The following is a 935,000-nucleotide window of genomic DNA, read 5'->3' as shown; positions in this document are numbered from 1 at the left end:
TCCCTTCCATTGTGTACTGTGTATCATTCAAGACACTTGTTTGGAAACAATTCATCTGAAGAACGAATCAATCTATTTGTGCTGCTTAGCTTCTCCACCTAAATTTATTTATTATAACTGGTTACCAAGGAAATATTATGCCACAGAGAAATTTATCTTTGGCAATGCAGTGAGATGCAGGAACAGCTGCCGTCCTAAAGCTGAAGATAATCTGCATTAGGGTGACAATAGGTGACACTTTAAGTTTCCTCTGCATCAAATGCATCATATTTCATACCCATTGTGTAAAATAGTGATTTTTCATTTCATCCTTTTGAGAGCAAAGGTCCCATGTGTTACAGTCAGCCTGTCAGAGAGAGGGGGGGAGGGAAGAGAGAGGGAAGGGGGGAGGGAACACTGGGAATAGGAATAAGAAAATTACTCAGTTTTTACAGGGGAATGCAATGTGTACGTTTTCTTGATGACAGTTGGGTGGACAGAGAGATGGATGGACTTTCTACTGCACTATTAAGTAGACAGGTTCATTTAATGATTTAATGTTCTCCAATAGCTTCCAATGAAAGAGCAGACGAGGACACAATGTACTTCAGTCAATAAATAACATCTATCCACTTCAGACTATCTCTATTTCTTTCCTTGATTCTAGCTAATAAAATGAAGTTTATGTATTTATTAAATTTTTATCTCACTTTTCCACTAAGAACTCATGGTTAGCCCTCTCTCCTCCAGCCTTTCCTCACAACAAACCTGTGAGGTAAGCTGAGTGAATGTTAGCAACTGACCGAAAGCCATACTATGAGCTTCAATGGCTGAGGACAGACTTGAAGTTGGGTCTTAGTCCAATGCATCACACTTACTCTGGAATATGGAAGGTTCTTAAGATGAGGGTGTTAAACAATGAACAAATTTATTCCTATATAGTGTGATATCTAGTCACAAGTGGAGAACTACCAGTATGGCTATTCCACCTTAGAAAGCAATCCTAAATGCTCAAGCAGTGATTTAAGACCATCTTACCCATCTTGGTGCTTTCCATATATGTTAGATCACAGTTCCATAATATATAACAAACCATGCCGTTGGTGGTTTTGTTCTGTGAAAAATCTTGTGGCTGTAGCTTCCATCCCTTCCATGAACAAGGTTGAGGAAGGCTGAGCTTAGAGCCTGTTCTTTGAGATGATTATTAGCATAAAGCCAATATCTCTCTCATGCCTCTGGCCATTTTGAAAAATGCCTTATGATTGGAATTAACAAGCTATCAGAGGTGCCTTTGAGAGTTTAGATTGCCGTTCTGTTCATTTTAGAGTCCAGGTACCTTTTTCAGGAACAGATAATCATTATGGAAAAATGATTTAGTTTTGTCAAGACAAATAATGAGGGAATTTGGGAATAATCATTTTCGAACAACTTGCAAGGCCTAAAAATAGTGATACCTCAGCATGAAGTAGGAGACTAGTAATGAGGTTTGCTTTTCTGTTCCTCTGCTGTAAGAATCACTAGAAATTAGAGATTTGTTTGGGCCATCTGTTGATAAGTCTATGCTTCTTTTACTCCCATGACTGAGAGCTGCCTCCCTCAGAATCTACAGTACATCCTTTAATCTGTTTTTTTTCCCCTTCATCTTTTTCTTTATCACAGTGGTTCTCAACCTTTCTAATGCCGCGACCCCATAATACAGTTCCCCATGTTGTGGTGACCCCCAACCACTTATATATCACTGGGTGCCAGGGGCGTGGCCAAAGAAAAGGGGGGGAAATGGCGGACAGCCTTGTTTGGGGACCCCCGTGAAATGGTCGTTCAACCCCAAATGGGGTTCCGACCCACAGGTTGAAAACCATTGCTTTATCAGATGCCACTCACAGGAACAATTTTATATTCAGCTTCTTAATCTCAGCATTTTAGTTTCCTGGATGCAGAATAAATTGTGGCAGTAATGAAAGTTCATTTTAACTTTTGGATATTTGAATGCAAATTTATACCAGCGTTCCTTCTGTACGATTCTGAATCTTGAGTATTTGAAGAGTTATCTTTTTACTTTTTTGCTATGTGAGGCTTCCAAGACTTCTGAACTCTTTTTTGCATCTTTCTACCCTGTGATGTTCCATGACTTAAAATATAGGATAGGACCATTTCATTTGTGATGGCCCATACTATATATGAAATAACATCTCAAGAGAAACTGAGAATGTCAGTTATTTTTGCTCAGCACTCAGCTTTTCTTTGATTTGCCTGCATTTGAATAGAGAACTTTTTAATTTTGAGGTCTATTCAGATCTCATAATTTGTACAATTTTGTATTTTCCCTTCTCTTTTAATATCAGATTGTATATAATTTAGGTCAGTTGAATTGAAGTTCCTTAACAGTATAGAGTTTTTGCTAAAGAATCGATGCCTTCAAAACCTTGCTTTGAAGGTCATATGTTTATGTTTCTTCAGAAGCTGTGAAAATCAAGTAATAACATCTGCAACCTGAAACTACTCTTGTTCAAACATTATGAGTTGTTTTAAATGTGTCCCTTGCTCTTAGTTTGTTTTTGCATGTATATTACATGCAAACTGAGGAGATAATCAGGAATAGAAAATTACATTTAAAAAAATCTTTCATGGAAATTGGCATTATACTTAGGTTATGGATTGCATGTGCTGTCTATTCCTATAAAATGATATTATGTTCCTTTCAAGTATCCATGATTCTCATGGTCATTTTTCAACCTGGCAGTTTCTCTTCTGAATTTAACTATATTTGTTTCCAGTGATGGTGTTAATCATAATGGTCACAAGCTGCAACTACCTAATTTTTGTTTCAGTATAAGAAAAACGTTCTGACAGTAAAATCTGTAGAAAAAATGAGGGAGTTTGTTAAGAATCACTGTCTCTGAGATTCTCTGAAAGAAGAGGCTGGACAGTCACTTTTTGAGAGTTGGACTTGATCTTTGCAGTCCCTTCCAATTCCACAATCTATAGTTCTATCAATCTTGAGATGAAACATTGCTTTTTTAATAAAATAATATTTTTGTGTGTGTGTGTATGTGTGTTTTGCAGTGTAAAACATGTTCCGAGCCAAAACAAATGACCAGTTCTTCTGCTCTATACCACAATCCCAATTTGATCAAACCAATCCCTCTGAAGCCCAGGGAAAGCCAGAAAGTCCAGGTATGTGGACATATTCGCATTCATGATTAACTATTCAACTGATTAATTTCTTAAATATAGTGGGGTTTGTTTTAATAGAAGTATATATAGAATCATCTGTGAGACAGTTGGACATGTCTTCAGCTACATTCAGATTGATAAAATAAAACCAATGGCAGAAGGGTGAGCTTGATTCAGTGAGGGTTTTAAGAGGCTTCTGCTACTTATCAGGGAGTGACGGATCATGCATCCTTGGTGGAAACAATTGTGATGTCATAACAGGAAAAATATAGGCTGCTTGCTATCTGTCAGATGCAAGGAACCAGAACAACTTGTGTATAGGGCAAAGTGGTGTCTTTATTTTGATACCTCTACATGCAAGACGTTTGCCAGATTAACTGCATTCTCTTGGGAACAGGCAGATAAAGGCTTCAAGGGTCTGGCCCCTGTTGCTTCTTCCTGCCGAGTGACTCCAAGCTGAACCCCCTCTTTACTCCTCCCTCTTCTATATCCAGAAATTTTACCACACTATCATTGTACAAGTGTGCGCCGAGGGATCACTGGACACTAGAAAAATATGTGACCTCATTGCCTTATGAAACAGTAGCCATGGCTAGACCAAAGCAAACCAATATACAGTAAGTAGGGGATAACTTCAGTCCCCTACATGCCATTTCCCCTCACAACTATCTATTCTGATCATTTCCCCCCCCCCCCAGGTTCCGGTGAGGATTTGTTTTTATTTATTGTTGATGCAGCTAGCCAAGTCAGATTTGGCCTTAATTATTCTTCCTTCCTTCTTTCAGAACACAGATTCTGAGCCACAGCACCTATCCCTTATGACTCTCTTTGGAAAGCAGGAAAAATCAAGTCTATACCAAAATGTCTCAGGGCCATCTCAGAAACTCCACCAAGACATTTTTCCTCTGAGACAAGGAGTTGTGCGCACTTTCTCATACGAGGAGCCTGGAAGACACTCGCCCACAGCAGAAAAGCAGCTCTGCCCGGCCATTCAAAAACTGATGGTGCGTGGACCAGAGCTTCACCCAGTCTCAGAACTCCCAGAGAGCCGCCTCTGCGAGAATGGCAGCCAACCTTCTTCCGTAGGAGAAGCTTTCACTGGGCTCTTCCAGCCTGTGACTTCACAGAGCGTTGGGAGTTCTCATCCTGCCCAGAACACCGTGTGCGCGAGGAGCCTGCTCCAGCAGTTGCAAGGCCAGTCTGAACAGAGGACTAAAGTGGAAGCTAACAGCATAGGACTAGCAAATTCAACTGCTCCAGGCTTCAACAGGACTCCAGCCATCTCCTCGATGGCCCAGGTAAACAGTGTAATACAGCCACCCATGATGTACTTCAATGGTTCCCTACCAAGCCCAGCTCTTGGTAAAGAACAATCCAAACCTGCTAAGCAGTCGCATCCTCTTCCTGGGAATCACCCTGGAAATTCTGGCATAATTTCACCTCAGGAGTTGTTGAAGAAACTGCAGATAGTGCAGCAGGAACAACAGCTGCACATAGCCAGTCGGCCAACCTTAGCTGCTAAGTTTCCTGTAGTTACTCAGGCCTCCACCACTCTGAAACCTTTGGATTCTTGGATGGACAAGGCTTCAGCGACAGAAAAGCAACCCCCACTTCTTCAGGTAAATCAACGATAAATGTGATAGCACCTAAAACGGGTGAGCAACTACAGCCCATTTATGACCTATGGACTTCAACTCCTAAACTTCCTGAGCCAGCATAGCTGTGTCAGGAATTCTGGGAGTTGACGTCCACAGGTCGTTAAAGGGGCCATAATTGCCTACCCCTGATCTAACATACTAGATTCCTCAAATGGCTCTATTTTAGCATTATTATTAGTTTCTCTTTGAACGACATAAGCAGATCTTTTCCAGCGCTAGGGACAATGCCTAATCCTTTAGCCACATTTCTGCTTTGCAAACACTTCTCTTAGCTTATCTAAAAAAGCACAGGATAAGCCTTAATGACTTTCCCAAGTGTTCAGAAGAAGGATTTAAAAATCCCAGGACTGCAATTGGGAGATTTGTTTTCCCCTCACAGATGAGATTATCTTTAGGGGAAAACAATGTATTTTTTTTTTTGAATAATAGCATTGGATGACTTAATTTGTTTATAAACAATCATTTCAGATATTCTAAAGCATACATTACAGTTGCCAAGCTCTATTTGCAAGAATCTTGCAATGATAGAAATGTAGAGTTGGAAGGAACCCTACAGGGTTCATCTAGTGCACTGTTTTTCAAGTATGGCAATTTTCAGGTGTGTGGACTTCAGATCACAGAATTCCACTGCCAGGAATGGGAAACATTGATCCAGTTGAATCCTCTGCTCACTGCAGGATCTAAGGCCCACCCAGCCTCTGTTAAAAGACCTGTAGTGAAGAACGCACCATTTCATATGGCAACCTGTTCTATTGGCCGATGGTAGGACCTTCTTGAGACTTTTTGCCATCTTGGCAGCCCTCCTGGGAACTTGCTTCAATTTGTCACTGTTCTTGTTGAACTTTTCAGAAGGCCTTTTGAAATGATAATATGATCCCCTTCCAATCTTCCTGCTTCCATCAATACTAAATGGTTTGAAACTCCTCAGAAAGTTCATATCTGAATAATGGGCTTTGTGTTCTTAGGAGGTATTGGCCTTTGATTTATTCATTTTGTTATGATCTGCCATTGGTCAGACCCAACCCAGCAGGTAACAGCCAAGTATTTCTTTACAAGTAAAATTGGGAAAAGAGCTTATTCTTAAGCTCTGCAAGTTGAAGTAATGTGAAGCGTGAAAGCACAAATGATGTGGAAAACAACAATTGAACAGATGACTCATTTTCTGTTTAAGGATTTTTTTTTTTTTTTTGAAGGACGCTTATGACATTTTCATTAGAATTGAATGGAAAAAACAACAGTTCAGGACAGCTTTGAGATGTTATGTATTTGATAGATAATAAAAAATACACTTAGAGGGTGGACTCTTTTTATTCCGTAACCAGGATTAGGTTTGGGAATTGGAGATCTTTATGTTTCAGGGGTTCCTTGCAGGACTCAGTTGCCATGATGCAACATTCCCAATTTGTGAAAGTAGATTTGCCCTAGAGCAGGGTACAGACAATGGGGTCTCCTACATGTAGTGCAAAGGTCTTCAAACTTGGCCCTTTTATGACTTGTGCACTTCAACTCTCAGAATTCTTCAGCCAGCATGCCTGGCTGAGGAATTCTGGGAGTTGAAATCAACAAGTCATAAAAGGGCCAAGTTTGAAGACCCCTAATGTAGTGCTTAACTTTTTCCCCATAGGTGATATGGCAGAGATGTATAGGTAGTCTTTGATTTACAACCATTCATTTAGCGGGCCATTCAAAGTTGCAATGGCATTGGAAAAAGTGACTTACAACTGGTCCTTACGACCATTGTAGCATCCCCACAGTCACGTGATCAAAATTTGAGTGTTTGGCAGCCAACAGGTATTTCAGATGGTTGCAGTGTCTGAGGTCACGTGATCGCCATTTGTGACTTTCTCAGTGGGCTTCCAACAAGCAAAATCAATGGGAGAAGCTGGAGTCACCTATCAGTCACATGATTTCATTTAACAACTGCAGTGATTTGCTTAACAACCATGGCAAGAAAGGTGGTAAAATCAGTGTGACTCATGTAATAACCACCTTGCTCAGCAGTGGACATTCTGGTCCCAATAGTGACTTTAAGTCAAGGACTGCCTGTACTTCACATAGGATAATGAAAAAGATACTGTAGAGCAGGAGTCCTCAACCTTGGCAACTTTAAGACTAGTGGACTTCAACTCCCAGAATTCTGGGAGTTGAAGTCCACTAGTCTTAAAGTTGCCAAGATTGAGAACCCCTGCTGTAGAGATACTATGATAGTCTGCTCCTAATTATATCATTTTCTATGAAAACCAGGCTTTGCTACTTAGGAGCAAGTTACTAGCCCCTGCAAAACAAAACCATCTTTCCTTCTGCTCTGAACAGCACTTGCCTTCCAGAGTCTTTTCATGGGCAAAAGGCAACTTCCAACCAGCCAGATTGGCCCTTGCCAGGCTCCTGGAGAACACTTGTTTCCTGGTACCTCAACAAATATTGCTGAACACACTGGTGAAATTATTCTCTCACTATCAAGATTCCCAGGACTTAATTTCCCAGGTCATCCGTAAGATTAGCTCCCTATTTTATCTTTCTGTCACATTCTATATTTACCAGCCATAAAACCCAAAGGTCATGTCTGAGCATAAGGAGAAATGCCTAATTTCAAATATCCCTGTTATGCAGCAAGATATATATTTATGAAGACAATGGGCTGATTATTATTGTTGTCCTGTAGCACAGTGCTCTGCCTTGCACAAAGACTTTTCTCGTCACCCTAGCTAAGGACAAAACATTTCCAGCAAATAATATTGGCAGACTCACATTTACAGATATTCAGGCAAATCAGAGCAGCCCTTTGATAATAAAAACATTCCCCAAATCTGTTCCCTAGAATTGTTTATCTTAGTGAATTGCATCTGCTCTCGCAGTCTTTCAAAGGACAGTGGATTAAATTTTACAAAGTCTGCCTGGTGTTACCTGTTGCCTAGACAACATCTTGAATATTGAACTGAACAAACATGTATTTAAAGAACTCATTATGATTTCCTTCCATAACTAGTGTCTGTTTCTGCTTCCTTACCAGTAGGCATCTCATAAGTCTCGTTTCAAATTGGCTTGTATTGCATCTCCATATGGCTTAAAAACCATAATTTGTAGAATGAGGCTCAGCAAAGTGGAAATATATGTTACTGAAGCAATTAACAAAAACAGAACATAATTGGATTTGAATTTATCCAGAAAATAGACATATCTGATCAAATTTAAATCAGATACGTAGACACTGTATGGTTAGAAAAAAAGTAATGACTAAAAATAAATTCAACTTTAAATGGAGTCAATGGGGTCTTTGGTCAATAGAGGCATTAAGGGAATATTCAAGTCACACAAAAAACTCAATTTTTCGCTTATGTTCTCATAGTGAAGGATGAATACCATGTGCCTGACTTGGCTCTTTGCAGTGAGGAAAATGAAACAGATGGTAGGTGAGGAGCTGAAGTTATGGGGATTATTGACAAATTAAAAGCCAGAAACTCACTGGATCCAGATGGCACCTACCTAAACACTCTTAAAGAATTCATATGGGAAATTGTTTATTCTATTTTAGGTATTTCAGATGTAAAATTTAACATAAGAACATGCATATTAGCACAGTGTCTGGGGGAGGCTGGAAAGTCGTCAATGTAGAGACCTGATTTGGTATAGTGGTTAAGATACCAGACTAGAAACTGGGAGACTGTGAGTTCTAGTCCCACCTTAAGCACAAAGTGAGTTGGGTAACATAGGGACAATTCCTCTCTCAGCCCTAGAAAGCAAAGCACATCCAAAAACATGGCCAAGAAAATTGAAGGGACTTATCGTCAGCCATGAAAGATCAGGTCCACATGTGAAGGTCCCATTAAACTAATTTATTGTTAATCATGTCTATGCATAAGTATCTTCTCAATTAATAGTTAACACCTGCTTGGCATTAGATAAAGGTGAAAGGAATTCAACAGAAATTGGACTTAGTTTGCTTGTGGTTACAACGGGATTCTAGGCTGATGCCTCTTTTAACTCTGCCCCCAGGTTCTGCCACTCCTTCTCTTATACTTGTCTAAACAGTTCTCAGAATCAACATTGATTTAAGGGCACTCCAACAACCCCCTTCCAAAAAAACACATACGGTACACAAATATGAACAAAGAAAAAATTTCCTCAGTGTGTTAATTCTTAGCAGTCCTCCACTGAATTAAAATTCTGGCAGGTTTAGAACTGATGAAAGGAAGGGCTCTTAATACAATGCATGTTTAAATTAGAAAATTGGTTCCCATCCTGTGTGGTGATGTTCATCCATTGGGATGATTTTAATAGGGTGCCTCTTAGAAAATTTATGGAAGCTGGAGCTTCCAATGACTATGCATCTTAGTGGCAGTAAAGTATTTCTTGGATCACAGACAGGATTGCACTTAGTGATAAAAAGCCAGCCACATGACTTTGGGCCAATCACTCCCTCTCAGCCCACCTCACAGGCTTATTGTTGAGCGGAAATTAGGAGGAGAAAGGAATATTATGTATGTTCGCTGCCTTGAGTTACTTGTAAAGTAATAAAGGCAAGATTAAAAAAATCAAAATATCCCTAAGTTTTGATAAACTTTCAAATCGTCTTAGGTAGAAAGAAATGCTTTTCTAGCTAAAGCTGCATATCTGGTTTTCTTCTTTAATTACAAAATTTGTCTCTCATCAGCGGGGGTCAGCAAAATGAGCTGGCCATCTGTGTGATATTTCATTGCTGTTTCCCAGCAATCTGACCATGATAATGCGGTGTGATACACAACCTGCTTTCCAAAAGAGGCTGTAGTTCATAACACAGCAAGTGCTGCCAAAATATATAACTGGAGGCCACACGCAGCCAGCCCTGGCTTTGGACAAAATGAATTAACGTTGTCTAATGAATAGAAATGCATATCAAAGACCAGATTCGGCAACTAATAGACTTTCTCATTTAATTTAACATGATGCTGGGTGTCTTGGATTCTGTAACCGAATGCATTAGCATGGCAATGTTTTTGGATTTTTGAATTTTAAACCCTGCGTCAGTCCTTGGTTTGATGTATTCGAGGAAAGGCTGGCTTTTGCAGACAAATAAAAAAATCCTTCTCTATCTCTAAGAAAACAGCTGGTTTTAGAGAGATGATGTCTGAAATTAATTTGGATTTTGCAGTCTCCTAGCTAGCCTTTGTTCAGTCTGTTGAACTTCAAGAAAGTGATTGCATTAGAAACCTAATTATTGGATATCGGTGTTTAAGACACAAAATATATATTTATTTATTGCTTGGTTAAGGTTTTGGCCTGGCATTAGAGACACAGACCCAAATTGTAGTCTGCCCCTGAGCACAGAAACTCATTTTGTGTCAGTCTCTATCTCAGCCCAAGGTACCTTGCAGCATTGTTACTGCAGAAAGTGGAAGGTACATCACCTTGAGTGCTTAAACAAAAGACAGGATTTAAATCTAATATATAAAATAAGACATGAATATGTAAATGAGGGGGGAAACCCTGCATTTATATACATTAGAAAGTTGTAGCATTTTTAATTTCCTTTAATTCAGAGAGTGCTACTTTATGAAATTCAAATTTTATTCAGTTTGGCTATTTTAATTCTCATGATTGTTAAGTACTGTTTATGGACAATGACTGCAAAAGGTCAAAAACCAGAACAGTCCCTGTCATGGTGAGGTCAGTATTGCTCTGCATAGTTCATAGCGTGCTCTATAACTGCCAGCTGTTCCTTACATTGGCAGAATTGTGCAAATTATATTTACTTATACTGTGCAGGTTTTATTGATAACATGAAATTTGTACCATCCAAAGCACAGAATGTAAATGCCATCGAATGTGTCCACATTTGACTCTTAAAAAGGAAAGATCAGCATCTTGGAGATGGAGGGAATTATCAATCAGCCTTTTTGTTCCTTCAAGGTTTTTGCAATTTGTGTTTTTTTCCTTGGTACTCCTGAGCATAAACATTATTGGCTGGATAGCTCATGTTAGTATGAGAATTTCGGCATCCTATACAGCAGGGGTGTTAAACTGGTGGCCGGCAGGCCGGATGCGTCACACACAGGCCACGCCCACCCTGGCTCCGCAAAGGCAAAAAATGTTGTGATATGTCACAATACATCACATGACGCGATTGAGTTTGACACTCCTGCAACCCCAGCTATCCAAAGAAGCAATGTGGCCTTTATTGACATGTTAGGAGTATTTAGATGACAAAACTGCTGTGGCAGTACAATCCACAGCTGGGTCAATTACTTTCATGGCATATACTTATAGCCTAATGTTGACATATAGGGCAGCCACCTTCATACAGGTAGTCCTCAACTTACAACAGTTTAGTGACCGTTCAAAGTTAAAACAGCACTGAAAAAAGTGACATAGGACTGTTTTTCACACGATGTTGCAGAATCCTCATGGTCACGTGATCAAAATTCAGACGCTTGGCAACTGACTCATATTTATGACGGTTGCAGTGTCCTGGAGTCACGTGATCACCTTCTGACAAGCATAGTCAATGGGGGAAACCCAGATTCATTTAACAACCGTGTTATTAATTGAACAACTTCAGTGATTCACTTAACAACTGTGGCAAAAAAGGTCATACAATGAGGCAAAACTCCCTTAACAACTGTCTCACTTAGCAACAGAAATCTTGGGCTCAATTGTGGTTGTAAGTCGAAGACCCACCGGTGTCTAACATGCCCTCTTAGCCAATAAATGCTTCTGCCACCTGTATGTTCTAGTTGTTCATCATCTTATATGAATATATCCAATCTATTTTCAGAGGATCACAACAAAAAGTAGCCTTTCTCCAGTTAAATAAGTTATGTAGCCCTGGCCTGTTGTTGGCCCTGTTCACCACCTTCAGCATTGTTCTACTCTTCAAACCAGAATTGATTCTGTAATCCCAGTTTTATAAAGTATTGCTGCCTCCAAGATATGATGCTGTCTTCTCAATGTGATTTCAATCCAGAGAATTGGCTGCCTTTTATTAAAGTAAAACTGTTTGCCTCAACCTACCTATTTTTAATGCTGAGATTACTGTTATTCAACCTTTGCTTTGCATGTCTATGAATTGAATTCATGTAGTCATTGAATTAATGTATAATTCCTTGTATATTGGGAGTAGATCATCTCCCCGCAGCGGATTCCTGCTACTATAGCTCCATCACAGCTGATGTCCCCAATGGTATTTAGTCAGAGTGCCCCACAGCTGCCAAAACCAAGTGAAAGTGGATGGCTGCCCGTCATGAATCAAGAAAGTACTTCTGGATCAGCAAACCTTCTTCTGCCTCTACAGAACTCAGAAGCAATCATCCCAAAGAGCAGCCCACTAACCAAGTTACAGCTACAAGAAACGCTTCTGCATCTGATCCAGGTAGGACATCCTGAACTCTTAGCCACCTATACCTTTGTTGTGTGTAAGTTGTACAATATAGTCTTCTTATTGCTATTGTTAGATGCTACAATGGAATTACAGGGCAGTTATAATACTGTTGTTGTTAATGCAGAAATTCTTCATATATTGAAATCAACCATTGGTTTTAGAAAGCCACAAATTCCTATTATGTGTTCTGTGAGGCTAGCTAGAAAACATCATTTGATTGGTCTGTGACTGCTTGATGAGCTTTATAAAAGAGAACTAGAATTTGGATTCCCCAGCATTATCCTTGCAGTTTCCATTTGGATGTCCTCTAGAACTGATGTCTATGGAAATGCTTAACCACCCAAATCCTGGTTGTCCCAAAGGTGCTTTTACAAAAGGCAACTGGACTTGTTTTTTCTTGAAAACATTTGGTTCTCATTCAAGAAGCGAACTGAAGTGCTTCTTGGATGAGAAGCGAAATGTTTTCAAGAGAAAAAAACCCCAAGAAAGTCCAGTTGCCTTTTAGAAAAGCACTTTTGAGACAATCAGTACCAATGTATTCATGAAGACTTCTCACGATGTTGACATGACTTTCTGAGCAGACAACATCATGTAATAAAATAGTATTTAAATAAATAAATGGAAAGTTGGCATTCCAAAAATAAAATATCATCCTTTAAAATCATGGAACCATAGGCATTCCATAAAATTTTTTTTAGTCTATCTTAGAAAATAAAAATTGTAAGAAAGCTTTGCCATAGGGCCACAAATTTTTTGATGATCATTATATGGTGCCAACAGAGAGTTATATAACATTTTAACTTAAATCTGGATTTTTGCAGCCTAAAGATAATGATAGTTATCATACTACTCCCCAGTGTTTTATTGAGACCATATTCATATATGTTTTTAAAAGTTATTTATTAAATTTATATGCCGCTCAACTCGCTGTCAGGTACTAGGTACAACATAATAACTTAGGGAGAAAAATCACATGAGTTATTTGTCTGATCTTTGTGTGTGTGTATGCTCTGTGTGTGATTTTTGCCAGGTTTTTTTAGCATTTGTAAATATCTATATGTAGTTTAAGTAATTTATGTTGTTTTCCATGGAGTGTCTATTTAATCTGTTTTCTATATGTATAAGTGTGTGTATTTTAGGGCTACCCTATCAGAGCTGCTGTCATCCTAATCCCCCAGCGTTTAAAAAAAAATGTGACATTATGATTTCCTTGAGATTCTTTTTAACTAATGTGTTTGTTTTCAGAATGACGACAACTTTCTAAACGTCATCTATGATGCTTATCTTGGCAGCATGAGAAAAGCAGCGCTGAAAAAGCCTACCTGAAGCATAATGTTTTAATTAAATGTAGCCTGATTTTCAAGTTTGGAACAGCAACACAACGGAAGAGGGTTTTTAATCTTTCGCAAGACTTTAAATTATCTTCACTGGAAGCATACCTTGTTCTAAGAAATTAGTAAATGGGATTAATAGTGCCTTCCTGATTGCAGTGTGAAAATAACATCAAAATAACTTATACTATGGTTCCTTAAAAAAAAAAGTGTAGATTCCGCAAAAGCCGCCCCTTTCATTAAAATAACAAAAGCAGCAGAATGTTGTGTGGAAGCTCCTCCCTTTTCATGCGTGCATATATCATGATGTGTGTACTCAAGGCATGGAGCTTGCATTGCATCAGGGCAGTCCCGCTTTCTTGTCCTTTGCTTTCTACCTGATGCCACTGCATTAGCGGTAGGCTGCCTTGTATAAATAGGATGGCTTTGGTTTTTCCAGATTTTGTGGGTTTTTAAATATATAATGGCTATTATGTGGGTGCTGAAAGGCCCTTCATACTTCAAAACTTATTCAGAGAAGGTTTCAAACTTGATATGAACACAGAATCTACTTGCTATTTGTTAAAGACATTTCATTATTTTCCCAGGCTTCTGCAAGGAAAAAAATAAAAGGATAATGTGAAACCACTCCTCAGCTCTTAAAGCAGCAGCACCTTTTTTCTGGTGGGGGCAGAAGTCTGAAAAAAGTGGGGATGCTCAATTAATATAGAGTTGCTGGGTGGCACAAGGTCTGAAGGCTTCTTCTGAATTCTTTTTGCTAGAGTCAAAAGTTTTTCTCCTTTGAACTATATAGAAAGAATAAATATTGAATAAATATTTATTGGCCACCAGGTGGCAGAATAGGTCTGTTGTTTTGTTATATCCACTATTAAACGGGAGTATGAGAGAGCTGCGATTTTATTTTCTATCAACTGAACTACAAGCAAGTTGTTCAGAAACCAACAAAGCGTACTTGATCCTAGATGATTTCTTGAAGGTAGGGCTACCATATATGGGCTGCACAAATCTGGAGGGCAGCAAGCCATTTCATAAAACTTTAACGCTTGGATAACATCTAGCAATTATTTGGATTTTTGTGCACCAGATCTGTTATCTCCAATAAAGATAATGAGTGCACATAGTACAGCCACCTTGTTAACACGTTTGAAGATCTCTAGACTAAACTCTAAGCAATTATTTTTGTCATCTTGCTTCAGTGTTTCAGAAACACATTATTTGGCCTTCTCCCCTGGATAATGACTTTCGTGTTTTTAAAATGGCATTCATATCATGAGTTGTGGCAACAGAGAGAAGATTTAGGGCTATCAGATCCAGGCATCAGGAAAGAGGTACAGAAAACTTTAACTGGATTTTTCAGTCCTGATCTGATAGCCATACCAAGATTAGGGTAAGGTTTATTAGTGTAGTAAACGTATATGCCATGATTCCAAGAGGCCATAGATATTTATGTCTGTTCTATGTTCTATGAGATCTCACCAGTTCTAAAGAATCTGAAAGACAGAATCAGTTAAGAGAAGTACAAAATTCCTATTTAAACTATGGGTTTTGTTAAAGACACCATTTGGATTATGTCAACTGCAGTGAAGCCCACATTTATCCACAAATTATGAAAGGCGTAAGATTGTTCTCTTTTTTTTAAAAAAAGAAAAAGAAATTGTAAGTAGGTCTTTTATATTTTATAATGATTATAAAATTATAACTCTTCAAAAATAAACTTTTGTTTCCACTATTCCTACCCTGTGATGTATAAAACTATTGCCTTCCACTTGCATTAAATTATAACGCCCAAACTTCCCAGCCTGTATGGCAGAGGTGGGGAACCACTTGACCTTAATTCCCAGAATTCCTGAACCAGTCAGTCTGGGAGTTGACTGTCCGCAAGTCATAAAAAGAATGTAAAGGTTGTAACAAATACGTCCAGAGGAACTGTGGGAAAGACTGATGTAGAAACAGGCCAACACCTGTCGGAAATTCTTTTAAGGGAGGGCTGTATTGTTTTAAATTATTAAAACCAGGACAAAGAATGAATAGTTTCATTTTTATTGTATTGTTCCATGAACAGATGGGCAATGGTTTGGTGGATCTATTTGTAAAGAAAATAAAATGAAGAACAAATATTTTTGTGTCGTCTCCATTTCTGCATTGTGCTTTTTGAGATTTGTCATTTTAAATATTGAGTTTAGTTCTCTTTAAATATAGTGGATAGAAAACCAGTACCCAAAGGATAAGGTGTTACCCAATTTAGTACGTAGTTTACTTCTTTTGAAGGGAGGTGCCTACAAATCATTCTTGTCTCCTGGTAATTCCTGAACAGGTCCCTGTAGTTTTCTTGGCAAAATTTTGGAAGTGGTTTACTCTTGCCTTCTCCTTTCTAGAGCTGAGAGAAATTGAGTGGTCCAAGATCACCAGCTGGCTTGATGCCTAAGGTGGGATTAGAACTCACAATCTCCCAGTTTCTTGGTGCCTTAACCATTGCATCAAACTGGCTCTATGGTTTACTTTAGACATATCTGAAATCTGAAATCAGTTATTCATCTGCTTGTCAGTTGTAAATTATTTACTGAGATGAATGGAAGTTCGCTATTAGAAAAATAAGATATTCTTTATGAATTGAGTCGCTATTAAGAATAACTTTTATTAATTCCAAAATGTCAGAAATCCCACACAGATGAATGGAAAAATGACAGAGAAGATGACAGGTGTTCTGTTCCAGAGGGAAACATCCACAACAGAGATCCTGGGCATACAGAGGAGAACAAGATGATCGGGAGCTTTGCAGGAAAAGCTTAAGAGGAAAGGTGGAGGTCTTAGGTCTGTGGTGGCGAATCTATGGCATGTGTGCCACAGGTGGCACGCAGAGCCTTCTCTGTGGGCATGTGCACCATCGCCCCAGTCCTAGGCTTTCAGCTGGGTTTTATAAAACCTTTTCGCTTTAGGCCTCCGCTGTGTGCAAAAAAAGAAAAAAGGTTCAATCAATCAACTTCAACTCGCGGGAAAAAAAAGATCTCACAAAGTTGGAATTGATTGATTTAACTTTTTAGTCCCACCCAGTCTGCCATTACCACCGCAGCCATGCCCACTCAATGGACCATACCCACTCAATGGGCCACGCCCACCCGGATACATGTGGGTTTGGAGTTGCTGTTTGGGCACTCGGTCTCTAAAAGGTTCGCCATCACTGTCTTAGGTAATTCAGCCTGGAGCAGTAAAAATTGCAATAGACATGATAGTGTTATGTAGAAGACAGAGCAGAATTATTCATTCCAGAGGACAGAACATGAAACGAAATGTTTAAATTGCAAAGAAGAAAATTTGGGTTGAGCAAAAAAAAAAAAAAAAGAACTCTGAAGGTAAGAGGATCACACTGAGCTATATGCTTTTTAATACTTGAGCAAACGGAATGTATGATCTCTTTCTAATGTATTTCATTCTGAGAAATGAGACCCTGAATTAAATCTCAACACAGGCAATGTTTATATACCCCCAACTGAGAATCTACCACCACCCTAGGCAGCCTACATATATATATATTGATAAATATTGTCAGTAACTCTCAATTCATTAATTGCTATCAACTTCCCATGAAACTGTTGGCTGAAATGGTTAAGGCCAGAAAATTCACAGGAACTAGAGAGCCACAGGTTGCCTGCCATTGCTGAATCAACTTATCTTGGGCATTGTGCATATCAAAAAGGAAATTTTAAAGTATAGCATAGACTTTAAATTTTTAACTCAGATGATACTTGCAATTGATCAATTCTATCAGCAAGCATCAATTTTAGAGAATGGTTAAAAGACAGGAAAGCCCTAACAGTGGCCCCATTAAATTATGATTTCATGAATCAATCTGACTGTTGAAGTAGGTTTTATTTATTTATTTACACATTTTAGTTAGTTTAGTTTAGTTTATTTGGAATAATCCAAAACCTAAACTAAATAAATGTAATATTTTTACTACAACCCATAAAAGGTATTTTTTTATAGCCTCTTAGATTTAAGAACTTCAAGGTTATTTGGCCTTAATCTGTGCCCATGCAGAAAATTCACTGTTACAGGATCCTGGATAGTGACTATATTGCCTCTGTCAAATTTCTACAAAGAAAGATTATTCTAACGATTCTGAGAAGTTTATTCCAATGCCATCAGCAGTTATTTCCTTTTCTTGTTTATTTAGGAAACAACCTGCTTCATCCTCTGTTCTCAAAGACATACTTGTAATAATCAACTTTGTTGCCTGCCTCTGAACAAATTCCAGTCTTTTTTTATCTATATTTATGGGCAGCTTCCAAAATTAAAATCCCTTATCTTCATCTTCCTAATCTCAGTGCAAAGAACACAGAACATTCTTTGCGTAAAAGGAAATAAGTTTAGTTGCCTTGGGAGGAAAGTATTATATCTGCAACAAATATTGTATTATGTATTTCCAAAGATTAGAAATGATAGTCTTTCATCAAATAAGAAATTAGTCCTGGAGTACTTTGATGTTAAACTTTTATCAAATTTATTGTGCTACTAATTTGAAAAATATTGAGTTGTTATATTCCATAGCAAGATTTACAAATTCTTGTCATTTGTAGGGAAGACTATCCATATAGTGATCTCAATATTGGACTCAAATATACCTAGCATAAATGTATTGCTAATAATTGTTGGCAACATATCTTCATAGTAAATTTTGGGTTTTTTATGTCATGCTATGTAACTCAGGTGCTGAGCATCAACATCTGTCCACCAGACCAACACTTGAAGAGTTCAAACTAATTACTTTATTGCCTCTTCCTATAATACAGGAATCTCCCCAGACTGGCAGCTTTCAGCTGGGAAAGGCCAGATAATGCTTAAAGGCATTCAGGTGCTCTCTTGTGTTTTATGTAGTGAGTCTGAACTAATTCCCTGCTTGAACCCCAACTCAGATAATTGGTCTCCAACAATATTTCCATAAAATGTACTATAAAATATTTTAGATGCAGACAAGGATCAACAGCTTGACAGAAGAGGTGGCTATGGAAATAAAGGAGAAATTATCAGTTTCGACAAGATGACAAAAATAACATAGACACAGAAATTAACAACAGTATATTTTTCATTGGCCAAGGTATATGTAGTGTTCTACTATGTCTTTGAACTCTGGTGCTGGAGAAGACCTGCGAGTCCCTTGGACTGCAAGGCGATCAAACTGGTCAGTCCTGGAGGAGATCTACCCTGACTGCTCTTTAGAAGGGCAGATCCTGAAGTTGAAACTCAAATACTTTGGCCACCTAATTAGAAGGAAGGACTCACTGGAGAAGAGCCTAATGCTGGGAAAGATTGAGGGCAATAAAAGAAGGGGATGACAGAGAATGAGGTGGCTGGATGGAGTCACTGAAGCAGTAGGTGTGAGCTTCAATGGACTCCAGAAGATGGTAGAGGACAGGAAGGCCTGGAGGAACGTTGTCCATGGGGTCGCGATGGGTCGGACACGACTTCGCAACTAACAACAACAACCACTATGTCTAGTTCTCCAGATATAATTTTTTTCTTTGATGAATTTATTAAACATAACCTGGTTCTTTTTCAGGTTTATTTTTAAGCCAAATGGTTCTCCTGCTTTGTGTAGTTTTTGTATGTATCTTTGTAACTCTTCCAGGTCTTGTGAGAAGAGAACAATGTCATCTCTAAAATAGGTGTCATTGATTTTTATTTTTTCTTTTGCTTAGTCTAGTCTGTGAAATACTTCTTCACTGAAGGCTGAGAAGAAGATAGGTGATACTGTATCACCTTGTTATACACCTCGTTCTGTGTAATTGATAATGCTAATGTGTAACACTTCAGGTCAATATTATTTCTATTGTGAACTTCTTTAAAACAGTATTAGAAAACAGGTACCTGAATCAGGCATGAGAACAGTTATATGCTTTTATAGTGATGTGTACAACAGATGAAGAAGAAAAATAACTACAGTCAGGGCTTTTTTTCTCATAGAACACCCAGAATGGAGTTCCAGCACCTTTTTTGGATGGAACCTTGTAGGATAGGCAAGGCGGGTTGTATGGCATGTGTGAGTTCCAGCACCTTTTTTTTACATAAAAAAGCACTGACTACAGTACAGTAATAACTATCTTATGATCTTATTTCCTCTTAAAGAGAATTCCAAGGCATATGAGCTCCTATAAAAGAAGACTGCTGTTTTCTAATGCCTTCTATAGTTGTGGGCCTTCTTGAGATGTTCATATCCAAGTCTAGAAAGGTTTTATTTAAGTTTTCCATTGTCTTTCTAAATCAGTGGTTCTCAACCTGTGGGTCGGAACCCCATTTGGGGTCGAATGACCATTTCACAAGGGTCGCCAAACAACGCAGTCCGCCATTTTTTCCCCCTTTTCCTTAGCTGTGCTATTCCCTTTTATTCTATTGGCTTTTGAAAGCCAATAGAATAGACTCTCTTGAATAGAGTCTAATTCTATTGGCTTTCAAAAGCCAATAGGAATTGTCCAGGCTGTCTCTGCCCTGCTGAGCCCACCAAAAGTCCCATTCTGCAAACGGTGCTGCACCAGTTGAGTAGTCTCGACCTACAATCGGTTGAGTAGTCCTCGACTTACGACCGGTTGGGGGTCGCGGCATTAAAAAGGTTGAGAACCACTGTTCTAAATATTCTTTTCCAAAGTGATCCCAACTTTGAAGTTTTTTTTTTTGCAAATAACCCTTTCAGCTATTTCCAATTTAAATTCCACCATGTCTAGATTTATTTGCCCAGTTCAAATGCCTTAAAAGTTTCATTTCAAAGTGGAAAACCTTGAGTAGACATTCATTATATTAGAGCTCCCTCTTGTGTTTACAAAAAAATATCTGATACATTCATAAGAAAAGAAAATTTAACAGATGACATGCAAATTAAACCAAGCTGGTTCCGGGACAATGAACTAAAATTTATTATTGATTACCCCACATTTATTATTTTTATACAGTATTTATTTGTATCCCATCTTTATTACTTTTACAAATAATTCAAAGCAGCAAATATATCCAACACATTTTCTTCCCTAACCCCTGTGAGGTGAGTTGGACAGAGAGAGCGATTAACCCAAAGTCACCCAGCCGACTTTCATAATACAAATAGGATAATACTTAAAATAAACTGTTTTGAGATTGGTAAGATACTTATTTGTAGAATTATATTAAATATTCAGGGTTTTTTTTTTTCTATCTAAGTTTCTCTTTGGGCTTTTCAAGAAAAAAATAAAAATAGCAAATCAGATCAAAGATACACTATCTGGTCACAAATCCTTGTAATGTTGACCAGATATAATTTGTAACTATTTTTATCCCTCTTAGAAGGTTGTAGTTCTAAATCTGTTAAAAATAATTAAACAATTAATCAATAATAAAGGAAAAAGTAAACAGAGTCAGTTTGAGAAGTTAATTAGGCTGTCCTTTTGAATTATGAAAGTCTCAACTGTTAAATTCCTGAATTAAAGAGAAAAGTTCAGAAATTTAAAGTACATATAAAGAAAATGAAAGTAAGATTATTCAGTGAACTAAGGTTTAATTAAAACCTGAAAATTCAAGTGAAAGAAACAATGATAAGATGGGCAAAAATTTTGGGTTATGATATAGAATTAGAAAAATGCCAAATGTTATGGGAGAGAAACTATAAATTAACAATGTCAACTTCATACAAAGAAAATTTGTATATAAAGTTTTATAGATGGCATCTTCCACCAGCAAGACTAGCAAAAATGTTTAAAAATATGTCAGATAGATGTTGGAAATGTAAACATAATATAGGCATGTATTACCATATTTGGTGGACATATGGGAAGGCAAAGGCCTACTGGAAAAGCATACATATGTGGTTAGAATAAATATTGGGTGAACAAGTGGATTTTAAACCTGAACTTTTTTTACTAGGCATTATGTCTGAAAAGATTAATGAGCAGAAATTATATTTAATTCTACATATTACCACAGCAACAAGAATAATTTTTGCACAGTACTGGAAGAATGAAGGATTGCCATCAGAAGAAGAAATAATCACAAAAATATTGGAATGTGCAGAGATGGACAGACTAACTATGAGGCTGAAAGACAAAGAAGATACGGACTATTATAAAATTTGGAATTTATTCTATTCTTGGTTAGAGAAAAGAATGAAGGATTAGGAAGTGAACATGTATTAGCTTAGCAAACACCAGACAACTTGTTTGATTGGAAAAATTAACATATGTTGATAGGGAAAAAATTAATAAAAAAAGTTTGTTAAAAAAAAGAAAAGTTCAGAAAGTACATATAAAGAAAATGAAAGTAAGATTATTCAGTGAACTAAGGTTTAATTAAAACCTGAAAATTCAGGTTGCTGCTCTCGTTGGTCACTAACTACTGTGTAAAGCCATGAATGGTTTTCAGAAGAAAGTATAATCTTCAGGATTTTAAAGTATTCTTGGTTCATCCTTATCATTCCTCAAAAGAAAATGGCTCTTCTGCCAAGTTTCTGACAGTTAATAATAATGATGAATGATTTTTTTCTAGTCAGGAAAGAAAAAACGTGAAACAATTTCTCCTTCATCTCCAACAAGTTGCCATCTTGAGTCTCCCTTGTCATCAATTTCTTAGTATACATTACATTCAGACCAATCTGCTTGGATAAGTGACTTTTTCTGGCCTTAACATCAATCTGTCATATTGGCTTTTAAAAAAAAAAGTTAAGCTGACATCAAAGTAGCTATTGTGCACGGAACACATTTCTTTCTTATTGCTCCCCAAAGCTTGTGAGGACCCTAAAAGAGCATGGGGTGCCTCAGGGTGAGGAGGTATTGGGAGGCCTGGGGCAGATATGCTGGGCCTATGCTAGGCTCCCCCATTCTTGAGGCACCTTGTGCTCCACTTAATGACCCACATAGTTGTTTAACAACCACACTGGCAGAGAGCAGGGGTGGGGGTCATTAAGCAAGGAGATCACATGGTCACATTGCTTAATGACCATTTCATGACTTGCAACTCTAACAGGGGGGCTGCAGCATTTTTTTTAACCCCCATCCCCTGATATGCAACTAGATAACAACTAGGAATATGTAGTAGTTTCAGACATGAGTTTTCTGAACTTAAGGATACCATTCTGTTTGAATCCCATTACCTCACACACTGTTACTGCACACACAATGCACATCAAGTAACCCCAATCAATGAATCAAAGTCAAATAAATTATATATTCTAATTTGGATGAGTTTATAGGGAGACACTATAATCCCCTTTTATCTTTAGACTTATCTATGCCTCCAGCATTGATTCATAAACTGATTTATGCTTCAGTTAACATTTGCCAATCTCTGCAATTAAGGTTATTCTAAAAAGTAAAGACAAGAGTTAAGAAGCAAGCCAGTTATACTAACTTTGTTCTCCAGACTTGAGGCCCAATTAGGAGAAAAGCATTCCTATTTGTAAATTGATTAAAAATAAAATCAGTGAGAATAAAAAAAAATGACATTCTGATAGTTCTTTAGAAATGTGTTGATTGGTGAATACCTTGATGTAGAGAGAATGAATATGATAAGAGCTGATGATAAAATGACATTTCCTTTGAGACAAAACAAGAGAAAACAAAACAAAAAAATCCACAGTTTTAAATTGATGGGTATTTTTTTTAAGATGACTTGGCAGTAATGATTGGGAGAAGGACCTGGGTGTCTTAGTAGATTACATATTAAGCATGAACCTATTGTTTGTTGAAGCTGTCAAAGGAGCCAAACTGCAATCCTGGTCTGCATCAACAGGAGTGTAATGTTGAGATCACAGAAAGTGGTAGATCTGATGTGGGTTTCATTGTACAAAAATCAGGAACCTTGAGCTGTACAAATTTTAGGGAGAAGCGTATTCCATAGGGACAGAGCAGCTATAGGAAAAGTTTTCTTGGCCTGCAAAAGATGGTGGTGAAAAAAGTTTGTACCTAGAGCATTCCTTCATTAGTTAACTGAATGGGGTAGTACAGTGATGGTGAGTGCTCAAACTGCAACCCAAAACCCACTTATGTACTGTCGGGTACTGGGTGGGCAGGGCCCATTGGGTGGGTGTGGCCCATTGGGTGGGCATGGCTGTGGTGGTAACAGCAGACTGGGTGGGACTAAAAAGCTCAATCAATTCCAATTTTGCAAGATCTTTTTTTTTCCGCGAGAAGTTGAAATTGATTGATTGAAACTTTTTTTTTTTTTTTTGCAGATGGTGGTGGAGGCCTAAAGCAAAAAGGTTTTATAAAACCAAACTGAAGGCTTAGGACTGGGGTGACGGCACATGTGCCCACAGAGAGGGCTCTGTGTGCCACCTGTGGCACGCGTGCCATAGGTTCACCACCACAGGGTTGTATAATAGCTTCTTCCAAGCATAAGACAGTGAGGTCAGAAAATTTACAAATGCAGGTTTTTTACCATAGCATGTAATTTCTTCAGCAAATGTCACTCATGGCATGAAATACTGAAATGAAAGGAGATGAGATGAGATGAAGTGAAGTGAGATGATGAGATGAAATTCTAATTAGTGTTAACAAATATTTTCCCCACATGTTTCAGTTTTCCTCTGTCAAGCAATGTGTTACATCTTTGCATAGGAGTAGTCTGCAGTGTTAAATCTGCTGCTATTGCAGCTGCAGAAGAGGTTATTTCATCTGCTTGACCCAAGTTGTTGGGTCAAGTAGATAAAATACCCAACACATAAGCCATAAAGCTGTTTGTTTAGCTGTATGTTTAGGAATCTAGTCATTCTAATTTATGTACTGTGATTATGGCCTAAGAAGTTATGCAAATCTAGGCAGTTGTGACTTATTTTATCACACCGTAGATTAACAGAACCTAGCTATTGTCACCTTGTGTGTTTTGCTGTCTATACACCATAACATTGGCTGCTCTTCTCTTCCACCCATGGCAGAAAATGGTGTCCTTTCCCAATCATTTTACGCAAGAATTCCATATCCTTTGTAAAATATCTTGTCGACGAGAGAACTATTGCCAAATCTGCCTTCCTGATATGTAGATGTGGATGACTGGCCTTAAAGGTTACATTTCCAATGTTTGTTTAAAAAAACAAAAATAATAATATCAGATTTGGCAATTACTTGCTTGGGACAATAGGACAGTAGTTCTCAACCTGTGGTGCTGGAGGGCTGCAATGTTGTCACAGGAGGTACACGAAGGCTTGAGTTTAAATCTTGAGTTAAGCCTTGGAGGACTGTGGCAATGGTCCATGGCCACAAAAGGTATTTAAAGGGGGTGAAGAAATGGTTGCGAACCACTGGTTTAGAGCAAAAATATGCCTCCCTGATCCTTTTGAAGGAAACTTTTAAGAGTTACTTCAAGCAGGAAAATTACATTTCGAAATACCTCTGCTGTTATTTAGATAGTTATTAATATTCAGATAGATAATTCATAGATATTTAGAAAGGGCCACTTTGAATCCTTTTGTATTTTCTCCATTGTGCATGGGTTTTCCATTTCTTTAGTACTCACATCTTATTAACATGATTTTTCTTTCTCCCTTGCAAAAGACTGATGAGGATACAAAATGAGAAGGCTTTCAAGCTGATGAGTCCCTGCCTCCCTGGATGCTTCCCACTAACTCAGCTTCCTGCTGGGATCCCTTTCTTTTCCATTCAGCCTTTCAGACACTTTTCAAAGTACAAAGCAGGGCAATGGTGCACACTATTTTTTAAAATCAGTATTCCTTTTCACTGTAAATGAGCTTGCATGAACAAACAGGGAAGAAAGCAAAATGGATCCTGTCTTTTGTGTCACACCAAGAGATGGAACAGAATAACAATTTTCACTGTTGTCAAAGAACATGTGTATTAATCTATTGCAACCCTGCACAAAGAATGCACAGACATCACCCTAAGCCTAGATAAGTAACAATGCTCCCAGTCTGCATATATCCCCAACCCCACCCCACTTTTGCATACACCAAAACACCCCCAGATTGCATTACTGAATTTTTAAATTATTATTTTTTGGGCAAAGTAAGAGATAAAATAGTAAAATTGATAAAATGTAAGTCATTGATTAGGGTTTTGATTCTGCCAGACATGTCAAGTGGTGGGATGTTCTTAGGAAAATGGGAATCCCAGAACATCTTATTGTCTTCGTGCAAAACCTGTACTTTGGAAAGGAAGTCACAGTCTAGATGAAACATGCCAAAACAGGCTGTTTCTCATTGGCAACAAAATGAGACAACACTGTATGCTCTCTCATTATTTATTCATCCTGTACGTTGAGTATGTTTTTTCTGGGAATCTGGACTGGAAGATGAGTGTTGTTTTAAATAATCAACAACCTGTGCTATGTTTATGACACTACTCTGATAGCTGAAAATGCAAATGATGTACAAGCTCTAATAATAAAAATCAAGGAGCACAGTGAAAAAAATGAGTCCATAATTCTGAGAAACGTGGAAGGACAGAAAAAAAGTTATGGTTTTTATATTGTGGATTTTAAGGTTGTAAGCTGCTTGAAATCACTTGTGTGTGAGTTGAGTGACCATAGAATGATAGAAAACTGATATTCAATAATGTAATCACGCAGAATTCCAGGAACAAAAAAAAAATGATATCTGGAAGCAGTTGGGCCCCCTCTACTCTCTCTGCTAAGTGAAATCCAAAATAATTCTTGCTAAGTCTCTATTCCACTTTCTTTAGACACTGCCCTCATATTTTCAGGATCAGAGACTCTCAGCCATCAATCTCAGCAGAAAAAGCTTGGTCCAGCCTTTTGTACTGTGTGAGCAGGGGGGTTGATCAGTTCTATTCAGTTCTTGACTAGCTTCTGAATGCTCTCACAAATACAGTGCACAATGAATCTTACAGAAATATTACTGGATTGTCAATGTCTTTGAAGAGACAACAAATATGATGTAGGCTGCACCAATCTGGATGAACAGTGGAGGGCAGCAAAGAGCTACAGTTTATCATATGTCTGCTGTCTTCTAAGTTTTGTAGCTCAGAGTTGGTAGCTCTGAGGATAGTATCTTGTTCCCATTTCCACCCTATGTGACAGATTGGTTGTTTTCATGCATCACCAGAATGTCCAATAATTTTGCAAATCTTGTGATAGACGGTCATTGCATGTGCTAATTCCCTCCTGCTTTTAAACTAATTAAACTTAATATATCAGCCTAATTCTCATGCTTTTTGGATTAATGTGTCTGTTTTCATAGTTTACAGTCCACCAGTTTTTTTTCCTGAGGGGAACCCCAAAACAGTAAATAACGCAGCAGAAAACAATATAATACAAAATGTCAGGATAATGATCAATACTATTGTGTGCCTGACCTAAATTCTCTCTTTTAATCAGGCTGTCCTGGGTAATAGGATTTGGGGTTCAATATATTTCATATTTTCATGGTGATGGGAAAACATTAGAAGCCAAGAAATAAATTGGATTCAAAGACCAGAGCAGGGAATATAGTAGATAGCACAAGACAAAACCTTCCATGAAATTGGGAGCTAAGGATTCTTTGGAGGGATAAAAAGTCAGGAGGTTTGTTTAAAGTTGTGAAATTTTGAAGCCATGCTGCTTTAAAAAAAAAAAAAAGACTTAAAGTTGGCTAGTTCTGGGTGCTGGAAGGACAGATTGATGCATCGTGTCTCCAGAAATTAGAGTAATCCTGGCTGATTTTATCTCAGCCCAGTTCCTTAAATCTGCAGCTGCTTCTGGTATATGAGGGGATTAAAAGACTGGCAGTGGATTATGTATATCCTGTGGCTTTTGCTGTTTACGGAGTTCCCCTTCTAGTCTGCCATTCCTACAGGGCATGGATAGTAGCTTCTCTCTAATACCCTTCATAGCTATGGAGCAGAGTATTCCTTGAAATTCTAATCCAATCCAGAAGATTCTCGTGGTCCTCTCAGGAAGCTGTTGCCCATCTGAAAAAAGAAAGGAGAAAAGACACAAGGATAAAAGCATGAAGGGTTAGATGTTTCTACATCTACCCTGATTCAAGTTGCATCCCAGCAAACCATGATATTCGAGACTCATTTTTTGGAGCCAGGAACAACTTAAAAGGAAAGAAATGGGGTAAACATTCTGTCTACGCAACTGATTTTGCTGTTGATAATTTGGACACAGAGGATGCTCCTGTGGCTTTTTTTCTCATTCAGCTGCCTCCTGCCCTTCTCAAGGCCCCAGGTGAAAATACCATTTGAAACGTAAGTGGCCTACATTTTTTTAATGTGTTTCTGTTATTTATACTGTTTAGTCTTCACCCTTTAAAATCTGGCCTTTCATGTTGTATAATATAAATTCCATTTTTTTTATATCAGGATTTCTTCCATATATGTACATTCTCAATTCTTTTGACTTGTTTTCTGCCCCATCTCAAAATGGCATTAGAATTGATGCAAACATTTTACTCATAATTATTCATATCTTATTAAAACCACCATTTTAATTGAAGAACAGCTGGCGCAGGTTTCTCTGTCAGTTTGCATTTTGAAGGTTGCAAGCTTGACCAACTCAAGAAAAAAAACCCTGCACATTTGTCTGGCTTGTATAGAATTGCTGAACTATGTTGCACTAAAATAGCACAGGAAGAGAATTAAGTCTGGTAAGGTGAGGAGAATTAAGGGAAGCACATATAGACCCCCACATTCAATCTATACTATAGTCACAAGTTGTGTTAAAATGTTAGGTATGAATCAGGGAAGAAATTATACATACTTTGGGCAAATCATGATTTAAGCGTATTTAGGCAAAAACCATGTCCCTGCTTAGAACTAACCACAGCACAAATTGATAGCCAGGGATCTATTTTTGAACCACCAATTATCAGTTTGAGATAGGCTAGTAGACCAAAAGCACTGGAATTGATGAGGGCTTTGTATCTTTTTGAGTGTATGCTTTCTATGTCTGTTCTGTTGAAGCATTTACTTTTTCTTCTTCTTTTCTCTTTGTTTCTTCCTGGCTGGATTCTTTTCTTCTTCTGAATCTTTACTTCAAGTGAGGGCAATGACTTAAAGAACTTTTCCCACACACCAGTCTGAGGGAATGAAATAAATGCCTTTCTCTCAGCACTTTTCTCAGCTGCTGCCTCTTCTCATTAGGGCTGTCTATCTTTCTGTTTTCCTCTTTATTTGTCCCCTGGGCTTTGGATCTGTTTATGCAGCTTCTTCCTCATGAAGCTTCTGATAACAGAGCTCCCAAATAGACATCTCGTCTTCCTTCCATTCTGACAAGTTACCATGAAGTTCTCTTCATCTTATCACCAACCCATGAGTGATACAGGCTTATGCTACCCATGGTGGTACCAGCGTTAAAGTATTCTTAGAAACTGCTTCAAATTGTGCAGAAATATGTTGGAATTTGTTACCCTTTGCATTGGAGAGAATTTGGTGGTAGCAACTGGGAACAGAAGCAGGATGAGGACTAGCAATGGAGGCAGAAAATGGTCTGGCAGTATAATTTCTGGCAGACTCAAATATGGATGGATATCACTATAGTGGGATAGGGCTTTGGGCCACTCATTCTCTCTCAAACCAACACACCTCACAGAGTTGTTGATGTGGAGAAAATAGAGGAAGAAGGGGCATTCTGTAAGTTTGTTGCCTTGAGTTATTGATAAAACAATAAAGGAGGGATAAAAATTTAATTAATAAATAAGAAAGGCAGTCACAGTTAGCTCACTGGATGGATAGCAATAAAAGTCATATTTCCCAGAACAAAAAACAAATGGTTGATTCTTTAAAAAAAAATCCTGAAAATGTGGAATTGCAACAGTGATTGTAGCATAATCATGTGGAAAGACGTGATGAAATCAGCATTGCACCGTTGTGAGGCAAATTCTGCCCCTTTCATCCTTGGGTGCAATGTGCATACAAATATACAAGGTGCAGAGTTGACCACACAACAGTGCAGCGTTGATTTCATCTTGATGTCATTCCACGTATGTCAGCCTTTCCTTTCCCTTCCCCTCCCCCCAGCCATCCATTGTCCCTGCAGCTGGGACCTGACATCCAACAGCCTGATGACACTTAGGCTTGTTTCTTTTTCTTTCAAATAAGTAGATAATTGTTCACAAAAAATAATGGCCTAATAAGAAGAAAAAGGATCACATCCTTCCCACATCTATATCCTTCCAGCTCACTTTCTGATTCTCTCTATTCTTAGTGTAAAGATAGGCAATTTTTGCAGCCTGGAAGTTGCATTTTTCCTCTGTGCACTTTCTGAGGGCTTTGGACTGGCAGAGTGTTAACTAAAATTCCTGTGCTGCCAACTAATTTAGAAATTGCAGGATGGAAACAAAAGCAGAAGGACATTAAAAGACATACAGCAACTAAAACAAACAGTGTCTTGTTTATTTAAATTGTCCCCATTAATTAACTTATAGCAGTGTTTCCCAGTCTTGATCACTTGTAATCCTCACATGTTCAAATGGCCAAGGTTGAAAAACACTGACCTATACCCGTAGCATCAGCAGTCCCTCCTCCATTGGTCACACTGAGCTGAGCTGAGCTGAGTGGCAAGGACACACTCCGGAACTGCACTCACAAACCATTTTGTTTTGCTGGGCAAGTTTCATAGCCCTCAAGTCTCTCTTTCCTCTCTTCTACCCCCAGAGTTGCTTGGTTTAGGCATTAGCAAATGGAAGTTAGATATTAATGGGGATTAAGTGTCTAGCAAGCCCTGAGTGCTTGCTATGACAAAGGAGGGAAATAATTATCTTCTGATTGGTGTTATTGTTGGAAGTTTGTTATCTCACAGCTTACAAGGATAAATAGGAAGAGCTAACTTGTCTAAGCAGCCTTCCAAGTATTAATTGAAAAATGCAGGTTTCTCACAGGACACAGGGGCATGATGACATCAATGGGGTTGCTGGGTGGGGGCATTTGAAAAGGAGTTGAAATTAGATCAGAAACCTACAGAACATCTCAAACTGATCTTGTAAGAAAAATAATACAGTATTTTCTTTTTGTATATGTATGCTAGAGAATATTTAAGGAAGAAAGGAACAATTAGAAGTGAAGTATTATGAGATTTATTAAAATTGAAGGATAGCTTCCAAGAACAAAATTTTAAGAGTAACAAAAGATTAAAAATCTTATGAAGCCTGGAAACTTTTAGCTGGCATCCTACTGAGCCATTAGGCCATTTAAATCTCAATCAAGTCAAAGCATTCAAGCAACCTGTTATATCAAGGATTACAAATCTGTAGCACAAGCACATGATGTAGATTTCTCCTATTGAAACTATACCTCTCCACCCTTTTCTCTGAAAAATGTGAAAACCTGGACAAGCAAATGGAACTGCACAGCTCTCCCATTGCTTTCTAAATTTTCTATTCCTGCTCACAAGGGTGTCGTAAATGTCTCCATTGAGACTAGAATTCTAATTGGTATAAATCTATGAGTCCTGCTGGTAACAACAGAAAGAAATGGGGAAAGTAATGGTTCTTTTCTTATTAAAATTATTCTATTTTTGAGGCAGCATGAAATTGCTGCCCCCATCTCAGCTCTTATATTGCCTTTACTATGCCTTCTCCAGGTCATGGCTCAAAAGTGCCTCCTGATTGGTGGATGTTCCAGTTATTATAGGCAAGATTTTCACATCCATCAATCAGCGCATCACAGCAAGAATAGAGTGGGTCTCACTTCAGACTGTGTCTGATTTCTATAGAATGGCTTGTCTGCCCCTCCTCCCACATCTCTTTAGGTAGCTGCCCTGTTAAAATAAAGTAAAATAAAGAAAATGTGGGAAGATATTGGGGTAGAAATATGTCAGCCCCACTAGACAGGCCTGACTAGGAAATCAACTCCACAAGAAAGCTAAAACTACTTTTACTGAGATTGTCTAAAATAACAGAATCTCTCAAGTCTGCTGGTATTTGTACCATGTACTCAAAATCCTCCTCCTCCTCTTCCTTAGGATGTAACTATGTGAGCCACTTATAAATGTTATCTGGACATTCTGGGCTTAAAAATATATTAGCTCCTTTTGTAACAGCCTTTTTTTTTATCCTCATCAAGATCATCTTTCTTACTTTCTACAGAAGAAGTCCAGAGAGGAGAAATATAGGTCCTACCCTAACTTTGTAGCTAGATAAGTCCTGAAGAGTAAATGACTTGAAAATATAGCTGCTGGGCAACCAGTCTCTAAATTCAGGATGGTTGAAACTGAACAACACAAGAAAACTGGCAAACAAGCAGTAAAAGTTCAATTCAACATCTGTTATCTTCAGTTATTGCAATGAGGGAAAGTGAGGCAGTACACCTGGAACAGAGTCATCCCCCTCCCCAAATCCTTATGGTCTCTGTTCTGAAGATATTTTAAAAAATCTTTGAAAACCTCAGGCCTTGGGTAGGAATGGGTGATGCCCCCCATATGCGATTTTGTATGTTACTTTGAATGTTTTCCCTTCTGCACATACATTGTTCTTTTCTTTATTGATTGATTTTACTGTTTTTAATGTTACACACTGCCCACAGTCTTTATGAAGTTGAGTGACCTTATAGAAAAAGAGGTGAAGACACAAATTGATGCCATTTCAGATCACTGTATTTTTAAAGCCAAAGAGTGCTAAATTGCCCTTTCTTTCTTTCCTAATAAAATAGTAGAAGAGTGATAGTTTTCAGATAACAGTTAAGGTGGAATTGTGCACGGATGTCCCTTCTTCATCAGATAATAGCTTGCTTTCCTTTCCTGTGTTATTATCAGCCAGAAGAGAAGCTAATTTCAAAAATAGGAGTTTGATCAATATAATGAATAAATAATGATGAGGAAAGCACTGGGGGAGAAATGGCTTCTATGGTGGCTGGCTACAGACCACAGGGAGACGTGCATGCCTGCATCACTTGACACTCTTAAAACACACTCTAATCACACCCCGAGCAGCTGACTTTGCCTGCAAGATAAAGGGTGCCAAACTGTTAGAGATTATGCATATCTTGAATAAGGTCAGCTTAAGTGGAGAAATCCTATTTTTATACCGGTATGTTTGGTGACAACATAAGATTGTTTCATTCATAAGCTGGGGATGAAAGGATGTGTGTGAACCAGGGTTATTATCTATATTAGACCATAACTGGTTCTGACAGTAATTTGACTCATTAACTCTTCAAAGTACAAAATACTGAAGTAGTTTCTAGTCACTATGGACCAGCACGTATTTTTAAAAAGAGCTATTTTTTTTTACAAAGATTGATTTAAAAAATAGGAAACCACAACAAAACCAATTGGATCAGGATTGTGTAGTACTAAATCACTAAGATATCAATTAGGATTGAATTTTCTCATTTCTTGATTTCACAAATAGAGCAAAAACATTCTCTAAATAATGTAATTTAACTAAAACTAGAGCGAAACTTTTGAGGAATTCAGTGGTTTTAGGTTGTGAGACTGATATGGAACAATTCTCTTTGAGCTGAATGATATTGTTTAACAAAGAAAAATTGTCCCTGGGGAAAACTGAAGACATAAGGAAAATCTAGTTTGGTGTTCATCTTAAGTGCAGATGGTGAAAACAGGAATGTTTAGAGAGAACGTTTGTCCTTACATGGTACACAGATAATTAAAACAGAGTTAAAGGCTTTAATATTTATGAGGCACCAATTGCAATTCTAAACACATTGCATGCTTCCCTGTCTAGAGCTGAGTTGAAGTAGTAATTTTCTGTCCAGAGTTCTATTGAATTAAATAGGCACAAGTATTTATAAAATATAGAATAAATCTTTATCCATAAAACCACAGTTGTACACACCAAGTTCTACTAATGTGGATTGATAGAAGATATATTCTTCATTAGGTGCTCAAGCCTCAGGATACCCAGTACAATTAGAGCTAAGATATTAATTCACCCTCCACATAGTAAATCATATGTAAACAGTTTAATTTGGACTTTCATTTCTGTCCTGCCTGGAGAAGCTAAAACATGTGCAAGAGTTTAGTTGAAATGTTTATAATAATTTTAGTCAGTTCTCACAAACCAGATTGTACCAGCTAATTATCATCCCTATATTGTATTTGCTACAATATAGTTTGCAACTATATTGTAGCAAAGCTTTATTGATGGATGGTGACTGATATACTCAGACAATTTCTTGTCCTCCTCAGTTGCTAGCCCTATCAAGGCCTACTGCTGCCCCACTGTTGAACAGCAGAACACCTGATGGTTCCGCTCAGTAAGGATAAGAGAGAAGAGAAGGAATGGCAAGCTCCACTTACTTCTCTTTTCTTCCTGTACAAGGCCACCGTCTATAGACTGGGCTCAGAGGCAAGTAAATAGGCAGAGGGACAATGAGACATCCAATCAGGAAGCATTCCCAAATTGCTTGTCTCACTAGAGTGGTTTCTCAACATCTAGTGCTGACAACTTACAATTTTGGAATGTCCATATTGCTCATTCCTACTTAATTGGCTGAATGACATCCAGAAGTATCTGCAGGGGTATCAAAGAGATCAAGAGGATGACTACAACCTTAAAATAGAACCCCCCCACACCCCATTTTTACATGCAGCAGGGCTTTGACTGCATGGTTGTAGCTAGTTTCTTAGCTTTTAAAATTCATGTAAAAAAGAATGGAGCTTTGATTGCAAGGATGTAGCTGCCATCATGACCCCATGAATACTCCTAGAGACATGGAAATAACTAATGACTATGTTGTGTTTTTCCCCCTTTGCATAGAGTGAAATCCTGGGCTGACTCCTTTGGTGAAGATTTGTATTATATTGTCACAAAATATTCTGGTTCTCTCTTATTACAGAAGGTAAGTAAGATATGCTGCATATTTTTGTACATACTATCAAATTATAGAATATAATCTAAATGTTTTCTTTCTCTCTTAAGAAAACCCATTATGGAACTATCAGGATGTTTATCCATTCTTCAGAATCCTTAGGCTCCTTTCTGAAATCCATATTCATCAATAGACACAGAATATTGGCATTACCAGTAGAGCATCTGATGTGGAAGGAGTTTATTATTTCTGTACTTCCAGTAAATAAATCTTGACCTTTGCATGGGAAATTCAAAAGAGTGGACAGTTCAAAAGATTGCTTGTTTAGCCAATGAATTTCTTTTCAGATTAAAACCAAAGGTATGAGATATGAAGGCTGTGGCTGAATATATAAAGATTAATTTTATCAGGAGATGTAAAGATGCTCTGTTGGTTTCTATAACCTCTGAAGTATAAAAATGGATTGGCATAATATACAATTTTCTCTGTTTTTATTTCAATGTTTTTCCATGAGATTTTTTTTTCTCCTTGGTATTTCACAATGTTCTTATGAAAATCTTAGTTTAAGTTTCTAAATGTTCTTGGAAGGGATTATGATTGAATATATGCACCCACGCAGACATGCACACAAATGTAGGAGATTCACTTGGGTGTTCTTGGCTCCCAGACCTACCCAGGAAAGCTTCTACAAGTGGTTAACACTTTTATTGCACTTTCATCTCAGGAATTCCAGAAAGATCAGGGATAATTGGCCTGAATTTTAGTCCATGAATCAATAATCAATCAGTATAGAGCTGGAAGAGACCTTGGAGATCTTCTAGACCAGGGCTTTTCAACTGGTGGTACGTTGGCACCTGGCAGGTGGTACGCTTACGATGGCTGGCAAGTCTTAGCTGGGGCAAGACTTGCAAGTACCTCCATCTGCTTCATCCATGCTCACCCAGCGCTCCCGCCTGCCACCATGCCGGCAGCCCCGACTAAACGCAGAGTGCTCCAGCTTTGCCCTGCCAAGGCTATAGCACATTTGCAGCTTGTCAGGGATGCTCAAAGGCTGCCCAACTTTACTCCAAAATTTTGGAGTTGGAAAGTGGAAGGGCAGCAGCACCTGCTGGAAAGCCTCCTTCTCCCCATCCCCGCAGCTACCTCCTTTGGAGCCTCCCTGATCCCGACAGGGCTGCTGGCATAGGTCTACCTGCTTCATCCTGCAAAGTACGGTTCACCGGCACTCTCACCCGCTGCCATGCTGGCAACAAATTGCCAATCATGCCTGGACTTGGGGAGAAGGCCCTCTCCTTCCTCTGTGGATAAAAGTTCCCAAACCTGGAATGCAGGGTGTGTGTGTGTGTGCGCGCGCACACGCATACGCTTGGCTGCTAGCAGTTTGGGGAGGCAAGGAGTTTGTGGGGCACCGAGTTGTCCCCACATTGAATTAGTCGGTGTGACTTGTTCCATTCCGATCCAGCTGTCTCGAGTCAGCTGTGCCCAGTGAGTGGCGTCAAGCAGGTCATGCCCACCTGGTACTCGAATATTGCCATATGCTGAAAAGGTTGAAAAGCCCTGCTCTAGACTAGCCATACCCAGTTCCTGCAACTATTCTTCATATGTTTTAGTCTCCAGGCCTTTAATCATATTAGTTGCTCTTCTCTGCACTTTTACCAAAGTCTCAGCACTTTTGTTTGTAATGTGGTGCCCAGACAACTCAGAATACATGGAATTAATGTAAAAAAGGATCTTACATCAAGTATAGTCAGCAGACAGTGTCTATATTTGATGTAAGATTTTTTTTCACATTAATCAAGTATTGACAACGTCTGTTGACTTGAGGGCTGTATATATTTAGTATATATAGTCTTTGACTTATGTTCTGGAAAAATTAAAATATGATCATGTTGGTTATCTGCTGCTATTGCTCCAATATATATATATTTTAGTCTTCAACTGACTGAAACCAGATGAATCATTATCCTGGCCTTTAGTTGTGTGTGTGTGTGTGTGTGTGTGTGTGTGTGTGTGTGTGTGTGTGTTTCTGTGGGCTTTTTTGTCACATGGTTCAGACAGAGATGTTTCTTCAGCAAAGAAGGAATTAATTTAACCCCAACAGCCTGAGTTTTAAATCATTTTTTAAACCCAAACCTTACCATGTGATATTACAATCTTCTATTAGCAACAACATTTTTCATTAAAATGAAATCAGTTGATTATTATACTCTACAGGAAGAAATCCTATTTCATCATACATCTCTTTTTAAAACTGAAATATTACCTTTTTTAAAAAAAATGCTTAGTTTTATATATTAGCTGTCTTGAGCATGTAGTATAGGAATGGAACGGCTGAAATAACAATGATTATTTTTTATTTCTTAGGAAAGGTTTTCTTAGCTGCAACTACAGAGTGTAATGGGATCGATCTATTTTTATAGCCAATAGCCTTTAGGAAGGCTGAGAATAACAAGTGGATCAAAACTCAATTTATACTCAGCCAGAAAATTAATATCCAAAGCATCCAATGTCATTTCACACTGTTGTCACATAAAAATAATTAATTCTTTGGAAGGGCAGCATTAATTAACAAGGACTAGAATGCAAAACATAATGCGTAATCTGTGCAATGGATGCTCTAGAAACTTTTACATTCCTTCTTTGCATTCTCCACATTTTTAACATTGTTTTATATTTACCATTTCTCTTTGTTAATAGTTAGAAAGCTGGCAGTCCAGGTTCAAGGCCCCAAGCGCCACATGACGGAGTGAGCTCCCATCTTCACAGCAGCTCCTAACTTTGCAATTCGAAAGCATGCAAATGCAAGTAGATAAATAAGTACCACTTCGGTGGGAAGGTAACAGTACTTCCTGATGACATGCTACCCACATGACCGCAGAAATGTCTTTGGACAGTGTTGGCTCAATGCCTTGAAAAGGAGATGAGCACTGCCCCTTAGAGTCCGCAACAACTAGCGGAGGGACTCCCTTTTTAATGTTAATAGATTTATTGGTAGCAACCTTACTAACAAGCTTTGTTAAAAAGAGGTTTTGGGGAATGGAAATTGTTCTAAAATAGAATATGTTTCTGCAGGCTCTGTGTTTGTCTGTGTCTGTCGTTTCCTCTTAAAACTTTAAAACTTCTTAAAAACCTGCCATGGGATTATTTTGTTTAAAAAGGGAACATTTTCTTGCCTGTTTTATGCTCTAGCCCAGTGTTTCTCAACCTTGACAATTTTAAGGCATGTGGACATCAACTCCCAGAATTCCACAGCCAGCAACGCTGTGGAATTCTGGGAGTTGAAGTCCACATGCCTTAAAATTGTCAAGGTTGAGAAACACTGCTCTAGCCAGATACATTACTACATAGTTAATAAGAAGAAACTACAGGTATTCCTCAACTTACAACCATTCATTTGGTGACTATTCAAATTTACAATGGCACTGAAACAAGGGACATATTCAGTCATTTTTTTTCTCCTTGATCTTGCACAATGTTCTTATGAAAATCTTAATTTAAGCTTCTAAATATTCTTGGAAGGGATTATGGTTGAATACACACACACACACACACACACACACACACACAGATTTACGAGATTCCCTTGGATGTTCTGGATTCCTAGACCTACCCAAGAAAGCTTTTATAAGTGGTTACCACTATAGTCACATGATCAAAATTTGGGTACTTGACAACTGGCATGTATTTGTGACAGTTTCACTGTCCAGGGTTCATTATTTGTAACCTTCCCCGCAGTCTTCTGGCATGCAAAGTCAATGGGAAAAGCCAGAATTGATTAACGCCAGCATGGTTCACTTAACGATTGCAATGATTCGCTTAACAACTATGGCAAAACTCACTCAACAACTATCTTGCTCAGCAGTAGAAATTTTGGGCTCCATGTGGTCGTAAGTTGAGGACTACCTGTTTAACACAATATAACCAGGCAGAAGGAAGGGGGACAATGCTTATTCTTCTTCTTTGGAATATGTGAAAATCTTTTGCCCCATTCTAAATGTCTACTTGTAATGCTGAAAGGATGCATTCCTAAGCATTGTTCTTCCAATAGAGCCATTCCTGTTAACTTAGCTCTATCTTTTGTAGATGGGATGTTTTAGGCCAGTGATGGTGAACCTTTTAGAGTCTGAGTGCCCAAAAAGTGCCCTGCCTCCCCGCCACCCCCCACCTGTGCCCCTCGTCTGCCTCTACTCCGCTTGCCCGCAGGGCCACCCACCGCCTCCACGGCCCACCACAGCAGATTGCCCAGGTGGCCCTGCAGTGCCATGGCAGCCATGCCCTCCGCCTGCACCCCACAGCATCATCTGCTCGCGATGGGGCGCAAGGGTGGAGTCTTGTCCCTGCTGCCCAGCTGCCGTGTCCTTGGCTGCGCTGCTCCACGCAGGCTGTGCCCGAGGGCAACTCTCCTCCCGGGGGGCTGCTGGTGAGGAGGGGGCCATGGGGGAAGGCGGGGCTGGGGCAATGGCATACGTGCACACAGAGAGGGCTCTGAGTGCCACCTCTGGCATGCATGCCATAGGTTCGCTACCACTGTTTTAGGCAATAAGATCCATTTCCTCAAACATCTTCAAACATGCCCCTTCTTCCTGTGAAGGAAGAACAAGTCTTTCTAACAAGCAGCCCTTTATTATTAATACAAATCATTAGCCTTTTTTTATACAGGCAGTCCTTGACTTACAACTACGAACCTGAAATTTCTGTTGCTAAGTGAGACGTTTGCTAAATGAGGTTTCTTTTGCCACAGTTGTTAAGTGAATCATTGCAGTTGTTAAATTAGTAATATGGTTGTTAAGTCAATCTGGCTTCCCCATTGGCTTTGCTTGTCAAACGGTCACAAAAGGTGATCATGTGACCCTGAATCAGTTGCCAAGTGCCTGAATTTTGATCATGTGGCCATGGGGATTTCACAATGGTCGTAAGTGTGAAAAATGGCCATAAGTAATTTTTTTCAGCTCTGTTATAATTTTGAATGATTACCAAACAAACTGTTGTAAGTCAAGAACTACCCATATCGAGCGGTGGGATTCAGCCGATTCGCACCACTTTGGCAGAACCGGTAGCTAATTTTTTGTTGCCCAGGCTCAGAACGGACTTCCGGAAGTGGCATCCACACAGAGAACCGGTTGTTCACATATTTGAATCCCACCACTACCCATATCTATTGTAATGTGGGTGGACATGCTGTAATATTTATCCGGTCCTTGCCTTACCCAATGAATTCTGGCAACATGCAAGAAACAGGCTCTTCTTTACGCCATCATTACTGCTGCTGGACTATAAGTGTTGGATCTTTGATTTTGCTACTTTTGTTCATATCACCATAAAAACATTCCATTCAAACTTTTTAACAAGTACGGAAGTCCTCCAAGGCACATTAATCATTTTGACACAATCTATTCAAGAGACAACAGCAGAAAACTTTCTTGATTTGACAGTGTATTTGAATCAATGCTGCCTGAGCATTGATTGAAAAATTGACTGAGGAAATCCTTTCAATTTCTTTATCTCCTTCACCCTGAAGGTGAAAGTGAATTTAACTGGAAATATGGTTCCCATCAAACTTCCTTTTCTAAGCTAATCACTCCCTTTCTTTGCTGCCAAATTTCATAATGAGTTTGAAGCACCCCACTTAGGTAGCCTAGGGGAAGTAATATATAACACTACATCACCTTTGCACATTTCTCAGTACCCAATGGTCATCACATCACAACAACGAATGAAAATCCTAACCAGTAAGACATTTGCTGCAGTGCCAGCATATATGTTTTCGCAGACAGCCCAGGATATATTTTTTTTCCATTTTAAAGCAATTGATTTTTACCCATTTCGTGTAACTAACTGGAGAGTTACTGTGTCTTGGGTCCAAAATAGTATGGTGGCAGACCAATTTATTTGATTTATTTAAACGGTCTCTGTTCCACTCATATATGAAACAGAGAGCATGGATTAATGATAAGAACATGATTAATGAAACTAAAGTTAAGAAAAACAGGTTCCCTGCAGGGAAACATCTTCCAACCAAACACTTCCAGATGAAGTTCATTTAATTATAATAAATCTTTTGCTGAAGGGTAGCTTTAAACACATTTTTTTCAACTAGTAATTAACAGTTTCTTGAATAATTTTAGGGACTGCTGATCTCATATAATTATACAGTGTAACATATCCTCAAGTTGGGATTCTGTAGCAGAAGAGTAGAAAAATTAGCAAGGATCCTAACTTTGTACTCAAATGAAGTCTAAGCTGGTAGTACAGTCTTATGTATACATCGGCCCAGAATTCAGAATATTTCTGTTGGGATTCATTAAGAAGGGTGATAGTGGTAAAATAATCAATGTAACCACTTTGCAACTTTATACATAATTCTGACCACCATATGGAAAAGTATAGCATGAAAGACATGCAAAAGAGCAAAGGTACAGAAATTGTTACATCCCTATATAAGAAAAGATTGCACGTAATGCTTGAAAATTTTCATTTTTGGAAAAAAAATAAACAAGAGGGAGCATCATAATTGGCAGGGCTATAAGGACCAAGGCTAGATGCAAAGAATCCGAGAATCTGAGACCAATAAGCTGCTCAGAGTTGTTGGATACAAGATGGGCAGCAAATAAATTTCATAAATAAATAACACTGTTATAGATGTCAATAGCCCCCATCCTCGAGAAATGTGCAGTCCATTGAGTTGCACAAGCAAGAAAAAAAGAACTAAAAGTTGAACTGGGTTCAAGTGTCATTTGGCTTATGGCTTTGGTTTTCTGTTCTAAGTATCTATAATAAAACTAGACTATCAAAGAGTTGTGTCCTTAAATCTCTGTCTGCTAGCTTTCAAATTTGAGTAATGGCCTAAGTGAAACCTGTTACTATCAATAGAGTATATAAAACTATGCACAAAGAAAACAAAATGACTAGATAAAATCTCTTATGCTCAGAGACATAGATATTTTTTTAGCAGTAGAATCTGGCAATGTTATCCACTGAGGTTGAATGAGGATTGAAGTGGTCCAGATGGTTCCCTCCTCTATATGTAGCTCTTATTTCTTTTCTACCAGTTGTACCATTTTAAAAAGGAAAAGACAGACTAGTTTAGCTTACAGTGCCTTTGGACTAAGGCATTAGGAATTCTCTGTCTGGAAAAAGTCCATGTTTCAAATGTTAATCTAGCTAAATTTTATAGTATTATGATAGGAGATTCCCATTTTTGGAATCCGGTTCTGACCAATGAAAGTGTTTTCAAGGTTGAAGAAGGCACTCTGATTAAGAGAGGGGTTTAAGTGCCTTTATGAGATTACATAGCATTAGCTAATTAGAGGTGTATTTCTCTGCAAACCAGAAGAAACAATTTCCTTTCATCCTGATCCTGAACATACTGTATTAAGAACACTTCAAATTATGCATGTCAAATTATGCAGGTCTTATTCATCCTTTTTGTAGTTAAAACCATCTGTACTGCTCATGAGGGACAAAATGTTAGCTATCATTCATCAGCATACCTGTTGAGAAACTTTTTGCCCTCAGTTATCACTGTTTTGTCATTGCTAATAGTGCTTTGTTTCTGAAATGTACATATCTGTGCTTATATTTCTGTACAGAAGCACAAAGCAAGAGTGTCAGGCACGTAGCATGCATTTTTGTGATGGAATCAACTCATTCTGCTGATTAAACTCTTTGAAAAACTAGGAGGCTGAACTGCTGTGTGGGCATGACATATCTACAGACTTTAAGGGTGGGAGGGGGGAACAGGAAAGCCTGGATATGAATTGTAAACTTGCTACTCTGCTCAGCCCATTGCCTATTTTATTTATTTTCCTTTTATTTATTTTCTGTATTTATTATTTTTAAAAAATAACTCAAGATGGCAAGCCTATCTCATATTCCTCCTGTTCCCATTTCCTCCACAACAACAATCCCATGAGATGGATTTGGTTGAGAAAGAGTGCCTGGACCAAAGTCACCCAGCTGGCTGTCATGCCTAAAATGGGACTAGAACTCAACAGTCTCCTCATTTGTAGACTGATGCCTTAGCACTAGACCAGTGTTTTTCAACCTTGACAATTTTAAGGCATGTGGACTTCAACTCCCAGAATTCCACAGCCAGCAATGCTGTCTGTGGAATTCTGGGAGTTGAAGTCCACATGCCTTAAAATTGTCAAGGTTGAAAAACACTGCACTAGACTAAACTGGCTCTCCGTATATTGTTATCAGTGCTAAATTATCACTCATTAACTTTGCTGCTTGGCAGTGTCAATCAGCTAACCTTTGTCCTCAGCTTCACCTCCTCCTTATTTCTCTTTATTAGCACCAGCATGGATGGAGAGACTGACTGTCTTTAATCCTGCAAAACCTGCATGTTGCTAATCACATCAGGTGATGCTACCAGCTTCTATCCAACCTATTGGAATGGAGGCTCATTTCTATTTTTGTCTCACCTCTTCGTCCCTTCTTTATTCTTAAGGTGTTTGCTACTCATCATATACTTCACTGCTTTCTCTAAAGAAGAGTAAAACAGGCATTGGACACACAGAATCCTTGACTATTCATCTCACTATTTTTTTTTCTTTTTAATTATCGCTTCTTTCACAAACCAGTGTTGCAGCTATCTGAGCTTATAACTCTGCCCTGCTATGCCATGTTATTTGTGGAGAACTTGAACTGATGATTATCTTGCACATCAGCTGCTGCTCTAAATAAAATGCCGTGAAGATACTTTTGCAACATTTCCTCAGAGGCAGACATGGGTGAATTACAGTTTGGGAACTTCCCCAGGCTCCCAGCTCTTAGGTTTCCCTTCTAAAGTTAGGGCACTTTGTAACTTGTCATCCTCCTTCCCAATAGATCACAGTAGATCTGGGGAAGCAGCTTTGCTGATCTGCACAGTGACTCCCTTTTCGCCATGAAAATATGAAATGAAAGGAATAGTTGAAAACAAAGGGGGAGGATACAAGGGTGGGTAAAATAGTACTGGAGTGCCATCCTTTGCTCTATGGTGACCATTGATAAAAACAGATGATCTCAGATAAATCCATGGTTGGTTTGACATCCATGAATTCCTAAGCTTTCTCTGAACCAAAAGAGGTGAAGTTGAAATCCTGAAGTCTGAAAAAGATTTTAGGTCATCGTTGTATCTCAGGTCTATGAATACATTTTTACTTGATGCATGAGCATTTTTAAAATCATTGTTCACTAGAGTCCAGATTGTGGTTACTGAAAATCTCAGCTGTGAGTTTGTCCTTCTGTTTGTTTGATAGAAGTATAAAGATGTGGAACCAAATCTAAAGATCAAAGAGGTGGATGGCTTGGAGCTGGTAAAGTTATTCTCTAAAGAAATGGCAAGAATGCTACATAGAAAAGTAGAAGCTGTTGAGGTAAGGACTACTTGGCTCCCAACTTTTATCTACTCGGAAGTAAGAAAAATAAAGAAATGTGAAAAAAGAATGCACAATGGTTTCTAAACACAGCATAGTAAACCACTACATAAAGTGTAGCTTTAGATTTGGTAAGAAATAATTCAGTGATAGAGGTTCTCCCTCTCTCTCTCTCCCTCCCTCCCTCCCTCCCTCTCTCTCTCTCTCTCTCACACACACTCACACGCACACAGAGACAGTTATAGCATATACACACATATATATGTTGAGTGCTTTTTGATGCATCCTGTCGACCCAAATATGGGAGAAAGAAATCTTTTGCCTTGTATTTGGATCGACAGGGTGCATCAAAAAGCACTCAAGGTAATTCCTCCCCCTGTCTCTTCCCTCCCTGACACAGCTGACAAAGTGAGAAAGAGCCTGTGGTCTAGAGGTTAACACAGCTGCTTAACATGCAGACAGCCCAGGTTCAAATCTCAGAAGGGTATGTCTGGTTGATGAGAACTAAAAAGTTCGAAATAGCTATTCCATTTTCCCTTAATTCTTTGTTAGCAATCCAAATTTTATAATATATTTATATGTGTATACAGTATATGTATGTGTGTGTAATATATACATATAAATACACACAGAGAGACATACACATACACACACACACACACACACACACACACACTACAACCTACCCATTTAGTGCAAGTCAGAAAAAATAATATTGCATTAAATGAAATGTCCATTTGACGGGCTATAAGGCAGCTTTCTATGTTCCAGTGATTCATAGATTCCCTTTTCCCCAAACCATGTAATGTAGTATGTAGTATATTCTGTCTTTCATTTTGATCTTAAAACTACAATTTCAATAGGTACAAATGCCTTCATCACAAGACAGGAATGTTAGCATCCTTTGCATCCTTTTTTTAGATAACTATTAGATTTTTTTCCACTAAAAAAACTAAAATATCTAACATAAATTAATAATTAAAATGAAAAAAATAAAATAAAAGAAGGAAAGAAGTTCAAAGGAATGCTGGGAGTTGTATTTCAGCAATCTGTGGAATAGCTTTAGCTACCAGTCTCTACTTCACATATACATGCCATGATGCTTAGCGATGCTCTCCTTTACTGGCAATCCAACATGGCATTAAGACCAGGAAAATAATACATTTGGAAAAAATGATATTTTCATTTTCATTGTATGCATTCTTCAACCTCCCCCCCCCCATATCCCACCCGTATAGGTCCCTGCAAGATAAGGGTTAATTTCCTTAATAAGCAAACAGTAGATTTATGGATTGGGCCAGGATCATCTGGGGGGGAAAGAACAAAGTCAAAGATGGAAACCATTAAAGTATAATTGGAACCATGCCCTGTTTTAGTGTGCATTGTGTGTGAAAAAGGATTTGGGACTTTGACAGCATGGTTGTAGTTGCCATCTTGAATTTTTTGCAAACACACATATACACTCGTAGATGTGCTGCTTTTATTGTTGCTTCCATTTATGGTCCCTTAACTTCCCTTCTTCTTTCTTTCTTATAGCGGTTAGTTGAAGCTGCAGAAGATGCTGATGTTTATCATGAATACAACTCTTCATTACAGGTAAAAGATATATGATATCATTTAAGTTCAGATAATCTGTTGTAAAGTCAACTTATGTGTCATGTAGAACTCTTGCTGGACAACTGGTAACCTGTCTCCAACAAAGGCATCCAACTAATTATGACAAGATGGGGAAGCTGTAGTCCTCTAAATATTAAAGCAGGGGTCTTCAAACTTGGCCCTTTTATGACTTGTGGACTTCAACTCCCAAAATTCCTCAGCCAGGCACACTGGCTGAGGAATTCTGGGAGTTGAAGTCCACAAGTCATAAAAGGGCAACGTTTGAAGACCCCTGTATTAAAGGATGACAACTTTGGTTGGGGCCAGCATTAAGGCTGGTGGTACAGGTGGATGTAGTCTCTCAACATTTGGAGGGTCACAGGTCCATCACTCTTGGCCACTTGATTTTTCAAAGACATCTATGCTCTCTGCCATATTAAATTTACAGCCTTGGTAGGGATGCATTCTTCTGATTCTTTAGCTGATATTGATTTATGTTTGGGAGCAAAGTTGACAGCTTGTCTGTGATGTGTATCAGCCCATTTAAACTGATCAGTCATTGCCTAAAATTAGAATTGCTGAGGAACTGAGTAAGTATATGTAAACTAATTTCTTTTCCCTGTATAATCTTATCTAAGCTGCAGCCTGTAGTGATAACCATTGCAGAGTACTGATGTTTTTAAAATGGTGTTAAAATTAAAATTAATGCTATTAAAACTGACCACTGTGGCAGAGACAGTTAAGTATGAATGAAAGCATTATGGTATTTTTCTGAGTCAAACCAATGATGTTTCCATGTAGTATGGCGAGAACATAAAACATCAAATGGATGCCATAAATGTGATAAACCTTTTTATATAGACACAATGTTATGCAAATATATTCATGAATAGGTCATGCTAATCTTGGAAATACTGCTCTTGCTTGACTATGCTAATCTCACGAGGGATTTGCAAACATACAAGTTCTACCCATAATATAAATCTAGTTACTGAAAGTGAAATATATTGAACTAAATGAAATTGGAACATTTTTAACCAATGTGAAGAAGAAAAGAGCACAAGGTCCAAATAGTGGGAACCACCCCCCCCTTTAGAATATGATTCATTCCTGAATACAGAAGTCTTAAACTATTCAGCAGAAATATTCAGTTAAAATGCAAGGTGAACATATAAGGCTAAAATCTCTGTTCATTTGTAAAGTTTACCCAATGATTTTTGCCCCAGTGAGCTGGATCTCAGGTTCCTCTTGCTTTAGATGGCTACACTGAGTTCTCTTTGATTGTGTTACACACAACACATTTAACCAAGTTAGTTGACTACTGCCAACTGGTGTTGACTAAGAATAGATGTAGAATATTGTAATGCTACATGTCTTAGCCAGTTTATTTATCAAACATCTTCACCATCCATCACACTTGTGTGACTCTGAGCAGTTTACAAATAAAATGATAAAATTATATAAAGTCCATACTTAACAGCAAAGTTAAAAAACAAAAATTTCTCTTTGGAGACTCCACCAATCATAACTTTTTAACTGACAGGTCTACAACATACCTTTGCTGCCTGACTAAAATAGGAACAAGATAGTTCCTTGGGTAGGTAACCTGATCCCTTGTGGTGAAGGGTTCTAAAGGTAATAACCAACTCCTTGAATTGGATGTGGAAACAAACTGGCACCCAGTGCAGCTTACCTTAGAGCAGGGGTGTCAAACTCAATTTCATTGAGGGCCGCATCAGCACTGCGGTTGCCCTCGGGGGGCTGGGTGAGTGTGGCCAGGGTGGGTGTGGCCTACTGGGTAGGTGTGGATGGAGTGGGTGTGTCCTATTGGGTGGGCATGGCCAGCTCTACATCGTTCGCATCAAGGGTGCCTGTGGGGGCCTGGGCAGGAGTGGGACAGATCTGAGGGTCTCTGGCAGAAGGGGGTGGGACCGGGGCAAGTGCCAAGGCATGGTCCACTGGAGGAGCCTCACTGCCTGCTGAAACCCCTCTGCCAGATATGTGAAGTAGGCGAGGGCCATTTGCTGGCCACTTCCAGGCGATGGTGCATTTCTTCATTCCTCACAAAGGGTGACACCTCCCCAGCATGCACCCAGGGGGCAGGGCCGACACGGCAGGGGCTGGTTCCTTGCTATTTCCAGATGGCCTTGTGGAGCTAAGAGTGAATGCATTTCAGCATAGATGGCCATCACAAAATTGTACATTGGTTGCCGGTCGGCCTGGGCCAGGGCCAAGGCATTGGGGGCCGTTCCCTCACTGTTTCCTGAATGGCTTCACAGGCCACATGAAACCACTTTGCGGGCCGCATCCGTCCCCCGGGCCTTGTGTTTGACATGTCTGCCTTAGAGGCACCTCAAACTGCTTATGCTGCCACATTGTACAATGCCGTACATTAAAATATGCATAATCTACTATGCAGTACATTAAAAATGGATTAATCCAGTAACTAAGGTAAGACACTTGTTTTTTTGTTTTTTGTTTTACTTAAAGAAACCAGGCTCAACATAGGGGGCAGAGAAAATTGCTCCTTCTCCATTACCTCCAGAATTCACAACTGTATTTATTTATTTGAATTTATTAGCAGCCCAGCTCCAATGGACTCTTTGTAATTACTGCTCATGAGGGCCTGCCACAGTGTTTCCTCCTGAGCTTTCAGGCTTAAGCTGCCAAGACTTCTCTCTTCCATCTGCCAACCTGCCGATTTCTCATGAAGCAATGGGGGAAAAGCCAAAGTGAGCTTTCTTTCTATGCCTTCATCTTGGCTCATCCCTGGAATCTCTGCTTTACCTCTGGCTGTTTAGGATGGAGAAACATGGGTTCTTCAGTCATGATCTCCTGATTCCTGGCTTAACTTAGTTGCAAGACTATAGTGAGGGCAAGCTGGAGAGAAGCATGTATGTGTGAATTGGAAGAAGGATTGGTTGAAAATAGCCACGGTGGCAATCATAGCAGTGCAGTCTTGCAATGGTTTCAGTTGAAAAAGACTCATATAATCTCCTGCATGTTTTCCACGGTTTCCAAAAGAAGAAAAGTCAGGAAAAGCCCTATGTATATTAGAATGGTTAACACTGCTTTATTTTCTTTGTCCAAGAAAATAATCTGAATAATCTAACTAAATTTGGGCACCCTCCGAAACCTCATAAGCACTTGCTATTGAAACATTCTTTTACTGAATCTTTCACAAGTCTTTGTGGTTTGATCTATTAGAGGTCTTTCTCCATGCAAACACTTGTATTTGGGGATGAAATTATTTTCACCAAGCTGTCTTGATTTTAACAGAATCCAAGAACTCATTCGAAACAAAATGTAAGGATCAGCATGGATTTTAACTGTTGAAAATTATGTATTCATTCATTTTTCTATTTTTCTTCACTTCCAGTTTGATTATTACAATGCTGTTTTGATTAATGAAAAGGATGAAAAAGGTAATTATGTGCCACTCGGGAATGAATTCATTCTGGAGCCAAATGAGCATTTCAATAATTTGCCAGTGAACACAACATACAGTAATGTACAACTTCCAACCAATGTCTACAACAAAGGTTTGTCTCTTTTTTTTCTATAGTTTTATTGTAAAATTGGCATGAAAGTGACAGCCAATGCTCAATGCACGTGTCATAAATAAAGATAAAGAAGTGGATTGCAATCATACTTATGTATGTTGTACGCATGCAAGTATATACTATGTAGTATTGTTGGTTGCTAGAATTGGATGCAGAATTTTTAAAGATGCAACTTCAGGGGAAGAATGCATGTTTTGTAGGTTAAAAAGGATGATATTTAGACATTAACAAATAATTAATAATACTTTTATTATTAATTAAGCACAGAAATGGAGAATGAGCTATTCTTTTCCTCATTCCAATATTTGTTTGTTTGTTTGTTCAGTTTGTATGAGTGCCATTTTTTAAAGGTGACTCTAGGTGGCTAACAGCATATTAACAATATTATCACCATCACCACCACTCCATAATTGCAAAAGCATAAAAACCCATAATGGCTGACAACAAGAAATCTTATAAATAGTTAACAATAACATATTAGGTGCTATCTAAACTTCTGGTAGCTCTGGAGAATTAGGGCTCCTTTATGAGGAAATTTTTATGAAAGGTTGGTAGGGTCAGGGCTAATGTAACTTAGGAAGCCTGTCATTTTAGTGTCCCAATTTAATTATACTTTATTTTATTATTCATTTTATAAAATTTATTAGCCGCCCATCTTACCATAAGGTAAGTATGGGTGGCTTACAGCCATAAAAATATATCTACAGTAAAACATAAAAAATTAAAACCAAAGATTAAAATCTAAGGACTCAAGGGGAGGGCAGGGTGGAATGGGGGGAGGTGGGATCTGTTGTTAATTGATCAACCACCTCCTCTGTGCTGTTCCCCCATTGGGGCCCCAGGCTAACTGACAGAGCCAGGTCTTTACAAAAGAATAGAAGGTTTGGGACCAACCTTACATCAAGATGTTCCAGAGGGAAGGAGGAACAGCAGAGAAGGCCCTTTTCCTGGACCCCACCAGCCAGAATAATCGGGCTTATGGGGCCCACAGCAGGCCTCTTCTGTGGCATGAATGGAACTGGCCAATCCCAGTGGGGTGAGATGGTCCCTCAAGTAACCTGGACTCATGCCATGAAGAGCTTTAAAGGTGATCACCTATACCTTGAATTGTACTTGGAAGCAGATTGGCAGCCAATTTTCTGTTTGCTTGGGTGTAAAATTAGATTTAGAACAAGTCAAAAGGTCTGTACAAAAATTTTGAAGTGATGCTTTGGGAAACATGTTAGCATGAATGAGCCATGTTTCTGAAATATTAAAATAGCCAGATTCTTTCCAAATCTAGGATGACAGTTTTGCAGAGAATGTGCCTATGTTAACAGTTTTCAATGAATACGGGTACTTGTAATACTTTGAAACAGAGGTACTGTACTTCATTTGCACAACTTATCTTGAGGAGTGATGATTTAGATTAGGAAGCCCACTATAACCCTACTTTCTTGTTTAAATTTCTGAACTTGGTCATAGATGTGCCAGCCTATATTACACATACAACACAGCTTTTCCATCCCACTTTCAAACGTCTCCAAAATAACAAATTTGAGCCTATAGCTCACTGTTCCAAATAAAGTAAAACTCTGGGTTAGATGGATCAATAGTTAATATATTATATTTCCATATGTTACATGTTACGCTGTTAAACTGTTGATGCTTTATGGCAGGGGTGTCAAACTGCCGGCCTGTAGGCCAGATGTGTCACAAGGAAACTGCACCCATTGCCGGCAATTGGGAAAAAGTTCCAATACATTGTACGATGTTACGTGACGCCACAGGTTTGACATGGCTGCTTTAGGGAGAAGCTTGAATAGATGTTAATTAATTTGTAAACAGTTCAGTATCATTCCATCATGCTTATCATTCTTCAAAAGGTGGTTCTTCTTTTACTGAATAAAGTTGATTCTTTTTCCCTCAGACCCTGACATTGTGAATGGAATTTACATGTCAGAAGCCTTAGATGCTGTTTTTGTGGAGAACTTTGAACGAGACCCAACTCTCACTTGGCAGTATTTTGGCAGCACAACAGGTTTCTTCAGGCTTTATCCAGGTGACAGGTCTTAGTTCTGTCTTCATTTTTCCAAATGTTAGGTTTCACCTAAAAAGTAGAATAAATCAAAAGTCATTTTTCCTGAATAAAGGAAGCTGAGAATCAGCATGATTTTTCTGAGTTTGATGGGTTTATTTTTCTAATACACACCTACCCTGTATTACAAAATTCTGATAATATGATTATTAAGGACAAAAATGTCAGCATCTGTAAAATCACAATTAAAATTGGCTTTTATGTTTTTATCTGTAATTGCAAGATTAAAAATCGTAAAGTAAAAAATGTTCGTTAATTAGATTCTATCTCTCAAAAGTAGCCTACCTTAAAAAACCAGATAAATCCTGATATTTGCATTGTAAAATCTGTGAACTAGATCTTTATCAAATGTCTTGTGATATCTCTTCAGGAATAAAATGGAAACCAGATGAAAATGGAGTCCTTTCCTTTGACTGCAGAAATCGAGGCTGGTGAGAGATTTAGAAGGAAGAAACCAATGTTCATGTATTTGCTTTAGTGGACCTTCTTTATTTTGTGGAGTCCTTGATGACCTCTGAGCTTGGTTGTTTGCTTGCAGACATTTCATTACCCAATTAGATATCATCATCAATGCAGTATATTGAGTAATAAACGTTTGCAAGCAAACAACCGGAGAGCACCACAGTCTCCACAGTTCATCCATGAGCTTCTTCTATTCAGGTTTTTTGTATTGGAATATATAAAATTGTTTTGTACAATACAATAGCTTTCTTTTTTTTAAAAAAAGCATTAAGACAATTACCCTTTCCATTTTTTCATTGCCATCTGAGTGATACCCTAGGCAACTTTGGCTCTTTTATGACTCGTGGACTTCAACTCCCAGAATTCCTGAAACCTTGTTTCAGCCAAGCACCAAAATGTTGATCACATGTCCATGTGAATGTTGTGGCAGGACTGGTTGTAACTCACTTTTTTCAGTGCCATTGTAACTTCAAACAGTGGCTAGACAAATGGTTGCCACTCAAGTACTATCTTTATGAAACTCAGTTTGAGCACTGGATACCAATATTTTGCTGCTGCTGCTTTTCATAGACAACCCACCTTCTATAAATCAATCTAAACTGCCAGAATTAAATCTTTCAAGTTTGGAGCTATTAATCTAAGGATTATGCTCTCAATAGTAATGGATGGGACTATCAAATTGGACTTGATTATGTTTATATTTAAATATGTAGGTATTATAATCACTTTTCAATTAAGTGTTGAATAATTTCCTTTGTGTCTTATTAAAAATATTATTTTGGCAACAAGTTTTGGTTATCTGGGCAACAACTTTTGGATATCTGCCCAAAGTTCCTGGAGACCAGCTCAGTGCATTTCCATAAAACAATTTTGATATTGTTTTTCAGCCACTCTTTGGCTTTTCTGTACAGCTGAATAAAAATTCATAGCCACTTAATTCTTTAATTTTTGTGAAAACATCAAGAGATTTAGTAGGTGTGATGATGGTATTAGAAGGAGCCACTGTTTGTGCACCAATATTGTGATCCAGAAGAATCATGCATGTTGTAAAAGGCATCTGTAAACTGTGTCCACATCTTGACATGACTAGAACTATTGAAAGTGAATCTCCTGTTTCAGTTACTAACTCTATAGATTATCTTTGTTTTTCTCATATGAGTTAAACCCTAATCATTCCAAAATAAATTTACCACTGAGAAGCAGAAAAATCCTAAAGTCTGGACAAATCTATGCATTTGTATTCGGAAGAAGACCTATTGTACAAACTGCAAGTACAGTTGTCCAAATTTTTACTTCGATATTCTTCTCACCACCCTTAAAGGATAAGTTCATTGCGCCTGAAGTGATTCAAGCAAAATACATAAACTTATGCTCATTTTATGCCATGCTCCATGATTTATGTTATTTATATACTGATACTATAATACAAATAAGGTAAATTGCTATGATTGTCTTAATTTGGAATTAAATGGGAATTTGCTCCTGCCTGATCAGTCTCTTAACTCAAATATTCACTGTATCCACATTAATAAGAAAGAAGAATAGGAAGGAGGAGCAACTTTCAGCCTAGGATCATGAGTGCTGTGATTGGTCCAAATTCTCCACTGTGTCTCCTTTAATATGTTTGCTTTATATCTCTGGCTTCCTTTTCCTATCCTACACGTGTCTTAAGGTATATCCAGGCAGCTACATCACCCAAAGATATTGTGATTGTGGTGGACATCAGTGGAAGCATGAAGGGTTTGCGTCTTACCATTGCTAAACACACTGTTGTCACTATATTGGACACACTGGGAGAAAATGATTTTGTCAATATTATTGCTGTAAGTATCTCTTTCCTTGAAGCTCTCTTTTCCTTTAGAATGAGTACCGGTAGGTCAGTGTGGGATGTTATGTGTTTTAAAATGGTGACCTGGGAAAACTAAGATTCAAATCTATGCTCAGCTATGGAAATTCATTGGATGACTTGGGACCAGTCATTCAAGCTCATTCCAACTTACTTCCAGATGGTTGTTGGGTGTTCCTGGAAAATGATGGGATATAAGCCAAACAGAACATTATCATCTTCATTAGATGCTCAGTTTATTTATTCAGAAACTTTGCTTGGTAAAGTTAGGCAACGCTTGGAATACTGCATCCAGTTTTGGTCACCGCGATGTAAAAAAGATGTTGAGACTCTAGAAAGAGTACAGAGAAGAGCAACAAAGATGATTAGGGGACTGGAATTGGGTATGTCTAGTTTAACGAAGAGAAGGACGAGGGGGGACATGATAGCAGTGTTCCAATATCTTAGGGGCTGCCACAAAGAAGAGGGAATCAAGCTATTTTCCAAGGCACCTGAAGGCAGGACAAGAAGCAATGGGTGGTAACTAAACTAGGAGAGAAGCAACCTAGAACTAAAGAGAAACTTCCTGACAGTTAGAACAATTAACCAGTGGAACAACTTGCCTCCAGAAGTGGTGAATGCTCCAACACTGGAGGTTTTTAAGAACAGACTGGACAGCCATTTGTCCAAAATGGTATAGGGTTTCCTGCCTGAGCAGGGGGTTGGACTAGATGACCTCCAAGGTCCCTTCCAACTTTACTATTATTATTATTATCTCTATTGTTCTTCCAAACAATTAGGTCTACTTTTCGTAAAGCCTGTATGCACTGAATGGTTACAAATGATTGGACAATCAGCCCTTTGACTATCAGGTGTGATATATTCAAAGTATAAACTACTCATTCCAAAAGACTGTAACTCAGATGTGTTTGCAGGGTGTATTCAAAACAAGGATAGTGGCCACAATGGTGTGCTTGATGGGCCACCTATTTGTTTTTGTATGTTGCAACACATCTGACACATAAAATGGGGGGAGGAATGTTACTCTCTTGACTTTTTTTTTACTACATCTTGTGGACATGGATGGATCCTTCTATTTTACTACATCTTGTGGACATGGATGGATCCTTCTATTTTATTAAAAAAGAAAAGAAAAGCACACATCTTTTTGGGATAGCTTTAGATTTTATAGAAGTGATTTTCCTGATTGTTTAGTTTCACATATTATTGCAAAAAAAAAAAAAAATCTGGCTAAATATATAAAGAAACCAAATTCTCCCTTTAGCTTCCAGTATTTGTTTCAAATAGAATTATTTTATCTGGCTTTGGTCATCCAACAGTTTTTTAAAATAGCTTTTGCTATGAGATTAAGAGTCTGAGCAGGCTTGGACAGGATATTTACTCTCAAGAGTAATTTCATGAGATTAAAATGCAAGAGAGCCCTTACATCCATCCCCATCTCATAAAAAGGGACAACCCTGGCAGTGGCATATTATCCTTAAAAGATGGATTCATGGAGATACAAAAGAGAGATATTTAGCAGAGCAAATGTGGAAATATCCCTGGGTAGCCCCACTGTGCTGTCTCAGCACTTGCCTCACTAATCAATGCTTTGTTCCTCCACTCTACCTGATTTGGAGCCCTGAAGTAATTTCAGGTCTCTCTCAATAATTTAGCCTGTCACTAAGCTGAAGCTTGTGCAGCTGAAATAAATGCATAATCATATTTGGTGAAACCCTGTCTCTGCTTGCCTCCTTTTCTCCTTTCCTGTTTCCTTTCACGAATGTTAGATTTTAGGCCACTTGAGGTAAAGAACTGTCACGTACTTTAAAAATGGTGCACAGTGATACCACTTGTATCAATAGATAAAAGAACCCAGCAAGTACAATAGGTTGTATGTAACCTGTTTGTCATCTCTGTGTTTCTCTTGATTTTTTTTCTGAGTCTTCTGTTCATTTCTTTGTTGATCTGCAGTCTTTCCATCTTTGTCTATTTAGCCCCTGCACTGGGCTTCTTTCATGCTCTTGTTTACAGCAGTTCTGGGCAGCAGAAACCAATCCTTTGGGACTGTGGCACAGTCTTGAGCTGTTGCACTATAAAACAGGACTCTCTCAACAGTTTTCTCTACTATGATGCCCATGAGATTTGTCCTGGATTACAATCGCCATCACCCCGCCCACCATGGCCACTAACTCAACTGTCTTGAAATAATGGAAGTGATCACCCCAGATAATCCAGCCCATTCAGAAGGGTACCCTTAGTGAGCATTAGACCAGCCTGTTCTGGATATAGTCCTGCAGATAATTCAGACTGAAGTTTGCAAGCATAACTGTGGGTTTTTTATTTATTTATTGGTCAGGAAGTTAATACAGCCATCTCAACAGGTTCTCTGGCAAAATAATTTTGCCTTTGGGGTAGCTCAGAGAAGTTGTAGAATTTAAGCACAGCCGGACAACCAATTTCTTTAAAATTCCTCAACTTGGGAGTATGAAGTCTCTTTTCTTAAAGTATCTTCTTCCATAGCAGTGATTCTCAACCTTTTTAATGCCGTGACCCCCAACCGGTCGTAAGCTGAGGACTACTCAACCGGTCGTAAGTCGAGGACTACTCAACTGGTACAGCACCGTTTGCAGAATGGGACTTTTGGCGGGCTCAGCAAGGCAGAGACAGCCTGGACAATTCCTATTGGCTTTTGAAAGCCAATAGCATTAGACTCTATTGAAGAGAGTCTATTCTATTGGCTTTCAAAAGCCAATAGAATAAAAGGGAGTAGCACAGCTAAGGAAAAGGGGGGGAAAATGGCGGACTGCGTTGTTTGGCAACCCCTGTGAAATGGTCATTCGACCCCCCGACCCACAGGTTGAGAACCACTGTTCCATAGGGACTTGAGTTCTGGCCCCCCAATAACAAAGAAACCTCAAGCATCCTCCTCCCCTGAATCTTCACCAGTCTTTGAAGAGACAGGCATTATATTTGGGGCATCCATAAAAAGTCTGAGAAAACTAGCTGAATGAAGAATACTCTTATTCTACTACAGAGGAGTCAAACAAACTATTCTGACTGTAACAATAAATCTAAAGTGGGTCATAGTAATAGTAGTAGTAGTAATAACAATAACAACAACAACAACAACAATAATAATAATAATAATAATAATAATAATAATAATAATAATAATATGCAAAGAAGCTGAAGAAACAGTGGACCACTTGGTAAGCTGTTGCAAGAAGATTGCACAGACTGACTACAAGCAGCGGCATGACAAAGTAGCAACAATGGTGCATTGGAAGATCTGCAAAAAATATCATTTGCCTGTAAGCAAAAACTGGTGGGATCATAAAATAGAGAAAGTCATAGAAAATGTTAAAATTAAACTGCTCTGGGACTTCAGAATTCAAACAGACAAGCACCTGCAACATAACACCCTAGACTTAACAATTGTCGATAAGAAAGACAAAAAAGTCTGGATAGTGGACGTGGCAGTGCCTGGAGACAGCAGAATAGACGAGAAAGAATTGGAGAAGATAACAAAATACAAAGACCTACAAATAGAAATAGAAAGACTGTGGCAAAAGCAAGCAAGGGTAGTACCAATAGTAATAGGCACCTTGGGTGCAATCCCAAAACAACTGGGGCACCACTTGAACACCATTGGCATTGACAAATTCACTATTAGTCAATTGCAAAAGGCGGCCTTACTAGGAACTGCTTCCATCCTGCGACGATACCTGTAATACCATCAAACATCCACATCTGCCTATCCCAGGTCCTGGGTAAGGACTCGATAGATAGACAAAATGCCAAATCCAGTCTGAACATGTGGCTGACTGTGCGATGATCCATAATAATAATAATAATGTTGGAAGGGACCTTGGAGGTCATCGAGTCCAACTCCCTGCTCAGGCAGGAAACCATACACCATTTCGGACAAATGGCTGTCCAGTCTCTTCTTAAAAACTTCCAGTGTTGGAGCATTCAACGCTTCTGGAGGCAGGTTGTTCCACTGATTAATTGTTCTAACTGTCAGGAAGTTTCTCCTTAGTTCTAGGTTGCTTCTGTCCTTGATGAGTTTCCATCCGTTGCTTCTTGTCCTTGGAAAATAGCTTGACTCCTTCTTTGTGGCAGCCTCTGAGATATTGGAACACTGCTATCATGTCCCCCCTCATCCTTCTCTTCATTAAACTAGACATACCCAATTCCAGCAGCCATTCCTTATATGTTTTAACCTCCAGTCCCCTAATCATCCTTGTTGTCTTCTCTGTACTCTTTCTAGAGTCTCAACATTTTTTTTTACATCGTGGTGATCAAAACTGGATGCAGTATTCCCAGTGTGGCCTTACCAAGGCATTGTAAAGGGGTATTAATACTTCACGTGATCTTGATTCTATCCCTCTGTTAATGCAGCCCAGCACTGTGTTGGCTTTTTTGGCAGCTGTAGCACACTGCTGGCTCCTATTTAAGTGATTGTCCACTAGGACTCCAAGGTCCCTCTCACAGTTCCATTTCTATTGATTTTTCCAGTATAGAAACAGAACAATATGTTGCTGTGATAAAAGCAGAATAACACCATGGAATATGTTTCCAAAATAAGAGAAATAACATGGTGACAGACTAATTCAGGCAGCATCCTTTGCCCTCCTCTTCCTCCTTGATCTTCACCAACAATCCTCGGGAGCAATTTCTTATTATATATCTTTGAGGCAAGGAAGGTTGGACTGATCATTCAGAGAGTGGAAGGAGACCCTTAGAACTTTGGGCGCTGGAACCGAAATGAAGGCATTCCAGACAAGTGTCCATGTAGCCTGTGCATGAGCTCTTTCGGTGAAAGGAAGCCTCTCTGAATCATGAGTTTCACTGCTAAAGAGCTGTTATGATAAATAGGTCTCCCTTATTTCCTTATGGATTTTACCCTTCTTGTGTTGACTATTACCATTTAAGGGAAGAAGATGCACCCAGAACATTATCAGAAGCAAACAAAGCTGCCTGATTCAGCATGAAGAAGAGTGCAAGACTAATAAGGAGCTAAACACTAGAAAATGCAATTCAACTGAAAAACAGATTAAGGAAAGAAACACAGGCAGATGTAGCCAAGATTATTTGCTTCTTAATTTACATTTTTTCCCCTCTGTACTGTTTAAACATCAGTGAAAATTACTAAATTATGTCCTACATATCCATGTGTAGATTTGCTTCCAACAAGGCAATGAAAATTGTTTTGTAGCACCTTGCATTTTAAAATGTATTCCTTGCTCTCAAAGTGAGGATGACAGTTTGTGGATAAAAGGGATCTTCCTTATTTGGCATAAAATCTGCTCATGCTTTCAGAGTTCTTTAAAAAAAAATCCTTTCACAGCATGTAATTTTCCTCCTTTTCTCTTTACAGTACAATGACTATGTTCATTACATTGAGTCGTGTTTCAAGGGAATCCTGGTTCAAGCTGACAGAGATAACAGGGAGGTCAGTATTAAACTTGAAATGACATTCTCTGCTGAATATGGCATGTAAGCACTGGGGACTTAAAGGCCCATAAACTGTTATAAAACATATTTAACCAATGCTTTTTCCGCCCCTGTGAATTCTGTGGCTATTTTTATACAATATATCCAAATGCTAGCTAAATAGTTCAGTCATTTAAGCCAGGGCTTTTCAACCTTTTCACCCATTGTACCACTTTTAGGATATAGCAACATCCAAGTACCACCAGTCGCCTAGCAAGATGTCAAAAACTTGATGACCCCCCCAAAAAAGGAAAAAAGTGATAAAGTACAGGTAGTCCTTGATTTACAACAATTTGCTTAATGACTGTTCGAAGTTACAATGGCACTGAAAAAAGTGCCCCCCAAGCCACAGCCGAGCAAGACACCTGTCTGCCCGCCCGGCCGCGCTCTTCCTCCTATTCAAGGTTTTCATTGTTGTGAGCATTTTTGTTGAGGATTGGCAGCGGGGGTGAGGTGGGGGGTATTTGGTTTTTATTCCACCTGTCTGCTGGGTGGTTGCAGCAGGTTTTGGTCACTTCACATGACCCTGGGACACTGTGACCGTCATAAATATGAATCAGTTGCCAAGCATCTGAATGTAAATCACAAGACCCTGGAGATAAGGCAACATTCCAGCTGATCGGTACTTCTTCTGGGCTCAGCAGAAGCGTCAGGATCAGTGCTGCTTTCCAGCTGATTGGTGCTTCTTCAGAGCTCAGCAGAAGCACCAGGATCAGCGCCGAACTCCAGCTGGAGCCTGGCGTTGATCCTGGCGCTTCCACTGAGCCCTAACAGCCCCAAAGAAGCACCGATCAGCTGGAAAACAGTGCTGATCCTGGCGCTTCCGCTGAGCCCTTACAGCCCTGCAGCTCCAGCCATCTCTCGCTCAGGCTTGTGTGGTGCTGCCACTGGTTCAGCTCATTCCTCTCCCCTGCTACCACTTTTCTAGGATGGTCGCGTACCACCTGCCAGGTGCCAATGTACCACAGATGGTACCCATACCACTGGTTGAAAAGCCCTGATCTAAGCCCATTTAGGGAATAGTGATCCTAAAGATGATATTGGATACTAATTCACATGATCGAAGCTAGAAATGTAGAATCCAAAATATCTGGAGGAGTCTTTCAAACTTGGCAAATTTAAGATGTGTGGATTTCTACTCCCAGAATTCCCCAGCAAGTATGCCTCCCTATCTCCTCCCACTCTCTAACATTTTGCATTTAATCTTTTTGCTTGCTTGCTTGCTTGTTTTAAAAGGAAGGAGAGAAAAAATGATAACTAAGATCAACCAAAGCCCTGGATGTATTTTCATGACAAATCTGTATTTCCTCAACCAAAGAACCATAAAATCTATGCATTTCAAAAATATGGGATGTTTTTTAAAAAAGCAGTGGCCTTCCAATAACTACAATTAAGAGGGATTAAATAATGAATAAATTAGATTAATTGGTAGTATAAAGTCTCCCAGAGAATAAAAAAATGTTAATATTTAAAAGAAATTGTGAATTTCATCATGAGATTTGGGATTAAAGATAAATTTCTAGATCTGGAGAAGAAAAACAAAAAATAAAGCTTGACTAGAATATTGTAATAATTGGGGGACAGCTGGACTAGTAGGATGTGCCCAGCTGGCAATTTCTGAGATTGTTGCAATAAGGATCAGGGGCACAGATCAATATGTAGATGCCAATGGTGGCCCAGAGGGAGATAAGGGAATGGAAAAAGGAAAGCAGTGAGAAGGTGAGGGGCAGGATTTCCTGAGGTCATTGTAGGAAGCAGCAGACACAGAGGCCATATAGGTAGTCCCCAAGTTACGACCACATTTGGGGCCAGATTTTTCATTGTAAGTCATTATGTTTGTAAGTTAGGCATCACATCACTGGAGCTGATTTTTCAACATTTTTTGTGGGGGTCATTAAATGAACACTACAATTGTTAAGTGTATCTATTTTCCCCAAGGGTCATTTTTTGCCAGAAACCAGAAGTAAATGCCAAAAACTGACAAGTGTTGCCAATCATGGTCATATGCCTGTAAGACATCAGAAAATCCTGTAAAGCTGAGCCACTTGCCAAGAGCCCAATATGCAATTATATAATCACAGGGGTACAGTTCTCATAGATTCAAAAACAGATCATACGTAACTTTCGGGAGGTCCATTATAACAGGGATCCCCAACTACTGGTCCATGGACCGGCACCGGGCCATGACATGCCAGAAACTGGGCTGTGCAAACAAGAGAAGCACCATCCACAGGATGCAGGCAACACACAAAACCATGCCCCCTCCGGTCCGCGGAAAAAAACTCTCTCCACAGAATTGATCTCTGGTGCCCAAAAGGTTGGGGCCGCTCCGTTATAACTTTGAATGGTTGTTCAGTAATTGGTCATAAGTCGAGGAGTATCTGTATAGAAAAGAAGGGTAGGAGAAGGGAAAAATGCATCGATCTTTCTATACTACTAATTAACAGTTTCAAATTGCTGTTGCCTTCACTGGAAAGTACTGTATTATTCTGGGTAACTCAAATTATGGAGCTGTCCCAGTGCTGAAATAGATAGTTTGCCAATAAAGGAGAATATTTGTAGTTTAGGATTTTAGTCTAGATTAGCACGGATGATGTTACCAAGGACCCTTCATATGTAGCTTGTGCTAGAGATCTCTGTTCTTTAAGCAGTTTTCTAAAGTTTTGACATGCCTTTATTCTCCTTTGTCTATTGTTTCTAATCACTGCTATTAATGTCACTTTTAATGTCTCATTTGCTCAGCATTTCAAGCAGCTGGTGCACGAGTTACAAGCAAAAGGAGTTGGGAAGGTGAACAAAGCCCTGACTGAATCTTTCAAAATCCTGAGGGAGGTAAGACTCTTTATATTCCACTTTTTAAGGGCACACTGGCTTCCGTGTCCTGCAGCATTGTGCTGATTATTGCAGACCATTGGAGGAAAAAGAAAGAAAGATAATGGTGACAGATACTCTTTGTGACATTGCCGAAACCTGCTGATGAACATGTTGTTTCAAATGGCAGACCAGGTCGGACATTATTATTTTAAGAACGTTGATTTACTTGTTCATGTTTATTATGTGTTGGATTCGGGATAGCAATAAAACAGTTCTGTCACTGTGACCAAAATAGATATTAGGAGTGGTGTGGGGAGTAAAAACAACCCATATTGCCAAGTTCCCATGGGACTAGATGACCCTAATACAGTGTTCCCCAAACTTGACAATTTTAAGGCATGTGGACTTCAATTCCCAGAATTCCACAGCCAGCAATGCTGGCTGTGGAATTCTGGGAGTTGAAGTCCACATGCCTTAAAATTGTCAAGTTTGGGAAACACTGCCCTAATAGATAGGGTGCAGATTAACCTGAAACTCTGTTTCTTCAGTAGGGAGACCACTGAGTTGGCTTTTGTGTTTAATCATAACTATATCTTTCCAATTTCATATTTGTTCAAGAGTATAGCATATTTGGTTGGGTCTGCTTCCTAGGAATAGGAGAGGTAGAAAGAGGTAGAGGTATTAGAGAAGATGAGAGCAAGAGCTTTGGAATGCTAAGGCCTAATGTACTTTATTTAATTAAACCTAGTATATTTCCTGGTCTGGTTCATTCGCATAGTTTAAAACCTGCATCTAGCATACAACATTCCACCCAAACCTTCAGATGATGTACAGCAAACATTACTTTGGGAAAGAATAGTTAAGCCAAGAGGCACTACACTTAACTAGCATCAATTCACCAGAGTCACCTTAGTTGGAAGCTATGAAGAGGAATATCAATAATGTACATATAATGATAATGATACCAACAACCTTACATCTACCCAGAAATATTTAGATTAGGCAAAAGTGTTGTTTTTATTTTTGGAAGCCTAAGTAATGTTCTGATCTTCTGGAACATAACTGAATTCAAGTTGGGTAGATTGGACTACAATGCCTGGATTGTTTTTGTCCATTTTATGGCTAATATTTTCTTCCTATGACTTATTATGAAATATGTTACTGGCATGTACAAAGATTTTCCCTTCCAGCATAAATAATCATAGAATTATCTAGCACAAAAGTAGAGAGACCTTTATGAACACATTCTTTTTATTATTTATTTTATATTTTATTTTATTAGTTTAGTGGTTAAGACACCAGGCTACCAGACTATGAGTTCTAGTCCCACCTTAGCCAGGAAAGCCAGTTGGGTGAATTTGGGTCAGTTCATCTCTCTCAGCCCAACCCACGTCACAGCACTGTTGTTGTGAGGAGAATATGAGGAGGAAGGCATGTTTGCTGCCTTAAGTTACTTGTAAAAATAATAAAGGCAGGATTAAAATAAATGAATAAATCTGTTTTGAACACGCCTCTCAGTATGGTAGATAAAAGTTGCTGAGGCTTAACGAAGGACTTCATTAATCTGCTCTACTATTTGGGCCAGTAAGATTTTCATTGTGGTTTGTTCTGTTTGTAGTTCAGAGACGCGGGACAAGGAGGTCTTTGCAACCAAGCAATCATGCTGCTCACTGATGGAGCTATGGAAGATTATGAATATGTCTTTGAGAAATTCAACTGGCCTGATCGTAAGGTTAGCTTCCAAAGTGAAAAACAGAGAAGAGCATAGAAAATCAACTGGTCTGGTATGAATCATGAGCAGGGAACAAAACAATAAGTAGCATGGAGACGCTTAGATTCCTAGCTAAAATTTTGCTTGAGATAATTTTGGACGGATCTTCCTAATTAATGAGATTGGTCTAGAACGGATTTAGTGATAGGTCACTATATTGATTTTTTTAGGTAGCAGAAGAACAAAAAAATAAATATTTAAATGAGGTTTAGACAAGTGCAATGGGAATGAAAGGTTCACAAGCTATTTTAAGAAACTGGTTAATGGTTTCTTGAATCAACAGTTGGTTGTGTTCACACATATGCTAAGTCAAAACTCATAAAAAATCACAGTAACAATCTCTGTAAAATAATGACAGCTGTTAGTTTGAAATTACACTTTTAAAAAGGTTATGACAAATTGTATTTGACTTCTTCCTTTGGTTCACCTCTATTATTTCCCACAAACTCATAAAAGCAAAGACCTCTTCAAGTTGAGCTATATTCGTAGTGACTCCATGGACACACATCCATGTAGGGTTTTTTTTTTTTCATGGAAGTCCTGTGTCATTGTTTCTTTTCAGGATTTTTTTTTTTTAAAAATCCATTTAGCCCATCACCCTGAGATTTCCTGCACCCTTCCCATCTAAGTACTAGCTAGATCTGACAGGTACTCCATGAATTCAAACTAAATTGTTGCCACATACTCTTATTCCTATATTTAAATAAGGACTGTCTTTTGGGGGGGGGGTCTTTAGCTCTGAGATACAATGTGGCGGGACCTGAGAATTGCAGATGGGAGTCAGAATAAGATAAATAATGATTTTGTCCAGGGTTTTCTAAAATGAAAGATTAATAATGTAGAGTGCTGGTTGTTTTTAATATTACATTGTAATGCTTGCAATCTCATTTGACAGGTCCGTGTTTTTACATACCTTATTGGGAGGGAAGTCAGTTTCGCACAGAATGTGAAATGGATAGCTTGTAACAACAAAGGTAAAAAAATATATATTAAAGTTCATTTTAATCATCCTTTCTGCAAGACAGAAGCACTTGCCAATCATATATTTTTATATTATAGTAACTGTGATATGCAAATCCAATTTGAATTGCTAAAGTTCCAGAAACAAGTAGCAGAATATAGTAATGCCTACTCCTGTATGAACCATTTGCCACAGATTTTGAAGACTACGCAGGAAACTGAATCAGGAGCATTTTGTGGTTGAAAGAAAATATAAAAGAAGCAAAAAATTAACAGTAAAAATTTCAATTGGGCCTTTCCTAAATTTCCAAATAGTGTGCTTGTGTATAATATGGGATAAATTACAAAGATGGCACAGGTAGTCCTTGACTTATAATCATTCATTTAGTGACTGTTCGAAGTTACAACAGTGCTGAAAAAAGTGATTTACAATCAGTCTTTGCAGTGTCCCTGCAGTCAGATAGTGAAAATTCATGGATTTATGTTGGTTGCAACATCTTAGGATCATGTGTTCACCATTTGTAACCTTCCCAGCTGGCTTCTGACAAGCAAAGTTGAGGGGAGAAGCTGGATTCTCTTAATGACCATCTGCTTCACCCAACAACCACCTTGATTCACTTAACAACCATGGCAAAAAGGTCATAAAATCAAGCACAACTCATTTAACAGCCTTCTATTCACTTGGCAATGGAGGTTCCAGTCCCAACTGTGGTCATAAATCGAGGACTACCTGCAAATAGAAACATGTAAAGTACGTTTAGAAAAATTTCAGAAGGTTTGATGGTAGTGGTGATTTTGGTGTAGTCGGTTGGTTTTTGTACATGAAGGGTAAATCTTTATTTTTCCCCTAAAAATCAGTCAATGGCCAAAGGGCAGTTTCAGGGTGATTGAGAGGATTTGATACTGCAAAAAAAAAAAAAAAATGATGTAGCTTTTGTAATATTATTGCAAAATACCTCTCTGTAGGGTCTCATGAATACTATACTTTTCTATCTGAGAGACAAAGACCTTGATTTCTCTAGATCTTTTTTGAGTATAAACTAATAAAAAATAATTGTCCTTTAATCCATTGGAAGCAATTCAAAATATTAATTCCAGTGACTTCAGTTAGGTATTTCTAACTTTGTTCACTTTCACATTACCTTTTAAATGTAGCATTGCTATTATTTTTTTACATAAATTTCATAAAAAAAACAGCCTTTTTTAGTATGTCCAAGTCTAAGAACCTTTGAATGTTCTCTTCCTGGTTGAAGCCCACATGTGTTAGGCAAGTTTATGATGAAAATGGAATAGCATCAAAATTTGGTGGATACGTGAAGGTTCATCCTAATGGATTTTTCTAAGTGAACAGAAATTTTGGCCTTTTAGAACCTATTGGAAAATCTAGAACATTTAAGAAATGTCCCAAAAACTAGATTTCAGTAGATACATATACATCCTAGGACAAATGGTCAGGATTCAATAAACTTTGGAACAAATGAGATGCAAACCTCAACTTAAACAAAATTAACTCTGTTGATGGTGATTTTTTTCCATGTCAGGCTACTACACACAAATATCTACTTTGGCTGATGTGCAAGAGAATGTCATGGAATATTTGCATGTACTTAGTCGGCCAATGGTTATCAACCATGATCATGACATCATATGGACTGAAGCCTATATGGATAGTGCTGTAAGTATTTCATGAAAAGTTTCTAGTTGTCCAACTTTGAAGGTGTTAAGAGATAAGGGTCTTTTCAAATACTTGTTGCAATATGTATCTCATTCAGAAGTGGATCACAGCAGCTGGATAGTGTTAAAATGTGCCTTCTAAAAGAATTATCATTTATCACACTTTCCATATGTGCAATTTAAAGTTCTACCATTGTCCAGGAACTCAAAAGAAATCACAAGAGGCATAGCATGACTTAGTTAAAAATCTCTGTCTCTGTAAACTCTGCAGAAGCACTTTATTAAAGGATTAGTCACCAGAAAAAAAATTAGTTTGAGCTCAAGAAATGGGTCACTGAGCCTGCAGCAGCAGCATACTGTAGCTTGTTTCCTATTTCACAGAAAGAATTAACATACATTATGGGATCCCATATGTCTTAAATGACTAAGGCTAAAATCCAGAGGAAGAATTTGTTTGAGGAGGAAGTCTGCTTTTCATAATGAGCAAGATTCTCTCTCTTTGGTAGTGAGACTGTTGGGAAAAATGAAGACTTTCCATTATATTTTTTTCAAGTTGAAATTCAGTACAACTTTACAGGTTTCTCATAGGAATGTCTATCATTTTGTATAAGGTTAAAGTTTCTCAAGTGCATTTATCCACTCCTAGCAATAAAGCCTGACCATCTAAGTGGCAACACCTATAGCCATGTCTTAGGAAGTTAAACAAGTTGGCCCAAGTTGTTAGGGTTTCAATGGGAGACTACTGAGAAGCACCAGAACTATAGATATTAAAAATAAATATAGAACTATAGATATTAAAAATAAATCCAGGAAGAGAACAACAGTGAACCACTTTGTACTGTTCCCCAAGAAACTATAAAAATGGGCCCATTAAATCATAAGGAACCAAGTTCATCTCAAAGAAAAATTCTTGCCTGGTGGTTGCTACATATACATGGGTCTTTATTGTACATTAAATGGTAAGGCAGAGCATCAACAATTTTGATACTGTTGTTAAAATCTCTGATTCTGGATGGAATATGGCTTTATGTGTTCCCAGTTACTTGCTGCTACTGTCCACAACCAGTTGAAGGGCTTACAAGAGCCAACAGTTAAAAAAAGTTGGTCCCACCATACCATACCATGCCTTGGCTATCTCAGACATGAAGCTATTCTAAATTGATGAGAAGATATTTCTGAATTCAGAGATTAAAGCTGAACATTTCTTGGAACTAAGTTATAAAAGAAATCTCTTTTCCAATTTAGTTAAGATTATCAGCAGAATGACCTTGTATTTATTTTATTGAGTGTTGATTCTTGACTGTTGCTACCTAAAAACTACTGCTGTTTGTGATGCTTTTGCTTGTTCTTATGTTTTTCTCACTTGCGTTGTTTGTGTTAGTTGTTAGTTGTTTGGCTTATTCATCTATTCTGTCCTGTCCATTCATTATTGCCATCCACATTTCTCACTAGCTGCCACAATTCGAGGAGGTAACAACCTAGCTGTATTTTGTGAACATTGACAGTTTTTATGTGGATTGCTGTGTTGTATATTAGATTACTTTGTAGCTTAATTATACATCCAGATAATAATACAGTGGTGACTGAGCAATGCAGCATGGGAAAGACACAGATAGCATAATTCTGGATGTATTTGAGTTGTGTTGTGTTGTGTCATGGAATAGTATTTCAGAGCATGGCTCATGGGCTGAAGGTGCCCTGTTTGAATTGTGGCTTAATCCTAGATTTATTTAATGGATTTGACTGCAACTTGGTGCTCACTTAAACTGAATTTTATGATACTTATTTCTTTCTAGACATGTGGATAATTATGCAACTATAGTGCTACACCTTGAAGTAATTGTTAAGATTATACAATGTCCATAATGGGATTTTAGCATTAGTAGAGATTCCCTCTGAATACTGAAATAGCAGTAACATAAATTTGTTTGAGAGAATACAGAGGAAGTGTTTTCACAATTATACGGTAAATATTTAGTACCGCAACAGGATGGCCATCTACATTTTAGTTATTAAATATCCATGCTCAACCTGTTAATAATGCCCACTGAGCTAATATTTAGAATGGCTAGCAGAAGATTAATTTGTGGAATTGAATATTATAAAATGTTGTGATAGATGATGCAACAATGAAATTTAACATTCATGGAAGATAGTGCTATGTACAGCTATTAAGAATAATAGCAATATATTATTCCCAACAGAGGAAAGATTCCTCTCAATATTGGACTTTCCATAGATATCTAGTTGGCTTTTATGCTGGATCTTTGGATTCATCTAATGAGACTTTGAAGCCCTCTGTAGTGAAATGGGTGAAACTTTTATTGAGTTGACTAGAAGCCCTAGATAAATGTTTTTTTTCCTCTTCTGAAGCTGCAAAGCTATCTCTCCCTCCCATCTCTCCATCTCTAGCTTGTGATGCCTTTGTTCATTTCACACAATTCACCTTTATTTCTTCCAACTTATTGATGAACCATCTTCCATGTAAGCCCATGTCTCTTCTGGAATATATCCCTTATTTTCAACTCCAACCCCAGCCCATTTGCATTTGATCACTGAATATGAGTTTGAATGTTTATGTATGTAAGCACATTTACAATTTTTTATGTCTGGGTAAGTGAGTCACATGCTTAACTATATCTCTAACTATGCCATGTTAAACTGGATATGAAGAAGTGCAGTCACATGTCAAACTTTCTTTATGATCTTATGTACCTTGACTATGTGAAAGTATTGTCAAAGCATGTCTCAGCTTCATCTCTTACTCCTATCATATTCTTCTTGTCCTCTTATATAGTTAGTAATTTTAGTGCACACTTTTCATTGTGCTTTCCTACTATTTAATTCAAAGGATTTGTACTTCTCCTGTCAATTACTCTTCCACCAACTAATCTGCTGCTCTTTTTCTATCTGGTAGCTCTTTGCCTCTCAAGCTCAAAGTCTTTTGCTTATGACAACAGTGGCTATGCCTGTCTTCAGCAAAAAAAATGAAACGGTAAGCATCATTTTCTAGGCAACCTCTACCTGGAGCAAGATAAGAGGATAGCTTGCAAAATTTAAACTTTGTTTGTTGGAGCTTGTAGAGCAGGGGTTCTCAACCTTGGTAACTTTAAGACGTGTGTTCAACTCCCAGAATTCCTCAGCCAGCAAAGCTGGCTGAGGAATTCTGGGAGTTGAAGTCCACACGTCTTAAAGTTGCCAAGGTTGAGAACCCCTGTTGTAGAGAGTAAGGAACATGAGTAAGGAACATGAACTCCAAGGGTGGTGAGAAATAAAACATGTCTTAAGACCAGAACAGTTAGATAATTTTCAGATGTTTTAGTTTTTCTCTAGAGTTGATTTCTTGAGCTGGTCTACCTAGTGAGGTAAGTAGACCAGACTGACAGAGCTTTAGCAGATCTCCAGATGTTATTGTATTTCTTAAATGGACGTGTGTGTTACTACTTCTTAAAACCCTATAACCAGAGTATGCTAAATAAATAAAAAACATTTTAAAGAGTATATTTATAAATAAGTCAAGTGGAGAAACTATAGCCTGTATTCCCTGTATGGCCCTAACTCCCTTTTAGGGGCTCTCTAGAGCTTCTGAAATGTTGCAAACAAAATTTGATAACAAAAGTTCTGAAGAATGGTATGCAATTATCTACCAATGTATATGTGAGATACAGTAACTTTTTTGTTGTTGTTAAAAATATAATTTTAAAAAAATAAAGAAACTAACATATCAAAACTAATGAAAGAACTATTTTCTTCGTTGGACAAATTAAGAAAAGGAATGTAATCTCCTTCTCTGTCTTCTTTTGAAATGATTAGTCTTATAGAATTTGTTATCTCTTTTTATTAGCATTTACACTACAGCTTAGACTAGAGAATGGAATATTTAACCAATTTCTGTTATCCTCCCATCCAAATATTTTGTCCAATACAAATGATGAAAGTCAACATAGTGACAAAATGATATTTTTTTGGGTACAAGGAGAAAGAGACAATACATTCCCAGTTTTCATTTTCTATTTTTCAGAGATCCCATGGAATCCTTCTGGGTGTGGTAGGGTCTGATGTTCCACTGAGAGAGCTCCTAAAGTTAGCTCCACGATACAAAGTAAGACCTGAAACAATGAGAATTGTCTGATCTTTAAAAGTGCAACAGTCCCAAAGGAAATCTTCATTCTGCCATAATGGCAGAGAACTCCTTTGATCACTGTATGCTGCAAGAAGTAGAGATTCCCACTAGTTCAGAAAGATTAAGTTCACATTCCCAGATGTCTGCAGATTTGAAATTCTCTGTTAATACTACTCTCTTTCAAAGGAAAGTCCCACCATCATATGAGTACAACTAAGAAAACATGTTCCTCGCAGCTTGTTATAAAGATTTGGTACTCCTCTGAGAATCTTAAAAACATGGTATTGGGGGCCATCAATGTGTTCAGATTGATTTCACATTCTTATTTCTTGATCTGAGGAATCCTCAGAGGAAGGCATTGTGGAGGAGAGAAGCTATATTAGGATGGTAGTAGCTAGGATCTGAACTTAAAAACGAATCTTTCTAAATACGTTGCTTGAGGTTCATGAATGAGCTGGCTCTGTTCAGTTCGAGGGGAAAAATATTCAGTAAACAAATTTGGAAGAAATCCTTGCAGGGACTCACTGCCAATTAGACACAAGGATTTTGGCTTGATTAATAAATATTCTGATATATTGGCAGCTTCTTATGTTCCTTAACTCTCTTAATTCAGATTTTAACCTATATTAAGACAGAAGAACATCTGAGAGCACTGTTGTGTATTTTTTAAAGGAGGAGCAATATAATTTGAGGGAGATGGGAGGTTTAGAAATATGAAATATAAAAAATAAATAAAATAAAAATTAAAGAGATATCTTGAAGGGTTAAGATTTTATACAAAATGTTCAAACTAAATAATGATAGTGTGCATACTAGTCAATCAATGCACAATTTTGTGGGACGGGTTCTGTAACTTTCCCTCTTGCAAAAAATATATATGAAATAAATACATCTAATTGTTTTAATGCATTTATTTCAAGCTGGGTATCCACGGATATGCCTTTCTAATTACTAACAATGGCTACATTCTGTCTCATCCTGACCTCCGGCCACTGGTAAGTACCTAAACAAGCCCTAGATTTTCTGGGATCTCTGTTTAGTTTGTGTCATTTTAGAACCTCCAGTTCATTGATCACAGGGTCATCAGCTATCTAGATTTGTGCTATCCCACAGTGACAGTAAGTGGGTGTTATTGATGGTTGTCTTTTTCTAATGGCAATTTTTGATTGTTAGTTTTATTTTCCAATGAACCCAATATCTATTCAATATCTATTCAAACTTCTAAATGGCACCATTGAGGTATCAAATTAAAGGCCTACTGGGAACCTTTACATGCAGTGGATCCCATTGCATCAGCAAAAACATCATTGGTAACTCTGTGCCCATAGAATTGTCCTGGTGTCTAGGGAATTTGGATCTCAGGTAACTTTTGTAGGTAAGTAACGTTCCTCACCTACATGATTAAATTTTAATTTTATGTCACTTTGACTTAAATGTCAAAGCTCCCAATGCAGCTATCTAATTATGTTGGCTGGTTGAATACTTCATTTTCTCTGAGGTGCCTTTTAACTGCATACTTATTTTGCCCAAAATGTGAGATTTAAAGATCTCCTCCAGATCTTTCTTCACTTTTTATATTTTCTCTTGATTTATATTTTCTTTGCTTTCATTACAAGCATAGAATAAATATCCCCTTTAGAAAAAGAACACAAATTATACAATAAATACCAAGCTGGTTAGATTAATTATATGCTTACAGTGTTGAAATTTATATCTGATTTTAAACAGGAAAGTGTATATCATTCCTGTATTATTGCTCTGCTTCTTGCCGCTGCTATTGTTTCTGATTTGGGCTTTTGGAAACATAATTTGTACAAATAAAATATGCTAGGCCTGTACAGGTAGTCTTCAATTTACAACCACAATTAAGACTGGAATTTTGGTTGTTAAGCGATATGGTTGTTAAAAGAATCATTAAATGACCAGGTCTGATTTTATGATGATTTTTATGGGGGTTATTAAGTGAATCACAATTAAGCAAATCCAGCTTCCCCAATCGATTTTGTTTGTAAGATTACTATTGTGATCATGTGATTCAGGCCAAGCGCCTGAATTAGAATCAGTTGACCAGTGGGATGGTGCAACAATTGTAATTTCAAGAACAGGTCATAAGTCACTTTTTCTACCTAGACTGTTGTAACTTTGAATCATGAGTAAATGAATGGTCATAAGTAGAGGACTACCTCTCTTTGTCAGAAAAAGTCTTATCTTCCATTCCTAATGATGCCATGAGGACTAGAGTCATTTTGCTTTCTGTAATAGCAAAACTCTGGAAGATGTTGAAGACAACTTCATCTTTGCCCAGGGGGCAAAATGAATGGAAGAGCACAACAACTGCACTTTCCTTGCTGAACAATAATAATGCCTAGAACTTCGTTCAACAATAGATACTAACATTGTATAATCAGCTGGGTGGGGGAGTCTTTCCTTGAGAAAAAGAGTATATCTTCCTAACTTGTCTGTCCTTTTTTCACTATTCCAGTACAAAGAAGGGAAAAAACTGAAGCCCAAACCTAATTACAACAGTGTTGATCTTTCTGAAGTAGAATGGGAAGATGTCAATGAAACTGTAAGTGCCTAATTGGGGGAGGGGGGTTTGTGCTCATTACCATGGCCAATTTATTCATAAAGTTCCTAGCAAATCACAGGAATATTGACAAATTGTCTATTGACTATGGGCAATATGCAACAAAATAAGAACAAGCTGAAGATGATGCAAGTAATCTATGAAAGGTAGAGCAAAAATATACACATATAGAAGAGTATCCTTGTATCAATCTGTTGTAGCCAATTGTTCATACTTCTCAGTATGAACAAATCTCCCAGTTCTAATCCAACACATTAGTCTTGGCAGTTGCTTCCCTGAATCAGTACAGTCAATTGCAGGCTTACAGCCCAACCTGTATATTATTTAGCTATACACAAAGGGGTGAAATATCTATACTTAAATTGTCACTGCATGCCAGCGGTTCTGAGCTAGCTAAAGATTCTAATGAAATCTGGTTCCTTTCTGCAGTTACGAACAGCAATGATCAATGGAGAAACTGGTTATTTGTCCATGGATGTGAAAGTGCCTATGGATAAAGGAGTGAGTATTTATAAGCTTGTGTTTAAAAATTGTAGATTAAACACCATGCAGTTTGGAAAAGTAAACATTTCAAAAGGTTAAATGTGTGAAAGTATCCTAAAATCCCCAAAGCACATCAGCATAATTAGATTAGCTTTATCGGATACATGACAATAGCAGGAGATTTAGAAGACTGAAATCATGAAGGCCGTTTCAGAAATATAAACTTAGCCATATCTTTATTCTCTCTTCATCTGTAAAAGGAACACAGAGTTTCCCTAGGAGGCAGAGAAAAGATGTAAACAAGAGAACAATATCCATTTTAGTCATAGTTGTCATCAACAGAGGCTTAATTTATCAGTAGCTGCTGCAGAAACATATGATCAGTTAAAATCCAGTGGTATTTGAAGACTGTAGATTCAGGAATGGAAATATTTCCTAAAATTCTGGAGACTTTTGTGCTAATAAATCTTGTCCAGGTGTGCATATCAAGAGTTCAGGGCAGAGGTGTCCACAAAGGGTCAAACAAATCAATAATAGGTGCTGCAATTGTGCAATCAAAGCCCCACCCCCTTCTAGGGTAGATTAAAAGGAGAGGCTTCAATATCTCCCTTTCTGTTCGGTACAAATTGAAATGTTTTATACCTTTCTATTAATGCATTTAGGCATCATGACATTTCCTAAATTAAATATGTCATCATTAAATGCCATACGACATTTATTGGCCCCTTATTAGCTCTCCCTTACCTACTTTCAGGTCTTTTACTCTTTTGTCATTATTGCTCCTTCATCTCATTATGACTTGGGTTTTCAATTATTGTTTTTTTTTTCACCTGCATCTCTTCAACTGGAGGCACATACTTTTTCTTCAGTGTTTCTCAACTTGACAATTTTAAGGCATGTGGACTTCAACTCCCAGAATTCCACAGCCAGCAATGCTGGCTGTGAAATTCTGGGAGTTGAAGTTCGCATGCCTTAAAATTGTCAAGGTTGAGAAACACTGTGAGTTGGAAAGTTTTCTATGGAGTCTATAACACGCATGCACTGAGATGATTTGCTTGGCCAGCTGCCCCCTTAAGTTAAATAAATGCATAGAGGTTTTGAAAGAATAGAAAATCCTCCAAAGTCTGTGTAACTAGAAAAAAAAGTTGAAGAAATATATGTCAGTACTCTTAAAAAGTAGTATTAGTTTTTCTCTCTTGCCGCACTAACCTTTTTTAACTTCTTCATGCTTTGCTTTTTGATTCATCTAAATTTCACATCCTCCCTGGAATTGATTAGTTAAGTTTATATTCTTCCCCATTTCCAACTGTACTGAAAATTATTTTAAAGGTTAGCAAAGCAGGGTTCTGTGGAGACATTTTATTCACTCCTGTTAATATTACATCACCTCCTGCCCCCAAATACTTGAAACTATTTGACATTTCTCTAATTTTGTAAGCTTTCAGGCAATACAAAGTGCCTCCTTGACTGCATTAATTAACATTAAGACTGGGTTTTTTAAAAAATGGATCAAGTTTCAGCGTGAAGCTAAATGCATGACATAGTTCACCAATTCCCCTCAATATTCAGGCAAAAACTATACTGAAGGAGAAAAGGTACTATGAGGAAATTCTGCTCCATGAAGAGTGCTTGTGTGTGTGTGCCTGCGTAAAATAGGCACCTTAGTACAGCCTAAAAATAAATGTAAATCTATTGCGATTTTCTTGGTGTTCTTTGAATCCAAAACGTTGACTCCACAGGTATGTTTGTGTAGTTTTCTTGGCAGCATTACCACTGCCTTGGAATTTTTTTTCCCATTTTCCCTTTAGTTTTCCACCCTACCCTAGAAACTCTTGATTTCTGAGTGGTCTCCAATCTATGTCCCAGCTGGACCTGGTCCTGCTTAGTTTTTTTCCAGATCAGCCAAATTGGTTAGATGGTGACACTTGCTGTGACCTTGTGGTACCTAAAAATCATAAAATCAAATGTTAACAGCAATAGAAAAGCAGGAGGGCTTGGGACCCCTGGAGGGAATATTATGGGGGGTCATTTAAACCAAGCTATTTCCTCTCCAGCAACACAGAAAATGGGGGAACCACTCAACATTATATGGCAACCCACACAGATTTCTTTCTTTCTTTCTTTCTTTTTTTGAGAGCGTCAGGCTGGCCATGCTTGGCTAATTAAATAAGCTAGCTGAGATATTTTTGAAATGCTCAGCTGGCAGTCAGCTCACGTAACTGCCTGCAGGATCGATCTGCCTTTCCAAAACATGAACAATTTAGCCTCAACTCCTTTGATGCCTGCTGTCATTGTACTAGATGGGGTTTCCGGGATGTTGAGGATTCATGTTTAACCAACAAAAGGGAAGAATGATATTTAGGTGAAGGAGAAAAAGAAAAGCAGCCCATGTGACTACAGCCACAAGGACTGAGATGGTTATCCTACAGCTTGTCACCTTCTCTGTCACACTTCCATCTCAAGCCTATCTGTCATTTCATGTAGCCCAGCTGCAGAGCATTGATCTGTGTAACGTATTTCAAGGACATTAAAGCAGGGGCAGAACAGCCTTGAAGGCTGTAGCCAGTCTCTTTTTTTCCATTTCCATCTGATTCTCTGATAAGAAGTGCATTGCTCATCAAGTCATGTATCAAGGTATACAAAGAAACAGTGCTGAGACCGTATTATTTACCACAGCTCATCCTACTTAGCAAGATTCCTTTGGTATTGTGGATGTGAATTCACAAAATGCCCAGTGTGCTGTGCAAAGATGTTACAATGTTAGTTGATGCAAGCAGAATGGAGAGTCCATCTCCCATTTTGTTGGCATCCTTCACACTCCCACCCATCACCCCCAATTTAAAAAAAACCCTCACCCTAGAGGAGGGGTGTCAAACTGCCAGCTCATAACAGAGGGCAACGCCCTCATGACCTCTTATATTTTCTTACAAAAAAAGATTAATCTACCAGATCAACGTGCTGATTTTATCCTTTAAAGCGCTTCATGGCATGGGACCAGGGTACAGATAGTCTTCAAGTTACGATCACAATTGAGCCCAAAATTGATGTTGCTAAGTGAAATATTTGTTAAACGAGTTTTGCCCCATTTTTCGACATTTCTCGCCCCAGTTGTTAAGTGAATCATTGCATTTGTTAAGTTAGTAATATGGTTGTTAAAGTGAATCTGGCTTCCCTGTTGACTTTGCTTGTCAGAAAGTCACAAAAGCTGATCACATGACCCCAGGACATTGTAATCATCATAAATATATGTACCAGTTGCCAAGCGTCCAAGTTTTGATCTTGTGACCATGGGGATGCTGCAGCAGTCATAAGTGTGAAAGGTGGTCATAAGACACTTTTTTCAGTGTGTTGTAACTTTGAATGGTCACTAAATGAATTGTTGTAAGTCAAGGACAACCTGTATTTGAGAGACCATCTTTCATCAGCTTGCCCCATCAGGTTTTGCAAAGAAGGCATGGTCCAGATGCCATCAGCCAGGTATTTACATTTGCTAGTTCCCAGGCAACATGCTTACTCTGCTGTGGTATTCCCCTTATGGAACAGTCTTTCCCCCAAAAATTCTTCTTTCCTGCTTCCTTTTCTCCAAAGGAGAGGTTTGTCTTTTTGAAAGGAATGGTGACTGTAGGTCATAATAGCTAAAGAAAGCTTGGCACTGCCCCATTTCAGGATGAAAGTCAAATGATCCATGCTTCTATATCAGTGGTTCTCAACCTGTGGGTCGGGACCCCATTTGGGGTCGAACGACCATTTCATGGGGGTCGCCAAACAAGGCTGTCCGCCTTTTTTTTCCCCTTTTCTTTGGCCACGCCCCTGGCACCCGGTGATGTATAAGTGGTTGGGGGTCACCACAACATGGGGAACTTTATTATGGGGTCGCGGCATTAGAAAGATTGAGAACCACTGTTCTATATGATCTAATATCCCAAGTATTTCCAGTATTCCTTATCCATCCCAACTATGAATATTTGTAGTCTATCTTTTCCTCCTCAGATTCTCATTCTCACAGGTTCTCGTTCTGAACCTCTATAGCAGGAGTGTCAAACTGCCAGCTCATGGGCCGGATGTGTCATGCCGAAACCGCAACCACCCCAGCTTTGGCAATGGAGAAAAAGTCATGATACGTCACGTCATGTCACGTGACATGGCGAGTTTGACACCCCTACTCTATAGTGATTTTGTTGCCTTCCTGTCTTGATGCAATTTATCTGGGTCTGATGTCACAGAGATCTTGGACCAGCCTATCAACTTATTTCTACCAATGGACTGTTTATATTGGGAGAAATTGTCAGATTCATTCATGTTTTGAGGCCCATAAACAATTTTAAATTTTAAGTTATTATTGTGGACTTTCAGACAATACCCTCCTAATGTAGATGATGAGCAATCTCTGCAGATGGTGGGCTGATGAAACATACAGATTATTAGACACTGATATATTATGAAAAAGTATGTACAGACAATTAAAGAGATGTTGTATTATTCATATTCACTTTAAAAGACATGAATCTTAAGTAACAGTACAACATAAAGTCGATTTATTGTACAGCTTGTTTGTTGTATTCGTTGTACTACAAGACCTCATAAAAACAGATACTATCTCAGTAGAAACGTCTCCAATTTTTTTTTCCTCGCCATCTCACACCAACAACAGAATATTTTTTTTAAAACATTAGAGCCTCTTCTGGTAAGTCACTTAAAACTCAATTAACCATACTTTTTTCTTGTTCAGTCTACTCAGGTTTATATAATTAAAATTCATCCAATTAATTGATAAAGTCTGCAGTCCCCTGCACATTTACTTAGGACTGGATCTACCAAACTGAGTGTGTCTTAATTCTCAGTAGATAAAATGCTACAATGTAAGATTTATTTAATTGGGAGACTGCCCTAATCATGAGATTCTTAATATATGATGACCTAGTTTCAGCACTCATTTGATGATGTACAACAAAATTAAGCCTTTCTTTTTACATGCCAACTTTGTAACAAGAAGGAGCAGGACTCTTTTTAAGCGAGTAAGCAGATATAAAAGACAAGCTACATTTCTTCTCTAGTTGCATTATTCTCTTTCTGTATGTGTCTGTGTGTCTGTATGTGTATGTCTTTGTGTAAGGTGTATGTTTTCTCTGCAGTTACAGTTTAGCATTCCTGATATTTTTTTTCTTTTCTTTTTTGTTTTCTCAGAAAAGGATTCTGTTCCTCACTAATGACTATTTCTTCACTCATATTAGCCGCACTCCATTTAGGTGAGTGAGCAGATTCCACAGAGGGAGATCAAATTAAATGTTTTGCATTACTATTCAGATGGCCTTAGGTAACAAAAAGATTGCTCCACCCAGGATCCTACAGAGTCAATTCAATTCAGTTGGTCAACCTTCATCAACCTGATGCCATCAAAATAATTTGAGATTATAAGGTCCAAAATTCCCAACTGGCATGGCCAGTGATCCTGTTGGCTGGAAAACATTGGAATTATAGTCCAGTTATACTTTTTATATTATTTTTGTAATCCAGTTATGCAATTATACCTGGATGGTACCAGGATGTCAAAAGAAATAACAGATGCATTAGGCTGGATACAGTTGGCTTTTTTAGAAAAATAGCAACACGTAAGAGAGAAAAAGGAAGAAAGAATGAGAATTTGACTTCTGGAGCCATAGGAATGGCTCTGAAAAGGAATAATCTACAAAGCTTTTGGAGGCCCTGTTTCTTTATGGAAGTCCTGTAGAGAAAAAGATGGATTAACTTTCCCCGTTTAAGTCCCCCAGTTCACTCACTTAGTGAATCCATTTTTCATACCTGTAGAAATAAAACCAAATTCATCAAGAGAATTTCAAGATGCTGTAGATATTGAAGATCCAAAAAACTCAGTTGTTATACCTGTCAATTAAAAGCCTGAGTTCTCACAATTCATAGTGGAGGAAAAAGAGAAGGATGATGGGGTTCTGGGTACAATCAAGGTGTTGGTTAGCACTTAAAAAGCCCTTCATGTCACAGGCCAGGTTATTTGGGAGACCACCTACCAGGGTTGCTGCCCATCTAAAAAGATCAGGCAAAATAGGTACAGTTCAGTTCCTTTCAATCAAACAATGCCCGCCATTAGGACCTAGGAAGCATCTTTCCTCTGAAATAATAAACCCCACCAAAATTTGTCTAACTCCTCTAATGTCATTCCAGAAATCTTTAAAAACACAATTGTTCTCTCATTGCTTCAGATAGGGACCTATTAGTATTTTGTTATGATGATTAATGTTGTTTGGATGCTCTGATTTTCCATTTTATTATTTTGCTGTTTAAATTGTAAGTTGGCTGGGAATTCTGTGATTTCAGGGTTAATGCATCTGGTTAATGGGGTGCCATAGCTCAGCAATTAAAAATGCTGAACTTGTCAGCTGGTGTTAAGCTCTGCACAATGGGGTGAGATCTCATTACTTGCCCTCAGCTCCTGCCCACCTAGCAGTTCAAGAACATGCAAACGCGAGTAGATAAATAGGTGCCACTTTGATAGGAAGTTATCAGCATTCCATAAGCCTTTGGCATAGAGCAAGGGTAGGCAACCTTGGCTCTTTTATGACTCGTGGACTTCAACTCCCAGAATTCCTGAGCCAGCATGGCTCAGCTTGGGAACCTCTCCCTTTCCCCTCAGCATGGCTGGCTCAAGAATTCTGGGAGTTCAAGTCCACGAGTCATAAAAGAGCCAAGGTTGCTACCCCTGGCATAGAGCCATACTGGTCACATAACCACGGAAATTGTCTTCATACAATGCTGGCTCCCTCAGCCATGAAACGAAGATGAGCACTGTGCCCGAGAGTTGAATATGACTGACAGGAAAACCTTTATCTTTTTAATGCCACACCAATGAAGGCTGAGATAGACTTTCATAATATTCTTTTTTATTTCCTTATTGTCCCCTACTCCCCCACCCCAACTCACAGCTTGGGAATTGTTCTGTCACGAGGATATGGTGAATACACGCTGCTTGGGGACACTTCAGTGGAAGAAGGTTGGTTATATGGCACAGTTCTGTAAAAGTCTTGTATGAGAAATATTGGAGAACACTTTCTTGTACCCTAGCTAGGTTTTAATAGTGTTTTTATTTGGCTACCCTCTCCATCTCTCTTTAGGTATTTATTTGCTAACCTGACAGAGTAGAAAATGATTATTGAACTCAGCTTCCTACATATTTAAAGAGGGAGAAGAAAAGTACTAATAAAATTAAAAAATGAAAATATGGCAACATACTAATTTATCACCCCTGAAACCCAAATATTTCTTGGAAAGGCTCCCACTGTGTGTTTATGAAGTTTTCACTGTTCCCTTTTCTCAGGGTTGTGTATCATATCCAGTCCTAATGTCAGTAACCTTTTCTGCAAAATGGATGTGCCGAGGTCTGTGGTATCAAACAGTCAGATTCATTTGCCACTTTAATTGGTTTTGTCTATGAGGCAAAGTACAGGATGCCTCAATCCCTTTATAGCAGTGGTTCTCAACCTTTTTAATGCCGCGACCCCCAACCGGTTGTAAGTCGAGGACTAACCCAGTCATAAGTCGAGGACTAAACCGGTCGTAAGTCAAGGACTACCCAATCAGTCATAAGTCGAGGACTTTCCCTGCCCGGGAGCGCCGCGCATGCGTGGTGCTGCTCCCTGCGCCGGCCGAGGCGTAGCTGGCAAGCGGCAGAGACGGAGCAGGCTGACCACTGGCTGGGCCACCAGCTGGCCCAGCCCAAGGGAGGTAAGGCGCCCGCCAGAAAAGGGAAAAAAATGGCGGACAGCCTTGTTTGGTGACCCCCGTGAAATGGTCGATCGACCCCAAATGGGGTCGCGACCCATAGGTTGAGAACCACTGCTTTATAGAGTAATATTTTTATCAAAACAAAGCAGCGTTTGCTGTTTCTGAGTAGACTGAAGTAATAGGACAGTTCTTCCCATTTTACTGAACTTCATTCCCACTATATGACATCTATTATAATTTAAGTATTGGAATTTGGTACTTGAGAATCCTCATATCTATGTTGCGTCTAAATCAAAATTGTAAATTGTATTTCTCTCTCTCTCTCTCTCTCTCTCTCTCTCTCTGTGTGTGTGTGTGTGTGTGTGTGTGTGTGTGTGTGTGTACAACATAAGATATCCAATCAGGTAATTTCTCCTCCCCACCCAAACAAAATTCTTGGTGTATATATTCCCATTACACAATGTCTTAACCATCACCCTCATTTCTGTTATCCTCCAGAGATTGAATCTTCATTCAATACAAATGGAAATTTCTTGTGGAAAACTTTGTGTGTTAAGCAAGTTTGCCACAAAGAAGTAATCACGGTCATAACAATGCCATAACCTTTTCATTTCAGGTTTGCATGACCTTCTGCAGCCAGATTTGACCTTAGCCAATGAGTGGTAAGATATTTTTTTCTGATCATTCATGTCTGGGAAAGATGAACACTTTGCATTGGGTCCTTGCAATTGAGGCCTTGGGAAAATGTTTCTGTAGAAGCTAAACAGCTCAGCTAAATCTTTGTCAATTAAAGGATATTAAATACACCAGAGAAAAGAATTTTGCCCAAGAATGTAGCGAAACACTGTCTCCTGGAACAATTGACGCTCCCTTAAACCTATGCTTGAGTTAGGTGCAAGGCTGGTTCACATCTTCATGCCTGTTCATTTGGGCCGTGTAACCCTTTGGATTCTGTTCTGAACTGCACCAAAATGCAAGTGGCTACACCTATTGCCACTGCTTAAAGCAAATATGTCTTTTCCCTGGATTATGCTGCAAAGGGTGGTCACAGAATCCTAGAATAGACACAACTAATTTAAAGAGTTACCAATGGGTGCTATTGTACATGAGTGATTCTATGCCTTTTGAAGCATTATTTGCCTTTCAGTTTCAAAGCACAGCACAAGCGTTCACATCCCTGTGTAATATTAATCAGATGTAAAATTTACTCTACCATTTATTATTATTATTTATATATCAGAACCCGGTAATCCTAGGGCCTAAATAAATTTATTACCCTTTTTTTTCTTTAAAGTTAGGACAGTGGGGAATCAAAAAAGAAGTCAAGATGAGTCTGAATCCTCAGTGTTTTGCATGTGTACTGCGCATGTGCACCACATATGAAGGCTGTATTTCGATCCTGGATGCCCCGTGTGACAGTCTTCTGGATTAGAGCATTCTGTTTTCTTACATTCTTATTGGGATAAGAGAGTAATTTAAACAATTGCCCATATTGGAATATGGTAAGATGGATGATGATCAATGGGCTAACTAAGCTGTTTCCTGTTCACTTGTTTAACTTCTCTCTATAGTGATAGTGAAAAGGTATATTTTATGCTTAGTCTTATGTGTGTCAGGAGAGACCCTGAAAGGAGAATATGTGCCAACACTCTCTTGTTCTTTCTTTCTCCTTCCCCTAGGATTTATTGTGTTACAGATATTGATCCAGCTCATAGGAAGCTAAGTCAGTTGGAGGCTGTAATCCGTTTTATTACAGCAGAAGAACCTGACCTTGAATGTGAGTATGAAAACATATAGCTATTAATCAGTGTTCCTCTGAACCACTTTGCCTAAACTGTTAGGAACAGTCTTGTGAAGATACCAAATTGGTTCATCCAAAAATAATTCCACAGTGGCCATATTCCAGGATATTTCAATAGGGCTTAATGAAGTACTTTGCTTAAAAGCATTGATATAAGCTCCTCCACCATCTTTTGAGACACTTTGTTCCAATGTTTCACAGTCCAAATTACTAAGAGTTTCTAAATCCTGTTTCCTGAATTGTCTCCTATTCTCTGAGATAGCAAAACACTAAAATTGCTCCAACAACTATGTGACATCTTTTCAAATAACTGGTAGTGACAATCATATCCCTTTTTAATTATTTTTTCTACAAGATAAACATGTACAGTATATAATCAGCATGTTGCTTAATCATCGTTCATTATGGCTTTTCCTTGATTTTCAAATTACTTGCAAATTAGAATTAGCAACTTCACACTTCTGGGTTAGAGGTTGTGGTGTAATGGGTGCAGGAAAATGGGGTTCTGTTTTCCACATCTGATTTCACTCTGCTGGGGACCCTTAAAAGGGTCTAAAGTCACCCTGGAGAGGCGATGAAGAAGAAGGGGACTCTCGGGGCAGCAGCCATTCCGTTTGATCTGAGAAAGCTCTTCAAACCGGCGGAAGAAAGACTGGATGCATTTATGTGGCCAACCAGAAGCCACCAACAACCCAAGATAAGCACTAACTAGCAACTTCTGAACAACACAATGGAACTGGGTGAGAACAAAGTGCTCTTTATAACTTTAAATTTTTTTCCTGGAAAAAAGAACTCCCAAAGCAAAGAATCCCCAGATGATAGAGAGAAGGGGAATTTCCACTCCTTTTTCTCAGGAAAAGAGAAGCAGTGAATAACTTTCTTCAGAGGAAATTAGAGAAAACTACAAGATTAATTTAGATTTAAGATAGAGACAGCTTTGACAAATTTGGGGACTAAAAGTATTTTTAAGACTTTATATTTGAAAAGATATTTGGAAAATTGGTGAAATAGGTTTGGATTTAAAAGCTGGAAGTTGGATGTGGTGAACCTTGGCATTACAATTTATTATGCTTAAAGGAAATTTGGCACAAAGCCCAGACATAGATAAGGCTCTTTGTTGTTTCTGGAAACTTTCACTTTTGTAAATAACAGCTGTGAAAAGGGGAAAAAAAATTCTTGAGCTGTTTTGTCTGTATGAAGGAGACAATAAACCATTCTAAATTGGCCAGTCTGGGTTACAAATATTGACTGTCTTTTAGTTTCAATAATTATCAAGAAATATTAAGAAACAGTGGGAAAGTTGCTTCTGGACTATTTGTTTTTGGAAGAAACATGGAAATCAAGAAGAAAATGTAAATGGACTTCAGAAAGAAATTATTTCCATGTTGAAATTAATTCAAGAAACAATTGTTTTAAATTATAGGGAGACTAAAAATAATTTAAATAACATAAATGAGTAACTTTCCAACTCAAACTTACAAGCAAAAAACGTTCAGAAAATGACCATAAAGAATGAACTAGCAACTCAGAAGCCAGAAGAAAAAATAGAGGAAACTGACATAAAGATAGAGGATTCAAAAGAAGAAACCAGTAGACAGGCGCAGATAAATAAAATTTGGAAGACCCAGATATAATACCAGAAATGGGAAAGATATTTTACTTTTCAAGACTTCTGATCATATTTGAGGACAAGGAAGAAAAAATGATAGAATAAATAACAGCTGTCAGGAAAAATGCTGAAAACTGGGGAACAAGAAACTGAAAAAGAAACTGAAGGAGAAAGAAAATGGAGGCTGTTTAATGAATATAAATGGATTAAGTGTTTTTACAAAAACACTTTAATTAAATTGTCTTTTTTATTCCAAATAATCTATACAGAAACAGAGGAAGAAATACTTGGTGACTTAAATGTACTGACTTGCAAAATTATTTGGCAAAGGAAGAAAGCTAGAGTAAGATTGAAGAAAATAGAGGTCCTGACTAATTAGATGAGGTATTATACCATCTAATGGATGTTTGAATATGATTAAAAGAATAGACAATTATTAGAAATAAAAGGACCATTGTAAAATAGAAGGATGTGATTTGTAACTAGGATAGCATAATTTTCTGTAAGATGAGAAATATGAAAATACTAAGAGAATCAGTATAAGGAAAGCTTTTAGTTATCCAAATGTAATTAATTATGAGAAAAATGATAATTGATAAAGTTATTTTGAATATTGATGGGAAATTAAAATTAAAAAAGAGAGAAAAAACAGGATATGGATTGAATAAGGGAACTCTGCAAATAAGTTTGAGATATGTTTTGGCTAGACAAGATATTATAAACTGATATTATTGACATTATGTGTAACATTAGAAACATGTGATGAAGATGTTTATATTTAATTGTATAGGTATTAATAGCAGTAATTGTATAATGGGGGGGAATGATTATTATTGGAAGAAGAGAGCATCAGGGAAAAACTGGATGGTGTAGTATTGGATTTTGAGGGAAAGTTAATATATACCACTTAATGATAAAGGAACCCAGACACCGAATTATTTATTAAGTACTTATGATTGTAAAACTTGTAATTAATAAAATATTTACAAAAAAAAAGAATTAGCAACTTCAACTCAATTCAAGTTAAACCTGGCAGATGACAACATTTACCTTTTATCATTCAATTTCTTATATGAATTGGTCCATCAGATCATATTGTCTGTCCTTGTAACTAAAACTGTACTGTTGAATATCATTGCTGAATAGCTAGAAACTTCAGGTGTGGTATAGCTCCCATCTGATTTTAATGTAAACCTTTCTAAACTCACATTTCCCATGGTCTCTGTTTCTTTGATCTCCTTGATTCAATTTGCCTACAAAACTACTTTTTCAGGCTTTGCTCCAGTCAGCATAGTTAGTCTCTGACCTAGGGAAGTATATCATGTGTCATTCCCAAACCAGCAAAGTTATTTATTGGGATGAAATTTCAGGGAGAATTATACTAATACATTGTTTAAGGTTTCATCCATTTTTTCAGTGTGAAAGTTCAGCTCCTGATAATTCCATGGAGCAAATGGAGAAAGGAGGGGGGGGAAATGGATGGATGAATTTAAAACAAGATCCAAATTGAAATTCTAGGAACAGATTTATTGTTATTGCAATTCAAGATTCTTTCTGATGGCTTCAGCCTTAAACCTCAGGAATATACTTTGGATAGACGGGGATGTTCAAAGAGTTTCAGTTTTCAGGGCCTTCATACAAGACCATCCATTGCTGGGGTGACAATAACATCACTGTGGCAGCTGAAACTGGGTGATTGAAAGCCTCACTTCTTTTTAACTCATGTTGCATGCATAGTACACATGTAAAATGAAGCAGGGCTTCTGCCACCTGGTTATAGTTTAATGTCATTAATCCCCTTGTCCTGTTTCCCAAGATTCTAAATGTACAGCTAAACACATAAATCAAGTCCCCATCCTTATGTCGTCTGTAGGCTTTGGATTTCAACTCCAATGTTTGTGTGGTGATTGCCTTTCTTTCTTACCATTCTTTCCCATATCTAGGTGATGAAGAGTTGGTTCAACAAGTTCTCTTCGATGCCGTAGTTACAGCACCTATGGAAGCCTATTGGACAACTTTGGCCCTCACCATGTCCAAGTAAATACACACGTCTTGAGCTAAGAGAGATTTTGAAACAATCCATCTTTAGACTGCTGCAATGCACTCTACCTGTACCTGTCCAGAAATAGTGTTCAAAAAGTTCATTTGATACAAAATCAATGATCAACAGCAGCTTGGTTTTTACCTGTATTGTACAAATTATCACCTTTGGCCATTGGGACCCTCCCTCAGTCTTCATTCCTTTGAAGGGCCATGTCCTGGATCCCACTGCCATTTGGGTACAGATCTGGCTTTATCCAGAATTGCTGAGAATTGAACTTGTGATCTTGCCTAGAAAGCGTGTTGATTACTGTAAAATCCAATCTGTTCCCTGACTTCAAATCCTACAGCACAAAGGAGGTTCAGCCAGCTTTTCAGTGATTTCTGCTCTCACTTGCTTATACAACTCTCATTTTTATTCTGTAACAGTGAAACTGAAGATGGTGTGCAGATAGCCTTCATGGGAACTCGAGCTGGTCTCATGAGGAATACCCTTTATGTAGGAACTGAAAAACTGTCTAACAAGTGAGTCTTTTGGATATATGTTTTTGAGATTATGTCCCTTCTATTATCTTTCCAATATAACTATGAAACACTATATCTCACATAATCTCTCAGTTTTCCTTTTGCCATCCACTGAGGCACATGTAACCAGCTCTCCCCACTTGCTATGCTCCATGGTTTGTGAACAGCTGACATCTTGAGACATAGTCTTGGTCAGTGGTCAAGAAATTATGTGAAGAGAATACCCTTTCCACAAAATCTTAACCTCTCAGGGATAGAAGAAGAATGGGTGATCCATACTAAAATGACAAGACAACACACAAAGATTTGTTTGTTAACCCTTAGCTTTATGAGTATAATATAGGTAATCATCATTTAGAATGGCACGGAGGCCTAGAGGTGAGGAACTGAGGTGCCACAGTGGTTAGAATGCAGTACTGCAGCTACTTCTGCTGATTGCTGACTGCCAGTTCGAGTCTCATTGGCTCAAAGTTGACTCAGCCTTCCATCCTTCCGAGATTGGTAAAATGAGGACCCAGATTGTTAGGGGCAGTATGCTATGCTTTACAGCCCTCTCTAAGCAGTTTACATAGAGAGGGCTGTAAAGCACTGTGAAGCGGTATATAAGTCTAAGTGTTATTACTATTGCTTGCCTCCCACTCGGAAGGTTGAGAGTTCAATCTTAGGAAGTAGTAGATGTTTCTCTATCAGGATGCAAGGAGACAATATCTGCTGCAAACTCCATGTAGGTATCAGTAAGGACATCTGGCCAGTAAATGCTCAACTGCACTCATTGCCTTGACTCCACTCTGAATAAAGGGATTAAAGGGTCATAAACAGAAAAAAAAAAGGTAGTCCTTATGTAGCAACCACAATTGGGATTGGCAGCTCTGTCATTAAATGAAGCAGTTGCAAAGTGAGAAATCACATGACTACAACTGTGTTTCCTCTTCTTTCTTCCCCCATCTTTTGGAATGCTCACCCCAGCACTATGTAATTAACAAGAAGGGAATTAATGTTTGTATTTACATTCATTGGAATTTACAAGAAAAGATTACAAGAGAGTTAGCAGGCACATAATAGGGAATACACCAGGCTGTTTGCATAACACTCTCACAGCTACTGGCACAAGCACATTGCTTTTGCTGTACATTCCCATTGTGTGCCTGCTTACTCTGTTGTAATCTCTTCCTCTCCAATCTCTCTGCTCTTCAAGGAGAGAAGAATTAAAATAGAAGATCATGCACTGAACAATGCATACCAACTGAGTGATCATCACATGACTGAAGGGCAGTACTATCATAACTTCAAAGGATTGCTGAATGAGGCAGTCAGTAAGCAAGGACTACCTATAAACTTTGCTAAAGCACTTTCATATACATACTTTTTTACTTTCATATTGTCACCAAATTCTTATCAAGCAATTGATCAAATTGAAGAGGGAATGAGCTGCAGGTTCAGATGTTCTATGTACAGTACATATATTGTTTTCTCCAATCAATTTCTTGTCCAATCCTCTTATTTATAGCACTCCTTCTATCTGAGCTATGTCACTGGTTGTTGTTGTGATTGCTGAATTAAGTTTTGCTTAATGTGCAAGTTTTACTTAATGGTAGCTTCTGGTGTAGATTGCTTCATTCTTTATTTGCTTTATGCTCTGTTGGTCATTTTCTCCCTCCCTTTCTGTCTATTCCCTCTGGCCTTTGCCAGTTTACTAACTTTAAATGGAATAGTCCATAGTATTCATAACAATTTCCCTTTCATAATACTTTTGGGGCAAAATATGTATCCCATTCACGGCTTCCTTCACTCAATTCACCTTCTGAAAACATCTCAGAGACAAGCAGCAGTTCTGGGTGTCCTAAGCTTAAAGCTGAATTCAACAATGATAGGAGGATATTGAGCAAATACTTCCTGGGCTGGAAATAGTATGGGCTGATAAGTTCATTTGTCTTGATCAATGCCGGGGTCAGACCTCGGCAAGCCACTATTTTGTGGTGACCTGTGTAGGAATTATATATATATGCATAAAGTGCACATATTGTTGATATATAAGGAAGTGTACATACAAATGTACTCACTCACCTGGCTTTCCTTCCATGTGAGGAATAAAAAAGCCTAATTTGTGATTTTTTTTTAAACAAGGCTACTTTGGATGATGTCTAATTAAAAGGAAATGCTACTTCATCACTAGTATAACTACTATAAAATCAACTTCTCTCCCTCCCTCCCTCCCTCCCTCCCTCCCAATAGTATCTGGATAAAAACAACAGGAATAACATCGGATGGTGAGTCAAATCGCCAGCTTTATTCCTGTGGCACAAGGTGACATCCAACTGCACAATAACATCAGTGGTTCCATCGCATCCGTTGTTTTGCATATTTTCTTCAGCTGATGGGACAGCTGTTGTTCTGATGCTATTTTCATTCTAGATCTTACACAATTGCTTGTGGTAACATCTGTTATGGTACAGATGTTAATAACAGAATCCTGCAGATAACAGATATTGCTATAGTTGTTCTCATGTTCAATAATCAGACCTTCTATATAGACAAGTTAGTCCTGTTTCACTTCTTTATTCCATTTATTTACTTTCTATTGCTGCCCATCTCCACAAGAGATTCTGGCAGCATGTGTCTATCTTCTTTATCAATTTGTTGAATTGCTGCCATATCCTCAGTGCCAAATATATATTACTTCGGAACATAAAAAAGACCATGTGCATGTTCGGGGATGGATGCATTGAAGAATGCAAATACAAGCACTTATCCAACAGTGTGTTCTGTAAACCTTTCAGTTGTAGTATGAAGTTATGAAGGTTCATCTGATCTGCCAAATTGTTCCTGTTTGTATGTCATTCAGATTCAAGAAATGTTTACAGTGCCATTATACAATGGAATCGTGGGGAATCTATAGTACATAGTAAAATTGGGAGCATTTGTAAATCAACGTTTGCCCAGCTGAGTTTCCTCCTTCCTTTAAGCCAGTGGTTCTTAACCTTTTTGAATGAATCGCCCCACTTGAGCCAATGAGGAAGTTGTCATTGCCCCCCTCCCCCAATATAACCTCTCAATCACAACATAGGAAATAATTCTTCAATTTATACAAACACTTTTTTTGTTTTCTTTAAAATTGTCATCAGGACATATCGATGCAAATAATTTATTTCCAGTCTTTTTCACATATCTCCCATATTCTGATCAATGGCGCGCCACTATATGGGTAGAGGCTGCTGCGCAATGCGCATGAAGATAAGTGATGTGTCTTCACATACGTACAGCGTTCTGTACTGAAGCTAGCTGGAGGAACATTTGAAAACACAATTCAATCCACTAATAGCGAGCGATCTGATGTTTTTGTATAACAGATATACAGCGATTCACTGTACGAAAAAGTCTCAAAAGTGTCCCCAAAACCTCTTGCTCCATCGCCCCCTTTTCGTTCCTTTGCCCCCACATTGCCCCTTTTTGTTCCATCACCCCCCTGAAAAATGAAATCGCCCCCTGGGGGGCAATATCGCCCAGGTTAAGAACCACTGCTTTAAGCAACTGCTCAGTTTGTTGGCTTTAGGCTATTTGCAACCTAAACCAGCTGAAAAATAATCTTGTCTGTTTGATGTGGGCAACAGCCCCATCTGGCGGAGAAAGTTACATCTGGTTTTCTCATTTCGATGGCTTTGAATGCTATTATTTTCTAATTGATGTAATTTTGAAGTTTTGTAATTTGGTAATTTGTTGATGTGAATGCATGCAGTTTAAAGTTTTCTAAAGCTAGGTTTTATCTGCTTAATCAGCTTGGTTGAGCTTTTATTCATTAAACAAAATCTATCAGTAAAAACAAAATTTGCAGTTATCTGAGGACACGTATCACAATGCAGGTATTTGTGTTTCTGTTATTCTGTTCATTACTTAATCTGCATCTGAAGTTCATCACCTGCAACTTTACTTTCCAAAAACATCCTAGGGCAAGGGTGTCAAACTGCCGGCCCACAGGCCGGATGTGTCATGACAAAACCGCGCCACCCCATTGCTGGCAATGGAAAAAAGTCACAATACGTCGTAACGTTGCGAGTTTGACACCCCTGTCCTAGGGACAAAAATATTAAACTAGGGAACTGAATGGCAGCAAATGTTGCTTAATTATATATTTATTTGGTCATGAGTAAATAAACCATAATTAAAAACAATAATATTAATGCTTTCTGATCTATTTCTGCATGACAGTCTTAAACACAGCAAATTGTCATAATAAATTGAAATATAAGAAGAATGGCATATATTTGGGAAAGAAGGTTATGCTTTGTGTTAATGGTTGTTTAATCTGTGCTGTCTTACTTCATTTTTTGAAATTGTTTTTATTTAGTATTATATTTTGTAAGTCGCCCAGAACCAATGGTGGGATTCAAATATGTGAACAACTGGTTCTCTGTGTGGATGCCACTTCCGGAAGTCCATTCTGGGCCTGGGAACAAAAAATTAGCTACAGTTCTGTCAAAGTGGTGCAAACCAGCTGAATCCCACCACTGCCCAGAACCTATTGAAGTTGAAAGTTTTATTAAACCTAAATAACAACAGCATACCTAGAAGATGTATTTGCACTGAAGGAAGACTATCACTGAGCTTCTAAGGAGAATTGATGAACAGAGACAATCAAATTTAGGCATGATAATGTCCTCTCATTGATATCAATGGGACTCACATAGAACATTCTTAAATTAAAATTAATTCTTGAATTTGCCCAGTATTCTTATCAGTTTGTTACCAGTAACACCTGTTTTTTCTATTAGTCTACTCTAAAGCATCCTTACCCACATTATATTATTATTATTTTAACATTGAGAATATTTGGAATCTAGTGTTCTTGATAATTAGATATCTAAGAATAATTAATTAGCACCTAAGAACTGTTATAAGTAATTTAAACAATGGTGAATAGACAGAAAATAGGTTGCAGTAACATTAAGAGAGGGAGGGAGGGAGGGAAATTTTGATATGCACATTGGGATATTGCAGTGGGAGCTCTGCCTTTCTTGTATTTTGCATCACGAAAAAGGGCAGAATTTGTATTCTGAGGTCACAATGCACACTTCATCATTTTGACAAAATCTTGGCTTGCTGTAGATACTTCTACTAGATATTTATCTCTGTTAGGCAGGTTTGGGTTTTTCATAAGAATGTACTTGGGTAAACAAAACATCATGGTAACTGACTATTTGTTAGTTAAGTGCTGCCAATAATCTCTTTAATCCTACCCAGCCATCTTTCTTATTCTAGTTACATCAACCTTGCCAAGTTTTATCATGCTTCTGGTCCAACATTTGCTTGCATTACATATCCAAAATAAATAAGTTTCTACTTCCTCTCTTAGTATAAAATATGCTAAAGTCAGCTTTTGGATTAGATCAGGACTGAGTGACTGGTTGTTCTTACATTTACAATATTCAAATCTATAATTCAAAGGGATAGTTCTTTTCTTTTTTTTCTTTGCTCTTCTCAGCATCCAGTATCCTAGCTATTTCTTAATGCTGGAGCAGCATTATTTCAATTGCTCTGAACTTAGTTCTAGTTGAAAGGCCCTTATTCTGTATGATCTCCTCAAAGTTTGCTGTTGCATTTCTTGCTAGGATCTTTTTATTTCTCCAGTGTATTATCCATAATTATATGTTTTTGAGTCCCCAGAAAGCAGATCTGTCTACCAGCTTCAAGGCTTCATCGTCAATATGGGTTTCACTAAATATATTAATTAGCGTTGCTTTTATTTTCTTAATATTTAACATTAATCCAGGTGGTTCCCTTTTTAAGCAGTTCTTAGTTTTTATTACTTTCAACCAACATGATGCTTTCTGCATGGTTGAACTGCATAACGTTCACCTTCCAGTTTTGAATCCAGGTCTTATCTCTTCCATGTCTACCCTTCTTATGGATTGAAATGATATACAGGTAGTCCTCAACTTATGACCATAACTGAGCCCACAATTACACTTATTAAGTTGTGACAGTTGTTAAGTAGGTCTTCATGTGATTGTGCCTGATTTTACTCCCTATTTTGCAGCAGCCTTTAAGCAAATGCAGCAGTCATAAAGTGAATGTGGCAGTCCTTAAGTGAACCCACTGTTCCCTATGAGTATTTTTTGCTAATAATTAGAAGTAAACTCTGGTTTCCAGCAAAAACGTAAATTTTGGTTCATGGGACCATGGGACAATGGCCTTAAATAGTTTGTGCTTTGCGCAGGATTTTCAGAGTCTGCCTGGCTTTCCTGCAACCTCTTTCCCTCAGTAAAAGTTCTTTTGATTCAACCATATGGATTCAAGCAGGGCCTTTTTTGTCACAGAACGCCCAGAACGGAGTTCCGGCACCTTTTTTGGATGGTACCTTGTAGGGTAGGCAAGGCGGGTTGTATGACGTGTGTGAGTTTTATTTTTTTTTACAAAAAAAGCACTGGATTCAAGAGTCTTACTTCCTGAGGGGACCAACTGAGGCGGGTCCTTACATGCGGGCCAATTGCTAGGCCCAAAATATGATCTTGTGACTACGGGGAGAGGGGCAGCTATCAGAATGTATCACTCTGTTTTTTAGAATTTCTTATAAAGGTACCTTGTTCTTTGTAAAGATTCCAAAGAGAGAATAATCAGATGTTCCAGCAAACTCATTAGCTTTAATATATTCTACATTCTCACATGATCCACACAGACAAAGGCCTTGCTGAGGTCAATGAAGCAAACACATTTTTTCTAGTTTTTTGTATCCCTTTTAATATTAACTATCTGATTGTATCAGCAGTCTTCTCAAAAAAAGAAATCCACAATGAAGCCAAAATGACAACGCTTTTACAATGAATCATCGTACAAATGCTGCCACTGTGTATTTGTCTCTTGATATCTGACACTAGTACATGTTGTGCTATTTGTATGATGATGTTATCATAAACGTTGCCATTTACCCGCACTGCTGCCCTTATGGACACCCTGGAGTTCACGTCCCTATACCTTTTCTAAAATTTACCCATTTTATTTAGCATTTTTATTTCTGTGGATTGCTCTAATCTCCTTTTAAGATCTTAAATAAAAGTTGTGTGAGGAATTTGTGCAACACTTCAGTGAATACTTTCTTCTACAACCCTGTTTGTCAAGTGTCTCAGTGTAATCTTTTCAACTTCTTTTAACCTCTATCAAAATTGTTCTCTGGTACCTATGCTAACCTAAACTATCTATGTTTGACCTATTTATCTGATCTTCTTTAAAGAGTTTTAATTCTAAACTTTACTTTTAAAAAAAAAAATATTCTGCTGGATGATATTATTGACTGAGATACCTGTCCCTGTCCTTTTTTGATGCTCAAATTCGTCATTTTATTTTTGTCATGTAACTTTTCCTAGCTATCACGAAAGCTAATATGAAAGACATTTGGAATATATACCCTAGAATGCATGTGTTTGTATGTCTCTCTGTGTGTGTCTTTGGTTTTCAAATGGATTATTATCCCTTCCCAAAAGTCTGCATTCCATTTCAAATAAATTAAGCAGCTTGAATAAATTATTTACACTGAATATATGCTCTATGTTTTTTGGATCATGTATTTTGGTACACATTCTCTTAAATCTAACCCATGTAGCCTATGAAAGTGATTGACTAGTTTGTATCTCTTAATCTTCAATCTCTTATTATATAGTCCAATGGTGGCATGCGGAGCCCTCTCTGTGGGCACGCGCCATCGCCCCAGCACATGTGGTCTCTAAACATTCACCATCACTGGCCTAAGGCCAGCTAGCCTGGAGCCGCCATTGGGGAGCCCACCATCCCACCCACCACAGACTCCCTGGATCTCCCCCAACCCTGCCCGGCTCCCACAGGTGTCCCTCCCCATAAGCAACATCAAGGTGGCCACACTCACCCCGGCTATGCCCACCCAATCTGCCATGACTACTGCAGCCACACCCATCCAGTGGCCACCGCCCACCCAGTCTGCCAAGCCCACTGTAGCTGCATCCGCCGAGTGGGCCACACCCACCTGGCACCCAGCAATACATAAGTGGGTTTTGGGTTGCAGTTTGGGCACTCGGTCTCCAAAAGGTTCGCCATCACTGATATAGTCTGTTTGGTTCCTGTCAGTAGTGTCCATGTATAAATTGTTCATCTAAATTGCTTAGATGTGGTGGAATCTGGAGTTTAGATTGGCTAGCCTTGAGTCACTGATGGGGAGGAAGTGGCTGAAAGATGATCCTCCCTAAAGCTTCACAGTGTTTATCTAGTAATTAGGTAATGAGTGCATTAGTCTGGTGAGATTCCTGTCAGTAGCGAGTAGCAATAAACATAACACTCTGATCATCTCCTTGAGTTGTTTCTGGTTCCTTATGCCTGACATTGGAGGAGATATTAACAATAAGCAAAGCACTATGTTTCTAAAAATCTATTAGCCTGCCTCCTACACTATTGTATTTAGCCAGTTTAAATATTTGTCCAACTTTTGCCATTAAAGGCACTGCATCCTTTTATAAGTTTGCACCTGGCATATCTTGCAATTCATCATAGAATTCTTCAAGAATTTCCAAGAATTCCTCTTCTTCCATACTTCCATGCTATGTTTTATTGAGCTATAGCTACATGCATACTTAGAAATGTACTTTTTGTGTATTACTGCCATTCCAGTCCTTCATATGGATACATGTCCTGATTGTATATTATGTAATAATCTGGCCCAGGGATATTGTATTATATTTTGGGGCTCTTAATTTATTTGATTTGTTTTGCTTTTAGTATCATTTTCATCTGAGATGTCTCTGTGGTTTTATGTTTTATCTGTCTTCAGGGTTAGGGTGATTTGGTACAATGTTCAAAGTCCATTGAAGTTGGGCGGCTATAACAAATTTGAATAAATAAGTAAATAAAATAAATTTAGAATGACCTTTTCCAGCCCACCTAGTTCTCTTTATTCTTAAGATGTCCAGCTTGGTAAGGTTGTTGAAAAAAAAAATTGGGGGGGGACCACCAATAACCCAGACTCAATAGACACAAAATGCTGGAAATTTGGAAAATTGATTTGTTTTTGTATCTCCCCTAGGTGGTGAGGAAGGGGAGCAAGAATTTCATTTTTAAAAAGGAATGCTTACAAATAAAAGAAAAATGAAGTTGTAAGTTATAAATACCTGCAAATATTGTAGGAATGAATCTGAAATCAAACAAATTTCTATATTAACTATTTTCTATAAGCACTTTATCCATGCTATTGTTACTCTCTTAGAGCGACCCATCTTTTTCTACAGAGCTCAATCTGTGTATCATCTGCAAAAAAAAAAAATCAACATAATTGTCAAGCCTGAATACACTGTCCTGAGACTGGGAGAAAATTCAATAGTTGTTGAGAAATTATAAGATGCCAATTTTACAAGACAGACATAATTTCTGAAAATGAAAATGGAATTAGAGATGATTCTCTAAGAAGACCATTCTGCATTGGCTTATTACATATTAATAATACTGTGATAAGAAGGGCATCATAGCTCAGTATTAGATACTGCAAACAGCAGATCCTAGATTTAATTTTGGCATTTCTCTCTTTCTTTCAAACATCCAAAAATAGGTGATAGAGAAGAATTTGCACCTTGAGAACTTCACTGAAATCATTCATAATGGTTCTGCTCTAGGCACCTCCATTTTCAAGATTTAGGTAGATTATCTAAGGGCCTTTTATATTGCCCTAAATCAATTTGATTTTGATTTGGCATGCATGCTGCATATCGGATTTAGAAAAGTCTGGTGTAATTTTAAGCCTCATAATTATTTTCTTCTTTGATTACTATAATGACTTTGAATTTCAATATAAGCTTCTCTGCAGATCTAATTAAGTCAAATATAAATCGTTTACAATTAGATTTATTTACCACAGAATATTCATAACTTTTGTTCACAGCTGAAAATTGACAGCTGGTCATATGAAATAACTGAAAATCAAGATATTTGAGAATATGAGAGGCTACTGGAAGTATCTATTTATAATTCACACATGAAAGCAAACATTAGATATTACAATCATTGTGAGATAATCCTTCATAAATGGGCTTTTTCCTAGAGTTTGCTGAATTGTTTGCATTGACATTCTCAAAATAGAGCAAAATGTTCCCTCCCTAAGTTTGGAAGTGACATGTGGGATAGGTAGGTCTTCCTTTTTTTCCTATTGTTCAAATATATTGCTGGAAAAAGGGAAAGCTTTTCTATTATCTTTTCCTCCAGTTCTTCCATTGTTACATATCTTTCACTGCTTTATGCAGCAGTCTGCCCCTAGCAAAAGATGAAGTAGGAGATCCATAATTTATCAACTCCAGTTGCCATCATTCCAATTTATAGGGTTTTATGGGGGTTTTGTGTGTCACTTTAAGGGATGCTCTTTGAGATGGGTTGGGATAATATTAGTGTGGTGGAGCTTAGTTAATATTTCTTAACCTTGCCATTTCTTTGACTCAGTGCTGTGCAAAAGGGAACTATTAAAATGCTGTCCCTTCTTACCAACTGGACATTCTCTTCTCTTCTCTTCTCTTTCCTATTCTTCACTTAATTCAATTTGATATGGCTACCACTCCAGAAGCCACCCAGCTTAAAAAATACACAGAGTAAGACAGTTAAAACAGTTCCTTCTAAAGAATGCTTTTTTTCAAAAAAAGGGGGGAAAATTATATTCTTTGATATCATTTCACCATGTTCCATAATAGTCTATCCATAGAAATGAACTCACTGGTCAACTAAGCTATCAAACTTTGAGGGAAATAATCAACATTTAAAAAAACAAATATCATTTGTTGGTATTAGTTACATGGCTTACCTAGGATTCCAGTTATTGTTAGCTAATCTAGGATCACCACTGAAGTTGATTGTCATTATACTGAACTAGTTGTGAAGAAGCTTGCTCCCAGAAGAAGGTATTCTTTTACAGGAATATCCTTGTGAATTTCTTAGTTTTGTCTGCCATAATTCATGGTGTTTCTATGTGCCTCAGCATACAGTCATGCTGGCCATATGACCACAAAAGTGTCTTTGGACAACACTGGTTCCCTCAGATAAGAACGATGAACACCTCCCCCTTGAGTCAGGCACAAGTGGAGAGGGGAAACTTTTACCTTCAACTTTAATTCATGGTGTTACATATCACCTACAAAGCCATGCGTGGTTTGGGGTTTCAATACCCGTGAGACCATCTGCCTGCTCCCTGAAAGACTTTCCTCCTCTGAAGAGCTTGCAGTTTAAAGTAGAAGGGCTCCGACATTCAGGGTCTTCTGAAGACTTATAACAATTTGTGTGTGTGGGGAGGGGTTATTATTATTATTTGGAACACTTCTGGAAATGGAATTGTGGTAGAAACACTGATGCCAGATGGATAGACTGTTGATGTCATAATTAGTTTATTTGGTCCTAATCTTATTTTATTGTTGTTTAGCAACAGCAATAGCAGAACGTCATTGGAATGAAGGGATACATGAATTCTATAAAAAAATAAATATCTTCTTTCTAGCATAAATTGGTCTCATACTTGATACTTTTGTTGTTGTTAAAAGTTATCTGTATGTCCTTAGATATTTCTACTTCATTATATGGTTGGTTGAGAGTTCTCATGCATGATGACCATGAGGGAGGGAGGGAGGGAGGGAGGGAGGAAGGAAGGAAGGAAGGAAGGAAGGAAGGAAGGAAGGAAGGAAGGAAGGAAGGAAGGAAGGAAGGAAGGAAGGAAGGAAGGAAAATATAAAGGAGCAAGTCTACTGGAACCATATTTCTTACCATCAGTTACAGAGAAAATGCTTAATCCTCCAATCCTTGTCCTTTTGTGCACCCTGACTATAGTTCGCTAGATGCTTACAGGACCTATTTCAACATGACTAGTGCACATCAAACAATCTATAATCTGTTGTACCTAATGGCCTATCAGTACAACAGCAGCTAGTGCATAAAATAATTTTTTCTATCTTGTTTTAAATCAATATATTATAATTCATTTAATTCAATATATTGTGACTCAGCAGATTTTTTTTCATAAAGGATCACTATTTCATGCATGTGTGATGCATTCACATTTGACCTGCATATTGCATATTGGAAAAATAAAGGAAATAGTGGTTATAGGTTGTGATTTGCAAAGATAAATTTGCATTACTCTCCAAGGGACTTTCAGATATGTAAAAGGCAAGTCTAAAGATCAGTTCTGTGTATTTAGCTGTATATCAACATGAGAGTATCTGATGTTCACAACTTTAATAACTCAGGCTTAAAGTATGCCCTGTATAGTCCGTATCAATCTTGGGTTTCAAAATACTTTGGACATTTTGTTCTGATTGGTTATCCTGATTGCTCTGTATGCTTTAAAATTGGGAACATAGGGTTTATATAGTCAAAGTTTGCCTTGAGAATCTAATATATCTGTCTAAACCTGTCCTGGGAGACACAGTTTATTTAAAAATGTTTATAAAATGAAGCTATAAGCTGTAAAACAACACCTGTTCATCTTTCCAGGAGTTCTGTAATGGATAATAAAATGACACACATACTTGTGTACAGTATACTGTTGGTTAAAAAAAAAAAAGGAAAGGAAAAAGACATGCACTGTGAATGAGATGTATTTCACCTCGTGAATGAGATGTATTACACCCTATGAATGAGATGTATTTCAGTCTGCTTGGGAACCAAAGTATCATGGTCAAAATAAGAGTAGGCAGCTAAGAGGAGCTAATATAATTTGCATATTTACCAAAAAGTAAAACACACTTTCTTCAGATAGGATTTATCAAGTCTAAGGCATACAGATCTGCACAGGGTTTAAGCAACAGACCAGTGATGGCAAACCTTTTAGAGACCGAGTGCCCAAACTGCAACCCAAAACCCACTTATGCATCGTCGGGTGCCAGGTGGGTGTGGCCCATTGGGTGGGCATGGCTGCGGTGGTAACAGCAGACTGGGTGGGACTAAAAAATTCAATCAATCAATTCCAAACTTGTGAGATATTTTTTTTTCGCAAGAAGTTGAAATTGATTGATTGAACCTTTTTTTTTGTACACGGTGGCAGAGGCCTAAAGCAAAAAGGTTTTATAAAACCCAGCTGAAGGCCTAGGATGAGAGTGACGGCGCACACGCCCACAGAGAAGGGTCTGAGTGCCGCCTCTGGCACCCGTACCATAGGTTCGCCACCACGGCAATAGACCATTACATATTAATCAGTATTTTTTTCTTTTAATTTCATTTCTGCAACACCATCATCATCTGTTGCCACTCCTTATGTTAGTCAAGTTGGAGTAGTTGTGTTGTACACAGAAGCACTTGGAAGGTGGGGGCGGAGGAGAGAGTTTTAAGAAGACATCCCTGAGTAAAATAAGCTTTTCACTTGTCTGCATGGAGTCTAGTCTTACTAGATGCTAAAACATTCATGGACCATATTTTCTGAACAATTGGAAGATTTTAAAAAGGGAGGGCAAGGAATGCCAACTTAAAAGAAACAGCTATATATAAAATCTATATTTCTGATCATGCATAGAATGAAAGTCCAGTATTGAAGCATTTCTCTGTTTTCTGCCTACCTGTTCTTGTCTTGCGTCATGTGCCTTCCTTCAAAAAAATCAAATCTTGGTACACACCCAACTGCTTTCCTCCAGCCATACATTTTATCCTGTCGCAACGTCTTTTGCCAGTATAAGACAGGCAGATGTTGAAGCTTTCCAAAGCAGGCCTCATTCTTGGCACATCAATGACACCCCTAGTCATCCTGGAAACATTGTCAGCTTGGTGGAGTGTGACTCTATGTTGCCTGCAAAATACTTCATTCTATAGTTGGGTGGATCTCCATTCATATTTTTGGGCTCCTGGAATTAATCAAAGTAGGTGTGTGTGATGCAGAGGAAGAATAGATGCAGAGCACTAGAGATGTACAGATGTACATTGAGTACCTGTGGTTGCTGTGGGCTTCTTCTTCTGATTTCTAATTATCCAGCTCAAGTTCTGGAAATGGCAAATCCCAGAAAGGAAGTGAATAGGCATACAATGAGAAGGAGTATAATATGCTGTCTATGCGGTGCAGTGCAAAGCAAGCAATAAAAAGATGCCAAGCAGAGACATCAAAGTACAAAAAAGGAAATATTCAGAATTTTGATAAATGGAGAAGTGAAAGAGATGGATATGCAATATGGTGTGTGTTTTGCACACAAGACACTTGATTGGATGAAAATATTTTTTTTAATGTTTTACATGCTTTGAAATTATGTGATATGGTCATGTAGCTTTTTCTTCCTTCTTTTTTCAACTCCAGGAACTTTTTAACCAGTTATGATAAGGAAAGCATTTTCACCATGGACCACTTCCCCCTTTGGTATCGCCGAGCAGCTGAACATCCTCCGGGGAGCTTCGTTTATAGCCTTTCTTTTGAAGAGGATTCAGGTACCTACAGCGAAATATTGTGCCTTAAAACAGCTGATGCTTAGCTAGTCAGAAGACAGATTTCAGTGGAAGCAAGAATATTTTCACTCCTTGCTTCACACAACCAATCAATAGTGGGGCCATTAATTTTCCATGAGTGCAGCACACAACTGATTTGTGCTGATTGTTTCATGGCCAAAAGAGTGCCACCCCTGTTCAACAAGCAGCTTTCTGCAAATTCAAGAATATGCCAATGCTTGTAGAGATATAAAGGGTTTCTGACTGGAACACTTGTGGGTTATCTCAAGTCCTCTCCTTGTCTGAAGAGGAATGACAAAGAACCAGTCTACTGGCTGACTTTTTATTCTGCTATGGTTATCAACTCTGCTTTTTTGTTAAACTATCTTCAGTCCACCATTTCTTTCCTCAAAGTCCAAGGAGTGCCCATTTTAGCACACTTGCTTAAATTGCCATGACAGTGTACGAGGGCAATTTGGAAATAAACCTTCATTTGAGTAAGTGAGAGAAATAGACGGGAATAGCGACGCCCATCCTATGGCACCGTGTGCAGTAGTTCAGTAGGCAGTGAGGAGTGAAAGAAGGTTGTGTTGCAGTTGACTCATCTGCTAGATCAGTGGTTCTCAACCTGTGGGTCGGGACCCCATTTGGGGTCGAACGACCATTTCACGGGGGTCGCCAAACCACGCAGTCCGCCATTTTTTTCCCCTTTTCCCTAGCTGTCCTACTCCCTCTTATTGGTGGCCACACCCACTTGGGGGTCACCACAACATGGGGAACTGTATTATGGGGTCACGGCATTAGACAGGTTGAGAACCACTGTGCTAGATCAATTAAAAATGAACCTAGCCATAGTAAATCCCTCCAAATGTGAAGTGCGTGCAGTAACACGATTCCTGTGTGTGAAAAAAACTTTCGGCAGCTGCGATTCATCGTGAACTGTGTAATGTTTATGGACCAAACGTGATGAGTGAAGGTATCTTACATCAATGGTGTTGCAGGTTTAAAGATGGATGAACTGACTTGCACAATGAGGCAAGAAGTGGCTGCCCATCTGTAGTCAGCGATGAACTCACACAGGAAATTGACAAAACGTTCCGGGAAGTCCATCGGTTCACAATATCTGCATTTTCTTTACACTTTCCCCAAATTTCTCGAACTCTTTGGATGAGGTAGTGACAGAAAATTTGGAATACCTCAAGTTCGATGCTTGTTGGGTACCAAAACTCCTTTCTGAGGAGCACAAAACACACTGAATGGGTTCACAATGCTGTTACAGGGTGGCTTCATTCCCAGGTGGGAGATTTTTTTGCGGAAGGAATCTCAAATCTTGTAAAACGTTATGACAAGTGCCCCAATTTGAATGGCGACTATGTCAAAAAGTAATGTAATGTTGTAGGTTTCTAATTTGTATAATAAAAGTTCTGTATCCGTGAGTGTCTGTCATTGATAATCAAACGGAGGTTTATTTCCGAATTGCCCTCGTAGTACTGCATGTTTGCTTACAATGAAAAATGATCTACACAGAATGACTTTGTAAGGCAGCCAAGATTGGTCCAGTGCAAAAATACTGTAAAGATGATTTGTGTCACATGCCTTCATTAATCACAGAGGCTCAAGCACAGCTCCCTAATCCCAGGAAAACCTCTCAAATCAGAAACCCATCCCAATATTAGTCAACATTTAAAAACCTAGCATCTATACTCAGGGGAGTCCACATGTTCTGCTGCTCAGGGATTGCATAGACAAACCGCTATCAGATGGCTCAAGTGCACTGTTGGGGGTGGAATGGTAACAAGAAGTTGCATCAAGATTTAGGGCTATCAAATTAGTTTCTAGAGAACTACGGTGGTAGTACAGGGGTCCTCAATCTTGACAACTTTAAGACTTGTGGGCTTCAACTCCCAGAATTCCTCAGCCAGCTTTGCTGGCTGAGGAATTCTGGGAGTTGAAGCCCACAAGTCTTAAAGTTGCTGAAGTTGGAGATCTCTGCCATAGTAAGCAAAAAAGAGGTAGTCTTCTGTGTCTCTTTTCTGCCATCTAATAGCTGTCCTAATCATTGTGAAGTGAAACTAGATGCCATGCCCTCCACAGCCTGCTTCTGTTTTCTGTTCTTCCTCCACCTTCATGACACCCTAGGGAAATAATTTGGTTCTTCTATGACTGCCTGCCATCCTTGCAGACCATTAACAGATTTGGGTTTTTTAAGATTGAAGGCAAGGGGATCCCATGCTTGCAGACCCAAGGCAGTGAATGCTTGTGTGTGACTGTACCCAACTGGTGTTTCAGAAATGCATTGAGGGAGGGATGGAGAAGGGGAAGGCCATTCCAGATTTTGTAAAGAGGAACAGCTCACACCAGTCTAGCAATCTGTTGAGCTGTGTTTCCCTCAAGATTGCATATGGAAATAAACTTCCCCTTCTCCAATCTAGAGCTGATAGTCAGTGTACATCATGGGTATCAAACTCGATAGCGCCATGTGACCTAATGTGATATATCACCAGTGGTGGGATTCAGCCAGTTCGCACCACTTTGGCACAAGCGGTAGCTAATTTTTTGTTGCCTTGGCTCAAAATGGACTTCCGGAAGTGGCATCCACACAGAGAAACAGTTGTTCACGTATTTGAATCCCACCACTGTGCATCACAGTTTTTTGCCTTTGCTGAACCAGGGTGGGTGAGGCCTGTGCATAACGTATCCAGCCTGTTGGCTGCCAGTTTGACACCCTTGGTGTACATTATGCAGGATATGCATTAAAAGATAGATCAGTTGGGTAACTTTGAGAATTTTAGATTTTAGACTCTGGAATCTTAGAAAGCCTCCAGCTCATAACAGGTTATGTTTCTAGAGACACTGGATATGGACATTGTTGATAAATAAGAAACTAAACAGAACGAGGGCAAAGTTTACAAAATCTGGTAAATATATGATGGCTAAAAATGAATCTAAAGGTTTTTTTCTGCTTTCTTTTTCTGCACTCAAGCACCATGATGGTGGTGTACAATGCACTAACTGTGAATCTTTTTTTGGCATTGTGGTGGGAAGAAGGGTGGGTGGAGAAGACAACAACAAGGAAGGCAAGATTGGGGAGCAAAGAAAGTGAACTGGAAAATTAAAGCGCATGCAAGATTGAATGAAAATACCTGAACTTTCTCTTGCTCTCTAGTTTCCTTTCATTTAACTTCAATAGCTATCACTTTATTACTATTTGAACTAATCAGACCAATACAGCTGGATTCTAGGACTCCTGAGATTGAAAGCTGAAAAACCTTAGGCCTTGAATCAAGGTTTAGTAATGCAAAGATGATTAGGGGACTGGAGGCTAAAGCATGTAAGGAACGGCTGCTGGAATTGGGTATGTCTAGTTTAATGAAGAGAAGGACAAGGGGGGACATGATAGCAGTGTTCCAATATCTCAGGGGCTGCCACAAAGAAGAGGGAGTCAAGCTATTCTCCAAAGCACCTAAAGGCAAGAGAAGAAGCAACGAATGGAAACTAATCAAGGATAGAAGCAACCTAGAATAAGGAGAAACTTCCTGACAGTTAGAATAATTAACCAGTGGAACAACCTGCCTCCAGAAGCGGTGAATGCTCCAACACTGGAAGTTTTTAAGAAGAGACTGGACAGCCATTTGTCCGAAATGGTATAAGGTTTCCTGCCTGAGCAGGGTGTTGGATTAGATGATGTCCAAGGTCCCTTCCAACTTTACTACTACTACTACTACTACACTACTACTACTACTACTACTACTACTACTACTACTACTACTATTATTATTATTATTATTATGTACCTCTTCAAGATGGCTGCACAAAGCCATACTACTTTGCAAAGTTGCAGCAAACAGAAGTGACAAAACAAGATTTATGATCTTGTTTCAGACCTGATCTGACACATTCTGCTAGCTTAGAATGTTTCCTCTTGAGTTTTATGCTGGCCAGTTAATTCTGTTAAGTTATATTCCCTTAATATTCTCATTTGGCTGGTATCTTGAAAATTAAAAATTACCAGTTCCATCAATTATTGTGGCTCTATTCCTTGGGAATAAGAGGAAACACTTTTCATGTCTCCCCATCTCCCTATTGTCCATAATATGGCAGTTTGTGATTGTCCATAAATTACATAACCTTTTGGCTACTTATTTTCAACACCCACCCACCTCCTTTAGCACTGAGTGCTAACGATATAAACATCTCTAAAATTAATCTGCCAGCATTCTAATGTATTATTTTGGACAGGCATTTCAGGAAGAAACATTGCTTAGTAATAGCAGGATGCTGATGGGAAATGCCCTCATTTGACCTCACCCCATAGATTATTGTCCACCGCTTTTCTTTCTGTCTTCCTTGTTTCTGTCTACTGGTTTAGCTTCTTTTTTCCTTTGCGATCTTGTCAATTTCATTTTGCTCAAATTCTAATAATAATTTTATTTAATTATTTGTATTTATATTTATATCAAATTTAGAAATCTCCCATCTCCATTACAGAGTTGACTCTGGGCAGTGTACGAGTAAAATATGAAAACATAAAAACCGAATTGTGCCATTGCTGTAACAGGAAAGATACATAGGATCTTGGATCTCACCAAGGGTCTACCTTGACTCTCACAGAACATACTATAATATCAGCTAGGATCCAGAGGGATGCACTACAAGAAGTCATAGCATGGGACTTGGGTGGTGCTCGTCACACTGTCAGCTAGATATTTAGACTGGATTGGCATTTTTGTCTACTCACTAAGAATCATTAACACTCTAAAAGTCAACAGGGAGACAACCTGAATGACTGAGAATCTTCATAGACAATTGGTTTCCCCATTGACTTTGTTTGTGGGAAGCTGGCAGAGTGCATGAATGTCGCAACAGCCACAACTTTGCAAATAAAATTGTCTGAACATCATATAAATTTCAATTCCACATGAATCCTGGATTTTCTATGCATTCCTTAAGTCAGTGGATTGTAGGCCCCTTGATTAAAAATGTTGTGGTATAATGCAACCTGAAGGTACAAACAGAAAGATAAACATAATGAGAGCTTTAGTAGTATATAGATGAATGCTGTCCCAAAGGAAAGTTCTTGAAATAAGGGCCAATGCAATGTATAAAGACTAATACACTTAGGCCTCTCACAAATCTATTTCCAAGGCTTTAAAAAAAAAAAAAGGCAAAAGAGCTGAAGCTAAAACTGAATGAAGCTACAAAATTATGTTCAGGACATATTGGGCATTAAAGATCAAGCCAAGAATGTGACAAGTGACAAGTGTTGGAACTGTGAAGGAAGAGAAAGAAAATCCCTTCTGTTGCATGGAACATTAAGTAAGCAATATACTGGAAAGAAAGTCAGGAATAAAAGTCAAGAAAAAATATAATCAGAAATGCTGATCTTTCAGACTTCTAAATAACAAATGGTGAACTGAAGATGGCTCCACTAAAAGTAGAAGTGATATCCATTGTGGAATGAAGACCTGGCAATGAGTAGACCAGCTCTTTGTAATTCCCCTCTGGACAAAGAGAGAACTTGAGATCACCCACAAGCACTCCATACATTTGTTCCTCACAAGGAAACACAAGATAGCTGTCTCTGGCAAGGTTAGAGCTCTGAGAAACAAGCGAACAGCTATCTACTTCAAACCATAGTTAGCACTTTTTCAAAAGATATTGGCTTTATATGTTTCCTTTTTAATTACTTTTGGAAATTGCTTGTTAATTGCCTTTCAGCCATTGCAAACCTTTGGATCAGCAAGCTTAACAGCACTGCATGAGTTTTCTTTAATCCTTGACAAAAGAAGTTTTAAATAAAAATTTAAGGACTTTTAAAAAATTATTTTGGAATAAACAGGAAAAGAATGATTAAAAGTTTCATTTTAGGATGTTAGAAATGGACTAAAGGTCCAGATGGATTTGAAATAATACTTTGGAATTAATTATGCGAATCCTTCCTATAGGAAAATGCCTTTATTTAGAATTCTTTAAAAAAAAACCCAATATGATGAGACTTGGTTGGACACTGGAGGGAACTAAACATAATTAAAAGAGAAGAATGCTTAAATTTGACTTACAAATGCAAAATACAGAAAAATATTTTAACAGTGGATATATTAAAGGATATTTTTGAACAATGGACCCAGAAGTTAATTTTAAGAATGTGGTTCTGTAGATAGACTGTGTTTAAAAGATGTTATGGAGTAGGAACAGGTTTTACTGGACAATCAGAAAGTGGATTTTAAAATGGCAGGCTACAAAAATATCATGGAAAAAGATGCTACACTAGACATATAAATGAAACCGGATGATACCTTAGTAATTAAAAGAGATAAACAAATAATAAATCAAAAGAGTAACTTAAATAATTTTCTTACATTGGATTTATAAAAGAGACTTCTTTAGAAAAGAGACTTAGTAAAGGTTTGAAAAATTGTGTGAGACAAAAAGAGAAAAGAAATCAAGTTCTAGGACATTATTTGAAGGATTAATGATCAAGATTGCTAAAAGGAAGGAATATAAAACAGATCTTTTTGATCATGTTTAAAATAGATATGTTATTATCTTTATCTACCTCCAGTGGACTTTTGCTGCTAAGGATCAAATGGCAGATGAGAAGAAGAGAACATTTGTTATATTTTAAGAAAAGGTGATAAGTTGCTAAAATTGTTGATAATTTTTGTGATGAAAAGTTATTTCTTTATCATTTTCTTTTTCTTTACTATATTCCTATTTTTAATTTTTATTTTTTCTACTCTTTTTTTTATTCGTTTATTTTTTTTAGTTTGCATTAGTTTTTAGATTTTTAATTGTCATTTAAAAAAAACTACAATAAAAAAAAATACCAATATTCAGAATATCCCCAGCATGGAACAGTTGCACAACACAAGGAAATATAAACAAGCTAGCCTCCACTGGATTTGAAACCTATGCTGTCCCAGACAGCTGATGAAGAGGTGGACCTATTTTTCAACTATGCTACTTCAGACTATAAGTGGGTTGTAATGTGACTCAATGTGCCTTTGTACAATAACTACAAAAGCTTGCACAAAGGAAGCTAGAAATGATGGAGAATTTTCTCTAATTACGTAGAAGACATTTTATTATATGTTTAGTCACTGCGTGCTCATCTGTCATGAAAAATGAACTACTGGAGTTACAGTAGGGAATATCTATCCTTTAATGAATTGTTAAACTAAAGATGTTGAGACTCTGGAAAGAGTGCAGAAAACAGCAACAAAGATGATTAGAGGGCTGGAGGCTAAATCATATGAAGAACAGTTGCAGGAATTGGGTATGTCTAGTGTAGTGAAAAGAAGGACTGGAATGACATAATAGCAGTGTTCCAATATTTGAAGGGCTGCCACAAAGAAATGGGAGTCAACCTATTTTCCAAAGCACCAGAAGGCAAGACAAGAAACAATGGATGGAAACTAATCAAGTAGAGAAGCAACCTAGAATTAAGGAGAAATTTCCTAACAATGAGAACAATTAACCAGTGAAGCAGCTTGCTTTCAGAAGTTGAAGGCACTCCATCGCTGGAGGCTTTTAAGAAGAGACTGGACAGCCAGTCTCTTGTTTGAGCAGGAGGTTGGACTAGAAGACCTCAAAGATCCCTTCCAACTCTGTTATTCTGTTATTCTGATGAACCACTACTTGGTAGACAAAAGTATCTCTTTAAGATGACACAAGTGGCTGATATGATACCTGTCCTAGTGCAAACCTATTTAAAATCTCAAACTATAATTTCATAATTTTTTAAGTTAACCAACAATTATTTGACTCCTCCTTGGAGAACTGAAGCATAATCCCTCCTCTCCCAAAGCTGGTTAATTCCATCCATACTTTTGGGAAATCAAATGCATTGCAAACTCTGAGCAAGTCTCGTTGTTTTTTTATAAACTGAATTTTGGTGGTGGAAGAAATGTTGAAATGGGATATGCAGAGTTCGAAGTCCAGAGTGTCTGGAATCCAACCTTTGATGACAATACAAGAATATCCTGACTATTGCTTAGCTCCATGTGTAAAATCACATAGTTTCTTACACTTCTTTATCAAAAGGAATGGATGGCTGAAAAGCACATGACGATTCATGCCACTTTACCTTCACTGAAAAAAACAAGCTAGGATACATGCATTTTGAGAATTTTAGTACCTCTATAGTTAGCAATGCTAACCAGAGGTTTGAATGCATATGCAGATAGAGAAATACAGCTCAGAAGAATGTTGCATGAACATTCTCTAATTGTCCATGGACAATTCCTAAACACCTCTCTTCTAAAACCTTTAGTTCTTTTGACCAGGAAATAGTGTTATTATTACTAGTTCACACCCACAGTAATTTCCTATTAAAAATATTTAGAGTTCTAGACTAAAAAAATCTGAAGCTGTACTTTAGCTGGCAAATTATACATCCATGTGGAAAAACAGTTGTTTGTTAAGCAGATTTTCTCTTTTTCAATGTTATGTCCCTAAAATAAGTCCATCCCCAAATTCAGACATCTGTATTTTTCTTACAAAACACTGATGTTAGCGCTGCTTTATGAATAAGCAAGTAGGACTCTTTAGTTCGATTTGGGAAATTCAGACATACTTCTAGCTTTTAACATTAGAGACTTCTATTATATTACTGTAAGTCAGGATGATCAAGGCATCTTTTGTGGTGATCAGTAACCCAAAGTGACTTTTTACCTTTTTTTTTAAATCTCATACTGGCAGTAGAACAAACCATTTGATTCAGGCATATCCATGTTTCCCTATCAAAAACATTCAGAGACATAGCCATCAAACAGAAGAGGTTTCCTGATGCAGGTAGTCCTCAATTTACAACCAGAATTGAGCCCAAAATTTCTGTTGCTAAGCGAGACAGTTATTACATGAGTTTTGCTCCATTTACAAACTTTCTTGCCACAGTTGTTAAGTGAATCACAGCAGTGGTTAAGTTAGTAATGTGGTTGTTAAGTGAATCTGGCCTTTGTGAGTCTGACTTTGCTCATCAGACTCTGGGACACTGCAACTGTCATAAATACATGCCAGTTGCCAAGCATTCAAATTTTGATTATGTAATCATGGGGATGCTACAACTGCAAGTGTGAAACATTGTCATAAATCACTTTGTTTGGTCTTTAAATGAAAAGTTATAAGTCAAGGACTACTTGTATATTCTTCCTCCCCCCCCCACCCCAATGATCAGGATTCTTCCCTTTTACCCCATACATTCTTTCCCACACAATACAATCTGATTAATTCTCTCCTATATTCTGAGGAGTTAATGTGGGGATCCTACATCTGCTGCTCTTTAGGCCTGTTCGATTCTTTATACTTGATTTGTGAACAGAATTAACAGGCTGTCAGTTCTGAAAATCTTCCCTTGAGATACAGGATCAGCTTTTGAATTTGCTACTTTTATGTCTTAACAGAGGGAAGTTTGCCTGAGGCAGTGACAGTAAGCACATCTGTGACTGTGACTATTGGTGGGAAGACAGGAATTGCTGCAGGTAGGACTTCTTTCAATGCACTTGAAGTTGGGGATAACATTGGGGAGAGCCTCTACTTGTTTTTGTTTGTTTGTCTGAATGTGAATAGTGTCTTCTGGAAATTGGCAGGTCCATCACTTCAATGGGCAAAACATGGGATTATTATATCAGGCAACCACTAGATGGCAGCAAAGAGAGATAGAAAATGCTTTCCTGCCATCTAGTGGTCAACTGCAGCATGTTGTGGAAGTCCTAACAAAAATTTCCAACATTTATAGGACAAATCCTTGCTGGTAATACTAGGCCTAAGATTTATGTCTTGTGTATCATTGCAATATCCTTTTTGTGCTCAGCAAATATCACTTCTGTGCTTTGCAACTTTTTCATAACTTCATAAAAATAAACACACAGAAAGCAAAAGCACTTCACTTAACTTTCATCCAAGAGCAGAGTTTCCCAGGGGCTCAAATGACAATATGGAATAGCCCACATAGAAATGCTGGGATGCTGCTCTGCATAATAACTGCATCGATGTTTATTTTTGCAGTAGCTATTTCCATTCACCCATGTAAAAACTGAAACTTAACAAACGTTTATTGTATTTTTTGTATACCCCCTTTGATATTTATGAATCAGTGAACTGGCATGAATATTGTTGAAAGAGATAATGTATGTGTTTTGAGAGCCTCATTCATGCCCTTTAAAATGGTTTTATTATAGTTTTATTTTATTGGGGGAAAGGTAGCTGATAATTAGGACTTCCTAATAAAACCAAGCCATACCACAGCTCAGAAGATAGCAACAATAGAAAAGCAGATGATGTGGAAGGACTGAAGGAAGAGGATTAAAAAGAGATTAAATGGAAAAACCATGAAACTTCAGAAGTATCACCCTCTCTCTCCTCCCAAAAATACCCCTAGAAGATACATGCTCAGTCATGGGGAAGGTGATATCAATTTATAGCATCCAAACAGAAACATTCATATCAAGCTTGCTACCCATGCAGCCTTAGATGAATTTCTTTGTAAAATCTAAAGCAGCTAGATGAGAGAAGAAAGAAGGCAAGGAGTGAGGACAAGTCTTTGTAGAATCTTGCCTCTTTGCTATGAGTTGGAATAGGCAAAACATGAATGATCTCCATTATCTAGAACCTGGGCAAGTCGGAATAGGCAAGAATTGATTGCTATTCTGAGTAGATTTCATTCATTCATTCATTCATCTCAAATTGTATGGCTACTCAACTTGCCACAGTGATTCTGAGTAGCTGGCAACTTATCAAACAATTAAAACAAACAAATATAGGCCACAATATATTCAATCTCAGATCTATCACACACACACACACACACACACACACACACAGAGAGAGAGAGAGAGAGAGAGAGAGAGAGAGAGAGAGAGAGAGAGAGAGAGATTAGGTCCCTTCCTTAAATTTGGTTTCCAGCAGTACCAAGAAGTGTGCCTTCTCAAAGCTTTCCCTAACCCAGGGGTCTTCAAACCTGGCCCTTTTATGACTTGTGGACTTCAATTTCCCAGCCAGAAAGCAGGGATTCTGGGAGCTGAAGCCCACACTTTTTAAATTTGCCAGGTTTGAAAAACATGGATACAACAAGACTGGAGCCCATCAAGGTAATATGTGGATATGTGGGAAAGGGCTGTCCTGGGATGCCATGAGTTTTTATTTTCTTGAGTTCTTATTCTATTTTGTCTGGGAATTGTTGCTGTTCTGTTCTGCTTGGGAAGTTTTGCTGTTTTTACTGTTTTGCAAGTCACCCAGGTTTATGATTGCAATATAAACTTACTGTCTTTTAAAATAAATAAAGAATACCTAAATGTCTGCTAATGGCAACATCCACAGCAACAAAAACCACAATATCTCATGGACACAAACTAATCTGCCAATCTCACAACCAGGAGTACATCCAAGTCTTTTAGTTTTCTCTGTTGATATTCTGGATTCCTCTCAATAATGTAATTCCTATAATGTAAATTTGAGTATTTATTATTTGAGTTAATTATAGTATTTTTTGAGTAAATTATAGCATTTTCCAGCTGAAATCACCTTGGAAGAGTACTGTCTTTATAATAGCCTACATTTTCAAGTGAATTTAGAAAGTCCATTCAATACTGTAATCTTCCTAACAGCTTTTGATTCCCCAAGTGAACATTAACTGAAACATAATTATTACTTATTACTTAATTAAAACTTTATCTCCAGACGTGTGTCTGTGTGAGAGAGAGGGAGGGGGGTATCACTCTGCTCCAGATAACGTGACTGAATGTTCTATCATGTGAATCATTAAACTGAGCTTCTGTATTGGTAAATAGGTTGAACTGACATTGCAGCTGCTGAGAGTTTTAAGGTCCCAGTGAAACCACTAGAATCTGTATCTCCTTGACATGGGTATATGAAGCATATATGATGTCATTTGAGTACTGTGGTTTGCAAAAGAATCTTTGCTTGCTAATTTCAAGCATGGACAGACCAGTGTGTTTACATGTTCATGCATGTTTACATGTCTACAAGCATACATGGATGTATACTTGTTTTAAAGTATGCTACAGGTTCCTCCTGGAATCCTGCTGTAATCTGGATCCAAACCTCTCCTCCCAGCACAAAGGATTTCTAGAGTTCAAGACACTGTTTTGCTGATCCCACATCACCAAGGGATCTTGATTTGCTTGCTTAGTAAATTAAAAACAACCGTAGAATGAATGACTGCATAAATAAAGCCTCCTTAAATGAAATCTAGCCACTGTCCCAAGCTGTCCTGGTCATTGCTGTTTTAGGTCAAATGGATTTCAAAATTTGGTGGGACAAGCCTTACTGAAGTGTTTCCATTTTGTAATTTCTTTTCAAAAAATAATTACTGTGAATTGCTGTGGGGGTTTTGCAGTGAGAAGCTGTGGGATTTCCACAGATGGGGGTAAGAGCAGAGAAATTCCTGCTCCTGGCTGTAACAGCTTGTAGCAACTATTCCTTGCTTTGACTTCTGTGTTGGTCTATAGGGAGCCATTAACAGTGACATAGCAGCATGGGGTGAAACCGTTAGCTGTCAGTTGCTGTGTGATGATACAGCTGAATTTCAGGAGGGCACAGATGTCATACAGGCTTAGCCTTGGACCACTCCTGCATTGGGTGAGGATGGGGGATGAGGAGTTCTTTGGAAATAGGTTAACTGTTGGGAATGAGTCTTATCAGTGCGAAGAAAATGAATCAGAAATAATTAGAAATCTTGCTTGCAGCCTTTCTTCCTACTATCAAACAATATTCTGCTTATTCGTTTTTATATATTTTGTATGACATTTTGACCAGAAAGGAGACTCATCTACAGAAGGTTATTTAGCACCCAGAGATTTTTGACCTATCTCTTCGCTCCCAAATTATTTGTTATCGTTTTAATTCTAAGCAGAATCAGAGTAGAGAAGGAGGTTGCCATGGCAACTGTTTCCTTAAGCCTTTGGTCTGACTCATTTCAGACAATTACTCTCATGCTCCAGGATGCATAGATGCGATAGAGGAGAAATGTGTGCTGGGCTTTATTTCCTTTTCTTCTTATCCCAGGTATTAACTTCCAAATAGTCATGGAAACATTCCTCCAACGTCATAGTTTTGGGGCTGCTGGTACATTGAGACTATGTCTGGTCATGAGTAATACTCATATGAAACTGTGTAATATGTCCTGATTATATACAAAGTCTGCTTCCTATGTTTCCATGATATATATACACAAATGTAAAAATGTGTAAAGATTCTGCAAACAGTAAAAGATTTTCTAAGTTCCTAATTTAGCCTGACATGATTGAATGTGTAAAAATAACGTCAGGGGTGTAAAGAAATTTATACATAAATATAAGAACATAAGAAAAAAGCAGTGGGGTGTAGTGTTAAATTGTTAGATTAGGACTGGCAAAACGTATGTTCAAATTCACCTCAGACACAGAAACTCTCCAGGTGACTATTGTCTGGTCATTAATACTCAGTCCAGTTTCTCTCACAGACACGTTTTGGTGGGGGTAAGATAAACATGGATCCTCATGGAAGATGCCTTGGTTTGATTAAAGGATGGGATATACATCTAATGTTAAAGACACTGAGCTTGTCAGTTGGAAAGCTGACAGCCCAAGTTCGAAACCCAAGTGCCGCACAATGGGGTGAGCTCCCATTCCTGCCACAGGAAAAGCATGCAAATGCAAGTAGCTTAATAAGTACCACTTTGGTGGGAAGGTAACAGCGTTCTGTGTGCCTTTTGCGTACAGCCATGCTGGCCACATGGCCACAGAAAATGTCCTTGGACAATGTTGGCTTCCTTAGCTAAGAAACAGAGATAAGCACTGCACCCTAGAGTCGGACATCGAATGCTTTACCTTTTATACATCCAATAAAGTAAAATCATGCCTTTTGGATCAGACAAGGGATCCACCTGATGACTAGATTCAAGTCTATGAACTAATGTTTGCATAGTGGTTAAGCAGATTTCTGTGGAGCATTTGCCACCAAGACATTAGCCAGTCTTCCCCAAACTAGCAACTTTCAGTTGTAATGAGTCTATCCTAAATGACTGGGTATTCTGGGAATTGTAATCCCAACTCATCGGTAGACCAAGTCTTGCTGAAGTCACTCCCTTTTCCTCTTCAGGAACTAATGTTAGGTGATACATTTTCTCAGAATGCTGAATAACTATTGAGATATCTGACACAATTTTCTTATATTTTACCATAATTTCCAAATATTGTGGTTCCAGACATCATTTGAGAGACATTATTTCTCACCTGTGGTCATCTTAGTCATGATCACTGGGAGATGTAGTTCAGCAACATCTAGAAAGCTACAGATTCCTTATTTTTGATCTCCAATAGTGGCTGACTTCATATATTGTGGCAATAAATTCTGTACTGGTGGGGAAAACATGTTATTGAAATTGAACCTAAGAAGTCATTCTATTATGACTAAATGATTGAATTGTAATATGAGTTTAAAGAAGATTTTGTTGAGGCAAGTAGAAGAATTATTGGAGACTGTCATAGTTTAGAATTTGAGCATCAGAAAGCAGCCCCTATTTTTCATACCAGCCCATGTTCGTCATAGCAAAGCCTGTTGTAATAGGTGAAATATATTATTTCTCCTCTAGCAAATGTCATTGGAGAGAACACTTGCTTGCTGGGAAGTGCTATGCCTGGACACAGATTAGAAAATAATGTGTGGTTTGAAGAAAACAGACACAGTATTCTGAAATATTTTAAATGTTGCATATTTTTACACATGTATTTGAATGTAAAGTGACTTGGCAACAATGATGTGTGGAAGGGGAGACAGTTCAAAGCATGTTGCTGCTTGAGGCAAGGGCAGCTGTCTCATCTACATAAAAATGTATAATGCCAAATATTCACCAAATTACAATGGCATTTAAAGTAGATAAACCTGACAAGCATTTTCTTACCCAACAGTGCAAATAGAGAAAAGGTAGATCAAATGATTAGCTACCCTTCTAGGGCAACAATTATCTTCTAATCAAAACTTTTGCAAGCAGAGATCTTAGAAATTTATTTGGAGCGTGACCCCCTTCTCACCAAATAAGAACAGAAGTAACTCCAAGTAGCAAGTAAGATTGCAAAAAGAGCAAAGAGCTCCAATTTTGGACATTCTGCGGGAAGATGCTAAACTAGCTGTTCTACCTGCTTGCTTCCTTGATGGTGGCAAATGATTGAGTAGTAGAGCATTGACTGTTTTCACCTGATGTCTGCTGAGACTGAATTTGAGAGTCGAGTAAAATGCTGCTCAGCCAGGTTTCCCTGATATAATTCTTCCTGGGTTGCTTGGAATTTATCAAGCTTGTCAATATGCTCAGGGAGCCTTTTCTTGGTCCCTAATCAACTCTACCTGTGTTTTCTTCATATGCTTTATAAGCAGGGGTCCTCAACCTTGGCAACTTTAACAAGTCTTAAAGTTGCTAAGGTTGAGGACCCCTGCTTTATAGCCTTGCTTTACAAAATTAAAGGCTGTCTCAACTAACCCTGCACCCAATTTAGATTCTGCCTAAAAAGCTCTATGGCAGCGGTGTCCAACCTTGGCAATTTCAGGCCTTGTGGACTTCAGCTCCCAGAATTCCTTGGCTGCTGATTGGAGAATTCTGAGAGTTGAAGACCACAAGTCTTAAAGTTGCCAAGGTTGGACACCCCTGCTCTATAGGTTATCTCTCATCTCCATCTGTGGAATGGAGTGGTGCTCTCCTTTTGGAAATGCAGTGAGGTGGGGGGGGGGGTTGGAATCCTTTGCAATAGTTGAAAAATGAGAGATGAGCAGATCAGAGAGAAGAATATCTGAAAGCAGCTGTTTGTAGAAAAGCAAGGGAGGCATTTAATAATAAAAGAAAGAGGGGAGGAGAGACAGACAAATACATGTGCCAAAAGTGAGAAATATGAAATGTGGATTATCCCCATATTATGTGGCCCCCTCGGAGCAGAGAAACAAAGTCAATCTTATTTTTGGTTTATTTTACAGATGCTTTTTTAGCCCTCTTCAGAGAAGAGGTCAGTGCTATTGAAGGTTAATTCAGAAATAGAGAAATGGGTGCCCAGAATAAAATAACTCTCTTGGCACTTGAGAACTATGGATCTATTCATGGTATCTCAAACTGCCTTCATTTTCTTTGCAGCAACTGACGTTGCTGAGACTTATTCAGTGTGTCATTGATCACCATCCTAATTTTTTTTTCACATGTTCCAGGGCTGTAATTATAATTAAATGAGAATACATGAACAACCCTAATATTTAAGTCATTACTTTAAAGTATTCATACTTTGTCTGGAGGTAGAGAAAAACATATAGTGGTTGGGTATACAGAAAGCAAACCTTAAGAAAAGGCTGAAGGAACTTCCATATATTTAGCCTGGAAAAAAAATTTAAGGAGGATCGGACATCACTCCTTAAATACTGGAAGGTTGTCACACAAAGAGGGCAAAATCCTGAATGCAGCATGAAAAATAGAGGTCTAACTTGGTCAGTATGTGTCTTTCCCAAAGGAAGAAGACACCAGTGGGCTGAGCTTGGGCAAAGCTGCAGTGACAGATGTTCTAGATGAAGCACCTGAAAGAGCAGCTGTGCTTTCATTTTGGCTGAAAGGGTCCTCTCTCCAGAGAGCTATGCAGATATATGAATGAGCAATTGGTTAGCTTTTCTGTCAAAGAAATGTTTTGTCCTCTTGGAGCAAATATACAGAATGTGATGGAAAGGCTCCCCAGACTACATCCACTGATAATTATTCCTTTCTACTGATCCACGTGGAAATAAATAATTTGGTCAGGCACAGTCTTGAAGGCACTGCAAGGGGTTTGAGATACTGGGTAGAAGATGGGAACACAGGTCATATTTTGTTCCTTTATTTCTATCAAAAGATTTGTCCCAGAAAGAGAAAAGAATACTGGAAGAAAACAACTGGCTACCAGTTATGATGCTAACAGGAATAGCTTGAATTTTTCTCTAATGGTGTTTCCAAGATGAAGCAAAAGATGAGCTAACCTTCGTGAGAACTGGGTAGACTGTATTTGGAAAGCACCTTGCAAATGTAATCCAAAGGGCTTTGAACTGTATTATATGAAGGATGGAGAAAACAAAACAAAATAGAAAACAATGTAATGCTAAGAGCTGATCTGGGACTAGGAGGAGTGTGCAGAATGTGACGGTACCCAGTAATGAACATATAAATACAAGTTGAAGTAAATCAAGCCATGTGTCTCTGGGGTCCCAGTGTTTCTGTACAATGTATAAAGTGTGCGTGGGGGGAGGGAACAGCAAAAAATAGAAGTCTTAATGCAGGAAGGCAAATATAATTTATCCATCAATACTGAAATCTGGTGGCATAAGACTCACGAGCGAACTGCTAGGATTGAAAGTGCATAATATATTTAACGGAATAAGTTAGACAAGAGGGGAGGAGGAATGACATTATATATGAAGAAAGTGTACATGTATTGCGATCCAAGAATTTGAGTATAAGGAAATAATGGAACAGCTGACTACAGTACATTGTTTACTTCTCCAGGATCATTTACATGCAAGAATCTTGAAAGTGTTTGAAGATATCATTTTAGAGTCCCCTCAGTGAGGAATCATGAAGGACAAGCATAGTGCCAGTGGATTGGAAAAGGGCAAATGGATAGGGTACAGTGGGGTAGAGTAGAGTCAGGTAGGGTGTGGTAGGGTAGGGTATGGTAGGGTAGGGTAATAATTGAATAGAAGAAGGGAAGGGAATATTCTTTATTAGCCAAGTGTAATTGGACAAGCAAGGAATTTATCTCCGGTGCATAAGCTCTCAGTATACATAAGAACAAAAAGTAATATAATCATAATATAGGAAGAAAGATGGGAAAGATAATAGTAATACAGCTCTACTACATGGGTAAATATCCTTAGACATAAGAGTGTGCTGTGGGAATTAGGTGCTCAGCAGAGTGATGGCATGTCTAATTGTTTTGGCATGTAATGTTGTTCCTATTTTCAAAAAGCAAGGAAAGAGGACCTAAGTGACAACTAGCTGGTTAGTTTGACATCAATACTGAACAAAACTTTTAAATAGTTTATTAAGCAATCAATTTCTGAGCAGTAGAAAACAAAACATTTTCTGGTAGAAACTAGAATAGGTTTATCAAGAACAAGATTATTAAGATTCAGGAGGACTCTGATAAGTTGAAATAATAGGCAGAACCCAGCAAGATGAATTTCAATGCAAAATCTTACATTTGAATAGGAAATATCTAAGACATGAGTGTAGAATAAAGGGAACTATTAGGCAATAGCATATGTGAAAAGGATCAAACTGAGTGTTAACCAATGTGTCACAGTTGCAATAAAAAAGCAAATGCAATCCTAATTGCATCAACCGAAGTATCAAAATCAAGAGAACTCATGGTTCCTCTTTACTCTGCGTTGATCAGATCACAGCAGAGTGCATCCAGGTTTAAACACATTTAGAAATGACATTGACAAATTGGAATATCTCCAAAGAAGAACAGCCAAGGTGATAAGAATCTTAGAAGAAAAACAATAAAAGTTGGAGTCATTTGGTAGTTTAGTCTGGAGAAGAGAAGATTCTGGGGAGATACAATAGCTGTTTTCAAGAAATGGAAAGGCTATCATGTAGAAGATGGAACAGAAGTGCTGAGTTGTTCTAGAACAGTGGCCCCCAACCTTTTGGGCACCAGGGACTGGTTCTGTGGAGATAGGTTTTTCTGTGGATTGGAGAGGGTGTGGTTTTGTGTGCTGCCTGCATCCTACAGATGGGGCTTTGCTTGTTTGCATAGCCTGGTTTCTGGCATGCTGCGCCCTGGTGCTGGTCCATGGACCGTGGATTGGGGACCCTTGTTCTAGAAGATATGATGAGAAGCAATGGATTTAAATTACAATGTGGAGACTGTGACCAGGCTCAAGAAATCCAAATGGCAAGACTTGTACAATAACAGAACAGACGGGTGTAAAGGTTTCTCCTTTGCTGGAAGTATTTTAAGATGGGATGGATGGCTACCTGACAGAGTTGCAGCAGTAGTGAATTCCAGCACTGGATGAAGGGTAATCTATATTATTTTTAAGATACCATCCAACTCTCACATTCTATGACTCTTTGGTGTCAGCGAATTCTCTTTTTTTTTAAGCAGAATGTCATGATGTCATATGGCCTAACTGGGCAGGTAGAGATGGGTCCCTTCTGTTGGTGTGTGCTTCTAATACCGCTATATGTCTACCTCTGAGGACAATCATGCATTTCAGACTGCATGCTTCATGACACCACAAGTATATAGTCTTACCGTTTTTGCAAAAATAGGTTCCCTCTTGGTTGTGGCAGCATAGCCTAACCCCTAATAAATGATTGCTTAACCTCAGCTGTAGTCACTTCAATTTATTGTGTATTTTTAGAGATCTATTCATGAAGACATTGAAGAAATCTTTCCTTTTTGTGGCATTTCTGCAGGAAATTTTCAGAGCTCTTAATTCCTTCACCACATAGTAGTGAATTAAAACAAGAGGCATGTTCTGTAGGAAAATACATTCTTTATTTATCTTCTAAAACACAAGCCAGAAATATAATATACGTTCAGCTGTTTTTTTTTCCTTTAAAAATTTATTTTCTTTAAACTTTTAACAGAAAAGAAAAGGATTGTATGTGCCATCTATCTAACAATTCTGCCCTTTCTCCAGGATGTGTGCCATCCTGGATTATTCTGACTTTCTCAAAAGGATCTTTATTTCCCTTGAATTCTCTACTGACATTTCATCCCCAGAAAGCACAATGCATGTTTATGCCACAATTACTAATGTAGTTTGATTGTCCTTTAATATGGCTTCTTAACAACTACCAAGAACCATTTTCTGTTAATGTTGAAAGTATTCTGGCTGCACCTAATAGCCTGGATCATATCTAGGAAGTCTTCACAGGTAATGAAGAAATTTCTATTTAAATTGAGTGCATGCAAGGTTTTTTTTTCATATGTGATACATGTGCATGTATTATTAATTTCCTATTTTTTTACATTTTTAATCATCTTCCAATTTTGATTGGGATTCTTTTAGTTTCATCAGTAGCACTTAGGCATCTTTTTGTTAAACAATTCTACTCATACCAACAAAGAAGCTTCAGTGACACTACTAGAATTAATAGCTGAATAATTAAGTTCCATTAAAATTATTAGGGCTATTTGTCATATTAGAACCTGTAGCAGTAATGCTGCATTCTTTATATCATTTGGGGAAAATACTCTATGGGTTTGCATATTACAAATTCTAACTATTGTATTATATCACTGTATGGAACAATTTCCCTAATGTACATTGCACTGCCATGTATATCTTGTATTATTTTGATCTTATGCATAGGTACTCTGGTTACATGCATACAAAGAAGGGTATATAGGCTTTGCTCTACTTATCCTTCGAGTTCTAGTTCAACAGCAGATCTGAAACTGTTTACATGTGAATTTGGTACAACCTTTTTCTGAATTCTTTGCACTGCATCTAGTCACGCTTCATATTAATAGCAGCAGTACAAGAACAAAGATGTTATAAATTCCTATATTCACAATATAGGCTGTGGATACATAGAATACAGACTGTACAATAGGAAGTTGATGAGACACTGTGTAATGTGGAGGTTCATAGAAGTTTCTGGACATCAGTATAAGAATGCTAAATGTTTTAGTTTATAGACTTTCCAATCATAGCTGAAGGCACAGTTTCCCAATAATATAATGAGGACTCTTCTCAGATAGGATTATTGCATTCTCCATGCCCTAACATTTTAGTACCTCATTGTACTTCCAATGAACTCTAGTGTCTTTGGGATTAACTTGATATCCACCCATCATTTTTTTTTAATCTGTCGTTCATCTATTTCACCTTTTCAAATACAAGCTTCTAAATATAAATCTGGAAATATCAGGGCCAACCCTTCTCCCTATTAGTAAGAAATCAGAACATAGGCTAAGATTTGTAACTGAAATCCCAACATGACAAAAAGAATGCAATAAAGGATAATTTCAAAGGTAAGAATAGGGGTCAGAAAGAAAACAGATTTTTTTTCACTCTTCCTCTTGTAATTTTTATTGCCCAGCTTTTCTTATATCCTAAACATAAATGCAAATATGATTTGTTTGTGCAATCATGTCATCATTATTTCTTACAAATAAAATAGAGATTTTTAAAGATACAGTTCTGGTATGTCCTATTTCAAGTATATTGTGCTGTCTAGTCAATTGCAGAGGATAGGTTCCTTTGGGGAAACTATAGAGACAATAAGGTTGAAGTTGTGTAGCTAGCAGATTCATTGCTAGTTCTGAAATCCTGGGCATAAATGTGGTGGAAGCAATACAGATAAAGTCATTGCTTAGTGTCTTTGATGGTTTAGTTTTGTTCATCAGACTGAAATACAGCAGAAGTGGAGCTTGTTCCTTGGAAGAACTATAGTACCTATATAGTTCATTAGGTGAAAAAAAGTTTTTTCCATTCTTAAAATTTGCCTTTGGCCTTGATGTTGGCTTTTTGCACATTATGTCAGATGCCAGAGCCAAATCCTCCAGGAAACGTTCCATGTGAAATTTTTTTTTCTACCACCCGTGTCATCCTTACATGAAAATGATTCTCTCTTTGAATCCAGTGCTTCTTTGCTAATAGAACAGAAATGGCTTTTCTACTCCCACGTTGGAATCTTAGGTTTATCCCAGTGTGACTGCTGCTGACAGATGACGGGGGTGATTTGTTTTATTTTTTTTAAAGTGAGAATTCTTCCATTCACAAACAAAAGCTGCTGCCAAAGGCATCCCATAACAAAACAAGGAAGAACGAAGATGGCCTGTTCCTTGCCCAGCTAGGTTCTGCTTCTCAATTGCAGGAGATAAACCTCAGAATCTGGGCCACCTGTGAAGCTACTTTATGACTGCAAGGATCACAATATCCACAAAAACTGTGGCTGCACCGACCTCTTGTGTCATCTTCTTATCCCAGGAATACCCGCTGTGACGGGCTAGAGCAGGTTACCATGGCAATGTGTGCTTTCCTCTGGAGACTGCACTTTATCCCACTTTCAGTAATATAAAATGAGTCCTTAGGCTGGTTTTCTCTCCCTGCTGCCACCAGTTTAAAGAAAAATAAGGCTAATGTGATGCAATGTTTGCTTGAGAAAAATACCTAAGATGAGAATTCATATGTTCAGTATGTGCATGTACACGGGAGTGTGTACATGTATGCTTCAGGGTGTTGTCTGAGTGCCTGAATATAATTTATGCAAAATCTGCTCAGAATCTTATTTGTACTATCCATATATTTTCACAAGAAATCCCATGAGGATTCTTAGTATGTTGTATACCTAGATGCAAGTGACCACAGTTAGAGAGTGTTAGCATGAAGGGGCCACACATATTCAGAATTGCATCCTTTCTATCACATTTTCAACTTGGTCTTTGATCAACCAGATGAGGCTCAGAGCCTTTCTTAAAGATTGATCTTTTAATAGGAGTGACGTGATCCATTCTTCTGCAGATGCTTTTCATTGTTCTTCATTGTAGCTATCAGAAAAAAAATCTGAATGAGGAGATAGGAGACATATTTTTTTAACTCTCCACAATTACATACTGATGATATGCAAAGAAAGATGTGGATAGAAGTGTGGATAAGTTTATAGGCAATAAGCATATGTTAATATACATATGTTAATAAGCATATGTTATGTTGATTATGATACATCTAAATATTCATTATTTCTAGTGTTAAGAGAGGAAGATTATATTTCCACTGACTATGGTGGATTCAATTACTGTTCAGGCCTATGAGCCTGGAGTGTTTGTGAACTAAATATCTTTAGCACAGCTAAAATGAATAAATAGTTGTACAATAACATGAGTGATGCCACAGGGGGAGTTTAGAGTGTTAACAAATATTTTTGAGTGCCAAAGACTCTGTGAGGCAATGAATATTTGCAAAAAAATAAAAATAAAAAAGCTGGGAAATCAAACAAAGATGCTTGTTTGGCTGACTTTCCCAAGATGTGACCATTAATGGGAAATCTGGTGCAAAGAAAAGACATCTTTTATTCACCTGGAGTTCCATGAGAACAAAGGAAAGTGAACATGAACCCAGGGCCAGGTGTCCTGAACCCATAAACACATTTTACTAATTGGACCAATGGGATAATTGCACAGTCCATCTGCTCACCTGGGAGGAAGTATTCTTAAGTCTTGGCTGTATCCTATTCTGCTTCAAATTTCCAAGAAGATTCACGCCACAGAGGAGATCTGTTTTTGTTCCTCGTGTTCTCCCTCTGTATCACCCATTAATGGCTGCCTCTTCTTCAGCTCCCGATGATACTTAGCCATGAGAGATGCATAGATACAGCCATAGGCTGCCGCCACCACCATCATGATACACACAATGCCACAAACTACCCCAGCAATGATGACTGTGCCAATGGCTCGACGCACACTGATGGGTCGTGGCTTTTGCTTCTGGGGACAACCCACGCTGGGCTCCTCTTCTGTTTCAGGACTTGTTTTGGGTTTGGGAGCAGTTTGACTTCCCTTAGTGCAAGGCGGACCAATATTGTCCAGCACAGTAGAGCTGTTCTCATCCTCCAGCTGGGAACAGTAGTTAAACATCTCCATGGGTACCAAGCGCATATCCTTCCCCCGCAGCTCCTTAGGCAAAGTACATGCCAGTTGGTCTATCTTTCCTCCTATCCCATAAGAAAGAGAGAGAGAGAGAAAAAAAGCTTAGTTCCCTATCCTCATGTGAGACCGTACTGTGGTCTCAGTATAATAATGCATTTCAGTGGAGCTGTTGTGGCTGAATTCTTCAGTATTGGAGTGGCCCACTGTTGTTTACCTAAATAGTAGCTATATTAGCATATCAAGAAAGTCAGGATTGCAAAACAAATTATTAAAGCAAAAAGCTTTTTGGAAACCTTGCACTTTAAGCTGGGTTTTCCCTCATGTTCAAAGTGTGTAAAAATAAACATAAATAACCAAAACTTCCAAAAATGATTAAAAGGTAAATAAATAGCAAGAAACATAATGCTTCAGCAGCAGCAGCCACAAACATTCTAGAACAACACGAAAAAGCTTTAAAAGAGAGTGGCCAATTACTTAAACATCAAGCAGGTGCTGGGTAAACATTGATTAAGAATGTTAAATTCTGATTGTACTATGACCAGGCAGATGAAGTAGATGGGTGAAGTGACTCTCTCCAACTTTTGATTCAAAAAATCAAGATGTGAGCTGTCACAATGCTAATTGGACTTTATTAGGAGGACTATCAATGACAACATTATCACAATTAAAATGACAGTGTCTTTGTCCACTCAAGAATTCCAGATCTAAGTGTATATATAGTTAGAAATGGATTTTGAGCACCTATAAAAGTTAAGGCCAGTCTATAAATGAATTGGCAACCAATGGACAATAATCATTAGAAACATCTAACTTTCTACAATACAATGTGAGGAATTTACTACATAAATTTGTATCAGTGATGATTCTGGTAAAACATACTTTCAAGGTGGACTCAGAAGATTTGAATACTAATTATTAATATCAGTTTTTAAAAAGGAAGCCAGTAAACAGCATGTATCAAAAAGAATACTTGGCAGTACCATTAACAAATGCTTAATATTTCCCACCAGAAATATTAGTAATATTCTCAATATTCTCTAATCTAGTGAATAATTATGGACCACCCAGTTATACACTGTTGATCAATTTTAAAGATGGGAGAATCTAAATGCTTAAGGGTAACCAGTGTCAGTTCCTACTGAAGCCATGACTCTCTATTAAACAATGCAAGATTAAGTTTCATTACAAGCCTCTTGCATACAAGTGGTAAAACTAAATTGTTGTCTTTGAAGCTCAAATGTTGAGCTTTATCCCAGCTTTGGTTTGTGTTCAGTTCTTCTGCATTTGCAACAGTGTGTTTAGAATCTCCAGAATGATTGAAATGGATTGGATACCTTCCCCATCTTGATCCATTGAAAATAAACTCACTTCCAGGAAGCTGAATGACTTTGGCTAAGCAAATATCTCTGCCTAATCAAACTACAAAACACTACAGTATCATTAATGAAGTCAAATTATGCACTGTGACTATCCTCCTAGCCCAAGATCTGAAGTTTGCATATCTGACTAATTTTTCTTTCTGGTAATCCATAGTAAACTAGCAAAAAAATAACCCTCAGTTTAGACCAATCTTTAATGTACCTACCTCGATAAGAGAACCATTCCATCCAATATTTAAAATCTCTCAAATTACAGTCACATTCCCATGGATTATCTCCCACATGTAACTGCTGTAGGCTGATTAATGGCTCAAAAGTTACCCTGTCCAAATTCTGCAGACGGTTTGATCGGAGAGAAAGCCATCGAAGAGAAGGCAAATCATCAAACATTCCTGAGGGAATTTGAGCAAGTCCATTAATGGAGAGATCCAACTGATGCAAAAGAACAGTGTTCTGCAGAAGATCTTTGTCCAAACTTCTGATGCTATTATTCCTCAGCTGTAGTTCAGTAAGATTAACTAGGTCTCTGAAAACATTCTCAGGAAGTTGATCTAAGAAATTGTTGGAAAGATCCAGTCTCTGAAGAGCAGAAAGATTGGAAAAAGCTTGTTCTGACAAGGTGCTGAGTTGATTGTTAAGGAAAAGGAAGGTCCTGGTACTAGTAGGAATGTCCAAGGGAATGGATGAAAGGCCTAAACCACTACAGTCCACTTCCAAGGTACCACTGTTGCACTTACAAGAAGAGGGACATGTGATGAAGCTCTCTGCTGCACAAAACGAAAGCCAACAGGCAAACACTGCACAAGAGAAGAGGAAAACCAAGCACAATATATTGAGGCATCTTCCATGACTGCATGTAACCACAGTTTCACCTATTAATGCTACCTTATCTTGCAACCAGATGCACAAGTGTCTCCATTACAGTAGAATTCCATCTACTAACCTAGAGCAGGGGTAGGCAACCTTGGCTCTTTTATGACTCATGGACTTCAACTCCCAGAATTCCTGAGCTGGCTGGAGTTGAAGTCCATGAGTCATAAAAGAGCCAAGGTTGCCTACCCCTGACCTAGAGGATGACTTTTAATACTCTTGATTCAAAGAGTTCTAGAACCAGTTGCATTGTGTTCTAGGGTAGTTTCTTGTTCGCCTTCATACCTCCTTTCTTCTCTCTTTCTCTTTGAAAGGAGCATTAAGAGTTGAATGGTAGCCAAATGAGCTTTTTCACAGATTAATCCTTGTGCAGCCAGATGGATTCCCACAGTGTGAGCTTCCTTTTAGCTTTTGATGAGCTACTGGTGCTAAAGAATAAACATCCTCACAATGTGAAAAAGAAAGGTCATACATCCCCAGAGATTTTTCTGCTTGATACCAGTGTCTAGCATCCTAAACACCATGGAATTAAGCATGAGTCGAAGATAATCCAGAGCTATAAAAGAGAACTTGCTAGACCATTAGTGTTTATAAATAATATATTTGCTTATATTTAATTAGATATTATCTTAAGATAATTTAGAACATAAATTATCCATTCAATGGGTTGTTATTTTTTCAATGGGATTTATTATACCTTTGATTGACTACAACAGTTGTTTTATTTACTATCTTTTGTTTAACTCATCTAAATTCAATGTGCCCAAACAGCCCTCAGAACTTACAAATTACAAAAGTATATCATGAATAAGCAAATAAGCAAATGTTAAAACATTATACAAGCACCCAAGATATTAAGCATGACATCATTTGCCGCAGGTGAAATACAGTAGTGCTGTATTCTAAAAGTGTAACCAACCAACAAATAAAGGCCTCACATCAGCTTCCCATAATTAAATGGCAAAATGCAAGAAAAAAAAAACATTCTATCTATCTGGTCTTACTTACAAGAAAAGTGAATTAAATGCACCAGAAACTACTACTTTTTTTTTAAAGATATCAATTTTGATTTAGATTAAATCTAGAATCAGTTAATATGGAACTGAACATTAATACATAATTCATTGCTAGGATTCTATAGTAAATTCAGCCCAAAACTACCTGGTGCTCCTATACCAGTATCATAAGAAAATTAGGGTTTAATCTGTCAGATCAAAATTAGAAAAGGCTACGGAGCAGTCTTCTTAATTATCTTCCTGCTTATTGTAGAGGTCACAAGCAGCAGTAGAAATATTTTGATGCATTCTGTATGTTGGCACCATAGTTGATACTATTTGATTAGAGAATTTAATTCCTCTTAGAACATCTCATTCTAATGTAGGCTTATGCCTGATAGACCAAGAAGGAAGGAAAAGTGACATGTGTTATTAAAATCATCTTGCTTTTGGATGCCTGACAGAGGTACCATATTAATAATACAGTGATATTTCTGATGACGGGAGAACATTTAATGCTTTTGTGTACAGAGAAAGGTGGGAATATATCACGGAAATGCATTACTCTTCTCTGCACATTTAATCAAATGCCCCTCTTTCTGTTAGACTGTGACAGAACTCTTTTGAAATACCATTATTCAAAATGATGCAATGGTGCTACTTCTAAACAACTGAAAATTTCAGCTTAAGAATTAGATATACACCAAAACTGTCCTGGTGAAAGAGATAGCCAAGAGAAAGAAAAGACTTCAATTACTTATGTTGCTGAGGAAACAGAAGTGCCAAGAAAAACATGAGTAAGGCATGTGGTTGTTTGCAAAGGACAGAAGGTACATGTATCAAGATCTCAAAAGACATTTTTTTTATGGATGTTCGGCAGAGCAGCTAGATAGTTTTTCATCCCATGAAAGCCAGCAAGAGTTACGGAACAATAGTTTAAGAAAAACAGTCAAGCATAGTGTATGCTCTTATGTCAAGAAAAGATCATGTTACTTTGTAGGATGTTCAGGACTCTAGTAAGATGATCCAGAAGCATTAGATTAGACTAGAGCTCAGTAGCATTTAGGGTAAATAATTTATAATAGCAATCTAGGAAGCAAGGGTGTTTAACAAAGGTAGGTGAAAAGAAACCATTTTCTCAGCAACTTTTATTGACATATTGCACTTGACCCCCAGTTATAGGTTTGGGTGACCCCCTGCTTAGCTTAACTGCATGCATCCTCATTAATGAACCCTTTTCATAGCATGCTATAGAGACGGATAGTTCACTGAAGTTTATTAAGCTATTTCTGCATTGGACACAAAGTATTTTCAGATTTGGACTCTTTATCCTTTTAACTACAGCAGTGTTTCCCAAACTTGACAATTTTAAGGCATGTGGACTCCAAATCCCAGAATTCCACAGCCAGCATTGAAGTCCTTAAAATTGTCAAGTTTGGGAAACACTGAACTACAGCATAGAAATGGCCATTTTTAAAGGACACTTTGGCCTCATCCTCAACCTGCTAGAGAGACATTAAATTTATGTTTAGCTGTTCCAGTTTTAAAATGCAGTTTTCCTTGTTCTTCCAACACAATTTTGAGTGAGGTCGCCATCTGCAATTCTTCACTGACTATGTAGTTGATTATATAGTCAGGAACTGGGATCTACCCCGCTTCCAATAGATACTTGAAACCTCCCTAGATCCTCTATCCTCCATATTTTAGTATAGCATATAGGATCCTGAACCATTTATTTAAATGCTCTTAACTTAACTTTTTCATGGACAAGCACCATTTTGAAAGAGTGCTAAGTGTGTTTTCTTAAACATGGCTTTCAAGTTTAGAGCACTAGGGTGGCAGGGAGCTCTGTCAGTGCACTCCCACCCATTTCAGCTTATGCCCCTCAGCAAGCAATTGATCTATCAGCTAGGTTGGTTGTTTAGTCATGGCTTTGGCATTCTTCCAAAAGATTACCAAGCTGTTGTTTAAATAGGATCTTGGAATCCTAGTGGACAATCACCTAAATATGAGCCAGCAGTGTGCTGCAGCTGCCAAAAAAGCCAACACAGTGCTGGGCTGCATTAACAGAGGGACAGAATCAAGATCATGTGAAGTGTTAATACCACTTTACAATGCCTTGGTATGGCCACACTTGGAATACTGCATCCAGTTTTGGTCACCGCGATGTAAAAAAGATGTTGAGACTCTAGAAAGAGTACAGAGAAGTGCAACAAAGATGATTAGGGGACTGGAGGCTAAAACATATAAGGAACAGTTGCTGGAATTGGGTATGTCTGGTCCACAGGTCGGTAACCTGCGGCTCCGGAGCCGCATGCGGCTCTTTGCGCCTTCCCCTGTGGCTCCCAGCCTCCTCTGCCTTTGCAGAGAGAGACAGAGACAGAGAGAGGCAATTGCGCTTCTCTCTCTCTCTCTTTCTCTCTCTCTCTCTCTCTCTCTCTCTCTCTCTCTCTCTCTAAAAGAGACGAGGTTGCTTGTTGGACAACAGCTTGAAGCTTGCCAGGTGAGCAGCAGATAGGAGGGGGGGGAGAAAGAGAGAGGGAGGGAGAGAGAGAGAGGGAGGGAGAGAGAGAGGGGAAAGAGAGAGAGAGAAAGAAAGAGAGCGGGGGAAGAGGAGTGGCAAACCAAGGGCAGATAGAGAGGGAGGGAGAGAGAGACAGAGAGAGAGAGAGACCCTTTTGACATCTAAAATGAAGATAACACTGCATATATCCTTTTTTTACCTGTGTGTGTGTGTGTGTGTGTGTGTGTATACACATACATACATATATACATATACATATATATATATATACACACACACATACATACACACACAAACACACACACACACAAACACACACACACCTATAATAAAGGTAAAAAAGGATATATGCAGTGTTATCTTCATTTTAGATATCAAAAGGGTTTTGCGGCTCCCAGTGTTTTGTTTTTGGTGGGAAACGGGTCCAAGTGGCTCTTTAAGTGTTTTGGGTTGCCTACCCCTGGTCTAGTCTAATAAAGAGAAGGGTGAGGGGTGACATGATAGCAGTGTTCCAATATCTCAGGGGCTGCCACAAAGAGAGAGTCAAGCTATTCTCCAAAACACCTGAAGGCAGGAGAAGAAGCAATGGATGGAAACTAACCAAAGAGAGAAGCAACCTAGAACTAAGGAGAAATTTCTTGACAATTAGAACACTTAATCAGTGGAACAACCTGCCTCCAGAAGCTGTGAATGCTCCAACACTGGAAGTTTTTAAGAAGAGACTGGACAGCCATTTGTCTGAAATGGAATAGGGCAGTGGTTCTCAACCTTTCTAATGCCGTGACCCCATAATACAGTTCCCCATGTTGTGGTGACCTCCAAGTGGGTGTGGCCACCAATAAGAGGGAGTAGGACAGCTAGGGAAAAGGGAAAAAAATGGCGGACAGCGTGGTTTGGTGACCCCCGTGAAATGGTCATTCGACCCCAAATTGGTTCCCGACCCACAGGTTGAGAACCACTGGTCTAGGGCTTCCTGCCTGAGCAGGGGGTTGGACTAGATGACCTCCAAGGTCCCTTCCAACTTTATTATTATTATTATTATTATTATTATTATTATTATTATTATTATTAATCATTACACAGTCAGCCAGATGTTCAGACTGGATTTGGCATTTTGTCTACCTATTGAGTCCTTACCCAGGACCTGGAATAGGCAGATGTGGATGTTTGATGGTATTACAGATATCGTCGCAGGATGGAAGCAGTTCCTAGTAAGGCCGCCTTTTGCAAATGACTAATAGCGAATTTGTCAATGCCAATGGTGTTCAAGTGGTGCTCCAGTTGTTTTGGGATTGCACCCAAGGAGCTTATTGCTATTGATACTACCCTTGCTTGCTTTTGCCACAGTCTTTCTATTTCTATTTGTAGGTCTTTGTATTTTGTTATCTTCTCCAGTTCTTTCTCGTCTATTCTGCTGTCTCCAGGCACTGCCACATCCACTATCCAGACTTTTTTGTCTTTCTTATCGACAATTGTTATTATGGATCATCGCACAGTCAGTCAGATGTTCATACTGGATTTGGCATTTTGTCTACCTATCGAGTCCTTACCCAGGACCTGGGATAGGCAGATGTGGATGTTTGATGGTATTACAGATATCGTCGTAGGATGGAAGCAGTTCCTAGTAAGGCTGCCTTTTGCAATTGACTAATAGCGAATTTGTCAATGCCTATGGTGTTCAAGTGGTGCTCCAGTTGTTTTGGGATTGCACCCAAGGAGCCTATTACTATTGATACTACCCTTGCTTGCTTTTGCCACAGTCTTTCTATTTCTATTTATAGGTCTTTGTATTTTGTTATCTTCTCCAGTTCTTTCTCGTCTATTATTATTATTATTATTATTATTATTATAATAATAATAATAATAATAATATACTGGCCTCTTTCAGAAGAGTGCAAGAACCATATTCATAATAACCCAACTGAAAGGCTGAGTGAAATATCTTCTTGTCAGTCATCTATTACTCAAGTTAAACATTGTCCTAGACATCCATCTAACTGTTAACCATTAAGCACACAGAACTAATGGTTGTTTTTGCCACTGACAGGTAATGACAAAGTCTCCTTGCAGTGACATGGGAGGCAAACAAACTTAATAAATAAATAAATAAATAAATAAATAAAACATGAGGAAATCCACCAATTGCTGTCCTAAAACTGCCCATTAAATTTGTTGGAACAGCACCATTTATCAGCCTCTTTGCTAACATCAAGCTTGGCCACAGGGGCAATGCAGTTTATGTCAACCTACGGTGTTGGGGGCAATATACTGACTCTAGAAACCACTTAGAGCAGAGGTCCCCAATCTTTTGGGCATCAGGGACCAGTTCCTTGGAGAGAGGTTTTTCCGTGGACTGGAGGGTGTGTGGTTTTGTGTACTGCCTGCATCCCGTGAATGGGGCTTTGCTTGTTTGTGCAGCCCGGCTGCTGGCATGCTGCAGCCCAGCACTGATCCAGGGACTGGGAGTTGGGGACCCCTTACTTAGAGAGTACTGTAAAGCACTATGAAGCAGTATATAAGTCTAAGTATTACTGCTATACTTTTCTGCTGACACAAGGAGTGGAAGAATGCATGTTAATATCACTTTGAGGAAGATCCCTTAGAGTTGATGTTCTAGCTAGAACTCATCATAAATCAGTGAATAATATAAACTAATTTGGTGGTGACTGTGTTGCAAATAGAAATATAGAATGTTTGAAAATATTTGATTGGACTCACAGCTACTGGCGACTTACTTTTCTTCTTTACTTTATTTTACTTCTTTCTTCAAATCATTTCTCTGAGCACACAAATTATAACATGTCATAAGTGATACCAAGTGTCTTTTTCGTCTTTTGCATTTTTTAAACATGCAAGACAAAAAGCTTTTTTATATATATTACAAGATGCTCACAGTCCTTAGAACTGTACCTATGTGATTTGAATGTCTTGTGAGCAAAGAGGGTACGGCTCTTATGACCACATAGAATTTATGAGATTTGAATGATTGGATATCCATCATTATGATAAAAATGATGCATTTAGCCTTTTCCTGAAACTAGGCATTCTCTTCTATGATAAAAATGTATAGGACTAATGCAAAATATTGACTACTGGTGAAATGGCCCAGTAAATGTTTTAAAAATAACATCATTATGAAAGGTGATAGAACATGTCGGTTGCACTTATTTTGGGTATTAGGAACAAGATGGGAACATTTTCTCTCTTTCTAATTCATTTAGGCAAAAATTCTGCAGCTTCTTTTTCTAAAGTTATATTTTACAGCATGTATGCAAAGTCCCAAAGAATATATAAGGTCTGGATACTGTTCACTGTTACTATAAAACCAGGCTATTTTCCTTTACCTTCATCTAAAAAGTAGTAACTGGTCTCTTTGCAAACATTTACTTACAGCTAGTTTTTCTCCATCTCAGAGAAAGTCTGTTGCTCCACCAGTAGCCACCATTCATAGACAACATAATATTTGCTGTTTTCCCCATGGTGTTTGTGCTTGTCAGAGGAACTGGCACATATACTTGGAGGTCTGAACAGTAATTTGGCTAATCTGGAAGATAAAAGCAGAACAAAAATCATATGATTATCAGGTATCTGGAAGAGAACCTATAGATGGAACCTGACATTCAGAATGACGGCTTTTTTATAGGTACTCACAGAAAATTAGCAGATAAGGAGACATCACTAGAGATCTCTGGACTCCCAGCCAAAGTGCTCAGATGGGTCCCCAGTGATGAGAATGCTCAGGCATTAATACCTCCCCAGGCTATGGCAACTGAGAGCACTAGAGGGAAAAGAAGAAGGAAATCCACCCAGCTGCTTCTTCCCTACTGGCATAGGCAGCACTTAGGAGAAGACAAAGAGAATAACCAACAGAAAACCCTGTAGAAGCCACTAGGACAGTGGTTCTCAACTTTTCTAATGCCGCGACCCCATAATACAGTTCCCCATGTTGTGGTGACCCCCAACCACTTATACATCACCGGGTGCCAGGGGCGTGGCCAAAGAAAAGGGGGAAAAAATGGCGGACAGCCTTGTTTGGCGACCCCCGTGAAATGGTTGTTCGACCCCATGGGGTCCCGACCCACAGGTTGAGAACCACTGCACTAGGACCACAAGGAGACCACATCCACTCCAAGGCCCAGCCTCCTTACAGGTGATGTGATGTCTGAAGTGGAGGCTGGGAGAAGTGACATTGCCATTCCTACAACCTAAGGCAATGATTAACTCAGGGGTGAGGGAAGCAGAACATCTTTTACTTGCTCTCTCCTTCTTTCTGCACCATTCCTCCACTACGTTTCCTATTGACCAAATGTGTTGAAGATATGGAATATGGAATGAAGCAAGGAGGAGCCCAAGATTGTGTGACTATGGGCTGCAAGACAGCCATGTGCTCTATCTCATTATGTTTATGCCCTTGGGCAGATGGTAGAAAGTGCCTTCTAAACGATGCTGTAGTCTTTATTGAATGTAGGCTTTTGACACCAATTATAAGCAATCGTTCTGGGAAATCGGTACCCAGCCAAAGGACAAGGTACCCTTTTGAAGGTACTCCCCCAGTGCTGCTGAAGAAGGAAAGCAAGCTAGGATGAAGTATGAAATGGAGAATATGCTTGTTTGTTTTAGTGCTTTTTAAGAAATAACAGAAAAAGAAGAAAAGCAGCAAAACACGAAGACAATTATAATACATACAAAACTTTGCATACAAAGTGCTTAAAAACATGAAGAAATACAACAGAAGAAAAAAGAAAAGAAACAATATATTACTATACTATATATACTAATTACTATATATTATAGTAATTAACAGTTATGACTCTATATATAGCTATCTAATGTAAATATTTTCTAGTAATCTATGTTAACTTCTAATACATTTATGTAACTATCAGTCTTTTTAACCTACTGTAACTTGTAAAAATGAGTTCCATATTTCATTATATTGTCCACATAAAATCTGTCTACAGGCAATCCACTCATAGGTGGCAAATGTAATCCTTCAGTCCACTGAGTGAATGGGACCATACATTTATCTTTCCAATGTTGCAAAATCAGTCTTTTAGCCATAGTAAAGGCACAGAGAATCAATTTACATTGCCCAGTTGTCAAATTCCATGTATTAGGTATACAGTTCAAGAGAATATTATCCTCTGCAATGTTAGCTTTTGTCACACAATCACATTAAGTGCAGGAGGATGTATTTAAATAACAAACAGGATTAGTGAATTTTATTGCCCAAGGTATTTTTTGCTTTAAAAATAGCTACTTCAGTGAAGTACTGTGGAAATTTTGTAAGCAGGAAGCGTATGATCCTCAAATGTTTTTAATATAATATAAGACAAGATTTGTGAAGAAGAAGAAGAAGAAGAAGAAGAAGAAGAAGAAGAAGAAGAAGAAGAAGAAGAAGAAGAAGAAGAAGAAGAAGAAGAAGAAGAAGAAGAAGAAGAAGAAGAAGAAGAAGAAGAAGAAGAAGAAGAAGAAGAAGTACTCTTCAACATCTTCATCAATGATTTGGATGAAGGGATAGATGGGGAACTCATCAAATTTGCAGACGACACCAAGCTGGCAGGAATAGCCAACACTCCAGAAGACAGGCTTAAGATACAGAAGAATCTGGACAGACTTGAACACTGGGCACTAACTAACAAAATGAAATTCAATGGTGAAAAAAGCAAGGTTCTACATTTAGGCAAGAAAAACCAAATGCACAAGTACAGCATAGGTGGCACCATGCTCAATAGTAGTAACTGTGAGAGGGACCTCGGAGTCCTAGTAGACAATCACTTAAATATGAGCCAGCAGTGTGCTGCAGCTGCCAAAAAGGCCAACACAGTGCTAGGCTGCATTAACAGAGGGATAGAATCAAGATCACGTGAAGTATTAATACCACTCTTCAATGCCTTGGTAAGGCCACACTTGGAATACTGCATCCAGTTTTGGTCACCACGATGTAAAAAAGATGTTGAGACTCTAGAAAGAGTACAGAGAAGAGCAACAAAGATGATTAGGGGACTGGAGGCTAAAACATATAAGGAACGGTTGCTAGAATTGGGTATGTCTAGTTTAACGAAGAGAAGGACAAGGGGGGACATGATAGCAGTATTCCAATATCTCAGGGGCTGCCATAAAGAAGAGGGAATTAAGCTATTTTCCAAAGCACCTGAAGGCAGGACAAGAAGCAACGGGTGGAAACTAATCAAGGAGAGAAGCAACCTAGAACTAAGGAGAAACTTCCTGACAGTGAGAACAATTAACCAGTGGAACACCTGCCTCCAGAAGCGGTGAATGCTCCAACACTGGAAGTTTTTAAGAAGAGACTGGACAGCCATTTGTCCGAAATGGTGTAGGGTTTCCTGCCCGAGCAGGGGGTTGGACTAGATGACCTCCAAGGTCCCTTCCAACTTTACTACTATTATTATTATGAAGAAGAAGAAGAAGAAGAAGAAGAAGAAGAAGAAGAAGAAGAAGAAGAAGAAGAAGAAGAAGAAGAAGAAGAAGAAGAAGAAGAAGAAGAAGAAGAAGAAGAAGAAGAAGAAGAAGAAGAAGAAGAAGAAGAAGAAGAAGAAAGTTGGAAGGGACCTTTGAGGTCATCTAGTCCAACCCCTGCTCAGGCAGGAAACCCTGTACCATTTCAGACAAATGGCTGTCCAGTCTCTTCTTAAAAACTTCCAGTGTTGGAGCATTCACCACTTCTGGAGGCAGGTTGTTCCACTGGTTAATTGTTCTAACTGTCAGGAAGTTTATGATTGGAAGTTTATGATTGGAAAACTTTAAACCGCCGCTCTTGGTTATCAGGTATCTAGTAAACTCTTATTAAATCACCACCAGATTTTATACCAAAATTGCAACTGCAATAAATTTGAAGTGCTCTTACATTTGTCAAATCTCCATTCTATAAGTGGAGAAACACTGTCCTTGTGACAAACATGCAATCCAGAGGGAAGATATGTAGGTTACAGGCAACAAAATGGAACCAAAATGAGTTTATTGGGAAGGAGGCATTGATGACACAGAAAGATCTGAAGTAGCTTTTGTCCACTCTTCTGGGATTAACTGAAGAACTTTTGACGGTTATCTGTTTGCACAGTGGGAAGCAGTAAAAATGTTTTAGGAAACATGGGAATCTCCCAGCTATGCATTACTGTATGTTCAGACCAAAGCTGATCCTTTGCATAGTGATGTTACTGTATTCCAATGACCCTTTTACCAGTCTGAAAGCAAAACCTTATACCGTGACCTTCTTGGCTCCCTAAATGTGATTGGATAAGAGGAAGCCATTCTGTTGCTTATCTTCTTAGTGACTTCTCCAGGGTTAGTTCACACTGCCTATGCCAGCATGTGCTCAGCAGGTCTCATATTCAAACCCATTTCTTGGTGGGGTTGAAATAGGCTTATTTTATGTGCACAGACTGCATTGAGTTTGATGGACCCATGATTGGCTGTTTCACTATTTCATGGCCAAAAATATTGACTTGCTGGATTATTGCAGAATGTTCACGTCACTCCAAATGCTCTTCAAAATATTTAGTTGCTATCAGCATACAGTCATCAAGTAGAAGAGAAGGGGAAGCCAAGGGTGTATCAGATGTGCAAACCAGTACAAGGTTTATGGCGATAACGCTTCATAAATTCACAGCGTTCATAAGAAGTTCAAAGACTAAAGCCCTAATGAGCTCTCAATCCGTCATCTAACATAGGAACTCCTCTAGGCTCAGCTTGTGGGGTTGCTGTATATACACTGTTTGACTTGCTGAAATCAGTGCTCTGCAGTGGGGGGTGGGGAAGGGAAGTAAGTAAATAAAATTAGTGTGGCTATGGGGGCTTTTGCACTGACAAATTTCCCTTCTGTCTCTCCCTCCATGACAAGGAGATGTAATCCCTGCATCGGAGATGCCTCTGGGAAAGGGGGGAAAGGAGCGGATGGGGGGGGGGGAGAGGGAAGGAATTTGTACAGAAATCCTAATAATGCAGCAGCTGAAGAGCAAAAGAATGAAAGAAGGTTGAGGGGGTGGTGGGATTTAATTACATTTTGATCTAAAGGACATGTGTGGGGAGAACCATGTCTCTGTGTGTCTTCATTAGAAGCCCCCTTATGGTCATCGTTTTTGTCCTCTGATGCGTATATGGGGCACCACCACAACAGGTCCTTCCCTGCCCTTCAGGTACCAAAAGCGAGGGGAGGAAAGTACCGTCTGTCCACAGCTCCTGCTGCTCTTCTAGGTTCACCCAAGGGGTAGTTTTGCAGTGCGGGGTTGGCTCTTAATGGGCGGTATTTCTCAATCGAAAAGGAACGCCTTTCCCACCACCATCACCCTTTCTCTTTTCTTCCCCTAAAGATCCCCGGAAAAATTCTCCCGTGGGGCTTTGTGGAACATGCCTATAGCTGGATCCACATCTCTCACTTCCCCTCCTCCCTCCCTCCCTCCCTCCCTCCTCTCATTTGTTTATTTTGATGGGCAATCAAAGCTTCCCAAAGGGACAGCAAGAGGTTTTGGTGCGGCAAGAACACGAAACATTTACAAAGAGAGAAGGTTGTTTTCATTCTTCCTGTCCCCCCCCCGCCTCCCTTGACACAGCACATGCAGGTGCACACACAGAGACACACACATACGCCACCTTCTGAAAAATGGAATAAAATTGAGTTGGCATCTGTCCTTGGACTTCTTTCCAAAGACAGAGCTTGAACTTCTGCCGTGGCTCAGGCACCTGAGCCCAAAGCTCCGAAATGCCCCTCCAAAACCCCCTTTGGACCTTCTCCTTTCTATTTTCATTAAGCCCAAACAGGAGTGCTTACCTGGGCTCTGGCCAACTTCCACCTTATTCCCTCTCCTCCTGTGCCTTGTTCTTTCCCTGGCAAACTGACTCTAAGTCTCTGAATCTGTGTCCTATTTTACTCTCCTGCCCCACAGGAACCAGGAGAGGAGGTAAGCTGCCAGCCACAGAGACTTAGCCAGCTGCTGTGAATGGCTGGGCAAGGGAGTTGAGAGTTGTGGAATGATCCTGTCTGTATTTCCCTGAGGTATTAGGAAATTCCTGCCACTCGCTTTGCCTCTTTTACTGCTCCCCCCATCACTCAGGCAGGCTTTGACTAAGCTATAAATATTACAACTGGCTCTGAAGCCATGGACACCCCACCCGTGTGGCTGGGCTGAAGAAGCATGTTGGCTTTTGAAAAGGATATTCTGGGTTCCCTCCTCTTGTGATCCATTCTGGAGGAAAAGCAGGTCTCAGTTTCCTAGCACGGAAGACTTACTAGAAATCCTGCCCCTACTGAGATGATTCTCACACTTACGTTGCTCACTTGATGATTACACCATCATATGGATTTTCCTGTGTCACGATGCAACTGCTACTTTGCTATTCCCTCACCTCCCACTGAAGGCTAACATTTTTCAATAGAGCCAGTTCACGCATTCGGCTGCTTTTCATTATTGAAGTCTATCTCGCCTTTCTAGATGACCTGCAAGAGTGGAAAGAAAGACATTGTGCACATTTTCTAAAGCACTTCTGAATCTTGACAGGACAGCAACAGTGACATAGAATCCAAGGGCTGGAAGGGACCTCTTCTAGTCCAGCCTCCTGCTCAAACAGGAGATCCTATACCATTGTAAAAGTGTGCCTCTCAAACCTTTGATCTGCTTCCTCCAATCACACCTTGTGTGCAGCTTGCTTTTTTGCAAGTAAAATAATCATAACACGTGCAATCAAGGCAGGGCTGTCCTTCGCCCACAAAAGGCAGAATACAGGGCTAAATTTTGGTTGCTCATTGCTTCCAACAATGTTCTAGCGTAATATCACATAGCTCATCCTTCACATTCAATCCCAGAACCTGTTTCTAATTTGAAGAAATAACAACAACAATAATAATAATAAAGTTGGAAGGGACCTTGGAGGTCATCTAGTCCAACCCCCTGCTCAGGCAGGAAACCCTATAACATTTCAGACAAATGGCTGTCCAGTCTCTTCTTTAAAACTTCCAGTGTTGGAGCATTCACAGCTTCTGGAGGCAGGTTGTTCCACTGATTAATTTTTCTAAATCATAAATAGACTTTTTCTGAGCAGGTGAACAGTTTACAGTATTTTCTGCATTTTTGTATTATCACCATACATTCACACAAACACACACACACACACCTACTTCAATATATTCCTGACCTGCGGGCAGGGTTGTCAGCATAGTGGTCATTTTAGCCTATTAAGGCCAACCTTCTACTCATCATCTGCACTCTCCTATCAGAGAACTTACATTAACAGCAGAGGTCTTCTTCTCTATTCTCCGGCATCTGAGATAGATCAAGGGGTTAAGTGGCATTTCAGTCACCTCACCAAAGCCATGCAACTGCCTTTTTGAGAAATGTGTATCTAGCCTCCTTCTGGATGACCTTCTGCTATGCGGTTAAGATATAGTTTTCATAAAGCATTTGACAGGAGCTTGATAGGATGATGAATTGTTTCACTGAATTGATTTTATTACTGATACTTTTTGCACCACTTATCTTATTTTTTGTGATATTTTCTGGATTATGTTAGCTCTCGTGGCATATTTTAGAAGTCAGAAAGTGGGATATTAACAATAGTAGGAGAAGCTGCAGGAATAGCAACCTGAATAAACTTCTCACCAAAATGTTTTCTGTGTCCTTAAGCTTTAAACCTGATTCTGTCCTATTAATGCATAAAAGAAGATGGATGTCCAGGTTTTATAACCAAAGGCTCCATAGCTGAATTCTCCCTGCACCTATCACTTAATGTGGACACAAATTTCTGTGAATGCCTTTCTTAAATTTGTGTTATCAAAGCTTGATTGAGAAGAAGGCACACATAGGAGATGAATGCATAATGGAAAATCACAGGCATGGAAAGAGTTCAGTTACTAAACTGAGATACATCCTTATCTATTCATGACACATTTGTCATACAGATACTTTGGTAGGTTCCATACAGTACATTTAGCCTGGCTAATGAATCAACCCATTTCTCTGGATCTTACAAAGCATCTATATTATGAATTAACCAAATGAGCTGTGTTCTCACAACACGTAAGCTGCACAGAGAAAAAATAAAAAACAAAAACAAAATCTAACTAAGATTAAAATTAACTCAAGCCTGATATGTTTTGGAAATTCAGCCATTAAGTCTTTATCTGACCAGGTTGTGTGAACAAATCTACTTTGTATGTGCTTGGGTGCTAAGGTACTCTGAAATCAGAGCTCAGCAGATATGATGGTTATTTTGAGCACAGGTAAGGCTGAAGAGGTCAGAAAGGTTAAGATGGCAGCTACAACAATACAATCAGATCTCCCATCCTTTGTAAATGTGCATTGCATATAAAAAGGAGCAGACTTCTATCGCACAATCATTACCATCATCTTAACTTTTTGACTTCCCTGTACATAGGTTTGTGAAGATTTATTTTTTAAAAATAGCTTTATTTGATTATTTTTATAATTCTTAAAATATGTGTATCTACTGATAAACATGTCCATTAACATACATATTGCTTGTTTCCAAGCAGAATCAAGGCTAATTTTACATGTTAAGATTATCAAATCGCTAATCAAGAGCAAATACACAAGGAAAACAGTAAAATGTATGCAAAACATTGTGTCCCCAATAAAATTCTCTTGGACAAGTGGATCAGAAATTAACTCATTTGCACTTCACTCACAGGCCTGTCCAGACACATATTGCCAAAAATATATCATTTTCCTTCCTATTGAATCATTGACCACTAATGGAAATATCTCTATAAATTGTAAATTTAATTTTTTTATGGTTTTTTCAAGGAAAGCATGATAATGAGCAAGCAGATTCCTTCCTTCTATACCCAGTTTTATCAGCTTACATGTCACTTTATCCATAGAAGCAACAATAGGGCCTTTCTTTTAGGCAACATACACTTTTACTGAATTAAATTAGTGAGTGAATTCAGATTCCTTTATACAGAGTCTTCTCAACTACTAAACCAACTACTAAACTTCATCACAGTGATAAAATTTATCTAACAGAAGTGAATATATGTAGCTCAGGGTTGAATTATGAAGTCCTTGATGCAGACACAGATTCCATAATGTAATTTCTAAAATTATTTGAAATGCTTATCTGTAAATCCTTTGCTCTGAAGGACAAACTATCTTGGTTATCTTCTCTTGCAAGGATTTCTATTATATTGAGGGGGAGAGGTGCAAGAGGACAGACTTACCCTTGCATCTCTTACCCTCATGGCTAGAAACTGTGAAATTGGTTCAACTTTCTTGTCTTATTAAGGTAAACATGAGCTCATAAACAAAGGTGAAAAGATGCAACAAAATCTAGCAATAAAAAGGTAAGAACCCTCTAAATCCACCTTGGTTCCTAGAGACTTCATGCCCATAGTCCACACCTATTGTTTCCTTGACTCATTGCACAAGAGGTTTAAGATTGACTTCTCCTGGGTTTTTATTTTTCATCATCCCATTTAGATGATAACCTAGGATTTTCCTGGGGGAATCTGCCTGCCCAAAATGATTCCAGGTCAACTCTGCTTAGCTCTTCGGGATCAGCTAAGTCCTGCTCATATAGGCAGGAACAAAGTTAAAACAAAGTTTAAAACTGAGCCCATGACAACATATAGTAACAGAACGCAAAAATTGAAATGAAACATCCAGTGAAACAAGCAAACAAAAAGTCACTCAGGGATAACCCTTTCATTGTGACCCCCAAGTCTCAGTTAAGGAGCTCAATGGGACTCTTAAAATACCGGCATTGTTTTTTTCTTAAGCTGAGCTTCTTTCATCAACCAGCAGTGAGGTGCATGCCTAAATAGGATCTCAACTACTCAGCGCATCTGTTGAGTCTAAAATATCAGGATAGCAGCTGCAACTGTGCCTTCAAAGTCCCACCACTTTTTAATATGAGTTCTGTGTAAAAAGGGGTGGAGTTTCCATTACGAGTCACAAATCTCATCTTGATTTTTATGATTTCCTTGTGGACATATCCAGGAGCACTTTTTTCAAATTATTTGCCAAATATGCAAAGCCCAGCTATCCAGGACAAAATAGACCTCTCAGTGGTAGAATTTGTTTCAGGTGAAAGTGTCTCGTATCAAACTAAGCTTTTATAAAAACATGGGAACTTTTTCAGGGAAAAAATATTATAAATAAATAAAATCTCTTTTAGTCAGACTAATAACAATAGGGTTTATACACTGCAATGACCCATAATATGGTATATTTAGTTGAAATTTCCCATATTGGGGGAAGACAGCCATTGTGGTTTCCAAACTATGACTTGTGTCTTAGCATTATATGTGAGCCCAGCTACATATGGTTTGGCTTAAACCACCACTTTAGTCAAGAAACTTGAGTTAAAGTAACCATATTTTAGCATGATGTGCAAATTCACCCATTTTCCTATTAATGTGAGGATTTATTTTACTGGCAATTGTAACGATTGCTACGATACTTTAAGATGTTTGAAGCATCCTAAATAATTGCATAATGTATTGCACTATTAATTATTATGAATGAAAACAATAAAGGCAGGCCTGGCAGTAGACTTAGGGAATCTTCCAGAAACCATGCATCCTATCCTGGCAGCGCTATCAGATTTCATGCCCTATCCAAATGCTGGGGTATCTACAAGAAGGGGTCAAAATCTGCAAGATGGTAGCTAGGTGTCACAATGCAAACTTACACAATTATGACATGAGCTTGGGTCACTACTATATCCAGCATCTTGAAAATTCTGACACATTCTGCAGAATGTCCAGAAGCATCACCGCTGCCTCTGTCTTCCATTATTCTTTGGGCTTCTTGTTACTGTATGTCAGACATGTCAAACTCGCAACGTCACATGACGTCACGTGCCGTATCGGAGCTTTTTTTGCCATTGCCCACAATGGGGTGGGCACAGCTCCGGTATGATGATACCCCTGCTGTATGTGATTGTTTCTGTGCTCTCATTTGGTTGTGTAATGTAGTTGCTAGTGCATGTAAGGCAGATGATGGCCCTAGGTACCAGACATGCCATAAAGCAAATTATGTTAATCAACTAATTGGAATAAAGCAATCATTTAGCTACCATCTCTTCTGATGCCAGTACATCCTTGGACAGAAAATGGGTTAAAAAGGGAATCCAAGAGGCAGTGGCCACTAGCAGCAATCTAGGGGAGGAGGGGAATGGAAGTGGGGTCTTGGTGCTGGACTGGACGGTGCCATGGGACATTGATACCATTAAACTTGAACCCATTTTTCATTGTAATAAGAATGTCCCTTTCAAGCATCTCTCTTTGAATAGAAATAACTGAGGTCACACAGCCTTTTTTTATTGTCATGACATTTGAAGTCAGAAAATATGGTAATGCCACTACAGTATACTCCCAGAAGTAAGGGAAATGGATCAAAAGTCCCTTATATTGCCCTCAAGCTTTGAAACATAAAGCAGACTCAGGTGTTTTTTGCATCCTAATGGAGATGCAAAATCTTTTATGAATTGTAATGTCAGCAAAGACCCCCAAGGGAATGCTTGAAGTTAGAAAGTTTCTGATCCTTCCTATCTTTCACTTAACAGGCAATATGCTCATGTGAAGCATGAAAATTGTTATTAGCTTGTAAAGCATTGCTCTCAGGCATGTAATTAGAGATGATAATCCTCACTACCCCAGACACCTCCGTAGATTTTGAAAGATTACATCAGTGCTTGCTGTCATAATTTCAGCCTGAGCAAAATTCCAGGATCTGTTTAAGTATGGAGCTCTCAGTCCTGGAACACACAACAGGAGAATACCCCCGAGCCTATGAAGATAATAATTCCATTGCTGCCTTATATTTGGATCCTGTGCTGCAGATTTGATTGGTGTGATATTGCAAAAGCCAAAGACGTAGGCAAACACAGAGGCTTTCTACCTGCACCTCTCCTTTTAGAAATTAACAATAAATAATTAATACAACCATTTCCTTACATTTGTTTTGAAAAGGTAATGCCTTCACAGCCCCTCTCTTGTCAAAGCAACTGTGAATCTATGGTTATTACATTGATTACAGGTTTGTTAATTAGAATAAATTTGTATCTTGTTTTTTGACAAAAAAAATGCAAAGTGCTATACAGTATTAATGAACTTAATTACATTAAAAGCTGTACCCCCTAAAACAAATTATCCCACCAAACCAGGAACTGGCAATTGATGTTTTCTTTGCTCTCTCATCTTTTTTTTATTATTATTAAAAAAATTTAAAATTTTACAATAAAAACCCCCTTCCCCAATCCCTCCCAACCCACCCCAAAACCCTCCCCCATTCTTCCCAGAGCTGAGTACAGGCTTAACTAGATCTTAAAAGAAAAAAAGTTTTGAACCCAAATAAACCTTAAGCAAATATAATTACACACAATAAACAAATTGTAAAATACTTTAACTCCATTGTATATAAGAAACAAAGAGAGAAAAAATAAAAAAGAAAATAAAAAGAAAAAAAAATAAAGAATAATAACAATTACAGTTCTTAAACTTATATAAATTATTCAAAAGCTAGATAATATTTTCTTATATCATACTTATATTGTATAAAATTTATCCATCTTTTCCACACCGAAAGATACTTCTCTTGCGATTGATCTTTCAAGAAAGCCGAAATTTTTGCCATTTCCGCTAAGTAGGAAACTTTAAAAAACCATTCTTGCAAAGTAGGCAAAAATTCCTTCTTCCAATATTGCCCTATTAACAACCTAGCCGCAGTAATTAAATTTAACATTAAAATAATCTCTTATCATCACAATCAGAAACAATACCCAACAAAAACAATTGTGGAGTAAATTTTATCCTTCTTTTAAAAATTCTTTGAATATTCCACCATATCTTAATCCAAAAAGCTTTAATACTTTTACATGACAACCAAATATGATAATAAGTAGCATCCGAGCAACCACATCTCCAACATTTAGGCTGCAGGGTTGGATACATACGAGACATTTTTTGTGGATCAAGGTGCCATCTATAAAACATTTTATAAAAGTTTTCCCATAAGTTTTGGGCTTGCGTGAATTTAACATTCCTCACCAAAATAATCTCCCAAGTATCTAATAAAAAGAAATCTTTCTCAAAGGGCTTCTGCTAGGCTGAACACCTCAAAATTAAAAAAAGTTATTTAAGAAAGGGATAATGTTCAAGACTAACTAATTAGCAGATGTGGTGCTCTGTATTAACTCAGCTGCAATAAACAGTAATGGTGAGAAAATGTGAGAAGCAGCAATAACCTGGAGGCCCATAAAGTCATGTAATATATCATTAAATCATTAAAGAGAGAAAGACTTCAGAAGTCTTTGAGCTCTTTAATCAAACTTGTTTAAAGATCTGCTTCCTGGAAAGGACTATTGTTTCCAGCCTGTTATAAACCTCCTGTATAGTCCTGATGGACTATTATGGAAGAGTACAGAACATTGGACCAGCTGAACTAATCTAGAAGGATGTTTAGGTATTTTAGAGACAGGCAGGCAAGGAAAATAGTACATGTTTCTGCTCTAGCTAGGTCACACTAAATCAGGGCTCGTCAAACTTGGCCCTTTTATGACTTGTGGACTTCAACTCCCAGAATTCCTCAGCCAGGCATGCTGTCCTGTCCACAAGTCATAAAAGGGCCAAGTTTTGAAGACCCCTGCATTAAATAACTATAGGTCAAAAACAATCCCTTTAGTGTTTTGGGATGAACAGATTAGCTTGGAGCTATCTGATTCTCTAGAGCAGTGTTCCTCAATCTTCGCAACTTGAAAATGTATTGACTTCAACTCCCAGAATTCCCCAGCAAGATCCACTGCTTTAGAGACTGGATCCATAAAGATTTCCATGGGGGAATTCCTGAACTACATAGTTTACACACATACTTCACGCACAGTTGAACAGAGGCATTTTCTGAGTTCATCAAATGATGGCTTGCTTTCATATTTAATCATTTCAGTCTGCCCTATCCTTGTATTGGAGAAAAGAAATGATGCAGCTGTGAAGTAGGAACAGGGTTGCTTGTGAAGTTGGAGAGACACTTTTCAAAGCCACCCAAGAACAGTTGTTGTATGTGGGTGCAGTTTATCACCCGCCTTGTCAATTCTAATCCAAATCCCAATTTTTTGTCTCTCTCAGCTGCAGAGGAAAAGGCCTTCTGCACAGACAGAAGTTTAATTTTCTGCAAAGATTAATCTCATGATCAGCAGTGGCTCAGGATGCTAATCCCCCTGACACACACACTCACAGAGGGTTTCTGAACTCAGCAGAAATAACAGAAGGTTTGATAGGTGGGGAGAGGGTGCTACTGCATAAATTCCACTTTTGCACCTGAATTTGCCTGGAAGGTGATGCATGGACACCATTGTCACCCAGTTTGATCATTCTGAGGATGAGGTGCTTGTGAAATTTCCACTAAGGTGACTTGATTCTCAATTCTGTAACTATTAAGAAATGTTCATTTAGCATTATCTAAGGCAAAAGGGAAGGAAAATAGGAGGGATGAAGGAAATTCTAATTGTGTGTTTGGTTTATTAAACCAGCTAAGAACCCTTAATATATATTTCCACTTACAAATACTTGGAGAACATTTTTGTTCTAATGATGCAGGTTGCTAGAAAAATAAAGTGATCAAGATGCATGAGATTCAAAGTTAAGTATTTTGGGTGCATTTATGGTTTTATGTATATGTTTGAGTATAGAGGGAGGGAAGAGGGGAGGAGGGAAATAGAAATATCTGTGCTAGATGTTGTTAACAAGGTGGATTCAAAATATACTCCTGTCATCTCCCCAGAAAATCTAGAGTTATTTTAATTCATGAGATAGGAAACGCCACCAATACTTTCTCTCCTCTGATAGAGAAAAAGAATAATTGTCATTCTATTCTAATTAGAAAAGAAAGATTGATCAAAGACTCATCAACTGCTTATTGTCTGCTATTTTGTACTACTTATTCATTTACTAAGCAAATTTATATTTAAATTATTGGTGGGATGTTTAAATTTATATTTACTTTGCATTGGAGAACTGTGTATGAATCAGCTAACTCAGTCTTCCACCCTTCCAAAGTTGGCAGAATGAGGACCCAGATTGTTGGGGGCAATATGCAAATAATATAAAACCCCCAGAGAGTGCTGCAAAGTGCTATGGTGCAGTATATATGTTTAAATGATATTTCTATTGCTATGGCTATTCTGGGCACCACATTTCCAGAAAGCTCTTGATAGGTTAGGGAAGGCCCTGTGAAGACAAGCTGAAGAAACTGGGGATGTCCAATCTGGAGGAAAAAAAGTCTGAGAGGCATCACAGTTGTGTTTAGGCAGCACTGAACATCCCCAGGATGCCATAGGGAAGATGGTCAGGGACTATTTTTCATGGCCACAACAACTAAGACCAGCAATGAGGAATTTAAGTGCAGCTACTCGGATTTCATTTCAATGTGAGGGAAAAAAAAAGCTTTCTGACAATAAGCTCTCTCAACAGTGAGACAGGCCACCTATGGAAGTGTTGGTCCTCTATCTCCAGAGATAATGTATGTGTACTTTGTTTGCTGGGGCATGTATACCCCACCTACTCAACAGATTCTGGATTTTAATAAGCTATATATCTGCCTTTCAAGGACGAATTTCCTCCACATTGCAGAAGGCAGATGAAAAAATTATCACGGTTCCTTCCAACTCCACAGGTTTTACGATTCTGAGGTTTTCATAGCACTCATTATCTACTGTGCAAGAAAGCAGTCTCAACTCTGCCTTATTCTACTATCAATAATGCTGAGAGATAATCCTATGCTTTTAAAGACTTTTCCTGGTTGTTTCTTCTACTCAAAATGGTATACAGAATTTGGATCAAATTGAAATGTTGCATGAATTAAGGACTGATCTACACTTATCTTGCTACCATCTGATGCTTAATTAGGATCCAGCCCTAACTGTGCAGAGTATAATGGTATGACCTCGATTATTAAGTTTTCATCAACTGTGGTACGAGAGTTCTATGTCTCCAATGCAAGCTATATGTCCAAAATGCAGAATATGTGCTCTTATTTAGGAATGATGCCTCCTATAAGAGTATGTATATGGCGGAAGTTTGGGTAGCAAAGCAGGTCCACCAGATTGTGAAACAGGGAAAAAAATACATTCCAATGCCCATTAGTCTTGCTTTGCCAGGGACTGATATATGAAAAATGTCCCATGTGGGCAAGAATGAAAGAAAAGGATGAACTGGACAATGAGTAATGTGGATTAAAGGAACAAAGATCCTGCCCTCTTGAACTGATTATAATACTTTTATGCTTACTTTCCCCCCACACACATACACTTGACACACATTAACTCTGTGGCACATTTGTTGTTTAAAATTTCCTATCGTGATTTTTGGCACTATGCCTATGCTACAGGCAAATCAGCAGATTTCCATGACAACACCTGTCTGTTCTTATTAAATCATACAGGGGGCCAAGCAAAGCTAGGGTCAGAAAAACCTCTATAGCTGGTATCAGTAATGAAAGCAACTGCTAATAATATCATTTCTTGAGTGTATAATGCGGTATGCAGAGAATTCTCATTGTACTAGACAACAGGAAGATATATAGTAGATACCAAGATAGAACAGCATTCATGAAAGTAGCAATAACAAGTTGCTATCTGTAGACTCCTCCCTGTGATCCTTGGTGGAGAAGAAATTGTAGTTTGGAAATGCTTATATATGGACATGAAATAATCACTGCAAAGAATCATAGTGTCCCAGTCCCCACTCTTGACTTAGGAACAATCATAGAAAATTACATTTGTCTCTAAAATTCTATTTCTACCCTACCCCAATTTAGTTCAAATGTTCTACTTCTATGATTTCTGAACTCAGATCTCAAGCAGTAACTATAGAAAACTCTTGCATCGATGGGGTGGACTTCCCAGAAGTCATTCTGAATGCTGCTAGGTTTATGAAAAATCCACTTAAAAACCATGCTTACATGAATGGTATTATGAATCCTCATATTTAATCAAATTTGTTTTACAAGATTATACATGGTGTTACCATTTTTGCATCATCAGAACATTTGCAGTTTTGTACTCAACCATCATTCTCCAATATGAAGAACATTACATTTTAATTCTGCAAAACATATTACCAAATAGTCACAAAAAAGCTCTGATACACATAAGCAACTGTTTATGCAGACTTAAAACAACACAAAATGTGATGCCATGTAATCACAAAAGCATAAGATCATTTCTTTAGAGCCTATGTGGGCCAGTTACATAATAGTTCATTCCCACATTACAGAAAACAAAGAGGAAGCTTTCTTTAGAAGACAACACACATCTTCTAAAAGAAACAAATATTAACTTTTTCTTTTTAAAAAAGTGAATTTGCACAAACTGTTAGGATATTGTGGGAGCTGTTATTCACTCTTTTAGAGAAACAAAAAGTACTCCCACAGTTTAATGATGTCACGCAGGAACAGTTTCTCAGGCACTATACTTTAAGATGCAAATAAAAAATATTTCCAATTACAGAATATTTTAATATGAATATATGTGCAAGCAGAAATGCAAAAAAAAATCTGATTGTGACATGTGAGTTACAATTAGAATAAGTCCCTTTCCTCTTCTACCCCCCCCCTCAAAAAAAAGTTATGTAGAATAGGATCAAATGTTTTCCAATTGTGGAAAACAATTTATTATAAAATCCCTCTGTCACTTCCCAAAATCCCCACTTACCAATCTTTTAGATTAATCCTAACATAATTCGCATGCAGACCTGTTGGCTGTGCATCTCTTGACTTTCCTTTGGCCAAAATGTGTCAACAGCTTTATGTAGCCCCTTCTCACTCCTTTTTAAAATCTGCATCTACAGCTGTTGGCTAATGATCCCAAAAATGGACTCACTCTTCTCTTTAAACAGAACTGAATTTATAATGAACTCTAAAAAGGCTTTTCACTTTATTCCTGTTTCTGCCTCAATTAACTTCATGAATTTGTTGCATGTTATGTAGTATAAATGCTCAGGATCCCATAAACCAGAGGAAAACGTTAAGGGACCCACCAGATTTCACAGGGGATATTCTATGCTCCCAAAATTTATCTTGCTTCCCTTGTGCAAAACCTAACAGAAACTTCAGAGGCATCAGGAAAATTGAGAGCACTGTCAAATGTTGCTGTGCTGCCTGTCAAAATATATTTCCTTTCCTCCAGTCCACAGCTTGAAAAAGGTTTGAAAAAATAGTTCTATCTAGGCTCTACATAGGACTGGATACTTACAAATGTTCCTGCTTGGCCACTTCTGATTAATGTGTTTGCTCTTTGATTGATGGAGAGGGTATTAATAGTAAAACCATAAAGTTTTATATCTATGCCACTGAGTTTATGGTTGACATCATTAATGGTGGTATGTAAGTCCAACTATAGTCACTGCCTGAAGTGGAAATGTTGTAGTCAAGAGAAGATTCACATTTAGAAAGCCTGGACAAAATAATCCAACGAAGGCTAGAAACAGAACTTATTTCTTCTGTTCTTCCAATATTGTCAGAATAAACTATATATTTTCATCTCACCTTGTCATCACACACCATTCCCATGTTCAAATTTGGCTTCCAGATACCTCCTACCATATTACTTGGGTGTTGCATAGTGCTTAAGCTATTACCTAGTAGAGGCAGAAAATGATGAATGGATATAGCATCTTTAGACTGAAGAATCAAAAATACTAATTTTGGTGCACTTGCAGGCAACTGATTGATAGCTCTCCGGTACAACCTTTCCCCACTTGCACTTTGCCTGGATCTGCTCAGCTGTAATGGCAGGGAATCGCTTGATAAAATTGGGGAGAGGGAACCAGTTCTCTCTCTCTGCTGTTTCACAGGGCGGCCCTCTTCATGCCCATCAGCTGTGATTCACACTGCTTCTGTAACATGAGTTTTAGGGGCTTTTTTCTGGAATACCTGAGCAAAATTTGGCATATGGCTAAATTACCTGGTTTAGCCATCTGTTGAAATTCATCTCATGTCCATCCCCATCCTAACTTAAGAAGCCTGTTTTCCTAATAGTTGTGGATCTTACAGAAGAGGGGAGGAACACAAAGCTGAAGGAATCTCCCACATCTTTCCTTTCACATGCCCAGAAAACAGTAAGAGGAGCACTATTTGCCAGCATCATGCTGATGCAAGAGAGGAATTCCCATTGGGGGCAACAAATGTATTGCTGGTAAACATTTTTGTCCAGCTCAAGGATTGGTGGACAGCATCTTAGCTGGGCCATGCAAGAAGAGCCTTAGAAAGAGCAGCATGCCATATATAAGAAAAAAGCTTTGGGCTTTTTTGCTACCTGCATTACCAATCTTTCCCCAGATGGTTCTATCGGGAGCTCAGCTGCACTGTCAACCACTGACAACATTTTCAAATCCTCAAGGAGGAGGAAGACGCTTAACTAAATATTAGACCAATTGTAACTTTGGGTTTGGTTTTATTTAAAATGTTATCATCCTGAAGAAAAGCAGGCGAGCAAATGAATGTTGTGTGCCTGGTTCTTGTTGGAAAAGCGTGTGTGCTTGTGTGCATGCTGTGTTTAACAGACAGAAAGGCACCTTGACACAAGCTTGAACACATATAAAGCAGGCAGATATAATACAAAAAGTGTGGAGTCCTTTAAGCTCCCCCCTTTTATCAACTCCTGAGCAAATCATTCCTAAGGAACCAAATTAGAAAGGACAACCTAAGCCCTTTTCTCTTCCTGCTTTCTTCACCAGATGTCTCCATCACAAAGACTCACTGAATCTCAAGGGCTAGCCTCTGGGTAGCAGGCACGAGTTTTGTGTGTGTGTGTGTGTGTGTGTGTGTGTGTGTGTGTGTTTGTGCAAGCACACAACCCCTCCCACCCCCACACACACATACAGAGAGATGCATTTAGACAACTACAGTATTTGGGCTCCTTTTGTGGCACAGCATCTCAGGACTCATGTTTGCCTGTGATGCAATAGTGGAAATGAAACCCAAAAAAGCAGACCTTCTGGTGTTAAAAAACCTCTTTTCTGGGATCAAAACTTTCAATGGGGGAGCCGTTAGCCAACAGTCTCCTTCCCCCCCCCCATCTTCGTCATCCCATCTTCTTCATCATCGTCGTCCTCTCACTCAAGTATCCCTTCGTTTTAATCTCTCTCTCTCTCTCTCTCTCTCAATCTCTCTCTCTCTCTCTCTCCCTCCCTCCCTCCCTCTCTATCTATCTATCTCTCTCTGTGTGTCGCTCCTCAGCTATCAGCCAGCCTGCTGCTTGCTCCTCTCTCTTCGCAGCCTCCATATCTGTCAGTTTCCCAGGCGAAACGGCTCTTGTTGGGCACCGGGCATCCAGCGCTCTTGAGAAAGGGTCAGGCAGGGAAGGAAGGATGGGGTGACCGGGAGGCAGGCAGCACGTCTGCCAGAATCAGACCAGGACTGCCAGAAACAAGGGCAACGGCGGCTTGTCCAGGGCTGGCGGATACCGCGTCCTCCGCGCGCTTCCTCGGACCTGGCTCGACCCCAAACGGCCGCACCAAAGTGGCCCCTCGTCGGCCCCTCACCGTCAACCGCCCGGCCCCTCTCGCTCCGGTACCTGACGGACCAAGGCTTCCCTCTGAACGCCCGGCGGGGGGCAGCCCCCAGGGAAAGTCTCTCTTCGCGGCTCCGCTGGGACCACCCCGAGGCGGGACCCGCCACTTACCGGTCTCCTCTGCCTGGGACGGGCGCTCCTCAGGGTCGCCCACAGCCCCCCTGCCTGGCTAGCCGGAGCTTCCAGGGCCAGGGAGCGCGAGGCGGGCGGGCGAGCGGAGGCTCGCAGGGCACCGCTCGGCATCAGCCCCCTTTAGCCGCCGCGTGGCTCCGGAAGCGTCGGAAGCGCGGCCGGGGAGCCCGCGCGGGAAGGGCTGGGGACGGCGCGCGGTCCTCTGAACGCTCGCGAAAGCGTCAAGTGGGGAGGAGAGAGGGGAGGCGAGGAGAGACCGAGCGGGTGGAGTGACAGCTGGGGGGTACATCTGTGATGACAGCAATGCACACGCAGCACACTCGCGCGCACAAACAGCCCCAGCGCGAAGGGACTGACTCAGAGGTGCGGGCAGCCTCCACTTTCCCGCCCTCCCCAGTCTCCAAATCCAGGCCGGGGTCCAGGGCTCCGAGGAGCCCCGTTCTCTCCCTCTCCCCCCCCCGCTTCAGCAGGTGCTTTCGTGTGGCTGGAAGTCCTTCCTTCCTTCCTTCCTGCCGCCCCCGCTTTTCGGAGCAGGGCAGGCCTTGGGCGTTAAGCCTCTGCCGGCAGCAGGTCTACCCGGAGAAACGAGAGTTCTTTTTTTTCCCCCGCTTTGCTCTTTTTCCTGCTTGGGCGGGAAAAAAAGCCGGGAGGGTCTGCAGAGGAAATGAACAGAAAGCCTTTGACATCTGCATAGTGAACAACCAGCCAACCAACACCAATATCACCCCTGGGGAAAAGGGACGGTGTGACCCTGTTTGCCAGCCAGTTTGGGGTCACAGGGGTCCAACCAAGAGTCATACGAGGCCTCCACTCCAGGGCCTGGCTAGAGAGGCCAGAAAGGGAGAAGAACAAGTGGAAGTTATGTGGAAAGATGGTTACATTTTGGGGGTAAATTCAGCAGAGCAGCTTCTGAATGAAAGTGATGAGCAGGAGGCCAGCCATGGTGAGTTCTTTAAGGTAACCCCCAGCAATAAGCTTTAGGGTAAATTTCATTCTTCCTTTTAGGTGTTACCCTAAATGAACTCAGATTTTTTTAAAATAATAATAATATGACCCTAGAGAGCTGAAACTGTATATTATAAGAAAATGTGGATGGCTTATCAGATTCTTTTGCAGTTATTCTGCCACCTTAATTTCCAACAGTTAGAACAATTAATCAATGGGACGATTTGCCTCCAAAATTGTGAGTGTTCCAGCACTGGAGGTTTTTAAGAAAAGATTGGACAACCACTTGTCTGAAATGGTATAGGGTTTCCTGCTTGAGCAGGGGGTTGGACTAGAAGACCTCCAAGGTCCCTTCCAATGCTATTATTCTGTTATCTCTAGATTCCTATATGGTGGAGAATCTTTTCTTACAGATTTTCTGCTTTAAATAAATCTCCTTTCTTTCTCTCTGGACCTTCCATAACTTCTTCCAAAAGCTAAACCTTGCAAAGATTATTTTTGACAATCCTCTCTCATTCTCTCTGTCCTGTTACTTTGCTGTTATTTGAGGACTTGCATTGTCTTCAGTTCTTTATTGCCCTAAATTGCCTCTGTTGCCCTAAAAAGTGGGCCTTAAAAATTCAAAGGAAATAAGTGGTGAAGGAAATGATGGGTAGATAACTTTTGAGCTCCATAAAAGAGAACAAAGTTATCTCTGCAATTTGGGAGCATCTTTTTATACAGGGGTGAGGCTGAGCCAATGACTTGCTCTTAGGCAAGCCTACTTCACAGAATTATTGGGAGAATTTAAAGCTGTGTATGCAGGCTTGAGCTCCTGAAATAAAAACAAAAAAGGGGGAATATAAATTGAACAGTAAATAAATTCCTGGCCTATCAGGGTTTATAATGAAAAAAAAATATTTATATCCTACACTTTTTTTACATAAATAACTCAAGGCGGTAAGCATACTTAACACCTCTTCCTCCTTCTATTTTCCCCACAACAGCAACCCTGCAAAGTGAATGAGCTGACAGAGAGAGATTGGCCCAAAGTCACCCAACAAGCTTTCATGTCTAAGGCAGGACTAAAACTCAGAATCTCCCAGTTTACAGCCTGGTGCTTTAACCACTAGACCAGGATTCTTCGAACTTGGCCCTTTTATGACTTGTGGACTTCAACTCCCAGAATTCCTCAGCCAGCATGACTGGCTGAGGAATCCTGGGAGTTGAAGTCCACAAGTCATAAAAGGGCCAAGTTTGAAGACCCCTGCACTAGACCATATGCTATAAGAAGTCTTTTATTTATTTCATATCATTCAGTTTTTATCCAGCCCCATTTCTAGGGGCAACTAGGTAACAAAGAAATATGCAAAATAAAATGTTGATTACATTCACAGCCTTCATTTGCCTTGTAAGTAAACCAATGGATCTTTTTTAAATCCTTTGACTTAAGTGCACTGCTTCATTACTATGCCTTACTTCGGAAAAGTGCTTCAGAGTGCATTGGGCGCAAATGCCACATTTGTGCATAACTCTTTACAATTCTGTTCACATGTGTGCATGTCTGTGTGAATGTGAGCATGCAGTATTATTTAAAAGCTGTTTAAATAGCTTTTAGGACCCAAGTGCATAGTTATCACTGACACCATGTTTCTTTCAGTGATGCAAAAATGCAGCTTGAACAGAAGGATGGATCCTTTTCAGTTGATATTAATTCAAGGCTCAGACAGGAATTACACAAGTCTGTCCTCATCCCAAGGATGCATATGCTCACAGGTTTTTAATCCAATAATGGCAGATGTGGGTCTGATATCTGAGTAAGAACTGTAATTTGAGAATGAGGCAGATCCCAAATTACTTCTATAATAGGTTCTCACATCCCTCTGTCTTTCCTTGCCCTGTATCTTCTTGTTTTATTTTTTTCATAGATAAGATAGATAAGATAATATTTATATTATTATTATTATCTTTATTCAGCCAGAGTTTCATTCCATACAGCATTAACCTTGCGAACTCTCAAGCTTCCTCCTTCCGTTATATATTCAAGATGGACAATATTTAATATTTATTTAATATTTATTTGCTACATATATGTAGGGATGTGGGACTATACATATGTTGTTCATAGTATGTTTAGATGTGTGTCATGTATGTGTTTCACTTTGAGAGCGGGCAACTAAATTTCATTTTTGATGTGTGCTATTGTGCCCACAGTATAAAAATGACAATAAAGGTTATCTTATCTTATTGTCATTTTTTTTTACATTTTTTACTGTAGAGACACCTTAAGTATGTCACAATCTTAATTTTTGCAGCAACTGTTCTGTCTTGACAGTAGGTGTCTTTGGGATGGAGAAGTGACAAAACATATGTTGTAAAGCAAGCTTTTCTTCTTAGGTATTTGTGCATGTGACATCAGAAGGATGGGTTTGTATGATGGCATCATGGCCACATTCTGGTTGCCAGAATCTTATAGCAACTTTCTAACACCCTTCCTAGTTGGATTTACTTACGCTTAGCTAATTTCATTTTATTCATTTAAGACATTCTATCCTGCTCTATGGAGTAGAGAGTTGGTTTCTGACAGAAGGGCACCTGAAGAAACTAGAAGCATTTGGAATGTGGATTTATAGGCAGCTGTTACATATAAGCTGGGTTGAGAAGATCAGAAATGAGGAGGTGATAAGCCGCCTGGGAAAGCCAAGGGAAATTATCAAAACAATTAAAAAACGAAAATTAGAATATTTCAGACATGTGATGCAACACCCAGAAAAATACGGCATACTCCATTTAATTCTCCAGGGAAAGATTGAAGGCAAACGAAGTCCAGGCAGAAGAAGAACATTGTGGCTTCAAAATCTAAGGGACTGGTTTGGCAAAACTCAGCAGCACTTTTTCGTGCGGCTGCTGATAAAAACAGGATCGCCAACATGATCGCCAACGTCCAATAATGGATATGGCACAAGAAGAAGACATTTCAGGCATTTATTTATTTAAGACATTTCAGATTAATCCCTCCTCTGGAAAACATTACAAACATGAAGACATACCAATATATTTATACTAGACAAACTACATAATCTGATGCAACAAAGCCAGTCCAGTGCCTTTTCCCCTTCATTGTCACTTTGAGAATAGCATGCCTTTAAAATGAATGATTTGTAAAAGTCTCCCCTTAAAACCTAACCTCGACCGGGCAGCAAATATGTAATAAAGCAATTCCATTTGTCCTGCTGACAGAAATACTTGACTTTTCCTCTCCTTAAATTGTTTCTATTTCTGCCAATGATTGCCAGAATTACTGCTTAACTTCATTTCTTTTAGTCGATGAAGATTCTCAATCACCCAGGTAGAATTGTCTATAAGTTGAGTCATAGCGTATGGACTTATTTTCTTGTTGGCTTGAGATGTTTTGCTGCCCATCCAAAATAAGCCCAGACTAACCATGCAGCCAGAACTCCATCCATTTGTTATGTGCAATGTCTGTAAAAATGGGTAGGGCTTCAATCATGCAATTCTTTTTCCCTCGGTGGCCACCCCAGTCATGCCTTATTATGCAACCTAAGGCATAATGTCTTGTTTTTATTGATGGAATAAAAGCTAATCTATAGATTTTTAACAGCAAAGCCAGCTAGAATATGCTGCATATAAGCAATAGTTTAGTACCCAAAACAAGAGTATGCCTGAATCAATCAACTAAATTGACTAGTTAATTAATTAATTAATTAAAAAATAATCTTGTAGATTTAATGAAAGTAGGATAGAAATGTACACTTTTCAGCTAAGTTAACAGCTATCTTCCATCTTTAGAGTAAGATGCTGACTGTGTCCCTTTAATGAATTGTAACTGCAAGAGATGGCTTATATAATTGTCTATATATCAATTAAAAGGGAAAGTATTTTGTCAGGCTGTTTTATCTTGATAGTGTTCAGTGGGAGTTAGGTGTCAGAATTTCAGTACACCAGCTGATAGATCCGTTTCCTTTCCCCTCATTAAACCCCTGACTCTCACTTTCTGATTTGACTCAGCATTTACCTGTCATTTACACTTACTAGAGGTGTGACTTCCTCCAGTATCTCTGAGGAAAACGTCAGTTTTGCCCCTATAATACTTCTTGGATTTTTTTCTCTAATCTTCCTTTTTTTTTTTTTTTTTTTTGGCTTCTGTTTTCCTCGTAGCGGTGGGGGTACAGCTTAAATTGGAATGGCTCCAGCAGAAATTATGGGAGGCTACACAACAGGTAAGCATAGCAATGTTTTAGTTGAGGTAAAGGGCAAAACAGAGGGTCACTTCCCCATTTCTAGATAAATGAACCATATTGATAGGGCTGGGCCAAGTAGCGTTTCCCATACCAAATCTGCAGACAAGTCCTTGACTGCAAATCTGTATTAAACAGATTTGAGCAAGAGATTAGTTTTTAAATTGCACATTTTGGTAATCCCTTGACAACTTTAATGCTGCATCTGCTGCCAATCTGTTCTGAGAACATTAACAATCCAAAGCCTGGCTTGGCATTAAATCCACTGCAGCTGAAACACTGAAATGTCGAATCATATCTACCAGTTCAGTTATTCAAATGCCACTTTGATTTCATCCAGAATGTTGTATGAGCCCCTTATACGTCCTTCTTAATTAGGATCGTCATTCTTCCTTGCCTTACAAATTGATGCAAACAACCCTTCTGAGAGAATCTGCTGCTCTGTGCATTCAGTGGCTATCTGTTCATTTATCTATCAAAGGTATGGTACCATAAAATGTAGGGGCTTACTCTAGATGGCTTACAATAAAAACAATTGTTGTTGTTGTTAATTGCAAAGTCGTGTCCGACCCATCGCGACCCCATGGACAATGTTCCTCCAGGTCTTCCTGTCCTCTGCCATCTTCTGGAGTCCATTTAAATTCACGCCTACTGCTTCAGTGACTCCATCCAGCCATCTCATTCTCTGTCGTCCCCTTCTTCTATTGCCCTCAATCTTTCCCAGCATTAGGCTCTTCTCCAGTGAATCCTTCCTTCTCATTAGGTGGCCAAAGTACTTGAGTTTCAACTTCAGGATCTGGCCTTCTAAAGAGCAGTCGGGGTTGATCTCTTCTAGGACTGACCGGTTTGAACGCCTTGCAGTCCAAGGGACTCGCAGGAGTCTTCTCCAGCACCATAGTTCAAAGGCCTCAATTCTTTTGCGCTCAGCCTTTCTTATGGTCCAACTTTCACAGCCATACATTGCAACTGGGAAAACCATGGCCTGGACTATACGCACTTTTGTTGGCAGGGTGATGTCTCTGCTTTTTAGAATGCTGTCTAGATTTGCCATAGCTTTCCTCCCCAGGAGCAAGCGTCTTTTAATTTCTTGGCTGCAGTCCCCATCTGAGGTGATCTTGGAGCCCAGAAAAATAAAATCTGTCACTACCTCCATTTCTTCCCCATCTATTTGCCAGGAATTGAGAGGGCCGGATGCCATGATTTTGGTTTTCTTGATGTTGAGTTTCAAGCCAACTTTTGCACTCTCCTTCTTCACCCGCATCAAGAGGCTCTTTAGTTCCTCTTCACTTTCTGCCATTAGAGTGGTATCATCTGCATATCTTAGGTTGTTGATATTTCTCCCGGAATTTTAATTCCAACTTCATCTAGCCCTGCCTTTCTCATGATGTGCTCTGCATATAAGTTAAATAGGCAGGGCGACAGTATACAGCCTTGCCGGACTCCTTTTCCAATTTTGAACCAATCAGTGGTTCCGTGTTCGGTTCTCACTGTTGCTTCTTGACCCGCATATAGGTTTCTCAAGAGACAAATGAGATGGTCTGGTACTCCCATCTCTTTAAGAACTTGCCACAATTTGTTGTGATCCACACAATCAAAGGCTTTTGCATAGTCAATGAAGCAGAAGTAGATGTTTTTCTGGAACTCCCTAGCTTTCTCCATGATCCAGCGTATGTTGGCAATTTGATCTCTAGTTCCTCTGCCTCTTCGAAATCCTGCCTGTACTTCTGGTAGTTCTCGATCCACATACTGCTGGAGTCTAGCTTGTAGGATTTTAAGCATAACTTTACTAGCATGTGAAATGAGTGCAATGGTGCGATAGTTTGAACATTCTTTGGCATTGCCTTTCTTTGGAATTGGAATGTAAACTGACCTTTTCCAATCCTGTGGCCACTGTTGAGTTTTCCAAATTTGCTGGCAAATTGAGTGTAGCACTTTTACTGCATCGTCTTTTAAGATTTTGAATAGCTCAGCTGGAATACTGTCACCTCCACTAGCTTTGTTGTTGCTCAGATTTTCTAAGGCCCATTTCACTTCACATTCTAGGATGTCTGGTTCGAGGTCAATGACCATCTCATTGTGGTTATCTGGGATGTTAAGCTCATTCTTGTATAGTTCTTCTGTGTAGTTTTGCCATCTCTTCTTAATCTCTTCTGCCTCTGTTAGGTCTCTGCCATTTTGGTCCTTTATCATGCCCATCTTTGCATGAAACGTTCCCTTCATATCTCCAATTTTCTTGAAGAGATCTCTGGTCCTCCCTATTCTGTTGTTTTCTTCTATTTCTTTGCACTGTTCATTTAAGAAGGCATTCTTATCTCTTCTAGCTACTCTCTGGAATTCTGCATTCAATTGGGTGTATCTTTCTCTTTCTCCTAATAAAATTGCATGATCTGATAAAACAAATCAAATCCCAAAAAACCAAAATAAAAACAAAAACCCAGGTCTGATCATGCAAGACAACTGCAGAAAATAGTAATCCCAAGACCAGAGAAAAAGGTTTCTTAAAGGGCAACCAGGTCAGGGCAAGGCAGAGCTCTGGGGATGGGGGATAGACCATTCCAGAAGGTTGGTGCCACAACAGGGAAGGCATACTCTCTGGTGACCCATCAATAATGGTACTTCAAGGATGGGACCCAGGGCATGCTGGGTTGGTACAACTATGGGAGAAAAACAATTCCTCAGATAACCAGATCATATTCCAATGTATTTACCGCTTTTAGCATTGTCTTAACTGTGTTTGCATAAAAGCACTGAAGCCATTCATCATGAGCTCAGGTGGCACAGTAATGAGATTGCAATATTGCAGGCGAGCTCTGCCCACAGCCTGGAGTTTGATCCTGACAGGGATCAGGGTTGACTGGGTCAGTAAAATGATGACCAGATTGTTGGGAGGGCCTTATGCAAATAATCTTCTACATTATAAATCACCCAGAGAGTGCTGCAAAGTTCTATGGGATGATATATAAGTCTAAATGCTGTTGCTATCTTCACATAAGCCAAAAGGCATTTGACTGTGTGGAAACAGCAAGCAAGGATTCTAAGATGTTTGTGTTAAGCAAGATCTTAATATTATAAGCTTTATAATACATTTTTAAAAGAAAAACACAGTGTAGTCTTTTGGCAGAGCTTTCTTCCACCATACTACCTTGAGGCTAGCTGTCCCCAGTTTCCACACAAGACTTTTTAATGATGTTTGACCGCCTAGTCACAACATGGTGTGGCTATGGAGAGAGAATTCTGCACCATTTGTCATCAATCATCTCATTTATCTTTGATGGCAGAGATTTTCATTATTGGAAGGATGTACTGATTTCACTGTTCTGATAGCCACAATCAACAGCATCAATGGAAAAGGTTAAAAAAAAGTCAAGATGATGGCCACATTCCTATGACTGAAGATCTGCCCTCTTTTTTTATGCATCATTGCAGATGACTCCAAAAGGATATGTCAGCCCAGAGCAAATCTCTCTCTTTCTATCTGATTTGATTTATTTTGAATGTAATTTAAACCAAATTAATTAATGGATTAATCTAATCCATTATTAAGTGATATGGTAATCCATGTATATTTAAGAGGGATTTTCTCACATTAAAAATGTACAACTTAGAAGGCCATTCCTAAGACAGAGACTGTAACAACTGACATTTCGGAACCCGATGCTGTACACCCCAGGAAATGGTGTATTTTGAGAGAAAATAAAGGCAAATTTCAACTTTTGCTCATATTTCTGTTCGTAGAATCCACAAAAAGTTGTATAGGAAGCTTTCTTCTGGTCTGTGGAACTCAACAGTGAATAAGTCGTTAATGGTCATTTTCTCTCTTCTTTCTGTTTTATGTTGCTTCTGTTTACTGTCTTGCAGCCCAATGATACGGATGTAAGTAAGAAGATTTAAAGACTAAAATATTCAAGAGAACCTATGGATTATGTACATCACTAAGCTTTGATTATTGTTTTGTCGTTTGTGTGTGAGGTGTGAAGTTCGAATATTCCTCTTTGTATACCCAAATATTACAGACAAATCAGATTAAGTTGCTAAAGACTGGGAACTGGCACAATAGAAACAGATTTAAAACTGATTACATCTCAAATATATAAAAATAATCCGGCCAAACACTCTACAAATTCTGTGAAGGAAAAAAAATCTTAAGTATCAACCCCAGGAGGAATCCAGCTGCAAAGATTACAAAAAGCTCCTTAACAAATCTAAGACTGAGGCAACTGAACTCAGCTTTGTATAACGGCTATAAAAAGAGATAGCAGGAGGTTTGTATTTTCAGACTTGCACGATTCTGTTAATGTAGCCTTTACAATAAAATAGGATGATCTCATCTGGCTGTGTCTTCTCTCTGATCTACTTGGGGAGGCTGATATCAATCTTGCAAGTCTGAAAGTTCTTATTAATTTTTTTTATAAAAGAAGATAAAAACTAATGCACGTTAATATAAAGTTAAGAAAAGATAAAAAAAGAAAGAAATTAAAGAGAAAACTAAATGTGCAAAAAAAAAGAAAAATAGAGAAGAAAAAAGATACAAAGAAGTGATTCCTGATCTTTATAGCAGTTATAAGTACAGTTATAGATTTATCTTCTTTAAAGCTACATGTCTCTCTTCTTTCTATAATTTACCCTGTCTAATCATCAAAACTATAAATCGTAAGTTCATTTTTTTCTGTTTTTGACAAAAAGCCTAAAAAGACTTTCCAGTCAGCAATAAATATAGATACTGTCTTTTCTCTGATCAAAGAAGTCAATTTGGCCCTCTCAGCAAGTTCTGTCATCTTCACCAGCCATTCCTCCATTGTAGGTTTTATCAATTTTTTCCATCTTTGTGCATACAATAATCTTGGTATAGTAATCATATACAAAAAATGTCATGACTTTTTTCCAACTGTGTTCATCAGTCCCAAAAGAAAGACCTCTAATCTCAATTGTTTATTAATTTTAAAATCCTCTGAATCAGCATATATATGAATCCAAAGTTTTCTAGCTTTTTTACATGTCCACCAAGCATGACATGCCTCTTCTTTTTGTTCACTTTTTCAACATGAATTTGAATTGCCAACAGAACATCATTTTATAAAAATTATTTAAATTATAACATAGTATAAATGTCAGTCCTTTGAACCACATATTTTCCCATTGTTCCATCTGTATATGATAACCAATTTTTTTTAATTTGTCATAGATTCTCCACTTGTTCTTCTATTTCAAATTTCAATAGAAGTTTATGGATTTTATCAATTACATATTCATTATTTGTATGTAATTCCATTTCAAAAGCACAATAGTCAAAATCAGAAACTTCTTTGTCTATTTTAAATCTTTCTAATCCATGCCGTGCAAATCTTTAGTCATGTCCTTCTAACTCCAAAGTGTTTCTATTTCTCAAATATACCCATTATTTCATCCAAACCAAGCAGCAAGCTGCAAAATACAATTTCAAATCAAGTACACTCAGTCCTTTCCTTTTTCTTTCTATCCTGTAAGACCATATATTTAACTTGTGGTTTTTTTCCCCATGCAACACAATTTTAGATATATCTTTTTGCCATTGCTTGAATAAAACATCAGTTTTCAAAAGAGGAATTGTCTGAAATAAAAACTTCAGTCTACAGAGGACATTTATTTCTATTCCAGAAATTCTCCCCAGCAACATATTTATTCTATATATCTTATCAATTTCTGCCTGCATATATCCTCCTCATCATAATCAAAAACATTTGCTAAAGCAATCTTCAGCAGAATCCTTTGGAATTGCTCTAATTCTCAAGCAAAATTCCTTCTTTTGCAATTCCAGTAGTGCCATATTATCTAATACTTTTTCCAGCTCTCTGTCCATAACTCATTCATTTTACATCTCCAGATACTTGTTTTACCGAGCTTTTGTTCTTCTCAATGTCTTTTTATCTCCTCTTTACAGATCTTTGAGTCACATTTTTTTAAAAAACTGCCAATTTAGGATGCAGTGATTTAGTCAGTTTATTATACTTTAGTTAACTTATTGCCCAATTTCTCAAACATTTTCTGAAGTAAATCTGGTGTAATTCCTCTTTTGCAGGTTGCTCTAGCACAGCGGTTCTCAACCTATGGGTCGCGACCCCATTTGGGGTCGATTGACCATTTCACGGGGGTCGCCAAGCAAGGCTGTCCGCGATTTTTTTCCCCTTTTCCCTTGGGCTGGGCCAGCTGGTGGCCCAGCCGGTGATCGGCCTGCTCCATCTCTGCCGCTTGCCAGCTACGCCTCGGCCGGCACAGGGGGCAGCACCATGCATGCACGGTGCTCCCGGGCATAGAAAGTCCTCGACTTACGACCGGTTGGGTAGTCCTCGACTTACGACCGGTTTAGTCCTCAGCTTACAACCGGTTTAGTTCTCGGCTTACAACCGGTTTAGTCCTCGACTTACGACCAGTTGGAGGTTGCGGCATTAAAAAGGTTGAGAACCACTGCTCTAGCAAGCTGTTTTTCCATCTGCTATTTTTTCCACTTTTTGGTAGTTACCAAATAAAAGGCAAACTTTCCCCCTCCCCCCCCCTATTATTTTCTTGTGCCCTTAATATAGACCTGGGCCTTTTACTGCCTGTGGGCCACATCCAGCACTTCGGCTGTTCTTGTCGAGTCCACAACAGCAGCGCTTGGGTGGTGGGGGTGAGGGTTGGTAGTGGCAATCCTCTACATTACAACAATCCCACTTTCTTATGTGGCCACTTAGGAGAATTGCTCACCCTACCTTAATGCTTTTATCCAAATGGCACTTTGTAGTGTAAGCATTACAGTTTAGCTCATATTATCTTTATCTTTTGTTTTGTAAAATTCACCAATTGTCTGCATTCTTAATAGCAAGGTCTGGTTTGCTTGTCTATTTTAATTCCAATTTATTTAAAAGCAGTTTCACACGCACACAACTCCTTTATCAGTTGTAAACATTCTTACATCTACTTCTTGTTAAACTTTTTGCTAAAAGTTTTTAACCTTTACAGTCCTTTTTTTCTTTTTAATCCACAGAGAATATTGACTCACTAAGTGGATTATTTTTATCCTGCCACTCCGAAAAATATCTGTTTAGCTGTAGATCAATTACATCTGAAAGTGGATAAGAAAGTGAGGCTTCTGTGAACCTAGTGTCCATAGAGGCTGCATCATGGCTGTGAACTTGATTGAAATCCCTCAACTCCCAAGCACTCAATTCCTTAGCTGACCACAAAAAAACTGTTTTTGAATTGAGTATTTTCATGATCTCTCCTTGTCTGGAAAGACAGCCCCTGCCTGAATATGCCATCTGGCTCCCGCTCTCCACCTCAGTGCTATCCCCTCTCCTTCAGGGATGTTTAGTCTGCCATAGATCCTCCCCCAGAAGCTAAACACATTAGAAATCTTAAAATCCATAGTAACACAAGAGTAATTGAGTACCACCAATACACAGCTTCTGAAAGCCAAGTGCTTGATTTCCAGATTGTACATGTCCTGGCATGCTTTGATGTGCCAATGTAAATGTAGGCACAACTAATCATAAATATATTAAGGGAAACTAAACTTTATATGAAGGACAGATTAATTTGTACATGTGGTACATTGGATATCCAATCAGGAATATTTATTGAATTTTTTGCAGCAAACCACACATTTTAATTAACACAGAGACAAATACTGGAATGGTAAACAGGCTACAAGAATACGATTGTCACAATCAGTTCTTGTCTTTAGGAAATATTTGCATTCCTGTTTGTTAATCTGAGGGATGGGATACTGACTCTAAAAACTGATCTGCATCTACATCTCAATTCTGGTCCTCATAACTTCTTGATGCATTTCATAATATAGAAGCAATTAGAAGGTTTGTGGCCAACTTTATGGCTTGGTTTACCCATACAAACAAGTAAATGTTTGTATCAAACAAATTCATTTTACATTATCTCTCCCAGAGATGATACTAAATTGAATGAAGGAAACCTCTCTTTTTTAAAGCCACCTCATTATATAAAGATAAAAATGGGATTTTTACTTTTCCCTCCACCTCCCTGAAGCCTCTTACAATATAGTGGCCCTGATTTTAGAAAGATTGCTAAATACTTGTAGTAGCTTTTAAATATATATATACATATTTCTGACGCCCTTCTTTGATATTACTTGCCTTCTGTGAATCATCATCACCATTACTGCCACTATCATCAATGCCATCAGCGTTAACGCCATCAATGATGGTGGGCTTTCCATCTCTGGAGGTTTTTAAGAAGAGTCTTGATAGCCACCTCTCATGGATGATTTCATTGACTTTCCTACGCATTGCAGGAGTTGGGGTTAAATGATGCTTACAGTCCCTTCTAATTCTGCAATTCTGTGATCACGCTGTTGTTATTAATGGTTATAAAATCCGAAGTAAGTAATGTCTCCTTGAAATTAAACTCTGCTCTTAGTGACTCCCTGGATATGATCATGCAACAATCTGCAAGTAGTTGTCTTCTACTGATTAGTCAAACAACCATCTCAGATCAAAGCACAGCATCAGTACATAGTAACAGAGTAAAATTAATGCAACCTATTTGAGTTCAGTAAAATATTCTAAGTTCATCTCCTTGGCTGTTGACCGCAATCTGATCTTGGTAGGAAGTTCTTGGTTGAATGGCTTTAACTATAAACGTTGGCAGCCTTTCTGAGTGTCCATGTGTTTGTGCTTTAAACAAAGGAAGATAGCCTGTTGATTGGATTCTTATAAGTTGTCCTGCTGATTAGTGACTCTGAATACTGCATCCTGGCTCAAGCATATAGCCGGCAATCACAGAGAATATATGCAGGGTCTTGTATATGTGGAACACCTTATAGATATTTCCTTTCTAAATATGGTGCTTGATGGAATCCTCATTTTATCATAGAATCCACAAGCTCAAATGCTACTCTGATTAAGGCTGCTCTCTGGCCTTGTGTTAGGCCCACTGTTGAGTATTTTTCTAGGTGGAAAGTCTTTTTATTCTGGGCCAACCACTTTAAGGACTTGATATAGCAAGTGTTGCTATGTCAGCCTGAGCACTAATATCCAGGGCACCCTGTTTGAACAGTTAAACACAGACACAGAAGCAGGATAAAAATAGGGTGAGATGAATCTGTAGCTGCGATGGAAAGAGAGAGAAGGTGGGGGAACAAAACTGGATGGAGATGTAGAAAAAGGAAAAGTTAATTGAAGAGAGAAAGAAAAAAGGAAAGAAGAGAGATTACAAAAAAGATAAAAGTCTCCAGGTAAATAACCCCCTGTAAGTACAGTACAGGTAATCCTCAACTTACAACCACAATTGGGATGAAAAATTTCCATTGCAAAGCAAGTTGGTGGTTAAGTGTGTCACGCTTGGTTTCGTAACCTTTTTTGCCATGGTTGCGAAGTGAATCACTGAAGTGTTTAAGTGAATCATGTAGTCATTAAGCGAATCCAACTTCCCCCATTGACTTTCCTTCTCGGAAGCCAGTTGGGAAGGTTGCAAATAATGATCATGTGGCTCTGAGACACTGCAGTGGTCGTAAATAAATGCTGGTTGCTAAGAAGCCAATGCTATCACGTGACCATGGGAATGCTATGCAAAAACCAGTCATAAGCCACGTTTTTCAGTGCCATTGTAACTTTGCTCAGTCGCTAAACAAATGGTTGTAAATCAAGGATGGTCTGTAATCCCAAGTCTTCAGGGCTTTTCAGCAGAGATATCTGCAGTATTTGCACTTGTATTCCTTTGCTTGTTTTCAACATTGTTTTTAGCCAGTCTAGGATGATCTGATTCACAGATTATAGTTTTAGGAAGAAACCTTATTTTCTTATCAGGTAAATACAATAATATAAAAAGCCCAGATTTACTGAAAAAAATACCAGTTATCCCATAAGAGAAGTTTTTTTTAAAGTAAAAGTGTCAACATTTCAATTGCAACCCAGTCTTTTCCATAAATATCTTGCATATTACTTCTATTCCCAAATAAACAAGTATTTAAATGCTTACCAGATTCATGGTATTGCTGATATGTTATTGCTAGAGGTCAAAATATCAGGATGGACCCAGTCAGAAGAACACTACTGTAGGAAATTATTTTTAATCTACCTGAATAATATGAGTAGTGCTAGAATTAGACAGGAATATTCCATAAATCCAGAGAAAGTACTTAACACAGCTCAGGAAAATGCATCTTAAAATAAGAAATTATTTAAACTCTTTCTCTTCTTTTACAGTGTAGTAATGTGGACGGCTTGTGTCCAATGAACTGTCGTGATGATGTAAGTTGTTTAGACTTTGATTTTGCTCATATCTGTAATTCAGTGGTTCAGGGCCAAATTTACTTTCATGCTATATAGACAGCTTAAATCCAGCATGAAAGGAGACCCAGCATCACTGTTCAACTACTCTTATTTATCTTTTTTATGATGTTTTTACAAATGAAACTATGATAACAAAAGATGGTTATTTGTAGAGCATTGCATGACTATTTTACCTGAAGATCAGATCAGATATGGTGGTGGATAGCAGGCTGAAACTCCCAAATTATTGTGAGTTGAGACAGGAGAAATCATGAACGTGAGCATTCTCTGGGGAGTTCTCTATTTTGTCTCAAAATAAAGTCCCCCCCCCCCGATTCTTAGAGGTTTCCAAAGACACCAGAAGCCAGGGCATTTTGGAAGGTCTATGGCAGTGGTGGGCACGTGTGCCGTCGCCCCAGTCCTAGGCCTTCAGCTGGGTTTTATAAAACCTTTTCGCTTTAGGCCTCCGCCGCCATGTGCAAAAGAAAAAAAGGTTCAATCAATCAATTTCAACTCGCGGGAAAAAAAATCTTGCAAAGTTGGAATTGATTGATTGAACTTTTTAGTCCCACCCAGTCTGTCATTACCACCACAACCACGCCCAGCCAATGGGCCACACCCAGCCAATGGACCATACCCACCCAGCACCCGACGATGCATAAGTGGGTTTTGGGTTGCAGTTTGGGTACTCGGACTCTAAAAGGTTCACCATCACTGGTCTATGGAGACCAATGTTAGGGCCAACCATGGTTTTTGTTATGCAAAATTGTTGAATTTAAAGTATTATTTTTATCAGTATTTTTCATTGGGGTATATATGCTGTTATTTTAATGTAGATTGCTTAGAGGCATTCCAGATATAGGTATATAGAAATCTTATAAATAAGTAAAAATATGCCTCATTGACATAAAAAGAGAAAGCTACAGAACCTTTTATTTTCAATTAATGTTGCATTCCTTCTGGTATAACTTATGATGGACTCAAGAAGTGAATGGCGAAAAGCAGCATAGGTGGGGTAAACCCCAAAATGGCTAGAACTTACTTACTTACTTAGTTCTTTCCTTCCTTCTCCCTGGTCTATAGTTTGTTGATCAACTGAAAGACTGTTCTTGCCAGAGATCTAAATTGAGCCTTAGATGATTTTAAAGATCTCATCTAAAAAAGATGAGATTGTTAACCGTTAGGTTACTTTTATGCAGTCTTCAGGATTCTGGTCTCCCCATGACTTGTTTCACCCCTGTCCAGTGGTGGGATTCAAATACGTGAACAACTGGTTCTCTGCGTGGACGATGATTCCGGAAGTCTATTCTGGGCCTGGTCCTCCGAGGCCCAGAATGGACTTCCAGAAGCAGCATCCATGGACTTCCAGAGGGCCATTGTGGGCCTTGCGAAAAAGGGCTAGGGCTTCAGCTGGTTTACTGAACTCAACAAAAATTAGCTACCGGTTCTGCCGATCTGGTGTGAACCAGCTGAATCCCACCACTGCCTCAAGGGATACCTCAAACAGATTATTCTTGCAGCCCTCAACATGGAAATACTGCTCTTGAGGTCTATTCTTGACCTAAAACTCCTCCCCAAACTTTAACCTTTTTCTGAAGATTCTGTCTTTTTCTTCCCGCAGAAACTGAATTGCTATCTTATTGATAACAATGGATTCATACTTACTTCCAAAATCTCCCAACAGGTAAGAAGGAATGAATGAGTGGCTCTTGATCTTAGAAGAAAGACTAAATAAAATGGTCAGACTAGGAAATCACTACCTATATTTCTAAGGCTGCTCACATTTACCCTCCTGGAAACTCTGGCATACAGTTCTGAATGCCATCTGTTCTTCATATTGCAGAAAAAGAGAAATATTCATAACATGTGAGGTAATTATATCAGCTGCATTTAAGCATTTGTTATGGAAGTATCAAATAAATAAAACGAATTTTGTTCTTGCCCTAGCTGTATATACTTTGTCATACCCCATCAATTTTTGGAGTGCAACCCTGTCATGGCACTCAAAACCCTGGGGAAACAGAGCGTGCCATTAGACTAGCATGGGTGAGATACACCATCTCACACTGAAAGTTTAAGTTTTCATTGTTAAAAGAATTGTTAGTGCAAAATTCCTTCTGTGATGCCTTAACAGTAAAGATAAAGGTAAAGGTTTCCCTTGTTCAGTCATGTCCAACTCTAGGGGATGGTACTCATTTCCATTTCCTAGCCAAGGGAACCAGCATTATCTGAAGACATTTCCATGGCTATGTGGCTGGCATGACTATACACCAAGGCACATGGAATGCTCTTGCCTTCCCAATGAAGTGGTACCTATTTATCTACTCACATTTGCATGGTTTCGAACTGCTACATTGTCAGGAGCTGGGGCAGAAACAGGAGCTCACCCCGTCATGCGGTACTTGGGTGTTGAACTGTCAACCTTTTGATCAACAAGCTCAGCTTCTTAACTGCTAGGCCAAAAGTACCTGCCCTTTAAAATATGTTTAGATGCATATGAGTATGTACCAAAGACTTTTCAGGAACCTGTCAACTCCTACTTTGACAAAGCCATGTCAGACTAAATGTATCTTGAGTAAACAAAATGTTTTGATAGATGTCAGAGATCTTCTTCACATACTAATGCATTGTAATAATTTTGAAACCTCATTCAAGCACAATATTACTGCAGCAATGTAAAAATCTGAGTAAAGAAAAGGTAAGGAAAGGAAGGAGGTTGCAGTACCTTTCCAGTATTAGAACTTGAAAACATAAGAAAATTAAGAAGTGAGCGTGCTTGCTATCCTATCAGAAACTTCCTTGGAAGGATTAGGAATTGAACATGTATTAGCACAGCAAACTCCAGACAACTTGTTGATTGGAAAAATTAACATATGTTGATGAAAAAAAACCCAATAAAATCTTTATTAAAAAAAAAAAGAAACTTCCTTGGGCGAAAGTGACCTTAAACTACAAGGAGATTTGAGCAAAATAGCTTAATTGCCTTAATACCTTCCATCTCAGCAGAGGCAGCACTATTTGAATAATACATCAAGTATTCAAATCTTTGCATTTATTCTCATCCTTACAAAGTAGGCCATTATTATTATCTTGCATGTTGAAGGCAACACATAATGGTTTGTCTAAAGCTTGCCTCAATCTCCAGTGATCTGAAGCCTCCCACTGTATTCCTACAGCATGCGCCAACCAGTAAACTGTACAGATTTACTCGTTTTCTGAGTACATTAACCAATGAATTTGCTGGATTTGCTTAACAAGCCCAGTCAACCACAAAAAGGGGAAAAAAAGTTAAATCTAACAGATTTAGCAAAATTGGTGTGCATTTGCTATGTGTTTTTGCAGCCTGATTATAAGAACATAGATAGTGAGTTCAAAGCTAAACTGAGCATGGACTTCAGTTTTTTCAATTTAATGCAAGGGTGTCAAACTGCCGGCCTATGGGCCGGATGCATCATCGCGAAACCACGCCCATCCCATTGCCGGCAATGGCAAAAAAGTTGCGATATGTTGTGACACGTCATGTGACATTGTGAGTTTGACACCCCTGATTTAATGTGTCTTACTGTGCTTTCACTTTTTTCCCAAACAACATAAGTACATAGTCCTTATGCCCTTAAAGAATTTGCTATATAATAATCAGTATTTCAGCCTTGAAGCCTGTGGCAATATTCACACAACATCTATAAACCTGGTTACTGAATTAACTCTTTTTCAGGTTCACAAAATACAGTGAACTATAAACAAATCAACAGACTGTGTTTGCAACATTCTAAGACACTTTTTTAAAAAGCCCATTCTAACAATCAATTTTAGCCTGTTGTATTACTACTTTAATTTAGCCTGTTGTATTATTAGTGAATATTTAACTCACCTGCTTAAGAATGTCCTGCAAAACAAAACCTATGATTTAAAAACTCTCCAGAAACTCTGTTTTTATATCATACCTGCTTGCCGTTGCAGATTGGAAAATTCTTGGGAGAAGTAGATGGTTCTGTTACAATTCAGCTCGTAAATATGGGGATGCTCAAAGAGTAAGTGTCATCATCTCTTCCTTATATTCATCTCCTTTCAAAGAAGACCTTGTTTGAAGCAAAATGCTTCACAGCATAATCAAAATAAGGATGGAGCTGCCTAAAGATTCATTGACATGAGAGTTAGACTCAGAATCTTTATTAAACAATGCTAATTGTGCACGATCAGAACATGTCCATAGAGGAACCCAATGGCATGATGGGTAGGGTAAAGTTATTATCTGAAGAGAGTCTCAAGCAGAAACTCTGTGCTTCCATCTAGTGGTTGTCTGGAATTTAGCATCTCAGATCTGGTAGCTTTAGCCAGATTCTTTCATCATTTTGAAGGTGCCCCAGAGCCACCATCGCTGCTAGTGCCCCCCTGAAAGTGGTGTGTGTGTGTGTGTGTGCAAGCCATAGGCTCCCTCCGTGTAGCCACTAGCTTTCTAAATAAGAATTGATTTGGGATGGGGATTCCCAGAAAGAACTTTGATTTGGGACCTAAATTGCTCTTCTTATGCTCTGAAAGTGCCTCATTTCCAATAATACTACCAATTAAAATAAACAGGATGAAGAGAGTGGATGATAGCGGGAGAGCCAGTTTGGTACAGTGGTTAGGGCACCAGGCTAGAAAGTGGGAGACCATGAGTTATAGTCCTGCCTTAGCCATGAAAGCCAACTGGGTGACTTTGAGCCAGAACTTTCATTCTCAGCCCAACGCACTTTACAGCAGGGGGTCCTCAAACTTGGCCACTTTAAGACTTGTGGACTTCAACTCCCAGAATTCTGGGAGTTGAAGTCCACAAGTTTTAAAGTGGCCAAGTTTGAGGACCCCTGCCTTACAGGGTTGTTGTGGAGAAAATAGAAGGAGGAAGGTGTATTGGATATGTTTCCCACCTTGATTTATTTGTAAAAATAATAAAGGCAGAATATGTATATAAATACATACCTACATACTATATATACATTTCTGGTTTTGTTAATTTTGTTCCCTATAATACAGGTTTGTTCTAAAGCAGGGCTTTTCAACCAGTGGTACGGGTACCACCTGTGGGGTACATTGGCACCTGGCAGGTGGTACACAACCATCCTAGAAAAGTGATAGCGGGGAAGGGGAATGAGCTGAACCGGTAGTAGCACCACACAAGCCTGAGCGAGAGATGGCTGGAGCTGCAGGGTTGTCAGGGCTCAGCGGAAGCGCCAGGATCAGTGCTGCTTTCCAGCTGATCGGTGCTTCTTCGGGGCTGTCAGGGCTCAGTGGAAGTGCCAGGATCAGCGCCAGGCTCCAGCTGGAGCTCGGCGCTGATCCTGGTGCTTCTGCTGAGCCCTGAAGAAGCACCAATCAGCTGGAAAGCAGCACTGATCCTGGCGCTTCTGCTGAGCCCAGAAGAAGCACCGATCAGCTGGAATGTTACAGCATCTCCAGGGTCTTGTGATTTACATTCAGATGTTTGGCAACTGATTCATATTTATGACGGTCAGTGTCCCAGGGTCATGTGAAGTGACCAAAACCTGCTGCAACCACCCAGCAGACAGGGGGAATAAAAACAAACACCCCCCACCCCACCCCTGCTGCCAATCCTCAACAGAAATGCTCACAACAGTGAAAACCTCGGACAGGAGGAAGAGCGCCGCCAGGTGGGCAGGCAGGTGTCTTGCTCGCCTGTGCCTTGGGGGGGGCATTTTTTTCAGTGCCATTGTAACTTCGAACAGTCACTAAGCAAACTGTTGTAAGTCAAGGACTACCTGTACTTTTTTCCCTTTTTTTGGGTCATCAAGTTTTTGACACTGTTTTTAAAGCAAAGGAGTTTTATACTTCGGTCCTGGGAGCACGCTCATCACCACCTATAATGTTTAAAGGTCTGGAAGAGAAGAAGGCAGAACAGCAGTCTGAAGAAGTTGTATTAATGAAAGTTGGAAAACTACAGACTGAGGGGTCTCAACAAGTTGAGATGAAGGAGCAGAGAATGACTCGGGCAGCATACAAACGCAAGGAAAAGGAACAACAGAAAAAGGAGGTTAAAGAAGTATTACAAGAACTTGTTTCTGAGTCTGTGGGAGAAGCAAGACCTAAGAGTTCTTTGGTGCAATCCTCAACAGCAAATCTTCAAGCAGCTTTCTCGAGGTTATTGGATAAGAGAGATGGGTAAAGAATGTAAAGATTGTTTTAAGGTCATTGACAGATTACAGCCCATTGTGGATGGAACTGGTTATTGGAAAAGAGGAGGGAAGATTATGGAGACTGAATGAAAACTTTAGATAAGTGTATGCTTAGAAACTTAAGGAGCATTTAAAGGAATATTTTGTTTTAAATATGTATAAGGGAATTTCAATGGTATAAGTAACGCTTATATGTGTGTTTTTGATTGTGATGATAAAGAAAGATGGATAAACTTTATATAATATAAGTATGATATTAGAAAATATTGTTTAGCTTTTTGAATGATTTATATTTAAAGTTTATAATATCTTAATGGCGGACTAGATTCCAATTAATTTACTTTATATGAAATATGATATTTTGTAATGTTATTAAGTTAGGGAGATGTTTGGTTTATTAATTGTGAAAGAAACAGAAGTTGTGAATTATAGATAAAATAAATTATAATGGTAAATTAGTAGGATTGTAATGACAAAGAAATTATTTTAATGTTAAATTTAATTATAGCGGTATGGTAGTTAATAGGATAGTATTGGAAGAAGGTTTTTTTTTCTTTTCTTTCTTCTTTTTCTCTTTCTGTTTTTCATACATAATGGAGTTAAAGTACTTAATAATTCGTTTATTGAATGTAATTATATTTGTTTGAGGTTTATTTGAGTTTAAAAGTTTTTCCTTTTAAGTTCTAGTTAACCCTGTATTCAGCTCTGGGAAGAAGGGGGGAGGGTTTTGGGGAGGGTTGGGAGGGATTGGGGAAGGGGTTTTTTATTGTAAAATTGTAAAAATTTATAATAAAAAAAGTTTTTGACACCTTGCTAGTGGTATGCAGATGTTGCCATATCCTAAAAGTGGTACAATGGGTGAAAAGGTTGAAAAGCTCTGTTCTAAAGAACTGCTGGTTCTGTCTCACTCACTTTGGCAACTATGATATGCAAATTACATGATTATAAATGCAATGTATCTGTAATGATATAATAAAAAAACTTCGATAAGAGGAATGTCTGCTGACTAGCTCAGCCATCCTTATGTTTATGCAGCATGTGAACAAATATTTAATATCAATATATTTCACCACCCACATTTTGAAATGCAACAAGAAAGATGTCAGGAAAACAGTTTCAAACACATACCTTTATGTCACGGTAATTGTCAGAGGTACAACACACATTCCTATATTATCAAAATAACTAGTTCTGTTACATTCATGTTCCAAACTTGGACATTTCATGTATTATCAGTCCAGCATGAAAATCAGAATGAAAGGAACAGATGTTACCCTGTAGATCTTCCCCACTTCATTACTTCCTGTCTCAATATCTTTGGTTCTTACAAATACTAGTTTTATGTTTGGTGTAGTATAGAACTTTTGATTGCCAGGGGTTTCATGTTCAAAGACCACATTTCTGAAAAGTCTGTTATCTGGAACCATAGAAATTTGATGCCATTCACTGTAGATTAGGGGTGTCAAACTCAATTTCATTGAGGGCCGCATCAGCATTGCGGTTGCCCTCGGAGGGGGCGGGTGGGTGTGGCCAGGGTGGGTGCGACCTACTGGGTGGGCATGGATGGAGTGGGTGTGGTCTACTGGGTTGGCATGGCCAGTTCCACATCATTTGCATCAAGGGTGCCTGTGGGGCCTGGGCAGGAGCAGGACAGATCTGAGGGTCTCTGGCAGAAGGGGGTGAGACCATGGCAAGCGCCAAGGCATGGTCCATTTCTTCATTCCTCACAAAGGGTGACACCTCCCCAGCATGCACCCAGGGGGCAGGGGCAACGTGGTAGGGGCTGGTTCCGCGCTGTTTCTAGACAGCCTTGTGGAGCTAAGACTGAATGCGTTTCAGCATAGATGGTCACCACAAAATTGTACATTGGCTCTTGGCTGGCCTGGGCCAGGGCCAAGGCAGCGGGGGCCATTCCCTCACTGTTTCCAGGATGGCTTTGTGGGCCACATGAAACCATTTTGCGGGTCACATCCGGCCCCCGGGCCTTGTGTTTGACATGTCTGCTGTAGATGAAAATAACTTATATGGGCTACAGACTGAGTATACAAAGGGTCCAGGACAGGTACATATAACCAAGAAGATATAAGGAGCACAGCCAGAACTATTGTGCATAACATTCAATACTATTTGTTTCTGGTCGAAGAAAATAACACAGCTGCTATAGTTAGGTGGGAAAAGTGGCTGAGATGCCATTCTTTGCCAGAATGGACTTTGGAGTGAATAGAATAGTAGCTGTGGTTATTTTGGTAAATAATATGTAGTATTTGCACATCGCAAGAGCACACTGCAAATGTAGTACAAAATCTCTTCTTTGACTATAGCAGATAAATCTTGCTGTGCAATATCCAACTGGAGGCATAAATGTACTGTAGGTAGGTACTGTAGGTATTTGCTTAGAGTATGAACTAAAGTCAGTTCTGTGCATTAACTGAATTTAAATCTAGGCAAAAGTCATGTGCAAGGCAGAAGAATATGTAGCTATGGGACTATAATGCAATTGTAACATATATGCCTTGATTAATTTCTGCCATTTCCACTAAAAAGCATCCTGAAGAGCAAAACTCTGAAGAACACTTTGAAATGCCATTGCTGATCAAGCAGCACTAGGGTGGGTAAATGATGGCTTTTAGAATAAGGGAATAAAGGGAATTCTGGGAGTTGAAATTCACCCAGCATAAACTTCCCAGAGTTGAGAAACACTGTTCTACACAAAAGTTCATGGTCACTTTTGTGTTTCTGCAGAGTGAAGATGTTTGATTACCAAGCCATGTGTAAAGTGCCCCATCACCATCATAGTGGTTCCCGTCCTCTTCTCAGTGTAAGTATCATAAACTACATCATGAAGTCACAGCCAGGCTTGGAGCATAGAACAGAATGATGCAAAGAAGCTCAGAAATGTTTTTCTTTCTGATTGTTGTTGTTGTTGTTAATTGCGAAGTTGTGTCCGACCCATCGCGACCCCATGGACAACGTTCCTCCAGGTCTTCCTGTCCTCTACCATCTTCTGGAGTCCATTTAAATTCACACCTACTGCTTCAGTGACTCTATCCAGCCATCTCATTCTCTGTCGTCCCTTTCTTCTATTGCCCTCAATCTTTCCCAGCATTAGGCTCTTCTCCAGTGAATCCTTCCTTCTCATTAGGTGGCCAAAGTATTTGAGTTTCAACTTCAGGATCTGGCCTTCTAAGGAGCAGTCGGGATTGATCTCTTCTAGGACTGACCGGTTTGAACGCCGGTCTTTCTTTCTGATGAGATTAGTCAAATACAGAATCATGGCACTGGAAAGGACCTCAGAGATCTCCTGGTAAAACACCTGTTCAAGGCAGGAGACCGTATGCCATCCTGGTCAAATGGTTGCCCTGTCTATTTTTGAAAACCTCCAGTGATGGTACATCCACAACTCCAGGAGGCAAGCTATTCCATTGATTAATTGTTCTTACTTTCAGAAAATTTCTCTTTCCTCCTGCAGACAAAGGCAGATAAGGAAGACAAGGCATGTCCATCTATATATTTTTTTTCCATTCTATAATTGGCAGAGCATTCTAAAAGAAAAAAGCTGTCCAGGGTTACATACATACATCTGAGCATCTGTACATGAAGACTAGTCAGGAATTATACAGTACTTTAGGACAGGGTGGATTTCTACTCTGTAATCGTTGTGTTGGTGGACAAAGTGGTCAGTGTTGAAGATAAACAAGCAACCAAGTTTCAGCAACCAAGTTCAAAAGCCCTGAGTTCTACAAGAAAGGATTCTCATGAAATTGCTGGTCTCATGGGGTAACATTAGATTTCCACTGTCATTTTGTGTTCCTGCTTTGCTTACGGTCCATGCACTTTGCTAGAGCAGAAGTAGAAACAATGGACACTTCAAGGAAGCATGGTGAATAACACCTGGAGCTCCTTAATGGAAGGAGGCATGTAAATCATTCCATTCATTTGTTCATTTTCTGAGTCGTACTTTTGCAAAGCAGGTGGTTTCCATACAACCGTACACTTTTGCAGTTAAAACTTGAGCAAATGAGGTTCATGCAAAAGGAATAAGCCAGATTCTGGTGGGGGAGGGGGAGAGAGAACACTTTTAAGATAAATTGGCTGAGTACTCCAGCCTTGATTCTGTGATTTCTCCCATGAGTTATTTGTACTGGACAAGTGACAGTGCATATATATTAATTTAGAGAAGATGGATGTTACTGAGAAAATTCATTCTAGGTTGGGAAAGTGAAGGGTGAACTTTTCATTCTTTCGGTTCTTGTCTTATTTGTGCATTTGTTTCCTTAGCAAATAAACTATATATGGCTCAAATTATAGTAATCTTACATTGGACCGTTCTGGAGCCATATTTGACTAGCAAACCCTTAAGCCTGCTAGCTCTGTTCTATACAGAAAATCCAGAAAAATACTCTTAACACCAGGAAATTTCATAATAGGTTTCTTTACCTAGTAACAATAGGATTTTCTACTATGGTTGAATTGATTTGTTTTATTTGGCTGGTTTTAACTAATTTGTAAAGAGACAATGTGGTGTAGTGGTTAAGGCATCAAGTTTGAAACTGGTAGATTGAGTTCTAGTCTCACCTTAGTCACAAAGCCACCGGGGTGACCTTGGTGCAGTCACTTTCTTTCAACCCTAGGAAGCAGACAATGGCAAACTACCTCTGAAAAATCTTGCTAAGAAAACTGAAAGGAGTTATTTAGCAGTTTCCAAGAATTGGACACAATTGAACAGAAGAAAAAAAACATTTATATTATGTTAACAATGAAGGATCTTTATTAGAATGGTGGTGTCTTTATAAACAGAGCCTTCTTCCTTCCTTTTTATTCAAACTGATCTCAAGTCTCAAGAAGGTTGCGTCTTTGTCTGTAAAGTTGAATTGTGTGGAAATGCAAGAATTTTTTAACCATGTACATTATCAATTATACATCCTGAAGATGGTAGCGCTAGTTTGGCTTCATTTGTCTGGTCAAAATGAGGAAAACTTAGTAGATTCATAGCAAAAGTAGCTCAGAAGTATTCATAAGAAGACAGCCAACGTTAATGCAATATTAATATAATCCAACATCAATACATGTCATTATTCCTATTGCAATAAAAATGGTAGCTTTACTGTCCAAAATGCTTTGGATTTTATTAAAATGAACAATATTTTCAGTACTGCATGATCCAAAACAGCTGTTTAGGGGAGGTATTGGTTGTTCAGCTCCACAAATAACCAGATTTTTTTTCTTATGCACATAATCTTTTAAGCCTTTTCAGTTGGAAGAACTTTATTTTCAAAATATTTAATATATTTTTCTTAAATGTCCTGATTTATTGTTAGTAGAAAAGACAACTGATTTGGATGCATGTTGCATTCTTAAAGAAAGCCATTTTAAGTTATTAAGAGAAACACAATTAAAATTGTGCACTATATAACATGTTTCTTTTTCTTTTGAGACTTAGTTGTTCTTTTTTCAACAGCCAGTTTACACATTATTGGCAGCAGCAAAGTGGCTGATCACCGATTTCCTCATGTGAGTATGAATGTTTTGGAATTCTAGCGGAAAATTACATCTGAAGAAATTATGTTTCAGAATTTAATTAGTATATTAAACATTGAATGATTGAGATCTTCAGATTAAGCATATTCTTAACTTTTGATAGTATTGTTGTTCTAGAATTTTATTATAGTAGGAAATGAACAAGAAAATATTAAAGCAACTTCAAAGCGGCCAGCAGTGCTAAGAAATATACAATTTCCCCAGAGTTGTCCAGATAAAATAAGACTGCAATTCCCAGCATGGAGATATTGCAATACTCTGATGGAAATCAAGGGGTATCTCTGAGTCTTCAGAATTATTCTTCATTTCTTAAATTTGACCAATTGAGTGTTCTAAAGAGAGCTGTGTGAATGAAAGCACATTTGAAAAGAGGTCATTTTGTTCCTGAGCAAGTATATTAAGCCCATTTACGTTACCTGCCACTTTATTAATGGAAGAGCAGGGATTTTTAGTAACAAAGATTTGCTGCTGATAAAGATATCTGGGGCAGCACCATTCAGTGATGCTGTGGGCCTCAGATGAAAGGATTGGATGGATCCAAATGCCTCTGAGCAGGGAACCAAATTCCAAGATATTTGTAGAGATTAATTTGTCAGGCACACTCAACAGCTGTTGCTGTATATACCAGTGATTCACTATGATCAAGCAGATGGCTTTCAAGGTGACTGAGAATATATCCCTCCTAGCGCCTAAGAGCACAATGCTAATGGCAGCCTTGCCACTGGAATAGCTAGTAGTTTTTATGAGAATTAAGACACAATTACCCAGCCAAAAAGTAAGGAAGAAGGATTTTAAGTGCCTGGTCCAGGCAATAAATAAATGTAGCTTCAAGGTAAATTTTAAGCAGCAAATCAGAAGTATCTGCCTGTTTTTACAACACCTTTGCTGTTCTGGGCTGAAATAAACTACATCATACAGTATTTTTCTTCTTTGACAGATTCCTTTTGGAATTTAACATTTTTAGTTTCTGGCATGTGGATAACTTGGCTGATGGTGAGTAGCAGGATTACTGTAAGTACATAGCAGCCACATCGTTTGGATGAAAAAGTTATAAATAATGCATTTTGGAAAGCCTGAAAAAATTGTCCCTTGTTAGTATTAAGAATATTACATTTGGATTCCATTCATCTCATTTTGACCCTGGCATTAATTTGGCAAGGAGTAATAGCATTGATTACTGTGATACCTTGGATACATAGTCTGTAGTAGGCTGTCACAGAAGATAGGCAGAAGACTAATGAAAATTGTCAATGAAACTGTTCATTCTTTCCAATTTGCTGAGGTATTTTAGTTGGAATACATGAGGGAATATTAATAGTGGACACCAAAAAAACCTAAATCAGAAGTATGCTAACATAAGACCTTGGCTTAAGTTCTCATGGCTCATAGTTTATTAAAATTATGAAAACAGTTAACTTTATTTTTTTCTTTTTAAAGAATAAAGTTCTAGTCTTGGTGACTATAGATTGTGCATAATGACAAAGCAAATCAGATGAGTTGAAAAAAGAGAGAAGAAGAATTTCTTAAAATATATCCTGAATTTCCGAAATGTTATTACTATTAAGTACATTTTTAAAAAAACCTGCATTAACAATATCAAAAAAGCACCACACCACATGTGTCATAAATACATACATTACCCCATATCTTGACTATCATCAAATTAACCATATGAATTGTGCCTAAGATAGTTACAAAGAAGGAAAGTGAGAGAGATAGGCAGAGAGAACACAGACAGATTGTTTATATATTTATTTTCAAATAAATAAATTGATACCAGTTCAAATGCAAAAGTTAAAACTGGAAAATAAAACAGTGTAATGAGATCAGTGTTTGTGTAAACCTTTCATAATCAGTCATGGCAAGAGTGGTGGAACAATCTTCATTTTAATTGTTTAACCGTTTTTCAAAATCTAAGCAAGGTTGAGGCTTATTTAGGTCAGAGGAGGCTAACAGTGCTAAGAAATGCTTTATATAATTTCCTGTACTGGTTGTTATCCAGTTTAAAAAAGAGTCCAATTCCCAGCATGGAGATGTTGCAGTACTCTGATGTAAATCAAGCAATATGAGACCCAAACTCAGTGGTAGCCTCAAGCAAGGACACACATTCAATTTCACAGCTACTAAGATTGTGGGCTGAGCAGGTACAAAGATAGCCAGGGAAATGATTGAAGCCTGGGAACCAAGCCCCATGTTAGTCAACAGGAGTGCTGATTTAGCACCAGATTATCAGGTATTTAGGAGCCGAGGACTTTGAAGCAGAAGGAAACAACAGTCAATGGGGAAAAAAGCATACATTCTGGTGAGAGAGAAGTTCTCTGAGGATGGGCTCCAGCACAAGTTTGAAAGCTTGGAAGACTAAGCCTCTGGTCCCGGTGACTTACCCAGATTGGATCCTGCAAGTTTGAGGCTGCCTGAATCGCCACAGGAATAATTTCCCACAGATTGGGGATTGCCAGCATAAAGACCTGGAATGCCTAGGAATGACTCAGGGAGAGAAGGCCCTCAACAGAAGCTTTCTATATAATCAGACCAAGTGGACACCTTCACTTTTTGCAATGCAATCCTGGATGTATCCCAGTACTCCATGTAGGGCTTAAAAGGTAACGACATATACTTAGAATTGGGCCCAGAAACCTACTTCAAAGTGCTGGTCATCACCTTTAAAACTTTTATAGCACAGCATTGGGATACCTCAAATACAATAGTTGTGACCTTGTATAGCTTTAACCACCATACTTTCATATCATTTCTTTCTTTCTTCTTCATTTTCCATCTACCTCCCCCCCCCCCTTTCATGTTTCTTCACAATAACGTTGTGCCATCATCTTCTGGACATGTTATGATGGACTCATTTTCATCATTTCTTACGCCATGTGAACAATACAGCCAAATCCGTTTTTCATCATGGTAAGTAATGTTGTCATACAAAGAGTTTTGTCTTCTGAGACAGAAGAAGATTTGCATAAGATTGAACAACAAAGTTCATAATATCACAATTTATGCATATTCCAGTTGTGTCTTTCAAGATGAAACAGGAATATAACTTTCTACTTGATTATCAGGCCACAATTCAATGGAAGATAAATTTTTTTTTTCATGTTTTCTTGTCCAGCTTGATAGCTGCATAACTATAGCTGCATAACATATGCATGACATATATAGATGCAGCTAGTGCAATATATATGGCAGAATAAAAAATGCGAAAACTGAAGAGTAAGGATTCTTTTATATATTGCTAAGATGAATCTTCCACTCATTCTTCTAAGTCTTCCATCTTAACCTCTATCCTTTTTTCAGATCTGAAAAAAAGGAAAGTATTTTCTTCATGGCTTTCCTATAGCTATAGTCATTCAGTTTTTGCATTTTTTTAAAAATTATGTTCACTATTTGAAGTGACAATGGACCCAAAAAGATAGTTACAATCTGGATTCAAAGTTGTGATAACTGTCCTCCCCAGTCATGTGATTGCAGTTTGGGCACTCAGCAACTGGTCTGTGTTTACAACCATTTGCAGTGTCCACAATTTACATATTTTGCCAGAAAACATTTACTTCTGGTAAAAATAGCAATAGCAATAGCACTTAGACTTATATACTGCTTCATAGTTCTTTACAGCCCTCTCTAAGTGGTTTAAAGAGTCAGCATATTGTCCCCAACAATCTGGGTCTTCGTTTTACTGACCTCGGAACGATGGAAGGCTGAGTCAACCTTGAGCCAGTCAGGATCGAACTGCCAGCAGCCAGCAGTCGGCAGAAGTAGCCTGCAGTACTGCATTTTAACCACTGTGCCACCATTGCACCCATTGCAGACAATGGGTTTGCTTAACAACCATAGGTCCACTCACAACCATCACAAAAATGTCAATCATATGATGAGTCACTTAATAATTTACAACCATAAGTCCAGGCTCAATTACTTCTATATGAATATATGGCTCTGCTATCAGCCCTTCAGGGTAGACCAGATCAATAAACAGAGTAGAACTAAACTTTATTGAGATAAGCTATAATAGCAGAATCTTCCAAGCCTGATAGTGTTTTGCCTCCCCTTCCTTTGTATGTCCCAATGAATTAGAGAGGAGTTGCCTGAGTCTTTTCTGAATACTATCTTGCTTCCCAGGGCTTCAGGATGTTTCAGCCCTCTTTCCTTATGTAACAATTCTTGCCTGTTTTAGAATAGAATAGAACTGGAAGGGACCTTGGAGGTCTTGTCCAGCCCTCTGCTCAAGCAGGAGAAGCTGTAGTACCATTTCAGACAATTTCCCTCAAGGTCCTCTCTCTAATGCAGTGGTTCTCAACCTTTTTAATGCCACGACCCCCAACCGGTCGTAAGTCGAGGACTACTCAACCAGTCGTAAATCGAGGACTACTCAACTGGTGCAGCACCGTTTGCAGAATGGGACTTTTGGCGGGCTCAGCAGGGCAGAGACAGCCTGGACAATTCCTATTGGCTTTTGAAAGCCAATAGAATTAGACCCTATTCAAGAGAGTCTATTCTACTGGCTTTCAAAAGCCAATAGAATAAAAGGGAGTAGCACAGCTAAAGAGAAGGGGGAAAAAATGGTAGACTGTGTTGTTTGGCGACCCCCGTGAAATGGTCGTTCGACCCCAAATGGGGTCCCGACCCACAGGTTGAGAATCACTGCTCTAATGCCAGTGAATTTGATCATTGAATAGATAGCATATTGAAATAGAATTCTTTATTGGCCAAGTGGGATTGGACACAAAAGGAATTTGTCTCCAGTGCATAAGTGTACATACAAACAACAAGTGATAAATCATAACCATAAAATACAATCATTATAAATCATAAGATGCAAACTCAGTAATAGTCATAGGATACTAAATAAAGGCAATCAACATAAATCATGAGATACAAACAACAAAGTTATAATCATACTAAAATGTTATTTTTATGTTTGGTGCTTTTTTTTTTTTTTTACTTTTATTCACTACACAGAGTGGAGCTTGGCGGCCAATACATTTCAATAGATAACAACATTTGTGCTATTTTGAGGGGTCATTAGTGACAGGGGTAAATACTAGCAGTGTTTTCCTCCAGCAAGAAGAAGGCACTAAGCAAGCAATTTTATTTATGTAGATTGCCATATATTTGCAAATGTTAGTTCTGCCACTGCTATTCTTAAATAAGCATTGCACTTCGACTGAGACTGACTGATGCCCTGTTGGATCAATGATTTTTCCCTCCTGGCAACCAGGTTATGTATTAACTGAACTATCCCTTTATCTGATCAACTCACATCCCCCTTCAAGGTATCCCACTGACCTCAGGTGATTGACATCCCACGCAACTAAAAGATTATTGGCTTCTTGGTTAGATTAGTCTGTAATAAAACACTGCATTTGAGTCAAAAGGAATTCCTTTTCAAAGCAAGAACAAAAATTGCTTATCCTTCTCCTCCCAGTACATACATGGGAAGTTTTCATTACAAAGGAGCAAGTTAAATTAAATGTTATCTCTTTTTCTCATCCTAGAAATAGAAATTTTGAGTGGGGGGAGGGTCGCTTTGTTAAGTTTATTACTGAAATTAATTTTAGTAAGAATATGAGCAGTGACTTGGCATTATAGCTGTATTGCCTTTCCTCGTATTTTGGCTGTTTGGATTAAGATAAAAGTTCCCATTGTTATGCTGGTCCCATGGAATCTACAGCTGAAAACAAGCTTAATGAGTCACTTGGCATTTCTCTCTTGCAATCTCTATTGTATTAGATAGATTTGTCCAAACCATGTTCATTTCATTTATTTCAGTAAGGCGTATGCCAAAGAATGGCCAGATGCACTGAGCCTTGCATGAATTATTGCACCAATTTATTTAAATCTACCTGAGGGGGGGAGGGGGGGTGTTAGACATGCAATTGTCCCTTTAAGAACAGACATTTGTGGAGAATTATAAAAGTCTTTTCCTGCTCCTTTCCTCCTCCCTTTTAGCAGAGTTGGACAGTCACTCTCAAAATTTTTCACTTGTCTAGAAAAGTCTCTTTTTCTGAAGATTTTAGCACAAGATTTAATTGTACCACAAGTCTTAAAGTCTTAAAGGGAGATTAGCATCATACATTCAAGACATCCTCAATCATTTGCTCATCAGCAGCATCTAGTGGCCACTGATGTCCATGCATTTTGTTTCTCCACATTTTTCACTTCTCCTTGTGCCTGGTTTTCTCCCCCTGACTCAGTTATTTTTCCCATTCTAGCTCACAGACATAAGAAACACGATGCACTGCAACCCTGTGACACTGAATATCCGGTGTTTGTGTACGAGCCTGCTATTGAAGAGGCCAATGGACTAATTGACTGCGGAGCCTGTCAGAAGTAAGAGAATGCTCATTAGCTGTGCCTCTCAAGGGCAATCAAGAATTTTGCCCCCTTTCCTCCCATCCATATACATTGCTTGTTATTGCAAGCACTAAAAAAGCAAAATAATAAATCCTGGTTAAGATCCTGACTATTACCTTCTACATACACCTGGCACTTAAGTTCAGCTAGAGAAGTCATCACCCTGTGCTTCCCTCATTAGATGGGTAATACCTGGAGACAGGTCTTCTTTCTGGTTCCTAACACTGGGTAGAAGGAAGAGAGAATGACCTTGAAGGACAGGAGGAAGAGCCACTACCAAGGCCTTATGGAACATTCTCCCTCCAGAGATCAGGATGACCCCAGCCCTGCTGACTTTCCATAAGTCCTTAAAGACCTAGCTTTGTGCCTGCAGCTAGAGCCCCAAGTTTGTGCAGGGACCCATTTTGTGGTTAATTTAATCATTATGATGGCTACTTATTCTTGGCTACCACTTATCTGCATATATTAATTTAACTGTTTTTATATTTTATTTTATTTTTTGCTGTCCAGAGTAAGATGGGTAGCCATACAAAATAGGGAAGAAGGGAAGAAGGGGAGGGAGAGGAGATTAGATGGATGATAGATGATGATAGATAGATGATAAATGATAGAAGATGTTAGACAGACAGACAGACACAATAAAAGAGGCTTGAACCTGGGCCAAGAAAGTAACTTGAGAAAATGTCTCAGAGAAGAAGCCTTTCCTCTTTCACATAAAGGGAGGAAGCATATTCAGCTTGCAAGCTATCTTCAATTGTTATTATATCTGTCCCAATAAAAGTAGTCCTGACATTCATGGAATTGGTTACATATGGTTTCATAGTCTGGTCTACTTTGTAGGGCTGACACATTGGAACTCTTTCTTTTTAGAATCAGATGAAACATTGTTCAGGTCTTTTAATTCTGTGGGGCTTGTTGCAGATAAAAATCTCAGTAACTCTGTTCTTGTATAACAAACACAATCTTTTCCATTCTCATAAGAACAAGTCTAATCCATCTGGCAATTATTGTATTTTGTGAGCCTGTTTATTCTGACAGTGGGTTGTGCAGCACTCAATACCACTATAGGATGGGGGACATAAAAGTAAACAAGACTGGATAAACATAAATATTTTTAACTTTAAAATAACACTTAGAAAAACATGATAATTTTTTTCTCATTGGTAGTGTTATTACAGATAGTTCTTGCTTAACAACATTAATTGAGACTGGAAAATCTATCATTAAGCAATTCATTCCTAAGTAAAAAAAAAAAAAAACTACAGGACTGCACTGCTGAACAATGGCAGTCCCACTTGCTGTGATTAGGACTGCACTGGTTGTTAAGCAAGGACTTCATATGATTTCAACTTGTGGCTTCCCACTATGCAGTGGTTATAGGAGCCCATCAAAAACATTAAACAGAAAAATTACTGAAAATTGCAGGAAGAGGATTTGCTACATTCTGTTTACATTTATAGACATCAGATACAAATCACAATGATGAATATCAAGAACAAAATGTGCATTATGACATCACAAGATACACCTGGCTTTTGTTCTTGTGACTCATCAACAGATGTCAATGCGCATGTTATGAAGTTTGAGTTGCAACATCATAACCCAACTTTCATCCTCCATCAAGATGCTGTGAACTAATGATTACTGTTCTTGGGAGAGAAAAGTAAAGAGCAACATATCAGGGACAAAAGCATGTGAGGTATGATGAATGAAAGTGAGAGAGAAGATTCCTGATAATTTCTGAATACCCACTTTAGCAAAAACAAAAGCCTGAACCCAATATGATGCAGCTGCCAAAAAGGCTAATGAACAGGCTCACATATAGACACACAAACACAAATGCCTAATGGAAGGAGCTGCCTAATACTGGTAGTCCTCGACTTATGACTGTAATTGACCCTGATTGTAAAGCGGGTCACCCATGTGACCAACCCAATTTTACAACCCTTTCTGAAGCAGTTGTTACATAACCACCACAATTTTTAAGCAAACACCACAATCATTAAGCAAACCCATTGTTATGAGCCAATTTTGCTAAAATCTGGAAGCAGATGCCGGGTTTTGGCAAAAAACATCATAAAACCCAGTTACATGACCACAGGATGCTGCAAACAGCCCTAAATGCAGGCCCCTTGCCAAGTGCCCAGATGTGATCATATGACACAAGGCGGAAGCAGCCATCAGAACTTTGGAACCAGGATTCCCTTTGGGGGAGTCCATCGGAATTTTTAACAATCGCTAAGCAACTGGTTGTATCTCAAAAACTGCCTGTAGTTGTAGTGGCTACTTTGACACTGTTGTTGTTGGGGTCTTTTTGACCAGAGTGTTTAATAAGCGGCTTGAGAACCCTCCATGAGGCTTCTTGTAACTGCATCCTATGTTCAGACTGGCATTCTGTCAAAGAACCTCCATGATCCTTGCAGCTCCATAACCTATGATGGCACTGATGTATGAAACGAACTGTCTGAAACACGGTAGCCCTGAGTTGATGTATTGTCACTGCTGCTAGAAAACTAGTATATAGATACTGGTTTTAGAAAATGCAGGCAATTCACATTAAGTTACCAACTCAATACTGTTTGCAGGATGGTCTTCAGAAAAAACCCGTGCATATGAAAACTTAAATGAAACTTCCACCAATATGCTGATACAAAGAGGGAATCTTTGGTAGCAATTAATATTAAAGCTAGAAGTCTCCCTTCCTCTAGATTTTGGCACATGATTCAATTGTACCTATAAATTGCCAGTAGAGGGCAGCAGAGCACTGTGGCTGCCTTGAGGCGACTTATCAATTACCTCTTAACTTTATATGTCAACCAAGCTCCTGGGCCACATTATATGAGAAAGAATTTTATAGAAATCAAATAAAGATAAGTCAATGTAATAAGGCATTTAGTTATCCCTTTACAACTGCTCAACCTCCAACTTCACTCGAAACTATTTATTATACATTCCTCCCCAAAGACTAGAAAACAGAGCTCCGGGATCCAATATTTCATCCCCTTCTTTTCACTTTCCTTACTTTGAGATACACTGGGGGTCCAAGGTATTCTTTATAGATGAGAGGAAACTGGTGAAGTCAATTTCATAATTGACTAGGTTAGGCAGCCAGTCAGCTACTTTATCTTAAAAGCAAAATGAAGCTACATCTCTGACTTCATAGTTTAAAGTGATGTTGCAGCGGTAGTTTTGCTTTTCTGTGGCCGTGTTCCCATGACCCCCAACCCCAATCAATGGGAGGACAACATGTTATGGGAAACCAAAAGTGGGGCCAATTTATCTAATAAGGGCTGTCAAAATCTACAAGAATTTTGCAGAATAGCAACAAGATCATTATATATTTTGGAGGGACATCTATGCCTGTACAAAAGGGGCTGGGCTTGGAATGCAATGCCAGTCATCACTTGTAAATTATAACATGGCCTCTTTTAAATTAGTAATAAGATAATTGGATCTATTCCAAACTAGGGTTCTCTTCATTGCTTTGGAAGGATCTAGTCTAGGGGTGTCCAACCTTTGCAACTTTTAAGATTTGCGGACAGCAACTCCCAGAACTGAATTGTTGAAGACATGTTTGTTGAACTTTATAGAGGGTGGAAAGTTATTAAATTGGTTTATATTGTTATGATGAAGGTTGGAAGTCGCTTCCTGATATATTTTCTTTTTAATTATATACTCTTTTTTCTTTTTCCTTACACTTTCTATTCTTTCCATTGTCTTCTCTTTCTCAAAAGTTCACTTTGTATTAGTTTTTATTATTGCAATTAAAATTCTTAATAGAAATAATATTTGGGGGGGAAATAACATCGTCTCTGGGGATGGATGTCCTTCTCAATCTTGCAGGATGTTTTTGGTGCAGCAAATTATGAAGAGCAACCTTCTGCTCCTGGTAACTGATGCCACCTGTGATTGCAGCATCTTCCCATCTTTTGCACTGCAAGCAAAAGAAGTGAAATATATCTTTTCCCTAGCAATGGTTGTACTGGATTGTAATTCTTTGGCAGTTTATTAGCACAAATGAAGTACGAATCTAGCATTTTCCTTCATAACTATAGAAGGGATTAATAGAGCATGCTTCTATTTAAATGTGGAGTGAAAACAATATTGTTAAAAAATGAAGTCGAAACAGTACTATATTGCTAGTTGCTATTTACAATTATTTATTATTATTTTATACCCTTTAGGCAAAGTAAAATGTGTGCGCTTTTCTACAATCTATAAATCTTTTTTATGAAGATAAGCAGAAAACATAAGTCTTGCTGTTTTCCAAATTCTCTTTTAAAATGTAATTTTAGGAGTCTGTGCCTCTAATTTTCAGTGGAGATATAGAAGAACAGAAGGACTATTAGAAACTACAACAATAAAAGCAAGATACTTTTGATTTCATCTCCAGTGCTATTGGCTGCTATTGCTGCAGATTTGACGGTTTACTCTAAATCATTATTTAGAGTATTCAATTAACCCACATTTCTGGATCCACATGATATACTATAGACTGACTCCCATGTTCTTAACCGTTGGTCCAGAAATCTATAAGTATCTATAATACTATAAAGCCCTGGTGCAGCTGCTAAAATGAACATATTACCAATTTTACCTAGAAGCTGCAGGGAAGTTAGCAGAACCAATAGGCCAATGATAAAAAAGCCTCTTTTGAGTTAGATTCAGCTCCTGCCAACTACTTCATACACACATGCATTAAGTTTTCTTGACAGTCATATAGAATTGGTCATTGCTTATTCTAGGATTCTCCAGTAGTCTCCCATTTCAACCTTGCTTAGCCTTCAAACTTTAACTTCCAAGTTCAGATCTCACCTGCTTAGGATAACTTGGAAATGTTCACCCTGAATCAGCATGTTGGTGAGAAAAGATAGAACTCATGCAGAAATAAGAAATATATCTAGTGAAACATTACATTTGGACTTTTGCTGATAAGCTTTAGTTCAGCACAGAGAGGAAAACCACTTACAGACTGTGTTCCAAGATTAGACGAAAGCCCTTGCTTTCAATAGATTCAGCCTGCTGCCCATCTAGGAAAGCTCCCAAGGTGTGCAGCTCCCCAAGGTAGCTACAATCCCAACTAAAAGCCATAACAAATAAAGTGGGCCATATTAGCTATAGTGAAGTCCTGTCAGTTTCAACATGAGCCGAGGTGGCGCAGCAGTTAGAGTGCAGTACTGCAGGCCACTTTAGCTGACTGTGTTCAGCAGGTCAGCGGTTCAAATCTCACCGGCTCAAGGTTGACACAGTCTTCCATCCTTCCGAGGTAGGTAAAATGAGGACCCAGATTGTTGGGGGCAATGTAAATATATACATACATACTGGTGTACACCACTTAGAGAGTGTTTGCACTTAAAAGCGGTATAAGTCTCATTCATTCATTCATTCATAAATAAATAAATAAATAAATTTGAGGGTAGTTTGTGTTAAAACATGCCCACAAATTCCAGTTCATCTCAACTGAAACTCCCAACATGGGTGGTAGAAACGTTTAGGAAATCTCCTGCCTGTGTCAAGACTTTGTGTGTAGGCTTATCCCATTGCTGAAATATTATCCATGTGGGCTGAAGCATCCTGCTTAGCTTGAGCATCAGGAAATGCTATGTATGCAATGGAAATACATTGCTGTAGGCCTGCCAGTATTTTTAGTTGCAAATTTAAATTATTGGCCAGCACAGCATCCGCCTGACTCTAGATATTTTAAGTAAGATGTCCTTATTTCTCCATTTCCAAACACTGCTATTAGCCTTAACAGCTGTGTACACAACAGTTCAGTGAAATGCGACAGGATGCGCTCTCAGAAACTAAGACGCCGACCAGACACCTGCCATGCATTCCATCCAGAGGTAAGATCTGTTATCCATAGCTTTCAGTCACAGAATAATTTGCAGAAATTATAGAATTAGATGTATAACAATACGATTGTAACCATAAGGGTCTGCCTCATTTTCCATGGAGCCAATCCTACTCTACTGCCGTACTAGGGTTGCTGAGCACCCGCTGGCCTTCTCTTTTTCAGGAAAATGCCCAAGATTGTGGAGGAGCTGCAGCAATTTCAGCCTCATCAATCTTGCTCCTGTTTCTGCTGTCAACAACAGCTCTTCTTCTGCGGTGACAAAGTGCACTGCAGTCCTTACCTTCAGCCTGGGCTGCTATTTTCACATGGATCTCAAACAGAACTTGACCTCATTATTTTTGAAGGACTTCCTAACTCTACATTGTATTTACAAGTGATACAGAAGAGAGATAATAACTATGAGACAAAGCTAACAACTGACTCTTTCCATCTCTACAGTACAGAGATGTCCATCTAAGGCAGGAATAGGCAACCTTGGCTCTTTTATGACTCGTGGACTTCAACTCCCAGAATTCCTGAGCCAGCCAAGGTTGCCTACCCCTGATCTAAAGGTAGTGTTGGGTAAATGATGTTTATTAGATTTTTGTCTTAGCGTATAACGTATAGACTGTAATGAATTAGCTTTCTCCACCTGGAGAAAGATGCTATCTACTGGATTTAAGCCTCTAATACAGGTAGTCCTCAAGTTATGATCATGATGGAGCTCGCCCATCAGTCGTAACTCATGACAGACATAAAGCAGGTTGGTCAAATAACCAATCCAATATTATGACCTTTTCCGCAACAGTCTAACACTGCAGTTGTTAAGTGGATCAAGGGTTCACTATGGGCTGGTTTTTCAGAAAACTGGGATGCCCATTTTCAGCAAAACCATTGTAATCCATAATCCACTTGACCACATTGACTCTGTGAATTGCCATAAATGCAGGCCAGCTGCGGTCATATGTGACCACGTGGGGGAGCAACCATTGGAATTTTGAACCTGGGTTGCAAGTTCTCCCCAAGTAGGTCCATCGGAATTTCTGTTGTTAAGTGACCAGTCGTTGAGGACTACCTTTTGCTTGGTTAAATAATTTTAAATGTTTGGACAAAACTGGTGAGAAATATCAGAATTGATTTTTTTTTCTCCAAAATTGAACTTTGGCATGAGGACAGGTCAGGGATGTGTTCTGGAATTTTTTAACTCTTGCAATTTTCAGCCAGAGTTATGTCTTTTACATTAAACACTTGAACATTTTATAGAATTATGATTCCCTGTGTAAATTACAGAAATAAGTATCAGACTGAACTTACAAATTAAGACACTCGATTTGGCAATGACAATGTTTTCAAAAATGATTTTGGAAAAAAAACCGTGGACATTAGGCTGCTGCCTAGGTTTAATGAGATATTAGATGATATTGTTGCTTCCAGCCAGCCACTTTATGCCAAAGATTTATTTTCCCTTTCAGACAAACGCTTCCTCATTGGTAAGACTGCATAATAAATTCTTTAAGTTATTAAGGGCATGATGCACATCTAAGAGGATGCATTCCTGAGATGTAGAAATTATCTCTACTTTTGGAAGCTGTTTTTCTTTGTGAAAGAAACTATGGGCAATTTCATGCTCGCTTGAGAGTTTATAGATTTCACCCTTAGGAATTTAAGTACCAGATTGTTATACAACAAAAAACTTGACATTTTTACTGTATGAGACTCAAAATAGAAGTTAGATTAACTCAACATGAATGATCAGAAATGATCATCTTACAAAGCACCGTCAGGATGGCTAGGAGTTCATAAAGTTGAAAGAGGCTATTTACACTATCAAATCCAACCTTATCCTCAGTCCTAGAATCCAATTTTATTGACTAATACATACACAAAAGAAATTTGTGATAGGTTGTTTTGTTTTGCTTCCACACCACATCCTTTTCCCCATATAGTATTTGCACTGTATATTGCATAGTCATGTTGACAAGCACAAAGGATTATTTTTACGTTGATGCTGAAGCAACCACAAATTGGACTATTTATTAATGTGTAAAGATGTAATAAAACATTTTCAATACTTAACAGCAGGCATCGAAAATTAGAGGATACCAAGATTGCATCTAAAAATATACTGCTCAAAAAAATAAAGGGAACACAAACATATAGGATCCTATATGTTTGTGTTCCCTTTATTTTTTTGAGCAGTATATATTAAAGCAGCACTAACAATTAAACTATTAAGTCTGACTGGCATGTTTTGTCATTTTTTTCTTCATGTGGCCTAAATTTTACCCTTCAATTGTTAAGAACATTTTAATATTGCTGGACACCAGTTCTAGAATTAAGGTAAGGAATGATCAATCAGTAGTAACAGTATTTGACAAGAAAAAGAGCCAGGAGAAGCATAAAGGGAGATAGATGGTCCATGACTGTGGACTTCAAATCACCAACTTAAGTCTTTTTTCAGAGAACCTAGATACAAGCAATTTCTCCTCTATTGCCATAGACAAATAGATTTTGGAAATGTTATTTTCATGAAGGTACAGTTCCTTCTGTTTTAGACTATTTAAACAGAAAGATAAAGCTCTCCATAACACATCAATTGACCTTGGCATATGCACACATCAGGCTAATTTGTCATCCTTCCACAGAATGCCATCCTCCTTTAAGGCGATCTGTCCTAATGCATCTGTTCTTCCAATTCCAAGCCAAATATAGTTTTGGCACCGTTTCTTTTTTAATCTCTGAAAAAACTATATCATAGAATCAAGCTTATGAATCCAACTCTCCTGTGCAGACACCACTCATATTTTTAAAATGTTACTGTAACATCATTCATTTATTTTTGTTTGTTTATTGCCCAAGAGGCAGCTTGACAAACTTCAGAGTAGATAAAAATAGTTCTACAGACTAGTTTTAAAATCTTCAGAAAAGCAAGTGATGCACAGGTCTCAACAACACCTAAATGGTCATATTAGGAAGACAACAATTATTTTAACCTGGTGTTCTAAAAAGAAGGGAAGAAAGATACAAAACACAGTCTAAATAAAACACATGGCTTTCTTGAAAAAATTAAAAGGTAGTCAATACTTGTTTAATTTCAAGTTAATATGGTTTCTGTGATGAGCTGCTGTGATGTGGCTGAGCATTCAGATTTTTTCAGCTCAGGTTGCTAACGGTGTCATATATAAAAAATCCTACGTGGTGGAAAACCTATCCTAAAATTTTCAGTATTCACCCTCGATATTAAACCAACCATTCAACAGATCTGATTAAATTACCTGATACATTCCGGTAGTCCTTGATTTATGACGATTTGTTTGATGGGTCAGTTAGGATGGCCTTGGAAAAAATGGCATACGATCCCTACTCGCACTTATAACTGTCACACCACGCTCGCAGTCACATGATCGCAATTTGGGCACTTGGCAACCAGCTCACGTTCACCAGTTGCAACATCCCGCAGTCATGCGTTCACAATTTGCAACCTTTTTTTGCCGGTTTCCAGCAAAAAATGCTCATTAGGGTAGCTGGATTCATTTAATAACCACTATAAAAATTGTCACAAAATTGCAACAACTCACGATAAAAATTCAGGTCCCAACTGAGGTCATACGTCAAGGACTACCTACCTGGGGGTGTATGTGAGTATTAAATTACAAATGCAGTTACCTCTTATAAATTTATACTGAAAAGACAACAACAACAATAAAAGCAAAAATCCAAACCTGTTTTACATTTGTTCTTTTTATTAGAAGTTAAGAATACAACAAGTAATGGGACCCCATTGGCTGAAGACCCCCCTCCCCCAATCTTCAAAATCCAAGATGTGCTTTGTTGCCTTCAACAGTGAGCAATTAGAAACGAAAAGAAAATACTGAACAAGGCCACTAGTTAATGGGGGGAGCTGTATATCTCAACTACGCTATGCTGAACCCTGCACACATCGAAAGAAAGCAAGCAAACCTCCAGTTGCTGAGAGTAAGGCATTCAGGTGCCAACCTGGGAGGAAGTCTCAGCAAGCACCACAGAAAAAGTGCAGAGCTATGCAGTTTTCATATTGGAACACAAAATATCTTCAACAGGAAGATAGTAAAGACAGCAAAATGGTGCATTGTATTCTGTACAGGTCCTGTGCTGTTAGACTGGATTGCAAGGGCCACATTCAGAGTTAGCATGGGGTAATCCAGAGTAGGGAGATATAGTCTCTGCTGGTATATACAGAGATACACCTCTAAAAGTGCTTCTCAAACAGGTAAGTCTGGGTGTGATATGTATTACCACTTCCCCACCTTAGGTAAACTGTCCTTTTATCAGCTGACTCCATAGACACAAAACTCCGACGTTTCTCCTAGGTGGTCTCCCAGTTTGGTTGAAGGGATTCAGTTAATACTGTTCTGTTTTCAGTCTGGGATCAACGCACTGAAATATATTAGGCTGCGATTTTTACCTATATGTATTTAGTATCATGATCCTATCCAGAACACATTTGCATCTGAATTTGCCTACAAGAACCAGTTAAGCACCTCCTGCAGGTTTAAATACTTAGAGGAATTCATTTCAGAAGAAGAGCTAAGGCAGTGTTTCTCAACCTTGACAATTTTAAGGCATGTGGACTTCAACTCCCAGAATTCCACAGCCAGCAACGCTGGCTGTGGAATTCTGGGAGTTGAAGTCCACATGCCTTAAAATTGTCAAGGTTGAGAAACACTGAGCTAAGGGGAAGACCAAGGATTTCTTTATAAAAATGTAACATTTTAAAAACGTAACCAATTATGTTGCCCCACAATCGATCCTCGATAACTCACTACAGGCTAAATTATCTGTGAGACAAATGGCTAATCTATTAATTCTGCATTTTGCTCAGATGATTCTTTCTAGATTCAATATTGCTCACCAGCAATCAGCCTATTTCTTCTCACTTGCCATGTTGGCTGTTTAGTGGTGTCGTTAACTCTCTTCTCTTCGAATACTCCTGGCCTCATACATTTCAATTGGAAACATTTGAAAGCGCTCACAACTTTCTCTCGGCACAAAGCAGTACTTTAACAAGCAGAGGAAAGTCTATCCTGTGGTTTGTTTGCTTTTTACTTATTAAAAATAGTGCACAGTATTGTCCTAAACCCCAGGAGAAAGAGGAAAAAGAATGGCAGTGTTACTATTGCAGCCTGCAGAGTCCAGTGAATTTAATACAGACAACTGTAGTGTTACTGTCACTCAGCAACACACACACACACACACACACACACACACACACCAGAACGGATTAACACATAGACAGCCAGTCCTCTTCTTAGAAAAACAAAAACAAAATTGCTTTCTTATGTGTACTTCCCATCCCTCTTGAGACCATTTCCACCCTGGGCAGGTCACCTGGAAGGTTGGTACCCAACATTAACAATTGCACTTGGATAAACAAGACAGCACACCCAAAAGAATGGTGAAACACTGATGAGAGACCCCAAAAGGTCAGGATATATGCCACATTGTGCCTTAAGCCAGTGGTTCTCAACCTGTGGGTCGGGACCCCATTTGGGGTCGAACGACCATTTCACGGGGGTCGCCAAACAAGACTGTCCGCCATTTTCCCCCCTTTTCTTTAGCCACGCCCCTGGCATCCGGTGATGTATAAGTGGTTGGGGGTCACCACAACATGGGGAACTGTATTATGGGGTCGCGACATTAGAAAGATTGAGAACCACTGCCTTAAGCCATCAAACCCCAGTGCAGCAAAAGGCCAATGAAGGAACCTTAACAGACCACCCCAGAAGAGAGCTTAGAAGGCAACGGCCTTGGCGCCTTTTCCCTTTGCTTTCTGAACAGGCCGATCGGTAAGCGCTTCTTTGCTTTCGGGCCTTGTGGGCGGCGGATTGGGTCCACTGGATCGAGCCAATCAGTATACACCAGAATTAGGAAGAATCTCTAGGACCCAGATGCCTGATTTCAGGAGTTTCACCTAGCTTTCTTGCACTTTTTAAGAATTTGTGCAAAATAGAAACAGTGTGTGGTACTTGCATGTTGCAACCAATACAAAATCCATCTCCCTCCCCCCTTTTAAAACATTTATAGAAAGTTTTTAATCAAACAGAAAGTTAGAAATCTTATTTACATTTTTTTCTCCCAAAAGGGCATCTAAAAATCAACTTACCTGAACAAGTTACAAATCTTAATTAAGCTAGATTTAAAAAAAGAAAAGAAAAAAATTGCCAAGCTTTTCCCCAAGATAACCTCTCTTATTTTCTACAAATAAATATGGCATTGAACATAAGCTGATTAAGAAAGGGTTTTTTTTTTCTTGCTTCAGTTGCAGATCTCAGGAATAAGTTAAGATTTAAGAATGTTCATGTCTTCAGAACCAATTCACTCCATTGTTTGAGGTATGAATTTTTCTCCCATCTTATACTTAAGATTCCCTGCAAAACTTCCCCACCATTGTAGGCGAAGTGTGGATCGACTGCTCCCATGGTTCAGTTTTGGTTATGATCCTCAACGGGGGGACGGGTTTTACTGCATCTCGTTCTCTGAGCAGCCTCCCCCAAGGGTGAAACGGAACTCTTGAAGATTTGAAACGCCATGGAAGTGCACAAAAGCACCGGCCACTACGAAAATATGAAAGAGCTGATGGGAGTGGAACTGCAGGAGAGGGAGAAAAAAACACATACACAAAAGAGAGAAAGACAAGTGTAAGATTAGAAAATGAAGAATTTTTTTCAGAACAAGCACCAAATAATAACAGCAGTCTTACAAGCTCCTAGAACAGTGATGGCGAACCTTTTAGAGACCAAGTGCCCAAACCACAACCCAAAACCTACTTATTTATCACAAAGTGCCAGGGCCGCATCAGCACTGTGGCCTCGGGTGGCATGGGGGCATAGCCCATTGGGTGGGTGTGGCTGTGGTTGTCACGGCAGACTGGGGGGCGTGTCTGGGGTGGGCATGGCCTTGATGTTGCTCATGGGGGAGATGCCTTTGGGGGCCGGGCCGGGTTGGGGTAGATCCAAGGGGTCTCTGGTGGGTGGGATGGTGGGCAGGAGGCCCAGCATAGATGGGGGGAGGCACGCAATCCTAGCTGGGACTGGGGGGCCATGGCACCGATGGGGATCTGGCTTTCCCTGCTCAGGGTGGCCTTTGGTTTGCTGGGTGTGGGTGTGCTCTACCAACTCTACTTGAGCTTGCTAGCTAGCTGCTTTGCCTCCTTTGTGCTGGGTGGGGCTGCTGCTCGGGGCAGCAGTGGCGGCCTAATGGACCTGCGCAAGTTGCTGGCAATGGCGGCGCGTGTGCCCACAGAGAGGGCTCTGAGTGCCACCTCTGGCACGCGTGCCATAGGTTCGCCACCACTGTCCTAGAAACAGGACTAGCCTGATAAGGGACAAAGGGACAATTTATTTGCTAGGAAGCTCTCTTGTTCCATGTCCTCAGGCCCAGTAAGCATCAAGTGGCAATTTGCACATGTTCAAGGCTTAAGCTGACTGTGTTCAGCAGGTCAGCGGTTCAAATCTCACCGGCTCAAGGTTGACTCAGCCTTCCATCCTTCCGAGGTAGGTAAAATGAGGACCCAGATTGTTGGGGGCAATGTAAAATATATATACATTGCTTACTGGTGTACACCGCTTAGAGAGTGCTTGCACTTAAAGCGGTATATAAGTCTCATAAATAAATAAATAAGATGAGGACAAATTTGCTATTTCAAAAAGCTGCCTTTCTATGGCCATGTGTCACTCTCTGTCTCTAACATAGAACACTGTGATAGTTTAAGTATTTTTCCCCCATTTCTGGAAAGCCAATGAAATGTGCTAGGTGCTGTGGCTTTCAACTGCCTAATCAGCCTCTGTTTCACAACAGAACTAAACAGAGGCACTACTAGAAGTGTGTTATAGCTTCAAATATAACATTTGCCTGATGGTTCACAGCTGAACTTACCCAGATGTCACATTTGCCCGGGAAAAATCTCTCTGGGATACGAGCAGCATACAAGCCAGCGCCAGTGATGTACAAACAGGCCATGAGGGCCAGCCATCCTATCTGCCCCATGGTGGCAGCCTTGAGGAACCCTTCCGAGATGACAAAGTGCAGAGTGGGAATCACACCACTAAGGCCCAGGGCCAGAAACACTCCTAGGAGACAGAGCAAATACAACAGATTCAACCTTGCATATAAATGAACCAGGGAAAAAGGAGACTGAATGGTTGACACTCAGGATCCCAGAGAAAAATATTAAAGCTCTCTAATGTCTAAAGCAGGGGTCTTCAAACTTGGCCCTTTTATGACTTGTGGACGTCAACTCCCAGAACTCCTCAGCCGGCGAATTCTGGGAGTTGACGTCCATAAGTCATAAAAGGGCCAAGTTTGAAGACCCCTGGTCTAAAGGCTGCGGTCTTTCATCAAGGGGTAAGACTAACTGTTCCAATCAATTACAGCTAGTCCTTGACTTACGACTGTAATTGAGCTCAGAATTATAACCATTAAGTTGTGCTGGTTGTTAAAAAGAGTCCTCATGTGACTGATCCAAATTTACAACATTTTTGCGGTCATTAAGCGAATCCCATTTGTTAAATGAATGTCACAGTTGTTAAATGAACCCACTGTCCACAATGGGCATTTTTGGAAAAAAACTGTAAGGGAATGCCAGTTCCCATTAAAAAAAAAAAGGATGTACATTGCAGTCATGTTGACCACAGAACACAACGAACATCCGTCAGAGCAATTGTGTGATCACAGAGGGGCTTGGCTGTCCGAAGTTTGAATCCTTGTTGCAAATACCATATTTTTGGGGGGAGGGTCCCTCATAATTTCAAACAGTCACTAAGTCATAAGTTGAGGACTATCTATAAAGCAGATTTCCTGATCAATGCAATTGTAATTTCAATTAGAAGAATACTTTTCTGTCCGCAATCACTAACAGAGGAATGTCAACCATGATTTATCATTACTTACTCAAATAGAAAGCTGCACAAAACCCTGAGCTTCCATATCCTCTGCCATTGTGATGAAAATATTCACTTATATTAACATATTATTAACTACCAATGAATCCTGCTTTGCTATTGAACCAGGGGCATTCTACTGTAACACAAACCTCGGCTAACAAAATACACCATCTTTATAATTCATAAAATTAAATAACTTTTATCATTTTTCCCATTGGTAAAGAATACTAAACATGTTTTTGTGTTACATGCAAATGTAGTCTATACCCAATACTGCACACAAATCTAAAATCAAAGAAATACCAAGTCCAAAATCCTATTTATTCAAATAAAGTTACTGTGAACACCTCTTAAAATTAATGTAACCAATCATAACTTTAATGAGATAACTCACTTTCTCTTTTCAAAATTTTATAAATTTAATTTTAGTCCTAATACCCAGAAGACGCACACCAAAATCACCAGCTAGCATTTTTGCTGAGCATGTGGAATTTTTAAATGAAGTGTCTTAAACCTAAATATCTCACATCTACTGTATGCAAATGGCAACTATTCAGACAATACCAGAATTCAGCTCATTGGTGAGGCAGGCTAACCAGTGATTTTCACCTATCCCAGGGGTAGGCAACCTTGACTCTTTTATGACTCATGGACTTCAACTCCCAGAATTCCTGAGCCAGCATGGCTCAGCTTGGAAACCTCTCCCTTTCCCCTCAGCATGGCTGGCTCAGGAATTCTGGGAGTTGAAGTCCATGAGTCATAAAAGAGCCAAGGTTGCCTACCCCTGACCTATCCTATTCATCAGATAGGCTTGACATCAATGGCTATAGGTTTCTTAGCGTATAAGTCCCACAAACAAAATGCTGAATAACGGGTACAGTTAGAACACATAATGCAGGAAAAACAATCTTGTGATATTTTCAAAAATAAATGTATTCTGGCTTAAATGTTTGTAAAGAGTAGCCACCAATTTGACAGCTTTATCCACAGTTAACCTTTCACATCTGGGAGTTCAGTTTTATCTACATGCACACAAAATATAAGACTGGTTATTGACAACACTTTACATATGGGATGAAGTGATGTGAAGTGATATTCCATAGGCCGTTAACATACACATTTTAAAGTTGTCACAAGAAACAGACATGACTGGAATGTTACATGATGCAAATCTAAGTAACAACGGCATTATGTAATTTCAAAGGGGACAGTATCATTTGTGCAAGCTCAATTTTTCATCCTACCTCTGATACACAGTATGTTGCAAAGACCGTTCTAGAAACCTCACCTGCTCGCATTCCGCGGTATTGCGGGGTTGCAAACATGTCCCACTGTGAAACTATAATGGCTGCAATGCCCAGGACGCAGATCACGATCAGATAGATGAAGCAGGGCTGAGGGTTGCAGTAAAAAGAGTAGTAAAGCCAAGGGACGAAGCTGCCCATAATGAGGAGAGCAATCCCAGAATAGTCCAGCCTAAGACAAAGGAGGAAAAAAAAGGTTGTTTGTAGAGAACTTCATGTACTCCCGTGTCCTTGTCTGCTCCCTGATTACACACCTTTCACAGTGCTGATGCACCTAACTTTATGAGCAATAAGAATCATGCCTGATCTTATCAGTAATACAATTACATTCTGAAAATAAACTCTGGAGACTGGTGAATGTATAGGAAAGAACAATTCTGGACATCTGTTTTCACCTGGCTTGTAAACTTTAAATGTAAGACATATATTCTAGTCCAGTGGTGGTGAACCTATGGCACGGGTGCTAGGGGCGGCACTCAGAGCCCTCTCTGTGGGCACGCACGCCGTCGCCCCAGTCCTAGGCCTTCAGCTGGGTTTTATAAAACCTCTTCGCTTTAGGCCTCCGCCGTGTGCAAAAAAAAAAAAAAGTTCAATCAATCAGTCAATTTCAACCTCTCGCACGGAAAAAAAAAGATCTTGCAAAGTTGGAATTGATTGATTGAACTTTTTAGTCCCACCCAATCTGCTGTTACCACTGCAACCACGCCCACCCAATGGGCCACGCCCACCCAATGGGCCATACCCACCCAATGGGCCACACCCACCCAATAGGCCACACCCACCCGGTACCTGACGATGCATAAGTAGATTTTGGGTTGCAATTTGGGCACTCGGTCTCTAAAAGGTTCGCCATCAGTGTTATAGTCTGTTGATCCCTGAAATAAAACTTTTGCAAACTTTCCCAAACAGGAAAACTGTCTCAGCTTATTTCCAATCTTATTTCCCATCTAGCCCTAAGAAACTCAGTACAGGTAGCCTTTGGGATATGATCATAATGGAGCTTGCCCATGACAGCCGCATGTCACAACAGTTGTTAAGCGGATTGGCCTCGCTTAATGATCCTACTAATTGCTCTCTCTGTTGCAAATGTTAATAGCAATAGCAGTTAGGCTTATATACCACTTCACAGCCCCCCTTTAAGCGGTTTGTCAGCCTCTTGCCCCCAACAATCTGGGTCCTCATTTTACTGACCCCGGTAGGATGGAAGGCTGAGTCAACCTTGAGCTGGTCAGGATTGAACTCCTGGCAGTCGGCAGAATTAGCCTGCAATATTGCGTTCTAACCACTGCACCACCAGGGTACTTAAACGTTAAACCAGTGGTTCTCAACCTGTGGGTCGGGACCCCATTTGGGGTCGAACGACCATTTCACGGGGGTCGCCAAACAACGCAATCCGCCATTTTTCCCCCTTTCCTTAGCTGGGCTACTCCCTTTTATTCTATTGGCTTTTGAAAGCCAATAGAATAGACTCTCTTGAATAGAGTCTAATTCTATTGGCTTTCAAAAGCCGATAGGAATTGTCCAGGCTGTCTCTGCCCTGCTGAGCCCACCAAAAGTCCCCTTCTGCAAACGGTGCTGCACCAGTTGAGTAGTCCTCGACTTACGACTGGCTGAGTAGTCCTCGACTTATGACCGGTTGGGGGTCGCGGCATTAAAAAGGTTGAGAACCACTGCGTTAAACGAATGCGAGAGCTGTTAAATGGTGCATAGGGTAGCTTGGGGGTGGGAAGACTACACAGGCCCAGGGCTGCCTGACCCAAGCCTCCCAAGGCTATTCCCACCCCACGAGGCACCATGTGCTCCGCTTCTTGCCAGGGTCTCAGCAACCCTTCAGCTTTCTTTTCACCAGCAAGCAAGGGGAGGTCAGACCAGCAGGAGTTTGCAAACTCCAGCAAGCAAGGGGAGGTCAGACCAGTCAGAATTTGCAAGCCTCCAACGAACAAGGGGAGACCCCGTCCAAGAACTTGCAGGATTCAGCCTCCGCCAGGCCCCAGCAAAACCCAATGTACTATTTTGGTTTTTTTTCAGTTTCTGAGATAGGTATCTGCCCTGATACAGGGTCAGTTTCTTATGAACTCAGCCTCCTGGCAAAATCCTGCTATTTTGCAACTGGTTCTATTCTTGCCACATGCGGAGCTTTTTTTTTTTTTTTTTTTTTAATGAGGCTCCATTTTTTTAAAGCAGGTCCTATTTGTGCTTTTTATGGAAGCTCCTTAGAAAGGGAGCCCCCTGCAGGTTCATGAGAATAACACCTGCTTTGCCACAAGGCTAAGCCTGTAAGAATGCTGAGGCTAGGTGCTAGGCTAGGCTAGGCGCCTCTCTCAGAAGTTGCAAAAAACGAAAAGTAGGCTGGGTGTTGCCGGGCTCTGGAGCAAGCTAAGTGCTGCAAGTCCTTGGGTAAGAAGGAAGCTGGAGGCCTGCAAGCTGTGGCAGGCCTGAGCTCCCTTTGTTGCCCGGCCTCCATTTGGTTGCTGGAGTTTGCATACGCCAACTTGTTGATCTGCCCTTACTTGCCTACTCCAACTTGTTGATCTGCCCTTAACTTGCCTACTCCAACTTGTTGATCTGCCCTTACTTGCCTACCCCAACTTGTTGATCTGCCCTTACTTGCTGGGTGGGAAGGAAGCTGGAGGCTTGCAAGGCCCAGCTGATTCGCTAGAGCCCCCTGATCTCCCTTAGGTGGACGAGTGGCTGCAGGGACTCAGCCGGGTGGGAGGAGTGGGGGGTGAGCGCTGCAGCACCCTCTCAGTCCGTTGCAAGAACAAATGACTTCAGGGTTGCCACAGCTGTCGTTAACTTTGAAACCAGGTCACCAGTAGCTTCAGGGGAGTCTGCTGTAACTTCAAGCGGTTGGCTAAGTCACCTGTCGTTAAGTAGCTTACGGGATTGCCTACATACACGCAATGCACTGCCGTTTTTCAAAATGGTTTGTGTACATTGGCTCAGTGATCCATATTGCCCTATGTCCAATCAGTAAACTTAGCCAATTTCTTCAGTTTTTCCCATTGCCCAGACCTAAAAAGAGGCAGACTAGGGATTTTAAAGCTCATGATTAATCATTAAAATGCTTACTTGGAGAAGAGCCTGGAAACACCTTCTGAATGGCAGTAAACTGTGTGAAAAAGCCATGAGAAGGAAAGGCAAAGGATGGCTCCCAAGAAGAACAATCCAACCACCACCTTCTCTTGAACGGGTGCTACAAAGGACATATTTGGCCGGAACATGTAGAAGATCCCCAAACACAGAAAGAACACACATCCTAGACAAAGGAAGACACGGTTACTGGAAGACGGGCAAAGGGGGCATAACCACAAAATACTGCCTCTAAATCATCTATCTTATGACTGTGCATATTCCAGCTAATAATAATAATAATAATAATAATAATAATAATAATAATAATAATAATAATAATAAAGTTGGAAGGGACCTTGGAGGTCATCTAGCCCAACCCCCTGCTCAGGCAGGAAACCCTATACCATTTCGGACAAATGGCTGTCCAGTCTCTTCTTAAAAACTTCCAGTGTTGGAGCATTCACCGCTTCTGGAGGCAGGCTGTTCCACTCGTTAATTGTTCTTAACTGTCAGGAAGTTTCTCCTTAGTTCTAGGTTGCTTCTCTCCTTGATTAGTTTCCATCCGTTGCTGTTGGCTTATTTTCTGACAAGAGGCAAAGATTTGCCAAAATTCTCCAATAAATTCGTAACAACGCTAACTGCTCTTTCCAGTTTTTCAAGTCTATCCTACTAGAATTTTTGATTCTTCCAAACTAATACCTGCCTACAGACCTCCCTTCCTATTTCAAGGTTACTCTTGGTGCACGAAACATTTTAGCAGGATTATGAAATCCAACAAAACAAGTGATCTGACACAAAGTCAGGATTAGGTCTAGCTTAGTGTAATCACGCATTGGAAATGGCGCTGACCACAGATATAATCAGTGAGCCACTAAGGCTTGGGGCAGATGTACTTTGACTGAAGCATAACCTACCAAGTAAAATAGTTGTAATTTACATACATTAAAAATGTCAGCAAATCACGTTTTGTTCCAGATCAGTAGTATATACTGACTGCAATGGCAATTCAAGGTAATTGAACATTAGTCTCAATGGTCAGGGAGCAAAGGTAATTAAGCTACTTTCAAAGATAATACAGAGAGTTGCAATGGATAATGTTGGTCTGCACCACTGCAACTCAGATAGCCCATGTCAAAGCCTAGAACCAGAAATCTTGATTCAGAAGTTTGATGAATGAAAGATTTCTCAAAAGCAAAACAAATCTATCTGATGCAATGAACAATACTGATAGTTAAAAAGAACCACCACTAGTTTGACATTGTAACTCAAGCTTGTTAAAGGAACCATATATAATGCAGGAGTGTCAAACTGCCGGCCCACGGGCCGGACGCGTCATCCGGAAGCCACACCCACCCCATTGCCGGCAATGGCAAAACCATCCCGATACGTTACGCGACATCATGTGACATCTCGAGTTTGACATGTCTGATATAATGCATAGGTTGGATGGCTATAATAGAAAAAGATAGGGTGATCTTAATTAAAATGATTCTTTCGGGGAACGGGAAGTAGAGTACCAGCTTTCACATGGATCTAGTAGATCAACAGTGACCATCAGGCAGGTCAACAGCAATCTTCAAATTGTTACCAGCCATAGCTGGGCAGAAGAACATATTACAACTTGCTAGCTGAGCTGTATGTATCAGAATATTGGGTTCGAGTCAACAAAAATTAATACTGGACCAAAACTATTTATTCTAATAGAATTACCAAAGTGACTATATTACATTCCTTTCATTCCTATTCCAATATGAACTATAAAAAGAAAAGAAAAAAAAACATTTTCATCAAGGGTACCTAGTAGATGCGTCCAGATGTTGCCTGTCTCTGTGTGTATTCTGAAAATGCTTTTAAAGCAAGCCCGGAAAGAAGGCATCGGTGGCCGGTGCCCATGCAACAGGTAGTCGTTGTCTTTTAACCAATCAGGCAAGACGTCGAAGGGAATGACACGCCATCGGCCCTCCCATACCTGAAGGAAGTAATAAGAAGTTATATTCTGGATGATGGTGTGATGGAACAGATCTGTTGAAAAATATCCTGCCCCCCCCAGGAAATCTACATATATGCTGTATGTATATATGCCCATTTGATTTTCCCCATGAAGTTAGTACACAAGATGATTATGATTCCCTCCTAGTTGAGCTGTATCAAAAGGAAGAACTGCAGAAGAACAAGAACGTAACTACTCTCAAAATGCAGCCCTACTACTTCCACATGCTTCCATCTTCTAACATTGCTCAAGGGCACAATGGTAGATGATATGCAAATTTTGAAAATATTTATTATTTCTTGAACCTATGCATACGTTATGTGCTATAACGGCTATAATGTTGCTTAGTGTGAAATTTTTTCCCATAAGGAAGTGTTCTTTCACAATATCCATTTGTAGGTGGTAAAAACAGGAATGAAAATAAGCACGTATGTATCATGCAGATAACTCACTGGGCTGCAAGACTCTATAATAGATCACCTGAGGCATATATAATGCATGAAAACAATGACAACCTAATACATCCAGTTTATTCAACGAACACAAAAGAGGTTCCTCCCAAGCAGGAATCAAATATATTATAATTTTTGAAATAGTTTCAATCCTGGATAAAAGTAAGAAGCAGATTCCTCTGCTACATTTGTATATTGGGGTTAAATTTTAATAGAATTTGTGTTAGATAACTAGGTTGCTAAATCTCTTGTTCCACTGATGCAGATACAGAAATGCAGAAAAGGACAAAATTATTCTGTTTTACTTCTGAAATTAATAACAGTTGCATCATGTTTAGGCTACTATATAGTATGAACTATTACCCTTTAAAGAATTGAAGAAAAATCAAAACAAGTACTGCTCCCAGAATTATACAATAGATTTGCCCAACATAGCAATTCAATAGAATTGGGATTTTATTTTTTGTACTGTGGAGACAATGAGATTCCAATACAAAAGAGGCATATGGTGATTTGAAAAGATTTGCAAGGACTAAAAGAAAGAATTGGGGAGAGGGAGGGAATGTGACCTTGTAAATTAAAGTCCTGTGACCCAGAAACTTGTGAACCACAGAGTATTATTCTGCTTTCACTTCTGCAGATGTTTCTAAAAGGAGACTCATCAGTTGTACCACATGTTTAATCCCACATTTCAACTTGTAATCCACATCATATTAAATTTTCTAATTTATCCAATTATGGAAGCTGTGAGATCTGAAGATACACCTACCAAAACAGAAGTAACCACCGAGATGACAGCGGTTCTTGATGACCACCCACTGTGACTTGCCTCTTTGTTGCCAGAAGGGCATGCACTGCTAGCCACGGGACCCACAAGCTGTGTAAAGCTCACTAGTGCATGGTGCCCCTTTGCTTTACAACATCTTACCTTGCATACAAATTCCTCCATTCTCTCCATTGCGTGGTGGGCTTGGAGGAGAGGCAGCATTCCCATAAAGCCCTCATCTTCCTGAGGTGAATTGTCATCCCCATCTTTGCCAGAATCCTGAAACAGAAAAATAATTAAAGATGGTAAGCAAAAGCTTTATTTTCAAAGGGCAAAACTTAAAACTGAAAGGTAAACTACAAAGCCAGAAATGTGAGTCGATGCACAAATGCAAGAAGATTGACCACTAAGACACCTTATCTAAGCTTCCTGTTCCACAGATGTTCTTTGGTTAGCTGTAACTGAGTGTTATGTGCCTCAGGAAGCTGTTTTTGGCATGGTTGGGAAAGACTGAAGGAGAGAGAATATAACTGTCTTCTGCTGTGTATCCCAATGTCTTTCAGAGAAGAATTAAAAATCTCCAAAGTTACTTGTTTCCTAAAAGTTTAAATAAGTACACAGCATGAATATCATCTATTATAGGAAATCCTTGACTTATGAGTGGCTGACATTTGAAGTTACAACAGCCTTGGAAAGGGTCCTTCAGGGGCCTCTAAAGCACCTCCGGCTGTCGTAAAATGTTACACTGCCTGCACTATGCTCACTAGATTGTGATTTGGATGCTTGGCAACCGTTTGCACTTATGACAGGTTGCCAAGCATCCTGCGATCATATGATCGTCATCTGTACTCTTCTCAGGGCAGCTTTCCCAGAAAGTCATTGGGGAGGCTGGCAGGGAAGGTCGCAAGCTGCTGCCACTTGTTGAGAGGATTCCCTCTTGTTTCTGGGGTCTGCTGAAAGAGCTGCCTGCTGAGGGGAGCTGAATTCTTTTGGAAAGAAGAGCTCAGATCCTGAAGATCAGCGCTTGGTTTCTGCACCCACCCAAAGGTGTTCCCTTCCGTAAATGGAAGGGGGCTGAACTACTTTGGTGAGGAGAAAAGAGCTCAGACCTGAACACCTACTGAAGGTGTTCCGTTCAATGCACGGAGATCTGACATCCTCCTACACAGTGTCGAAACAGAGCTTAAATCCTGGTTATTTGAACTCTACTCCTGCAGCCTGAAAAAAGAAGTTTCCTTCCCCACACAGAAGGAGCAGACATCCAGTGGCAGGCAGTAGATAGATAGATAGATAGATAGATAGATAGATAGATAGATAGATAGATAGATAGATAGATAGATAGATAGATAGATAGATAGACAGAGACAGACAGACAGACAGACAGATAGATGGTAAGATGGTTGTCAAGCACTGTTTTCTTTTAATGTGCTGGGTTATCTGTTCCAGATATACATGTATTTGTTCTTTCATTTCATTGTTTCTTATTTTTGAGGTATAAGGTGCCCAAAGTCATTATGAGTTGTATGGTCTCTAAATCAGAGAGAGCGAGAGAGCGTGAGAGTGAGAGAGAGAGACTCTTAAAGCTGATGCAGAAGATAAAGGAGATTGCTAGGGAATGGAAATAAGCAAGATATCAGATCTTGATAAGCATAGTCCCGTGACCCTTTCCAGGGTGTATGTTTCCATTGTCCTTTCTTAATAGCTCTATGAAGAGTGAGGAAAAAGAGCCATCCCCCCAACTCCAAACAATGAAAGTAGCAGCAAATTACAACGGTAGTTTCTCTCTCTTTTTCCTCAATTAATAGATCTCTACTCTGCCTTCTCAGGTGGTAAAAGAATGAACAGACAGTCCTTGGCTTCATTGAAACACTTCATCAGACCTTGAAAATAAAGAGCATCCACATGGAACATACTGCTGAGGAAGTAGAAACACGCAGGATTCTTGAATATATGGAAACAGAGGTCTTTGTACAATGAATCAACCCATGTAGCTACAGTAATTTATATAAGGTAAAATTATTTTCTCATTTGCATCTAGCTATCGGTATTTGTTAAGACGATAATTACCCTAAACAGTCTTGCCTTTACACCCTTTAACAGTTTGCCAGCTACGGTGAACTTTCCTATCAAATACTATACCTAACACTTGTCTTTTTCTTCTCTTTGGGTCTGACCTATTGAATTACCCTTATTAAAGGGCATGGGGGACATTCTCTTACCCATTTAAAACAGCTTTAAGAGGCTTTAAAATACTTTTTAAAAGTAATAAAAGCTTTAAAAGTTTTAATTTTCTCACCTGCATAGGTTGGAGAATTACTATTTTGAGAGACAGAGGGAGGGATCTCAGCGATGCAGAAACTTAAAACTTTCGCTAAAATGCTGCTCCCTTTTTTCGCCCACTATAATTAACTTGGCTCAACAGTCTTACTGCAACAACATCAGAGATAAATGGCTCAGCTTCCCCTGTCCTCTTGGCCAACTACTGCCACTGCAATCTTGAGCGGCCTATTCCCCAGAAGCAGGGGAAGAGAAGCTTTAAATGAAATGTTTCAAAAGAGGGACATTATTTTGCAGTAACCTGACTCCAGAAGGAAGCTTGCCTGTCTAACCAATCACAAGGATATTTTGTGTGAGGAGCTCCGTAGGCGTGTTTCTGCTCTAAGGGCTCGGCAACCAGACTGCAATAGGGGGCACGTAACCCAACGGAAGCATGCCATCTGGATGCAGCTAGTTGTTATTCTAAACTGACACACAATAGAGCGAGACTTTTTCTCTTCTGAGTTGAGCATTCAAGGCTGGAATGATCTCTGTATGGATGGTGAACTGCCAGTGTTTGTTTTTGCAAACTTAAAAAATTTTAAGGTTTGGGGACAAGGTAAGCAAATTACAACAGTTAACACAGTTACAGTTTGCAGAAATGAAGTGTGAGGAAGGCAGCATTCTGTAACTTAATGACATTGATGATGGCCATCAAAAGAAATGCCCCCAGAGCACTAAGCATTACTCTACTGTAGGAGTGACCAATGTATGATACTCCCAGCACCAGTATATTCACCGGGATGGTATGATGGACTATATCTTCAACCTCTACTACCTTTGGCTATATCTTCTAGATGCCATCTAACTGCAATGAGGATGAACACAGGTAGGCTATTCTCCATTCTATAGAATAGATGCATCCCAAGACAGGAGAACAAGAGAGAAATGAAATGAGAGTAAAAAGGTTAGCCAAGAACAAAAGTGGTAATAAGGATATAATAGTCCAGAAAAACTTTGAAGAGGAAAAGCTGGCTTGAGTTAACTGAGCAGGTGAAGCAGAATACAGCAGAAGTCAAAGTCAGGAGTGAGAAATACACACAAAGAGAATGGATGATAAGCTTATATGGTAACATTAAAGTGCAGCAAGGGATTCCAGAAGAACTACACAGTCATTGTCCATATTAGATGTATATAAGGCTGGTCCTCTCTGATGTAAGTGAGCACTACATATCCTGATATCATCCATGTATACTGGACCTACACTAGACCTCTCTTCCCATTACCTCAGTATCCTATCCCCTTGTGGATGTGGGCTCTAGCCCAATGCAAATGAAGGGCACCAGGTCGAGAAAGGTTATAAATCAAAATGAAGACATAAGGTTCATTATTATGCAAAAAAGTGTTAGTCTACAACAGTGGTTCTCAACCTGTGGGTCAAGACCCCATTTGGGGTCGAACGACCATTTCACGGGGGTCACCAAACAACACAGTCCGCCATTTTTTCCCCTTTTCCTTAGCTGGGCTACTCCCTTTTATTCTATTGGCTTTTGAAAGCCAATGGAATAGACTCTCTTGAATAGAGTCTAATTCTATTGGCTTTCAAAAGCCGATAGGAATTGTCCAGGCTGTCTCTGCCCTGCGGAGCCCGCCAAAAGTCCCATTCTGCAAATGGTGCTGCACCAGTTGAGTAGTCCTCGACTTACGACCGGTTGGGGGTCACGGCATTAAAAAGGTTGAGAACCACTGGTCTATAAGGTGCTAAATAATAAATCTGGTGATCAAAATACTGTATGAAAAATGTCTCCCAGACATAGTCTTATATTCTTTAAATGTAACAGATTGCTTTTTATCAAAAGAGTTTATATTACTTGTATTTGGTCTATCATGCCAACATACCTAATCCCCCGAAATATGTTTCTACAGTATCACTTTTTTAAAAAACGGGTAAAATGACTAGATTCTGATTTTCCACTATCCCTTGCTATCTAAAAACAATCCAGAGTTGCTTTTAGTGAGATGGACGGCTATACAAAATGTGATTAATAAATAATAGTTTCCCATAATTTAGACACAAATATGAATTGGTCCTCTATCTTAAAAACAGTTTCAGTGTAATAACTTTTTTCTTAGTCTGTGTGTCAGACAAATAACCAACCTTTGCCTATCTGTTCAACAGCAACACAAGTAATGGCTGTGTAGTCAACTTATTTGGAGAATGACCAGGCACTCTGAAACCAGGCAGAACTGAGAACTGCAGCTGCCCTCAAAACATCTTCCCCCATCTTTTTTGACCATATGTTAATTCCCAAAGCAGCTGTGCATTAGTGTGACAAGCTCCCTGGCATAAGTTGGCTTTATGAAGCACAAGAGGAAAAAAAAACCACACATCTACAACAGCTGTTGAAAAACTTCTCTTCTTCTTCCAGAAAGGGAAATGACCTATCTGCTTGGTACAAAGCTTTTTTTTTCTTTTAAAGACAACAAATGGATTTTTTTTCTTGTCTTTTCTCCCCAAGTCATATACTGTGTTTCCCCAAAAGTAAGGCCTACCCCGAAAATAACCCCTAGCTTGATTTTTGGGGGTGGGCCTAATATAAGCCCTGCCCTCAAAATAAGCCCTAGTTTTGGGGCGAGGCACACACCTAAAAATCAAGCTAGGGTAGGGGTGTGGAGCTGCCCTATGTGCCCTGCACCCACTTACCTTGCAGCCAAGCCTCTCCTCGCCGGTCCACTTCTTCTGCGGCGTCTTCTGTAGCCAGGCCTGCATTTCTCAGTCACAGGCCTTTCCGGAAGGCCTCTGCAGCTGTGAATCGAGCTATGGATTCAATCTATAGCTTGGTTCTGCAAGACCTCTGCAGCCGAGGACGGAGCTATCGATTGAATCCACAGCTCGGTACTCGGCTGCAGAGGTCTTCCGGAAAGGCCTGACTGCGAAATGCAGGCCGAAATGCAGCTGCAGAATGAAGCTGCTCCTTCAGCCACAAGAGAAATGGATCTACTGGGCAGGGCTGTCGTTGCTGGAGGTAAGACATCCCCCGAAAATAAGACCTGGTCCTTCTTTGGGAGGCAAACAAAAAAAAAAGGCGTGGTCGTATTTTCGGGGAAACACAAGTATACGTCATCAAATGAATGTTTGAACAATTTTATGCAGAGAACAGATCCTGCAAAACAGCATCAAAGCAATCTCAAGCACATAGTGATGGTAGTTTTGGCCAAACTATATCATGTGGTAGGATTTCTCAGTGAATTTCAGATGTCTGAAACTGAACTCCGTAAACTTTGTATTTTAAGATTGTGTGAAATGGTGTCTTTTTTTGACAGTAGAATGCCCCTCACTGAGAGAATGAATTCTCCTCTTCAGCATTCCTCAACTGTAGACACCACAAGAGGAAAACAATGCTAGTTTATGGGGACAAAAATTAGACGGGATCTGGTAGCACCTTTTCTGTCTAACAAATTTTGTTAAAAGAGAAAAGCTTTTGTGAGCTGCAGCTCCTTCTGGTTTCCTAACAATTTCCAAAGCAGTTCTACAGAGTCAGGAATATTCCACTACACATTTGTGAGGGGCACAAAGAAACAGAAAGAAAAGCTTGTTATGTTTGAGAGTTTTGTCTTGAATGTTTGTCACTCCTTGCAAAACAAAAACAAAAACAAAAAAACACCTCAGAAATTAAATCAGAACACGATGGAGAAGAAATGATATGTAAAATTTAAAGGTACAGTGGAGGAAAATAACTACAAATATGTACAAAATATTGTGCGGATATACATGAAAAATAGATAAAACACCATTTGTCTAAACATTAACATGAACTTTTATAACTGCTTTTTTCCTCACAAGAGTTAAACATTGTTTCTGTACCTTTAATAATTTTTTAAAAATATTTTATGCTTTTTAAAAATATTTTAGCTTAGTTTTTCTTTGATACTGTTGTTGGGTCTCTCCTCTTTACTCTGCTGTAACTAAAAAGCATATTTTTAGTTTCAAAGCAGGCTTACTGACAGATTCTTTCCAAAAGGTCAAACAGCTGAATTCAGAAGTCAACAAGGCCCCGGTTGTCTAACCAATGTTCCAGCTGGGCTTTTGCCATGAAGAAGAGTCAAGTGCTCTGGTTTGTTATTCTTCACACTGTACCAAAGGCCTCAGCGCAACGGATCCAAAATTTCACAGTTACGCTTCTAGGCCACACACTAAAAATGCACAGAACACCACAGATGCAGGTCTTTTAGACAAAACCCACCATCCATCAAGAGCAAAAAGCTAGAGTGGCTGGAAAAAGATGGGAAGAAAACAGCCTTTTGTTTATAAGGATTATAAGGGAAGGGGGGGAAAGGAGAGAGTCAAGTGCAGGTTTTCAGAGCTGTACATAAAAAGCCCATTCATCAGGTGATAAGAGTCACATGCATTTGATTGTGCCAGTTTAACAAAAACCATAGTAAGAGGCATTTGTTTAGGCGATAATCAGTAACTGAAGAAATAGCAGAGGAAACAAAGACACTCCAACCATTCAAAGGGCGAAGGGCAGAGAGAGATAAAGAAAGTAAGGAAGGGCAGACAGCTCCAACACAGAGGAGAAAGCAGCAAAATTGATGGGGGGAAACTTGAGAATATTTATTCATTTATTTTAAAAACTATCTATGGCTCCACCCAATCCATATGGTTATGGGCAGCAAGCTTTTCATACGTGGCAACTTTAAAGGTATGTGGACTTCAACTCCCAGAATTGCCCAGCCAGCATGTGGAACTCTGGGAGTTCATGTCCACAATCTTAAAGTTGCCAAGCTTGAAAGCACTGTCATACATAATTCTGCCCTTACCACTTCCCAAATACCTATCACCTAGTAAGTCTGATTAAAAAAAAAAATTAAGTACATAGATTACTGCAAATTTCAAAACAGTGGTTTATCCAGTTAAAAAGGAAAATCAACATGTAAGTTACACCTAATGGAATTTCATGTAAATGGTATTTCCTTTCTTTAGAAAAGCATTTGCTAAAATACTTGTTAGAAAGAATATCCAATATCCAATAAATAGTCCAATAAAACAGGTTTATCATCATGTTTGAAATAACAGATGAAGCCATGCATCAAAATCACTAATAGATTCATTACCAGAGAAGTTTTTAGAAAGTGGATCCGATGTCCTCTTTATGATCGTATATTTTCTATAAACACATTCAGAATTAGTTTCTTATATTTTTATTCATATGCTCCTGTTTCTAATCAAACAAAGGTTTTAATATAAACGGGGACAGAGAAATATCTACATTATATATTTTCCAAATAAACTGCCTATGTTTATGACAGGACTGATTGGGACTAAATTCCGCTTATAAAGCTTAGTAGTACTGCACTTTAGTTCTTTAGCAGTAGCCATTTTGAGATGCATAATTTATCGCTACACTTTAAGGCATATAGTCTGTATGCAGATCTGTGAACTTGAACTGTCTGAAGCCAGCCAACCAGCCAGCAATATTTCCTTCTTTTCATGAGGACACAAAGCAGCTCTTTGTTTTTCGAAATGACTCTTAAAATAGGTTATCTACCATATCTTGAACACAGAGAAGCTTGTGGCACTAAAGCAAAACCAATGACTTAGTCCTATGATCTCCTTCAATGATGTGGACAGAATTGGAATTTTCTCTCAACCATATCTTCGCTTTAACCTATGCTCTGCTAGTCTCCAGCCAATTGGATTTCATCCTTTCCAGGCTTACAAAGCCCCCTCTGAAACCACATTGAAAACTTGCACTTTCTTTCCAAATACAAAAGGAGAAGAAGCTCCAGAACAACAATACTTGGAATTTGGAACAGAGGGCATAATCTAACTTGGATAAAATCCAGGCTTACGAAGCCCCCTCTGAAACCACATTGAAAACTTGCACTTTCTTTCCAAGTACAAAAGGAGAAGAAGCTCCAGAACAACAATATTTGGAATTTGGAACAGAGGGCATAATCTAACTTGGATAAAATCCAGGCTTACGAAGCCCCCTCTGAAACCACATTGAAAACTTGCACTTTCTTTCCAAGTGCAAAAGGAGAAGAAGCTCCAGAACAATAATACTTGGAATTTGGAACAGAGGGCATAATCTAACTTAGATAAAATCCAGGCTTACGAAGCCCCCTCTGAAACCACATTGAAAACTTGCACTTTCTTTCCAAGTGCAAAAGGAGAAGCAGCTCCAGAATAATAATACTTGGAATTTGGAACAGAGGGCATAATCTAACTTGGACTGCATGACTCAACAGTAGTTTCTGAATCTGAGGCAACTTCCCCATTCACTTCCCGTCTCCCTCCCATGTGCACCCACTAGCGCTCTTTTGCAAGATGAAAATGGGTGTTCCTTCTTTTTTTAATCCTGGCCCTATTTGATTTTCTTCTTTAGAAATCAAATACTATAATCTTCCCCTTCCATTTTGCAACTGTGTGCAAATTCAGATCATAAGTACACACAAAACAAAATGAGCAAACTGTCCTGCTGAGAGCAGGAAAATAAGCATGAATTTTTAATTCAATAGAATATCTTGCTTGTCGTTTTTCCTTTAGGCCTTCATATCTTTTTGGGTTTAAAGAACCTTTTCGAAGTTCTTTAAAATTTCAAATGTAAGAGCAATTTGCAGAAACGCTTGAGATGAGCCAGTATAACCTAATGAGGGCATTTTTAAAAAAAAATAATAATATTTTATTAGATTTTATATGTGTAGGGAAAAGGTGGGGTCGGGACAGGTACAGGGAAATCAGGATAAAGGGGACAGGGTGTGGATAGCTACAGTAAATACATGATTCAGCGAACAAGCTGTAGTCTGGGTCTTCACATTGAGTATTATTGTTTATATAATACTAGACATTTATAAGAATAAATCGGTATAGTTACAACTGACTTTTGGTAAAACATCAATATTCCTTTAAATAATTAACATAGTTGATAGCATAGCAACTATTTCCAATCATCAGGCTTAATACTTAATATAATAAAGCTCTAAAATCTCTTCTTATTCTAACATGTTTCAACCACTGATAAAATTTTCCCCAGGTTTTATAGAAGATTGAATCCTCTTTCTCCTTCATCTCTAACGTTAATCTGTCCATTTCTGCACAATCTAGGATTTTCAAAATTATAATCTGGTCTGATGGTAGGTTTTCATTTTTCCAAAACTGGGCAAATACTATTCTTGCAGCTGTCAATACATATAATATTAAATAATCATTTTCTTTGCCGTAGTTAAGTCTTAATATACCTAACAGGAACAATTCTGGTTTAAATCCTATCTGGATTTTCATCATCTTTTCTAACTATCTATGAATCTTAGACCAGTATTTTTTTGCAATAGAGGGCGTTTAATGCTTGTTGCACAGAGGGATGAAAGCAAAGTCGGCTCTTAAAGTTATATCTATATATGACATTGGCTCAATCTCTTTACAGGTTATGTTCAGGTGTATGCTCTCTCCTTCCTCCAAAGACCCAAGCTCAGACCTCCCGGCTGAGAAGCGCAAGTTCAGGGGTTGGCGCTGCGGCGGCCTCCCCTTCGCTAACCTGCGTGCACGAGAAGAAGTCAATCCGGTTGCTGCACAATGAGTCTCTGGGGAGGGCGGAGCCTTGCTCTGCGCCTGCGCTCTTCATGCGCCCCCTGCAGGGCACATTTGGTAGAGTTCGTGCAGACTGCCGCCAAGCAGCATATTTTCCACAAACAAGTGAGGTGGAGCGGAGGGGGGGGAGGGAGAGAAGGTGGTTGACAAGCCCTGCCTAAGACCATCGGAAATATGTATTTTCCAATGGTCTTAGGCGACCCCTGTGAAAGGCTCGTGCGACCCCCAAAAGGGTCCCGACCCACACAGAACCGCTGCTCTAGATGCTTTGTTTCTCTGAACATTCTTACAATGTTTTGGGGGAAGGGTATTCCTGGGAAAAATCCCAAATCTTTTTATGGGTTCCAAAACACTGCAGATTATTTAAGATTATGATGTTAACTGTCAAAGAGAACCCTAATTAAGGATTTAAATAATAATATAAACATCCTGTCCAACAGCTGAAAGACCATTTCTGTGTCAATTGGGTCCAATACCTTGTGTTAAGGACTACAAAATAAGTTCATTAGAATGGTTCTTGATTGCTCTGTTGTTTCGTTTCAATGCTACAGAAAGGTGGGTGCAGATACAACCTGGATGTATAGGTAGAGACTCAATTCAGTAGTCTAATATTTATCCTAAATTTTCAAATAACCACCTATAGAAAAGAGGTTTATATCCAGTGTGGATAATATACCAATATGTCATTTCCCTAAGACTTCACCTCTTATTGTCTTCCCTGGTAAACTTATTAACAAAAATAAAACTGATTGCATAGGATTGGCCTTCAAAACAGCTAAAATACTTCAGCCACTCTAGAAGGCAATAAGACTATTGCCTGCAGCTCTGGAATCAAGTATATTAAAACAGGACTATAATTGTTCCTAAGGTATTAAAAAAAACCACCTTATAGATTAATTTATATCATTGTAGTCATTAACTTAAGTAAATACATGATTCAAGAAAAGTCTGCCTTTGTGTTCAAATTTCAGTATAACAATTATTCACTGTTACCTTTTCAGGTGATGCTGATGGTTCTACTAAATAGGGTTTCTGCTCACTGGACTTGTCACTATGATCATATTCTTGCACAGCAGAATTGGGCATGTGTCTCTTCCTGAGCCGTATACCTGGCTCCAGAGTGTTTGCATCTCCAAGATCTGTTGATTCGTTCATGAGATCAAGGCTCTTCCTGAAAAGAAGTTCTTATTTTTTTTTCCAGCAAGAGCAGTGACGAATTGGTTAGTTCTGAAAAACAAAGTTGATACTGATAAACATGTCATCCCTAAGTTATATAAACTAGTGTTTCTTAACCTTTTTGAACAAATCGCCCCCTTGAACCAATGAGGAGGTTGTCATCGCCCCCTCCCCTGACATAACCTCTCAATCACAACATAGGAAATAATTCTTCAATTTATCCAAACACTTTTTTGGTTTTCTTTAAAATTATCATCAGGACATATCGATGCAAATAATTTATTTCCAGTCTTTTCCCCATATCTCAACTGTGTGAAAAATTTTGGTGCCACCCGTCACTTTATTCCCAAACTTTGTGATACGTGTATTTTATTATTATCTTATTTATTCAAGGCACTTAAATGTAATGACCACTGAAAACAAAATTCAATTGCAGGAAAGTGAAATGCCCGAAAAGAAAAACAGTAAATTTAATGACTGAATTAAAAGTAAAATTTAAGATGCAAAAAGAAATATAAATGTGCATAAGAACAAACCGCAATGCAAGGAACTAAGAATTTCAAGACGAAAACTCTGAAACTAAATTAAGATTCGAAGAAAGTATTTATAGTCATGCACACTATAAAAAGGATTAAAAAGTCACAAAGAAAATATAATATCGAACTGGAGTACACACTAAAAAAGTACAATACAAAATGTTTTACAGAGCCACTTAGCACGCGATGTTTTGAAAGAAGCGCTCCCCCCCTCCATCAGATCTACAGCGATTCACTGTACGAAAAACTCTCCAAACTGCCCCCAAAACGTCTCGCTCCATCGCCTCCATATCGCCCCCTTTTCGTTCCTTCGCCCCTGCGTCACCCCTTTTCGTTCCATCGCCCCCCTGAAAAACGAAATTGCCCCCGGGGGGCAATATCACCCAGGTTAAGAACCACTGATATAAACCCATCTAGGATCTTTTCTTTTTACAGGTACCAAAAACCATAACCATCAAGAATACACATTTGGATGGAAAGAAGTCTCTTTTCTGGAATCTTTATAGCATTAACAAAGCATCAACAAACATCCAGCTGAACCACTAAACAAAAAAGTTTGAGTCTGCTGTCTTTCCTTCCTGCTACTGAATGAGGTGATTAATACCATAGATATAAAGTGAAGCAGATTTAATTACAAACAAAAAGGTTGTCATAAAATAGGAACTGCTATCATCTAGATCAGGGGTGCCAAATTTGCAACGTCACGTGACGTGTCGTGACATATGGCAACCTTTTTTTCCATCGCCAGTAATTGGGTGGGTGCGGTTTCAGCATGATGCATCCGGCCTGCGGGGTGGCAGTTTGATCTAGATAATAATGGATGACTATGAAAGCAGGAATCCCTTGAGACAAGTCAAACAGGGAGCCTCCAGCCAAGTGAATGGAATTAAAAATAAAACTAACAAAGTGAGTTGGGATGAGGTTGACGTGAGAGAAGGCTAAAAGTACTAATTTTATTGACCTGCATGGGAATGACTGTGATATGCTGGAGAATGGAACTGAAATGAATGCTGTGTTATTGTCCAAGAAAAGGAAACCATAACTGCTATAATAAGCATGTTGAAAGACAATAAGGATATACAGTGTTAACTGAGGACATGTTAACATAGGAACGTGCTTTCCTTATGGAGCATCTGTGCAACCTGTATAGCATGTATGTAAAGTGGGTTTCTTGTCCTATATTACAGTATTGGAAAAATATGGTCATTATATTCTTTCCCTATACAATAGGGAAATGTAGCAAAAATGAATTTTAAAACTCTATAGCTGGGTTAATCTGTTAACTATATCTCTAAACCAGTGGTTCTCAACCTTTTTAATGCCGCGACCCCCAACTGGTCATAAGTTGAGGACTACTCAACCGGTCCTAAGTCAAGGACTATTCAACTGGTGCAGCACCGTTTGCAGAATGGGCCTTTTGGCAGGCTCAGCAGGGCAGAGACAGCCTGGACAATTCCTGTTGGCTTTTGAAAGCCAATAGAATTAGATTCTATTCAAGAGAGTCTACTCTATTGGCTTTCAAAAGCCAATAGAATAAAAGGGAGTAGCACAGCTAAGGAAAAGGGGAAAAAAATGGCGGACTGTGTTGTTTGGCGACCCCTGTGAAATGGTCGTTCGACCCCAAATGGGGTCCCGACCCACAGGTTGAGAACCACTGCTCTAAACATACTTGGCAGATATTTTTAAAATTTAAGCTTTTAACAGATTTTTATAAAAATGAATGATAGTATAAGAAAAAAAAACCCACTACTGATAAAGCATGAAAAAGATATGGGTAATCCTCTACTTATGACCACAACTGGAACTTTCCATTGTTAAACAAGGTGTTCCTAAGTGAGTTGTGCAGGATTTTAGAACTTTTTTGCTAGTTGTAAAATGAATCACTATAGTTGTTAAATTAAGCATGCAATTGTTAAGCAAATCCAGCTCTCCCCATTCACTTAGCTTGTTGGAAGCCAAGTCATGTGTTGGTGATCATATGACTCTGGAATGCTGCAACTGTCGGTACATACATACATGCAGGTTGCCAAGTGCCCAAATTTTGATCACATCACTGGGGGGGGGGGATGCTGCAGTGGTCTTAACTGTGAGGACCAATCGTTAAGTGCCCTTGAATGGTTACTAAATCAATGGTTATAAGTTAAGGATTGCCTATACATTTTAGAAAAGCTCTATGTAGTATATAAGGAGTCATTCCTGCTTTAAGGTATTTGACATAATTTTGATTGACAGTTAGAGGAACTGACAGTGAACAGAAGTTGGGAAGTGCAACACAGCAAAAAATACAGATTTTTTGGTCTTCAGCAAGTCACTGAAAGATCTGAGAAAGTTTCTTGAACATCTGTTGATTTAAAGAAAGTTTTTGATAAAGTGAATACTGTATGTTTGAATACTGTATGTTTGAATTATTAAGTGTTTCGTAAGAATGTGGAGATTACATCTGATCGTTGAATAAGGTAAGTAAGTATGTTGGAAGTAAAGCATACGTGGGAAAAATGGAAGAAAGGACATACCTAATGGCTCAGCAGGGAGAAAAACAAGGTGTGCAATGGTCACTTGATTGTTTAATGTATTTATGGATAAACATGTAAATAATACTTGTGGTCATGTTGTTTGGGAATGTGAATATATACCTACTGCATTTTATGTGCTGGTGATGTTGTGTCGTTGACTAAGAATTCAAATTATTCAAAACAACTGTTACATTTACAATATCAGTGATTCCCAACCTTTTTAGCACCAGGGACCCATTTTGTGGAAGACAATTTTTTCACAAACTGTAGGGGGGGGGGGAAGGAGCACGCAACCTATATCCCTCACATGCACAGTTTACTGTGCGGCCCGGTTCCTAACAGACCACGGACCAGGACTGGTTGGTGGCCTGAGGGTTGGGAACCCCATATGATGAATCAAGGAGTGTGGATATGAAATTAATGTATCAAAAAATGACTACTTTGACATGGAGAACGTACTAATAAAGATTGAAATTCTTAAACATTATTCTGAACATCCTTTAGTCCTGTATTGCATATAAAGGGGACAACTTACTGTCTGGACACAAGTGTCCTGTAGAAATTGAACATTTTTTCAGTTAAACTGCAAAGATATATTATTGAGAAATTAGCTCTTACAATGATAACCATCTCTTGATTTGCATATGATATAAACTGGGTTAGTTAAGGTAGCACTGATTTTTATCACAGAATTGCAAAAGAACAAAAATTTTCCTTGGCCTACTGTATTTGAGACAATTTCCATGAGGTCGACAATTTTATATGAATTGGTAAAGGACTATTTCAGCATTAGCCCTGATGCATAAACCTAGAAAAATTTTTACTTAGATTCTCTGCAATAAAATATTGTACAAAGACAAGAAAGAATGAATGTATTGATAGTTTTGATAAAAAAAAACATTTTATGCTTGAAAAAAAATAATGGGAAACCAGTCAAATTCAGTTCTAAGAGCAGCTGATAATTTTTGTAGGCTATAACTACTTTTCCTTTACTTTCTTTAAATAGCCCCAAGAATATGGAATATAATTCTGCAACAATTAATTAGACATTTGCCCCCTGCAGTTGAATGAGAGGAGCAACTATTAAGTATTTTTATTTTTATAACTCCTAAATAAGATGACCATATTCTGACCTCTAAACAAGACAAAACAGGATAGAGGATATTCATAACAGCTGAAAGCTAAAATCCAATCATGTCTGAAAACCCCAATAATGGTATATACTAACAATGCTAAATCATTTTATGAAAGATAACCAGAAGAAACAATAACTGTATACAGATTTTTGCAACCCAATTAAACACGAATTTTCAAACATGCTCAGCTGGATTGCTATTCACTGACTAAACAAATGAATCAAAAAGTAAGAATACAGGAAGGAACGGAGCATTGAACCCTCCAGAACCCCATATAAGAGGGGCCTGGAGGACAATCTCTCTCCCTTTGCCAACACCAACTGGTACTGGTCATGAAGGAAAAGACGAGGATCACCATAAAATAATGGTTTCAATTGCCAACACAACCCCTAATTCCCAACTCCCACAGCCAATCCAGAAGGAGTCTGTGATCAATAGTATTGAAGGCTACTGAAAGATAAAGAAGTTTAAGTATGGATGTGTCACCTCCATCTGAATTGAATCCTAGCATGAAACCCAACTGAAAGATCTAAATATTTGCCTTGTATTGTACTAACAAATGGACCCAGAAATCAGACAACTGCAACATCCTATATGTACACTCTAAAAGCTGAAACAAACTCTTTAGAGAAGGGGTCCCCAACCCCCGGTCCCTGGGACCGGCACTTGTCCTAGGCATGCTAGAAACCAGGCCGCCCAAACAAGCGAAGCCCTATCTGCAGGATGCAGGCAGCACATGAAACCACGCCCCCTCTGGGCTGAGGAAAAACCTCTGTCCATGCAACCAGTCCCTGGTGCCCAAAACGTTGGGGGGGGGGCACTGCTTTAGAGAAATCCTGCTTGTCAGGAAATTGTTCACAATTCAAACACTAAAGCATTCTCCTGAAATCTTCACATCCCAACTGTATTAAGATGAATACTTTCTATAGCTGGTTTATGGGAAGAACAACACACATTTAATCTGCCAGAGGTCACTTTCAATGTCATAAATCAATAAGAAAGTATATGCATTTTGTTTTATCAAAAGGAAAGAATAAAATTCAATTTTTTGTTAACCAGAACATCAGCAACAGCAAAGTCTCCAGCAGGAAGAATCAATGTTCTTACTGCTTTTCCAAACTTGAAAGTTGAATTAAATACAGTAGCCTAGTAGTTTTCTAAGAGCAGGCTACCCAGACAGACAATGAAATATTTCAGTGCAATACAAAGTCAAGCAGCAGTTACATTCCATAGTTGTCTCCTGCACAGAAAATTCATGTATAACATGGATGACAAGTAAATATTAAATGAAATGGCCATATGGACAAGTAATGGAAGTACAAGTGCTTTTGCTATCTTAAGGGATTAGATGGGGAATTCTATGTCAGGAAAGCGATAGATGGAGCACAGTATATGCAGCTAAAATGCTTGGCTTAAGTTGTATTTTTTGCAGCAACAACACAAACTCAATTTTGAAAGATGCAGTTCTTATACCTCATATTTATGGTTTTATGAAACAAAAAGGCGGTCAAACTGAGAAGCTGTTAAATTCTAGGCCTGCCTTAGGCATGAAAACCAACTGGGTGACTTTGGGCCAGTCTTTCAGCCAAATCAGCTTACAAGACGGTTATTTTGTGGAAAATAGGAGACAGGGGTATTACTTACGTTACGGCAATGGTCTTCTACATTGCAATCCTTACTAAATCTTATCAAGAATCAAATTTTCTGGTAGAGGCTGAATGCCATTTTAGAGGAAAAGTGGGATGTATGTTTAATCATTGTATTAGTATTATTGCTTCTCTTTATCTAGTTTTAGATAAAGATAAATTTAGTTTTATCTAGCATTATCTAGTGGAAGATATTTACCTGACAATATTACTTATAACATTAGCTAAACCTGAGTAAACTGGGTTCTCATCCAACATAAATTGTTAATTTTTAATCATATATAACCTCTCTGACCTTGAATACATGACTGAAAAGCAGCTGGGGAATTTTGTTAATAGCTTAAATGAAGAAAAAGTGCCACCTCCACCCAATACCCAATAATGCTTTTTAACTGTCAGCAGTGTACAAGTCATATTCCAATACGGATTGGGAAAAGTGACATTGTTAGAAGTACACAAAATACAATCAGTTCCATAGATTGTGTGTTTTAATCACAAAAATTCTTTATACTACATTTTAAGTTACAGAACTCATAAATGTATAAAGCTTAAAAATAAAAGGATTATACTATTTCGAGTAAAACAGAGTCTAGAAACTAGTTCTTGTCTATTTCGCAAATCTGATATTAGAAAGCATTCCATAAGTGTGTACTTAGTTCCCCTTTAAGTAATAATTATAATTAGCTATATTATGGAAAGTAATCAATTGGAATATAATACATATTCTGATTAGTCATCAAATATATACCAAAACATTCACACATAAAATTCTACTGATGGCCAAGCTATCTTTACCTGTAAAATACGTTAACCTAGTTATGAAAAAAAACAAACCATCACCATCAAAAGATGACTAAACAAAAATACTTTACCTGCCTGTCTTCCTACATACTTCACAAGGCAACAATCCCATTTTAAATTAAATTATTATGCAAGGAAATGTCAATCTTCACTTCAGATAAATGCAGTAATTTGCATACCAGTATAGCATCAAAGCAGGGCTCTCTAAATTAAGCTTCCTAATCCTCATCCCATAATTCTGTGTTTTCGTTACAGTACATCTGTGTAATTACTGAATTAAAGTACTCTTATTAGCTTCATAGTACTATTATTGCTAATAATGTATGGCCTGAGCCAATCATAAGTGCCACTTATTCTAAACTGTAAATTTAACTAAGCATGCAGAAGACAACTTCCTATAATTATTCAGATGTTTTGGGGGCCGTATTGTTTGTTTCCTCTGCCTCAAAGACTCAAATACAACCTGCTCAACAGGACTGATTTCAGTGAGATTCACAGAATTTCCCACGATACATGACAAATATATTTTTATTAAGTAAAAGAAAACCAGAAAAGAAACTCTACATGACATGAATCACGGCTGGTGTTTTCATGATGTTACATCTACTGAAATGAGCTCCTAGCTGTTTGAATACAAATCAGCAACGAAAACTCTAGATGCTTTTGTGGGAGAATTTTGAGATAGATGACTTTATAAATGGTATAAAACTAAGGTAAAGGACTCCCCTATCCAGATTTTTTTTTTTTACTCGGGGGTGTGTGTGTATGCTTATCTCCATTTCTCAGCTGAGGAAGGCAGCGTTGTCCAGACATTTCCATGATCATGTGGCCAGCATGAATATATGCCAAGACACACAAAACACTGTTACCTTCCCACCAAAGTGGTACCTGTTTATCTTTATTTTATTTTAAAATAGAGTATGAACATACCATACAAATTTTATTTTATTTTAAAACAGGAAAAGAAAAAAAGTAAGGTTAGAACTACAGGCATCCCTTCATCCCTTCCCATTTCATTCCTAAACTATGTACAACATGTTAGGTATTCAAAGTTACTAGCAAATTTTTTGGGAGGAGTACAGATTTGCACACACAGGTCTCTCCGCCTGGCAGAATAACCACTATAACATGCTGGCTCAGTTTGTACAACATGGTACATTGGGTATTACTGAATTATTACATGAATGAAGGCAAATGTACATGTCCCAGGATAATGTTGCAGGATCCAGTCTGGGTCAGTCATGAGTTCGAAAGCTTGGAAGACTAAACCTCTGGTCCTGGTGACCGACCCTGATTGCATCCTGAATTATTACATTTTCTTGCTTTACACAATACACCCAGACATAAATTAACCAAACAGGCTAGAACTGCATAAAACATTATACCATAAAAAGTAAGGCAAGGTTGAAATTAATCAAATTTAGTACTTGCTGCAAATACACAGTACATAAGAGTTGAGAACTGAGGCCTTTGAACTATGGTGCTGGAGAAGACTCCTGCGAGTCCCTTGGACTGCAAGGCGTTCAAACCGGTCAGTCCTAGAAGAGATCAACCCTGACTGCTCTTTAGAAGGCCAGATCCTGAAGTTGAAACTCAAATACAAATACGTTGGCCTCCTAATGGGAAGGAAGGACTCACTGGAGAAGGGCCTAATGTTGGGAAAGATTGAGGGCAATAGAAGAAAAGGACAACAGAGAATGAGGTGGCTGGATTGAGTCACTGAAGCAGTAGGCGTGAACTTAAATGGACTCCAGAAGATAGTAGAGGATAGGAAGACCTGGAGGAACGTTGTCCATGGGGTCGCGATGGGTCGGACACGACTTTGGAATTAACAACCACCACAACAAAGAGTTTTAATTAATCTGATTAAATATGTGATCCAGCCAATGCCTTAATTGCAATAAATATCCTGCATCAAGAACCTCCTATATTATTAAGCTAAAACAGAAAAAGCACACATTTACCTGGTGTGTGTGTGTGTATACATGTATTTCAAGAAAATGCTGTACATTACTTCTCACCAGTTTTCTCAATTTTAGAGGGCAGTGGGCATGTGGAAACTTGATAAGTGTTGTTGTGCCTTGGAAAGTTCCTTGCAATGGATGGATGGCAAACTAATGAGGCTAAATGAAAAGTAAATTGCACAAATCCAATCTGCAGGCTTAATGTAACAAACTGACTTGTTGCCTGTCCAAAGTCCATGCAATGACAAAATCGAAATACATGATACTAAGTTAAAATAAATTACAATGTAATGCTATGGAGGCTTGGCAGCTTTAAAACAAGGAATGAAGACATTGTATAAAATGAAGAAATAGCTGTAATCTAGATTAGAAAAAAAAACAAAAAGACAAAAATGTAACAAAGGATAACTGAGTCATATTTATTTAGTACAGTGGTTCTCAACCTATGGGTGGGGACCCCATTTGGGGTCGAACGACCATTTCACGGGGGGTCACCAAACAACGCAGTCCACCATTTTTTTCCCCTTTTCCTTAGCTATGCTACTCCCTTTTATTCTACTGGCTTTTGAAAGCCCATAGAATAGACTCTCTTGAATAGAGTCTAATTCTATTGGCTTTCAAAAGCCAATAGGAATTGTCCATGCTGTCTCTGCCCTGCTGAGCCCGCCAAAAGTCCCATTCTGCAAATGGTGCTGCACCAGTTGAGTAGTCCTCGACTTATGACTGGTTGGGGGTCGTGGCATTAAAAAGGTAAGAACCACTGATTTAATAGGACACTTCTTGACAGTCAGCCAATATCGAGTGTTTAACAAATATCAATTTTCACCCAAATAACATGACGTCCCTTAATTTTTAAACTCTGTAGTTATATACACTGAAGTAGAAATGCCTCTTTTAAAAAGACAGGCACACAAAGTTGCACACTTTTGAGCAAATGTTCTTTAAAGTTAAACAACTGTTCAGCAATCTAATTTGTAAAGCTTATGCAATCAAAAAGTCAACAAGCTTTTTTGTGAACTTTGAGGCTTCAATATTGTTGCTGACAAAGTGTTCTTTAACATTGCTCACTAGTGATATCTTTCTAAGTGACATCTTAGCAAGATACTAAGTAAGATCAGTAAGCAAAGGTTGTATTTTAATGCAGCACTTTGTGAATGCAGGTTATTTAATTTAATATCTCTCAAACAAAAGACACAAAGAAATATATGTATAATATACACTTCAGCTATATGACTGGATAATTGCATCAGCGATAGAGAAAATAGGCTTTATTCTCAAATTATACAACTATGGAGATTGAACTGGCTTACGGTTTGGTATTCATTACATTAAACAGCTCCTCATCCTATTTGAGTTTCTTCTTATCTGGCCATCATCAATCTATAACACATGAGCAATCACAACCAAGAGCAATCAGTAGTGTAGGTAGAGAAGTATTCTGCTTCTAAATTAGAAATCAATATATGTGCACTAAAATTACTAGTAACTCCAATCATCTGGTTTGAAAATTGCTTTTAAAACCAGGCCTAGTAGTCAAGGATTATGATTAGTTTCTTTCAGATACTTTCACTGAACAAACCAAAAAGTAATCAGTGAAGTTGAAGCATTTCCTATGTAGTAGAAATAAAGTGGAGAAAAAGTAGATTTTACATTTGTCAATAAGCAAGAAGCAATTTACCACCTGGAAATAAATTTTAAGCAGAAAATTGTATTCAATCTGTTAACTCCACAGGTAGCAAAGTGTTTATTTTATGACTCCTTTTACAAGAAAAAAGTACAAGGGTTTCAATATGGCAACAGTTAACTTAATAAACAGCCAAATGAAATTCCCCAATGTATCTTTAAATAAGTGGATAAGAAATAGTAAAAAAAAAAAAAAAAGGTTTCATAAATTTGAAATGAAAACAGTTTACTTTATCACTTGGTATGGTACATGTATTTTGGCCTAGCTTATTCATCATTAATCCTTTCTAATACGTTATTTATTCAATTAACATTTTAAATTTCACATGCTGCAGATCTCTTTAAAATCTTTTCTGGAATACAATCATTTTTAACATTATTCATAGAGCAGGTGGTTATCAACAGTATTCTACCCAAACCAGTTATGCAATGTTCCTATACAAATAGTCTAACTGGAAAGCTTTTTGAAGATGACATATATTCAACCTAAAATTTTCAGCTGTTAAATACACAAAACATATGGAACAGAGTATTAAATAAATGTGAAAAAAGATGGGATACAAGTCAGTATTCCAATGAAATATGCAGTGTACCAGGTGTACACCTTAATATGCAATGTAATATGTAAATTATATCTGTTTACCTAGAACAGTGGTTCTCAACCTTTCTAATGCCGTGACCCCATAATACAGTTCCCCATGTTGTGGTGACCCACAAGTGGGTGTGGCCACCAATAAGAGGGAGTAGGACAGCTAGGGAAAAGGGAAAAAAATGGCAGACAGCGTGGTTTGGTGACCCCCATGAAATGGTCGTTTAACCCCAAATGGGGTCCCGACCCACAGGTTGAGAACCACTGACCTAGAAGCTGCCTACAGCATATCCTGAACTGATACCCATTGTTTATAAACGAGTCTGAAGTTTTAGCTCAAACATGGCAGGTGAAAATTGTTATAAATGCTTCTCTGTACAAACATAATTCTAAGGAGAAAAAGGGAATCAGGATAGATCCTCTCTTTAGATTTTTCATTTTCTCTCTGGATAGTTATTTGATTTTCTTTAAGCATAGGAATATTCATGTATGTCTGTTCTTACCTATAATCATACACAGTGCAATGATATATATCACCTTAATTAGAATTATGTTTTTCAAAACAAAATAATCACTTGACTTAATGACTTTCCAGAAGTTGTGAATACTCCAACACTGGAAGTTTTTAAGAAGAGACTGGACAACCATTTGTCTGAAATAGTACAGGGTTTCCTGCCTGAGCAAGGGGTTGGACTAGAAGACCTCAAAGGTCCCCTCCAACTCTATTATTGTTGTTATTGTTACATAGGCAAATACATGACAAAATAGTATACTACCAGCAGCAAGAAATTCTTTCTCAGCTCCTTGAAGAAAGACAGGATACAATTTAATGAAACATAGTATAAAACCTAGATACAGCTTATGATTAAAGACTTCTAACATAGTACCTCAAAGCTAATACTGAATTCTTTTCCAGATTTTCTACTTTAAAAGCCATGGGCAGAGTTCAGTAACTCCAAATTGCACCCAAGCACTGTTGTTTATAAGCTAGCATACTGAATATTTTTATTTTTTTATACTGGAAATGCGAGTGTGTATTTAAAAACACCCACTCCTATTAAGAGCTAGTTTAAGGTAGTGGCACCTGGCTAGCAACTGGGAGACCGTGAATTCTAGTTCCACCTTAGGCATGAAGCCAGCCAGATAACCTTGAGACAGTCACTATCTCTCAGGTATGGAAAGAAGAAAGCAATGGTCAACCACTTCTGAAAATATCACCAAGAAAACTGCAGGGACTTGTCCAGGCAGCCACCAGTAATCGAAGTCACACACACTATTATGTGCCTCTGTATCCTCCCTTCCTGTTTGCCCTTTACTCAATCTTTATCACTTTCCTTTTGGTATCCCCAATGATAGAAAAACAGAAACTAAGGAAGTAAAAACATCTAATTTACTACTTCCAAGATTTCCATCAGTTTCAGTCAAAAATTACTTGCCTAGGATTATACTGTAAAGGAAGAATTATGGAGCTGATAGATTTCGCAATCCTGACCTACTTCCACTGAAGCTGATGGAACATTCAAAGGTGCTTTGATCTTTATCATATAGAGTGCTGTTGTTTGATAATAATTACAGTCTTCCTTTTTATCAGTTCTTAGTGGTTCTGATAGAAATTAAACCTCACATAGTTCAGTGGGGCTTACTGCTCCAAATGTAAAAAATTAATTGTACTGAAGGATCAGCTGGGTTGAGAGTCATCATGTATGATATGCCTCTGAAAAAAGTAGTATTTTAAATTTGGGGTAAATATATACAATTATGTACCATCAAGTCATTTTCAACTTCTATCAACCTCATATTTTCTCTTCATGATAAAGATACATAGCTAATATTTATAAACATTGCACATATTGATAAGACATGCCTTTCTTCAGTCTCAGGCAAATGATTAAATAGTCAAGTGCTGATATCAAACCTGGTTCATAACTCAATTCATTATTAAACCAAGTTAAAAAAAATTTTAATATTTACTAGTACACGCACAAAATATTTCAGTTGAGATTACTCAAATCATTCATATTACTTCTTGTCTTTTGCCACTAAAGTTACCCAAGATGTAACAAAGTATCTTGACAGCCCTTGTACTGCAAATCCTGGAACACTTTAACCCCCAAATGCTTACAAGCTTCAAATTACCCTATTGCTAATTAAGTGGGTTTCATATAGTGTTGCTCCTGCAAATGTATTGAAGCCTGCCATTTTTCCATGCAGTATTTCATCCAAGACTATAAAGTTGTTTACAAATATAACTAGTTGCTGTTCCTTCAAGGGCCGTCATTTTACCAAAAACATAATGAATGGTAAAATACCTCTTACAGCATTCACCTGCAATAATTCCTATTACATTTTATGTTTAATATCCAATGTTTAGTGATGTAAACCTACCAAAAGACTATTATAGCCTTTATTACTCTAAAGAGAAAGATTGAGGGGGGGGGGTATAAATAAACTGTTGATTCTCCGGTTTTTATTGCCACAACGTCCAAAAAGGACAGACCGGAGCAGGCACACAAACATGCATCCCATAACCAGCCTGACAGCCTCCCAAGAGTTACCTTCTGCCACACTTGATGGTAAAAATAAAAATAGCAACTACTTATTTGAAAGGAGGATCTTTAGTTTTTGTTTGCGTTTTCCTCTTTTTTAACTGGCTATTTCTCAATTCCCCGCTCAGGTTAGAAACGCCAAGGCTAGGCAGGTGGCTGAACACCTGGCTATAAGACTCAGAGGGGATCAAGAAATGAAACAGCTTCCAGCTAGTTGAAAATGTGGGACGGTGTGGAACATTTTAAAATAATCATATTAATAGCTAAAATTAAAAACACACAAACTGTCTCTCGAGGGGCCCGAAAAGGGAAGAAAATCCTTATCGCCGCAGATGCTGAGACGGGCACGGGAGAAGCTCCTCGCCAAGGTCAGCAGCCGCCCGAGAGAAGAAGCGCCGGTGGAAGAGAACCCGGGCAGCCCACGGGCGCCAGTCCCCGGGCCGACGGGCCTACGACTGCGCCCCACGAAGTGACGGGGGGGGACCCTTGGTGACCCAGGCCTAATGACCAGAGCCCCACCGCCCTCGGGACCGAACCCCGCATCTCTCGTCTCCCGCTGCCGCCTTACCAGACGCCTTCTTGCTCCGGTGTCCCGATGCTGAGGGGGTCGGAGGGAGGGAGGGAGGCCCCACGGTGCCGCCGGCGCCTCCGGGAATCCCGCCCCCTCCGCCGCTCCACTCCGCCTCTCAGTTTTCCGTTGCTCTTTGCCCTATAGAATCATCATCGCAAGAGGCGCCGCGAGCCAATCAGAGGCCGCCTTGGCCGCGAAAGTCGCCGTTTTCGGCGACGCCAATCGACGTGAAGGAAAAAAGGGGGGGGGCTCTCGCTCGGCCCAATGCACTCTGGGCAATGTAGTCAATGGGAGGCACGTGATTAGGGTCGGAGCGTGAACCGAAGGGCTCTAAGAAAATCGCTATGGGATGAGGGGGGGGAGAATGAGGGCAAAGTGGCTGGTGAGAACTCCAAGTTCAGTTTCATTTAGTGAAGTTTGGAGTGTTTTAAAATATAAGGAAGAAATGGCAAGTATTCAGGTTGGGCTACCGGCACCGGTGTCCTAGTCACATGGTTAGGATTTGCTCGCTCCTGAGTAAATAAGCCTAAGGTACTAATAGAAGAGAATATATGTAGCTCAGTGCTCTCCGAACTTGGTTGTTTGCCTGCTGTTGTTTACTTACCCAGCTAGATAACATAATCAGTACTAATCAGTAATGAAAAGTCTGCAAACAAACAACCAAGCTCGCCGAACACCGAGGACTCCACAAGCCTAAAGTGGCTGCAGTGGTAATTGCAACTGAAATTGCTTCCTGATGTGTGAGCAACCCTGCCTGAAACTGTACTCGCAGAAGCCTATCTTCGCTTTTCCTATATTAAGCTAACTTCAAAGGTTTAGTAAATAGGATGCATCAAACCTCCCAGTACTGCCTGGCATGTAATTTATACCACTTCCTGTTTTAAACAACAGGGAAGCTCCTTATCCAGGATGGTTATAATTACTGTGATATTTTCTTGAAAAGGACATACCTGAAAAAAGGGGCAAGTCTGAAAGAAGTTAAGGATAAAAACATGTAAATTATGTTCATAACTACAAAGAAAAATTCAAGAGCAAAACCAAGGAAAACTTTATAAAAACATTATAAAAACATAAAAAGCTATAAAGCAAGTATTAAAAGTATGTACTAGGTCAGCAGTTCGCAACCTATGGGTCGCGACCCCATTTGGGGTCAATCGACCATTTCACGGGAGTCGCCAAGGAAGGCTGTCCACCATTTTTTTCCCCTTTTCCGGCGGGTGCCTTACCTCCCTTGGGCTGGGCCAGCTGGTGGCCCAGCCGGTGGTCGGCCTGCTCGGTCTCTGCCGCTTGCCAGCTACGCCTCGGCTGGCGCAGGGGGCGGCACTCCCGGGCAGGGAAAGTCCTCGACTTACGACCGGTTGGGTAGTCCTTGACTTACGACCGGTTTAGTCCTTGACTTATGACCGGTTGGGGGGTTGCGGCATTAAAAAGGTTGAGAACCACTGTACTAGGTCTAGGATAATGTATGAAATACTTAAAAGTATTAAATATTAAGGAATTATATATGGTAAAAAATGATCAAAATAAAGAACAAAAGTGAGTTTCTTTTAAACAAATTGAATCCTATCTTCTAATTGTATGTGTAATTATGGGATAACAAAAAAGTAATGCTGATATTCATATAGTAATATAGACAACACAATACCTCTTGTGTCAGTTGATCACACTAATAGTTTGCATTATTAATGGAGAGACACTGGATAGCCAGGTGTTAAATTACAACTGCAATACCCCTCATCATTGGCCATAGTGAGCAATGCTGTTGGGAGTTTTAGATCAGTCTCTCTCCTCTCCCCTCTTAAATGCATAGGCTCTGGTCTTATTAATCTTGAGTGCTAAGTATATAATAAAGGCCACAGTGGTTCATAACATCTTCCTTCTTGGTACATTTTGTTTCTCACAGTAGCTTCTGGGGTGTTTGAAGTAGAGATGGAGACAAACATAAAAATTGTTCGTTCCTTTTGGAATAATCTCTCACGTGACATTTCATCATTTTTTCCCATCATCCTCAATACAATTCACAAATCTTTTGCTTGGTCACAAGATTGTTCAGTTAATAACCAGTAGAATTTTGTATTACATCAGGGATTCTAAAAAAAACAAAGGACCCTGTTCCAACAACTTTCACTGCAAAGGTTTTTTTTAAAAAGCAGTAGAAACATTCCTGTTGCTGTATATAACATCCAAAATAAAAATGAAGTAAAAATGCATTCAAGGCTAATGTTACTGCTCAAAGAACTCAAGTCATTAGTAAAGCAACAATGGCTATAATAGTGTAGCAGCAATAAGATCAAAGGATTCCATCTTATTATCTGGAACATTTCAGATTCTTGAGAATGCCAGCTGCTTGGAACATGTTATGAGTCAATTCTGAACACGTATAGTAGTTAAGGCAGCCTTCTTAATCTGGATGTCCTCTAGATGTGTGAATTTCAATTCCCAGTATTCTTAGTAATTGCCATAGTGGCTGGAAAGACTGAGATGGGATTGCTGCGTCAGGATTAAAATTCGTCACAACAATGGCTTATGTAGAATAAAACAGAAGCAAAAACAAGCATCCTTGTTTTCAAAGCAGTGTATGGAATGGCATAATAAACTGTTCATGCAAACTGGCAGAGCAGGTTCATGAAACAGCTGAATTCATTGATTTGCAATCAAGAATAATTATACCTGCCAAGCTATACTTGAACATCCACAACTATCTCTCTGCCAAATTTTGGAAATTACCACTACTTTTAAGTTATGGATTTCCTGCAGTTTACAGCAGCTTTTCCCTCCATCCTATTCCAGTAACAAATTCACTAATTTATTGTAAATAAACAGAAGAGCCAGACAATTGGCATAAGAATCCAAATCAGATATACTTTAAATCATTTCTTAATATTTAAATAGAAAGAAACATGGCTTCACAGTAGCCTTTCATCTTTATGACATCTGTTCAGTTTCTTCTATGGTCAATTTTTATTATATGCAGCCCAGAATCATGCTAGTGAGAAGAGAGCTATATAAAGGTGATGAATAAATAAAATGTATTTTTGTGACCTTGTTTGGATCGATCATACCTCTTCATAACTACCTTCTCCTCTATGACATGTTTTCTTATATACCAGTATCATCCATACTTTGCTGCCTGTTAAAATTTCTTTTTTATATAGTAAGTTTATTAAATCTTTAACAGAAACTAAAAATTAAACTGAAGAAATGGGAAGGAAGGATCAAAAAATTACTTCCAATTTTTTTTAAAACCAGTATAACTCCAAATTTAAATTGATCTCTTACGCTAAGGTTACAACATAACTTTCATTTTTTTCTATCATTTACAGCACTATTTTTTCTAATCTTGAATATCATAATTTCATTTTTTCTACTTCACTCCAAAAGTGGAAAAGGGGTTTCCAGACAGCATTAAAATCAATCTTTTCTGTAACCAAAGCTGTCAAATTAGCCATTTCAGCAAGCTCCATCACTGTCATCATCCACTCTGGGCAATATCAAATCTTTTCATTATTGTGCATATAAAAGTCTTGTTGCTTCCTGCTAAAAGTTCAATACAACCTGCCCTCTTGCTTGTTACCATTATCACTATTATTTTAATTATAGATTTGCAGGATGTTTCATAGGTTGTGATTAAATCCTGTATGTTTCTACTGTACTCAAAAGGAAGTATCAACTGGTTCAGTGCTGCAATTCTCAGGAAAGTGTCAATCAAATTGCAACCCTGTAAATTCAGTATCTAGAATATCTGGAAAATTTGGATGCCAATACTTGCTCAGTTCTGATTCACTGGATGATCTGGTAGTTTACCTTATCAAATTGCTTTAAACTTTAATGTTGCTCATTTCTTATGGGGCAGGATAAAAAATATAAGTATATTTCAAAGGAAAATGATATTTTTGAAGGATTGTTAAAAATTCTTAAAAATCATGGAATGTTTCCCTCGTTTTCTATTAAGAATGACAAGACTTGACTTTATATAAATCTTCCTATTTTTATTGACTGTAGTAAGACTTCCTTTCCCAAGTACAATTGTCTTTTAATCCATGAAATATCCCTTAGTAACATTTCAACATTTTTTTTAAATTCTAAAACTTGTTTTTAGTAAAAAAAAAAAAAAAACCTAGATTTTGTGAGAGTTGGGAGAATAAATACGATCATTTGATTAAAAAAATATAAATACAAATTATTTTCTGTTGTTTATAAAGAAGCATATTCCAATCATGTGTAGCTCATATCCTTTATGGGATTTGGGGATTATTCAAATTCCTGTTTTGTTTTTCAGAGATCTGTATCATCTTCCCATTTTTTCCATGGGTGGAAAACAGTTTTCCTTGCTCTGAATTATGTACATAATATATAATTCAGTATTCAGTGTTGTCTTGGGACTTTATCTAAAACATCATAAATCCAGCGTATGTGGTGCATTCCTATAACTTTCTTTCTGAAGTACTACAAAATGCAATAATTTATTTAAAATATTGGCAAAAAAATTAAACTATAAAGCATATTCCCATAAACTCTTTCTCTTCTAAATTCTGTATCTGCCAAGCCTTCCAGAAAAGTGTTATTGAGATCTTTCATAGCAGACATTCAAAGAAATTATAAAAAGCAGGACACAAAAATAATTTGTAAAATCCAGCAGTAAGATATTATTTTCTTATATCATTTTTAATTCATACCGAGGTATTTTTTTAAACTGTTCCAAATAATAAAAATATGGTCAGTAAACATTTATAATTTTTATATTTATTCTTTTTCTTATTCCTGCCCAGTTAGAAATTGTCTTTGCTGGTACCGAAAAAAAATCCATCCATAATTCACTAGAAAGAAAGCAAGAAAATTGTCATTATAATATTCATGAACTTACATTCAGTACAAGGTGACTTTGAGAAAAAGTAGATCTGCGTGCGTTTGTATATCTCTGTATCTTTTAACTGTATTTATAGGCATATTTGTGCATTATGCAACAATGCAGACATAACATGTGAAATCATTACCCCACTGCTTTGCAGATCAACAAGATTAAATATGGGGCAGGATGGGGAAGATTGCCATTTCCCCTATTTCTGCTGTGAAGGATTTCTTAATTCATCTTTGGTCCAGTTCAGCCACATCTCCTTTGACCTTTTTTGACTGTGGCGATTATGGCACTGGGAAGGCCACATTGAGACTGATGGGAGGGGGGATTGTCAATGGGGTTTTCAAGGCTAGATTCCCTCCTCCCATTTCAGAGCTCTCTCTGATTAGTTCTATGGCCTCTGCTATTGAAATCTCAAAGGAAGTCCAGGACAATTTCATGCATAGTACCATTAGCTTGAGTTTGGTCTAGTGCAGGGTTCTCCAAACTTGGCAACTTTAAGACTTGTGGACCTCAGCTCCCAGAATTCCTCAGCCAACCATTCTGGGTAATTTTGGGAGTTGAAGTCCACAAGTCTTAAAGTTCCAAGTTTGGAGACTCCTGGTCTAGTGGTTAAGGCACCAGGCTCAAAACCAAGAGACTCTGAATTCTATTCCCTTCTTTAGGCATGAAAGCCAGCTGGATGCCTTTGGGCCAGTCATTCTCTGTCAGCCCAATCTACTTCGCAAGGTTATTGCTATGGAGAAAATAGGAGAAGAAAGTAGTATTAGGTATTTTTGCCATCTTGAATTATTTAAAAAGTAATAAAGGTAGGATATAAATCAATAAATAAACAATAATCACCTACATAAGACCATAGAAAGCTGCCTTATAGATGAGATTATTTGTCCATCAAGACCTGTATCATCTGATGGGCAACCGTGTTTTCTGCATTACTTGATCCTGTCACCTGACTTTCTAGCCAATGTGTGGGCCTGAGAAAATTGAGTAATCTTTTTTCTGAAATTTCTATTTCTGTGTCACAGAATGAGTAACAATTGTTTATTTATCTTTTAATTTCATTTGAAAGGTGAAGGCAGAGTATATTTCTCCATCTTGTTTTTTTCTCACAACGGTGCTGTGAGGTAGATTTGTGTGTGTTTGTATGTGTGTGTGCCAGATTATTTCTACGGGCGTGAATCTTTCAAATGAAATAAATTTCACTCTGTATCAACAGATAAGTCATGACCTCATGCCGTAAACTGACACTCATAATTTGCACTATGAAAATGATTTAAATAGTTTCATACTAACAGGTTTGGAAAATAGGAAATGATTGCAATACTGGAATATTCCAGTCATCCAGGGATCAGGAAGCACAGAATAGCTTAATGGCATTGTTATTCATTACTAGAAATGAATATATACTTTAAAAGTTAAAGTTTCCTTGCATGGCAAGAACGGGCTTCTCATCCTGAAATACATTAAAACAGCAGTTCTCAACCTATGGGTCGCGACCCCATGTGGGGTCGATCGACTATTTCATGGGGTCGCCAAGCAAGGCTGTCCACCATTTTTTTCCCCTTTTCCAGCGGGTGGTCGGCCTGCTCCGTCTCTGCTGCTTGCCAGCTATGTCTCGGCCGGCGCAGGGGGCGGCACCACGCATGTGCGGTGCTCCCGGGCAGGGAAAGTCCTTGACTTATGACCGGTTAGGTAGTCCTCGACTTACGACCAGTTTAGTCCTCGACTTACGATCGGTTGGGGGTCATGGCATTAAAAAGGTTGAGAACCACTGCATTAAAATGAGAGATGTGCGTGTAACGCATTAGCAGCAACAGATAATAAATATACTCACAAAAACAAGGGAGAGGGCAACAACAGGGGATATTTAATATTAAAAAGTAACTGTACATCTTGGATACTGGAAAAAAGAACTCTCCTATGGCTATTCAAATTCACATCCACGTAAAGCCTGGCGTGCTTGTAGAATTTCACATACATCTGTCTTTTTTAAGTTCAAAGGCACTTAGGCAGAATACAGTCTCTTCTCCATCCAGTTCGCATAGGCACAGGAGGCACCCCGCCGACAGCTCTTTTTCTACAAGCAAAAACCAGATCAATCAACTGAAGAAAATCATCCCACTTTGACAGCGTGGCTTTTTTTTCAGAGCTTTAGAGAATTCTATCTTCAAACCTGGTTCCCGCCCACCCGATTCCACAAAAGGGAGAAGAAACAGATGCAAAGGGTTTGTTTTCATGAGACCAGGATGCAGCAGCACATTTCAGGTCAAAGGTAAAGGTTTTTCTTCCAACCTCTGATGAAGAATCAAGGCCCTTATGTGACAGTTTTGCATGGATTCTGTCTTGGAAATTGGTCTTCAGCATTGAAATTGACATTTTTTTTTATTTTTTTTTTTTTTTTTTGCAGTCTGGCATCCCATTGTGTATTGTTAAGCAAAGAGAACTGCTTCATGTCCTTTTGGAAATTCATCTGAGCTTCCGAAGCGCTTTCTCTGGCTGTGCCTTCAAGACACATGTAATTCTTTGAATTTCAGCTATCAAGTAACAGAAGGAACATTCACCACCATCACCACCACCACCGTTCTCACTGTTTCCGTGGCAAAGCATCTGGAGCCAGCCCCATACCTCAAGTTTCTCATTTATTCTGGCTGAATCGTTTCAAGAGTTGCAGGGAACAAGTACAGAAATCCCATCCCTGGTCTTTTTTTTTCCTTGCTCCATGACTAAATAATTTAAAAAGGAGCAGCCCGACCCATCACTTGTTTAAGTGGAAGCATTTTAGTCTCTTAAATAAGCTTCTTTAATTATAATTATTACATCATCATCAACATCAACATCAATTTATTTATAGAAATATATATAAAATAGATTTATATAGTTTTATATCATATAGATTTGTAGCTCTCGCTGGCCTTTCATTTACAGACATACTGGTCGACAATCTCTGTGCACTTTTTACACTTAACGTAACAGCACCAATGAAACTTGCAGTGGCAACGTTCTACTTGCACACTCTTGAACTGGTCATAGCCCCGGCCACAACACATCAGCTCGCATCCATCCATGCCCTCTGAAGTCTTATTACACAACCGCCCCTGTGTGCCCAGGGAGCCCGTGGTCTCATTACGCAGGCAATAGTCCGGACTGGAGTCAATGTAGACCAGGTCCTCAGGGGTGGGCGAATTGAAGCGGTTGTTCACTAGCTCAAGCTTGCCTTTGCGGCCGATTCTCATGGCGGCAGCACTGTCATATTTCTCCTTCAGAAAGTCCCCCACTTTGCGGAAGTCAGCCAGCTGCAGCCAGCATGTCTTGAGGCTGCAGGACCCTGAGACTCCATGACACTTGCAAGCCACATCAGCCAGCTTGTACACCGCCTGTGGAAGAGAAAACCCATTGTGTCAATGCAACAGCTAACAGCAGGATGACCTAATCAGATAGTACATTTACTGATGCAGGAATCACTTCCACTGTGCTGAGTGGATGAGTGTAGAAAATACTTCAGCCTTTCTTAAATATATTTTTATGATTTTAGAGCTCATCCTTTATTTCCCTCTAAACTGCTCAGAGACGTATATGCAGCTTCTTCTGTTTAATTTATACATTTCTCTACAGAATGTAGGTTGGGGCACTCTCATTTTCTTCAACAGTTGCATGCTTATACAGGATTTTTTAAAATTTGGCCATTAAAAAGCCACTGTCAACACTGCTAACATTGGTTGTTCTTGCTTTGACAACATATGGAGATGCAGCCTTTTTCTTTCTTACACTTTACTCTTAGAATTAGATGATACTGGGGGAGGGGAAGAAATGTGATGGGAGTTAGTTAGACATACAATATTGTAATAAGAGCTGATAAGGCTTGGCTGGATAAAGAACTGGGCAGAAAGCCAGCATTTCAAACTAATTGGAGAATGTGATTTATGACTGCTAGTTGTAGGAGGGAATTGTGCTTTGATCTATGTGCTGAAAGGAGGGGAAGTCAGATTTTGGCTTCGACTATGTACCTGCTGAAGCTATGCTGCTTGAATAAAGGTTCTTTAAGGTAAACAATGCCTCAAAGTTCTTTGAAGTGTTTCATCTTTCGGAACCATGACAGCCACAGAGCAAGCCAAAGGCCAAATGTGTCCTTAGAGCTGCAAATTGCTTGCTTTAATATACAGGCTATTCTCTGGGTAGTTGTGTTGAGAGGGAATGCAGATATCCTTGACTTACGTTGCTTAGCTACCAGTCAAAGTTCTGATGGACCTATAGTGGGGAGGCTGTAGCTCCATCATACAACCAGAATTCGAAGTTCTCATGGTCCGGTGGAACATCCCTCCCCCCATGATTTGCAGCATCCTGTGGTCACGTGACCATATTTTATAATGGTTTTGCCAAAACTGGCATATATTTCCATTTATTATGGAAAAATTTTTATCCATTATACAGACTCAGTCCCTTATGGCAAAACCCTAAATTGCCTTTCAGTACTTATGCTCTGGTGAAGAGTGCTAAGCATCTGTTTTGAGGCCCAGAGTAATTTGGAGGTAATCAGTTCTGGGACAGAATTGTTCTAGAAACAGGATAGGACTTCTGCTTCTCAAGGAAGAGTCCTTTTTGGTTTCTTGTTCTTAATAAATTCAGTGTTTCTCTAGCAAGAAATATCAGCTACAGCAGTGGTTCTCAACCTGTGGGTCGGGACCCCATTTGGGGTCGAACGACCATTTCAATGGGGTCGCCAAACAACGCAGTCCGCCATTTTCCCCCGTTTTCCTTAGCTGTGCTACTCCCTTTTATTCTATTGGCTTTTGAAAGCCAATAGAATAGACTCTCTTGAATAGAGTCTAATTCTATTGGCTTTCAAAAGCCAATAGGAATTGTCCAGGCTGTCTCTGCCCTGCTGAGCCCGCCAAAAGTCCCATTTTGCAAACGGTGCTGCACCAGTTGAGTAGTCCTCGACTTACGACCTGTTGGGGGTCGCGGCATTAAAAAGGTTGAGAACCACTGAGCTACAGAGTTTTATTAGAGGAGTACTGCGATGACCTTGGAAAAAGTACACTTAGATTATTAGTAAAATATGAGCTCAGCCCTGGAAAACAAGGAAGCACAATACTGCCCCCTCCTTGACTCTCTCTGATATAAGATAATGATCTTGGTAGACAGGAGAAGAGTCACAATATAGACAACAGTCATGCAAAAGATATGTTGGACAAAAGAAGAAAAAGGAGCGTGGGAACAGTGTCAAAAGGGACCCACCTTAGTTTTTTGTAAAGTAAAAAATAAGAGAGGGGAGAGTTACTTTCAAACCCAGTAATAAGATTCTGTTACTTATCCTTACAACAAAACTCATGGTTTGGACTTCTCGTCTGGACTATTTTAAAAGGCAGACAGTTTCTTATGATATCTGTTCTTGATCTCAGAGGATTGACAGTTTTTGAGACTCTTGATCAAGACGTCTACAGTGCAACCCAACCATGAAGGACTCTTTCCATTGTTTTGACAATCTGTTTCTATACTCTCTGACTCTGGGCCCAAACCTCACCATTGTCCAAACTGATCAGCATCTGAAATGAAACTCTGTGAGGAATTTCAACATTATTTTTTGTACTTCATGTTCGCCCTTCCACATGCATTTTATAGGAAATAAGCAGAATTCAGGCTGAATCATCCTGCCTTTATGGCAAGTTCTAATTCTGAGTTTGAAGTGTACAATTGTAATCAGCATTATTGTAGAGAAGGCAATTTGCATCTTGTTCGCCACCTGGTGGCCAATCAATTCTCTTTCCCATTATTACTTTGTAAGAGGACTGTTCAACCTTGGCAACTTTAAGACTTGTGGACTTCAATTCCCAGAATTCCCTAGCCAGTATTTATTCCTTCCAGGAATTCTGGGAGTTGAAGTCCACAAGTCTTAACATTGCCAAGGTTGGACACCCCTGCTTTATTACATAATAAGAAATATTTGGAATAAAACATGCACCTAAAAATGTTATGTATGAATCAGATAAATATCTATTTAGAAATATAGGTATAGGTATTCAGAGGCATGGTCGACAAAGCTGAAGCTGCCTATAGCTTATTATCAAATAATAGATTTATTGTTATAAAATGTATTTTTTTATTTATTGCTGCAATCATTTCAATGCTTGGGCTTATTAAATGTGTGGGATACTTGTGACATATGTATATTGAAAGTTAACCCGATAATAAGCAATTCAACATCTGGGGAAAAAACACTGATGAAGTTAGAAAGCTTTCTTTACATTTTGTATGTAAATATCAACACACAAAACCCCTAATTACACACACTGTATTGAAATGCCCCTTTCTTGTGTTGTGCATGGCAAAAACTATACTTAGACTGAAAATGTTTTGGTAGTGGCATGTTTACAGATGATGTAAACATGCTACAAATTATTACAAAATGTTCTTTAGCATAGAAGATGAACTGAATGCATAGACAAGTTAGTTGTCAGAAGGAATGTGGTGTAAAAGTCTTATTGAAGCTAAGCAGAAAAGGATCTGATTAATGTCTGTGCAGAAAATTCCCAGAGAATCTTATAAAGTTATGACAGACTTCTCGGGACTTCTTAAGACCTGGTTCCAAACTTCCAAGAGCTGTTCCTCCCTTTTAGTCACATGACCACGTGTTGTGTGCATGACAACCAGCTCACACTCATGGCCATTTGTAGTGTCCTGCAGACATGTGTGACCATGTTTTATGACATTTTTACTTTTGGTTTCTGGCAAAAAAACCCAGCCCATAGTGAACAATGACTTCATTTAACATTACCATATTCACTATTGTAAAATAGGGCCCGTTATATGGGTGACCTGCTTTACAACTATTACAACTTAACATCATAATGGGCAGGCACTATTACAGTCGTAAACTAAGGACTACATGTACGTACGTTGTCCTAAGTATATCAGGAAAGGTAAGACTTATATCTTACCATAAATTACAATGGTAATGATTTTAAACTTATTTACCAAGCTAATATCTGCTACAGCATCTCCAAGAAATACAACACATTAAACACTGGTTTTACTACCCTGGCCACAAGAGCTGAATATAAAATTATATGAATTAGTTCCCTGACATCTCTTAAATAATATTCAAATCTGACAGGAGTGTTTCTGGTGAATTGTTGCTTATCTTAGAAAACTGGAAGCTGAAGAAAATCCGTATGCCTCATTCTAGGCATTCATTTGAAAAAGAAATCCATGCTTCAATTTTAGTCAAGAAGGTGACATTGGTCCAAATCTGAGCAAACACAGCAATATCTTTTTAAAACCACTTCAAGAGGGAAAATTGACTTGACTTCCTAATCAGGAATATACTGAATCAATTTGGTTTTTCTGCCTGGCAAAGTTATGGTCTGCTCTGTTTATGGGAGGTATGGCTTAGGTCCACCCCAAACAAAATGGTAATAATCAAAACTGTCTTCAAAGCAATTTATAGCAATAAACAAATGATTGAAATAAAACTGGTCCAATCCAGCATAAGAAATGGGCTGGAACCAAGAATCCACACAAAAAGAGGCATATTGTACCACCAAAGCTGCAGAATATAAAGGCCATTTTGACTTTTGAAGCCTGGGACACTCTTCATTCTCTACCTAAAGCAATAAAGGTATGCTTGAAAATTTTCAGAAACACTGGAATATTTATTTGCCTTTTCTTTTGCTATCTAAAATCTGCTGCATTTGTATTTTTCTTCTTTTGATTTCAAACCAGTAGCTCTATCAGTATTAGGAAAAGTAATCGTGTTTTCTTGCTGTATCTCTTGAATAAAATTTCCATCAGACTTTTGCTGTGGGTCCCACTCAGAAGAGTAGCAGACAAATACCAAAACATATTTTAAAATATTACAAACAGGATTCATTCAAGAATCTCTTGTTCTCTCTTTCAAAATCCTCAGTTGCTAGGAATTACTGATACAAAAAAGAAAAACCCAACCCTGACTTGGAGCTTTTTCAGATGTATTAGGCTCATATCAGCCAAAATTCTTTGCCAGTGGAAAAGTCCCAATACACAAAACATACCCATCATTTCCACGTTTAACAGGTATAGTTGAAAACCAGGCATTTTCAGCTGCAGTTTAACTCCTTAACGTCTTTCCAGGAAAATTCTCACAACTGTCCTCCTATTCCAGATGCCTCTTTTTAGGTTGTTTAAAGGGACTATAAGAGGCTGATAATTACTAGGAATTGTTATTTTACAATCTCTGAATTGCTGCATTTCCTTCTTGGACGTATGTATTGATTTTAATTCAGTGCTGTTTACAGCCTTGGTCTTTTAACTTTGTTTGCTTGCTTTCATTCAAGCATGTGCAATACATCATGTCCTTGCCATTTTACAATCAGCAACTCTATTTCATACAACAATATTAGTATATAGCAGTATTTTTCATGTGTAATATGGTCCTTATTCTAACTTTTTTCAAAACTGGAATGATCCATCCATTAATCGTTTTTCTTTGCTTTTTCTGTTAGGTGCAGCAGGTTATTAATTCTTTGTTATACTGAGGTGAGCACAAGTTACATAAAACTTTTAGGTAGTGTGGGAAGTCAGCCCCCCCAGAGAAGAAAATATTAAAAGGGCAGAATATTATATTTCCTCAAAGGATCTTAAAGAGGCAGAAAAGCATGCCCAGTTTTTCTTAATAGCCTTGTAGAAATGCAGATGCAATAATCCATTCAGGAAGGTTGGAGCCCTCCAGCTAGAAGATTAAGAAGACAAAGACATCTAAAATCTACATACCCCACCCAAACGCTAAAACAGGACATAATAGGATTAACCCACAGATGCCAAAGGGACACACTCAGACTCAGATCAAAGTACATGACACGGGAAATACAAAGCCTCAAACAGGAACAAAAAACAATCTCAAGAGCCCCAGAGGATATAAAAACCCACTCCCTACATGTGCTCACACTCTTTTCTTCCAGAGCCATCTTTCTGTCTGGCTCTCCTCTTCAATAAACTGCAACCTTCTTTCTAAAGCAGTCACCATGTTGTTTATTCCCAGCTTGGACTGGACCCTGATGAAGACTTTTCCTTCAACACTAGCAAAAGCAAGTTTACATATTCCAGCAACTTAGTATCAAGTGGAAGCTAGAAGTATGATGTATGGTGATTTACTCTAACTTCCATTGGATCATCTGACAGTTGAAGGTGGAAACTAAACTAGATTTATTTTTTTTGTATTTAATTTATTTATTATCCTGCCTTTATTATTATTTTATAAATAATTCAAGGTGGTGAGTCCTCCTTTCTTGTATTTTCCCCATAACACCAACCTTGTAAGGCAGAGGTGGGGAACAATGGCCCCTTTATGACTTGTAGACTTCAACTCCCAGAATTCCTGAGCCAGCAGAGCTGAAGTCCACAAATCATAAAGGGGCCATTGTTCCCCACCCCTATTATCAAGTGAATTAGGCAGAGAGAGCATGACTGGCTCACGGTCACCCAGCTACCTTTCATGCCTAAGGCAGGACTAAAATTCAGTCTCCCGGTTTCTAGCCTGGTTCTTTAACCATTAGACCAGGGGTCTTCAAACTTGGCCCTTTTATGACTTGTGGACTTCAACTCCCAGAATTCCTCAGCCAGGCACGCTGGGGAATTCCAAAGTGGAACTAGTACTTCCTACGATTTGGAAATTATGAATTTACGCTGTTTAAAAACTGCAGGTATTTTTTTTTTTTGCAACAGAACCCTGGATTTGCTATGGAAGCCACTGGAATTTCAGTGGCCCCTATCCTTCCAGAAACACCGTGGTCATCTACAAAAATAAATTTTAAACTCATTTAAGATCACAATCTGAGTGAAATCAATATGGCTTACTTGAAAATAGTGTGTTTATTAGATGCTCAGCTCTATGCCTCTGTCTTAAAAGTGAGGTCAGTGAATAAATAGCTAAATGGTTTCCTCCTTTATAATATTTTCCTTCCAAAAATGGGAGTAAAGATATTTGAGCTATAGATCAAGAGCTGAGGCGCCAGAGGCAGCTAAGACATTTGCACTCGAAAAGACAACCCTTTGTATCAAGTTGCAAGGATCTGGCAAAAGGATTTGCTTTTGTCAGCCCTTCTGTTACTCTCTACCTCAGATTCCTTTTGGGTTCTTCTCTCATAAGAGATATAATCTCAAGCGAATTTGTAAAGAATTACTACACAGTTTATCAATCAAACTTCTTCCCAGCTTCAATGGTATTGGGAGTGACTGATGCTGGAGGCCTGTTACATGTTGTGTAGATAAATAATGCAGCATGTCTGCCAAAGCCTAAAAGCCCCTTGGAACAATAAGGTTCAGGCTAATGGGAAAGAAGGCAAAAAACGGAAATCAAGTGGAGAAAGAGACAGAGGGGAGGGAAAGGGCAAGCTGAGATAACAGTCAAAGATAAACAAACAGGGCAATAAAGCTAGACATTGAAGCTCTGAGTGCAGTGGAGCAGAGATGGGGTCAGGATTGTGTCTATAACTGAGACAATCCCTTCTCCAATCCCTGATGGATGACATTCCTTGAAAACAGAATGGGACAGTAAGTCTTGTTGTCCATCATTCCAGAAACTATAGTTTCTGCAGCGTGGTGAGAACAGGAAGAGAGATCATACTGGGGATCAAAAATGCTGCTAAAGGGTTGAAGATGCCAGTGTTAGCAAATCCTAGCCTAGCATTCTCAACTGAGATTTTTATTTATTTACAGAATAGAGCTGGAAGGGACCTTGGAGGTTTTATAGTTCAACCCTACACTCAAGCAGGAAACCCTATAGCATTACAGACAAGTGGACGTCAAGACTCTTTTTAATCTTTTTAAAAAGCTTTTTATTGGTTAATTGTCCTCACTGCTAGGAAGTTTCTCCTTAATTCCAGGTTGCTTCTCTCCTTGATTAGTTTCCATCCATTGTTTCTTGTCTTGCCTTCTGGTGCTTTGGAGAATAGGTTGACTCCCTCTTCTTTGTGGCAGCCCTTCAAATATTGGAACACTGCTATCATGTCACCCCTAGTTGTCCTTTTCACCGGACTATCCATACCCAATTCCTGCAACCATTATTCACATGTTTTAGCCTCCCTTGAAACTTAAATGCATAACTTCCTCCCCATGGGATAGGATGAAGGGAACTGGAACAAACAGCTTCCTAATTCTGTTTCTTTTCTCTCCTAAAATAACCAATGAAAAGATAACAATGGAATAAGCCATAGCATTCAATGGCTCTAATGGATGGGCCAAAGGGAATTTTAGTAAAATACATCTAGGAGCACAGAGGTGGGAAAGTTAATCTACGGAGAAATAGATGAGAATTAAAATTATCTTACCCTGCGCCCTGCCTCGTTGTTCTGCAGGTTCATAAGTATACGGGCCTGCTCTTCTGATCCCTTGGCATAGTTCCTCTCCCTTTCTCTGGCATCCACAAACTCTTTGGCAAACCGGTAGCCATATTCCACATTGTCCCCACACCCACCCCAAAGCCAGTCCCGGGGCAGGTCCTTGGGTCGGGCTGTCCGGCTGCAGCCACAAGTGGAAAGCTCTCCTTCACGGCAGGCGCGGCTGATGGCGTTCACAACTCCTGCAGCACTGACAGCATACGCGAAGGCAGTTTCTCGGCTACCTGAGGGAAAGAGAAGAGATCATCGAAGTCACAAACGTTAGTGATCCTTTTGGTCTCTACTGGAAACATAGCCTTTCCCAATGTGGGTCCCTCTAGGATTGTAGAAATTACAAATGTATTCTAAATAGAACTTGACTTACAACAGTTCATTTAGTGACTGTTCGAAGTTATAATGGCACTGAAAAAAGTGACTTGCCCATTTTTCGCACTTATGACAGTTGCAGCATCCTCGCGATCACAATGATCAAAATTCAGACGCTTGGGCAACTGATTCACATTTATGACAGTTGCAGTGTCCTGTGGTCACTTGAACAGTTTTTGCAATCTTCTGACACGCAGAGTCAATGGGGAAGCCAGATTCACCTAACCACTGTGTTACTGCAGTGATTCACTTAACAACTGTGGCAAGAAAGGTCATAAAATGGGGCAAAACTCACTTAACAAATAACTAAATTAGCAACAGAAAAGTTGAGCTCAATTATGGTTGTAAGCTGAGGACTATGCCATTTTGGACAGGGAATTCTAGATTCAAAATAACTGGAAGGAGTCAGATTGGGAAGATTGTTCTATCAAATTCCACATGTCACTTATAGCTCAAACATATTTCATCTCTCCTCCCATAATTACTTCAGTTTCTTCCAATACAAAAACAACCTTCAGTTCTCCTTGGTTTTGTGCTAACAACAGTTAGACTGGTACTTTGAAAAGAAAGGTACCATCTGTTACATCCACCAATCCTCAGAGTATTATCACGGTACCATTCCTCTCTGAAAAGACATCCATACTCAGACTTTTGGGAATTGTGACTACCAAAGAGATAAATGAATTGAGATGACCTTTCCCCTGAATAAAACAAATGACTGAACTGGAGTTAAATAAACCTTCCATTCATTTTAATCCATATATCTAATAGAATAATGATAAAACTACTGTATATAACTATATAAGACAAAAACATTTTCCTTAGTACTTAAAGAGATTAGAAAGAAAGAAAATATACGAGTGGGAAACAAGACTGATGATGGACATGTTTCAGCCAAACCAGTGCAATGCAATTTCTGCACACTAGAATGAGACTAACTTCCAAAAGATGATATAGGAATAGGCCCAGTACATTCCATGGAACTTCCTCCCAAACAGTAAGTGTATAGGATTGCGCTAATGAAAGCAATATGATACAATAGTGAAAAGGTTGCACTTAATTGGGAAACATTACTGGTAGATATAAAACCTGGCTCAGCAGCAACATTCATAGATAATAAGAGGCAAATCATTCACAATTAAACCTGCCTTTCAGGAATGCTGAATGGATAAAAATATCTTTCTGAATTCTGTGTACTGTATGATTGTGTGTGTGTGTGTGTTTGAGAGAGAGAGAGAGAGAGAGAGAGGAAGAAGAAGAAGAAGAAGAAGAAGAAGAAGAAGAAGAAGAAGAAGAAGAAGAAGAAGAAGAAGAAGAAGAAGAAGAAGAAGAAGAAGATGATGATTCCAACTCACATTTATATCTTGAGGGGTGTGACTGCATAACTAATAACGATCTACAAAATCTCCACTATTTAATGTTAACAGCTGAAGAAAGGTTGCTTTCTATTTTCAAATTTCTTTCAGGATTATGGAGCCAGGGTGTATAGATGCAAGGGAAAGTTAGAAATATAAGAAGAGAAAGCAGGAGTCATGTTCTATTTGCAACATAGATGCTTTGTTTCTAAATAGCTGTTGTTGGAAGTCAAAACTGAATCAGTTACAGATATGAAGCAGTTACCAACAGATTTGGGGGAACCAAAAGATTTCCAAGATGGTAAAAAGGTATAATAAAATGCCCTCTCTAGCATCCAAGGAAGCTCTTGAGAGATTGCTCTCAGGAATAAGAGTTCCTTGTGCCAATTTATTTTGCTTATGGATTGTACAATATGGGAGGAGGATGTTAGAACAGGGACAGAATTTTATCTTTGAGGTTTTGTCACATGATGCAGATGGAATAGGCAGAAATCGGAAACTGCCAGTAGCTATAGCAAATGTCATGACTGATCCAAGTCAGAAGCTCCAAATGATGAATGATATTTTTTGTTTAAAATGGAAAAGATGCCCTCAAGTTGTGTTTAACTCTTAGTGACTGCAGCAATTCAACCTTGTTGGCAGTATTACAGACACAGATATATATATTTTTTACTTCCGGTGCTAATGTTCAACTCTGGGATTCCAATCCAAGTGCTATATTTATGGTAGACCTGCTTAGCTTCTGAGATCACCCAAGGTTGACTAGCATTGTAACCTGCTGAATCCATATAGAACAGTGGTTCTCAACCTGTGGGTCGGGACCCCATTTGGGGTCGAACGACCATTTCACGGGGGTCACCAAACAAGGCTGTCCGTCATTTTTTTCCCCCTTTGGCCACGCCCCTGGCACCCGGTGATGTATAAGTGGTTGGGGGTCACCACAACATGGGGAACTCTCAATATCTGCCTATCCCTTTTGGATAACTGTGGAGAGTTATTCCATTTCGTTTACATATCATTCTAATTTATTTAGCTTTGGTTTATTACCCTGTGTGAATTTAGTCAACTGTAGTTTATAATACATTCAGATAATTATGGTTTATCCAAACCTGGCAAACTATTTCTAACATGTGATTTCCAGTTACTGGGTTGAAAATATTACATTAGGATCAGTTCAGCAGTTCGAATCTTACAAGGTTGACTCCGCCTTCCGAGGTCAGTAAAACGAGGACCCGGATTGTTGGGGGACAATATGCTGACTCTGTAAACTGCTTAGAGATGGTTTTCAAGCACTGTGTAGCGGTATATAAGTCTAAGTGCTACTGCTATCAGATTGTAACACTGTGTACAAAATAACTGATAATTATCTTTAACAAGTATAACAAATTGGCACCTAACAACAATCTCAACTAAGTTATAGATGCACTGCAAGAATATGAAATTTGATGTTGAAACTCCTATCAAACTTCACATTAGCGGTGCTAGTTAGGATAGCTAGAACTCAGAAAACCCACTGCCAACAAACATAGATAGGGTTCAGTGATTGAAGCAAGACTAAGATTCCAAACCAGCCCCATGAAGACAAAAAGAATACTATGAAGTAGTAGCAAAAATCTCTACTTACTTGACAGATTGCCTCGATGACTGAAAAAAAATGGCAAAGACTTTTCTTGGTCTTTCTCAATAACCTTACAAAGCTAATCCTTTACACAGAATAAATATATTCTTACCCTCCTGATATTTAGTGACTCCTCAGATTCACATGAAACTAAACTAAGTGGGCCAGCCGCAACTAGATCTACTTAAAGCCATATTTGCCATAATCACAAAAAAAGTGAGGAAGGGGCATCCAGCTTACACTAGTATTTTTTTAATATTCAGTACTATTTCATTGATATATTTTATTCAATATTATGTGCAATGTTCTCTCCTTCATATTCTATGCTCACAGGAACCCTGAGTGGTTAGCTGATAAACAGAATGGCAATGACTGCCTAGAGCACAGGTGTCAAACTCGCCACCTCGTGACACGACATATTGCAACTCTTTTTGCATTGCCGGCAATGGGGTGGGTGCGGTAAAACCGGTCGCAGTTTGATACCCCTGGCCTAGAGAAACCCTGTAAGTTTCAGGCTGGGAAACTGAACATGTTGCTGTTAAATAACAGTGGAACTTGGGTGGGGGGAAAAAGTCAATGCATTTAATTCCACTGTGGCTCATCTCTTCATAGTTTCTCTCTCCAGCTTACAGAGATATAATAACAACAACAACAACAACAACAACTAGGAACTGCTTCCATCCTGCAACGATATCTGTAATACCATCAAACATCCACATCTGCCTACCCCAGGTCCTGGGTAAGGACTCGATAGGTAGACAAAATGCCAAATCCAGTCTGAACATCTGGCTGACTATGCGATGATCCATAATAATAATAATAATAATAATAATAATAATAATAATAATAATAATAAAGTTGGAAGGGACCTTGGAGGTCATCAAGTCCAACCCCCTGTTTCTTAAACCAGATCCCTCACTTGTGTTTTCTTCATAATTTGTAATCTATCTGATATCAACATGCTCAGCCTGATATAAATCCTGGCTGTTCCCATCCTGCCCAGATGCACCACATTTCACTCCAGTAATTGCAATTAACAAGCATCTTACAAGTACTTCGAATTCACACATACAGCTAACTCTAAATACATCTCAGAATATGTTCTTTTAATGCATGGAGATGCCTCCACAATAATGTATTGAAACAGCCATAATTAGCAAAGATTTTTATTATGTACAGATAGTCCTCAGCGTACAACAGTTTATTTAGTGACTGTTCAAAATTACAATGGCAGTAAAAAAAGTGACTTATGGTCCTTTTTCACACTTACAATCATTGCAGCATCCTCGTGGTAACGTGATCAAAATTTGGACGCTTGGCAACTGACTCATATTTATGATGGTTGCAATGTTATGGGGTCATGTGATCATCTTTTGCACTCTTCTGACAAGCAAAGTCAACGGGGAAGCCAGATTCACTCAACAACCATGATACTAACTTAGCAATTACTGTGGCAACAAAGGTCGTAAAATGGAGCAAAATTCACTTAACAAATGTTTCACTTAGCAACAGAAACGTTGGGGTCAATTGTGGTCGTAAGTCGAGGACTACCTGTATTCTGAACTTTCAGGGTACCTACTATAGGATCCTCTTACTAACTTATAGAACCATAAGAAGGCAGCCTCTCAAATTGTCCTCCTAAGACAGTGATGGCGAACCTTTTAGAGACCGAGTGCCCAAAAACTGGCCCCACCCCTGCTCCACCCCCTTGCCCCGCCCCTGCCCCTGCCCCACCCACACCCCATCCCCCACCCTGCCTGCCCGCAGGGCCACTCACCACTCCAGGGCCCGCCGCAGATTGCCCAGACAGCCCAGCAGCGCCATGGCATCCACGCCCCACAGCATCAACTGTGCGGGATGGGGCATGAGGGCAGAGTCTTGTCTACACTGCCTGACTGCCATGTCCTTGGCTGCACTGCTCCGTGTGGGCCACACTCGGGGGCAACTCTCCTCCAGGGGGGCTGCTGGTGAGGAGGGGGTCATGGGAGAAGCAAGGCTGGGGCAAAGGCATGTGTGCCCACAGAGAGGGCTCCGAGTGCCGCCTCTGGCACATGTGCCATAAGTTTGCCACCACTGTCGTAAGAGGTCAAGATTTTCAAACCTATGGGGGGAATTGGCAGTAAAGAGACTGGCAGTTTCTTGATTCCATTAGAACAGCCATTCCCTTATATTCTTTTGGGGGGGGACATATGGGAATTCTTACTAGATTTGTTTTGCAAAGAATGGCACGAGCACTATTTCAATCAATGTTGCATGCATCTGTCCAGCTATTGGCATCATCACACATGTCTGGTCAAACAAGAACTCCTGTAACAGCTAAAACACATAAAACTACCTGCTTCCATCTTGTGGTTTTATCTAATTCTTGAGTAAAAAAAAAAATCTATTCCAAAGAATATTTCAGTGATCCTTGAAACTTCGGTTTCAAGCAGTTGCTCATGAAGTGACCATAAGCTTCAAAATAGCTGACTCTGAGGGATCATCAACTGGTAAGGAGATGTACCATCAGTTTCCCAGATGGCTACTGCTAGGAGGAGAATGCAGACCAAAGCAATCAGACCAACAATCTGATGCAGCAAAGTTCTTCTGAAGATTTATGCTCTTATAGCAATTAAGCAGGTAGAACAGCCAAACAGAGTGGGCAACCGGTCTAATTTCATCCTCAAACTAATTTCAAAAGCCCTCTGCAAACAATTAGTACAGATCTCTGGAAAGAGCAATTTGTCTCTTCTCCAGCATCGTGCTGGGTGGGAAGGAAGTAAAAAAGAACAATGGGGATGGGGTGGTGGTGGTGGAATGGGATGTCCAAAAGAGAAAAGCTGAGTTCACATATCACACCAGGGCAGGGATTGCTCCAACATGGTTTATAAACCATAACAGCTGGGTTTACACAATGCTTTATAAAAAAAAACGAACTAAGCCACAATAAAGCTAAGTGTGATGTGCATACTAGTTCAGGGAGAAAAAATGGCAGTGGATGTGAGGAAGAAAGAGGGAAGATGGGTGTCCCTGCCAACCTGGGGCTCTAAGAGCATGGATCTCCTCCAAAGGACTCAGCAGAATGAAAGCATGCAACTTTTACAGTGTAGAGCAGTGGTTCTCAACCTTTTTAATGCCGCGACCTCCAACCGGTCGTAAGTCGAGGACTACTCAACTGGTGCAGCACCGTTTGCAGAATGGGACTTTTGGCGGGCTCAGCAGGGCAGAGATAGCCTGGACAATTCCTATTGGCTTTTGAAGGCCAACAGAATTAGACTCTATTCAAGAGAGTCTATTCTATTGGCTTTCAAAAGCCAATAGAATAAAAGGGAGTAGCATAGCTAAGGAAAAGGGGGGGGGGAAATGGCGGACTGCGTTGTTTGGCGACCCCCGTGAAATGGTCGTTCGACCCCAAATGGGGTCCTGACCCAAAGGTTGAGAACCACTGGTATAGAGAATATGTAACTGTGGGAAAGCTGTTGAAGAAAACTATTAATGAGACTAACTACATTTAATTTTGTGCATGTAACACTTCTAGAGTAAATCTGTAGTCCTTTACGAAACAGGGAACATGGACAGGATTTAGGCAAGCTTCTTTTGACTTTATATGTCCTCCCCTCAAGAGTTACTTCTGAATTAATCTTTGGGGACAAACATTGATTTTAAAAAATTATGAAAATCGTGGCTTTGACCATTTTTTTCACCCCTAAAATCTCTGTCGAAATAACATTAGGCTGTAGAGGCAGGGCGACTTTGAAGCACTTGCACTATAAGGGGCAGATTTGGGACCTAAAGTACAATACAAAATTGTCTCATCAACCAACCATCCGACATAGAAGTATGGGATGTGCATATACCAATAATGACAAAAGGGGAAAGATGCACATTTTAACAGAAAAGTTGTAAATTTGTTTGGCTCAGAAGCTAAGCAGGATGACTTGAATATTGGTAAATAAGCCAATTTTTGAGGGGGAGGGGATTTTGCTTTTAACAGTAATTGTCAAGTTTTAATTCAACCCATTGCACACTACGTCTCAATCTAATTTTTATGGCCTTCAGCCCAGATTCTAAACCAGGATTCTCCAAAGTAGTCAATGGTGAATGGGACTATCCATTGTTGTTGCTGTAGTAGAACAACAAACTTAACATAGTACTATTAAAGCAGTATTAAATTACAAATAAGAGAGAGAGAGAGAGAGAGAGAGAGAGAGAGAGAGAGAGAGAGAGAGAGAGAGAGAACTATGAACAATCTGAAACTTCATGAAGAGGTTGATGAGCTGAAGAGTTTGGGGGGGGGGGAGGCTCCTAAACTGTGTGGTCCACTGAGTTCAGTCCTCCACCAGGAGCAATCTGATCCCTGCTCAGCAGGAAAGAACAAAAAAAGCATATGGTGGGTTCATCTTCTGGCTCTGGCTCCACCTGCTACTGGTGTTAACTCTGCCCAACATGACTCTCTACAACCCTTAATAGACCCTAAAGAAATGCCGCCCTTTTACCACTCCATCTTCTAGGTTGCACTTACTAAGAGCAATGGAATTTACTTCCAAATAAACATACATAACATTCACTTGTGAATGTTTTTATGGCAGGATAGACCATAGAAAAGGGTCATTTTTTTCAGTGTTATCTACATTCTGCACATAGGAGGTTTTGAATTTAAATTACCCCTATGGGAAGGATACATTTAATAAGTCCTAAACTTACCTAATCCAATGTGAATCTCTCTGTGTTTACTTAAGTTTACTTCTTAGTCGCTACACTTAGCATTGTAACTTTATCCATTGTACCACAGCTCTAATCATTTACAACTCACAATATAAACAACATTGCAATTGTCTGCATACCCCCATACACATATACACGAAGTCAAAGTGCAGACTGAATATCCAAAGTCGTACTCCTCCTTGAGACAACAGTGCAAAAACAACAGATGTAAACATATCGTATATCTATTTACTTGTTGACCTTTTATTAAGCTCCAAATCAGCTGCTTTGGGTAGTTACCTTTTTCTGCTTCACATTAGCGCCAGCTCTGGATTGAGTAATGTGCTACAATTAATCAAACTGAGATACAATAGCCCTGAATAATGAAGTGAATTTCTAAGGGAATCCATTAAAGGGGCTTCTTACTTTGAGAAGCAGGGGAAAAAGAGGGAGCTGCATTTTAACACCTTGTTTTTATTATCCTTACACATCAAACCTCAGCCCCGAATTCTCCATTTCTTACCAGGGGAGAGTTGCATTTCAAAAGGACTGAGAACAATATATCCAGCTCACACCTCAATTCAAATTCTGCAATGACCTGTCAATGAGTGTCTTTTGCCACTTAGCAGTTGGCACCCTGGGGAAGTCTCAAGGTAGTGGATAGGGCTAGACTTCCTGCTGCCTTTCCTGGAGACGCACCAGCATGGAGAAGGCAAATAGCAAGGTAGTTATCGGGGCTGCCTCCTCCTTCCTGCCCAGGGCTGCAAGCCAGGGTATTTTTCCATTGGGGAAAGGGAACAGGGCAGGATCAATCAGACTATTCCAATGAAGGAGAATATAGCTCAGGATTGAAATGAGGGGGGTCCTTGGTGCTCTCTGAGCTTGGCTGTTTTGTTGCAGATGTTTCATCACCCAAACCAGGTAACATCATCAGCGCTGCTGATGTTACCTAGTTTGGGTAATGAAATATCTGCAGGAAGACAACCAAGCTCAAAGAGCACCAAGGAACCCTCAATCAGAAGGCTTCCAAAAAAGGTATTTCCCAGTAAGGCAGGTTCTCAGGTGAGATTGTAATTGTTTTTTTGGCTAGACCAGGGGTAGGCAACTGTGGCTCTTTTATGACTGGTGGACTTCAACTCCCAGAATTCCTCAGCCAGCATGGCTCAGCTTGGAGACCTCTCCCTTTCCCCTCAGCATGGCTGGCTCAGGAATTCTGGGAGTTGAAGTCCAGGAGTCATCAAAGAGCCAAGGTTGCCTACCCCTGGGCTAGATTAACCATTCCAGCAGTAGAGAGGAAAAAAGAAGGGAGTTCAGAAAAAGATTAGGTTTACTAATTTCATTCCTAGGCATTGCACTTTGTTACCCCCTTTTTATCTTCTTGCTCCAATTTTGCCAAAAAAGGACCTCGCAGAGCTAAGCCTTCTCCTTCTGATACAAGAACAATTCCCAAGTTGCTCAACAATGCCCCTGCTAGTTGGAAATTCTGTTAGTTGAGGTCCACTCGTCTGGAGGGGATTTAACAGGTTGGGAGAAAGTGACTCAGCTACTCAGAATACACTCTGATGCCAACCTTTCTTTCATAGTCTGATGACCCCCTACTTCACCTGAGGCAACACCAGAAACAATGAACCAGGCGATTCCTCAATGCCAGTTTTTGTTATGGAAAAATAGAGCAAAGCCTACATATGTAAGCTTAATGCTTTATCCCCATATGTGGCTTTCCCACTACTACAACTTTTTTCTTTCTTTCAACCTGTTGCCCCCACGTGTTTATCCTTAAGACAATCCCAGTATAAGAAACACAAGGAATTTCTGACACGCTCCCTCTTTCCAGGAGCTTTTTTTAAAATTTATGGTGAATTAAAGTGAAGTAGACAAAGCCCAATCCTAACTGTGAAAACAAAATTTAATATACTGTGGCTAAGCCTTGGAATGCTCGGGCAACAGTGTGCCTCAAAACCAAGTACAAAGTGCATTTTTGCTACCCATGTAGAAATCAAATCTACCAGTATATCTTCATCAGTATATTCTCCAGCCCATCTCATTTTAAAAGGCTGTAGTAAACTTTTAATTACTCAGTAATTAATGCTTTCTGAGAGCTCTTCAAGTTAGCAATAGATAAGAACATTGCTCAGATTGGGAAGATTATGGTCATGAAAAGTGATTTAGATAGTATGCAAACAAATGCATCATGCTGATAAAGATAAGAAGGTGCCCTCAAGTTACCCTCAAGAGACAACCATGCATTTTTTTAGGAATATGCATGTTATCACTAGAAGTCTCCTATTAGCTGACTTCATTCTTACTACAACTTTTCCTTCCATCATTTAAATTTCTTAAGACTCTTGACAGAAAGCAAAAGTAGTTGTTCTACACAACTGAAACAAGTGAGAAAGCAAGTGTTTAAGCCATTTCAAACAAAATAGTTCCTTATTTAAAACACACCACCTTCAACACTCGTGGAAATGATCATGGCCGGGCACAAGAGATCAATGAACTTTCACTAATTCTTGAATCTAACAAGGTGGGTTGACCCATAATTTTTAATACTGCATCTTTTATACCTCTTTTACAGCAACAGAGACCTGCTTTTGGGGGAGGTGGGGTTTGCAATTCCTCACATCTGGAGAACATCAAGCAAAGTCTGAGACTCTAATGAAACAACAGTTCAATTTGGCATTGCATGATTTAATTAGAGATTAAATTAGGGATTTATCTGTCCCCAGGAGTGCTCATTTTGATGAGTCTAATTCATTCAAGCTCTGCATGAAAACTTAGCCTCTTACTCTTAGGGCAGATTTTCCGTCTCTACTCACTATTTATGCTACCTCTACCTTGACAGCTGTTCTATTTTCACAGGAATGCCACCCAAATTGCTCTACTTCATCCCTGCGCTCGGTCTATTTCTCTGCTTCCTGCTTCAGAAACCACTTTCATTCCAACTGGTTTCACTTGACTTTTGAATCTCCATGCTCTTATGCAACATTACTTGCAATCCACTTCTCATCTGTGTACAATTTAGTTTTCTGAGTGTCTCTTGTCATCACGGTTAAGTATCTGCCACTTTCCATCTAGCTTTGCTACTTCCTTCTAAAATATTTTCCAACCAGAGTTTGCTGTTTTTTTGTCCTTACAGTTCTACATCCTTCTGGCTTTGTTCTCTGTGCCTCCAAGCCATTCCACCTCAGATGCCTTCAGGCAAACCTTCCATGAACCTCAGAATGGCCATCAGTGTCCTTTGCCTCCTCACTTTTTCCTTCACTTACCAATGCTCATGACTCTGCCAAAGACAGATGTGTTGTCCACTGTGCTGCAGTTCCATCGCCTCTGCCTGAATTGGAATTGACACTCTTTGATGGCGTTCTTAGCCCCCTCACCAATGTACATCATGTGTTCCTGGTATAGTTGGCACAACTTTCTCTGGCCTGGGGACAGCCCTGGTAGCTGGCTACACACTGGCTGGGCTCCAATGATGTAGATCTCGGGTCTCTGGATTGGATTCATAGCCAGTGACCTGGAATGAGGAAAACATTGTCAAGAAATGCCTTTGGCAGTCACTTTTGAGTGGTAAGACTTTGTCTCTCAGCAGAACCAGGGCATAAAGACGTAGACCTTTCCAAACACCAACAGAATGGTCAGGAGTGAGGAAGCTAAGATTTCCGTATTTAAGGACAACCACATAAGTGCCTAACTGGTTCATCTTTATTGAATCACATCAGCTTCACCATGAGATGGATAATTAAATAGAGCTTTGTCCTGGAACTAAGTAGCTGAATTAACTCTCAGCTAAGGATCTTTCGCACAAGTTGAGGGCCTGTCATACCATTCAGGGAAAGCCGGCTTTGACTGTGAGCTTTGGGAAGCTTCTTCCCAGGCTACAGTCCAGCAGCCAGTGAATCTGCTCCAAAGCAAGTTACCACTAAACTGTTGCCTCTTATTTTGGGGGCATGTAAGAGATTCCCTAGAATCAATAGGAAGGTGGTGGCAGGGTGCTCCAAGAAGTGGAGAGGGAGGGGGAGATCGAGGTTTTGGGAGTGCCTCATTCTCCAGAGGGAAAGAAACGCACAATCAGTTATTTCATTTTATAAACGGCAATGCTTCAAAAGGGCAAGACACTGATTGGACCCCCGGCGTGCAGCTCGGATTTCTTTCAACTGAGAAAAGTAGAGAAAAGCACTTTTTAGAGAGCCTCATTTTCTCCTCCCCCCCCACTCCCCAGGATGTCGGCATCCCCTTTTGGGACTTGGGTCTTTCTTCCACCACCACCACCACCACCACCACCACCAGGAGAAAAGAGAAGAAGAAGAGAAGAGAAAAGAGAAAAGAAAAGAAAAAAGAGAAAAAAAGAAGGGACCAAGGGAGGGAAAGAAAGAAAGAGAGAAAGAAAGAAAGAGAGAAAGAAAGAAAGAGAGAAAGTGTGTGAGAGAGAACGCGAAAGAAAGAGAAAGAAAGAAAGAAAGAAAGAAAGAAAGAAAGAAAGAAAGAAAGAAAGAAAGAAAGAAAGAAAGAAAGAAAGAGGGGAAGGGAAGGGAAGGGAAGAGAAGAGAAGAGAAGAGAAGAGAAGAGAAGAGAAGAGAAGAGAAGAATCCGACCCCACTCACCACCAAGAGCTGGCTTCGGCCAGGAGCTGCGTGTAGCCGCAGAGGAGAGCCAGGCGGAGGAGCAATCGCATCCCAGGCATGGTGCGCTTCCCGCGGCTCTCGCGCCTTTGCCCGGTTCGGCTGAGACTCAGCTGGGATCCCTGCAGGACAAGAAAGACAGGAGGGAGGGGAAGAGTCAGCCGAAGAGAAAAGCGAGCGAGGGGCAGCGACGGCGGCGGCGGGGGGGCTTGAGTCCGGCGAGGGGGAGGTATCTCAGTGAGAAAGCTCGTGGCGTGCGCCCCCTCCTCCCTCGCCTTCCTCCGGCCAAGGACTCCCCCCCCCCCCACACACACGCACCCGGTCCGCTCTCATCTTCCCCACGCCCAAGCCCAGCCAGGTTGGGCGGAAAATCCGTAACTTTCCCGCACTGGGAAGGAAGAGGCCAGAGGCCAGTATCCGAAGTAGCGCTTCGTAGTGGGAAGCTTTCTGCACAGGAGAGGTCACGCCCTCAGCAGCACATTACACATGCTCAGAGGCAGTGGGTTCCCTTGCCACCAGGGTTAGCAAGAGAAGAGGCAGAGTCAGGGAGGGAGCTCCCCATCTCTGGGTCCAGGAATGGTGAGATCATTCATAAAGTATGACATGGCATAGATCAAAGGGGCTGGTGGGGAGGGGGGGGAAGTGCTGACAAGGGAGAGATGGATCTGGTCTGAGTTAAAGCCAGCAAAAAGAAAGGTAAAGGGGGCCCTTTCCGGTATGATTGACATTCTGATGATTTTGGAAGCCATTTTCGAGGTGCAAGGACCCTCTTTCAGGGAAGAGGGATGCTAGGTTTTGAGTTAAGGCATCCGCATGCCCTTTTAAACAACCAGTTACTTTAAAAAGCTGGTACCACCCACTCCCATTTTCAGACTCTTGCTGGCATGTGTAATAGCACGCCAATGAACAAATTGTGATGACCAATAACATCAACATGCAAAGAGATTGGAAACGTCTAGTAAGCCAGATTTTTAAACAGAACTGTAGCAAGCAAACGTCTAGCTTTCTATGCACTTAAGCCTGCATTTTCCTTCTCTGAAGCTCAAGACGCTTCTGGCTCCTCTTTGCTCTCATAATTATCCACAAGAAGAAGGGGAGGCGGAGAGATCGCGTCCCCGTTATTCTGACACACCAAGTGTTGGGCAACCAGCACAGATCCTTCCAGAAATCCACATACTGGCTATTCCTTCCAGAAAGTGGGGAGAAGGAAGATCAGACAGATATACCGCCACCGGACAATTCAAAATTCTCTCTCTAGCTGGGCATTTCAGTAATTGATATGATTACAGTGCATCTCTCTAACCAGAGCACAGCAAAGAGCGAAAGCAGCAAACATCCTGCTGGCATGTTTATTAAGATTTGTGGATTAGAGAGCACTTGCATCCGAATCAGCTGGATACCTGAGGCTAGTCCTGACTTAAATCAAGTTCTACCAAAGTTGCTGGCTTGAGTATACAAACAGTCGGTTGGCCTGGAAATATACAGTATTTATGGTGCGGGTTGCAATCCAGAAATTGTTCTTTGGCCTTCTTCTGGAGATGCTGAATTATCATACTGCATTTGTGTGCAGTCAAATATTCTAAAGACCAGCATTTCTTTAGATCCAGCCCTGACTACAGAGGGGAAGGAGGAGGAAGAGACCAACAGGGAGGGAGGAGGAAAACTATTCTTATTCCTTTTGTAGCTAATCATCAACCCCATCCCTAAAACACTGAGCGGGAAGCTGGAGGGAGATAATCTTTCCACACCACGTTTCTGCAGTTTACTCACTTCCATTCATACTGCCAGGGCTTCATTTGCAACCCAACCCAGGAAGCTATATTAATGTCAGGTCTCCCAATCCTAAACATGTGGATTTGTAACACAGACTAGAGGCTATCTAATTTGAATAACCAGCAATGTTTTGCCTTGTGCTACTCCACACTGCCAGATCAGCCAGAAAGTAAGGGGAGGAATTCTCAATTCAAAGGCAAGACTTATAGGAAAGCGCAAACCCTTCCTTTGCCCTGTTTAAAAATTAACCAGGAAGTGGGAATAACGTGGCTTTCATGATTTATTTTTGTTTGGTTCCATACCAAAGAGCATCCCTTTGTCAAGAAGAATGCTAAAGAAATATTTGCTTATGAAGCTGTGTTAGCCTTTATTATCAGTGTTGAGGTTAACACTATTTCATGTGAAAAAGATTATCTAGCCATCTTGGCAAAGGATCCACTTTGAAAGCTTAGTAAATTGGATCCTTTAACTAGTGGAAGAGTTTAATGGCATCTGAAAAACAGATTTCTTGCAAGTTCAGCTTGGATTTATACTTTCATGGGCCCAAGTTCAGTTTGCCAATTAATCAGATTTATGCAATAAATATACAACTCTGGAAGATGCTACATCTTCCATGTTTCTTTGCTGTGGCTGGAGTTATACATATATACTTATATTATAAGCCTCAGTGTCCAGCTTTCCACAGAATGCTAAACCATAAATGGTAGTTTACAAATCACAGTGATAGATTAGCCAATCCTTCCATTAAGAAAATCAAATTATTCATCACAATACCTATTATGGTATTATGCAATCTGTCTAAAAAACAGTAAAAGACAGAAAAACTCTCTCCTATTAGCAATCAATACTTCTAGTTTCTAGTCTATCTTTTAATCTGTCAAGAGCCCCAGAAACTGCAAAGTTAAAGTACTTCCTCATAAGGCTTTTATTAGCAATTGTCCTGCCTTTTCCATGCAGCTAGGAAGAATGGACAGAAGCTTGTTGATTTCTGTTTGCAACCCTCCTTTATTTTCTGCACTTTTTTTCTTTTCTAAAGAATTAAAGAAAGGCATCTTTGCCTCACAATGTCTTTTGACTGGCTGGGCTAGGAGCTATCTACCGCATTTGGAAGTGTCTCTAATCTAAGAGATGTAAAGTGCAAAAAACTCAAATGAAATGTTTAATTAGTCAAATTTTGATTAAAACAAGACCCAGCAATCTTTTAAAGGTTAAAGTGTCAATAAGCATCTATCTCTCTACAACCTTCATTTGTATGTATTCCCCACATTTTACTTACGGTAGGTGGTATTACAAGACTTCTATGTAATTTTCACTCTCATTCATTTATTTGTTTGATTTTAGCCTGCTTTTATTTTTGGTGGATCAATCAATCAATCAATACATACATACCTCTATACCCGGTGAAAGACATTTTATCTGGCTTTTGGCTCAGATGTTCCTTCTGAGTTTCAAAGTGCAATTCATGCAATTCTATTTCACTCTTCTTGAGCAACCGCACCCACTGGAGATTTGTGTGTGTGCGCGCAACCACTATTGACTGAGCTTTCTTATCGCCAAAATCTGACAATCTGCTCACGTACTGTAATTTGGCATGCAAGTCATCAATCAAGAAGTCCACGAAAGATGAATTTCTGGCACTCAAACCATGCCAACAAAGGACAATATTTGTAGCTTGGGGTTGAAATGAGGGGTCCTTGGTGCTCTCTGAGCTTGGTTGTTTCTTGCAGACGTTTCATTACCCTAACTAGGTAACATCATCAGTACAAGAAAACAAGCAAGCTCAGAGAGCACCAGTTACCCCCCACTCAAATCATGATCCCTGCTGATTCTGACACTCAGGTTCATATCCTGTTTTGATGGTAGGGACATGACTTCTGCTACCCCCAGCCCTGCCCTGTGTCTCCATTGTATCCTCCCCACCACCCTGTGAAGTAGATTGGCTTAATAAGGACTATGTTTTTGCATAATATGCTAATAAAAAATAAACAAAACATGGCTGAAAGCATAATGTAGTTTGATTTATGAACCATTGTTTAGTGTGTTGTGCAAGCATTTACATAAACTGATTTTAAATCATCCATTGGGCTTCACGGCTGAATAAGGATTTGAAAGGGAATGTTCTCTGCCTGACACATTAACCCATGCACCACACTGGCTTTACAAAGATGAGACATCTAATCTCCATCTCTTATGCCTTCTTTAATATAAGTACTTTGGGGAAAAAAAGTCATGTCAATCCTAGGTAGAAATTGGGCAGGGAAATAATTGAACTTTTGCATACTCTTTTAGCATCTTCAGCCAGAAGCATCTTTAGCTATGGGGCTTGTAGAAACCATTGTCAAGGAAAGACCGATAAACCTGAGCCAGGTCCTGACTCCAAATGGGATCTCTTACAACTACTTATAATCAGTAGCTAAAGAATTTATGGACTATTTAATCCATGCCAAAGTAATTTTTGCCTTTTGGGGAGGAAGGGTGTTGAAAAAACAAGAGGACCTTAACTCAAACTCAGCCCAAATAAAGATTCCTAGCCATGGCATTGCCCATCAGGGAGCACCCTGAGATGCTTCTGCTCCACTTCCTGTTCCTGCTGGGGTTAGTGGTTATACTACTGTAAATGTGCAGCCTAGGATCCAAGAAAGGCAGATCAAACAGAGAAACCTTTGTCATGCACAGCCTTCCTAGAAATGACCTGGTCTCTATGGCATGGGAATAAAAGCTCTCCTACAACTCCTCCCCAAAATAAACCTTCTCTTCAAAAGGACTCCTTACAATACGCCTTCACACGCTCAATTCCACCCCCCACATATACACCCACCCCAACCCCTTAGGGCAGGAGGTCCATGAACGTAAGTAGTAGTAGAGAAAAGCAACCAAGATGGAACAGATAGGACTGGCACCAGCAGAGCTGAGTTTAATGGCTTTCAGGGAGGGTTTGCTGGCTGGGAAAGAGGAAAACTTCAAAGGCTTCTCTAATCCAAACAGCAGATCAAGTAAGCTTGGCTAGAGATTATTGCACACCACTTCCTAATGTCATCTCCACTCTATGTTGGGAGAAAACTTTCCTTGCATTTCTAAAACAGCCTTCCTCAACCACAAAAGGGCTTGGGGCAATTTTCCTCACTTTTCCCCAGGCTACCATTCGCCTTGCTGATTAAAACTGGGTTCGTGCTAAATCAGAAATAACAAGTAGCATTTCAGGACACATATTGTTGAGTTAGAGTTCCCAGAAACCATGGCCAACGAGAAAACTATGGTTCTCCAATGATACTGAGAGATGTAGTTTGGCAACATCTGAAGTGCCACCAGTTGCCAATCCTGTCTTGCTTAAACAGAACTTAACAAACCATATCATAGCTTAACATGGCACAGTAGTACAGTCACAGATACTATACCTGCTTTGGAGTGAGGTGAGAGTCAACTGGAAACTAGCATAACCCTTGGCTCAACATTGAAACCAATCTCTTTTTAACACACACACACACACACACACACACATCATAGGCTGCTACCTAACCTTGTTTAAAACTGCCAAAGATCATATTCAGGAGTTGTTCTTGTCAAACTTATATTTTATCTATAAAGCTCACCAACTTGATGCCTCCTAGAGAAGCTGCAGCACCATCACCCATAATTCCCAAGACGTTTGGTAGGAAGAGACAAAGATCTGGCCTTGGGAAGGGGAAAGGAATGAGGAAACCATTAAAGGGGAAGAGGTCTCAGAAAAGATTACCGAGTTCTGAGAAAGAAAAAAGTGTGAGAAAAGCACTCAAAATGTCTCCCTGTGATTTTGGTATAATATTGAGGGGAAAAGAGAAACTCTGACAGGCTTTCAGGATTCTGATATCCCACCCTACAACATTTCCAGAATCCTGTTGTCCCGTTTTTTGAGCTGGTATACCTCAAAAGGCTGATACCCAATACATAAGTCAGGGTGGACTAAAAATGTCTGTGCTCCTGCAGAAAAAGCAGCTTATGGTTGGATGTCCAAGAAGAACAGATCCAATGTCTTTTCCTAATCTCCCTAGGTGCCCTGCCTGTTCTTCTTGAACCACACAGAAACATAGCCACCATAGAAACATGTCCACATGGACCAGGATACCCATCTTCCTAAATTAGTCCTGGCTGTTTTTTTTTTTTTCTTAGCACCAGTTTTTTTCCAGTCGGACATCTTCCCAGACCAGACCTCTGGCCAAGGATCTGTGGAAGTGACCTGAGCTTTAGTCAGCAGGTTCAAACCTGTTACCTTCCCCTTTCATCCCCCCCCCCCAACTTTCCTCTTCAGTGACTTTTGGTCTACAACCCGCATGTTTATGCTCCAGGTATGCAACCTCCTAAACAGCAGCAGCAGTGATCATCAATCACCCGCGCAGCAGTTCAGAGGCCGCTGAAGCAATTCTTTTTTCAATCTACAGCCTTCTGCTACAGTAAAGCTGTTGTTTGTTTGCACCAGGGCTTTGCTTCCTGGTTGCCTCTGCTGGGCTGTACCTGCTGCTCCTGGTGGCCTGCTCCACCTGGCAAGCAGATGTGAAACTTTCCAGCCTCAGAATGAGTCTTGGGACAAAAAACGCCTTGTATGGTCCAGCTCCCCAAAGGAAGGCAAGACAGACTAGCCAGATCCAGTAGGATCCATACGTGAAATGAGAAAACAGGGGCATGTTATTCACACCTTCTATATGCTGTGGCACTTTCAGGCTCTTCTCTCATTTATTAGATGGGTGTACTACAGGAGCAGAGAAGAGAGCCATGATTTTTTTTTTTTTTTTTTTGCTGCTGGATTTTTTATTTTAAAAAAACAAGTGATGGGTAGAATGGAAAAATTTGTCTGCCTGTCGCACAGTGAAGGAAACCGTGCGTTGATGGATGGTTTTTCCATGCTGAGCTTGCACAGAAGAGATGGTATAATGTCACTGAAAAAGAAGGCAAGTCCTTCCAGGTAAAAGTATGCATATGCTTTTATCTGTTCATAGATGTAGCAGCTGAGATTGGTTGTTATTCAAAGTCTTCAATCAGATAAGGGAGGCTAGGGGATCCTTCAGTCCTTAAGCCATTAAAGTTCATGGAATTGCTTAATACCAAATTCCAATTCAGGAGTTGAAAGACAACTCCCATTGGGTTCCTCCAGTGGTACAGACACTACAGCTCCCAGATTCTTAGTTGTGCTGAACCATAACTTTGGCCATGTTGAAGGCATTGGGCTGAGGAAGATTGAACATGGGGAAAATATTTATTTGCTCTATTTCTGAACTGCTCAAATCCTGTAACTTTGGGCAATATACAACAGAGAACAAACCATCCAAAGATATAGAAATAGTAAATTTATAATTAATGAATTAATTATACAACAAGAATATTCAGGTATAGAGGAGTTCCATTTACCCATCAGCTGAAATCAAAAGCTCATTGAAAGGTTACACAATGTTTTCACAAACCTTGAAGACAAGAGAATATGCCTTCCAAGCCTTTAAAGCAGACATGTCAAACACAAGGCCCGGGGGCCAGATGCGGCCTGCAAAGTGGTTTCATGCAGCCCACGAAGCCATCCTGGAAAAAGTAAGGGAACAGCCCCTGCTGCCTTGGCCCTGGCCCAGGCTGGCCGGGAGCCAATGTACAATTTTGTGGTGGCCATCTATGCTGAAACGCATTCAGTCTTAGCTCCACAAGGCTGTCTGGAAATAGCGAGGAACCAGCCCCTGCCGCATCGGCCCCGCCCCCTAGTGCATGCTGGGGAGGTGACACCTCCCCAGCTGCGTTTCTTGGCTGTTTTTCTCCGTCCCTCATCTCAAATATTTTCCCACCACTCTGTACTTAGGAAAGAAGGAAGGAAAGAAGGACAGGGAGGGTCTGAGGGAAGTCCTACCTTAGTCCTGGCCTGCTGCCCTTTCACCATCTCCTTGCCCCCTCCTCCTGGCCTATCCTGGGGGTCTCCCATCCTATTGCTAAGGAAGCTTTGGATACAAAGCCAGGTCTCCTCCCATGGAGAGGGAATGGGCCTCCCTCTGACTTTTCCCTGGTATCCATCATGAACAACCTGGCTAAGGAGAGCAAGCACAGCAGCAGCAGCCTTGAGGAGGAGGTAAGTGCAGCTGGGCACCCCCTTGGGGAAGTGGGGCTGGGCTTGGTGCCGCGGGTGCTCGAGGGCCAGGCTGGGCATTTGACCTCTGCTGCCCAGGGCTCCGGGCAGCCCATACCACCATCCAGCCCCCCCGCATGGCCTGAGAGGAACAGTGAGGCTCCTTCAGTGGACCATGCCTTGGCACTTGCCCTGGTCCCACCCTCTTCTGCCAGAGACCCTCAGATCTGTCCCACTCTTGCCCAGGCCCCCACAGGCATCCTTGACGCGAACAATGTAGATCTGGCCACACCACTCAGTAGGCCACACCCACTCCATCCGCACCCACCCAGTAGGCCGCACCCACCCTGGCCACACCCACCCAGCCCCCTGAGGGCAACCGCAATGCTGATGCAGCCCTCAATGAAATTGAGTTTGACACCCCTACTTTAGAGTAACACATTCCACAATATGGGGGCACCCCAGAGAAGATCTGCCACCCCATCCAAGTCCCAGGAACCTTGCAATGAGAAGGGACTCTTACTGGTAGCAGACCTCAAGATATCTAATCTGCAGTAGTAATTAATTATGCAAGACCATGCCTGATACAATAGACGTCTTGACACATCTATCCTGGTTTAAAGGCCACAATTTTTTATTCTTGCCTATCTGCTTTCCCCCATCATCTACAGCCACCCCTCTTTTTCTCTTCCTCCAGTCAAAGTAGACCCTGATCAGAACTGGAATATGGCACCAAGAAAGTTTTCACCTTATTCCACATCCTGTGGTGTTTCCTTGCATGGATTGCGTGTGCAACAGAATTTCCCTGGAAGCTGTTGTTTGAATTCTTGTTTTTAAATAGGACTTTCATTCCTACTTGTTTGTCTTCAAAGTCTCAATATTGTTCCTCAAACTTCTACCAGACAAGATAGATTACATAGCAGTATCCTATTTTGACATCACTAAAGATTTAGAGGCGACACCAATGACAACATAGATGAAGTGATAAATGAATTGCATAATAGCTCATTATCAGGGAGAATGGGTTGCTCATTTCTGCCTCCAGCAAAATGTTTTTAGACCCAAATAAACTCTATTTGAATCCTATTGTTTTATTTCAAGCATTGCAGTAACTGGCATATGACAACAGAATCTTTCATTCCGTATTTTATCTTTTAGATAATATGGATAGAGTAATTATTCCAATAGAAGAGAATAAATGTAGCTCAGGATTCAATTGTGTGGTTTTTAGTGCTCTCTGAGTTTTGATTGTTTTCTTACCAATGTTTCATTACTCAACTAGGAAACATAAACCCCTTCTAGCACTGATGATGTTATCAAGTTGGGTAATGAAACATCTGCAAGAAAACAACCACGCTCAGAAAGCACCAAGACCCAACAGTAGATATTGGCAGAACTTTTCTGGAGCAAAGGTTTAATTTAGTATCTTCTTGTTCCTTATCCGATATCTCTTCTTCTGCTCGACAGGCAAATAATTTTTCACATACATTGCTCATGTGAAAGATTTTTCTGTCCTTTCTCTCAGGACACTTATTGTTGTTACTGCATTTTAATTGGCGTAATTAGTATCCTGGTTTTTAAAATAATGTATCTGATTAAGATTTCCAAAACAAGTCCTTTCAAACACATTCTAAAAAGCAGGACAGCCCCATACTCTTTACCTAGGGAGAAAAAAACTTATGTGAATCTGTGTTAGATTTCGCCTCCTTATACAATACGGTGCTATAGTTTTTCAATTATTAGCACTAAAGCAATGAATGGAAGATATTAATGCAAACTTTACATACCTATATGAATGACTATTCTGTTTCCAATTAATCTCAAATCAAATTATTTAAATCGTGACAGAATAGAGAGAGTATTCTAATCAAGAGGATGGAGAATGTATAATAGTGTTTATACCCTGGCTGAGGAATTCTGGGAGTTGAAGTCCACATATCATAAGCTGCTGAGTTTGAAAACTGCTGGTGGAGAATATACAGCACTATTTATGAATGTGCAATTTATATGGGATAAACAGAGATAATTGGGTCTCTGCCCTAAAATTGCTTATAGAACTAAATAGGTTTCTTGTATGAGAAGTGAAATGTCTTCAAGGAAATCTAGTTGCCATTTGAAAAAGCATCTTTGGGACAACCATGACCTGGATGACTAAGAATCTTCATAGACATAGCTTAAAGCACTTTCCAATGTGGCATCTTTTGGGATTGCAAAATGAGATCCTAGTCAGCTTAAGTGTAAGCAGAAAAGCTAGGGGGGGGAGAGAGAAAAAACATAATAAAAATGTTAATTAATAAATGCTAGCAAATGTTACTATAAACACTTCATTATAGTTGAGATGAAGCCAAAGGATTTTAGCAAAGATTAATAGATCAAGAAAAACAGCAACAGATTTTTGTTTTACTAAAACAGCAGGATTTTTAACAAGAAAAACAGAATAAAAACTTACTTTTTATATTAAATAGAATAAAAAAAATATTGGAAGATATGTCAATTGTTTATGTAATTGTTTAGAATTAGGCACCACAAGCTTAGAAACACAGAAATTACTATAACAGGTTACATTGGTTCTTTTCTATCAAAAGCGAATAGTATGTGACTCAGGTGTTCAAAAGCTATTAATAAGATATTAGCCCCAAAATTTTGCAACCAAGTTAAAATCAGGAAATCGTCGGGCTTCTAATTTAATTTTAGATAAAAGAGAATACAGAGTAATAGAATTAGAAGGGGCCTTGGAGGTCTTCTAGTCCAACCTCCTGCTCAAGCAGGAGCCCCTATAGCATTCTGAACAAATGGCAAGTACAACTTCTGGAGGCAAGACATTCTCGTTGTCAGGAAATTTCTCCTTAGTTCTAGGTTGGATCCTCTTCTTGGTAAGTTTCCATCTGTTACTTCTTGTCCTGCCCTCAGGTGCTTTGAAGAATAAGTTCACACACACACACACACAGCCGCTCTATATGCCCTCAAATATTGGAAGACTGCTCTCATGTCAGTCCTAATCCTTCTTTGTTAATTAAACATACCCAGCTCCTGCAACAATTCATCAGATGTTTTAACCTCCACTCCCCTAATCATCTTTGTTACTCTTCTCTGCACCTTTTCTAGAGTCTCAACATCTTTTTTTGTATCGTGGTGACCAAAACTGGGCACAATATTCCAAGTGTGGGCTTACCAAAGTGATACTAGCACTTCATATGACTTTGATAATATCCCTCTGTTGAATGGTTAGGTGGAGTTTTATGAAGAAATACAAGTCAATAAAAGAAGCACAATCCACCCCAAACTTGTAAACTGAGGAGCACTTGAGGCTAGTTTGGAAACAGCTGCTGATGTCTCAACTTGATGTTAGAAACCCTGGTTAGATGACCTGATTTATGATTCACTTTCTGATAGGCAAAGCCGTGCTTGCTTGCCTGGTGAACTTTAGCCTCTCTTGAAGAATCTCTACTAATCTAGTCTCCTGCTAGTCAGGTTGATAAAGCTCTGTGACCTTGCTTCGTATTTGGCTTCTCTTTTCAGCTTAAAGTCCTGCCATTAAGTGCCTCCACAAATGCACTCTTATTTTCCTTCATGGTTCTCACTTCCTTTTGCTTTTTGGGCTCCTGTTGAAAATGGTGGCTTTTTGTTCATTGTGGTATTTACCCTATCTTTTTTTTTTTTTTGCTCCTTTTTCCTTGGGGAGTTTTGATTTGGATTTAGCAATCTATAATTTTTTTTAATTCTTTGGCCTCTTCATCCGAGAGGCCTGACTGTTAAAGTATAAAGTCCTTGGGGTCAATGTTCATTTCCTGAGCACCATCTGGTGCCAACTTTGACATCCCCTTCCTTTCATTCTCATTCAGTTGTCCATTAGATCTGGCCTTTAATTCAAATTGGTTTTATCAAAATTATGTATACTAGCACAATTTTTATCCATTTAAAGGTAAGAGTTTATTCAATATTTATTTTCATTCTTTATTAAGCATTCCTCTGGTCCACTAATTTTGTCACTTGGACAAATAATGCAATTAGATTTGTCTGGAATGATCTGTTTTTGACAAACCTATGTTGGCTTTTGGTAATGACTTTGTTTGCCTCTAGGTGTTTGCTGATCCATTGCTTGATTATATTTTCCAGAATCTTCCCAGGAACTGAGGTCAGGCTGATAGGTCTGAGTTTCCTGAATCCATTTATTTTCATTTTTTGAAGATGGGAACTACATCAGCTTTTTTCCAGTCCTCTTTTCCAGTGCTCCAGGATCTTTGAAAGATATATAGTTCAGTGGTTCTGAGATCACATCTGCCATTCCTTCAGAACCTTGGGGTGTAAGCCATCTAGTCCTGGTGATTTGAACTCATCTAGGGTTGACAGGTGCTCACTTACCATGTTCTTGCCTGTCTTAACTTTAGTTTCTAATCTGTTTTTTACAGTACTGTTTTTGATAGGTTGGACTGCTTTTTCCCTTTGTGTAAAGACGGATGCAAAAACCGAGTTAAATAGTTCTGCTTTCTCCCTGTTGCTTGTCACCTTCTTGCCACTTTCTCCCAGTAATGGATCAATCGTTTCCTTAACTTTTTTCTTGTTTTTTACATTTTAAACTATGTTATTTCTCAATCCCAGAAAGAAAAAAAGGTGCAAAGATTTCAACCTTGTCCCCAAATGCAGCATCACCACACCAGTCCTACATCTTTCATGAATTTAAATTTTTCCTTAGCAGAATTTGAGAACTCAACCATTATGGTCTGGAAGCTATGGTTTACATTATAATGTGGTATGGCCAAAACTATTTTTGGATCATATGACAAAGTGGTTAAAACAAATCAACAGTTAGCATTAATATACACAAGCTAGCGTAAGCAGTGGAATTCAATCTCTCCATTTGGGTGCCTAGGATTAAAATCTTAAGCACATAACAGCTTCTCTGAAAAGACTTGAATGCACCTTCTCCTATCCTTTCTACCTGCCAGGTGCTTTTTCATAGTAGTCTTTCCCAGTTATTTCAGGTCCTTGTTATTGCCTGGGATTCCTGTAAATCACTGCTGTTTTGCAAGAATTCATTGGATAAACAATTTCTGAGTTCACCCCTCAAGCCACAAACCATAGCTGATCACATACAATGGTTGTGTATTTATAACATACCAAGCCACAAATAAATCAGCCACATTATGGCTAAGGGCAATTGGCAAAACAGCCGTGGTAGAGTCACTTTTCCAGGCTTCCTGAACCTATCAAAAGTGTCACTACTTTCATCTCAAGATCTCCAGCAGTTTTATACTATACAGTGCAGATTCCACAAAAGCAGTATGAGCAGTATTAAGAAGAGAATGAGTTAGATCAGTTTAAAAAAACCAGCAGAGAAAAAGATGCATGTGAATCAATTCAATGGGAAAGGAAACATCGGAGAGAGGCAGCCAGCAGCGTCAGATGCCCTAGGGGTAGAGAAGATGAGCTGCAGAAAACAGCCATAAAAATTACCTACCGCTTATATACAGTCTTGCATACATGAGCAAACAATACTTTATAAATGATGAGCAAAGAATGCGTTAAAAAAATGAAACATAAAAGTTAATAATTCAGGGCAAGTTGTTTAAAATGTCTCAAAGACCACCATGGATGGTGAGAGAAAACTTTGGATCCATTACGTCATAGGACTGAATACTATCAGAAATAATACAACAGATTTTCCTAACTTAGTGCTTTCCAGATGTTTGGAAATTGCAACTCCCAGATTTCCCAGGCTACACTCACTGGAAATTTTGAATGTTGTGATCTTAAACACCTCTGAATGACACTGGATTGGAGATGGCTGGCATCAGGACAATTAGGCAAAACTTAATGAAGCTCAGAGTTAGGGTAGTCAATTTCTCCTGAACTGTAATAGCAATGAATGTGATTTTCATCTCTCTCTAAACCATAAATTAAGGATGATAAAGCATAATGACTGGATTGGGACAGAACAGACATCTACCACAAATATAATTTTCTGTAATTTATTAACCTAACCACTGGGTTCATACATACTGTATTAATATTGAGCTATGTTTTATCTGTTGAATTGCAATTGGCTGCATTCATACAACAGGTTACACTATAACCCATAGCTATCAAACCACAATGGCTGGAGTCATACAATGGACTAAGTTTAATCCGGTTTGATTAACTTTGGCTTAGTGTGTTGCTTGATGCTATGCAACTGTAACTTAGACAGCATACCATAGTTAAACCATAACTTAGTGCTGGATTCATCAATGGCTTATTTAAAGTTACTTGTTTAACAGAATACATTTGGCTAGGGTTACCTATTACTCTAAGCCAGAAACCATAATTTATAAGTTGTAACAGATGGAAGTCTAAGAACATACTACCCAAAAAACAACCAAATCACAGAAAGGCTTTGCTTGTTCTTTGATCCAGGTTGTTGAGACATAGAAACATTCGGCCTTGCATAAACACCAGCTATTTCACCTTGTCTGCCACATTCGCTAATAAAGGCTTACAGACAATATGGCATTTTTGACATCTTCTTGGCATCCATCTGCTCAACTTTTCCCACACCTGAAGACCAAAGAGCCAGGTTTTCCAGTCAAAAGATGTTCATAAATGGCCGAAATATTTTGAAGAGTTAGAGCTTTTGCATGAATACTAAAAGCTGCTTCCCCTCTGCAATATCTCTGGCTTATCAACATAGATAGTCCTCGACTTACAGCCCCAAATTTCTATTGCTGAACAAGACATTTGTTAAGTGAATTTTGCTCCATTTTATGATCTTTCTTGCCACAGTTGTTAAGTGAATCACTGTACTTGTTAAGTTGGTAACACAGTTGTTAAGTGAATCTGGCTTCCCCATTGACTTTGCTTGTCAGAAGGTCGCAAAAGGTGATTACAGGACCCCGGGACATGGCAACGGTCATAAATATGATTCAATTGCCAAGCATCTGAATTTTGATCACGTGACCATGGGGATGCTGCAACAGTCGTGTCAAAGACAGTTATAGACAGGTTGTCAGTGGTGGGATTCAGCCAGTTTGCACCACTTCGGCAGAACCGGTAGCTAATTTTTTATTGCCCAGGCCCAGAATGGATTTCCGTAAGTGGCATCCACACAGAGAACCAATTGTTCATACATTTGAATCCCACCACTGCAGGTAGTCTTCAACACACGACCATAATGGTGCCTACCAATTATAGTCACATCTTGTAACAATCATAAAGTGGGTCAGTCACATGGCAATTTTGCAACTTTCTTTTGCAGTAGCTGTTAAGTAAACTCTGGTCATTAAGCAAACCAATGGTTTGCTATGGTGCACAGTTTTCCCACCAAAGGGAAGTTAATACTGTTTTTTTGTCAAAACCTTGCGAAACGTGGTCATTCGACTGTGGGATCTGCAAACAGCTCTACAAATGCAATTGTGTTACCAAGTGCCTGATGTTTGGTCATTTGACCACAGAATGGACCCAACTATTTGTAACTTTGAATCTGTCAGGGTTGTACGTCCCTTTTTCAGATTGGTCATAATTTCAAATGGCAGCTATGTGACCGATCATAAGTCAAGGACAATTTACATACACATACTTTTTATTATAGCAGTAAAATATAACGCAAATTAAGCTTAAAAAAAGAAAACAGAAAAAAAGGAGTAAAAAGTGCAAGAAGAGGGGAGGAAAGGGAGAGAAAAGTAGGTATGTAATAAGAAAAAAGAAATAAAGTGACTTCCACGCTTCATTACAACATGTATAAACAAATTGAATGACTCTTCATCCCCTCTAAGTTTACAAACATTTATCTCTTCATCTCATATTCCCATCTCTTACCTATAAATAAATCCATAAAACTTCCTCTTTTCAGTCCAGGTGTTGGCAGAAAGTCAATAAAATGAAGCCAGAAATAACCACATATTTTATTTTAACCTTGACCAAATAAATCAATCTTATATTCTTTTCTTTTACTTCTATTAGTCTTAATTTGTAGTTTATTCAAATATTGTCAAAAAATTTATTTGCCCTCATTATTTCTTTGTCCCATCATACAAAATTCTTCAAGACTTTAACGACCCTCCTTTGTAAACCCAATCGGGGGAAAAACCTATCTAGGTAACTCTCTTGGTTTGTCATTTGCTTTACTAAGTCATTCTCTTGGCCTGTCAGTTGTAAATACACTTTTGATGCCATCACTATCTTGTCAACTAAAATTTGCTCTAGATCTGTCATTTCTTCAATAACATCTTTTGGACAAAGTCTATCCATAGAAGCAAACATCATTACTGGCATTGTTGATGTTATGGTTACTATTTTCTGATACCATTTCTCAAATGTCTTCTTCAGCATTTTCATTGATAAAATGTTTTGCAACATTTTCCTCTACCTAAAAACTTTAGTCCCCTCCAGTGTCCAGTTTTTGAAAGTGTGAAGTTGCTTATCTTTGTTTTGTTTGTTCTTTATAATTAATTCCACAATTTTATTGTAAAGTTTCAGTATTTGAATTTTATCTGGACTACCAGTCTGCTTATAACTTTCCAAGATAAAATTCTTATTTAACTTTTTATGGTTTATTTATATTCTTTAAATTCTTAAGCTTATGATTAAAATTTTCTTTTGTTCAGGATTGAAGGCAAACATATCTGGTATTTTCAGACTTGCATTCCAAAGGTCTCTAATAGCTTAGAAGTAGTTAATGAGCAATTTCTGATTATAAAGTGAGGTTTGCAAACTATATGTTCTTGAAAAGTATTTGCTGCTGTTTTCAGCAAGATGACTAGTCTTGTCATCTCCCAAAGCTAAAACCCATGGAAAACTGCTGTTCTACTATCTTCTCTTGAGCAGCAACTCTCCGGAGCACCTGTGGGCAATCTCCTGTCCTCTTCTTATCTACAGAGGTTCAAAAATCTACTGGTTCCTTGGTTTTTACTGCTGTCACTAGCTCCACTTTTGCACAGCCATTTTAATTTTGTCATATCTCCAGATGCCCATCAACAATGCTATTTCTCTGAAATATTCACAAGTTCTTCTTTCACTTAGGGCTCAAATTGGGATTCCTGTCTGCCCAGCTGAAATTATACTGATGATTCCTCCCCAAAGAATCATTCCTATTTCATTTGCTACAAAAACTTACATTCTATACCTGTATAGATATATAAGATATACATCAGCAAGCTGATAAATATCCTACTATTTCTTTGATTCTGGCTTTTTACAGGGAAAGTAATGACAACAATTGTCCCCAGACTCGGTATAAAGGAAAGAGTGTTATCCAAAGTTAGAATTTAATTTAGAGTTCAAAATGATTCAACAGATTCATATATTTTAAAGCAGGTAGCAAATAAATCAATTAAAACTGAACAGTTATTTCTCTATTTCAGGTCTCCACATGAGCTCCCAATTACTGGACTATTGACATCAGTGAACCAAAAAAAGTTTCTTCTTTTATCTTCTACTGATGTAAGATGTAGCAAGAAGAAACGGGGAGAGATATTCTACTGAAAATTTTGCCCCCCAGGCCTAGTACTGTTATCAGACAGGGATGTTATCTTTGTTTATTCCCCACTGTTATTCATACCATTGAGGACAATGACGCATGTCCCTGAATAGAAAGTTGCATTACTGCTGATTCATTTAGAATTAACCTCAAAAATATATTTTAGTGTGACCTTTACCATTCTTGCCATCTTGAAGATCTCTCTAGACAGCCTTCCACCCTTGGCACCCTCCAGATGTATTGTATTACAATTACCATCAGTCACAGCCAACATGACATACATACATACATGTATATATACACATACATACATATACATATATCAGCAGTAGCTGCAAAAAAATCTCTGGTTGATGAAATAGAAACAGTATGGGAAGCATGACATATTATGTTAGGATAGCAAAAAGTACAACAGATGTAGTCAATCTTGAATGCAAATCACAGAGACAGTAATTTCTAAAATTACTGAAGGAATGTTAGCCATTTTCTTATATTCCTGGCATCCTTCTGGAATCCTTGAAATCATGAGGTTTAAAGGGCAACCTGAACAATGTGTTAAAGAGGCATAGACTATTAGTCCAGTATCTTGAATAAGAAGTCATTAGAAGCAATGAGTAAGAATAGCATTGCAACAAATATTTTAAAAATGACTAATCAGCAAGATCAAGTAATAAAACTTAACTTTCTATCGTGTCATTTGAAGACTGAGAGTGAATGGTCTCTAACAAGCACCTGTCTGCATGTAGAAAAGCAGCAGTTCAGCATGAAAGGTGCATTACAGCTTTCTCCAAGACAGTAGTTCTCAACCTGTGGGTCAGGACCCCATTTGGGGTCGAACGACCATTTCATGGGGGTCGCCAAACAAGGCTGTCCGCCATTTTTTCCCCTTTTCTTTGGCCACGACCCTGGCACCCAGTGATGTATAAGTGGTTGGGGTTCACCACAACATGGGGAACTGTATTATGGGGTTGCGGCATTAGAAAGGTTGAGAACCACTGCTCCAAGAGGTGCTGTATTTTTTATGAAGAATGCATGGAAAGGCAAAGTTCAAACAATACATTAAATTCTTTAGTTAGAACATAATATATAGCCAACAAACAAAACAATTTGCAATATGAATACATAATTATGTAAACTGATCCTAAACCAAATAGGGAAAATAGATGATGGATGGAAGAATAGAAAGACAGAAGGATAGATGGATAGATGGATAGATAGATAGATAGATAGATAGATAGATAGATAGATAGATAGGCAGGCAGGCAGGCAGGCAGGCAGGCAGGCAGGCAGGCACTTCTCTGTTCAGGATATCAGATCTGTGCTGCATTATTCAATAATTTCCTTGATGTTTTCAAAAACTACTAAAATAATAATTAAAAATAGAATTTAAACAATTAAACAACTTATGTATAAAAAAGAACGAATGATAATAAAATATGTGTGTAAAAATCATGGTAGGGAAAAAATATGGCATACAACAGAATTATCCTGCTATTTTATGAAACAAGAATAGTACTTACATTTTGTGCTTATTACTAGAACAAATTAATGTAGGCCATACAGAATCATATTGCTTGATCTTTCCAGTGATAAAGAGCTACTGTAGTTCAAAGGCTGAGAGTTGACACATTTCATTAACATTAGAGTCTGGTTCAGCCAGTTGATGGCAACAAAGAGTTAAGAGTTTTCTCTATCTCTGTGCTGCCTTCTTATGGTTGATCAAATTCTTGCAACATTATATGGATCATCTGAATTGGATTACAGTCAGCATGGTTCAAGCACAACATAGAAGTTAGAATGTGCAAAAGAAAAATCTCTACTTTGCATATTTTCAACTTTATTTTCCCCCTCCCACATAAAGATTCCTGTCAAATTTAGTTTTATTTTACATGAGAAGTGATTTGTCATTACATTTGAATCAAGGATTTTAGTCTAAAATAATCTCTGGTCAGTTTTAAAAGAAAATTTCAGGCTGGTGGACGTGTAAGCATATAAAAGCTTTTTGGATTAAGATATGGTGGAATATTCAAAGAATTTTTAAAAGGAGGGTAAAATTTACTCCGCAATTATTTTTACTAGGTATTGTTATTGACTGTGATGCTAAGGAGGTTATATTGATGTTAAATTTGATTACAGCCGCTAGGTTGTTAATAGGACAATATTGGAAGAAGGAATCTTTGCCTACTTTAAAGAATGGTTTCATAAAGTTTCGTATTTGGCAGAAATGGCAAAGATTTCGGCTTTCTTAAAGGAGCAATCTCAAGAAAAAGTATGGGAAAAATGGATAAATTTTATACAACATAATTTGGATATGGAAAAATATTATTTAGCCTTTTTATAATTTGTAATGATTGTTTTTTCTTTCTTTCTTTCTTCTTTTTCTTTTTATATATATACATTTTTTGTATTATTATTCATATATATTTTTTTTTTATATATATATGCTTTATTCTTCGTCTACTTTCTTCTTTCTTCTTTCTCTCTCTCTCTTCTTTTCTTATTTCTTTTTTTTCTTTTTTAGTATATATTATTCATTTTAAAGTTTATGTTATGTATATTATTATTATATATATTATTACTGTGATTTTTATTATTATTATTAATTATTTTATAAATTGCAAATGTTATTTTTAAAATATTTGTTAAATAATCCTATATTCAGTTCTGGGAAGTCGGGGGGGGGGTGGGGTGGTTGGGGAGGGGGGGGGTGGATTCTTATTTGTAAAACTTTTGAAAAATTTCAATAAAAAAAAAAAAAAAGAAAATTTCAGGCCTAAGATGTTTTGCTGGTTTAACCAACCAAATATTGCTTTAAACCACATTGACTATTTTCACATGTTGGGGTCAAGGCAGAATGGATTCTTTTGATTTTAACTTAATGCAATAAGTGAATAAGGCCATTATGAATAGTTTAACAAACTAAGGGAACCTTCAAGTGATGCCCAAGACTATAAATTTAACAGAAAATCTCCTCCCAGTTGTGTTGGATAAAATGGGCTTGGCTAAAATCATGATTTAGCACAGCAGTGACAAATTGAGTTTAAACCAGGAAATAAACGCTTCTGCAAGTGAATGAAACTGGTAAGGTCAGGGCTTTTTTCCTCATAGAACGCCCAGAATGGAGTTCCGGCACCTTTCTTGGATGGAACCTTGTAGGGTAGGCAAAGTGGGTTGTATGACGTGCATGAGTTCCGGCACTTTTTTTTTTTTTTTTTTTTAGAAAAAAAGCACCGGGTTAAGGGGATGCTTAATTCAAAGCTCAAACAGTATCTTTCCCATACACTGTGATTTAGTATGATGCCTAAACAAAGTCAGATTGTATTACAACATTTACATCTGTCAATTCCATACTGCAGAACCCAGTCAAGAAAGCAAGAATCACAGATTTCAAGGAGTGTTAATGAAAAAAAAAATGGTATTAAGGTAATCAGCCTGAACATGTTAGAACCTCCAGCCCTCTATTATTAATGGGTTCATTAAAGTGGAATCTCTGTTTTGAATCTCTTCTTTCTATATCAGGGGTCTTCAAACCTGGCCCTTTTATGACTTGTGGACTTCAACTCCCAGAATTCCTCAGCCAGGCACGCTGGCTGAGGCATTCTGGAAGTTGAAGTCCAGAAATCATAAAAGGGTCGAGTTTGAAGACCCCTGTCCTAGATCTTTTGCAGCTTGTACTGAATGGTTGTTTATGCGATAAACAATTATTGAACTCTCCCATTGTTCATTGTTTATATTAAGAGTTCATCCCAATTTTTTTCTCAGCTTTCTCACAATTTTTCTGTAGGCATTCATTGAATGGGAAGATAGCAGGATGCTTGGAAACAGATGTATCAGGAAAAAAGCAGATCCAGAGTTCGTGGATTGCGTTTGGGAGGGAGGAGGCTTGACGTTGGGCTGTAATAGTATGCAGATACAGTGAGTTGCTGCAGAACAATTTAAATGAGTGTTTCTCAACTTTGGCAGCTTTAAGATGTGTGGGCTTCGACTCCCAGAATTCCCTAATCAGCATACTGCTGGGAAATTCTGGAAGCTGAAGCCCACACATCTTAAAAGTTCCCAAGTTTTGAAAGACACTGATTTAAACCATATTGACAAAAGGCAAGGCTAATATAATTTTTAAAATGAATAAATCAACTCCAGCTGGGAAAGAATGACTACAACTGATTGATTTTCAATATTGGTTTAGCACTTGATCTCCAAGACCAAATGGGGTATCCTCTTCTTTCTCCTTATTGTAATTTTTCTTTGGTAGGGCCGTAGAGAGTACCTCGAGAGTACTATAGAGTGTAAGTAGATATAAAAACTGTATTTTCAAACAAATTATTCAAAAGCCATCCCACTAATACCAATAGTTGATTTCTAACAGTGAATCTAAATGAAATATATATCTTGTTACCTCATTATGGCCACACAAATAGTATAATATAGAATATGAGTGAAAACGTTGTTTAGTCCATTTGAATTACATGTAAAATAATTCATTCTCCCAAGTAACTACTAATAAATAAAGTTCAACTCCCTTTGAAGATTAATGCAGTTTGGACTGGGGTTAAAATGTAAATTATAAACTTTTTTTATAGCAACTTTATCTTTTGGAAAGTTTTCAAAGTAGTTAAACTGGAATGTGTGTGGTCATATTTGGGAGCTTGCCTCTTGAAAGGTGAAAACTCTGTATTTGTGATAAATGCAATTTGACATTTAAGACCCTCAGACTCCACATGTCTGTTGCTACCCAGATTTGTGTGCCATAAATATTATTATTAAATGAAGTCATGCTCTAAGAAAGGGACCTAGGATAAAATGTTTGCATGCAAGATTCAATATTAAAAGCAATTACGCCGCTCATAGGCTGGATTTTGGAAAAATCCCCCCAAATTATAAGATTTGAATATTCATATTTTCATGTAACTTCAGTAAAGATGTGTCTAGTAAGCCTCTGTTTGGGGAAGGAGGAATCTTAAGAGTTGTGTCCATGCAGAGTGATAATCCATTCATTGTATCTACAAGCCACAGTGATTAATCCCACAACATTCAAAGGAGTGGGAGGTATCACACATATGGGCGGAACAATTTGGAATAAAGTTTTGTCTTTTAAAATTTTGTGATATTTTTATTTTAGGATTTAAACTGCAGTTTTTCTTGCAAGAAAGTGTCTGATCAGTCTTTAGCAATCATGTTCAGAGGGAAGTCCAAAGACTACTGAGAGGCGATTTGGAGTTTACATATAGCTCTTGTTTAAAAGTTTTTGGTTTGTTTGATTCTGGCTTAGTCAATATGGCTTGTTAGATGTTTAGAACCCAACCGAAACCCAGAGCTAATATTAGAACAAATCTGGCCTTTGAAAGAAATCTACAAGTACAGTATTTATTGACTAGAAATATAATTAAGGCAAGGTACAGTAAAAGCTTAAATTATATTAAACATAGAAATAACAAACTGAAAACCATCAATAACACAGACAACTTTTCATAAACATAGTCCCATACTGTGTTTTGTACACTAATGTGCAAGACATAGCAGAGAGAAAGGAAAGTTATAAAATCATATAAGCTGAACTCATGCATCATGGTAGGCCACGTTTCAACCATGGTTTGTTAAATAGCCCATCATCCTAGGATCCCAGTATATAACCAGTCATAAACTGTGATTTGTAAATCACAGAGGCTTATTAATAATTAACTTAATAATCCAAAATGAAGACAACAACCGAGTTGTCAGTTAGCAAGCAAACTAAGGAAGGACATAAGAAAAGTTACCTGGATTTTGGTAGTTAGATCATCAGGGGAAAGTGGTGAATAAAAGCACCACAAACTGACACCTTTTGAAGGCCTGTGTGATCAGCTGTGTGGAGTGAAAAAACATTGTCTCCTGAATTCCTACTAATTGCAAGGGATACATCTTAAGAGTTGTTGATTTTTCATTATGGGTTTTGGAGTTATTGCTTTCTGCTGAGAAAGGCTGAGGCAAAGACCAAAGGAACACAACCTAGTTTCCATGGCATGAAATTAATAAGAGATTTGGCACAGAAATTCAAGCACAGCAAAACAAAAGTCAACATAGTGTAGTACTTGACTATTCTAAGAAGCTAAGGAAGGAACAAATAACAAAAGTCTGATAGCATTGGTGTCATGTAGGAAGATGAATGAACAGGATGCTGCAGTGCTTGTAGCATCTTTTTGCCTGGGGAAAAAAAATAACGTATTTGTAGGAACTGAAAAACTGCAGTGGATGCTCAGGAAAAAAAGAGGGTTGCAGCAGCAAGCAGCCATGTTTAAACTTCTAAGATACATTAAAAATGTATCAGATGAAACAAAAAAAATGCTACTGCAGGAACTGAGAGAGAAGCTCATTGTGAGGAAAAAGAAACCAAGGAACAACACTTACATCCAAATGAACAACACTTACATCCAAAAGTAAGAAACACAGAATGTATTTTGTACCTCACAAATTTAAAAGCGGCTGTGAGGACCTTGCAAAACTGACAAGCTGTGAGTTTTCTGGGAAAGAAAAAGATACTGTTGAAGAGGAGGCAAGATCTCTGAAGGTCAAAAGGCAAGAAAAAAGAAGTCATGGTAACTCACTACCAAAATGACTTTAGAGAAATATATATCGGTCTATCAGCTAAGGAAGGGGATAGATCAGAAATGTGAAAGAACAACTTCCTATATCTATCAGTGATTCTAATGCTAATTGACTGGGGACAAATAACACCATCACAGAGGACTCCGCACACTGAAAACCTAGAAAGGAACTTAAAAGCTCATTTGGTGTCATTCAACTGTCTTTTGAGTTCCCTGAATTGTATCTGAAGAGGGATGAGAAGGAAGAAAGGAGAGGAGAGAGAAAAGAGCAAAGGAGGGGAGAAGGAAGTAGGAAGGTTGGAGGAGAAGAGGAGAAGTGGGGAGAAGTGGTGAAGGAAAGAGAAGAGGAGAGGAAGAAGAGGGAAGCAGGGAAGAGAAGAAAGGGAGAAAGAAGGTAGAGAAGAAGGAGTGTGGATACAGTGAAAGGGGAAATGGGCGAGCAACACCAAAAGTCATGTGTATGTATTTATTTCATTTTATTAAAAGTATCTTATATATGAATGTAAAAAGAATGTATGTTAACATCTGATAAATATCACAGTATATGTATGGGGGAGAGTTTGGAAAAATAAAAAATTATTTAAAAAAAACTGTCTTTTGAGTTCATGGAAGAGGACTGGAAAGATAAGAAATACTGCAGGTGAACACATATGGTGTCCACAAGAGAGATTAGGTTACCGGGGCCACCATCTGCATTAACTGAATGACAGACAGCTGGCATAGTGTGGGTTGTACTACAAAGCTGACAAAAAAAGAAGGATAAACTTCACCAGGACAGGTTTTTGAACAGAATCCCAAGGAATTTGGAGCCAAAATGGTAAAGATCTCAATTAAAATTTATTACACTGTAATTAATAGAAGGAAATAAGAATATTAGTGTATTAAACTACTAAATAAATAAGCAGGAAGAACATTGATAAAATTCATGGATCTCATTGTCTAGAACAGTGGTTCTTAACCTTTTTGAACAAACCGCCCCCTTGAGCCAATGAGGAAGTTGTCATCGCCCCCCTCCCCCAACATAACCTCTCAATCACAACATTGGAAATAATTCTTCAATTTATGCAAACACTTTTTTTGTTTTCTTTAAAATTGTCATCAGGACATATCGATGCAAATAATTTATTTCCAGTCTTTTTCCCATATCTCCCATATTCTGGCCAATGGCGCGCCACTGTATGGGTAGAGGCTGCTGCACAACGCGCATGAAGATAAGTGATGCGTATTCACATATGTACGGTGTTCTGTACTGAAACTAGCTGGAGGAACATTTGAAAACACAATTCAATCCACTAATAGCGATCATCTGATGTTTTTGTATGACAGATATACAGCTATTCACTGTACAAAAAAAATCTCAAAAGTGTCCCCAAAACTTCTCACTCCATCGCCCCCATATTGCCCCTTTTGTTTCTTCGCCCCCCACGTCGCCCCTTTTCATTCCATCGCCCCCTTGAAAAACGAAATCGCCCCCTGGGGGGCAATATCGCCCAGGTTAAAAACCACTGGTCTAGAACATGGATGTCAAACTCGTCACGTGACGTTACGCGACGTATTGCGACTTTTTTTGCATTGCTGGAGCTGGGGTGGGCGCGGCCTCCGTACAATGCAACCGGCCTGTGGGGCGGCAGTTTGACACCCCTGGTCTAGAAATCTTTCTCTTATGATTGTAATGGAGCCCACCCATTGACCATAAAATGGGTCATCTGATTTTATGACCTTCTTATGGCAGTCATTAAGCAAATCCAAAGTCCGGGTTTCAGCCAAAACAAAATTGTGATCATGTGACTCGGGGGAAGCTGCTGCAAATGACCATTAAATGCCAAGCACCTGAAATGCGATCATATGGGCTCCCATTATAACTTCAAATAGTTGCTAAGTGACTGATCCTAAGTCTAGTATAGAGTATAGGAAATCAGGTGAGCTTGAACTTTTAGTGCAGGAAGATAAATGTATTTTAACTGATGTAACATAAACCTGATGGGAAGAAGTAATGGAAAGGGAGGATGTTAAAAATATATATATCCAGGGCTTTTTTTCTCATAGAACGCCCAGAATGGAGTTCCGGCACCTTTTTGGGATGGAACCTTGTAGGGTAGGCAAGGCAGGGTTGTATGATGTGTTTGAGTTCCGGCACCTTTTTTTTTTTTTTTAGAAAAAAAGCACTGTATATATCCATATCTGCTCCAAAATTCATATATCAATGAATTTGGCAGTACTGTAAAGAGCCTCTAAATTTAAGTGGAGGAATAAATAAAAGCTGCATATTGTTGACATTGGTTATCACTTTCCAAACAAACGGAAGACCCATACATGGCTTTTCAGTGATAGGAACTTTATTTACCTAACATCTACAGGAAGACCAGTTCTGCCAAATATGATTTTTCCTAAAAGCTGTTTGCTATTTTTCTGAAAATGTTTTCTTTGGAGGATCGGATTTTGACCTCATACTAACCAACAGTGAGTGGCCTTACCTGGAAAGTAAAAGTAGGAGATACAGAAATTGAGGTTATAAGACTGGAATTCTTGATATTGAGTAAAAATAATGCTGAGTGCAATCCTTCACTTAAGTTGGATTTAAAAAGTTAGATTTTAATAAGTGCACATCAATGGCAAATTTCACAAGAAAGGTTAATGGGGAAAAAAATCAATGTTGTTGGGCATTACTGGAACACTGGACAACAAAAGCACAACTGCAAACAGTTCCAGGGAAATAAAAGATAGAAGAGAGCCAAAGAAACCAACAGAATGGCTCAAAAACCTTTATGAAAATCCAAAATTAAAAAAAAAAAACAAGAGAGAAAAGTTACAAAAGAAAAATACAAGCAGGTGTCCCAGGACTACAGAGCTGGTGTCAGGGAAAGGAAGCTTTCAGCATGAGCTGAAGCTAGCAGAGGATATCAAAAACAAAACAAAGCAAAAAATGGCTTCTGCTACACCCATATGACTTCTGCCACACGCTAGGAGTTAAAAGAAAAGAATGCATATATCAGCTGCTCGGTGAAATAGCAAAACACTAACTGGTAACAATGAACTTTTGTCTGTTCCAACAAGAAAGTATGTCCTCCGCCAGGAAGATGGTTTGAATCTTGAGGTAGAGAGAAACATGCTTAAGAGTTATGCATTATGTATTCTGAATGTTTTAATATCCAGAATCCTATGAACAGAATAGTCCTTGACTTACAACAGTTCATTTACTGACCGTTCGAAGATACAACAGCCCTGAAAAAAGTGACTTACGACCATTTTTCACACTTACGGCCATTACAACATCCCTCATTTAATCAAAATACAGATGCTTTGCAGTTGCAGTGGCCCGGGATCATGTGATCACCTTTTGCAATCTTGTGTCAAGCAAAGTCCATGGGGAAACCAGATTCACCTAACAACTGTATTACTGATTTAACAAGTACAATGATTCACTTAACAACTGTGGCAAGTAATAGGGCAAAACTCACTTCACAAATGCCCTGATTAGCAGCAGAAATTTTGGGCTCAACCGCGGTTGTAAATCAAGGACTATTTGTATTGCACTCTAGACTACTAAAGGAACTAACTGGTGGCCTGGTGGAAACTTGAGAATCCTAGCGATGTTCTAAGTTGTGGAAAGAAAATGTTGCCTGTATCTTTAAAAAAGGAAAAAGGAAGCTCTCGAGTATGGGTGTCAAACTCACCACATCATGTGATGTGTCGCAACGTATCGCAACTCTTTCTGCATTGCCGGCAATGGAGTGGGCGTAGCTTCAGTCAATATGATGAAACCGGCCCACAGGCCGGCAGTTTGACACCCCTGCTCTAGAGAACTATGGATCAGTTATTCTGACACTGATAAATAGAAGATTTTAGAGCAAGTCATAAAGAGATACATTCTTATCATCTTTAAACAAGGTTAAAGGTTCCTTTTCTTCACTGTTAATTAGCTAATTATTTGGGCTGTTACATGTATTTATTTTATGGATTTTTTTACTGTTTTATTGTCTTTAATTTTTTCATAATTTTAGATGTATAAGTCATTCAGATTCACTTGGTTCAATTGGGTAACTATAAAAATTGAATAAATAAATAAATATTTGATAATTACTGGGTCAGCCTGGGTTTCTCAAGATTACTCTGGAAAGAGTTGCTCTCATTAACAAGCTAGTTAAAGGTAGCTAGATGGCCTGCTTTAAAAACTGAACTCAAAAAAGGTCACTATACGGACCAATCCTGGGTCCTTTATAAATTATTTTATTAATGAGTTCAATAAAGTATTGGAGGGAATAAAGATCAAATTTGGAGATAACACAATAATCCAAAAGAACAATATGTTTCATAACTGCCTTGAAAACCATAGAATCCATTGCAATAGAGCCAAACACAAAGTTCTTAAATTAGAAAAAAAAAATCAAAAACATGGATATCAAATGGAAACACCTGGCTTGATAATGGTATTTGTGAAAAAAAAGTATATTGGAATAGCAATTGTCTTCAAATGGAGCATGCATTTTAGTGTGATTTGACTGTAAAAAGACAAATGCAATTTTGAGTTGCATCAACAAAAATATTGTTTCCCACTCTCGGGAAATAATCTTTGCACTTTATTTTGCTTTGAGGATTCATAAAAACTGGAACTGGTTCAGAGAATGTCTGTGAAGATGATCAAGTGACTAGACAACAAGTTCTATTTAGACTTGAGAAGAGAAGGCTGAGATAGGGTATGACAGCACTCTTGAAGTGGCTGAAAATATGTCACATGGAACAAGGACACGACATGGGGCACTGGATTTAACTAAAGGATAGCATATTCTGACTATATATATATATATATATATATATATATATATATATATATATATATATAAACCCTCAACCCAAGAACAGCAATTTGATAACAGGACCACTTACCTACAGTGAAAACAGCTGCTTTCTGAATTAGAAACCTTCACACACATTTAGACATTTAGGTGAAATTACTTTGCTTTTTCCACTGAACAGGGATCTGGATTTGCTAGCCGTTTTGCTTCTATATTTTGTGACTGGTGTGATATGTGAAGATAATCAATGATTGGCTAATACCAAGAAGGACATATGGATGTCCAAGATCTCAAAGAGCAAGCTATTTAAGACTGTCAGAACCAAAGAGATGGGGGCATTTACAAAGGTCATGGTGAGCAAGGAAGTCAAAATGAACATCTCCTTGATAAATTGCCCTCTTAATGTATACTTCGATTGTCCCATCTGTCTTAATGACTTTCTGGAAGCTCAGAAAATTTGCAAACAGCTGCTAGTTGTATAAAGCAAAATTCTATTGCAGAGAATTTTTCCCTATTCTTATCAAGCTTATGGCAGGCAGAGGACAAAAATGTATTAATTCATGTACTAGAATTTGATTTATAAGTTGTTACTGTATATATTAATACATGTCTTTTCCTTAACTTATTTGTGTATTTACTGTTAATTAACAGCAGTCTTTATGGATGCAAAATATTAATGAAGGAGCAAATAGGGGTGATTTTTAAGTGTTTTTATACAAGACTGCTTTCTGATAAAAGTTCCCTAGCCCCAAACAGATTTTGAGCACAAAAACACTCAAACAGCAAAGGGTGGACAGGTAAATTCATACATTGTGTTAGTTCCTGGATTGCTTCATTCAGAAACCACAATTTGTGAAATCTCCAATCTAATCATTAGGACATAAACCAGTTTACACAATACAAGTGCCCACATTTTGCTCAAAACTGTCACATTTTTTAATATTGCAAGTTTTCATAAAAAAAATAAATATCGATAAGAGAAAAAAATATACTAACCCACAATCTGTCTGCTGGTCAGGCAGCTTGTGTTTGGTGTCCTTGGCTTCTAAAAAACAAAATTCCTTTACTTGGAGAACAATGTTGCTGACTTGAGGAAGTGAAATTCACTGGGTTCATCTAATATATTAATAAACAATAAATCAGGCTTCACAAACCAGAATGCCTGCCTTAAAAAAAAACACACAAAGTTTAAACCAAATAACCCACATTATGGCTATGCAGGTTGTATAAAACAGCCATTCACACAGCAGTCAACTTTCATAAAAGTTCCTTCGTACAATATTACAAAAATTACATCTACAACTCATGGATCAACCCTAGCCACAGGAAATGTGGTAAAATCCTGTTCTCTGGCTTCAAAAAAATGCTGTTAAGTAGCTTGTCAAGTGCTTACATTTGCACCAAGTAATCAGTTGGCAGATGGTTGTCTCTTGAAAGACCTTGCTCAAACTAAGTTTTCACTGAGTTAAGGATTCTTGGGCATCAATGAAGAAATATCCTTACAGTATAAGCTCTTTTCATGTTAAAAAGATACTAAGAGAGCATTTACCTAAAATATGCAGATGATACCACTCTAATGGCAGAAAGTGAAGAGGAACTAAAGAGCCTCTTGATGCGGGTGAAGAAGGAGAATGCAAACGTTGGCTTGAAACTCAACATTAAGATAACCAAAATCATGGCATCTGGCCCTCTCAATTCCTGGCAAATAGATGGGGAAGAAATGGAGGTAATGACAGATTTTATTTTCCTGGGTTCCAAGATCACCTCAGATGGGGACTGCAGCAAAGAAATTAAAAGACGCTTGTTCCTGGGGAGGAAAGCTATGGCAAATCTAGACAGCATACTAAAAAGCAGAGACATCATCCTGCCAACAAAAGTGTGTATAGTCAAGGCTATGGTTTCCCAAGTTGCAATGTATGGATGTGAAAGTTGGACCATAAGAAAGGCTGAGCAACAAAAAATTGAGGCCTTTGAACTATGGTGCTGGAGAAGACTCCTGCGAGTCCCTTGGACTGCAAGGCGTTCAAACCGGTCAGTCCTAGAAGAGATCAACTCTGACTGCTCTTTAGAAGGCCAGATCCTAAAGTTGAAACTCAAATACTTTGGCCACCTAATGAGAAAGAAGGACTCACTGGAGAAGGGCCTAATGCTGGGAAAGATTGAGGGCAATAGAAGAATGGGATGACAGAGAATGAGGTGGCTGGATGGAGTCACTGAAGTAGTAGATGTGAACTTAAATGGACTCTAGAAGATGGTAGAGGACAGGAAGGCCTGGAGGAACGTTGTCCATGGGGTCGTGATGGGTCGGACACAACTTCGCAATTAACAACAACAACAAAAAGAGCATTTAAATAAGGCTATTTTAAGACACTTTAAAGACTCTTAATATCAGTCCAATTTCAGCAAGCAAGCTTATCAGTTGGACATGAAAAATCTTAAGAGTATGGCAGGAAATGCATACACATCATTTATAGGCATGCAATATTTTTGGTTGGTCCTAGTTCAGCCTCACTTACTTAATTTCCTTGATCGTTTGCCAGTTATGAGTAATGTTAATGCAATGTCAATCCTAATGTAAATATAGCCCATCAATTCCTTTTTTGTACTAAACCGTAGTGTTAAGGTGCAAGCAAATGGATCAGATCCCTCTAAGGCATTTATTTTAAACCCTCATTCTGTAAATCATCTTGTCTACCCATTGATAGCGCTACTTTAAACCCAAGTGGTAAAATAACAAACTGATAATCATAAGATATCAATAGGAGTAGGTATAGGAAAAGTGAGAAGTATACACACACACACACACATACAGACACACACACACACACACACACACACACACACACACACGACTACTATGAAATTCAAAGATTAAGCAAATGCATTGTTTTCCCTTTTATTATATTGTTATAAAACTTGACACATATTGTTTCAGTGCAATATATAATATAAAATTAATAATACAAGTTAACGTATTTTTAAAAAAGATTAAGGTATTAAAAATGGAGAAATGTAAAAATTCTGTCAATATTAATTACGATTTAGAATATCAATATTTCAAGTGTAAATTATTTAGCTTATCCAAAATTAAGCATTACTTTGGAGAAAGGGAAAAAAAACACTGCATCTCATTAGTTACATGATAATAATTTGAATCTTAAGCAAATTATTTATTAAAATGTCTACAGTATACTAAAATTTATACACCTATACACCCATACAGAGAAAGAGTGTTGACAAAAAGGAAAAATAGCCCAAGCATGTTTAATAAAAGCTAAAATATCTGAAAAGAAAAAGAAAAAATGGAAATAGTAGATATAGGCATTATTTTTGTAGATAAGTCATTAGGTAAAAAAAGCATTAAGTTCTGGTGTGCAGTTGTGTTGAAACTAATCAACCATTAAAACTCTTCAAAAGTACTAATACTTCTGAAGTTGCCCTTGGTATTTGGATTCATACCCATGCTGAATCATAATATGGATTGTTTTGGTTTAAGTCTGTTGCATGAACAAAACCCTTGTTTATGAATCATTGCTTCCACCTAGGAAGATATGGAGAGACCTGGCCCACAGAATTGCCAAGAGTCAGGATAACATCATTATCATCATCGCTTACAGCCTAGTGCTTATTCAGTAAACTATGGTTTAGGAAAAATATTATGTTAAAAGAAACACAACTTCATAGCTTAATGATGTTTCTATGCACAGTAGAAGCTGCAAAACATACTGGCATTATAGTCTATATGCATTTAGATAGTATTGTTTAGCTTGTGTAATGTCAGCAATGGCATTTAATAAAGAATGGGAAACATGATGTGAACAGTTTGTGTATCAGAACAAGGATATTTTGGAGATGGAAGTAGCGAGCTGTCTGGTTGGAGTCTTAGATTTGTTTTCCTTTGAAAATATTTTCCTTTAAGAAAATGAAAAGATATATTTTCTTATAACAATAGTAATAGCATTTAGACCAGTGGTTTTCAACCTTTCTAATGCCGTGACCCCATAATACAGTTCCCCATGTTGTGGTGACCCCCAAGTGGGTGTGGCCACCAATAAGAGGGAGTAGGACAGCTAGGGAAAAGGGAAAAAAATGGTGGACAGCATGGTTTGGCGACCGCCATGAAATGGTCGTTTGACCCCAAATGGGGTCCCGACCCACAGGTTGAGAACCACTGATTTAGACTTATATACCACTTGATAGTGCTTTATAGTACTCTCTGAGTGATTTACAATGTCAACATATTGCCCCCAATAATCTGATTCCTGATTTTATGAACTTCAGAGGGATGGAAGGCTGAATCAACCTGGAGCTTGTCAGGATCGAACTTCATACTGTGGGCAGTTAGTCTATGATGCCGCATTCTAACCACTACGCCACCAAGGTTATAGGTTTCTAGTATATTTTCTAATACTTTATCATGGAGTAGCAGGAGAAAACAATGCAAATTCCTGTGCCATCCCTTTTTTTCTTGAAATGATAGGGGAGATCTAACCTTATAAACACTTTGCTTTCATTATCACCTAACGGAAGCATATATCTGAAATTATTTTAGCAAAGACCTTTATTCAATTTCAGCTATCAACTGCTATAACTTGGAAAGGGGTGTAAAATGAAAAGTGGAGAGCAGTCAGTCAAATGTTCATGCATAGGGCACAGGACAATAACATCTTCATTCACTACCATGTCCCAAATAAATGGATTTGATTACCAATTTCAATTTGGCTCACTCATTTGCTCCGAAGCCTTTTCAAACTGACTGAAATGTATAGGAGTTTGGTTTTAGACTAGAGTGATGTTTCTCAACTTTGGCAACTTTAAAATATTTGGACTTCATCTCCCAGAATTCCCCAACCAATTCCCAGAAACACTGTATTAAGAGTATAAAATCAATAATCAGGACTGTCCTTCCCAACAGAATCGCCTGGAAATGTGTTGGACTCCATCTTCCTCTGTGGCCAATTGGTGCAGCCACTGGCTGCACACGTACATGTCCCAAAGCCAATTAATTTTCAAAAACAACCTTGTACCCAACAGCCATATTTGCTTGCATCCATCTTGCTTTTGCATTTTATTTCTAACCACCCTCAGCACCTCCATTTTCAAAACCCCACTTTTTGGTTCATTTAATGAAAAGTCAACCCATGCTCAATACTGTTTCTCTTCAGCTGCTTTTGCAAAGTTTTGTCTATTTCTACTGAACACTAACCAATCTTTTACTCTGTTTTTCAAACTTGGCCACTTTTAAGATGTGTGGACTTCACCTCCCACAATTCCCTTGGGAGTTGAAGTCCACAATTTTAAAGTTGCCAAGTTTATTGGTTTATTCCATTGCAAAAGCCCTCACCTCAAACACAACTGGCCAGCGGCCTTTAAAGTAATCAAGAAGCATCCTTCCAGCACCATCAATTGTCGACAGACGCTTTTTAGCCCGACTAAAAATAATTTCTCTCCTCCAGGCAAATCCACCGAGGATTCTTGCCGGGCGGGGGAGGAATGGGGACTGATCCCCCTCCTTCCCGGTGTGCCTTTGGCACCTTCCTTCCTTGAAAATCTCCTTAGCGACGCCGATGCTTCTCATCCTAACCTGACACGTCACAGCGCGTTGGGGACAGTTAAAGCACGTCTCGAGATCGGGCGGGATAACCCCTGGCCAACCGCGGGGACAGAGAAAATCTATCCTTCCTGCCATGCGTCCCGCGCAGGAACCCGTCCCCTCCAGGCTTTGCGCGGCGTCGCAAGAGTTAATCCTTCCGGGCAGCCGAAAGGGAGAAGAGGGGGCGAAGGGGGCGCTGTTGTCAAGGCGACGGCTCGGAGTGTTCCGGATCGTACCATTGCGCAGGCGGCGCAGGGAGGTGTGGTGCAGCCCAACCAGGCCCAGCCCAGCCTCCTCCTCCTTTTCCTCCCTCCCCCGCCCGACTCGAACGCGGCGCCGGGGCCCGGCAGGCAGCGAGCGAGTCGGAACCTGCCGACCGGAGGAAGAGGGGCAGAGGCGGGTCCCGAGATCGGCGGCGGCAAGAGTCGCAACTTGGCGGCAGGCCGCCCTCCTCTCGCCCGCCCCGGCTGGGAGACAAAGGAGGGAAAAGGCGGCAGGAGAGCTCCGAGGACAGACTCGCCCGCGGGGCTGAGCATGATGCGGCGTGGGGCCGCCCGAGGCCGGGATCGAGGCGGCTGCGCGGCCTGCCTGGCGTGGCGCGGCTAGAGGAGGCGGAGGCGGAGCGAGGGCGGCGGCGCGGCCGAGGCCCGACGGACTTCTCTTTGGCCGAGCCCGCCCTGGCGGCGGCGATGTAAAGGCCGGGTCGGGAGAGGGCCGGAGGGCGAGCGCGGGGCCGGCGCGCCGAGGCTCGGAGCCCGGGTCGAGCGGCGCAAGGACGCCGGGCCCGAGACGCCGCACGGCGGAGGCGATCCGGGCCCGGGCGATGGAGACGCACGTCTCGTGTCTGTTCCCGGAGCTGCTGGCCATGATCTTCGGCTACCTGGAGGTGCGCGACAAGGGCCGGGTGGCGCAGGTGTGTACGGCCTGGCGGGACGCCGCGTACCATCGCTCGGTCTGGCGAGGCGTGGAGGCCAAGCTGCACCTGCGCCGCGCCAACCCGTCCCTCTTTCCCAGCCTGGCCGCGCGGGGCATCCGCCGGGTGCAGATCTTGTCGCTGCGGCGCAGCCTGAGCTACGTGATTCAGGGAATGGCGGAGATCGAGAGCCTCAACCTGAGCGGCTGCTACAACCTCACCGACAACGGGCTGGGCCACGCCTTCGTGGCGGAGATCGGCTCCTTGCGCGCGCTGAACCTCAGCCTCTGCAAGCAGATCACCGACAGCAGTTTGGGCCGCATCGCCCAGTACCTCAAAGGCCTGGAGGTATTGGAGCTGGGAGGCTGCAGCAACATCACCAACACGGGCCTCTTGCTCATCGCCTGGGGCCTCCAACGCCTCAAGAGCCTCAACCTGCGATCCTGCCGCCACCTGTCCGATGTGGGCATCGGGCACTTAGCGGGCATGACCCGGAGTGCAGCAGAGGGCTGCCTGGGGCTGGAACAGCTCACACTGCAGGACTGCCAGAAGCTCAGCGACCTCTCCCTCAAGCATCTGGCCCGGGGTCTCACTCGCCTGCGCCAACTCAATCTCAGCTTTTGTGGGGGGATCTCGGATGCAGGGCTGCTGCACCTGTCACACATGAGCAGTTTGCGCATGTTGAACCTACGCTCCTGTGACAATATTAGTGACACAGGTATCATGCACCTGGCCATGGGCAGCTTGCGCCTTTCAGGCTTGGATGTCTCCTTTTGTGACAAAGTCGGAGACCAAAGCTTGGCCTACATTGCACAGGGCCTTGATGGGTTGCGCTCTCTCTCCCTTTGCTCTTGCCACATCAGCGATGAGGGCATCAACCGCATGGTGCGCCAGATGCATGGACTGCGCACTCTCAACATTGGCCAGTGCGTCCGCATCACTGACAAAGGCCTGGAGCTTATCGCTGAGCACCTTAGTCAGCTCACAGGCATTGACCTTTATGGCTGTACCCGCATCACTAAAAGAGGCCTGGAGCGCATCACTCAATTGCCCTGCCTCAAGGTGCTCAATCTGGGACTCTGGCAAATGACTGAGAGTGAAAAAGTAAGGTGAGAGGAGGGGACACCCAGAGAGCCCCATCCCGCCGGAAGGCTTCACCAACTGACTGCTGCAGTAGAGAAAAGTGGAGGGGGGCAATAGTCCTCCAAGGGGGGTTGGGGGAGGGAAGGGAAGGGAAAGCATCTTGGCTACTTGCCTGCCTCTGTGCCCACACAATGGAGGTGAGAGAAAGGGGGACCATACAGGTAGTTCTCAAGTTATGACCATAATGGAGCCTGCCTATCATGGTCATAACTCATGATAGTTATAAAGATCCCTTGATTTGACAACTTTGCAGCAGTTGTTACGCGAATCTGATGTCATTAAGCAAGTCAGTGGTCTTCTATGGGTTCAGTTTTGCCAAAAACTGGAAGCAAATGCTGGTTTTCAGCAAAACTGGTAAAATATGGTCACGTGACTGCAGGCGCTTGCAAATTGCCATAATTGTGGCCAGTTGCTGAGCTGGCTACTATCGCACGACTCAGAGTGCCATCACATGACTGCAGGAGGGTGGTAGCCAGAATTTTTAACCTGGGTCTTAAGTACACCTTAGTTAGTCTGTTGGAACTTTGAACAGTCTCTAAGCAACTGGTCATAAGTTGAGGACTACCTGTACTTTGTTTCATAATTCCTTCCTCTGAATTAGAGGGAGACAAACAACTGCACTCTACAGCAGCCTTCCATGTGAGTGGATACAGTATCATTTTTTATTGGAAATGCAGCTTCTCAAATCGTTTATGCACTGGGGATGGACGCAGCCCCTTTACCCCCTCTGATTTCACTTATTTCTGCACTAGGGATAAAAGAACCCTACCCTATTCCCTTTCTAATTTCATGAGAACCTGCCTTTTATTGGGCAAATAGTCTCATCCTTTTCTAGTCCCTTTCGCCTATGCTTGTCCATCAACCCTCACCATGCTTTTTGTAGTCTGCCATCTTTTTCTTAATAATGTAGGCAACCTGTAGATATCAAATTGATTGGGGCATTGCCTTACAGCAAGTCAGGCCATTGGCCTTTATATCTCAACTGAGTGGCAGAAAATCTCCTGTCCGAAAAGGACAAGTCTTTCTTGGCCCTATTGTTCTAGCTCTCCTAAACCCTAGAACCCTTGGTTCCCCCCCACCTTCTGCTTTTTCCCAGTTTGAGATTAGAAACATCAAGCCTTTTACTGAGAAGAGAGGCTTTTTTGAAATGCCATTAATTGGAGTGTCAGCTATGTGTTCATTTTACTCATTGTTGCTTAGAGGGCCATCACATTTTCCCCAGAAACTCATTTTATGCTGTATCCAACCCACATCATCACCATATTTCTCTTTGCTGCTGAAATCATTACAAAGTTGAATCATCTTTTTTACTTTTTATGTTTCTGTGGCTTTCCCCTCCTACTTATTTCATCTTTTGGGGAAACAGATTTAAAAAAAAAAAACATAGCCACAATTTCATTTTTTGGAGGATTGGAGGCAGAGTGATGGAATTAATCATCACCAGAAAGGCAACAACAAATGCCTTCTACAACCCTACAACACTCCCACCCACCCTTTATACCTTAGCTGTTTTATTTGTTCTCTTATCCTCTTCATACATGGAATAAGTTTGAAAGACAGCTGAAGTGGCTACCCTTGTGAATTTTAACTCAAGTATACTATCACTATATAAACATTTGGCTACCTCGAGTTTGGGTGGTTGTTTTTTTCTCCTTCCCTCAGCCTTGGAATGTTTATGAGAAAGTTGAAACTGAAATTATGTTGTGCCTAGACTGGTAAGATTTCCCCTGGGCTTTAAGATTTGGAGAGGGAGAATAGGAAGAGGAGAAGGAAAAGTGACTAGGAATTTTTGCCCCTGCTTGTCACCTATAAACTTGATGCCTCTTCCTTTTTTGACTAAAGTTTTGGAAACCCACCAGTGCTTTTGTTTTCTCACTCTTCTAGCACAAAGACATGGAAACACGGGGATGTCCAAATTAGCGATTGGGCAATGATTAAAGAAATGTGAAAGTAGGAACTCTTTGTTTCTTTAAATATATGCAAACTCCTGCCTTCCCTTCTCAAATTACTTAGATCCGAAGTATGGAGCTTCCAGTAAGGAAGTGCCCAGAGAGGAGCAAGCAGAACAGACTGACTTGCAGTTGCAACACGAATGGGAAAAAGTCACCTTCAAGTCAACTTCTGTTCTGCCTTTAAAATAAAAGCCACTTCTTGATGCTTGTCTTTGAAGGAGGATCAAGACAACTTTGAAGAAAGCAAAATCGATGGGGGAGGAAGGGCCAGTGTAGATTTTTCCAATTCTCCACAGTTCAAGGAAATGTGAAATTTGGACAAGCCCAGACACTACAGCCCCCCCCCCCATCATGGAATAAATGTACTGTTTATGAATTTGTATAAAATTAAAGATCCTCTTAAAACATTTTATATTCTTACAGTAAAAGGCTAAACTGATATTTATATAATAAAAAAGGAAATATGAAGTATGTTTTTTAAAAAAAATGTTGCATGTGTGTCTTTGTCCTTTAAAAGACAGGGAATATCCTAAGTTGTGAGGAGAGTTGTTGTCCCCTCCTTCCTTGGTTAATGAGCAATTTGGTTTAGTGAATCAAAGCCACTGGAACGCTTTTGTCCTTTGAGCATAAAAGGTTAAGTAACTTCCAAATTAGAAGTTCGTTGTACAGCAAATGGTTCCGTTTGAAAGGATCTTTATACCTTCTACACTATCGTACCTGTACATAACAGTTTGTGCCTGCGCCTGCCGACTAATAGTTTTTAGTGCACTGTTGGGCAAATGCTTCCTGGCATAACAATGAAATGCACTGTCTCAGTTGCTAAGAACAACATGTAGTTTTTCCTTTTAGTTTGTTGCACAATAAGTTGAGTGAATTTGGAAAAACTGGGGAATGGTTGAAATATTTGTAATTCAGGCTTTCAAATAAAAATAAATGCCAAATTTGGATGTTAAAATAGCTTAAATTGGATTGGGGAGGTCCTTTTGTACTCATCTCTGACTTTACCTCTGATAGCAGTCTTTTTCTAAACTTCTCCACTGCAGGTTTTTAAACAACTGGGAGGAAAGTTAAGCAGTATCTCTAACGTATAATACAAAATACTAACTCGCTCCCCCCCCCCCCGCCGCGCAGCGTTTTTCTCTTTCCTTTATTAATAAACTAGTGGTGGCTGGGTGGGTGTGTGTGTGTAGAGAATTTGAAATGGTGGAAAGAGGCAAATCCATTGTTCAGTAAAGTTAAAAAAAGGAGCTGTCCTTGCTTGCTTGCTTGTTCAGTCATGCAGACTGAATCGGGCTGTGTGAGGGTACCTATGGAAGAGAGGAGGGGTGCTATTTTCCCTTTTTTTTTTTTTTACATTCCTCTCCAGGCCTGGCTGTCTTTAAGCTGCTTTTCCTCTGGGGGAGGGGGAGGGCCTGGAGTTCCTGTACATTTGCATTTCAAGCACTTCCAGGGCTGTCTCCGCTGTTCTGTGATGCATTGATGCAGTTCTCCAAAGCTGACCTCTTCTCTAGCTCCAGGTAAGCCTGTGTCACAAGTGTGTGGGGGGGAAACCAAGTTTTATACTCAATGGCAGTGTCCCCTTAATACCCTATCTCTCAATACTGGAGAAAAGAAAAAAGACATTTTTTTTCATTTTTAAAAGAAAACAAAGGAGGTGGGGAGAGGAGACATTTGTCCAGGAATTGTGCCGTTACCTTAAGAGGCTTTTCCAATCTTCTCCAATCTAGTTATCTCCCAAATGCAGGAGTTGTGCTTCAACTTAAAAAAGATGGTGTGCTGATGGTGGATAGGGATTATGGGAGTTGAAGTCCAACATAAGAGGGTGCCAGGCTGAGGAAGGCTGTCCTAGACTGGTGCTTATATTTAAAACCTTCCATGCTTTCTGTTGGGAGTTGGTCACAAAAGCTGCATTGTTCTCATTGGCAAAAGCCAGCACAATTGGATCTAATTGAGCCTGACACTACATCCATCTTCTTTTACTTGGAGGGAAGTGCAAGGGCTGCTTCTATCCCGCCCCCGCCCCTTTGGCCTCTGGGTGGGAGTTTTTAAATTTATAATACATCTGTGGCTGAAGAAAATATGAGGCCTATTAAAATAAGAAGGCTTGACCTCAGCCAAAGTCTGTCAATAGTAGACAATGCAGGACTAAGTTTTTTTCAAAACAGTCAACAGAAACAGTTCGGGCTTTTGTATAAAGTATGTTTAGCTTGGCACATCAGTTATATTTTAAAATAAATTGTACTGAATTTTAAAGTGATTTGGACTCGGCAAGCTAGGAAGTTGTGGGAAATTAATTATACATACGGCACTTTTCATGAAACAGTTCTATTCCCCATTCATTCTGTGAAACGGTCACTGTTGGCACCACCAGTTCTAATGTGAACAATGTTTTTTTTTTTATCCCCAGCAAATTTTTGTAACTTCAAATGTTGCAACTTAGTGATAATGTGGTTGGTTGGTTGCTCAGTAGGTTGTGTGTACCGGCCATCATAAACTATCATGAATTAGCATATGCAAACTCAAGTCCACTGTCATTTGGATTTACTTATCGGACCAATGTTAAATTATTAATCACATTTATAGACCACTGCAGTCCCAAACTACTTTTCACAGTTCACCAAGATAAAAATACACCAAGTATCCACAATATAATTAAAACGCAGAGTAAAATATATATAAAACAAAACTAATCCATAAACCCAACCAAGATGGTATTATGTCCAAATGACCTCCCAAAGAGGGTTCTACATCGGGCTGTCTTTAAAGACCACCTAGAACAGGGGTCCCCAATCCTCAGTCCGTGGACCGGCACTGGTCCACAGCATGCCAGAAACTGGGCCGCACAAACAAGCAAAGCCCCAACCGTGGGATGCAGGCAGCATGCAAAACTATGCCCCTTCCGGTCTGCAGAAAAACCTCCCTCCAGGAACGAGTCCCTCGTGCCCCAAAGGTTGGGGGTCACTGACCTAAAAGATGCCCAGTTTTGTTCACCAATTGGAATACATTGATCAGCGCTATCATCTCGCACAGGTTGCCAGTAGGGTTCCAGGTGCAATTCAAAGTTTTGATGCTGATCCATAAAACCCTATGTGACACCAGGTTATCTGCAGAACCACATAATCCCAGCAATGTTTTCAAAGAAGCAATGGGAACTGTATTTCAGTATTAGGAATTTGAGCTCCTTTGCAAAAAAGGTGGGAAGTAAATGCCATAAATAACATGGACACGAGGCTATGATAACCATTTTTAAAAACTAAAGTGAAAAAGATCCAATTTTCACATGCAGGATCTATCAGATTTCTGATTTCATAAAAAGCTGGCTGGACACAATGCTGACTCAGAAAAAGATTTATCCACTCATGAGCATAATTACAATATGCAGTGTTTTTAAAAAGTGTAGAATAAATGTAAGATAAAGCAACTGTGCTAGATAGATGGTTTTTGGGCCAAGGTGGAAGAAGTAAAACTTATAACAATAAACCAGCTTCCCCAACTTGCGTTTTTCATGTTTGAACTCTGCTGAAAGAATTATAGGAATTGGATTCAACTTTAACCAGAGAGCATTTGATTGGGAAAAGTTCCTCTAATATATTGTTTTTAAGAAACTAAAATTAAGACTATTAGAACTAGAATTACTTTCACTGAACTTTATTCTAACAAGAAAAGAAAATCAAATTAAACTGTTTATAAAATATTAGAAGTAGAGGTTTATCCTTCTTTCAAAACATGAATTTAACAGGTCATCAAAATTTTTAAATTATTATCCTATGTATATTTACTTCATAATTAGTTTTAATTCCAAACTTTGAATAAACATGCATAATATAATTAGGACAATTATGAAAGTAATCCCAGAGAAGTCTATTCAGAAGTAAGCTTTGTTGGCTAGATCTTATTTTTAGCTAAATGCTTACAGAATTGCTGCCTGAAATTTTAATTCTGCAATCCTATAGACACGTTCTTAGCATTAAAAAAATGAAAATCAAGATCTGTTGTCCCTAAAAAATGAATTAAAGTACATAGTTATTCTTTATGTACTATTTTCTAGCCAAAAAAGAAAAAAATACACATATATTATATATACATATAAATGCATGGAAAGTTGACACATGATATGTGGTCATCTGAACTCACCCAGCAAACAAATGGATAATAAGTGGCCTCAGCAATTACAATGAAGTTTGCTTCTCAGGATCATATTCCTATGATAAAATCATATACATATTCCTCAGAAATGGAAGCTCAAGGAAAAAAAGATTAGGCATAGGACAGCATGGAGAAGGTTTTTTCTAATAAACAGTAAATTTCACCTTGAAATTCATGTATTTATGCTGTAGAAACCAACCTTTAGAATAAATCATATTAATTCTTCTTGTATGGATCATCAAACAAATCAACCCAGAGTTCTTACTTGAGGCACACAGAACAAAGCTCCATTGATCCTACTTTTGACACATCATGCAAAGACTTTTGGGGAAGGGTCTAATGCTGGGAAAGGTGGAGGGAAAAGGAAGAAGAGGACAACCAGAAGCAAGATGGATGGTGATGTTACAGTGGTGGTGAGTTCACCACCGTTGGGAGAATTAGGGACAGATCATATTGGAGAATCTATGTGGTCACCAAGAATCAATGACTGATGGCACATAATCAAATGCAATGTTAGATTTTTTTTTTAAAAAATGTTTAAATATACAAAATTAAACATTGTTTGACATACTTGTTGACCACATGAAACCTAATCATGGGTTGTTGTGCGGGCTAATAAATGGCATGGAAATTTCTATAAAGACAAAGCTGTCAGAGAACGGTAAGAAGTAATACAAATTGCTAGAAGTCTTGAAAAATATTTTGCAATGAAATAATTTACTACTTTACAGAGTCAATAATTAATTAACATATGCAAAGTAAGATTATGATTGTAATTTTAATTCATGATTTCATTCATTCTTGTGATGAACCCAGTGGAGAAATGGCTTTGAAGAATTCTGTCAGATTTTGAAGTGTATTGCCTTTAGGCAAAACCACTATGCAAAGCTTATATACTAATATACAAAACATACTAATTTTGGGGGGATTACTTCTGAATTTAGATATTTGCACATAGCAAATACTTATGTAAGAATACTTTGAAACTTTATTTATATGGTAGTTCCAATGCATCTGATATCAAAAGGGTGATTATGATCTTAGTATCTGACTTGTTAAAATTTGTTTTTTGCTTTGGCCCTTCCAGCCAGAATAATATCAAGCTCTTTCAGTATCTTTCCCTAAATAAGGGGTGTGAAACTATGGTCCTTTTATGATTTGTGGACTTCAACTCCAAGAATTCCTGCTGGCTCAGGAATTCTGGGAGTTGAAGTCCACAAGTCATAAAGGGGCCATAGTTCCACACCTCTGTCCTAAATGAGCAAGGAAATAAATTTCTGCTTCTGTGAAAACAGACAGGTTCCTTGGGTGTTTGGCATTACAAGCTCTGATATATATATATATAAACTCCCTTCTTGATATATATATATATATAAAAAACTCCCTTCTTGATATGTGTGTCTTCTCAGTCTCAGCGGTTTGAAACACTGCACTCTTCTGGACAGAGAGCTCTGATGTTGTTCCTGGGGCCTGTTGGAGCCATTCTCCCAGCTTAAGAGTCACAGCTTCAAGTATTCATACACCACTAGGACTACTTTGGCTTTTATTTTCCACACCTTCTCTAGTTCTTCCTTCAGACCCTGGTATTTCTTCAGTTTCTCATACTGCTTCTTGAAGTTGCTGTTTCTTGGCACCACTACATCTATCATGACTGCTGTCTTCTGCTCCTTGTCTGCTAGAACAATGTCTGGATGATTGGCCAGTACCTGCCTCTCCATCTGGACTGGGAAGTCCCTGCAGGATCTTAGCCCTGTTATTCTCCATAATTTTCTGTGGAATCTCCCATCTAGACTTGGGAAGATCAAGCTCAGATACTCTGCAAATGTTTCTATACATAATGCCAGCTACTAAGTTGTGCCATTCAGTGCATGCTACATCCTGCCACAAGCTTATGAATTGTTCTTTTATTGGCATATTCCATGCAAAAAAAATGTCCTGGCTATTCTTTGCTGCGTATTTATGTGCACTCACAAACAGACAATAATTTTGATGATGATGTTGATAATAATAATAATATTGGAAGGGACCTTGGAGGTCATCTAGTCCAAACCCCTGCTCAGGCACGAAACCCTATATCATTTCAGACAAAACAAAATGTTGCAATATGGGGCTGAAAAATGGGAGAACAGACAAAGTTGCTGCATAGAATCTCAATTTATTTGGGATTGAAGTATCTCCTTGAAAATGTAAGATATAATAATGACATAAATGAAAAGTAACTCTGGGTCTGATGGCCTGAGAACCAGAATGTGTGATATTACTGAAATCTGATAAGAGGCAGTGTAATGTAGCTGCTAAACTGAGAAATCCTCAGTTGAAATCTTTGGGTAGCCAACAGTACTTTCTTGGCTGCAACACTGAGAATAAGTTAATCAACTTGGTTTGGATACCCAGTAAAATTAAGAGGCGTATTGGTTATACAAGGGTTTCCCAACATTGGAAACTTTATGAGGCATGGACTTCAACTCCCAGAATTCCCAGAGTTGAAATCCACGTGTCTTAAAGTAGCCGAGATTGGGAAACCCTGGGTTTATGGAGATTCTCAGTCATCCACATCATGGCAAGGCAACTGGACTTACTTTGTTTTTTCCTGAAGACATTTTGCTTCTCATCCAAGAAGCTTCTTTAGTTCTGACTGAGTGGTGGAGAATGGAAGGATTTATATTCCTTGCAGTTATCTCATCATTAGCACTGTTTCTGGGAGTCGTTGAGGCCACTTGGAGGTTTATCTCTGTTCTCAGGTCACCTGAATAGTGCAATTGGGTGTGAAACCTTCTTGGAAATGCTGAAAGAGCAGGTCAAAGAGGCCATCTACGTTAAGATTGAGCAGCCCTCTCTTAACAGAGGGGGAGAGATAGGACACCACCTACCTCCTGTTTACAATACAGTCCTTTCAGCAGTTCCAAAAAGGTTCCACACCCATTTGCACTAATCAGTGACCCCGAGGGCACAGATAAAGCTCCTAGTGGCCTCAAGACTCCCAGAAACAGTGCTAAGGGCCAGATGACTGCAAGGAATATAAATCCTTCCATTCTCCACCATTCAGTCAGAACTGAATAAGCTTCTTGGATGAGAAGAAAAACAAAGAAAGCCCAATTGCCTCTTGAAAAAGCACCTTTGGGAAATCCCGGGTTATACAAATGTTGCATGCCTGTCATTTTACAAGCAGCCTAACGCTAACATGCAGTTTCACCTCATTTCAGAATGAATCAGACTGGTATTGAGAAGTTAACGCAGCATTTATCTGCCTCTACTTGAAGGCAGTTGGGAGAGGAAGCATACAAAGAATTGAAAATGGAAACTTCTGCAAAATCTGCTCCGCCAGAGAACAGGGACTGTCTAGTTCCAGCAAAGTGAAATCTTTGTTTCTTCTCCCTCCCGCAAAGCCCACTTCTATAGACAGCTGCTCTTTCATACTGCTGTCTGTAAAGAAAAGATAATCAATAAACTCTACTGGAAGAGCTGCTGCTAGATTCGAAGACCCCTAAGGATGTCTTCCAGGCACAGTGCCAAGCCTGCTGGCAGGATTGCATAATACTTTTTCTGCATAATACTTTTTCTGCAGTATCCAGTAAGAGTCTTTCTGTCAGAATCTCCTGCCTTAAAGCTGCATGGAGAATTGAGGAGGGGGGGGGGGTCAGGAAGAGAGGAGAGAGAAGAGAGGGCAGAAGTGGAATCCAGCTTTTCTGGAAGAAGTTAGACTTCTATGCTATTTCTCTTGCAAAGCAGCTAATGTATTTCCTTCCCCATTCTTCTCCCTCCTCCTCCTCCAAACCTAGTCTAATTGGGGAAAGCAGACTCTAATGCAAACTGAGCTAAAATTAGCATTAAGCTTTCACAGAAATTTAGAGCAAATTCTATCTTTTCCTCCCCCCTTCCCCCATCCATAGAAGAGTAAGAATAGGAAAGCACAGTTGCCTTAAAATCAGCATTTATCAATACAAATCTCTACTGTTGGTGGCTGGACTGAAAGGACCAGCCCTAGCTCAGCAGGGAAACACGTGCCTCACATACAAAAGGTTTGAGGTTCAGTGCCTGGTCAGAAAAACAAAACAAAAGTATTCCTGGCTGAAACCCTAGAGTGCTATTTACGGAGTGGAGACAATATTGATCTAGAGGAATATTAGTCTGACTTGGTAGAAAGCCTAGTTTCCTAAAAGAGATGAATTGGAGATGCATTGTTATCCTTTTCCAGTGCAAGCATTGACGGTATTTTTAAGATCTTAGTCATGACCTCTGTCCTAAAAACAGAATAAACCTCATTAGGGATGTAGGCAACGTATCATATGTTTGAAGATTCCGGAAGTTAGTCTAATTAAAGATGCTCCCAACTTTAGTTTCCATTTTCCTAAGCTAAATATTTTGACCACTTATGACCACAATTTAGCCCAAAATTTCTGTTGCTAAGTGAGACAGTTAAAGTGAGTTTTGCACCATTTTACAACCTTTCTTGCCACAGTTGTTAATAAATCACAGCAGTTGTTAAGTTAGTAACACGGTTGTTAAGAGAATCTGGCTTCCCCATTGATTCTGCTTGGCTGAAGGTCACAAAACGTGATTTGGGGCACTGTAACCATCATAAATATGAGCCAGATATCAAGTGTCTGAATTTTTATCATGTGACAGTGGGGATGCTGCAACGGTCATAAGTGTGAAATATGGTCATAAGTCACTTTTTTCAGCGCCATTGTAAATTTGAACGATCACTAAATGAATGGTTGTAAGTCGAGGACTACCTGTAATCGTGACCCAAGAGTTAATCTACTACACAGTGGTGCCATTGAGCCAATTTCAAGCATGTCCCTCCCAGAATACTAAAAATATGATCCCAAACTCAATAATTGATTCTAAATGCTCTTTAATCATTCACCGGAGCTACCATCTAAGAGGTGATATTTTGCTAACCAAAGAACAGGCCCCATTCTTCAATTAATATTTCAGACCTCATTCTCTGGGTGGCCACAGGGAAGGAAAACAACAATCCACAGTTGGGACCAGAATTTCCATTGCTCTGCAAGGCGATTGTTAACTAAATCACATTTACTTTTACAGCTTTTCTGCCTTGGTTGTTAAGCAAATTACTGCAGTTATTAAGTAAATCATGCAATCATGAAGTGAATCTGTTTTCCCCCATAGACTTTGCTTGTTGGAAGCTCTCTGGGAAGGTCACAAATGGCGATCACGTGACCCTGGAACACTGTAAATTGTCATCCAGTCAGTTCACCATCCAGTCAGAGCTGAAGAAGCTTCTTGGATGAGAAGCGAAACGTCTTCAAAGAAAAACAAGTCCAGTTGCCTCGTGAAACAGCATCTTTGGGACTGCAAATTGTCATAAATACATGCCGATTGCCAAGCAACCAAACGTGATCATGTGACTGTGAGGATGCTGTGGCAGTCATAAGTGTGAAAAACAGTCATATTTTTTCAGTGCCATTTTAACTCTGGCCACTAAATAAATGGTTGTAAGTCAAGGATTACCTGTATTATTATCCAAGGATTATAATTCCAAATAAGAAAAGAACAAAAACAGGAGTTTAAATTCAAGAAAATATAAAGGCGCCTCTGTTGAAGAGAAAAACAGGCCTAGAAGCATACAAATCCTAAAACAACTCTAGAGTGTTCCTAGCAGCTAAAAGGTCGGACATGGAGGCAGAATAACAACAGAAGGCAAAGACCACGAAGGATAGCAGGTGGCCCTCACTAGTAATGGATACTGACAAGAAGGACGCAGCTGAGAAATGGTCTGAGTGATTTATGGCTATAGTCCCTGAGCCACTCATTCAAAAGCTGGAGCCTAATTGTGGTGGGGCTCTTATAATTGCACATGCGCAGGAGTATCAGCTGGCCTCCCATGATAAATGGAAAGAAAGTATTTCCAGGCCCTGCAGTCCAGACTTGGGGATGACATCTCTTCATTCTCTATTATTTCTACAATTAGCTGTACAAGAGGCCAGCCGGTCAGCAAGGCAGATGGGAACCTCCGTCCCCATCATTCTGCTTCGGGAGTAATGCAGAAACATCCCACTTTTTGACCTAAAAGAGAATGACCTTTTGACCAACTGAGCATTTCCACAGGGGTCAAAGATTCTAGAACGACTACTCTGGGGGAACAAAGAGCTGGAAAGAATATTAGTACAAAAAGCGAGGGTTTTGCTACATATTACATACTAATACGTGCAATTAATGCTATTAGTTAGTGTTGATTTACTTTATTTGTGGAACTGAGTTGATTTACTTTATTTGTGGAGTTGACCACATCAGTTATTTAAGTAATTAAACCTTCCCATGACTTCCTTCAGAGGAACCAGCCCTGACAAAGATTTTGTGGTAGAAAGGAGATGGAAATCATTTATGTAGGACTATGGAAAGCAAAAGCATTCTGGGGCAATGCTGGGTACACTTGTCACCCCTTGGGAGTTATTATCATTGAAGGATGACTGTAGAATACCTGTATCCTCTCCATCTTCTAAAATCCAAAAACTTAAGGCTTTATAGAGTACTTCCCAAGGTGTCTTTTTCTCCTGCTGCAGGTAAGCAATTCCAGAATCCCTCCGAGAAGTGACATGCAAGTTTTACAGCTATATACTGCTTTAGTAAGATCATATTTGGAATACCGCATCCACTTTTGGTCACCGCTATATATAAAAAAGATATTGAGACTTTAGAAACAGTACAGAGAAGGGCAACAAAGATTATTAGAGAGCTGGAGACTAAAATATATGATGAATGGTTGCAATTAAATATATTGGGTATGTTTAATCTAACAAAGACAAGGACTGGCAAAAGGGGGGGGGCTCAATCTATTCTCCAAAGCACCTGAGGGCAAGACAAAAAGGAACGGATGGAAACTTATGGAAACTTATTGAAGAGAGATCCAACCTAGAACTTAGGAGAAATTTCCTGACAGTGAGAACAATTAATCTCTGGAAATGGTTGCCTCCAGAATCTGTGAAGGCTCCAACACTGGGAGTTTTTAAGAAGAGATTGGACAACTATTTGTCTGATATAGGGTCTCCTGCTCCTGCTTGAACTGGAAGACCTCCAACTTTGTTAGGTATGCCCAAGCACATCGTGATTCCAAATAGCCATATGCCTTGTCTCCATTTTCCCCTTCTCCAAAGACAGAGGAGAAAACAGAGATTCACAGGTTCCAGACAAGCAGAGGCCTCCTCATGGTGCCCCTTGTCTCTACTAACATTGATGGGTAACCGGGTTGGTACTAGGATTGGTCCCAAAGAATTGATATAAAAAACATCTTTGTGGAGCATACAATAAAAAAATAAATTGAAATACTCCTATCACTCATCAGCCACCATGCCTATTCAAATAAGTTGAAATACTCCTATCACCCATCAGCCAACCATGTCTCTTCTACAGGGACTCCTTATTTAGCAACTGCCTTGTTCAGCAATCCTTCAGCTATGACCATGATGACAAAGTAACTTTATTTCCAACCCTAACCCTAAATTACCGAACAATAGCAACGGAGGAAAGGATTGGTCCATATACATGAATGGAAAAGAAATGTTAAAAATAAATTCTAATGTTTTAATGGTACTTATTAATTTAATTCAAAGAGAAAGTTCAAGGTATTTCTGTGGAATTAGGTATCACAGCTCCCATTACCCAATCACTTCATTTTCAGAGATTTGAAATGTTGAAGCTTTTTTTCCCCTCACCATATCTTAAACTGTGCTTTGACTGCTTAGGCTGTCCCCAGAAAACTAAATAAAATATATTTCAGGAATTGATTTATGCACAACCGCTTCTGTATTTTTTTAATCTACAAGGACCTTTTTTTTATTCATCACATTAATTGGCGATGCTAAACTATCAGAAGGTTGGGAAGTGGTTTTTCTATCTATAAATTATTACATAGCAATTGAACAAACTTAAACATTGCCTAATATTGTTTCAAAATATCACAATTAAAAATAAAAAACTTTATTTTTTATTACATTTTAATAGATTACAAAATATAAACAAAATACCAAAATATACAATAATAAAAAAAATAAAACTAAACAATCCAAGATTTTAAAAAATCCCCAATACTTAAAGATTCTAACAATAATTAACAAAGAGTTAGGGCTGAAACTTAGGATCTAACATATGTTAAACATAGTCACTGATCTACAAAATAATACCTTACAATGCTATATTGTAATCAAATGCAAAAAAAATCTAATGTTATCAACATATTATTGTAAAATATCATAAAATCTATGCCAAAGAAGAACATAGTGCTTCATTATTTAATTTATTGATAATATTGCCTTCGACACAACGGATAAGAAAAGCCTATCTTTTGGTCTCCCCCCTCAGCCCCCCAGTGCCTGGTATATAATTCCTTATAGACATGATGTTTTGGTATGTAATTCAACAACAAATTAACATCTTTAACGTTTAGGGATTTCCCCATGAATCTAGTTATGTATATTAAAATACTACTGCAGAAAAGCATCAAAAATCCACAAGGCCGTATCATGTGGCTCAGCTAATTCTCAATTTTTTTGCATCTCCAAAAGAGATGTTCATATTCTTTAAATCCATTTTTTGGGGAATCCAATACACTCTAAATATTGTTTTTGATGGATCAACTTTAATCTCAAGCGTTGATACCATTTTAACGTTTTTAAAGTCATGCAGCCTTTGATAGGGCGTTATCAGAGGTAAAATTCAAGAGCTTTTATTTCTATAGTGTAGGACAGTGTTTTTCAACATTAGTAACTTTTAAGATATATGGACTTTAACTCCCAGAATTCCTCAGGCAGGATGTCCACATATCTTAAAGTTGCCAAGGTTGAAAAACACTGATGTTTTGTCTAACCTTTGTCTATCTCTATTTTAGACTATTTTTGAAAAACAAGAAAAAGGATATCTTTCTTCTGCCTTCTATATCTCCTTCTATTTGTATTTCTTTTGCTTTCTATATCTCCTGGCTAGTTGTATGACTTAGCTGCCACTATGCCATAAGTTTCAAATTATTTCTATAGCAAAGATATTGTTTCCAAATGTCACAGCTCCAAATATCTGTCCTACTTCTACTGTTACAGCAGCCTACTTCTAAACTGCTTGCAGTATCATAACTTCCACTTTGTGCCAGAGGTTTGCCTTCTAGAAGAGTCTTTGAGAATCTCCTGCTTGAGCACAGGGTTGGACTAGAACAGGGGTAGGCAACCTTGGCTCTTTTATGACTCGTGGACTTCAACTCCCAGAATTCCTGAGCCAGCCATGCTGAGGGGAAAGGGAGAGGTTTCCAAGCTGAGCCATGCTTGCTCAAGAATTCTGGGAGTTGAAGTTCACGAGTCATAAAAGAACCAAGGTTGCCTATCCCTGGACTAGAAGACCTCTAAGGTCCTTTCCATCAGTTATTCTCTGTGGCAATGCCATGCCTCTCAAATGGGTTCAGATAGGCCTCCAAGCATATGGTTAACGGAAACGAATTTAATGTAGGGGTAACAACATTACCAAAACTAGCTGCTCACAATAGATATGGATATGGACTCAAGGAGGTAAAGTATCAAAAAGTTCCATCAGCTTATAATGAACTTGGTTTATTTTGTCACACAATGATGCTAAAGTTGAAAAGTCTAATTACTAAATTGTAGTCCCAACACGTTTAGGAAACTCCAGATTGGAGAAGACGCAACACGAGTTTAATTGTGCCCCGAGGCAATTATTTCTAAGGTCGCCCCTTTGTCCCCCCCAGCCAAGGCAAAACCACCACGTCAAACATCTTCGTCTCTTGTCCATTTCAAGCTGCATCCCCGCACCGGGAAACTCCCTGGCGGTTACAAGTCAGAGCCAACTTCGAATGAAGCGCAAGAGATGACACAAAAGAGATTGAGCGGGGCGGTTGGACTAGAAGACCTTCAGGATCCCTTCCAACTTTTATTCTGTATTCTGACACATTAAAGAGAAGCGCAGTCATTCCGCAGGGCTGCCCGCCGCCTCCCCGCCCAGGCTACCACAGCCTCCGCGCAGCTCAGCTGGCAAACTGGGCCGCTTTGCTTTCTGTCCGGGTCTCATGATTGGAAGCGAAAAGCCAGCGGAGGCGGAGTCTTGAACCAGCCTCTCGCGCGCTTTCTGGCCTTGCACTCTCCAATGCAGAATCCGGCTCGGACGGCAGGGGGCAGCATAGCCTTCCAGTTTGAGGGGAGGGGCTGTACCATGTTGGACGAGGGACTAGGTTCGAGGGTTGTTTACACAAGGGACTCTTAGATACGGATCGTCTTCTCCAGAAGCGCTGTAGAGCCCGCGGGCGCCAGAGTTATACAAGCAGGCTCGCTTTGTTTTTCTCTCTGCAATTTCATGTGTTTCAGATCGCTGGAAATAATAAAATCCAGACGACTTTAGCGCGCAGGGAACCCACCCAAAAATCCAAGAAATCCCGTTTCTTGATTATTTATATCCTATACCGCTAGGATAGCTCCCACGTGTTTGTTTTTTTTAAAAGAAACTAGGCAAAAAAAAATAATAATTCTGGTTTGCAAAGCAAATAAGCCATCATCACATTACAGGGGATGGTGTTCTTTCAGTAAATCAGCATCAGTGGTGTGGAAGGAAGCTTTCTCCAGGCTGGGTCTTCTAAACTTAGAATAACGGAAGGGACCTTGGAGGTCTTATAGTCTAACCCGCTGCTCAGGCAGGAAACCCTGTACCATTTCAGACAAATGGTTGTCCAATCTCTTCTTAAAAGCTTCCAGTGTTGGAGCATCCACAGCTTCTGGAGGGAAGTTGTTCCACTGATTAATTGTTCTAACTGTCAGGAAATTTCTCTTTAGTCCTAGGTTGCTTCTCTTTGGTTAGTTTCCATTCATTGATTCTTGTCCTGCCTTCAGGTGCTTTGGAGAATAGCTTGACTCCCTTTTTGTGGGAACCCCTTATCAGGAGTGTCAAACTAGCTGCTTGCAGGTCAGATGCATCACACACAGGCCATGCCCACCCCTGCTCTGCAAAGGAAAATAATGTCACCATATGTGATTAGTTTGACACCTGTAGCTTAGACATTGGAACACTGCTATTATGTCACCCCAGTCCTTCTTTTTATTAAACTAGATATACCCAATTCCAGCAACTGTTTTTTATGTTTTAGCCTCCAGTCCCCTGATCATCTTTGTTGCTCTTCCCTGTACTCTTTCTAGAGTCTCAACATCTTTTTTACATTGTGGCGACCAAAGCAGTATTCCAAGTGTGATCTTATAAAGTGGTATTAACACTTCATGTGATCTTGGTTTTATCCCTCTGTTTATAATGCAGCCTAAGACTGCATTGGCTTTTCTGGCAACTGCAGCACACTGCTGGCTCATATTTAAGGGATTGTCCACTAGAACTCCAAGATCCCTCTCACAGTTGCTACTATTGAGCAAGGTACCACCTATACCAGTGATGGCAAACCTTTTAGAGACCGAGTGCCCAAACCCCACTTATTTCTCGCCGGGTGCCAGGTGGGCGTGGCCCACTGGGTGGGCGTGGCTGTGGTGGTCATGGCAGACTGGGTGGGTGTGGCCAAGGTGGGTGTGATCACCTCGATGTTGCTCGTGGGGAGGGATGCCTATGGGGGCCGGGCAGAGTTGGGGAGATCCAGGGGTGTCTGGCAGGTAGGGCGGTGGGCAGGAGGCTCGTCCTGCATGATGAAGCGAGGCAAGGCAGGGGTGCCATTGTCACAGGGCAAGGTGGCAGGGGCTGGGGCGGCGGCTGCCTGACACCATTGGCCCCGCACACAGAGGCCAGCAAGCGCATGGGTGCTGGGATGCATCCGGCCACATGGGACCTCGGCGAGTTAGCGGGCAGCTGGTTGAAGAGGGACAGTTGCCATCTCTGGGGCATGCCCCGTGTGCCCACAGAGAGGGCTCTGAGTGCCGCATCTGGCACCTGTGCTATAGGTTCGCCACCACTGACCTATACTATACCTGTGCATTTGGTTTTTCTTGCCTAAATGTAGAACCTTACTTTTTTCCCCCCATTGAATTTCACATGTCCGAGTTCAACTCTTTAGGTATAACAATTTTGAGAACTGACTGAAGAGAGATATTTGCTACCATTGGCACAGATAGGCTGGGCTTCTATATGGTCTGCAATGCAAACCACAGGGATGTGAAAATGATAGTGTGTCAAGATGTCATAAAGCAAAGGATGCAATTTACCACAATTATAGGCAGTCTTCCACTTATATCCGGTTGCTTAGTGACTGATCAAAATTAAGACAAACCTTCCTGGGGATACTTACAACCTATATTAGAAGTTATATGATCAGCTCCTCTCCTGCAGTCATGTGACCGTATTTTACAACAGTTTTGCCTAAAGCCAGGGTTTTCAGCAAAACCAGTCCATAGCAAACATGATTGTTGTAAAATCAGGTCACTCATATGGGTGACCCAATTTATGATCATCAATCATCACAAGTTATGACAGTGATGAACAGGAGTCATTACAGTTGTAACACGAGGACTATGCAAGCTTTCATTTTTTGCATTATACTCATATGTTACCATTTGCTTTCTTCCCTGCAGCTGCAGGGGGATTCATACAGTGTGCTAAACTATGGTTTGCTGAATAAGGTACAGCTGATTGGATTTGGACAGTTATATTCAGTTATCAACCACTTCTTTGCAGATTGCAATGCTTGATTTCATATACCGCTCTGACTCATAGCTTATTTTTAAGCATGATTATTTTAATAAGCTACAATAACTGGAATCATATAATATGCTAAAATCATAAATCAGTTTACAAACCAAAATCAACCAAGCATTACATGAAGCCATTCTTGGCTGAACAAGCCTGAATACTGCAGTCACAAAAGTTACTAAGTCAGAGTTTCCTAAACTTGGGCAGAGGGAAAACATTTTAGAAAGGACACAAGGATTTCAATTTATTTTTTTTTACTCAAATGATCAGTGTAAAAACCACAACAGTTTTGAGATGGTGCAACTCAGGGGTCCCCAACTCCTGGTCCATAGACCAGTACCGGGCTGTGGTATGCCAGCAACCGGTCCGCACAAACAAATAAAACCCAATTTGCAGGATGTAGGCAGCACACGCCCTCTCCGGTCTGTGGAAAAACCTCTCTCCACAGAACTGGTCTCTGGAGCCCAAAAGGTTGGGGACCTCTGGTGTAACTGATTGGGGAGATCAGAAAGGTGAATGGGTTGATGGGAATAAGAGAGGGAAGCAAAGCAGGAGACTCTGAGTTCAAGTCCCACCTTAGCCAAGAAAACCAGCTGCGTCACTACGCCAGTCCCTCTCTCAGTCCTACCCACCTCACAGGGCTGTTGTGGAGAAAACAGGAGGAGGAAGGTGTGTTGGATATGTTTGCCACGTTATTTATAAAAATAATGAAGACAGGATAAAAATAAATAAAAAAACGGATGGGTGCACAGCAAGAAGATGGCAGTTGAGTTAAGTTTGCCAGATATTTGAACAGGCAAAGGAGGACACATTGTGAAAACAACTATAGCGAAAACTGCAAACATATGTACTTAGGCCTACATGTATATGCAATATAAAAAAAGACTGGTTTTTCACTTGCAATATTTTCCCAACCGATCTTTACTTTCAAGAACATATGCTAGCAATAATATAGAATTGACCAAAGAAACACATGATGACTCATGTTATCTACAGACTGCAGCAATCATTCATTTGTACATGCTGGATTGAAGCCAATGGCTGGAATCGTAAAATAAATTACATAACATAAATCTAGGTTGTTGAGTCCATCTACAGAGGAAGGAAAGAAAGGAGCAATTTACAAGGTCAGGACACACAAAAGTTGGAATGACTACTGTTGTGAGACCCTTCCCCCCCAAGTCCCCAAGACGCTGGAAAAGCCAGACAATATTTGATTTTAAAGCTATGCCAGCTGGATGGAGGCCATGAGTATAGAAAGGAGGACATGTCCTTTTGCCACATGTCTGGTAACCCTAGACTGGGAAGAGTGGAGTAGAGAAAGCTAGACACATACATTTATATATGCATCAAATGATAGCCATTTTTAACAGACTTTTTTGGGGGGAGGGGGGCATATTTCTGAAAAGCCAAAAAGGTAGATAATGAAAAATCTGGGAATTCCTCTACTAAGTGGTTAGTTTACATATCGTAACATTGAAACTTCAAATATGGCATTAAGCCAAAACCGTATCAAGCATCTTCTTTCCAGTTCTAATTTTTAAGTCTTTAGAAGCAATTGTCAAAAGTATTATCCAGTATTCCTTAGAAACTCCAGTTATTCTGTTCAGCTCTTAAAATCTTCTGGATTCTATTCAATGAAGCATTATTAGCTACCTACCCTAATTGATCTCCATTAACTTTCATTAAGTGATCCAGATTCTAAAATAATATCACATTCTTTGTAATCTCCTTTGAGGTGCTTTTGCATAGCATAAAATACACCATTAAAACATAAAAGCAAGACAATTATATACAGTAAAAAGAAAGGGAAAATGAAAAAAAAAAGCCTGAAATTATCCAGGATCAGACAAGAAGATCTAGAATTCTAGATGAAGAGATGTCAATTGGATTTCAGGGAAGAGAACATATTAAAGCGGTGTTTCTTAATGTTGGCAACTTTGAAATGCGTGGACTTCAATACCCAGAATTCCCCTGTCAGCCATATAATGAAATATGGGATTCATTTATACAAAATACAGCAGATTAAAAAAACCATGTTAGTTATGTAAGTATATCAGAAATGAATATATATTGTTTGATTAGATAACTATTTACAAGTAGTCCTTGACTTATGAACATTCATTTAGAGATTCTTTGAAGTTACAACAGTGTTGAAAAAGGTGACTTATGACCTACTTGCACAATGATTGTTATAGTATCCTCACACTCATGTGATCAAAATTAGGGCACTTGGCAACTGGTATGTATTTATGGCTGTTACGGTGTCTTGGGGTCACGTGATCACCTTTTGCAAGTTAATGGGAAAAGTCAGATTAGTTTAACTATCATGGAACTCACTTAATAATCATGGTAGTTAAAATCAAGCACGACTCACAACCACTTCTCGCTGAGAATCAAGAACTCTGCCTTAAAACATTGGATTGAAATATATTGCTCTGGAATCCAGACCCAAAAGGGTCCCATTAAACTTTCTCCTTCATCAACCTCAAACTGCCCTTTTCATTTTCAAGTTTGCTGCCTCAAACATCATAATGTTTACTCATAATGGTGATTGGATTGATTTTTCCTGCATTTTTTTCTCTCTACAATATCACCATATAATCAAAATGACTTCCCTGGTCAGTTATCACCATTCAAACACTAGAAATTTGGGGGTTCTGAATCTCATGGGCAATATTTATCTTATTTATCTCAAACAACACATACTCTTGTTTGGGTAGACCCTTCTGGAATGTTTACAATAGCAATAGCACCTAGACTTCTATATTACTCCACAGTGCTTTACAGCCCTCTCTAAGCAGTTTACAGAGTCAGCATATTGCCCCCTACAATCTGGGTCCTCATTTTACCAACCTTGGAAGGATGGAAGGCTGAATCAACCTTGAGCCGGTGAGAATTGAACTGCTGACGGTTTGGCAGTCAGCAGAATTATCCTGCAGGATTGCATTCTAACCACTGTGCCACCATGGTTCTTAATTCACTTTTGTTCTTGCTATTCTGAATAATATAGTCAGACCTGGCTGCTTTACAGTCTGCTGCTAATTGATTTGATTATGTGCCATCATGTTGCTGCTAACTCTTAGTGATCATATAGATAGGGGTCCCCAAACTCTTCAGCTTTTCAACTCCGTCAGTAAGTGTTAGATTGTTCATTGATACCCAAACATTATCTGAAAATAACTTAGTAAATATTATTACAGTATTACAAATAATAACAATATCAATAAGCAAAGGTAGCACCAATAGTAATAGGTAGTACCAATAGTAAAAGCAACTGAAACATCACTTGAACACTCTCAGCACTGGCAAAATCAGCATGAGTCAATTGCAAAAGGCAGCCTTAATGAGAACAGTTAATATCCTGGGATGATATCTTTAACATCATCATTACATCCTGTGACAATACCTTTAACACCCTCAAGCATCAACATCTGCCTATCACAGATCCTTGATAATGACAAATCCAGTCTGAACATTTGGCTGACTGTGACGAACCCTAATGACCCTTTAGATAGTCTTGTTAGCTTTTGGGGTTTTATACTGATCACTTTGGAGAATTCTGACATTCTCCATGAACAAACCACTGTACCTCCAAATTTATAAATAGGTTTCAAGAATTTATTCCAATAAAATTCAAAGGAGTTTGGGATTGAATTCCCTCATTTATGGGACCTTATGTATTTAATCTAAACAGCTCCTGCTTCCCTTAACCATCTGTCTTCTTATTGACTGATAAATACATTCAAGAGCCTTGAGATGGTTATTACCTCACAATGTATTAAGCCAAACGTGGTCAGTTTTAGGTTTGCTACACTGAGTGAACCCCATCATTATCATTTGAAAACTACAGTTTTCGTTTAAAACCCTTGTTAAACATATACAGACCTAATGTGATATATCATGCAACACACAAAATGGTCTGTTTGGTTTTGATTGTATATTGTGCAACTGTTAAATTCTGATTACCGCGTTTCTCCAAAAGACCTACCCCGAAAATAAGCCCTAGCTTATATAAGCCCTACCCCCAAAATAATCCCTAGTTTTGGGGCGGGGTGCATGCCTAAAAATCAAGCTTGGGTAGGGGTGGGGGGATGGAGCTGCCCCACGCACCACACACCCACTTACCGTTGCAGTCTGCCTCTCCTCACCGGCCCACTTTTTCTGTGGAACCCCCCCCCCCAACCTGTATTTTGCAATCAGAGGAGTTATTTTAAGTTCTCAACAAGCCATAGCTTGGTTCTCAGCTGCAGAGGCCTTCTGGAAAGGCCTCTGACTGCGAAATGTAGGCTGGGGGACACCGCAGAGGAAGTAGGTCAGCTGGGTGGGGCTGTCAATGCCAGATGTGAATGGAAAAGACACACAGACACCCGAAAATAAGACCTGATGCCTCTTTTGGAGGCAAAAAATAATAATAATAAGACCTGGTCTTACTTTTGGGGAAACACAGTAGGTAATGGTTTTAAGCAGTATGTGAACCAGTAAGATTATGTAGCACTTTTGGCTCAGGGCCAAGCTGATTAAGAACAGCAGTCTTCAACTCTGCAAGAGAGCTGATTCTTTTCTCAGGGTTATGCAGCTGTCCCTTACTGTTCGGTAAGATCAGGGGTCTTCAAACTTGGCTCTTTTATGACTTGTGGACTTCAATTCCCAGAATTCCTCAGCCAGGCACGCTGGCTGAGGAATTCTGGGAGTTGAAGTCCACAAGTCATAAAAGGACCAAGTATGAAAACCCCGGAGTAAGATCCTCTCCTACTTCTGGTTTCAACTACCGACTTACAAACAGTTGCTATTTTAATTCACAGTTGATTGAAAGTCAAAAGATGATAACAGTCAAAGCATGCAAACCAAGCAGAATCTCAGGTGCTTGCCTGAATGATTTGCTGTTAACAAGAACATGTAGAGGAATAGTCCAAAATCATTCCAATGTTCCTAGAGCTAGGTCTGGATTGTCAGCCGGTCCAGAGATTGAAGGTTTCTTACACAAACAGGATTCACAGGAATACTACAAAGAGCCAAATATCAGAAAGTTGTTTCCAGCAAAAGGAACATGGGTCAGTGTTGACTCTTAAATCAGGCTGCAGCCTGTGTCACTACTCAAGATTTACTCCCTTGCTTGACAAAGAGTCTCACAGAATGTCTCTGCTCTGCATTCTTCTCTACTTGTTGGGTTCAGGAACTGGGAGGCCTTATGCCATCTTCATCTGACTGCTGCAACTTTTCAGGTGAAAAGTTGTTTTGATCAGCTTCATGTAACTCTTGGCTTTGTGGCTACAAAAGACAGCATTCCATAGGTTCAACTGTAGGCTTGCTTCTTCAGATTCAGACTCTTAAGTCTTGTGCATCAGTAATAACAGATCCCATGAAAAGCCATGCTTGGTTTAAGATAGTATTTCTCAGCCTCAGCAACTTTAAGATATCTGTATTTCAACTCCCAGAATTTTGGATGTTGAATTCCATAATCTTAAAGCTTCTGGGATTGAGAAACACTAGTTTAAGCAGTCACCGATTGGGACTATATGCACAACCCCTTCTGATCCAAAGTGCTTCGCAGCCCTATAAACTAGATTGTTCTTGATGTTCTCCAGCTTATTCTACTGATTGGTTTGAGGTAGAATAAAACAACCTTTAGCAATGTGATATTCACCTACTCTTTTCCTGATAGCTTTTAAAGACATTAGCAGAATGATAGCAATATCCCAATCTGTGGGGGATGCTTATGATCACCATGGCAGTTTCCAGCAGTGCCTGTAATAGAATCCAAATCACCTTCATAACCCCCAGGATTGCATGTTATCCTTCCTTATTGTCTGTAAACCACACCTGCAAGAGATTAAATGCTGAAGAGAAAAATCTCTGGCTCTTTCAGTTTTAGCCTCTGCCAGAAGTCATTATAATCAGGGACAAAGGCATTGCAAATTGCTTTTCCCCAAAACAAGAATGTAGATTCTGGGGCATTCAGATAGAATACTTTTTATTTCATGCAATGAATGAAAATAACATTATCTATACTATCAGTCTGTCTTATAAGTTTCCTATCTTTTAAAAGAATAAAGGCTTCTTTTGGGATTTCAAGCATTAAATTTGCTTCCAACAACTAGTCTTCTTAATACTACAGAGCCTTGTATGGCCCATTCATGTTTAATATGCTCAGTAGATCCCAAATGTTTATGGACCTACATGAAGAAATGCACACATTGCAGCTGAACATCTGGCAGATTAATCTTTTGTTCCTGTAATATAAAATATGTTCAAATGCTATTTTTAAAGCAGCACTGTGGCTTCTCAACAACACTTCACTGCTGGAACTAACAGGACTGTGGATGTTTTCCTGGTAGTAGCTGAATTTTAAATCTAATTTAGTTTCTTCCACTCATAAACCCAACATGGAACTATACCTCAGAAGACTCAGAATGAAAGGAAATCTCCAGAGAGTTTCTAAGTTGTTCTTGAACATCTACAGCTGTTTAGAGTACTTGGCAAAAATATGTATTTTCTATCCCTCATTCACAAGCAACACAGCATATAGCTTAAGAAAGGAGCCACTGGATGCAACTATGGAACTGTTGCTGTGGGTAGATAGAGTCACAGTAAAACAAATTGCCCCACAATATAAAGTTACTCAGGGAGTACAGAATAACAGTTGGAAGGGCCTATAGAGGTCTTCTAGTCGAAACTGCTGCTCAGGCAGGAGACTATATACCATTCCGGACAAATAGCTGTCCAATCTCGTCTTAAAAACCTCCAGTGATGGAGCACCACAACTTCTGGAGGCCAGCTGTTCCACTAATTAATTGTTCTCACTGTCAGGAAATTTCTTCTTCGTTCTAGGTTGGATCTCTCCTTCATAAATTTCCACCTGTTACTTCTTGTCCTACTCTCAGGTGCTTTGGAGAATAGGTTGACCCTCACTCTTCTCTGTGACAACCCCTCAAATATTGAAGGACTGCTCTCATGTCACCCCTGGTCTTTCTCTTTGTTAGACTAGATATACCCAGTTCCTACAACCATTAATTACATGTTTTGACCTCCAGCCCCCTAATAATCTTTGTTGCTCTTCTCTGCATCTTTTAGAATCCCAGCATCTTTTCTGTATTGTGGTGATCAAAACTGGATGCAATATTCCAAATGTGGTCTTATCAAAGTAGTATAAAGCAATACTAACCCTTCATGTGACCTTGATACTCTCCCTCTGTTGATGCAGCCTAGGACTGCATTGCCTTTTTTGACAGCTGCAGCACACTGCTGGCTCATATTTAAGTGGTTGTCCACTAGGACTTCAAGATCTCTCTCACAGTTATTGCTGTTGAGCCATATACCACTTATTCTACAACAGTACATTTGTTTTTTCTTGCCTAAGTGTAAAACCATACTTTTCTCGCCACTGAACTGCATTTTGTTGGCTAGTGCCCAGTGTTCAAGTCTGTCAAGATCTTCCCCCAGCTTGGTGTTCTCTGCAAACAGGAATAGAAATAGAAATAAAAAAAATCATTTTTCAAATGTAAACAAAATGTATAACTCTATTCCTCTTGTTTCCATGTACTCAATTACTTAAATGTCAGTGGATGAACTGGCACACATCAGTTTAAACTATTCTAACCAACAATGCAGTCTCTTACCTGTTGTACATATCAAAGGCCCAGTTAAACAGTTTAACTCTGACTTCTGTAGGTAAAGTGTGGTAGGAAAATTAGCTGTAAAACAGCTTAACAAACATAATCTACTCATATGTTTAGTCCTCCCTTCTAAAGCATGTTCTGACGATCTTCCTTTTATTTACATTTGCAGAGAAACGTAACAATAGAACAGAATATTTGTAGCTCAGAACTGAATTGCAGTGTCCTTGGAAACAAAGAAAAGAAAAAGACTGGAACACCTCCTCGCCAGCAGTCAACATCCAGTTATGCAGGTATTAACACTAAGATTAATACCAGACTGACAATCAAGCAGTAAACTATACCCGAACAAGGAATTACTAACTGTGACACACAATCAAACAGTAAATAACAACCAAATCTAATCAAGAGTCTACCAAGAAGAAAACAACACTCCCACTAACATTGTCAGGGCAAGTCACTGTATACAGAGAGCAAATCCCACTCCCTTTAGCACTGAAGATGTTACCTAGTTGGGTAATGAAATGTCTGCAAGAAAACAACCAAGCTCAGAGAGCACCAAGGACTCCATAGAGACAGGTAAGAAATAGGACTCTTACTGTAGTGTTCCCCAATTTGTCATAGCCAGATGCATTGGATCTCCAACATCCAGAGGATTAGGTTAACTGAGAAATATGGAAGTTACATTCTCGACTCATCTAAAAAGTGCTAAGTTGGGAAGGACCATTATGAAAAACTGCTTTAAAATGGATATTTAGATCCCATGCAAAGCATGATAGTAATTATATTTTTAAAAATGCAAAGAATTTCCTCTAAGTGTGATCTTTGCAGCCTGCTCTATACTCTTGAGTTTCAGAAGCTTCTGGTCTTGGAGTCCTAGTGGACAATCACTTAAATATGAGCTAGCAGTGTGCTGCAGCTGCCAAAAAAGCCAACTCAGTGCTGGGCTGCATTAACAGAGGGATAGAATCAAGATCACGTGAAGTATTAATACCATTTTACAATTCCTTGGTAAGGCCACACTTGGAATACTGCATCCAGTTTTGGTCACCACAATGTAAAAAAGATGCTGAGACTCTAGAAAGAGTACAGAGAAGAGCAACAAAGATGATTAGGGGACTGGAGGCTAAAACATATGAGGAATGGTTGCTGGAATTGGGTATGTCTACTTTAACGAAGAGAAGGATGAGGGGGGACATGATAGCAGTGTTCCAATGTCTCAGGGGCTGCCACAAAGAAGAGGGAGTCAAGCTATTCTCCAAAGCGCCTGAGGGTAGGACAAGAAGCAACAGATGGAAACTAATCAAGGAGAGAGGCAACCTAGAACTAAGGAGAAACTTCCTGACAGTTAGAACAATTAACCAATGGAACAACCTGCCTCCAGAAGCGGTGAATGTTCCAACACTGGAGGTTTTAAAGAAGAGACTGGACAGCCATCTGTCCAAAATGGTGTAGGGCAGTGGTTCTCAACCTGTGGGTCGGGACCCCATTTGGGGTCGAATGACCATTTCACGGGAGTCACCAAACCATGCTGTCCGCCATTTTTTCCCCTTTTCCCTAGCTGTCCTACTCCCTCTTATTGGTGGCCACACCCACTTGGGGGTCACCACAACATGGGGAACTGTATTATGGGGTCACGGCATTAGAAAGGTTGAGAACCACTGGTGTAGGGTTTCCTGCCTGAGCAGGGGGTTGGACTCGATGACCTCCAAGGTCCCTTTCAACTTTATTATTATCATCATCATCATCATCATCATCATCATCATCATCATCATCATCTCTCTGTGAATGTGCTGCACTTGAGTAGCTTCCATGTGTAAAGGTAACCTGAGAAAGAGCATTGGGTGTTTCTAGCGAAAACCTGGAGATTCTGTGGATGGATTAAACTGAACTATCAATTAAGTTTTCTCTCCATGAGTTGGGTAAATGCTCAAACTGCCAGCAAAGTATACATGAGTGTGCTATTTAAGATATCCCATCCTTTAGGATAGTAAAAGAGAGTCCAGAAGGTGATGACTTCAATTTAATGACTTAATTAATTAGTGTACTAGAAATTGCCACCTATTTCTTGAAGCCTAACAACCCTTCCAAGGAGCATCTACATGTTAATATTTGTGCAGCTAATCATATATGCAACTACAGTATTCATCTACAGTGTTAAAATTAAGAGAAGTAGATGAATTTGTGTACCTCGGTTGAATGTTTACTAAATATGGGGGCAGGCAGTTGCTTTAGAAAGGAAAATGGAGAGAACAATTGTAAATTAAGCATCAATGGGGAAAAAAATAGTAGAGCAAATAAATGAATGTGTGTTCCTTGGTAGAACGTTTACTTAAAATGACAAAATAGATGGAGACATTTTAAGATATATAAACACTGGTTAAAAAGGTAATGGGTAGCACTGTATGTGGTCTGTTGTGAGGAATTAGTTCGTGGAAAGAAACAAAACCAGCTGTGTTTAGGAGCTTCGGCCTACGTTATTTTACGGAAGTGAGATCTGGATACGTCAAAGGGGGTAAACCTAAAAGTAAGTTGAATTCAGCAGGAATGGGGGTCTAAAGAAGCAGCTAGCGTTAAAAAAAGATAAAAAGTCAAGAATTAATGGGTGCTTAATGAATGTGGACTGAATATAAAAGTGTCTGGTAGAGTGTATGAATGATGGAAACAAAGATGACTTGCAACAGAGTAGTGTGACGTGCATAGATATATGTCAAAAACAAGGCTGCTGATGCTAATCTAACTCTGTCTCACAGCTGAGATGCTTTTCTGTGGCTAAGCCCATTATAATGGTTTTACTAAAATCCTGTTTTGAAGGGAAAGAATCCCAGCTGGAAATTTCAGGGAACACCACAATGTGAAAGTCTGTGGGTGTCTTTTGCCAGTCTCACAAAAGCCTCTAATCAAGTGGAAAATTTGCTGGAGACCAGAAGTTTGGGGCTGCAATTATTTTAAGGGATTAGTTGGAGAGAATTGGAGGCGCTTAGCATTTATCCCCTCATTTTCTGCCTCTCTTTATGTTTTGTTCCGTGCCGCTTTGGACAGATTCAGCAAGAACCTTCCACAGCTGCAGCTGAAGAATCAACTGTCCTAGTAATTATTTCACTTCTCCTTCACAGAAGAGCAGAAATCATAAACTCCGGTTTGAACAGGATACTAGCTGAAAAGCCAGCTGCCAGATTTGTAAGTGATCTGTTCTTTTGCCTTGGCAGCATTCTGGGGGTATCAACATTTCACAGGTAAAACTGTTTTGGGCAGAGAGAAAAAGTAATCAGGTACAGAAAAGGGGTTTGGGAACTTATCTGGTTTAAGGCTGAGACTGCCAACGAGACAAACAACGTTAATCAAATTGATATTAAGTTCACTGTCTTTTCAAACCCTGATATTGCTTTCTTAGCCAGTTACCTTTGTACTGATCTAGTCTGTCTTATAAAGTAACGGCCCTTTGTAATCTGAATAGGAACAATTACACGAGTCAATTACTCCTTGACTTGCAAACATAATTGAGCCTGGCAATTACAGTCATAAGTTGTGATGGCTTTAAAGTGGGTCACTGTGTGACTGAATCTGCTTTTATTACTTTTCTTGCAACAGTTGTTAAGCCGATGCTGTGGACATTAAGCGAACTCATTGTTCACTATAGACCAGTTTTTTCAGAAACCAAAAGTAAATGCGGTTTCATCCATAAACATAAATCACAGTTATGTGACTGTGTGATTCTGAAAACAACTGTAAATTCAGGCTGGTTGCCAAGTGCTCAAAATACAGGCATGTGACTGTGGGGGGGGGACATCGAAATTTTTGGGGGTCTTTTGTAACTTTAATTGGTCATAAGTCGAGATCTATCTGTACACTGATGTAAAGAATATATGGATAAAAATAAATATTGACATATTTTGGGATAAAGTCATTTTGGGGATAAGCAATGTTATGCAATAATATACGGAAAAGAATCAATATGTAGTGGGTCGAAGACATCAAAAACAAGAGAAAAGGAAATCTTAACTAAATTGATTTTGCGACAACAATACCCGTATATCTATCAATACTTTTCTGCCCTTGCAAGCCATCCTTGTTTCCTCCATGTTGACAGACTAAGTCATACATTATTTATTCTTTAAACTTCCTGGATCTTCAGTTGTATCTATCCACTGTCTTCTCAGTAATTTCCTTCCTCTTAATCCATTCATTCTTTTTTCATGTATTTTTGCAATTTAGTCATTCATTCTCTCCTTATTACCAAACCACTTCAAAATACTATTTTCTATACTAGTCACTCACTTTTGTAATGAATCCATGCTCATTGATCACCCATTCATTCTTGATCCTATGTCTTGCTTTAAGTAATTTGTTCTTACTATGTCCCATTTACTTTGATGTTCCTACTGACATACTGAACTTCTACCTAATGAAGTGGGAGAAACACCCTCTTATTACATAGACAATTTTGAAAATCATGAATTCTTCACAACAGACTTCATCTGTCTTAAAATTTCTCCATTTCCTTCCTTTATTAAACTTTTTATCAAGCTACACAAATTCCTCTGCCTGTTCTAGTTTTTTTACATTTATGAATAATTGTCATTCACACAATTTTCTTGTCAAATACAAGGACCATGATTTTCAATACATTCTTTTCCAATACTTACTCCTTGTTAAATTCTACAAATCACTAAGATTCTCAACTAATAGCATAGCATCATCTGCATAAAAAAGTAATATTACCTTCCTTATATATTCATCCACAAATATATTAAACAACCAAGGAGACATTTTAAATTTTTGTTCAGTATTGAATTGTTAGCTAAACATGCCAATTATTCTCAGCCATTCTTCACTTCCTTCAAGTATCATTCTTATCTCATTCAAAAACCAAGGTTCAACCCAACAGTCACACAAAAATTGCACAATTCAAACTACTCACTTTACCACATGATTTTTTTATATCAACAGCATACATTAAATTCTCCTCATCTTTATAAATTTCTCATTAGTCTGCTGATCTGGTAAGCACATCCACCACCCAATACTTCCTAAATCTTACCTGCTTTAATCTTTTACCTGCATTCAATCAGAATTTTACCAAATTGTTCTGCAGACAATAAATTAATCAATTGTAATTTTGCCATTCAGTATTGTAAATCTCTCCTTTGTATAAAGGAACAATAACAGCACTGTTTCAATTATTATACATGGATCAATCATCACACACAAATTAAACAAGCACTCCATAAACAAACTGCATTCATTGGTTCTACCTGCAGTTCTACATTTCAACATTTTCCCAGCATGTATGACTTCTTTTTCATCATTTTTTTTTCCTAGACACTATTTATAGCATTCATTTCAATGCTGTTCTTCAACATATCAAAATGATTAAAAATAAACTTCTTAAATACTCTTTCCAGCATTTTGGTCACTTCAGTTTTGTCCTAAATTTCCCTCACTTTCATTTTTAATCCCATTCACTCTGCTGCACATTGTTTTTTACCCACTTGTAAACACTTTGATTTCCATCAAAATCTCCCTGTAGTTCCTCTATCTTTTTTTCCAGTGTAAGCATTCCTTGCTTTCTAACTACATTTGTAGTAATTATCTAGAAAATCATCCCATGTTTCTTGACTTCCTTTTTTTGCTTCAATCTTATATACAATTTTCCATTCATTTTTTAATAACAGAAGGAAAGAAGTAGGTTAGGTTAGTTATATTCCTGTCATATGAAATACTTCTTGCTCTCATTGGTCAATTTTGGTACATTTGAGCTAGTATGTTACAATGGCAAAAAAAAAACCCCTCCAATTTTACCCCCCAAATGTTTACATTAGTGAATGCAAGTTAGAGTCTTGTAGCGAATATAGAAAATGTCCTTAAAGGAGAGGGGAAAGATCCATTAACAAGGCAACACTCAGATCAATGAGGCTTGAACACCCAGTCCAGGAAATTGGTTCACAGAACAGTTCCCCTCTCCAAATTCTCATGTACGTAATCTATATGGGAAGGGAAGCACATTCAAATTGAAAAGATTCTGTTACTATAGCTGTTCTAATAGAAATAGCCCTAGGTCTACACAGTGTCTGATTCTTAGTCCAAAGACTATCTGATATGGCTGACAATTCTCTAATTTAGAGCTGATTTTGAAAGTCAGTGTACTCCCATCAACTAGAAATTATACTCACTGATACTCTCAGAAAATACAACAGATATTAACAATTAAATTTTGTATAGCAACTTTAGTTGCTCAAAATGCTGTGCTTGAATGATGAACTTCTAATCCTTACAACAATATTATAAATTAATATTATTATCCCCAGTGTTGCAGATGAAGGGTTTCAAGATTTGAGAGAGCAGGTGATGCTTGCTTAAGGCTGCCAAAAAATGCAAAGCAGGGGTAACATTTGAATCAGGGACTTTTTGAATCACAACTTGGCATTGATTCACAATTTACTGTATACTCACAGAAAATGATGTATGGAGATACTTGCACCAAATCATATCGAGAGAGGGGAGAGGCAACAACTTGGGTGAAGAGGTAACTTTGGGCATGAAAATAAATTGGTGACAAATACCTTTTTTTAACTTAATCTAGTTCTATTCCAGATTTGACTCCCTGAAAGTTGTTTTTCCTAAAAACAAATAGGGAAAAAGGGGTAAAAAGTGAAAAGTCTTCCTAATTTCAAATTAGACTTTCCCTAGAGATGTCCTTTAAATCACATTTATCAAAGCAACAGGCCTGATAAATCAGTTAGAAAGGAAACACCCTTTTAGATGGTTTGCTAAATGCTTGGATATGAAAGAAGAAAAATGTGAAATTAAAATTGCTTTTGCTCCAAATATTTGAATCTAGGAGATGGGGATTTAGGAGCTGCCAATGGTTTGCATATTGATTCAAAACACAGCCAAAACAATATTTTTCTTGTTAAGTGTGCCACAAATTGTTAGGAAAGTTTTTGCATGGTCCCTTCCTAACTGTACCGCTTTGGGCATTTTACACTGATCAGCTCGCTAAAGTCTTGTAGTCCTGTCAAAATCATTTCAGCATATTTGATCCTTGTCTTTAAGGAACGTCTCTCCAATCTAACGTGCCTTAAGACCACTGGCACTACAGCTCTCCAAATCCACAACTGCTGTCCAGGAATTCTGGAAGTTTGTTTGTTTGTTTGTTTATCTATCAATCAAATTTCTAAGCTGCCCATCTTGAAAAAGACTGTGGGTGTCTTCACAAGATTACAAAGTAAGAAAACTATTATATAAGAAAAGAACAGAGTTACCTGGGGAAATAATTGAAAAATACTGTCCCATATCACTTCTAATCTAAAGGGATACAAGAAACCCTCTAACCCAAAAATTTGGGGAAAGAGCTACATTTTTAGACAAAGGCTAGTAGGATGGAAAGCATCTGAATTTCTGGAGGAATGTTCTTTTAGAGGGCAGGTCTTGCAAGTTGTAGACCAACACCTTCTTGAATCATCCTCCCAGTTAAGGAAAACTGTAGATATATTTATACAGGTAGACCTTGATTTACAACAGTTCATTTAGTGATCGTTCAAAGTTGCAACATCCCTGAAAAAAGTGACTTATCACTGTTTTTCAAACTTATGAACATTGCAGCATCACATGATCAAAACTGAGATGCTTGGCAACTGACTCATATTTATGATGGTTGCAGTGTCCAGGGGTCATGTGAACACCTTTTGCGACCTTCTGACAGGTCAAGTCAATGGGAAAATCGGATTCATTTAATAACCGTGTTACAACTGCAGTGATTCACTTAACAATTGTGGCAAGAAAGGTCATAAAATGGGGCAAAACTCACTTAAAAAATGTTTCACTTAGCAACAGACCTTTGGGGCTCAATTGCGGTCATAAGATTGCAGCTGCTGTACTCTCATTGTTTCAGATTGGATTTTTGTACATGTGTGTGTTTAACCTTTGCCTATTATAATGGAAAGACAGAATATAAACGTTTTAGGTAAACAGGCCCAGAGGTTGTAATGCAGGTAATATGCAACCTCGCTCAGGTCTCCAGATCCCCAAGGCAGCATTCCTACGACTTGAAGAAACACAAGAAGCTGAAGACATGTTAAAAATAACATACATTTCTTTTCCCCTGGAAATCCAAAGTCTTCATCAACAAACACAGAATTTTTAACCCTCACTAAAGGAGTTCTGCCATTTTGCATATTTTCTCTCTGATTTTTCATGTATTATTTGGGGCTTACTTGTCATAAAAAAACCTTTACAACAAAATATATGCCTGCCTCTTCAAAATCTAATTCAGATTCTTCTCTGGATGTTCAGGTTTTTAGCAGATTTTACTCAATCTCATCTGTAAAGACTTTTCTGGTTTTCAACATCCTCATGAAAAGGGAGGAGGAATTAATGCAGGGTGCAATTGACACAAACCTTTTGATTTATCAGCAAGGATCCCTAGAATTATTGTTAAAAGTGTGATTTTTACCTGTAATCAGAGCTGTTGTGGTGGTGGAAAAAAAGAGCAATGCATGTCAGCAAAAATCATTATGCAAATATCAATATGCTCATATTAATTAACCATACTGATTATTACTAATATAGATATAAGTTAAAATAATCCATGACACCCAATTCATTGCTATTTGTTATACTGTTATTTGTTCCATGGTCTTGCGTGGGTTACGTGCATAATAGGTTTATGCCTTTCTGAGAACAGAGTACAAAATGTTCCCAGATCCCAGAACATACAGGTTTTGGCTTTCCAAGAAGGGAGAAGGCTTCATTATTCTTATTTTCTCTTGTCCTGACTTTATGCCAGTTTTTATAACCTATGGCCATAACAGACATTCCTGAGGGAAGCACCATAATAGCACAGAGAGGAGAAGAATCCAAGTACTACTTCCATCTGTGGGAAAACTCACAGCCCACAGGTGTTGCTCCTTGAGGCACATAACCTAGGCTTGTATTTAGAGTACCACTCCCAAAATATAGGAACTGCAAATATGTCAACATGCTGTTCTCAGTGTTAGCATGGGGTGTTAAGCTTCACACCTCTTTCAAGCTCTGAGATACTCTAAACAAAGGGCTCCTTTGCTGAGGGTAGGATATTCATAACCAGAGGTCTTGAAAGAAGTTAGCCAGCTGTTGCACAAAAGATATATATGATGCATTCAGGCTACACATGATCAGCATGACATCTGCAAGGGCAATAGAAATCTAGAACTGGTTCCAGGTAAAGATTCGGACAAATAATGCTCTTCAAGATTTATCCAGAAATCTAAACTTTTGATAGGACAAAACCCAATCAAATTATCTTGAACCATTTACCTCTCTCCTTAATGCAATATAGAATTCTACCTATATTTTTGGAAAACCATTAAGCATTCCAAAAATAGATTTCTTATGGATCTAATCTAACATTTAGGTTTAAAAAGGTTGGATTTTGGTTTGTTCTAATTAACTTTTTTTTGTGCAAACCACTCCATTAATACAACTTGAGTAAATTATGTATGCTATATTACCTGATTAGGTACTTGATTCCATACATACTATCAGATTTTCATTACAGATATTTTGTATTGCAAACATAAATATTTTCTTATTCAGCTTCAAACAACATTACATCCATTTTACATGGAAGCAAGCATTACAGAGGATACAAAACTGGGACTGGCAAGGAGCTGATCCTGGGTATCATCTAGACCAGTGGTTCTCAACCTTTCTAATGCCGCCACCCCATAATACAGTTCCCCATGTTGTGGTAACCCCCAACCACTTATACATCACTGGGTGCCAGGGGCGTGGCCAAAGAAAAGGGGGAAAAAATGGCGGACAGTCTTGTTTGGTGACCCCCATGAAATGGTCATTCGACCCCAAATGGGGTCCCGACCCACAGGTTGAGAACCACTGATCTAGACTTTATGTCTAATCTATATTTACAGCTGATGCTACTTAGCCATTTGAAGAGAGGTGTGTGTGCACCATTGTAGACAACCATAGTTAGTCATAGTTTAAGTTTTCCAAAGGGTCTGATTCTTTAATACTTTGAGAAATGCTTTGCAAAATCCCCATTTTGAATGCTTTGAACAGCCTTAGAGTGTAGCATATTATTGTCATTCAACCACCCATGTTAAGCAAATTATGTCTTAGTAAGACCTATGGACTAAGTCACAGGTCGGCAACCTGTGGCTCCGGAGCCGCATGAGGCTCTTTGAGCCTTCCCCTGTGGCTCCCAGCCTCCTCTGCCTTTGCAGAGAGAGACAGAGACAGAGAGAGGCAATTGCGCTTCCCTGCTTCTCTCTCTCTCTCTCTCTCTCTCTCTCTCTGTGTGTGTGTGTGTGTGTTTGTGTTTTTTTTTTTTGTGTGTGTGTGTGTGTGTGTGTAAAAGAGCGTGTACTCACAGTGTTCTCCGAGGAGCTGAAAAGCTCACTGGGCGGAGCTCCTCCCTTTGCTGCGTCTCTGCAGGAAGCAGGAAGGGCAGGAGAGAGCTAGCTAGCCCAGCTAGGCTGACTCAGGAATTCTGGGAGTTGAAGTCCATGAGTCATAAAAGAGATGAGGTTGCTTACCCCTGAGCTTGTTGGACAACAGCTTGAAGCTTGCCAGGTGAGCAGCAGATAGGAGGGGGGGAGAAAGAGAGGGAGAGAAAGAGAGAGAGAGAGGGGGAGAGAGAGAGAGAGAGAGAGAGAGAGAGAAAGAGAGTGGGGGAAGAGGAGTGGCAGACCAAGGGCAGATAGAGAGGGAGGGAGAGAGACAGAGAGAGACAGACCCTTTTGACATCTAAAATGAAGATAACACTGCATATATCCTTTTTTTACCTTTGTGTGTATGTAATTTTATTCTCTTAAAGCATTCTCTTGGTGATCAATGTTTTAATAGTATGGATATTCCCAAGAGTCATATTTTTACTTTTATTTTTAATGTCATATTTTTACTTTTATTTTTAATATACACACATACACATACATACATGCACACACACAAACACACACACACCTATAATAAAGGTAAAAAAGGATATATGCAGTGTTATCTTCATTTTAGATATCAAAAGGGTTTTGCGGCTCCCGGTGTTTTGTTTTTGGTGGGAAACGGGTCCAAGTGGCTCTTTGAGTGTTTTGGGTTGCCTACCCCTGGACTAAGTGATTGTTAAATCATTGAACAGCTTTTGATCATCTGCAATTTTACATATAAGTTGATAGGCTGCACTGCCACAATTTGAGTTGTTTTGCTTATATCCATAACTTTGTGTTTGCCTCTATTGGATTTTAATTTATCTGAAATGTGAATGGGCGTGCCTTATTGCTGATATATTCTTAGGATGTTTTGAAGTTAATAAGCGCTATGTTGAACTGAACACTTTTTATACTATTGGGAGGAAAATATTTTTCTGTTTTACATATTAAAACAAGTTTGCCACTGCTAATATTGGGTTTCAGATAGAAGTGAAGTGAGATTCAGCAAATCCAGGCCAAAGAGTTTATTTCTGTAAATAAGCAGGACTGCAGGGAGAAAACCTATGTCAACATGAGTCCTATGGAAAATATTGCTGTTGTAACTAGAAGAGAGACTGGAGATGTTTGTGTATTCAGCCACTGTATATATGAAGATATTTTAGAAGCCTCTATACTTAGCCATTGTGGTTTTAGATCTTTTTCCAAACCAGGGATAATTGTGTGAGCATCTAGCCAACTCAGGCCAATAAGGTCTTTTAAAGTGTGCCATCGCTGCCAATTTTATGTTGTTGAGGATCATGATTTTATCTCTGATAAATGTGCAAGCTGAAACCAAATCATTAAAAAAAACCCAAGAAAACATGATCAACTTCACCATGATCATGTGTTGTTTTTTTGATACCAGGTTTTCTTTAAATGATTGTCTCAAGTCAAGATCTTGCTTGTACGCCAAGGTAAACTTGAGGGAGGGCACAGGAAGTGATGACGTAGGTGACTTAACTAGTGCCTCTGCTTCCTTTCTGAGTCAGACCTGAATCAATGCCATGGTGTGACTCTAGGAAGTGGTCTTTCTTTTTTCTATAACAGAAATACGGATATTTGGCCACTTGTGGTCATAAGAACTAGAGTTGGTTTTCATCGCTGGGAAGGGTAGAGAGCACTGACCATTAATAAAGCCAAATTCCTGCAGTGATAATTATATTTTCCTTGCAAATTTTTTCCTGACCCTGCATTGTGGAGAGAATTATACTTCACTTACTTTCCAGAACCCTGGTATTTGCTATGGTTTAGCAACAAATCAAGGCAGCTTCCATTTATGTTGCCTGGATCCGTCAATATCGTAGAGCTTTGTTATCAAATTGTCATCTGCATGCATAATGAAATATTGGGGAAGGATTAATGTGAAAAATCCAAATGGTGATTCCATTTGGGATACATTTTGAGATATCATTTCTATGAAAAATTACTTGAACTGGAATCTGGATTATGGTTACAGCCTGGTAGTATGTTTCCAATTTATTGGAGAGTGGGATTAATGCAAATTAAGTCAATTTTCTACCAGATAAGTAATAAAAAGATTATAATTATCACTATAACTTCAGACATCTGAGAAGTTTAATAGCCTCTGCTGGAATACAGGTAGTCCTCAATTTACAACAGTTCATTTAGTGATCATTCAAAATTACAACGGCACTAAAAAAAGTGACTTATCACCATTTTGCAAACTTATGAACATCACAGCATCCCCAGGGTCACATGACCAAAATTCAGATACTTGACAACTGACTCATATTTATGATGGTTGCAGTGTCCAGGGGTGATCTCCTTTTGCAACCATCTGACACGCAAAGTCAATGGGAAAATCAGATTCCTTTAATAACCGCATTACTAACTTAACAATTGCAGTGATTCATTTACCAACTGTGGCAAGACAGGTTGTAAAATGAGGTAAAATTCACTTAACAAATGTCTCATTTAGCAATATAAATTTTGGGGTCAATTGTGATCGTACGCTGAGGACTACCTGTATAAGTTGTAAAACTTTCTAGAAATCCCTAGGTAAAATACCACCAAATCAAAGGAAATGCACTTTACATGATATTATTTTTCTATATAACAGTGATGGCGAACCTTTTAGAGACCGAGTGCCCAAACTGCAACCCAAAACCCATTTATGTATCATCGGGTGCCGGGTGGGCATGGCCCATTGGGTGGGCATGGCTGTGATGGTAACAGCAGATTGAGTGGGACTAAAAAATTCTATCAATCAATTCCAACTTTGTGAGATTTTGTTTTCCCGCGAGAAGTTGAAATTGATTGATGGAACCTTTTTTTTTTTGCACATAGTGGCGGAGGCCTAAAGCGAAATGGTTTTATAAAACCCAGCTGAAGGCCTAGGACTGGGGCGATGGCGCACGAGCCCACAGAGAAGGCTCTGCGTGCAACCTGTGGCACGCGTGCCATAGGTTCGCCATCACGGCTATATAACAGAGAATCTATATAATTTCATCCTTCAATTGTCCACAAAAATATTTCAAAACTAGTGATGTGACTTGATTGGAATTTGAGGGTTAAGCAAAACTGGTAAGGATAGCTCAAAAACAGTTATGAATTATTTTTTTATCACTGTGGCAGAAATGTAATAGTGTAAAATAATGTAAATAATGTAAAAGAGCCGAGGTGGCACAGCAGTTAGAGTGCAGTACTGCAGGCCACTTTAGCTGACTGTGTTCAGCAGGTCAGCGGTTCAAATCTCACTGGCTCAAGGTTGACTCAGCCTTCCATCCTTCTGGGGTAGGTAAAATGAGGACCCAGATTGTTGGGGGCAATGTAAAGGGGCGTTGTCTTACCTGAACGCCTTTTCTCAGCAGGATGATGTAGAGTCCAAATGGATGGGTTCTATGACGGCCTTCCTGCCTGGCAGACTGGGTAAAAACTTCGGCCACACCCCTTCCTTTGGGCGTGACCCCAGTTTTGACTTAGGCGAGACACTTTGTTGGAATTAACCTTGCAGCTCTTTATTATATCTTTATTATATCCCTGCCTAGACCTATCCTCTGGGTGGGCTTGGACTCTACATCATCCTGCTGAGAAAAGGCGTTCAGGTAAGACAACGCCCCTTCTCCAGCAGGATGACTGTAGAGTCCAAATGGATGGGACATACCAAAGCCCTCATGTCCCCCTGGGAGGGAATGTCTAGGCTACCGAACTCTGAGCAGATACGACCTGTTGAAGAACTCTTCTGCCAAAGGCCGCGTCTGCTGCTGCTAGGGAGTCTAAACGGTAATGTCGAATGAAAACCGAAGGTGAGGACCAGGTTGCGGCCCTGCAAATCTCTTCCACCGGAGCTTGCGTTAGCCACGCCGCAGATGTGGCTGCGCTCCGAGTTGAGTGGGCAGTCACCTGAGTGGGTGCTGGCAAATCCTGTGAAACGTAGGTCTGCGCTATGCAGGCTCTGATCCACCTGCCTATGGTGGAAGAAGATACCTTCTTTCCCATAGTTGATGGTTGAAAAGACACAAATAATGCTTCAGTCTTTCGGAAAGCCGAGGTGCGTTTCACGTAGAAACACAGTGCTCTCCGTACGTCTAGCTTGTGCCATCTGTGTTCTAGCCTATGTTTGGGTCTTGGACAGAAATCAGGAAGCGTAAGTTCCTGAGATCTGTGAAAGATGCTATTTACCTTCGGGATGAAGGTCGGGTCTGGTCTAAGAACGACCCTGTCTTTGAAAAAGGTACACAGATCCTTCCGTACTGACAGTGCTGCTAGTTCTGAGATTCTCCTTGCTGAAGTAATTGCCACAAGGAAAGCTACCTTCAGTGATAGGTGATGGAGTGAGCATGTTTCAAGAGGTTCGAAGGGTGCTGATGTCAAGGCTAGAAGGACCTTAGGCAGGTTCCAGGATGGGTACCTGTGTATGACTGGGGGCTTTGTGTTAGATGCCCCTTTTAAAAAGGCATTAATCGCTGGATGTTGTGCTAGGGAAGTTAAGTTGTCGCAGGAGAGTACAGTTGAGAGGGCCGATATCTGTCTGCGGATAGTATTGACTGACAGGCCCTTATTAAGACCCTCCAATAGGTAATCTAGTATATTGGGGATAGATACTGCGGTCGGGTCTAGGTGAAGCGAAGCGCACCACCTACAAAATCCCTTCCATGTAGCGTCGTAAATCCTATTAGTGGACGCTCTTCGTGATGCCTGTATGATCGATATCACCCCTGCAGACTAAGATTGTTTAGTTAAGCTTTGCCGCTCAAATGCCAAGCGGCTAGTTGTAGCCACTGGGGATCTGGGTGTACAAGCTTGCCCTGACTGAGTTTTACCCTGTCCGGGGGAATCCTCCACGGAGGTGATATCGAAAGGTCCACGAGGTCGGCAAACCACGGGCGCCGTGGCCAGTGAGGGGCAATGCAGACCATTTCTGCGCCCTCCACGATCATCTTGCGTATGGTTGCCGGGATTAGTGGCAGCGGTGGGAAGGCGTACAGGAGTTGCGCCGGCCACCGGCACCTGAGAGCATCCGTTCCCTCCGATCCCGGGGATGGGAATCTGGAGAAGAACCTGGGGAGTTGTGTGTTCTTGTGGTTGGCAAATAGATCTAGGTGCGGTTGTCCGAACCTCCGGGAGATCTCCTCGAAGAGAGCCGGGTCCAGACGCCATTCCGACTGGTCCACCTTGGCTCTGCTCAGGGAGTCTGCCTGGGTGTTTGTCTCCCCTGAGATGTGTTCCGCTCTGATGGAACTCACATTGGCTTCTGCCCACCGAGCCAGAGCCAATGCTTCTTTCATTAGTTCCACTGATCTCGTTCCTCCCTCCTTGTTTACATGTGCCTTGGCTGCTACGTTGTCTGTTAGTACGAGGACGTGCCTCCTCGTTACTAGGTGTGAGAAATGGCGGAGGGCCAGGTGTATGGCCCGGAGCTCTAGCCAGTTGATGCTGTGTGACAGGTCCTTCTGTCCCCACTGGCCCTGTGCTATCTGTGTTCCCAGGTGGGCTCCCCATCCGAACAGGCTCGCGTCTGTCGTGAGTGTGACCCTGTTCGGTTCCCTGAATATGCTCCCCTTGAGTATCGTGGGGGATAGCCACCACTTTAGTGATTTCATCACCTGTGCTGGTACCAGCACGCTCCTGTTGGAGGTGCTGAGGTTCCTCCTCTGGTAGGGTAGGAGGAACCACTGCAACTCCCTCGAAGTAGCCTTGCCCATGGGATGATGCCCATGCAAGATATCATCTTCCCCAGGAGCTTCGAGAGTTGTAGCAAGGGCACTCTCCTGATCCTTTGAATTTGGTGGATTAGCTTGGATATGCTGATCAGTCGCTCCTGGGAAAGGAATACCCTGCACTGTGACGTGTCTATCACCGTGCCCAGGTGTTGCAGTCTCCTTGAGGGAATGAGGTGGCTCTTGTTTAGATTGACCGAGAATCCGTGCCCCTGTAGGGTTCGGATTGTGGTCTTGAGATCTGCCCTTGCTTGTTCCCGAGATCTGGACTGGATCAAGATGTCGTCCAGATAAAACTGGACGCGAAACCGGATCAACCTGAGATGGGCCGCTAGTACAGCTAAGATCTTTGTGAATACCCTTGGTGCTGACGACAGTCCGAAGGGTAATGCCCTGTATTGGTAATGTCGCCCCGCGTAGGTAAATCTGAGGAATTTCCGGTAGCTGGGGTGGATGGGGATGTGTAGGTACGCCTCTGTGAGATCTATTGAGGATAGTAGATCGTCTTCCCTGACGCTGGCTAGTATGGACTTTAGGGAGTGCATCTTGAACCTCCTGTACTTTATGAAATAGTTCAGGCCCTTCAGGTCCAAGATTGCTCTCCACCCTCCTGATGTCTTTGGGATAACGAAGAGGATAGAATAAAATCCTCTTCCTTCCTCTTCCTTTGGTACCTTCTCTATGGCTTGAATTGACAGGAGGTGAGCTATGGCCGAAGTTATCAGCCTTGTCTTGTGTACTCTTCTGGAGATGGGACATCTGATGAACCGGTTTGGAGGGGGAGAACAGAAGTCTAAGGTCAGGCCATGCCTGATCGTTTCCAGGACCCAGGCGTCGGTGGTGGTCTGTTCCCAGACCTCGGTGAAATTTCCTAACCGACCCCCGATGGGTGTATCCTGTTTGGCGTCACTTGGTACGCTTAAAGGATCTGCCTCCCGCTCCTCTATATGGGCGTCTGGACTGGAACTGGCCCCTGGCTCCCGGGCTTTGGCGATCCTGGGTTCGATCCTGTCTCGGGTAGAAGGATCGTGAGCCTCTGGGCCAGTCCCAGGATTGCCCTGATCGAAAGGGCTGCCTCCATTCCCAGGGGCTTCCTGGGCGGGAGCCCTGCCTCCGGAAGTCCTGACTGCCTCTCTTGTCTAACTTCTTTGATGGATGTACTAGGATTTTTTTCTTGTCTCTGCCTTCGCTGACATGTGGATCCAGAATGGAACCAAATAGGGCCTCTCCACTGTATTTGGACGTCGAGAGACGCCATTTGGACCTCAGGTCTGTCTTCCAGTTTTTGAGCCACAGTAGCCTACGCGAGGCCACTGTGGCCGCAATGGATCTTGCCGCATACTTTGTTGCGTACAGTGAAGCGTCAGACATGAACTGAGAGGCCGCGAGGAGTTTGGCCAATGTCTGGTGTACTCTGACCTGGTCTGGAGGCACCGTGCCCTGCAGTTCCCTCAGCCACATGATGCAGGCCCTCGCGAAGAATGATGATGAGGTGGCTGCTCTGGCCGCCCAGGCTGCAGCCATGTGGGAACGCCGGAAGGAGTGTTCAAATTTCTTCTCCTCAGGTTTCAAGACCTCCGCCATGTCTCCTGGAATCGCGGAGGTAGAGAATAATGAGATCAAGGGGTTATCTACAGTGGGAACCTCTAACATGTTAGAGAAGGAGGGAGATAGGTTGAAAAGCTTCCTCTCCGCGCTGTTAGGTGCCGGTGGGCTTGCAAGTGAGGACCATTGTTCCTCCAGCGTGGTCATGAAGACCTCCGCACATGGAATGTACTTGTCCTGTGGGACCTTTTTGGCAAATAGAGGGTTGGCCTCCTTGCTTGTCGATGGCCTCTCATCCTGTACTGATGTTAGGCTGACTGTGGAAACTGCCTTTATCAGGAGTGATTTTAGGAGCGCTGGGTTAAAGAGGCCAGAGCTCGTCTCCTGCTCAGGTGCGGTTTCCTCGTCCTCCGATAGGGGCATGTCTGACATGTCAAGATCTACTGAGTCACCCTCTCCTAGTTGAGAGGAAGATTCAGAGATGTTGGTAGGGGGTGGCCTAGCTCGTCCCTTACGGGGTGTGTGAAAGGCCACTTGCCCTTTGGAAGCTATGAATTGGGAGAATGCATCCTGCATGAATGCCTGAAATTGTGCCGACCATATGTTCTCCTGCGCTTTGTCGCTGGGGTGAGGCGCTGGAGTGTGGTCGGGTGAGGGAGAAGAAGCTGGTGAGGAGGGATTGGAGGAATCTAACTGTTCAGTTTCCCCAGGAGGAGACCAAGTCTTGAGCACTTCCTCGGCAGTAGGTTCTGTGCTGGGTGCCGCCACTGGGACAGGGGAAACCAAATTTGTCCCATTGGCATTGGTTCTCTGTGCCCTGCTAATTTGTCTTTCTAAAGCCAAATGTCTCCTCAAAGCCTCTCGCTCAGCCGTTTTAGACTGTCCCTTCTGAGTAAGGTGCTTTGTTTTAGCTTTCTTCTTCCCCCCCACCTCTGATTCAGAGGATCTGCGTTTTCGCTGCTGTTGTGGGGGGGACAATTGAGGGACCTGTGTGACTGAATACGAGACATTGTCTGCCATTGTGCCAGACACCCCGAGTAGGAAATGCCTGGGATGGGGGAATGAGGTACGCAGATCAGAGGCAGATGCTTGGGACTGTGCCCTCCTCTGCCTATACAAACAATGGCCGGACAGACAGGATTCTTTGGACAGAAGATCCTGCCAGGCAGTGACTAAAGGCCACTATAGGAACAGTTAGGGAAGAATATTCCTCCTCACCTCCTCACCTAGTCCAGACAAGGTGCAGTTTATATCTCTCTCTCTCTCCCCCAGTCTTTAGCTGTGGCAACAGACCACGATAGGAAAACGATTCTTTTTGCTTTCCCTCTTCCTTCCTCTGTCTCAATTTCCTTGGGCAACCTCAGATCCTTGCAAGGGAAAAAACCCTTTGTTTGCCGGAAAATGGAGTCCGGGTGATGGCCCCGCCCCCAAGGGGAAACGGCGGGAAGCTCCAATTTCCAAAATGGCGAATGGGGAAGAAGCCACGCCTCCCAATGGAAGCCCGGGAATCCACGAGGTTCAAAAACAATGGCGGATCCTGATTTTTGCAATCAGGAAGACTCCTCTAGTCATGAGGGGGCTGCGCCTTTCCTCTGGATAGAGGGAAATTCAGCACCGGCTTTGCTCTTGCCGCGTTGTCTATCGCGCCGCTCAGCTGATCGCAGCCGAGCGGCGACCTGGTTTGCCGCTTCCCGCGCGGCTCAGCTGTTTCGCGCCGAGCGATGCTCAGCTCCCTCGGCCAGGCTGCTCAGCTGTTGGGAGGGCCCGGGGGGCTGTGCGCAACCCGGTGAGATCCCCCGCGCCAAACAGCTGCTCGGCGGGCCGGAAGAAAGGGTGAGCGATCCGGCCCGTTCCGAGCCTCCCCAGCTAGCCCCACTCACGAGTCCGCCGATCCTGGCTGCCTCTCTCAGTTCTAATCGCTGCCAGGAAGTTTCTCTTGCAAATGGAAGAAGAGGGGATTCCTTTTTTCTGTTTTTTTTGAGTTTAAATTCGTTTGGTTCTGAGAGCTGCCTCTCGCACTTGTACCAGGCTTCGAGACTGAGTCAAAACTGGGGTCACGCCCAAAGGAAGGGGTGTGGCCGAAGTTTTTACCCAGTCTGCCAGGCAGGAAGGCCGTCATAGAACCCATCCATTTGGACTCTACAGTCATCCTGTTGGAGAATATATATATATACATTGCTTACTGGTGTACACCGCTTAGAGCAGTGGTTCTCAACCTTTCTAATGCCGTGACCCCATAATACAGTTCCCCATGTTGTGGTGACCCCCAACCACTTATACATCACCGGGTGCCAGGGACGTGGCCAAAGAAAAGGAGGAAAAAATGGCGGACAGCCTTGTTTGGCGACCCCTGTGAAATGGGCATTCGACCCCAAATGGGGTCCCAACCCACAGGTTGAGAACCACTGGCTTAGAGAGTGCTTGCACTTAAAGCGGTATATAAGTCTCATAAATAAATAAATAGTGCAAAATTTCATTTCAGAAACACAGTAGTAAAGTTTCTTATGTGCATTTGTTCCTATGCAGGCAAAGTTCTTCTTTTCTAAGATATAATTTGTTAGGATCAATCTGATTGAAACTCTGCTATGGAAAAAAACAGATTTCTAGCTTTTGTTTCAGTTATAGTTCCTTGCAGAATCTTTTATTTACAATGGGATGAAAGTACTGAAAATTCTTTCCCTTGTGTCACACTCCCAAAATTTTCAATTTTTTAAAATTCAGTTAATTCAGTTTTTTAAACCTAGGCTGATTCGAGAATCATAGTTAATTTGTGAACAACTTCCAAACACTTAAGAATGCGTCTTAATTGACTGTTCAACATTTTGAACCTTTGGATGTAAATATTACTACTTTTTCAGTACATTATTTTCAGTTAAAATACTGCACCTCCATTTGCTAGTTTTTATATTTCAAAGTTTACTATTATGTCTAGAAAACTTAGGAAAGGTGGGGATGTGGTCGCAAATACCGTAATTATGCAGAAATGTTATCAGTATATGAGAATGCTTCACAAATCACATAATTAGCTAGAAGAGGTGATAATTCTATCTAGTATCTATGTTTCAGCTATGTTTGGCTGTGAATATTCAGCTCTCTCTCTCTCCCTCTCCTTCTCCCCCCCCCCTCTGAAAATGGAAAGCAGAATTTGATTTTAATCATATTTTTCAGTATCTCCCTACATTTACTCAGCGATATGATTCCTGGGATGGGAGAGTGAATCCAGCAGATCTCAGGAACAACAATAGATCTCTCTGTCCAGAAGAGTGCAGTGCTAGCAACAGGAAAGATACTGTCAGAACCCTCAACCTTCTCCCCACAACATCAACCTGGTTGGCATATTGCAGTTCTCCTGTTGACATCCAGTGGGAGGATTAAAGAAAGATCTGGTAGCTTTGCTCTCATTGTAGCCGTAAGAAGTTGGATTCTGCCGTGCTGCTCCTCCTGACCTGTAAGCTGGAGCTGGCTGCTGGATGATTTGCCACTATTGGGTGCTGTCCAATGCCTCATCCACTGCAAGGAAGATAGGTTCTAGGAGTCTTCAGCCCTATTATATCCATTGCACCCGTCGGTTTTGACAGCAATCACTATGCAACTGGCGGGCTGATTGAGTGCTCTTGCAGGACTCTCTCTTTCCAGTTGAGTGTTGAGTCTTTCAGGTTGGCAAGCTGCAGATGGAGATGTCCAGTGCTTATTCTGTTGAAGTGTGGGGAAACGGTTTTGAGCAGCCTTCAGAACTGTCACATTGTAAGCAGTCTTGAAAACAATGCATCTTGTGTCCTCCATGCTCTAGTGCCTCAGAGGCCCAGTCAGGTTCTTCTTCTGATGTTCCTGCTCCTGTGTCCCATGCAACCTTCAGCTTGTCTATGTGACCTTTTCAGTTATGACTCTGCTGCTGTTGGCTATTGAAAGATGCTTTGGTGCAGAGGGGTGGGGAGTGCTGGTCTTCTTGTTCTTGCTAGATGTCAACATGAAGCTGATGGAAGGCAATGCTTTTAGCTAAAAGGAAGGATCGCCTTGCGTTCTACCTAAGTCATCTCATCTCCAGGGGTCAAGAACCTCATGGAGGTCCTACCACTGATGCATTTGGCATAAAAATGCAATTTGATTATTCCTTGATAGCCCAAACTACCACTGAAATTGAAGCAAGATTTTAAGAGGGGGTTCAAATATTTATTTGCCCACTCCTTTTAATGTGTATTAGTTTCATGTTTCATATTTGATATACTCCTTATATTGTCACCTTTTAAGCATTACAGAATGGTTAATTGTTGGCAGCTCAAACAGATCAAACTCTTTTCATGGACAACGTAAAAACAGCAGTTTGCCCGATTGTTTATCCATTAAAGGTTTTAGAATATTGCTTACAATATACAGTTAAAGTTAAAGAGTGGGAGAGGAGCAAAAGTGCTTTAAGCAGCATTTCTGAGTTTGGTGGTTCTGAGATATATCCTGACCATAAGCAATTAATACTCCAAACATAGATATATTATCCCCATACAATCTAAACTAATTACAAATATTTCAAAAAGTGTTTACGAGTGAATTCTAAGCTGTTGTGTTTTGTATCCTCCCTTCAAAAATATCCTTCTGAAATTCGCAAAGTACTATATTTCTTTATTATTCATTAATAAAGAACTTCATTAATTATAAACTCATTTTTCCAAGTCTTTCCAGAGAGTTAATAAACAAGAAATTAGTCTATGACCTAGAGCAATTACATCATGTATTCTGGTTGCCAAAGTGAAACTTAAGAATACTAAAAACCCAAACATAAATATACCTTGATCTCTTGCTAGTACATTCCATGTTGAAGTCTGCAATCAACCAAGGTCAAATTGCTCTCATAGCACAGAGAACAGTTTTATTCATGGCTCCTTCTCTATGGCATCAGCTGTGTTGCAACGCAACGCAATGCAATGCAAAAAAAATAATAATAATCCCTGCCTCTGTACAATCCTCTTGTTAAAGGTTTTAAAATGCACTTAGAGCTATAATTCATCTTGAAATCTAACAAGGTCACAAAACACCCTTGGAATTTTTATTGCACAGGTTTCTGTTTTATTTACTGTTTGAAATAGAGGGGTGTTCCAACAGTATAGGAGGATAGCAGAAAAGGAGGCTGAGTCAGGAGAATATGGGGAAAAGGAATAAAATTCATCCATCCAAGCCAGTTCCTAGACTTATCAACCTTATTCAATCTGACCGTAGCTACAGAAATATGATGACTTATTTCTGATGCCCTGTCAAGTTAATTGGTGAATAACTCATTGGTTACAATTACACATTTTAAAATACCACATGATAAAATTACTCCAACGACTGCTGGGCAAATCCCACCAATTACAAGACATTGTTAGCAAGCAACCCGGCTAAAATGCATCACAAGCACAGGAAACTGAGGTCTACCACAAACAGGGAATAGCCGGCTTCTTCATTCCTGTCCTTTCCAAACAAGATGTTTCTGTCTAGTCTTTCCCATCCTTTTAGTATTTAATTGAGGAGACTGGATCATGGCTATGGACCCCGCCTCCCAGCCTACAGAGTGCAATAGGTGAGAGCCACATATAAAAATAGCAGGTTGGGGTTTATCTTCCTTTGGGGAAGGTTGTGTTCTTCTGCTGTGCTATGACAGTGTAAGAGATGACCAGATCAAGTCCAAGAGAGGGCACAAATGCATCATCAGTCACGAGTCCCTCCTTCGCGCCAACAAGAAAACTATGTCCAGCCCACCTTGAATTCTATTGACTCTTTATCTCCCACCAATTTGCTTGGACTGTGAGTAGTTCAGATTCTTCTAGAGAGCTTAAGCTTGCAGTAAATCTTTATACCCATTTGAATTGACTGAATCCTCTGATTTCCCTGGCCTCTGACAGCCAGGGTACGTACTGGCTATATCCTCACTTTCTGGTTCATATTTCTCAGCCTGGCCTGGGGAGAAATGTCAGAGTAACAAGTTAGATTACCTTACCACAGATGACACCATGGTTTGCACATCTGGCTTGCAGCAAAGTGGAAGGTAAATTTTAGTGGCATGCCTGCAACCTTCCCCATTGATACCTCCCATCCCATCTGCCAAACAACCTATTCAGTTCACAATTCATGAGACAATATGGAAGATAACAATATGGGTCACGTACATGGTATATTGGGAATAGTTTGCAGGCAAATACATTGCAATGTGGCAAGACAAGCTATTCCAGGCTAATATTTTCCACATGTGTTGGGAGATTAAGTCTAACACATCTGAATGACAACAGATTGTGGAGGAAGATCTGATGTTAAGATCTGCTTCACCAGATGACATTACAGACATTACAGTTCTGCCAAACGTAGCCACCTGCCACTGGGTACTAAGCCTAAAAGGAATTGTTATTCCATGTTTTCCCAGTTGCAATGTATGGCTGTGAAAGTTGGACCATAAGAAAGGCTGAGCGCAAAAGAATTGAGGCCTTTGAACTATGGTGCTGGAGAAGACTCCTGCGAGTCCCTTGGACTGCAAGGCGTTCAAACCGGTCAATCCTAGAAGAGATCAACCCCGACTGCTCTTTAGAAGGCCAGATCCTGAAGTTGAAACTCAAATACTTTGGCCACCTAATGAGAAGGAAGGACTCACTGGAGAAGGGCCTAATGCTGGGAAAGATTGAGGGCAATAGAAGAAGGGGACGACAGAGAATGAGATGGCTGGATGGAGTCACTGAAGCAGTAGGTGTGAACTTAAATGGACTCCAGAAGATGGTAGAGGACAGGAAGACCTGGAGGAACATTGTCCATGGGGTCGCGACGGGTCGGACACGACTTCGCAATTAACAACAACAATTCCATGTTCATTTCCCCCAGGAACTAATGCTCATAGATACACAGCTTGTGTGGGTAATAGAACACAGACTAATTCTGTCTGCATGAAAATAAGAATGTATAAAAGAACATAGAAAATGGGACATATGAAAATGATAGAATTCCCTTCTTGCTTGCAAATCCCATAAAAGCCATAATTGGCAGAAAGGCCTTTCTCTTGCATTGTACCCAGACTGCACAATGCATTATATTGAAGTAATGTTTGGTCCTTATTTCCTTGGCATTTGGAGAAATCTGAAACTACTGCTCTGATTCACCAAACTTTCCACTTGTTTAAACATTTTGTTTTTTTAATTGATTGATAGCCACTTTGAATGCTCACCTGAGCAGAAAGATAGGATAAAAATGAATAAATGCCAGTGCAATGCATTGAGTCCTGAAGCATTAATGACCAGGCTCTAATTATTATAATTTAGATGCATCGTGCAGAGATCAAGGTCCCTTGGGAAATCCATAGTTCTTGGAAGAAGAGAACAGCCAGCCACAATTAGACTCCAAAGCCATCTGAGGGCAAGACAAAAAGTAATGGATGGAAACTAATCCAGGAAAGATGCAATCTAGAACTAAGGAGGAATTTCCTGACAGTTAGAACAATTAATCAGTAGATCAACTTGCCTCTAGAACAGTGGTTCTCAACCTGTGGGTCGGGACCCCATTTGGGGTCGAACGACCATTTCACGGGGGTCGCCAAACAACACAGTCCGCCATTTTTTCCCCTTTTCCTTAGCTGTGCTTGAATAGAGTCTAATTCTATTGCAGTGGTTCTCAACCTGTGGGTCGGGACCCCATTTGGGGTCGAATGACCATTTCACGGGGGTCTCCAAACCATGCTGTCCGCCATTTTTTTCCCTACCTGTCCTACTCCCTCTTATTGGTGGCCACACCCACTTGGCCACACCCCTGGGGGTCACCACAACACGGGGAACTGTATTATGGGGTCACAGCATTAGAAAGGTTAAGAACCACTGTTCTATTGGCTTTCAAAAGCCAATAGGAATTGTCCAGGCTGTCTCTGCCCTGCTGAGCCCACCAAAAGTCCCATTCTGCAAAGGGTGCTGCACCAGTTGAGTAGTCCTCGACTTACAACCGGTTGAGTAGTCCTTGACTTACGACCAGTTGGGGGTCGTGGCATTAAAAAGGTTGAGAACCACTGGTCTAGAAGTTGTGGGTGCTTCATCACTGGAGGCTTTCGAGAAGAGACTGGTATACAGTCTCCTGCCTGAACAGCAATTCGGACTAGAAGTTTTTAAGAAAAAATTGGACAACCATTTGGTTGGAAAGGTATAGGGTTTCCTGCTTGCCCTAGGTTGGACTAGAAAATCTCCAAGGTCTCTTCCGACATCATTCTGGTATTCTGCTATTTGTTGACAACAGCAAATGTGTCACTGAGAGCCCTAAAAGGCCATGCCGAAGGCAGACTGTTCTGGAGTGAATCCATCCATGTGGCCCCTAAGAGTCAACATTGATTTGATGGCACTTAATCAAATAGATCACCTGAAACATCTAATACAGTGGTTCTCAACCTTTCTAATGCCATGACCCCATAATACAGTTTTCCATGTTGTGGTGACCCCCAAGTGGGTGTGGCCACCAATAAGAGGGAGTAGGACAGCTAGGGAAAAGGGAAAAAAATGGCGGACAGTGTGGTTTGGCGACCCCCGTGAAATGGTCATTCGACCCCAAATGGGGTCCCGACCCACAGGTTGAGAACCACTGGTCTAATACAAGCACACAACGTTGCCAATGTGTCTGGGGAGCTCAAACAAAGTCACAAGACAATAGCTGTCCTCTCTTTCTGATGCTCAGCAGCTGATACTCAAGGTATATTGCCTATGGAGTACGGTGTATGGAGGAGACAGTGGAGAGTGAGAAACACTAACAGTCACTGAAAGACGTGGTTTCTTCAGTCCTCCTAGTGCTGTTATTGTAATACAGAAATATGTAATCAATCTACCTTCAGAAAGATAGTTTATTGCCCTTGCTGCTCTTCTGCTCCGCTTGTTCAAGTCCAGATGACTTTGGATAGCAAACATGAATAAAAGGATAGAATAATTGTTCAAATAAAATACAGTGGTTAGCCTGGAGGGAACAACTGGCAACTAACCAGTTCATCCTCCATCCCATAGACATCCACCCCTAACCACAGTGACACAGCATCTTGTGTCATTGCTTGAAGGAGAGACGGGTGGGGCTCATGCGAATCTCTGGGGAGACGCTTTCCAAAGAGCACACACCCCGCAACCGAGAAGGTATATCCCTGAGATCCCATTGGATAACATTGCTTAACAGATGGGACCCGGAGCCTGCACCCTCCCTTTATTTCCAATAGGGCAAACACAGACAATCTGAGTTGGACAGCATCACAGCTAGCTTGGCCATATGTCATTGTAGAATTTTACTAATGATAGCCAACACCAGGAGTTGTGACTTCTCTGTTGCAGCATCTGCTCTGTGGAATAACATGCCTTCAGAGATCCAAATGTCCCCAACCTTGCTAGCCTTTTGTAAAACTTTAAAAGATGTAGCTGTTCCCCAAAGCTGACAAGATTTGCTGCCTGGTTTTTATTATTATTTTCTCCATTATAGTGGTATGTTTTCTGCAACCTTAGCCATTTCGTTCTTTGGATTGTTGACTTGTTGATATCAATTCTTGTATATGTCCAGAGTCAGTGCCATATAATAGGTGACTGTATTAAACAAACAAAAAAAAACAAATAAATAAATAATATTCTGTTTTATTCTTGTATGATCAATCTTGTATTTTTAACTTACAAATAAGTTGCAAACGAGGTCCAGGCAGGAGAAGAACATCATGGCTTCAAAATCTAAGGGACTGGTTTGGACAAAACTCAGCAGCGCTTTTTCATGCGGCTGCTGATAAAAACAGGATCGCTAACATGATCGCCAACATCCGATAACGGATATGGCACAAGAAAAAGAAGAAGAAATAAGTTGCAACTTATTCACACTTTTTGATAATGGAAAGAGACCCATATTAATCTATACAGGTTGTCCTCGACTAGTTCCTTTAGTGACCGTTCAAAGTTACAATGGCACTGAGAAATGTGACTTAAAAACGATGGTTTTTCACAGTTACCACCTCTGCAGCATTCTCCATGATCATGTGATCAAAATTCAGATGCTTGGCAACCGGTTCATATTTACGACAGTTGCTGTGTCCCGAGGTCACGTGATTATTATACCTTTTGCAACCCTCTGACAAGAAAAGTCAATGGGGAAGCCACATTCACTTAACAATCAGGTTATTAACTCATCAGCTGCAGGGATTCACTTAACAACTGTGGCAAGAAAGGTTGTAAAATAGAGCAAAACTCACTTATCAAATGTCTCACTTAACAACAGAAATGTTGGGCTCAATTGCGGTCGTAAGTCAAGGACTACCTGTAGAAGCCCCAAACCAGAAGGACTCTAATAGCCTCTTTTCAGACTAATAAATGTTATTAAAAGGCCTAATGTTTTATGAAATGTAGCTCTTTTCATCAAATGTGTGGAGAGATTCAACTGACAGAGCATTTGAAGAAATATCAAACTAAGAAGAATCAGAGTATTTTAAGCTCTCATGACACTCAATTACAGATCCCCAGGTAGCTGTTTTGTAACAATGAGGTTAAAACAGAGTGAGAGACTTACACATACATCAAAGGTCTTAACAAACACAATGAGGATTTTTTGGAAAGGGAAATCTCTTTTTTTTTCTTTTTCTTTTTGTACTTTTTATTCTTTCTCTGAGTTTAATTTGTATTTCCTTTTACTACTGTATTTACAATATTTAATAATAAATTAAAATTAAGAAATAAATGAGGTAGAAAGCCAACTTTTGTTACAAGCACTTTGTTTTAATAGCAAAATAAAACAACAAAATAAAATAAAACATCAAAAATAAAAATTCCTGGCAATTCTATGGACACATAATCTAGCCTATAGCCCAGGATTTACTGGTGACTTCCTATCCAGATATTAGCCTGATCATAGCTTGCTTCCACTGAAGCAGTAGGTGTGAACTTAAATGGTCTCCAGAAGATGGTAGAGGACAGGAAGACCTGGAGGAATGTTGTCCATGGGGTCGCGATGGGTCGGACACGACTTCGCAATTAACAACAACAGCTTGCTTCATTTTACAAAATTACTCAAAATTAACCAGCAACGATTTTATCCATGGCATATTCTGTTTATTTTCCAAATATAAATAATAAAAAGGAAAAAAAGTCCAAATGTTATATGTTTGAAATCAGTAACAGTAAATACTGGGTGTGTATATTGTTGGAGAATATAAAGATGGCAATAGGATAACTCTAGATAGAATATTAAATAAGATAAAAGTAAGTTTATGACAATTAGGAGGATCCTTGAAATCTAGCAGTCAGTAGAAAAATCTGTTACTTCTGGTTATAAGCTGACCTTAGAAACCATGACAGAATTATATTTGCATATTCTTTGGAATAAAATAATTGGTTCTTTTGTATAAAAGATTCTTCACTTTGCGGGTGGGATACCATATTTTGTTCAATATTTATGATTTGCAGCTGCAAAAGAAATATTGGTTATTTTCCTACCATCATTTTCTAATTGGGACTGCCGCTGGCCAATGTACAAATATTATTATTTCCGTGACAATGTACATACAGGATTCAGATGTTCCCCTTAAAGGCAAACCTACTGATTTAAATCTGACATTTTAGAAGAGCAATCTTAGTTGCAGAGACTGAAAATAAAAGCAGATATGTTGGCCTATTTTACAAGCTTGATAATACTGTAGTATATTTAGCTCTGTGTGTAGCCATGCCAGAATGAAACAAACGCATTCAATTGGCTAATTTAATTGGCTAATCATCTGGTTTTAGATGCTGACTGACTTACAACATTGTTTTTAACTGCTTTCTCCTTTGGATTGTATTTTAAAACATCAATTCAACTTTTTACTTGGCAGTGTAGTTTCTAATGTGCTATAAATTGTTCTAAACAGCACGTGGACATTAGAAGGATGAGGTGTGATACTATAAAGGAAGACTCTCCAATTTTTTTTCATGGACTTTTCTGATATGCCAAGCACTTCACTCCAGGAAGAAGGCAGGATCAGAATAAAGAACAAAGAAGCTGGCGGATCTCACATTAAAACTCTGAAGAATTTTGCAGATTTCAATAAAAACACTAATTATTGGCAGTTTTATTTTTAATTCTGGATTAAGGTATCCAGTGGCTACAACCATGTAATTATTAGCTTTGCTATTCCATGGAGATTGGTCTGGTTCTCTTGGCTGTCTAGATTAATTTAGCACTTCTTTTAATAGCCTTTTTGCTTCAAACATTTTGGGAAAGCAGTCCCATTTATAAACTGATTCAAAACACTCTTCATTTCATGGAACTTACTTTCAGATAATGTGTTTGCAATTTTAAGCAATGTTCTGGCTGCAAAAGAACAGTTAAATCAGGCTATTGCCAGGCTATTGATATGTCAGTTTAACATGAACACAAAATACAGACCAGTCTTCCCAAACCATTTTCGTAGACCTCAATGAGAGATCAGTACTAATATTTTTGTAGGATAATGGTACAAATATTGTAGTCCTTGAATTACCACCAAAATTTGGATAAGAACACATGTTGTTAAGTGGTTATTAAGTGACTTGTGACAATTTTATGATATCTTTTTTGCCAGTGTCATTAAATAAATCACTGCAAGTCATTAAGCAAACCACACAGTTGTTGCAAATCTGGCTTCCCCCTCTGACTTTGCTTGTCAGAAGCCTCCTCAGAAGGTTGCAAATGGCAATCATGTGAATCTGGGATACTCCAAACATCATAAATACATATCAAGTGTCCATGACTGCATGAACTCTGTGACAGTTGTAAGTGTGAGCACAGGTCATAAGTCACTTTTTCAGCACTGTTGTAACTTTACAAAGTCATTCAATGAACAGTCATAAGTTGAGGACTATCTGTATGGAAAAGCTACGAAAGGCTTTTGGCTTGATCCAGAAAGGTTTATCCTGTTCTTAATTGGGAACTGCCAGAATGTCCTCAAAGGAATTTATTTTTAAATTCTTTTTTTAAAAAAATTACGAATATTCACCTTCAGAAATGTAGCATACATAGAACTACTTTTCAAAATCAAACACTGGCTTCATTGCACTGAACTGACAGCATTCACCACCATGTCAAAACAAAATCATGAAATATAACAGGTATCAAACAAATTACCCCATATGGCAAACTACAGCATTAACCATGCAGCTAATGGATTTTTTTAGGGACTAGCAAATCTAAACACGGGACATTATTATCCTGTAATTTTTTTTCCTTGAAACTCCAAAGCGACCATTGCCAGACAGAAAGAGAATACCAAGTTATAAACTAATAGGCATAAAATTTAGCAGTTGCAAATCTCATCTGCTCAGCCCAGGCTGTACATGATAGGAAAAGATATTATTCCCATTGTGGAATCATTAGCCTTGGATCGCAAGTTGCTATGGACTTCATATGGTATATGGGAGGATTCCAGTTCCCAGTGTGTGATAAATTTATTCAGCAGGAGGTAGCAAACTGAAGGCAGAAAACAGTCCAGTTTTTCTTTAAAGGAAAATCAAACTCAACAAAAAGTGGAGAACTGGCATCTCAAAGCCCACAATGGAACCAAAACCTAAGATCTCCTAGAGAAAAATTTGTAGCAACAGCCAAACATGGTCAACCTAAAACAGACCAGAAAATGCTGCAGCAGCAGCCAAAACCACAACTCAAACCTCACAATATGTCAAGCAGAGATGCATAAAACTGCCTGGATAGTTTAAATTTAGATAGGTAAACATGCAAGTTGGAAGAATTGGCACTTATTCAAGTTTACTCAGGTAAGCTGTTAAGCAGAAACAATTAGGCTATTTACAGGAAAAACACATCCAGCCTCCCACCCCAGAGTTCAAAGGGAAAGAACATTAAGATCAAGGATCTAACTTTCAGAAAAAGTGCAGACCCACAAAAATGTGGTGGCAACAACTATTTTCTCTAGGTTTCTCCATGTATAGCAAGTAGCATCCAAAACCTGGAAACAGGACATCTTCATGCCAGGTCATCCACATTTTTTTAATTAAAAATTATTTCTATTTAAATCCCAACTTTTCACCTACAAATGCCATTCAATCTGACAACAATGCAATATAAGATACAAAATTATATCGAAGATATAAAAACAAACTAATCTGATTCTATCTTTGGAAGCCACTGATTTATTTCACTAACTACAGTGGTACCTTGACACACATTGTTAATTGGTTCCAGGAGGCGCAACAAGTACTGAAAACTATGAGTACCACACAATTTCTTCTCATAAAGAATAATATAGTGAGCCACTAGGCAACCGACAGCGACAAGTTATAGCTTGTGCGTTGAGTACCAAACAAACAATGAATACCGGGATAAAAAATTTTCATGTCAAAATGTGTTGAGCACCAAATTCAATGAGTTTCAAAGCATCACTATAGATTTTCAGAACAGATGTAGGAGAACAAGACTGACACAATTGGAATCTGTGCAGTTTTGTGTTCAATAAATAGCCACCCAGTGAAGCAAAATGTCATATCTTTACTTATGGCTATCATGGTCCTCTACTTAGAAAATCCTTGGAACAACAATTTGGATGGGGTGAAGTATGACCCTTCCATGGGATTCTCAATGTGAGGATGGAACTGTCCATGAACATTAGCAATCAGGACGTGATCTCAGAATTGTTTTGCATGATTTTAGGAAATGTGCAATAGTCCTGCCATTGAAATAATGCACTGCAAGGCAGTGTGCTGGCATGGCACATGCTAAATGCGAAAGAGAAGTGCATGCCACAGAAAAATGTCCATGGAAAAAGGACTTGATTTGGCTTAATGGGAAGTGAGAAGTACTTTTATGCTGCATGTTTAAAGGAAAGAATGTGCAAAGAATATAAAAAAATGAGAATGAGAACCTTAACACAAAGCCTGCACCACTGTATACTCTACAGTTAAGAGTTAATCTAAAAATAAAATATATGAATTGAGCAAGCATAAAGACAGCCAAAGGAATGTGCTATATAGTATTACATGAACTAGATGAACTGGAAGGTACCCCTTTCTAAGAGAAGGGGGATCTCTTTTTGGCCCCCTTGGGCACAGAAACATGAGATACGAAGCCTAGAAAAGCAGGAAGTCTAGGTCTGGAATAAAGCCAGTCTGCCTGTCCAATTCTGCCTCCTCTTCTGAATTGGCATTTGAATCTATTCATTTTTTTTTCATTTTTGCTATAGAAGTAATGAAAACCTGTTTTCATTAATAATTGGCACATTTATTGTTCCATATTGTTTCATGTGTGAAATATGGATTGGATGCATTGATTCTTTGGGTACCAAAAGCTTAAAATTTTGCATGCACAGCGTTGCTTCTCATATTTACTTCCATAAGCATCTCTATAACATCTCAGATTGAGTGACTCACGTCAACCGATGCTGTAGATCAGGGGTGTCATACTCAATTTCGTTGTGGGCCGCATCAGCATTGCGGTTGCCCTCAGGGGGCCGGGTGGGTGTGGCCAGGGTGGGTGTGGCCAGGGTGGGTGTGGCCTACTGGGTGGGTGTGGATGGAGTGGGTGTGGCCTACTGGGTGGGTGTGGCCAGCTCTACATCGTTCGCGTCAAGGGTGCCTGTGGGGGCCTGGGCAGGAGTGGGATAGATCTGAGGGTCTCTGGCAGAAGGGGGTGGGATCAGGGCAAGTGCCAAGGCATGGTCCACTGGAGGAGCCTCACTGTTCCTCTCAGGCCATGTGGGGGGGGGGGTTATGGAGCTAAGACTGAATGTGTTTCAGCACAGATGGCCACCACAAAATTGTACATTGGCTCCCGGCTGGCCTGGGCCAGGGCCAAGGCAGAGGGGGCCGTTCCCTCACTGTTTCCAGGATGGCTTCGCGGGCCACATGAAACCACTTCGCGGGCCGCATCCGGCCCCCGGGTCTTGTGTTTGACATATCTGCTGTAGACATATCAGTTTTCCCCCTCCGATAAATCCATGTGGCTGGGTTAGGTAAGAATTCTCTCTCTAACAGACCAGAAGGGTACCCATATAAATACTAGAGTTATTGAGCAGATAATGCATTACAGAGGATGTGAGTAAAATGTACACATCAAAAAGTAGTTATGAAATCTGGATAAGAATTTATGGTTTATATGCTATTCAAAACAGAGATGGCAATTGACACCCTGTGAGCATGATCTGTCTCATGTTGACGTTTGAGATGGTCCCTGAAAATTATAACAGAGTAGACTTCTTCCAGTACCCTCATTATCAGTGCAGGAGGAACATGATACAGTACATTATCAGTTGTGGCGCAGTGGTTAGAATGCAGTATTGCAGGGTAATTCTGCCGATTGCCAGCAGTTTAATTCTCACCGGCTCACGGTTGACTCAACCTTCCATCTTTCTGAGGTCGGTAAAATGAGGACCCAGATTGTTGGGGACAATATGCTGACTCTGTAAACCACTTAGAGAGAGCTGTAAAGCACTATGAAGCAGTAGGAAGACCAAATCATCCAAAACATTTTCTTCCCTCCATCTGCATCCCTCTGGAAGTTAGTAACAAGAGTAATTTTCTAAAATGGGTCAAAATGTATAATTTTTTGAACCAGCAGGGTTCTAGGTCACTCAAGAATTCATCCTTCACATGGATCACCCGCTGCTACATTTGTTCTCCTTTGCTGTCCATGTTGTTGATGAAAGTAGTTGCTTGGAATAGACACAGGACTAGTCTGAATTCCCCCTGTGGCCACTGAATGGCTGATTATGATTATCTCAGGGTTTTTTCCCCCTTTTAGCTCTGCCACTGCACAGAGAACCAATGGCTAGATCAAGCCATTGTATCCAAAGCAAAAATGGAAATGAACATCAGTTTATTTCCAACAATCTGATTTAACACAACTATCTGGTTGCAGATAATCAAAATATTTTTCCTCATTAATGGCATTAGACCTTCTTCCAACTGAGATTATTACATGGAATACACTGATATCATTTATGTATGTTACTCCATTCTAAATATTTTGTGAGTATTTTTCTTTATTTCAAAAGACTGTCAGCCCCTGTGAGATGCCTCAGGTGTACTACTCTAGTTCCAGATTATTTATCTAATACTAGTTTATTTAATTTTTTGAACAGAAGTAATCTAACTTCATTTTCCTGCCTGATTTTTGAAGACATGCAGCCAGGAACAGTATTTAATCAATAACATCTTTGCAACAGAAACTGGTAAACACTAAAGTTCTTCAACTTCTCCAGAACCAGGACAATAGAATAAATTGACATTATTACATTTTTATTTTAAGAATTCTTTGAGTATCATAGAACATATGTGCATAAAAATGATAGGATAGCAACTTACACTTTATTCCATAACAAAGCTCAAGTCATTTTAGGTCAGTTTTGGCAAGTGTAGATATATATTATCACTGGTGAAAAAAAATATTTAGAAGAGTTGAGGTTTTTCTACAGCATGTAAGTCAAAGCTAATGGAAGAAAATCAAGGCAATGTTAGCCAAAGAGAGGACAGTTCTACACAAATTGTGTCCAGCTTAAGTATCCGTTGAAAAAATTTGTCTTGTCCAATATAAAAAGGAAACTATATGACCTCACCAAACATCAAACACTTCCTCAGCACACCAGAAATTATAGCTGTTATGTATATAGTGCTTAGAGATAAAAGTCATTGTGCAAGTATGTAATTGGTTTCTCAAAACTTAAGGTGTGGATAAGGATGCCTACGTTACTAAGGGTGAGCTTGTTTTATGCTTCTTATGATCACTTTTAGCATGAGCTAGTCAAATTAATTTTCTGTGGTGTTTTTTAACTGAAAATCATATTCTCTCTCTCTCTCTCTCTCTCTCTCTCTCTCTGTGTGTGTGTGTGTGTGTGTGTGTGTGTTCTTATAAAAACTTTTAACAAAATAAGAACTAAAACAAACCAAAACAGAACAAAGAAGAAACAAAAAAGCTAAAAGTACAAAAAGAAAAAAGTAGGAAAAAAAGATATAAAGAAAGATATAAAGAAGTGGCTTTTGAACTTCTCCACAGCAGTTATCATCATGACTCTTTTTTCTATAATCTATCCTAACTAATCAACAAAACCATAAATCACAAGTTCATATGTTTTCTTTTTGACATATAATGTCCGCAAGGATTTTCCAGGAACTGATAAACGTAGATATTATCTTGAACAAATCAATTTAGCCATTTCAGCAGGTTCTGCCATTTTCACCACTATCCCAAGTGTGTATTTCAAAAGGCAACTGGACTTTGTTGGTTTTTTTTTCCTTGAAAACATTTTGTATCTAATCCCAGAAGCTTCTTCAGTTCAGCTTCTTGAATGAGAAGCAAAATGTTTCCAAGGAAAAAATCCAAGACAGTCCAGTTGCCTTTTGAAAAGCATCTTTGGGACAACGGTGACCTGGATGATTGAGAATCTCCATAGACATGTTCACAAGTTATTGTTTTATTGTACATTATTGTTACTGCTGCATTGCCTGCAGTGGATGCTTCCATACACCACCTAGATCAGGGGTGCCAAACTGCCGGCCCGCGGGCCGGATGCATCATAGCGAAACTGCGCCCACTGCATTGCCGGGCAATGGCAAAAAATGTTGTAACACGTCACGTGACAGTTGTGAGTTTGACACCCCTGACCTAGAATGAGCTTGCTCAAAATATTCCTACAGAGAAGAGAGTTTCAAGTGCTTTACTGACTCTCCCATATCTCAATATACAGAGTTTGGGGTACGTGTCACTCAGAGGGTGTCAGTAATATAGTATCACTAAAAGTTTCCCTCAAGTGATATCTCTTTTCTCTTGATCCAATCACCCCAGGTTTTCACCCCAGGAGTTATATTCTGGGTGTGAATCTATTGCTCACTCTGTTTTGCTTTCCAACCTACTCCTCTTTAGCACCTTCTGAACACTAGCCCTATTTCACTCAAAAGTCATTGAACAGTCTCTCCTACCCAGACGCTCAAATCAGCTATCGAGGGGAAGTTTTAAAAGCTGCAGGCCCACAGCGTTAAAGACACAACACGGAGTGGAAACAAAGACTATAAATCAGACCAAATCATCCTGCAGCTCTGTAAAAAAGATTCAGTTCTCTCCAAAGACCTGTGCTGTTCCACTTCAAATTGCACGTCTCGGCTGGTAGAGCAAAATGCCCCTCCACATAAAACATCCCTTCATGAGGAAAACAAGAGATCAACACAACCGTAAACCTTCTTCTTATGTTCTGGATTTTCCTGCGCAGGCAGTGTTTTTTGCATACTGTAGAGAAGGTTCCCAGACTGACATATTATAGCCCAAAGACAGTTTTACTGCCCTGAAAAAGTATATCTAAGTCATTATGATACCAGTAAGAGGCCATATGCAGCTTCAAAGACCACAGCAATCTAAACTACCCAACTTCAATAACTTAATCTAAAACAAGAAGTATATTTCACTTCAATGCAAGGGGAAAGTTGGTTATGCCTGCTACACACACCACAAGTGCCATCTGTTGAGACACTATCACAAGCAGCATCAATCATACTGTTTACAACTGGGTCAACAAAGCTGAGAACGCAAATACAGCTGCTTGTTGCAAATATATGAGAAGAAGTACTATCTGTATAAATAGAGATAAGGGAAAAGAGCAGAAGTTGTACTTAAGTCTAGTAGCCAAAAGCCTGTCATAATGTGTATACACACTGCTGCACAAACAGGGCAATAATATGGCATATATCAAGCCCAGCTCTGCTGTATATTTTAAATCACCCCAATTCATTTAACCAAATATGGCTGGGTTGAATGCGGCCTATTTTATCTTTGACCAGCACTGCTATAACACACAGATAATTTTGACTTTCTCAGCACAATAGCCATCAGCAATGGATACTCTCCAGAAGTACAGCTCACATAATTGCTATCCATGTTGTGTGGAAATTATAGAAATGGAAAGATTATCCTTTGGAAAGTTTGAGATTGGCAGTCTTTGCTGCATATGATTTAATAGAAGTGGAATATAAATTTGAATATAAAGAAAAGTGGATAAGTGTGGATAAATTTGAATATAAATAAAATAAAAGTTACACACACAGACACATACAAACATACCAGATTCAAGTTCTCATATGCCACCATAATTTGGGTTCTGGGAATAATTCTTAAATTTAAGGGGCATTTAGCCCTGTTCCCCAAATACATTTCAATCCTTACACACACACTGTTACTAGCATATAAATAAAGATCATTGACCTCCAAAATGGATACTGATTAAAAAATGGAAAGGAAAATAGTAAACTGTTTGCAATTACGAAAATCTGGAATCTAAGTGATCCCAGAATGAGGTCACACGACTCTATATTTTTGTCTTGCTGGTTAGGGAATTGTGTGATTGAGGTCCAAGACAGCACCAGATCTGGCTTGATTTATGCTATATGAATAGTGTTTAGATATCTCCCCATGCTTGTAGGCAAGGTCTTACTTGTTCCTGAAAGGAGATCTTATTTGTGTAACAGAAAGTCCTCCCTTCCATTCTTTTTACACAGGGCTCTTTCAGTAATTAAATTAACCTGAGGTTTTCACCCTGCTAATCTTGTTCTCGCTGTAAAAGGAGAAAGGACTAGTCCCTAAGGGTCTAATAAATTGCCTTGACCAATCCAAGCAATGGCTCATTCTAGGCTAGCATCCTTCCGTTGCCAAAGGCCAAATGGGATGTCTATAAACCCACAAAAGTATTGCACAGACCTCTGTGATTCTACTGGAAGCCTGGAATTGGAGGAATAGCTGTAGAGGTGGAACAGCATTCTCCTTTGCTCTACCTTGAGGTAATGATCAGAGCCAGAAGCATCCTTATAGCATCGTTCAAAAACAGCTGCATTGTATCGAAGGTTGCGCACTGCTTTTATTCATCTGTCAAGTCATCATCCTATTGGAAATTCCAGACCTCACCCAAAATGGGATAAGAAGGACCACCCAAAATGAAGAGAGGCCAAGCAGAGCAAATGGTTCTTCAAGAGTCTCAATGCTGGAGACCACTTCCATCACCCAGGCAGAAGGGAAGCCCCAGACAGCAGGCAGGAGCTCAACCCAGCCTCACTAGCTCCCCATTTTAACATTAGGAAACGGCAGCTTATTCGTTGCCAGTCCCTAACGTGCACTGAAGTTTGAAACAGAGGAATCAGGTTTCAACCAGGAAACCAAACAAGGGCCAAAACTTTATTATAATCCTGCACCTAAGGACAGAATCATCTGACAGGCCCTCCTCTACACAGCTAGTCCTTGACTTACAACAGTTCATTTAGTGACCATTCAAAGTTACCACGGCACTAAAAATAGTGACTTATGACTATTTTTCATATTTATGACCGTTGCAGCATCCCCATGGTAACAGTGAGTTACATTCAGACACTTGGCAACTGGTTCGTATTTATGACGGCTGTAGTGTCCCAGGGTCGTCTTTGGCCACCTTCTGACAACCAATGTCAATGGGGAAGCCAGATCCATTTAACAACCACATTACTACCTTAACAACTGCAGTGATTCACTTCACAAATGTGGCAAGAAAAGTTGTAAAATGGGGCAGAACTCACTTAACAAATTTCTCACTTAGAAACATTAAATTCTGGGCTCAATTGCAGTCTTAAGTTGAGAACTACCTGTACTCAAAATATTGCCCTATTTCTATATGTTGGGCGAACTAATTGCTTTAAGTCTAAAAAAACAAACTGGCTTGGCTGCAGATACTTCCTACCTTGCTGGTGAAGATAAATGACAGTACTACGTTTGCTACTCTGGCTCTGTTTTGGACCAATCCTGCACCTGCTCTCCTGGATACTTGTCAGGATCCCTTTCAGACACAGAACTCAAAAAAAAAGTAAGGCTGAGGTATTAAAATGGCTTTAGGTGGGTGCTGAGGCTATTTTTCTCCATTCAGTTTGCGTCCCGCATCCTGAAAGCCCAACTTGTCAACCACTTTCTCTGCGCTGAACTCACCGCTCCAGCCCCCCCCCCCAATTGACTCCAGCCGAGCTTACTGCGCTCAAACAAAGGTGCAGAGATTTAGCTTGGCCTGCGAAAGTGAGAACAGCTGCGAGATTTGCAAACACACCGAAGTTTCCCGCTTCGGGAGCGAGTTCCACCGATGCAGCCGCTCCTTACGGCAACTCCTCCGTAACGGAAAGACGCTCCCACTCCGCGCCCCTTCCAGACCTCCCTCCTCGCGCATTCCCACAAAGATGCACCCCGAAGAAAATAGAGCCAGAGCAGCCCTTCGCCCACGCCTGCCCTCCCCGCAGTGCCAACACGTGTTGCATTCCCGGGAGAGAGCGCACGTGTGAACGCGGGGAGGGGGGGGTAAAGAGCTTCATCTCCCGGTCAAGTTTGGCTCCAGAAACCGCGGCGCAACCCCCAGCCGCCGCCACTCGAGGACCCTGGCCGTGGAAGCCAGGCACCCGCTTGGAGCTGCCTTGCTCGGAGGCGGCGCCCCTACCTGCATCTTGCGACGCCCAGCCGGCGATGCGACGACAGCTGCCTGCTTCGGCCGCTCCTCTCGAATTAGTCCCGGCGGTGCCGCGCGGCAGGTGAGTCGTGTGCCTGGGCGGCGAGGAGGCGCCCGGCCAGAGGAGGCAAGGTCAAGGCGGGAGGCCGCGGAGCCGGCGCGCTGGGCCGCCGCTGGCTGCAGCGCTCCTCTGCCCGATCCCCTCGCCTCGGCGCCGGACTGGCTTCTCCCGGGCTGCCGGAGGGATCCCGCTGGACCCGCAGCTCGGACGGGCCGCCGAAGTTTTGTCTACTGCTGTTGCTGCTGCAGCCGCGACGGAGCGCGCGGAGTTGTGCCTACTTGCATCGGCGGCAGGCGTGGCGATCCCGGGGGCTCCGAAAGAGGCTCTGGCCCGCCTCCCCACGCCCCGCGCCCGCCTCCCCTCCCTTCCACAGGCGCCCCCCCTCGGGCCCCCACCCAGAGGCCGCCCCGCAGCCTCGCCGGCGATGGGCACCGCCCGGGCTGTCCTTCCCCCGGCACCTTCGCCCTCCCTCGGCCCCTCCCGATCCTGCGGTCTTCCGAGCGCAACCTGAAATCGCTCGCCCCCCTCCCCCCGTCTCTGCCGGTTCCTCTAAAATTAATGCTGCTGCCCGGGGAGGAAACTGCGAGCCGCTCCCCTCCTGGCCACTCAGTCGCCTCTTGCAGCGGGCGCCGTTTCCCTCCAGCCCTCCGAGTGTTGCCTGCTGTCGCCTTCTGGCTCTCCTGCCGGAGCCCGCGCTTTCTTCGCCTTCCCTGCACCGCCCGGCTTCCTTTCCTGGATCCCCTCGGCCCCTCCTGCGTGAGCTGCCCTTTCCCGACCTCGTTTTAAACAGCAACAGGTTCATGGAGACGGAGACACTCCCAGCAGCTCTTTCCCCCGGTTTATTTCACGAGCCCCCGTCCGACTCCTTTGATTTCCCACATTGGGTCACGATTGGTCCCTGTCTTGAGTGGAACCGTTGATGCAGAGGCAGCACCCGGGGTCTCCCCTTCCATGTTTTGCCCCTGACCACCACCTGGCTCTCTGCTCAGCTGTTTCTCTGAGAGCACAATTTTTTTTTTCCAATCTCGCCTTAATGATCAGAGCTGCACAAACTGCAGCTTAACAAAGTATCTTCTTCTTCTTCTTCTTCTTCTTCTTCTTCTTCTTCTTCTTCTTCTTCTTCTTCTTCTTCTTCTTCTTCTTCTTCTTCTTCTTCTTCTTCTTCTTCTTCTTCTTCTCCTCCTTCTCCTCCTTCTCCTCCTCCTCCTCCTCTTCCTCCTCCTCCTCCCCCTTTTTCTTCTTGTTCTTCTTCTTGTTCTTCTCCTTCTCCTTCTTCTCCTCCTCCTCCTCCTCCTCTTCTTCTTCTTCTCCTTCTCCTCCTCCTCTTCTTCCTCCTTCTCCTCCTCCTCCTCTTCTTCTTCTCCTCCTCCCCCTCTTTTTCTTCTTGTACTTGTTGTGGTTCTTCTTCTCCTTCTCTCCTCCTCCTCCTCCCTCCTCCTCCTCCTCCTCCTCCTCCTCCTCCTCCTCCTCCTCTTCTTCTTCTTCTTCTTCTTCTTCTTCTTCTTCTTTTTCTTCTCCTTCTTCTTCTTCTTCTTCTCCTCCTCTTCCTCCTCCTCCTCCCCCTCTTTTTCTTCTTGTTCTTCTTCTTGTTCTTCTTCTCCTTCTCCTTCTTCTCCTCCTCCTCCTCTTCTTCTTCTTCTCCTTCTCCTCCTTCTCCTTCTTCTCCTCCTCTTCTTCCTCCTTCTTCTCCTCCTCCTCCTCCTCTTCTTCTTCTTCTCCTCCTCCTCCCCTCTTTTTCTTCTTGTTCTTCTTGTTGTTGTTCTTCTCCTTCTCCTCCTCCTCTTCTTCTTCTTTTTCTTCTTCTTCCTCTCCTCCTTCTCCTTCTCCTTCTTCTTCTTCTCCTCCTCCTCTTCTTCTTCTTCTCCTCCCCCCCTCTTTTTCTTCTTGTTCTTTTTCTTGTTCTTCTTCTCCTTCTCCTCCTCCTCCTCTTCTTCTTCTTCTTTTTCTTCTTCTTCTTCTCCTCCTTCTCCTCCTCCTCTTCTTCCTCCTCCTCCTCCTCCTCTTCTCCTCCTCCTCCTCCTCCTCTTCCTCCTCTTGAGGAAGACAACTTTGAAGATGTTGGGGGCTGACAATGATTATTAACTACTGCACAAGGTCCATATGGCACTTTGAAAGGAGCCATGTTGGAACAGGAGAGTGCATAGTGATGTCCTCTCAGCAGCCATTCTCCTGCCAGCAACAATAGAAATAAAAGTGAATGATTTGTAAAATAACAAATAAAGAATTTATTTGGAAATTAGAATGATACTGCTACTGCTTGCAGTTAGAACAAGTCCATGGAGATATACTAAATAAGCATTTCTAACTTTAACTAGAGTTACTTTTTCATGGGCATGTTAGCATGCTGGACAATAATGACTGTATAAATCTGTTCTGATTTCACTTGTCAATGTTAAGTAACTTTTTTGGTCCAGAATCCATTACTATTGTCAAAGAAGCATATCAATTATAAGCAGAGAACATCTTTTTACCATGTGTACTTAAAGCAAGTGTCTTCTTTTGTTCTCCACTATACTGATGTGTTTCACAGCTTATGTTCTGAAACAACTTCGGTAGCACTGTGTCATTTTATGCCCAGGTACTTGGGCTCAGCTTGGTAACAGGTGAGAGGATTCTGATTACTTGTTGCAAAAGGAAGTATTACTGATTTTGCAGAATGCTGGTGGTTTCCAAGCAGCTGGCTAGGAAGGAAAAGTCCCCTTGTGCCTACATTGTTTCCAGCAATCTGCTCAGGACGGTATGGAGGGATCTATGTGCGAAAGAGAGCTGGGTAGAATAATGTGGTTTGTTATTTTGAAATGTGCTCACCGCCATATCCATGTAAACATATGGAAATGTATACAGCAAAAATTAGCCTGAATGGAATGGAAATATAATCTACACCAGTGGTTCTTAACCTGGGCGATATTGCCCCCCAGGGGGCGATTTCATTTTTCAGGGGGGCAATGGAACGAAAAGGGGCGATATGGGGGCAAAGGAACGAAAAAGGCGATATGGGGGCGATGGAGCGAGAAGTTTTGGGGACACTTTTGAGACTTTTTGAGACATCAGATCGCTCACTATTAGTAGATTGAATTGTGTTTTCAAATGTTCCTCTAGCTAGCTTCATTACAGAACACCGTACATATGTGAATACGCATTGCTTATCTTCATGCGCATTGCGCAGCAGCCTCTACCCATACAGTGGCACTCCATTGGCCAGAATATGGGAGCTATGGGAAAAAAACTGGAAATAAATTATTTGTATCGATATGCCCTGATGACAATTTTAAAGAAAACAAAAAAAGTGTTTGGATAAATTGAAGAATTATTTCCTATGTTGTGATTGAGAGGTTATGTTGGGGGAGGGGGGCGATGACAACTTCCTCATTGGCTCAAGGGGGCGATTCGTTCAAAAAGATTAAGAACCACTGATCTACACCATGACAGTCTACTACCAGCTCTTACTTTTACAATATAGAACTGATGTACTGTGCTAGTAACTAGTTGCACATAGTAACTTTTAACATCAGCTTTTCAAAAAAAATTTCAGATGGATTTTCAGGGAGTTTTTTTTTAGCTGGATTTTGTACAGTGAGTGTGTTTTAATTTTTGTACTATGTGGGGCAGGAATTATACAGATGAAGGTGGTAGTATTTTAGGTAATTCTATGGAAACATAAGCAACAACAGATTATATATGGTTGCATCTCATCCTCATGGTGATAAACTGATTATACTTCAGTAAACCTATTTTTATACCCTTAATTCTTCTGTAATGATATAGATATTTTGTGATTAAAGTAGTTGTCTGCATCTACTATTTACATAATTCTAATTAAAGTTGTAATTCTGATTCTGCACTCAATTCCAAAATTATGTGGTGGTGTTTTTAAACAGCCAAATGATGTGGTGCTTGGATTCTAAAAAAAAGAGCATAGATTGTCATATCTAATTTTCTCCAGAATTATTTCTAAATTTAATATCTATCTATCTATCTATCTATCTATCTATCTATCTACCTACCTACCCACCCACCCATCCATCCATCCGTCCATCCATCCAGATACAGACAGAGTTTTGGGAATCTGATAACCACTTCCTATCTTTTGCTAAACAGAATACACATTTTTGAGAGCCAAGAACTTTTGTGAATTCTGGAGTACCGTAATGATGCAAGGTGAGTAAAATAGGTCCTACAAAGAACCGGTATTTTTAGGATTTTTCCTAGCTTGGGGAAGAGAGATTTTTGTTTTTATCCTATAGCAATTGTGTGTTCCTGTCCTTATTAAATTTGTGCAAGCTAGAAACAGACACTCTGACTTCAGGCCAATCCATCCTAGCATGGAAAGTATTCTAAGTAATCTTAAATTCCTGAAACGCAGAGATTTTGCTAAATGTTACTGGCAAACTTTCATGCCATTGCTATTATTACTATTAGCTGTGCCAATTTTAAACAACTGGTTTATTTTATGACTTCTAATGTGAGATAGATTTAATTACCTTTTTTTAAGAGAAACTTTAATAAGCAAGTCCTATCAATAAAACTCATTTTGGTTCTAATTGTGCTGAAAGTGGAAACATTATACTCGCTTATGGACATTGGTATTTACCTTTGTGTATTTATTAGAGTTATATTTTTTACAACTGAAAGTTGTACATCATATTCCCATCTCCTATTTACCTGCAACAACAACCTTGTAAGGTGGGTTGGGTTGAAAGAGAAGAACTAGCCCAAAGAGGGGAATAGAACTCAACCGCTCTTGGTTTCGAATCCAGTGCCTGAAGCCATTACAGGACCACCTATTGGATCTTTAAATCCTTGAAGCATCTGAGGATATCACGTAGTATACTGTGTCCTTTTTATTGATTTGTGATGCAAAACAATCTGAGACCTGGCATCTGGTTATATGCCCTAAAGAATTTCTGAATCAGAAAGTCTTTGGTCCTCTCAGAGAATCTATTGGTCCTAGAGACTAACACAATTATCCCCTTACAATAGATCCCTTATATTACAATAGAAGGGATCTATTGTAAGAGGATATTTGTGTTAGTCTCTGGGACCCCAAAACCTAACACTCCTTTTTCAGCTAACTCATTTTATTAGAAATGTCATAACCATAACTCAGTCCATCAGGGGCAATGGAGTAGCTCTTTTATTACTTCTTCAGATGGAGTAAGATTAACTCACCAAGGTTGGTGCTGTTTAATAAAAGGTGTCAGTTGGAACTGCTACCATGTTCTCCCTGATTTTTAGGAAGGATGAACTGTCTCTCTTAGCAGAGGACTTATTGATCCTGTTGCTAAGGAAACTGCCCTTACATTCTCCTCCTGCTTGCTTGCCCAGTCCACCCTGGCCAATGTGGGAAGAGAGTCCTAGAAATATCGCCTACCATACTTCTTTGGCTCAATCCCGTATTACGTTTCTTGTGACTCTTTTAAAAGTTGGCGAGGATGTGTTTTGTTTTGCAGAAATGATACACATTTCATGTAATACAATTTACTGGCATGGGTGCTCCATCACTGGAGATTTTTAAGAGATTGGACAGCCATTTGTCTTAAGTGGTATAGGGTTTCCGGCTTGGGCAGGGGGTTGGACTAGATGACCTCCAAGGCCCCTTCCAACTCGGTTAATCTCCAATTCTGTAAATGGCGTGTGTATTGTAGTGTTTGAGGGGAGTTGGGATCATTTTGTAAGAGAGGAGTTGATGTTTCAAGGAAGATGGATGGTTGCTCAATAGGAATTAGTTTGGAAATCCCCATTTACTTTCATTCACTACTTAGTTTCACTTTCTACCTGCATACCTAGGAAAAGAGTCCAAAATTATAACATATTGTTTGTACATCCATGAGAGCTAGACACCTGCTTAGGCTGAGGTTTTGATTATGAGAAAGACAATTTTGCTAGATCTAGATCAGACATGTCAAACTCACAACGTCATGTGATGTTGCGCAACGTATCGGAGCTTTTTCCCCATTGCCGGCAATGGGGTGGGCGTGGTTTTCCTGTGACGCATCCGGCCCACGGGCCAGCAGTTTGACACCCCTGATCTAGATGATTCCCTTTCCCTGATCTTCATGCAAGAGTACAAATACTAATGTAGCAAAAAAGGGAGAGAAAGGTCTGAGTAGGACAAAATAGTAATTGAGTAAGCATGCAGACTTTTCTGAATGCTGAAATGAGAAATTGAAAACTGGATAGGACAGGCTCAGTATTAGGCAGGGGGCTTGGTTGCCTCACAGTAGGAAGGAACAGAAGTGCCTTAAACCCTGATATAGAAATAAATATAGAAATAAATATAGAAATAAATATAGAAATAAATATAGAAATATAGAAATAAATATGGAAATATAGAAATATAGCATCCTGGAGCCACTCAACTGATTTTCTTTCAGTTTTGTGCAGTTTGGCTCAAATGACTGTGCTTCTGTTTTACAATTTGCAGCCCCAAAACTGCAGGGAACTTCAGAGTGGGCACATTTTTCCTTTGCCAGGACATCTTGCCCACCTCCCTGGCTCTCCATCCTCTAATACATTTCATAGGAACCTTAACAAGGAACTTAAACCTTCTAGTTAGTCCTAGTCAGTTTCATAATCTGTATGAAAAACTCCTTTTCATTTTATTTGCTTAAATAAACATTGGACGTTTCATTTTTCCCTCACTTGCACTGGCAGCCTCAGAGCTCCGTTGGGCCATTATTCCATCTGGACCCTCAGGCTACAATGAAGATGCAGCTTTGAGGAAAAGAGTTCAGCCGTCAATGTATACGGTAGGATCATGCCATTATATTGGGGGGGGGGAAAACACATTTCTATGTACAAGAAGGAGGACTCTTGAAGCATTAGCTGGTGCAGAATGTGGTAACGTGGGCAGTTAGTTATGTGCGTGTGTAGATCAGTGCACATTGTGCTTCTGCTCCATGAACTACATTAGGTGCTGATATGATCATTAAAGCCCTATATGGCATGGGGCCAGGGTGCTTGAGGAACTGCTTCTCCCTGGAGGGAGATGTTGGGGGTCTTGTTTATGAGGAAATGTCATCTGATGGGACCCAGGAGGAGAACCTTTTCTGCTACAGCTCCTGCCTTTTAGAACGTCATGCCCAGATTAGCTCTGACCTTGTTGGCCTTCTGTAAGAGCCCAAAGACATCTGGCCATCTGGTGGAGGACCTGCTAGGTGGTTGTACTTTTAGGAAAATGAATGCTTCTCTCACACAGATCATGTTGTTATAATTTTTATTATTTTATTGTTTTAATGAGTTACGTCTTTTTGTTGCTTATTGTATTCCCCTATAGTTTCAGGAGAAGTACCACAAAATGTTTAGAGTAAGAACTAGATCTTGCATGGTTCATTGACTCTGGTTCATTGGCCCTGGTTTGCATGACGGGTGGAAGTTCCATGGTGTCGTGGGACATACAGTTTCTTGCCTGTAGAAAAGGCTGACGATTGGGAGATTCGTGTAACAACAACAACAACAACAACAGTAGTAGTAGTAGTAATAATAATAATAATAATAATAATAATAATAATAATAATAATAATAAAAAAAGTTGGAAGGCACCTTGGAAGTCATCGAGTCCAACCCCCTGCTCAGGCAGGCAGGAAACCCTACATCAGTGGTGGCAAACCTATGGCACGCGTGCCAGAGGCGGCACTCGGAGCCCTCTCTGTGGGCAGGCGCGCCATGTCCCAGAGATGGCAACCGTCCCTCTTCAACCAGCCGCCCACTAACTCGTCGAGATCCCACATGGCCAGATGCATCCCAGCATGGCTGGTTTCCCTCCCCCCTGTCCCGTCCCTCCTGGCCTTGCATGCTCTCCTTTTCCCGGGCACGACCCACCGCATCACCTCCTCATCTGTCAGCCGTCTGTCCAGCTCAGAGGCGGCTCCTCTAAATTGCTGGCGGCGGGCTGTGGAGCCCCAGAGTGTGCCGGTTGAGAGGCCCGCAGGCTGTGGCTGCTGACAGACACTGTCGGTCCCCGTGCGCTTGCTGGCCTCTGTGTGCGGGGACTGATGGTGTTAGGCAGCAGCCGCCCTGGCCGCGGCTTCTGCCTCGCCTTGCCCTGCAATAATGGCACCCCTGCCCTGCCTTGCCTCACCCTGCAGGACGAGCCTTCTGCCCATTGCCCCATCTGCCAGAGACCCCCTGCCCAGACCAACCCTACCCAGCCCCCACAGGCATCCCTCCCCACAAGCATCATCGAGGTGATCACACTCACCTTGGCCACACCCACCCAGTCTGCCATGACCACCACAGCCATGCCCACCCAGTGGGCCACACCCACTTGCCACCCAGCGATAAATAAGTGGGTTTTGGGTTGCAGTTTGTGCACTCGGTCTCTAAAAGATTCGCCATCACTGCCCTACACCATTTCGGACAGATGGCTGTCCAGTCTCTTCTTAAAAACTTCCAGTTTTGGAGCATTCACCGCTTCTGGAGGCAGGTTGTTCCATTAGTTAATTGTTCTAACTGTCAGGAAGTTTCTCCTTAGTTCTAGGTTGCTTCTCTCCTTGATCAGTTTCCACCTGTTGCTCCTTGTCCTGCCTTCAGGCGCTTTGGAGAATAGCTTGACTCCCTCTTCTTTGTGGCAGCCCCTGAGATATTGGAACACTGCTATCATGTCCCCCCTCGTCCTTCTCTTCATTAAAGTAGACATACCCAATTCCAGCAACCGTTCCTCATATGTTTTAGCCTCCAGTCCCCTAATCATCTTTGTTGCTCTTCTCTGTACTCTTTCTAAAGTCTCGGCATCTTTTTTACACCGTGGTGACTAAAACTGGATGCAGTATTCCAAGTGTGGCCTTACCAAGGCATTGTAAAGTGGTATTAATACTTCACGTGATCTTAATTCTATTCCTCTGTTAATGCAACCTAGCACTGTGTTGGCTTTTTTGGCAGCTGCAGCACACTGCTGGCTCATATTTAAGTGATTGACTCCGAGATCCCTCTCACGGTTACTACTATTGAGCAAGGTACCCCCTATACTATACCTGTACATTTGGTTTTTCTTGCCTAAATGAATTGTCCCAGTTTCATTCTCCAGATTTCCACATCATCTGGATCCCGAGTTTCTCTTCTATGCTTGACCCAGAAGTATTGATCCTGACATTTTGAACTGAATAGGTAACTCTTAATACCAAGTGAATGATCAGAATAAAAATAATTGCAACCTCTGTCCAGGTTTTTAGAACTGAGTTACTCTTCTTGCCTTCCTCAGCTGGCCTTCCTTTCTATGCAGTGAAGGAAAGAAGGGGTTTGCCTGGCAGGGAAAATTAGTATTTTACTTCATCATGCTTGAGCAAGAAAGAAGGAACCATTGTCTTCAGAACTTTATAACAACAACAACAACAACGTAACAGCTTTAGAGCAAATACCAGCTAATTAGAGGGAAACGGTTGCCTCAGCTTTGCCCTGGTTGGAGCAAGTGCTTGGTGCCAGGATTTCTTACCCCAAGGTAAATGTGTTTAGGAGATGGGATGTTGGCCTCCCTGCATGTCTACAAAAACTTAACACTTCAGCTTCCAGCTAGCTGGGAGGACCAGAATATCATTCCTTGGTATGTGCAGTTTGGCTACCAATGGCTAAGAAGCAAAAGGGCCAGGCCTCACTCTGTGTTCAGGAAGCTTCAAGCAAAAGCATTTTGCAAAGCTAAAACACCCTTCTTGCTGGAATTCTTCTAGACAGATAGTCCAGTTGTGTGGGTAATTTAATACTTAAATGTTTACTCTCTGATTGTCTTGGGGCAATTACAGGTTTCTTCACTGAGTAGCGGAAGAGCAAACAGAATAATTTGCATCTGTTTCATCTGTGGACTATTTTGATGAGACATGAAGATCTCAAAGCTCCGCCTCTTACTCAGTTTCAAAATTGTGTCCTGTTATTCTGTAGCACCGTTGCGCTTTCTGAGCTGCCCATATAATATTAGACACACATGTGGTTAATTCTAAGGCTTCCAGCATTGCTCCAAAAGGAAATTTACTCCGGCATTTTTCCCCTGCCCGAGCAATTCCCGTGAAATCCACTTTTTTGTGTGGGAAACAGTGAGATAGGGCAGCTGGTTCTTAGGGTAGTATTTATGCTGTACATGGGGCTACCCTTGAAAAGTGTCTGGAAGCTTCAGCCAGCATAGAATGTGACTGTGCTTCCCAAGAAGCAAGCAACCGTCGACCCTCCAAAGGCCCACTCCCTGCCTTTTAATTAACTTTTAATGTTGAGTTTTAAGTATCTTTGCCTCTTATCTAAATGCCATATACAGCTTTTATGTTTTAACATTTTACTTGTACACCATCCAGAGCAGCGGTTCTCAACCTATGGGTCGCGACCCCATTTGGGGTCGATCGACCTCTTTTGTGGGGTCGCCAAACATGGCGATCCGCCATTTTGTCGCCTCCGGGGGCGCGCTGCGCCTCCGGGGGCCGGTGCCACGCATGCGCGCTGCGCGGGCGGGCGCCGCCGCGCGTGCGCGCCGTGTGCGGGGGCCCGTCCCCATGCGCACCGCGCGGGGGGGCACCGCACATGCGCACCGCACGCGGGGGGCACCGCACATGCGCGGCGCGTGCGGGGGCCCCACCCCCAGGTGCGCCGCGCCGCGCATGCGCATAACGTTTGTGTGACGGGGGTCGCCGTCACACAAACGTTGAGAACCGCTGATCCAGAGTGAGGGAGATGGGAGAGTTTCCAAATTAGATAGATAGATGATAGATAGATAGATAGATAGATAGATAGATAGATAGATAGATAGATAGATAGATAGATAGATAGATAGGCAGGCAGGCAGGCAGGCAGGCAGGCAGGCAGGCAGGCAGGCAGGCAGGCAGGCAGGCAGGCAGGCAGTTGCAACCAAAGGTTTCAGCAGCTTGTCCTTTTTATCGCCTATCCTGGATGTCCAGAAGGCCAGACTGAGCACTGTGCAGGTGAAGGAGAGGGAGAGAAGTATGTGGGAGAGAAGCGGAGGTGGGTTTTCCATGAACTGGGGAAGCTTCTTCCTAAAATCTCAGAAAGCTTGAACTTTTGTGCTTCCTTCAACAACAGAATGGCTCTTTATGCCTGCGTTGCAAGTAAAGGAATCTAAGTGTACTTCAGTCAGGAATCAAACAGATTAAGGAGGATGGAATGTAGTACGCTGAGCATTTATAAATATTTTCACAGAAAGAAGAGTGAGAACAATACTTGGATGTATGTGCCAAAAAGAAGTCAAGAAGCATTGTGTTCAGATGTAAATAGGGAAGGTATGTAAAAGTTAAACATTAAGTAGAATGCCTTAACTATGAGAGTTGTGCTGCAAGTTAGTCTGGGAAATTTCCAAGCAAAAAGTAAAAGCTGATCCAGAATGTGTTGGGGGAAAAAAATGTAATAAAGGATAGATGACCAGAGCCAGAAGTCTACCTTCAGTGCTGTATTTGGGTTATAATCCAGGATTATTCCATTAAGACAGGACTCAACTTCTGGGCTGGTAACCCCTTTCTTCATCACTGAGATAAGTAGATAACAAACTGCATGGCACAGTACAAAATTGGAAAGCAAAAGAAAGCAAAATAGGGGAGAATTTTCATGGGATCCACTTAAAAACACTTTCTCCCACCACAAATCAGTTTCTCATCACTCAAATCTATGGAACTAATATTTGGAATTTGGACTTTTTGTAATGCTACATGAGATGGCCGAGCGCGTCTTCCTAATGACAAACTAGCAATGCAAATGCATTCGCAGGAGTGCAAATTTCCAGGACTTAATTGCTAGTCTGGATGTCACTTTTTCAAAATATATTCCAACTATGGCACAGTTGAAACAGAGAGGATGTCTCTAAGTGCGGAATTATAAGTAGATGACATTTGATGCCTTTACACTACCCTGTATAGTTTTCAACCCTTTAAAAGCCTTTTTTTTCTGGAAATGATGGCCCAAGCACATCGGAACACAATATTAATCCTATTTGCTTCCTAAAACAAACTTGAGAAAATAACAAATGTAAGAGATGCGTAAACCTCATCTAAGGGTTACTAAGTCTGGAATGGAATTAACTACTAAGGGTCCATGCTTGAAATCTCTGGCATGAGATTATTTGAGGACACTTGAGTACCCCCAAGATAGATGTTAGGAGGAATAAAGGTGTTGGATAATACTGGGAGTAGAAATAGTCCTGCCTTAGTAGCAGTAGCTTTCCTTATATAATAATGAAGACAATTCTCATATGTGAAGGAATATGCCCTTCTGTTTCCTTTCTCTTGTATCATAAACAAGATCTGAAATATATAAAAGAATCCAGTCTGAGCCCACTTTTTTATAGCCCTCATAAGGATAGAGTAGTACCTCAGTACTCATCCTTAATTGGTTCCGGGAGTACCAAAAATGATGAGTACCAAAAATGATGAGTACCAAACAATTTTTCCTATAAGGAATAATGTAGTGAGTCACAAGGCAGACAACACCAACAAGTTCTAGTTTGTGTGTTGTATTAAACAAATAATGAGTACCGGGACAAAATTTTCAAGTCAAAATGTGTTGAGTACCAAATTCGATGAGTTTCAAAACAGTTGGGTACCAAGGTACCACTGTATGTTGTATTCCTCTCCATTTTCTAGCAACTTAAGTTACTAGTTACTCAATCACTACCATGATTGAGCCATGCAGCCTAGAAATCTATCAGCTCATAGCTGCTTCAAAATTACAGGTATGCATTATGCTCTCTGTCCTGGGATGGCCTCAATTACCACATTACAATAACTTGAGAGTTCTAGAGTTGGAAAGAGCCTTGTAGGGCATTGAAGTCTTCCCCTGTTGTTAGTTGCAAGAATACAAAGCATCTACGATAGATGGCTATCTGGATGCTGTTTGAATACATCCAGTGATATGGAGTTTACCCCTATCTAGGTAATTGCCTCCGTTGCTGTATCCCAGTGGTTCTTAATCTGGGCGATATTGCCCCCCAGGGGCCGATTTCATTTTTCAAGGGGGCGATGGAATGAAAAGGGGCGATGCGGGGGTGAAGGAATGAAAAGGGGGGCGATATGGGGGCAATGCATCTTAAATTTCACTTGTAATTCAATCATTAAAGGTTACTGTTTTTCTTTTCGGGCATTTCACTTTCTTGCAATTGAATTTTGCTTTCAGTGGTCATTACATTTAAGTGTCTTGAATAAATAATAATGAAATACATGTATCACAAAGTTTGGGAATAAAGTGACGGGTGGCACCAAAAATTTTCACACAGTTGAGATATGGAAAAAAGACTGGAAATAAACTATTTGCATCGATATGTCCTGATGATAATTTTAAAGAAAACAAAAAAGTGTTTGCATAAATTGAAGAATTATTTCCTATGTTGTGATTGAGAGGTTATGTTGGGGGAGGGGGGCGATGACAACTTCCTCATTGGCTCAAGGGGGCGATTCGTTCAAAAAGGTTAAGAACCACTGCTGTATCCAACATTTTTTAAAAAATAAACTCTATTTTTTTTTGTATTTTTTTATTTTAAAATCTATATATTGCTTTTGAAACTGGCCTTCCCCCCAGGCAGTTTATGACCAACTATCTGAAAAATGACAAAAAAAAAAAAAAAACTATGCAGAAATGTGAACTCACAGTAGTTTAAAAGACTGGGATAAAAATCTTTTTAAAAGCACATAAAAGCTTCAAAGCAAGATGCTCCTTAAAGTAAATTACAGCAACTCTAAGGAGCAATAATTCAATGATAAAATGTTCTAACCATCTTATATACAAACATTAAAACCTAAAGGCTTTAGAGAAAGAAAAGGTGTGAATTGTCTACTTTGGGAAGAAGAATTCCAAGAACTTTTACAAGAACTGTCCTCAAGTGACACATTCTATGACTCTGTAGAGAGGGGTCTTGAAGAAGGACCTCTAAAGTCCACTGGTAGCTCAGATAGAAAGAGAGATTGCTTCAAGTACCATGGAAAGTATTTAAACATACATTTTACTCTGTGCCATCCTTCTCGTTCTTGTTTTTAAAAAGGCAATAGCAGGCTGGGAAAAAGATAAGGAATCACTTAATTTTTTCCCCTCAAATTGGAAGACTTCCAACAGAATAGAAATTGGGGAACAGAGGAACCTCTTCCATTCTCTATCAGGAAGACAAACAAAAAAAAGAAGGATCTTTTTTTAATCAGTACTCTGGTGTTGATTTTTCCCCCTTTTCCTTTTTTTATTTTCTTTTTAAAGAAAGCTTTCAGCAATTAGCATCCACTCTTATCTGACCTTGCAAACAACCCATTTTCAACTCTTTCTGTGTGGGAATCAGCCCCCCCCTCTATTCTGGAAAAAGCCCGTGTGACCTGGGAATGATTGGCAGACCCCAAAAGGGTAATTCTGAGTGACACCTCCTAACCCAAATGCTTTTAAAGTGCCAAAGTGGTTTGTCTACCAGTGTGATAAAACTGATTGGCTCTTTTGCTTTTGGAATCAGGACCAAACATGTATCCTGTCTACAATTTTTCCACGCTGACCTGTGGAGTCATGGAAAAAGATGTTCCGGTTTAACCAAGTCTAATAGTTTGGCATGATATGGCTCGTGGGAATTTCCAGAACACTGACACGGTAGACGAGTTTCTCATCTGCTGTCAGTTAAAAAACATTTCTTAGATTATACTGGATCACGAAAGGCAAACCGTCTGGTCCGATTTCTGGGAAACACCAATGATGAGACACTCAAATTTCCTGGGAGAGCAGCATTCCTTTTTAATCAATAACAAAGTGCAACACACTTCCTGATGACTATAAATGGAATAAACTCGCCTTCTACAATATCTTGCCCCCTATGTCTTTGTAATTGCAGTTCCCATCCCTCTCAGACAACAGAGGTAGGGCTTGATTGGCACTCTTGGCATTCAGATCTATCAGTGAACTATAGCTTCTCCTCAGTTGGGCAACTTTTTGCTTCCCTTTCGTAAGTTCTCAGTACAAACTTCATGTTTATGATGTGCATTTGGAAAGCTAGCCAGAGATTTACCCAAGCCCATATGTACTAAATTATACTCTAGAATGCAGTAGCTACGGTATATGGAGAATTCTGCGAGTTGAAGTCTATACAATTTAAAAGTTGCCAAGGCTGAGAAAGCAACCTTGAGAAAATTGCTTTAATGTAATTTACTCTTTCCATTTTCCAATGGAAACATTATCATTTCTGCAACTGCATCTTATTCCTTTATATCCTAAACATGTGCCTTTCTTTCACTGGGGAAAAATCCAAGCCTCCACTCAACAGAATCAACAGAGCTATCTAGGCTAAGTACATCAGAACTTTTAAAGTTCTGGAATGAAGTATTTTGGAGTAAAGAAATAAGTTGCTAGTCTCTAAAAAAGAGTTTGCCTTAAAGACAATGTACAGTTACTTAAAGGTATTGTTGTTACTTACATACACAGGTTTCAATGGAGGCCTTGGTGCTCTCTGGGCTTGGTGGGATTTTTTTTGCAGACATTTCATTACCAAACTAGTTAGGTAACATCATCAACAACAATCACTTTATTGTTAAAATTATCTTGGGCCATTTAGATACACCAACTCAATGCCAACTCAAATATTCTAAAATGTGGGAATCAACATGTGTCTTTTACTAGTAGAAACAGTCCTTGACTTGCGACTTACGTTGTATTAGAATTTCCATTGTTAAACAGGGCAATTGTTAAATGAGTCAGGTTTGATTTTATGACCTCTTTTGCCCTGGTTGTTAAGTGAATCATTGCAGTTAGGTGAATCACATGATTGTTCAGTGAATCTAGCTTCCCTTATTGACTTTGCTTGTCAGCAGCTGTCTGGGAAGATTGAAAATGGTGATCACATGATCCCAGGCGCTGCAACCATCATAAATACATGCTGGTTGCCAAGCGCCTGAATTTAATCACAGGATCATAGGGATGCTGCAACTGTCATAAATGTGAGGTCTGGTCACAAGTCACATCTTTCAGTGCTATTATAACTATGAATGGTCACTAAACAAATGCTTGTAAGTCAAGGAACTATCTGTAAAATCAAAACGATCCCTTAATAAGTGATTAATTTCTACTATGTTTCCTTCATCCTGGCAATGAACAATATGGTTGTTGTTATCCTTAAGTACAAGCTTGCCTTTACCTGATGCTCTCCAGATCTTTCAGTTCACACATCTGGGGGGCACTAGATTGGAGAAGACTGCTGAGGCTCTTTCAGCAGTCTTCCGACACTTTCAACATCAGCATAAACTGAAAGCTCAGTTTACAGTGGTTGCATGTGAGTACAAAGGGCGTTACAAATATTATTTTACATTAAATTATCGTGTACTTTACTACAATCAGCAAAACTTGTAATTACCTAGTTCAGATTAAAAAGTTGTCCAGTTGAGAATGATTGGCAGTGTGACAACTGGAGTCTTATTTTTCTCAAAAATAATATAAAAAACTTTTAAGTATAGATAAGAAGCTAAACTTGGCATCAAAAGGCAGCTGTTGCAGTATTGTGGAAGTATCTGCCCAGAAGTTAACCACTTCCTCTTGATGAAATGCTTTTTGTTGGAGGGGGTATGATCAGAACCACATCAAACGGTCTTTGGTCTATTTTTTCCCAATCCCAACATTTTCTTTGTGCTTGCCATCTCACAACAAATCTAAATCTTTCATGTGTGTGCTTGTGTAGCTGGATTCACACATTGTGGTAAGCCATAATGTGGTTTTGTGGTTTGGGTTTAGAGTGTTGTATGAACTCAGTCATTGTGGTTAATGGTGTGTATGGCTAGTTTGAGATTTGCAGGGCAGCATGTTCACAAAACCTCTTCTTTTTTAGACCTGAGGATCTTCCGTCAATGTCAGTTGCTGAAAATATATGATAGAATTTCACCGCATTCTGATGTGATGTGGGTAACACAGAAACGTGCAATGTCCATTTATTGTAGTTTAAAGCAGTAAAGAAATCTCCCCAAACATCCCACGGTAAAATAGAAGCAAACCTGACAAATCCTTGACAAGATACACACATATACCAGGGCTATAAAAATCCGGATGATCACTAGATGGTGAAAAATGGGAGTGTCCTGTATCTCTTTACTAGCATCTCATGGTTGTCTAAATTTTGCAGCTTAGATATTGTATGCTTTTTACTTATTTTACTTTTTCTTTGGAAGCTAAAGGAGCAATACACAGTATTTCCTCCTCCAATTTGTCATCACCACCACAACCTGTGAAGAAGGTTGAGCTGAGAGCTTAATGGTATGTGAAGATGACCTTGGGGGAAGAGGGGAACAGCAACAGCTGGAGAATGGTCAGATAAGAGCAGCTTAGCCCATAGAAGGAATGTGGGCATAGCAAACATCTCAAAGTAATCCTCCCTAGTTTCTTGGGGTGTAAAAGTGATGGGGAAGGAATGTATTTTCAGACTTGCAAATCTATGTTAATGTAACTTAACAGTAAAGTAGAATTAGTTTAGCTAGGCACACTTCCAAACCGGACTACCTTCAAAAGGTGATAGAGTAACTGGCTCAAAGTACTCAATGAATTTCCATGCCAGGCTATCACCTAACCACTGTACCATATTGGCTCTGAAACACGTATATCTTAAATGCACACACCAGCCTCCAAAATATTGGTCATCTCTGATCTACAGCTTAATTTGTAGCTTTTTTCAACAAAACGTGCTCTAGTGCTATGTGCAAATCTATAGTTACTTACTGAGAAATATAAAACACACTATGTTCTGTGTGTGCTGCATGTAGATATGTAGGTATTCACTTGTATCTGTATCACTTGTATCATAGTCCTTGTGTTTACAGGACTATGTCATGGAACTAATGAATTATTAGTCCAAGAAAGTTTGAGTGATAATACGTGTATTAGACTATAAGATGTCACAAGATTGTTTTGGGCCCTGTTCTCAAAAAACATGCTCAGTTTTGTCCAAAGGATTGTGTGTTATGGAAATACTAAAATGGAGTCAGTTGACGTAGTCAGTAACACACCAAGAGTCAGGTTTAACCCCAAACAAATGCTGTATAACACAAATCAAGCTAACTTCATGCAGTCAAATGTATTATGGGAATACCATAATACCAGTTTTCCATCCTACTTCAGGTTGCACACCTAATCTGCAGAAATAAAGAAAGTCAACATGAGCCTTCCATTTTGAGATCTGGGAGCAACAAAGCATCACTGATGTGCGGAAGATACCCTTCACGATTCAGGAGTGACTGAATCATTATTCAAAGTGCACTTCAAAGCAAAGCCAGGTACAGTTTATAATATTTGCCTTCTCTCATTTTCCCCAGGAGACAAATTGATGTTTACATTCTCTCCCCAGGTGTAGTTCAACTGCATCACACAACTACACCCAAGGAGTACGTAGTCCGTTCTGCTTGACGGTGGCTGTCTAAAGTCCCAAATTAGGGCCCTTTAAGGATTGGAGAACTGATGAGAAGAAAAGACCCGATTGTCTACTGAATCAGGGTCTCTTCATCTGACCATTCTGTTTTACAGAATACTATGATTATAGGGCAGAGGTCCCCAACGTTTTGGGCACCAGGGATCGGTTCCATGGAGAAAGGTTTTTCCGCGGACTGGATGGTGCATGTTTTGTGTGCTGCCTGCATCCCATGGATGGGGCTTTGCTTGTCTGTGTGGACCGGTTGCTGGCATGCCATGGCCCGGTACCATGGGGTTGGGGACTCCTGTTATAGGGTATGGCCTTATGGTGAGTCCTTTCCCCATCTATCCCAAACCTACATGAGGCAACATTGCCAAGAATGCAAGGCTTTTGTAGAATCCATAAGATCTCCCACGGGCTGGGTTTCTATTTTCTTTGGGTTTAATCTTAATTGTGCAATTGCAAAGACAGAGAGGCAGTATCATTCATCCAAATCGCACTTGGGGAATGTTGCAAATATTTAGAGAACGAATGTTTGAGTAAAGCGGAACTTTGTTCATTTAACTATACAATTAGCATGATGCTAAGCAGGGAACAGAGACAGAAACACGGTTTTCTGGAAGCGGTTTCTTATAAAACAACAGAAGCTTTTAGCCATAAGAAAGAATGTTGAAATGTTCTTTAGTCTTTCTTAACTTGTTAGATATGTGTTTGTAGGGTATATCATATATTTGTCTTCTTCTTTTAGTTCAGTATTCGTCTCAAAGCCTTTCTTGAGGCAGCTTAGGTTGAGCTAAAATGGTTTATCACAATCATCCAGTGAACATCAGGACTGAGCACTCTTCATTGCCAGATCTAACAGCCAGACTGGTATAGTGATTAGAACAGCCTTTCCTAAAATATATGCTTTCTAGATGTCTGGATTTCATCCTTCAGAATTCTCTGGCCAAGCTAGTCATTGCTGAGAATTTTAAAAACTAAAATCCAGACTGCTGAACCGTGGGCTAGAGAACCGAATTAGGACTGGAAAATTCTTTGCCCTCAAACTTTGGGGTAACCTATCTTTTTCAGCATGACCTACTTGATTTTTAATGCTACACCTACCTCAAATTACTTCTGGTTCCACTAGACAAATGTCAGTAAGATCTGCTTGTGACAATGTGGCCTTTCCTCTTTTAATTTAGCCTTTTATTGGATCATCTCAGATATTAATTCATCCATTGTTATTTTTCTAGCTGAGGATTAACCCAACTCTCATAAGAACAGGTTTCTGTTCTGAAATCTCCTTTGTCTTCAGATAGATTCCAAAGTGTTAGGACCTTGTTATGGTATGTGGTACCTGCAGGCTTGCTTTGGTGAGTTACTAGATGTTTTAGTTAGTATAACTAAACTAAACTTTTAAAACTGTTTTTTCCTTGAATTTCCCTATACTGGATTCTTCAACAGATATATACTTAATGAGAGATATGTAGTGATTTAAACATTTTACTACTTGAAATTGGCCTGGCCTATTAAATTAGTCTTTCCTGCTACCTTGGTTATCATAACTAATAGTTGTTGATAGTAATTGTATTAGGCTAACCCCCTTTAAAGCCTTGTGAACTAAACACAAGGGGTATCGTGTGGGTATTAACAAAATACTTAAGTAGCCGAAAGCATGAGTCAGGATATATAAGTTGTGGGTCCTATGCAAGTCTTGGTAAAGACCGATGAGCAATCAGGATGCACTGAGTGACCAATGCGTTTGTGAATTTGGTGGTTAGACAAATACATTGTCTGGTGGCACCTTAAAGTCTGATTTAATATTGCATCAACGGTGAACTGTGATCCACAAAAACACAGGAGATAGTAAATGTGTTAACCTTCAAGGCATCAAAAGACAGGTTTTTGCTGTTGTTCCAGTAGACCAATGTCGCTGTCCTTTGAACCCTGTGCTTGAGAGAAGGTAGGAGACCAAAGTATCAGTTTTCAACTTCCAATTGCATTCTGAATTTAATTCATTTTGTTGGTGATAATCTTTCAATTCTTAGGTGGCTTGAGTCCAGCATAATTAAGAGAGTGCCTGTATCTTAATATTCTGCTACAATCTATAACCCTAGTAATATTCTCTTAAAAAAGGGTATATCAGATAAAACCGAATGGATAGAAAAGCATGTTTAACATCAGAACAAGATGCTGAAAAAATGGCTATACAAGGTATATTTTTTTCAAGTCGAGGGTAAAATATATGCTACTTTGGTAATTCAAGTATTAGTACCATTTTGAGCAGGGGATTGTCGATGGCAAAATATATACATTGTATGCAGAGCATCCAAGTACAACTTCTAGTACTTAAAAAGAATTGATAGAATGGAGTCCATATAGAGTTCCACTGAGAGAACCAGTCTAGTTACATCAAAGCACCAGCTCAACAGAAGGAGCTAAATACTGTCATCTGAGGCCTTATGACAGACACTAAAACAAGAGTATCTGGTTTCTGTTTGTTTAGTTGAGGGGGGGTGGGGTGGACCCACAAATAGTTTTAAAATCCTTGTTTTAGGCTTTTATCAGCTTTAACCAACATTACATGGCTGGAGGGCCATAATACAATCTCAGTGGGCGCCATTCTCAGTCCTTATTTTTATTGCTATCATTAAGGCGGAGATGCTGGGAGGTCTTGTAAAGTTAAACAGTACATAGAAGAGATCTGTGCTCTTCTTCCTCCGATTCATATCCTCTTCCTTTCTGTCCTTCTATTCCTTTGGTTCAATCCTCAGAAATTGTTGGCAATAAACCATTTTTCAAATTGACCTTTGACTTTTTCGGAGCTTGAGGGCCTGCTGGCCAGACTGTGTTTGTGCCTGCATGTGTTCTTATGTTGATGAAGGGTTCCCAACACTCTTCCAGACAAAGATCACTGTTCTCTCCCCCCCCCCTTCCAGCAGTTTCCTCTACATATTCCAATCCAGCATCCTAGAAGAGCAACTTGGATGGTAAAAGAGCAACCACATCAAAAGAACAAAGCTAAAGAATGCTGACTGTGAGTTGTGAGAGACGAAGCTCAATACTCTGGTAGATTCTCACTTGCACAATCTATTAATGTCAAGATTGAAATCCCATAGGCCAGCATGGAAAACGCTATGCACTTAACATCTAGCCAATTTAACTCTGAGAATGCCTGGAGAGAGGAATGGTTCAAGGTACCTTCTTGTGGCCTGACCATTGGTGAACCTTCTGCCTGGTTTTGATCTGCCTTGCTCTGCCTGGATAAAATTGAACAGAATTAGGTAGGATACTGGAAGAAGTGCCTCTGCCCTGTATCAGTGGGGATGGAAAGAGTCCTCTTGTTGTGATTGTGATGCTTATATGCAAACTATTAAACATATTGTGAAAGATTGCCCACAATGTGCACTCTCTGGTTCCCTGGAAGATCTGCACAAAGCAGCACCAGAGGCAATTGCCTAGCTAGATGAATTGGGCACTCAGTTATGAGGCCACTGCCATACCCCCCAAGTTTTCTATAAAATGTCATGGGTTGGGTGCATATGTTTATTTCTTTTCTGTCATGTTCTCACTCTATGCTAAATAAATATATATTAAGCCAAGGTTATCTTTTTTCATATGGAAGTACTACAGCTGAGAATGGCTTATGAGAAGCCAAGTCTTATTTTAACAACATGGGTAACTGGATGGTTAATTGGAGTTTAGTGGGTTGTGAGAATACCATGAAAAAACCTTAGGGATGAGAATTCAGATGGTCTCAGCCACATACAAAATGAAATCAATTCCATCTGATTGTGTTGTGGGAACCCAACTGACCTATCTGCATGCTTGGCAGCATAGGACAGAGGTCCTTAACGTTTTGGGCACCAAGGACCGGTTCTGTGGAGAGAGGTTTTTCTGTGGACAGGAGGGGGCATGGTTTTGTGTTCTGCCTGCATCTCGCGGATGGGGCTTTGCTTGTTTGTGCGGCCCGGTTGCTGGCATGCCGCGGCCCGGTACTGGTCCATAGGAGACACTTCCCAATCACTGATTGACTACACAGTTCAAACCAAGCTTATTGCTGCCTGTCTAGCAGTGAAGTCATTAAGTCTTTCTTGTATTCTGCCAGTGTGAAGGGTCATGGGAAACTGGGCACTTCCTAGATATAATTTTTGGCTCGACATGATTGTGTTCTGCCAGAAATAGAGGTAAGATTTGACCGATTTAGTGGTTGATGGACTAAGTATATTATGGGAACAGTAACAGTGAGATCTGACTTAGAGGTCAGCTTAACACCTCATATTAATCAGGCTTGCATATCTTAAACTTCATCAGTTATCATCTGTGGGGGCTGTGCTTATAAGTTAAAATATATGCCTCCGTTAACCATTTTCTTCATCTTTTTAACAGGATTAGTCGGGACATATTGTTTCCTTACTAACCAATGTACCTTGCTGAGATGGAACATGAAATCAGAGATGGTTCCTGAAGAATTAGAATTGAAGAACAGTTGAGGTATCTTTTTTAAGTTTTATCTCACTAATCTTTTAGAATGTGAAGGACATGAAGAGGAATAAGCCAATATATGAGATTTTAAAAGCCTGCTTATATGTTTTTTTTCTAGTATCAGAGGCAGCATTTTTGAATACCAATTACTAGTGGTCATGTATAGCATTTGCTCTCCAGACCTGCTGGCTGGCTTCTCAGATGCTTATTGACAATGGTAAGTAACAAGATACTTGATTCAACAAAGGCGCTTGGTCTTATCCAATGGAATATCATAAAGGTTTGTTGTGCCATTGCTGATACCATTACAGTATTTATAATTATTGATTAATTCCAGTAATAGAGAGTAGGCTTCCCAGGCAATCGGTCCACCTTTGGGTGTAGTTATCATGTGGCACAGACTTCGTAATACCAGGTGTTCCAAGGCTGAACTATAACCAGTATCCAAAGCAAATAAGCCAAAACACAGAATGGAGAAGGTATGAAAGCAAATGTAGCTTTCTCTATAAAAAAAGAACACAGTATGTTTTGAATATTCAGAAATAACTGGCATTCTGCAAGCACGGATTTATTTCTGGCCGCCAGTTCAAATTCTTCCACCCTATCAATCCAAGGATAGTTAAAAGCTGGGAAAAATGAAATTCCCCCATCCCAAAGATTTATCTAAGATGTGCTTAGATATCACTCTCAGAGTACGGCAGACTGTTCTTCATGTAAGGACAGCTGTGATGGATGATGAAAAGGAAGAAGTGGGTGAGCAGTCCCAGCTGTGTCTAGGAGAGAGTAAATCCACAGAAATCATTTATTTCTGCATGCCTCAACTTAAGGCCCTCCAGGGGTGTTGGACTTCAAATGCCAGAATTCTCAATTGCACAACCAAATACCATGCTGATTGTGGAATTATAGGAGCGGAGGTCTAACACATCTGGAGGCCATCAAGTTTGGGAAAAGCTATTTTATCCACCGAAAAGATATATACTGTATGGCATACCCTTTAGTCATGCAGCACATGGGCCTATTCTTATAATGACCTCTTAATTATTTCAAGAGTAGCCTTTCTGTAAGATGCCATAGTATTTTACATAACCTGATACATTTATTCATGGAATCGGAGCAAATAAGCAGGTGTTTGGATTGGTCTGTATTAATTTTTTTTTTGCAAACCAAGCAGCTTTAAGATGTGAGGACTTCAACTCCCAGAATTCTCCAGCTGGCAAGGGAGGTGAAGACCACAGATCTTAAAGGTGCCAAGTTTGAAAAACACGGGTCTACACAACCCATAGTTTTGCTTCTCTTGAGTAATTTAGTAAAGCATGACATATGTCTATATATTCAATCCATGGTATTACATAGGCACTTTTAAAGAGTAAAATGAATCTTCCAGCATTTAGAACTTGAACCAACTGAAAAATGCACTAATGATATCCTACAGACATACTAATTTCTAAGAAACTTGTTGGTAATGTACACTATAGATGTGCAAGCAAATTAATAGTTGCATAGAGACAGAGTTTACAAGAAAATTCTGACTTTGCAAAAATAATTATTCAAAATAAGCAAAAATGTAGCTGTTAAAGCTTTATAGTTTAAGATAAGATAAGGCAAGGCAAGATAGGATAAGATAAGATATGATAAGATGATAAAATAAGATACGAGATAAGATATAAGATAAGATAAGATAAGATAACCTTTATTGTCATTTTTTTACTGTGGGCACGACACACATCAAAAATGAAATTTAGTTGCCTGCTCTCAAAGTGAACATATACATGACACATAGCTAAAGATACTATATACAATATGTGTATAGACCTACACCCCTACATATACATAACATATGAATATTAAACACTATCCATCTTGAATGTATAACGGAAGGAGGAAGCTTGAGAGTTCACAAGGTTAATGCTATATGGAATGAAACTATGGCTGAATCTGGATGTTCTGCTTCGGATACCATGAAGCCTCCTCCCAGGAGGTAACAGGGAAAACAGGTTGTGAAGAGAATGTGTAATCTTATGGACCCTGCTCAAGCAACGCTTCTGTGCTATGTCCTGGATGGGAGGGAGGGATCTGCCAATGATCTTTTCGGCCATCCTCACCACTCTCTGTACCGCCTTCCTGTCTGAAGCAGTGATGCTTCCAAACCAGACTGTGATGCTGTATGACAGGATGCTCTCGATCATTCCCCTGTAGAAAGTGATCAGGACAGGGGAAGGAAGGTGTGCTTTTCTCATGCGACGCAGAAAATGCAGGCACTGCTATGCCTGTCTCACCAGTGTCTCGCTCTTGAGCGACCAAGCCAGCCTACTTGTTAACTGCACACCTAGGAATATATAAGGAGGGAAGGAAAGGTGGACCCTTGGAAGAAGGAAAGCTTCAGGCTACAGTTATCTCAGCTTGATTTGGAAATATGGTATGGTTGCACACTCTGGCCATGCATCACACATAGAGGTAGTCCTTGACTTACAAGTATTCATTTACTGACCGTTTGAAGTCACAACAGCACTGAAAAAAGTAATGAGTACGAGCTGTTCCAAGAAAAGCTGCCTTTTGCAATGGACTGATGATGATTTTGTCAATTATTATTTATCATTATGGTTGGTCGCACGGTCAGCCAGATGATTAGATTTGGTAGTTTTATCTATCCACTGAGTCCTTCATTATTAATCAAACTTGTAAAGCTGCCTAGCTCACAAAAAGTGACTCTTATATACAACAATAAAACAACACATATGTAAAATTATCAGTATAAAAATATAAGAATCAGCATTAAATGTACATGTTATTAAAAGCAAAATATACAAACCCCAGGCAAAGACAAAACGAGAACTTCCACATCCACAGCGGAAACAAACATATTTGCTGGATATGTGAGTGACATTAGTTTATGAGCTAGGTATTGCACAGAGTAGCGAAAAATGTCCTGTGCTTCATTCGTTGTTTATTTAAGGCAAATCCTAGAATGATCTATCTAGAATTGTGGTAATTGTATTTCCAATAAAATTGGAGAGCAACAGTTTTGAGTAGCTACATAGGAGAGAGGGACAGCAAGGCCATCGTCATTATGATAAAATCAAGAGTAAAATGCTACCATTATTACATAGCAGTACATAATTGTTTTCATGGAAGTGATTCATTGAAGAATGTAGAAAATGCATTAGATACTGTAATGAAATTTTAGTTCAATGACAGGAACAAACTTTTTTTTAAAACTTGTTTCTTCATTGCACCTTCCACCTCCTTTCTACCAATCTGGTCCCGTTTCGCATCTAATGGGGCCAGAGGTTGATTGCCAGCTCTGCTGCCTCATCTAACATTGTAGCTTCCTTGTAAATCCTTATTGCAAACCTACACAAAACCAAACCACACCCCAGACGAAAAGCACGCCCTCTTTCATGGCATGGCTTGAATCAGATTGAAAGTTAGCTTTGGGATTAAGTGCAATGTTAGGCTTTTAGCTCTATTTGTTGCAGATCTTGTTATTTAGTACTTATCTGAAAGTCTTTCAAAGCAAACAAAAACAAAGCATGTTGTTTATACTTTCCGGCATTAAGTGGGAAATCATCCATCTCCAAGAGACATGCAAACAGAGCACTGTCTCCATTTTGTTTTTTAAAAAGCTACTTGGGTGTCTCCATTGACCGACTGGCCTTGCTTTTAGCATCCATCCCATCTTTCAACTCTTGTAATGAATTATGGTTTGCTGCACCAGGGATAGAAGCTGTTCTGTGGAAGTTAGCTTCAAGAGTCTGTTTTAAAGTAAGCTCTTCAATGCATTCAGGACCTCACAAGATTAAGCATAAAAAGCTATATTTGGATCTGATGCAGATTTCAATGAATGTTTCATACAGTCAATTACTTCAGATTTCTTCTGTGTCTAGATCAGGGATGTCAAACTTGCGTGGGCACGGCTCCGGTAGGATGAAACTGGCCCGCGGGCCGGCAGTTTGACACCCCTGGTCTAGATCAAACTTTAAACTGCCAGAATGAAGCCACCTTCTTGGCTTTGTCATTGGCCAAAACTAAATCATTACTGGTACATGTTTCTGGTAGTAGCCGACATGCTACTACCAGATTGGCTGGGCTCTGTGTCTCTCCATATTCCCATAGAAAGTTGTTATCCACTAAGAATCTCCACTTGAGTGTATTGGTTTTTCATTTAGGCACTCCAGCTCTCAACCTATTCAGGGTCCTCCAAGTAGTATAAGGGAGGTCAGATCCCTCAGCCATATACTCCTTTAATGTTATTCCTTGCACAGTCTCCTTCCTCTATCTTTTAGTTCAATTTTGTTCTTGTGTACACTCAAGAATGTTTGTTCTTGCCATAAAACTGTTGCCAGATCTGAGTCGGCAGGCTTAGGGCATATGTCCATTGAGACAATGTCAAGGATTGTTCTCCTGCTGAATTATCTCAGCATCTGCTGCTAATTCTCTCCTGATCTTAGGTGGGGCAATGCCAGCAAGAAGATATATTTTTTTTCCAATTGGTATTACTTTAGACTAATGCTACATTTCACAATCTGTTAAATGCATATAACCCATATTTGTTTTTTCCGAGTTTTTAAAATTAGAAATGAGTAATAATTCATCATTATTAGGCTGTTTTAGATCAGTGTTTCATATCATGGCTTGGCTGAGGAATTCTGGGAGTTGAAGTCCACACATCTTAAGGGGGCCAAGTTTGAGAAACACTATTTTAGATTCAGCATCCCCAACCTGATTGATACCATCACTCATAGTTGAGGGTGCAGAAAGGTTTTCTCATGGATACTTGATTTCTGAATCTTCTATTTCAAAAAGGAAACAAAAGTCTCAATTGATCTTTATTGATGATTTTCTATTATGCCTTCTGTTTTTAAAAACTTGCACCCTGGGGAAATTTTGCAAATTAGGTAGCTATGAAGGAATTGTCTCGATAACTTAAGAGAAGCATAAAGAAGCTGTTCAACTGCTTGCTATGTTTTTCTTGTTCAAGAAATAAAAATTGTTTACTTCTGAGTATGATGACAGGAACCCCATTTTTGCAGAATCAGTAACTATCTTCTTCTTCTTGTGCCATATCCGTTATCGGACGTTGGCGATCCTGTTGGCGATCCTGTTTTTATCAGAAGCCGCACGAAAAAGTGCTGCCGAGTTTTGTCCAAACCAATCCCTTAGATTTTTAAGCCATGATGTTCTTCTTCTGCCTGGACCTCGTTTGCCTTCGATCTTTCCCTAGAGGATTAAATGGAGTATGCTGTATTTTTCTGGGTGTCGCATCACATGTCCGAAATATTCTAATTTTCGTTTTTTAATTGTTTTGATGATTTCCCTTGGCTTTCCCAGGCGGCTTATCACCTCATTATTTCTGATCTTGTCAACCCAGCTTATACGTAACAGCCACCTGTAAATCCACATTTCAAATGCTTCTAGTCTCTTCAGGTGGCCTTCTGTCAGAGACCGACTCTCTACTCCATAGAGCAGGATAGAAAGAATATAGCATCTGACAAGCCTGATTTTCAGTCTTAGGCTTATGTCATGACTGCAGAAGACCTTTTTCATTTTGAAGAATGCTGTTCAGGCTTTTTCTATCCTTTACTTCAACAGTCATGTCCCAGCTTTCATGTAAATTAGAACCGAGGTGCGTAACTATCTACTTGAAGTAAACTCTTAAATTCTTGGCAGGCAGTAATATTATCAGAACTTGGCTGCTGCAAATGATTGCTGGTGTATAGTGACTCCATGATAAGGCTTCCAAGCTCATGACTCAACATCTCTACCTGCTTATCTGCTCCTCTGGCATGGATTTATCCAGTAGTAGCAGTGACTAGGAATCCACCTTGAATTGCTTTGAGTATCTGATGCATCTTCAGCCTGTGTTCACACATCATACTAAACCACAAACAGTAGTTTGAAAACAACAGTGGTTAAATCTAAACTAAATTAATGCTTTGTACCTTTGTTTTAGCATGCTGTGTTAACGTTAGGCTTAATATGGTTTTTTTCTCTTAGTAAATTAGGTTAGCATACGTGTATGTGTGTATGTGAGTGAGTGGGGCAGCACATATTCTGGGTATGAAGAGCATCACTTCATGATATTAAAATGGTATTCTACTTCCTAAGCCAAGCTGGTGGTGTAAGTAGGGCCATGGTTAGGAGCATTGGCCAAAGCATATGCTTTTTAAGAAAGGGTTTTGGTTTGAAAAGGTACTTCCAGACTCAAACTAGCACAGTTCTTCTCCTACAATGTCCTTTGAAATGGTTAGGTTTGGCTTGGTTTCCCCCCCCCCAATATTTTGTACTACTCTGCATCACACAGTACGAATACACTTTTCCCCATTCCCCCCCCCCTGTTAGAAGCTCTATATCTACTTTGTCAAGAGTATTGTGAACAGCTAAAGGTGACCAAACCTGAAATTGAAAAGATTGCCAGCTCTATCAGGATATGCCTTTGCAAAACCCTTACTCATTTAAATACATGCTCAAATAAATCAGTCAAACACTTTGCTGCAGAATGTTGCACATTTGGAATTGACATAATTCTCCAATAAATCAGTTGCATGTTTAAAGGTTTCTAGAACAATAAACATGATATCAAATCAGATCAGATTTGTTAGACCAGCGTAGCAAACAGCCTTGTAGCTAAAGTTGATCTTGACTCTCAAAAGTGCTTTTTCAAGCACCAACTAGACTGTTTTTTTCCTTGCGGAAGAAGAAAAACAGTCCAGATGGTTTTTTTTTTTTTTTTTTGAAAAAGCACCATTTAGACCAGTGGTTCTCAACCTTTCTAATGCCGTGACCCCATAATACAGTTCCCCATGTTGTGGTGACCCCCAAGTGGGTGTGGCCACCAATAAGAGGAAGTAGGACAGCTAGGGAAAAGGGGAAAAAATGGCGGACAGCGTGGTTTGGCGACCCCCGTGAAATGGTCGTTCGACCCCAAATGGGGTCCCGACCCACAGGTTGAGAACCACTGATTTAGACAGCTATGACCTGGATGACTGAGAATCTCCACAGACATTGATCTTGACTCCACCCAGAAAACAAAACAAACAAACAAACAACTCCCAGTGGTAGTGGAAAGATAAACTCTCATTTAGCTTTCAGTGTTACTGTGTTGCACTGAACACATGGGTGGACATAATAAAGCTAGCTATGACGTTAGCTTATTCTAATTGGAACATCTAGGCCCATCATTTTTACTCCAATTTGCTATTCTGCAGAGGAACATACATCAATACCTGGCATTTGAGAACTATTTCTCAATTATTCATTACCCAACATTACATCATCTTGTTGATCAACTAGAACAGGGATCTTCAAACTTGGCCCTTTTATGACTTGTGGACTTCAACTCCCAGAATTCTGGGACTTGAAGTCCACAAGTTATAAAAGGGCCAAGTTTGAAGACTCCTGATCTAGAATGCACAAGCTATTTGTTTTGAAAGGTAGAAATAGTGAAGTCAAGAAATAGGATGGCTTGCTATATGGATAACTTTCTCCAACTTCATGGCTGTTAGATATGGGACTGCAAGTGTCAACATGCCTAAACTAAGGCTAGGAAATCCTCACATTTGGAGGATTAGCTTGGAGAAGACTGACAGGTGACATTTGATTTGTTAGTGCTTTCACTTGTGGAATGGTCATTTAATGCTGTTCGTTTAAATTATTTTATACATCCAGTTTATATAGCTGTCCATCTCATGAATGTTGATTTTAGGTAGTGTACAATAAAAAAACAATTAAGATAAAACTCTATTAACTAAAACATGGGAAAGTGATTTCAAGATCTTACTTAAATACAATATAGCCTTTTCACAGGATTCCCATGCTTCATAGTCTTAGCCTGACAAAACCAGGTTTTAAGGAATTTCTGGGAAATCAGAAGGCTTGGACATCAATCTCATTGGGAGAATGATATTGCAATTTACGTTTTGACTTCCTGACTGCATGAATTTTCTCAGCTCTCTGTGGTCCTCCTCAGATGAACTTTAAAGCTCTCTGACCCCACCCCCTCACGATCAGATTTCTCAGGATCATGTAAAAATTGTTCTCACTCCTGTTTGATGGTTCAGTTCTGGCTCAAGTAGACTCCATTGCCTAGTCTGGACTAGGACAAACTAGGGTAGGTAGCTGAACTAAGCTTTCCTTTCATATCGTTGCATATTAGTCTTCTTTCCATGTTGCTCTAGTTATGGCTGACTTCAAAAGGCAGCAAAGTTAGGGCTGCTAACTTTGATTATGGAAAAAAGAAATTAGATCCAGCCTCTAAAACAAAAGCACCATGTCATCTCTCATTTCTTTAGACCTTTAGGATGTCCCTTACTAAGAGAGAAATGAGGTTGTATATAATATTGGTGTGTGGGTTGTCTAGCTTGCATGAGTCAGGAAGTCTTGTTCCTCGGGGCTCAAGGCCCTTCCTCTCCACCTTGAAGCCCTTAAAAGGAGTATGATAGAAATCTCCCAACCCTAGTCATCAAACCTTGGTAACAGGATGGAGCTGAAAATGAGGTTGGTTTTTTTTTGCCTTTTTGAAGGGTAAAGCAATGCTAATGCATATTAACCACAGCATTCCTGCTCTTCCCACATAGGCAGAGCTGTGCACAAAATAATGAATAAAACAGTGCAAAATGGAGCAATGGAGTATAAATGCATAGCTCCCATTAAGTCAGGAAGCCTTCACTTAAGGAATTCCTATTAAACTAAAAGAACTTTATTTTCCAGTAAATGTATTGGAATCAGACGTCCTGTCAAGTTATCTGGGCAAAAAAGGAATTTGACTTGGGTAACAACTGTTTTAATGGACATAGCTTCTTCCACTGTAGGCCTTTTTCTCAAACTGCATCCCTTCTCAAGATTCAAGAACCATGAGAGAAAATGCAACTGTTCCTCCTGGACTGCTGTCCACCGGCAATTTAGAAACACATTTTTTAAAACATCACTTTTCAAAACTTGGGGAACCACTGCATTCATCTCAGCTGGAAACCCAGAAAAAAATAACATGTTGGTTGTCCTGCTTTTGGTATTATGTTGCTCAGACTCAATTGAGCTCCTTTGGTGATCCCTGGGCCACCATGTAATTAGTTTGTCTTGATTATCTTGACAGTTGCAGTAAGACAAATAAAGACCAAGCCAAAATACACCATGGGACAGTAATAAATTGTATCAGCATGCAAAGAATATTCCTGATTTGCAGAATGGCGTAAGTTCAAGACCACTTAGCGATGAGACAGTGGCAGCAGCAACACAATCAGAACCACCCCTTGATCAACTCCATCTCCAGTTGGGGTCGAAAACATCCACTAGAGAACACTGGTTTGCATATTCTGGCTGTAAATTATGTGTGTATTTCAGTAAATTGACTTTAAAAATGGCCCAGATCTTTGTAATTGAGGAGATCTCATCCTAAAGGGGGGGGGGAAGCAGCACAAGCTGGTTATATATGAAAAAACTGAATTTTTTTCTTTTCTTTTACTGAAGGGGGTGATAGTAGTGGATTTCAGCTACTTTCCCATGTCTTGTACAGGTTAATAGAAGGGTCATTGTCAACATACTTGTAGTGCTGGAATCTTTTCAAGTTGTCTTGAAAGAGAGGGAGTAATGAATAGTAAAGGACCTTTAGGTCATAGCAATCCATCCCTCTTAAATTCCTGGAAAATGGTGTTAAGTGGGCCAGAAATAAGGTAGTTTTGCCACACAAGTTTCTGAATCCATACAATCGGCATGCAGCATGTTTCTCTTCTCTCTGCCCTGATGTCCCCCCCCCCCGGTACATCTCTAATTAGAGATCCAAATTAGAACTGAATCAGAACAGAATTCTATGCCAAATTAGAATATTTTCCATCTGTAACAAACCACCATTCCAAATAGTGGGTGCCAAGCATTATACATTTTATACACCCTGGGACTTTTCAAACTGCTGAGCTGAAATGTATTCTTAAGCAACCTGGGGACAATCCTTATGGGAACTTGGCAGGAAAAAATTGCCGGGCTGTGTTTGTGGCCATGGTTAGGTGCAGATGGGAAAATGTCTCTTGAAACCAAGGCAGTACCATTAGACTAATGAGAGAGGGAGTTATTTTTGTTCTAATACACAAAGGGAGGACACAATTGACCCTTTCAGTTTATTAGAATGTCATTGTCAATAGCAGGGTGGGGTGGGGGCCAAGCCACAATCTTAGGCCCCATGAATTATCCCTGGTTAGAATTGTGTAGAAGGAATGACTTTCTTTTGGGCAACTATCACAAAGTAAATAGATATGATGGGCACTAGAGGTGGAGAGGTATCAGCAGCCCTTGCTTTTAGTAGTGAAGGAAGTTGAGTTTGAGGACCAGATGCAAAAGGGACCATGTATTGTAAAAACTCTATTCATATTCGTAAGGATATGCTCTTCTTCACTGTGCTAAAAAGGCAAGCCAATTTCATCCATCAGAAAAAAAAAATAAAGATCAATGTGCCATTTATGGTTAAGCACTGGAATAATCAACATGTCTTAAGTACCAAAATGCTGGTCCCCGACTCTCTCAAGATGTTCCCACCATATCTACACATCTTCTGTGTAATGCCTACATCTGTGACATCAGAAGATTCATCACTTAGAACATTTCACATCTTGGAATAGGAGACCTTAAAATTTACTGTACGAAGGTTTTGTTTTTTGTTTTTATAAAAAAAGGACATAACATCTAATTTTTAAACAAGTTTATAATCTCATGAATTTTGTTAATAAAAAAGAAACAACTGAACAAAATGTTTATATTATCAAGGCAGAGTTGAATATATATATAACACAATTTCTTTGCAAGTCATTATCTTGTCAGTAACATGACTCCATCAATTAAACACATATATGTTGAAGGCAGCATATGCACTTGTATTACAGACATCTATTATCTCCCACTGCTAGTCCTTCCAAAAGGAACTCAACGTATGTCAGACTATATATGCAAAAGTTGTCTCCTCCTCTATTAAAGTGCAACACATCACTTTCCAAGTAGACAAAAAAAAAAAAAAAAACAATATCCTATCTTTACTATACCCACCTGCAGTATATCAACTTTGGGGAGCTATCCCACAATTTTTCACCCCTATGGCAGTCTAAATGCTGTCTTCATGATTACTGTGATAAAACAGAACTTAGTGTTCTGAGTTTATCATGAACTAAGACGGATGAAAATAACCAACTATTTTGGCAGGGATGAATTAACAGCATGCATTTCGGGTTATAGGAGCATCTCATTCACTTGAACCAATGTGATCATATCTTTAAAATGGTATGTACAAGCCATCAATAATTTGGTTGCTAATATAGGTACATCAAGCTTATGAGCTGTTTGTATTTAAGGAGATGCTCACAATGAATTCTAATTTATTTGGTGAATGCCTGAAAGATGCATTACTTCATCTAAGCCAAAAACAGATGGAAAAAACTAAAGGCAATTATGAATTAAACTCGGCTCAAATCTTTAAGATGCAGCATTAATAAGAATGTCCCAAGGGTGAAATTACAAACCATCTGCAATAAATTCAGTGTTCTTATTCTGGCAGGAACACTTGATAGTAAATCAGATACATCTCTGCTGAAACACTGGTTATTTCAAATGGAAAAGGTAATAGGAATTCCCCAAACAAACCAGGTTTAAATGTTTGAAAGTACATTCATGTTTTGTAAGATATGATTAGCAGCAATAATAAATCTAATTATGCTATGCATATTTATGTTAGCCAAACCATGGAGCAGTAGTAGAAATCTTCTACCACAATGGCAAGCCCTTTAAGATTATATTTTCAAAGAAACAATGGAACTCTTGGCAGAGGCATTGGAAATATAACTTATGTATAAAAAAAATTCAGAGTATGAATGTCAACTTCCATGCATCCCTTCAATTTAAATTTGCATTACTAAAAAAACTAGGAAACTTCAAAAAAAAATGCCCCACAATTGCAGGACTGATGTTTCTCTGTAAAGGGATTTATTACCATAGTGATATGAGGAAATCAAGGGTTAGTGATGTTCCTATGAAGGCCACACTGGTTTGGTCTTCCTCAAGTTTGACAAAGGCAACTAAAAGGTAACTTAAACCTAAAATATCTGTTTCCTTAGACCAGAGTTTCCCAATCTTGCCAACTTTAAGACCTGTGGACTTTCAACTTCCAGAATTCCCCAACTAGTCATGCTGGCTGGGGAATTCTGGGAGTTGAAGTCCATGTGTCTTAAAATTAACAAGATTGGGAACCACCTAAGACAATTGTAAGGAGGAGTTCACAACTTTGCCTATTCATATTTGAATTCCTTTGCACAATACATTTAGTGTTTATATTTTTTTTAAAGTACAACTTTTCAATTTCTACTCTACCTTTTTTATTTAAAGTCGGACAATAGACACACAGTCAGTAACTGTCCCAGCCAGAGGACCACACAGACAGTAAATTGACAAGCAGAGAACAAAACAGAAAAATAAAATTAAAAAACCCTGAAAGATCCAAGAATACCAATGATGACAGGGTTACAGCACTCACCACACGCACTGGAAAAATCAGTATTCTTATGTTTACGCTTTGACACTAAAAAGTTCGGAAATGCTTTTATCCTTTTTTTTAAAAAAATGTCGACAGCCATTTTGTTCAGAAGGTAACAGTTTCCTTTATAAATGGAAAAAAGTAAAAAACGTTTTATTACAAAAGCAGCACCGGTTGCACTGATAAAGACTGAGTGTTTGGCAAGAGAAGAATTTGTCTTGGTAAATTTGGCAGCCCCAAACCACCCACTGCCTGATTTCTCTGCTCTGTCACCTTTTCCAAAGGAGAATGTATTAAATATGCAGAAATCTATACTTTCACTTCTATTCCAACAACTGTGAGAAAAATGTATCCTATTTCCATTTGATAAGGTCACTCCAGGATTCTATGCTATGGCGATTTACTCACGAGATTAGAAGATTATTTTATGTTCAGATACATAAATTTTCCTGACAGAATACTAGAACTGATAGATAAAAGAAACAAATGTTTAATACTACTGATGAACACGGATGTGTATATATTCCCAGCAATCTTTAATCCTTCCCCACATTAAAAAAATTGGTATTTAATGGTACATCTATTTGCTGTACTCTTTGTTTCTTAGCTATTGCAAGTCTTTGGAAGTTTTCAGATAGTACTTGGCATTTCTACACAAAAACCAAGGGCCAAAAGTAGTGATTGTAACAAATCATGAAAAAAAATGTGTTTTACATTGACATGTCTCCTGTTTTTTTTATAACTATATAATTCTGAAGCCGATGTTCCCTTTTCTTTTTAAAAAATGTTTGAAACCTGGTTTTGATGAAATTAGAGTGAGAACGTGGATCATTAAACAATCCAATGAAGCTGGCATGAGAAATTACCTTAATCTTTCAAGAAGCTCTTAATTGTACCAATTTAATAACAAAATGCCAAATTCTCTCTGTGTAGCATTTTTGAAGATCATGAGCATATTTTATTAACTGAAAATCAGCTTTTCAGAACTTAAAAGAAAAGGAAAACAATTCTCAAAACAGACAAGCCTCGTTACCCAACAAAATCTATTAACATGGCTAATCTAAATAAAATTCATGTAAAACTGAAGTGAGCAACAAGGCACATTAAAAAAAAAAGAATGCTTTTCCAGAAAAACTTCTTGGGGTATATTTTCTGGACACAAAAGCTTGCTCTTATTTGTAGCAGATATCAAAACTGAGGAAAGCTGTGACTGTTCAATGAAAAATCAGATTGCCAGACATAGGTCTGAGCATTTCATTTTGTCTTGCAATGGTGCCAATGTTGCTTAAATCTACAAGATTGTTAACCAACTTCTATTTTATGCTCAAAAGGAAATAAGAAGCTCTTGCTCTTCCAGAATTACTCCTAACAACCTCCAGAGAAGTTGGGATTAGAGTGTCCAGAAATCCCAGATGACATAGCCAACCAGAATAGGATGATTGTTCTATAAACTCATGGCCCACACCTTGCATTTAAGGCCCATGGTTCCTAGAAAAATGAAGAAAGACAGGACCTCTTTCCAAATGGCATCAAGACTACCTGGATATTTTACTGCTTAGATCAATGTTCGCAGATAAGAATTTGTTTGTGCATTTTCTCTCCCCTAAATTTTTATTGAAAGTTTAAATCCATCCTTAAAATGCAAGAGAATCCACAATAGAGGGTAAAAAAAATTATACAGGAAGGAAAAGAAGAGTTACACAGGAGCTCCAGTCCAGATCTGTGGTTAGAATGGCAAGGGTTCAACAACTACTATATTAATAAGAGTAATTTAACAAATTTCTGCCCCCCCTCCGAATGTGGTGAATGGAATGCAAACAATAGTATTTATCACCATTTCATTGCAATGGGGGCCTTTAAGAAGTTATCGGAATATAGTATTTTTTGTAACACATCCTGTTTTGCATTAGTATAGCCACATGTGGGGGAAGAGTTAAATGCTTAAGAAGCATTAGCATAAACAAGGCAATAAGCACATGAGAATGTAGGAACAACCACAAACTAACTTTTTTTTTTTTTTTTGAAAAATTCCCCCTTCAAACAAAACTAAACAAAGAGCTATCAAGGAGAATCTCAGTTGAGTTTACAAGCAGAAGTAATTTCAACCAGAGATAAGGAAATTCCAGAGCTTTTCCTACAGAGAATGGATTATTTTACAACAGGGAACAAGGGCAGCTAAAGATCTAACCATATAACTCAATAGGATAAGCACTGGTGGAAAATGTTAGGCCTGAAGGCTGAGATGGTTTTACAGGCGGCATTAAATTCCTACAGTGAGTAATTAGGGACTAAGAAGGAAAACTGACAGGAAGATTTCAAAGCAGCAGGTCCTACCAAAATATGCCATTCAAACAATAGAGCCAAAGGTGTGGCTTTGGTATGAGACGTGGGTGAATAGTATGTATAGTTGCTGTCTATATGCCTTCCGGTAAAAACAACTGTCAACTTAAGATCATTCAAGTGTCTTCTCTTTTATGTCAAAAAGCATTAACTAGAGGCTCTCATTGCTTTAAAGCTATCATTACAGATCTCTAAAACCATGGAGGTGCTAACTAAGAGCAATATGAACCCTTCATTATGAAACCTATAAGAAGAAAGACTGTTTATAATTCAAAACCAAGCTTATTTATGCCCAGTCCATTTTCTGAATCATCTCCAAGACAACATGAACACCTAATTTGCCCTGCTGCATTCTTTCAAAATTGTACATATGACATCATGTGAGCTGGCTTTCCAGATCTGAACACAGGCATGTGCTGGGTAGAGATGAGGCAGGCAGCAAGGAAAAGGGGATGAAGAATGAAATGGAGCATCCCCAAAGGAAGAAAAAAATCTTTAAAAGTGAGACTATATTGGAGAAATTGCATTCTTTGTCAAAGAAGGAGCGTATTTATGCTCCTCATGACCCTGAAACCTGAAATAAGGAAATTAGTTTAATGAACGTAGGAATATAGCAAAACCAAAGTTTGTTCCAGTGAATGTTTTAAGAATAAATTATGCATAGAACTAGCAGCGCCCATAGCCAAAATGTATTTTCGTTATTAATACAATTCAAATGCATGTTCAGATTCCTAATTAGGCTGTGAACTGTAACATGTTAACCTAATACCACGTAGAGAAGCTATGCTGAATTCTCAACCATGGATGGAGGCTCTGGAAGATACCACCGTGGATATGATGCAACTCACCAAGAACCCAGAAACAGATAAAATTGAGAGAAGTGAAAAAAAAGGGCACCGTTCAACCAAAAATGCAACAATAGTGTTATAGTAAAATTGACTAAAATACCAAGAAAATGAGCTTAAGGAAACAGCCACCAGATTTCATGGCTCATTTGGTAAACAAAAGTGAGGCTCACAACAAGCAGAATAATAAGGAAAACACTAAAACATATCCCATGCTTATTTAACGAATGCATCACTAAGAATATGGGACACTTCCCACCTCTCCTTTAGGATCAAAACCCCTTTAGAGACATAAGCAGCAAATCTAGCTAAATGGATGTTGGCCAATTATAAGACACTATTAGAGGACATCGACTTCCCCACACAGGCCAAAGATTTTCATTATTTGGAAAGTAAAATAAAGCAAAATAAAGGCCTCGTCACACTTTCTAGTCTTGGCAAATTTCAGAGCAGACACATCCCAGAGCCAACGGGAAAGTAACTGTGCGGCATATATTCCAACGGAGAAAGGCAGTAAGAAGATGAATGCAGGCATTATCGACTGGAGGAATTACCAGTTTATGTTCATTTGTTTATAAAAAGGTGCACCAAGAGTTTTCCCTCCTCCCTTTTTCATATGCTTTATTATTCTCATGACTCCTTGTACTGGGAGGGCCTGACCCTTTGACAGGCTGCTGTGGAGAAGTAGTGCTGGCTTCAGTCAAGATGATTCCTCAAGTGCATTGACAACTTGCTCCAGGATGTCTGGGCAGTGATCGGCTATCTGCTGGAGAATGGCATTTGCAAACTCTTGTAGCTCTGCGCTATCCTTCTCAGCCTTTTCCAGCTCGTCATGAAGCTGTAAAAAAAAAGAAAAGAAAAAAGAGAGAAAAAAATCTTTCAATCCCTGCACTCGGGTTCATTAAACGGCCAAATCAAGATTCAGTTTTCCCTCTAAGGGTTGTTAAAAAATAAAAGGGCTGTTCCTATGTTATTTGGAGGCAATCATATAATCCAAATATATACTGAAATCAACTGCAGCTCCTTGATCCATTAGATATAAGTAATCCTCGACTTATTACAGTTTGTCTACTGCAGGGGTAGGCAACCTTGGCTCTTTTATGACTCATGGACTTCAACTCCCAGAATTCCTGAGCCAGCCATGCTGAGGGGAAAGGGAGAGGTTTTCAAGCTGAGCCATGCTGGCTCAGGAATTCTGGGTGTTGAAGTCCACGAGTCATAAAAGAGCCAAGGTTGCCTACCCCTGGACTAGAGACTGTTCGAAGTTACAATGGCACTGAAAAAAATGACTTATGACCCTTGCAGCATCCCCACGGTCACGTGATCAAAACCCACACACTTGGCAACTGATTCATATTTATGACAGTTCCAGTGTCCTGGGGTCATGTGTTCACTTTTTGCAACCTTCCGACAAGCAAAGTCAATGGGGAAGCCAGATTCACTTAGCAACCGTGTTACTAATTTAATAACTGCCACGATCCACTTAACAACCGTGGCAAGAAAGGTCCTAACATGGGGCAAAACTCACTTAACTGTTTCGCTTAACAATAACGAATTTGGGGTTTAATTGTGGTTGCAAGTCGAGGACTACCTGTACAAAAATCTGCAGAACATTTTAAAGCCCAAAATAGATTTAAGAGATTTGAGCTCCTTGTACCCCACTGTTCTGTCTAAAAGGCAGAGGCTGTCTTGAACTGAGATCACACCCTGCAAGAACCATTGGAAGTTCCAAAATAATTATTACTTGCCAGAAATATTTTTCCAAAGTTAACATTATCAAGACATGTTTGGCTATTGATGACTATTTTAATGGATACATCCTTGGTGTTTTCTTGGCAAATAGCATCAGTATAACAATAAAAATGTTTTATTGATGGCTTCTTTACACCTGGTGGTCTTTCAACCAAATACCGTATTTTCTGGCGTTTGGACGACTCGGCGTATAAGACAACCCCCGACTTCGGCGCCAAGTTGCATGCCTAGAAAGTTGTCTTATACGCCGGAAACTACTGTAATTTCCAGCGTATAAGACGACCCCCGACTTCAGTGCCGATTTGAATGCTTTAGAAAGTCATCTTATACGCCGGAAAATATGGTACCTTGAATATGTTAGCTTTGCACCAAATTTAAAGAATAATTTTAAGACAATTCATTCCCAGGGACGGAAAGACTGTTGTCACACATATACTGCACAAAAACATCACTTTTTATGTCTTAAAAATTATAGCAAAGTGGGCCAAAAATTCAGGGTGTTTCTCCGTGTATTTTGATGGAATTTGAATTTGTACCCACCAAACCCAATTTTCTACTACCGTCCTTTCATGCACACCTCAACTGAGACCTCAGTCCACTTCTCTGAACTTAATTTCTTACACATTTTCTTCTTTGAAACCTAATAAGCAAGCTGTGACTTCAGAACTTGAGGTGGAAAGAGATGCATCAGTTAGGGCGAACCTTATCAGGCCTCAATAAATTAAAGTCTTTGGAAACCTAAGATAAATTTACAAGTCTTAATTGTAGAGAAGTGGAAGTGTCATAACAGAAAATTCTTGACTTCAGAATTGATTTAACTTCTTGTATATTTACAAATTTGTATAAGGCAGCTTCTGTGTATTTTCTACTGATTTTTAAATCCTCAGTAAATATTGTTTTTGTACCAATTTGATTCTTAAAATGGTGTTAAGAAATATGAAGTATTTACATGTCAGTCGAAAATATATTTCTAAATAGTTAATCCTATTATGGTATAACATTTATTCATAAATATTTTTGTAGTGATACTATATTGAAAAATTGCCCAGACTGGTAAAATTAAAGTAAAGCCAAGCAACATGGAGGACCCATAATACTTTATGCAAAGACATCTATGATTTTGACCAATTTTAAATTATGGCTAATGAAAATATGGCATCTCCAGTGAAGACTCTCAGTGAATCTAGAGTACCAGGAACTGGTAGAAAAAGCTGATTATTAGACAGTCTGGATTCAAACCTAAATTTAGCACAAAAACAGCCTTGGTCATTGAGTTTTTGGAGCAAAATAGAGAAATTGAGATATTACTGATATTCCAGGATGTAATAATTTTAATGTAATAATTTACCATATTCATAAGACTAACAACCTCCAATGGACTCACAGCAAATTATAAACATATAAAATTAATAAAAGAACAAAACAAATTCCATTAATACAACTCACTGTCTGGCATCAGATCATTACTACTATGGCTGAAACATAATGCAAGTGAACGATGGGCTATCCCAAGGGGTAGGCAACTTTGGTTCTTTTATGACTCGTGGACTTCAACTCCCAGAATTCCTGAGCCAACATGGCTCAGCTTGGAAACCTCTCCCTTTCCTCTCAGCATGGCTGGCTCAGGAATTCTGGGAGTTGAAGTCCACGAGTCATAAAAGAGCCAAGGTTGCCTACCCCTGGGCTATCTCAAGGGTAGGCAGCTTTGGTTCTTTTATGACTCCTAGACTTCAACTCCCAGAATTCCTGAGCCAGCCAAGCTGGCTCAAGGAATTCTGGGAGTTGAAGTCCACAAGTCATAAAAGAGCCAAAGTTGCCTACTCCTGGGCTATCCAAATGGTGTTGACTGGAGATATTTGGTTTCTGGGAACATGGTTTGAATTTTCTGGGTGGACTGCTGGCTCAAGATGAGTTGCATGTCAGAGGAACTGCTAAAAAATGTTTTTGTTCAAACTTGATTGTGGCCAAGCTTGATTAAGAAGGCTTTGGACTCTTAGGACACACCGAGTCCTGACATATAAATTTCAGATAAATATGGACACATTAAGAAGGAAGGAGGGGTGTTGTTTTAATGAGGCCTACTAATGAAAAAATTAGAACACTGGCTCATTACATTCGCAGACTGCACTGTCTATGCATTAATGTTCAATATAAGAAAGTAAACAAAACGGAACTAAGCTTCTGGTATAGAAATCAAATATGATTTAAAAGGTGTAACAGAGTACTGATTTGGAATAATATGATTCCTATGTCTTTATCTGTTACATATTTGTATAGGGATTAGAAAATGATTATCTATATGCTTAAATGTTCTGCTTTATGTTACTAACAGATGTTTTGATTTATTCAAGTAACTGAAGAATACAGTTATCTAGAGGTCAGGAAGAAGTATTATTTCATGAATTTTAAGGTAGTAGCGGCTGACATTACTTGAGAAAGGGTGGATCTTAATAAGCAACCAACTATGGATATACATTGGGGGAATAAACCTTTCTGGCCACAGCATACTTTATTTGTAATAAAAGTGAAAACAGATACATATCTGAAATTTACTCTATGTAACAGACTGTATTCCCAATTCTGGGTTCTTTGGATATCTCTTTTTCCTCTAGTATTAATACATGTGTATATTCTTATTACTTATGTTGTCAAGGTTTTGACATAGAACTGTGGATTTTGTCAAAATTCGGAAAAAAAGAAAAGACATTTTTCTGGGTAAATATATATTTTTAGATTTTTTCTGATGAAAAGGGTAAGATTTTGCCTTTTGCCCCCCATTTTTGTTACTGCTGTGATTATTAATTTTAAAATTATACAAGTTTTCTAATACCAAATATATGCTTTTTTCTATTAGTTTAGTGTAATAGTTACAAAGCATTAAACTTCTTTCCACTAAAGTATACAAAATGAAGTCTGATAAGGTGATGTTTATTCTGATCATAGCAACTCCTATAAAAATCAGACTGACAAATTTCAGGAGGAAAAATAAAAAAAATCTTAAATCAAGAATGATACAGAGGCTCAAGTTTGAGGCACAAGATGGTGAAAGATTTGTTTAACAAAGAAAAAGATTTAAATTCAGTTATAAACTGAGCCATGCTGAAGCATGAAGAAAAAGATATTTGGGATAGAAACAGATAATAATAGAAAATCCAGCAGCATTAGGTATATAAAATGGTAAAAGAAAGATTCAATATAATTAAGTGCTTGGAAGTCATAAAAGTTGTTTCTAAGTATGCAAATATAATACATGGTTATATATGTATATTCAAATAAGTATGATATAGAAACAAGCAGTTCTTTAGTTTAATGTATTGGTTAAGATGCTAGACTAGAAAATGGAAGACGGTTATGGAAAGACAGTTGGGTAGGCAACCTTGGCTCTTTTATGACTTGTGGACTTCAACGCCCAGAATTCCTGAGCCAGCATGGCTCAGCTTGGAAACCTCTCCCTTTCCCCTCAGCATGGCTGGCTCAGGAATTCTGGGAGTTGAAGTCCATGACTCATAAAACAGCCAAGATTGCCTACCCCTGGGCTAGTCCTTCTCTTTCACCCAACGCATCCCAGAGGATTATTGTCCTGGGGAAAATAGGAGGCAGAAGCATTATGTAATACTGTCTTGAGCTGTACAAAGAAAGGTGGGATAGAAATGCAATACATAAATGCATGCAAGAAACATACATACTCTGAAAAGGTATCAAGCCGCAGCAGATATCTTTGTTGCAATAAGTAAAAGAAACAGACTTTCCACATTAGTTATCTAGCAGTTTGAACAAATATAACTGAAGTATAAAGCTTATACCAGCAAATAAATGTGCACATCTAGTTTAGGATCCATAACCATTCTTCAAAATCCAAAACAAGTGGTTTATTCTTGCAAAATTATTTTTGCCATACAATACTTTTTCAATGAAAGACTCCAGATTTAATACTTATCTGTCAACCTCTTGATATATATTGTGTTTTATCCTATTTTAAGTTCATGACATTTTGCTGAAATTTCACTTAGATATTTTAAGAACAAAAAAACCTCTTGAAAGCAAAGCTTTTCATATTCAGAATAAGACAAATTTTATTAGAATTTATAGATTACAAAAACAGGAAGAAAAATACTGATTTGTTGTAATTTTCAGTCTGACTAACTAGGATATTTCAGATTTATAAAGAGAATACTATTTTTTTTGCTGAAATACAGCAGTAGCATATTTCCAGATCACTTTCAAATCCCTTTTATATAGATTGAATACAAATACACTCAAGATTCTATTCCAGGTTAATTGAAGGGCAGATTTTCTCATTTATACTTTAAGCACCAGAAATGTTTGGAACCCATTTTATAAAAAAGGGTATACTTTAGCCTTGTCTTGATATAATGATTAATAGCTCGGTACAGTAATACATGAACGAGTCTAAGGCTTTTAAGCTATCTTACTCTCCATAAACTGCAGTTAATCGTAATTAGGGTGGGCCTGGGAAAAATTTAATTGGGTCTTTGGGCATGTCTAGGGCAATGTGACATAGATCAGCTAGGATTTCTTGGAAGTTGCGTAGTAAAGTAATTTTACACTCTGGATAAAATGTCATCACATTTTTTTTTCTCTTTAATAGATATTATTTTACTTATTCTAATATGGGTTAAGCTGACCGTACTGAATTTGGGGGCTTTTGTATCCATTCTGCTAAAACAGTGGTTCTCAACCTTTTTAATGCCGCGACCCCCCAACCGGTCATAAGTCGAGGATTACTCAACGGGTCGTAAGTCGAGGACTACTCAACTGGTGCAGCACCGTTTGCAGAATGGGACTTTTGGCGGGCTCAGCAGGGCAGAGACAGCCTGGACAATTCCTATTGGCTTTTGAAAGCCAATAGAATTAGACTCTATTCAAGAGAGTCTATTCTATTGGCTTTCAAAAACCAACAGAATAAAAGGGAGTAGCACAGCTAAGGAAAAGGGGAAAAAAATGGCGGACTGCGTTGTTTGGCGACCCCCGTGAAATGGTCGTTCGACCCCAAATGGGGTCCCGACCCACAGGTTGAGAACCACTGTGCTAAAAGAAACATGGAATTCTGACCTTGAATCCTGCATTGACAATATATTTCCGAGTTCATATTATTTAAAAATAGGAGTACCTACACCTTGAAGTACTCTTTATACCCTGAAGTAAAAAACTGGACACTTCTACTTAGAAAAGAAAACAAATTAAGACCTAACATTCATCACAGTTTCCAAGGAACTGACAAGACATGCTCCCAGTTTAAACATCCCAATGAAAACATCAGATTCTGACCTGCTCCAGAGTCATCTTCTGCAGCTCCTTCTCCCAAGCTGCACGATCATCATCCAGGTGATACGATGTGGGAGGAGTGAGTCCACGGAGAATCAGAGGGTCCCGATCATGGCATAGGGCTGTCAAGTGTCCAATATATAACTTCAACTTGCTACGATTCTGATCAAGGTCTAAAAGAGGCTGAATTACCTAAAACAACAGAAAATAATTCAATCGTAGCCTGAAACAGAAATGAAGGGAATGTTTAATGAATTTTAATACAAGAAACTGGAGGAAAGCTGAGAGAAATCACCAACTACTGGGCAAGGAAGGGGTATGTGCGGATACAGTCTCAGAAGACTTGCAGTCACTTTTGTTTAACTAAAAAGTACTTTTAGGAAACTAACATTTCATACAACCCCTCCACCCCAAAACCACTGTACCTTAGAATACCATTTTTAAATGTTTTGAAAAATGCAGGGAGCCACATTTCTTTTTGATCGTTACCAATGAAACATGAGGCAGTATGAAATGAAATTTCTGACAAAGGATTTACAGAACTTCAGGAAAGACTACCAATGGCAAACTTCTGGCTGCCTCAATGTTCACCGCAAGCAGAATTGTGGCTGCACCTGCTGCTTGTCAGCAGGCCTAAGGTATCTTTCCAACCATACCCTTTAACCCTAATAATGAATGTAGAAGGGTGATAATCTCTCAGTCAACAGAAACAGGTGCTGGTATTACTTTCAACAGTGTCGATGAACACACAATTGTTCTGGCTCCTTTGCTATGTTTCCAACACTCTGTGAATGGATTAATGGCCATGCAATAGGAGGAGCTGAAAGCTTTAGATTAGTGGTGTCAAAATCCTTTCTCTGGTAGAAACCCTGTTTATAGTACAACATTGGGATTAACATTTTAGCGCTGTACAAAGAGGCAGCATGGAATAGCACCACAAGGAACCTAGATGGAAAATATCAATAGTCTACGTTACAAAAGAAAAATTAAGACAGGAGGGAGCGTTTGAATAGGTCTTCACTAATTAAAATGAGGAAAACAAATATGTTCTTATTGAGATGACTGACATTATCTTTCTCCCATGGAGTGTTTTCTCGTTGAGAGCTAAAATATATTAAAAGTACACTACATATCTGAAAGCGGAACTTTTTGTCTAAATATTTTCTGCATCATTCATTTTTGCCTTTGCAGATGGGGAGGAGACTATATTAATAATGAAAAGGAATTGTTTTTGTTGTTATCATCAATATCTTTACCACTTGTGGGAAGCCTCCTAAGTTGATGATATAGTTTTACTTTTGAAATGCTGGCTCTGGTGGCTTGGAGTCTAGCAGAGCTCTCTGAAGAGTTTGCTTATTTCGCTTGGGACTCATTTGCCTCATCAGTAAGTATGTCTTATCTCTAGCCTTCTCCCACATCTAATTTGAGCTGGCCACTTAGCAAGAGCTGCACCACTTCCCACAGTGGCAGAGCTTATCTTGAGAGGATACAAAAGCACCTGCCAAAGAGACAGGGCTGATGGACCAGATCACCAGTCCTTGCACCACCTACATGCTTTCTAGAGCACCATCCATGAGGGAGTATTTCCCAAGAGACAGGAATATTTTTAATAGGCTTTCTTAATTAAAAAATAATAATTCTGCCCTAGCAGCATTTCTTCATTTGTCGGTTTTTAAATGTTTTTGAAAATAACTTGCTGCTGAATTTCCTAAACCTGGTTCAAAGCAATTTGTAGAAACTGACTATTACAAGATATTATTTAGTTACATGTTTTAAATCTCAGTGCTGACAAGAATTTCAACTGTGCTAAGTAATGAAATGTATTAACTCCATTAATGTATCTTATGGGATTGTTCTTAGAATTGGTCTCACATGGTTGCAGGATATGTTTGTTTTTGCACTGTGCTTGCCTGGTTCTTACCACAAAGTTCTCAGTCTATGATGTGATGTATTTTGTTCATTGACAGGTCTGTCATACAATCCGATGTTGATGAGGGCTGAGAGGAAGCAACTGGCCCAGTTGGCTTCCATGTCTAAAGGAGGACTAGAATCTGAGTCCCACACTCCTAGTTAGATTAGGGCTCTTGGTACAAGTTTCATATTCCCATGATTTCTATAAGCATGGCAAGTTCATAAATCTCTAAAAACCAACCATCTCAACTAGTCAAATCACCACTATGGTGACAATTTAGTTTAATTTTCTCAACTACTCAAATTGTCAAGGTAAGAATTTATCCTGATGGAATATCTTTCATAAATTATCATTCCCAGTTGTAACCTTCTCATAACCAGCTTCTACATCCTACTACAAGGATTGTTTCACCAGTAACCTCCTTTGTCATCCCCACGTCATTCCTCTCCTACCTGCCTGCCTTTCTCCTCCACCTAAATATGGATTCTTTGATTCTCTGCTTCTCTCCCCTTACTGGCAGCATGAAATGCTGTTTTTATGTGTCAGTTTATTCTTTTCTTAAAACGTTTGGGAAACTGGCAGTACATTAATACTATTATAAGCCATAGGTAGAAAAAAGAAATCACAAATCACAATGTGATTTTACGCGGCTTGTAAGAAACCATAAGGACCTAGATATCAGCTCTTCTAAGATACAACAGATAAAGAGTTAAGGTTCTTTTTGTAAAAGAAAAATATTTTATAGACGCTATATAACAAATTCTAGAGTAAAGACACAAAAAATGACATACAATATACTGCTGTTAAATCCTGATGAATTTAAGCAGTTAAGCAGCAAGAGAATTGATTTCTCTTAAAGTTATTACCAAGTATTCTTTTAAACCAGTAATTTCAAGACTCGAACAAAAGAATGAGAAAATAATAGATGTGGCTTTTGTACACAAGCAGAGAATAATTTTTATGGTAATCTCAGTATTTAGATTTAAACTATAGTCATGTGAGAAAGAATGTACACCCTCTAAGGTTTTACATATCAGGACATAGTAAAAATCATCTGGTCCTTAGCAGTTCTTAAAAATACATAAATGTAATCTCAGATAAACAATAACTTTATCTTTAACCTCCTGCTTATTCTTTGATGTATCTGTCCCTGTGACTCTCACTCTTTTAAACCAACCAACCAACCAGCCAATCAACCAGCCAACCCATCCTCCCAATGAACAGAAAAAGAATATTGATTTACAACTTCATTTTGGCATCTGTAATCCATGTTTTGATTCCCTCCTGAAAAAATCATTAGAATATGCCTTACCTAGGGATATGTTAAGCACTTTACATACACAAGGATGTGTTTTACATAGCTACTATAGCTTGGGCCCTATTCACTGAAAGAAATGATTTCCCCATTTGTCATGAACTTAGACTTTTGTTCATCCTGTATGGAAGTATTTCTCAACCTCAGCCACTGAATGAAGTGTGTGGACTTCCACTCCCAGAATCCCCCAGCCTGAATACTGCTCTACAGGGTTATTAAAGTGCTGTCAGGAAAAAAGCCTGGTTAGGAATAACTAGGGAGAGGGTCTTCTCAGTGGTAGTACCAACAATGGGAATTCTTTCTTTACTAAGGTGCAAACTTACCCAACTGGCTAATTTTAAGAGAAATCTATTTTTATGATCAAGTATTTGGTATTTAATTTTAGCACTATCTCTACAATGCATCTAATGATGATGCTTTGATACTGTTATTCTTTTTACTATTATTTACTGTTTTATCTGATAATATTAACTTATATCAGCTGCTGATAATTTTTTTATTGTTGTAATATAAATGTCATGGGCAAGTGAACCAAGAAAGCGTTTGTGTAGAGTGGCCAATCAATCAATCTTTTTCGTTCATCTCACTTTCATATTCTTACATCCTATTGTTCTACCACTTGGATTCAAATATTATTATTTCAACTGTATCATTTATTCCATAAGACAGAGCTTAATAAGTTTTAAAGTTATAAAATGTCCCACCGCTTTCTCTCTGGTAACACTATACTATCCCAGAGTAAATGGAGAAAGAAATACAACTATGAATATACTTACATGAACTTTTCCCAACAAAATGAGCTCTCTATATGTTGAGTTTGATTTCTACTACAATAATAAGACACTTCTCTCATTATTCATGAAACCCTGCCTACTACTTATTTTTACAATAAAATGTGTCTGAACTAATTAACTTACCTTATCTCTTCCTGTTCATTGGCATTCTTCAGCAAGATAGTTCATGTATTATTACAAACCATTTAAACATACAGAGACATGACAAAAAAGCAACTTCAAACACTATGAGATCACAATGAAGTTTGAATTAAACAATTTTCTGTATGAAGGGGACTACTTATTTAATTCTCAGATTGTCTTACTAAAAGTTAACCTCACATGTCTGGATTAGGGTAACAATAAATAGATTTAGTAAATCAAAATGTGTGCACAGAATCTGGTGCATTATTATTAATCTTCCAGTCTAATTTTATTATAATTAACCTTTTACATAATTGGGGTACACCTTATAAACTTGCAGCAATGTCAATAGCATAGTTCATTTTGCTCATATATAAGCACTGGAAATAAAATATTTTTATTTATGTGTAATTTAAGAATAAAAGATGGAACATACAACTTTGTTAGAAAAGTTTTCTAAACATAAATATTGGAAACCATGTTCAAATTGTGCTGTTAAATTATAATGGAAACATTTGTTCCTTTATGAATCATGCTATTGCTTTGCTGTAAATTCAATTGCATGCTTTGGGAGAGTATTCTCACGAAACAATTAAAGGCTAACATAAATTACAAAATAATAAAGCTACAACAAAAAGCAGGAATAACTTCTACATGCAAAGACCACATTTAAAGGGAAAAGGGAAGACACTTAAACCACATAATCACACAGAAGCAAGATGCAAGAGTGATCATTGGATATTTTTCTACTGGTAAATAAAGCCAATTCTCACCGTTCTGAACAAAATGGCTGAACTAAGAGCATCTGATTGGCTATGCCCAAATACCCTCCTCCTCATCCTATTGGTTGAGAGAAGACAAGGGGGAAAAGCACCAGAGAAGCATGGGAATGAAATAAAGATCTGGTTAGTATTTAAATAATTCAAATTAATAATGTAATAGGAAAGGGAGCACTATTTTGGCATACTTTTCTATTCTACTGTTCTGAATCATTGCATGTTTGGATAATTTACTTATTCATGATAATCTAAATGTCATTATAGCATATTTTTATCAACTAGAATGGCTAAAACATCTTTAATCTCCCCAGGCCATTGAGAACTATAGTGGAAAAATCCATGAGTTCTTAGTTTTCTTTAAGCTAATATTAATATTTTCAGTAAGCTGGCCATCTTATATTACTGCTAATGTTTTTCCAGTTAGAAAGTTCTCTTGCATTAGCTATTGTGTTTGCTAAGCCATTTGATATCATCCAAATCATGTTTTAGTTTAGTCAGCAACATAGAAAGCTAGCCCATGCATCAGAAATGATAAATTAATTTCTTTTATGTCAAGTTTTACTAAACTTGTAAGATAGGAGCTTATAATCATTTAGTGATTTTGCCATGGGGAAGACAGCCAATCTCTCCCTTAGAATAAGCAGTAAATCACAGATCTTATTCGAGCATGTATATTTCTAAAGGAAGTGGTCATTTCAAATAGACCTCACATATAATGATAAGATTTGATGCAGTATCTAGGTAATTCTGATCTACTTTATCTGCAATTACTTTTATCAGACCATTAGAGTTTAATTTCCTTGAATATGGTACAATTTTGTTATTATGTCTGTAAGATTACATTCTGATTACCTCAATGACCTAGTACAATTTTATATTTTCTTTTATTTGAAGTAGACACTAATTAATTTAGCTATTTATTTAATCATATAATTGGTCAGCGATCGTAATAAAGATAAACTCTATTATTATAAGAACAATAGGCCCACCAATAGAGTACCAAAAAGAGTTCTGAAACAATGAAATCTAATGATTTGCTTAGTTTTATATTTTTATATTTTACAATTTTATAAAAGAAAAGGAAACTCATGGTATAATTACAACAAACAGTTTCTTTGATTCTATTTCAGAAAAACTGATCCTGGTCTTAGATACAATTTAAAAATGGGCATATTTCAATAGTGACAGATTCATTTTAAAAAAAAAGAACAACAATAAACTTACCTGGTCTGGGGAGGGCTTATGATTAGTTTGATTGAAATGAGATGATTTCAGATTATCATCTTCATAATTATCTGCCATCAGTTTCATGCGATTCTGAGTCTACCAAAGTGATAAAAGGACATTTCAATTTGATAAAACATTAACTTACATTTTTTAATCTATAATATATATTCATTACTTTAGTAAGTGTCAGACCTAACTCAAGAATGATTTGATGCAATCTAGCCAAAGTTCAGTTCTTTACTTGAATATACCGTATAGACAGAACCTTGTCAAATAAAACCTTTACTGGCCCCACTTGATGGCTATATCCTAGGAAATTCTAGAGAATGGCTATTCCAGTGATGGCGAACCTTTTAGAGACCGACTGCACAAACTGCAACCCAAAACCTACTTATGCATTGTCGGGTGCCTGGTGGGTGTGGCCCATTGGCTGGGTGTGGCCCATTGGCTGGGCGTGGCTGCAGTGGTAATGGCAGATTGGGTGGGACTAAAAAGTTCAATCAATCAATTCCAACTTTGCAAGATTTTTTTTCCCGTGAGAAGTTGAAATTGACTGATTGATTGAACCTTTTTTTTTTTTTTGCACACAACGGTGGAGGCCTAAAGCGAAAAGGTTTTATAAAACCCAGCTGAAGGCCTAGGACTGGGGCGACGGCCCGCATGCCCATAGAGAGGGCTCTGAGTACCGCCTCTGGCACCCGTGCCATAGGTTCACCACCACTGAGCTATCCTGAATCCCTCTTCCCACAATCCAGCTCAGGACTATGTTGCCTCTTGTCTCACCCCCCCATCCCTGGAATGTGCTCCCTCCTGCCCAGGAATCTGCTGTATTCCATTACAGTAAGTTTAATAAGAAAACAGAAGCTTCTTATCACATATATCAGTTTATCCTGAGTAGTAGTATACTGTATATATCTCCTATTTGATGGGTTGCTGACAACAGAGTGTTGGCTTGCAAGGTAGTCTATAAACCAGCGATCCTACCTTGCACAGAATAGCATGAACATGGTCTTGGCAAAACAGTAGTTGTGGCAATTGACTAACATAGTTAATGGACCAGACTATGCAGAAAGAATTAATGGATACACATTTCACCTCAGGATTCAAAACAAGTACTTCAGCACCCAGGAAATCAATTATTGCACAATGCAAAGTAGCTATTTTGGAACAAAGAAAGTTTACCAGCAAAATTAAGTTAGAGAGTGCTGAAGAAACACACATATATCAAATGGTTCCAGGTCAACTAAAAAAACCACATTTTAAAAAACACATTAGAACTGTTAATTGATAGGGTACTTATATCCTGCTTTGCAGAAACACTTTTGTCTTTCTCTCCCTTCTGTCCTCCTACTTTACACCAATTTAAATCTCCTATTGGTTCAGCCACTTCATGCATCTGGTGAAGTGAGCTGTAGATCTCGAAAGTTTATGTCTTTTAATGCAATTTGTTACTTTTCAGCAAATTGTTGAGAAATGAATAAAATGAAGACGTATTAATACATGTGTTGATTTTAGGATAATAGACTTGAATAGAATGTTCTGTGCAAATATAAGGTTGAAGATTGGTTGTTGAATCCTGGTAAAATGAATATATACTAGTACAGGTAATCCTCGTCATGCAACTACAATTGAGCCCAACATTTCTGTTGCTAAGTGATAATTGAGTTTTGCCCCATTTTACGACATTTCTTGCCACAGTTGTTAAGGGAATCACTGCAGTCGTTAAGTTAGGGACACGGTGGTTAAGTGAATCTGGCTTCCCCACCGACTTTGCTTGTCAGAAGGTTGCACAAGGTGATCACGTGATCCCAAGACAATGCATTGGCAAAAGTCAATTGTGAAGCATCTGAATTTTGATCACGTGTCCATGGGAATGCTGCAATGGTCATAAGTGTGAAAAACAATCATGAGTCACTTTTTCCAGTGCTGTTGTAACTTTGAACAGTCACTAAATGAACTGTTGTAAGTCAAGGACTACCTGTAGTTAAGCATGCATGAGAATAAATGAAAACTTTAGCGGATAGTTCTAAACTGAACTGTGAGTAAGGCAAAGATGTGTAATGCTCGTTAGGAATTTGATGTATTTAAAGATTAATGTAGCCTTTAACTATTTTATCCTGGAGGAACATTTCAAATAATTTTTAGGTTTCAGAGGATCTTTACAGAAAAATGGTATCTATAGCTAGCATTCCACAGTGAGCAAAGTTCAAAAACAATGTTTATTATTTTTTTATCATTATCTCTTGCAGAACCCTCAGCTACCTATCCTGGAACCTGAGAGTTCCACAGAAGCTCAGTTGAGAAACGCTAGATTAATATATATTAACCTTTTCTTGATGACACAAGTGTGTGAGTTGGGGATTTGAAAGTGTGTGGATTTTGGTATAGATACCATTTTAACATCTGAGTAATTAAGTGATTTACAGAGAATGCAAATATGGATCTAAACATGTCAGAGAACAATGGAGATGATTGAAAATTAAACATAAATACTGAAAAATTAGATGTAGATGTAGGCATATTCCAGCATACAACTGAGGGAAAAATAGTTTTCATATAATGACAAATCACTATTGCAAAATACAGTTTTTCATAAAATGGTAGTTCCTTGCTAGATTGCGAAAGTCCCTCATTATAATTTAGGGTGAGTAGATTTTAACACAAAAGAGTTTTGCAAATGAAATCAGTATTAGATTAAATAATCAATGTAATATAAGACCCAAATATATCTTCTCAATGTTCTGAAATTCTAAAATTCAAAATTATTTTCTGCTTACAAAGCACTGGAGGCAATTTGTTAAAATAGCTTCTTAAGGATAACATTTAAAAATAGCGCCTGAGCATTTGGTTATGGGTTCATTTCACAGATAAAATATTGTCGTTATTAAAATAAATATGAATTCTCATGTAGAGCAGATGATTTTATTATCTGTATCTGGCAATCATCAAGTTTGGGTAAGCCCATGGAAAGTGTACTATTTGGATGACTACAGTCAAAAATGTGAAAGCAGCAGATAATTTAGGTATAATTTAAGAAATAACAGCTTCAATTATGGACTGACTACATTGTTCAAAAAGTGAAGATAGCAACTGACTGAAATTTCAGGGCAAGTATTATAGTTAATGCACCATAACTGGCCCATTCTAATTTCCCATCTTTCCTGGAAAGGACAATGTAAGGAGAGAAAAATGTTTTTTCAAGGATACGTACATTTGCAATATGTAGTCTTAGCTACAAAAAATATTATTTGCTATAATACACAGGTATCTTCCCAGAAAAAAACCCCAGGATTTATAAAAGTAACTTTCAAAAATGACTAAGGTCTACCAATATTCATAAAATAGAACTGAATATTTTCTGACAGAGGATCAATAAAGCTATGTTGAGATGGAGCCAGTTTTCATTTATTTAACTTTTAAGGGCTTTATACTTAAATATTATTGTGAGGCTTTTATATGAGGTATTTCAGACAACATTGCATTAACTTGAATTTATAGTTGGAGAAATTATAGGTACTCATAAAATACAACATAAGCATACAGAGTTACTACGAAAAGCAAAATAATAAGGAAAATTACTTTATAGAACTTTATTCTCATAGACTTTATTTGGTTATCCTGTTTGTCTTATCTTATTTCACTCTATGGAACTACTCCTTTTTAGTTAGATCCCGTTACCAGGTGCAGTTAACAATCTTGTACTGCTATTTCTTGGTTAGGCACTTGGCTGATTACTAAATTCTGTGGGAAAGAAATGAGGGACACTAAAATGCCCACATTATGCTCTTTCCAGAGAGGAAAACACAAATTATTTTCATATATGTACATTGCATATGTAAACATAAAATTTAAAGCAGATGGCAGATAATATTTTGGCCATGTCATGTGGGGGAATTCACTGCAGAAAACAATTATACTTGGAAGAGTTAGCGGTAAAAGAAAACCAGGCCACCAAAGAACACGATAGCTGGACACTATCAAAACTGACACCAGCCAAAGCATAGAACAACTCTAAGAACTAGTGTAAAATTGGAAGACATGGAGAGACATGGCCCACAGAATCGCCAAGAGTCGACAAGACTGAATGGATATCCTCCTCCTCCTCCTCCTCCTCCTCCTCCTCCTCCTCCTCCTCCTCCTCCTCCTCCTCATAAAGCTAGACAATTGGCCAACTTTCAGACGTGTAAACTTCAGCTCTCCGAATTCTCAGCAATAGTTGAGGGGTAGATGTGGACTTTCTACCCTTTAAGATTTCTCTAATCGATTGAATAATCTTGAAGTATGACTCATTGTTCAAGTGGACAATGCATGCTGAAGACATGAGCCTCTTAAGCTCAGAGGAAGAACAGATACCTGTTCAAGCCCTCAGATTGCTATTAAGGTAATGGTGAGGTTAGGGAGGAAAAAAGGAATGAGATAATTAGAGTGGTTCTCTAGTACATTTTACAAATTTATTAGAAACCATTAATTTTGTTAGAAATTTAAATTTAATGATAGTTGCTACTGCCTTATTATCACACTTCATCATAATGAACCAGAATGTTTTTGTTTCTCAGACAAAACTTGGATGAGTTACTAAATATAAGTGATATGCTAAAGAAAGTTAAAATATTGAGGATAGATATACAACGCAAGAATGTAAAGCCCTTTCATAAAATAACTTTTTATAAAGATACTTTATTGTCATTTTTTTTTGTGGGCACAACGGCACACATCAAAAATGAAATTTAGTTGTCTGCTCTCAAAGTGAAACACATACATAACGTACACCTAAACATACTATATACAACATATGTACAGACCCACACCCCTACATATACATAACAAATAAATATTAAATACTATCCATCTTGAATATATAACAGAAGGAGGAAGCTTGAGAATTCACAAGATTAACGTCAGAAAGAAAGTTCTCTGAATGGAAAATCTATTGGTTTTCTGTTCCCCTTCTCTGTCTCTAGCCTATCTGCTCTCTTTCCTTTTTAGAAAAACAAAAATGGTGGAAGTTTGACAGTATGAAAATGGGGTAGCTGAGAAAATAGATTTACATTTATGCAGCTCTGAGAGTTTGCAGTTTTCTTAAACTTTTCTCCACTTATGTATCTGTACATTTCACATTTCATATATAATATTAATATGTTATCCAGTCTAGGTTATGGAAATAACTAAAGCTGGAAAGCTAAAATAAACTCAAACTAATCTTGAATTGATGAGGGTTGGTTTTCATTGAAAGATAAAGTCTCCCAGCTTAACCTTAACTCCTGGTGATTTTATGAAAACAGCCAAGTAGCTTTTTTCACAACAAAAACAAACTGGTTTGTCACTGACTTCTCATTTATGATTCTGCAGATTATTGATGGATCCCTTGCAAGCACTAACCAGAACCAACCCTATTATAAAAGGCAATTAACACAATCTGTGACTTTTGTATTTTAACATACTAGGGAATGAAACTATTCTTCTTATTTTTTAAATACTTTTAACTTAGCCAATTATTGGAATCCACTGATTTATATGGTGACCTAAAATACCAGAATCAGTAAAAAAAAAATAAAGCAGTAAAAATACTATACAATAAGATATAGTAGAAAAAGAAAATAGAAAGCAAAAATGTAAAAGTCCCTGTTCAGAGTAATATGAGCATTTAGGTATAAATTAACTGTACAAATAATTTGGAGTAGAGGAACGTTTTTGCTTGATATTTAAATTGCTTGGCACCTGCTAATATAGGTCTAAGTAAGTAACAAAGCCTTTTTCTCATAACTAAATACTTCCTTTTTGAAAATAAGCATTTCTCTCTTCATTAAACTGTTAAGGATTGTGAAAGCAACCTGTAAGCTGATATTAGTCACATACAAGTTCATTATGTTTAATTCTTGATCAGTCCATTATTTTTTTATGTCTCTGATGCATTTTCTGCAGATAGCACTTAGACTTATATACCGCTTCATAGTGCTTTTCAGGCCTCTCTAAGCGGTTTACAGAGTCAGCATCTGGGTCCTCATTGTACCAACCTCAAAAGGATGGAAGGCTGAGTCAACCTTGAGACGGTGAGGATTGAACCCCCGACAGTCGGCGGAATTAGCCTGCAATACTGCTTTCTAACCATTGCGCCACCACAGCTCCTACCATCAATAATGCCCCCAAAGTCTAAAGTAAAGTCTCATTTTTAAAAACCAAGCTGAATTTTCATTTTCCCAGCGTAAACAAGCAGAGCTGAAAAAAACTTGGTGCTGAAGGATGAAATGCAGGGATGTTTTGTAAAGGCCTTCTGGACATAACTCAGTGACATTAGACTGATAGTGCAAGTTGCCCCTTCACAGCTGGATGTGCTCATAAAAGCTAGTTGGAAACGTCTCCATTAGAAGGCAGCAGTTAAAATGAGATTTTTCCTGGGAATTACTTTTGTCTGATTATGGAACAATGCAAAGCTAATTAGATTGGCATTTAGCAAAAGGAGTAAGAAAAAATTGCTTTAAGTGAAATATACTTAATCTTGAACAATCTTTACTATTTTACAACTTTGCATAAATATATTAGGCATAATGTTGCTAGAGAAGAGTAATTTGATCTTAAAATGTAATTTATGTAACGTTGAAAGACAGCATTTACTTTATGTATGTGCACATCTAATTTATATATTGTATATATTTATATAAAATATACAATATAATATACAGATGTATATTTATATCTATATGATAAAGTTAACTGCCAAATCAGGCCTATGTTGACTAATAATTTGTTTCCTCTCCCAAGAATAAAGAAAAAAAAAACAACCCTGGATAAATGAATGTTTCTTGGTTTCTGATAAGGAAGACTAATGGCAATTAAAAGAAACTATTAATGCTTTGGCATAGCAATGAACTTTTTTCACTATTCATCTTTGCTGACAGGTTTTTTTTCTCTCCCTGTTTTCTGGAACATTTAGATTTGTTACTGTGATGCCAAAAATTAGACAATCTACACTTCCAAATTAAGCTATGAGAAACTATTTTATAAATATAGCTATAGAAGGAGGTCAAACCACATTCATATAAAATTGGTTACTGAAATGTTCTAATCTTTTGCAAAAAAAAATATGATGAAGTAACAAAATGAAATGTAATCCTGACAAATTTAATAATGTCTTGAAGACTTTGTGAAGGATCCTCTAAACTAACATAAGAACTATTTTATTGAAAATAGCTTGTGGTATGATACAACTCAAAGTTCTAGATCTGGAATATAAAGCAGGCTACCAGCAGCTTATCTTTGAACAGAATATTTGCTGTTATTTGCAAACTTTAATAATTTGTAATCATTCTAACTTACTGGGTGTCATTTAACAACCAGTTAAAACAGAAAATTAAATATTAGCATAGAAGTGGAGTTGTTTCTGCCCAGGGTGGCTTTGATTTAAATCAAGTCAATTTAAATCATGATTTAAATCACTAGTAAAAAAGGCTTGATTTAAATCAACTTGATTTAAATCATAATTTTTAAAGAGCAACTGTCATCTCTGTCCTGCAGCAGCTCCTCCTCTACCCGCTGTTGATTCACCGACAGTCCCATTCACTTTAATGGGATGGCTGGTGATGCGGCAGTGACACAATAAGGTGAGGGACATGGCGGGGAGCAAGTGAGTGGATGCCCACTAACAGGCGCTGCCACGATGGATCTGAAATGACAGGTGCTCTTTAAATGTAAGGACTCATTCTTGCTGGTAGTTAGAATCTTTAATATTATTATTTGCAAACAAAACAACGGTTTCCTATTTAGAATAATAAGCTGTCAGGTTAGTAAAATAGCGATATCAGAACTGATTTTAGGTTAATAGGTTAATCACACATAGTTGGAGAACTACTCAAATCCTTTTATTTAATTAAAACACTTAGGGCCTGGTACAGATGCATTTCTCTTCAAACAATTGTACAGTTTGTAGTGTACATAAATTTGCAAAACAATGGAATAAAAGAATATTCCTGAACTTTGTTTTATGATTTATCTCATGGTTACTGTGAAATTGTGTGAATGCATCAATGCAGTGCATGTTATCTCAGCTTGCAGAGCTTGGATTCATTAAATGAGTTTACAAAAAATGTAAATATTGCAGAATATATAGCCTCATGCTACATAACTAAGCTCCACTTCATGCTGAATAAAATAAATCAATAATGTATCTTAAATAGAAAACTATATTTAGATAGATTTTTGCTCCAAAACATTTTATTAAAATAAATTTGATTAAAATAAATAAAATCTTATTTAAATAAAAAAAATCTGATTTTTTTTAAAAAAATCATCGATTATTATCCACCCTGTTTCTGCCTATACGTTTAAAATGTTCAAATATTTAGCAATCAAGTAAACCAACCAAGTACAATTAGAAAATTATTTTAAGGCAAAAATATGACAGAAGGCAAGTTAAAAGCTGCATCTAGGACTATAGAATCTAAGTGGACTAACGAAAACTGCAGCTAAAATTAAGATTGCAGCGATGAGGAAAGGTTAGTACATCTTGTGGCAGGTAGGGAAGGTGATGTAGTTAGCCTAATTTAAAAAGTATATCTATTTGATAGAAAACTTTTTTTTCTGGTTTCAATGGACATCTTGTTATTGCCTTTTATGAATGATGCAAATTGAATATTTTTTTAAAAATATCTTCTGGTTTCTTAACTATAAGGCAGCATTGCCAACCTTAGCCATTTCCAGATGTGTGAACTTCTGAAACTCCCAGAATTCCACAGCCAGCATTGAAAAGAATTCCAAGATGACCAAGGTTAGGAATGTTGTATTTAACATACATGTCCATATCATATAATACATAAATCTTTATTGATTAGCCCTTGGGCCATATCAAAGTGCAAAGTTCCAGCAACAAATTATTACTAAAGTTTGATAAAAGCAATTTAAAATGAAATTTGATAAAATACAGTTTAAAATGGGATTAGAGTAAAATACGACTTAAAATGAAATTGGAATAAAATACAGTCTAAAATGAAATTAAAATAGGGTACAGTAATTTAAAATATAGATAAAATATGATAAAATTATAGTTGGAGTCACCCTTACAATCTACCCCAATCAGTCCCACCTATGCAGATCTCAACCGAACAATTTTGTTTAAATACTGTGCTGCGTTAAATGTTTTTTTCAAGTTCTGGCCACACATATACAAATACATTAAAGAAGGAGAAAGTAATAAGTATTGATTTGATATGATTGTTAAGTAATTTGATGATCAACAATTGATTATCAAGCTTAACACAGACAATTCTGTGCTTGTAGAATGCATGTAGAATGTTTTAATGTGCATGTGAAATTTTAATAGGAATATGAGTATGAGGGGCAGACTACCCTTTGCAGAAGTGTCTCAAATAAATGGTGAAAATCACTTTAAAAAAATTAATCTGCTTTTGAAAGTGTATTTATAAGGATCTTCTTGTAAGAACCCAGCATTATCCAATCATCATTATCCAATCAGACAGAACTGCCTCTATTGTATCATCATGGAAAAATATTTTCACTATGTCTTTTAGACTAAGCTTTATTGCCCAGAAAGAAAAACATATGCTTTATTTTACATTACTATCATGAGTGCAGTAGGTAAACCATATCCTCTTATATATATTTTAATTTAACTTTTTAACTTAAGAGTCACTTGTGGCGGCATTCAAGTTTAATAAATAAATAAACAATTTTATTTCCTTCTCGAAAATGTAAGAACTGCTGGAATAAATGGGGCAAAGTCAAAATATTTAAACTTTGCCATTTAACTATGCCAGTGGAGTTGTCAAAAATTTAATTACTTCATACAGATTTTCAAGTCAATTAGTTTAATGAAAATAACTGGAAAGAAAAGATGGTTTATTCTGCCAACTGAAGGGAGGATGAGAAGCACAAACAAAACTCACAGGTATAAGATATAGTTCAGCTGTCATGCATACTTAAAAGATAACTATGTACCAAATATTTCTTTGCAACAGATATACTGCAACAGATACACTGAAGCCACTTGAAAAATGGCCTCAGTAACTCTCCTTCTCACTGCTGTTATCACCAGCTTTCCCCTCTGGGCTTGTCCAAAATATTATTTTTTAAACTATCTTCCTAATTGTCTTCCATCTTGTTTTTTTAATTGCATTTTTATTTAAATGTACATCAAAACACTGCAAATGAAGATCATCACAAGGAAGAAAAAGTGACAAGCAGCCAATGTTAGAAAGATGGAAGAAGAAATATGCGTAGCTTTGGAGTATAAATACTCTTCTAATCCTAAAGAGAGACATACTCGAAGTTATATATCCATATTTGTATAGATCAAGAAAAATGAATGAAATTACTTTCCTAATATAGTAAAAAAAATGGAGTCTAAATATGAGCAAAAATCCTTAAGCATTCTTGAAGAGTAGATACCCCCAAACACAATTATTCGACTATTGTTATGTCCAATATTACTGATTGAAAGAAAGATATCTTAGTTTTCTGGTTTTCTACCAAATCTCCCACTGAATTCAAGTTCATAATAGTGTCCAAAGGAAAGATAAAAAAGTGATGGTGAATACTGTGCTTTTCGCTTGCTCTTCTCACCTGCTTGGAAGAGACATGGGAATAGTCAGACATCCAAGAGGAACAGATGCAACCTGAGAGCTGGCATAAAGAATCCTACTAAAGAATGGGCCTTGCTCACCATATGACAGTAATGACCTCTTGGCCAAACAAAATAGTGAGAAGCCAGCTATAGTACTCAGTTGAATAAAACTCTGCAAGTTGTAAAAATGGATTCAAGGATCGTACACATCCTATGAGTATAGGATTCAATCACCACCCCCAAATTTAGAGCAAGCCTTGTATTTAATTATATCAGCCAATACTGTCTATTAATTATGACATTATGAAGACCAGCTTTCCAATTTTGCACACTTGAAACTGCAACTTATATCTATTAGCATTTACTATCTGAAACTTCAAAACCAGACTAACTTCTGTAATGACTGTCCAGAAGGCAGCACTTGAACAAGTGAGAATCATGGAGAGACAATGAGAAAAGAACTTTATCATAAAAGCGTAGTGAAGCAGGCTGAGAGAATTTCAATTGTGTTACATCACCACTCCTTTCACACCCAGTAGCAGGATGCCTGATTCTTACACCAAAGATTTGTAAGTGAATTATTCAGGATCATATGGACTCAGAATTATTCAGGTGCTGGATGTCAACACATTGCCTTAAAAGAGAAACCTTCACTTAGGTACCAAATAATTCCTTGAGCAGTTCTGAAATTAACTGAAATGGCGACCAATCTCACTAGGACTAATCAACCTATCTTCAACAAAGCTATTTTTGTGTTTTATTATACATTTGCTTTCATGTAAACAAATGATTGTCTAATCTCTTCTTGAAAACTTCCAGTGATGGAGCACCCACACCTTCTGAAGGTAAGCTGTTCCACTGGTTTATAGTTCTCACTGTCAGGAAATTTTTTCTTTGTTCTAGTTCTAGGTTGCTTCTCTTCTTGATTAGTTTCCATCCATTGTTTCTTGTCCTGCCTTCAGGGGCAGGTTGACCCCCCGTCTTCCTTGTGGCAGCCCCTTAGATATTGGAACACTGCTGCTATCATGTCACCCCAGTCCTTCTTTTCATTAAACTAGACATATCCAATTCCTGCAACCATATGTTTTAGCCCCCAGTCCCTTAAACATCTTTGTTGTTCTTCTAATATGTATCAGTTATATATCAGTGATGCATAGGCAGAAAAGATTATTCCATTCCTCATCCCCCTCCCACCTCAATTCCAGAAACTAATTTTTGCAAAGAAAAAAAGTCCTTTCCCAATACTTCAAAATTCCTGGATTCTAAAGTGATGGGGACTGTTCAATGTCAGCTTAACACAGGCTGTCTGCAAGAGCCTAGAAACAGCTATGCATGCACACATGAATGTCCCTTTGTCTGCACCTTGTAAACACTGCTGATAGCAACATTATTTAAGGAAAGAATTCTATTGGCCATGCTATTGTGTCTTTCAGAAAAGTAATAAAATTTGGTTGAATTATAAAACTAGTACTTTCCTTAATTCTGCTGATTAATATTGCCAAGAGCCTTCACTATATCTGATGCAAACATTCAATATGGCTAGGTCTAACAGTAGACAAAGGAGATGGCTATGCAAATAAGGGGTATAGCTGTAGCTTATGAACAACATTAGATGAATAAGCACTGGTCATTCACCATTGCCTTCCTTCTTTAGAACCAAGAATTCCATGCTGACTTTAATTTTATTCATGTCTTCAGTAACTCAGGAAATCAGGGCAGTCTTAGCCACCTTCTGGCTTAACATCTAGATCCTATTCTTCCTCGAACACAACCTTTCAGTACCTAAAAATACCTAGGTATTTTCTTAATGCTGCTAATTATTTGTACTTTAATTAATACAATGAAACAATGAAGCAATAAAGTCTCTCAAATGAGCCAAAAACTATAAGGAAACCATTTTGTTTGATGGCCTCTTGTCCAGACACATCAACTTGTCACAAGTTGGGGCAAAACAAAATAAAATAGCCCAGCCTGCCTTGCCTGCTAGCTATGTATAATAGAATAATTACTTTATGATCCTATTGGGGATTGAATGACAGTAACTTTCAACAATATCTGAAAGATATTTTTGCAATTGGCAAAAGATAGATTTTAGATTTTTAATTACACTTCCTTTTATTACATTTACATTCAGAAGAATCACAGCCTAAGCCAGGGGTAGGCAACCTTGGCTCTTTTATGACTCGTGGACTTCAACTCCCAGAATTCCTGAGCCAGCCAAGCTGAAGTTGAAGTCCACGAGTCATAAAAGAGTCAAGATTGCCTACCCCTGGCCTAAGCCATTGACAAGATGCTTCTGAATCCCAACTTCATCAAACACCAATTCGTTATTTATCGTTAATTACATGTCTGCATGTCATAATATATATGGACAGGGTAAGAAGTTGTTTGGAAGAAATGGAAGTTACTTTTTATGTCACTCCCTTCATTCATCCTTTTCCTGAAACTACCGAGGATGAAAAAATATCTTTTCTTGCCAATTTTATTTCTGTTTATCCTGCATTTGCTCTGACCCGCAGAAATGACTGCTGCAGAGGCCAAACTAACTTCATTTTGCACAATCCCAGCTGGTATCAGTTTCTATGTAACTTTCTGCTATAACAGTATCCTGGACTGGATCATTATATAAATTGACCACACACTACTACTCACTCAAAAAGAAAAAAAGAAAAAGAAAAAGAAAGAAAGATTGTAGAAAAATAAGAGAATACATACATAGTCTACAGGAATGGAGGAAAAAAAAACTCCCCCAAAGAGAAATATGACCCCTTTTTTTTCATTTATGTGTCCCTCTCTCATCAAAGATGATGGTATTGCTATAGGTCAGCCAGTTCAGTTAAAGAAATATTACAAATCATAGACAGAAGCAGAAAAGTAAGAGAAGAGGAGGTAATAGAAAAAAGCTGCAAACTTTAGTTTGATTTATTGATAATTGGAGGTTTTGAGGGAGAACCAGGAAAGCCAAAAGTTTATAAAATCCCATTGGTATCATAATAGACAGAGGAACTAATATAGGAAGGAGAAATCAGGTTTTAAAGCGGAAACAAACGTATCAGTATTTTGCAGCAGTTTAAACATCTGGAAAGAATAAGAAAGAACAGATAATCAAGAAGAAGTTGATCTGAATCCAGTTTTTCCAAGTCAGATTCTTCTAAATCTGGTGTGAGGCTGAAACTTAAGCAAACAGTTTTTGAGATACAGAAACAAACAACGTAAAATAGAACATCTTCAAATTTTAACTAATACATATTTGTATATTCTTGGGAAATAAGAATTATTAACCTCAGAATTTGGCAGAAGTTAAGCATCCTGGTTTTCAGAATTAAAGATAAAGATGAGGGAGATTTAGTGTCAGACTTGGCCATACTGATAAGAGAACACCAATCTGAGAAATTACTAAAGCATATTAAATGTTGTTAAAAGCAGTCTTGTTTAGCATCATGCTACAAAAACAAAATGTTTTGGGCAAAGCAAATTTTTTTACATATATCTTAAAAAGTCCTATCAGATTGCATAGCATGACCCTCATGAAAGAATGTGCTACAGTTGAAAAATAACTTCTCTGAAATTATCAACTGAGTTCTGAGTAGAGGACAGTAGAACTTATAACTTGTCCAGAATGAGTATTCTTGATATTGGATGTAATGCTGAATTGTAAGGATACCAAACGATCTAAAACCAAAAGAAACAATGTTAAGAGAGGCTACACTGTAAAAGAATTGCTTTATGGCAACCTTCATGCCACTGGTTTGGGAATGAAATTTAAATCCAACACTTTGGGAAGGAACCTCATTGAGAAAATGTACATTAAATTTCCAGGTTACAACAGCATACCAAAATAGTGTATCACATCCTCAGAACTTCTACATACTGGATATATAGGTTGCATCACCTAGTTTGGGTAATGAAACGTCAGCAACAAAACAACCAAGCTCAGAAAACACCGAGGACCCCTGATTTCACACTGAGCTATCAATATTCTTCCTTATTTGTATCAACTTTGAAATTACAGATAGTCTTCAATTTAACAACCATTCATTTTATGATGGTTTGAAGTTACAACAGCCTCAGAAAAAGTGACTTATGACCCAAAGACTCAAAGTTACAACCAATGCACAATCCCTGCCATCACATGATCGTAATTTGGGAGTTTGGCAACTGGCTTCCATTTATGGTGGTTGCACTGTCCGGCAGCCAAGATGGTGACTTGCAACCATCTCAGTGAGCTTCCAACAAGCAAAGTCAATTAGGTAAGCTGGATCTACTTAAGGACCATGTGATTTGCTTAATGACCAGGTTGACAGTAACCATAAAACTGGGTTTGGTCATGTGATGACTTGCTTAACTGTGTTGCTTAGCATCTATTGTGGTTGTAAGTTGAAGACTATTTGCATTAGGTATGAAAGTATTGAAAGAAAAATAGTGACACTGTCTAAAAATAATGGGGGATCATAAGATACCGTAAAACAACTCATGCTTTTGGAGCAGATTAAATGAACCTATGTGAAACTGGTATATACATATTGTGCAGATGCAGTCCTCCTGATCAGAAACATTTATTTCTTACATTAAAATTAAATTTGGTAGACTACAAATTGAGTTAACTGTAATTCTGCTTCCAGAGCAGAGTTTTATTTGCTTGAGTGCTCATGCTGTTAAATTTCTTCCCTTGGCAGATCATATGTGTCTTCTTATATATGTTACCAAGTGGAAACCTTTTATTTGAGATGCATTACTATTATAATGGCCTGTAAAATATATACACTGATTTAAACCAGGTATGTATACTCACACAGAAATGGTACTCTCAAAAACAGATGTGACCAAAATAATTATTTATTTACTATGCTTATATACTACCATATGAATCTAAATGACCTATAATGGTTTACAAAATGATAAAAAATCCCAATTAAACTCAAAGAGGAAATATAAAATATAAATTAAAAATTCAAATCAACAGGATAATAATTAGCACAAACATCAACTCTGCTGATTATTCTAATTTCCAAAGTCATTGCGAAACAGTTTTGTCTTGGAAGTCTTATGGAATGGGCCAGGGTTAGATATCAAAGGAAAATTGTTCCTGAGGTTGAAAAATGTCTTGGAAAAAGCCTGACTTTGGGTCTCCACCCATCTTACCTACTATACATAAAAAAGAGAAAAAAACCACAAGTGGGACAAGCATATAGGTTAATTCTTGTAGAGTAGACATGTCAAACACAAGGCCCGGGGGCCAGATGCGGCCCGTGACGTGTTTTCATGTGGTCCGTGAAGCCATCCTGGAAACAGTGAGGGAATGGCCCCCGCTGCCTTGGCCCCAGCCGCCTGGGAGCCAATGTACAATTTTGTGGTGGCCATCTATGCTGAAACGCATTCAGTTTTAGCTCCACAAGGCCGTCTGGAAACAGCAAGGGACCAGCCCCAGCCGCATCGGCCCCGCCCCTGGGTGCGCGCTGGGGAAGTGTCACCCTTTGTGAGGAATGAAGAAATGCACCATCGCATGGAAGTGGCCAGCAAATGGCCCTCGCATATTTCACATATCCGGCTTAATGGGCTCCGGGGGAGGGGTTTCAGCAGGATCTTCCAGTGGACGATGCCTTGGCGCTTGCCCTGATCCCACCCCCTTCTGCCAGACACCCTCAGATCTGTCCCACTCCTGCCCAGGCCCCCACAGGCACCCTTGATGCGAACAATGTAGAGCTGCCATGCCCACCCAGCAGGCCACACCCACTCCAGCCACACCCACCCAGTAGGCCATGCCCACCCTGGCCACACCCACCCGACTGACGCAGCCCTCAATGAAATTGAGTTTGACACCCCTGTTGTAGAGTACCCCAGAAAAGACCTTGCAGAAGGAATGCAAAGGCTAATGGGAAAATAGGAAATAAGCAAGAGAGAGCAAGGAAGCAAGCAACCCTGGGAAGAAATGAGAAATATAAAAATGAAACTTAATATTGCCCCACCTTGACCGCCTACAATTCTAGGCTTTCAAGATTCTATTATTATAGATAACCTACATCAATAAAGTAGAATGCCAGTAGTTCTTGTAAAGTCTGTCTCATCTGGCCTACTTCAGAAAGCTGACAATTCTACAGGGAGGAAGTGGTCTTCTAGAAACAAAGCCACATTCAGCTCTGCGGATTAAAAACAACATTTTGAAGGATGCCTGGAAATTTACTGGCCACCAATGTGTTTATCGAGGATCTAGTCAGATAAACTCCAGCATATAAATATCTTCTTGGGAATCAAACTTTTCTTTACTGATAATTATGTAAGTCAAAAATATAAAATATTAGTTTCTTTTTCAGAAGAGAAATTAAGTTTTTATCCATAAGCTGTGGTTCTTTCATTCTTGCTCAAAACCTGTGTATTTGAACTTGACTGTGCATCAAATTACTACTCTATTTCTTCCTAGGCTTTCTTACTACTATAAAAGCTCTCTGAATGTCAATAAACATGTTGAAGGTGGAAACCACAGCTTTTTCCTAATTTATTTTTAATAATTTATTTTCTGTACTAATTTTATAATGCTGCTCAACTCAAACAAGGAAACTCGGGGGGAGAGGGAATATAAGACTTTGTGATAGAAATCTAAACCGCTAAAGGTATCACAGGAAAATCAATTTGCACTGGCTTCTGTCATTATTAATCTGTAGAACAGCAGATTACACTTTAAATTGCCATAAAGCGTAACAGAAATATATTGTGACACATGTTTGATAGATAAATTATATATAATTACAGTAATTCAAACTATTTGGAGTTATTAACACACATAAGCAGAGCTCAGTTATGATTTATAACTTAAGTAATACTGTCTTATACTGATCAAATATCTGGACTTGTTGTTGTTATTGTTAATTGCAAAGTTGTGTCCAACCCATCGCGACCCCATGGACAACGCTCCTCCAGGTCCTCCTGTCCTCTACCATCTTCTGGAGTCCATTTAAGTTCACACCTACTGCTTCAGTGACTCCATCCAGCCATCTCATTCTCTGTCGTCCCCTTCTTCTATTGCCCTCAATCTTTCCCAGCATTAGGCCCTTCTCCAGTGAGTCCTTCCTTCTCAATAGGTGGCCAAAGTATTTGAGTTTCAACTTCATCTGGACTTGTTAGATCACATTATTTTCCTGAAGCAGTCCTATTTGTTCTTCAAACCTATAAGGAAACAGTTTCCCAATCTATATTCTGTCATGAACCAGCTGAGAAGATAGGGCCACCTATGTTTTGGGAAAGGATTGTAGTAGTTACTGTGAAGTGACAATTACATTTTACCTTTTAAGATATAATGCATAAAAATGATAAAAGTTCATCTGCAAAAAGCGATTAGAAGGGTTCTAAAATCAATTAAAAACAACAAAGGGAAAATAATGTCTTCAAAATACCAAGAATATCAAATATCTTATAAATACAACAGAAGGACTTAAGGGAACTAAAAATCTTAAAAAGAATAAAAGGGATGTTCACACTAAATATAGTATATTAGGCCCCCAATGGTTCTTTCTGCCAAGGATATTTCACAAATAATGGACTCTTACTAAAAAGGCCCCTTCACAATTAGCCATATGCTGTGTAACATCCCACAAGCAAGGATAACGCAATGCAGTTGTTGGGTAACACAAAAAGCAGAAAAGATAAACACTCCTCATTATTAAGCCTGTTAATCCGGCAACCATGTATTACTTTCTTTCCATAAAAATACTAATAAGAGTCTGTTCATCTTTCCAAGATGACTATCACAAACCTAGCTCAGGAGCATAATCCGTATAAAACAGAGCAAAAGAAAAAGAAAATAGAAAAGCAACCTTTGGTCCTCACTGTAATGGCAGGAAAGCCTTCTGAGTAAATTCTCTGCTAACCAGTGGCGGGATTTAGCCGGTTCGCACCGTTTTGGCAGAACCGATACCTAACTTTTTGTTGAGTTTGGCGAACCGGTTACAATAAATCTGCGAGGCATATTGTGCTGGGGACACTGCCGCAACGAGGCATGTCGCACCAGTGATGACGTTAATGTGGCACGCTTTGCACCGGTGATGACATCAATGTGGCGCGCCGGTGATGACGACAAACAGAACCAGTTGTTAAATTATTTGAATCTCACCACTGCTGCTAACTATAGTAGAAACTGAAAAAAGAACACCTCGCCCTTTGGTATAGTGGTGTTTCCTTTTTCTGAGAAATTTAAAAAGCACAAGTCATCTAGAGCAGGGGTCCCCAACCCCTGATCCGTGGACCAGTACCGGGTCACAGCATGCCAGAAAGCAGTCCGCGCGAACAAGGAAAGCCCCATCTGTGGGATGCAGGCATTACATAAAACCATGCCCCCTCCGGTCCGCGGAAAAACCTTTCTCCACGGAACCGGTCCCTGATGCCCAAAAGGCTGGGGATCTCTGATCTAGAGCAATGTTTCTCAAACTTGAGCATTTTAAGATGTGTGGACTTCAACTCCCAAATTTCCAACTCCCCTCGTAAAATGGCTAAGGTTAAGATATTCTGCTCCAGAAGAAAGAGGTGCTGGAGGAAGCAGGAATCAAGAGCATTTGCTTCTGATAAGCTAAAAGCCTTGGAGCACTGTAAAAGTACCTGTTGTTTCAGCTGCTGAACCAAGCGGTCTTTTTCACGTTTTAATCCAGCGACTTCCTCTTGAGTTTTTTTCTTAGAGGACGAAAGCTCCAGGAGAGCAATGTTGGCATCTTTTTCACTAATGGCAGCTAGAAGGGCTTCTTGTCTGGGGAAAAAAAGAGAAAAGAAAAAAGAACTGAGTACCTTCATTCACCCTGTTTATAATTTAAAGCTCTAGTTCCAAAACTATACACACAAGCAATACAAATCACTTAAACTTTTTTTTTTTAAAAAAAACAAAAACAAATAATTTTGCAGGTTCCAGATTTTAAATATTTTCAATAACTTTTTAATATTTCAAATCCTTATCTTGTTGCTGAGAACCAGATGATTGCTGTATTACAGATCTAGTTCATTATCTGAATATTTACTACAAATTATAATTAGTGTCTGTCATAAGAGGCAACAGTAATACCCAACTAGATATTTTTCACTTATAAATAAGGTTGGAATTATATGAAAACTTAGACATGAATTATTTCTGGATTAAAAAAAAAACGATTTAAGAATCACCTCCACATTTCTGGAAAAACTATCTAGATATTGATGAAGTCTGAACTCCCTGTAGAGTCTCTAAGGGAGTCTCCTCAAATGTGTAACCAATACTACAAAGACATCCCAGATATGATTTTATAGACTGGGTCTCTTACTTAAAGATATGTCAAGGGTCAAGACCATGTGTTGGTTATATTTCTATTATTCCCACAGTGCAATGACGTGAAAAAAATTCAATGGCCTGAGGTCAGAACAGTCCACTCATAAAATGATTTATGGGCCCAGAGCTCATTCCTCAGGTCTATGGATTTTATTGCAAAATAAACCTCAGAACAAGATACAATTTCCTGTCTGAATGAACAGCTTTTACATCAGGACACCTGGACAGCCTTCAATTATTTAAGTGAAATAATAGGTCTGAATCATACTGGTACAACTTGTTACTGGAGTTCACATCCTATAGCTGCTAACTTTTAAAATATTCTATATAACCATCAAGTAGACTGGCAAACATTTAATACTAAAATTAAGAATACCTGTATGTTGGGCCTATTATCAAGATAGTAGAGAAAAATTGTGTCACAAAAAATGTCCTTTGGCTGCTGTTAATTTGACATTTTAAAACTGTGCTTTAAAACTGTTAAATCAATACAAGAGAATATTCTTGCTCTTAAGATAAGCTCTTGATTGCTGTGCAGCACATATATATATATATTTTCATAAGGATATGCTTCACTATTCTCACATACAGGATATAAATCCATAGCTCCAACCTTTTCTGTTTGTGTGTGTTCATGCAGGCGCACACATGCTCATGTGTGCACCCACTAAAGAGAGCTACATTTATTGTGGTAAAATGCAATATGTAAGTAAATGTGACAATTTATTAGAAAGGGTTAGAGCTTTTAATTTCTCTTAATATATATGTGATTCCTATAAGCCATAAATCATGTTAAAACATTTAAATGGTTTATTTATAAGCTTGTCAAGATCTCAGTTAGAACGTAGCAGTATATATAAAGGAAAATATTTGGAATTACCGTGATAAATTATTGTAAGTACTGATCAAAATTGGCAATAATTTAGAAAGCAAAAAATACTAATACAAGTACTATTCCCCAAACCCTTTTTGCAGCCCAAATCCTATTACCAGGCTCTTGTAGCCAGGACTGATGCATTCTTAGATAGCAATACTGAAAAACCAAATCCATCATTGTGAGTCACTTAAATGCATCAATATCATTAAAATATAATATTTATTGCAGCCTTCCATTAGTTTGAGTTGAGCTCATTTAGTAAAATCCTAAAACAAAAAAATGTTTCCAGGAAACCATAGTATATACATATTCATAATTCTTTGGAAATTAACATTAATGATGGAGTAAATTTTCTCAATCTACCAAAAAGAAACAGTATACAGCAACAACACGCACACATTAAATTTGTTGTAGCATGTAACTTTATTACAAGGACTAGCTCTCTAAGGGATCAATCTTAATACATTTCATGTGGTGCCAGTGTTTCTTAGTAAGATAATTGCTTTTTCATCTGATTGCAGAAGTATTCTCAAAGGACCAACAGACATTTTTCTCCTTCCTACAAGTTCACAGGAGAATGATGCATGCTTTAACAGAGATCATGCTGATTTTTTTCTCCCTGGACACAGGTTAAGAGGTTAACTGAAAAACAGAGTAACATATTCTTGAAAGCAAGAATTAAATTCTGGAGGGCAATAAAGATTAAAAGTCTATGAACACCATGACAAGAAAGTTTTTCTTTTTTTTAAGACAAAAAAGGGAAAGTTTTAATCACTGAATTTTCCAAAAGAGATTTCATATGACCAAGAAGTTTTAATTACAAGTGCCATATTTCCTGTCAACCTGTGTGAGATAGAGGGATGAATTAGTATTTACACAACTAGCAAGCCCAAGAGTGATTATTTCTGGTGTTTGGTGGCTTGTTACACTGCTTTCGCATATTGAGATTGTTTTAGGTGTTACGACTAACAGTTTCTTTCAATAATGGTGGAGAACAAATGGATGGTGAATGCTGAAACCCATGGATCACCTGAGCAAACAAGTTGTTCCAACAATAAAGACTGGTGACAGCTGTTGTGTACATAACCTCAGGTACATTTTTAACTTGTGAAATCAAGAACGGTACTTATGGAAATAAATTTGGTTCAACTGATAGGGGCAGCTACTTGTTGGAGGGTAGGATGCTCCTATCACAGACTTTACTACAGAGGCAGTCTAAGGTTACTATGTGATAGTTCTCGTTCTTCTCCCAAAGTCTATAGGCAACCATTGAGACATGTTTGATCGGAATCAAGCACTTTTTTTTTTGTCTCAAAGCCTGTTTGTATAAAAGTACATCAACTTCATAGTTACTATTCATAAGGGATCCCCTAAAGAGCTGTAAAATCTGCCTTCAGCCAGCTGCTGTAATTGCTGTCTGTCAAAACAGAACTGTTTTCTTACTAAACATTTCAAAGCGCCCAGAGTTTGGTTGATTAGTTTGAAGGTGGGCGGGTGATGGGAAGGGTGAATGAGGGACAGAGTAAGACTGATGGCCTGTGGACACTGAACTTTTATTTAGTTAAAGTACCCCAGAGAGACACTAACATTACAGCTGAGAAAAAAATCTTGCCTGTTCTAGCAGAACAAGCAAGCTACAGAAAGGAATTGTTACAAATAATGTCTGGGTTCCTGATATGGGAAGCATTAAAGAAGTTCACATATAAGCAAACAACATACCAAACAGAATCATTGATATTGCTGCTCACGAAATATGTAACTGTCGAAATGAAGAAATCCCTTTTAGCACACAGAAAAGTTTTTTTCCCCATTAACTTTTCTGCAACAGTAAAAGGTTTTTGATCCCAAAGCAGCATCACAAAGTAGAATGGTTGTTGTTTAGCCACTATTTAAAAAAACATGAGGATTAATATTTTAATGGCTAAAATGAAGGACCTTTAATACCTGTCACTGAAAATAATAAATGATTTAAAAAAGAACAGAGGAGAAAGTTGATGTCATGATCAAAAGTATAGTCTAAAAATAATGGCAATTACATTTTTATTAGCTGTTAGCCAAATGTAACTATTATGCTTCACTTCAATCATCCTTAACAAAGGCTTTGTCACATTCAGGTATGAACTGCATTAAATACAAACTGTTATATTCACATAAGACTCTTCCTCCTCTCTTTTTATTTTAATTGAACCAGAATTTGGCAAGATATAAATAAACGATTCATAGGAGACTGATATAAACAGGAATTAATAACTGTTAGCCATAGTGCAGCCTCCATTTCATCAGTATCTAACACCCATTTTCTGAACGCAAGTATCACTTTGTACCTATGGATCTCAAATAAGTAACAGGTTCTTAAATCCATTCTCAAATTGTGAGCAACATAAAGTGTTGTGTTGGATTGCAGTAAGACAAAGGTAGAAGTCTGAAAGAAGGAAATGACCGTTAGCCCTGGAAACCTAGATCTCTCTAGACTAGAGGATATTTAAATTACAAAGACACTATGTTGTCCAGGGTAAGGGATTTTTTGCCTCTTCTTCCACCATTACAAGCCCACCTTTACATATGTTGGAAGCTGTTGTTTTGCTTTTGAACTATAAAATATCTGAAAGGCATATATAAAGCAGTTAAGTCCAAATATGGCACATGCAAGACCAAGTTTGTTTTGGAGGTAAAAAGTTCATTCAAATGAAATGCTTCTAGCAAAGGTGTGTTAATTTTGTCTGGAAACACCCATGAAAGTTACAACCAGACATTCCATCTTAGTCCCCAGCACTAACTGTACAGTGCAGCTATAAGGTGTTGTGGCTATTTACTCTAAAAATAGCTTATACATCAAAGCTTTTCTGGTAATTGGGAGTTAGACATACAAATACTACATACTTTTAACTCCCAATTACAGGAAAAAAGTTTATTCCTTCCTTCCTTATGTTATATCTGAGCAAATTAGAGGTTTTTAAAAAGCTTCATGCTATGGGGGGAAATGGGGGGCATGAGGTCATAGCAAGAGAGATATACCTGCCATGTCTGCATGTCCCTCTGTAGCAGTGCTTCTCAATTATTTTCTGTTATGCCCCCCTAGGAAGAAGAAAATATTTCGCGCCCCCCACGCGACTGTAAACATTTTTTTTCTGTACAGAGGACCGATTTCCGGGTCTAAAAGTCACACGGGCGGGTTTGGCCAATCAGGATAGAGCATCATGTCTATCCAATCGGGTCCTTTGCATGTGTCACGTGCGTTGGCGGTCATGTTGTCCTCCGCGTTGGGCTGCCGACAGTATTTGCCGAGGTCAAACGAGCCCCCCTTTACGGAGCCTCGTGCCCCCCCTGGGGGGCGCGCCCCACTATTTGAGAAGCACTGCTCTATAGCAAGGAATCTCTTAAAATTTCTCTGTTAGCACTCAGGAACTTTTTTTTTTTTAATTCTGAGTGCTGCATGTTGGGAAATGACAATGGATAAGTAAAGTATTTTTAAACATAGTTTCTTAATTTCCATTGTAAAACATATTTGAATGTTTAATCTCTTTATATAATGAATGCTTCACTTTAATTAGTATTTCTCAGGTTTCTATTTCTCAGGCAATGCTCTTGATTTATCTTACAATATTCACTCATTTCCAAGCATGACCTCGATAAAAACGTCATCTGTTTAGTAGGCCCATCTGTTAAAATGGTATTAAGATTTTGTTTGAAGAAATTGCGACAGAACTTAAGACTTATATACCGCTCTATACTTCTCTACTACGCATAATCACCTTGCCTCTCTTCTTGCCTTGAAAAAATAATTTCCTTCTATTTCTGCTCCCTTAGTTTAGGGTAGGGTTTACCTCAGTTTAATTTTTTAATCTGCTTTGGAAGACAAATCAAAAGATAATAAAAGCAACTTTAACAAAAGAGTAATAGACAAATGACAAAGCAAATGACCTTCTGACAACTACAACACATTAAATTGAAATTGAAAACACCTACATAGTTTTAATATAGGGCAATGTTCCAACAGGAAACAAGCAGAACAGAACTGATGACTTTTTATTAAACAGTTAGGAAAACTGTGCAGAGTGTATTTTCCGCAATTCTTTCCAGTCCCTTAAAAAGAATTCTGCTCTGTGTCACCTGAACAAGGAGGGGATAGATAGATAGATAGAGATAGATAGATAGATAGATGGATGGATGGATGAATAACCTTTATTGTCATTTTTTACTGTGGACACAATGGCACACATTAAAAATGAAATTTAATTGCTTGCTCTCCAAGTGTACACATACATAACACACATTTAAACATAATATATACAACATATTTATACACCCACACCCTTACATATAAGTAACATATAAATATTATAAATATTAATCTGTGGAATAATGGATGAGTTGATAACCCTCCTGAAATACTGCCATAGGAAAGCATTGGAATTTTTAAATCTGCCTTCCCAAACAGGTGCAGCATATTTTCAAGCAAAATGTACCTTTTGTTGGTTTTCTCCCATCACACTATATTTGATACTACTTTGTTCTGTTTTTGGAGAGTTAGCCTGCTAATGCAGGGGTCCCCAACCTTGGCAACTTTAAGACTCGTGGACTTCAACTCCCCGAATTCCCCAGTCAGTCATGCTGACATCCACAGGTCTTAAAGTTGCCAAGGGTGGAGACCCCTGTGCTAATGGATAGGCAGATAGAGTTGCTTTGCATAATTTCTTTCCAACATTCTTTTTGGTTGGATGGAATAAATGAGATTATAAACAAAATCTCAAAACTATACGGTTGAAATAATTCAAAATACAGGCAGTCCTAAACAACAGTTCATTTAGTGACCATTCAAAGTTAAAACAGCACTGAAAAAAGTGACTTATGACTGTTTTTCACATGACTATGGCAGCATTCCCAGGGTCATGTGATCAAAATTCAGACACTTGGCAACTGACTCATATTTATGACGGGTGCAGTATCCCTTTTGTGACCTTCTGACAAGCAAAGTCAATGAGGAAGCCAGATTCACTTTACTAACTTAACAACAGTGAATCACTTAACAACTATGGCAAGAAAGGTTGTAAAATGGGACAACATTCAATTAATAACTGTCTCACTTAGGAATAGAAATTTTGGGCTCAGTTGTGGTCGTAAATCGAGGATTACCTCTACTACTAGTTTCTCTTATGATAGTATTCTTTTTCCCCCAGTTTCACAGGCTAAATATAGCTTCTCCCTTAAGTGTTTACAACAATCAAATATGAGTCCGACTTTCATTCAAACTCTTAATTTAATATCTGAAGATGTTTATTGAATGTTAGAAATATCAATAGGATAGCTCCCTAATATAACTTTTAAATTAGATTTTATCCACGTTTTCCTACCTGACGAGTATGATTAATAGAAACTTTAAAAGGTATTTTAAAAATAGCAGGTATGATTTCCAGATTGTATACTTATCAGATCAAGACTGTCTGGTAAATTCCATTTCTAACTTTAATATGCCACTCCTTATAAATGAAGGAAGTTGAGAACCATTTTATGGGCTACCTATAAATATTTCTCTCAGCAAGTGGCTGACCTTGTCTTGGCTTGGAAGCTATACCAGTTGGGCCTCTTGAATGAGACCCCTCCAGGGAATTTTGGGGTTACAGACTAAGAAAAAGCAAAAAACAATAACAACAAAAAACTCCAACACCAACACCTCAATGAAGGAAATTACAGACTTTTCTATAGTTGCTAGAAAATTACACGGACATATCTATAAACTTGAAGCAGCTTTTATTTTTACAGAGGGTTTAGAACTCAATTTCTGTGGTTTTTTTTTAAAAAAGCTACTTTAATAGGAATTATATTAAAAGTGAATAGGAATCATATTAAAAGTGCTTGTCTGGATTAACTTGCCCAAAACAAAACAAAACAAAAAAACAAAAACAAACTAGAAGCCAAAAAATAAACAAGTCATAGTTTTTTTTCATTTGTGTAAAATAGAATAAGGGGAAAATTAACCTCAAAATGTATTATATTTGTTGGAGGTTATTAAAAAAAATCCCCCAATTTAGTCATGAATTATGTTTAGATTTGTAGATGACCACGATGGAGTAGAGCAGTGTTTCCCAAACTTGACAATTTTAAGGCATGAGGACTTCAACTCCTAGAATTCCACAGCCAGCAACGCTGGCTGTGGAATTCTGGGAGTTGAAGTCCACATGCCTTAAAATTGTCAAGTTTGGGAAACACTGGAGTAGAGCTTTGAATGGAACAGCCAGCAATATTCTGAGCTGCTCCCTAACTGTTTCTCCTATACTACATTTGGTTCTGTTCTGCTTTCAGAGAGTTATCTTGCTATTGGAGTTCCTTTACACACTGAAAATTCTTTCCAAGATTTCATTGGGTTAGAATTGATAGAAAGAACTGCTAAATTACAAACACAATAGATCTGAATCGATTTTGCAGCTATATCATTGGATTTAAAACATTGCAATTGCTGCAAAAAATTGAATAGCTATGGATTTTGAATAGCTGACTGTGGCCATAGGAAAAGCTTTGATTCTTCAAAAGAGGTGGAAAATAAAATGCCATTACTTATTCTGAAATTCTGCCAGAGTAATACTTGCCTTTACAGTTAGAGTTAAAGAAATCAATTTCATAACATCATCATCTTATAAAGCAGATTATCTTGATTTAAGATTAATGTGTCACTATTCCTTTTTTTCCAGTATCTTCTATGCTTCTCATTTATCCTATAATTTCACTAGGTTAGCCCTGGAAAACTGAAGACAATTGTCTTACTTTTTGACAATTCCTTTCTACCTTTGCAACTCCTATTCAGTATTACCGTACAATATTAAGAGCAATTTATGGCAAGTATTGCTGGAAATATTGCTGGAAAAAGAAGATGAAATAAATCTCACTTTGCAAGTGACACTTTGCTCTCTGCCCTTGCTATTCAACTGAACCCCTTCTTTGCTACCTAATGTTAGCCTCTCTTATTTGTCACATTTGGTTGCATGAAAAATCAAATTAACAACTTTTACAGCTTCTGATGTCTAAAATAAATTAGCTAGAAACTCAAACTCAATGTACAGTGTACCAAGTGAAACCAAAGTTTTATTTAGAAACATTGAAGTGACCCATGATCACATGACTATGATTTATAATGGGCTTTTTTGTCATTTTCCGATAGAAAACAGTAAAAACTGTCCATTGGATATGCTGGATTCACTTAATAACCGTGTGATTTGCTTTATGGCAATTGTAAAATGATCCTACAATTGAGTCAGTCATATGATGCCTTGACTTATGATCACAATAATTTATGACCAAAATACTGGGCTCCATTATGGTTTCAAGTCAATCGATTGATCGATCGATCTATATCTATCTATCTATCTATCTATCTATCTATCTATCTATCTATCTATCTATCTATCTATCTATCTATCCATCCATCCATCCATCTTCATACATACATATAATTTCAGTTGTATGAAAATCAGTGGGGAGAACAGCTTGGAGCTCCAGATCCAATTTATTATGCTGTAGCTGAGATTCTCGGAGAGAGATGCTTAAGGGCTCTGCTGCCATCTTCCCTTCTCCCTTTCAGTGTTGTTGCTGCTGCTGTTATTGATATTCCAAAAAGATTAGTAATTGTGGTATGTTATCAGTGCACGTTAGAGCATCAGGAATTTGTTTTTTTTTAAAATCTGAAATAGAATATCAGGTACACATAATCAGAGAGAGCATACTTGAATGAAGTCTTTACGCCTGGAAATATGCTGTAATATTTCATTTAATATAACAATATTTTCATTTCCTACTGCCTCTTCTAAATTAGTGAGAAAATCATTGTTGCTGGCAAATACGACTGATTCTGAAGTGAGAAGCCATATAATTCTCTAAAAATAAAATGCAGAATGCAAGGTAATGGAAAATGTGGACACCATTACACCCTCCCCTTAATATAGGGAAGGAATTCAGTTGAAAGTTTTGAAGTACGTGAAACAAAATAGAAAAACCTCAGCAACAAGAAATTAGAGAACACACTACAATGGCAGATCATAACTGTGTGGCAAAAAAGAGGAAGAGACCATATTTTAAATCATGAGGAAAAATGAGTTCAGTGAATATGATCTGATATGTACTTTCCAAATCAATACAAACCCAGAACTATCCCTTTTCATCTCAGGCTTCACACCTAGTTTTGGTAATAAATCACAGACAGTTAATTCAGATCTCAGCTGGGCTTGGCAGAAGACTCCCAGAAAAACAACTCAGCTAGATTAGAATCTTTACTGCAGTCAAGAATGAAGCCTCAACATGAACAAATGACCCCTGTTGCAATGCAAAGAAGTCAGAAATCTACGCTTCAGAACACAGGTTAAGCTCTGAGCTTCTTCCTCCTGTATGTCCGGCTGTGAACAGGCAAGAATGAATAGCACACTGATTCTCAGAACCTTTATTAGCTTAACTGTAAATCAATTCAATAAGGTAGCATAAACAGAGATAACACATACACTAGAGGTTGTAAATCTGGCAAGGGTATGTTTGCAGCAGAGAGAAGCCTTGCCTGTGTGCTGTAGCAGAGAGAGGGGATAGCTGAAGAGAGACTGCCAGGGATGTTAGTCATAAATTCCAAAATCTGGTCTGGCGGAGCTCAAATAGACCACTTTAGGAGTCAAAAAGCAGCCATCATCCCCAAAGTACGGGGCCACTGGGAACTAGAACCTCAGAAACAATGAAAAGCAAGTCAGAAAGTGAGTCTGACCTGAAAGTGTCAACTGCTTCCTTTCTCTTTCCGGTTGTGGGTAGCTGGAGAATATAATGCCATTTCTTGCACTTCCATTTTTTAAAAAAATTCAGATGAAGCATTTCCTCTTTTTTGCTTCCTTTTTCAGGCTTCTTTCCCTCTATTTCCTGATTAAGAATAGAGGAAAGGGGAATGTTGATTTTTTTCTGTTTCTCAGAATTCTCCCTCACATCTTCAGTGGGAGCAGGTCCTCTCTCATTTGTGCAAAGTGCCCCCCCATTTCTCTTCAAACAATGTCCCCTCCCATTTAGAACTGCTAGCAGGTGCAGAACCTGATAAGAATAGCTAGTCAGCTAGCTTAAGCATTAAAGAGTCCTTCCAATATTCCAATATTCAAGTACCAAAAGTTCTTGCACAGCTATGCACGAAGGACCAAAAGAAAACTGCAGGACCAGGAGGAACTTATAGCAAACTGGATGTGTTTTCAGTATGTCTGACAGCTGAATGTGAAAAACCACAGCACTGATCCCTACTATTACACAGAATGGTCCAATAAACAGGGCATCCATTTTTTTGGATGTGGAGGAAATAAATCTGTAAGAAAGTTAGATGTAATTTCAACAGTAAAAAGGGAGCCTTTTTATGATGGTCAGCATCATAGGTTCCTTGGAATAATGCAGCTAAGAGGGGACTGAGAAAGCAGCTACACATTTCTGGAGGAAATTGAAAACCTCCAGAACATGGGCAGAAGTTGCCTTAACCATGGCTAATAGCTGTAGATGGTATGAAATTGTAACATCTGGATGGAGACACGAACTAAGTTTATTATTAGCAAAGTAAAGTGCAGGTAACAGACTAGTCTGGTTAATCTACCACTAGTGTAATGACTCACGAGTAACAAATATATTACTCCGATATGGCATTTATTCTCTCCATTTCTCCAGCTGCCTATGAATGATGGAAGATGACAGATGGAATTTATAGCCAATAGTTGAAATAGAGCTTTCCAGAAAGATTGTGACCCATTGTCTAAAACCATGTCTGATCAATATGTTGAATAAACAGGCAAGTTGTCTTTGGGTGGAATGAGGGCCAAGCAGAGAATTAAATTGGTCATTTTAAAAAAGAGATGAACTAACATCAGAATGGCATGCAGGCCTTTTCATGTGTAGGTCGATTATAAAATCCAAGGAAATTTACCCAAGGCTACGGAGAAGGGAGGAGATGAAAAAATACAGATTACTTGTCAAGCTTGTATAATGATAAGGATACCATGAAGAAACAGATTTTGATATTTGCTCTGACCTGAAACCATTAAAAGTCAGAGAAGGAGATGGATCATTTTAATAACTCCAAAAAGCCCACTTAGTTTAGAGCTGTACCACTTCTCCCCTCAAGGAAGGACATATAGGCCTTCCCGAAAATCATCTACCATGTATGGGTCCTGCTTTTATTTAGTCCAATTTCAATAATTTAAGAACTCTCCCTTTTTGTATTAACATTGTCTTCCTCTTCTATTTTTTAGAATCCTTTTTCCTATCTACTTTCTGTCTTTCATTACCTACTATCTTACTTCTACATTTTGGCTTCTTGGTTTCTGTAAGCTTACTCTAATTTGCTATGTTTTTACTGTAACATAACTTTATAGTAATTTAAATTCTACTATACAATGTTTTATATCTATAAGTATCTATACTTTATCCTATATTATTTCTATGTTGTTCTACTCTCTTCCACACACTGTTAACCTAAGCCAGATCAGTTGCTTGTAGAAAAGGTGATGGTTTAGTCTGGACCATGGACTGTTCTCAGGTGTCATGCAACTGCTTGTTAGAGTCACCACTCAACTGTTGCCCTGGGAGAGACTCATGACTTGGCTTTCTGGGGAGTAGAGAGTGTGGTGCTTTGGAGATTCCTGCCCTTTTTGCCATCTACCGTGAGTTGGTTTACTGTTTCTAGGTCTTCAGGCTGCTCTGATTTCACTACTAACATCCTAGACCTTCTTTATCAGCGGCTAGTACCATGGGCTCCCAGTTGGCTTCCAACTCCTTGATTCTTCTCTGTCAGCATCCTTGACTTCTACTAACAACAGCATCTCGGGACAGGGTGCTCAGGTACTACCACTCCCTCATTCATTCTGTCAGCAACTTCCATTGTCTTCTATGACACACTGTCTCTTGTGCATCAGTTTTGTCATGCTCCATTGTAATTCTGGAGTTCATTATTTCCTGTTCTTCTCTGCTGTTCATTCTGATGCAATCACCGACATGTGTTCAATGTGGCAGAGCCCTTTTTAAAAGGCCAACTTGTCTCAGCCCATGGGCAGGTCTACAAATTTTCTCCATCATAGAGAAATAGTTTAGAACTTTGTTTAATTGGTCAGCTGAATTCTTTATTTACTTGAGCTCAAATCCTCAGTTAACAGCTGAAATTTAACTGTACGTTGCTACAGTGAGTTATTTATTTTTGTAATCAATTACATAATTTACATCAATTTAATAATTGATAATCAATTTAATAATTTATTAGATTACTAAAGCTACCACATTTTAAAATACATCTAAATGTAATTTAGAGCCTACTCACAATGAAAGTAAAGAATTTCAATGTTGTGAAGTTAGACTGAAATGTACATACAGTTATAGATCCATAAGCAGGAAATGTAAGTGAAATTTGATGTTTATTAGGTAGAAACTTGGCCAGACTGAAATGGTTAATTATACTAGCAACTCTCAGCAAGCTTTCCTCTCATGCATACTTATAAAGAAAAAAAAAAAGGGGGGGGGGAAGAGAAAGAAAAGCAATTTCTGAGCAGATAATTACTTGGCAGTATTCAACCTATAATCAAGTTTAAAAACAGCACACTCTGGTTTCCTTGAAATATGTCACGGGAAGCAAAATATGAAGGGTCTCTGAAAGCTTGGCAATAATTTATGAAATAAACTTCTGGAGTGCTGACAAATTCTTTTAATTAAGAGTCATCTGTTTTCCCTAATTCTTCTTCTAAATATGTAGTTTTCCTCTTTTTTCTCCCTTCAAGCTAGGCCACAGGCATACTGCGTGCCTACCTTGCACTGAAAGTAATAGGGCAATAGGTATTGGTGAAAGTCCATCTTTGGTTTAAAAATTAATCTAAAGCTGAAAGTTGCTTTCTTCAGATGACAACTATACACTCCCATTTATGAACTTGCAATTTGTGAACCCCTACTTGCTACTTGAGAATCATCTACATGCCCTATCCAACAAAATATGACATCTTAGAAAGCCATAAATAAAATTACCTCGGTACTCATTATTAATTGGTTCTGGGAGGTGCAATGAATACCAAAAATGATGAGTACCAAGCAATTTTTCCCATAAGGAATAATGTAATGAGTCATAAGGCAGCCATAAGTTTTAGCTTGTGCGTTGAGTACCAAACAAACAATGAGTACCAGGACAAAATTTTCACATCAAAATGCACTGACTGCCAAATTCGATGAGTTTTGAAGTAGCTGAGTACCAAGGTACCACTGTACAGTTTTATGCTAGCAACAAGGAAATGATACTACTACTCAATGAAAGCAGTACTAACTAGTAAATGAAAGTAAGCACAGGTTTTGCACATATTATATACCTGTGAATATAATACTAACATTTGCAGTAAAAAAAGGCAAAACAGATTTTTTTAATTCTGTAAAGAGCAAATGGATATGGGAAAATGCATTTAGATGTTGGGAAGCCCTGGTAAGGTGTAAGGTTTAGGTCATAGCTATAAGAAACTAATAATTACAAATATAAACTTATAAAACCCTGGTGCATAAAACACCAGATTTATCTGTAGTTGAAAAGAAGAAAGTGTGGACAATTGGTGTGGCATTACCATGGGATAGTAGAATAGAAGACAAAGAAATGGAGAAGGTGACGAACTATCAAGATCTGAAAATTGAAGTTGAAAGATTATGGCATTCATTGGCTGCGATGGTCCCAAGTGGTTATTGACACACTGGGTGCCATATCAAAAAGCCTTGGATGGCACTTAGAAAATATGCACGTTGATAACATTTCCATCTGTCAATTACAAAAAACGCCACAATGCTTGAATCAACACACATACTATGCCGATACATTATGACCTCCTAGATTCTTGGGAAAAACTCCATGCGAATGAAAGGCAGTAAAGAACTGGCAGTTATGATTTCATGTTGTATATGTAACAGCCACCACCACCACCACAGCTGAAAACCACTGTACTATGTGGTTCATATTCAGCTCAGTCATATGGAGAAGTAATGTGAAAGAGTCAGGATGGATAGTACAGTAAAACAAAACAATAACAAAAAGTAACTTCAGATTCAATTTTATTCAGATATTAAGGACTTTAGATGGTCTTTGCTCACCACCATTTCTCAGTCCCAACATGAGACTTCAGATTCTTATAAAGAAAAACTCCATTTCTTATAACCATTGTGGCCTTCTTTTGAAGTAAAATATACACATACGTGTCTATGTATAGAGTTCATCTTAAAATATCCTGCTTTGAAGCTATAAAGATCTATACAACAGGAAACACGTAATGCGATTTTGAGTGAAGCAAATACACTGGCAATGCTAAACACAATGTTTTTTCCCCTCCCATATCACATGGGATGCGCTTAATTAATATCAAACTTTCTGCATCTGTCTTTTATAAACAGTTGCACAAGCTGAAATCACTTCTGTTGTTTTCGTCTACTTGTTTAGACTGTCTGGTATTAACTCCAGCTGATGTATGCCCATATTGTATGCAGCAGAGTAGAAATATTACTTTACCCATATAAATACATTTCCTCAAGTATCTGTTAATAGTAAGTTAAACTACGGTACTGACATGCATCTAGGAAAGTATACTTATTATTTCTTTAACAAGATTCTATTAAAGAGAATAATAAGGTTTGCCCACTGTCTATGTTCTTCCATCCAGCAGGGGAGCAGATGTTTTTTTCATTATCACCTCATCAGCATTTCTGTCAGCTGCCAATGGTGAGACAAAAGACCAAGCCATCCACTAATTCCTGGCTATTTTGTCTTCTCAAGGAACACTTATGGAACAGATGGACATTCTTTAACCCCCTATAGCAGGGGTGTTCCACCTTGACAACTCTGAGACTTGTGGACTTCAACTCCCAGAATTCCCCAGTCTACAAATCTTAAAGTTGTCAAGGTAGGCCACCCTTGCTCTATATCCAACTGTTTAGTTTAGCACAGAAAGTGAGAAATCACAGCACTTATAAAATCATCGTGGGGAAAGAAGGAGCAAAAACATATCAGGATTGCTTCTTTCAGAACAAGAACACAGCAAAAACAAACAGACCCCAACGGACTATTCTGGGTCACTCACTACTGTACTGTTTTATTTATGTGCCACCTATGAGAAGCTTTGCTGCAGGTTAAAATAACAATGTAAATTGCAAGATATTTAGCACCAAATGTTTGCTGGAAAAGCCAAGACTTTATAACTTTCTAAAAGATAGTGTTGATCTTGGAAGAGAGAGCTTCTTCCAGAAGGCCAGGGCAGCTACTAAGAAGTTTTGTTTCTGAGTTCCCACCTCTTTTAATTTCTAGATGAATAATATAACTGTTAATGCAGAAAATAATGTAAATGTTAATGCAGAAAAGGGCTGAAGGCATTGCATATTAAAGTCATCGTAGCCCAGATCACTCTTCCCCTTCTAATATAGACTAAGTTTTCATTTAGAAAGAGCAGAATCACTGCTGGCTAAGACTGAGGAGACCAAGATGTAAGTCCATCCTCAGTGACTGATACTCACATGTTGATTCTGGGCCAACCTACTCTTTCAGCCAAACCTACTCACAGGGTTGTTGTTTTATAGGGAATTCTACTTATGCTCCGCAAGAAAAAGTGAAATACATATAAGAGCTATGCAATAAAGCATGGCTGTCCATAACAACCCACCCCCAAAACAAACATTGCTACAAAAAAATATATATTCCTAAATATACATTATAGAAGTGGAGAAGACTAGATGGGCAGTTAGGAAAATGTGAAATTCAAGTACCAAATTAAGCAAAAAGGGAAATTAAGAACAGGCAGTGGCTTCTTGCCAAGAAGCAAGCAACCACATTAGAGTTTTTTTTTAAAGTGATACTGTTACTAACAGAGTCATCACCCTGCCTCCTGCTTGCCAATTCCACCCAGTTGTAACCCAGGCCCGTAATCAGATTCCTTGAAATGTACCAGCCTTTTTTGTTTCTTCGATAGAATTGCTTCAAATTTTTTACCCAATTTCTGATATCCAAAGCCAAGAGCTTCGCTTACGCACACACACACACACAGAGAGAGAGAGACAGAGAGAGAGAGAGAGAGAGAGAGAGAGAGAGAGAGAGAGAGAGAGAGAGAGAGAGAGAGAGAAACAGACAGACAGAAAAGGAAAGTATTCCTAATCTAGTATGCTTGCTCCTAAATTTCCTTTATCATTTATTCTGTGGTGCATATATGAAATCTGTCTGTGTATGTATTCTCAGCAGAAATAAAACAAAGATTATGATAGAAACTAATAGTTTAAATAATCCACTTAAGAGTTGTTTAAGCATGTTTTCTGTAGGGACCAAGACTGATTAAATGAAAATATTTGATAGTCTATTACTTTTACGCGTCCATAGATGCTGTATCTGAAGTACATGTTGCCAATAAATATGGAGATGATAAAATCATAGAGAACACTCTACAGTTATTCTGCAGATCATTATCTATTTCCACATTTCTGTCACTAAATCTACTAGAATGCCACCCTGGTTTTGTACCTCTCTTCAAAACAGACAGCTATAATTTTAAGACTGGCTAAAATAAAAGCTCAACTTCAAAGCAAACCAAGAGCTTACATGCCGTGATGAATCACTCCACCCTAAAACATTTTGTTTTTTTGGACGGTCGGGAATTTTTATTTTCAAACCCCAGCAGCATAATACTGTAGATCCAGAATGAGGAAGTCAATTCTGTTCTGAAGACATTCATTCTAAAGGTTGTAAGAACTGAATTGGTTACTGTAAATTAATTAGGGACCTACATTTGGTGAGTCCAGGGCAGGGGTAGGCAACCTTGGCTCTTTTATGACTTGTGGACTTCAACTCCCAGAATTCGTGAGCCAGCTTGGCTGGCTCAGGAATTCTGGGAGTTAAAGTCCACAAGTCATAAAAGAGCCAAGGTTGCCTACCCCTGGTCCAGGGAGATGCACCTTCTCTGCTATGGGACCTACCCTCAAGATTAGATTAGCTGCATGCCTTTTGATATTCAGAAGCCCCTGAAGATCTGGTTATGTTATCAGGCCTGAGGCTCTTGGGGAACCAAAGAAACACTGTTGGGTTGGCCATTCTTCTATTATTTGCCTTGGGTTTGTATATTTGTTTTTAGTTGTAGTATTTATTTTTTAATGTGGATTTTTTGTATCTTTATATTTGTTGCTTTATTGATTATTGTACACCATCCAAAGTCACTTTAATAAACAAATAATGTTCTTATATCTTTTAACAACACTGTTGATGAATCTGCAATGTATAATTCCAGATTTAACATCATAATGTTCTGTATGCACGTAGCACTGTGATGAATCACTTCCTGCATGGTTTTTAAATCTTGAAACTTTTTTGCATCATATGCATTGGAAAATAAACAGACTGACTTTAAATTTTCCCATATTTTTATTTGACCATTCTCACAGCATAGGAAATATATTCCTATAGCATGGAGCATACATGTATATTCATGGTTGTATTTGTGTAAAAAAAAATAACAGGAAAACAGTTTTGATTCACAGGAACATAGATAGAACTGGACAAGTAACAACCTTCCAAATAGATGCCAATTGATTCAGAATTAGAAAGAAGAGACCCAGTAATACTCTTCTGTTAGTTTTTGACTTATCTTTGATTAAAATGTTTATATATATATTTTAATAGTTTTTAAAGTATAGGCTATGATCACATCTCATTTCTGAACATATTGTATTGGAAGAGAATATACGGGATTTTTTCAAAATACAATGATTTCCTCTGAATGATGAGGGATCAGGATCAGGATGGTGATGGCAATAGTGCCAAAAAGTAGTTTTTTTTTTTTTTAAATGAATTCTGTGAATCTCTTCTTTAAGTGGCTTTCATATTTCACGTGTACAATTTTAGAGTAACTATATGGGGCCAACTTCTATTAAGTGAGCTACAAGTATTCTGATGGGATGATCAGACACTGTGATTTTTCTCTGAAGGAATAACAAATTATCAGTTAAGAATGGTTTTTAAAATACGCCGACTGTAAATCTAAGTTTTCTACACAAATGATGTATTGCTTTACATACTCCATATTGTAAAGGAATGATAAACTTTAGTCAATTTTATCATACTATGAAATATCTAAGCCATATATGAAAAGCTACTTGATTAATCATATATGCAGATTCGGTGTTCTTTTATTTGTGGGCAAATATTGCTGATTTAAATACTGCTGCAGGATTTTATTATACTTTTACTAAAAGCCATTTATTCTGCCTTGCAACTTAAACAGGCGTTGAATATCGCTTGACTGCAGTTCTGAATAATCCCAATGTTCTTGAAGCTACACCATTCATTGACAACTTGTCTGAAAAAAATACAGAATAAGCTGCATTGGCGACATTACTGTTTTTTTGCCAGTTTGTTTCATGCCTCATTTGACAGGAAGGCTATGAAATTATACCCCAAACCAGCTCTACATTTTCAAAGCAAAGACCTCCAAATTAGCACATTTTGTGTGCAGTTTGTGAAGATGCCAGTGGTTAAAGTATTCTCTTTCTGCAGCCTTTAATTCTAACTCAGCCCTTTAGACCACCTCTTTGAAGACAAGGCAAACAGATGGTGATGAGCATATTGAGCACATGTTCACTTTGAAAATTTTATTTAGGCATATAAACATATAGAACAGGAAGCACAAATATCCTCAGTCAAGATCTTCAATCTTGAATGAAAGCAAGAGCAAATGATTTTTTTGCCTGAAAAATTTCCAGAGATGAAATGACATTTCCTAGAAAAGAGTATTACTTTTCAGAATTAAGGCAAAGTATTCAAACTACTTGTATCAAGATAAAACTATTTTGCAGCTTCTCCAGAGATCATTTTTTATTTAAAGGCTCATTTAATTATGTAGTTGGAAAGCAGAAATGAAAGGTTGCATAATTATTTCACATTTCTTTCATTATAAAATATATGACACACATATTTTGCTGCTTGAGTCAGCAGATATCAGCATGCATCTTATCATAAAACTGATTGCATGCAGAGGACAATTTAAAATTTTATTTTAAACAATAATAAAATTTGATTATACTTCTCATCATCTTTTCTCTGATCAAAGAAGTCAGTTTAGCCTTCTCTATTTTGTTGTTCAGTTTGTCAATTCTCTTGTGAAAATTAAATACTTTTTATATGACCATACCCTAATTCGTAGGATTTAAAGAGTAATATACAATTAAGACCAGAGGTCATTGTTTTGTGACTGATGGACAAACAGTTGGAAAAAAGTAATGGAACATCTTTGTTTTTGTATGATAACTGCAGCCAGATATATTGAATGTACAAAGATAGAAAGACTCAGCAATTCTCACAATGGAGGAATGTTTGGTGAAGATTGTAGAACTTGATGAGAAGACTAAATTGACTTTTTTGATCAGAGAAAAGACAAGATCTATGTTTATTTGATGACTGAAAATCTCTAGTGGACTATTTGTGTAAAACAGAAAAATGAACTTATGGTTTATGGTATTGATGAATAGACAAGATAGATTACAGTAAAACTAGAGTTTTGTTGTAATTACAGAATAAGAGATAGATTTATAACTGCACATAACTGCTGAAAAGAAGTCTGGAAGATACTTTGTATCTTTTTTCTTTACTTTCTGTTTTTCTTTTCTTTTTTATTGCACTTGTAGCTTTCTCTTTGATTTTTGTTTTTCTTACTTTATAATAATTTGGATTAGTTTTTATCTTCCTTTTAAAATTTACATCAATATGTATTATTTATTTCTACCATGGAATGGAATACACTGCCCATGAAATTACAGTTGGTCAAAGAACTGTTTTAATTCAATGAGCTTTTTGACTAGAGGAGGATTGTTTGGCGACTAATTTCATGGCTTTTTTCTCATTTCTTTTTTGCCTTGTATTCTACCTCAGTCCTAGTGATTACGCCCTAGTGGCATACACAGTTGTAAATAAATATATCCAAATGTATTAGGTTTGACTTTTTAAAACTCATTCTTTATAAAATTGTTTTTTTTTCTATTAAATATTTCTGTGGATTCCTATTATAGAGGCTTAATCTTCCTCTGTTTTACAAAATTTGTATCAATTACTGTACCATATCTTTAAAGAATCTAAGGAAAAATAAATATCAATTAGAAAATTCTTTCTAGACTTAATATTTTGACTCAAAATATATGACTCAAAGCAAGCTAATTTTGATACAGGTTATGGTGCAGTTTTCTCTTTTCCCTTTTCTTGCAACTTTGCTCATTTAAAAAAAAGGCAAAACAAACTTTACCTGTAAACCAAACTTTGAGATTTCTCTTTCCACTTTTAACTAGACTATATTTCCAGGATAGAACTGGCAACTACTAGAAGCTAGTATTTATTGTAATTTTATATTAAATCAATAATGAGGAGCTTTAACACAGTAAATTAATTTTACTTGGAAAATCTGTTAAATAGCGCAGGACCTATGCCAGTGGTGGTGAACCTATGGCACGGGTGCCGGAGGTGGCACTCAGAGCCCTCTCTGTGGGCATGTGCGCCATCGCCCCAGTCCTAGGCCTTCAGCTGGGTTTTATAAAAACTTTTCGCTTTAGGCCTCCGCCGCTGTGTGCAAAAAAAACCCAAACGGTTCAATCAGTCAATTTCAATCAGTCAACTTCTTGCGGGGAAAAAAAGATCTTGCAAAGTTGGAATTAATTGATTGAACTTTTTAGTCCCACCCAGTCTGCCATTACCACTGCAGCCTCGCCCACCCAATGGGCCACACCCAGTCAATGGGCCACACCCGACATTGCATAAGTGGGTTTTGGGTTGCAGTTTGGGCACTCGGTCTCTAAAAGGTTCGCCATCACTGACCTATGCTCACCGGTAATAGCAATAGCACTTATATACCGCTTCACAGTGCTTTACAGCCCTCTCTAAGAGGTTTATAGAGTCAACATATTGCTCTCAATAATCCGGGTCCTCATTTTACCCATCTCTGAAAGATGGAAGGCTGAGTCAACCTTGAGCTGGGGAGACTCAAACTGCCAATCTACTGGCAGCTGGCAGTCAGCAGAAGTAGCTTGCAATACTGCATTCTAACCACTACGCCAGTACATAATGAAATATGTAGCACACTAACAATTTATATATGCTAGTAAGTGCTATGAACATTTATGAGAAAGGGAATGACACCCTGAGGAACAGGTAGTTTTTCTTTAATAAAAAGAAAACAAAACCTATTGCTCTGGTATAATTACACAAAGCCTATGGAAGTCCTAAAGCATTAGGACTTTTAGTTGTGAGTTGAACATGGAATATATGGAACTGCTGTGGTGACCTTAAATAAATATGCACTCGTTTGATGTGGGCTTAAATTTACATGCTTATGTTGTACTTCCTCAAAAAAAATTCAACCAAAAGTCCAAGGTGATTTGGAAGTTTTCCTTTTGATTAAATTGGACCACAAGTAAACATAAGAACTTTTGCAAAAAGTTAAGGAAGCGTACAGCAACTGCACCTAGTCTATCTTTCAGCTGTTGCATATTGTGCAAAATCTTTTTTAAAAGTCTCTGAAGGAAACTGTCAGAATTTAAGGGATGTGATGTAAGGAAAGTTTTGATCTTTGCTGTAATGAAATACAGAATCATTTTTTGTAATATTGATTCTGCTCAGGCACTGTATGGTAACCAGAGGAAGGACTGACATTTGGTAGGTTCCGTCAAGAATATCTGAAGGTCTGTGCGTAAATTTTCAGACTTCATAAAACAAACAAAAATAACACTGCATCTAGATCTCTTTTGTGAAAGTGTCTAGACCACAGGTGTCAAACCCGTCGCGTCACGTGAAGTGTCGCGACATATTGCAACTTTTTTTGCATTGTCGGAGCTGGGGTGGGTGCGCTCTCCGTATGATGCAACCAGCCAGCAGTTTGACAACCCTGATCTAGACAAAAAAGATCAGGAATAAGTAATATAATCTTCTGCATTTGCGAAGTTTTACTATGAGATTCTGTAAGAGTTGGAAACAATTTTGGCAATTTTTATTTATGTATTCAAAACATCTGTATGTCACTTTTCTTAAAAAAATCTTGACATAGCTAAAGATGCCAGAACCAATCAAAGGTTCTCAAGCAAAAGGGAGAAAATTTGAAACTTGGATTTGAAGCACTATTAGAAGAACATATTGTGAATGACCTAAAAATTCAAGGTCGTGTAATATTTATGAAAATAAATTGGTTTCTACTGAGGCCAAAGGCAGAGGTTCACTAATAGGGGGTTGGCAGCACAGATCCATTAATATTTTAAATTAACTTAAATCGTCACTCATGAGTTACGCTATGCTGTATGCCCACTCTGCTATTTCATCTGAAATTTAATTTCACAACATATAGACAGATTTAACCATAGTTTCAATTGGGAAAATGTGACCATTCTATACCAAGCCAAATCGAAAAACACCAGGGAATTTCTAGAAGCCTGGCACTCTGACAAACCAGCCACCATAGATACATAGACATTAACACCATCTATAGACTATGCAAAAGAGACTATCACCCAGCCCAAAAAGAAAGAAAAAGACCCAAGCACTTCTCCACCCAGCAATCAGCACCCAGATCACCATAGATTAACTCCAAGGTTAACATTAGACCAACAAGCCAACAGCAAACAGCCCAATCAAAGAATCTCTATCCCCATCAATACTGACAGGCAAGCCACTAGAATAGGGGTCTTCAAACATGGCCCTTTTATGATTTGTGGACTTCAACTCCCAGAATTCCTCAGCCAGCATGCCTGGCTGAGGAATTCTGGGAGTTGAAATCCACAAGTCATGAAAGGGCCAAGTTTGAAGACCCCTGCACTAGAATATAAACTGACAGCAAACAGCACTCCTTACTAGCATCGATAATGTTACCTAGTTCGGGTAATGAAACCTCTGCAAGAAAAAAAAACAAGCTCAGAGAGCACCAAGGACCCCTCACATCAATCCTGAGCTACAAATATTCTCCTTTATTAGTATCACCTGAAATTGGCAGCAATACTGTGTTTATGCTCCAGAAGCTGGAACATTATTGCTTCTCAATGTAGGAATGCAGTTTGGTGGTCTATGTGGCTACAACCACAATCACTATTCCCCCCTGCAACCAGGCACAGCTCCCAGGCTTGTTCCAAACACACATAAAAAACTCCGCAGAATTCCATGTTTGGATGATAGATAGAACAAACCACAGCACAACCGGTTGTAGTTCATTAGCTACACTGAAATGCTGGAGCAGCCAGTGGGCCATCTTACAGCAACCAGCAATGGCAAACTTTGGTCCTGGCACTTAAAGTTCACACATAACCTAAATGGAAAGCTGGCCTACAGTGCAATGTTCTTCTGATCTATGGTCTTTGGATCAGACAGAAGAAATTAATCCGTATTCTATGGAAAGTTACTGAAGAGTTCAAAGTCAAATGCCTTGGCTCTGAACATGTGTCGTTTTATACTTTTTTGCTGGCATTATCCAGACATTTTTACTTATTTAGGAAATGTATAACTCAATTTAAATGATAATACTTTCAAAGCTGAAGCAGAAATAAATTAAAACAATAAAAGCATATGACGGTTAAATATTATGCAAGATAGCAGGAACAGTAATTCATTCATAACTGTTACTGACACACCAACAAACGTTCAAAATATAAGATTAAAAAAATAAATCTTCAGTTGATACCAACAACTGAGTAGTGGAACTCAATATTGAAGGACCCTTTACTGTGCTACTGAAAATGAAGTATTGTCAAAGGGGCATTACCATGTTATTGTCAGGGCACTTACATAAAGAAAATGGTAGCAGGTCCAAGATCCAAAAACTGCATGGAATTAGATGAGTGTTTTTCAATGTAACCAACTTTGAGATGTGTGGACTTTGTCTCCCAGAATTCCATAACCAGCATATTGGCCAAAAAATTCTGAGACTGGAAGTCCACACATTTGAAAGTTGCCTGGTTTGAAAAACACAGAATTAGATTGTTGTCTATGTGCTCTCTTCATATACAGTATTAAAGGGTAAATCTTCATCTAATTTCCCCCAAAATATTGAGTCACTTAATTTGTGAGGTCACCTGAAGATTGATCAATTCTAATGTATGTAAGTTGAGATTATATTTCACTGTTTTTCATATACTGAATCAGGAGGACTAAATTCTAAGTTTACATATCTGAGTAGGAGCTATATAATTGTGTAATCCCTCTTCCAATGCTTTCTGTTTTACTGAGGCTATTCCATTTGGATGCATGAAAACAGGATTAAGCAACAACTAAATTTCTTTTTTTTAGTACGCCTCCAACTCTCTCCTTGCCACCTATGAAGCAGGGTAAGAATTTCACATTATGATCAAGCTGCTAGACAAGACAACTACTGTATTTAGAAACAAACAAAAATATCTAACACAGATATACAGGGCTGCATAGCAATTTGAATTCAAAGGGAAGCCAGGAGAAGATAAGATCTTGACAAAGGCTATGGGCACACCCACAGATGCTCTGAATCACAGTTTTAAGTCTTCAAATCTGGTTCTTGGAACTACCTTATTATTTAGTTAGTTGCTGCTGTTTATTAGTTTCTGTCTTCCAGACAAGTAACACCTATCACAAGCTCTCTCTGTCTCTCTTTTTTTTTGTAAAAGTTACCACAAAGAATAGAACCTCTGCTTATCCAGAATGTGCCTTTGAGATTTCCAACAACAGCACCAAATGTAGCATTCCAAAAGCACATGAGATTTCCCCCCCCCCCAACTACACTTCAATAAGCATTTTATAATCTAATAATACGAGAGGAAAAATGACTCCAAAGTTGTGTATAGCTGACTGGAATTCAGACATCTGTTCTGATTAAAAAGCTTCCTGAGTGGGGTCCTCCATCCCACTAGAAATATTTAGCTTTTAACTCAATTAAAACAATATAAGACAAGTTTTATTCTTTCCAACCTGCAACTGGAATTGATGCACTAGCTTTTTCTGGGGTTGTCTTAGAATGAGAACCAAATTTTACAGCACCATCTTATTGTTCATAACATTCCCCCCCCCCCGCAAACAAACTCAGGAGGCGTGGCAGTGGTAAGAAGAGATTACTCTGAAACAGAATGGAAACAAGAGTACAGTAGTAGCAAAAGAAGTAAACAGCAGAAAGAATCTCCTTTCCCAACATCATCCACATCTTGAGTGGAACAAGACCCTTAAATCACCACCTGGTCCTGTTTTCAGCAGCTGGCCTTCCTTCCAAGACTGTCATGGCTCATTTAGATAGCATAGCACATTTTTTTTCTAAAGGATTATTCTTGGGGATCTTGGCATTCAAAATATAATGAGATACACTCATGTTAAAAAAAAATCTCTATAACATAACTGCTAGTCACATTTTTCAGAATTTGGTTTTTTTGAACGACATGGAACAAACAGCGTATTATTAAATGGGGAATATAAACTACTTGGAATATTAAAACAAGCTGCACTAATCTCAGATGCTGAGAAAAATATGGACAATTTGAACTGGCAATTTCTCTTTAAAGCTTTGGAAGATGCTTTGATGAGAAATTTATTCAAGGAATCAAGTAGTATATATATATCTCAAATGGGGTTGAATGGTGATTTGACTAAACCACTGTCAAAATGTATTGGGAAATTTCAAATATTTGTTGAAAATTTAACCAATCTGAGGGTACATTTTTAAAATCTTTGGTAAACATATAAGAAAGCTAGAAAAAGTGAAGGTTCAAATAAGAACAATAAACTAGCATTTCCTTCTATAAACAAGCAAAAATTAGGGTGCAAAGATAGGCATTTCTCTCCGATATTTTCTAAGTTCTTAAAAACTGATATATAAACAGATCAAGTTAAATGCAAATTTTATCATGTAAATGAGCAATTTTAAAATGATAGAACCACTTGCAGTATCAGATTATACAGTATTTATCTCTGTAACTTCAACCTTTTTTTTTATTGTGCAAGACATTTTTTGCCTTAATCTCTCTCTCCTGTCCTTCAGTACAACAATAAAAAGCAAGGGAGCTGATGAAAACAGAGTCATACTAGCAGGAAAGTAGAATATAAACAGCAGCCTACGAAACCAAAATCATTGTTACCTTTGCCAATAAAATTCTTCTCTTCAAGGATGGTTAAACAATTAAAATTATCTTTAATGAGCTGCTGGAAGCACTATCCAATCCAACTCCTGAAATCCTCAAAATATTAACTTCCACAATAAATTAAGTGGATTTGATTCTAAGTATATCGCAATTAATAAACAATTCAAAAGAAGAATCCATCAAAACTGTATATTTGCTTCTTTCGTAGCTGCAATGCTAACTTATCCTTGCTATCAGCAGCCATTTTATCTAGGTAAGAATTTGATAATTTAAAATGACTGAGAAGGTGTATCTGGATAAAAAGGATTATCTGCATCTATTTGAGCCAGGATTTTGTGCAGAGTTCAATCCTACTAGTCCTAGTGGATCTCTTGATGTCTTGATAATACAGATCTCGGTGTAGCTGGGCTTTGGGAACACTATTTTGCAGTGATTCTTGCCAGACCACATCCAGAAGATGTTGCTAGGAGATTCTTGATCGACACCTACGTTGTTGACCCATATTATTTAATATCTATGTAAAACTAATGGAAGTTTGACTTAGGGTTTGGAATGGATGTTATCAGTATCCTGACCGGCTTAAGGTTGACTCAGCCTTCCATCCTTCCGAGGTTGGTAAAATGAGAACCCAGACTGTTAGGGGCAATATGTTGATGTTGCAAATCGTTCATAAAGTGCTGTAAAGTACTGTAGAGTGGTATATAAGTCTCCATGCTATGATACCCAACTCTATTGTTCCTTACCAGCTAATTCTAAGGATGTAAATAGCATTCTTGACTATTACATTAAGTTTAAAAATAGTCTGTTTAAGAGTGAACAAGCAGAAATTAAATCCAGACAAGAGAGATGCCTTGGTAAATAGGAAAATGGACAACAATATTTGAATAAACTAAAGATTAAGACTATTAGAAGTAAAAGGAAGGAATATAAAGTTGGTTAATTTGGTCAAAGTTAAAGCAAGGTATCTTACTTCTGGAAATCCTTAATGGACCTTCTGTTACCACAAGAACTAAAAAGAGATGATTTATGGATTTGTTTATAGATGACAATTGGGGTTTGGGATGAAGAAATAAATCTTGTAACTTTGGAGGCAGTGAAGAGTTGCTAAATTTGTTTATACTTATGATGATACTTGAAAGTCACTTCTTTATTTTCTCTTTCATTGTATACCTACTTTTTTCTTTTCCTTTTTATTCTTTCCATTTTTTCTTTTACTATTTTCATATAAAACTATAATGTGTGTGTGTATGTGTGTGTGTGTGTATGTTTTCTGAGGTTTTCGCGGGTGTTTGTATGTAGGTCTTTGGTTATTCGGGTTTTCTCCCACGTCAAATTGGAAGTGTCTTGGCGACGTTTCGATGAAGTCTCATTCGTTATCTTCAGGCTGGTGTTTTCAGCTAAGACCACACATTGCTGCTCGAACCACGAAGCTGAAAACACCAGCCTGAAGATGACGAATGGGACTTTGTCGAAACGTCGCCAAGACACTTCCAATTTTATGCGGGAGAAAACCCGAACAACCAAACATACAAACACCCGCGAAAACCTCAGAAAACATATACATATTTGTATATATTGACCTAAATAATCTATAGTAATTTCAAATAAGGACTAATCCAAATAATTCTATCTATGTATAAGAATGCCTATGGTGCTGGGAGAAAAAAATATACTTCTGTCAGGATATTCTCTATTTTTATACATAACTCCACTTATAAAAAGTTGCCATTACAATTGAAGACAACAAATATTTAAGTAAAAAGTTATCAATAATGTGAATAGGAGTTAACCAATGCATCTTTAAAGGGAAAGTCAGAATGGAATATTAAGGGAAACAAAGACATACTTCATCTCTAGCACCTCCTCCAAGTGCTTCCTCCGCTCAGCCCGCAAGTTGGTTAAATGGGTTTCCTTCTCAGCCAGAGACTGCTGAGTAGAGGACAGCTTTGCTTTCATAGATTCCAGTTCTTGTTTTACTTTCTCCATAGCCATCATCAACTCTTCTACCTAAGGAATTTAAGAATGATAAAGAGGAAGAAGAGAGAAAGTATGTGATTATGAAACAATATTTGCCATTCACCAGAGCTATAGCGTGATGGAAAAAAATATTGCAAATGGTCAATTTATCCCTGTTGAAATAACATAATTAGTCTAAAATAACATATATTGATACTATTATAAATTACAGACAGCACTTCTTTATTACACATGTGTCTATTCACTGTTGGGTTTTGATTTATAATCATTGATAATAAATCTTTTATGTCCTACCTTCATTAAAATGTATAGAAAGTTACATTACAAAATTTTAATTACAAAGCCAATATTCTTAATTTCAGCATCTCAACAAAACGGTACTACCACATTCTCAAATACATTAAAATAACTCTCCTATGCATATTCAGAATATTTGAATAGATCTTTCTTGCTCAGAGCAAAAATGTAGTTTATATGAAATGAAGCTTGTTCTGTAACTAATTGAAAAATTTTGTATTTATGCTGGAACTCTATTCCATTTTGCTTATTTCTATGGTTTTATTAAAGGCAATAGACAGAACCATCTTATTTATCTATCAGCTCTTGAACCATCTTGGACCTAGCTGGACCATCAGGACAGAATGTCTGATGCAATTCAAAATAAATTGCAAGGAAGAGTAGATTGCTAAAGAAGAAACATACCAGTATACATTAGTCTGAAGAAGTCAAAAACTGAATGATAAAAAGACAACACTTTCTTTATCTAACTAAAGCTAAAACCAATAAAAGAAAGATAGATATGGAAGATTTACTCAGAAGCAAATTTATTTGTCCAGACTCTTCCTAGAACCACAGATATCCCTGATGTCTTTCTCATTAATGTCACACTGCAGAGAGCAACATGAAACAACAGTTCTTGTGAAATACCATCTCCCATTGGGAAAGCAAAGATGGGATGAAGTGAGAACCATTATTGCAGCACACTGAAGCAACGGCTCTCAAGTAATTTTGTTTGTCTATGCCCTCACTTTCCTGGAAAATGAATAAAACGAAAAACCTCACAGAATTATCACAAGTGAATAGAAAAAGCAAGTTAGATTTGATCTGCAGGCCAGAAAATTTTAACTGTATTGCCAAATTATATTGCTTGCTGTAACAATATCCTATCACTTTGCATGCCACCAAAGAATTTGTTTATTTATTCATTGTTTAAAAGATTTGTATGCCACCCATTTTAAAACACAACTATGGGTGGCTTATAACACCAGTAAAAACCTCAAACCATAAAACATATAATCATAACATTGTTGATTTAAATCCTGCCCTCCATCTCTGGCTTCCTGAAGTCCTCCAGATCTGCTCTAGAAGGATTTCTTTTTAAATAGATTTGAGGGGCAGTTTCAGGGAGAGGGAAGGGGAAAGACAGTATGAATTCCAGCTTCAGGAGATTTGCTCACATGGCAACAAACTTAGTTTAATATTTTTTCTTCTTCTGTTTAATCGTATCTTATTCTGGAGATTGCCTCGGCTAGTCCTTGCAGTTTTCCTGGCAAGGTTTTTCGGAAGTGGTTTGCCATTCTCTCCTTCCTAGGTTTGAGAGAAAATGACTGGTACAAGGTCACCCAGCTGGCTTTGCGATCAGTTCCTAATCTGATACCTTAAGCACCATGCCAAATTGGCTCATCTGTTTAATGATATCTGTAGTTTAATAGCACCCAATATTTACTTAGTTCTGTTGCAAAATATCCCAAGTCAGGGTAGAGGATTCAGCTGAATAATTCACTCAACCCTTTCTAGCTCTATGACTATATTCAGTACAACTCCGCCCCCTCAAAATATAGCAATAGACTTATATACCGCTTCATAGTGCTTTACAATCCTCTCTAAGCAGTTTACAGAATCAGCATATTGCCCCCCAAGAATCTGCGTCCTCATTTTACCTATCTCGGAAGAATGAAAGACAGAGACAACCTTGAGCCGGTGAGAATCAAGCTATAATTATAACTATAATAGAATTGAAAATTTAATTCATCCCAGTCAAATCTCTCCTCTTTAAAATGATTGGTGAGAATATTTTCCCATTAAATTGCTAACATTCTATGATTCACTAAGATTTACAAACCTCAAAACCCAATGCTAAATATTTCTTTTCTCTTCTGGCCATCTCCCAAACTTTAACATATAGTACACAAACCTCAGTTTCAGATTATGGCAATTATTCAACGATAAGAAGCAAAGCATGTAGAAATATTATCTCTCAGACTATAAAGCATTTGTTAAGAGCAGAAGTAGAAGGTGTTTATGCATTGATTTAAAAACCACAGATATTGGGGTATTCAATAAGCCTCGCAAAATGCACTAATCTATAGGGTACCAAGTTTCCAACTCTTCATTGAAGCATGTAGAAATGAGATACTTCTAGCATAACTAACAAAGAAACTCCCAAACACTCTCTTCCCATATGCTTAAGATTATGTATAAAATTTTAATATATCCAGATAGACTTATTACTCTGAAGGAATTGTATTAGAATTCCTTCAGAGTAATGTGTATCTGGGTCTATTCAAAAATCCATGCTTCTTGATTTACGATCCAAATGTTGAAACTCTTTTAATAAAAATGGACTACTAAAGACGCAGAAATCGAGAGTACTCTGAAATACTGTATTATCAAATTGTATTCCTTCTGCTATACATAAAATATACTGTTACGTTTAGGTTGTGATATTAGTTATGTGTTTTAATGTCAATCATTACCTGCTTCCAGATATAAAGTAATAGTAATAATAGTAGTAGTAGTAGTAGTAATAGTAATAATAATAATAAAAAGTTGGAAGGGACCTTGGAGATCATCTAGTCCAATGCCCTGCTCACGCAGGAAACCCTATACCATTTCAGACAAATGTGTCCAGTCTCTTCTTAAAAACCTCCCTTGTTAACATTCATCATTCTGGAGGCAGGTTGCTCCACTGATTAATTGTTCTCACTGAAATTTCTCCTTAGTTCTAGGTTGCTTCTCTCTTTGGTTAGTTTCCATCCGTTGTTTCTTGTCCTGCCTTCAGGTGCTTTGGAAAGTAGCTTGACTCCCTCTTGTTTGTGGCAGCCCCTGAGATATTGGAACACTGCTATCATGTCCCCGCTCATCCTTCTCTTCATTAAACTAGACATACCCAATTCCAGCAACTGTTTGTTGTATGTTTTAACTTCCAGTCCCCTAATATGGACAGAACTAACAATACAAGTCCATAAATATCCAACAAATGTTTTAGATAGACTAGAGACTCCTATGAAAAAAATATGCTACTCTGATGTACAAATATCTGGAAAAGTTGAAGAAAGCTTTTTATTATGAAAATATCTTTGAGAGTGGAAGATGATGTTCATTTTCAAAGTACGTTTCAGTGTTTGGAAACAGATTGTTTGATTTGGCTACTGAAACTAATCTTTGGGGTTCTACGGACTAAATGTGATATTTAATGCAACCTCAACAGATACATTTCCTAACTTCTTACAGTTTTACTTAAGAAGAGACATGCTATAATGGGCTTGGGAGACTGGAAGAAGAGTCGTAGCCAAGTCTGACAAGAGATATCTCAGCCTGCAGAAGGAATGGTGATCAAGAAAGCATCTCAGAAGGACCTTCCCTAGTTCTCTGGAAAGAAAAGACAGGGGACAGGGAGAAAAGTGTTTTCAGACTTACAAGATTATGTTACTGTAATTTTACAATAGATGTACTATTAGTACTCATGGTTTTGGTTTCCTTTCTGAACTATCTCAAAGGGCTTTCACGTACCAATAGAGAATTTGATTCTCTATCTGCAGAATGTATGCTCTCAATGGGATCTTCAAAGTAACTTACTATGGGGGCAAAGCTATGGCATGAATCATGGGGAAAAAGAACCCTAAAATCTTTTCCTCACTAAAAAAAAAAGGGAACCATTCTTCAAATTTATCTACCTTTTCAGACTTGAGAAGAATTAGCTGTTGCAGCTTGTTAGGCGATGAAAAAGAGGGATTAAAAAAAGACAATAAACTGGCACCAAATACTACAACCAATAAGAAGGTTTCTATCCCTCCCTGCATCTGGACCTCTACGTAAATGAAACTGTCTGTTTAAGTAAAGCAACTGTTTGATTTAACTCCTAACACTGAAACGTTTCCTTAAATAAAAATAATTCCTGTATGCAAAGTCAGAAACTTGATATGAAGTTGGTAAGTGGATTCATAGGTATGTTGGTAAACTGAAAAAGCTTCAAAATATTTTCAATTCTTAATCTGCGCTAGTCCTTCAAAGTAAAACTTGATTTAGAGAACTAAATCAACTTAATAATGTCAGTTAAAAAAAAAACCCGGAACATAGTCTAAAACACCAAGAACATCCCAAAAAGTAGCAGAACACATCCCAAAACCCACTGCCTGTCTAATTTGTTGGAACATCTCTTAAAAAAAAGATGTTCTAGATGTCTCTTTTTATTTTCTGTTCTTTACTGTGTTCTCCCCCAGTGAATTCATCCATGTCTGAGCCGGTAGACTCCTCTTCTGCATCAGATGATTAATTTACATATCAATGATAATTTGATAACACTGTTTGAGTTTTCTCAGCCTTACAGTACACTGTGGATAGTGATATAGGGTGGGAGGAAGCATACGTAATAGATTAATCTATGGGAGTACTTTGGTTAGATAAACCTCAGTACAGAGTTATATCAGAAGATAATTTTTTAAAAAAATCTATTAACAAAATTTAGATAGAGCTGTGATGAAAAGGTCAACAGCATTTAAACACTGAAGACCGAAAATCTTTTAAACAGCTATTTTACATTATGGCTTATTTGAAGTAAAGTTGTTAGAAGAATCTTAAATGTAAAAACTGGACTTTGATGCAATACTCATGAAAAATGTTGCATTTATGTTATTCCTGATGTATTGTCAGCCATATCAATTTGAATGTGCTGTCAAGAGCTTTTTAAAGAAGCATAGCTTCTTTAAAGAGAAGAGAAAGAGAAGAAAAAGCTGAAGATTTGTACAGTGAAGGAAAAAAGTATTTAATCCCCTGCTGATTTTGTACGTTTGCCCACTGACAAAGAAATGATCAGTCTATAATTTTAATGGTAGATTTATTTTAACAGTGAGACAGAATAACAACAACAAAAAATCCAGAAAAACTTTCAAAAAAGTTATAAATTGATTTTCATTTTAATGAGTGAAATAAGTACCGTAAATGCCGGCATATAAGACGACCCCCGTCTTTATAGCCGGGCCGCATTCCTAGAACATCGTCTTATACGCTGGAAACTACCAGTATTTCTGGCGTATAAGACGACTTGGCATATAAAATGACCCCCGTCTTTGGCGCCGATTTCAGCGCTCGCGGAAGTCGCCTTATACGCCGGCATTACGGTATTTGATTCCCTATCAATCAGCAAGATTTGTGGCTCCCAGGTGTCTTTTCTGGCTCCCAGGTGTCTTAAAGGGAGTGCTCCTAATCTCAGCTTCTTACCTGTATAAAAGACACCTGTCCACAGAAGCAATCAAATCAATCAGATTCCAAACTCTCCACCATGGCCAAGACCAAAGAGCTGTCCGAGGATGTGAGGGGCAAGATTGTAGACCTACACAAGGCTGGAATGGTCTACAAGACTATTGCCAAGCAGCTTGGTGAGGAGGTGACAACAAATGGTGTGATTATTCACAAATGGAAGAAATACAAAATAACTGTCAATCTCCCTTGGTCTGAGACTCCATACAAAATCTCACCTCTTGGAGTTTCAATGATCATGAGAACGCTGAGAAATCAGCACAGAACTACATGGGAGGAACTTGTCAATAATCTCAAGGCAGCTGGGACTATAGTCACCAAGAAAACAATTGGTAACACACTACGTCGTGAAGAGCTGAAATCCTACAGCACCTGCAAGGTCCCCTGCTCAAGAAAGCACATGTACAGGCCTGTCTGAAGTTTGCCAATAAACATCTGAATGATTCAGAAGAGAACTGGGTGAAAGTGTTGCCAGATGAGACCAAAATTGAGCTCTTCGGCACCAACTCAACTCGCCATGTTAGGAGAAGGAGGAATGATGCCTGTGACCCCAAGAACACCATCCCCACTGTCAAACATGGAGGTGGAAACATTATACTTTGGGGGTGTTTTTCTGCTAAGGGGACAGGGCAACTTCACCGCATCAAAGGGATGATAGACGGAGCCATGTACTGTCAAATCTTGGGTGAGAACCTCCTTCCCTCAGCCAGGGTATTGAAAATGGGTCGTGGATGGGCATGAAAATGACCCAAAACACACGGCCAAGGCAACAAAGGAGTGGCTCAAGAAGAAGCACATTAAGGTCCTGGAGTGACCTAGCCAGTCTCCAGACCTTAATCCCATAGAAAATCTGTGGAAGGAGCTGAAGGTTTGAGCTGTCAAACATCAACCTCAAAACCTTAATGACTTGGAGAGGATCTGCAAAGAGGAGTGGGACAAAATCCCTCCTGAGACGTGCGCAAACTGGTGGCCAACTACAAGAAATGTCTGACCTCTATGATTGCCAACAAAGATTTTGCCACCAAGTACTAAGTCATGTTTTGCAAAGGGGTGAAATACTTAATTCACTCATTAAAATGCAAATCAATTTATAACTTTTTTGAAATGCGTTTTTCTGGATTTTTTTGTTGTTATTCTGTCTCTCACTGTTAAAATAAACCTACCATTAAAATTATAGACTGATCATTTCTTTGTCAGTGGGCAAATGTACAAAATCAGCAGGGGATCAAATACTTTCCCCCCCTCGCTGTAGATTTGCTAGTCTTTTGTTGGCAGGGTCTCTCCATTTTTCCAGAAAAGTAAAGAAGATGAGCTGTCACATCTTAGGGCTATATTTACAGGAAAGACTCCTAAAAGCCCACATCAACATTCAGAAATGTTATTTTGTGTCTCTTTTCTAGTCCTCTATGGCTAAAATTCCCAAGTTAAAAAAAAGGAAAAACAAAGTACTGATGACAATAATCTTATTTAGGGAAAATGTTTTTCAGGGCCTTCTGGGGAAAGGTATGGCAAACTGAAAACAGACTCAATGACTGTAGCAGAAACCAAGAAACCAGTGAGAAGATCAGTTCCTTGGAACTTCTCTAGATAAGAAGACTATTGGAGATACCCATACATTCACAAAATATTGTGAGAAGATAAATGGGTACAACCACATGAATTACTGGGAGAAATCATCTGCTGGTTTGGCTTCGTTAACATCAGTATGCTTCAGTAATATCAATATGTCAATGATTCCTAGCTTTATATCATGCCTCCAGGCCAAAGAAGCAATGAATAGGAAGTCCCGACCAGTGCTTGGAAACTGTGAGGGACTAGGTGAAATAAAACAGATTGTGTTTGAATTCAAGCAAGACGGCTCTCATTAATACAGAAACTCTCTAGTTCCATGGAAATTCCATCAACAGTTCTTGGACTTCCCTAGAAAGAGCCAGTGGGTGATCCAGGGTATTCCTTGGACCTATGATACCTGCTGGAGCAGCAGGTGAAAGTCACAGCAAGCAAAACCTTTGGCTAGGCCAGGGGTAGGCAACCTCGGCTCTTTTATGACTCATGGACTTCAATTCCCAGAATTCCTGAGCCAGCTGGCTCAGGAATTCTGGGAATTGAAGTCCATGAGTCATAAAAGAGCCGAGGTTGCCTACCCCTGGGCTAGACAAAGAGATATGTAATGGGGCTATTTTCAAAGATGACTTAAAAACTGCAGCTGGTTCAAGACACAGCTGCTAGCTAGGGAAGTTGCTGACCTCATCCTCTTTGGATTACATTGCCTTGGAGTTGCATTTTGGGGGTGGGGGTAGTGGTCAAGATTAAAGCAAAAAAACCTCATGTCTTCTTTGAATACGATATTCTATTTACATGTGGAAAAATACACTTTGTGAAATTTATTTTGATAGCTGATAGCTATAGTTTTTGAGAAAAAAATATTCAAACACCATATGTGTGAAAGGGATCTGACCTCATGACCATTCTTAAGATCTACTGTAGACATGTCAAACTCACGACATCATGTGATGTCGCGCGACGTATGGCGCCGGCAATGGGGTGGGCGTGGTTTCCTGGTGATGCGTCCGGCCTGCGGGCTGGCAGTTTGACACTCTGATCTACTGTGTTCTTAGATCTACTGTGGTTGAAGTCTTTATTGCAGCATAGAGAAAAGGTTCAGATTCTACCTTTTTGAAACAATTTCCTGATGCATCTTCCTTCTCTCCTTCCTCCTCCCCCCTCCGCTTTATTTGTCATTCTAGCTGTACCCGTCATATTTTTCACTTTATTTATTCGATTCATTCTCTCTACCTTACAGTCTTAAACATTATTTATGTGGTTTAGTTCATGATTAGTCAACCTGGCAGCTTTTAAATATTTTGGACAATAATATTTCTAAACAAAGACCATGCTGTTAGCCATTTATAAAAATTGCAGTCTAACAGTGCTCAAGAACAATATATTAACACATTCTTAGAATAAAGTTGATTTTGTCTGCTTCTTATATAGTAAAATGTGATGGCATTACTGAGAAGGGTTATTTCCAGGGTTAAAATGTATATATGGGGAAAAAATAATTATACATCACATTGTTTAACACATTGTTTATATTACCCATATTAACCTGAAATATCAATACCAGTGACCATAAGCATGCAGACCTGTTTTTCAGCTTGTGTCCTGGCTGATTCTTCTTGAGCTAATACCATTTCCCGTTCTGCAGTTATTTGTACACTCTCTCTCAGTGCTTCTTCTAGCTCCTCAATTCGATCATCCTTCTTATGCAAACTATCCTGGAAAATGATAGGACACCAGATGAAGTAGCTTCTAGAGCAAATAAGTCAAGTGCTAGGTCACCCACAGGGGAGTTTCTAGCAATGGAATTCCACAAAGTTAAGTTTTCACACAGAAGAAAATCCCAGATGTAAAATGAAGGAAGAGCTGGAGTAAATCCATAGCCAAGACAAAAGTTAGCAAATTTGAGATGAGTAGTAGCAGTGCAATTAGTGTTAAGACAGCTGGAGATGGTAGGTAGTTTTTTGTGCAAAAGCACATCTTCACATGCAATTCAGGTTAGTAGGCAGAAGATGTAGATGTACAGCAAGCATTACCCTTTTCTTCCAGGTACCCTCAATCTGACAGTTCAAAAGCAAGAAATCAGAAGAAGCATGAGTTGTAGTAAATGACTTAAGAAAAACTGTCTTTAAAAAAAAAAAATACTGAGATCTCTCAACATCCTTTCATATAAAGATAACTGATTCCCTTGAAAAAAAAATCAGATGAAAATCTGAAAACAAAGGAATCAACAAGTTGTATTCGAAAAATTCTGTACTATATGACTAGGAAAATAATCTTCTCATAATAAAACATATGTTTATAGATCAAAAAGATACATTAAATATTCATTTAGTGTCTGAAAACATAACCAACTAGAGATGTTTAATCAAATCGGAAAACGTGAAATGTCTTATAGCAGATGTTGGATCTTTTTCTGCTTCTGAATTTGTAAACAAGAAACAGTTGCCTTTCCTAGCTTTATACCTTCCTTTTGCTGGTCTATGATTGTAATAAAAGATTTGATTGATTTGCTCTTATGATAAAATGATCATCTACCAAGTGCTTTGGATTCTGCCAATTATATGACAGGACCATTTCATAACTGTAGAATCCTACACAACATTGTAATTACCATGAATAGTATTTATATCAGGACCTGCTAGGTTTTTCTGAATGAAAGATACCTACAATGTGACGATAAGAGTGATACTGCTAGCTGTGTGAAATATACAGGCTCAAAAAACAGTATTAAGATAGGGAAACACTTATGTGGCAAAGAGTGGAGCATAAAGACTTGATTTTAACTGAAGGTAAATGGAAAATGTTGGGATGTGTTTTAAGGAGAATCGGTCAAATCTGGAATTCCTGATCATTTTGCAAATTAAAGCCTGGTAGCAGTTTCTAAATTCTGTTAACAGCAAATAATAAAAATGCTATTTACCTTTGAGGAAATGGCTGGCAAAAATATACATATTAACATAAAATTGGACATAAAAATCCAAGTATTAGAATGAACGCATTCCTACATGTAATTTTTTGTTTCTTTTTTTAAATGCGAAACTTGTAAGAAAATAGAATACAATGAAAAAATGAAACCGAAATAGAAAGCTTTGTTCCTTTCCTAGTCACTAGTAATGGATGTGTATTAAGAAAGACAAGAGCAGAATGCAACATGGATCTAACAGATAAAAAATGTTCATATCAGAATACGCCACCAACCAAGATGATCACTGAATGACCTTCATGGAGCAACTACTATGGCGTCAAGAATACTAGTTCTTTTATGCCTTCTTCAGCTTTGTTGACTACATCCTTATAACTCTGCTAAAAGCCTTAGAATTATAGTCAGTCAGTCTGTAAAAGACAGTCCTAGCAAATTATAGTATGCTGTTTGTTCTAACTACATAGACAGGAAAAATACTTATTAGGTTGTCTACCTTATATCACATTTAGAATCTTTAGTTGTTATCTTCAGTTCTGCAAAGAATTGTTTGTCCAAGTACAATACCTCTGAACAATTATGTAGAAACATGAGGAATAAAAAAAAGCATAGCTATCTAATAGATTTCCATGTACTCTGCATTGGTGGTAAGGAACAATTATTTTTGTAAATAAAATTAATCCAGTTAATTTCTACTTTCAAAAATGTGAAATATATAGAACATTGCTAATTCTGTCTCACTTAAAATTGATGGCCCTTAATATTATAATATAATCAGACAAATATTTAATTTGATGTTTAAATAAATTCTATATATTACGCATTCAGAAGTATACACACAAACATACTTACACTACTGTTCAACAAATTCTTTGGAAAAATTAATTAAATGCAAGTGACGACTGTTGCTATCACAAAACAATTAGCTATCAATAAATCATCATTTAAGAATCAGTCATATGCTTAAGTTACACATTAATCCCTTAAATTAGGTTTTTGGCAAAAAGTTTGGATTTTTTACCTAAAATCTTACTGAACTTGGCATGAGCCAGTCAGATGTAAGCCTAGATACAGGACAATCTATTTTGAACTACTCTAAACTATTACTTGCTGGAGTAGCAATCAGATCTACATTTTTGCCATGGAACTGTTAGATACACACTTAGATTCATGGGAACACAACATTTATTATACATAAATGCATTGTTGTATATGCTTACCACAATATACAGTATTAGCATCTGTAAATATTCTGTGATGAGTCAGTGCTACAGCGACTCTGTCAATGGGAGGAAATATACACGAAATACACACTTCTGTAAATCTGACAATATTTACTGAAGTTTATGTATCTCAATATCTCAGCAGACAATTTCTTTTATTTTGCCAGATATTTAAATTTTATCTCCATTTCCAAACTGAGAAGGGCTCTAACTTTAGCTCAGTTCAATGTTTTATTGTTGGCTGTTTCAGAAGAAATATATAAAAAATACTTTATTGCGCCAAGGAAATTCATGATTCTCTTTTGATCAGAAGCAGTATTTTAGATTTAGTATTTTAGTGTTACTACTATTACTACTTTTATTTTAGACTCACAGTATTACTTAAATTACTTTTTGTTACTCTTATACTAAAGAAGTCACTTGAAATGATATCTTCTTACTTGTATTTTTAACTCTTTTGTTTGACTGCTTTTGTTTCATGTTGGTTATTGACTGAACTAAAAACTGACTACTGTACAGTGCAATCTGTATGTGTGTGAGTGAGAGAGAGAGAGAGAGAGAGACACAGAGAGAGAATGAATACTATGAGAGCAAAATAACATCTTTAAGCATACACCAATCCTTCATTATGAGTAAATATTAAAGCAAGAAAACAAGCGAAGCAAAACAGCTCAGTTCAGACGACCGTGCATTACATATATAATATGATGTTACCTGCAACTGCTGGGAACTGTCATTAAGATTGTCTTCCCGCCTCCTTGCTTCTTCCAACATTTGTGCACTCTTTTTCTTCTCCACCTGTTCTTTGTGCTTTAAATTTGCTACCTTCTTATTCTGATCTTTAATTTGCCTACAAATAGGAAACCAAATATTCAAACATTTGTGCAACCTACATATATTTGAAAATAGCAAGTACTGTAAGGGAATTTTCGCATTCAATACAGATAACTTAAATGATACCTGATTCTCCAGTTTTAGAAATAACCAGCATTTCCTTCTGCTATCTCATTTCTAGATGTAACTCAAGGTTAATAATTTCTACCACTCTGTTTGATTAAACACTCTATATGGGGTTTCTCCTATAACTGAAAACAATTTGCTTGTTTTTTATTCCTATTTGAACTTACAAATTCTGATCCTTGAAATGCTAACTTGTTTGCTTGCAATTCTACGAAGGTTGGAAATTCATTTTTTATAGATTTTGACCAAAAAGCAGCTGTCCAGATTGTAATTCCAATGAACACAAACAGATCATTCCTGCATGCACACACACACACACACACACATATATATATATAATCAATTCCTACTCAAGATTCCAAACTAGAAATTTTTTTAATATGCAAAAAGATACTGAGAATTATTACAAAACTACATTAATAATTTACTTGAAAACCACTGGAGATTTAATAAAAAGAAAATCCTATTTAGGTATCAGTTTTTTTGAAAGGAAAAAAGGAGTCGATGGTGCATTTGTATGGAACCTCTAAAATATACTTAGAATTGATGTTAATTAGGAAAGCTATTCACTGAAGAAATCTGTTTCTTGTCAACACTCCAAGCAAGGTAAAATTTTGCAGAACTGGTTACTTATTAATATTATGGTTCTTTGAGTAGCCACTTATGAGTTCCCACAAATGGACTCTCTAGCTGTGCAGAACTCCTATTTGGAACATTCCTAAGCTTAGGAATTTTGATGAGTCTTCCACATGCTTCCGGCACACTTTTCACTAATCTTCCTAGCTGCCATCAAACTCTTTGCACCAGTTGATTCTCATGAATGGATGAATAGTGGACATGGGTGAGTGATCACAAAGTATAGGAAGAAAAGATCATTCTTCCAAATGCCACATCTCTCTATTACATCCATAATATTTGGATATTGTGACCAAGTACAGGCTTAACAGTTTTGGCAAAAAATGTACTGAAGGAAATCCAGAGGGTTGTCACAGCTGGGTCTAAACAATTTCCTTAACGTGACTTGGACACTGCTAATTTTCTAGATCACAGCAATTCCTTATGGTGGTTACAACTCTTTTAAGAACTGCTACAATGATAACTCGTCCCCAAAACAGGAACTGATCTCTGCCACAAATGGTAATTATTCAGCAAAAGGCCACTGCTCTAAAGGCATCAAGAGAGTCCAAATATTGCTCCAAGCGATAGGATGTGTGTCTGTATGTGGGTGGAATGTCCTGGCTCAGATGAATGAGAGACAGTCTGTGGTAGAAATGAGATCTCAGGAGGCAAAATTAGCTTGCCTTCATGCATGACATACACTGCACATTGAATAATATGTTAGCTCAACTGGCCACCAAAATTAAAAAGGCAGTTTTCCAAGACAGCAAATCCTTGTGACCTTGTCTGAGGGCAATTCTTTATGAGGATTAGTCAATGCCATCAAGTCTTCTCCATCTGGTTCAGCATCTGAACCAGAATTAGTTTTTACTACCAGAACTTTCTGTCCAGGAATCTGATCACCACTGCCATGGTAGTGTGGTAACTATTCATCGTTTTGATGAATTAAATATGAGAACTCAGAGAGGCACGGAAACACTCACTTGTAAAGGAGAACAACTTAAAAATAAGGCAGCCTAAGATGTCTCGATGTCCTGGCCTCACAAGCAGCTTTTATCTGGGCTACAATCACATTAAAATTTTTATTAGGTTTATCTGTAAACTGTGAATTCCATCCAAACAGAAACAGCATTTAAAGGAGCAAGTAAGAGAGAGAACCAGAAACAATCCAAGTCAAGTTGCAGAAAGGATCCAAAAATAGATTGGACAGTCACAGAGGCCTTAATGGACCAGCCATGTCTCTAGACTGCTTCTGAAATACCAGGAGACTAAATTCTCCTGAGTAACCCTGATCAAGGTGTGCCTCCTTTAGCAATAAATCCTAACTAGTCCTGGTCAGTTTCCACTATTAGTACAGCCAAACATTGGATGGAGGAGGCTCACGGTCTGGAAGGGTCCAGAGCACAAGAGTGGTACAGCTGGTTGCTGGCTTAGCAATACTGATGGGGCCTGGCAGCACGGAGTGACTACTGAAATGCATCTTCCTAATCATCTTCCACATCTGAAGACGCTGGATAGTTTTGCAGCCAAATCAGATTTAACAGGGAAGGGAAATCTTGCAACCAGATAAAATTTAATGAATATCATGTGAGGGATGGGGGGAACTTATAGCTTTTAATTTAAAATTTTCTGCTTAAGAGTAGTTCAGTGTTGAAAACAATGTGTACTGCTTTCAGGCTTATATAACTGTTCTTGTTACCATTTTGCCTTGAATTGTCTTGTTGTCCTACTGGCTGGTTAACTTCCTGAGGTACTTTATCTCCTGGTGTCCAAACTATTTGTGCTGTGATTCTGCTCTCTTGTTTATCTTCTGGACTCTCTCTTACGAGTCAGGTTGGTTGAGTTTTTGACTTCTCAACTACTTACTTTACTATGAAGCTCTCTGGTTGTGAATATTTTTTTTTTTCTGAATTAGCAGTCCATATTCCTGACCCTAATCCACAAAAGGACAGCTGTTGAGTTGATGCAGACTCACTGAGGAAATTCACTGAAGTTGAATTTTGTGTTTTCAAGAGGAAAATCAATGCTCTTATAGTACGGACACCAGACTGATAAGGAGGAACTGAGAAACTGCTTAGTTGTCTGCTCCCAGAGAACTGTTCTTAGGTGGAAAGAGTAATTAATCTAGCCTGTTTAGTGAACATCTGACAGTGCAGATGGCATTATAAAGTATGCTAATCTCCAAGAAAGAAATAGGTATATTTTTTAATTTTTATTTTTAAAAATCTTTCCTACCAGAAGGACAAAAATCACCTCAGAACACTGGCTCTTGCAAGAGGAGTTCTCCAAGAATTTTGAAGGGTCAAAATCCAACTCCTCACTGAGCATAATATATATGTGAAATGAAAAAGAAAAGAAAACTCTTCAGTGAAGAGTTAATACAGAAATGGATAAAAAAGCCCTATGAATAAGAGAAAATAATTTGAAGAAGTTTGTCTAAACATGGTGCTACTGTTGAACAAGAACGAGAGTTATTGGAGACATACTAGTGTCACCTACAGTGCATCTCTCTCCACCCCCCTTCCTCTCTTCTGAAAATCCACGTGTGTTACACTAAGTCTCTGAAGAAAAATTAAATGATTATGCAGAATGTAATTATATTGAATTCTAGTAGTATTCAATTATAAGCTGAGTGCTAAAGTCAACAGCTGTATGTAGTGCATTTTACTTTTAAAATGAATACTTGTGTTGATTTACCAATGCTCAGATGCTTTAAATTCTTTTAGAAATATGTCCATCACTTCAGAGAGCTTTAGAATGAACTATGGAAGTTGTACATCCCTTCACAACAGAAAAAGGAGAGTTTAAATATTGATCAAAGACAAGTTATAAAAAAAATCTACACACTTGGGAGGTAGAACTTCTAATGACCTGTCAGGAAACAGCAATTTATTTTCTGTGTTGTGTATCCTTACAGAACAATAGGTTAAAAGGGGAAAGAGAAATGAATAGAAGTTCTTCGTGAACAAAGCTCCTATACTACAAATTACAGAACCCTTTAATCTTCACGATCCATTAGCAGCTGCACTAAAAGGAGAGGGAGAGAGAGAGAGACAGAGAGGGAAAGAGAAAGAAAAAAAAAAACTCTAATCCTAGACAGGGAAACCAAGTTCCAACATTGTATTGTACTTTTTTGTGTTCTTCCAGCAAAGGAAAAAATATTAAAACCTGGATCCCAAATACCGGTATATAATTCTTGGATTTCAGATGAAGATTTACATGATTGAAAGATCCTTTGGACACACTCCAAACAAGAAATTATAGAAGTTACCTTCTTGCACTCTGTTTCAATTAAGGTTATAGGACTCCTAACTGAGGAAAATCTGATAAACTTTATTTGAAAAGAGCAAATAAAACTATTCATAGTAAGTCTCCATTAGCCCCTACTCCCATCTGCAGGATCTTAATGGAGAAGATACTAAACAGTATGGTAGAGCAGCACTAGCCTGTTCTTTACAGATGCAAGGAAGGTATGGATATAGGAGCTCTTTTGTTCATCTACAGCTCTGGCACAGGACAGTAAATGTCCCCCCCCCCCCAAAGGCCCTGATCTTTGATTGTACCAATTTGTTGCAAGAGTACCTCCACTTGGGGTCTTGCCCTCTTGCCATGTCCTTTACTGCTATCAATTCCCTTTGATCACTTAAAAGCAGCAGTATCATTTGCTTGGCCCATCTCCATATTTCTCAAACCATCCATGACTTTGAACGTATCATCAACAGACAAGGAGAAATTCCTCAAGCACATTCTAAAGTCCAAATCTATCAAGTTCTTTGATTGGACCATTTTAGCTGGTTTGTTCCATTGCAGAGGTTCCTAACAACTGACATTCCAAATCTGACCAGAAAGTGATCTCTCCACGACAACAGATTTACAGATAGCTACCCCATTTTTATATTATCTATACAGCCAAACAGAATAACATAAACAACTTGTATCATGCTGTACATGTGGGGCCGGGACAGATCCGTGGGTATTCTGGGCCACTCTTGATTGGGCAACATCAGAAGGGTCACTTAAATCCCCCAAGATAATATGCATAAGGTAGTTTAAAGACAAACCATCTCAGCTAGCTCAATAAGACTGTGTGCAACAGGATGCACAATATCCTGCCTGGATCCTTACACTGTCTCAAACAAACGCAGCAGAAAATGTAGCAGCAAATAATTAAAATTTGCAGACTGTCAAAAGGATCTTCTGGCCAGGAAGATGGAACTCCTACAGACCAGCCACGACTACTATCTTCTGCTCCTCTGGCAGTGAAAAACAATAAAACCCAGCTGTATTAAATAAATATAATAAGAAAAAAAGGGAGCACTTAAAAATATTTCAGAATGACATGAAAAATGCATTATAAAATAACCATTAGCAGTAGTGCCTTTATAACAGGACTCCCTAATCTGGACTGAAAACCAAGAAGATGGCAGATCACAGTAATTTTCAGACAATCCGCGAGACCACCAAGGAAAGCAAAAAAAGCAAATGATTTTTTTATTTCAATGTGGAAATGATTTGCTTTTCAGCAGTACAATCAAATATATATGGTAATGGAATTCCTGATTGTTCTCTGACCAGAAGAATAAATGAACAGGGTGAAGACAAGAGTTCTCATGCAGTGGATAAGATTGCTACTTTACTTATGCCAATGGTCCTTAAGATCTTTCATCATAAATTAAGACTACTATTTTAATGGAACATTTTTATATGAAGAGAAGCAATCGGGGAGGGGCACTGAAAATTCTATCTGAAGTATCCAGGTTTGTGTCTATGATTGTGTGTGTATGTGTGTCTCTGTGTGTGCACGCACACATGCGCATACTATAGTTATATCATGAATTTCCTACTATGTAGAAGTTTTCTGAATGCCCTTTACATGGCAAAGGATACGAAAACCAGAATAGTAGTCTGTAATATAACAACGTTTAAGAATTGCTGTTTTAAGATAAGTGAGGCTTTAAAAGCTGTTAGCCAAATAATGACTATTCAGCTATATACATTATTAGACATTTGGATATTCTTTGATTAGATATTGTTTTGACCTTGCTTGCTTTGGCAGATGACCCAGAGAAGATTACGGCCTTGCCTGCATCCTATCTGTTCTCTTGACAATTAACCGAAGAGGTTTCCTGACATATAAGATATGGAAGGCTCTTCTCTTTGTAAGTATGCCATCTATGGAAGGAAACTAGAAGCGTAATGTCATATTTAGATCATATCTTTTACCAGCAGCAGAAAGCTCTAAAGCTCTAAAGCGGCCAAGATTTTATCTCAATGTCTTAACCATATGCTAGTAAGAGATACAAATTTTTAAAATCAGGAAAGTAAAATATTTCAGCAGGCGACTGAAAAATTCACTCATTTTTACAATCTTCATAGTCTCTTGCTACTCTTTTCAGTAAGATAGCTGTTGGAGGTTTCCTCTCTTTTAATTGTTGATTATTTTATTCTCTTGGTTCCAACAGCTCAAATGCCTGCGACTCGTTGCAGAGAACCAAGAACTAAAAGCAAAAAAGAGGAAAGTAGGAAATAAACCTTCTGGAAATAGGAAAATAAATGACATGTTTGTTATTCGTAGAAATTTATAGCTATTCAATGTATTTTCAGGAATGTTCTTTAACACCCAAATTCACAGAAGGTATACATAGTACATCAGTCCAATTTTAAGAAACTCCGATTTTCTGTCCTTTCATTCTGCATGTAGAACTGTCAAATATAGAGGTTACATTATTACAAAAGTAAAATGATGAAAATCTTCCAGCACCATAATTCTCAAAGTGGCCGCAAAGAGAGTACCCGTATAGTAAAAGTATGAAAGAGGCAAATGCTCTAAATTGGGGAATGAGGGTTTACTGAGGTGATTACCAATGGATGAAAGATAACCAATCAATGTCTTCAGATAGAGTCCAGCTCTATAACTTTATAGGGTGTCATTTACCCAAAGCAGGAAAGGAAAATTCAACAGCAGAATTTCTGTCAAGGTAGGAGAAGGACTCTGTACTAGCAATCATAGGGAAAAAAATTATAATCTGAGAGAGGAAAATACAGATAACTTCCGAGCAGGGCTTTTTTTCCCCTCATAGAATGCCCAGAACGGAATTCCGGCACCTTTTTGGATGGAACCTTCTAGGGTAGGCAAGGCGAGTTGTATGACGTGTGTGAGTTCCGGCACTTTTTTTTGGTTTTTTTTTTTTAAGAAAAAAAGCATTGCTTCCGAGGAAGAAGAAATAAAAACAAGGCACCAGATTTTAAAGGGAGAGGTATTATAGAAGGAAGGTCAGATAGAAAAGTGAGGAATATATGAACATCCGCTCCCCCATTTTGCTTTTTGTTTTTAATAGGACTGCGTCGTGGGGAAGGAACAAGACAATCCATTCACCCCTTCTGATTTTTTTCCACTCTCTAGATGGTTCTTTTAGTACTGTCCATGGGGTTTTCATGGCAAAGATACTGGAGTGGTTTGCCATTTCCTTCTCCAGTGGATCACATTTTGTCAGAACTCTCTGCTATGACTTGTCCGTCTTGGGTGGCCCTGCACGGCATAGCTTATAGCTTCATTGAGTTACACAAGCCCCTTCGCCACAACAAGGCAGTAATCCATAAAGGGTAGTAATGCATAAAAGGCAGTAATCCATAAAGGGTAAACTCAAATACTTTGGCCACCTGATGAGAAGGAAGAACTCACTGGAGAAGGGCCTAATGCTGGGAAAGATTGAGGGCAATAGAAGAACGGGATGACAGAGAATGAGATGGCTGGATGGAGTCACTGAAGCAGTAGGCGTGAGCTTCAATGGACTCCAGAAGATGGTAGAAGACAGGAAGACCTGGAGGAACGTTGTCCATGGGGTCGCGATGGGTCGGACACGGACTTCGCAATTAACAACAACAAGATGGTTCTAGAATGAACAAGTTCTTTCTTCCTTCATTTTGTTTCATTAACATAAACACATTTTTTAAAAATACCACGAAACACTATTCTTTTATCTACCCCCTCCCCAAGGTGCCAAAAAAGTCATAAAGGGGGCTCCAACAGAAGCAAGAGGTGGTGGCATATCTCTCTCTTCTTGGGCAGAACATCTTTGGGTTTTGGTGAAAGTCAGAAAGAAGTCTCAGTAAAAGAAGATGGCAAGAAACATCAGGACAAGCTAGAACTTTAGAAGACCAACAGAAAGAAACAGAGAGGCAGCCCATTATGGAGGTAAACAAAAATAGAAAAACAAAGCCTGGGAAAGCTGAATTTTTCACTAAGTTTAAACCTTTCAGCGGGCAGAGTTACAAAAACAATCTATGAGGAACCAGCAGTATAACAGCATGTGGCAATGATCTAAGAAGACAGGAGAGTGAGAGAGCCACAGACTAGACAACTAGCATGTAAGAGATGTCTCAGCCCACAGAAAGGGGGAATGGCCTGGTTTTAGAAGGGAGACTCCCTAATTTTCTGGAGAATAAATAAAAAAAAATAAAGGAAAGGAGAAATATTTTCAGTCTTGCAAGACGTAGCCTAAAAATAGAGTTAATATTTCTAGTTGTGCTTTTTTGTCTGGCTCAGCATACTAAAAAGCAGAAACATCGCCCTGCCAACAAAAGTGCTTATGGTCAAGGCCATGGTTTTTCCAGTTGCAATGTATGGATGTGAAAGCTGGACCATAAGAAAGACTGCAAGGCGTTCATACCGGTCAGTCCTAGAAGAGATCAACCCCGACTGCTCCTTAGAAGGCCAGATCCTGAAGTTGAAACTCAAATACTTTGGCCACCTAATGAGAAGGAAGGACTCACTGAAGAAGGGCCTAATGCTGGGAAAGATTGAAGGCAATAGAAGAAGGGGACGACAGAGAATGAGATGGCTGGATGGAGTCACTGAAGCAGTAGGTATGAACTTAAATGGACTCCACAAGATGGTAGAGGACAGGAAGACGTGGAGAAATGTTGTCCATGGGGTCGTGATGGGTCAGACATGACTTCGCAATTAACAATAACAACAAATAATAAGCACACAATCTGTTGGGAGAAGATGCAGGGGGAAAAGATGGGGAGGTTGGGTGGTAAGAATGGCTGACAGGAGCCTACCAACATCTAAAGCAGGCCTGCACAACAAGCAGCACCGTCAAGAAGCCTGTGAAGCTGGCTGGCATTTTTAAATGGCCAATTCACTTCCCATCAAAAGACAGGCTGCTGAGTAGCTCCAAGCCTCACTGCCAACAACTGCAGCACTGCAACCCCTCTGCTAGCTGCCAAACAGTCAATCAGTTTACCAGGTATTCCTTGGTGGCCTGCAAAGATTTTTAAGTCATCCATGTGGCTCCTTCTCTGCTACTAATTGCACAGGTTTGATCTAAAGAGACAACCCCCACTTTTGCAGAGAGTTGTGTAACTGCTTACTTCGCGCATAGCTTACTGTGTTTTCATATTTAAAGTTCAAAATGGGAACAAAATATACCTCAAGCACTTTGTAAATAAGTGAATAAGATAAAAACAAACAAACACCAAGCCAGATGATAAGGAAGTAGGAATTAAATAGACACAGGAATAGGATAGATAAAGGCTTCATTTTTGTTAAGAACAAAGCAATATAAAGACATCCCTGCAAGAGTGAAACAGAATTCTGCTCAATTGTCTCTACATCAAAAAATGAACCTATGACAATATCTGCTTTGTAATATTGTTAAAATGTTAAAATCCATTTCCCATTTCTTTTCAGCTATCCCCAAGATAAAGTTTAAATGTTAAAAAGCTACCATGCTTTGGACAAATATTAACGTGGCACTATTAAGGTGAAAACCTACGAGTCGAACAGGAGTTCTCTTTCTCAGCTTTTGCCACAAGTCCTTGTCATTTTCTTACCCTGCTACTATTCCTTTTTCCATTGCATTTATAAGACATGGTATCCAATGCCAATAAAAACAATGTTCCTTTAAAAGTCACAAAACTATAACTAGACTGTTGTATGTGTGCCAGGAAGAAGTCCCAAATGGGTTTTTAGAGAAGATTGGGTGGATTTTATTTCCGGAAACCAGGAAACTCAAATCTTAAAAACAAATTTCATATACAGGTAACGATACAGGAAAGAAAAGGGAAGTAGAACTGAAAATGGTCAGAGAGGGATAGAAGACAATTTTTCATTTTAATCCTTAAAAAGGATTGTAAAAAAATTCAAAGGTACAAACATCTAGAAGCATTTTCATTTCTATAATTCAATTCTTAGAATTTCGTATGTGAAGGGAGTCACTGAACTATATTAATATTACAGTATTAGAAGACAAAAAGATTGTAAATCTTTTAGAACTGTCTATAATTCTGCATGATGCAAATGAGATCCAGATTTACAAGGTTTAAAATCTATACTTTTGGATGTAAAACTCTTAATTTTGACTGTTTACCAAAGTAAATTGAATAACTGTTTACACCTACTTTTTTCTTACATTGAGGTTTTTCCTTGAACAGTTATTTTAGGAATGTGGTTACTTTAAAAATATTATATGTATTTTATTTATTTATTAAGATTTATATAGCAAAGCTACAAAAGCTAGTTCTGATTTTAGCAATCCAAGAATGAAACCTACTTTGAACCCCAAATGTTAGTGGTTTCAATAAAATGCTACTGAAGACAAAATATAATTATAATCAATTGTTCAGCAATAATGATACAATTAAGGGGTATTATAAGAAGCATCAAGCAGTACGAGAATTAGAATATAGCTAATGAGATTCTATTTCCTTCAATACCAGGAAAAATAGTATATTTAATAGAAGAAAGAAATCTCTCATGTCCCAATACTTTAGCACTCAATTATTCTCTTTATAATTAGAGGATCATCTAGAGAACCATTTAGCAAGACAGCTCAAAGATGTCAATTTTAGAATCTATATGAACATATGCACTATGATCTTGATCCCTGCCCTATTAGCAACAGGAATACTTCTAGGAACCTAGAGGCCAAGACTCTGAACTATAATGCTTTCTAAAGCCTATAAATATAACACCTGCACAGAACTTGGCTTTGCCGTAAAATCTAAGCAGTGTTCATATGCAGATATGTCCTATCTTTAAAGCAATCTTAGTTCAGATGTGGTGACCTACAGAATGTAAGCATATTAGTTGGTAGAAGAAAAGAAACTAACCAGGATTCCCTCAGAAGCAATGAAGAGGGAAGAACCCAGAGTTGAATCCTTATTCCCCGATAGGGTGTGGGAAATGTGACATATAGAAAATCCTTCAGTCTAGTAGGGAGCCCAAGTCCATCTGATCAGGAAGATATGACTATCTCACTGGGAAAGAGGCTAGGAATGTATGACAGAACCCATGAGATGGCTATGCTGATGTTGGCTTTTGATGTCTTGTTTTGCTGTTGATTATGTATTTGTTGTTACGTTGTTTAACAAATCGTTGTTAGTTACCCAGAGTCAAGGTATAGGGTTTCCTGCCTGAGCAGGGGATTGGACTAGATGACCTCCAAGGTCTCTTCCAACATCATCATCATCATCATCACAATGTGATGGGAAGCCATATAAACCAAAATCAATCAATCAGTCAAGGAAATAAGCAAGCAAAGCATAGGGGATTCAATATAAAAATTAAAGGAGCAAAATAGTTTATTTAAGAAATTCCTCCCTGTTATTTAAAGCTTTCCATGTATTCAAACTTAAAACAGGAAATTAATGAACGCTAGATTTACAATGCAGATATATAGGGACAAGTTGTATGGAAAAGAACATGTGCCAGACAATCTCTAATACTTTCTTCTTCTGAAATTCTACACGTGTACAAGCAAACACATACAGGTAGTCCTCAACTTATGCCCAGTTTCTTAGTGATCATTCAAAGTTTTGACAGATCGTTCAAAAGCTATTTATGACCCAGTTTCATAGCTACCGCCACTACAGCACCCCCCCAAGTCATTCGCCTTTATGCAGAGACGTTGCAGCGGCTCTTCTGCCTATTTTCCCTACCTGTCAGGAAGCTGAATGCTAGTAGCTTCTACAGCCAGCTTGGGTGCTAAATGGGAAATAGGGTGCCTCAGGGAGTGGGAGAGAGGCCTTAGAAGGCATGGGGCAAGCAGGCCTGGGCCTGTGTTAGGCCTCCTCTACTCCTGAGACATCCAATGCTCCACTTGACAACTCAGATGGTTGCTTAACATTCACATTGGGGAGAGCAGGGGTGGGAATCACTGAGCGACATAATAAGTGAGAATCTCGCTTAACAACCTTCATGACTTATGACCATAATGGGCAGGCTCCATTATGGTTGTAACTAAAGAATTATCTGTATGCACATAAGTATTATAGTAAATAAATGTATTAATATCAGACCATTCCTGATTCTATGATTCATTTATTTTTACAGTAGCATATTTATCCAGCCAGGAAGGTGAAAATTTATAAATTTATAATACTTTTATACATTTAATTTACTTTTAAAAGTTATTTATTTGATGTTTTCAAAATAATTACACATAAATAATTAGCTGAACTCTTCCTTCCAGAGATAAGAGTATAATTTTTTTTAAAAAAATTGCAGAATCTTTACAATATGTACTACGCACCAAACAATTTCCTAAGCAACTACATTTCAGTGCAAACTTCTGGCACATGCCTTTAAACCAGTGGTTCTCAACCTTTCTAATGCCGCGACCCCATAATATAGTTCCCCATGTTGTGGTGACCCCCAACCACTTTAACATCACCGGGTGCCAGGGGCATGGCCAAAGAAAATGGGGAAAAAATGGCGGACAGCCTTGTTTGGCGACCCCCGTGAAATGGTCGTTCGACCCCAAATGGGGTCCTGACCCACAGGTTGAGAACCACTGCTTTAAACAAATATATGTTCAATATTGTTCACATTTAGCTATGAAATGTGTTTAGGTCTCTTTCCTGCTGACTTCTTATCCAGTCAGAAATTAAGAAAATTAAGATGCTGTTTTGCTTGGATTAAAAAATTCTCCTTTGAGGTCTTTTGCTTTAAAGTATTTTAGATTTGACTTGAAACAAATCTACCTAGCAGAAACCTGGGATTTGCCAGCCCTATTTCATCATCTTCCATATGGCATTAATAAAGCTATATGCTAAATGTTTGAAAGTTCTATGGTACACACAGGCTATGAATTACCACAACAGTGTTTTTAAATTTCCCCCCACTACATGTGATAAAAACAGAGAGTTTTACTGTTAGTTTTCCCAAGTTTATTCTCCCCTATAGATGATTAAGTGGACTTAATACAAAGAGGGAGGGTGATCGATAGCTCAACACAGACTTTTATTGTAAGTCTGCTTATACAAATATTTTTAGAATTTTAATAATATCCTTTCAATCATTCTTGAAACCTGCAAAGAGGAAAATGTGACTGGCATCATATTCAGTAGTCTATATTCTTGAGGGTCATTTTTCAAACATCTATCATTACATCAATGTGCTTTCTTTTTAAAAGGATGCTCAGCTGGTTAATTGAACAATTATGATTAACAGCATAAAAGTGTTTCTCTTCTTGTATCCCATGCTTTTTCAAACATTTATTACACTGAGGTATTACATTTATAGGGCCATTAACTAACATTCCTCTCATATACAGGATCACACCAAATATTTTAGCAAATAAAAATGATGAACATTTTTTGAGGTAAACCAAATAAATTTTTCAAAGACCTGATACCATGTATAATACATAACAAACTGTGATGAGGGTGGGATTGTTACAAAGTTTGCAGTACGATGGAGCTTTTGAAATGATAAATGAAGTTATACAAACACCGAACCACAAGCTAATAATAAACAATTAAAATAAACAATCAAACTAAATATTAGTTTAAGTTTGGCAAATGGTTTTGTTATTGGCCTCTCTTCTCCGTGATCAGAAAGGAAGATAAATGAATAAGAGAGAGATGAAAACTGCACAGAAAAAAATCCCAAAGATGCTTTTCCATGAGGCTTTCTTGTTTTCCTTTGAAGATGTTTTGCTTCTCATCCAAGAAGCTTCTTCAACTGTTGCTTCATGGAAAAGCATCTTTGGGATAACTATGACCTGGATGACTGAGAATCTCCATAGACACACACAGGAAAAAATATGTCAGTGAAATGATGAAGGAAAAAGCTTATCCACCCTTTCCTACTTATCACACTAGTAAGAACACTGCCAATAACTGAATAAAGCACATTTTTTATCTGTTGTGCAGAAAATCATCAGTTTAAGATTTTTAATTTCTTTTTTTTATAGGAAAAAGGAGCTGCTTTGCTTCATCACAAATTTCAGATGTCACAGTCTAATAAAATATTCAAATTAACATACTGACCTTGAAGTGAGGCTGAAGCAAGCAGCAAGTCCAAGGTAAGGAATGAGAAACAGAAAGTTAGAGAAAGATTTAATGAGAAACACACTCCAAACTTGGCACATCAAGAGCGACAGAAAAGCAGCACAGTGTCAGAAAGCAGAGCCAGAAAGCAAAGTAAGACATTTTCAGTCAAATCTCAATATTTGATAATGTTTCTGCCATCTAATTAGATATGTTTTCATACATAACATACGATTCCAAGATTCACTTTTGGTGAGATGGGCAGCATATAATTTAATAATAGTAATAATAATTTAAAAAAAACTATTTCAGGGCTCACCCTCCAAAAATGATACTGAAAGAATACTCAGTGCACTGTGTGGATCACAATGGAAAGCTAAGATTCAGGACATGTTCTTATCTTAGATGGCGGGCAAGTTAAAATCCTGACAATACTAAGTTCCTTTTGGCTGTTCCTCAATCAAATCTAACATTTATTTAAAAAAAAATCTCAAAGAGGAAGCCAAATTTAATAAGAGGACAGAGATTAGGTGAAACTGAGGTTTCATATGTTGCTCATAAAGCAACATATGTGTGAACAATCTTAAGTAATATATGAATATTAGATTTCATTAGAAATACTGTATTTCATATTATTCTCAAGTTACCTATTAAAGTCCAACTCAGAGATGCAGAGGTGAGGTGCAATAGGAAAAAAAACAATAATAGTCATACTCTGTCCTCTTATTTAGTATTAACAATTCAGTGTTGACAATAGTTTCTAATATATATGTTAGTAATATAAAGTTATTTAAAAAGTTTATACAACCTGAATTGATACAATGGATTTTGTTTATCAAAGGTGATACTCTAGAGCAGGGGTGTCAAACCGGACACGTCACGTGGAAGCAGCGCCCTCCCCATTGCCGGCAATGGCAAAACAGTCCCGATACATCACGAGACGTCATGCGACATCGCGAGATTGACATGTCTGCTCTAGAGCCCTAAAAGTACACTTCTGAAGAATAGCACTTTTTATCTGGACAATAACAGAAATATCCTCTTTATTTGTGGTAATACAGAAGAAGAATAAGTATCTCTGATTGACACAAATATTGGATATTTCAGGGAGGAACGTTTAAAAAGATTTTGTATTAATGCCAACTGAACTGTTGGCAACAAAACAATTTTGTTTGTTAAAGAGAAATTCAGTAAAAACTAACATATATATACACACACACACACATTCCAAAGTACTGTATTATATATAACTCTGAACTTTTCATAACGTATAAGGGAGTTTCAGATTCTGAGTTATCACAATCCCTTAAATGATCATAACTGGAGGTTTTTAAGAAGAAGCTAGACAATCACTTGTCTGAAATGGTATAGGTTCTTCTGCTCGAGCAGGGGACTGGACTAGAAGACCTCCAAGGCCCCCTCCAGCCCTATTCTATTCTATTCTATTCTATTCTATTCTATTCTATTCTATTCTATTCTATTCTATTCTATTCTACTCTACTCTACTCTACTCTATTTACTCTACTCTATACCCCATTCTCATTTCCAGTGCCTTATTTACTTTTATTTATATTTGTTCTTATAGTTAAAAAAAACCCACCTTTGATTCATACAAAAATCCCTTGAGTCATACAAAGAGGATGCTGCAAATGCTCTATGCTTCACTATGCTCTTACAACAGTTTCCTCAATTTTGTACTTATTTGCACATGGATTCAAAATTAATGAAGAGATAGTATTGGGAATTTTATTCACAGCAATATTACGAATTTACAGCAATATTACAAATGAATAAGGGGTGAGATTAAAAAAATATAAATCATTCTGATTCTGAAGACCTTGTAATTCCATGCCACTAGTTTGACTATTGTAAAAATTGCATTATTAAGATCCAATAAACATACACAAAATAATTACTCAACAAACCCCAAGAAAAACTGTAGCCAATTAGTATAAAACATATCACCGAAAAGAAACAATTAGCCTTGAATTCCGTTTCCTACAAACTTCCATAAACCCTTCTTTACAGGCTGTGATTACAGGGACAGACCCTTGGTAGAAGATGGACCATATGAAATATGCTTATTGAGAAAAAGCATTGCCAAAGGAACAATACAATAAATCAACTCGGAAGAAGGAGAAAAAAGAAAACGCAACACAAATATTAATGAAAAATGTTTGTGGAAAAACAGAAAGCAAGTTGAGAGCAAGAAGGTTTTATTTTATTTTATAGTTTTTCTGTTTCAGTAAAACATGCTGAGAAATAAATAATAAAGTAAAATTTTTAAAGGTTGACAGTAAACAGATATATCAGAGCATACTCTTCTATATCTACTAGTTGACTGCTGCATTGATTTTCCATTATTTGAGGGGAACAACAACTGGAAAACTCTTTTTTTCTTCTCATTTATGACGTACCTTCTAGGATAACAGGTGACAAGAAATGCCTCTGCATCTTAAAACTATCTTTGACCATAAATAGGATAAGTACCATCCAAAGACAAAACTGAGCTGGTAATCCAATCCTGAGAATTTACTGTGGTCAGTTATTAGTGCGTTCTTAATAAAATGCTTACTTTGTATTTCCCCATCAATCTCAACGTGGAAAATTACACTGAGAATTGGCAATGCTAAATATACAGCTTTTCCCCATAATATACTTGCCTTCAAGTTATATTGGTCTAGGGCTAGGGTAGATTTCTGAATCAATCTGTTGACCCATTGAAATATTATATCAAAATGAAAGAATACAGAACATAAGAAATAGCGATTCTATGAAGCTATTTCATTTCGAGGATTAAGTGAAAATTTCCTTAAGAAGTTACTTCAATCTATATAATTTTACTGGCTTGTGGCGGCATGCATTTATTTATAGGATTTATATCCTGCTTTTCTGCCCAGATAGTACAGAAGATATCAACAATTAAAACAATAAAGCAATCAGTTAAAATCCTATAAATGTGGTTAAATCACTACTAAAGTGGCTTAAACATAAAAATCTTGGCTGAAGAGGGAGGTCCTAAAAAGCCAGAGGTTGAGTGCAGCTCTCTGTGCATTTTATAGCTTGGACACAGTATAGGAAAAGGCCAACCGGCAAACTAAGTATATAAAGCACCTATGCCACTAACCATAAAGTCCAGAAAGATTCATACTGAGATAGGGGGTTCCTTAGATAGTCAAGTTCTAAAACCAACACCTTAAACTGTGCCTAGAAGTAAAATATATCACCAAATCCATATTAAGTAAATTAAGGAAGTCTCTAGTAAAAAAAAGATGAATTTTATTTCATAAAATAAATACTTCACAAGACACTATCCCAAAATTTCAATTTATCTTTTGGAATAGTCAAAAAATGGCAGACCTCTCAATTATTAAGAAACATTGTTTTAAGCACGCACCCACCCATAGCTTTTTAAAAAAAGCTTAGTAAATATGAAATTTGTCTTTCCTTCCCCCATACTCTCACACCTGTCTCACCTTTCCAGTTCAGCTATCCTCTTATCTTTATCATTCTTCTCATTTTCCATCTCTTTTAGGATTTCCAGCAGGCGATCAACTTCAGCTTGAGCCTTGGTAGACTCTTCTCGATATTGGGCCGCCTCTTTTTCGAACTGTTGAAATCTATCATTCATCTCTGGATTGGCCCTGGCCTCAATGGTTGCTTCGTAAGCCTTTTGGGAAAAAACATTCCAAAAGTTATTTTGCACATCCAGGCTACAAAATATTCTATTCTGAAAGGGGAAAAAAAAAAGAATGTAAGGAGAGTCATTGCATTCAAAATGAAGCCCAGTTCTTCTTACGGTATAAAGATAGATTAGCAATAGTGGTAAATATCTGTAGCTCAGGTGTAGGTTGAGGGTGAAGGTTCATTCTCCAAGCTTGTGGGTTGGTTTCTGAACGTTTCATTACCAGGCTAGGTAACATCTTCAGCGGAGTTTAGGGAATGTCAGTGTTCTTCTGTTTTTAAGGGCTTCGTGTGGTCAGTAGGTCTTCTGATGGTGAGGTCATGTCAGGTGAGGGTCCCATCAGGTCAAGGTCTTGTGAGGGGTCAAGTGTGAGTCACCAGTGAGAATCTTGTAATGGGGAGGTTACATCAGGTAAGGGTCATTGGGAGGTGAAGTGCTGGTTGGGGGGCGGCTTGCATGGGTTGGTTGAGGGTTGGTGCGGTTTCTGATTGGCTGTGCAGTTGATTTGGATTGTGAGGGGTTTGTAGGCTGGTTATAGGTCTGTTGATGGAATTGCTTGTGGAGTGCCGGGCTTCGATAAACTCACAAGCATGGCGAGTGGTAGAGTGGCCTATGATTTTTGCGTTACTGCAATTGAACTGGTGCTGTTTGGTGTGGGTAGAGATTAGGTTTTTGGGATCAAGGCGTTTGACTGCCATCCAGTGTTCGTGGATCCTGGTTTTTAATGACATCAATTAAACCTTTTGAATACTTATGCTACAAAGAAGCAGATCATCTGATTTTAAATATCATATGAAAATGGGCAGGAACCTCTTCCCAAACAGAAGTGCAATAATGATTTTACATCTTATTCTGCATAGCATTGAACTTATGATACAATGAAACAAGGTTACAGTCATAATTAAAATTTCATTTATGAGAGGAGAGATGGGAAAAGGGAGGATCAAGGAAATATATTATCAATTAATATAATTGTGGAAATATAAAAATTAATTATTATTGACTGTTAATTAACTATTATTGATTGTAAAAAAAAACATGAAACAAGACAACATGCTGTACACCAGGCACTAAGGCTGTTATAATAAAAAATCAATAAAACTTTTACCAAAAAAATAAAAATAAAATTTCATTTATGAGGAAACAGGTATATAATGTTTACCTTTTTCAGCTGAGAGTCAAATTTCAGGCATTCTTCCTTCTTTTGCTCCAAAGCAATTTCTAATGTTTTCAATCTAGAGTCTTTTTTCAGTCCTGCTGATGCTAATGATGAGGCGTGTTCCTTCAAATCCAGGAGTGTAGTCTACAAGACAATAAATGCATGGACAGATATTGCTCTCGTTCTCTAATATTTATTGTGATTTTTCATAGGCTCTCCACTCCACTCTGTATACTATGCTATTTTTAGAGTCAAAATTGAAGTGTTTTTAATTACAAGTTAGTTACTAATGTTTAAAATTCATTTAAAGGGTATATGTTTTAAAAATAGCTATCATACTATTTTCAGTATGGTAGCTGTCTATTTGTTTAAAAAGCAATAGGAGTTTGGGAGGAACTTTCAGGACTAATAAAAATATTAAATGCATTTAAGCTTTGATTTGCTGTAAATTCAAAAAATAATCTGAGAAATTGTTCCTTTTTGCAACATAAAGAATGTGTAAGGGTGTATTCAGAACAACAAGCCTCTTTCCAAAACAGTCTAAATAGATTATTTTCCTGTGAAGCACATATAGAAGCAATTCAACCATTTCAACAGAATAAAAATATGTTTCATGTATTCTGTCTATAGAAAACCATGGGATTTGGACTAAGTCTTTCCCTTCTTAATTTTTCCAAGATTCCCAGATATCAGTGTCTGTCATCCATTCTGCAGAGAAAATTCACCAAGATAATTGTTTTTATTTTAAAAATTCCAATAGGAAACCACTGCAAGCAATAGCAAAAAGCTGAAGCCCAGCAAGAAAACAATTGGCCTGATTTTTGTTCTGCTTTGGGTTTTGTGGGTTGGAAAAAAAAAAGTGTGGCTGCTGCACTTTTTCATGCTTATCATTAATGTTAAATAAGGAAAAGACAAAACAAACCTATGCCTCAAGCTTTTACATCCATCCACTTGCAGACTCATTAGCAACAGTGCACACATAGTCCAAAATTCAACAGAGCAACTTAAACTATACTAACTCAGTATTGTAATAATAGTGGCCCTTGCATTTACTTGCAACTCAGGAGCTTTTGTAATAATTCAGTTGTGAAGCCCTGATTGTCTCTAACAATACTGCAAGATACACAATGGCTCTTTAGGCCTAAGCCATAGATTTAAATAACTGTTGTTTGATATAGCTTATGGATGATCACAGCTACTATGTTAGCTTAGTTGGACTTTCTTTTTTTAAAAAAATATCAGATCATAAGGCACAAGTAACCCACACTGGAAGTGCTCCCATGTAAATACTGAAAATACCACTTGAAGAACCGGTCCAAGTACCGAAGAAAACAGCATGACTTGTTTGGAACTCAAAACAACTTTTAGAATATGCACATTTCATTCTGAGCGTGTAACAACTGAAATATTTCAAACTCCCAATGTTTTGCACACCCCTACGTTTGATACAAGCTTATGCAAATGATGTAATTGCTGACTTAACTTAGTTGTCAGCTCAGAATCAGACAAACTGATTCTAAAGTTTTTCTAAGCAAGAAAACTTAATTAGTTTTCAAACTCCATAGACTGAAGGAACGGCTCTGCCCTTTGATTTATTTCCCCCCCCACGCAATAAGATCGACTTTGGAAAGCCTAGTGCAGGTACCCTCCCACTGAGCAGGTGGCTGTTTCAATAGGTGGCTATTTCAAAGTCTCTTTCAATGGCATTCCAAGGAGTCTGGAATACCTTTCTCAGCACAGTATATTTTGTGCTTTTCTTTATTCTTTTTCAGAGCCCTGTATTTTTATCCTCCCTCTTGTCCATTTTTTCAATCGACTTTAGACTGCATCTGAAATATCTAAATTCAGGGTTGAACCATTATCTTTAACCAATATCAATCAGTACATAAATAAACTATTCTAAGCCCATTTTAATGTTGCAGTTCCGAAATGTATATTTGCATCTCTGAGATTAACCTCCTTTTCTGAAAGATCTGCTTGCAAGACGCTGACTTTCTCTTTAAGGTCTTTCATATCTTTTTTATAGTTGTCAATCTCCTCTTGTTTTTCTCGCTCATCTCTGTCACGCTGCTCCTTGAGACGCTCAATAGTGCGCTCCTGGCAAAAATAGAATATTATTGTCAAAGAAACACCACCTTTTAATGGACTTTAATAAACATGACTGATTCCAAAGAGTTCCCATCTCATTCAGAATACAAGCCCCAGTAAATTCAATGTATTGGATTTTAAAGGATATGAACAAATGTGATTTTAAAGAAATTCTTGTAATAATTTTATTTTGAAACCATTAAATGGTCAACATTTGAAATAAATGAATTTATTAAATAACTTGCAAAGATTTTTATTTCCAGAAACTAAGAATTGGGACAGCAGATTCACTGTTTCTAAAAAGGCATTACTAACATTAACAAAAATACTATAAATTGCTAAAAAAAAAAAAAAGAGCTTAACAGTGGAGGCATCTGGCTTTATATGAGAAACATTAAAACAAGCAAATTATGGAAAGATAACAGTTCTGATTTTTAAAAAATGGAAAAACCTCACTGATTACTTTGAAATGGCCATTTACAAATTTATAAATTGACTTTAGAGTGACTGTAACCACACTGTCAATATCTGCAATTCTTTTTCCAAGGCAAAAGGCCTTGGAAAGGGAAAGCAAAAGAGATTAGAATTCAATCCATAGGTGACTGAGCCTTAATATACAATACTTGCCCTTTCTCTACAGAAAAATCTATATACTGCTAAAACTTTCATGTCTGTTAATCTTTGACTGGCAAAATGGTTCAAGTCAGGGTAAAACCTTTTGAACCAAGGCACTTCGAACGAGCTAACTTAGAGAAAGTGTCCAATATCTGGGACCCATGATTCCAGTGGAATTGAAATTTGGCAAATTTTATAAAACATTTATGACATAAAATGATCATAAATCATTTTCAACAAACTGCCATAAACATTTTCTGTGGTCAACATGGACACCTTGCAAAGGCATGTACATCTCTGAATGCTTCCCTGAATTTTTAAGGACTTTTCTGGTGAATGCAATACATTAAAAACTGCCATGGTTGGTGATATTGAAGAATCTGGTAAAGAAATATCTCTATTTTTTGTCATTACCAGGATTAATAACTTTGTATTATGGTATGCACTTATATTTTTCTTTATTTCAAGCAATAAAATAAATGAAAGAGGACAGAGAGAGAATTACTTCTCAAACAGATGTCTACAGTGATGAAGGCACAATCTTTAAATAATGTTAACTCCTTTCGGCCAGACTTACCTTTTCTGCAAGTGCTTCCTCTAGCGTGGTCAAGGCTGTATCGGTGTTGGTGGTATCCGCTTGCAAGGATTTTACTCTTTCTTTCAAACTGCTCATTTGTTTCTCTTTGTCTCTTAGTTGCTCCTGAAGATTTTCAATCTTAAGGGAAGGACACAGACTATAAAACTGAGGGGCCACCGTTAGGGATCACAGTTATCAGGATCTGATAATCCTAATTGCTATTCTCTATTAGAGAGCAGCAGAGAAAGATGTCACAGCTAGTATTCTCTTAGGCTGTTATTTTTATTACGATCCTGCAATTCAGCCACAATGCCTACGCTGCAAAAACCCAGACTACTGCTAGATACAGAAAGTTCTCTATGTTGATAACTGATGGTCATCCAGTTTTTTGAAGTTCAGACTTGTGCAGAATCGCGAGACGGGGGAATAGCACTTTCTGCTTCACTCTGCATAGAGAAACTCTGGTATCAGAAATATGGCTTTCAGCAAAGGGTTACAGTTAGCTAAACAGTAGCTAAAGAAGAAGACCAAGGCATGTATCTTTAATCAGTTGGTGGCCTATAATAGAAACATAGTCAATGAAAGTAAATATGAAGGGTCTTTATAGGCATATAGAGAAAGTCTAATCTTAGAATCTATAGCAGCCAGTAAGTGGGAATCTCTACTATTTTAACACATGTTCCCAAACTGACTTTAATTGAAACATCAATTCTATTTTCCAAGTCAATGATTTATTACAAAGTCCAGAAATCTGTTAGACAAATCCACAGGGGAAATTCTTCAGAGAATGGCATTTATCATAACTGCATGTGAGAAATGTCTAATCAGCTATTACTGTCCTATTTAATTTCTTGTGGATAGAAAATAAAAAAAAAACAGGAAAAAAGTATGCGCACTGATAGAGGATAGGACAGGGAACCTCAAATTACTCTATTATAGTACAAATACAAAAACATCACACAAACTGCTGGAACAATGTATGTATGTATGTATGTATGTTTCCAGTTTTGTGGACAGGCGTGGGGGGGGAGAGGGGATGATTCCACGTGAGCAGCCAGCAAGTGTGGGCACGCAGCTTCATTTGCATGAGCAGTATGCACATGTACCTGCTGTTCACGCAAATGGCATGCATGTGCACATGCTTGCTGCTGCTCATGCAAGTGAGGATGCGCATGCATGCTAGCCGCCCAGTTACATGGCCCAGTTTCAATCTCCTCACGGCTCACTAGTGGGGGACCTGTGTCCTAGGCTATTATTTGAAAAACCTGCATATGTAATTTGCATAATCTGCATGAAACATCATATACATTCATGCTGATTGCATAATCATTCTAGCAAGTGATGCAGAATCTGCCACTCATTTAATGAGTATTACAGTAAATACAGTTGAGGCTAATCAGATGGATATCTTATTCACATATTGATTACAATTCATGTATTGCCTAATTTAGCATAGGAATCATTGTTAATTATCATGGATTTATAAATAAGTTCATTGCCAGAGATATAAATATATAAATACGTTCATTGTTGTTAAGAGTCAAAGAAGACTCAGTCAAGAGCTTCAGAAAGCAACTTTACAACTAAGACTATTATTACATTCTGGTGAAAATAAAAGAGTTCCGTTTTTAAAACAGTATTTGGTAAGCCTACCTTTTTTTGAAGAATGTTAACCTTGCGTTCTTTCACATCAAGCATATCCTTGAGATCATGAATCTCTCCAGCTTGAGTTCCCTTCTCTTCAGCCATCTCTTGAATTTGCTTCGTCTTTTTATTCAACATTGCCTCCTTCTCTTCCAGGCGTAACCGAAGTGCATCTACCTGCATTCAGTCATAAGAAAAAAAAAATCAGTTTCTTCTCACTAAAATGCTTTTAAGCAAGTAAACACTGCTGACAAACAATTGATCAGACATGTGTACTGTATTTATCTTCTCCTCTTCCCCACTAAGAATTAGTAAACTGAGAGGGCAGATCTCTCCCTTTTGGATTTGTGCTTCTCTGTTGCTGTTCCCCACTACAGGGAAAAGGACCTATTTATTCAATCTGCCCCAGGCAACTGATGGACCCAGCTTAGAGTAGATCCTAAAGCTATGGTATATGATTCTGCTAAAGCCACAATCTTGGAATGAGCAAGCAATGATGGTCTTGAATCAGATCATGTCTAGGCGTCCCCAACTCACAGAGTTACCCACAGTGTTCTGCAGACAGACACCCAGTGATCATATTATGGCTGACCAGGTTGTGGCTGGTTGCAATTCAAGGTATTGGTTGTCATCTTTAAAGCCCTACATGGTATGGGGCCAGGTTACGTGCTCCAATGGTTTCTGCATACTCCTGATCCCCTCAGTGAGGTAATGATCCCTGGTAGGTCCTAGGAAGCAGTTCCTGGAAAAGTCTTCCCCAAGAAACATGGGCAACCCCAGTGTTACTGGATTCTCAGAAGTCATGAAGACCTAGCTCTTCTCTCAGGTACTGGCCAGGCTGCTAGTTTGGATATATCAGTGAGGATATATAGCATAGGTACTTTGTGTTTTTAACGAGAGGCCTCTTTCTTTTTTTAACTTTCGATGTTTTAAATTGCATAGATAGGCAGGCTTACAAATTTCATTAACAAATAATAAATGATGAAGAATTACTGTTAGAAAAGGATTCAAGGATGGAGAAGGTTTAAAATAGGAACTTTTCAAAAAATTATCAAATTCTTAAGAACAGGGAAAATTCTCTTATTATACTAGAAACTGAAATAAACTATATCTTTGAATGTTCTTCCTATCCAGTATGGCTCAGTAGTGAACTTTGACTACCAAATTGATGTACTCTACTATTACTGCAGTTCAGACTCCTAGACAATATAACTAAATTATTATTTCTTACAATTTCTTTTGTGTATATTAGGCAAACAGGGAAAAGGGATTTATTAGAAAGCTGTAATCAGATATACAGTTAAGTTCAAATGGTTGCTAAACAAGAAGTCATTAACCAAGGGATACCTGTCTATGTGTATGTGAGTACGTGTGTATGTGTAAAATTAAAATTCAAAATCATAGTGAGTGTCCTAAATATTTTATTTAAATATTAAATAGAAGTAGAGGTTTACTTTATGTATGCAGAAAAGACAAAACTGGAATGTTAGTAAATAATTTCACAGGAGAAAATAATAAATTTCTTGGGCACTGAATTTATATTTCTACACTGAATTGGTAAGGAGTAGGCCAAATAACTGGCACTTTAAAAAAAAAAAACCCAAAACAAACAAACAGTATTTTAAGAAAAGTATTTGGCAATATTCTTGTAAGCCAAAGTACTCACATGCAAAGTAATAAAATTAAAAATAGATGAAGCATTTTATTCCAGAATAAATGTTGATTTATATTTTGCTTTATTTACAAAAATATTCTAAATTTCTTGGCCTATTTATAAAGCCTCTTTCGCAAATTCATATTTGATACAATATCCTGTCTCCTTAGTCGCCTTTTGGAATAAACAAGTTCAAGATATTTTGCATTTCAGACCACTATTATAAAAGTCACTGCCAACTTTAGCCAACTTAAAACAAAATAGACATACCACATAAAAACATAAAATATAAATCTATAAATGCAATGGTATCCGTGGTAATTCATATCGCTGATTCATTAATTACCAAGAAATTCATTATGCAGAAACATATTGAATTTCTTGGCCACTGACAAATGTGAAATATACTGGCAGCTGTTATTAATTCATGTTCTCTGAAGATACATATTTATGTACTAAATAACAGAACCTCATACTGCTTTAAAGGCCGAAAAAAAAAAAGAGAAAGATTTTCAGACCACAAAATAAATTTGTAATACAGATTTGAGAAATGTCATCTTCATTCCTATACCATTGGAGACCAATTTTTTGGTTTTTCATTATGATGCTTCACAAAAGCTCTCTACATATAACTTTTATCATACAATTTCAAGTACAGTTTTTGTTTTCTCTTTCAGACTCTTTGTAAAAATATTCAGTAATATTTTACACAAAGACTGTCTTGCCCCTCCTCAAACTGCTAAATGGAAAGGTTATAAATTAGGTAACTGCAGATTGTTAGGCTAAACATTTAAAGAACAGTATAAATTTTGTAAATCAAATTAATGTTAAATAAAAAAGCATTTTTAGTCATAATATAAATAACATATGTAAAAATATTCTGAAATTTAGGATTTTGTCAATTTAGGATATTTCAAATTTGAGAACCAAAGCAGTGAAATGAAACAATTATTTAATTGATAAAAAAAATTCAATTTATAGCTATGAAAGTGATCATTTGGTATTTTGCAAACTGTTTCCCTATTAGGTATTTGCTATTTATTTAATTTTATTCTGATGATTCTAACAAAACACAAATTTTAATAAATAATATACTGGCGCCCTCTTATGGCTAATACATAACTTTTGTTAGTCCAAGGAAGCAATTACACACACACACACAAATATAAATATACACATAGTTATTTATGTTTATATTGAAAACTTCCCTGTTAAAAATGTAATGGAAGTTTTGTCAGATAAGAAAACACACCCATATGTATTATTTTCAATACACATGTTCTGCCACAACATATATTTAATCTATAGCACACAAATAAATGTCAAAGCAACATATTAGCCAATGGCAATACCACTGTTAGAGCAAAAGCCGCAAGAATGTTAGATTTTTCCCTTTATGATATTTATGATATTGATATTTTTAAAACAAAGAACCAAATAACCAATTCCCTCTCATTCATTTTTCAATGTCATGATTAAAGGACTTCTATAAATGAACTTTTCTCTTTTAAAGACCTGAACCCTAACATGAAATTGATAATTTTATGTGTACCGTTTGCTTATACCGGTAGTCCTAAACTTATGACTATTTATATAATGATGGTTGAGAATTACAATGGCCTCGGAAAGGATGCTTTATAGCAGTGGTTCTCAACCTGTGGGTCGGGACCCCATTTGGGGTCGAACGACCATTTCACGGGGGTCGCCAAACGCAGTCCACCATTTCCTTAGCTGTGCTACTCCCTTTTATTCTATTGGCTTTTGAAAGCCAATAGAATAGACTCTCTTGAATAGAGTCTAATTCTATTGGCTTTCAAAAGCCAATAGGAATTGTCCAGGCTGTCTCTGCCTTGCTGAGCCCGCCAAAAGTCCCATTCTGCAAACGGTGCTGCACCAGTTGAGTAGTCCTCAACTTACGACCGGTTGAGTAGTCCTTGACTTACAACTGGTTGGGGGGGGTCGCGGTATTAAAAAGGTTGAGAACCATTGCTTTATAGCCTATAACAGTGATGGCGAACCTTTTAGAGACCAAGTGTCCAAACTGCAACCCAAAACCCACTTATATATTGTCATGTACTGAGTGGGCGTGGCCCATTGGGTGGGTGTGGCCCATTGGGTGGGCGTGGCTGCTGTGGTAACGGCAGACTGAGTGGGACTAAAAAGTTCAATCAATCAATTCCAACTTTGCGAGATTTTTTTTCCCGCGAGAAGTTGAAATTGATTGATTGAACCTTATTTTTTTTTGCACACAGCGCCGGAGGCCTAAAGCGAAAAGGTTTTATAAAACCCAGCTGAAGGCCTAGGACTGGGGCAATGGCGCGTATCCCACAGAGAGGGCTCTGCATGCCACCTGTGGCATGCGTGCCATAGGTTTGCCACTACAGGCCTATAAAGTACTCCTGGCCATCGCAAAACGTTGCACCACCACCCTTCAAGTCATATGATTAGGTGCTTGGTAACCTGTTAGCACTTGCAAACAGTTGCCAAGCACCTCATGATCATGTGACTGCAAGTTCTCTGCTAGCTTCCCTAGAATATCAATGGGGAAGCTGGCAGAGAAGGTTGCAAGCTGCCTCCTGCCCAGAGGACACCCTCTCATCTTTGGGGCTGGCTGAAAGAGCTATCTCTGAAAGAGAACTTAACTCCTTTAGGGGGCACTGAAACAGAACCAAAATCCTGAAGACTTTAGCTCTGTTCCTGCAGCCCACTGAAGGAGTTTGCTTCCATGCGTGGAAGGGAGCTGAACCCCTTCAGCTTTTTTCTTGCATCTCATCAAAGGAGTTCCTTATCATGCACAGAGGGAAGCTGACTTCCTTCAGCACGCAGCTCTTTCAGCCAGCCTCTAGAGAAAAGAGGTAGATGAAATCCAAGCAGAGAGTCAGCATGGCAAGGTAAAGAGTGTGATCCTGGGAGGATTGGTGCAAGCCATGCATGAGTGTCTCTTCCCTCATGGGTTGGAAATCCTGCTTGGATTTTGATAGGGAGGATTTTCATCTCCTGAGCAGAGCCTCCCAGGATCTCCCATATCACCCAGGGAACCCCATGCTTCTTACTCTGTCTGCTTAACAACCCACACAATTGTTTAACAACCACAACCAAGAGTGCCACGATGTTAGGAAGCTAACTTTAATCAGGTTTAATTTCAGTGCAGATGTAAACAAGTTTAGCAGCTGATAAACAGAACCAGGTGTCTTATAGACTAGTTAAAGAACACAAAGTAGAGGTAGGAATGGATAATCAGTTTTAACTCTGGATGAAAATAAATTATTTTTTCTCATCGGGACCAAAATGATCACATTCGGAAAGGTAAGCTCATGGATGATACCAAATTACATATATTTCTCACTTAATGACAGTAATTGGAAATGGAATTTCCGTTTATCAAAAGCTATGAGAATTATCAATATTCAGGGATGACAGAGATCTTCTAGAGTTTGGCAATGGCTACAATTGATAAACAATGGGAGAGAATTATTGCCTTTATTTATGTTTATAGATTAACGGACACTGCTGAATAGGCCAGATTCTTTCTTATGATTATGATTTAAAGCAGGGGTGTCAAACTGCCAGTCCGCGGGCCGGACACGTCATGCGGAAGCCGCGCCCACCCCATTGCCAGCAATGGCAAAACTCTCCCGATACGTTGCGTGATGTCACGTCACGTCGCGAATTTGACATGTCTGATTTAAAGAGATATTCAAGTTTAGAACTGGGAAGTCACAAATTTTCCTTCCAACTTAAGAACTGTTAAGAAAAAAACAGAAGGAATGCATATCTCACAGCCCAATAATTTAATCAATGTGCAGAACTCCCCGGTATTAAGGATATGTTGATTACCTCTGTTTGCAGGATGGCAGCTCTCTGTTCTTTTGCTGTAAGGGATTCCTTGAGTACATCAATATGTTGCTTGCTATCAGAAAACTGGTTTGTGAGGGTTTCCAATTTTGTCTGTAAAGCCAGCAACTCTGTATCTTTCCGGGATAGTTCCTGTTTTACTTGACCAATCTATAGGGAGAGTCAAGTATGAGAATATATGTTATCAAATGGCAACAATGCACTGCAGAAAACTTTCAGAAGCATTATGGAAATTGCTTAATTCCAGTTTAGAACAACATTTCCAGCAATCTCAAGATATGGCATCAAGGAATCTGTATAAAGGAATAGTAAACCTAAAAGCATGCTTTTGTGTAATGTTAAAAGAGTTTTTGAGGAAAAGAGAATAAAGCATTCCTACAAGAAAACTCCTTGATGGGAAGACCGTAAGACTATAGTTGTAGTAAACAGCTTCTCTTATAACCATTAGCCTCACAATTGTGGAAAACTAAAATTGAAAAAGGCCCAAATGCCAAGGAAATCAGTCATAGCACAAGCTTTTTTTTAAGTATTCAAAAGTGAACAGCAGGAAAAGAAACCCTGGCTTTTAATAAGCAGAAATTGTTCAGATTTGATGAAATTGTTCAGATTTGATGAAAACTATCACTAGAATTTATTACATGTCTGCATTATTATTTCTTCACATCTTTTTTCATTTTAGCTTTATATGCTTCCTCAGACCTCAAGAGATGCAGGATAAAATATAAATGTAAAGCAGAGCAACATGCATGGGCAAACATAGTTTCAGTTCATTTCAAAGATTGTTTTCAAGGCTTGGGGATAATTAACTACTAGTTGAAGTGTAGCTAAAGTCTTATGATATGCTGGCCATATTTTAAAATCTTATGTGAAAATGGCAAAATCTTGCTAGATTTCATACAAGAACATTAAAATCTGATGAAATTTCATGCAATAAAATTGAGCAAGAAAGTCAAAATATGTCGAAAATTAGCAATCTCAATTCATTCCATCATTTTGGGTAAAATCTTTTGGGGCCAAAATATGCTTTTATATCTGTGGGTATCATATTGCTGACCCCAGCCCATGGAAGGAATTTAAATAATAAATAATAATCTTTTTATCCTTCAATATACTTCCAGCTGTTTAAAAATATATTTAGCTCTAATAGTAATACCAAGATGCCAAAAAACAGACTATTTCCTCTTCCTTTGTTATGAATACTATCTACTACTTGACCTTAAAGACAGGTGTATCTTCATTTCATTTTTGCCTTAAGATTTAATTTTTAAGATGATAAATGGTAATTTCCTATTTCCTAATATGATAATTAGACAACTAGATTTATGAGACAGGACACAAAATTCAGAAACTTTCAAAATCAACAAATCAAGTTTCTCAAACACATAAATGTTGGTATAGTGGTGAAGATGCTGGCCCAGAAACCAGGAGACTGTGAATTCTAGACCAGCCTGAGGCATGAAAGCGAGCTGGGTGACTGCTCTCTATCAGTCCAACATACCACACAGGATTGTTGTTCTGGGCCAAATAGAAAGAGGAAGGAATATTAGGTATGTTTGCTGCTTTGAGTTACGTATAAAATAATAAAGGTGGGATTTAAAAAAATCTGAAAAAATGTTTCCACCTAGAAAGGAGCACAGAATGGATTCAAGATCAAAGATTAACTCACACATTTTCAAATAGTAAAATTTCTCTTTTAAATATATATTAGAGAATTGCATTTGACTAGAACTAGAAATTGAATTTGCTGCACACAATACATCATAAAACTATGGAAGACGTCAAATGTGTCCATGCATGATATGTAAAAAGCATCATTCCAGGAAGTTAAAGCAACACAAGATACATATTTATGCCCCTAACAGTTTATTAAAACTATGCCACCTTATTAAAACAAGATTACCTGTGCTAGCTCAAATTGGAACAGGCAAACCTTGCTATTCATTTCAAAAGCTTAATACATGCATCTCAAAGATATGAATCATGCTGTGACAATTTTCTTTCATGTTCTTTCTAAGTGATAAAATTACAATTCATGCAACTGTGGTGATCTTTTAAGCTGAGCAACTAAAACTGGGTGTTCAAAGGGGCAGATTATATATTGTAATATATCAATCAGGTGTGAATAAGGACAGATGCAGAACTGTTAGTTTTCTTGCTCTTTAGAGTTGCAGAGGGTAAAGTAAGGAAATTAAGCCACCCCAGAAAGCTGGCAGAGCAGCGCTGTATAAAAAAACGTCAATCTTACGGCAGAGACCTCTGTCTGGAGATCAGTCACTTTTTTTTTCAGTTCCTCCCCTTGAACCTCTTTGGTATTTAGCTCTTCCTTCAGTTGCTCTACCTGCCATGACATTGTTATTTTTTTACATTTAGAGCAAAATATTTTCCTCTTAACCTTCTTCCATTTGAAGAGATGCAAAGAATAGGAAACATATAAGCAGCTCGTCATGATTAAATACCAGTTCCTCAAAATAACCACTTTCTCTTAAACTTATAGGCAATGATTATCATACTTTACACATTCTTGGAAGACATCATCTAGAACAGCGGTAGGCAACCTTGGCTCTTTTATGACTTGTGGACTTCAACTCCCAGAATTCCTGAGCCAGCATAAAAGAACCAAGGTTGCCTACCCCTGATCTAGAACATGCTATCAATCCTTTGGTAGTTGGGTATTCTGATAATTTTTATTCCCTTGATCTCCTCTTTATAGACTACTGTGATGCATATTACAAGATGCTGCTCTTGAAAACTGGTAACTGCAGTTGATACGAAATAAGGAAACAAGATTGCTAAAGTGCTTTTTCATTTATGTGACATGTTATTTGCTTCATCTGTACCCAGTCCATGTCTGGATTTAATGTAGAACCACCCCTTAGAATGCTTTTGGGAAGACCTATTACTTGTGCTTTTATTAAGTGATGTGAGACAGATACCTTCCAGGGAGCAGGTGATGGCACTTCAAATACAGAATTATTGAATAGTGCCTCTTCAGGGAGTCTTAGATAAATCTTTTTGGCATTAAGTTACCATATTATTCACTTATGTCTTATAAACAATAATCTTGTTAAAAAAACTTATTTGATTTGCTAGTTGGCTTCCTTTCACTATTTTCAGCTCAGTTTAGTACTTTAATCATAACCATATCAAATGCTGAACTGACTGGAAGCTACACATATAAGGCAAGCAAATCTGTGCTTGTGTATTTTAATCCGATTACTCTAATGCCCAAAGTTAATACAGCAATTTATAATGACCCCAATTTCAGCATTTTCAAAGAAAGCCCTGGGAGTTCCCTCCTTTTTCTCTGACATTAAACAGACTCTAAAAACATTTATATTGATTATAATTTGCGCAATGCATGACCACTTGTAACCTTTTGAGATCTTCCACCCTTATCTGTCTTAAATTTTAACATCATCATCTTTTCCAAGACACTTTGTTATGTCATGAACAGTTGTTTACATTAATTCACGCAAGAAATGTCCCTTAAGTATTTTACCAGAGCATGAACAATACAGTTTTATTTTATTATGTTGAGGCAGTTCGACTTGTCTAAATTGGTTTCTACGCCTTAAATCAAATTTGGTTCACCAATCTTAAATTACGGTAACATGGATTTATAGCTTTGCTTAAGCACTTCCACTTAATTTGAAGGAACTCTGGTAGAGAAGATAGATCATCAATCCTTTATCCGTTCTATGATTCAGTGAATGCATTAACTTTTGGGGGGAATTGTAAACTATTTTTTTTTAACATACACGGTTTAGTTATTACCTTGTTTTTCATAAATTTGGAATGGCTACGATACACCTCCATTTGTTTAATTTCTTCTTCACGTTCCTCTGTGCTGAGTGCACCATTTGACTTTAACATCTGGATTTCCTCTTCCAAGTCTCGGAGTCCACGTTCCATAGAAGAAATTTTAGAATCCTTCAAATACATGGAACAATGGTTTAGTTTCCTCAAAAAATGCCAATGTTTTGCTAACATCATTTGAGTTGAGGGACTATGTCTGAGAAACTTCTCCCTGTAGCACTGGGCTATACATAATTTTTAATTATAGCAGTTATTAAACATGCATATACAATTTAACCCAAAGGTGTTTTTTTCCAAAAGGCAATTGGACTTTTTTGTTTTTTCCTTGAAGATATTTTGCTTCTTCAGTTCTGAGTGAATGGTGGAGAATGGAAGGATTCTTCATCATTCAGCAAAACTGAAGAAGCTTCTTGGATAAGAAGCGAAACATCTTCAAGGAAAAAACAAGAAAGTTCAGTTGCCTTTTGAAAAAACACACATAAACACACACACACACCTTTGGGACAACTATGACCTGGATGACTGAGAATCTCCACAGACATCTACAATTTAAACAGAGATACATTAATGGAAACTGGCATTTTGAACTTGGAGGCAAATTAAAAAAATGTGCACATTTCTGCAGCACAGTCAGAAGTATTTATCTGTACATTCAATGAAAACAGCTATGCTGACATACAAGTCCTTTCAAAAGGAATAGAACATCATCTAGAAAAGGATGTACTATTTGTTCAAATGTTCTGTAATCTTTTTTTCCTGTTTCCAATAAAACAATTATTTCCTTGTTATTGAAACTATTTTATACAAAAATCCTTCCCATGAAACCCATTTAGAATATATAACAAAATAAGCATAAATAAAAAAAATAGTGACAGCAATTATGACAATAGGTAAAGGAGACATTCATTTCACATACATGACATAAAAGAGATACAAACAGTTTTGCGCATTTATACACCAAACTCTAAAATTCTCCTGACAATAGCAGAAATGCTAAAAAAGAATCGGTGTATTGTGCAATATGTCAGGATAAAAATTCAAAAAATAAAAGAGAAAAACGATTCCAATTTGATAGAAAGAATTGCTTTCTTTTACCTTCATCTCTATAACAGTCTGTAAAGCTTTAGTTTTGGCAGAATCAGGAGCATTTTCAAAACGACGGTGCATCTCCTGTTTAAGAAGAAGAAACATCAGGTAGATACCTAAATGCAACAGCATCGAACTTAACTTCTGGGATTCATAGAAAAAGTATTCTAGGTAAATGATTCCATCTTTTTTCCTGGTACTGCCGTGGTTATTATTTTTTATACAACCAAGAAACAGCTACAGTGAACTGCATAGCAATAATTTTCTGCCAAAAAAACCCAGCACAATCAAAAGTAATAGCTTAAAGAACTTTAAACAATTTTAATACCTATTAGCAATGATCTTTTCAAACTTTCCTCTTCCAGAAGGACAAAACACTTGAAAAAAACAGGATTAATAAATAACAGCAACAATCTGCTATGTACTTAACAAGCTGATAAAGCATCTGTGCCAGCAATACTCCTACATTCCCAGAGTAGCAACCACCTAGTTACTGATGACGACAGCTCTTTCCACAGTGATAACAAGGAACTGTTCATCAAAACAATTAATGTGCAGCTGACATAAGTGCTCTATAGTTAAGAAGGAGCAAAACAAAAATGCTTGGACTAAAACATTCAAAACAGAAAACTGTTTTACACTAGACCACAATTATTCTTGGACTAGAGTAATTACAAACAAATTTTCCTCCCATTTTTAGAGCAATTTTCATAATGAAAGATCCAGAAATATTAAATAACATTAAATATTAGCATAAGATATTAAATATTGGTGTAGTGTAAGCATCAAGACTAAAGGAAAAGAAAATAGAAAGGAGTAATAAGTGCAAGGGGAAAAAAAGAAAAAAGAAAAAGAATCTAATAAAAAAGAGATAACAATAATAATAATGATGATGATGATGATGATGATGATGATGATGATGTTGGAAGGGACCTTGGAGATCATCTAGTCCAACCCCCTGCTCAGGCAGGAAACCCTATACCATTTCAGAAAAATGGCTGTCCAGTCTCTTCTTAAAAACTTCCAGTGTTGGAGCATTTACTGCTTCTGGAGGCAAGCTGTTCCACTGATTAATTGTTCTCACTGTCAGGAAGTTTCTCCTTAGTTCTAGGTTGCTTATCTCCTTGATGAGTTTCCACCCGTTGCTTCTTGTCCTGCCTTCAGGTGCTTTGGAAAATAGCTTAATTCCCTCTTCTTTATGGCAGACCCTGAGATATTGGAATACTGCTATCATGTCCCCCCTTGTCCTTCTCTTCGTTAAACTAGACATACCCAATTCTAGCAACTGTTCCTTATATGTTTTAGCCTCCAGTCCCCTAATCATCTTTGTTGCTCTTCTCTGTACTCTTTCTAGAGTCTCAACATCTTTTTTACATTATGGTGACCAAAACTGGATGCAGTATTCCAAGTGTGGCCTTACCAAGGCATTGTAAAGTGGTGTTAATACTTCACGTGATCTTGATTCTATCCCTCTGTTAATGCAGCCCAGCACTGTGTTGGCCTTTTTGGCAGCTGCAGCACACTGCTGGCTCATATTTAAGTGGTTGTCCACTAGGACTCCGAGGTCCCTCTCACAGTTACATATAAAGAAGTGACCTCCAAAATTAATCACAAGTATAGACAAATTTAATGGCTTTTCACCACTCCTAAGGTTATAAACATTTATCTCTTATCTCTAAACAAATCTATAAAACATCTTTCAGTCCTGGTGTTAGCTGAAAATCCACTCGGGCCAGGAATAATTATTTTGATTACTTATTTTAATCTTGATCAAACAAACCAACTTTATATTCCTTCATTTTACTTTTAGAAGTCGTAATTTTTAGTTCGTTCAAATATTGTTGTACAATTTGTTTTAACTTCATTTCTTCTTTGTCCTATCACAAAGAATTTTTCAAGGCTTTAAGAAGCCTTTTTTGTAATTTCCAGTAGAAAATTATTCAAGTCATTCTCTTATTTATATTTCCCTTTTAAATTTTAAAGTCTCAGTCAATTTCTTTGTACATCCAATGAAACAACCTTTTCTAAACATTCTCTTGGGTTGTGAATTGTAAATCCACTTTCAATATCACCTCTATTTTGTCAGATATGTTTTTTCATCTAACATTTATTTAATTTCGGATGTAGTCTGTCCACAGAAGCAGACACCATTACTGACATTGTTGATGTTAACTCTATTTTCTGATTCCATTCCTCAAAAGTCTCCTTCAGTATTTTTATTGTTAGAACGCTCAGCGCCCTCTTACAGCGCCCTCTTAGAGCTGTCCAGTCTCCTTACATCATTTGACTTTAATTTGCTGTAAATACGATTTTAATCTACAAAAGAAATCTGGAATGCAACATTTTTCTCTATAAGAAAGCCTCTGCGCCCTATAAGATGCATCTCTGATTTTGTTTATATGAATGTGTTCTGTCCAAAATAATTCAGCTGTTTTGCTTTAAAATTTTAAATTTAATCATAAAGTTATATGAAAATCAATGAAGAATGCTTATTCCATTTGAAACATGATGCAAAACAGCAAATGGTTTCAAACATCCTTCATAGTAAAATAACTGTTTCTATGGAAACTATAGAACTGCCATTCTTTATTGTTGCCCAGATTTCTTGGTTTTCTAAATAGAAGTAGACAGTAAAATCAAATGCGAAGATGGTGGTGATTCAGGTAGGCTATATTTAGAATAGACTTGCTATTATATAACAATAGGATAAATTCCTGATTGCTCCCAGTATTTTTCCTGCACAAGAATGAATTCCTAAAGAACAAAAAAGTAAAGTTCATAAATATTTTGCTTATTTAGACATGTTCTTGACTGATACCCTCTCAATGTATGAATCCAGACTTAAACATATATGGATATTCACAACTCAAAATTTCGAATGTCAGCTTCCAATCTTTTTCTGATATTTTGATATTATTCCCAGATACATCCCAACTTCCTACACATAATATTTATCAAATGATATGTGAGGTCATAATGAATTATGAATAAGAAACCAATTTGCACTCAGGCAAGTGTAGGTTCCAGAGTAAGGTGTGCGTTGCTTTAAACAGGTTAGAAAAATTGGCAACTGCTTGCTTCTATCAAAAGATAAAACAATGAAAAAAAAATAGTGCAAGATTCGATGGATTAAGTGAATTACTCACTTCTCTGAGCAAGCTGTTCTCCTTTTCCTTTTGCTCTAGTAAGGTTTCCAGGTGATGAACATGCATTTCAGCCTCTGCCAACCTTCTGGTCCGTTCATGATCTTCCTCGGTGGCTTTTGCAGACAATCCCTTGCTCTGCAGCATTTCCAGCAACTTTTTAATTGACTCATCACGAGCATTTAAAGTCTGTTTCTGAGTCTCGATGCGTAACTCCATTTCTTCCAGGGTTTTGCGTAGCAAAAAGAGTTCCTTGGCTTGACGCTCATGCTCTGCATGAAGCCGTTGGAAGTTTTCTTCTGTAAGTTCTGTAAGAAACGGTTCACTGGATCTACTGCTGGTGTCTTGCTGGAAAAGTTGGTTCAGGTCCCTCTGGATCCTAAGCTCATCCTGAAGAGCTTGAATAGTCATCTGCATATGCTGAAAAATAAACACCCGAATCGGTAATCATTTCATTAAGAAGAAATACAATACTGATTTATGACAGAACAGATTTAGAACAAGTTTTGAACAATTAAAATATGAGAGATTGTATAGAGCAGCGGTCTCCAACCTTTCCAGCCTGGCGGGGGGAGGGGATAGCTCTGTGTGAGCAGTAGGCAGGTGCATAACTCCATTTGTGCAAGCGGCAAGCACCCACGCCCACATAAATGTAGCTTCATATTGTGGGGGAAATTTAAAAATAAAAATATACCGTAAATGCCGGCGTACAAGGCGACCCGGCGTATAAGACGACCCCCGTCTTTATAGCCGGGCTGCATTCCTAGAATGTCGTCTTATACGCCGGAAACTACCAGTATTTCCGGCGTATAAGACGACCCCCGTCTTTGGCGCCGATTTCAGCGCTCACGGAAGTCGCCTTATACGCCGGCATTTATGGTATATGCTTTTAGTATTATCATGTAATCATATTTTATATTTTATAATTATCATTGTATAATCAATTGCCTGAGTAGATGCTTCAAGTATATGGGAAAAATACAAGCCTCAGGTGGAGGAAGGGGGGAGAACAGGAGTTACCATGGGGCCCAGTGTGAGTCACCATCTAGAAATTGTTTTTAAGTACCTTTTGGTGCCTGGTACCCCTACTGGATCTAACAGGTGTAGAAGATGGGAGACATCTCTCCTCTAGAATTGATATAGGATAGTAGGGGAGGGATCTTATTAGTATAATATATTCTGTTTAGGCGCTTCTGATAGATTGTAACCTCCAAAGCCTAAGCCAATGGGGCCATGGGGGAGGGAATGGGGCATCGCGATAGGATGTATAATAATATGTGATTTTGGAATTTGGGGTGTGGTTCAGTGCTTGGCTACATTGCATTGCCTTCCTGAATCCACCACGCTTTGCAAACCGTTATTTTTTTAGACTTGGATGTGAAGTCTAATAAACTTCTTTTCTATTTGTAATTCAGAGTGGATTTCAATTTGTGACTATTTTTGTGTCTAACAATATGTGAGCGTAAACACCCGCCACTTGCACAAGTGGAGCTGCGTGTCATGTGCTCACAAACTCATCCACTGCTTGCACGGCCCAGTTCTGAAAGGGCCAAGGCCCAGGGGGTTGGGGTCCCCTGCCACAGAGTTTCATTTGCAGAAAGATTGTATATGTTGGCGCATCTGCTTTTGAAGGTATCATACAAATCCTGTATAACTAACTTAGAATCTTGTTTAAAAACTAATATTGGGATAATCGGGATAAAGAGTATACCTCTTATACGGAATGAATTTGCATATTACTAGGAAGGCTGCAATTTTCATATCAAAGACCATTATTAAGAAGATAGCCTACCTAAAACAAATTGAGTTTGACAGCACAGGTGACCCTTTGGTATGAATATGTTTTACTGTGTTTTTGGTACTGTTCTGGTAGCTTTTTGATATGATCAGATATTTAATCAATAAAATTTATTGCATATTGTTCAAACCCCTATAGAATATTTAAACAAGGAGTTAATAACAGATGTCTAATAGGGCTATTAAAAGTTTAAAAAGATTAAAAAGTTGATCTTAAAACTACTCTGTTGTTAAATAATTTCAAAGGCAATAGAGTAGAAAAGAGATTAAAAATGTTGACAGATAAGTAGCTTGTCAGTAGAACATTTCTCAGCTCAACTAGGTCAAGCAAAAAACATTTTGTTCATGTCTACATTAACAGAAAATAGTCAAAACGAATCCAAGGAACAGAAGTATGCCACATATGAAAGAACAGAAACACCTTGGCATCAATACATTTTATTTTTTTGTTTATGAAAGCAAATAGGAAAAGATATTCCAATGCTATCAAAAAATAAAAATACAATTTCACATGCTAGAACTGTTTAAATAGCTATCTTAGCAGGACCTGATGCATTTTCTTCCAATGTAACCTACCATAAAACACACAAAGAGAGAATTATTTGATAACACAGGAAAGATTATTTTTATTGATATTGAAATTTGAGTCTTGTCTTTCTAATGAATAGCATCCTAAAATAGTTTAAAATAAAAAATAATAGATTCAACAAAATGTAATAAAATTGTAGTAGCATTAATTGCTTGGTCTACAGACTCTGCTGAACAAAACAGAACAAACTTTAGCAGGTGAAAGTCTACCAGAAACAGGAATTTATAAAATATTGTAGTACCATCCAGAGAGAAGTCATACATGCTTCATGGACAATGTATAGTATTAATTGGTGAGTGAAACAATTCTATCTCTTGTTTCTAAAAACAAGAGGAAATCTGGTGACTTCTCCATTAGCTTCACTATCAAATATCTTTTATTTCAAGGACAGCTACACTAAGAAATATGTATTCACATATGCCAATATGGTGCATCAAGACTCATAAAACAGACTAAAGGCCTTAGCAAGAACTGCTTATTGGAAATGTACAATAATTGACGTACTTACAAATCGCTAGAACAGTGGTTCTCAACCTTTTTAATGTCGTGACTCCCTGTCTCTGCCCTCCTAGCGGACTCAGGAGGGCAGAGACAGCCTGGACAATTCCTACTGGCTTTTGAAAGCCAATAGAATTAGACTCTATTCAAGAGAGTCTATTCTATTGGCTTTCAAAAGCCAATAGAATAAAAGGGAGTAGCACAGCTAAGGAAAAGGGGGAAAAAAATGGCGGACTGCGTTGTTTGGCAACCCCTGTGAAATGGTCGTTCGACCCCAAATGGGGTCCCGACCCACAGGTTGAGAACCACTGCGCTAGAAGAATAAAGAGACATTGAGAAAGCTGACAGAATTTGAAATATTTATAAAAAATCAAGATCACTTGTCACAGTGTATATATAAATTGATTGAAATACAAAACAGATGGAATAAATTGAAAACTGTAAGATGAAATAGATGCAAAACTTCAAAAGAAATACAACTAGTCTTTTGACGTATGACTGTTCATTCAGCGACCGTCTAAAATTATGAAGGAGCGGAACAAAGGGGCTTGTGAGCCCTGCTGGAAATTATAGCTGCTGCAGCATCCCTGCAGTCATATGAACAAAATTTAGACACTTGGCAATCCACCCACTTTATGACTGACTGCAGGGATGCTACCGTGCACCTAACTTTTTTCCCCATCCCACCTTGCTGAGTCCTTCCAGGGTTTAGGCCTGCTTCCCACCATGCTAGGTTCCCCCATCCTTCTCCCCCATCATGTCTCGGTGACTTAACTCTTCTGTAGATCTCCTTCAGAAAGCAGCTAATTCATCATACAGCCTTCTGACACCCAGGCTGTGTGGCACCATCTCAGAAATGAGCACCATTTTGGGATTGGCTGCAAGGAATGATGTCCACTTCTGGGATGAGGTCATGCAGCCACCATAATGTACAGGGAGGCTGAGGGGCAGAGCAGCTGGCTCTCCTTCCTGAATGTGATCTCCAGATAACGTATAATTCCAGAAAACATAAATGAATATTAGCACAAAAAATTATCTTCAAAAAAGGAAAGAAAATGGACCCAGGAAATTACAGACCTATCAACCTGACCTCAATACCTGGGAAGATTTTGGAAAAGATAATCAAACAACAAATCAGCGAACACTTAGAGGCAAACAAAGTCATTACTAAAAGCCAACATGGGTTTGTCAAAAACAGATCATGCCAGAGAAATCTTATTGCATTCTTTGACCAAGTGACAAAATTAGTGGATCAGAGGAATGCTGTGGATATAATTTACTTGGACTTAGTTAGGCATTTGATAAAGTAGATCACAACCAACTACTCGATAAGATAGAAAAATGTGGGTTAGACAGCATCACCACCAGATGGATCTGTAGCTGACTGACCGGCTGTACTCAGCGTTTGGTCCTCAATGGAACCGCATCTACATGGAGGGAAGTGTGTAGTGGGGTGCCCCAGGGCTCTGTTCTGGGCCCAGTGCTCTTCAACCTCTTCATCAATGATTTGGACGAGGGGACAGATGGGGAAATCATCAAATTTGCAAATGACACCAAGCTGGCAGGAATAGCCGCTCATTTTCCCACGCCTGGAGCAGGAGAAGAAGCGCTGCTTTCCGGGCATTGGAAGGGGCTTCCCCCTCACAGCCCCCCCGTCCCTTGGGCGGGGGCGGTCTTCTGGACCAGGACTGTGCGAATCGCAGTGTGCCTCCTTTCCCGCTGCCCAGCTGGCCCGGTTCGTCCTCCTGCAGGATTTGGCCCTGGGAAGGCCGGGACGGCTGGACAGCTCGGGAGGCCGAGCGGCCCCGGCGAGGGAGCTGTTCCCACCCCATGGCCGGCTGGCCAGGAATCCTGTCTGGCTCGGCGGGGAGTTCAGGGGCTGCCTGACCGCCGCGGGGGTGTCCATGTCAGCCCCTTCCTGGTGGGCCCGCTAATTGTGGGCTCCCGGCCGGCTTCCTGCATGAGTCAGGTGCCCGGGACTCTGCGGAGCTGCCCCTAATTGCACCCCACGAGGGCCCGACCAAGCCCCGGTCTGACCTTTGAAATGCCACTTGCCCGAATTCTTTCTGAACTGTAAGCTGCCCAGAGTCACTGAAAGGGGCAACCAGAGATCTTGAGGGGAGAGAAAAAAGAGAGAAGAAAGAGAGAAAGAGAGAGAGAGAGGAAAGAGAGAGAGGGAAGAGGAAGGAGAGAGAGAGGGAGAAAGAGTGAGAGGAAAGAGAGGGAGAGGAAAGAGAGAGGAAAGAAAAAGGGAGAGATAGAGGAAAGAGAAAGAGAGAAAGAGGAAAGATGGAGGAAAGAGAAAGGGAAAGAGAATGAGAGAGAGAGAAAGAGAGAGAGAGAGAGAGAGAGAGAGAGGAAAGAGAGAGGGAGAGGAGAGAGAGAGGGGGGGAAAGGAAAGAGAGAGGAATATATATATATAAAAGATAAAAAAGGATATATGCAGTGTTATCTTCATTTTAGATGTCAAAAGGGTTGTGCGGCTCCCAGTGTTTTGTTTTAGGTGGGAAACGGGTCCAAGTGGCTCTTTGAGTGTTTTGGGTTGCCTACCCCTGAACTAGACCTACACCTTAAGTGGGAGATAGAGACACTGAAATGCATATAAGTAAGTATTAGCACAATATCATTTACTTTATTCAAACTCCCTGAAATTTGCCCTCGTGATCCTTAAATTTGCATACTTTTAATATTTCCATACAATAGGTCCCCACTAGTTTGAAGCAAATCAATCTTTTTTTTTAAGTGTTTGATGAAATGACTCATGCAAATGTATTGGGGCTTTTCATTTTTTTCATATTAACATAGATGTCTCTGTTCCGTCTTTCTATGCAATGATTCACTATGGCTACTAAAGTAGTTCAGTGTGATTTTAAAAATTGTTTTTTGTACTGTTGTTGAATGACTAAAATACTTTCCTCCTCACTTGATTCTCTAAAATTCTTTGCTCTCTAAGCATGACCTTAAAGCAAAGCTCTGCTGGCTCCATCTATCTTTAACCACATTCAAGCTTTCCAACACACTAAGATTCATATCCAATATTGATCAAGACTGGAGACAGAGATATTTGGTAGGTGGGTGGGTATAAATACTCTCTTAACTTTGGGATTTTCATTTTTTTTTTTAACCACAAGGAAATGAAACATGTGCATGAATGTACTCACAACTTGCTCTGTGGTTTTATCCAAACATATGCTTCAAAAGAAAAGAAGTCTCTGAGCTCTCCCCTATCCACTTCAGAAAGAATGAGCTCCAAAGAGACAGACACAGACCACAATGGAACAACAATCAACGAAAGCTGAAGGAAACTCTTGAAGGGATTGATCTCAATGCAGAAAAATTTCTCTGTTCCCAATATCACATTACTTTCCAAAAGCCATAAATCTCAGCAAGGGTTTTAGATGCTTGTTTACTTCTAATTTAGATTTCTATGGACACCCAAATCAACTGTCACCCTGGGCAACACAAATTAAAAATAAAACCATAATCCACTGGACTATGGTTCACTGGACCAACAAAAGAAATAAAAGATATATCAAGAAAAATAGACACACACAACAGTTCAATTCAAATTACATACTGCAACCTATTTTGGGGCCTGGAAAAAAAATCTGGTCTTCAAGACCCATTCGAAGGACGACAGGATCAGGCCTGTTTGAAATGCCAGCAGAAGGCTGTCCCAGAGGGCAGGTACCACAACACAGGAGGCTCACACTTCCTCTGTCCCAAGAGCAAGCACTATCAATCCAGGAAAGAGTACAACTGGTGCACTAGATCAGTGGTGGCGAACCTATGGCACACATGCCAGAGGCGGCACTCGGAGCCCTCTCTGTGGGCACACGCACCATCGCCCCAGCTCTGCCTCCTCCCACAGCCCCCTCCTCACCAGCAGCCCCACTGGAGGAGAATCACCCCCGGGCGCGGCCCACACAAAGCAGCACAGGCAAGGATATGGTAGTCGGGCAGCGGGGACAAGACTCCGCCCTTGCGCCCTGTCACGCAGATGCTATAGGGCATGGGCGGAGGGCATGGCCGCCATGGCGATGCTGGGCTGCCTGTGTGATCTGTGGTGGGCCATGGAGGTGGTGGGTGGCCCAGCGGACAGGGCAGAGCGGGGACAGGGGTGGGGGGGCGGTTTTGGGGCACTTGGTCTCTAAAAGGTTCGCCATCACTGCACTAGATCAGGGGTAGGCAACCTTGGCTCTTTTATGACTTGTGGACTTCAACTTCCAGAATTCCTGAGCCAGGAATTCTGGGAGTTGAAGTTCACGAGTCATAAAAAGCCAAGGTTGCCTACCCCTGCACTAGATGAACCTGGCCAAAAGCCTTCCTAGCCACATCTGCAGCTTGCTCTTTGAGCAGGATCTCAGCGTTTGGAAACACCCCCCAAATGCATATCCAGTTTTATCTGGGAAACTGCAACCTTGGAAGTAAAAATGGAAACCAAAGTTCTATGAACCCATAGTCATGCAGTCTTATGAAATCCCTGGTTTAAGTCTTAATTCAGGATTTATTTATTTTTCATAAGCATAACATTTGTTTGCCCTTAGCATCTCTTTAACACTAAGCTCTAGTTACAGCTTTATAATCCTGTTTTCTATTTAGCTTCTGGGCTCTTTTGCTTTGTTCCCTTTTGTGCAATGTGGTCATTTCTTTATTCTCTACTATTTGCTCTCCTATTAATGGCTATGGCCTCTTGTTCTATCAGGGTTGGTTTATGTCTTTTTTTCCCTCTGTTCCTTCTGGGCTATTTTTATTTAAAGACTAATTAAATAGTCCTAATGTTTTATTTTCCCCTTATAAAAGATAGACTACAGACCTGACATTTAAGATACACATTCAATGATCACATATTCCTGCAGGGAAGACTCACATCCTGAGTCTATCCTGGTGGTGGGCAGAGGTCAGCTATGACAAATTATTCCTTTTCATGTCAAGCCCGCCTTCAGTTGTCGTTTCATGTTGGCTTTTAGTTCTACATGGATTTTTTCAAATATGCACAGTAGGATATATTTCATCGAGCCAAATGTAATTTTTATATTTTATTCAATTTTTAAAATTCTTTATTAATATTTGACTAATTTGCAATGAAGAATATCTGAGAATACATGCAGAATATATATTTGATTGTTTGTTTCCTCTTTGCCAGTAAAACTTTCCAGATTTTTTTTTGGGGGGGGGGAGTCAAGTTCTGTTAATCAGAAAAAGGAATCACTTTTCTGCTTTGTGTTAAGTTTAAAAATAAGAAATAACTAACCTTCATCATGAACATTGTTACATCGTGATCATACATAACAAAAGAGCTGCAGCTCCAATATACCCTTATTAGTATATGTTCTATGGCAGTGTTTCTCAACCTTGACAATTTTCAGGCATGTGGACTTCAACTCCCAGAATTCCACAGCCAGCAATGCTGGCTGTGGAATTCTGGGAGTTGAAGTCCACATGCCTGAAAATTGTCAAGGTTGAGAAACACTGCTCTATGGACATCTACTGTTAGGAGGACATTGGGGGAATGGATTCTGTGTTTGGAGATTATTTTTATCCTGCTTGTTATTTTTATAAATAACTCAAGGCAGAGGACATACCTAGTAGACCTTCCTGCTACTATTTTTCCCCGTGGAGTGAGTTGGGTTGAGAGAGAGAGAGAGAGAGAGAGAGAGAAACTGGTTCAAAATTACCCAGCCAGCTTTCATACATAAAGCAGAATTAGAACTCACAATCTCCTGGTTTTCAGCGTCATGCCTAAATATTAGATCGATCTGTCTGTCTGCATGTCTGCCTGTTTTTTTTTTTTTGTTTGTTTTTTATGCTGTGAGCAACCCAGAGTTAACTGGGTCTGGGCAGCTTCTAAATTGGATAAAATCAATAAATACTCTTTTGTTCACTTCTCCTGTTCTGAGGTCACATCCCAACATACAATGTCTGTTTATCTTTTGTCTGTACAAGGGAACTTAAATAAGATGCTACACAGAGCATAAGAACTTGGTATACCCTTTCATATGTTGCTGAGCAACCTAGCTTTAATAAAGTGGCCTATATTGTTTGTAGTTGTGCATGTGTCTTTTAGAGGTATATCAACATACTAGCAAGCAAAGGCAGCATTCTCGCTCATTTCCTGCAGTTAAGATTTCCAGTGAAGGCCGTAACTGATGGGCTCAAAGAAAACCTGCTTAGATTGATTTCAGCTATGTTTGGAAAACTGATATGTGACTGACTGGGCAAAAGAACTACAGGGGGCTTTCCCATTCTCTGTCCATCAGGAAACAATTACAATTTTTAAAGACTTGATTCTCCTTTCCACTACCAGCAGTTGCTATCTGGATTGGATTATTTTGGGCTTCCTAAAGCAAGGGAGAGTTATGCTATGATGAACAGTCATATTAATATTATTACGATTTCAATGATGTATGGTGTTTCATTTACTTGTAATCACCAATCTAGATAATGTGTTTTGACATAAAAAGTGATCATCCACAGATTGGCTGCATCCTTCTTGACTGCCAAGGGTTTACCAAAAGTGGCTTATTCAATTATCCATTGAGATAATTAATCCCTACGCTGAATTTTTGGATACGCTACTTGCTTAAGAAAAGGATGTACTGTACTACTGTTTATTTTACAGGCAGTTTCTACTTGCATTTTCCATTCCCTTTTTAGGACATGTTTGAAAAAATAATTTCTTGAATCATAGCCAATTTAGTATTTAACTTTATACATTCCTGCTTGAACCCTCTGTCTTCCATTTTTGATCGCTGCTCATTCAAGAATGCTCTTAAATATTTCATTTGCAAGTCAAGATAACTATGAAGTTTGGGCAGACTTCACATTTATTCATGATAAGCATACTTTTTATCAGCCAAATTGAAACAGGGAACCTGAGAACTTGTTAGGAATATTAGAAACTTGTTACTTTTGGAGGGAAAAAAACAATAAAAAACTAACAAGAGATTTTAAATTAGAACCTAAAAAAATGAGGATATGACAAATCATGTGATGTTTTTTTAATATCTATAAATTATACCTAATGACTGCATCTCAAAACTTCATATTCTAATGTTCCTAAATTCTAATTTGAATTAAGATTATAAAAACATGTATGAAGATGGTGAAAAAAGATAATCATGTAAGGCATGCCTGCTTACTTTTCTTAATTGAACTGTTAGTTAGATCTGTCGTTAATTACAGCCAATAAAAATAAATTGATCTAGTGTTAGACTTTCCATCAACCAAAAAGAGTGGCAACAATATTGCGATGAATCATCCATTTTCAAAAAGTGGTACATACCCAACTGTCATAGTAACCATGAAATAAAATGTTACCAGGGAGATTTTTGATGAATGTGCCTGATAATCAAATGGAATAAAGACCGGAATCAATTAGCTTATATTTTAGAAAACAGCTCTATGGTTCAATACCATTTTTATCATTTCACTTTCTCCTGCAAGACTGATTCAAAGGTAAGAACAGGCAGAAGAGGAAGGAGATACTTTTGAAGGAATGGAAGAGCAAAAAATCAGCATAGTTCTGAAAGGCGGGTGGGAGTGGAAGTGAAACCCCCCCCTCAAGATTATCCCCTCTTGATTTTGTTTGAAAGAAGTGCAGGCAGGCAGAAAGTCTGTCAAGCTTTAAAGATTCTATTATTAGGTCCTGCAACAAAAGAATTCCAATAGTCCATAACTTAAAACAATTTGTTTTCTGATCTAATCTACTTTGAAGGGTTGACAAGCATTACTGATCATATGAAAGTTTTGAGAAGTAACATGGAAATGCAACCTGTGCTCCATGGCTACCAGGCCGGTACCACAAAAGCCTGACATAATTGTAGTCAAACACATTGTATACATAACAGATGATACGGTTTCTCATTAAAACGAATCTGGTCAAGCCGGGCTCCCAGTGAGTGCCAGGAGCCAAGGGAGAAGGTACAGTCTTTTATAAGGTCTTTACTTGGACTTCAGTAAGGCATTTGATAAAGTAGACCACAACCTACTACTTGATAAGATAGAAAAATGTGGGTTAGACAGCATCATTTCCAGATGGATTCGTACCTGGCTGACCGGCCATACTCAGTGTGTGGTCCTCAATGAAACTGCATCTACATGAAGGGAAGTGTGTAGTGGGGTGCCCCAGTGCTCTTCAATATCTTCATCAATGATTTGGATGAGGGGATAGATGGGGAACTCACCAAATTTGCAGACAACACCAAGCTGGCAGGAATAGCCAACACTCCAGAAGATAGGCTTAAGATACAGAAAGATCTTGACAGACTTGAACATTGGGCGCTATCTAACAAAATGAAATTCAATGGTGAAAAAAGTAAGGTTCTACATTTAGGCAAAAAAACCCCCAAATGCACAGGTATAGTATAGGTGGTACCTTGCTCAACAGTAGTATCTCAGAGTCCTAGTGGACAATATGAGCCAGCAGTGTGCTGCAGCTGCCAAAAAAGGCAACACAGTGCTAGGCTGCACTAACAGAGGGATAGAATCAAGATCACGTGAAGTATTAATACCACTTTACAATGCATTGTAAAGCCACACTTGTAATACTGCATCTAGTTTTGGTCACCATGATGTAAAAAAGATGTTGAGACTCTAGAAAGAGTACAGAGAAGAGCAACAAAGATGATTAGGGGACTGGAAGCTAAAACATATAAGGAACGGTTGCTGGAATTGGGTATGTCTAGTTTAATGAAGAAAAGGACGAGGGGGGACATGCTAGCAGTGTTCCAGTACCTCAGGGGTTGCCACAAAGAAGAGGGAGTCAAGCTATTCTCCAAAGCGCCTGAAGGCAGGACAAGAAGCAACGGATGGAAACTAACCAAAGAGAGAAGCAACCTAGAACTAAGGAGAATTTTCCTGAGTTAGAATAATTAATCAGTGAAACAACTTTCCTCCAGAAGTTGTAAATGCTCCAGCACTGGAAGTTTTTAAGAAGAGACCATTTGTCTGAAATGGTATAGGGTTTCCTGCCTGAGCAGGGGGTTGGATTAGATGACCTCCAAGGTCCCTTCCAACATCATCATCATCATCATTATTATTACACTGAGCCAGCCAAACTTATTTTCTAATCACATTCAGAAATGTTCAATTTCATCACCCTGTGGATATTAGAGATCTTCAAAATGATCAGCTTAATTTGATACTTGGTGAATTTCACCTTCTTTAGATTAAAAAATAAATAAACAGAGACTTAAGAATTTAAAATAATATACACTTGGCAAAAAGCAAAAAAAAAAAGATGATTTTGAGTTAAGAAAGTTTTAAATGGATTGGGAGACCAGAGATATTTGGAATATTGGTTATTTTTGCTGTAAGATTTGAAAAATAGATATAATTAAATAATATATTCACAGGAAATGACTGAAATGAAAGTAAACCTATATTAGGATAAATGTTGAGAATGGACACTAGAGGGAAGTAAAGAACCAGGTAGAAAAGATTTAATATGGCTAAGTTTGACTTTAACTTTTTCTTATCTTAAACAGTTTTTTGAAACATGAACTGAAATATTAATAACTAATATCTCAGAAACAATACAGTGGATATACTTTTAAAAGATGATGAACAAACTTTACAAAACTTTTACCTGACATAAAAATGATAGAAAATCAAGAAAAGGATCTGGACCTGGAACAGCTATGACAAGAAAACCCAAGATGATGCCTTTCGATGGGATTTAAAAAGTAGGCTGATGAAAGCTTTGAAGGCTCCTTTTAAATATCAAAGATTGATAAAAGATCAAATCCTGTAATACTATAGAAATTATTTAAAGTTCAAGACTGAGCACAACAAAAATAAGGAATATAAAGTTGGACTATTTGATCAGGGCTAAACTATTTGACTATTGTTTGATTATTAACTCCTAACAGACTTTTTGCTGAATTAGGATGGAATAGAAACAATTTCTAGATTGCTAAAATTTAGGCTATGAAGAGTTTTTGTATTTGTAACTTTAAAATAGGATGAAAAATTAGTACAGGTAATCCCCAAGTTACGAGCGTTCATTTAATGCTCGTTCAAAGTTACGTGATGAGCGCTCCCTAGTGCTTACGAGCAAGTCCTGAAGTTACGAATATTGCAACAGCATCCGGCAGTCATTCACCCTTACAAGCGACCACAGTTGCTCTGCAACATTCAGCCTGGATATTCTCTCCCTCCCCACCTCCACCCCGGGTCTTTCTATGTATCAGGCCTTCAATACTCACACTGTGAAGATCAAGATCCTTCATTTTCTTGGCTGCTCCAGGCCTTCGGTGCGTTCGCAGAGAATGGAGGCCTAAAGTAATGCAAGATCACGTGAGATCAGTGGGGCGAGATCTCATGCTACTGATCTTTCGTGATCTTATGGTACTTTAGGCCTCTGTTCTCTGCAACAGAGAACAGAATTGAAGCTGGGGGACACTTCCCCATGCCTCCAGAGACCTTTTCCAGGCTGCTGGTGCCCGGATTTGAGGCCGGGGAACGCTTCTGCAATCGTCCCCGCAGCCCAATCCGGGCTCCAGAGGCCTTTTCCAGGCTGCTGCAGCCTGGATTTGAGACCGGGGAATGCTTCCGTGACCCCCCACGGCCCAACCCGGGCTCCGGAGGCCTTTTCCAGGCTGCTGCCGCCTGAATTTGAGGCCGGGGAACGCTTCTACAATCCTCCCCGCAGCCCAATCCAGGCTCCGGAGGCCTTTTCCAGGCCGCTGCCGCCCGGATTTGAGTCTGGCGAATGCTTCCGCAGTCTCCTTGGAGCCAGATCGGGCCTGGAAAAGGCTTCCGGAGCCCGGATTGGGCCATGTGTTGCAGACGCATTTCCCAGCCTTAAATCGGGGGAAACATGAGTATTACAGTACAGGTAGTACTCAACTTACAACAGTTCATTTAGTGACCTTTTGAAGTTAAATTGGCACTGAAAAATGTGACTTATGATTGTTTTTCACATTTATGACCGTTGCAGAAACCCCATGGTCAGATGATCAAAATTCAGATGCTTAGCAACCGGTTCATATTTATGACACTTGCAATGTCCCTGGGCCATGTGATTACCTTTTGCGATCTTCTAACAAGCAAAGTAAATGGGAAAGCCAGATTCACTTAATAACCATATTACTAACTTACAACTTCAGTGATTCACTTAACCGTGACATGAAAGATTGTAAAATGGGGCAAAATTCACTTAAAAACTGTCTCACTTAGCAACAGAAATTTTGGGGTCAATTGTGGTCGTAAGTCCAGGACTACCTATAATTCTGTTTTCTGAACATACTAAGTATGCTCTTTGTATAAGAAGCTGAAATTGAAGTTATAAGTTATCCAACTCAGTTTCTTCAGCAGAAAATATCTAACTCATCTAATGTTTCTAGCATCTTTAAACCTTATTTTTTTATACTAGGGTTTCCAAACCAGGCAAGTTGAATTACAATTTCAGTAATTCAGTCTACAGTACATGTTCACTGACAACACTGATTAGAAACAATGAAAACTGTGTTCAGTTCATTTTGAGGAAGTGAGTTATTCAAGATTGCTTTACACTACTACATTCATCAATGAATGTGGCTTGAGCTCAGCTAAAAATATCCAAATAAACCATAACTGAAAGTCTATGTGGGGATATTTCTTTGAAGTAAATTTCAGTATCCAGGTCTTCTGTATAAAGGGCAGAAGTCACTAGTTGCAAGTGGTATAGAGGGTGTAAAACAATTCAATTAGACATGAACTGGCAAATTAGGACATCAAGCTTTCACATCTCATTATATATTTCACCATGCTTTTAAATAATACCTTTCCTTTTTTGGCCATTGTTCGACAAGCCTATCATTATAGTGGTAATTATAGTGGAATTTAAATCAACAATTAGAAAGGGTGTGCAGAATTATGTAGAAAAGTCACTGCATCCTCTTCTGTTAAATATTATTTGGCTGACCAAAAAGCCATAGGTTTTCATGCATTTTTAAACTAAAAAGAAATATTTTATTCTTTTAGATACGAGGACAATCCATCCATCCATCCAGTATATAAATTGCCAGAATTAAAAAAAGACTCCTGACAGCTTATATCATAAAAACATAACAAAAACCTAACATCCAATTGCTTTCATTTCATAAACAAGTAGCTATCTTAATGTAGTAAGTATAGTTGTGACATTCATTCCCGATTCCTTCTAGAACAGCTATTTTAAATAGTTTCCTGAAGAGAGCAATGAGGACTCCAGCCTAATCTCTAGATTAAGACTATCTTGTAAAATGGGGGCTGCAGCCAAAAAAACAACAATTGAAAGCCTTGCCCTTCTTCATTTCACTTTCTTCAGAAGGAAAACCCTCCACAAAAATTCTAAAAGCCATAAATACACTCTTTAAACCCTCTCCATATGAAACTCAGCATCCCATTGGTCTCTTTTTTCTCAACTGTTGCCAGGTGTTCTTGATCCTCTCTCAATCTCATTTGGAGGTGATTTAAAATCTCCTGTAGGATACATATAGACCCTGGGTTCTGACCATAATGGAGCCTGTCCATCATGGCCTATAATTCATGATACTTGTAAACAGTGCTTTTTTTCTTAAAAAAAAAAAAAAAAAGTGCCGGAACTTACACACATCATACAACCCGCCTTGCCTACTCTACAAGGTTCCATCCAAAAAAGGTGCCGGAACTCCGTTCGGGGTGTTCTATGAGAAAAAAAGCCCTGTTTGTAAAACAGGTTGGTCATGTGACCAACCCGATTTTAGACCTTTTTTGCAAGAGTCATTAAGAAAATTACAGCAGTCATAAAGTGAATCCATGGTTGTTTAGGAAATGTTATGGTCATGAAAGCGAACCAATAGCTCCCTATGGGAGCGGTTTTGCTGAAAACCTGAAGCAAATGCCAGTTTTGGGCAAAGCTGTCATAAAGCGCAGTCATGTGACCATGGGATGCTGCAAACAGCCATAAATACAACTCAACTGTCAAGTGCCCAAAGTGAAATCACCTGACCATGGGCAGCGAGGTGGTGGGGGGGAGAAACATCAGAACTTCAAATCCGCTTGGCATACCAGTCTTAACTGCAGCTTGTACAGTACCATTTTAAGTTTGAATGGCCACTGAACAAGTGATCATTAAATGAGGACCATCTGCATTTGTTTTTGCCATTCTTGCAGTTTCCTATCTAATTTGCAGTGCATTCTATTGCTGCTGAGGTAAAAATTGATCTATGAATATTAGTTCTATGATTATATCTATCTGAAGCTTTGGAGCAAAAAAGGCAACCCAATTAAAAAAGTTTTGAAAATACCAAGACTAAGGGTTAACTGTCAGTTGTCAAATTAGGTGCTGTTGATTAATTGTACTTTGAAGTTAATAATTACTTAACGATATTATGAATTACAGTGTTTCTGTATTACGCAATGAATTCTGACCTGAAGAAATCAGAGAATATATTTATACCGCAGGTAGTCCTTGACTTACCACCATTCGTTTAGTGACTATCTGAAGTTACAACAGCACTAAAAAAGTGATTTATCACCCTTGTTTACACTTACAACCACTGCAGCATCCCCAGGGTCACGTGATCAAAATTCAGACGCTTGGCAACTGGCTCATATTTATGATGGTTGCCATGGTCCAGGTCACCTTTTGCGCCCTTCTGACAAGCAAAGTCAGTGGGGAAGCCAGATTTAATTAAAGATTGTGTTACTAACGGTACGGATTCACTTAACAACTGTGGCAAGAAAAGCCATACAATGGGGCAAAACTGACTTAGCGACTGTCTTAGTTAGCAACAGAAATCTGGGGCTCAATTGTGACCGTAAGTTGAGGACTACCCGTACTTGGTGCTTTGAAAATGGGGGAAACAAAGAAGTTGCCCCTACTTTATTTATTTACCCGGGTAATACAGAAAGAGCCAAGTCAGAATCTTTTCATGTGATACGGTGCTTTTTAAAACCACTCAAATTGGGTAAGATGATGGAATTCGTGATGGAATTTCACAGCAATGAATTATTCAAAACCTATCTACTATCACCGCTGCATTTCCCCACACACCCTTCTTTTCTGCTTAAGTTCACTAACCTGATTTTCTTCCTGAACCACCCGATACTGTTCTTTCCAAATCGTGATTTTGGATGCTTCGTCTTTCCTCAGAGCCCTTTCTTTCTTCAGCTCAGGACTCCAGAATGTCTTGATGCTGTTCATGGAGGAGCTAAGTTTGCTTTCTTTCACTTCTACATCCTTTCGCAATATATCATTTTCCCGGAGCACTTCCTTTAGTTGGGTCTGCAGGTCCATGATTGTGTTGTCCCTAGCTTGGCGTAGTGAATGAGGCACTGTAGAAGCCATACTCACAGGAGGAAGATGATGTTCTCCGAATGCAATAGTATCGCTGGCAACCCCGCTACTGGCAATGTTGGGGCTGCTGCCCATTGCGGTCATCCTAACACCATAAGGCAAGCGACCCCCAGAGCGGCCAAGGGTCATGGTGCTTTTAGGTGTGTCTGCACCCACGTTTTCATGTTCACTTAGGTACATAGGGCTTGACGTGGCATAGGCAGCATTTAAGGATTGGATATTTTCCATTGACAGTGTCTTACCACTTCCACCTCCAGTACTACCTCCAGAGCTGCCTCCTGTGCTGTTGGTTCGACGATGGCCCAATCGCGGTGAACGTGGCAGCCTTGGTGAACGCCCAGGGCTCTGGCTACTTGGCTCAATTTTCCCAACTGACCGAGCACTTCCATACATGATTGAATTTCTGACGTAATTTAATTATGAGATTCTCTGAAATGTTCTCACTTTTAAGGCCAGTTTCTTTTACATTAGGTCCAAGCATTCATTCCTGAACTCAGATTTCTGATGCCAATCATCTGAAACAGAAACAAAAGTATCAACATCTAATTTCCCACAATCTATTACATTGCTAATTATTGTTCAATATGCTTTAAATTTCCATATATTACTAAGAGTTCAAATACATGGTATATTATTTACTCAAGGAAAGTAAATTTAATATTTTTAAATTATTTTGAATCTCTCTCAGGAGTATTTGTAAAATCTGTATCATATAATACTTGCAAGCTTATCTACTTTTCTTTACTTCTCTTTACTTCTCGTCTTTATTTCTCTGCACTGTGACATCTATGAATTAATTCCTTATGCACATACATAAAAAAATAAAATAGCTCAGATATAAAGATCATGATAAAGGCAACAACATAAATGCAATTATTATACCTTTAAAAATTGTGCTACAAAGATTTGTGCTATTTTTTAAGAGTCAGTCATTAGATTTTAATGCTGAAATTTAGAATTTTGTTATTAAATTGAAAGTCAAAAACTCCATCTATCAGAGACACTGCTAGTAAATATTTCAGACACCATTGTGTAACACAGACTAAGAAGTGACATATGGCATTGATAATAAATAAAGGACAATAAATAAAAGATTTGTTTCTTTGTAACAGATTAAAAACATGGTCTAAACCACAACTACTGCATGGTTAATAGCATTGTGTCACTTATGATATACACCACCCAGAGTCGCTGGTTTATTTTATTTATTTATTTATGAGATTTATATACCGCTTTAAGTGCAAGCACTCTCTAAGCGGTATACACCAGTAAGCAATGTATATATATATTTACATTGCCCCCAACAATCTGGGTCCTCATTTTACCTACCCCAGAAGGATGGAAGGCTGAGTCAACCTTGAGCCGGTGAGATTTGAACCGCTGACCTGCTGAACACAGTCAGCTAAAGTGGCCTGCAGTACTGCACTCTAACTGCTGCGCCACCTCGGCTCTTGCTCTTGGTTGAGAGGGGCGGCTACAGAAATCAAATAAATAAAAAATTAATGAAATCATTGTGAAGGCAAAAAAGCAATGGCCTTAGTTCAACAAAAAGCTACCAATCGTTTCAGATTATTCAATATATATAAAAATCTAATTAAAGTGAAACAGTGTAGAAAGTGTAGAATTTCTAATTGGTGGGAAGTTAAAGAAAGAACATAGAATGGAATACAGATAGAAGCAGATCTTGAATTCATATATTTAGACTGTTAGAAGAGAAAGAAATGATGTGTACAACATTTTGATTCAAACTGCTTTGAATAGCTCTATTTGAATCAAAATGTTTGCATATCCCCGAGGGACATTTGGAGCGCAAGAGAATATGGAAAGGAAAAATAATGACACTAGTTACATTACTCATTACAATTTAGTAAAATGTCTTTTGACAGCAAGATATAGAAATATGTTATACTGAACTTGAAAATAACACTTAGTCTTAACACTGCCTTCTCAGTTACCAAATTTTAGAAAGAACGATCTGCTGCTTCTACGTGTTTGCAGAAAATTAGCATAAGGAAAATAATTTCTATGTACTGGTCTGCTTCATATAGATGATCAAGGTGTAAAAATATCAGTAAATGGCTGCATCTATATAGGAATCATCTGAGGATTCCTCAATCATGTAAAACTGAATAGATTCCATATACGATTATGTGAGTGTAAACGTTACCCTCTCAACTGTCATAATTTCTTTATACAGTAGCCCAAATAAAAAAAAATCTGAATCTAAACTGGCAGAATAAGACAGAGTATCAGTAACATGTCTAAGACTATTGAAATTACTCAGTTGTTAATATGTCTCATTCTGAAGTTATAATGAGGATTGTTCTCATAATTCAAATAGTCCACGTGTCCTTCTTCTCGATTACAAATAGATCCCTATTTCCTTCAGCTTTGGATAACTTAAATTGCATCATATCTCTAGATGTGGGTACACGCTTGATGTCAGTGCTGGAAAACAGACCCTGACTTTAACTCTCTGGAGCTAGGATTTGTTTGCTCTCAGGATCTGCACAAAAGTACTTAATTATACAGTTTGTCAAGGCACATTCAAATTAGAGTTGTCACAGAAGCATTTTTGTATCTCACTCACTAGTTACAAAAAATAAATTGCTGTGGGTGGAGAAGCCAAGACTGTTGGATATAATAAGATGAGCTAAAAGCACATCTGGCAAGAGAGCCAGACAAAAACACAGTGAAAGAGGCAAACTATGTGCAAATAGTCCATGGAGAAACAGACAAGGTACAGGTACACAGATTATCCTAAATCTTATTACAGAACTATTTAGTATGAGGCAATTCAGTGTCATTTATTCTGACATGAAGCAACAACATAAGCAAGTATGCTCTCATCACTGAACAGACCCTAAAAATTATGTTCTACAAATGAAAACAGCAATTCCATAATGCTCGTTTTATTTACCTCCCCTATGACTAGTTTTTATTAATAGTATTTTGGAACTGTTTTTTGTTACAGGAAGGGGGGCTGAAATATCCAATAAAACAGCAAGAAAATATAATATTTTTATCAGAGTTCTCATAAATATATCCTGTCATTTAGGTACAAGTTAGGCAAACAATGAAAAGTATGAACAGGCTTTATACATCTTCTGATACATAATCAGGTTCTGATCATCAATACCTTGTGAAACCATTTCCTTTAAGCTACAGTACCGATATACAATAGTTGTATATACAATGAACAGAAATAGAAATCTATAAGGCAAGAAATAAGAAAAAAAATCACCTAAAATCTTGACATTGATTGCCGAGTCAACTAATTATTTTTGATCTCCTAGTTTCTGAAGTGGCGTCAGAATTACACCACATTAAACGGACTGGTCCATTTTTATATTGACTTCTCTAATTTTCCGTATGGATTTCTCAAGATCAGATACACTACTACTGATTAAAAAGAAGTTGCTCATAATGTTATACAAACATACCAGTTGCTACTATATTAAAAAAAGCAAATCTGCATGAAATTTTTTCTCTGAATCTACGTTTGAAAGGAAACTAAGCTGTTACCAGAAGCAGATTTTTTTAAAAAGAATCATTATGATTACAGAATATTCAACTGGTATAAAATTCTGATTATGCAGCGAAAGATATACTCCTGACAGAGCCACTGATACTATCAGTAATGTGGTATAATGAGAACCAAAAACCATCCACATTCCATTAATTTCAGATAAAGTCTTTCACTACAAGCAATGAAAAGACAGCTATTTCCCCCCCCCCACACTTACAGATAGTCCTTGACTTATCGCCACAACTGTGTCTAAAATTTCCATTACTGAGATGGTGAGTGAGTTTTGCCCCATTTTACAACTTTCTTGACGCAGTTGTTAAATGAATCTGGCTTCCCCACTGGTTTTGCTTGTCAAAAGGTCACAAAAGGTGATCACATGACCCCAGGACACTGCAACCATCATAAATATGAGCCAGTTGCCAAGGATCTGAATTTTGATCATATGACCATGGAGATGCTGCAACGGTCATATGTGTGCTTTCTGATGCTTAACAGAATTCTAGATGGGTCCCTTAATTTTATTTAATCCTACTATTTCTGTTATACAGACTCAGAGTTTGGTTAAAATTTCAAGCTGATCCTCCTCCTCCTTTTAATGTTAATTTTGAAATACTGTATCATTCTTTTATATTTTCTTTATGCTTACAACAATAACTTTTAAGGTACTTCTGACAAAAATACTCTAGTCTGTAGTACACAACATGTTTTTATTTTATACCAATTAAAGTTTCATTTTAAAAGAAGTGGTTAAAATAACAAAATTTCCTTCAATTAAGCATTTAAAGCATAAGCCTACAAAATAACAGAAGCATCACAGGTACTAGATAAGACCAAAGCTCAAAAATATATATATTAAATGAATGTCAATAGGGTGTAGAGACTCATTTTTCCCATTCGTGTAACATAAGTTGGAATGGAATGGAAAATGCAGCTTATTGTCAAATATTTTCCTGGTCAGCAAGGAGTAGACCAAACAAAAAATGGTTAACTCCCCAAAAAGATGATCTAAATTTGCAAAGTGGAAGGCCTGAAAGGAGAGGAGCCTTGGTCACAGGACTGGACTTTAATAGATAACTTTGCTGCTTGAAGTAAAAACAACAGATAAAAGGATGAGCCTTCTGAGATTATTGGAACATGTATCATATGTTGTTCTCCTTCTTCAGGCCACAACTGGATCAGATGCAAAGAAATTTTTTTAATGATGGCTGTTTGCTATCCTCGGAGCCCTAGACAACAGTGGAACTCTGAATAGAACTACAATTCCTCATGAACAGAACAAAGAGCAGAAAGCTGACGATTTCATAATGTACGCAATACCATTTACTGTTTCTTGTGTAGCTAAAGTACATTGGATTTCATAAAGTGCAGAGAGTCATTTAATAGAAAGCAGCTGCCCCTTGTTCTAAACAGTGGGTTAAGCAGGATATATCACATATTAAAGTGTGCTGCTAGAGTAGGAACAAAAGATATTAAATTCAAGGTGGCCCTCATCATATCTTCTCTCTGGCCTGCAATGTAATGAATAATGATATCTAAATCAATGTTAAATGTAGCTAACCACTCTTACTGTTTTCTAGAAGGTAAAATAAAAGTAGACCTCTCCCTTTCATGAGAGGATCTATTCCATTTAGTCATGCTTTTTTTTAAATAAGAAAACTGTTTGCTCTGCTTTCTGGCTAACCAAAAATAGCAAAATCTTATTTGAACAGAGACAAAGGTCTACAATATGTAAGTTATTACAAAACCAAGCCAAATATGTGAAACAACAGACATATACAAAGTACTTCTATCATCTCTTTTGAACCAATCAAATCAAAACATTCAAATTCATTATTTTGAATTATTTAATTTAAGCTTAATTGTTGTACATTTGAAGTGATTTCAAATGAGTTTTAAAATGATGGCTACATATGTCAAAGTTTATATTACATTATGCAGTAGGATATATAAGCATAATTCTCAAAAGATAATTTCTGTATCTATAAGAGGGCTATCTATTTAAACTGACAAAGGAATCAAAGCATATTTTAATAGAATTTTTTAAAATAGGAAATGACAAAGAGTTGTCAGGCTGCCCTATCAAGTAACCCTATCTCTTTCTGTACCTTTTGTCTGTCCTTTAAAAAAAATCACCACTTTAATGTCTTATCTACTATTGACCACATATTTTCAAAGAGCCTATTAGTGGAGGAAAGAATAAGTCAAGTACTGTAAATGAGAATGAATCTATAAATCCATCAGTCAATCAGAATAGAGCTGGAAGGGTTCTTGGAGGTCTTCTACTCCAGCCCCCTGTTCAAGCAGGAGACCCTATACCAGTGGTTCACAACCTGTGGGTCGGGACCCCATTTGGGGTCGAATGACCATTTCACCGGGGTCGCCAAACAAGGCTGTCCACCATTTTCCCCCCTTTTCTTTGGCCACGCCCCTGGCACCCGGTGATGTATAAGTGGTTGGGGGTCACCACAACATGGGGAACTGCATTATGGGGTTGCGGCATTAGAAAGGTTGAGAACCACTGCCCTATACCATTTCAGATGACTGTCCAGTCTCTTCTTAACCCCCCCCCCCAGTGATGGAGCACCCACAACTTCTGATGGCAAACTGTTCCCCTGGTTAATTGTCCTCACTGTTAGGAAATTTCTCCTTAATTCCAGGTTGCATCTCTCCTTGATTATTTTCCATCCATTGTTTCTTGTCCTGCCTTCTGGTGCTTCGAAAATAAATTGACCCCCTCCTCTTTGTGGCTGCCTCTCAAATACCGGAATATCCCCCCTAGTCCTTCTTTTCTCTAGACTAGCCATACCCAGTTCCCATTCTTTGTATGTTTTAGTCTCCTGGCCTTTAATCATCTTAGCTGCTCTTCTTTGCACTTTTCCTAAAGTCTCAATATCAAACAGTTTAGGATCCTGCAAAGGTCCAAATGATCCAATTGCTCAAGCGATGCACAGAAAACAACTTGTTACCTCAACTAATCCAAACAAGACCATCACATCTCCTTCAGAGATCACCGAGGGCAATATTAAGTCAAAAGAGAACAAACAGAAGGACTGGCTTGACATTAAGATGTGTCAAAGTGTCAAGATTTTTTCTCAAGGCTCCACCACCTATCTGTCAATCACCGCCAGGATGTGATAATGGGCTGCGGCTCACAGCTTCGTCCTAAGCATCCTAGTTATTTTATTTTTAAAGGGATGGAACGTCTTCAAAGAGTAGTTCCACGGATTGTGAAGGAAGGCTTAGCGGGACCCGCGGGGGGGCTCACGGCGGGGAGGACGGGTGGGCTTGGCCACTCAATTCCAAGGCACGGAGCCAGGACGAAGAGAGCCTCCTCCTCCTAGCCGAAGCGCTGCTCGATCGAAGATTTTTCCCGATCGAGGGACCCCGGATGCCCAGGCAGGCCTTGAGGGGGCCACCTTCCTCTGCCGTAGGGCAGCTGACGGGTCCTAAGCTAGGGGGCGGCCGGGCGGTAGCCTCATGACCAAGGCTGGCAGGCCCCGCCCAGAGGGCTCCCCTCCCCACTCTCCCCCCCACCCATTGCCAGGAACCCTCGCCCCACCGCCAGCTCAATCCCGCTCGGCCGTAGCCAGGTAAGATCCAGGCCGGGTCCCCGGCTGCTTCCAAATAGCCGCCGATACCTGTCAGCCGTACAGCCGGCGTCCCGGGGGCAAGCCCGCTTCCTCGCCCGCTGCGCCCTGCCTCGCCTAGGCAGCGCCTCTTCACCTCGGCCAGCGGCTCCCGCCCGCGCCTCCAGCCGCGGCGCAAGGCGAGAATCAGGCTCCGCCCCCTCGTCGCGAGCCCTGCCCGCTGGCGTGTGACGCCTCGGCGAGTCTCTCCCGCCCTTTACGAGGCTGCCCGCCGAGGGATCAATCGGCCGGTCGATCAGTTCCCGGCACGCGCGACCAGCTCGGCCCACTCCCTGCCCTCCCCCTCCCTCCCTCTCCCTTTCCCGAATGTCGATTCACCTCGGCCCTCCGCTCACCGTAGCGCTTTACGCCCCACCCACCTAAGCCTGCCAATCATGAGAGGCGCGTGGCGATCCTTTTCCTCCCCCTCCCCCTCCCTCTCCCCTTTAGACCAATAGAGGCTTGCTGCCGAAACATTCTCCCGCCTTCTCCGAGAAGGCCTGGGCGACTCCCAGACACGTCCCGGATGCCCGCTTCCTATGCCAGTCCTCAGTGCTCCTCCTCCGAACGCGAGAGGCGGTCCGGCGCAAGCGCAGTCCGACGCAGCGGGAAGTTTGCCTGCTCTTGGTTGCTGAAGCTTTTACCGTGGGGAATCAGCGGCGGCTCTTGGTGGCTTCGGGCTTATTTATCTTTTGTCCGGGAAGGTGGTGCCGCTACAGCTGCTTTGTACGGAGGGCTAAAAGGGGCTCAGCGATCGCCGCCCCCTTCAGAGCTGCCTGAGAGTGCCATTCCAAATTTATTTAGTTTCTTTGCGGTCAAGGCATCCTACTTTCAAGTAAGTTGATAAAATATTTTATTCAATTTACTCAGCTGGATAGCAAGCTTAGGTTGATCATGAACTGCTAATCAGGATCAGATCTGGCTAGAACTGGGAGCTCTAGATCTAGCGCTGGTTAGAAAGGGGGACCACTAGGAAATCCCCTTGGGGGCAGGGATTAACATAGATTGGAAAATCAAAAATAATTATGGAAAAAGACAACTATAGGCAGTCCTTGATCTACGACCACAACTGAGCCCAAAATTTCTGTTGTTAAGTGAGACATTTGTTAAGTGAATTTTACCCCATTTCACGACCTTTCTTGCCACATTTGTTAAGTGAATTGCTGCAGTTGATAAGTTAGTAACCTGTTTGTTAAGTGAATCTAGCTTCCCCATTGCCTTTGCTTGTCAGAAGGTTGCAATGGGTGATCAGATGATCTTGGGAAACAGCAACGGTCATAAGCAGTACTTTTTTTGTAAAAAAAAAAAAAAAAGTGCCAGAACTCACACACATCATACCATCTGCCTTGCCTACCCTACAAGGTTCCATCCAAAAAAAGTGTCGGAACTCCGTTCTGGGCGTTCTATAACAAAAAAAGCCCTGGTCATAAGTATGCTAGAATGATGATTTCTAAAATTTTAAGTTAAAGAAAGGGCAAGTAAGAATATCCCTCCTGCTTTTATAGACATTTTTACAACAGTCTTGTATTTCTGGGAAATGACCCAAGCAATTAACTCAGGAATCTTTGGAATGGAATGGAACAGAATAATAACATTATTGTCACTTTGAATGCACACTAATCGGCATACATTAACATAAAATTTTGTTGCATACAGCTCTCAAAGGGTCACCACCTCCAATATACAGTATATAAATATGACAAAAATAAATAAATACAGAATTATGCATATACCCACATATATGACACAGAGAAACAACACAGTCTAGTTCGGATTATGTATACATGTGCATGGCGCAAAAAACGAATCTTGCAAGTTTACCAGACGGCTGGCATAGGGAACAAAGCTATTACAAAATCGGGTAATCCTGCTAGAAATACTTTGAAACCTCTTCTCAGAGGGGAGCAACAGAAACAGACCGTAAAGTGGGTGTGTGGGGTCTCTAACAATGCTTGGAGCTCTAAGCACATAGCGCTTATAAGCAGCATTCTGAATACCAGGGAGTGAATAGAATTCTATTCTAATACTAATAGAATTGAAAATTCTACTTTTATTTAAATATATCAGTCAAAGTTCTTACTTGCAGATTAATGAATGCTCAAGCCAGTTACCATTTTTTTGTGAAAAAGTCAATGATTATCTACATTATAATGTCTATATATTTATTGTGTAATCCACATTGGAATATTGTTCAATTATATATTTTGAAAAATTAGAAAAGTTCTAGACAGTGGCAAAAATTGATATTGCTATAAAATTATACAAAGTTCTTATTTGATGCTCAAAGTTCTATTTAAAGTAACAAAATAAACATTAACAATATAGGTGCAAGAAGCAGATAATAAACAATGAAAATAAATTAGCTACTAGAGTTACATCTTGCTGTTCTTTAGTCATGGAATATATGGGTTTTCTCCATATAGTTGTAACTGAGTCTGCAACATGTACATTCCAATCCTTGTATGTTTTCTATAGGGAGATAGAGAAAAAAATATAAGGGTAAAAGTACTTTGATTAATTTTATGAGTAACTGAAAAATATGATCTTTTAGAAATTGCACAGGCAAAAATGGTTAATACTAATGTTTAAAATACACACTTGTGTCTTTTGTTCCAAGTAAGAAGTTCGCTTTCTGATTTATGTGTTTGTAATTTTCAAATTTTTAAAATGCTTATTATAAAAAGATACAAGTATATCAAACTGGCTGAAGAAAATTTTAATTTATAGGGCGGAGGAGTTTGCTCAGTTCTTTCAAGACGACTGGAAGGATACACAATCTGTCAGCGAACACCGTAAGAACCTCTAATCATTTGCTTTTTCTTTTGTGGAAAGAAACAGAAGCTTTGATCAGCTACAAGAAAATTGGTAGCTGTTTTAAAACAATGTTCTAAAAATACATTTTAAAAGTTTCTTTATTTTTTCTCAGATGCTACTGGTATAAGAATCTGGATGCTTTGGGGAATTTTAAAATAAGCATTGGATATTGCTATGTGGTATAATATTTTCTGTGTGTAACAAAGTATGTGTCTATAATACTGAGCTTTAGCTGTACTGTGCCATGTTGGATAAAATGGGTCAAGCTAGATTACCATCGTTACTATTAGCAGGATATATACAATACATTGATATAACTAAGACCAATAGCTAAATGTATATCTTTTCCACTTTACCAAAAAATATCGAAAGATTTGATTAATAGAGATCATTATTGACACTGGAGATCCATTTGGGGGCCTATTTGATGAAAATAGCATTTGGAACATTGGGATTTGAAATATAGGCTGCCTAAATGGCAAAGAGTGTGAATTGGCAAATAAAAGCGCATTGTTGTATCTCTTTGAAACTAAGAGAAAGGGAAAGAGTGTAATAGATTTGAGTTAAGGTGGCCTGGTCTTGTTAGTAGAGTTCATGAATTCATGCAGAAAAGAGAGAATGTAGTTTTATTATGAAAAAAAATGTTAAAATGTACTATATAATTATATAAGGGGTGCTTGTGGCGAGAATGAAAATATGTTGATTAGGGACAACAATGTGCATTTGTTTTTGTATGGAGTATTGTGCTGATGGTTAAAAATCCAAAGGATTTGCAACAAATGCTTGATTTTATGATGCAACAAGAAATATGGAATTTAAACTTGTAGTTATGTTTGATTGAGAAAATGAGGTGACCAATTGTAAATAATACTCGTGGCGAAAAACCAGATCTGGTAGTTTGAATACCTTGATAGATTATTTACTAAAGATAGGAAAATGATTCTGGTATTTCAAGATGTGTAAATACTGGTAAAATGTAATGGAGAGTATGAGCTCTATTGTGAAAAATGAAGTAGCTAAAAATAGCTAAAATAACTATGCATAGGAGCATGCTTCTGCCAGTTTTATTATTTGGAAGTGAGACTTGGATATGCCTGGAAAAACATAAATCTAAATTTAATGCAATGAGAGAGGAATGACTGAAAAGCATGACCTGTAAAACAAGATCTAGGTCAAGAATGAATGGGTGTTAAGTAAACATGGACTGAATACAAACATGAGTGACTAGTATGAAAGAAAAAGGTTGAGGAGATTTGGGTTTGAGTGAGGACTGTATTGCAAAAGAAATATATGAAGGAAGAGTGAAAAGATAAAGAGGAAATATATCCACCTTCTTAAAGGACCAAAGCAGTATATAAAACGGTATATAGCAGTGGTGGCGAACCTATGGCACGCATGCCAGGGGTAGCACTCAGAGCCCTCTCTGTGGGCACATGCGCCATGCCCAGGAGATGGCAACTGTCCCTCTTCAACCAGCTGCCTAAGTTGCTGAGGTCCCACATGACCAGATGCATCCCAGCACCCATGCACTCACTGGCCTCTGTGTGCAGCAACTGATGGTGTCAGGCAGCAGTCACCCCAGCCCCTACCTCATCTTGCCCTGTGACAATGGCACCCTTGCCTTGCCTTGCCTCGCCTCACCCCGCAGGACGAGCCTTCTGCCCACCGCCCCACCTGCCAGAGACCCCCTGGATCTCCTCCAACCCTGCCCGGCCCCCACAGGCGTCCCTCCCCATGAGTAACATCGAGGTGATCACGCCCACCTTGGCCACACCCACCCAATCTGCCATGACCACCACAGCCACGCTCACCCAGTGGGCCATGCCCACCTGGCACCCAGCAATAAATAAGTGGGTTTTGGGTTGCAGTTTGGGCACTCGGTCTCTAAAAGGTTTGCCATCACTGGTATATAGGTACTGTATGGCGGAAGCAAAAATGGTCTGAAAAGATAGAGCGGTAAAGTGAATAAGATTGGGATAAACTACTTTTAGCTGTGTTCCTTTTCTTTTCCTTATCTCATGACTTTCATCGACTGTTTCTTATTGCTTTTTTGCATTTTGCATAATATCTAATCTGAAGGGGAACGCCATGATGTATGTATGTATGTATGTATATAGAACCAAAAAGGCATTTTCATCCATTTGAGAGTAAGCAACTTGATGCCTTTCAAAGGTTTTGAATTTCATTTCTGACAGGCTGTGCTTCTCAAGATTTATGGCAGGTGTAGTGCAAATATTCAGTAATACCAGATTGTTACGCTTAGGCAGCCTTCCTGTCAGCATTTGTGCAGAGTAATTCTGTTCAGATTTAGGTTGAAATAGACACATCTGCTCCTTTCTGAAATAAGTGTTGCTTTGTTTTATGGAAATTGATGCATATATATTTGCATCTAATTTTTATAATCAGGAAAACACCCTGCCTTTCATCTCAGCCATTAGAATGATCAAGGAGTCATAGCAATATAAGGGGAAAGCTATTCTTGGTTTCAGGTGCATCCCTTTCTCCTACTGAAATAAAATGCTATCTTTTACGTTTATTAGGAAAAGTCAAATTCTGGAAAAAGAACAAAATCTGTGCAGAGCTTCTGTGTGGGATATCCTGCTCTGCTAATTCTGAGGAAATATCTTCACACTAATTCTTTGAAATATTTGGGATTACTATTGATTCAACGTATTAATGGAACTTACTTTCTCCTATTGATATCTTATGATTTATCACTTGTTTGTATCTTACCATTTATGATTGTATCTTATGATTTATGGTCTATGACATATCACTTTGCTGTTTGTATGTACAGTGAGAGCTTATGTACCGGAGACAAATTCCTTGTGTTCCCAATCACACATGGCCAATAAAGAATATTCCAATTCTAATACGTATATTTATTTTCTTTTTTTTTTTTGGAGGGATGTCCAGGATAGAAATGGCAAGAGATGGAAATGTCAACACCAATGACACAGCCAATACGTGGTTTGGGCAGGTCAGTATATCACTGCCTTTAGTTAGTTAGTTTGTAGCCCATCTTGATGCAGCTATCTAAGATTCTCAGTGATGAGGCATTATGCAACATTTATTAAGGATAAGAATATGGTTTCTACATCATCGTAACAAATCTGTAGTAAACTTATTTAGAAATGTCAGTGGGAAACAGGCCTTGGTGAAAATCAGGTTAATAATAAGATGACTTTTACAAATACAGTTGAAACATGAACTGATCAGAAAAGATGTTATATGCTGATGTTGCTGTTATTTGTACAAACACAAGAAAAATTTTTCTATCCAACCTTGTATGTATCGAAAGTATTAAGAGCTATATTTGTTTAATGTTGACAAAAGGAGAATACTACTGGAAGAAGAGAAGGTCAGGGAAATATATCATTAATATATTGATTATGGAATTATAGAAATTATTATTGTTTTTTAAATATATAAACCCAGACAACATGCTGTTCACTAAGCACCAAAGATTGTTATTGTAAAAAAATCAATAAAATATATTTAAAAAAATCAGGTTGGTGCTAATCAATCTTTCTGAAATAATCCCAATGTATTTTGTATCCTATGCGGAAAAAGTGACACTCAGGTATTATTGAGATTATTTTACAAAGAAGACTTTGTACAGTGTTGACGTTTGAGTGGTTTTTTGTTTTTTTTTTGGGGGGGGATGAATTCGTAAATTGCTTCTTGATGAGGAATACTAGGCAATGTGCTGATAAAACTATCCCTTCAATTTGCGCTAAGATAGTGAGACTTCAGGGGTGGACTCTAAAGATATTATTTTTATCATTTTATAATTTATGACCATATTGTCAGAGTGCAGTTTATTCTTTCATCTTGAAAAACACTTAAGTATGAGCAAACTAAATCTTGAAATGGAAACAACCAGAAGAGGCAAGAAGAGAGAAAGGTATTTAAATCTGTTGATTTTTGTGTCTGTGAAGTGCCGGTATACAGCAGATGAATACCACGCTGTTCAGGCTGCTCTGCGGCAGAGGCTGGGCCCAGAATACATCAGTAGCCGACAAGCTGGAGGAGGACAGAAGGTACAAAGTATAGCTAGAGCTTTCATCTACTTTATACCGAAAAGCATCCTTTTAACCCCAGAGATGTGACCCCGGCATGCTTGGAGTAGCATGTTCAGATGCATTAACACTTTTTTTTTTTTAACATGTACTGTATCGTTGTCAACAGCTAGTATCACCAGACCAGACTGTTAAAAGATTAATACTAACCTTCAGGTTGCCAAATTAGAACTGCTGACCGGAGATTTCAAGAGAAAAATAAACGTAATCCTGGGCAAAATGTCTCTAAATGCCAGGTTTTTATTACAATATTATATTTTGTGTGTATTGCCAAAGTAGTTGTACGAAGGATCTCGTGTTCCATGGCACTGAATCTTTAATAGCTTTTCACACATTTAGAGGAGAATGACGCATATAATGCTCAGTCCCACCCTTGTTCCCTCCATAACCCATCCCACATTGTGGCCTAGATTTTGAGATATTACCAGCATTCTTTTCCTGAAATAGCATCCATCTGATCAATTTAATATTTATATATAACTCTCATGTACAGAGCCATTTACATGAAAATAGTGTCTGTCTCCGACTTGGTAAACGTAAAAAACTAAGCCCTGTTAGAATGCATTCTGTTACCTGCTTCTTTATGGTCTATGCTGTGCTATATCAGTTAGAAACTCTATTACATAGCTATAGATCAGTGATGGCAAACCTATTAGAGACCGGGTGCCCAAACCGCAACCCAAAACCCACTTATTTATCGCAAAGTGCCAGGGCCACCTCAGCATTGTGGTGCCCTCAGGGGGGGTGGGGGTGGCCCACTGGGTGGGAGTGGCTGCGGTGGTCACAGCAGACTGAGTGGGCATGGCCGGGGTGGGCGTGGCCATCTTGATGTTGCTCATGTTGGGAATGCCTGTGGGGGCTGGGCAGGATTGGGGAAGATTCTCTGGTGGGTGGGACGGTGGGCAGGAGGCTCGTCCTGCGAGGTGAGGCAGGGGGTAGGGTGGGGGTGCCATTGCTGCGGGGCAAGGCGAGGCAGGGGTGGCTGCTGCCTGACACCATCAGCCCCTGCACACAGAGGCCAGCGAGCAGATGGGGGGATGCTCTACCACCTCTACTCGAGCTTGCTAGCCAGCTGCTTCGCCTCTTTTGTGCTGGGTGGGGCTGCTGCTCCGGGCGCCAGCAGTGGCCTAATGGACCTGCATGAGCTGGCAGCGGCGGCAGGTGTGCCCACAGAGAGAGCTCTGAGTGCTGCCAGAGGTTCGCCATCACTGCTATAGATCCTCCTTGAATGTGAGATAAAAAATGGATCTTTGACATTACATGTTAGGCTACAGCAAAACCTATTTCCTTTCTTCTCTCAGGTGTGCTACATAGAGGGACACAGAGTCATCAGCCTGGCCAATGAAATGTTTGGCTATAATGGCTGGGCTCATTCTGTCACTCAGCAGAACGTTGGTGAGTCCAATAACAACTGGAAAATGTGAGAAAAATATTCCCATTCCCATAAAGTCAGTTCTTAAATGTAAAAGAAAAGATATTGGGAATATTGCAATACTGCTTTGCTCATGGAGGCCTCTTTGATCTGGTAATAGAGTTCATGTAGAGAAAAGTTTGGAAGCAGTTTTGCTTATTTCCCCTGTGTTCCTGACAAAAAGCCATTGTAGAAGAGCATGAGAAATGTCATGAGGAATTATAGAATTGCCTCTCTTCCTCAGGCAACTTTTGAGACCTTGATGTGCGAGGCGGGCCAAGAGTTTCTTTGAGTTGGTTTGCATATGAAATTGATGTATATTCATCATTTTCGATTGTATTTGCCAGCCAGAAAGCAGATTTGCTTATCTATGTTGTAGTTCTCTTACCTCTTGAGTGAAATCACCACAACATCCTATTATTCTACTAGTGCAGGGGTAGGCAACCTTGGCTCTTTTCTGACTCGTGGACTTCAACTCCCAGAATTCCTGAGTCAGCCATGCTGAGGGGAAAGGGAGAGGTTTCCAAGCTGAGCCATGCTGGCTCAGGAATTCTGGGAGTTGAAGTCCAAGAGTCATAAAAGAGCCAAGGTTTCCTACACCTGTACTAGTGCATTACAGTTTTTATGTTTCTTTTGCTAGTGCTTTCAAGCACCCTTATTTATTTATTAATTTGCTTTTCTAATTTGATAGATGTCTAAAATTGTTCTCTGTGACCAGATCCAGTATTCTTAAGTCTTGAATTCTGTTGCACTTTTGTTATTTGTGCTCACTGTCTCTCTTGTTACCATTCCTTCTGTGATTGCTTCCTTCCACGTCTAGCCTTTGTCACTTGCTATACTTTACATCAGGGGTCCTCAGCTTTGGCAACTTTAAGACTTGTGGACTTCAATTCCCAGAATTCCTCAGCCAGCTTTGCTGGCTGAGGAATTCTGGGAGTTGAAGTCCACAAGTCTTAAAGTTGCCAAGGTTGAGGATCCCTGCTTTACATTGTTTGAAACTGGTAGTTTGTAAGGTTAAGAATTAGATTCTAAATCTTTCAAAAAGCAATTGTTGTACAGAGGTTTTGTTCTAATTATTAGTGCAACAAGTAAATACTGTATGAATTAGGATTAAGGAAATGAAATGTATCCTTCATGCCAGATAATGCCATGATAGATTAACAATGCAAGATGGGTGTATTCATCATTTCAGCTGTGTACTTGACTCTATCCTTTTCCTGTAGCAGTTTTTTTTTAGGAAAGGTCAAGCACGGATAGATAATACGATGAAAAGTAAAGCTCGTTTGGTACTTCTAATTAACAGAATAATATTTATAGAGATTGTGATTGTCTCAAATAGGAAATCTTACAATTAATAAGCACTAACTATAAACAGCTGTTTATTAAAACAATGAAAATTACCAGGCACCGTTGAGTTTAATTTTAGTCAAGCGTGTTTCCTTGTTTTCTATTTATATAATTTGTACTGTGTTTGGCCTAAGTTTTCTTTTGAAGAATGAAAGCTACCAGGGGTCCTTGTTTTTTTTTTAATTCATATGCATTTTTATATATTTCTGTGACTGACTCTTGCTTTAGTCTTTAGTGTAACTTTTTCTTTCTCCTTTTGAAGATTTTGTTGATCTAAATAACGGCAAATTCTATGTGGGTGTTTGTGCCTTTGTGAAAGTTCAGCTTAAGGTAAGCATGCATGTGTGGGAGATGGTGGGTATTCTACTTAGGTGGAGTTTTTAGTGACAGACAGTTAAATCAGGGGCCCCCAACCCCGGGCCGCAGTCCACTATCAGGCCAAGCCCCATTCAGAACCAGGCCGCACAAGCAGTGGGCGAGCATGTGCACACTGCTCCACTTGTGCGAGCAGCAGGTGCGTATACTTGCATGTGCAGCTCCGTTTGCGTGAGCAACACACATGTGCGCCTGCTATTCACACAAATGGAACTGCACATGTGAATGCATGCTCCTGCCATTCGTACAGAAAAATCTCTTCACACCCACACACACACTGGCCGCCAAGCCGGAAAGTTGGGGACCGTTGAGTTAAATGTGCACAATAAGAATTCTTGAAGGTATTATTAACACCTGGGTGGAGAGACTATATTGTTATATAAAACTTTTACCATTGTTTGTTCTGTTATTGGTTGAAAGGGATCAAATTATTTGTCTAATGATGAAGAAGTTATTCCACTTATATCTGCCTCCTTGTTATGGGCCAAAGATATACTTGCCTTGAAGAATGAAAATAAGTTGAAGTGGTGTGATACGGCAGATTAAGTATCCAAATCCCTGTAGATTCCAGAAAAACTGAATGCACCACAGTCCTCCATTCATTTTTCTTCAAATATCAAGAAATGAATTGTTAAAGTAATTATAGTAATAGGGGAATATAGTATAATCTACTCCAGTGATGGCGAACCTTTTAGAAACCGGGTGCCCAAACCACAATCCAAAACCCACTTATTTATCGCAAAGTGCCAGGGCCACATCAGCATTGTGGTGCCCTCGGGGGGGGGGGGTGGCCGACTGGGTGGGCGTGGCTGTGGTGGTCACGACAGAATGGGCATGGTCGGGGTGGGCGTGGCCACCTTGATGTTGCTCATGGGGGGGATGCCTGTGGGGGCTGGGCAGGATTGGGGAAGATCCAGGGGTTCTCTGGTGGGTGGAGTGGTGGGCAAGAGGCTCGTCCTGCGGGGTGAGGCAGGGGGTAGGGTGGGGATGCCATTGCTGCGGGGCAAGGCGAGGCAGGGTTGGTGCTGCCTGACACCATCAACCCCTGCACACATAGGCCAGCGAGCAGATGGGGGGATGCTCTACCACCTCTACTCGAGCTTGCTAGCCAGCTGCTTCACCTCTTTTGTGCTGGGTGGGGCTGCCGCTCCGGGCGCCAGCAGTGGCCTAGTGGACCTGCATGAGCTGGCGGCAGTGGTGGCAGGTGTGCCCACAGAGAGGGCTCTGAGTGCCGCCTCTGGCACGTGTGCCATAGGTTCGCCATCACTGATCTACTCATATTGCAGGATGGGGCTTACCATGAAGATGTTGGCTATGGAGTAAGTGAAGGCTTGAAATCTAAGGCCTTGTCCCTTGAGAAAGCAAGGAAAGAGGCTGTCACAGACGGATTAAAGAGGGCCCTAAAGTAAGAGTAACCAATGCGTACAATATTTTTTGTTGTGAAATACAGAATTATATTTTAAGAAGCAGCCATCTGTCTCTTCAGGTGCTTTGGTAATGCTCTTGGGAACTGTATTTTGGATAAAGACTACTTGCGCTTGGTGAATAAGCTCCCCCGTCAGGTATGTTGTGAGGGGGGAGGGGAGGAAAGCAGGTGGCAAAAAAAAATAAAAATGCCAAAATCTGGAATGAGCACAAATTGTAAAATTAATAGTAACTTGCCTAATGTATTCTTCATAGTCATGGGATTTCAGGCTTTTAGCTTTTTTTTCTATTAGAAATGTTTTCTCTTTTTTTATTATTATTCAGAACTAAGCCAAAAGTATTACGCCATCATTCTAGTATTATAAAACAAGTACTTTTGTCTTATTTTGAAAAGGATTCTGCAACATGCACAAAAACATATGTGCATTCATGTAACTTTTATGTGGACCTTAGAGTATATTTTTTTTCTACCTTACGACCCTTTGGATAAATTATCTTGAATCTGCAGTTCCTTTACTTATTTACCCCAAATAAGGGGGTAAATATTTTTGTATATCATTTCTAAGATCACACTATAAGCTTCTAAACATGTCTAAAAATTTATAGTTTTCCTCTTTCAATATCCTTCACCACTGCCACAACATTAACCTTTATTTATTTACTTTTTAAAGCCTGTAATTGGATCACTCTAGTCTAGTCTCAAATGTTCCCTTTTTAGGGAAGGTTGTTGAAAAGGTGGTTGGCTGACAGCTACAAATGGCCCTGGATAAAGCGGATTATCTGGATCCTTTTCGGTCTGGGTTCGGATCAGAAAACAGCATTAAAACGGCATTGGTTGCATTAGTCCAGGGGTAGGCAACCTTGGCTCTTTTATGACTCGTGGACTTCAACTCCCAGAATTCCTGAGCCAGCTTGGCTCAGCTTGGAAACTCTCCCTTACCCCTCAGCATGGCTGGCTCAGGAATTCTGAGAGTTGAAGTCCACGAGTCATAAAAGAGCCAAGGTTGCCTACCCCTGCACTAGTCAATGACCTTTGGAGGGCTCAGAATGAAAGTGGTGCAACCATTCTGCCCTCCTGGACCACAGCGGCTTTTGATACCTTCAACTATTGTATCATGGATTGGCTTTGAGGGCTGGGAGTGGGAGGCACTGTGGTATGATGGTTCTCCTTCTTTCTCTGTGGCTGGTTCCAGTCAGTATTAATATGAGGGGAGAGGTCGAGTCCTAGGGCCTTACAATGCTGATGATACCCAATGATGCATCTCCACCCTCAGCCAGAAAGATGATGCTATGGCAATGCAGGACAAATACCGGAAGGCTGTAAGGGTCCAGATGTGGGGGAACCAGGTTTAATTCACCCTGGTGAGATGAAATGACTCGGGGTTTTTGGTTCCTCATGTCCAGATGATATTTAATCTTTGGGTGGGTGGTATTTTCCTGAACTGAGCTGCTGTGCAACTTGGGGGGGGGGTGTCTCCTGGACTCGGCTCCTGCTTGAGTTTGGGAGCCTTTGCACAGATTTTTCTAGTGCATCAATTGCATCCTTTCCTTCACTGGGAGGCCTTGCCTATGCCTCGATCACCTCCCATTTGGATTACTGCAGTGTGCTCTACATAGGGCTACCCTTGAAGACCACCAAAAAGCTCCCACTGGTCCAGAATGCAGCAGGATGCACTGTGATGGGTGCCCCTGAATCTGCCCATTAATACCTCTGTTGAATGAGCTGCAGTGACTTCCAGTTTTTTTTTCCTGAGTGCAAATCAAGATGTTGCTCATCACCTATAAAGCCTTTATGGCATAGGCATAGGTTATTTGCAGGATCCTCTTTCTCTAAAGTCATCTATCCATTCTACCAGGTAAGATAAGGGTGAGCAAGCTCCTAGTCCCTTACTTTAAACGTTGCCCCCCTATGGGGGCTAGGAAGCGTGCCTTTTCTGTGACAGCTCCTCTCTATAGTAACTTTCCCCCAAAGTTCAGCAGGCCTCCACCCTCTTAACCTTCCATAAAGCACCGAAGACCTTCTTTCCTTCCAAGTGCTGGGATAAAAACAGATGACTACACATTGGAAGCTTGACTTGACATCAGGTTTTTTTTATATATACATTTGGTTTTAATAGTTTTAATGTCAAGCACAGGAAATCAGGAGTCAAAGCAGTTCAAATGATTTCATGCTAACACCCCTCTACAAGAGATCAAAGCAAATTGGCAGTAGATAAGAGGCAATGGAATTCAAGATGGGCTGGAGCTAAGTTCTCTTGTGGGCGCAAAGGGACTTGAGACTGATGATGCGCTTGGCCCCTCCCTCGGGCACAACCTGATCATCTCCTAATATTTAATATGGTCTTTGATTTTTGATTGTCATAAAAATAAAAAGAAGCCAAAGGTGATCTACAGGGTACACGGCACTAAGAGTAACTGTACTTTGCTTTAAAAGATAAATAACCACATTAGCTCAGTTTACAGCTAAAAGTGTGGTGTGAAGAGGCAAATTCTGCACAAAATACCAGTTGTTTCCTGGGTAGCTTCATCTGTGGACTTGGGTGCAGGGGGGGGAGGGAAATGCATTTCCTGGGCAGCTTCCCCCTGATAAATTCTGTGACATGCTTCTACTATTTTCTGAATTTCTCTACTTGAATGGCTTTCTGTTTCATCCTTTTTCTAGATGCCTCCAGATTTAGATTTGGGCAAAGTCAAAAGGCAGGACTTTGATCCTTCTATAGAAAAGGCAAGATATAATAGCTGCTTGCAGAAAGGAAGTGAAGACCAGAAATTCTTTTCCTTGCCAACTCCTGGCAAATCTCACAGGTTGGGTTCTCCCTTGAATGCTATTGGACAAAACCAAAACAGGTCAGCAGCTTTGTTCAATTTTTCCCACAAGTGCATATTTTGAAATTTTAAACTTTTCATAATGCCATTAGAAAGTTGCTATCAAATGTATTCTGAACTTTAATTTAGCAAGAAATTCCTGGGTGTTATCAGATATTCCACTTTTCTTCTGGCAGTAGGGAAAGAAAAAGTAATGCAGGATTGCTTTATATGAATTAAATGTTTCCTATTTCCTAAGTGCCTACAAAATTGGTAAAGTACATACCGAAGTGGCTCATATATCCTATAGCAGATTTTTTTCTGCCTGATGCCCTCTGGTGGTGTTAACATTCTGCTTTCAGAATTTATTATTATCCAGCATGAGTTTCTTTCTCCTTAGTTCATCCTGGTATTCCTGGGTCTTAAGTAAGTTATTAGAAGAAAGTATTATGGAATTGAAATTTAATATGCCATAAACATGCCTTGCTATCCAACTTGAGGAAATGTTATTAATGAGCTACAGGGTTTATATTCTGTCATCATAGGAACTCACTGCCCTTGGATTATGATGCAACTCACCATCGGAAGATGCGACAGAAGCAGCTTCAACAGAAGTTCAGACAGCAGATGCAGGAGAAGCAGCAGATACAGTCAGATGTTTCAGGTTGCAGAACTAAAGATCAAGGTAAAGAGAGTTGCAGGAACTGGGGCTTGGCCACTCTAGAGAAAAGAAGGACGGGGGGTGACATGATAGCAGTATCCCAGTATTTGAGGGATTGCCACAAAAAAGAGGGGGTCAACCTATTCTCCAAAGCACTTGAAGGCAGGATAAGTAAAAAATGGATGGAAACTAATCAAGGAAAGAAGCAACCTGGAATTAAGGAGAAACTTCCTAACAGTGAGGACAATTAACCAGTGGAACAGCTTGCCTTCAGAAGTTGTGGGTGCTCCATCACTAGAGGCTTTTTAAGAAGAGACTGGACAGCCACTTGGGTTGGACTAGAAGACCTCCAAGGTTCCTTCCAGCTGTATTCTGATTGACCCTGGATAGAGAAGAATGTATGTAGTATGGTTAATTCATTCCATTTTAATTATGCCTTTGTCAGTGTGAGAGAATGACCTGCTAAGCAAAGCAAAGGTTTATTATACACAAAAATGCATAACCTGTTAATATCAACCAGTTTTACCATTTCAAGAAAAATAGAGGAAAGGAAATAAATAATCTGGAGTAATTTTAGGGATGCAGAGGTCAGCATGTTTAAACAGGAGGCGGTCAAATAATTATTGGGGGCAAGTCTGATTGACAAAGATTTAAATAGTTGAGCCATAAGTAGACTTTGTGAAGCAATTTAGATATAGATTTGTAAGAAAATACAGTGATGTGGAGCTGAGGCGGATGGAAAAGGCTTTGACCTGAAGAATTAGGGAGTTGTATTGACTTCTGTTGCTCCTGAAACTTTCCCAGGTGCTATTGGATCACATTTGAAACCTTTTCCAATAAGTGTTTGAACTAAAATATTGAAGGGGGTGGAGGGGGGAATCAAGTACAATGACTATCCCAAAGTATTCCAATGGATTTTAGATTTTACTTGAAAAAAATATTTAAATATAAATATAGCAACTCAATTCATTTGAGGGACGGGGGGGGGATAAGGCAGTGAAAGGCTATCATAGCTCTTCCTTGTAACTCAAGAGAATTATAAGGAGTCGTAAACAGAACAGGAACATTAAGAATCATGAAGCTCCCCCTCCCAAAAGAAAATCAATCAAATCAGCTGGAAGGAACCTTGGAGGTCTTCTAGTCCAACCCCCTGCTCAAGGAGGAGACCCGATACAATTTCAGACAAGTGGCTGTCCGGGTCTATTCTTAAAAACCTCCAGTGATGAAGCACCCACAGGCAAGCTATTCCATGGGTTAATTGTCCTCACTGTTAGGAAGTTTCTCCTTAATTCCAGGCTGCTTCTCTCCTTGATTAGTTTCCATCCATTCTTTCTTGTCTTGCCTTTTAATTAAATTAACATTAAAAATTACAAAGACAATAGCAAAAAATACTCAGTGATGACTGACCCTTCACTGTAGTTCTTAAGTGCCAGAAGAAAAAAAGGAACCTGGGAAGGGAAAGGGAGACAATAAAATCTCCTTTCCCAATCTGTATCTTCTGGGAAGAAAGAGAACAGTGGGAACTGGACCAGGGGTAGGCAACCTTGGGTCTTTTATGACTCGTAGACTTCAACTCCCAGAATTCTTGAGCCAGCATGGCTCAGCTTGGAAACCTCTCCCTTTCTCCTCAGCATGGCTGGCTCAGGAATTCTGGGAGTTGAAGTCCACGAGTCATAAAAGAGCCAAGGTTGCCTACCCCTGAACTAGACCTACAGCAACTTGAAGTTGCACACTTGAGCAACCACTGATTCTCCTTGGATGAAATAAGGAAAAGACCGATATGCCATATGCCAATCGCCAATTCAGTTTTACCTACCTTGATCCTGTCTCCCTGCCTCAGATTAGAAAGGTGGGGAACGGTTCACTTTTTCAATCATTCTGTTCTCTGAATACAGAGGCGTCCATTCCCCCTGCCTTGGAATGCAACTCTTCTGCACAACCAGAACCTGTTGTGGATGAAGAATTCCTTGCAGGTGAGTGTAAAATTGCTTTAAGGCGACCAGCTCATAGTTTTCATGGTATTCGCAGCACCAATTATTAGGGTACAATGTGCATCCTTTTCTCAGGCAACTCCTCCCCAACACATCTGGTTTGATGATGAATGCAGACCGGGAGGGGGGGGGGGAGGAGAAGGACTGTAGCAAAAGGAAGAAACAGCCAGTAGGCATTTACAATGAAAAGTTACTGGGAGCCAAGATGTTACTCATCCACATTCCCTTTTTCTAGAAAAACTCAGATTTAAACAGTCACATATCTGAGCTTGACCCTGAACATCGCCGCTTCCATTACAATCCAGAGCTGTTGGAAATCAGATGCCTAATTGAATGAGCAATAGTTGAGGTTCTGGTTTTAATACCTGACTGGTTACAGATGATCCAGAACTCTGGGACTTTCCTTTGGAAGCGACCGATCATAATGCAGCAGCTGTGCCAGCCCAATGCTTACGGTCACCTCTTGGACAGCATACCATGATGACTCGCAGCCGAACCCCACAAAGAATAAATAATCAGCAATCGAGTATAAAATCATCTTGGAATCTATCCTCCAGTCCCAAATCTTACTCATCAGGTAAATGAGAGGTCCCTAAACCTTTGGGCATCAGGAACCGGTTACATGGAGAGAGATTTTTCCGTGGACCAGAGGGGACGTGATTTTGTGTGCTGCCTACATCCCGCGGATGGTGCTTTGCTTGTTTGTGTGGACCAGTTGCTGGCATGCTGCGACCCGGTACTGGTCCACGGACCAGGGGTTGGGGACCCCTGAGGTAAACTATAAAGGAGATAGCTAAACAAATAACTTTTGTCTATATTAACTACTGTAGACTATATGACAAATGCACGTAATAGGGGAGAACAAATAACATATTATCTCCTCTGTGAAAAGCAGCTAAAATACAGCTTCTGAACTATGAAGCCTGTTGTACGTGAAATATGATAGCTCAGCATATAAAACTGGACGGTAATCTAAAGTATGTCTAAATTCTGCAGAGCGCAGAGAAAAAAAAAACCCTTCATTTTTCCCAGTATTTCAGCCAATGAATTATATCCAGTAAAATTGTAAAGTAAAATTGCTTAAAATGCAGTGGTGAAAAATGAAACAGGATACATTTTATTGTAGATAAAGAAAAGAAACTAGGTGAAAAATATTTTGTTTAGAAGGAAACTCTTTTCTGAATGACTGTTTTGTATTTCAGCTGAACGTAGCCCATACCGAAAAGGCCAAGGAATGAAAAAGAGAAGACTGGAGCCTGCGTAGAAAACAAGTAGACTTCAGCATGAGGGTTTTAATTCAGAATACATTTTAGCCCAATAAAGTTGCAGATCAAAGTATATTTTCTAGATTTTATTACAGAAAAAAGTGCATTGCTTTGCAGTATTTAACTAATGGCTTAAAACACCACTTCAACTCTAGTTAAAAGAATTAAATATTACAAATCCTAATATTTCATTCCTTTATATGTAATTTTATTTTAAAATTTAAAAAGGTACTTTCTTAACTTTCTTCATTCCAATTAGAAGAGAGCAATTTTAGTAATAATATATTCTAAATATAAGTGTGTTATAATGGTCTCACCTGGATATGAATTTGATGATCAGAGAAAATCATTTTTAATTTAAGTTATAATTGTCCTTTCTTTTAATGACCAAAATCAACAAAACCAAGGTTTCCACCAACTCAAAGAGGTACAACCTGAAAATATTTGGAAAGTTTACTACTAGAAGTTTAGAAAAGCATGACTTTTTAAAAGTGTAGGTTGGAAGAGAAATATATCAGTCTTGGACTTTTTATAGTGTCTATTTATTGGTCTGAGAAAACAAAAATCAATCAGTAGAATAATATAATTCATTTTGCAATCTATAATTTAATGCAGCATCTCATGTCATCATTTACTCTGATTTTACTGCTTGCATTAAATAAGCAGCATACCAGTAAATATTGCTACATAAACTGTCTCTGGATTCTCTACCACATCTTGGTAATAGGAGAGGTAACAGGTTACTGGTTTTATATTCAAACTGTCATGTTTTCTAAGTCACTTGCGCAAATATGTATCAATCTATTTTGTTAGATTGAGCAACTTTTCCCCAAACAATTCTTGCATGGAAACAGGATCAGTATACCTTTTGTTTCTGTTGCGAAAGGGAGAAGAATAATTAAAGCAGTTTTTCTGCGAGACTAATAGCATCAGGCTGAAATAAGTTCCTTATCTCCAGATCATCTGTAGGCTGTAGTTCCCTTTGACCAACAACTAAGATAACATTGGAAAGCGTCCCATTACTATCATGTCACAACTGTAATTGACTTAGGAAGAGCCCACATGTAAGATGTTATGTAATGTATGTATATCATTTATATAACTTTCCTTGGTCATTGTTTTGAAATAAACTTCCTTAATTTTCAAAATTGGCCCACTGTTCTGATTTGGAGATTAAACCAACATTATTTGAACTATCAATAATGCTAAATCCTATATATAAAAAATGAAGCTTCAGGATGCATGATTATACTTATATATTGAAATATTTAATGAAATGTTTCAATAAAGAGACATTGGCATTTTCTTCCTATCAGTATTGACATATAGGCATTTGTTTATATCTGAGTCCTTTATTCTGTGTCAGTTATTTGTGTGGTATATTACCTAGGCACAAGTAGGTTTTAACCTAAGGATGTTTTTAAAAAATGCATGTTTTTTGCGTGATTGGGCTGCAGAACAATCTTAATATTTCCAGGTGAACATTGGAGGCGGGCTGGAGATATTCTGGGTTTTCTTGGAAGCTTCATGTAAATATCTAAGTGGATAATTATTAGTCTTATTTCCTTAGTGACACATGAAATTTTCCACTAGATCCTTGGCAAGCAATATACCATAGTAGCCAGACACCTTATGATTGCTACCGTATATCGAGCTTCCTACATATAAATCTATTTTACAATATGCAACTTAAAATAGAAGAGATAAAGGAAAATTCTCCTTAGCTGATTTTAAAAAGCTAAGCAACATTGAACCTGTTCAGTACTTGATTGTCTGGAAATGCAGAAGCTGTAGACTAAACTGTAAGTTTTTTTTTTTTTTTAAATGTACTGTTGCCAAGAAAACTACATGGGTATGTCTATGAAACCCTAAGAAGTTGAAGGGGAAAATGTGCTGTATTTTATAAGGATGGGAGTTGCTAAACTGTGAGAAATACACTCAAGATCTTAAGACTTAACTTTACAAAAAAATCAACATTTTTAGCAAAAGAAACAACTTCCAGTCTTGAAACAGGGGATAGCACAACAAATATGACTGATACCAGGTAGCTCCTATTAGAAAAATTGTTACATTGATTTCATTCTTTAAAAGCAACTGGAAGTGAAAGGCTGTTTGTTTAACTGTCTTGTTTCCTTCATCTCTTTGCTGCCAAGATTACTACAGAAATGTTTACTTGGCTAAAAGAAATCTTCAGGAATTCTTCTACTTTTACTGTTGCAAGATCTGCAGCAACTATTTCATATAGTAATCAAAAAAGTATCAGATAAAAATTGGAATTCAAGTACGCTATACTAGAATTAAGTTGTAGCCCAGCAACATCTGAATGGCCACTGTCTTCCATTCCTGTAATAAATGAGGATTTCAATTATAGATTTACAGTACTTAAAACAGCACAACACTAAACTCCTGTAACACCTTAGTCAATTGCACAACACTAAACTCCTGTAACACCTTAGTCAATTGTAATCAATTCAAGCACAAAGCTCCATTTTCTTATTCCCTTTGTTCTTGTCGTATAATTCCTATATTGCAAGTCACTTTCAAGGTTCTACATAAATTTCCCATATAGTGGCAGATTTATGAAATTACAGTGATCACATAAACTCTTTTTTCCCTAGAGATATAGCAGCTTCTGTTCTAGTAGAGTAGGGTGTCAAACTGCTGGCCCACGGGTCGGATGCGTCATCGCAAAACCGCGCCCACCCCATTGCCGGCAATGGCAAAAAAGTTCCGATACGTAGCGCGACGTCACGTGACATCGAGAGTTTGACCTGTCTGTAGTAGAGTGTCTAAGATTCTAGTTTACTAGAGTGCAAGCTTGTAGTTCATGTAAACCATAAAAGTAAACTACCATGTTAAATTCCAAATGTCCTCACAGATCAAAGATACAAGGTAAATTAGTCTTTCAATAACTGAATGAATATACCAAGTCTGTTAAGACCTGCTCTTCCGTTGTCTAGTATCAACACAGGATTCCTTTTTTTTACATCTTGATGTGAGGTTATGTCTTAGAATCAGAGACTGTTCCAAGGGAGGCTTTACAAATACTTCGGTATGATAGGTTAAAAAAAAGGAAGATTCTTCTTTAGTATAAGAATTCTGGAATGAAGCTTTTTTTAAAAAAGGGGAGGGGGAATGGACAGATCTTGAAGAACCATGAATTTCACTAAGAAGGAACTGAGAATTTCAAGGGAGTTGCAAAAATGGGTGAGACAACATGAGGAAGAATTATTTTTGTTTTTAACTGATACGTCTCTGCAGAGTATTACAATTCAACATTAATAACTTCAATCTTTGCAACTGTTTCCTCCCATTCACTGAATCTTCATGAACAGACTGACAAGTGAATTCTGGCACACATATATACGTTCAGGTATCTATTTTTGTTCCCAACCATGAGAGTTTAAGATGTGTTGAATTTACTAATGCAACTTCCCAGTCCTTCTACCTACATCATAGATTTGGAAGTTCATAATGCCTGCTGAAATCTCCAAAAATAAAATTAAAAAACCTCACCAAAAAATCTCATCAATGTAGCTAAGCCTTTCAAGTAACAATACAACCATTGGTTGGATTCTTCTCTGAGCTTGAATAACTGCTTTGTAGCATTCTTCATCTTAGCCTTATCCAGATGGGTTTCCGGCCAGGGTTTGCAGCCCTGGGTTCAGAAAGGACGAGTCATCTGTCCTGTTGTAACTGGTGCTGACAGCAGCAGGAGCTCCCTCCACAGTTAAGCTTCAGGGCACTGAAAGAAGCAAATGCCAACTGAAAATGAAATGCCACAGTTCAACAAAAGCAGGTTTGGTTTATTTGAATGATTTCATTAAATATCTACAAAGAAGGTAACAAACTGCAGCACAAAGCGCAATTGTACAGGAAGCGCAATGCCTGGATTTAGTGCAAAACATACCATTAACTACGGCCAGGGAAGCCCAAGGTTTGAATTCATTTTATTTTATTTTTACAGTGTACATTGTTAAATAATGTAAAGAAAACATCTGTAATTCAGAAACAGATCTTGTGGGAAAAAAAAGGTACTCAAAGTGTAATATTAACACAAAATAATTTAACAGTTCAGTAGCATTAGTTAATTCTTCTAGACCTCAGTTATTTAATCCACAGGAGGGAAATCAATGGTAAATAAAACCAGTACTTGCATAACTAAGTGAAAAACCCAACCTCAAACATATTAAACCAAAAATACCATCCTCGTGCAACACTCAGCTGATCATTCTAACCATGAAGTGGCACCTTTCATCACTGATTCTTTATACTTCCTGCACGTCAATTCATTTTCCTTTGAAGAATGGCCACAAACTTAGAAAGTAAAAGCTTCTCCATTAACAGTAGGAAGCCACAGCTTCCCCATATCCCGTCAAAATGGGGACTTTAAAGTCTGAAAAGGTGTCGAAGCCCAGCTACCTAGACTCCCGTCTTTTGCCTTTCAGCCACCATGCCGAGGCCTCCCTCCTTGACAAAGCCACTCTAAACCTCCACTGGAGACAAAGGGATGGAAAGACAAACCTGTGCATATGTTTGAGGGTAGAGTGAACAAGTACAGAAATAACAAATTCCCTGCTAACCTTAAAGGAACTTTTTTGGGGAAAGGGGGGGGGACATTTTTTTTTTTTACTGAGTATACAAACTTTTAGACCAGCAGTAAAGCTACTTCCAAATACAAAATAGAAGTACTTTGACCCTTCACAGCCTGCTGCAGCAATACAGAGTAATACTAGTTGGTTGCAGTTATTTCATTTGAATAGAGAACCTGTATGTTGAGTTAGAAACCAAGTTTGAGCAGAAAGTAGGAGATATAGAACACCTACTAGAAGGCAACACAGTTACAGTCTTGGTACCAGTTTTGAGTCCTTTAGACATTTAACAAAAACAAGTTATTTTTGATTTTGAGTGTTTCAAGTGTTATCTATCCTTGGCAATGAAACCCGCAACATGGAATATCTATTTCTGCCCTTTCTAGGTAGAATTAAAGACAATGAAGAGCAAATCCCAGGAGACTTTCACACTCCCCAGAGTGATAAACTCCAGTTTCTGAACACATATTGCCCCTCCTAAAACCCTTTGTAGCTTTCAGTCAGAAGCTGTCCTTTCAGACAAGCCTTTCTCCCTCCTTCTCTCTCTCTCTCTCTCTGTTCACATTCAGCCCAGCTTTACTCTGGTTACATGTCATCATTTCTGTACCCTCCACCAATATCCATCGCTGGTTTTCCCCATCGCTCCATAGCTTTACCTTTTCAACGTACAGCTGCAGTAGCTTCCCTCCAACACCTACTCTAGACACTGTTACAGTATAAACGTCCAATGTTTTAGGCCTTTGGTATTTCAGTGGCTACGTCCAAAATAACCTCCCTCTCTCCTTTCCCTCCATCTGTCTAAAGTCTGCTAGGCAGGTGATGCTAACTGCAGAAGCAATAAAAAGTCGAAGGCACTAAAATATCCAGCAAGCATACTGGGAGAACAGACAAGTATTCAAGTACATTAATTTATACAATTATACATTCACATTTATCTAATACAATGAAAATAAAAAGGAAAAAAGTTAAAGTGTCTCCAATAAGTATCAGGATATAGCTAGCTTTTTCCCCATTTTTTCTTTTTTGACTGTTTAACCCTCTATATTCCACTCATTTTTTTTTTAAACTACTGTTGTCCAACAACATTTATATATCACAGTGTTTCCACATCAAAACTGATGGTAAGTACATGTCCGCAGGGAACTTTTAATTATTATTTTTTTCTTCTAAACATTTTAAATTGCTCTAATGCTGCTGTCAAAGCTGTTAGTATCTTTTCCTGAAAGCAGGAAAGACTTATCTCAAAGCATGGGCTATTCTGCATGTCCATCTGTGTGCTCACTCGCTCAGGAACTGTGATGTGATGCTTTGGAGGAAGGAATAGACAAGATGGTGAAAAAATGGACAGCTTTTCCCCTGGGCTTAATTCTTCAGAGCAAGGCAAACAGCATACTCAAGATTCATGCGAAGGCTAACAACTTTCTTCCCAACCCATAGGATCCAGCCTCTTAAGTCATGTGAATTTTACAGTCAGAGGCTGCTGACTTGCATGGTGATTTCCATCTTTATACATTCTGCCACATACAAGAATTAGAGGAAGCATGTGCCATCTTAGAGGATCCTGATCAATTTCTCCCCATCTTCCGAATGGGGGGCTTTACTTACTGAGAGCAGAGAGCAATGGTTAGAGGGGGGAATCCATCCCTTTTGGGCAACAAGAGCCTAGCAGTTAATTCAGGCCCCAACTCCTGCCCAAAGGTCTACCCAGCAATGTGGCTGGGAATCACTAAGTGGTCCGCAGATTAGAGCCAGGGGGGTTGCTGATAGATTTCTGTAAGTTGCTGATGTTGAAGTTTTGTAATGAGGCAGTTCCTACAGGCTGGAACTGGTTTAAAGGCTGCTGTGCTGGACCACCTGTCCCGCTCCAAGGGGCTACAAAGGGCACTGTTGGATAACCAAATGGCTGAGGGGGACACATGGCCTTGGTGAAGGGACCTAGGGAGGTAGCTGATGCTGCAGAGATAGGGGTAGCACCAAGAGATGATGTCATCGAGATGCAGAGTTGGCTTGGTGCAGAGAACTTCCTTGCCATTCCTGGACCCTAAAACAAAGAGAAACAATGGAACTCAATCCAAAATCAAGCTATCTGAGAGTTGCTGCACAAATTTCTTTTGTCAACTCTATCCAAGTATGACCTCAAAAAGTAGCTAAGGCACCTGGATAGTGCTGCTTAAAAGTTTATGAACTCTTTTGAATTTTCATTATTTCTGCAGAAATGTGACCTAAATGTGATTGATTTATTTGTACAAGTCCTAAAATTAAATAAAGAGAAGCACATTACAGAGTCGAACACATACTGATTTATTGGGGGAAATGATCCGAAGCTACATATTTGGGTATGGTAACAGTGTATGAAACTTTGCTTTCAGTAACTAGTGTGCCCTCCCTGGTCAATAATAACTGCAACAAAACATTTCTGCTAACAGTTGATCAGTCCTGCACAATCAGCCTAGAGCAGTGGTTCTCAACCTGTGGGTCGGGACCCCATTTGGGGTCGAATGACCATTTCACGGGGGTCACCAAACCATGCTGTCCGCCATTTTTTCCCCTTTTCCCTAGCTGTCCTACTCCCTTATTGGTGGCCACACCCACTTGGGGGTCACCACAACATGGGGAACTGTATTATGGGGTCACGGCATTAGAAAGGTTGAGAATCACTGGCCTAGAGAAATTTTAGTCTATTCCTCTTTTACAGAATGGCTTCAACTAAGGGTTGTTGGAGGGGGGTCTTCCTCACATAAACTGCATGCTTCAGGTTTTTCTGCAGCATTTCTATAGGATTAGGGTCAGGATTTTGACTTGGCAATTTCAAAACTTTAACTTTCTTATACTTTAACCATTCTTTGGTCTTACAACTTGTGTGGTTTGGCTCAATGTCTTGCTGCATGACTCACTTTCACAGCGAGATACCCTGACGTTTTCCTGTAGAATTTGCCAGCAGAATTCAGACTTCTATCAAGCCGTCCCAGTCCAGAAGCAGCAAAGCGAACCCAAACCACAATCCTGTCACTCGCGTGTTTCACAGATGGGATAATGTTCTTATGCTAGAATGCAGTGTTTGCCTTTCGTCAAACATAACACTTTTCATTCAAGCCAAATTACATTATGGTTTCATCTGTTCATAGAACATTTGTTCCAACAGCCTTCTGGCTTATTCTCATCATCGTTTACAAAATGTAGCCGGGCAGCAGTGTTCTTTTTGGAGAGTAGTGGCTTTCTCCTTGCGCTCCTGCCATGTACACCACTGGTGTTGAGTGCTGTCCTGACGGTGGTTCTCACGAATGCTGACATTGGCAAATGCAAGAGAGGCCTTTGGTTCCTTAGATGTTACCCCTTTGAGTCCTCTCAGATAATTATATATTTTGCTTTTGATGTGATCTTGGTTTATCTCTTCCGGGGAGGGCAACAATGCTGTTGAATTGCCTTTATTTGTACACAATCTGCCTGACAATAGACTAATGTAATCCAAACTCTCTGGAAATAGGTTTTTTAACCTTTTCCAGTCATGACACACTTCCAAAAACCTGTGTGGTGAAGATCAGATTTTTAATTCTGTACTTTAAATAAAGCAGGGCCTCCCATGTTCATACCTAATTTATCATCCCATGGATATAACTTCATGGAATCTTTTAATTTCTCCTTCAAATGAACTGATAATCCTAGAGATTCATGAAATTTTGCCACACACAAATATGTAGCTTTGGATAATTTTCCTTAATAAATGATCAAACTAATACAATGTTTCTCACTCATTTGTTCTTTTTATCTGGCTTTAAGAGATGAGATCATATTTATACAGAAATATTGAATTTTCAAAGGGGTTCACAATCTTTTAAGCACCATTGCAATATTAATTAATTCTTCTTCATCATCATCATTCTAGCCATTGTTTACCCACGGCAGAATGAAGGCCTCTTCCCAATACGGTTCTGAGCTTCCTATTGCCAGCTGGGCCAGAAATACTTGCCGATGTCGTCAATCTATCTTGTTTTGTGTCCCTTTCGTGGACGCTTTTTATCAAGTGGGATCCATTCTATGACTGCCTTGGTCCACCTGCCACCAGTTCTTCTTGCTATATGACCAACATTCTCTTTGGGAAAGAAGGATGGCTATTTAAATCTGATTAATTAACCAAAATTAATTTAATCAATCCAATTTAAATGGCTATCCATCTTCCCCAAAGAGAATTGTGTATGGCACATAACAATTAAAAAAAACACAGCCAATCTAAAATTGATAGGAATGTAAAAAGTCATAGCAATAAATAGCACAAAAACCAAAATACTAAACTTGCCTCATAATTTCCGTGTCCTTTGCTTCCTTTCTTGCCAGACAGATTCATAGCGTCACGAGCCCAGTTGTCCACTAGTTTGTGCAGATCATCAGTAAAAGTTCCTTTCCGACTAGAGGCAGGGGGCTGAGACTGGGGTGCCTGGCTGTTTACTGTACCCCCAACAGTGTTTACACTGCTGGTCCCTAGAAAAATAAAAGCAGCTATCATTTAAATTTGATTGAAACAGAATTCCCTGGAGGCCATCAAGAATTACAATGCAAAATAAGAGCAATAATTTAAAAAGCCATGCATATGAAGTCTACTTGGACATAATGAAAAGGAAGGATTTTAGCAATCAGCTAGCAGTTTTTCTGCTATTAAGTTAATTACGTAATTGTATGTTATTTTTCACATCAGTGGGTGGTCTGCAAAGTTGCCGTTTTCCACAGGCAAGTGGATTAACATTGGGCATTAATAACAAGGTTGTCGGGAAGTTTCCTCCCGATTGTCTACAAGTATCTATTATGCTTGGTTAACCCATTTGCCAACTCTACCCACTCAGTTCAATACCAAGGAATTGTGTATTCATCGGGGTAACCACTCTGTTCTGCAGATGGACAATCTGAAACTCAGGAACACATTACTGGAAAGAAACACTTGTGTTACTGGCAGCAATCATGAAACAAAATTGTACTAAGAGAGCACTGACTTCACATCCCAACACAAACACAAAAAAATGACATTTGGCAGACAATCTCCTTTGCTTCAAACTGAGATGCTGGCTTCCAGGGAAGCCTGCTTATTTAGTTCCAAAGGTTTCATACCTTGGGATGGAATGATCTCAATACATCTAAAAAGAAAAGCACAAGGAGCTACTTGAATAAAAAAATATGGCACTTTCTAGAATCAGATCATAAGAATAAAGACAAGTTCAATATGTCCATGGGTATATGCCAAAGGCTTTCCAATGGCAAATCTGCTGAAATGGTATGGAAAAGTATTATATCTTGTAATACCGTAAATGCCGGCGTATAAGACGACTTCCGCGAGCGCTGAAATCGGTGCCAAAGACGGGGGTCGTCTTATACGCTGAGTCGTCTTATACGCCAGAAATACTGGTAGTTTCCGGCGTATAAGATGACGTTCTAGGAATGCGGCCTGGCTATAAAGACGGGGGTCGTCTTATACGCCGGGTCGCCTAATACGCCGGCATATATGGTAGTTAGTCGAATAGCAGAAACTTCAACACAAATCTTGAGAACTTCAATGTGTTATGAAAAAATCACCCATAACCAAAACAGATAGATTCACCAATTTATAAAATAGAATCTGAACGCAGGAAGGTCACTTTATAGGTCTGTACATGACATCTAACGTGGAAAAAATTGCAGTGTTAAGTCAATTAGCATACTGATCCTAAATAACCCCCAGTCAAGTGAAGAAAGCTTCTTACAATACAAAGGGAAAGATTTTGTTCATATATATAGAACTTAAAGCACAACAGAACAGTATGAAAGCACTCCCAATACTGCTGTTTAAAAAAGTACTGGAATCTAAGTTTTATTTTAAAAAGTCAGGGGGGAATGAAGAATTTGTGCAGTGCTTTGGATCTGAGAGCAAAGAGGTGCTTTGGCACTTGCATGTGGCTTACAATTATATGTAGCCACATGCATCTTCAGTGGGAGGCAAGACTGACAAGTGACAAAACATGCATTGTGCGTGAAGTTCAAACTTTGCAACTTTCATACTTGTACCCAGTGTTGGGTTACAAGCAAAAAAGGGCAGGTTTGCACTGCAATGTTACTCTGTGTGTGTGATTTTTGTGTCATAATGAATGGCAGGGATACCTATGACTACAATTCCATATCCAAACATCTTTTCCTGGGATTGGTAAGTTCTATGGGCCCGGCCTCAAGTGCTCCTAAGCACTTTTTGCCTTCAGATCCAAACTGCTGCACAATCTTAGTCTCTGTGGCATTGTGCATTATGACAACTGGATCCTATTGCTTTAAAACTAATAGCTAAAGGTTACAGACAGTAACAACTGGATTCTGGCTCCCTAGACCTGATAAAAATGCAAGTAGAGAAATAAAAATCCTTATCTGTGATAGCAGTGAGGCAAGGCGTTACTGCACTGTGAAATACTGTATAAGCAAGCAAGGTGATTAACTAAGGTAACCTAAGAGACAACCATCTCCCCCAAACTGAACAGACAGGAGGGGGTAAACGTGCAAACAAGAAAATGGAAAAAAGAAATCATTTGTCCAGGTGAAAGAAATGAATGTGGTATTGAACCACTGTTACTGTGTAACATGCAAAGGAACTATATTTGATACAATAGGCTGTAACATAGGCATAAATCTACTGATAGAGAAACAGCCAGCCACACATCAGCACAGGTAACAGACAATAGTGAAGAAAAGGAAACCACCTTCACATCATGCCTAAAAGCTTTGTCATCAGTTTCATGCAGGGACTAGAAGATATTCTTCAGCCCCTTCCTGATGGCCATAAAAGATACATTGCTAGGTATAGTGCCTACAAGACATTGGGGTAAGATTGATGGTGTGAATCCTAAAGTGTGACTAATCTTTCTCTTTCACTAGCTGTTCGGCATGCACCCAATTGCCTCAGAAAACTCACTAAGATAATTAGATAAGGACTTATACCATATTAAAAATGACCTCAGTTGTTAAAAGTAACCAATTTTTAATCTATTAAACCAGCCATCAAGAAGAGTCTGACAAGAATGTGGATCAGTGTCAATAGAAAACAACTTCCCCTCAATCTTGCTCAGTCACAGCAAATATTACAGAATTTTATTTTGGCTCTTATCTTTATAAAGAGGTCACAGCTCTTTCTCTCCCTGACTACATCACTGCATTAGCTCTTTTTCCTAACTCTGCCATTGTGTTTCACTCCATTTACACCAAGTCCTCAAATTACACGAAGTCCTCAAATTATGATCACAATTTACACAAAGTCCTCAAATTATGACCACAATTGGGACCAGAATTTCTGCTGTTAAGGGGGTCTCATCCAATTTTGCAACTTTTTTTGGCCTGTTTATTAAGGGAATCATTGCAGTTGTTAACTGGATCAGGCAGTCATTAAGAGAATCTGGTTTTCTTCATTGACTTTGCTGTCTGAAGCTGGCCGGGAAAGTCTCAAATGGTGATCAAATGAATCCGGGACCTTACAACCCTCATAAATATATGCCAATTGCTAAGCACCCAAAGTTTGACCATGTGATCTTGTGGATGCTGTGACAGGGGTTAAGTGCAAGGACCGGTTCTAAGTTACTTTTTTCAGTGCCATTGTAACTTTGAATGGTTGCTAAATTAATGGTTATAAGTCGAGAAATGCTTGCATTATACCTTTATTAATGACACTTTTTCTTATGCTGTAGGGCAGAGGTCCCCAATATTTTGGGCACCAGGGACCGGGTCCATGGAGAGAGGTTTTTCTGCAGACTAGAGAATATGTCGTTTTGTGTGCTGCCTGCATCCCACGGATGGGGCTTTGCTTGTTTGTGCGGACCTGTTGCTGGCATGCCATGGCCTGGTATTGGTCCACGGACCGGGAGTTGGGGACCCCTGCTGTAGGGTCACTCTGAGGTCATTTGCTTGCTAGTGGTCCTTTAACATAACATACTGGTCATATGCAGCTGAATCAGTACTTACAGAAATCCCCTTTTGACATAATTATCACAACCAAATTCCTTTCAAAAAGGGAATGTGCCTTCTAATATGATATGAAAATTACTAGAGTCAATATATGCTAGAGCCTCATGATTAATCTCCAAGAAGTACATCATTAAGTGATGATCAAAGTTATCTTTTGTAGTAGTAATGGGATGTCCAAGTCTACTTCTGCAATAATGCAGAAATACATATTAGAAGGAACAAAGAATAGTTGCTGTGCTTAAGACAGATTCAGGGAAGTAAAACTGTATGGCGTTGAACATAGCTTAGCAGTCAGAATTCAGAGGTAACCAAAAATGAAATAATTACTACAGAGCTGGTTGCAAGGGCAGACTTTTTTCACCATCTTCCCTAAAGCATAAAGAGAAAGCAATTGGTTAAAGAGAAACAGTGAGAAACACAGTATTAGCAAATAGCATAAAGCACCTGGTGATAAAGTAGGAAAACCCAACAGGTTATCATCCCTTAATGACACTGCTTTTAGTTCTTGAGTGGCCTTATAGCAAAACACATCATGACAACTTTCAAGTAGAGGAAGAGTAGCAATATGTCAATTTAAGTACATACTGGTACTTGTTTAGAATTTCTCAAGTACATTATGGCTGTGAGATTTTTATAATGTAGGGTAATTTCAATTAGTTTTTTGATCGTTCAAGTTCTCTTCTTGTTTAAAAAAAACATTACCATCAAATTGAATTGAAAGATAAATCTGAACTGAATGCAGTATTGAAACCTTTCCTCTCGTTTTTAACTGACTTCAAAAGAGAGTAACAACAAATAAACCTACCAAAGTTTATTTGTAACTGATACAATGATTGGCTGATTTAATCCTCAAAACAATTTCACTTTTCCTAGAAGATCAGTGCCATCTAAAGCAAGAAGGAACCTGTTGAACCTTTTCTACTTTTATGCCAAGTGTATAAAGACACGTGTTATTGAGGTCAGCCTCATATTTGCTAGTAAGGACCTTTTCCCCTATACAATCTATTGACAAAAAAAGACAGACCTCAGGAGAACAGAAAACCTGTTAAAAATTGAGTAAAGCCAAGCCATGCTTCCACAAGCATTGCCAAGTTTTAGGGGACAGCACAAATCAAGTGATGCCAAATTGAAGGCATTATAAATTTCCATTATTTTTAGCCCCCCCCCTCAAAGTTTTCCCCCACATGGCTCATAGTTCACAGAATATTTATGTACCAAAAAAACCCCTCACAAAAATCCCATAGAGCAATTATACATGTAAATTACCCACATCCTTGCTATTAATTATCCTCAAAATAGTTACTGTTTTCTGAGATTTTTATTTTACTGCAATTTAGTATTTTCCAATCACTTTTTCCCCCCCAGTCTTGGCTAAATCGCCATTTAACAGCACCTGGCTGATCACGTCTGGGCTCAGAAATTAAGACATATAAAATTCAATTGCTGATTGAGGAAATTTTCCTCTAAAATCAATTCAAGGGAAGAAATATTTTTGTCCTAATTTCATGCAGGAACCTCTGTCCACCCATTACTCATGATGAGAAGACAGGACCGTAATACCTGTAAATTAAACTAGCCATATCTTTATGCAGCTTGTAGATCAGCTCTCTAGCCTTCCTAGATTTTTTTAAATCATGGTAGTGGGAGATCAGATGTATTCCCTAGTTTCTAACTGAACTGTGAGCAGTTGGCCACATAACATTCGGGGAAAATTGTCTTCTTGATCTGAAGCACATCAATGGAGAAAAAAAAATTTATACCGCTTCTCCTGGAGCAGATATATCCCCCTAATCTTGCTAAACTGCTATTGTGTTCAGCCATTGCTATACTCATACCTGTGCATGCTTGTTTACTTGAGTTGACAAAAATAAGTCCACACAGATGAACAACAATCTGTTCACTTCAGAGTTGTGTGAATTAGTTTCTCATGTCGATTAGGAAAGGGATAAGCACCTCTCTGTCTGGCATATCTTGTCCCTGGCCATTATTTCTCTATACACTACAGAGAAGTTTAAGTGTCTAGGCAAGGAATCATAAGGTTGTCTCCTTGTAACCTGAAGGACCATATACAACCACTACTACCACCAGAACCTTTTAGCTGAGCAGCAGGGTAACAATTTCAGAACACTGTTTTCTGCAAGCTACACTTCTCAGCCAAGCCCTAAGGTCAGAGAGACACAAGAAGGCAGATGTAAATGGACAGCATGTGATAACAGATCCAAGTAGCCGAAAACAAAAAGACGAGGAAGGAGTAAAGGTGTTACACACAAAGAGCCAAGCAGGGCGTACTCAGAAATCGGGTCCTCCTGCCACCAGGCTTGAATGTCACCCGCTCAGATGCACAGTTAAACTTCACACAGCCTGTGATAAAACAGAAAACAGAAAAAAGGGGCGAAGAACAAGGACAGGAGATAGAACACAACTACAAGATGTTAGAGAACTCTAAGCTGGACTGGTGAAATGCATTAGCAAGACACAGGAGAAAGAACCTCAACCAATTGAGAGCTTTACACAAGACACAAGAAACCAGGACCTTTCTCTCCCCCCCCCCCTTCCAAATAATCACATCTCCAATCTCATGTTGTTTCTGATACCAGAACACAACTATTTTAATCCAACTGCATGCCATAAGTAATATATATTATAGCAACGGCACATTAGGACATAATATTGTACAATTTGAAAGATATGTAAGATTTAAATCAGTATGCTCCAATGACTTCCTTCTATGGTTTGGAAGGAGCTCTGACTAACATTTCTGTATTGTACTATTTCATTTGTCCTTATCTCATCCTTATTTCACATGCCTGATCTGTTTATACAATGGAACTGTACTTATTCCAACAGTTATTCATAAGGGTGGAATCAATGATCAGAGTACACTGTACAAATCTTCCAGAAAGCTTAGTTTTCAAACAAGTATAATGGGACAGACAAGTTGATCTATCTTATTTTGGCTAGGCCAGGCTCTAGAAATCTTGTCATCCTCTGATGCAGATAAGCCCCGCAGAACTCAATGTTACTGATACCCATCTACAATATTTACCTTGGCCTGGCGCAGAAAGGCTTGGAACAGAAATGGCACCATCACTAGTAAAAGCTGAATAGAGATTTTCACTAGAAGGAGATGGCTTCAGTGGCTGCAACAGATGGTTCTGTCCTGTTTCAGGGACACTGCCAGGAGGGTGCAGGGTCTGCTCCTGGGGTAGAACTGAAGGGGCACTCTGAGCAGACAGGTTTCCTGTGCAGGGAGAGAGGAGAGCAGAAATCAAGGCACTGGTAGTATAGTGAATCCTCTGCTTTCCAATCCTACTAATCATGTTAAAAATTTGGTCATGATCGCTAATGACAGACAGGTGTTTGCATTAGCTATTCAGGCTGAAATTACAAGAGTAAAATTCATTGAGAAACCACCAATCTCTATTTAGAGGGCCCTGGTTGCAAATGAACATTCAAGTGTTCACATATGATGAGTCAATTTGGTGTACTGGTTAAGGCATCAGGCTAGAAATAAGGAGACCGTGAATTCTAGTTCCACTTTAGGCACAAAGTCAGCTGGGTCACCTTGGGCCACTCACTTTCTCTCAGCCTAAAAAGGAGGCAATGGCAAGCCACTTCTGAAAAACCTTGCCAAGAAAACGGCAAGGACCTTTCCATGCAGTCTCTGAGAATCAGACGATGGAATGGAAAAATTTAAAAAAGGTTAACAAAGCATAGTTGCTGTCTTCACATGATAGGGCTCATTTTTACTACATAGATCAGGAGTTGTGAATCTCTAGCCCGCTGAAGAATTAGGAGAGGTTTCATATTCAGTTTTCAGTATCTATTCCTCTTCTGTCCCATTATTTATGCCACACTTCTGCTAGAGAGGATCTCGGGGAGTGGGCAAATATTGAGAACTAGGAGGCGTTTCCATGGTGAATTCAACAGAAGCTAAAAAGAAAAATGTGTGCTTTAGAGGGATTGTGTATTAAATAGTAAGGGTTGACAGGTAATCTCTTGAATACTGCCATACAGCCATTTGTCTGAAATGGTGTAGGGCAGTGGTTCTCAACCTGTGGGTCGGGACCCCATTTGGGGTCGAATGACCATTTCACGGGGGTCGCCAAACAACGCAGTCCACCATTTTTTCCCCCTTTTCCTTAGCTATGCTACTCCCTTTTATTCTATTGGCTTTTGAAAGCCAATAGAATAAACTCTCTTGAATAGAGTCTAATTCTATTGGCTTTCAAAAGCCAATAGGAATTGTCCAGGCTGTCTCTGCCCTGCTGAGCCCGCCAAAAGTCCCATTCTGCAAACGGTGCTGCACCAATTGAGTAGTCCTCGACTTACGACCGGTTGAGTAGTCCTCGACTTACGACCGGTTGGGGGTCGCGGCATTAAAAAGGCTGAGAACCACTGGTATAGGGTTTCCTGCCTGAGCAGGGGGTTGGACTAGATGACCTCCAAGGTCCCTTCCAACTTTATTATTATTACTATTACTATTACTATTACTACTACTACTACTAATAATAATAATAATAATAATAGATGTTGATTGGAAGGGATATTTCCTGAGACCTGTTGAGGGCCCACTTGAGTAACTGGACAAGTATTTCCTCCTGAGTATGGGGAGGCTTTAAAGAGAATATAAAGTAATCTGGTTCAGGCAGTAAATCCTTTGCCAAACTCTATTTTTATCAGAAATTTGCTGGGGGAGTTAAGGGAGAATTCCTTAACAAATCTTCCCTCTAAATCTGAAGTTTTTAATTTAACTAGTATGAAACCCTAAGAAAGTAACAAGAGGAAACAAATTATGGATGGGGATATATTAATTACAGTCGACCTGGAATAGCATCAAGCCAGAGTCCATTGTACTCTGGAGTCCTACTATCTGATTGTCAAATATTTGTACATGATACAAATCAGATTAATAAATAATACCTTAGAAAATAGAAATAAAAAAACAGTATCAGTGAAAAATAATTTGGGATATTGACTACAAATAGGCTATATGATATGGCTACAAAAATGGATATTCAACTTTAAGCTGCATTAACAAAATATAATTCCCAAATCATAATTCCTTTCTATTCTCCAACTCAGCCCACTGCATCCAGTTGTGTGCATTACAAGAAAGATTCAGAACAACTGGAACAAGCTCAGATAAGAGCAACAGAAGTGATCAGCAAAGTAGAAACTAAGACCTAAAAAGTGAGATTGAAGGACCTACAGATAGTCCTCAATTTATGACTGATTGGTTAACAACTGTTTGAGGTTACGATGGACTTGAAAAAAGTTACTCACAACTTGTCCTTGAAATTATTACTGCTGTAGCACTCTGTGGTTACGTGGTCACATTTTGGGGATTTGGCAACTAGCTCACATTTACAACTGGTTGAAGCATCCAGTGGTCATGTGATAGTAAATTAAGGTAGGCCTCGCAAAACTGCCTATTGGATAAGTTAGATTTATGATCACATGATTTGGTTAACAGCTATATGATTCACTTAATGACCAGAGTTGATTTAACCATCACTGTAAAAATAGCCATAAAGCTGAATCCAGACACAAATAGGGGAAGACTTAGCTACAGTTGAGCTACTTCAGCAAGGCCTTTACTGAGAATTCTGGATAATCAGGTCACCTAAGTTAAGGAGTAACTTGAAGTATGATAAAATAAGTGGCCAATTGTAAGAAAATAAGTGCCCCTCTGTTAGAGAGATGGGTGATTAATAAGTTTGGTGTGTGTGTGTGTGTGTGTGTGTGTGTGTTTGTGTGTGTGTAAAGTGGTTTGGCTGAAACAAAATTGAAACTGTAGCAAATTAAATGGATATAAACCAGGTCACCAATACAAAAATGAAAACTACTTTAACTCAGTACCAAATCAACTGCAACAAATATGACAACTTTTCCTACATTTTTAGAAAGCTTACCCAATATCTGAGGGCTCTTATTACCCTGGGAACTGCTGCGACTGGACCTGCTGCTTTTTCCTTTAGTAGGTCTTCTTCTCCTGCCTGAGAGAGGGGCAGCAGGAGGGATGATTACTGGTGGAGGTACTTTGCCCAACTTTGTGTAAAGGAGTTCAATCTCCAGTTTTTGACGACTCTGAAGTTCCTGGATCTCTTTAAGGTGCCTGCCAAATGAAAAGATGGTATACTTATTTATTTGTGAGTCCTTTACATAATATTATCTAGACCATGGATGTCAAACTTGCCGCGTCACGTGATGTGTCGTGACGTACCATGACTTTTTTTGCATTGCTGGAGCTGGGGTGGGTGCAGCCTCCATATGATGCAACTGGCCCGCAGGCCAGCAGTTTATAACAACAACAACAACAATAATAATATTGCAAGGGACCTTGGAGATCATCAAGTCCAACCCCCTGTTCAGGCAAGTAACCCCTACACCAGTGGTTTTCAACCTGTGGGTCGGGACCCCATTTGGGGTCAAACGACCATTTCACGGGGGGTCGCCAAACAACGCAGTCTGCCATTTTTTCCCCTTTTCCTTAGCTGTGCTACTCCCTTTTATTCTATTGGCTTTTGAAAGCCAATAGAATAGACTCTCTTAAATAGAGTCTAATTCTATTGGCTTTCAAAAGCCAATAGGAATTGTCTAGGCTGTCTCTGCCCTGCTGAGCCTGCCAAAAGTCCCATTCTGCAAACGGTGCTGCACCAGTTGAGTAGTCCACGACTTACGACCGGTTGAGTAGTCCTCGACTTACGACCGGTTGGGGGGGGGTCACGGCATTAAAAGGGTTGAGAACCACTGCCCTATACCATTTCAGACAAATGGCTGTCCAGTTTCTTCTTAAAAACTTCCTGACACCCCTGATCTAGACCAATGTGTTTGTACTGCTCTATTACCTGTAAGTAATATAAGGAACTGCTCCTACCCATCTGGCCTTCTGGAACATGGAACGGCTTGGGGGCCCTGAGGAAGGCACTCTACGGTGGAGTGGTTGATGAAGTAAGTAGATTCCCCCCCCCCATCCCATCCTTCCCCTTGGCCTTAGTTTTTTACATAACTCTTTTGGTTTAGGTTAGCTAGTTTATTTCCATGGATTTTTGGAAATTCATGCTGTTTTCTGGCTTTAATGTTTCAGCCCATCCTTCCCTCACTGAACACTATGTAAGATGTGGGACCCCAGAATTAGTAATCATATGGTCCTTCCAGCACACTCAGAAGTTGCTAGATGGGCGGAAAACTTGAAATCGCTGTAAATTTCTTCCTATCTTTAATTTCAATGGTTGTTTTATTCATTTTTGAATAAAATGTAAAACATGTGCATGCAAACACATAATGTATACTTAGCATTTTTGTACTGTGATCTTAAATTTGCATTTTAACTCTTTAGCTTCTTATTTTCATTCAAGTCCCCAAGTGCTGCTGCATGACGGGGTGAGTTTCCGTCGTGTGCTCCAACTCCTGACGATTTAGCAGTTCGAAAGCATGTAATCGCAAGTAGTTAGGCACCACTTCAGGGGAGGGCCACATTAATGGGGAATTGAAAGGAGCCCCCAACCGGGCAACCCCCAATGATGTCCCCGGCTAACCCTTTCAACCCAGAAGCGTCTGAAGTACTTCTGACATGAATGCGAGTGCGAGTTCCTTATTTTGGTTTGAAATTTTGTTAACTGTTTTAAGTGCTTGCCTTGGGCCAAAAGCCTAGAGATAATTCAAACAAATAAAATAAATGTAATCTGGAGAGCTTTAGCTATAAGCTATAGGCAGAAGGTTCTTACCTCCTTGACTATTTTTTAAAACTTCTCTAATATAAAATTGAAGAGGATAATAAGACATTGCATCATTTTTATTTGCAGAGAAATTCTTCAGCAAAAATTTCTTGGGATTGCTAATGAGCATCCCAGAGACCAGCTTGTCTTCTGCTTAATGGTTTGCAATTGCCAAGGTAATCATGGAAGTTTTATAATTAGGCAAGTCTCCCCTGGCAGCCATTTTGTGAGTGTGCCCACTACAAAGACTCAAAATTCTAAATATGCTCAGTCCTAAAAGTTATTTACTCTTGCATTGGATAAAGAAAACCAACTCAGAGATGGGAGTATTTCTTCTCACTAGCTACCATAAACCAGCCTGAAAACTTACTTTTCCCGCAGTTGACGTAGCTCACACTTCAAATCTTCATCTTCTATGTCTGACTCATTATCGCTGCTCAGGTAGGAAGAGTTGAATGAGTTGCTGAGACTCTGGACTGGAAGACTGATTTTGGAAACAGGTGGATGAAGAGAATCAGGACTCCCCAAACCATCGTCAAACTCTTTAGCTGCACCACTCAGGAAAGCAGCTTCCAAGTCAGATGACGGTCCATTCAGATGCAGAGATGGCCTTCTCTGTGCAAATTCCGATTTAGGAGTTGTAAGTGGAGAAGAAGCTTGCTCAGAGTCCACGGACAAAGGGACAACTTCAGGAATCTCTCTCTCTACGCAGGTTACCTCATCTTGAGTTCTAGACACAGAAAAGCGACCAACTTTGTCTGTCGTTGTGGTCACCTGGAAACGTCCAACCTTGGTTGGCTGCAAATGAACGGTGGGAGGGACTCCACCATCCACTGCATCCACTGAAGTAGCAGGAATATTATCTGCTGTCCCACTGAAGATTTGCTTCACGAGAGTACTTTCTGGACTGCTGCTAGACAAAGATGAGGATTCCGAGGCTCTTGTTTCAAAGTGCTTGGGTTTACTTTCACTGCCTTTCTGATCATCCACAGCCACGGACACCTAATTGTAACAGAGATATTATTAACTCAGTTTAATTGTAGAAACACATAAGGCGTATAGCACTTTAGGTCCCTGCACTGAAAAGATGACAATATACATTTATACGTTGTGAAAGAAATATGGAGAGGGAGTAAAATGAAGTAGAATTTGTCTCAATTGTAGAAACAAGGGGTATTAATAGAGGGCCTAAGAGATGTGCCAAAAGCTTAACAGAAAAAGCCATGACAATTTTAAATATGTTTTTCTCTTTACACACATTTAGTTAAAAAGCCAATCATTGCACTGGACTGTTCACTGATAAAATGATCGTTCCTCAATACCAGTCAATACCTGATCAGAGCTGTGGTATTGGCCTGTTTTTCCTATTTTAAGTGTTACTGTAATGTTTAGCAAGATACTGTTCCTGATTCTGAACTATGAATCTCAGCCAGTTTTAAGAGATAATGGAGGATCACAATTTCCCACTACCAGTTTGTACAATAGTGGTGTTAATATTGTAGTCCACTCAGAACAGAAACAGAAATAATTATTTCCCCTCAGTGCTCTCCTTTGGAAATCTTACTTTTGGGTTTTACTTTTTAAAAATGGATGTTTATATTATTTTAAAGACTTTTCCCTTTTTCTGGAAACAGAATGTCTGGCTGAAGAGTTATATGCTCATGTAGTAAACCACTACCCTGGGGAATATTTATGGCTAAGTGCCAGGAATTAACGATCACAGAAACCTTCATAGGGAAATAACATGGAGAGAAAGTGATGGAATTTTATGGATTTTCTCCAAAATTTCATTCCTATGCATTTGAGAAACCCTTCACACAAGGTAATTTACTAGAGAAATGTGCCTCCAGTGTCTGGTATTGGTGTTATATTCTGGCTCCCTGTTCTCTAGCTCACTGCCCGACCAATGGACCCTCAGAGACCCTGGTTCTGGCTGTTGCCACTGAATGCCAGGTCAGTTTGTAATAAAGCCTCCCTCATCCATGATTTCAGTTAGTCAACTAATGGATCCCATGGGTTTCAGGAGGCTATTTGGGTCGTTCCTGAAGGTATGGTGCATGTCCTAACCGAAGCCTTAGTTGCAGCTGAGACTTTGAAGCGGATTGTGTCTATGCGGTTCTTTCCTCTTGTCATGAGTTTCTACTTTTTGCTAATATTGTTAACTAAATTAGGAATACTTTTGGACTAAAATTAATCCTATTCTGATCCCACTACTGCTCGGTTGCCTTATTTACACAATATGTTAACTTCCTCTTTACCTATTTATTGTACTATGTGAACACAATCATTATGAAGTTTGAAAATGCTCAAAGGGAAGAAGACTGCAAGTTGAAAGATTGTGTGGATATTGGTTTCTTAGTGGGCTTAATGTCTTGTGAAATGGCTTATTTAACACCCAATTAAATAACTAGACATTAGCTGAGGAACAATTTAGGAAATTGCTATCTACCTAAGGCAAATCAGCAGAAAACATGGAAAAAAAGAGGCTCTGAGGCAAAAGCAGCAATTCCTGAAGAAAAAAGGCTGAAATTATGGCCAGAAGCAATGGGATTTGAGAATAGCAAAATCCCCATTAACACTAAGTAGGCTAGTCCTAATGCGTCAGAAGAACCTTTGGCATAATAGTCATGAAACAGAAAAGAAATCTATATCTACACCAGTGTTCTTGGGAGGAAGAAATCTATTTTGCCACAATTATTATGCAACTCTACCTTTAATGGGGGCAGGGTAGTGTAAAGTCAAGATGGTGAACAGAAATTATGAGAAAATAACTTGGCATTGTGGGAAAAATTTAATGGGAAATTCCAGGAAGAGCATTCTGCCTGACATTTTGTTGAGACGCAGGACCATTTTCACACAATTATACATAGTCTTTCTTCTGTTCATCTAAGCAGCAAAATAACTGAACAAGCAAACACCGATGTTTGCTTCAGTATCCAAGCAAATGTACATCAGAATATATACTTTTTTGTTACAATAAAGTTACAATATTTGAACTTTTTCAATTTATCTGCAATTATGCCATCTTTGCCCTCACAGTAAATATCCAAATTAAAAAGCCTTCTGTTTTTGAGGTAGGCAGGAAGCCTTGGGTATTTAAAGGCTGGAACAAGGTTTGGGATGGGATGAAATCTTTCCCTTTTCTGGCTGCTTTTCTAATTATAACTTTCTTGGCAGTGGTGATGGGCTCTAATAACAGCCATTTGGTAAAAAAGGAGTAATAACATTCCATGCTAATACCTGAAAACGACCCATCTTAAGAACTGCAACTCCTGAGGTGCTACTTGTGGCAAAGCTCTCTGCATCCTGAGAACCTGAAACACCAAATGAAAAAAGAATGTGAGAATGTGATATAAGTCTCTATCCCTTAACCCTGGAAAATAAATTCTCTGGGGAAAAAAAAATCAACTGAAAATATTAATTATATCAAATTAAGTCAGTCAATGATGACATTACTGAACGTGACGGGCCAAGGTTCAGAATCCATACAGTAGTTTGTTATGTTCCTACGTTCCATTATGAACTCTAACAAGCTTTTATTTGTGGACGCCTTTTAATACTGCCGGAACCTCAAAAGTTTAGAATTGGAAGATGATGAACGAATTTAAGGAATTTACTCTGCCTAGACAAGCCAGAGAAGGAGTCCAGTTCTGCATTTGCAAACAATGGTGTCTGTGGGTGGGACAAAAGAGGCAGGCTGGCAGAGGTAACACTGCAAATGGAAGGGCTACATATGTGCACCAATGGTGCTCTTAGATGCCTTTCCTTCTTTGCCACCTGCCTATCAGCAACAGTAGCCACCACTCCCATGTCACCTCATCCAGCCTCTCCTTCCCTGACAGCTGTTTGCTGTCTTTATACTCCTTCCCATTGGCTCTGCTCTGCTCACCCCAGCTGGAGGAGGAGGAGGAGGGATGCTAGGTAGCTGAGTCACTTCAGGGGCTACCCTAAATTCCCAGGCATCAGGCACAAATATGAGAGAATGGCTGCTTTAGGAAGGGGCAGAGAATGGAAACAGCAATGATGGCAGCATTTCAGGGCAAACCCCGGTGAACCTGGAATTGTAGGGGGTTGTTCTTTCTAATTCAAAAGGGACATGAATGTTATTGTTTCCGAGGCAGCTGGAACAAAAGTGAGATGCTGGTGGGCTCCCTACTAGCCATATTCCGCTGAAAGGCCAAAGCAAAGAAACTTGGAGCCTCTCCTGCTAGGACTTCTCCTTGTCTACCGTAACGTATTAGTCAGGAGCTATGCCCAGATATGGAGCCCTAATGATATATTGGCTTCTTCCCTTTCTGATGTTACTTCTCTCTCTCCTCAAGCCCACCTTATCCCCAAGTGCAGGTCTGGGTTTCAAGCTAATTAATTTTCCCTACGGTACCTTATGACAGTGTTTCCCAAACTTGACAATTTTAAGGCATGTGGACTTCAACTCCCAGAATTCCACAGCCAGCATTGCTGGCTGTGGAATTCTGGGAGTTGAAGTCCACATGCCTTAAAATTGTCAAGTTTGGGAAACACTGCCTTATGAGATGGATGAAACTGGGCCAAGGACCCTGGAGAGCGGATGCCAAGTGCTAATCCCTGCCATATGTCAGCTGAAAGGGTCTAGGGATGCCCGTGACAGCTTCTAAAATATTTACTATTTCTATTCGGACCCGGAGAGACAGTCAGCGTAGAATTGCCTTGTGCCTTGTACTTCATGGCCCCCATTACAGGTTAGGGGCTGGGCCTGGCTGTCAGGCTGACATGGTGTTGGCATGTTTCCCTACATGGGAGTAACTACTATCTGTCCTACTGGCCTAAATTAACCCAAAGGGGCTACTGGACACAAGTAAGCACCAAACACTATCTCCATAAAGAGGAAGAGGCTACTCCAGAGTCTGAGAACCCCTGTTTTAGCATATTATGGAAATATTAGGACAAATAATCCCTTGGATTCAATTCCAAAAAGTTATTTTGAAGCACATGGAACATGAAAGCAGCATTTAAGAGTCATTTATTAAAACAGGCAGCTCTCTTTTCAAGATTCTGCAGCTGCTTTCATGCATTTCTGTCAGCTACTGCATTTAGGATCCCTTGACCTTCAAAACATTTTTTCAAAACTGAATCCAAACACATAATTAAAACAAAGAAAAAACCCTGCTAACCACAAAATCACATTAAACTGAAAAATAATGCACCAATGCAGCCATTTTAGCTATACATATATGCACTTTTTTCTGTCTATATCACTCAAGCATTTTAAATAGCTAGATAACTTTGTGTTCATTTATGGTGTCATCAAATTCTAAAAGCAAATGTTTTTGAAATTATAATGTTACAAAGTCTTTTAACCGTATTACAAAGCAATTCTAAATAAAACATTGTTTTGGCAATATCAGAAGCCCGCTTTCTAGTTTCCAGAAATTGTTATAAACAGAGACCCTTACCAGAATCTGTGGGTTGTTCTGATGTAGACACCATTCCAGTAACTGCTGAAGTTGCCACAGGTGGTACAGACTATGAAAACACAGCAAAAAATTAATTTGTTCTTTTTATTCTTTTGTAGGTTGGGACAATCATCAATATGTCATCATTTGAATGTCCCATCATTTTTCTTAAGATGCAGATACAAAAGCAAAGCACTTATGAATATCCACTGTAGCAGACTGATACCACTAGGAACTAGTTCAGCTAATTTCCATACTGAATGTTCCAGAATGTTGGTGTTATTGTAAAAAAAAAAACCCACATACCCCTCATATTTGTTGCAGGGAAAGAATTCTGAACAGGCATTGGACTGCATCATTTTAGACTACAGTTATGATATGAGGCAAGTTAAGATGATGTTTGAGGGCACCTCTCTTGATGTCGACTAGGCTCCACTTACCTCTGACTTTAATTTTTAAAATTAGAGATGAACAACAACTGAAAACTACCATATGCTCTAAAGCAAAACTCAAGCACTTTGCAACTTTTTGTTTCCAAGACTGGCTTGGATTTTATATAAGCTTCCTTAGAAAATAAAACGGTAACCAGTGCTTTGGCAGAAACTGTATTTCTTATCGGAAAAAGGAAAATCCTGTATACGTCAATACAATTTGCGATTCTAAGAAAATGGTGGGAATTTTTTTTGTTAGTCTGCATCTTATAAATGGTTATCTTATAACCATCCATACCCAACGTGACACCAATTTCAAAGCAGTCCTTTCATTAAGAAACCAAAACATGTACTCAACATTCTACATGTGTTCATTAGCTACAAAAGCAAACCTCATGTTGGTTCAACCACCCAAAATAAACCCTCAAAGATCCACCACTGTTTCTGCCCTGCTTGGTGATGATCAGAAGGGGAATAGTGGCAATAAAATTTTCTCATTTTTTTGCTTCAGAATGGGGGATGATTAAATGGAAAATATGTGCCTTAAGCCTAGCAGACTTTAAGAGTCCTATTATCCCCATCATTTGTCTTTGGGAATGTGTAGCAAACCACGAAAGTACAGAGATAAATATCCCATGGAAAGAATCAACTTACTTTGATGGAGGAGAGTTGGAATTTGTAAAGTGCTTCATTAAATTTTTGCAACACTTAAAGCAAACATTTTACCATTTAAAATTTTCATCCCCAACACTGGAAGGAAAAAAAAAAATCCAACCTTGGGGAAAAAACAAGTCTAAAAATACTGAGCAATTCAATGGTGCTGCAAAAGGCTGGGCATATTGGCTTGTGGGCAGTTCTAGAGTATGAAACAAACAAAACAGAGCCAGCAAATCTGATTAGCACTCTTAAAATTTTCTGAAGAATTGCAATCAGCTCATAAGCAAATGAATATTTTCAAGTTATTTTTAGTCGAAACGTACACATGCAGTTGTTGTAACCATCTCTGGACTCAGGGTTCTTCTCAACTGGGCATCCAGATCTTCCAGAGGTTGTTGGGACTAGAAGAAGGAAGATCAGTTAGACTTTGTTTCCTAAAGCATCCTAACGCACATGGCATCTTTTAATATGCAACAAATATCTGAGCAGTCATAGCTTTATATATACAAAACTATAGTTTTATGGTCAAACATATTCAAGGCATTTGGCATATAAAGATTGGCCTTTATGAAGTCTCTAACTTTATATACATTCAATTTGCCCATGGCAATCTTACTTGAAACATCTGAAAGTATACTGCAACATTAAAAAAAGAATACAAGTATATACTAACAATTCTACTGAGACATTCTTGTGATTGTCAAGATACAAACCTCATGGATCCTCTTTTTTTCTGAGCTGATATAAATATGCCTATCCACTCCTTTGTATTTTTCATACTGCCATTGGGAAATTTCTCAACAACTTTGTTTTTGCATAATAAATATGGGTTAAATATAAGTTATCTGCACAGTGACAAACGCACAAGTAAAATCACAATCACATCTACTTGACCCATGCTTGTTACATTAAGTAGTTAATGGTAAATTGGTAACCCGTGTGCATGTATCAATTCTTGCTAGCACAATAATCGAAAAAAGAGTAATTCACCAATGCCATCTATTTCCTTCACACATTGAAAAACACATTAATGATTTAATTGATTCTTGGGGCTCAATCCTTCAAAGGCCTATTAAGAAAGAATTAAGTCAAATTGTTTAGAGTTCTATCCTTACTGTGCATAGATAGAATTTCAAAATCCAGGTAGCATTTACTACCATGTAGAATACTATGTCTGATTAGCAAATTAATATTTTTAAGTTATATTTTATTGTATTTGCAAGATCAAGTTTACATATAGATTTCCAGCATATCCAACTGTATGTTTTGTAACCCTTCTAGCATTGTGTTATGAACGAATAGTATTGAAAATATTTTTAAAAAACAGACACTAGGTAAAGACACAATATAAAATATAAACTGTGTAATTCAGAGTTTAGCGGTTTAGTTATTTGGAGAATCCCATGCAAGACTTTAGTAATGCCGATTCTCATAAATTCAGCATAGGTTTAAGATTTGATTTAACCATTACATATATTTGGTTTAGCATGAAGCAGCAAAGCATTAAAATTAACTTAACAAATATTGCACATCTTAATCACAACGACAGTGTTTCCAATTCAAGAGACTACATGCCCTGATGTTTTTAAAAAAGATATCTTGCAATAAAAATATAATCATATATGACATTGCTTTTTATATTTGTGTGTGTGTGTGTGTGTGTGTGTGTGTGTGTGTGTGTGTGAGAGAGAGAGAGAGAGAGAGAGAGAGAGAGAGAGAGAGATACTCTTGCCTTTCTTCTAAATGCTGAAGCCACTTCCACAGAGATTGTCCTTATTTCTGTCAGACAACAGCAACCCCATGAAGTAGGCTGCATCCAGAAAGTGGCTGGCCCAAAGCCACTCAGTTGGTCTCTATTATTGAATGTGAACTTTACCCCTCTCTAGTTCTTGCCCAATATATTAGACACACTAGCTCTAAAATGATATATTCACATAGTATTCTCCAGCATTAGTTAATATAGATACGGTATCTACAACAGTTTTCAGCAGATGGAAGTGCATGTTCAACCTTGTTTGGGCTTCCAAATCTAAGTGGAGTTAGGATTGGTTAGTTCTTGGATGGGAGACAAGGGCTGTAGATTACACAGGGAAATAAAAAAGAATAAGAAAGCAATGATAAACCATTTCTGTATCCTGTCAGGATAACTATGTGGACACATCTATGAACTTTCCAATTCCTATAATCAAGATCCACAGAATTGAAAAGGCTCATATCATTATACACTGATCAGCAAACACTGAAAATAGTATTTCCTATAAAAACATTGCTTATAAGTGCCCAAAGATTTCTGGCTGACTATTTATCAAAAACAACACACTGTATTTTTCATCTGTTTCCTAAAGTGGTCCCCATTACCAACTGAACATGAAGCACTAGGACTTTATTCACTGGATGTACCATTATTTTAAAGAAAAAAATACCTCTAACAAACTAATTACATGTCAAACTTTGGAACACATTTAAAAGGAACTATGCACTGATATCAAAAAAAGCTTAATATCTTTACATCAGTTAATAGAAAAGTTCAACAGCTATTTTGTATTGGGAGGGAAAGGGACTGAAAATAAAAATACCTTCAAATAAGAAGTCTCTCTATTATTAAGTGAGATTATGCAAGAAAAAGTTGCCCAGTTAAAAAAGGGTGTAGGAAGAACTATCATGCAATAGAGTTTAACTGAAGCATGCTCATTGAAAGAAAAAAAAAAAGGAGAAGCAGATAGCCATAGAGCACCTGAGTTAGTGTAGGTCCCGGAAAGGGTGGCAGCTGCTCACTGGATAGAGCACCAGTTGGAAGTTCAGAACCTACTGGTAATGCCTATGGATAGACATGAAATTAAAGTTTAGTGATTGAAGCAAAAATTGAACTTCACATGAAACAGAAGTATTTTGTTCTAGAGTAGTGTTTCCCAAACTTGACAATTTTAAGGCATGAGGACTTCAACTCCCAGAATTCCACAGCCATTCCACGCTGGCTGTGGAATTCTGGGAGTTGAAGTCCACATGCCTTAAAATTGTCAAGTTTGGGAAACACTGTTCTAGAGCCTCCAATAGTTAAAAGACCATCAGCTTCAGTTATGATTAATTGCTGAAATTCTTTATATCAGTAATACACAAAAAAGCAAAACTTCAACAAAGAAACTAACCATTTTCAGACCCCAAGGTTTGATCATAATCAGTGGAATGTGCATTTCTTTTTTTTGGGGGGGGGGAGAGATGACAATCTGATATATATTGGGCAGAATATATTTCATGAAAACATAGTTTAGTTCTGTCTAAATACCAAACTGGCACTTCTCTTTAAAAAAAAGTTATAGCTTTTTGTCTAAAACTGGGCAATTTCTATCATTTTAAAGGTATTTGTTTTGCCTGGAACTTTTTCCCCCATTCTGTTAAAAAAATAAGAATAGCCTTATCCATTTTTAGTTCTCCCAAGCTCATAAGTGAAAGGCAAACATCTTATTAGAGACCTTGGGTAAACTCTAATCCAAGCTAATTTGAACAAATTTTCAACGTGACAAAATAAGTCCAAACCAAAATGGTTAATGCACATCACTAGTATTTTGATAAAAAGCACTAAGGGAATAGTTAATATTTTAAACCCCTTCTGTATCTTACACAGAGTTTGAACATGTATTGTTTAGACAGACATACTCTTGTTTCCATGAAAATAAGACCTAGCCGGAAAATAAACCCTAGCATTATTTTTTCAGGATGCTTGTAATATAAGCCCTGCCCCCAAAATAAGCCCCAGTTAAGATCATCAGCCAGACGGACACATTTAGTCCCGTAAAACCTAACTGGAAAATAAGCCCTAATGCGTCTTTTGAAGCAAAAATTAATATAAGACCCTGCTTTATTTTTGGGGAAACACGGGTAATTGTCATGTGCTTAATTCAAAAACAAATTCACTCACAGCAAGACAAGCTAGAGTCAAGTTACAGCCGAAGGTTATACTTATTTGAATTGTTCATGAGATTGGCCTAGCTACCATGCAAATGAAGGAAAATGTTATCAAATATGCTGAAGGAAACTGTAAAATTGGTTGTTTTATTAAAAGATACTGGAGCATGCAAATTCAAGAGTGGAAATGTTACATTACCAACAATTGTTAAAACAGATGCACCAAAATGAGGCATATCAGCCTAACAGGAAAATTCTGGATATTTCCATTATACAAAATAGCAGTGAGTCTAAAGAATGGAATGCAGAGTTTTGAACATCTCCACTCCTCCATCAAAAATGGGTAGCTGTATAAAATTTAGTCTGGAATTAAACTTCATTATAAACCTTTTTTTTTTAAAAAAAAGGAAGAACATTAGAAGTTGTTGCAATATATCTTTATATATGATAGTTTGAGGGGATTGTTTAACTCTACGTAAGAAAACACAAAGGTTATCATGTTAGTATCTTTGTAAAAAAAGATGATTACTGTGCATCTATCTGTTTATTACCTTCTATATCTATAATTACGATTAGTGATTCATATAAACCAATATGGCCGGAATGAGTTAATTTGGTCTTCATTTGTTTTCTTCCAGAAATCTTAAAAATAAACTCAGTCTCCATCTGAGTTTTTCCAAACTCCAGTAACCTGTTAGTTTTCCCTGTGTTCAACAGCATCGATGTTCTCTTTAATTTGGCAAAGAAATGTGGTTCATAATTTCTCCCAATTAATATTTAAGACAGCATATTATTCAGCTTTGATTGAAGACCTTAAAGTGGTGATCTGGGAATTCACACGAATGATGTATGTTCCTACACAAACCAATATTCTGAAACATTCTCTAGCTGAGTTTTTTTTTGGCAGAAAGCTACCCTTCAAAGATAAACTGAGATGGAAGGGAAGAGGGAGGAAGTGCATTAGTTTGACAAGATTTCTTTCTATAGGTAAGGAACAACAAAGAAAATTGCTCAGAAGAATCTTAATATGTCTTCCTTGATTACTGAAACCTGACATAGACTCCATCCTGTTGCATTCAATTTCTTGGTAATTACTCAGTTTCAGGACATTATAGATAAATGTGCCACTTAGCAGGGAAAGGGTCACATGAATCTACAGATGACCGAGCACTCAAAGGATTTATAACTATAGTACAGTGTACAAGTAGTCCTGGCTTAACAATGCTGAGACCGGAAACTCTGTCACTAAGCAATGTAGTTTTAAGTAGAAAAACCCTGTGACCCCATTGGTCAGCAATAGCAGTTCTGGCAGTCTGGCATCATTAGGAGAAAACCATGTAGATCATTAATCAAGAACCTCAAGTGACCCCCAACTTGCAACTTTCTTCTAGCTATCCATTGACTTTGTTTGTCAGAAGCAAGGGAAAGCCACAAATCATGATCACATGACTGTGGGACACACATAGATTTTATTTATTTTTATTCCACCTTTATTATTTTAATAAATAACTCATGGTGGTGAACACACTTTAACACTTCTTCCTCCTATTTCCCACACAACAACAACCCTGTGAGTCAGTTGGGCTGAGAGACTGACTGGTCCAAAGCCACCCAGCTGGCTTTCATATCTAAGACTAAAACTCACAGTCTCCTGATTTCTAGCCTGGTGCCTTTACCACTAGACTAGATTAGCTGAGGACGCAGATATGTAACTTTACAAAATACACAGCTATGATGGTATTTAGTCACCGTAGCCTTAACCCTCCATAAATTTATCAGATTTAAAGCCATCCAGGTTGGTGGCTATCAAAGCATTTTGTGGTAAATTATATAATTTAGTTATGCGTGATATTGTTAAATATGTTTTATCCAATCAAATTCCTTACCATTCCATTTCATTGAGCGAGCCAACATTTTATTATGATAAATAGGTAAAATTTTTCTCCAGCCACCGCCTTCCACCTCACTCATAACTTTTTATATCTATTATTCCCTTTTTGCTTTGCTTTTCTAAGCAGAAGTACAGAAAACACTAATATTTATAAAGCACACAACTAGATGCAAAGAGCTAAAACAGATGAATGAATGCTAAGAAACCTATGCAGGTTGAACAAGGAAAGCACGGATAAATATTTAGCAAGCTTCTCATTTAACATGATTTAAAATGCTTTGATAAAAATACTGGATTCCTCACCGATGCCCTGCTAAGAGGTGGTTTTGAAGGAGGTGTCCCTGGTTTAGTTGTTGCTGTTGCAGGACAGCACGTCACTGAGACAGAACTAACTGGGGTGCCTGCTTGTCCTGGAGTGACAACCGGTGTCATGACAGGAAGACCTGTTGGACCAAGCACCAAACTTGCTGGTGGCATACTGGTACTTGCAATGGACGCCACAGGCTTTGTGGGTGCAATAGTCGTACTTGGCAAGCCAGGAATGGCTGTGGTCTCCATTGCTAAAGATGTTTCCAGGGACACAGAGGGGTGAGCTGTTCCAATTCCACCATGTTCACTGAAGAGGGATCGTAGTTTTTCCTCCAGGGTTTTTATGTCATCTATGCCAGGTGCTTTGGGCTGGGTGTCAATATCCCCTTCTAGACAATGAGCATGAGGCTGATTGGGTAATGGAGCTGGTTGAGGCTGACTATGTATTAAAGTCTGCTGGACAACAGGTATATTAGCTACTGGCTGTGCCAGTGGTACGCCACCAGGCAAAGGGACCTGGGGTAATATTGGGGTAGAGACTGCACCCAACGATGTTGCAAAACTAGATGAGGTAACTATAGGTGGGACGGGTAATGGCTGTACCACAGATTGCTGGGAGCTGCTGCTAGACGTACATGGGGCTCCTGTAGAGAGTATTGGTACAGAAACATGCACAGGTACTTCACCTGTATGGCACAGCTGTGGATTTTCTGATGCCTGTTCGCTTTCTGATCTTGGCTGCAGCACACTAATCACTACCATTTTTGCTAGGCTGGGAACAGACGTGCTGGTGTTCAACTGAGAAGACTGTGAAACAATGCTCTGTGCCATAGACACAGGAATTGTTTGAGAAGTTGTTGAAACAGCACTACCAACTTGCTGGGGTGGCACTGATGGCGCCATAACACCTGATACTGTAACACTAGGCCCTGTTGTTCCAGCTTGTGGCAACGTCAGAGAAGCAGGTGTGCTAATACTAGTAACAATTTCTCCAGTAGCAGAAGCTGCCTGGACTACAGTTGTTGACGAAAATGAAGGTGTGCTGACACTCAAAGCTACTCCACTGTTTAATTGTGACCCAGGCAACACTGGTGGTGGAGAGCTTGGGACTGACAATTCTTCACTTGCTGGAATCCCTATGGTTGCCTTTTGTGTGGACTGAATTGCTGATAAAGAAATACTAGTGGAGGGAGGAAGTGATGCAGAAGAAGCAGTTACACCTGTAGATGGCAGCCCATTGACACCTGAAGCTACAGTAGGAAAAGGAGGCATAGCTTGGTGGAAAACTGGGGGAGCTGTGCTAGGTCCTTCAGTGTGTTGCATATGCTTGAGATCTGAGAAAGCTTGCTGCAGACTGAGTGATGATGCAGAATGTGAAAGATTCATCCCAGGACCATGAGATGTGGAAGCAGCAACTGAAAGAAAAAGACACAAGTCAACTTGTGAGAAGCCAGCAGGGAAGGTCAAAAATTATGATCATGTGACACAGGCACTGCAATGCTTGAAAAACTAAGTCGGTTGCTGACCATGGAGGCACTGCCACAGATGGAACTTCAAAGATCACTCATAAATTCAAATAGTCACTGAACAAGTAGTCATTAACCAAGGACCACCTGTATCATCTTCCTAACAAAACAGTACAATAGCTTACAACATAAATCAAATTCTAAATTCAATACAGAACGTGTGTGTGTGTAGACACAGAAAGTGAATGTAGCCTAAAGAAGGAGCATGTGACACTAACAAAACCACTAAATAGTATTACTGATTGGCCCATTTTTTTAAAGACTTGGAAAACAGCTGAAATCTCACGAAATATTCAATACTTTAAATCGTTCCTATGATTTCATTTTGATTGTTTTTAATTTTAAGATTTCATGTGATACACAGATAAACACAATTGTTTGGGTTAGTTTAGACAAGAAACATTAAAAGCCCAATACAGATAAAAAGAGCATGTCACATGTCAATAGTCATACAAAGAGAACCTTTGAAGATGCTCTCAAACTTTAGATATGTATATCTGGTGAAAGGTGGATGTTTTAGGTCAGGGTAATTTACACCATTTTTAATTAAAACAAGTCCAACTAAACCAAGCCTATATCTGAAAGCAATATGAACTAACATTTTGTATAGGAATGCTGTTTAATTTACCTGAATCAAAAAGCTCATATTCTGATGGAATGGAAGTGAAAAATTTCTGTTCTCGCAATCTACTTTCTGGTACAGGACTGACAATAAATCTTCTTCCAGCAGAATGGACTACCTGAGTAAATGAATTAGGAGGTACACCTAAAATAACAAGAAGAAATTGGTTATAGATGTGCAATTACATGCAATCCAATTTCTAACTCAGTGCAAAGTTCATACATTCTACTACAGGTAGTCCTCATGTACGATGACAAATTGGAAGCAAGACTGTCACTGCTAAGTGATACAGTCATAAAACATGACATCATATGACTGCACCACTAAGTGATGACAATCTTGGCAGTCCTAATTGTCACTGTAACCCCGTGACATGTGGGTCATTAAGCAGGAGGTACTAAGGAAGTAACATAGGGGTGCTATGAGGGAGTATTGGGGGGGGAGGCCTGATGCAGTCCATACACAGTCTAGGGAGCCAGGAGAAACAGGGTGTGGTGCCACGTGACCACAGAGAGTCCAGGGGAGCTTACCAGCATGACATAGTGACATTCCTTACCACCTTCCCATTGGTTTTGATTGTGGGAAGCTGGCAGGGAAAGTTGCAAATTGTTGACCATGTGGTGGAACAGCTGAAACTTTGAGGACTGTTTGTAAGTACCACTCATTGCATCCTGAAACAGTTGCTGAATGAGTGGGAAGTAAGCAAGGATTACCCATAATGGAATAGGTGGTTGAAATCTTAAAGTATCCAAGATCAAAATCACCAATGCCAAATCATAGCAGAATTTAGTGGTACTTGCCTACTCTTTGCGGCATGGAAGAAACAGGATCTGGTTGTTTGAAGTCTCCATCCAATTTCTGTAACAAAGGAAAATATCAGAATTATAGCCATAACAATTAATTAGTTAGGCTAAGTCTCTGTCTCTGTCTCTGTCTCTCTCTCTGTGTGTGTATTTGATTTCTATCTCACCTTTCTCTGTTTAACTCAAGATGGTATACATAATCCTTCTACCTCCCATTTTTCCCTAGAACAGCATGTGAAGTGAGTGGGCTGAAAGAAAATGACTGGCCCAAAGACAACTGGCCTTCATTCTTAAGGAAGAACTAAAATTTACAGTCCAACAAATTACACTAAACCGACTCCATATTCCAGATACTCATAATATATGTTGCCCCGGAATATAAAGTTTGCTCACTGAAATATGCATAGGTTCAATTGTAAATATTTTAATTAATTAATTTGATATTTTGGTATCTTGCTTTTAAGTGTTGCTAAATCTACAAAAATTCTATCTTTAGATTTATTTATTAAATCTATATACCACTCAGCTTGCTGGACAACTCTAGTGCAGGTGAAAATTATTAATTTAAACCATTACCAAAATCACCTAATCATTAAAAGTTTGACGTGAGAAAAACATTTCTCAAATGTTTCAATTTTCAAAGCAACTTTAGTTTCCTCACTGGCAATCTCCCTAGGCCAGTGGCTCCCAACCTTTTCTATACCCCACGCCCCTAGAACGCTTCTGATATATTCTCGCACCCCTTACAAAAGTTTGAAATAACAGCAACGAATTATGCATCTACACCAGGGGTAGGCAACCTTGGTTCTTTTATGACTCGTGGACTTCAACTCCCAGAATTCCTGAGCCAGCTGGTCCACGAGTCATAAAAGAGCCAAGGTTGCCTACTCCTGATTTACACTTATAATTTTGAAAACCCAAGTTTTTGCACCCCCTGGAATATCATCACACAACCTCAGAGGGTGTGAGCACCTCCAGTTGGGAGCCCCTGCCCTAGCTACTTTTCATTTTTCAGCACGGACAGTAAATAAGAGGAAATGGCCATTCAGAAGATTGGAGCAATAGAAAATGAGGTGAATGGAGAGGCACTCTATCATCTTTGCTAAAAAGACTGATAAGGCTCCATCACATATCTCTTTAATTACTTAGAGATGGGCACTTTAAGACACATTATTTAACTTAAAGCTGGACTAAAATGTAGTCCTTCTTTCTTCCTCATACTTTCCCCTTTCTGTGTTATGTTTTCTTAAGTCAGGGTTTCTCACTCTCAGAAATTTAAAATGTATGGACTGCATGCTAGAGGCAAATTCTGAGAGTTGAAGTCTACACATTTCTAAGCTAGAGGCTACTTGCCACCAAGTGTACCTATGCCCACATTCCTGCCTGTAGAAACTAAGCAAAGAAACTTAAGGGAGGAAAGGAAATAAAACCTACAATAAAGGGATACAAAAAGGACCGTGCTGCTGAGAGAGAAGAAAAAAGACTCATAATTATTCACATGATAGTTCAATGTTTTTGTTCAAATTTTTGTTCAAAAACAAAAAGAATAAATAGAAAAGAAACAATTTAAGATAAATGCTAGGACATCAAAATCAACCCATACCTGGTTCTGAATACCATCCATACTTTGATCGCCTTCTGCCTCCATACTGGGATCTTCATTGAGCATCTCATCTGCCTTTTCTATAATATCTCGAACCTGCTCAACAAATGAATCTCTCTCTATTGCTAATATGAATTCATTTTGCACCTGTATATAAAATTGGAATTACAGTAATTACAGAATTGCTACAAGATGATCCTTTGGAGCAAATAGCAACACTTTCCTTGAAAACCTGTGAAAGATGCACTACACAGCATTCTAGGAAACACCCATTCTTCATCTATCTTCTAGACAAAAAAAGGCAAGTGATTTTCAAATGTACAAATACTAGTTGAATTGGGTATTAACAGAACTACTACGCCGGACAGTAAATATCTAGACAACTAGTATCTGAGTTGGCAACTCAGTTTGCTAGCCATTTGTGACCACATGGATTTTTTCAGCTCAGTGGCAGCCCTAGAGCCAGATATGTCAATATTTGGCATAGAGATCCTCATTTGTCACTTTTCATTGCTTATTATAAATCACTATGGTAATTTCTTCTCCTTTAAGGATTAACAAGTAAAAAAAAAGGAAAAGCAACATAAACATATTAAACATTTATTATAAAAGTTGCTATACCTTTTCTCAAACACACACTAGTAATGGGGAAAAACCTGTCACCAAATGTAAAGCTACTCAGTAACCACCTGATTTCAGAATTTCAAACAGTGGCTGTTTAAAGCAGCTGTTTGCCAAATAAATGATAGCTTAGAATAGGGGTGTCAAACTGCCGGCCCGCAGTGAAACCACGCCCACCCCATTGCCGGCAATGGGGGAAAAGTCACGATACATCGCGCCATGTCACATGACGTTGCGAGTTTGACACCCCTGGCTTAGAAGAAAAAGGCAATAATTTCTGCTGTCCAAATTTTGATTTAACCATTTTCATATAAAAAAATGCTGAATGTTCAGTAGAAGGTAGAAACTGCAATAGACTCGGCAGTACAGATTTTAGGAGGAAATGTACCAAAATTAAAATTTTGGAGACAGAAATGGGGCGTTGTCTTACCTGAACGCCTTTTCTCAGCAGGATGATGTAGAGTCCAATGGATGGATGGGTTCTATGACGGCCTTCCTGCCTGGCAGACTGGGTAAAAACTTCGGCCACACCCCTTCCTCTGGGTGTGACCCCAGTTTTGACTTAGGCGAGAAACTTTGTTGGAATTAACATTGCAGCTCTTTATTATATATTTATTATATCCCTGCCTAGACCTAACCCCTGGGTGGGCTTGGACTCTACATCATCCTGCTGAGAAAAGGCGTTCAGGTAAGACAACGCCCCTTCTCCAGCAGGATGGCTGTAGAGTCCAATGGATGGGACATACCAAAGCCCTCATGTCCCCCTGGGAGGGAATGTCTAGGCTACCGAACTCTGAGCAGATACGACTTGTTGAAGAACTCTTCTGCCAAAAGCCGCGTCTGCTGCTGCTAGGGAGTCTAAACGGTAATGCCGAATGAAAACCGAAGGTGAAGACCAGGTTGCGGCCTTGCAAATCTCTTCTACCGGTGCTTGCGTTAGCCACGCCGCAGATGTGGCTGCGCTCCGAGTTGAGTGGGCAGTCACATGAGTGGGTGCTGGCAAATCCTGCGATACGTAGGCTTGCGCTATGCAGGCTCTGATCCACCTGCCTATGGTGGAAGAAGACACCTTCTTTCCCATAGTTGATGGTTGAAAGGACACAAATAATGCTTCATCTTTCGGAAAGCCGAGGTGCGTTTCACGTAGAAACACAGCGCTCTCCGCACGTCCAGCTTGTGCCATCTGTGTTCTAGCCTATGTTTGGGTCTTGGACAGAAATCAGGAAGTGTCAGTTCCTGAGATCTGTGAAAGATGCTATTTACCTTCGGAATGAAGGCCGGGTCTGGTCTAAGAACGACCCTGTCTTTGAAGAAGGTACACAGATCCTTCCTTACTGACAGTGCTGCTAGTTCTGAGATTCTCCTTGCTGAAGTAATTGCCACAAGGAAAGCTACCTTCAGTGATAGGTGATGGAGGGAGCATGATTCAAGAGGTTCAAAGGGTGCTGATGTCAAGGCTAGAAGGACCTTAGGCAGGTTCCAAGACGGGTACCTGTGTATGACGGGGGTTTTGTGTTAGTTGCCCCTTTTAAAAAGGCATTAACCGCTGGATGTTGCGCTAGGGAGGTTAAGTTGTCGCAGGAGAGTACAGTTGAGAGGGCCGATATCTGTCTGCGGATAGTGTTGACTGATAGGCCCTTATTAAGACCCTCCAATAGGTAATCTAGGATATTAGGGATAGATACTGCAGTCGGGTCTAGGCGAAGAGAAGTGCACCACCTACAAAACCCCTTCCATGTAGCGTCGTAAATCCTGTTAGTGGACGCTCTTCGTGATGCCTGTATGATCGATATCACCCCTGCCGAATAAGATTGTTTGGTTAAGCTTTGCCGCTCAAATGCCAAGCGGCTAGTTGTAGCCACTGGGGTTCTGGATGCACAAGCTTGCCCTGACTGAGTTTTACCCTGTCCGGGGGGGATCCTCCATGGAGGTGATATCGAGAGGTCTACGAGGTCGGCAAACCACGGGCGCCGTGGCCAGTGAGGGGCAATGCAGACTATCTCTGCGCCTTCCAGAATCAGCTTGTGTATGGTCGCCGGTATTAAGGGCAGCGGTGGAAAGGCGTACAGGAGTTGCGCCGGCCACCGACACCTGAGAGCATCCGTTCCCTCCGATCCCGGGGACGGGAATCTGGAGAAGAACCTGGGGAGTTGTGTGTTCTTGTGATTGGCAAATAGATCTAGATGTGGTTGTCCGAATCTCCAGGAGATCTCCTCGAACAGAGCCGGATCCAGACGCCATTCCGACTGGTCCACCCTGGCTCTGCTCAGGGAGTCTGCCTGGGTATTTGTCTCCCCTGAGATGTGTTCCGCTCTGATGGAGCTCACATTGGTTTCTGCCCACCGAGCCAGAGCCAATGCCTCCTTCATTAGTTCCGCTGATCGCGTTCCTCCCTCCTTGTTTACATGTGCCTTGGCTGCTACGTTGTCTGTTAGTACGAGGACGTGCCTCCTTGTTACTAGGTGTGAGAAATGACGAAGGGCCAGGTGGATGGCCCGGAGCTCTAGCCAGTTGATGCTGTGTGACAGGTCCTTCTGTCCCCACTGGCCCTGTGTTATCTGGGTTCCCAGGTGCGCTCCCCATCCGAACAGGCTCGCGTCTGTCGTGAGTGTGACCCTGTTCGGTTCCCTGAATATGCTCCCCTTGAGTGTCGTGGGGGATAGCCACCATTTTAGTGATCTCATCACCTGTGCTGGTACCAGCACTCTCCTGTTGGAAGTGCTGAGGTTCCTCCTCTGGTAGGGTAGGAGGAACCACTGCAACTCCCTCGAGTGGAGCCTTGCCCATGGGATGATGCCCATGCAAGATATCATCTTTCCCAGGAGTTTCGAGAGCTGTATCAAGGGCACTCTCCTGATCTTTTGAATTTGGTGAATTAGCTTGGATATGCTGATCAGTCGCTCCTGGGAAAGGTATACCCTGCACTGTGACGTGTCTATCACCGCACCTAGGTGTTGCAGTCTCCTTGAGGGGATGAGGTGGCTCTTGTTTAAATTGACTGAGAATCCATGCCCCTGTAGGGTTTGGATTGTGGTCTGGAGATCTGCCCTTGCTTGTTCCTGAGATCTGGACTGAATCAAGATGTCGTCCAGATAAAACTGTACGCGAACCGGCATCAACCTGAGATGGGCCGCTATTACAGCTAGGATCTTGGTAAATACCCTTGGTGCTGAGGATAGTCCGAAGGGTAAGGCCCTGTATTGGTAATGCCGGCCCGCGTAGGTAAATCTGAGGAATTTCCGGTGGCTGGGAATGTGTAGGTACGCCTCTGTGAGATCTATTGAGGATAATAGATCGTCTTCCCTGACGCTGGCTAGGATGGATTTCAAGGAGTGCATCTTGAACCTCCTGTACTTTATGAAATAATTCAGGCCCTTCAGGTCCAATATTGCTCTCCACCCTCCTGATGTCTTTGGGATAACGAAGAGGATAGAATAAAATCCTCTTCCCTCCTCTTCCTTTGGTACCCTCTCTATGGCTTGAATTGACAGGAGGTGAGCTATGGCCGAAGTTATCAGCCTCGTCTTGTGTACCTTTCTGGAGATGGGGCATCTGATGAACCGGTTTGGTGGGGGAGAACAAAAGTCTAAGGTCAGGCCATGCCTGATCGTTTCCAGGACCCAGGCGTCGGTGGTGGTCGGCTCCCAGACCTCGATGAAATTTCCTAACCGACCCCCGATGGGAGTGTCCTGTTTGGCGTCACTTGGTACGCTTAAAGGATCTGCCTCCCGCTCCCCTATATGGACGTCTGGACTGGAACTGGCCTCTGGCTCCCGGGCTTTGGCGATCCTGGGTTCGATCCTGTCTCGGGTAGAAGGATCGTGAGCCTCTGGGCCAGTCCCAGGATTGCCCTGATCGAAAGGGCTGTCTCCATTCCCAGGGGCTTCCTGGACGGAAGCCCTGTCTCCGGAAATCCTGACTGCCTCTCCTGTCTAACTTCTTTGATGGATGTACTAGGATTTTTTTCTTGTCTCTGCCTTCGCTGACATGTGGGTCCAGAATGGAACCAAATAGGGCTTCTCCACTGTATTTGGACGTCGAGAGACGCCATTTGGACCTCAGGTCTGTCTTCCAATTTTTGAGCCACAGTAGCCTACGCGAGGCCACTGTGGCCGCAATGGATCTTGCCGCATACTTTGTTGCGTACAGTGAAGCGTCAGACACGAATTGAGAGGCCGCGAGGAGCTTGGCCAATGTTTGGTGTACTCTGACCTGGTCTGGAGGCACCGTGCCTTGCAGTTCCCTCAGCCACATGATACAGGCCCTCGCGAAGAATGATGATGAAGTGGCTGCTCTGGCCGCCCAGGCTGCAGCCATGTGGGAACGCCGGAGGGAGTGTTCAAATTTCTTCTCCTCAGGTTTCAAGACCTCCGCCATGTCTCCTGGAATCGCGGAGGTAGAAAATAATGAGATCAAGGGGTTATCTACAGTAGGAACCTCTAACATGTTCGAGAAGGAGGGAGATAGGTTGAAAAGCTTTCTTTCCGCGCTATTAGGTGCCGGTGGGCTTGCAAGTGAGGACCATTGTTCCTCCAGCGTGGTCATAAAGACCTCCGGACATGGAATGTACTTATCCTGTGGAACCTTTTTGGCAAATAGAGGATTGGCCTCCCTGCTTGTGGAGGGCTTCTCATCCTGTACTGATGTTAGACTGACCGTGGAAACTGCCTTTATCAGGAGTGATTTTAGGAGCGTTGGGTTAAAGAGGCCAGAGCTCATCGCCTGCTCAGGTGCGGTCTCCTCATCCTCCGAGAGGGGCATGTCTGACATGTCAAGGTCTACTGAGTCACCCTCTCCAAGTTGAGAGGAAGTCTCAGAGATGTTGGTAGGGGGTGGCCTAGCTCGTCCCTTACGGGGTGTGTGAAAGGCCACTTGCCCCTTAGAAGCCATGAACTGGGAGAATGCATCCTGCATGAATGCATGAAATTGTGCCGACCATATGTTCTCCTGCGCTTTGTCGCTGGGGTGAGGCGCTGGAGTGTGGTCGGGTGAAGAATCTGGTGAGGAGGGATTGGAGGAATCTAACTGTTCAGTTTCCCCAGGAGGAGACCAAGTCTTGAGCACTTCCTCGGCAGTAGGTTCTGTGCTGGGTGCCACCACTGGGACAGGGGAAACCAAATCTGTCCCATTGGCATTGGTTCTCTGTGCCCTGCTAATTTGTCTTTCTAAAGCCAAATGTCTCCTCAAAGCCTCTCGCTCAGCCGTTTTAGACTGTCCCTTCTGAGTAAGGTGCTTTGTTTTAGCCTTCTTCTTCCCCCCCACCTCTGATTCAGAAGATCTGCGTTTTTGTTGCTGCTGTGGGGGGGACAATTGAGGGACCTGTGTGACTGAATACGAGACATTGTCTGCCATTGTGCCAGACACCCCGAGTAGGCAATGCCTGGAATGGGGGAATGAGGTACGCAGATCAGATGCAGATGCTTGGGGCTGTGCCCTCTTCTGCCTATACAAACAATGGCCGGACAGACAGGATTCTTTGGACAGAAGATCCTGCAAGGCAGTGACTAAAGGTCACTATAGGAACAGTCAGGGAAAAATATTCCTCCTCACCTCCTCACCTAGTCCAGACAAAAGTGCAGTTTATATCTCTCTCTCCCCCAGTCTGTGGCAGCAGACCACGATCGGAACGGTTCTCTTTCTTTTCCCTCTTCCTTCCTCTTGCCTCAATTTCTTGAGGTAACCTCAGACCATTGCATAAAAAGGATCCCCTCTTTGTCTGCAGGGGAATGGAGTCCGGGTGGTAGCCCCACCCCCAAGGTAAACGGCGGGTAGATCCGCTCGTTCAAAATGGCGAATGTGAGGAAGCCACGCCTCTCAAAGGTAGCCCGGGAAGCCACGAGGTTCAAGCAATGGCGGGTCTTTGAATTCAGCAGTAAGGAAGACTCCTTTGGTCTTAAGGGGGCTGCGCCTCTCCTCTGAGGGGAACGAAAAACAGCGCTAGGGCTTGCTCTTGTCAGGGCTGCTTTTCGCGCCGCTCAGCTGATCGATGCCGAGCGGCGCCGCGGATTTGCTGCTTCCCGCGCGGCTCAGCTGTTTCGCGCTGAGCGGCGCCCCGGTTCCGTCGGCCAAGCCGAATCGGCCACTCAGCTGTTTGGCGGACCGGAGGGCGACGAACAACCCGGTGTGAGGTCCCCGCGCCAAACAGCTGCTCGGCGGGCCGGATATCGACGAGCGATCCGGCCCCATTCCAAGCCTCCCCAGCTAGCCGCCCTGACGCCCCACTCACAACTCCGCTGATCCTGGCTGCGCCTTTTAAGTCCTATCAGCTGCCAGAGAGCTTTTCTTTCAAATTGGAAGGAGGAAGGGATTCCTTTCTCTCTTTTGGGGTAAATTCCTTTTTGTGTTCTGAGAGCTGCTTCTCGCACTTCTACCAGGCTTCGAGACTGAGTCAAAACTGGGGTCACACCCAGAGGAAGGGGTGTGGCCGAAGTTTTTACCCAGTCTGCCAGGCAGGAAGGCCGTCATAGAACCCATCCATCCATTGGACTCTACAGCCATCCTGCTGGAGAACTGACAGGGTAAGTTACTAAAACTACTGCTGCTAACAGTGAACTAAGTCCTCATATGAGCTGTTTTACCATTATAGAAGCGATTTCCTCTGGATTGTCACCATCCAAATCAAATTTGAAAGTAACCATTTTTCTGTTGTGTGTTTCTAGCTGACATTCCACAACTCGATCACCTTTATTTGAAACCTGGAAAAACAGAATGGTTTTCAAAATGCACATGAATACAGATGATCAGCTATAGATATACTGAGCTAATTTATCTAGCACAGTATGTATTAATCAGTGGTATGCAATAGTGGTCTAGATGGGACACAATTCCTCTTCCTAGCTCATAAAGTAAGAGAGAGGCAGAGCCATCAGTCTACACTCAAGTGAGTTGAGGAAAAGAAAATGAACACTCTAACACAGAAGTCCCCAATCACGGACTGGTTCCGTGGAGAAAGGTTTGTCCATGGATCGCAGGGGGTGTGGTTTCATGTACTACCTGCATCCCATGGATGGGGCTTTGCTTGTTTGCGTGGCCCAGTTTCTGGCATGGTGCTGGTCCACGGCCTGGGGGTTGGGGACCCCTGCTCTAACAAAACAAGAAGCCTACACGAGATTTAGGCTTAAGAGCCAAGACGAAGTAGCATTTCATGCACACATTATTTGGGCAACAATTAAAAGAAAATCTACCCACACAATGACAAATAATTAGCTTTCGCTAATTATTTTACAATGATAGCAGTCACATCAACAGCACTGCTGCAATTGTATATATTCATAAATCTTACAATAAGCCATAAAATATATTAATAGCACAAATCTGAATCTCAGCCTACCCCCTTGGAAAAAGTCGACTTTTGATTTTTATCTTGGTAGGAACCAGCTTCTTTGACAGAGTAATCCCAAACTACTTAGTGCTATATTTTAATCAATACAATACTATTACACAAACAGGTAACTCACATTAAGAATTCTCAGTTTGGGACGTGTAGTTTTCTCATGTCGAGAACGGCTGCGTACTGATTTACGATAATGCCGCTTTGTAGTCCTCCCTTCATGTCTACCACTAGAGGCTGAAACACTTTCATTGCAATCACTTAAGCCGGAGGCAACATCTGAATGAGCACTAAAAGAAAAAGAAAAAAAAAAGAAAAATGTTAGCAATATTTTCCATTTCCAAATGAAATTGGTTTTACAGGTCTTCTCTTCTTTTCTTTGTTTTAGGAAGGCAGATTCTAATAGCAGCAAAATACAACCTTGTCTGGGTGCTAAGTTTTGGTGCTGGCTCCTTAAAGTACAAATGAAGGCATTTGGCTACTTGCCAACATTGCTTAACAAACCAAAATGCAACAGCAAACTGAAAGCAACACACTCTTTGCATTTAGCATGAGCTCTCAAGTGTGTGCTAGAGCTCAATAATAAAAAAGCTGGATCCAATCTGCACCGGTCCCCAGGAGCAGAGGCTTAGCTTTCCGAGCTTTAGGACGTGTGCCGGAGCCCCATCCTCAGGGAATTTCTCTCTCACCAGAACGTGTGAGAGAGAAGTTCTGGTGATAGAGAAGTTCCCTGAGGATGGGCTCCAGATTTGAGTCCAAAAGCTCGGAAGGCTAAATCTCTCCTCCCGGTGACCGACCCAGATTGGATCTTGCAACATTATCCTGGGACACGTATATTTGCCTTCATTCGATACAGAAGCTTATTTTGAATAACTTAGAATTTGAAACCTCAACATTATTATTAGCAGTGGTTCCTCTGAGCCTAAACATGTGATTTTTACAACTGCCATTTCCTCCTTGCTCCATCAGTCCTAGCCAAGAGCATTAAGGACAGAACTAATACCTGCAGTGTCAAACTGGAAGCATATTTAAAAAAGAAAAAAAAGACAAACCCTCAAGCTAATCATGACTCAGAAATTAGACTGGAACAGCCTAATTTTGTTTTATGCTCAGAACAAAATCAGAATGTTTTGTTCCAGGACTGGGAAAACTCAGGAGGTGGGAGTTTTGTTTAAAGAACCAAGTAGCATGCACCAAAATGAATATTACAACAGCCCAATAAATTATAAATACTATACAATTTTCTACTGTACTATATCACCTACTTTAAGAAAGCTTCATCTTCTTCAAGAAAGTTGAACGAGAAAGTTATTGTTAGGTGATTATGCTGAATATATTGGGTTCTTGCATGCTCTAAATATCTCAGAAAATCACAGTTTTAGCTTACATGCAAAATTAACTAAAAATATTCTCAAATCTGTGAATAAGAAAATCAGATTCTTTGCTATCACAACTGTCTTTCAAAAGCAGTGGCTTACTATTTACCTGTCTATTGAAGAAACTAATGGAGTTGATTGTGAAGGTTGCTGCTGTATTGAAGGCTGAGGCTCTGGAGGTGCAATTTGCGTGATTCCAGGAGTTGTACCCTGCAATGGGAAAGCTTAAAATTCAATTACCTTCTTAAACTGTTACTTTTAATCTGGTGTCATAGTCCAATCATCTATGCAACTAGAAGCTGAAAAGCACTCTCTCTACATTTTTTAAAGCATCTAAGTGAATTCAAACTGTTAACTTTCAGAGGGTTTTCTCGTGCAAATTCAAGAAGTCAACCATGAGATTAATGTGACATCAAAGCTTGCCATGCAACCAGAAATCTTACTAGCAGAATGTGCAACAGAAAAGCCAATGAAGAATGCAGGGGTAATTCAAATCTCTTCCAGTCATAACAGGGCTGCAGAGAAGAGTTCTGAGGAAAGATTTTTTTTCCAGGTACTACTGAGAATCTGTATCTTATTTAAAGGGCATTATTAGCCAGAAGAGAAGTACTAGCAAGTAATTTGCATCTGGGAGGCCCACTCACTTCCCAACAGCACAGCCAGGGGCAACAAGGCTTCCACATTGGCATCACATTCTGCTGTAAGAGAAATTCATTTGAAAGTTAACATACAATAGTAGTTGGAATCTGAAAATGGGACCAGATCTGTAACTGATGCTTTGAAATTCAGTTTCTAAAGCACATCCCCAACAACATGCAGTTCATCCATTTACCTCTAATGCTGTCTGCTGTGTGGAAGCAGACTGGGGCACTTGAACCTGTCCTCCTAGACTGCTCAAAGAAACTAAAACATTCTGTTCCATGTAAGGCTGCCCTACTGCAGCAAGATAGCTTGGCTGAGCCAATGCTTCTGTGGGTAAAGGAGGGGACAATACTGCAGAAGGAAGGCAAGCAGAAGCCACAGAAGAAGAAGCAATATTTGAGTCTCCAATGTACTGTGCTGGTAGCCGAGGTGGGAAGCCCTGTGACAAATGAGGAAGCCATGTTAGCTTATTTTTGTGTGAATGGTATGAAACAGTATGAAGCAGACGAGAAAGGAGAAATTGCAAGCCAGGTTGTTAAAAGTGTGTTTTTTGCCCAACCGCCAATTTAGATGTACTTTTATTTCAGAAGCTCCATAGCATATTGCCCTAGGGCAGGGATAGGCAACCTTGGACGAGTGATAAAAGAGCCAAGGTTGCCTACCCCTGCCCTAGGGTCGACTTTACCTTCCAAGCCATCATGCAGCCTGTATCTTTGTAGCAAGCAACTACTCCTCTTTGAAAGAACAGCTTCAGCTGCAAACCTTTAAACTTCAAGATGAACTGTGCTACTCGTGGTAAAGTTAAAAAAAAATCTCTACATTTCATCTGATCCCCTTCTCCTATTTTTTTTAATTCTAGAGGCATGTTTGGCAAAATATAAAAGTACTGTGGCACAAAGCAAGCAAATGGTATTTTCATATTCTAAAATTAAAGAGAATATGCTGAGCATATGTTCACAATGTAAAAAGCAATGCAGAACAAAATTACAGAACAAAAAAGCAATCAAACAAAAGTATCTCTTGTTTTTTCTCCAAGCACAGGTAGTCCTGGACTTATAACAGTTCATTTAGGGAACGTTCAAATTTACAATGGCACTGAAAAAAAATGACAAAAATGTGTGAAAGTGATTTTTAACACTGAAAACCACTGCAGCATCCCCATGGTCACGTGATTAAAATTTGGGTGCTTGGCATATTTACAGCAGTTGCAGTGTCCCGGGGTCATGTGATCACCTTTTGCGACCTTGTGACAAGCAAAGTCAATGTGGAAGCCAGGTTCACTTAACAACTGTGTTACCAACTTAACGACTGCAAGCTTCACTTAACAATTGTGGCAAGAAAGATTGTAAAATGGGACAAAATTCACTTAACAAATGTTTCACTTAGCAACAGAAATGTTGGGCTCAATTGTGGTCGCAAGTCCAGGACTAACCTGTGCAGTGTACCTTCTAGTTTAAGAAATGAAAACCGAATAGCTAAAATTTCAAAAAATTATCTTAATAACTTGTCATTTTCTTCAAGCAATTCTAAGGAAGCATCTGAATTAGTATACATCCCTTCTTATATTTAAGGATGGAGTTTAAACAGTAATTTTTGAACTCCGTTTTTAGACATTGATAGCTACCTTTGCACTATTAATAAATAATAATGCTACTTTTAGAAATAACAGCATTACTGGTTTTTTTAATAAAGGGCCCATTTCTTAGACACAGATTTAGTTTTAAATCAGAAGATTCCCATGTACACTGATAAACTATATTTTCCTATTTAGTCTTCTTCCACATAAAGCAGAGCTCCCATACTCAAGATTTTTCACGAGAATTAAAACATTGAGGAACTGATGAGATTACAGAGAGGGACTTTTGCTTGACTCCCAAAATACCTGGTATAGAGCATCTGTAGCTGGAAGTGGAACTTCAGCAGTTTGTCCCAGAGTAGGAGGTAATCCCATGGATTGAACACCTGGCTGAAGAAGTTGTGGGAGCACCTGGCTGGACAGCTGAGCCACAGGCTGCAAGAGAGTTGGAAGCTGGCTAGGGACAACAGTTGAGCCCACAGGAATAGCAGTTGCTGCAGCAGATGTAGCCAGAGTAAGCAGTGGCTGGTTAATGCCAGCTGCCATAGAAATGGATAGAGATGGGAAGCACGGTTGAGCCACAGACACATGAGGTGCTGATATGGGCATCTGAGAGGCCGAGAACTGTGGAAGAAGTGGTGGTTGTATGGCCTGTCCCACTGGGAGGAAATGAGACATGACTGGGGCAGCTGAAGACTGAGCAAGGGAAGGTGCTCCAATAGGTAATTCACCCTGGATGATCGGCACTGTTTGGGAAACAGGAAGCTGGGGAGGTAAAGAAAAATAGAAATAGGGTTTTAAGAAGCAGGGTTGCTGCATTAGTCCAAGAAAGAAAAAAAAAATAGTTACATTTTATTTAGTAAGAAAGCATTAAAAATATTCAGTAAAATTAGCAGGAAGGTTTTCCTAGCCAAGAGTAAAGGAGAAAGGCATATAGGAAAGAGCATTTTTAAGGAATGTTCAGTAAAGGTTATTGGGCTATTGGTTCCAATATACTCTCAAAATCATACATATCAAAGGTACTCTGTTCCAGTCTATTACATAATTTTAGATCATGTCCAAACTCATGTAGGCAATTCTTCCCCTTTCATAAATCAATGTTCCTTTCATTAACTTCACAGTTAATACACCTTCATTCTATTTTTCCAGGCAATACTGTACATATCCTGTTATCTATAGTCTGTTTTTTTTTATCCACATGAAAGTAAAAATCTGAACTTTAGACAGGCTAGAGGGTGGCTTAGAAATCATCAAATTGTATTATACCTGTGTCCCAGCAGGTACCTGAGGCATAGGCATTACTTGTGCTTGTTGTGTTACTGGCTGCAATGGAGCAGCTCCAGTGGAAGCTGATGGCTGTGGAACTTGGTACTGCCCAGTCTGTTGAGAGGTGGTTGGCTGTTGGGTAGTCTGCAATGAAGAAGTGAAATAAAAAAAGAGAATGAATTCAGAAATATTTCATTAAAAGAAAACCTTAATTTGTAATACATGTGCCTTCTGCAATCATGGATTCTATGAACAGGAATCATACTCACACTAAAATAAAATGAGCAAGTGGTAGTTCTCAAATACTGTTGAACTACAGCCACAATCAGCCCAAGCCAGTCTCTTCAACACTGGGGATATTTGGAATTGTAAATCAACTTTTATAGGCAACAGTCTTCTAAAATACTATGTATAAGTTGGATAGCTATATAATTTGTTTAATTAACCAATACATTTTTGGGGGACATTTACATCATAGCCAAATAGATATGGAGGAAAAAGTCATCCTTTTACAATTTAAGAGCAGGTTTAGCCAAATTAACCAGCTTTTGATTTAGCTGAAATCAATTGTTCCTCTTCTTAACACTTGTCCAGCATATAGTTGTTTTTGCTTGTTAGTTCTTGCAGCAAAACTATCAATGCATGATGCAATGAGGGATTTTATCTGCAGAACCTGATGCTAATTAGGATTGAAAGTGCTGAGAAAACAAGACTGGCCCAATTCACTATGTCTAAGGAAAGTGAAAAGACTAAAGCAAAAGTGGAATTAAATGGAAAATATTTCTGCATCAATAACAGAAAAATGTGCAAAATGTAGAATGTCTGGTTGTTACAGTTGCTAAATTTATAGTATTTCCAAATGTATATCAATTTTCTGAATCTAGAACATCAATCCAGAGGAAAAACTACCGAAAATGCTATGAAAATACTTTGAGGGATATCACTCAATCTGTAAAATTATACGTCTAACAACCATTCATCATTACCAGTTGGTTTTGCTGCAAAAGTTGTGATGTGTTCACTGATGATTCATTTGAAGATGGCTGCCCTTGCATCTGCATATAAGGGAAAGAGAAACAGAATCAGACTATTCATCAGTTTCTGTACTGGGAACAATGCAACAATAATGACACAAAGTAATAATTCCCCTGAAATGGAAAAGCATTGTATTTTAATCAATTAGGAGTGTGCAGTCATCCCAATTGTCTAAAAGAAAATTTACAATGCACCCGTCTTCAACACTTTAAAGCAGCCGCATTTTTCCAATAATCAAACTCAGTTACTAATATTATAAAAATGCAATATGTGTTTCTGAGTGTGTATTGAGGTGTTAATAAAAAAAAGTCAACCCCAAAACAGCCTGTGGTAAAAATAGGAACACACACTCAATTTCTACAGGAAGAATGCTACTGATCTCTATTTTAAAATTTTAAATTTCCTTTCGTTTTTCAAAGATTTATATCAACCTAATCGATCACTTAAGAAGACAAAATGCTGAACTATAGTTAGGTGAAATAATGGTATTTTCTAGCCAAATCTAAGTGAATCCAAGAACCTTGTTAGAAATTTCTCAAAGATACTGTAAGGATCAGCCGTTTTTCAGAAAAAGCACCCCAAAGCCAATGGTTAGTAATTTCAAATTTTGAATGAGTAAGCAAGCAAAATCAAAACAACACAGTTATGAATGGATGTAAAATAATTTAAACTGGAATGGCCATGATCACCTTTTGCGATCATTCCCATATAATGAAATGTGTTTTATGTATTGGACTGTATCTCAATATATAATGAAAAACAAATGTTTTCAAAGAAGAAGAAAACAGAATTTAGGTTTGTAATACACGAGTACCAAGACAGAAAGGGGTTGGAGAGCTATACAAAAGAAGTGGGTATTTTTTAGCTAAGCTGAAAATATAGGAATATACGGTAAGAATTTTAATTAAATAAAAGCATACAGTGTTCAAAACTTCATGTTAAGGAGGAAATATGGAACATAGTTCTGGAGTCATCCTGAGGGGAAAAAAAATACTATTTCTTGAAATGTCTTGCAATAATTATAGTTGATAATTATTTAACCATTTTGAAATGTTCCATGTACAATTTGCTTTAACTGTTTATATTTTCATTTCATCTTCCAAGATTCTTAGAATACCCCGCCCCAAATCACAGATTTTTATTAGAACCACAAGAAATAGCAACAAGATAGCAATCATAGAACTAAATATTTAGATAGGGACAGATAATGTTTTGGGGCCAATGTACATGTTTGAGTGTGCAACTTGAGTATACAAATATATTACACATATTTATATTGGCTGTAACCATATAGCAGTTTGCAAGATAGTCTTACATTAAATCAGTATTTCTCAACCTTGGCAGCTTCATGCTGGCTGGGGAATTCTGGGAGTTGGAGTCCAGTTGCCAAGATTGAGAAATACTGCATTAGAGACTCCACCCTATATGGGAAAGCATGAGAATGCTTGAGGTAAAACTGTCCTTTGGTTCTACTTACAGCATGCTGCAACAATGTGGAAAAACTGGTACTATTCTTATCATGAGCAGATAATGTTGCATGAGGCACAGGTCCGACCAGTGCTGGTTATCTAGTCTCCTATGTTCTCCATCTTATTAAAAAGCATTAGCTGAAAATCACGATTGGTCAAAGGTACAACGGAAGCAGAGCTAACTATCTGGCAACTGCCATAGCATATGCAAAATTTCTGCTTGGAATGTGGAGAATTAAATGGTAAAGAATAAACATTAGTAAAGAAAAGAAACAAAGCAGAACAAATACATTGCATGTTGTGTGAAAACAAGAGAAATAGGAAGAATATAATAGATTAAAAAGAAAGTAGTCTAATAGTGTAAGTGGAATTGCTGAATGCATGTAGGATATGTCTATGGAGATTCTCGGTCATCCAGGTCATGGTTGTCCCAAAGGTGTTTTTACAAAAGGGCAACTTTTGCAAGTCCAGTTGCTTTTTGAAAAAGCACTTTTGGGGCATGCAGGAAACGAAAGGTGTAGGTTTAAATATGAAAGGGCTGAAATGTATATCAAATGCATGAATTGGTATAATCTAAGCTGTTATGTATGGAATCATGTACAGGTGATAACTGCATGCTATGAATGTGAAAGATGGTATAATGGAAGAACCAGGGATAATTATAGAAAAATAATACAATCTATAAAGAAACAACCCTGTTAGGTGCAATGAAGGGGCAGATAGGAACAAAAAGTGTCTGGGCTATTTGAAAATCCAAAGATTGGATTCAAATCCAATTGTTTCAAATATGTGGTTAAGTATACCTATCCATGCATGCATATGGAAAACAAATATTACTGTTTTGATATTTATGATGGAGGATGAGATAATTAGTGAAGGATGGAAGATTAAATATTCTGAATGTAGGGCAGATTTTTATTTTTGCTAAGATCAAGAATGGATCAGGGGAAATGAACATTTTAAATTTTTTTGCAAAAAGTGGTGAATATCTGTAGCTCAAGTGTAGGATGAGGATGGAGGTTCTTTCTCTGAGCTTGTGGGTTCGTTTCTAATTAGGTAACAATGTATTTTAAAAAGTAGTAATAGAAACAACAGAAGAAGAAAAAATACAAGTCCCATATCAAAAAAGGGACTTGACATATAAAACAATTTCCCAACAGAATGGATAGCAAGTGGATGTAAGGCAGTGGTCCCCAATATCATGATATTGGGGACCAGTTTCATGGAGAGGGTTTTTTCTGCGGAACGGAGAGGGTGGAAATTATTATCTATGTTTGTAACCTTCTGTTTTGTGTATAGTTTTTCAAACAGCTGAAGATTGTATAATTCACACACTTTATTGTGATATAATTCCACCACTGTCTAATTAAGTATTTCTGTGATGCTATGTATTTCTGTGGTGTCTCACTATCACAGTTTGACCACACTGATCAACAACTAGTTTAGTTTAATCAAGGAGAAAGATGAGTGGATAGGGCAGACCCCCATGTTTTACTACTAATTACCACTTGTGCATATGTTCAACGGGTGCTAGTTATGGATTGGGGTGTAAAATTTCTGAAATATTTAAGCTGGGGGAAGAAGGCAGAATCTTGGAAAATGGAATACTGGGGGACAAAAATATCACTTTTTTGTTAAAGTGGAAAAATTTATATTTGAGTATATATACGTAATATATATATAGCTCAGCATCTAAAATTGTGTTAACGTGCACATATGATACTTCTATGAAAGTATCATATGTGCGAAGTAATGCAACTTTAGATGCTGAACGATACATTATGTAGTCGAACTCCTATTTATTTACAGGTCATACACATATTGTTTATAGGTAGCCCATGTCTTATGACCGCTGACTTAATGATTGTTACAATGGACTCCCCAAAAGCTACTTATTGTTTTTGAAGTTATGATGGCACAACCCGCCCCCATAATAATGTGGTCGCATTTTTGGCACTTGGCAACTGACTCACATTTAGGGGCATTGGCAGTATCTTGCAGTCACATAACTGCGATTTGCATCTTTCTTTTGCCAGTGTCTGATGTTTACTTCAGGCTTCTGACAAAAAAACCCACTAGAGAAAATTGATTTGCTTAATGATCACGGTGTTTGTTTAATTTGCTTAATAACTACCATAAAAATATTGAAAAATTGGATCGAGTCACATGATGCCTCAACTTCCTACAACAATTTACAACCATAATTCAAGATTCAATTATGCCCATAAGTTAAGGATTTCCTGTAGTGAACTTAGTCCTAAGTAATCCTGTATAAGATTGTAACCTCAAAACATAAAATGAGTAGGTACAATTCTCTCTATAAAATAAGCTTTGTTAAGTTTCATAGGACTTACTCCTAATTCATTTTATAGTGGTTTGTTGACCTGAATTTTGCATAGCTAAATATTAAGGATTCCCAAGCACATTTATTCAAAATATCTGGATGTTCTGTATATACACCACATACATGTGAACTATCATTTCTGTTGATTTTACATTAAACAATCATAATATGCAACATGAATAAGGAAATACTGGATTAATTTTTTATAAAAATGAACAGGGATATTTGAGGGCTTCTAACAGCTGTGAAAACATCCAAACCTCCCATATTTTTTCATTTTTCAGATGGTGAAAAGAAGCTATAAATTTCACTTACCTGAGCTTCCAAACTGAGCTTCAAGTAAGTAAAAAGACAGGATTTTTATTTTAATGCAATAAAATAACTTTTTACACAGCCCTACAACCAAGATTTGCTTACAATCAATACAACACTACACATAATAGTCCCACTGAGGGATGTTCCGAATAAGATAGGACTAGAATGGTTTCAACAGGCAACCTATTCCTGGAGAAACAATTTGTCCTTCAATATCAGAGTATCTTGGAAGGGAGAAAGGAATGTAAGGAATCTTATAGTATAGTGTCAAGAGAACACTAAAAACTGAAGAAAATGTGAAGCATTTGTACTGGTAACCTGAGGATAGAGCGCAGAAGATCTTGTTGAAACCAATGCAGAGAGTGCTTGTTCAGATGAAGTTCCCTGTGGAAAGTGGATGAAGATCTGTGAATCTGGCAATACCTTCTGAGTCATTTGGGAAGCAGAAAAAGATAAATCTGTAGCATATGATACAGATGTCCCACTCAGAGGAGGCGACAGAAAATCACCAGTATCGGAAGAAGTCAGCTGTGATGAGTCACTGGAATACCCTGGGCTACCTTCCAGCCAGCTCTGGAGAACAGAACTGCCTCTACTCATCATGAACTCAGAACTCATATAATTACTCTGTTCCTCTTTTACAGGCTGAAGACGAACAGACTGTAAAGTTCTTTGAGTAGACTCCTCCTGGTTAAAATCTGTGTGACGATTTCTATAAACACACTGAGACAAGGCTGTACTTTCTCCTGCAGTTACACTGGGAGTTTGAACATGGAACTCAAACACACTTGTTTGACCCTCCCCACTGTGAGAGAGTATAGCAGGTGCAGAATGTGGAACAAAGACTGGATGAAAATTCATCTGTATGGCGTCTCCACTCAATGGGGCTGATATGCTGGACACTGGCAATAATGGATTCATTCCAGAATCCAATCTCAAATTTTGAATTTGTCTTGCCAAAAAGGTCTGTCCCGTTTGATATTCAAAAGCAGAATTCTGAAGAGGGCCACCTTGTACATTTCTCGGTTCAGGAGCCTGCAGCGAGTTTTGCTCAGTTCCTTGAGCATTATAGGATACTGTCTCATAGTGTTCGGGTAATTGAGACTGATAGTGCATGCCCACTAAATATAGTGCTTCTTGGGTCAACATGTTTGTAGCATCCTCCGAAGTTGCTTGTCCAGGTCTGTAATTGTTCAATTTTTGAGTCGACTTCAACACAGTGTTAGCCTGAATGTGTTCTCTTGTGGACGTATGAGCAGTTGTGCTCATTGTCGCTAATGTCTCTGGTGTCCAAATTGTTGGACTACCACCAGGGAAAAATACATTTTGGCTGGTCTTCAACAAAGGCTGGAAATGGCAAGTTTGGGCTTCAAGGATAGAAGTACTTTTGCGCCGTTGAGAAATGGACACCCCTGACGGGCAGATGGGGGGTGGTGAGAAAGAGCCTGGCTGTTCACGAACAGTAGAAAAAATTACTTGGGAATCTAGGAATGCTGGGATTCCCCCATATGGATGCATCATGGACTGAGGCTGTATTGACATGAACAAGACAAGTAGTTCAGACATTACAGAAACATATCACCATTTCAGCTCAATAAATGGCTCTCTTTAGTAACCTTATAGAATGTCTATAGGTCATATTTAACATACAACATGTTTTGAGTGTTATACAAATCCATTAAATACATCCATGGCAGAGACTGTTGTCTATAGGAATATTTGCTTTTGTTAGAAGCTGTTTTTCCAATCATCTTTTTATTAAGATAAATACATTTTGTTAGAAGATTTGCTTCAATATCATTATTTCTACTTTTTTTTGCAATACAGTACACTTCCTGAGAAATAGTTGTCTAAATAGGAAGAGAATCTGCTTTTAAACTGCAACAAGATCTTCATTTTCTACAAAAGCCTACAGATTATTCATTTTTTCATACCTTCAAAACCTAGTTATAACAAATGGGTTGTATTTGTCAAATGTTGCATTTTATTATTCCAAAATGGATATGTTATCTCTTATATAACTTCCCATTAAATACATTCCAATATGATTAAAATGCTTAGTTTTTCTCTTTATATTTATGAAGTCAATTGAGACCATGCATCAAAATCCCAATTGTTCTGGAAAAGCAGCAGCAAATTCTCCTATGACATAGTAAAAATATGGAGTGACAATTAATCTTACATATCCTTTGGGAATGGAGGAAAATGATTTCTTGTACTGTAGGAAAGTGATTCTAATTTCCTCTCCTTACCTAAAAAAATAATTTCAATCACTTCTATATGTTGTCAAGAAAATATATCCATGTAGTTGCAAGATATTGAACTTGAGTCACAAGAGCTTTACTTCTACCTCCAGTTGCTACCCAGAGATTAAACAAGAAATCCACTACTGTTCTTAACTAAAATTAAAAACATCCAGTGCATAAAATATTCTACAGGTACACTGGGAGTAGTCCTGAGGCCCAATATGGCACAAAGCAACAGGGCTTAAGGAAGAGGAAGCTTCTATGCTTCCTGAAGTTCATAAATATGAGTCTTAGGAATTATTTTCTTTAGCCCCCATAATTGTAGAGCAAGCAGTTGCTTTCTGAACAGATGAAGCTTAAAAATTGTTTCTGCCTTCTTTCCATTGCCTACATGAAACTCTGCTTCTTTAGTATTGTGTCTAGACAAATACATACATGGTTTTACCTTCTTCGTAAATAACTTGAAGTTAGGCGTGAGCAGTGAAATCAAGTTTACAGATAAAAGCACTTGTCTAGTAACAAAACATCTGCAAGCAAACAACCAAGCTCAAAGAGCGCAGAAGACTCAACAGTTACAGGTGAAAGTTATACAGGTAATTAAAGCAAATGGCCTCAAAGTTATCCACATAGTAAGTAAATTATTATAGCAAATACATTACAGTGCAAATAAGTTTTAAATGATGTATATATTTGATTTAAACAATCATCATGCATCAGAGGATTAATAATATGGAACAATGTTTTATTATAGGTCCTATTTGTTATAGATCCCTGTAGGGTTAATGTTTATTATTTTCCATTTTCTTTGCACAATTCTGTTTATTTTAACTGCTTCCCCAATTGATTACATTAAAAAAAATCCAAGTATCTTGTTGAAATTGAAAAATAATGAAACTTTAATTTCAGGTTCTGATGATTAAAATGATTTTCTAATTAAAGAAATGGCTTGAAATGTGAAATGTAAAGCAAAAGGTTGATGTTGATTTTTGCAATCTACTGGACCGAAGGAATTTGGAAGTTAATTTTTTTCTCTCATTCATTTTTCTGTCTTTTCTTATTTTTCTAACTTTTGTTTCTTCTATATTTTTATCTTATAAAGAAACTTAATAAAAATGTATTTTTTTTAAAAAATGCAACTATCTTGGGAAAAGAAACACACACATACATACATGTATATACAGCCAAACCTCTATAACAGTTATTAAGTCTGCTGGACCCTATGAATTAATTTTATAATCTTGTTGAAATATATGTATTTGTATTTCTATTGACAGTTTTTTGTTTTATTTTGTTTTTAATATTTGGCTGCAAATTATCTGGAGCTTTTTTTTTTTGCTGGCTTGTTGTTGTTGTTAGTCATCCAAGGTCACATGTTTGAGATGGGCAGCCATGTAAATGTATTGACTGGCTGAATAATAAATAAATGCTACTTTAGAATTACTAACATATGACAGACAGAAGCATCCAACTGACTGAGGCCAACTCTGAGAAAATGTTAAGTTGTACTATCCTTGGTTACTGCTCGGAAGCTGCTAGGAAATCCAGGACTGTAGGGACGTTTAAAAGCAATCCTGGAAAAAGGAATGATAAACCATTCCATAATGCGCCAAAAGTTGTCCATGTGGTTACCAGAAAACCTGGCCCAGATGATTCTCATTATCTGCTGAAGTTATGCCTCATAAAGTCACCACAAATACTGAATTAGCACATCCTGAAAAGTGTGCATCAAATTTTTCACTGCTCTGTAAGCCCATGAACTACCACAAAAGTACCCAACTATTGATTTTGCAACTACAAATACATTTTAAGGAGTAAGCAAAGTTGCAATTATGTAATCCACAAATAATGAGAATCAACTGCGATGTTTACCTTTAGTTATTATCCAAACTGAGAAAGCATTCAAATGTTTTTGAAATAATACAGTAATGTTCAGATTGCTCCGATCAAATCTGTGATATTTTAAAGCCTTTCCCCAAAGCTTTGATCAAATTAATTTCTAACTTCAGGAAGGAGAGGAATTAGCTTTCCTATAGCACAGAGTAACCATGGTGCCTTTTTCATCCTAATCCAATACCGAAGCCAGGATGTATTTAGTGGTAACTTATCTTAATGTGTCAGGAGAGTGACATACAGGGCTGACAAAGAGGGAAGGCAGGCTGGAGCGCCGTTGGTTGCGTGGAGAGGTGATATGCATGGGCAGGACACTCTCCAGGGCTTTGGAAAGCTTTTCACCAAAAGTTTCCTGCGGGGTAGTCCGAAGATAGGAAGAAGAAAAAGGTGCAGACAATGCTAATGGCAGGGTGGAAGGAGCACTGGGAGGGACTGGAGAGGGAAGGAAGGGGGAAAGAGTGGAAGCACAAACTGACATGCTACAGCCAGGTTGAGGCTAAAAAAACAAAAACAAAAAGAAATGAGCATAAATGACATGACTAATGAGCTGAACCTCAGGGACATAATCACGGCAGAAGGCTGATACTGATTATAACAGACAGGGTTACAAAGAAACTTGAAAAGATAACACACACAAAAATAATATGTGCACCTTAGAGGCCTTCAGGTTTTCTTCTGACTATTAAATTCCACTAAATCGAAAACTACTATACAGCAGTTAGCAAATAGTATATGTAGAAAAGAAGCATCTGCTTCAAGTTCAGGTCTTCTTTAGATGTTTACTCTTTTTTGGCACAGAAAACAAGCTCTTAATGAAGAACAGATCTTTCTTCCAAGTGTTAACAATTAAATGTTAATATAACTGTCTCTAGTTATCTTTTCTCCCCTAAAATTGCACTTTTGTTCATTTCAGTTTATTGTTTTTGAACTGGAGTGGCTTCCTAAATAATGCCTTGCCAGGCATCTCTTTATAACTTCATTCAGCTAAGAATTATATGACACAAAATAATGATTCACATTATAACTTGCACACGTTCAGACTTCAAGATTAAAAACATATTTGACAAATGAACAATATGATAGAAGAGTTCATCAGAAAATAAAGATATTATAATTTGCTCATATTCCCAAGGTAGATGGTAATTTACTTATTTTGTTGACTGAACCAATTTAGTGTTTTAAAAAAGTTAGTAGAAGCTCTTCTAAAAGCCAGTTTTTTTTCTTCCCTCCAAACATTTTTCCATGTTTTTTTAAATAATTTTCTTCCCAAATCATCTCTCCACTGAGATTCTCTCAAAACTGTAACTTTCAAAACAGGCTGAATTACTTCTTTTTTTTCTGGAAATCTATTTGTTATCTGAAACTGGCCTGTTCAGAAGAACTATTAATCTACTGTTAGTATTATTTATGATTACTGAACCTTGAAGCAAGGCATGTGAAGACTTTTAATGGGTTATTGTTTAAACAATATTTTTGAACGGAATCAGAGGAACTAAAATTATGCATAAAAACTTAAAACTGAAATGTTGCATTTAATCTTTGGATTAAAAGGGCACAAAGCTTCATAAGTACATTTGAAACGTATGGCGATGTTTCTGTTCTAGAAAAGGATTACCTTCTCTAACTACCTGAATCAATATGATATAAATGAATATATATCATTATCCAAATGTTGCAATCTTTGGCTATGGATCAGATTCTACAACCAGTTATAATTTTTGTCAATGCAGACTTCCCAAGCAGCATTTTTTTTTCATAAAAAGGTATAATGAATAGGAGGTAAGATCATCTAGACCAGGGAGCTCCAACCTATGGGCCGCAGCCCAGTACCAGGCCATGGCCTCTTGGCCACTGGGCCCTGGGAATGGCTGGAGAGCGTGTGCATGTGTGAGTGCACCACCCCACTTGCGCTAGCAGGGGCACCAGGCGGCCCACTAGTGCAGGTGTGCAGGTGCTAGCACCCTGCTGTGCGTGTGCCCATTTGCGCATGTGTGCGCAGGGGCGCACATTTCCCTGCTCCTCCCTTTCCCTCTAGGCCGCCAACCCGGAAAGGTCGGGCAGCTCTATTCTAGATGACCCCCAATGTCAGCTCTGAAAATTCAGCAGAAAAAAATACAAATTATAGGGTAACAAAAATGAACACATAAAGTGGGAAAGGGAACTGTGCCTATAAGCAATTAAAAGGAAGCTATAAATAAATGGAGACATAAGGTTCACTTAAAACTGAAGTGTTACATGCAGCATTCTATAATGGTTAATACTTCTTACCTTGTTTAGCTGCAATTAAAAACTTGCAACACATTCACATAACATGTTTTATTCATGACATCACTTAAACAGAAACTCCATCCCATTACTTTTATTCCACCCACAATTCAACAATGCTTGAAACTAACTACAGAGCTTCAAATACTTCTGTGTGTGCATTTATTACCGGTAAGCATATGTTTCACATTCAGTTCACTATGCTTACTTTCCTATTTTAAAGCAGTATTAGATAAAGGCAAGCAAGAGGCTTGCACACAGTTTTCTATATTACCTATGACCAGCCACAGACTGAAAACCTAAGGCCTAAACACATCCAGGAAAACAGAACAAGATTCTAGGCTTCTTGCCATTCTGCTTAATTTTGTGCTTACCACCGTAGAGGTCTGGTATCCTCCAGGCTGTTGTGACTGTGGCTGACCAACAGGAACTGAATATCCTGAGGCTGGAAGTGTTGGAAGAGACTGTTCATGCTGGAAGGAAACCGTCTGTTGGCTACTCACACATGATTCACTAAAGAGAGATGAACCCTGGCCACTATCAATTGTGCCATCAGCTGTAAAACACAATATAAATATGAATTTTAGATACAGATTCATAATCTCGTGGCATGTTCAAGCCTTGTAAGTGCATAGAACTTTCTCTTTCTCTCTCTCCCCCCTTCTCTGAAGGAAGAGAGCACACATGCTGGCTCAGGAATTCTGCGAATTGAAGTCCACGAATCATAAAAGAGCCAAGGTGGCCTATCCCTGGTTTAGACTATTAAGTCTTATCTAATTATTACATTTCAAATAAATCACTATAATCAAAACTGCAAATATTATCCATAATTCGTACTTTATTGCCATCTGGTGCTGGGGCGGGGCATTTGTGCAGGAAGACAGGGGAGCGGATGGTGCGGCAGGATGGCCCATGGGAAAGGAGTGGAGACTTGCAATCTTCCTTGCAAGCTTCTCCATTGGTTTTGCTTGTAAAAAGCCAGCAAGGAAATCAGCAATTGGCAATCGCATTTTTGTGGGGGGCTGCAATTGTCTTAAGTGCGAGCCGGTGGCCAAGCACTTGAATCACGATCACCCGTGGGACGCTGCAACGATTGAACCTCAAGGACCAGTCGTAAATATGCCCCATTGAGTGCCATTGCAATTTTGAATGGTCGTTCAGTGAATTCTCATTAAGCGAAGACTACTTGTAAAAAACATTGCTCTTAATTTTTAAACAAATTCTTAAACAAGCCATTTCAACAACCCTCTCCCCCCATCTTGTTAATATGTTTGGATTGGCAGACATCTACCATATTGCAGTGCCTCATCTATACAGCAGATAATCCATAATTAGAAGTATTCATTCTGAACACTCTCTGAGAATGCGTTCTTTTGCCAATAGCTACAGAAATAGCTCATATTCCATCCATGAAAAAGGAAGCATTCAAAATAAATTTGAATGCTTGCATATCTGAAATTATCAGATAGAACAATACTCTTCATCTAAGGCAGATATGTCAAACTCATGACGTCATGTGATGTCGCGCAACGTATTGGGACTGTTTTGCCATTGCCAGCAATGGGGTGGGCGCGGCTTCCGGGTGACGCGTCCGGCCCATGGGCCAGCAGTTTGACATCCCTGATCTAAGGCAATAAAATTAATTAGTAAAATATATTCTATAAAATTATTTTAATATTTTGGACTTCTCTATTTACTGGGCCACTGATTTCAATATACAAAAAAATGGAGAAAAAGTCTTTGTAAGGTATTGGACACAGTCCCAAAATTTTTCAACATCAATTCTACAGAGATATATGCCGTAGTCTTATTATTACTACTACTATAGTTCGTCACACAGTCAGCCAGATGTATCTGCATTTTTTGTCCACCTATCAAGTCCTTCCCAAGGACCTGGGATAGGCAGATGTTATTCTTTGATGGCATTAAAGGTAGCATTGCAGGATGTGTACTATTACTACTGTTATTATTTCCTTCAAATCCTCCTGAATAAAAATAACAGCATAAGATTTCTGACTGTGGGCTTTTAAATTTCTTAAAAACTCTTGTTGCAATTCAAAAACAGGCTGAGTAATAACAAGGAGATATATATTATATCTTCACACTTCATCAGCTCCACGGGAATATTTTTAATTGTAGTCTCCAGATAGGTATACTAGGAAATATTTTTACAATTTATTCTAATCAAATCATAGAGCAAACCCAAATACCATGCCTTTTGTATCTCAGAGCCCTGACCTTCCAGAAGGCTGTTAAACCTTGTGTCTCCCCACCCTGTCAGAGCCAGTATGTTAGTGAAACATGTGTCTGTTTCGGTGAACTGGTTATATGGTGCCTTAGTTTTCTTTTGTATCAGGCTGTTTCACTTTGGGGGGTTATGGTGATCCTTTTTATATTGTTTTTTCTTTCTTTTTTTCTTTTGGTAAACTGGTTGTTAGTCACACAGAGTTATACAGTTATGATGGTAGACAGAATCTCACAGATAACAGTTACCTGGGCAGTAGTAACAATTTTGCTTATGGTATAAAAGTCTAGCTTAAGATCAGAAGTTGTATCAAGCCATTTAAAGACGAGCTTCATGGAGTTGGGAGATGATAATTGTAATTCAGAGGAAAGTAACTGAGACACTAATGTGCAATTTCCTCTTTTGGTCTTCTTCCCACTTATATAATTTTAGTAATTTACCTGCAGTTTCCTCCAGCCTTCGTGTCTTACTGAAGAATGCCAAGGAAGCCAAAAAGGAAATCATATATTTTGTGTGTCTGGCATAATTATAAAAGAACACACTACTTTAGCTTGTAAACCCTCTTAAGAGAAGAGGAAGGAATTTTCCCCTATATGTCCATTCTCTCCCCCCATCCCCAGCCGAGTTATCAATTTTTGCCAGTCCAACGATATTTTAATGCTAACACATTCCTCAAACAATTAAAACAATGCCAATATATAGATGGACATATCAAGATGAAGTACACAGAGAAGAAATTAAATTAATTGTGTAGCTGGTAGAAGGAAATGCAAGAGTCTAGTTATTAATACCAAAGACATCTGTGGAATAGATCACAAAGTGCCCGTATGTTAGATTCAAGTTAAACATTAGCAAAAGAAGAAGAAAGTGACTTATGACCATTTTTCATACTTATGAGGATTCAGCATCCCCATGGTCATGTGATCAAAATTCAAAAGCTTGACAATTGGCTACAGTGTCCTGGAATCATGAGATGACCTTTTGTGACCTTCTGACAAGCAAAGTTAATGGGAAAGCCAGATTAATAACTGTGTTACTAACTTAATAACTGTGGCAAGAAAGGTCATTAAAATTTATTTAACTATCTCACTTAGCAACAGAAATTTCAGGCTCAATTGCAGTTGTAAGTCGAGTACTACCTGTTAGTAAGTTCCACACAGTAGTAGATTAGATTGGTTCTCTGGATATGGATCAAGGAAGCTGACTATTTCTTGAAGTGAGGTTAGAAAATAATTTTGGGGAGATGAAAACAGGCAAACAGAGTCAATCTAGATTAATCCTTAACCTGGTTGCAGATGCAGTTCAACTTTTTGGGATCTGATTCTAATCAGAGATGATAGGAAGGCAGTGGTAGTCACAAATGCTTTAGACTCATTTAGACTCATATGCCACATGCTGTGCCTTTTCCTTTATATGCTAGTAAGACAGTGATATATTCTGTATTTGGCTGCATTTGGAAATAATTTAGTAGCTTCATCTTGTGCAGAACAGGACGTGTGAATATTTATGTGGGCCAGTCAGGTCATACAATAGCTAAATTGCATTGACTGTCAATGCATACAAGTATTGAGTCATGACTACTTGTTCAGCAAGAAGAGGGAACTTATGACCAGTCTTTGACGTTCTAGCCATTGCAGTGCACCTGCAGTCACGTGAACAAAATTGCCTTTCCCTTTGTATGCTAGTAAGACAGTGATATATTCTGTATTGGGCTGCCTTTCGAAATAATTTAGTAGCTTCACCTTGTGAAGAATAGGAAAAGGCTGAAGAGGAAATGTATGACCTGTCTTTGAAGTTCTGATCATTGCAATGCACCTGCAGTCACATGAACAAAATTGGGGCACTTGGCAACCAGTTTGTACTTACGACCAACTGCAGCATCTGTGGTCATGTTATTTCCATTTGCTACCTTCTCTGCTGGCTTCCCAGAAGCAAAGTCAGCAGGAAAGGTCCCAAGTTGCCTGCCTAAGTCTCCTCCCAGCCTTTCTTTTCTCGCTCACAATGTACCTGAACTACTTGGTAAAGTAGGTAGTAGAGTGAAACATGTATTCCCCCTCCAAAGGTTCTTTTGAACCTTTTATTTTTTTTTAAAGTTCTCCTAAATAGAGGAAATAGATTGATCCCGCCCAGTCTGATGACAACACCATAATTTATGTAACTATTGGCATTTAATAATAATGTTAATGATAGTAAGGAGGAAATGAAATGGAGAAAAAGAGTGGCTTCTCCACTGTGTGATTAGATGACAATGGCAGCAACTGATTCTGCCAATTTATGGTTCTCTCTGCTAGATATGAAACCAACAATGATGATTTAGATTCTCTTTGTAATTATTTTGTCACTGCAGGAACCAGTGTCTATTTCTGAACATAACAGCAAGGCAGAAACTGCATCCATAGGTACAACATTTAACCATTAATCTCTAATGACAACTTAGCCTCCACGATCCAAGAGTGAAAAAAGTGGAAGTTGGGTGACACCTACAGAAAGTACTTACATAATACGGAAATGCTGGGTTGCTGGAACTGAACCTGTTGATGCTGATCTGCCTCGGGTTCCTCAGGTTCTACTTGGGTAGAAACAGAAGTTGAAGTGGTGGGAACAGCAGTGACACTTGTAGTAGGCACAGCCTGTTTTGTGCCTTGCTGGGCAGACCCTGCTTGTGTTTTCTGTTCTGTCTGCTGCTTCTGATTGACTTCTTGTTGTTTCCTTTTCTCCTGTTCTTCCCTCACCAACTGACGCTGCTCTCTCTTTCGCTTAATCAAAGACACCCTATCCTTTATAGCTTTAGCCATTGTTTTGTGATCTCCTTCACAGACATATCCAGATTCAACCTGAAGGAAGAACAGTTCATACTATTAGACAATGGTGAATTACAATAAATACATCTATTCTATTTATCATATCTATATAGCCGTCATCTCACATGAAAGTGACTCTGAGCAGCATATAGCAATCAATAAAAAAATAATGCCTAAAAACATTCACAGTTAAAAAATAACTATTAAAAAGGCACACAAAACAGGAATGGATGGTATTAACTACAGCAAGACAGCCATTTCTAGAATGACACAACAAAAATAAAACAATCAGCTTGTCAGTTTTAAAGTAACTTTAACTATTAGAAGAATATTAGAAGAAAATATTTGACTTAAAATTATTCTTCATAGTATTCTCCAAAAATGTTATGAGATCTTATTAAAGAAATAAACCACTTGTGTAACTATTAGAATAGGCACTGTTGTTCAGCCTCATAGGACAACTGATCCACAGGTACGTGGAATGGAAGGAAAGCCTAGATGCAGTGTCCTGTTTTATTAACTGAAGTCACAGGTGAACTCAAACCAGGATGTATTTAAGACTTGAATGTTTCAATTCACTTTTAATTAAATATATTCAATCAGCTACTGTTTCAAGTACTGATTTCTATTTGTAATCTTGAAATGAAAGTCTCAACTGTGCTTTTTTTCCAAAAGGCAACTGGACTTTCTTCTTTTTTTTCCTTTGAAAACATTTCACTTCTCATCCAAGAAACTTCTTCAGTTCTAACTGACTGGTGGAGAATGGAAAGATTTATATTCTTTGCAGACATCTGGTTGTTAAGACTTCTGAGGATCGGCTGTTACTTGCTGAGTCAGTTAGTTACAACTGAAGAAGCTTCTCAGATGAGAAGGAGAAACATTTTCAAAGAAAAAACCATCTTTGGGACAACCATGACCTGGATGATTGAGAATCTACATAGACTTGAAATGAAAGGTTTATTATGTTGTTTATATTTATATTTCTGTTGTTTAATATCTCCTGTTCTGTAAATCATTTTGAGGTGGATTTGTTTTGAATTTTTTAAAAAAAATGTCAAATATTTTATGTAGCTAAACTTTAGAAATTACATCTAGAAATATCTGTCTCAGATTGATGGCAGAAAAAGTTTGCTAATTAAATATGACAAGAAACATTCTAAACTGCATTTTAAAAAAGCAAGTGTTCAAGTGACTTGATTGCTTTTAACTATGTAAAACATCATATTATTATTTCTGAATACATGTCAACCATATCTGAAGCATTAAATATACACTAGAACAGTGGTTCTCAACCTTTTTAATGCCGCAACCCCCAACCAGTTGTAGGTCGAGGACTACTCAACTGGTTGTAAGTCGAGGACTACTCAGCTGGTGCAGCACCGTTTGCAGAATGGGACTTTTGGCGGGCTCAGCAGGGCAGAGACAGCCTGGACAATTCCTATTGGCTTTTGAAAGCCAATAGAATTAGACTCTATTCAAGAGAGTCTGTTCTATTGGCTTTCAAAAGCCAACAGAATAAAAGGGAGTAGCACAGCTAAGGAAAAGGGGAAAAAAAATGGCGGACTGCGTTGTTTGGCAACCCCCATGAAATGGTTGTTCGACCCCAAATGGGGTCCCGACCCACAGGTTGAGAACCATTGCACTAGAACTTGGCAATGTATAAAATGAAGAAAATCACTTTTAAGAAACATGGTGGGTCTTGGCTAATATAAATAGTATTTACTTCAAAGTTTTGCCCAATTGTATTGTTATTTGCCTATTTAAAATATTCTTATATTAAATAGAGAGACTTATAGGTTTAGTTACGATTTTTGTACCTAATTCACTCATGAATTATAGCTTCCTGTATTATTTCCTTTTAAAGTATTGTTATCAAAACGCAAATGGACCAAACTGTATTCCAAACTCAAAAATCTATATTTAGAGACAGATACCTAATCCTTTTATTGCTCACCATTTCTTGTGCTACATCCTCTGGAACATCTCTTTCCAAGTCAAAAGAAAATTCTATTGCTTCATTATCCTTGTATTTTCCTTTTAGCTTTTTAATGTCTTCAATTCGTAACCAGAGCTTAATAGCAATTTTCTCTCCATCATCTTCTTCTGCTAATTCTACACGCACACCAGTTTCTTCCTGGAAGAATGCATGGTTCAGAAGGTCCTTGATAGCGTATCTGTTAATCATAGAAAGAAGAGAACAAGATACAATTTAGGGGATCCATGAGTAAGATGGAGATTTAGGGACACAGAAGCAGTGCAACTAAATACAAAGATTATTCAAACTTTACCATTTGAACCGAATATATTTTCTTCCCAAATAAAACCTTAATTCTTATTCCAAGTCAAAATGCATTCATGCCACTTTGTCCTCCAAAGAAAGAAAGCATTTATTTTTTTTTAAAGATCTAAAGGAAACATCATTATGATACAATACTAGTCAGTGGATGAGGCAGCAGATCTTTACTTAATTATTAAATGAAATAGTGTCAATGCATTTTAATGCTTCACCCATTCTTTAAAGAGGAGAGGACAAATGGGAAATTTATGTCCTTTCTAGAAAGAAAGTAATTAGTGCAACTTGAAAGAAAGACTATGGGTGTAATTTGACCTTGATTAAAAGAAAAGTTAATGTGTGCTTGCAAAATCAGTGCCACATTCATAGATTACACACTAAAGAAGGAGTCAATAAACTATGACCTGTGGACAAATACAGCCTACTAATGAAGGAGAATATTTGTAGCTCAGCTTTGAAATGAGGGGTCCTTGGTGCTCTCTGAGCTTGCTTGTTTTCTTGCAAATGTTTCATTACCCTAACTAGGTAACATCATCAGTGCTAATAAGGAGTGCTGTTTGCTGTCAGTTTATATTCTGATGTCTTGCTTGTCTCTGTGGGTGGTAGTGGTCTTAGGGATTCTTTGGTTGGGCTGTTTAGTAATGGCTCTTTGGCAGTTTCTTGACTGTTTACTTGACTGTTGGTCTGAAGTTGCCTACTGTCTGTTTTTGTATAGCCCATGAGCTAAGAAAGAACAGATAGGCAGATGGAGATTGTCAGGCCAAGGTTTTAGCTGGGTTCCCAGGACAAGGGACAGGACTGAAAACTAGAGCATACTGGGTGGGCACTTCTCGGAAGATTCCTTGCTTGCAGCCTGGCGCCATCCCAATGGCAGCTGCACTAAGCCTGCAGACCCAGAGAGGTGGGATTTCGCCCTTTACTGAAAGAAACTGCCAACATTTCTACTAGAGTACTGATGCATTACAGATTAACTGAAAGATTTTTAATCAAAACTGTCAACACACAACCTATTTCTACTGCTCAATCCAAGTAGAAGAACATTTACCTTTCATCTTTATTTTGACGAATGCATCCCTCAATTATTTCCTTCACTTCAGGAATAGCTACTTTATCAAAGCTGGCTGGCTTGACTCCCTGAAACAAAGAAATAAGAGCAAACAAAGAAAGCCATTATCATATATTTTATTTAGATTTATATACATATAAGCAAATACTGTGAATTACCTTATTAAACATATTACACATGAGAGATGAAAGGATGATTTGTCTCATGATTTCTCTCACAGGTTTCTTGACTAAAGCAACTGATTAAAGTATTTTTACAGCATCCAAAAATGGTTATTATAAAATTTATAATCTTGTTCAACTAAACTCACTCACACATTCTACAACCTTGAGCTACCTATTTTTCCTCCTTCCGTCTCTCTCTTACTTTGCCTACATTACCAATATTAATGTGGATATTAATTTGTGGTTTTCATTGGTCCAATAAGGGTATTCCTTTTGTGGACTGATTTCCTCCCAGTGCCAACAGAGTCTTCCTTTTTAAATGAAATAAATATATTTCAGTGTGCATTATTTAGGAAAGTACCTATAGTTGTAACTGTAGGAAATTATCATCTTATTATTGAAATAAGCCATTTTATTTTCTTCCTTTGAATCTGCAAATTTGTTGTTTTCTTTTTCTAACTTTACTGAAATTATCAAATCTGGGCAACTATTATAAACTCTGTTGTCTGGACAGTATCACTTTACTATTAGCAACAAATGTCCACTTTTTAAGACATGGGTGAAATAAGATATGGCTGATTTCAAAGTTACTCCATTTTAACTTTACAATCAATTTGTACAATTTATACACAGTACAAAAATAGTCTAGCCCTCAGAAATATTGCAAGACTTTGGATATTGCAAGTTCTTTTTTAGAACACACACACACACACACACACACACACACACACACACACACACACCTTTTTGATCTTTTGTCCCAGTATTTCTCCATCTTGGCAACTTTAAGATGTGTGGACTTTAATTCCCAGAATTCCCAGCCAAGATGCCAAGGAATTAAGCTATTTTCCAAAGCACCTGAAGGCAGGACAAGAAGCAACGGGTGGAAACTAATCAAGGAGAGAAGCAACCTAGAACTAAGGAGAAACTTCCTGACAGTGAGAACAATTAATCAGTGGAACAGCTTGACTCCAGAAGCAGTAAATGCTCCAACACTGGAAGTTTTTAAGAAGAGACTGGACAGCCATTTGTCCGAAATGGTGTAGGGTTTCCTGCCCGAGCAGGGGGTTGGACTAGATGACCTCCAAGGTCCCTTCCAACTTTACTATTATTATTATTAAGGTTGAGAAATACTCTGTCCAAATCAGGAGATAAGGTTTTCCTGTACAAAGTATTCCATAAATGGGTCCTACAGTCTTCTATCTTATTTATTTCCCACCTTTATTATTTTTACAAATAATTCAAGGCAGTGAACATATCCAACACACCTTCCTCCTCTTATTTTCAGTTAGGTTAGGTTGACAGAGTGACTGGCCCAAGTTCACCCAGCTGGCTTATTTAGTCATCTAGACCAGGAATTTTAAGTAGCAGAATCAGTCAGTCAGTCAGTCAGTCAATTTCATTAAAGAGTAAATGCCACTGGCATTATCTCATGGCCGTATATTTTATTTATTACAAAACATGGACACTAATAGCACATTTCTTGAATTAAATGTGCAAATGTAATTAAAATTAAAGTTGTTCCCTAATTAAAATATAGTAAATGAGTTTTGATTCACTGAATACATATTGTATTACTAAAATAATTCAATCATTTCTCTATGCTCTCAAAAGGTGCCCCTACACACAAATGTGCCATCACACAAGAACCATTTTTTCATCCTGTCATTTAATGGAGAATTTCTTTTCTAACGTGATTCTTATTTATCTTCATTTTTCCATTTTTAATCATTTATTAAAAAAGTTTCTAACAGGTGAAAAACACAGACCCAATTGAAAGATGTAGGTCTAGCTATAACATTCAAAACTACGTGCATATTTAAAACATGGAAATTTTATATTCACAACTGAAAGATCCACACCAACAGAAAAGTCTTTCAAGTTAAAAAAAACAAACAACTAGTATATAAACCAGGTTGCACAGCAGAGTTCAGATAATTTTCTGAAAATTATCTTACTTACTACTGTTTAAAAATAACTTGTATTACAAAAAGTATATATAATTTAATACCAGATGAAGTAAAAACCATTAGACACCCAAGTATTGTGCTCACTGGATACATAAATAATGAAGTTAAGTTTTACATATTTTGTATATGCCATGCATAGAGCCACTTGTTTGGAAAAATTGAGGACAATCAAAAAAGAAGCAAAGAAAAAGCAAGGTGGCTAAGTTCAATTACTTAAGCATGAGCTTAGGTTACTAGAACTCAAGAAGCTGTTATTGATAGACAGTCCTGGTGAAATCCATTGTGTCATGAAGGTCAGATCTGACTGTAAACAACAAATTACCATCTAATCTTCATTCAACCATCTTCCCATAGTCCTCCAAACTGCTCATCTTATTCAAGCAAGTACCAACCTCCAATTCTTATTAAATATCTTTGTAAATTTTAGTTACTAAGATTCAAGGATTAACATACACAGCTATAGGCTGAAATAGATGAGATAAGCATACCACTCTTCCAAATAGGCAATACAGAAATACACCAGTCCCCTTTTCAGTTTTAACATAATAAGGCCATGTATAGCATTTCATAAAAACATGTATGCAAGAGTGCATGTGTGCATATATGCATTGAGGCACTGTAAATAACATTTTATTATCATGTTCGCTCTACACACACACTTTATAGACCCACATATATAAGAATTCTGATTTTAAAAAATCCCCTACAGTCAGCATTCATGGAATAAGGCAGAAGCAATGCAATACAAATCAGTTTTTAATGTCTATATCTATATTTATATAGATATGAAATTAAAAATCTAAGAAGTATAATTTTATATGACAAGACTTTCTCTGACATGATAATCTCCCAGACTGAACATTGACTGCATTTGTTCAGTTCCTACAGTTACCTTTAAAATCCTATTTGGTGTTTATTAAATTATTTTTAAAAATTATAATGATCAAGAGTATTTCTCTCTCAGATAGATCTTAACTACCCCATTAGATGCGTTGAAGACTGGTGGACATATTTCTCTGCACTACATCCAAATCTGTTTTCATAACTGTTTATAGTAGATAATTTGTTTTATCTTCAATCAAAATGAACTCCTACCAGATCAATCAAACAATAGAATATTCATTCAGCAGTAAAATGTCTATAGATTTTACATGGGCATTAGCAGGTATTCTGATTTTCCTTTCTGAACAAGATTAATCTTTCTATTGGACACAGTTATAGTTAGAATCTAACTCTACCTGTCTCACATGGTATATAAGAGGAGTTGTTTTACAATGCATAGAATCTACACAAACTGCAACTTAACTTTATTCCTAGGTTAACAACCAATATTCTGAGCAATCGAGTTACATAATATATCAAACAGCTAGAAAAATACAGATGTTGGTATTGTATATTCTTGTAGCCACAAACATTAAAGACCTCCTATTACACTCCAACAACATGAATGTAACACACAAAATTAACCAGATCTTCACAAAACTTAAGTCGTAACATGTTTCTGAAATCAGTCTGCCTACATAAGAACATTCCTAACCATCTACAAATACTAAATCTTTAAATAAAACATTGTCATTATTAAGTATAGATATAATCTGATACTTATGTTCAAGAGCCTAATTTAAATATATATCTGTATGATTGAAATTCTTACCTCTTTAACGCACTCCTTGTGGGAACAACATAAACAGTGTGAATTTATGATGAGAAACACCGGACAAAAATCTCGCTTTGAAAAATCCATCAGGAAATACTAATATACAAAATTTGTGCACAAAACTGTTCTAACTGGAAACGACTATTAAATTTTACACTTAACGCACAGCAGAAGGAAAGCAGATATTGAGCTTTAAAGGAAACATATCCTCTTCATTTACAACTTTACTTTCCCTCATTCTGTGCAGTCTCCAGAAGTCAGAGCTCTGTTTGGAATACTGCTTTCACAGCCAAGGACCCTTGAGACAGAGAACACATCAGCAATGCCATGCCATATGTAACTCTGTTTAGAGCCCCTCCCATTTGCTTTCCTGTAACTTCTTACAAAGTGGTAAGAAATCTGAACCAGTGCTATTCAATAAACTGTAATATCATGCAGGAAGATAAAGAAAACAGAGGAGAAAATGAAATATCTTTGTTTCTTGAAAGATTACTTATCAGTTGTTTTGCAAACTTAAGTAACAACATTGGGATATTTTTTTTCAGGGGGAAAAAAATTAGGTCACAGAACTCCTTCCCTATTCAGTTCCCACTGCAATCTTTGCAAGAGTTTACAATACATTTTATTCCATCCTAAAACAGAATAGAAATTGATACATTATATCAAATTATTGTTATGGTTACTGTTGCATCTGTCACTGTTATTGTTACATTAGTTAACTTTCAGAGAATACAACTGAAATTGCCCTAGTACTCTTACACTTGACACGGTAGTTGTATCTAACAGCACTTTGAGCTCAATCATTTGGGCAAAGAACTGCACACTGGTCTGCCATTAGCCTATTCTGAGTAAGGTTCAGATGAAGATAGCCCCAGAAAAAGCAACAGACTTTGTTCTGATTAATGGAGATGGTGCCCTTTCATATATATATATATTTGTAATGTCTACATTCAGTTGTAAGAGTCAAAAGAACCTGTTTATTAATAAACTGACCAAACAGTAAAGTTAAAATATATACATATTATAAACTTTTAAAGCAGGCACAGAAAATGTTTTGCTGCTGTTTTTCCATAATGTAAAGCTTTTATTTAGACTAATGTTGTTATATTTTGTGATGACTTCTGTAGTTTACTAGACTGCTACCACTTAATGTTATTACTGGATGATTAATTTGTACCTTTAGAATACTTCATCTATATATATTTTAAAAGGTCTTGTTCAAAGAATCTGAGATGCAGAATATATTTACTTTAAAGAACTGTTTGCTAGTATACCTAAATTATATCCATAACAACATATACTATTATATATACACCAGCTGCAGTTCACCAAAGGTATAATACACAACTGTCTGTATAAAATGTACATGGAGTGTCCCTATGTGTAAATATCAGGAAAGTTAAAACAGTTGGGATAGTAGTCAGTATTTCTTTGAAGCAAGAGACTTAAATACAGAATCTGAAATGAATTTTATTGAGAATTACTTTAATCTTCATGAATTACATTGGCCCACAAATTCCTGAATCAAGCTGCACAAAGAAAGTGCTTTTACAAGTCTACATTACTATTTTGCTAGGCTATTTTGGTGCTAGTTTGAACTAGTTGCAGGCTGCTATAAACCATTAAAGGAATTTTAAAAAGAACCCATGATCCCAATGGAAAACAAAGTTGACCTTGCTTCCCTCCAACCCCACGGCAATAACATGCAAGGCAGTTCATTTGCTCAATGCTCCTTGTGAAACACAAACTCCTATTATTAGCAACAAAGTCTGGGAGGCTTGCATATTTAATTTCTTCCTTTTGGGTCTACAACGTGCCCTAATAAATACAGCTTTTAAATGCATTATTTTAAAAAAAATAACATACCCTACTACTGCTCTTGTTCAGTTTATTCAATATTAACATAATCTAATTGCAAAATTAACTTGCAGAAAGTATAGGTACCTTCTGTAATTAGCCATATTAGATTTTAAAACCACACTATGATACATTTTGTTGAATCTAATTATTCCCTGGAATAGAATATAAAATATCCCTATTGTATTTCCTAGAATAAAATAACTAAACAAGGAGGGAAGCAACCTAGAACTAAAAAGAAATTTCCTAAAAGTTAGAATAATTAATCAATAGAACTTGCCTCCAGAAGTTGTGAGTGCTCCAACACTGGAAATTTTTAAGAAAAGACTGGACAGCCATTTGTCTGAAATGGAATAGGGTTTCCTGCCTGAGCAGGGGGTTGGACTAGAAGACCTCTAAGGTCCCTTCCAACTCTGTTAAAAGTGATATTTTTAAGGTCAGTTTATGGAATATATTCCCTTCATTTTCATTCATGGGTAATTACTGGCATTCACATGGGCAAATGTATATGCACATTCATGCTAGTAACCAAAGATCACATTAGATAATCTGTATAAATATATTTTATATGTCTGTATTTAAAAAAATTGCAAAAAATCAAGTTAGAATCAGATTTAATATCTCCCTCCTGTCTTCACTTTCCACAAACATACACATCCAATATAATTTCAGACTCTTACTTATTCAAGAAGACTGTACTAACGTTAGTTGCAGTTTCCCTCTTAAAAGTGATTATATTAAAAGAGAAGCATACAGCAACTTTGTTGCCATTTCCTGCAATTCTAGTCAGATGTGTCATCCATACTTTTTTTTTAAAGATCAGTTAAATGCAATCACACTTTCAACACTTGTTCTAATTTGGCTGCAAGTTAAATGAGGACATGCAAATGAAATAAAGTAGTGCAGATAGACTGTATATTCATTCTATACAATTTCAATAGGAGAAAAAAATTAGAAACAGATTATTTTATGTTATAATAATAAAGCCTCTAAACATGCATAAGTCTAGATCAGTGGTGGCGAACCTATGGTACGAGTGCCAGAAGCAGCACTCAGAGCCCTCTCTGGGGGCACCCACGCCATCGCCCCAGTCCTAGGCCTTCAGCTGGGTTTTATAAAATCTTTTCGCTTTAGGCCTCCACCACCATGTGCAAAAAAAAAAAGGTTCAATCAGTCAATTTCAACTTCTCACGGGAAAAAAAAAAGATCTTGCAATGTTGGAATTGATTGGTTAAACTTTTTAGTCCCACCCAGCCTGCTGTTACCACTGCAGCCATGCCCACCCAATTGGCCACGCCCACCCAACTGGCCACACCCAGCCAATGGGCCACACCCACTTGGCACTCAATGGTGCATAAGTGGATTTTGGGTTGCAGTTTGGGCACTCAGTCTCTAAAAGCTTCACCATCATTGGTCTAGATCATTTTTTTTCAAACTTGGCAAATTTAAGACATGTGGACTTCAATTCCCCAGCCAAGTTGCCAAGTTTGAAAAACACTAGTTTGGAAAACACTGATCTATATTGTTTTAGTTCATGAGTAAGAATAAAGCAGCTTAAAAAGATTTAAACCAAGTTGGATTTGAGCAATCCAAATATTAATGTTCACAAATCCTCCATTTGCAATTAATCAATTTGGTCTTTCCTATAGGTCTAGGTCTGAAAAATATAATAATTATATAAATTATATAAAAATTCTAGCCTTCATTAATTCTGTGCCTTTGCACTAAGACAAGTTGTAAAAGTTATATATGCTTATAAGAATTCTGTAATAAAATATATGAATTCTTGGTTATTTATGTTTAAATTTTATGTATACATATAAAAGCTGTATTTCTCCATAAAATACAATAATGCATTGAGAACTGATCACTAATTCTTTTAGCCTATAATATTAAATTCAACTACATCAATTTGACATAGAAAATATTGTCAGACAGTTCCCATCTAATAATACTTTTAATTGCTCCTGTTTTCCCCCCCCCCCAAATTCTTATCAAGATGCTATAGCACAATGATGGCGAACCTTTTAGAGATTGAGTGCCCAAACTGTGACCCAAAACCCACTTATGTATTGTCAGCTGCCGGGTGGGTATGGCCCATTGGGTGGACATGGCTGCGGTGGTAACGGCAGATTGGGTGGGACAAGTTCAATCAATCAATTTCAACTTTGCGAGATCTTATTTTTTCCTGTGAGAAGTTGAAATTGATTGATTGAAACTTTTTTTTTTTTTTTGCAAATGGCAGTGGAGGCCTAAAGTGAAAAGGTTCTATAAAACCCAGCTGAAGGCCTAGGACTGGGGTGACGGTGCGTGTGCCCACAGAGAGGGCTCTACGTGCCACCTGTGGCACGCGTGCAATAGGTTCGCCACCACAGCTATAGCATTTAGGTCCATTGCTATAGAAAAAAAGACTGTAATGCTAACCTTATTTTCTGTGAAGGCAAATTTATGAATTCAGCAACATGAACTAGATAATAAGGGTGAAATGTTATTTAGTCTAATAATTTGCAGACTTAATTAAGTTTACGTGTTCTATAAAAGATTTATTTCTATTTGTGCTATTTATTTGCCCATAAATGTAACTTATTTTTATACCAAATAGACATTCTAACAATTGTCTAAACTGAATCACTGACATTTCCACTTACCTAAGACCACTGCATTTTCTACATTTACCCAAATATCCTCTATTATATGTGTCAGTCCCATCTTATCTGGATGCTGTTTCAGTAAGATATATAAAGCTGAATTTTTTTAGAAAGATGTTTTCAAGTTGAACTGAACTCCTACTAACTACATAAATATAATCATTGTGCTTCACATATAACAATTAAAAGGCATTTACAGAAAAATGCATTAAATGTGGTAAGCAGAAAAACCATACAATTAAAAAAAAAAAACCTAAAAATCCCATCAATTGAGTCTATATTATGGCTTCAAAGATAGAAAATAAATCCAAGACACTCAAGGACAGAATGTCCTTAACAAAGTGAAACAGTATGTCTTCATTTGTGGTTAAATACTTAGTGTACCTCCAGGAAATTAATAACAAACTCAGATCTAACACACATTTGTATGGAAATACAGGAAACTAACATACCGGAGATCCTAGCCTCAGGTGTTCAGCATAGTTATGGAATAGTTTGGAATCTCATTATTCATTGTTTTCACAAACAATTGTACTATGATCTTTACTATTTCTTATTTCACATTTTTGCAGTTTTTGTTAATAGAAGTCAAATCACAGAAACTGGGAAGCATATTTAAAATGATTAAAATTATCCACATGAACCAATATCAATTTTTAATTCTTAGAATATTTAGTTGCACCAATTTAAAAAGTTTATCTTTATAGCTCTGGGCCATGTTTAGTTATTTTCAAATTCCCCTCCACAGGCTGCAGCTGGTATGAAATAATGTTTCCAATCCATAAACAAATTTTATTCATATGAAATGATGAACTTTACAAATCATAAGAGAGTTCTTCTCTTATTTTACAATACTATATCTTATCTGTATCCAATCAAAATTAAGGTCATCCAAAGCAACATTTTTACATATGTAGAGATATAGGAAGACAGAGGAATATCCATCAAGTTTGTAGTTTGACACAAAGCTGAAGGGGAATGAATGATACATTAGAATACCAGCTCAAGGCTCAAAATATGAACAGTGGACTCCATCCAATAAAATGCTGTTCAAAGAAATGAAATGCAGGGTGCTGCACTTAGGTAGGAAAAAATGGATAGGTTGATCCAAACCAGGTATCTGAATCAGAAGAAGCACTCGCAAAAATGATCTGGATATTCTGGTAAACATCACATTATATACCACATTAAGCCTGAGTTAGCCAGCAATGTGTAGCAACTGCCAAAAGAGCTAACACTATTTTAGGCTACCCCTAAAGCAGGAGTGTCAAACTGCCGGCCCACAGGCCGGACATGTCATGAAGAAACCGCGCCCACCCCATTGCCCGCAATGGGGAAAAAGGTATGATATGTCTCGCAATGTCACGTGACATCGCAAGTTTGACATGTCTGCCCTAAAGCATTGGAACTATAAACAAGTGTGTCCTACACGATCTAGTGGGTTGGGACAATTCTGGAGCAAGCAGCCCTGCAAATATGCTAAGCCATAAGAGTTTTAAAGGTAAATCCCAGCACCTTAAAATGTACCCAAAAAACACATTAGCAATTATGGCAGGACTCAGAAAATCAGTGTTCTGGGCTTCCATTGCTATAAAGCAGGGGTGTCAAACTCGCAACATCATGTGACGTGTCGTGACTTATGGCAACTTTTTTCCCATTGCTGGCAATGGAGTGGGCACGGTTTCACTATGATGCATCCAGCCCGCGAGCCGGCAGTTTGACACCCCTGCTATAAAGTATGCTGACTGCTGCATTGTGAACAGATGCACTTTCCAATTAATATTTATGGGCAGCCCCAAGTAAAGCACACTATAATAGTCTAACCAGGTGGAAACAAGGTGTAAGTTACTGCAGCGAGATTCTCCTGCATCAGATAAGGTTATAATTGGAGCAGCAGCTGAAATTCAGCAAAGCTGCTCTAGTCATCAACTCCACCTGCTTCTATAGCAGAGACCAGGAAGACTCTCAAATCACAAACCTGCTCCTTCATAGGTAGCATCTGCCCACTTAGAGCTCATACTGGCATCTACAGAAACCCCAATGTAATAAAATAATAGTAACTTTGTTTTACTTGGTTTCAATTTAATCTTACTTCTCTCTCATACAGACCTTCATAGTTTGCAGGTACAGGGACAGATTGTCAACAGCGTATTTCCTGCAGCCTGGAATAGGGATATAAAGCCCTTCAGGGCTTGGGACCAGGTTATCTGAGGGACCGTCTCTTGCCGGTCATATCCACCCAGCCCACTAGAGCAGAGAGGCAAGGAATGTTGCGGGTCCTGTCCCCAGCGGGACCAGAAGAAGAGCCTTCTCCCTGGTGGCTCCCTCCCTCTGGAACATTCTCTCCAGAAATTACACTGCCCCCCACTCTGATACTCTTTTGTAAGACCCTGAAGAAGTGGTTTTACCAACAGGTCTGGGGAACCAGAGTGAGATTCTTCTTCTTTTTGTGACATATCCATTATCAGACGTTGGCGATCATGTTGGCAATTTGAGTATGTATTGTCGCCGAGAAGGGGGGGTTATTGTTTTATTATTATTTTATTATTTTTATTTTTTTTACATTGTGTTTTCATTATCTGTAAACCGCCAAGAATTGCCATGAGCAAGTAGGCAGCTATATACGTTATCATAAACAAACAAACAAACGAACAAGTAAGTAAGTAAGTAAATTTCAGTGTTATAAGCATACAAATGATGATGATACCACGTTCCATGACATCAGATGATCTCCCCCACAGGCTTCATACACAGGTTAAAGAGCAAGGGAGAGAGAACAAAACCTTATGCCACATATCCGAAGCCCTCTTTTCCTCCTGGCTGAAACTGCCTATTTAGGAAGAAATGGATCCACCTCAAAAGTATCTCCAATTCCAAGCTCCGCCTTGTACCAGGCCCTGAAGTCTGATTTAAAAAGGTCCAAGTTATCTGTATCATCTAGGGTGCTGCAAAGTTGGTCCATTACCCATCTCAACAATCTTCCTTATAAAGGGGAGGTTGGAGACTGGATATTGAGTATGCAGAGTTTATAGGTAGTGATTAATTAAAAAGATTTGATGGCAATTTCTGCATACTTCAGAAAACCAGAAATGTTAACAAACAAAGGAAACAGACTTTTTTTTTTTTTTTTAAAAATGCTCTTGAGTAGACCTTGATTCCTTATGAACATTAAGAGTCTTACCACCAACCTTCTTCTGGCATTGTGACGTCCCAATCTTGGCATCCCTAGGCAATCTCCTATTGAAGTACTAATCAGGGCTGCCTTGCTGAACGTAATTCAATCTAAATTGGCTGTACACTGCCACCTGCTGAGGCAGAACAGATATACCCCTTTATAAAAGCATCCATCTGAAGAAGCAAATAAGCTTAGACAGAACTTTGCAGTTTAGGTCTATCAAATCCTAATCAATGAGATATATTTTTTTCCTCTCCTTGAAGATGTATGCTACACTTTTCAACCTAGAAAAGTTATTGCTCACCTTTAAAACTAAGAAATACTTTCAGAAAAAGCACAGTAACTAATTACAGACATCACAGGGAGCAATACATGGACAATTTAGCACAATTCTCTTTGCACTAACTGTACTATTAAATTGCATGCAAAACAAATACTGTAGCATGTTTGCCTACAGTACAAACCAAATGGATAGAGCAAAAGCCAGAAGACTGCATCACACAGAGAAACACAATAAACTGCAATTTTGTATCATTAATATTTTTGTGATACTGCAGTTCTATTAGTGTTCTGTTGATTCGCATTTCACAGAACACCACAGCCTAAGACACATGCATTGTGTACCAGAGATTTAAGGTTTACTCCCAGCATTTTATGATAAAGTTAGAAAAATCCTAAGACTCTTCTGCCAATTAGTGTCAATTATATTACACTGAACTTAAAAGATCAACAGTCAGACTCAGTATAAAGCAAATGGGGATGTGAACAGAATACATGATTTCCAGTACGCTACAGACCAAACCAGGTAAGTGGAGGTAGGAAAGGGAAACACTGGGAAGATGCTGGGTAGACCTGCTGCATAGACCTGATTGTGGTCCTTGGCTTTAAGCATAGCATATCCAATGAGTCCATCCATTTTAGTTTTACCAGGCCTTCCTTTCCCTAGATGCCCTCCCATCTCTGTATCAGCTGCAGCATGAAGGATATTGAAAGGAAGCCACGAATATTGGCTGGTGTGTTAGAGCCCAGGCCATGCAAAGAATGGAAATAATAATAATAATAATAATAATAATAATAATAATAATAATAATAATAATGATGATGATGATGATGATGATGATATTATTATTACATCAGATGGTTGAAGAAGAAAAAATGGCTTTGGAAGAATATCTGAAGAACAATGATGAAGATGCACTGAAATTAGTATATCAGGAAGGCTTACTAACTACTGGAGAGACCAAACTGGCCTACAAGAAAGACCAAAAGAAGAACAGAATAGAGGCATGGGAAGACAAAGCACTACATGGCCAATACATGAAAAAAATAGCTGGGAAAGCAGATAATAATAAAACCTGGCAATGGCTAAGAGCAGGAAAATTGAAGAAAGAGACCGAGGGACTAATTCTGGCTGCACAAGACCAAGCCTTAAGGACAAATGCATACAAAGTCAAAATTGAGAAGACAGCAACAGACAGTAAGTGCCGCCTATGCAAAGAAGCTGAAGAAACAGTGGACCACTTGGTAAGCTGTTGCAAGAAGATTGCACAACTGATTACAAGCAGCGGCATGACAAAGTAGCAACAATGGTGCATTGGAAGATCTGCAAAAAATATCATTTGCCTGTAAGCAAAAACTGGTGGGATCATAAAATAGAGAAAGTCATAGAAAATGATAAAATTAAACTGCTCTGGGACTTCAGAATTCAAACAGACAAGTACCTGCAACATAACACCCCAGACTTAACAATTGTCGATAAGAAAGACAAAAAAGTCTGGATAGTGGACGTGGCAGTGCCTGGAGACAGCAGAATAGAAGAGAAAGAACTGGAGAAGATAACAAAATACAAAGACCTACACATAGAAATAGAAAGACTGTGGCAAAAGCAAGCAAGGGTAGTACCAATAGTCATAGGCTCCTTGGGTGCAATCCCAAAACAACTGGAGCACCACTTGAACACAATTGGCATTGACAAATTCACTATTAGTCAATTGCAAAAGGCGGCCTTATTAGGAACTGCTTCCATCCTGCGACGATATCTGTAATACCATCAAACATCCACATCTGCCTATCCCAGGTCCTGGGTAAGGACTCGATAGGTAGACAAAATGCCAAATCCAGTCTGAACATCTGGCTGACTGTGCGATGATCGATAATGATAATAATAAAAAAGTTAAGAAGAGACCTTGGAGGTCATCAAGTCCAACCCCCTGCTCAGGCAGGTAACCCTATACCATTTCGGACAATGGCTGTCCAGTCTCTTCTTAAAAACTTCCAGTGTTGGAGCATTCCACTGCTTCTGGAGGCAAGTTGTTCCACTGGTTAATTGTTTCTGTCAGGAAGTTTCTCTTAGTTCTAGGTTGCTTCTCTTCTTGATTAGTTTCCATCCATTGCTTCTTGTCCTGCCTTCAGGCGCTTTGGAAAATAGCTTGACTCCCTCTTCTTTGTGGCAGCCCCTGAGATACTGGAACACTGCTATCATGTCCCCCTCGTCCTCCTCTTCATTAAACTAGACGGGGCGTTGTCTTACCTGAACGCCTTTTCTCAGCAGGATGATGTAGAGTCCAAATGGATGGGTTCTATGACGGCCTTCCTGCCTGGCAGACTGGGTAAAAACTTCGGCCACACCCCTTCCTTTGGGCGTGACCCCAGTTTTGACTTAGGCGAGAAACTTTGTTGGAATTAACATTGCAGCTCTTTATTATATCGTTATTATCTCCCTGCCTAGACCTATCCTCTGGGTGGGCTTGGACTCTACATCATCCTGCTGAGAAAAGGCGTTCAGGTAAGACAACGCCCCTTCTCCAGCAGGATGGCTGTAGAGTCCAAATGGATGGGACATACCAAAGCCCTCATGTCCCCCTGGGAGGGAATGTCTAGGCTACCGAACTCTGAGCAGATACGACTTGTTGAAGAACTCTTCTGCCAAAAGCCGCGTCTGCTGCTGCTAGGGAATCTAAACGGTAATGTCGAATGAAAACCGAAGGTGAGGACCAGGTTGCGGCCCTGCAAATCTCTTCCACCGGAGCTTGTGTTAGCCACGCCGCAGATGTGGCTGCGCTCCGAGTTGAGTGGGCAGTCACCTGAGTGGGTGCTGGCAAATCCTGTGAGACGTATGCCTATGCTATGCAGGCTCTGATCCACCTGCCTATGGTGGAAGGAGACACCTTCTTTCCCATAGTTGCTGGTTGAAAGGACACAAATAATGCTTCAGTCTTTCGGAAAGCCGAGGTGCGTTTCACGTAGAAACACAGCGCTCTCCGCACGTCTAGCTTGTGCCATCTGTGTTCTAGCCTATGTTTGGGTCTTGGACAGAAATCAGGAAGCGTAAGTTCCTGAGATCTGTGAAAGATGCTATTTACCTTCGGAATGAAGGTCGGGTCTGGTCTAAGAACGACCCTGTCTTTGAAAAAGGTACACAGATCCTTCCTTACTGACAGTGCTGCAAGTTCTGAGATTCTCCTTGCTGAAGTAATTGCCACAAGGAAAGATACCTTCAGTGATAGGTGATGGAGTGAGCATGTTTCAAGAGGTTCGAAGGGTGCTGATGTCAAGGCTAGAAGGACCTTAGGCAGGTTCCAGGACGGGTACCTGTGTATGACTGGGGGCTTTGTGTTAGATGCCCCTTTTAAAAAGGCACTAATCGCTGGATGCTGTGCTAGGGAAGTTAAGTTGTCGCAGGAGAGTACAGTTGAGAGGGCCGATATCTGTCTGCGGATGGTATTGACTGACAGGCCCTTATTAAGACCCTCCAATAGGTAATCTAGGATGTTAGGGATAGATACTGCGGTCGGGTCTAGGTGAAGCGAAGCGCACCACCTACAAAATCCCTTCCATGTAGCGTCGTAAATCCTATTAGTGGACGCTCTTCGTGATGCCTGTATGATCGATATCACCCCTGCCGAATAAGATTGTTTAGTTAAGCTTTGCCGCTCAAATGCCAAGCGGCTAGATGTAGCCACTGGGGATCTGGGTGTACAAGCTTGCCCTGACTGAGTTTTACCCTGTCCGGGGGAATCCTCCACGGAGGTGATATCGAAAGGTCCACGAGGTCGGCAAACCACGGGCGCCGTGGCCAGTGAGGGGCAATGCAGACCATCTCTGCGCCCTCCAGGATCATCTTGCGTATGGTCGCCGGTATTAATGGCAGCGGTGGGAAGGCGTACAGAAGTTGCGCCGGCCACCGGCACCTGAGAGCATCCGTTCCCTCCGATCCCGGGGACGGGAATCTGGAGAAGAACCTGGGGAGTTGTGTGTTCTTGTGGTTGGCAAATAGATCTAGGTGCGGTTGTCCGAACCTCCGGGAGATCTCCTCGAAGAGAACCGGGTCCAGACGCCATTCCGACTGGTCCACCTTGGCTCTGCTCAGGGAGTCTGCCTGGGTGTTTGTCTCCCCTGAGATGTGTTCCGCTCTGATGGAACTCACATTGGTTTCTGCCCATCGGGCCAGAGCCAATGCTTCCTTCATTAGTTCTACTGATCTCGTTCCTCCCTCCTTGTTTACATGTGCCTTGGCTGCTACATTGTCTGTAAGCACGAGGACGTGCCTCCTCGTTACTAGGTGAGAGAAATGACGGAGGGCCAGGTGTATGGCCCGGAGCTCTAGCCAGTTGATGCTGTGTGACAGGTCCTTCTGTCCCCACTGGCCCTGTGCTATCTGGGTTCCCAGGTGGGCCCCCCATCCGAACAGGCTCGGGTCTGTCGTGAGTGTGATCCTGTTCGGTTCCCTGAATATGCTCCCCTTGAGTGTCGTGGGGGATAGCCACCATTTTAGTGATTTCATCACCTGTGCTGGTACCAGCACCCTCTTGCTGGAGGTGCTGAGGTTCCTCCTCTGGTAGGGTAGGAGGAACCACTGCAACTCCCTCGAGTGGAGCCTTGCCCATGGGATGATGCCCATGCAAGATATCATCTTCCCCAGGAGCTTCGAGAGTTGTAGCAAGGGCACTCTCCTGATCCTTTGAATTTGGTGAATTAGCTTGGATATGTTGATCAGTCGCTCCTGGGAAAGGTATACCCTGCACTGTGACGTGTCTATCATCGCGCCCAGGTGTTGCAGTCTCCTTGAGGGAATGAGGTGGCTCTTGTTTAGATTGACCGAGAATCCGTGCCCCTGTAGGGTTCGGATTGTGGTCTCGAGATCTGCCCTTGCTTGCTCCCGAGATCTGGATTGAATCAAGATGTCGTCCAGATAAAACTGAACGCGAACCGGGATCAACCTGAGATGGGCCACTATTACAGCTAGGATCTTGGTGAATACCCTTGGTGCTGATGATAGCCCGAAGGGTAATGCCCTGTATTGGTAATGTCGACCCGCGTAGGTAAATCTGAGGAATTTCCAGTAGCTGGGATGGATGGGAATGTGTAGGTACGCCTCTGTGAGATCTATTGAGGATAATAGATCGTCTTCCCTGACGCTGGCTAGGATGGATTTCAAGGAGTGCATCTTGAACCTCCTGTACTTTATGAAATAGTTCAGGCCCTTCAGGTCCAAGATTGCTCTCCACCCTCCTGATGTCTTTGGGATGACGAAGAGGATAGAGTAAAATCCTCTTCCCTCCTCCTCCTTTGGTACCTTCTCTATGGCCTGGATTGACAGGAGGTGGGCTATGGCCGAAGTTATCAACCTCGTCTTGTGTGCTCTTCTGGAGATGGGACATCTGATGAACCGGTTTGGTGGGGGAGAACAGAAGTCTAAGGTCAGACCATGCCTGATCGTTTCCAGAACCCAGGCGTCGGTCGTGGTCTGCTCCCAGACCTCGATGAAATTTCCTAACCGACCCCCAATGGGAGTATCCTGTTTGGCGTCACTTGGTACGCTTAAAGGATCTGCCTCCCGCTCCCCTATATGGGCGTCTGGACTGGAACTGGCCCCTGGCTCCCGGGCTCTGGCGATCCTGGGTTCGATCCTGTCTGGGGTAGAAGGATCGTGAGCCTCTGGGCCAGTCCCAGGATTGCCCTGATCGAAAGGGCTGTCTCCATTCCCAGGGGCTTCCTGGGCGGGAGCCCTGTCTCCGGAAGTCCTGACTGCCTCTCCTGTCTAACTTCTTTGATGGGTGTACTAGGATTTTTTTCTTGTCTCTGCCTTCGCTGACATGTGGGTCCAGAATGGAACCAAATAGGGCTACTCCACTGTATTTGGACGTCGAAAGACGCCATTTGGACCTCAGGTCTGTCTTCCAATTTTTGAGCCATAGTAGCCTACGTGAGGCCACTGTGGCCGCAATGGATCTAGCCGCATACTTTGTTGCGTACAGTGAAGCGTCAGAGACAAATTGCGAGGCCGCGAGGAGCTTGGCCAATGTTTGGTGTACTCTGACCTGGTCTGGAGGCACCGTGCCTTGCAGTTCCCTCAGCCACATGATACTGGCCCTCGCGAAGAATGATGATGAAGTGGCTGCTCTGGCCGCCCAGGCTGCAGCCATATGGGAACGCCGGAGGGAGTGTTCAAATTTCTTCTCCTCAGGTCTCAAGACCTCCGCCATGTCTCCTGGAATCGCGGAGGTAGAAAATAATGAAATTAAGGGGTTATCTACAGTAGGAACCTCTAACATGTTAGAGAAGGAGGGAGATAGGTTGAAAAGCTTTCTTTCCGCGCTGTTAGGTGCCGGTGGGCTTGCAAGTGAGGACCATTGTTCCTCCAGCGTGGTCATAAAGACCTCCGCACATGGAATGTACTTATCTTGTGGAACCTTTTTGGCAAACAGAGGATTGGCCTCCTTGCTTGTTGAGGGCTTCTCATCCTGTACTGATGTTAGGTTGACTGTGGAAACAGCCTTTACCAGGAGTGATTTTAGGAGCGCTGGGTTAAAGAGGCCAGAGCTCGTCGCCTGCTCAGGTGCAGTCTCCTCGTCCTCCGAGAGGGGCATGTCTGACATGTCAAGATCTACTGAGTCACCCTCTCCTAGTTGAGAGGAAGATTCAGAGATGTTGGTAGGGGGTGGCCTAGCTCGTCCCTTACGGGGTGTGTGAAAGGCCACTTGCCCTTTGGAAGCCATGAATTGGGAGAATGCATCCTGCATGAATGCCTGAAATTGTGCCGACCATATGTTCTCCTGCGCTTTGTCGCTGGGGTGAGGCGCTGGAGTGTGGTCGGGTGAGGGAGAAGAAGCTGGTGAGGAGGGATTGGAGGAATCTAACTGTTCAGTTTCCCCAGGAGGAGACCAAGTCTTGAGCACTTCCTCGGCAGTAGGTTCTGTGCTGGGTGCCGCCACTGGGACAGGGGAAACCAAATTTGTCCCATTGGCATTGGTTCTCTGTGCCCTGCTAATTTGTCTTTCTAAAGCCAAATGTCTCCTCAAAGCCTCTCGCTCAGCCGTTTTAGACTGTCCCTTCTGAGAAAGGTGCTTTGTTTTAGCTTTCTTCTTCCCCCCCACCTCTGATTCAGAAGATCTGCGTTTTTGTTGTTGCTGTGGGGGGGACAATTGAGGGACCTGTGTGACTGAATACGAGACATTGTCTGCCATTGTGCCAGACACCCCGAGTAGGTAATGCCTGGAGTGGGGGAACAAGATACGCAGATCAGATGCAGATGCTTGGGGCTGAGCCCTCCTCTGCCTATACAAACAATGGCCGGACAGACAGGAGTCTTTGGACAGAAGATCCTGCAAGGCAGTGACTAAAGGCCACTATAGGAACAGTCAGGGAAAAATGCTCCTCCTCACCTCCTCACCTAGTCCAGACAAAGTGCAGTTTATATCTCTCTCTCCCCCAGTCTGTGGCTGTGGCAACAGACCACGATCAGAACGGTTCTCTTTCTTTTCCCTCTTCCTTCCTCTTGTCTCAATTTCTTGAGATAACCACAGATCCTAGCATAAGGGCTCCCCCTTTGTCTGCAGGGAAATGGAATCCGGGTGGTGGCCCCGCCCCCAAGGGAAAAACGGCGGGTAGATCCGTTCGTTCAAAATGGCGAATGGGGAAGAAGCCACGCCTCCCAATGGTAGCCCGGGAATCCACGAGGTTCAAAACAATGGCGGATCTTTGACTTTGGCAATCAGTAAGACTCCTTTAGTCTTAAGGGGCTGCGCCTCTCCTCTAAGGAGAAAGGAATTCTCGCGCTAGTTCTGCTCTTGTCGGGCTGCTTCTCGCGCCGCTCAGCTGGTCTATGCCGAGCAGCGCCGCGGTTTGCCGCTTTCCGCGCGGCTCAGCTGTTTCGCGCTGAGCGGCGCCTCGTTCTATCGGCCAAACCACTCAGCTGTTTGGCGGACCCGGAGGGCGACGAGCAACCCGGTGTGAGGCCCCCGCGCCAAACAGCTGCTCGGCGGGCCGGCAATCGGCGAGCGATCCGGCCCGGCTCCAAGCCTCCCGTAAGTCCCTGACGCCCCACTCACGAGTCCGCCGATCCTGGCTGCCTCTCTCGAGTCCTATCAGCTGCCAGGAAACTTTTCTTTCAACTGGAGGAAGAGGGGATTCCTTTTCTCTCTTTTTTTTTTTTTGAGTTAAATTAGTTTTGTTCTGAGAGCTGCCTCTCGCACTTCTACCAGGCTTCGAGACTGAGTCAAAACTGGGGTCACGCCCAAAGGAAGGGGTGTGGCCGAAGTTTTTACCCAGTCTGCCAGGCAGGAAGGCCGTCATAGAACCCATCCATTTGGACTCTACAGCCATCCTGCTGGAGAAATACCCAATTCCATCAAGTGACAAGTGGTCCTGAGCCATTCTTTAGTGTCAGGATTCTCCAGATTTTGTCTCAGCAAAACTCCAGAACCAAAATGTTTCAGCTTTTAGCTCTGTCAAACCACAGCCCATCTTGAATATTTTGGCAGATCTTCTAAGACACAATCTTTCAAGTTTGAAGTAAAATACATTTTGTGCATACCACTACGCAGATGCATTTAAATATTTCTAATTTGGAAATTCTAGTAGTGAAATGTATATGCTCTAGCAATGTTATGGGATGTGCACGCAATATTAGCAGGTTCCTTATTTTGCATTAGGCATGCTAAGAGACTCAATAAAAAAAAGCTGGCTGGAAACACTAAGTTTTACTGACCATTCTAAATTCAAGTAAGCTTGGAGTTGGACAGATTTCCCTGGACGGGGGGGGGGGGAGGGTGGGCATGGCAGGAACTAAAAATATTTGTCTTCAAGGTCCCTGAAAGTAACATTCCCTCAATGAAAGCATCTGAAAAAAGCCTCTTCTACCTGATCTTATGAGAAGAACAGAAACAAACGTGGTCCTGAAGATATCCAAGTTCAGAGCCATGAAGGACTTTAAAGATGACAACCAGCATTTTGAATGGCACAGGACCAATTGTCATTTCCAAGTAGCCTTCAAGAACAGCCCATATGCAGCATATTATACTAGCCAAAATGGGAGGTGACTAAAGCAAGCAAATGCATGCGAAAACTTTCCTTTTGTTCCAGCTTAGATTCTTCAAAGTTATCCATCCACTCTCATAGATGATTACAGCTCTTGATTATCTGCGATGGGCAATGTACATATTGTTAGAGAAATATATATAAAACTTACACTGGTCACTCGACGGTAGATCTGCGCAGCATTTTGACATTCAGAATAAGGGTATTCAGATGTAGCCATCTCAAGCATACACATCCCAAAAGCATATACATCAACGGACTCATCGTATTTCTCCTCATACATCTCGGGTGCCATGAACTCTGGGGTACCTTAAATTTAAAAGAACGATTCAGACTCTAAATGTCTCAAAGCGAGCAGAGGCTGCTGGCCTTACTCACCGCAGAAGGGAGCAGACGGGGACCTGTGAGAAAAGAAGAAGTGGAGGCAAAAAGAAAAGGGAGGATACCCTCAGTCATTCTTTTTCATCAATGAATCCCATAGGTCTTCCATTGCAAGGTCTTTGCAAGAAGTGAAGAATGGTAAATATTTATGATTTTACCATTTATATCAACATTACAATTCAAATTGAATTAGGAATAAAATAAGAGGCTTTAGTAATAGAGCATGATTGTTGAATCCTAGATTGAAAATAAATGGAGAAAAATAAAAGTAAGAGACTAGTTAGGCTGAAAACCAAATACGTGTTAGCCACACTTACCTTCCCTCCCATTGAGAAAGGAGGTGCAATGTTTGTTTCAGCATACCTGCCTGCTCTCTGCTGTAAAGAATTAATGTTGATTAGAGTCCACAGCTAGTCTCTGACCTGTAATGCTCCATTTATTTATTTTTTAATAGTGTCACTTTAAACAAAGCCTTGCAATGAAAAACCTGTCTATGAATAAAGCTTTCTTAAAAATTGATTTTTAAAATTTTCTGCAAAGGCCACTCACCAGAGCCCTTTTTACATACTTACCATTTCACCTGCAGTACATTTAATAGGCCTACTACAGATACAGGAAATAGTGAGGGAAATCCTATAGGCAAAAATACTCAGAAATATAAAGAGATTGAGTTATAGACACAGAGTGTGTGATTAACAAATCCTGAATCAAAAAACAATTTGCAGGAGATGCATTATCCCTGAGGTATGAAATGAATGCAGTTTCTCATATGGTAGAAAACTATACTATGTAATCAGAGATATTTAAAGCCAGAAATATTTACAATAAGGAAGAATTATTTCCTGCAGGCAAACCAGATTTTATGCAAATTTATAGACTAACTTTTAAATTGCTATCCACCCTCCCATGGTTCAATAATTAGTATCTAAGTCTTAATTGAAAGTCAGCATACTAACACAACTGTTAACAAAAAATGATAATATGGTAAATTACCAATTGAAAGTTGAACACAACACATGGAAAGAGGAATGTTATGTTCAGGAAACTGGTCATTTCCACATATTTTTTTTAATCATTAATGTTTAATGTTTCTAGACTGGCTGGAAAGCAGGAAATGTTTCATTGTGACAAGGACAAGATATCTGCAAATAGAAACTGTACCCTTAAAATCAGTTTTAAGGGATCTAAAACAAGAACTGCATTCTTAAAAACACACAAGTGCAGACTAAAAAGGACAATCTTCTCCCTTGTTAGCCTGCTTCCTTCACACAGAAAATAGCAGAACAGAGCCGTTAAAACCAGTTCTATGGCAATAAAATATCTGGCAAATCCAAAGTAAATGTAAAACCCCAGAAACTGATGGTTAGATGGTAAGATTGCTTAAAAAAAAAAAAAGTTGTGTCACCCTTTTGTGTTTCCCATTATTTCCCACTTGCAACAGATATTTAACTAGAGTGCATATATTATGGTTTTAGCAAGAGTGTTCTGCTAATTGTAACAATCTATGGTATAGGCACTCTTCCAGCAATATACCCAAATACCAAAGATGCATAATGTACAAGGTCTATTACATCAGAGACTTTACAACTGAAATATGGAAAAAGCTCAGAAGCAAGCTTATTTTGTTTTATTAAGAGTTTCAAATGAGATCTGCTAGAACAGAACTGGAACTTACCTATCACACTTTTGGCAAAAGAAGCTCGTTTTAAAGTTGCCAAGCCCAAATCTCCTATCTTGACTGATCCTGTGGGGCCAGTGATAAAGATATTATCACACTTCAAATCACGATGGATAATGGGAGGAGTGCGTGTGTGCAAGAACTGTAAACCCTTGAGTATTTGCCGGCACCAGCTTCGTAGCACTTTAATTTTCATCACTTTAAATCTTTTTAAATATCTAGGAGAGAACAGCCCAAATAAAAGTAAGCTTCATCTTGAAACTCATACAATAACATTATAAATATTTAATGTACAGGATATTAAAAAACAGTCTCTCATGTTCAATGAACCGACCATTAGGGAACACTGGCCAAAGATGAGAAGTACTCAAATACTTTTTTTTTTTTTGAAGGTTAAAAAAAGGTGCTAAGTAGTTCGAAGCAACAGGGATTAGAAAGATTAAATCTCTTTTGGACATTTGAGAGAAAATATTGTTAATTATTATATACTATTTGGGGCCACTGTGTACATTATATATAAATAGAATAGATTTGTTTTTTTTTTTTAAAAAATAAAGCCATTAGAGTTTTTCAATCATAGAGTATGCCATCATAGTAACACAGCATCTCATTTAAAGTATGTATTTGTTTTATTTTTAACAATTAAATTTGGAGTAAAAATAATGCTTATAGTTATCATATTATCTTTGTATGCTCTGTTACAAAAAATTAATAGAGATGCTGGCTTAGGAAAAAAAATTACAACAGAGAAGTCATCAGTGGGGCTCAAGCTTTTACAAAAACAGAACTGGCAATTGTTTTGAAGAGCCAAGTATGGAAGTAAAATTGCCAACAATTTAGTATAACTTTCTATGATAGGTCTTGCAGAATGTAAGATTTACTGAATTATATATCAGTGGAAAACACTGAAGGAAAAAACTCAGTTTGATAATACTCCTGAGAATAACTAGGAATAATAGAAAGCATAGAAGGAATAAAAGCAGTACTATTATATATGTTAGTTACTGACTACCCAATCAGGGGAAAGATGAAATTGTCCAAAAACAAAGTCCTGATCTTTCAGTGGCTTGAAGGGGGAAAAAAAACTCCACTGGAATCCATCAAAGATGAATTCCGCCAAACATGAGCCTTCCAGCAAATTCTTGACTTGTCTTGCTGGCAATGTTTTCTTTGATGGGTCCTTGGTGCTCTCTGAGCTTGTTTTCTTGCAGACATTTCATTACTCAAACTAGGTAACCATCATCAGTGCTAGTGGCACTATTAGCTAGTTTGGGTAATGAAATGTCTGCAAGTAAACAAGCAAGCTCAGAGAGCATGAAGAACCCCTCATTTCAATCCTGAGCTACAAATATTCTCCTTAATTTTTTCTTTCAAAGGTGAAGAATAATACAATAAGATCAGCAATCCTTGAGTTGATGTTAGTCAATAAGTAGTATTACTATAACTGTGTGTAGTACTATAACTGTGCCTCAAATATCCCAATGAACACTAGGTGACAGAACCCCCTCCCCCTATAAAATTTAGAAGTCATTCAGAATTTTCCAGGACAGATACACTAGCTCCATGACAAGGAATTGGAAGTAGCAGAAAAAGCAGGGGAAAGTAACCACACATAATGATGGATTCCTTCTCATAATAAGCCAAAGATTAGTGAAACATGTTCAGAATAAAAGCAAGAAAAAAGAATCAGCTGCTCAGTAAATTTAGCAAAGGATAACAATTATTTAATTCCTGCTTCAGATCAATATTCGCTAAAAGAAAAATACCCATTATACACACACATTCCTGAAAGGACAGAAATGAGATTGAAAATCAAAATAAATATGATCAAAGAATTCTGAATGAGTTTAAGACAACAGAATTAGATGAATTGCATAGGAAGATGCAGGTTCTACGTGCAATTCAAGGTCTGGTTATCACCTATAAAGCTCTTCATTGGAAAGAGCCTGGCTAACTGAAGGACTGTTTCTCACCAATTATTCCTTCCTATCTGGTGGGGTGCACCCTGGTTTTCCTGTCAATTAAACAAGACCCAGAAAATGTGTATATCACTGCAAAAATTAATAGAGCTCCCATCCTAATGACATTCAGAAAATCATTAAAAATATGCTTTTTCTCACAGGCCTTGGGATAAGATGGTTGTCCTTTTGTTTTGTTTTTGTTAGTATGTTGTCTGTTTAATGGTTGTAAATTTCTTCTGTATTATTTACTTTTCTTTTTTAATTGTAAAGCACTTGGAGTCATTAAAGCAGACATGTCAAACATAAGGCCCGGGGGCTGGATGCGGCCCGTGAAGTGGTTTCATGTGGCCCACGAAGCCATCCTGGAAACAGTGAGGGAACAGCCCCCTCTGCCTTGGCCCTGGCCCAGGCCAGCTGGGAGCCAATATACAATTTTGTGGTGGCCATCTATGCTGAAACACATTCAGTCTTAACTCCATAAGCCCCCCCCCCACCTGGCCTGAGAAGAACAGTGGGGCTCCTCCAGTGGACCATGCCTTGGCACTTGCCCTGGTCCTACCCCCTTCCGCCAGAGACCCTCAGATCTATCCCACTCCTGCCCAGGCCCCAACAGGCACCCTTGATGCGAACGATGTAGAGCTCACCACACCCACCCAGTAGGCCACACACACTCTGTCCATGCCCACCCAGTAGGCCCCACCCACCCGGCCCCTGAAGGCAACCGCAATGCTGATGCGGCCCTCAATGAAATTGAGTTTGACACCCCTGCATTAAGAAATCTGGTAGCCTTAAACTTGAAATAATTACGTATTTACATATATACATAAAGAACCAACCAAACAAAACTGCCTTTGATAAACGTTCAGAAGTCTCCAATGGGTAGTAGATGGGGAAAACATTTGAGCATGTGAAGGCTTTTAAATAGTTAGTTGCGATCTTTCAAGACACAGAGTCATAGAATAGACATAATGATTCTGTGGACTTGCAGGTTCAAAGAAGCACTTCAGCCATTTTAAAATGTGCTTTTGTCCGCACTAAAAGTGGTAAATGTATCTGTGGCTTTAAAAGGACTTATAAAGCCCCACATGGCATGGGGCCAGGCTCTTTGCAGCATTAACAGTCCCCACTGTCTCTGACTAACCCATCAGGTCTAGCAGAGAGGGCGTGCTCCATATCCCATCACCAAACAATGCAATCTCATTGGTCCCTGGAGTCAAGCCTACTCTTTGGCTTTGCCAGGCATGTAAAAAAAATATTCCTCCAGAAATCCTGATGGCCCCAACCTTGTTAGCCTTTCATAAGATTCTGAAGATCTGGTTGGTTCCTGGGTATTAAGGTGAAATGTAATTATTCATATTCAAATAAAACAAACTAGGAGTTATATTCAGTGTATGACTCAAGATTTCTGAATTGTTTTATGATGAAAAATTAAAAGAAAACCAGTTTTGCTTTGAAAAGTAATATATTTTCTAAAGTATGCTCCTTTTATAATTTTTCAGGCACGTTGCAACTTGCTTATTTTCTTTTTAATTAAAGGAATCTACCTAAAATTAAAAAGGGAGGGTAATGATAGAAAGCCTACCAGGTAACAATAAAAGAACCAGTAGATTCACCACACTGTCCATCCCTGATCTAGGGAAACACAGATGGTATTTACTAGCTAAGAATATTTTCTAATGTATTAGACTGAAATACCAACTGCAATCCTTCTAAAATTTCTAACATTTAAGATCCTCATAGAAAACAGATACTACATGGTTTTTAAATTTAAAAACTGTAAGAATGATTGCTGTATACTGTACACTGATTTCCTGGAGGAAGAATATAAATGTAACAAATTTTTAAAAACCCATTGAGATTGTACTTAACACGAACATTCACAGAGTATTCTCAGTACTCTCAGAAATTCTCATTAATTGTTCTCCAATATTTAGCACAGATATGACCAATCATAGTCTAAACGTGGGCCCTATGTATGGACCTCAGAATATCAAAATTAAGAGGTAAAATGATCCACAATTTAGTATTTTTTAAAGTTCAACACTTAACTCCCTTGAACCTCCCACAATCTAGACAAAACTGCCTATCATGTAATATCATATGATCTTCTTGCAGTCCTTCAAGCCATTTTTTTAAATGTACAGTCTTCAGTCACAAAAAGGGAATCTACTCTCGAATTATCTGTATTCAGAGCCCCAAAGTATGCATATTACCTCAAAAATGTGTCTCCAATTAAGAAATTCTAGTTTCAAATAGTTAAGCTGAACTACTTAGAATTAGAAGGGGCGTTGGTCTTACCTGAACGCCTTTTCTCAGTACGGAGATGGATAATCCACGGATGGGTTTTCTCTGTCTGCCTGCTCTTGAGACCAAGTAGCCAAAGCTTGACACGCCCCCACTTCCTGTGGAGTCCATTCTTAACGAGGGCGAATTGGCTGATGATTGACGAGGTATTGGCTCTCAGCTCCCTACTAGCGGCCTGCTGGCCTTGGGGTGGGTGTGGATTATCCATCTCCGTACTGAGAAAAGGCGTTCAGGTAAGACCAACGCCCCTTCTCCAGTACAGGAGATGGATAATCCACGGATGGGACGTACCAAAGCCTCACTGTCCCAAGGGGTGGGAAACAGATAAGGCCGGTAGATTGATCTCTGAGACAACTTGCTGGAGGACCCTCCTACCAAAGGAGGCGTCCGCCGATGCAAAGCGGTCTATCTTGTAGTGTCGTATAAACGGGGAAGGCGAGGACCATGTCGCGGCCCTGCAAACTTCCTCGATTGACGCCTGGGTAGCCCATGCCGCCGAAGTTGCAGCGCTTCGAGTGGAATGGGCCGTGAGATGACTTGGGGGCGGCAGGGATGATACATTGTAAGCTTCTGCGATACAGCTTCGGATCCACCTTCCAATGGTGCCCGTGGAAACTTTCCGCCCCAAGGTGCCCGCTTGGAAGGACACAAATAGGGCCTCCGATTTGCGGAAGGGTTCTGTACGCTTTATATAACGCCGCAAGGCTCTGCGGACGTCCAATGTATGCCACTGCCGCTCCCGGTCATGTGTTGGATTTGGACAGAAGTTTGGGAGAATTACTTCCTGTGTCCTGTGAAAGAGTGAATTCACCTTCGGTATGAAGGCAGGATCTAACCTAAGGACCACCCTGTCCTTGTGGAAAATGCATAGGTCGTTTCTGACTGACAGTGCGGCCAGTTCCGAAATTCGTCTGGCCGATGTGATGGCAATCAGGAACGCCACCTTTAGCGACAGGTGTCGCAAGGAAACGGTCGCCAATGGTTCAAATGGTGACCGAGTGAGTGCGTGAAGGACTCGCGGTAGTTCCCAGGACGGGTACCTGTGAATTACTGGAGGTCTGGTGTTATAGGCGCCCTTGATAAAGGCGCGGATCCTGGGGTGGTGAGCTAAGGGAACCGAATCCGTGCAGGTGAGGAGGGTGGACAAGGCCGCCACTTGCCTGCGGATGGTCGCGGGGGCGAGGCCTCTGTCTAGTCCCTCCAAGAGGTAATCTACTATCTGAGGGATGTAGAGTTTGTGTAAGTCAAACTGCCGTTCCCTGCACCAAAGGCAAAAATTTTTCCAAGTGGAGTCATAAATGCGGTTTGTTGCCGGACGGCGTGAAGCTTGAATTATGGTAATGGCCCCGGGAGAGAATAGTTCCTGTGCCATTATCTGGCGCTCAAGTGCCAGGCGGTCAGTTGTAACCATTGGGGTTCCGGGTGACTGATGGTTCCCTGGTGTAGGGACACTTGATGAGGGGGAATGTTCCATGGGGGCGACTGAGACAGGTTCATCAGGTCGGCGAACCACGGTCTCTGTGGCCAATATGGTGCTACTAGGATCACTTCTGCCCGCTCCTGAATCAGCTTTCGGATGACCGCCGGTATGAGTGGTAGTGGGGGAAAGGCATAAAGCAGACCCTGAGGCCACTGAGTTCTCAGAGCGTCCGTCCCCTCTGCTCGCGGGTTGAAGTAACGAGAGTAAAATCTGGGGAGCTGGGCATTGTCTGATGATGCGAACAGATCGAGGATCGGGTACCCGAACTTGCGGGAGATGTCTAGGAACAAGTTCGGGTGTAGCCCCCACTCCGAAGGGTCCACTGTGGTGCGGCTTAGGAAGTCCGCTTGCTGGTTGTTGACCCCCGATATGTGTTCCGCTTTTAGTGACTTCAGATTGGGCTCTACCCAGCTGAATAGGAGTCGTGACTCTGTCATCAGGGTTTTTGATCTGGTCCCCCCCTGCCGATTGATGTGCGCCTTGGCTGCTACGTTGTCTGTTAGGACTAGAACGTGGTGGCCTCTGATTCTGTCTTTGAATTGTTGCAAGGCTAGGTGGATAGCCCTGAGTTCTAGCCAGTTGATGTTGTTTCTCAGATCCGTGGCGGACCAACGTCCCTGTACAAACTGGGAGTCCAGATGGGCTCCCCAACCATACAGACTGGCGTCTGTAGTGATGGTAACTCTGACTGGTTCCTTGAAGGGTGACCCCTTGGTCACGGCCCGAGAGCACCACCAGCGTAGCGCCCTGCGGATTTGTGCCGTGACCCTGACTAGGTGGTTGGATGCGCTGGTGTTCTGCCGTTGGTAAGGGAGCAGAAACCACTGTAGTTCCCGTAGGTGGAGCCTGGCCCAGGGTACAATGGCTATGGCCGATACCATCTTGCCCAATAATTGGGAAAGTGTTAGTATCGGAACTGAACGTTGCCTGTGAACCCAGCGAGCCAGTTCCCTGATGCCGGCCACCCGGTCTTGGGAGAGATAGACCATACAGTTGGTTGTGTCTATCATGGCCCCCAGATGCAGCAGCCTGGACGAGGGAACTGTCTGGCTCTTCTGAAAGTTTACTGAGAATCCGTGTAATTGGAGGACGCGAATGACGGTCCTTACGTCCGCCTGAGCTGTCTGTAGGGATGTTGCTTGGATTAGTATGTCGTCTAGGTAACATTGGACGCGTATTGGGATTTTTCTCAGTTTGGCGGCTACCGCTGCTAGTATCTTGGTAAATACCCTGGGTGCCGAAGATAGACCGAAGGGGAGAGCTCTGTATTGGAAGTGTTTTCCCCCGTAACAGAAACGTAGGAACCGGCGGTGGTTTGGGTGGATGGGGATGTGAAGGTAGGCTTCCGTGAGGTCTATCGATGCCAGGAAGTCTCCTTCTCTGATGCTTCCCAGGATGGACTGAAGGGATTGCATCTTGAATTTTTTGTATGTGATGTAGCGGTTGAGGTTTTTTAGATCCAGGATTGCCCTCCATCCTCCTGAAGTCTTTGGAACCACGAAGAGGATGGAGTAAAATCCTCTGCCTCTGTATTCCGCTGGGACCGGTTCTATGGCTTGAATGTCCAACAGGTGTTGGATGGCCTCCTGCATGAGTTTGTGTTTGGTGGGGTTCCTGGAGACCGAGCAGTTGATGAGTCGGTCTGGGGGTGTGACCAGGAACTCCAGGGACAGCCCGGACTGGATGGTTTGTAGTACCCAGTTGTCCGTGGAGGTCTGCTCCCACTGGTGGAAGAAGTGAGCTAGTCTTCCTCCAATGGGTAGGTCTATGTAGGAGTCATTTTGTCTTCCGGTACGGACGACCCGTTCCACGAAAGGGTCGTCTCGACTGGTTTTGTTGTCTGGGCTGGAACCCCGGTCTGTCGTAGGGGCGGCCGTACGGTTTGTTCTGCCTGGGAGTGAATGGCTTGGGTGCCTGACTGATAGGCGTGGTTGTCGGTTGGCGAAAGGACTGCCTACGAAAGTAAGGTGTGGTACGTTTGTCTGACCTTTTGTTCAAGTGTGCCATGACCTTCCGCTTGTCTTTGTTCTCTACAAGATAGGGGTCCAAGGCCTCCCCAAACAGACCGTTGCTTGAGTAAGGGGCGGTCGCTAGCCGCCACTTAGCCTTGGTGTCAGCTTGCCAGTGTTTTAGCCATAGCATTCTCCTGGCAATTATGTTGGATGCTATGGATCTGGATGAAAAAATGGCCGATTGGAACGTTGCGTCTGCAGCGTATTCCGTGGCTGCTACCATCTTAGCCAGGTCCTGGTGTGTTCGTATGTCCTCCATAGGAACTATGGTTTGTAGTTGTTGCAACCAGATGAGGGTGGCCCGGACAAAAAAGGAGGCCGAGGTGGCTGCTTTGATGGCCCATGCCGCTGTCTGGTGGGTTTTGCGAAAGGCTTGTTCCCACTTTTTGTCATCTGCCTTAAGGGCCTCCACTAGGTCCCCAGCCATGGCTGTCTGGGAGACCAAGGGGGTCCAGGCTTCATCTACTTTAGGAATTTCTAAGGCCTCATTGAGGTCTGTGGCAGTGCTGTATAATTTTTTGTCCGTACCACTCACTGATGGGAAGGAAGCGGGAGAGTCCCATGGCTTCTTGATCCCTTTCAGGAAAATGGCGGGGCAAGGTATATGGTGTTGCGTTGTCACCTTTTCTACGAATACGGGTCTGGATGTGGTGGCCGGTGTCGCTTGCGGCTGAGAAAACTGATCCGTCCCCATGTCCGCAATGGCTGTGGCCTTGCGTAGTATCGTGAGGAAGCGGTTGGGATTAAATAATCCCCCTGAGGGGGGCTCAGGGGGAAGTTCCTCATCCTCTGACATAGAGATCCCAGGTTGATCCTCCTCTTGTGGTGAAGAATAACCACTCATGGAGGACTGGGCCGGGGAGACGGGTTCCTGAATGCCTGAGGACTCTGAGGGGAGTTCCGAGTGTGGCATGGCTGAGATGGAGGGCCCCTGGTCGTGGTGGGCGGAGCGCTGTGCTAGGGCTCGGTCCACCACTTTGGTTAATAGGGCCTCTAGCCGTCCATCTGCCCAGATGTCCCCTATGTCATTACCTTTGGGTGTGGTGACCGCAGGTGGAGAGTTGGACTCAGTGGTTGTGCCTGCCGCCGTGGTTGTTTGTTGGGCTGATGTAGATGGCGGATCCAGTGGTTGCGGTGTTCCTGGAATGGACCACGCGCTCTGGGTTGATGTGGATGGACCCAATGGTAATTCCATCTCGGTGGCCGCTATTTGAACCAATTCCAATTGGGCCTGCCTCTGCGCTCTGGAGAACTCCTTCTCCAGGGCCTGGTGCCTACGGCTGGCTTGCTTTTCCGCCAACTTGGAGGGCCTCTTGAGCGAGTGTTTTGTCTTCGCTTTGCACTTGCCTGCCGCCTTCTGGTCAGAAGGTGTGTTGCAGCCGTAATTGGGAGATGGAGGGGTCGTGCTCATGGATTGAGGCAACGAGGGTCCCTCCATTCCGCTTGAGCAGTCCCAGAAAAACTGAGAAGACGCTCAGGCAGGCAAGTATTGGCGGGAGCGAAATTGGAACAAGTACCAGGACTGTTCCCCTGATCACCCGACCACAACAAAAATATTCTCTCTGGGCTAAGGTCACGGTAGCTGAGGGAGGTACCGAAGGCACGTTTGGAACCACTCTTTGGGTTCCGCCCGGAGGCCTTAGGTGACCAGGCAACGTGCACCAGTAGAAAAAGGAAAAGGGAGGCAAAAAATATCAGTGGCGACCTCAAAAGGGTCTGTAGGCCTGACTTAATACACAACAGGTATCAAATGGCGGTCACCTAGAGCGGAATTTATTCTTATTAATACTATTACTATTATACTAATAATAGGAACAACAATAATAAAATAATAATAATAATAACAACAACAATAATGGTGATGATGATAATATTGTGTGTTCTGCCTTTAGGCCTGTTGGCCCTGCAGTCGCTTAATTTTTAGCTTTAAAAAAAATAAATTTTTTAAATTATTATTATTATTATTTTTAAATTTTATGTATTTATTTTTATTATTATTATATTTTGTCCTATTATTATATGTGTGTATCGGGGGTGGAGTGCTGGCTGTGCGCTCCTATTCCGCCTCTATCAGTGATTCCAGATATGATGTGGAGCTTCCTTAAGCTCGGTTTGCCTTTCTCTGGCAAGAGATGGCAGCCGCAGCTCGTTTCTCCCTGAAAACGGGCTTTGCGGATCCCAGGAGGGTTCTCTAGCCTCCGTTTCTTGGTTGGGGCTTACTCCCTTCCTGTGCTTCGGCTTTTTAAAAAGGAGGGTGGCCGCGGCTCGTTTCCCTCTGAAAATAAGCTCCGCAGCCTCCCAGAAGCTGCTTGTGCCCGGGGATTTAAATTTGGCGCGCTGGTGACGTTTTAAGGGAATCCCAGTCAGGGATTGCCTTTGTTGCCTGAAAACGGCAACTAAAATGGCGCCCGCGGTTGCCCTGGGCTGCTAGGGAATCTCCGATGATCCGAATTCAAGTTTGAATCCGGACCTGGAGATTGTTATTTTTTCCCCCAATTTGAGGAAAAAATCCCTTGGAAGGTTGGGGAGAAAAGCTCAGCAAGTGGTCTCTGCTGATGCCTTCCCCCCCCCCTTTTCCACCTCCAGAGCCCTGGGGCTGGCTGGGATCCGTGGGGAGTTTCCCCCCCCACACCCCCTTTTTCAATTTTAATATAGGATCAGGGATGATCCCAAGGAAAACTTAGTGGTTGGGGAAAAGGTTCAGCAAGTAGTCTCTGCTGATGCCTTCTTCCCCCCCTTTCCACCCCCCAGAGCCCTGGGGCTGGCTGATATCTGTGGGGAAGTTTCCCTCCCCACCAATCCCCTTTTTAATTTTAGGTTTGAGATCAGGACTGATCCCCAGAAAATTTTGTGGTTAAATTCCTATAGGTGGCAAATTTTTTTGGAAGGGGAAGCCAATTATCAAGGGATAATCAATCAATGGATTTCTTGTCTAACCTGATAAGCTGAGAGCCACGCCAAAACGAGTCTTCTCGAGCAGAGACCAAGTTAAGAATGGACTCCACAGGAAGTGGGGGCGTGTCAAGCTTTGGCTACTTGGTCTCAAGAGCAGGCAGACAGAGAAAACCCATCTGTGGATTATCCATCTCCTGTACTGGAGAATGCTCTGATTATAGTGTATAAATAAGCATATTCTACTGTAACACTATATGCTATAGAAATACTATGAATATTGGTCAGTGCTTTACTGACCACTAGAGGACTCCCTTGTTACTCATTCTGTCTGGAATTCCCAGCATTTGCTACAGTATGGACATGAGGTGGCTTGCCAAATGAAATTCTTAAAAACTCAACATTTCCTCTCACAATACAGCATTGACAATAGTCCCAGAATGTTCATAATTTTGAAGCCAAACTGGAACATGCTGACCTCCTCCTCACAAACAGTGGAGAAAAATACTTCCTGCCATATTTAAGGAGGTTTGTGCCTAAAATGGAAATTACCATGCTTTCCTTTTCTTTTTGATAATTCAGGTTGTGCTCCACTAGCTTATACTTACGTTTTCAATGTGCCAGATGTCATAAGTTCCGTAACGAGAACAATACATTTCTTTCCCTTGACTGTAGATTCCCAGGAATCATAGAATCTAACAATATTAGGATGCTGGAGCCCTTTCAGCATTTCAGCTTCCTCCTTAAACCGTTGCCTTTCTGATTTGGACAGCTTCCGATCCTAAAAGAGAAAAACCAGCAAAAATGCTTTATAAAGAGTTACAAATGACTATTAAAACAATATCTGGCCTCAAATGTAAAATATTTAAGGATCAAGCTTACATCTTACAAGACATGAAAACTTGTTTTGGCTAATAGTCTCTCAATTTTTTGTGTAAATTATTGATTACCTTCATCTGCAATTTCCTGCACAAACTGCCGGACAGTAGTTGGTTTGGCTATTTCAGGAAGAATATATCATAAAATGGTAGGATGCATAAATGTTGATGCATTTATTTCTTTTGCTCCTAAAAAGCACAGTGCTCTAGATATTCTTTTTATATATGGCTTATGATTTAAAAGTTCCTCTATTTTAAAAAAATGGTAATTTCTTTCTAATTTTATAATCTCTTATCAGACAATCCAAAGTACTGAATAAAAAAGAGTGCTCCTGAATAAAAAAAAAAAGAGATCCATTTTCGAATAAATATACGAAGAATTTCTATATACTATTCTGTATTCTTGTATTAATTAATGCCCTCATTCTCAATTAATCTATTAGCAGTATTTGTCCCTTTAAGACATAAATAAAAATAAGAAAGCTAATAATCGTAAATATAGAAAAACACTGAAAACAGTACAGAAATCAGTACAGAGACACCTTCAGGCAAGAAGGGCAGTATATAAGTTTAATAAATAAATAAATTACATAAAACAAATACCAGATCTCCATGTGTCTATAAACTAAGACTATAGTAATTTGCCTTTATTGAAATGTCTTTTTAAAAAAAGATCTATGAATTTTAATAATATAATCCTATTGTTGTGTACTACTAATAAGTCCCTTTAAGTTTACTAAGGTTTATTCTCAAATAAGATTGTACAGGATAACTGAAATGTGTAAAATGAAGTTAGTTGACAATATTACGTTAATATTCTCTATTCTATTCTAGTAAATTTAAGATGTTAACTTATTTTACTGATTAAGGCAGCCATTGGATAATATACAGTATATGCCCCCAGAGTACCAACTTGGAAGAAGTGAGTTTGAGAACAATGGAAAAGGAAAAGCAAATACCAAGTTTTGTATTATGCAATGATTTTTCTAGTGGAAATTATTACAATACCTAGCAGATATAAACATGTAACTTCTTACTATGCAAACATATGCATTTTTCTTACTCCAAAGTAATTTCTCTGTAGAAAGAATCATATGGGAAACAGTCCTACAATCTGTACAAAAATGACATACTGAAAACACAACACTATGTCACCAGCCAAATAGTACATGAGAATGAAGTTAAAGTGGATGGTAAACCTTTCAAAATTTGAGCATTCAACTATTCAAGTATCACTTCTACGATCAATTACTCAGTTCAACTTCCTTTTGCTTCTCTGGTATGTATGTATAAAGCATGAATAAGAAAGTGTTGGCCGTGACTCTCCCACTTCCTGAGAAGGGGCGTTGTCTTACCTGAACGCCTTTTCTCAGCAGGATGATGTAGAGTCCAAATGGATGGGTTCTATGACGGCCTTCCTGCCTGGCAGACTGGGTAAAAACTTCGGCCACACCCCTTCCTTTGGGCGTGACCCCAGTTTTGACTTAGGCGAGAAACTTTGTTGGAATTAACATTGCAGCTCTTTATTATATCTTTATTATATCCCTGCCTAGACCTATCCTCTGGGTGGGCTTGGACTCTACATCATCCTGCTGAGAAAAGGCGTTCAGGTAAGACAACGCCCCTTCTCCAGCAGGATGACTGTAGAGTCCAAATGGATGGGACATACCAAAGCCCTCATGTCCCCCTGGGAGGGAATGTCTAGGCTACCGAACTCTGAGCAGATACGACCTGTTGAAGAACTCTTCTGCCAAAAGCCGCGTCTGCTGCTGCTAGGGAGTCTAAACGGTAATGTCGAATGAAAACCGAAGGTGAGGACCAGGTTGCGGCCCTGCAAATCTCTTCCACCGGAGCTTGCGTTAGCCACGCCGCAGATGTGGCTGCGCTCCGAGTTGAGTGGGCAGTCACCTGAGTGGGTGCTGGCAAATCCTGTGAGACGTAGGTCTGCGCTATGCAGGCTCTGATCCACCTGCCTATGGTGGAAGAAGATACCTTCTTTCCCATAGTTGATGGTTGAAAGGACACAAATAATGCTTCAGTCTTTCGGAAAGCCGAGGTGCGTTTCACGTAGAAACACAGTGCTCTCCGTACGTCTAGCTTGTGCCATCTGTGTTCTAGCCTATGTTTGGGTCTTGGACAGAAATCAGGAAGCGTAAGTTCCTGAGATCTGTGAAAGATGCTATTTACCTTCGGGATGAAGGTCGGGTCTGGTCTAAGAACGACCCTGTCTTTGAAAAAGGTACACAGATCCTTCCTTACTGACAGTGCTGCTAGTTCTGAGATTCTCCTTGCTGAAGTAATTGCCACAAGGAAAGCTACCTTCAGTGATAGGTGATGGAGTGAGCATGTTTCAAGAGGTTCGAAGGGTGCTGATGTCAAGGCTAGAAGGACCTTAGGCAGGTTCCAGGACGGGTACCTGTGTATGACTGGGGGCTTTGTGTTAGATGCCCCTTTTAAAAAGGCATTAATCGCTGGATGTTGTGCTAGGGAAGTTAAGTTGTCGCAGGAGAGTACAGTTGAGAGGGCCGATATCTGTCTGCGGATAGTATTGACTGACAGGCCCTTATTAAGACCCTCCAATAGGTAATCTAGGATATTGGGTATAGATACTGCGGTCGGGTCTAGGTGAAGCGAAGCGCACCACCTACAAAATCCCTTCCATGTAGCGTCGTAAATCCTATTAGTGGACGCTCTTCGTGATGCCTGTATGATCGATATCACCCCTGCAGAATAAGATTGTTTAGTTAAGCTTTGCCGCTCAAATGCCAAGCGGCTAGATGTAGCCACTGGGGGTCTGGGTGTACGAGCTTGCCCTGACTGAGTTTTACCCTGTCCGGGGGAATCCTCCACGGAGGTGATATCGAAAGGTCCACGAGGTCGGCAAACCACGGGCGCCGTGGCCAGTGAGGGGCAATGCAGACCATTTCTGCGCCCTCCACGATCATCTTGCGTATGGTTGCCGGTATTAGTGGCAGCGGTGGGAAGGCGTACAGGAGTTGCGCCGGCCACCGGCACCTGAGAGCATCCGTTCCCTCCGATCCCGGGGACGGGAATCTGGAGAAGAACCTGGGGAGTTGTGTGTTCTTGTGGTTGGCAAATAGATCTAGGTGCGGTTGTCCGAACCTCCGGGAGATCTCCTCGAAGAGAGCCGGGTCCAGACGCCATTCCGACTGGTCCACCTTGGCTCTGCTCAGGGAGTCTGCCTGGGTGTTTGTCTCCCCTGAGATGTGTTCCGCTCTGATGGAACTCACATTGGCTTCTGCCCACCGAGCCAGAGCCAATGCTTCTTTCATTAGTTCCACTGATCTCGTTCCTCCCTCCTTGTTTACATGTGCCTTGGCTGCTACGTTGTCTGTTAGTACGAGGACGTGCCTCCTCGTTACTAGGTGTGAGAAATGGCGGAGGGCCAGGTGTATGGCCCGGAGCTCTAGCCAGTTGATGCTGTGTGACAGGTCCTTCTGTCCCCACTGGCCCTGTGCTATCTGTGTTCCCAGGTGGGCTCCCCATCCGAACAGGCTCGCGTCTGTCGTGAGTGTGACCCTGTTCGGTTCCCTGAATATGCTCCCCTTGAGTGTCATGGGGGATAGCCACCATTTTAGTGATTTCATCACCTGTGCTGGTACCAGCACACTCCTGTTGGAGGTGCTGAGGTTCCTCCTCTGGTAGGGTAGGAGGAACCACTGCAACTCCCTCGAGTGGAGCCTTGCCCATGGGATGATGCCCATGCAAGATATCATCTTCCCCAGGAGCTTCGAGAGTTGTAGCAAGGGCACTCTCCTGATCTTTTGAATTTGGTGGATTAGCTTGGATATGCTGATCAGTCGCTCCTGGGAAAGGAATACCCTGCACTGTGACGTGTCTATCACCGCGCCCAGGTGTTGCAGTCTCCTTGAGGGAATGAGGTGGCTCTTGTTTAGATTGACCGAGAATCCGTGCCCCTGTAGGGTTCGGATTGTGGTCTTGAGATCTGCCCTTGCTTGTTCCCGAGATCTGGACTGGATCAAGATGTCGTCCAGATAAAACTGGACGCGAACCGGGATCAACCTGAGATGGGCCGCTAGTACAGCTAAGATCTTTGTGAATACCCTTGGTGCTGACGACAGTCCGAAGGGTAATGCCCTGTATTGGTAATGTCGCCCCGCGTAGGTAAATCTGAGGAATTTCCGGTAGCTGGGGTGGATGGGGATGTGTAGGTACGCCTCTGTGAGATCTATTGAGGATAGTAGATCGCCTTCCCTGACGCTGGCTAGTATGGACTTTAGGGAGTGCATCTTGAACCTCCTGTACTTTATGAAATAGTTCAGGCCCTTCAGGTCCAAGATTGCTCTCCACCCTCCTGATGTCTTTGGGATAACGAAGAGGATAGAATAAAATCCTCTTCCTTCCTCTTCCTTTGGTACCTTCTCTATGGCTTGAATTGACAGGAGGTGAGCTATGGCCGAAGTTATCAGCCTTTTCTTGTGTACTCTTCTGGAGATGGGACATCTGATGAACCGGTTTGGAGGGGGAGAACAGAAGTCTAAGGTCAGGCCATGCCTGATCGTTTCCAGGACCCAGGTGTCGGTGGTGGTCTGTTCCCAGACCTCGGTGAAATTTCCTAACCGACCCCCGATGGGTGTATCCTGTTTGGCGTCACTTGGTACGCTTAAAGGATCTGCCTCCCGCTCCTCTATATGGGCGTCTGGACTGGAACTGGCCCCTGGCTCCCTGGCTTTGGCGATCCTGGGTTCGATCCTGTCTCGGGTAGAAGGATCGTGAGCCTCTGGGCCAGTCCCAGGATTGCCCTGATCGAAAGGGCTGCCTCCATTCCCAGGGGCTTCCTGGGCGGGAGCCCTGCCTCCGGAAGTCCTGACTGCCTCTCCTGTCTAACTTCTTTGATGGATGTACTAGGATTTTTTTCTTGTCTCTGCCTTCGCTGACATGTGGATCCAGAATGGAACCAAATAGGGCCTCTCCACTGTATTTGGACGTCGAGAGACGCCATTTGGACCTCAGGTCTGTCTTCCAGTTTTTGAGCCACAGTAGCCTACGCGAGGCCACTGTGGCCGCAATGGATCTTGCCGCATACTTTGTTGCGTACAGTGAAGCGTCAGACATGAACTGAGAGGCCGCGAGGAGTTTGGCCAATGTCTGGTGTACTCTGACCTGGTCTGGAGGCACCGTGCCCTGCAGTTCCCTCAGCCACATGATGCAGGCCCTCGCGAAGAATGATGATGAGGTGGCTGCTCTGGCCGCCCAGGCTGCAGCCATGTGGGAACGCCGGAAGGAGTGTTCAAATTTCTTCTCCTCAGGTTTCAAGACCTCCGCCATGTCTCCTGGAATCGCGGAGGTAGAGAATAATGAGATCAAGGGGTTATCTACAGTGGGAACCTCTAACATATTAGAGAAGGAGGGAGATAGGTTGAAAAGCTTCCTCTCCGCGCTGTTAGGTGCCGGCGGGCTTGCAAGTGAGGACCATTGTTCCTCCAGCGTGGTCATGAAGACCTCCGCACATGGAATGTACTTGTCCTGTGGGACCTTTTTGGCAAATAGAGGATTGGCCTCCTTGCTTGTTGAGGGCTTCTCATCCTGTACTGATGTTAGGTTGACTGTGGAAACTGCCTTTATCAGGAGTGATTTTAGGAGCGCTGGGTTAAAGAGGCCAGAGCTCGTCTCCTGCTCAGGTGTAGTCTCCTCGTCCTCCGAGAGGGGCATGTCTGACATGTCAAGATCTACTGAGTCACCCTCTCCTAGTTGAGAGGAAGATTCAGAGATGTTGGTAGGGGGTGGCCTAGCTCGTCCCTTACGGGGTGTGTGAAAGGCCACTTGCCCTTTGGAAGCCATGAATTGGGAGAATGCATCCTGCATGAATGCCTGAAATTGTGCCGACCATATGTTCTCCTGCGCTTTGTCGCTGGGGTGATGCGCTGGAGTGTGGTCGGGTGAGGGAGAAGAAGCTGGTGAGGAGGGATTGGAGGAATCTAACTGTTCAGTTTCCCCAGGAGGAGACCAAGTCTTGAGCACTTCCTCGGCAGTAGGTTCTGTGCTGGGTGCCGCCACTGGGACAGGGGAAACCAAATTTGTCCCATTGGCATTGGTTCTCTGTGCCCTGCTAATTTGTCTTTCTAAAGCCAAATGTCTCCTCAAAGCCTCTCGCTCAGCCGTTTTAGACTGTCCCTTCTGAGTAAGGTGCTTTGTTTTAGCTTTCTTCTTCCCCCCCACCTCTGATTCAGAGGATCTGCGTTTTCGCTGCTGCTGTGGGGGGGACAATTGAGGGACCTGTGTGACTGAATACGAGACATTGTCTGCCATTGTGCCAGACACCCCGAGTAGGAAATGCCTGGGATGGGGGAATGAGGTACGCAGATCAGAGGCAGATGCTTGGGACTGTGCCCTCCTCTGCCTATACAAACAATGGCCGGACAGACAGGATTCTTTGGACAGAAGATCCTGCCAGGCAGTGACTAAAGGCCACTATAGGAACAGTTAGGGAAGAATATTCCTCCTCACCTCCTCACCTAGTCCAGACAAGGTGCAGTTTATATCTCTCTCTCTCTCCCCCAGTCTGTGGCTGTGGCAACAGACCACGATAGGAAACGGTTCTTTTTGCTTTCCCTCTTCCTTCCTCTGTCTCAATTTCCTTGGGTAACCTCAGATCCTTGCAAGGGAAAAAACCCTTTGTTTGCCGGAAAATGGAGTCCGGGTGATGGCCCCGCCCCCAAGGGGAAACGGCGGGAAGATCAATTTCCAAAATGGCGAATGGGGAAGAAGCCACGCCTCCCAATGGAAGCCCGGGAATCCACGAGGTTCAAAAACAATGGCGGATCCTGATTTTTGCAATCAGGAAGACTCCTCTGGTCATGAGGGGGCTGCGCCTTTCCTCTGGATAGAAGGAAATTCAGCGCCGGCTTTGCTCTTGCCGCGTTGTCTATCGCGCCGCTCAGCTGATCGCAGCCGAGCGGCGACCTGGTTTGCCGCTTCCCGCGCGGCTCAGCTGTTTCGCGCCGAGCGGCGCTCAGCTCCCTCGGCCAGGCTGCTCAGCTGTTGGGAGGGCCCGGGGGGCTACGCGCAACCCGGTGAGATCCCCCGCGCCAAACAGCTGCTCGGCGGGCCGGAAGAAAGGGCGAGCGATCCGGCCCGTTCCGAGCCTCCCCAGCTAGCCCCACTCACGAGTCCGCCGATCCTGGCTGCCTCTCTCAGTTCTAATCGTTGCCAGGAAGTTTCTCTTGCAAAGGGAAGAAGAGGGGATTCCTTTTTTCTGTTTTCTTTGAGTTTAAATTCGTTTGGTTCTGAGAGCTGCCTCTCGCACTTGTACCAGGCTTCGAGACTGAGTCAAAACTGGGGTCACGCCCAAAGGAAGGGGTGTGGCCGAAGTTTTTACCCAGTCTGCCAGGCAGGAAGGCCGTCATAGAACCCATCCATTTGGACTCTACAGTCATCCTGCTGGAGAAAGAGAGATCACTCATATGCAAATATATGTGTTTCTAAAAGATCTTGATGTTTCTAAGCAGATTTTTAGAATATCAAAAATGCACTTCATTACATTTTGGGCTTAGTATGATATCTATAAACCATGGCTCACAAAGCATAGTGGATGGATTTGTTCAACATAAAAAAATTGAAAACAAGCAGACCATAATATGGCTCAAAGTATATGAACTAAGCCAGAGCTTTTCAACCTTTTCACCCATTGTACCACTTTTCGGATAAGGCAATATCTGAGTACCACCACTTGCCCAGCAAGGTATCAAAAACTTGTCCCCCCCCCCAAAAAAGAAAAAAGAAAGTACAGGTAGTCCTCGACTTACAACAATTCGCTTAGTGACTGAAGTTACAAGCGAATTATGACCATTTTTCACACTTATGACTGTTGCAGCATCCCCAGGGTCTTGTGATTTACATTCAGATGTTTGGCAACTTATTCATACTTATGACGTTCACAGTGTCCCAGGATCATGTGATCAATGGCCGGGGGTGTGTGGCCAGCTAATCACTCAGGTTGCAGGGTACCTGTGGGGGGAAATCCGGGGGTCTCTGGTGGAGGGGGATGCGATTGGGGCAGGTGCCTGCCTTCCTTCCCTCTCTTCTCTCCCATTGTCCCTTCCTTCCTTCTTTCCTGCCTTTCCTTTACCTCCCTTTGTCCCTTCCTCCTTCCCTCCCTCTCTCCCATTGTCCCTTCCTTCCTTCCTTCCTTCCTTCCTTCCTTGCTTCCTTTCCTTCACCTTTGTCCCTTCCTCCTTCCCTCCCTCTTTCCCATTGTCCCTTCCTTCCTTTCCTTCACCTCCCTCTTTGTCCCTTCCTCCTTCCTTCTCTCCCATTGTCCCTTCCTTCCTTTCTTTCCTTTCCTTCACCTCCCTCTTTGTCCCTTCCTCCTTCCCTCCCTCTTTCCCATTGTCCCTTCCTTCCTCCTTTCCTTCCTTTCCTTCACCTTTGTCCCTTCCTCCTTCCCTCCCTCTCCCATTGTCCCTTCCTTCCTTTCCTTCACCTCCCTCTTTGTCCCTTTCTTCTTCCCTCCCTGCAAGCTCCCGCGGGCGCGATATGAACGGGCGGAGGGGAGATGGGTTGAGGACGACATGTGGGGTGGCAAAGGAGACCAGCAGCCAGCGCCATTCTACCTGGCAGCGTGGATGTTGGCTCCATGGGCATCCTGACCAACAGCTGAGCGGCTCCAACTCTTAGCCGCCAAACAGCTGATGGGCGGGAGGCCGGGGCAGGGAGTCAAGGGCCGATGGAGCAGCCTGAAGCTGAAAGGCTCTGTCTCTCGGCCGCCGAACAGCTGATGAATGCGAGGCCTGGAGCACAGCCGAACGATGCTCACGGGACTGGAAGGCTGCAGCACTGCAGCTCCCATTGTCCCTTCCTTCCTTCCTTCCTTCCTTCCTTCCTTCCTTCCTTCCTTCCTCGTTCCTTCGTCCTGTGCTACGCCACCCAGACCCAGCCCAGTTTTGGCAGGCAGCAACACATCATGGCCCTGCCTGGCACGCGCAGAGGCAGAGGAGAGTGACAGGCAGGGCGGGGATGTGGCCGGTTCACCTCCTGTTTTCAGGCATGTACATTATGAACTGGCTACTTCTCCCAATCATTTTTCCCCTACCGGGGCCCAGCATTCGAGCCAGGTTTCCCGATCCTCTCCGTGTACATCGTTCTTCCCATAGCTCTCCCCAGTGCTGTTGAGAGATGCCCATTTCTGGCGGCATTGCTACCGTTCTTAAGTTACATTTGCACCGCCCGAAGGAAGAGAGCGACGCTTTTCTCCCTCCTCCAAAGGAAGGGAGACAAACCTGCATCGCCACCAAGTCACCCTTCCTTTGGGCGAAGTAATCTCCGGTCCCCACCTTTGAGACTGTTTCAGCCTGAAGCTGAGAGTTGGAGAGCTGCGTCACTCTTGCCGTTTGGACCCTCTACTTTTAAGCTCCATGAGCAGCTTACCTTTCAAACCTCCGACAACTAACGGAAGGGGAAACCTGCTGCAAAGACGCATCTCCCGAAAAAATGAGGGGGTGGGAGAAAGGCGATCAGTCAGCCAAGAGCCCGGCTGTTTCAGACTTTAAGCCTGAGATACAGGCAACAGAGGGCCAAGTAAAGAAAGCGATCCAAGAAAAGGAAAAAAAAACATGCTTTCCTTTCCAGCAAAAGTTATTTTTCCAAAACTTCTTAAATGAAGAAGTGACTCCCCCCCCTAATAATTGACTTTCTCCTGGCTTGTCCAGCGTTCCCTAACAGGAAGAGATCAGCCCCGACCGGCTTTTGTTCCCCAAAGGCTAAAGTTGATCGCTCGCTTGTGTGATCCAAGGGGCGCACGGGCACCCCGAGACCCGCTCCAGGCCCCACTAAGCCACGATTCCCGGTTTGTAGAAAAGATGAGGGGGGGAAAGGCGATCAGTCAGCCAAGAGCCTGGCTGTTTCAGACTTTAAGCCTGTGATACAGGCAACGGCGTGCGCTTCTCCCAGCCTGGGAGGGGAAACTGACTGGTGGGCATGCAGGCCGGCAGTCGTGGAAATGGGGAAGGGTTAAATGCTGCAAAACAATGGGGGGGAGAGAGTCAGGCGGGCACATTTCTCCCTCCACACCCACGTTCTGTTGGCTTCGCCTGGTGCGTGTCAGCAAAACAAACGTGGGCCTCGATTCCCACCTGTTGCTGCGGGATGAGTCCTCCGGGAGGCAACCGTGAGGGCTGTGAGGGGTATTGCAAGCTCATGGGGGGGTAAAGGAAAAGAAGATGGAAGAGAGTGAGACCGCAACAGAGAGAGAGAGAGAGAGAGAGAGAGAGAGAGAGAGAAGGAGGGAAAGAAGGAGAGGTGGCTGTGATGTTGGAGCTCAGGGCCGCAACACGGGCGGTCTCAAACCCCTTCCTGCCAAGGGAGTGGACGGCTCTGTCTCCTATCAGGCTAACACTTGTTGTGAAGTAAGAAGAGAAGAGTGATACGGATCCCGCTGACCTGCGTGCATGAGAAGAAGTCAATCTGGTTGCTGCACAATTAGTCCCTGGGGAGGGCGGGGCCTTGCTCTGTGCCTGCGCTCTTCACGCACCCTCCTGCAGGGCACGTTCAGTAGGGTTCATTCAGGCTGCTGCCAAGCAGCATGTTTTCCACAAACAAGTGAGCTGGGAAGGAGCAGAGGGGGAGGGGGAGGAAGGCGACCCCACGGGGGGGGGGAGGAAGGTGACACTGCGTACCACCAGCCAGGTGGTCGCGTACCACCAGTGGTACGCGTACCACTGGTTGAAAAGCCCTGAACTAAGCCACAAAAAATGGTCTGTGCATTTATAAATGAAATTTATGCCTTCCTCTTAAATACTATTATAGAAACCTGGATCTGGAGTCTGTTGTTTCATAAAGTTAACCTAATTTTTATCAAGGCATCAGTGAAGACTACATTCCAGGAGCTAAACTAAAGTTTGTTTACATAAGAAAGAGACAGTAATACAAATTAAATGTACGAATTTTAAGAAAAGTTATACTTCAGTAGTTGTGCTATAGTTATTGACCTAAAGAACAGAATTGATAGAATATTCTTTATTGGCCAAGTGTGACTGGACACACAAGGAATTTGTCTCCAGGGCATAAGCTCTCAGTATACAGACAAGCAATAAAGTGATAAATCATAAATTATAAGATACAATCATAAGTCATGTGATACAACCAAAAAGTGTTAGTCATAAGATATCAATAAGAATAAGTAATAGGAAAGGTGAGAAGGATAATAGTAATAGTATATTTTTATACTATATGATATGTAATATACTATGCAATATAATATTATATATTATAATATACACATTATAATATATTACCAGTATATGTAATATATATATTATATGTAAATAGTACATTTATAGCATATATTACTAATACATACTATGATTGCAAAATTGCAAAATTACTACTCAATTGTGCTAGTTTCCAATCCAATGAACCAACCAAAAGATCCCTTAATCCTGAATTCTCAGTAATTTGTTTTCTTCCTAGTATTTTTCTGCAAATGCAGGTCTGGTTTTTTTTTTTTCAGATCAACCAAGTGTTGATACATTATTTGCAGCAGGAATTGACCAAATAGCTTGTCTTCCGGACCTGATGTTGTACATCAAGGTGAAAGGGAATGACTGGTCCAAAGTTACCCAGCTGGCTTTTATGCCTAAGACAGGACTAGAACTCAACGTTTTCTACCATAGTGCCTTATTTACTATAAAATACTTTCATTTTGAGTACAAAAGAAGCATATACTATATTCTCAAAGATAAAGAATAAAGGACTTTGCCTTTTCCAGCTTGGAAATGCCAACATAAAACAAGGACTTATTCACAGTTTTGTTCTACAAATTTAGAAAAACTGAGTTATGTTATCTGATAAACCAGAATATGCAGGAATTTATTTGTTTGGATTTCATCAGAGTTTAAATTAGCTATAAAAACATTCTAAAAGAACACATGCCCTTCTCTTAATTCCATATTAGAAAGACACACATGATGGAAAAATTAATGGTACTCTACTCTAAAAGCTTATTCAATTATGCTTTTAAAAACATTCCGTGAATTAGAGACATGGAAATAGGACAACTAGCTTTCATTCGATCTTTCACATCTTTTATTAAATGGTAGGAAGAATCCAACCAATTCTATATCTAAAAACGCTGTAACTTTCTTCACTACTTCTGAATCTTTGTTAAGAATAGTAGGTAAAAATCTATCACTCAGAGTATAGCAAATCTAGATCAATTACATACATATGGTTCTTGTTTGTGTGTGCCTTCCAATCACTGGAGACTGCCTGACCAAATCCCTGCAGTGTTCTTGGCAGGATTTCAGAAGTAAATCTGAATGCCTTCTTCCTGGGACTGACAGTACTAGAACTCACAGTTTCCCAGTTCCTAGCCTACTGGCTTAATTATACCAAACATTTGGTTCTTACTGGAAGCCTTTTGATTTTAGAAAAAAATCTAGAATTCTTTACTTTTAATCCTTTTCCTGTTCTGTTCTACAGTTAATGAATATATGCAGGGATAATAAAATTATAAGAAGGAATGGCTTTGAATGTGTATCAGAAAGTATCCATCAGCATCATCCGTTATGAGGTACATACAAAAGTACGAATCCATAGATTGATGACAGATACATGTTATACTCCAATGGACAGTTATCATGGAAGAAGAAATGATGGCTTTAGTGAAAAAAAATGAGAAATAATAATTGCCAAGGGGGGGGGAAATATTCTTCTAGGATAAATTAGCAGATTGGTGAGAATGAGACAAGAGTATAGAAAAAGCACCTGGCTATTTGAAGACCCAAAAATGAATGAGAAGACTAAAGAAGGAATGAGAATGGTGAATATTTAATGAATAATAGTTCAGAAAAAGATTGCAAATATAAGCTTAAAGTATTAGTCTGTTTATAAGAATATATGGTAAAGAAAATAATAGACATATAAAAGCATAATTGATTTGGTCACTTATGATTAACAGTTAAGAAAATCAATGAAGATACAAGGATTATGAGAAATTCTGAATGGAGATCATTGGATGTTAATATTAAAAATAGATCTAGGAGGCAGAGGTTGGGGAACAGATATTGGACAAAAAGAAAAATGCAGGAAAAATGAAAGTAAATTACTGTAAAAGGGGCGTTGTCTTACCTGAACGCCTTTTCTCAGCAGGATGATGTAGAGTCCAATGGATGGATGGGTTCTATGACGGCCTTCCTGCCTGGCAGACTGGGTAAAAACTTCGGCCACACCCCTTCCTCTGGGTGTGACCCCAGTTTTGACTTAGGCGAGAAACTTTGTTGGAATTAACATTGCAGCTCTTTATTATATATTTATTATATCCCTGCCTAGACCTAACCCCTGGGTGGGCTTGGACTCTACATCATCCTGCTGAGAAAAGGCGTTCAGGTAAGACAACGCCCCTTCTCCAGCAGGATGGCTGTAGAGTCCAAATGGATGGGACATACCAAAGCCCTCATGTCCCCCTGGGAGGGAAATGTCTAGGCTATCGAACTCTGAGCAGATACGACTTGTTGAAGAACTCTTCTGCCAAAAGCCGCGTCTGCTGCTGCTAGGGAGTCTAAACGGTAATGTCGGATGAAAACCGAAGGTGAGGACCAGGTTGCGGCCCTGCAAATCTCTTCCACCGGAGCTTGCGTTAGCACGCCGCAGATGTGGCTGCGCTCCGAGTTGAGTGGGCAGTCACCTGAGTGGGTGCTGGCAAATCCTGTGAGACGTATGCCTGTGCTATGCAGGCTCTGATCCACCTGCCTATGGTGGAAGGAGATACCTTCTTTCCCATAGTTGCTGGTTGAAAGGACACAAATAATGCTTCAGTCTTTCGGAAAGCCGCTGTGCGTTTCACGTAGAAACACAGCGCTCTCCGCACGTCTAGCTTGTGCCATCTGTGTTCTAGCCTATGTTTGGGTCTTGGACAGAAATCGGGAAGCGTAAGTTCCTGAGATCTGTGAAAGATGCTATTTACTTTCGGAATGAAGGTCGGGTCTGGTCTAAGAACGACCCTGTCTTTGAAAAAGGTACACAGATCCTTCCTTACTGACAGTGCTGCTAGTTCTGAAATCCTCCTTGCTGAAGTAATTGCCACAAGGAAAGCTACCTTCAGTGATAGGTGATGGAGTGAGCATGTTTCAAGAGGTTCGAAGGGTGCTGATGTCAAGGCTAGAAGGACCTTAGGCAGGTTCCAGGACGGGTACCTGTGTATGACTGGGGGCTTTGTGTTAGATGCCCCTTTTAAAAAGGCACTAATCGCTGGATGTTGTGCTAGGGAAGTTAAGTTGTCGCAGGAGAGTACAGTTGAGAGGGCCGATATCTGTCTGCGGATAGTATTGACTGACAGGCCCTTATTAAGACCCTCCAATAGGTAATCTAGGATATTAGGGATAGATACTGCGGTCGGGTCTAGGTGAAGCGAAGCGCACCACCTACAAAATCCCTTCCATGTAGCGTCGTAAATCCTATTAGTGGACGCTCTTCGTGATGCCTGTATGATCGATATCACCCCTGCCGAATAAGATTGTTTAGTTAAGCTTTGCCGCTCAAATGCCAAGCGGCTAGTTGTAGCCACTGGGGATCTGGGTGTACAAGCTTGCCCTGACTGAGTTTTACCCTGTCCGGGGGAATCCTCCACGGAGGTGATATCGAAAGGTCCACGAGGTCGGCAAACCACGGGCGCCGTGGCCAGTGAGGGGCAATGCAGACCATCTCTGCGCCCTCCAGGATCATCTTGCGTATGGTCGCCGGTATTAATGGCAGCGGTGGGAAGGCGTACAGGAGTTGCGCCGGCCACCGGCACCTGAGAGCATCCGTTCCCTCCGATCCCGGGGACGGGAATCTGGAGAAGAACCTGGGGAGTTGTGTGTTCTTGTGGTTGGCAAATAGATCTAGGTGCGGTTGTCCGAACCTCCGGGAGATCTCCTCGAAGAGAACCGGGTCCAGACGCCATTCCGACTGGTCCACCTTGGCTCTGCTCAGGGAGTCTGCCTGGGTGTTTGTCTCCCCTGAGATGTGTTCCGCTCTGGTGGAACTCACATTGGTTTCTGCCCACCGAGCCAGAGCCAATGCTTCCTTCATTAGTTCCACTGATCTCGTTCCTCCCTCCTTGTTTACATGTGCCTTGGCTGCTACATTGTCTGTTAGCACGAGGACGTGCCTCCTCGTTACTAGGTGAGAAAAATGACGGAGGGCCAGGTGTATGGCCCGGAGCTGCAGCCAGTTGATGCTGTGTGACAGGTCCTTCTGTCCCCACTGGCCCTGTGCTATCTGGGTTCCCAAGTGGGCTCCCCATCCGAACAGGCTCGCGTCTGTCGTGAGTGTGACCCTGTTCGGTTCCCTGAATATGCTCCCCTTGAGTGTCGTGGGGGATAGCCACCATTTTAGTGATTTCCTCACCTGTGCTGGTACCAGCACTCTCCTGTTGGAGGTGCTGAGGTTCCTCCTCTGGTAGGGTAGGAGGAACCACTGCAACTCCCTCGAGTGGAGCCTTGCCCATGGGATGATGCCCATGCAAGATATCATCTTCCCCAGGAGCTTCGAGAGTTGTAGCAAGGGCACTCTCCTGATCTTTTGAATTTGGTGAATTAGCTTGGATATGCTGATCAGTCGCTCCTGGGAAAGGTATACCCTGCACTGTGACGTGTCTATCACCGCGCCCAGGTGTTGCAGTCTCCTTGAGGGAATGAGGTGGCTCTTGTTTAGATTGACCGAGAATCCGTGTCCCTGGAGGGTTCGGATTGTGGTCTCGAGATCTGCCCTTGCTTGTTCCCGAGATCTGGACTGAATCAAGATGTCGTCCAGATAAAACTGAACGCGAACCGGGATCAACCTGAGATGGGCCGCTATTACAGCTAGGATCTTGGTGAATACCCTTGGTGCTGATGATAGTCCGAAGGGTAATGCCCTGTATTGGTAATGCCGACCCGCGTAGGTAAATCTGAGGAATTTCCGGTAGCTGGGATGGATGGGGATGTGTAGGTACGCCTCTGTGAGATCTATTGAGGATAATAGGTCGTCTTCCCTGACGCTGGCTAGGATGGATTTCAAGGAGTGCATCTTGAACCTCCTGTACTTTATGAAATAGTTCAGGCCCTTCAGGTCCAAGATTGCTCTCCACCCTCCTGATGTCTTTGGGATAACGAAGAGGATAGAATAAAATCCTCTTCCCTCCTCTTCCTTTGGTACCCTCTCTATGGCCTGAATTGACAGGAGGTGGGCTATGGCCGAAGTTATCAGCCTCGTCTTGTGTACTCTTCTGGAGATGGGACATCTGATGAACCGGTTTGGTGGGGGAGAACAGAAATCTAAGGTCAGGCCATGCCTGATCGTTTCCAGAACCCAGGTGTCGGTCGTGGTCTGCTCCCAGACCTCGATGAAATTTCCTAACCGACCCCCAATGGGAGTATCCTGTTTGGCGTCACTTGATACGCTTAAAGGATCTGCCTCCCGCTCCCCTATATGGGCGTCTGGACTGGAACTGGCCCCTGGCTCCCGGGCTTTGGCGATCCTGGGTTCGATCCTGCCTCGGGTAGAAGGATCGTGAGCCTCTGGGCCAGTCCCAGGATTGCCCTGATCGAAAGGGCTGTCTCCATTCCCAGGGGCTTCCTGGGCGGGAGCCCTGTCTCCGGAAGTCCTGACTGCCTCTCCTGTCTAACTTCTTTGATGGATGTACTAGGATTTTTTTCTTGTCTCTGCCTTCGCTGACATGTGGGTCCAGTATGGACCCAAATAGGGCTACTCCACTGTATTTGGACGTCGAGAGACGCCATTTGGACCTCAGGTCTGTCTTCCAATTTTTGAGCCACAGTAGCCTACGCGAGGCCACTGTGGCCGCAATGGATCTTGCCGCATACTTTGTTGCGTACAGTGAAGCGTCAGACACGAATTGAGAGGCCGCGAGGAGCTTGGCCAATGTTTGGTGTACTCTGACCTGGTCTGGAGGCACCGTGCCTTGCAGTTCCCTCAGCCACATGATACAGGCCCTCGCGAAGAATGATGATGAAGTGGCTGCTCTGGCCGCCCAGGCTGCAGCCATATGGGAACGCCGGAGGGAGTGTTCAAATTTCTTCTCCTCAGGTCTCAAGACCTCCGCCATGTCTCCTGGAATCGCGGAGGTAGAAAATAATGAAATCAAGGGGTTATCTACAGTAGGAACCTCTAACATGTTAGAGAAGGAGGGAGATAGGTTGAAAAGCTTTCTTTCCGCGCTGTTAGGTGCCGGTGGGCTTGCAAGTGAGGACCATTGTTCCTCCAGCGTGGTCATAAAGACCTCCGCGCATGGAATGTACTTATCTTGTGGAACCTTTTTGGCAAATAGAGGATTGGCCTCCTTGCTTGTTGAGGGCTTCTCATCCTGTACTGATGTTAGGTTGACTGTGGAAACTGCCTTTATCAGGAGTGATTTTAGGAGCGCTGGGTTAAAGAGGCCAGAGCTCGTCGTCTGCTCAGGTGTAGTCTCCTCGTCCTCCGAGAGGGGCATGTCTGACATGTCAAGGTCTACTGAGTCACCCTCTCCAAATTGAGAGGAAGTTTCAGAGATGCTGGTAGGGGGTGGCCTAGCCCGTCCCTTACGGGGTGTGTGAAAGGCCACTTGCCCCTTAGAAGCCATGAACTGGGAGAATGCATCCTGCATGAATGCATGAAATTGTGCCGACCATATGTTCTCCTGCGCCTTGTCGCTGGGATGAGGCGCTGGAGTGTGGTCGGGTGAAGAAGCTGGTGAGGAGGGATTGGAGGAATCTAACTGTTCAGTTTCCCCAGGAGGAGACCAAGTCTTGAGCACTTCCTCGGCAGTAGGTTCTGTGCTGGGTGCCACCACTGGGACAGGGGAAACCAAATTTGTCCCATTGGCATTGGTTCTCTGTGCCCTGCTAATTTGCCTTTCTAAAGCCAAATGTCTCCTCAAAGCCTCTCGCTCAGCCGTTTTAGACTGTCCCTTCTGAGAAAGGTGCTTTGTTTTAGCTTTCTTCTTCCCCCCCACCTCTGATTCAGAAGATCTGCGTTTTTGTTGTTGCTGTGGGGGGGACAATTGAGGGACCTGTGTGACTGAATACGAGACATTGTCTGCCATTGTGCCAGACACCCCGAGTAGGCAATGCCTGGAATGGGGGAATGAGGTACGCAGATCAGATGCAGATGCTTGGGGCTGTGCCCTCTTCTGCCTATACCAACAATGGCCGGACAGACAGGATTCTTTGGACAGAAGATCCTGCAAGGCAGTGACTAAAGGTCACTATAGGGACAGTTAGGAAAAAAAATATTCCTCCTCACCTCCTCACCTAGTCCAGACAAAAGTGCAGTTTATATCTCTCTTTCCCCCGGTCTGTGGCTGTGGTAGCAGACCACGCTCAGAACTGATGGCAGTTCTCTTCCTTTTATTCCTCTTCCTTCCTCCTGCCCCAATGCCTTAATGTAAAGGGAAAAAAGAACGGCGGGCTAAACTGCTCGTTTAAAATGGCGAATGGGAGGAAGCCCCGCCTCCCAATAGTAGCCGGATGAGCCACGAGGCTCCAACAATGGCGGTCCTTAATAGCCAGCGGTAGGGTAATTAACCGGCTTGAGTGGCTCTTTTTGTCCTTAAGGGGCTGCGCCTCTCCGCTGGGGGAGAAAAAACTGCGCTGAGGCTCTGCCGGTCAGTTTGGGCGCGCTGCGCTTCTCGCGCCGCTCAGCTGATCAGCGGCTCCGTTGGCCGCCGGTTGTATTTCCCGCGCCGCTCAGCTGTTTGGCGCTGAGCGGCGCCTCAGCTCCTCCGCCGGATGGAGTGGCGTCCGTGCCACTCAGCTGCCCGGCGGACCTGAAATCGGCGAGCGATCCGGGAAATGTCCGCGCCAAACAGCTGTTTGGCGGGTCGAGAATCCGCGGGAGACCCAGTGACCGGCCCGAGCCCCCCTGGCTAACCGCCCTGACGATCTTCTCACCACTCCGACGATCCTGGCTGGGAGTCCGTCGGTGTCCTATTCAGCTGCCAGAGATCCCTGCTTGCTAACGCAGAAAGAAAAGGGAGGAAAACTGGAAGAGGAGATTCTCTCTTTTTTTTTTTTGATGAAATCTCTTTCTTTCCTAAGAGCTGCTTCTCGCACTTCTACCAGGCTACGAGACTGAGTCAAAACTGGGGTCACGCCCAAAGGAAGGGGTGTGGCCGAAGTTTTTACCCAGTCTGCCAGGCAGGAAGGCCGTCATAGAACCCTTCCATTTGGACTCTACAGCCATCCTGCTGGAGAAAAAGACAAGTTCTGTTTGAAAATCTAGTACAAAATAGACTAACTTTGGATAAAAAGAATAAGAAATAGATACAAAGAAAAAGGATGCGGACACAATTTGGAACAGAATGAAAAGAAATATGTTACAGAGTACCACTAAAATGTTTGGTTATGATTATGAAGTATGAAAAAGGATGCTTCATGAAATGATTAAATGACAAGGCATATGAACAATCATATATGGAACAAAATTATTAGTGCAAAAATGAAAAAATAAGACTATTATATAATATACAAAAGAAAAAAACAACAAACATAATCAAAAAGTATGATTAAAGAGGCAGAGAAAATGTAAAGCAATTTTATTGGAAATTAAATAGAAATGGAGTAGTATATTCACTGTAGAAATGAAGTGTAATTTACCTAATATATTTCTTCCTTGAAAAATGAAGGCCTGGCATAGCTCTCCTACATACTGTACAATATACTGCACTACCCCCAAAAGTGCTTAATTACTAATATATTTTCTGCCTATGGAATGTCATCCCCTTGTCATTTAGACTGCGCCTGCTTCTGCTGACTTGAAAGAACCTAAACCCATGGTTCTACCAATAGGTATGGGGGATCTAGGAATGCGATGGAGACCACACGATGGCTATATTGAATGCTAAGTGGCTGTGAATGCTATGAATTTTATGACAACTTTTTATATTCTCTTGTATTTTTCATTTTAATATGTGTCATCGGACGTCTTTTACACTATTATATCTGTCTCTAAGTTATACATATATGGTATATGTAAGCAATTTATATATATTAGATAGACAGTTGTATAAATTAGAATAAATAAACAACTTCTCTGTAATTGATGATGATTATCTGGGTCAAAACTTCCATCTGATCTTAATTCACAGGAATGAATTAAACTGCCTTTAAAAGGTCATACATTTTAAATGTTGTAATTACAATTTTTAAAGCACACATATATAATGTAAAAAAAGAGCCTCTGCACTTTTGTAAGATGGGTTCACTGATATTGCATAAGGATTTTCAGGAATACGTAAATTTTAAAAATCGCTTTTTGTTTATACTAGGGGTAGGCAACCTTGGCTCTTTTATGAGTTGTGGACTTCAATACCCAGAATTCCTAAACCAGCCATGCTGACTCAGGAATTCTGGGAGTTGAAGGCCACAAGTCATAAAAGAGCCAAGGTTCCCTACCCCTAGTTTATACCAATAAATAATGAAGAACAAGCATTTTGTATGAAGAGGGAAAATCAGACATTTAAATCAAATCAAGCATAAAAGGAAGGACAAGCATTTGAACTAGTCTTAGATCTATGAAAACGAATTTAGTAACAGGCACTATAGAAAAAACAGGCAATTCTGCTGTCATTTTAAAAATATGAGCATAATTACTTAAGTATGAGGCTAATAATCAGATGCTGATTACATTTGAATACAATGGTCAATAAACATGGAATGGGTCAACTTGCCATGGCCAACTTGCTGCAGCCATCTCACCACGGCCAACCCAGCATGGCCATCTTGCTACGGGCCAACTCGCCGCAAAATAACTCAAAGCATAAATGTTATTTGTCACTGTTTCTTTAAACTTATTTCAACTGACAGAAATAGAAATAACGTAGAAGAAACAGTGGTAGACAACATTTATCACGTTGAGTTATCCTGTGTGGAGTTGGCTGCAGTGAATTGTCTAGTGGCAAACTGGCTGTACCAGGTTGGATGCGGCAAGATGGCTGCAGCGAAATGGCCATGGCGAGATGGCCTTGGCAAGTTGCCATGGTGAGTTGTCCTAGACCCCAATAAACATTACAGATTGTTAGCAAGAGAGTAGTTGCCTAGCAGAACATTGTAGCCTGTGTGAACCAGACAACAGCAATATTTTAAAAAATCTGTTGTTTAACTAAACAGAGTTCTAAAGGGCTATTTTTAGGAAAAAAACTGATACTGAAATATTATGTTAAAATATGTTATTTTGAGGTGAATAATGCATTGGAAAAAAGCTATGACAGAAGCGTTATTCATAAAACTAAACTATAAAATAAACATATTGTAAAGTTAAATCTATTTTTTTTTGAAATACTAGATAGTCACTGCTAAATGTTATATTCATATTCCATGTCTTCTTGAAGCTATCTGAAGGGGAGAGGAGAGAATTTATTTATTTATTTACTTACTGAATTTATATAGCTGTCCATCTCACAGATGTGACTCTGGATAGTGCACACAAAATAACAAAACCAAAAATTCAAACCATTAAAATACAATTAAAAATAGTTAAAACTATAATAAAACAAAAACACAAGTTTCATTCCGAAACTTACAAACAGAATAATCATTTAGCAGGCTCCATATTTCTATGGGATTCCCGTGCCCAATAACAATCAGCTTTTCAGGGCCTTTCAGAACATCAATAGTTGCAACCAATCTCACCAGGGGAAGGGATAATATTCCAAAGTGTGGGCACTACTGCACAGACAGTTCTCTTATGTCTCACCAGACAAAGCCCCTTAGCAAATTGGACCAGCAACATGTTCCTTTGGTTGGGATGGGGAATAACCAGGGAGAGAACCCATGCCATGTAGGGCTCTAAAGGTCATAACCAGTACCTAGAATTGAACTCAGAAGCAGATGCCAGAGAAGAGGTGTAATATGCAGGTCTAGACCACATGGGCAAAACTAACATACAACACAAAGCTGCATAAAGGCTTTCCTAGCTACAACTGCCAATTGCCCTTTGAATAGGAGTCGTAGATCCAGAAAGACCCCCAGATTGTACACAGAGTCTGTTTAGGGCAGTGCTACCCCATCCAGCAACACAAATGGTAAATTCCTGGGTTCAAAGGGCCCCCAAACCTAAGGCCACTGAATCATGCCAGAATTAAGCCAAAGCCTGGTGTTCCTCATCAAATTCCATGGTTGATGATACCTCATCCCATGGTAATGTAAGACCTCATCCAGCGGTTTCATGTAGATGTCAAACCAGAATGAAGAGAGTACCAAATCCTGTGGTGCTCCACATAGTAAAAGCCAAGGGCAGGACTTCTTATTCCCAATCAATACCAAATGGAACTAGCCTCAGAATAAGAGAACCAGCACAATATAATGCTGCCTGCTGCTAGATCCTACAGCCAGTCTAGAAGGATAATATAGTTCATTATATCAAAGGTTGCAAGAGGAAAAGTAGAGAAAGTGGATGCACTACCCTCATCCTGCTCCTACCAGAGGTCATCCAAAAGCACCCATGCTGGACTTGAACCTGGACTGAAAGGGTTCCAGATAATCCGCTTCATCTAAGATCCTTTGAAGATATTGCACAAGCATCTTCTCAACAATCTTCCCTAGAAAAGGGATGGAAGTTGTCTAATATGATCGTGTCTAGCAATGTTTTCTTGAGAGGCAAACTAAAGCCTCTTTAAGGATAGAGGAATAATCTCCACTCTTTAGGAAGAATTCACTGCCACCAGAAACCAATCATACCTCACCTCTGGAAAAGCATTAAGCCAGACAGAAGAGCCATGGATCTAACAAACACATGGCCGAGCCCACTGTTAAAAGAACACTGTTCACTTCCTCAGAGCCTATAAACGGTCTGCATGCTCAGTTCTATTAACACTAACCAAAATGTTAGTAACATAGTTATAGATATACCACAATGTAGGATGTGAAAAATTTTCTTCTACATTAAAAATCTATATTAGTTTCATCATTAGTTTTAATATGCAGTGTAACAAGGGTGATCTAGCAAATGAAAACTATATCCTTCAAGGAGACACTGAAGGAACAAAGAGTACTAGAAAGAAAACTCTGAAGATAATTGAAAGCATGTCACATCCATTGTAGGGTACAGAATATGGAATAATGTTTTTAATTTACAGGAAGGCAGATTCTGATTGAATGATAAAAAACAATGTCCCAACTGTAAGGGCAGTTTGCTGCTGGAATCCATTTCCCAGAGATGGGACTTCCCTTTACTGCATTTGTCCAAGTAGATAGGAGCCATTTAATTTGAATTTTTGTACTGACTAGGGGCTTGAACCTGAACTCTAAATGAGCCCTTTTGGTTTTACAAAACTATGATTAGCGTATTAGTGTAGACAGCAAGATAAAAGAGACAAGTAAATCCTTTATTGGTACAATTTTTATTGCTAATTCTTAAATTATATGCCAATTATTTTGCATAAGCCTAAGAAAAAAAGTTACTATTGTGAAGAACTCTGCTACCAAACTCAGACACCCACATGCAACAAGGCCACATGTCCACAGGGCAGAAACAAGAATTTTAGGTAAAACTGCCATGCGTGACTTTAAGCACCCCCTTCTCCTTTCTACAGAAGAAAAACAATATATATTCTGTTCTGAATCTCCCTACTGCAAATCAATGCAGCAGCACGCAGCAGTTTTTTCAATTGAGGCAATAATGTTAATATTCCCTTCCCTAGGAACAAAGCAAAGTTCCACTTATCTCTAGCTTCAAAATCAACTGAAAAGTTTTTTTTTTCCATCAAGCTACCTTTCTGTGTCACAGTTCTATGTACTTCTGTATTTTAATCTTTTGAATTGCCCTCTTTGGTCATAAGCATGGAAACTGTCTGTTTTTTTTATAAAACTGAAATTAATATTTATAAGATGCATCTATATAAAATGCATCTCAGAGACTTATCTCAGAAAAAATAAAAACTGTTAAAAATAATTTAGTGAATTTTGCTATGGTAATAGTATATAAGGCCTAATGCAAAGAGTCTTTAAATCTGGCCAGTATTAAAAGTTATATTCACAGACTTCCGGTTTTGCGTCACGGCGAGACAAACACAGAAAAGCAAGGCTCTGCCTTCCGCGCCCAATTTTGCCTTGCTGGGGGCCCTGAAAAGGGTCTAAAGTATTTTTTTAATATGGGAAATATGAAGGTAAGAGGATTGATTTGAATAAAATTTTCAGATATATAAATGTTTAATATTAGGAAATCATAACTGATAAAAATATTTCAAATACTGATAGGAAATCAAATTTTAACAAGAGTACAAAAACAGGATATTGATTTACTGATTTATGAATAGATATTATTTCTATGATATTAGTAAAATATGATGAAGATGCTTATATTTAACTTTGTATACATTAACAGTACCAAAAATTGTAATGGTGTAATGAAGGGAAAATGGAAAAAATATGGAGAAGAAAGGGGGATCAGGGAAAAAATACTGGATTGTGTAGTATTGAACAGATTTATATTAATGTTAAATAATTAGTTAATGTTAAATATTTGAACCCAGACAACACATTGTTTACTAAGCACTAAAGACTGTAATTCTTAAAAATTAATAAAACTTTAATACAAAAAATAAAAGTTATATTCACCTAAAGCTAAAAGAAATATAAAATTTAACTGTTCAAGGCACAGTTCACGGGAATTTCTTTCTTTGTTCCCCGTAACAACTTATGAGGCAGGTTGATTTGAGAACTGGTTACTAATCCAAGATCACCTTGTGAGTATCTATGGTTATGAGCAGTTTTGAACTTGAGTTCTCCTAATCCTAATTCACTTCATCACTTTGGCTATCAGTAAGGTAAGGTTGGAAAGATGTTTTAAATATACCAGAGAGCAAGATACTGTATCTTGCTCTCTGGTATATTCAATATGCTTATAGTTCTGACTAAAGTCTGTCTCCCATTATTTTGTATTAAGACATACATTGTCTTGGCTTTGTATCATCTCATTTTCAAGAGACTGAATGAGAACAGTTTGGAGGCCATTTCTCCATTATTTTTCAGGTTGTTATGGTCTAAAAGTCTCATATAATTTAGCTACTGTATCTTCTTGCCTTCCTATTTTAGGACAACATACTCCGCTCTACATAGACAGCCAGTTTGGTCTAGTGGTTAAGGCATCAGGCTAGAAACTGTAAGACCGTGAGTTCCGGTCTTAGTTATGAAAGCCAGCTAGGTGACGTTGGGCCAGTCACTTTCTCTCAGGCCAACCCACCTCACAGGGTTGTTGCTGTAGGGAAAAGAGGAGGCGATATATTGGATATGCTCCCCGCCTTGAGTTATTTTAAAATAATAAAGGTGGAATACAAATAAATAAAATAAACCTTGTATTCAACTTTATAATGAGGTTATGTTAATACCATCAAATTTGTCTTAGCTAAGGCGAAGCACTGAACAATATTTTTTGATACTGGAATGGATGAGGCACATAGGAAAATTTTATCAAATTTGAAGATGATAGCTCAAATGAACATAAGGTCATTATTACTTAGACCCAAGACTTTTGAAGATATTTGTGGCAGAAATATTTGTAAACAGAAAATTGTGGAGTTGCCTGGCATATAAGAGGAAGCAAACATTGGTTTTTCCAAAAGTGTAGAGAATCTATTAAGTTTATTCTGTTCCAACGCTTGAGAACTTGGGACAGGTTCCAAAACAGATTGAGAGCCTGAATAGTCTAGGCTAAATTGAAAGCAACATTCAAAATAAAATGTCTAACGAAGTAGGTAAACTGTTCTGCAAACAGCAGTTTAAGGCTTGTTCTTATACTCTCAGCAATAATCTAGATAAACTTCAAGTCACAAATGTGTATATATACAGCTTCTACTTGAGTAGCCTCTGGTTCTCTTTCTTCTTTCTGAAGGAAGCCCTTCCAGCTATTCTGCCTGGGAAATGAGTTGAATCAAAGTCATGAATCAAAGAAAGATGGGGGAATGAATTTACTCATGTCTAGTAAAGTAAATTCAGCAGGTGGCTTGTCTCTTGGTTTCTGATTGTTGTCCTCTGTCATCTCCCATCACACTCCACTTACTTCTCCAATCCCCACTCTTGCTTCCTCATCAGAGTAGCCCTTACGCTTAGGGAGCACTGAATCTAAAAATCCATTCACTACTGATGTGGCTTACTGAGAAGGAGGGTGAGATTTTTCTTTCAACATAACTTTCCTTTGTTTTGTCTCTTACACTGAAAATAACTATTTTCCAGCAGCCATAAAAACATTTACAGCCAAGATTATAAGCTATCTGGAATAGGATATAGCACATTCTTTTGCCTTAATCATGACATAACTCTTATTGAAACAGTTCAGTCCATTTTTTTAAAAGGCTCTTTATACATACCTCAGTGTGTTTCCAATTATGTGTTAAGATTGAAATCTGGGCTAATTTCTTGGAGACTGGTATGTATTTATATTAACTGAAATTCTGAATTAATGACACTGGTGGATACCCTGGCCTCTGATTTTGCAGCACAATACCATTTTCATATGGGGAAAAAGGATTCTGGCTGATCTAGATAGTATATTTTTTTCAGTTTAACATTTTATCTTTGTTGACCCAGAAAGAACCGACAGCCTTCTATAAGCTCTTGGAACTCTTGGTTCTGATAAAAATTTTGGATGGAAGAGCTAATACCCTAAAAAAACAGAAATAAAATTAATTGATTTTTTAAAAATAGGGTAAAAAAACGGAATGAATGTAGGATCTAACCGAAAGACCACACGATCCTGGGGGAAAGTACATAGGTCATCCTTGATAGAGAGTGCTGCAAGCTCAGAGATTCGCCTGGCTGAAGTAATTGCTATCAGGAAGGTGACCTTGAGGGATAAGAACTGCAGAGCACATCAAAAGGTGACTTGGTGAGGGCCTGTAAGACCAGCACTAATTTCCAAGAGGGATACTTATGAACCCTGGGAGGTTTTGTGTTGGTGATGCTCTTGATAAAGGAGCGTATCAAAGGATATTGGGCCAAGGGAGCCAAGTTGTCACAGGTAAGAAGAGTGGAGAGGGCCGCAACCTGTCTATAGATGGTATTAGGCGCCAAACCCTTATCGAGGCCGTCCAATAAGTAATGCAAGATCCTCGGGATCATTAAATCCGAGATAGCCAACTGACGACTTTCGCACCAATGGAAGAAATTCCTCCAAGTGGAGTCATAGATGCGATTCGTCGCCGGCTGTCGGGAGGCTTGAATCATGGAAATTATGCCTGACGAATAGGATTCTCGGGTCAGGATATTGCGTTCAAGTAACAGGCGGTTAACTGAAGCCACTGGGACTCTGGATGTTGTAGAACCCTTGGCTGAGTGATATGTGACCTGGAGGAATCCTCCATGGGGGGGACCTAGAGAGATTCACGAGGTTGGCGAACCATGGTCTCCTTAGCCAGTGCGAAGCCACGAATATCACCTCCGCCTGCTCTTGCAGTACCTTGCGGATAGCTGCCGGTATCGGGGGAGAGGGGTAAACGCGTAAAACAGGCCCCTAGCCAAGGGCTTCAAAGGGCATCCGCTCCCTCTGCCCCCCCCCCCAGGATGGGAACCGGGAGAAGAATCTTGGGAGCTGGGAGTTTGCTGGGGAAGTGAATAAATGCAGGACCGGTTGGCCGAACCTCTCTGAGATTTCTTAGAAGAGGTCCGGGTGCAGGCGCCATTCGGCATGATCTACTGTCGACCTGCTTAAGGAGTCCGCTTGTCGGTTCGCCTCCCCGGAGATGTGCTCTGCCCTGATGGAGGAAAGGTTGGCCTCTGCCCAAGAGCCCAACAGCTGGGCCTCGCCCTGTACCTGTTCCAGGACCCTCTTGCCGGTTCATGTGGGCCTTTGCCGCCACATTGTCCATAAGGACTAGCACATGTCATTTCGTGACCCAGTCGCAGAAGTGACGAAGGGCCAAGTGTATGTCTCTGAGCTCCAACCAATTGATGTTGTGTCTCAGGTCTGCTCAGGACCACCAGCCCTGAGCCAACTGAGACTGAAGGTGCGCTCTCCAGCCGAACAGACTGTCGTCTGTCGTCAGGGCGAGCTGAACGGATTCATTGAAGAATGACCCTTTGGCTACTGCTGGGGAGGACCACCACTGGAGGAACTGTAGGGTCTGAAAAGGAATCCTTACCCTTTGGTTGGAGGAGCTGGTTCACTGAAAACCCGTGGTCCTGGAGGACCTTGTTGGATAACGTTAGATCTGACTGGGAGGCCGAAAGGGAGGGCGACTGGGTGAGAATGTCGTCCAGATAGCACTGAATGCACACCAGTACCAGTCTCAAGTGTGTGGCTAGTACTGCCAGGATCTTGGAGCTGACGAAAGGCCGAACGGCAGTGCTCTGTACTGGTAATGATGACCCATATAACAGAACCTGAGAAGGGGCGTTGTTTTACCTGAATGCCTTTTCTCAGCACGGAGATGGAGAATCCACCAATGGGTTTGCTCTGTCTTCCTGCCCTTGAGACCAAGTCAGCCAAACTTGTCACACCCCCTGCTGGGCTAGGAGAACCCAGTCTTGACAAGGGCGAAAGCAGTTGACAACAGTCCGAGGTGTTGGCTCTCAAACTGCTAACCCTGGCCTTACGGACCTAAGGGGTGGGAGTGGATTCTCCATCTCCGTGCTGAGAAAAGGCGTTCAGGTAAGACAATGCCCCTTCTCCAGCACAGGAGATGGAGAATCCACCAATGGGACATACCAAAGCCTCATTGTCCCAATGGCAGGGAAACAGAGAAGGCTGAGTCCGCATCCCCAGACACCACTTGCTGAAGGACCCTCCGACCAAAGGAGGCATCCACGGAAGCAAAGCGGTCTATTTTATAATGTCTAACAAATGGGGAAGGCGAAGACCATGTCACAGCCCTACAAATCTCTTTGATGGGCGCCTGAGTGGCCCATGCCACAGAGGTCGCAGCGCTGCGAGTGGAATGAGCTGTGACACGACTTGGAGCTGGCAGGGCAAATGACTGGTATGCCTCCACAATACAAGCCATGATCCATCTGCCTATAATGGAGGCAGACACCTTCTGTCCCAGAGAGGCAGGGTGAAAGGAAACGTCAGTAATATGAGGCACCAGTTGAGGCCTGTGTTTTGGGATGTGTAGGCCTAGCTGTTGATGTTTGCATACAGAGCGGCCTACGCTGTGAGAGAGAATTACGACCCAGGGGTAGATGGGCACCCGGCTATTGGGGCATGCAAAAGGATGGCCGCGGTTGGCACAGGACCTGCTAGGCCTGGCTGGGAGCCGATGAGGGGAAGTATCTGAGGTAGATGCGATTGGTGAGTCACCTGGCAACGGCCCCCCACATGGCCAAAATGGTAGCCACGCTGATCGTGTCATGAAGAAAGGCCCCTGCGAAGGCAGCCAGCGGAGGTCTCCGCGATGAATAAGGAGCGGTGGAGAGGATCCCAGGGCTATGAGGTGAGCCCTAGGATGAGGTTGATTGGTAGCAACAGCAAACCACGCAGTCAAAATGGCGGCCGCACCAATTGCCTCGTGAGTAGGCTCCAGCCAAGGAGGCCAGGCGAAGGTCTCTGCGATGACTAGATATGTGGAGGGGAATCCCTGATAAAAGGGGGGAGGCTGCGAAGCCTTGGGATGAAGCTGATCGGCGTCCCAAATGGTGGCTGCGGCGACCCGATTGAGAAAGAGACTTTTGGAGGCCTCAGGAACGGCTCAGTAAGGTCAGGGGGAATCCCAGGGCTATTGCGCTGATCTCATCACTGCCATGATGGCTTGTGAATGTTTGAGCCTGCTAGGAGATCGAGGGAAAGGAAAGCTCCGATGTAGCTAGAGCTCTGGGGAAAGGAATCCCAAGCCTCCAGTGGTCAAGCTGAAACAATGCTGATCTCAGCACTGTTGAGATGACCAAGAAAACAAGGAAAGGAATACCCACGAATGGGATAAATCTGTACAACCTGCTAATCTGAGAGCCAAACTTGTCACATCCGTCTGGGCTGCAGACTAAGTTGAGACTGGGTGTGTCCTGGTCCAGGACGGGCATGGCAAGTTTGACAGTCTAATGGGTAGGAAGATAGAGTCAACCCATTCATGGATTCTCCATCGCCTATTCTGGAGAAATAACAGTTCTATTATATTTTGTATTGGCCAGACTTCACTTTAAGTACCATACAATCTTTTGGGCAACATATTTTTAAAAAGCTTCAGAGAAATATGAAGAAACAAACACAAACTGCAGACAATGAGGTTAATTAGGGGCCTGGAATCCAAGTCTTCTGAAAAGGTACTAAAAACAGATATACTGTATAACAGCGTTTTTCAAGTATTTGAAGTAATGTCATAAAGAATGAAGCCAAAGTATATTCTTTTAACAGTTTAAAGGCAGAACATAATAGGATGGCTTTAAGTTACAAGAAGGCAGATTCTGGCTGAAAGTTAGCATAAACCTCTGAAAATTTTCTTGTAATCTCAAAATATTTCTGGAGATTCCAGGAATTAACCCTTTTATCATATTAAGGTAGTTTGCATGACATCCTAAGAAAATATATTTTAATAATTAACATTAATCCCTCTAACAAGGAGGCACAACTAATAAACTATGATACATTTCAAATTTTTTAGTGTTATCAACCAAATCATGGGTTCTGGCTCTTTCCTGGCCTAAGTCATTATATAAAGACACATTTTTTTTGCTCCTTTTCCTTGTATGTATTGAGAGGGGTAAGCACAATTTCTGATTCAAAGATTCGTTAAATAAACCCCAAATACATCTATACATACTTTGCTAGGTACTTCCTGTCACTGAAGACAATAACAAAAATAATCAGAAGACTATTAACATTCTTTTCCTTTGTCTCTAAGTCATGTTTTGCTTTGGGATATTGTTCCATTTGGCATGTTTGTTTTGCTATCCTGAAATAAATATTAGTATGCATTCAAAATAACTACTACTACTACTACTACTACTACTACTACTACTACTACTACTACTACTATTACAGCCACACAAATTCCCATTCTGTTGGGCACTTTTTACATTCACTGATATTTAAACTATATATTTCTTCTTCCAGGAAATGAGTACAAATTTGTAAAGCATCAGCTGCCCTCCAAGATATTTCTGCATATTTTAGATTGAAGATTCTTTTAAAAACAAATATATTCTTGAAGTTTAATTATATAACTATATTCCCTTAAGATGAAGAGACTAAATATTGGTAGGGAGGGATTTATTATTTTATAATTCTTATGTCATGGTTTAAAGAAACATATACCTTTAAAATAATTTATGAAAAAGAAAACAGTTATATTAATCTTTACAATTTCTGGTATAATAAATTTCTTAATTTCTTCCAAAAAAGAAAAGGCAATTTAACTACTTTTGGAATGTAGTATGCTTATAGACTTCAATAAATAAAATATTTATTTATTTATTTAGAAAATTTATGGCTGTCCAATTCACTCATGGTGAGTCCAAGTATCAAACACAATAAACCTCCATCCCCCTGGCGACAACAATCAAACAAACAATTTTGTTGACTTTGTATCACCCTGGGATTTCCAGGCCTGCTGGTAAAATCATGTCTTCAGAGGCCCAATCTTATCACTGTGGGGATGATATTCCACCGGAAGTGTTGCCCTACTGAGAAGGCCCTTCTTCTTGATCCCACCAAATGGACCTCTTTAAGAGACACAGAACCCATAACACACTCTGCCTCAATACTCAGGATTGGGTAGATGTAACTAGGAAAAGATAGTCTTTCAAATAACCTGCAAATCTTAAGCAACTTAAAACTCCATACCGGATTTTAGTATCTGCTTACCATTTTAGACATTTACAGCATGTAGGTGTATTTTCAATCATAATATGCAAACAGATTTGTAACCTGGTACATTTCATGGTAACCTTCCATCCCTCACACTGCAAGCCACACATCAGAAATGAATAGACTATTAAAGTGCCATCTGATCCTTGCTTTTTCTTAACCATAAATTCCCTCACCAAGTTCAAGAAAGGAACAGAATTCTGAATACCACTTACTGTAGAATGCAAACTGTTCCAGAGAAATCTACTGATACTCTATTTTGACACTACTGATATTCTACTATGCTATCACATGATCAAAACTCGGCTGCTTGGCAACTGGTATGTTGTTTATGATAGTTGCAGTGTCCTGAAGTCATGTAATCACATTTTGCGACCTTCTGACAAGCAAAGTCAATGAGAAAGCCAGATTCATTTAACTCAGGGGTCCTAAACCCCCGGTCTGTAGACCAGTACCAGGCCGTGGCAAGCCAGCAACTGGTCTGCAAAAACAAGCAAAGCCCCATTTGCAGATGCAGGCAGCATACAAAATCACGCCCCCTCCGGTCCGCGGAAAAACCTCTCTCCACAGAACCGGTCCCTAGTGCCCAAAAGGTTGGGGACCTCTGATTTAACTAATATGTTAACTTAACAACTGCAGCGAATCACTTAACAGCTGTGGCAAGAATCTTTACTTTGATAAAATGGGGCAAAATTCACTTAACCACTGTCTTGCTTAGCAACAGGAATTTTGGGCTCAACTGTGGCTGTACATCAAGCATGTATTTCTTCATGCTAATTTATGAAATTAATTATATATGCTTTTGAAGGCAGAGTCACACAACACGGACACATTTGTAAGCTCTTCAGGTGCCTTCAAACAAACTGATACTCTAGATGTGCTGAACTACCATTTTCAGCTAAAATAAAAAATATATATACTGACTCTGAAAGATGAGGAATTTGTCCATCAGGAAGTCTGCTCTATATAGTTTTTGCAAGACATTTTGCAATAGTACATATTTTGTAAAACATTCTTTGTGTATTCCAACTTTGTTTCAAAAATTTGCAACACTCCCTTAAATTCTCTTTCCAGGATGACATCCACAGAGCAGATTATTCTCAATCAAAAGAAACATGTTACCCTATACAGGATAAACAGATGGAAGTTTGAAACTTACTGATAGATTTTCAGACAATTTGCAATAGATCATCCAACTCCCAGTTCTTTAACAGCAACAATATTTGTACAAACTTCCATAGACAAGTATTTATGCAATTTAGCATTCTACTAAACACTCCAACTCAGGATTCATCACTTGTAAGGTTGACATTAATGGATTAATAATACATTCCAATATGATCTGATGTCTAATCTTACATTTGATTAGACATTGATTTTGTGCTTAACTAAATTTATGAACAATACAGTATTACAGATTACCTATCATAATAATTTCAGTTCTTCCTTAATACAAAAATTGTACCAAAAGTAGCATATTTGTTGCCTATGTCTATATATCATTTTCATCCTGTCATGCTACATAAACATACAGACAAAACAGATTCACATTTAATAATTTTGCCTGTTTAGTATTTAACTGTTATATGAACTCTGAAGAGATTCCAATCTATGAAAGAAATATTTTTAGTGATTTACCAAATGTTCATTCACTGTTTAGAAAGAAATTATATCCTTTTCTGCATTCTAAACCACTGAATGATATCTGTCTTAGGAATTAATAATGATTCAATATATAACTGAAAAATATGGAATCATATCTTACTAGACTTATTAAACACAAAACAAAACAAAAAATAGTAAGGCACAATTTTAAGTCTCCCAGGCTATAAAATAGACAGCATACTAGTTGTTTGAAGGGTATGTTTCCTTTTCTTCTTAATCATTTCAGTTTCAATAGCAAAAATCCTGTTTTACTGCATACCTGAATTGCCTTTAAGAACCATGTAATAAGATTTATGACCATGCTAGTTCTCCCATTAAAGGCTGTTTCAGTAGAGTTGCCCGGCACTTAAGTTTTTATGGTACTTTTAATTTCACATCATGCTCACCAGAGCATGTAACAAAGCAAATTAACAAAGCCAGCAACATTTTCTAGACTTTTTTCTTAAGTATATGTGACTGAAACAGGAGAGGAAGTTAGCAAATGTGCTCCTTATCACAGGAAAAAAATTACTTATTTCCATAGCAGAGATTATGTTCAATAATTAAAATGAGCCTTTATTCTTGCTGAAAGTTTTCAACTACAATAACTTGAAATGATTAATGCAAGAACTCAGTGCTTGAATTCAAACTGTGCCTACAGGAACAATTCATCCACATCCCAGATGTTAAGGAAATGCTTATGGTCATTCAGTGGTAAACTAAATATGGTGAAAGATATTTTAATATTTCACATCTCTTGGTAAAGAATAAAGGCATTGAAGAGAGATTCTAAGAGTCAAATCTTCAAGTTTAAACTCTGCTGTTAGTGCTTACTTTTTTAAAGTAGTTCTTCTAGCCACTAAAAATATTACAATTTCAATTAAAAACAGAACATTTTTCCTTCATCCATGATTAAGAATACTTTTATAACTGTGTTTGCTCCAGAAGATTGAAGAAAGATTTTTAAATAGCTGCCTAACCTGGGAGCTGCATAACAAAATCCCATGTTTTTGATTAAAGTGAAGGCGATGGGGAGGAGATGAATTAAGTTATTCTTCATGATGATTTTTCCAAGAGAAAAATTTATGTCATTCTAGCACTAAGGCTGATTTTTTAAAAAACAAAAAATTGCCAGTAAAAGGCAACTACATGAAAACAGTTGGGATTAGCAGATGACTCTAATTTGTATCTAAGTTGCCATTTATCGCCTTTGAGAAATGAAACTGCCAAGCCTTACAGCCAAATACTTTTTAAAATCCTCACAGCTATTTGTTTCTAAATTGCAGCAACTTAGTTTCCATATAACCAGGCTGAACTAATATGACTAATTCTATTTAGAATGACAAAATATTTTAAAACTGTAGAATGATAATCGAAAAACAGATCGTCAGCACAATTCAAACAGAAAAAATAGGCAAAATGATGAAACCAAACAGTCCACAAAACACAAAACCTTTGGAATGAAACAAAACTCATTGTAAGTAACTATGGGAATCCTCTTGCTCCCACAATTTTAGATTCAGGCTACAAAATTGAGTGGAGAAATGCCCAATATGATCTACCACTCTGAAAAACATAAAATAAATAAATCATAGGAACTCTATGCAGACAAGACAGAAGCAACAGAAATGCATTCACTTCAACACAAATAGTAATAAACAAAATAATCCAGACAAACATCCATTGCTCTAGTTATTCAAACTCTAATCTGAATTGTCAAAAATGTGCTTACTGAAGACTTCTCAAATAATATTATGGAGTAGTCTACAATTCTCACAAATAAATAGGTTTTACAAATCCTGGGACTTGTGCCCAAATTTGTAACTATGCAAATACAGTCCTTTGACTCTAAACTATTTTGCAAATCTCTCACAAATACAATTTTTAAATGTACATTTTGTATGAGTAGCTCCACAGTTGTCTCGACAGCACTTAATCTATCACTTATTTACTAGACAGTCAGAAAGAAAGGATAGCACTGCTAAGGAATTCTGGAATATTCCCAAGTGCAGGGGTGTCAAACTCACAACATTATGTGATGTGTTGCGACGTGTCGTGATTTTTTTGCCATTGCCGGCAATGGGGTGGGCACAGTTTTACTATGATGCATCTGGCCCATGGGCCGGCAGTTTGACACCCTGCCCTAGTGGATTCAAAGTGCTTTCCTTTCTCTTCACTGTAATAATAAAGTCATTTATTAATTGGTCCATAACCTTTTATTTTTTTAATATGGTGCTTGATTATGAAGTGTCTAAATCAGTGGTTCTCAACCTTTTTAATGCCGCGACCCCCAACCAGTTGTAAATCAAGGACTACTCAACTGGTGCAGCACCGTTTGCAGAATGGGACTTTTGACGGGCTCAGCACGGCAGAGACAGCCTGGACAATTCCTATTGGCTTTTGAAAGCCAATAGAATTAGACTCTATTCAAGAGAGTCTATTCTATTGGCTTTCAAAAGCCAATAGAATAAAAGGGAGTAGCACAGCTAAGGAAAAGGGGGAAAAAATGGCGGACTGCGTTGTTTGGCAACCCCCGTGAAATGGTCGTTCGACCCCAAATGGGGTCCCAACCCACAGGTTGAGAACCACTGGTCTAAATGAAGCAGGAACTACTGAATGTGGTCTAAAGCAACCTTGTTTAAAATAAGTAATTTTAACACAGAGACATGAAAACATTTTGGCAGTATTCAACTAATATTTATTTAATTTATGCTCAGAAGTTAAGTGAAGATAAAATTGACAGAATCAGATTCCAGTTCACAATCCATACCTTTGTCTACTCTATGTCAATAAAATCTTACTTTTCTTCCACTAGTGTATCCATAGAATCTTAGAGAGCAACATTTTTCTGAGTAAAAATAATTTGTTAAATTAGGCCCTATTCATTGAAGCAATACTCCCAGAAGCCCAGTGCAATTTTGCTGAGGTTTTAGTAGATTATATCACTTGCTTCTATTATGACTCAGAATTGTCAATGATAAGAAAGCTGATAGTCAAGTTTCTATTTGATATTGTTGAATCAATTTTAGTTGTTGATCCTTAAAGACATGGACAAGCTATTTGGCTCTTGCATCTGAGGCCATGTCCTCCTCATCTTTACTGGCAAATGTTATAAAGTCAGGGAACACAAGAGACATATCAATAGACTTCCAAAAGTAGAAGTTCCCTGACCCTGAAGGAAATTACTAAATCTTATCTTGGCTCACATGCTTCACCATAGCACATTACACATTCAGTTCAAGAACAGTATGAATCCTGTATGAATATCCCTTTTTGAATCATTAAAGCTGCTGATATTCTCTCTCTCTCTCTCTCTCTCTCTCTCTCACACACACACACACACACACACACACACACACACACACACACACGGAGGAGGGAGGGAGGGAGGGAGGGTAGATAGTTAGATAGACCCAGATATAGATAGAAGACAATATATAGAGTCTTACGATGGTCACATATTTTTGTCTATGTTAAGATATATCTTTATACTTTCCAATGTTGGAAATAAATTATATAATAGGACCTGGGACTTTACATTAGCACAAAAGTTATTTAAAAACAAAACTATACATTATCAATTCAAATAAATATAATAAATAAAAACACATTGAAGCAGATATGCTATGTAGGAAGAAACAGGCAAAAGGTGGTATTTAAAAAGTGGGCTGGATTTGGCAAGGTCTGAAGAGAAAAAAATCCCACTGCTTCCCCGTGGGAAAGACAGCTGGATAACAACACGGAATGTTGCCAAATATTGTGCTCTGTTCTATAACCCACTCAAGTCACTCAAAGCAAAGCAGGTTTTAATTCTTGAAAAGAATTCCAGAAACCGTGCTTTGCATTCTTATCTTACCTTATTAAAACTTTTGAAGTTTATATGCTTTGGACCTCCTGTTTTCTTCCCTAGACATCCCTCTATTCCTTGACATTTCACTGAAGGCAGATCTTCAGAGATAAAGGTGCCTTCTGAAAAGGTCTCTTTCAGAATTTCCCATATTGTTTCTCATTCATTATGAGGAATGAAATATTTTTATTTAGATACTCGGTGAAAAAAATCTTGTCTAAACTGAAAGGATAACTTTTAGTGCTAAAAGCTTATGTGGTTTTCTATCATTTTTTAAAATTCCTTGTTGCTATCAAACATGAGATACTGACTTATGTTGTTTTATTGTTTGAACTGGATACAAATGTATGGTTATTTTTTTATTTTCAATAATAAATGATAAATACAGAAATTATTTCTAATAGCTTTGTGAAGTTTGAAGAGAAGGCTGTCAGGTCAGGTATCTTTTAAAATATTCTCATTTAAAATTTCCCTACATAACTTATTTCTCTATTTAACACTTTTCAGATTGGTGGACCTTAGTTAAATAGAGGCTAAGAGACAACCAATTGTTAGAATTTAAGAAACTATCACTTTAGAATAGATTGCTTTAATTATTGTTTTAGCCATCCTCACTGGTAGAAAGACAGTCAAAAGTGATCAATTAAAGTGCACCTGTTTAATTTTGTTTTGCTTTTCATTTCTGACCCACAAAATGACCAAGAATCCTGATAACAATAACAAAAAATTAATGGCTAACTCTGGCCCTACTCCTCCAAAATCCGCCCCCATTATCTCTTTTAAAAAAAAAAATAGTTTCCCAACATCCCTCCTAGTTTTTCTTCTATGACTTTCAGTTCATTGATACTTAGTTTTCTCTAAAGCAGCGGTTCTCAATCTCCGTGTGACGGCGACCCCCGTCACACGGACACGCTGCGCATGCGCGGCGTGGCGCACATGCGCGGTGGTGGCCCATGCACCTATGTGCCCCATGTGCGGCGGCGCCCCCATGCGCGGCATGCATGCGCGGCGGTGCCCCTTGGGGGGGAAATAGCGGATCGCGTTGTTTCGCGACCCCCGTAAAATGGTTGATCGACCCCAAATGGGGTCGCGACCCATAGGTTGAGAACCGCTGCTCTAAAGCATAAGCATTAATTTACTACTTCTGCCTATATTCTCTGCACTTACCAAATTTAATTATAACCAGCACTGTCCATTTATTTGTTCCATAATCCCCACTCTGGTGCAATCTTTTCTTCTGCATTTTTATTAATATCCATAGGCAGTTCAACCTGTGCTGAATTATGAGCCAGGGTGGCGCAGGGGTTAGAATGCAGTACTGCAGCCTGACTCTGTCCACTGCTAGGAGTTCAATCCTGACCAGCTCAAGGTTGATTCAGCCTTCCATCCTTCCAGGGTCGATAAAATGAGGACCCAGATTGTTGAGGGCAATATGCTGACACTGTAACCTGCTTAGAGAGGGCTGTAAAGCACTGTGAAGTGGTATATAAGTCTAAGTACTATTGCTAATCCCAGCAGGAAAATGAAGAATTGGACCATTTCATTCAATATGAAATTGCAATTGAACACTCTCCTGTTGTGTACCTGATCAAACAGTGCATATTTCTGATCTGTACTGATACTATGCTTCTATATCAATTCTCTTTCTTCTATTCCCTATGAAAGTCCATCCTATTCCCTGAGTACTCCTTGCTCTCACAAGATTCAGCTTACTATTTCAATGCTAAACAAATCATTCTTCGTTTTTTCAACTGATGCTCCAAAAGTACATACATTTCATACAGACAACACCTGGTTGCATTTACTTTTATATGCTTCCTCTTGAAATTCCAGAAATTCTAGTAATAACTCCATTTAGGGGGGAAAGTTTTTGCATCTTCCTTCCTGAAAAGCTGAAGTGAGCTTATTAAAGCAGACACTTAAGAATGAACTATTAGTATATCAGGGAGGTAAGCAAAAGCAGATAGGCTGCAAGAGAAATTCTCTGGATTTTTCCAAGAAGCCAATATACTGTTGTAGTTTGGTTTAAGTCATTTTGCCATTGCATGCCCTGAATCCAATGCTTTATTATTTCTTTGACTTTATGTAATCCTAAAATAACAATTATTGCAGATATAACACAGAATCTCAGGGTTTTTTTCATAATGCTGTTCCTCTTTCATGACCCATGATGGTGAGATTGTTAGAAAGGGCAGCAATCCACTTGAAACCAGTAAGATCCTCAGCCACACTAGCTTGCCAAAAGTTGGCTTTGATTCCAATTAATCAAGGCTCTAGCCTCAACTTGACATTTAAATCACATCCAGGAATCATAAAGGAGGACATGACTGGACAAAAAGGTCAAATGGTCTTAAATTAGAATATAGGCCTAATTCAGTGGTGGCGAACCTATGGCACGTGTGCCAGAGGTGGCACTCAGAGCCCTCTCTGTGGGCATGGTGCCATGTCCCGGAGATGGCAACCATCCCTCTTCAACCAGCCGCCTGCTAACTCACTGAGGTCCCACGTGGCTGGATGCATCCCAGCACCCATGCGCTCACTGGCCCCTGTGTGCAGAGGCCAAGGGTGTCAGGCAGCAGCCACCCCAGCCCCTGCCTCACCTTGCCCTGTGACAATGGCAGCCTTGCCCTGCCTCACCTCTCCCCACAGGACGAGCCTCCTGCTCACCGCCCCACCTGCCAGAGACCCCCTGGATCTCCCCCAACCCTGCCTGGCCCCCACATCCTGCCAATTTTGCAATTCAAAATTTATTAGCTATTAGAACTAAGTTTTCCTGTATACAAGGAATCTTGTAATTGCTGCAACATTCTTTTTACAACCAAGAAGGTCTCATTAGTTTAGGCCGGAGGTGTCAAACTGCTGGTCTGTGGGCCAGTTGCATCATACGGAAGCCACGCCCACCCCAGCTCTGGCAATGTGGAAAAAGTCACGATACATCGCAACATGTCACATGACGCAGCAAGTTTGACACCCATGGTTTAGGCTGACCTCTTAATGGAGGTCTGGAAGACAATTCCTAAATATCTGGAGCATTTAGTTTGTTCCATGCACTGGTTACATATTATCTATGAATCTTACCATTCTAAACTCACTGGGATTACATTGAAAAGTTCAGTATCATTTTTTTCATCCCAGTGAGTTTAGTTCAATAATTAGAAGCACAGGATGATAAGAAATTCACTGAAGAATATAGAAAGAGGATTCAGAGATCAGAGCATTTTCCTTGGTTGCACATAAACTATTCCACTCAAATGCTTTGAATTTAATTTTGAATTTCTAGGAACAAATGAAAATATGTAAAGTATTTACCTGATAAAACACCCACCTATAAATCGTGCAAATGAACCACTAAGTGAGAAATCTTGTATCCTCTGAGAATAGAATGCACTATTGACACTGATGTTCTTTCCCCCAATTACCTATAATGGGATATGAGGGGAAAACTTCTGAGGAAAAGCTAAATACATTAAAAGTAGTTTCATCTGTATCCTGAATAAAGCTATAAGGAAAGTATAAGAAAAGGTACACAAAATAAACAAAAAAACAAGTAGTGTTTGTTAAGTATGATGGATAAATGCTTCCAAAGACTCACAATATATATTTGGAGTGGGAATAGCCTGAGTTTATCATCAGAGTATAAAAACGTAATTTATGCAGCTTGATTTGCAGAAATTATTTAAATGATGTTTTAATGTAAATGGAGACAAGCACAATCATTAATATTAGTAATTAGAGATACAAAAACAAAAGCCAGTAAAATTTTGGCAGTATGGAATTATGGCCAATCACTGAATAAATGTAAGTAAATCTGGCTTATTCTTTCCATTTATTGTTGGCTCTTTTGTCATGTTAATAAGAGAAACAATCTAAGTCTCTAGTTAAAAGTTTAGGACTGAACTTATCTGTAGTTCGTTAGTTGTGCCTATACACAAGGAAAACTAGTGGGTATGATCAGAAAGTGTGTATTACATTATAAATTGTTAGTAGTACAAGCTTATAAGACAACATTAAAAACGGAATCTACATCTAAATACAAGAATGATAAAATTATAGGCATCTCTTAAAACTGAATCTATGATTTTGTAATTCTTTCACACATAAACATCATTAAAGGAAAAAATATATTAGTGGGGAAAATATATTTGTTTTTTTATTTGACAAAATATTGTATATGTAATAAAATAAAATGTTTTTGCATTGTATGATCTAGGAAACAGAAATGAAGCAGAAGGGGCGTTGTCTTACATGAACACCTTTTCTCAGCAGGATGATGTAGAGTCCACTGGATGGGTTCCATGACAGCCTTCCCGCCCCACAGATTAGGTCAAAAGTTTGGCCACACCCTTCCTTTGGGCGTGACTCCAGTTTTGACTGAGACGAGAGTTGTTTGTTGAATTCTATATAGTAGCTCCTTGTTCGATATCTGCCTAGACCTAATACATGGGGGGGGGGGTGTGGACTCTACATCATCCTGCTGAGAAAAGGCGTTCAGGTAAGACAACGCCCCTTTTCCAGCAGGATGGCTGTAGAGTCCACTGGATGGGACATACCAAAGCCCTCATGTCCCCCTGGAAGGGAGTGTCTAGGTCACCGGATCTTGAGCAGAGACAACTTGCTGTAGCACTCTTCTACCAAAGGCAGCATCCGCTGCGGCAAAGGAGTCTAAGCGGTAATGCTTAACGAATACGGAGGGAGAAGACCAAGTTGCGGCCTTACAAATCTCTTCCACCGAGGCATGTGTGGACCACGCTGCTGATGTAGCAGCGCTGCGTGTTGAATGAGCAGTCACGTGTGGGGGCACTGGAATTGCCTGAGAGACATAGGCTTGGGCTATACAAGCTCTGATCCACCTACCTATGGTAGAAGAAGAAACTTTCTTCCCCATAGATGATGGTTGGAAGGAAACAAATAGGGCTTCCGACTTACGGAAAGACGAAGTGCGCTTTACGTAGTAACACAGCGCTCTACGCACGTCTAGTTTGTGCCATCTATGTTCTAGCCTGTGTTTGGGATTTGGACAGAAATCGGGAAGAGTCAGTTCCTGAGATCTGTGGAAGATGCTGTTTACCTTCGGAATGAATGTAGGGTCCGGTCTGAGGACCACCTTGTCCTTGAAGAAAGTACAGAGATCTTTCCTGACTGATAATGCTGCTAGTTCCAAGATTCTTCTCGCTGAAGTGATAGCAACTAGAAAGGCTACCTTTAAGGATAGATGATGAAGAGAACATGAGTCGAGAGGCTCAAATGGGGCTGATGTCAAGGCTTGAAGAACTTTAGGCAAGTTCCAGGAAGGATACCTGTGTATAACAGGAGGTTTGGTATTCACTGCTCCCTTTAGAAAGGCGCTAATCGCCGGATGTTGCGACAGAGAAGTTGAGTTGTCACAGGAAAGGACCGTTGAGAGGGCTGCTACCTGTCTACGAATGGTGTTGACTGATAGGCCTTTATTAAGTCCTTCTAACAGGTAGTCTAAGATATTGGGAACAGTCACTGAAATTGGATCTAGGTGATGTAGAGAACACCACCTGCAGAACCCCTTCCATGTAGCGTCATAGATCCTGTTTGTCGAAGGCCGTCTTGATGCTTGAATGATCGATATCACCCCGGAGGAATAGGATTGCATGGCTAAACTTTGCCGCTCAAATGCCAAGCGGCTAGTTGCAGCCACTGAGAGTCTGGATGTAAAAGTTTGCCCTGACTGAGTATTACTCGGTCCGGGGGGATCTTCCACTGGGGTGATATTGAGAGGTCCACAAGGTCGGCAAACCACGGACGCCGTGGCCAATGTGGAGCAATCAAGAGTACTTCTGCACCTTCCAGGATCAACTTGCGTATGGTTGCCGGTATCAATGGGAGTGGAGGAAAGGCGTACAGGAGTTGCGCCGGCCACCGACATCTGAGAGCGTCCGTTCCCTCCGATCCCGGAGTCGGGAATCTGGAGAAGATCCTGGGTAGTTGCGTGTTCTTCGGAGATGTGTTCCGCTCTGATGGAACCCAAATTTGCTTCCGCCCACCGAGCTAGAGCTGATGCTTCCTGCATCAGTTCCATGGATCGTGTTCCTCCCTCCTTGTTGACATGGGCTTTTGCTGCCACGTTGTCGGTTAGAACGAGAACGTGTCTTCCCGTTACTAGGTGGGAGAATTGACATAGAGCCAGGTGGGTGGCCCGCAGCTCCAGCCAATTGATGCTGTGAGTGAGGTCCGATTGTTTCCACTGGCCCTGAGCTATCTGAGTTCCCAGATGGGCTCCCCATCCGAATAGACTCGCATCTGTCGTGAGCGTGACCCGGGTCGGCTCCCTGAATATGTTTCCCCTGAGCATCGTGGATGATATCCACCAATTCAGGGACCTCAGTAAGTGATTTGATACCAAGACCCTCCTGCTGGAGGTACTGAGGTTCCTTCTCTGATAAGGGAGGAGGAACCACTGCAACTTGAGTGGAGTCTTGCCCATAGAACAATGCCCATGCAAAATATCATTTTCCCCAGGAGCTTCGAGAGCTGTATCAAAGGTACTCTCTTGTCTCTCTGAAGCTGATGAACTAGCTTGGAGATGCTGCTTCGATGCTCCTGGGAAAGATATACCCTGCACTGGGATGAATCTATCACCGCTCCCAGATGCTGAAGCTTCCTTGTGGGAGTGAGAAGGTTTTTTTCGAAATTGACTGAGAATCCGTGATCCTGCAGGATGCGGATTGTGGTCTGAAGATCTAATCTTGCTTGCTCGTGTGAGCTGGATTGAATCAAAATGTCGTCCAGATAAAACTGTACGCGCACCGGCATCAACCTGAGATGGGCCGCTATGACTGCTAGAATCTTGGTAAATACCCTTGGAGCTGAGGAGAGTCCGAAGGGTAGAGCCCTGTACTGGTAATGCCGGTTTGCGTAGGTAAATCTGAGGAATTTGTGGTATTTGGGATGGATGGGAATATGCAAGTACGCCTCCGTAAGATCTATTGAGGATAGGAGGTCTCCCTTCCTGATACTGGCCAAGATGGACTTTAGGGACTGCATTTTGAACCTCCTTTAGGTTACAAAATAATTCAGACCCTTTAGGTCCAGTATCGCTCTCCACCCTCCTGATGTCTTTGGGATCACAAAGAGGATGAAATAGAATCCTCCCCCTTCCTCTTCCTTTGGTACCCTTTCTATGGCCTGAATTGACAAAAAGTGTGCAATGGCCGAGGTTACCAACCTTGCTTTGGATGTCTTTCTGGAAATGGGACACCTGATGAAGCGGTTTGGTGGGGGAGAATAAAACTCTAAGGTCAGGCCATGCCTGATTGTTTCCAGTACCCAGACGTCGGTGGTGGTCTGCTCCCAGACCTCGATGAAGTTCCCTAACCGACCCCCTATGGGAGTGTCTTGTCTGACGTCACTTGGAACGTTTAAAGGGTCGGGCTCCCGATCCTCTGAAGGGACGCCAGGATTGGAATTGGCCTCTGGCTCCCATGTTTGGGCAATCCTGGGAACGATCCTGTCTCGAATAGAAGGATCGTGAGCCTCTAGACCAGTCCCAGGATTGCCCTGATCGAAAGGGCTGTCTCCAGTCCCAGGAGTTTCCTGGGCGGAAACTTTGTCTCCGGAATTCTTGAGTGCCTCTCCTATCCAGCTTCTTTGATGGGTGGATTAGAATCTTTCTCTTGTCCCTGCTCTCAACTTACATGTGGATCCAAAATGGATCCAAACAAGAGTGACCCACTGTACTTGGACGTTGATAAGACGCCACTTGGCCTTTAGGTCTGTTTTCCAATTTTTAAGCCACAGTAGTCTGCGCGAGGCTACTGTGGCAGCAATTGACCTTGCTGCATACTTGGTTGCGTGAAGTGAGGTGTCAGCCATAAATTGTGAGGCAACCAGTATTTTGGCCAAAGTTTGGTGAGTTCTGACCTGATCAGGAGGTACAGTGGTTTGCAGCTCATGAAGCCACATAATACAGGCCCTGGCAAAGAATGACGAGGAAGTTGCCGCCTTGGCCGCCCAGGCTGCGGCCATGTGGGAGCGACGGAAGGAGTGCTCAAATTTCTTGTCCTCTGGTTTCAAGGCCTCCATCATGTCTCCTGGAATCGCAGAAGTACAGAATAATGAAATCAGGGGACTATCTACTGTGGGGACATCTAGCATGTCTGAAAAGAAGGGAGACACATTGAATAGCTTCCTCTCCACACTGTTAGGTGTAGGTGGCGTTGCTAGGGAAGACCATTGCTCCACTACGGAGGTGCGGAAAACCTCGGGACAAGGAATGTACTTGTCCTGAGGTACTTTTTTGGCGAAAAGGGGGTTTGCCTCCTTACTTGTGGAAGGATTCTCCTCCTGAACTGAGGTCAGATTGACCGTAGAGACTGCCTTTATTAAAAGTGATTTGAGAAGAGCTGGATCAAAGAGGCCAGAGCTTGTTGCCTGCTCAGGAGTGGTCCCCCATCCTCCGAAAGGGGCATGTCAGTCATGTCCAGATCTATTGATTCCACCTCTCCTATTTGAGAGGAGGTCTCAGAGATATTTGTAGCCGGAGCCTTGTTTCGTCCCTTAAGGGATGGTTGAAAGGCTACTTGACCTTTAGATGCCATAAACTGGGAAAAGGCATCCTGCATGAATGCCTGAAATTGGGCAGACCATATGTCCTCCTGAGCTTTGTCGTTAGATGCAGCTATAGTGGGAGTATGGTCTGGTGATGATGCTGGTGATGAGGAGTGAGAGGAATCCATCTGTTCGGTTTCCCCCAGAGGAGACCAAGTTCTAAGGACTTCCTGGGAAGTAGGTTCTATAGGGGCCTCCAATGGGGCAGGGGAAACCATGTTGGCCTCATTGGATCTAATTCTCTGGGCCCTGGAGAATTGCCTTTCTAGCACCAAATGTCTCCTCGAGGCCTCTCGCTCAGCTGTTTTGGAGGGTCCCTTCTGGGTAATGTGCTTTGTTTTGGCCTTCTTCTTCCTCCCCCCCACATCAGATTCTGTGGATCTGCGCTTTTGTTGTTGTTGTGGGGGGGCAGTTGGGGACCCTGTATAGCTAAATGCAAGACACTGTCTGCCATTGTGGCCAGGTACCCCGAGTAGGCAATACCTGGAGTGGGGGGAAGACAGAAACACGCAGATCAAATACAGAGGTTGTAGGCTGCAAGCCTGACTCTGAAGACAAACAATGGCCGGACAGACAGGTACTTTTCTGAGAGTAAAGGTCCTGTAGGGCCGGTGACAAGGATCACCTTAGATGACAGATGGAATAAAAGGAAATTTCCTCACACTCCTCCAGCCAATAATCAGGTTGAATAAAGGATGATTATATGAAGAAATGTGTTGCCCCCCAGCAACCGGGCTGTAAAAACAGACCCGAGGGTGTCTGATAAGATATATCTCTCTCTCTTTCCTCTCTCTCTCTATTCTATTATTTTTATTTATTTATTTATTTATTTTTTAAAACGTAAAACAAAACTATTCACAGAAAGGAGTAAAGGAAGGCCTGAAACCTCCGACAGTTAATCCACCTAATGGGAGAAAGGCAGCCAGTACACCCAAAATGGCGCTGAGGAGGGAGACCACGCCCCCTAACTGTCAACCGTCAGTTTCTAGAAAGGCATGAGGCTCAAAATGGCGATTGCAGCCTTAACGATGAAATTGTAGGCTGAGGTAATCAGTGGGGAAGCTCAGGGAGGGGGCGATCTGAGAAGGGAATTACCCTTAATCGCGCAGTCAGCTTAGCTCCTTGTTTGGCGATCCGCGCTCTTGAGCCTCAGCTGACAAGGAAAAATGGCCTCTGTTATGCAAAACAAGAAAACGCTGTATCCTAGTGACCGGCGATCCGCGGATCTGCCGGCCGTTCCGGAGCCGCGGAAGCTTGCGCTTCACAGCTGAGGGGAAAGGAGCTCCGCTGCTGCCCTGCAACGGCTCCGAGTTTTGCAATCAACTTAGGAATCGGCTCGCTATGCGATACGCTCACCACACAGACGGAAAAATCCCTCAGGTCTCGAGAGTCTGACGGAAGGCTCGGAGCTTCAATCTAAGAAGAGAACGTCTTCCTGAATATCTCAGCTAACGAGGTCAGAGAGAGGATTTGACTCAAATTTTTGACTGTCTAAGGAGCTAGAATTTTTAGCTGTTAACGGGCTCGAGACTAAGTCAAAACTGGAGTCACGCCCAAAGGAAGGGTGTGGCCAAAGTTTTGACCTAGTCTGTCGGGCGGGAAGGCTGTCATGGAACCCATCCAGTGGACTCTACAGCCATCCTGCTGGAGAAGAATAGTTTGTTTTTGCCAGTCCAATGATTTATTTACTTCTAACCCAGTTTCCAATCAACAAAAACAATGCCTATATATCTGAACATCACCAAATGTAGTACACAGAGTTCAAACTGAGTTGTTGGAGGTGGAAGAGTTCAGATATAAGAACAAAGACATGGGCAGGTACTGACTATGAAGCAAATCATAAACTGCTCATAAGTTTCAAGTAAGCTAAAGTACAACAAAGCCAATCCATTTCCACAATATGATATTGAACTTTTATCCACTATTTTCAAGAAGAATATCAGAATTGCTTTGAAATCCCAAAGCAATTGGATGTCATCCATGGAAATTGCCAAGAAGGGAAGAAAAGGCAAAGCCACGAAAGACAAAAGATCTCAGAAATGAACTGAACATAGAATTTCAGACAATTTATAGAAAGACAAGGAAAGATGCTATAGTGATTTCTCTGAAAGCACTGGAGATTAAAACAAATAGGTGAGAAAAAGGAAAGTCTTCCAAAACTTGTTGAAACTCAGAAGGAAGTTCAACTTTAGATTGAATGCTAAGGAACACTAGTGGATAGACAGCAACTGATTCAAAAAGGATCAAAGATAGAAAAAATATCCCAAAATTCTGTACAGTAAAGATCTTATTATTCAATATACTTTAAAACAGTGGTTCTCAACCTGTGGGTCGGGACCCCATTTGGGGTCGAACGACCATTTCACGGGGGTCGCCAAACAAGGCCGTCCGCCATTTTTCCCCCTTTTCTTTGGCCACGCCCCTGGCACCTGGTGATGTATAAGTGGTTGGGGGTCACCACAACATGGGGAACTGTATTATGGGGTCGCGGCATTAGAAAGGTTGAGAACCACTTCTTTAGAAAATTTCACCATTTACAAGAACTTCAGATACTAAAGGATTACATTAGATTAGCATTCTGGTTATTACCAAGTTGGAACTCCACAATTTCTGCTTGAGCACAGGAGTGGACTAGAAGACCTCCAAGGTCCCTTCCAACTCTGTTATTCTGTTAATAATTTACATAAAAATTACAGATATATGGCAAACAACAGACAAATCTGTAAATGTTCTAACCAAACTAAACCAGCATATGTAGTGAATACAGTGAGAGAGATGAGTTTATATACCAATACCAAAGAAAGAAGACTTTACAAAATGTGCAAACTATCAGACAATATCCTTGATTTCAAATTCTAGCAAAATAATGCTTAGGATAATCCAGATTAGAGTCCTACATGGATATGGAGATACCAGATGTTCAAGATGGTTTTAGAAACTACTGAGAAAAAATATTATTGCTGATTCATGTTGCATAATTGGAAAAAAACTTTCAATTGTATCAACCATGTCAAGATGTCTAATGTTCTGAGGAAAATGAAATCCTAGAATTTTCATTGTCCTCATATGAAATCTACACATAGAACAGAAAATCACAGTCTTGATGAACATGGCAAAAGTGACCACTATCAATAAAACACTACAGTCTCTCTTTAATTATTCAAATTATATGCTGAGGGAGCATATATTGAGGGAAGCTGGTTTTACTACTGGAAAAAGAAACTAACAACCTATGCTGTGATAATGACACTACTCTGATGGCTAAAATTGCAAATTATCTATTAACTCTAGTAATAAAAGTCAAGAAAAAAAATGAATATTTAATATAAAAAAAACAATCTAATAATATAACCACAGCAAACAGTCTTAGAATTAGCAGTAAAGATATTGAAATGGCTTCTGCTTTTTAGGATCAAATATTAAAAATAAATGAATCAGCAGTAAAAAAAAAAAAATACACTGACTAGCATTTGGTAGGATAACAGTAAAGCCTTGGAAAAGATATTGGTAGGATAGGAATGAAGCCTTGGAAAATTATATGTCAGAATCTATGACATATCTATGTATAAAAAGATCATAACCTTGCAGGCAATCGTTTTCCTTGTGATATTCTATGGAGCAAAATTGGACTTACAATTTTGGAGAAGACTCCTGAGAATACTGTGAATAACCAACAAAACAAACAAATGGATCATAGAATAAACCCAGAGCTCAGCTTAGAGAAACAGCATTTAAACACACATGCATCCTGCAAGACTGTCAATGTATCTCTGGGAAAATCATAGTCATCTTCTGTTGGATTGAAAAGGAGGTGAAAGCAGACCAGAACAGAATAATTGAGTTGGAAGGGACCTTGGAGATCTTCCGGTGCAACCCTCTGCTCAAGCAAAAGACCCCTATACTGTTCTGGAATGGCTATCCAATCACTTCTTAAAAACCTTCAGCGATGGCATACCCACAACTTTTGAAGGCAACCCATTCCACTGATAAATTGGTCTCACTGTCAGGAAATTTCTTCTTAGTTCTAAGTTGAATCTCTCTTTGATAAGTTTCATCTGTTACTTCTTGTCTTGCTTTGGAAAATAAGATGATCCCCTCTTCTTTGTGGCAACTCCTCAAATATTGGAAGACTATTATCATGTCACCCCAAGAGGACATGGGACAAGTCATTGTGGAGAAGTCACAAAGATTTAATGCTGATTTGATGGCACATAATCATATAAGATGCTTATGTTTCCCTTAAGCAAAAATAAGCATTTATTTGTACAGATACAGAAAAAAGTTCATTTCTAATGTAAGCATTCACAATACATCTAATTGCCCAATACACAACTGCTGTTTCAAATGTGAAACAAGTTGTTTTCTAGTATTTTAAAATGTTTTGAACGTAGATCTGAGTAAACTGAATTCAGGGACACCTTTAATCCAAGCTAAAATATTTTTGGTGTGTTTGGAACAAACTATTTCCCACTTAAGCTAGCAGGTTCACACAATATTTGAAATGAGATGCTTTGCAAATTTTGTGTGCATAACTTTTTGAAAACAAGCATTGTGCACATCCCTAGTTATTTGTTATATAATAGAAAATCACAACTTTACTTAAAATTCTCCAACATCTTTTTGGAATCTTTAACATATCCAATACTGGATGATGACTCATTTTTCAAGAAATTTTCTTACTCAGTGTCTTTCACAGGTATATAAACAGTCAAAACAAAGACATTAAGAAATTAATTTGATGACCAGAAGTTTTAAATAAACTGCATTTATACTATAAATACTATTAAAAAGAAAAAAAAATTACTATAATAACTAGTTTTTCTCACTTACTGAGGCAAAGAAATAGTTACAAATTATTTATTTTGGTGATTCAGATCATTATTTAAAATCTTACATAATACTTGCAAGTATGATAATTGAGTGTCAAGCCAAATTTTGTTTACTCAACAAAGACACATTAAAGTAAATTCAGGCTTGTAATTAACTACTCTCCCTGTCAATAGTGACAAGTTAAGATTTCCATCAACCAAGCCTAATTTCTTCAAGAAACACAAAGTGTTCAATCAAATCCAATACTAAATCATAGTTACAGTACAATATTTTTTCTAGACTCCACCAAAATTTATGGTCTCTCAACTTTCCTTCTCCTTCATACAACCTCCAAATTACAAATTTCTGTTTTTCATTCATCATTAGCTGTTAGTTAACCAAAACATTAAGCTACAGTTAATGGGGAAGCTCTGCTTTATAAAGTAACATTTTTGCTAGCTTGTTTTTATTAAATAAATTAAGTTTAAACTGCTGTTTAGTTAAGTACAAACAACAAAGCAAGCGAAGGTTGAAACAGAAGACATGCTTCCATATCCATTTTCACAGCCACATCAGGGAGGATAGTATGCAATCTAGAAGAGTTTAGGCTTCTAAGACAAGTTTAATGGTGTGGTTATATATTTCCCTTGTTTCCTGAAAAGAAGATGGTGCAGAAACAAAAAAATGGGAAGGAAAAGCATCCTGTCCTAACCTTCAAAATTCAGACTAGGCATAGAGCACAAGGCTATTATAATTTACATCAAAGGTTTGAAACAAGAAAGTTTTATTCCACCATATTAAGGGCAGAGGGAGGGTCCTTCAACAAACAGTAAATATTTATCTATCTTTTGGAAGCAAAAAATGGAAAAGGCATGCAGCAAAATGGAAGAAAGGATTTAAAGATACCAATGAAACATGACATGAAGGAACATAGATTTGTCAGAAAAAATGGACAAGAAAGGGAAAATACAACAACCTCCGATATTTTATTTTTAAATGTAAAATACGTAAACTAATTAGAGAACCAGTAAGAAGAATGCATATACAGATTTAAAAGTCATTTTCTGCTTAGGCATTTTTCCATATTAAATGTGATATATTTAACTCAAATCAGTATTTTTTCATGCAGGAAAAGTTTAAATAGCACTTCCATATACATGCAGCAATAGGCTCAACAATACAGTACAGAAAATCTGATTCGAATAACAAATCATACTTCAGCAAATTACTTTACCATTACTTTTTAGCATTTTATAATAATATACCGTACATTATTTTATACTACTCTTCCTTCAGCAGGGATGCACACTGGTTTATAAGAAAATATGAATCTAATCTTAAAGAAAACAGCATAAAATCAACAATCCTTAATAATAAGTGTAATATACGAATGAGACAGAAAAAAAAAGCACAAACTGTCTTAGAATAGATTGTTATCTCTCAACTGAGGAAATATGCATAAATTGTCATCCAAAATAAGATACTATGGAGGCAGATGTATTTGCCTCCTTGTTAGAGCACTGCCACTAAGACAACCCCTGTCTATTCACCACTTCATTGTGAGCCAAACAACTCTATAAAATCACAAGTAGAGCTTCCCCAACTGTACAGATAATATTGCATAAGGTTGGGTTTTTAACTATTTGGTTTCTAAACTGTGTATAGCTTTATAGGCTATTTCAACAAACTAAACTGGACCCAGCAGTCAACTAGTGCTTTCAGAACTAATAATATATGGGCTCATTTAGCTGTTAACTATCAAATGTATTGTGCAAGCCGGCCAAGATTTTTAGATTTTAATGGAAATCCTCAATTCCGACAGGCAGATTAAATTTTCTACTTCTTATAAAAATATTGATTTATTATCTTAAAAGTAGTAGTTAATTCCTTCATACTGTATATTTGCTTTCATGTTTTAAGAATGTAATTTTCTATTTGATCTAAAAATTATTCAATAAAAATAAAGACCAGACTTCACTGCTTTTGGCCATTTTATTTACAGGAAAAAGAATCAACTCTATACTTTTTCCTTTGTCTTCAGGAATAAATTTACCATTAAAGGCACCCCTCAATGTTATATATGGGTAGTTCTTTAGGTTCAAAGAAGACAAGCTGTTGTGCAATTCACCTGTGGACACTGAGGTGGCTCTGCAGTCCCAGCCTGGAATTGCAGAGTGTAGTTCAATGGGGACACTGGAAGTCCATTGTTGTGATAATTGTAGGTGTTATTCTGTGACGCCACTCAAGTTTTCTATTAATTTTGGGTGATGTCTGTCTTCAAAACCAGTGGAAGCTTCATAGCACAAGGCTTGCCAGGCACAGTTTCTAGTTCCTTTTGCTGGAAGTCACTGGGATGTAGGTTTCTTCCAGATTGTCTTTGCAGTGCTTGCATGGACAACCTCAAGATCACTTCCCAGTCTCCAATACATCGTAGAGAAAGGCATATGGTGGTCATCCATTTTGATGACTTGTCCCACCCACTGCATCTGCATTTCGATAATCAGAGACTCAATACTGATGGAATTCACACTATCCAGGAGCTCCAGCCTAAAGACACGGTCTTGCCAATTAATGGAGAAGAGAAAACTCATGTGAAAATCCTCCAACTGTTTGATGTATGTACAGAGTCCAGGACTTACAGGCAGAGCTGCACAGAATCTTATACAGTAGGAGGGGCAGCGTATATATTTGGTAAATAAAACCAGATAGGAGAGAAAAGATAACACATCTCTGTAGACTTTCAGCTTTGTGGAAATACAGATATTATGCTGACTGAACACTCCAGGATGCAACTGACCTCGATGCTAGCTGGCTATACTGATCCTGAAGTTAATTTCTTTATCTGTAGATTCATCACCCGAAATGAAGTTTCTAAAGTATTTGAAGCTATTTATTTTTGTCATCAGGATGTTTTGGTTTTATATGGTTGGTAATTGACATGGGCAGGTAAAGTCGTTCAAGTTGATAGTTAGGCCAAAGAGCATAGCAGCATCTGGTAATCTGTTCAGCATCAACTATAGATCACTGTCTTTGTGCATCAGGAATACACAGTCATCAGCAAACAGGGTTTCTTGAATGACTATATGGAAACATGTCCCTGCATTCAAGCAGCAAGTAGAAAACTGTCTAATCAGTACCTGATATACACTCCTTTCTTCAGACTCTGGACAGCATGTAATAACATGCAAGCAAATAACAGATTGAATAGGATTGGGGCTAGGACACAACGCTGTTATCCCCCAGTAGAAATGGCAAATGAAGTTGACGTATCACTGTTGTAAAGGACTGGTTCTGTCATTCTCTTGTGGAATAGTTAAATCAACTTCATGAATTTCCTCAGGCAGCCATAATATCTCAGGATGGTTCAGAGTGTTACCCTGTTTACAGCATCAAATGCCTTTGTTAGGTCAATGAAGATAAAGAGGTTATTCTGCCCAATGTATTATTCCTGGACTTGTGTCATGATAAGTCTCAGAATAATACTGAATAATTAAATACCATTTAACATTTTACTTATTGGACTTAAAAGTTTTGATCTCTCAGCTAATCAATTTCCAATAGTACAACTGGACTTTCTATTCATCTTCTATCTGCAGCAGTCCCCATGTAAAATCCTGATGTGCAATCCGGGGAGATTTTGAGGATATATTCAGAAACTGTATGCATGGCTGTGTGGAATGCCTGTCCTCACTTTCATCAGCAGAAACTGCCATCTCTAACAAAAGTATAGTATTAGATTTAACTACAGTTTTAAGTTTTTATAAGCTAAGATAAGTATTATCTTTAAAAATCAGTGCTACACAATATTCTTGGCTGGAAGACCATTTTAGTTTTTGAATAGCATAATCTATAATTGTATTCCAAAAGATAAGCCAGATAAGAAAATCTGGTTGAAACAAAGACATTGAACTGAAATTATTCAAATAATAATACTTTTAATGTGAAAGATTCACTTCATACTTCAACAGATTTCCACATTTAAAATAAAGCCATTTATAAGATAATCTTCCAGAAATACATGTGGTCTTCCTCCTGGTATCCTCAGCTGTGATGCAAAGAGATTCTTACCTGTTTCCTGCACAACTTGGCTACAAAAAAAAAAAAAAAACCATGCGAATGATGGGACGTAGAGTCTACTAGCTGACTTGCACTACTCATGATTCCTTAACCTACAAAAGCAGCAATTCTGTATGATTTTAGTGAAACAGGACTGCAAAGAGAAAAGTTCTCAGGAGGAAAGGGAGGGGGCAGGAGTTATGGTGGTATTTATTTTTTCAAATTTGTTATAGCCCACTTCAAATGGATTATGGTTGATGTACAAAACTACGTGGGTTATAAGTGCCCACTCAGAAGCTGTCCATGCTAGTGAAGAAACTTGGACTTCAGAACAGAACCCCTCATCACTCACCCACTTTCATTTCATAGGAGTAATATGCAATCAGCAGTAACCTGAAATTATACATAGACAGCGAATGAAACAGTGAGATGCGTAAAGCATTTTTCTCTTTTTGCTTTATGAGGCAAGTATTATTCATTATTTCACCAAATACAGAGGTTATTGTAGGTGAATTGAGAAAAATAATAGAGGCGCAAAAGGGAACAGACTAGGGTAACAAGCCACTAATAAAAAGGCCATGATCAGATTGGAATGGGCTTATTGCTACTCAAACCTACCCCACACAATTGCACTTCTCCTACTGCATCTGGCATCTTATCTTGCAAATCACATAATCCCCAAAAAGCTGATACAACCTTCTCAATTATTGATGATGCAACTGGATAGCATGTTGCCAAACTATTAAAATTCAAGAGGGTCTCAGGATTGCATCAGTTTTACATGCAAAAATATAAATAAAACATTTTAGACTATTCTATAAAATGCATCTTGAAGCCTATTTTTAAAAATATATTATTTTAAAATAATATCCAAATAATTTTAAACCTTTGATAGAGTCTTATCTCTTCTTCCATAGTTTTCAAAAGAACGAAAAGAATATTGTATTTGCAAAATTTAAAGTTTGATATTCTCATTATGAAGTACTTTATAAAAAAAAGTTAGTTCCATCATCCCCTCAACATAAAACTTGCTGAATGTTATGGTAAGAGGCAAATGTAAGAATACATGTAGAACAAATGTACTGGTATTTCAAAATAGAAAATTGTAGTGCCTGTACAAAAAAAACCTTGGTTCTCTTTTTACTTTCATTCATAGGTATGGCAGCAATTCTAATAATGCATACCAAGTAATTTCATTAATAAAATGAAAATTCAAACAAAATCTCAAATCCTAAGAGATAATCCATATTATTTTTCAACTAATGTAAGTTGTATGATAACATTAATCTACCTTGAAATATAATTTCATTTAAAATCCAAACTTTTTACATCATGATCAAGCACAAACTAGATCCAACAGTAGCTTCACCAAGTTATTAAAAGTACATCAAGGCATAGATTCTAGGACTGGGTACATATCCAGTTGCTACAATCTTTTATGTTCCCCAAACTAGCCCTCACCCAATTACTCTGTAATCAACTGGCATAAATGATACAGATAGTCTTCGACATACAACCACAATTGCACCCAAAATTTCTGTTGTTAAGTGAGTTTTGCCCCATTTTACTTTTCTCGCCACAGTTGTTAAATGAACCACTGCAGCTGATAAGTTAGTGACATGGTTGTTAAGTGATTCACTTTTCTCTATTGACTTTGTCAAAAAGTTGCAAAAGATGATCACATGACTTTGGCTCACAGCAACGGTCATAAGTATGAACCAGTTACCGAGCAACTGAATTTTGATCACATAATCATGGGATTGCTACAAAGGTCATAAGTGTGAAAAATGATCATAAGTCACTTTTTCAGTGCCGTTATAACTTTGAACAGTCACTAAATGAATTGTTGTAAGTCAAGGACTACCTGTATTCCACAGAAGTTACCAATTTGCGTACTTGATTCCTGTTTCAAAGGCCATCTTCCTTTAAAAAACCCCCCTCCAACTGTGATTAACAAAGCACAAATATAGCAAACATCAGGCACATTATTTAGCACATGCAACCCTATGTCAAATAACCAATCTGCTTAGTACTACTATATTCATTGATCAAATGTATACACTACCCATCTCACTGTTTAAATGACTTAGCCATTTACAAGTAAAAACACCATAAAAATCGTTACAAAAATATACAAAGCTAAAAAAAGAGCATATCCTCAAACCACCATCCACTATACTGCTTACTATAGAGCAAGCAAGCATACACACACACACACACACACACACACATATATGGCCTATTTGAGACTAAATTTTTGCCACAAGTCAGGTGTTAATTTATTTGACCCTTGAACCCTTGACATGTAAATCAACACTTAGAAATCAATCCAAATTCCATATAGAATTGTGGAAAGTGAAATATAAGAAACTTGTAAATAGCCATTCTAATTTCTATATTTGGATCAGATAATCTGTTAGCTATCCTCACCATCCATTAACCTCTCAATTTCTCCCCTCCCCCTACCACATTTGATCTGCCTGTTTCAAATACTGACCCTGAAACCATTAACCTGGTTTCTCATTAACCTGAGAATTCTATACCCAATCAATGATGATTAACAAGATGCTTTCGAAAAAGCCATATGTGACTATAACACTAGTCATACAAAAATGTGTAGCATATATTTCAGTTAGCAAATGAATGAGTGAATACAGAAAATATTGCACCGTGAATCTTGATACAGATTCACTATGCCTTTCCCGAATTTCACAAAGCTATTATTGAATCAAGTATCTCAATTCCATCACAGTAATTAATTTAGGTTTAAAAATAAAGTACAGTGTGCTTAGCCTGCAAATTTGCAACCAACTGTAGCTTTACAGGCAATTAATTTATTGAATTTATATAGCTGCCCATCTTTCAAAAAGTGACTCTAGGCAGCATACAACAATTAAGTAAAAATATATAGAAGTGATCATTATTAAACATACACAACAAACATTAAAAATGAAAAGGCACAGGAGAGAGTGGATACTAACTATAATGGTGTAGCCATCTTAGAATTTCATCGGTGCCCTGGGACCCTCCAGCCTGATAACATAGCCAGGTCTTGAGGGACTTCTGAAATATTAGCAAGGATAGAGCAAACCTCACTTGTCTCACTTGTGTGTAGGGGGGGGGGGGGAAACGTTCCATAAGGTGGGCACCATAGCAGCAAAGTCAGAGTACTTGGTGATATTACTGAAAGAACAATAACTTCATCAAAAACCTTAACTCTTTTTTAATGCCCTATTTTAAATGGGAATAGTTTTGAAGCAAAATCAAAGCTCAAAAATCATATTCCATTCCTGAGTTAAATATTTCTGTGCAGCCTTAATGTGTGTGTGTGTGTGTGAGAGAGAGAGAGAGAGAGAGAGGGAGGGAGGGAGAGAGAGAGAGAGAGAGAGAGGGAGGGAGGGAGGGAGAGAGAGAGAAAGAATTCAATTAGGTTCTCTCAACTGCCAGATTTCCATCAGCAGAAAAAGAGAAGATGGTTTTTCAGCAATTCTATTTCCTTCCTATAGCCCTTCAAACCTGCTCCACGTGGTCACTTAATATCTGAGGCAAAGGGGGAGTTACAGAACAGCAGAGAAAAAAGGAACTGCTAAAAATCTACTCCTTTTCCTTGACAAAGTGTTTTCATCAACTGAAAGAAATTAACAGAATTCCAGCTTAAGAGTTCAAATTAATGGCTACTCAAACATTTACCACATAGATAAAAAATAGGCTATATAACAGTTTGGAAAAGTATTATCTTCCACGTATGGCTTATAGCAGGGATTCTCAACCTTGGCAACTTTAAGACTTGTGGACTTCAACTCCCAGAATTGGCTGAAGAATTCTGGGAGTTGAAGTCCACAAGTCTTAAAGTTGCCAAGGTTGAGAACCCCTGGCTTATAGGAATACTACCCTTGCCTTAGGCCTATTGACTCAGCATCAAAAAAAACACAACTACTGTCGACTCTAGTACCTGCAGCTCACACCAAGCAACCTCCACTGTGGTCTCAGTGTCAAGTCCCTTGTAGACAGTCTTGAAGGAGCCTCGGCCAATCTCCATGTCAAACTTCAAAAAACGACCATCTGGGGAGAAAGCCACAGCTTTGGTCTCCAGCTCTTCAATATCTTCTTGTCGCTTACTCCGCTCTTCCTGCAGATCCCGGGCCGAAGCGGTAACGCTTCCTGCCGTACTGGTAGGGGGCAGTGGAGTGGCTTCTATCCCTTCCTCCTTGGCTAATAAGGGGGCAACCTCCTTCGCTACCGAGGGCTCTGGACCAGACGGCACTTCTGCGGCTGGAGGCAGAGATGCGGGCTGCTGTAGAAGCAACGCGGGCGCCTGGCTGGAGGTGACAGACGCGCCGGCTGCCTGGATGACAGACTCGGGAGGAGAGCCCAACACGGGCGGGATGCTCCCTCGAGCAGCAGCAGCCGGGGGAGGCGCCGCCGGCTGCAGCCGCGGAAGGTCCAGAGCGGTCGCATTCGAATCGCAAATGACGCTCCGGCGGAAAAAGCGGTGCTCCGTGGCCGCCGCCGCACCGCGGCTGTCCTTGTCCATGGTATGCCGGCGACGGCGGTACTCCTCGCTACGGCAATTAGCACCTTCCGACCCCTCTGGGTCGCCCGGGGCGGACGGCGTCCCCGCAGCGGCCACCCCCAGCTTCTCGCCGACGGAGCTGTCGGAACTCGAGCCGTTCTTGGGCGGGGGAGGCGGCGGGGCGAGGAAGCGAGGAGCCGCCGCCGCCGCAGCACCGCTCTCCGGAGCGCCAGCTGACATGATGTCGAAGGGGAGGCGCAGGAGGGCGCGCAGCAGTTGCCGCTGCAGCAGCTGACGCGAGGGCAGTCAAGGCGAGGCGGCGAGCGCGCCCAAGAGCTGCTCGGAAGGCGGCAGAAGCGGCGGCGGTTCTTGCTGCTGCTGCTGCTGCTGCTGCAAAGGCGGCTCCCGGAATCTCCGGGCGGCGTGGAGCAAAGAAGACGGCGAGGCGAGTAGTGGAGCGGGCTGGGCCGGCGGAGGCGGGGTGGATCCCCAGTCAGTGTCCGCATCCATCCTGCTGCAGCGGGGAACCGAACAGCAGGGCCGACATGGAGCAGCAGCGAAGGTGGGGTGGGGGAGACAGAGGAGGAGGAAGGAGGCCGGGAAGGAGCCTTCGGCAGGCCCCGGACCAGCGGGGTGGGGTGCGCAGTAAGGGCAGGCCCGTGGCAGTCGCGGCCGCGCGCGTTCCTTCTCGCCCAGCTCCTTGCCTCCGTTGAGGTCCGGCTCAGCCTCTCGCTTAGGCTCCGCCCCGGCCCGTCCTCGCCGCCGAACCTCTTCCCCTCTTCCGTTCGTTCCCTCACGCGATGCCGGGACGCCCGCCGCCGCCCCTCCTCGTGGGTTTCGTTCGCAGCCCGAAGAAGGCCACCCTCCGCTCCGAGAGCGCCTGGCCTGAGGGAGTGGGAGGAAAGGCGGAGAAATCACCCAGAAGGGGCGCCTCGCCTGCCCTGCCCGCCTGCCTGCCGCCGGAGCTTCTTCACGTCCGTCCTTCCCTCCCACTCGTGAGGAGAGTGGGGGATGGGCCTCTCACTGCCACCTCTCCCGAGTGAGGGGAAACTGGCCGCGCTAAATGGCGACCGCCCCCGAAAGACGCGCGCACAGCGACACTCTTCTTCCCTCTCTCTCTCTCTCACTCTCCGCCAGAGCGCGAGAGACAGACTGCGAGGCCACGCCCCCCTTTTTCCGTCCGCACTCCACCACGCCTGCGTCAACGCTGCTCCTCCTTCGGGTCTGCCTGGGACATGTAGTTCTCGTCTGTCTCTGACGCCGCGAACCACGGCGCAGCTTACACTTCCCATGATGCCTGAGGAAGAAGGCAAAGGCTACTATGCAATGAGAAAGTGGTACTTACGGGTTGTTTTTTTTTAGGGATCACCTGATGCTTTTCCCCCCTTCTCCCTGCGTCTCACGGCGTGCAATGAAAGTGCGACGTCAGTACTGGTGGCTTCGGGAATCATCAATCGGTTACTGCTAAAAAATTCAAAGAGTTTCCCATCATGCTTCGCTTCACTCTATTTCTTTTTTAATTAGAATGCAAACGTTAAAAATGGAAAATAATGTATTTTCATGTATACACCTATACGAGAAACGGTGGATTGGTTTAAAAATTCTGATTTTTGCAATTTATATTCAACCGATTTTTATTACGGTCGCAGACCAGCATTACAAAGAAAAGCATTAAAAACAAAAAAGACAAAATAATATTAGTGGTAAGAGTATTTGTGGGCAGTTAATTTGCATACAAGTATAACAAAGTACTTTGTAATTACAAACTACTTTGTAGTTTATATTGATTTTAAGCCATTATTTAGTAAAGCCTTAACTAACCATGCTTGTATATTTTTGAAATGTCAACATACAATTTATGTGCCATTTTAGTGTACATGGATTGTTTTGTTGCATACTAGTACTGACACAACGGGATTTTTCTTTAGAGAGTAAAAGAAAGAAATCTATTTTAAAGTTAATGGTGCTTAGTAACCCTCCTGGGAACAATTTAAGCTTGAGGTGGAATCTGTTAAAGCAAGCCAAGGTCAAATTAGATTGCTTAATCTTCTTCACATGTTAAATTGTGAATTAGCAGTGTTTGTTTCCTTTGATGGGAAATCTTCAGGAAAGAACAGTAAAAGTCTCTGCTCTTACTGGAATAAATACCCTATTCCAACATTGTAGGAATAGAGCTTAGTCTATAGTAGCCCCACATCAGAAATAACCTAATAGCAACTTATGCCTCTTAATCAAATTTGTCATTTTACAAAAAGTGCTACCGATTCCTTCCTATTCCCACAATATATTTGAATCAAAGAGGATTAGTACATTGCAGAATGCCCACCAACAACATGCGCCACTAGGGAGTTAAATTTAGTTCCCCCCCCCCAAGGCTTTTATTAACAAGTCTGGAGGGAAACATAAACTAAGAACAGATTTCATTTTGCAAGAAAAATGGAAATTGACAAATGTAAGCCTGTTACAAAAACCACAATTAAATCTTGGCAATATAACATGCGTACTAATAAAGAAGAATATTTGTAGCTCAGGATTGACATGAGTCCTTGGTGCTTTCAGCTTGCTGTTTTCTTGCAGACATTTCATTACCCAAACTAGGTAACCTCAGTACTAGTAAGGAGTGCTGTTTGTACCAGGGATCCTTCACACAACATGCTTCCCATTAGAGTGATTGGCAACACTAATCAATCCTTGCCTGCTGCTGTCTGTATCAATGTAGAAAAGGACTGTGATTTAACGAAGCCTTGCCAGTACTATGCTGAGAATTGGTGAGTGTGCTACACTTCTATAACTGTTTACCTCAGTTAGTGTGTGACCAAGTACTATTAGACTCACCAATAAAAAATGAACTGGATTATATACATGCTAAGAACAGGATCAGCCTTATATAGTCCTTGACTTATAACCATTCTTTCAGTTATAATGGCACTGAAAAAAGTGATTTATGACCATTTTTCACACCGGTTGTAGCATCCCTATGGCCATGTGATCAAAATTCAGATTCTTGGCAACTGTCATGTAAGCACCATTTGTGTTCCCAGCCACCTTCCATAAGCAAAGTCAATGGGAGAAGCCAAATTCACTTAATAACCGGATGATTCATTTAATTGTCTTGCTTAGCAATGGAAATTTTGGGCTGAATTGTGGTTGTAAGTCAAGGACTACTGTAGAACAACTGTTTTCCTGAATTCCTAATTAAGAATTGTCAATAGTTCATTCCTTGCCTGTTTTGTATTTTTTTTTTCAAATCTAATAGCATTTTTTCAATATAACGTTTACATGGAATTTACATTGGAAGGACAATATTTGGCTTTGAAACTTGAATTTTGATTCCTCAGTGAAAATATTATAATTACTTCTACATTTTTATTAATTTGCTCATTTACTGTAATAAATGTAGGGTATCACAGATCTGAATTCATTATTTTATGGTTTCATCAGAATTTAAGACTTTGAAGTGACTCACCCAGCCCATGTTTTATCATTAAATATTTTCTTGCTTGATGAAGTTCCAAAGATCTGTAGCTAATCCAGCCTGCTTTTTTTTTTTTTTTTGGAGGCAAGACCCAGACTTTCATGTAGTGTTGCCTGTTCCTCAGTAGACTTGTGGATGCCAAAGAAGTCAGAAAGAGGGGACTATGTTTCATGAATAGAAGTGCCTGTAGTGTGATTGGAATCATCAGCTACATCAACATGGATAATTCTACTCGAGGACATAGGCAAGCAGTTGCATTGACATGCTAACATAAAGGCAGTATATATGCTAACATGGATTAAATTAACTCTTCAGCCAGTAGTGACTCTGGCAAATAATGCTGTGCATACAGTTTTAATGTAAGACAACGCACAATTGATAAGAGTCTCCAGTTTTGTTTTTTCATTCCTTCAAGTGTCACCTGCAAGAAAAAGTGCAAAAAAACAAGCATACATTTCATGAAGAGCATCATGAAACAACCATTCAACAGGCAATCTTCGACATCAGAATTTTGCATATGGCTATTGTACAGTATAGTCAACTTAGGTGGCAGCGTATCAAGAAAAAAGCAACAGGAAATCATTTACAACTGGTACTCCAGTTCCAATCAATGCAATTGAGACATGGTCCATTTCAAGTAAAATGCAAGGTCATTAATAATGATGATGCATTCTGACTGACATATAACAATATCTGGTCAAGCACTATGCATGTATCATGGAATATATCCCACTGTCTGCAGAAAGATTTATTTTGGACCTTTTGCTGTTGAACATAGTCCTAAAGAGCTTGGCAGAACAGATAGAAAATATGATGATTAAAAATGATTAAAAATCAATCAAATATCATATTTGCTGATTATAAAAGTGCGGAGGTATCAGGCACAAGCAACCAGGTCCACACCTGTAGGGTTCAAAGTAGCTACTTTATTGTGTTCTGCCTATAATACAGGAATATCCCCAGATTGCTTGCCTTCTCTTGGGAACAAACATGTAAGGTCCCATGGAATTTAGGGTGGGGGTAGCCAGTGGTGGGATTCAGCTGGTTCGCACCACTTCGGCAGAACCAATAGCTAATTTTTTGTTGCCCAGGCCCAGAATGGATTTCCGGAAGCAGCATCCACACAGAGAACCGGTTGTTCACATGTTTGAATCCCACCACTGGGGGTAACCCTAGGTCTCTTGTGGCTACGCAATAACTCAAGGCTAATTCTCTACTTGATCCCTCCTCCTTGCCTGGCTGGCAGCTTCTCAACAGGTGAGACAGCAAACACCTTAAAGAACATTGGGCTGGAACAATAAGCAGAAACCAGCAATATTAAATTCAACAAGGACAAATACAAAATTCTTCATTTGGTGAGAAAAATAAAAGGAGTGAGGGGAGAACATATAAGGCAGTATCACACACAAAAAGGAACCAACAGTGTGCAGAAAGCTCAAAGACAATTACAATCCTAATCTGCATTAACAGATGTATAGTATCAAAATCAAAAATCAACATGAATCTCTTTTGAATTGGCCAGACCTCATCTAAAATATTGCTTACAGTTCTGAACAATATTGATAAACTGGAACAAGTTCTGGTAAAATAACAATGATAGAGGATGTCGAAAGAACTTATAAAAAGTGATTAAAGACCTTGCGTTTGTTTAGCCTGGAAAGGAGACAATTGTGGGAGAGTCATTAGAATTACCTAGCAACATCTGATGGATTGTCAGGTAGAGGTCAGAGAAGAATTGTTCACAGCTGTTCCACAGGCCAGGAAACAATGAGTTTAAATTACAATGAAGTACATTTTGACCGGGCATCAGGAAAACCATTCCAGCCCTACAGTCTTCAATAGTTGGAACAGACAATCATGGGAGAGAATCTCCTTCTCTAGAGATGCTTAACTAGAGGTGATATGACCATCTGCTGCAGTTGGGCCTGTTGCAGTAGCAGATTTCTGGATGGGGCAGGGGATTAAACTACATGAACTTCAAAGTCCTTTCCAATCAAACATACTTCAATTCAATCACCAGAAATTTATTTCATGATGAAACTGATTTCTGAGGAGTTTGGACATGCTACTTTTGAGCCAAATTCAGATACGCCAATATTTGAACATCCAAAAGAGAACAATTCAGCTCGTACTTGCTTATCCACTTCCCAGCCATGTAGGAATTCTTTTTACGTTGTTTTTAGAGGGAAGAGTGACTTGCACAAGCAAGCATGGGTTTTGAAAGTACGTGTGCTGATCCTGCGCATGTGTACTCTGAAGGAAAGTATTCATAGAAGCATTTGTTACAACATACATTGGAGGGATGTGCTGTGTCCCATTCCAAGGAATTTTTCAGTGAATGTGATCCATGTAGACATGTACAAAAGAGAGATCTTTGCATCTCACTGCACTCCCAGTTTGGGGATAAAGTAATTTGGACTAGCTTTATCAGTCCTAAAACCTAGATTAATCTAGATTAATCAGTTAGCTTTATCAGTTAAATCTAGATTTGTAATATTGGCCAGATTTAGAATAAACATTTAAATACTTGGCATATTTACAGGAGAACTGAGATCAATATTACAGTAGTAGCTATAATTTTCTCAGGAAGCATTAAGACTGGAAGCTACTAATAAAAATAACATGAGTAAATTACAAACATATAATGTCATGGCTTCCTAGAAAGTTGTAAAAACTTGGCTTATCCAGAGGGCTTTTGAGTCCACAGTTGTTAATGCTGAACTCTGTTCTACTATATGGTTATATTGCTTTATATTTTTATTATGTTATTATACTATTAGTCTTATACTTGATTACATAAACTATAAACCATCTTGCTTCCATTTGGACTTAAGCAGTGTATAAATACTAACATTATCACCTGAGGTTTGTAGTAAATGAAGTTAGCAAATAGCATTAGTAAGGTGTTAACCAGGAAGTACTGTTCAGATTCAACTAGAATGGGAACATGGAACTTTAAGACAGAGTGAGTTTGTTAGGCCAAGGCAAATGAAAATGAAGTCACTTTTTAATAAATCTGTAAATTTTGATACATACCCACACTCATTCTGTAGTATTGACTGACACTTTATTGAAGCATGATTACTGATTTATTGATTTTTTTTCAATAAAGATGCATTAGTCTGCATTGTGCATATATATTAGTTTATTAATTGTGCTTCTATCTGGAAAAAAAACTGAGTATAGATAGTCCTTGAGATACAACTATACTGGAGCCTGCCCATTATGGTCACATGTCATAAAAGCCATTCAGCAAAATAGCCTCCCTTAACAACCATGTCCCCTGTTCTCCCTGATGCAGCTGGTAAATGAACATGAGACTAGTTAAATGAAGCACAGGGTGCCTCAGGTGGGAAGCCTACATAGACCCAGAGTCACCTGCCCCAGGCCTCCCAAGACTACCCCATCCCCTGAGGCATCCTGTACTCTGTTTCCCGCCCCCTTGGGGTCCCTGCAGCCCTTCCCATCCAGCAAGCAAGTATTTGCAGGACTTAGCCTGCTCCAAGGCCCAGCAACACCCAACTTATCTTTCTGTTTTTTGCAGCTTCTGAGACAGGTATGGGGCCTACTCTAGGATCAGATTTCTTAAGTATGCTGCTGGGGAATTCTGGGAATTGAAGTCCACGCATCTTAAAGTTGCCAAGTTTGAGAAGCACTGATCTATGTGAGTGACAAAAATAAAAAGCAATGAAATACCATAAAAATCCAATAAAGTTACACAAGCTGCTCACCCACAAAAGAAAAACCCGGCCAAAATAGCTGCTGAATATTACCATTAAGACTCAAAATCCTGCCTAAATAAAATTGTTTTGATCACCTTGAGCAGGAGTAGGCAACCTTGGCTCTTTTATGACTCATGGACTTCAACTCCCAGAATTCCTAAGCCAGCCAGGCTGGCTCAGGAATTCTGGGAGTTGAAGTCCATGAGCCATAAAAGAGCCAAGGTTGCTTACCCCTGACCTTGAGGAAGGCCAACAGTGATGGGCCAGGTGCTCTCCATCTCTGGCAGAAATAAGGGCTTATCTTACTATTTTAAAGTAATATGCAACACTTGTCTGGCATAACCAATCAGTGTAAAATCAGGGGTATTCATGGAATATGGTCAAAAAAGTCAAGATGGCACCATGATGATGACTAGGGCTGACTTTTTTAACAATACCGTGCTGAAACTCCTGGTGTAAATCCTATTATATATCATATTAAAATGAGTGGCAAAGAGAAAATGTTTACTATAAGTCTCTCTCATTTCCTTTCCAAACATGGCAGCTAATAATTGCAACTTGGATTCGGTACAGCCTCCTCATGCCCATTCATGCCTGTGGCATATTTGTCTGCAGAGAATTCTTAAGGAATGATGGGTGTATACTTTAGATTGTCATCTGGCTTCAGGTGCCTGAGTAGGATGATTGGTATTTTCCTAGATCTCTCCCCTTCTCCTCCACCCTTTCTAATTGCACACAATCTTACAAGCAATAGGATCAAGGATCTTTATCAATAGACCCAGGTTATGTAATATTATTCATTCAGTATAGCTGTGTTTGATTAACACCCGGCATCACAAAGCAGACCACCACATGTTATAGAACAAACACAGCCCATCTGGGTAGTTTACAATTCCATGTCTGAAGCAAATATAGGAAACTGGGTTAGTTGAATAAACCATGATGGACTTCTTGGACATAGATATGCATGACACGCGAATGCATCCTTTGCTTGTTTGTACTGTAGTAGTTGATCCATTCCAAGTTTTCAGCAACAGTTTGTTACAAGCCAATTATGTTGCTCTGATGACAGTTCAGTGATTTATTATTAATGCAATTCACTCATCCTTTCTAAAGTCAATTGCTATTATAATTGCATCAAATTTCTATTCCTTTCCACAGCACTTCTTTGATTTTCATCAACCACTCCTATATCCTTTATTAGCACTCTTTTTCTTCTAAACTCAGCAGTGAGAATGTGAGTAGCTGTGAGCAAGAGAGTATTTTGCTGTAGCTGAAGTGATATTATGCACTCCTGCAAGATAAACTACATCTGCCAAAATTTCTCACTTCTATATAATTATGAAAAGATTCAGAAGTCTGCCTCCTTTTGCATCTGGCCAGTCAAGTTTTTTTTTTTTCTGTGCCTTTAGATTTTGAAATCTGGTCCAATTTCACCTTATCACTTGAGCAAATACTGGTTCTCAACATTCCTACTTTGAACAATCTGGGAATTTCCCAGAGTTTGATATGAGGGGAGTCTATATACATGTTTTAAATAATCATTTGGATTCTGAGATAATGCAATGTCAGATTTGTTCAGACCAATATTGTCTATTTGGCTTTGTATATTATATTAAATCATGGTATTATACGGGCCATCATTGGCTTCTTTTATGCAGTATACTAAATCAAAAGCAAGCAAGCTACTTTGAACACTGTATGAACCCAGCTTTGGTATGATATTCTATTTATATCACTAACATTCATAATATATATATTTGCAGTAAGAGTTCTCTGGGTTTGTAGGTTGTGTGATTGAAACATTCAATCATGCTTAGTGATGATTAACTAAACCACTATTGACCATTTTCATAGATTATGTTGTGCAGTAACCGTGGTTTGAAAGCAACGATAGTTTTGTTCATACTCCACAGTACGATCTAATTTCTATGTCTTTATGGATAAATGGATTTGAATCAATGAATAATGTTCATACACTTGTCTCAAAATTTAAATTAATGTAATTCAAAAGTAAAAGCTTATTATTAGGGATTGAACTTTAATTTGTTGAAGTCCACGAGTCATAAAAGAGCCAAGGTTGACTACCCCTGAACTGAAGGATGCTCAGAAGCCCCTAAATTGTCCCTGGAATTATTCCAGGTAAGGCCCATGAGACTCTAGAAATAGATTAAAGAAACAAGTCCATAAAATAGTGAGGCTTCCTGTGAAGGCTGTCAGGCAACATTGTTTGACCTATAACATCTAGCATTTATGGTAGGTTGATCCAACATCAAGCAGATTCTACTTCTGTACATTATTTTAATTTCATGTTATGAGCTACAATATTGCAATCATACTTTTGCTTCCCATTGAAAACAAACCAGCTGTTTCTGAAAGATAAGTTTGAGGAAAGAACTCAAGCTATCTTTGCACATCAAAGTATTCCTTGGCAGGTTTTACCCAATTTCAAATGAAACACTTCATGTAAATATTAATTTCTTCGACTTATTAAAAATAAGATGTATATAAGAGGGAGGTGCTGCTCGGGTGTTTCCCCTGAACTGTATCCGAAGAGGGATAAGAGGGGAGGAGGAGGGAGGAAGGAAGTTGGATGGGAGGAAGGGGTGAGGGGAGAGAGGAGAGGAGAGGAGAGAGGGAGTAGGGAAGTAAGGAAGGAAGGTTGAGAGGGCGGATGCAGTCGGGGGGGGGAGATAGACGAGCGACACCTAAGGTCTTATTTTAAAGGTATTTTTCCCTTTTTTTAGTTTTATATATAATGTATGGAAAGTATTATATGTATTGAAAATTCAAATAAAATTTTTAATAAAAAAATAAGATGTATATAAATACATCCAAATATCTTATATTTTATGAGAACATTTATAATACAAATGTCTTTAAAACTTAATTCTGTACTATTACTATTTGATAGATAGATGATTTCACAAGAATGCAGTTACTGCAGGAAATTTACTAGTTAAGAGAGCATTTCACAAATAGCTATAAGATATCTTCAAGGTCAGTAGTAATATAACTCTTAACACCAGCTGAAAAAATTCTAGTGGGAAAACATTTTATAAGCTTCCTGTAAGCATCTAATTGGCCACTGGGGGAAAAGGATGCCGGACTAGCAGCAAGACATTCATGTACTGACCCTATGGTAGATCTTCACAAGGAAAGAAAATTTTGCAATGTAAAATTTGCCTTTACAGTATTTTCCCTCTTCTTCTTTAACAGGCGAAGACCATTAAAATTAATGTTCTTGTTGTAAATCCTCTTCTGTCCAAGAACACTGAATGCAGACATTTTTGCAATGTTCACCCATAAATGTTGATTTTGTGAAGGAATCTTTGACCAATGTGAGAAAAGCGTCACTTGGGATTTTGGTATTTGTGCAATCCGTTGCACTTCTGCTATTGAAATCCAAAACACCTTCCCTGAAGTGCAGTTGCCCAGACTCATTCAGTATCCACTCAACACTCAGCAGCTGCTCTTACCAAGCAACAATATTGAGTTTGCTTATTAAAGGACATGACAGCAGTCACAATGGTTTTTAAAAGATTGTGTCACTTGTTTCTTGCCTGCAAGGCTAACATTATGCCAAATATAGAACACTGTATGTGTATCATGCATATACATATGATCAAAATTGTACACAGATATGCATTAATATAGTCTGTATGGTGCCTTATCACAGTACAAACATGAAATCTGTCTCCTAACTATTTCACCTATAGAACCATGGAGCTCTCAAACAGTCTACCATCAAGATAGTAACTGTGCTCAGACCTGCTTCACTAAATCAGGCATCTTCAAATACTTTTTTTTTATTCCCAGAAAATTATTCTAATGGAAAAAAAAACTTTAATGAATTGCAGTTTTGACTTTGGTAGAAAACTATTCTCCTTTCTCACTTTGATCCTTTTTGAACAGACGTTTTGCTGCGGGATAATCTGGAAAAAGATTTTTGGCGTTCATATATTATCACTTTTTATCTCCTTTTCATCCCTGAAGCTATTCTCATTTGCTTTTTATAGTAATGTGTGTGAGAGTGATTTGGGCTGCCTGAATTGTATAGTTAGAAGAGTGAGAGGCTGTAAAATTATTAACTCATGTAAAGAGAAATGAGTGCAAAGTTAGGCAATAGACACAAAGCAATCTATCAATTTTTAGTTAGTTTCTTTCTCCTTTTTGCAACCATGTTAATTCAATTTTTCTGTTTTTGAACAATAATATACTCTAATATTATATTTATTGTATATTTGATTTGTGCAGCCATCCATGATTAAAGTGAAACTTCTTATGAGCACAAAGAATATACTTCCGATTTCAGGTGTGTAATGCTCACACCTCTATCTTGGGATGATAGAATTTCTAGTTTATTACATCTGGTAGATCTTGGTCTGAAGAAGGCTGAATTAAGCACAAACATTTATATTAGATTATCATGTGGATACTACTTCCGTTTTGGTAAACAGTGTAATTTTTTGAGAGGGCAGTTGGGATGGTATTAAGTAAATGGATTCTCCCATTTTTGAAAAAGTAACTAGGAAAAGATCAGGGTTAACTTCAATAATTCAGTAAGAAACCAGGTTGGTCTGAAAAAAAGAAGGAAGCTAACTGTAGCTGCAGGAATGCATAGTATCATCCTCTATTCATTTACAGCCCATGAGGAAAAACAGCTTCCAACTGTATTTTCCTTCTGTGAGCAAAAAGAAAAAAGAAGAAGAAAGAAACGAAAAAGAAAAAAATGTTTTCTGACCTGTGCCAGTTCAAGTGGTGTGGTCCGATTTGCCTGCTGTGCTTCATTTCCCTGTAAGTGAATATCTCCTCTCCAATTGGCTGTTTTCTCCACCAGTCATGATTCTGGCTTTCATTTTACTTTTCCCCCAAATTCATCAACAGAAGTGCAAAACATAACTTAAAAATAAGGAGTTTACAGATGAAACTGTGAAATGATGCATTGTCAAATTCATTCATGGAAAACAGATAAAATTTGACATGAGTTCTGCAACTTTCCCTTTCTAGCCCAAATGATACAAAAAGCAGTATATCTCCCTCCCTCCCTCCCTCCCTCTCTCTCTCTCTCCCCCTCCCTCCCTCCCTCTTTCCTTCTGACAACATTACATCACCACTGTGGCCAAAGCACAGAAGGGGTTGAAATCTGGAAAGAAATTTTTTAAGCCAGCTTCATATCCAAATGACTAATACATAGAGAATAACCAGTTTAAGATCACTATTCTTTGTATTTATTATCTCTCTTACGAATATTGCTTTTCCTGCCTTACTAAATTTATTTTGGCTCCAAAAATTTGCACCCAAATCCACTCATTCCAACAAAAAAATCTATGTTTTCCATATTTTTAATTTTCATTATGCCCTACACGACCTCTTTCTTCAGTAGTAAAGGTTTTCACCATTTGTAATTCTCATAAAAAATCTCACTTCTTAGTTTTATTTCATTGCCTTATTCTGAGTTCATTTCAGTTCATAATGATTGCTTTTCTCTGCTTCGAGAAATATATCTTCCTTTTCACTTGAGTGAACAAACGGATGGAATAATAATATCCAATAATTGCCAACTTAAGCAAGCTTTGAGACTGTTTATGTGCTGTTTTGGGGAGTGAGATTTGGAAAAGGTGTGGTGATAGAAAAAGTGAGGAAGTCATGCTTTGGAGTGGGTGAGAAATTATCTTATAACTGCTAATCAATCAGTAGGGATTACAGGGGAGAGAAAAGAGGTATGCTAGTTTGACCTAAGTCCAATTTTTTTTTCTCTCTCTCTCACTTTCCCTTAAGATATACAATCTCTTTTATTCACAATCAGGATAGCAATTAAAAACGTTAGCTAAATGGAGCATTCATATACTAGCCTGCACTATACAAGTTGAATACCAATAAATGAGGTCATGGGAAAAATACTCATCCAGGGCTGTGCTAGATAATTGTCGTTCCTTTTTTGGAGCTTAATGTGACTGATTATATAGTTTATGTGTGTAGAAAAATATAGTCAGTTTGAAATGGTAACAGTTTTTCTGTAAGATTTCTGACCTCTCCAAGCGAGAAAGAAGCCTGTACTGACAATTTAGACTCAAGGGCCAGTTGGTCAGATGTGCCACAAGGCACGTTTTGCACGCTCTTTTTCATACCATAAGTGAATGTATGAAATATCACGTTCCATGTAAAAAGGCCACAGAACTTAAAGGACTATGGTTTGTTTAAACTAGGGCTAGCAATTGCAAGCCAGATTTATAACCTGAAAGCAAACAACCCCAGCTCTTTAAGTTTAGTCAACATTGAAATGAAGTATACTCTTCTCTTTTCCTGTTTTAGGTGTGAAACAGGACAAGCTGAAATATACAAACCAAGGTCATTCATCCAGTAGGAAAACATCAGAGCCACTACAGTCTAAACAAATAAAAGCCTGGCTCAAGTTCAATATTTTAGGGAGCAGATTCTAGGAATAAAATAGATGAACCATTATAACATATAAAAATGGTTACAGGAATTGGATATGTCTAGTGACTAATGAAAAGAAGGACTAGAGGTGACATGATAGCAATGCCCCAATATCTAAGGGGCTGCCACAAAGGCAAGGGGTCAAACTATTTTCCAAAGCAGCAAAAGGCAAGAAAAGAAACAATGGTTGGAAACTAACCAAGGAGAGAAGCAGCCTAGAACTAAGGAGAAATGTTCTAATAGTGAGAACAATCAACCAATGGAATAGCTTGCTTTCAGAAGTTGTGGGTGCTCCATCACTAGAGGCTTTCAAAAAGAGACTGCACAACCATCTATCTGAAATGTATAGCATCTCCTACTCGAGCAGGAGGTTGGACTAGGAGACCTCCAAAGTCCCTTCCAGCTCTATTATTCTATGTTCTATGTAGGTTTTCTTTGGTGAGAAGAACATAAAGGTGACTGATGATGATGATTTTACCAAATTATCTTATCTTAGCTCTGCCATAATTAGTGTCTTTCACATGCATACAGTGCTCCCCCAACTGCTGCCAAGTTCTGTGTATGTAGCCATATTGGCCCTAATCCAGACATGTCAAACAAGGCCTGGGGGCCGGATGCGGCCCACGAAGTGGTTTCATATGGCCTACGAAGCCATCCTGGAAACAGTGAGGGAACGGCCCCTACTGCCTTGGCCCTGGCCCAGGCCAGCCGGGAGCCAATGTACAATTTTGTGGTGGCCATCTTGGCACTTGCCCCAGTGGATCATGCCTTGGCACTTGCCCCGGTCCCACCCCCTTCTGCGAGAGACCCTCAAATTTGTCCCACTCCTGCCCAGGCCCCCATAGGCACCCTTGATGCGAATGATGTAGAACTGGCCACGCCCACCTAGTAGGCCACACCCACTCCATCCATGCCCACACAGTAGGCTGTACCAACTCTGGCCACATCCACCTGGCCCCCCAAGGGCAACCGCAATGCTGATGCGGCCCTCAGTGAAATTGAGTTTGATACTCCTGCCCTAATCAATCAATTTTGGGGTAATTTAAGATACTTAAGATACTCTCTTTTGTAATAAATGTATTAGGTGGAAAACTAAAAAAAAAAGACATATTTGCAGGCCACATCCACATCTTCCCAATATTTTGGTGACATGCTCAAAAGGCAAGCGTTCTGTAATATTTATAAAAATAGGAATTTGCAAGCATAAATTGTGTTTATTTTTTAAAAAACATATGGAAAGGAAAAACTGTCTGGAGCCATGCCATGCATCATAATTTCAAAAGAGAAAAATCATGTGTTCATTAGCTTCAACAAAATCTGAATTAGCAGTAGAAGATATCAGTATCATGAAAACAGGTGTCTGTTTTCTTACATGCACATAATATCGTTGCAATATCATGGTGGGATTTCATTTTCGTGCTAAATTGTTGAAAATAATGTCTGATTACCAATTTAGCCTCACTTGGGGGAGTCCCTAAGACTTCAAATGGAGCTTTCTTTTGTCCAGCACTGCTAGATTCTGTTAATTTAGAGAAGACAAGTTAATTTAGAGACCTTTGTATGCAAAATTATCTTCTAGTGACTGAATTATACTTTAATTGCATCAACAAAAATCAGTGAATGAAAGCATGAGTTTATTTTTGCCTACAAAATGATTTGAATTCTGCTTTTCCCCATTTGTTTTCTATTTCTGTTCATGCAAATGAACATCACATCTACAGTAATTTGCTGCCTCGTCTGCAAAATTAGGGGAGTCAAATTCAGTAAGTTTAAAACCTGCAAGCATTTGGTGAACCTGTTTGGTATTGCATCAAGAATTCCAATTAAAATTAGTACGAAAATATTTTTTTCCTTCCAATTCCAACTTGGGCTTTTGTTTTTTTGATGATGGTGATGTCATAAATAAATAATAAGAAAAATAACAAACACTGTCTCTTGATCCCATTTTATCGAATGTATTGGATTGTTCCAATATTATGGTCGTCTCACAAAGCAGTTAATTTGTGCTCCCTCTAATCAGGACAGCACTATCAGAAAAAATCCCTAATAATTTAATTTAATTTAATTGACAATAGGGCAATCCATTCAGGAAGATTCTGGGTACCTTACAAAATCAATAAAATGAGTAAAACAATTGAAACAGCCTAAACTAAAGGAACAAACAATACAAAAAAAAAAAATACAACAGGTTATCAACCAATAAATGACACTCATGTTAACCCCCCCCCCAAGCCTGAAAACCAGGATTTTTTAAAATAACTTTGGCATTCATTCTTTTAGGGTAAAATTAAATGAATGGATTAGACCAGTGATGGTGAACCTTTTAGAGACCGAGTGCCCCAAAACTGGCCCCTCCCCCGTTCCACCCCCTGCCCCATTCCACCCCCCACCCCACCTGCCCGCAGGGCCACTCACTGCTTCCAGGGCCTGCCACAGATCACCCATGCAGCCCACAGAGCCATTGTGGCCATGCCCTCTGCCCGCGCCCCGCAGCATCAACTGTGCGCGATGGGGTGTGAGGGCAGAGTCTTGTCTACGCTGCCTGGCTGCTACGTCCTTGGCTGCGTTGCTTCGCAGAGGCCATGCTCGGGGGCGACTCTCCTCCAGAGGGGCTGCTGGTAAGGAGGGGGGTTGCAGGGGGAGGCAAGGCTGGGGCAATGGCATGTGTGCCTACAGAGAGGGCTCTCAGTGCTTCCTCTGGCATGTGTGCATAGGTTCGCCACCACTGGACTAGACTGAAAGTAGGAAAAATATGTATGTATGTATGTATGTATTTGTAAAATTTATTGGTCTCCCATCTTACCTCAGGGTAACTCTGGGAAGCTTACAATATTTAATTTCTGAATGTCTTCACCAGAAACTCATGCAGTTTAGTTGGTACTCACCATAATACTTAAACAGAATTTTCCTTTTGAGATATAGCAAAATATCTTGGAATATCTGATCGTGACGTTGAAAAACAAGGATGGACTATTATCTTATCCTTTCCTTGTGAGTTTCCCAATTCCATATTTAGAAACAGTATATTGAATTAGTTACATGTTAGTTAGTCCAGCTATTTTATTTATTTTACATATTTCTATCTCACTGCAATCAAAAAGACTCTTAGTGGCTTACCTAACTAATTAGAACAACCACTGTAAAAACTTCTCAAAAGGAAAACAAAAACACTCCAACCAAACCCAAAAATCAGAACAAGTAAAGTACATGTTTGATATGGCATTATGAAATCAGGGAAAAGTTCTCCAAAACAATGCTGTCTTGAACAGCTTCTGAAACATTCTCAAGGAGAAGTTACTTAACCTTTCTGGGAGATTCTTCTACAGCATTGGTGCTGCAAAAAAAAAGCAGCACCTTTTCACTTCAGTCTGCCCCCCTGACTTTTCCCCAAATGTGGGTTTATTAAAAAATTCTCTCTACTTAATCTAATCAGTCAGGCTGGTTCTGACTGGAGTAGGAAAGCTTGCAGGTATCCAGAAACCAAGCCATAAAGGGCTTTACTGGAAGGGCTCACTGGAGAAGAGCCTAATGCTGGGAAAGATTGAGGGCAATAGAAGAAGGGGACGACAGAGAATGAGGTGGCTAGATGGAGTCACTGAAGCAGTAGGCGTGAGCTTCAATGGACTCCAGAAGATGATAGAGGACAGGAAGGCCTGGAGGAACGTTGTCCATGGGGTTGCGATGGTTGGACACGTCTTCACAACTAACAACAACAAAAATTAATTGTACCTGGAAACCAATTGATAATCAATTCTGATGCAATGTGTCTATGAGGGGAGAGATGATGTGATGGATTACAATAATACAAGAAGGAGGAATTACATTCCAAGGACTGGGGCACAGTGCAGAGCTGGATTGGGGGAAGAGATTTAGGACAGTCACTCTCTAGAATCTCCCAGGATACATTCATTAGGGTTACTGGCAAGTCTGATATCAGGTCCAGCCCAAGAATAGGTAAGGTAAAGGTTTTCCTTGTCCACTTGTATCCAACTCTAGGGGGCAATGCTTATCTCCATTTCTTAGCTAAGGGAGACAGCATTCTCTGAAGACTCTTTCTGTGGTCATTGCATGACTATATGCCGAGGTGCATAGAACACTGTTACTTTCCCACCAACATAGTACCTTTTTATCTACTTGCATTTGCATGCTTTCAAACTGCTAGGTTGGCAGGAGCTGGGGCAAGTAATGGAGCTCATCCTATTCCTGGGGTCTCGAACCCAGGCTGTCAGCTTTCCAGCTGACTAGTGTAGTGTGTTGAACCATTGAGCCATTGCACCCAAGAATGACATATCGCAATCCAGCCAATGTTTAGTTTTTTATTTACCTTCTTCATATAGTCAGAATGTTGACAGCTGAAGATTCATTTAGACAGAATCACCAGCAGAAACTGGGTATATGGTCTCACCTGCTGTTTCAGCAGGAAATTTGATTCCAGAAGAACCTCAAGTCATGAACCTGTTCTCTGAGAGATAATAGTTGCCCATCTGGTGGTGACAGAAAACCCTGATATATCAATCACAACTAAGGTTCATCTTCAGTCTGTTCTCTCCTATTTGGACTCTGATAGCCTCCAAAGAAAGGATGTCAGACTTGTCTTCTGATCTTGGGTAGTGTCAGCCCCATTAGATAGATCAGACAGGAAATCAATTCCACAGGAAGGCTGCTTTTATTAGCTGGCTATAATAATGTAAATCTTTCATATCTGATTGTGTTGTACTCCCGATAGTTCAGTAATTTAGGGAGGCATCTGCCTGAGATCTTCCACATGCTATTTTTGTTATGAACTTCAGCCCCTAGGTAATGGAGCATGCATATCTCTTTCACAGTAATGGTCCTTACTCTTTAGACCACATCCCCTGTTGGACTCAGTCTTCCCTCCACCCTGGAAAACATACAGTCTTGTTTATGCTAAGATGTCCAAGCCTCATGTGAATGAGGTTTTCTTGGGCATTGCAGATGAAACTGGCAGACAAACTGTGGGCCATACACATCTGTTGCATTCTCCCACGATCTCTGGTAAGCCTTTCCCCTGAATCAAGCATTCCAAACAGTTTGTGTGCCTAGAGTCCAGAATAGCCTTCATTTCATACTCTTCCTCCTCATCCACCATGACAAGTGGAAATAGAGAGGCACCTCACATAAACAACAATCAATGGGAAATTCTTCTTTTATTAGTATATATTAATTTCGATTCAAATATCTGGATCAACAGAACACCCATATTGCTCCAATTATAATAATCATTTTAAGTATTTCTTCTTCAGGAAAAATAAACTCCTTTAATCTTTTCTCATAAGATTTGATCTCCAAACTCTTCACCATCTTTTCTTCTCATTCCAATTTGCTGATACCCTTCTTAAATCGCAGTGTTTCATCATGAACCTAGTGGATTTAACTGTAGAAGAACAGATTGTTATGTTTGCCTTTTTATGGCCTGGATTAGTTCATTTATCATTTTATCATTATCTAGAACTGAATGAGACTTTTAGCTAATGCCCTATCCAGCTGACTCTATGTTTAGTTTGTGATCCACCTCATTTTCACATGCCAACGCAGAAGTCATCAGTTCTGTATTTGAATAGCTAATTTTTCCTACCTACAGAAAGAACTTTTTTTTTTATCTCAGTAGTCATTTGTGGAAATGAATTGAAGCTACTCTTAAATGATTTTGAAGCTTCTTGTAAATGATTTTGTCTAAGAAGAAGCACAATGGCAGCAAAGTGAATATTTCTGATCCTGTGGGTTTTTTTTAATTTTAAAAATATTTTCAAGCCTTTTCTTTGTATTTTATGTTACTAAAATCTGATTCAATATATGTTTATAATTAAATAAGTAAAAATCCTGAGTAGCCACATTTAAATTAATGGATATTTATTTATTTATACTATTTGTACACCATCTCAGCTGTGAGATTTAAGGCAGCATACAATAAAGTAAGACAGAACAACAACAGGAGTTTAAATCAAGGAAAATATACATATTTTCCATATTCTAATACTGTATACATATACATACTGAGAACTTATGCACCTGAAATAAATTCATTGTGTATCCAATCACACTTGTTCTATTCTATTCTATTCTATTCTATTCTATTCTATTCTATTCTATTCTATTCTATTCTCTGATGACCTCCTGCAATCAATCAGTTAGGGCAATGGTAAGTTGAGGTGAAGATTTATCTAAGTTTGTCCATAGTTCAGTGGATTTTCTTCATCCTAAATTAATAATCTTATTTCTGCACAATACCAAACCGTGAATTACAGCTACCAGTATAAGCCACTGTTCAGAAAGTATGAGTTGTGGGTATGCCTAGTAAAAGCCATATAATTATTTCCTTTGCCAACTCCTTCTTCTCTTCCAAAACCTCATCCATTAAAAACCATAGTGCAGCAAACTATATTTTAAAAATCTTCCATATAAAAGTGAGTTATTCAATAGTCTAATTATTTACTGTAACTGGTGCGGGTGGGGAGGGCAGGGTGAGGATCGTCAATTTTACAAGTTCTGCATAGCAAAAAGGCATTTTCTTTTTACTGTCTTTGAAATGCACCACACTTTGAAAGTATCTCCTAAATTTCCCCTCTTATTTTTGCCACACAAAACGTATTAATTCAAATGGGTATAATAGAATTTATCATGTAAACTTTTATTGGACCAGAAAAGCAAACATCTTCAAGTCTTCTTTTTTTTACAAGTTACAACAGAAAAACAATGTGGAAAGAACAGATAATTATGCTGACAAAAGTCTTCCCATGCCCCCACCCTGTCCCACATCTGAACATGATGAAATAAATCAAGGTTTATGTTGTACTTAAAGTGGGAGAGAGCGCATGACTAGCATTATCTCATTTACCATTCACAATGTTACCCACAGTAACTGTTCGACTGACTCACACCCATCTGGCATGGTAGGGTTTAATTTGCAAATTCCTAAGCTTAAAGGTGAATTAGCTCCCTGGAATGCATTCAGGAGACATAACAACTGCAATAAATTGTAATTTACCTTTGATCATACAGTTTGTTCTTTCCACTTCTTTTCCTCAGTATGTCTAAAAATGATCCCCCAGATTAAAAGCTATTGTTGTGTTAGGTAACTACATTTGAAATCTGCTAAGTGACGTGAAGTGAAACTCCTGCACCTGAGATAAGGAGAAATAAAACAAAGAGTTTTGTTCAGGGCACTGAACAGGGAGCTAGCTTTTGGGAGCTAGTCCAAAACGAGATCCGATCCAAAATACAATTTCAACTCATATAGATGCTTTTCATTTGAGGCAGTAAAACAAATAATTTAAAATGCAGTTGTAAGAGTTATTCAAAGGAGATTTCCAACATATTTCTGCTCTTTGTTTTCAGCGTTCATGGACAAAACAGAATGGAGGGAAGCAAATTGTGAAATTTGTTGTTGTTGTTAATTGAGAAGTCGTGTCCGACCCATCGCGACCCCATGGACAACATTCCTCCAGGTCTTACTGTCCTCTACCATCTTCTGGAGTCCATTTAAGTTCACCCCTACTGCTTCAGTGACTCCATCCAGCCATCTCATTCTCTGTCGTCCCCTTCTTCTATTGCCCTCAATCTTCCCCAGCATTAGGCCCTTCTCCAATGAGTCCTTCCTTCTCATTAGGTGGCCAAAGTATCTGAGTTTCAACTTCAGGATCTGGCCTTCTAAAGAGCAGTCGGGGTTGATCTCTTCTAGGACTGACCGGTTTGAACGCCTTGCAGTCCAAGGGACTCGCAGGAGTCTTCTAAATTGTGAAATAGGGTGCACTAAAAAAGAAAATATGTTCTTTTAAGTGAGCATTCTGCTCCTGGGCTTCCCCTCCTGGGAAGGGAATAGTAATAATTTATTAGTAATATTAATAACAATTGACATTACAGGTAGTCCTCAATGTATGACCACAATCGAGACCAACATTTCCATTGCTAAGTGAAACAATTGTTAAGTGAGTTTGCCCCCATTTTACGACTTTTCTTGCCACAGTCATTAAGTGAATCACAGTAGTTGTTAAATTAGTCAAACTGTTCTTAAGTGAGTCTGGCTTCCTCATTGACTTTGCTTGTCAGAAGATTGCAAAATGGAATCACATGACCCTGGGACACTGCAACCGTCAGACTTAAACATTGGGCGCTATCTGACAAAATGAAATTCAATGGTGAAAAAGTAGGTTCTACATTTAGGCAAGAAAAACCAAATGTACAGATATAGTATAGGGGGTACCTTGCTCAATAGTAGTAACTGTGAGAGGGACCTCGGAGTCCTAATGGACAATCACCTAAATATGAGCCAGCAGTGTGCTGCAGTTGCCAAAAAGGCCAACACAGTGCTGGGCTGCATTAACAGAGGGATAGAATCAAGATCACGTGAAGTGTTAATACTATTTTACAATGCCTTGGTAAGGCCACACTTGGAATACTGCATCCACCTTTGGTCACCACAATGTAAAAAAGATGTTGAGACTCTAGAAAGAGTACAGAGAAGAGCAACAAGATGATTAGAGAACTGGAGGCTAAAACATATAAGAAATGGTTGCTGGAATTGGGTATGTCTAGTTTAATGAAGAGAAGGACGAGGGGGGACATGATAGCAGTGTTCCAATATCTCAGGGGTTGCCACAAAGAAGAGGGAGTCAAGCTATTCTCCAAAGCACTCGAACGCAGAATAAGAAGCAACGGATGGAAACTAATCAAGGAGAGAAGCAACCTAGAACTAAGGAGAAACTTCCTGACAGTTAGAACAATTAACCAGTGGAACAACCTGCTTCCAGAAGCTGTGAATGCTTCAACACTGGAAGTTTTTAAGAAGAGACAGGACAGCCATTTGTCTGAAATGGTACAGGGTTTCCTGCCTGAGCAGGGGGTTGGACTAGATGACCTCCAAGGTCCCTTCCAACTCTATTAACAATAAATTGCCAAGAATTTGAATTGTGATCACATGACCATGGGAAAGCTACAATGGTCATAAGTGTGAAAACTGGTCATACGTCACTTTTTCAGTAACTTTGAAAGGTCACTAAATGAACTGTTGTAAGTCGAGGACTACCTGTAGTCACTTTATCTTCCATAGATTCAATATTTTAATGTTATTAATTACAAATATAGTTGTTAAATATACTATAAATCAAACTAAGAACAACAAATGCAATTCAGGTCATAAGCCAATGCAATTTAAGTCAAAATATATTTACACTAGATAAGGGCATCTGTAATAGGTCTTACTCCAGGCATATTATCGTTCTCCAGAAGTTGTTGAATAATAGTGTCCAGCACCCTTTCCCCTTGGCCATGCCAGCTGGGATGAAGAACTGAAATTTTGCATCATCTGGAGAGCCTGGCTTATTCAATATTGCACAAATCATTTTGCCTCTTATGAATATAGTGGCACCTGTATTAACCACCAATGATGTCAACAATGATACTTCTGCAGTGATATAATCCTGCAGATGCTGCAGTGACATACTTGTGTCTGGATTATTAACTCAAACTTAGTTGCTGCATTTGCACAATGACATTACACATATGTCGTCATCTGCTGACATCCGGGTGGCAGCTAATACTGAATCCATCTAGCTCGGTCTCATTATCAGTTAACTTTTCAGCCTTTTAACCTAGATTCCCTGAAGATACTGAAAAATGAACCCTGGTCTTTTTCCATGTCAAGCAAGTACTGTACTAATGAGTTACAACAGTTTGCAGTAATAGAATAATGTTCACTTGAGCGATGTTGCCATATTTAATTCTGAGATGATCTTATTAAACAGAACAAAATATATAAGACGCTACTAATAATGTCCAGGAAATGGAGAGAGAATCCTATGAAACATTTTCCCCACAAAATGTTATCAAATGCTTTCTTCTGTGGAGTAAAGGTTGCATTCAGTTCTGTCATCTGTCACAAGGCAATGTTTCTTTCTTCCCTAAGGTATCTTGTCTTCAGCTGAAGGTTAGCCAGGGTCTGAAGGAATATTTTCTTTCCCAGGCACTTTTTCTAGCACTGGGTTCTACTCTGCAGTGATAGGAAGAAGGGCAAGGGGGGGGGGAATCTCTAGATTGTTTACTGACACAGCTCAATCTCAGGCTTCTTGGAACTCAGTTTATATTTACTATTTGCAACATTAGTAGTAAAGCCTGGGCAAGGTGCCCTCGGTGTCATATTCAGCTTCTTGCAACTTTCAGTCCTGCTAAATTTCATCCCTCTAGTATTTGAAACATTCCTTTTTTTACAAACATCAAGGCAAATGAAAAGAAATAAAACCAACAAACACCTGGCAGCCTGATCAGGTCAAGTTAACTAATTTTGATACAGCATCTTTGACCTTCAGCAGTTCTATCTTTCAGATGCTCTTTTGATTTTGGTTTGGTACTTTGTTCAGCAACTGATGAAACAATAAAGCAATGCTTGTTTAACTCTGACAAGCAAACAGAGCAATGGAGAAACCCGATAGATGAGGTTGCCATATGGATGGACATTATTATTTCCTAACAACAACAACAACAACAATAATAGGAGGAGGAGGAGAAATTGAAAAGTGGCTAACAACTGGGAAAACCTATCTAATAATGAAAAATCCAGCAAAAGGGGCAGCACCAGGCAACTACAGGCCAATTACCTGCTTACCAACAACTTTCAAATTGCTAACTGGTGTGGTAGCTGATGCAGTACAACAGCATCTAATTGAAAACAATATCTTTCCGCCTGAGCAGAAAGGAAACCGACCCAATAGCAGAGGAACAAAAGATCAACTTGGAAAACTGCAAGAAAAGGAAGCCCAACTCCTAATAGATAAAATGATCTTGGAAAACTGCAAGAAAAGGAAGACTAACCTGAATGTGACATGGATTGACTACAAAAAGGCATTTGACTCTCTGCCACATGACTGGATAATCAAGTGCCTAGAAATAACAAGAGTCAGTAGAAACATCAGAAAATTTGTGCAAAGGTCAATGGCACAGTGGAAGACACAGTTGCAGGTCAATGGTGAGAGACTGGGAGAGGTTAACATCAAGAGAGGAATATTTCAAGGAGATTTATTATCACCATTACTATTTGTTATTGCACTGTTTCCTCTGTCAACAATACTGAATAACTCAGGACATGGCTATCAAACATCAAAAACATCTGCCAGATTATCCCACCTCCTTTGCATGGATGATTTGAAGCTGTATGGAAAAACATCATCTGAAATAGAATCGCTGCTCAACACTGTCCATATATATAGTCAAGATATTGCAATGGAGATTGGCTTGGACAAGTGTGCCACACTTACTGTCAAACAAGGAAAAATAGTGAAAACTGAAGGAATCAAGATGCCCCACGAAAATAACGTTAAGAGTCTGGATGAGGAAGATTACTACAAATACTTGGATATCCTTCAAGCTGATAACATCAAGCACACTGAAGTCAAGAAAAAGATTAGAGGTGAATACATCAAGAGAGTGAAGATCTTACAGTCCAAACTCAATGGAGGAAATACCATAAATGCAATCAACACTTGGGCAATTCCAGTCATTAGATACACAGCTGGAATAGTGGACTGGACTAAAAGCAATGGATAGGAAGACCATAAAAATAATGACAATGAATCATGCCCTTCATCCACGAAGTGACATTGACAGACTTTATCTACCAAGGCAAATAGGTGGGCATGGAATGCTGCAAGTACATCAGATGGTTGAAGAAGAAAAAATGGCTTTGGAAGAATATCTGAAGGACAATGATGAAGATTCACTGAAATTAGTATATCAGGAAGGCTTATTGACTACTGGAGAGACCAAACTGGCCTACAAGAAAGACCAAATGAAGAACAGAATAGAGGCATGGGAAGACAAAGCACTACATGGCCAGTACATTAAAAAAATAGCTGGGAAAGCAGTTAATAACAAGACCTGGCAATGGCTAAGAGCAGGAAAATTGAAGAAAGAGACCGAGGGACTAATTCTGGCTGCACAAGACCAAGCCTTAAGGACAAATACATATAAAGTCAAAATTGAGAAGACAGCAACAGACCATAAGTGCCACCTATGCAAAGAAGCTGAAGAAACAGTGGACCACCTGGTAAGCTGTTGCAAGAAGATCGCATAGACTGACTACAAGCAGCGGCATGACAAAGTAGCAACAATGGTGCATTGGAAAATCTGCAAGAAATATCATTTGCCTGTAAGCAAAAACTGGTGGGATCATAAAATAGAGAAAGTCATAGAAAATGATAAAATTAAACTGCTCTGGGACTTCAGAATTCAAACAGACAAGCACCTGCAACATAACAATTGTTGATAAGAAAGACAAAAAAGTCTGGATAGTGGACTGGCAGTGCCTGGAGACAACAGAATAGATGAGAAAGAACTGGAGAAGATAACAAAATATAAAGACCTACAAATAGAAATAGAAAGACTGTGGCAAAAGCAAGCAAGGGTAATACCAATAGTAATAGGCGCCTTAGTGCAATCCTAAAACAACTGGAGCACCACTTGAACACCATTGGCCTTGACAAATATGCTATTAGTCAATTGCAAAAGGCGGCCTTATTAGGAACTGCTTCCATCCTGCAACGATATCTGTAATACCATCAAACATCCACATCTGCCTATCCCAGGTCTTTGGTAAGGACTCGATAGGTAGACAAAATGCCAAATCCAGTCTGAACATCTGGCTGACTGTGTGATGATAATGATGATAATGATGATGATGATCATCATCATCAAGTTGGAAGGGACCTTGGAGGTCATCTAGTCCAACCCCCTGCTCAGACAGGAAACCCTATACCATTTTGGACAAATGGCTGTCCAGTTTCTTCTTTAAAACTTCCAGTGTTGGAGCACTTACCGCTTCTAGAGGCAGGTTATTCCACTGATTGATTGATCTAACTGTCAGGAAATTTCTCCTTAGTTCTAGGTTGCTTCTCTCTTTGATTAGTTTCCATCCGTTGTTCTTGTCCTGCCTTCAGGGGCTTTGGAGAATAGCTTGACTCCCTTTTCTTTGTGGCAGCCCCTGAGATATTGGAACACTGCTATCATGTCCCCCCTCATCCTTCTCTTCATTAAACTAGACCAGTGGTTCTCAACCTTTTTAATGCCGCGACCCCCAACCGATAGTAAGTTGAGGACTACCCAACCGGTCGTAAGTCAAGGACTACCCAACTGGTCATAAGTCGAGGACTTTCCCTGCCCGGGAGCGCCGCGCATGCATAGTGCCGCCCCCTGTGCCGGCCGAGGCGTAGCTGGCAAGCGGCAGAGACGGAGCAGGCCAACCACTGGCTGGGCCACCAACTGGCCCAGCCCAAGGGAGGTAAGGCACCCGCCGGGCCCCATGTGCGCCAGCAACCCTCCCTGCGCCCGCCGGCCTCCCACCTCCCACCCCTGGCCCTCTTTTACTTACATTTTTAGTAGTTGCTCAGCAGGGAGGGGTGGAAACTTCCAGACAGCTCGCCTTCGCTGCAGACAACTTGCAGCACCGTTTGCAGAATGGGACTTTTGGCGGGCTCAGCAGGACAGAGACAGCCTGGACAATTCCTATTGGCTTTTGAAAGCCAATAGAATTAGACTCTACTCAAGAAAGTCTATTCTATTGGCTTTCAAAAGCCAATAGAATAAAAGGGAATAGCACAGCTAAGGAAAAAGGGAAAAAAATGGTGGACTGCATTGTTTGGCAACCCCCGTGAAATGGTTGTTTGACCCCAAATGGGGTCGCGACCCACAGGTTGAGAACCGCTGAACTAGACATACCCAATTCCAGCAACCGTTCCTTATATGTTTTAGCCTCCAGTCCCCTAATCATCTTTGTTGCTCTTCTAGAGTCTCAACATCTTTTTTACATTGTGGTGACCAAAACTGGATGCAGTATTCCAAGTGTGACCAAAGCATTTTAAAGTGGTATTAATACTTCAGGTGATCTTGATTCTATCCTTCTGTTAATGCAGCCTAGCACTGTGTTGGCCTTTTTGGCAGCTGCAGCACACTGCTGGCTCATATTTAAGTGATCGTCCACTAGGACTGTGAGATCCCTCTCATAGTTACTACTATTGAGCAAGGTACCCCCTAGTGATTGATGATAGTGTGATTCCTCATATTGCTTATGAGACAGGCCTGTGGGTAACATGCAGATATTTAAGAAATAGTTTTTGTGTTCCCCTAACTCCCATCAAAGCAGTTCCAGCCCCATCTTTTATATTGAAGATAAGAACAGCTCAACAACAGCAACAAGCACAACTTCTATCAGCTGACAATCCTAATTTAAAACAATCTTGTGATGTTTGGAAGACACACAGTTAAGCAATCATCTTCTCTGACTGAACAGATCTAAAGGAATGCTGTTTGGCTGACTGTCAAGGAATGACTTAAACTAAACAGTTAACTTTTACTACTTATGCCCTTATGAGATGGATTTATACCACATGAGATGGACTTTGTCCATCTCTGCCCCATCCCAGGGCTTTTTCTTTAATACTCTAAGGCAGCATTTCTCAACCTTAGCAACTTTAAGATGTGTGGACTTCAACTGCCAGATTTCCTCAGCCAGCATGATGAAACACTGCTCTAAAGAATTTCAAAGTTTATGGAGGCCATTCTGCTTCCTAAATTTTATTTTAGCTTGTTGTCAGCCTAAGCTAGGCATCTTGAATTTGTTTGCTTCACAATTCCAGAATACCCAGGCAGCACTGGCTAGAAAATCTGAAATACAACACATCTGGAGAACATCTGAGTAGGGAAAAGTAGCAGCACTGTAGCAGGGCAAGGGGTTTATGTCGTACAAGAAGAAAACTAGTACCCACCATATTTTATGAACTACTGTTGTCATCTCTGGTTCCTTCTCGCTGGTTCATGGGGGGAATTAAAACCCAAAAGACCCGTAGAGCATCAGTAGTGAGGAATGAATTAAGTTGCTTAATCTAAGAAACAGTTTAGTCTGACCTGAAGAGTTTTCTAAAAATCCTGGTTCATTATACAGCTCATCTGATATTTGGACAGCTGCTGCTAGTTTAGGTCTTCTGACTTAATCTAAGTGGTAGTGCAGTTTTTGAGAGCTGTTAATCATTAATAGTTAATAGCTTTTCATTGTTGCCTGACATCATTATTGCAAAATCTCTTTAGCACAGCCTCCTGCCAGCAGTCACATATTTTTTAAGCATCTGGACTGGCTGGTTCCAATAGATGTCTTGGCCACATTGTATTTCCTCACTACTTTCAATTTTATAGCTTTAAAAAAAAAACTTCCCCCAACTTGGTTCTCCATAGATGGAAATAATGAAAATTGTATTTCTGACATATCTACATGGCACCAGGGTGGCAAAGTCTATTTTCAAAAACTAAATGATGTCAATTTGTAGTGTTGCTACTTCACTATTCCATTTTTCTCCATCAGAGCTCATGTTGAGCTTTTTTAAACTTCCTTATCCAGTGCCTCCAGTAGCAAACTACTAGCCATGATTATTAATGTCTTCCAAGAATAATATCTAAAATGTGTGTGGTGCTTCATGGAATTCACCATAGTTCACCATATATAATCACTGCAAAGCCTAGCACTGCTATCCAGGAGAATGTGAACATCTTTAAAATGGCACATAGAGTTATTAAAGCTTCATTTGAATGCTTCTTTGAAGCAAAGCATCACTCTCCTTCAAAATCTGGATCAAAATGGTTGTCAAAGGGCCTCTTGAATTGTATGTACTCAGTGCACCTTTTCCACTGGATCAAAAAGCCAGCCAGATCTGGTTGACTTGCTTCAACACTTCAAATGAAGGTGTCAAAGCACTCTGATATTCTTGATAGTTGGAATTGCCTTGAATCCAATTACTGAAACTTTCTAGATCAAAGTGAATGCTTTAAGGCAGGGCTGAGCCATTTCTGAAGGGCCTATTTTCTACATTTCACAGGTAGAAGTTGAAGATTAAGAGACAACACCTTACCTAACACATTCCCCCAAAATCAAGGCATTGTGGAATCCTTGATGCTCTGTGAGCATGGTTGTTTGCAAGCTTGTTTGTAAGCAAACAACAAACTCAGAGAGCACCAAGGACTCCCCAATTCAACCCTGAGCTACATATATTCTGTTCTACTGGAATGAAAACTTTATTAAGGTTTGATCTGGGAATTTGTGACACAACGCATCTTGCTGAAGCTAAATCAGATTAGTTTGTTTAGTGTGTGCATAGAAGACATTTATGACTATGTGTGTATCTATTAAAATAATAGACAAAGCAAAAGAAACAAAACACAAAAATACACTATAAAATTAATGTGCTTAAAAATAAATGAAAAAATGTAACAGAAAACTGGAAAAAATAAGATACAGAGTATAATATGCTGTTAAAATAGTTACAATTCTATATATAATTATCTAATACAAATGCATGTGCATGTGTATATTTCTAATACTTATAAGGGTATCATGTTTTTTAAATACTGTGTTTTGTATTTTTATATTTCCTTATATTTATCCATATAAATTCTACATCAATAGGCAATCTGCTCACAAATAGCAAATGTAATCAATGGGGCCATACATTTATCTTTCCAATATTGCAATATAATCTTTTGGTTATAATAAGGGCACTGAAAATCTGTTTACTTCATTTGATTGTCAAAGGTATGTAATTCAAGGGAATATTATCACATTTATGTAGTCCACCACTACTTGGGAAGCATAGGACATTGTAAAAACACATTGAAGCATTGTCCTCATTACATCTCCAGCAAAGTGCTATCTTAGATAATCCTTTTCTATACTGAATCCTTTTCTAGTGTCTGAATAGAAGACTATCGAGCAATCTCATGTATTGAGCCATTTTGTCAAGGTCATAATGACTCAAAATAAGATCAGTTTAAATCAATAATTAAATACCTTAAAATGCAATATGAGCTGAATTATAAAAGTACATCATTTCTAATCTGTTAAAACTAAATGTATGCTAGACATTATTTGCAAATCTTGCCACAGATTGTGACAAAAGAAACATGGAAACAATAATAAAAACCATAAATGCTATTCGTTTTCAAATGATATCACAGTCATCACTCTGTAATCAACACCAGCCTGTTTGTGTCAAAAACAATATTTCAAACTCTAATGTTTTATAACACTTGCAAAATCTTGGCAAATTTGGGCAGAATTTTCCTCAAAGCTAATTTTACAATTCCTAGAAATTATTGACAAATTGGCCTGTTCATTTTTCGTTTGGAGATGGTATGGTGAAGAGCTTAAATGATGACTTGAGAGGAGAAGGCTGATTTAATATGGTGCTGGCATAATGCATGTCAGGTCGTCCTGGGTTGGTGCTTCAAAAAAATAGCCGGCAAACAGGTACGATCGCCAACGGCAGGTTTAATCACTCCGTCTGGAATAAAGTCAGCACTGGGAGTGGTTTGCTCCCAGTGCTGTATATAGGCCGCAGCCTGACAGTCCGGGAAAGCCCTTAGGTTTGTTGCCCTGACAATGCATTAATCTTTTTCTATGGGCCATTTTTCCATGCTAAATCTTCCCAAGGTGACTATAAAGCGTACATCAAGAAAGAGAATGCAAACAATATCTATCTTTTCTCCGTTGTGTACCTACAGAAGTAACTGAAGCTTAGCCCACTTTACTAGCATTAATGCTCCATATTTCTGCTCCAAATTATATATTTTGGTTGGCTCTTTCATATCTTTTAAATGCAAACTTTGGCCCCAGGGCTACATGTAGACCAAAAAACCTAGATATGAACCCCTCCGCCCCATCAAGCCTAGCTCCCAAATTGGAAAAAAGATGAAAATTATTAAATATCCAAGGAACATTCATATTAGTGGGTTTTTTTAACATGTAGTGAATGAAATCAAATTCAATTCTCCTCTTAGTCCTGTCCATTTATTTTATCCTGTTTCCACCCATTTCTAAATTACCTAGCCAATCCCATCTGGCCTTGAAAAAGCTAAGTAGGCAAATACTTGAATGAGAACCACCAGGAATTACTAGAATTATAGAATAAAAAAAAAACCCATCATCATTCTAAAAGGAGGCAATATGACTTTCAAGAAAACTACATGAATATGTCTAAATATACATTAGGATTCAGGCTTGACTTAAGACAATCTTTGCATTTTTTTAAAACACCCATTTAGCAGCCCAGAATGCCATTCAAATAGATCTTTGTCAAAAGGTTAACTGTTGTGGCATGGCAACTACTAGCACCAGGAATTGTTAAAGTTTGAATGAGCTTATCAAGTTTATATTGGATGCATTTAAGGAAATGAAGATGGCCACATCTGTGGAACCTGTAAGTAGACAAAGCTCTCTTAGAGCCTTTGATATGGACTCTGAAGAGTGATTTTTGTGTGGCCTTTCCTTTCTATTCCTTCTAATATTTTGTGGCTTATGGCAACTAGGACTATATTGGGTGATACGAAGATGGGCAAGTATTATCTTTCCTCAACCTCCTCCAGAGAGGAAGTAGAGTCTTTCTTGAAGTAGCAAGTTTGTTCTTAAGCAAAGGGATACTTACAACTGTGTGAGAATCATGGTGTGATCGGAAAGAGATGGGTTTTGTTGATTCCCCACTTTTTTATTTATTACAATCTTGAACTGCATATGTCTGGGCTATTTCTCAATTGCTTCTTTCCTTTAGTGGTCACCTCCAAAGTAATCTATTTTAATTCTTCCTTGGCTTGGTTATTTTCTTCTTTCGTAATGATATCACTACCAACTCAGTTTTAACTACAAGACCCTTTATTTTGTTCCTTCTCATGTGGTCTTAATTAAGAATGTCATATGGTATCACCTTTTTTTTAAAAAAAAAAACACCCAGATTTTTACTGTTGCGCTAGTGATTTTTTTTAAATTAAAAAATGACCATGGAGGGTAGGGACCAATAACAGAACGGGAGGGAGCTTCCCTACCACACTGCAGAAGAGCCAATTGAGTGGGCGGATTGGCATCAATCAAAAGCTTATGCAACCCCATTTTAAACAAAACAGAAGGCAGCAGGGATTACAGCTGTATATGTCCTGCAGTTTAGCTCTATGTCGTTATTATTCTGCCTGGACATGTTTACTTGTTTTTAAAAGAACTCTTTTGTTGTTGCCACACACACAAAAAGACCCCAGAGAGCTTTTCAAATAGAAATGCCATGATCTGAACCATTGTATTCTGTCTGCAAATCATGTGTTAATCCTAATAGACAGGGTACATATCTAAAATAAGCCTCTGTCAAAAATGCTCTTGACATTTACTTGTAAATCTCAAAGTGAAGAAGCTGCTGTGGGACATATCCTAGGAAATACATAACGCAGAGACTTATAGTTCTCATCCGTGCTTATCTTTCCTGCTATTCCATTCAAGTGGCCTTTTGCTATCACAATGGCCTTTTGCAGGAGGCCCAGACTGGCTATTTTGGGGATTAAGGTAGTGGAAAGTTCCATCTTCTCTACTGTCATCCAATGACGTGTTAAGTTTATTTGAAACTAATTCTTGCCCTTTCCAGCCTATCATTCTCCTGGTTTTGCTAAATAACTATCCCCAGAATCTTTCACTTGTGCTATGCTAGCTGGAATTGAGGGAACTATAGCTGAGTAGTATCTAGAGAGCTACTGGAATCTGGTAGGTTGCCATAGAACTGAGAACTACGTAATGGGCTTAAAATCCAGGGGGTTTGTCAGAAGGAAGGAAATTGGGTGATTGGGTTTTGGTTGGACAGGACTTAAACTGGAAGAAGTCAGAATTTGCAAACAACAACAACCCTTGAACAACCCATAAAGAAGAGGGAATTAAGCTATTTTCCAAAGCACCTGAAGGCAGGACAAGAAGCAACGGGTGGAAACTAATCAAGGAGAGAAGCAACCTAGAACTAAGGAGAAACTTCCTGACAGTGAGAACAATTAATCAGTGGAACAGCTTGCATCCAGAAGCAGTAAATGCTCCAACACTGGAAGTTTTTAAGAAGAGACTGGACAGCCACTTGTCTGAAATGGTGTAGGGTTTCCTGCCCGAGCAGGGGGTTGGACTAGATGACCTCCAAGGTCCCTTCCAACTTTACTATTATTATTATTATTATTATTATTATCTCACAGAGAGGAACATATATTCTATTAACCCCCACACTACAATGCCTCTAGGAAATCAAAGACCTACAAATAGAAGATGAAATTATTGTCCCATTCAATATCAGAACACTGTTTACATCCATAGACTGAGAAGTAGTGAAATAATATGTGGCGACAGTACTACACAACATACTCAACCTAACCAAATGCACTAAGATAGAAATACCTAAAATCAAGAACGTCATCAACTCTTTTTCACTACCTATGTTCATTTTGATGGACCAATAGGCCAACAAACCAGAGGAATACCCATGGGATCACTACTCTCAGGACTCTACTGAGAAACAGTGTTCAGAAACTATAGCACTCCTCTGTCTATGGAGATTCCCAGTCACTCAGGTCATGGCTGTCCCAAAGGTGCTTTTTCAAAAGGCAACTGGACTTTCTTGTTTTGCTTGAAGACATTTCGCTTCTCAGAACTGAAGAAACTTGTTGGATGAGAAGTGAAATGTCTTCAAGCAAAACAAAGAAAGTCCAGTTGCCTTTTGAAAAAGCACCTTTAGGATGTGGCACTCCCGTGCCTGCAACGAAAAGTATGGCTCTGATATGTAGATGACACCTACATAAATAAAGGGACAGCGAAAATCTCCGCCTATTTAAAGGACCATTCACAAGAAAAATATATTATGGTTTGGAGAAGATGGATTGATTACATTCAAAAGAGATATGAAACTGAAAAGTATTATCTTGCATATGATTAGATTTTAGATAATTATTAATAGTTTTAATTACACTATTATTTGGGTTTATAATTTGTTAACATTTATTTTGAAAAGGAGTTAAAGTGTGTTATGGTTTTGATTGATAGTATAGTTGGTTAATGTTAGTTAGATTATATTTGTTTATTTGTTACCCTGTAATCAGCTCTAGGAAGTGGGGAAGGGGGGGATGGGGTGGGAGGGGTTTATATTGTATTAAATTTGTAAAACTTTTAATAAAAAAAAAGGGACAGCAGAGAAGGCACAGGAAACAATCAACAGCACCTTCAAAGGAATAAAATTCACATGGGAAGAAGAAAATAACAACATGCTATGCTTCCTGGACATTCTCAACAGCAGAGGAAACAACAGCAAATTAGAAACACAAGTCTATCAAAAAACAGTCCACACTAAACAAGTGGTCCATTGCCAAAGTAACAACCCAATTTCCCACAAGAGGAGCTGTTTAAGAACATTATTCAGATGAGCACAAATGCATTGCAGCAACCCAGAACCCATTGGGCATTCCCCCCCCAAAAGTTTTACTTCCTGACAATATTTTGGTGATTATGATAGACCCTTTCAAACTGAATACAAATATGATGTCAGAATGACTACATCACACAGGAATCTTCAGAAATATGTAAGTAACTTTTAATGACTATAATGTATTTAATCACATGTTTCCAACATTCTGCATGAGTTCAACAGGGCCAAAAACGTTTTGCTGCTGATTTTTGTTTGTACTCGGTGTCCGATGTATCTTGCAGCAGTATCCAACAATAATCAGCCAGCATTGATATACGGTTGCTCTGATACCTATTTTCCATTGCGGCAATGTCCCGGTGAAACCTATCACAATGTTTGTCACTGACTGCACCTAAATTTTCAGGAAAGAAGTCCATGTGTGAATGCAGAAAATGAATCTTCATGCCTTTGTGTGTTCTAAGAAGATTGTCTACCAACTGAATGTAGTTTGGTGCTCTGTAATTGTCAAGAAAATTGTCAACAACATCCTTGAATGCTTTCCTGCTGATTTTCTCTAGCCCCACTAACAGATCTTCAAACAGCTTGTCGTTGATGATGGATCTGATCTGTGGACCAATAAACATGCCTTCCTGAATCTTGGCATCAATAATTCTTGAAAACATCTGTCTCAAACAACAAAAATCTTTACTTTATTTGCTCATCACTTTCACACATTTTTTTTTATCAGTCCCAGTTATATGTGGAGCAGAGGCAAAGATAACTTTGTTGGCTTAACAAGTGATTTGCGTGCCACATTTTTCTGCCTTGGACCCAAATTCTTTTGAAGCGGCCATTCCCTTTTAATGTAATGCAACTCTCTTGCATGGCCATCCTATTTGCATATGTAACAACTGTATTTAATATATCTGAGCTGCATTCCAAGCATCAGAGCCACTACTTTTAGATCTCCACAGATATTCCGGTTGTACTTAGCATATTGGATGTACTTCAACAATTGTTCCATGTTTTTGTATGTTTCTTTCATGTGTGCAGCATAGCCAACAGATACTGAAGGATGTATATTGTGTAAAAACAGAAAATTTCTATAATATGGTATGTGGTAGATTAAATTACAAGTTATTTTCATGATTAGAGCCAAAAATCTATATTGTTCAGGAAGCAAATCTTTATTGTCCAGTGACATCAGAAAAAGGAAACAGGCCATCTATGTATGACATTTTCCAACAAAGTGGATATGGACACCCACTTTATCAAAAAGTGTCTGACCAGTCAACTCTCTATAGCACAGCTAACACAAGCTATGAAAAGGATAACAATGCCATACATCAAAAATATCTCAGAGACAACCGACTATTACAACTACACAGCATTACCACAGCACACAAATCAACTAAAGTCCTCCAAAACATCTTAAGTAAACCAAAAGACCCAGTAGCCAAATGTACAAAAACTACAATTATTTGTAATTTTTAATAAAATTATTATATAAAAAAGAAGTCAAGGAAGATATATAAAGCTGTGGAGGTGCAAATCCAGATACTGATATACAGTCAGGGAATAAGAAGGAAAAAAAAAACACAAGGTATTTAGGCAGAAGACCAATGTCTAGGAAACTGTTTCTGTGACACAACAGAACCAAAATATCTTCCCCATTGTGAGCGGAATTGCAGACTGAAAGAAATTATTCATAACTTTCACATACAGTATGTTTTTGATAACTTCTTGATGCCCTGCCTTTTTCATTTCAGATTGTGATGTTCAGGTGATTCTTGTTTACTAATGCATTGCATTGCAGGCTTAATTTTTTTCTGCTCACCCCCAGCATTATCTGCTTAGCAACATCTCTGCAAGCTTGCAGAACTATTCCCAGTGCTGCAAAAATGATCCAAAACACAACATTTCCCAGAAGGCTAATTATAAGAAACACTGAATGTTTTGATAATGGCTTCTGCTACTCAGAAAGTAGAAAGTGACATTTTGATTTGGGATATCAAACATATGTGCAATAGTGCGTTCCCCCCCTCCCCTCAAATATGCTGAGCTGTAATCCCAAAGATTGTACAACATGAAAACTAACCATCTCTGGGATTGATTTGGTATTGAGTATGGTGTACTAAATAGATAAAATGCAAATAAATTGTGGTTGAATTGCTTCTTTGGAGAAAAGAGCTATTCATCCCTCGAAAAATTGCTCAGGATCCTTTCGAAAATTGCTCACAAATTTTAATTTTTAACATGTTTCTATGAAACACAAATGTGGTGATCATAGTCGTGGCTTTTATAGTTAATGCAGTGTAATGTTAATGCACTGTAATGTTTGAAAATTTAAACTTGTTATCTAATATATTGAGAACAGAGCAATAGGCACTTTTTGGAACCTCAGGTCAGAGAATCCTTATTTCTTTATTCTTTTTTTTTTTTTTGGCTTTATAAAATGTCTGAATGTGAGCAATTTTACCCTTGCACATTTTTGTTCCTGAAGTAAAAGAAGGAATTCTTCATCATCCCTTTGAGCCAAAACCACATTTGGTTTGATTATTTGCTTTTAACAGCACAATAGCATTTAGCAATAGCACTTAGACTTATATACCGCTTCACAGTGCTTTACAGCCCTCTTTAAGTGGTTTACGGAGTCAGCATCTTGCCCCCAACAATCTGGGTCTTCATTTTAGCAACCTCAGAAGGATGGAAGGCTGAGTCAACCTTGACCTGGTCAGGATCAAACTCCAGACTGTGGGCAGAACTTGCCTGTAATACTGCATTCTAACCCCTACGCCACCAAAGTCTTGAAGTTACCAGCTAGAAGTGGTCATCTAAAATGATTATCTAAAGTATTATTTCCTTTTTTCCTCCTGGTCAGTTTGTTCAAAATTTTGGATAGAACTATAAAATGAAGTTTTCTAGAAAAATAAAAGAAAAAATAGAGCATTAGAAAATAAAAATTAATGGGCATATAAAGGGCATTAAAAATAAATGCCTTTCATTTTCTAATGTTTTTTTTATTGCCCATTGAATAAAATAAATGCTTATACCTGGGAATAAGGGGTAGATTCTTCTGAACCTCTTAATACACAAATGAAACCTTGTCTGTCTGGATCCATGTGCAAGAAATGCGCTATAAGAGAATTTTCTGGTAATTAAATGCAACTAATTATTGATAGTAATTAAATTAAAAAATTAATTAAAAGACTTGATTTTTTGTCATGTCTATTAATCCTTTTTGTGGATTTTTTTTTGCGGAGCTCATGAATAAAGTGGTCTTCCTAAAACAGCTTTAGTCACTTTTACATGACATGTAGTCACAATTAATTCATTCAGCGAATTTCTGTAAATTCCAAACATTGAAAGATTCTTCTAATTTATCTGTCTGTATGGGAGTTATATAGAATCAGTTTATCTGCATAGGTCACAGAATAAATGATCTTGGATTTCTATATATGCACAGCTCTCTCTCTCTCTCTCTCGCTCTCAACACTAGATTATAAATAGGGGTGAGATCTCACTTCTATAGTGATATGGGCTACATATACATTTAATAAATAAGAAATCTGTCCTTAAAACTATGAATTCATGCACATGTGCATTTTGAACATTATGTGCAACATGAAAATCCTTTGGAAACAAAAAAAAGTGTCCAAGCCTATGTAGGTCAGAAGACATCGCTCTCTCATCATAATCTGGAAAAAAATAATTTAAATTAGCAAAGACTAGTGACAGATCATCTTGCAAATCTCAGGTTTAGATGATGACTTGTTTATTATTTTAGTTCATTTTTTGTTTACCTCTTCGTAAGATTCAGCATTGAAAAGAAGAGACCTGGATTGACTAACAATTGGATACAAAGCTATTTAATTAAAAAAAATAAGAAAAAAATGACAAATATTGCCCTTTACTTTTTCCCACTGACAAACATAACCAAGGACAGGGGTTGTGTGAAGTTTTGTGTCTCAGGGTGTGTCATTTTTTTTTTCAGTCCGGAAACGGCACCAAATTGAATGCATACGAAGTCTGACAGTGAGAACAATTAACCAGTGGAATGGCTTGACTTCAGAAGTTGTGGGCACTCCATCACTGGAGGTTTTTAAAGAAGAGTTTGGACAGCCATTTTTCTGAAATGTATGGGGTCTCCAGCTTGAGCAGGGGAGTTGGACTAGAAGACCTCCAAGGTCCCTTCCAACTCTGTTATTCCATTATTATTTTGGTTTTTTTTTTAAAAAAAAAATCCAAAAGTGGTTTCCAGGTAGAAACAAAGCTAGACAAGGTCTTGTCTTTAATCAAGTTAATCAATTTCACCATTTCAATCAATTCCATTAGCTGTTATTCTGTTTTGCAGCCATCTGCTGCAGACAAGCAATTTTGAAACCTTAATATTTATAACTTTACGTAGGGTTGCAGTGTGCCTATTGCTGCCATCTCCCTTTCTACTCATCAACCTGATCCTCAGTGTAGTATGTAAGGTAGCTAAGTCGAAAAGAATGTTCTGAATTTTTTTCTTAAACAAGAAAGAACAGCAAAAATATTCTGGCTCCAATAAGATATTATTAAGTCAGCCTAGCCCCACTGCTGTAATGACATTATTCATGCATTATTATTCTCTCATTGGCTGTTCCTTGTCTTTGTTTTCTAAAGCGTTGTTTGCCTCCAAAGCAAATAGAATTCTTGACCTGGAATTCAGGAAACTCCTTCATTTACAGCCCCACTTCTTTTTTTAAAATTGTCCTTAGATTACCCTTTCAATTGACATTTGCTTCATTATTTAGCCATCATGCATATGATTAACTAGCCAAGCATTTTATGTATTTAACAGACAGCCAGAGAAACCTTGACCCTAATAATATAGATTAGAATAGGGATTGCTGGGATAAAGTTAGTTTCAATGAAGTGGTTATGAAAGCAGTTACATATCTTATAGATGATGATATTCGATTCTCCTTACTTATATCCTTCTTATAAATTTTAGATTTACAAAGAAAGACTGAATATTTCTTTTTTGTTTTACCTGGGGCTTCAACTGCAGAAGGAGGAAAGAAAAATATAGTGTCATTTTGAGAAAGGGCAAGGTTTAGCTGCAAAACTGGGATGTCTTCCAGCAGAAGATAAGCAAATTTCAGACCTACTTATTTAAATCTTTCTCATATTGAAGGGTTGCTCAGCCAAAGTAGATACCTTGCCTAAAGATACGTGTCTCCCAGCCTTCACTAAGACTGAACATTTGGCGAAAAGCTGGATTTAATCTGGCTCAATAGAAGTAGATTTGTTACCTGAAGCAACCTGGTACGGTAATGTTCTCCAAATGGTTTAGATTTCAGATGCTATTGAAGGACTCGATTATATGGATGGTAGGTGAACTTGGGGTTTATTGGGCTTTGTATTATGATTTCATTTCTGTAAGATACCCAAAGTCACTCTGAATGAGTGGAGTGGCCATATAAATTTTCTTAATAAAATACATACATATATAAAACCCAATGGCTTGAACTTCAAACAATTAAGCTCTGTTTGTAACTGTTAACAGTTAGGTTGCTACTTTTGCTCTGCTTCTTTTAAACTTAGAAATATTTAAGTCAGGGGTCTTCAGAGTTGGCCCTTTTGAGACTTGTAGACTTCAACTCCCAGAATTCCTCAGCTAGGCATGCTGAAGACCCCTGACTTAAGTTGTCAGTTGTAGCCCTAGCTTTATCTTGTTTTAACCTTCTTACATCTAACACTCTTTTTGTTATTTCATTTTATAATCTTACTATTCTATTGTTATTATGTTTATAGTGTGCTATATGTTATGACCTGTGGTTACAGCAATAAACTTACTACTAATTTCAGTTCCTATCAGTTCCATGTTAATGCTCATTTTATTTAATTCCATGTAAAATCATTTCAAGAAAGATGCATATTTATCTGGTTAAATGCTGTACGCTAATTTATGCAGGTTTTCCTTTATCTCTTTGTAAGTGAAATGACTTTCCCAATAAAATTTACTATTACTTATAGTAATTAATAATGTATAATATGAATAATCAGTGAGAGCAGAGATGTCTATGGACATACACTCAAAACATAACCCAGCCACCATTTTTTTTTCAAGGAAACATAGTTAAGACAAATCATTACATGCTGTGATATGTGACTCCAACTAACTATTGCAAGCCTGGGCATCTCACTGAGATTTATTTCATAGTACAAATGATTAAATTTTCAGTCTTACATAAATATACAGCATAACATTTTATGCTGTACTATGTTGTGCAACTACAGTCTAGCAACTGTAGTCTGGCAACTACAATATATTTAAGATATTCCTTTCCTCCTTGTTTTATTTTGGAGGCTGATTTTTACTGGCTTTTCTTTACTAGCATTTTTTTTTTCCCAAAATGTTGTTGGTTACAGCAGACCATGCAACACAGACTGTTTAGCTTACAGCTTCTGGCTTGCCAAATTGAAGGCCATGGAAAGGATGTTTCTGATGGCAAGCTAGAACATGAAATGTATCATTTCAGTCTTCCAGATGGAGGCACAACCCAAAGAGAAGATAAGAATCTCTCTCTTTCTCTCCCTCCCTCTCTCTCTCTCTCTCTCTCTCTCTCTCTCTCTTTTCTGTATTTCTCCTCTTGCCACTTAAATCTTTTCTTGCAATTCCCAGAAAACAAATCTGCCGGTTTTTCCCCAGTGTTCTCATGAAGCTGGGGGGGAAAAAGGTCACCATATCAAGAAGCCTTGGAACTTTTCAGAGCTTAGCAGCAGGATAAAATTTAAAAGACATTTCTTGGCAGAAATAGAAAGGGAGAGGTGCACCTTTGAATTCTCTCCCCCTTGTGCAGTTGAGAATGCTGTAGATCAGGGGTCTTCAAACTTGGCCCTTTTATGACTTGTGGACTTCAACTCCCAGAATTCCTCAGTCGGTGTGCACGCTGGCTGAGGAATTCTGGGAGTTGAAGTCCACAGGTCATAAAAGGGCTAAGTTTGAAGACCCCTGCTGTAGACCTTCTGTGAGAAGAGAAAGAGAGAACAGATTCATAGTCTGCTTGATCAGACCAAATTTTCTTGATATTCAATATATTATTTCTCATAATGTCTCTTTCTGGATGGTGCGTCAAATGATGGGTGAAGACAAGTGGTAGATCAGTTTAATAATTATTTTATATAATTTGTCTTATTTATGTAAGCATCTAGTGCCCAAACCTTACTTTGAAATCTAATGGCAACTAACATGGGTTTCCCCCACCCCTTCCATAAAAATATATTTCTATAAGAACCCAGTGAAGATGGATTAGAAGAAAATGTTCTCCAATGAACTCTGTATTTGAACAGAAACTTGATCTTGAATATTCATGGTCCAGGCCCAATTAAGCAATACTATGTACAGATAGTCTTTGACTTACAACAGTTCATTTAGTGACCGTTCGAAGCTACAACGGCACTGAAAAAAGTGACTTATGATCGTTTTTCACACGACTGTTACAGCATCCCCATGGTCACATGATCACAATTCAAATGCTTGTCAACTGACTCATGTTTATAACGGCTGCAGTGTCTTGGGGTCAGGTGATCACCTTTTATGGCCTTCTGACAAGCAAAGTCAATGGGGAAGCCAGATTCACTTAACAACCGCATTACTAATTTAACAACTACAATGATTCACTTATTAACTGTGTCGTGAAATGGGACAAAACTCACTTAACAAATATCTCACTTAGCAACAGAAATTTTGGGCTCAATTGTGGTCATACATCGAGGATTACCTGTACTACCCTGTCTTTGAAAACTACCCAGCAGTGCATTCTTTTTTTTTTTTTTTTTTTTTTTTTATTAAAATTTTTCAAAAGTTTTACAAATAAAAATCCACCCCCCCCTCCCCAACCACCCCACCCCCCCCCCGACTTCCCAGAACTGAATATAGGATTATTTAACAAATATTTTAAAAATAACATTTGCAATTTATAAAATAATTAATAATAATAATAAAAATCACAATAATAATATATATAATAATAATATAGATAACATAAACTTTAAAATAAATAATATATACTAAAAAAGAAAAAAAAAAATAAAAAGAGAAAAGAGAGAGAGAAAGAAGAAAGAAGAAAGTAGACGAAGAATAAAGCATATATATATATATAAAAAAAAATATATGAATAATAATACATAAAAAATGTATATATATAAAAAAGAAAAAGAAGAAAGAAAGAAAGAAAAAACAATCATTACAAATTATAAAAAGGCTAAATAATATTTTTCCATATCCAAATTATGTTGTATAAAATTTATCCATTTTTCCCATACCGCAAAAAATTTTTCTTGAGATTGCTCCTTTAAGAAAGCCGAAATCTTTGCCATTTCTGCCAAATACGAAACTTTATGAAACCATTCTTGTAAAGTAGGCAAAGATTCCTTCTTCCAATATTGTCCTATTAACAACCTAGCGGCTGTAATCAAATTTAACATCAATATAACCTCCTTAGCATCACAGTCAATAACAATACCTAGTAAAAATAATTGCGGAGTAAATTTTACCCTCCTTTTAAAAATTCTTTGAATATTCCACCATATCTTAATCCAAAAAGCTTTTATATGCTTACACGTCCACCAAATATGGTAATAGGTAGCATCCAAATATCCACATCTCCAGCATTTCGGCTGTAGATTAGGGTACATAATGGACATTTTCTTTGGGTCAAGGTGCCATCTATAAAACATCTTATAAAAATTCTCTCTTAAATTTTGCGCTTGTGTGAATTTAACATTTCTTATCCAAATAAGTTCCCAAGTATCCATTGAAATCGTTTCACCAATATTCTGTGCCCATTTAATCATACAATCTTTAACTAGTTCAAGTTCTGAATCTAATTCCACTAAAACCCCATAAACTCTCTTAATATGGGTTGGCCTTTGATCTCTTACTTGTTTTAAAAAAATTTCATCTTCTCTAAGCCAGCCCATTTTACAATCCATCTTCCATCTATCCACTATTTGTCTATATTGGAACCATGAATAAGTTAAGTTTTCATGTGTTAATTCTTCCAAAGATTTTAACTGCCAGTCTTGGCCATCCCATCTTAATAACTGTACGTAAGAGACCTTGTCCATATTTACCCCTTTCCTTATACCTTCTATGGCATGCCGAGGTATAGCCCATAATGGTATTTTGAAGTCACTTTTATAATACTTTCTCCACACTCTTAGCAAAGAGTTTCTTATAATATGAGACTTAAAAACCCAATCCACTTTTTTATTAAATATTAAATAGGCATGCCATCCAAAAAATAGGTCCCAGCCTTCCAAATGAAGTATTTCTGTATTTGTTAAATTCACCCAGTCGCTAATCAATGTCAATACTACAGCATCATAATACAATTTCATATTTGGTACCTTGAGTCCACCTCTCTCACGAAAATCTTGCATTATTTTAAGTTTCACCCTTGGTTTTTTCCCTGCCCAAACAAATTTATTAATACCTTTTTGCCATTCATCTAAATTACGTTCGTTCTTTAAGATAGGTAACATTTGAAACAAAAAAATAAACTTTGGCAGGACATTCATTTTAATAACTGCAATTCTGCCCATAAGGGATAACTGTAAATTATTCCAGTTTTTTAAATCCTTCTGTACCTCCATCCACAGCTTTTCATAATTATTTTTATACAATTTTACATTAGAAGCAGATAATGTAACCCCCAAATATTTTACCTTATCAACAATTTCAAAGTCTGTTAAGTTAACTAAAGCCTGTTTATCACCATTAGTCATGTTTTTAGCTAATATTTTGGTCTTATTATTATTAATTTTAAAGCCAGAAACACGTCCATATTGTTGAATCAATTGTAATAATTTCACCACCGAAGAAACAGGTTGAGACAAAGTAACAACCAAGTCATCTGCAAAGGCTCTTAATTTATATTCTTTTTTATTAATTTCTATTCCTTTTATTTCTTGAGACTCCCGAATTTTAATCAACAAAATTTCCAGTGTTAAAACAAACAATAACGGAGACAACGGGCATCCCTGTCTTGTTCCTTTTTCTATTACAAAAGCATTCTTATCTATACTGATGTCAGTATCACTTGTAGGTAAGCGTATATATACAGTGTAGTACTGTAGTGTTTTTTTTCCCCAGTGCCTTCCAGATAGGCCAGATTACAATGACTATGTTGGCTGATAATTTTGGGAGTTGTGTCACTCTCACCCTATTTGGAGGTCAAAGGGTTGGGGAAACAGAAGAAAAAGAGGTCACAAAAAGGTTTTGTCAGCCTCACCCAAAGGTACAAAAAATTTATTCGGTAAGGCCAGCAGAGCATTTATTCCAAACCAAGGCTGTTATGAGTAGTCAACTTCTTTCTTTTAAAAAGTAAAAGAAGGTTCTGCATCTGGTGAGTTTTGCATTTGGAATTCAGCTCAAAAAAGTCTGGATCAAGAATAACTGACTCTCAGAGCTGAATCATCGTTTTGTGGTTGAAGAATTGTCATGGGAAGCTTTTCCCTACACAAAAATGACTATTCCAGTGCAATATAAATCAGCTACAGCAGTATCAAGGAATGAGAGGGCTCATATATCCAGATACTCTCTAATCCAGCGTTTCTCAACCTTGGCAGCTTTCAGATCTGTGCACTTCAAATCTCAGAATTCCCCAGACAGCATTGCTAATCTGTTTGTGGATTGCTTTTAAGCTCTTGGTCTGGAAGTTAACAAAGTTATCCAGCAATGAAAATACAGGTAGTCCTTGAGTTACGACCATAATGAGGTCCAAAATTTCTGTTGGTAAGTGAGACATTTATTAAGTGAGTTTTGCCCTATTTTACGACCTACCTTGCCACAGTTGTTAAGTGAATCACTGCAGTTGTTAAGTTAGTAAGACAGTTGTTAAGTGAATCTGGCTTCCCCATTAACTTTGCTTGTCAGAAGGTCGCAAAAGGGGATCATATGACCCCGGGCCACTGCAACTGTCGTAAATATGAGTCAATTGCCAAGCATGTGAATTTTGATCACATGACCATGGGGATGCTACAATGGTCGTAAGTGTGAAAAACGGTCATAAGTCTTTCTTTTCAGTGCCATTGTAACTTTGAACAGTTGCTAAATGAACAGTTGTAAGACGAGGACTACCTATAAGGCATAATTAAACTTCTCCTGTGTTATGAGCCAGGTTTATAGCCAACTCTATCTCTTTTCATGTTTCTTATTTTCAAGTTTCTTTCATGTTCATTTTGTATGTTCCCCACCTCTAAAAGGCATTCAGGACTGAAGCTGGGAGTGGAGCCAGGGAAAATATTCCTCCTTTTAAAAATTTTAAGACTTTAGAGAGAAATCACGGTTAACTAACTTTTTAATCAAAGATCTGTTTCACATATTATGCTAAGTCATGACTTGCTCAAACCTGATTTATTGGTTGAATAAATTATTTATTGAATAAATCATAATTGGCTGGGTTTACTAATATACATTGCCATAAAGCAGTGTTTTTCAAAGTTGGCAAGTTGCTGGCTAGGGAATTCTGTGAATTTAAAGTTGCCAAATTTGAAAAACACTGCCATAAAACAGTTTACAAACTATGGTGATTGAATTAGCACTACATTCTAAACCAAAGGCAAACTGCTTCATGCTCCAACATGATGTATAAAACTGAGAAAAAAATTATAGAACAGGTGTATATTTTGACAGAGCAGACACCTCTTCTAGAATTGTTCTTCATATTTTCCTCAGTTTTTCTCTGAGGTGAACATCTTGACCTGGGGTTTTCTGAAAATAGAAAGGCATAATTGAAGAGGCACATTCAAAAATTAGTGGAGACATAAGAGTCCAATTATCACCTGGCTCCTTCTTGGAAGTTTTATTATGAAAATCAAATTTAAAGAAAGCCTGATGTTTGCCTAGCAATTGTGAGAGGCACTTAGTCTGAACTTCAGAAGTTAATTGAAAGTTGGACCCTATCTCTATTTCCCTTTTTTTTTTCAGCTTGACATTTCTTACTTCCTTCTTATTCCATCATGGAATGTATGGTTTAACCACAAAACTTTAAATGACCTAGTGTTTCAAATGGTATGGCTTCCTTGACTACTTTTAACCAAAGAAGATCATAGTAATTTTCTTTGCAGGCTGGCAATTCACTCAGTCAGACTTTTCCTTAATTATGGTGCGTAATATAAGTTCCCACTGGCAAATGCAATATTTCTTCACAGCCTTGCACCTTGTGCAATCTCTTGCACATGTGAAAAATAATTCCAAATAGGCATTTATGCTGACAACAACTGTATTTATTTATTAGTATACTTAGGGTCAATAACACAGCACACATGGTTGCGAGGAAAGCCACAAATTCACTACATTTGTATTTTTTAAAAAAATTAGAAAGGTTAGTACACCTTGCACAAGGATGTTGAAACCAGGTAAGAGCTCATGTGAAAATGCTGAAATCTTGCATGATTCCAAATGATGAGAACACAAAAAAATGTATGGGATTTGTGGTTTTGTAAGAGTTTGTATGATTTAAAAATCTTAAAAAATTGAGGGAAGAGAGGTAAATATCTGAATAAGTTGTGATCCATGTTATATACGCACAGAGTACTATAACCTTTACTCCTACATGATGTTTTCCTTTGTAAGTCACCTGCTTTTGTAAAAAAAAAAATGCAGTGTAGTCCATTATATCATACTACTATGCCCCAAGAAAAGAGAGTAGCAAAAGGATCCATGGGCCAAAGATTTGGATTGTATTATAACTGACAGAAGACAACATGCCACCTAGAGCCATGGAACTGAGATGGGTGGCTGTATAAATTAAATATATAAATATCCATTAGGCTTGACTGGAACATCGACAAACTATATCATGTTTGTATTTATGGATTTCCCTAAGATGGCTAAATTGCAGGGATGAAGACTCAAAGTGTATTTTAAAAAGGACAACTATAAAAAAATGCAGAAGGTTTAAGAAGGACAACAAACAGTTATGTAACAAACTTTGAATGTATGATATCTTAAAATGCCTATTGATTTTTACGTTCTCTGTCAGGCCCAGCCAAGAATGATGTAAAACCATCCAGCTAAAGTTCAGTTCTTTATCTTGCCAACTAAATCTATAGTATAGCTAGTGCTTGACTTACGACCACAACTGAGCCCAAAATTTCTGTGGTTAAGTGAGATATTTGTTATAGGAGAGAACAACTCAAGTTTGGTTGTTAAGCGAATTTTGCCCCTTTTTACGACCTTTCTTGCCACAGTTGTTAAGTGAATCACTGCAATTGATAAGTTAGTAACCCGTTTGTTAAGTGAATCTGGCTTCTCCATGGATTTTGCTTGTCAGAAGGTCATGAAGGGGATAGTGACGCATACACATCAATCCAGGTTAGCTCACCTTCCCCCCTCCCTATTTCCTGAACCATTGCATTTCATTTTTCTCCTTTTATGTAAGCAATCACCTGTACCTTGGCAGGGGTAGGCAACCTTGGCTCTTTTATGACTCGTGGACTTCAACTCCCAGAATTCCTGAGCCAGCCATGCTGAGGGGAAAGGGGGAGTTTCCAAGCTGAGCCACGCTGGCTCAGGAATTCTGGGAGTTGAAGTCCACGAGTCATAAAAGAGCCAAGGTTGCCTACCCCTGACCTAGAATATGAAACATTTGCTTTTATATAAATAATTTCCCAATATAAGGCACCTACAAAGCTGCTTACATATGAATAAAATTATATCTATAGAAGGATTACAAAATATCACTACTAATATCAAGCTTAAACATAATAAAATCATAATAAAATCCCTTCAGTCACAAAAGGGGATCACATGATCTTGGGACACAGCAGCAACGGTCATCGATATGAACCAGTTGCCAAGTATCTGAATTTTGATCATATGATCATGGGGATGCTGCAAAGGATGTAAGGGTGAAAAACAGTCATAAGACATTTTTCAGTACCATTATCACTTTGAATGCTCACGAAACAAACTGTTGTAAGTCGAGGACTACCTGTACTCTAACCCTAAAGTTATACCTTGGGAGATTCCAGGAAGTGGCTATTCTAAATTGATCTAGCTTCTCTTATCTCTTGTCTCACCCCTTCCCTCCTTTCTTGGAAACTACAGCATCACTTTAGTTGATCACCCCCCCCCCCACAGACACAATCCATCACATCCTCATACATCAACAACTCTCATTTAGTTGATCTTTACTGATTACAGTTGTAGAATAAACTATTTAGTCATTTCCAGCAGCATCCTGGCACCTAGTGTGTACACAAAAATATGCAAATTATGTAACACATTCAGTTAAGACAAATAACAACAGCTTTCCAATTTGATCTTATAGCCTTTAAGGCGCCTGTCATTTTTGTGGCAAAAGATTAACATAGCTGCTCTTCTGGGAATGATAACTTTTCATTTAATACTATGTACCTCTGTTGCAAAATACTTTTTGCAAGCTAAAAACTGATTTTGTGTGGAAAGATGAAGGAAATCAGAGTCCTAAAAATAAACTGCATTCACCTATCTAAAGGAACTTTTTTTTACTGTTCTATATACTTTTTACAGTTGCATACAGTACATAGGTCATCTACAGTTCCCAAATATTTCTATCATGTTTGCCTATTTAAAGTAAAAATCAATGTATTGGGTTATAAAACCTTCATTGCTAATAATCTTTTTTGTATACATATCACAACTACTTCCTCATGACATATATTTTCCCAGCGGTATAAACATTATTACATTAATGGATGGGCTTTGATCAAAAACTGTATGTCTCCATAAACTGTAGCATTCTCAAAGATAATAGGTGGTGTATTCAATGAGGGGAGAATGTAGAGAAACATTGATGAAGGTATCTTAACGGGCAGAAGAATTAACCTTGAGGAATAGGAGGAAAAGCCACAATCAAGATAAAAGAAATTTGAGTCTGAGCCAGTTCTGTAATCTAAGTAAGTGAATGAGACAGGACCCTCATTAGTTTTCCTGAAGAAAAAGGGAGAAAGAGGGAAGGGGGGAAGCACATTCAGACTTGCAAAATTATGTTACCCTTATAATAAAATATATACCCTTATAAAATATATACCTTTATAAAATATATTTGTGTTCGTCCATCGATTTCGATGAAGACCTTGACATCTTGTGGATTATGGGCCATCAATGATGTGTCCGTAGGTGGCTAATAAGACCGATGTTAGCACAGAATGTTCTGCCACATATATACCCTTATAATAAAAGTAGTAGTTTAGTTTCCTAATCTATCGTGGAAAATTGACAGCTGTGAAGGACTGTTCATAGTAAATAAATGACAGCCTTGGGAAAGGGAAACCATGAGAAAGAAACCCAAAATAACCCTGGAATGGAATATGTACCTGTAGGCGCGGTGGAGAAGAGTTTTGACAACACGGAATTTTCCCAAAGAGAGATCCGAATTAAGAGACTGCACAGTCCCAAATTGAATGGGAAAGGGAAAAGAGGTTCAGGATAGTCACAGCTCATACTGTCTTAGGCTATATCTAGAACAGTGATGGCAAACCTTTAGAGACCGAGTGCCTAAAAACCACCCCGCCTTCCGCCCACAGGGCCACCCACCACCTCCACGGCCCACAACAGATCGCCCAAGCGGCCCTGCAGCACCATGGCAGCCATGCCCTCTGCCTGCGCCCCGCAGCATCATTTGCGTGCGACGGGGTGCAAGGGCGGAGTCTTGTCCCTATTGCCCAGCTGCCATGTCCTTGGCTGCACCTGGGGGTGATTCTCCTCTGGGAGGGCTGCTGGTGAAGAGGGGGCCACAGGGGGAGGTGAGGCTGGGGAAATGGTGCGTATGCCCACAGAGAGGGCTCCAAGTGCCACCTCTGGCACGCATGCCATAGGTTTGCCACCACTGATCTAGGAGGTTAAAAGATTATAAGTTTAGTCTGGCAAGATTCTGTCCACTAGGAGTAATCAAATAAAGGGTTGGACTTGATTGGACTTTACTGGGTTTGGGCCTGAAAACTGTCTTGATTCTGTCTTGTATGAGATGGGACAGAGGGAAAATCTACAGGCTTTCAAGGTTCTGTTGTTAACCTTACAACAATAAAGTAGCATTCTTGTAATTCTTCGGATGTTAGTTTTCTGATGTGGCCAACCTCAAAGGGCTGAAAGGTGCAGGGTCAGGCAGTTACATACAATAACAGTCATCATGTCTGGGAGAAACCTAGGTTCCTATGTACTCCAGTCTGTATCCTTTGCCAGTTGTAAAACAATTTTTTGTCAACAATCAAATGTACTTATATGCTCTTCTCCAGGGTTTATTCAAGTGTGAAATAGCATTCCAGAAATACAAGGATGATCTGGCAGCATTCCCAGTACTTGGGTTTCCTATTTGCAAACTACTTTTTTATGCTGATGTCATGATCAAACAAGAATTGTCACAGGAATTCTGCCATAGAAGCATGGCGATCAATTTGCCCAATGGGCTATTTCCCCTCTCATGCTCAACTCAATTGTACAAGCAGAAGCAATGCTAATCATGCAAAAAAAAAAAAAAAAAAAATCCTCCCTGGTGACCCACTCTCGCTGTAGTGGTCCCACATGCTGTGAGAATACATCCTTAACTGCTCTCCATTTCTGCTGCTTGACTAAAAATATCTGATTTACTTTTATAAATTCCCTGGGGTATTGTCTTCTGCTCACCAATATTAAATCTAGCAGCCCTGGAAGAAACATGGAAACATATTTAAGAAACATATCTATTCTCCAAAGCACCTGAAGGCAAGAGGACTGAGTCCTCAGCTGCAGATCTCTTGTAGAACCGAGTTATGGATTCAATCCATAGCTCGGTACTCATCTGCAGAGGCCTTCCAAAAAGGCTTGCCTGCAAAATCCAGGCTGGAATGCAGCTGCAGCATGAAGCTGCTCCTTCGGCCCAAGAAGTGGGCTGGCTGGCTGGGGTTGTCGGTGCCGGAGGGGAGTAAGGCATGCCCCAAAAGTAAGACCTGGTGCTTCTTTTGGAGGCAAAAAAAAAAAAAAGACCCGGTCTTATTTTCGGGGAAACACGGGTATATATATTGACTCCAGATTTTGAGGTGGTTGTGGTTATGAACAGATCTGGTAAGCATGCGCCTAGCTTGTTTGCCTCCCTATCAAACATTCCTCCTAAATCCCGTGGACTACTGCGGTAGGTAAAATTCTTGGAGATTCTTCTCTTTCAAACAATGATTTGCTGATCCATTTGCTGGTTCTCAGTGCTCCTGAAATCACCACGGAGGGCTTTCCCTTCACCTTCCAACTTTCTAAGACTTAATATTTTTGAACACACAATACCTGAAGAAATTTCATTCAAAAGAGGAACTCTGCCTAACAAAGGTGGACTTTGGCATTCACCAAACAACTAATCTGTGGCTCCTGGTCAGTTGAGGAAATACACAATGAGGTATCAAATGCTACAGCATAGCAACGGATGGAAACTTGCATAGCAAGAAGCAATGGATGGAAACTAACCAAAGAGAGAAGCAACCTAGAACTAAGGAGAAACTTCCTGACAGTTAGAACAATTAACCAGTGGAACAACCTGCCTCCAGAAGCGGTGAATGCTCCAACACTGGAAGATTTTAAGAAGAGACTGGACAGCCATTTATCCAAAATGGCATAGGGTTACCTGCCTGAGCAGGGGGTTGGACTTGATGACCTCCAAGGTCCCTTCCAACATTATTATTATTGTTGTTGTTGTTGTTATTATTATTATAAATATACTTCCCAGATTGTATGCTCTGCATATTTAAATGATTTGACTATAATGAATGTCTCAGACAGAAACCTCAAACATTAATAAATATTACTGGCCTATACATCCCCATTCTGTACTCAGTGATAATGCAGGGTAAATCAGCCTTCCATATTTTTACACCAGGCAACAAGCATTTCTCCTCGGTGTCCAGGGTTGATGGGGGATTACAATGGTTTCCAGGCTTCTGCAAGCTATAGTCCTGGATCCTCCAGATCTGGCAGAGGAATTATGTGAGAAAGGATTGCCAAAAGATTTGGATCTCAAGGTCATCTCTAGTGGACAATATTTGGAGGGGAACATCTGGGCAAGTAATGATATTGGCATACTGATAAAACAATATCTTGAGAAAAGTGTTGTGGTACTAGGTCATGTAATTTCACATGTAACAATGACAGAACTGGAGAAAATAAAGACTTAGCTTTGATTATTAGTGGTTTCCCAAAGATATTAAGTCACGCTGAAGCACTTGGCAAGAGATGTTAACTCAGGGGGTGTCAAACTGCCGGCCCGCAGGCCGGATGTATCATGGCAAAACTGCGCCCACCCCATTGCTGGCAATGGAAAAAAAGTCACGATACGTTGTGACACGTCACATGATGTTGCGAGTTTGACACTCCTGTGTTAACTGATAGTACAGAGCAATGGGATAAGTCAACTTATTTTAGCCTTTCATGTGACAACATCACTGGGGGACACTGTTTTTAAAGTTATTTTGTAGTGCAAAGTATTCTTTTTCTCCAACATTAGTAATATCCAGATTTATCTTCCAGTGATTACTTCCCTCTTAAAGGAATCTTTGTTCCATCATTTTCATGAAGAAGTTTTTAAAGAAAATAAACATCAACCATAAAGTGTCTTTAAAAAGAACCAGAAGCAGGCAAGATATTTGAGATATCTCAACGGTTGGATTCTGGATAAGCTTTTGCCTGAACATCAGATATGATGAGGTGATCAAAGATTGAATGGCAATGGTTTCTAGGACTGCAACAGCTGGAAAAATTATTATCATGATGTCAAAACCATTCAGGGATGCCTGTGATCACCCAGAATAGGACTCTAATAGAAGTCGAACATAAAACAGTTGTGTAATGTGGCTGCAAAGAAATTTAACATGATTACAGGCCAAATTAATAGACAGAAGCACAGTTTCAAAGTCAGGGGAATAATAACTCTATTATATTCTGGACAAGTCAGAGTCCATTGGAATTGGGCAGCTGTAATAAATTTAAATACATGCATACATACATTTTCAGGAATCAAAAACCTCACTTGAGTTGAGCAGGACTGTGGATAACTTCACGGACATATTCATGTTGTTTTCTTGGCAACACACTACTGGTTTGCTGTTGCCTGCTTCCAGAGAATTTTCTGGACTTTTTAACCTAAAGTCCAGAAATTTCCTGATGGTGCCCCATCCAATGATTAACTAGGTTCAATGTTGCTTAGCTTTTTCAAGGTCAGCTAAGAACAGTTTGGGGCTGCTGTATTTTTTTCTTCTTCTGTCCAATTCTCAGAGTTTACCTGGATAAGTCCCTGCAGTTTTCTTGGCAAGGTTTTCAGAAGTGGTTTGCCATTGCCTCCTTTTTAGGGCTGAGAGAAAGAAACTGGCCGAAAGTCATCCAGTGGGCTTTGTGCCTATGGCAGGACTAGAATTCACGGTCTCCTAGTTTTTAGTCTGATGCCTTAACCATTACACCGAACTGGTTCTCACTGTATGGGAACTAATACATTCAATTTTAGGCTTGTACTTTAAGAAAACTGATGATGAATAGCAATGAAAAAAGATTTAGCCTAGAGAAGTAAGGATGAAAAGAGAAGGGTGGGAACTAATTGGAATGATTACACTATTCAAATATTTGAAGGACAATGTGAGACAACCCCATATTATGGGGCGGAAAACACTTTGAGTACTTGTGATTTATATCTTTACAGATATAAACTCTGAACAGATACACAGCCTGCATTTTACTTAAAGTACACATTCTTTAGTTGATTTCTTTTTCTTTTCACAATAATCCCTCTCAGAACTGGGCAAATTCGATTTTGTGAGTTACAACAAACTTCATCAGATGCTCTGTCAATTGTGCTTTTTAAACTTCTGCCTAAAAGTATGTCCTTTGGGAAAAGTGAAAGTTAAAAGATCTGGGGGGGGGAGAAGCCTTTAAACCTCAAGACTATGAAATGTAATGAAGTTAAAATTAAACACACATGATCTAAATCAGACTAATTCAAACCAAAAATACTTTTGTTCAAAGATTTTGTTTTCAACTTTATAGCCAGGCAAATATTTCTTTGGCTTCTGAAGATGCAAATAATGTGATCATAAATGATAATTTATGGGATTTGCAGCTTGAGATCAGAAGCCTAGCATAACTATGCAAATCCAAAGAAATGTACATATATTAGTTTCCCATATAATTTTGTCATTTAGCCATACTTGTTATTACAATTCCAATCTTATTTATAACGATTATTATACAGCTTCTCAGAAAATCTATATTAGCATTTTCATCCTAGCTTCTCTAAAACAGTGACCTTGTGCTTACAGGCCTAAACTAACCCCCATGGGGTTATACCAGGGGTCTTCAAACTTGGCCCTGTTATGATTTGTGGACTTCAACTCCCAGAATTCCTCAGCCAGCGAGTTGAAGTCTACAAGTCATAAAAGGGCCAAGTTTGAAGACCCCTGGGTTATACCTTCCCCTTGAAAAAAAAAACATGCTGTCTTTAGAGCAGGGGTGTCAAACTGCCGGCCCACAGGCTGGTTTTATCATACTAAAGCTGCGCCCACCCCATTGCCAGCAATACAAAAAGAGTCACGATATGTCACAACACGTCACATGATGTGATGAGTTTGACATCTATGCTTTAGAGTGACTCACCTAAAACCCAACAAGGGTCTTTAAAAATAATACTTAAGTATAGCAATATAAAGAACAGTTAAATGAGTTTCTGCAGCTATGTTTCTGGGTTATCTGCTAATTTGTTGCTCATTAGAGCCTGATATTTTGACAGTGCACTTTATATTATTTTGGTTTTAATGGAAGCTGCTCTGGAAATTCTGTATATTGAAGAGACACCAATTATCAATGCAGAAAAGAAGTAACAACTGATATTCAAAAAAACTCAAAAGTGTCTAGCTCACTGTAGTGGATTGAGAGAACATACCAAATCTCACAGTATTCTCATTCTGATTGCTCTGTCATGGTTTGTGACTAAGAGTATGTTCTTCAAACCTAGCCAATAATGGTTTATTCAATAAGCTATTATTAAATATTCTGTGGCTTAGTGAAACATAAACCCAACCAGTAAGAGTTTTCCATGCAGATTGCCAGGGAAATAATTTTAGGCAGAAGAGCTGAATGCAAAGTTTTTCCTTGGGATTCTGGATCTCTGGAACCAGCCCTAATGAACCATCCCTGCATGAAGCCTTATATTGAGATCATATCCTTTGGTGTCTCTCTTGGGTGGAAAACAAAATTTTAAGAGACAGCAGGGAAGGGGCGGGACTGCTGCTTCTAAAAGTTTACAACCAGGATTATCCACAGAGTGTGGTAAAAGAAGTCAAAATGGCAGCCACAATTGTAATTCAATGATCCATCCATTTTTTAACAGATGGAGCTTTAATCTTACTATGGTGGCTACCATCTTTACTTTTGTGATGACAACTTGTGGTCTCTGTTGGTTCTAACTCTCAACTCCAGCACTGGATAATTTATTGTGTTATTCCAAAGCCAGACTTGGATGGATGAGAACTGGTCCCAGTATTACAAATCTGGAGCTGGAAAGTGACTCATTGCTGTTAGTGATTGATTTCTCTTGGTCTTTTTAGTGGCTGCCTGGAATAACAAACACACCAAGAGGGCCAGCCTTGTGCCATCTGCACTCCAACTCCCTCTAGCTGCAGCCTGTCTTCTGCCAAAAGCTGGCTTGATCTGTGCCATGAACCCAGTGGTACATTTGCAGGTGTCCCTGAATTGCAATGCCAGTGACTTCATAGGACTCAGCTGGATCCAGAAGCTCCAGAGATATGTAGTCATAGATAACGTAACAAGGAGGACCATTCAGCATCTTGAAGACAATAATGGCTTTGCATGCCACTGCCTCCACCAACACTACCAGTCTCCCTCCTCCTCCCCCATTCCAATGCTCCAGCCAAAGCGAGAGTTGGACTTCAGGCAAATGAATAGCAGGTCTGTTCCAGGAACGGCACTTTCCCTCCCACTCAGCAAATGCTCTGGAGAATCCAGAAGGCTACCGAGACTTGATCTCTTATGTGGGTTCAAGAGGACTAAGGAGAAAACCTGGGGAGACTAAAGATGGGATCAGAAGGAGAAATGATCAACCTTCACGTAAGTGTTTCTTGGCCATGAACCAAGAGAGAGGGTGGGTAAGGAGCAGATCCTAATTCTTCTTCCTCATGATTCCTTTCCATTTTTTTCTGTCTTATTTTGATGCTTCTTTGGTTTTTTTTTTTTTCCTCTTTTGCTTTCCTTGCTCTCTCATTGGAGCTGATAATAGGATCCACAGCCTATGTTCTTCTCATCCAGGGATTGATTAACATGCACTGATAATAAAATTGAGAGGCAGGGAAATGAAAGGAGAACTATCAGGGCTTTCTTAAAAGGACAAGCAAATGAAGGTAGCCTCATTTTTTTTTCTCTACCAGCTGGAAAACTGATTTCACCTCTGCTCTTTCTCAAAAAGCTCCTCTGTGCCTGATTAAGAAAATGCTCCTGAAATGTTTGTAGGAAAAGAAAGAAACAAAGCAATAGCTAAGCAAGAAAAGGAGAGAGATGAATTCCCATCTAGGATTCCTGAGGAAATACAACCTCTTCATCCAGCCATTTGACTGCTCCTTAATGTTTGTTTGACAAGGAGTGTCTGCTTCCTCAACTTGGCATCCCTTGAAAGGTTGATGCTTTTGGTCAATGGGCTGAATTTTAAGAAAAAAAATTCTAACCAGCGAAGTACCTAGCAAAGTGAAGAAAGGGAGCATTCAGCTTAAGAGAAGAGCGATAGACCATAACATGACTTTAGGATATACTGAGGTTGCAGTTAGGGTTACCTGGCTTTGGCAGAGTTAACCTTGTCTCCTAAGGAACGGGGAAGAAACAAATCTACCCACTTGCAAGCAAACCTCAAATAACCATCTGCCCCCCGCTTCCCCCCCTCAAAAGCAAGTACCATCAAGACAGTACAAGAAGACAGAAAGCATGGGTTCACTTCAAATGATATGTGAGAGATACAACTTTTCAATGCTACCTTGTGTAAACTTTCTTCAAGTGGAAAACAACTACAGGTATATCAGGATGAGAGGTTCTAGTCCTGTTTTTTTTTGATTGCCATAATAGTTTTCTACTTTTAGGAAGGATATTTTTAAAAGGAGATCTTCCAGATGGGCTATCTTTATGGACTTAATTTCATTGCTTTAGGCCATTACAATCCACTGAAATGCAAACTAACCATTCCATCAAATTCATACAACAATATGTTTATTTACTTACAAAATGATTGTGCCATGTCAGCCTAGCTGAGCAGTTGGAAGAAGCTGCTTGTTCATCTCTTTCTGCTGCAGGCCTGAATATTCAGCTGTATTCCCAAAAGATTGATTTATTTGGCCATGGGTTTGAAGGCTAACATGGCGTTGAAAGAAAAATCTTCATCAGGATCCATTCCAAGATGGAAATAAACAAAAGATGCTTTAGAAGAAGGAGACTGCTTTAGAAAGAAGGTTGTAGTTTATTGAAGAGGAGAGCCAGACAGAAAGATGGCTCTGGGAAAAATGGCCACATGTAGCTGGGAGTGTTGGGTTTTTATACCTTCTTGAGCTCTTGTTTCCTGTTCCTGTTTGAGGCTTTATATTTCCTGTGTCATGTACGTTGACCTGAGTCTGAGTGTGCCCTTTTGGTGTTGGTGGGTTAATCCTATTATCTCCCCAGTAGAATTTGGGTGGGGTATGTAGATTTTAGAGGTCTTTGTCTTCCTAATCTCATCAGCTTCTAGTTTCCTGGCTCCAACCTTCCTGAATGGATTATTGCATTTGCATTTCTAAAAGCTGGCCTCTGCCTAGTTTCTGCTTGGGGAAGAGGGGCTGGGGCTGGTTTCTGTCTTTTTCAAGCTCTTCTCCATTATTCCTTTGGGGAAATATATTCTGCCTTTTTAATATTCCCCCAAATATTTCTTTCTCTGGATTCTTCCCACAATGGCTTTTGAGACATGAAGCCCGTTCCAGGATATAAGGTTATGTCTCTTCTCCTCCTTAACAGGGAGAGCCTGACTACCATTTGTGCTATATTTAATACTTTGGGCTACCAAATTTGAGCTGCAAAAAGCCAAATGACCACTAATGGCAGCAAAGAAGTACAGATAACTGGAATATCTGTTGCCAGCTTGTGGCTATTTGGATTTTTGCAGTCTAGATCCGATAGCTCTAAAACATTTTGCTTGGTCTGTTGTGTGTTGTTATAGGGACGCCTTTGATGAGTTCTTGCAATGCAATTTGTCCCGAAATGAAGTTAATACTTTACTGGTTGGAATCATTCAAATGAAATACATCTCACTAGTTTTTTTTTTAAAAAAATCTGTTGCTCTTGGCTTGTTTCTAGGCCTGGTTTTGGCGTCATAAGGACCACATTCTTCCACACAGATCTGCACAAGCAGCTGCTTTTTTCATCAGGTCCTTACACCATTGGAGAGGAGATGTTTAGGACCAGCAAATGTTTGTCAGAACCAAATAGATATTCATTTAGAATATTTTGCCTCAATGTATATGGAAAATTTCCACTGGCCCAAATCTAATTCTGCATACAAACTGGCTTCAAGGCCAATAAGTTTAATTTTGTTTTAAGGCTGCACTATAACTTACAATATTGTGCAACGTTTGCTCATTTATATTTTTGGGCTGAAGAATAAGACAGTGAATGCCCTCAATAAATGAATGCAAAATCACATAACAACAATGATTATAATATAAAAATCTGTGTTACAGACTGCTTCCTTTTTTCAGAACGATTGTTTTTCAGAATTTCCTGTGGAAAGGCAATGACATTAAACAAGTTAAATCTGGATATGATCTGAATTCCTATAAATAGGAAACATAAAAAATGTTTCCAAGAGATTTTTTTACCAGCTCCAGGTGCTTGAATCTTGATGAGAAAGAGAAGTCGTCCTTGACATAATACCTGTATAGCAGAATAACCATGTTTAGAGCAATGTGCTTGCAACTTACCGGATCTACATTATGCCAGAGGGCTGTTGCCTACACGTTACCTACCTTGAGAGCATCTAAGAACCATCTGGTTGGTCACTCTCATTAACGCTCCCAGTCTCTGTCTTGAGACTGATGCCACCACCGATGCAGGCAGTGCATGCTAGGGAAGGGCACCAAGCATTAGAGGGCAGAATTGTATCTATTATACAATCTGGCTGCATTTTCCAATGGAGGCTGCTGCCCTCAAGTGTGAGGGTGGCACTGGTATTTTTACAATTTAGTGATTTTATCTTAAAAGTATGTTATAATGCACTTCATGATAAATTGGATTGAGAATCCTCTATCTATCCATCCATCCATCCATCCATCCATCCATCCATCCATCCATCCATCTATCTATCTATCTATCTATCTATCTATCTATCTATCTATCTATCTATCTATCTATCTATCTATCTATCTATCATAATCAATAATAAAGAATATGAAGAAATAGCCCTTCTGTCTTTTATCTGAAACAGCTAAAATCTTGGTTGATCCTGTCATAAAACTCATCCAAGTGAGTTTTAAACCCAGGTACAGATAGCCCCCATTTAGCAACCACAAGTGGGATCAGCAACTTGGTCATTAAGTGAAGTGGTGGCTACGTAGTAGAGCTTGTGATCTAACCCAGGGATCTTCAAACTTGGCCCTTTTATGACTTGTGGACTTCAGCTCCCAGAATTCCTCAGCCAACTTGCCTGAAGTCCACAAGTTATAAAAGGGCCAAGTTTGAAGATATCTGATCTAACCTCAGCTTTCCTTTGCTTTACAGACCTGCAAAGGTCATAAATGCAAGGATTGGTCGTAAAGTTACTTTTTCATTCTCCCTGTAATTATGAATGGCCATCAAATGGGGCAGTTGCTAAATGAGGATTGCTTGTATGTTGCGAATACAACTCCCAGAATTCCCTTCTGCAACACCAATTGGGAATTCTGGGAACTGCAGCCCAAGCCCTTCATGAGGCTATCAGCTTTGGAAAGCTGAATTAATTTCTCTTTGCTGATTTAAAGTCCATTTTTTCCATGGAGCCCAATATTCTTTTTGGCCATGAATGCTAAAATTATGACTCACAATCTATGCTTTGGAAGAAAAGAATTAGTCAGAAAATGTTACAGAAGAAATAAGATTGAGAAATTTAAAACTGTAGAAATACCTGAGTGAATAAATTGCTTCCTCCAATCTGTTGCTTTCCCCTTAGGAAATTGAAGAAGTTGTTCATTTACTGCAAACAGGGGAAAAAAGTAACTTTATTCATAGAAATAGTTCTTTGTATGCCTGCCAGATTTGTCCATACACTGGGAATAAATATAGTGACCAGCCTCACAAATGGGAGCTGAGACTATTTATGCTCAAGCATTTTACACCTGGGAGTATCTGTCTGCTCAATAGTAATTATTTTTGAATTGCAAACAGAAAACTAATCCATAGGTTAGCATTTGTCATGTTAGCTGGAAGTCACATATTCTCTAATGCAACCAAATCCATACTGAATTCATTAACCACTTAAGGAATTTCCTAATTTGACAAGATATAGTAAACTAATAAATATTAGATTAAAAGTAATATCAAAGTGCACAGTCCAGGGTCTAATCAAAGTAAGCACTTCAAAAACTCAAGATTAATATAATAATTGCTGGTCCTTGCAGTATATGTAGAATTGCCCTCTGTCCTGTTCCAAATGAAATCATTGAGAGAGTTAATTATAGAACCTCATTCTGTCTAAATTGAAATTGATGGGATTAAACAATCCTTGATTTTGGCTGGATTGTCCAAACATTCCATTTTCCCCTATTAAGCAAGTGAAAAGAGTGGAAAAACCTCTGCAGGTTTGTTTGTTTTACAGTTTGTACGTGAAATTTCAACTTTTCTTTATGGTGTGGTATCTAACAAATATCCTAAAGGAGTTCAGAAGTGCTAAATCTGAATGCTTAAAATTAATACAGGATTTTAGACATTTTAACAAAGGACTGCCATATTTCACAGCACCTTATATATGTGAAAATTTGCAATGCATCATGGGGTGGAAGATGGGAGGTTAATGCCCAACTGCAAGGTTTTATTCGCCAAAACTAGGGGTAAGGTGGTAAGATGATGTGTTTGCTCTCCAGTTTATCTGTCTCTCAGTGTTAGAAAAACACAAAACATATTTCATCAACTCTGGGATTTTCCAGACAAATCCAAACCGAAATGTATCCAAGATTAACCCAAACTCTGGTCTGTTTGTACATCAGAATGTTATAAACCCAAGCATATTTAAAAGCTTGCACGTCTAAAGCTTGCAGACAAAACTGCCAGCCAACTAGCAGTTGCTTTTACTGGCCCCAAACTGAAGATGTAGAACTGTTAGCCAATCATTGTTTGCTTGCCAACCAATAGCTGACCGTCTTATTCTACCTCCTCAAAGATGTGCCTCAATGCACATCCATTTCCCCCTCTTCATAAAAATAAAAGAAAATAAATTACTAGCATTCTTGCATATTTCTGTGCTTAGCATAGCAGCAAACATCCACTGCATTCAACAACGGATGGAAACTAATCAAGGAGAGACGCAATCTAGAACTAAGGAGAAACTTCCTGACAGTTAGAACAATTAACCAATGGAACAACCTGCCTCCAGAAGCTGTGAATACTCCAATACTGGAAGTTTTTAAGAAGAAACTGGACAGCCATTTGTCCAAAATTTCCTGCCTGAGCAGGGGGTTGGACTAGATGACCTTCAAGATCCCTTCCAACTTTATTGTTATTGTTATTATTGTTATTATTATTATTATTATTTCTTTTTCTGCTATACTGGAAGTTTTCAATTTGGGCTCCTTTATATGAGTAGTTCTTGACTTACAACAGTTTGTTTAGTGACCATTCAAAGTCACTAAAAAGTGACTTATGACCATTTTTCACTTTTGCAAGCTATGCAGGATCCCCGTGGTCACGTGATCAAAATTCAGACTCTTGGCAACTGTTTCATATTTATGACGGGTGATCCCCTTTTGCTACCATCTCACAAGCAAAGTTAATGGGGAAACCAGATTCACTTTACAACCAGGTTACTAACGTAAGAACTGCAGTGCTTCGCTGAACAACTGTGGCAGGAAAGGTTGTAAAATGGGGCAAAAACTCACTTAACAAATGTCTCAGCAAAAGAAAATTTGGGCTCGGTTGTGGCCATAATTCGAGAACTACCTGTATAACTTCAGTGTGGCACCTTAGGACATGAGACATGTGGAGAGCATTCCCTCTAGCAGAAACAAAAGTAGCTTATGAAGCTGGGACCTCTTGCCAATTCTGAAATTGTATTCATTATCTTGACCCCACATTTCCTTTTACTGGCCCAAGGACAGACCAAAATTGTTTCCAATCCAAGCCACTTCTTGCAACATTTATTGAGCAATGGAGGACTCATCTCATCTCATTCTCAGGACCAAATCGACTTTAGGTCTGAAATACCTTTGTGCATTTAGACAACATCTGAAAAATGTGACTTTGGGATAAGATCTTTAAATTAAGAATGACTGACATCTAAAATATAAGGAATTTGCTTATATGCAGAGTGGGCATAAGAGTGAATCTTAATATTTTACTAAAAATTGAGTCCTTAGCATAATGACTAGATCTCACTGACTTAATTTACAAATAAAATGTGTATGGTTCTAAGGGCCAGCTCACATTCTTATTTTGCAATAAGTTATGGATACCCACATACAAGAAACAAGGTCAGTACCTTGGTTGTTTAAAAGCTCAGTCCGTGAAAAATCAGGAAAGAAATGGCTTTCTCTTATTAGGTGTTGTATATAGGGAAATGTTCATTTAATATGCATATGCAAATCAGGTGAAAGGTCTTTACTGAAACTTCTCTATTAACATTAAACTCAAATACTTATCTCGTATTATTTCAATCATTCCCCTTCAGTTTGCCAGGTTAAAAAATTCAATATATTTTTCCAAACAAAAAGTACATCCGGCGATGCTTTTATTGGGTGAGGTGGGTGCAGAGCTCTTTAGCTTAACGCAGCTATAAGTAGAGGAGGGATTGTGCGTGAATGTGCAGCCTTTCATCCTATCAGCATTCTGTATTTCAATGTACTTATAGCATTAGAATTAGGGTTAGGGTTCCTGAAACCGACTACAATCTGTTATAGTCCAGCTGTCAGGCGCGAAAGCCCAGGTCCACATATGAAGGTTCAATTAAACTGACTTATTGCTAAAGCCAATACACCGGAATCTTCTCAACTATTGCTAGACACCTGGTTAATATTACATAAGAGCCAATTGAACCCAAGGAGGGGATGGGCATAGTTCGCTTATGATTACGTTATGATTCTAGACTGGTCCCCCTTTTCACTCTGCCCCCAGGTTCTGCCATTCCTTCTCCTACACCAGCAAGCTTAACACAGCTAGTTTGGGAAATCAAGATGGATGTCCTTTTACATGCCTTCATATTTTTTATATTTTATTGATGACTTTTATCTTGAAAATATTTGGCCATCTAACTAACATAAGCTGAATTGACTCACTGGAAGAACAACTGTAACAACAATATGAAGATTCCTAGCACCCATTCAAATACAGACACAGAAAACAACCTTCCAGTTTTTGTTGATGTTTGGAACTCTGTTAATTGTTGATGTAAGTGTCAAAGCAGTAATGGAGTTCATCTTGATGTTCTCTATGTAGTTGATCATTTCTTTGAACAAATTATATATTTAATGCAACAAGAGGTAAAATGATTAAATGCAAGACTGGCAATCTTGCACTGAGTGTATTGTTTATGCTAATCTATAGTATAGCAAACAACAATGCAGCTCTCTGTTATGCAAAACTGATATTAATGCATTAAGCTAAATTAATACCTAAAAGGTATTTGTTTGGCTCCAGAGCATATGACCCCATAATGTCCTCTTTCTATGGCCAAGTTACTTCCAGTTACTCATAGTTCACAGTAAAACAAGCATTTTCTTTTATTGGAAATAACCAGTTGTCTCACCCCTACACCATCCTAAAATGTTGAGAGCCTCTCCAAATATCACATTTTAGCCATTCTAGTAGGTAACTCTGGCTGATGGATGAACCCAATTACAGCTGCAATGGGTGCACATTGGAAGACATGAAAGACCAAGTTGGAGCAGATCATCATGGAGAAAATCTATCTAAGGGGTTGCTGAAAGCCAATACCAACTTGATGGCACATAGTATAATCAATTTAGTAAGCAAATCCTGTAAGAAGAATGTGGCTTGAAAGCTTTTCATTTCTCCACCCATAGCCTTGGTGAAAGCAAGTTGGTAGGCAATTGTAAAGCTTCTTTATATTAGATAAAAAAATGCCTGTTTGATTTTTAAATAAATAAATATTTCTGTGTGGATTGGGGTTGAGAGATTTTGTCACTGGGAATTTTGCAAGACCTGGGGCAACCCAAGACTGATTTTCATTTTCTATCTTATGGTATAGAAGAGAGTAAGGAAGATGGCCATGATGGAAATATCCAAGAATTATTATCTAGAGAAAAGGGTCAAAACAAGTTAGGAGAAATGATGTAATTTTGGAATGACTCAGGCAGCCCCTACTCTGATTCACTGGAATATAAAAAGAGGTAGGAGATCCAACACAATCAGATTTTGTTATTATCACCAACCTCACTAAAAGTGGTTTTAGCCTTCCTGTGTAATTGATTTCCTTCTTTGGTCTACCTAGTGAAGCTAAGGAACTAAGAGGTTAATGTCTGTGGAGATTTGCAGTCATCCGGGTTATAATTGTCCCAAAGGTGCCTTTTTCTTCAGAAGGCTAGTGGACTGTTTTTTCTTGAGGAGGAAGAAGAAAGTGTTTGGCTTTTCATCCAAAAAGCTTCATCAGTTCAGATGGCAGGAGGATGAAAGGCTAGGTTCTGTTAGGATGGTGGTGGTGCTGGGAAATGGAAGGATTGTATTTTTTGCAGTCATCTGGTCATTAGCACTCTCTCTGAGAGCTGTTGAGGCCACTTGTGCCTTCAGGGTCACCTAAATCAGGGTGCAATTGGTTGTGGAATCTTCTTGGAACAGCTGCAAGGACTGTGTTGAAACTGAAGATAGGTAGTGTCTTATTCCTCCCCCTCTGTTGAGAGAGGAGTGTTCAATTCTAACTTAGATGGATTCTTTTACCCCTCTTTCAAACCAATGGTCCTTTCTATCCTAACATACGTTGTTGGCAGTGAAGGTAGTTGTAAGTTACTTTCAAATGTTTTTAAGATCAGAAGAGGGAAAATGGCGGTGTAGAAGTTCTCAGAGTGCTGCCAATCACCCAAATATTTATTGTTCAGTTTTAAATTGGATCTTTGACATTCTCTGAATGTCAACAGTTCCAGGAAGTAGGAAGTAATTACTATTTAAATGACTATTTTGATACAATGAAAGTACCAACTAGGACTAATTGTTTTGATAAACCTCAGAAAAATATTTGAAGGAATATTCGGATAACAGGAATTCAACTGGTAGCTTGTAGCCAATATTGGTTCCAGTTCTATTTATTTTCTAAGGCCACAACTGAAGAATCTCTTGGTCCTGGTTATTCATAGTGCTGGTTGCTGGTCTGAAAAGATGTGCCAACTTTCTTTGGTTCACACTATGCCATAAGTAGATTATGCAGGACATATTAAGGGCCTATCTGTTTTCACTGGTCTTGCTCCAGAATGAAAGTGTATGTGGTGTCCGTGTATACAACACTATACTTATTCCCCTGTTGAAAGAATTTCTTGGCATCTGTGGCTTTAACTGTGTGGCTTCGGAGCGGTTACAAAATCTTTGCCTTGAAAGAAGATTTGTTTGTATTCACAGGAATGGCTAATTCCTGCATGCTTTCTAGTACCGCAAAGCCCTTTGCCCTTATTTAGTGATATTCCTAGAAAAAGTGCTGACTGACTTGTATTCTTCTGTTAGTTGATTTTAGGAAGGTTGTCTGAGGCTCAACTACAGGCAACAGCATGGATCTGTGATCAGAATTCCAGATATTTTTTTATAGCTTAAAACATTTTTTTGGAAGAGATGGCTGGGGCTGGGGTCCCCATATGATAAAGAGAGGCTGAATACTTTGAGGACAGAGAATAAAAAAGACAGAGAAGCATGAAAGAACTTAAGAAAAAGCTGCACTGGGGAATATCTTTCTGCCAGCATGCAGAAGATGATGATCGATCCAGAGAAAGTTGGGGGAACATGCAGAAGGGGTTGAGAGAGAGAGCTTCACAAGGTTTGTAGAAGCAAATGGGACTGGGAAGAAACTCACTGTGTAATCAAGTATCTGATGTGGTTAAAGTATTGGGCCATTTGGATATAGCCAAAAAGATTGAGGGAGTTTTATCTTCAAAAACAATCCACTTTTCAATCTTTAATAAATTAGGGAGCTTCTGTGCAAACTTTTTATGGTGCTCATACATTAGCTCCATGACCCTGCACACCCTCATTTCTTTTTTGGCAGCTGCGGTGATTGATTGCCTCACAAGAGGAATAACTCTTTTTGGCTGGGAACCTGGCCTCGGCAAAGTCCAGGTATGATAGGTGACCTGGGTGAAATTGACATGCTCCTGTCAGTTCTGGCTTTTCTTTGGCAAGGGAAATTGAGGGAGGAAGAGAGTTTGATGCTGCAGGGCCTGAATCAGATCAGGGCAGGGTAGAGAATTTTATTCTTTGTTCTCTGCATTTTACGTCAGTAGAAGTGAAAGCAGTCATGAATCACTGGTGGTGAAAGGATGCTGTGGAAGTGCAATATAGGATATAGCCAGTGCTGGCCTCTCTGAGTAGAAGTTTTCTTCCCTCCCTGCAATTCCAAATTTGGGAAAGCAAAACATTAGAAGAGTGAATAATAGGAATTAAAAGTGTAGGCCTGGAAAACATTGAGATAATGTCATGGGCATTCACACAAAAGGGCTGATACGTGTTGGCCAGTCAGAAAACACCCACTTAATAGAATACAATAGAATTCGTTATTGGCCAAGTATGGTTGGACACACAAGGAATTTGTCTCCGGTGCGTAATAGTGATAAATCATGATCATAAACAACATAAAAATACATTCATCATAAATCATAAAATATAACACTTCATCATAAATCACAAGATGCAACACTTAGTGATAGTCATAGGATACTAGCTAAGCAACAACATAAATCATACTGGGATACTAAAAACAATACAAATTGTAAGATACAAGCAATAAAGTTATAGTCATAAGATAAGAATAGGTCAGTGGTGGCAAACCTATGGCATGGGTGCCAGAGGCAGCACTCAGAGCCCTCTCTGTGGGCACGCGCGTCGTCGCCCCAGTCCTAGGCCTTCAGCTGGGTTTTATAAAACCTTTTCGCTTTAGGCCTCCATTGCCATGTGCAAAAAAAAAAGAAAAAGGTTCAATCAGTCAATTTCAACTTCTCGCGGGAAAAAAAAGATCTTGCAAATTTGGAATTGATTGATCGAACTTTTTAGTCCCACCCAGTAAAAGTCCCACCCAGTCTGCTGTTACCACCACAGCCATGCCTACCCAATGGGCCACGCCCACCCAATGGGTCACACCCACCCAGCACTTGACGATACATAAATGGGTTTTGGGTTGCTGTTTGGGCACTCAGTCTCTAAAAGGTTCGCCATCACTGGGATAGGTAATAGGAAAGATGAGGAGAATAATAGTAATACAGCTTTACTAATAATAGTAATACAGCTTTACTAATAGTAATACAGCTTTACTGTTGTAAGAATTAGTTGTTAAGCAGAGTGGTGGCATGGGGGAAGAAAACTATCCTTATGTCTAGTTGTTCTGGTGTGCAATGCCCTAGTGTCGTCTTGAGGGAAGTTGAAATAGTTTATGTGTGTTCAGGATGTGAGGGGTCTGTAGATATATTCACAGCCCTCTTTCTTGCTCATGTAGGATACAGGTCCTCAGTGGAATGCTGGCTGGTAACAATTGTTTTTTTTTCTGCAGTTCTAACTATCCGTTGAAGTCTGTCTGTCTTGTTTGGTTGCAGTTCCAAACCAGACAGTTACAGAGGTGCAAATGACAGACTCAATAATTGTAGAACTCTGTCAGCAGCTCCTTGGGCTGTCTGAGCTTTCTGAGTTGGCGCAGGAAGAACATTCTTTGTTGTGCTTTTTTCATGACATTTTTGAGTTAGGTGTCCATTTTAAAACTTGAGATATTATACAACTTAGAAACTTGAAGGTCTCTACTGATGATACTGTGTTGTCTAGTATTATAAGAGGTGGTAGAATAGTAGATAAAAGTAGTCCACATTTCCTTCCATCCTCCAAAGCATTCTTTGTCACTTCAACTAACTTATCTCCCCCCAAGTTAATTGTTTTATTGCATTATCAAATACAAACAACACATTATAGAATATAGGTAATAATTGAGTACAGTGGTATTTATACAATGGAAATTGGAAACTGTTAACCCTTTGATTAATTAGATAAATTTAATCTTTAAAGATGAGGAAAAAAGTTTTATATCAATGTTAAATATGATACTTAGCTGGCAGGGAAGACACATGATCTAAATCTTCCCCCCTCCCCTTCCCCCCTCCTGGTTGGTGGGCACCCTTCCAAATACAGAATTGGGCTATAATTACCCATGGGTGTGGCTCACTGAGAAGATCGTCACCCCCCCCAGGCAGCGCATCATCTTGGTTTTTAGCTTTTCTATTCAGTTTTTCTAATTTTGTTTCTAGTACTTTTTTACTTTGCATTATATTGCAAGCCACACAGAGACACTGTTTCAGTGAGATGGGCAGCATAGTAATTCAATAAACAAATACATATTTTTAAGGATACCTCTGTGGCTTATGTGGGTCTCAGAGTCATTATTTTAAATAAAGTTGATAGTAGAAAGGGCATTTGTTTTCCTCAAAAGCTTTGGTTTCCTTCCTTCCTTCCTTCCTTCCTTCCTTCCTTCCTTCCTTCCTTCCTTCCTTCCTTCCTTCCTTCCTTCCTTCCTTCCTTCCTTCTTCTGAAATTTAGGAGCCTGATAGGCAAAAAGGGAGGTATCATGTTTGGGTTGAGGAAAAAAATAGAAGTACTTTGAGCTCCTGAACAAAATGTGAGATTTAACTCTTAGAAACAAATTTTCTGGAATATTTCTCCTCCACACTTCAATTTTCCCCCACCATCTTGCTGATTATTAGGGAACATCTGTTCCATTAATAATTATTTTAATTTTAAACCTTTATGACTTGTTCTTCATCCTGAATGGCTTCTAAGTGGCTTAAAACCTAAGATCTGTCTCCAATCAAAATGGATAGACACATCCACATAGCTTTCCTACATTTTCTTATTCTGGGATTTCTTTTTCAGGAAAAAATAAATCTAAAATGTCCAAACAACCGTGACTTTTTCTTATACTAATTAGATTAATAAAAAATGGCACCTTCAGATTTACCATTGAATGTGACATGACCCAAAGGTAAAAGGAAAGGGGAAGAGGAAGAGAAAGAGGGGAAAACCTGAGAATGTTCCTTAAAAACAGAACATCTTCAAAGAGGAACTGTCAACCATTTTGCCAACCTGCATTAAACTGAAGAGATTCTCAGCTCCAGGCTCCTTCAGGGGCCTTCTGCCTCTAACAAAGGCTAAACTTTGTCTCGCTTAATCTGTTTGGGAGGGTCTCAATTCAACTGTTTCCTCTTCCTCTTTGAGTCTAAGCCAAACAGGATAATTTGTTATGCTAATGTATTAGAGCAGGTTTCCCCAAGTTCCACATAAAAAAGAGGAAGGAAGGAGACATTGAGTTCCATCTTTCATTGTGATTTGCCAGGTTGCCACTCTTTTGTATGAGCATCTGTTTTCCACTGTATTGTATCACAATATTGGTATTGGCTACCATACAAAATTGTATAATAGATAGGAAACACTTCTTCAAAGTATATATTTTATTATAACAGCATAATTGCCAGCCAATGCAATTTGGAAAATAGCACATGTTTTTTCAACTCCTTTTATTTTTCCACTCTCTTCACGTTCTTTTGACATTTCAAACCTATTGAACTGATACCCTTGATTAAAAGTGTAATATATGCAAATGTTTAATCCTTAGTCTTTTTACACCTGCATTTATTGTTGTCTCTGTACCTCAAACTAGCCAACAGAGAGCTAAACATAATGATAATGATGATGGTGATAATGATGATAATCATCATCATCATCTAAATTAAGCCAGTACATCTAAATGAGATGGATGCTTTAATGAACTCTTTTTTAAAATGGTACGTTCCATTAATATATTTCGTATTTGTGTTCTAACCTTAGTCATGGAAACTCATGAGGGGATTTTAAGCCAATCATTATCTTAGAATCATTTTTAGATCCTCCTAATCACATCATAAACCTACCCTGGTAACTATTTTATATGCTATGATCTCATGGTATAGCCTTCATTTCATCTCAAGCCCCCAACTGAGGTAGCTGTCTTCAGCTGTCTCAGTTTTAAAGTAGTGTCCCTGTTATCTTCAGATATGATTTTTACTGCAGTCTAGTATACATATAAATTATATGATTGATGATGTGATCAGTGGTTGAGATCTAGCCCAGGGGTAGGCAACCTTGGCTCTTTTATGACTGGTGGACTTCAACTCCCAGAATTCCTGAGCCAGCATGGCTCAGCTTGGAAACTTCTCCCTTTCCCCTCAGCATGGCTGGCTCAGGAATTTTGGGGGTTGAAGTCCACGAGTCATGAAAGAGCCAAGGTTGCCTACCCCTGATCTAGCCATAGCTGTTTTAAGTGGTCCTGGACATCTCTTTCCCCTGACGGCCATTTTGGCTGAGATTATAGGACAGACTAGCCATCTGGTTTCTGTAGAAGCATCTGGCCAAGAAATGGCTGATCAGTGTTTTCTGAAGTGATTGTCAAACTTTTTTATATATGCAGTTTTGCCACTTTTTCTACTACTTTTGTTATTACTTTGATAGGAGCAGTACAATTTTGCCTACTGTGTGTGTTAAGTGACATGCTGCCCACAGCATCATTCATTTGCAGCAATTGTTGTGAGTGGACCTCATTTGTTCTTGACTGCTCCCTCTCACTTCAATCTGGACCTGTGACCTGTCAGCTGGGTTATTTTTTGAACCTGGCTTTAGCCCTCTTTCAAAAGAGAGCTAAATCTGTGCTTATAAGCAGTCTGTTAGACAACAGGCACAGAAAACCTCAGTGCCTGCAGCCTGTTACCAAACAATAGGTGGCTAGACTAACTGATAAAAGTCTTCACCTAGGCTTCTCCAAACTTGTCCATCCCATAGTAAGGGAAGCATTCAGCAGCTGTTTCTCTTGTAACTGGGTGGGAGGGGATCGAAACTATGGGGTTTTTTTAAACTTTTTTTTCCTCCTATTCAATTATATCTGATTTTCAGAGATTGCCTGGGCAAGTCCCTGCAGTTATCTTAAACATTTTTTTTACAGAAGTAGTTTGCTATTCCCTCTTTCCTAGGGCTGAGAGAAAGTGACTGGCCCAAGGTCACCCAGCTGGCTTTGTGCCTAAGGCAGGACTAGATCTCAAGGACTCCCAGTTTCTAGCCTGATGTCTTAACCACTTCACCAAACTGGCTCTCTTTCCTTAATAATAAATAACAGTATCTTAACAGTATTGTTAACAGTACTTAACAGTAAAAAAACCCCTAATTCTTAAGTAAATAATACTTCCTGTATTATTATAAAAAAAACATAATCACTTGCTGACCTCATTACTGAGGTAGCCTGGGCAGCACAGTTTATTTTGAATTTCTTTTCTACTGGCTCACAGACAAGAATATACATTAAATCATTCTTTGTTCTTGACATTTCTACAGGGACTTTCTGATGATTCTAAGTCACGTGTAGACCTGTATTATCACATGATATCTGAGGTTGGGTTTTTTTTGAGTGGTTGTTTTTGGCTGAGGTTTATTTAAAAGAAGTATGTGTTTCCTACAACTCAGTCCACCAGTGGAGCTGGCTTGTAATCCAATTTCCCACTGATAGGAGCTCTTGACTCTTTTGGTTTTCCAGGTGTGGGGACTACCTGCCACTATCCTAAAAAAGCATCATTGTCTTTGGAGTGCTGCAGAAAATTGTGGCAAAATGGTTTGTTTCATAGCAGCATGGATGGGATGAGACAGAAGACTAGGATATTCTGTTATTTTCTTTTTTCATATAGAAGGAGGTTCTTGTTCCAGAACTAGTAGAAGCAAAGACAAGGCACTGATTTTATCTCCTCTTTCCCCATGGCTGAGCTCTGGTTGACCTACTACAGCGATCATTTCATGTTCTCAGTGTTTCAAATGTGGCTGAAGGAAGGGACTTTCAATCACTTCCAGACTGTAGGAAAATGGGAACTGAAAAGGGTGGCCCTGTGAAGTTCCTTATCTTTCATTCAGCTGGTATTGCTGAATGGTTCTTATTTGCATTTGTCAGAGTACATTTTCCGTCAAATGGGCCAGTGACAGGAAGGTGGTCTGGGAAAGCCCTTTTCTCTCTGGGCTTAGTATGGTAACAAGCTCCTGCTTGAACATTAGTTAATTATAGCTAACTGCCAACTGATGAGCTGATTAAAGTACTTGATTATTTAGAACAATGGACTGGGCTAGCAAATATTTGACACCTGAATCTAGATGCTATTGGTAGGCTGCCAACACTGTGGATAGACATTCTAAGAGGGAGATATTTTAATGAAGCTGCTGCTGTTGTTTGATCATTAAGTGGAGTTATCTTCTACCACTGTAGCAATTGTGTCACACAAGCTCTGTCTACATGCTTCCATCTAAGGAAGTCATTTTGCTAAGTGAATGAAGGAAAGGGCTATCTTATTGGAACTCGATTTAAGATTGTGACTGATGGTTGTGAGTTGGTCAGGAAAGGCTTGATTTCTCTGCCAAACCTGCCTACAGTAATTGATTGATTCAAATTTCATTAATCATCATGAGCTTTGTCAAGGGAAGTTCCAGAATTATTTAAAGGAAAAGATTCCAAAGTGGGGTGTGCAAGACCAATCATTGGGGTGCAGGAAAATAAAATATTAGAATCCCTCTTTACATTCCTTTATTTTGTTGAAAGAAAAATCTTCAGGTCCAGTCCAAGCTAGGAATAAGAAAATGGAGACTGCTTTAGGAAAGGTCCAATTTATTGAATTGCCAGAAACTTTAGTGACACAGCACATGTTTCTGGAGCGGCTGACAAAATGGAGCTGGGAATGGTGGGTTTTTATACCTTCTTGGGCTTTTATGTTTGGGGTTGTTCCTGTGGCATTGTATTTGAGGCTCTTCCTGTTCCTGTAGCATGAACTTTGACCTGAGGTTGAGTGTGCCCTTTTGGTATTCTAATGGTGGTAGATTAATGCTATTGTGTCCTAAAGGTCACGTCTTTAGATTTTGGGTGGGGGATATAGATTTTAGGGGTCTTTGTCTTTCTAATCCAATCAGCTCCAAGGTTCCTGGCCTCAGTCTTCCTGAATGAATAACCAAATCTGCATTTCTAAAAGCTGGTTTCTACTTGGGGCTTTTAAGAAAAACTGGGCCTGCTTTTCTGCCTTTAAGATCCTTTGGGGAAATAAAATATTCTGCCTTTTTTAATATCCCCCCAAATATTCCCTTTTTGGGGGGGGCTGACTTCCCACAATCTAAAAAAAACTGAGAAACAGAGCTATACTAAATATATAGAATATAGAAAATAAAATGTATTCTTGGGTTATGTTTCATAATGTATAATAGTACATGTGTGTAATTTATAAATTAATATACATAATTAGGAAGTACATGATGAAAACCCTTGCAGATTGTGTTTGTTCATACTTTTATATCAGAGAATCCTGTTGTTACCCTCCCTGAAGGAATTTTAATACTATGGAGCTTCCACAATCAAAAAAATAATAAAAAATAATTTTACTTTTCATACCATGATGAGCATTTCTAATTAGGCACTGGAAATGTAAAGCCAGGAATATATTTTTAAAAAATTGGCATAAGCTAGAAATCATATTATGAAGGTTAGCATGAATAAATGAAAATTGGATGATTTACTATTAGCTAATTAACTCTTGTACAAAAATTTAAAGACAATTATCACTCCAGCATAACTTCTAGCAATTACATTGAACCATCTGTGTGGTTTTCTAGGGAATGTTACAAAACAGGTTTGCCATTGCCAATTTCTGGATTTTTTTTTCAATCTTTCTAGGCTAGTCTACAACATGGTATTTTTAAATAGTTCCCTACGTAGGCACTTATTTGGCCTAACTTGATATAACGTCTGAGCCTAAACAACTCCACTCAGGCACTATTGCTTACTGAAATATGCATTCTCTTGGGTCATTGCTGGTTTCCCTTAGTGTCTTATTCTTTTTTCTAAGTTGATTGTTTCATTACAGCATAACTGCAAATAAAGCATTATAAAATACAACTGATAACTGAATGCAGTGGTATTTATCCAACAGAAACTAGAAATTAATACTATGAAGTTTAAGTACATTGCACCTTGAAACCGAAGGGAAATTTAAATGTAATTTCAAAAGTGTTAATGAACATAAGGTTGCCTAAATTATACAATTAATGCTAAGTATCACATTAATTTTGATGGTCTCATTCTTGTTCAGCTGAATTTTAAAAAAAATTTACAGTAAAACGGGTTTGTGGGTTTGGACAAATTTCTCCAAATGTATATATTCATGTCTGCAATTCTGCCTACTGTACATTCATTTTGGGCAACAAAATAGCTAATGTAAGTTGTATACTCATTCATGAACAGTTTTGGCACAAAATGTTCTTTAACATACACTATTGCTGTTTCTACTGAGGAATTGCTTTGCTAAATTCAGAGAACTACAAATTTAGAAGAATAGCTGAGTTTCAGTTCATGTTCTGTTTTGCATACAAAATGGAACTAAATGAATTTCACCTTTTCTTATTCTTACACAGCACCTTATTTGCCCATTTCAAAGGATAAGGGGTTCACGAGAGCTTTTGATTGAGGTCGTGACTTTTCAAACTCTCTGCTGTTGCCCAAGCGACATTTTCTCTGCAAACGAATGATGAGCAAATCTCAAAATGTCCAATCATTTTAATAAAGTGGCTTCTCATTATGTATCATTAGGGGTAAAGGGGAAGATATAAAAAGACCCATTACGTAACTCCCACCAAAGCTAATAGAATTAAGGAGATTAATTTAGTCTTGAGGGCAACAATCAGGCTGAAAAATCTTGTGACAACAGGCTCTGTCATGAATACATTCTTGTAGAGCAGGCAAAACAACTTCTCTATTTTCAGCGGTCCCAGAACCTCAAGAGAAATAGAGTAGTTTACAGCCTAATCCCACAGAGCTTTATTCTAAAAAAAAAAAAGTTATTTTGATTTACACATGCATTGGATTGCAGTTTTACTCTCAGATTATGGAAGCAACATACACGTTCTTTACTTCTGCCTTCTATGTTTGCTATAGAAATGGTCTCCTATGGAGGCTTACTCGAGGTATTAAAATGTTAATTAAAAGCCTCTTCAAAAAGATTATGTTCACAAGGTCTTTTTAGAAAGCCAAAACAGAGGTTAAGTCATTAGCTCCACAGGAAGCACTTTTTTCCCCCAAAGGATTACAGAGAATAGCTCGTTCTTGAGATGTTACCAGGATATCTAGGCAAATCTCAACAAATTACCTCAATTAATGTATGGAAGATTATGTAGAAGGCTCCTCTTAACTAGCCGAGATCTAAGCTATGCAGGTTCATGGCAACAGAAATCTATGGTCTTATCGCTTTATTCACCTTTCAATGTTGTTAGCTGAAGTAATGATCTCAGTTTGCCAAACCTGTAGGCTGGTTCTACATATACTCTTATCCATATTGCTTCCTGTTCCTTTTCTATGTGTGGATTTCTGTTTATACTCTTATAAATGGTATTTATAATTCTATGTTCGCTCAAGTAAAAGGAGTGCTAAGCTCTATTAGCACTATGAAGAAGAGCCTTGCCAGGAAGATGAACAGCATATAAATTTAATAAATAAATAAACAGAGGGATCCATGCTATTCTTCTACAAGCACATGGATCCCTACTTGTTGTAGATATTGCTGGAAGATATCACATCCTTCAATTCCAGTGATACGAATGGGTCTCCATGAACATTTCACATTCTATATACAGTTAGCACCCGCCTTACAACCATTTATTTAGTGATCATTCGAAGTTACAACTGCACTGAAGAAAGTGACATGACTGGTCCTTGTAGTTATGACCATTGTAGTATCCCGATGGTCACATCATCGAAATTTGGTGGCTTGGCAACTGTATTTACTAGAGTTACACCTTCCTAGGGTAATGTGATCATCATCTGCGACCTCCCCATCCGGCTTCTGATAAGTAAAGTCAATATTGATTCACTTAATGACTGTGTGATTCACTTAACAACTACAATGATTCATTTCACAACCATGACAAAAGTCACAAAATTGGGTGCAACTCCCTTAAACTATCTTCTTGCTTAGCTACAGAAATTCTGATTCCAGCTGTGGTCGGAATTGTCCCCATTCAGGAGAAGCTGTTTTCAGGATATAAATTAAGCAATGGTAACTTTTAAGGTGTTGGTGCAGATTGTAAAAAAAGTCCTTGAGGAGACTTTATTGAATGCCACTTTAAACAATTTGCAGGTAGTTCTTGACTTACAACCACAACTGAACCCAGAATTTATGTTGCTATGTGAGACATTTGTTAAGCGAAGCTTGCCCCATTTTATGACCTTTCTTGCCACATATTTCTTAAGTGAATCACGGCATTTGTTAAATTAGTAACACTGTTGTTAAGTGAATCTGGCTTCCCCACTGGCTTTGCTTGTCAGAAAGTTACAAAAGATGGTCACATGATCCTGGGACACTGCAACCGTCATAAATGTGAGTCAATTGCCAAGCATTCAAATGTAAATCACGAGACTGTGGGGATGCTGCAGCGGTCCTAAGTGTGAAAAATGGTCACTGTTTTTCAGTATCATTGTACTGAAAAAAGTGGCCATTTTTCACACTTATGACCGTTGCAGCATCCCCAGGGTCACGTGATTTACATTCAGACGGTTGGTAATTGGTTCATATTTATGATGGTTGCAGTGTCTCTGGGTCATGTGACCATCTTTTGTAAGTTGAGGAATACCTTTACTTCCTGTATCTCCCAGGAGGATTAGTTCCTTCTAGATCAGGAGTAGGCAACCTTGGCTCTTTTATGACTTGTGGACTTCAACTCCCAGAATTCCACGAGTCATAAAAGAGCCAAGGTTGCCTACCCCTGTTCTAGATTGTATCCAGTGTGTTGTCTTTTTTGTAGAATTTCTGCTGAATTCTCCTTAAGTCATGTGAATAGGCTTTCCCTTTTGCCTTGGGGAACGTATCATACACTTGTGTCTTTATACAGATATGGATTCCATCCAAATACTGTAAGCTGGAGAGGCAGACATAGCTGAAGCAAGGCACATTTCTTCTAAGATACAATGAACTGGGCTTAAAGTCTGCTTTAATTGTAACACATAATCATTGTTATCTGAAAGCTTTAAAATAAACATTTTGACTAGAGTAACCTTCTTCAGCTCCCTTGAGGAACTAATGGGGATTAGTTAAGATATTCTCAAACTAAACTGCCTGAAGCCAAGTAAAAACACCCTGAAAACATATATAAGATACTTTCAGCCTTCCTGAACCACCCAGCATCCAGATGCCTGAGACTAAAATGCTCATCATGCTGTGCTGATAAAGAGATGGGCGTTGTAGTCCCACACATCTGGAAGCCACCCAGTTGGAAAAGGCTACTTTTAATTTAAAGCGGTGTTATTTAAAAAGGCTAATGTTTTACAAATCTGGCTAAAATGATTTTAATCGAAATACTTTCTCAGCACTAAACTTTCAATTTTGATTTAATGCATTACTATAATCTGTGTTGAAAGTAACCACCTGGCCTATTGAAAGGCATGTCTTTAATCCCATTCCAGAGTTGAGGTATAGCAGATTTAAGAGAGCCGTGATCCAAAAGAAACCCTTGGGAAAATAATCATTCCTAAGCGGATCTACAAAGCTATGTTGTTGTTCTCCAGACCGGCGCCCTCTGATACATCGGTCTGCACTTTCCAGATTTCCTAGTCTATTGGTAATTCAGGTGAGGAAATCTGGAAGTTACATTCCCAACAGATATGAGAGCACCTGGCTGGGAAGGCTGCCTCACCGTCCCTGATTTCCCAACGCCAAGTGTGAAGCAATGTTATGATTTCATTTATTGGTATGAACGTCTGAAACTCAGGGAACTCAGCCAGCTTGGCGGTGAGCTCAGGTATTTGGGTGGGGAGAACTTCCATTTCAATGGGTCATTTTAAAGCTCTTCCTCCTGGCTCAGTCCCACAGTGCACAAACAGGAGCGCCCGGGCTCCTGGGGAAGTGGGCTGATCAACTGTCTGACCCACTGCAGGGAAAGGTGTCTCTGGGATGGTGTTGATATTAAAACAAACACAAAACGAGAGACGGGAAGCGTGAGAGAGGAAATAAACATGGGTGTGTGCTCGTGGAGACAGGGAGGGGCAAAGTACTTATGTTCACTGCTGATCCAGGAGTCTTGCAGATTAGCACCCATTTGCATGGCAGCCTGCAGGCTGTCTGTGGACAAAGTGCCAGGATTCGCCTCTCTCTTGGCACCTGCAAAGAGGCCCATTTTTCCAAAGTGAGGCCTAACAGGAAGAAGGAAGGTCTAGTGCAGGGGTCTTCAAACTTGGCTCTTTTATGACTTGTGGACTTCAACTCCCAGAATTCCTCAGCCAGGCATGCTGGCAGAGGAATTCTGGGAGCTTTAAGTCCACAAGTCATAAAAGGGCCAAGTTTGAAGACCCCTGGTCTAGTGGTTAAGGCGCCAGGAGAGAAAGCAAGAAACCATGAGTTCAAGTACTGCCTCAGCCATGAAAGCTAGCTGGGTGACTTTGAACCAGTCATTCTCTCTCAGCCCAACTCACCTCTCAGCCTTTGTTGTGGGGAAAATAGGAGGAGGAAGGAGTATAGTGCCTGTTCCCTGCCTTGAGTTATTTGTAAAAATAATGAATGCAGGACATACCATATATATAAATGAGTAAACAAACATGAGGAAGAGCCACTAAGAAGATAACAATCAGATTAAAAAAAAAATCTGAATCCAGACAAGAACTGTAGCCCAAGAAAATATCTCAGACAAGACCTCCTAGTTCTTAAGAAGAAAAAAGCACCGGGAGAAGGGAAAGGCATTCAGACCTGCAAGTTTATGTTATGATAACCTTACAATAAAAGTAGTAGCCTTTTGATTTCCTAGTCTGGTCTATCTCAAGCAGCTTATACTAGCCTTATTGGGACTTTCTGCTTATTCACACTTATTTGTTGTACGTGCATGTTTTCCCAGCAGTCATTGGTAGTGATGTGAGGAGGGGATGGCAATGAGAATCCAGACTGCAGCCCTAGCCCTTTCCTCCTCATGTTGCATTTCTGATAGAAACACTGCTACTTCTGGAGCTATGATCTTCAAAGCAAGAAGATCACCACCACTAACTAGAATACACTTACTTATATCAAAGCCCAGTCCAAAATGCTGTGGGTATCTATGGCTAGTCTTTCAAGTCCTGAAATGTCAGGTTTATGAGAAATTTAAATAGGTGCCTCACAAAGGAGGAGAGACTTCTTTGCGTACAGAACGCTAAGTCTCCAGATTAACAAAACATAATTGCTACAGCCGCACAACATGCTGTTATCAACTCTGGGCTGCAAACATTCCAAAGGCAACAGCAAGATATGGAAAATAACTTATGCTGGTCAGAGTTTTGTGGTCCAGATCTAGTAGCTTTGTGACTATATACATAAACCATAATGATTTTGTTAATCTGACATATAAAGCCAATCATTCTTGCTGTACAACTAATTTTTCCCCAATATTTTAGCATAGATCTATGTTGTATGATTTCAGCTTTAGAAAATAGCAATCTTCAGGAAATGGATAGTATAAGTTATGTAGCTCTGTATTTCCATCATGGCAACTTTAAGATGCATGGACTGCTGACTGAGGAATTCTGGGAGTTGAAGTCCATGCAACTTAAAAGTGGCCATGGCTGGGAAAGACCGGATCACAGGATGTATTTGTTAATTTTGGAATACATGAGGAGGCAAGTGCACTGTGAGGTAGGAAGTGCATATTGTTATGATAGTTCATAGTTTTTAAGCAGCTGGAGTGATCCAAAGGGAGGCTCTCAGAAGATAGATTTTAATAGGTTTAACCTTCCCGAAGAGGTTCCATAAAAACAATTTTGCAGGTTGCCAAATTCAACGGGCAGAGACAAAGGATCGGAAAAATTCAGCTGAAGCAACACCTATTATCTTGTCTCGCTTGGCACCTTCTTTTTGTAGGAATGTGGAATGTCAAAGGTTTGTTTTTACTGAAAACAGTTTTTGTGTGAAGGGGAATGAATTTTCCCCTCGTTTTGAGGGTAGTGTCTTTTTGTTGGTGTACTGGGCAGTAATGATGGGAGACACGCCCTAGCTAGCTTCATGGAAATCTGGATGTTTTTACAACTCTTGTATTTGATGATGAAGTTGGGTGTAGCTCCCCACTAAGATAGAGTGAGTGATCTGTCATAAACAGTATCCGCTTGTATTTCGTGCCAAGATTCACCATTCCCAAAGGTTTCTATCTAGCAAATATTATATGGCAGCTAAGCCTCAACTTCCTCTCCCCAACAAAGGTGGGGAATCTCTTACAACCATTGCCAACCTGGTATGTTTGGACTTCTTGTTGCCCTGCAATGGGGGGGGGGGGTGTTCAATGCTTCATTAGAGCTGGACAATCTTTTGACATCTAGATAAAAACCATCAAAAAAACCATCAAGGGGAGGCCTCTAAAGATAACAAGATATGGGGCAAACTGTGACATGTTGAAAGTTTATGGAGATTCTCAATCATCCAGGTCATGGTTGTTCCAAAGGTGCTTTTTCAAAAGGCAACTGGATTTTTCTTGTTTTTTTTTCCTTGAAAATATTTCACTTCTCATTAAGAAGCTTCTTCAGTTCTGACTGAATGGTGGGGAACAGAAAGATTTTCTTTGCAGTCATCTGGCGTAAGCATTCTGAAGCACTCAGTTGTTAGCTCTCTGACATGTTGACTTTCTTAAGGGATCTAAGAGCATTAAGCCTGACTATAGTATTAAGCCTGATCCATTAAAAAAAAAATAGTTGAGAATTTATGCCACTGGATTTGTTTTCTGCACTTGCAAAATTGAGCCTGCAAGTTAGCCATTCTATTTGTACTTCTCCAGTGCCACCCTCATTCAACAAACTGCAGCTCCCAGAGCTCTTTGTAGAAAGTCATGATAGGTAAAACTGCTATTAAAATGATATCGCTTTGTGTACCTTGGCAGAAATCTTTCAGTTCATAGAAAAAGAAGCTTGCCTGGAGATGCCTTGGCATACCCCACCCCATTCTCTCCACCCTTCTCTCCCTCGCCTTGGGAATTGCTTACAGTGGGTTTTTTCCCCCAAGTTTTTCATTACTTTAGAGAACATTCAACAGTCTAGTCTGGAAAATACCCTTGTAGCAAGCTGCTTGGCACCAGTGGACAGGCTTCAATTGAAAGGCTCAATATTTGCATACAGAATCACGTGACAGGTATCAAGAGCTAGCACCTGAATAGGCCCATAGCTAAAGTTTACTCTGGGGATTCCCTTTGAAAAAGCAGCTCTGAAAATGGCTGTGTGAATTTTCCACAATGTTCTTATGTTGCCTTGCTACAGAGCACTATGTGGGAAATCTTTGAGCAGCTAGAGCCTAATTGGGGGGGGGGGGAGGTTAAGCAACGGGTAGAGCAATGATGTAAAATGACTGCGACCCCATTATGCATATAGCAAACCTGTGTGGCACCTTTTTGTTTCCCAAATTTGTGGATGGGAATTGATTTTGTTATTTGTTTATCTGTTATTTGTTTCTTCATTGTAATAAGCCTATTTGGGGAATATAATGTATGTGTATTTCCAGACTTGGCAATACAATTGGAACCCCTGATTTTGATAGTTGAAATGAAAAATGGTTCTGCGATCTGCAAAGAAAACATTTTGAAGGTTGTAGGCTGCCATTTCTTGTTTTAGAAGATGGCCAGAATAATCTTAGAAAAACCAATTCTCTTTGGCCAACATGTCATTGAAAGAGAAACCATTACAGGTAGTCCTCAACTTACAACAATTCATTTAGTGACTGTTCGAAGTTACACCGACACTGAAAAAAGCGAATTATGAATATTTTTCACACTCACGACTGTTGTAGCATCTCCACGGTCATATAGTCAAAATTCAGATACTTGGCAACTGGTTCATATTTGTGACTGTTGCAGTGATCATGTCATCACCTTTTGTGACCCGACAAGCAAAGTCAATGGGGAAGCCAGATTCATTTAACTTTTGTTGTTGTTAGTTGCGAAGTCATTTCTGACCCATCGCGATCCCATGGACAACATTCCTCCAGGTCATTCTGTCCTCTACCATCTTCTGGAGTTCATTTAAGCTCACACCTACAGTTGGGGTTGATCTCTTCTAGGACTGACAGGTTTGAACACCTTGCAGTCCAAGGGACTCGCAGGAGTCTTCTCCAGCACCATAGTTCAAAGGCCTCAATTCTTTGGCACTCAGCCTTTTTTACGGTCCAACTTTCACAGCCATACATTGCAACTGTGAAAATGATTTAACTATTATGTTTAACTACCATGTTACTAACTTAACAACTGCAGCGATTCGGTTAACAACTGTAGCAAGAAAGGTTGTAAAATGGGACAAAATTCACTTAACAACTGTCTCTCTTAGCAACAGAAATTTTGGGCACAATTATAGGCATTAAAGGACTACCTGTACATGAAAAGGAGCGATGGGAACTTTATATAGATGTAGGGGTGCATAAAAGTATGCAGAATATTATATTTATTAATTTACTACTTTAGCCTCCTCTAATCTAGTGCCTGCAGAGGTGTTAGCCAAAGGATTATGAGAGATGGTACACATCTGGATACAAGAAATGAATGTATTTATTAAACAAGAGATCACGATAGAGTACATATTAATTTGTTGCTAATATTTCCCAACAAATGTGAATTTGCCACTCTTCAAAAGCAAGTAAGACCCAGTGACCAGGGTGTTAGAAACAATAAAAATAAGACTTGTCTTTGTATTACATATTGCCTTAGTCTCCTTTCCGTTCTTAGGTTTTTTGAAAAACAAGAGTCATGCATATTGAGAGGAGCAATGGTTAAGTATGAATAAATGCTCTATGTGGGATGAAGCTGTTCCTGATCAGTAGAATCCAAGGTCAAGGATATGAATCCAAGGGAAGAATAGCCTGCTGGAAGATCAAGGTCATGAAATAGAAGTCAGTGGGCAGACAATGTTCAAGTAATGAGTAGCCTTGAATTGCAGACCTGCTGTTGCCTTATGACTCATCAACTTCAAGGAATTGTAGATCTTCTTCCATAGAGAAGTTGACTTGGAAAATGATAAACAAATCTGGAGTCAGATGAGACCTATGTGAGTTGGGGTATCCCAGAGAAGCACACCTCCATTCTAAAACAAGCTTCCTTATGAGAAACACTTGAGTTGCTTTTTTGTCCTTTGCAATCAAGCAAAATATATTTTACTTCCAAGAAGTTTAGATGTCATTTTAGTCCTACTGGCTGATTTATAGTTCCTTTTTTTAAAAAACAGTTTAATCTTATGCATCCCTTCTCAGAAATAAATGAAATTGAGCTCATGAATTACTTCCTGTAATTGTGCTGAGATCATTGTATAACTTTAACATAAGATGGTACCGAGTGTTGTTTTTTATTACGATCTTAATTTGGCTTTGTAAATCATGTTGAAGAATGGTGTAAAAATAAATAGCATAATTAGCCAGATCAAATAGTTTCCAAATAGCCAAATAAGCTGCGGTATCTAAGCAGCTGAAAATAGAATGATTACATCATGGAACCAGAATACTTTTATACTTAGAAAATAAAAAAGGAAATGGAACAAAGTGGATGGCCTAGCAAAGAAAATACAAATGATGTGTCCTCTCTAAGAGGACAGGCCTAATTGGAAGGTATGATGAAAATTCTGTTGAAATAAACTCTGTGCTGATGGCCTGACAAGGATTATGGCAGTTGGGACCAAGACATAAAAAAGGTTAGGACTAAAGAAATGGTGATGCATAAACTTTATATAATTTTTGATCAAAATTGCACTGAATTGATTGTAAGATCTCCTTGAGGTTTTCCCAAAGTGGCTTACAGTACGCTCATATTTAACTGGTCAATTAATGTTTAATTATTGTTTCTTTTCTAAGTTGTATTAAATTAATTAGTTTTCCTTGCTAATATTCCGCTATTTGCTTGCTTGTTTTTTTTTTAAAAAAGCTTTATTAGATTTCAGCAAAATACAAAACATAAAGAAACAGAAAAACAGGAATTATAAAAAGGAAAGCTCAAAACAGAGCAAAATGAGGAGTGCAGAAAAGGATAAAAGGCGGAATGAAAAAAGAATACTGTAAATATGTGCCAGCAGGGGGCTGCAGATCATATGAGGTGTTAATACCACTTTATAAAGCCTTGGTTAGACCATACTTTGAATACTGCATCCAGTTTTGATCGCCACGACAAAAAAGAAATAGTAAGAGAAGAGCAACAAAGATGATTAGGGGACTGGAGGCTAAAACGATTGCAGGAATTGGGTAGTTTAAAGAAAAGAAAGACTGGGGTGACATGACAGTAGTTTTCCAATTGCTACAAAGAAAAGGGGGTCAACTTATTCTCCCAAGCACCTGAAGGCAGGACAAGAAGCAATGGATGGAAACTAATCAAGGAGAAAAACACTAAGGAAAAATTTCCTGACAGTTAGAACAATCAATCAGTGGAATGATTTGCCTCTAGAAGTTGTGGGTGCTTCAACACTGGAGGTTTTTAAGAAGAGATTGGACAACCAATTGTCTAAAATGGTATAGGATTTCCTGCCTGAGCAGGGGCTGGACTAGAAGACCTCCAAGGTCCCTTTCAACTCTTGTTATTCTGTTATGTGCAGAACTGTACAGAAGGAATGAAAGTATTGTGGAATAAAGATAATTTCAATATGCATAAAACAAAGGTATAGGTGAATATTTAAAATTACTATGATTTCAATGGAAATGCAATACTTTATCCCAGGATTGTGTTGTCCTATGAGTCATATATCGGTTCCATCTCTTGCCTCGGGCTAACTTTTGCTGCACATCTTCAAGGCCATAGTTTGTGTTTCTTTTTAGCTTTAAGTTAGACCACATCAACATCCAGAGCTGCCTCCCCATGCAAAGATTGCAAAAATAGAGCCTGGACAAGACAGATTTGTGAAGTTAGGAGGAATACAGGATAATCTAATGAAACTGAAGAAAACAAGAGATTCAGGCCAAATAAAAAGATGTTGTCTTCACACAGCACTTAGCTGAACTTTGAGATGTATATCTATAGCATGCCATGATGAGCATCTACCTAAACAACTTTGAAATGAGATTCATGGAGAATATCTATGGGTATTAGAAGATGAGCACTACGTAAATTCACTTTAATTTCAGAGATAGTAAGTCTATGGTTACCAGTTGCTGGAGTTCACAAATGGGAGCCATGCTTTTACTCCCAGTGTGAGCCTTCAAACAGAGGAGTGTCTTACATAAAAAAGAAAAAATCCAGTTCCCACAGCATAGTGGATAATATGTATATGACTCTTCTTTATTCTACAGATCCACTAGAGAGCCCGTATTCATGCATATAAGCAGGAAACAGAACCAAACTCAACAATTTATGGAGTGAAGCTATGAGTTACACAGAAAGCTGTTTTCTGTTAGAACATTATAGTGCTTGTCATTTCTCTTGAAATTTAAGAAGGGTTGGAATGTTAATTTTGTAGGCCTCTGGTTACATTCAGCATTACTATAAGTATAAATAAACCACATCACAGAAACAATATATGCCCCCAGTGACCTTGTTCCAAGGAAATCAAATCCTGGTTAGCATTTATATCACTGGAAGTCTCACCACCTGTAGACTTGGACTAGAGATAGTTTTTGTTGTGTCCTGAGCCTGCAAATGCAGGCTCGGGATGTTGCAATGGTCCCGGGCTTGCAAAAGTTGCCCGGGACCAGACTGAGTGCTGCCAGCTTTGCGCACATGCGCAAGGTGCGAAAAGGGCCTGATGATGTTGCCATTATGTCTGGGGACCTGGGCATATAAAAGGAGGCCTGCATGCCTTTGTTCATTGTTGGAGTTTTGACTGAATGCACAATAAAGGGTTGTTGTACAGCAATGTGCCCTCTTCCTTCGCCTTCGCTTCAAGGACTTAACAGTTTTAGTCTATGGTTATTGTTTACAAAACCTATACTGTGGGTTTCCAATGTATCCAAAAGTAGTAATAGACCTATGGGCAATTTCGTAGTGCCCACCAGGCTCCTCACTGACCCTAATTTTATTTTTATAATTTTAGATTTTAAAGTTATTTTTGAAAAGAAAAGCTAGTATGGAATCCCTATTTCTATTTTCGGGAATACTCCTTGGACCTGTATATAGCTTGGAGCTATGTTTCCCAACTTTGGCAGCTTGAAGATGGCTAGAATGTTTTAGGAGTTGAGGTTCTCACATCTTCAAGTTGCCAAAGCTGGAGGGAGTCTTATAAAATAAAATAAAAGGGAAATGCAGTTCAACATTTGTTTGAAAATGTGCTAAAAGGGAAGGAAGGAAGGAAGGAAGGAAGGAAGGAAGGAAGGAAGGAAGGAAGGAAGGAAGGAAGGAAGGAAGGAAGGAAGGAAGGACTTGGAAGGTCTTCAGAAGGAACATTACTGTTTGCCTTCTGCTAAATGGCCAAATCCACAATAGATGCTATTTTGTCACAATGCTCATAACCTGCTCTTAAAATTCCAAATGCACCCACAGGCCCAAAGGATCTGGAATTCATTTCCTACAGAGGTGTTGTACCAAATTGAAATTTTCTCAGAATTATGAGCAATGTTATGATGTCTTGCATGAACATTGCTTCTTATGTACTTGGGTGTGTTGTTATACAAATACAAAAAGGCTGGAGTTTCAATTGCAATGTCACGATCTCTTCTTGGCTGGTCCCGCCAGAAGATGCCATTTTGATTAATAGCATAGCCTTAAGCAAGCTTAGGGACAATTGAGGCATTCTGAGAAAAATTGGATTTTTTCGCTTTTTTCACATATCATACAAAACCATGGTTTATTAAAGCCATATGACTGTTGCTCACACATTATACTTACCCATAAACCATGCTTTATGCTCTGCAGTTATGGAACTGCAAATAGAAGAATTCAGGGTATATTCATGTAACAGATGATGATACCAAGATACTAACATCTAAGCAGATAAAACCTAATATGAATTGACAAAATAGTGCAATTCATTTAAATATACGATAAAAAAGTTAATGATCTGATGGAGCTAAGTGACTCACTAGAAAAGTGTGTGTGTGTATTTATGCATGTAAGTACATACATGTTTTGGCTTCAATTTTTGCTCTGCATGTAATTTTACACTTTAGAAGAGATAATCCATATAATTGTTTTAAAATCTTTGTCCTACATAACTACAACTCAGCCCTATAATTTCCTCCTGATATTAAGGAAAAGAAACTGAACTATTTTCCATTGCCAAGGTGATCACATGTAAAAACTAAAATTTGGTCCAGATTTTTTCAGTCTGATGAAAAAAAAAGTTGGAAAAATGTAAAAGCATAACAGATGCCGACTTCAACTTAGTCTGGGTAGTGCCCTTTAAAGTTTTTTAATCACTTCTCCAGTCCTGTTGGCAAAGAATAGCTTTCCATCCTAGAAGCATGACACAGTTTTGGCGTACACTGCAAATGAGAATAATTTCACAGTGCAGTCAATTACTCTCTCTCTCTCTCTCTCTCTCCCCCCACTTTTAAAGCTGAATTGTCGAATTTATTAATGGGGAAGTTTGCAAGGGGGAATTGAAGGTGCCAATGACTTGCAGATGGCCCATTGAGGCAACTTTTGATTTCTGTTTACCAAACTTCCCAGCCAAGCTTGCATTTTCAGTTCCAAGGTTATCTTCAGTTCCTGCTCTCCCCCTAATTGTATCAGCCATGCTATTGCTGAAACTGCTACACTCAACCGGTCAGCTTTTGAATGAGAAAACTGATTTCCTCTTGACCTATTTCTGAAGCTAAATTCAGTCAGAGGAGGTGAAAGAAAATCAAAAGAGGATGGGAGGGAGAAAAACACTCTCACATACATTTTCCAAGCTTCATGCCTTCATAGTTACCAGCTGCACAGGCAGTCACTTAGTTCAAGAGAAGCAACCTAGAACTGAGGAGAAATTTTCTAATGGCGAGAGCAATCAACCAATAGAACAGCTTGCCTTCAAAAGTTGTGGGTGCTTCATCACTAGAGGCTCTCAAAAAAAGACTGGACAACCATTTGCCTGAAATGGTATAGGGCAGTGGTTCTCAACCTTTCTAATGCCGTGACCCCATAATACAGTTCCCCATGTTGTGGTGACCCCCAAATGGGTGTGGCCACCAATAAGAAGGAGTAGGACAGCTAGGGAAAAGGGAAAAAAATGGCGGACAGCATGGTTTGGCGACCCCCATGAAATGGTCGTTTGACCCCAAATGGGGTCCCTACCCCCCAGGTTGAGAACCACTGGTATAGGGCCTCCTGCTGGAGCAGGGGGTGGGACTAGAAGACCTCTGAGGTTCCTTTCAACTCTGTTATTCTATGTCCTATTTATTCCTGATAGATTTGTCAACAGTGTCGTTATATTTGATGGTGAGACTCAAAGTGACTCACTAGGCTGACATTGGCTTTATGATCCCAAACAAGGTGAGATGGTGGCAAGTCCATTTTTCTGAAATCTAAGGCTACCTCAGTCACGTCTGAAAGGAATAGGAGGAGCAGGGGATGGGCTGCAGCAAGAGTTTTAGGATCAAAGTGGGCAACACTTTGATGGAAGTATTGAAACAGCAGAATTTATATCATGATTCATTTTGTCTTTTGCTGACTTGATTCCCGGATAATTACATTATTGTCAGGCTCTAATGAAAAGTGATTCTAATGTGAACTGCTTTTTGTTTCCCGGGAAATGTTTTATATGTCCTTATGCATTAGTAATTTGAACATTAGATTTGATCATTAAAGATTTTTCTGTTATTGCTTTATCCAAAATTATTCTATTGCTTCTATACAGAATAGAATTATAATATTTGATATTGTTATGGCTGTTATTTGGCCAATTATTTTTCATAGGCAGATTAATGAGTTAGGAAACTTTGTACATATTCCATCAGCAGTTAAGAAATAATAAGAGATATCGCTTGAACATTTCCAAAAGTGAGTTATGAGAACTTGGCAGTAACACATATTGTACATCCTCATTAAAAGAAGAGGGATGATAAAAAAAAATTCAAAGAAGTGATTTTGAGACAATGAAAGAAGCAAGGAGAGAATAATCTTTCTTTTCTGAAGCCCTAAAAATCTGGTAGACCCATAGAAGTTGTTTTTTCCCATCTATGCTGAAAGTTTCCCAACTTGATCTGTTGGGCAACCACAACAAAAGTCCAACCAACATGGCCAGCTATGTTGTTCAAGAAAGCTGGGAGTTGTAATGCAATAATTCTGGAGGATACCATATTGGAAAAGGGATCTTTGGATGTACTGTAAAGTCATCAAAGGATACCTCAAGTTAAAGTCAATTTCAGATAAATATTCTAGAATTCATGATGAAGTACTCAGTGAGTGAACCTCTGGAAAAAGAAGCATTTATTATCATTAGCCAACATGATTTATTAGCTTGGAAGAAAGAATTGCCTTGAATAGGTTATTTAACAAAACCTTAAAATTTCCTGGGATAGCTGTTTTGACAAGCTGTAAGATGTATGCCAAACTATAGACTGTCTACAGACTGGAAAATCGCAGCTTGTTGAATAAATGAATCAAATATTAATTTTTTGTTAATCATAATAGAGGGCTGCAAATTGCTATCCTAGACCAAGTTTCATTTCTACAGAAAGGATTTGAATGAGGTTGTAGAGGACATGTTACTTTTTAATATTTATATCCTTTCTTTATTATTTTTACAAATAACTCAAGACAGCAGACATATCCAGTACAACTTTCTCCTCCTAAGTTACTCACAAAGGCAACCCTATGAGAGAGAAGGAACAGCCGGCTTTCATGGCTAAGGCAGGACTAGAACTCATGGTCTCTCACTTTCTGGCCCAGTGTTTTAATCACTGACTTACATGGCTTACATCACGACTTGTTCGGTTTACACATTGTACTAAATTATAATACATGAGTTGCAAGCCACTATTTCCTGGATTCGCACAATGCGCTAACTACTACCAGAAACCAAAACAACAATATGGCTTAGCAAGATGTGTGAGTCTGTTGATGATTTGGGAGTCATCACTTTTAGTTGAATCTTTGAGGTACAGTTAGCACCTTTGTAATAGTTAGGTATTCTGGTTTTGGCTTGTGGTGCCATTATTAAATGAACATAAACAATCACATCAAAAGACCATTCCTGAGTTCTTATGGGGTAAATCTTAATAAGCATTATTACTTCATTCTAAATAAGCTTCATTAATCCTTGGGATTTTTTTTGCTGCTTTTAAACTTTTAACCCCTATGCTTTCAAGTTATAATAATAATACAGTATAAGAAACTGCTGAATTACACAAATGGACTCCTGCGGTTTTCTCAAGAAGGAGAATATATTATCTTGATAACATGTGGCCCCTTTTAGGTCTTATCACATCTAATCCATAATGCACTGAAAATCTGTCAGTGCATTAGCCCAAAGGGAGGAGACAGATGACTAATGAATGCCCTTGGAAAGATTACTCAAGAAAAAGAAAAAGAGAGAAAAAGAGTAAAGCATGTTAGGTTTACCTCTCAGCACCACCTACTGGTTGTCCTATAGAGCCGTGTGTCATTTAAAATCAGATAAGGGAAAGTGAAATCGAAGACACCAAAAGAAGTGAGAGAAAGAAAATAAAGTTGAATGGATGGATAATAAGTAATAACAGTTTTAGAAAGTGCCATGTTGTTGGTGGTGATAAGAACTAAACTTACAACATGGGGCTACCCTGTTTCAAGTCCACCATCAGCCACCTAAGCTTACTGGAGGGCTTCTGGATCGATCGCTCTATCATTTCTGTTTTTAAGTTACTTTAACACAATAGCAAATGAGACTTACTGTTAGGTTCTCTTCTGCCCTAATCTGGTGTTCTCCAAGTGACTTGGATTCCAACTCCCATGATTCCTGTCAATATGGTGTTGTTCGAGAGCCATTGTAGTGAACTCTGACCTTGTGGAACAAATAGGCCTGAATGGAAACAACACTTTTTATGGAAAGTGGCACCGGGCCTGACGTAGCACTCAAGTGCAAAGCAAGGAGCGAGGCAGCTCGATAAAGCCAATAAACATTGCGTCTGTTGTAGCTATTGTAAATATTGTAAGTTGATATTTAATGGACCAGTTTATAAAGAAAAACAAACATAAAAATTGAAATCTGGTATCTCTGGAGGACAGCAGGTTGGGAAAATCCATGACGCTATAGCTAGCACTGACTTTTTATGGCTTCACAAGTAGCCCAAGGGTTGGCTTGTCTGAGGCAGAGCAGTAAATGCCATTGTCATGATGGTATAACACTCAAGGACAGACAAGTCACCTGTGCTGTTGAAGCAGAAAGTCTCATATGCCTTATAGGCCCTTCCTGTTTTCTTGGCAATACTGTATGCATTTTCATTTCCATAATATTCTCTAATCCATCTTTTCATTGCATACACATTCCTCAATAGGATAATGATGACCACAATGACAGATATGATACCTTCCTGCTCTTTTGTGGTATTCCAGGTCTGCCTAAGGCAGCTGCCCTAATAAGACTGCTGCCATGTTACTTCATAAATATCTGCCACATTGGAGCCCTTGAAACAATCTTTCTTTCTTTCTTTCTTTCTTTCTTTCTTTCTTTCTTTCTTTCTTTCTTTCTTTCTTTCTTTCTTTCTTTCTCTTTCTTTCTTTCTCTCTCTCTCCTTCCTTCCTTCCTTCCTTCCTTCCTTCCTTCCTTCCTTCCTTCCTTCCTTCCTTCCTTCCTTCCTCAAGGTGCTGAACACACGCAATACTCCTTCGTTCCCCTATTTTTCCTACCACCACAACCGTGTGAGGTGAGCTGGGCTGGAAAGAGGGGGACTGGCCCAAGTATATCATGGCTAAGGCAGGACTTGAACCCAATGTTTACCACTTTCTAGCTTTAACCACTAGACCAGTGGTTCTCAACCTGTGGGTCGGGACCCCATTTGGGGTCGAACGACCATTTCACGGGAGTCGCCAAACAATGCAGTCCGCCATTTTCCCCCCTTTTCCTTAGCTTGCTACTCCCTTTTATTCTATTGGCTTTTGAAAGCCAATAGAATAGACTCTCTTGAATAGAGTCTAATTCTATTGGCTTTCAAAGCCAATAGGAATTGTCCAGGCTGTCTCTGCCCTGCTGAGCCCGCCAAAAGTCCCATTCTGCAAACGGTGCTGCACCAGTTGAGTAGTCCTCGACTTACGACCGGTTGAATAGTCCTCCTTACAACCAGTTGGGGGTCACGGCATTAAAAAGGTTGAGAACCACTGCACTAGACCAAACTGACTCTCTGTTGCTGGCTCTCTATATAGTGGGAAACAATATCTGGAAATCCATAGCTTTCAAATTTCCTCAGGGCAAAATAGATTTTGTTTTTCTCAGTCAAGATAGGCAAATTTGGAGGCTAAGGATCAAGGCCACCACAATCTTTAGCCTGAGCACAAAATCAGAAAGAAAAACCATGTTGAGCTGTTTGAAATGTAGATGGATAGATATCATTCTAGTAAAAGGATAGATAAATAAAAATGATAATTATTTCTTTCTTGTATTTATTTGTACTTTATTTTGTAGGCAGCAACTTGAGACTGAGTTCAGTTATATTACCTGGTTCAATTATATTACGTGTCCTATGCTATAAGTTCCATTTCTTCTTTTCAAATGGTTCAAGAGTTTATACAAAGAGTGTATCTTGATTTTCCAGTTGTATCAAGAAGATTTAATTTCTGTTTGACAAAGAGACATTCCAGGGCAAGCCCCAGCTTTTCATTGGAAGTGGTCTTATTTTCATCTCTGCCCATGAGAGAAACAAAAATGATAGATTTCATTGGGCCAACTGCTTGTTTTGTATAATAAAGTTAGAAGCATGCATTTTATGGATTCTTTCAGGAATTTTATTCAAAGCACCAAATAAAGAGAACAAATTCTTATGCAACTCCTGCTTAGTTTTTTTTTTTTTTTTACAATAATGTGACTGGGCTGCAGTACTGATTTTATATTCTAACTATAAGAGCACCAATCCAGTTTTTTTAACATAATCTGTCCACAGTTTTGATATTATATATAATTCACTGTTTCTTGATCTAATCTACTGTGTATGGTTGACAGTAGATTGCATGGATTTCTTTTTTTTCAAGGTTCATCAAAGTGAAAACTCATGAGGTGCAATTCTAAATTGTTTGTAACAGATTGATAGGATGGAAATTCAGGTGATGTAGAAATGCTGACAGAATTCTTTCAAGGGGTGACATGGTAGCAGTGTTCCAATATCTAAGGGGCTGCCACAAAGAAGGGGTCAACCTATACTCCAGAGCACCTGAAGGCAGGACAAGTAACAATGAATGGAAATTAATCAAGGAAAGAAGCAATCTAGAACTAAGGAGAAATTTCCTGTCAATGAGAACAATCAGTGGAACAGCTTGTCTTCAGAGGTTGTGAGTGCTCCATCATTGGAGGTTTTTAAGAAGAGATTGGACAACCATTTGGTATAGGGTTTGCTGCCTGAGCAGGGGGTTGGACTAGAACAGAGGTCCCCAACCCCCGGTCCGTGGATCAGTACCGGGCCGTGGCATGCCAGCAACCAGTCTGCACAAACAAGCAAAGCCCCATCTGCAGGATGCAAGCAACACACAAAACCATGCACCCTCCGGTCCATGGAAAAACCTCTCTCCACGGAACTGGTCCCTGGTGCCCAAAAGATTGGGGACCTCTGGACTAGAAGACCTCCAAGGTCCCTTCCAACTCTGTTATTCTATTATTCTGTTATTCCAGGAGTATTCAGATCTGGAGAAAATGTAAATTTTTGATTTAAATCAGCGGTTCTCAACCTATGGGTCGTGACCCCATGTGGGGTCGATCGACCATTTCACGGGGGTCGCCAAGCAAGACTGTCCGCCATTTTTTCCCCCTTTTCCAGTGGGTGCCTTACCTCCCTTGGGCTGAGCCAGCTGGTGGCCCAGCCGGTGGTTGGCCTGCTCCGTCTCTGCCACTTGCCAGCTACGCCTTGGCCGGCGCAGGGGGCGGCACCATGCATGCGCGGTGCTCCCGGGCAGGGAAAGTCCTTGACTTACGACTGGTTGGGTAGTCCCCGACTTATGACTGGTTTAGTCCTCGGCTTACGACCAGTTTAGTCCTCGACTTACGACCAGTTGGGGGTCACGGAATTAAAAAGGTTGAAAACCACTGATTTAAATGATCTTGACATGTTATTTAATAAGCACCAAAACTGTTGCTCAAAAGATTCAAACTAAAAATAAATATAATTTCTATATTTTCTGCTTAGAATTTTGTAATAAAAACTGTCACCTCATGGAAAACTTATTTTTTATTATACTCCTCTCTGTGTAAGAATAACCCCAATTTGTCTTCAATTTTTAAATCAATGTTTTCCCACACTCACGCTAACCTACTTTTTGTTTCTCTGCATGTTTCTAATTTAGTCTCTTCTGCTTCCTCACATATTACGTGAAGGCAGCTAACATGACTACTAAGTAGGCCGGATGCGAATATGCTTTGGAGCTCAGTTTACACATCCTTTTTAAAATAATAATAATTATTATTATTCTAGATAATCCTCTTTGTCATTACTTATGACAAGTCTCACATTAGAAAGGATTTTCCCCAGGAGCTAAAAGAAATAAATAGCATTAGGGAGTGATGAGTACTTCTGCCAAGCCATTTTTAACCTCATGTTAATTTGAATTTATTTTATATCAACAAAATGGATTTCTCCTGAATCTCCTAATTTAAAAAGAAGAAAAAAAAATCTTCAAATAGCAGAATTTTTTCATTTCTGCTACAGGTAAACAGCACAGGTAGTTCTTGACTTATATTCATTTGTTTAGTGACTGTTTGAAGCTACAATGGCACTGAAAAAAGTGACTTATGACCGTTTTTCATATCTATGTCCATTGCAGTATCCCCGTGGTCACATGATCAAAATTTGGATGCTTGGCTAGTTCAAATTTATGACAGTTGCAGTCTCCCAGGGTCATGTGATCACCTTTTGCAACCTCCCCTTACCAGGGCTGGGAAACCTTGGCTCTTTTATGACTCGTGGACTTCAACTTCCAGAATTCCTGAGCCCGCCATGCTGGGAGTTGAAGTCCCTGTGTCATAAAAGAATCAAGGTTGCCTACCCCTGCCTTAGTCAATGGGGAAGCCAGATTCACTTTTCAGCTGTGTTACTAATTGCAGTGATTCACTTAACAACTGTGGCAAGGCAGGTCGAAAAATGGGGCAAAACTCACTTAACAACTGTCTCACTTAGCAACATAAATTTTGGATTCAATTGTGGTCATAAGTCAAGGACATAAGTCGATGTCAATATCATCTTGACTTGAGAATATAGCAGTCCAATTCTTCCATTTGGCTGTTAAAGTTTTGCATATCTGTTGCATTTTTATTTCTGAGGAAGTGGTGGGATTTTTCTGCCTTGTCTGCCAAAATATCTTTGAAAATAGGAACTCAGAGTTGAGGGATGGGGGAGGGGTTGAGCAATGACCATTGGAGAGTTAGAGCTAGACAACTTGTGCTCCTTTCCCAGCAAGGGATTTAGAACCAGCCAACTTATTTTGCCATATTTTGCATTATTTACACATGATGGTACATTCTCAATTCATTATCTCCCCCACAATGGCAGTCCAAGTAAATTAATAAAGAGGTTCAATAATTAATAATTTTTTACTACCGTTCCCGAAATTCACATTGCTCATTAGTAGAGCCGGTCCTGAACATTCACTGAGTCAGAGATTTTGAGTTCTGATGGTAGGGTATTTTATCATTTATTTTTTATTTATTACATTTATAGTTGAGAGGGGCATAATAACTTAGCAGTTGAGATGCTGGAAAGCTGACAGCCCAGGTTTGAGACCTGAGCGTCGCAGGATGGGGTGAGCTACTATTACAGTGGTGGCGAACCTATGACACACGTGCCAGAGGCGGCACTCAGAGCCCTCTCTGTGGGCACGTGTGCTGTGCCCTGGAGATGGCGAGGGACTGGCCCCCGCTGCCCTGGCCCCGCCCACCCAGTCTGCCATGACCACTGTGGCCACACCCACCCGGCACCTGGTGATAAATAAGTGGGTTTTGGGTTGCAATTTGGGCATTGGGTCTCTAAAATGTTCGCCATCACTGTCCTATTATTTGCCCCAGCTCCTCCCCATGAAGTTCAAAAGCATGCAAATGCAAGTAAATTAATGGGTACCATTTCGGTAAGAAGGTAACAGTGTTCCATGTGCCTCGGCATATAATTATATTGGTCACATGACCACAAAAATGTCTTTGGACAATGCTGGCATCCTTGGCTAAGAAAGGAAGATGACCACTTCCCTCTAGAATTGGATACAACCGGATAGTCATACATTTACCTGATTCCATCATAATTCAGAACAGTGCATATCATGAAAGAATTCAAATAGAATATGAAGTACTTTTTATTTGATAATAACCAACAGACTACTGGTAAATGATGCTGCTCACTAAGCATCAGTGTTAAGTAAGCACGTGCCAGTCTGTTCTCAACCAGCTGCATTTTTGAGTGATCTTCAAGGGCAGCCCAATGTAGAGTGCATTGAAATAGTTCAAACATATGGTGATTGAGGACTGAAGTACTGTTGTCCCAATGCAATACAGGTATCCTTGTTTAATGACCATTCGGTGACCATTTGATGTTACGATGGTCTGAATGAATGGCATTTAGGACCTGTCCTCAAAGTTATGGCTGTTGCAGCACCCCTGAAGTCACATGGTCAAAACTGAAGGCTGATCTAGCAACTTCATGCAGATATTTTTATCTCATTTATTAATTCACTTAAGCATCATCCCCTCAATGACTCAGTTCAATTCAATTTCAATAAAATTCAGGGGAAAGTTAAAATACATTTATTAAACAGCCTAACTAATATCTATAAGTGAGATCCAGGATACAGCCTATATTAAATTATAGCAAAACACTAAAATTATATTAAACATGATAATTTAGATAATATCTAAAATTACAACAAAGTACAGTATCTCAAGCTATCAATATCAACAAAGTAATAAAATCTAAAATTTAAGTGAATTATAGTTACAAAGAATGCCTTGCAGGATCTTGGCCCATCAAAATTCAACGGATCTCCTGTGTTGCTGAACAAAACCTAGCTACATGCATCTAATTGAAACAGGTCACAACATAAAAACAAAGCAACAATATACAGTTTTCTAAAGCATATAACAGTAACAAGATCGCAAATCCAGTTAACAATGCAAACATGTCAAACACCCTATCCAACACCTGGGAGAAAAGCCAAATTTTTAAGGCCTTCTGGAATGCCACCAGAGTAGGAATCAGCTATATCTTAGGGCATGGGACTCATTCTAGGGTGCAGCCACCATAATAGAGAAGGCAGGTGTCCTGTGTCCTGATATTTGGCCCTGCTTAATTGAAGGAGCTTGGAACAGACTGATCTTGTTGGATTGAATTGGCCAGAAAGAGACCACAGGAAACAGGCTGTCCAAGCAATCAAGCCCTGTTCCATGTAGGGCTTTATAAGTCATAATCAGCCTCTTGAATTGCATGCAGATGCAAACTGAGTGCAGCTCAGGAAGAACAGGTGTAACACAGGTATACTGAGGCATGCCTATCACTGCCCACACCATTGCATTCTGGACCAGTTGAAGCTTCCAAACAATCTTCAAGGGCAGCTCCAGGTAGAGTACATTGCAGTCATTGACTGTTATGTTAAATAGGAGCTGTGGAAGTGTGGAGCTCTAGGGCACACCATGTTTCAGGGGTTCCTGGTTCAGTCTTTTCCTAGCCAACACTCATTGATTATCATCATCATCATCATCATCATCATCATCATCATCATCAATCTCCATTGTTCATCTTTTGAATAGAAAGGAGGCAGAACAGCCTTCAAAGGAAGAAAAGCCCATCAAATATAATATCTTTAGTGGAAAGCTATGCCCTTTAGAAAGCTGCTGAATTGCTACTCACAACAGCCTTAACTAGCCTGGCCAGAAAAGAAGCACAGATTTCTCTGTCTATGCTTATGAACTAAGATATTTAAGGGGCGAAATTGTCAGTAAAAAAATGAATAAAGGACAACTTGCCTATTAAAGGTCATTTTATTGATGCATGGTTTATTTTCAACACTTCATAAACTGCTTTATCTTAAAATAATCCCTAAGCAACACCAAAAAATAATTATATATTTTGGAATTGATTCTAGCTTATCAGACATGGTGTCGATCAAAGAATCCTGGGAGCCAAGCCATTATGTAACTGCCAACTCCTTACAAACTAACTATAATTCTCCAGGTTCTTTGGGATAAAGAAAAATAGTTGTAAAGCAATTCCACTGGCAAAGAGGTGCTGACTGGGAGATTAGGGAGGGAAGCAAAACATGGGGAGACTCTGAACAATGTCTAGATAAGCTTAAATAAATGGGGGTGGCAGAGCCAAGTGAGAGAAGGTGGTGCTGAGAATGCACTTGATCTGACAAGGAAACTTTCTGATGGTTCCATGAATCCAGTCCAGACAGCTGAGAAACTGAGTCCAACTTCCATGTCAGCCAAGGGGCAAGGAGAGAAGGGAAGGAGAGGGCCTGGTCTTCAAAGTTTGCTTTCTTACTCAAGGGATATTTGTGCTGCTTCCTATCGGCAGGGGGATGGGTAAGTCTCAAATATCTGCAGTGATAGAAGTAAAGTCTTCATCCTGGTTCATCCAAGCCGGGAATAAATAAGCAAACATGGCGACTGCTTTGGGAAGAAGGTTACAGTTTATTGCAGAAAGATGGTTCTTCAGGAAAGTGCAGAGGAGAGAGAAGGAGAGAACACATGGGGCAGTAGGCTTTTATACCCCCTCTAGCCTTGTTTGGAATAGTTTCCTGTTCCTGTGGCATGAACCTTGAGGCTGTTTCTGAGTGTTTGTCTAGGCCTTGATATCTGTGGTTTAATCCTATTATCATATCCTGCTTCCCAGGTGATGGGGCTAATGACTCCTAGAGTTTGGGTGGGGTATGCAGATCTTCTCTTTTGTCTTCTTGATTGCTCTGGCTCCAACTTTCTGATAGTTTTACATCTGCATTTGTATAGGGCTAAAGTCTTGCTTGGGGCAGAGAGATAGATTTGGGGCCAGGTTTGGTTTTAAAAAGTCCTTTTGAGGAAAAATATATTTTTCTGCCCTTTTTAATATTTCTTTCTCTGGGCTAACTTCCCTCAGCAGTAAAATACACACATTTTCATTCTTTGTATGTGCTGAGAGTTTAAGTTTGTTTGTTCCCCCAAGAAATTGACTAGACGGTTCTTTGGTCTTACTGGATGGGAATTACGCCAATGATATGCTTATCTATCTGGATAACCTCAAATTGGGGAAGGATGGTGTACTATTTATGAACCCTCAAAACTAAATTATTACCGAACTGTATCAACCTGATTGGTATAATCGCCCTGAAGCTCTTTTGTGAAACATCGTCAGCTATATAGAGGTAGTCCTAAACTTACATATAAGCTGGGTTGACCAGAAATGAGGAGGTAATATGCCGCCTGGGAAAGCCAAGGGAAATCATCAAAACAATTAAAAAATGAAAGTTAGAACATTTTGGTCATGTGATGCGACACCCAGAAAAATACAGCATACTCCATTTAATCCTCCAGGGAAAGACTGAAGGCAAACGAGGTCCAGGCAGAAGAAGAACATCATGGCTTCAAAATCTAAGGGACTGATTTGGACAAAACTCAGCAGCACTTTTTCGTGTGGCTACTGATAAAAACAGGATCGCCAATGTGATTGCCAACGTCCGATATTGGATATGGCACAAGAAGAAGAAATCCTAAACTTGCATTCATTTAGTGATTGTTCAAAGTTACAACAGCACTGGAAAAAAGTGACATGACTGTTTTTCACATTTATGACCTTTGCAAGCATCCCCATGGTCAGTGATCAAAATTTGAATGCTTGGCAACTGGTTCATATTTATGACAGTTGCAGTGTCCCAGGGTCATGTGATTATCCTTTGCAATCTTCTAGCAAGCAGAGTCAATGGGGAAGCAAAATTCACTTAACAACCCAGTTACTAACTTAACCACTGCAGCAGTTCACTTAAGAAGTGTGCCAAGAAAGGGGGTGAAACTCACTTAACAAATGTCTTGCCTAATATAAGACCTGGCCTTATATTAATTTTTGCTCCAAAAGATGCATTAGGGCTTATTTTCCAATTAGGTCTTATTTTGGGGAAAATACGGTACTAAATGCGTCCATCTGGATGATGATGTTCTTAACTGGGGCTTATTTTTGGGGTGGGACTTATTTTACAAGCATCCTGGAAAACCATGCTAGGGCTTATTTTCCAGTTGGGTCTTTTTTCGGGAAAACACAGTAATTTCTTACAATCATGATTAAATACAGGCTTTGGAGTTTACATCAGCAAGCTTTCTCTTTCTTCCCTATTTTGCTTGGGTGAACATGGTGGTATCCGTGGGTATCCACATGGTATTGGACACTTTCCTTGGTATCTATTTATCTGAAATTGTGGACTCGATATGTGGTTTGAAAAAGCAAGGCAAGGTATAATAAGAGATAAATATGCACTTTCTGAATGTGTAACATAAGCCTTGACAAATAAAAATTGTGGAACAGACTATCTTGCCTTACCTGCCCCAGATGGTGGTGTAGCTCTCCAAAACTTCAGGAGCTGAATTCTTTCTCAGCTTTCCTTCCTGAGATAATTTTAATGTGAAATACTAGAACTGGTCTTGGAGCCCTCCGTATATAAAGCATGTGAACTATCACCAACTTTAGGGTGCTGTTCCATGGGGTTGATACCATTTTCACTTGGAGAACTTAAGCCCATGATTAAATTGCCTTTGAACTCAGTTGGATGGACACATGATTAATTTGGGGCAGATTGCACCTGTTGCAATGCTTGATCAAGGCAGGATATAGTATTTCCACAGGGACATAAATATCAAATTAAAAGGAATTGAATTGGGTGTGAATGTTGAGCCAAGGTTGTTTGCAACAGTATCCAGGACATTAATCTTCACATACTTTTGCACATGCCCAACCCATCCTGGTTATGCTGTAACCTAACACACCAAATGCTAAGCTTCTTGCAGGGTACTGTTTTGAATGACTACGGCTGACCTAGGTCATTTTCAGGTCAGCCAGCCTCCTGAGGTTTATATTCTCACTTGGTGTTTTGTTTTTAAGTTTATCCTTTGACTTACTCCTAATTTTGGAGGGGATAATAATACAAACTTAGTGAAGTATAGTGTACTTTCCTGTTGCCAAAATTAGCTTGTCAGGGCCTGAGACCACTAGGAATAGCTATGTAATCTTAAAGAATTCCAGAAACAGTCCACATTCTACATGACTTGTTTGAAAGGATTCGTATTAATTCCATAGACTTTTATGAATGGTGGAAAAGCTAAGAATGACTGAAGCTTCTGTTTTGATTATTGTATTGAGTAATGCATTTGTAGTGGAGCATCTCCAGGTTTGCAGACATCAATGCATGAAGGGAAATATGCAATGGAGTACTGCAACGCTCTGTCTTAGGCCCAGTACTCTTCAATATCTTCATCAATGATTTAGATGCGGGGATAGAAGGGAATTTAACAAATTTGCAGATGACACCAAGCTGGCAGGAATGACCAACACTCCAGAAGATAGGCTCAAGATACAGAAGGATCTTGATAGACTTGAATACTGGGCCCTAGCTAACAAATGAAATTCAATGGTGAGAAAAGTAAGGTTCTGTATGTAGGCAAGAAAAAATAAATACACAGGTATAGAATAGGTCAATAGTACTAATTGCGAGAGGGATCTTGGAGTCCTAGTAGACAGTCATTTAAATATGAGCCAGCAGTGTGCTGTAGCTGCCAAAAAAGCCAATACAGTCCTAGGCTTCATTAACAGGGGGATAGAATCAAGATAATGTGAACTGTTAGAAATACTTTATAATGCCTTGACAAGATCACACTTGGAATACTGCATCCAGTTTTGTTCACCATGATATAAAAAAGATGTTGAGATGCTAGAAAAAGTGCAGAGAAGAGCAACAAAGATGATTAGGGGACTGGGGCTAAAACATATGAGGAACAGTTGCTGGAATTGGGTATGTCTAGTTTAACGAAAAGAAAGATTAAGGATGACATGATAGCAGCAATGTTCCAATATCTAAGGGGCTGCCATATGGAACGGGGAGGATCAAGAGATTCTCCAAAGTACCAGAAGGCAAGACAAGAAGCAATGGATAGAAACTAAGAGAGAAGCAACCTAGAACTAAGAAGAAATTTCCTGACAGTTAGAACAATTAATCAGTGGAATGACTTGACTCCAGAAGTTGTAGGTATGAATATGTATGAACAGGATAGTCCTATCCTCCAACATGCAAAGAATGGGGCAACGTGTTTTCTGAAGTTTATAAGAACAGTTGGAAGAGACCTTGGAGGTGTTCTAATCCAACCCCCTGCTCAGGCAGGAAACTCTATACCATTTCAGACAAATGTTGTCCAATCTCTTCTTTAAAAACTTCAGAAAACACATTGCCTCATTGTTTGCATGTTGGAGGACAGAACTATCATGTTCATACCAATTTTTTGGCTTCTTGCCATTGCCCCACTATTGTGAGGATTTAAGTTTTAAATATATCCAGCATAGGGTCTCCATACAACAAGATCTCAGATAACTAAACCTGGATGTTATTGCCATTGTATAGATCCAACTGGAAATCCTGTTCTTATGTGTGTACCATCTGAATTTTGAAAACTGGACATCACTCTCACTCTTGTTAGATACTGTTTATACTGTACAATCAAGGTAGTCCAGAGAGATTTTACCTTCTCTTCACAAGCCACCATGCAAAATAACAGGCTATTGATACAATTTACTTGTATTTATTGAGATTTTTCCCAGAGAATAAAAGACATTGAAAGAAGAGAAAATCAGAAAAGTACAAGAAATGAAAAAGAAAGAAATTAAAGTTAAAAGAACGCATACGGGACTGCCAACCTTTTTTTTAAACAGATAATTACAATTTTACTTTCTTCCCTGTTAGATATTATACAGACTCCTTCAGCCCCTCATTTTATCCATATCTTTTTAATCTTCACATCCATAAATCGTTGTGTCTTTCCCTTCTTCTTTCAGCAAAAAGTCCATATAAGGTTTCCAGTCTTTCAAAAAAGAGCTTTAATTGTTTTTTTCTCTGACCAAACTTTTGCCATTTTGCAAATTAAAACACTCCTTCTTAAATGTGGTGTCCTGAATTGGAGATAATGAAGGAGGTGGATGCCAAGCAACACAGCGTAAAGCAAAAATATTACATCCTGTGATTTAGAAATGGATGCAGTTTGAAATTGAATTCTCCTGTTTTGCAACTCATCTGTTGCTAACTCATCTGTTAGTCCACTTTTTAGCAATACTATTAACCTAGCCAGATATTTCCCATCCTATACCTTTCTATTTCTTCAGCAACATTTATTTTTTATTTGAAAAATGTCAGTCTGTCATTTTCAGCTCTTTTCACTAATTTATCAAATTGTTCTGAATGGTGGTGGTGCAATAGTTAGAATGCAGTATTGCAGGCTAATTCTGCCAACTGCCCCCAGTTCAATTCTCAATCGACTCAAGGTTGACTCAACCTTCCATCTTTCCCAGGTTGGTAAAATGAGGTGCTAGATTGTTGGGAGCAATATGCTGACTCTGCAAACTGCTTAGAGAGGGCTGTAAAGCACTGTGAAGCAGTATATAAGTTTAAGTGCTATTGCTATTGCTATTTTGCCTTCATAGGAATTAACTGTCTTTCAGGGGTTTCCTGAAAGCTAAAAACCTGGATGTAGTACATCTAGATTCTTCCTGGAAAGCCAAATCCATTTCTTCTTCTTGTATGTTGCTTGTAGTTCTGTTCCAGCATCCTAGAAAACTGATGGAGAGGTGAATATAAAGATCGAGAGTTAGTTTCCACTTAATTCTTAGGAAATGATTGCTGGCTCTTTCTGCCTGCCAAGTACAGGCCATAAACCTGTCCGCCAACATCCTTTCGTCTTGATTTACCTGTTCTTGAAAAGTTGCACACTTTAAATTCCCAGCCAAGACTTGTTCTTGTCATGTATTTCCAGTCGCTCTGCCGAACGTGTCAATGAGTTGAGTGGCAGAACTAAAATTCATCAAACAGTGTTTGCTTAAGCTGACATTAGGGGATCCTCTTCAACTCTTTCTTGATCACCATTAGCAACTTTTCTCTCTCCTCATGACAGTGCTCACAAAAAAATCAACATTTTGGGGGAGCGAGTGTCTACAAGAAAGCCTTCTAAGTAAATTAAGACTTAAATTTCAGAGGTTTGCTTTTTCTTAGACTGCACAAGCCCTGAAAATGAGCCTGAAGCAATGTGTTAAATCTTGCAATAAGCTTCTGTGCAAGGCTGGGAAAAAAAGTTTCTGCTGCTTAAAGAATTATTCAATTTAATGTGACTCTTAAAGCAGTAGCTCCTTTTTTCCAGGCTTGTACAGAAAAAAAAGTTTGGTTGTTTTAATGAATAGCAGGTGGGTGTTGCACTCATGTGAGGTCTGAAGCAATCTTTCCTGGTTGTTGTCTAAATGTAAACAGCTGTAATTTCAACAACTTTCAGCAGGGAGACATGCCAATCCTCTTTTTTTGTTAGAAAGTTTCTCAGTACTACAATTATTTTCTTAGAACAGGGGTAGGCAACCTTGGGTCTTTTATGACTCATGGACTTCAACTCCCAGAATTCCTGACTCAGGAATTCTGGGAGTTGAAGTCTATGAGTCATAAAAGAGCCGAGGTTGCCTACCCCTGTCTTAGAGGGTTTCTACTTTGTGGTAACCTTATTCGAGCTAGCTGATCCCAAACAAAAAGCATTATCCCAAACACTGCAGCTTCCCTGTCCTAATGTTGGGGTGCCCATCAAATCTGCTCTATCAGGCCATTGGCTAGGGCAGGGAATTCTACCTTACAACTGAGGGCACATCTTGCCATTCTTTTCATTTATATATTTATTTAATCAATTTCTATAGCCACCATCTCAGCCAAGTGACTTTTTGTACTCCGTAATCCCACAAAAGTGCTTTGAAGACAATCCGTGATTGCAGGCTTAGGGTAACATTTTTTAGCACAAAACATTCAGCTGAAACTATTTATGGCTTAATATTTGTGTTTTATTTAATGAAACACGGACTCTCCAAAGACACATTGTGTGATTTTTTTTTTCTGAAGAACATCATATGACCATTAATATAATATTATGCTTTGGAACTTTTGAACATTGTGCTTGGCAGTCCCTGAACTTTTGAATAGGCCATTTGGGAATACCCTGATAGTTTAAAGAGATGTCTCAGTGTCCTAATTGTTTTATTTATATTCTACCTGTACAGCCAAATGATGCAACCTCATCATTTCCCCTACAATATGAATGAAAGAAGTGTAGTTTCTCAATCAGCTTTCAATCTGGTGTCTTGAAGATATGTAGGGGCTACACCTCCAGTCAGCCATATGGACTGGGTGTTCTGGGAGTTGTAGTCCAACCCATCTAAAGGACAGCAAGTTGGGAAAGGCACTTTATGATGGATAGGCCTGTTGGAATAAATTAGTGATTACCCGAGTGGTATTCAGGTAATCATCTATGGAGGTTGTCAGTCATCCAGGTCATGGTTGTCCCAAAGATGCTTTTTCATGAGGCAACTGGACTTTCTTGTTTTTCTTTGAAGTTGTTTCGCTTCTTATCCAAGAAGCTTCTTCAGCTTCCATTCCCCACCATCCAGTCAGAGCTGAAGAAACTTCTTGGATGAGAAGCGAAATGTCTTCAAAGAAAAACAAGAAAGTCCAGTTGCCTTGTGAAAAAGCATCTTTGGGATATTCAGGTAGCCCTTGACTTATGACCACAACCAAGTGCAAAATTTCCTTTGCTAAGCAAGGAAATTGTTAAGTGAGTTTTTGTCCCATTTTACAACCTTTTTTGCCACGATTGTTAAGCACATCACTGCAGTTGTTAAGTGAATCATGTGGTCATTAAATGAATTTGGCTCCCCCCTCCCCCCCGTTGACTTTGTTAGTGAGAAGCTGATTGGGAAGATTACAAATGGTGATCACATGACCCAGGGGATAATGCAACTGTCATAAATGCATGCCAGTTGCCAAGCATCCAAATTTTGAACATGTGACCATGGGGATGCTGCAATGGTCATAAGTGTAAAAACCAACCATGTCACTTTTTTTCAGCGCTGTTATAGCTTCAAACAGTCACTAAATGAATGGCTGTAAGTTGAAGGCTACCTGTATGCATTTTAAAAGATGGGTTTCCCTTGTGTTGAACTGTTGCTGGGGGAAGTCAAAACAAGCTTTTTCTTCTTCTTTTTTTGCAACCCGGGGCATTTTACATTCTTCTTCTGCCCCTTGGCTCCTGGCTCACATTCAAGAAGAGGCCTCAGCCCTGAATAGTCTCTGTATCATCTTCTTCAGACAATCATTGTCTGATTGTGCAGCCTTAAGGATCCTGGACTCCTACGCCCAGTTGTACATGCTGCCTCTTTTGTTTCCTTTGTGTGGATTGCAGGGGTGTCTCTCTCTGTTTGATTTGGCATTCCACAGAGGCTCACTTGGAATTAACGGCCTCTTAACAAAGTGCCTTGATAGTTGCCAGCAAATATACTCAAAGAGGAGAAGATTATTTATCATTCATATGATTCCCTCTCCTCTCTCTCCTGGACATGCTCCTCTCCTGCTGTCCTTGCCTCTTCCTCCCCTCCTTTAAGTCACAAAAAAATGAAGAAATATCAAATTTAGATCTTGGAATAACTCAAAAAAAGGAGTGGTCTCCCCTGGCATCTGGTAACAACTTCCAGATGAGTAGCAGCACTATTATTTTACTATCAATATAAGGAAGTTTCTGTCCTTATATGTGTTGGTATAAACTGTTTTATGGTCTTAAAGATGCTGGCAGTCTTTATTAGTTTTTTTTCAAATTGTAAAGTAGTTTTTAGTATAAACAGATTCAATATATTTAAAATACCAGTTGTGATGGGTAGTTTTGCCCATGAAGAGTTGCCTGTAATTTTTTAGGAATAGAGGAAAGTAAAATAAAGCAAGGTATATAAGGCCTTTGACAGATCTATTGAACTTTAATCTCACCAGCTTCTCCTGTGTTTAGCTCTGCTGTCACTGAGACTTGTTTAAAAAATAAGATCAGCAGGCTTTCTTTTTTGGTGTGAGTCTCAGCTACTGAACAACAAACTAACAGAGCTGGAAGGGCCCTTGGAGGTCTTCTACTCCAATCCCCTATTCAAGCAGGAGACCCTATACCAGTAGGTTCTCAACCTGTAGTCCATAGACCCCTGGGGGGGATGTAATGTTGTCATGGGGGTCCACAAAGGCTTGAAGAAATGTTATGATTTAAATCTTGAGTTAAGTCTTGGGGGTCCATGGCCATGGTCTGTGGCCACAAAAGGTATTTAAAGGGGGTCCATGATGAAGAAAAGGTTGAGAACCACTACCCTATATCAATTCAGACAAATGGCTGTCCAGACTCTTCTTAAAAGCCTCCAGTAATGGAGGACCGTACTATAAAATAGTTCCTGTGAGTAGAAATCAAAGAGAGTCACCACGATGTAAAAAAGATGTTGAGATTCTAGAAAGAGTACAGAGAAGAGCAACAAAGATGATTAGGGGACTGGAGGCTAAAACATATGAGGAACAGTTGCTGGAATTGGGTATGTCTACTTTAATGAAGAGAAGGATGAGGGGGGACATGATAGCAGTGTTCCAATATCTCAGGGGCTGCCACAAAGAAGAGTGAGTCAAGCTATTCTCCAAAGCGCCTGAAGGCAGGACAAGAAGCAATGGGTGGAAACTAACCAAAGAGAGAAGCAACCTAGAACTAAGGAGAAACTTCCTGACAGTTAGAACAATTAACCAGTGGAACAACCTGCCTCCAGAAGCGGTGAATGCTCCAACACTGGAAGTTTTTAAGAAGAAACTAGACAGCCATTTGTCTGAAATGGTATAGGGTTTCCTGCCTGAGGAGGAGGTTGGACTAGATGACCTCCAAGATCCCTTCCAACTTTATCATTATTATTATTATTAGAGGGTTGCCTATGATGAAAATAAATCAAAAGGTAGTTTAGCATTTTACATGAAAGTTACTCATGGTTTAAGGCATAGAGTTTATGAAACCATTTACAAATTATGGACAGGCATGGCATGGCTTGGTGTACTATGTTGAAAAGAATCACAATCAACTGGGCAATGGATATTTTTATCATTGGAGTGGATGATGAACAGTAAGGAAAACTGGCACAGGATGCAATGAAGACTACTTTCTTATATTCTTAAAGGCAGTTTCAGGTAGTTCATCTGATCTAGCTGCACTTGACCCTGAAAGGTCCTTTTCCACAATGAGATGTTGGTGGCCAGGTGACCACAGAGACTGTCTGTGCTCAGCCAGTCATGAAATGTAAGAACAATAGGATGTCAAAAGAAGTAGAATGGCATGACACTGTCAGTTTCAATCTGCCCTGCCTTTAGAGTTTTCAATTGTTTTTTTTTTAAACAAATCTGTAGAGAATAAAAAAGGGCTTTGATGGACAGAAGTGTGCAACAACAAATATGTTTACCAAAAAACCCAAAAGTATTAATTAGACTTATAGTGATGTAAGTTGGTTCTTTGTTATGCCTGCTGAGAAATCTGAAGTGCATGAATGACAATACAAAGCTGTAATGAACATTGAGACAATGAGTTTTAGTCCCATCATAAGTAACCTTGGACTGGTCACTTTGTCTCAGCCCTAAGAGGCAATGGCAAAAAAAAAAAAAAAAAAAAGTTTGTTAGAAATTGCAAGGATTTCTTCTCCCACAGTGTAACAGCTAAAGGTTGGGGGCTCCACATTCATGATTAAAACTCCCCTGCAGGAAATCTTTTGGATTGTACCCAGCAGTACAATTGCTTTGGCTCCCTGAAACAAAGCCGGTTGTCTATTTTGTCCCCACATCTACACCAACAGTACAAGCATAGCCCTAACAAATATGCACACAAGATTAGAGACACCCATAAGGGGCTGCCACAAAGAAGAGGGAGGTCAAGCTATTCTCCAAAGCACCTGAAGCAGAACAAGAAGCAATGGACAGAAACTAATCAAGAGTGAAGCAACCTAGAACTAAGGAGAAATTTCCTGCCAGTTAGAACAATTAATCAGTAGGATGACTTGCTTCCAGAAGTTGTGGGTGCTCCAACACTGGAAGTTTTTAAGAAGAGTTTGGACAACCATTTTTCTGAAATGGTACCAGGTTTCCTCCAAGGTCATCTGCCAGCAATGCCTCTTTGAATTCTGTGTAGGACAAAAGGAATAAACTTTGTACAAAACAATGAATGCATACAATGATCAAAAGTTTGACCAGAACTCAAAGCTCAGACAAAATGATATCAGAGCTTTTAATCTGCTACATCGACATCTTAGGAATCAGCGAACTAAAATAGACAGGAATGGGTGAATTTAACTCAGATGAATATCAGGTATACTACTGTGGGCAAGAATCCCTCAGAAGAAATGGAGTAGCCTTCATAGTCAATAAAAGAATAGGAAAAGCAATACTGGGATACAATACCCAAAATGACAGAATGATCTCAATTCGAATCCAAGGCAAACCATTCAATATCACAATAATCCAAATCTATGCCCCAACCACTGGTGCTGAAGAGGATGAAATTGACCGATTCTATGAAGCCCTACAGCACCTTATAGAATTAACACCAAAAAATGATGTCCTTATCATCATGGGGGATTGGAATGCTAAGGTAGAAAGCCAAAAGATAACTGGAATAACAGGCAAGTTTGGCCTTGGAGTACAAAATGAAGCAGGGCACAGGCTAATAGAATTTTGTCAAGAGAATACGATGGTCATAACAAACACTCTTTTCCAACAACCCAAGAGACGGCTCTACACATGGACATCACCAGACAGTCAACATAGAAATCAGATTGACTATGTGCTCTGCAGCCAACGATGGAGAAGCTCTATACAGTCAGTAAAAACAAGACCAGGAGCTGACTGTGGCTCAGATCATGAGCTTCTCGTTACAAAATTTAGGCTTAAATTGAAAAAAGTAGGGAAAAGCACTAGGCCACTCAGGTATGAACTAAATCATATTCCTAATGAATATACAGTAGAGATGACAAATAGATTTAAGGAATTAGATCTGATAGACAGAGTGCCTGAAGAACTATGGATGGAAGTTCGCAACATTGTACAAGAGGTAGCAACTAAAACCATCCCAAAGAAAAAGAAATGCAAGAAAGCAAAATGGCTGTCTGAGGAAGCTTTGCAAATAGCTGAGGAAAGAAGGGAAGCGAAAGGCAAAGGAGAAAGAGAAAGATACACCCAATTGAATGCAGAATTCCAGAGAGTAGCTAGAAGAGATAAGAATGCCTTCTTAAATGAACAGTGCAAAGAAATAGAAGAAAACAACAGAATAGGGAGGACCAGAGATCTCTTCAAGAAAATTGGAGATATGAAGGGAACGTTTCATGCAAAGATGGGCATGATAAAGGACCAAAATGGCAGGACCTAACAGAGGCAGAAGAGATTAAGAAGAGATGGCAAAACTACACAGAAGAACTATACAAGAATGAGCTTAACATCCCAGATAACCACAATGAGATGGTCACTGACCTCGAACCAGACATCCTAGAATGTGAAGTGAAATGGGCCTTAGAAAATCTGAGCAACAACAAAGCTAGTGGAGGTGACAGTATTCCAGCTGAGCTATTCAAAATCTTAAAAGACGATGCAGTAAAAGTGCTACACTCAATTTGCCAGCAAATTTGGAAAACTCAACAGTGGCCACAGGATTGGAAAAGGTCAGTTTACATTCCAATTCCAAAGAAAGGCAATGCCAAAGAATGTTCAAACTATCGCACCATTGCACTCATTTCACATGCTAGTAAAGTTATGCTTAAAATCCTACAAGCTAGACTCCAGCAGTATGTGGATCGAGAACTACCAGAAGTACAGGCAGGATTTCGAAGAGGCAGAGGAACTAGAGATCAAATTGCCAACATACGCTGGATCATGGAGAAAGCTAGGGAGTTCCAGAAAAACATCTACTTCTGCTTCATTGACTATGCAAAAGCCTTTGATTGTGTGGATCACAACAAATTGTGGCAAGTTCTTAAAGAGATGGGAGTACCAGACCATCTCATTTGTCTCTTGAGAAACTATATGCGGGTCAAGAAGCAACAGTGAGAACTGGACACGGAACCACTGATTGGTTCAAAATTGGAAAAGGAGTCCGGCAAGGCTGTATACTGTCGCCCTGCCTATTTAACTTATATGCAGAGCACATCATGAGAAAGGCAGGGCTAGATGAAACAAAAGTTGGAATTAAGATTGCCGGGAGAAATATCAACAACCTAAGATATGCAGATGATACCACTCTAATGGCAGAAAGTGAAGAGGAACTAAAGAGCCTCTTGATGCGGGTGAAGAAGGAGAGTGCAAAAGTTGGCTTGAAACTCAACATTAAGAAAACCAAAATCATGGCATCCGGCCCTCTCAATTCCTGGCAAATAGATGGGGAAGAAATGGAGGTAGTGACAGATTTTATTTTTCTGGGCTCCAAGATCACCTCAGATGGGGACTGCAGCCAAGAAATTAAAAGACGCTTGCTCCTGGGGAGGAAAGCTATGGCAAATCTAGACAGCATACTAAAAAGCAGAGACATCACCCTGCCAACAAAAGTGCGTATAGTCCAGGCCATGGTTTTCCCAGTTGCAATGTATGGCTGTGAAAGTTGGACCATAAGAAAGGCTGAGCACCAAAGAATTGAGGCCTTTGAACTATGGTGCTGGAGAAGAGTCCTGCGAGTCCCTTGGACTGCAAGGGTTCAAACCGGTCAATCCTAGAAGAGATCAACCCCGACTGCTCTTTAGAAGGCCAGATCCTGAAGTTGAAACTCAAATACTTTGGCCACCTAATGAGAAGGAAGGACTCACTGGAGAAGGCCTAATGCTGGGAAAGATTGAAGGCAATAGAAGAAGGGGACGACAGAGAATGAGATGGCTGGATGGAGTCACTGAAGCAGTAGGTGTGAACTTAAATGGACTCCAGAAAATGGTAGAGGACAGGAAGACCTGGAGGAACATTGTCCATGGAGTCGCGATGGGTCGGACACGACTTCGCAATTAACAACAACAACAATCTGCTACAATATTCTGCTGCAGACCTGAAAGTGAGTGTTTTAGAAAAGCAGGACTATTAAGTGAGAAATTGCTGGACAACTTCAGTAGCAGGTTTCAGACAAATTCAGATGATCGTAACAAACACAATGGATTTTTAATACATTAATAGTAAGGCATTCATAATCTGTCTTACCTGTATCTGCATAATCAGTCTTTCCCCCCCGCCTCATCCCAATTTAAATCCCACCTCAGTTTAACCACACTACAGGTAGTCCTCACCTTATGACCAGTCTCTTAGCAAAAATTCAAAGTTATGACAGACTTTTCCTGGGGCTACTTACAACCTGGATTAAAGTTCCACCCTCTCATTGTCCTATGACTGAATTTTGGCTGCATTTGTTAACTGTTTACAGCATCCCGCAGTCACATGATAGCATTTCTATCTTTTGGCAAAACTGCACCCATAATGAACCATTGCTTTGTTTGATGTGATGATTTACTTAATAAGCATCACAAAAAGGATTGTAAAATCAGATTGGTCATGTGACCAACCCATTTGGTTTATTTATTTATTTAATATATATACTGCCTGTTTCACTGTCCAGTTTTTCTGTTTTACGATTCTCACAACCTATGACAGGGTCCATTATGGTCACATGTCAAGGTCTACCTATATGTATCTGTTGAAATGGACTGTAGCTCATGAAAGATGTCACTAGATTTCTTCTGATGTTTGCTCTCATAAACTAACATGATGGACCTCTAGCGAAGCAAGCCCATGGTACCTTGGTTGCCTCCAATTGGTGGCAGGTCACAGAGAGATCTTAGGTGACTCTGATTGCGTGGCTATCCTGTATGGACAAATGCTTTCCACTTCAACAATCTCTACTTATGTTCTACAGCAATGTTTCCCAAACTTGACAATTTTAAGGCATGTGGACTTCAACTCCCAGAATTCCACAGCCAGCGTTGCTGGCTGTGGAATTCTGGGAGTTGAAGTCCTCATGCCTTAAAATTGTCAAGTTTGGGAAACACTGTTCTACAGTTTTTCCAGGAATGTTCTAGTGATATTCTTGGTCTCATTCATCCCCCTTATCTGTTATCTTCACCTTATTGTATTTCCCACAGTGTTACAAGCAGAGTCATTTTTTTTAGTTCATCACCTGTTTGCATCACATGCCCAAATGTGTGTAAGTTTACTGATGACTGCCTCAAGAGTAGTCAGTCTTTATTTATTCAAGGACTGACCAGCCGTTCATGATATTCTTAGAAACCATTTCCAAATACATGATTCACAACTATTTATTTTCATTTTTTTGTTCTTTCTCAGTGTCTTGCTTTCACAGCCATAAATTTCCACTAAGAAAGTCTTTCTTTAACTATTCCTATCTTTGTTGGTAGTCTGATCCTTGATGATCTTATTTATTTATTTACTTTATATATAAAATGTCTATCTCACTCACAAAGAGGCTCTAAGGTTTAGACTCTTATCTAAGTTTATCATATCCTACCTCCTCAGGATTAATCTTTTGATGTATCTAGCATACGGTCTATTTTTAATCTATTCTTGAGCACAATAAATTCATCAAATGTGCACAGATTGGCATTACCTTTGTCTTTTTAAAATATTTAACTCTTTTCATTTTCCATTTTTACTTTTCTAATGAGCTCTTTTGAGCCTGATATATTTTCATCTGTCAAAGTATTGTCTTTTCCATATCTGAGATTTGTAACGTTTAGCCTCCAGTTTTGATTTTCTCAGCTATTTCTTCTGATAGTGCAACTTGTACTGTATCTCCTGTGCATGAACAGATATAAGGTCAATGTGCATTTTTGACCTTTCTTATTCTGAATGGTTCTGTTCCTCCAAACTTCATTCTTACGGTAGCTTCTGTTTCATTATGAAATCTTCCTCAGTAGAATAATCAGATATTTTGGTATGCTTAGGATAGATTGGGAGGCCCAAAATGTCATCCTAGAAGGTGACAGTGGCATATCTGTGACAAGCAAAAAATAAGTCCCAAGGAGATTTGACCATTACTAATACATGAATGTTATTTCTTGAGGCAGTAAAACAAAGACATTAAAAATGACGTCATGAGTTATTTCAACTTGTTGGGTTTCTATACATGCCCTTTTTTATTGGTTCATTGATTTCAGTGGAGAAAAAAACCATGGGGAAAAATATATGGCATACCAAGAGAAGATAGGTGTGTCAAATAAAGACACAAGAGACACCACAAGAGCCTTGGTGGTGCAGTAGCTAGAATGCAATATTGCAGGCAAACTCTGCTCCTGCCAGGAGTTTGATCCTGATTGGCTCAAGGTTGACTCAGCCTTCCATCTTTCCAAGGTTGATAAAAGGAGGACCCAGATTGTTGAAGGCAATATGCTGACTCTGTAAACTGCTTAGAGAGGGCTGTAAAGCATTATGAAGCTGTATATAAATCTAGGTGCTATTGCTGTTCTCCATCCAGATCTCTCAAAAATCCACCAGATAGCACCTGCAGCAAAGATTATACAATGAACTGAGGCATACTGTGACAAAGACTATGGGCTGCTATAAACAACATTACATCCAACAGTTACTAGAATCTTTCACTCTCATTTATCGGGATAAATAGGTTCAGGTGCAAACAAATAACAAGGAAAAAAAAAGAATGGATGTATTTTGTATTTTTAATTTGCAAATGCATTTTGTATATATGTAAAGGCATTTTGTATTTTTAATCCAATATATTTAGAGGGTGTCAGGCTGCAAAAAGATAATAGAGCCTGATTTTAATATATGCAGTGTTATCTGTTTCAGGAATTCTGGTTATTGACCACGATCTAGTTTTGTTTTGGCTAATAGAGTCCAGCAAAGAATTCAGGAGAACTCCTTTGCCCTTTTGGTGGTATTGCCTATCATCTAAAGAACATTTTGTGCATCTACCTATAGCAGAAGGGCAAGGTCATTTCCCTTCCTGATTCTTAATGGCTTTTCTTCTCTTCTAGGCCTCTAACCCTGGCTTTAGCAGGGAAGGTGTAATCAACATAAACCATTATGCTACCAAGAAAAGTGTGGCAGAGAGCATGCTGGACGTGGCCCTCTTTATGGCTAATGCTGCACAGCTGAAGGCAATCGTGGAACAGGGACCTTCATTCCACTATTATGTGGCTCTGATAGTTCTCATCAGTGTGTCCCTCTTCTTCCAGATGACCATTGGGATTCTCCTTATTGTGATGGGTAAGGTTATTTTTTTGCAGGCATTCAGTTTCACGGGCAGAGATGAGGACAGCTTTCCTGTTCTTTGTTTCAAACTGTGGTTGAATTGTTTGAGTCATTTATATCATTTACAAGAGTAGCTACTGCATGTGAACAGTCCCAAAATGCAAACACCAAAACTAGCTGCCAGAATTACTCAAGACCAGCCTTTTCCAATGTGGTGGCCTTGAGAAATGCTAGTGTTGCTTACTGGCTAGGGCAAGCATGTCAAACACGCGGCCTGTGGGCCAGATGTGGCCTGCACAGGCCACGCCCATCGTGGCCCTGTAAAGGCAAAAGAAGTCCTGATACATAAGGTGACCAAACGTCCTCCTTTAGGGAGGACAGTCCTCCTTTTGTAAGTTCTATCCTCCCTCGAAAAGTGTCCTCCTACATGTTCTCCTTTTTAATATTTGAAGACTAATCTGCAGGGCTTTTTTTTTCTCATAGAACGCTCAGAACAGTGTTCCGGCACCTTTTTTAATGGTTTTTTTTTCAACTTTTGCATGAGCTGTGCTACTCCCCCTATTGGCTTTCAAAAGCCAATAGGAATTGCTGCTGAGAATGCCAAAAACCCAACCGACAAACTTTGCACATGCAAGTTGTCTGCAGCGAAGGCGAATTGGCAGGAACTTAGCACCCCTGCCTGCTACCCAACTACACCATCTCCTAGTTAGTTCCGAAGATACCATGCTGTGGGAACCACGGGGCCCTCTCTACATGGGGCAGTGCAGGGTGGGCGGTGGTGCTGGCGAGGCGGCTGCAGGCAGGGTGTGTCGATGGCAGGCTGCCTCCCAGGGCCGGAGCTGGCACAGCTGGTGCTTTGGGAGCCATGGGGCCCGCTCTACATGGCAAGGCAGCAGTGCTGGTGGGGCAGCTGTGGGCAGGGGTGCAGCAGGCGGTTGACCTTCCATGGGCCGAGCCAGTTTTTACGATATTTTTTTCTTCAATTTATTTGTGTCCTCCTTTTCATTGTAAAAAAGTTGGTCACCTTATGATACATCATGATAAGGCCTACAGTGCAATTGGGTTTGACACCCCTGGCCTAGGGATTTGTGACTGCAGTTTCCACATGGTCAACAGCCAGACTGCTGCAAGTTCACTTCCAACTTCTTTGGTGCATACAGATTGTGGAAAAAACTAATGGTTGAGAAAACTGGTTGGCAAATGATTTCTCTTACCTACAGCTCACTTTGTCATCTTCCAAACATTTGTTTTATTTATGTATTAGCCTTTATTTAACTAGTAAGACAAACCATAGGAAAGAAAGAAAGAAAGAAAGAAAGAAAGAAAGAAAGAAAGAAAGAAAGAAAGAAAGAAAGAAAGAAAGAAAGAAAGAAAGAAAGATGGGAGAAAGGAGCAAAACTATAACAGCCAAAATTATATCTGTAAGGGATTCTCTTATATGTGTATAAGAACATTTTAATATCAGTTTCAATAAAAGACATTCTATTTCATTGTAACTATTCATATGTAATCTACATCTATAAGTAATGTGTTGATAAACTGCAAGTAACTTCAACTCTTCAGTTCACTGAGTGATATCATCCTACTGTTGAAAAATATAGCAATAAGGCAGGCCATGAGGAATTATTTTTGTTGTCCAGTCATCAGTTTTGTATAATGGGAGAGATTATTTAAAAGAATATAAAAGTCCAAATATAATATAAAGAAAATATATATATATATATATATATATATATATATATATATATATATGTTTTCTGAGGTTTTCGCGGGTATTTGTATATAGGTCTTTGGTTGTTCGGGTTTTCTCCCGCGTCTTTGGTTGTTCGGGTTTTCTCCCACGTAAAATTGGAAGTGTCTTGGCGACGTTTTGACGAAGTCCCATTCGTCATCTTCAGACACTTCCAATTTTACACGGGAGAAAACCCGAACAACCAAAGACCTACATACAAACACCCACGAAAACCTCAGAAAACATATATATATATATATATATTTCCTAGAATATAATAATTTTAGGGCATTGAAAATATGTTTTAATGAAACTTATTCTAGTATTGGTATATTAGTACGAATAGTAGTTAGCTAAATAAACTGTAATCTAAGAACTACTGAAATTTTTGACACAGATATTAAGATAGTTTCCTCCTGTTTAAACAAAATGGGGATCTCCAATTTCTTGTTCTATTCCATTTTTAAAATTTGCACAATTTAAGATCCAACAGATTTGTCAATAATGAGCTTGCTGCCTCCCCAGGACTGTTGAGCTATAGTTTCTATCAGTCCTTGTCTATACTAGCTGGAGTTGATGAGAAGTGAAGCCTTAAACAATGCTAAGCTTTTCCATTGAAGCAGATAGCTTGGAAGCCTACAATTAACCAGGTCACTGTGAGCAATCAAATTTTCACCACAGTGCTCTTGTTGGGAAGACTTTGATACTTGCTGTCAGCAGCAATGAAATTACAGATGTGTTTGTTGCATGTTGCAACCAAAACTGCCTACACACCATCCTGCATTGACCCCATTTCTTAAATAAATATACCACCCTGGTGGTTCTTTCTTTCCCTTTGTAATTGCCCTAGTATATTTCTCTGTATCTCTGGGGTTATATATAGAGGGTGCAGTGTCCGCAACTGTCTGGGTTGGTCCTCCATGCTCCCTCCCCTTGCTTCCCCCCCCCCCTCATGCCCTTGCATGATAAAAGCAGCCTGTCTTTCTCTCCTTATGTAGTTGGCATTGAAAGGCATGACAGGGTCACGAACTTGAGCTCCATACAGCTGCAGTCCTGCTGTATCAATAGAAACTCTCTTCTATATATAGAGGCTGATTGTTAGCATTCCCAACATGCATGGATCCTGCTCCCCTTGGCTTTCAGCTTCTTAAAATCTCTGGCCACCCGGGGTCCAAAAAGTGACTCATTTTTTTTTTTCAATGATTCCCTGTCATCTAATCCGTTCTTAAAAAGCAATCAGGCCCTTTTGGATGGAGAGTTGCATTTGGTTTTCAATTAAACAAACTTTGTGGAAAATTGCAGTTAGGCTAGCTAGATCACCAAGCACCAAGACACTTTTGCTATTAGTTCCACATGTCATTTGCATGACAGCAAATCCTGCTCTTCGGGGGGGGGGGAAGTAATCAGGAAGGGCCACATGTTTCCTGTGACCTGTTCCCCATATGCACGTTTTATTTTAAGAGTAGTGTAAACTTATATTACATCAAGGAAATGTATTGTTTTGCGTTCTCCTCTTTGCTAAGCAGTGAGACATTCAAGGAGGAGAGATAACTGGAGATGTAATTTGCTTCTGAAATATTTGATTCAGCTATAAATATACCAGTAAAGACAAGCAACCGTACCTGATCAAAACCCCATTTCTCAGCTTTTACATATCACTGTTTTGTAGAGGGGGGGGAAAATCACATATAGGATTGGGAATTGACAACATGCTTTATTGCCCTGACCTTTCTGGAGAAAAATAAAATAAGATCTTCTTAATACTCAAGAAATCATAAAATAATCCAATGCATTTTTGTGATTGTTTTTTAGTGTTTTTTGAGTCTTGGTAAAAGGATACTGTAATTGAAGGGAGGGAGGAGTCACGAAAACAGAGTACCTCTGTTTAAAATTTTGACCAGATTGGATTTAATGCTTATAGCTCGACTGAATCTGAATGATGTGGCAAAACAGGAGCGCTTGGACTTGCTCAACAATATTACCACAGTCCTAGTTTTCATCACAGTCATTATCAACATCTTCATTACAGCCTTTGGGGTGCAGAAGACAGGGCTGTATCCAAACTTTTATGGACGAAGATTCTACTGACTCTTGAAAGGGTAAGAAAGGGATGGAATCCTATCTAACTCTTCATTTGAATAAGTTGATATTTCTTGATGGCCTGTTTCTCTCCCCCCCCCCTTCTTGCAGCTTTCAGCTGTCTGGTTAGCTAGTTGAGAAAAATTAACGTGGTTGAGTATTATCAATATCCATTGGGAGAATGGATGGAGAAATTTTTAAAATGGATAGAAAAGTAGAAGGTAATATGTAGTCTTCTGAGGGGAAAGGATGCCAAAAGAAGTGAAAAGGGTTGTGTATTTGAGATCCGGGGGTTACATAAAAGCAGTGTGTACGCTAAAAGAACATAAGGGCTCAAAAATAAATGAGGACTGAATGAATCGAGACAGAATATAAAAGCATCCCAACGAAGCACATTAAGATAGTTTGGCCATATAGAGAGAAAGAATATGACTGACTTGAAAAAAATGCTTAAAGGAAGAGTGAATGAAATGACAGGAGGAAAAAGATAGAGAAAATTGTGGCTGGAGGGAGCTAATGAAATCCACAGATAAGAGAAGTTAAGAGTTGAAACATCAAAAAAGATGTATGAATCAGAATATTGATGTAATTGAAGCAAGGGCATTTTATAAAGATACAGTGAAAAATGGTGGTGTAAAATAGATTTAGCCATGTTTTTTTTTCTTTTTTCTTACCTCATATCTAATTTCTAATACTTTGCTCTGCTTTGCATGATTTTCATTGATTGATTACATGCTAGCAAGTCAGTCTCAATTCTCAAGGACTATATAACTCAAGGGTGAGCAACTATGGCAACTTTACAACCTGTGAACTTCAACTCTCAGAATCCCATGTTGGCTCAGAAATTCTGGGAGTTGAAATCCATAGGCTATAAAGTTGCTATAAGTTGCCCCCCCCCCCGATGTAGATAGATTTTCTCCAGGAGAATCTTGGATAAAGTTTCCAGTTCTAAAATAGAATCTTATGATGTATGTGTGTGTGTATTAATCATTTAATTTAGTACTGAAAAAATGCAATGCAAACACTTCTTTTTAAATCAATTTGATACAAATAGCACTGGGAGACATTTTAGGCAAAAAGGTGGGTAAGCATATGTTTATATTTCATGAGTTTATTAAATTTACCTCCTTTAAATTCCATCAGCAGTGTTGGGATGGATAATGTACATAACAGTCCTTAACTTTTGATTTTCCTTGCAGGATGATGCACACTGCAGTTGACTGGGACATCTTTCTGCAGCACTAGAGACCTCAAGCCTGAGAGGCACCCTTTGATTTTGATCCATTTATAAGCTTCCTTTTTTCTCAACCTGTTTTCTAATCTGTCGTTCCATAAGCAGCTCTACACATCATTCTGGAAAAAGATTTCATACAACTAAAGCAACCTGATCAGAAAAGGCACAATCCTAAACGTAAACAGCCCAAATCTCCCAAGGCCCTGCTATCTATGTAGACATAGGAAACTTATTGCTGTATTCAGTTGTTGGAATCCAGCCTCAAACAGTATGGCGAATAGTTTGAGATCGTAGGAGTTGTTTGGTAGCTGGAGGACAATAAGTTCCCCATTCCTGAATTATTGCACATTTTGGGACACATGCTGGTTATGACACCAGTTGTTCCAAATACAGCAGTTCCAGGATCATAGATTTTGGGCACATTTTCAGCAATGAATATTTTTAGGTTCAAGGATGTCATACATCTAGTTTTTGTTTCAGGAAAACTTACCATAGCAATCAGAACATTGGGAAATGAGACATTATGCTAGAGCAGGGCTGGGTGACTATGGTAGCTTTATGATCTGTGGACTTCAACTCCCAGACTTTTCTGAGTCAGCCATGCTGTCTTTGGAATTCTGGGAGTGGAAGTCCACAGGTCATAAAGTTGTCATAGTTGCCCACCCTTAGTTTAGAGCAGCAATGGGGAATGATGGCCCTGTTATGACTTGTGGACTTCAACTCCCTGACTTTTCTGAGTCAGCCATGCTGGCTCAGGAATTCTGGGAGTTGAAGTCCACAAGTCATAAAAGGGCCATCATTTCCCACCTCTGTTTTAGAGTCATAGAGGCTTTCAAACAAACATGAACTCTCTTCTAATTGGGATGTCCTGATTAGCCAAAGTCCCATGTCATTTGCGGGGGGGGGGGGGAAGCAGCCCTGCTTTCACATACATACCCATTTCTCAAGTTCAAATGTCTATAAAAAGCATATGAACCTTAATTTTAAATTTGTAATTTTTATTAATATTATCATGTTGTTAAAATACAGACCGGTGCAAGCATTGCCTCTATACGGTATATGATAAAGAAGCCACAGTACAAATTTCTGCTAACTTTAATAACAAGATTTATAGGCATGCACATTATTTTAAGGTTTTACAGATTAATCTTCTTTTGCAATGAGTGAAAGGCTCTGAAAACTTGTTTTGTATTCTATTTTTACATTATTTGAAAAGGCAGTTGGGTTGTCATAGTTGCAACTGGGACATCCTTCGATATTCCAAATATTATTTTCTTTCTCTTTATGTATTAAAATATATTTTATCCAAAGATGTTCTTCGGTTTCTATGCACTACAGCTGTGTTAAAGAATGAAGATTTTAGAGCTATGTATGAGTTTAGATTTCAGTGAGTGTAGGATAGTATAAACCAATGTTTCTCAACCTTAAGCATCTTAAACATATGTAGACTTCAACTCCTAGAATTCCCCAACCAGCATGGAGAAAATTAAGTTGATCTTGAAGTGAAGACAGGGTTTATATTCCTTACAGAGGGTATCTCTATACCAGGGGTATCAAACTCAGTTTCATTGAGGGCCGCATCAGCATTGCGGTTGCCCTCGGGGGGGGGTCTGGGGTGTGTGTGGCCAGGGTGGGTGTGGCCTACTGGGTGAGCATGGATGGAGTGGGTGTTGCCTACTGGGTAGGCATGGCCAGTTCTACATCGTTCGTGTCAAGGGTGCCTGTGGGGGCCTGGGCAGGAGTGGGACAGATCTGAGGGTCTCTGGCAGAAGGGGGTGGGCCCGGGGCAAGCACCAAGGCATGGTCCATTTCTTCATTCCTCACAAAGGGTGACACCTCCCCAGCATGCACCCAGGGGGCAGGGCCAACATGGCAGGGGCTGGTTCCTCACTATTTCTAGATGGCCTTGTGGAGCTAAGACTGAATGTGTTTCAGCATAGATGGCCACCACAAAATTGTACATTGGCTCCCGGCCAGCCTGGGCCAGGGCCAAGGCAGCAGAGGCTGTTCCCTCACTGTTTCCAAGATGGCTTCACGGGCCACATGAAACCACTTCGCGGGCTGCATCCAGCCCCCAGGCCTTGTGTTTGACATGTCTGCTCTATACTGAGGCTATTGGATACTCCGGAACTGTGGTGGAACTCCATGCGCATGAGGTCCAAAGGTATTATCCCAATTTCACAGCAAGCTAGTTGTTTGAAAATAAGGAGATGTTTCTTCTCACTAGAGAAGTTTGATTTAGTTCAGTCTTAAAGAACCTTGAGTTATCAGAAGGGGCAAGAGACAGTCTTTAATATGATATGCTTGTTAAGTTTTGTGTTGGCTTTTGAGGGCTTTGAAATGTTTCTGAAAACGATTGTACTGTAAATAACTCCCCCTAGTGCTGCTTATTCGATTCAAGAAAGTGCAGACAAATTGGTATTTATATTTCCAGTTCTTTGTCTGTCTTACAGTGTGCTTTTTATATCCAATAGCTCAGATTCTATTCTATTTTCTACTTTATTTGATCATCATTCAACCAAATTGCTTCTAAATTAGCCCAAGGAAGTGAGAGGTTGTACAATGTTCTGAATAAAATATTGGCTGAATTGACTTGCTTAAGAAATTTTGCATATATTTCCAAGGAAATATTTATTGAAGTTATACTTCCTCGCATATTACTAGAGGATTTTGTATCATTTTTTATGAATATGATATTCTCATAGATTGGAATAAAATTACTAGAATTCCCAGATACTGAATTTATTCACCTCTGTTTTGTCTATAAGTATCTCTAATATTTATGTAACTTCTTACCTGTTCTTTAAATATTGTAGGAGAGATACAAAAATCATTACACAATAAATTCATTCCATGACACTATTGCCATTTTTAAGCATTGAGTCACTTATATGTAGTTGGGCAGCTATATAAATTTGTTTAATAATTAGTCTAGTAAAGCAATATGAGATTTAAAAAGGTAATGTATAGCTTCTCTGTATTCAATACTGTATTCCTTGTTATTAACTATTAAACAAATAACCTTCCAAAAATTCCAGAAACCTGTAAGATTATGTTAGAGAAAAAATAACAACGATGGAAATAACAGGGGCCATAAGAAGAAGAAAAAATGAGAAAACACTGGGGCCAGATGGACTACTGGTAGAATTATATAAAGCAGTGGTTCTCAACCTGTGGGTCGGGATCCCATTTGGGGTTGAACGACCATTTCACGGGGTCGCCAAACAACGCAGTCCACCATTTCCCCCCCCCCTTTCCTTAGCTGTGCTACTCCCTTTTATTCTATTGGCTTTTGAAAGCCAATAGAATAGACTCTCTTGAATAGAGTCTAATTCTATTGGCTTTCAAAAGCCAATAGGAATTGTCCAGGCTGTCTCTGCCCTGCTGAGCCCGCCAAAAGTCCTGTTCTGCAAAGTTCTGCAAACGGTGCTGCACCAGTTGAGTAGTCCTCGACTTACGACTGGTTGAGTAGTCCTCGACTTACGACCGATTGGGGGTCGCAGCATTAAAAAGGTTGAGAACCACTGATATAAAGCTTTACAAGATATACTAAGTGAACCACAAAAGACGTTTGCAATAAACTTTTGTTGGAGGCTAAACTCCCAAATACATGGATAGAAGCAAATATTACCTTAGTACCAAAAGAAGATTCAGATTTGACACAGATAAAAAATTATAGACCGATATCGTTATTGAATGTGATTATAAAATTTTTACTTCAACAATGGCAGAGAGACTGAAAAAATACTTAACTGAATTTATATATTCAGACCAAAATGGTTTTTTGCCAAAGAGACAAATTAAAATAACTTAAGAGTGATAATGGACGTATTAGAATATTATGAATTACATCCAGGGAAACAATTGGCACTAATATTTCCTGATGCCCAAAAGGCATTTGATAATGTTTCCTGGAAATTTATGATTCAGCAATTACAAATAATGGACTTTGAATAGAACTTTACAAACACGATAAAAACAATATACAATAAACAAACAGTGAAAGTGATTGTGAATGGAGACTACACTGAGAACTTTGAGATAAGAAAAGGCACAAGGTAAGGATGTCCATTATCTCCATTGTTATTTATTTTTACTCTGGAAGTTTTAAATAGAAATATTAGACAAGATATAGAAATTAAAGGACTAGAAATAAAAGGTGAAACATATATATTACAAGCATTTGCTGATGATTTGGTATTTATTTTAGAACAACCTTTGGAGATGATTTCTAAACTATTGGGAAAGATAGAACAATACAGAGAAATGGCAGGACCAGGGCTTTTTTTCTCATAGAACGCCCAGAACGGAGTTTTTGGATGGAACCTTGTAGGGTAGGCAAGGCAGGTTGTATGACATGTGTGAGTTCTGGCACCTTTTTTTTTTTTTTTTTTTTAGAAAAAAAGCACTGGGCAGGACTGAAAATAAACCGAGAAAAAACTAAAGTAATAGTTAAAAACCTTACAGATAAAAAAAATAAAAATAAAAATCAAATGTCGGAAAAAACAGAATTGCAGATAGTTAAAAAGGTCAAATATCTGGGAATACATTTAACAGCAAGATGTTCAATGATAAAAGAATTACACAAAACTATTGAATCAAATAAAACTGGATTTGGAAAAATGGAAAAACTTGCAATTGTCAATACTAGGAAAAATTGTTACAGTGAAAATGAACATACTACTGAAAATCTTATTCTTATTTCAAACAATACCTATAAAACTTGAGAAAAAATTCTTTGAAGACTTAAATTCACTAATTTTGAAATTTATTTGGCAAGGAAAGAAAACTAGAATTAAGATGAAAATGTTACAAGATGTCAAGGAAAATGGAGGACTTGGTCTACCGGAGTGGGTATTTATATTATCAAGCATCTGTATTAACATGGTAAAAGAATAGATAACTCTTAGAAATAAAAGGCTGTTATATCTGGAGAGCCATGATTTATAATTGGGGTGGCAAGCTTTTTTATGGTACGGGAAAAATAAAGTTCATAAATATTTTCAATATCATTATATAAGAAATGCATTATTAACAACATGGGAAAAAAATAAAATGTAAAATATATTTGAAAATTCCAGGGTGGTTGTCAACAATAGAAGCATTTGTACACCCAAATTTAGTGAACATTGAAAAAATCTGGACATATAAAGATATTCTAAACTCTGAAGGGAATTTAAAATCTAAACAAGAAATGGAAAATCAGGGTATCAATTTATCATGGTGGGCACATTTATAAATGCAAGCTAGAAATAAAGGTGTTAAACCATATGGATTTTACAAGAAACAAACTGTGTTTGATAAGACATTGTTAACTTCTGATGAGAAACTAATTAAGAAAATGTATAATTTTCTATTAACTTTGAAAATGGAAAGCGAACAAGTTAAAGAAAAAATGATAAGATGGGCAAAAATTTTTGGATATAATATAGAATTAGAAAAATGGCAAAATTTATGGGAAAGAAATTACAAAATGACAATGTCAACTTCCTACAAAGAAAATTTATATAAAATGTTCTATAGATGGCACCTGCCACCAGCAAGATTAGCAAAAATGTTAAAAAACATGTCAGATGTTGGAAATGTAAATATAAGTCAGGCACGAATTATCATGTTTGGTGGACATGTGACAAAATAAAGAGTTATTGGAAAAAGATACATACCTGGCTAAAAAAAGATGTTGGGAGAACATGTAGGTTTTAAACCTGAACTTTTTTTGTTAGGTATAATGCCAGAAAAGATTAACAAACAAAGCTTATATTTGATTTTGCATGTCACAACAGCAGCAAGAATTATATTTGCGCAATACTGGAAAAATGAAGGAATACCATCAGATGAAGAAATAATCAAAAAAATACTAGAATGCGCCGAGATGGACAGACTGACTATGAGACTGAAAGAAAAAGAAGAAACGGATTATTATTCAACTTATTTTATCAATGGCTAGAGGAAAGAATAAAGGATTAGGAATTAAATATGTATTAGTGAATGTAAACTCAGACAGCACATTGATTGAAAAATTATTACTGAATGTATGAGAAAAAAAATAATACAATCTTTTACCCAAAAAAAAAAAAAGAATCTGAAGATGTTCCATTTCATTAGAGCCTGTATCTATATGCAGGTTGCATGTACATATCATGCTAAGCCATGTTTTAACCATGACTTGTTTGACCAAGTTTGTCTTGCTTCCTTTTGCACTTATTGCACTTAAATTGCTGTTTAATTCAATGTCCAAAAACCAACCAGGGAAATGCCAGGAGACCATAGGCAATGCATGTCTCCTTGTTGGCATATCACATTTGCAACACTTAAGCCACTATTCATGCACCAGACTAAACCAAACAAACAAGCTCATTATTGTTTAATTCAATGTGGGAACCCCCTTGTGAAAATACATTTATACGCTAGCTTATTTACTATTGCCCTGCAGGGAATTTAAAGAGGGAGCCACACTTCTGCATAAGTGCTCCCAAGTAGCATCATCAGATACATTTAAAGGAAAACCAAATCTACTGTTGTATTGACTGTCTGTATTCATTCTGCTGTTTCAGGGACTCTGATATTATATATACCATTGTTTGTTTCTATTTAGCTTCGCACAGTGCCCTTGATGTAGAATTGCACTGGGTGCTGTAAGAAATTAAAATTAGAAAGTTGGATCCTGCTGTTAAAAGGAATCTCTGGGCAGCCCTCATGTTATTTCCATCTATTTGGCCTTTTTCTCAAGAAAGACAGTAGTTGGATGGTTAGACACCATTTTCCAAATGAGTGAAGCAGCTTTCAATTCAGGAAAAATCAAGAAAGGGTGACCCCACTGGATACTACAACTGGATGGTGCATGAAACATTTATTGACCAGTGTTTTGTGGTGTCGGTACGGTTTATAAGCCAGATTTTATAGCTTTGCTGTGTGCTTTATGAATCTAGCTAACTGTCAGTTAATAAAACATGATTAAACAAACCATAGCATAGTCTATTGTGTGAACATAACCACAACATACAGAAGTCACAGTTCAAATCATTCCTGCCACCAGCCAAGATGATTCAATATCTGGAAGTTGCACTCGATAACAATCGGACATGGATTAGAGTTGTCCATCCCTTCTCTAAAATGGAGATTCAGCACCTGGAATTGAATCCAGAATGATGTCTCTTGAAATTTCTGTGTATATATTTTCTGCAGGTGACAAGGTTGATATCCCATTCATTTTAAAAGGGTAATATTGTTCTAAGACTGGGATATTGTTTTATATTCCATAATTTTTGTTTTATGTTTCTCTATTAAAGTATATTAAAGTATAACTTCATTATATGTGTGATCCTTGAGAACTGTTTCAGAAGATAAACTAAGGACACGTACACAATACACACTTTTCACTGAGAAATCTGTATTTATAAACTGAACAGGATTCTTTGTTTCAAAAGGACAAACTAATCAAACACAGACAACGTAAAATTTTCGTTGAGAAATCTGTATTTATAATCAGGATTCATTCTTTCTTGAAAGAAAAAGTTAGGTCACATTTAAGGCACACATTTCAGAGATGCAGAATTTAAAACCCAAACCACACCTCAGATATTCATGAAAAAGATGGTAGGCTTGAAAAAGAAATCACAGCAGAACAATAAGTCTATTCAGATATAGATTAACAGAGTCACATTTTTGTCTCTCTTTACTGATGTGATAGCAAAATTCAATCTCCATTCCTTCCTCTGTTGTGCTGTTAGGGATTATCACAAGGAATATCTAATAGAGCTGGTGGGCAGCAGAAGGCTGAATTGAAGAAATATTGGTTGATTTATTGTTAAACAATAATTCTTTTTTTTTTAAAAGTCCAATGTATGGGGAGGGATCTGCTGATAGACCTTTGATTGCACCTTGACTTATGGGTCATACTTGAATACCCATGATTTTTTTTAGTTTATTACATACCGTATTTTCTGGTGTATAAGACGACCCCGCCGTATAAGACGACCTCCGACTTCGGAGACAATTTGCATGGTTAGAAAGTCGTCTTATATGCCGGAAATTACCGTATTTTCCAGCATATAAGATGACTCGGCGTATAAGACGACCCCCGATTTCGGAGACAATTTGCATGGTTTAGAAAGTTATACGCCGGAAAATACGGTAGTTATTTTGCCATACATATTGCCATAAACTAAGACTCTCTTCTCTGGGAGAAAACCTCAATAAAAAGCTTAATTTCTGTGTCTATCCAAGCACTATGAGGAAGTGTTAACTTTACGCCTTTATGGTCTTACTTTCACACAGTATTTTTGCCCAGCAATTTGAAATGCTCAGGTTTGAAATAGTGATATGGTTATTGCATTTATTTATCAATCCTATTTCTATCCCACCATGGTCAAATTATTCTCAGCAGCTTACACAGAATAAGCCACTATGGGGTTCTTCTGCAGTACACTTCATTAGACAGAGTGACTGAATTCTTTCTGATTGCATTTTTCAAAAATCCAGACTCTATCTTGGAGTATTTAAATATCTAATTCCTAAATGCTGCTGCTGTGGCGCAGTATTTGCAACTAGCCTTAATGCCTAGAAGAATTAAATATCCTACTCATGGTCCTTCCTAAGAGGTACTCATAAAGTTCTAAAAACCAAGGGACATAATCAGCAAACTTTCTGAGAGTTAGTGCTTTTTCATTCTTCTGCACAATACTTCTTTGAATCAATTAGGAAAGAATGCTACATAATTCATAATACAAGTATCGAAATATCTCGTTCTTTATAAATAATGATCAAGACTCCTTGATAAAAGCTAAAAGCAAAAAGTTGTGTTATATCTCTTGGAAGTATAAAGCTTATTTCCTTGCAGCAAAAGCTAACCTTTCTTTAATTTCCCTAATGAGGACATAAATCTTTTCCAGAGTACAGTACAGATACACAATAATCACACATCTTTTCCTGCTTCATACAGCCAGGATACAGATTCCCAAATAATTCTTTTCTTGTACTTATGGGGTATTTCCTGAGAACAAGCACTTTTGCAGTCCATGGAGACATGCAGTCAGGTTTGATTTAAGCAGTGCTCTTGCTAGCCCCAGAACAGCAACTGGGGCTATTTTTCTCAGGTATAGACAAATCAGCAAATCGGTGTGAATGTCTTTTAGTTGGGATGGTTATCTTCTGCTTTTCAATTCCAGTAATTGAAAAAGTTGGAATCTTGTTTCAAAACATAGATTAAAAAAAAAACCTTAAGAAGTTTAATAATTGCTAGGAGACCCTTGTTGACTGTGTCAAGCTGGAACTTGCAGGAGCAAATGACCAGGTGATTGAAAGCCCACCCTTATTAACATGCATCGGATACATGTATGACAACAGGGCAATTGTCCTGTTCCACTGCCATTTTGCCATTATTTGCTTCTCTCCAGACAATCTGGGGTACTTGGATGAGTTACCACTAGGAAATATCAGATCCTTGACAGGGGTAGGCAACCTTGGCTCTTTTATGACTCGTGGACTTCAACTCCCAGAATTCCTGAGCCAGCTGGCTCAGGAATTCTGGGAATTGAAGTCCACGAGTCATAAAAGAGCCAAGGTTGCCTACCCCTGGGCTAGGACTTTGAAAAAAAAAAGCACTCTGGAAGAAGGCAAGGGAAAATTATTCTCATTTCTTTGCCCAAAAGTTCCCAGATGGACTTGTCCCTGAAATCACCAGAAACTAAACTGGACCCAAGCCTTTCTTATTTTATAACCAAATGTTCATCCATGTAAACCAATTAAGGATTCTGGAGGAAAATATTTTTTTCAGGATGACATCCCTTAATGATAGGACAGCATATCTGCTTGTATATAAAGAAACTATCCAGTGATATTTGTTTCTTCAAGGCTGCAGTTTCCTTTCCTTTCCAAAACAAACTGACAGTGAAGACAACCCCTCAACTTCGTGCCTGAATGAAAAAACAGCACACAGCAACAACAAAATCGACCTGAACAAGTTAATAAGAATCGCTTGGTAACAAAACTGCGAACATTAATATTTTGCAATAAGGAGGTAGGTGAACTTGAGAATCTATGCCTACCACTGCTACATGAAAGGACTCAGAAGAAGCTGGAACAAAATCCTCCACGAGAACTTGCCACAGAGAATGGTATGTGGAATTCCTTGTGGAGAAATAATAAGAGCTATTCATTTGCTCCTTTAATTCCGTAGTTTTTGAAGCAAGGACTCTTACTTCAGGCTAGCAGGGAGGATTAGATAGGCAACTTCTTAGACAAGATAGAGGACATAAGGTTTGTAAAGGCTTAACCACTGAGGAGGAAAGAATCAAAATCTACTATTTCCTGATGACTGATGGAATTGACTATGTGAGTTGACTTTAGCTAGAAGACTGTCAGTTTCTTAAAAGGGCAGCTTTTTTTTTTTTTTGCTTTAGACTCATGTAAAGCAGTGACATGGATTAATGTTTCTTAACCTTGGCAACCTGAAGATGTGTGGACTTCAATTCCCAGAATTCCCCAGCCAGCAAAGCTGGCTAGGGAATTCTGGGAGTTGAAGTCCACATATCTTTGAGCTACCAAGGTTGAGAAACAGTGATATAGTTTCTATTCACGTTCACAACTGCATTAAACAAGAAAAACTGTTTCTTTTGTAAAATGTTCTGTTGGACTTCTGCTGCTTGTCTCTGTTACTGTGATCATTGCTTCAAGGTTAAGAAGGCCATTTCTGAGACTATAACATTATTGTCATTGCTTGATTTATGTACGTGCATATACACATTTGTATACATATACTCCTCAGTTAGGACTTTGTGCGCTTAATCTGAGGCAGTGTTTCTCACTCTTGACAACCTTAAGAAATGTGGACTTCAATTCCCAAAATTCTCCATTCACTATGCTGATTGGTGAATTCTGGGAGTTGAAGTCCACACCTCTTAAAGTTGCTAACTAAGGTTGAAAAACACTGATCTAAGGTAATCATAAACTTTCCATATAGGTGGTCCACGTTCTGCCTCATATAAAATTTGCCACCAGGAAATTGACTGATTGGCTTCCTTTTCTTAGATGCATGCAAACTATTTTTCTGTTTGAAAACCCAATCCCAAAGTATAACTTATTAAATAATTTTATAAACAATAATATCTTGCCCTTCAACATTTTTTCTCTTAGAATGTTTTATAATACATTAAAATAAAAAATGGAAACCAACTAAAAATAGTAAGGATGCACAATAAATTAAAAAAAGTATATTGAAAGCTGTTGAAGCTTCTTGGTATCGATGTCTGCGACTGAAATGTCAGTCAATTTCCCAAGTGTTAACAGAGAGAATTCAAGAAAGAGCAGGCAGTTCCATGGTCATATTCCTATTTGCAGTATCATTCCTATGATTATCACGATTGACAAGAGTGTCTGCCAAAAACAATTCAGATCCTAGCAAGATTTCAGATGCAGTTTGACTATCAGTCCACCAAATATCCCATTGATTGAGAGAAAGAAGCAGTAGATAGTCACCGAAGAAAAATATATCCATTTTTCTAAAGCCGGTGTTTCTTTCACTGTACCTGAGTAGAATATAAGAATACAAAAAGAGAAGACGTGAAGAGAAATTCCTTAATATATCCTGCATAGGTTGAACAGCACTATGCAAAGATCAAACAATTGATTGATGTTAATCCAAAGGCATGAATTTTAGTTTTTTTTTTGGTTGTTAAATTACCTCAAAAAAAGAGCATCGCCCTTACAAATAAATCTAATGAGGGTATAATCCTCTTGTAGCATACTATGTAAAGCATTTCAGTTCTGGCACCTTTCTGTTTGGAGTCTTTCACAATATTATTTTGTTTTTTGGTGATAAGACTATTTGTCCTTCAAACATTGGAGATCCTTCAGGATTTTAGACATCATGGAAGTCTGTATTAATCCATTTAATAATCCATTGCTTTTTAAAATTTTTGCTAAGAATGAATTGAAAGCGTTCTGGTTTGTTTGTTTTTTTTAAAAAAATCCATACAAAGAAGGCACCATAAAGAGATTCTTCAGCGAGTAAAGACTGTGATATGCTGGTGAGAAAGTTTTTCGCCCTCTGAAAATCAACTATTTGGACAGAAGATTGTGGAAACGGGATCGTTCTCTTGTCAGTTCTTTCCAGTGGTTAAATGAAAACTCTCCATTTTGTCTTTTTTTTTTTTTTTGCTTGAGCATCAGAATTTATGCTGTGATCACTGTGGAAAAGAGAACGGGTGTCTTCTTAGTGATGTGTCCAGAGAAAACGCAAAATGGGATTCAGAAGTGGAAAGATGGTGTGTCAGATCTGCAAAACACGTCGATTCCACATGCCCCTCCTGGAGTGATAGTGGTGGAAGAAATTCCTGATATAAAGTCTCTCTACCTCCAGGCCTGCCTGAAATATCCTGTAAGAGAAGGTGGAGGAAATTTCAATATTTATTTATCCAATTTATATAGCATCTCTTCTCATGACATTTTGGGTGATGTGCAATAACGTAAGAATATAATATAATTAGAACCACAATTGGGACCAGAATTTGAATTTCTAAGCAAGGCATATTAAAATGAATCATACTTGATTTTATTGTTGTTAAGTGAATCATGTGGGTTGTTAAGCCAATCCAGCTTCTCTCATTAACTTTGCTTGTCAAAAGGTCACAGGTGGGGGATGCTAATAAATTAATAATATATATTTATAAATACTTGCCTGTTGTCAAGTGTCTCAACTCTGATCACATGATCACGGGGATCATGTACTATTACAAATAATAAGAGTGATAGTTGTAAGAGTAATAGCTGCAATAGTTGTAAGAGTGAGGACTATTTTAACTATGAATAGTCACTAAAAAAATTGCTTATAAGTTGAGGACGACCCACACAGATCTTGGGTGCTAAACATTACAGTGGTAAACTGTTATGTGATTGGCTTGGTTTGGGTTTAATATGATACGCAAACATAGCGTATCATATTAAATCCAAACACATGGTTTGGATAGCAAACCATGATTTATAGCTTTGTTTTACATATGAGTTTAGGAACAATTTTGTTTTGTTTAAATGAGCATGACAATATAAAGGTAGATCTAGGCTAGAGAAACAAGTTAGAGAGAAAGGAAGGTGATATTACTATGTAACATTGAATATATACTAGTAAAAAGAAGACTATTGCGCGATTAACTAACATATTGTTTATGATAATACAGAAATTAATTATTATTCATTGTTTTTTAAATACATGAACCCAGATAACATGCTGTTCGCTAAATATTAAGAGTGTTATTATTAAAAGACGCTTGCTCCTGGGGAGGAAAGCTATGGCAAATCTAGACAGCATACTAAAAAGCAGAGACATCACCCTGCCAACAAAAGTGCGTATAGTCCAGGCCATGGTTTTCCCAGTTGCAATGTATGGCTGTGAAAGTTGGACCATAAGAAAGGCTGAGTGCCAAAAAATTGAGGCCTTTGAACTATGGTGAGAAGGCGGAATTTTATTGCTTTCTTTTGCAGGGGGGGGGGGATATCCCGAGCGGAGGCAAGAGAGAAAGTGAGGAGAAAGTTGCTGGGGTTGCTAAATTCAGATTTTAACAATAAAGGAAAGGGGGGAAAGGGGTTTTGACACCAACGAGAGCTGAGACTGTGAGCGCCAACAGAAGAGAAGGAGAGGTTGGTCATTACTGCTTTGGAGACCAGCGGCCATCCAAACTTTGATTATTGTTATTTGTGCAAGTTATAGACATTGTGGAGAGTTGGCCTTGCGCTGTTATTGCAGAATGCTGACTACCTTCTTTTGTGTTCCTATCGCTGCCTGGAGCCGGGGCTTTCCCCACCCCACTTCGTTCCAAACGGCTGCTGTGAAATTATTGACTATTGCTGCTATGACTGCCTGGGGCTGTTAAACACCATCACGCATTGACTATTGGGGCTAGGGGCTGGTCATCTTTGTTCCTGAAAGCCCCCCCCCCTTTGACGACGAAATCTGCCACCTCCTCACTTCGCGTGAGCTTCTGCTAGAAAGGACACTTTACCAACACCTTGAGAGCACAGCAGCTGCAGAGCGTGATGGAGGGGAGCAGGCCTGGGAGGGCCTGGCAGCCTCTGAGGGAGTAACGCTACACGTGGGGTGCTCATCTGGGATTCCCTGCCTCCCCCCCCCTTAGCAAGGAAGGGTTGGTCTCGTGTAGGGATATGAGCAGGGGACAAAATGGACTCTAACGTGGCTATCAGGTGGTGTGAAGAGCAGAATAGTGAAGTAAGGACGAGCATAGTAATTGATGTGCCTGGTGATGTTTGATCAGAGGAGCGAATTTTACAGATATTGAGGGTTCTTGTCCCAGATCAGAGGGTATATGTGATAGATATGAGCTGTTGAGAATTGACTGAACTGTCCTCAGAGATGGCTACCATATTCCTACTGACCTGTCCAAGAGTTCCCAGTCTTCTCCTCCCCATTTGTCACGGAATTCTTGGGTATTCATTCCACCGATACGAAGCAAATCAGATTTATATATGCCCAGGAGACCAAAACCATTAACTTCCCAGTAGCCTATAAAGACAAAAAAACATAATAGTTATCAGCCACAACCTCTTCCTTTTTTTAAAAAAAATGAAAAATAAAGTCCCCAGGTCATCCATGGTGTCTGTATGCATAGGTATGAAGTAGATTTAATTGGCTTGCACACTTCAAATTCCGATGACTAGCAACATCGGTAAGGAAATCTAATATTACAGGGGAACAAATTAAAAATTGATGACATAAAACTCTAATGAGATGCAATTGCTGTTTCACTGAAATTTTATCCGTTGGGATTTTTCCACAAGATAATACCTACAGATTTTTTCTGCTACATTAATGACCAACTTCTTTCTTAGATACTCAGAATTACCAGTAGAAGATAATATTTACAGACCAGGGGTTAAAACGTGGGTTCCTTGGTGCTCTCTGAGCTTGGTCGTTTTCTTGCAAACATTTCATTACCTAACTAGATAACATTGTCAGTATATCTGCAAGAAAAAAAAGAAAAAACCCAGAGAGCACCAAGGACTCCACACTTTCAGAACTGAGTTGTAGCTGTTAAAATAAGTGAACAATCTTCTTCTAGAAAGCAGAGTTTAAGAAAGTTATGACTGGCATATGGCTCAGTTAGAACTTTTCTCTGTAACATGTTAGATCTTTACAGATAGGATTGGACAGGTTTTCTCCCCCCCGCTTTTTAAAAACATTGCTGTGAAAGATATATGAGATTTCAATTCAAGAAATTCAGTTCTTCACACAACTGAAAATTAGACATGTGTCTAATATAATAGTAATGCAATCACAATATGTATACTGATTTTGATTTGAAATATTCCAGAATCAAAATGGAGCCAAAATGAGTTCATTGTCAAGTCGTTGAAATTTAATAAGGTTTTGTGTGTGCCTGTTCATTGTTTAGCAATCAATTATTTTTATAATACAGTGTTTGTGATAAATTAACAGAGAGCCAGTTTGGTGAAGAGGATAAGATACCAGGCTAGCAACCAGGAGACCATGATTCTAATCCTGATTAGAAAATCCTGATTTCTAATAAAGGCAGCAAACATATCCAACACACCTTCCTCCTCCTATTTTCCCCACAACAAACAACCCTGTGAGATGAGTTGGGCTGAGACAGCCACTCAACTGGCTTTCAGGACTAAGGCAGGACCCAAACTCACAGTCTCTTGCTTTCTAGCCTGGCACCTTAACCATTTCAGGGGTTCTCAACCTTGGCAACTTTAAGACTTGTGGACTTCAACTCCCAGAATTCCTCAGCCAGCAAAGCTGGCTGAGGAATTCTGGGAGTTGAAGTCCACAAGTCTTAAAGTTGCCAAGGTTGAGAACCCCTGATTAGATCAAATTGGCTCTCTTACTGGTGAAGGTAAAGCCATACTCAGTTAAAATAAACAGAATATAATATTCTTCATTATATGAAGAAAGCAGTTATTCCCCAAGTACAGAAAAATTGGCTACTGCACCAAAGTATTTCTGGGCTGGAGATTATGGGGGCTGATCTCTTATATTTCCAGAGAATGTTCATTTAGGGAAAGCTGCCCAGAAAATAAATCTACTTTTGAAGCGTCATTTGCCCACAACCAACCCCTTACCATCTGGATGTTGTGGAGTCGCACCACACTTCAGCCTCATAACTATGGGTGCAAAGGCCATTTTCCCTTCCACGCAGTGCTTCCGAACAGAGTCAATGAACCCTGCTGGGAAATGGATGTGCAGATCACAAAGAAAAATGATGCTGTGAGAATCCTGTAGGCAAAGATACAGAGCTGTTAATTCTGTTATTTCCTAATTCAATGGGCTTCTCTCCACAGCCTCTTTCCCCCAGATCTGGGGTGGCCCCTTAACTTTCATAGAAGACAAAAATCCTGGCACCATCCTCTTGTCATCAGGCTGCTGCTGAGGAAATTCAACAAAACACAACAAAATATCCCCAGATCAAGGGGATCCAACAAAACACAACAAAATATCCATTTTGCATGAAAGAAGAGTCTGAAGGTGTGTTAGACTTCTCCATCAGTGCACATCACTGAACCATAGTTCAGAGACGGTTGCATAGCTGTTGCATTTTATCTTTCTGTGAATGTTAGTGTTCTGGCCAAGGAGCATTCAAACAGCAAAGGACCAATCAATTAGCATGCAGAATGTGCATCTCTGCACAGCAGATAGTTGAGATTTGGGAGATGTACGCATCAGCCTGTTTGCAACTATTTGCAACCTACGCTTACCTATAAATCCTTTTGCAGTCTAGGTATGCGTTGATGCCTACGTGCAGTTGTAGCCATGTCTAAATCAAGGAGAATCATCTCCTCCAATTAGGCCATAGGCTTCTGTACCTCCACGGCTATTTCTGCTCTGACTCCTGAAGAGAATATTTCCTTTATTTTGTATTGGTTTTGTTCCAGTATAGATATATAGACCTGTCAAGGATTCTCATGTGTACAGGATCCCATCACCAGACAAGCATCTCTTAAAAATGCAGAAATGATTTTGAGAAAGCTTGCAGGAAACAAAAATTCTTTCCATTTCTTTCTTAATTGCTGAAATATTGCTAACATTGAAAAGTTTAATCTAAATGTTAAGATTAATTTTTCTTTAGCTCGTCCATTGCCTCTTCTCCTTTCCTTAGAAAAGGTATTTTCCCCTATTTTCCAATTTTCTCCTGAATAACTGATTGTCTGTAAACTAAATGTTATCTTTATGAACTATCTATTCATTTGATATATTCTCTGGGAAGCTCAAAGTATGATAAACAATAAAAATACAATACAGAAAAAAACACAGTGGGATCTGACCTTTTTATACAAAAACATAGGCAGAAACACAAGGGACTCCATCCATTTTAACCCAAAGTTTGGGAGAATATCCAGAGCTTCAAAGCTTGCTGGAGTACCAATATGCTGGTGGCCATGTGGTTTTCAATGGGGGATCCATGACAGAGAAGACATGCTTTCTGGGATCCTATAAATAGCACGGTTTCATCAGAGACCCAAAGAACACCAACTGTGTCAATGTGTGCTAGCCAGGCAGAAACTATGGAAGATAGTCTCTCATGTGCCAGACTGAGCTTTATAAATGATGCACCTGGAAGCAAAACTAGCAGCTTGTGAAGCAGAGAAGCCAACGCAGCTGAATCATCTTATTTGAAAATAGTTGTGCTAAGATGATTATCTTTAAATGCTTTTTCCTTATTGTTGTAGCCACGTAACAGTCTACATTGCAAACGCTCACCACTCACCCTGACTTTGTCTATGCCAGCCTGTAGACCTTTAGACCTCTCAAAATTCCCAGTCAATCGCAAGTATTGGTAGCTGAAGAGAAATGAGAGAAAATGGAGTTATAATTGTCACAGAGTGGGCTATGGAAGTTCTTGCAATCCTTTCTCAGATCTGTTGTGAGTCACCGTCTGTTTTGAAATAAACTATTTCTCAATTTCAGTCTTCCATCCATAAAATGAAAATCTGAAAGCAGGCTTGTGAGTTGACATTCCTACAAGCAAGAAAGTGTAATGCTGGCAAGGTAAATTTGTTGTACCTGACTATGAGTAAATATAGTGAAAGGAGTCAATTACAGGTAGAATTAAGTGGGTGACTCAAATGAAGACTTTGGACAAAGATAAGTATTTTTTTCAAATATCAACAATTTATAACATGGCTAAAATCCTAATAAGATATGGTGAGATTTCACTGAGCATCTTTCTGATCTTGTAAAAACTCATGTAAGAATAAACATGTTTCAAGAGTTGGCATTCTCAAGAAATACTTGATCATTTTTAGAGATGATTCTAAATGTTGAGTTAATCATTCATAAATTTATGATCCCTGCCTTGGGTTATTTTTGCATTCAACAAAAAAACTCCAAACTCCAAACTCCTGCAGCTATTTAGTGCTCCAGAATGAAACTGGATGACAAGAGAAATTCATAGCTTCAGAAGCCAGTAAAACCTCTTTAAGTAAAAAGTTTCATTACTGTATCATCTGTTTATAGACTCGGAATACAGTGGCTTCTGCTTCTATCTGAAAACACGTTTCCTAAGGTAAATAAATCCTTACCTATGCAAGGTGGACCGTTTCAGAGTTTTTTCTATATCCATGTCATCACTGCTGTAGTCTACAATGATGACATTGAAATAGGGGTCCTTGGTAATCCTAAATAGCTCTTCCATGTCAAAAATGAACTGCTTCACCCAACGGGCCTGATTTTTCACTGATTGAGAGAAGGAAAAGAAGAGAATCAAAGCAAAACCAGCATTAAGATTGGACCGATGTGCCCCAGATGCAAGGTTAGGCACAAGACTTAGTGGCCAATTACGTATTTTATATACATGGCCCTCGACTTGTAACCTATCGTTTGGTGATTATTTGAAGTTATAATGGCACTGGAAGAAGAAGACTTATGACCATTTTTCATACTTATGATGGTTGCAGCATTCACACAGTCATGAGATCAAAATTGTGACATTTGGCAACTGGCGTGTATTTATGACGGTTGCGGTGCCCAAAGTCACGTGATCCCTTTGTGTGACCTTCTGGTAAGCAAAGTCAACGGGGAAGCCAGATTCACTTTACAACTGTGTTACTAACTCAACAACTGCAGTAATTCACTTAACAACTATGGCAAGAAAGGTCGTAAACCAGGGCAAAACTCACTTAACAACAGTCTCGCTTAGCAACAGAGATTTTGGGCTCAATTATAGGCATAAGGCGAGGACTACCTGCATGTATAATACTGGCAGCTCTTCTTAAATCAGCAGGTGGGCTCCCTGGCCCAGTGGGGCTGTACCCAGCAAGTTGTGGCCTCACTTGAGACTTAAAAGATCTGGCTGCACTGCCTCACACTTTCTTTGTCACCAGATTAGGCTAAAGCATCAGATCCTACAAGGGATGCTTTAAAAGCCACCTGGAAATTTTGGTTGGTGCAAAATGCTCTGCCCTGGAAATGTTGCTTTTCCATCAGTGGGTCAGCCTCTGGAAACACCTCCCACTGGAGGTTTGAGTGATATTGTAATCTGGGCAAAACTGGAAAAAATATTTTGGGGTGTGATGTAAGGTATTCCGTTATCGACTTTAAAATGTATTTTCTGCATATTTTTAGTGCGACAAATAGTCAAATACCAAGTATCCAAATACTAGGATGGCTCAGAACTAAAGTTTAATATTTGCCCTATATCATTTGAAAGAGAATCTTGAGTATGAGATGTATGGCTTTGGAAGAACAGGAAAGAGACAGCAGCATTTACAAGAGTAATTGGAGTTACTGAATCTAACAGGAATTATGATGACTTAAATCTAGGAACAAATTGCGGCAGAGGCCTTTCATTCTCTTATTTTGAACAGCTAATTAAATATAATTCCGATAGAAGAGAATATTTGCAGTTCAGGGTTGAACTGTGGGGTCCTTGGACCTCTCTCAGCTCAGAGAGCACCAAGGACTCCATGAATATAATTCCTCCTGGTTAACAGGGAGGACACCCAAGTCTATTGTGCTCCCAGCTATTATTCTAACAATACACACAACATTCTGTTCGCTTAAAGATATCAATTCTGTCCAATTACCAGGCACTATAAAGTGGACAACTGCACGGTGATTCCATAAGAAGCTTAATGGCCAGCAGAGAACAGGCTCCTCCGTGCTGGTCAGCAGGCGACGTCGGTGGCCCCATGCCAGCTCCTTCATATTAGCTTCCTCCTCTCCGTTGCTGTTTCCATGCCAGCCACGTGCATAGACATATTCTGAGAAACGGACTCGGCGCTTTCCCTGCTCCAACAGTTCCAGCTCCAGAAAGTAGCGGCTGCCCCGTAAGTAGTCTTGACGCTTCTCCACATTCACAATGCGCTCCAATTGGAACCGCCTGGAAATGGGAACAACTCTAATTAGATTTTGGGGTTAGGGCTGGGGCCAGTGGTGGGATTCAAATACCTTAACATCCGGTTCTCCATGTGGATGCAGATCTGTGCCTCTGAGGCCTAGAGTGGACTTCCGAAAGTGATATCAACACACTTCCTGTGGGCTGTTCTAGGCCTGGGAGGCCTCCTCCAGGCCTCCGAGGCCTAGAACAGACTTCCAGAAGTGACATCAATGCACTTCCGACAGACCATTCTAGGTCTGGGAGGCCTCCACTAGACCTAGAACAGACTTCCGGAAGTGACATTAATGCACTTCCAGCAGGCCATTCTAGACCTGGGAGACCTCCTCCAGGCTTCTGAGGCCTAGAACAGATTTCCAGAAGCAGCATGGATTCAGCTGTTTCTCCAACTCAACAAAATTTAGCTACCGGTTCTACTGAACTGATGCAAACTGGCTGAATCCCACCACTGGCTGGGGCTGACCAGACATAACTCACTGCCCTGATGCTCAGCAAAGATCTTCCCTGTGTTTTCGGTGTGATTTATTTCAGTTTGGACTCCTAAAGATCGTCAGACATCCCTAAGATCTCCATTATATTATCCTTTCTAAGTATCTTTTTTTTCCTACCCACTTTAGGGGAATATCATCACGCAGCTGGTAAAAACATGTACTGGCTTTGTTAAAATGGCCCATGTGCTACAACTTCAGCACCTCATAATTCAACTATTCATGGCCATTTGCTTCTATGGATCATATAAGGAACAGGACAGGGCAATCCTAGTGCCTCAGCTGATTGCACAGACCTGAATCCTGCAAGAAAGTGCAGATATTTAGTTATTCTCCTCGAACATTTCATTTGTCAGCAGAACAGTTGCAATGATATGTGAGGAAGACTGTGGGAGACAGGGCAAAGAAATATTGCCTAGGGCAGAGGTCCCCAACCTTTTGGGCACCAGGGACCGCTTCCATGGAAAAAGGTTTTTCCATGGACCAGAGGGTGCATGGTTTTGTGTGCTGCCTGCATCCCGCAGATGGGGTTTTGCTTGTTTGCGTGGACCAGTTGCTGGCATGCCGAGGCCCGGTACCGGTCCATGGACCAAGGGTTGGGGACCCCTGGTCTAGGGAACAGTCAAATAAGAGAGGGCATAGCTTCCACTTGCAAACCAGGTGGAGAAAGAAGCTCAAAAAGGACCCTCAGTAGCTTTTCAGCTACTGTAAAGGAGATGGCAGGAGGTCTGTACTTTCAGACTGGCAAGATTTGGTTAATGTAGACTTACAATAATTAGTTTATCTGGTCACGACTCTGTCTGGCCTATCTGGGAAGGCTGACAGTGGTTTTTAAACCAGAATTAATACATTTAGCACACAGGTCGGCAACCTGCGGCTCCGGAGCTGCATGCGGCTCTTTGAGCCTTCCCCTGTGGCTCCCAGCCTCCTCTGCCATTTGCAGAGAGAGACAGAGACAGAAAGAGGCACTTGCGCTTCCCTGCTTCTCTCTCTCTCTCTCTCTCTCTCCCTCTCTCTCTCTCTCTCTGTATGTGTAAAGAGAGTAGACTCATGGTGTTCTCTGAGGAGCTGAAAAGCTTTTTGGGCGAGGCTCCTCCCTTTGCTGTGTCTCTGCAGGAAGCAGGAAGAGCAGGAGAGAGCTAGCTAGCCCAGCTATGCTGACTCAGGAATTCTGGGAGTTGAAGTCCATGAGTCATAAAAGAGCCGAGGTTGCCTACCCCTGAGCTTGTTGGAGAACAGCTTGAAGCCAGCTTGCCAGGTGAGCAGAAGATTGGAGAGAGGGAGGGGGAGAGAGAGAGAAAGAGAGGGAGGGAGAGGGAGGGAGCGAGAGAGAGAGAGGAAAGAGAGAGAGAGAGAGAAAAAGAGAGTGGGGGAAGAGGACTGGCAGACCAAGGGCAGAAAGAGAGAGGGAGGGAGGGAGAGATAGAGAGAGAGACCCTTTTGATATCTAAAATGAAGATAACACTGCATATATCCTTTTTTACCTTTATGAGTAAAAAACATGCTCCTAGATTGGAGGTAAATGCAGAACAGACTGATTTATAGTTGGTAGACCAGGTGCCTCACCCAACAGATAAGATATATATATATATACCTATAATAAAGGTAAAAAAGGATACATGCAGTATTATCTTCATTTTAGATATCAAAAGGGTTTTGCAGCTCCCAGTGTTTTGTTTTTGGTGGGAAACGGGTCCAAGTGGCTCTTTGAGTGTTTTGGGTTGCCTACCCCTGATTTAGCATATACAAGTAGTCTTCGACTTACAACGGTTCATTTAATGACTGTTCAAAGTTACAACATCACTGGACAAAGGGACTTATGACCGTTTTTCACACTTACGACCATTGCAGCATCCCCATGATCACATGGTCAAAATTCAGACGCTTGGCAGCTGACTCACATTTATGATGGTTGCAGTGTCCCAGGGACATGCGATCACCCTTTTTGCGAACTTCTGACAAGCAAAGTCAATGGGGAAGCCAGATTCACTTAACAAACGTGTGACTAATTTACCAACTTAACACCTGTGGTTTTTATCCAGCATTAGCTTATACTCAATGTATTTTTATTGTCAGGTCAGTACGATTCAGTTTTTCTGAAGGTAGCTAGGTTTGTTATACTGTCTGTAAAATCAGGCAGACCTTGGTCACCCATTGATTACATCATTAATTGTAATATATTGCTATGTTTTCTTGTGTTGGTTCTGTTTGGTTTTGTTTTATTTGAATGTTTAATTTATCTGTTGGCCTTTGACTGGAATAATAAATTGATTGATTGATTAATCAACAACTATAGCAAGAAAAGTTGTAAAATGGGGCAAAACTCATTTAACAAATGTTTCACTTAGCAACATAAATGTTGGGCTCAATTGTGGTTGTAAATCGAGGACTACCTATATAACACCATCTTCCTGTTCTCACCATGCTTGTGAGAACGCTCTATTCCATCTTTAACTGGAGGTATGCCTTGTTGGGTACCTGGGACTGATCACTAATAAGATTTTGCATCCAAGATCAGCACCCTAGTTCCAACTGTATATTGCTGCCTTGTCTAGTTAGCAGTGAGATTTGGCTACATCATTTGAGATTTTCATCTGTGTAAATCTAATCTGCCAACTAGAAATGTCTGAATAGTAGAAACAAAAGACCCTTTACATCCCTTACTTCCTAAGTCAGTAGTGGCGAACCTATGGCACGGGTGCCAGAGGCGGCACTTGGAGCCCTCTCTGTGGGCACACATGCCGTTGCTCCAGCCTTGCCTCCCCCTGTGACCCCCTCCTCTCCAGCAGCCCCCCTGAAGGAGAGTCGCCCCCGAGGGTGGCCCACACGGAACAGCGCAGCCAAGGACATGGCAGCCAGGCAGCGTAGACAAGAGTCTGCCCTCACGTCCCATCATGCAGTTGATGCTGCAGGGCATGGGCAGAGGGTGTGGCCGCCATGGTGCTGCTGGGCTGCTTGGGTGATCTGCGGCGGGCCCTGGAGGCGGTGAGTGGTCCTGTAGGCAGGTGGGGCGGGGGATGGGGGGGCAGAGCAGCGGCGGGCAGGGGGGTGGAGCGGGGGTGTGGCCAGTTTTCAGGCATTCGCTCTCTAAAAGGTTCGCCATCACTGTCCTAAGTCTTCAACAAAACATCATCACATTGAGATCTGGAGTTATTCCTAACTACTTATTTAAGCCTATATAATCCATCTGCAATCCCATTTTATACTGTGTACTACAGTTCTCATTTTGTAAAGATCTGAGTGACTGCAAGGTCTCTTCCATCTTACCCTTTGGTTTTCTGCTTCAGTTTTTTAAGGAACACTTGAACAACCATGAAGGCTTCCTTCTCTTTTAAGAGCAGGTTCCCTGAAGTGTTACACTTCAAATCAATCCAGTCTGACCGTAAAGCTTGGAAGTCTACATTGCTTGCCTTGAAAGTCTGCTTCCAATTCACTATTGGGTCATAGAAAAGAGGAGGGGCAGCAAATAAATCATCTTCATTTTCTTCTGCTTCTTCTTCGTCTTCATTTTCTTCTTCCACTATTGTAACAGCTTCTTCCTTTCGTGTTGCTGGGTGGGAGGAATCAGTCCTGACTTGCTGCTTGGAATCCAGATCCCTCCTACCAAAAACGACATTAGCGGCATCTGCGGCTTTATGTTGGGCTATGTATGAATCTATTTGATTAAGCCATTGTTCCTCATGGATAGGCTGTTCTCGGAGGGTTGTCTTGCCAGTTTCTTCTTCAACTTTTGGGGGGTCCCTTCCGGTTTTGATGGTATCCAATAAGGCTTTTTTGTTTCTGGTTGCATTAAAGCCTAACTGAGCTTGACTGACTTCTCTTGTTGAATTTCCACGTTCCTTAGTCATCTTGGGTCTTTTGCCAGTCTGCAAATCCTTGCCTCCTTCTTTCCTTTTGGTTGTCGATTTATGGGCATTCCCGTCTTGAAGGTTTTGAAAGTTTTCACTGAATATCAAATGTGAGGTCCTTGCTGTAGAATAACTTTCTGCTTTGGTTTTATATCTGTTCTCATCTTTCTTCTGCCTTTTTTGGATAACTGACAAGATATTCCGACGTTTCTGAGCTGGGTCAGCATAAACATTGTCATATTGAACAGCTGCAACATGGTCTTTTGCTGGCTTTATCTCGGCTGCTTCAGGATCTGCATACTGAGCATCATCAAAATTGTCCTCTTCATAAGCTGAAAGAAATTATAGTTACCAAATATCAACTTTTTCTTTCTCTTATTTATATTCAGTACACTAAGGCACCCAAATAATTGAACATTAAACCTCTATTACATAAGTATCATTGTACTGAAATAACAAATTGTTCCAAAATCTAGGAGGAACAGACGGTCTGTATGGCTAGATTTAATAATATGTTTAACCATTGAACTAGTTCTATCTTAGCACTTCATGAATATATTTTTAGTTTCTTCAGATGTCTCTCTTTTCATCGGTATTCTGTATATTCTGTTCTATCAGCAGTCATATATTTTTGGTTGTACTTCATATCTTCTATAGTAGTAGTTATGTTTCGCCAATCACATGCTATTTAAAAAGAAATAATAAAATTACATATCATACAGGACAAGAAACAATGGATGGAAATTAATCAAGGAAAGAAGCAACCTGAAATTAAGGAGAAACTTCCTAGCAGTGACGGCAATTAACCTGTGGAACTGCTTGCCTTCAGAAGTTGTAGGTGCTTTATGACTGGAAGTTTTTAAGAAGAGATTGGACAGTCGCTTGTCTGAAATGGTATAGGCCCAGGGTCTCCTGCTTGAGCAGGGGGTTGGACTAGAAGACCTCCAAGGTTCCTTCCAGCTCTATTCTGACCGAATTGATTGTATTGGTTATTTTGTCTCCAAGTTTTGACAAAGCAATGAAGTTAACCACTTGCTCACTTTCTTGCTTCAATCCAATCTCAAAGAGCTATTGTTTCTTAAGCTAAGAGATGCATAAAGGTTTTTGAAGAGTGTTGTAGAAAGTAGGAGAGTGGTATTGTTGTACTGAATACAAAACTGAAGTGCTGCAAAAAAACTGTGTTTCTCATTTGACTAGAGATACTGGGTCCCAAACATCTACATTAAAGGCGCTGAATGTAAATCTGCACGAGCCTCCAGGGAACTTCCCCACCTATCTATATACTCTCTATATAGTGTGCAGGTAGTCCTTGACTTATGAATGTTTATTTAAAGATGGCTTGAGGTTACAACAGCCTGTTAAAAAGTGACTTATGGCCCATTCTCAAAGTTACCACCATTGCAACAATCCTACAATTTGGGTGCTTGGCAACTGACTTGTATTTATTATAGTTGCAGCATCTTGCAGTACAAAATTGCAATTTGTGACCTTCCCAGCCAGCTTCTGACAAGCAAAGTCAACTGAGAAAACCAAATTCGCTTAATGACTGCACAATTCAGTTAACAACCATGGGGATTCATTTAATGACCATGGTAAAAAAGTGGTCATAAAATTGGGTCCAATCATACGATGACTTGCTTGCCTGTATTCATATCGACAGCATTTAAGTTTTGCTAAATGCAGTATAAATAAATGAAACTAATTCAAATATATATTTTATTCTGGCTTCAACAACTATTCCGGGAAGAAAGTCTCTCAAAACTAAAGTCTCTCCACCCAGAAAATGTTACGCAAAACCATAATTTTAATTTACGAAGTATTTGTGCTAAAGCTATATAATATGTTCTATTTCACTCAATCTTTGAAGGGATTTTATTTTTATGCATTATTGTTTAAAGAAAAAACCCCTAAAATATAGCAAGAGTGGCCAACTTGTTTATTGTTAAGAGTTGAGAAATAAGATATTTCCACAGTATAAATTGTGCCTGGGTTGCTGTTTGCAAGGGGAAAAGTGAAGGCATTCTCAGTTTTTGTACTGATGCTTTTTGGGTTTTTTTGGGTATTTTGAACAAAGAAGATCCAAACATCTTGTCCAAATTAATAATTTATTCTTTGTGATTGCAAGAGATAAAGAATCTAATACAATGCTAAACTAGATTAATTAGATTTAATCTAATGCTAAATGCTAATGCATTTTTTAAAATCATTTTATCAGCCTTAAAGCACAAGAGAGAGAAAAAGGTAAAGCTAGCTTCCACATCTGACATAAAGATACATACCTGGTGTTTTTAATCCATCTTCCGGTGGATCCATTTGCATGTACTTGGAAAATCCAAACCTGCAAGATTTATGCCAGTTACTTCACAGGGCCAGCATTTGATATCCCCTCCCTGATATACAACCGTAATGGAGCCAGCCCATGATGGTCATATGTCACAATGGTCACCGAAATGGGTCAGGGCAACCAAACCGATTTTAAAACATTTTTGAGATAGCCAGAATGCAGCAGTCATTAAACAAACACTGCAGTTGTTAAGTGAACTCATTGTTTGCTATGGAACTATTTTGGCAAAACCATCACAAAACCCAGTTACATGACCATGGGATGATGCAAATGGCCATAAAAACAATTGTGTTGTGGGGCACCTGAAGCGGGGGGAGGGTGCAACTTAGGCACTTCAGAACCGAGTTGTACCTGTCTTTTTTTCCAGATAGATTGTAACTTTGAATGGGGAATCAATTGATGACAATTTTCCCAAAGTGTGCCATTTTCAAGCTTCAGACAATCAAATTGCTTTTCCCAAAACACAGAAAAATTACATGTCAGTGAATTCTCAGCTATTTTTTTTTTTTTACTGCATCAGCTAATTCTTGATGCTCATGAAATATTTATCTGGGGCAGGGACAAACCGAGAAAGAATGCCAACAAATTCTAGCCATCAGTCCCTGACAAATGGATTTTCACTATTTTTTAATCAGAAAACAAAATTTTAAAAGTGCGTAAGTCTTTTCAATCCCCTTTCAGATTCAATACACTATCAGTCATTCTCTGAACCCATTAGCCTAAAGGAAAATTCCAGTTGTTGAAAAAGATTTTAACAGTCATAACAAAAAGTTATGGGAGGAATTTATTTACCTGTTCAGATACAAGTCACTTTCCTGGTAGATGCATTTGTTAAGTGAATCCATGTGGGTCAACCGGGTGTAGTCATTGGGATACACAAAGGACAATCGAACCTGGAAACACAGCTTTATTTTATTTATTGTTTTATTTAATTTTTTCCCTGCCTTTGTTATTTTTACAAATAATTCAAGGTGGCAAGTATAACCAAAACACATTCCGGTTCCTATTTTACCTATAACAACAACTTCCAAACTGGCTCTATGAGATTGGAAAGGCAATTAATAAATAATTTATATCATAATATTTTAAAGCCTTTCAGCCAAACATTCACTCTCAAAAACAAACAAAATCATGGAAACATAACCATGTAAAATTAGCATCTCTGTCATTCAAATCCTTCAAGGGCCTCCCAAGAGCAACAAGCATATATTTTTTCAGCAAAATTATTCAATATAGGAGTGCCTTCCACTATGTTGCATTTCAACTCCCATAAGTCCACGATTAATACAGTTGGGTTGGAGATATTATTTGATGAACATAAAGATACTCAGGGTCAACCCTCTACATACTTATCTGAGGTTAATCCCACTCTGAGCAACGGATTTTATTTTAGAATATTTTCTAGTCCAAACTTTCCCAGTTTAGTGCACTATACATCAGCAGTCCCCAACATTTCCACCCAGCCTGGGCCAGCGCGGGGTATGTGTGAGTGACAAGTGCCCTTCACTCAGCAAGTGGAGTTTTGTACGCACATGCGTTCTTGCCCATTGCTCATGTGGCCCGGTTTTGAACAGGCTGTGGCCTGGTATTGGGATGCAGCCCATGGGTTGGGGACCAGTGCTATAGTGCATTGAGAACACAACTGGAATTCCCAGAAAGCATGAAGTAGAGCCACAATATCAGCATAAAGGTCATTTCTAGCAAGATTCCTTCAAATGGACAATGTATTTTAAAAAATGGATGAATTAGCAGGGGCTAATTTAATGCAGCAGATTTTACCAATTAGGGTCAGAGTTTTAAAAGGTCATGTCATTCAATTAATCATACATGAGAAATAAGACATTATGCTTCTTCACAGTAAGGCTGGAAGTGTGAGCTGACTATACAACTAAAGATAACCTTAGTTTCCAAACTTTCTATCCAGTAGGATCATAATGCATAGATCAGTTATGGTATGATATCTGAGCCATCTCTAAATGCCATACAACAAAAATTAAATTAAATATCTAGAATATTATTTTTAAAAGCAATGAAATGAAATTTTGGAACTGCTAAACAATATTTGGGAGTTTTCATCTGGGATCTTGAACTCTTAAGGGTAAAATCAATGAAAAATAATATTAGATAAATCATCTTTTGAGATTTGGGGGTTTTAAACATTTTAGGAGGTCCATGTCTGCTGCCATCATACAAAACTGAATAATGAGGCCCATTGTCACAAAAATCTCTACTGCAAGTAGGCTAGGTAAGACTCAAATTATTTTCTTATGGCAGTACAGCCAGCAAATAAAGCTTGGATAGTATTAATTAGTGAAAAAATAACTCCACAACTAATGTGGAATACTCATCAGAATCAGGACCAAATTCCCCAGTAGGCTTCAAGATTATACAACTATTGGTTGATAGGCAACTATCAGATGATACTATGTACAACTATGTTATTTCAATACAAGCCATCGCTTGATACCTTCAGATGGCAATGTGCATAAGCTGCAAAAAGACTTGAATTGAGAAATGAGACTCACAAAATTAAGACCCTGGTAGCGCTGTAGTTTGAATCCATTGACCACATAACTTGGTTTGTACTGACATTCTGGCATCATCCTGCGGATATGGTTTTTCCTTAAGAGAGGCACTAAGGAGACCAAAAAATAAATGAAAAAGAGGCAATTGCAAAGGCTACATTTCCAAGCTATCAAACATTATCTCTTGAACCTTAAAGTCATGTTGCAGGCCATCTTGAATTAATGTTGGCAGTCTGGCCTCCTTCATTTCTGAATATTAGGGCTATGCAAAAAAATTTGAAAGAGGTGATTTGAAAAGCACAATAGTGCAAATGAAGCACTTCAGCTTCCCCAATTGTCTCTGCATGTATGGGCAGGCACAGCCAGTTTGTTTTGCTGGTGGTTCCAGCAGAAGCATTGTCTATGGCATAGACAAACATATATATAAAAGCCCCCTGTCAGCCTTTGAAGCAGCTGAGTGAGTCTCGTGAAGATCAGATTGTTCCAGAGAGTATTTGGGGAACGAGCTTCATCACTAGTAGGCTTATTTGGTCTTGTTTCTTTTTTGTATTGGATTTTTTTTTTTTTTTTTAAAAATGACTATTCTTGCCCTACTGCTGCAACTGAACTCTGAAGAGTGGTCAAACAGAACATCAGAATGTTTACATGCATAAATTGTGTCCCGGGGGTCAGCTTTCAGCATGTCAGCTGGATGTTCTATAGCATCCTGACTAGACAGCATCTGGTTTGCCCGAGTGGCTGGTGTCTGTGGGATATGAGCAACTTCATCCATTTTGAGAAGAGTTTCATCTAAGATATAAAGAAAGAAATGCGAATGAAGTATGATAGATGGGAGAATGGAGAAATAATTCATTTTCTTAGGACACGAGGCAGCACTTGAGGAAATGTGACTTCTGGAAGACATTTAGACATCTAGAAGTCTAGATTCAGGCTTCTCAGGTTGGCAACTTCCAGACAAGCCAGGGCTGCATTTCAAAAAATCTCAACATGTCTAATGACCCCAGGATAGGAAATAACTGCCCTATGAAATTCTATGCTGTCTTTACCAATACTGGAACTCCAATGTCAGGAGAAGCAAAAGATTTGGGGCCTACTTCAAGGTTGCGTTTCTCCTGTATTCATAGTCTTCCTATGCACCAGAAACATATACGGCACAGGAAGAAAACTACACCAACTCTGACCTGATGTAGTTACATTTTCTCCTATTCTTTCCAAGTTGTTACCCCATCTCTTCCACTCTGTTCTTCTCATGCACTTTTCCTGTTAGAGAAGGTCCATGTCTTGGGGGTGTTATAGACTGGGAGCTACTACTGGAAGAGCAGCCATAGGTTGTGGCCAGGAGGTCTACTTTCCAGATCCAGTTGGTGTGCCAGTTGGGAATATAATTAGAGCAAGAGGATCATGTTAGAGTGACTCACAATCTCATTACATCTGGAATCCTGCAATGCCATAGAGGGCATTTGAAGGCCACATGAAAACTACAAGTGGTCCAGAATGAAGCAGTTCACACGTTGTCAGGTGCTCAGTACTACGAGTATGTGACATTAATTTTATGAGCCTTACATTGATTGTCAATAAGTTTCGGGGGGGCAAATCAAAGTGCTGATTTAAACCTACAATGCCCTATATGGCATGGAATCTGGATATGCTCAGGATCACCTCTTACTAACTAGATTTTACTGACGTATCACTCATGAAAAATTGTTGATAGTGTCCTATTTCTGGTAAATAAGAGACAGGAATGCCCTGAAGTGTTGTTTCTGTGATAGCCCCAATTTTCTGCAATAGTTTCCCACTGGCCCCATTGTTAACTTTAGAGAAATTAGTCATATTTTAGAGAAGTAAAACATGACCTAACATCATCCACAAAGGCGTCATCTTAATAAAAGATTATTTCATCTCATTTGGTAGGAGCATATAGTAAAGGAGGACTAAAGGGAGCCTTAGTCAAGAGACTCTACTGTATAAACCAATCAATTTTGTCTCTTGACACCCTGTGAAATCTATCAACTATGTAAACACATTTAGAAAACGTCTGTTTTCTATGCACTAGCATTTGTGACAAAGCATTTCAGATAAAAAGGGATAATGAAGTCAGAGAAGAAACTGCTGCCGTTATTAGTTTTGTAGCATAGAAAGACTTACCGACATAAAGGGAGAGGAATTCAGAATCAATAATAGTAAACTTGGCTTCAGGATTATCCAATCTCCACTGAAAGAAGAAGACAGATGCATACACATTTTATAGATTAGTTAACTGGGAGAGAAAATAGAGATTAATCTAAATGCACCTTAGCTGCTATGGCTTTTCAGAAAAGAAAACCAGAAGATTTACTGACTTCTGGAGGATTACTGTAAATGGCTGTTGAGCTGTGTTTGATTTTCCAGATTACAATTCCTGATCGACAAGGTCAAGGAAACTATTTCAGAAATATTTTGTATAGTTAGTGAGTGAAATATAATTTGACTTGAAATTTTAGGACTTGCTTCACTCAGCAAGAAACCTTTGCAAAGTGAATGGTAGAAAGTACTTGAGTACAATTTAAAATAAAACTCTTTGGCAAAGATCATAGTTGCATTTTTCTTAGGGGGAGATTAAGCTGTATAAGAACATGGAACCAACAGGTTCTATTTGGGTCTCTGAGATGTGATAAACTAACTAAGGTAGGATCTGAGATACATGCAATCTTTTCTTTATTTTTCCCTCTTGAGTAACCTCCTCCCCCTCCTCCTTTTCCACTTAGAGACGCATAAGGTGGCCGAGCATTTTAACTAATTCAACTGTCTGAATCCCTGTTCATACATAAAATTGCTACTAATATTAACTTCATATACTATATCAGAAAGAAAATGCTTTCTCTGACAAGAAGAAAGCAAAAGTTGGTCCATGAAATACTTATTGCCAAAACTCCTAAATCCAGTGCTTTTTTTCTAAAAAAAAAAAAAAAAAAAAAGGTGCCGGAACTCACACACGTCATTCAACCCGCCTTGCCTACCCTACAAGGTTCCATCCAAAAAAGGTGCTGGAACTCCGTTCTGGGTGTTCTATGACAAAAAAAGCCCTGCCTAAATCAAATCCCTGTACAGACAACCAAATACAAATCTATCTAGTGAACCTACTGCAATTTCCACATGATCTGTTCCTTTGTCATTTTGTTTGTGTAGAATTTCAAAGTAATATTTGTTTGCAGCTGACAATCTGCAAGGGAAGAAAGGAGATTAAAAGCAAAATAAGTCTTTTGCTATCAATACAATGTATTAAAGGTATTAAAAAACGAAGAGGACATTTTGGACTAGCTTCCAAGAAATGCATAAACCTACTTGTTTAGGGAAATGATGAGATTACTTTCTGGATGTGGGGCCATTTTCTTCACATCTTCTCTCAATTCTTTCTATTTAAGAGGTTTCATCACTTGGTTCTACAATATTTTGGACCTTCTAGGTCAGGGGTAGGCAACCTTGGCTCTTTTATGACTTGTGGACTTCAATTCCCAGAATTCCTGAGCCAGCATGGCTCAGCTTGGAAACCTCTCCCTTTCCCCTCAGCATGGCTGGCTCAGGAATTCTGGGAGTTGAAGTCCACGAGTCATAAAAGAGCCAAGGCTGCCTACCCTGTTCTAGATGGTAAAGTCAATCAATCAGCAGGCATAGGAATATTATGGAAGGTAATGGAGAAATCCATAATGTGTTCTTTGTGCATATTGAATTCCAGTGTATGGAGTAGCCAATGTACAGATAATTAAGTTGCCATATGATCATTTCAATCAATCCATTAATAACATGTGAATGTATACTTGGCATTTGAAAAATGTGGAAATAAAGCACGGCAGATACTCTTTCCCTACTGCTGGATTAAAGCACTAGCCAACTATCCTTGAGTCAATCGAAAACTACACCGGGGTGACATTCAGTGTGCTTGTTGCCAATCCTTATCTGCCTCTTGCTCTGTGTTGCTACTTGTCCTGATAAAGCATGAGCAGTGTGTGATTGGTACAGTCTTCTGGCTTTGTTTTCTCCCTCTTCCACTCATCACAGGTTGGGAGCAAAAAAATCCCCATTACTGGTATTGCAGGATGGCTTGGGAGTCCATTCCTTGTAGATCCACTCTTGTCATTTTTGTGTTGGGTGCCTTCAAATCAATATTGACTTCATCAACTGTCTTGACAAGGTTCTGAAGTTTTCTTGAAAATATTTTTAGAAGTGGTTTGTCCTTGCTTCCTCCTTCCTAGAGCTGAGAGAGAGAGAGTGACTGGCCCAAAGTCACTCAGCTGTCTTTGTGCTTAAGGTGGGACTAGAATTCATGGTCTCCCAATTTCTAGCCTGATGACTCAACCACTAAACTAAACTTTCAGAACTGAATACAATAAACAACCTGTTATGTCCGACTGGCTGTACACTTTTGCTTGCAGCCAAACCACAGAAACAAGGGAGGAGGGAGGGGTATGATGGGAATGTATGGGTGGCTGGGAGGAAATTGAGGAATTCATGTGCACCGATTGAGGCCTGGGAGAATCTTGACACCTCAAGGTCTAATGATGAGAGTGCTTTTGAGGCAAGCAGACTGTTTCCCAAAACAAAGAGATTGCACTGGATTGGTGGACAATGGACATGTGGGTGGCCCAATGGGTGAAAAGGGGGATTTTAAACTATCCAGTTTTTGCAGGAAAACATCAGAACTGACTTCGTTTCTACTGTGCCTATATGGATCTATCAGTAAAGGCATACTCTTGGTAAAATAATGTCCCAGGAGTTTCTTTTGCTACAAAAAAAAAGTAAGGTTCTACATTTAGGCAAGAAAAACCAAATGTACAGATATAGTATAGGGGGTACCTTGCTCAATAGTAGTAGGTGTGAGAGGGATCTCGGAGTCCTAGTGGACAATTATTTAAATATGAGCCAGCAATGTGCTGCAGCTGCCAAAAATGCCAACACAGTGCTAGGCTGCATTAACAGAGGGATAGAATCAAGATCACGTGAAGTATTAATACCATTTTACAATGCCTTGGTAAGGCCACACTTGGAATACTGCATCCAGTTTTGGTCACCACAATGTAAAAAAGATGTTGAGACTTTAGAAAGAGTACAGAGAAGAGCAGCAAAGATGATTCGGGGACTGGAGGCTAAAATATATAAGGAACGGTTGCTGGAATTGGGTATGTCTAGTTTAACGAAGAGAAGGATGAGGCGGGACATGATAGCAGTGTTCCAATATCTCAGGGGCTGCCACAAAGAAGAGAGAGTCAAGCTATTCTCCAAAGCGCCTGAAGGCAGGCCAAGAAGCAACAGGTGGAAACTAACCAAAGAGAGAAGCAACCTAGAACTAAGGAGAAACTTCCTGACAGTTAGAACAATTAACCAGTGGAACAACCTGCCTCCAGAAGCAGTGAATGCTCCAACACTGGAAGTTTTAAAGAAGAGACTGGACAGCCATTTGTCCAAAATGCTATAGGGTTTCCTGCCTGAGCAGGGGGTTGGACTAGATGACCTCCAAGGTCTCTTCCAACTTTATTATTATTATATGCTAATGGGATAGTTGATATAACCCCACAACAGACTGGAGTTATAAAGTTAGTTGAATCACAAAACAGCACTTTACTTCAGATTTTTCTTAGTTTCCTTTTGAGAACACAAGGCAATTTCTAGAGCTTTCCATGTTATCTTTGGGATGGTAGTGGTGATGGTGTGTGTGTGTGGGGGGGTGAAGGCTGGGTCCATCCTTCCAACAATGCAAAGGTTTAACCTTGCATTAAATCAGTAGAGTTCAAACTCTCACACTACAGCCAGCTGAGCAGATGATCTGTACTGGAAAATTCTGCATCTAGCTGTCAAGCAGAACATTGACAGATGAGATTGATTGCAGATTAGAGAGGAAGAAGCATATCTGCATAATTTTGAAGCAGCTGCTAAATATCTCAGTTAATCTAATGTAATGGGTGGGGAAGCCTAATAGATTGTACAAACCATGTAAAGCCTGTCACCGAATCTAGTTGCCTTAAAGAAGGAAACACTCCTTTAACATTGCTACATCTAAGGATGACATAAATCTGTCTCATTCGTGAATTAGGAACGAGATGAGAGCCATGCCAAGGAAAACTGGTGGAAACAAGATATTGCCAGAACTTTTTAATGCTAAGGTTAGATGCAAATGGAGAAATAATCCAAGGAAAAGGGGGATTAATAATGTGGGATCCTTGGTGCTCTCTGAGCTTGGTGTTTTTCTTGCAGACATTTCCTTATTAAATTAGATAATATCTTCAGTGCCATCATATTAGCACTGGTGATGCTACCTAGTTTAGTAATGTGATGTATGCAAGAAAACCACCAAACTCAGAGAGGATCCCACCGTTCAACCCTAAGCTACAAATATTCTCTTCTACTGGATCAATAGATCTGTAGAAAATTGTACCACTGGCCACTAGGGAGCACTCTGAAATTGTTTTGAGGAAATATTTTGAAGTCATAGTAGTTTAGAATTGTTTTTTTTTTTTTTTAAAAAAATATACACACAATGACAAAAGACTTGCAGACTGGGTTTAAGATGGGAAAGAAGATAGGGCTACCTGGCTTGTATCCAGTTGAGTAATGTACAAAATAGAATTAAGATCTCAGTTTACTCACTTCACGAGTCTTGACTTTTGGCTTCTAAATTTCCCAAATTCACCTGGTGCTGTCCACTCTTTTCCAGTCTGAACAAAGATACAAAACATCCCTTTTATGCTAGGCTTCAGACACATAAAGCCAGAACACGTTTTTTTTCACAGACTGTGTAATAGTGTACAAGGGATTAACCAGATTAAATAACATAGTGTGCATCTTCAATGGTAGTTAAACACATGAATGCTCATGATTGCTACTTGTTCTCGACCTTTAAGACAGAACAGCATTGCTGTCAAAGCTGAATGAGAGATATAAGAAGAAAAGATCTGTAGAAGAGGGAGGGAGTATTCATTCAGCTGCTAGATCTGCATTTTGCTATAGTGTCATTCTTGGCTGACCCACATTTAGATGGGTGCAGTGTTGCTGTGCTTGTGTAAATGGGGCCAAAAGGAGAAGCCAAGAGACTGAGCAAAAATTATGAGCTGTAAATATTGAATGAATATATGCAGGCATGTGTGCGTACATGAATGAAATAAGACATTTCCAGAGCTGGCTAACATAGGCAAGAAAATTTTAAGCAGGCTCTTATACCTTTTGTTACCATTTTTTAAATTTTATAAAGTTAAAAAAAGCCCTCGCTTTTAAAATATTCAAATACTTTCTAAATGTGACTTCGTATGATAATCCATAAATTTAAATTTATAACATTCTGCCTATTTTTTATTGCCATCTTCACTTGTGTAACCCAAACATCACAGAGCGATTATTTTCACAGTTTAAGAACTCATCAAAACTAGAATCAGAATCCCCATGGCCCTTGAATTAATACATCCAACACATAATAAACATATATAATTATGAAATGTTAATACTATGCACAAGACAAGTTACTAAATATATTTAACTCTTCTGCAGTTCTGTGCTACGTTAGGTGTCTATAGATAGTAGAATTAAATAGGAAACAGTTTTACATTATTTTCTCACTTCAGTTATACAGATTTTCCCATTTTGTATCTAGCTACAGATCTGACAGTTGGTATCCCTGGTCTCTGTAACAGTCCCAGGTAATTCTACAATTTTTAATGGGATACCATTCAAGAACATATGACAGCTGTCAAACATAAACATAAAATGGGTGAAGCATTAATTAACCTCAATAGTGTGCTGATATAGCAAAGTTGTATCGATTTCAAATACATAAATTAATATTAATTTATATGAACAAGCAATTTCCTCTTTCCTTTGAAGTGTACGTTGTACATGAAATAAAGAATCGAGAGAACATAGTTGATCACCTTGCCTACACTGGCCATCAGTTGAAGCTCTGAGATGTTTTTCCCTTGGCTTAGCCAAAACTCAGCATTGTCATCAGCCCCAATCGCAAATTGAAACACACCTACAGAAATCCAAAAACAAAACTGGACTTAACAGTAAGAAATATTTGAAAAAGATGGGAAATGGTGTTCCATGCCAGTGGAAGGAAGCAGAATGATATATCTTTAATAAACATATTATTTCCAATGATATAATGATTATATATATGTGTGTGTGTGTGTGTGTGTGTGTGTAACGATATCTATAATATATTATTATTATACAATTTAAGAAGCTTCAAACATAACTTACTTTTGGAGCTTGTATAGGTTTGTACTATAAAAGTGGTCCTCAACTAATAACATTTAGTGACTGTTTGAAGTTACAACAGCACTGAAAAAAGTGACATGACCGTTTTTCACAATTACGACCATCGCAACATCCTCATGGTCACATGATCAAAATTCGGACACTTGGCAACTGACTCATATTTAGGATGGCTGCAGTGTCCCGGGATCCTGTGATCGCCTTTTGCGACCTTCTGGAAGCAAAGTCAATGGGGAAGCCAGATCCACTTAAAACCGTGCTACTAACTTAACAACTGCAGTGATTCACTTAACAACTGTGGCAAGAAAATGGGACAAAACTCAGTCAACAAATGTCTCACTTAGTAATGGAAATTTTGGGCTCAGTTGTGGTTGTAAATTGAGGATTACTTGAATTTGGGTGAGGAGTATAAAGTTTAAACAGAAAAGTAAGACAAAAGAAATGTAAACAATAGAAAATGTAAAGGTTAATAATACAGAATAAAGTCAGAGGCGATAAACATAGAATATTATCTCTATGTACAGAAACCTGTGATAACTTCAGGCCTGGATCAAACTTGAATCTGCAATAAAAATGACATTATCTAAGAAAAGGACTTGAATTTAGTGCAATAGATTTATGCATATGCTAATCCATGGAATATGTCCTGCCACACTAGATGTATTTACTCAGCAGCAACCCTCACAAGGGAGTAGTAAATGTAAAAAAAAAAAAAAAACCACATTAATAATGTTATTTAAAAGCTATGGAAGTCTCTTAGATCCAAGTTATTCTACACTTAAAAATTTATTTGTAATACAGCCAGTTTTACTCTCCTCTTACCATCCTTATATGGATGCAAGTAACCAAATATCCGCAATCCATAGTTTTTCCATTTTGGTGATACTGCTAGCTTCTTCAAAGTAGTGCGTGTCTAGAAGTAGAAGAAAAAGGAAATGTTAGCATTACTAAATTGAGCTGGACTAAGATAAAAGAATGGAGGAGAAAGAATAAAAAGGAATGGTTGGGAATTCTGAAATAAAATCAGGGCTATTCAGAGAAGTAGAGCATGGGCAATAAATAAAACAAACAATGTGTTGTTTCATGCTTAAGGCACTGCTTCCCTGAACAGTTAGAAGTTTTAAGTTAAATGTCTTAATAATCATTTTTACAAATATAGTTGTTGTCGTCAGTAATCTCTGCTTTTAAAGCAGCGAGCAATTTGGGTACAACTTGCACATAACATAGCAGTGTGGATCCCAAAGTACCAACTGTAGCAGCAACTTCAGCCCTATAATTCCAATTCTTGCCAACATGTAATCTTGTATAAACCAAGTTTAAAAATACAGCTAACATATCCAAAGAGCTATGCTTTATTAATTATAATAAGAACAAACTTAACCTAAGCCTAGCCTTCAACTCATTCCAATTTATATGTCCTTTTCTCTTATGCAGGCAGCATTGGAAACATTTGTTTGCATATTCTTCATAAACATGTTTTCCAGACCTAATAACTAAAATGAGCTTTATCTAAATTCCTCTATAAAGAGCAAATCTTAATTATGAAAATATTTTGTCAGAAAGCCATAATCATAATTTAGAGGACATCTTAAATTACCATTAATCAAGAACCAAGTTGCAGATTTTAATGTTATTACAAATGGTAAGAAAGGCAATGAAGAGCAACCAAGACCATAGGGAGGGAAGGTAATTAAAACCTGGTTTATTTGTGATGTTTAAACATGAATAATGCAAAAATCTCTCCCTCTATTTAAACACACTCAAAAGTCGAATTTGAGTGGCCTGTTCCTACACATTTTTTAAAGCTGGTGGCCCTTTGTGGCTCATTGGGGCTCAATCTTTGTGAATGTACAAATCCTCTTATGGTAGCAATTTATTGAGTATAATCACATACTCATAAATTTCTAAATGTGTCTCCAAATAAGAAAAGATTGCCCTCTACGCTGATTCCATTCACTGGGCAAGTTTTGTGGAGATTAGTGGGACTTGTGAACTTGGGTTCAGAATGATTTGTGAATCTTGGTGAATCTGGTCATTAGTCAACAAACTATTAGAAAATCCTGAATTAAGTGAACCCAACCACTATCGGAAGACAGAATTATTTCTTCATTTGGTAAAAAAGGAGAATGTGGTCTTAAAGAGTTTCAAGTTATTCTATTTTACACACACTTTTGAGAAGACCCAGCTCTCTGAAAGAAGCTCTAACACTGGGAAAAGTAGAAGGAAAGAGAAGAAGAGGATGGTCAGCAGCAAGGTGGATGGACTCAGTTATAGTGATGATTAGTTCACAGTTGGAAGACCTGAAAGACTAGATTAGGTACAGCTCCTGATGGAGAAAGTCTATGTGATTGGTAGGAGTTGAAACCAACTTGACAGCATATCGTCAATCCATGGGTCTAAAAGGATACTCACATGAGGATACAAAGGAAAGTGAAGATTTCTCCTCAATTGTTCAATAGATCCACCACACCAGTCTTCAAAAACATGAAGATTTACTTGACCTTGGAACTGCACACATATGAAAATGCAAGAGCTTTTGTTATCAAAACACCCCTATAATCTGTTACATTATTTTATACCTAAATGGCTAAAGATTACAAGATAAGTGACACGCTCAGGAAGGTTACATGGCATCTTCCATGAAAATGTAATCAACTAGGGTGATGGCATGTTCTGATTCTCAACCTGTGTTGAGCACTGCAAATGGACAATATTCCAAGCACTGAAATAATTTTTTTTTTAAAAAATGGCCAAAATCTTGTGGGATTCCCAAATCAGGATATTTCAAATAGGAACACAATCCTCTTATTTAATTCAGTTTGATTTAAATGTGATCCTGCACAAACCAATTGTGTGAACTCAGTGTGCTGGAGTGCCTGAAGGTATCACTTTACCAATCTCTGTCTTATATGGAGGTCCTTAAACATTATGGATGGCAAAGAGGAAATATTGGGAATTGCAATTGTAGATAGATGTTTTATCCTATTATATGTAAGATCATAAGTCACATTTCCTCAACACACTGTCCTCCAGAAGTGTGAGACTTCTAGGCATATCTTACACCTGCACTTGCTGGGAATTTATCCAGGTGAATCAATAAAAGCTTGGATAGCTATGCTGTTTAACTCTGATTCTTCAATCTAAATTGTGGATTTTCTGAAGAACCTGCTTATGCCCTCTCCCTCCCTCTCTCTATGTCTTTCTTCTTGGTGAAGAACCAATCCTCTGGTTCCTCAATTAATTTGTTTGATTCCATCTAAATAAGACCTAAATAAGTAAAGGAATGGATCCTTTAGTCTTGGCTTCACTTTCGTATTTTAATCATTCAAATTTTTATTAGTTTGTCCAAATATAATATAAAATACAAAAGAAAATAATAGAAAAATAATGGAGGAAAAAGGGAAGGGAAAAGTGTAGGACAAAGGGAAAAAAGAAGAAAAAATATTGACTTCTGACTTTTGGTGCAATAGAATAAGATAATAGCATCAAATCTCAGCCTTTTACTTTTATATAATAATATAAAGTAGCCATTTCTATAAAAACAAACCTATCTAATTGGCAAAACCGAAAATCAAAGTTTCTTTTTTTTCCCCACCTCAAGCATAAAATCCAAAAGCAATTTCCAAGTAGAAACAAAGTTAATTGTGTTCTTGGCTTCAATTTCTAACTTTAGGTTGACTCATAGCAGGGTGGAGAAAAAATACATTTAAACAGCAACAAGGTTAATATTTTGGAATGGCCAATACAATATAACTATGTATGAAAATCTAAAGGTCTGGAGAGTTACTTATTTGGTGCATGTAATTAAAATATTATCTCTAGGTAATGTTGAAATTCATATTATCTAATTCTATTATAGATTTAACATCTTTAAATATAATACTTAATGCAATGACACTGGAGATAACCTGATAGGTATGTTTTGACAGTTTGGTTCACTTTGCTTCAAGTACTGTATACTAAACATTTTACGGAAATACTGTATGCCAATTATTTTCTAAAACAAATATTACAAAGTGTAAATTATGAATGAGACAATTAATTGAGAATATGTTTCAAAGACTAAAATCAGTAGCAGTTCCCTGTTATCGGTATTCTCCATAGCTTATTCAAATTTCTTCTGGGTAGTGGGTGTAAAAGGGCAAATGAGCAGCAGTAGAAGTTGGGGTATAATCTAAGGATTTCAAAACTCCAGAATTATGCCAAATTTGATAGAAACTTTAACCTGAGAACTTTATGAAGTTTTGTGCTGTCTGAGGGCTAACACATCTCCATCTAGATCAGGGGTAGGCAATGTTGGTTCTTTTATGATTCATGGACTTCAACTCCCAGAATTCCTGAGCCAGCCATGCTGAGGAGAGTTTCCAAGCTGAGCCATGCTGGCTCAGGAATTCTGGGAGTTGAAGTCCACGAATCATAAAAGAGCCAAGGTTGCCTACCCCTGATTTAGATGTAGAATCTCTGTTCTAAATGAGTACTAGAAAAGAACTAAAATTTTTACTTGAAGGACAATGACTGGTAAGTAGACTATTTTCATCATTTTCATTTCTTAATTCCTTAAAAAAAGCAGCCAGTGACTATGTTATCTGATGCCAAATTTCCACTGATGATCAAAAAAACAGCCCTATGCTCTGAACTGCTGCAAGTCTTAAGAGAGAGAGGGAAAAACCCTTCGCCTCATACCATATAAAAGGAAATAAAATAAACTGAGGTCTATTCATATTCAATAATGGCCTTATGTCATACAGTATATTTTTTTCTGGCAGTATGCAAAAAAAAAAAAAAAAAAACACAAGCAAAATAAAACGATTCAAAAGATTCCTCTAAGAAGCACCCACAAAGCTGTCAAACTAATTTTCTCCTTGAAACACCTTCTAGGGCAGCTGAAGCCCAGGAGGAAGGGTGAGGCAAGAGTTCTTAAAAATAGTAAACAGATTGCCTGCAACCTCCCCAGAGTTGCGTCATGTAAAAAAAAAAAGCAACTATTTTTCCTGCAATTTCAACTACTCTAGATTTGAAAATATACAGGCTTAGCCTATGGACATTAAGAGGGTGCAATGGTTCAGCGGTTAGTTGGACAGCTTGTCAGTTGGGGAGCTGATAGCCCCGGTTCAAGTCCCAAACTCCGTGCAATGGGGTGTTAACTCCTGTTCCTGCTCCAGCTCCTGCTAGCACTTCGGAAGTATGCAAATGCAAGCAGATTAATAGGTATCACTGGTGGAAGATAATAGCTGTGCTGGCCAATGTCTTCAAACAAGTTTGGCTCCCTTGCTAAGAAACAGAGATGAGCATTGCACCCTGACTCAGACATGATTGGATATGGAAACCTTTACCTTTTTACCTTATGGATATTACTAACACCTTAGAAACATATTTTGCAATTGGTACTGAGTCCTAATGTAGGAGTATCCTGACTTCCATTTGATGCAGTGCATCATAAATATACCAATTAACCTACAAGCAGGAAAATAGTTTTAAAATGGATTTCAAGCTCTCACTTCTTTGGGGACAAATTTTGTGAGGAGACTAGATCTGCAGAACAATGTGAGAGAACAAAATGACAGATCTTCTGCTGCCAGCAAATCACTAATCATTTCTCAATAACAAATATTTTCTTATGTCACAGGCTTCCTCAAGAAAGATAAGGAACTTGTACAACATGTTGTAAAGCAGAAAGCAATCATGAGAAGAAGAAAAAAATGGAGAAGAAGGTTACTGAGAACATTTCCATATTCTACATTTTCTAAATGGCATTCAGAAAGCTGACAAGTTATAGGTCTTTGGGGAAATAATTTAATATATATTTCACATTATGGTACTGTAAAATTAAAAAATGTATTCCTTGAAATATGCACATATACTTCTAAATGTAAGCTTTATTTGTTAAATTTATACTTCTGTTTTTTTTTTCTTAATACATTATCTTAAGCTGGTATCTGGAACAGTGGTTCTCAACCTTTTTAATGCCGCGACCCCCAACCGGTCGTAAGTCGAAGACTACTCAACCGGTCTTAAGTCGAGGACTACTCAACAAGTGCAGCACCGTTTGCAGAATGGGACTTTTGGCGGGCTCAGCAGGGCAGAGACAGCCTGGACAATTCCTATTGGCTTTTGAAAGCCAATAGAATTAGACTCTATTCAAGAGAGTCTATTCTATTGGCTTTCAAAAGCCAATAGAATAAAAGGGAGTAGCACAGCTAAGGAAAAGGGCAAAAAAATGGCGGACTGCGTTGTTTGGCGACCCCCGTGAAATGGTCATTCGACCCCAAATGGGGTCCCAACCCACAGGTTCAGAACCACTGATCTAGAAGCTTTTGTTATCACACATTGAGGTATTGTTTCTTCTCAGCCCTGCTTTTTTTCTATATCTAACTCTTACAAGCCCCATATAACCATTCTCTCTTCATCTCCCCACAGATCCCTAGCCCAGAAATGTAGCATCTAAAACTCTAGTGAACATTATGGGTTTTATCTGAAGTCAGTAACTACTCGGGGAAGGTAAGAGGAAAAAATCAGCAAACGGAATCACGAAGCAAGCAAAGAACAAAACAATCTAAGAAATGTGGCCATGGACATATGAAGACCAATGAGTGACCTGATTTGAAACCAGATGAGTCTAGAAACCAGCCACTAAGTGAAAATCACTCATCAAAGAAGACTTATCCCAACAAGTAGAGCAACAGCCAGTGACGTGCAGCAGAGTCTGGAAGGCCAATGACTGCTACAAAAAGCAGGCTAAGAGAGGAAATCAGCTGGCGAGAGAAACACATGCAACCTCAGAAGCTCTAGCTCATTTCTTGGGCAGTTTCCTGGTAGGGGTCTGGTGAGCATTTGAGAGCAAAAGGGTGTGTGTGTGTGTGTGAATGTGGAATGGGACAACTTGCCGCGGGACAACTCAACAATTCAATTTAATTATTTAAAATAATAAAAAGCATTTTAATTTGTGTCATACACATTTTATTTTGTCCTTCCTTTTGCATCCTTTCTTTAATGATTCTATTGCACCATTTTTTCGATATTAGTGTAACTCTTGTCCCGCGGCGAGTTGGCTGCGGAAAGCTGGCCATGGAAAGTTGGCTGTGGCAAGTTGGCCACAGCAGTTGTCCTAGACCAGGGGTAGGCAACCTGGGCTCTTTTATGACTCGTGGACTTCAACTCCCAGAATTCCTGATCCAGCCTGTCCTAGACCCATGTGAACATGCTGAAGCACAACTGGGCTACATTGTGCTGAGTACAGCTGGGCTATTAACCAAAGCCCTTTTTTCCTATGTTGTAATGTAATTATTAATTATATAATTATTACTCAATTGTCCTCTATCCCTTAGAACAGAGGTCCCCAACCTTTTGGGCACCAGGGACTGATTCCATGGAGAGAGGTTTTTCCACAGACCAGAGAGTGCATGGTTTTGTGTGCTGCCTGCATGCCGCAGACGGGGCTTTGCTTGTTTGTGTGGATTGGTTGCTGGCATGCTGAGGCCCGCTACCGGGGGTTGGGGACTCCTGCCTTAGAAGTTATTATCTCACTGATGGCCAAATAGATTTATCTGATTAGAGAAAAGACAGTTATCTACATTTATTGCTCACTGAAAACCCCTTATGGACTTTTTGCACAAAACCCCAAAAATGAACTTATGATTGATGGTTTTCATGATTAGACCGGATATATTATATAGGTGGTCCTCAACTTACAACCATTTGTTTAGTGACAGTTCAAAGTTGCAATGGCACTGAAAACGTGACTTGTGACCATTTTGTACACTGATGACCACTGCAGCATCCTCATGGTCAATGTAATCAAAATTCGGATGCTTGGCAACTGGCTCATATTTATATGACTATCGCAGTGTCCCGGGGTCCTGTGATCACCTTTTGCGACCTTCTGACAAGCAAAGTCAACGAGGAAGCCAGATTCACTTAACAACTGTGTTACTGACTTAACAACTGCAGTGATTCACTTAACAACTGTGGCAGGAAAGATTGTAAAAAGGAGCAAAACTCACTGAATAACTGGTTTGCGTAGCAACAGATATTTGGGGCTCAATTGTGGTTGTAAGTTGAGGACTACTTGTAGAAAGAAGAGAGTTGTATTGAAACATTACAGAAAGAGGTAAATTCATTATACTTATAATTGCTATAAAGAAGACTGCAAGCCACTTCTTTGTATCTTTATTTTTCTTTTACTTTCTTCCTTTCTTGCATTTTTACTTTTCTCCGAAGCAGAACATCCAGATTCAGCCAGAATTTCATTCCATACAGCATTAACCTTGCGAACTCTCAAGCTTCCTCCTTCTGTTATATATTCAAGATGGACAATATTTAATATTTATTTGCTATGTATATGTAGGGATGTGGGCCTATACATATGTTGTTCATAGTATGTTTAGTAGTGTGTCATGTATGTGTTTCACTTTGAGAGAGGGCAACTAAATCTCATTTTTGATGTGTGCCATTGTGCCCACAGTATAAAAATGACAATAAAGGTTATCTTATCTTATCTTATCTTATCTTATCTTATCTTATCTTTATATCTTATCTTATCTTCTTTTTTCTTCCTTATATTACTTTTTAATCTTCCTTTTTAAAACTCGTAATAAAATTGTATACAAAAAGATGCCATTTTTATTCCATTGAAAAGTGTGTGAATGTGTTTATTTATTTATGCCCTTTACTATTTTTATAAATAACTTCAAGGCTGCAAACATACCTAATATACTTTCCTTCTCCTATTTTTCCCTGAACAACAATCCTGTGAGGTGAGTTAGGCTGAGAAAGAATGAGTAGCCCAAAGTTACCCAGTCAGCTTTCATGGCTAAGATAGGACTAGAATTCACTGTCTCCTGGTTTCTGACCTTGTGAGGTAGATTGGGATGAGAGGATGACTGGCCCAAAGTTACTCAGCCAGCTTTCATGCCTAAGGCGGAAGTAGAATTTAGTCCCCTAGTTTTGAGCCTGGTTGCCTTAATAACTAGACCATGGGTAGGCAACCTTGGCTCTTTTATGGCTCGTGGACTTCAACTCCCAGAATTCCTGAGCCAGCCATGCTGAGGGGAAAGGAAGAGGTTTCCAAGCTGAGCCATGCTAGCTCAGGAATTCTGGGAGTTGAAGTCCAAGAGTCATAAAAGAGCCAAGGTTGTCTACCCCTGCCTTAACCATTACATTAACCAAGGCTACATCTCTATCAGTCTCAGATGCCCAATCTCAGCTGCCTACGATCTATGCAGCAAAACATATGGGAACAGCAAGTTATGCATGATGAAAGGGAGACTGATTGATGCTCAGTGAGACAAAACAAAGCAACCCTCATAATTTGTTGGAAAAGGCCCTTTTCAACCCTGGTTGCTATGAAAGGAAGAAAGGAATAGCTTTGTCCTTTTTTTTGAAAAAAATGCCTGGCAGTTCGCTATCTCTGGAGCAAATCAGCTGCATGTAATATGGAGAATGTGAAAATGACAATGAAAATAAATTAGATAAAAAGGAGCCTGGGAGAATGGAGACCTTATGTTGTTGCTTAAAGAATATTTAAAACAATATTTATAGGTTCTATCCACTGAAACATGAATATATACTGCCTTAAACTACTTCCACATAATTTTAAGCCACAATAGGACTCAGTGGAAAACATGCACTTGTGAAACTCCATTATGAAAGATATGTAAGGAACAAACACTTTGGCTATGTTTATGTACTGCAATTCAGTGCATGGAAGAGAAGCCCAAGATTGTTCATAGATTTAAATATTTACTTACACCCTGACTTACAAGTACAATTGGGGCTGGAATTTCCATTGTAACTTGATCATGTGACTAGATCCAATCTTATGACTATTTTACTGTGGTCATCAAGTGAATCATGTGGTTGATAAATGGATCACACAGTTGTTAAGCAAATCCAGCTTCCCCAGTTGACTTTGTTTGTTGGAAACCAGCTGGGAAGCTCACAAATCATGATCACAGGACCACAAGATGCTGCAACCCTCATAAACGACATTTGCCAAGTGCCCAAATTGCAATCACGGGACCATGGAGTGGTGCAATGGTCATAACTTCAAGGACAGGATGTAAATCACCTTTTCTGAGACCATCATAACTTCTAGTCATATTTATTCTAGTTACATAACTTTATAGGTAGGAGATTTTATATAGGAAGAGATTAACCTTGGGTATCCCAGAAGCCGTGTTCTCCGATGTTGCAGAACTGGTCCTATTGCTCCAACTTTTTTGCTCTGTTTGGTTCTAAATTCATCAGAGGGAGAAATAAAAGAAAAAGTTGAGGTTGTTTTTTTTTTTCCTGTGCCACTGAACATAGTTTTTAAGAAGATTTACAGGTATTTAGAAATGGTGAATTTGCACACATATTTTTTCCCGAGATATATCAGAGATTGCATGATATAAAAATTATATCAATAAGAAAGATTAGCATATAGCTAATTTAAACATAGGTCCATGAATTAAAAAAAAATCCTGCAATCATTACTATCCCAATTATTCTAGCAATTTAAATTTTGAAATGAGAGGCAAATTGGTCTTGATTTATGTGTCTTTCTTTGATTCTATCTATCTGTCTGTCTGTCTGTCTGTCTATCTGTCTATCTCTATCTGTCTATCTGTCTATCTATCTGTCTGTCTGTCTGTCTGTTTATCTGTCTGTCTATCTATATCTGTCTGTTTATCTGTCTGTCTATCTATATCTGTCTGTCTGTCTGTCTGTATGTATGTATGTATGTATGTATGTCTCTGTCTGTCTGTCTATCTCTATCTTTCTATCTCTCTATTATCTATCTATCTATCTATCTATCTATCTATCTATCTATCTATCTATCTATCTATCTATCTATTTTACAACTTACTCAGCTAACGTTCTAAATCTTAGTTTCATCTTTTGTTGCATCCCAAAGGTGATTGTTTTTTCAAAAGGCACTTTGTTTTTCCTTGAAGATTGCATTGAAACAAAAGAAAGTCCAGCTGACTCTTGAAAAAGGACCTGTGGGACAACCATGACCTGGATGACTGAGAATCTCTTTTGTTACGCTTTTTAGAAGTTCTAATTTCTCTAGATCTTCCTAAAGGGTGGTCCCCAGAATTGGACAAAGGATTGGCCAATGCAAACTGGAATAGAGTTATTACTTTCTGTGATTTGGAAATTATATCCTCTTATAACTCTAAAATTTATATTCCTTTCCTCCCCCCCCCTCCCAGCCATATTATACAACTGGCTCATATTTAATTTGCAGCCGTAAGATCTGTTTCATAAACACCGTCATAACTCAGTCAGATATTCCCCCATCCTATACCTGGGTATATGATTTCTGTTTTTCCTTTTTTCATCCATACCTGAGTATTTTAAATCTCATCCTGAATAATTGCATTGCATGGCTAAACTAGTATGTTTAAGCATCCCCTTGTCATTTTTAGTTTTCATGGAACACAGGTTGCAGCTATGCCATCAGCACCTCACTTTTTAGAGTCCCCCCATTGTGATTTTGTCGTGCTTTTTAATCCTCTGTTTTATTTTGGGAAGTGGTGGCTATAAGAACATATGCTAAACACTCAATAAAATGGAAATGGTGATTATGATGTCAAGATGATAGAAATGTTCCATTCCTCTCTGAAAAATACTGCCTTCTACCTGGATCCTGAGCCAACTTTCTTTGGTCAAATGCAACCACAACTACCTGCTGCTAACTCTGGTTTGGTTTCTTCTTTCTATCTTTACTGCAGTTTAGGCAACTAAGAGGAAACAACAACAAGAAGGTACTATATTGATTTTGATGTGTAGGCTGCCCTTAACAAAAAGCTGGGACTGTCCAGCAAAATGCAGGTAGTCTCGACTTACAACCATTTGTTTAGTGACCGTTCAAAGTTATAACAGCACTGAATATGCTGAATATTTTTCACACTTAGGACCACTGTAGCATCCCCGTGGTCACATGATCAAAGTTTGGACCCTTGGCAACTGGCATGTATATATGACAGTTGCGGTGTCTTGGGGTCGTGTGATCACCTTTGGCGACCGTCTGACAAGCAAAGTCAATGGGAAAGCCAGATTCACTTAACAGCTATGGCAAGAAAGGTTGGAGAATGACCTTAAGCAAAACTCACTTAACTGTCTTGGTTAGCAACAGAAAATTTTGGTATCAATTATGGTCGTAAGTTGAGGACTACTTAGTGTTGTGATTCCTCACCAGCCAGTGGATCCAGCAGCTGAGTCTGAGGAATCAGATGAGGAGGAGGGGCCTTGAGTGACATTAGAGTCAGAGGAAGGCTGTGAGGAGCTCCAAGACTTACAGTCGGACGAGGAGCCTGGCCCCTCTACTCGTGCTCAGGCTGAGACACAGCTGTGCTGGGAGCCTGAGTTGGAGAGTGATGAAAAACAGTTGGGACAAATCCAGGATGCACAAAAGCACAGGCAAGAGAAGCGAGTAGGACAGAGGAATGCAGTAGGGTGGCTCCAAAGGCAAAGGAGAAGGCATTAGGAAGCCACGCCTTGGCTGAATTATAAAAGGGAAGGTGGGGGAGGTGCTGAAGGCAACCGTTCATGTTGAAGATCGAGTTTCTGTGGACTGTGTTTGTTTGCCTTGGACATTGACTCAGGTCTGTGAGAATAAAAAGGGGTTGGTTTCTTCTTGCGGTTTTTGCCTGCTTGTTGGAAGACGGGTTTCTCCTTGTGAGCATAACAAGGATTCACATAGGCCGGGACAAAACACCTGTATATCTGTCTTTTCAAACTCAGAAGTGAAGATTTAAACTAGTTTAAAAAGTTCTGAAAATGAACTTTGAAGACCTAAACCTAGTCAAAAATATTCTGAAAACAATTTGTGTCTAGGCTTCGTAGCAACTGAATTGTTCATTTTAGGCCCCTGCTAGAATTGTGCGATTGGTGATCAACAAAATAGCCAGAGATGGGAGCCCTCTGCAACTATTTTAATTGCACACAAGAGAGCTGAGTTTTACCTGTTTAATGTGAAAATTATTCCATTTGGTGAAGTAGTAACTTTGAATAACAAATCAGGATAACATTCCTATTTCCACTGTGTGCACTGATTGTTACATTTGTTGGATGCATTTTTAAAAATGTATAGTTTTATTGATGCACTTCAAAACTTAATCTGTTTAATAACATCTCTTAATTCACATAAGGTTCTATGATTTGTTTACCTGAATGTTTGTCTTTATAGGTAAATAGAACTTAAGACTTGGATCAACTCTTGGTTTGTTTTGATCTTCAAGTGCTTTTGCCAGTTCACTCCAGCTTCCATATCCTGCACAGACAAAAAAGATACTGAAATAAAATTTCTGGCTAAAAAACTAATTGCAATACAATTACTATGGAAGTATGAATCCATATACTCTTTTATTTGATGCAATGATATGTATGTGATATGTTCCATACAGTATGCGACATCATGACAACATGTAAACAAAATTGTTAAAACTTCTTTAACTGAAGGACTACCAATGCTACAATGTAACCCATAGTATAAGTTTGGTGCTACATAAGTGCTAATCTGGTAATAGTCTCTTTCATGTATCAACATTTAAAATAAAGATTAATCCTTGAAAATCCTATACAACCATGAGCATGCCAAAAACTACAACAGATTTAGGATGGCTGTTAATAGATAAAAAAAAAAAAAATTAGTCTTAGGCTGACTCTTGCATTTTTTAAAATGCAAAAATCTCAAGAAATCATCCATGAGATTGTAGTGTTCATACTTGAGAATTTGCAAGATCTGTATTATTTAATACATATTTTTGGTTGTTTCTGACATTATACATCCTGAAAATGGATCTATAGACTATAGCTGGTCAGGTTGTATGTAAAGTCTCTTTAAAATTCTTGTTTGATTCCATGAGCTGTAAACTAAAAAAAAGTGAAAAGCCTCCTAATTTTCAATGTGTATTTAATTTACGTTGTTTCAATACAATATTCCTTTTCGGACGCTTGACTGAAGTCTTCCCTTTATTATATGTTACAGTAAAATCAATGAACAACAGTATAGAATTAATGTACGATGATCTCTCTAGCTCTGCTTTATCATCTACATTCAAACAATAAATGAATGATCATTCTGATCTGTGAATATGACATATGAGAATTATGGAATCTATTTTCCAAGAATTCTGTGAAAGTTGTCCTCATTAATGTTGCTTTCTTTTAAGCTGTCACCTCCAACAGCTCCACTCCTCTTGATAAATTTTTCTTATACTGTCAAACTGGGCCCATGTTTGGAATAATTATATTTATTATTGCTATGATTTCTTACAGAGAAACTCCACATAGTGGATCTGCTTCATATGTAATCTGTGTCTTCATCTTTTCTTGGCTGAAAAATTCAATTTAATATTAGAAAAATAATAAAGTATTGTGGCTAAGAGGATAGAGAAGAGAGTCCTGAATTATTGAAGAAAGATCAGAATCTGTTAACATACTTTCCCTCTTAAGGGAATTATTCCTCCAAATTGCTCTCACATAGTCTGACTGATTGTTAGATCACCATTCAATATTTAATTCACGTCCGTGTGTGCAGGTTGGCCAATGTATAACTATTTGTATGCTCCACAATAGATCAGTTGATTAGAACAGGGATGATGTTGACCCTTTTTCTAACTAACCCAATATGAATCCAGTTCAGAACCATCATGTCTGAGAAATCCGTGATCAACAAAGTAAAATATTTTCCTTTTTTGTTAAGAGTGCACATGGTAAAATATGTACTTTTCAGCTTGTAAGCTCATTTGACTTATTCTCACTCATTTTAGAAGCAGTTTTTCTACATTTATTTATTTAAACACAGTATCCAATTCCATTGGACATGTACAAGACTGTCAGCTCTCCAAGGTAAATCAGACAGGAAACACAATAAGATGAATGAATTCTACTTGCTGTAAGGCTATTTTAACAGAATCTTACAAGTCTGAAAGTATAGTATTTCCTATCACCATCTTTAACTGCTTACTCCATTAGGGTGGGTCCTTTTTGGTTTCTTTCTCTGACTGTTAAGGGACAGGAGACTCCCTTGTCTGTTTCCTAGACAACATTTCTTCCCCTGATTCCCAAGGTTACCCTTACATTCCACTACACATACTGTACCTGAGGAAAATCTGTCTTGATGTTTATAATAGCTATGAAGAGAACATCTGGTTTCACAGGCTGGTATAGTCTGTCTGCCTGTATTGGTTTTTTCACTCCAGCAACACAGAACAACTATCATAGTATTAGGAAACCAGAGAAATGAAAATTGGATCTGAGGGAGTGTCATTACAAATTCAAGAATTTCCTGCTGAAATAAAGTTCCTTGTTTGACCAAATTTAAGGAAAGTATAACAAGTGCCAATTAAAATAATTACTTCAATGCAGTTAAGAAGAAAATCCCATATGTATCCTGCTTGTGCACTAGTTCCTATCTTACCCAAATTTTGGTAGTGGTAGTAGTAGTAGTAGTGGAGAAGGAGAGGAAGAAGAAGAAGAAGAAGATGATAGTAAATTTGGACTGTCAAAATCCAGACAACCTCTAGATCAGTGGTTCTCAACGTTTGTGTGACGGCGACCCCCATCACACAAACATTCCGCGCATGCGTGCCGCCGCGCACATGCGCGGTGCCGCCCCCATGTGCGGTGCGCACGCGCAGTGCCACCCCTATGCGCGGCACGCATGCGCGGCAGCGCCCCCTGAGGGAAGAAAATGGCGGATCGCCTTCTTTGGCGACCACCGAAAAATGGTCGATCGACCCCAAATGGGGTCGCGACCCATAGGTTGAGAACCGCTGCTCTAGATAGCAGCAAAGAGAAACAGAGGAAATGTATGCCAATGTGTGCTGTATATAATGAGCAAACTATCCTGGATTATCTATCTACTCGCCTATAATGTTTATTTATTTCTCTCTTCCTGATCCATTGGGGCTATTATATTTTGGCTGCAGAAATCCAAACAACCATTAGAAAGAAGTAAGGTTTTTGCTTTTTCACCATCTTGTGATTGTTATCTAGATTTTGGCAGTCCAGACATGGTAGCTTTAATTAAAGTAACAAATGGGATATAGAGGCCAAAAAGATTTTAGACCATAGCAGTACTAGAAGTAGAGATACATAGAATTGCTGGCAGCTATAGTTCACCACAACTGGGGGACTTCTGTTTCCCTAAACTGATCTCACAATATTGCATCATAAGTTGTGGACATCATCTCTCTTTCTTTTTCCATTCTGCTCATGTAGGAAAGGAGTTATTTGACAGACATCATGCTCAGGTTTTTAAAAAGAGCAGGCAGGAAGAAATTACAAAGAAAACCAGCAATGAAATAAGGGCCACACAAGATAGATTGGGTTGTGTGTCAGGTTGGCAAAAAAGAAAGAAAAAAAGAAAGAAAGAAACCACCACCCAACCCTTTGATGAATAGTTTAAAAATGTGGGCACTAGAGCAACATATACTGTATTTAAAAGTAAGTAGGACACCACAAGGTATTCATTGGTAGCATTTTCCCTTTAGATGTCCTGTAGACGATGGTCCTCAAATTCTATTATTAGCTATGCCATATAACAGGAAACACCTGGCTGCAATTTTAAAGAATGCAATTGATCATAACTAAATGTTGCTTTGAACTAAAAGAACTGACAGGCACTCTGGCCTTCAAAAAGGCCTTGTCACTCTATTATCAGCTTAGATCTAAAGATGAAAACAAAGCCACTAAACAGAATCTCTACAGTCCTAATAGCCATTTTGTCTTTTGTTCCTGCAATATCAGAGAAACCTAACATTTATAGTTCACAGAGAAATGGACATCACATTTTCTGGTCTATTTCAATTTCATTTTTGTATTAAAAGTCACATATTCAGAATAGATACAAAGGCTGGAGTTTTCTGACATTATGAGCTGATATTTCTCAGTCTTGACAACTTGAAGATGTCTGGATTTCAACTCCCAGAATTCACCAGCCAAGCAGGGAAATCTGGGAGTTGATGTCCAGATATCTTAAAGTGGCCAAAGTTGAAAAACACTGTTCTAAGCAAAGGCCTCTCAACTATAGCTTTCTAGTTTGCCTTAGGTCTCTTCAAAAGTCGCTATCTATTTTTAATTTGACACAAAGAAGTAAATGATTGAATGCATTTTTACTTTAATTTGTATCAAATCTGAATGTAAATTAAATTAACACTAATTTTTACCTTAGGTCAGACATCTCAAACTCGCGATGTCACGTGACGTCACGCAACATATTGGGACTGTTTTGCCATTGCTGGCAATGGGGTGGGTGCAGCCTCCACGTGACGCATCCGGTCCGTGGGCCAGCAGTTTGAAACTCCTGCCTTAGGTTAACCTTACTTTGTCCTGGCTCCCCTTCCATTCTACTTAGATGTAAATGTGGCTGCCAGCCTATATAGGAGCACTTAGGAATGACCCAAGATGACTTTGGATACTGCCCCCCACCGGGAGGAAGGCCTTGAAGATTGCAGTTCCCTGTGGGCGTGGCCAGAAAGTCATCAGTCATCTATCCATCTTTTCCTTTTGACAGATTGTTCTTGTAAGCAAGCCTGGGTTTTATTTTAACCCCCTACCTTTTTTTTGTTGCTCCACCTGTTAACTATTTTGTCATTAATATAGTAGACAGATAACAGATTAATGATTTACAAACAAAATTTTTTTTAAAAAATTGGGCCTGTTTGGCAAGGGGTGAGGTAACATTGTTGCAATATATTTATACAACTAGGGGAGATAATATGTGTATATGTGTTTGTGTTTTTTTAATGTACTTTTTTCTCTTTAAATGTCTTGATTGTTTTGTTTTTCTTTTCTTTTTTGTTTGTTTCTCTAAAAAATTTTGTGGGAGTTTTGTATTTTTTTTTGAATAAAATAAAAATTAAAGAAATAATAATATTAAAATCTCATCAAACAATTGTGGCAATGTATGTGTTAATTTTAATTTCTGATGTGGTAAATATTGATAAATACAAACAAAAGCAATTTAAAAAAAATACATTCTTGAATTAAATCACAGGATATATTCAGAGAGGATACTTGCTTACTGATGACTACCCATGTATAAAACATAGCTGGCACAGTTCCAACAGTAAGCTAAGCTATAACAAACCTAATTTTGGCTAAGAATATTGTGTGAACTGAGCCATTGTTAATTCATATGTATATGGTCTGGAATGTTGTATAAAGCCCATCAATTCTGATTTCTTTAAGCTTGGTTAAGCAAGTGTTGATTTAGTGAAAATGCAGCTGATATACCTCTAGCTAGACCAATGCATCCTTAGTCAGATGAAAGCACCAAATAGGTTAACACTTTTCTTGGTTACTTCCAATGTCACTGATCTTGTCGAGGACAACTAATCACAGGAATAGGATGATCTGATGTGAACAGCCTATCTGTGCAAAAATATATACAATATGGAAAATAATCAAGTAGTAAAGTCCAGGGGTTAACTAACTAAATCTATTAATGTATGAAGGGTACACTCTCATTTTACCTATAGCTATGTCTACTATTGACCAAAAATTGATGCAACATTAAATTGCAGTTAATATTTTCTAGACATTACTCTGCTCATATATCAATTATGCACTTATTCAATTGTTGATGATGCTATATTTGGAGTGGAAATTCTACAAATGTTTGTTTTTAGTTGTACCTACATAGGTTTCAGGAAGGATAGAATATGACTTCCCAGATTTAAGTGACAAAATAGCTCTGAGCTAGAAAACAAAACGTTGCATCACTTTGATAATCCAATAATTACAAAGAAATAGAAACAACTAGACAAGGAAAAGAACAGATTTGATAAGAAAATAATCCTTTCCTGAGCAGAATCAATCAGATTAGAATATCGTATTTTCCAGCGTATAAGATGACCCCCGACTTTGGCGCCGAGTCGCATGCCTAGAAAGTCATCTTATATGCCGGAAACTACTGTTATTTCCAGCGTATAAGATGACTCAGCGTATAAGACAACCTCCGACTTCGGCGCCAATTTCAATACTTTCGAAAGTCTTATACGCCGGAAAGTATGGTACCTCATTATTTAAGAACAAAGCTTATATTGAGATATGACAAACTGAAAAGACTTCTAGGGACTGTATGGAGAACTGAAGACAACTCTGCAAAAGCAGAACCAATGACAATGGCAAAGACCAAGGAACTGGTGATTAGAGGGATAAGGAGAAGACAGATCATCCATATGTATTTCGGATGGCTGTTCCTCATGAGGAGATTTCAGGACAATGTTTTTCCAGGGATTTGAGTTCTAGGAAATGATGACATTTGCTATGTTGCTCATAACTGCAGCAAAGACTTTTAAAAGACACTAAGTTATATAATGAACAAAGCTTATATGGCTGACAGCTGACAATAGAAAAGAAGAGGCTTTTTAAATGTACTTTATTGATTTTTTACAATAGCAATCTTTAGTACTTGGTAAACAACGTGTTGTCTGGGTTCATATATTTAACAAGATTCAATAATAGTTAATTTCTATAATTTCATAATCAACATACTAACTAGGAATACATTTCCTTGATTCTCTCTTCTTCTCCTTTTACCAACATTGAGCAAATATAGTTCTTAGTACTTTCAGTACATATAAAGTTGGATATAAACTTTTTTCTAGTTTATACAAATAACAATAACATCAATATGTAGCATCTTTTCAAATCAGCTTATTTTACAATTGCTTTTGCAAAAAATCATTTTATGTAAATCGCTACAGGTCTTTTTTTCAGAATTGTTATTTAAGCTTAATTTTCCTTCAGTGTTCAAAACATTTCTTGTCAATTATGATTTTCTCAAGATTAATTAAATTTCAATATCCAAAAAATTTTGTATATTTAAATCATCCCAGTATTTTATGTTTCCCACATCATAAAAAAAATACTATACTACTTATAAATAACATCTCCCATTCATATCCAAAATCTAATTATTCTTTTAACCATATTCAAATAAGTGTTTGAAGTCCATGAGTCATAAAAGAGCCAAGGTTGCCTACCCCTGCTCTAGCGTCTGGCTCTCTCTTCCCCTCAGTATTCAAAACATTTCTTATCAGTTATAATTGTCTCCAGGTTGATTACATTTGGGTAATTTGAGTAAGAAGAGGCTTTCAATAGAATTTCTTTCTTGTTTCTTCAGAACTACATCAATTAAGCTTTTGAACACAGCAATCACTCTAGTACCCATTACATGCAATGCATGACACTCATTCAGGTAGCAACAGATGCAGTCCTGTTGGTATATTCAGTTATAGCCAGTGAGTGTATTGGAAAATGTTTAACAACTGGCACTATCACTGAACAGCTGACACACTAGGCATTGTAGCTCACCTCTATTTTCAAAACTGCTTGTAAAATTTTTTTTTTAAAAAAGCTTTGGCTCAAATGTCAACACCCTCAGGTGTTCATGGCAGTAAAACAAAATTGCATACTGGATTCTGAGTAACCATGTAACTTAGAATGATCTTATAACGGGTACGTGCAAGTTTTCAAGAAAATTAAAGGCCTTAAAACAAAGTAAAAGTTACAGAAATTATGTTTGGAATTCAACTCTAGTTCCCATCTGGGTAGCCAAAACAGTTTTGCCCAAAGAATATTTTACAAAAGAATACATTCAAGACTTTGAACCCAATGTACCAAAAAAAAGTCTTAAAAGGGGACTTTTCAAGAAAGAAAAAATGAAAGAGGAGGATCTCAACATTTTTACTTCTCCTTTATTATGAGATTATAATTAAAATGGCATTTAACCAACCATTGCCTACCCATAATTAACTCTGGTACTAATAATGTACTGTATTTGTAAAGATGTCATCTATAGAAACAGATCTCTGCAGGACAAATATTGCAGGATAAATATTGTAAGACATTTTTTAATATTGTTTGGGTGTTATTATCAGATGCATGACAGACAGATTTGAGAGCATTTGTTTTGAAACTCTCCTACACAGGGGACAGTAGTTCAGTTCAGTTCAGTTCAGTTTTCTTACCAAAGTTTGATGACCATCAACTGTGTCTGTTTCTATGCCACTGTGACAGCGGCACTTTGAGAGAAAAACAACTGGTCCCTTCTCCAAGAGCATGATACTGCAGTTCCAATACTGAAGTATTAGTAGTCTTGTCAATCAATTTATGACCTAATAAAGGTTCAGTGACTACTTGTCACTGAACATTTGAGTAATTTCTTTTCAATGACTCAATGAGATGGTGATTTCTGATAGTAGTCCCAATGTCTCTACATGTTGCATTACAGGTAGTCCTTTGCTTGCAACCACAATGGAGCCCAAAACTTTCACTGCAAAGCAAGACGATGGTTAAGCGGGTTTTGCCTTGTTTTACGATCTTTCTTGCCACATTTCTTAACTGAATCATGCAGTTGTTAAACAAATCTGTCTTCCCCATTGACTTTACTTAACAGAAGGTCACAAAATGGGATCACATAACCCGGGAACACTGCAACCATCGTAAATACATGCTAGATGCAAAGCAGCCAAAGGTTGATCATGTGACCATAGGGAAGCGGCAACAGTTGTGTGCAAAATGGTCCTAAGTTATTTTTTTCAGTGTTGTTAACTTCGAACGGTCACTAAGCAAATGGTCGTAAGCTGAGGACCACCTGTAGTGCATTTTCTCATTTTGTGGGAGGCTGAGAAAATTATGATATCCCCCTCCACCCATTCCTTTTTTATTACTAGTGTTATAAAGGTTATTCAGGTGATTATCTGTCTCTAACCATGATAATGCCAAAATTATGAAAGGTAGACCAAGACCACCAGGTCTGTCCTTTTGACATGTGTTGCAATATCATACACAAATATATGAGGCATGGAGTTTGAATCACACATTCCAATTCACATTACTTGCTCCCCTTTCCATCCCCTCTCCCATTCATGGTGCTACAGGGTTATGTCACAGATTCTAAGAATGTATTATTCTATTATTACTTTTCATTTTTGAAAAATCATTAAAATTGGCACCCTCCCGCACAACTGAAACATAGACATAAGCATCTAGCTCTTTTTTTTTAAAGCAAGATTAAGCAATAATATTCTATTCATAACCATTCAGCCTCATGATTCTGAAAGTTACTTTTCTTTTTTTTTAAAGAAAAAGAATTCCCCTCAATAAAGTGATCTTGGTCAGTCAACTTTCACAAGTTTATGATATTTATTAATTTATTACAAATATATGATTTACACCCTCACAGATATTCTACCACTATTTGCTCTCAATAAGACTGAATGAGTTACATTATAAACAAACAAAATGGTAAGGTTTTCACGCAAGAAAAGAGACAAAAGTGCAGAATGCTAGTTTTTGCCCCAAGCAGCCCATAGAAAGTCAAGGTTTGTAATGTAGGTTTTTCCAGCCTATGTACAGGGTTGGCAATCATAATACAACCTTCCTTAGTTGAACTAGGGAGAAATTTCTTGACAAGGAATAGAACAGCTGGCCTCCCAGAGCTGTAGGTGTTGCATCACTGGAGGTGTTCAAGAAAAAATTGCACAACCATTTGTCTGGGAAGGTATAAGGTTTCCTGCCTTAGGCAGTGGGTTGGACTAAAAGATCTCTCATGTCCCTTCCAGCCCTAAGATGAGATGAGATAACCTTTATTGTCATTTTTTTTACTATGGGCACACATAAAAAATGAAATTTAGTTGCCCGCTCTCAAAGTGAAACACATACATGACGCACACCTAAACATACCATGTACAACATATGTATAGACCCACACCCCTACATATACACAGCAAATAAATATTAAATACTGTCCATCTTGAATATATAATGGAAGGAGGAAGCTTGAGAGTTCACAAGATTAATGCTGTATGGAATGATTCTATGGGTACCCTTGAATTTTTGAAGACCAGTAGAACTATCCTAATTCTTAGCCATCAGGGCCAGAATTGGTGTAGAGGTTAAGACATCAGTATAGAAACCAAGAGACTATGAGTTCAAATCTCACTTTGAGTACAAAGCCAGCTGGGTGACCATGGGCCAGTCACTCTTTCTCAGCTCTAGGAAGCAACAGACAACTTCAGAAATGTCCAGGCAGTCATCAGGAGTCAACACTTGACTCTAAAGCATGCTCGTGTGCAAACACACACACACACACAAATACATGGCAAGTGCACGGGCATTCCACCAGGGGAAGGTGAGTGTAGTAATGCCAGAATCTGTGTACATTTGACTAAACTTTGTTTAGGAAATGGAAATTCTACAACAGCAGGAATCCTTTGAAAAAAGTGTCAGTGAGGAACAGGCAATAAGGCACCAAGACTCTGAATAAACAAATTGCATCAGTATGACACAACTGTTGTAGTGAAACGGACTACCACAAACATTTTCCTTCTCTAACTTGTTTATGTAAATCCTGCAACAAAGCTAAATCTACTCACAGGCTATCTTAAGACTGTTAGTAGATTTTAAATGCTGTAGTGGATTATTTGCAGAAGAGGGGGAGCATTACTCCATATGTATCTATGAAAAATAGTAAATGATGTAGCTTAAGAAAGCATGCCAGTTGGCAATAGTTATTCCAGAACTGCCTCTCTAAGAACTAAATGGAAATGACAAGAAACTATTGATCTCTTACTATCTGGGGAAAAACAGTTTACCAATTACTTCATTGGTAATTTCCTTATAAGCACTGGTAACTGTAATTCTCAATAGCTGTTTGCAAAATCTAAAAGGGATAGAGTCTATTTACAGTCAAATGTAACTTTTGGATTTGAGCTTATTTAGGATATTAATCATATTTGGGATCTCAGAAAATGCTATTAATGTAGTAATAAAAAGTAATCAGATGTGAATAAACGTGTTAATTTTTCAGACAAAACTGTTGCCCACACTTTTAAGTATTGCTGATCAACAACACCCTAGCAACTAACAACAAACTGAATCTACGATGCATTAATTTGCACATTTTAGGAAATACAGATAATAAATACATAGAAGGGAAGATTTATTGTGAAAGACGATTGGATGATTTTTCCCAATTTCTTCAAAAGCTTTTGACCATAAAAGGCTAGTTGGATGCTATTAAAAATATTAATTTGCATATTATTTGCATACACCAATTTGCATATTATACCAAAGCAATAGAGAAATGTAACAATATGTATTTTTCATGATGTATAGCAGTGTTTCCCAAACTTGACAATTTTAAGGCATGAGGACTTCAACTCCCAGAATTCCACAGCCAGCGTTGCTGGCTGTGGAATTCTGGGAGTTGAAGTCCACATGCCTTAAAATTGTCAAGTTTGGGAAACACTGATGTATAGTACTACCTGTGGCTTATGTTCATGATCAGTTACTAATGACTTGCTGAAATAAATTTAAAATAAATTCTATTTTAGTTTCTCCTTGAATTCTCACACAATTCATAAAGGTGAAAGCATGCTGGCTGGGGAATTCTGGGACTTGAATTCCCGACATCGTAATGTTGCCAAGGTTGAGAAACGCAGGTATAAAAAATGACTTGATTGGTACCTTCCATCTTTTGCAGTCTTCCTGCAAAAGTCTATCATGATCTTCTGTTACATTTGATTTGTTTTGTGAATTGTAAAGAGAGTGCTTTGAAAGACTGGGACATAGAGTTTAAATTCTCCATATTTTTAAGAGAGTCGATCCAGCACTTCCCGTGTCTTGCCATTTTGCACCATGTGTCTATAAAAATATATGACTCCTCTTCCCACTCGTACTTCTGATTCCTTGTGGAAATCTCTCAAATTTCTCGATGGGCTCTGACTCCAGTTTTTACATCATCGCCCCATCTCTTCTTTTCTTTACACTCCCTGAAGGACTTCAGAGGCAAAAGGAAATGAAACACGGTGCTATTAATAAATGATGGCCAGACTCTTACGGCTCTGTCATCTCCTTTCAAACAAGTAAGCGATCTGCCTTTGTAAAGACTCTGACAAACAATCCAAGTGGAACCGGGGCATTTTCATGCCACCCTGGCAGATGGTTAACTGAAAGGGCTGAAAAACAATCTTCCAACAGTGTTAGCACCTAGAAAGTAATAGGCTAGTGTACAAGCCAAGACTTGATCAAGTTATTGGCTCTGAAATAGGCCACCAGGGATTACCTTGGGGACTCAGATAATCAGGATGCATATATAGTATTGGTTGACAAGGCAATCGCAATATGTTAGTTCACCATTGCAGAATCAACCCGTGGCTTTATGTTCGGCAGCCTTAAATAAATTAGCATTTCTTAGCTCACTATCAGTTGAACAGGATGAGCTAATACAAGCTTCCCTAACAAGGAATCCTCCAGATGTGTTGGACCCCAGTTCCCAATTTGGGGAGGTGTACTTCGACTCCTCTGGGGAGGACAACGAGGTTGGCAAAAGCCAATCTAAAGTTACAGAAGATTGTAAATACCTTATGGATACACATGTACACATGCCTCTATCTCTAGCTACACACACAAAACCCAAGGGTTGTAAACTTTTGAAATTATTTGGAAAAGTGCTTTGGAATTCACATAAGTACCTCTCTGTAATTCATTAAAGTGCTTGACTTTTTCTAGATTCCATACAAGTCTGAAGAAAAAATGCCACTGTCTTGGGAGCTGCATGAAGTTTAATGAATGGAACCTTAATGCAAGGACATACAGTATTTTTTTCAGACTTGCATGGGTTGCTTTAATGAATAGCAGAAATGGGCTACTCTCATGTTCAAGTCTAATAAAGCACTTCTCCCAAATAGTTTTTCAAGCACACACATGCAAAATATAAACCTTACGTTCCATACTAAACTCCAGCTTAGACCAATAGGTTATTCAGAAGCAAAGTTACAGGCCAGGAAGACAGAATCACCTTGACAATTATTATTAGCATCACATTTTTTCATTTTTATAAAAAGACATTTCTGAGCATGATATTCTTACTGTATTCTAGGAGATTTCTGGTTGGTACTTTAAACTATTATACACACACACACATCCAGGTCTATATCCTTAAGAGGTATTACAGACTTCATTATGATTGGCAGTACAGCTATGATATTTATATCTCTCCTCATGCTACAAAAAGACCATTAAGTAGAGCATTACCTGGCTGGGTGCCTTGATCCACCAAGGCCCTTCAGTCTCTTTCTTAATGTCTTAGATGCCAAGTTAACCACAGGAGTTACCATAGAAATAGTGGAACAGATTCCACAGAGGCCTCAGCAGCTGCTCCCCTGTTCCTTCCTCTTTTGTCTTACTCAGGTCTTTTGCTTATTAAACCAATTAAATAAGGCATTGTGCTTGGCATCCAAGAAAAAAGAAGCCACTTAATGAAAGCTGAAATTGAAGAAGAGTAATATGTCTGATTTAATTTGTTCAGTTTCATTTAACTATAAATGCTGTATTCTACAGCCTTTCAACATGCAGCCAAGCCTTGGTTAATGGTGGAACTTTGCAATAATTTTAGAGTTAGCACGTAGAATTTCCTTCTCACTAACTACACTCTTGTAACAGTGTGGATGGGGCATGCAATATAATGTTTTGGTGGAACGAAACCAAACCAGATCACAAGATTCACAAATGAACTGAGACCACAAGAAGGTCAGACTTAAGGGATTCAGATAGGGAATGAAGTGATGATCTTCCATCCCCTTAAAACCAATAAAATGCTGAGGAGGGAGCTTATATTATGCAACAAAGGTTGGAGGCCCACTAAAGAAAAAAAAACTAAAACAGTACAAAAATATACAAAGTACCTATCAGCATGCTCAAATCATATTATGCTAGAACTATAGTAATGGCAGCTCCAACCAAAATGGTTTACAAAACTGAGTTCAATGTTCCACATTCCAAGTTTATTGGATCCAATATAAGAGGAGGATGGTACTGATCAGAGCCAATTGGACAAAGATCTTACAGAGGAAGAGAACAGAATAAGATTATTGGCCATAACACAGAAATTTAAAAAGATCTTTAGAAGATATTTTAAGAAGATCTAAGACAGCGGTGTCAAACTTAATTTCATTGAGGGCTGCATCAGCATTGTGGTTGCCTTCGGGGGGGCAGGGGTGTGTGGCCAAGGTGGGTGCAGCCTACTAGTGGGTGTGGATGGAGTAGGTGTGGCCTACTGGGTGGGCATGGCCAGCTCTACATCATTCACGTGGGGGCCTGGGCAGGAGTGGGACAGATCTGAGGGTCTCTGGCAGAAGGGGATATGACCGGGGCAAGCACCAAGGCATGGTCGATTTCTTCATTCCTCACAAAGGGTGACACCTCCCCAGCTTGCACCCAGGGGGCAGGGCTGACGCGACAGGCTGGTTCTAGACAGTCTTGTGGAGCTAAGACATACATGGCCACCACAAAATTGTACATTGGCTCCTGGCCGGCCTGGGCCAGGGCCAAGGCAGTGGGGATGTTCCCTCATTGTTTCCAGGATGGCTTCATGGGCCACATGAAACCACTTCACGGGCCGCATCCGGCCCCCAGGCTTTGTGTTTGACATGTCTGATCTAAGATCAGGAAGATACAAGATCCAAAATCTTGGATCTTTCTGATCTTAGGCAGTCGGGAAGATCCAAGATTTTGAATAAAAACGAGGCTCAGTGAGACTTTGGCCATACAAAATAAATGATTGGGTGTTAGACATGGTAAGATAAGAGCTGAGGACAGACTAAAAGTAATGAGCCTTCTAACAGTCCAGGAATTTCACCAGATTACAAATCAGATGACTTTAATAAGCTTTGTATAAGTTATAGAAAATATTTTTTATTTGATGGAGATGAGCCAGACATAGTAGAAAAATCAACATTCATCACAGCAGTTGGGCTTTATCAATTTGAAGGTTTACTTTTGGGACTATGCAATTTATCAGCTTCCTTTCAGAGACTCATCAAGGTTTTACTCCAAGGTGTGAGGGTTTCCCCCCCCCCTCCATTCTTGTATTGATTATGTTGGTATGTTCAGGAACTGTATTGCAGACTATGAAACTCATTTGGAAATGGTGTTTGTTTGTAAGAGCAGTAGGATTTACACTGCCACTTAGATAAAAAAAATAATGTTGAAAAGGAAGGCAACAATGCTCTCATTATGGACAAAGAAGAGGCAATTAAAGAAGATGGTTGTTACCTAAATTAAGTCAGATGTTTTTTGGGTTTAGACAATCATTACTGAAGGTTTGATTCCAATTTTAATGCTTTAGTTTCTTTTTTATATGAATTGTGTAAAAAGTAATGCCCAAAGTTACAATATATGGTCACCATATTGTCAAAACACCCTTGAAACCTGAATTATGTTCTATGCAGATCCTGTTTTAAAGGGTTCTAGACGTAGAGCAGTGGTTCTCAACCTTTTTAATGCTGCAACCCCCAACCGGTCGTAAGTCGAGGACTATTCAACTGGTTGTAAGTCGAGGACTACTCAACTCGTGCAGCACCGTTTGCAGAATGGGACTTTTGGTGGGCTCAGCATGGCAGAGACAGCCTGGATAATTCCTATTGGCTTTTGAAAGCCAATAGAATTAGACTCTATTCAAGAGAGTCTATTCTATTGGCTTTCAAAAGCCAATAGAATAAAAGGGAGTAGCACAGCTAAGGAAAAGGGGGAAAAAATGGCGGACTGCGTTGCTTAGCGACCCCCGAGAAATGGTCATTCGACCCCAAATGGGGTCCCGACCCACAGGTTGAGAACCACTGACATAGAGGCTTCTAATATAGAGATATATTTTTTGCCAAAATATAACAAAATAAATTTTCAATGGTATATCTCAAGTTATAAGTTGATACTCAGAGAGAGGATCCTCTGATCTTCTGTTCAGAAGGAATGACATAAAATATTCACAATTCCTTACATTAATGGATCCCAAAGTATTAGCATGGCTACAGACAAGTTCCAATAAACCTAAATTTCAAAGATGGACATGGATCCTGCAAGAGTTTTCATTTGTTATTGAATATATCCTGAAGAGGTCAAATTTGGTTGCAGATATTCTGTTGAGAAAAACATAGTTTATATTTTTAAGTGAATGTTTATAGCAGCGGTTCTCAACCTGTGGGTCGGGACCCCATTTGGGGTCGAACGACCATTTCACCGGGGTTGTCAAACATGTAGTCCGCCATTTTCCCCCTTTTCCTTAGCTGTGCTACTCCCTTTTATTCTATTGGCTTTTGAAAGCCAATAGAATAGACTCTCTTGAATAGAGGGGCGGCACCACGTATGCACGGTGCTCCCGGGCAGGAAAAGTCCTCGACTTACGACCAGTTGGGTAGTCCTTGACTTACGACCGGTTGGGTAGTCCTCGACTTACGACCGGTTGGGGGTCGCGGCATTAAAAAAGTTGAGAACCACTGGTTTATAGCATCAAATACTTCACAAGACATTAAAAACATGGCTTTGCCATCAGCTCTGGGGCCCTGATAATATGGGTGATCCTTGGTTGTGTTAACTGAGTTTCTTGGCTGCTATGTCATTTTTGTTGTTTTTAAATTTGTTAGGTTTTTTTCCTTTTTCCTTTTAACTGATAGCCACCCAGAGTCATGTATGTGAGATAGGTAGCCAAATAGATTTGTTAAATAAATACATAAATTTTGGGCAACCTTATAAATGTCTTGATTGATTTTAAATGTTGTTAGGTGGTCAAAAGCTACTTTCAAGGCTTAAACGTGTCCTCTAGTTGTGAATGATGATGCTAAGTTTAGGAGGAGGGGGAGGGAAAATGTGATGAGTGGATATTAGAATTGCCACTCCAAGAATGGTGACATAAGTCATCTCTTCCTATTTAAATTCCAAAAGGCAGGAGAAGTAAGAAGAGAGAGATTTCAGAAGTGTCAATAGGGAAACAGGTCCAACGGAAGCTTAGAATCCTAGCCAAGGAAATCATCCAACTGTAAAACATCCATTTTTAGAAATATGTATTTTTTGCCAGGTAAGGCAGAGTACAGACACTTGTAAAATAGAAGTTATTAGAAACCATTGCACCATGGCAACTAAAAAAATTAAATGATCTAAAAGTAATTATCCTAAATTCTAACTTTTTTGTGTGCCTTTAAGTCAGTGTTGATTGTTGTTGATCATCTGGACTAGTCCCTGAAGTAACTATAGGAGATGACCAGACTGAGCCTGAGGGAGGCGGCAAATGCATCATCAGTCATGAGTCCCTTTGTGCCCATAAGAGATCTAAGTCTGCCCACCTTGAATTCCTTCCATTCCTATCTCCCACTAATTTCCCTTGGCCGTTAGTAGTTCAGATTCTTGTAGAGAAGCTTACAATAGATCTTTATACCTAACTGAACTGTCTGGATCTCCTGATTTTCCTGGCGCTTGATAGTGGCTTGCCATTGTCTCCTTCCAAGGGCTAAGAATGTGACTGGTCCAAGGTCACTCACCTGACTTTGTGCCTAAAGCGGAACTAGAACTCATGGTCACCTACTTTCTAGCCTGATGCCTTTAACCACTACATCAAACTGGCTCTCTAAACCGTAATTGTAAGAGAAACTTTTAACAATTCGTTTAAAATTATATAATAGAAGTTAAATCTAACTATATAAGAAGTTAAATCTATTATATAAGAAGTTTTTAAGTGTTTAAAATAGAGGTTGTGTTGCTCTATATTTTCCTCATGTTCTACCTAGAAAGAAAAAAGGAGAAAAATGAAAAAAAATCTTAGATATTTCTTTGAGTTACTGGGATTATGATTTGAGAAGGAAGAAAGAGAGGGGAAAAGGCAGAAAGGAAAGAACGCCACAATAATTAGGTGCTCAACAGGCACAAGGGAAGATTAAAGCTAGACTTCAGAAACTGAGGGGATTATGTTGAGAGAGAAAGGCCCATAATAAATTGAGATTTGCAAGTGATATCAAACAGAAGTATTATATGGGTATGTTAGAAGCATCAGCAACAATTAGATGAAGAGGGAGTGGTTCTGATGGAAGGAGCACATGGTAAATTGCTTAACCCCTATTTTGCTTCTATCTTCTCTCAGAATGGAAACAAAGTCTTAGCTGTCTAATGCTATGCCATGGAAGGAAGAAGAGAACTGCAATTTAAGAGAGAAGGGAAAAGCAAAAAAAAAGAATTTTTCTAATTTAAATAAATCCAACGTCCATGAGCAGATGGATTACATCTAGCCTACTGAAGAAACTAGTTGATATGACAACAGAATTGGTTTTGGAAATCTTTGAATACTGATGAGTTCCCAGAAGACTGGAGGAGAGAAAATGTCAGCTCTTATCTGCAGAAAGAGGAAGCACCTGGAAAATTTTAGGCCTGTCTATTTGATGTCTTCACTGAGTAAGTTCCTTTTAGATTATTGAATAGCATATTTATGAGCAAGTGCACAGACAGGCATGCTGCAATTAATAGGAACCAGCATGGCTTTGCACAAACATATCATGCCAGCCTCCTCCTCCTCCTCCTCCTCCTCCTCTTCCCCCTCCCCTAGATTAGTAGATCAGAATAATACTATTGAAATAATGTACCTGGACTTCAGCAAAGCTTTTTGAATATGTCATGACATTCTCCTTCATAAAATAGTAAAATATAAGGTAGATGATGTTAATGTTAAACAGACTGGTGGTTTTCTGAAAGCAGCACCAAACAGTGCTTATTAAGGGCTCTACTTCAGTTTGGAGAGAAAGATCAAGTGGAGTGCCACAGGGTCTATCCTACACCCTATACTCTTAGATGATTTAAGAGTGGTATGAAATTTGCAGAAGATACAGAGTCGGGAGGGATGCAAATCAAAAAGATTTTTAGAGGCTTGAGCAGTAATCTGGGATGAAGATGATGCAAAAGGACAGAAAAAGTCTGCATGAGTAGCAAAGGTTAAAAGCAAAGACATGGGATGGGGGACCCTAGCTCATTATTACTGCATGTAAAAAGAATCTGGGTATCTTTCCTCAATTACAAGGTAAGCATGAGCCAGTAGCATGATTATAGGTAGTACTTGTTCCATTAGACTCTGCCCTTTTCAGACTCCACTTGGGATATGGTGTCCAGTTCTAGGCATTATAATTCAAAAAGAATTATAATGCCTAGAACTGGAAACTTGAAAATGTTCAGAGAAAAATCTACCAATATGGTACAGTGTTGGGAAACCAAACCTTATGAGGAACTGTTAAAGAATCTGGATGTATTTAAACTACACAGGAGACAAATGAGGACTGAAATGATATCAGCTTAAAAAAACGTGTTGTCATACAGAAGAAGAAGCCTTAAGGGCAGGATGAGATCATATAGTTAAAGCTACAAGGAAGTAAATTCAGGCTAGACATCAGGAGGAATTTCATGACTATAGAAGCTGTTAGCCACTAGAGCACTGGTTCTCAACCTTTTTAATGCCACGACCCCCCAACCTGTCGTACGTCGAGGACTACTTAACCGGTCGTAAGTCGAGGACTACTCAACTGGTGCAGCACCGTTTGCAGAATGGGATTTTTGGTGGGCTCAGCAGGGCAGAGACAGCCTGGACAATTCCTACTGGCTTTTGAAAGCCAATAGAATTAGACTCTATTCAAGAGAGTCTATTCTATTGGCTTTCAAAAGCCAATAGAATAAAAGGGAGTAGCACAGCTAAGGAAAAGGGGGAAAAAAATGGCAGACTGCGTTGTTTGGCGACCCCCGTGAAATGGTCGCTCGACCCCAAATGGGGTCCCGACCCACAAGTTGAGAACCACTGCACTAGAGCAAACCACTGCAGGAAGCTGTGAGTTCTCCTTCACTGAAGTTCCTCAAACAGAGGTAGAACTGTCATTTGTCAGAGATGTCATAAAAGAGCCAAGATTGCTTACCCCTGCTCTAGAGTGTACCTAGCAAGATGACTTCTAAGGTACTTTCCAACTCTATTTCATAATATCAATATAAGAATAAAACTTAAGGTTTTTTTTTTTGTATTGTCCCAAAGATGCTTTTTCCAAAAGGCAACTGGACTTTCTTGGGGTTTTTTTTCCCTTTGAAGACATTTCACTTCTCATCCACGAAGATTCTTCAGTTCAGTTTCTTGAATGAAAAGCAGAACATTTTTAAAGGAAAGTCCAGTTGTCTTTTGGAAAAAGCACTTTTGGGACAACTATGACCTGGATGATTGAGAATCTCCATAGACATTTTCTACATATTAGATACCTGCAGCCTGTAAATCTAGGCGAGGAGTCCAGTCATACTAACTTATTTCTCTTATTGAAGTTCTTGGGAAGTTTGATAAAGGCCAGTTTTTCAAGCAACAGTTATGTGGAAGCTCTGAGCAGCTTTATTGGGCTGACCACCATTCATTCAATATTGGTTTGAACAACAATGTCAAATAAAAGATAGTTTCACCAGAGATACTCATTTTCCAGCGTCCCGCCAAATGTTTTTCACCTTGATCAGCAGTTGGTTGGTCTTCATAAGCACTGACTGCACTCCTATCCTGTTCCTTTGTAACTCTGACTGCAGCCGTTGCCAAAATAGCAAGCATAACCTGTCAACACTCATTCCACAAATTACTAGAGAGATCTAGGATAAGTGGGTTTTCTTCCCTTCACCACAAATGGGAGAAAAGGTTGTCATTTAGAAATGCCAGAGGTGCTCAGGGTGATATCTGACTCCTGACTCCATGCCTTGCAATAGGGGGGCTGCACATCTGGGATTGAGAGAATAGTAATGCTTGAGTTTAATGGCTCCCTCCATGCATCAATAGGAACATGAGAATAGCTGCTGCAGGATCTCTGAGCTGCAAAATCTAGATGACAAAATCTAGTAGCAATCTCAGGTATGGTAACCTTATTATTTTGGGTTCCATAAATGCTGCAGGGATTCTAAATGTATGTTTTTCATTTTACTGAGTATACACAGGCTAGGGAATTTCTTGCTGTGATAACAGCATCTCTTCCTCCTACTTTCTATAAGTAGAATATGAGTTCTTCTGTTAACTATCAAAACTACCCAGGCTTAAAATAAAAATCAGCCACAAGATTCTCTTTCCATGTAGCGTGGAATCAATTACAGGGCAGGGAAACCCAGAGGATAACACGTCTCTTCATTTTACATCAACTGCCTGTTTTAAGAAAAAAATCTGTAATGCTTTGTTCCACATGAAATAAGACCAAAAAATGCTAACCTACTTTTGGTGTGTACTGTGTAATTTTAAATTTCAAAGGTTCTTTCACATTTTTCAAATGCCCTGCCATTGTAGGCATATTTTAACATTTTATCATTCCTTTCTGAATAACAATAATTGAAAAAAGTATCAAGATTCAAGAAGAGGGATGTCTACCATATCTCATAGAAGGATGATTTTTTTTAAAAAAAATATTTTATAGTTTTAAAAACTACTCTGAAAGCCTTCCTTCAGAATCTGTTCTGTTTTTTTAATCTGACCAGGGAACACCCAACCTAGGTCTTTATATTTCATTATTGCTTAATTTATTATAATATTTTAAAGCCAGCATTAATGTATGGCATTAAAGACATGATGAAAGGCTTGGAGGTTAACTCCTACAAATAATAATAATAATAATAATAATGATGATGATGATGATGATGATGATGATGATGATGATGATGACGATGATGATGTTGGAAGGGACCTTGGAGATCATTTAGCCTAAAGAAAAGAAGACTAAGGTGACACATGATTAATTAAAGGTCTGCTCCAGAGATGAGAATATACATTTATTCTCCAAAGTTCCCCAAAGTAGGACAAAAGTCAACAGGTGAAAGATTTACACATGGAGATCCAAATTCAAAAGAGGGATTTCCTGCACTTGAGTGTTATTAAGCAGTAGAGCTTAAGCTTAAGCAATTGAGCAACGGAGCTGCTTCCTGGAATTGTGGATGCTCCACCATTGGAAGTTGTTAAGCAAAAATTGGACTGGTATGACTTGAAGATTCCTACCCTGGACTAGAAGATTTCTTCCAACCCTACGATCTTACAATCATCTGGATTTACAGTCACTTGCTTCATCTCAATTGATCAGTTAACCAAATATTATTTGCTGTTTATTATAATAATATAACCACTCATCTTGTAATTGCAATTCTTAATTAGTGTGCTTATCTTTAAGTAAGGACATGAAGGAAGCCTTGTTCAACTGGATCAGAGTGGTATGAAGGTAAAGAATTTAGAATTCTTATAGTATGATAAATTGGATGAGGACTAAATGAGAGCTAAAATGAGCACCTGAGTAAAGGAAAGAAGGATGAGTTTCAGGAGAATAGAAAATATTTTGACTTTTCAGGCCATATCTGTTTCCAAAGTTATTAAATGCCCCCAATAAGAAAATTTCTAATAAAGGCAATATGGGTTCCAATTCTCAGCAAAAACAGATCTGTGCCTCAATATTTGCCTCAATATTTAAAATATTATACAGAATTCATTCAACTTGGACATAATTTATGAATACTCATTTTATATATGGTCTTACACCACACTGGAAATTTGGGGTTCTTTTAACATAATGTAACGTTTATACTGTATTGACTATTGCTACTGAATACAGATATAATTTGGATTTAACCATGACTGGTAGTTTTTTAAATAATACATTCTATCTATCTATCCATCCCTCTATTCATCCTTCCATTTCATTTCCACCCTGTCCATCTCATCTAAGTCGGCAGTTTCTTTAAGTAACTAACACATGCAAATGAACCTAAATATAACCAGGAAGAGCTTACCACACGAAGAAAAATGATTGGTCATTGCTTTCCTGCAAAACAAAGATGGGAGGACACAGTAGCAAAACATTTGTCCAATGGGAGGATGTTGACATAATACCTTGCAAGTTCTTGCTAAAATATCTTGATTCAGATATGCTGTCATGAGGACAAGATAAGAATAATATAAATAATACAATATAAATGTTAAATACAGATATGCTCTGAGATTTCCAATTAATTTTGCTAATAGCACTTGGTGTGGATCACAGCTGCTAGGGAGAGATTTATTGCAGTGGATTAGATGTCTTTCCTGACTCCTAGTTTATTCAAATACTTTAAAAGTATGCCATGGTCAACATAAACATAGGGTGTTTCCTCACAGTCTTAATAATAATAATAGTAGTAAAGTTGGAAGGGACCTTGGAGGTCATCTAGTCCAACCCCCTGCACCATTTCGGACAAATGGCTGTCCAGTCTCTTCTTAAAAACTTCCAGTGTTGGAGCATTTACTGCTTCTGGAGGCAAGCTGTTCCACTGATTAATTGTTCTCACTGTCAGGAAGTTTCTCCTTAGTTCTAGGTTGCTTCTCTCCTTGATTAGTTTCCACCCGTTGCTTCTTGTCCTGCCTTCAGGTGCTTTGGAAAATAGCTTAATTCCCTCTTCTTTATGGCAGCCCCTGAGATATTGGAATACTGCTATCATGTCCCCCCTTGTCCTTCTCTTCGTTAAACTAGACATACCCAATTCTAGCAACCGTTCCTTATATGTTTTAGCCTCCAGTCCCCTAATCATCTTTGTTGCTCTTCTCTGTACTCTTTCTAGAGTCTCAACATCTTTTTTACATCGTGGTGACCAAAACTGGATGCAGTATTCCAAGTGTGGCCTTACCAAGGCATTGAAGAGTGGTATTAATACTTCACGTGATCTTGATTCTATCCCTCTGTTAATGCAGCCTAGCACTGTGTTGGCCTTTTTGGCAGCTGCAGCACACTGCTGGCTCATATTTAAGTGATTGTCTACTAGGACTCCGAGGTCCCTCTCACAGTTACTACTATTGAGCATGGTGCCACCTATGCTGTACTTGTGCATTTGGTTTTTCTTGCCTAAATGTAGAACCTTGCTTTTTTCACCATTGAATTTCATTTTGTTAGTTAGTGCCCAGTGTTCAAGTCTGTCCAGATCCTTCTGTATCTGAAGCCTGTCTTCTGGAGTGTTGGCTATTCCTGCCAGCTTGGTGTCGTCTGCAAATTTGATGAGTTCCCCATCTATCCCTTCATCCAAATCGTTGATGAAGATGTTGAAGAGTACTGGGCCCAGAACAGAGCCCTGGGGCACCCCACTACACACTTCCCTCCATATAGATGCAGTTCCATTGAGGACCACTCGCTGAGTACGGCCGGTCAGCCAGCTACGGATCCATCTGGTGGTGGTTCTGTCTACCCCACATTTTTCTATCTTGTCAAGTAGTAGGTTGTGATCTACTTTATCAAATGCCTTACTGAAGTCCAAGTAAATTATGTCCACAGCATTCCTCTGATCCACTAATTTTGTCACTTGGTCAAAGAATGCAATAAGATTTGTCTGGCATGATCTATTTTTGACAAACCATGTTGGCTTTTAGTAATGACTTTGTTTGCCTCTAGGTGTTTGTTGATTCGTTGTTTGATTATCTTTTCCAGGATCTTCCCAGGTATTGAGGTCAGGCTGATAGGTCTGTAATTTCCTGGATCCATTTTTTTTCCTTTTTTGAGGATGGGAACTACACCAGCTCTTTTCCAGTCCTCTGGTAGTTCCCCTGTGTTCCAGGATCTTTGAAAAATATAGTTCAGTGGCTCCGATATCACATCTGCCAGTTCCTTGAGAACTCTGGGGTGTAATCCATCTGGTCCTGGCTGGACAGGTGTTCACTTATCATTTTCTTGCCTATCTTAACTTGTATTTCTATTTTGTTTTTTATGGCACTATTTTTGATAGGTTGGTCTGTTTTTTCCCTTTGTGTAAAGACAGATGCAAAAAATGAGTTAAATAGTTCTGCTTTCTCCCTGTTGCTTGTCACCTTCTTGCCACTTCCACCCACTAATGGACCAATCATTTCCTTCACTTTTTTCTTGTTTTTTACATGTTGAAAGAAGCTTTTTTTGTTATTTTTGACTTGGTCGCAAGCCTTAGTTCATTTTGAGCCTTGGCTTTCCTCACTTCATCTTTGCAGGCTCGGGCTATTCTGACTTAGTTATGTTCCCCTCTTTCCACTTTCTGTTCCCCTCTTTCCACTTTCTATACTTGTCCTTTTTATCTTTCAATTTGTCAGAGAGTTCTTTATGCAGCCATGGTGGTTTCTTTTGAGAGCTGTTGTTTTTCCTCTTTGTTGGTATTGTGCTAGACTCTGCTTTTATTATCTCATTTTTCAAAATTTCCCAAGCTTCTTGAGTTGTTTTCCCCTTGAGGATTCTCATCCATGGAATCCTTCCCAAGCCCTCCCTAAGTTTATTGAAATTAGCTCTCTTGAAGTCCAAGACTCTAGTTTGACTGTGTTCTATTGGTTGTGCTTCTATAATGTTGAATTCTAATATTGCATGATCACTTCCTCCCAGGGTTCCTATGGCTCCAACACCGTCTATCATTTCATCTCTGTTAGTGAGAATTAGATCCAAAAAGGCTAATCCCCTAGTTCCATTCTCTACTTTTTGGGAGACAAAGTTGTCTGCTAGGTTTGCCAGGAACCTGTTTGATCTTCCACTTGGTGCGGAGTTTGTCTACCAGTTGATGTCAGGGTAGTTAAAGTCCCCCATTACTATTGTGATGTGCTTCCTACATACCTTAGTTAGCTGACTAGCAAAAAGTTCATCTATTTCCTCTGTTTGGTGGGTGGTCTGTAGTATACACCTATGGCAATGTCATTTCCTCCCCCCCTTTTATATTGACCCAAATGCATTCAAGACAGTTTTTATCATTTGTACTCTATTTCTGTGACGATGTATTATTTCTTATTAGAGAGCAAACTCCACCTCCTCTTTTATTTGGTCTAGCTGTTCTAGGATCCAGTCTGAGTACGGTGCCCAGCTTCCTCCCTCTTCACTTGTGTGCAGGGATTTCTCCATCTCCTGCTTCCATTCTGGTTGCTTGGTCCCCCGTCTCAGGGTCACCTTTCTTGATTCCTTTCCCCACTCACTTTCTTTCCAACGCCCATCGACCAGCGAGGCTTGTGGTCCTGTGTCTCCACCACTTCTTCTCCTGAGGAATCTGGCCTCTCGGATCCCAACATCTGGCAAGGTTCCAACTGGGTCAGCGGATCTCTTTCCAGGGAGTTTTCCCCCTCTCTTGCTCCATTGTCTGACATGGTAAATTTTTGCAAAATCCCCCGGCAAGGGTCTTCCTTCCAGGTGGATTAATTTTGCAAGTCCTGTCTAATGTAAGGACCCACCCCACTTTGCAGCTTAAGAAGACAGAACTCTTGGAATAATTCTTCCAACAGGAATCCTTTATTAAGAGAAAATGGTTGCAGGCATGCTAGACAGGACTTGGGGTCCAAGCTCTCCCATTCAAGGTTTTAAGGGGTTCCCCAGTAGTACCACCCAATCAACCCCCCTTCCAGTGATAGTTTCAAGTATCACAATTCCACTCCCTTTCTTCTTTCTTCCGTCTGGATGGAGACTTCAGATAACTACATGAAAGGCAACTTCCTTCCTTTGGTATGTTAACGCTTCGAGGTTACAATAAACACACATTCAGCATTCAGCTCTTTGAAGGGTAAAGAAGGAAGTGAGGGCCATAAAGCCCCTTTGTTCTCCCCCTTCTCTCCCTCTTATGGCAGAATCCAGAGAAGGCAGAATTGGGAGTTTCTATATTTGATAATTTAAAGATGAAATATAATTGGATTCTGACAACTAGTCTCACAATAAATTCTCTTTAATAGAATCTACAGGTGCATTATTTCAGGTTATATGCAGAGCTAGTGTTTCTACTGGGGAGTGTGAGTGGTAAAAGACCTCATCATGGTTTTCAGAGGAGGCATAAATTTGCCTGGCTTTTTTTATAGTAGACAAATCATATATGTGGCCTGGCCAAAGTTGTAACAATGAAGCATGCTGTAAAAATATGAAGGACTCTATTCAGAGGTTTCAATAAGGAGAAAGAGGCAAAAAAATCAAGATACTATCTGCAACCTCTACAAACAATGTGTGTGTAAAACACCTGTTAAAAACAGATGGCCAAGAGGTGGATACTATTGCATATTTGTATCTGCCATCTTATTTTTTTAAAATCTCCCTTTCCCCAGCAGATCCCTCCCTCCATGTACTAAACAGTGAATTGGATCTGGTGTTACTCTGAGCAGAATTTGCCTGTGGTCTTTAAGAAGCAAAGTTGATTTCCTAGTGGGGAGGACCCAGAATAGCCTTTGCTTTTACATTCTGCTGAAAACCATCTTCCAATTTCTCAACTGTTTTCTCTCTTTAAAACTAGGCATCTTTTGTTTGCTTTTCTTATTTTCTTTTCACATTGTTTCATAATTTTTGTTTCAGGACTTCTTTGGAGAAGCCCTTTATTCTTGGAGCAGCAGGGAATCCTAGTGCTGGTGTTGTTATTTTTTGACTTACATTTTTCCATTTGCCAATCTGGAAAAACCTAAGGGAAGAATTCTCCTCTGGGCGTGTAAAGGAGGCCTGGAAAGCTTCAGTTTACTGGAGAAATGTACGGACAGTACAAATTAAAGCCTACCCCATAACTAGCCTACTAGAATAAAGTTTGCATCCTAGTCAAAAGAATTTCACCAAAAAGTCTCCTTTGAAAAACAATTGAAAGCAATTGCTTTTCCATCAGACTGCATGCAAGCGATTGAAAAGAACTCAGAAGAAATTTTTAACCCAACACTATAAAACAATGTTTTATTTATTATTGCATTTATTTAAAGAACTTTTTAGTCTGCTTTCCATTTCAAATAAACTCAAAGAAATATGTCATAAACCAAAACCCACCAATAAAATCTTATGATTTAAAAGCAACAGGGAGAGAAATACTAAGTCATGACACACAGCATTTCTCAGAATGTCTATATTCTAGAGAAAAATACTATCTGAGCTGAAAATGCCTTTATGTATTTTTGTGCAGATTGGATACGTCTCCTACCATATTCAGCTGTGGCCTTTAAAGGCTTTGCAAACCCAGTGCATGAAAGCCTAAATAGCTGCACAACAAATTACCCAGTATTGCTCTTCTGTTAATTCCCAGACAGAAAGATGATTATTAAAAGAACAGAGACAAAAGAGAACTAGAGAATACATTAAGAGATGGCAACCTTTTAAATGGTGTTAACATTGCAATCTTGAACAATTTCATTCCATCTCAGAGCTCCCAACCTTTAGGGCAGGGGTGTCAAACTTGCAATGTCACATGATGTGTCACGATGTATTGTGACTTTTTTTCATTGCCAGCAATGGGGTGGGTGCGGTTTCGCCATGATGCATCCAGCTCGTGGGCCGGCAGTTTAACACCCCTGCTTTAGGGGATTGAGAAGTATATAAATGGCACCAAATAAAATATATAAATAACCTAGAATGTTACTGGAGCTCTATTGAAACACAGATTTAATGAGGCATGAATGCTTGTTCATTATGGTCATTAAATTCCATAGAGATTCTTTTCTAAAACATAAATTTAAGGATATAGCTCAGGGGCTTATTCACACACACACATACATACCTATCAACAATTTCTCTTCCGGGGAAAGCAGCTTTATGCAATACGCTTAAACAGAGTAAGAAATTGTAAGTCAAAGCAATTAGGAAATGAGATAAGAACAAGAAAAGGGAAAAACAGTTTATAACAATACTTTCTACTATAGCCAACACTACCAACAAAAGATATTTACTATATCTGAGTGAGGAGAATTCAGGGGTGCACTTGTAGGCTCATTGTGAGGATTGCTGTAGGTATAATATGTCAGACAGAGTTGCTTGAATTTGCTCAGAGCTGGACTTTACCTATATAGGTCCTATGGAGATGCCTGAGGTACAGTCTTGCCCAGTTATCTGGGAAGAGTTTGAATCTAGTAGCCCCTATGAAGTGGATAAGATTCTTGGAACTGAGAGCTTGGGTACCAGCGTCTTAGATCACATCCTTCCTGATTGGTTATTACTTCCAAGATGTGATATATGGTTGGACACTTGTGGTGATTAATGCTTCTTTAAGGAGAGAGTTATCTGCCTGGTCTTTAAAAGGCCATTGTTGGACCAGAGGAGCTAGACAATTTTTGTCCAGCCTCCAACTTTTTTTTTCTAAGGAAGATTGTTGAGAAATGGTTAGCCTGCAACTCCAGAGTGGCCTGGAAGAAGCAGATTGTTTGAAGAACAAATGGTGGCCTTTGTGCAGGTTGTTCACCACTGTACCTTTTTTTTAGACTAGAAGACCCCACTCATTGTAACTCATGCCTTAGTCACCTCCTGGTTGGTTTATGATAACATACTTTTCATACCCTTGAAGAGCATTTGGAAGTTGCAACTGGTCTAGAGTGCAGTGGCACAGTCAGTTCTGGGAGTACACCACAGTACACCATAGTAACACCTCTGATTTGTGAGCTGCACTGGCTCTCAGTGAGCTTTTGGGTGCAATTTTAGGTGGTGCTTGCTAACTAAAAAGCCTTACATGGCATAGGGCCAGGTCACTTGCACAATTAGCTGATTGCTCACAGGAACCTGCATTTCTTTCTCCTAAGAAATGCCATCTTAAAGAACCTAGGAAACACAGCGCCTTTCCTATGCAGCTTCTGCACTATGGAACAGCATCACCCAGGAGATCTGAATGGCACCAAACCTGTTGGCTTTTTGAAAGGCGTTGATGACCCACATGATCTTTCAGGTATTTGGGTTGGGGGCTAAACTACCCCTCTTGGCTTGTTAGTCTAGTTCATGTCTTCACTGACTGGAAATGGAATAATTATTAGACATTGGGAATGTGCATCATATTATACATAAAAAGAATGTTTATTTGTAAATTACTATTTTTCAGTTTTAACCCTCTATGTGCCACTGTTGTGAAATGGGTGGTTATATAAATTGTTTCAGTAAATAAATAACCAAGCAAGCAGCTCTTGAGCACCAAAAAGATGCTTATCCCCCAGTATAGACAATGTCAAACTACAGTAGATGATATAAGCGAAATGAAGATGTCATAATTTTGAAGAAGTAAGTTGGATTTGGATATATTGCCTCACATCTTTTGCAGAACTGCTTGCTGGTACACATAGCCTTCCCTTTCCACAGCATTTTTAGTAATTGCCAATTGTCAAATAAACATACTCTTTATTAGTGAAGATACATTACACATAATCAAACTAGTTAGCTATTTAATCTTGTTAAAAGCCATGATAATTGCATCATTATCAAATCAAGTGAAATATAGAGATGCTAGCTTAATAGGTGATAATAACTACTCTTGATAAAGAAGTGAATGATCTGACCCCTTAATTGTTGGATTCACCTTATCCATCCTGTCTGCTTTTTCTAAGACTATCTTTTTCTGCATAGTCTTAGTTGAATAATTTTCAATTGGAGGGAATTAAATGTAAACAAGTACAGGGCTTGCTTGATGCTCAGTCTGATAGGGAATGCCTTTGAAAAAAGCATGGGGAAGCAGTAAATCCATATATTGTTTTAGTCAGATGGGTGTCCTGGAATATAGGACAGACTGAATCTTTGGATGCCTTCTATTAGCTCAGAAATATGAATCCTGCATTTGGACCCTTTTTAGTGGGATTCAGTTTATAGCACTGAGATGACATTGATTACAATTGATGCAATCAAGATTAAATAGCTAACTAGTTTGATTGCGTGCAATGTATCTTCACTAATAAAGAGTATTATTTGACAATTGGCAATTACTAAAAATGTTGTGGAAAGGGAAGGCTGTGTGTGCAATCCCATCTTTGTTGAAACCTCTTAGAGAGGTATCAGGGATTTGACCCCTAATCATGAATAGCCATGTGGGAATTGAATAACACTGGGAGACAGAAGGTTTCTACGCTTGCCTTAGATCATCATTTTGGGTTAGTACAAGATTATACAGGGATATCATATTATACTCTCCTAACTGCAGAATCTGAAATCTGTATCATTATTACAAAATAGTGTAAAATATATTCCTTCTCATGTAGCTCTTGCAAATGGAAGGAGTCCATTTATCTATCATCTATTTATCCATCGTATTTATATTGCAGCTCATCTTACAAAGTGACTCTGGGTAGCTAATTCAACAAAATATAAATAGCACAAATAATAAAAGCATACAAAAACATCCAGAAAAGCAAAGAATGGTAAACCAAAGACAAGCCCATCATAGCAAATTCACACATCTTACAAGTTCAACTACGTCCTGACTTTTGTGCCTAGGAGTATAGGCGTATAGCCACATCTTAAGAGCTTCATAAAAGGCGAGCAAGGTTGAGACCACTTTAATCTCTGATGAATCTCTGCATTGGAGAAGGTATTCTCCCTGGATCCCAACAGATGACACTCTTTAATTGACAAGACCCAGAGCATGCCCTATCTCTGTGTAGAGAGGATGACAGGGAAATGAAAGATCCATTGATGTAGAGGACAGAGGGAATGATCTTGAAAGACAGGAGAAAGAGCCCTACCCAGACAGTAGTTAGATAAAAGGGACCCAAGGCCAGATTTAGAAAGTATTGTGAGTAAATGTCTCATGCAAGCCACTCCTTAGTTTACACAAAGATCAAGGTGGTGCACCAGTTGCACCTATGCCAGGAGGTTCTGCTCACAGTAACTCACGCCCTTATAACCTTGAGGTTAGACTACTGTCACACACTCTACATGAGGCTGTCTCTGAAGACCATTTGAAAGCTTCAGCTGGTGCAGAATGCAGCTGTGTGGGTAGTAAATGTTGCCAGATATACGGCACATGGAACACCACTTCTGCGTGAGCTGCATTGGTTACCGGTGTGCTTCTGAGTGCAATTCAAGGTGCTGGTGATTATCTTAAAGCCCTATATGGCATGGAACTGGGGTACTTGACGAATTGCCTTTTTCCAAGAGTCTCTCTACTTACCCAACCCGATCTAGCAGAATGGGCATGCTGCAGATCCTGTCAACCAAAGAGGTGTGTGTGTGTGTGTGTGTGTGTGTGTGTGTGTGTGATCTGGAAGATGGGCTTTATCCGCAGTGGCTCCTGCTCTATGGAACATCTTCCCTTCAGAGATTATAATGGCCCCAACCCATTAGCCTTTCATAAAGTCCCGTGTTCCTGTGCTTAAGGTGCTGAATGTGATTTGGAAATGTTAGGTTGCAGGTTTCACATGACATGCTTGGCTTTTAATTGTCCTGATTAAGAGAGTTGCGTGTTGTGTGAACATGATCTTTAACATAAGAATGTGCACAACCTTGAGAGAATAAAACTCCAGGAAGCACACAGAAGCCAGGACAAAGGTTTCAGTTTAAATGCAACTAACATGATAAATCTCCATATGTTCTGTATGTAGATGTCTATTGTAGAATTTATTAGAACTCTATGATTGGGGAAATAACAAATGTTCTAGAAGTCAGCATGAGATCAGGAAGTTGTGCAATGGAAATATGCATAAAAAGATCCAAAGAAATTAAATTAAGTCTTAATGGTTTTGATTTTATTTCATGAACTACGTACAATTCTGTATTAAAGGCAGCATTAGCAAACCAATAAGGTTAGAAATTCGGTATCAAATATCCAGAAATCTTTAAGGAGTTTCTATAAAAGGGATGGTTTTGCAAAAAAGAACAACATATTGCCCTCTTGTGGTGATGTGGCAGTACAGCCCCAATGAAAAATTGTAATGACTTAATTTTATGCTGAATCAAAATTCATGATCATTTATATAGCCCTCTTAAATTGAGCCCTGGAAGAAATGGGCTTAATGCAAATAGAGGTAATGATTGCATGGCCTTTTTCTAAGGATACCTCTTTAATGGTGATCTTGACTGAGCCTTGCGGCATGCAGCTACAAATACCAGTGCAGTATTAATGGTGTAGCTAGATCTAGAGATCAAAATCCAAAGTCCTGGAATGTGTTGGGGGAATCCACCCAAATAGTATTGTTACAGACCATCACAAAATGAATCAGGTATCAGGCATCCACAGGGATAGATGAAAGAAAGAAAGGAAGAAAGAAAGAAAGAAAGAAAGAAAGAAAGAAAGAAAGAAAGAAAGAAAGAAAGAAAGAAAAGAGGAAATTTTAAAACTTTGCATTTGTATTGGTCATCTTACTTTTTGAACTGGCCTGTGGATGCATCATCTATTGCTTACAGTATTTTTAGGACTGTTTTAGAGCCAGGAGCTGGATATTTGGGCATGCTTGTTTATTTGAAAGAGGCTATCAGTGCTGCTAACATTGGATGTTCTTGCTTTGACAACAGATGAAAATGTAGCCATCTTTTCTCTTTCTCTTTTAGAGTTAAGTGATGCTGGGAGGGGGGATGTGGATGAGAGCTCAGTTAGTCATAACAACAATAACTCAGCCATGGGAATCAAGGTTATTGTGCCCAGAGCTGATAAAGATTTGGTGGGCTGGAGAGCTGGGGAGAAAGCCTGCGCTTCAAGCTAATTGGGGAATGTGATTTATGACTGTTAATTGGAGGAGGAAATTGTGCTTTGCTACTCTGTGCCCAGGGGGGGGGGGAATTCAATTTTTGGCTTTAACTATGTAGTGCTGATACTTTGTTTCTCAAATAAAAGATTCTTTAAGGTAAACAATGCCTCAAAGTTCTTTTAAAGAGTTTCATCTGTTGGAACCATGACATTGGCTACAAAGGAAGATATGTTACAAAAATGAGATTGAACGAAAAATACTGTAGAGAAAGTAATATAGTAAGAAAAGGATGACAAACAATTGCAAACAGAAGAGAAAATGCAGGGCAAATTCTGATTCTAATTTAAAACTATTTTGGAAAGAGACCTTGATAGAAAAAAAATGGAGTTAAGAATAAAAGAGATGAAATGATTTCATATGAAACTGAAATTAAAAAATGCTAGAAGGAGTATTTTAGGAATGCTATCATATGTGGAAGAGCAAAATTGAAATGAACATTTCATTTCATTGTTTTAATGTAGATTATGTGGTAGCCTTTAGGAAGCAATCTGATTCTCTGATAAGGTTAACAACTTTAGTCTTGCATTATATAGGTGAAACTCGAAAAATTAGAATATTGTGCAAAAGGTCATTTATTTCAGTAATGCAACTTAAAAGGTGAACCTAATATATGAGATAGACTCATTACATGCAAAGCAAGATAGTTCAAGCCGTGATATGTCATAAGTGAGATGATTATGGCTTACAGCTCATGAAAATCCCAAATCCACAATCTCAGAAAATTAGAATACTGTGAAAAGGTTCAATATTCTAGGCTCAAAATATCCCACTCTAATCAGCTAACACCTGCAAAGGGTTCCTGAGCCTTTAAATGGTCTCTCAGTCTGGTTCAGTAGGAATCACAATCATGGGAAAGACTGCTGACCTGACAGTTGTACAGAAAACCATCATTGACACCCTCCATAAGGAGGGAAAGCCTCAAAAGGTAATTACAAAAGAAGTTGTATGTTCCCAAAGTGCTGTGTCAAAGCACATTAATAGAAAGTTATGTGGAAGGGAAAAGTGTGGAAGAAAAAGGTGCACAAGCAGCAGGGATGACCGCAGCCTGGAGAGGATTGTCAGGAAAAGGTCATTCAAAAGTGTTGGGGACTTTCACAAGGAGTGGACTGAGGCTGGAGTCAGTGCATCAAGAGCCACCACACACAGATGGATCCTGGACATGGGCTTCAAATGTTGTATTTCTCTTGTCAAGCCGCTCCTGAACAACAAACAACTTCAGAAGCGTCTTACCTGGGCTAAAGAAAAACAGAACTGGTCTGTTGCTCAGTGGTCCAAAGTCCTCTTTTCTGATGAGAGCAACTTTTGCATCTCATTTGGGAACCAAGGACACAGAGTCTGGAGGAAGATTGGAGAGGCACACACTGCCAAAAGCACCAAAACCTGGTTCAATGACCATGGGATTACTGTGCTTGATTGGCCAGCAAACTCACCTGACCTGAACCCCATAGAGAATCTATGGGGCATTGCCAAGAGAAAGATGAGAGACATGAGACTGAACAATGCAGAAGAGCTGAAGGCCACTATTGAAGCGCCCTGGTCTTCCATAACACCACAGGCTGATAGCTTCCATGCCATGCCGCATTGAGGCAGTAATTGCTGCAAAAGGGACCCAAACCAAGTACTGAGTACATATGCATGCTTATACTTTTCAGAGGTTTGATATTGTTCTATGTACAATCCTTGTTTTATTGATTGCATGTAATATTCTAATTTTCTGAGATTGTGGATTTGGGATTTTTCATGAGCTGTAAGCTATAATCATCTCACTTATGACACATCACGGCTTGAACTATCTTGCTTTGCATGTAATGAGTCTATCTCATATATTAGGTTCACCTTTTAAGTTGCATTACTGAAATAAATGAATTTTTGCACGATATTCTAATTTTTTGAGTTTCACCTGTATAAGCTCATAATACATAGTCTCTCTCTCTCTCTCTCTCTCTCTCTCTCTCTCTCCCTCCCTCCCTCCCTCCCCCCCTCTCTCTCTCAGAGTTGAAGTCCTTGGTGGTCTCTGAGATTGGCTGTTTGCAGACATTTCATTATTCACTAGCTAACAACAATCCTAGTGATAAAATGTCTGCAAGCAAACATCAAAGCTCAGAGGACATCAAGGATGCCGTATTTTCTTCCTGATTGGCTTTTATCTTGTAGATCTGCCCTTAAATTGCCATGTTATAGGTGTTCCATATTTGCATTGTATTAAACATTGCATAAATATGTAGTCCTCCACTTACAACAGTTCATTTAGTGACCATTCAAAGTTACAACGGCATTGAAAAGTGACTTATGAGTGTTTTTCACACTTATGACCACTGCATAACCCTCAGTCATGAAATCAAAATTCAGACACTTGGCAATTGACTCATATTTATGACAGTTGCTGTGTCCTGGGGTCACGTGATCAGCTTTTGCAACCTTCTGACAAGCAAAGTCAATGGGGAACCCAGATTCAGTTAACAACCATGTTACTAACTTAACAAATTCAATGATTCACTTAACAACTGAGGCATGAAAAGTTGTAAAATGGGACAAACTCACTTAACAAATATTTCACTTAGCAACATAAATTTGGGTTCAATTGTGGTCGTAACTCAAGGACTACCTATAGTACTTTGACTTAGGACTAATTAGTCTCCTAATTAGCTAAACAGTGGGATCAAGATTCAAATATGAATGACAAGATAAGAGATCAATATATCTCGAGTGGTTGGAATTAATGCTGATAGCTTGCAATACATTCTTTAACAATTACTGTTTAGTTATGAAGGAAGACCCCCCTCCCCAAATAGATGAAGAAACCATGAGGCAGAAAAAAATTAAATCACAAACATAATTAAATCACAACAGTTTAAATCCTTTTAAAAATAGAACACAAGCCTATCTTGCTCATTTCCAGAGTTTACAGCCTCAGGCGAGCCCATGTGCAAACACCTGAGATTAACAAAACTACAAAGAATACAGTCTGGCTTGCAAGAATGTAATAAAATGTAGCAAAATACTTAACACAATAACTGCCACTTGTTAAACCAATTAACAAAACAAACAGACACAGGAACTAACCAGATTTGCCAACTCTGCTCCCTTTTTGGGAATGGAGATTAACTTTTTTCCCCAAACAAAGCCAAATAGGAAAATTATCCCATCAATAGGCACAGGATTAAATGTCACCAAATACAGGTTTAGCATATGTTAGACTGAAATCTCAGAAAAGGGTATATAAACTCACGTTTAGATGTCAGTCTTCCTACCTAGCCAGGAAACTGCTGAATGTCACTCATCTTGGTTTCTTCCCATTAAAGACTTCTTTCCAACAGCTCTACTTCAATTCAATTATTCTTCAAAGTGCTAATCCTTGCATCCTGGCTGGAAAAATCCTTATCATGGGGGGGGGGCAGTTAAGTTTGGGTTTCTCCACAGTTAAGTTTGGATTTCTTCTAATATTTTCTATTTTTCAGTTTTTTAAATGCAGAGAACTTTCTAGTATTCTCTGTGCATGATATAAGTGATGAAAATAATCTGATGATACAGTTGGAACAAAAAAATATTGCAGAAGCTGTAATAATGTTTAAACACAGAGAGATCAATAGATGGTTTAGGAGGCAAGGACTGATAAGAATGTTTCAGTACCCCTCTGCTGCCAGGTATGATTGTATGATTATATGTAGCAAGCTCTAGACCTCAGATCAGATTTAAACTTTTTTCAAATTTACCCTTAACCTTGGATGCCTTTCCTGGAAGCTGGTATTCATTCCAAGGAAAAACATCCCAGATGCCTTTTTATTCTCTTAAGTCACATGTATGGTAAGTTGATTTCTATATACTTAATAGACTTAAGGCTTGAGCTTGCTGGCCCTAATTCAGCTTTACTGGATCACGAGGGCCAACAGCTCCATCCTCTTTGGATGAAAACTCTTCTGAAGGGGCCAAAACATTATATCTATGAGTTACCCAGAGTCATAGCTGTGAGATGGGTGGCTATAGTTAATCAATTCATTAACTAATTAGGTCAACTGTTATCAAGGCTTTCTCCAAAACCTTTTTTAAAATTTTTTTTATTGAATAACAAAAAAAGAAAAAAAAGATTAAAAACATTGAACATGGTAAATCAGATTTGATAAACATCACAGTTCATATTCACAATTAATTACTAATAAAAAATCTATACAATAACATCACTCTTATCTCAATCTTAACTTATCTCATTACAATGACTTCCATATTTTTCCCCCCACCATCTATAGAATTTGTTCCAAATTTGGTAAAAGTCCGTTTCATCCTGATTCTGCGCAGTGCATAATTTTATGAATTAAGATTTCTTCACTAGGTATAGCCGTAGCTTTCCAATTTTGAGCGAAAACAATTCTTGCCGCTGTAACCACATGAGTGAATAAATACATATCTTCTTTACTAACATTTTCTTCTTTCTTTCCTGAGCAAATTGGGATATATAGCTGCCTCCAATGGCGATAACCAAGTCGGTATCTTTGTATAATATTGAGATTTAACAGTATTCCAACTTTTAATTAACCCTTGCCGGACCTTGTGTTTTAAAAAATATTGATAATTTCTATTTTGCCCCTTCCATATATGAGCATGCCATCCCTGCTCAAGATCATAACCCTCTAACCTTTTGAATGTCTAGTGAGGATTCTGAGAATTCTCACTGCTAGAACCTCATTGCCCCCAACAGAGTTCCTAGGATTCCTCAGAGAGATGGAATGACTGTTACAACAGTCAGCAACAGTAGCTTGGAACAGGACCCCTGTGTCCAGTCCAGTGAAAATCTGGAAAACCAGGAATCCTGGCAGCTTTCCAGAACAACCCTGCTGGTGCTCTTTCCTCCAAAAGTTATGTGTAAAAGATCATAAACCATCTTGGATAGCGGTGATAGATCAGAGTAGACATCATTCTAACAGCACCATGGGAGCAACTGACACTTTTTTTCTCACTAGCTTTTTTATCTTCTGTGTAGAACTGACTTGCTTCATTGGAGGTGTCCCACATCCAGCCAAAGGTAAGTGGAAGAACAATATTTGGGGGCTTCATCCAGACTAGAAACCCTCTACCAGTTGCCTTTATTGTGTTTTCGTCTAGAACCAAGTTATTTTCTGTTTTTCTAAAAGTTGAGAATAAAGTCATGCTGTGGTTATTCAGATTTATTTATTTGCTGCATTTTTATCTTGCTTTTGAAAGAACCTTTTGCCTTTCAAAAGGGTCACATCAGTTGATAGGGAAAACCCTCTGTCCTCAGGCTCAAAAAACAAACAAGGCACTCAAAGGGAGAAAAAAAGAGAAAAAGGGGATCAATGCTTCAAAATCAGAAAGCCATGCTGAGTGTGTAAGTGGTGTTTTGTTTGATTTTGGTTGGGCTCAAATTGTCTTCCTGAAGCTGTTGCTTATTTGGGCAAGGGGTAGGGAGAATTGCCACAAGTGATGGATGACCTCTAGCTGTCCAGGCCAAAGCAACTGTCAGTAAGAATTGAAGTTCTATCTATCAGGGAGGTGAAATGTAAGCTTCCTTCAACTATTCCATTTCTGGCTCATAGAAAAGGCCAGGTAGATTATCATCCTCTTTTCCGTGTTTTTTTTTTTTTAATTGGGACGCAGGCTACAGTTTCCCAATGGTTGATGATTCTTTCGGCTATAAATAAAGCCATAATGTTCTACCCTTTAACTCCCCAGGCTATGCTTAATTTGTTAAATGTTTTCGGTTTTCATTCCTAAAGTCTGGGCACTATTTCTAATATATTAGTAACATATTTTTCATATTAACTATACAAACAGTATCAATGTTCAAGATGTAGGCCATAAATTACAGAAACAAAATCAAATGCAATCAGAAAAACTAGTAGAAGATTAAAATGTAAGATTATTATATCCATGAATTAAGTAATTCTATAAACAGATTGAACTTAAATGGACTCCAGAAGATGATAGAGGACAGGAAGACCTGGAGGAACATTGTCCATGGGGTCGCGATGGGTCGGACACGACTTCGCAATTAACAACAACAACAACATAAACAGATTGGGAAGCAGTTAGCAGAAGCTCTACTTATGTGGGATTATCCTAGACCAAGGACCCATATACTGTATCTATGTATAATTTTATGATAATACATGTGTGTTATATTTATTTTTGAATGAAACTTTATCGTAGAAAATTCAGAAGAGTTTAGACAGGTTAGGGTTTTATGTTTACAACTCCCCCCCCCCCGTTCATGCCCTCTGGTAGATTCTTATCACAACATTTCTAATTGTTCCAGTTATTTACAAATATCCTTAAAACTGTCTTATATTTTTTCCAAAGTGAAACCTGGTGTCTGTCCATACACTGACGCCATCTGTCATGGAGGACCTATTGGAAATCGATGCAAGCAAGATGACCAGTGTCCAGGTGCAAGGAAATGCTGTCCTGGCTCTTGTGGGCAAGCCTGCTTGTTACCAGAGAATGGTACTAGGTTCAGATTTTGCTTCATGGGGAGGTGGTGATTGCTAGTTTATGTAGAAAGCCATCCTGGAAAATAAATAATACATTTTTCAACCCCTGCTTATCTTGCAGTCATTCCTATGCTGAATCCAACCACCTCCCCATTGTTTATGTTATTTCTGTGACATTGTAGTTCCCTAATTGTTAATTGCTTCTGATGTCTAAAGCTTACCAGTAAGCAGTATTGACACAAGGCTCTCTATTTTCAGGAGAGTCTCCCTTAGAGAATGCAATTTCCATAATAAGGGATAAAAAACTATGAAGGCTTTATCCTGCAACCCTATTATTTTCATCAATCCTCTTATAATTAGATCTCGGTCTTACAACAACAACAAAAAAAATCACAGGACCTTAATGGATCTCTCCCAGAATCAGCAACTAGCTTGCAGACTTAGAATTATGTTGTAATGCTCCCCACCAATCTTTTACTACACATGTCATTAAGTGAAACATGCCCAGCCAAATTACAATAAGTATTAGTCATTTCGGAGCAGACAAGAAGAACTAGAAACATCACTGCCACTATTAAAAATGGCATGTTTGATGGATTTACACTTTGATTATTGAAATAAGCATAGCGATTGCTAGCTTAGATAGATTTCATAGTGCTGTGCCATAATCTGGGTATTTGGTTTGAATTCAAACTACCGAGAAACCCAAACTCTGTAAATGATGACTATAGCCTTGTATGATGCCCTAAAATGGTTAATGAATTTGTGTGATGCTTCCATGAATACAACTAATAATTTAATCAGGGTTAGAGATGGCAAGAAATACATATCACATGTTTAATAATTATCCCATATTTTACACACACACACACACACACACACACACAAACACACTATATATATATATATATATATATCTTAAAATCAATAAATAGTCGAACACCAAGAGAATAAAATTATACAAAAGTTAAAAATGTTAAAACTTTTATTTACTAAACCTAGCTTTCGTCAAGAGCTCTTGACATCATCAGGGTGTAAACGAAAGTCATTATATATATATATATATATATATATATATATATATATATATATATATATATATA

General features: G+C 39.2%; 11 protein-coding genes and 1 long non-coding RNA gene across 61 annotated transcripts in view; 6 read left to right on the top strand and 6 right to left on the bottom strand.

The window, feature by feature from the left end:
• DCP1B (decapping mRNA 1B) overlaps nucleotides 1–15,613 on the top strand; it is a 50,073-nt gene extending 34,460 nt beyond the window's left edge. For all 3 annotated transcript variants that reach the window (XM_039362295.1, XM_039362376.1, XM_039362213.1), the window contains 4 exons: nucleotides 3,043–3,153; nucleotides 3,939–4,772; nucleotides 11,908–12,156; nucleotides 13,411–15,613. In XM_039362295.1, the coding sequence (XP_039218229.1) occupies nucleotides 3,043–3,153; nucleotides 3,939–4,772; nucleotides 11,908–12,156; nucleotides 13,411–13,491 (1,275 nt within the window). In that variant the 3' untranslated portion in view covers nucleotides 13,492–15,613. The remainder of the gene's footprint in view (nucleotides 1–3,042; nucleotides 3,154–3,938; nucleotides 4,773–11,907; nucleotides 12,157–13,410) is intronic.
• Nucleotides 15,614–26,928: 11,315 nt separating this feature from the next.
• On the top strand, nucleotides 26,929–197,169 carry CACNA2D4 (calcium voltage-gated channel auxiliary subunit alpha2delta 4). Of its 8 annotated transcripts, XM_039358427.1 has the most exons (40): nucleotides 26,930–27,652; nucleotides 34,120–34,201; nucleotides 43,417–43,533; nucleotides 45,070–45,129; nucleotides 48,509–48,671; nucleotides 50,602–50,733; nucleotides 51,140–51,200; nucleotides 52,904–53,054; nucleotides 58,440–58,514; nucleotides 61,298–61,387; nucleotides 62,988–63,101; nucleotides 64,036–64,114; nucleotides 65,642–65,775; nucleotides 67,227–67,244; nucleotides 68,692–68,769; nucleotides 69,796–69,876; nucleotides 70,818–70,892; nucleotides 72,380–72,466; nucleotides 72,914–72,985; nucleotides 78,152–78,213; nucleotides 79,903–79,970; nucleotides 81,318–81,363; nucleotides 82,381–82,478; nucleotides 86,055–86,148; nucleotides 86,581–86,676; nucleotides 100,931–101,058; nucleotides 110,457–110,534; nucleotides 159,206–159,267; nucleotides 163,144–163,158; nucleotides 169,482–169,526; nucleotides 171,169–171,231; nucleotides 173,508–173,578; nucleotides 178,460–178,535; nucleotides 181,176–181,228; nucleotides 182,193–182,248; nucleotides 184,145–184,165; nucleotides 187,471–187,588; nucleotides 191,456–191,568; nucleotides 193,376–193,458; nucleotides 193,632–197,169. In XM_039358427.1, the coding sequence occupies exons 1-40, from the start codon at nucleotides 27,576–27,578 to the stop codon at nucleotides 193,725–193,727; spliced, it is 3,288 nt and encodes a 1,095-aa protein (XP_039214361.1). In that variant the 5' UTR covers nucleotides 26,930–27,575; the 3' UTR covers nucleotides 193,728–197,169. The 8 variants fall into 8 exon arrangements, 7 of the variants coding, with proteins under 7 accessions (XP_039214445.1, XP_039214602.1, XP_039214683.1 ...); XR_005558608.1 differs by lacking the exons at nucleotides 193,376–193,458; nucleotides 193,632–197,169 and adding an exon at nucleotides 189,171–189,311 and having other exon boundaries at nucleotides 26,929–27,652; nucleotides 191,456–191,569; XM_039358511.1 differs by lacking the exon at nucleotides 163,144–163,158 and having other exon boundaries at nucleotides 26,929–27,652.
• LRTM2 (leucine rich repeats and transmembrane domains 2) lies at nucleotides 118,930–155,043 on the bottom strand. Of its 7 annotated transcripts, none has more exons than XR_005558684.1 (5): nucleotides 139,716–145,595; nucleotides 133,821–133,973; nucleotides 126,247–126,837; nucleotides 124,210–124,726; nucleotides 118,930–123,579 (listed from the first exon to the last, which is right to left on the bottom strand). XR_005558684.1 is itself a non-coding variant. In XM_039359343.1 (5 exons), exons 3-5 carry the CDS (start codon nucleotides 133,906–133,908, stop codon nucleotides 124,272–124,274), a joined length of 1,134 nt encoding a protein of 377 aa, XP_039215277.1. In that variant the 5' UTR covers nucleotides 133,909–133,973; nucleotides 139,716–139,883; nucleotides 154,082–155,043; the 3' UTR covers nucleotides 118,930–124,271. The 7 variants fall into 7 exon arrangements, 5 of the variants coding, with proteins under 5 accessions (XP_039215277.1, XP_039215367.1, XP_039215452.1 ...); XR_005558693.1 differs by having other exon boundaries at nucleotides 118,930–123,563; XM_039359343.1 differs by adding an exon at nucleotides 154,082–155,043 and having other exon boundaries at nucleotides 118,930–124,726; nucleotides 139,716–139,883.
• Nucleotides 197,170–198,571: 1,402 nt separating the features above from the next.
• Nucleotides 198,572–235,118, bottom strand: ADIPOR2 (adiponectin receptor 2). 2 transcript variants are annotated; one of them, XM_039359206.1, is made up of 9 exons: nucleotides 234,962–235,083; nucleotides 230,886–230,955; nucleotides 220,797–221,030; nucleotides 210,119–210,235; nucleotides 208,546–208,717; nucleotides 206,746–206,932; nucleotides 203,658–203,845; nucleotides 201,363–201,556; nucleotides 198,572–200,075 (listed from the first exon to the last, which is right to left on the bottom strand). In XM_039359206.1, exons 3-9 carry the CDS (start codon nucleotides 220,956–220,958, stop codon nucleotides 199,947–199,949), a joined length of 1,149 nt encoding a protein of 382 aa, XP_039215140.1. In that variant the 5' UTR covers nucleotides 220,959–221,030; nucleotides 230,886–230,955; nucleotides 234,962–235,083; the 3' UTR covers nucleotides 198,572–199,946. The 2 variants fall into 2 exon arrangements, with proteins under 2 accessions (XP_039215140.1, XP_039215054.1); XM_039359120.1 differs by lacking the exon at nucleotides 230,886–230,955 and having other exon boundaries at nucleotides 234,962–235,118.
• Nucleotides 235,119–241,663: 6,545 nt separating this feature from the next.
• WNT5B (Wnt family member 5B) lies at nucleotides 241,664–366,679 on the bottom strand. 4 transcript variants are annotated; one of them, XM_039357536.1, is made up of 5 exons: nucleotides 298,085–298,999; nucleotides 263,812–263,951; nucleotides 262,477–262,724; nucleotides 251,120–251,412; nucleotides 241,664–243,193 (listed from the first exon to the last, which is right to left on the bottom strand). In XM_039357536.1, the coding sequence occupies exons 1-5, from the start codon at nucleotides 298,958–298,960 to the stop codon at nucleotides 242,735–242,737; spliced, it is 2,016 nt and encodes a 671-aa protein (XP_039213470.1). In that variant the 5' UTR covers nucleotides 298,961–298,999; the 3' UTR covers nucleotides 241,664–242,734. The 4 variants fall into 4 exon arrangements, with proteins under 4 accessions (XP_039213470.1, XP_039213715.1, XP_039213547.1 ...); XM_039357781.1 differs by lacking the exon at nucleotides 298,085–298,999 and adding an exon at nucleotides 366,561–366,679 and having other exon boundaries at nucleotides 242,735–243,193; XM_039357613.1 differs by lacking the exon at nucleotides 298,085–298,999 and adding an exon at nucleotides 297,845–298,040 and having other exon boundaries at nucleotides 242,735–243,193.
• On the top strand, nucleotides 298,883–302,757 carry FBXL14 (F-box and leucine rich repeat protein 14). The gene has a single exon (XM_039358191.1). The coding sequence runs from the start codon at nucleotides 298,917–298,919 to the stop codon at nucleotides 300,117–300,119; it is 1,203 nt and encodes a 400-aa protein (XP_039214125.1). The 5' UTR covers nucleotides 298,883–298,916; the 3' UTR covers nucleotides 300,120–302,757.
• LOC120314803 lies at nucleotides 366,521–400,418 on the top strand. 2 transcript variants are annotated; one of them, XR_005558532.1, is made up of 6 exons: nucleotides 377,418–377,840; nucleotides 383,721–383,805; nucleotides 384,664–384,818; nucleotides 389,324–389,428; nucleotides 389,538–389,636; nucleotides 398,508–400,418. It is a non-coding gene; the product is annotated as an uncharacterized LOC120314803 (long non-coding RNA). The 2 variants fall into 2 exon arrangements; XR_005558543.1 differs by lacking the exons at nucleotides 377,418–377,840; nucleotides 383,721–383,805 and adding an exon at nucleotides 366,521–366,651.
• Nucleotides 400,144–540,257, bottom strand: ERC1 (ELKS/RAB6-interacting/CAST family member 1). 16 transcript variants are annotated; one of them, XM_039356299.1, is made up of 20 exons: nucleotides 540,231–540,257; nucleotides 532,420–533,210; nucleotides 515,510–515,926; nucleotides 512,373–512,447; nucleotides 511,236–511,391; nucleotides 509,707–509,799; nucleotides 507,444–507,611; nucleotides 501,962–502,129; nucleotides 500,309–500,446; nucleotides 498,985–499,125; nucleotides 497,032–497,172; nucleotides 495,661–495,854; nucleotides 492,185–492,196; nucleotides 478,043–478,178; nucleotides 474,769–474,900; nucleotides 465,954–466,114; nucleotides 437,454–437,598; nucleotides 418,292–418,390; nucleotides 412,148–412,336; nucleotides 405,807–405,944 (listed from the first exon to the last, which is right to left on the bottom strand). In XM_039356299.1, the coding sequence occupies exons 2-20, from the start codon at nucleotides 533,086–533,088 to the stop codon at nucleotides 405,807–405,809; spliced, it is 3,372 nt and encodes a 1,123-aa protein (XP_039212233.1). In that variant the 5' UTR covers nucleotides 533,089–533,210; nucleotides 540,231–540,257. The 16 variants fall into 16 exon arrangements, with proteins under 16 accessions (XP_039212849.1, XP_039212499.1, XP_039212674.1 ...); XM_039356134.1 differs by lacking the exon at nucleotides 540,231–540,257 and adding an exon at nucleotides 539,863–540,152; XM_039356211.1 differs by lacking the exon at nucleotides 540,231–540,257 and adding an exon at nucleotides 534,025–534,047.
• RAD52 (RAD52 homolog, DNA repair protein) lies at nucleotides 539,043–559,174 on the top strand. 3 transcript variants are annotated; one of them, XM_039358073.1, is made up of 14 exons: nucleotides 539,043–539,814; nucleotides 540,555–540,685; nucleotides 542,578–542,642; nucleotides 545,571–545,644; nucleotides 546,606–546,707; nucleotides 548,048–548,141; nucleotides 549,767–549,834; nucleotides 551,166–551,284; nucleotides 551,366–551,441; nucleotides 553,967–554,151; nucleotides 554,655–554,794; nucleotides 556,666–556,743; nucleotides 557,141–557,338; nucleotides 557,964–559,174. In XM_039358073.1, the coding sequence occupies exons 4-14, from the start codon at nucleotides 545,573–545,575 to the stop codon at nucleotides 558,023–558,025; spliced, it is 1,194 nt and encodes a 397-aa protein (XP_039214007.1). In that variant the 5' UTR covers nucleotides 539,043–539,814; nucleotides 540,555–540,685; nucleotides 542,578–542,642; nucleotides 545,571–545,572; the 3' UTR covers nucleotides 558,026–559,174. The 3 variants fall into 3 exon arrangements, with proteins under 3 accessions (XP_039214007.1, XP_039213834.1, XP_039213919.1); XM_039357900.1 differs by lacking the exon at nucleotides 539,043–539,814 and having other exon boundaries at nucleotides 540,264–540,685; nucleotides 545,581–545,644; XM_039357985.1 differs by lacking the exons at nucleotides 539,043–539,814; nucleotides 551,166–551,284; nucleotides 551,366–551,441 and having other exon boundaries at nucleotides 540,264–540,685; nucleotides 545,581–545,644.
• Nucleotides 559,175–561,811: 2,637 nt separating this feature from the next.
• WNK1 (WNK lysine deficient protein kinase 1) lies at nucleotides 561,812–729,061 on the bottom strand. Of its 13 annotated transcripts, XM_039355024.1 has the most exons (32): nucleotides 721,241–729,059; nucleotides 662,361–662,533; nucleotides 651,101–651,321; nucleotides 649,196–649,353; nucleotides 628,235–628,323; nucleotides 626,851–627,070; nucleotides 624,593–624,929; nucleotides 620,225–620,406; nucleotides 617,827–618,081; nucleotides 613,768–614,979; nucleotides 609,273–609,341; nucleotides 608,287–608,430; nucleotides 607,327–607,785; nucleotides 605,635–605,883; nucleotides 604,912–605,012; nucleotides 603,554–603,716; nucleotides 602,675–602,791; nucleotides 595,476–595,622; nucleotides 593,870–593,927; nucleotides 593,076–593,213; nucleotides 590,916–592,336; nucleotides 587,553–587,636; nucleotides 585,142–585,219; nucleotides 583,731–583,800; nucleotides 581,539–581,612; nucleotides 578,669–579,300; nucleotides 576,493–576,695; nucleotides 573,624–573,818; nucleotides 572,867–572,938; nucleotides 570,905–570,946; nucleotides 566,913–567,094; nucleotides 561,812–564,659 (listed from the first exon to the last, which is right to left on the bottom strand). In XM_039355024.1, exons 1-32 carry the CDS (start codon nucleotides 722,039–722,041, stop codon nucleotides 564,345–564,347), a joined length of 8,661 nt encoding a protein of 2,886 aa, XP_039210958.1. In that variant the 5' UTR covers nucleotides 722,042–729,059; the 3' UTR covers nucleotides 561,812–564,344. The 13 variants fall into 13 exon arrangements, with proteins under 13 accessions (XP_039210958.1, XP_039211046.1, XP_039211123.1 ...); XM_039355112.1 differs by lacking the exon at nucleotides 587,553–587,636 and having other exon boundaries at nucleotides 572,846–572,938; nucleotides 721,241–729,061; XM_039355189.1 differs by lacking the exon at nucleotides 572,867–572,938 and having other exon boundaries at nucleotides 721,241–729,058.
• A 49,533-nt stretch (nucleotides 729,062–778,594) lies between these two features.
• Nucleotides 778,595–844,766, top strand: NINJ2 (ninjurin 2). The gene is made up of 4 exons (XM_039354900.1): nucleotides 778,595–778,762; nucleotides 838,195–838,426; nucleotides 842,065–842,242; nucleotides 843,422–844,766. Exons 1-3 carry the CDS (start codon nucleotides 778,730–778,732, stop codon nucleotides 842,229–842,231), a joined length of 432 nt encoding a protein of 143 aa, XP_039210834.1. The 5' UTR covers nucleotides 778,595–778,729; the 3' UTR covers nucleotides 842,232–842,242; nucleotides 843,422–844,766.
• A 9,709-nt stretch (nucleotides 844,767–854,475) lies between these two features.
• B4GALNT3 (beta-1,4-N-acetyl-galactosaminyltransferase 3) lies at nucleotides 854,476–882,169 on the bottom strand. The gene is made up of 17 exons (XM_039354765.1): nucleotides 882,085–882,169; nucleotides 880,917–881,017; nucleotides 879,643–879,710; nucleotides 876,145–876,223; nucleotides 875,170–875,236; nucleotides 873,670–873,813; nucleotides 873,025–873,134; nucleotides 871,292–871,392; nucleotides 870,435–870,493; nucleotides 867,575–868,487; nucleotides 863,509–863,804; nucleotides 862,006–862,159; nucleotides 861,192–861,264; nucleotides 859,549–859,702; nucleotides 857,842–857,968; nucleotides 855,137–855,830; nucleotides 854,476–854,981 (listed from the first exon to the last, which is right to left on the bottom strand). The coding sequence occupies exons 2-16, from the start codon at nucleotides 880,932–880,934 to the stop codon at nucleotides 855,725–855,727; spliced, it is 2,469 nt and encodes an 822-aa protein (XP_039210699.1). The 5' UTR covers nucleotides 880,935–881,017; nucleotides 882,085–882,169; the 3' UTR covers nucleotides 854,476–854,981; nucleotides 855,137–855,724.
• Between the last annotated feature and the right edge of the window lie 52,831 nt (nucleotides 882,170–935,000).

Source organism: Crotalus tigris, unplaced genomic scaffold (genome assembly GCF_016545835.1).
Source record: "Crotalus tigris isolate CLP2741 ecotype Arizona unplaced genomic scaffold, ASM1654583v1 scf7180000017541.2806704, whole genome shotgun sequence".
Lineage (NCBI taxonomy): Eukaryota > Metazoa > Chordata > Lepidosauria > Squamata > Viperidae > Crotalus > Crotalus tigris.
This window is presented reverse-complemented; position numbering and strand designations above follow the sequence as displayed.

Excerpts from the sequence above, each read along its gene's own strand:
- CACNA2D4 (XM_039358427.1), top strand. The coding sequence starts at position 27,576 with ATGCTCCTGTGGCTTTTTTTCTCATTCAGCTGCCTCCTGCCCTTCTCA. Across the intron at positions 68,770-69,795 it reads TCAGCAAAAAAAATGAAACG|AGATCCCATGGAATCCTTCT; the intron begins GTAAGCATCATT and ends TCTATTTTTCAG. Across the intron at positions 78,214-79,902 it reads ATTAGCCGCACTCCATTTAG|CTTGGGAATTGTTCTGTCAC; the intron begins GTGAGTGAGCAG and ends CCCAACTCACAG.
- LRTM2 (XM_039359343.1), bottom strand. The coding sequence starts at position 133,908 with ATGGGGAAAACAGCAAATATTATGTTGTCTATGAATGGTGGCTACTGG. Across the intron at positions 126,838-133,820 it reads GAGATGGAGAAAAACTAGCT|TGTTTGCCTGTTGGCTTTCG; the intron begins GTAAGTAAATGT and ends TCTCTTGTGCAG. Across the intron at positions 124,727-126,246 it reads GGAATGGTTCTCTTATCGAG|GAGGAAAGATAGACCAACTG; the intron begins GTAGGTACATTA and ends CTTATGGGATAG.
- ADIPOR2 (XM_039359120.1), bottom strand. The coding sequence starts at position 220,958 with ATGAACGAATCAACAGATCTTGGAGATGCAAACACTCTGGAGCCAGGT. Across the intron at positions 210,236-220,796 it reads CATCAGCATCACCTGAAAAG|GATTCTGGCAAAGATGGGGA; the intron begins GTAACAGTGAAT and ends TTTCTGTTTCAG. Across the intron at positions 203,846-206,745 it reads GTTTCCAGGCTCTTCTCCAA|GCTGGACTATTCTGGGATTG; the intron begins GTAAGCATTTTA and ends CCTTTGTCTTAG.
- FBXL14 (XM_039358191.1), top strand. The coding sequence starts at position 298,917 with ATGGAGACGCACGTCTCGTGTCTGTTCCCGGAGCTGCTGGCCATGATC.
- WNT5B (XM_039357536.1), bottom strand. The coding sequence starts at position 298,960 with ATGGCCAGCAGCTCCGGGAACAGACACGAGACGTGCGTCTCCATCGCC. Across the intron at positions 263,952-298,084 it reads AACGCGCTGTGACGTGTCAG|GGATCCCAGCTGAGTCTCAG; the intron begins GTTAGGATGAGA and ends CTTGTCCTGCAG. Across the intron at positions 262,725-263,811 it reads GCCGAAGCCAGCTCTTGGTG|GTCACTGGCTATGAATCCAA; the intron begins GTGAGTGGGGTC and ends TCCTCATTCCAG.
- ERC1 (XM_039356299.1), bottom strand. The coding sequence starts at position 533,088 with ATGTATGGAAGTGCTCGGTCAGTTGGGAAAATTGAGCCAAGTAGCCAG. Across the intron at positions 502,130-507,443 it reads CTGCCATCCTGCAAACAGAG|GTAGATGCACTTCGGTTACG; the intron begins GTAATCAACATA and ends GACTGAATGCAG. Across the intron at positions 474,901-478,042 it reads ACAGTTCCCAGCAGTTGCAG|GATAGTTTGCATAAGAAGGA; the intron begins GTAACATCATAT and ends ATCATTTTCCAG.
- RAD52 (XM_039357900.1), top strand. The coding sequence starts at position 540,377 with ATGCCCGCTTCCTATGCCAGTCCTCAGTGCTCCTCCTCCGAACGCGAG. Across the intron at positions 540,686-542,577 it reads TCAAGGCATCCTACTTTCAA|GGCGGAGGAGTTTGCTCAGT; the intron begins GTAAGTTGATAA and ends TTTAATTTATAG. Across the intron at positions 556,744-557,140 it reads GGATGAAGAATTCCTTGCAG|ATGATCCAGAACTCTGGGAC; the intron begins GTGAGTGTAAAA and ends GACTGGTTACAG.
- WNK1 (XM_039355024.1), bottom strand. The coding sequence starts at position 722,041 with ATGTCAGCTGGCGCTCCGGAGAGCGGTGCTGCGGCGGCGGCGGCTCCT. Across the intron at positions 605,013-605,634 it reads CACAGCAGACAGCATTAGAG|GGTACAACTCCTGGAATCAC; the intron begins GTAAATGGATGA and ends TTCCCATTGCAG. Across the intron at positions 564,660-566,912 it reads AAGGACACGGAAATTATGAG|GGTCCAGGAATGGCAAGGAA; the intron begins GCAAGTTTAGTA and ends TCTTTGTTTTAG.
- NINJ2 (XM_039354900.1), top strand. The coding sequence starts at position 778,730 with ATGGGATCAGAAGGAGAAATGATCAACCTTCAC. Across the intron at positions 778,763-838,194 it reads GAGAAATGATCAACCTTCAC|GCCTCTAACCCTGGCTTTAG; the intron begins GTAAGTGTTTCT and ends CTTCTCTTCTAG. Across the intron at positions 838,427-842,064 it reads GATTCTCCTTATTGTGATGG|CTCGACTGAATCTGAATGAT; the intron begins GTAAGGTTATTT and ends TAATGCTTATAG.
- B4GALNT3 (XM_039354765.1), bottom strand. Across the intron at positions 873,814-875,169 it reads ATTCCTCTCCCTTTATGTCG|ATGAAACTCTTCTCAAAATG; the intron begins GTAAGTCTTTCT and ends TTTATATCTTAG. Across the intron at positions 855,831-857,841 it reads GACTGGGAACTCTTGGACAG|GATATTTCAGGCAGGCCTGG; the intron begins GTCAGTAGGAAT and ends CTTCTCTTACAG.